The sequence below is a fragment of the Malaclemys terrapin genome, chromosome 5 (assembly GCF_027887155.1).
Source record: "Malaclemys terrapin pileata isolate rMalTer1 chromosome 5, rMalTer1.hap1, whole genome shotgun sequence".
Classification (NCBI taxonomy): Eukaryota; Metazoa; Chordata; order Testudines; family Emydidae; genus Malaclemys; species Malaclemys terrapin.
In genome coordinates this window covers 85,840,793-86,994,225 of record NC_071509.1, presented here as the reverse complement: position 1 = coordinate 86,994,225, position 1,153,433 = coordinate 85,840,793, and the positions used below count along the sequence as shown (strand labels likewise).

General features: G+C 41.3%; 5 protein-coding genes, 3 long non-coding RNA genes and 1 pseudogene across 17 annotated transcripts; 6 read left to right on the top strand and 3 right to left on the bottom strand.

The window, feature by feature from the left end:
* The first annotated feature begins 227,668 nt into the window (after window positions 1-227,668).
* On the top strand, window positions 227,669-269,026 carry EDNRA (endothelin receptor type A). 2 transcript variants are annotated; one of them, XM_054031013.1, is made up of 8 exons: window positions 227,669-227,860; window positions 230,785-231,264; window positions 251,467-251,594; window positions 259,887-260,085; window positions 263,007-263,159; window positions 265,059-265,192; window positions 265,644-265,752; window positions 268,026-269,026. In XM_054031013.1, exons 2-8 carry the CDS (start codon window positions 230,863-230,865, stop codon window positions 268,164-268,166), a joined length of 1,266 nt encoding a protein of 421 aa, XP_053886988.1. In that variant the 5' UTR covers window positions 227,669-227,860; window positions 230,785-230,862; the 3' UTR covers window positions 268,167-269,026. The 2 variants fall into 2 exon arrangements, with proteins under 2 accessions (XP_053886988.1, XP_053886987.1); XM_054031012.1 differs by having other exon boundaries at window positions 227,669-227,885.
* Window positions 269,027-317,357: 48,331 nt separating this feature from the next.
* Window positions 317,358-340,174, top strand: TMEM184C (transmembrane protein 184C). Its single transcript, XM_054029648.1, has 10 exons — window positions 317,358-317,653; window positions 322,454-322,584; window positions 322,681-322,717; window positions 325,579-325,784; window positions 331,407-331,481; window positions 333,940-334,033; window positions 334,891-335,003; window positions 335,799-335,898; window positions 337,520-337,691; window positions 338,175-340,174. Exons 1-10 carry the CDS (start codon window positions 317,537-317,539, stop codon window positions 338,465-338,467), a joined length of 1,338 nt encoding a protein of 445 aa, XP_053885623.1. The 5' UTR covers window positions 317,358-317,536; the 3' UTR covers window positions 338,468-340,174.
* Window positions 340,175-350,433: 10,259 nt separating this feature from the next.
* Window positions 350,434-369,546, bottom strand: PRMT9 (protein arginine methyltransferase 9). Of its 2 annotated transcripts, none has more exons than XM_054030395.1 (14): window positions 369,151-369,546; window positions 368,388-368,441; window positions 367,485-367,685; window positions 366,794-366,942; window positions 364,862-365,098; window positions 363,724-363,891; window positions 360,519-360,621; window positions 358,344-358,450; window positions 357,731-357,923; window positions 356,147-356,330; window positions 355,037-355,745; window positions 351,930-352,083; window positions 351,341-351,463; window positions 350,434-351,113 (listed from the first exon to the last, which is right to left on the bottom strand). In XM_054030395.1, the coding sequence occupies exons 2-14, from the start codon at window positions 368,391-368,393 to the stop codon at window positions 350,898-350,900; spliced, it is 2,550 nt and encodes an 849-aa protein (XP_053886370.1). In that variant the 5' UTR covers window positions 368,394-368,441; window positions 369,151-369,546; the 3' UTR covers window positions 350,434-350,897. The 2 variants fall into 2 exon arrangements, with proteins under 2 accessions (XP_053886370.1, XP_053886371.1); XM_054030396.1 differs by having other exon boundaries at window positions 369,313-369,546.
* A 15,489-nt stretch (window positions 369,547-385,035) lies between these two features.
* Window positions 385,036-389,629, bottom strand: LOC128838447 (uncharacterized). Its single transcript, XR_008445186.1, has 3 exons — window positions 389,021-389,629; window positions 387,499-387,601; window positions 385,036-385,917 (listed from the first exon to the last, which is right to left on the bottom strand). It is a non-coding gene; the product is annotated as an uncharacterized LOC128838447 (long non-coding RNA).
* Window positions 389,630-390,233: 604 nt separating this feature from the next.
* Window positions 390,234-631,432, top strand: ARHGAP10 (Rho GTPase activating protein 10). 5 transcript variants are annotated; one of them, XM_054030632.1, is made up of 23 exons: window positions 390,235-393,090; window positions 471,489-471,584; window positions 471,684-471,745; window positions 484,224-484,295; window positions 490,901-491,002; window positions 494,828-494,938; window positions 498,983-499,087; window positions 501,730-501,859; window positions 510,506-510,612; window positions 512,418-512,512; window positions 517,428-517,509; window positions 518,865-518,907; window positions 523,778-523,843; window positions 533,729-533,803; window positions 547,279-547,366; window positions 551,664-551,722; window positions 554,675-554,780; window positions 555,438-555,597; window positions 577,847-577,997; window positions 603,377-603,536; window positions 617,606-617,746; window positions 620,169-620,260; window positions 624,254-624,323. In XM_054030632.1, the coding sequence occupies exons 1-23, from the start codon at window positions 392,937-392,939 to the stop codon at window positions 624,304-624,306; spliced, it is 2,310 nt and encodes a 769-aa protein (XP_053886607.1). In that variant the 5' UTR covers window positions 390,235-392,936; the 3' UTR covers window positions 624,307-624,323. The 5 variants fall into 5 exon arrangements, with proteins under 5 accessions (XP_053886611.1, XP_053886607.1, XP_053886606.1 ...); XM_054030631.1 differs by lacking the exon at window positions 624,254-624,323 and adding an exon at window positions 630,518-631,432 and having other exon boundaries at window positions 390,236-393,090; XM_054030633.1 differs by lacking the exons at window positions 523,778-523,843; window positions 624,254-624,323 and adding an exon at window positions 630,518-631,432 and having other exon boundaries at window positions 390,236-393,090.
* LOC128838446 (uncharacterized) lies at window positions 568,932-570,392 on the top strand. The gene is made up of 4 exons (XR_008445185.1): window positions 568,932-569,346; window positions 569,882-569,957; window positions 570,071-570,129; window positions 570,219-570,392. It is a non-coding gene; the product is annotated as an uncharacterized LOC128838446 (long non-coding RNA).
* Window positions 631,433-634,202: 2,770 nt separating the features above from the next.
* LOC128837769 (uncharacterized) lies at window positions 634,203-637,408 on the top strand. Its single transcript, XR_008445033.1, has 2 exons — window positions 634,203-634,608; window positions 634,850-637,408. It is a non-coding gene; the product is annotated as an uncharacterized LOC128837769 (long non-coding RNA).
* A 140-nt stretch (window positions 637,409-637,548) lies between these two features.
* Window positions 637,549-909,170, bottom strand: NR3C2 (nuclear receptor subfamily 3 group C member 2). Of its 4 annotated transcripts, none has more exons than XM_054029218.1 (9): window positions 907,187-909,170; window positions 898,431-900,210; window positions 743,115-743,266; window positions 696,113-696,229; window positions 677,401-677,745; window positions 676,777-676,921; window positions 655,894-656,024; window positions 650,655-650,812; window positions 637,549-641,122 (listed from the first exon to the last, which is right to left on the bottom strand). In XM_054029218.1, exons 2-9 carry the CDS (start codon window positions 900,206-900,208, stop codon window positions 640,967-640,969), a joined length of 2,982 nt encoding a protein of 993 aa, XP_053885193.1. In that variant the 5' UTR covers window positions 900,209-900,210; window positions 907,187-909,170; the 3' UTR covers window positions 637,549-640,966. The 4 variants fall into 4 exon arrangements, with proteins under 4 accessions (XP_053885193.1, XP_053885194.1, XP_053885191.1 ...); XM_054029219.1 differs by lacking the exon at window positions 907,187-909,170 and adding an exon at window positions 904,929-905,434; XM_054029216.1 differs by lacking the exon at window positions 907,187-909,170 and adding an exon at window positions 905,060-905,434.
* Window positions 736,341-736,687, top strand: LOC128837930 (transcription initiation factor IIA subunit 2-like; annotated as a pseudogene).
* Window positions 909,171-1,153,433: the final 244,263 nt, after the last annotated feature.

Genomic DNA, 1,153,433 nt, shown 5'->3' with positions numbered 1-1,153,433 from the left:
AGACTCACACTGATCCAGTGTGCGGATACAGTGTACTTCAGCCACTTCAGTGAGTTCATGGGCAGGGTGGCCACTCTGCTCTCCCAGGACCAATGGACAAAGATGCTGTGGGTTGTTGAGGTTGTGCCTGGTTACATACTGCACTTCCAGGTCTGTGCTGAGGGGGCTGATCCTCACTCTTGTTAACATTTCTGCCTCAATACCGATAGATACAGTTCTATCGGCTGACATCTATCTTCTTTGGCACCTTGGATCCTCGCAAGTGCTTGGTCCTGGGCAGGAACTTTAACACTATACTGGATGAGTGGGACCACATCAGGAGAGAGAACTTCCAGGCCACTGCAGATGTCCTCAGGGAGATCGTTGGCCATCATTCCCCTTGTGGCTGTCTGGAGGGACCACCACCTGGACAATTCTACCACCTTTAGGATATGAGAGGGATACAGGGAATTCTGCAGAGAAACCTATGAATGGTTAAGCTTATGCTGAAGCTTGTTTATTAATATACCAGTTACTCATAAAGCCAAACCCCTGAAAGGGGTAAGTTTGTAATATACATGCAGTGTATGTACATTCTATTTGGAGCAGTCTCTAAGTGCAGGGAAATATTTCTTAAATGTAAATTTTTAAATGAAGGACGAAGAAAAAGGAGGGAGCTAAAGATCGAGGGATCTGAAAATAAATGGTATATTTAGGATGAGCATTTTAGATGTGGGCCAGGAAAATCTCTTTCTTTTTTTTTTTTTTTTTTGCTGATTAATTTCCATTTTGGGCTCAGCGAACAAGGAATAAGGTACTGTATGGAGAATGTAGCATCCAGTTCTCAAACTCTACTATTGTTTGTTTTTCAAAAGAAGTTTAAAAGAGAACTATTTTGGAAAGCTGTAGAAGTTAGAATTGTATCTATTTATTTAGTGGTGGACCTTTCACCAAGACCCCAGATCCCAACATCCCTAAAATTTTGGACCTGGATCTCAGTATTACATCTCAGTCATATCTCCAGTTTAATAAAGTATGTACGCTCGTCTATATAAAGTTGTTTACTTGCAGTTGATTATCCTTTTAATTATTTCAGAAGGAATTTGTTTCATATTCGTTGGCTGACTCTATTATAATATTTCTGAAAACTTGTACATGGAATGTGACTGACATTATGTGTTAGTATCCAGTTTGGTTAAGGAATGGGTATCTACAACTCATGCCATGTTTACATACCACAAAAGATCTAGAGATGATTGTGACTGACCCTTTTGGCCCAGAAGCCAAAACACATGAGGTAAGATTGTATTTTGTTCTGTATCATGTATTGAACAGGCTTCCCTGACTAATCAGGAGAAGTTTAAAATAAACCTGAAATCTGACTATGTTCTTCTTCCTTCCCTTCTTTCTGTTACTGTGACATGATGCAACATATTCCTTGCACTTTTCTAGCTGGACCTTTTTTCACTGATCATACTCAGAGGCCAGAATTCATAAGGCTCTAAATGGATTCATCGACAGAAAATATGTAAGGCAGCAGAATATAAACCTGTTGGCAACGTGACATCCTAGCATCACTCTTCATTATATAGGCCAAGGTGGACAGAGGAAATTTATCCTGGTAAAACATTAAAAACATCAAGAATAAATTGATTTAAATCACAGCAACATGCAATGAAACCGAATGTGCTTAATCCACATTGCTAAATAATTGCTTTTGATATTTAAAGGTTGTTACAAGGTAGCTGCCCTGTGGGCTGGAGAGTCTGGGCCTAAGCCAACCCTGATTACTGAATGAGGAGGGATGGGAGGGGGACAATTAGGCAACACACAGTGCAACTTGGATGCTAAAGCCCACTGAGCAGGAGGCGCCTGAGTGATGGTGGTGGAGGGACCCTGACAGTTTGGGACAGAATGTCAGAGCCCTAATGATGGACTGAGATGGACGGTGATGGAAGAAGAGCCCTGGAGGGTAAGAGAAAATATCAGAGCTAAGTATTGGGTCTGTGAGTTGTTATAAACTGATTCTGGTACTAAACTACTCCTGGCTGGGGTACTGTTAACCAGAGAAAGTCTTTGTGAGTTCTTAAAGCCTCCTGAAGAGAGGGAAAGCAGAAGTTCGGGGAGGGGGGTCTGCAGAGACCCCCTGGGCCAGGAGTCGTGCTCAGTAAGCAGCTGTTGTGTTTTAAAGATGAACTAAAAAGATCCTGAAAATAAAATGTTCTGAACTGACTTACTCCTGTTCCCACTTAAATAAATGGCAACACTCCCATTGACTTGTTATGCAGCACCAGGATGTAAATACACACACAGAACTAAAGGCAGAATTTATGTCAATGATATATAAACACAATGGTATTTACAGACAGTTCTGTAGGTACTAAGAATGTCATCATCACACTTGCAAGGGAAAGGATGTAAGATTAGGGGGAAAAGTCCAGGTACTCTACGCTAAAGTCCACAATCCCAGCAGCAGGCCCCCAGCAGGCCTGGTTTGTCATTCCTAAAATCCCAGCATTTGAGGTCTGACTTGTGAGGTGCTCCCATATTTCTCAGATGGAATTACATGTACATTTCTACCTCACTATAAAGCAAGCTCTGAAAATGTTTATTAATAACTTGTTAAATGGTTTGTTTGTGATTGTTTGACATTTTGTTAACCAATCGTAATTTATAATGAATTACAAGTAATTGTCATTTAGATTTTTTAAACTGGTAGTTCAGCAATTTTTTCACCGTACAGAAGGAATCGTCCCTGGCCTGTACCACTCTGAATCCAAAGTGTATGTGGGGGGGACCTAGAGTGCTCTTCTAGGGCTGCATGAAGAGAACAGAAGGGGCTCATGCTCCCCCCAGTTGATCATGTCCTGATTTCATGATGGGCCATCTGGTTAGCAGTCCACTCCACATGTAAGGGTGCCCAGGAGGATTGGAAGGTGGGGACTGGCACCAGGCATCCCACTTCTGAAGGGAGAGTACCACTTCATCTGCCCCCTCAGAGCATTCGGGCAAGGGTTGCTAGGAGATGTTAAAAGAGAGTGGACAGACTTATAGTTGTTCTGACCAGGTCATTTCCCTCTGATCACACTGGGATAATTTGATATCTTACTACAGCACATATAGAAATAAACCAACTCTCCACAAGCTGATTAAGATCTCTCTTCATCCACTCCACCCTCAAAAGTAAGCCCGTAAACCAGGAAGTTGTCCCAGTAATTTGTTGGGGAGATCTTAGTGCATGCTGGCATTGACAATGAATAGCTTGGCTCTTATGCCACTAATCAGTCGCTGATGGCATTTATTTCCTGCAAGGGAAATTCTCAAGCTAAATGGCTTTAAATTATGAGTAGGCAGTATTGTCTCCCAATTTAGTAATTTGGTGTTAGGCCAGGACAATAAAATGTATCCATACAAACTGCCAACGTTTGGTCTGGGGCCCACTCTAGACTTCTCTACTAAGCCTTCTGGCCAGGCCTTGGCAGGCTTTGGCTTGGGCACTGGCCAAACAGAACTACTCTTAACAGGGATCTCCTGACTCCCAATCAGAATAAAGGGCAACCTGTGGTAAGGAGACCAGCAATTGTTGCCTGTTAAGCAAGAACTAGTTTCAGGTTTTTATTTTTTTATTCTTGAATGATTTTATGTATCCCAGAAGTCATGGCTTCCATGCCATTCAGTTCAACTAACGTAAGCATATTCTCTTTACAATGTCTTTCACAAGTGATAGACTTTAGACGCAGAGCTCTTCCGACTGGGGACAAAGGTAAGGTCATGCTGAATGAATGGGACAAAATGGAAATCTTGAGACACTTCTGTTTGGCATTAGGAAACTTTGAATTCAGAGAGGTGGAACAGAGAGAATCAGGCAGGCCAGGGAGATTTCTATTATTTTTTCTTTATTGTTAATCTATCATGTTTTTTAACACCTATGCAGAAGCATTAGGCAACCCGAGAGCATTTAAAGCTGCAGTCAATAAAAATATCACTCAGCAGCACAATGCAAACAGAAAAGTTCACATCCCATCCAGTAAGTGCAACACAAACCCCCATTCCCACTCCACCCCAACCCTCTTACCTTCAGCTCTTCCCCAAAGTCCTTTTCTTTTAAAAATGATATGGGGACTTATATGAATTAATTCAGCAATGGGAGAGTTGAGCAACAAACCCAGGGGTAAAAGGAAACCTTGCTTGGAGCAGTAATAGCAAGTCAATATCTTTTCTTTAAAGAACATTAGAACAAGAGAGCAGAATTTTAGGTTATCATGGGGACATGTCTTTATCGATGCATTAAATCCACATCGAACTGCTCTTAAATTGTTAACATAAGAATCAGAACTTTTGCGGTTCCATGGAACCTTACATCTCTTTGTGGTGTTTTCATCATTGCTACTGCTGTCCTAAAAGCATTTGCCTTGACATTCCCTGCTGCTGGTGCCACCACACACTCTGAGGCAATAGGGCATACTCTGGGCCTTCAGATGCTAAAATGTGAAAAATCAATTTAATCCCCAGAAGACAGAATCATTAGTGCAGAAGGTGACTAAACACTAGCAGTTGTTCTATGGCACCAAAGTCTTGAAAGAGGATTCTACACACACAGAAACAGGAACAAATGGGCTTACTTTGGAATAACATTCTGTACAGTATCTGCTCTGGGGCTCTGTGCCCTCCTGTATATAATGATTATTCTTCATTGGCAAATTAAGAGTTTCCCTCCAAACTTTCATTGGTTAATATGCATGTAACAACACTGTTAATTTGCACTTTGTCTAGCCTATTATTTTCCTGTCTTGACTTTGCTCTAATTTTTATCCCCCTACATATTTATATTCCGCAAAATTAAAGATAATTTAAACTATAGGTTGTTTCATAGTCTTACTGTGACTTGAAAAGTTTGCTAATATATAATTATGAATACATAAACACATATATACATTTTATATATTACCACAGATCTGTACAACTTGGGATCTAATCCTGTAGCACCTACGCAAAAATCCCATTGATGTTTATGAGAGCTTTACCTGAGTTAGGACTGCAGTATTTAGGCCCTTATGTGACATCTCAGACTCCTATCTTGCCTTGATTATATGACCTATTGTGATTTCCCATTATATTTATTCACTAATAATAATAATAATAATTTATTTATTCAACTTCTAGAGCACTATACACTGGCTCCCTCACCCTCTACAATAATAGGATCAATAAAAAGACTCCTTAAATTATTAAGGCAAACCAACATAACAGTCAGAGAAGTATATCCTTCAATTTACAAATATAAGACAAACAACATAACTAGCAAAATAATGTTCACTTTGATGATGCTGTGATTCTAGGCCACTGTATAAACAGAACGTGAGAATTCATCAGTGTGATATATCTTGGCACTGGCTCTTTTCCTCAATTTATTCTTCCCTGGCTGTCTTTCTCTAAAGAAATATTTTTCCTTTTGGTATTATGCAAACTTGTAGCCAAATGGCTGTGGCTCCTTAAATATTCTCATTGTTTCTGCACATTTTGTGACAATTCACATTCAGAAACAAATGTGTCACATGGTCATAAATAAATGTATCTGATCCAAATTGTAAAACCACCAAAAATATGGAATTTGGAGTCTAAGGATGTGTATATAGTAAGGGCTTGGATTCACAAATCCTAAGATACCTGGCTCTTCCATTGATTTACTGTACATCAGTACATTTCTTTCTAAAAGATGTGCTGTAGTTCAAACACAAGATGTTGGGGTAGATGCGGAAATCCCTGGGTGAAACTATGGTCTGTGTTATACAGGAGGTCACACTAGATTATTAGAATAGTTCCTTCAGACTTTAACATGTATTTGTATCTTGCAGGGGTGTTACTGGTCCTAACTAATTAACATTTGTAAAGGGTTTTAAGATCCTTGAATAAAAGCTGCTATGTACTGTCAATACTAAGTATTTTATCTATACTTTATACAATGTCATGGCACTGAAATCTAAGGAAAATGTTTATTCTTTCATCATTGTATGTTGTAAATAAATGGTCTGACAACAGTATCTGGATATATCTTGACAGTAAATAAATGTCTTACCTATATTCCAAACTTGCGGGAACCACTATAATGATTTAGAGGAGGGCTTGGTATGCAATGTACAAACTATGTTCAATTGTTAGTCATGAATTGTAGTTACACTATACAATTCAGACCAGTGTTTGTATATTTCCAACTTCATAAAAAAACTTCTCTCATCCTCCCTTTTATAACCTCCTTTATCTTTCTTGCTTGGTTATCTTATCACAGTCTTCTTTTTTCTTCATCTCTAATCCTTTGTCTCTTTTCTTCAATTCACTTACTACACATTAACCTGCATAGTTGGCTTACAAGTACAGCTGATCTATCCTGGGGGTTTTGCAGTATGTGGTCACCATCAACATATTTTCTACCTGCCTCAATCCTATTATACCACAGTGAGGAAGATATAGCAAATTGGAAGGCTTTTAGTATAAGAAATTGGCAAATCATATTAACAATCTCCAATAGATTAAGAATGTTAAAATGTATCCTTTAATCATAGTAATAATTATGTATTTATTGGGGGGAAAGGATGGTCTAGCGGTTAAAGCACAGGAGTGGGAGTTAAGAAATGCAAGCTCTGTGCCTGGTCCTGATACAGGCATCTAGTGTCACCCTGTTCCTCAGTTTACCCACTTGTAAAAAGAGATTAATAATATTGACCTCCTTGGGTGCTGATTAATTCAGTTAATATTTGTAAAGAGCTTTGAAATCCTCAGTTACAAGGTGCTATAGAAGGGGAAAGTATTATTAGATGTACTATTTTAATACAGACATCTGTGATCGAATAGCTATCAAACTAGTATGCTGGCAGAAAGAAAAAAAGACAGAGGAGAGGAAATAAGAGGGGTAGAAGAATGGGCTAAAATGGAATGTTCGAGCTTAAGTGTGACCAAGGCCAACAGATTTTTGTTTGTCTGTAGAAATTAAGTCTTCAGAATCTCATATTCACTGCCCATTTGCAGCCTGAATGAACAATTTACACTATCATCTTTGTTGTACACAGTTAAAAACTAAATGTGTTAGTTTTTATGGTGGAGATTCTTGGCTGCTGTAATTCCATGATGTCAGTGATGTAATATCAAGAATGAATTTGGCCTTGTAGGCTTGGAGAGTGCTGATACTGGGTAGTCAGAGGTTCTTCCCATGTAGATATTTCCTAATAATTTGTATTCTGCTTTATAAATCAGTTAAAACAATTAAAAAGAAAAGAGTGACATGTCACTCTATTAACATGTCTGACACCATCATTCATCTATACTGTCCTTTCACTGACAACAACAAAACAAAAGAAAAAGAAAAAAATGACATGGCTTTTGTGGGAATGTCAAAAGTTGGTATTTTTATCGGTCTATAACTTGAAAGCAATCCTTGTCAGAGTGATGATAAAGGTATCATAGAAATGATGCTTTTTATCTGCCTGACACCTGAATCAATAATCCACAAAACAAATCATTATACAGGTATTTCCAAAAATGAGCACCAAAACGAGCCAGCCTGTCTACAAGTTACATTCGTCTTTGACAGAGTAAGTTGTACTGTTTCTGCAGGCACTCACTCACTGCCAAAGCCTCTCTCTCTCTCGGCTGTTATAACATTGACCCCACTTAGAGGGCAGAACTGAAGATGTTGTACAAATAGAAACTCTGAAGTTGGTAGCCTTTCCCAGGGTGTGAGCTGACTTAATGGGCGTCTTTCCTTTCTCTTGGGAGCAACCACTCTCTCCATCACTAGGACAAGTGACCTGTAGGAGAGGCATCCAAGGCTAGAAGCTGTATTTTGTTATAAATGCCAGCTCAGATCATAACATGTTACTGTGACTCATAGTGTTAATGACCAAAGCCTTCGATTTAAGGGGGGGGGGGGTGAACAACAACAACAACAAAGGGAATGTACCAGGCTGAACACAAGCTCCATGAATCTTACACTGTATCTTCCAGGAGTGCACGGCATATTTTATTTTAAAAACTGTTCCTTTTCTTTTCATACCTTTCAAGGAATTATTAGAGTTTGCATCTAATATTCCTATTTAAATATTTATCAAGCCATTCATTTAATTAACAAATGAGGCTTACCCTATAGTATCAGCATACATTTAAAACATATTAGTGTAAATTATCATTCTTTGCACCAAGGCAGGGCAGCTTTAAACTGCACTGGGGGTTCTCTAGGTATTCTTCAGCTTGCACTTTTTGGGTGGTGTTAACCCACTTCATCTTCCTACTGCAGGCAGAAGCTTGTAATTATTTTGTGTCACCACAAATATCCCCTCCTCTTTGGGCCTTTTGTCTTGGAAACCATGGAATTAATCCTCATGCCTCTGAAGTCCTGGCAGTGGGGAAAGTGGCTCCTGTAAGGACCACTGTGGACCTGGAAAAGGGAAATGGCTCCTCCACTTCAGGTTTCAATGGACCTGAAAGGGGAACTACACAGTCCCGTCCAAAAAAGTGGGGGAGCAAAGGTTGGGGAGGAGGGTGTAATTTTCAGAAGAAATGAGAAAGGCGCATATTAGGAGGGGAGATGCAGAGAGAATTGAGAGGATTAGAAAAGAAAAATTGGGAGGGATGCAATTAGGAGGAAAATAGAGAAGAAGGCAAGAATGAAAGATGGGGAGTGATAATGAAGAATATATTTTGGGATAATTATTGACACATAAGACATATAGAAAGAAAAACAAAATGAAAAGAAGGTAGAATCAGGAAAGGGAGAAGTGTCCTGAAGGGAAAATAAAGATAAAAAAAGAAGGAAGAGAGAAAAATGGAACAATTAAAATATCATGTTAAGTAAAAAAAAAAAAACCCTCCTGATGGTAAATTTTAAAATAAGAAAGAAAACTGTAACATTTGAGAAAGAAAATACAAGTGGAGTGAAGGAAAAGAGAAAAACAAGAGCTAAGGCAAGTGTTAAATTACAGGAGCTTACTGTACTGACTCCTGTGTATACATATTTTGATATGACTACGGCAGGGGCTCAAACACAATCCCGAAGACCATAAGCAAAACTCCTATTGACCTCAATTTGCATTTTGTGTGAATAAACATTGAGGGATCAGACCCTGTATAAGATACTACAAATTATCTTAACATGTAAATGTATCTGACAGGGAGCAAGGTAAAGATTACCATGTTTAACGTGAACATAATGACTTATTATTTGCTATTCTTGTACATTTAAGATATTTAGTGTTTCTCCTGGTTTACTTGACATTTGACATTTTCAGAAACAATTTACTGTATCTATTTCAAGATACAGATTAAGTTAAACTGGAGTTAAGACTAAGAATATATATGAATAATTTAAGTATAAAAAGATTACTAGGATGATGTAATGATCCCCCAAACAAGGAATAGTTATAGAGTTAGTTGGAAAATAGGATTTCCTTCCCCCACAGAAAATTTAAAAATTTCACTTTTGTTGAAATTGTCACCAGAAAATTTTGACTTTTCATTGCAGACATGAAAAAAAAATGGTTTTCAGCAAAAGTGTTTTTGTAGAAAACTCAAAATATTCTGCAGAACAGACTTTTTTTTTGCAGGAAAATTTTGTTTAATTGAAACCCAATTTTCTGTTCAAAAACAGTTTTGATACAATGTTTTCAATAGGCCCTAATTATATGACTCCCTATCCAGGCAGGGGCCACCATTTTAGCTGAGGGTACTATAATAGCACTCCTACTAGGACCAAAATGAGGTGGTAGACATTTTGAGTAGGCATCTCTGCTCAAAGGGGTTGTGGCTTCAGTCCCCTGGAGAATAGGAGATGGCAGTCATTCTGAAAGAATGCAGTGTTGTAGACATGTTGGTCCCAGAATAGTAGAGAGACAAGGTAGATGAGGTTATATCTTTCATTGCACCAACTTCTTCTGAAGAACTCTGTGTAAGCTCAAAAGCTTCTCTCTCTCTCTTCAACAGAAGTTGGTCCAGTAAGAGATATAACCTCATCCACCTTGTCTCTCTAATTTTGAAAGAAGGCAGCTTTCCTGCAGCAGAACATTATTTACCAGTTCCTGCTGGAGAAATTTTTATTTATGAAGAAAAGTGGCAGACATTAGGTATCCCAGCCCCATTTCCCAGCTTCGTTGCGAGATTCCTTCCCCTAAGCCCACTCCCAATTTCAGTTTATCAGGGAACTGGACCCTCTATGAAAAGAATATGTGCACTGGACTTCTGCTACAAAAAGGTGCCAGCCATTAGCTTAGCTGCCTTCCCTCTAACCTGAATCAGGGTCCCAGGTAGTTAACAGTCCCCTTCCTATCAGCAGCTGGAAATATCCACTTCCCAATCAGAGAGGGGAACCCCATCATCCCTGAGAAACTCAGGTTCCAAATATGATACTTTGGTGGATAATTACCAATCCTTCCTATTCCAGATGCTTCATGCATCTTCTGGCATTGGCATCCCATGAAGACCTGGCAGCTCCTCACCAAACTCCCCTGTGCAGCATTTCACACCAGTTTAGGGGGGAGGGATAGCTCAGTGGTTTGAGCATTAGCCTCCTAAACCCAGGGTTGTGAATTCAATCCTTGAGGGGGCCATTTAGGGATCTGGGGCAAAGAAACAAAACCAAAAACTGTCAGGGACAGTACTTAGTCTGGCTAGTGAAGGCAGAGGACTAGATTTGATGACCTTTCAAGGTCCCTTCCAGTTCTATGAGATAGGTATATTTCCATATATTATTCTTTATTATTACAGTCACCCACACACAACTACTTTTGTGACACAAAAGCCTGGAGTTAGATTATCAGGTAACATAAGAATGGCCCTACGGGGTCAGACCAAATGTCTCTCTAGCCCAGTATCCTGTCTTCTGATATTGGTCAGTGCCAGGTGCCCCAGAGAACAGGTAATCATCAAGTGATCCATCCCCTGTCGCTCATTGCTAGCCTCTGGAAAACAGAGGCTAGGGACACCATTCCTGCCCATCCTGGCTAATAGCCATTGATGGATATATCATCCTTGAATTTATCTAGTTCTTTTTTGAACCCTGTTATGGTCTTGGCCTTCACAGCCAAGAGAGGTAGTATAAATCTTCACAGTTCCAGTGAAACCATGGCAGCTACAGAGATTCACATCATCTGAAGATCTGGCCCTATCTTGCGTATTGATTAAAGGACCCGAAGCCGATTTTCTCCCCTTCACTGACTCTGTGGGGCTTCTCTGCCTCAGCTTCCCAATCACAAAATGGAGATATTAACACCTACCAGCATTCATCTACATCAAGTGTGTTTTAAGGACTAATAAATTAATATTTCTAAACTGATGTGAAGAGGAATAAAGTTTGTGTAAATCCAAGTATTTGGATGATGATGATTATTATTATCATTATTATTAATCCTAGCTTTTTCTTCCTCTTCTGAGAAATGTTGGGATATGTCCTGAGTGGATATTGCCTGAACGATAGTTACTTGGTGCGGGAGAATTCTTTGCAAGAGACACCTTTACTTTTTCTTTCTTCTGTGTGTATTTGATGGTTTTGCTTAATCATGTGTCTTGATTCTGGTGTTGTGAAAAACACACCCCTTTTTTGTGTGTGGCACAGGCTTATTGCTCAGGAAACTTCCTTTATATTGCACGTTGTCAGAATGCTCCCCTGCAGTGTTAAATAAGCATGTTTTAATACCCATTTGTACAAGTAGTGAATTTAGTAATGTAGATGGGCCTTAAAGTGTGTGTTTAGGACTTCTATTTGGAGTTTCATATTTTGGTTGTAGCCTCCTTTCTTGTCTTAATCACACTTATTACTGCCTGCTCGGCCCTGGTGACCACTATGTGATTCTCACAAGACCTTAAAAAAGGAACTAGCTTAGAGCAATGGGGCTTAATAATTAAAAATATTTTGGTAACACAACACTTACACTGCACCATATTCTTCCGAAATAAAGTATTTTCAAGATTAAAATAAATTTCTACTATAACCCCCAATTCAGCAAAGTACTTAAATACATGCTTAGTGTTAAGTATACATTTACATGCTCTGCTGAATCAGGGCCATAAAAGAGTAACAATATTCAATTTTTTAAAAAGGGTAGTTTGGGCTACATTTATTTAAAAGACTGAAAACTCTCTAAGCAGAAGGATTGAGATTTTGAAGTTCTTAAGCTTCACAGTCCTAGACTGTTTTCAGTAGCTCTCATTAATTGTATTGTCTTCTTTTTTAGGACTTAGACTCAGACTTCTGTACATATTCACAATTGCACAGAATTGCTGAGCTGAAGTTAATAGCTGCTAGGGCAATCAGCCAAGTATCTTATCTAACTCCTTCCTATGCCAGTGATATTAGACTCCTGTTTATTGTGCTTTTATCTGTTTGTCTTTTAAGATAAATGAATTTAAATTATGCTGTTCTCTTTTCCTACTTAGACTTCCTTCATTCTGTTTCCATCCTATATGACTTCCTCCTGGAGCCCATTTTCTTTTCAATGAGAGTGTCATAAATAAAAGTAGATGGGAAAATGGAACACCTCTAGTAAAGCATGTTATGGCTAGAACACTGTAGATGAGAAGGGCTTAGATTTCCCAGCATTAGACGTTATGAATCAAAATGGATCTTTTACATTTTTATTTATTGTAAACAACAAACTTTTTTTAGTTTGCTTTAAAAAAATTACTGGTAAAGTTCTTTGTTTACTTGAACTGTACACTATTAAAGGCACTGCAAAAAAAATCTAGACTAATCATCAGAGTAAGTCTAAACAGACACATTCATCTGCCATAAACAAGTTTCTATACAAGTCTTGGAAATAGTTCCGCATGCTGTAAAACAGTGCCAAATAATAAACTATTGAAGCACCATAGTTTAGTCCAATTATATTGTCATGAATATAAACTGCTATGTTTAATGGCTCATCCCACTGCTCTCTTAATGTGTGAGAATGGAAATTTCCTACCATTGGATCTACATGGTGCAGTGGATTACTGAACAGACATTCCACTGCTGTAAACTTGGCTTTTCACAATAAGTACGTTTGGCTTCACAACAGAGAAGGAAACAAGGCTGAAGCAAATTCATGTAAAAATTTGAACAGAAATTAATGCAAGATATTTTGAAATATTCATTCAGCTCTGGTAGTCGTATTTACCTTTACTTGCAATTTAATGTCTTTCTTTCATTTTTTTAAATCCAAATGTTAATGAAGGATCGTTGGGTGGAAATCAATTGAAATGTTTATGAGGACAGAAAAGGCAAGATATTGCACATCAACATAGTGGAGAGTTAGAGGGCATAAAGATTCTCTCTCTGTCCATACCTGTTATTTGAAGATATCAAGTGTGTATCTGGAATCAAGCATCACAGTAATTGCTCTTCTCCAGAGTCAGCAGGAACTAAATTCAGCAGTGACATCTGTAGAATATAGAATATGGATCAGACCTTGTTAACTTTGCATTTGACATGAGTGCCATGTTGAAAAAATGCAGGAGCATAAACTCTCCAGATGATAAAGAATGCCATCAACTCTCTTTCCCCAAATAACTCGATGGCATCTCCTTCCAGGCATGATGATGAATCAGTAGCTGCCACAACTGTTTCAGTGAAGAGTTCCAGTATTTCAGTGCTATCCAATAAGAATATGGAAGCAAGCAGGCAAAAGGAAGTGACAAGTCTATGCCCAGGACTTCACGCTCTTTTTGGGGAAGGAATGTCCACTTTTCTCCCTACTAAGTTACTGGGTTTTGTTTATACTCATTCTTTGTATTAATTTGTTCTTATTCTAAATGATTTCATCCATTTTGTTGTACATGATATCACTATATAAATACTGGTAGTATATACATGTTTACTATCTTATATAGATGTGTTACAGTTCATATAAGAGTAACAAATCTGTACCTTGAAGCAATATATTTGTAATCATTTTATATGTTGTATTATAAGAACTTATCCTCTTAAATTGTCTAATAGATATTTATTATTTTAAGAAGACAGCAACAAACACCAATTTCCACCAGCAACAGTTAAAAATTAGACAGATCTTTTTATTTATATATATTAACAACATAAAATAGAAAATAGTTCTTTTAAGAATTCATTACTACAGTTGTCCAAAGAGCCCTCTGCTATGTATCTGAGAAATAAATATCAAATTTCATATTAGTGATGTTTTATTATTTAGTTAAATTTTTATATTGATAGTAAATGACAGTAGTTAAAATAACTAATTATATTTCAATTATAAGAATCCCTCTGCTATGCTTCCCATATGGAATATTGAAAACATTTGTGTTAATTATGCAAATTTTGAAAAGTAGCATCTATTTTTGTGCAAGGTATGTCCCCTCAACTCTCCTTAAGCTCAATGGGAGATGAGGGCACTTTGAGGTATACAGGGCAGAGACCCAGTAAGTGCAATTGGTTCTAAAAAGCAGACATTCTCAGCTAATGCAACTGTCTTTTGTTCACTTTATCATATGGAAGAAAGGTAAAACTTTGTATTAAACATGCACAAAACATAGAGGATAGTAGTTAGGCTGGTTTATGACCAAACATCTATGCAAACCCACTTCTGGCAATGCATGCTTCATAACTGTGGACACAGTTAGAGGCAAGCAAAGAACTGGTGTTCCAGAAAATGATGTATCCTAGTCAGTATTTGGGAACTGCTCTAGCAAGCATATCTCCAGGAAAGAAGGTTCCCCACAGACTTTCCCTTGATTTTAAAGCTTAATATGAAACATTTATATGCACATAGCACCTAGTCAGAAGACGTGGGAAGGCACTATCACATTGGCTGTATTTCTTTCTTAAATAATAGATTTATGCTCTCCCTTCACCCCCGGAAATGAATTTTGCACTCAGCTCTTTTTGTTCTTTTTTAATTGTCTTGCTGTTCTTAAACTATCTTGAATACTCCTATTAACACCCATCAAATTTTCATGTGCTGAATGGGGTTCCAATTTTTAGAAAACTGAAATATATAGTCAGAGCAGGTTAATCTGACCTAATCAGTTCAAGAACCCCTTTTTATAAAGTGTTTGGGTTAGTTGAATACCAATTTACCCCTCACATCTCTCTAACACCCAACTATGTGTATAAATGACACACAGACTAACCTGCTATAATTGTAGATATACAATACACAATATCAGCTGAATTATGGACCGTAGTTTCCCAAAGTCTTTCTGTAGAAGTGAGGAAAAATATTGTGCGACCCTTAAATCACTACTGCAAACTGTTGCCAGTTCTGTAGTAAATTCACTGGTGTCTTATATGGAAGTGTATATATCATACCTACAGTATATCTGTATATAGTTATATAAATCTATAGCTATAATATCTATCTTTGTATGTATTTTTAAATTGACTTGTCTGTGCATATATCCTTGGGTAGTGCATTTTATCAATTTAAATAAATAAATCTCTACACTGAAATAGCAGCACATACCAAGTTTTATGTATATAGCATTGATAAAATGTCCAATCCAAAGGCAAAACTCCCTTTGATTTAAATGGCAACTCAGTTGAGTCCAATATCTATTATTTTATATTCACAAAATTAGTACCACAAATGTAAACTACGTGGAAATTTGATTTTTAAATTTTAATAACTTCATTTTTTTAATGTTTGTTTTACATGTAGGCCTGGATACTTATTCTCCATTCAGACCAACACCTGGAAAGATTTCAGCTTGGAAAGTATGTCCATTTTTGTTCATGTAAAATCAGTCTTCATATCTTTTTAAAGTAAAAAAAGTTAATTCTTTTAATTCTCACATAACTCAAAAGTAGGTGAACAGATTTTGCTTAGACTTTCCAAAGAAATCCATCACTTGGTCTGGGTTCAAGCAATGAACATTTCTGAAGATATCTTCCACAAAGTTTATAACATTTGAAAGTTCTAATGGAATGCTGAATGCAACCTTACAGTAAGATTAGCCTCCGAAAAGTGACTACAGAAATAGCCTTGTGGAGTTACAGGATTGTTGTACTCTTAATGACAGGCACTGCTAACTCTTAAATCTGGCATTTCTTAAGGGATTGACTTCGCATTCTTACTGTTCTTTCAATTTGGGGTTTTTTTGTTTTTGTTTTTGATTTAATCATATATATTTTAATGGCCATTGTGAAAGATGATAACCAATTGGTTAGTTCAATGGTCCTTGACATGTAGTCCATGGAGCCATGTCAGTCTTCAAGAAGCGACACTTCTTGCTAAATGTTGCCCAGTCCTGGGCCATTTTAGGGTTTCTGGAGGCTTTTATGGCCAACTAAACTTTAAATAAATCTTGAGTACCTCTCTGTACAACCTGAAGTGGTCACAGAGGACAAACACAGGAGGAGAGTGCCAAACCTGGAGAGATTTTCCCTCAGGCCCAAAATAAAGGAACACTTGGCAATAATAAATCTCAAGTCCTTCACCAGAGAGAGAAAATGAAGGGATAGTGACAGATAGGAAACAGCTAGCCAGATCACCTTAAAGCAAGTTAATTTTAATTTTGTCTACTTACTACTATAAATATATATATATATATCCATCCAAGTACTATAGTTGCAGCATAAGAGGATTAGGGTTTGGAAGTGGGGAGGAGCAGTATTTGTGGAAAGGGTCTCTGCTTGAAGAAGTGCTCCATGATATGAAAAAAAACTCCTACGGAATCACTAGGCTAGTTGTGGTTAGACTGTACTGTAGCTGCATACCTGCCATAACTGTTGTGGTAGTCATCTTTTTTCCACAATAATCATATCAAGCCATAAAGTTCAAGAATGAATTCAAGGTTTCAAGTCCAAAGAGCATCACTTTCCTTACAATATTACATTCAAAAGTGTGAGCAGGTGTTATCACAGTTTGCCCTTGATGCAACTTGCAGAGTGGATATAGAGTCTACTCAGATTAAGACACATGTCTTTAGCCTATTTCTTCCTTCTCTTTCAAATTTGTATATGTATGAAATGGCAACAAATATTGCAGTTTTTTGTCTATTTCCTAGTTAACACATTACAGACATTGGGCACCTTTTGGATGCTAAACTTTCTGTATGAGCTGTTGGGGAATCAGCACTCTCGCTAGTGTTCCACCTTTGCCTTTGGAAATCTGTAAGAGTTCTAGCTGATCTGCTGTCAGCTGCCCCAGAAAGAGCCCTCAGTATAATCATCAAAAATGAAACCAGTAGTCTTAGCCACCATTTTACAAAGAGAAACAAAAAAAGATTTTGTTAAAGACTGGATTCCTTTCCTGGTTAAGCAATCCGAAGTCTGTTCACTGTGATAGTGGGAACCAAAAGGGATGTACTTCTGAGTTAACCCAGGCCATAAAAATTGGATTTCTAAAAAAAATGGGAAGTTAATTACAAGATTGTTCCCAGCCCTGATTGACTGCACAAGGGGAGAGAGGTTGCAAAGAACCTTCCCACTGTTTTTTACACCCTATACAGAGGCCAGACATGTTAAAAACTTTTATTTGAAAAGCTCTAGTAATCCTATGCTTTGGGCCAGAGAGCTGAAATTTAGCAGCGGATGGCCTTTGTGTCAAGAATGTTGCCATCTCTGTGAAAATCCACCCAAATTTGGCCAAGTTATAAGCCATTGAAAATAATCACACTTTGCACATGCCTAATAGACTTCATAGATTTTAACTGCTGAATTTCTCAAATTCCATCCACCCTGAACATGTTCCAGTGTAGGGTTGAGTAGGACTTTCACTGCAATTGCAGCTCTGGACTGCATCAGGCTGTGCTGACCTCCAGCTGGGCCTGGGCCACATGGAGGATGCTGCTGCTGCTGTTTGATTTGAATGCAGAGGGGATAAGACCTGGACCTTTCATGGATATTGGAGGGCAGGGGGAGTAAACTGGGCAAAGAGCCTGAGGGGAAACGGGCTGGCAATTGGGGGACGGTGACCAGAATTGGAAGTTGATTTGGGGAAGACTGGGAGCCAGGGGCTGGGGAGGGCAAGGTTTATAGGTTAATAGATTTTAAGGTCAGAAGTAGCCATTAGATCATCTCACCTAACCTTAGCTGAAACTGGCTTGGCAATGATTCTGGGAGGAAAATGGGAGTTGGTGGGTGGGAGGAGGGAAGGAAGGAATGGAAATCAGACAAGAAGCCAGTGGGGGAATCTGGGACTGGTTGGGCAAAGAGACTGGGCCTGGGAACCAGTGCAGCAAGGGGACAAGAAAGTGAAGGGAGAGAAGGCAAATCTGAGGTAGACTGAGGATGCTGGGGGAGAACTGAGACTGGCTGGGCAAAGGGAATGAGACAAAGAGCAGGAGGGAGGAGGAGGAGGAAAGAGACTGGAGACGGACTGCAGGGAGGGAAAGTGGGACTGGGAGGCAGTGGGATGGGAAACATAGGTGGAAAATATAAGAGAGATGGATTGGACAAGGAACCGGGAGTTGGGAAACCGGGAGTAATTGGGCAAGGATACTGTGGCTGCAAATGGAGGAGAGGAAGCCTAGGACTAGGAGTGAGGAGCAGCAGGTTGGAGGGGATGGGGCAGAAGTTGTCAAGTTGTGGGGGGGAAGGACAGTAGAATCTGTGACCACTAGAGCACACTCCCATCCAGAGCCTGGAATGAAGTGTCACCATTCCTCTGCTGTCAGCAAATATCCATGAAACTTACTAGCAAAGTGTCTCATCCCCCTCTAATGCTGGTTCACACAGAGGCTGACAGCCTGTTATTGCTATCAGTTACAACTCAGTTTGCTTAAGTGGCAGAACTCGGTGTGGTGAATCTAACGATTGCAAACCCGCTGATGAGCCATGTGGGTGTCAATATGATGCCACATGATGGAATTTCTGTTTTCTCAGTTTGCTTTTTTAAAAACCTAGGTTGTGAAAGAGCACATAAGAAAAGGGTACTATCCATTTAAGGGACAGGCTGGGAGCCTGTAACCTGGGGATAATCACCAAGGCCCTGCCGCACCTTTGGGGCTGAGTGATATGAAACAGCAACAGGAACCAGTGCAGAATGAAGAGAAAGTAGAAGTCAGGCAGGCTTTAGTGAATGGCAGTTGCTCCATGAGGTATCTGGAGACAAGCCCAATTCAAAGTATAATTTTGGAGCCCTGAACCTTGGGCCAAACAAAATGGTTGTAATGATTCCTGGACTGAGGAACAGTTAGTGGTAATGCTTACTGAGCTGAAGTTTATTGAAGGAACATGACATTTACTTAATGTATCCTGGCTTCTTCTTGCTCTGGGCTGTTAAACCAGAATTGATTGCTGCTCTGTTTAGGGAAATCACAGTTGGAGCACTCTTGTAGCACCACATTGGTCTGAAAGGGGGTACTCAGGGCTTGTCCACACCTTTACATGAGGAAATTACACACACACACACACACACATTGCTGTTAGAAGAACATTATTATGTGGAGCTAGTAGTATTGCAGGCAGGGTAGGCTGTGCCTTCCCAAACAGACTAGCATGGCCCCACCCACACTCCACCCCCAGGCCAGGCCTCCTCATGCGGTTCCCAGTGCTCTGCCTTGGCTGGCCGGCCTACCTCCCACACAGAGTCAGGGCGTCTGGTATTGGGGCCGCACTGCCTGGAGCACTAGGACCAGCCACCTGGAGCACTAGGACCAGCCATCCAGACACCCAGCGCACCGGGGCCAAGAGTGCTGCGACCCAGCGCACCGAGGCTGGAGCCTCGTCCCCTAGCCACCCAGCACTGGGGCCGGGGCTGCGGTGGGGGTGCTCTGGGCTCCTGGGGGGGAGGGAGGGCAGATGGGGGGCAGATAGGGAGGGGCAAGGCCTTGGGCACAAGTGGAGGGGCCAGGGGCTGGCCTCCCGCAACAGCCAAGTCACGGGTTGCCCATGCATCTATACTTAAGTTTGCCAAATGTTTCACTATTACTAAGTTCACCAAGTGAGGCTCTCAGAAGCTAGAAAATGCCAGAATTAAGGTTGCCTGTACAACCTTATTTGACACTCTTCTACATATTGATTATAGTACAGTATTTCATTACACGATCACATAATATCTTTTTCCCATAGGGCCCCTGCCTCATTCAGTGCACAGGATGCATGGGGATGAATCAAGGTTGTGTAATGAGGAAGACAACTGTGGAGCCTCTCCTTTATCTGTTGCAGAAGTTGGAAGGTGTGCACAGTGAATGAGGCAGGAGGTTGCAGCAAGAGAGGGTCTCATGGTTAAGACAACTAAACAGTGCCCTGGATAACTGGATTCTATCCCTGCCTCTGCCACAGAGTTTCTGGGTGATGCTAGAGAAGTCACTTAAACCAAACTTTTCAAAGATGGCCACTACTGGTATGCACCTCATTTTCTGGATTCCCAATGTGAGACACCAGATCTGATTTACAGAAGTGCTGATCACTCCCAGCTGCAACTGAAATCAATGGGAGCTGTGCTTTGAATGTAACAAAAATGGTAACTACTATGAAAAATCAAGTTCTAAGTGTCTCAATCTGGGCACCCAAAATTAATGGACAGATGACAATTTTGGTCTTAATCTCTCTCTACCTCCTTTCTTCCCCCCCTGCCCCCGCATCTATAAAAAGGGAATAATAACCCCTAATCTGACAAGAGGTGTTGCAAAGATAAATTCACAATGTCTGTGAAGCACTCTGACATTATGTAAGAGCACCATAGAAATGCCTGTGAAGAAATTAATAATTCTGTCTTCATAGCAAGGTTTGAAATGCATGCAGTAAATAAAGCCTATGACCACACATTGAACAGTGAGGATAAAACTAAATATTGAATCGCTGCTCATTAATTAAGCACCATTCATTCTGTGCACTGGATGAGGCAGGGGCCCCATAAGAAAAAAATAGTGTGTGGTAATTAAAGACAGTAACATAACGCATACACTCAAGGGGACTGAATCAAGGTTACTTTTGGCACTTTGGAGTGCTTGACTCTGCAACCTTAATGTCTCTCTAACATAGGGTTTTGGTTTTGGTTTTGTTAATAGATATATTGCATCAACTGACACGACATATCAAAGAAGTAATGGACAAAAGTTAAGTAGAAGCATTTCTTTATTGCCACAGATTTCAGGAGCAATAATTTCATATTTAGCTTTATTAACACCCCCATCTAACTTTATCATAAGACTCTTGCATACTTTTCTAGTTAAAATATAGTTCACTGAATACAAAAAAGAATACTCCCTTCTAATTTAAAAAAAGGGGAGAGAAGGTTATTTGTTTGTGGAAACATAACCGACCTATATGTTAGTATAGAGTGTCTGTCAGAGGTTTCTATGAGTTGTACTAACAACGTATAAATAAAGCATTAATTAACATAGTTGTTGGAACTGATTTACCGCCTTTGAAGTCATTATGCTTAACTTAAATGGAAACCAGATCAAAACTACTATGGTTCATTGTATAGATAATGTAAAATCTGAAATCATGGTAACACCTGCTGAATCCAATGTAGGATAGGGATTGTCATGCTCTCACCAATGGACAGAAGCCAGTAATTCCATGATTTACCATTATTCTATCTTGAGGATAGAAGTATTTGCAGGAATGATGTTATGGTTTTAGAAATGCTTGTTTGAATTATAATCCCCAGAAGACACCAGTCGAAAGTAGCACTTCTGGGAATCTTATTACCACCTCACTAATAATGCACAAGCATATGTGAGTAATTGTCATACACATGGATAGTGTGTATTGTAATGACTGTCTCAATCTGATATTAATTCTCAATTTGATATGCAATTTCCTGTAAACATGTCTTCATGGAAATACTTTTAGTATTAAATAGTAAGAAAAACAGGAATAATCTGAATTTCTCTTTATACAGTATTTGCTTATAAAATGTTAAGGAAATATGTGGCAAAGAACAACAGTGACATCTAGTGGGCATATTAAGCATACTTACACATTGGCAAGGATATACAGAACGAGTGTATACAATGTTTACTTTACAGAATGCAGTGATACTGTACAGTGATTTTTCTGATAATAGTTGTCATTAATATTTTGAGGAATCTTGACTTTTTTGACAGGTGATTGCTTAGTCAACTTTTCCATTGGTATGTTTCCCTTCATAGGGGCTTTTTATCCTCAAGGATCTAGAATTTTCATTACAACAAAAACAGAGCAAACCAAATTGTTAGCAAGACTTGAAGAAAATGTCTCTCAGTTGCATGAGTATGCAAGTGTGTGAAAGATGTAGAAAAAACAACAAAAATAAAATACCACTCTAGCTTTTTTGGTTTCTGAAATGGGGTAAAATCCTGCACTCCTTACTGAAGTTATTGTAAACTGCTCAGCTGTCGACCTTACTCACTGAAACCTCTGACAATGTTAGGTAGTACAGAAATTGGTCCCTGAGAAAAAAAGACAATGTCTCCTTTGCTTTGTGCCCCAGCACAAATCATGTTTCCCTGGATTCCTAGTCTTCCCTAGGAGAACAATCAATAAATAAGACATGAGGCAACACATCAAACAACGAGGATAAAAAGAAGTATCAAATAACTACTCATTAAGTGATCATTGTCCATTCTGTTTACTGACTGATGCAGGGATTCGAGGGGAAAAAATGTGATCATGCTATTAAAGACTATCATAAAGCAAGGGGGCCAAAGTGAGGTTGTAGAGGAAGCCTTTATTCTGTATTTCCTTTGGAGTGCTTGACTTTGCAAGGGCATGTCTATAGTAAGAACATAGGAATGGCCATATTGGGTCAGACCAAAGGTCCATCTAGCCCAGCATCCTGTCTTCTGACACTAGCCAGGTGCCCCTGAGGGAATGAACAGAACACTTAATCATCAAGTGTTCCATCCCATCACCCATTCCCAGCTTCTGGCAAATAGAGTCTAGGGACACCATCCCTGTCCATCCTGGCTAATAGCTGTTGATGGTCCTATCCTCCATGAATTTATCTAATTCTTTTTTGAACCCTGTTATAGTCTTGGTCTTCACAACATTCTCTGGCAAGAAGTTCCACAGGTTAACTGTGCATTGTGTAAAAAAAATACTTCCCTTTGTTTGTTTTAAACCTGCTGCCTATTAATTTCATTTGGTGGCCCCTAGTTCTTGTGTTATAAGAAGGAATAAATAATACTTATTTACTTTCTCCACACCCGTCATGAATTTATAGATCTCTATCATATCGCCCCTTAGTCATCTTTTTTCCAAGCTGAAAAGTCCCAGTCTTATTAATCCCTTCTCATACAGCAGCCTTTCCATACCCCTAATTATTTTTGTTGCCCTTTTCCGAACCTTTTCCAATTCCAATCTATCTTTTTTGAGATGGGACGACTACATCTGCATGCAGTATTCAAGATGTGGGCATACCATGGATTTATATAGAGGCAATATGATATTTTCTCTCTTATTATCTATACCTTTCTTAATGATTCCCAACATTCTGTTCACTTTTTTGACTGCCGCTGCACATTGAGTGGATGTTTTCAGAGAACTAGCCACAACAACTCAAGATCTGTTTCTTGAGTGGTAACAGCTAATTTATATGTATAGTTGGGATTATGTTTTCCAATATGCATTACTTTGCATTTATCAACATTAAATTTCATCTGCCATTTTGTTGCCGAGTCACCCAGTTTTGAGAGATCCTTTTGTAGCTCTTTGCAGTCTGCCTGGGACTTAACTATCTTGAGTAGTTTTGTATTATCTGCACATTTTGCCACCTCACTGTTTACCCCCTTTTCCAGATCATTTATGAATATGCTAAATAGGACTGGTTCTAGTACAGACCCCGGGGGACACCACTATTTACCTCTCTCCATTCTGAAAATTGATCATTCATTCCTCCCCTTTGTTTCCTATCTTTTACCAGTTACCAATCCATGAGAGAACCTTCCCTCTTGTCCTATGACTGCTTACTTTGCTTAAGAACCTTTGTTGAGGGACATTGTAAAAGGTCTTTCTGAAAATCTAAATACACTGTATCACTGGATCTGCCTTGTCCACATGCTTGTTGACCCCCTCAAAGAATTCTAATAGATTGGTGAGACGTGATTTCCCTTTACAAAAACCATGTTGACTATTCCCCAACAAATTATGTTCATCTATGTGTCTGACAATTTTGTTCTTTACTATAGTTTCAACCAGTTTTCCTGGTACTGAAGTCAGGTTTACCGGCCTGAAATTGCCAGGTTCACCTTTGGAGCCCCTTTTAAAAATTGGTGTGACAATAGCTATCCTCCAGTCATTTGGTATAGAAGCTGATTTAAATGATAGGTTACAAACTAAATTAGTAGTCATGCAATTTCACATTTGAGTTCCTTCAGAACCCTTGGGTGAATACCACCTCGTCCTGGTGACTTATTCCTGTGTAGTCTATCAATTTGTTCCAAAACCTCTTCTAATGACACCTCAATCTGGGACAGTTCTTCAGATTTGTCACCTAAAAAGAATGACTCAAATTCAGGAATCTCCGTCACATCCTCAACCGTGAAGACCGAGGCAAAGAATTCATTTAGCTTTTTCTCAATGGCATTATCATCCTTGAATGCTCCTTTAGCATCTCAATCGTCCAGTGGCTCCACTGGTTGTTTAGCAGGCTTCCTGCTTCTGATTTACTTTAAAAAAAATTGCTATTACTTTTTGAGTCTTTGCCTAGCTGTTCTTCAAATTCTTTTTTGGCCTTCCGAATTATATTTTTACACTTCATTTGCCAGAGTCTATGCTCCTTTCTATTTTCCTCACTAGGATTTAACTTCCACTCTTTAAAGGATGCCTTTTTGCCTCTTACTGCTTCTTTAACTTCATTGTTTAGCCATTGTGGCTCTTTTTTGGTTCTTACTATGTTTTTTAATTTGGGGGATACATTTAAGTTGAGCCTCTATTATGGTGTCTTTAAAAAGTTTTCATGCAGCTTGCAGGGATTTTACTTTGGTGCTGTAACTTTTAACCTCCTCATTTTTGTGTGGTTCCCCTTTCTGAAATTAAATGCTACAGTGCTGGGCCACTATGGTGTTTTCCCTGCCAGAGGGATGTTAAATTTAATTATATTATGGTCACTATTACCAACCGGTCCAGCTATATTCACCTCTTGGACCTGATCCTGTGCTCCACTTAGGACTAAATCAAGAATTGCCTCTCCTCTTGTGAGTTCCAGGACTAGCTGCTCCAAGAAGTAGTCATTTAAAGTGTCAAGAAACTTTATCTCTGCATCCCGTCCTGAGGTGACATATACCCAGTCGATATGGGGATAGTTGAAATCCCCCATTATTATTGAGTTTTTTATTTTAATAGCCTCTCTAATCTCCCTGAGCATTTAACAGTCAGGTGGTCAGTAATATATCCCAACTGCTATATTCTTATTATTCAAGCATACAATTACTATCCACAGAGATTCTATGGTACAGTTTGGTTCATTTAAGATTTTTACTTTATGTGAAAGAAAGCATAGAATCAAATATAGTGCCACTCCCCCATCAGCACAAACTGTTCTGTCCTTCCAATATATTTTGTACCCTGGTATTACTATGTCCCATTGATTATCCTCATTCCACCAAGTTTCTGTGATGCCTATTATATCAATATCCTCATTTAATACAAGACATTTAGTTCACCCATCTTATTATATAGACTTCTAGCATTGGTATATAAGCACTTTAAAAACTTGTCACTTTTTAGCCGTCTCCCATTATATGATGTAATTGAATGGGACTTTTTTTCATTTGGCTGTTTCTCATCAGATCCTACCTGTATTTTATCTTCCATACTCTCCTGCTTATTAGGACATAGAGAACTCCATTAGTAGATCCTCCCCTAAGGGATGTCTCTGTCCGAACGACATGCTCCTCCGCACCTATCAGCTTTCCAGAGGTTTTTCTATCACTGTAATAAATCCACCCCCTCAAGAATTCTTCCATTGACCTAGCAGTGTCTACCTCAGGGGTTAGGCCTGCTTAACTACATCAAAAGGGTGTGAATTTTTCACACTCTTGAGTGACGTAGGTAGGTCAACCTACGTTTTAGGTGCAGCTGTGTAGCACCATGATGTAGACTCTTCCTACATTGACAGAAAGGATTTTTCTGTTGATGTAGTTAATCCACCTCTTCAAGAGGTGGTAGCTAGGTCAATGGATAAATTCTTCCATTGACCTACCACTGCCTGTACCAGGGGTTAGGTTGATCCAACTATGGCACTTGTGACATTAAATTTTTCACAGCCCTGAGCAATGTAGCTAGGTCAATCTAATGTTTAAATATAGACCAGGCCTTAATAATAGTGATGCATTAGGCAATATTAAATAGAGGAAGAGCTAGTAGCACAATCTATCTTTGAAGAAGAATAGGATGCACAATGTGACCAAGTTACCTTTGTTGTAGAAACTGACATGTTGAAGTTTCAAATCTTTTATTATTTTTAATTGTGCAAACTTAACCTTTCACTAAATAATTGTTTTATTAAACTGTGGCCCTATTTGCATTACTTTTTTTTAAAAAGTAAGGACAAATACATATACACAGTAAATGCCCCAGAAGAGAGAAATGTTATAGGGAATGGATAAGTGAAATTTCATTCAGTATAATCCATTAATTATTTAGGGAATCAACTCGTACTGGAGGTATTACATATGGGGACAGACTTTCAAATTTAAACTTATGCAATTGTTTACATACATCTACTTTATGAGTGCAAAAACCTGGTATTTGCTCCCATATCAGGTATTTGTGCATTGACATTGTTAATAAGACTTCTTGGTTTTTTTTTTTACTCCAGAACACAGCCCAGGAGGTCTACAAGGCCTTGCAGTTTTTGTGGAGGTATGCAAATGATGAAAGATATGCATTAAGATTTTAGTCAAAATGTAATGATTTGTACATATTTACAAATTATTTGCCCTATTCTAAAAGCTGGGCAAAATATGAAAAGTCAGATAATGTATTTGAATAATATTACAAAATTCATTAAATGAACCATCTAATATTTTGACCAGCATAAGCATTTAGACAGAGCTGCTCACAATGAGCAATGCAACTTTCTGTCTGCAAAACTGCTTTTCTTTACTGTAAAATAACACACATTTCTGATGGATCACCCAGGGGTGAAAGTGAGCCGGTACGGACCAGGGCCAGTACTCCGTACCGGTAAGAACCCGCACCGGCCCATACCCAGCCCACATTGCTGCCCTTTCCCCCCCATCGGTGGCCCTGCTGGTAGGGTCCGTACCGGCAGTGCTGCCGACAGGGGAGGCAAAAGGGGCAGGGACATTAAAGCGCTGCTTTGCTGCTTTGGTCCTTCGCCGCAGCAGCGCTTTAATGTTGCTACGCTCACCACCACCCCCGTTCGCGGGGCCGCTGACGGGGGGGCGCAGCAACATTAAAGCACTGCTGAAGCAAAGGACCCTGCAGCACTTTAACGTCCCTGCCCCTTTCCCCCCCCCCCCCCAGCCGCTGACAGGTGGGGGGAGGCAAAGGGAGCAGCTGCCCTGGGGCTGGCAATTTAAAAGGGCCCGGGGCGTCCGGAGCCTCGGATCCTTTAAATCAACACGGGAGCCCTGGGCAGTGCGGGCCAAGGACTGGCTGGGGGATGCTGACCCTCCCAGCCTCACCGCTTCCAGGGGTCAGAGCCATCCCCCAATACCAGTAAGTGTCCTCAGTTACTTTCACCACTGGGATTACCAAAAATTTTTGCACTCCAGGAAAGCCACTGAAAAGACTTCCAAATATTTGGTGATTTTCCTATGGAGATTCTTACCACTACCAAGGAAATCATTTATATATAGTCATTTGAATACCCTGGTAACTGGGTACTGGGGACAAATGCCGCAAGAAGAAGGCATCAAAATGGAAATCAGAGATGGCTACAAGAATGGAATCTGCCCCCTCTTCCAGAGAAATTATGCTGGGTAGCAGTAGTTCATGTGTTGGTCAGAGGAAATTATATACATGAAATAAAAAAGAGCTATGCAAAACATCACACAGGCCAAACCCATCAATAAAGGAAAGAACCCTCTGAACTGAACACAGGGTCCTGGTACCACAGGGTATGGGTTTTTGTTTTTGTTTACAATACTTCTATATTCTTGAATGTCTATGTGCCCTTCCAAGACCTATGCAAGAATCTATTTATAACTATGGGACAGCAGGTTTGGTTCCATCACGACACAGTCTCTGTTACTGAGAAAGCTTCTATCTGATTGCTCAGGTGTAAGTGAGCAACTGACATATCTCTGAGAAAGAAAACCCTGTAATGAGAAACAAGAACTGTAACTCTTGAAGAGGAGAAAGAGGTCCCTAATCACATAAGCACTCATATGCCAAATGTGTGACTAACTCAGGAAAATTAGTGTGCACACAAAAATTGTGCATTGGTACAGATTTGTACAATTTCTAATGCATATCCTGTAAAATAATAGTAGATATTCTGAATCTTCCTCCCCCCCAATTTTTCATCCTTTAAATCTTATTCTCCCTTTGAGTTTGACATTGTTTTACACCAATGCCTATAAAAGCTCAGTTCTCCTCTCAGCCATTTTACATCAATGTAAACCTACCAACTTCAGCTCCCGTTTTATACCAGTGTAAATGAGACGAGAATCAGATCCAACATTTTTAACAGTGCAAAGCTAACTGAAATCTGCCACTTCTCTGTGTAGGGGCTTATACAGCAATTCTTGACTTATTGATTGTGAACCCTGTATTAAGACTGAAACAGAAAACTGATTTAGTCTTATGACACTCCTCTTGAAAGAGAAGTATTATCCTCATTCTAGAAATTGGAAACAGACACAGGGCAGTGAAAGACCAAACTTTCCAAAGTGTCCACTAATTTTGGTGCATGAATTTTTCAGGACCTTACATGAGAAAATATAGGCATGATTTTCAGACATGCCATGTGCCAACAACGCCAGTTGAAGCTCTCTCAATTACGGAAGCAACCAAAACTAGTGACCACTTTTGAAAAGTTTGACCTAAATGATTTGTCCAAGGTGATACAGGAGGTCCGCTGAAGTGATAGAGTAGAATCCAAATCTTCTGATTACCAGTGCTGTGATTTAGCTAAAATATTCTGCACTGAAGTAAATAAATTATGCATCCTTCTTCCCTGCACCCACCCAATTGTATATCCCAACAGAAATAATAAAAATAAATAATAATAATTATATAAACATTACGATATCAACAGACAGCTGTCTGTGTCTTCTGCCTCCTCCCCTTTGCTTTATCCTGGAGCCCGGCATCAGTCAGCACTTCAAAGCCACAGTCACTTATCAGCAATCAGACACAAAAGTGTCCATAGCATCTTCTTGTCCATGGATAGGCAAGTTTGAAACATGCGTCATTTATTTTGGAGAGTCGATACACTGTGATTCTTGGCTCCTTGTATTTCTAAATTTGGCAGCAGATTATCAGCAGCTCTGAATGTTAGGCTATTATACTCTCATGGCAACATGTAAAGAATCACTTTAGAGGAGAACAGTGTAACGTTACATGTAAAAATTGTAAGGATGTCTGTGTAATAATAAGAAAAAAGTTGAGCTAGTGTATTAGATCATAGCCATAGTGGTATTGATATGGTTGGAGTGGTTGCCTTGTTTAGTGATAACAAACATCTATTTATATACAATGGCATATACAGACCTGACAGTATCTGCACAACCCAGGGAGGGAGAAAAAAAATAAATACTCTGCATCCCTCTCAGTTTACAAACCATGAGTGGTCTTGCTTTCTGTTTTGTGAGTTGTAAAAGAATCGCAAATTCATGTGGTGGGGGTGGGGCTGAGGGGTTTGGAGTGTGGGAGGAAGCTCAGGGCTGGGGCACAATTTACCAGAAATGTGCCCTTTTTTTTTGCAAGAGTAGATTCTTTTTCTAACATATATAAGGCTGTATGTGTAAATGTCCATGCATGTTCAAGACAGAGACCTGAGGCCAGATACACAGTTGGTATAAATCAGCATAGCTCAACTATGGTCAAAGGAACTACATTGATTTATACCAGCTGAAGAGCTGCCTCTGCTGTCAAGAAGATTGCCAATTTTATCATCATTGAACATGCTAGATCCTGAAGAGGGTGATAGTTATATACCACAGAGATAAATGCATTACTCTGATTGATGTATAGTGTTAAGTTGGAGGTTGGATGGCTCCCAGGGAGTGTGTCTGATCTATGAACAGTCACAAACCTGCCTTCCATTCAGGCTAAATGAGGGAGCAGTTAAAAGTCCCCTCGTTTAGTGATAGCTGAAACAATAGAAGCCACCTCTGAAATCACGGACCAGCATGGCAAGGCTGGAGTAGGAGCGGAACATTTTTCCTGCAAACACACGGGTTGTGTATTGATCAGTGGAACTGTGCCCATGAATCAGAAGTATAAAAGCCAGCAGGAAAGGAAGCAGGGAACTAGAAAGACAATAAGAAAAGCACTGGTAATGTGGCCTTGAGAGAAAGCTAAGAGACAGCTTTTGGGGAAGAGTGATATCTGGGAAGAGGCTTGGAACGATGAGGTCTCCTGTTTGATTCCCACGGTGTTCATCGAAACAGGATCTTGTAAATAAACAGGTTTGTGACAAAGGAAGATTAATCAGTTTCTCCTCCTAATAGAAACCAGCCACATACAAGGGCCTGAATATTGGCTAACCACTTAGGATAAAAAAGGATAGCAATACTTTTTTCTTTTTTTAAATGCTTTGATTTTTGTGCTATATGAATCATATGAACTTCTACTGACTGCAGCAGGACTACTCGCAAGCCTGGAGTTATGCATGTGCTTAAGTACTTTACTGAATCAAAATATAAGAACATTATGTCCAGGAAGATTTTGTTCTGTGTACTAAGCACTCAAAATAGCCATTTTCCCCATGTATTAATGTGCTTTATTAATGTAGATTTTCAAATAATTTGAAAGTAAAGTTTTAGTTGGCATTTTCCCTGATTTTAGTTCCCCCTTCACTACATGAAAAATAATAGGACCTGGACCACCCCTTTTTATAGTGGTTTGAGCTCTGTGCTCACTTAGTTTAAATTAGTTTGCAAGGTAAGTAGCTCTAATTGCAAAAGGATGCCAACATTGTGTCTATAATACAACCCCATTTAACTGACATAGGTTAAGTAAAGCTCCTTTTTTTTCCCCCAGAGTTTTCAAAACGGCCAGCTAGCATCTCTTTTTTCCTAAGGTTAGAATCTGGAATGCATCCCTATCAAAGCTGTTTGGCTGGTGGCCATAGCTGACTGGCTGGCATGCATCTCTTCAAATCGCTCTCTGATTTTGCTCCAAGCACTTTCCACCCATTTCCTGAACAGTACATAAATGCATCTGCTCTGAGAAAGGTCATCTGACAGCTGCTTGAAGAACCTAGAATGGGGGAAAGGATTAGACTCAGAAAACTTCAGAACGAGGAGATTGCTGAAGGCCCACTCTCTGCCCAGAAGGTACAGGAAGTCTAAGGCCTCTTGAGGAAAGGAGGAGCCACAAGGAAGGAGAAAACTGCCAATCAGATTCAGCTCTGCCCAAGGTTTGCATTAACCTCTCATTCAACCACAATCAACAAACTATCCCTGTTCAGCAAAGCACTGGAACTTGTTCTTAATGTTAGGTGTGTGTTTAAGTCCAACTGACTTTAGTGGGACTTTGCTGAATGGAGATGGATTTAAGTACATGCACAAGTGCTTTAATGAACCATGACCATAGTTCACAATAGGAAACGATTAAAAAAATCTCCCGTGATAAACTAACAAAATTCAAAGCAAAAAGTTTCATTTTGTTTCAAACTAAAATGTTTGTTTTCAAAGATAAATCAGTTTTTGGTTGTCAGATTTTTTTTCCACCTCCTCTTCTGTCCCTTTTTTTTTTTTTTAACCCCTCCTCCCCTTTTCCCTTACAAGAAAAGATAGTGAAAGTAGAAAAGGAGAATTTTTCGGAAGTGACCAATAGATGAAGTGTCTCATTTATCCTAAGGCCTCTTTATAGTGCTCTGGCAGTATAAATGGAGATAAAATCAGTATAAGTTTGCAGAGAGCTGTAAAAAAGCTTTAGTGTAAATTAGAATCAAGCACAGGGAGTTTACTGGGACTCTATATGGGGCCTATATTAACTTCTGGATCTGCCCAGAATCCACACAGGTAAATCACTTCATGACTGAAGTCAGACCACCATGCAGTTTGTTTACAAATAGAATATTTTACATTTAAGCAGACCCTTTCTAAAAGGAAATAGATGCTGGCAGAAATTATTGACAACACCTTCTAGGAGGATATGACAAAAGAACACACATTGGTCATTTGCCTACAGTATCTAATCACTAGATGTTAATATTGTTCCCTATGATCATCAGTGATACAAGGATTCTAAACTTGGAATCCACAAAAAAAGTTAAAAGTTGATAGGAGCATCAGATAATGTATTATAAAGTAATGAACTCTGTCAAATTCTACCTCAGCTATTTGCTATGAAACTTAAGACTAATATATATTGTAGAGGATACTGTATAAGCCAGCTATTTGTTTATAGACATTTTTTAAAATGTCAAAATAAGTTTTCCAGTTCTTTTTAAAAACAAAAAATGTTCATTTTAAGCCATGACAGCTAAAATAGAAATGTCTCTAGCACAAGCTTAGCTTTCTAGCCTGAAGGCAAAATATAAAATTATTGTTAAATTGGAGTGGACCAGAAACTGGATGGTAAAACTCATCCATGAAACTTCTGCTAATAACAAACATTTGTCCTGTGACATGTACTGTAAGTAACAGCACATGACAAGGTGTGTGTTACAGTGTTATAATGGCAGGATGAAGGAGCATTTTGGGGCATGAGGTTGAAGACCAAATTACTCTGGTCCCCAAGATATGCAGCTGTTACACCATAAATTTGAGCTGCTTTTATTATTTTAAACAATATTTTAAAACTAGTAAACAATTAGGAAATATTTTTTGCAATATTTCCATGATTTAAAAGGTCACTTAGTTGATCCTTTAAAATATTTCCTCTACCTTTTCTATATTCAGTCAAATGTACCTGACTATACTTCTTAGCAGACCTTTAAATAAATGGCAGCTTTCAGTGAACTTGCTGTTTGAACCTAAACTGTTATACTATTATTTGAAAAATATGGCAGTATAAAGAAAAAATGTCTTACAAGTGTTTTTCTTTAAATAAATATTTTTATTTCAGAATAGGCTTTTTCCCTAAGTCCCATTAACTTCAAAGGCCTCATCCTGTATGCCCTGTGCAAGGAATTCAAAACTGGGTCCATAATGTTCTATCTACTAAATAGCTATGGGTAAAAAGGGTAAAGTATGAGCCAACTTGAATCTTCCTCTAAAGTATGAGCCAAGCATGAACCTTTTTTGAAGTTCAACATCCTTGCACTTCTTGCTTTCATATAAGTCTGAAGTTCCTACTATTGTGGGAAAGACTGTGCATCTCCATATTAAACCAAGAAATAGAGTAATGAGGGTTTTGTGAGACAACCAGATCTTTGGAGATTTTTCAGCCCAATTTTCAGAACAAAGAGAATGGATTGGATTATATAAGCTTCAGACGGATGCCGAGCTACCTGTGAATACTATGATGCCTGGGCCTCATTCCTTAAGGATTTGGGGGAAGTAGAAATGCCAGGGCTAATTTCAGGTTTCAGTTTTAAAAATAGGAAGTTGTTAGGCCTTTTTTCTTGCAAAAGTATCATGGAAAATATGTCCACACTTTCTGCTCCCCAGGACTGAAAGATGATCACTTTTTCCTGAAGAGCATAGTCATTCATGGTGCTACCTTTTTTAACCCAGGACTATTCATTGGGATCTGTAGAGCCCATGGCCGCAAATCTCTTGATTTCTCAGAGCACCCCAAGTAGTTTGTGGTCCTAGGGGCAGTACTAGTAGCACTGTCACTCATTATGTTAGTGCAAACAACTAATATGACGCTTGGCTGTAAGGAAGGGCAGTTAAGTATCATGAGAAGCAGAATGAACATTTTATATAAAATGAGTCAATTAGTCTGGGGTTCCCCACGGAATCATCTTGTAGACCCTCCCCAAAATCCTCATGTGCTTCAAGTTGTGGTCACATTGAAAAGGGATGGGTCAATTTGTAGGGATATGAAAATTGTGACAGGAAAGCCAGCTGTGATTGGATGCTTACCTGATGAGCCCTCTGAAGTTCACCTATCACTGTTCCCACATCAGCACCCCATAGTTTAGAATGAAGTGGTCACTTTTCTCAGAGCAATAACACCTTTTATGCTCCTGAATTGTATCTTGTATTTATATTGTTAACCACCCCCCCCACACACACACACACACATGTTTTAGGAAATCATGTTTTTCCTTCATTTTCTCCATAGTTTTTTTCATAGGTGAAGCACTAATATAATACAAGTTAATGTGGCTAATGAGTTGCAAGTAATATCACTATGTAAATTTACAGAACAAACTCTCATTGTTTCTTTTTTCCTGTTCATTTTACAAGTAAAAATAAAAAGATACCATGTTTCATGGACCTGTTGACCTCTCCTTGTTCCCACAAAGTGTTCTGATGCCAGACGATGTCGCTATGTGAATGCTATTTTGCCTTTCTCTGGGACATGGTAGTCTACAGAGCGCTCTCACAGGAGCATCATTAGTGGTAGCTGTTTTGAACTATTTACTCTCTATGGTTTACCATGTTTTATTTTTTAGGACTCTTCTGCTTTGGCTCCATACAATTTCAGAAGCACTATGATCTTTTGGGGCTTACAAAAGATGAGTGCCTTGCAAAAATCTAGGCAATTTGCCAGAAACTTTAAGCTTTGTTGAACTATGCTAAAAGGTTAAACATTTCACACAGTTTTAAGTCTCCCTTCCCCCACTTTGCCTTGTATTTCATGTCTTCTTGTCAAGCAATGAAATAACTAATAATGGACCAGATGGAACTATTTCAACTATTACACAGTGATGATGGTATTGCTGGAAATCTGAATTAAGTGTTAGTCTTGATCATTGCCCCACGTTAAAAGGCCTCTACAGACATCTAATCTGTTCAATCATCTTTCATACCTTCTGATATAAAATTTTCTTCACTGAGAAAACCTCTGGTACAAAAGTTGCTTGCAGTCAGTTGGTTGTTTATTTTTCTACTTACCAAACAGATTTGTCCAAAAACAACTTTGTACCTCCCTGGAAACTGGAATGGGAGTGGAGGGGAGAATCTACTTGTACCAAAGAGCAGCTTTGCTAATGTTCCATGAATGGAAAAATGCCCTTTTTTTTTTTTAAACTCTCCAAAAACATTGATTTGTGCATCATGCAGTAGAGGGTCAGTTCCACAGTTATGTCAGATCTCCCTCTCACTATAGGTCAGGGAAGGCCAGTTATGTAAGAGTGCAGAAAAAATAAATAAATACAGCTTGATGAAAAGCCCCAGGCAATATTGTGCCATTGATTTTTAAGCTTAAAAAAAAAAAAATCGATAGCACAATATGGTCCCCTCTATGAAGTGCTCTGAATGATCTATTGCAACAGAGAACTTCTCTAATTGGAGCTAGTGACTGGGAGAACCATTGTGATTGACTGAGTTTTGCAAATTAGCCAATAACGAACGAATACATTAGAACAAGACAGGCATATATATAACAAAATATACTCTGTTCATTTGTTTTGACAAGTGTCATTTAGTTTTATTTATTTATGATTGCACTTAAAAATGCATTCAAATGTACTCTAGTATATTCTGTTAAAAATGTAGTGTTAATGTGAGGCATCTCTCATGGCCCCATTGCTGATAAATCTTTACTGAGAAGAGATCAACCTATTTTGTGCAAATTATTAATCCATAAACTTTATAAGTACAGATTCACAGGTTCCACTCTATTACATAAAATTACGCTAGTAACTTAACACAGAGATTCAGGCTAGGATTTTCAAAGGAGTCTAAGGAAGTTAGGGACCCAAAACATTTCAGGATGTGATGTGGGTGATAAAAATGTTCCAAAGAACCCAATGTTTCCTCTTTTAAAGGTAAAGAATAAGAGCAAAGCAAAGGGTATGATTAGTAATAGCTCTTTCATTGTGTATCATTCCTTAGAACGATCCATTACTTTTTAACCCTTCAGAGCTAGTAGTAGTCACTCTGAGCTTTTGTGTTGGTGGGAACTTCAAGTGAGCATCCTGACCTCAAAGTGCCCAAATTTTGTTTGTGGGAATAAATGTTAATAATAAAATTAAGGCGAGTGCAACCACCTTCCTCTTTGTTGTGACCCAAAGAGAAAACACGCCATAGGGTTTCATGCTGCCTGAAAAAAAAATGGATCAAGATGGCGCCTCACATTCTTGCTGAGATCTGTTATTTTGGTGGGACATCTCCATAAGAAAGATTAGGGTGGCCACAGGCCACCCTGCAGCATCCTGTGGACCATGCTTGGCCTATTGGCTCACATTTTGGTTACCTCCAACATAAACCAAAAAGCGGAATTCCCTACATCTGCCAAAGCATGTCCTAATGATGAACAGAGAAGTAAAATAGGAACTGCAGTACTGCCCAAAACAGCTATACAATGAAAAATTATAGGGGAAGTAGACACCCATACTCTGAAGTATGGTTTTCATTGATGTTCCTGCATCAAGTACATTATTCTCAGTACATTTTATATTTCCCTGGTCCTCTTATTATGCATCACATGGAGCATCTCTGGACAGCCAGCAGTGAACAGTTACTAAATGAGTAGTCTCATTGACTTCAGTAAGGACTGCTCATTCAAGTAATCACTGACCAGAGTGGCAGAGTCTGATTTTTCGATTCCTGAAATTTCAGTAACTTCAGCTTTCTGAATTATTGGTACCCTTCCCTTCCCCATAATTATTCCATTTTATTTTTCCTACTGGTAGTACAAAGTGCATGTTTCTTCTCTAGGCTTGGGGCCCACTCACATGAATATTTTTACCCATGCGCCCAGTTCCATTGGTATGTTTTCCAAAGCTCTGCTAAATTTCATAGACTTCTGAATTCAGAACACCTGGTGAAAATTTCAGGGCTTTCAGGAACATTTTTAGTTTTCTTTCATTTTGTAACAGAACTATTTACATTTATTTTATGAACTAGGGCCCTTATTCTACACCTTTCCTTATATGGGAATTCCCCTGAATAGCAATGGGAACTGTGGAATTGGGCTCTGGATATTTATTGTGAACTATTGTCTTAGAGTGTGGAAGTTAGAGATGGAAATACCTCCTCATACTAGGTTAGTTAGGGTGTAATTCAACTCCCAGTGATTTTGACTGGAGCTAGGTAAGACCCTCTAGTTTAGGATTATTCCTGACCATATTTCCTTCCCCCCACAGGCCCCCCACCATGCCACTTTGTTCCATCTAGTTTCCAATGTCTCAAACCATAGAGTGCCTGTCTTTCATTTAATGGGTACCATATTGTAAAGTAATTGTTTTGTGTTCCAATTCCAACACTAATCTTCAATACACAGGATCAGCATCACATCTTCACTTGCAGCCCAAGTGGAACAGCTAATGTGGGGAAAATACAAAGCTCACAAACATTTCTGAGATTGGGGCAATCCCTTAGCATTGCATGAAACACTCAAGAAAACACAGTTATGCCCAGATCCTGAAAGGTACAGGTGATGGGTGCTATACAAAACCTTAAGACAAATAGATAATGTAAAATTGTCAATATTTTGAGGTACCTTTTGTTTCAGTGCAAACATTTTAGTACAAAAATCTTTAAGCCTACTTGTTTGTTTAATATTGACAAATGTGATAACAACTGAAACAATGTGATATTTTATCACTTATGTGTACAGTCATTCTAAATTTCTTATTGTCGTACTGTATAAAATGGTCACATTTTGGTGAGATGCTAAATCCCTATGCAAGACATCTGATTATGTATGTATATTGCCAGGAATAGTAATCAGAAATATTATATGGCTCGGTGTCTGAAAATAATAATTTGAAGTAAATACATCTGAAGCAGTAGGTTTCAGAAGAACTGGATAGAGTCCAGTTAAATACAGTATGTACAACAGAATTATGTGGTATATCTTTTATCATTGCATTTGCAACTTCTGCTTATACAAATGGGTACATTTCACTGAGAAAATAATGGAGCAGCTTTAAACTGTATCAAAAATCCTGATTGTTCTTGCAGATCATTTTATTCAGGCTTCATCACAGAAAAGAGATGCTTATTATATGCTTCCAGAAATTAAAATTACTAATGGAATACTTCAGAGCAGGCATATAAATACTTGCACTAAAGCCTTCTTGTTTAATATTGCATTGGAGGGGATTTAGCCATTTGTCTGAGAGGCTTAACTGCTGTATAAACTCCATCTTCTTAAAGTAGTTGGAGGTTCTGCACAAATGTAAAAGGCTGAGCATGTCTGCTAATCAACACCATTTAGTCACTTGACAGTTATTGGACATGACCATCAAACTGCATTATAGCTGATTAATGCTTTTGGGTAAAGCCACTAAATTCATAAGATAGACAAATAATTTGCCTAAATAGCTTGTACTACACACTCAGGGCTAAATTCTACCCTCATTTACGCTTAGTGTCCCCACTGAGGTCAAAATGGTAGCACAATTGTAAACAAGCCCCGGTTGCCAACTTTCTCACCGAACAAAACCGAACATCCCTGCCCCACCCTGTCTGAGACCCCGCCCTGCTCACTCCATTCCCTCTTCCTCCGTCGCTCGCTCTCCCCCACCCTCACTCACTCGCTCATTTTCACCAGGCTGGGAAGGGTCCCTTTTTGACCGGGTTTTCAGTTGAAAATGGGAGATCTGGCAACCTTACTGGAGAGTACTGACTGTACTCAGTGCTAAGATTTCTTTAACATTAGCAGCCAAATTCAGCATTGATTTTTACTACGTATAGTCCCAGTGAAGTCCAGGGAGAAGAGGTGAAAAGTTTCACACAATGGCAAACCATCCTGTGCAGTGGAAAATACCTCCTTAGCTGTCTCCCTTAGCTGGAAGGGTGGTGACTCTGATATATGGTCATCATCCTGCAATTTCAAAAAGAAAAACCCTGTAAGTCAAGCCAATGTGGATACTGAGAATAGGGCTCAAAGAACACCAGAACCAAAAACTGTACATTCAAAAGACATTTACTCAATTAAAATTACAAAGCAAGGGCTAATCAAAGTCTTACAGAAAGAAAAAGCACCACTGAACACACAACATTTCAACTCCATAGAGCTGAAGGTTGTCTTTTAAAAAAAATCATGTCCTTTTGTGTTTCACTTTGCAGCATGCTCTGTTACTATACACAACTCCTCTTTCCCCTGGTTGATGAATCTGAGCTCACATCTCTTGATCTTCCAGCTATAGAGGAAACTGGGATTTATTTCTCCCATCAAATGGTTTCCTCACTTGTATTTCTCCATTCCTTTCCCTGTTGGCATTTTGGGGGAATTTGGAATGTTTTTGCTCTCTGCTCAGTTGTATAATGGGTGTAAAAATACTATACTTTAAGGAAATGTAAATATGATGTGATCTTGAATGTTTAACTCATTTTAACAGAGTAAATCTAAAGTTAACTGAAAAAAAGTCTTCACTGAAAGCGGTATTTCCCAATACTTCATTGAACATAACAGGAAAATGACATCTCGGCATAAGCAAAACAGTAAATTTCTTCAGATTTACTGTTTGTAAAACTTTTCAAAATACATCTAATATCTGCAGCATTAGCTTATTCTTAGCAATCAGGATATTTGCTTGTTACAAAAAAAAATCTTACAATCCTCAGTAAGTGAAGTGAAGGATATTGAGGCAGTAAAAGAAGTGTTACTAGACAGACTCAGTCGCCTGATTCTCCACGTCCCCAGCAAGCACTTTTGTGCAATCTAGCATGTCCCTTTTAGCACAAAACACCCCATTCAAAATCTTTAAAGCCATTAGCTTATCCTCCTTCAAGTCCCTCCCCAAAACTCACCTTTTCCATAATGCATACAATAGACTGCTGTTAGCAAGTGGCAAGTGGTGAGTAATGGGTACTATTCCTGACTTGCGAAGAATTCTGTACCTTCTATTATTTTGTTGATCATGTCTCCCTCCTCCTCCCCCTGGCCATATGTTTGCTTCATCCACCCGTTATGTCTTGTCTTTAATACTGCAAGTTCTTTGGCGCTGGGACTATTATTTTCTGTATACCTGCACCAAATCTGTGGGGCCCAACCTAGTCGGTCTGTAGACACTACCACAATATAAAAAGAAGAACAGGAGTACTTGTAGCACCTTAGAGACTAACAAATTTATTAGAGCATAAGCTTTCGTGGACTACAGCCCACTTCTTCGGATGCATATAGAATGGAACATATATTGAGGAGATATATATACACACACATACAGAGAGCATAAACAGGTGGGAGTTGTCTTACCAACTCTGAGAGGCCAATTAATTAATTAACAACTCTGAGAGGCCAATTAATTAATTAATTAATTGGCCTCTCAGAGTTGGTAAGACAACTCCCACCTGTTTATGCTCTCTGTATGTGTGTGTATATATATCTCCTCAATATATGTTCCATTCTATATGCATCCGAAGAAGTGGGCTGTAGTCCACGAAAGCTTATGCTCTAATAAATTTGTTAGTCTCTAAGGTGCTACAAGTACTCCTGTTCTTCTTTTTGCGGATACAGACTAACACGGCTGCTACTCTGAAACCTACCACAATATAAACAACTACAGTAGCAAACAGCATTGGAATATCGTTAAAGATTGGTTTAGACAGCTCATAGCTTTTAGGAGATTAAAATCCATCATGACCATGTAATTAGTCCTTTTACAATAAATTTTTAAAAAATGTATTGGTTTCATAGAATCATTGTATGTTAATTTAACAGTGGTAGCCACTGAAGTCTTTACAATTTGCCTTTTGAAGTAGGCAACTGTACCATAGGAATGCCTATATTCAACTAAGGAAATTATTAATATTGCTGCCACATTAATTTCTTGCAAAGATGATAGTAAAAGTTTTAATAATAATCAACCTTTCTTGTGGTTTCGTGCTGATTTTAATAGTAAGATAAGAACATTTAAGGATTGATTTCAATATCTTAGGATCCCAGAGTCATACCCAATATGCACTAAAATTTGCTCAACTAATCGGTGAGTTTATCTTGAGATGTTAGGGTTGTATATTGGTTTCTCTGGGCTCTCTGCACAAATGGACTGTTAGACATTTATAGTAGTTGGTGCCTGGCACACAAATATCCAACTTGAACCGCACACACAAAATTAGGCATATAATTCCTCCATGCAGTTTTGTGAGCTTCTGCAGCTTTGAAAAAAGAAATAGTCTCTTAATCTGTATTACTGTAAAAACTAGAATAATTTTACAGCTAGGCTCTATATAGTACAAACAATTAATAATTATTTATTTCTGTGCATTACACCCTGGTTGTTGTATAAGTCACAGCTGCAATTTTACTATAATATGAGGTGGAGTTCCTGAAGAATGTTGCTTCATGGGCAGCATGAATTCCCACTCTTATCATTCACAGCCTACATTTATATTTTCTTCTCAGAGGAGTGAATGCCCATGACTATTGTTAAAGCTTTAAAAGCTGTGTTTTCACTTGAAAAGCAATTTCTGAGCATTGCGTAAACACAGTCAGGCTTTTTCAAGCAGAATCAACAACTAAACTTTTCTAGCCTCTCACAATGCCTGTATATCTCAAGGTGCTTTGCAATAATTTTACAATTAAAAAAAATAAATCAACCTTCTAGAGCTAATAACTAATCAAAATAAGTTAAAGGCTAGTAAAACTAATATATATAAACCTTGTACCAGGCAGCAACAAGGGCCAGGTTCAATATGAAGGGGTTCCTCTTAACACCACAAAACAGAACCAACTCAAGCCTCCACCCAGTAATCTGGGAAAATTTAACTTACCACCACCCTTAGGTGCCTCTGAGAGGCAATGCTTCCTCTCTCTCAAGTACTGAGTGTGTGTACAATAAATAAAAATTGTATTAAAAGGGAAAAGGGGACCCAACATTAAATTTGGGGGGGCACATGTGACCAGAGGGAAACACCCCTCTACCCCCCGCCCCAGTGCTTAGGGCAGTGTCCTTTGCCTCCAATTCTCACCTTGAAGCATGAAAGTCCAACAAATAAATGTGCATCAACATACCACTCCCTCTGCCTCTATTGCAGCCCACTCATAGATGGCAAAGTTAGCCAACTTAGTTACAAAGACTGTTCAGGGGTGTGTTTGTGGAAGTTCACCAGTCACTCTGCAGGGGGTGGAGGGAGGGCTTTGAGCAATGCTTGTGCTGCTGCTGCTGCTGCTGCCATCTCTGCAACCAGCTCACAACTGTCGCTGTCTCTCTGCCGCTGCTGGCTGCCACTGCCTCTCCACCATGTCACATTCTGAGGTTCCACCACATAACCCAGCTCTCAGTGATTTCAGCAGATAGCGGGGAACCTCGCTACCAGTGCAGTTTCTGTGTGGTCTTTTGTAGCAACACTGTCCCCACACAAGGTCTAAGGCTTAGCCCCTAGACCTGGTCAGCCGTGATGTCAGCTCTAGGAATCACCAACCAGTAACAAAAACTCTCATTGAGTCTAATCAACACTGTCTTTAAACACTAGAGAGAAACAAGTCAAATGGCATAGAAAACAACTCTCCTCAACCCACTCTCCTCTTCACTGGGATTTGGCCTCCCTAACCCCTGCTTAGCAAGTGAGGTTCAGTTGAGGGTGACCCCCTCAAATCAGGACAGGCTAAGCACAGTTCTGCTGCCCATTACTCATACAATAAGGATAACACTTCATTACCCCTGCATTCAAATAATAGAGTGACTTGCAACCCAAAACTAGCCAAAGCAGCTCCATTTGCTGTGTACCTAGGCAGAGTAGGTGTGGCTATGCAAACACGGTTTGCTCCTGAAGTCTTTTTCCCCAGCTCTTCATTAGGCATCCGGGAAGAGTTCAAGACCACCTTGCTTACATATATTAAATTCAAACTTAAACAAGGAGAAGTTAAGCAACTTTCTTGTATCCATGAATTCCCAGAAAGCAGGTGCATAAGAATAACCACCATATTGATATTTTGGCATTGAGATGTAGAGACGCCCTCCTGATCTTAGACAGCAGCAAGTGAGATAAATGAGTTACCAATTCAGTGAGGTAATTTGGCCCTTGTTTATGAAGAACTTTATAAATTGGCATAAACATAAGCACAGTCATGCCTTCTCACACTAATGAAAATTTTACCGGATGTATTTTGTACTATCAGCAGCCTATTAATCAAGGAGGATGCAAAAACAAATCTTGAAGAGTGGTTTCAGGAATTCATTCCTCAGAGGAATGAGCCCACACTGATAGCCAAGATTTTGTGACTAACAGAAACCCACAGAAGTCTGTGGCTGGTAGTCCAACTATTTTCAGGTATCAGTGCTGAAGGATAGCTGTCAGCTATCAGACATGCAAAAATGGGAAGAGAAAATTGTTCTCAAAACAAGGACCTTTCTACACCGAGCAATAACACAATTCCATTATCTCAGACAATATAAAGAAAATTGCCATGAATACATGCAAGATTTGTTTGACATTAGAGGACAGCACATACTGTGGCAAATTGCCAGCACTATTATGATGGATCCTGCGCTCTCTCCTCGGGGATTCAGGGCGCCGTTTCTCGTCCCTGAACTGGGGTATCAACTGTCCCACTAGTGTTCCAGAGAAGGGGAGTGGAGAGGGAGGGACCTGGGCCCACCCTCTACTCCAGGTCCCAGCCCAGGGGCCCTAGGGATAGTGGCAAACCACTTGAACTAGTGATTCCTTCCCCTGAGCTACTTCCCTCTCTGGCCCTTCAGCTTGTGGGGGCTTCCTGCTCTCTCTCCGCTTGGGCCAAGTTTCTCCCCACCCCTTGTTTCTGTAGAGTCCCTCTGTTCTGCACAAGCCAGGTTTCCCTTTACCTAGGGTTTTGGTCTTCTGGCCTGCCACAGCACTTCTCCAAACTGCTCTCTGCTCCAACACCAAACCACTCTGCTTCAACTCTTTCCCCTGTCTGATTGAAGCAGGGGGGTTTTATCAGGTGACTGGCTCTAAATGGCTTCAGTGCTCTAATTAATCTATAGCAACCTCTTTTCCCTCTACAGGGATTAAGGCTCTTATCATCCTGGGGCTTACATATCTCCCCTGTCCCTGTCCCTGTTATTTCATTAGTTGTCCCCCAGAATCACTTGGCTTCCAGGTCCCATGGATCCTCTCATTAGGCTTGGGGGAGGTGCTTTAGCAGTGGGTGGGCAGAGCCTGCCCACTTCCTGGATCCCAACAGGATCACTGTCCTGCTGCCCTCAGGCTACGCTATATCACAGATGCCACAGGATTCCTTGTTATTTTTGCTGAAACAGAGTAACACAGCTACCCCTCTGAAACTGTATTTAAAGTTGTCCCAAAATTCAAAAAAAGTATCACAATCATAAAATCCATTTCAGAAACAAACAAACAAAAAAATCACTCTTCTGCTGCCCTCTGGCCATGCTGTATCACAATACAAACAAGCCAGTTTATCAGATTAGAAGCTGCATTTTGACCTTGTCCATATGGTTCCTATTAGATCAGCTATGCTGGCCTTAGTGTGCTAAGCGACTAAGAACAAACTCTTGTTTATATTAGGAGTCAAATCCACAGTCCTGACACTGATAGTGAAAGGAATTACTATTTATCTGTGAGTGCAGGCCATTTTCTTCTACTCCTCCATGTCATGAACATAATTGGCTAATTTTCAAAGTGATGAAAGGGACCTTAAAACTAATCAGTCATCAATATGACTCCCAGGATTTAACCATGGGGTTTCCTTTAGATATGTTGCCTTCTGTAATCAGTATTAGTCACATAGCCTGGGTTAAAGGGCACAGACTCAGGCTTTTCTCATCTGCTACTAGGAACAGGCTTATTCTGTGATGTTCCAATGATAAATTTACAGCTTCTAGAGTACTTTTTCTTTAAATAAGATTAAAAATAAGATCAGACAGTTTCCTTGATTCAACCTTGTTTTTACTGCAACAATTGTATTGTGATGATTGTAGATATTTCTAAATAGTGAGAGCATAAGGCAGCTTGCAGGTAGGATAGTAACTATATAGGATGAAAACATCTATCTATAAAATATATTGCTCTAACCCGGTCACTGTCATGTTATGGCTCTTCTGAATTTCCTTTGGCACAACATTCTAGTTACCCATTGTCTGACATAATCTGGTTCTTTCAGGTGATGAGCTCCCAATGCTGTTCTGAAGCTTAGATCTTCCATGTGTACTCTAACTACAAGCTCTCTTTCAAGGGGGGGAGGGTGGGGAAAGACTTCTGGGCCTAGAAGCAGAAGGACCGTAATTCTCTGAGAAAGGCTGTTGCAATGGTCTCAATAGCCTGACCAGAAGCAGCGAAGATGAAAACTCTCACAAGAATCTGTGTGGAAATTTTGTGAAATTTCCAGCTCAATTTTACAGACCTTAGAAGTTCAAATAGTTCAGTTTTAAGCATCTAAATTTTTGGTTACCTATCCAAACTGAACTCTCAGGAGCTTTACCCATCATTAATACTAATGCTAATAGTAGTTTAGAAGCCATGTAGAGGGTTAGCAACTTTCCCTGTTTTTATGAAATACAGAGGAACCTGCTTATGGTGAATATGGTTACAGTGAAATTTAATGGACAGGGAAGAGGAGTAAGTGCCCTTAATTGTTTTAATACAGTAATGTACTTTTATTCCAATCAAGCTTCACTTCACTATATTCAAGTTTCCACCGTGTCGCTTCCATTGTAATGAAGAAATCATCATTTAAAACATAGGTAGTAAATGCTGCATTAGAAGCAGATTACAAGCAAAAGGTGAGGAAGAATAAGCTTGCTTCTATACCATCAGGAGGAAGGGGTATAAAGTAGAAACCCTAGTACCTGTTCTTGGTGCCATTTCTCTCCGTGAAAAAGAGAAGCCACACTGATCTTGATATGGGAGTTCCCCATTGAAAGTGAACATATGAGCTTTCAGAGAGCACCCTACAATCACAGTGGATGAGGAAAAGCCCCATCTGAAGCAGGCTGGTGATGGGAATCTTTTGTCAGGAAGGACCTCTCTAGTCATAATGAAACTGCTTATAATGAAAGTTTTTAAATATAGAAACACACTTCACTATGATCAGACCCTGAGTCCAATGCCAGGAAGAGTAGCTGGGCCAGGCACTGGGCAGAATCATGGGGGTGAGGGAAAAAAGAACAAGAAAGAGGTGGTAGTGCTGCTCTATACAACTGTTAGCTCATTGGTTAAGACACATACCTGGGATGTAGGAGATCAAGGTTCAGTTTCCCTCTATGCCTAATGTGGAGCAGGGATTTGAATTTGGGTCTCCCACATTACAGAACATTACCCTAACTACTGGGCTATGGGATATTTTCATGCAGAGCTCCCTCAATCTCTCCTGTCGAAGATGTTCCACTGTACATAATTAAAGAGACATTGGAGTAGAGACATACATAAACTCTGGTTTCCCCACCACAAAGGTGAGTGCCCTAACCACCAGGCTATAGAGCAGGGGATCGGCAACCTCTGGCACGCGGCTCTTACCCTGGCAGGCCGGGCCAGTTTGTTTACCTGCCACATCGGCGGGTTCGGCCGATCGTGGCTCCCACTGGCCAGAGTTCGCCGTCCCAGGCCAATGGGGGCTGCGGGAAACGGTGCGGGCCGAGGGATGTGCTGGCCGCAGCTTCCCGCCACCCCCATTGGCCTGGAGTGGTGGACCGCAGCCAGTGGGAGCCACGATTGGCCGAACCTGCCGATGCAGCAGGTAAACAAACTGGCCCGGCCCGCCAGGGTGCTTACCCTGGTGAGCCACGTGCCAGAGGTTGCTGACCCCTGCTATAGAGTCATTCTTACTTACTATCTATGGCCCAATTACTATTTAACTATTTTATACAAACTGGAACAGCTTCAGTGGGAGAGACAGAGAGCCTCCACGCCAGCCTATTCCATAGGCCAGGGCACTCTGCTGCAATGTGGTTGACCCAAGTACAAATTCTTGCTCCATATCAGGTGGGGTGGGGTGGGGTAAATTGAACCCAGGTGTCCTGCATCCCAGGTGAGTATCCTAACCAAACCACTGGATTAAAAGTTAAGATGGGCACTACCAGGCACCTCCTCCCATTGACACCCTTTTGTGAATCTAACCCTTATTTCCTTTTCTCTTACGTGAAAAAGGACCCAGAAACAAAACAAGACATTTTGTTCAGGATTGAACAAAATCTTTCATTTAACATGAAACAACATTTTTGTCGACTTCTGATTTGCCAAAAAATTTTTGAATGTTCAGATTAGGTTCTTATTAACTGAATTATTTTTCATTTTTCCAAACTGCTAGCATATTGAAAAATCAATTATTCCCCCTTCTCTACTGCAAAGATACTTTACAGAGGCCCTTTAGCAATATGGCTGCATTCTCCAGGCCCACCCACTCCACCCCCTTAAGTCATCCCCCACTCTTGTGCAACAGAGCTGTAATAGTTCTGTTGTCAAGCCCTTCTGTGACCTTGGAGGCTGGGGCAAGATTTGTCTCCACAAAAAGGATTCCATTGTATTTTGTTTGCTGCAAGTGCATACCCTTGCAGTTTTTCCTGATAGATGCCCTCTCTTACTTTTGAGAGCATGCATTCCAACTCCTCCCTCTCCTAATAAGGACAGAGAAAGGAGTGATTTGCTAAACCTACAAGTGAGAGTGTGTGTTATTTTTAGGACATCTACTAGAATGATGAAGACACAAATAAGAAAGATGCTGTAACTGGGCAAATGGGAATTTGTTGCACATGCTATGGCAATGCCCAGTAGTGCACTCCTAAAAAGAAGCTGAATAAATATATAATCTTGGACAGTGATTTCTTCAGTGACCTGAACGGCTCTCTGTTCTGAGGTGGAGGTAATATCACAAACATACAGAAAAGAGATGATAGGGAAAAGATTGTTGCTAAAAAAAAAACCAAGCCAAATAACTATCCACATTGTGTTACAAAATATGGAAATTTGCAAGAGGGTTAAATACTGCAGCTGGGAACTGACAAGCTCAGATTCATTTTTCATTTAAATGAAAAACAGGAAAGCTGCGAGTAGACACCATACATTTTAGTGGTGTATGATTAAATCATTACCATTAAATTATTGCTATTAAGACGTTATACTGCACAATCTATTTTGTTAGTAGGGACACAACTCTAAAATATGTATATGTGCTGGAGAATATGTATGTGTTTATTGCTATTTTGCGGCTTAATATTACCATATTTATCCTCTCTTTTTTCCTTCATCATCTTCCTTTTAGTATTTGAGTTCGAACACATCATTGGTAAGGACAAATTAATTCATTTCATAATTGTTCACACACATCACTAGGAATCTAAATTTGACAGAAAAGCCATTGTGATTAATTTGCTTTTGTTTTAATGTTTCGCCACTAGAACATCATGCACACAATCTTCATTACCCTTTTGGATGTTCCAAGTTCTATCTTTAGCCAGGTCAGATAAAACATGATGTTATCTTTATCTTCAAAGCATCACACCCTACTTCAGAAGCTTCTTCAGCAGGAGTGATTTAAAATATTTTATTTGGGCTTCAGAGGTATTCTGAAGTATTCTGTCCAGAAAAAAAAAAAAGACAGAATGTTACTCAACTATGTGTACTAATAAATAGCAGACAGCAACTGGAACATAATTACTCAGGACTTGATTCCGCAAGATACTTAACCACATTCATAATTTTAAGCAAGAGTCATACTGAACTGAACAGAACTACTCCCATGTTAAAAGTTAGACATGTAGTAAGTATATTGTATAATCGGGTCTTGGAATCAAATTCTGCTGTCTGCTAAATTCATTTCCACAATTTAAGTCGTGCAAAGTCAACTTCAGCTGACCAGAGATTCCCCCTGGAGAATTCCCCCTATTGCTCTAATTTCTACCAGGGCTGAGCAGCCATGGATTAGGGAGCTGTTGCTAGTTCCCTGCGGCTAACCACTGCCCTCTATATTTGAGTGCATCTTGGAAGCAGTGGAAAATCAGGGCCTCAGTATTTAGGAACCAATCCAATGCCTAAGTCAATGAATGGGAGTAATTTGGGGGAGTTAGATCAGGCCTTTCAGGTGCAGTAGAAGTTAATGAGGCACTTAAAATGGAGGGGACAGTTGGAGGCCTGTCCACACTAAAGCTCTCAGTGCAGTCCTAGTGTTAGCAATGGTGGGAAATGTTCAGAAAATGTGCCTAGTTTAGACAAAGCTAAAGAAAGAATCTTGCAGAGAAACAGGACCCTTTGCTAGAACTCTGGGGGAAAAAAATGCATCCAACTTCTGTGAGGTATAAAATTCACTCAGCCCTTACCATCTAATATCCCTGTCCAAGAGTTTACATATTTCTAAATAAATTAGAAAGAGATGCAGTAATCTGAATGTGTGTCTAACTCATTACTCCCTTAATAAGCACTTAGTGGAGAGCAGTGGAATGCAAAACTTTCCTAACTGGTTGGAAGCAGTGTTAAAATAAAGACAGTTTTCAGAGCAGGAGCCATGTTAGTCTGTATCTGCAAAAAGAACAGGAGTACTTGTGACACCTTAGAGACTAACACATTTATTAGAGCATAAGCTTTCGTGGGCTACAGCCCACTTCTTCGGATGCATATGCATATGGGCTGTAGCCCACGAAAGCTTATGCTCTAATAAATGTGTTAGTCTCTAAGGTGCCACAAGTACTCCTGTTCTTTTTTGTGATAAAATAAAATGCTTCAAAAACCATGAAATGTTTCTTCCCCTGAATTTAACTTGCTGTAGATCTCCAAATTGTTCAGCATGAAGTGCAATTCTCAACTGAAGACTGGCGCTGTTCTCTTATCTTATGGAAATGTTCCTAGTATCCACATGGATGGTAAAGAGTAGAATATTAGGGGCCCAGATCAGCCATTTAGATCTGAAGCATAATTTTCTCCTAAAACTGTCTAAGCTATGAATTATTTTTCCTTATGTGCAAGGCTACATCATCTAGCTAATTTTCTTGCTGGCTTTCTGGCCATTCCTGTTCTTACTGCATTTCTGGAGTATCAGAACTGTTTTGAGCATGGAAGCTTCCTCACCCATTACTTTCACCTCTGAAGGATTTTTATAAAATGTAAGGGGCTCTGTTCCTGTACAGTTGTATATCCTCAGTGTGGTGAGGATAGCACAGTTATCAGCATAATGACGGTCGATAACAACAGCCCTGGTGACTTTAGTTTTAGAATGAAGATGTCGCAGTTTGAAGAGCTGACTGTCCATGTGATACTCAATCCCAATTCCAGAAGAAAGGCAGTCACAAATAAGAATCAAAGTTACAGCAAGATAGATGGAAAAAAGGGTTGGGGCAATAACACAGCCCTGCTTAACACCAGTATGGATGGTGAATAGGGCCGTCTCCAACCCATTACAGAGGATGGTGGCGGTTATCCCATCCCGAAGTAGCCTGAGAACACAAATGAACTTCAATGGACAACCAAACCTAGACAGCATCTCCATAATGCTTCATGACTGATGGAATCAAAGGACTTAGTTAGGCCAATAAATGCCATAAACAGTGGCATGGCTGGTGTTGTTCTCTACACTTCTCTTGAATCTGTAGTGCAACAAAAATCATGTCGGCGGTACTCCAAGATGGTCTAAAACCACATTGGGATTCCAGAAGGATGTCTTCAGCAAAATGGAGGAGACTGTTCAAAAGGATGCAAGCAAGAATCTTCCCAGCAATGGAGAGGAGGGCAATACCTTGGTAATTCCCTCACATTGACTTGTCCTCTTTCTTAAAAATGGTCACAATATTGACATTCTTTAGGTCAAGTGGAATTTCCTCATTAACTCAAATTCTAACAAGAAGTTCATGACTTTTTGCACGAGTACTATTCTCTCTCTCTCTCTCTCTCTCTCACACACACACACACACACACCTAATATGCTGCCAATATGCTACGAGTTTGAACAGACTACACTAGAATCTAGTCGATTTTTTAAAAATATACATTGTGTTCCCATATAATTTTTTACTTTCCAAAACTCTCCATGTTCATAACTTGTCTTTTAACTCGGTCATGTGCATACTGCAAAAAACATTGTGATATGTAAGTACCCCTCACTGGAGAAGTTGTAGTGACTGAACTTTGGCATTTTAAATTTTAATGTTCCCCTATCAAACCGGAATCGAGGAGGGAAAAAAATCAGAGAAAATAGAACCAAATATATCAAATCTCCACCAGCATAAAGCCTGGCAACCCTATTCCAGGACAGAAGCTTTACTCATAGCACAAGGAATTGTATCATTCACAAACTCCAAAAAGATCAAAGATTTAACATAAGATCAGGAAGCACAAACATTTATTCTTTTCTTTAGTATTTTTTTTATACTGTAGCCTTAAAGAGTAATCCCCAAGTGCTGTGTAAAGAAACCCTGATATCCTAACCTCACATATCGGTTGATTATTATGGATCTGGTATGTAAAGAAGCAAGCACATGGGAGGATATATTCCCCAAGCTTCTTTTATTCATCTCCAAGCTAATGCTGAAAGAGCCCCAGGAAATCTAGAGAATTCCTGGGGGAAAGATACCTATAGAAATGCCCTAAAGGTACCTATAGAGATGCCTCAGATAATTTTTGGTATGCACCTGTATTCAGTTAATAATTTGGGATGTTAACATGAACATATTTATTTATACATATGAATATGTCCATTCATCTGAAAAATATGAACTCAGCAAAAGAATCCCAATGTATCTGTTAACACAGAAACTATTTATACCACATGAGAATGCCATTATGTTGTGCTTTTGGCAAACATAATATTTCCCTTTAAAAGTTCACAATCAATTTTTAAAAGGAAAAACCTTGTTTATCTTGCTCCTGGTCCCACCACTGGTCTTCACTACAGGGGAAAGTCGACCTAAGTTACACTACTCCAGTTACATGAATAATGTAGCTGGAGTCAATGTAGCTTAGGTCGACTTACCCCCGTGTCTTCACTGAGCTGCCTCAACAGGAGACACTCTCTGATCAACTTCCCTTACTCTTCTCAGATAGCTGGAGTACCGGGATTGATCGGAGAGCATTTTGCTGTTGATTTAGCGGGTCTTCACTAGACCCACTAAAATCAATCCCCGCTGCATCAATTGAAGCAGCATCGATCTCCCTGTAGCGAAGACCAGCCCTGACTGGAAAAATCAACCCTTGCTAAAGGTTAGATTCATAGATTCATAGATTCTAGGACTGGAAGGGACCTCGAGAGGTCATCGAGTCCAGTCCCCTGCCCGCATGGCAGGACCAAATACTGCCTAGACCATCCCTAATAGACATTTATCTAACCTACTCTTAAATATCTCCAGAGACGGAGATTCCACAACCTCCCTAGGCAATTTGTTCCAGTGTTTAACCACCCTGACAGTTAGGAACTTTTTCCTAATGTCCAATCTAGACCTCCCTTGCTGCAGTTTAAACCCATTGTTTCTGGTTCTATCCTTAGAGGCTAAGGTGAACAAGTTCTCTCCCTCCTCCTTATGACACCCTTTTATATACCTGAAAACTGCTATCATGTCCCCTCTCAGTCTTCTCTTTTCCAAACTAAACAAACCCAATTCTTTCAGCCTTCCTTCATAGGTCATGTTCTCAAGACCTTTAATCATTCTTGTTGCTCTTCTTTGGACCCTTTCCAGTTTCTCCACATCTTTTTTAAAATGCGGCGCCCAGAACTGGACACAATACTCCAGCTGAGGCCTAACCAGAGCAGAGTAGAGCGGAAGAATGACTTCTCGTGTCTTGCTCACAACACACCTGTTAATGCATCCCAGAATCATGTTTGCTTTTTTTGCAACAGCATCACACTGTTGACTCATATTTAGCTTGTGGTCCACTATAACCCCTAGATCCCTTTCTGCCGTACTCCTTCCTAGACAGTCTTTTCCCATTCTGTATGTGTGAAATTGATTTTTCCTTCCTAAGTGGAGCACTTTGCATTTGTCTTTGTTAAACTTCATCCTGTTTAACTCAGACCATTTCTCCAATTTGTCCAGATCATTTTGAATTATGACCCTGTCCTCCAAAGTAGTTGCAATCCCTCCCAGTTTGGTATCATCCGCAAACTTAATAAGCGTACTTTCTATGCCAATATCTAAGTCGTTGATGAAGATATTGAACAGAGCCGGTCCCAAAACAGACCCCTGCGGTACCCCACTCGTTACGCCTTTCCAGCAGGATTGGGAACCATTAATAACAACTCTCTGAGTACGATTATCCAGCCAGTTATGCACCCACCTTATAGTAGCCCCATCTAATTTGTATTTGCCTAGTTTATCGATAAGAATATCATGCGAGACCGTATCAAATGCCTTACTAAAGTCTAGGTATACCACATCCACCGCTTCACCCTTATCCACAAGGCTCGTTATCCTATCAAAGAAAGCTATCAGATTGGTTTGACATGATTTGTTCTTCACAAATCCATGCTGGCTATTCCCTATCACCTTACCACCTTCCAAGTGTTGGCAGACGATTTCCTTAATTACTTGCTCCATTATCTTCCCTGGCACAGAAGTTAAACTAACTGGTCTGTAGTTACCTGGGTTGTTTTTATTTCCCTTTTTATAGATGGGCACTATATTTGCCCTTTTCCAGTCTTCTGGAATCTCTCCCGTCTCCCATGACTTTCCAAAGATAATAGCTAGAGGCTCAGATACCTCCTCTATTAGCTCCTTGAGTATTCTAGGATGCATTTCATCAGGCCCGGGTGACTTGCAGGCGTCTAACTTTTCTAAGTGATGTTTAACTTGTTCTTTTTTTATTTTATCCGCTAAACCTACCCCCTTCCCATTAGCATTCACTATGTTAGGCATTCCTTCAGACTTCTCGGTGAAGACCGAAACAAAGAAGTCATTAAGCATCTCTGCCATTTCCAAGTTTCCTGTTACTGTTTCTCCCTCTTCACTAAGCAGTGGGCCTACCCTGTCTTTGGTCTTCCTCTTGCTTCTAATGTATTGATAAAAAGTCTTCTTGTTTCCTTTTATTCCCGTAGCTAGTTTGAGCTCATTTTGTGCCTTTGCCTTTCTAATCTTGCCCCTGCATTCCTGTGTTGTTTGCCTATATTCATCCTTTGTAATCTGTCCTAGTTTCCATTTTTTATATGACTCCTTTTTATTTTTTAGATCGTGCAAGATCTCGTGGTTAAGCCAAGGTGGTCTTTTGCCACATTTTCTATCTTTCCTAACCAGCGGAATAGCTTGCTTTTGGGCCCTTAATAGTGTCCCTTTGAAAAACTGCCAACTCTCCTCAGTTGTTTTTCCCCTCAGTCTTGATTCCCATGGGACCTTACCTATCAGCTCTCTGAGCTTCCCAAAATCTGCCTTCCTGAAATCCATTGTCTCTATTTTGCTGTTCTCCCTTCTACCCTTCCTTAGAATTGCAAAGTCTATGATTTCATGATCACTTTCACCCAGGCTGCCTTCTACTTTCACATTCTCAACGAGTTCCTCCCTATTTGTTAAAATCAAGTCTAGAACAGCTTCCCCCCTAGTAGCTTTTTCAACCTTCTGAAATAAAAAGTTGTCTCCAATGCAGTCCAAGAATTTGTTGGATAGTCTGTTCCCCGCTGTGTTATTTTCCCAACATATATCCGGATAGTTGAAGTCCCCCATCACCACCAAATCTTGGGCTTTGGATGATTTTGTTAGTTGCTTGAAAAAAGCCTCATCCACCTCTTCCACCTGGTTAGGTGGCCTGTAGTAGACGCCTAGCATGACATCTCCCTTGTTTTTTGCCCCTTTAAGCCTAACCCAGAGACTCTCAACACTTCCGTCTCCTATGTCCATCTCTACCTCAGTCCAAGTGTGTACATTTTTAATATATAAGGCAACACCTCCTCCCTTTTTCCCCTGTCTATCCTTCCTGAGCAAGCTGTACCCATCCATACCAACATTCCAATCATGTGTATTATCCCACCAAGTTTCAGTGATGCCAACAATGTCATAGTTGTATTTATTTATTAGCACTTCCAGTTCTTCCTGCTTATTCCCCATACTTCTCGCATTTGTATATAGGCATTTAAGATACTGGTTTGATCTTTCCTCCCAGTTTTTTCCTGACTCTCCTTTCTCTCTGCCAATATAGCCCACACTCCCTCTTGTTTCCGACTCATTTCCCCGGTCTCCATGTTCCCCACTTACCTGTGGGCTTTGCTCACCTGTCCCCGTCGAACCTAGTTTAAAGCCCTCCTCACTAGGTTAGCCAGTCTGTGTCCGAATAGGGTCTTCCCTCTCCTCGAAAGGTGAACGCCATCTCTGCCTAGCAGTCCTTCCTCGAATAGCATCCCGTGGTCTAGGAAGCCAAAGCCCTCCTGGCGACACCATCTTCGCAGCCAGGCATTCACCTCCATGATGCATCTGTCTCTGCCCGGGCCCCTACCTTTAACAGGAAGAATTGAAGAGAATACCACCCGTGCTCCCAGAGCCCTGTAGTCACTCTTGATCCGCTCAGTGTCACACCGCGCAGTATCATTTGTGCCCACATGGATGAGTAGCATGGGGTAGTAGTCAGAGGGCCGGATAATCCTCGACAATGCCTCCGTAACGTCTCGGATACGGGCCCCCGGCAGGCAGCATACCTCCCGAGATGAAATGTCAGGGCGACAGATGGGCGCCTCCGTCCCCCTCAGCAGAGAGTCTCCGACCACCACTACCCTACGTTTCCTATTCGCAGTGGTGGCAGCAGACTCTCCAGCCTTAGGGGTACGAGGCTTCTCCTCCTTTACTGTAGGGAGTGATTCCTTCTTTCCTGTATCAAGAAGAGCATAACGGTTACCTATAACCATGGCAGGAGGGTTCGGAGCAAGGGTGGAGCACTGCCTGCTGCCAGAAGTAACCAGCTGCCAGCGTCCACCCTGAGCCATCTCCTCCTCCACCAGTGGTGTATCAGCAGTCCTGTGTACTGGGACAGCTACCTCAGCTGTCTCCACATGGACACTGTCGAGGAATTGCTCGTGGATACGGATGCTCCTCAACCTAGCCACCTCCTCCTGTAGCTCTCCCACCTGCTGCCTGAGAGATTCCACCAGCAGGCACCTTTCACATTGGATGGTCCCCCCAGCCTGGATATCAGTAAGTGGAAATTGCAAGTTACAGTCTTTGCAAAACCACACCAGGATCTGGGTAGAGGCATCCATGCTTAGGCACTCTGTCTGGCTACAGGCACAGGTGGAGGAGACAGCAGCAGTGCTGGCACAGGTGTTGCGGGTCTTCCTAACCATCGTAAGCCTCCCTCTGTCAAACTCCCGTCTGCAGCCCCCTGTCAGCTGAAAGGGTTGTTTAAGCAAACAGTTAGAATGTAGTTGCTTTATAGGTATTAAGGGGAATCAAGAGAAAACAGATGGAACCGGCAAGGGACCCTCGCCCCCTTCCTGCTCCCTTCCAAACTCCCTTGCGAAACTCCCTGTTAGCAGCCCCTGGTCGCAAAGCTCCCTGGTCGCTTGTGCGCTGCTTTATAAAGCCCTGGCCTGTATGAATGCCCCGCCCACTGATTAAGGCTCAGCCACTTACCAGAGGCTTCTAGCTTTCAAACCTTCCTTTGAAGCTCACAGCTTCCAACTGCCAGCCACAGCACACGGTCCTTCAAACAACCAAAACAAACAAACAGACTGACAAACACAAGCTCAGCACACAGCAAGTAACCCTCAAACACAAACAAACACACACTACAGACAGTCACTTACCCCAAAAGGTTGCTGTATTGCTCCTCCTTCACCTGGAGAACTCCCTTGCGAAACTCCCTGTTCGCAAAGCTCCCTGGTCGCTTGTGCGCTGCTTTATAAAGCCCTGGCCTGTATGAATGCCCCGCCCACTGATTAAGGCTCAGCCACTTACCAGAGGCTTCTAGCTTTCAAACCTTCCTTTGAAGCTCACAGCTTCCAACTGCCAGCCACAGCACACGGTCCTTCAAACAACCAAAACAAACAAACAGACTGACAAACACAAGCTCAGCACACAGCAAGTAACCCTCAAACACAAACAAACACACACTACAGACAGTCACTTACCCCAAAAGGTTGCTGTATTGCTCCTCCTTCACCTGGAGAACTCCCTTGCGAAACTCCCTGTTAGCAGCCCCTTTTAGAGAAAGCCAGAGTGTCCATCTGACCAGTAGGATTTGTGGTTCTTCTGTTTACACGGATTGTATAAGGACTCCTAAGGACTATAGGCCTATTTGACAATATAGGCACCTAAATTAGGATACTGAATTTTGCATTCATATGTTCTGATTGGCTCTTAAGTACTCACATGTGGAATCGTGTACTCTAACTTAGACAATCAAGTATGGAAATTGTGCTTCAAAAATCTAGAACTGAGGAGACCTCAGAGTAAAGTACAAGAATGTGAGGTCCCTGTAATTTCAATCTATATATGGATACATGTGTGCCGTAGTTCATCTACCACCACGTCTAAATATCACTGCCAAAAACACCTCTGAATACTGTTGCCATCATTGACTGCATATCCAGCTGCTTCCATTTCTCCTGAGGGCACATCTGCTGTTCCTCACTCTCACAGTCTTCCCAAATCATCTCACTACTGCACTCATCTTCCGTCTCATTATCCATAGTCTGCTAGTTCCCTAGTCATTTCAGGCCAATACCCAAAATAAAGCACCATGGACCATTGTGGTCCCAAGCTGAATAGTCTCTGATTTAACCTTTTAATAACACAAAGGTTAAACTGACAAGAGCAGCAGGCCACGAAGGCTGTCAAAAGATTGTTCCTAGGTGGAAGGATGGGCCTAGAGGAGCTAGGAGATAAAATAACTTACAGGAAACCTTAAAAGGAAAATATTAACCACCACAATAGCTGCAGGCAAGTCATGCAAACAAGTGCCATACAAGTGGCAAATCCTGTCCTTTCCTCTGCAGCTGCCCTGGGTGTCCCTTGACAGCAGAATAAGTATGGTTCTGCTGTCCCATTGTGGGGGAGAATTTAAAGGAACTGTGCAGAGGGTGTGCTACATCGTTGGGGGGTGCTCCTTGCATGACAGTGTGCAGGTGCTGATTGGGGTGGGCTTAGCAAGAAGATGAAGCCAGGCCTGAGGATCCATTCCCATCCTTCAGTCCCTGCAAAGAGTGCATCAGAGCTGCAGTGGGAGCCATGGAGCTCCATAGCCACTCGGCAAACAGTCAGTGCCCTCTCCTCAATATGCTGCCAGCACCTGGCCCATCTGCCTTGGCTGGCTCTGGTCTAAGGATATGGAAATAAAAGGCATAAATCCTCTTTTGCAATACAAAATTAGATTAGCAATAAAAAGCATCAGGTAAAAAACATCTCATTGCTGACATACAGTTAATCTACAGCTGTGGCCTAAGGGAGTTGCCTTCAGTACAAAAACAGCTCAGTTCTTCAGTTTTTCAGCATTTTTTTCCTCCTAAGGGCAGCATTGATTACATTGCAAATACTTCATAACCATTAACATAAACCAGCACAGAGCAGCTGAAACGACAGTTCTCTCTCGTTCTTCTAATTTTGTTTACTGGGTTAGGAAACATGTGCCTCTAGCTCTTAAAGGCGGATTCATATGGCACTTCAAAACACATAGCCCAGCCGTCATTAATGCTGCATCTTACAGCTTAATTTCACGTATCACTTTCAGAGGTCTAATTCAGCACCAAGTCACTGCAAAAGGTAGGTTCTTGGCCTAGGAAAATTCTCAGCAAACCCTAGCTATCTGGTTAATGCTACCTCTAGCTTTTATGTGTACCATGGGAACAGTTTGGCTTCTACTGGCCTCAGGTCTCAAACTCCTCACTTCAGGAACATAAGAACGGCCGTACTGGGTCAGATTAAAGGTCCATCTAGCCAGTATTCCAACAGTGACCAATGCCAGGTTCCCCAGAGGGAATGAACAGAACAGGTAATCATCAAGTGATCCATCCCATCGCCCATTCCCAGCTTCTGGCAAACAGGTCTCCCACATTTCCCCTATGTCATAAATGGTAAGAATTACTTCAAACTAATGTCTGTAGGGAGTTTTCCAAGTCCCTTACAGTGTTACATAAATCCTACCTGCTTTCTTTTCTTCTAAGCTCGTACTTGTTTCATAATCCTCCTTCCACTCTGTCCCATCACTTTCTCTCCTGATTCCTTCCTGCAACTCTGTAAGGCAAATCCCTCAAATGATTTGTTCAGTTACTCTGCTCTTTTTTCAAGTCTCTCTCACTAGTGGTCCTTGGCTCCTTTTTATCTGCTAGCAGGTGCACCCTGTGTTGCAATCTATTTCCTCTTCTTTCCAGTGTCTCCCCCTAAATATACCAGTTTTATTGGGCTATTACATTTTACATCCCCCCCCCCACTGTAAATGTGAGGCCTACTATTATCTCCAGTGCCACATGGGACAGGGCACAATCTGCTTTGTGATGCGAGTTCTGTCATGACAACAGCTTGAGCCCCAGCTGCCTACTTCTAAGCATACACATCTGCCCACCTGCACTCACTATAGCTGTTCTCTGTCTAATTGCCTGCCAGCCTGCCTGTCTGCCTCTCCAAACCAGACCCAGATATTGGGGGACTACTGCTACGGCTCTGCAAGAACATACTAAATGTCTTGCTCCTACTCCCTGAGGAAAACAGTTCCCTGACAGTTGGGGATGGTTTATATATATAAACAGCTATAGTGAGTGCAGGTGGGCAGATGTGTGTATATATATATATATATATACATACACACACACACATACATACACACAAACACACACACACACATACACACACCTCCCTACTTCTATTCATCTCTGGCAGTGTAAATGTAATGTACTCCCATTTTAAGCCCCTTTACATGGACAGAATGATGTAAAGGGGGCTCACTTGGGCAGCTATGGGAGGATGTAGTTTTTATTTTGAGCAGACTTTAGAGGTCTTACTTTTTTAAAAAAAAGTTGTTCATCGTGGGGGACTGATCAACCCATCCACTGACTGATGATCAGGACCCACTGATGATCAGGACACAGACTGTTTGGTGCATTTCCCCGTTTGTCAAGTTTCTCTCCCCTCCACCCCCCACAGTCCAGTGACAGCTCACATTTTTGTCTGCTGCCTATACTACATTGTCTCCTCTGCAGTTCATTTTTCTCCCTGGTTATGTTTTTTCCTTCAGCCAGGGGGCAAATGAGCAGTGACCTTTGTAGCTGGCACCAGTGCCTCTCTTGTGGATAGTCCTGAGACAGCCTTTGTGCAAGAGGCAACCAAGTCCCTCCCTTGGGGAGGATGTTCACCTCTTCATAGCAAGCCTAGTCCACTCTCAGTGAATTAGACTTGGTTGTATTCAGTGATTCATCAATTAAGTTCATTTCTAGAAGAAACCATGGTTTAATACTGTTCACCTCTGAAGCTTGGTTTGTACTAGGGAGAGAGAACTGCTTTGGATAAAATAAGAATCCCTCCCAACCCTTCACCGTAAACTCAAACTGAACCTTTTAAGAACCAAATATATATTTATTTATTTATTATTTTTCCATTATATTTTTCCTCTGTGCTCATCTCTGAATTTCTAGGTTCCAGCAGACATGTAACAGTGGAAATACCAAACAACAGGAGTGGAGATGGTCAAATAATTTGTTGTAAATACTCACTGTGAATTTGGGGATATTTATTTTTCCATTGTTCAGCCAGGTCCAAACAGGTTGATGGTTACTTTGATTTTATTTCTGGCCAAACGGGAAGAAATGATATTCTGATTTTTAAGACTCAGGAGCACTGGAGAGTTGAGATTTGCATTTCCAGGTACTTACCGTAAAACCTGTGAACCAATCACTGATACCTTAAGTCCCCAGTCTTGCAAATATGTACGTACATATATAATCCCAGCCAGTTTACACATACCCTTCAGACATATCTTTGCAATAGGACTACTTATGCTTAAAGTTATGCATGTGTGTAAGTGCATGATTACAGCCTCAGACTCGCTTGATTTTAATTTGGTTTTGAACGTGTAAGTTTATAGACAGTGAAATTCAAACAAAAAAGCAGAACTGAACTTGCCCAAACCTTCCAGTACTCAAGATTCATTTAATCATATTTCATTTAAAATTTAGTGCAGCATAATATTAAAACTTGCATTTAGAATCCAAGTCACTCAAATAGAAGGGCCTTATCTGGCAGTGTGCTAGGTACCTTCAAATCCCATTGATTTCAGTGTTTTCTATGTGCTGCAGGCCCTTTTTATTCCAAGGTTAATTTTGATAGTATCAAGTGGAAAACGGGTCACAGTGACATGCAGTGTTAGAGCTGTCCAACTTTATGGGGACTAATTCTGCGAATTATCTTTGCATTACTTTCTCTCTGTTTCTTCTCTTTCTTTGCGGTGTCAATCTAAGCAATCAGGACATGATGAATTCAGCAGCTATCACGCCAAATGATTACTGTGATTTTGTGCAGATGACACTTTCCAAAAACTGATTTTGCTGATATGTGTAGGAATGCTAGTTCAGTCCTTGTAAAGGAGAGTGATGAATGGCATGTACGTCTGGAGTGTATGGTGCTGGCTTCCTGTCACAGAAATGCCACACTCCCCAGTGCTAGTACTGTGATAAGCCTGACTATGTTTAGCAGCTTTTGCCAGCAGGCTGTATATCAGAAGAACCAAAGCTGCCATTTAACACATTGGGTGTTCTGTCAGCACAAAATGCTTAAACCATTAATTGGTCTTGCACAGACTGTTAATGTTAGAGCCAAACATAAATCTAAGTGAGTGAAAAAAGTTATAAACTGACTCCAAACTAAATAATGGGTTGTACTGAGGGAACCTAAAGACATGAATCTCACTGTAGTCTTCTGGTAATGAGAAATGGAGGCCTGTATTTTTACAACTGTTTTAAAGCCTTGTGGGATTTTCAGTCTCCAAGCTGTTGGAACCGAAGTGTATCAGAATGAAGAACTCTGTAAACAAAGTATTTTTTTAAAACCACTGTGTTATTTCTGTGGAGAAGCTGTCCCAGAAGGGCAAGTAAACATCATACTACCACTCAGTCTTAAAGAAATTGGAAGAAAGGGGATAGTGGAAAAACATAAGAAACCCAGAGTAGTTCCTTTGCTTAAAGTTTCTAATTCGGGAATGCAGACAGGATTATTTTTTATGTATTGCGTACTGGATAACAATATGAAAGGATTTAATTCTTGTAAAACTAAACTGGTTCTTTATTGAGAATTTTTTTTGTTTGTTTACAGAGATGCTGCAACTGTAGCCAGCATTCTAGCCTTGTGCACACAGACTGACGCCCTCCTGCGAGCTCTGGTCCTAACCCCAAGTTCCATACAGGTTGCTACAGTACAGTCTGGGGGTCCAATAGGGCCACAGAGACATCAGTGGTCAGAGTTCCAGAGGTGATGATCATTCACATTCTATTGCTATGCTCAGCACCTTTAAAAACAAAGTTACAGGTGTGTTCCTTGGATGCCTTCACCCTATTAGGATGTAGCAGACTGCCCATCCATTACATCAGACTCATCCCACAGACTGGTGGGGGACCTACCCCACCCTGCCCCCTTTTTGGTTGTGGGGATAGGGACCTGAAGCTCTACATGTGAGAGGGAGCAGGAGTGAGCAGTCCTGCCAGCAGCACAGAGACTCATATGTAAGAGGCCCACACATAGCTGAACATGGATGGAAGGAAGTATTTTGCTCATCCTGGGCTGCCACCCTGCACAGAGGCCACTTTCAGTCTGAGGAATGCCTCTGGCACTAGGAGAAACTGTCAGAATAGAAACACCCACTATGTATTTGTCAGATGTAACACCCACCTCTTCTCAAAAAGATTTACAAAATATTTGGCAAAAATACAGAGTGCCCTCTTGGAAGCATTTCTGGAAAGTGTTTGAAATCCAGAACCCTCCAATCCAGCCCGTTTGAATTTGCTGAAGATGTTCCTCACATACGTTTGCAAAGAAAGAACTAGAAAACATTACCGTTGTAATAGGTATCTGAAAATGAGAGTAAGGTTTTCAATACCGCTCAGCATTAGTTTAACCTCTCTCTGCTCTCACGGAAGGGAGGACGAGTTTTACCATTGACTTCAATGGGATCAAAGTTAGGCTGATGCAGAGCTCTTTTGAATATTCAAGTACAAACAACCTTAGTTGAGTTTTCTCCTACTTCGTTTTCTGTTAATTACTATTCTGGACTGTGAAATTTTTCTTTTACTTTATTACCCACATGCTCATGGCATCAGATTAAATTTGCATGGGAGGTGCGCGTCAACCTGAGACTATTAATGTTACCTTATTGCTATTTCTATTTCATATTTTGCTTTTTGACAAAGCCCCCAAACTGCGAGTCTCTCTGAGTTTTCCCCATTGACTACTGATGATATTAAGTGGACTGTTCAGCAGCTGTGCCCTACTACCTATTGATTAGTTTATCACATGGCTGTTAATAGGTTGTATTGATATTTTGGATTCATTTCATACTGATTTTGTCAATTTTTCCCATTTTCATGCTCAGGTTCTTTCTTGTTTGAGGAATGGATGCAATTAGTTCAGCTCTTAAAAGCCTCGTTCTCTTATTTGTGATTTAGCCAATGGCTTTATTTATCCAGGCTCCTTCCCATTTCTAATCTCTCTGGTTTTCAAGTGCTCCATCCTATCATCAGGTAGATCCATGGTATGATTCCAGTATTGCCTGTGGACTTTTGAGTGCAAGCAGATCAATAGCAAACAAACAGTTTCCAAATTATGTTCTGTTAGAATTATGGATCTCTCTCAATAAATCTGATTTGGGGTGATTTCCAGATCTGCATTGCTCAAACACATGGTCATTATTCAAGGAATACGTTTTTCTACATATCTAAAAATTCTGGCCCAGATCTTCTGCTGGTGTAAATTTGTGAAACATCTTTGAACTTGATAAATTTATACAGATATATGTAAACCAAGACTCTGGTCCTTTATTGTTAATGAGGAAGGATCCCAAAAACCCATTTATTTTAGTCCAGGCTATACTTCATGTTAGATGCTTATTGGAGAGCAGTACAGAGGTCTGTTGAAAATATTTGGCCCTACACTATAGAAGATTGGAAATATTCCAGAAGTTGTACATCGTCCAAAAGCTGAACTATTTAATGATCATTGTAGGAACTGTATGTTCAAGAATTGTTGATACGTTTCTAACTTCCTGTTCTTGATTTATTTCTGTTGGTTTTGGATAATTCTGAAGATTAATTCTACATTAGCTACTGAAACATACAATCGCAGAAATGTAGGACTGGAAGGGACCTTGATAGGTCATCTAATCCAGTCCCCTGCACTGAGGGAGGACTAAGTATTATCTAGACCAGTGGTTCTCAAACTTTTTTTTTTGCCGACCACGTGAAAATTGATGAGGGTCTCAGCGAACCACTTAATGGTCTTCTGAAATGTTGTTTGTACCATTAGCTAACTACTGCAAAGTGCTTTGGATAAAAGTGCTGTATAAAAAAACCACAATAATAAACAACGTTTTTTGTTCTACAAATAAAAGCACACAACTCATATTTTAATATCAGTAGTCTTACCTTTCTAATGCAATGGATATGCCCTCTCCCCCCCGCCGCGGCAGCCATAGCGCTGAGGTTGGGAAGGAGGACCATTTCTCCCTGGCAGCCGCAGCCCTGGAGCTGGAGAAATTCACCTCTCTCTTTGGCCACTGCAGCCCTTCACGCACCTTAGAGGGAACTATCCACGGACCACCTGAATGGAGCTTGCGGACCACAGTTTGAGAATCTCTGATCTAGACTGTCTCTGACAGGTATTTGTTCACCCTGTTCTTAAAACCCTCCAATGACAGAGATTCCACATCCTCCCTAGCCAGTTTCCAATGCTTAACTACCCTTACAATTAGGAAGTTTTCCTTAACGTCTAACTTAAATCTTCCTTGCTACAATTTAAACCAATTACTTCTTGTCCTGTCCTCAGCGGTTAAGGATAACAATTTATCACCCGTAATAATAGCCTTTTATATACTTGAAGACTGTTATCATCATGTCCCACCTCAGTCTTCTCTTCTCCAGACTAAACAAATCCAATTTTTTCCAATCTTTCCTCAGAGGTCATGTTTTCTAGACTTTTAATCATATTTGTTGCTGTCCTCTGGACTTTCTCCTGTTTGTCCACATCTTTCCCAAAGCATAGTGCCCAGAACTAGACACAGTACTCCGGCTGAGGTCTTATCAGCACAGAGTAGAGTGTAAGAATTACTTCTCATGCCTTGCTTACAACACTCCTGCTAATACATCCCAGAATGGATGTTCACTTTTTTGCAATAGTATTACATTGTTGACTCATATTTAGTTTGTGATCCATATAACCCCCAGATCCTTTTCTGCAGTACTCCTTCCTAGGCAGTCATTTCCCATTTTTTATTTGTGCAGTTCATTATTCCTTGCTAAGCGTAGTACTTTGCATTTTTCCTTACTGAATTTCTTCCTATTTCAGACCATTTCTCCAGTTGGTCAAGGTCATTTTGAATTCTAATCCTGTCCTCCAAAGCACTTGCAAACCCTCCCAGCTTGGTATCAGCCACAAACTTTATAAGTGTACTCTGTGTGGTTCTGTTTTCAACTGGCTGAGCTATTACTTGTCCCACGTACTCAATTTGTTACTCTTGAGAACTAAGCCTAAGGCCTTATCTACACGGCAAACCAGGATGTGAATCTACAGTGCACCAGATTGCCATGCAGTAACGTCGCACATGGATGCTGCTACAGCACAATGAAATTCCCAGAGTCCAGTTTAGCATAGTTATTATAAGTAACCACATGTTCCTTTCATTGTTGCCCTCCTAGCCTCTCTCCAGTTACTGCCAATTATTTGATATGTGGATGTATGTCTTTTCTTAAATTAGACTGCAAATTCTTCAGGGACAATACAGCATCTAGCACACTGAGACTAGTCCTAACTGAAATCTCTGGGAACAACTTTATTTGAATTACAGCAAAATGAAAAAAAAAAAATCAATTTTGTTTTGCAGTTCATCATGAACTGTGTAAGAAGATAATCCCAGTTTCTGTGTATCAAGCAAGGTGTCTTGTATCTATTTCTTGAAATGTGGTTCACTGGGAGGTAATATTTATATGCTAGACTGTTTTGATTCAGGTTCAGTCTGTTCTTTGTTTACACAGCGGGACTGTATCAGGAAGATGGAGAGGGGATCCAGGCAGGCCGGCCAAATGACTGGCTGAGGATTACAGAAATAACAGAACAATTTGCTGCAAAAGAGGAAAGGTCTCATAAAAAGCAGATTTCAGAAGTGCAAATATGAGGCAGTATGCTAAGCTAAAGCTTGGCAGACTCACTCTCTGGCTATAGCTTCCTTATTTGGAAAAAAAACAGTGATGCTAAAAACAACCACACACACAAAGAGAAGGAGGGTGTTTTTTGACAGTACTTAGACCCAGATAAGCAAAGGCAGATGACATATGTTATTAATTGGAGGACCACAACCTTGATAGTCTGATAACTGCTTATTCCAATGGAAAAAAGTTAGGATTTATTGAATGATGTTGCTGGTCAATTTTTAATACATTGTGATGTTTAATAACATAACAAGGGGCTCTCAAACTTAATTTTTTTTTGCACCTCCTATATTCGAAGTACCAAGGCTGCAAAGGAGTTAGGAACTAGAGAATCTATTTTGACAACAAAAACCTCACCCACGAGCAAGGAAAGGGGCAACACCACATAGCAATCAACTATACAGGAAGCTGCACTTTGCTGAAAAAGGTTGTGCTTTGTTCTTGAAAAATATACTGAGTGTCCTAGCATAGTGTTCACCGTATATCACTGTGGGGAACTATCTGCCATTTGATGCAATCTGGGCTACTGCAGGAATATTTCCCATCATGAACTCCCATTGCATATTGTGAGGAGGGGGAAGGTAAAGGAATGACAGTGCAGCTCCACAGCCCTCACTACTTAGGGGTGTAGCTACTGTAAATGCCATAGGCTAGACATAGGCCCCACTTCAGCAAAGTGCTAAAGCCTGCAGTCAATCAGGCATAAGCATGTGCTTAAGTGCTTTTTTGAATAGGGATGGACATCATCACATGGCTTACATTAATCATGTGATAAAATGCTTTACCGGATTGGGGCTTGAGTCATTACTCTGGACTACGTACATATTTATTTAATTTTAAAAGAATGAGAAATCCCAGCTGAATAGAATCAAACCCATAACCAGCCCAAAAATCAGTATGAAGTGTGGTAAAGGGGGCTCTTTTATTACCATGCTAGTATTTACAATATATATCATTGCAAAAAGTTCTGGTACTGAGTGCCAGGGTCTACTTCACACTAAATATGTTCCATTGACAGACCTTTTGTGCCTATTTCTCTGAGAATAGCTGGTCTTCATTAAAGTGGGCTGCACTTTCATTTCTACGGTTAGGAGGCAGGGCATGTTTTTCATTGTATAAACATTTCTCTCTTCCCACAAAAATCTCTGTAAAAGAACCCTCATGGCCAGGATGTTAATACTAACAGCGCAAATACACCACTGAAAAACAATGAAATCCATGCTTTACTGATCAGCTGTTGCATGTTGTTTTTCTTTATACATGATTTACTTGTACATATTGTAGGTTAACTTCTGTCCTATTCCAAACCATATGTTAAGCAACTTAATGTAACCTGATTGTGTCATGTCACTGGAATAATGATATGATACATATTGTAAGGTTTAAGTAACAGTCTGGTAAAGGTCTTAAGCTTAAAATATATTTCGGTTTAGCAAGGATTTAGGAAAGCAGCAGTATAGTGAACAAATCAGAACTTGTATGTTGTGTCACACTGACTTTAAAATGTCCATCCATTCATCCCCACTGGCATAGAGAGGTGCACAAGAGCAATTCATTCCTGGGAGAGGACAGCTTTAAACCAACTCACTGGCACCAGGGCCCTCCAACAGGGTCTATACCAGCAGAAGCTGTTGCAGACCATAGATGAATTTGGCCCAGTGTCCTTTGCATTATAGGTTATTTTTTCAGACATAGGCTTCTAAAAAATGTGCGCACAAGCTCAAATAGATAATTGTATACACCACAGATGCACTTGCATCCTCAAAGCGCCGCATATTTTCCGGGCACATTTTGAGTTCCTGTGTTTGAAAATGAGATCCTATATGTCTCAGGCAGGCGTTAGTTGTAAATACTTTGTCAGGTGGCCAAAGAGAGAAGAGAAAACATAGTAGCTCTGCTGTTGGCTGTATGATACTCCTCTAAAATGTGAGTTGGAATTGAATATCAAAACTTCCCTGAAAATCTTGGTGATATTGTAGGACAAATGTCTCAGCAGCTTCTGCAAGACTCCTAGGATGTAGGCTGTTGGAGTATCTTAATTAGGACTATAACTTTATGAAAATATCTGAGGATGATCCACATCAGGGCTTGGACTATTGCTAGCATGGTTAGCAACAATGATAATCCTAAAAAGAGATAAAAGGCATCTTATGGTCTCATATCACGATACATTGCAAAGAGCCAGTCCAGCATAGTGCTGCTTAACAACGCAATACAAAACAAGTTAGTTGCACAATGTGCTGTTAATTATCTCCTGCCTTGTTCTCATGAAATGGCAAGAACAGACTCTTTTGCTCTGTAAATGGCTGTTCTGAGTTATTAATCTTTGCACAGTACAAAAGGTTCTGACTTAAGTCCAAAACAAATCGCAAAAGCCAGCTACAAAGGTCCAATGCAATGGGGGGGATAAGGCTTCCATGCTTACATTGAAGTGCTGTAATTAAATCCCCAGATACACTAAAAATGGTTTTAAAAATGGACTTTAACGGGTGAGTTAAGCAAAGAATTTTTTTTTTTAAAAAATCACAGTGTGGTATTGCTAAAAAGCTTGATAAAAACGGTAACAAGTGAAGCTGCATCAGATTCTCAATATTTGCTACACAGAATGTTGCACATAAATGCCAATTTTACAAGATTGGAACAACTTTAAATTTTAGGATTTTTCAGTTCTGCAGGTTTGGTCCAGTCCAACTCAAGTTTTTGTAATAGGTTCAGGATCAAAACTCAGATGCATCTCTTTGGTAAACTTCCAGTGTCAATGTTTTGAGGTCAAACAGTATTTAGAATAAGTGCTAATAGCACAAGGTCAGAGAGTTTACTAAGGGTCACAGATCAAGATGGATGATGCATTAAAATGTGTCGAGCAGAAGAGTTCAGCTGCATTTTAAAAACAAATCCATGCTAGAAGCAGGTGAATAATGTTGGTGAATGAGGAGCAGGTCAAATGAATACTAAAATTCTCTATAAGTCTGAAGAAATAAAAACATGTATTTAAGGATATTAAGCAAAACAATCATTTGATTATAAATGCTTTGTGTCAAAGCATAAATCAAAAGAGAGACTAGCATTTGGAAAAAAATAAACTCGAGAGTAAAAAAGAAAACCATATTGCTGAAACATGCTCCACTAATAAACTAATGAAATACTGAGATCTGAGGCTGCTCCAGTCAGTGAACTACATCAGTCACTGCAAATTTTGACTAGCAACTGAATATGGATTACAAAAAAACAAAGTGATCATTGTATATCACTAGGAAAGCAATAAAGACATGCATCCGACCAAGTGGGCATTCACCCATGAAAGCTTATGCTCCAATACATCTGTTAGTCTTAAAGGTGCCACAGAACTCTTTGCTGCTTTTACAGATCCAGACTAACACGGCTACCCCTCTGATACTAGAAAAGCAATGGTGGCTCTAAATAAAGTAAAATCTTGAATCCTTTCCACTTGTACTGTTGCTTTTTCCCCCCATTACAACAGAATGCCATTTCAATTAGAGCTATGCCAACTATTAGTGAAAGCAAAATCCATGTGAAACTCATCTCTTTTCAATATCCAATCCAGGATCTCGACAGATCCCCTTCCGTACAGGCTAGGGCTTCCCCAACCCATCCTTTGTGACAGCTCAGGGGCAAGCTGGATCTGTGATCTCTCCCCATGGGCACTCTTTCCAAGTGACAGGCCTCAGCCTGCACTTTCTCCAGAGAGGAACTCCTTCATTCACTCCACTTTAGATTAGCTCATCGGGCTACAACATTCGCTATTACTGTCTCGCCATGATTCCAGAGCGAGCGGTGCCTTGTACCCCCCCCCCCCTTGAAATCTCTCATGAGAGTACCCCTCAGGTGACAAGTTGTTTCTGTCGTTCTTTCATTTCCTCCTTGCTCCCTCCCCCCTCAACAACCTTCTTCGATTAAATTCTATGCAGTCAGCTAGAAAAATATAAACCAGGTAAACTGAGGCACTTTTACTATTGATACAAAATAATACAGATATCTCCTTCTCCACACCCATATTAAGTTGGCTTCTGAGGAGAGGTTGGTGGGCCAGAGGTCCCTCCCCACTGTCATCTTCCAGAGACACCTGGCCCATCTGCTTACCACATACTGCTTCTTCAGGAGGCCAGCAAGTTTGGCCTGTTCCACCTTAAAGCCTTCCAGCATCTTGGGGTGGGGAAGAGGGAAAGGGAACTATTCCCTAATGAAACAGTCTAAATTTCCATATCTTGCAACGCTAGCTACAACAGTGCCATGTGAATGCCTGTTCTCACTTTCAGGTGACATTGTAATTAAGAAGTGGGCAGCATTATCTCCCATAAATGTAAACAAGCTTGTTTGTCTTAGCGATTGGCTGAACAAAAAGTAGGACTGAGTGGACTTGTAGGCGCTAAAGTTTTACATTGTTTTGATTTGAGTGCAGTTATGTAACAAAAAACTACATTTGTAAATTGCACTTTCACAATAAAGAAATGGCACTACAGTATTGTATGGGGTGAATTGAAAAATACTATTTCTTTTGTTTATCATTTTTACAGTGCAAATATTTGAAATAAAAAATAATATAAAGTGAGCACTGTACACTTGATCTCAATTACAACACAGAATACAGATATATTTTAAAAAGTAGAAAAAACATCCAAAAATATTTAATACATTTCAATTGGTATTCTAATGTTTAACCGTGCAATTAACCATGATTAATTTTTTTAATCATTATTATTATTTTTTAGTTAATCACATGAGTTAATGGAGATTAATCGACAGCACTACTAGGAACCTACCTGGACTCAAATTGACAAATTATACACAGTTCTTATTACACTAGCTGTAGTGCCATTGATGTGGACACAGTGGCAAAATGAGGACAGACACATGCCTGGAATTAAGTGACAGGCTGCAACTTTATTAAACTTTGACACAGGGGAGGAGTGCTACTCACCCATCACCCATACTCTCCTATACCAGGCATTTAATTGGTTCTAATGCAGGGGTTATTGGGCTCCTTGCCATGTAACATGTTAACCCCCTGCATTAGAGCCTGGCAGTTATCATGTTACCCATAATGCAGGGTGGCTCTCCTCAGCCTATCCACCAGGGCCAGCTGTCTCTGAGCCCTAGCACTCTCCCACCTCACTAGGGGGACAGAGTGTGCAGCAGGGTGGGGACCTTATCACATGAGCCCCAGGCCCATCACTAAAATCCCAGATCTTTTACCTCTGGGAACTGTTCATTTTAATTCTCTTAACCACAAAAAAATGGAAACTGGCCACAAGTTGCAATGAATGAATACCACCACCTCAGTTAGGTACTAAGGGCGATCCTACTTAACTCACTGTGGCTTGATGGTGCTGCGAGGAAAGCGAAAAAATCCCTGGTCCTCTACCAATTGGCCTGTGGGAGAAGAAATTCCTTCCTGCCCCCCTAATCAGGCGATTGACTAGACCCACAACATCTGTCAGGCCAGGCTCCTATTTCTAGTTTGGGTGGGTAGGGTGGGTGCTTGAATGGAGCTGAAAGAGGCTCCACATGGCCACTGCACTGGGCTAAATCCTGAGAGCTAGGGAACGCTGGCCAATCAGCACCTCTCCCCCGCTGGCCAGTAAGTGCCAGAGACTCTCAGTTACATACAAAAACTGCACTGAAAATCATGTTAATCGAGGTTGCAAATTCAAGCACATGAAAGTTGCAGAGAAATGCCAGATTTACAGTTATCTATGCAATCTTAATTCTGTACCCTTACTCGAATGCATTATACCAGTCTTATTACAGATCACATACTATTTTTCTCACAGTACCTGCTTCTTTTTAGAGCCCAGGATGAATACACAAGGGGGCAGAATTAATATTGCTTAGGCAACTTTGATTCCGGCATTCCTTAACTTTTGAATACTTGACTTTGAAACCTAAACAACATTTAACATTGTGACTTTTTGTGTGTTACCAACATAAGTCAAGAGTATCTCCAGTGAAGTCAAAGTTACACTGATGTAAAAGCAATGTAAGTGAAACCAGAATCAGACATCCAACATATCCTGCATATACAGTACATCCAACATAGCCTAGCAGATACTTCTATGACTCCTTATCTTCATAACACTCCTGTAAGGTAAAGGAAAAAGAACCCCATTTTACAGATGGGGAACTGAGGCACAGAGATCCTGGCTTATCCAAGTTCATACAGGACATTTGTGACAGAGCCAAAAGTTGAACCCAGGCCTCCCACCCCCAAGTCCCAGTCTAGTGTCTTAGACATAAGACCATCCTTCCTCTACACATGTCAAATCACATCCCACATATGGCAAACAAAAAAGAATACCTCTGTCCCTCACTGCCCCCAGATGTATTGTCACATCAGTAGGAAACCCAAACAGACACATTTCATTTTTTATAGTTCTTTCTCAGAATAAACAAATTAACAACAATGTACAAAGCTTTTGAAAAGGCTTCCTGAAATGGAAACTGCTATTGGCGGGATAAATATTTCCCCACAGCCATCCACAAACACTCAGCACCCTTACTAGATTTTTATTTACTGCCGTTTTACTTTTGTTTGTGGTTATTAATCCGATCATTTGACTGGATGCTCTGGGATGCAAATAAAGAATCAGGTAATAGCCTCAGGATGCTGTGGCTTATGGCTCCATTCTGAAAGGTGCTGAGAACACTAATTTCTGACTTACTTCATTCTTGCAGTACCAGGTGATTAGATTGCTTTGAATCTGTATTTAAATGGACAATTTGTGGGAACCTTACTGTATTGACAACAGAACAGTTTTTTCCAGCTACAGATCATGTAAAAGATGATCATCATCATATTACTAGTAAGTGATATTAGCTAAAATAGTTGGAGAATCTCTTCACCCCTGGTTAGTATTTTACTTTTCACAATATGAGCTTTCCTAGTTCAGGCATAGGGTGGGGTTGCTCAAAGAGTTGCAGTGCTTAGTACTCCATTACCAACAGCTGCTTGTAGGAGCTGTCAAATTGCTTGTCTGGGATATAGGGAATATTTGTGAAGAGGGATACCATAATCCTACTTTGTTTCTTTCTGAGTTGGATACACGTTCTATCACTGTTATTTTGTTTCTTCAGCATAAGAGGGTTATTAGAGGAATTCATTCTATACATTACAGTCTAAAGAGAGATGTAGGTTGATACTGGAAGGAAATAATTTATTGAAGAAGTCTCCACAATGATCTATGTAGTCCTAAAAGATATTCAATTCGCCTACAGAACAAAGGTACCTGATTCAGAGCACATGAACCCAAAGGAAGTAAATTATTGTTTTTAAAAAAATAAATCAAACACAAAGGGTTACCATAATGAGAAAAGAGCACTACATTGGCAAAACTCAAAGTACCCGTTCTTTAGAGCTGCTGAAACATACAATGAATGGTGAATAAAGTAACACAGACACTGCCATTTCTGCCAAACGCTGAAGAACAAGTTGTAATGTGTTAGATAAACATATTGAAACTTCAAGGAAAGCAGTGATTAAACCACCAAGAAGATAATTATTCTAATGCTTTGGAATGGAAAAATCAAAAACAAAAATCACAGTTTAAAAATGGTGCTGCATTTGCTTGCTTGTTCATAGATGCCCTGTTGTCAATGAGATTTAGAAATATGAAAGAAACACAAACACATTTCCTCACTAAAGACATAACAATACATGACATCGCTTTCCTCTGGAAAAGAACTGAATTGTTTCCATGTAAGTTATTGAAAACATACATAAGAAGAAAGAGGCCTCATCACACCAAAGACATAACTGAAAAAGCATGACATGACCTTAAGCAAAATGTTAATTAAAACCAATCCACATTTCTTCCCAAGCCCCTAGCAATGTCCTTTTGTCTGACTTTTTAGATCAATTTGAGGCACCTCTCCCTTTTGACTCCACCACTTGGAAAGTTTTTTGTTTATATAACTCAGCACATGAAATTATCTTTTAGTTTTTTGTTCTATTTGCCTAAAATTCAGTATCATTTTGTGACACATTTACAAAATGGTGGAGACTGAGGAAAAAAATGTCTGGATACAAACATATGTATTACATATAACATATTGCACATATTTATGCAAAGCAGCAAGTTTGCTGAGTAGCCACTGTGTGTGCTATTCATCAACTTAACGCACATATTGGTTTCTGTTTGACCTTTTTTGCATGGAGGTCTCAGCTTTCACCCATTTGAAAGTTTGACCCTTTATTTGTAATATACAGAAATAATGTTATGCTTATTTTCCAATAAGTTAGAGAAAGTGCACTAGAAATTTCAATTCCTAATTCAATTCCCTTACTTTCTCTCTCTGAGAGTGCATTGCCTTTTTTTCCCTTTCAGAAGTTGAAAGAACAACATACCCCTGAAGGCAGAGCCAGGGAAAATGAGACTCATTTCACTCTTACATTCTTCCAACACCAGAGGTTCAACAGACAGGAGATTACCACCATATGAAGTACAAAATTACACAGTCCATTTGATCCCTCTTCCACCACTCTCCCAGACAACTTTCCAGTATCTGATTTTAAGGACATTTCTAAATGAAAAGCTAGCAGTAAATCATGAAAGATGGACACTAGCCACAGCTTTTCCTTCTTTTCTGTGAGACTGAACTGTTGAGATTATACAATATATTTAGCCTTTAGTAAATCCCACAAATATTTAGCCATGAATTCCCTACATTTGGATAAATTGTCTATGCAAAGAACTACAGGCAGAGGACACTAGAGGATTTGTGGTTAACCTGAGATATTCACTATTTATAGTCAAAACCACCTAAATAGTCTTACTGGGATTATCTTCTGGTGCAGTGTTCAGGAGAGTAGCATTGTGTGTGAGGATGACAGTTTCCAGGATATCACATAAGAATACAGGGCTGTTCTGGTAAGCCACCCTAAACTCAGGTATTAGAGCCATGTGTAGGTGATTATAGCTGACTCATAATGACAGGTGGAACTCATTCACTCAAATGAGGCTAGAGGGGCTCTGAAGTCTCTCTTCATGGGAAAGAAATCTATGGGAGAGAAATCTAGGGACTAGGATAAAGGAGGTAATGTAAAGGAAAAGCTAAGCTTAGAAAGAAAGTTTAGAGTGTGATTTATAGTCTGTATTTTGAGTTACCTATCAAGGAAGGCTATAAATCTAGATTACATATAGTCTGTATGGCAGGAAATTCCACTTGCTTACATCATGTAGTAGGATCATCCTATTTCTGCTCAGGGGAGTACATTTTTTTCCAATCATCTATATGTTCCCATTAATGTTTCATGGGGTGGGGGTTGGCACCTAACTCCACATGTAGGTACATAAATAAAAAATGGCCTGATTTGCAGAGGTGTGGAGCACCCACAACTGAAGTCAATGGGAGCTGGGGCTGCTGAATACCTCTGAAAGCCAGCTCACTTTTTGGCAGCCATGTTGTTAAGGAGAACAATAATCTGTAACATTGTGACTTATTTAAGAAAATGTTTTAAATCTCAATGATTTCACCCAGGGTACATGAAAGTGGTCAGATTTCCATCCATTTTGCACATCGTTACAAGCAAAGCTTGCATCAAAAACGGGACCACTAGACTCAACTTTTGGCTGAACTCTAATGAGATTTTGGCATTTTTCTTGTCACACCACCTTCCTCCCTGAATCTTCTCATCCGGTGACTTGGCCTTGCAAGGGGAGATAGGAGCTGGACACATCATTCTCTGGTAGAAGCACAGTCTCTCTCTCCCAGAAAGGTAAAGAGGAGATAAAATGATTGGGGATTAAAATTTGAAATGAAGTTTCATTTTAAGATCTTCAACACAATATACATAATACCATACAAATTATTAGTATTCACATATGCTGTAAACTTGCTTTAAAGTCCAGCAGATTTTCGAACACAAACACAAAAAATCTGCAGAATTAGGCAACATTTCCCATAAATTATTAAGGGGCTCTAATCACATGCTAATCATTTTACAGTAGTACTGTACATAGAAGACCCATTCTGCACATGCAAAGTGCCCTGGAAAACAATTTAATTTTCAGACACAAAACTTGTGCTACTGAGTTAAAAAAGCCAAACTAACTTTTGAGGCATGAACTGAGACAACATGACATATGGTAATTCATATGTGATGTAAAAGGCTTTTTATCTGCTGAAATAAACCACTAAACTACAACTAATCCAAAAAATTACATTCTGCAGATTGAAGTATTCGGCAGAGAGATGCCAGACTGTACAGGAAAGTAACCAAGAATCAGCAAACAACAGCTAAATCTCTGTTACACATCTGATGAGTTGAGCCTCTGCATAACATCCAGTTTTGTCCAAAACCACCCACTGAACAATGAGAACAATGTCACTGTGGAAACTTAAAAATGATCCTCCCCCTCCCGAAACATTGATTTGACAGGTTTCAGAGTGGTAGCCGTGTTAGTCTTTATAAGCAAAAAGAACGAGGAGTACTTGTTGCACCTAAGAGACTAACAAATGTATTTGGGCATAAACTTTGGTGGGCTAAAACCTACCTCATTGGATGCATGCAGTGGAAAATACAGTAGGAAGATATGTATACACAGACAACATGAAAAAATGGGTGTTGCCATATCGACTATAACGAGACTAATCAATTAAGGTGGGCTATTATCAGCAGGAAAAAAAACGTTTGTAGTAATAATCAGGATGGCCCATTTCCAACAGTTGACAAGAAGATGTGAGTAACAGTAGGGGGAAAATTAGCATGGGGAAATAGTTTTTACTTTGTGTAATGACCCATCCACTCCCAGTCTTTATTCAAACCTAATTTAATGGTGTCCAGTTTGCAAATTAATTCCAATTCTGCAGTTTCTCGTTGGAGTCTGTTTTTGAAGTTTTTTTGTTGGAGAATTGCGACTTTTAGGTCTGTAATTGAGTGACCAAGGAGGTTGAAGTATTAAAACTGGACACCATTAAATTAGGCTTGAATAACTTGAACTTACCCCTGTACACTTTCTTATCATCATCTCTCTGTGTTCAACTCAGGCTGTTTCCTCCTTCTCCTGGACACCAGCAGATGGAAAATTGGGAGCATAGGAGAGTTGCCCTGCTCCCAGTTCTGATGCCCAGCATGATAACTGCCTCTGGTAGCCTAGAAGAACAATTGCAGGAAGCGTTCTGGAGTATGCTCACTCCATACTGAACCTTCAGAGAGTTTTCCTGTCAAACTCTAACATGTACCTATTAAGCATGTGATGGTGATTATTAAAGGCCTATAATTCAGACAAATTTTAGGTGATTTGCCCAGAGACAGTAAAAGACACATCCCTGACCCCAGGCACTACAGCAGGGTTCGGCAACGTTCGGCACGCAGCTCGCCAGGATAAGCACCCTGGCGGGCCGGGCCAGTTTATTTACCTGCTGATGCGGCAGGTTCAGCCGATCGCGGCCCCCACTCGCCGCGGTTTGCCGTCCCGGGCTAAGGGGGGTGGCGGGAAGCCGCAGCCAGCACATCCCTCGGCCCGTGTGCTTACCCTGGCGAGCTGCATGCTGAACGTTGCCAACCCCTGCACTACAGCATCTCAACAATTCATAAGAATTTTTATAATTGGAAAAACAATGCTTTTTTTCCCCTAGCCTTGATATCAGAAACAGCTAAGCCATTTTTAGAGAAACTTAAAAAAAAAAAAAAAATCAGTCAAAGGCAGATATCCATTATGGAAAATTTCAGCCCGAATGATTGAAGCTTGGGAAAACTATAAGCTACTGGAAACAAAGTCTTGTAATGGAATGTGTTAGGGAACTTTAACTGTAGGCAGTTCTGCCATCTCCACCTATAGCAACAGTTTTCCACACCAGAAATGCTCTATTGTTATGTGGCTACGATGCTATATTCTGCAAATGGCTAATGCAGGCATTTCTTGATTAAATATTATTTAATGTCTCACAACAAACTCTGTTCAGGTCTGTTATTGTAAGAAAATCGTGGATTCTGAATTATGCTAAAATCAGCAGATTTGTTACAGGGCGCATTTTAAACTGTCTTTAGTAAGTTACACACAGCCCGAGTGGGCCCCCAGATATTTAACTAGCCACATAATACTTTGTTTAGCTGGAATTTCTGCAAGGAAATGCTTCCTTCAGAAACTTTAAGCGTCAAAATTCGTACTGAAGTCCCCCCCTCCCCTCTTTGCAACATATTTGGGGAGAGTGAAGCATTTCTCTTGGAAACTGAGTATAATTATAACTAATAATCCCCTTCTCCTTGGAGCAAGTCATTGACTTCCCTTCATTTTAGTGTGGTTGGCTGACACAATTCAAATATAATTACTCGTTTTGCATGATAAACTCCAGCCATGTGAGCAAATATGTCTCGTTTTCAAGTTTGGCTAGACAGCAGCTGTAATAAAGACCTTTCAACCACTGCTTCAGCCCACTGCCTTTGGATCTTTCCTAGACAACAAAACTGCCTTCTCTTACTCTCGGACTTTTTCATACATCCTTATTAAATAAACACCCAATCCCCTAAAAACTTATAAACTTAATCAACTGGCTGCCAATCACAATGTTTCTGCTGTCAGTACTACATGATGCACGACGATAGGATTTAAATGTTAAGGTTGATGGTGGCTTTTAAATTAAGATTTATTAGACAAACTGAATTGTCCCAGCCATTCTAAATGCAAGAATGGTGCATAGCTGTTATTATGTAAGTATAGTTTTTCCCCCATGTATGATTTCCTGAACTCTGATGGGTTGTGGATAATCTCATTGGAATAATCATCAGTAGGCTCAAAAAGAGAAATTGGGGGCCCCAGTACGTTTGCACCTCCTCCCATTTCACCCCCATCTCACTCCAGTTACTGATTTTTTGGGAAAGACCTGAACTCAGACCCCACCCCTTTCTCCCACCTTGTCAGCCCTGATCATCAGATCCTGCCACCCATTTAAATAATGCTTTACTCCACGAGCAGTTTCATTTAAACCAATTTGGAGTTAGTTACTACTCAGCACTAGTAAAAAGTACAGAATTGGGCCTGTTATGCTTACATCTCAATAAGATCTCAATATGGGAATCCTGGTACTATAACTGGTATATGGCCAGCTCTTAGTAGCCAGTCAGAGTGAAAAACTGATAGATTGCAACGCTCGATACTCTGGCTCCTACAAGGAGTGGGTCAAGGAACTAAGGGGGTTAATGTCTCCTCCACCTATCTCTCCTATATTCTGACAGGTGCTGAGCACCTGGAAGTTTACTTCCACATAAATGGGGTTTGGAGGTTCAGCACTTTTCAGTATTTGCAATGTCTGAGTCAAAACCAAGACATGCCAAAATGTGTGAAACTAAAACTAAAATCTAAGAAAAAGTTTGATTTGAAGTTTAGTTGTCAGGAAGGATTATCTTTCAGAGTGGATAAAATGGGACAAAACGATTTATCCATCAGCACTTAAGAGACTGGGAAATTCCCAGTGGGAGTGCAATAGCAGTTCCAAGCACAGAGTGGAAGAAGAATCAGGCTCTTAGACAGGCACAATTATTATATTCACACTTCTGCAGAAGGCAACATGTTCCCAGCAAAGTGTGTAAGCTATAGTTACTGTAAGTCTGGCTTTCATACACCACGGATTATTAATGGACTAGTGTTTAACAGAAAGGGCCAAATTCATTACTGCTGTAACACCACTGAAGTCAATGAACTTACATTGGGGATAAATATGCTGCAGAGTGCTTACAGAGCCAGATAATCCACTAATATCTAATCATGGTGTTTTGAACTGAGGCTGGCTGGCTGTGTCAGTGTAACCCAAACCATAAAATTAATTAGAACAAGAGGTTGCGAGCTCTGGATTCAGGGTGGGTTTTTTGTTTGTTTGTTTGTTCATTTTTGTGTGATTTTTTTTTTTTAAATACAAAACCAAACAGCATAGCAGAAAATTCTCCCTGGTTACTTATTTAAACAGGAAACAACTCAGGAGAAGTTGTACAACAATATGGTAGAGAAACAGGGCACTCAGAAGAAGCTGCACAATGTTTTTAATCAGTAAGGCTGCAGCATTGAGAGAAAGCATCGTGGAAATAGAAAAAGGAAAATAGGGTGTATTTGCATAAATCACTTGAAATTAGGCCCTTGTTGCAGCATCTGGTATACGCATATGCATTGGATGTCAGCTGAGTTACATTTTTTTCAAGGTGACATTGGTGCTTCTCTTACCAAATTTGATACAACTGACAAGTGTTTTCATGTAAGGGGGATATATACCTCCCATCACCTTGTCAAGCTGAGTGAAGGCAAACTCCAACATATTCCCTCTCAAGTGTTGAGGTGGTTCGGAGTCATTAAAAGCCATAAAAGTTAGACTGCAGCAATGTGCTATGCATACTGTATGAACTCAGCCAAGGCTGTCCTCCTTGAAGCAGGTGAAGGCTCCAGTTCCCAGCCCTCTCAACTCTAACTCAGACGGAGGCCCAGAACCTGGCTGAGCTTGAGCTTTTTAAAAAAAATATATATATATGCCTTTGTAATTTCATGAGAACTGTAAACATCACTTTGGCCAGTCTCCCTGCTTTCTCATTAGACAAATATCTAACAGCTCTTTCATTCACCCAGAGTTTTCCCAAACATCTGACGGTGATTAGCACTACCCTACTGTCAGCTATTCCTACAGCTCACTCCATAATGACATTGAGTTTCCTACTAACAATGGTAAACAACTTTAAACAAAACATGTTTCTTACAGAACACCCCTCTCCTACCGCAGCCCCAACTTTCACATCAAAGGGTGTAATTTATCTTGGCTATAATTAAAAAAAGGCCTCAGAGGATGTGAAAGCAGATTCAGAGAGCAATTAGATTCTGGTAGATTATTATAAAGCAATTTGATTAAGAAAAAGAAAAAGAAACCATGTGATTCAAAATGTGTAGTAGTGAGGTGTTACCGCTAGTCTTTGCTGCCATTGTAAAATCATGCTGGGCTATAACTTTTGGCTTGATACCAAGTCACATAATGCTCAGGCACTGTGCTGATGAATGTGCTATAAAGTTCTAGACAGACAGATAGCGTTACACCATTTAGATATGCGTAAAGATATCTACATTCTAAGGAGCAGTTCCCAGCCCGTGTAAATAGTTACCGTGCCACTGACCAAGTTTATTTCCCCTAAGAGTTTATTTTTCTTGAAGTGTCCATTCATGAGATTTTTGTTCTATGAAAGAGACAACACTATAAAATTGCTGTTTATTACTATTAAATGTAGGAGAGCTGAGAGGTAGGAATGTCTTGTGGTTAAGGCACTAAATTGGGACTTTAGTGATGCGGGTTCAGTTGCCAGCTGTGTTGCAGACTTCCAGGGAGACCTTGAACTAATTATATAATCTTTCCCTGACACTGTCCCCCCATCTGTAAAATGAAGATAGAAATATTTCCTCTCTCACATCCTTGTCTGATTATAATATAAAAAAAGTAATCACGATTAATCGCACTCTTCAACAATAACACTGCTCTACAGCCAAAATGCTTCTGAAAGCAATGTAGTCAAACTTTACTAATTCTGGGTCACTGAGAACGAAAATGATGCTTAAAATTGTTGATTGGCTCTAGTTTTCAAGATATGCTATTGGGTCAGTGTATACGACCCTTGACTTGGGAATGGCGGAGGATAAGTGAGTTATAAAGGGAAGGGTTCTCAATTTAAATCAGAAAAGACTAAAATACATCTTTGACTGGATCTATGAATAAATCTATGACTGGGTTTGGACAGTACTTGCTTTTTAGGCAAAACAATGAATGATGCAATCTGAAGATGGTATTGCGTCATACATGATATGAATTGCATCATGTTATTCCTAGAAGTCATGGATGATGCAATCATAATGAAGCTTACATCACTCTGCTGAACAAATTGCCCTATATCAGCTCTAGAAATCATACAGTGTCATGCTCTCTTATTTGTCAGTGTTTGATTTTGCAAAGGGACACATTTCTGTTTAGCCAAAGTGAGCAGAGATGCCTCGTACTTGTGTGAACAGTGCAGATAACTTCTGCTATGTTTGTGGTGAAGTGACTTTTGCATCACAAAAGCGCAGTATAACCACTATGGTTAAGAAAACCTATCACCTTTATTTTGGCCGCAAAATTGGAGATCAGGACCATACATATGCTGCAACACTTGTGCAACACATCTTCGCCAGTGGTTGAACAGGAAAAGGAAATCTATGCCTTTTGCAGTGCCAATGATTTGGAGAGAGCCAACAGATCATACCAGCAATTGTTACTTCTTCATGGTGCCTCCAGTTGGGAAAGGTGTGTCAAAGAAGAAAAAGTGGACTGTGCATTATCCAAACATTCCATCAGCTACACGCCCAGTACCCCACGGAGAAGGACTGCCGGTTCCTGATGCACCAGAATCATTCTCACTTGAGTCAGACGAGGAAGAGGAAGAGGATGAAACTTCTGGTCCTGAACCATGTCACAGGACCCACATTGTCTCCCATCCTCCTCCTCCTCTGAACCACACCTCATAACACAAGGTGAACTGAATGACCTTGTCAGGGATTTGGAACTACCCAAGAGTAAGGCAGAGCTGTTGGGCTCCAGACTACAGCAGTGGAATCTCTTGGCAGGTGATATTAGGGTTTCCATGTTCCGTGACCGTCAAAAGGATCTTGTCCCATTCTTCTTCATGGAAGGTGATCTTGTAGCCTGCAACAACATCGATGGTGTGATGGCAGCCCTCAACATTGTTCATGATCCAGATAAGTGGAGACTGTTCATTGATTCATCGAAGACGAGTCTTAAAGCTGTTTTACTGCATAATGGCAATGTTTTGCCATCAATTCCAGATGGTCATGCAGTCCATATGAAGGAAACCTATGACAACATGAAACAAACACTTTTGAGGTGCAGAAACTATGACCAACATCAGTGGCAGCTTTGTGGCGATTTGAAGGTTGTTGCTCTCTTGCTTGGTCTGCAGACTGGATACACAAAGTACTGCTGTTTTCTCTGCGAATGGGATAGTCGTGCAAGAGATTCCCACTACATCAAGAAAGACTGGCCACACCGACAGTCATTGGAGCCTGGGAGGAAAAGTGTTCAGCATCCACCACTTGTTGAATCAAGGAAGATTTTGTTACCACCCTTACACATCAAGCTGGGTCTGATGAAGAACTTTGTCAAGGCCATTGACAAAACACAAGCAGCTTTCAAGTACCTCTGTGGAAAATTTCCAAGGTTAAGTCAAGCTAAGATAAAGGAAGGTGTCTTTGTTGGTCCTCAGATTCGTGAACTTCTTCGAGATGATGCATTTGACTCTGCACTGTGTGGCAAGGAAAAGACGGCATGGAAAGCCTTCCAGTTAGTGGCAATAAATTTTCTCGGAAACAACAAGGCAGACAACTATAGGTTGTTGGTGGAAAACCTCCTCAAGGCATACAAAAGCCTTGGTTGCAACATGTCACTAAAGATACATTTTTTGCACACTCATCTAAATTTTTTTCCACCGAACTGCGGAGCAGTGAGCGACAAGCACAGCGAGCGATTTCACCAGGACATTACAACAATGGAGAAACGCTATCAGGGCAAATGGAGCCCATCAATGCTTGCAGACTATTGCTGGACAGTGACAAGAGATGCTCCATTTAATGAATACAAGAGACAAGCCAAGAAGCGCCAAGTAGACACTGAATAGGACTAAACTATGTACAGAATAGTTTTTTGCCTTTTGTTTCATAATAAATTTTATTTATATAACCCTTTTGCTGATTTTTAAAGTGTTACATAAACAGGACAGATGAAATATTATCAAGTAAAGCAACCATAAACACATGAAAAGACCTAGGTTTACAATTTATGATTAAAACTCTACTATCTACACAATATACATAGACATAAAATGTAAAAACTTAAATATTTTAGAAACAGTAGCCAATCAGTTGTTTTAATTGTCATATTTGAATTCAGCCCATCAAAATACATAAATAGCACATTTTATCTCTGAAGCAGACGACTTCTCAAAAATTGTAGACCAGTGTTATAAGCTCTTCAGGGCAGGAATTGTCTCTTACTATACGCTTGCCTGGTGCCTCGCACAATGAGGCCCTGATCACAGTTGGGGCCTGTAGAAACACTTTAATACAAAACACTAAATAATACCAAGATTAATAATGTAAGAATATGCTAGAGCTGAGAATCGTATAATGCAATCAAAAGCCAGGAGGTTCCAAAAGTTAAAGATTTTATGAAAACGTTACCTCAGCCAAATTGCAAAGCTTTGTAGTGCAGATTACATACCAAAGAATGATTTATTAAGGTTTGCATTTAACAAGGCAAATGGAAGTAGCAAATACTCTATTTACATAATCTTGTTAAGTTAATGTTGTGGATAGTAGAAACCTTTATTGCTGGATTTTTCTAATTTTTGAATGCTTGGTCTTGTGACATTAATATTGCACAAACACTAACTCGTGTAGTTAATTTCCCTGATTGCTTTTAAGGAAGAGAAGAAAATGTGGGCAAAATTGCTTTCAAGATGCCTTAGTGCTTTTAAATTGCTTTAGCAGCATAAATTTAAAGGGACACAATCAATTTGAAATCTAGTTAATTTGTAAAACAATGAGCTAAAAGTAGTTTTAGCTATTATACCTGCTCCTGAGTGCTCTTCTAATTTTTTAGTTTTAGAAACATTTTCCTGTTTTAAAAAAATGTTTTCCTTTCCTTTGCTGATGTGTGAAAGACCCACACAAACAGGTGAAATAGAAAGTCTACACAGAGAAACAGTAAAACTGATTATGCACAAAGTACAGTCAAATGCATAAGCAAACAGAGTGGAAAACACAGATTTTTTTTTAAATGCTATGAGTTCATTCAATTGTAGTAATCTTAGATGTTACTTGTAACAATAGTAATTTAAAAAAAAATTCAGAAGCGTGATTGTATAAGTTGATCATGTCCTTTAAGCGAGATACACTAAACTTAGGAGGGCTTAACTAAAATAGGACTTAATAAATACATATGTAAAATGTATCTGTATATCTCAGATGGCCTTACCTAATGGTGTTCTTATCTATTAATGTCCAATATGCTAAATTATTCTACTATGTCTGGGCAAAACCATCAGCCTTAAAAATAATGAACTAATCTTTCTAAAATGTAAATTAATTTTTATTCTCAAATTAGGACTGTAAAACAAGCCAAGTTTGAGATTTATAACAGCAGTTTTGTTTGAGTTATGTAAGCACAAAAATTTCAGTTGGAGTACATGGAGAATATACATGTCCCATACACCTGTAATTCAAACAGCTGAATTGATTTTGCTCAAATTTTCCAAAAAACTAGACCATTGGGCTAAGACTAGGTATCACAAATATTAAACAAGAATTTATCTGAGAAACTTAGAAGCAATGAATCAGTGAGTTAAAATGGAAACTGTAGCTAAACCTTAACTTCAGCATTTTCAACTAGCCAAAGTTATACCAGGAGTTTTTATGATGCTTTAGAATGGAAAGGCTACAAACATTATTTCTTACACCATTACTCCATTTTCTGAATGAAGTCATGATACTCAATCCCTTTTTGCTGGTGTATATTTCTTCCCCTTATGTTTTTTCCAATCAGGACAGTTTAGGATCATTTTGACATACATAAATTCTTAACAGAGGGTAAGGGCCATGACCAGAGGTCAGTACAACTGGGTAATTCCCTATACCTCATTAAAATCTTCTGGGCCAATAACAGTATTGAAATGGACTGGACTAATATGTATAAGGATATTTAAATCCTTGCAGGGACCGATTATAGTAAAATAATCTACAAATTCCTTTCTAGAACAGGAAATAATGTCCCCAAAGCAGTATGCATTACATACAAGGGACATAATCTATTAAATATCTCGCCAAGTGCAAAAACTTGACTGTCAAGACTATGTATATCATTAAGGCTCTAGTCCTCCAATGCAATCTACTATGCCTTGCACACATGCAGAGACCCACTGAAAACAATAGAACTCTGCCTGGGTGCAGGAATCTGTTTTAGTGGGTTACAAGCGGGACTGGGTCCTTTGTCAGAACAGATTGCTTCTGCTGGAGTGGAAGGTGTACAATAGCATACAAGTACAATTTGGGCCATGTCTACGCTTCAGTTGCTAAAGCAGCACTCCAGCTGTGCTGCTATAGCACCAGAGTGTAGATGCTTCCTACAGCGACGGAAGTAGGTTTTCTGTGAATGTACTTAGTCCATCTCTCTGAAAGGCAGCAGCTGGGTCAACAGAAGAATTAGTCTGTCGACTGAGTTGTGCTTATACCAGGGCTTAGATCGACCTATGTCTCACAGGGTACAACATTTTTTACAGCCCTAAGTGACGTAGCTTGGTTGGTCTGATTTTTAAGTGTAGACCAGGCCTCAGTCTCCACACAGATGAAAGATGATTGATGTGGATAATAAAGTGAATGCGGTATAGTGTCTTGGTGTGCTTGGGGAGGATAAGGAGCTGTGTGTGCTGTGATCTTTGATAGGCAGCCAGTGAAGCAGATTTCATTTATAAGAAGGCACAGCACCACTCCCAGTCCTCATACTCTAGCACTATGCCATCCAAATTTTTGTTTTAATCCAGCTCAAAAATAACAGTCATTTTATCAACCAGACCATCATAGTAGGATTCTTTTCATTCACAGCATTATAGAGATACAATAAAGTATCCTGAAAAGATAGCAATACATGAATCAATGTCACATGAACACAATAGAATGAACTTACCATGGCATGCAGCAGTCCTTCCATGCTGCATCAGAAGTGCGGAATCTCTTAGAAGAATAGGCTCATGTGCCAAGGTATAAATTATCCCAATTCTTAGACTATGAAAATGAAGAAATGAACTATCATATGTACCAGCTTGTTGAACATTGGTTCAATTTGACTCACTTTGCAAAAAAAATGCTATTCACTCTGTAAAAGGACAACATATTAACAAGGTGTCACAACCATCAATAACCTAATCCCATCCTATTCATATATTCTTGTTTATTTCATCAAAAACAGTCCTGAAACTCTGAACTGATTTCTGCTTTTGCCTTGATCAGACTGGGTGTTAGGATTGGGACTAGTTCTTTATGGACATTTATCAGTTAACCAATTATGACTCTCAGTGTCCTACAGCTATAAAAACAAGTATCAGGTACTGATAGCAATCATGACAACAGAATGTGCATGGGAGTTGGAGAAAAGGACCTATTCAGTGGGAAGATCTGGAAAAGGAGGTAGGAAGCAGGCAACAGGAGAGAAAGGGTAGGAGGGCATCTGGGACGAAGGCTGAGGTGGAAGGAAGTAGGCTAACAGTGAGAGGCAATTTTAAGAATCCACTAACAGACCAAATTTTGGGAATCAGAGATGTCTGAATACAAAACTAGAAAAAAAAATCACCAAATGAATGTATAATCAAGACTGCTTCAGGACTCTTCCCATGTCTATCCATATTTTCATAGTCAACTCTGAAACTGGATTTAGACATTTTATTAAATATTTTTTGTTTGAAATACTTCTTTAATACTAGAGCTGAGCAAATAACACACAATAAATAATTTATTCAATGAATGCAGCCTGCTTTTCTGTTTGCTAATTGTCTGCAAGCAACTTATGACTGTATTGAATTTGTTTGTTCTATGAAATTATTTGCCAAATAATTTGTATCAATAATTCTTGATCTGTAGACTGTCAACAGCTAACTATGATGGTCTCAAATTTGAGCTGTGCAAGTTACATTAGTCCAATTCACATGGTATTGTTCTGATTTCCTAATTAGATGAGTGTAACTTTTAGTCAGTTTTCTAGTGCTTGAGTGCTCAGAAATACTTATGATTTCAAAATTCTCTTTCCACAATTATTCTCTAATATGAACTTAAGATTTGCTCTGTCCATGAACATTCCTGTAAGTTCATTTTCTGAAATACACCTCTACCCCAATATAACGTGACCCGATATAACACAAATTCAGATATAATGTAGTAAAGCAGCGCTCGGGGGGGGGGCAGGGCTGCGCACTCTGGTAGAAAAAGCAATGAAATAGGGGTGCAAACACAGCCAAAATACATTTGATTCTTTATTCGAGAGAATGTTTTCAAAAACACTTTGATTTTATTCTGTGCTGCCAATTCTATTAGGAGTCTTATGATATTTGTTGTGCTTCTTAAAGTTGCAGCTCTTGGAATCAAATGAATACCTGAGAACTTTAGGTTCATTTAAAAAAAAAAAATCTGATCTTCATGGTTGTAGAGAAGTTTGAAAATGTCATCTAACTGTATGTGAAAGTTACAAAACATTATTATTTAAACCTCTCATGATTTTGAGGACATGAGTCATGTTTTTTGAATGACTGGGCTCGTCAATACTGTGTATTGAATCAGTTGTATCTCATACTCATTTAAAAGGAATGTGTGTAAGCAAAGACTAAATCCATCTTTAAATGGTGTAGGAACAGGAACCAATTAGAGCCATCATCAGTTATTTGCTATCCAACAGGACCCACTCAGTTCAAAGCAAGAGAAAAGGGTGTGGAGTAGATAAACCAAAAGATAAGGAAACATTAGAAAACTAAGGCGCTCCTCCCCAAATGAACAATGAATGTGGATTTATCAAAACAAAACACAGACTATTTTCCAAAAGTCAGACATACAAATTAAAACAGCCCAGACATCTTATGCAATTGGCACTTAAACAGCAAAAAAACCCTCCAGATGTCCCTGACCTGGCCTGTGTGAGAGAGAGAGAATCTTTACATAAGAAAGAACAACCATCTCCATCCAAAGAGACAGACAGGCTTTTCACCTGCATCTGATGTGCCGGTGCTCATGTTGCACATAATTGTTTCTTGAACAGAAATATTTATTGTGTCCAATGCACAGTAGTGGGGATTGGGTAATCAGAGTCTGCATTTCTCCTTGACTTCTCACGTTTACTAGAGTATTGAGTTGGAGCATGTTTCACGATGATGCCCTTTGATTGGATTCCTGTTGTAGACTCCAAGATGCCGTGCAATTGATCAGCTATATTTCTTGGTCTTCTGAAATATTTGTCTTTTGGGGATCAAAATTAATTATTCCATTCCTGGCAAGTGAGGAACTAGACTGTCCCATACACCGCCACTAAACAGTTTGCAGTAGTGTTCACATGCCAGCTTTTAGGGTCTGAAAGTGCCAGCATCACACTGACCAGCTCGGAGAGTGTTAAGGAGACTACCACAGCATGATAACCCCTTCCATAGGCTAAATCCATCTCTCATTTACACCACTGCAATTTGTCTTCTGTGTTCTAAACCTTTAAACAGTGAGACGTCTCCATTCCAAGCTGAAGCAGGAATTGTCACTCAGATGCAGTGTGCTACAATGCCGACACAACCATGCTGTGGGGAATGGGATTCTCTAGAACAAATTATTCTTAATACATTATGTTATACAAGACAAATGAGGCAGCAGTAGGGAAGAGGGACAGTGGTGGTGTTACATTTGGACTGTAAACAAGTATCCATGTTGTAGCCAAATGTCAGGTGTAAATCCCTCAAAGCAGCAAAATTCTAACCTCCTGTCAATGGAGCTCCACCCATTTATACCACCAATTGTTTTAGCCTGGAGTTATAACCACACTGCTATATGATGAACTTACATTAACACAGTTTTTCCCCCTCATCCTTAGTAAGTACAATAAAACAGTTAAAATATGGCATTTATTTTTAACAGGAAAATACTTTTGATTATTAACTAAGTGCCCTTTATAACAAGCAGAGAGTAATGTTATCTGTCACAGTGGCCTTCAAAATAAGAGCACAGCAAGGACGAGACGCAAAAGTTAATCAGCCACTGATTAAGCTAAAGGAAGATGATCTGCTTGTAACGGAAACAATTAAAGGAAAACCAGAATTGCTATGCAAATAATGTTACATCATTGTACTACGGCAAAAACAGTCTTGAGTAACAAAATCCCAGCTGAATCCCCCTTCGTAAGCTGACTACTGTAGGCCTTAACTTTACTTCATAATACTGAAGAGTGTTTTTCTTTCCCTAAAGTTTAGGTTCTGATATTTTTTATTGAGAAGCAGAGTGGCCTAGTAGCTAAGGCACTGACAGGACTGAGAATCAGGAGACTGGGTTCTCTTCCCAGCTCTGCTATTTCCTGTGAGGTTGGGTGAGTCACTTGTCTCTCTTTTCAGAGTAACAGCCGTGTTAGTCTGTATCCGCAAAAAGAAGAACAGGAGTACTTGTGGCACCTTAGAGACTAACAAATTTATTAGAGCATAAGCTTTCGTGGACTACAGCCCACTTCTTTGGATGCATATAGAATGGAACATATATTGAGGAGATATATATACACACATACAGAGAGCATAAAAGTTTTTTTTCTCTTAATTAATTGGCCTCTCAGAGTTGGTAAGACAACTCCCACCTGTTTATGCTCTCTGTATGTGTGTATATATATCTCCTCAATATATGTTCCATTCTATATGCATCCGAAGAAGTGGACTGTAGTCCACGAAAGCTTATGCTCTAATAAATTTGTTAGTCTCTAAGGTGCCACAAGTACACTTGTCTCTCTGTTTCCCTTCCCACCCTTTTTCTGTCTTATCTATTTAAACTGCACGTTCTTCAGGGCAGTGACTGTATGCTTGAACAACACCTAACACAACAGGACACCACTCTCATTTGGACTTCTAGCCACTGCTGTAATAAAAATACCTTTTGCAAATGATTGTTTTTTGTAAATTGTATCTTACAATAAATTCAAATAGCACAGGAAATAAAAATGAATGTATAAAACAGCTATGGGAAAACATTCAGGAGACTTGGGAATAGCCTGTAATCCCCACTTTCTAAACACAGTGAGAAAGGTGGATTGATTTACTATTCCAGAGCTGCAGAGCACCATCTGTGCATCCACAACAGCCTGCTGGCTCCCAGTTGTTGGCCAGGAGTTCAGCCTTGGACAGGATAATTTTCTGACCCTCTTGTAGAAGTATGTTGCATGAGCACATTTTAAAAAAGGGGGAGGGGGGGCAGAGTAGACTTGGGAAGTGTGATGGAGTCTGGGTGGAAGAATTACTATAGTAAGAAAACCTTTTATTTATTTTTTTAAACAATCAGATTCAGAACAGTATTTAAGTACCATAAAGTGATTGTGGCAGATTTATAATCAATAGTCCAGAACATGATGTGAAACTTTTTAAAATTTTAGTCAGCTAGAGCTTTTTTTTTCATTCTAATATTATGCTTCCATGCCCTTCCTGTCCATCCATCCTTTAACACATTAATACCTCCCCTCCCCCCAAGATAAAACCAAGGAAAGAGAGTTAGAGATATGAGTTGCCATATTGAGCTTGAATTAAGTAACAGAAAAATTATTCTGGGCTATCAGCCAGATATGATGCTGATCCCTTGATGCTTCAATATTTGGCTTAAAAAAAAAAAAAAAAAAAAAAGCAGACAGCACTGCGTGAGCAACATGAAATCAAACACAGACAAATCATTTCAAATATTACACACTGGCATCTAATGCTGGAACACTTAACACTGCTAGTTAGATCTGGGACTACATAGTGATGGCAGGGCAAACTGTGTACGTGCATTGTGGGAGTTCCTCTTTGATGGCTGCTGAGATGTGATTCTCTGTTTGTCTGAGACTGTGAGCAGTAAATGATGTAAACATGAGCTTACCTGCCTAGGAAGTGAACAAGTGAAGTGTTGCTTCAGGAAACACCAATGTGTTCATCATCTAATCCACTTTAAACACCTGGTTTGGAACAATGACAGAAGGGGAGGGGAGGAGTTAGCTCCATTGGAGAAATTATATCTTGAAAAACTAAATTTGATTTCAATATTATAACCAGTTATATAAATGTCCCAATGCCTGCTCCAACATCACCAATAAAAATACTCAGCATTAACTTGTTAGTTAATCCTTACTGCAAGAAGACACAATGGAATTGTGGAATCATCTTCCTTCCCAATCCTCTGTTCAGTGATTTTGCTCTGACTCCAGCAAACTTCAAAGGAAATTTTAATATCCATATATATTATGTTTAGGAATACACTTTTCTGAAATACAAACAAGACCTCAGTCCCAAATGGTATAATTACGTCTTAATTTGAAAAGGTAACTGAGATTTGAGGATATATAAATGACAAAATACTTCTCATGTCACTCCAAATGACATGACCTTATGACTATTGGACCTTTTTGAAATAGCTGGGACATGCCACTCCATGACCCAAAGCTTTATACCTGTGCAAAATGCTGTCACATATCACACACCCCTACCTTCCCTTTTGCAGATGTTTCTGGAAGAGTGGGCTTTGACATCATACTTTTTTGGTTACCGAATACATGTTGTCAAACTTCAAGCTCATTTATTTTGTTGTCATTTCTAAAAATTTAAACATAACTGAAGAATTTTTTTAAAAATTTGGCTTTTGAATTAAGGAACTGGGAATAAGGAACCAACTTCAGCCTCGTCAGCAGCACTAGCCTATCTAAAGGATAAAAAAGTGGCTTGGAAGGAGCAGGACCATGACTATATTCCCATCCCTTGTGCAATCATCAGGAAAGGTGGCTGGCTTCAGGGAGGAGAGCAGGATTGTGTAGATCTACATCCCCTTCCATGCCCAAGAACTCCCAAGCCACGAAGCTGCTGTGGCACATTTCCTGGAGCTTTTGCTGGGGACTAATATAGACCGTGCTCCAACATTCAGTTGTGACTTTGAGATATAATCAAGTCCTTTCTATTAGTACAGTACTGTCGGCCAATGGGTAGAATTGCCAGCCAAGGAAGATGAATAATAATGCAGCAGAGTTTCAGCCCCTTTCTGCTGGGTTTTCATGTGTTGAATCCAGAAATCCAGATAAAATGAAGCTACTCAGAACAGTCCCAACTGCCACAGACCATTCTAGCTTCTTAACCACCTGGGAGGAGAAAAGACACATCCATCCCCCAGGTAGCCACAACCACAGCCACTTCCCCTCTATCTTTATATCCCCACCTAGTGCACTGGGGATTGTGAGCGCTCTTCCACCTTATCACATTCACTTTGAAAATGCATACTATATGTCATCATTATGATTAATAATAATACAGGTACCCAAGAGCTGACCTGAACTATTAATATTGGTCAGTGGATCAACTTTCTAATAAATCCAGGTAACTGACTCCTCTTTTTTTCTTTTTTAACTATCTTTAAAGGGGTCCCAGACTCGATCCTTCTATTGCAGTGCACATGAGAACAAAACCAAAGAACTATGAAGAATCTGTGCGTGCTAGAGACATTATCCAGATTACAAACCATTCATGTTTACAGAGCTGTCTCCATGTAACTTCTTTCTCAGTGAATCAGACACAAGTGTTTTCATAACCTAAACTTGATCTGCCCTTCATGCAGTTCTAAAGCTGCTGCTGCAGATAAAGTATAAGATTTAATGACTGCTCACTAGAGTCTGGGAACAGAATGCATTGCTCTGCAGATTCTAGATTACACACATGCTGAGTCCAGACATTCAACACTGTCTTTTACAGTCAGTGAGTGGTATCTATGGCACAGTACATACTTTAAAACAAAAAAAACCCAGTAGCCTAAACAGAAGTATGATCAGAACATTGAGCCCAGACTGTTCTGAATAGTGAATGACTCAGTTTTTACACTGTTGTAATTGGGATAAAGAATCTAGCTCACTTATTTTCAATAATCTTATTTGAAGTACAGTAGCTCCCAAAGGCCTCACTGAGATTGTGACCTCATTGTGCTGGGTGCTGTACTAACACTCAGGCCTGATCTACACTAGAAAAGTAGGTCGTCATAACTACATCATTTGTAGTGTGAAAAATCCACATCCCGGAGCGGCGTAGTTAAACTGACTTAAATCCCCAAGTAGACAGTGCTAGGTCAACAGAAGAATTCTTCCATCTATCTGGCTACCACCTCTCAGGGAGGTGGATTATCTATGCCAACAGCAGGGCCAGCTCCAGGCACCAGCTTACCAAGCAGGTGCTTGGGGCGGCCACTTCGGAGAGGGGCGGCACGTCCAGCTGTTTGGCAGCAATTCAGCGGACGGTCCCTCATTCCTGCTCGGAGCGAAGGACCTCCTGCCGAATTGCCACCGCAGATCACGATAGCGGCTTTTTTTGTTTGTTTGTTTGTTTGTTTGGCTGCTTGAGGCGGCCAAAACCCTGGAGCCGGCCCTGGCCAACAGGAGAATCCCTCCCCTTGGCGTGGATAGTGTCTACATTGAAGCACTACAGCGGTGCAGCTGTGGTGTTTTACATGTAGACAAGTCCACAGTAAAAGACAGTCCCTGCCCTCAAGAGCTTACAATTTAAGTCCCCAATCCTGCACAGACTAGTGCACATGCTTGCATTTCTACCCTACGAGTAGTGTCACATGATTGCAATTTGCTACACACACAAATTTAGTGGGAAGATTAAGATTTCTTTAGGAGTTCTCTGTGAAGAGCACTTACAGGATCCGCTCCTTAAGGCAACTATAAATAATAATATCGAACTCCATGGTGCTTTTTTCTGTAGCTCTCAAATCACTTTGCAAAGGGAGGCAGTAACATTATCCCCATTTTACAGATAAGGAAAGAGGCACAGAGAGGTGCAGTTAAGGTGACCAGACAGCAAGTATAAAAAAAATCAGGACGGGGTGGGTGGGTAAGAGGAGACTATATAAGAAAAAGACCCCAAAATCGGGACTGTCCCTATAAAATCAGGACATCTGGTCACCCTAGCTGCAGTGACTTGAAAGCTAGTGGCATGCAGCAAGCTAGTGGCAGAGGTGGGACTTGAACACATCATTCAAAACTAAACTGTAAAAAATATTTAAATCTGAGGCATGCAGTGATAAAAAGGAAAGGGGACATGGTTTTGCCTGCTGGGGGGTATTTAGTTGCTAGTATAAAATGGTAGTAAACACTATAAGCCTTAGACATTGGAAAGAAATTTGGAGGAAAATGTGAATGTAAGTTAAATCATTTCAACTCAGAAACCCACCACATTTATAGTAGCTCTGCCAGTTTACCTCACTCCTAACTTACAGCATTCCTCGTATGACATTGAATTGGCCATTGTAGCAATCTAAACAAAACATTCTTCCAGTCTCCTTCCTCAGCTCCAGCACCCCATAATTCATAACGCCATAGCTGGGAGCTCTAGAAAGGGAAACAATACATCCTTAATTCTGTCTTGTTTAATTTGGCTATTTAAATGGGCAACAGTTTTAAAAATTTGGTACTTATTGAAATATTCCATGATATGGATTGACCCTTATCTCTAAAATGTCTTGATTTATATAGAAGGATGTAAACCTATCAGAGAAAAAATGTTTAAAGAGATAAATTTGGAATTCATTTAAAATACGTATTAAATCAAATTAGTATAGTCCCTGGCTGGCCATTCAATCTACATAAGGCCTGACTGGCTGATTTGAATATGGTGGTTGCCCCCCCCCGTCGTTTTTAAAGAGCCTTCCAAGGAAGTGACAGCCTGACCACTTACCAGGGCCCTTTTAGCATTCCTACCAACCCTACTCTCCATATATGTTGGAAATATTATGTGACCGAAGTAGGCTGCTGAATTTTTTTGATGAGCGGAAGGGTCAGCTAGCTGGTCACCATTTGAAGTCAGGAAGGAACTTTTCTCCCAGTGCTAGATTGGCCCATGCTTTGGTGGTTTTTGCATGCCTCTCAGAACCCAAGAGGGTTGGTTGGGGCTTATAGTTTAGTTTGTCATGACTGAAGCAGGTGTCCAGTGCAGAGTTGTTCAGTTAGCGTGGACCAGGAGTTGAGCCCAATGAACTAATGGGAAGATCAAAGGCCTATGCAGTGAAGAGTGAGGATGAACCTTAATCTCTTCTATGGTATGTGGTTCCACCAGGCTGACCCTCAAAACTCGTGAGTAAAGGGGTCAGGGGATCTTGGCAGCTAGGTCCAGATTCCAGGTGAAGGCTTGCATCTTTCCTCCCAGTTGAATTGGACTAACCCTTTAATTTTTGTCCTTAAAGTTTAATAAAGTTATAGCTATAGTTTAAAGCCAAAATCTTTTCTGTGTCTCATTTCACCTCTGGTCTCAGGGTCAATATAGCTATGCAATTTTTTCAAAATTTCTCCAGATAAATTCCTTTATATTTACTACAAACTTTGTCACAGACTAACTTCAGGTGAGGTTTGAGCAAAATGAAATTAGTCATCTATTTGTTGTTCATAATCTTGAGGGATGTTAATACCATATTTGTTCCACGGGCCTGAGGTCAGAGCTGCAAGATGTTACTCTATCCTAATTAATTCCCCAGATACTATTTTTTGTTTAAATGGACTCTACATAGTTTAGAAGAATGTTTTGCGTCATTATCTCCTTGATAAATTAAGTTTTAGTCAAACACTGTTTTCCAACTGGGACTTCACAATACACAAGATTTATGGTTATATTTTTGGATCATTTCTTAAGTTTTCCAACACTTTGATGATTAGAGGTTGTATTTCTACAATGTGCCTCCCATCCTCTCATGATCATTGGTACCAGACATTCACTTTTCATGTGGTAATGAAATATCATCAGCCAGATGCTAAAACCGTGTAGCTGCAATGAAGTCAATGGAGCTATGCTAATTTACAGCTACTTAGAATCTGACCTATTATTATGACTGCTGTTCTTCATAGCATTTAGTGAAAAAGGATAATACTTGCCCCCATTGCAAAGGTGTTTTGTGGCTCAACTACAAGAAGATTGTGAAGCTTTTTGGAATTTGTGGATGAAAGAAACCCCACAATGGGACAATTATTAATTTGTATTTGTGACGGGTTGGGTCACAGAAATCCCCTTGGGAACTGCCACTTGATGTTCTGGGACTACCTCTGAGCCCGTTTTCCCTGGCAACTTGGGACTTCAGTGCCCTGCCTGGTCGTGCCAGACACACTAGCCTGCTACAAACAGACCCAGGTCTGAACCACATCCCCCAAAAGCTGCAGGCTTAACTGAGAACAGCTGAAGAAGTGCTCCTGTCTCCAACATCCAGATACCCAGTTCCCAATGGGATCCAACCCCCAAATAAATCCATTTTACTCTGTATAAAGATTATACAGGGTAAACTCAAATTGTTTGCCCTCTATAACACGGATAGAGAGATATGCACAGCTATTTTCTCCCCCAGGAATTAATACTTACTCTGGGTTAATTAATAAGTAAAAGTGACTTTATTAAATATAAAAAGTAGGATTTAAGTGGTTCCTAGTAATAACAGACAGAACAAAGTGAATTACCAAGGAAAATAAAATAAAACATGCAAGTCTAAGCCTAATAGAGTGAGAAACTAAATGCAGGTAAATCTCACCCTCAGAGATGTTCCAATAAGCTTCTTCTACAGACTAGAATCCCTCCTAGTCTGGGTCCAGAAATCACTCACATCCCTGTAGTTACTACTGTCCTTTGTTCCAGTTTCTTTCAGGCATCTCTTTGGGGTGGAGAGCCCGCTGAAGACAAAATGGAGGGATTTCCAGGGGCTTATATAGTCTCTCTCTTGTGGGTGGAAACCCCTATCTCCTCATCAGATCTGTCTTCCCTCATCCCCCCTGCCAGCCTCAGTCTTCTTCCACCCCACCTTCCAGTCTCTATTTTCCAATCTTCAGGCCAGCCTACAATCTTCATCTTTCCCACCAGACCCGTTGTCCCACTCTATTTCCCATGCTCCTGCTCACTCTGGCTCTTGTCCTCACTGCATTCAAATCAGACAGCTTCCTCCTCCATGCCACCAGGGCCCAGCAGGGCAGTAAGTGAGAGCACAGGAGAGACAGTCTCCCTACTCTCAGTTCAGGTGCCCAGATAGAGACCTGGCACAGCCTGCACCAGCCCAGGAAAAGTCCAGCTCAGCCCTGGCCTAGACCATACCTAGTGTAGACAGAATCTTCAGGGAATTTAGATGCTAAAAATATCAGAAATTTCTACTGAGCAAATGCAAACTGATTTTTTCAAAGGCTTATAATTTGGCAAAATTTTAGTGGATTTTCATAGGCACATCCCTGACACAAAGACCATCCCTTTGTTAAATTTCAATTCCCTGCTCCAAAGCATAAGGGCGGCAGAGATTTTCAAAGAAAAGGTTGCCAGAATTTTTTAACATGTTCAGAACGATGTATTTTTCCCTAGCCACATTGTTGGAAACAAATGAACTATTGTGGCTGAAATTTTCCAAATAAAATACATAAATAAATAAATAAATAAATAAAACTTGAGACAGATACCCAGTATGGAAAATTTCAGCCCAAACAGTTAAAGTTTGACAGAGTTATAAGCAACTGAAAACAGGATCCTATAATGGGAAATGCTGACATTATCCTGTATGCCTTCATATATATGTGCAAAGTGGCTAAATTATAGTTGCGGGAACTATAACTTACATTTCCTGACATTGTGCATTTAAAATCCCAGTCAAATTATTATATTGCAGTTTTTTGCATTTAGTTTACTAATTTAAAAAAAAATCTCAATCCTAGCTAAACTACTTTTTAAAACAGATTTTATTATCCCAAAAATGTTGTGAAATATCAGAAATTAGAGAATGAAAAGACTCATTATTGTTCCTACCACTGCAGGAGCACTCCTTGCCACATATTGTCCTGTGCTTTCTCCAGTCTAGTCCAAGATTAAGTGAGAAGTTATGAATTCATAAAGGAAACAGTGCTAATAAAGAGAATTTAGGAAGACATTGATGACAGCTCTGCTTTCTGCAACTTTCCTAACACAGGCAATAAAGACAGCACTGGTAGAATTCACTAGTTCTCTTAATGGCATTTAGAACAGGGAAGTAAACTATTTAGAGATAGAGATGGAGAGATTCACAAATGTTTAACCATTTTATCAGAGAGACATGATGGGTGAAATAATACCTTTCATTGGACCAACTTCTGTCGGTGAGAGAGACAAGCTTTCAAACAATACACAGCTCATTTTCAGGTCTGGAAAAGGTACTCAGAGTATCACAGCTATTTACCATTGAAAGTCAATCGAATCTGGGCTTCTAAGCTCTTTAGGTGCTTTTGAAAATTTCCCCCAAAGTTGTTATATTTTGTATAACCTTGTGCTTCTCATCTAAAGGTTTTTTCTTACTCTATATAGTAATTTTATTGTATTCATTTTAATGTCCTGAAGGCAGATCTTCACCTAATGTAGACTGGTATAGTTCCATTTGTTTCAGTGGAATTGTACTAAGACCACTGCCTCTCATGTCAGCCAGTGTTGTCTCATTGTTCCCTTGTACTCCCCAATTTCTTCCCCTGAGTCTGTCTATATCCATCTGTTGTCACTGGTCTTACACTTAGATTGCAAGATCATTGGTACAGGGACCATCTTTTTGTTCTCTGTTTATACAGCACCCTGCGCAATGGGTCCTTGTCCATGACTTGGGCTTCCAGGTGCCATGATAATAAAAATAACTATGATGAAGGACAGCAGCTAAGGATCTGGACCCTGCTGTCCGGTACAGTAATTACACATTAGTTGGAGTACACAAACTAATCTGAACCATATTGAAGTTTTAATTCATATTCTGTGAATGAAAACTAATTTTTAACAAGGAACAGGTTAAAATGTTGGAAACAATCACTCAGGCTACACTTCATTGTGTTCATATTATCATCATGAGATAATGCAATTCTCTTCCAAAAATAAACTTGGAGTTGTTGCTTCCACTTGCCACTACAGAAACAAAGGCTTTAGTCTGCACTAACCGGAATGACATATGATGTAGAAAATCATACCCCACATTGCCCCAGCCTGGAAGATAAGATACAGTATTGTATGAACAGAAAGCATATAATCTGCAGTTGTAGAAATTATTAGCTACTCCATTTATCTGTTCCTTTGGGGGAATCTATAGTGTATATCATTTGTCTTATGATTTGAGGGGTTCCAAGCTTATATTAGATAGGAGACAACTCATCAGTCAGTCCCTCACCCTATCGTCATCTAAAGATAAAGATAGGCACCCAGGCACTTTTGAAAATTCTAATAGGTGCACAACTCTCATTGAAATAAATGGGAGTTAGGTTCCTGGATGCTTTTGAAAATCTCACTAAGCATCCATGCACATCTTTAAGCACCTAAGTATCTTAAAATTCTGGCCCAAAGTCTACTGGCTTTATATTTAGAGTTGCGTCTTAACCAAAAAACTCTTTCTTTCTATCATACTCAGAGTTTGGAGGGGACCTGAACTCCAAACCTAGATCCGGATCCCAATTTATAAAAGTAGCCCCTCTATCCTTACAATAGAACTAATCCATCCCACAGATTAAAACATCCTGATCTTTGTAGTGTTCAAATTGAGATCTGGTTCTAGATTTTGCAGCTTGAACCCATCTCTGTATGATTTGTAACAATAAGTCACAGCATACGAGAACATGTTTCCTCACAGAAAACAGTCAGCTGCTCCTTTAAGGAGTTCTGCTCCTTCCCAGCAAAAAAAACAAAATCATTTCTAGTAAGACATGAAATATTACACATCAGACAACCATCATCTCTTTTATTGTATGCAAGTAGGTATCTTACTACTCTCAAATAGTGTGGCTTCACTGTATCTAGGTTCAGGCTTCAATACATTAGTGTCAGGTTTGTCTGGAATAATTTACTATTATATGAAGTCACAAAGGATTTCAGAGGTTATGAAGCAGAAAAAAGAAGCAGCGTTACTTTAAGATTTTGACAGAATTTATCACCTTTCTTCAGTGTAAGGTCCTGGCAGAATGAATTCTTAGCACTTACTGAGATGGAGTTAAAGTTTTATTTGTATCTTAGAAGTAGTGTATGTTTAACGTGCTGTTAAGACTGAATTCAAATTGTTTTTCTGTTTAATGGCTAAAGATGGGAAGCCTGTAATATTAGGTTACCCTTTTTGACCCAAGCCACTAGTCAAACTTTAGGGACCTGGGGATGTTCCAGTTGGAAGTAGAAATTGATGGTGTCGTCTGGTATTTTCTTGATGCAATATTGTTTATTTACAAAGAATGTCAAGAGTCCTATTTCTGTGAATGCAGGAGGAACCAGAAGTAAACGCAGTGGTTTCTTAACTTACAGGCCCATGCTTCCAGCCAGCACCCTTGACCCAGAACCTCTCTCTAGGCTTCTCCCAGGTTGCACCATGCTTACAGTCTGCTGCTTCGCTTTTTTGTCTATACTATCCGTCTCTGTTTTTTGTCTGCACCTCAGCTTGCTTTATATTTATTTATTAAACACACACACACACACACGGTCAGAACAATACCCATTTAAACCCTCCACCCACATGTTACTTTCTGGGCAAACCCTAATAGACCTTGTTTTAAGGGTGACCCTTTAGCTCTCTCTTACCGCAATCTTAAGCGAAGGGGAGGTTCACATATCAATTTCAGTGAGGTTTTACCTTAACCCATAAGAAGATTTAATCCAGCTCATAACAATTTAATTGCACCATTTGGAAGAGCTGTTTCATTGTTGGCCCCTTCTGAAATGGCCATCAATCCATCCTTGCAAGTAGGTGTCAGTACTAAAAAAGGAAGGAAAAGGAAAATAGATAAAGGGCATAATTTAAAAATTGAGAAAAAGATAGGGGAGGATAGGAACATTACAACACGAGAGATGTGGACAGGATGGCCAAAATTCATTTTATATGTTTATTAGATGTATAGAAATGCTAAAAAAGGGAAATCTATACATTCTAGATGGCCACTGACCTACTTTAAAAATAAATTGTTAATATCTTAAATGCACCAGACAATTTAACATAACAGACTGCCATTAATTCAGGCATCTAAACAGCTCATCCTCTCCAAATCCAACGATTTCCCACCCCTATTTTCTAATGCCTGGGATAAGAGATGAGTTTTGCAGTATTACCTGAGAGTTATCAGATTTAGGCTATTTTGGACCAAGAAGAAAGTGAATTCAAAAGCCAAAAAATTACTGTAACGAGGCCTTCGCTTGCCATTGCAACAAATCAGCCAGAGACCCCTTCTGAGTGTAATCACCAGTGCTTTTCATTTTCAGTGTCAGCTCCCACCACCTTCTATTTACAGTCTGCTCCAAACCAGCAACCTGGAGGACAGCTAGCTTCTCCAGCCAGCATGGATGCACAGCCTTTGACTCCTCTCTTTCCTTTCTCTTCCTTCCTGCAGCCTGATATAGCCCCCTATATCAGCTTGCAATTAGGTGTGGCATACTCAGCCAGCCCCAATTAATGCTTCTTTATTGGAGCTGGGCTAACAGGGGCCTGGTTCAGGACCGCCTGGCCAGCACCCTGTTACAATTACTTGGGAACATTTCCATCCACTGAATAGAGCTGTCAATGTGTCTACGGGAGGGGGCAATATTTTAAGGTATTCAGAGGGAAGGAACTGAGATTGCTATTCAATTTTAGTCAGGGGGAGTCCTGGCTCAGGAAAGCACCAGCCAGCAGTAAGCCCATGAAAGTGTTGGGGAAATGGGAAATAGATATCATATTTTATTCCACTTATGATATAAATTTGTTCTCCAAGAAATACTATACATACTGGCACACACCTCCTTGGCTTTTTGCAAAACTGCAGTGCCAGCATCTTAATTAAAAACATTGATTTAGTGATTATGGCCCCTAACATCTACTTAGTGATACAGTCTCCTATTTCAAAATTCTCTCTCTCTCTCTCTCAAATTGCTTCTTACAACTTTTACTATTAACACTGGACGATTACTCCATACCCCATCACCTAGATTCTGCATCTCCACCTATATAGTTTATACCTCTTTACATTATTTGCAGCTGTTAAGCCTGGTTCAGATATTTTTAAGTGTCTTATGATTTCCCCCTCCCCAAATTCTTCTTCTGTGTTGTGAACTGGTCTCCACTAAAGGATATGTTTCTGTTTAGTCATTTACCTCTTGTACTAACCTTTTGGAAACTGCACTGCCAAAATCATTTATCATCTCACTTTATTATCCCGTAAACCCATTTGGATTCTTGTTTTTTCGCCTATTAGGCATACCTGCACAAGGAAAACCACACTTTGCCTACTACCGAGTGTTGTGGCCCCTCACTTGTTATCTATTCAATCCCTGAATTTTTCTGAAAGCAATGCACAAAGATAGCGGTGACTTCAGAATATGCCTTATAAAGACAGGTTCAGGGAATTGAACCTAAATAAATGTTCAAACAAGAATACGATTACTCTGTATAAATACAGGGGCTCAGATTCTCTCTCAGGTACATACATATACATTTCATTGCCTTCATTACTCTTAAAATGCTTTTTGTTGTTGTTGTTCTTAAAGATTAAAAGTGTAAGAGAAAGAAAGACTCTACACCAGACTTACGCCAGACTCTAGAACAAAAGGACTACACGCTTTATGTTAGTAAAAAAGACAAATTAAACTAGAAATTAGAAGAAACATGCTAGCGATAGAGATGACGAAGAAGGCTGCCTGCCTAAAGCAGGGTGAGGAGGTTGGCCGATGGAGTCTCCTGTGACTGTGGGGCCTATTTCCGTTACTCCATCCGTTCACATATCCAGGCAGAGTTCCTCTGGGCAGCATCCACTGACTCCCTTGACGCCTTCGAGGAGCAGTGGGCGCTGTCCGGGGTTCTCTGCTCGGGGTCCCCATCTGGTTCCCTTCCTTTGACCCTTTGACCACACTCCTGCCCCTATTATTTCATTAGTTGTCCCCCGTAATCATTTGGTTTCCAGGTCCTGTGGGTCCCCCCCATAGGCTGGGGGGGGCGGATCCTTTAGCAGTGGGCGGGCGAAGCCCACTTCCTGGATCCCAATAGGTAATTCACATCAAAATTAGATAGGTAAGTGAAAAGTATGGTGACTCATGACTCTTTCTTCCCTTTTGCTGAAAGCCACATTTCTTTTCTGTGATGGGATCGGGAGAATGGTTAAAAGCAGTCTATGTGTATATCCAAATTTCAGGTGCAACAGACAATACTTAACTAAAAACTCCATAAGACATGTTCAAAAAGTAAGAAAAGTAAATGAAAAGAGCAGAACAATATAAAACAGACTATTTACATACTCAATCACCACCAGAGTAAACCACACTAACTGTTCTGACAACCAGAGGGGAATATATAAGACCTTAGATTCAATCCAATGATTGTATCCACACCTATGGGTGGAGCTAATTCTATAAATGGTCTCTCCTCCATTTTATTCTTCCCCCCCTCACCCCTCCGCAGCTTAAAGAGAAAGAAAAGGGAATGGAAAAAAAAAAGGTATGGGGGAGGAAATAGCTGGGGAAAGATTATGTTTCTATCTGTTCTTGAATTAAAAAGGAACCATAGGCAAGAGAAAATTAATCACATCTTTACTACTTAAAGTTTTCTGAGACAGAAGGGTATTTCAAACCTCTGTCGGAGACCTCTTCCTTAGCTATTTTTTAATACGTTTCACTAGTGTTCCCCCATATCATACTTTTGATTATCAACATCACTAACTGCTACATGGGTACAGTATAATATTGAATGATCTAATTAAATTCAGAAAAAAATGTTTACATTTTTCATTATGTTCTCTAAGAATTCAAGCAGCCTGTCAAATAGGATCTCTCTCTCTCTCTCTCTCTCTCTCTGATCCTGAGCTTTCCTTTGGTTACATGGTTCTAAGTGTTTTGTAAATTTACCTTTTATTAATATTCAAAATCTAGCTCTCAATTGACTTAATGATCTATTGTTCCCAGACCCTCCTTTATTCTACTCTCAAATACAGGAGCTATATGAAGGTCATTCATATTCCTTCTAGTACACTCTGTAGTGTGCTATCAAAATAGCAGGTGTTATGCATGGTACACTAATACAGAATTAGTCACTGAACAAAGACAAAGCAACCAAAAGCAGTAAGGAATTTCAGTGACCATTAAGGGAAAAGCAGATTGTGCATTTTCCGATTTCACATGCATTTTCTGACTTCAAGTGCTTCTACAAAGATCAAATCATTTTCCAGCAGCTAGAATGACCCTCATCTAGCCTAAACATAAGCAATAGATTCAGAAGAGCAAAAAGTAATGGCCATATAAAGCCAATACTAAAAAATGAACATGTTTTTGGTTTACCTAAGGATACCTTTGTCATGTAACCAAAAAGCCAAACACTTTTCCTTTGAGAGAAGACCATTTGCAGTGCTTGAGGGATAACAGTGTCCAGGGAATAACCTAGCTATTGAAATTGCAACACTGCTGTTCCCCTCTGACACATCCTTTGGATGGTACCTGTAGCAAAAAGTCAGCAGTAATTTTTTATTTAAATTGTGTCACAATTGCAAGTGCTGCACACATACAGACATTATAATTTTCATCAATAATAGACCCACAGACCTTTGACTCCAAAAATACACTCTACCTCTTGACCTAAAGGCGAATCTGCTCTCTTATCAGATGTATTAAAGCTTTTTCTTCTCTGTGCATCAGTCACACTCTCTTAGCTAGTCCATTACACATAGAAACCTGGTACCTCCGTTCATTTTTAAATATCACTCAAATGCCTTTTCCTATGCTGACCTCAGCAAAGCAATTGTCAAATGTGTGGAGCAGCATACCCAGTAGTATGGGATGCCCTTTAAAATAAGCTTCTGCAATGGGATATTGAGATTCCTGTCATTGTTTTACCAAGAGGCACACAGTGGCTGCTGAACCTGAGAATTACAGGGAAATTAAGAAAAGTTATTTGGAACAAAGAGTATTGAAAAGAGCAGGTAGGAATCATCTAGGAGGAATCTAAGCAGAGGAGATGTCTTGAGCAATAGAATAATGCTTTTGCATTTACATAGCACATTCCAATATCTGAAGTGCTTTACAAACACTGAGTTACTTCACAATTAGAGCTTAATGAGTCATTCATAAGGAATAATTTATTCAGTGGACTTAGCCTGTTTTCCTGCTCAAAGAATGTCCACAATCTGATCATGATCTTTTTATGAATCTGTATTAAATTTTTCTTCTTTTTGGATTGATCACAAATGCTTGATATTTCGAATTCAAGTTGTGGTAGGACAGTCATGTGGCACGGTTCTCTGTTCCCAAATAGATGAGTACATCTAACAAATGCTTGAATGTTCAAGTTGAAGAAAAAAAAATAATTTAGACTGCAAACTCTTCAGCTGTCTTGTCTTTCATCCACTCAGGGCCCACATAAATAGTTGCAAAGATGTTCCAGGATGAAAAGATTTATTACTGTAGTACCCGGGAGCCTAGTCATGGACCATTCTGCTAGGTGCTGCACAAACACAGAACAAAAAGACAGTCCCGGTACGAAGGAGCTTACAATCTAAATTTAAGACAAGAGAACAGATGGAAACAGATAGACAAAGAAGTTAAAGTGAACAATGAGACAATACCAGTTAGCATGATAGACAGTGGGCTTTGCACACCAACAACCTAACCATTGTCAAGTTTTCTGTAAGCAATGTATGTACCTTTCTCAACTATTCTAGTCTTAGTGTAAAGGTGAATAGAATGAGCTGAACTTTCAGAACTGAAATCTCCCACTATGTAACACATTTGCAGTGACTACACGCTGGTTTTCTTCTTGCTTAGGACACCTAACAAATCACCCACCTCCGGATGGCAATTCTTATAATTTTGAGCAGCATTTTGCTAAATTACCTTCAAACTAATTAATAGATGGCATTAGCCTCTCTATGTCCTGTAGCCATTCATTATCCTATTTTAGCACAAGCCAGAATCTGCTGCTGCACTAGTTTCCTACCTAACTCTGTGATGGATGCTGGGGAAGAGGTTTGAGCCTCTGATGTTCCTCTGAGGCTTTGAATCCCTGCTGAAAAGTTTAGGCTGCCACCAAGTTTGAGTCAAGAAAAACACGCTGAAGACTGGCAGGATTGTTGTAGCTGCTTTCTGTCACACGGTGAGGGAATTACTTTTGTCGAGGCCCTGTTGCTTGGTGCAGAGTTCTGAAAACTATGTTGAAAAGTGAGTTTCATGACATTTATCAACTGTAAATTGTAATTCAAAATAAAAGATTGCAATTAAAGTAGATATTACAACATCTCTTGCTGCTGCTAATCCTGGTGTTTCTAGCAACTGGCATCATTTGTGACACAAGCAGCAGCTTTGGAGCCCAGTGTCAGAGGTTGCATAGCAGTCAGAAGAGATTTAATATTTGAACATTTAGTATAGTGACACTGGTATAAGACTGGTGTAATGGAGTGGAGAATCAACACCTTAATATTTAATCTAACATTCAACATTTAAATATGGACACTGAGATAGTTTCTGGCTCTGAACATCTACACTGCTGGGGTCACAGATGTCACTTTTCACATTAATGGCCAATGTGAGCATCAGACTCATTCAAGTGCCAGTAACCACCCCAACTTTGGATCAGATTCACTGTCTAGGCTCCTCTAGTTTCTTCTGGAGGAACATGGGCTACACAGCCTCAGTGGCAGAGTTTTCCCTACCTGCAAACCCCACTAAGCTGAGGATGTGGAACTGAACAGCACAGTCCACAAAATGTATAAGGTTGGCCATGGGTTGGATGGGACCAGGGCAGGAGATGAATTGTTAGTTTATCTCCTAGTGAATTGCTGTAAACAGGGCTCCTGGGTTTTAAAGTTCCCCAGGCCTGATGGAATCCCTTAGAAGAACACGGCAGAGTTATTACTGCCTGGCCTCCCCTGTGTTGAATCTCTCTCCTGAGGTTTTTGCCCTGCAAGCCTAGAGGGGTACAGCCAACCCTTTATTTTGAAACATAATTTATATGTGGTGTAGCTGTCACCTGATTTACACTGATGTAAATAAGAATCAGGCCCCGTCAGTGCAGGGCAAACACTGAATGGAAAAGATCTGCACTATCTGCTCTCACAGAATGAGCTCTCCAGGACTTGCAGAGAGTTCTCAATAAGAGTGTCCTTGTCTTTAGAACTCACTCCACCAGAGCCTGGATTTGAAAGCCAGTGGCACAAAATGCTTTTATCTAAGTTCACTGCTGGTTAATATTTTGCATGTTTGTTGGGTGCCAGCAATTTAATGGTTGCTATATCTCTAGCCCCAGCAGTAAAACCTTGTTGCTACACCCTGAAAGTGGCTTCTATGTTTATTTTTTGTTAGTGACTACATGCCATAGCAATAGGCAGCCAAAAATTTTCAGTAAAATAAATAAATGACATACTTTATATCTGAAACTAATGTGTTTTCTCAACGTTTATGTAAGCCACAGTATAAAAAGTCATTTTACTTTGTGGTGGTTGTCATGAAAAATATGTAGTAAATAGAAAACCACAGTGTACCCTTGTATTGTAATACACACACATACAGAACAAAGATATACAAAAATATTTCATATTGTAGATTCTATTGAAAAATCCTCTAAGGGCTAAAGCCTCACTCAGTATAAATTAGTGTAGTCCAATTTACTTAAGTAGCACTATCCTGATTTACACCAGCATTGTAACTGGCCATAAGTTTCCACTCAATATTTTTGATGTTAGCATAATCCCCTGATGGCAATATGGTGACATGGCTCCTTGTCTTCATAGAGATGCTCAGAGAAAAACAAAAAATGAAGTGGGACACTTAAATTATATCTGGGCTGGCTCCAGCATGGGCTGCCATTCAGGGAGCCAAGTTTAGATGCCATTCTTAGTTCAGAATGTCCAGGCCAGCAGGCAATGGTAGCACTGTATAGGTATCTCCGGCTCTAGAGGAAGTGAGCACCTTGCATGATGTTGTGTCAACACCCTGTAGCTAGTACAAAGAGTGGCACAAATAGAATGAACCACATCCATCTCTAAACCACAGAAGATGGGCACATTATGGGCTCACAAAGGAATGAGAGGGAAAGATGGAAATGTACTGTGGGGTGAGTAAGGAGTATGGGGTAAAGGAGTGAAAGGGAAAGAGATGGTGCCACAGTAAGCAGGTAGATTGGAGATGTAGGTAAGGATGGGTGATTTATGCCTTATAGATGATGGAGGGATCATGGGGGGGAATTGGAGATAGTGGCGGAATTCAAAGAGTGATTGGACAAGAAAAATCATTTCAGTGGCCACATTCTGATGGGTGAGCTCTAAGCAGCGAGAAGGCCTGTGAGGGGGAGGTTGCATTAAAAAAAAAAGAGAGAGATGGGGAGACAAACAAGGAATAGATGAAAAGTTCTTTAAAATGTTTTGGAGTTTGCCTAAGAAAGGAGTGAGTAAGGATTTGGCCCAGGGAGCAACTGAAGCAGCTGTTAGATTGATGTTGCTCTGTTTCTGTTGGGAAGGCAGCAACACGCTTATGACACATCAGAAGACTACAACGTGAAGAAAAATGAATTTGCTATAGTATCCTTCCTACTCTTTCTGTAACTTTTCTATTTTAAAAAGGAGTCAGATTTATTTTGTGAACTGTTCTCAGCCTTTTTAATGTCCTGAAATGCATCTAGACCCACAAAAGGTGCTCCCTGGGCTACCCAATTTGAGCCCCTTGAATCGTGCAGGACTTGCACAAGTCTTCTAAACTGTTTTTGAACATCAATCACCACCGTTAGGAGTCTATTCCTGCACCCAGTTGCTCTTACTGCCTAAATGTTTCCCTTCCTTCAGGTCATTGTTCCTTGTCCAAAAAAAATAGAATTTATCATAGTTCTCCACATCACGTAAGTGGCATTTCTGTTAAACTGTTGGGTTCTCTTTATTCTTCCTTCCTTCTCCCCCTCAGAACTGGACAGGAGGCAGTAACAGTTGTCTTGGATGCTATTGGTTAAAACTGTATCATGGAATTCATTTGCATTCCTGCCACGACTGCTCTTGGGCTTGCTCCTACGATGGGCTGAGAGCCACCAGGAGGTGATTAGTTCCTCCAAGTGACAGGAAGTTGGAAAGACTCAGCATCCTTTACCAGAGGGGCTATGGATCCTCTGGATATCTTTACATCATAAATAAATATATTTAAAAACCACTGCTATAATTAACTGCTTAATTTATTTAAAATCATGCAAGGGGGAAAGCTGTAGACACTCATTTATAATGTTTCTTTTCCAGAATATGCAGAAATGTCACGCAAATAGAAGTGAGTGTGCCAGAGAGGAGCTGACCATGCGTATTGTGACTAGGCAAGTATTGGTCAGCAGAAGAAAAATCAAACAAAAAAACCCATTTCTATGCACTTAGCAAAATTATCCGGCTAGTTTTGTGTGAAAACGTCAACAATAATCTGCTCTTTTCAGCTTGAGTCTGTGATTTTAAACAGTTTAAAGTCAGATATTCAGTAGGTGAATTTAGAATATTGTCGTTGCTGAGGTGAGAAAATATCACATTTCTTTCATAAGTTTTGTCTGTCACTTCTTGAGGATAGAACAGGAGAAAAATGAGTACACTCCTTTCCTAACATCCAGCATCTAAGATACTCAACCCTTTTGGAAACCTGAAGGCATATTAACGTCAACAGTAGGACTAATTTATTGAGGTTTCCCTCATCTGAGGAAGACTACAATGTTACTATTTGAAGCTGCTAAAAGGGGATAATAATACTTCCTTTCCCCCATGCTATTTTAACTATTTAGATTGTAAATTCTTTGGCCGGGGACTGTCTCTCTTGTACAGTGTTTACCAGAATGGGCCCCCTATGTGAGTGTTACCATAATAACTTGAAAACTAAGTAGTAAAATAATAATGACCACATTTAATGAGATAATCAGGCACCGGACAGAATAGGAGACAGGATTTGGTACCCAAAGAAATTCCTTCTTGAAGTAGAATCAAGATTTTTTCCACAAGCATTTAGTAATGCAGCCAGAGTATTAAATGAAGGAGTGGGGCGATAAAATTTGAGTAAAGGCAAAAAAAAAAAAAAAAAAAAAAAAAAGAAGAGAAAAGAAAAGAGTTTTATCTGTGCAGTGATGTTACTTTCTTGGTGCTTTTTTCTCTCTCTAATGGATAATCCTTCCAACCTTTTCTGAATCAATCAAATGACATGTGAGATAATGCAGAAGAATCAACAGAGGCACACACACAGGCTATGTCTACACTATACCGTTCACTATGAGTGAATTGACTGCTAATGAACTAGAATTTGCTAACACGTCCGAATGCTCCATATTTTGGAATAAATGGTTGTAGATAGAGCAGATTAGTATGTACAAAGGTGTTATTTAACTAGATATTTGATTGCTGATTATAAGTGTTAAATAAAACCTCTAATGTAGATATACCCATAAGTACACATACCTGTGTGTACTTTGTGCATTGTGTTTTGCATTTTCTAGCCAAAAGACTTATATTTTTGGTAGAATCATATACAGTTGTCTTACTGAAATACAGCTTCAAATACAACTAGTAATAAGAATCAAATAAGTGGAAACAGATAGCACCTGCTCTTGTGCTTGCTGACACACATAAAACACACTTATTGAAATGGCTTGTTAGAAAGTCAGTAATTCAAATAATCAAATTAAAAACATCTCATGAAGAATGAACATGATGCTGAAGAAGAGATGGCATCAGTCACATTAGTAGAATTGTAGTTAGAGCGAAGCATCCATATGCTTCAGTAAGTTTCACCTATACACTGGAGAGCAGAATAAGGACTGTACAGTTCATAATGTCTCTTTCCATTCTTCCGACATGTGCTGCAATTTAAATAAGGAAATAAAACTCAGCTGTTACAATAAAAATAAGTTATCACAGTTGTTCTCTGATTGAAAAAAGTAACATATGGGACCAAGTTCAGCTGTCAATTGTACCAATGCAATTCCACTGAAGGCAATAAAGTCACACTTGTGAGGGCCCTGCAGGGTTTGGTTGGGGGCGGGGGCTCTTGAATGCACTAAAAAGTGCCAATCTCTTTCTGCTCCTTTATGCCTATTTCTCCCTCCAATAGGTCTGTGAAATGGGTCTGCTCTTGCTCCCACTTAAATCAAATGGAACATTGTCAAAAATATTAATGAAAACAGGATGGGGCCCGATATACAAGTCTTTTTCCATTTCAGCAGCTCATCTCCCAAGCAAGCACTTTTTTCTTCACATTCCCAATTTAATCAACAATTGTGTATCCAAGTTTCATAGCACCATCCAATTAAATAATATAATCCCTACAGGAAGCACTGTGTATATGAATACAACATCCACTCCAATCTGGAGATATTTAAATATTAAATGGTCTGACTTTTTCTTCCTAAATTGTGTAACTGGAGGTCAGTCAGAAAACACATGTTTGATTTCTCAAAAAAAATTTCCCCTCATCATCATCTGGGTCCATTTACTATTGTATAGCACACTGGGTCAATGCAGTGAAGGCAATGGGACTTCCTTATGTTTTCATAGTGCCTGAATAATTGGTGCCCTGCAGCAGCTCACATTCCAGGGAATGTTGAGAGAGATACATAAGGCATTCCTGTGCCCTGTCATTTCCTGGCTGCCACAAAGCCCAGGGGCCAAGACAGCCAGGGCACAAGCTAAACCAGCTCCCAGCATGTCCTAACCTTCATTGGGTGCTGAACCAGTGCCAGGATAATGGAAGCACAAACTATCCCCCCTTGCTTCCCTGCACCAGCCTCTGCATCAGTACACAGGGTGACTCAGGCCCATGCTTTTTACAGCCAAAGAAAAAGTCACAATGATAGTCTTTCTGAACAGACCCTGTTAATAGCTCCTTAGGGCCTGGAGCATCAGCAAGTAGTCTGTGGCCTCCCCAGTTTCTCTATCCCTCTCTTCTGCTCTTTCCAAAATGGAGTAATGAAACTATCATCGTCATCCAAAAGTTGAGCTTTGTCACTAACCAGGTCATACCTTCTTCTCTGGCTAAAGAGACGACTGTTGATGTAGTACATTTGTGATTCATAACATTTACATTAAAAGTTTTTAAATATCTGCACAAGAGTAACAGATTTTTTAGACAAAGGAAACGCAGTGGATCTAAATTACCTCGATTTCAGTAAGGCATTTGATACGGTTCCACATGGGGAATTATTAGCTAAATTGGAAAAGATGGGGATCAATATGAAAATTGAAAGGTGGATAAGGAACTGGTTAAAGGGGAGACTACAATGAGTCATAATGAAAGGTGAACTGTCAGGCTGGAAGGAGGTTACTAGTGGAGTTCCTCAGGGATTGGTTTTTGGACCAATCTTATTTAATCTTTCCATTACTGAACTTGGCACAAAAAGTGGGAATGTGCTAATAAAGTTTGCAGATGACACAAAACTGGGAGGTATTGCTAATACAGAGAAGGACCGGGATATCATACAGGAAGATCTGGATGACCTTGTAAACTGGAGTAATAATAATAGGATGAAATTTAATAGTGAAAAGTGCAAGGTCATGCATTTAGGGATTAATAACAAGAATTTTGGTTATAAATTGGGGACACATCGGTTGGAAGTAACAGAGGAGGAGAAGGACCTCGGAGTATTGGTTGATCACAGGATGACTATGAGCCACCAATGTGATATGGTGAAAAAAGCTGATGTGGTCTTGGGATGCATCAGGCGAGGTATTTCCAGTAAAGATAAGGAGGTGTTAGTACCGTTATACAAGGCACTGGTGAGACCTCATCTGGAAGTGTGTGCAGTTCTGGCCTCCCATCTTTAAGAAGGATGAATTCAAACTGGAACAGGTACAGAGAAGGGCTACTAGGATGATCCAAGGAATGGAAAACCTGTCTTATGAAAGGAGATGCAAAGAGCTTGGCTTGCTTAGCCTAACCAAAAGAAGGCTGAGGGGAGATATGATTGCTCTTTATAAATATATCAGAGGGATAAATATCAGGGAGGGAGAGGAATTATTTAAGCTTAGTACCAATGTGGACACAAGAACAAATGGATATAAAATGGTCATTAGGAAGTTTAGACTTGAAATTAGACAAAGGTTTCTATCCATTAGAGGAGTGAAGTTCTGGAACAGCCTTCCAAGGGGAGTAGTTGGGGCAAAAGACATATCTGGCTTCAAGACTACGCTTGATAAATTTATGGAGGGGATGGTAGGATGGGATAGCCTAATTTTGGCAATGAATTGATCTTTGATTATTAGCAGGTAAATATGCCCAATGGTCTGTGATGGGATGTTAGATGGGATGGGATCTGAGTTACTACAGAGAATTCTTTCCTGGGTGCTGGCTGGTGAGTCTTGCCCACATGCTCAGGGTTTAACTGATGGCCATATTTGGGGTCGGGAAGGAATTTTCCTCCAGGGCAGATTGGCAGAGGCCCTGGAGGTTTTTCGCCTTCCTCTGCAGCGTGGGGCACGGGTCACTTGCTGGAGGATTCTCTGCACTTTCAGGTCTTTAAACCACGATTTGAGGACTTCAATAACTCAGGCATAGGTTGGGGGGTTTGTTACAGGAGAGGGTGGGTGAGATTCTGTGGCCTGCGTTGTGCAGGTCGGACTAGATGATCATAATGGTCCCTTCTGACCTTAAAGTCTATGAGTCTTTGAGATCTACTCTGTAATTCTAGTAATCTATGAGTAGTAATTAGCCAGTAAGAAACATCAATAATAGAAGATTTCAACAATTAGAGAAAGTAAGTTACCATTTCTTCTCGTTCTCCCCACATCATGACAAATCTGGATGTGTCTTTTTTCCTGTAACCTCTTCAGGTTCAAAAAGACTGTCTTCCTTTGTTCCTTCATGTCAAAAAAGTTAGGTCTCAAGGTCACCCCCTTGCAGTGAGGGCAGGTATCTTCCTTAACTCATACATCACACCCTGGGAATCCACAATTCTGCACTCCAGTTCTGGAATACAGCGTACAACCCTCCAACCGAGCCTCTTAGCAAGCCCATACACTCCCAGGGGACATAAAGCAGTCCAAAGAAAAGAAAAACACTTCTGCCATCCTCAAGAACTCAGGCTCCCTCATGTAAGGGAGAGGCACGTCTCAGCTCCCACTCTTTGTGAAGCTAAACACAAGCTTAGTCCTGGGATTTAAAAACAAAAACAAAAAAACAGGCCAAGTCATCATGGTCCTGAGAGGGCCGAGACAGGCAGCATTCTCAAGCTATCCATCAGTTAGTGCTACAGTCTGAAAGCCCGATCTCTGCTTGCTTCCAAATGCCACCTCAACTGTACTGAATTCCTCCCTTTCAAGGGCCAGCTCCCAGGCCTGACAAGCCTCAGAGGTGTGGCAGGTGGGGGCAGATTGCGACCACAGGAGTTCTTTAACCTCTGCTTGGCATAGGTGCAAGAACTAGGGGTACAGGGGGTGCTGCAGCATCCCCAGGTTTTACACAGGGCTCTGCTCCCAGCCCTGCACCCATGGCCCCGGTCACAAGCCCCACGCCTGTGGCCCTACTCCTGGCCCCAGCTCTAGGGGGCAGCAGGGGCACAGACAGTGGTAAGGGGGGGGGGGTGCAGCACCCCCACTATTAAAAGTGTTCCAATGCCACTGCCCACCACACTCATGCAGCAACAGTCACATCATCAGTGCTTAATAAATAATAACCAGAATAGTAGCCCAGGGATCCCCTAAACATTCTCTACTCATATGGGTGTCTCAAATTTAGTTTCCAGAAACTTTTCCAATCAATTTCAAATGCCATCTAGAGGTTCCATTTCCACATTACCCTCTTTTATTGTTGCTTTTACAGTAAGTTTCCAACTTCTTCAGTTCTTTAAACATTTTTCCTGAATTAAGGACACTATATCAGCCTTTGCATGCTAGGATTTCACTGTTTAAAGTTCTGGCTGTAAACTCTCAAGATTTTACAGTTCCCACAAGTTTCAGTGTAAGAGCATCAATCTTTACTACATTCTTGACTTAGCAATTCTTATTGTTAACAATAAACTTCTTGACAGGGAGATTTCTCTTCTTTCGATCCTATGAAAGCAAAAAAAAAAAAATAGACCTAGACCCGGATGACTAAGCTCTTGAGTAGACTCATTCTCCCATAATACATTCTCCACCTGCATCATATCAAGTAATTTTTATTTCCCCTTGGCTGGGTTTTGTGGATACTTATTTCTGAATAACAATCATCGAAATTTACTCTTCCTGCCAAAACAAAGGCACTTGAACAAGGGATGCTAAATTCAAAGTACTCCTCACAAAGCTCCATGTCAGCAATCCAGTGGAGAGAGGAAAGAACCAGACACAAAGCTGATACAGCTCCAAGGCACAGATTCACTCACCATCTTTTAGTTTTTTCCCCACACTGTGCCATTGCATTTTCAAAATGTTGTTAATATTAAAGCAACTTTTTAAAAGTTAAAATACTAAAATGATTGTTGTAAAATGATGGTTTTAAGGATTATATCTGCTATAAAAAAGGTAATGTGGAAATGGAATTATTGATTGCTATTTCAGTAAAGAATTAACTTTATTCGTGCAAAATAAGTTCTTACAGAAAATGACTGTTGACCTTTTTTAAATTAAAAAAACCCTCAATAATTATTCTGCATTTTTATTCATGGGCCAAGCATCAGAATAATTCAGGAGAGAAGCATTGCATCTCCATACAGCATATTAGAGTCTGCCATCCTCTTACTTTATGTTTTTTCCTTCTATTATCTTCCTCTCTCTCCCCACCTGCAATACCTTCATGTTTCCAGATCCTGCTTATGTTCAATCCATTGCCCGCTTCACTGGATGACGTGCCAAAAGGCTTTCTCTTCTCACATTTCTCAACAAAAGGGGATGCTCTCCTGGGGTCGTATAAGCACAACTGCAAATGGGGACACTTCAGGAAATAATAAAGCTCATGAGTTAAGTGATCCCAGATTCAGAGGGAAGTGAGTCTCAACTGCAGGGTGAGAGGACAGGCCAATACTATGGTAGCTTAATTCCAGCAGATGTGCTAGTTATTCTGGGTGCATATTCATCCTTGTGAGCCATTTTCATTTTCCTGATACTGCCTTTCTGATGTTCTCAATTGCAATTTACTTTCAGAATCCACCATGTGTCATGTTGCCTTCTTTAGACTCCATGCGGGGTTTACCTTCTAACCTTCTTTCTAATCTCATTACTTTCTAGGATTCAGTAGTCTAATTTATAAGATGTTATATTTTTGGACTGGACTAGTTACCTGGTCCAGTCTGTGACCTCTGTGGGAAAAAACTCTTGTACAAAAGGAATTTTTAAAATAATCCTATTTACACATTTTAAATGACTGCAGCTTTCCTGTCTCCAATAATACTCCCCAAAACTCACACAGTTACTGCAGTCTGTGGGTTTGGACTCTATCCTTTCCCAAGTATGTAGGTGTTCATGTTGCGTCTTTTACCATAATTATTTGATTTTATTCAGAGTTAAATCTCAGAGTGCTCACCTTAGCCAATTAGCACTTTGTGACAGAAAGCTGTTCTAATGACTCTTTACTGAACAGATTTTTAAAGACCTTAAAGAAATGCAAGCAATACATAAGCAACTAAACATTCAAATTGGCTTCAGTCCTCTAAGAAAAATATTTTTCTACTAAAGAAAATATAAAACAAGTTTGTAGCAAAGATGAGTTCGACATACAGAATTTTGATCTTGATCACAAAGAATATTTAAGCAATTATAAAGAATAGTTTAGCATGCAACTGAGCTGATGTAGGAAGTGTTAGGTGTCTGTACTAGTACTTCAGATCTTCTAAACATTTTCTGTAGCCTTTTCTCTGTTAACTGCTTTCCAATAGAAATAACACACACTAGTGAATAAAACGTCATTTGAGTCCATTATAAATACTGAGCTCCTTTTGCACAATCAAGTTTTTCTAGACACATACAATGTACTTAATGTACCTCTGTAATGTCTAGCCCGTGTCACAAGACACTCACAGAAATTACCAAGCTTTCTGTCTTCAGGGGAACAATATACCCACACCTTGACTGATACAACTCAGGATCAGTTCCTTTATAACATCACAGCACTAAGGGTACGTCTTCACTACCTACCGGATCAGCGGGTAGTAATCGATCTATTGGGGATCGATTTATCGTGTCTCGTCTAGATGCAATAAATCAATCCGTGAACGTGCTCCCCGTCGACTCCGGAACTCCACCAGAACGAGAGGCAGAAGCAGAATCGACAGGGGAGCCGCAGCCGTCGATCCCGCGCCGTGAGGACCCAAGGTAAATCAATCTAAGATACGTCGACTTCAGCTACACTATTCTCGTAGCTGAAGTTGCGTATCTTAGATCAATCCCCCCCCAGTATAGACCAGCCCTAAGATGTAGTGATCAAAGATAAAGATTTAAGATTTAGTGTGTAAGGATAATGGAAAAAGAAATGCTTACATATAAAACTAAATATATAACATGTTTCTTAGAGTCTAAACTTAACTTTAATGGCTACAATCTTTGTCTAAAGTAGGTTCTCACCTAAAGCAATCTCTCAGCATCGCCAACCAATATGGCTAGGGCACCTCCTGGTTGCTCTGGGGATTAGCTCTTTCCAGATCTGATACCCCTTCTGCTGCTCATTCATATGCCTTGTTGTTTCTCTCTCTCTCTGCGACTCAGGGTGCTCTCTTCCTGGCTTGGTCCTCTGGTCAGGTCACGATAGTCCTCCCCTTCCAAGGTATCATAGTCTCTCCATACTCACTGTCTCTAGCAGTCTTCCCATCCACTGTCCGGAGTGTGCCACTTTCCCACTGGCTGGCAGGGGAACCCATGCCCACCCTCTACTCTGAGTTCCAACTCAGGGACCCTCTAACCAGCAGCTGAGAACTGCACCATATTGAACATTGCTGCTGTTTCCCTGAGCCTTTTCCTACACCCTCTTGGGTAGATCTCCCTCTCCAGGAAGCAACTATAGGCTCCCACACTGCAGCCCCTTGCTGCTGCCAGCTTCCTGGTTTTATACTAGCCAAATCTGTACCTTCTCAGCTGGGCTCAATCTTCATTTAGGGGATTAGTTAGGCCACCTAATTCCCCTCAACTGTAGCCTATCTAGTTGATTGGCCCCTAAGCCTTATTAACTCCTTCTAGGCTAGTATGATGAACACCCCATCACAAATACATATGCACATTTTTTTACATATTTTCCAAACATACATCATATAATGATTGGGAGGATCAGTGTGATCCTCACTTTCATTTAAGATCTCACATGACATTCATGGTAGATAAATACTCTGACAGCAATATGTCGGATGTACTGAGTTTGTTAGGCCTGTTGGGAACTACTGTACAGAACAGTGAACCCTTTGCCAGTTGGCACTGATGCATTCTTAGGGTCACATACCAGAATACAATTTGTGCAAGCCACTTTAGTATATCTGTCACATACCCCAATGAAGCAGTCTTGTTCAGTATCCTTAAGAATGAGCATCTATAAAGAATCCTAAAGCATATTACAATTTCATATTTTCAAAGATAGGGTCTTTGCCTGAAAGTCAATGAGACTGAGTCAGAGACTCCTACGTCACTGAATCATTTTTGAAAATATTATTCCAAGTGTCCCATAGGAATCTGTCCTGGGTCTGGTACTATTCAGTATTTTCATTAATGACTTGAATGGAGAATATGCTTATAAAATTTGCAGATGACACCAAGCTGGGATGGGTTGTTAGCACTGTGGAGGACAGAATTAGAATTCAAAATGAACTTGACAAATTGGAGAACTGGTTTGAAATCAACAAGATTAAATTCAGCATAGACAAGTGAAAAGTACTTCACTTAGAAGGAAAAATCAAATGGGGAACGTACAATGACAAAATCGGGAACAACTGGTTAGGTGGCAGAATTGCTGAAAATGATCTGGGGATTTACAGTGTATCACAAATTCAATATGAGTCAACGATGTGATGCAGTTGCAAAAAAGGCTAATATCATCCTGGGGTGTATTAACTGGAGTGTCCTATGTAAGACCTGGGAGGTAATTGTCCCTCTCTAGTTGGCAATGGTGGGCCTCAACTGCAGTACAGTGTCCAATTCTAAGACAAATGTGGACAAACTGGAGAGAGTCTAGCGGAGAGGAACAAAAATGATAAAAAGGTTTAGAAAATCTGACCCAAGAGAAAACTTTTAAAAAACTGGGTATGTTTAGTCTTGAGAAAAGAACACTGTCCAGAGACCTGATCAGTCTTCAAATACGTTAAGGGCTATGATCAATTGTTCTCCATGTCCACTAAAGGTAGAACAACATGCAATGGATTTAATCTGTAACAAAAAGGTTAGATATTAGGAAAAAATTCTAAACTGTCAGGGTAGTTAAGCTCTGGAATAGGCTACCAAGAGAGGTTGTGGAATCCCCAACATTCGAGTTTAAGAATAGATTGGACAAACACGTGTCAGGGATGATGTAGGTTTACTTGATCCTGCCTCAGCACAGGGAGCTGGACCTGATGACTTCTCAAGGTCTCTTCCAGCCCTACATTTCTATGATCACTGTATTGAAGAGGATTTTGTTCTCATATCTCCTCTTTGCCAGTTTACATACCCATTTTCTCACTATACCCTCCCACTATCATCTTCAATATCTGCACCAGCAGCAGACACATTCAAGCCATCTTAGAACAAACGCCCCACAAACATGATTTCACCTTTTATTTCTTTCCATGTGACATTCAGCCAGCTTACTGGTGCCTAAGTCTTCATTTCATGAGCCTATAATTGTTCTTCTGATCTTTTCAAGGTAGTTGAGAATTTTCTGACTAATTTTTTTTTTTTTTTTTTTTTTGGAAAATGTCAATTCATCAGGACCAAAGCTGTTCATGGGAAAAGGTCTGCTTCAATTAATTTCTCATTTGAAAAAAAAAAAATCAGAAAAATTTTTTTGAAATTGTCAAACATCCTATTTTGCAAACATCAAAACGAGAAATTCTTTTTTTTTAGTTCAAAATGACTTTTTTCATTTTGAAATTTAAACTAAGAGTAAAAAAATTTAAAACATCAAAATCAAAATGAAACATTGTGATTGACTGAAACTGAGTTGGGTTTTTTTTGTTTATTTTGGTTGGTTGGTTTGGTATTTGGTTTTTTAGTTTGTTGGTTTGAAATAATTTAAGATTTCAACTTGTTATCTTGATCCAGGAATGGAAAATTTTTCAAAATCTCAAAAATTTTCCAAAGATGGGGAAACAGTTTTCCACGTAGCTCTGTGATCTTCTTGCATCACATGCTTATGTTATTTTTATTACCCATGCAATAGGGAAAACTACTAATTGTTAAGACTAGTAAAGGAATGCTCATTTAGCCTTTTGAATTCCATAAGAGATTTTCAAAATGATTTGTGTGGAGATTCCACTGACAAATCTCATCGGGATTAATGGGACCTGAAAACTGACTCCCTACATGCTATCCTGAAAATTTACCTGTAAGTGTCTTTAGCCACTAAACAAAATATAGAATTTTGAAAAGAACAAAAAAGCTTGGCCCATTATCAATAGACTGCTTCCATAGTATTCAGCACGCCACTTCTGGTACCATATTCTCCTGGCACAGACAATAAAAAGAACAAAAGCTGCAAAACTTGAATCCATTGTCCTGACCAAGATGTAAGAGGGTTTAAAACTGGAAGTAGAACAGAGATAACACAATCATTTTTTATAACTTTAAAATTGTATCACTTGACCCATAAAGAACAAACAGGAAGATCAAGGTTTTCAGTGTTTCTGTCATAAAGATAGTTTAACTAGTAAATGTTCTGACCTCTTTGAATGTATGTCCTTTTTGTCAATTTCACTTTGGTATAATGAGTTTAATATCAATTTTCCCCCTATAAACCTGCAAAGGTCTCTGAGGCTGGGACTGTTTACATTACAACTTGTTTGCTTTTTTAAATATCGATAAAACATGGGTAAATACTCTTGTGTAATTTATAGCCAAAAGTCATGTCCCCAGGAATGTTTATGCTGAGTATGCTATTAAAGGGGTTAATCTTTCATATAAGGAGCATGATTATAACTCATATTTCACTGGAAGGGAAATGTATGGTTTAACTTTATGGAAGCAAAAAACAGAAAGCTGACACTGGAGTTGAGAAAAGTTAAAAAATATGAACTGCAACATGACTTTATTGCAAAGAAAACAATAGAAAGGCCTCAGAGGGATAAAAATGGCATTATTGAAGGAAATACTGGATACCTTTCCAATGAACTAAGGCATATTAAAATGTACATAATAAAAACACATCACTGTTGGAAAATTTCAGAACGTTGAAAGTTAATGATGGAAAATTTAGGGTTTTTTTTTTTTTAATTAATACCAAACACCAATGGCTAGAATAGTAGTGAAAAGAACGAGGATCAGATGTGAAGAGCATTTCAATAGCATTTAAAACTGCATGTGGCATTCATTCCCACTTCTTAAAAGACACTGTAAAGTTCTCAACAGTTAGTAGATTTTTAGAGACACCTAGAACAGTTTTGTAAACTGATTTACTGAAGGAGGATGTTGTTGCAAAAGGAAAAAAATAGTAACTATAATAGCAACAATAATAATATGTAGTGCTTTTCAGCTATAAATCTCAAAGTGCTTTATAATTATCCCCATTTTATAGATGGGGAAACTGGGGCATAGAACAGTGGAGAGACTTAAGAACAGAAATTTGCAATCAAAGATTTTCTGAATTCATTTGCTTCTTCAGCTGATGGTGTTTATTCTCTATTACTGTTGCAGATGTTGAGTTTCTTTACTTTACATAGGATAAAATTTTGCAGTGACTCAGTTGACAGTCTGGAAGCCATTCTTTTCTAACTTCTTTCTTCTCCTGATAAAATGCAGAATGAGAAGCAAGTCGGACCATTAGATAAGATCAGCCAAAGTTGCCAGAAAGACACTACCAAAAATTGTTTTGAAGTGCCAAGTGCTTTTCCCCAGTTCTTTTCAGGAAGTCTCTTTTTGCCTCAGAAAAGGATCTGACACACATCTCAAGCTAGAAGTAGTCAGAAAATGTTATTCCCCCCCCCCCCAGGAAATTTTGGTTTTTCATCAAAAAAGTGAAAACCAGTGTTTTGATGAACATCAACATTTTCTGCAGAAAGCAGCCACTTTTTGAGAAAATAAATTGTTTTGTTGAAAACCAAAAAATAAAATTGATACAAAATTTAAACCAGCCCTACTCAGAGTTCTTTACTCACTGTCTTTGCAAAATAAAAAGTAAAATCAATTCACCTTTATTGAAGGTCTGAATATTTCATCTGGAAGTATTGGATTAGTAACTGCTTTCGATATCTTGGCATACATAACAATTGTCTCTTTTTGCTCCCTTAATGTGACTGAAATGATAACTCTTTATTTCTGCTGCTTTTGGAAGTTACCATAAAAGTAGGATTTTATTGCTTGAAGAAGGATCAAAAGAAAAGAGACCATAAGAAAGAAGGTTGTACTTCAAATATTCAATTATTAATAAGAATTTGTAAGTGATTTATAATTAAACTGTAGGCATTACTTAGAGATATAGGTTGTATTAGCAACTGCAGAAACACTCTTTGATTGGCTTGCAGCATTCATGTACAGCTTACTGATTTTTGATCTGGAGTTCACCAGTTGCTCAAGACAGCTGAAAATGATCATAGTTTTTTCAAAGGACATTAACTCATTGACAATGGAAAGATTCAAAACAGTAATTGTATATAAACTTTAAAAAAATAGACTAAAGAAATTAGATCAGTGCTGGAGATGGAAGAAAAATTATTCATAAATACTTGGATAAATTAGAAATCAAAATTTCAATTAGTCGTATCTACCCCCATTTTGTATTCACTTCTCATGAATCTTTAGACAAACAAAGTTTTGTTCATGTCACTGTTAGCAGAAAATGAATGTCAGGCTCATAGCTAAAAGCTGTATGTGATTAAACTAAATTAATTTAATTTAATGTGAAAGTAGCATAACAACCATCTCAACTAAGGTCCATAAATTAAACAAAGGAGCCATGTAACAGCAACAGCAGAAGTAGCATAGTTCAGGCATCATGGCTGTTACTATTAAAGTTGCCCGACACTTTCCATTATAAGACCCTGTTTTCAGTTGCTTATAACTTTGCCAAATTTTAACTTGAGGCAAACACCAGACATCAAAAATTTCAGCCAAAACGGTTCGTTGTTTCCAGGAATAAGGCTAGGGGGGAAAAACTACACTGTTTTATCTGTGTTAAAAAATTCTGACTACTTTTACTTTCAGAAACCCCATGTTTTGGAACAAGGACTTGAAATTTCATAGGGGATGATCTTGATGCCAGGGATGTGCCTTTTTGCCATCCCCAGGAGAATCCACCCAAACTTGGTCAAGATATAAGCCTTTGAAGAAGTCAGAATTCACACATGCTCAGTAGAAACTTTTAGCACAAAGCTCTAACATTTCCCAGAGATTACATCCAACATTGGGCATGCTCCAGCTCATGGATGAGCAGAAATTTCCCTGCAAAAGCAGTTCTAGAGTGCTGTGGGCCTGGCCAATGCTGGGCACTGGAACAGAGAACAGGGATCTTGTCTTTCTGGTGCTCGCAGTGATGCCCCTGCTAGGCCCAGGTAGTGTGGAGAAAGTAATTATCTGATTCAACTGAAGAAGGGAAAAGAGCTGAGCCCTGGGGTGGAGGAATAGATTTGGGCAAGGAGTCTGGGCTGGGAGAGTGAGAAGCTGGTATGGGGAGAGGGAATCTGGGACTAGTGTTGGGATTGTGCAGAGACTGAGACCTGGATCTGGGGGCAGAGACTGGGAAATAAGAGGGGTTGTGGGAAAGAAGTGGGAGGTGAGAAGAGACAGATTTGACAGGGAGTCACAGTGCAATCAGAGAACTGGAACTGGCTGGGCAAAGTGATTGGGAATGGGAGTGAGGAAGGTGACCAGGATGTGAGGGACAAGGAGACAAACTGGAATGAGAAGCCGGAGAGGTGGAGATTGGGACTAGCTGGGTGAGCAGAAGGGGACTGGGATGATTTGCTAACTTTTGAGTGGCTTGATTTTGAAACCTTAACAATGGGTCGGGAGTGCGGGGAGACAAGACTGGAACAAGGGCAGGGTGGAGGGGAAGAGGCAGAATAGAGCAAGCTTGGGGGAAGTGGGCAGAAGTGTCTATGCCTACTAGAGCACACTACCCTGCAGAGCCTGGTATGGAACCCAGAATTCCTGGATCTCGTCATTCCTCCACTGTCAGCAACCATCTGTGAAACCCACTGGCAAAACATCCCATCCCCCTCTAGTGTTAGTCCATGTAGGGGGTGATAACCTACTACTGCTGTCAGTTACTCCCTTAGCTCAAGTGGCAGGGATCTGTGCAGTGTACCTAAAGATTTCAAACTTGCTGATGACCCATCTCAGTTGTCAATATGATCCTACATGATGGAATTTCTGTTTTCTCAGTTTGCTGTTTAAAAAAAAAATCTAGGAAATTACACACAAGACCATTGTTAAATTTGAAACAAAAATTAAGCCACTCAAAAGTTAGGAAATACTATTTTTTTCTTAATTCAACTCTAATTCTGGTATGTGATCATGTAATTAAAGACTTATAATGCATACACAGGGGAGCTGAATTAAGATTGCCTGTACAATCTTAATTCTAGAATTTCCTAACTTTTTGTGGCTTAACTTTGAAACCTTAATATTCTTTTAAAGTGATCCTTTTGTGTGTAATTATATGTATAGAGTTCTGAAAGCCCTTGATTCTCCCAAAACTGATTCCTCCTTAATAATCACATCAACATAGATTGGCCTGTTAAACACAGCAAACTACAAATGCTCAAGGGAATACAGATAGATTTCCCACTACTGATCATATGAGCTCTAAAATATTTAGGATGACAAATACATACAATGAATAATGGGGCCACTTCCATCCCCTCACCATCTGCAAATCTTATATGTAAGGTTTTGTAGATAATAAATACACATACGTATAAAGATGCAGATGGATACAACTGTTGTTTATATCATATAATCAAATGAAACCAAACAAAAAAGGTAGTTCTGATATATGTGCCCATTCCTGAGGGCTGAGAGTAGTACTATCTATGAGTCTATGCTTACACACACACCTGTTAACTAATTGAAGGCAAAAGGCAGTCTGGTTCTGCATTGAAATAAGGCGGTCACCAACACATTTTCTACTGTGAGCAGCTTAGTCCTCTAGATTATCCTCCTCCATGTTCTTTTCTTTCCTACCACAACCTTCATATTTCTCTTTCTGTTTCCCCTCAGGAGTAACCGGTACGGTGATTGCATCATTTTCATCTTGTTCCTCAGAAGAAAAATCATGACATATGTCATCCACAGACATTTGTGGATCTATTGACCTCACCTCCGTGATCCCGCAATTAGACAATAACCGGTGTGTCACATCCTATGTATTCAAAAGTATCCCTCATTTACCTCAGTTCCTGGTTGAGGAGTTAAGTGGCAGCACTTCAGGGATTGGGTCTTCCTGTATGTTTGTACAACTGTGCATATGTTTGGCCCTTAGTTCCACCTCACAGAGACTTCTCTCCAATTATTCCATTTGGGGGACAGTTTATGAGCACATGCACACACACAGGGACCACCTGAGGAGCAAATCTTGCAGATGCTCAGGGCCATCTGCAAAGAGGGCTTCTGCCTTCACACCGGCTCCGTCTCTGGCAGCCCACACACACACACACACACACACAAAATATAGCAGTCCAGCTGCAGCAGACTCATGCCTGTTACAGCTTCTGCAGTCAATGTCTGTTCCTGTGACCACTTTAAGAGAGCTCCCTACTACAAAGGAAAGGCCATGAAAGTGTATTACAGCTTCTGTGTGGATAAAGAGGGTCCAAAAGAAGGTGTGGCCCCCATTCCATACAGGAAAGTGTGTCTTCCATGAGGGATGAGCTATGATCAGGCCCGCTGATAAGGATTCATCCATAAGCATCACTTTAAAAATATTTCCTTGTAGGCAAAAATCTTATTTTCCCTAACAAGAGTTAGTGAGTTATCTTTGCTTTTTACAGCACTTTTCTTCCCCAGCAGTTTGCGATAATAAAAACATGAGTGATTTGAGCCCTAACACTTTCAGGCACCAACAACTTAATTATTTAACGATTCCTGGACTGCTGATATTTCCAGCCTGTGGATGTAGTTACAAGCTTCAACCTTGGGAGTTGTATTACTGAAAATAGATTATTAAATAATGAAATATAGGCTTCGAAAAGCCTCTGAGATGTTTACCTTCAGGAATAAGACCAGCATTAAGAGATTTCTAATAAAATATTGAATGAATTAAGGGACTTCCTTTTTCTGTATGCTGAGGTTACATTTAAATCCCCTTGCTGCATAGCAGCCTTAGGCAACACAACCTTACTTGACGTTCTGTTGCCTTGAAAAGGATGAAGAAGTCAGGCTTCGCTGCATGAAAGACAGACAGGACTCTTCCTTCCACTCCTGACTTTTTCCTCTAGGCTCCCTGGTTGAGTAAGGGTATGGTGATTGAACTGAAAACCCTGGAAAGAATTTGCCTGACTTTCATTGCTTTTAGTGTCTGTGTGTTTTCTTGCATTGAAGCTGCAGTAGAGTTAACTTTTGTTTGTGCAGCCTGTGCCGGAAACAGCCTAAAGCTGGGTCAGGCCAGGCAGGTCTTTGTAAGAGCAAAAGGTCCTGACCACCAGTGGGCACAAAGAGAGACTAGAGGCCTTGGGGGTCATTGGCTAATTTGAACAACATTGGGGGAAGTCAGAAAAAAAATATGCTGCAAAGCTGAGCATGAGAACATATGAGAGCTGGTCAAACAGTACGTGGGGGGGAGGGGAGGAATTCTTCAAACATTTTTATAGAATTTGCTTTTTAATTTTCCTTTGAAATTTCAACCTTTTTGAAGTTTTCCAATGACAGAAAGACATAAGAAACATGTGATCTGACTCTGTGATCCCTTAGCACTACCACACAGATCCTTTAACCAGCTGACTTCATCAAATCATGATTCAAATGTCCAAGCCCTGAAGGATGCTGACTTCTAACATCTTGTTGCCACGTAAGCTTCTGTTGGTCTTCCAAAGCCACTCTCTTCCAAGCAGGGGCTGCCAGCATCTGCCTTTGGAATTACCTCAGATCCCCTTGATAGTCATATCCTGAGACCTAAGGCAGGCACTGGCTGATGTAGCTGTGTGATGAGACAAAAAGCCATTTCCCACGCTGGGATGATATGTCAGCAAATTACAGCATCTCATAAGAGGGGAGGATAAAGTAACAGTTCTTCTTGGTCTATCTAGCTGTAGGAGAGCTGCTCTGGGCCAGGCCTGCTCAGACTTACACGAAGAGATGGAGAAATAATACAAAAACCCACTCAACTATTTTGGTGTAGAAAAATGCCAAGTCCTGAGTGCTGTTCTTTGTGGGCCATATTCTTGGTTCTGAACGAGTATTTGGATACCCATGAAAAGGTTCACCAATCCCAAGAGTTACACAAATGTTAGTGGAATTAATATTTTCCTGAAAGTTCTTATTGGAATGTGTAACTAGATCTGGTGGGAAACACAAGACCCGCTCCCTAAATACTTCCCACTTCAAGCAAGCAGGAAGGAAGGATGCAGAGAGAGCAGAGACATGACTCTGCCTCATCACACCACACACACTCTTGTCAGAGTACAGGAAGGGAAGTAAACTGCATCCTTTCAAAGCCTGCAGTAACTTACTGTGCACACACACATATACACACACATGTGCTTCCCAAAGGAACAAGATGGAAGCAAAGGAGGAGTTATGTGGAAAGAAGAGTGAATAACCGATGAGGAGAGAGAACAGGTTTATTAATACAAATAAATAATAGCAAATTTGAACTAACAGCAACACAATCTTCGTTGCAGAGAGACAACTTCTGCCCTCAGATAGGCATATGTAACTCCTGTGAGGTCAATCCATACTATGTCAAAGGGCAGAATTTGCTCCATCATATCTTGTCATGTCATGGCATCTCCAGGTATCTTACTACAGATAATTTAGGATCCACTTGGGGAAAGTGAATACTCAAAGTGGGGTCACCTAGGAAAGATGTCATGGTTACTGGGCAAGCTACATCTTAGACCCTTTTTTGTGCCTCTCCAATGCCCTATGTCAGGTGACAGGCCTAGTTTCCTGCACCTCGCTCTGGGTGGAACCATGCAGTCCAACCACTCTGAGATTGGGTCTCTGGATGGCAGCCCTCCTTGCTTCCCAATCATGCTAACCTGACAGGCTCAACTGAGTTTGGTACCTGTAAGTCTTTTTCTCCAGAAGCCTGTGACAGTGGTTTATTAGTGACTCAAAAACCAGCTTCTTCCAAACAATGCATTATTTATTCTTTCACCCAAAGGTACATAGAATGTTAAGCAAAGGTTTAAAACAACAAACAGTCCTATATGCATACTTCCCTTTTCCTACACCTTAATCTTTCCTTGCAAGCATTTGTAAATTCCTCTCAACTCAGCTAACCCCACTTCTCTGAATGGGAGAAGCAGACTGGACTGCTTGCAACATGCTCTCTCTCTCTCACTGTGTAACTCAGTCATGCTGACAACCCAAACTCCTGACATCTTTAGACCAGTATCTTCAAGATTCCCTTTGATCCTGGGTTTTTAATCTGAGAAGAATATACCTCACCAGACTAGCTGAAGCTAGGCATTGGGTATTAACCCCAGTTAATGGTTGCCCTCAGGGACTGTTAGTATACCTATCATAGCATCTTATCTTTGTCATTGTTTCAAATCCTGTAGGTTGTTCTTTCAACCTCCTTTGATTTCATATGCATTCAGGCAGGATAATACCACATAGGTAAACCTGAGGGTCCTATGATACTTGTAAAAGGACCCTACATATAACTCACTCATTTTCCACAAAATATTTTAACTTTGCCTGTTTGATTGAATCATGCTAACCAGTATGTTCAGACTTCATGGATCAACTTGCTCATTCTTACAATATGCTTATTAGCATTGTATTCTTAATTATTTGCTGGTAGTAGCATTCATGCTGTCCTAGGTGTTGTCTAGCCATTCAATAAGGGATCTAAGAGCAACAGACAAGTAGGCAAAGACTGTGGAGAACACATCTCTTCCCACAGGGACCATCTTTTACCCCATACCAACAAAGGCAGGTTGAAAATGTTCCATCAAAACTGTTTTACTATGGAAAAATTGATTTTTGACTAAACAAAAATTTGGGGGGGGGATGCTTTTCATGGAAAATTTTTAGTTTTCAGGAAAAAAATACAGAAAACCTTTGGTTTTCAGTTTTTCAATGTTAAGTCTAAATTTTCTATGAATTAAAAACTCCATTTTCCAACCAGTTCTAAAAAAGGCCTATGCCTAGGAAGTCTTACTAGCCTGGAATCAAACAAAAACAAACAGGGACCATCAAAGAAGAAAACTCTTCCTCCATTTTGGCTTGAGACAATGACCACCTCTCCCCCTCCAAGCACACCAAACAAACCAAGAAAAGAAATAAAACAAGAGTAAGGATGAAAGCCTCTAAACTTGTTATTGTTTGGAAATAACTGTCATTACTTTGAAAACCAGACTTGTCCCTAAAAAAATGAGAGTTGACTTGTCAGATATCTTGTTCATTTGCTCTCTTTCTGAATCCCTCACCTCCTTGTGCTTTCACTGTAAGAAGTTATTCACATTCCTTGTTTCTGGCTTCAGAAAAGACTCTATTCCCCTGGCATAGTCACTATCAGATTTTGCCTCTTAACTCTTCTCCTAAACTGGGACGTAGATTGCCTGGCATTGGATGTGTAACTTGCTGTAACATCATTAAATCTGCAAAAGCCATTGATCTTAGCCTGAGCCCAATACGCATACTTTTAACAGAAGAGGAGGAAAAGCAGGCTGTGACATTGCTTTCTTTCTCAGACTATCATTGAACAAAAAATTAGGATAGCCATATAGACAGTGAGCAAGATTCTGTCTAGCTTCTGTATGGATTTGCAAGCGGGAAGAGGGTAAAAGGAGCTTTCCTCCATTCTATCCCCAAGCAATGCTGGGCACAATGGCAGTCCTTGTACTCAGAGAGTGCAAGAGCTGCTCTGTTCTAGTCCCACTGCCTACTCTAGCATCTCCACAGGAGGTACAGTGCCTTCTGGAGCTCACGCCAGGAGAGTGCACCTGCATACTGCCCCCAACACAGGACTGTGCTTTACAAGCACAATAAGGCTCAGTTTCTGAGTGGGGTAAAACAATAAAGAGTGAAGGTTTGCCATGAATCACTCAAGTATTATTTGTAGTAGTAATAAGATGAAAATATTTTAAAAGTTTGCCCTTTGATGCATTGGGGGGATGCAGGTTGGTACTGATAAAAATGTATTTTGGGATAGACTAGTCCTTTGTTTTTAATTTTTGTTCTTGTTGTGTTCTTTCTTTGGTGGTTTTGTGGCATAGATGAATGTCCAGTGGGGTCTCAGCTGAGACTCACCATGTCATTTCACGTGTCTTAATTTGACCCATAGGTGACCCAGAAGGGTGTTAAACATCTGACCCCTCAGGAGCTCTGATTGCTTCAAAGTGAGATACGAAGTCGAGTGGACTAAAAGTGCCACTCTGTCTCCTGGGTGTAATGGGAGGTGAGGGAATTTCACTAGGTCAGATCCAGTGGAGCTATGACTGTTTACACCATCTGAGGATCTGGCCCAATAGTTTCCAAAAGTTCACAGGAAGCACCTGAGGTATAAACACTGCCTGCACTCAGGCCAGAGCTGGAAGGAAATATATAAGCAAGGATTTGTTTAAATTACAGCTGGCCACAGGATGTGATGTACAACCAAAGAACATTTATTTCTCAAGCATTCCTTCTTTTTATTTCCCTCCCAGAATCATGAGTGATGATCCATGCTGTCTTATCAAGTGTAAATCCACATTGAAAGCTGGAGGTAACATCTGTACACAGAAGATTGAAGTTTCATGATCCCTCTCTTCACACTCAACACCTGGAGAAGGTGTTTTTGTTTAGAAAATAATAGACATTACTATGAAATCCTAGCTTGTTTGACAAATCAGCTTTCATTTATAAGGACATTTGCTTATGCTCTCTCTTTTCTCGTTTTGTTTTTCACCCAAAGATATCACTTGCATTCCCTCTTTCAGAGAGAACAAATTTTCCTTTGAGTAACTGACATCACAGACAAAATGTATGACTTTTTGAATTAGCTTAAAATATGATGGTTAACATTCCGTACTTCAGAACGTTTCTCTCCAAAATTACACACCCAGGAAATAAGTGAACTGCAGACACAATAAAGTCAACAGTCATTTAAAAATAATAAATAACTTGGCCAGACAGTAGAGTTTGTACGTCAGAAGTACAATTGCACAGGATAAAATCTTGCAAAGTGATTTATCTATTGCAGTGGTTCAAATCTTTATGAGAAGAGCATCCAACTAAATCAGGTGGGGTCTTAGAGCTTTTAACCTCATGAGAGATGTATTTTTTCATTTGGTGGAATTTTTCCTGAGCTGTCTCTCTGCATTAGCATGGATTACATCTGTTTTTATTACAAATATCAATGTGTGTGTGGAGAAGGGGTGGAGATGTGAGGTATGGGCTCATTCATAGGCACAGCCCTCTTTGGGGAATAGTGCAGAGTTGGAAGAAGAATTGGAAGCATTGCATCCCTGGGAGCTCTCACACATGTCTCTTATGTGGGTACAACTTGTACAATCCTCTGCCCACCCTGCTGTGCTGGCAGTGCTAGGAGATGGGTGACACAGACATAGCCCAGTCTGTCACTGCCACTTGGTTCTTTGCCAAGTGTCAACAGAGCCAAAGAAGGTTCCAGACCACTGTTCTTGCTTTTAATGTGGGAGGTGCTCAGGGTCCACATGATGAAGGATATATAAGAAAATAGATTGGTAGCACTGTAAACTGATATCCTAAATTTGTCCTTAGTACTTAAAATGGGGGTTGAAAGTGGTTTCCCAATGTTTTAACATAATCCATTTTGTTAAAATCACCCTCTTGTAACAGTGTTCTAGACTTAGTAGTTATGCCTAACACCATACAAACTCAGTGTGATGTGATTTAACACAAAGATGGTGGCTGTAGCCAAAATATATTCAGGACATTCAATTCAAACTTTGCCAAAATCCCCCCCCCCCCCCCCAAAAAAAGTTAGAAAATTTCATCTCAGTTCAAAAAGACGAAGCAGGAAGTAACCAGCTGTATCCTTCATAACTACAGTCCTTGCATACAATTTTAAAATATGAATTTATGATGACCTTCTTATTACATTTCAAAGGAATGACTGGCTTTTAGAGGTGCTGAGTGAGGCCCAAAGTTTCTTGGAGTGCTGGGAAGCACAGAGGACTAGAAGTCAATGGGCTGCCTTTTTAGAGGATGCAGCATGTACTGATACACTAGGAAACAGTTCCACTGGCCCTTGTGAAAGGGAGTGAGACTATGACCTTGCCATCAGCTCATTTTGGAGAGTCTAATGCTGCAGTGGTTACAGGCCTCATGGGTTTCACGCTCATATTGCTCAAGGACTGAAATGGTGCCCAGTTCCTGTGCAGGGGAGAAAGTGAGCAGGCTGCTTGTGCCCTCTTCCTCCACTCACAGTTTGGCCCAGAGCCTTTAAGCAAAACATCAAGGGTCCAATTCCTTTCATGGAGTAGAAGTCAGTAAGGACTCCTCACGTGACCTGGTGTTGCTCAAATTGAGTAAAGGTAATAAAGGGCTTGATTCTCCACTGCCTTCTACCTTATCATTTATACCTTGCAAAATGGGTGAAAAATGCAAGGAGAGGTCAAAAGAGAATCTTCCCAATAAGTCAGCCCAATATAGTACTACTTTTCAAAGAGAATGATTTATCTTTACTCATTTTGTCTTTTAAATAATGCTAGAACAGTGTACATGTGACTGACAATAGCCACAGAGCCAGATTGTGGCTGACCCTCACATGGTCGTAAGGAGGGGAAAGAGTACAAGGAGTCTTCCTCACCTTGCACGATCTGCATAAGGTCCAACCACAATTGTAAACACTGGGCTCAGGAGAGTGCAGATACCACTTTTTCCCTTTGTCCTCAGGGGTTGACTTCACCCCAATAGGAAAAGACGGGACCATGGCGGAGCAGGACCAGTGCATTTGGGGAGAACAGTGGTTATTCTGGACCCGCTGAAGGGCTGCAGCATTTCACATGTTCATGCTGTGTACTGTAGAGGAATTCTTCCTCCTGGAAGCAGAATTTCTCCCTATGCTGTCTAATGGGCAGCACAGTACAGTCCTACCCTGAACAATTTGCACATACTAGCCCATGGATATACACTGGATTAATACTCACCTTTAAAACTAAATGAAACTTTACCCACCTTAGAATATCCCTGTAGTGGGGTGGTAACCCCACTCCCATCCAGAGGGGGCTGTGGCTGGCGAAAGCAGCTTTTAGGCTGAGCTGATTGGGGGAAGTGGCTGCAGCTGGGGCCACGCCCCAAACAGGCTCGGCTGGCCCTATAAAGGCCAGGGCAGCCAGAAGCCTCTCTCTGTACTCAGAGAGAGAAGGGCCTGGCTGTAGTAAGCTAGACACAGCTTACCTGAGTGGTGCAGGGCTGGGGAGCTCCAGCCTGGATAGCCCTAGTCTGCAGCCTAGTGGAAGGCCAAGAGGTACTGAGGGTTGCAGAGGGTAGGCCAAGGCAGAAGGTCCAAACCCCCTTTGCCAGTGATGAGTGGCCTGTACTGCAGTCTGCCCCAGGGAGTGGGGGCTAGTTGGTGACTGGCAGTGGCCTAGTGCTGAGGCAAGGTGGGGATAGTGGGTGGGGGTTCCCCTGGGAGGGGAGACCTAGTGTGTGGGTACTGCCAGGGGGCAGCACCCAGAGCAAGGGGTACCAGGGTCCTGGGAGGGACACAGGAGCCCGGAAAGGTGGATCACTGGCCTGCAGAGGGCGCTCCAGAGGCTGGAGAGCTAATTCCCTGGATGACCGCAGGAGATGCCGCAGGGGTGAGTTGGACCTTCTTACAGTCCCCTTTCTATGTGAGGAATCATTTTCTTATTTTCATATAAGATTATATCACCTTTAGAAAAAGAATAGACAATATGTGCTTTAGAAAGCAGTGACAAAATGGCTGTCTTGCATTTTAAGGAAATGACTACTGAAACTCCCTGAGAAGTTTGAGACTTTTCTCCCCTTTGGTTGATCTTGAGATTGTTTTAATTTTAAACAGTGCAAATGTTTTTCCTTTGCTTGCTTTTTATTTATCTTTTTTGGTGGGTTGGGGCTGGGATAGAAATAAAACTACTGTAGGTTTCTTAATAGACAAGCTGTTCCATAAATAAGCTTACTTCCTGCTCTTTTTGGTGTGTGGATCAACTAGAAATAATTGTTCCCAGACTTTCATCCATCGTAGATCTCTGCTCCAATACCTTCCTTTAGCCCAAGCTACAAAGGCCAAGAAATTGGCTTTTGCCCTTACTGACATGAGATGGAGGATGCCTATAGAGAGGTCATATTTTGGTAGATAAGGAGTAACCAGAGGACATTAATCAAAGATGACAGTTAAATACAACTATCTCCTGTTATCAGGACAACTGTATGATTCACCCCAAATTGCCAACAAAGAGTCTGCTTTCAGCAAAGACTGCAGACACATTTAATTATAAATGTAAAAGCAGAGGGCCGGAGTGTGCTTTCATTGCACAAGTTTAAACCAGGAGTGGCTCGACTGAAGAAGCTAGCCTGGTGTACTGGCATCAGGACCACATGGCAACTAATCTGGACAGTCTACAAGACTGCATTTATGGTATTTTCACTGTAAGGGCCACATTTTGCTCTGTTGCAGTCATCATGGCTACTCAAGTAAGGCAGGCAGAATTTGACAGTACAAATGCTGAGGCTGCCAAATTACAACCCCTGTTCCTAGAATTTTTAATATCGCATATCAAGGGAATTATGTATAATAGAGGGCTTTGTTTAATAATCTCTCATCTCCCCATCTCACCTTCCCCGTGCTTGCAGGCAGCGGGGAAAGATCTTCTGCGTGGCCTCATGAATGACCGTTAATCTCAGCCCATCACTGAACCATTAAAAACAGCCTTTCACACAGCATGCGAGGCTGAACTAAAGCACAGATTTTGGTCCAGGCGCCAGCTACTCCCACAGTTTTTTTTTGGTTTCCATTTTGTCCAAACATATCCAAGTTCAGAGGGGATCATTTCTGTTCTTCCAATTAAACTATTTACTATTGAACAAAGTCCAAGCAGTGCAAAAGACCACAGGAAACTTCATTACCGATGTCTAAAGTCTTAACATGCTTAGATGAATTCAGTGAAGTACTCATATGACTGAGCACTATGTGGATTCTGATTGAGGAAACAAACTGAACTTTTAAACCTCTGTTTATAGAGATTAGGGACTTTTTTCTTCCATACTATTAAAATTGCATGTTTGCCTTTGCTCCATTTGGGGAAAATGGATCTCAGGGAGGATTCACTCCCGAGTTTGCACTGACACCCGTCTGAGGCAATTCTGCTGGGAAGGGCAGCTTTAACTTACAACCTGGGCTCCCTAGAAGTCCTGCCTGCAGAAACTATTGCAGGAATTCACTGAACCAGAGTGGATCACTGAACCATCAGTGGCATTGGCTATGAAGGGGACATGGCTAAACTGATAAGCAGTTTAGCCATGTCCCCTTCATAGCCAATGCCACTGATGTTTAGTGCCACTAACCTTCTTTGGGAAGACTTTCTTCTCCCAGGGTCCTCATGCATTAAGTGGGAGCTGCTGTATCTCTGGGCTCCATCTGGTCCTAGGAGTTTAGTATCTTTTTGTTTAATTGAGGATGGGTCTGAAGTGCATTAATTGAAAGGAAGAATTGTGATGCTACAAAAACAACAAGGAGTCTGGTGGCACCTTAAAGACTAACAGATTTATTTGGGCATAAGCTTTCGTGGATAAAAACCTCACTTCTTCTGATGCATAGAGTGAAAGTTACAGATGCAGGCATTATATACTGACACCTGGAGAGCAGGGAGTTACTTCGCAAACTGTGATGCTAGGACTCCTCAGCATAGTCATGTAATTTAGAACAGAGATGGGAAAAGTCTTCATAAAATTACTAAGTTTTAGGGGGATAAACGCTATTTTATGATCAACATAAAACATTACTTTGTTGTCCTTTGCTGCATATGGCTTCTACATGTAACCGTCCAGCTTTGTAGTTTTTTTATAAGAGTAATAGGAATATAATAAACCTGTATGAACCCCATTCCCAGACTGATGGACATTAATCCTATAATCATGCCAAGAAAAACATTTCACATGAACTGCATTGAACAAGAGCTCTTCCTGTGAAGGAAGGAGGAAGTCATTTACCAGATGGTGCTGTTTATTTTGCAAGTCTCTCTTTGACTTTTGCTTATTTTCTCTTGACCTCCTAAGCTTATCCCATATACGTTTAGTGTGGAGAAATAAATATAAAGAATCTGAAAGACTATTGAAAAGTATCTAGTTTATCCAGCTGAATACCTCTCTGAATGTCATTCTATTGCTGTTTATTAATCCAATAAAACTGCTGATTTATCTGACCAGTTTCATGCTTACATGTCTGAACAATATGAAATGGTCACTGTTGCATAGAGATGGCTTTGTTAGTGGGAAACAATGCAATATACTTTTATACTTAACAGTTTTTTATGTGGGACTTTTCAGTTTCAAGGCACTGTACAAACACTGATGAATGTTTCTATGAATGAATCAAGTAAAGTCATAATTGTCAAACAGAAATAAATCACCACGCACAAATACAGAAAAAAGAGCATGAGATGGTTGATCTGTGTTCAACTAGGATAATATACTCTGGCTTTTACTAGTAGGAGTCTGGAACAGTAATATCAGAGGGAGTAGCTCACCAAGAGAAATGAATGTAGGAGTTTCCATTCTGTTTGCTCACTTCAAACATTTAAAACAACATTCTCCCTTTTCCTCCTACACCAAAATAAACAGGAGACTGATGGTGCTGCTAAATCTACAGGAGACTTGAAATCCAAGTTGCTTTGTAATATATCTATGGTCACATATATGCAGACAACCCAGCCACCAGTGAGAATTGACCGAGGACCTTTGCCAGCAGAAGCACATGCTTCTGACGTCAGCTAAAGGAGAATTAACTGAGTAAGGGTCCATCCACACTACAGCTGGGAGTGTTTCTTAGTGTGGGCAAATAGACACACCCTACCTCTGCTGGAGCTAGCCTGCTAAAAAATAGCAGTGTGGCCATGGTAGCATGGGTAGCCAGCCATCAGAGCTATCTGGGCATCCACTAGCACTGAGGAGTCCCAAAAGGACCCCAAAACTGCAGTCCATCTTGACAGTACAACAGTAGATATCTTCAATAGTGGGGGAAGTGATAGCATGAGCAAGTTACTAAAAGCACTTCCCTCTTCCAGTAGCATCACCTCAGATTTACCTAGTCTCAGCTTAAGCCATCCAGGGGGTGATTTCATCTCCGCATTGTAAAATGTACACTAATCTCTCGTACAGAAGATGGGTGTTGTCTGCAAACTACTAACACCTTAGTCTCTGTATTCTCACCAGTTCTCCCAGCAGCCTTGTATAAATATTGAATAATATGGGAAAGCAGGTTGAAATCTGAGTGATGTGGAGTCCCACTGTAATGTGAAGGGTCCAGCCCTAACTGGAGGAGTCCTGTTTGTGTACAAGTGGGTCAGAGAAGGGAGCTGGCCCCGGAGCCCTCGTTAGCTGTAGGGCGAGGAGGAAATCCCATCCCTGACTTCCTGTTGCCAGACTACCTCCCACAGGGAAAGACAGGAATGTCACTGCATACCAGGAGCTCCACCCTGCCCACATAGGGACAGGTAGGTACAGGTCAGATGGTCGGGTCTAGGCTAATCTACTGACACCAGGGTGGGGCTGTAAAGAGGAGACATATCTCTGATGTGAGTGTGTTGCTGGAGGAGGAGGCAGCCTATATACAGCAGCAGACCTCTGAACCAGCAAAGTGAGTGTGTGGATGGACACCAGGCAATGCAGCAGACTGAGCACTAAGTGACTACAAGCAGCAGAAAATACCTGTTTTTTAACAAGAGGCTGGTAGTAGGGTTGGAGAGTATGTACATGTTGGGGACTCTGTATGTTGTACTATTGCTGTGATGGAATGCTAACACTGTATTATAATGTTCTGCCACAAGGTGGCATCATGTGTAATATACCTTACCTGAGCTGATCACAGCCATACCTGGCAATGCATTAAAATATCTTGAAGAGAACGCCTCTTGTGTCTCTTTCCATGAAGGAAGCTCTATAGCCAGTTCAAATCTGGTACAGCCGCCTGACCTGCTAGTAGCAGCTCTGCAACCTACCATGTACAAGCTGCACAGGACAAATACTGGAGCTGGGAGACTCCTCACAGAAGCCCCTGAATGATCCTTTGTACTAACTGAGGTTTTGTCTCTGGGCAGATTAAGGGGATGTCTACACTTCAATTAAAAACCCTGCAGCTGGCCTGTGCCAGCTGACTCAAGTTCACAGGCTGCTTGATTGTTGTGTAGATGTTCAGGCTCGGACTGGAGCCTGGGTTCTAGAACCCTGCAAGGTGGCTGAGTCTTAGAGCTCAGGCTGCAGCATCTACACTGCAATTAAACAGCCTCTTAGCCTGAGCCCCAGTCACAGCTGCCTAATTGCAGCATACACAGATCCAACCTGTTGGCTGGATACAGCCTTTATTTCTGGGGTTAAATCCGCTTCCTTCAGAAAAGTTATAAAAAGGATCCCCAAGGGTTGAGTGGGAGGCATACAGCTTTCTCTCAGGCATGTGCCTTGGGATTTGGGATCTAATTGATGAAGGTGGGCTGCCACAAATTCTTTCAAGGTAGCTTCAGAAAGTGGATGAATAACACTTATACATTTAATACAATAAGTTTCATACAAGATGTATGGATGGTCAGGGAAAAGGAAAATATTTTTGCCACTGTCAAACTAATTTATGCATCTGCATAAGGGCTTTGGGTTCAATTCTCTCATCGGTGAGCCCCCTTTCACACCACTGGAACGCCATTGGCCAACAGCCCTGCTCTTTAGGATGAACTAGTATTCTGAAATACCATGGCTTTTTAAAAAAAAAAAAATCTCACATCGATTCAAGCTATAACCTGAACAGCCTTTTTACGTTAAATATAAATCCTTCAGAATGCTTGAAGGAAAGAAAAGAAATGGATCAGAGAACCAAACATCAGTTAAATAAGGTTCATCTTTAAATTTGTTAGTCTCTAAGGTGCCACAAGTACTCCTGTTCTTTCATCTTTAAAGTTTTCCTGAAATGAATATTTCTCTTAACATAATTTCCCCTCAGTGCCATGTGAAGGAAAGTAAGTTTGCATGAATTCTAGTATGAGTCTGTTTCAATAAGAAAATGTTGCAATACAAAGGAAGCATTACAATGAAATCATGTAACATTGCCTAAAATAATTAGGAGTCATTTAAATATGTAGCAGACAATGGACAGCATTTGCCCTCAGTGTCCATTTTATGCACATGTATACACATGTTTCCCCTTGGATCTTTTAAAAGCTGCACACATGTCCTCTACAGTATGTATTTTGTCATCCACCAGACCCTGATGGTGTTCAGAAGTTGTGCAAAAAAGCAGTACTGTAATTGGGATAGGTATGTAAAGAGAAGTGAATAGTATTGTTATAGGGATCTGCAGTCTCTCGATAACCCACAAACAGATTAATGCAAAACAAACCATTAATAATCAAAGTGTGAATTCAGAAAAGGTGGATTTTTTTTCTCAATAGCCTGTGGGCTAACCCTGCAAAGAAGTATCCACACAAACACTTATGTACATATGGTAAGTAGTCTTTGGATTGCTCTTCCAGACAAGAACTGTGTTTAACTCTGTCTGTACAGCACCTAGTACAACAAAGCCCTGAATGTAACTTCAGCCTCTATGAGCAATAATAGAAATGGTTTTCCATATAACATTAAACAAAATGGTAATGGGTAAAACTTTCTGCAAGCATTTCTTAAACAGACAACTTTTTTATGAAATGTTGGTTGTTTTAAATATATCAAAGCACCTAGATCCAACAATAGGCAGTGAAAATAAATAAAATTATAAAGAGTATTTTGGAAGAAAGAATACACCAACCAGAAGTGTGCACTTTTCATGTTCTTATCTGACCTCATTTAAGATATGCACCAAAAATTAGGTGAGCAAGTATCAATTTAAACAACTTGAACAAGAGCAGACAAAAAATATAATACCCATGTAGTCTGACACCTGTACTGTGTTTTTGTCATTTGTGCTGGAGAGTGTGCTATTAATTCCATTTAGGAATTTGACGGAGATCACCTGCTCATTTCATATAGGCCATGAAGAAGCCAACATATGCAGATTGGATTGGCAAAATTCAAAAATCTGAATTTGAAAAGGCCAAGAATTCATACAGAAAATCCACAGAAAAAGTGCAAAATATATTGATTCTAGCGCTATTACTGAAGATGACTTTTAGCATTGAAAAAACAGGTTCTTTACTGACCCCTCACTCAGGTGTTGAACACTGCCTGGGAGATGACTAGTCCTGGAGCTCCCATCAACCTCAGTGTATTGAAGGAGTGGTTCTCCTCTGTAGTGGAATATGGTTTAGGCACTCCTCATTATCTAGAGTTTGTAGGAATGTCACTTTGTCTGGCCAACTTTTTCCAAAAAAAAAAAAGGGGGGGGAATCAAAATCAATTTACCTGGTAAGATTATTGAAAGGAAAACTAGGCAGAGACCAGGCTGTCATCAGAATTTCTTAGCCGCCTAACATATACAGAGCCTGAATCTGCTCCCACTGTAGGACATTTGCCATTGACTGTAGTGGGAGCAGGACATTTATCATAACTTATCATATTTCAGTAATAGGCTCTTGTTTTTTCTCAGTTAAAAATCAGCTGCTGTTTTTGTCGAAGACAATCCAGGGAATTTGTTAGCGTTGAGCATCACAATTCACACTTCAAGTCCTGCCAAAAGACAAGTTAGAAGGTTTAAAAAAAAAAAGTTTATATTTTAAAAAAAAGCGCAGGGGAAAATGTTGCTTAGAAAAAATATTGGGGGGGGGAGGGGAACCACTTCAGTTCAATTAATCCAGCAGGTGTGTTGGAGCAACAGTTCCAAAAAAATAGTAGGAACCCAATAAAAAAAAGAATTAACCAATAGGAATGAATAAAAAAAAAAAAAAAAACTCTGAAGTTATTCATGGCTGTGGCTCTGTATGCATGTTATGGGCTACAGAAAGAGAACTGACCTGCCCTATCCCAATTAGCCACTTGTCAGAGAGAGATGCTTCATCCTTTGTATCTTTTTTACTTGTGATAAGTGACCTCCTTTGTGTTTTCACGTGTGCTTTACAGATTATTACCCAATTTACTGCCCAACTAAAACACTGCTTAGAATAACAGTTGATGAACAAAGAGAAACATTTGGCAAATAACATGCTGATGCAGGTGGAGGAAGTAATGATTCACCTTTTCTGAATGTACAATACAGTCTTGGAAATAAGGATTCTGTTGTGTGTGTTCATGACTTGCCAGCACGCAAAGCTCAAACCTGGGCTAGTTTGCAGAGGATAAGCGGAAGGGAAATATGATATGAAGGTATGTGGGGAGTATGATAATAAAGTAGGCTGAGAACAAAGGTGGCAAAAGATTTGTTTTTAATGTCTTAGTTATTGTTAGCAATTTGTTATTGCAAAATCTTTACCCTCAAATTGTCTGCTGTCTGGTCCTGATTCAGCAGGGTGCCTAAACTTTAAGCACATGAATAGTGTCACTAAAGTCTGTTTTCTTTGAACCAATACTTTCTCTAGTTCAGCGTTGACAAAAAGTGAGATCAGGGGCTGACAGAAATCTTCAGGGAGTTCGTTACTGTGCTTAGTTACTTGAGCAAGAATCAGATTACATTAAACTTGTAGAAGACTGGAAAGTGTTTGGTGATGTCAGCCCTAGATATTAGGCTTAGACTTGGAACTCTCAGCTCCCTCTCTAGGGGAAATGCCAGCTCTGGTTAGCCTCATTTACATTCATTATAATGTTGCTGATGCATAGTTCATACAGTCCTGTTGCTTTAGTTGGAATTTGTGTATGTTCTGTGTATAAGTGACACTAGTTTGTTCCTGTATCTGTACTCGTGAACAGGCATAGGAAGCATGCAAGTTAGGCCCCGGAGTGAGTGAGTCATCCTGAATGCACAGGTGGTAGACTCTGGTTTAAGGACTGAAGTTCCACAAGGGAGGGCAGAGGGCTCTGTTACAGAGAACGGGAACTCTGTCCCAGGGATCACGGACTCTGTCCTGTGTTGCTCAGATTTCCCCACCTGGAATGGTTCTGCACGACTGGACTAAGCCAAACTGGTGGCAGCAGCACAGAGCACGCTTTGCAACAAAGCCAGACCAGTAGACATCAAAGCAAGGGCACGATGGGACCAGGCAGAGGTAGAAAAGCAAAGTTGAATTTACAGCAGGCCCTGTGCAGACCAGTAGCAGCAGAGCTGATGTCACAAAACTGTCAGATAGCAGCACATCTGAGTAGAATCTTGTGATGCCCCCTCCTTGCCCCCATGGTACAACTGCACTTAGCGTGAAGCACTTTTTCCCTGCTGTAGTTCAGCTCCCTGAAACCAACAGCTTGTGGCCACAGACAAGCACAGATTTTCAGGTCTCCACAGAACTTGCCTGTGGAGGCTAGTGACCGATACACATCAACCCCAGAGCCCCTCTGCCAGCCTCCCCACTGCAATATCCAGCTTGTCACTGGGCACTCACAGTAATTCATAGGTTCACTATTCCCAAGGGAATACAACATACACAAGCTTGTTTCATTCCGCGGAGTATCCATTCCAATGGAATGGCACATCCCTATAATCTGTTTATAGTGAAAACAGATAAATTTAACAAAGGTTAAGATTAAAAAGAGAGAGGAAGAGTGTGCAAAGATAATCACAGGTTACATGTAAAACCAGAGATCTCACATAATTCTGAGAGTCTAAACTTGACTTTAACAGGCTAAAATCCTTGTCTAAAGCAATTTCTCACCTAAAACAACCTCCCAGCATCACTAGCCACATGGCCAGGATCCAACTTTCATGAATACAGAAAGCACTGTCCTTTTTGCTTCCTTAGTGAAGGATAAGAAAAGGGATTCGTCCTTTTTCCTCCATTTGGGGCACTCCCAGTTAAGACTCTTCTTCCCCATTGCTTATTCTCTGGTATGCTCCCCTCTGTTGGTTTCACATCCCCAGACCCCTATCCCTCAGGTCAACCTGTTTTTTCTGTGAACTTCATGTGCAAATGGAGCTTCCATGGTGTTGTCTTAATTCACATGTCAAAAAAAGATACACACCTTATCTCCTATCTGGAAGAAACTGGTTTGTCAACTCTATTTTAATACAGACTTTAAGAGCATATTTCCAGTAGATAGATATATACACACACACACACACACACCTCTTTACATGGGGTGGTACCTACATCTTGCAACAATTTTGAGAATCAGTATGACACAATCTTTTATTAGATATCTTACAAGATACATTTTGGATAAATACCATGAAAGCAACATGTTGAGGATAGTGAGTTTGTCAGGGCTGTTACGAGTTGCTGACACAGAGGAGTGAACTATTTGCCAGTTGACACCAATGGGCCTCTGTCACAAACATGATGGTGCCAACTTCTCTGGACAGGGATAGAGAGGCAGAGAAAAGCCCCAACTCTAATGGGACCAGTGAGTAGGGTTTTAGATGGGTGGGAACTGCATTGAACAAGACTTCAGCAGTTCAACAAGCCAATTATACTTTGAACTATGGGGTTGGCCATACTTCTGATACAATAAGAGCAAAACCCAATCAATGTGCAAAATATATCTAATTTTTCTTTTGTTTTATTTGGAGAAAACTAAAGGTATGTGTGGTTCCCTAGTCCCAAGGACTCAAGTGCATTTACAGAGCTAATGAGGGAGGGTACATTTAATTGTCCAAAGGTAGAAGCAGAAGTACAACTATGGGTTGGGGGCTTAAGCCATAGTTTCTTTTATTTTAGGAAAGGACCACTAGACCCATTGCTTTCAGCCCTTGTTGCTGCTATTAGCACCTAGCAGAAGAGTTACATGACCTAGCAGTCTTGGAAGCTAGGATAGTTGAGGGCATCACACAAGGAATAAAAATAGCATCAGGAGTTGTGAGGAATCAAGGAGGGGAAAAAAAGTCAAAACAGGGTGCCCTGACTTTGGATGGTGTCATAGGGAACAGTAGTAGCTCAACTGGAGTGAAGTCTAAGTTTAGATAGACTATTCCTCATGGGATTGGGCGACACCAACCACAAATTACAGCTTTTTGCTAGATCTTGTTTTTCTGGATCCCAGAAAAGATTTACCTCAAAGTTTGAGTTTATTTTGAAATCTCTCATAAAATTTTACTACTTAAATTCCAAAAGATTACAGCTCTTGCCAAGCTCTTATTGATAGTTTGAGGCAACAATGACTTATTTCAGAGGTATCTATCATGTATGCTGGGATGCCAGTCCATGCAGAGCACTAAAGATAGTACTCACTATCACCCATTTAGAATACACTGTAGAAACTGAGCTGTGAACTGATGGAACTTGAGCAAGAATTATTCTTAATGAGATCAAGCCAGGTAAATGTGTCAGCACTTTATTTCATGATTGACTTAATTCCCATTGTCAATGAAGTCTGTTACTTTTCAAGATCTCTTCTTGCTTGAGATTCTGCAAGAGTTAAAAGTGAAGTACAAGAAGACACAGCAAGGAGAGATCATCTTGACTCTTATTTCCAAAATTTGATCTTTAGGGATGATATATTTGAAGGCATAAACATATTTTTACAAACAGTGCACATGCACATTTGACAAAGTTCTAGATCACTAGGCCACCTGCCTTTCAAGACAATTGTGCTAGATATAAATAACGTTCTTACTGTCTTGTATCACTGCTGGGGGAGAATATAGTTTTTTCACCATGAACTTAGGCTATGGCTACACTGGCGCTTTACAGCGCTGCAACGGTCTCCCTCAGGGGTGTGGAAAAACACCCCCCTGAGCACAGCAAGTTACAGCGCTGTAAAGTGCCAGTGTAAACAATGCTCCCAGCGCTGTAAGCTAATCCTCTCGTGGAGGTGGAGTACCTGTAGTGCTGGGAGAGCTCTCTCCCAGCATTGGCGCACAACCACACACATACTTCAAAGCACTTCTGCGGCAGCTCTTTGAAGTTTTGAGTGTAGCCACGGCCTCAATCAAAATAAGCCCCCCCACACACACACACACGGCAAAACACCCTCTATAGACTAGGGCCAGTCTCTTATATCTGCACCAAGTGCTTTCCAGCCTCATCAAGCCATTCTCTCCTGACTTAAAGGGAACCAGCAACAAAACATTGAATACAGCAAGCACTGAACAGCAGTAGCAGCAGCAATGCTGGGCGACGTCATTGGATGTAGATTTCAAACCAGAAAGACATTATCTACAGCAATGCAGGGCCGGCTTTAGGCCAATTCAGCCGATTCGGCTGAATTGGGCCCCGCGCTAAGAGGGCCCCGTGCCACAGCTCTCCACCCCGCCCCCAGCTCACTTCCCCCTCCTCCTCTCCCCTGCACGCTCTGCCCCCTGTTCCTCCCCTGCTTCCCGCAAATCAGAGGTTCGCGGGAAGTCTGAAAAGAAGCAGGGGCGGGCAGGCAGCACCTGGTAAGCTGAGTCAGGGATGTGGGAGGGGGACTTGAGAAGCGCTCCGGGGAGGCGCGGCCCAGTCCGGCCCCGGCCGAGCACCTCCGGCCCCAGCAGCTTCGGCCCCGAGGCGCCGGCCCCAGTTCTGGCAGAGCGCGGCGGCCTGGCCCGCTCGGCTCGGCTCCGTACCGGCCCCCAGGGCTCGGGTCCGGCCCAGGCCCTGCAGCTCGGCTCGGCTTCGGCTCGGTTCCCTCGGCTCGGGCCAGGCCCGGCCCCCGCAACTCAGCTTGGGCCCGGCTCGGCTCGGGCCCGCCCCCCGTGTCCGGCCCCCCGGCCCAGCTCGGCTCGGGCCTGGCTGAGTGGCTCCGGGCCAGACCCAAGCCCCACAACCCCGGCTGCAGCTCCGGCCAGAGTGCAGCCCGATTCCTGGGGGCAGGGCTTGCGGCAAGCACGCCCCCAGGAATCGGGCCCCACTCTTACTAAAGCCGGCCCTGCAGCAGTGGTTCTCAACCAGGGATACATGTATCCCTGGGGGTACACAGATGTTCCAGGGGGTACATCAACTCATCTAGATATTTGCCTAGATTTACAACAAGTACATAAAATCACTAGCAAAGTCAGTGCAAACTAAAATTTCATACAGACAAAATGAGGAAAATAAGTAATTTTCAGTAATAGTGTGCTGTGACACGTTTGTCTTTTTTCCGTCTGATTTTGTAAGCAAGTAGCTTTTAAGTAAGGTGAAACTTGGGGTATGCAAGACAAATCCAACTCCTGAAAGGGGTACAGTAGTCTGGAAAGGTTGAGAACCACTGATCTATTAGACTTTTAGCTTGCATTTGAAATAAGTTCTAGTCTCAGTTCTGACTCAGACTGGTATTTTGATTTATATTAAAGCAAGTTCATACTAAACATATTAGCCAGCTGATTGCCAGATACACTTAAAAGCCAAGAGAGTAAAAATGGGAAGCCTAAGGAACAGTAGTTCAAAAACAAACAGCATGTGGAGAAATGATTTAAGACAATTGCAGCAGCAGCAATACTTCATTAAACTGAGAGAAAAGGAGAATTAACCAGCTCCCAAAAAATGGGACAATCACACTTTCAACCTTAACTGCCTATGGAGAATAGACCAGAGAGAGTCCCAGCATGTATGGCAATTTTGACCAGTAATTATATAAATGTTTCTGGCTACTCTGGATCCTGTGGTTAAGATACACAGAGCAAAAGATGGTGTGTTTTAGGTTCTGTTGTTCATTGTTACTGTTCTGTACTATCGACATTTTGCTAGGTGCACCAGAATGCCCATAAAATCTTTAGGGGGATAAAACCTTAACAGTTCTAGAAACCTTGTTGATTTGGTGAATTATCCCTTGAAAATAAGAGTGTAACTGTTGGCAGTTATTCACAGACCCAAAGAGCAGGAGACACTTCTGACACAGGAGATGGGTGACACCCTGAAGATCCCTTAACTTTTATATAAAAGTCAGTTAATTTTGTGAGGGGCCCAAGGAATCGTCTTACTGACCTTTTCCTAAGCTTGGTCCTGTGTGTAGTGGTGTACAGTTGGACAGAAGTTAGTTAAGTTTGATGGGAAGTTTGAAGAATAGCTTTACTGGCCCATCCCAAAATGCTGGCATTGTCCTGGATCACATCCTTCTGCAGAGCTCAGCAATGGAAAGCTGATTTTGTGTTACTGCTGAACCTAACCAACAAGCCACTCATCCGGCCGAAGAGTCAGTCCTTATTGCAAGTTTAGGGGGAGTTAGTGGACGGAGCTTGATTTAGGGCCAGATTATAACGTGGTCTGCATTGGGGGTAGTGTGGAGCTCTGTGGCACAGCTGGAGTTTGGATTATCTCACAGGAAGCATGCGCTGCTCCCCCGGGTATGCCTAGCCAGCTCCACAGGCCAGGGAAGGTCTGTGGACCCAACTCCTCTGCCCTCCTCTCTGTGCAAACTCCAAAAGAGGGGTGTGGAGAGATCACAGGATCTTCAAGATAGAATATGAAAAGAGCTTTCCCTTCTTCCCTCCCTCCCTAAGGAGTCATGCAAGTGCCAGGGATAATCTAGGCCTTATTTTAAAGTAGCTTTAGTGCCAAGTTTTAAAATTTCAAAACCATATATTCATTATATTAATATTTTTAAAAACCTTTATCCAGCCATAGGCTGCAGCTGGTTTAAACATTTGCCCCCAACACCCTTTCATCTCCAAACTGAAGTTGGTATTCGATAAGGTGCACCAATGTCCAAACCAATGGAGTTTTTAGACACTTTATCCAGTGCTGGAGGGAAAGGAACGATCTGGGGAAAAAAACATAGTGAAGTAAAATTGATAAAATCAGAGGCACAGATGGTTTGAATAGTAAAAACAAAAAAGAAAGATTAAATGAGTGATAATGAGTCTGTAGAGCAAAGCAGTTTTGTACTTGCCACAAACCCATTTGTAAAAAAATAATCCCTTCTGCTTCAGCTATAACTCTAAACAGATGGCAGGTGAGGGAGGAGAAGGTTTATTTTAACCCTTCTTTCCTGAATATTTTTCAGGAGTTGAAGGGATTGCCGATAAAAAGTTACAGCTAAAAGAGAAGTAGGAGCAGGAGGGAGTGAGGATGGCAAGCTGTGAGGAATGGACTGTGTGCAGGGAGCAAGTATAGCAAGACAAGCAGGGTAGATAGCAGGATAACCCAGAAGGAGAGCTGTCCTCCCAGGCAGCTTGCACTGAGCAGCTGTAGTTGTGCCAGATGAGCGCAAATAGCTGAAGTTGCATCGCACAGAGTGCGCACTCTGAAGGGGCAGGCCTAGGAGGTGATGTGAGATAAGTATGGGAAAAGCTACAGAGCCAGCTGGCAGAGGAGCTATCTGAGTAACAGAGTTTTCAGCTCAGTGGCAATTCTGAAAAAATAAAAATAATAAAAACCAGTTGTGTCAAACCCAGAATTAAGTTTTTGGCTACCGGAGAGTCAGAAAAAGTATTCTGGATCAAACAATCATTTATTTAACACAAAAATGAGGTATATTGTTTCAGTTTCAACCATTTTGGAGTTTATTGCTTTTTAATAAAATCGAAGGAAATTTCTACATGAAAAGTGATTTTTGAACTGAAAAATCTGAATGTTTTGTTTCTGGAATGCTAAAAAAAGTTTGTTTTCTCCAATGTAAACAATTCAGCAAAACCTACACAAATTCATGAAATGTTTTGGTGTCGCCAAATCTACATTTTTGCTGAAAAAAGTTTAACGAAAAATTTTGCCCAGCACTAGTTGAGAGCTGGCTCTGTGTGAGCAAAGCATTTCCAGTCCTCTGAGAGTAGGGGAACCTTTTGATCATTGGGTAGTTCACAATGGGCTATTGAGGTAGCTCATTGAACTAAAGGGTTAAATTATCCTGGGTAACTATTCAGGCTGTGGGATTTGTCAAGGTGTGTTTTCTCAACAGTCTATGCAGGATGGTGCTGACCACTGAAAATAGAAATAAGAGGCATTTTACAAAATGGATCTTCGTACATGGCCAGCACATTCTTGAAGCCCTTAAATTCCAACTGTCTTTGAGAAAGTAATAGCTCATGTTCCCCACAGGGAACAGGCTCCATACAACATTGTGATAAGAGAGGCTTTGGATGGGGTGTGGGTAGGCTTGGAGAAGGATCATTCTAAGTCTTGCTGTACTCACAAATGTCAGGTCCCAAGCTAACTCTGCTGACACACAGACATCTTAGTTGTTGCCTGTTAGTTTAACTTTTATGATTTAAAGGGAAAAAATGCTGCCTCCTGCCTCCAGAGGATCTCCACTGTTGGCAGAACCAGATGAGATTTGCTGTGCAACTGGGACTGGGTTTGGAAGGCTCGGTAAGTGGCATGCCTGCAGTTTGCACAAAGGTGGGTGGAGGTAAGGCCAAGCCAAGGAGATTGCATTACTGAGTGGAGTGTCCAGTTGTCCATCCCAACCCTCCTTGGGGGGTGTACAAGAGTACAGAGTCATTGGGCAGAAGTAACTTCCACGGTGCAGCTACACAGCAGATTGTGTAGGTGGGTGGATCACTCTAATTCTGGCTTCCTGTGCATCTGCCCATCCCAGTTGCTCAGCCTGGATACTACAGCTGGAACAGAGATTCTGGTTTCTGACTAGCAATATGAGAAATTCCAATTTTGGGGGTGGGGAGAGGAGGAGCAGCACGGGGGCAGTACTCACTTGTACCAAATTAGAACAAAAAGCCAACTGAAGTTTCCTGTAGAACAAAAATTCTGAAACAGTTAATATTTTATTGTTTTGACACTATCAAAACATCTATCACTGTAGAAGAGTAGACTCACTCACCACTGGCGCACACACACAGACACCCCCTCCCTAGGAGTGGCATAGCAGTCTCTCCTCCTCTGGCACCCCCCCTGCTAACAGCCAGTGCAGCTTTGTGGTGGTCTGCCTCTTCTTGTGATTTGGCCCTGTAGCTAGGTTACATTTAGTTTCCCTACTCCTGCCCTTCAGGGTGAACAAAGGCCAAATAAAATAAACATAATTTTACCCTTTCCCAGGCTCTGCAGGGTTGTCCTCCTGCTCTTGTGGGAACCCAGGGTTTCTCACAGGAGACCAGGCTCCAAACTCAGTAATTCTCCTTGTGCCAAGGTGTTTCCACTCCAACTCTCCTGGTGGACCAGTAGGGAAACCTAAGACCTCCTCTCCTCTGGGTTCCAGTCCAGGGACCCTGTGGCAAGCAGCTACAGTCTGCTCCTTCAGACTCCTTGCTGCCTCTCTGGACTTCTTCTATCTTGGCCTTCCTTCAGGTTTTTTCCGCTAGGTTTACCATATGTATGCCTCCATCTAGGCTTTTTCTCCACTCTAAGAACCAGAGGGGGACTGCAGAGTTCTTCCTTTGCCCCTCTGTACCATTTCCTTGTCATCTGGGCTTGCTCCCTTCATGCTCACAACCCATCTTCTCCCCCAGATAAATTTAATCTTCCCTCCAGGTGCCCCCAAATGCACTGATTGTTCTATTACATCCACCTCACAATAATGAGATGCATTCAAGTTAGTACTCTGACTTTTATTTTAGTGTTTCAACGTTCAAATGAAGTGTTTGAACATTTTCAAAATTAAATCATTCAAAACAGACTTTTTTCCATTGAAAATGTAGTTCAGATCCATACATTCTTGAAACGTTTCAATGTCAACAAAACTGCATTTCCTGATCCATTCAAAAAATTTCAGCTAAACTTACTACAATGAGGACTTGGCCCCCAGAGGAAAAAAGAATAGTTCTATCTAAATAAGAATTATGGTGTATGATAAAGCAGAAATATGAATTCTCGAGCTGCACACCTATTTGCTGCTGATGTTCTCATCTTAAAATTAAAGTTTTGGTGATCGCTGAATGAATACAATATGTAACAAAGTTTTAGTTTTGCTCCCAGGCTTCTGGCCAAACCTTAGAAGAGCTATCATGGCTTCCCAGTCAGACACATAATCCCGCTAGGAATAGAGACCTATCAGTCATGAGGTCATACAAATTTTATGTTCCAGTTCTCAGAACCACATTTAGCATTCCCTTACATGTTTTCTGCTCATTTAGGACACCAGAACAATAGCCCATTGTTTTATTTACTATGAATTACAGTCTTGGACCTACAAGGAACATTCTGTTTCAACTAAAGTTTTTATGAAAGTTTATTAAAACAAAACAGAAAAAGAAAATGAACAGGCATATCACAGGCTGATGTCCTTACAGTAAATTAAAACCACTCTTGACTGATGGGTTCCTATAACAGTGTCCATTCCAATAGCCTTAATATACGGTACTCTAACTACATTTCAAATCCAGCCCCTATTTTATAAAAATAGTATTGTTAAAGTATGAGAAAATGATCAGCTTTGCCTTGGACTATTTCCCTTCCCCCTTCAAAAGAAGCACAATTTCATTAAAGCTGCAAAAATGTTTAGGCAGCAGAGACATGGTTTCCTATGGCTGAATAAGGAATATGGTTCCTATGATGAATAATCCTAGTCACCAGGTGAAGAGACTTCAATGTTGCAATTCAGCAAGGAACACTTTCAGTAGTGATAGACAAAACCCAGAATGTTTAAAAGCTTGGTTTGGTAAAGAACCTTGAAGTTCCTGATATTTATCTGAATCCGTTTGCTACACAAAATCGGGCTCAAGCCTCCTGAAAACAGGCTCTTTCACAAGCACTCCAGCAGGAGAAAGATGATCCAGCAGTTAAGCATAGGACTAAGAATCAGACACCAGGGGCATATTTCCAGCACTGCCTTAAACTTGCTGTGTGACATTGAGCAAGTCACTTACCCTCTCTAGGTATCTGTTCCCATACTTAAGTATGGTAATAAGTATGGTAATACTTATAATTTAGCTATCCAGTCTAGGTACTTATACAGCCTTCCTTACCACACTTTGAGCACTTTGTGAACATCAATGAATTTGTCCTCAATGTCCCTGTGAAGTACAGAAATATTATCCCCATTTACCAGAGGGAGCACAGAAAGTGGTGAACCTATTTGCCCACAGTCACCCAGGAAGTCTGTAGTAGAGTCAGGAAGAGAACTCAAGTCACCTGAGTCACAAATCTAGTGCCTAAACCACAAGGCCATCCTGCCTCTTAATTCATTAATGCTTGTTAATCACTAGCACATCATCTGACAGTAAGAACAAGAGGAGTGTGAATTATTGTTATAACTTCCGGGTTTTTGCTCAGGTGGCTGGAAATGACATCAGCCTCTCAGACTATTTCAGCGCTTTCAATTCTGGCCCCATCTATGTCGAGGAAGTAAAGAGATGGAAGTATATTGGGGGTGGAGGACGGGAAAGGATGGAACCAAAAAAAATAGACAAAAACCCTCTTCATTTCAAAGGATGGGCAAAGATATGGGCTGGATTCAGTTTCCATTAGCCCAAACTTGGGGGGGTTTTCTTAAGGCAAAAAACTCCCTGACCTCCGAATTGAGGTCCAATATCAATAACTGTTTGAGAATTGTTTACCTTTTTCATCTGGGATTATGTCTTCGTGTATCATACACTCTTTGTACTACAACATCTTGTAAAAACAAAACATGAAAATTACTTTTGGAGTTGACATTAACTGCAAGATTAAACCCTCCTATCCCCCAACACCAGATGGAATATTAGCTCTTACCACGTTTGCTCATTTTTTATTTTACTAAATATATAGATCTTGCTGCTGATTTGTTTGTTTTTAGTATTTTTATGTTGGCAGCAGCAAAGAAAAAACTGTCAACTTCAAAGGTCTCTCACTAGTCAAGCAGCAGTGGCGGTATCAGAGTCTGAGGGGATTAGCCATGTTTATTAATGGCCTCATCTACACTTGCCCACTTTGTAGCTATAATTCCATCCTCTATCAAAGGTAGAAGTGGAGAAAGCTATATAGTGTAGACACGTCTCACATGCTTTTTCCACCATACAGCAGATTAAGGTTGTCAGAGTTGGTTTAAGTAGTAACACCTGACCTCTGTCTACTCTACAGCTTTTACCTTTACGAACATTAGAGCTGCACTGTGAACTGTGGCTATAAAGCTTGTTAATGTAGATGCAGCTAGACAGTACAAGACTTTTTCTGCTTACTGCATGTCAATAGCATCCCAGCCTTTCTAAGCCCCTTTTCTTGTCACAGCATGGAAGGCTAATCAGTCAGCCTTATACCTGCTATTATAAAAGAAGCTGTTCAACTTTGCTTTAACTGCAAAAATATTTTTGCCCATCAGTGCACACATTGTCAAAGCACTACAGCATTCTCAGATAAGATATGTAGAAAGCTGTTAGGGCCATTGGATGCAAGTCCTCCCTTCAGACTGACCTCACTGGAAACTTGCCTCCAGGAGCAGAGTTTGGCCATTATTATTTAAGAAACACGCTGAAGAACTCAGAATTGGCTCTAATTGTTGGAAGTCACAGAAGACTGGGCAAAGCTTGCAGGCCCAATCCAACCCCATTTGACAACAACGGCATGGGATCAAACAGTTAAAGAGCAGGGAGGCTGAACTACCCCTCTTACTACTAAAGGTTGTCCCTCCATCCCAGAATACACACACATACTTGGAGCAGTGCAAGAAAATGTCACTGCTGTTGCCTTGGCTATATATGCTTTGGATATATAGAGGATTTCATTCTTCAGACTCAAGGGCTGTCAGTTCAGCGACTAAATCCACATATACCATTTTGTTAATAGAAAATGAAAGGTAACAAGACAGTCAGATTTATATAGTCATTGTTCCTTAAGGCTAGCTGAAGGAAAAAAAGTCTCTTGCTTTTCATTCCACACAATAGGTCAGAGAGCTTGATTTTTGCTATAGGCCAACCTATTCAGCTGCAGCATATGTCATAAGGGATGCTTTACTGTAATTCAGCTTCACAGACTCCTCATTACACCCTTACATCGGCCAATTTAAAACTCAGCTAAAGTGCTAGACAATGCTAGAGTCTCTGAGTATGTTCAGCGTATTCCCTCTGCAATTATAGTTAAGTATATGTTTAAATGTGTGCTCCTGATTAGATCCCACTTCAGATGCTGCAGAGTGAGATCCTCTTGCAGTGAGACTATTTCTTTTTATGAAAATAACTTGGATTTATCAGACAAAAATAACTATCAATAGACTATATATGGAGGGTTCTCATGCTTGAAATATAGTCACACAGCAGGTGATACAGACAGCCACACCGTGTCAAAGGAAAAAACATACACTGAATACAAACTTTAATAATAATAATTAATAATAGGGCTGTGTTTTCAAAGTCTGGCACAAAAACCGGGCAAATAAAAATAGTTCTTATTTTATTTGAAAAATGTCATGAAATTTGTCAAATTATTCAAAGATTTTGTTCATGAAAATAATGCAATACGGACATAAATACCAGTACTGATTGAACAAACCCTTTCATGATCATTCAACCAGATCTAGATTATATGTAAATAGAACCTGCAAAACATTATTAACATGCTCACTTATCCTATATTTCTGTATGAAAATCGTGACTTACAAACAAATTAAGGGTGTGGTAGTAGGTTCTGATTTTGCATTTGACAATGTCTTACTGTATATCCAATCCACCCAACAGTACTAGTCCTCCTAAATAGCATCTGCAAAACTTACCATATTCATTGCACCCAAAGGTCCTACATTTGCAAGTGCAAATGGGCATTTGAAAATGCAGATCAGGTAATAGAGCAGACAAGTAGTTGTGCAGTTAGCTTCTGTATGCACATATGCCCACTAGTATTTCAGTGTGGGGTTGGGTATGACTTAGATGCCTGTAGTCTACCTTTAAAAAAATTGGCTGATTATGTCTTTTGAGCCACAACTTACCATTTTCAGTACACCAGCCCTCATTTCTACTCAATGGAAAGTAAAATATCAGTTACTATAGGAAAAAAATATAAATCTTCCTTGAATTAACTTTTCAAATACATAACTATCCTTCCCTTTCCACAGGGAAATAAAAATCTCTCAGATTCTCAGCAGAGAGAAATATCCCTATTCATGGGATATTTCTGTGGGAATAACATAAGGTTTCCCAGACCTGAAGAAGAGCTCTGTGTAAGTTCAAAAACTTCTCTCACCAATAGTTAGTCTAATAAAAAGGCATTTCCTAACCCATCTTTTCTCTCTAAGGTTTACATTACAAACCTGAGTACATTGGAAGCTCTCTGTAAAATTATTTGGATATTTTTGCCTATTGCACACTGAAACTGTGTCTAAAAGTTCCTTATGAAAGAAAAACAGATTTTGTTGTTGTAGTTGCTGTCTTCATAGCAATGACACATTGTCCTTTAACCAACCAAGCAAGTAGCATCCCTAAAAGTGGGCTGGCTTCTTTGATAAGCTTTTAAAAAAAAAAAAAATCACCACACAACAACTCTAGTTGTACCACTCCCCTTCAATACTCCATATGCATCTCCCCTGTAAAAATCTATTTACTTTTTACCTCAAGGAATGATCCATTAAGATCCATCTCCTATAAAGGGATATTTGTGACAGGAGAATAAACAAGAGTTTTGAGATCCAATACCTATGGGTATGGAACACTCTGTAGATGCTGGACATTTGACCAGACTCAATATTATATGTTTAATTCCGTTAAGGACATCTGAATATAAAAATACAGAAAGGTTTAGTTCAAAGTTTTGGCCTTACACCAATACATGCAGGAGAACACATGGTATATGGGAGAGTTGTACCGGGCTAACAGATTGATTTCTGCGAGAAGCTGCAATGATTAAAACCACAAAGTAGAATTTCACACGGAACTCCAGCTTATTACAAGACTGCAAGTGCCTCCAGACTGTGGCACTTTGGATTTTTATGAGATGATGTTTAACTAGCTCCACATGTGTTAAGTCGTCATCCAGCTCTGTGATATTTCACACGCTGTAGTAATGGCAGTGTTTGTACTGAATAGTAACAGAAGTGGTTCACTGGAAAATTGCTTCTTGTAAATCCTGCTCACATTTTGACTTTGTAAAAGTTGCTGTTGCTTTTAATATTCCTAGTTCATGAATTATAAGAACACAGAGGTTAGAAAGATACCTAGCCCTTCATCCTACAACCACTTAGTCACATGTTTAACTTCAGCTATGAGAGGGCATGTCTACACGTACAGTGCAGTATCAGTGCAGCTGCACTGCTGTAGCATTTCAGTGACACTACTATGCCAACAGGAGAGTTTCTCCTGTGGGTGTAGTAATCCACCTCCCCAAGAGGTGGTCACTATGTCAATGGGAGAAGCCCTCATCCCAACCTAACCCCTGGTGTTGATAGAAGTACATTGCTCAGGGGTGTGGATTTTTCACACTCCTGAGCAACATTATAATACCAATGTAAGTTTGTAGTGCAGAGTCCCACTGAATTCTGTGTTCAGTAAGCGCATGCAGTGGGTTTGCAATATCAGGGCTGTACCATATAGTACTAGTCTTGTCTATGGCCCTGATACTCTGCACAAAAAGAGTATTATCTTAGTCATACTAATTTCGAGATTGCTTCAGTAGTAAGATACTACTCAACCTGACCAATCAAGCTGTTGCCCCAGCCTCAGCCCCCTTATCCCTGTTTACATCCCCCCCTCCCAGAGCCACAGCCCTGCTCCCAGCCCTGGCTGGGGAAGGGGACGGGTGGAGGGGAAGACGACACAGATAGGAGTAAGTGGGGGGTGGGAAACACAAGGTAAAAAGTTTGGGGACCACTGCAATAAGAGGTTCGGCCTGCCCCAAATGGCTTACAATGGGACAACAAGCAGGTTTAACAAATTATAGAAAAAGATATGAAGCAGCAAAGAATAAGGTAACAGATAATACTAAGTGGTTGAACAGACTAGCAGTGATTTCTGTTGTATGTGGAAAGTGGGAGGGGAGTGGGTGGGATGCTGAGGCAAGTGAGGTTTAGTTGGTTGGTGTTCTAAAATTCTGCTTGAGCAGGATACAAAATCCAATGGAAAGTCTCCTTTTGATTCAATGGACCTTGGATCAGGCCCCTTATTTCCACTTTATCTAGGTTGAGTTAGGACATTTCAAAAGCAAAATATACTTATTTCCATTTTTAATTGCAATTTGACTAGTTACTGTTTCCATTTGAATTTATATTTTTAACCATGGCCTAGTAGAATTTTTAATTGGATTGGTAACTGGATAGTGAGGATATCAATACCACTGTCCATGAAACTGAACATATAATAATGAGCCAAATACAACTCTGAGTTGCAGTGGTATAAATCGATGGCATGTCTACAGATCTACACCAGTACACACAGGAATAAAACTTGGCATAAATCTATATTTCAGATTTGGAGCCTTATCCATAGCCCACCAAAAAAGAGTGGACACACGCATAAATTTCAATGGGGTTTGGGTTAGGCCCTTATATAAGTGCCTTCCATCCAGTGACTTAAAATAGCTTTACAAAATGGTGCAAAATTTGGATCTGGGGACTGTAAGGATCAAATGGGAAATTTGGATCTAGATCTTCAGATTCAGAATTTTGGTCCATGCCTGTTTCTAGAATAAAGCCTCATAAAACTCCTGTGGTCAAATATTTCAAAAGCAGCTGCTGGCTTTCAATGTCCAACCTGAGACCTGATGTCCATGGGAGCTGCAGTGTTCAGTAACTTTGAAAATCAAACCCAAATAATCTTGACACCATACACACTTACTCAAAATTAATTTCCACTTTTGGAAAAATTTTAACTTGTCTTCAGTCACACATCAAGTCAGGGCGGAGTCAGCATTAGCCCTCTCTTGTGGTTTAACCTCTAGGCCATGCTTCCTTCCTGCAATTTGGTTTTATCATCTATTTGTAACAAAGTTCATAGAGCTGAGATCTTAATAAACAATATCAAAGTAACTTCTAAGATGCCAGGAAACGCTATGTTAGAAAATAAAAAAAATTTTAAAAGGCACACACCACTTTCTTAATGTTTAAGTGCTGAGAATTAACCTGGAATATGTCTATGGGTCCAGTTCCAAGAACCTGGTACATGCATAGCAGAGGAAGGCTGGTTCATGTTTGCCCACATATGAAAGGTTCAATGAATAGGCTTCAGCTAACTAGGCAGAGAAAGTTTAAGTGCAGTGAAAAGAGAGGATCACTCACATATTCAAGGACAAGTCTCATGATGTTTGACAGGAAATTGTCCAGGAAGCTAATTCAGAGAAATCAAAACAAGGGTGGTATGTTCCCAGGACCCAGGGCGGGTCAGAAATCTCACAGCTGAATTTTGTACATATGGTAACTTGAACAGAGTGGATATAGGGGAAGAGAAACAGCTGATAGAAAATTTAGTTGTTACTTCAAGAAAAAAAAATGTGGGAAGCAAGAATTTCAGTGTCATTATAAATACAAGATAAGCCAGATAGCCATGACATTTAAATAAAAAACAAATATAACTTTCAGTAGTAGGGTCAGAAATATTATAATTTGAAATACATATCAGATCTAACCTCTGGATTACACTGACTGGTCATTTAAAGTGCAGGACTCTATCCTCATTTGTCTTCTATACCGTCCATGAGATGCATACTCTGTCATGCCAGTGCACCTCAAAATAACAACGTGTGAGAATAGAGCATGTGGCTATGTGGGATTTATTGATGCCCCTGAATGATTAGGCACTTCAAATACAGTTGTATGGATTCTCAGTTTTAAGTAATGATAATATTCCCCTTCATTTAAAAAAAAATGTATTGGAAACAAGGAATGTAGGTCTACCACAACCTCAACAAGTTTTCAACCCCTTTCCCTCTAATAAAGCAATAGAGGGATTTAAAGAGTGTCAATAACATTTTACATAGGCACACTGACATCCAGAGAAAGGACATCATTTTTTGATGCATTGCCCAATAAATGAGAAGGGGAAAATAAAGACCAAATTAGACAACTAGCCTTAATTCTGAAGATTCCTTAAGATAGAAACCTTTAACTTTTAAAAATAAAATGAACCATACAACAAACATATTGTCAGTGACTGGGAAGTGGACAGGCATGCCCCATAGTTAGAGAAGAAATCAGAGCCACAGTCAGAGGCCAGGCACTAGAGCCAAAGATCACACCCAGATTACCTGGTGTGAATGAAGTAGAGCAGAACTATCACAGCCATGGCCAAATATTTTGAGTAGATGCTGTGGCTGGGCTTAAGCGCTGATAGGCTGACTCTTCCAACCAGTCAGGTGGTGCAGCCAATCAGGCAGCCTACTACAGACCAGCTGCACTCATTAGGTTGCCCAATGTACTACTGCAAGTCCTGTTTCCACTAAGGCTCCACTTCAGGCCCTGATTCCTGACAAACCTTAAATCCTCAGATCAGCCCCATGAGTGTTAATTTCTTTGTAACATGGCAGTAAGATAAAAGCTATGGAAAGACCATTGACCTCGGGCTTGTGAATATTTAAAAATGGATTAGCCATTTTGTCATTTAATAAATCATTCCTAGCCAAGTTTTTGTAATTATATATACATTCAGCAGCTGTGAGCCTCCCTCATTTGGAGATCCAGGAAACGTAAAGTTTGTTTTAGAGTAAGTTTCTAGCCCTTTTCATTAAAATATGACCTTGAAAATATAAAGTGATGCAAACCAATACCTATGACTGAAAGCTTGTAACTGATGTTGCCTAAAGAAAACAAGTTATTCATAGGCATGTAGAGTTGGTCCAGAAACTCATGAACAGGGTTGTCAACTCTTGCAATGTTATTGTGAGTCTAGCTCAGAGGTGGGCCACATTCAGCCCGCAGGACCGTCCTGCCCGGCCCTTGAGCTCCCAGCCAGGCAGGCTAGACCCTGGCCCCTCCCCTGCTGTACCCAATCCCCTGCAGCTACGCCGCCGTGCGGAGAGCACAGCTGGCTCCAGCCGGGCAGTGCGGCTGCCAGACATGCTGCTCTGAGGGATCCTGGGGGGAAGTCAGGGGACGGAGCAGGGGGCGGTTGAATGGGGCGGAGGTTCTGGGGAGACGGTTAGGGGCGGGGGGTTCTGGGAGGGGGTGGTCAGGGGACAAGGAGCAGGTGGGTTGGATGGGTTGGGGTTTCTGAGGGGGGCAATCAGGGGGCGGGAAGTGGGAGGGGGCAGATAGGGGACAGGGACAGGCTGTTTGGAGAGGCACAGCCTTCCCTACCCAGCCCTCCATACAGTTTTGCAACCCCAATGTGGCCCCTGGGCCAAAAAGTTTACCCACCCCTGGTCTAGTTCTATTTGGTGATTTCCTACAAGCTGCAGCTCCTGAAGTCATGCTATTACAAGAGCATGTCAGCTCTCACTTTAAAAGAGGGAGATTCTAGCTCTCATGGTTTCAGAGGAAAAAATGAAAATGTGACCCCTAAAGGCTCCAACACCAAAAAACAAATATAAATATTCCTAGATGGATTGTTTTAAATCTCATTTTTAAAGCAAATCTCATGATTTTTAGGGGCCTGACTAATTATTTTTGAATACTCATAGTTGGCAATACCATCTAACCTGTGATACTTTGATTTTTGGGAAGACCCCAAATCAAGTTAAGAATGTAAGAGCAGTTCTATAACAGCTGAGCAGATAGCATGACCTCTGATCACAAGACAAAGATGCTCAATAGCATGAGGTGCAGCGACTGTCTGAGCAAAGACTTAATTCCAGCTGTGACACTGATTTGCTCTGGGACTACTCATAAAGTAAGGTATTACTCAGACTGGCTAAAGGTGTGAAAATCTGACCTTTTACTTTCCAGTTTATTTATAGTCAGCAGACAGAACCAGGCCATTATTCTGCTCTGTCAGGCAGCTGAAGATAACAGTAGCTAAATCACACTCTGTTTGAATGACTTTCCATATTTATTGTTCATAAATACAGAATATATTGAGTAACTGAGCTAGAGCTAATGTGGGATTCAGAAGTAATTTGAATTTATACCCACTTTTTCCTTTGAGGGGAGAGAAAAAAAAACCAAAGCTGATAAGCCATATGACTTCTTCTGTTTCAGTATATTTATATTAGGGACTATATGTCTTGGATTTCTGAGAGGAGAATCCCAGCAGTCCTACAGGAAACCTGAAAGGCAATGAATGGGAAAATGAAAGAGGTTAGATGTTTCCCACAAGCTATAGGATTTCCCAGAGGAGTTTTATACATTCTAGGCCAAATTCTGTGCTGAGTTACTTGAGCAGAACCCCTCTAATTTCTGTAGCGCTAAAGCTCTGTAAGTGAGAGTGGGATTTGATACCCTGTTTCCACCATTGAATATTGATTCAGAGCAGGTCAAAACAATGGAAGGTCAATTCTGAACTAACATTTTAAAGGATAGTGTCATCTTCATAAAAGATGACTGCAGGCAGCAATGTACAAAGAATATCTTATAAGATCATGGAAGATCCTAGAAGGTATTTAAAAAAAAACTGACTATGGCACAGGCCTCAGGAATCCATGTGAGAAGAGTGAGGAGTTGAAATCTAATCTAAAGCAAGTCAGATAGTAGGTACTGGTGATTGAAGTGAAGAAGAGACATGATAGATTTTATTTCGTATCTTCTCTCATCAGAATATTGGCTGGACACCCCATATTCAAGAAAAATCACTGGATTTTTCACCTCATTGCCTTGTTTACATAGAAAGGAAGGAACCTTCAGTATGCACCTCAGGATTTGTATGCAGAACATGAAAGCCCACTCAGCACTGGCAGCACAAAAGTAATCCCATTAGCAAGATCTTCACAAAACTCAGTGGGATGGTCAAGATGGGAACTCTCCATGAAATCAAAAGTCTACACCTCCAGAAATGTGACTAGAGATGAGCTGAAGTGGTTTGGAGGAATGTGTGAATAATGAGGTTGTGGATTTTGGTTTTGTTTACAGTAGAAAAGAACTAAGCAAAATTTAATTTTGTGTAGTCTACAGAGAAACTATCAGTCCTCCCCTCAGCTTCAGTCAATCCAATTATCGCCACTCTACTCAACCAGACCAGGATGCTGAGTGCTAGTCAGGGCAATGCTCATGTCTGTGTTAACAGAAGAAGGAATACACCTGTTCAGTACTGAGCTCCACATGTTGGCCACATATTATGAAAGTGAGTAGAAAAAGTGACCAGAACAGGTACTGGTGAGAAATTAGAGAAGGCTTTGGGACACTTCTGCTTCAGTCAGGTGTCTTGGAAGGCTTACTCGACAGACATGATTGGGAAGATGATCTTTCTTATTCCTCTTAGTTGTTGTTCTCCTTTCTAATGATCATGCAGCTATTTTTTCTTACCACTCCACAAAGCTAACACCCATGAAATCTTTTATTGTGATACCCTCTTCAGGTACTGTGAAGTTGCCCTCTTCAGTGCTCTACCCAATTCTCTCCTTTCTGTAATATGGATGCCCTAAATAGTGCATTGTGTGACACATATCACAACCCCATGCAGTATCTTTGGGGCCCAGTGTATTAATCATACATAAAACTTTCATAAATGTATGTTTTACTTCATGGGGAGGGTTACCACAGCTCCTACAAGAATTTAAAACAATGTGTGTGGGGGGGGGGAATATTAAGTATAGTCACTGAGACTAAACAGCTCTAGAGAGGAACTCGTTCTGGAGTGGTTTGCATATACTGGTTCAAGCTGGGTTTTCCTGAGACTAGGAGACAAAGAAAGGGCTTTTAGTATAAAAGTAGGCTTAGAGGAAATCCATTTTTATTTTTTTAATAATTTTGACAGATACCAATGTTTATCTATTAAGTTTTCAGTTGTGGGAAGGTATGGAGGGGGCAGACAATTTAATGACAGACATTGAAATTCAAAAAGTTAAAGCTTAATAACCATTCAAAACCAAACTGTCAACATCGTATCAAAATGTACAAAGTAAATTTCCTTAAATCAAACTCTAATAAGTTCTCAAGAAGCATTTTTCTTTTTGCCCATCTGTAAATTCTGATCATCGTCAACGGAAATCTTTTTTTGTCTATGTGTGTATGGTGAAATTGATGTTTATCAAAATTTACCCATAAAAATCTAAGCCTTTCAAGGCTGTATAAAAGGACGAGCTTGAACTGACACATGACTTCTTTCTGATCAGCAAATAGACAGAACCTTCTGCCCAAAGTGGGGGTCTCAATCCTTGTAGAAGGGCTGGAAAGACTTTGACCTATTACAGTCCCATAAGACTGATGGGATATCAAATGGGTGACCTCTAGTAAGCTATTAGCACCCATATAGGAACTTCTATTGGTTTTATGTTTTCTCTGTAATGCTTTTAACTTTAAGAATAAATTTGCTTGCTTAGAAAGATTTATGTGTAACTGTTGGCAATACACTGGTCACAACCCTCGGAGAAAACAAAGCACAAGCACCAGCCTTTAAGTAGACTGGCTTTCTGGGGATATTACAGTGTAAGGCAGGGAGCTGTGCCACCCTAAACCCCCCAGTTAGAAGACCATGGGACAAGGGTCCCTGCCCAGAGACAGGTGATGGCTTGAGACCTGACTTAGCACTCCTGGAGTGGACCAGAGGGAGGGGGTGGGGAATACAGGTGCAATTACCCTGAAACTGTGCCACACAGTTCTCTAGGGACTTGATTTTTCACTCTCTCCGAGTTTTGCCAAGGGCTGCTAAGCTGGTTTGGAGCCATTCAGCTCCAGTAGGCGTTACGATTGCACAAGGAAAGCCTTAATATACTGCACTGGCACATGAGTCCCAACCCTGAGGACCTTCCACCAGTGGAGAATAGGGTGTAGTGGAGTTCCACATTGCCTCATCCCCTCCCAGCTCTGCCTAGACCCTGTCCCCAACCTGCCTCCTTCTTCCTCTTATACCATTAGTGCAAGGGGTGGCTGGTGCAAGAAGCAGCAGTGCTGCTTCCACCAAATTTCCACCAGTGGAGAATTTCCTACTGCAAGGGGAATTCTTTACATGCCATTGTACCTGATACACTGGTTTGCTAAGGCCATTCTATATCCTGACCTACATATAATCTCACTTGGCCATTTAGCACAAGGCCATAGCAATGGTGAGCACAAATCGTTAGAGATAAAGAAACAAATCTGGAATGTAATTGTTGCCAGACAGAGGCCCTGCTTCCTTTGTTGTCTAGAATTACTAATGACTTAACTGAGGGGCTGTACTTATGTCCAGAGAAGTTTGAACAGTTCATGAACCCACTAAAAATGAGAAAGGGAATGGGACTGTGAGAATCTGGTGAAAACACTACAATTCAGTTTGGCATGGTATTGTTTATTATTATTCACAGCAATTGTCTGGAATAGGGTGATATCAGGATCTATATATTCAGTAAGTTAAACACCTAGGGACAAATTCTGCCCTTAGTTAAACCCATAGCAACTCTTTATTATTAATCAGGCTATTTTGATCAATCAAAGGGGTTTCATAAGTGTAAGTTAGTGCCAAATTTGGTCCCTACAAGCCATGATGCCCACTGCAAGAATAGGGCCTGATTCTGCTCTCACTAGCACCAGTAGAAATCAGGAGTAAATCAGCTGAAGCCCGGTGTGAAGTACCAGAGTAAGTCAGTTGTAAGTGGGATCAGAATGAAGCTTACTGAAAATAAAACTTTGTCACAATTCAAAAAAATCCTCACCAAAGAGCTAGAAATATTAGTTCCAGCCATGAAGATAGGATCCCATTTTTAGGAGCAGTGGTAAGAAGTAATAAACAGTTTGTGAAGATGCAGGCAGTGATTCTATCAGTAAATCACTGACTCTGTCCACATCTCTCAGTTCTCAAGTATAATTACCCTCAAAAGTCTTCATGAGACAGTTATTTCAAGACTCGCATGTACGTACAAACATCTAATTTCTTGTTCGTCCAGTCTTTTTTTTTTCCTGAAAGAGGCATCAGCTACCACTTCGTTATAGATTTTCCTCATGTAATCTAAAAGAAACTACATATTGAATATCTGTCTCCAGACAAGTGCCCAGTTGCAATATTTCATCTCTGGGCAAGTTAATGAAATTGCATTTTTGGATGCATTAAGGCATTTCCCAATACTATCAAAATGCCTTCATTTTATTGCCTAACATAAAACATTTATACACCATCAATTCAGACAGCGGTAAGAAAGGAAAGTAAATTTCAGCTGAAAGTTTGGAAGCATAAACATAACTCATACCTTCTGTTTCACAAGTGCACAGCAAGTATCAAAGGAAATGACAGGAAAAAAAAAACAAAAGTAAACAGCACTGTATGTGCATGCAAGCAAACCTAAAGCCATCAGGATGAGCTGAGACCATTAGTTTCTCAGAAGTCTCTAAGAGCTTTATCCCACAATGAGCTGAGCACCTCTTGGTAGACAATGAACTCTTAATTCACACTGACACTGAAAGCAGCTAGTCATGTGGATAATATTCCACCTCTCAAGGTCAAGGTGGTACAAAGGTTGGAGCCAGTTACCTGCAGACATTGAGATCAGAGCAGAAGTAGTAAAATAGTGCTTTGTTCAAAGATTTTAGCAACAAACATTGTTGGGACTACTCACTTGAAACCCTTTATAAAATGACTCCTTGAGCCAATGCTCCAGAGCACAACTGTGTATGAAAATAAGGGCTTGCAAATAGAGGTGACACACTGGCCATATTATTGGCCATGAACCCAAGCTAATCATTTGATTTGCTCATGTACACTTATATTAGCATTGTACGCAGGCCTTTGTAAATCAGGCCCTTAATCATACCTCCTGTTGAACCAATTATGGAAATTTGTTCATCAGCTTAGACCCTCAGATGTCAAAATGTTAAAAATCTTGCAAGTTTAAGCCTTTCATATAAAAATAATTGTAGCTCAAAAATGAAACATTGTCAATCACTATGCCAGACACTCCACCAGTTTGTAGTACTGTAAGCAGACAAAAAAGCCATAATTGATGAAAACACACAGACCACTCAGCTCCCAATACTGCAGACCACAAACCTCAAGCCATGTGCGATATTGGAAAACTGCATGTACAACACAATTCTTTTAGCCATTAAGGTTAGATGACCCCATTCTATGAGTAAGATACTACAAAGGATCAGCATTGTAAAATATTTGAATGGAAAAATACCTGTTATTTAAGTCTATCATAACTCAATTGTAGTACAGTACTTTGAAATGTAATATGCAAGTTATGTATACATGTGTACAGGAGAGGTGAGTTCATGGTGTAAGATTCAGATCTAGATATGAATTTCAGACTGACGTTTGGCAGCCTTTAGATTTAGGGTTTGGTTCGGTCCACTGTTGACAAAGGGCCAGATTTTCAAAGGCATTTAGGCACTTTAGGGTGCAGGTAGGCACCTAGTGGGATTCTCAAAAATGCCCAATTCATTTGGGTGCCAGAGTCCCACTAAAATCCATGGGATTAAGTGCCTAACCTGCTTAGGCACCTTTGGAAATCCTAATAGGTGCCTCTCTGCATCTTTAAGTGAGTAAATACCTTTGAAAATCTGGCCCAAAGTGACCAGCTGTAAAAATTTCTCTTGATGTAGGTGTGGACTTCAAATACTCCTCCTCCCTTCCCCCCAAAGTTCAATTCTTGGATATTGATTCAGGCCCATCTCTGATCACAAGGGTAATTAATGTGCACAACAATTTTCTTCCTTTAGGATTAAAGCTAAGCACATATGCCTACGCATGCTAATACAGAACTCTTCTCTGGCTTTTCCCCCTTAAGGAATATGCAAAGCATGAAGTGAATGAAATATGAGAAGAAGGAAAAAAGTGAAATAAAAGGACCATGAGTAAGGTTACTCTCATAGTATTTCCAATCTGGCTGATACACAGAAGTAATAAAAATGAGTAATAAAGCTTGTTCTTAATTTCCAGAACAAGGAAGTCTGGATATGCATCCAAAGTTAACCAAGCCTCCAAACCTTTCAATACTGAGTACCCTATTTCTACCCAAAGGTGTCTCAGTCTAAACTAAAAACTAACTAAAAGTATTGTGTTAAATGGACACGTAGCATTCCTCGGTAGGGATTTATAGGTACACTGACCATGGTAGGATGAGACCTGAGGTCAGAACAATGCTGGAAATAGTGAAAAACACTATTGAAAAGAAAGAGGCTGTCCCTTCAGATGTATAATTCTGTGTGTATCCATACACAAACTCTTTGAAATGAGAATATCTTACCACACGGAACAAAAAATAGCTATTATTTTTATAGCTCTGTGTACAAATATATGCCTTGCAGATGTGGTATCAGAATGCTTGGATAATTCTATCAATATGGACGGATGATTTTTATTTAGTTGTTATGCTCATCAAAATCAGAAACATAACTTTACATCTCATGAATCTGACAGATTCTTTTGCATTGTAGCTGTATAACATGGGGGTGAAAAAGAATTTAATGGTGCACACGGCTGAGTGAAATTAGTAATGTGTCTCAGCTGACCTATTACATTATACATATGGACAGCAGATTTCTCTCTCACCAAATGAAAGAAACAAATGAAAAGTTTAAAGAGTATTGTATACATTTTTATAGATTATGCAGAGAAATAATGAGTTAACAGTAATTGACCTCTGTAATTAAAGCACATTGACTAATTAAGTTGTTAATGAGACAGAACTATAGTATATTTCATGAGATAAGTTCAGATCAGACACACAGAAAATGGGATTTCATGCTACTAATTCATTTTACTCATTTCTTGTCTGGATGTGAAGCCATTAAGGCTAAAATTTCCAGAAGTGGTTGTCTCAAGTTATGCTCCTAAATCCACACTTAGGCATCTTAATAAAGTAGCCTGATTTTCAGAGATGTTGAGTGTATACAATGGAATCTACAAGTCTTCAAAATCTTTGAAAATCACCCCATTTCATTAGAAGTGCCTAAATATGGCTTTAGAGCTCAGCTATAATTGATCAATTCTGAAAATTTGCCTTACAGTAGAACCTCAGAGTTATGAACACCTCGGGAATGGAGGTTGTTCGTAACTCTGAAATGTTCATAACTGAACAAAACGCTATGGTTATTCCTTCAAAAGTTTACAACTGAACATTGACTTAATACAGCTTTGAAACTTTACTATGCAGAAGAAAATATAAAGGGAAAGCAGCAGTTGAATAGTTTACATTTAACACAGTACAGTGTTTGCTTTATTTTTTGTCTCTGTTGCTGCCTGATTGTGTATTTACAGTTCCAAATGAGGTGTGTGGGTGGTCAGTTCATAACTCCGGTGTGTGTAACTCTGAGGTTGTACTGTACTTAATTTCAAGTCAGATTCACACTTCAGTTAGGAGGTAACTGTCTTCAGAGGATTTATACAAGTGAAACTGGTATCAGACTCATGCACCAAGTACATGTAGAAAAACTGGTATTTTGAATATGGTATTTCCTCTTTTGTGATCTTTATTTATAAACATTCTTTACCATTTCTCATTTATACATTAATATGCTGCTGTTTTCTGCATTTGATACCTCCAGAGCTTCATTAATGGTCTGGAGGATGGCGTGGAGTGGACCCTCAGCAAGTTTGCAGATGACACTAAACTGGGAGGAGTGGTAGATACGCTGGAGGGTAGGGATAGGATACAGAAGACCTAGACAAATTGGAGGATTGGGCCAAAAGAAATCTGATGAGGTTCAACAAGGACAAGTGCAGAGTCCTGCACTTTGGACAGAAGAATCCCATGCACTGCTACAGACTAGGGACCAAGTAGCTAGGCAGCAGTTCTGCAGAAAAGGACCTAGGGGTTACAGTGGATGAGAAGCTGGATATGAGTCAACAGTGTGCCCTTGTTGCCAAGAAAGCTAACGGCATTTTGGGCTTTATAAGTAAGAGCATTGCCAGCAGATCGAGGGACGTGATCATTCCCCTCTATTCGGCATTGGTGAGGCCTCATCTGGAGTACTGTGTCCAATTTTGGGCCCCACACTACAAGAAGGATGTGGAAAAATTGGAAAGAGTCCAGCGGAGGGCAACAAAAATTATTAGGGGGCTGGAGCACATGATTTATTAGGAGAGGCTGAGGGAACTGGGATTATTTAGTCTGCAGAAGAGAAGAATGAGGGGGGATTTGATAGCTGCTTTCAACTACCTGAAAGGGGGTTCCAAAGAGGATGGATCTAGACTGTTCTCAGTGGTACCAGATGACAGAACAAGGAGTAATGGTCTCAAGTTGCAGTGGGGGAGGTTTAGTTGGATATTAGGAAAAACTTTTTCACTAGGAGGGTGGTGAAGCTCTGGAATGGGTTACCTAGGGAGGTGGTGGAATCTCCTTCCTTAGAGGTTTTTAAGGTCAGGCTTGACAAAGCCCTGGCTGAGATGATTTAGTTGGGGATTGGTCCTGCTTATGCAGGGGGTTGGACTAGATGACCTCCTGAGGTCCCTTCCAACCCTGATATTCTATGATTCTATGATCTTTATACATAGAATGTCTAAAGGGGGGAGGGATAGCTCAGTAGTTTGGGCATTGGCCTGCTAAACCCAGGGTTGTGAGTTCAATCCTTGAGGGGGCCACTTAGGAATCAGGGGCAAAATCAGTACTTGGTCCTGCTAGTGAAGGCAGGGGGCTGGACTTGATGACCTTCCAAAGTCCCTTCCAGTTCTAGGAGATAGGATATCTCCATTAATTTATTTATTTTTTAATTTATATCTGGTAACTGTATTTTCAAACATCTAGAACACATAAAAGTGTAATGAATACAGAGGTTAAGAAATATCAGAGGGAGTGCACAGATTATCCTACCTATGAACAGATGGGAAGTCTAAGGGGGCATTTTAAAAAGGTACAAGTAATATTAAAACTCCTTAAGGGCCTGATCCAAAGTCCACTGAGTCAATGGAAAGACTCCTATTAACGTCAGTGGGATTTGGATTGCATTCTTTGACAACTAGGCTCTTAAATCTAAATGAAGATCATTAAAAGTTATCATTACCTTGCAGGGAAATAATATAAGTAGGAGATACCATAAAGGCCTTGATTATAGAATTCCTTACAAGATGCAAAAGAAAGCTCAGCATTGTTTCACTCCAGTATAAGTGTGGATAAAGGTTACATACAGACACAAGAAAGGTAAAGCACTAGAAGACATCATCTGTATTGAGTGGGCTTGATCCCGCAGGGTACCTCCACACAGCAACAAGCCTCCCAGCCCATGTTGACAGATTCGGGCTAGCGGGGCTCACGCTAGCGCTCTAATAATAGCTGGGTAGACAGTGCTTTGAAGTTGCAGCTCAGGCTCTGAAGCCTGTTAGAGTGCTAGTGTGAGCCCTGTCTACCCGGGCTGGGTGACTCGCTGCCATGAGCTGTGTAGCCATACCTGTACAGTGCAGGTGGAGTGCGGGGTGTGTCGCGTTAGGTGAAGAGTGATGTGCAGGACAGGTAGCACAGGGAAAGCCAAACTGTCATAAATGAGAGTGCTGCTCTGCTTAGTAACAGGAATAAAGTTACACACAGTAGTGCCCTGGATTGTTTTCTGACTCACCCATCAGCAGAATTGATAATTAAGTTCCAAATGCAGGATCTTTTACTACACAAGCCAGATGGAACACAGCTTTATGTACAGATCCCAAGCTGAATTTGCAGGGCTGGCAATTAGAAAAAGTATATTTTTTACTTGTAAATTCAGCAGAATGGATACAGAAGTCATTGAGAGAGAACAAACATGGAACCGTATTTTTTACAGTCACTTTGCAGAGTAACTACACTTTAATTTCTTCACTGTGCCTCTGTTGAAGAGGCAGTTATCCAGTAGCTTTTGGGATTCATTAGATATAATGATGATTTCAGCTTATACCTTAAAGACAATGGAACCAAAATATTTCTTAATGATATCTATTAGACTGTCAGATGGACTCCTACAGGAAGTGGTGGAAACCCCATTGTTTTGATCATTTAAACTTGCACTGGACAATGTACTGCATAGAATTCTACAGGGCACAAGCCTGCAAATCTTAATAGGAGGATGGAGTTTAACAATTATTTCCAGCTACAGTTTATCTAATTCTATCAACTAATTGGTTCAAAAGTTGAACTCTTTAAAAAGGTTTCATTTTCCATGACCCAAGAAATTAAGAGATAAATGAATGAGTGAGAATGATTTATTGTTGACATGCTTGATATGTGGTTGAGTATCTGTGAAAGGACTACACATGGATATTAATGATGAGATCCAACATACAAAGGCTTTGCACTGAACATCAACTGTTTAAAATATGAGAACATGTACAGTATGCCTGCCAAATATATTTTTCTAGTATTAATATCAACATTTGATAAGATATAACACTAATAGGTCCAAATATTAAAATCACAAAGAGAAGTTATCAAAAGATGCTGGTGAAAAATGACAATTTCCAGACAAGAAAGACTGTATAACTGTACTCATACACAACATATGTAAGCACACATATCTAGATGGAGAGAAGGACATGTGGGAAGAATTAGATATTAATATATTGTTGCAAGACTCAGCTCGGTGGGAAACTCCTGATGTTGTTATACTTACATTATTTCATTATTAGATTAAAATTTTTGCCAGTAATAAGACTTAAGTCTTCAGAGCATTTTTCACCCATAGATCTCAGTGTGCTATTCTCAGGGCATGTCTACACTAATCGGCAGCAAGTGTCGATTTAGTGGGTCTGGTGAAGACATGCTAAATCGATGGGAAAGCACTCTCCCATCGATCTGTGTACTCCATCTCCCTGAGAAGCACTAGGGAAGTTGACAGGAGATGCTCTCGCATCGACACAGCGCAGTGTAGCCACCACGGTAAGTGGATCTAACTACGTCAACTTCAGTTACATTATTCACGTAACTGAAGTTGCATAAGTTAGATTGATTTACCGCAGTAGTGTAGACCAGCCCTCATAAATCACATAGTATAGTTGTGCCCACAGGACCCAGTCAGAGCAGCAGCCCATTGTGCTAGGCGCTGTATAATCACATAGGGTATGTGCAAAAGTGTCTTTCTAGGGCAGCTCTCTAGCTGGGCTGGGGCCCCTTGCCACACCCAGATGCCACTTGTAGGGTTGCCAATTTTGGTTCGATTTATTCATGGAGATTTCATCACATGACATAACGATTAATCTTTAATTAAAGATTAATTCCTGGAGACTCTGGGACAATCCTGGCAGGGTTGGCAACCCAACACAGGGTCAGCTCAGCCTTGCAGTGGGCCCCATCCTTGCAGGCCTTCTTACTTTGTTTACATGTGGGGAAAGCAAAAGTTCAAACTCACAGAACCCTTCTCAGGGAGAGCAAAAAGAGAAAAACATCAGTGGCACCACCTTACTTTAGGAGTACCTGCATAGCAGCATTACTGAGCTCTTCCAGGCAGAGAGCTGGATCAGTCTCCCCCTACCTGATTTACTTGTGGGGTTGGCTGGATTCTTCCCAGAGCTGATGGTTCTCTGACATGGGTATTCCAACTCCTGCTTCAAGGCTTCCCCCTTGCTGACTTCAACTTCCTCCTTTCAAAAACCTCCTCCCTACCATGCACAATTAACCAAGCTACCTTAGCACACTCTGGCCTTGGCTACACTTGCAGATGTACAGCGCTGTGAGTGAAACCTGACTTCGTGCAGCTGAGTAGGGAAAGCGCTGCAGTCTGTCCACACTGACAGCTGCCCAGCGCGCTGTCGTGGCCACATTTGCGGCAATTGCAGCGCTATTGGGAGCGGTGCATTATGGGCAGCAATCCCACAGAGCACCTCTTCCCATTCTGGTGCCGTGGGTTGTGGGAAGGAGTCGTGGTTGCAGGGCATTCTGGATCCTGTCCCAACGCCCTATGATGCATCACTTCGCATCCCAGAAATCCCTTTGTTTCTGTCCACCTTTGGCGCCATCTTACAACAGTTTCTGTGCAGCGCGATCTGTCTGCAGGAAATGGAGCCCAAACTGCTGAGGCGTATGCTGATGAGTCTCACCAGCACGTCATGTTTGGCTGTCGAACTATTCCTTAAGATCCAAAGTGACAGTGAGAGTGAGGAGTCCGACAATGCTATCGAGCCACGTAACACGTACGACACGAAATTGCTTGTGGCATTCACAGACATGCTCAGCACCGTGGAACACCACTTTTGGGCTCGGGAAACAAGCACCGAGTGGTGGGATCACATCATCATGGAAGTCTGGGATGACAAGCAGTGGCTGCAGAACTTTCGGATGAGAAAAGCCACTTTCATGGGACTGTGTGAGGAGCTCGCCCCCACCCTGCGGCGCAAGGAAATGAGATTGATAGCTGCTCTGCCAGTGGAGAAGCGGGTGGCTATTGCAATCTGGAAGCTGGCAACTCCAGACAGCTACCAGTTAGTCGCAAACCAGTTTGGAGTGGGAAAGTTGACCATTGGAATTGTATTGTTTCAAGTTTGCAGGGCCATTAATCGTATCCTACTCAGAAGAACCATGACTCTGGGTAACGTGCAGGACATAATGGATGGCTTTGCACAAATGGGGTTCCCTAACTGTGGAGGGGCGATAGATGGGACGCACATTCCTATTCTGGCACCACCCCACCTAGGATCTGAGTACGTTAATCGGAAGGGGTATTTCTCTATGGTTCTCCAGGCACTTGTGGCTCACCGTGGGCATTTCATTGACATTAACACAGGCTGGCCTGGAAAGGTGCATGATGCACGCATCTTTCCGAACACTTGGCTGTTCAGGAAGATGCAGGCCGGGACTTTTTTCCCAGAGCAGAAGATCACAGTAGGGGAAGTTGAAATGCCCATTGTGATCCTTGGAGATCCCATTAATGCCGTGGCTCATGAAACCCTACACAGAGAGCCTTGACAGCAGCAAGGAACGGTTCAACTACAGGCTGAGCCGGTGCTGAATGACTGTGGAGTGTGCCTTTGGCTGTTTAAAGGGCCACTGGCGATCTCTGTATGGGAAGCTGGACTTGGCCGAAAACAGCATCCCCACGGTTATATCCTTGTGCTGTACCCCCCATAATATTTGTGAAGGGAAGGGTGAAAGCTTCACTCAGGCATGGATCTCCGAGTTCAACACCTGGAGGCTGAATTTGCACAGCCAGAGAGCAGGACTATTACAGGGGCCCAGCGTGGGCTGCAAGGATTAGGGATGCCTTGAGGGAGCAATTTGAGGCTGAAAACCAGCAGTGATATCTGGTGCCCTGCACGGGAGTGAAGTGCAGTAGTTCCAATCTTTAGGAATTAGTGTTTGCTAAGCAGACAAGCAGACTTGCAGTGCCTGTTTATTTCCTGAGCTAAGGAGTCTTTTACTTTATGCAATAATAATGTTTTCAAAGCCAAAAAATCCATTTATTTTTGAAAAGAAAAAAAAATTATTTATTGAAAAGAAACAAGGGGGTGGAGTGGGGAACGGTATAATCACAGATTTGCATATGTCCTGTCAGGTGTGCTATGCAGTGAGTGCTGCACTTCAGGATAGCTATACTGCATGGTGATGAGGGTTGAGTGCAGAGGGTAAGGGTCATGGTTTTCAGGGCTGGGTGGTGAAGATACTGGTGTTGGAGGCAGCTGGTGGCGTGAAGAACACGGAAGTTGGGGAAAGTGGGTTGGAGGTGACAGTGGGGCACAACGGAAAGAGTTTTGGGACAAGGGCTGTGGGGGGGGGGTGGCGTTTGCGTTTGTGGTACTGCTCCTTCTGCATGGCTACGAGCTCCTGGATAGCGTCCGCTTGGCGCTCCAGGATGCTTATGAGCCGATCCGTGCTTTGCTGCCGGTGCTCCATGCTTTGACGCCGGTGCGCTGCATTTTCCTGGCGGATCCTGCTTTCTCTCTCCCTCCAGTTCTGTGCTTTCTCATTCTCTTTAATAGATAGCCGCATCACTTCTTGCAGCATGTTTTTGCTTTTTCGCAGTCTCTTCCTGAGTCTTTGCAGTCTCTGAGCAGGCGATAAGAAGGATGGCTGAGGTCTCAAGGTTGATGCAGCAGTATAGATAAAATGCAACATTTAACAGAGGCAGCATTGTTTATACCAGACAGAGTAATGATTTCCCCCGCACTTAAGGAGTAGAAAACACACAGGGTCTACACAATAGCATATCCCACGGGAGCCTCAAAATGGTGAGTAAGGGGGACTGATTGTTTCAGGGCTGCACTGTCCTCTGGGTTTCTGTACTTGGGGAGAGCCAACAGCTTCAGGGGGCACCTACACTGAACACTGTCCCAACATTTTCCACAGGAGTTCATCCTGGACGATATCTCGCTGCTGAGGGTGACCTGGGAAGCAAGGGAGGGTCTTCTACTGCAATGCAGCTTCCACCCTGGCCCATATGCAGCTTGCCTGTGTGCAGCAATGGTCCCCCCACCCCTCGTGGCACAGTGGTGCAGACACATTAGCCTGGCTGGGACAAGGACCACGGTGGCTCTCCCGATAAACCTGCGCAAGTGCATTGCACACATTCTGGATGAGACATTAGAAGAGATTACTGAGGCTGATTACCGCAATGTGATAAACCACATCAATGCACTATTCCGCATCTAGGCATGCATGCCTAACCCTCCTCTCCCAAAGAGCCCGCACCGAAAAAATTCCTTCCCGAAAAAAAAACGCTTGCCAGGAACCTGCTCTTCTGTTTGTCCTCCACCAAGTACCGGCTGCTGCGACTGGCTACCTTCCTCCTGACTCGAGAAGAGCTCCTGGCTGCATGGCTCCAGGGATTCCGGGGTGTCTCCATCCGGCCCACCACCCTCATTCCCGTTTTCCTCCTTCTCCTCCCCTTCCCACACCGGCTCTGAAGTGTCCATGGTGGTGCTCGGAGTGAAGGTGGGGTTAACCCCAAGTATCGCATCCAGCTCTTTGTAGAATCGGCAGGTCGTGGGGGGAGCTCCCGAGCAGCCGTTTGCGTCGCGAGCTTTGCAGTAGGCACTCCGCAGCTCCTTCACTTTAATCCTGCACTGCAGGGCGTCCCGGTCATGGCCCCTTTCCATCATGTCCTTTGATACCTTCCCGAAGGTATCGTAATTCCTACAGCTGGAGCACAGCTGGGACTGGACAGCTTCCTCCCCCAAACACTGATGAGGTCCAGCAACTCGCCATTGCTCCATGCTGGGGCTCGCTTGGCGCGTGGAGGCATGGTCACCTGGAAAGATTCGCTGATAGCACTCCACGCCACGCCTGGCTGAGCAAACAGGAAGGGGATTTTTAAAATTCCTGGGGAATGTAAAGGGCGGGTCACATGGTTGGTTACCTGAGGCCAGGGCAGTAGAGTTTGAACTGATGATCAGAGTGGCTAGAACAGGCACTGTGGGATACTGCCGAATACTTCTGGAGGCCAGTCACAGCGCATTGGGCGGCCACACTGGCACCGCAGCGCTGCAGCGGCAGTGCAATACACGCTATTCCTCTTGGGGACGTGGAGTACATGCAGCGCTGCAACCACGGAGATACAGCGCTGCAAATGCCTTGCCAGTGTGGACGGGGAGTGAGTTACAGCGCTGGGGGCGGCTTTACAGTGCTGCAACTCGCAAGTGTAGCCAAGGCCAGAGTGTCCCTAGCCCCTTCCCTGTCAGTGCAGGATTTATACACCCCATCACAATATGCCTTCACTGCAGGGTTAACCACACTCAAAGTTAACTCCTCTTGATTTAGTCTAGCGGAGTGAGAACGACCAAACTATTAACACTCCAGAGTGATTGTATTAGCGGCACATAGTAGCTGTACCCCCCCAACTCCATTACTAGCTCCACCATCTGTGGCACTCAAGCATTCAGCCCACACTCACTGACATGCCAGCTAGCTGGAGTTTAAAGCTCTTACCTGCACTAGAATTTTTTATGTGTATAGGAGCCAGATTAGGGGCAACATTTGAGTTATACCTCACACTAACACAGTGAAGACATGCCTGGAGTAAAAGTCCCTGCCCTTAAAATCTTGCAATCTAAATTAAGAAGATAACATGGGTGTAACAAACAAAAGCCCTGATTCAGGAAAGCATCTGTATTCAGGAAGGAAATTTAAGTATGTGTTTAGCTTTAAGCATATGCTTAAGTGCTTTCCTGAATCAGGACCAAACATTGGGAAAGAGAAAGCTAGGGTTACAGTGACTGGTACATGCAGATACACAGACTAACTCTGTGCACATTTTCAAGTCAATATTTTTCAAATTATTAAAAGAAAAGAAGGACTGTTAATGTAACCAGTAATCCTTTCTGTTTTTTCCCCCTTCAGGTCTCTGTTCAAGATCAACTTCTGGCATGACATTTATGCAAAAAATATTCAACTAGGCCCTGCTCCTACAAACATTTACACATGTGCTCAACTTTATGACCATTTTATAAGTGTTTGCTAGATTGAGTCATTAATGAGGATTAGGATGAAGTATCTACTTTGTCTAGTTAGGATATTTTTCAATTGAAAACGTATATAAATATATAACAACTGTATATATTTGTTTTCATCCCTCTCTTCTACTCTCCACAGGTTATTCATCTCTTTATATTGGAAATTGTTCAGAGCAAGGACCATATCTTTGTAAGTGTTAGAACAATGCCTAGCACTATGGAGTCCCAGTCCCAACTGGAATCCCTGAGCACAACAGTAAAATAAATATTAAAAAATAAATATTATCCAGGAAAAACTCCTGTGATGGGTTCCCCCTGGAGTGCACCTGGAACTTGGGTACCACCAAGCCCTCTGACTCACCAGCCTAGGCTCCCTTTCACACTGTGCTGCTGTGACAAGCTATAGATGGCTCCCAGTCCTATACTCCCACCAGCATTCACACAGGCAGGGACACACCCAGCAGCAGTTACATGCAGGCTCCAACAAGCCACTGCATAGACCAACAATAGAGAGGCTACAGCCAAGGTAACCCCCAGCTTCCCAGCCTAAGACCCCATAGCTGTACTGTCCTGCCCTGGTCAAAACCCAGACCAGTATGAATTTATTACCCAGTTTGCCACTCCCATGTTGCGGAGAGGCTATGTGTGATGGGTTCGGTCACAGAGACCCCTTTGGTACTGTCACCTGATGTGCTGAAACTACCTCTGAGCCCATTTTCCCTGGTAGCTTGGGTCTACATATTATCTATCTAACCTTTCTAAATATTACCATTACTTTACCCACAGATAGAACTTGCACATAAATAACCTGTATTTACAAAGAAGAGGGAATTTACCTTCCTATACCTGGATTTAATCTAGACAGATTTAAATCTGTACCTGTTTTAATTCTATTTTTAAAGTGAAACTCAGTCTTTATGGATGGAATTATGACCCAGCTCAGAGTCCACCAAATGGTGCTAAGCTTTCCGTGTCCAGGCTGGTTTAGAACTGTGTGCCCTTTCCTGCAAAACAAAGGCAGGGACAGGACCTCAGAAGCCCTCTTTTTCTATAGTTCCCATCTGACGTGCATCTCTTTGGCTGCTACAGCTCCAGTGCTGTTTGTTTTTCGGTATAGAATACACAATTCCTATGAAATGTACACCTTTATATTTCTATAAGTCTGCTGGAGGCAGCTGCTATTTTGTGTTCAGTGCAAACTTATCCTGGTATGGGGATACACTGTGGGCTATTTCAGGGAGAGTTTAAAGTAAAGTTAATTCTTGTTTGATGTTTTCCTTTGATGTTTTAATCTGAAAGTCATTCCTATGAAAGTATACTGTTGCTCTTTGAGTACTGAAAACACAACACTGTGGGGGTGTGATGAATACGTAGCACAGATATTGCAAATCCACCAGCAATTCCCTGCCATCACAACCACTGTTCTTCCACAGGCTGGATACAGCTCATTGCTGGATTCCCTAGTCCTCCTAGGAGACTAAGAATATTAGGGAAATAAAATAAGTCTCACACATACATACACATGTCTCTCACACATGTCACACACACAGGTATGTGGGTAAAGATATAAATTCAGAGATTTCAAGTACAGAAAGGATCATCGTGATCATCTAGTCTGACCTCCTGTATAACACAAGCTATAGAACTTTCCCAAAATAATTCCTAGACCATGACTTTTAGAAAAAACATCCGATCTTAATTTTAAAATTGTCACTGATGCAGAATACACCATGACCTTGGGTAAATTGTTCCAATGGTTAATTACTCTCATCATCAAAAAAATTACACTTTAATTGCAGTCTGAATTTGTCTAGCTTCAATTTCCAGCCATTGGATCATGCTAGATTGAAAAGTCCTTTAGTAAATATTTGTTGCCATGTAGATACTTACAGGCTGTAATCAAGTCACCCCTTAACCTTGTCTTTGTTAAGCTAAATAGATTGGGCACCATGAATCCATCACTATGAGTAAGATTAAGATTCTGTCACAGGTATTTTTAGTAAAAGTCAGGGACAGGTTGTGGGCAATAAACAAAAATTCACAGAAGTCCACAACTTGTCCCTGACTTTTACTAAAAGTACTCTGGGGTGGTTGTGGGGGACAAACAGAGTGCTGTCAGAGCTTGCAGCTACTCCACCCACCCGCCCACTGCTCCTGCATCCAGGGACCACTGCTCTGGCAGCCCCGGGCCTGACAGGTGCTGCAGCCCGGCCCCAGAAGAAGTCATGGAAGTCCTGGAAAGACACAGAATCAGTGACCTCCATGATCTCCATGACAAAATCGTAACCTTCACAATGAGACATGTTTTCTAATCCATTAATCATTCTTATGGCTCTTCTCTGAACCCTCCCCAGTTTATCCACTTCCTTCTTTATCAGTGATGATTTTGTTTTTTCCCCCCAGGGCATTGATAAAAATGTTAAATAGCACAGGGCCAAGAACTGCTCCCTGCAGAACCCCACAGAAAAGAGACCCACTCAGTGACAATTCCCCGTTTACAGTTACATTTTGAGACCTATCAGTTAGCCAGTTTTTAACCCATTGAATGTGTGCCATGTTATTTTTATGTTGTTCTAGTTTTTTTAATCAAAATGTCATGTGGTAACAAGTCAAATGCCTTACAGAACTTTAAGTATTTATATGAGTGAGATCTACTTTACTTGACTGTCTGCCAGAATAAAAGATTACCAGTGATCCTGATGTTTTGGTTAAAGTGAAGAAAGGGGGGAAACCCCCACTGCAACTTGAAACTATTGCTCCTTGTTCTGTCATTTTCCACCACTGAGAACAGCCAAGCTCCATCCTCATTGGAACCCACCTTCAGGTAGTTGAAGTCTGCTAGCAAATCCCCCCTCACTCTTCTCTTCTGCAGAAGTTAGGTCGACTTAATTTTGTAGCGAAGACGTCCTAACTCTAGGTTCCTATTTTTGAAAATCTTATTTTTAAGAGTATGCACATGGATTAACCTTAAAATCATGAATAACAGCAAGCAAAGAGGTTTTGCCTTATCTGAACCAGACTGACAAAGCAAGTTTAATGACGACTCTGAGATATTTCATTGGCCCAAATAGAAATTTCCAAGTATTAGTCACTGTTAGTGGACTGTCAGCATTTGCAACACAAAACCGAATTAGCTGAAGGGTTTAGTATAGTCAATGTTTTTTGGTGAAATCAAGGGGTTTTAAGTTGAGTTGTTTTAATAATTCTTTGCCAGCAAAAGTAAACTGATATTTCTCAGAAGTATGACCATATAATTCATGGTCATGTTATCTACCATTATATCTCACTTGTTTTTCTCAAATATAGTGTAAACTCAGTCTGCTTAGTACAGGCACAAGTTAAAGGCTAAGTCAGTCAACACAGAGTGAAATAAATGCATTGTTTGTGTTCACATTTGTCTGTTGTGCACCATATATTAAGGCTTCCACATGTCAGGAGGAAAACATGGAGTTTGACTCAGTTAAAACTGTAGTCGACAGCTGAGAGAATGAGTCAAAAATAAAACTTAAGAACAAAGACTGATTCACAGTTGAGTGTGACACTTGTATTCTGCTCTTAACAGAACATAAAGAAGAAAACAATTAAAATATTACTATGAAAATGAAAATTGCTCCATATTAAATGCAGTATCCCCACTGACCCCAAACTTTTGTTCATTTATAGAGCTAAATTGAACTAAACCTTTACAGAGGTTCTGAAATATTCAGGAAACCTCCCTAGACTGAGCCAGGACTGATGGTGCCAAATGCTGTGGAAAGGCTGCTCCTATGGCACTTCCAGCTGGGACTGGACGGAAGTGCCAGAAGTCTTATGAGAAAGCCATAAGGCTTCCAGCCCAATTTTGCTCATCCAAGAGGTTTGGATGTATTTCAGAGGCACATCCAAAATCTGGTCATTTATCCAAATCAAACCTGATCTTGGAACGTTTTATGGGTCACCTTTTACTTGGCTTGCTGCTCTTGTATGCTGTGCAGAGATTATTTTTTAAAAATGAGGAAATAGGAAATAATTTTATGTGCAAATCATACCATTCCCCACATTCTTTAAAGTCTCCTCATGCCTCGAGAGCAGTGGTCTCCAACCTTATTACATCCAAGATCACTTTTTGAATCTAAAGGCAACCCAGGATCTTCCCTACCCCTTCCCTGAGGCTCTGCCCCTTCCTTGAAGCCTCGCCCCACTCACTCCATCCTCCCCTCTCTCTGTCGCTCGCTCTCCCCCACCCTCACTCACTTTCACTAGGCTGGGGTTGGGGTTTTGGATGGGGTGCAAGGCTAAAGCAGGCTTCCTGCCTACTCCAGCCCCACACCACTCCCGGAAGTGACCAAAGCGCTCCTGTGGCCCCTGGGGGGGCGGGGCAGGGCATATGGCTCTGCACGCTGCCCCTCTCTGCAAGCACCACCCCTGCAGCTCTCCTGGCCAATGGGAGCTGTGGGGGTGGTGCTTGCAGGTAGAAGCAGCACACAGAGGGAGACCCCTGCCCCCTCCCACCTCCAGGGCTGTAGGGCTGTGCTGGCCACTTCCGGGAGCAGCGTGGGGCCAGGGTAGGTAGGGAGTCTGCCTTAGCGGCAGCCAAACTGCACCACCAGAGATGGTGATCGATTGGGAGATCCTCTAGAATCGACCAGTTGATCGCAATCGACCAGTTGGTGACCACTGCTCTAGGGCATATAGCACAAGTGGGAGGCTGGATCCACTATAAGGAGCCAGGCCACCCTATCTCATAAAAAATCTTCAGAAAGCTGGTTGGGGAAAGGAGAGGAAAATTCCACGAAGAAGTGGGCCTGTTTTGCCACTTCCCACCCACACTGTACAGGAATTGGGTAGTATCTCTTTAAATAGTTTGTAAGCCCTTTAGCCAAGTTCTATGTTGTAGAAACCAGCTAGAGTAGCTGTAGTGATTAGGTAGGTAGGCCTTGCATGTTGTGCATATTTAGCAAACATGGGTATTTAGACCCCACCATGCCCCTGTGTTCCCTTCATATCGTATTTGCTGTGTAAAGAGCAAAACTGTCATGCCTAGTAGTCAGAGACCAAGTCCACAGTCATGAGACAGAAGTGAAGATATCTGAAGCAGGAGACAAACTGCAGGAGACAAAGAAGCAGGAGGTCAGAACCACAAGTCCGATGCCAGGAGTCACACTGGGACAAGATACCAGGAAATCAAGCTAGGGGGCACATAGTCCAGAGCAAGTGATAACCCAGTTGTTTAGACAGCCTCTTATTCCTGCTGCTGGATTAAATAGGGCTAGTGGGCTAATCGGCTGCTCTGGGACTCTGCCAACTGGATCTCAGGGGCAGAGCATCACACTGGGGCTGGTCTTCATGACTTTGAAGTAAGCAATCATTAGCAGGTTGCTAGGTAGAGAATTAGCACAGGGCTATGCCTATAAACTCTGCAGAGCTGGGTTTGAGACCTGAGGGATCATGACAAAAAGAGTGTGGGGCAGTAGCAGGCTTTCAGTCACCAAGCTCTAAAAAGCCTCAATGATCCATACAGATCTCAAACAGTTTGCTGGAAGCACAAGCTCCTTCACATATTGAAAGGTTTTCACTTGGCTGCATCCAGACAATTTTTTCAGTTTCAAAGCAGAGTTGTGTGAAGCTCAGTTGTTTCAATTAATGTTGGGTTTGGTAAATATTTTCTTTCTTTAGATTTTAATCCACAACCCACTGAATTTTGCTTTGATATTTCAGTTCAAACAAAAGTGAAAATCAGCCTAAACTGGTTTCATATGGTTTCAGCCTGAAACTAACCTGGCATATGCGAAAAAGGATGTCTCAACCCAGGTTTGCCTGAAATGTTCACAATCCTTGTTCAATTTTTTGTTAAGCCTGAATTTCTGGTAGGTAATAAAACCTGAAAATTAGGCAGCATGGGGTTTCATTATGAAGGTCTATTTAAAAGACAGATATCCCCATTCTTGTGTTACATGTACTGGAACAATTCTGCTCTCAGTTACCCTGGTATAAATCTAAAGTAACCCCATTAATGTCAACGCTGACAGTATTTGGAACATATCTGCAAATTTAGGGCCTACCAACTTAATTGAAGTCAATGGAATTACTCTGGATTTATGCCAGCGTAAGTGAAAGAAGAATTTGGCCTAGTGTGAATGTGATACTTCTGAAATAGCAGCAGAAAATCAATCATTGTTTCATGTTATATATTCCCAGAGCCAGCAATGATGTACACAGCTTCTTTCCTATAGCTGCTCCTGCAAATGGAACCAATCACTGCAGCCAATCCATCCACCATACATTGAATTTCAGTATAGTTGTTTATGCTGATAGTGCCCTCTCCTTTAACCTCTGCCCTGGCTTTGCTGCAGGCTGTGGAACCAAGTGCCTTTCTTGTTATTTCCTTTCAGTCCTTCTGAATCGTGATGACTTTGCTCTGTACTGAACATGTGCAGTTTAGGTCCCACCACATTTGTATTAAACTCACATGGAATGCTCTTTAACAGTGTGAACGGCTTTCCATGGGTTTGACACGTTGCATTACTCAGTGTCACAATGTGCAAAAATTTCCATGAAAAGGTATTTTATCTGTAACAGACAGAACACCAAAATGATCACTTCATTAGCAAATAATACTGGTGACCCTTTCTTCTCCCTCCTTGTGCCTCCCCAGTTCTCTGGCATTCTCCTAGCAAACTATTGGCTGCCTGCAACTGAAAAGATAAAGCAATGTGCAGTGTTTACTTAATTATTATAAAAGTTAAATGTTGAAGTAGTTCATTCATAAGATAAATGCTTTCAGATGTCCCTGACTTGAGAACTGAAGTCACTAGTGTATTTATCTCCTTTTGTGAAGATAAACTTACTAACCTTTCACCACATGTTTGTACACAGAGAACAAGAAACATTCCTTCCAACAATGCTGTTACCATTTTGAAAGTATTTACAATCTTTCACCCTTCAAACTGAAATGCCATTTTCAAGAAACCCACGACGTTGAACTGGAGCAGGATGGGCCCTTTACATTAATGTTATCCAAGAACCAAAGTGATAACTAAAGGCCTGATTCTTCCATCTTTTCTCTAGAGGGTGTTGCCTTTATATATATGTCAGCACTTCTGGAGTAAGCCAATAATCAACTTGAGTAAAGAAGGCAGTTTCAGGCTTTAAGATCTTGGTCCTCCAAGGTGCTGAATACTCTCAATTCCTATTGGGAACCAAGGGTATTCAGGAACTCAAGGGATATCCATTGCCCAACACCTGTGATTATTTTTTCATTTAGAACCATATTGTAACCCTGGCTATGATCCCACTGAGCAGCAGTTCTCAACCAAGAGTCCAAGGCCCCCTGGGTGGCTGCAAGCAGGTTTCAGGGGGTCCACCAAGCAGGGCTGGCATTAGACTCATTGGGGCCCAGGGCAGAAAGCTGAACCCCCGCCATTCCGAGCCCTGTCACCCAGGGCTGAAGCCAAAGCCTGAGCAGCTTAGCTTTGCGGGACCTCCTGTGGGGTGGGGCCGGGGGGAACTGCCCTGCTTGCTACCCCCTAATGCCGACTCTGGTTGTTATATGCAAAAAAAATAGTTGTTGTGGCACAGATGGACCATGGAGTTTTTATAGCATGTTACGGGTTGAGAATCCCTGCCATTGAGGACAGTAAGGGTGTATAAGCCATCCCATACTCCTTTGTGTAGGCTATCAGCAGCGTGGATGGTGCTAGGAAGAGAGCATGCAGATGAGTGGAGTGGAGCCTGAGTTTAATCACCCCAATGCACCAGCTACTTCAGCTGAGTAAACACAAAGGAGAAAGTAAACTGGACTACAAAAAGGGTTGGCATAGCTTACTGCTTCCATGATGTACGGGGGGAAAACAAAGACCAAATAATGACTCTCAGTTACAGTTCTGTCTCTGCTTTCCTCCTTAGGCAATGCTACTACATGCTGTCCCTTACTCAGAGTTGTTTGCAAGGTACCAATCCAGCCCTTAGTGAATACTGTGGTTCCCACTGAAAAATTGTTACCCATAGATAGGCGTGGAAGGATTCGATTTTTATCAGTAAATGTTGGTAAATGTCAATTTCATCACACACACAAACCAACAGAAAAATATTTCCATCAATAATAATTGAAATGTACACATAGCAAAATAAGAAAAATGCTGCTTGAGACCTTATTAGAGTTTGATTTAAGGATATTTATTTTGTCTATTTTGACATATGAGGTTGACAACTTGCATTTTGATAGTTATAAAGCTTTCCTTTTTGAATCCCAACATCTACACTCACTAAATAATTATTGTCTGACAACCTCTCCATAATTCCTTACAATTGTGAAAATTTAAATTGATAAAATTGAAAAAATGCTTAAAAATACACCATGATATTATCACTTGAAATTATTACATATATATATAATTCTGCTAAACCTACCATAGGTGATGGGTGGAGCCAATTAGATGCGTGTGAGACTCTCACAATGACATCTCATCCTTTCAAAATTTAAAGATTTTCATATTTCTATTCCAATTTTCCAAAAAAAAACGGGAAAAAAATAGATCAGTTTTGCAGTGTTTATACAAAATTAAGACTATTTTTCTGTCAAGGCTCAGAGAGCACTTTCAGCCATGTGGCACAAATGGTAATATTTACATAGCTAATAATATCTTACATTAATATGCCAGAACACATTTTAGAAGAAAAATTATTAAAGAAACATCCTAAATGTACATTACTGGTTTTCCAATATACTTCACCTTGTTTATTTCTCAAAGCCAGTGACTAAGACCAGAAGAACTGGAATGAAAAATCCTCAGGGTTCAAATTCAGCTCAATTGAGTATATGCATGCAGCTCCTCTGAACTTCACTCTGCCTTATATAGAATTTGGCCCAACGATTTCACTGTGCCTGTAACTGAGCTGTCTAGGCAGTGCCCCCTTGTGGCTTATCAGGGCACGATGTCCCCCATGCAGGTACCTGATAATTGGGTGTCACCCCTCACAGACTTGGTGCTGTGCTGCCTTTGCCCTCTAGCTAAGGAACACTGAAGTCCTACAGCTTCTTGGGTGTTAATGTCCAAAACAAAAAAAGGAAAATAGCAAGCTAAAAATCAGTGTCATGCTAGAATGCATCAGCAGGACTCTATCCTTCTGCTCTGGGCTTGTCTCTGTGCAGTGAATCCTTTACTGTCCATCTTCCTAGGCCTAGTTACCCCATCCAGCAAATGTCTCATCCGGGTACCAAGCTATTTGAGGCTTTTGGCTGGAACCAGGTGTCCCTTGTTGAGGGTGTAGGAGAACTTTGCTAGCCTTCCTGGTCAGCCTTGAACTGGACTAGGTCTCCTCCTTTAACTCCCCTCTCCTTGCCCGACAATGGCTGCAGGTGTAGCAGGACTGGGACAACTGGGTCCACAGGTTTTCCTTAACCCTCTTGTTGCCTATCTGCCCCACCAAAGCAGATCTTAAGGACTTCTGTACTTGTAGTAGAGTGCTGTTTTAGTTAGATATTTCTACAGTTTTAGCAGCAAAACAGTTTGTTTGTGAAATATCATTGCAGTTTATCATGCAATGCATTTCTGATATGCTTCATCAAAAAATCCAAGATAACAATGTAGGTTAGTATGCAGACTCACCAGCCAGGGATGGAAAAATGAAGTCCCAACTACAGGTCTGTTCATATCACCTTCCTCAGGGCTTGCTTTACTCCTAAAACATGAACTCAAAACCAGAACAAATCAACTCAAACTACTGGATAAGAACTACCCAAGGTCGTCTGGCTTCGAAGGGAGAGCACACACCCTTTAGTAGCCCTTCCTGCCAGCTCTCCCATCTGCTGCCCCTGCCTAAGAAGCAGGAAGTTTTATAACTTCTTTTTCGTCCATCTCTCAATGAGAGGATGTCTGCCAAGGGGGTTCGGTTCGCTGATAGGTTTTTAAGTGGCTGAGGACCCAATTCTTGCCCTGCAGATTTTCCCACAGAAGTCCTGGGTGTAATATTAGAGGAGACAGAGTTGTTGGCTGGAGTGTTGTGCCCTTTCTTTCCTCCTTTGTTGCTTCTCTGTCTCATGAGCATGTCTGTTCTCCTCAAAGTGAGCTGTGGCTCGGTGTATGGTGTGGTGCCACTGTATTCTGTTCCTCGCCGAGTCTTCCCAGTTTGTTGAGTTGATGCCTCCCTTTTTAAGATGTACTTTCAGTATGTCTTTGAACTGACTTCCTATAAGTCACAGACTTGCTTCTAGTCATATGCCTGGTAACTACTGCTCCCAGCTTTAAAGCACCCAAGAGCCATAATGGACACATTGTATACATGTACCCTAAAGCTCAGTGGCCTCATAAAAAATAACTAAATAAAATTCAAAATGAATATTCAAATGTGAGATCACTAAGAAGGCATGCGTCAACTTTTTAATTCATACATCCCTCTAAAAGAGAAAAGGCAAAAACTTTCATTAAGAGCTGGAATAAGTCTCTGTCCTAAACAGCTGTGCAGGGAAATAAAGGGGGTAAGGCCCAACTGCACCCCATGCATGCTCATCACATAGGATTTAGCTGAGTTCAGGCTCGGGGAGGAGAACAGGAGTTATGTAGCCAATATTCCTAGGAGTGTGAGGAGACGTGACAAATAGCAGGGAGAAGGCAGATCCATGGCTCAGCCCCCCTCCCCCCCATCCACCCTCCCTCACCCCCATATATCAGGCAGAAAAGCTAGCAGGATATAATGGTGGGCTGAGGAGAGAGAGAGAGAGATTATGCTGGGCCTGGTAGTGGGCTGACGTCATATACTTCCCCTGCGCAAAACAGGAGTAATAGAGAATTTATTACTCAGAGGTGTCTCTAAGTCAGTTTCTTTCCAGAGCAACTCTTGGAATGAAAGAGCCCCATGCTGCTCCTTACACAGCTCTGCGAATAATCTCTCAATCTAGCTTTTAGCTAATGAAGTATTAAAGGACTACTACACATTTAGTTCCTCTATATACATTGGGCTGCCTTTGCGTATTTGTTTGTAAAGTGGAGATATATTATTTATTTGATCTTCTTAGTAAAATAAGCTATATATACACTACTTCCCATGAACACAGGAGAAAACTACTTCCCATAAACACAGGAGAAAGTAGCATACAAAACAGACAATTGCTTTGCCTAAAATGGAAGAGCTGTGTTGGTATCTGAGGTTTAAGTTAATAGAATCAAAGCTGTATATTTCTGTTCTGAAGAAAAATTGAGAAAGTCAGTGACGATAACTTAATGGAACATTTCTGAAAAAATATAAAGGGATCTTCGAAAAATGCTGTAAGCAGAATTACAGGATTATGATACATGTCTTCTTAGCAGAAACTCTGGAGACTTTGATATGAATAACTGAAGGAATTTCCTTTGTGGGTTGCCTGTTTTGCCCTTTTCCCATCAGCCAAGTACATTTTATACCCATATCTTCATGTCATTTTGCCTCAGATATTGTTTATGTACTAGTTTATTTCTTGTAAAGAATATAAATAACAGCATAAAATTTACAAGAGGCAAGGTCCTGATCTAAAGCCACATACGTGTTTTATATTCAGTGAATCAGATCCTCAGCTGATATAAGTAAGGATAGCTTCACTGAAGTCAGTGGAGCTACATCTATTGACCCTATCTGAGAATCTGGCCCTGAAGATGAGTCTGAAATTATTTGCCATAATCCTACAATATCTGCATAATTCAGAAAGAGCTCTAACAAAACTTGGAGTTGTACTATACAAGAATAATTATAATATGGGTACTATATTAGTTCTGTACGTTGATAATGGACAAAATTTCAGTAAATTCAATAGCACTGGGTGCTATCCTGCAAAAAAAAAAATAGGTGCACATTTAGTAACTATTTGTGTAAGCATCCCCATTGGCTAGTCACATGTCTTTTCAGGACTGGGCTTTTGGATTCAAGTACATCACAGATAATGCCAGCTTTTTGACATATCTCACAAATAACATGCTATACACATGCTAATATGTTGTGTATTTTTTCTAAATAAAAATAAAAATAATTACATAGAAAATTCAATTGTCCTCAGAAGTTATTGTACCAAATTAGATTCAATCTTTCAACTATAAAATAGTATGATTTTAGTCTCTTCTATCACAGCATTGATCCACCAACGAAGTCCAGTATCATCACAGTGTTCTGTATTCTGGGAATAGTTTTATAAGATGATTGTAATAGTTTGTGCTTGCGTATGGTTAGGTGGTTGGCCCTTGAATTGTCTTTATATATCATTTCCTTTTTATAAAGACTTAGTTGTTGGATTTGTAGTTTCAGTACTGAAGTAACAGTGATTGAATTGCACCTTAGGCGCTGCTCCCTGTTGTGTAGATACAAAGTCTGCTATAGCTTTCCAGCATGTAGAGGGTACTACATAAACTCCCCAGTGTTCAGGGAGTACTTAAGAGAGTACTGCACAGACTCCCCTCAGTGGAAAAGAATGTATTGTCCTTCTTGGGCTGGTTAACATATCTCACACAATAGCCTGAGCATATGTATACAACTGTGCTTGAACGCTGCACTGAGGTTCAAGAGGGCAGGGATTGTATACATATTAAATGACAGAAAACGTCATTAACACAGAGTTAAGTTGCCTGATGATAGCTTGTGAACATTGAGATAGCTTCCAGAACATTGAGTTCAGCAAAACTCACATATATGAAAACCAGGAAATGCAGAGTTAAGATACGGGCCCAAGAAACCTTTCTCAGTCCCTTTGGAGCTTGCAATAGTCACTGGGAATTCTGCATGCACTCCAGCTGCATTGACTGTGTTAAGTGTAGCTTTACTGAATAGTACAGAAATAAGCTGGAGCAGCTTGGAAGCTTGATATGAGTTAGTTGAAGGGCTGTCGCTGGAGGGCGGGAGGAGTGAGCCCCTCTCCTTGAGCTCTGTATATGTGAAAGGAAAAGTGCATGTGTACTTTGAGAGAACCAGTATATCTCATTTTGTTACTGCATTGTGTATGCTGTGTCACTATCAGGACACTGAGGTCTTCCTGCCATGGGGATTGTCAGCAGTTAGTTGGGAGATGGGCTTGATCTGTGAATTTAACTAAGGGTAAGTGAAAGTAGTGTTTGATGGTGTCGTGTGCATATTGGTGAAGGGGTTGTATAAGGGTTTGAAGGCATTGTAAAATTTAGCAGCTATGTTTTTTTTCTGTGAATTAGGCTAAGTGTATGAGTGGAGAGAGCTCCTGTTCAGTACAGGGCAAAAGAAGAGTGTGAGAATGTGTTGTGCGCTAGGGAATTTCTCAAAGAGAGCGGAGTTAAAGTTGCATGGGCATGTACCTCAATTATGTATTTCCTGGTTTAAGTTTGAGTTTTGCTGAATTCAACTTTCTGGAAGACCATGAGCTAACCGTGTGCAATCTTAACTCTGTATTAATGAAACTTTTTGATGTTTAATTTCCTAGGGGTTTTTTTTAACAGAAAGAGAAATGTTGTTGGTAGGGGTTAGTGATCATTTAAACAGTTGTAATTATCATGTCAATGTGCAGTTCAGAAGCTCTTGTGGACGGGTAATGATAATACCTAGTTCTTACATAGAGCTTTTCATCAGTAGATGTCAAGGAAGGAATTTTCATTATTCCGCATATAGAGATGGGGAAACTGAGACACAGAAAGACATGACTTGGCCAAAGTTATCCAGCAAGCCAGTGGCAGAGCCAGGAATAAAGCCCAGATTTTCTGAATCCCAGTCCACGGTTCTCTCCACTAGGCCACACCATTCCCATGTGATTCCTAAGCATCCCACTCCTCACACAAGGTGCATGGTCTATATCCCAAGAACTTGATGGCTTTATTACATGGTGATTACAGTAACTTTAAGCATGTGAGAGAAGATTGCTGTGTCTCTCTCCTCCTCCCCACAACATTTAGCCTCCCTCCCCTGCCACTATTTCCAGATCACCTCCAGTTCCTGTCCATTAGCACTTTAGAAGCCATGTGTGCACAAAAAAGTTGGTAAATCTGTGAATTTTAAGAAAAGCTGGGGTGCTATATCTCAGGAACCTCTTGCTCAAATGTCCCCCAATTTAGGTCACTAATCCTACCCCACCCCCTCATAAAGCACAGCAAATTTCAAGACAATCAGATATGCATGAAGATTTTGGAATATTTAGAAAAATTTTCCTTGAAACAGAAAAATCTTCTCAATATTAACTATCAAAACTAGTGCTTCTCTGTAGTATTTGTTAAATTAATCATCAGCCATTGCCTTACTACATATGCAAACCCCCAGTATAGGATGGTCCTGAAAACATGGGAGGCTCTGAGAGGTGTGATAGCCTCAGAATGAAAACACCCCATGCAGATGAATACAGGCCTCAAAAAATAGCTCCGAGATGCGTGAACTGCTCCATTCATACAAGTGAGTGTTCCCGTCCCCATCCAGGAGAGCCTGTGATGCCAGTTTGTTTCAATTTTCCAGAATCAGGGTGGAGAGGCCATTGTAAAAAGGGAGGGAGGTGCTCTGGAAGCTGTGGCTGGCTGGTCAATTTTTCTGAATACCAAGAGTGGAACCTGGAAATCTCAGTTTCTGAATTCAGTGTAAAAATATGTTGTTGACGACACTCTGTTCTCTCTAAGGAATTGCACCATAGATTGATTTTACAGACCACCCTGTGGCTGTGAAATGCACAAGGGGAAAACATGTTTCTTTTGGGAAGTGTCCTGTCATGAAACCTTGGAGACTTTACTAATGGTATTGCAAAAGCAGAATTCATTTGACAGTGGGCCTTAAAACTTAGGTTGACAGAGCTTCGGCGATCAAGGGTATAAAAAATCCACACCCCTGAGCGCTGTAGCTACTCCGTCAGAACCCCAGTGTAAACACAGCTCCACAATGAAAGAATTATTCCATTGACCTAGCTACCATCGCTCAAGGAGGTGGGGTTCCAACAGTGACAGGGAAATCCCTTCTGTTGCTATAGGCTACATCGACACTAGTGGGTTATGCTGGCAATAGCTACAGTGCTGTAGATGCGTCCCAGTTGTGGAAACGTGGCCTGTGTTATGGAGAGTCAGAACACCCAGAGGGATACTGAGCCTGATTCTCCACTATCTTATTCCTTGAGTGCCATTTTGATCTGTTAGCTTTATACTCCACTTTGCACAGACTATATAACATGCAAAGCATTGGAAGATCAGGCCCAGTGAGTCTGATTTTTATCGCATGCCCATGTAAATCAGAAGTAACTCCATTAAAGTCAATAGGTCCACAAGTCCCATGCAAAGGCCTAGTTTTTGACACACCAATTTTTGTTCATTAATTTTCAGACACACGTTTTTGTTTTTTGTTTGTTTGTTTATCAATCATGATCTTAACACAGTCCTTGAGTTATACCAATAGGCCTTTCTGTTTGGACAGATTCAGGATTTCTGTCTGTTTTTTTCCCACTTATTTATGACATTCTTTATTAAAAATAATTTGACCTCGTGATAAATTCCTAAGCAGACAAAAAGTTGTACATGAGGGTGACAAGCACCCTTGTGCCTATTATTCACCAGTCCTTCTGTCACTCACATTCTCATACCCTCCTTCCCAATATCCCTTCCCTCCCACTCCACCTAGCCCCCAAGCCCTCTCCTATCCACCCATTTCCATTTATCCCACTTCCCGTAATCACCCCATCCCTCTCTGCACCCAAACCCTTCTCCCCCTATTCCCACCTACTTTTCTACCCTTAATCACCCTCCCCTTCCAGTGAAAATTTGTATGTGTAATTATTCTCTTTTCAAAAACAGTTTCAGCACATTATAAGTATTCTGCTGTACTCAGATTACATCTTCCCCTGACAAAAACTCCACCACCACCACTTTGACAGAGATTAATTGCAGCAAGACACCTCTTTCTTTTATTTCAAATTGCTGCCTAAGGTTGGATTTGAACTCCAGTGGCTAGCTGGTACTCAGGTTCCATAAGCATAACATTCCCCCTTGAACTATTCAGATTTTGTGGGTTGTAAATGACTTTCAACGCCCTTAGTGTCACTCTCTGCACATGCACAGTGTTATCCATTTGGCATGTGAGCCTTAGAACTGCTTTTTTCTTTTTTAATTAAATTAATGGAGATATCCTATCCCCTAGAACTGGAAGAGACCTTGAAAGGTCATCAAGTCCAGCCCCCTGCCTTCACTAACAGAACCAAGTACTGATTTTGCCCCACATCCCTCAAGAATTGAACTCACAACCCTGGATTTAGCAGGCCAGTGCTCAAACCACTGAGCTATCCCTTCCCCATGTAGTTACGTGCTTGCCATGTAACTAACCAGAGAACCAAATTCTTTGGCTAATAAAGTTGTAATTTGATTTCCCCCAAGGCCTAGTGGGTGGTATGTACTCTGTTGGGGTAACTCTTGAGCATTTAAGACTGTGGTGTGATGATCTCATCTCTGATTTGATCTCTATCTGTGCACAAAAAGACATTGCCAAAACATGTCAACTTTAAAAAAGAATGGGGTAGTGGGTTCGGAGGTGAGTGTATTTCGGGAACCAGTTGGTCAAAAGGTCCAAAGTTTATATCAGTAAGTTAACCCCATGGCCCCATGAAGCATCCCAAATTTCAAGGTAATCTGAGTAACCCTGAGAATTTTAGAGCACTTTGAGTCAAATTTTAAACAAAAAGCTGGTCTTAACCTTAACCGTAGCGGAGGTAGTGCTCCATTATAATGATGCTATATAAATAATAATTATTATACATTCAATTATACATTGTCTTCTATGGCAAGCCATCACCTGGCTATTTAATGGTCTTATTCTAGTTCTACTTATCCAGGCACTACATTTTTGGATATGCACAAGATGTCCCCCCGTTGAAAGGAGTGGACTTGTATTAACTAACACATTATTTTCCCTGCAGAGTTGGAAACAGAAATCACTCTTCTTGCCATGAGACATGCTGTTTTTCTCACCCCCCTACTGAATCTTTGTAGTAGCTTTTGTTTTATTTCTATAAGTCAACTTAATACTCAGTACTAAACCTAATGAGAAACACAAATGTATTAATACAGGGGGGTTTATCGTGTACATTTTAGAAATGTTGGGGTTTACTTCCATGTTGAGGAAAAATCTTCCGCATGGTACACCCTTCTAACCCGAGCAAAAAACAGACACACAAATACATATCAAGATCTGGGATGGGCTGAAATCTGTAAATTGTTTGTCTAGGTCAGGGGTCGGCAACCTTTCAGAAATGGTGTGCCGAGTCTTCATTTATTCACTTTAATTTAAGGTTTCACGTGCCAGTAATACATTTTAACGTTTTTAGAAGGTCTCGTTCTATAAGTCTATAATATATAACTAAACTATTGTTGTATGTAAAGTAAATAAGGTTTTAAAAATGTTTAAGAAACTTCATTTAAAATTAAATTAAAATGCAGAGGCCCCCGGAGATGAGGCCAGGACCTGAGCAGTGTGAGTGCCACTGAAAATCAGCTCGCGTGCCGCCTTCGGCACGTGTGCCATAGGTTGCCTACCCCTGGTCTAGTTCCTCACATGCGGGCTATGTCTAAATCATTCTGATTCTTGCTGTGTGACATCTTTAAGATATGGATTTTCCTATCCATCCTCACAACTAAAACTCTCATTCAGACTCTCATCATCTCATGTCTTGATTACAGCAACCATCCTTCTCTCTGGCCTTGACAAATACAACCCTGCGCCACTTGTATCCATTCAGAATGCTGCTACAAAGATCATTTTTCTAGCCTGTTGTTTTGACAATGTCACCCCTATTTTTGAATCCCTCCACTGGCTCCCCCTTCTCTATCACATCAAACATAAGCTGTTTGTATTCACTTTACAGGCCCTTCACAGTCAATTGCCACCCTACCAATCATCTATCAGTCACTATTTAGCTGTGGATGCTAGTCTCTGACCTGCCCATGAGGCCAGCCTCCACTGCTCACTTATTAAATTTTCAAACAAACCTCTTCAGACTTTCGCCCATGCTGCCCCGCATGCTGGGAAGCCGCTCCCTCAGAACGTCCACAAAGCTCATTATCCACCTTCAAATCCCTCCTCAAAACTCTCCTTTGCTGCAATGTCTTCAAAAAAATTGACTCAGTTAGCCCACCGGTGTCCAGTGACCACTGCCTAGCATGCTGAAGAATATTGTCTCATTGTTTCCTGGTACTCCCCATCTGTCCAAATCCACCTGTTGTCTCTTGTCTTATACCTAGATTGTAAGCTCTTTGGGGCACAGGTTGTCATTTTGTTCTGTGTTTGTACAGTGCCTAGCACAATAGTCCATGATTAGGACTCCTAGATTCTATGATAATACAAATAATAAACCATAATAATAATGGAATGGGAGTGGAAGGGAACGGAGGAGATGCATACTCTCCCTGCTCTTTGTGAGTACTGCATTAGTCATCAGGGAGGAACTACACAGATAAGGGGAAAGCACATGCACAGAGGTGATTATCTGAAAATCACTCTTATCTGTTTGTTTCTTGATATTAGAAGGTATAACTGAGACATTGCCTTTCCAGTACTGGATAAAACCACAAGTACTGGGAATTAATTCTTCCCAGCAAGAGGACCAAAATTAGGAAAATGAAAAAAAAATTGTAAATGAATAGGCATGTCATATGACAAATTGAGACAAGCTACCAAGTCTGTAGCTGCAGGGATCTCAAGCTGGGAAGAGCAAGGGGTAAGAAGTTCAAATGGTGATAATCAATCAATAAACATACTGATGGGCTCCAGACATTTCACAAATATTTCTGACCCCTTGTACAAGCATGTCTCTGTGAAGTCATAAATTTAATGCCGCCTTGCTTTATAAACATTTGATCCACTGACCCATTCCTTTCAATCTAGGGTTCTGCAAAATTGGCATCCTGTCTTCCACAAGTCTTGTAAAGCTGTGGGAGATTTCTGGCAGGAATAAATGTGTAAGCATAGTTATTTCCAGGTCTGGAAATTAAGTAACTGGCAGTTTCCCAAATGGGGGCATAACAATCAGGTTAGGGGAACAGCATGATGTCTTCTTGACTTCTCCCATCCCTCTAGCCCTTATAAACCTACTTTTGCTGCTCTGCAGGGTACAGCACTAAACAGGTGAGCAAGTCCTTTGCTACCTAGTGCAACATATGGAATAGCTAAGGCTCTATTGACACATTAGAAGTGGTATGTTTTGAGCTGGCTGATCCTGTGGATGTGTACTGGATAATCTTGATATTTCAGTACAAAATCAGTCCTACAGTAAATAATCCTTTCCCTGTAATTGTAGGAGCACGGACCCTTCTTTTGCCCTCTTTCATCTACTGTAAAACACTAAACTTCCTTACTGGCTCTCTAACATCTATGGATGAGTGGAAGAGCTGAAGTAAGTCACCTATTCTCCAACAAGTATGAATACATTTCAGGTTTTCATTTATTGTAAAGTTTATAACAGGATAATGACATAAAAAGAGAGTCTGACTTCAATCAAAAGATTATTTTCTAAAACATTTTTTGGAATAAAGTGTGATATTTCCATCACCTGGGATGAAAACTTGGCTCCATTGAAGTCAATGGAGTTTTCTCATTGATTTCAAAAGAGGCCATGATTTCACCCTGGTATTTTTCAGATTTTTGTTCAGTGGAGAAGGTGTTAAAACTAAAATGCTGCTTCTATTTAATATATTTTCAAATGCACTAAGAAGTTAGAAGAATACCATTCCTCTGTAACAAGGGAAAAATTCTTTGCAATGTGAATTTCAAAAGAATATAAAGAGTTCTTATTAAAGGGTCTTATTCAGCACCATTGAAATTGGACCATGTCTTCCCTTCCCTCACACCCCTCTTATTACTATTATGTATTACCCTTCCTAGGATGTGTTCTATAATTGGATGCTGTCATGGATAGATGGAAAGAGACAAATCTTTCCAATCTGATACCAGTAGGTTTTACTGAGCAAAATACAAATTCAAAGAGTAGAAGATTATCTTTTTACTCTCAAATAGTTCTTCAGATTTTACTGATTCTCAACCATTACATTAAAACATCTGAGTCTAGATAAACTTTTAACCTAATGAATCTATGGCCTGGGGTTACAGGAAACGTCTGTGAAGAAACTAAGTAATTTTTATGTAAGGTTTTTTGTTTTGTTTTGTTTTGTTTTGTTTTTAAAGCAAACGCTACGGGATTTTGGCCAGACCTAAATGCCATGTTCCTTTTTAGGATAATAATGTGAGCGGAACTGCCTCCTATTTGTCCTGCAATGTGACACAAATAAATGCAGCATGATACATCTTTGTGGTAGTTAAGAATCAGCTGAAGATTATGTGAGGAAGAAGTTTGGGTTCTGGTTCAGTGTCTAGTGACAAGGTCTGTTCAACACAAATCTGATCTGACCAACATAGGAAACATTCCCTACATTGGAAAGATAGGTTCCAGAAATACAAGAATCTTCTTAACCGGCTGCTTCCTGGTGTAAATAGCTATTTCCTGCCACCTGTCCTCTGGGAAGGCTCTGTAAACTAGTTTACAACTAAATCCTTATATTAAATTATAGAACATACCCTACTATAAACGTAAGTAAAAAAGGTGCCATCGTTCAATGGAGTAACAATTATGAAGCACTTGATATTACCTATTGCATCAATATTGGAAATCTGACCCTACAGTCCTTACTCACACAAAACTATGACTAATTCCAATGACAGTTTTGCCTAAATAAAGAGTTCATAACTGGACCCTGTTCACTTAGGGAAAGTCTACACTACAAAATTAAGTGACCTAAGTTATGTCGACAGTCACCACAGTTATTAAATCGGTTTTGCATGTGCACACTATGCGCCTGGTGTCAGTGGTGCGTGTTCTCACCAGTAGCACTTGCACCAATTTAACTGTGGGGCATTGTGGGCCGGATTCTGAAGGAATGCAATGTATCTACACTGACACTGCGTCAACCTAACCACATAGACCTAAGTGTTACACCTCTCGCAGAGGTGGAGTTATTAAGTCGATGTAGTGGGCGAGTTACATTGGTGGGAGCTACATTTTAGTGTAGACAATTACAGAGTTAGGCTGACATAAGCTGCCTTATGCTGACCTAACTCTGTAGTGTATACCAGTGCTTAGTAAAATCAGCCAAGATTGTTTGCCTTGCTACTATAATATGTATGCCACTATTCACTGAGGAAGACTTTCTGAAGGCAGTTTTAAGTTACAGCAGTTGTTAGTAGATGTGAACTACATACATCAATCAGTTTATTAATTAGAGATATCTTTTAAGTGATTTTCTAATCAAATTATACCATTTCACAGCTTTTTACCCTTCTTGTAGTTTTCTCTAATTTGAACTAGGAAAGAACTAGGAAAGAAGACCCATGTCGCTGTAAGAAGTTGGATAGCAGATATTTTACACCAGTTCTCCGGTGCAACTGCTAACTGCCTGTAAAAGCACAAAAGAATGCCACACATTAGCAGAAATTCATTATTTTGTATGCACTGATCTTATTCTGGGCACCAGCCATGTTTGGTCTCATTTTAAAACTCAGGATCAGCTTGACTTTTATTAAGTGGGTGAAAACATTAAAAAAAATTTCTCCTTCCTGAAATACTGCAGCTACATTAGACACAGACAGCATATTTTTAAAATGTCAACAGTTTTAACTGCTCTGTGTGTGCATGTGTGAGAACGAGATATCAGAGGTGACCGAAAAGGTAAATGCTTAACAACAGAATTCTGTTTAAATTGGCACTTATCTTAGTCTTTTGAAGACTCTCCAGGATAAACCCAGTATGTAATAGATTTTTGTGTGTGGTTAATTAATTTAGTACTTACAATGCCACATTGACACACCTGGAGACTGAAACCCTATATTTATCCACAGAACAAGTACAGAATAGCAGTGACTGTGTAAGCCCACCCACATGGATTTGCCAACAGGCCTCAACCTTGACCTGGAGGGACCACATCTAGTGATGAGAAGATTGTTCAGTTTTTATGCCCATTCAGTCCTTTGTTCTCAGCTGAGCTTGCCAACATGATTATGCCAGTTATATGTTATGTGTATGTGTCAGTTATAATTGATTTATGCAGGGCCGGCTCCAGGCACCAACTGAGCAAGCTGGTGCTTGGGGCGGCAGATTGTTGGAGGCGGCATTCTGCCCAATCCTCGGGCGGCACGGCTGCTTTTTTTGTTTGTTTGTTCTTGTTCCGCTCCGGCCACCCTGTAGGGGGCGGCGGCGCGGAGAACCAGAGCGCCCTGCAGGGCAGTCCTCTTCCTTCCCTCCCCACCAACCGGAGCGGAGCCCTCGCGGCAGGAGGCGGCGCAGCAGGAAGGGCCGCGTGGCAGTGCCCCTGCTGTAGCCCTGGTTGCCCCCTTCTCGCTCTCTCCCGCCCACTCTGTCCCCCTCTCCCTCCCGCCCCCCCCAGCCGGTCCCCCTGCACCCGCGCTCCGGCCACGCCGCAAGTTTTTTTTTTTTGCTTGGGGCGGCCAAAAAGCCAGAGCCAGCCCTGGATTTATGTAGTAGAAGCTGAGAGAACAAGTGCTGTGTGCAGGAATTTACTTGTGTGACTTTCTTTGACATTTTCTGAAGGCACTGAGGTAGATACCTGCATTCTGCCTAGTTAGTGTGGAGGTCATTCTCATTGTAGTTAAGTGGCTATTAAGGGATGGAGGCATGCTTCACCCTGATCTTACTTCCTGCTTGTTTGTGGGAGTTGCACCACCATTTTGAGTCTGTGCTTCCAATAATAAGGCATAATGTTCTTTAGCCTGCAGTAACTGTACATAGACAGTGTCTTATTGTACCCTCTGGGACTCCCTGTACAAAACTTATGAGTGCATTTGAGAGCCCTAAATGTGACTATGTATACAGTCAAGATATGTATAAAATTTAACTGAAACACCATGTGATCTCACAATTGTTACTCTTGTCTTTTATTGTGTCCTGTCTAAATTTAGGTTACAAACTCTTCTAGACAGAGGTTCTGTAAAGTACTCAAACATAACAAATAATAATTAGTAGTAGTAATATGGCCACCAGTGGCACCTGATAGATGTAGATAAAGCTCCTTTAAGGTGGTTACTTGTGTTCCTTTCTTAGAGATGCCAGAGTAGAGAAGAGAAGCTTGTCCTATTCCTCAAAGGCTCTCACATGTGGAGTCTGTCGGGGATTCATCCTGTTTCCTCTTTAGCATCTATGTGAAACCACCCACAACTAGTCCAGACACAGTGATCCCCTTAGTAATGCAATGACTGTGTGAAATGAGGACTTACATGAAGAGCAGCTAGCTCAAGCACAATGCAGGCCAGATGGACCCCACTTCAGTAGGAAGAAGTATTTTGAGGAACTAGCTTTTAAGATGACCTTTCCTATTATTACTGTCCCCCAGTGATCAAAGGTTTTGCTTAGCTCCTCACTGCTCTTCAGACACGGGTAGCTAGAGTGACCTTAAATACCTTACCTATTATTTGCTCAGAGCCATGAGCCATGCCCATTCCTACCACAATAGACAACTTCTATCATACTGAAGCTGGGCTACTACTATTCCCTCTACTTGGGATTGAACCAAGGGCTATGCAGAAGCTATAGATGGTGCAACAAGCTATGTTTTATCTTCTAAACAATGCCAACTAGGGTTAAAACCTGTGCTCTGCACACTGTATTAGCTGCTAAGAGAATTCTGGGACCCTTTAAAGTTTCCCAATCTCATATTCAAAGCCTTGAATAAAACAGGGCCCTGTTGTCCCTGGGACAGTCACACACTCCACTCCCCAACACACTTGCTACTTTCTATCAGGGCCCTCTGGTAACCAACAGCTCCACTATGATGGTGGAGGTAGGGTTCACCATTATAGAACAAATTTCCATGGGGAAGCAGGCTGAACCTGAATTTCATCACCTTTAGAGTAAGCTACCATACACATCTGTTCAAACTAGCATTTCCTCAACATACCATGTCGCACAATCCCATCAGGACATAAGGAATAAACTATCAGCTTCTATTCACTATATTTAAAAAAGTTTTTTTGTTCTCTGAGATACATTAGAGACTGTTAGTTAAATGTGCAGACAATGTTATAATAAGAACAGTTCTTCATTAAAAATAAAAAGCAACTGAGTATTTGTACCAATTAGAAAACTGTACAGACTAGTCACATGACTTCTGTGGAGGCAACAATTATTGCCACTATCTCTAAAGAGTACTTTGGCCAGACATGTTCATTAATACCACACTCATTATGTTTTGACAGTCAATAGGATATCTGTTTGATTCATTTCTCTTTAGTCTAGCCAAATGCTAGCAACTACAATCATACAGGATTTCTTTCTATTTCTGTATAACTTGAGAGGGTATTTTTATATATGAATTTGAACAATAGGCAAGTTCTTCCAATAATCTAGTATCTTTGTACAGATCTGTATATTTAAATATACATGGATCTGAATTTAAATTCTTTAATCTAAGGGAAAGCAATAGACCGTGAAAATATCTGGAAATAGAATACTGTTTAATAGAGATGGTTGAGATTTCCCAAATATAGAGCTCTTGATTATTTTTTGTTGTTGTTGAAAATTCAATTTTCAATTAAAAGAAAAACAAACAAAAAAAGGATGACAAAAAGTGTGTCTAAATAGTTTGGGGATTTCAATCAGCTATATGGCTGGTAAACATTTTTTTGACAATAGAAAGATCTTGACATTTTAACATTTTTTGAAATTTAAAAAAAACAGTAAAAAATTTCAATATATTCTCTCATTTTTACTGCTCCCCCCCAACCCGCTCTATTTTTAGTATAGATTCCACAGATGGACTCAGTGTTCAAACCCAGGTCCAGGTAAAGGTTAGGCTTCAGATCTAAGGTGCAGGTTCAAGGCCAAATTGGAATTAGGGTTCTAGTCTTGATTCAATTTTACCAAAATCTTACAATCTGTTCCCATGAGATTTCACTCCTAAATGGATTAAACTCTCATGAGATTAGTGTTTCTTGTGAGATTTCCAGTCTTTTTTGCCCAAATCTCATAAGAAGTGATTTGCATGTGATTTGAGTGCCACAAAACAAGAACTAGAAAATACGAATTTTCTAAATGGATGATCAAAAATACTAGGTGCAGTTTTTGATGCAGGTATTTGAATCTGAATACTCCTGACACCTATATTCATTCAGATGCAGTCTCAGTTTTGGCCCCTCATCTATTCATGATACAGCTATGCAAATAGCAAGTTACAAATAATTCATTTAATGAATTTCATCTCTTTGTTTGCTAATTATCTATTAAAATTGTGATTTTTTTCTCAATTGATTATTCTTGTATTCTCATCTCTCGTATTCATTTTTAAATTATTGAACAGAAAATATTCTGTAAATACATATTGTCTAAAGTTCATTCACAGACTACTCAGCACACATATTCAGTATTTGAAATTCAAGCTGGTTTGACTGGACACAGATCGCAAGGTAAAAATTTCTGTTTCTTAGAATAAAGTTTCTGGCAGAAAAGCTAGAGATTACCAAAACTTTTCAACACTATTGATATAGGCAAACATTTCCATCTATAATAAATTCATTTGGCAGAATATTCATGAAATATAAATACAAAAGGGATACGAATGTGGTTGAAGTAAATTTATTTAAAAACTGAAATAACTTTGTGTGGAAAACAGTTTGCAGTATTTGACCAGGTCCATATATATATATGCACACAATGGCGTAGTTCTGAATAAAGTCTTACTGGCATGAGACTGAGATGACCATAATCACTCCGAAGTTGCAAACACATACATAATTGAATCTTTATATGGTATATATTTTAAAGAAAAGCTATTTTAGCAATGTTTTACAAAACATCTTTTTTAAAACTATTGAAACTATATTTTTATCTTTGGGGCTTATAAATACCAAAAGAAGAAGAGGAAGAATACATTTTGTAAATCCGTAAAAATTAACCTAAAATTACTTTTCTGCTTATAAAGAAACATTGTCAGCAAATCAGCAAAGTTCCATTTTCTTCAATAGACTTGTGCCAATTTACACCAACTGAGAATCTGATGATAGTAAGGTGTGACATCTCACAACCTACCAGGGTTAGAAGCATAAACTTTACACTGTAAAGATTTCAGTGGAACTTGAGTGGACAACATTTCTAAAAAGGTTATCAGGGAGGCTAGTGTTTTTATTCCTAATACAGAAATGGAAATAAGGTGAAACCTCACAATGAGCAAAATATGATGCGGATATGTATGGTCTTCAGTATATTCATACTTTAAAATGTCAGGCAGCCATAGAGCTTACATCTTGCTAAAGAGAAAATTAAATTCCCACTGCCTTAAATTTGGCCTACTTAAGATTTAACATGGTATCATTTACTTATGGATTAAGAAGATGAATTTTAGGTTTATGAGGCACTTGAAAGTGTTTTTCCAGATGTTTCTCCTTAGGAAAGTATGATGCAAATTATGAGCTCAGTGTTTCAAAGCGTGCATATGCTCATATTCGTGTATTCATTCCTTATATTAAAAGCCTGCCTTTTAATAAGTTAAGCAGGGCAACATACTAAAGCAAGTACTGTTAATAAAATTAAAGTTAGGAACTGAGAAAAATAGAAGTAAAAGTTAATTTTTAAAAACTGTAAGTTATTCTGCTTGTTATCACATCAAATAAATATACAGTTCTATTTAATTACCAAAAACAGCAAAAAAATTGCAGTGCTTTTGACCATATTCACAATAACTCTGAATAAAGTCTAAAGCTCCTTTCATTATGCATGCTACTGTATCCAGGTATTGCACAGGTCTCAACAATGCCTGACTTTTATTTTATTTTTTCTACAGTGAATCAAATTCTTCTCTGTTTTTCCCTGACAGACAAATTTGGCCTTGTTTGTGCTGTGAATGTTTTTTTCTGTTTGTGATATGCGAGTCTGTTGCTCTGAAATTGATGCGCTGTCAAAAATTTAATATTATGAGCCTGACTTTAAAGTGCTGAGCTTCAGCAGCTCCTATTGACTTCACCCAGAGTCACAATTGGTTAGTGCTTCTAAAATAGTCATGCTCGTATGACTTTACTGCAGAATCAAATAGGAAAAGAAGACAGACTGGGAAGGAACAGATCTCTTGTTTAAAAACAGTCTTTCTGAGAATTAGCAATTGTGGCAAGAAAAAAAATGAAAACCAAATAGAAAGTAAATGATGAGCATATAATTAGGTCTAGTATGGTTAACCATTTTCCTTAGTATGAAAGTCTTTCCATAATTTTCTTTTAATTCTTAGGATACTTTCTAATTCCCAACTGTTTAACACTTGGAAGATTGCTCAGTTTCAAAATACTTCAGGGGAGTGGCTAAAGGTGACTGTCCCCAGAGGAGGAAGTGTTTCTGGTCAATGGGAGGCAGGACTAGCTTGGATCTCTTGTTTAGAATGTTTGTAGCCTCAATAGAACCTACCACAGGAACCCCGCTTCTTCTCTCCTGACTGATTCTACCTCAGTTTTCCTGGGAACTCCATTTCTTCCCAGGCCTGCCTTCCGTATATGCTTGCTTTCTTCTACCGATCATGCCTAACCTAGGCAGGCCATTCATCTGGTATTAAACCAGACAGTTCTGCTTTTCTAGAATTTGTCCCCTGCAGTACAGTACTCAGACAAAACCAGATGTGGTTTTGTCTGGTATTTGATGGGGCATGCCATTTTGAAGAATGTGCCACTCCACCCCCACCAGTGTGACCTTGAATGCCAGCAGGGGAGGAGCGGTGCATTCTTCAAAATGGTCTACCCCACCCCCATGGTGGAGCTTCTTCAGGTATGTGTAGCTCAAACACTTATCTCTTTCATCAGCAGAAGTTGGTCCATTGATTAAAAGATATTACCTCACCCATCTTGTCTCTCTAATATAGGGTGACCAGACAGCAAGTGTGAAAAATCGGGACGGGGGTGAGGGGTAATAAGAGCTTATATAAGAAAAAGACCCAAAAATCGGGACTGTCCCTATAAAATCGGGACATCTGGTCACCCTACTCTAATATCCTAGTATCCACAGCTACAACAACACTGCTTAGCAGGATTGTGTCATGTCACTGCCAGGCCAGAGCCAATGGTGAGAGAACAACACTCAATGATGGTCTATTCAACATTAAACACCTTGAGACAATGGATTTGTTCTAACTGGGAGAAGATACTTCTTCCTTCTCCTGTCTGAAGGGAGGAGGTTTTGGAAAGCAATGGAAAAATCACCAAAAGGCAGAACAGCAGCAGTCTAATAAAAGGGGGGAACTGGGAGTGAGAGCCATTTTGTACCAGATTAAGATACGGGAGGCTGCTGCAGGGGCAGGGTAAGTAAGGGGGCAGAGGACTCTTCCTGCCAGAACTGGTCCCCCAACGATTCCAAAGGGTAAGGTGAGCTACTGAGGGACATTGCATTTAGGATGTTTTATTGTTTTGTATCATCTCTATTCTCCTCTGCTTCACATGATTAAGGATAAAAGAGTATAAAGATGTTACACTGTACAAGCGTATGCATATTGACTGCTTCACAAATGTTGTTTTCCCCTGAGAGAGTTAAAGCTTCACACCTTTTGGGTGGAGTTCTGAGTGAGGGGTGCATTTAAGTCCTGGAAAGTCTGAAGGGTCAGTATTGTGCCCAGAGGGGGTAGGCATCTGGGCAGTGAGTTCCAACATTCAGAAGGTGGTGCCAGACAGAAAGTCTGAATCCTGAGACTGTGCCTAGGGCCCTCAAGTTTGGGGCAGTGGCTAGACTCCATTCAGTCTCCAGGAGCTTGAAACACCCTGGGGATCCAGAGTGACACAGGCTTCAATTCCCCTCCCAGCTATTCTAGTGGGTGGCCAGGAAGGTGCAATCTCTAGGATTTGTGACAGAAGGAACGGGCACATTTCCAGTGGTGTGAGAGACTGGGAAGAGAAAAGCCATTGGGTCCTCAGCAGAGGGAGTGGGGACCAGCAATGTGAGGATGTCAGCCAGCTGGGGTTGTGGGGCCTTCTGGTACACATATGAAGCAAGAAAAGATATGAGAGGGCCTTGCTAGAGAGAAAGGAGCAGGAAGAGAAACAAAGCTCCTGATGATCTGGGATGTAGGGAAAAGAGGAGTGAAATGAGTGCCAAGTCTCCTTGACTCCCAACCCCTAGTTTAGAATCCTCAAGATAAGTGCAATTATCCTGAGGGTTCCCAGACTTAACATACATTTTGTTCTGTTAATGTAGCCAAGTACTGATGAGTGAATTAGTTCCATACAGGGCCTGACTTTCAGCAGTACTGAGCAGCTCCCAATGGGAAAAGGGCCCATAGCTGCACTATAAAAATATTATGGATTGAGTCAATAAAATCCAAACCCATAAAACTTCTGTTACAGTAAATAACCAAGCATAATTCTGCATAGGGCTCATGATCAATGTGGAGGATCTCAAAATAGTTCCTTAATTTTGATATTATTTATTTTATATTATTTATTGTAAATGCATATCATTGGTACTAGGTTTCCAGTCGAAATGGCAGTTTAATTTCAAGTATCCAGGAAATGTTTGATTTGATGCAGTAAAAAAGTAAAAGGGTGAAACTATCTCCTGGTTCTTTTTCCTGGAATTATTAGTATTTCTGTAATATAGAACAAGTAAAGAAGATTTGATGTATGTAGGCACCACCACAACTAGTGGGAGCTGAGAGGACATGACCCCTTCAGTGTTCAGGCATACACATACTTGGTCTCCCAGCTCTTTGATGTGATTGCATATGTTTTATAGCAATAATAAAAATATCCTTAGTGAACAGTCCCTATGTGGATGAAAAAGGGATACATACTAGATTAATGGAAATTAAATGGAATGAGCCAGACTGAGAAGAAGTAAAACTGCCAAACAATACCAAAGCTTTATAAATCAACTAGGAGACCAATGTAAAGAGAACCTATATCATTTCACTCTGCATATAAACAATTGTTACATATTATTACGTACCTGCAATGCCATATGTCTACTTATGAACATACTCTGCAGACAAAAAATACCAATAAACACAATTTTTAAAAGAAAATAATTATTTTAAACATTGAAAACCACAACATTTAAAAGGTCATTCATATTTATTTTCCCACATCGCTTGCATGGACTCAGTCAACACATTGTGCTCTGTGTGACAAGAAACATTTTGCATCTATAGCAGAAGACTTCAACTTAAGAGCTTTATCTACTGGGAAACATTCCAGGTCTTTTACGACTTTCATCCTGAATTAGCTGGTATATCCAGACCCAACTCACTAAAATCTAATCCTACAGAAGAAAAACTCCTTTTTTTTTTTTTTTTTGAGAGAGAGAGAGAGAGAGAGAGAGAGAGAGAGAGATCATTTCTGGACTGTGATCTTATGATAAAAGGAACCAACCTGCTCAATAGACAAACTCTTACTGCCCTCAAAGGCCCTAATTCAGAAAAGCATATTTAAGTACATCCATAAATCCATCTTAGTTCAGCAAAGAATTTAAGCACATTGAAGTCAATTGGATTAAAGTCAAGCATGTATTTAAATTAGGATGGGCTACTGAATCAGGGCTGAAGGGATTAGGATCAGGCCAGATTGTGCCCAGATGCTTCACAGTAGAGGAGGGGGAAGCAGGGGTGAAAGAGCCCCTCCCTTTACATCCCTGCCCAGCAGGGGACACAATATCAGTCCTTGAGCCCTCCATGAACATCCTCAGGTATAAGATACCCTAAAGAGGGTAGGGAGAATGAGTTGTCAGGAGTGTACCATTTCACACCTTGGCCACAAAGTTGGTCAGCCATTTGGGGGTGAATAGGGTTACCATATCTCATAAATAAAAAAAGAGGACCCTCCACGGGCCCTGGCCCCGCCCATTTCCCCACCCCCTAGCCCCGCCCCAACTCCGCCCCTTCCCCACCCTAACTCTGCCCTCTCCTCCCTCCCACTCCCAGCCAGGGGGAAAGGGCTGCCCCAGTGCTACCGGCTTCAGGGTTTGCCGGGCAGCCCCCAGACCCTGCGCCCCCAGCTGGCGCTTCCCCAGCGCAGCTGGAGCCCGGGAGGGGAAGCGCCCAGCCGGGGGCGCAGGGTCTGGAGGCTGCCCAGCAAACTGTGAAGCCGGTAGCGCTCGGGCTTTGGGCAGCCCCTATGCCTCCGGACCCTGCGCCCCCAGGCGGGCACTTCCCCTCCGGGGCTCCGGCGGCTCTGTGTAACTTACACTGTGTAAGTTACACAGAGCCAAAGAGGAGCAGAGCCACCGCGGCTGGAGGCTCTGCTCCTCTTCGGCTCTGTTTAAGAGCCGGGCTGCCCCATCGCTACCGGCTTCGGGCAGCCCCTGTGCCTCCAGACCCTGCGCCGCCAGAGCCCGGGAGGGGAAGTGCCCGGCTGGGGGCGCAGGGTCCGGAGGCACGGGGGCTGCCCGAAGCCGGTAGCTCTCGGGCAGCCCGGCTCTTAAACAGAGCCGAAGAGGAGCAGAGCCTCCAGCCGCGGCGGCTCTGGTCCTCCCCGACTCTTCGGCTCTGTTTAAGAGCCAGGCTGCCCGAGCGCTACCAGATTCGGGCAACCCCCGTGCCTCCAGACCCTGCACCCCCAGCCGGGCACTTCCCCTCCCGGGCTCCGGCGGCACAGGGTCTGGAGGCACGGGGCTGCCCGAAGCCGGTAGCGTTCGGGCAGCCCGGCTCTCAAACAGAGCCAAAGAGTCGGGGAGGAGCAGAGCCGCCATTTTCCCGGACATGTTCGGCTTTTTGGCAATTCCCCCCGGACAGGGGTTTGACTGCCGAAAAGCCGGACGTGTCCGGGAAAAAAAGGGCGTATGGTAACCCTAGGGGTGAATATGCAGTAACCCCGAAGAGTGTATCAGAAAGCATGCTCTCCCTGGAGCAGTGCAATTTCTTAATGCCCCCAACACATGGCTGTACCTTAAAGACACTAATGATCCCTAAACTCTTTTATCCAGAGCCTGTTAATCCTGAATCATTAGAATGTTTTTTTTCTCCACTGCGCAGTTATGAATTTGGGTATTTCGCTGAAGAGTTACTCTAAACATAAACAACCATTTGGCCTGACCAACCTAACCTCAAGGCCCTTTAAAAAGAATCTGGCTTCTTGCTGTTGGGAAGTTTTCTACTATTCAAAAAAAAAATTTGACTCATGGGCTTGGTCCCCACTAACCCCCCACTTTGGACTAAGGTACGCAAATTCAGCTACGTTAATAACGTAGCTGAATTCGAAGTACCTTAGTCCGAACTTACCGTGGGTCCAGATGCGGCAGGGAGGCTCCCCCGTTGATGCCGCGTACTCCTCTAGCCGAGCTGGAGTACCGGCATCGATGGCGAGCACTTCCGGGATAGATCCCAGAACATCGATTGCCTGCCGCCGGACCCTCCGGTAAGTGTAGACGTACCCTTAGTCCTGCCAGTCTGAGCATTTGGCTTCTTTACACAGATTTCATCATCTGAACAAGTAGGCTTCTAGTAGAAATCAGTCAAGAATAGGCGAGTCAGAATGTCTCCAAAAGAAACTGCAATTGACTGAATTTCAAGTAGCCATGGCAAGCTCCATTTTTCCAGATACCCTGCATATAATTGAGTCAGTCAAATTATTCATCACAAATTATATTCTTTGCAAATTTGCATCAGGAGGATTGGCATATATACAAAGGCAAAACCACACAATTGGTCATTTCTGACTGGGAAGAAAAACACTGTAACACAACAAATATGCTTATCGTTACACATTAGTGGTATTTTACAGAACTACCTCAAAAGCAACAACTTTTATATATTGACACATGTTGGACCCTAAACTAATAGTTGTGACTTAAGATGAAACCTAACAGAATGATGGGGTCTAAAGCCATTGGCAAAGCACTGTGAGCCACACTGGTGCACATCTCCAAGCCCAAACATTTTTGACTGATAAAAAAAGCTGTGTTACAGTCAAAACAAAACAGTTTTACATTTGTAGCAATATTTTATAGCTACAAGGTAACTCCACCAAGCTAAACCAATCCACTTCTGAAGTTATTCACTGGTTTACTAATCTGGGTTTGTTTATTTGAATGTTGTTAATCACCTCTCTTGGCATAAAAAGGAAGAAGAATAGAACTATCTGCAAACAATTATTCTTTCCCCATTTTATTTATCATCATATTGAAGCAGCCCAGAAGAATTAATTTTCCTGCACTTGTATAAAACTTTAAATTGTACAGTTCATTTTACAGAAACTGTAACTTCTAGCTCACACCCCTACACGGTACTTCTCATCAACATTTTGTCTTAGGGTACGTCTACACTACGAAATTAAGTCGAATTTATAGAAGCCGGTTTTATAGAAATCGGTTTTATACAGTCAATTGTGTGTGTACCCACATAAAATGCTCTAAGTGCATTAAGTCGGCGGACTGCGTCCACAGTACCGAGGCTAGCGTCGACTTCCGGAGCGTTGCACTGTGGGTAGCTATCCCACAGTTCCCGCAGTCTCCGCCACCCATTGGAAGTCTGGGTTGAGATCCCAATGCCTGATGATGCAAAAACAGTGTCGCGGGGGGTTCTGGGTACATGTCGTCAGGCCCCTCCCCCCCGTCAGAGCAATGGCAGACAATCAATTTGCGCCTTTTTACCTGCGTTACCTGGGTTACCTGTGCAGACAACATACCACGGCAAGCATTGAGCCCGATCAGCTCAGCTCAGCTCACCATCACCATATGTCATCTGGGTACCGGCAGACGTGGTACTGCATTGCTACACAGCAGCAGCTAATTGCCTTTTGGCAGTAGATGGTGCAGTATGACTGGTAGCCGTCATCGGCTATCTGGGTGCTGGCAGACGTGGGGCTGCATTACTACACAGCAGCAGCTCCTTGCCTTTTGGCAGTGGATGGTGTATTACGATTGATATCCGTCATCGTCATATTCCTCAGTGAGTTCAATCAGAGGCACCTGGGCAGACATGTTTTGTCTCCTGGCCTACTGAACTGTCTTGACGATGATGGCTAGCAGTCGTAGTACATCATTTTCTGCCAAGCACCCAGAAGATGCTAATGACTATCAGTCATGCTGCACCGTCTGCTGTCAGCTTAAGATGTAAAAAATAGATGGACCAGATTTGTTCTGTATTCATTTGCTTCCCCCTCCCTCCGTGAAATCAACGGCCTGTTAAACCCAGGGTTTTGAGTTCAATCTTTGGGGGGCCATTCTGTGTGACAGTTGTTTGTGTTTCTCCCTGATGCACAGCCACCTTTGTTGATTTTATTTCCCTGTACCTGTAAGCCATGTTGTCACTCACCCCTCCCTCCCTCCCTCCATCAGACAATAGTTTCGCACCTTTTTTCAGCCCAGACGTCATAGCACTGGGATCATGGAGCCCGCTCAGATCACCGCGGCAATTATGAGCACTATGAACACCACACGCATTGTCCTGGAGTATATGCAGAGCCAGAACATGCCAAAGCAAAACCAGGCGAGGAGGCGATTGCAGTGCGGCGACGAGAGTGATGAGGAAATTGACATGGACAATGACCTCTCACAAAGTACAGGCCCCAGCAATGTGCAAATCATGGTGTTACTGGGGGAGGTTCATGGCGTGGAACGCCAATTCTGGGCCCGGGAAACAATCACAGACTGGTGGGACCGCATCATGTTGCAGGTGTAGGACAATTCCCAGTGGCTGCAAAACTTTCGCATGCGTAAGGGCACTTTCATGGAACTTTGTGACTTGCTTTCCCCTGTCCCCAAGCGCCAGAATACCAGGATGAGAGCAACCCTCACAGTTGAGAAGCGAGTGGCGATAGCCCTGTGGAAGCTTGCAACACCAGACAGCTACTGGTCAGTCAGGAATCAATTTGGAGTGGGCAAATCTACTGTGGGTGCTGCTGTGATCCAAGTAGCCAACGCGATCAAACACCTGCTGATATCAAGGGTAGTGACTTTGGGAAACGTGCAGGTCATAGTGGATGGCTTTGCTGCAAAGGGATTCCCAAACTGTGGTGGGGCGATAGACTGAACCCATATCCCTATCTTGTCACCAGAGCACCAAGCCACCGAGTACATAAACCGCAAGGGGTACTTTTCAATGCTGCTGCAAGCCCTGGTGGATCACAAGGGACGTTTCACCACCATCAACGTGGGATGGCCAGGAAAGGTACATGATGCTCGCATCTTCAGGCACTCTGGTCTGTTTCAAAAGCTGGAGGAAGGGACTTTCTTCCTGGACCAGAAAATAACCGTTGGGCATGTTGAAATGCCTATCGTTATCCTTGGGGACCCAGCCTACCCTTTAATGCCATGGCTCATGAAGCCGTACACAGGCAGCCTGGACAGGAGTCAGGACCTGTTCAACTATAGGCTGAGCAAGTGCCGAATGGTGGTGGAATGTGCATTTGGACATTTAAAAGCACGCTGGCGCAGTTTACTGACAGTTTACTGACCTCAGCGAAGCCAATATTCCAATTGTTATTGCTGCTTGCTGTGCGCTCCACAATATCTGTGAGAGTAAGGGGGAGACATTTATGGCGGAGTGGGAGGTTGAGGCAAATTGCCTGGCCGCTGATTACGCACAGCCAGACACCAGGGTGGTTAGAAGAGTACAGCAGGGCATGGTGCGCATCAGAGAAGCTTTGAAAATGAGTTTTGTGACTGGCCAGGCTACGGTGTGAAACTTCTGTTTGTTTCTCCTTGATGAACCCTCCCACCCACCCCCAGTTCACTCTACTTCGCTGTAAGCTAACCACCCACCCCTCCCCTCTTCGAGCACTGCTTGCAGAGGCAATATAGTCATTGTTACTTCACATTCACGCATTCTTTATTAATTCATCACACAACTAGGGGGATAACTGCCAAGGTAGCCCGGGAGGGGTGGAGGTGGAGGAAAGCGCCAGGTGGGGTGGGGGAGGAGGGAAGGACAAGGACACACAGCAGTTTAAAACTTTAACTCTTATTGAAGGCCAGCCTTCTGATGCTTGGGCAATCATCTGGGGTGGAGTGGCTGGGTGGCAGGAGGGCCCCCCTCCACTGTGTTCTTGGGCATCTGGGTGAGGAGGCTATGGAACTTGGGGAGGAGGGCTGTTGGTTACACAGGGGCTGTAGCGGCGGTCTCTGCTCCTGCTGCCTTTCCTGCAGCTCAACCATACGCTGGAGCATTTCAGTCTGATGCTCCAGCAGCCGGAGCATTGACTTTTGCCTTCTGTCAGCAAGCTGACGCCATCTTCAGCCCGCCACTTGCTCTCTTCAGCCCGCAATTCAGCCCGCCACCTCTCCTCTCGTTCATATTGTCCTTTTTTGCACTCTGACATTGACTGCCTCCACGCATTCTGCTGTGCTCTGTCAGTGTGGGAGGACATCTGGAGCTCCGAGAACATATCATCCCGAGTCCGCCGTTTTCTCCTTCTAATCTTCACTAGTCTCTGTGAAGGAGAAACATTTGCAGCTGGTGGAGGACAAGGGAGAGGTGGTTAAAAAAGACACATTTTAGAGAACAATGGGTACACTCTTTCACATTAAATTTTGCTGTTCACATTACACAGCACATGTGCTTTCGTTACAAGGTCGCATTTTTCCTCTTATATTGAGGACCTGCCGGTTTGGTGTGAGAGATCACTCACACAGTGCCAGGCAACAGATTTTGACTTGCAGGCAGCCATGGTAAGCCACAGTCTTTTGGCTTTTTTAACCTTCTTAACATGTGGGAATGGTTTCAAACAGCAGCGCCCTCATTTCCCATACCAAGCACCTGTTGGATTGGCCATTTAAAATGGTTTGCAATGTAAAAGGAGGGGCTGCAGCTTCCGGGTTAACATGCAGCACAAACCCAACTACCCCCCCACACACACACCCAATTCTCTGGGATGATCACTTCACCCCTCCCCCACCGCGTGGCTAACAGCGGGGAACATTTCTGTTCAGCCGAGCAGGAACGGGCACCTCTGAATGTCCCCTTAATAAAATCACCCCATTTCAACCAGGTGACCGTGAATGATATCACTCTCCTGAGGATAACAAAGGGAGATAAGGAATGGATGTTGTCTGCATGCCAGCAAACACCGGGACCATACGCTGCCATGCTTTTTTATGCAATGATTCCAGACTACGTGCTACTGGCCTGGCGTGGTAAAGTGTCCTACCATGACGGACGGGATAAGGCAGCCCTCCCCAGAAACCTTTTGCAAAGGCTTTGGGAGTACATGAAGGAGAGCTTTCTGGAGATGTCCCTGGAGGATTTCCACTCCATCCCCATACACGTTAACAGACTTTTCCAGTAGTTGTACTGGCTGCGATTGCCAGGACAAATTAATCATTAATTATTAAACACGCTTGCTTTTAAACCATGTGTAATATTTACAAAGGTACACTCACCAGAGGTCCCTTGTGTTCCCTCAGGGTCTGGGAGCACGCCTTGGGTGAGTTCGGGGGTTACTGGTTCCAGGTCCAGGGTGATAAACATATCCTGGCTGTTGGGGAAACTGGTTTCTCCACTTCCTTGCTGTGAGCTATCTTCATTGTCTTCATCATCATCATCTTCCGCGTACCCCGAACCCGCTTCCCTGTTGCGTGATTCTCCATTGATGGAGTCAAAGCACACGGTTGGGGTAGTGGTGGCTGCATCCCCTAGAATGGCATGCAGCTCTGCGTAGAAGTGGCATGTTTGCAGCTCTGCCCCGGACCTTCCGTTTACCTCTCTGGCTTTGTGGTAGGCTTGCCTTAGCTCCTTAATTTTCACGCGGCACTGCTGTGCGTCCCTGTTATGGCCTCTGTCCTTCATGGCCTTTGAGACTTTTTCTAATATTTTGCCATTTCGTTTACTGCTACAGAGTTCAGCTAGCACTGATTCGTCTCCCCATATGGCAAGCAGATCCCGTACCTCCCATTCGGTCCATGCTGGAGCTCTTTTGCAATCCTGGGACTCCATCATGGTTACCTGTGCTGATGAGCTCTGCGTGGTCACCTGTGCTCTCCACGCTGGGCAAACAGGAATGAAATTCAAAAGTTCGCGGGGCTTTTCCTGTCTACCTGGTCAGTGCATCTGAGTTGAGAGTGCTGTCCAGAGCAGTCACAATGAAGCACTGTGGGATAGCTCCCGGAGGCCAATAACATCGAATCCCGTCCACACTACCCCAAATCCGACCCGCAAAGGCCAATTTTAGTGCTAATCCCCTCGTTGGAGGTGGAGTAAAGAAACTGGTTTAAAGGGCCCTTTAAGGCGGAAAAAAGGGCTTCGTCATGTGGACGTGTCCAGGCTTAATTCGATTTAACGCTGCTAGAGTCGACCTAAACTTGTAGTGTAGACCAGGCCTTAATCTAAGAGGAAGAGATGGTGTAAAACAAAAATTCCATTACAATGAGTAAAAGATACATTCTACCAACCTTTAAAAATAGCGTAAGCTTGTTTTTAAAATTTTGCACAGCATGCAAAAAAAAAAATAGCCAAACAAAACCTTCTCTACATAGAAAGATAGGAGATAACTGTACTAAAAGATCATCATCTGTAAATTGTGAAGAAAATTTTAGATTCCAGGGTACAGTGAAAAAATCCATCATTTACCCATGGGTTTTACTAGTTAAAAAATAAAAATAAAAAGACAAACCATAGCTTTGTAACTTCATGAAGGATAGAGGTAAAGGCTGTCCCCCACACTCCCTTCCTCTTTTCCCAATTCTCTTTTTTAATCAAAAACTTCCATCTTCTCAATATCCTTCTTTTAGACATACTGTTTATCATAAAAGGTCTAATGACCTGAATTAAGGCTTTAGTCACCATAATGTTTCTTTTTTTCAGTAATTTCTCAGGTATATCATATATTTTTGTACATTATTTAACACTGTAAATTAACTAGAGTTACATCTTATATAAAAGTATAATGTAAATTTGTATATAGGAACAGGAAAAATAAATCTTTAGCGCCCCTTCAGTGTGATGAAAAATAAAACAAAAACAAATAAATGTAATAGTTGCTTTGCAGGTACTATTACAAAATATCACCTGCCAATATGACCAAAATGTCATCTGCCCAGTGCTTTTATTAAATATTATATATTCTATATATATTCTGATACCCTATGACAGAGCAATTAGATAGTTTGGCAAAAGAATAATGCCTCATGAAGTCCGGTAGAGTTGCTGCATGACAAATGCTTGTCCATGCTCTAGCACAACCACTATCAAAGGATGGATACAAAACAGTTTCAAAACAAAAAAAATGCAATCTGTTGTCAAAGTTTCCCCTAAAATTGAAGTCAGCTCTTACCGCCATACTCTGTATTTTTATGTTAAACTTTTGAAAGTTTAGTATAGTTTATTTTTAAGACTTTATTTGATGTTATTTTTTATTTCATAGATATGATTAAAAATTGTATGTTCAACAGAAAAATATGGAAAAAATGGCAGTTTTTAATTTAAAAAAGTCAAGAAAAGACATACTGTATAGAATTTTCGGAGAATATTTTGTATGTATCTACTGCCTCCCAAAAACTAAAATATAGGTTTCCCGAATACTCCATTGCTATTCTTGTTTTATTACTAAAATGTATATGTAGTATATTTTGGTAAAATATTCTTTTAATTTATCTGTCCTTCAAAAACCTTTCTAAAATTATGAGCCCTCTAATACAGTTGCTAATTTCCAGTAAGTATACAACGTTATGAAGGAAGGCATTACTTTGAGTAAATGGAATAAGGGAAATTTGAATAAGGGTTTGGCATGTAACTACATTAAGTTCTCTATCTGTTTTTCAAGACAATTGTTAAAGGAATTGTATAAAAAGAGGAAATTTTATTCCTGATCCGGAATTAAAAAACAAATACAGCTAATTGCTAAATTAGCATAAGTTTTGTAAAAAGTTTTCTAAAGAAATCTACATACATTCTCATTTTGGATGGTATTTTATCTTTCAGTTACAATTTAATGTACCACAATGAATAATTCCACAAAAGGCCACGGGGTTAGAAAAATCTTCATGAAATGTAATGCAATTTAATATTTTATGATACAGTATATGATTCCATCAGGTCAAAGAACAGGGATTTCTGCCATTTGGCTAGTAACAGTCTATGAGGTGAGATGCTTTTCTCTTCGCTCTGCCTTTTTTGTGCTTTCTGTGCTTTTTTAAAAAAAAATAACTTTTATGGATATATGTATTGACACTTCTCCTTTGTTGATTTTGTACAATTTTAATAACTTTAGATGTGTATTAAATGCATAACAAGCATATGTTCCCCTTAAAATGAGGAAAAGGCATTAAATCTATAGTTATTCATTTATTTTAATGATTTCAGTAAGGATAAATTAAATAAAATTTAAAAATCCCTCGCCCTCAAAGTGGCCAATAGTACCAAAAATGCACATGTCCAAACATGATACCTGGGGCTCCTGGGACAGGTAAGAGGGACTTTGCTACATACAGTCAACTCCTGGGGCAAAAGGGGGTGGAACAAAATATAACAGGGGGCATGGAAACCTGTCAAAAATATATGAAGAGTAAAAGTACAGAGTTATTATTACTTATATTCTTTCGTAAAATCCCCTCCCCTCTCTGCGACCAGAGATCTTGGATGAAATATGTTTGGCGGGGGGTGGGGGGGTTGTGGCTTGACATGGTATATTCTTTGTGATGCTGAGACTCTCTGCTTATGGTAGTTTTTTCCCAGTAAATGGAAAACTACTGTAACAATTTTCATGTTTAAAGAGGAAAGGAAACGTAACATTTTGTTTTATATCCCCAATGGTTTGATGCTGACAAACTATAACACAGAGCAGCACTTCCTACCTCTCCCAGACACTGTTTCCTGGGTTTATTCTTAGACTGTAATTTCAAACAAAATATGAAAAAATACTCCTGGGGAATGCAGAAAGGGTCAGTAATTGAAGACAGTAAATGATTCAGGTTAGCGATTCTCCAAGCTGCATGCTAAAAGGGCAGTGATCTCCTTTCTTACTGTAGCTTTTGTATCATTCTTCTCTAAAATAATTTCATTTATATACAGGATAATGTAATCTATGGGTAACCAAGTGTAGCACAACTGTAATAAGGTATATTAAGCTGGAGGAGACTTACATCTTTCCGATAGAGGGTGAAATCCACTACACTCACAGAGAGCCTGAGAAGTCACACTCTGTACAAGTGGAGTGCAGAGAGATTTGGAAGGTAAAATTCACATGCCCCCAAATCAGGATCAGTGGGTGTGTGAAGGGGTGTATAAACTGTACACCAACCAAGAGCCCAAGATCTCTTTTAGCCCCATTTTGTTACATCTCGAGGGTGAGTCAAAGGGAAGTTTAGTGCAGTGTGAAAAGTAGACCCAGGAAAGCAGGGCCGGCTCCAGGCACCAGCCGACCAAGCACATGCTTGGGGCGGCACCTTCTAAGGGGCAGCCAATCTTGGGGTAGTAGGGCAGCGCTCTGTTTTTTTTGTTTTGTTTTGTTTTGGCGGGGCGGCGCTCAGGGGGGGAGGGTGTTTTGGCAGGGCGGCGCTCGGGTTTTGGAGGTTTTTTTGGTTCGGCAGGGCAGCGCTCGGGGTTTTTTTGTTGTTGTTGTTTTGGCGGGATGGCACTCGGTTTGTTTGGGGTTTTTTGGTTTGGCGGGGCAGCGCTCAAGGGTTTTTGGTTTTGTTTCGGCGAGGCGGCGCTCGGAGGGGGGTTGTTACGGCGGGGCGGCGCTCATTTTTTTTTTTTGCTTGGGGCAGCAAAAAAGTTGAGCCAGCCCTACAGGAAAGAGATGGCCTGGAATTCTTTTTCTGTGGGAAGGGCCTGAGGGAAGCCAGGTGGCCAGATATCTATGGGAAAGGAGTGGAGTTAGCTCTTTGTGGGCCTTGAAACCGAGGCAAGTTTCCAAGGAGGTAGTCATGTAGGCTGATGTTCTGCAGAAGAGTGGAGCAATGGGAAGAGTGTAAAATGGACTAAAAGCTCAAGACCAGGAGCACCGGAAGAAATTGCTTTCTTTTTTTTTTTGAAGATTTGCTGAGGGATTCCATTGCTCTGGAAGAAAAGTGAGGCTGAAGAGGAGCCCAGGAGGGACGGAAGAGGTTGTGTAGGTTATCACTATTTGCCAGGCACTATTTGTCTGGCACATAAATACCCCAGAAGGGGAGGAACTATAATGTGACCTGGCAGGAGGACCAAGTCACCACTGTACCAGACCGCTGAAGTCTTGAGGAGGAGAGCAAAGCAGAGTCTCTGAAATACTGTATCACACCTTGAGGGGATGCTCTGGGATGGTGAGACCACAACAAGCTGAAACACAGCTCCAAAACCCATTCCACATCTTCAACCCCTGACTAATATTCTCATTTATGGGCTGGAATAGCAGCTGCAGCTCTTCCTGAACCAATTGCACAAGGTGTTGGCTCTACTACCTCATTTAAACATGGATCCTCTATCCTTTCCTCGCACTCCATCACAGCCTTGCGCCTAAGCCACTGCAAGGCCACTATGGAGATTCTTCGGTGGCACTACTCTGAACATCTATCGAATTATGATGAGCTAATATAAAAATGTCCTCCTTAGAATTTACTTTGAATTATAAATTCATGTTATTAGTGGCTATAGTACTCTGGGAACATGATGAAAGAAGGGAGAGAATAAGCTGTACTTGGCACAGGAATAGAGGGTTTATTTGCACTTATCATTTAGGTGGAGTAAATATGTCATTACAGGAAACATACTGTAAATAAAGCACTTACTGGGAAACCGTGACTTTCTGTATATTTTATGAAAAGCAATCAGATTTTTACAAACTTCAATGAGTATGAAATTAGATCAGTTAAAATATTTCATTCTTTGCATCTCTACTAATATACACATTCCCTCAGACATTATATTCCGTTACCTACAATGCTAGCCACACATAAGGTTGGTTCCCAGAATGTATAATAATGGTTTTGTGAAGGGTTCACTCATCTAGTGGTCAGGCAGAGCGTGGCAGGTCCTCTTCTCTCCTGGTGCCCCAGTTCACACCTATTGAAGTCTGGGAGGCGAGCGGGCACAAGCTCGCCCACATCTGAAGGCCCCTCCCCCCACCTAAGGGGAGGAGCTACTGGACCCGGGAATCAAATGAGGATGGGAGACAACTAATGAAGAACAGGGTCAAGAGTGAGGGTCATAAGTACAAAATCAGGGATCCAGAGGATGCCCCTGTTGACAGTTGCTCTGGTGCTGCGGTGATCTGGTCCTTCCATGACTCAGCCCCCTCTGATCAGGTCACATGTTTCAGGTCTGCCCCTTTCTGGTTATACGAAGAGTTCAACAACAGAGTAGTTCTCTGGGTTAATTGTGGGTCTCTGGGTCTCCCTCTGAGTTGAGGTCTCGGTGTCTTGTCCTCAGGCTTCAGGACCTTCTCTCCCTTAGACTCCCTGTATCAGGGATCTGCTTCCGTTTTGGCACACCTTAGGGGTTCGTAGGCCAGTCCTCTCCACCGCGTTCCCATGCAGGGCCCAGTGTAGGCAGCTACATCCTGCACTACCAAAGTGCTATACTGTTGCCTCCCTGGATCACACTTCCTACCAGTCCTCTCTTTTCCAACAGGTAAAGTAAAGATATTAAATAAATGGAAATCAAAGATAAATTCTCAGACCTACAACTCCCAAGTCTCTTCTCTTTGGGTTTGGCCATACTACAGTCAGGCCTCAGACTGCAGGAGTTCAGAAATGTAGGTCAGCTCAATTCTACAGTCTGCTGCCTTACTGAGCTGGCCTGCTCCCCTTTTGAGCTCCTCCTCCAAGCCATGCATGCTTTTGCAGGTGTGATGGGTTGGGACTGCCTAGGCCCAGAGCAGCTGCTTAACCCCTTCCTTAGTGGTGCGAGGTTTGTAAACTCCATCACAGGTGTAAACATCAAGTCAGTTGCCATGCTGGATATATGAAAAGGTGGAGATCAGTGCCCAAAATGGGTTTATGTTACAGCAACTCCATAAACAATGTATCAGTGAGGGTGGTTGATAATCACATTTAGGAACATGAACAAATGTATATTTGGATTATTTTCCTTCGAAAATGGAGGAAAATACTAAAGTCTATGCACCACAAAGTACTGCACTTGCTTAGGGGTGCTGCAAATAGAGACCTCAATGGGGTTTTCAAATGCTTTCTGCTATTGATTATTCTTAAGAGGAATTTTAATGTCTTGAGTGCAGGTTATAGAATTTGGCTTATACACTATTATGTGTTCCTTGGAGATGCAGTTGTATGGGAGAGATAGAAGCTTACTTGGGTTAACCACCGTCTTCTAATTGCTTCTTCTTAATTGTTCAGTTTCTTTTTTAAATAACTTGGTCTAGGAACTGTCTAACTCAACCTGTGGCCCGCAAGCCACTTGCAGCCCAATCAGCACAGAGCTGTGGCCCCTGTTACATCCTCAGGGCCATACAGGTAGTATTGGATGTGGCCCAAAATGGTAAATAGGTTGAGAACTACTGGCTAACTTGTAGATACACAGAGAAAGCTCAAGACGCTAAATTAAATTTAATTCTGAGCTGTACAAAGTTCTGTTAGTGTTATGCCATGGAAAATATCTCCAATGGTTCACAGACCTTTGGCATCTCATCGTTTAAAGTTAGCATCATCAAGTCCTGGAGGAAAACCTGATGGCCCATACATCCAAGAAGCCACTGGGAGTTCTGGCATTACACCAAGTACCCAATCATTTTTCTCCATATTTGCAGAATGTTCCCTAGGATAGGATTTTGTCTGATCTCCTAAAGGAGACAAGTATCTGTCATAAATCAAGTTGGAAAGAATAAGAGTAACAAGCTGTTTCAATGTTTTGCCCTGGAGAGCTGTTTTTCTGTAAAATCCAACCTGTTCCAAACATCTTAAATTACAGTTGTCCAGATTGCAATGACAGGGAGGGTGTCAGTATCTTTGTATGTTTTCTGTCTTTTGAACCTCAGCAAATGGATTTGTGGGCACTTTTCAAGCTATAAAAATTGTAGCATATTCATTTTATCTCCTCCTTTTTTTATACCAACCAGGTAGCAGTACTAGAAAGACTTCTGGGTACTATAGTACTCAGGTAACATTAATTTTAATGCAGTTAACTCATCCAAACATAGATAATGCTAAATTATGCCACCTTTGAAGGGCAAGTGTATAAAAGGGGTTGCAGGTTTAACATTATTAGTTTAGTTAAACTGGGTGACAGTTGTGCTCCTTTGACACCTGAATTCCTCAGGGGACCATCAGCATAAGAAAGTACTTAGCATCTCATTGAAAGGTCACTCGCTTCAGCTCTCAAAACATAGTCCTCTACGCCTTTAAGAATTATTTAAGGTATAGAATGGAAGCTTGTGTTTCACTGAAATATAATAGGGTGTCCATCTGCACAGCCAATAATCATGTCATCATGAATGTTATGATGCTCTGAATCTCTGAAAGCTATTGCAAGTGGTTTAGTGGAGAAACCTGTCAGGAGAGGTGAGAGAACATCCTTGCGCTGTGCCACTTTTTCAGGATAATGTCTCTAATCGGGATCTGTTCAAATAAAGGAATGCATACAGAGACTTACAGATAATGAAGGCCAAAATTTCTCTAGTACTAAAAGAATGTAGCCCAAAGAACCCTATTGAATGCCTTCTCAGTATCTATGTCAGACTGCATTTTGCTTAATGTTGTTTTACTCTGTAGGGTATCTTTCATAGGTAAGGTTTCATTTTCGGATTTTATTTATTTTAGAATTTCCCATGTCTTGATTAAAAAAAATTAAAAAGGGGTGAAAAACACTACAAAAAAAATCAACCGAGAGTTTCTGGGCAAATATCAGGGTCAATATTGGGGGATGGGAGAACAGAAGAAAAGCAACAGAGAAAAAAAAGAGTACTTCTGACTCTGCTACCCACTCCAGAAGGAGAGATGATAATTTGATAACCTGGGTCGTCCACATCATCAAGCAGCTTTCTCCCTTTCCAGAGTGGGAGGGAGCTGGGTATGGGGGAATCCCTCTGGGCTCCCATAGGGTCTGCCCAAGTTACCAAGCTGCCATCTCTCCTTGCAGCACAGGGAAGCTGGGTCTGGGGAGTTGTTTTTGCCACATGCCTGCATGTGTGTACCTTCCACTACATTTCCTCACTTTACAGACAACCTCACATTTACAATTAAATTAATTTATTAGCATAAACACATCTACCTACTGTAATCTATTCTATTTTCTTAATATAATCAGTAATTTCATGTACTTGCATACATGTACTCAAACTTCAGGTGAAAATTGATGAAAACCGAATAACTTTTGTAAACCTCAGGAATTTTTCGGTAAAAACAAAAACTTAAGAGCCTTGTCTATAGGTAAACTAGCTGGTAATCGGCTGACTAATTATATGAAACTTCTAAATTAAACCAGATTTTAGATACATTAAAACTAAATACATGACCCTGCTGAGGGTAAACTGTCACGATTAAAGACAGAACAAAGGTCCAGTCATTAAAGAACACAGAACCATTATTAACCATACATTAATATTGTCATACTGTATAGTTAACACTAGATAGACTGACTGGCAATAATAGAATTATGTACTATGGTAACAGCCCTCTCTCTCTTTTCTCTTTTTTTATCTTTATTATAATTTGTAGGAGAGAGAGCTTTACAAGTACTATGAAATTTTCTTATTTTGTTTAATATTAAATACATACAACTAAACATGGCATAATTTGGAGTGTGTTGTTTGAACCTTCCAAATTGATTGGATTAGTTATAAATCAGTAAGGTAAAATGTGGGCTTGAATGAGAGCAGAAATTCAAGTTTACTCCTATTCAGCAAGTTAGGCATTAGGATCAACAGGACATAGGAAAGGAATAGGATGTTGAGACTGTTTAGAGAGTCTATGAGAAAGATATACATGGTATTTCATATAGGCCTCCTTAATGCATGCTTAGTCTATTGATTATATGAAAAGTGCAGACTACACTCAGTCTGGATCATCAATGATTGTCAATACAATTTTTACACATGATGATTCCTAATAAAAACATATCAGTGACTCTAAGTATGTACAATAAAACTAATAAATATGAATTATTTAAATACCTTTCATTTAACAAACAATATTGCCGGTTTAATTATATACCAGCATTAATTTAATGTAAAATATGCCTTAAGATATGTTGAGTTAAGCTTTTCTGCTTGACTTTGCAAATTTCAGGCTTCTGAAGAGTTTCTAAACAAGGGATTATGTTTCTTTTAAGATAGTCAGTGTTCTTACTCATCAAGTAGGTGAGCTGGTTTTCTAGGAGATACATAAAAGTGCCTGTTGTTTGGACTGATGCAGATACCACAACTCTTTTTTCCACTGCTGTTATCTGATTTTGAAATCTATCAATCTTTTCACTTAGTTGGTCTAAAAGAGGATTTTAGAGACATTTCAGTTTCTGAAAATTTACTATCCACTACTCAGAGCAGGTATAAATGAATTTCTCATATGATCTGGTTACCAAATCTCCACATTCTGCAGACTGTGTGGCTCCACCATCTTGATCCATTCTTCCTAATCTGTTCCTATTCTTTTAGAACTGCAAATGTTGACATCAAATTGAGCAAGGTTGTCTTTTAGTGCTCAGAAAGAAGTCCACAAAAGTTGATAAAGCTATTCCACTGGTGTTACCATTTGGGAAGACAAAATTAGCTCTTGAAATGAAGATCTTAAAAGGCTGCAGCCAGGGGCTCAAAGACAACATTGGTTAGCTTTCATGGAGTATCAGATCATCTCAGCCAGGGCTGAATGAAAACATAGGCACTACAGGCCTTTGCCTAGACCCAAGCTCTGGGAGTCATGTGATTACATCAAAATCTGAGCTTTCATTTAAAAAATGTTTCCAGCCCTGGTGCTTTAAAAGAAGAGCTTGAAAACATAAGCTAAATGTAACTGATACTGGAACATCTGCAGGAGTCTGCAGAGATCCTGAAACAATAGCTCCAAGAGGATTAAACTGCCCTATTAATTTCAATGGGGGTGTTAACTCCAAGACTTACTGCTCAGAGTGCTCAGGTTGGTAGGGAGAGGCACTATCAGCACCATCCCAGCAGAACATTCTGGGAAGGACCTTCCCACCTACCCAATCAGGTGCACCTCAACTGCTGGGGTAAGGACCAGGCTATCACTTGCTGCCTCCTCTGACTCTCTACTGGAGAAAGAGGACCTTTGCTGCTCCCAAAGAGACATGGGCCCCTGCTGCCATTTTTGGGGGGTGGAGAAAGGCCCTGACACCTCTGTTTCTCTGAGAGAGAAGTGGGCCCCTCTGCTTTTGCCACACCAACCGCAGGTGGACAATGGGCCAGATAGGATATGTCTACACAGCAAAGGAAAAAAACGTGGCTGGCCCATGCCAGCCAACTCAAGGTCGGGCTGCGAAGCTGTTTCATTGCTGTGTATTCCGGGCTCGGGCTAGGGCCCAAACTCTATGACTCTGTGGGGTGGAAGGGTCCCAGAGCTTGGGTTCCAGCCCGAGTCCAGAAGTCTATACAGCAATGAAACAGCCCTGTAGCTCAAGCCTCATGCACCCAAGTTGCTTGGAATAGGCCATCCGTGGGGTTTTGTTGTTGTTGTTGTGTAGACATACCCACAGAGCCCTGGATTGTAGTGTGCTTGCATTCCTGGATTGCTTTAATACGACACTTATCATAGCCCAGATTTTTTCTGTGCCTAAGGCCCTGTGAGTGGAGACAGGTGCCTTCGGTGAGATAATCATATTTTTCTCAGAATGGAAAAGGTTCATGACCATAAGGTGGGGCTTCTCAAACTTTTGATAGCATGGACCTTATTTGAATAGAGAGACTGTCTCATGGACATCTCCCCTCTCATCTGCAATTCCATGGACAGTATGCCCTCCATTCACAAATGCTTAACATCTCTGAGGCAACTACAACTACACAAGATATTGCTCACCTGGAAGAATAATTCTAGGAAATATTAGGAAACATAGCAATATTAGGAAAAGTAATGTATTTTCACTGACTTTTTTAATGCATTTTAGCAGTTGGAAATCAGGAAGAGGAAATATAGCAACATGTGACCACCAAGCTATCCATGGACCACAGTTTGGAGAATTCTGCCTCTGGGCAATCTGACTTTCTGGATACAGGTTTTTTACAAATCATATTTTAGTGAGTCTCTTGTAAAAGTCTTTTAATCATAACAAATGGCAAATTACAAAGCAAAGATTATGGAAATCTTCAAGAGCCAATGTTTTCCCACTGTGCTGATCGGTCTTATGCCTCCTATTTCGCTCATTTGTCCAGTATTTCAATGGGCTGTCCTGGGCTTCTTTAGCAGAAAGCTACTGTAGTGGATTTCTAAGATCTATTGCTTAAATGAACCCAGCATATTAGGTTAACTCCATTTCAGGGAGGAAATGGTTAAAGAACTCACTGTTCCCTTGTGCCCGGGAGGCAGCCTTTGTGTTTAACATTGGCAGGGTCTCAGTCTGCGCTGGAGGTTTGGGGGGAGGGAGTAAATGTGGGAGGGGACAGAAAGAGGGGACGTTCTGACATCTCTGTCTCTCTCTCTCTCTCTTGCTGATACAGCGGAGGTGGAGATTTCCAATCCCACCCAGTCACATTGAGAAAGGAGGATTTGGTAAGGCTTCCCCAGGAGAAGCCACACTGAGGAAATTCTCAGCAGCAGCTTGAACTACACTTGGAGTGGGTTTGCAGTCTCCTATGCACGGAATTGGGGGCAGAAGCAGCTGCATATTCCCCGGGTGAGAGCCTAGAGGGAGCTTCATGGTATGGTTTTAGCACTTATCCTTAACAATTCAGAAAGGGATTGGGTGATGATGATAAAAGTGTGTGTTAGTTATCAGGCATCTTATTTTACCTTTGCAATAAATGTTAGTTTTAAAAGTTTAAAATATATAGAACATGTCAGTTACCCAGTACTGAAGGGGAGTTGTGGATGGTAATGCTTTGCCACTTGTATTTTGGAACTGATCTTTTGACAGTGCTAGAAGGGAGGGTGTTTTCTTTTTTGTTGGAAGAAGGGAAAAGGGCAGATATCCCACAACCACTACACTTTGCTTAGTGAGATCTAACTAGAAGAAAATTATTTTTTTCAGTACTTTTTATTGTAATTGCTTTGAAACTTCCATCCTCGTTAAGTTTATTAGATCCCATTTTAAACCTCATGTGCCTTTTGGCCTTTTTAATTTAATGAATTAAATGTTTACAAATCTCAATAGTGTTTAATCAATTAAACAATTCATTTCAAACTGCCTGGTTTGGTTTTGGAAATCTTGGCATGGGGATTGTCCTGGCTTTACTCTTCCTAGCAGGATCTTTGTTGCTGGGAAGTTAGGAGTTTTGTTTTCAGCGTCCCATGCTGGTTGTAAGAAATTTTGTGTACCATTGTGTTAGTGACACACTGACACCACATGCATATGGCCTGTAAATGCACAGAAATTCCTTAGCTATTGTAGATACTGAGATTAAATAAATACAATGGGCTATTATATTGTATTCTTACAGACAGTTAACACAAGTATTATTATATTGCATGCAATGGGGTGCTTGTGCACTGCTATTACATATGCATACAGGCATACTGAAAACAAGCACATAGTAATGGAGGATTTGTCAGTGACTCCATATCTTGAATATGTATATCATGAATCCATGTTCTTGGAAATCAGTATATGGGAATTTTTTGTTTTGTTTTGATTTTGCTACCTCTTCAGGAAAAGTTTCTTCTTGGGGTCTTGGGTATTTTGTCCATCGTTCCTCATGCTGTTTGTACAACTGCCATGTTGACATCAAATTTATGTGGTATATAAGTAATATATCAAATTTGCACATAAAAAGTTCATAAACTGAGAAAGAGAAATCAGATCTGGATTCTATACCTGGCTGTATCACTGTATCACTGATTTATTGTATGAACGGGATAAGTCACTGCAATTCTTGGTGACTTAGTTTTCCCCATTTGTAAAATTGTTGTTGTAAAATTGTTACGAAGTGTTTTAGAATCCTAAACTGAAAGCACTAAAGCGGTGCAAAGTATTGCTAGTGGTCCTGAGATACCAGTAGAACAAGCATTTTTTAAATAAATATCTTAGACAGATATCCAGTTCATTAGGGTTTAAGATCATATACACAGACTAATATAGTGGGCCAGATTATGATTTTAGCTACACCAATGTAGTAGGGTCAGAATTTGTACCACTGAGGACAAACACAGGCATACATATACTCTATGCAAAATACGCACGCACACACACATATTAGGGATGTGTATGCTCCTGTTACACACTCATGACTCTTTACATACCACCTACTGGAATGGAAGAGCATAGTAGGTAGTAGTACTAAATATTTGTATTAGGATAGTGCCCAAGGGCCCAGTGCCAGTGAACTCTCTCTCATTGCTTTCTACTGTAAATTTTTCACTGTTATTCGGGAATCTCCACATATACTGGAATTTATTAACTTAAAAGTATCTCTGCAACTCCTTCATTCAAGTTCTCCTAGTAATATTATGCAACACTGGACTTTTGAATCTCCAGTTTGGCTCAACACTGCCCTTGACTTTATCCTAGCTCACACAGAGATGTCTTGTGATAGTTTGTCACACTGAGCTGAAGGGAAGGGGAAAAAATCTTTGGGGCTTGGGAGTGCGCACTAAACATCACAAAAGAGAATCCCAGAATGGTTTCTATGACCTGAAGCATGATGCAGCATTACTAATATTGATGAAACCATCCTCCACTGCAGTAAATAGACTACAGACTTTTTTGTTACTCAGGGTCACACTTGTGGTGGAAGAATGTCCTGCTACTGATGTGCCCTTTACAAGCTTCAGATTTCATGGGTTATTCCTTGGAATGCCATGCCAAGTATTTAGTATGCAATATCTATCATGTTTTCTTTTTTATACAATTATAATTAACTTATCTACGGCTAACATCTGAACATGAGCTGCACTGGAATTCTGAAATATCCAGGATAAATTTCTACTAGCCTACTGGTATATGTAGCAGATTTAAAAGCATTAAGGGCCTGATCCAAAGCGTACTGAAGTCAATATAAGTCTCCCCACTCACTTCTGAGGGCTTTGGATCTGGCACTAAATGAACTACTTATTCATGAACTGGATTTGAAAATTACATATTCAGGGCTTTTACATTTTAAAAGCCAGCTAATGATTATGGCAAAGAAAAATAGGTCTATAGCATCATTTTTGTAGTACACCAAATATTAAAACAAATAATAATAATAATACATTCTGGCCTTAAATAGAATTTATGAATTTAAGGTTGTGGCTTTGTTATTTAGCAGAACTCCAGCTATGGAAAATTTTAAATTGTTTTTTGACTAAAGTATCAGTAATGCCGCCAAGACATCCCATGCTGATTTACTCGACTTGGAAGCCTAAGTCTTGTGACAAAACTCTTATCCACCACTTGTTGTCTGGAATGCTTTATCCCTTATATAGACAAATACTCCTACACACTTTTGTGATATGGCAGGATTTCTTTAGCACTACCCCTCAAATGCCATGGGGATTTTATGTCTCATTTTGTAATCTATTATCCAAGATAGCTTAACTAGCATAAAAAACAAGCTGTACAAGCTCTTCTTTTGAAATGAGAAATAAGATGAGTGTCAATCTGTGTTTTGTTTCTCCATATAGGTGAAGAAGTGAGAAGGATCACACTGAAACATTGAAAGAAGTATTTCATTGATTGTGCCTGCCATTCAAGACTTTAGGATGGAAACCTTTTGTTTAAGAGTCTCCTTGCTACTGCTTGTCGCTGGATGTGGCCTCAGCGACAGTTCTGACAGATATTACACCAATCTGAGTGATTCTGGAAACTATTTGACCACCTACTCTGTACTAGAGCCCAGCTTACTCCTTACTACTATCCGACCCATGGTACCCAACAAAACAGACTATTGCTCCGAACCGGCCAAAATTGCTGACACTTTCAAATACATTAACACAGTGATATCTTGTATTATTTTCATCGTTGGATTGGTTGGGAATGCAACTTTGCTGAGGATCATTTACCAGAACAAGTGTATGAGGAATGGCCCCAATGCGCTGATAGCTAGCCTGGCACTCGGAGATCTTATCTATATTGTCATTGATATTCCTATCAATGTATATAAGGTAGGAAGCAACAATGGGTACACTTTAACTGCTGTTCTTTAACAGGTTCACAACGTATCAGTGATTACTGATTTTCTATTTATTAATAAGCAAAGTATAAAGGAAAGGGAAATGAAACTCAGTCTATGTTCAAAAGCAAACATCAAGACATCATTTTTAGGTTTCTTCTTATGAAGATACAATGTATCCTCTTTAGCAAGTTATTCTGACCTACCATAGCAAGGTGTGTCCTTGTGTATTTAGCAGCATCTGGTTACAAATAAAATACAATAGAATTTGATTTTGGGTGGTGTCCTTCAGACAACTGAGGACAGAATTAAACAAATGAAGAGAGCGAATTTTGAAGACTGCTATTCTCTTTATGGATCAGATTGATAACTACTATTTTGGGACCATATCCTTTTCTTCCTTTGTTTATACAGAAAATATTTCCCATGATTTACCCAGTCTTTATGTGATGATTTAATAGCCCTTCTAGAGTTGAGTGTTAGGGCTTGAATTTAACATTCATTCATGGCAGAGGCTCAAATCAGTTTATGATTGTTAAGGCCACTTATATATCAGAATAGTGTTTAAATACTGTTTGGCAGCTGGATTTGTCAAAATACATGAAGGATTATAAACAACTCTTTCAACTAAATTACATAGGGCAGTCTTGACTTAATATATAACTACACAAACCCACGAAGGTTACTTTTTATATTGTATTATACATTTACTGGCCCAAATTTGACCATAAACTTGCATGATTAATCATATGATTATATTGGGCCCAAAGAGGTCTAGACTTCACTGATATATGCTGCGGGTTGGAAAGACAGAACTACAATTAGAAATAGATTTTAAAAGACACATTTTTTTAAATAAGCAAAAAACTCCTGTGGGCCCTAATATAGCTGCTGTTGACGTGAATAAGAACAGGATTCGATTCTTGTTATTTTTCATGAGGATCAAAATATTTGGCTGATCTTGAAACTTGCTTGAATGTGTTTTAGAAACCCTTGAAATATGTTTGTAAAGTTTTACTCACTTTAGCCTTGTGAGCCTGGAAAGCAAACATACTGCTGAGATTATTATGACTATTCTTTCCTTAGGACCTCAAACAAGGCATAATATTATAAAATAATGGCTTTCAATCTTTTTTTCATTTGTGGACCCCTAACAACTTTTGAATGAGGTGCAGGCCCCTTTGGAAATCTTAGACATAGCCTGCAGATCCCCAGGGGTTCGCCGACCACAGGTTGAAAACCACTGTTCTACGGTAATGACAACCTTTCACGTACCTCTTAGACATAGTCTGTGAACCCCCAACGGTCCATAGACCACAGGTTGAAAACCACTGTTATAAAATAAACAATTTAACCCCCAAAGATTTTGGCAAATTTCAGATTTTGTTCACACTCACATATATATCTTTATTCATGAATATAATATATAGTAAATGTTTGCCTATTAGGGCTTAAAAATGGGTTTTAAAATAAAAAGAAAATAGCTCAGATTTTGAAAATATCCCTCTCTAGAAATATGTACTATGAATTATAATTAGGGGCATAATTATAATACAGTTGTACATACCACAAGGCTATAAGAAATTCTAATTTGTTTTTTATAAAACTAATCAAATATATGTATATATGTATGAAATAAGACACAAGGCCTGTTTCTGATCTCACTTACACTGGTATAAATTAGAGGTTATTCTATTTAAGTTAATAGCATTATCCTGGTTTTAAACCAGTAAGATCAGAATCAAGCCAAAGCGGTGGTCATAAAAATGCATGTGTTGCAGTAGAAGCTGGTAGCAACTACAGTGAATGTACATTTTCCATGAAAAACTGTTTTTCAATGGAAAGTGCAAATTCTGCAAACATTGAAATCTTCTGTGGCAAAATTTTAACTTTGCCAAAAATGTTCGATTTTCCATTGGGAAAATCAAAATGAAATATTTTGTTTTGGGCTGAGCTGACCCAAATCAAAATATTTTGGCTTATCGAATAGACTCTAAAGGTTTAGATTTGGGTCAGTTTGACATTAATATACATCTGCCTAAGCTGCTTTGGTGCCTTATAGGAGATCATAGAATCATAGAATATCAGGGTTGGAAGAGACCTCAGGAGGTCATCTAGTCCAACCCCCTGCTCAAAGCAGGACCAATCCCCAACTAAATCATCCCTGCCAGGGTTTTGTCAAGACGGGCCTTAAAAACCTCTAAGGATGGAGATTCTACCACCTCCCTAGGTAACCCATTCCAGTGCTTCACCACCCTCCTTGTGAAATAGTGTTTCCTAATATCCAACCTAGACCTCCCCCACTGTAACTTGAGACAATTGCTTTTTGTTCTGTCATCTGCCACCACTGAGAACAGCCTAGCTCCATCCTCTTTGGAACCCCCCTTCAGGTAGTTGAACGCTGTTATCAAATCCCCTCTCACTTGTCTCTTCTGCAGACTAAATAACCCAGTTCCCTCAACCTCTCCTCGTAAGTCATGTGCCCCAGCCCCCTAATCATTTTCGTTGCCCTCCACTGGACTCTCTCCAATTTGTCCACATCCCTTTTGTAGTAGGGGGACCAAAACTGGACTCAATACTCCAGGTGTGGCCTCACCAGTGCCGAATAGAGGGGAATAATCACTTTCCTTGATCTGCTGGCAATGCTCCTACTAATACAGCCCAATATGCCATTGGCTTTCTTGGCAACAAGGGCACACTGCTGACTCATATCCAGTTTCTCGTCCACTGTAATCCCCAGGTCCTTTTCTGCAGAACTGCTCCTTAGCCAGTTGGTCCTCGGGCTGTAGCGGGGCATGGGTTTCTTCCTTCCTAAGTGCAGGACTCTGCACTTGTCCTTGTTGAACCTTATCTGATTTCCTTTGGCCCAATCCTCCAATTTGTCTAAGTCACTCTGGACCCTATCCCTACCCTCCAGCATATCTATCTCTCCCCCCAGTTTAGTGTCATCTGAGAATTTGCTGAGGGTGCAATTCACCCCATCAGCCAGATCATTAATAAAGATGTTGAACAAAACCAGCCCCAGGACCGACCTCTGGGGCACTCCACTTGATACCGGCAGCCAACTAGACATCGAGCCGTTGATCACTACCCGTTGAGCCTGACAATCTAGCCAGCTTTCTATCCACCTTATAGTCCATTTATCCAATCCATACTTTTTTAACTTGCTGGCAAGAATACTGTGGGAGACTGTATCAAAAGCTTTGCTAAAGTCAAGATATATCACATCCACCGCTTTCCCCATATTCACAGAGCCAGTTATCTCATCATAGGAGGCAATCAGGTTGGTCAGGCATGACTTGCCCTTGATGAATCTATGTTGGCTGTTCCTGATCACCTTCCTCTCCTCCAAGTGCTTCAAAATGAATTCCTTGACGACCTGCTCCATGATTTTGCTGGGGACTGAAGTGAGTCTGTAGTTTGCCGGGTTCTCTTTCTTCCCTTTTTTAAATATGGGCACTATATTTGCCTTTTTTCATCTGTGACCTCCCCCAGTCGCCATGAATTTTCAAAGATAATGGCCAATGGCTCTGCAATCACATCAGCCAACCCCCTCAGCACCCTGGGCTACATTAGATCTGGACCCATGGACTTGTGAATGTCCAGCTTTTCTAAATAGTCCTTAACCTGTTCTTTCACCACTGAGGGCTGCTCACCTCCTCCCCATACTGTGTTGCCCAGTATAGTAGTCTGGGAGCTGACCTTGTCTGTGAAGACCGAGGCAAAAAAAGCATTGAGTACTTCAGCTTTTTCCACATTATCTGTCACTATGTTGCCTGGCCCACTCCCCCAGGTGCCTCATGCTCCCATTCTTCTCTATGGGCTTGACTTGGTGGCTGAACTACATCCCCTATGATCTCTAGTCTTTCTCTGGTTGAACTGCCATGGTGCATCTTGGAATATTTTCTATGCTCTGCTTTTGCCTGAGATGGAATTTGACTGGAAAGTTTCAGCAAAAGTGGTACAGGTGTTTTGAGAATGAGGTTAGAGGTAATTTTGCTAATATTAAAATTTTTCCTCAAGCTATTTTTAAAGAGCTCTAGCCCCTCCTTGATTTAGAGCAGGAACTTGAAATTAGGGAGGAGGATAGTCCTGGATCAGCCTTTTGCTGGTTTTATGAAAATTCATTGAAATTTAGTCAAGTTACAAGCTAGAGAAAGTTGTCATTTTTAGATGCATCGTAGAACCTGTTCGAGATTTGTTCATTAACTTTCTAAATATTCTATTATTGTGTGCAGTGTAGCTGTAGCCATGTCAGTTCCAGGATATTGGAGAGACAAGGTGGGTGAGGTAATATCTTTTATTGGACCAACTTCTGTTGGTGAGAGAGAGACGCTTTTGAGATACAGAGAGCTCTTAAGCTTTTGAGCCACAAAAGCTCTTCTTAAGACCTGAGAAGAGCTCTCTGTGGCTCAAAAACTTGTCTCTCTCACCAACAGAAGTTGGTCTAATAAAAGATATTACCCACCCTATATCTCTGACTATTCCATTGGCACTATGCATGCTTCCCAGCCCTGCTGTATCTCATGCATCATTCTGAAGCAGCCACACAAAATACAAACAAAATGTCCCTAGCTCACCCTATCAAAATACCCTTTTGGCACTGTGGAAAAAATAGTATATAATCATGTAATTAAAGACTGTAGTTAAATCCTGGCCCCATTGAAGTCAGTGGGAGTTTTGCCATTTACTTCTCTGGGGCTAGGATTTCAATTTGTGTTCAATTCATACACACAGGGAGCAGAATTAAAGTTGCATTAAAGTTAATTCTCCCATTTCTTAATTTTTGAGTACTTGACTTTGCAACCTGAATAAGTTTTTGAAATATAATATATTATATACTTACATCCCTGAAGTATACTGTGAGTTGACTGACAAGCGTTTATTAGAACTGAGCACCTTGGCAATTCCCCTAACAAATGTTAATGCTATTATAGCACATTTTTAATATAAACCATTCCATGACTTTAAAAAAAACATGGTGATATTACTAGTCAAAGGAAGAGTTGTTTTTAAATAGTAAATACTTTTTAAAATAATGTTCTACTTTATAATTTAGTTTAAAATATGCTCCATCTTTAGGACATATAGGAATCCTAAATCCACAGCAGCATTTAACAGCATTCTGACAGCTGCAACTCATGACATCTTCTTTGGGACCTTGCTGAAAATACTACTGGAATTTGGAAATGAATGTGACTGGTTTTTCATGAAAAAATCAAAATTCAAAGACACGGAGAGTTTGCTTTCTTCCTTGCGGGTCAAACACCAGTTTCAAGGTTTTCTGCAGCCAGTTTTGAACTAAATTTTAAGGGTCTGTATTTCAGAGGTCAGCTTCATGCTGAGCTATATAAACTTCAGCAAAGCCAGACCAGTTTGAGTTGGAGGGGCCAGAACAGTTTTTTGCTGTAGATAGTATTAATTGCTTCTATTACTAATTAATATAACACAATCTTTTATGTATAAATGATTTCAAATGTTTTGTAAGTTATAGATCTGATCCTGCACTATTTAGTCAGGCAAACTGCCATGGACATCAAAAAGTGCAAGCATTTATCTGGATAATAAGACTTCCACAGTTAGGTAACATAGGATAAAAATGTTTAAGAGATAGAAACCTTCATGATTCAAGGCATAAACCATACACTAACTGACTGGGCCTAAGAATAAGCTTCCTCTATGGGCAGGTTATTCCATTATTGTTTGCTGTATCAAAATCTGTTTGTTTTGTGTTTCTTTGCATTCGCATTTGTTTGCATTTATAATGTATATGCAATCATGAAAATATAAATTAACCTAAACGTATTATAGTCATAAAATGCAGCAAATCTCAAATGCAGCAAATTTCAAATGCAGCAAATCTACTAATTGTCAGTCATACACGATCATAAAAAGTGAAGAATATATTCAGAACTTGGATATATTTTTCCATAAACCTAATCAAAATGCTAGAAAGTGGTCTCCAGGAAATAAATTACTGGATTTATTCTCACAAACTGAACCTTTATATCTTCTTGAAGAGTCCACCACTATATTACCAATTAAGATCCTTCCTGTAATACGCAGTTTGAACTAATTAAATGTGAAGCAATACTGCAAACAGACATAGTAGTGCCATATATCAGCTGAGGATCTGGTCCTTTATGTTTAAGTTATTTTCTAAACCTGCCTTGGCAGAAAGATGGACTCTAATATCTTCTAGGACTTTTTTTGTCTCCAACTACTATTACCCTATAACCTCTTTTCCTCATGATTGCTTCCCCCTAAGGATTTACAAAAATGGTCTAGACATTAGCAATATTCACTAATGACCTTTGAAGTTGGCCTGAGCCCGAACAGACTGAAACATTGGTCTTAAGACAACTTTTAGTTTTCTTTGTAATCAAATTTCTATTGTGTTTACACTGCTTGGGCCCAAATCTCCATCCCCCCACCCCCCATCCCCAGGGATCCTGATGCCTACAAGTCCATGAGAGTTACTTGTCTCCAGCAAGGGAATAAAAAAACTGATCACTATTTTTTGTAAAACATTGCTGGAGCAGTGAACATAAGATGTAAAATATGGCAGTGTTCAGGATTGAGTAATATTTGATGGGGGTTGAAATAGGACTTCATAAATATTTATTATTAAAACATAAATTAAATAGTCTAATGAAACCTAGCTTCCCAGGAAAGCATTCAGTTACAATTTTAACATGAGCTCACCTTCCACTCTGTGTGTTTTTAATGTATATTTAAAGCAAAGATCTAATCATTCAAAACTAACCTAGGAAATAAGGTTGATGTATGACTCATTGCCTTACATTTAATAGTTTTTAACTCTCTGGACCATTAGGTTACATACAAATAACTGAGGCCAAACTGGCTCCTTCTGTACCTTGCTTCTTTAAATCTGATTAACAGGGTATTTTTCATATTCATTTTACTGGTGGTGAAGTCAATGACCCCAATTCAGAGAGCTGATATATATCTCCAGTGCTCAAGCTGAACAAAAGGGTGTTATCTTTTATGGACTGAGGTTTTCTGTTCGCAGGTTCATATTCTAGTCACACCAGCATCCAAACCTCAGCAGTTCATGTAGAGTAGCATTAGGCTGAGTATTGTGAATGGCCTCTGGTAAATAGCATGTGACCAGCCTGTGGTAAATAACATGAATTCTCTGCCTTTTTCTTTCTGCTGAAGGAAGTCTTATGTTGCAGCACTACTAGCCATTAGCATTTTTGGGCAGCAGAAAGTCTGAATGTGGGGTGAGGAGCTAAACCAACCTACCCCCACCTACTGCACAAGGATTTAATTACAAGTTGCAATGTTTGACAGTTTGGTACACTTAGCTGGGTTTCTTTTTACCATCACAATTAATACGGATAATACGGATAATGATGAAACAAAATGGGCCTGATCCTATAGTCCTTCTAAGCAAGTAGCATCCACTGAAATCTACAGGACTTTCGTATGCAAAAGGGGTGCAGGACCAAGCCCACTGCAAACATAAATCTAAACCCCACTATCCTTACTCGGGTGAGAAACTCCAATTTAAAGCAGGATTTGGCCCATGTGCAATACATTTTTCCATTAAGTATTAGCCCATTCAAGGGTAGATTGCCTACAGATTGCAACCAAACTTCCACTCTGTTCAGATCAGTGATTGTAAGAAGTAGTGGCTTGGTACCTGCAAGTTACGCAGAACTCAGTATATTAATGGTCAGAATGTGCCTGAGTCTGGGTGTCTGGGAGAGGAGGGGCAAAATGAGTCTTCCCTTCCTGATGTCCACATGCAATGGTTGGGTACAAAAGCAGTCCTGAGAGGATACAGGAATTGCTCCATCCTAATGTACCTGGTGGCACAAATCACCCCAAATGGGGTTGATAGGAGCCACGAAGAGACAGAATCAAGGACCTGTCTTCCCCATTTGCACTGTGGGAGCAGACTATAGTAACCTAAAAGAAAGTACAACATGTACCCTCGCACTGCACTCCAAAGAGCTGGGGGAAGAGATTTTGCCTCCTGCGATACAATCCTTACCAGAGCTCCCCTTGTGGTGGTGCAAAGCTGCAACACCTCTTACTCACCGCTGTACCTAGTAGGCAGTATCAAGACCCCTTGAGAGGTAACTTCTCCTCACCCAGCACATAACCAATTCCTCCCTGCCCTTTCATCTAATAGATGATGTCTGTGGATTTGTAGTGCATTGATCACTGTAGTAGCTAGGTGCCTTAGGTATAACAAGAATGGTTTAGAATGTTCTCTCTGTTTCTTCTTCAATCAGCTGAAATAGACAGATAACAAGGGAGTGTTCTGACTACGCATATCCAGGGTTCACGAGTTCTGCAGTAGTTCGTTAGCAATACTGTCACTCTCTTTTAGCAACATAAAACAGGCAACACAGTTGGAAATAAAATAAAAGAGGCACTTTGCCCAGGGATTGGGAAAAAAATCTTTTCAACAAACCACCATGCACACAAGCATACCTAACAGATAATTCCTCTGAAGAAGAGCAGCACAGCTTGAAGTACAGTACACCTCAAAAGAAGAGGACGTTTGCCAACACCACAGACCAAATAAAAAAGAGCAACTAATCATACTGTGTAAACAATAAAAATACCACAACGGAGATGTCTAGAATTGTAAGGAATGCTTTACCACTAGGCAGACTTTGTAAAATAATAGTACAAGAATTTTAAAGACAAACTCAAACTCAAAAACATTTACCTGCTATTGCTTCATAGAATCATAGAATCATAGAATATCAGAGTTGGAAGGGACCTCAAGAGGTCATCTACTCCAACCCCCTGCACAAAGCAGGACCAATTCCCAACTAAATCATCCCAGCCAGGGCTTTGTCAAGCCGGGCCTTAAAAACCTCCAAGGAAGGAGACTCCACCACCTCCCTAGGTAATGCATTCCAGTGCTTCACCACCCTCCTAGTGAAATAGTTTTTCCTAATATCCAACCTGGACCTCCCGCACTGCAACTTGAGACCATTGCTCCTTGTTCTGTCATCTGCCACCACTGAGAACAGCCAAGCTCCATCCTCTTTGGAACCCCCCTTCAGGTAGCTGAAGGCTGCTATCAAATCCCCCCTCATTCTTCTCTTCTGGAGACTAAACAATCCCAGTTCCCTCAGCCTCTCCTCATAAGTCATGTGCTCCAGACCCCTAATCATTTTTGTTGCTCTCCGCTGGACTCTTTCCAATTTTTCCACATCCTTCTTGTAGTGTGGGGCCCAAAACTGGACACAGTATTCCAGATGAGGCCTCACCAATGTCGAATAAAGGGGAACGATCAGGTTCCTCAATCTGCTGGCAAAGCCCCTACTTATACAGCCCAAAATGCCGTTAGCCTTCTTGGCAACAAGAGCACACTGTTGACTCATATCCAGCTTCTCGTCCACTGTGACCCCTAGGTCCTTTTCTGCAGAACTGCTACCTAGCCATTCGGTCCCTAGTCTGTAGCAGTGCATGGGATTCTTCCGTCCTAAGTGCAGAGTCCTGCACTTATCCTTGTTGAACCTCATCCGTTTTTTTTTTGGCCCAATCCTCTAATTTGTCTAGGTCCCTCTGTATCCGATCCCTGCCCTCTAGTGTGTCTACCAGTTTAGTGTCACCTGCAAACTTGCTGAGAGTGCAGTCCACACCATCCTCCAGATCATTAATAAAGATATTAAACAAAACCGGCCCCAGGACCGACCCTTGGGGCACTCCGCTTGAAACCAGCTGCCAACTAGACATGGAGCCATTGATCACTACCCATTGAGCACGACGATCTAGCCAGCTTTCTATCCATCTTACAGTCCATTCATCCAGCCCATACTTCTTTAACTTGGCGGCAAGAATACTGTGGGAGACTGTATCAAAAGCTTTGCTAAAGTCAAGGAATAACACATCCACTGCTTTCCCCTCATCCACGGAGCCAGTTATCTCATCATAGAAGGCAATTAGGTTAGTCAGGCATGACTTCCCCTTGGTGAATCCATGCTGACTGCTCCTGATCACTTTCATCTCGTCTAAGTGTTTCATAATTGATTCCTTGAGGACCTGCTCCATGATTTTTCCAGGGACTGAGCTGAGGCTGACTGGCCTGTAGTTCCCCGGATCCTCCTTCTTCCCTTTTTTAAAGATGGGCACTACATTAGCCTTTTTCCAGTCATCTGGGATCTCCCCCGATCACCATGAGTTTTCAAAAATAATGGCTAATGGCTCTGCAATCTCATCCGCCAACTCCTTTAGCACCCTCGGCTGCAGCGCATCCGGCACCATGGACTTGTGCACGTCCAGTTTTTCTAAATAGTCCCGAACCACTTCTTTCTCCACATAGGGCTGGTCACCTTCTCCCCATATTGTGCTGCCGAGTGCAGCAGTCTGGGAGCTGACCTTGTTCGTGAAGACAGAGGCAAAAAAAGCATTGAGTACATTAGCTTTTTCCACATCCTCGGTCACTAGGTTGCCTCCCTCATTCAGTAAGGGGCCCACACTTTCCCTGACCACCTTCTTGTTGCTAAAATACCTGAAGAAACCCTTCTTGTTACTCTTAACATCTCTTGCTAGCTGCAACTCCAAGTGTGATTTGGCCTTCCTGATTTCACTCCTGCATGCCTGAGCAATAGTTTTATACTCCTCCCTGGTCATTTGTCCAATCTTCCACTTCTTTTTTGCATTTAAGATCAGAAAGGATTTCACTGTTTAGCCAAGCTGGTCGCCTGCCATATTTCCTATTCTTTCTACACATTGGGATGGTTTGTTCCTGCAACCGCAATAAGGATTCTTTAAAATACAGCCAGCTCTCCTGGACCCCTTTGCCCTTCATGTTATTCTCCCAGGGGATCCTGCCCATCTGTTCCCTGAGGGAATCAAAGTCTGCTTTTCTGAAGTCCAGGGTCCGTATTCTGCTGCTCTCCTTTCTTCCTTGTGTCAGGATCCTGAACTCGACCATCTCATGGTCACTGCCTCCCAGGTTCCCATCCACTTTTGCTTCCCCTACTAATTCTTCCCTGTTTGTGAGCAGCAGGTCAAGAAAAGCTCTGCCCCTAGTTGGTTCCTCCAGCACTTGCACCAGGAAATTGTCCCCTACACTTTCCAAAAACTTCCTGGATTCAGAACCAGGCATTCATTATCTGAGCTTTCAGCATCTCTGTGAAATGTAACCCTTCTGCTTCAGTGTGAGGCCCATACAACCCCATCCATAGTTACATCTCACTGCCTAAGTGGGAAGAAAAAAACTAGGAATCCAAGGATATTTGCCAGAGGCCCTGTTGCTCACTCCCACCTCTGCTTAGCAGGACAAAGGAGAGTAAAAGCTGCAGAAAAAACTGTGATGGTACAGTGCAGAGGGGAGAAAATGAAATGGCTTTGCTGATACTAACTACCTCTCCACATGACCTTTCACCCCTCACAAAAAAATACAGGCAGCCCATTGTCCTTGCAGAAAATTGAATAGGAGGGAGGAGCAAAACTAACAATATGCTCCCCACAACAAATTGCTAAAGAACTGCAATATGCATTGTGGAAAGTTAGTGTTGTTTGAAGCTCCATGCTCCATGATCCCCTATAACAGGGGTTCTCAACCTTTTTCTTTCTGAGGCCAGGGCCAGCTCCACCCGTCAGCAAGCAGGTGCCTGGGGTGGCCAATGAAGAGGGGGGCAGCACATCTGGCCGTTCGGCAGCAATTCGGCGACAGGGCCATCACTCCCTCTTGGAGCGAAGGACCTGCTGCTGTAGAATGAAGCGGCTTTTTTTTTTTTTTTTTGCTGCTTGGGGCGGCAAAAACGCTAGAGCCGGCCCCGTCTCAGGCCCCCACCAACACGCTATGAAAACTCCAGGGCCCACCTGTGCCACAGTAACTGGTTTTCTGCATATAAAATCCAGGGCTGGCTATACGGGGTAGCAAGAAGGGCAATTGCCTAGGGCCCCACGCCACAGGAGTCCCGGTGAAGCTACATTGCTCAGGCTTCGGCTTCAGCCCTGGGTGGTGGGACTCAGAGCCCCGGACTTCAATCCCATGTGATGGGGCTTCAGCTTTCTGCCCTGGGCCCCAGCAAGTCTAACATTGGCCCCAGCAAATCTAACAAGGACAGCAAGTCTAACAAGAAACCTGCTCACAGCTCCCCAGGGGGCCCCGGACCCCTGGTTGAGAACGACTGACCTCTAAAACATAAGGGTAGACGACCAATGATAGCATACTGGCCAGAAGTGGCTGGGGGAGGACCAGAGAGATGTGTAGAGGGAGTCCCAACACACAGCTGGCTGGGTATCTTCAATATTGAGGCTTGGGATAGCTTGGGTCCCAGACTAACTCCCTGCCTCCCATCCATACTCCCCCAATAATCTCACAGACCAGGGGGAGGATACACCAGGACTGTGGCTCTTGAAGAACTAACGATATTTTATATTAGTTTGTTCCCTTCCATCCAGTTTTGGGCAGGAGGGAAATATGGGCCAAAAATCATCTTCTTTTACTCTACAAACAGCAGAGCTGTAAGGAAAAAATGTCACATTGCTCTGCTTCAAGTTGCATGGTTTATTTCAAGGATTTTGAGACTTTTTCAAAATGAGGGCCATATTAGCAAGTTGTGACAAGCAGATTGGATTGCAGTCCTAGAGGTACAGCTGTTGGAGACTACAATGCCTAACAAAGCTCCATCTAGATGTCTTCACTAAGAGGCAAATCCAGCCCCACCTCCACAGCAACAAAGGGTCCTTTGGTCATGAACCTATTCAATTCCACTGCATATGGGGAAGGTGTGCTACATAAAAAGCACACACCCTCTGTTAAACACAGCTCAGTTTCGGGGGGACACAAGGTCATGCTGTCAGGTCCAGGTTGGCATGCTCTGAAAAAATGGCATCCTCCATGTGGTATAACCTTACATGTACCATGTGTGTGAGGTCACACCGGCAGGGGAGGGCCCACGCCGTTACTAGAAATACCAGAATTTCCTTAGAAATACCGGAATGCAGTACCCAATGCAGCCCATATATTTGGTTCTAGGTTCAAGATTTTCCTATGGACATATGTACTGGTGTGTACACATGTAGGACCTTAGACTGTAAGTTGCTTGGGACCCGGACTACGTGCCTGGGTCTTTATCTGTGTTTTGTACAGCAGCTAGCACACTAATGGTGCTTAACAAATAGCAAGAACAGTAAAGTAAAACCAACTGGGTGACATTTAAAAATCATTCCAGTGGAATGTTCTCAACACTTCTGCTTTGTTTGCTTCAATTCTCCAGAATCAGTGTGGAGAGGTCGCTGTAAGAAGAGAGGGGGATGTTCTGGAAGTTGTGGTTGGTTGGTCAATTTTTCTGAATACCAAGAGTAGAACCTTGAAATCTCAGTTTCTGATTTCAGTGTATAAATATGTTGTTGACAACACTCTGTTCTCTCTAAGGAATTGCACCATAAATTGGTTTTACAGACTACCCTGTGGCTGTGAAATGCACAAGGGGAAAACATGTTTCTTTTGGGAAGTGTCCTGTCCTGAAACCTTGGAGACTTTACTAATGGTATTGCAGAAGCAGAATCCATTTGACGGTGGGCCTCAAAACTTAGGTCGACAAAGCTACGGTGATCAAGGGTATAAAAAATCCACACCTCTGCGCACTGTAGCTATGCCATCATAACCCCAGTGTAAACGCAGCTCCGGCAATGAAAGAATTCTTCCATTGACCTAGCTACCATCGCTCAGGGAGGTGGGGTTCCAACAGTGACAGGGAAATTCCTTCTGTTGTGGTAGGCTGCATCTACACTAGTGGGTTATACTGGCTAAGCTGTGGTGCTGTAGATGTGTCCCTATAGTTCCTGTGGTGGAGACATGGCCTGTGTTATGGAGAGTCAGAACACCCGGAGGGATACTGAGCCTGATTCTCCACTGTCTTGTTCCTTGAGTGCCATTTTGATTAGATAGCTTTATACATCCACTTTGCACAGGCTATATAACATGCAAGACAATGGAAGATCAGGCCCAGTGGGTCCAATTTTTATCTCATGCCCATGTAAATCAGAAGTTACTCCATTAAAATCAATGGGTCCAAAGTCCCATGCAAAGGATATGAGTAACTCCTACTAAAGTTCTTAGGAGTTACTTGTACCCTAATGGGAAAATAGAGACCATTGGACTTGCAGTGGTGTAAAACTAATGCAAGTGCTAGCAGGATCAGACCTACTGATTCTAAAGATCTTTGAAGCGGAAAAATCTTAAAAGGGACGTACAATGATTCAGTACTAGTGTTACTTCAGTTAAGGAAAAAATAGAAAGGACTAAACAAAAGGAATAAAATACTTTTCATCTTGTGAAAGAGATTCCTGGGGTGTTGGGAGGAAGTGTACATGCTGCAACTATGACAGGGTCTCACTGTGAAAACCAGTGACTAAATGAACCTTTTTCAAGTACAAGACTTTTCTTTTTGATGCCAATATTTGCTTTGTAGTAGCAGAGTTTCAGATAGTCACTACAAAGTGCACATTCGTTTCCATTGCTTGAAATATGCTGGGGCCATATACGGTGCAAATAAAAGAACAACTGACTTTCTTTCTACTAACTCTTAAATGTTAACTATAATGGTACATAAATGTTTGGATGGCTAAGGGGATTGATAACAGCATGCCAAGCCTTTCCCTTTGACAGTGCCACTTAAAATTCTACCTTCAGCAGTAGGAAGTGAAAGCAATAGTTATTTGGCCCAGATTCAAACACTGACAGTCTGGAATCAAAACCTAGATCTGAATTTCGCAGCTGGATCCATGTCTCCATAACTAGCTGGGCAATTATCTTGTGGGGCACTGGAAATCGAAATCTTACAGATTAGGCCCTTCCATCTCTGACAGCTATTCTGTGGCCTCTGAAATGAATTGAAGGCCTCAGCCAAGAGAAGAGTTATTGAGAAAAAGCAAATATGTACCTGGCAAATATTTGTTAGAGTACAGCCAGTCCATATAGAATAGATTCTTGCTGGCTGTACTAAAGTGGTCATCAAGAAGTTAATTGGAGTATAACGAGTGGGAGCCAGACTCTACTCCTCCCTGTTTAATAGATGGGAATGTAGGTAGAATGTGTTTCTTGTGCACATGATGATCCCTTTGCAAAACGGGGGCTTATAGTTTGTTAAATACATTCTATAAGTTCAGCTAGAATCAGAGGAACTGGTCAATAACTTGCTGGTGAAACTCCATCCTATCATTCATTATTATTTACAATGGTTCAAGCACAAATCCTAGTTAGGATATCAGAAGTTAGTACGTAGGGTGTATGTTTTCATCAAAGTGGGAAACCACTGGAAAGCTGACAGCATTTTGTCTGCTATGGTTTGGTTAAATACAAGTGTGCTGCTTTACAGATCACACCTGAAAGTGCTGAGCATTTCCTGGGGAAGGTGAAGTGCTCAGTGCCTTGTAGAATCATGCCCTTAGTATAATAGCAAGTGAAACCAAGCTTATATTCTAAACCGCTCCAGAAATAAGGGGTACTGAGACCTGGGATTTTGGTCTGGGGCCCCCTCTCTCTCTAGTATTTACATATTTTATATACAGTTATAGGAACAAAATATTCCTGTTAAAATCTGAGTAAACCAATTAGAACATGGAGGTGGGCCTGAAATGAAGGAAAGCAGATGCTCCACACACACACACACACACTGATTTTTTCAAATGTTTGAAGGGGCATTTTTTTAAAAAAAACTATTATGTGCCAAAAAATATAAATAGAAGCAATCCGAGTATTCTGAGTGACTGTGGCAGATGGGTGTAGACTGGGGCAAAATTTCAATGGGCCAGATCAGAGCTGATCCTTAAAGGACAGGTTGAATACCTAAATGCTCAGTATTCAATGAATACTGAATATTTTGCTGTGATATGCAAACTTTTCCCACTCTACACCCAGTAGCTCTGACAACCACAAGCTGTGAATTTTAATTTAGAAATACTAGATAAGTAGCCTGTACTATAAGTAAGATTAAACCAGATGTAAATTTTGCTGATCCCATAGGAATATTTATAATTTGTCATATTTTGATTAAATAATTTTTAACAATTGAAACACATTAGTAGAGAGAAAAAGAGTATTTACTTTGGATGTCACAATGCAGAGCTATTACCAGTATCTATTCTGTAATTCTGCTGCTGCAGAATTTGGTGCGGCATTCACCCATACATGCTGCAGAATTGTGCTCCAAAATCTAAGCTTTCATTTAGAAAAAAAGGTCCTAAGCCATATGTCTGCAAAGATAACTTTCAGAATATGAACTTACTATTTGCCAAAGCAGTAGAGTCTATCCAAGTAGGCAGATAGCCCAAAACATAAACTGGGTGTTGACTCTGAAACCTAACGACATTGATTGTCAACATTATTAACTATTTTACTGCTTATTATATTAGAAAAAACATTCAGATAATATGCTTATCCCAATATATTAAGCTGCCTTCTGCGTTTCCCAGGTAGTAAAACTTCCAACTATCAAAACTTTGAGCTTCCCCCGCCCACTTCTTATCCAGCTTCTAAAATGCAGTTATAGAATGCTACTACAACAAGCTGCAAAACATGGAAAAATGAAAATGGCAGGGGCAAAATAAAATTAATTAAATTCAATATCAAAACAACAAGCAACTTTGTACCAATTTGTATTGGATTACATGAAAATAAATAATGGAAACTTCCATTTTTGAATTGGACTAAATGCTACAGACACCAAAGAAAACAGGAGCCGAGACAAACGAATTTAGGCCAACTTGACACTCAGCACAGCATTGGCACTAGCCCAGTGACAAAGATAATCTTCATTTTAATCTCTTTAGGGTCAAATCCATAGGTTCAATTATTTAGTACTGATAACATTAGTAATGCTTTTGCACTCAAAGTACTTTGAAAACATTGCACAATAAACCTGGTAAGTAAGCATTATTGTAAAGGTTGGTAAACTGAGGCACAGAGCCATGCAGTGACTTGCCCAATTTACACAGCAGTCAGGGGCACAGCAGGGAATAGAACTAAGTAGTCATGATTCTCACTCCTGTGCTCAAAACTGCTACTACACACCTTCCCTTTACCAACATTGATGGTCATCCACATCATATGTGGATTCTGGAATGTAATCTTGAAAAAATTACAGTCCAAATTACTAACCATATGATCAAGGTGAATAGAAGAATTGATGGCCTGGAAACCAAAGTGCACAGACAGAAGAGACAGATTTTCAAAATATCTCCAAAGATAAAAAGTTTTAGCAACAAAGTAGTGTAGGGGAGAGATGTTTGGAATTGGCTGAGAACAATAGGAATTGCCATAACAGATCAAACCCTGTTGTCCAGTTTATTCCAGGATCCTGTCATAACCAGATGCTTCAAAGGAAGGTGCAAGAAACCCCATAACAAACAATTATGCACTGATGAATGACTGAAAACCAGCTAATACCACAGAGTAATCATTTGTCTGGGCTTCAGTCAGGAAATAAGAGGACAGATGTTTATGGACCATCTGATTGTCAAAGCTCTGAATTAGACTTACCTGAGGAGCCAATCTCGGTATAAAAGCACTTCAGGAATAGATGCCTTTATGGTGTCCAGTAATAAACAATAAGGGTTGGGAAAAGTTCCCTGACCTCCACAGTGACCAGAGTTCTGTTTGGGGCTCACGTGAGGAAAGATGCTGGCTGGGAAGTGTCCAAGATCTTCTCTTTCCCCAGATTTCAGGCTGAAAATAGAAAGGAAAGGGTGGGGAAGAGAATTTGTGGAAATAAACTCAAGATTTTTGTAATCTAAAAACAAGCTAGCACTCAGACAGTGGGCTGTTGTACAGATGGGCAGTATCAGTTTACAGGGATGAAGTCTCATTCTGCTACCATTTGTACCAATGCAATCAGACTAATTCCACTGAGTTATAATGATGTAAAACCAGCATAAGAGAGAGGAGAAAGAGGTCCAAAGGCTCTGCTGGGAATTGGAGAGAATCGGATCTATTCCAATTCTACAAACACAATCTGAAAAGATGTTATATAGTTTTTTTCTCTGAGTGATTTTATCTTGAGAGGTTCCTTGAGACATTATACCAAAGACCTCACCTTGTAGCTTTCTTAGTAGCAGAGTTAATATACAAGATTATTCCATGACTTTTAAGCCTACTGCAGCAATAATGGAGTACAGACCCACTAACACTCACTTTTCCTTTTGTATTCAAAAGGCTAAATCACCACGATTCCAATTGATTCTTGTGTAGCTGTACAAGAGAAAAGGATGACTCCTTACTCCCACCTTTCACCATTGTGCCCTTGCTCAGTGGCAGCCGGAATATGACGTACCACAAATTTTTGATTGGAAATGCCACAGTTGTATCTCTAGGCTATTAAGTTGACATTTGAAAATAATATTGTGTGTGCTTGGCAGATGTGTAGGAAATGTACACAGCAAAACCCAAATGTCATGAAACTCATGTGGTTTCATTATCAATTCTAATTTGGCACCAGTTCACACTGTGATTGGCCAGTGTTTCGAACAAGGCTGGTCTGATTTAAGGTTTTTGGTCAGATTGTGCCTGACCTGGGTGCTGGTGTGCAGAGGGGAAAAAAGACACAAGTGCACTCTTTCCTGAGGTGAAACTTGAGGATATTCAAATTTCAGCGTTTAATTCAGCCATCCACAAAATTAAGATCTAGATCTGGATCTGAACTTCCTCAAATGTTCAGAGGTTTAGGACCCAAGGAGGCTGGTTGGGCCCATCATTGCTGTTAATTAAGTAATGCACAACGAGAAACTCAGCATAGTCTTTCCAACTCTCTAAAGTAACTGGGTATTACTTCCCACCTTCCCCTGAAACAAATGGAAGACATTTGTGATTACCACTTGCAGAGTGTCATGCAAATGCGCTGTGTTTCATGCCTTTGGTCAGTAAGACTGGGTATAAATAAAAAAATGAACGTATTGTTATTATTCTGTACTTCCTTCAAAAAATGATGTTCTACAGACTTCAGGACACTGACAGAATCTCATCCCAGGCTCAGATGCATTGTATTTCAATTTTACATATAATGTTTTGAGTTATATAACCTATTTCATAGATGTGGAAAAAAAGTGTGAGTAATACAAGGAGCAAAGCTTTGTAAGCATCTTTACTTGTTCAAAGCATACCTGACAGCTGGGATGGAGATTACTGTTGGTTCCCTAATTATGCACAAGAATCAATTTATTCACATTTGTTATGTTGATACATCCTAGGGGAGAGAAATGTTAGTCCAAACTGCTGCCACTCATGCATATACTCACTTACAACTGCCTGTCTATTGTCACCTACCACAGCCCACCTGGGGGATGTCTGCCCTTTAAAATATAACATGGTACAAATTGTATACATGTAATAATAATCTTTCCACAGGTTTCATAATCCAGCATCCAAAACTGTCACAAGTGGTAAATTTACAATGATAAGAATCTGTTTGTGTGCAACAATGAGAATTAGACTCTTAAGTGTCCCATTATTAGGTGGGAGTCATGCCTTGAATGCTAGACTCTGGGCCAAATTCAGCCGTGGTGAAAGCAGACACATGGGGTTTGGTCCAGCTTATGCCAAGCAGGGCCGGCTTTAGGCCGATTCCACCGATTACCCGGAATCGGGCCCCACCTAAGAGGACCCCGCACCTTAGGCGCCTTTTTAAATTGTAAATTTTTTTTACTCACCCAGCGGCTGTCTGCTCCGGGTCTTCGGTGGCACTTCGGTGGTGGGGGTACGCTCTGGGTCTTCAGCAGCATTTCAGTGGCGGGGGGTCCTTCAGTGCCATGGAAGACGCGGAGCGGACCTCCCACCGCCAAAGTGCTGCCGAAGACCGGGACCACTGCTGGGTATTCAAATGGGGCCCCGCAGGTCCTAAAGCCGGCCCTGATGCCAGGGTAGGGTTGACTTTGATTTTCTGTGTGCATAACAGTGGCTGAAGCATTTTAGGAAAGGCTCCTTTAACAGTGAAACTGTTACTACCTCAGTTGGAGAGGATCAATACATCCTCCCACTACTTATGTTTAAACACTCTCCTTAATTCTGCCATGTTTCTACGGCAGCAGAATTACCTCCCAGTTTCATTCATTACCAAGAGAATTGCTTAAACATGAAGAATTTGGGACTATTAGGGCTGGATCCGAAGATAGGTCATGATTACAGTTTGTTACATATTCACGGTCTACATTATCATTCAAAGTTTCTGATTATCTTATGTCCTTTCTTTAGCTTCATGCTCAGCGGTGGCCATTTGAGGATTCTAATTTCGGGCTGTTTCTTTGCAAATTCCTCCCCTTTATACAGAAGGCATCAGTGGGCATCACAGTCCTCAATCTCTGTGCCCTTAGTGTGGACAGGTATAGTATCTCTCATCCTTTTGTTGGACACTCTTCTTTGAGACTTCTCACTTGTGCTTGTTCTAGAACTGAGAGCCTTATACCACAGGTATAAGTGCATATCTTAACAGTGCATCTTGTTCATACTCTCAAAAACATATAGGATTCAGTTTTACTGTTAGGATTTGTTGTATGGCAAGTTTTAGTCTTTTTTGAAAATGTATGTATTAAAATCCCTATTTTTCCTCATTCAAAGGACAAATAGCTTTCTAGGCGCAAGTCATTGTGGGCAATGATCTAAAAGCACAGCACAGGGGCCAAAGAATCTCTGTGTTCTAATCCTGGCTGGCACTTACTTTCTTTGTAGCCATGGACAAATCACTCATGCCCAAATTTTCAAACCTGAATGCCTAAGCTCAAGAACCTACATCAATATGTAGGTCCCTAAATAAAAGTGTCCTTATTTTTAGGGGTGCACTCAAAGAGCATTCAGTGCTCCTACTGATGTTAGTAGATGTCCCATTGACTTAAATAAAGTGGGCCTGATTTTCAAACGTGTTGAAGTCAGTGGAAGATCCAAGTGCATCTCTGAAACTCAGGGCACTTTTATGTAAGTATTTAACTTTAGACACCCTCATTTGAAAATGTTGGTATTAACCTCTCTGGGTCAGTTCCTGATTTCACTGGAGTTAATTGAGATTTACTCTGGTGCAACTGAAATTTGAATCTGACCTTACATGTCTGTTTGCCCCCAACATATTCCCTGCAAATATTTACTATAGTAGTGTGAGGTGCTAAATAATGTATCATTGGCAAAGCATATAAAATGCGGATAACAATACCCTTGGGAGGAATGTTAAGCGTTGAGAACTAACAAGATACAGTAACTCCTCAATTAAAGTCATCCCGATTAACGTTGTTACGTTGCCGATCAATTAGAGAACATGCTCGTTTAAAGTTGTGCAATGCTCCCTTATAACGTTGTTTGGCAGCCACCTACTTTGTCCACTGCTTGCAGAAAGAGCAGCCTGTTGGAGCTAGCTGGTGGGGGCTTGGAACCTGGGTGGACCAGCAGCCCCCATATCAGCTCCCGTCTCCCCTAAGTTCCCTGTGCAGCAGCCACCCAGCAGGCTATCAACTGCTGGCAGTTCAGCTGTCCCTCCCACCACTGCCATATGCTGCTCCTGCCCTCTGCCTTGGAGCTGCTCCTGGGAGCCTCCTGCTTGCTGTGCGGGGGGGGGGGGGAGCAAAGGGAGGCTAATATCAGGGTGTCCCCATTCCCCCTGCTCCTGCCCCTCCTTGCCCATCTCCATAAAGCAGGGGGAGGACATGACAGGGCTCAACTTGCTGATCTACTTAAAAAGGCAATGTACTTAGAGTGGGGTCAACATACTTAAAGGGATAATGCGCATCTCTCTCTCACACACAGGGGGTGTGTCTGTCTGCCATGCTGTCTCCCCTCCCTCCATTTGCGCTGCCTTGTAGAGTATGAGGCTTCATTAACAACAATGTGTTAACCCTTGAGGGCTCAGCCGAGTGCTAGATTTAGCAGTAAGGCATTCCCTGGAAAAGATCCCACCCTCTTCCACCCTCCTACTTCACCACCCCAACCAAGCTTCACAATCATCATTTCTGTGTACAGTACTAAATAGTTTGTTTAAAACTTATTCCGTGTGTGTGTGTATGTGTGTGTGTGTGTATATATATATATATATAGTCTTTTGTCTGGTGAAAAAAATTTCCCTGGAACCTAACCCCCCAATTTACATTAATTCTTATGGGGAAACTGGATTCTCTTAACATCGTTTTGCTTAAAGTTTCATTTTTCAGGAACATAACTACAACATTAAGCGAGGAGTTACAGTACTGATTCTAATCACACACTAGCTTTATACTTCAATAGAAATAGCATAGGGTTATTTTGGTGATTAATTAGTTAATGTTTGTAAAGTATTATATATGTGATAATTAACTACAATGAACTTACTCCCAATTTACTGCAGTATTAGTGAGAGTAGCGTGGGGCCCCGTGGGATTGCACTGGTCAGAATTTATCCCATAAACTATACATTCCACATATGTTGTTGATGTAGGATCTGTTCCTTAGAGCACTCTCTCACGATCTCACATTTCTACTTCAAAGTTTTACACTGAGGCAAATATCATTCCCACATCTTTTGGGAGATAAAATTATTTTTCCCGTGCTCAGACCCAGTATTTGGATGGAGTTTTAAGTTTTTCAGTTTTGGGGTGCAGTTAAAGAAATATGAGGTAATAGCGCAATGTTATGTTCCACTTCAGATACAGATACTACTAAATTACCCTTGCTGATTGTGGATTATGTAAATTTTTAATTGTGCATCTTGTTTTCCATGGTGCAAAACTAAGCCAACGTAGTTTTTGGAAGTGCTGCTTTAAGCTTGGCATCACTGCATTAACACAACATCATTTCTTATATTTGTGGACAAATTGTGTATCAAAGTTATCAACATTTTCAACTAGAACTTGTGAAAGTAAAGCAGAGAACAAAATAAGTATGTGTTACATAAGTAAAAGTTTCATTTGTTATTGCCAAATTAATTGGTCTTATTGTGCAAAGCACAGAAACATGGGTTGGAAGTAAAATAACAGTATTCATAAACAACTATTATCATCTTGCTATCAAAGATGATTGGACATCTTTTGTCATTCAAAATAACAAATTTATATGTAAAAATGGATCATGGGTTGTTTGTTATGAACTTCCAAATTAGTGTTAGCAGCAGAAAGAATTTTAGAATTGTTGAAACCACATAGCAAGCTACATGAATATATTCCAGTAAAATATGACCAATTAGCCCTGTAAATTACCAAAACAAGAATCGTTCTTATTTTTCATAGGTAACAAGCTAAAAAAAAAAAACCCTCCAAACTCTTTTGTCATATTAAAAGCCTTGTTAAAATACAAAATAAATCTGAGATCTTACTGGAAAAGAAGTCTGAACACTGATTCAAACTCCAGAGAAATTCTATCTGAAAGGGAAGCCAAGACAAAGCATTGCTGCTTTATCTACTACTTCTCTAGAGAAATAGGTAATTAAATATCTGGAAAAGTTATACATGGTCATTAATAAAACAGCTTTGTTTTATGCTTCAAGCCCCACAGTTGGTGTCAATTACACATATATCCTTGACTTCAAATGGCAGAACTTAATCAGAAAAACCCAGTGTTCCACATCTTTGGACACTGTTGCTCCTCTAATCATCTTTTGTGGATGTTAACCCTGATTTAGGAACCATAAGTTTGCTCCTTTTTGCAAGGATTGTCCCTGCCTTTAACTATATCTGTCTATTATGAGACCCTGCCCATTACCCATGCCCACACAGAAACTGGCCTGCATGGATGGTGTACTAAGGTTTAACAGTTTATGCCCCGGGGAACAATGCTGTTCACATGTGGAGAAGGTTTTTAGGGGCTGACAAACAGTGCCACACCAGCCGTTTACCCTTTAAAGGAAATGCACATTTGTTGCAAATCCCTGTCAGGCATTTTTAAATTCTGGTTCATGGTGATGACTACAGTCTGAGTCTTTTCTAAACTGTGCCTGACTGTGACTAAGGCTATGTCTACAGTACTGCCTAATGATGGGAAAACTTAGGTCACTAAGGGTTTTCTTTTTTCCCACTGAGTTTTTTACTCTTGCTCATGTCCCAGACAATGATTGTAAGGTGAAGGGTAAAGGTAAGGATCTTATCCCGTATGTGTAAGGTCTCATTTAGCATTTGTTGCATACTGTACTGTGTGGAACTCACTCCAGATGATATGCTTTCATCTGGTAGCCCAGTTTTCAGTATCTCTACAGAAGGGTAAGATCATGCCAATAAACCACAGCACTGAGTGGTCGCCATAAATATCCTCCCAGCCACCACCCACTGGCTGCAGCTGAGCTGGCTTTTCCAGTGAGCAGTCATTGCAGTCTCTTCCCAAAAAGAACAGATCAGTAGCAGGGGAACCAGTGTGGTTTAGTGGAGTTAGCATAGGAATGAAAGCAAGGGAGTATTTGTACTCTAAATTTTATTCTGACAATAACTTGTTCTTTGTCCTTGGTCAAATGACTTCCCCTTTCTGCATTAGTTTCCCCTTCTGTAAAAGGGGATGGTAGTACTTTACTACTATAGGGTTGTTGTGATGATTACATAATGTTTGTTAACCTCTATATAAACAGAGGAGTAGTCAGTAGGAGCAGATAGATGATTTTACCTCTGTATTCAGCATTGGTGAGACCGATACGGGAATACTGCATACAGTTCTGATGTCCACTTTTCAAAAAATTGGAGAGGGTGCAGGAAAAACACACAAAAATAATTTAAAGCCTGGGGGAAAAGCCTTCCACTGAGACACTTAAAAACCTCTGTCGGTTCAGTTTATCAAACAGAAAATTGAGAATGACTTGATTACAGTGTACAAGTACCTCTGCAGGAAGAAAATACCGGATACTAAAGTGCTCTTCATTCTAGTGGAGGAAGGCATAAGAACCAATGGCTGGAAGATTAAGTGAGGCAAATTCCAATCAAAAATAAGTCACGCATTTTTAACAATGAGGGTGATTAACCATTGGAACAACCTGCCAAGGATAGTGGTGGATTCTCCATCTCCTGATGTCTTCAAATCAAGACGGGATGCTTTTTTTGGAGCATATACCCAAACACAAACTATTGGGCTCAATGCAGGGGTACCCAGCTAAGTTCCCTGTAAGCTGTGCGGCTGCGCAGCTGTGCAGCAGCCTATTAAGTGCCACACAGGCGCTCAGGGAAACCACCCAGTCAGGACCTGCTGTGGCCGGGGGAGGGGCGGCCCAAACCCAATCCTGGCCCAGACCTGACATGGCCAGGGGAGGGGGCGCGTATCCCGCGGTCCCAGCCCCAGAGCTGTCATGGCGGGGAGAGCCCTGAGCCTCCACCCACACTCTGAACCCCTCAACCCCACACCCGCACCATGAATTTTGTTATGTGCACCAATATAAAGGTGATATGTCACACATCACCTCCCTACTGGTGCACATAACAAAATTCATTCCACACGTGTGGAAAAAATTAGAGGGAACACTGCCTGGGTTATATTTAAAGGTCTGTTATATACAGAAGATCAGACTAGATCAGGAGTGGGCACGGGAGGGAGCCAGGGGTGCAGGCTCTGGGCGGTGCTTACCTCAAGCAACTTCCAGAAGCAGTGGCATGTCCCCCCTCTGGCTCCTACACAGAGGGGTAGCCAGACCAATGGGAGCTGCGGGGGTTTGGGGTGGGGGTGGTGTGCGGAGCCCCCTGGTTGCCCCTATGCATAGGAGCCGGAGGGGGGTCATGCCTCTACTTCTGGGAGCCGCATGGAGCCACAGCACACGCAGAGTGGGGAAAGCCCTGGACCCTGCTCCTCAGCAGGAGCTCAAGGGCCGGATGTCTGAAGGGCCGGATGGAGCCCCTGGGCCATAGTTTACCCAAATACATGCCAAATAGTAGGGAGGACTGGTTACAGGCAATGAAGACCAAGTGAGGATAAATAATTAAGACTGTATAGAGTAAAAGAAAGTAGAGAGAACAGGAGAAGGACAGCAAGGGATGGACACAATATGATATAGGAGCAAGCAAGTGGGTAAACAACATAATAGGAAAGCTAAAGCTTGAAAAGAAAGAAGACGGAGCTTTGCAAAGAATAGAGAAAATAACAAATGCAGAAAAAAAGAAAAAAATCTGGAAATGAATAGAATATGTTAGACATTGATGGCAAGAAAAGGAAAATGAAAAGAAAAAGAAAAGTCAGAAAACACACACATGGCTTTTAGGTTGGGGAATTGAATGCAATGTATTATGCTCCTTTGTTTTATTATACTTCCCTGATATACATACTATATTTCTGTAAGTTTGAAGGAATAAAACTCTGCAACATTTTTACACTCCTAATTATAGGCCGTTGGGGGCTAGACAAAGATCCTTTGTATTAAATAGTTCACAGTACACACACTTGTAAAATTACAGTACACTATTTTACTGAAGTTATCTTTGTACCAATTGAGTACAGCTGACCATATAATTTCTGTATGAAAATTCAACAAATTCTGATAATCAAATTATTAAATTTATTCTTTATTTGAAATTATTCAAATTCAATAAATAATTCTTGATCTGATGAGAAATTTGAATTGTGAGCTGCAAAAATCACAACTGAATATGCAGGACCCAATTCTCCACTGCCCTCCCTCTTGTACAGTGATTTACAGCTGTGCAAAAAGGTTGTAAAACATGATCAATTCTGAATAATAGTTTACTTTGCACAAGTGTAAATGACTGCACAAAGTGTAGGGAAGTAGAGAATTAGGTTCACAACTTGCAATTCACTCAATTACAAAAGTTACATGAGTAACTAACAGCACGAACTTCAGATAGCGTACTTGACTGTAATTTGCAGTTCACAGTTACATACAGTATTAGTTATATATATAATCAATTGGGGAACTGAAATAATATCACATGACTTATGTAACTGAATGAGAATTTTACAAACATATAATTCAAAGTTCAGTTTCTATTAATATTCATGTACATGTGCTGAAATGCTCCCTCTATGGATATTCCTGCTAATAAAATTCAAGCACTTTAAATTTTTTCACAAAGCAACACTGAAAAGGGTCAAAGATATGATCAAACAAACTTGATTTTGAAAGTGAATAAATATTATGGCAAAATTTCTTTGGCTATTCAGTCAGCTCTGTTACCGAGGGTAATTTCCTAAATCATTCAAATACAGTTTGCTCAGTTAGATGATCTTATAGCTTTGTCTCATATGCCCTCCAGGGACTGAGCAATCACCTAAACTCTTAAGGCATTCTCAGAGCATAGGAATACATTTCAAATAAGGTTTTTTTGAGTTTTTCTTTTGTTTTTCCCCCTGCAAGTCTAAAATGGCCTATTTTGTTTTAATATCTTGAAGAGCTTATATAACTTAAGACTAAGAGCCTTTCCCCAGCATGTCTTGCAAGTATGCTGTATGAGCCTGTAGTATACACCAGAGAGAGATATTCTAGTCTGTATTCTATTAAAGTGATGAAAAACTGAGCACTTTGCACCTTCCACTTTTATATTCTCTGCTATTATTCTACAGTCCTGCCATCCAATAGTTTTCCTCTGAGAGTAAGGGCCCAATCCTGCATCCATTGATTCAGTCTATTTCCCAAACATCTTTGCTGTATGAGACTGAATTCATAAGTCCACCATCACATTAATGAGATTGTACATGGAACTTCCACCAGGCCCTACAATGACTAACAACATCTCCCATTGGTATTTTTACTGTTTCAGTGGGCCCATATTCATATTGTACATAACTATTGTGTAAGGAGTTGGACAGTATTTCTAGGATTCCTATTTTGTTTTCCAAACTTCAGAAAAATACTTCTTCAACAGACAGTATGAAAAACCTATACCTCCCCATCTGGAATTACTATACTATATTTATTTATTACTATTTTGGGGAAGTAAACAAACAAATTAAGTATAAACAGTTTGCAAAGTGGAACTGAATAGATTAAAGAATTCTGCCCACCGGGCCACTTTAGATTATTACAGGGGGACAATATACTGTTGCTGCCAGAGAACCACAGCCTGTTTCTGAAAAGTACTGGTAACCTCTTTATTTTTAAATGGATAACATTATGGAAAAAAGTGTACTGTTTTTAGCATGGATTTTATTTTCAAACTTTCTTACCCTGTGCTTCAGTTTCTCATAGGAAAAGTGATGTAGGTACTGAGACTGAATTGATATGCTGTCAATAGCACTATCTAGCACCCTTACTATTTGTATTCTGAGGCCAGGCTAGAAATTGCCCCATACTATAAAATCCTGTATTTTTAGCATTTAAAATAAATGGAAGATTGCACTTTAAGCCGAGTAAACAAAACACACATGTTTTCCTGCTTGTAATTGGTTTTGTTTTGGGGTTTTTTTCAGTACTTTAGTCTATGAAGATTGACAACCCTACTCTGGGTATAAAATATTAGTTAACTGCCTGCAGATACAGTGCTGCCCTATGTAAATATTTGCATCCAGCTGTCTACCACCAGCCTCCTGATCTGTTCCACAATGCTGCTGGTGGCATTATGGGTGGTAGGTTTCCTGGATGAGTAGGGTCCTCTGTTATCACTTAGGTAACACAGATCTAAGGCTGCCACTCTGAGGGAGTTTAAGGAATCTAGAACCATCCCTGATATGTTAAGACAACCCAAGAGCTCTAAATCTTAATAAAGAAAATAGGTTGGAATGTCATGCTTATCTCTTTATTTTAGGTACAGAGCAGTTGCCTCCTGGAGTCGTGTTCAGGGAATTGGTGTCCCCATGATCACTGCTATTGAAATTTTCTCCATTTGGATTCTCTCCTTTATACTGGCTATTCCAGAAGCAATCGGTTTTGTCATGATATCTTTCAGATACAAAGATGAAAATCATATTACCTGCATGCTTAATGCTACAAACAAGTTTATGATGGTATGTATAATATTCAAGTAATCAAAGTTCCTTCTTTTGCAATCAACAGTTTAGAATATAGATTCTTGCAGGATGTGAGACTGAAGAGTGAAACAAAGCTTTATTTATCCATTAAAGTTTGAGACTCATACAAAAGTAGATTAACTAGAATAGGGAACTTCAATTTTAGTCATGAGTCCCCATATTCAGCCACAGCTAATAAAAGTAAATCTGATCTTAAAGCATTATCCTTTGAAAGACCTGAACGACTCATGTGAGGACATGAATCCCAGGAGGCTGAGAGCATTAGGAAACATGTTTAAAATGCACATTTCCTGTAGAAAACTAGTTCCACGTGGACTTACAAGGCAAACAAAAGGATGCCTATTTTTCTTAAATCAGCCCAGTTTTGTACTTTGATGTAAGCTTCTTGCAGCTCAGATTCCTTAATTAATCATTTACAGACATCTTGCTGTAGGTTTTATAAGTAAGTGCTGCATACAGAGTCTACAAGTTGGTCAAGGATGTGGGTGTATTTTTTGTTGTTCATTTGAACTTTTCTTTATCACACTCATGTAGTCCTCATGGGAGTTTTAGAAAGTGAGGTGTTCCTTTTCAGCACAGAACAGGTCCACCATGGGTAACAGCAGTGCAAGTTTCCCTACATTCCCCTACCAAGATGCTTCAAGCATGATCTGGAGGAACATCCTGTAGCAGGGAAAATAATTATCTCTGTGTGTGTCTTCTCAGTCCTTGTCTCTCTGCCAACAAGGAGGCAAATGGCAATCTCCACCTGCCCAGCCCAGGCAGCAAAAATTTTAAAATGTGAGGCTTGACTCTCTTTTGGGTTTCTGCTACCAGAATCCAGGCTGTGCATCCCTAGTGGTAGAACTTCTGCCCACAGAGAATACAGCTATGCAAAGAGCCCACCACCCCTCCTCCACGTGGTGATGATGAGAAAAGAGCCAACCAATACAATTCAGAAAGTCAGCTGGGGAGGGGGTTTGGCCAATGCACTAAGGGTGTGTGCTGATTCATCATATGCCCTGAGTGGCTTTTCTAGGTGTGCTCCTATGAAGTCCCATCTGTAACGTAAAGTTGTTCCCCTGAGACGTCCTCCTGAACTATCTCCTTTACTCCTCCCTCCCAATATCACCTCTCAGATCTCAGTTCTGGACTTTATCTGTGCAACAGGAGAAGGAGTAAGTTCACTGAAGTTTGACCTGGTTATATCCTAGCTAGTGGGGAGGTCCATTGGAAATTGGGTGCACTGGGCTTTAAAACCCTACTTAAGACCCAAAATCATTCTAGAGGAGAGGTGCTATTGGGCCCAGTTCTGAAAATCTTATCCTGAGTAGTACTTTCTTACTAACAGTCCCACTGGCTTCAATGGGAATATTTGTGTGATAGTCAACATGTATAAAGGTTTCAGAATCAGGCCTATGACCAGTGGTCCCTCCTTTCCTTCTACCTGTGCAGAGAGAAAGCTTTTCCTTGGTAACTTATGTTTTCTCTCATGTAACCCATGGCTGTACTGATGGAGTGCATAAAAAATCAACCTCATTAAATGGACGTCAATTAATCTGGAATATAGCTTTGATTTTGTTCCTTTTCAGAAGCTGAGCACTATTCAGAAATATACGTAAACAAGATCTCAGACCTCTGACTTCTTTCTACAGTAGTTAAGAGACACATAATCCTCCATTATTAACATCTGATATTTTGGTGCGGGAACTGTGATGTTACAAGTAAGATCATATCCGTTAGGAATAAACAAGCTAGGGGAAAGTGTTTGAGAAAGAAGGGGGTGGTCCCATTTTACACACATCCAGCTCAGTGACTAATAACCTAGAGACAGGAAGCATTTAAAATGTCATATTTCAATGGAGAGTTTTGGTTATTAAAACAGCTCTTCTTTAAAAAGGAAAAATAGAATACAGCATGTCCTCAAGTGTGCAAATATAGCTGCCAACAGAGGAATAAAATTGTAAATGTTTTGTCAAATGTAATATGCCTCCTAAATCACTACCAGCAGTTTAACTGCACATAGGAAAATACTGAGAAATTATTGTTGGGCCTGATTTCCTGTCATGAAAGTCACATAGCGCACGTACCAGGTAAATAAAGGGTTAAAACTAACCAGACAGCTGAAGCCATTGGAAGCAGCCAATCTTAAGCTTCATATTTTCCAGACAAGCACACATTAAGTGGCCTCTATCTGCCTACTATATAAGCACACCAACTAGTAATCTATCCACTGATAGCAGAGGATGATTACACTTACAAGACATTTTTAACCTGCCCATTTTGGAATCCAAAACAGTTTACAGGAGCCTTAAAAGGTAAATGACTTTTGCTGAGAAAGGCTCTTATCAAGACTTGTTATCCTAGAGGTTTAATATGCAGTTTAGTGTTTGAGTTATTATTGGGACTTAGGAGTCAACCTGCAGCTTGTTTCAATTTGGCAAGTCAGTTGTGTGGTGTTGAGCACTGGTTTACATGAATGAGCATAAATACCCAGCAAGCACTTCCTCAAGCAGCAATTTCCAACCCAAGACAGATTGTAACTTTGTAACTTATAACTATTTAGTTTAATATAAGGGATAAGTTTAGTCACACCATTATGGAGATTATACTACAGGTTTATTACTAATTCAAACCCTTTAAAACTTTGGGCTAATTAACAAGTGATGGTAAATCAGGAGTAGGAATTAGATATATTTATCTTGTTCCCTGAGAAATGTCTTGATGATGCCTTCTGCAAACAGTCAGAATCCTACTCCACCACAAACACATCTTAGAAGGAACAAGAATGCACAAAGTTCACTCCACTTAATAGGCTCAGAAGAACCACTATCAACCACCACATGTTCCGTTATATATCTGTTGTCCGTTGCATTGCATTTGGAGAGAATTCATTCTCTTTTTTCTCTCATTTTCAGTTTTACAAAAACGCAAAGGATTGGTGGCTGTTTGGATTTTATTTCTGTGTGCCACTAGCATGTACTGCTGTCTTTTACACACTAATGACTTGTGAAATGTTAAACAGAAGGAACAGCAATTTGAGAATTGCCCTCAGCGAACATCTTAAGCAGGTAAATATTAGGGAATCCAAGGTCGGGAAAACACTGCTGCTGTGTCTGCAAGTTGGTTTATAAACATTTCAAAACAGGTTTTAATAAAATAAATTCCAGAAATAGAAAGTGAGGCTACTGGTGACTTCTGACCTTGAGGTATTCAACCAAACCCAGAACACAAGAGTAATTTATAGAATAGGTAGATATTGGAGACTGTATGTTCAAGAGCCTAAACAGTGTTTATTTCCTTTCCTAAGAAAGTGTGAGAGTCTTGCTCACCCACTCTTTAACCTTAAATCTCTACTGGCTAAATTCCTTGGAATGCTGCTACAAAGATTTGGCAAAAATTGGCAAAATGATCTCTAGTTCTTTTCAAGAAATGTAAAGTATTCAGCTGTAGCTAAAGTGGAAAGGACCAGCAGAGCTTTATGTTTTCTGAATTTTTACCCCTAAACATAAAGCTCTGCTGGTCCTTTCCACTTTAGCTACAGCTGAATACTTTACATATCTTGAAAAGAGCTAGAGATCATGCATCCTAGTTATAAACACTTTGGCCTTGTCTATACTAGACTTTTTGAAGAAATCAAACCTTTGTTGTACTGGCAGAAACAGTAAGAGCACTAGTGTAGACAGGGTTCAGGCCGCCATCAGCATTTTTGCCACTCTCTCATCTACACCTACTCTGAACAGTTTTAGATAGTGCTAAAAACATCAATGTCTTGTTTACATTGATGCTCCCATCATTGCAACCATGAGTGGCAAAAAGAAGTCTAGTGTAAACACTGATTACGGTGCAAAGTCACTCACAGTAATATCAGACCGTACTTTGCTTGGTTTGCAGCTCTTTTCTATATTACCTTCTGGACTGTGGTTTTAAAACCTTTAGCCAAGTCCCTGCAATTAAGGTCTGAAAGGAGGCTACAATTACTACCTCACCCCCTCAAATCCTAACCTTCTGTCTACAGCTGTGAATGACCCTTTAAAGGCTGTACCTGTGCAGTCTCACTGCACAAGGGTGAGTCCTAGGGTTTTTACCCCATTCATAATACAAAGTGAGCTCTATGAGAGTGTTCTCCACAGCTGTGCTTGAAAGGGAATAGAGCCAGAGTCAGGTGGGCCAAAGGAGAGACTAAATCCTCCACCATGCAGATGCTCCAGTCCTTACCCACATGGGGCAAGTGGCTTTAGGACCCCAGAGTCCACTCCAGCCATTAGAAATAGAAGTGTGTGGGGAGGACTCCTCCCACTACTTTCCCCTTGCTGTGATCTCCAAAGCCCAGCCAAGGTGGATTTGTGCCTCAGTTTATAAAAAAGTGTCTTTTTAATTATCATTTTTGCTCTCTCACTTTCTCCCCTTCCTCACACAGCCTCCTCCACATTAATGCTTAATTGTGCTCCTGGCTGCAGCAGCCCCATTCTTAGCACAGAAGTCAAAGTTACATCAGATTTCATATTTTGATAACTGCTATTAAAAGAAAGAAGCAATAATAATATTAAGTCATATTAGGAGATTAACTGGAGTAATGTGGCTGAAAATTGTAACAACATTGGCTTACCCTCCATGTTATATTCCAGTGGCAGCTGCAGAGGCAACAACTATATTCTGAACCCCCCCCCCACACACACACACACATACAATTCCTTTCACTAACCCACCCACACCTGTTGGACAGGACATGTGCATTGACAAGACTCAGGTGAAACCTTCTGTAAAGGCCTGAGCCTGTAGTCTGCTCATGAAAAGCTCCCCCTCAATTTAATAGTTGTTCCTGAATAAACATGAGTTTTGCAGGAGCAATCTTAAGTGCATGCTTTTATCTAGACTGCCTATTTTTGTGCTGCTATCACTTCCCTGCCCTTATGTAGCAATGTGACTGACATGTATCAGTAATCTTTTTACTTGCTTTCTTCCTTCAGCGTCGAGAAGTTGCAAAGACAGTTTTCTGTCTGGTAGTGATTTTTGCCCTTTGCTGGTTTCCTCTCCATTTGAGCCGAATTTTGAAGAAAATGGTATACAATGAAAGGGACCCTAACAGATGTGAACTGCTCAGGTACTGTATCTTCTTACCTCAACCATTTAGAATGAAAAAATATAGGGTGATATGTTACCTAGAGTTTAATGTGATTGTTCATGCAGCTGTGAGAACTGGTAACTTAACCTGTCAGAGCCAGACACTAGAAGATTATAAGTGCTGACTCTTCCATTTTCTGATCCTTCCATTATATCCTTCAGTTTTAGGGGATTCCATTCCAATGAGGTTTCATGATAGAGCAGAATTTGGACCATTGCCATTATGTTCACCTTCTTCTCATTTTTCCAAACTGGACGGTCTGACTAGTTATTTCAGACAGGCCTTTGCGGATACATTGCCTATGCTAGAAGATCAGTATAGACCGTAGAGAATTGGCCTATACATCAGAGAAGAGTATCCATGTGCTATGCTTGTGCCCTTACAATGTGTAAAGAGTTGTAATTATTTTACTTTCTCTTTTGTTGTCTAGTTTCCTGTTGCCACTGGATTACATCAGCATTAACCTGGCAACCATGAACTCTTGTATAAACCCCATAGCTCTCTATTTTGTGAGCAAGAAGTTTAAAAACTGTTTCCAGGTAAGACTTCTAGCATGAGACATTTTTATGTAGCTGTCCCGCAGACATGCTCCATTAAAGTACTTAATGATGATATAGGTATTTATAAAGTTTAAGGAAGAGCATGTAAAGATATGAAGTTATCTAATTTATTAGCTAGAAGGTCACATAGCACACATACCAGACTGAGAGCTGAAACTATCCAGGCAGTGTAGATACTAAACCAGTATAATAGAATTTTGACAAACTCCACCAAGTCAAACATTCAGTGATCTATGCATGTACATCTTAGATACTATCTACCCACTTAATGCGCATACATGGAGTGGAATTCATTTGATCATATTTCTCCCAATATTAGCATCTACTCAGAATGATGAATATGTCTGGCAGAAATCCTAATCTGCCTGTGATCAGGAAATCACACTTTGGCTCAAATTTTCAACTTTGGAAGCCCAAAGTTAGGAAACTAAATCCAAACTCTGGAAGTTAAATAAAGTGGAATGGCTTTCAGAATTGTTGGACAGCTGTATAGTCCATTTTTCACATGAACTCAAAATGGACACCTGAAAATTTAGGGCTAAAGTAACCTCCTTTACTTATCACACTGTACCTCCAGATTGCTGTTGTTGGTGCTTCCTAAAGTATCCATTCACAACAAAAGTAGTAAAGTGAGAGAGAAGATGAGAGTGAAGAGCAGAGTAGACTGAAGTAGAATGCGGGGGGAGGGGACTGTGAAACCAGCTGACCCTTCAAAATATAGTTTCCTTAGCTGTTAGGATTATATGCAAAGGAAAGAAAGCAAACCCGCCAATGTGTGACACAAGCCAATGAATCACGTGACAAATGGTTACAATGTGGAACACCTGTGTTTTGTTCAGCATTGCATGCACTAATTTAGAGGGTTTTTTAGGATATTTCCAGGGCCAGCTCTAGGCACCAGCATTCCAAGCATGTGCTTGGGGCGGCACTCTTCAAGGGGGCGACATTCCGGCCCTTTGAGCGGCATTCCAGCTTTTTTTTTTTTTTTTTTTTTGCTTGGGGCGGCAAAATACCTGGAGCTGGCCCTGGATATTTCCACACTTTATAAATGAAATAAAACCAGGTTTGCAAGCAGTTACAAATTGCAGGGGGCTGAGGGGGCAGTCCCTGCCCAGGATGCTTGGGGACTGGTGGGTTTGTGGAAAGGATCTTTGTCTGGACCTCTCATTGGATACCTGGAGAACTGGGGCTGGAAATAGAGTTGGACCTACCCAGGCTGCCTCCAATATAATTAATTCAGTCCCTCTGCCTGCTCCAGTACAATTAGTTCAGGCCATCCCCCACCCTGTCATACAATTAATTTATGCCTCTCATCCCCTCACTATAACCCACCCCCACATCTCCCATACCAAAAACAATACATTCAGGCCACCCTCCCATATTACAATTAAGTTATCCCCCTACCTGAGTATCAATACCGTTATTTTACATCCCAACCCACAGATACACAATACAATTAACTTAAGTCTAGCTCTGCCTATCTGCAAAACTCTTTTGCTGCTGTGTCCCAGAGAGGTCACTAGTCCTGCTATTGCTGCTGGAATACCAGTCCTCATTCCTCTTCCCTCTCCGGAGCAGAGTCACGAATCCCACCTGCCTAGGATCAGACTTTGTTTTCCATGAGAGGGGAGAGAAAGCCTGAGGGAACAGGTTGTGCTGCTGCACTTTTCAAAAGAGGTAATGGAGCCTCCCAGCCTGTGCAGAATCCAGCATCATAGGCTTGAGTCACCATCCTCACCACTCTCCTGGCTAAAAAAAAAAAAAAGTCTGCTCCTGCTCTTACTCTCTCTGCTTCTTAGAGGGTGGAAGGGATGAAGAAGGAGGGAAAGAAAGGATGAGAATCTAAAGAGGATGAGGATCTCTTTTTTTCCTCACCCCCGCCTGTCTGCTACTACTAGACCTTGTCTTGGAACACTGCCTTAGTTTGCAGAACAGGAAGGGATCATCTGCTGTAGAGTGGAATGCATTACACTTGAGGAGTGTGGTGGGATCTCAACTTGCACACCTTACTCAGGCAAAATTCCCATTCAGTGAAGTGAAAATTTTGCCTAAATAAGGAGTGTAAGGTCAGGCCTTAATTTTGTGTCATAGAGATGGGCAACTACAGAATCACTTGGATTTTTAAGGCCAAACTCTGCCTATGTGCAGCTCCCACTTCTTCACTTGGAATCCCATGCACACGTTTGAAGACAGGATATAGTTTTATAGAGAGTTTCTAGATTTATGTTATTTGGAATCTTTTTTCTTTCCAGTCATGTCTCTGCTGTTGCTGCTACCGATCCAAAAGTCTAGTGACTTCAGTGCCAATGAATGGAACAAGCATTCAGTGGAAAAACCATGAACTAAATAACCACAATACAGATCGAAGCAGCCATAAGGACAGCATAAATTGAGACTGAAGGACACTGAGACCACTTCAGAATCCAGGAGGAAAAAATGTCACATGAAAGCTGTTTAAGAGGGAATCCACTGAGTGTTCCACAAAATATAATCCATTCAGAAGTTCTTTGCCCTTCTACCTAATTTCAGTGGTGATTTAATGGATTGACTATAAATTTAAAGATCTGCAAATTGGGATCCTCTTGACAATGTTGCTGTCTCTGAAAATTACATTCACCTTCTTAATGAAAAATGAAAGACTCACTCAGCACTGTGCAGGATGTTTGCAATCTTTGACCCAAGCAGGAAGTGTCCAGTGTGTACCTGGTACCCAGCAATCTTTTTACTTGATAGTCAATTAGAATTAGTCACCATGGGATTTTCAGAGGATGTTGAATGTGGAATCTGTGAGGATATAGTTTATCTCTGTCTTTCTGCCACTTTTTAAAGGAAACATTTAACTGAGTTAGGGTTACCATTCGTCCGGATTCCCCCGGACATGTCCGGCTTTTTTGAGTTAAAAATAGCGTCCAGGGGGAATTTGTCAATGTCCGGACTTCCCCCCCCCCATGCAGAGCATGCGCGGCTTACAGGGCAGCCTGCCGGATCGTGCCACTCGCATGGGCTCCGGCAGCCAGAGCCCTTCCTTCACTTCCCCCTCCTCTCCCCTGAAACTTGAGACCAGTCCCCTCCTCTCTCTCCCTCCCTCTCCCTCCCTGCATTCCCTCCCTCCGTTCGCCTCGGCCTCCAGCAGTCTGGAGCTCCGACCCTGCTCCCCTCCCCCGCTTCCGAGCACGCTGCTCTGCAGCACAGTAAGGGGGCCAGGGGTCAGAGAAGCGGCAGGGAGGTTCTGGGGTGGGGGGGGTAGTCAAGAGACAGGGAGCAGGGGGGAGGGTTGGATGGGTCAGGAGTTGGGGGGGGCTGTCTGGGGGTTGGGGGTGTAAGGTTTTGGGCAGTCAGGGTACAGGTAGGGGGGGTCTCAGGAGGGAGCAGTTAGGGGACAAGGCACAGGGAGGCTTAGGTAGGGGGTGGGGTTCTGGAGGGCAGTTAGGAGCAGGGGTCCCAGGACGGGGCAGTCAGGGGACAAGGAACGGGGGGGGGGGGGTCGGGAGTTCGGGGGTGGCTTTCTGGAGGGGGTGGATAAGGTTTTGGGCAGTCAGGGTACAGGTAAGAGGTAGGGTCCTGGGGGGCAGTTGGGGGGGGGTCTTAGGAAGGGGCAGTTAGGGGATAAGGAACAGGGAGGCTTAGGTAGGGGGTGGGGTTCTGGAGGGCAGTTAGGAGCAGGGGTCCCAGGAGGGGGCAGTCAGGGGACAGGGAGCAGAGGGGTTTAGATGGGTCAGGAGTTCTGGGGGGGGCTGTCAGAGGGTGGGGGTGTGGATAAGGGTTGGGGCAGTCAGGGGACAGGTAGGGGGTAGGATCCTAGGGGGCCAGTTAGGATGTGGGGAAGGTCTCAGGAGGGGGCAGTCAGGGGACAAGAGGCAGGGAGGCTTAGGGAGGGGGTGGAGTCCTGGGGGGCAGTTAGGGGCAGAGGTCCCAGGAGGGGGCAGTCAGGGGACAAGGAGTGGGGGGGAAGGTTGGGGGTTCTGAGGGGACAGGAAGTGGGAGGGAGTGGAAGGGGCAGGGGCGGGGCTAGAACAGGACGGGGGCGGGGCTCCTCCCGTCCTCTTTTTTGATTGTTGAAATATGGTAACCCTAACTGAGTGGTGAATATATTCTGTATAGAGGTATGTTTAGCATGAATTTTAAAAGCTTTTATTTGGAAATGTGTCAGTCCACACCAGTATTTTATTTACTTAATTTTGCAAAATGAGACAATACATTAGCTGGGAAGTTAGCATTTCACAATTCAAAGATAGGAATAGACCATCTAAAAATAGCACCAACATTAGGCACTTACAGCACAGACTGATACCAAAAGTAGGGTATTATAATGTGCTATTTATTCTAACTCTCTTTACAAAATAAACATATATTTTTCTATATCAGCAAAAGAGCAATCATTTGTAAAAGAGAATCTTGAAGCACATTTATAATTAGCCAGTCATGTTTAGCTCTTAGGTCTGTTATTCTGCAGAGGCTGTATGTGTTTTGGATTTAAGTTGAAGTGGAGTGCAGCAATATCAATGTAACACAGTAACGTGTTACTAAAAGTGTCCAAAACTGTTCTCAGAAGATGGTCACTAAATTACAGCAATGCACAATACTGCTTACAAATTGTGGACCTGAAGTTACAGTCCACTTGAAGGCAAAACTCCTATTGGAAGCCATAGGAGTCGTGCATGCATATTGTCTGAAGGTAGGTGTGTGTGTGTGAGAGAGAGAGATGCTTACAAAGTTCAAACATTTAAAATTAGTTTGATGTTTGTTTTATTGGGGTTATTAACCATATAAATGCAACTGACAATATAATGTATAGATGCTATTGCTCACATACATGTAAACGTGTGACATAACTTTCTCTTTGTTATTGTCAACTTTTTGGTTACATGGCATGAAAATCATTGTCTGGCTGTTACATTTGCTGATTACGTAGCATTTTACTAAATAGTGGAATGAAATATAGCACTATCCTATACAATATTCCTGCTGCAGAAATCTGCCATAAGATTTATAGTATCTGTTTTGCCAGGTTTAAAGGTAATAGCAACAGCTACACAATGTAGTTCTTAACATTCAGTTGTGTTTCAAATGGAAGACATGAGCCTGCACATTATTTACAAAGTCAAAATATTAAGTGACTACAGTGACTTCCACTGCACAATTTCTCAAATGTTTACATGCACAGTGTATACTAAAAAATTGCTCCATAAATTACTTTATGTATTTTGTGTGCTTTTGTCTTTATGGCATATATACATGTGTGTGTATATATACACACATATGAATGTGTGCTAATATATTAAAAACTTAAATATAATCTGACAATGCTCTGTAATGGTCCCAAGAGCATGCTATTGAATGAGACCTGGCTGAATTTCTTTCAAAACAGCCTATCACCCAAACTGTATAAATAATTGGAGGGAACAAATAATGATAATTCTCTGAGAGTTTTGGCATAGTGGAGTTTCTCTGTACTCTGACATCACCAATGCCACAGTGACAGAATGCATTATGATGTGACACAGTTCAACATGAATTGATGTCTCTAGTAAATTCTGTTCTCTTGACCTATACTCCCTCATTTAGGGTGTCTATCCTGCCGTGAGAGATCTAGTTACCCCTGGTGTAGACCAGATCCACGTTAGCTCCAATTTAGCTAGTGTGGCCAACAATTGCAGTGAAGGTATAGCAGAGTGGGCTCTATGAGCTTGTCCATCTCACACTGTTTTCATTTTTATTGTAACTTTGCAACTGTATTATTTGGTTCTCATAGCATTGTGGGATACAGTTTGCATAGGGTTACCATATTTTGTGCCTCCAAATGGAGGACACTCCCCGGGGCCCCGCCCCCGCCCCCAGCCCCGCCCCAACTCCGCCCCCTCCCAAAGTCTCCGCCCCCTCCCCTGCTTCCCGCGAACATTTAATTCGCGGGAAGCCTGAAGCAGGTAAGGGGGGGGAGGAGGCGCGGCCCAGGCTGGCCCCCCGGCGGCTCCAGCCTGGGTCGGCTCGGGCCCTGGGGTGCTGGCCCCGGCCGACCACCCCCGGCGGCCCGGCGCACCCCCCGGCTCCCGGCCCCCGGCTCCGCGACCCCCGGCCCGGCTCCCCGCCCCGCGGGCCCGACCCCGGCCCGGCTCCCCGGCCCCGCGGGCCCGGCTCCCCGATCCCGGCCCGGCTCCTAGCCCCGCGGGCCCGGCTCCCCGACCCCGGCTCCCAGCCCCGCGGGCCCGGCTCCCCGGCTCCCGGCTCCCAGCCCCGCGGGCCCGGCTCCCGGCTCCCGGCTCCCCGGACCGGCTCCCGGCCCCGCGGGCCCGGACCGGCACCGCGCCCCCTGCCCCACGCCCAGCCCGGTCCGGCACTGCGACCCTGGCCCGGCCCGGCCCCGCGCGCCCGGCCCGGCTCCCGGCCCGGCACCATGCCCGCGGCCCCGCCCCGGCCCCAGACAAAGAGGCCCCGGCTGAGCCTCCCAATTTTCCCGGACATGCCCGGCTTTTGGGGATTTCCCCCCGGACGGGGATTTGAGCCCCCAAAAGCCGGACATGTCCGGGAAAATCCGGACGTATGGTAACCCTAAGTTTGCATGAAGACATGATACAAAATCAAACTCTATAGAATTATATACAAGCAAAGATTTCTGCTAGAATATTCTGAAATTTCCTCAAGGCACGACAAACTTTTCCGTTCAGACTGCATACTAACATTGCCCTAATTCCTTCAAGGGAAGCTGCCATTCAAAACTTGGATCAGCAATTATCCCTAATTTACACTCCTCAGCCTGCCAAAGACTCAACAAGGGCAATTATCTTCAAAATGTGAGTGGATGAAGCAGCATAAAAGGTTTATAAAAACAGAAACCACCACAACTACCACCCCAAACTGTATAGAATAAACATCATGGAATGTTTATAATGCTGATATAAAATAAACACAGTACAGTGTGGGCAAAGGGAAAGAAAAACGGATCTAAAATGTAGGTTACTTGCACTTTCTCTAAAGGAAGATGAAATAAAATGATCGCCGAGACTCCATCTACGGTCAGCAAGACTCTATACAGACGTGATTGCTGCCAAAATCAGTTGCTTCTTGATTTACACTTCTGCAGTCTCACAGGTTACAGCAGCTACTGTTACTCTTGGGTTGTTGTTCTGTCTAAAAATACTGTTTCTAAATTCCAAATTCCTCTGGGTCTTTACATACATTAAACTGTAGCTCTGTATTTTTCCAGTTCTGTCCATCTTTTACGTGCAACCAATGAAGTAAGGTAAAGATCTTGATGCTCGGGTTTTGTTTACCTGTAAGATTTGGTCATGGTCACCACAAAACTGAAGTAGTCCCAGTGTGACTTGATCAGATTTTCAGCATAGAATACTGTGAACCTTCTCACAAGCTGTCTATATAGTAGTTGCCACTTTCCACTTTTAGACACTAAAGGTTAATACCTCCAGCTTTCCTTCCCTCTTTCAGAAAGGCTTCTCCTTGCTGCTTGCAAAGCACACTGTCTAAGAGCCCCCTGCACGTACAAACACACAGCTCTATGCCAGCACTGATACGAAATCATTGAGCTTGAAAAGCACTGTGCATAATGACATGTAAAAGGATACACCAAGCATTTCACTTTGCTTCTAGAATTCCTATACTCTGTGCTGCCTCACCATATGTCTTTCAGAACTGAAGTCAGAAGTGTCAACAGGAGGATAGAGTTGGCCTGGGAGCAAATTGCTCCTGTTTGAAAAGGCTGCATATTGTAGCACTGTTGGAAATGCTGATTTAAAAGTAAAGCAAACTGCATACCCAGTGTCAGAACAGTGCCACTTTAGATTCATGGAAGTAACCTGAAAAATTTGTTTCTGCACTTTATTCATTTCAGCAATGTGTACTGCAAGCCATTGCATGGTATTTGATTATGTTGTACTGCCTGTGCGTCAACAGAATGTATATCACATCCCTCCTGCAATTGTTATCAAGAGCTGAAAATGTAACTCTCCTTGTCCCTTATATTCAAACAAAAGTATTGCATTACATGTATTCCTGCTAATACACAATTCAGCAAAACAGGTAAGAGTCTCTGTCTCAAATATTTTCTGCTCTTTAGTAATCTAAAAGTATTGTATAAACAGAATTGGCCTATGGTAATTCAATACACCTTGACATAAAATCAGGAAGCAAAGCTGAAACCATGAAAGGGAAAAGCAGAGGGTGAGTTACTATTAGACTTAAGGCCAAATGTGTGCTTCACTGGAGTCCAGCTAACACCCAAAAAGAAATTAATATTTATAAGATAAAAATGCATCTTTTAAAAATCCAAATGTTGGACTCCTGGAAGTGAATAGTTATGGAATCAGCCTGTTCCTCAATGACACATAATCCTTCAGCACTTACTAATATCCCATCTAACTTATATGGCTCATCCAACCTTAACATTGTTTCCTAAAATGTGGAAAAATATACACAAAAGTCAAAATAAATTTCTAGGAGATTATAAAATGTATTTGCTATTCAAGGGATCAATTTCTAGTATATTAAAATACTAATATCTACACCTCTACCTCGATATAACGCTGTCCTCGGGAGCCAAAAAATCTTACTGCGTTATAGGTGAAACCGCATTATATCGAACTTGCTTTGATCCACCGGAGTGCGCAGCCCCGCCACCCCAGAACACTGCTTTACCGCATTATATCCGAATTCATGTTATATTGGGTCGCATTATACTGGGATAGGGGTGTACTATGTTAGAAGGAAGCTACCTATGTTAGCTGCTACCCATTATAGTTAAAAATAGACATTTGAAAGGTCTCTACTGGAGCCATGTGAGTAACTGATTTTTCAGTTTGGTAGCCAAACCAGGAAAAAAATTGCTTTGGGTCAAACAAAACCTTTTGTTTATCTCCAAATGATACATTTCATTTTGTTCTCAGGTTTTTCACTTTTTTAAAAATAAAACTGCACTAAAATTCAAAACAAAAAGTTATTTCCAATCAACAAAGAGAAACATTTAATTTTTGTTTCAACACTTTCAAACTTTTCATTTTTCTGGAATTTTTGTTGTTTTTTCCCCCCCTGCATTTTTTGGCATAATGTGGGGATGGGGAGTTGCACAAAAAATGTTACCCAGCTCTAGTCTGCATATGCTTATATAACCCTATACCACTACACAATCGACATACTTCATAACTCCAAAGCAGCTCAATTATCCAATTCTATTAATAAAGCATTATTCTTCTCAGTGAACACATGACATTCAGGAACCCTTGCACTCTATTCCTTTTGAAATCTTATACAATCATATTTATTCATTGTTTAAAAGATTTCAAAAGGAACAAGAGTCACTGGTTATGGCTCACATGCACAAGACTCTCCTGCTCTCTCATTACTCATTTCCAGGCCACTGACACCTCATATCTCATTTCCCAGATCCACCATTCCACCTTCTTATTTCAGGGTCTCTCTGACTCTTTTCTCACCACTCTACTCCCAAGCCCACCATACCTAGTGATTTCAGGTCACATAGGCTACCTACCTACTCCAGGTCACCCCAGGGTGCTGAAGGAATTAGCTGAAGAAATCTTGGCGCCACTGGCAATAATATTTGCAAATGCATGGATGACAGAAGAGGTTCTGGAAGACTGGAGAAGGGCTAACATAGTGCCCCATCTTTAAAAAGGGGGGAAAGGAGGAGCTGGGGAACTATAGATCAATCAGCCTGACCTCGATACCTGGGAAGCTACTAGAGCAATATATAAAACATTCAATTTGCGAAAACCTGGAGGTTGAAGGTGTGATCACTACCAGCCAGCATGGATTTACTAGAACAAATCATGCCAAACCAGCTTGATTCCCTTCTTTCACAGGGTAACTGGCTTGGAGGATAGGAGGAATGTGGTGGACATAATATAGCTGGACTTTAGCAAGGCTTTTGACACGGTCCCACATGACATTCTGATAAGTAAGCTGGAGAAATGCGGGCTCAATGGAATTACCATTAAGTGGATACATAATTGGTTAAACAACCGCAAACAAAGAGTAACTATGAATGGAATGATGTCAGATTGCAAGGAGGTCTCAAGTGGGGTTCCACAGGGATCTGTTCTGGGTCAGGTGTTGTTTAACATCTTTCTTAATTACCTGGATGTAGGAATGGAGAGCAGACTGATCACATTTGCAGCTAACACAAATTTGGGAGGTGGAGGAGTGCTGCCAAAACGTTGGAGGATCGAGCTAAAATTCAGAGGATCTTGATACATTGGAGAACTGGGCTATAGACAATAAAATTAAATTCAGCAAAGTCAAATGTAAGGCATTACTCTTAGGGAAGAAAAACCAAATGCACAAACGCAGGATCGGGGATAACTGGCTTGGAGCAGCACTGCTGAGAAGGATCTGGGAATTGTGGTGAATGAAAATTTCAACATGAGTCAACAATGCGATTCTATTGCAAAAATAGCAAATGCAATTTTAGGTTGCATTAACAGAGGCATAGCATGTAAGTCTCAGGAAGTGATAGTATCACTCTACTCAGCGCTGATTAGGCCTCAGCTGGAGTACTGTGATCAATTTTGGTCACCAATGTATAGCAAGGATGTAGCTAAACCGGAAAGAATCCAGAGGTGAGTGACAAAGATGATCAAAGGGATGGAACGCAAGCCATATGAGCAAAGGCTGAGTATGTATAGTCTGGAAAAGAGGAGATTAAAGGGGGACATGATAGAGATCTTCAAATACTTGAAAGCTGTCATAAAAAGATGGAGAAAAGTTGTTCTCTCTTGCCACAGAGACCAACACAAGAGGCAATGGGTTCAAACTACAGCATAGCAGATTTAGATTAAATCTCAGGAAAAACTTCCTAACTGTAAGAACAGTAGGACAATGGAACAGATGGCCTAGGGAGGTTGTGGAAGCTTCTTCACTGAAGGTTTTCAAAAAAAGGCTGGATAGCCATTTGATGGCTTAGACATAACAAATCCTGTATCTTGGCAGGGGGGTAGACTAGATGACCCTTCTAACCCTATGGTTCTATGAGTCTATGATTCTAGGGCCTATTAGCCCCACTCTAGGCAGAGGTCTCTGTACAATCTCCAGAGAGCAGCAGTTGAACAGGCTGAAACTCCTCTCCTGAACTGCAAAGCAAGGAGGCAACAGCTGCAGCTATGGTCATGGGGCAAGGGAAGGGACCACCCATGTGAACAATGTCAACAGCAGCTACAGCAAGCAGGGTCACTGACAAACCTTACCTAAATCATAGAATTCATCCTCCAATGCTGCTGTTCCAGCAGGATACAAACAGGCTTTGCGAACAGGGGCTGCTAACAGGGAGTTTCACAAGGGAGTTTAGAAGGGGAGTGGGAAGGGGGTAAGGCCCCCTTGCTGTTAGTTTTGGTTTAAAACCTATAAACTAAACTACAGTCAAAACTTCTTGCTTCATTAACTAGGAGACAATGCAGGCAGAAGCCCAGCAGTAGAGTGGGGGCTATCCAGTTTATTGTGCTGAGTGCGGCATGTATGATTACCTGCCCTGTGGGCAGGTGGCGTATGTGTGTAAGCAGTGCAAGGAGCTCCTGGCCCTCAGAGACCGCGTACAGGCTTTGGAGGCCAGGGTGGCAGAACTGGAGGAGCTAAGGGAGGCAGAGAGGTATGTTGATGAGGCTTTCCAGGACACTGTAGAATTGACCCACCTCCGGTCAGACAGCCCCTGCGCTGTTGAGGAGGATGAAAGGCCCAGGGAAGCAGCGCCGTTTACAGGAGCAGAGGGAAACCTTCCCATAGTTGGGACCCTCCTTCCAGATGGTGTTGGGGTATCCTCTTGCACTGAGGTTACCTCTCCGGGGGAGGGAACTCCAGTTACTAGGAAAAAGCAGGTGTTAGTAATGAGAGATTTGATTGTTAGAAACATAGATAGCTGGGTTTGTGATGACTGGGAGAACCTTATGGTGACTTGTATCAGAGGGGTAGCCGTGTTAGTCTGAATCTGTAAAAAGTAACAGAGGGTCCTGTGGCACCTTTGAGACTAACAGAAGTATTGGGAGCATAAGCTTTCGTGGGTAAGAACCTCACTTCTTCAGATGCAAGTAATGGAAATCTCCAGAGGCAGGTATATATCAGTGTGGAGATAACGAGGTTAGTTCAATCAGGGAGGGTGAGGTGCTCTGCTAGCAGTTGAGGTGTGAACACCAAGGGAGGAGAAACTGTTTCTGTAGTTGGATAGCCATTCACAGTCTTTGTTTAATCCTGATCTGATGGTGTCAAATTTGCAAATGAACTGGAGCTCAGCAGTTTCTCTTTGGAGTCTGGTCCTGAAGTTTTTTTGCTGTAAGATGGCTACCTTCACATCTGCTATTGTGTGACCAGGGAGGTTGAAGTGTTCTCCTACAGGTTTTTGTATATTGCCATTCCTGATATCTGACTTGTGTCCATTTATCCTCTTGCATAGTGACTGTCCAGTTTGGCCAATGTACATAGCAGAGGGGCATTGCTGGCATATGATGGCATATATAACATTGGTGGACGTGCAGGTGAATGAGCCGGTGATGTTGTAACTGATCTGGTTAGGTCCAGTGATGGTGTTGCTGGTGTAGATATGTGGGCAGAGTTGGCATCGAGGTTTGTTGCATGGGTTGGTTCCTGAGTTAGAGTTGTTATGGTACGGTCCGTGGTTGCTGGTGAGAATATGCTTAAGGTTGGCAGGTTGTCTGTGGGTGAGGACTGGCCTGCCTCCCAAGGTCTGTGAAAGTGCGGGATCATTGTCCAGGATGGGTTGTAGATCACTGATGATGCGTTGGAGAGGTTTAAGCTGGGGACTGTAGGTGATGGCCAGTGGAGTTCTGTTGGTTTCTCTTCTGGGCCTGTCTTGTAGCAGGAGGCTTCTGGGTACACGTCTGGCTCTGTTGATTTGTTTCTTTATTTCCTTGTGTGGGTATCATAGTTATGGTGACTTGCCTGCCTGATGCAAAGGTTGCGGATCTCTCGAGGCATCTAGACAGACTTATGTGTAGTGCTGGGAAGGAGCCGGTGGTCGTGGTGCATGTAGGTACCAATGACATAGGGAAGGGTAGGAGAGACGTCCTGGAGGCCAAATTTAGGCTGCTAGGGAAGAGATTGAAATCCAGGACCTCTATGGTGGCATTCTCAGAAATGCTCCCAGTTCCACGCGCAGGGCCAGGTAGGCAGGCAGAGCTTCAGAGTCTCAATGCGTGGATGAGACGATGGTGTAGAGAGAAGGGGTTTAGTTTCATTAGGAACTGGGGAAACTTTTGGGATGGGGGGAGCCTATACAGGAGAGATGGGCTCCACCTAAACCAAAGTGGAACCAAACTGCTGGCACTAAACATTAAAAAGGTTGTAGAGCAGTTTTTAAACTAGAAGATGGGGGAAAGCCGACTGCTGCAGAGGAGCATGTGGATCGGACAGAGACTTCTCTTAGAGGAGAGTCTATTGATAGAGATTCTCTAGGTTATAGTCAGGAACAGAGGATGGAAAAGGATAACGTAAGGGCCAGATCAGACGAGAAACATTCACATAAAAAAGAATCTGACACATCAGAAAAGGGCAGACAAATAAATAGTGACAAGTTTTTAAAATGCTTTAAAAGTTTTAAAGTGTACACAAATGCTAGAAGTCTAAATAATAAGATGGGTGAACTAGAGTGCCTCGTGATAAAGGAGGATATTAATATAATAGGCATCACAGAAACCCGGTGGACTGAGGACAATCAATGGGACACAATCATTCCAGGGTACAAAATATATCAGAAGAACAGAACAGGTCGTGCAGGGGGTGGGGAGAGTGGCACTATATGTGAAAGAAAATGTAGAATTAAATGAAGTAAAAATCTTAAGTGAATCCACATGTTCCATAGAATCTCTATGGATAGTAATTTCATGCTCTAATAAGAATACAACATTAGGGATCTATTATCGACCACCTGACCAGGACAGTGATAGTGATGATGACATGCCCAGGGAAATTAGAGAGGCTATCAAAATTAAAAACTCAATAATACTGGGGTATTTCAATTATCCCCATATTGACTGGGAACATGTCACCTCAGGACGAAATGCAGGGACAAAATTTCTCGAAACTTTAAATGATTGTTTCTTGGAGCAGCTGGTACGGGAACCCTCAAGGGGAGAGGCAACTCTCGATTTAGTCCTGAGTGGAGCGCAGGAGCTGGTCCAAGAGGTAATAATAACAGGACCATTTGGAAATAGTAACCATAATATAATAACATTTAACATCCCTGTGGTGGGAAGAACATCTCAACAGCCCAACACTGTAGCATTTAATTTCAAAAAGGGGAACTATGCAAAAAATGAGGAGGTTAGTTAAACAGAAATTAAAAGGTACAGTGACTAAAGTGAAATCCCTGCAAGCTGCATGGGTGCTTTTTAAAGACACCATAATAGAAGCCCAACTTAAATGTATACCCTAAATTAAGAAACACGGTAAAAAAACTAAAAAAGAGCCACCATGGCTTAAAAACCATGTAAAAGAAGCAGTAAGAGATAAAAAGACTTCCTTTAAAAAGTGGAAGTCAAATCCTAGTGAGGTAAATAGAAAGGAGCATAAACACTGCCAAATTAAGTGTAAAAATGTAATAAGAAAAGCCAAAGAGGAGTTTGAAGAACGGCTAGCCAAAAACTCAAAAGGTAATAACAAAATGTTTTTTAAGTACATCAGAAGCAGGAAGCCTGCTAAACAACCAGTGGGGCCCCTCGATGATAGAGATAGAAAAGGAACGCTTAAAGACGATAAAGTCATTGTGGAGAAACTAAACGAATTCTTTGCTTCAGTCTTCACGGCTGAGGATGTTAGGGAGATTCCTAAACCTGAGCCAGCTTTTGTAGGTGACAAATCTGAGGAACTGTCACAGATTGAAGTGTCACAAGAGGAGGTTTTGGAATTAATTGATAAACTTAACATTAACAAGTCACCGAGACCAGATGGCATTCACCCAAGAGTTCTCAAAGAACTCAAATGTGAAATTGCGGAACTATTAACTAGGGTTTGTAACCTGTCCTTTAAATCGGCTTCTGTACCCAACGACTGGAAGATAGCTAATGTAACACCAATATTTAAAAAGGGCCCTAGAGGTGATCCCGGCAATTACAGACCGGTAAGTCTAATGTCTGTACCGAGCAAATCTGTCAAAACAATAGTAAAGAATAAAATTGTCAGACACACAGAAGAACATAAATTGTTGGGCAAAAGTCAACATGGTTTCTCTAAAGGGAAATCGTGTCTTACTAATCTATTAGAGTTTTTTGAAGGGGTCAGCAAACATGTGGACAAGGGGGATCCAGTGGACACAGTGTACTGAGATTTCCAGAAAGCCTTTGACTAGGTCCCTCACCAAAGGCTCGTACGTAAATTAAGCTGATGATACTAAACTGCTCAAGATAGTTAAGACCAAAGCAGACTGTGAAGAACTTCAAAAAGATCTCACAAAACTAAGTGATTGGGCAACAAAATGGCAAATGAAATTTAATGTGGATAAATGTAAAGTAATGCACATTGGAAAAAATAACCCCAACTATACTTACAATATGATGGGGGCTAATTTAGCTACAACAAATCAGGAAAAAGATCTTGGAGTCATCGTGGATAGTTCTCTGAAGATGTCCACGCAGTGTGCATAGGCGGTCAAAAAAGCAAACAGGATGTTAGGAATCATTAAAAAGGGGATAGAGAATAAGACGGAGAATATATTATTGCCCTTATATAAATCGATGGTATGCCCACATCTTAAATACTGCGTACAGATGTGATCTCCTCATCTCAAAAAAGATATACTGGCACTAGAAAAGGTTCAGAGAAGGGCAACTAAAATGATTAGGGGTTTGGAGAGGGTCCCATATGAGGAGAGATTAAAGAGGCTAGGACTTTTCTGCTTGGAAAAGAGGATACTAAGGGCAGGTCTTCACTACGGGGGGGGGTCGACTTAAGATACGCAAATTCGCGTAGCTGAATTCGATGTATCGGAGCCGACTTACCCCGCTGTGAGGATGGCGGCAAAATCGACGTCCACTGCTCCCCGTCGACGGCGCTTACTCCCACCTCCGCTGGTGGAGTAAGAGAGTCAATTTGGGGATCGATTGTCGCGTCCCGACGAGACGCGATAATTCGATCCCCAAGAGATCGATTTCTACCCGCCAATTCAGGCGGGTAGTGTAGATCTAGCCTAAGGGGGGATATGATAGAGGTATATAAAATTATGAGTGATGTAGAGAAAGTAGATAAGGAAAAGTTATTTACTTATTCCCATAATACAAGAACTAGGGGTCACCAAATGAAATTAATAGGCAGCAGGTTTAAAACAAATAAAAGGAAGTTCTTCACACAGCGCACAGTCAACTTGTGGAACTCCTTACTTGAGGAGGTTGTGAAGGCTAGGACTATAACAGCGTTTAAAAGAGAACTGGATACATTCATGGAGGTTATGTCCATTAATGGCTGTTAGCCACGATGGGTTAGGAATGGTGTCCCTAGGTTCTGTTTGTCAGAGGGTGGAGATGGATGGTAGGAGAGAGATCACTTGATCATTACCTGTTAGGTTCACTCCCTCTGGGGCACCTGGCATTGGTCACTGTTGGTAGACAGGATACTGGGCTAGATGGACCTTTGGTCTGACCTAGTACGGCCGTTCTTATGTTCTTATGTTAAACAAACCTAGTCCAATTCATTTCTTGCCCTTCCACTTATCCCCTGAATCTCATACTCACTCAGCCCACTACTGCTCTGTGTTCCTTCCCCCCCACACACAGACATTATCCCATGCTCCTCCAGCCTCCATATCTCCCTGCCTTCCAGCAGTTTCCACAATCACCCAAGCCCACCCCTCAACTCCCTGGTGCCTGCATTTCCCTTACAGCATGGTCCTTAGAAGGGTTGTGCATCTGCAAATACCACTGAAGTCAATTGGAATTGCAAGTGCTCAGTGGGCCTCAGGATAAAGCCTTTAGCCTGAACTCATTCTGGCCTACTTCCCTGGAGTAAAAGAACTCTCTCTTTACTTATTGAATTCAGTGTATAAAAGCATAAAGGAATTCCCACCTTAATCTCTGGGTAAGCTTCCATTGTTTAGCATCACAATCAAATATTGTAATATAATTTCTCCCATCCTAATCAATAAAGACACACTGACAAATAAAGTAAAATCTTCCACAACAGACATAAAACTCCTCCAACCCTCGGAGACCCCAGTTCCGACTGCCTGGGTCTTCTGATCCAGGATGTGATGGGCAACCTCTGCTTTCACACTGAGACTGGATGTTTTTTGGCTCTTTTTCTTTTTTATCCCCAGCTCTGAAATAGCATCCCATAAGACATACACACACACTCTTTTCTGAGTTCCCTAATAAAATCAGCAAACTTCATTCTGCTCTGCTCCCTGTATTCACCAGGTCACAGGCTCCCCATTCCATCCTCTTCACCAGGTCACAAATTCCCCTGCTCCACCTTTCACCACCCTGGCCAAGTCACAGGCTCCTAGTTGCTACCTTTTCTAAATCACAGCCTGGCAACCTCCTTGCTCCCTCTCCCTCAGCTTTCCCCAACTCAGGCCCCTGAGATGGGGTGTGCCAGCACTGAGACACCAGAGCATCCTGATTTTGACCCACAGGGGACTGAAAACGCAGCATCTGGAATTCTCAACTCTGCGCTACACTTTCAATGGAGCCAGGAGCTTTCTTAAGAGCTAGACCTCCACCACCACCACCCTCCATCCTGCCATCACTCTCCCTCCCCTGATTGCACTCTGTGTTGATGTGCTGAAGGGACTAGAATTTCCCAACACTTCCTCCCCTAACTCCAACTGTCCCCTGCTGCTCTCTCCATTGTGCTTCTGGAGGAAAGGGAGAAGAGAAAGGTATCTTCCACTAAGGGATTTTGTGCTTTACTTTGCATTTACTGACATTTAATCTCATTGGCCATCCTGTTGCCCATTCATCTAGCTTGGTTATGTCTCTCTGAATTTCCTCACAGTCCTCTCTGAATAAATTATCATTTGCAATTTTTGCTACATCACTGCTCACCCACTTTCCAGATTGTTAATAAATATATAATGTACAGAACCTCAGGATATTGCTGTTAAACTTAGGTATGAAGAAAATTTATTATTTAATCCTACTCTTTGTTTTCTTTCTCCTAACCAGTTTTCATTCCACCATGAATACTTAGCTACTTTAGTAACCTTGTCAAAGGCCTTTGGAAGTGTAAATAAATTATGCCAACAGGTTCTCCTTTATCCACCATTTTACTGACATTTTCAAAGAATTCTAAGAGATTAGTGAAACACAATTTTCCTTTGCAATATCCATGCTGGTTAAACCATAGCGTATCACAATCTTCCAGTTGTTTTGTTATTTTTTTATTGTCATTTCAACCACTTTGCCAGGTACAGATGTAATGCTTACTGGCCTCTATATCCCTGGACTACCCCTAAAGCTTTTTTAAATATAGGTACAAAATTTGGTACCTTCCAATCATCTGGAACAGTAGCTCTTTTTAATGAGAGATTGCATTTGTTAGCAGCTCAGCTACTTCATACTTAAGCTCCTTCAGAACCTTTGGATGTATGACATCTGGGTCTGGTGATATATTGCTTTTTAAATTATCAGTTTGTTCCAGAACCCTTTCTTCTCACACTTCTGTCTCTGAGAATACCTCATCTTAATAACCAGGAAAGAGCAAGTGCCCTTGTAATTTCCCTCTTACTTAATGCTTTTTTGCAATTTATGCTCCTGTTTATTGGCTTCACTATGGTCAGCTTTTCAAATTTTGACCACTTTCTGTTTGGCTCAAACAGCCTCTTAAGCCTTGTCATTTAGCCATATTGCTTCATTCCTTCCCTTCCTAGTACCCTTTTACTTCAGCAGTATGCATATCTTCTGAGACTCCATTATTGGGGTTTTTTTGTTTGTTTGTTTGTTTGTTTGTTTGTTTTTTAATAATAACCATTCCACCTGTAAGGACTTTAGTCCCTTTACTTTTAACTTTAGGGCCTTTTTGACTAAACTTCTCATTTTATGGAAATCTCCCTTTCTAAAGTTTAGTGTCCCTGTGTCATTTGTTAGCGGATATTTAGAGTTTTTCTTTATGCTCCTGGAGTCATGTGATAATAACAGAACCTAAACTTTAATTTTTTTTTAAAAGTAAGTTTCTAGGCTTTTAGGCTGTGGGGAACAAAGCCCTGAAAAATATGACCCTTAAACCCAGGGTTGTGAGTTCAATCCTTGAGGGGGCCACTTGGGGATCTGGGGCAAAATCAGTACTTAGTCCTGCTAGTGAAGGCAGGGGGCTGGACTCAATGACCTTTCAAGGTCCCTTCCAGTTCTAGGAGATGGGATATCTCCAAAGGCTCAAAGCCCAGAAGGCAAATAAAAGCATCCAAAATACATTTTTAAAAATAATTTTTAAGCCAATCTCATGATTTTGGGGGATTGACTCATGATTTCTGAATACGTACAATTCTGAACGTAAGATATGGAGTGATCCTGGAACTAGGGGAAAGAGAAAGGAAATCTTCTACATAGGCCTACAACAAAGTTTTGGAAGGAGAGTATGTTTTAAACAACAGTATCCCAGGAGATCCAATGATCTTCAGAGTACAGGACTTCAAGCTTATTAGGAGGTTAAGTAATCTTCAAAAGCAACTTTTGCTGAGAGCATCAGTAGCTGCTGAAAGAATTATTATAAGGAATTGGAAGCTGGTAAGCAAGCTAAACACTGTAAGAAATACTATGGAATAAGTGATTATGTAGACCTGCAAAAGGAGGAAAACTGAAGATTTGGGAAAATATGGTGACCATTGAATCTCTATGTGTCCTCAGACAGAGAGATCATATGTTGCTAGTAGTTTCTCACAATTATTAAAATTTCTTATGCTCTTGTATCTATACCTCTACAGGCCGTATAATACTTTGCACTGGTTATCTTTTTAAGGTATTTTAGGAGGTTTCCAAAGTTCACTTCCCTATTATTTCGGGAAGGAAAGGATTTGCTACATATACCAATTTCAGATAGGAAAAAAATTGGACCCCTTAAATATTTTTTCTCTTCTAACCCAACCTCAATAAATCTGAGCAAGAAAATATCCATTTGCCTAGTTTCCTGCTCCAGACTTCCCACCAGATGACCTGCAGTCCCATGTTTTCTCTTTTCCACATCCTGGAACTGTGCAGACGGCATAGGAAAGATACTGTACTTATAAACCATTATTTCAGAATAAAGTTAATTAGGAAACAGATTTCTGTAGTCACTACCCCATAGCCCCACATGGATTAAAATTAAATTTACAAAAATCAGGGCAATATTTGTGACCTTGAAGTAGAGTAGTGGGCAAAGCTGGCAAATAAGCAGCTTTACAACTGCATGTGCAAGTTCAGTGGCAAGTACAGTTAGAGGAATGCACAACTTTGCCACAGTGGGCTACCTATGACCTTTTTAAGCATAAAATCATTGGACAGTGAAGAGAAAATACCGGGATCCAATAATAAAGATATAACTCACAATCATCATTTTAAAATTAAAAGTTCTGATATCCTACTATGTAAACAATTCAAATTTGGTTAACCCAAAATCTTTTTTTTTAAATCAGTTCAGCAATTGGGAACTCACCCTATAGAGCACTGGTGGAAATATCCCATCTCATTCCAATTCACTAGACATAGAGGGAACCAAGGTTTAAGCTCTTGTAAATATTAAAAGAAATATGCAGAAAGAGACCTCCTCCTGTACAGTGCCTCTGAACAAAGTTCATGTCATTTCTTGTTTAGTTTGGTTTTAAATAGTTACAAAAATATCAATAAAGCATCCATCTTTATGGTCTGTGGTATATTGCAATGTAGAAGCACTGATAAATCACATGACCAGAAAAGTCACATATTGTTAGGATCAGTTTTTAAATAGAAAAGTAATGTATGACTCTGGGGGATAGATGAATACTACTGTTTGTCACTGGAAGAGGAAATTTACTGATTTCTTCCAGGAAAAGTAACTACTATCCCAGCCAACATCACTTTTCCCAATTCAGCCAGGATTAAAAAATGAGATTAGACTTTTATATGGACAGTGAGAACATCCACAGTTAAATTAGCTATGATTTAAAAATAAGGGATATAAATCCTCATGCTTCAGGACATAAGCCAACTATTAACTTCCTGTGACTAGGAAGAAATTTCCTCTATGGACAAGCTGTTCCATAAGTGTCCAGTTTCCTCTGAAGCATCTAATATTCGCCATTGTCAGAGACAGGATATTGAACAGTGTGGACCACTATTCTCATGGTAGTTCCTGTATTCTGATCCTTTTGTGACTTGTCATTAGAGCTGGTCAAATATTATTTTCAAATGTATTATTCAACTAACATTGTCTTTCTTGTATATGATAAATTATCTGATTAATAACTTTAACAGTATTCAAGCAGTCCCCATATCTAACTCACCTTTACCGTAGTGGAAACACAATGGTTCCAATGCCAAGGAGTCCTCCCCATCAGAGGAAGATGCTTGATTTGTTCCTTTTTGTGAACATTTGCACAAATGAGATTTTCTTTGCACAGTTATTTAGGGAATGGTTATTCTTCAAACAAATACCTGTATTTACATAAAAAACAAGCTGTTTGTGCCGGAACTAAGGTATTACCTGTTCTGTTTATTTAAAAAGTGTCAGTTATTCAGTCAGAGGGCAGTAACAATGCTATGTGACTTAAATGACTAGTCACATGCCACAAATAGTAATTAGTTTACATGAACAGTCCATAGACAGCCAAAAGTCTAAACTTTGTTCACATAAGCTTTTGCTCAGCAAGGAAAAATAGTGAATACATGCATAAAAATCAGTCTGTTTCAACAACTCACAAGACAAAAAAAAGACTACAATCCTAAGGTATCTTATTCACAATTAATAGTTTGATCACTGGTAGCTAATATGTAAAAGATGATTATCAACAATGTATTTAGAACAAAACCCAGCTGAACAATGATCGAACCCATTTCCAAGACTTCCAAACTCTTTGGGCCATAAATGGCCTTACATAGCATATCAACTCTATCCTAGTTTTGTGTTGCATAACTAATTTGTTTTTTCCAGATAGGGGACATATTACATTTTTTAATCTTTTCTATTTTGAAATGATCAGCAAAGAAAACATAAAAATATCAGCGCGGTTCAGCCAATCTAACTGCATTTGTTCAAGATATTTTCATGTTCTTACACAAAGAGCTGCATGCAACCACACTGAATGACATAATTAGCCACATGAGAGATGGAGGGGGAAGCATGCTGCACCCCTTAAAGGAGTGTGATAGATTTCTCTCCAAAGCCTGCATTATCATGAAGCTCCAGGGGGCACTGTAGCATATTTATATTCCTCAGGCAAAGGGTATGGGCCTGATCCTGGAACCCTTACTCACATGAGTAGCCCTTACTTATGCAAATCATTGCATAAACATCATAGGACTAGTCGTGTGAACAAGGATTGCAAGATCAGGCTTTAGTATTTGCTGTTGCAGCGGCTATACCCTGCTCTGTTCCTGAAGCACTGGAAACACACAAGAAAAAAAAGCATCTCAGTGGGGTTTTATCCTGTTTTACCCTTTCAATTCTGTTGATATTGACCTGACCTCTGGGATTGGCATCCTTTCAGTTTCCCTACTAAATGTATACTGCACTTTCTGAAAGTTTCATCTCCTGTGGCCGATTATATATTTAGCTGTTCCAACGATGTGTTATGTAGGCTTTGGGAAAATACAGTTTACGCTAACTAAACATTGCATGAGAACTGAAATGTAAAGTCATTCCCACTCTGCAGCTTTTACCATGTGTAAGTGATCTCATAAACCTTGCTTTGTACACAAGGAAAATTGTCAAGTGGGGAAAGAATTATGCCACACAGAAAATGGTGCTTTCTATGAATTAACCAAACCGACACACTTCTTACCATATGCCACAGAGTTCTGCTATATACTTTTACATAATCCTTGGAATAAAACGGGCCTCAGGTAAGAACAGAATGCAAAGCAATGCTTCAATTGCTAGATAATTAACTGCCTTTTTCTCAATTCTTTCTCCCAGTTGAATACAAATAGTTATTTTAATGGATTATCTGTTTATCTCCTATTTGAAAATATAATTTTAGATCTGCCCTGGGCATTGCTTTGCAACTATACTGCCATTACAGAGTTTCCTACAATTGGTTAATATCTGCTAGATTGGTGAGGAATAATTTATTTACTGTGGGTTTTAGGAGAAAATGGGAAGACCTAAATAAACAAACAATGCTGCTCAGGAACAATACTGAACTCACCAGGGACTTTACAAAATGTATTCCAAGTGCTGCTTTGGTTAAAAAAAATTGCAGTAAAAATAACAATAAAATCTCTTTCTTTTTGTCTGAATAGTCTATATGCAGCAGGATAGGTGACAAGCTCTGCATTAAATTCAAACTCCTCATCCTCAAGGCTTTCTCCCAGATTACAACTTGTCTCTTACATCTCCCATCACCTTCTCATTCTACCTGGGATTCATACCAAACCTGTCAGTGTGATATATCTCAGCTCCTGCAGGGGCCTCAAACTCCACTAATTACATGTCCTTTCACACAACTCTTCATTTTCTGTCCCATAGGCCCTTCCATGCTGTCCCACATGGCTGAAATGGCTCCCCTGAGCCTATACATCCAAACAGTCTCCTCCTTCAAATCCCTCCTCAAAACTCTTTCCATTTTCTGTCCAACAATAATGCCTGCCATTGAAATTCTCGAGTTGCATAAAACTACGCCCCTGCCTTCCCCTTTTCTCCCCTAGCCCACCCCTGAAACACCCTCTGCTACGGCCGGCACAGAGCTCTGATCTTAATTCTACATCAACCAAGGAGGGCCCAGAGCAGGGGTTATTCTTGGGTGGCTGTTTCCATCCCCTTTAGGCTCTTTTATGCTACCAAAATGGCATAAGAAGTCTTAGCGAATTTGGGCTTCATGTCTTTCTTTCCTCTGTAAAGCATCATATCACAGAATCATAGAAATGTAAGGCAGGAAGGGGCCACGTGAAGTTCTCCAGAGCCACCTATGCTGAGGCAGGACGAAGTATACCTCTTAGACAATCCCTAACAGATGTTTGTCTAGCATGTTCTTAAGAACCTCCAATGAAGTGGATCCCACAATCTCTCTTGGAAGCCTATTCCAGAATTTAACTACCCTTATAGTGGTTGTGCTGTGCATATTCTCAGACTAGGGAGGGAATTTCAGTTTCTAGTGCTGCTGATCTGACATCTTTCACAAGCACTAAATAAAAAAGAGGGGTGGGAATATGAAGGATTGAATAAAAACACTGAAATAAATCAATGAAAGTAGGATTATTTTAGCATCATAGAAGAGATTAAACCTAGAGAAACATGGGCAGAAAATAAAAGGGATTAATTTGGGGAAATGTACACTAATACATTTGGGGGGAAACTGAGTTGCTATATAATGAAAGCTAGGACATATGTGAAATAGATCTACTGTTGACAGTGAACAGCAAATAACTTATGAGTTTGTAATGTGATATGGCAGCAAAAAAGACAAATGCAATTTTGAGCTGCATGTGCAGAGACATCATGTCTTGGGGCAGGAATTTAATATATGATTGCAGTGTGACGGTATGTAAAATAATGCATTCAGATCCCTATACCACAGTACCAGACAAACTGGAAGATACAAAGAGAAGAGCAACATATTTTTTAAGGAAGCTGAAGGGATTGATTTATGAAAAAAGTTTAAAAGCACTGAATAGGTTATAACTTAGATAAGTAATGACTAATGGAGGCAACAGTCTACCAAATATAACAGTCCACTAATATTTGAATGGTGTAAATACCAAAAAGGGATAGGAATTATTTAGGATAATAAAGAGGATATAAATAGGAGCAATGGAATTAAATTAAGAAAAGGAAATTTTTGGCTTATTTTGAAGAAAACTTTGTGACAGTGGTATGTATTAGGCCGTTGCACTTATATGCATACATTTTCTTTAAAACTGTAGGATGAAGCCAAGCAGGAGAGGGGCTGGTGAATTTCTAGACAGAAGTTCTACAGTGAATCAGAGAGAGACAGCATAGATTTAGAGATAAAATGGTTTTTCCTTGCTTTAATAAAGATTTTTGGTCACAATGAGAAGAAAGAAACTCTTTCTGTGATTCTTCAGCATTGTTGAATGGAAGCAGTGGAATAGTCTCCCAAGGGAAGTAATGCAAGTCCCATTAGTTTGGCCTAAGTTTTGTTTGTTTGTTTGCTTGTTTTAAAGGAAACCCAAGGCCAGTGTGGAAAAATGTGAGTTCACTTTTATACCCAATTTACATATACAGTTATCACAACTGTCAGAGCCAGTCCCAGGTATTTTGTCACTGAGGGCAGAAAATGTTTTTTGGCACCATCCCTTCACACATCCAAAAGGTTCCAGAAATTTTTTTTAAAAAGAGCCAGGATATTTGGTGCCCCAAATGTTGGTGGCCAGGGCAGCAGCCCTGATCACCCACCTCTAAGGCCAGTCGTGATGGTTGTGTGCGCAGATTGAGAATTAAGTGTCCAATTAGGCAGTTGAGTATGTGATCCCTTGATTTGCACACTCAGTCATGATAACAGAGAAATCTAAGTGTATAACATTTCACAAAGCAGTAGACAAGCTAATCTCCTAATAGGTCTTTTCAATTTATATATTTTGTGATTCATGAAAAAATTAGGTGAAAGAATAAAACAAGACAGTACAGATAAGATGAGTTCTTTAAGAACTTATCATCTGTACATAAAGCTAAACATGCCTCCATGCCAGGACAAGTGAGTCATTGGATTAAGTATTGCCATAATTATATTTTACTATGGAGCAATCTAATTTGTCCACTCTAGTTTTTTGAGTACAACTAAGTTTTACATTTCAGAACTGACAGTATGCTCATTTGAGATTAATCTTTCCCATTTATCAAGTTATGACTTGTGCCATCACCACTAACCAGCAAAAGATCCATGGGTCTGAACAAGAATTATCTGTAAATTAGCCATTGAACCACCTCTTGGATTTATATGGGGAGTAGGTTTCATTTCAAAAGATCCCTCTGTGTTAAATACGTGCCTGGCCTATTTAATGATATTATTTAACAGGAGGTAATTTGGGGATGTGAGGGGGATCTCAATATACTCTGCTAACTAACTATGCTGAATGCAGTCAGTAAATAGCTTCAGTTACTGCAAAACGTGTGGGGAAATTACTGAGAAGTAAAAGCATTAGTTATTTTCTGTCCTTTTTTCCTCTCTAAAATAGACATAGAATTCTATGCTCCATTGGCCAAGTACTGTAAACAAATCAATATATACAAATAGATATTTTTTTCTAAATTCCATTTTTAAAAGCACTCAAAATGCTCTGTGCAGATACTGTTCAAGAGAGAGTGCCTCTATACCACTCTAATGTGAAGTGTATATGATGAATCACAGTGAACATTTACTGAAAGAATGGGTTGACTTTATCCACATCTAGATTAAGTTTACGCAATTGATATGGAATATCCAGGACTCCTTCTGCTAACAGAACTGTTGCAGTTATGCTGGTAACTGTTATCTGTTGAATAATATGTAAGTGTTATTATACTGTACCTTCAAGAGTTAAATTATATTTACTCCTAACTAACCATTTTCTCTCTTCCTCATCCCTTCAAGAAAAAAAAATCAGTGTTTTTTTTTAAATATTTGTATTTTATGCAGTTAAGGCCTGCTCCTGCTCCACTGAAGTAGATAGAACTTGGTCTATTGACTTCAATTCAAAAGGAGCAGTATCAAACCCTTACTTCTGTAGGTTACTTAATGGATCATCTCCAAGGTAAGAACAGCAAGCGTTTCAGCCTAACACACTCACCCACCCATATCTGGTTTAGTTACAGCTGATATAACAGCTGTACACTTATGTTCATCTGCATTCAACACCTTTAGCTGTCAGCCTGGTATTGCAGAAGGCACTGTTGCTTAGAGGGTTACTGAGTGACGGCAAAACCAACAGAATTAAGAAATAAGACAAAAGTACAATAAAAGCCTTTCCTGTTAGATGTCCTGAACAAGAAGTTGCTGGATCAGCATATTTTAATGTGAGTGTGTCCTCTGATAAACCAGATCTTTGCAAGAGAATTTATGTAACCCACTCTTCAAACTTCACTACCCAGCCTTTAACTCCACTGAATTCTAGCTGATATATTGATTGTTCCTTTCCTATATGATTGACAGGGATTTTTTAATCTCTTTATTAGCCCACCAATCAGTTATGTGGCTCAACTCTTAAATTAAACACAGCTAGTCTTGTGGTTACAGCCCTGGGCTAAGATTCAGGAGAACTGGGTTCCTGGTTCTGCCACAGAATTCCTATGTGACATTTGGTAACACATTTAGGTCCTGATTCTGTGCTGCACCACTCAAAGGTTACTGCAGCAGCTCAAGGATTCTAGCCCTAAGTTAGAGCAGTCCATGGGAGTCTTTGAAGAGGCACCTATGGATCACTCCACTGTCCCAGATTAGCTGGAATGTAAAGCAGTCCTGGCATACCCCAGGCTGGAAGAATTCCCCAAGAGCTGATTAAACTCAGGGTATGTCTACACTACGAGAGTAGTTCGATTTCACTTAAATCGAATATGTGGAATCGATATTACAAAGTCGAACGTGTGTATCCACACTAAGGACAGTAATTCGACTGTGTGAGTCCACACTAACGGGGCAAGCGTCGACACTGGAAGCGGTGCACTGTGGGCAGCTATCCCACAGTTCCCACAGTCGCCGCTGCCCATTGGAATTCTGGGTCGAGCCCCCAATGCCTGCTGGGGAAAAAAATGTGTCGAGGGTGGTTTTGGGTAACTGTCGTCATCCAACCGTCACTCCCACTCTCCCTCCCTGAAAGCGCTGGCGGGCAATCAGTTTGCGCACTTTTCTGCTGAGTGACAGCGCGGACGCCACAGCACTGCGAGCATGGAGCCCGCTGCGACCATCGCTGCAGTTATGGCCGTTGTCAACACCTCGCACCTTATCAGCCACATTTTCCAGAGGCAGATGCTGAGAAATCGGACGAGGAGGCTACGGCAGCGCGATGAGGACATGAAGTCTGAGAGTGGCACAGACCTCTCACAAAGCACGGGACCCCGCGCCGTGGACATCATGGTGGCACTGGGTCATGTTGATGCCGTGGAACGGCGATTCTGGGCACGTGAAACAAGCACGGACTGGTGGGACCGCATAGTGCTGCAGGTCTGGGATGAATCCCAGTGGCTGAGAAACTTTCGCATGCGGAAGGGAACTTTCCTTGAACTTTGTGAGTTGCTATCCCCTGCCCTGAAGCGCAAGGACACCCAGATGCGAGCAGCCCTGACTGTCCAGAAGCGAGTGGCCATAGCCCTCTGGAAGCTTGCAACACCAGACAGCTACCGGTCAGTCACGAACCACTTTGACGTGGGCAAATCTACCGTGGGGGTTGTTGTGATGCAAGTAGCCAATGCAATCGTTGATGTACTGCTGTCAAAGGTAGTGACCCTGGAAACGTGGAGGTCATCATAGATGGCTTCGCCGCGATGGGATTCCCAAACTGCGGTGGGGCTATAGATGGAACGCACATCCCTATCCTGGGACCGGACCACCAGGCCAGTCAGTACATTAACCGAAAGGGCTACTTTTCAATGGTGCTGCAAGCACTGGTGGACCATAGAGGACATTTTACCAACATCAACGTCGGATGGCCGGGCAAGGTTCATGACGCTTGTGTTTTCAGGAACTCTGGTCTGTTTAGATGGCTGCAGGAAGGTATTTACTTCCCAGACCACAAAATAACTGTTGGGGATGTGGAGATGCCTATAGTGATCCTCGGGGACCCAGCCTACCCGCTAATGCCATGGCTCATGAAGCCCTATACAGGCACCCTGGACACTGAAAAGGAACTCTTCAACTACCGTCTGAGCAAGTGCAGAATGGTGGTGGAGTGTGCTTTTGGACGTCTCAAGGGGAGATGGAGAAGCTTACTGACTCGCTCTGTTCTCAGCGAAACCAATATCCCCATTGTTATTGCAGCTTGCTGTGTGCTCCACAATCTCTGTGAGAGCAAGGGGGAGACCTTTATGGCGGGGTGGGAGGTTGAGGCAAGTTGCCTGGCTGCTGATTACGCCCAGCCAGACAGCCGTGCGATTAGAAGAGCCCAGCGGGACGCACTGTGCATCCGGGAGGCTTTGAAAGCTAGGTTCCTGAGTGAGCAGGGTAACCTGTGACTATTTAGTTTGTTTACAGAGAAGCTGAACCTGCCCCCGTTTCTTTACCCCGTGAATGTTCACTATCCTCTTCAGTTTCATACCCCATTCACCCCGTTCACCCCCTTCCAACCCACGTTTAAAAATAAAATCACTGAAAATTTGTTAATGAACAACGTTTTCTTTATTACTGTTTTCGCGGTAAAGTGTTGAAACTGGGACGCAAACTGTGGTGGGGAGCGGGTGTAGTGTAGTGATGCAAAGGACGCTTCTAAACTCGAGGAATGACAGGCTCCTGCTTCTACAGTGGTCCGCACTGGTGGACTGATTGTTTCAACGGAGCCTGCCACCCCTCCTGTTCAGGACTCTGTGTGTGGGGGCTATGTGACTTTGTGGCAGGGGGAGGGCGGGTACAGATCCGCTGCTGCGTGGCTCTGTGATCCAGGATAAGAACCGCTGCATAAGATCTCTAACCGCCCTCCCCCGCCACAAAGTCACATAGCCCCCCCCCCCCCCCCCCCGAAAATGAAAACCACCTCCCAGACTGACCAGGGTGCCTAGTGACTGCACTGTGTGTGTGACCTGCTGCTGAACCTGCCCCCGTGTCTGTACCAACCCCCTTCCCCACCTTCAAACAGACTGTCCTCTAAAAAAACATGATGGAAACAGTAATTAACAGAAACTATTTTTTATTAGCAACTAGACAGTTAGGGAATGAAACTGGGATGGGGGCTTGGGTGAGGCGGGAAGGAAAGGACTTATCAAATTTTTGGGAATGACAGCCTTCTGCCACTTGAGCAGTCTGCAGGGGTAGAATGACAGTTTTCACGGACTCTGCAGCCCCTCCTTCTTGGTACTTTGGGTGAGGGGGGGTATGGGACTTTGTGACGGGGGACGGTGGTTACAGATAGACTGCAGCGTGGCTCTGTCCTCCTGCCTCCGGTCCTGCAGAACATCCACAAGGCGCCGGAGCATGTCTGTTTGCTCCCTCATTAGTCCAAGCAGTGTTTGAGTCGCCTGCTGGTCTTCCTGCCGCCACCTCTCCTCCCGTTCGCTGTGTGCTCGCTGGTATTGGGACATGTTCTCCCTCCACTGAGTCTGCAGGGTTGCCTCGGCTCGGGAGCAGTCCATAAGTTCTGAGAACATGTCGTCCCGTGTCCTTTTCTTTTTATGCCTAATCTGCGCCAGCCTCTGGGAGTCTGATGACCGGGTAGGTTGGGAGACAGTCACAGCTGTGGGATGGGAAAAAGGGAGTGAATTCCTCAGAAAGATAAATTTTTTGGTGAACAAAGAAAATAGTCTTTCTCTGTGAACAAGACCATTCACAGCACCTATCACATGCACACTCAGGACAAGGTCGAATTTTTGGCCTTCACATTCAGTCCCTAGGGTCTTGCAGTGCAGATCACAGAAGCGGAACAGGACAGCGGAATTTGGGTAGCAGGCTGACATGGTAAGCCGTAGACTTGTGGCACCTTAAAACTTTAATAATAGCACTGCCCTACTTTGACGTTCAAAGCAATGCTCCTAGCGTTGGCCAGTTCCTGCTGCCAGCAATCCGGCAAGCATGAACTCTGCCCCTGTCCCACCCCCTCGCGGCTGTCCCCGGGAAAGATCCCTCTATGCTGCCCCTCTCCCGCCTCCACCGCATGGCTGTAAACTGCCGGTGACAGTTCTGTAAAGGAACAGGCAAGCAGTCCCAATACTAACATTCCCCTAATTCAAAGCAGGTCACCATGAGCGACATCACTCTGATGCGGATTTCAGACAGCGACAGAGAACGCATGCTTCGTGAAAGCCTGCAAAGACCAGGGCCATATGCCACCATGCTGTGCAAGGCAATGATACTGGAGTTCTTGATGATAGCCTGGCGCAGAAACGTTTCATACTACGGAGGACACAACAAGGCCGCTCTCCCAAGAGGCTTTCCAATTACCTCCAGGAGAGCTTCATGGAGATGTCCCATGAGGATTTCTACTCTATCCCCGGACATATAGACCGCATTTTACTGTAGCTGCACTGGCAAGGACTAAACAGTAGAGCACCTAGGGCAAACCAATCAAGATATACCGGACATTATTAGATTTTTTTGCAGCAGTTGCACTGCCAAAGACTAAAACTTTAAGTGCCTAGGACAATCTAATCATGAAAAACCCACAGTTAATATGTTTACGCCACAGCTCACAGAGAGCCGAGAAGCGATGTTAATGTTCTGTTCTAAATAAATGTTTACATATTTAAAACACTTACCGACTGATCCTTCCCCTGATTCTGGGTCCGGGTTAACACCTGGGGACGGTTGGTAGGGGATCTCTGTGAGGGTGATGAAGAGATCCTGGCTGTCTGGGAAATCAGCGTTGTAAGCACTGTCGACTGCCTCGTCCTCCTCATCTCCTTCCTCATCTTCCCCATCCACTACCATCTCCGAGGAAGCGGGCGTCGACAATATCCCATCCTCAGAGTCCACGGTCAGTGGTGGGGTAGTGGTGGCAGCCGCATCTAGAATGGAATGCAGTGCCTCGTAGAAACGGCATGTCTGGGGCTGGGATCCGGAGCGTCCGTTTGCCTCTTTGGTCTTCTGGTACCCTTGTCTCAGCTCCTTAATTTTCACGTGGCATTGCATTGCATCCCGGCTGTATCCTCTCTCTGTCATGACTTTGGAGATCTTCTCATAGATCTTTGCATTCCGTCTTTTCAATCGCAGCTCCGAAAGCACAGACTCATCGCCCCACACAGCGATCAGATCCAAGACTTCCCGATCAGTCCATGCTGGGGCCCTCTTTCTATTCTGAGATTGCATGGCCATCTCTGCTGGAGAGCTCTGCATCGTTGCCAGTGCTGCTGAACTCACCACGATGTCCAAACAGGAAATGAGATTCAAACTGCCCAGACAGGAAAAGGAATTCAAATTTTCCCAGGGCTTTTCCTGTGTGGCTGGTCAGAGCATCCGAGCTCGGACTGCTGTCCAGAGCGTCAACAGAGTGGTGCACTGTGGGATAGCTCCCGGAGCTATTAGCGTCAATTTCCATCCACACCTACCCTAATTCGACATGGCCATGTTGAATTTAGCGCTACTCCCCTCGTTGGGGAGGAGTACAGAAGTCGAATTTAAGAGACCTCTATGTCGAACTAAATAGCTTCGTTGTGTGGACGGGTGCAGAGTTAATTCGATTTAACGCAGCTAAATTCGACATAAATGCCTAGTGTAGACCAGGCCTCACTGTAAAGGGGCTCAGAACTGGCCTTAATTTTTCTCTGCTTCACTTCCCCATCAGTAAAATGGTGATAAATTAATGGTTGTGGGATGCTCTGATGCTATGGTGATGGAGAGCCATATAAGTAGCTAGACATACAGTTTTATGCCATTTTTAATTACATATTCACGGGATATTCAAGTTCACTACTAGGGATGCTGTGTATTTTGAGCCAGCTCCTATGATTCACACTGTCTATCTTTCATCTCTTTCACTTATTATTCCTCTGGAATTACATTCTGCCTCCAACTCATGGCCTTCAGGCACTCATGCCATGAGGAGCCAGATTTCTGTTCTGCGGCTGCAGTAATGCTGACACCATTACAGTCTGTGGTTCTGTTTTCTATCACAGTCACATGGGAGGAGTCAAGAAAGTAATCTTAAAAGACCCACAGGAAAATACCTGCAGACTTTACACTGGTATTTGCCTGTAACTATAGCTGTGGTTATGATGACCGTAATGAATATTTGGTCATTCTTTCCATTAAATTTTTTGGAGAGGAGTATAAGGGTGTTTAATGTATTTGCATCAGCCAGCAAGTTAACAAGTGGCTTCAGACGTCAAATCCTCCACAGTTACAATGACTGACTCCAAATATTCTTTGATGTATTAATTACTAAGGAATTTTGGCCTGAAAACTATCATCCTCCAGTAACTGTAAACAGAGCAGCAGCATCTTTGACGTCCACATCAACAAATACAAAACACAGGATGATGAAATCTGGGTTTAGCCTCTCATTCAAGGGACAGGATCTTCAACAATGTAGCAATCTTTTTTTGCCCTGTGGCTCTAGCTCTGGGCTTGAATTTAAGACCTATTGAACTGATCCAGATGGGAGAGTGCTACACAGATAATATTTTTGTACATATTGATCAGTAAAAATGCACTGGGAGTGGGATGAAGAGCCTGAGCAGTGGAAACTGGGACTGGCTAGGTGATCTGAATCAGACTGGGACAAGGAGCCAGGGATGGGGAAGAGAAAGGACTGGGACAGGGATATGGCAGAAGGGCTCAAGCTTAAGAGAAACAGGCAAAAGAGTCTGGGCCCACTAGAGCTTGAAACAGAACCTAAGATTTCTCAGTCTTGCCATTCTGCCGGTGTCAGCAAATATCTGTGAAACCCACTGGCAAAGTTCATATGTCAGTCCCCTTAGCACTCCTCCATATAGAGGATGACAACCTAATACTATGATCAGTTACTCCATTAGCTCAAGTGGCAGAGTTCTGTACAGTAGATCTAAAGGCTCCAACACTGCCGATGAACCATGGGGTGTCACTAAGCTGCTACAGGATATAATTTTAGTTTTTTAGGTTGCTTTTTAAAAATCGTTACAAAATTACCAGACGCATGACACTATGTTAAAAGAACAATATTAAGGTTGCAAAGTCAAGCACTCAAAAATTAGGAAATGCCACAATTAAGGTTGCCTGTGTAACTTTCATTTGGCCCCCTTGTGTGTATGTATTATGATACTTAATTACATGATCACATACTCTTATTTCCCCAGGACCCCTGCCTCATTCAGTGCACAGGATGTACCTGCTCTGGGGATGACTCATGATTGTGTAATAAAGGAGGCTGTTGTGTGTAGGACCCTAGTTTCATTTGTTCCAGAAGTTGGAAGGCGTGTAGTGAATGAGGCATGAGATTACTGGAAGAGAAAAGATGGTCTCATGGATAAGGCAATTGAATGCTGCCTTGAAGAAGTGGAGTCAATCCCTGCCTCTGTCCTAGAGTTCCTATGTGATGCCTGGTCACTGTTTGTTCCTCTATTTCTAGGTGCCTGACTTCAGACCCTAGGGTTTGATTTGCAGAAGTGCAATTGAAGTCAATGTGATTTGAACATGTAAGTGTTATATAATGTTAAATACTCTTAAAATCCAGTCCTAATGGTTTTAGGGCACCCAAATTAGTGGATAATTTTACCTTAATCTCTGTTCCTTTGCTTCCCATCTGCAAATTTGGGATAATATGATCCATTCATCTCACAGGAGTGTTGAGAAGATAAACTAATCAATGGTTGTGAAGCACTCCGATACCATACTGATGAGTGCCATAAAAAGAAAATTAATAATTCTGTCTTCAGAACAGGTTTCAAATAATGTACAGTAAATAAGCTGTGAGGCCACACATTGAGCAACAAGGAGAAAACAAAATATTGAATAACTAATCATTAAATGAACACTGCCCATCACTGAATGATGCAGGGGTCATATGGAAAAAACAGTAGGTGATCATGTATTTAAAGATTTATAGTAATGCAAACACACACAAGAGTCCAATTAAGGCTACACAGGCAACCTTAATACTAGTATTGACTAACTTGTGAGTGACTGACTTTGCAGCTTTAATAATGTTCTTTTAAAATCATTTTTCTGTGTATAATCTCTGTTTAAATTGTCTTAATTAGGCTTCCGAATTAACACGTCCAGCTAAACGGGACATTTCACACCTCTAGGAGCTGAGCTTTCTGGCTCCCTGCAGACTCAGATATCACAGCATCGTGTCACATTCAATTTACATTTGAAAGGATTTCTTCACAACCACTGTGGCTATCATTTCATTTTTTTCTAAGTGAAAGATTAGATTCTTCAAAATTAATATTAAAGATCTGGTCCTGTTCACCATCACATTCCAGCTCAATCTAACTGCTGTGCAGAACACAGACTCAACTATTTTTTGAGTCAGCTAATGCTCCTGCACACAAAAGAATTAATTGAAAAATCTGTATTTTTTTCTTCAAAACTACAAAGGCACAACTTCTCACTGAGGAATATCAAATGTGACTTGTGTTCAAGATTGGGTTTTTGTTTGTTTGTTTTTGTAGTATTGGCAAGCAAAAATGTCTTCATTTTTTAAAGCTGAAGCAATACGTTTTGTCCTTTGACAATAACAGCAACTACAGCTGAATGGTTTTCCTCAAACTTTCCCCCAAAAATCATTTGTGGGCTGAAAGAAGCATAGAAAGTTTTGACTGCAAAGCGTAATTTCTCAGAAATGTATGAACAAATGACATAGGACTTTACAATGGAAGCATGTAATCTTTAGGCCAGTCATGCAGTCTTAACTCTCACTACATTTGATTTAAATGCTATTTTATACTTTGATTTCAGAGACTCAGACTCAATAGAAGCTTTGCCTGAGTAAAGTAGTGTAGAATCAGACTCTTAGAATTTGAGCCAATTTCTCCTTTCAGATACTGCACTGGTATATCTCAGAGCTGAATTTAGCTTTTTAGCTATGACATTCACTACTACATATGCCAAAAGGCCAAATTCTGTTCTCAGTTACAGGTGAACAACTTCCAGTGAAATCAGTAGGGACTGCACTCAGGGAACTGACAGTGCTAGTTCAGACAATGCTGTCAAACCCATCACAGCAGTGGGCTCCTGGGTCACGAGGGTATGAAAGCATGAGGGACAAGTTGAAATGTTAATGTTCAATATTCCTTCCCCAATTGTGTAGGGTGTAGAATACAAGCTGTGGCACATTGGATGAGAACTTAAATTGCCCCTTTGTTGTAGCTGGCTGGAAGCACATCACAGCAACTTCCCTCAATCTATTTAAAAGGAAATTTCCATCCACTGTTACCCTAACTCTCAGCTACCATAAAAACACACACACGCGCCACATTCCTTGCCACTCCATTGTGGGCTTGAACGGCTCCCTCCTTCAGCTGGCATATAAATTTGAAGCAAGTTTATGGGTGCAAATGAAATTATACATAGTCTGATTTTCAGACATGCTGATCACCCATTATTCTCAAGGAAAGTTATTGGGTACTGAGCACTTTTAGTGACCCAATCTAGACATAAATCTTAAGACCCATAGCAAGTAGCCCAGCTAAATGCAAGGAGTCTGAGACTGGCTTGAACTAGCCTTGGTAACTTAGAGCAGAATTTGGCCCATAGTATTTATAACATTTTCTCTTTTGTTTGAAGATGAGTTGAAATATTTGTAGTTACATAGTACTTTAAGGCTCAGAAAGGCTTTTAATACTTGGTAAAATCAAACCATGTGTTTGATTAGAATAAATGTGTCTTTTTTATTAAAAAGGATAGACAGATGAACACATTGCTGATACAATGTAAATCAACGCAAAAAAAATTCTTCAGCATGAGTGAGAAAAATACTGAACCAGTACAAGACATGGATATTTAATTTCTTGTATTTATAAGAAAACTGAGAAAAAGATCCTTGGGTTCATTTGAAGGTTAATTCCTGTAATTTAGGTATTTTGAAACAATATATTTCTCTTTGGGAAATGTACTACCCTGTTGTCCAGCACTCAAAGTTTACTACAGTTTTGTGGGAAAAGAGCTGTTTGGCAGCGTCCCAGTCCATAAGGATCTGAGAATGATGTGCCAGAAAGACTCAGGAGGCCCAAAAAGCCACTTTAAAATATTGAAGTTTTCTTTTTCAGGGGCCCAGTTCAGGGGTTTCAATCTGTTTCATAGATTTCTCTACACTGCAGCACAAAAGCTAACAATTTGCTACAGGCTCCCTCAAACCCACAAGTATTACTATGTTTAATCAATGTTGCTACTTCAAAAGGAGGATTTTGTTTTTACTTGTTTTCATGGTTACTGAAAAACTTTTCTCCTGTAATAGCTATTCATTTGAAATGTATTTAGCAAGAAGAATGTCTTCCAATCACGATTGCTTATACTGCATGTTTGCTGGGATCAAAGTCTATTGTCATCCTCATATGGCTTTGTGTTTTTCTATGCCCCTGTTTATAAAGAAAGTGAATATTTGTCTTTATTATTCCATAATGAATGATTAAATCTAATCACATGCATAAGCTGTTACAGTAACTTTAGCTAAATAAATCTATGTGAGGATAAAAGCAGAATCATGCACATATTCTGAAAACAAAAGCCTTTTTACTTTTCTTTTTTCAGAGTAACAGCCGTGTTAGTCTGTATCCGCAAAAAGAAGAACAGGAGTACTTGTGGCACCTTAGAGACTAACAAATTTATTAGAGCATAAGCTTTCGTGAACTACAGCCCACTTCTTCGGATGCATCCGAAGAAGTGGGCTGTAGTTCACGAAAGCTTATGCTCTAATAAATTTGTTAGTCTCTAAGGTTAAAAAATCCATTACAATCTACATATCACACAGACTATGCTGAGAGACTGTGTCACACACTCTCAAAGAAACTGCGAAACCACCTGATCAGCATCCTATACAGCAAACAGGGAAAGATTAAGAATGAGCTCTCAGAACTGGATACTCTCATAAGTGATATGCATCCGAAGAAGTGGGCTGTAGTTCACGAAAGCTTATGCTCTAATAAATTTGTTAGTCTCTAAGGTGCCACAAGTACTCCTGTTCTTCTTTTTACTTTTCTTGTCCTCCTTTCAGCAGCTCTTTGAGCCACTTTACAGAACACTTCTGGGGAGGATTCAGGTTAAAATTCACAAAGAGATTCCTTTTAATTGATTTGTTTTAAAGTGAAGAGAGCTGTATAGATTTGGCAGAAATGTAGAAGCCTCAAGAACTAGGTACAAATGGTATCCATTCCCCACAGACACACAGTTTCTTTTTTTAACACTCCACTTCCATTGAATTAAAAGGAAGTTTTGCTATTGATTTCAAAGGGAACAGAATCAAGACTTTTAGCTTTAATAAGCTATACCTTTTTGGGTGGTGATAGGGAGGGTGATTGGAAATACACCTCTACCTTGATATAACGCTGTCCTCGGGAGCCAAAAAATCTTACCGTGTTATAGGTGAAACCGCGTTATATTGAACTTGCTTTGATCCACCGGAGTGCACAGCCCCGCCCCCCCAGAGCACTGCTTTACCGCGTTATATCCAAATTTGTGTTATATCGGGTCGCATTACATCAAGGTAGTGGTGTACTCTATTTTAACATTTTTGAAGGGAGTTGTGAAAGTAACAGCAATCAGAGAAACAGAGAAATTAAAGACAGAAAAGACCTACTAGGTCATTTTGCCCATTCGGCCCTCTACAATAAATTAGTGTTAGAGTAAATGCAGAACACCATTGACAGGGTTTTGCCACACTTTATGCTTTTGCTGTATAACTTACAACACTAAACAAAGTCCAGAAAGGGAAGGAAGTAGCATATTCTCCCCCATGCCATCAGAGGCATTGAATATCCCAAGATTTTCCACAGATCAAATGTCTCCAGGAACTCATGCTGGTTCAAAGGTCTTTCCAGCCCATTCACAGCATTGTCGTGGCTTGTAGAGCCATGATAGATCCTTAAATCCTTTTTCTTTTGTGCCGTAGTTTTATTAAGATTGCTTATTTAAAACAAGTCTCAAGATAGAAGATTGGAAATCAGCACAGAAAATCAGGGACAGAATAAACTAGAAAATAATTCCACTGGTTTTGTAATGAGAAGGTGTCTTATTTTTAAAAACTGTTAAAATATTTCATACAGGAGAGAGTAAATATTTTACTTTTATTTTTTGTGTCCTCTTCGTATCTTCTTTCTCCATTTACACTGCTTAAAAGTGTGTTGTCCACAATAAGAGCATCTAAAATTAACATTGAAGAACTCTAGCATTTGAAACATTCTAGAGATGAACGTACCAAAATATAACTGCAACACAAATGGGCTAATTCTAAAAACCATACTTCGAAAGTTTCCATTATCACAAATGATTCCAACATTTTCATAAAAAACACATGAATTATTTCATACCCAGTAAGTCAATGTATCTATTTAAACCCATCATAAAAACAGAAAACAATGCTTATGAATATCATTTACAAAACCATTGTTTAATAAATATTCTTACATTTGGTGCAAACCAGAGACGACCCACCCAATGAAGTTTCTATTACATCACCTGAAAATTCTGAACACAGAAAGCAAATTGAGTTCTCTGCATTATACATATTTGTACAGATTATATATGTATGTTATCCAAATTTTTGCCTCTGTTTTGTACACATACATTTGGTTTCCCATAAAGGAAACAATGTATTTTCCTAGCATAATTGTAATCTGATATATCTATTGTATGTATGTATATTCACATGTAATTTAGGGTATATAATAGGATTTACATTGAATTAATGTCATAGCTGCAGTGACCACTCTTTAATAAAAATCCCATTTTAATGCATAACTTCTATAGCTCTCTGTAAAACTAAAAGATTTTCTCAGCAGTCAAATCCTCTATTCCCTTTCCTTATGAAAATCTGTATTCTATACTTCTTTTCTGAATTCTCCAAAAGAGAATACTAGTGTATTATATTTACACTACACTTGAGAATTTCTCAGTATTTATATATAGCCTGGCTTCAATTTTAGAACTATAGCACACCCTAGCGGTTATTACTGCTGTTTTACTGCATTTCTCTTGCATATTATTTAAGTCACCTTTTCTGCATTAGGAAGGCTTCAGGTCTTTTCCTGTCCTTGCCTTATAAATTAACTAAAAGTAACAGGGGTTAAATGACTGAACTGAGATAATCCAGGAGTATGGAGGTTTTAGATATTGCTGTATTCGGGTCCTTTTATTTATCTTTTTAAGTTCAAAACACACCTCTCTGTCATATCATCAGTTTTTAAGCAGAATTCACAGTAGTTAGTAGCACAATATACCCAGTAAATTTCATTTTCTCATAAAAGATATCCTTTATATGAGTTCTGTTTCTATCTGAGCATCCTTTTTTTGGTAATTGGGGAGAAGGGTTGTACAAGATAGTAATTAAAACTTCACACCCTGAATAAAACTAGAATGCTAACCTCAGGAATGAAGGATATTAAATGTCTCAATGCATTTTATAACAGTTAAATCATTGAAATCTGTCTGTTGAAGTGATGAATCATGAGTTGTCATTATGAGAGTTTAAACAATCAAATATCTCAGTGATCTTTTTAAACTATAGGTAACTGACGTCTCTGAATACCCAAATTCAATAATTTTTTAGCTCTCTTTTTTGACATGGGAAACTGTGAATGATAACTAGGTATTACGTTAAATTCACTGAAAATCTTGAACATCATGGGCCCAATTCTGTTCCAAGTAACCTAAGTGTGATTAGATGCCTGCAAAACATTTTCCCAGAACAATATATTCCTCAGTCTCTGATAACACAGGTAATGGCTTTATAAGAGTATTTCTCTTTCCAGCACATTGTGCCAGGTAAGATGTATACTTGCTAAAGGAATAGATCTGTAAACAGAGTATTATTTATATATTATAGGGGCTAAAACTGCTTTCTTTACTTCGCTTGGGCACGTGCGATAGAGGGCATAAGGTGCATCTTCCTCCCATGCAAGTAGCAGGGTAGGACCCTATCATAGGGCTGGTCCACACTGGGGTGGGGGGGAATCAATCTAAGATACGCAACTTCGCGTAGCTGAAGTCGAAGTATCTTAGATCAAATTACCTGGCGTCCACACAGCGCGGGATCGACGGCTGCGGCCCCCCCGTCGACTGCGCTACCGCCGCTCGCTCTGGTGGAGTTCCAGAGTTGACGGGGAGCGCGTTCGGGGATTGATATATCGCGTCTTAACGAGACGTGATATATCAATCCCCGCTAGATCCCCGTTAAGACATACCCATAGTATCCAAGAGAGGGTGACAACAAGAGGTGGGACTGGCTAACTTGCCAGTTAATGCACTATGATGGCCCATGTCCCCAGAGGAATGTGGTATCTTTTGTACCCCAGCTAATTAGTGCCAATCCTGCCATTAGCAGCATACACTAGCCTGGGCTGGGCTTTTACTCCTGCTCAGAGAACTAGCAAAAAGTGTGTTCCACCGCACATTGTCCTGCCCTGTTAAAAGGATTCCCACAGGTCCCAACTGAGCCACCAGGCCAGCTGGATATTTGCCTGGTAAATGGTCTGCTTCCTGCTGCTACACTTCTGGTCTAGTTCCCTCTCCCAATCTGGTATTAGTTAGCTAAAAGCAGACCATTGCAGCAGGGGCTGCTGCTGTGGAGGAGAAGCAGGTCACTCAGGGACATGACCCGTCCCAGATGCTGTTCCTTCTTATTTGGATTCCCTGCTGCTCTTTCTGACTCAATGCTGACAACTCTTATAATTTTATTGCAAGGCTCATGATATTTAGTGTTCCTCTTAATGTCCTAGCTCCTGGAATCATATTCTTACATATCAACTTTCATTTTAAACAAGTAAATTTCTAACCTTCATGGTTTCAGATAAATGCTTTAAAAGGTGATTCCTAAAGGCTCAAAATCCAGAAAGCAAATAAGACGATATAAATAAATAAATGCTGTTTTTCTTCTCAGATTTTTTTAAGCTTGTTATTGAAATATTGGACATTGTCACTATTATTGCCAATCTCTCGCCCAATATGGGTGAGGTGAAGGCCGAGCCAACAGCATCCCCTATGCTCATCCCACAATCTCCTCCTGTAAGCAATCCCATCTTCCTCTATCTGCCACAGAACCCTCTACAGGGCTATGGAATGGAAGAGAAGATCCCCTGCTCTTGAGCTCCTTACAGGGCTGGGAGGGATGTGAAGATCCCACCTGTTTCCTTCCTAGAAAGAAGAATGGGAAAGAAGATCCCAGCAGCTCTAATTCTAGCACCAACCATAGATAAGTGTTCTACTTCCTTAATACTATAGCAGAAAGACAAGTGGGAGGCAGAAAATAAAATGTTCTAAACAAAAGCTCAACAGTGAATCAAAGGGGGAGAGAGAGAGAGAGAGAGAGAGAATGTGTGAAAAATGGCCATCTTCTCAGCAATAGGTATACAATAGGTAATTACTTGTTAGAAGAGGGAGAGCATATTTTCTGTAGACTAATAAAGTTCCCTGTTTAATGTTAGAAAAATAACTTGTGTGGGGGGGGTGTCTTTACTCCAGTGACATTACCTTGGCAGGAAAGGGGGAAATTATGGTGTATTCTTTCTGCCATAGTTGGTTGAAGTCTGTTTGTTGAGGATGTGCTAGACAGCATCTTTTACCCCCTATCTGTGCTATTCTGGGCAAGATTTCATTCCTTTATATTAATTAAACACCGCTCTAAACCAGCTCATACCCAAGGGTCCTCCTCACTACAGAAAGCATTCCAATGTTCTGGGAATCCTAACTTGTCATTCTTTTGGAGCTGCCTAGGTGACTGTTGGGCTTTTGGCTAAGAGATATATGGGATCAATTAAAAGACATTTGTTCTATGCTGCTAGACATAGATGAGGAAATTTTGGAAAGGTTTTCATATTACTGAACTTGACAGGAGTGTGACATTACTTCCTTGGAGCAAGATTTCATAATAAGCTTGCTGAATTTAAGAACACTTGGCACCCATCCTTTGTATATTGTAACAAGTCAGAGCATTGATAGATGTGCCCTTTTGAGGGCTGGTGTGAGAGAGTTATTTATGTTTGATTGCTTTATGGCCACTATTTTCTGTGTTACACAGCCTTTGGTCTTTATGTTCCATAATATACTTTGAGTCACTGTACTTAAATTTAAAAAAATAAAACTAAGTGCTGTACCAGGGAAATACAGAAGTTCATTCACTGTAACAGGAATTCATGATTAAAAGTGTCAATCAACCTAGCAATAATAATAATGAAACAAGTCCCCAGCTGATACACACAGATCAGTGTAACCTTGAGCAAAGGAGCCACATTGGAAATTATCACACAAGCTCCTGGTGAGAGATGCTTCTGGAGCTGAACACCCCCCATTCTCTTCAGTCACCATCCATAAAAAAAGCAAGGAAGTAGGCAGGCAGGATGTGATGGCAATTTACCAGATTCTCATAGCAAAGATCAAACTTTCTGGAACTGGTGTCACCATTGTTATATTCAAACATGATAGAAGCCGGTGATGAGGGGGAAAGGAGTGGTTAATGTTGATAAAGAGGGAAACTATGGTACTTTAAAAAATATTTTTGTTTCAGTTTTAAAATTGTTTATGAAGTTTTAATAAAATAAAAATAATGTAACTGTCACTAGTGTGAATAAGCAACAGTGTTCTCTTCTGGATGAATCAGGACTAATCAACAGTGTCTTACAGACTGCATACTACAAAGAATGAATAGAATTTTTTCTCTAGTTTAAAAGCAGTAGGGGGCTTGGTTTTTTGTTGCAGGAGGACCAGAGTTGGGGAAGGGATAAAAAGAGATCTTCACAGAGAGAAGGAATGAAACAGTAACAGTGGGGTGATGGTGAACTGATTTTCCTCAGCCCCTGCATTAAAGAACAGTGCCTGCTGCAGGTGATCAGTACGAGAATCACCCCTTGTATTGTTTTAAAATTAAAATGTAGTGGCAGGGAAAAGAAGAATTACACCCCTTGGAATCAAGCAGAAAAAAAGCATGTGGAACAGAGAGAAACTATGTCACAGTCTGACACAGATGGAGGCTTGCAAATTAAACAGAACCTCAGAGTCTTCAGGAATAGAGGATGTGCAGGAGGCTATACAGAAAAAGGCTGTACTAAGCCAAACCATGGCATGGGGCTCATTGGATTATAACCAGGCAGAAGTTTTGAAAGTCAGCTCAGGGAGGGACTCCCAGCTTGGGAGTAATCAGGTCACCTGTGCCTAGTTAGGCTCAGAACCTTAAAAAGATACTGGGTTAGTTCTGGGAGGTTGCTGCCTTGAAGCATGAAACAAAAAGGTACAGAATGGTGGGCAATAGATAAGGACTGAAAGAGCTCAGAATAAAATCTATGCCAAACCCTGTGAACAGCACAGTCCTTGAGGGGTTTTATGCCAGTAGGCTCTGCTGCTGAAGGAGTCCACTAGTGACCAGCACCTTTCTCCTTCTGGTGGAATCAGATTATGCCCAAAGACTGCTGGCAGCTTGTTCCCACTCCAGCATTTTGAGGGGACACTGGTGCTGTGCTCTGGTATTAAGAGTAATTTCAAGGAAGACTCCTCATAACCAACTGCTCAGCTTCCTTTAATATCACTAGGCATTGGAATTATTAATATTAGTGTGGGAAATCACCAAACACCAATTTAGCCATAAATTCCTTTATTCAGTCCAAGGCCAAATGGTATTTTATGCAATTGCTCTATATATGCTTAAAAAGACCAAATAATAAGCAATTTACTATATCCAAACAGTAACAAAACATTTATAAGCATTTGGTCAACATACTTACTAATGGGCTAAACCCAGAAGTGCTAGACCCATAGTGGTTGACTCCAGCATGGTCAGGCAGCTATTAGCAATGAGTTTACTTTTTATACCCTTTAACAGTTTACTTTTTATACCCTTTAACAAACTACTGGTGTCACTGCCAATTACTAACTTCAGCTAAAAACCAACTGGAGACAGTTTACCCTTATTTCCAGTCTTAATCCAGATAAGATTTACAATCGCCTTTCTTCCTAAGGCCTTTCCTCTCCTCCTTGCTGCCCAACAGTTTCCCCATTTTATCTGCGTTCACATAGGCTTTAACACTAGCGTGTGGGTTGGAGAAGGGCTGTGTTGGCTCATTTTAAGACGGATTCTCTTTGTTTAATTTAAAACCATCTGTAGTCACCCCTATTAGTCAGAGGCCTTCATTTTAGAACATAAGAACGGCCATACTGGGTCAGACCAAAGGTCCATCAAGCCCAGTATCCTGTCCTCTGACAGTGGCCAATGGCAGGTGCCCCAAAGGGAATGAGCAGATAGGGTATGGATCACTTGATGATAACCTGTCTCCCAATCCCAGCTTCTGGCAAACAGAGGCTAGGGAAACCATTCCTGCCCATCCTGGCTAATACCCATTGATGGACCTGTCTTCCATGAATCTATCTAGCTTCCTTCCCTCTAGAAACTTCCCCTTATCTTGTTAGTTAGTCTTTGAACCAGACATCCTCTCTACTTTATTCCTTCTGGCCTTATTATTTTCAAGGTCTTCCTTCTACTTGCTAGTTAGGGCCTTTCTTTACTATATATTTCCTTAATGAAACTTAAACTAACTTTAATTCTTTAATTTTATACTTATACTACACTAAAACAGGGAGGAGGGTTTGGCCTTCAAAGAGCCAAAATGATGGAAGAAATTGTGTTAATTTTTAAATGCACTGTTAAATCATGAATTACCAAGAAATAAAACTGCTTGCTATCGATTTGTATGTATTAATTATGGAAAATTCACCATGGAGATTAATATACTCGCAGGTTTGTCTTACAGTAGTTATTCTGGAAACTGTCCTTTTAAATAAATTCCTTAAGAGAACTTTTTCTGTTTAATTTTTTCTAATAGACAATAGAAAGGAGCATAAATTCTGGCAAGTCTAATATAAAAGCATAATTAGGCAGGCCAAAAAAGAATTGGAAGAGGACCTAGTAGCAGACTCAAAAACTAACAGCCAAAAAAAAAAAATTTAAGTACATCAGAAAAGGAAACCTGCCAAACAAACAGATCCCTCACCAAAGGCTCTTAAGGAAAGTAAGCAGTCATGGGATAAGAGGGAAGGTCCTCTCATGGATCAGTAACTGGTTAGAAGACAGGAAACAAAGGGTAGGAATAAACTGTCAGTTTTCAGAATGGAGAGAGGTAAATATTGGTGTCCCCAGGGATTTGTACTGGGACTAGTGCTGTTCAACATGTTCATAAATGAGCTGGAAAAGGGAGCAAACAACAAGGTGGTAAAATTTGCAGATGACACAAAACTACTCAAGATAGTTAAGTCCAAAGCAGACTGCAAAGAGTTACAAAGGGATCTCACAAAACTGGATGACTGGGCCACAAAATGCAAAATTCAGTGTTGACAAATGCAAAGTAATGCACACTGGAAAACATAATCCCAACTACAGTAGAACCTCAGAGTTACAAACACCTCGGGAATGGAGGTTTTCGTAACTCTGAAATGTTCGTAACTCTGAACAAAATGTTACCGTTGTTCTTTGAAAGGTTTACAACTGAACATTGACTTAATACAACTTTGAAACTTTACTATGTAGAAGAAAAATGCTGCTTTTAACCATGTTAATTTAAATGAAACAAGCACAGAAACAGTTTCCTTACCTTGTCAAATATTTTATTAACTTTCCCTTTATTTTTTTTAGTAGTTTACATTTAACAGTACTGTACTGTATTTGTTTTTTGTCTCTGCTGCCGCCTGATTGCATACTTCCAGTTCCAAATGAGGTGTGTGGCTGACCGGTCAGTTCATAACTCTGAGATTCTACAGAAAAGCTCTTGTCTAATGACTGTACCAAAGAACAGGATTTTGTTCTGAACTCTGCCTCTGCTTTGATGTGCGACCTTGGGCAAACTATCTTTGCTGTGCTTCTGATTTCCCATCTGTAAAACTCAGTGATTGCCTGACAAAATGACAATGGTGCTGCCAGGATTTTTGTATTAAACCTCCTACTCTCTTCACCCCTATATCTATGAATATGAAGACAGTAGGTTTTTTGGTTCTGTGTATTTGTTTTTTAGGGGGGGAAGAGGGTTCCTTTGCAGCAGTAGGATCTTTTCAGTCTTGGCGTAATATTCCACACAAGTCTGGCCATCATCCCTTTTATATGTGTTCTAGGGCTGTAGTGTTAGCAGTACAGTACAGTAATAGTTATGCCTTAAAGACATAGGGTGGGATCCACAAAGAGTTTTAGGCATTGCAAAGCTGAGTGTCACAGCACCTACCTTTAGGTGACTGGAAAATCACTGTGATCCACAAAGCCCAAGTTTGGTGCCTAGGCTCTTATACAATGAATGTGGAGAGACAGGCACATCAGAATGCAAGCTACAAGGGAGCTGCCTAAGCTAGCCAGTGGGAGACATTGATCAGAGGGGTGTGAGAAAAGCACCCCTCCTCGGAAAGAGGCGCCTAGATCTGCTAGTGATCCATAATGTGGGGGAAGATAGATCCTTGGCCACTTAAGTTGTGTGCAGGACCTGAAACAAAACAGCTGGAGGGGAGAGGAAGATCCATTATGATCTTTAGTCAGGTGGTTAGATTACTCGCCCAGGATGAGGAGACCCCCAGATCAAGTACCATGTCCTCCTGAAGGGGAGAAGATATTTAAAAAGGGATCTGCCACCTCTCAGATGAGTGTCCTAGCCACTGTGGGCTATGGGATAGTCTGATGTGGGTCTCTTTCAATCTCTGCTACTGAAGTTGTTCCACTTTAATTAAACAATGTTATACTTAAACATTAGTTGGGCTAGATAAAGAGTAAGAAAGACTCTATAGCCTGGTGGTTGCAGCACTCACCTAAGAGGTAGCAGATCCTTGTTAAGCTGGGGGTCTCCCACATCCTGGATGGGTGAGTACCCTAACAACTAAGGTAAAGATTATATAGGGTAAAGACTCCTCTCTCTTTCCCCCCTCCCCAGCTGCTCTGTATGAACTTGCCTGAGGAGCATAATCTAGTAGGCAGGCCCCTGCATGCATCTGGAGCAGCTGAACAACTGTTGTTCTCAGTTTGTGACTTACTCTCTCTGGGGCTTATGCAGGAGGTAGGTGCCTGGGCACACAGAGTGAGGCTGTCATGCTCATGCCCAGAGGAAAAAAATTAGGTGCCAAGTAAATTTAGGCATCTACAAGTTTAGGTGGTAGCCAAGCAGGAATTCTGTGGATTGCAGTGGCACCTAAAAAAGGGACTTGGGTACCTAAGTACCTTTGTAGATCTTGGAATGTGCAGTTACCCTTTTCATTTATCGATTGGAGGGTTGCTTCTCCAGTCCACTGCAGAAGCTGCTGGTGACTTTGAACCAAAATGCCTGGATGCTAGTAATCCATATAGTTTGGGGTGTTTTGTGTTGAGTTTTTTATGGGGGAGGCATACAGGGAGAGTCATCTGTGTGGAAGCCCATTACTACCACTTACCACCCCTTTCTCCTTGCATCCTCTGGACAGCAATGGCTCCTGCCTCAGGCTTCAACCTCTCTCTTCTCATTCCTCTTCTCATGTTAGGAAACCTATGTAAATTATTGAGGATGTAGTCTTTGGTATTTTAGGTTGCTTTGTTCCTTAAATGTAGGGTGGTGGGAGGAAAACAGAGCACAGTCAGCTCTCCATATTACCAGCTTCCCCTATGGCTAAGCAGTCTGACACGTTTCTGGTTTTCCTGCTGCCATGTTATGTTGTGAAATGAAATTCTCTCCCCCAATGCCTAAATGCCAGGAGAACATGAGTGTTCGGAAACACAATTTGCACAGTGCAAAGCTAGGATCAAATCCAACCAATCTTTATATATGTAGCTTGAGTGGAAGTATTCATGTGGGTAAACACTTGCAGGCAGGGACGGCTCTGGCTTTCTGGCCGCCCCAAGCAAAAAAAAAAAAACCAGGGCGGCCAGAACGGCAAAGCAAAAAAAAAAAAAACCTGCGGAGTGGCCGGAGTGTGGGTGCAGGGGGACTGGCGGGGGGGCGGGAGGAGGAGGGAGCGGGTGGGAGAGAGAGAGAGAGAGAGAAGGGGGCAGCCAGGGCTACAGCAGGGCACTGCCACGCGGCCCCTCCCGCTGCGCCGCCTCCTGCGAGCGCTCCGCTCCTGCAGGGAGGGAAGGAAGAGAACTGCCCTGTAGGGTGCTCTGGTTCTCCGCGCCACCGCCCCCTACAGGACGGCCGGAGCGGAACAAAAAAAAAAGCCACCGTGCCACCCTAGGATTGGGCAGAATGCCGCCTTGAACAATCTGCCGCCCCAAGCACCAGCTTGCTCAGCTGGTGCCTGAAGCCAGCCCTGCTTGCAGGATTAATCCCTTAGTGCATTCCCAGCTCCTGCTCTCTGTGATGCAAGAAAACATATGTCCACAAATTACCAGTAGCGATAAAAAGCTTTAGCCCCTAATTTGCTTATCCTGTACCTTTTGTAGTCATTTAAACATTATCTAATTTAGGATAAAAGGCTGAAAGGTTAGCCGGTGTTAACTACAACCTTCTAAAAAAGTCAAACGTAAATAAAGCCTGCTTCCCTTAACATGTTACACTGCTCAAATTAAAATCTGGCAGGAGTTTAGCATTTAGCCCCACCAGTTTAGCATGTGTTTAAGTACCTTGTCTTCTTGACCAGAGGGTTAGAAGCTATTAGTTGGGGAACGCAATTTAACAACATATGCTCAACCCTAATCTAGCCAAGGCCTTTATGGCTGTCTACAGTGCAAGTGTAAGGGGACTATTGCCCCCTTACTAACATTCAGTGGGGTGTTTTGGTTGCTAGCTCCCAGCACTAAAAGGGGAAGGGTCGATGGCAAATCAGGAGCCTGAGACTGACAGTCCCCAGGGGCAATGGGGAGAGGCCAATGCTCCAGATCAGCCTGATTGACAGGGCGGGCAGGCTAATCAGAAAGTCAGGAGGCCAGGGTGGGTCCCGTCCTCCGTGTGAACTGGAATGGCCTTAGTCAAACAGAGTGGGGCCGAGCTAAGGAGAGAGCAGGGGCCCGAGCTGAGCTGGGGAGCAGAGCTGCAGCCCCAAAGCCAGAGCACAGTCCAGAGAGAGCAGAGCTGCCCTGGGAGCAGAGCTGCAGCAACCAGAGCCAGAGGGGCCAGACAAGCAGCCAGGAAGCAGGTCAGAGCTGGGAGCAGAGTCACAGAAGCAGCCTGCAGAGCAGAGCTGTGCTGGGGGCAGAGCTGCAGCAACCAGAGCCAGAGAGGCCAGAGAAGCAGCCCAGGGAGCTGAAGGCAGAGCAGCAGCAGCAGCCGTGCTGAGGCCGAGTGGAGCTGGAGCCGGGGCTGGAGCCGTCCGGAGCTGGGTCTGGGGCAGTCTGGAGCCGTGTGCAGTCCGAGTGCGGTGAGCAGCTGGGGAGAGTGAGGGGGACCCTGGGCAGTGGGCCCAGCACAGGGAGACGCCTCAGCCAAGAGGCCTTGCAAGCCAGACTTGGAGGGGGGATCATAACCCCGACCGGGCGGGGGCGACGCTGGGAAAAAGGGTCCTGCCACCTAGAGCCTGAGAGCGTGTGGCCACCACCGGAGCAAGTGTCCAACCCACAGCGTCCCTGCAGCACAGACAGGGCCTGAGAAGGAGCCTGGGACCTACAAGGAACAGACTGAACTGCCCTGACGTTCCAGAGACACTGTTTGTAATGTTCCCTGCCACAGAGCAGGGTGATGTGTTTTCCTTTAACCTTTCCCATTTTTCCTTATTCTTTTTTAAAATTAATTGTTAATTAAACAACTTGTATTTGCTTTAAATTGTATGAAATGATCAGTGGGTCAGGGAGGTGCCCACTGCAGAGAGAGTACCCCGGAGTGGGGACACCCTAGCCCCTGTCCTGGGTGACCACCGCAGGGTTGGGGGTCGAGCCCCCCAGGAATCCTGGGCCCAGCCTTGTCAGGGTTTACGAGGACTCTGCCAGACAGGAGAGTAAAAGGGGAGTCCTCAAGGGCAGGGAGGCCTCTGGGTAAAGAAAGTGGGAGCGAGGACTCGGATCCTTGCGCTAGCCCACTTCACCGGGGCAGTGCAGAAGCCAGGAAAGTTCCCCACAATAGCGGGACCATTCAACCGCTTACACAAGGCAATTATGATTTGAGCCTGTCTTTTAATAAGAGGACTGACAAACCAGCCCACTTTCTTTTAAACAATGTAAGAGTGTTTAAAAAAAAAAAAAACTCATCTCCATAGTGGCACTTCCCTACTACTGAACTATGCAGTAAGTGAGCACAAGGGATTTAACCCCAAACAGGCTGTATATAGACCAAGCTCCATCCTGGAGGGAAGCGGCCCCAATCACCTCTATCGAGGAAGCATCTTTCCCCCTTAACAAGTCACCCCGAGAGCCGGACCTGCTGCTGGCGGATGCCCCGCTCCGAGCATACGGTGGCAATGCCCGGGGGCAGCAGGGGCCCCCGGGACAGGCGCTGCCCCGCTCTCCTGCCCGAGCAATGGCCAGATGCCGCCGGGCGATGAGCGAACTGCCGAGAGCAATGCTCTGGGGCCTGCGGCTGGGAGGGGCTAGGACAGACCAATGCTCTGGAGCGATGGGGGGGAAGCAGGTGCGAGAGGCCAGCGTGGAGGGAGGGTAAAAGCACGTACTGTATAAACAAATCACTGATTCATGGATCAATCGACCCCCCCCACCCCCCCCAGGGACTGACGTTTTTGCTGCCCAATCAGAGAACAAGAAGGGCGGGATAGCGAAAGGTACGCCGCACAGGCAGCCAATCAGCGCTGGACTGCGGCGTGGTTGAGCCAGGAGCCGGAAGTGTGGTTAGGCTGAGGGGCGGAAGTGGTGCTTGGAGCTGAGACCCTGACTGAGGAGGTGGGGCAGGTCCGGGCCGCGTCCCGCAGGGGGCGGTGAGATGGGCCGGCCGCCCGGCGAGTCCTGGTCGGTGGTGTCCCCGCCGCTCGCGCGCTCCAGGCCGGCTCCCAGCACCTGAGCCCGCCGCGCCGGAGCCGTGGGTGGTGGAGACAGGGAGGCGCCGCTCCCCGCTCTCTGTCGGGACCATGCCGTGCACCTGCGGCAACTGGCGGAGGTGGATCCGGCCGCTGGTCGTTGTTCTCTACGTTGTGGGGCTGCTGGTGGCGGTTCCCTTGTGCGTGTGGGAGCTGCAGAAGCTGGAGGTAAGCGGCCCCCGCTGCCTGCCTCCCTCCCTCCCCGCGGAGAACCGAGGGGCAGGGGTACGCGCGTGCGGGGCCTGGCTGGGCGAGAGTGGCAGCACCACGGCGTGGATCCGGGCACGACATAAACAAACAAGGCTGTAGCCTTAGCGTGGGCTCGCCTGGTTTGCATACACGCCGCTGGGCTTCCCCGTTTGCTAGGCTGGCGTCAGCACAGAGCGCTGGGCTTTGAAAACAAAATTAACGTTCACACCTTCAACTGCCATGAGTAAAACTGCGTGTATAATCCTATCATTTTCCTGTCCACGGGGGCACACGCTGTGCGTCTTGGCAACTGTTCTCCTATTTCAGTCTTGCATTTGGTCCAGCGACGAATCTATTGCCTTGCTCAAAACAATCATCCTGAGGCTCATTTCCTGTTATTTACTCCTTGTAGTTAAACCTAATGTTACCTTCATAAATACAAAATCTTATTTATAAATCCTCTCTGCAGATTTATAGTTTGTGATGTCATAAAAAGAAAGTGACATCAGAAAAGTTAATTGAAAGTTCCCAATGTAAAGCCCATTAACTATGAAGTCCAGCTCTGTCAGAAGTCTTATTTTTTATACTTAATGCTAGTATCAACATATGAAAGGACACAGACTCAAAATCTGCTAAGTAAAAAAAATAATTAATTAAAGTTACTACCTTCTCTTGAGGCTATGCCAATTTTTGTGGATTTAAAGATAACACAGACAGTAGCACATGAATGACTGAATGGAAACTGTGAAAACTAACTGTATTCAAGTGCTGATAAAAGCACAAAGTAAACAATGGAAGACAATATTTTTCTCTGTTCTCCTTCAGGATCAATAGTCTTAGGTATTTTAACAATAGTGAATTAAACATTCAGGCATAAGTGATTAAGTTGACTGTTTCCCTTTAAAAGTGATGTCATTTGCCACTCAAGCATGGATGGGAGTCTGTCAATGCAAGGTGCTGAACCAGTTTCAAAGCTTTTTATACAAGTTTAATAGTCTAATCAAATAAATTATTTAAAAAGTCAACTTTTTTTTAAATAAGAGAAAATAGATTCGAAACCTGTCTATGACATGAATTTAGTATGCATTAGGCTCACGTGGTGGGGTGTGTGTGTGTGTGTATACACATGCCACCGTGTGTGTGTATACACATGCCACCGTGTGTGTGTATACACATGCCACCGTGTGTGTGTATACACATGCCACCGTGTGTGTGTATACACATGCCACCGTGTGTGTGTATACACATGCCACCGTGTGTGTGTATATATATAAAAATAACCCTTCATTTAAACTAGAAATCCACTTTAATAAAGACTGATTTCTGTTGAAGCCAAAGGGGAGGCAGCCTGCTGTGAGCCTGTGGGGCAGCCAGACTCCCTCCTGGGAGCTGTCAGCAGAGCTGGGAGACCAGGGCTTCTCCCCTCTTCGTTCCTTGCCAGAGCTGAGGGAAGCCACCTTGGGCTCCTCAACCCTGGGGAGGGGGGGTCTAGCTGCATTGGCTTCTTGGCCCCTCTACCCTGTTCCCTCTTTTTGAAATTGACAAGGCTGTTTGACTCCCAACAGAGGGAATGGGCTCAGGGGCTTCTCACCCTGGCTCCCAGCTGGGAGCGGAGTCCAAAGCTGCCAGGGCTTCTTGTTCCCAGCTAGGAGCCAGGGGTAGCGGGGAGCCACAAGGGCTTCTTGCCCCTGACTCCGAGCTGGGTGTGGGGTCCATTCTGACTCCCAGCCCAGAGCAGGGTTCGGCTGGGCTCTAGCTGCCCAGCTTCCTTGTCAATTTCACAGTTCCTGCCATGAAATTGACAAGAGACCCAACAGCTGATGTAAAGGGAGGCAGTCTACACAGACACTGTGTCCTCCTAACTACACTGACATAAGCCTTACGCCTCTCATGGAGGTGGAGTTATGTTGGTGTTGGTGGGAGGAAGGCTGTAATATAGACACTGACATAATTAGGTCAACATAAGCTGTCTTATGTTGACCTAACTGTAGTGTAGACTGGTCTTAAGTGAGTAAAAGACAAGTAATCTGTTTTTTTTTCCCTCCACTTTCACTGCCTGCTGTTTATGCTGTGTGAGTGAGAGAAAATAAGTACTCATAATTTCTACCTTATTTCAACCTTATGTTTGTTTTCCACATCATGAAATGCTTTCTTCTCTATTTATAAATAATAATATATGGAGATATGCCTATCTCCTAGAACTGGAAGGGACCTTGAAAGGTCATTGAGTCCAGCCCCCTGCCTTCACTAGCAGGACCAAGTACTGATTTTTGCCCCACATCCCTAAGTGGCCCCCTCAAGGATTGAACTCACACCCCTGGGTTTAGCAGGTCAATGCTCAAACCACTGAGCTATCCCTTCCCCCAAGGGATAAACTTATCCTGTTTATAAGTGTTCCTAACTATCAGAATTCATTCTAAATTGTGAGTTCTCACTAGTCAGACAACTGTGTTCCTTCTTAGATTATAAATAAAATTTCCTTGTTTTACCCAAGCTCTGAGAGCAAGTTGCATTTCTATATTCCTTTTTGCATTTTAAATTTGATCATTCTGTGTTCACACGTAAAAGCTTCTTTCAGAAATGTTATCTTCCTCTCTATATAGTCCCTGGGACTTCATTGTTTCATCCCACCATGCTGCTTAAGCACACCTCACCGTGCTCGACTTAAGCCTCAGCTTTATACCATTGCACTGGACAGTAACTTCAAACCTTCAACACCTGCTAACTAACCCTTTATGGTATTGAGGCTGTTCTATTCAATATATATACATCCTGTGGCTATTATTATTGAAACAATAATTAGAAGTACAATAAAAATTTAGCATTGAGCTTACAGTGACCACCTAATTTGAAGTTGTTCTCTTCGATCTCAAAGGATAGGAATTTTCAAAATGGAGACGGGTAACTAGTGGTGTTCCCCAAGGGTCAGTCCTAGGACCAATCCTATTCAACTTATTCATAAATGATCTGGAGAAAGGGGTAAACAGTGAGGTGGCAAAGTTGGCAGATGATACTAAACTGCTCAAGATAGTTAAGACCAAAGCAGACTGTGAAGAACTTCAAAAAGATCTCACAAAACTAAGTGATTGGGCAACAAAATGGCAAATTAAATTTAATGTGGATAAATATAAAGCAATGCACCTTGGTAAAAATAACCCCAACTATACATACAATATGATGGGGGCTAATTTAGCTACAAATAATCAGGAAAGAGATCTTGGAGTCATCGTGGATAGTTCTCTGAAGGCGTCCATGCAGTGTGCAGCGGCAGTCAAAAAAGCAAACAGGATGTTACGAATCATTAAAAAAGAGAGAGAATAAAACGGAGAATATCTTATTGCCCCTATATAAATCCATGGTACACCCACATCTTGAAACCTGCTTACAGATGTGGTCTCCTCATCTCAAAAAAGATATGCTGGCATTAGAAAAGGTTCAGAAAAGGGCAACTAAAATGATTAGGGGTTTGGAACGGATCCCATATGAGGAGAGATTAAAGAGGACACTAAGAGGGGGATATGATAGTTATATAAAATCATGAGTGGTGTGGAGAAAGTGAATAAGGAAAAATTATTTACTTGTTCCCATAATATAAGAACTAGGGACCACCAAATGAAATTAATGGGCAGCAGGTTTAAAACAAATAAAAGGAAGTTCTTCACACAGTGCACAGTCAACCTGTGGAACTCCTTGCCTGAGGAGGTTGTGAAGGACTATAACAGGGTTTAAAAGAGAACTAGATAAATTCATGGAAGTTAAGTCCATTAATGGCTATTAGCCAGGATGGGTAAGGAATGGTGTCCCTAGCCTCTGTCAGAGGGTGGAGATGGATGGCAGGAGAGAGCTCACTTGATCATTACCCATTAAGTTCACTCCCTCTGGGACACCTGGCATTGGTCACTGTCTGTTGACAGGATACTGGGCCTGATGGACCTTTGGTCTGACCCAGTATGGCCATTCTTATTCTATACTCATTCATTAAGTATGGTTGTTAAATTTACATTAAAGATTTGGAGTGTTGTCTATCTCAGTTGAGTACCGTGCTCTTTTAATTGATTCCTTAAAGTGACATTATGTCATAAATTAAATAGAATAATATTGTTATTTAGTTGTAGTTCCTTGTTGAACATACACTTGCTTTGTGGTATTGTTTCCTCTGATTTTAATTAATTTTTATGCTAATTTTTATTTTTTGATAGTTTTAGAATTTATTTTTTAATATTTTTATATAATCAATTATTGTATCATTAATTTACCTTTTACATTGTGTAATACATTTACTTTCTCTATTAGTTGCAATCATATTTCCCATATTCATTTTAATTTCCTTCCATTATTAATTTTATTAACAACTTTATAATAAATTAAAGTTGTTTCTTTTCGTTGGTTGGCATCCCCTACTGTATGAGAAGAAGAACCAAAGGGAACTTAATGTGGGATCACTCACTGGATTAGTCTCATAACTGAACAACTATCAATATTTCTATCTTTGGTTTTGTTTCTCCCATGTATCAATATAGATGCTTTGATTTTAATTTGGCAATTCTTATTTCCTGATGCGCAACACTTTTAAACACTTAAACACACCAGTTTCACTCTCACGGATGTTTGCTGAATTCCCGCTCTTATACTTTATTTTATAAGTTCAGTGCATAATCCTGTTGTATCATTTAAAAAAAACATACTTCAAAAACTGGTTAAAATGGTAGTGATACAGGTACAGTAAATTAACATTACATTTTTTGTATTTGTGCTGTTCTTCGTTCTCTCCCTTCTAAGGTTGGAATTCATACCAAGGCATGGTTTATTGCTGGAATTTTTCTACTGATGACTATACCAATTTCTCTCTGGGATATATTGCAACACTTAGTTCATTATACTCAACCTGAATTACAGAAACCAATAATAAGGTAACACTTTACATATTTTGTTGCTAATATTAAATTTCATTCCTGGTGATGAAAATACTTGCAATAATCTCAGATGTTCTTTTGTCATCAATACAGGATTCTATGGATGGTGCCGATTTACAGTTTAGACAGCGTAAGTGTATTCTTTCCAGTTTCTAGTTTGGAATTCACTGAACTATTGTATTTTGCTTGCTCTGGGGGAAATGGAAACCAGTGTAACACATCACAGAAACAATGCTAATGTGAAATCATTGCTATAAACCTGATAGTTTTTCAAATGGCCTCTGCACATTCCTACTCGTGGGGTGTGCCAACAATGCAGCTCTGGTGATGGAACCTAGCAGTGACTGCTGGAGAACTCTCATGCACTCTCCTAGCCTTCCCCTCACTGTTCCTGAACTTTCTGAGGGCAAGATTGTAAAGGGGGAGTGGCGCTCTGTCCTCCTCAGTTCTTTTCAACTGCAGTACCAGACGGACCAGGAACCTCTCTAGCTTCGTCAGAGATTCCGTGCCTTAGTTATATTTATTAATAAGTTAGGATTCATAATTTTTGATAGGATTTTTGTTTTTATTTATAAAGATATTTCTTTTAAGCTTTATTAGTTCCTGCACCTTGATATGAGTTCACAGATCCAAAGGAGATAGAAGGCCTGATTCAAGAGGGGTGCTTCTTGTCATGCTGTATTCCCCAATCTGGACACACACATGAGGTGTCTGGCATGCTTGGAGGAAAAATAGTATCTTTTGCAGCATGCAATCTACAGCACCTTCACTCCAAGAGCTCGCAAAGAGTGCTAAATCAGTCCCCAAATCTTGCTGGTCTAGGAGGCTCTAGCAGCCTAACCTGGTTCCAGATACTCAGAATTTGTGAATACTATAAGGCTTTCATTGGCTCCTTTCCCCTTGGAGAATAAAAAGAGCAGTCTAAGATCCCACTGAAAGTACTGTTCTCCATTCCTGGAGTGAAAACAAAACCAAAGGATCGTAAGCCATCCGACCATGATATTGGACCCAGCGGAACCCCACGTGTCAGCCTCTGTTAGTAGAGGCTATCTTCATGAGTGCACTCCTTTGGTTCCCCATAAGTATGTTGCACAATACACCGTTTCTGTTAGCAGAGCCAAGCAACGTTCCAAATCCCTTTCAGATACTACAGGGTTACAATAGCTATTCTAGATCCATCCTGGTAGTACATTGTGTTACAGTCAAAGGACTTAATTCTTCCATTTCTTAATCTCTTTTCAAGAGAGGAATGTGGAGTGACCAAGCAAAGGAGCTAGCTGACCAAGGAGGGAGAGAACAGCAATAGATGCTAGCTGGGACGTTCTGTGAAGAGAAATAGCATGAGAAGGAGTGGTAGAGGATAATTACTGTAGATTTTTGCCTTGCAAAAAATCACAAATATGATGTCCTCACTGAAGAGTTGTGTTCTTGTCAAGTTTCTTCAGTGTTTTTGATACACAAAAAAATTAGACTTGGAGTTTTTTTGAATGAGAAATTATGTCTCTTCCCCCTCTTTAACTGAAGGGGATTTTGCTCAGATTTCTACAAAAAATGTGCCTTTGGGTAGAGACCAAGTTTAGAAAACTTCAGCCCAAACATGAATATTTCAGATAGCTTATATCTGCAAAGAGCAGGAAGGCAGAACCTAATGGAAGTTATTAGTTATTTAAACCAATACTGTTATAGCTCATGTTGTTAGATGACTTGTCTACTACAAATATGTCTCAGCTGTGTAAAAGGTAGTGGGTATCTTTAGAAATGTGACTAGCATATTTTAAAACTTGTACCCACGTTATGGATGATCTAACTGAAGCACAGAGGCTGGCAGCCAAGTGGGTGGCAAAATTGGGAATAAACCCCAAATAAGTACATAAGTATGGCTCCTTTTAAGATACAGTTGCATAATTTCTAGTCTAATCCTCTGTCTTTGCTTGCTTATACATTTCTGAAACTGTCTTGGAGTAAGATTTCTTATTTACATTAAACAAAAGTCTTTATTGTGGAGTTATGGGGTATCTGTGTGAAACATACTTTTCACATTAAAAACTTGCAACTTATTTTAAGAACTCCAACCCTTAAACAGGGGAGTAGACAGTTGAAATTTTCATGGAAATAGCCATCACTGCACAGTGCTTGGATATATTAGGGGAAATTGTTTTTTTGACAGAGCTATGAACCTCTGAAAACTGAACTTCGTTCATATACTAAAAAATGCTACTGGTCTATAGCACTTCCTAAAACAGTGAAGGTAGGCTGCACTAGAATGCATACATACAGCTTCTAAATCCTCTAGTACTGCAGAACAATTGGGACTCCTTTCCAGATGTTTGGGGGAATGTCATACCTGGCAAAAGAGAGCCTGCTACTGCTTACTGTTGGGCAATGAGAAAAAGAATGGGAGTCAGGATGTCACAAGGTCTGTTTCAGACTCTCACTGGTTGGCCTTAATTCTCTGCACCTCATAATCTATTTTAGCTCTTTTGAAAAAGAAGGATGTTTTTGTGATTAAATCGCTGGACTGGGACTCGGATATGGGTTCAGTTCAATGTTCTAACTCTTCCCCTGTGTGACCTTAGGCAAGCTATTTAATCTGTGTAGTAAGTAATCTGTGCCTCAGTTTCCCATATGTAAAATTGCAATAATGCTATTTCTCGCAAAGCCCATGGGAGAATAAATCAATATTGTGAGACTCTCAGACGAGGTGTCCACTAGACAGGAAATTCTAAGCTCTGACTGAGGTGTTAGGCAACAACGGTAGGGTATTGTCTAGCCAAATAGTGCCAGTTTATGGAATGAAAAAGTGCAACTTTAACTCCCTCCCTTGTATAATACAGTTTTCAATTACTTTGACATACTGTTGCTTATATACTTTTTGGGTATGCCAGGGATACTGTCCATAAAAGTATTTTATATGAAAAGTATTCAGTCTATACTTGGATTCATTTGTTTTACTTGAATGCAACTTTTTAATATCTCCATGTTTTCTTACAGTGGATAGCTTTGAAATATCCCAACATTGCAATATATGTGGATACCTGTAGAGAATGCTATGAAGCATACGTCATCTACAATTTTATGGTATTCCTTTCAAATTATTTAACCAACCGGTATCCAAATCTGGTATTAATCATAGAAGCCAAAGATCAGCAGAGACATCTACCTCCCCTTTGTTGTTGTCCATCATGGGCTATGGGAGAGTGAGTATATTATAGTATCTTTATATTAATAATATCTTGAATGGTTAATACTGTGTACTTTGATACAGAAGATACTGTTACTTATATTTAGTGCTATAGTTGATGCTACCTAGCTAAGTGAATTTACAATGTGCACACAGTACAGAGGGTTTGGTTTACCACTTCTGAGCTGGTTGTGGAAAGTCTTTTCGGTTAGCTGTAAACATTACAGAATTAGATGTTTTTAGATAACTAATTAACTTATATGATACTGAAAGAGACTTCCTTATTTTCCAAAAATAGGTATGAAAGCAACATTCATCATGGAGAACAGGTGCTTCTCTTGAATTTGCCTCTTTTTGGGGCACACTATTTTCCAGCAGTACCCTAGAGCAGGGGCCAAATCCTGTTACTGTAGACTTACTCATGCAGTGTAGCTTCATTGACTTCACTTCAACAACTAATGTGAGTAAGATGAGCAGGATTTGGCCCACTAACTGATGTTTCTGGTTGCTTCATCTGATGAACAATATGTCCTCTTTCTCCTGTTTGATATTTTGATAAAGCTGAAATATCATGAGTTTTTCAGAATGACTTTGTTTATGAGTAAGCAAATGTTTTGACATTGTTAGTGACTGTATCCTATAACACATCTGAAATAGAACTCTATTGTGCTGTGTAATAGTCAGGTTTTTTGTGGCTGAAGGAAAGGAAGCATTGAATATTTCTTTCTATACGTCAATGTTCTGTAGGGTGAAATAAAACAATCTGCCAGTCTGTATTCCATAGTGCAGTGGTTCTCAACCAGGGGTACGTGTACCCCTTGGGATAATCGGAAGTCTTCCAGGGGGTACATCAACACATCTAGATATTTGCCTAGTTTTACAACAAGCTATATAAAAAGCACTAGAGAAGTCAGTACAAACCAAAATTTCATAGACAATGATTTGTTTATACTGACTTTTTTACTATACATGAAATGTAAGTACAGTATTTATATTCCAATTGATTTATTTTATAATTATATGGTAAAAATGAGAAAGTAAGCAATTTTTCAGTAATAGTGTTCTGTGATACTTTTGTATTTTTATGTCTGATGTTACAAGTCTTTAAGTGAGGTGAAACTTGAGGTACCCAAGACAAAATCAGACTCCTGAAAGGGGTACGGCAGTCTGGAAAGATTGAGAGCTAATGCCATTGTGTAATGTATGATGGCATCACAGAGACTTGGTGGGATAAATCTCATGACTGGAATATTGGTGTAGAGAAGTATAGCTTTTTCAGAAAGGACAGGCAGGGTAAAATGAGAAGAAGTATTGGATTATACATCAAGGATATGTAGCACCCCCTCTCCACCCGATTACCTTCTTTAATGCCAATCTGCTGACAGGTTTGGGTTCTTCTGGATCCCACCACCCACTTAGCAGGGTGTGTCTTTATTTTTTCCTATGAATTTATTTGGCGGTGCCTCCACCCCCATCACTCCTTCCTGGCAGGGTCACCAGGGCAGCTTGGGAGGAAAATTCTAACCACAGGGTAATCCCCACTTACTTGCCAGATAGTTGGAGACTTCCAAGAAATAACACCAATATACAATATATTCAACACAATAATTATATTAAACAGGAGACAAATGTAACATAACAGGGTAAAACACTATTTTTAGAGTCACCGGTGCCCACGCTGATAATACCCGTGACTTTCCCCTATCACGTGACCTGATGTAGCAAATATAAGATTAGTGTCCCATTGGTACGTGTACTTTGTTGGGGCCCTTGATGATCTATGACCACAAAATTCTTCTCTGCAGTGGTTTAGCAGTGTGGCTTACTGGGTTCAGTACAGGCCAAAGGACTCACAAGTAGGAGGAGGTGTAAGTCCCTCCACAGGTTTAATATGCAGCTGGTTATAAAATCCCCAAACCCTTACTCCCTGTCTTGAGGACACAGTTCAGGGAGTAGGGGGTCCCCAAAATAAATTCCCTGACTGACTGACTAAAAGATGGTGCACTCTCAATCTCCATGAATGAGCCTCAGGTTCAGAGATGACTCTGAACTCCTCAGTCACTGCAGAGGAGCTGATCTCTGCTGGCAGGAATCAGGCTGCTTCGGTCCCAGGATTTCCCCTTACCACAAAGAGGTGCAGGGCTCAAGGTGCAGATTACACAACTGTACTAAAATCCAAACTGTAGTCTCCTAGCCCAGCATCCAGACACACACACAGCAGGCAGCAGCCCTGGACTAGCAGACAGAGCAGAACTGACCATGTGGTGACTGGTCTCACCTAGGGAGCTGGAGGGCTAACTCAGCCTGGCTGGGGGAGTTTCCCAGCAAAACTGTACAAACTGGGAATCATCAGTGGACAGAAAATGGTGGAGCAGAGGTCACAAAGAAGTCACAGGTTGATATAGTTAAGTCAGCTTCAGCTCCACTTACAATCATCAGTGCCAGCAGACAGAGCCCCAGGAATCCAGGTAATCTCCTTGGAGGTTACAGATGTGTACATTTGTTCTGAGATCCAGAGGGAGGTGGAAGGTAGACTAGTTGAGAGTCTCTGGGTAAAAATAAAAGGGATTAAAAAATAAGGTGACATCATAGTACAGGTCTACTATAGATCACCACTCAGGAAGAGGAGGTCGATGAGGCATTTCTAGAACAAATAACAGAAATATCCAAAACATTAGGACCCGATTGTAATGGGGGACTCTAACGGCTCAGACATCCATTGAAAAAATGCAAAATTTCTAATAAGTTCTTGGAATGTATTGGGGACAATTTTTTGTTCCAGAAAGTGGCGGAGGTAACTAGGGGGACAGCCATTTTAGGCTTGATTCTGATACAATAGGGAAGAATTGGTAGCAAATCTGAAGGTGGGACACAATTTAGATGAAAGTGATCATGAAAATGAAGACGTGAGAGCTGCAGAATAAAGATAATGGACTTAAAAAAGCAGACTTTAACAAACTCAGAGATAAGATCCCTTGGGAAGAAAATCTAAGGGAAAAGTTGTTCAGCAGACTTGGCAGTTCCAAAAGGAGACAGTATTAAAGGCAAAACTGCAAACTATCCTGATGTGAAGGAAAGGTAGGAATACTAGTAAGAAGCCAATATGGCTCCATTAGGATCTGAAAAATCAAAAAAGGAATTCTAAAAGAAGTGGAAACCTGGACAGATTGCTAAGGAGGAGTACAAAAGTATAGCACAAGCATGTCAGAACAAAATCAGGCTAAAACACAAAAAGCAAGGGACATAAAAGGCAATAAAAGAAGTTATTTAAATTCATTAGGAGTAAAAGAAACACAAGGGAAAGTGTTGGTCCTCTGCTTAGCAGGGAAGGAGAGCTCATAACTGATGGCATGAAGTCAGCTAAGGTCTTTAATACCTCTTGCTTCAGTCTTTACTAAAAAGGTTAATTGGTGACCACTCAACACAATTAATTTTAATGACAAGGGGGAAGGAATATGAGTCAAAATAGAGAAAGAACAGGTTAAAGAATATTTAGATACGTTAGAATGTATTCAAGTCGTCTGGGCCTGATGAAATTCATCTGATGGTACTTTAAGGAAATAGCTGAAGCCATCTCAGAACCTGTAGCAATTATCTTTGAGAGTTCCTTGAGGATGAGTGAAGTCCCAAAAAACTAGAGATAGGAAAACATAGTACCTATCTTCATCTAGGGAATCGTAAACCAGTCAGTCTAACTACGATATCTGGAAAGATACTGGAACAAATTATTAATCATTTTGTAAGCACTTAGAAGATAATAGTGTTATAAGGAGTAGCCAGCATGGATTTGTCAAGAACAAATCATGCCAAAGCAACCTAATTTCCTTCTTTAAGAGGATTACTGGCCTAGTGGATGGGGGAAAAGTAGTAGATGTAATATATCTTCATTTTTTAGTAAGGCTTTTAATACAGTTCCACACGGTATTCTCATAAGCAAACTATGGGAATGTGGTCTAGATGAAATTACTCTTAAGGTGAGTGTACAGCTGGCACAAAGACCATACTTAAAGAGTAGCTATCAATGGGTTGCTGTCAAACTGGGGGCAGGCATTTAGTTAGGGTTACCATATTTTGAGTGTCCAAAAAGAGGACACCCCACGGGGCCCCGCCCCAACTCCACCCCTTCCCCAAAGTTCCTGTCCCAACTCCGCCCCCTCCCCTGCTTCCCGCGAACATTTGATTTGCGGGAAGCCTGAAGCAGGTAAGGAGGAGGGTGGGGGGAGGAGGTGCGGCCCAGTCTGCCCCTCCCCCCCCCCCCCGGCGTCTCCAGCCTGGGTCGGCTCGGGCCCTGGGGTGCTGGCCCCAGGCCAGCCCCCCGGCTGAGCACCCCTGGCCCGCCCAGCACCGCCGGCCCGGCCCCCGGCTCAGCACCCCCGGGCCAGCACGCCCAGCACCCCCCGGCACAGCATGTCCCAATTTTCCCGGACATGTCCAGCTTTTTGGGATTTCCCCCCGGACGGGGATTTGAAGCCCAAAAAGCCGGACATGTCCGGGAAAATCCGGACGTATGGTAACCCTAATTTAGTGGGATTCCACTGGGCTCAGTCCTGGGTCTGGTACTAGTCAATATTTTCATTAATGACTGGGATAGTGGACTGGAGAGTAAGTTTATAAAATTTGCAGATGACACCAAGCTGGGAGGGTTGCCCAGCCTTTGGAGAAATAGAATTCAAAATGCCTTTGACAAATTGGAAAATTGGTCTGAAATCAACAAGATGAAATTCAAAGTACTTCGAAGTGCAAAGTACTTCACTTCAGAAGGAAAAATTCAAATGCACATCTACAAAAGAGAAAAAAATTGGCTATGTGCTAGTACTGCTGAAAAGGATATATGGGTTATAGTGGATCACAAATTGAATGATTAACAAATCATTGAAAAAGACTAATAATATTCTGGGGTGTATTAAGAGGAGTGCTGTTTAAAAGGTATGGGAGGTAATTGTCCCACTCAACTGGGTACTAGTGAGGGTTCAGCTGAGTACTCTGAGATCTGAGCAACACACTTCAGGAAAGATGTGGACAAATTGAAGAGAGTCCAGAGGAGAGCAACAAAAATGATAAAAGGTTTAGAAAACCTGACCTATAAGGAGAGGGTTAAAAAGCTGAATATGGTTAGTTTTGAGAAAAGAATACTGGGGGCGGGGAGAGGTGCCTGATAAATTTTGAAATATGTTAAGGGCTGTTATAAAGAAGATAACGATCAATTGTTTTCTGTGTCCATTGAAGGTATGACAAGTGATGGGTTTAGTCTGGAGCAAGAGAGAAATAGGTTAGATATTAGGAAAAACTAGTTAAGCTGTGGTATAGGCTTCCAAGGAATCTTGTGGAATCCCCATCATTGGAAGTTTTTAAAAAACAGGTTGGACAAACACCCGTCAGGGATGGTTTACTTGGGCATGTCACCGTGCAGGGGGCTGGACTGGATGTTTTCTCAATGTCCTTTCCAGCCCTACATTTCCATGATTCTATGAATTGTTGCATAATGGTTGTATGATATTTGAGCTAATTACTGAAACATTCTGGAAGTAGATGAGCTTGAAGTAAAGTTTGAATTTAGTGAAAACACTAAGGACAGGGATTTTTCATGAGTTGATTTTTCTTATGTTTCTTAAGTGATGAATTCTGTGTTTGTTTGCAGAGTTTTATTATTTAGATGTAAACTAGGCGTGCTGCAGTACACTGTTGTCAGACCACTTACCACCATTATTGCTCTGTAAGTATGCTCATAAAGAATTTATCTTGTCTTTGGGATATAATCTTTGAGCTACACTGGAAATGACTCTTTACACATTTGGTTTTTATATTTGAATTGATGGAATCTAAAAGCATAACTTTTCTGTTTTGCTCTGTTGTAAGTGGAGCTGAAGCTGACTTAACTATATCAACCTGTGACTTCTTTGACCTCTGCTCACCATTTTCTGAGCTCAGGTAATGAGTATTTAACTTCTGATACAGAAAGAAGAAAAATATAAAATCCCCTATGAAAACGCTAAATTTAAAAGTCTTAAAGAATGGGCAGGCTTCCCCTTGCTTTTTTGACAAATGAGTATTTCTCAGTCAGATTACATGTTAGTCGTTGAAGGTGGGTTAAACTATGCATGCAAGCAATTTGACTGTGTGCCCTCCTGGAAATCTGAAATAATTTTAAATCCTAAACTTGGTGATAAAAGAATGTCACCTGTAAAAACTGAGTTAAATTTGAAGTTACTGTAATTACTATTAGTGTTGCGTAATTTCCAAATATTTGTGTCCGTTGTGAATTGTAGCATAGACCTTATTTAAACCAGCTGTACAGTAACTCCTCACTTAACATTGTCCGGGTTAACGTTGTTTCGTTGTTACGTTGCTGATCTATTAGGGAACAAGGTTGTTTAAAGTTGCGTAATGCTCCCTTATAATGTCCTTAGGCAGCTGCCTGCTTTGTCCACTGCTTGCAGGATTCTCTGGAAGAGCAGCCTCTTTTTGTGAGGATTAGAACCAGGGGGGGCTGGCAACCCTCCCCCCCATCAGCTCCCCTAAATTTCGGGTAAGGTATATGGCTTGGCAGCTGCCCAGCAGCAGTTAAGGTGGCCCTCCCCGCACTGCACTACCGTGCTGCTCTGGCCCTGCCCTCTGCCTTGGAGCTGCTCCCGAGAGCTTCCTGGGGGGAGAGGGGTGCTGATATCAGGATGTCCCCGTGCTCCTGCCCCCCTGCTCCGTATCATATCCCCTCTCCACAAAGCAGAGGAGCGGGACAGGGCTCAGGGACAGAAGGGAGGGAGCTAGCTGGAAACTGTTGCTTCCTGTCTGAACTGGCTGATCTGCTTAAAAGGGCAATGTACTTGAAGTGGCATCAGCGTGCTTAAAGGGACAATGCACGTCTCTCTCTGACTCATGCATGCACTTCCCAGCACTTTGGAAAGTCAGCGCCTGTGCAGCCATGCATGTGCTGTCAGGAGGAGGGAGTGGTGCGCTCCAGCTGGATAGCATGGGCTCCTCCTCATGTTAAGTTTTTGCAGGGAAGTGTTTTCAGCTACTGCCCTGCATCTATTGTTTCCTCCCTCCTGCCTCAGTCCATGCTGCCTTGTAGAGTGTGAGGCTACATTAACAACAGCGTATTAACCCCTGAGGGTTCAGCCGGGTGCTAGTTCATCATTTATCAGCAAGGGATTCCCTGGGAAATATTCCACCCTCTTATTTCACCACCAAGCTTCACAATCATTCATTGCTGTGTACAATATTAAACTGTTTATATACGTATACAGTATAAGTTTTAATGTCTTTTGTCTGACGAAAAACATTTCTCTGGAACCTAACCCCGCTATTTACATTATTCTTATGGGGAAATTGGATTCGCTTAACATCGTTTTGCATAAAGTCGCATTTTTCAGGAACATAACTACAACGTTAAGTGAGGAGCTACTGTATGTATGTGGACAGTTAAAATGTGTCAATGTCAGGTTTCACATGGTAACAAATGGGATCTCTTTCTGTACTGTTAAATCCATTGCAGGTGGTAAACATGTATTTCAGTTCAGGCTTCCTGTAATAGGGCTCAAAAGAATTTACTGTATACCTGAGCTAGATATGAAATACATAGTTGAGACAGTGGCTGGGTGAAAAGCCGAGCTCCATCAATTTGCTGCTGCTAGGAAAAAGGAGAATGTTGAGGTTTTCTTTTAGCTGTTGTCCTTGGATCTTGGGAAGGGAGCTTGGGAAGCCTCAGTCTTTTCAATAAGTGTTTTACCAATTTAGCTCTTCTTATGCTTGGCAAAAATATGAGCAGCATCAGACAATTCTTCTTTAGTTTAAAGTTGGTTCATATTTGAAAGGTTACCTTCACAACCATAATGGCTAGAAGTTTAATTTCTTTAAATGGAAACAAATTCTGCAAAAGAAAATTGCTGGCTTAAGCTCTTGTTGCTTATCAGAAAAAACTTGAATGAGTGGGGTTTTTTTCCAGATCTGAAGGCACAGTTCCTTTTCCATTGTATAAGTACTACCATAAACTTTGCCATGTTATGTACATTTTTGGAAGTTGTAATTTCTTTCATTCTTGTACAGGCTCTCAGCACTGGTATTAGTGAGCATAGGTTTTACATTCTGACAGCTGATCAATGGGATACTAGTTTAGCAGCACTTTTAGAAAAGAGGCTCACTTGTACAATGGTTAATACCAAACTTTCTTCCAGAATCTGTGAGTTGGTTGGTATATATGATGAAGGAAACTTTAGCTTCAAAAATGCTTGGACTTACTTGGTTATCCTTAACAACATGTCACAACTGGTGAGTACCAAGAATGTCTCTTTTTGGTGTTTTGTTCAAATTACGATTTTAAAATATTGTCAGTATCACCTGACAAACTTGTTTTGTTTCAAGATACTAATAGTAATTATTAAAATCTTCTCAAAACCATATCTACTAAATCCCCTCTACATGCATAATAGAAGGAAAAAATGTCATTCTCTAGTATTTGATTTCTTCATTATTAGACAGTTCTGTAGAAAATATACAAAATTTGCCTTTGTGGTTAGGTGGAGAGAGAACTAAAAGGCTTAGTGTTTTAGTAAGGTAATATATAGCCTCTCATCTCTAGATCACTGATTCAAGTCCAGTCTGTCTGTAGTCACCGTAAGTCATGTGCAACTGTTTTCTTCTTGCAGTTTAAGTTAAATAATTTGAACTCATTCCAGTTTTTGGTGAACATCATAAAAAATGACACATTTGGCATTAATTGACAGCCTTGTTGGCGCTCTCAGCAGAGTCCAACATCTGAATGGGTGTGGCATTTTATCCACATATCAGTAGAGATGGTCTATCCAAGTTAGATTTGTGCCGGTGATGATACACAGTGAGCTTTGCATGGCGGCTTCCTGTGCTTTATCTTATTCTGTGGATAGACTTTACTCTTTAGGACTGTCAACGTGACACATTTCTTAAACAAATTTTAAAAAGTGTAGTCTTTAAAATGATAAGCAAAGTAGAAGTTCTTAAATACCCAAAAGAAAAACTCTAATCTATTTAGCTTTTTTTTTGCATAACATATTTTACATAATAAAACAGTTGCTTTAAAATAACTGCTTGCAAAATAAACATAATGATTTAAAAACTGTAAAAAGGTAAGAATTTTTCTTTTCCTCTAGTTTGCGATGTATTGCCTTGTGCTTTTTTATAAAGTACTGCGTGAAGAGCTGAACCCAATCCAGCCTGTTGGCAAGTTTCTTTGTGTGAAGATGGTAGTTTTTGTTTCCTTCTGGTAAGTAAATGTTTAATCAGTATTGCTTGTTCCAGAACTTATTGCAGTAGAACTGAAAATGTTCAGATCATTGATGTCAGCCAAGACGGTCAGGGATGCAACCTTATGCTCTAGGTGCCCCTAAACCTCTGATTGCCAGAAACTAGGACTGGGCAACAAGGGATGCATCACTCAATTGACCTGTTCTGTTCATTCCTTCCAAAGCAACTGGCACTGGCCAGTGTTGGAAGACCGGATACTGGGCTAGATGGACCATTGGTCTGACCCAGTATGGCCGTTCTTATGTTTAAACCACAAAAATCGACCATTGTTGAAATTCAAAGTTATCTTTTAAATTAGTGTAAAGACTTAACTAGCAAGCTTATTTAAATGAAATACAAAGTATCTAGGCAAACTTTGTGTTGTGGGAGACTTTATTCACCTACAAAACTAGAATTTTGTATTCAAAGCCTTACACACAACTCTGTATGCTAGTCAGCAGATCAGTCTGAGTGCTTGGTCACATAAGGTTAACAAATAACTTGCTCTATTTCTGGTATGAGAGGCAGTGTTCTAGTGTAGAGGCACTGAACCTGGGACTCTGGGAAGCTTGGGGTTTTTGTCCAGACTCTTCCACTGTTCTCTTGTGTGATCCCATGTGATAATGTACTACTTTATTCCTATTTCCTCTGTTCTTTGTCTTATCTGTTTAGATTGTAAGCTGCTTAGGACAGGGACTATTTTGAAATGTGTTTTTTACAGTGTCTAGTATAATGAGTCCTTTAGGTGCTACTATAATATAAATAATCTTTATAGGCAAGCTGTACTTATTGCACTGCTGGTGAAAATTGGTGTTATTTCTGAAAAACGCACCTGGGAATGGCAAAGTGTGGAAGCTGTGGCCACAGGCCTACAGGTAAGTACACACAGCTGTTGTTTACAGGGAACTGGTAGAGGGGTAAAGAGTATTTCCAAATGAAAGTTACAAACAGGATTGCATGTTCATAGAAACTCATGTTTCCAATGTGAGAAGCCAGATTTCTGTTGCATATCGGATAGTATTATGAGTAAGGCTATGATTTTGTCACAGATATTTTTAGTAAAAGTCACAGACAGGTCTCGGGCAGTGTTCCCTCTAACTTTTCCCATACACGTGTGGAATGAATTTTATGTGCACCGATATGGAGGTGATGTGTGACACATCACCTCCATATCGGTGCACATAACAAAATTCATGTGGTGAGGGTGAGGCCGAGGAATTTGGAGTGTGGGAGGAAGCTCTGGGCTGGGGCAGAGGGTTGGGGTACAGGGGTGTGAGGGCTCCAGCTGGGGGTGCAGGCTCTGGGGTGAGACCAGGGCTCAGGGCTGGGTCAGAGGGTTGGGGTGCGGGCTCTGGGGTGGGGCTGAGGACTGTCAAAAAGTGCCAATGCAGTGGAGGAGGAGTTTGTCCGGGCTACGGCAGGGAGAGAGGATTCCACCCAGCAGCACCTGGGCTGCAGGGGAGAGATGCCTCTCCCTGCTGCCGCAGCTCGGGGGCTGGAGCTGCAGAATAAGGGCTTCCCCGCAGGTCCGGGCCATGGCTGGATTCGGGAAGGGGCGCCCTGCGACACGTCCAGGTCAGGTCACCCCAGCAGGTTTCGGGGCCAGGGAAGAGGCGCCCTACCCACGGCTGCGGCAGGTCCTCGGGCGGGTTCCCTGAGCACCTGCGTGGCACTAAATAGGCTGTGGCACAGCCGTGCAGATTACAAGGAACTGGGGTCATGGGCAAAAAAGAAAAATTCACGGATGCTGTGACCTGTCTGTGACTTGTACTAAAAATATCCTTCACAAAATGGGGATATGTGGGTCCCCATACCACCTGAAGCAGGCAGCTGTGTAAGGGCTAGGACCTGCGTGCAGCAGCTGGGGGCTTTGGGGTACTCCTTTGCCACCCCCGGAGGCTGGGGGGTTCCCCCTCTGCCACCCCAGAGAGACCCTGCAGCTTCCAAACACCACAGGCTGAAGTCATGGAGGTCACTGGAAGTCATGGATTCTGTGACATCCACGGCCTCCATGACTAAATCACACTGCTTACTCATAATTAAGGCTACAGGTCATCCTGAATGAGTGCTGAAGAACGTTACACTCAGCACCTTGTCACATGTCATGTGTATTATAGAAATATATTTTAAATAGTCCCAACTTAGATTTTTTTTGCACATAAAATACATACATTTTTGAATACTTCTTCAAAAGATATTAATTACTGAGTGTCTACTTCCAGCAAGTCAGGATATGGGCTTGGATGCCACAAAGTGCCAAATTGGAACAGGCTGTAATAAGCCTAGTTGTCAAAGCAATCTGCCAGACTCACGTGGGCTCTTGAAATGCTGCTGGTGCACAGGGAGCAGCTATTGGTGCCCAAAGCATCAGTTTTTCAGAGCTGAGGGAGTTCCTGTCAGTCTTGCACTGGAAATAGAGATCTAGGAATGCATATTTTGTCATGGTGATGTTCTTGCAGGACTACATATGAATAAGTGCGTGTCTCCTTGTTGCAGGATTTTATCATCTGTGTGGAGATGTTCTTTGCTGCTATTGCTCATCACTACAGTTTTTCCTATAAACCTTATGTCCAAGAAGCTGAAGAAGGATCATGCTTTGATTCCTTTCTTGCAATGTGGGATATTTCTGATATTAGGGCAGATATATCTGAACAGGTTCGAAATGTTGGTAAGTACTGGGCTGCTGCATCAATTTTATAAAATATTTATCTTAAGGTTTTCTATTGCTACCCATCACTGCAATATCTGAGCACCTTCCACATAAATTTGATAGCAATTGAAGGTTTTAGTAGAGTTTTTGGCACTTCTACCTTGTTGGGATAAAAATTTTGATGGGGTTGGGTTTGTGTGTTTTATTTTGGTTTTTATTACTTTGTTTTGGGGTAAACGTTTTGAGGGGGCAGGAGATAAAGATATGAATATTTAGTGGCATGTTTTCATTCTGATTCACTGAAGTCATTGTTTTTTCCATTACTACTTGTTTTTCCTACTATGGCTTGAGCCTCCCATCTTCAATGTCTGATATGTTAAGACAAAGACCAGTTTCATGTAGCACGCTTACTATTTTGTACTAAATATCTACAAAGCACCTGGCACGCTGTTTGAGCTATAAAAATAATTAATAATACTTCTTAATTTGGCACAACTTCAGGAAGAACAGTTTTGGGCCAACCAAGGAAAATATTTTTTGCTGAGGATCATGAACAAAACGAACATACAAGTTTACTGTCTTCATCTACACAAGACCCAATTTCTGATGCTGCTTCTATGCCATCTTCACCCATGAGTGGCCACTACCAGGGGTTTGGACACACTGTGACACCTCTGACTACACCTACAACAACGATACCTGATGGCATTTATAACACTATTGTTGCAGAAGAGAATGAGGATTACCTTGTTCCAGGGCATAATACATCTGAGAAGCCTTTGGATAAAAGTTAAAGCCATCTCCACTTGAGTGTGCTAAAGAATCTATTCCGTGCTTTCCTACCATATTGTTTCATGATGACGTATTCCATTGCTCTTGAAGGGGTTGTTAATAGCTGGACAAACTGCAGCATGTCTCACAAACAGGAACAAAGTAAGTGGTTGGAGTCTGTTTTGAATACTGAATTTGTTTAAATTCTATAATGGATTTGAGTATATAGTGTATCAGTTGAATATAAAACATGTACGTAGTTTAAATTTCCAGCACAGATTTTAAGAATCCATTTCTTAAGAGGGATAAAGTATTTAGAAAGCTATATAGTACCTAGCATAAAAAGGGCAGTGCTTTATTAAGATTACACTGGTATCTGTTAACACAGAAGATATATCTGTAAACAAATACTCTATTGCTCTTCAAATGTGTGGGATAACGGTAGAGCTGCTAACTGGGAGACTTGATTTCAGGAATGTAATTTAAGAAACTGAATTGTGGAGACTTTTTATGTTAAGTTTACCTCTCCAATGAGGTGGTGACCCTGTAAATTTGGGGATAGTGTGTGGCTGGAGTACTGACTTCTTCACCTTCCCCTATACAAACACACAATTGAAACTGCTTAATTAAGTTACCCTCTCTTCCATTACAGAGCACCAATGTCTCTGGGCGTCAGCCAAAGCATCCTTTTAAAAACTGGCCTAAATCGTAAGAGACTGAGCCCAGAACCCCAAATTGCCATCCTTAGCATGGCAGCCCTAAGTTGCTGGGCTGCCTCCTAGAGAGGTATGGTCTGAGCACAGGATTGTGAGCCAGAAATGTATTTTAATCACAAATCTAGGCAAGTAATTTACATTTTACCAGCATTTTCTCTGTCTTTAAAATGGGAATAACACCTACTTCACATGCATACTGGTAAGAATAATTACTGTTTGCGAAGTGTCAAACAGGAAAAGCATTTCATAAGTTGAAGGAGAAACTGACTTCTGTACTTAGAACTGCAATAAACTTACCCTACTTTGACATGTTTAAGATTTTTAAGAGAAAGGTGTCTTTCCCAACAAAATGTGTCTAGTTGTCTATTTATAGATTTTGTTTGTTTGTCGCTATACTGTCATCTTATGCCTCTGCTATAGCCTACGTTCAAATTCAGTAGCAAACTTGCCTTCTCATTGGGGGGGAAAGTAAGATATTCATTAAAGTGGAATCAAGTAGGTAGCGTAATACGGAACATACTAACATTCAGACTTCAGATCAAGAATAATGGCATTTATATCAGAGTTCTAAGGATTTTTTTTGCAAATCTGACGAAACCAGAGGGGTATTTTTTCTATCCCAACATCAAACTTGCATTTGCATTGCATGCTTGCAATTTGACATTTATATAGAGAAATAAAACTGGAGCAGCGTAGATGCTTTTTAAAGTGGTATCTGCAACATTCCACCAAAAAGTACTTGTGACTAACTTTTTTCCAGCATTGATACCCTTTACAGAACAGATTTTTAATTGTAACTTCTTACTCTTAGTGATTTCATCTTAAGTGCTTTTTTGCAGTACTAGTGTTATGTAAATATTTTGCCTTATTCACTAGGCTGCATATTTTATAGCCGAAGTGGAGTATGTACTTAATGTATTTGAAGTTGTTAGAAAAGAGAGCAAATCACACTTACAATATGCTGATTCATTACCTTCATTGTAAATAAGCAAATAAAGATTTTATTTAAATGTCTTCATTGTCTGTTTTATTTGATTTATTTCTATAATCTAGTTAAGGAGTCTTGGATGTAGGGTGTGGGGGGGGGGAATACCTCCCTCTTTCAAAAAAGATGTCTTAAATGTAACTAATCCAAACACATGTTCAGCATTTTCAGTGTCTTGGGGCCTGCAGTGGAAAAAGATATTTTTGCAATAAATGTCACCTGAATTGAGTTAGTAAACAGAATACCAACCTGCTTATGTACTTTGATTTTATCCATAAGCACCTCCTCCCAGGAGCCTTTTGATATTAAAACCATATTCAAAAAATACATTCACAGATCCTTTAGCCTGCTCCCATTATGTAGTCAAGATGAAATAACTGGAGTGCTGAAGATCAAAGATTCACTCTCCACAGTTCTAAACCTCATCTTTCTCTGCCTAATGGCCTGAAAAAATAGATGGGATTTGTAATCTGTTTTAAGTGTTAACCAATTCAGATTGTTTGGCAGAGGAGCGTATTCCAGAAGTGCATGCCTCTCCAAAGGAATGCCCTTCCGGCAGTCCCCTTCCCTATCCAGCATGGACTGCAGCTCAAGTGCTTCTGGCAGTTTTCAGATGACTAGTATAGGTGATGGCCAACTTTGCTGCTTTTAGATGATACAATTGCAAGGGCCCGGCCAGACAGATTGTATCAAAAGCAATTTTGATCTGTTCATATTTTACTTCACACAGATGTATAGATTATGCAAGGTGCAAAGCAGTGGAGAATCAAGATTTTTGAATTTAACTTCCTGTTTATTTCATTCCTAGGAAGCTGGGAGTGACCTAGGTTTCTCCTTTGTAATTTCCCTGAATTATTACCTTGCTTTTTTCCCTTGTTGAACCTTTTCTGCCCTGGGTTCTAATATGTATTATTCTGGATAGCCATCTGTCTTGGATGATTTAGACACAACAAATCCTGCATCTTTAGCAGGGGGTTAGACTAAATGCCCTTGCGGTCCCTTCTAACCCTATGTCTAGTTATTGTTCCCCCCACCCTTATTTTTTAATTATTTCAACTGGGAGGGAAGTTATTTTATGGTGGAGTGACCCTGCCACTTACCTTCCTTCTAAAAATCTGAAACTAATTTTTAAAAAATTTCAGTACCACCCTTGTTCGTCGTCTTGAAAACAATTGCTACAGTAAATTTGATAGCTATTGCTCTAGGTTGTCACCTGGATTAGCTGGGTTTTTTTCCCAACAATTCCTTTACTATACTACAAGTAAATGTCCCAATCTAAATTGCTGTGCTCCAGTCCCAAGATGTTTACAAGTTACTGATAAAATTAGATAGGAAATTCCAGATTATAATCCATTCTTTATGGATTGTTCACTGTCCTATTTTTTCTGGAAGACATTCACAAGAGTTTAACATCAGCTATTTTAAGTCATTCATTTCATCCTCTGATTTAGTAAAAGCTACACATTCTTAGTACTTTTCCTTAAACCCCCACCCTGACTATCGTTAACTCATTTCGCAGTCTCTCTTTTCTGAAAACTAAAGATACGATTGTAACTATTACCTCCTGTTCATGTTTCTCAGACGATTTTCTTTCAGTATCAGGTGTTGTAGTTTCACAGAGAAGCAGTCAACTTGCTGACTTCTTGCATTTTATTTTTTCAGAAAAACTTAACACTTCCTCCAATTTATTAATATGCTGAATTCAAGTAGCTCATGGTCACAACCTCCAATCTTCCATCTTTTCCTAATCAGATCCTTTGTATTCATTATGATTATCAAAAAATAGATAAAGAACAGATTATCTGGAGTCCCTACTTCTGGATCAGAAAAATGTCTTCTGTATAAGATGAGGAACCTCTTTCATGCCTGATGAGTTGTATTTGTCACTGTTTGTTAAGGATTACAGATGCTCCCCAATTTACACAATCATTCCTTTCTGGAAAGCCTTGCCTTTACCTTAATCCTATTGTTATCCTGGCACACTGAAGGCTGCATTTTGGTGGTGGATGACAATGGGCTTAATTTGTAGATGAGGAATGAAATGATAGGGTGAAATAACAGAAATACAGTATCACTGAACTAACCCGAGACAGAGGCTGTGAAGTGCAAAGCCTTCCCTTGTAGGAGATGTTACTGCTGTATTCCTCCACACACCGCACTACAGTACTTTGCGTTCCTGTACGCTACACAATATTTTCTGCAACTTGGAAATTTTATTTATGCCTTATGGAACTTTTTGCGTAAGTCGGGTCTTGCATAACCCAAGGACCATCTGTATTAAAATCCTCCTTGAGCAGAGCACCATATTCAGTGACTTGTTTCTTACTCTCCTCCCTTTAAGAAGTTGATCTATTTAAGGCTATGAAAAAAAATTAAGGCAGTATTAGCACTGGGTCACAAAAATAGGACAACTACCACATAGCTACTGAACTCTGAGTACAGTTGGAAGAAAAAAATCTCTTTCCTACTTCTTTTAAAAATATACTAAATGTAAAATATCTGCTTACAATAAATGAACATATATGATCAGCAAATTTTGACTTCAGCATAAAATTGAACTTGAAGGATTGCAGAGAATGAAAAATACTCTGATGGAAGTTTGCGACTTAAAGCTTCTCTAGACAGAGCAGCAATGTTCTCTACGGGCAGTGGAGGGGATGATTTCTAAAGTGCAATAATATAGCATATTAATTTGGTCAATGTAGACCATGCTGGTGCTCACTAAATGTACTGACAGCACTATATTAAAAGCACACTACAGACTCTTTGTGTAGCCAATGCTGGTGTGCACTAGACCAATCAATATGCAGCTTGTTAGAAATCTCAGTCCCATAGGGCATGTAGACAAGCCCTCAATAGTAGGATTGATGCCAACAGCACTAGGGATGTAAAAGGTTAAACGGTTAACCAGTAAGCATTAGGCTTACCATTAACCAATCTTAACAGTTAATGCTGGCTGCCCCATGCTGGCCAGAGGGGCCCTAGCCCCAGCTGTGCCAGGAGCATCAGTTAACAGTTAACCACTATAATTTTAATTGCTTAACCATTAACTTTTTAGACTATTTACATCCCTGAACAGCACTGCTTTGCTTAAACCTGGTAAACATTAGGGAACTCTTCTTTTAAAAAAAAAAAAAAAAAAAAAAAAAAAAAATTCAGTTAGCAATATAGAGACCCTTCATGTAGACAAGGTTACAGGAACTGCAGACTTCAGCTGAAGGAGCCTTGTTTAGAATATGGCTACTGAAGTTGCCAATACTGGTGTAGAAAATCTCCTTGATATGCCTATTTTTAAAGCTTTTTGAATAGGTAGGACTAGAAGTCCAAAGCATTCTCCTTCATAGTTTTCTGACTGTTTCACTTACTCTTGCCTGTTTTTCTGCATTGGCTTGACTTCCCCAAAAGCATTAGCAGGAGTACTTAAGAGACCCTGCACCGTCACTCTTAATTTCCTTGGCTATGGGTGAAAGTCTGCAGGAGCAGCTCAGCACTATTCCACTTCTGGTGCACATCTGCTCAAGACTGGAATCATTTGGCTAGCAGTGTCCACTGAGGTCATGCATGCACACGATCATGCTCCTGCACCAAGGGTGGGCAAACTATGGCCCTTGGGTCATTGGGAGCCGGGTCAGGGGCCGCACCATGCAGCTCAGCCCCGGCACTCCTGCTGGGGCGCTGGGTGGGGAGGCCGCACCACGCCGCTCGGCCCTCTACTTAAAATGTGGGCTGGCTTAAAACGCTCCAGGTGGGGGGCTGCCCCACGTGGCTTGGCCCCTCCCTGTGCTTTGAGAGGTGGAATCAATTCTAAGTCTTGGAGCAGTGGAAGAAGTTCTTTTACAGTACAGAGGGAAGGGGGTTTATTCCAATTATTTTCTAATTCAGAAGAAAAAATAGGTATGATGGTGCTTGATTATGGACTTGAAGGAAGGTCAGTGCCTTCTGTCATGGTCCTTGGATAGACTACCTTGCTAAGACCCCTTTACCAGTCCCATCAAGGGACAAGCTCTTGCCTCCACTTCTCTTTGAAATGCAGCCCCACGGTCCAACCGCTCCCTGGCTGGGTCCTTGGACTGTATCCCTCTGGTAGCCAGCCATCATATCTAGCAGGCCCAATGGACTTGTCACCTGCAAGAATTCTCCTTTGGGAATCTGTGGACAGTGAGAATATGCAGCAACACAGAAGCCAAAATGGGATGGTGGTGACTTGGCCAGACTTTTCTTCCACACACTAAGGAGAGCCTTGAACAGTGTTGACAGCCCTTTATGCTGACATTAGTGGCACAGGTGAAGATCAAACTATAATTGTATCCTTCTCTTGCAAAGGAGGAAAGAAAAAAATCAAGGCAGACTAAGCACTGCAACTTAATCTGTCCATAAATACTCATTGTACCAGACTCCCTTGCTCTGCTGTCTGAATAGCCTGGCTTTGGCAGAGGATTCAGATTTACCTTTAATAAAAGCAGTTTTATTGTGCATGTGCCACAGAGTGTGCATAGGCTGCTATTTGTATGGAATGGCTCAGAGCTTGAAGAACTATATCTGGAGCTCTTTCTTTAAGATCCACAGTCTGTTTAGAGTAGGAAACAACAAAATAGTGACAATAGATTTTGTTTTAGAATCTTAATATGGAAAAAACTGTCTTGGTTTTTGCTTTCTTGCTATCGAATTTGAGAAGACAGCTTACCATTTTTCTTTTCTACCCCCTTTTTGAAATTTTCTAATTCCTTTCAATTATACCTCAACTTCTTAATCTTTGTTACATGGCAAAGTTAACATTTCTCAAACTGTAGCTAGTGCATGCGCCTCTTACACAGTAGTGAAGCATTTGTCAAGTGGTGCATTCTAGTGCAGGATTTAAGAGTTTGTTAAAGTCTTTTCTGAGCAGCAAAATAACCTCATACAAGTGCACCCACTACCACAGAATCGGAGTATATTGAACGTTTAGCAATCTCACAATCTTGGTGAACTTGGTAGGTAGGGAACTAGTATCCCCGTTTTCCAGATGGGTAAAGTGAGACAGAATAAGTGACTCAAAGTTCACATAGTACGGTTCCTTGTTCTTCTAAACTTCCTGAATCTTGGTGTTTTAACCCCATGACCATCCTTCTACCCTGCACAACAGCTTCATGATTCTGACAAGTGTTTCTTGTGAATAAACTTGTGCTGCTGCAATTGTAAGGGTAGTGCAGACTCAGAAGGACAAAACCCAGGGGCCTAGAGGCAGTGAGAAATAAATATACACATATTAAGATCTACAACAACTGGGGAGGTGGGGGAGAAGAGTTTAAGAGGAGGGAACATAGCCACATAGATTTCAGAGTAACAGCCGTGTTAGTCTGTATCCGCAAAAAGAACAGGAGTACTTGTGGCACCTTAGAGACTAAGGGTATGTCTACACTACGAAATTAGTTCGAATTTATAGAAGCCGGTTTTATTGAAATCGGTTGTATACAGCCGATTGTGTATGTCCACACAATAAAATGCTCTAGGTGCTCTAGTCGGCAGACCGCGTCCACAGTACGAGGCTAGCGTCGACTTCCGGAGCATTGCACTATGGGTAGCTATCCCACAGCTATCCCACAGTTCCCGCAGTCTCCGCCGCCCCTTGGAATTCTGGGTTGAGATCCCAATGCCCGGATGATGCAAAACAGTGTCGCGGGCGGTTCTGGGTACATGTCGTCAGGCCCCTCCCTCCCCCGTCACAGCAACGGCAGACAATAGATTCGCGCCTTTTTATCTGGGTTAGTTACCTGGGTTACCTGTGCAGACAACATGGAGCCCGCTCAGCACAGCTGAGCTCACCGTCACCATATGTCCTCTGGGTGCCGGCAGACGTGGGACTGCATTGCTACACAGCAGCAGCTGCTAACTGCCTTTTGGCAGTAGACGGTGTAGCATGAGTGATAGCCGTGGGGCTGGCAGCCGTAGGGCTGCATTGCACCAGCCCCTTCCAGGCGATGGTATATTATGACTGGTACCCGTCGTCGTCGTACTGGAGTGGCTGTCAATCATGGCCACCTGGGCAGACATGCTACTGTCTCGATGATGACGGTTACCAGTCATAATGTACTATTTTCTGCCAATTGCCCAATATTGTCTGCTAAGCACCCAGAAGAGGCCGAGGGCGATGCTGGGTGCTGGCGGACGTGGGGCTGGCAGACATGGGGCTGCATTGCTACACAGCAGCAGCCCCTTGCCTTTTGGCAGATGATGGTATATTATGATTGGTACCCATCATCATCATACTGGTATGGCTGTCACTCATGCTGCAGCGTCGGCTGCCACCTTAAGATGTAAAAAATAGATTTATTCTGTGTTCATTTGCTTCCCCTTCCTCCGTGAAATCAACGGCCTGCTAAGCCCAGGGTTTCCAGTTTAATCTTTGGGGGGACCATTCTGTGTGACAGTTGTTTGTGTTTCTCCCTGTTCCTGTACCTGTACGCCATGTCGTCACTTGGCCCTCCCTCCCTCCCTCCCGCCCTCCTTCTCCTGGTCCATCAGATACTACTTTCGCGCCTTTTTTCTGACCAGGCGCCATAGCTAGCACTGGGATCATGGAGCCCGCTCAGATCACCGCGGCAATTATGAGCACTATGAACACCACGCGCATTGTCCTGGAGTATATGCAGAGCCAGAACATGCCAAGGCGAAACCCGGACCAGGCGAGGAGGCGATTGCAGCACGGCGACGAGAGTGATGAGGAAATTGACATGGCCATAGACCTCTCACAAGGCACAGGCCCCAGCAATGTGGAAATCATGGTGTCACTGGGGCAGGTTGATACCGTGGAACGCCGATTCTGGGCCCGGGAAACAAGCACAGACTGGTGGGATCGCATCGTGCTGCAGGTATGGGACGATTCCCAGTGGCTGCGAAACTTTCGCATGCGTAAGGGCACTTTCATGGAACTTTGTGACTTGCTTTCCCCTGCCCTGAAGCGCCAGAATACCAAGATGAGAGCAGCCCTCACAGTTGAGAAGCGAGTGGCGATAGCCCTGTGGAAGCTTGCAACGCCAGACAGCTACCGGTCAGTCGGGAATCAATTTGGAGTGGGCAAATCTACGGTGGGGGCTGCTGTGATCCAATTTGCCAGGGCAATGAAAGACCTGGTGATAGCAAGGGTAGTGACTCTGGGCAACGTGCAGTCAATAGTGGATGGTTTTGCTGAAATGGGATTCCCAAACTGTGGCGGGGCCATAGACGGAACCCATATCCCTATCTTGTCACCGGAGCACCAAGCCACCGACTACGTAAACCGCAAGGGGTACTTTTCAATGCTGCTGCAAGCCCTGGTGGATCACAAGGGACGTTTCACCAACATCAACGTGGGATGGCCGGGAAAGGTACATGATGCTCGCGTCTTCAGGAACTCTGCTCTGTTTCGAAAGCTGGAGGAAGGGACTTTCTTCCCGGACCAGAAAGTGACCATTGGGGATGTTGAAATGCCTATCGTGATCCTTGGGGACCCAGCCTACCCCTTAATGCCATGGCTCATGAAGCCGTACACAGGCAGCCTGGACAGGAGTCAGGACCTGTTCAACTACAGGCTGAGCAAGTGCCGAATGGTGGTGGAATGTGCATTTGGACGTTTAAAAGCGCGCTGGCGCAGCTTACTGACTCGCTCAGACCTCAGCGAAAAGAATATCCCTATTGTTATTGCTGCTTGCTGTGCGCTCCACAATATCTGTGAGAGTAAGGGGGAGACCTTTATGGCGGGGTGGGAGGTTGAGGCAACTCGCCTGGCCGCTGATTACGCGCAGCCAGACACCAGGGCGGTTAGAGGAGCACAGCAGGGCGCGGTGCGCATCAGAGAAGCTTTGAAAACGAGTTTTGTGACTGGCCAGGCTACTGTGTGAAACTTCTGTTTGTTTCTCCTTGATGAACCCTCCAACCCCCCCCCCCGACCCGGTTCACTCTACTTCCCTGTAAACCAACCACCCCACCCCACCCTCCCCTCCCCCTTGCAGAGGCAATAAAGTCATTGTTTTTTCACATTCATGCATTCTTTATTAGTTCCTTACAGAGGTAGGGGGATAATTGCCAAGGTAGCCTGGGATGGGTGGGGGAGGAGGGATGGAAAAGGACACACTGCATTTTAAAACTTTAACTCTTATTGAAGCCCAGCCTTCTGATGCTTGGGCGATCATCTGGGGTGGAGTGACTGGGTGGACGGAGGCCCCCCCACCGTGTTCTTGGGCGTCTGGGTGAAGAGGCTATGGAACTTGGGGAGGAGGGCTGTTGGTTACACAGGGGCTGTAGCGGCGGTCTCTGCTCCTGCTGCCTTTCCTGCAACTCAACCATACGCTCGAGCATATCACTTTGATGCTCCAGCAGACGGAGCATTGCCTCTTGCCGTCTGTCTGCAAGCTGACGCCACCTATCGTCTTCAGCCCGCCACCTCTCCTCTCGTTCATGTTGGGCTTTTCTCATCTCCGACATTGACTGCCTCCACGCATTCTGCTGTGCTCTATCAGCCTGGGCGGACATCTGCAGCTCCGTGAACATCTCGTCCCTCGTCTTACGTTTTCTCTTTCTAATGTTCACGAGCCTCTGCGAAGGAGAAACATTTGCAGCTGGTGGAGGAGAAGGGAGAGGTGGTTAAAAAGGACACATTTTAGGGAACAATGGGTACACTCTTTCATTACAAGGTCGCATATTTCGGCTTGCAGGCAGCCATCGTAGGCCACAGTGTTTTGGCTTTTTTAACCTTCTTAACATGCGGGAAAGGTTGCAAACAGCAGCGCATTTCCCATATCAAGGATGAATTGGGTTGTCCATTTAAAATGGGGTTTCAATGTAAAAGGAGGGGGCTGCGGTTTCCCGGTTAACATGCGGCACAAACACAAGTAAACCACCCCCCCCCACACACACACACACGATTCTCTGGGATGATCACTTCACCCCTCCCCCCCACCGCGTGGTTAACAGCGGGGAACATTTCTGGTCAGAAGAGCAGGAACGGGCGCCTCTGAATGTCCCCCTTAATAAAATCACCCCATTTCAACCAGGAGAGCTTTCTGGAGATGTCCCTGGAGGATTTCCGCCCCATCCCCATACACGTTAACAGACTTGCTTGCTTTTTTTTTGTAATGTTTACAAATATTTACAAAGTTACACTCACCAGAGGTCTCCTGTGTGCCCTGAGGGTCTTGGGTGAGTTCGGGGGTTACTGGTTCCAGGTCCAGGGTCACAAACATATCCTGGCTGTTGGGGAAACCGGTTTCTCCGCTTCCTTGCTGCTGTGAGCTACCTACAGTACCTCCATCGTCATCTTCCTCGTTCCCCGAACCGTCTTCCCTGTGTGTTTCTCCAGTGAGAGAGTCATAGCACACGGTTGGGGTAGTGGTGGCTGCACCCCCTAGGATCGCATGCAGCTCCGCGTAGTAGCGGCAAGTTTGCGGCTCTGCCCCGGACCTTCCGTTTGCTTCTCTGGCTTTGTGGTAGGCTTGCCTTAGCTCCTTAATTTTCACGCGGCACTGCTGTGTGTCCCTGTTATGGCCTCGGTCCTTCATGGCCTTGGAGATCTTTTCTAATACTTTTCCATTTCTTTTACTGCTACGGAGTTCAGCTATCACTGCTTCATCTCCCCATATGGCGAGCAGATCTCGTACCTCCCGTTCGGTCCATGCTGGAGCTCTTTTGCGATCCTGGGAGGACTCCATGACGGTTACCTGTGCTGATGAGCTCTGCGTGGTCACCTGTGCTCTCCACGCTGGGCAAACAGGAAATGAAATTCAAACCTTCGCGGGTCTTTTCCTGTCTACCTGGTCAGTGCATCTGAGTTGAGAGCGCTGTCCAGAGCGGTCACAATGAAGCACTGTGGGATAGCTCCCGGAGGCCAATAACATCGAATTCCGTCCACACTACCCCAATTCCGACCCGCAAAGGCCGGTTTTATCGCTAATCCCCTCGTCGGAGGTGGTGTAAAGAAACCGGTTTAAAGGGCCCTTTAATTCGAAAGAAAGGGCCTCGTTGTGTGGACGTGTCCAGGCTTAATTCGGTTTAACGCTGCTAAAGTCGACCTAAACCCGTAGTGTAGACCAGGCCTAACAAATTTATTAGAGCATAAGCTTTCGTGGGCTACAGCCCACTTCTTCGGATGCATATATGTTCGGAAGAAGTGGGCTGTAGCCCACGAAAGCTTATGCTCTAGTAAATTTGTTAGTCTCTAAAGGTCCAACAAGTATTCCTGTTCTTTATAGCCACATAGGGCATTCAGGAATTTATTTTAAAACTGCCTCCTTAATACCACTTCATGGAACTTAAAATAATTGTCACAAAGAAGGTGTGGGATTGAGGGGAGGATCTCATTGTTTCACAATATTGCATTCTATGTATATAGATATTTATACAGTGTTTACTGCTAAGGTATCTGAGCACCTTACACAAAAACAAAAAATTGTGAGCATCGCTGCAACAAAAATTACAGCTTCCTCTGCAGCTTGTACGAAGGAAAACTGGAGAAATAATCAATTCAGTTAACAATGAAGCTTCCTGCTGCTAAGCAAGACATGTCTTCACTACAACAGTTCAAAATGTCCTTGCACAATGGCGTGTAGTTCATCAATAGGGCCTCTTAAAACAAACAAAAATTTTAATAATAAAAAACCCTAAAACCTAGATTTTATGCTCAGCTTCTATTAAACATCTCAAATGCTGAGTCATTCGGTTAGCGTGCATAGATAATTATATTTAAGCCAAAATAATTTTCTTTGATTTGAACGTATGAACCAGTTTCCAAGTGACTACTCTTCACTGCTTTACTGTGATGCTGACATTGCTTTTATAGTGCTGAATGTTGAGCACAAGTTCATCTCCAAGCTGAACTTGGATCGGTTTGTCAAGAACAACTGCAGCTTGTTTCCAGTGGGAGGAATCACTTGACGTATCCAAATAAATATCTTCATCTAGATGTACATGATACCAAAATGGAATGGCAGTGACGTGGCCAGACTTAGAAACTTGCACCTAAAAATGAAAAGAGGATGTTTAAGGAAGTAGAACTTTAATTTTTCACTGATTTTATTTGTATTTTGGTAGTGTCTAGATCAAGAAAATCAAATACAGTGATTCAAACTGTTCAAATCTACTTCAAAGTGGCCTGCATTGAAATAGCTTTTGTACTGAATTTTTCAACCATAGTAATGAGGAATTGAAGGGGAGGGAAAAAAAAAAAAAGTGTGCGCTCAACTTACCTTTACTTCTCTATTGGAGCTGTTCAAATAGGGATTCATGAGATCTAGTCTTAGCAGATCTGCTGGCTTGCTTAAGGGCACACATGGTAATGTGGCGAGATCCAAACACACACGAACAGGCACCTGAGGAGGAATGTACCAGGCTTTCAGGCTTAACTATTATACAACTGCAACTTTCAATTTATGAATTGTTGCACTGTTTTTAAAGGAACTGAACTGCTAAAATAACTATCACTTCTAATCCTTTTTTAAATCTGGTCCTTGTGACACAAGTTGCGTAAGGAAACAGTCTCCTACCAAAGCTGTTTTTCTGAATACTGAAGTGTTGGAAGTCATAACTTTTGTGATCTGATATGGAGAGCAGTAAATCACTTCTGCCCTACCTGAAGCATGTGTCTTGACTGCTATTATAGTAAATGTACATCAGTATCTATGGACAGAATTTAGGTTATAAAATATACTGAAAAAAATTAATACTTCCAGCACTGCTTTTTCTTAAATTCCTTATATTGTGATTGTGGCCCTCAGTTGGGCATTTATGGGTTTTGAGAGCTATGCTTGATATTGAAGCATGTCGTTAACTTCTTACCTTGAACTGGTTGATAAAAGGTGCTATATTAAACCCAAGTGTGGGTTCAGTCCCTTGAACTGCACTTTCAAGTACTAAGGACTTCGATTCTACAAGCATCCCATACATCACCACATATTGTGGGAATATCTTTCCTCCAGAGTGAAGCAAACACCTATAAAGAGAGAGAGAAATGTTTATTGCCAAAATGTGTTCTCCTGCTAGTAAGAAACTAAACCAGGGGTAGGCAAATTTTTTGGCCTGAGGGCCACATCAGGGAATAGAAATTGTATGGCAGGCCATGAACGCTCACAAAATTGGGGTTGGGGTGCGAGGGGGAGTGATGGCTCTGGGGTGTAGGAGGGTGCTCTGGGCTGGGAGAGGTTTGGAGGATGGGAGGGGGATCAGGGCTGTGGCAGAGGGTTGGGGTGTGGGGAGAGGCTCAGGGGTGCGGGGAGAGGCTCAGGGGTGCAGGCTCCGAGCAGCGCTTATCATTGCTTCCAGGAGCCATTTGAGGTATGTCCCTTCTCCAGCTCCTAGGCATGGAGCGACCCGCAACCCTCGGAGTGGGGCCATGCCGTGGCTTCCAGGAGCCGCGTGGTGCGGCCCCCGACCTGGCGCTCTGGCTGGAGTACTAAAGCAGGACCGAGCCATGTGGTGCAGCCCCCAACCCAGCACGAGCGGGGCCGCGCCGTGTGGTGCGGCCCCCGACTGGGCACCCCAGCAGGAGCTCACGGACTGGCTTAAAATGGTCAATGGGCCAGCTCCAGCCCACAGGCTGTAGTTTGCCCACCCCTGAACTAAACTGACTGCATTAAGGTCTTGATTCAGGATGGGCACTTAAGTTCCACTGAAGTCAGAAGTGTTTAAGTGCTTCCCCGAATTGGGGCCTAACAGCTATTCAGATCACTCCCAATCTAAAATACCTTGTCAAATTCTGCACTGTATTATACCAGGATTCATTTTCTTTGAAGGCTGGTTGACATTAGTTTGTCTTTGACTCGGGGAACTCAAAATATTAAATACCCAGTGAAGAGCAGTGACAGGTCAGGTGGAAGAGCACTGGAGACAGGCCATTCTATGATAGTGCAAGCCCTACCCTGCCAGGCCAGTGCCCTGCCAGAAGCTGGGACTGGATGACCAGGTAACTTGATAATTGATCTGTTCTATTCATTCTCTCTGAAGCATCTGGCACCGGCCACTGTTGGAAGTCAGGATACTAGTTAGATGGATCACTGTTCTTATCTGGCATGGCCATTCTTATGTAGAATGTAGTTATTTCATTAAGATGGTGTTATAGGCTATTTAGGCTTCAAATACAAGGTCTGCTTTATTTACAACACTGACTCCTTAGACAATACTGAAGGATTGTGAAAAAATGGCAACCGAAGCTGTTAATAAAACTGGAAGCCAGAGGGTGCTGGGAAAGAGATCACTAGGGCACTGTTCAGGAGAGTGGGATCCTGCTTGAGAGTCAATCCCTTGTGCAGAATGAAAATGGCAGGAATTCAGTTAATCCATGATGTGCCCAGGGTAGTGCTAATTAGATAAAATCACCCAGATGTGGGATGCCAGCAGTGTTTTAAATATTTAACTAAATCATTCTCAATACACACAAGAACAAAGTTAACAGTATTCTTGTGTTGAATTCAGAGGCTTCTTCAGTTCCCTGACACAGACTGCTGAACTGTCAAGAGCAGCAGCAAGTAGGTATTTAATTCTGCATTGACTGTGTGTTCTCGTTGTTTTCCAGCAGAGGTCTCTTTACAAAGGCACTAGCAGGGACAACAAATGGCAAAAATAGAGACTTATTTCTTAGCCATGTGTTCAGTCTCTGACAACTGATGTGAATGTAGATATGACACAATCAGAACCAACTTCCCCAAAAGGGCTGACACAGCAAAATCACACCCCTTTGGCTATTATTATCCTGACCTCACTAAAAGTCTGGATGAATAGATGAAAATGTGACACACATCCCGCACCACCCCAATAAAAACCCTCTAAAACTGAAGATTCATCCTTTCTTTAATATTCCTCCCAGTTTGTTTTTGCCCTTCTTGCTATTTTCTATTATTTTGTCTTGTATTTTCTTCATTTTTCTCTTGCTTTGTGTTACCTTTTTGTTTGTTAGCTATCCCTTTTTCTCTATCTCTGTTCTAGCTCACGTGTATCTGTCCCTGACAGATTTCAGTCTGTTCCACAGCAGCTTGAAATGTACAAGATTCTGAGCTTGTTCTATCACTCACATCTCTTAAAATTTCATGCTGCTTCAGCTTTTATCAGGACAATGGTTGTTTAGATTTCTGGTATGCTAAGTATATGATTTTCCCTACTTTTTTTTTTTTTTTAAATTACATAAATTATTTAATTTTTATAGAAATTTATCACTAATTAGAATCATAGACTTTAAGGTCAGAATGGACCATTATGATCGTCTAGTCTGACCTCCTGCACAATGCAGGCCACAGAATCTCACCCACCCACTCCTGTATAAAACCCCTAACCTATCTCTGAGCTACTGAAGTCCTCAAATCGTGGTTTAAAGACTTCAAGGTACAGAGAATCCTCCAGCAAGTGATCCTTGCCCCACGCTGCAGAGGAAGGTGAAAAACCCCCAAGGGCCTCTGCCAATCTGCCCTGGAGGAAAATTCCTTCTCGACCCTAAATATGGCGATCAGCTAGACCCTGAGCATGAGAGCAAGACTCACCAGCCAGACACCCAGGAAAGAATTCTCTGTAGTAACTCAGATCCCACCCCATCTAATCCCATCACAGGCCACTGGGCATATTTACTGCTAATAGTCAAAGATCAATTAATTGCCAAAATTAGGCTATCCCATCATACCATTCCCTTCGTAAACTTATCAAGCTTAAATAGATCTTTTGCCCCCACTTCTCCCCTTAGAAGGCTGTTCCAGAACTTCACTCCTCTCATGGTTAGAAACCTTCGTCTAATTTCAAGTCTAAACTTCCTAATGGCCAGTTTATATCCATTTGTTCTTGTGTCCACATTGGTACTGAGCTTAAATAATTCCTCTCCCTCCTTTGGTCAGACAGGTTGAAGCTTGGAATTACTAGGTAGGTTCTCTCTCACCTTCAGAAGATTTATAAATGTCATACAGTACCTGGATATTGCTGCCTTTTCCATCACCTCCTGCTGGATTAAACCTGAAGTCTCTATGACGTCCAGAATTATAATACTCCACAGTTTGTCTGATTTGGGTCTCTGTAACACCACACTCTCATCCTCTAAGTGACTGAGCCAAAACTCCAATGTTTCTTTAGGGAAATGGTTGGCTTCTGAAATTATGTTAAGGGCTATTTGATGCTGCTCTTTTTCAACAGAACTGTAAGCTTTAACTGGCCCAAGTTTGCCAGCAATTATTGGCAGAATCGAAAAGCCCTCGGACACATCTAATACATACAAAGGGTCATGAGTTGTATATGAGGAATTCTTGTTTTGACTCTTTTCAAAGTTCATCTCTCTATCATGACCATCAACATCCATTGACAGAGATTCTCTCGTTGGGATCAAGGATGATAACACTTTGCCAATGGCAGCATTAAAGCATTCATGGTATGGCACATTGTTTAGAAGTGCAATTTCAGTGGATTCAAGCATGCATTCCTGCCCCATGCCATCCGATGTGCTAGTAGTCTGAAGACTAGCCAAAGCACTACATAGTTCAGCCTCATTGCCCGAAGTCAGTGTATTCTCCCTTTCAATGTCCATCCCATACTCTGAAGTCGAAACAGAAATCTTCTGGATCCTCAAGTAGCAATCTTTGCAGCATACTTCCATCATCACAGTGTCTCCAGGTTTCACAGAATAATCTTATCAAAAAAGTACAAAAAGGTACATTAATAACTTTCAGAAATTATAAGGGAGTGTCCTACAAATGCCTAATCTGTGGTTTTAGGAAGCAAAACCCTACCTTAGAGCTATTTTCCCATTTACTATTAGGAAACTACTGACATAGCAGAAGGAGGAGAGAAGAGGGACAGTGATGGGTGGGGAAAGGCTAAGTTAATAATGAAGTAAGGATTCCAAGGAATGCTCAGGGAGACTGAGGAAGAGAAATAAGGACCTGCTATGGTTAATGACGCATCATCCTCTTTCCCTAATATGTTCCCTTATCTCTGAAGCAAATTGATAGCATCCTTTTAAGACTAGTTACTATCAAATAAACAAAATATAAAAAAGTTAATAGTATTGCCATGGAAAATCCACATACCAGGAAGGCCCTGCACAGGGTAGACTGCTTGTTCCCAGCAAGTTTCCTCACTGGGACTTGTAGATAGACTGTGCTCATCATCAAGCTGTAGTACAAACCAGACCACAATAGCATCCAGCACGCCTCCTTGAGTGACAGGTATGCTGATCTTGCTAGGCTTCCTAGTTGCCAGGCTTTTCAATTCCTGACCAAGATGGTAAAAAGAGAAATAAAACTTGAGTACCTCTTTCTCCAAGAGTGATGGCTGACTAAAGTTGAGAATGGAATGCATGTCAGATTCCTTTTTACTGTTGGGAATGTAAGTTTAGAGCCTGTTTTTAGAATTAACCCCAGAAGCAGTTAGTTTTATTTCTGAATTTCATACTTTGATGTGTAACCCTGCTCCCAACTGCTAGTGTGTCAATAGTTTTTGTTTGTTTTTAAAAAGAGAATGTCTGAATGACACTATTTGAGAACCAACAGTGGGCATGGGCAGGTGGGGAACAAGTGAGCTGCCAGTGCATGCAGAGACAACTCCACTTAAAGAGAGTTAAAGAGTCTGCTCTACAGCCTTAGCTACCAGTCAGTTGGCTTTTAGCTCATGTGATAGAGGCTCATGCACTAAGCTCCAGAGGTCCCTGGTTCGATTCTGCCCGCTGACGACCAGGGTCTGTCAGCATTACACATACACAAAATAAACCTATTTGCATTGTCAAAACATAGATGTACAAAATGGTTTCCATAGGGGAAAAAAGTCATTAGTTGTTTGAATGGTGACTTATCCCACTCTCCCCTGCAACCATCTATGAGCAGCTCATTGTTAAGTGGTAATGTTTTGACTTTAAATATAAAATCTTTCCTGTGTCATCCTCAACAATTCAAATGCACTCCTATAATTTTAGTTGAAATCTGATCAGTCACAACTCATTTATATATTGCAATTCTAGTGGTAAAAATTAGCCAATAGGTCAAGGGCAGATGGACAAACATGGACCACCACATTTAATAAATTTACTCAGGGTATGTCTTTACTGCAGAGTTCCTCAGGGTCTCTCTTGGATGTTGTCCCCATCTCTACTTCTGTTCACACACAAAACCCCCTCACCCAAGTTAATTGATGCTTTCAACCCAGACTAGCTGACCTCTGGGGCTACAGCCAAGAGCTCAGGTGCCACTTTCACTCAAACTGGTAACCTGTCCACTTTGCAGTGAGAATGCAGCTAAATCACTTGAGCTGCTGACAGTCCTCCAACAACTTTCTTACAATTCCCTCCCAGAAGGACAGACAAGTTCTTCTATAATTCACTGGGAAAGAATCCTGTAGCACAAGGAACCATGAGATATACCCCCAGAAGTCCTAATGATGCATACAGGTGAGTGCAGCCCCAGTGAGCACACATTAACTCAGATACGGCTTTGCAGTGTGGCTATTCACACCCAGCATAGGCTAACTTGGGTGCTCACACTCAGATAACTATCACCCAACCAAACTGCAATGAATAAATACCCTTAGAGACAAGCCAGATTTTTGGCTCTGCATCAGCTGCTCTACATGTTTTCTGTTTGTTTTTCTTTTGGGATGTAACACTGTGAAGAAATCATTACCTCCAGATTGTTGAAATCCACTGTCATGGCTTGAAAGGGTTCTGACAGTGGCATATAACCCCCAGGAACTCTACTGAGTTTTTCTGTGGTGTAAGGTTCAATAGTTTCCTCTGAGTTCACAGAAGCACGTGTTGGACTACAGAACTCCACCGTTTCTGCCAAATGCACACAGGCAACTTCTTGTATTCCCACCCTAGGAGGGGAGCAGGGAGGAAGAAAACCACAAACAAGCCTAAATTAGACAAATCAAAGCTATACACAATCCTTCCCCTTGAACACTGAACATATTGAGTGCGTAGTGTGATAACAGTCATTGTTGGTAGTTGTTCCTGGAATATTAAACGTACATCTCTTTTAGGAGTTAGATACAGACCTAAAAGTTAATCAGTACCAGCTAAGTCACTCAACCATATAGAAATTCTGTTCATACTTTGCACAGCTGCTTAAGTTGGTGGTCTCATTTATTTACACACACACACACACACACACACACACACACTTGTGTTAAGTGAATGGAAAATAAAAAATATTCCCCTTTTGTTTAAACTGATCACATTTCTTTTCCTAAATCTGTCAAATGTGAGCTCCAAATCCTATCAAAGTATAAACACACCTGTGATGTCTGCGTATCTCTTTGCATTCCACTGCCATCACAAATACAATAGCACCTGCAGGAATAACTTGACCATAGTCTTCTGTGCCAATGTCTTGATTTTTAGGCTGTGAAAATGTAAATAAATAAGATGGCACAATGAGATGAAGACCTATTTCTACTGGTACTGCTGAGTTTAAGTTTTGTTATTTCTCTGTGTCATTCATTATTATCTCAAAAACTTTAATAAATATTATCAAGGCTAATGATGTTTTAATTTTTTCTTTTTAATTGCAGTCAATTCAATTTTTTGTGCAAATGTTGTGAAATAAATTATGCCCCTTTTCCTGGAAAAACAGCAATTGTATATTATATATAATGAAGGATGAAAACTCTAGAAGCTGTTGTTATTTTCCCAATTTTTTCATATCTCTCAGCATTTCAAATGCTCCTTTGATACTGTTGCATCCCCAGCTACCTTTTCTTTGCATACACTTTCATCACAAAAAAATGATGGCATATTAAAGGGTCACTCACTAAGAGATAGTATTTTTGTTTTTTCCTTATGTATCTGCCTGAAGAATATCCCATTTTAAGTTCCAGGCTTAACTGTAAAGTAATATTTTTCCCAAACTCCTTATTTCTCAATAATGCCCATCTGTATTAAATATGAATTCTCAACTAATAGTTTCTAGTAAGTCATGCTCCCCAATGTGATTTTATGAGTCTATCCCCTGCTTATTTTGCTTACTTCCCAGTAATTAATTTGATAGCTTCAATATGTGTTTTAAAAATACTTTACTTTTACCGCCTATCTTTCAGCATTTGTTGTTTCTCTTGTATCAACTGCATACTTTTTCTCAAATATCTCTTTTCCATACTTATCTTGTTCTAGTCAAGTCTTTGTATTTTAGATGTATGTTAGCTTTCTCTTTATTGTCTTTTTTCTCTCTTCACTGTCTCAATATAAACAAGCTGCTGATCAATATATATAAACTCACTGAATGACAACATAGACATGGCAGAAAGACTGAATCAAAAGAAGGAACCTCATAAATGGTTCTTATGTTTTAGTACATCTAAAACTACCCTCTCATGGAGCTACACATAAGCTTTCAATTATTTACACACCAGTTGTGTGTGACAGCTCATTGTATTTTCTTGTGTAACTTTAAATCCTGTATTTGATCCTAACTTGAAGGAATACAAGTTAGCTAAAAACATGCAAAATGAATAGATCAAACTATTCCTGTTTTATAACACTAGAGGTCATCAATTTCAGTCTAATACAGCAGATAAAAAACCCTTCATCTAGATGGTGATTTTAAGGTAATCTTTTTCTTTGGGAGGGAAACATAAAAGAAGAAACTAGATCCCGTAACTTTTCACAGACTGCATCCCATTATTTCATAAGACCGAAATAGAAGTCTGTCAGACACAGGTAATAAAAAGTAGAGGTGGGTTTGTGTTTTTTGTTTTTGGTGCGGGGGAGGGGAGTTACATTTACATAGTCTTAAAGGCAAGATGCATCTAGCAACTTCCAGCTTTTCAAATTAATCACCAAGGAATTATTACATATAAAATAAGGGTGAACTGGAAGATTTAACAGATTGGTAACAGAATGCCCTCTAGTGTTAGAAGCAGATGTATACTAGTTTTTATTAATTACATACGAGGTGATTTTGGTTTCAGTCACAGTGAACCCTTTCTTTCTAGGCTGCTGTTTCAAATCCAGCCTAGATCTCTACTGACTGCATGGTCTTCTGACAGCTGTTTTGTGTCTTAATATTAAATGAATAGGTTTCAGTCTGGTTTGCAGTAGACAGGTGTCCACAACACAAAAGTCATCATAATCAGCACCACTGATAGACACAGAGGTCAAGGACTGAAGAGCCATAAAGACTGAACTACCCTCCCTACACTGCTCCAGGTTAGTGTTGAAAAACATTGATAAGGCAGTGTCATTCACACGGCATTGTCACTGCTTGTCTACTGAAACATAACAGGTACGATACAGTACTTTTGCCAACAAGGCTGTAAAATCTCACTTTCACAAGCATTAATGTAACTCAAATTTAAAAATAAAGCATCAATTGTCTAAGCATTAGGAAGAGTGCAACATTCATAATAAGGATGTGTTATGTATGAATTTCTCAATGTGGTTCTGATTTATGAGTGTCGGAATATATCACCTACCTTTGGTTGTAAAAGCAAATGCTCCCAAGCATGTATCAAACTCTCCACAATCCCTTCTCCAAACAAACCTGCATCTACCGTTTCTGTGACAACCAGGGAAACCCTATGAAAAATTGTTTTTAAGAAAAGGTAGTTACAGTTATGAGATGGGCATTACAAATTTCTGCTAGAAGTCACACCTTTTAAAGTAAAATACAAACGTAAACTGAATCTAGAGGCAGCAAATGTTGATAAAAAGCTGTGCTATTAAAGTATTAATTAATGTAAGTGAAAAGCAAAACACATCCAGCAGAGGGACATATTTTAAGTTGTTGTTATAACAAGTTTATAAACTCTGAGCAACAATTTACATGAAACTTTCCAGACAACGCTTATGAATCATTAGGTATGAGAAGAACCTAAACAAGGTGCCACAAGTACTCCTGTTCTTTTTATAAAAATAAACAGGATCTTTCAAACAGACTTGAAATATGGCAGACCACATCCCAGAACACATGCTTACATGTAAAATAAATTAAACAGTGATTAGCACTTGAAGGAGATTTCATAAAATTTTTGCTCTATCATCAGTTTGTTATAAGCATGCAAACAGTGCAATTTTATAGTTATACTTTAAATACAACTTCTAAACAGGACATGAAAAAGATTAGTGGCCACATATTACCTTTAAATTAGTAATTTAATTTGAGACTAAAAACTAAGGCACCTAGATTAATCTTGGATTAATCCTAAATCTCAATATTACCAACAGCAGCAAGGCTGAAATGATGAATAAGCTTCAGTAAAATACTGCTGAGTCTACACCAGCAACCCTTAATAGATTTCTGCTATTTAAACTTACAGCTCCCCAGAAGCATCCCAGTTGAAAACAACTCTTAACCAGATGTGCTGAAAACTAAAATGCTTGGTCAAACTGTGGTTTGCCAACTCCAACAGCTTTCTGGGATGCTGAGTGGACTCAGTAGCCTAATCAACAAAGTTTTTTAAAATACATTATAATTAGGTTAAAGCGACACTACTATTTAACCCAGAACCACCATATAAAAGGACATACTAGCAATAAAGATGAGAGGACAACTGTAGAGCAAATAAATAAATACACCTTTCAAGACAAAAACAGAAAATAAAGCTAAAACATACTGATGCTACATGAATACATTTAAGTGTGAATAAAAACAAGATGAAATAACCGACATTAGAAATCTTATAAACTGAACAAAAAGATGCTGATGCCCTTTTCTGAAAGCTACCAGAGAACTTGAACTTGCTAAGGATGAAGTCATTGTGCCAGCTGCCAGCAACTAGTGTGAGGTGCTCCGCAGAGGAATGTGAGGTGGGAAAAACGTATCAGACCTAGAATCCACTTGGAGCAGTTGTAACATGGCCCTGCAGATAATTACTTCAGCCCAGTGTCTAAAGCAGCCCTCTGTGCTGCTTAAACTTCTCCAACCTCGGGGTGGAGGATCTGCAAAAGGGCAATTCCCACCAACCTCCTAGAGGCCACCAAGTAAGAAATGTCCACCTCATGTGCAGATCCCCTTACATCTTGTCTCACTCCTGAATACAACAGATTTCCTTTGAGTAATGAAGTTAAAATCCTTTGTTTATGGCATCTAGACCTACCACAGAAATCAGCGAGATCTTCCAAACTTGAGATTATAATTAATTGCAGAATTAAGTACAAGATATACCGGAGCAAATTACACATGTAATCATATTTGGTAATTAGAAAATATGGCTAAGAAGTTATTAAACATGTGAAAAACAAATTGTATTTAAGCATGGTAAACTTGAAAGTTTTCTTAAGTATAGAAGTCTCTCAAAATAAACAAAGATGTCAAACTTTTAGGATGCAAGTCAACCAATGTTTTGTGTCCAATGGCAATCCAATGGCTCGAATCTAAAGTTAGACAAATTCCGATCAGAAATAAGGCCTAAATTTTTAAAAGTGAGGATAATTAACAATTGGAACAACTTACCAAGAGTTGTGGTAGATTCTCAATCACTTGCTATTTTTAAGTCAAGATTGGACTTTTTTGTTTTGTTTTGTTTTAAGATATTCTCTAGTTCAAAAGAAATTATATTGGAGAATTTCTATGGCCTGTATTATACAGGAAGTCAGACTGGATGATCACAGTGGTCCCTTCTGGCTTTGGAATCCATTAATCACATTAAGATTACTCCAGCAGTGAAGTATACATATTTTGAAAAACACCAACTGAATAATCATTTTGAAGATACAAGGCTAAATTTTTAAAATGCAAATTACTCTGAAGTCTTTGGTTTAACCTGGTATGGTAATTTATCTTTTCAGTGAACCTAAACAAAATATATGATAGATTTGAAACTTAGTAGACAACCTTTTGAACATATGAACCTTTTGAAATCATAGATATTCATCTCATATTTATACTGGACTGGGTTCCATCTTTTCCTTTTGCTTTATCCCCCTAAACTTATTTTTAGGATCAAGCCGTTAGAAAGCAATCCAAAGAGGTGAAGAGTATCCATTAAAGTCAATAGATGTAGCACGTTGCAGGATCTAGAATTAGCTTTTTTTTCCTCTTGACTAAGTAGGTAAGCTTTTGAAAAATCTCTAGGACAATAATTTCTTGGAATTGTGGACTCGAAACACCTACTGGACGTCTATAGTGGAACTAATCTGAAAGATAATGATGTAAAATTATTCTCCTGGAACCTTTATGATGTAAAGAACCTTACAGTCATTAAATAATGGTCTGGCATTGTTGCAAATGAATGGACCTAGAGAGCTAACCAGATTTACCAGTCCTGACAGCACATACAAAAGCTACTGCCAAAAAATTTCCAAGAACAGGAGGAGGAAGACCCCTGACTGACAACCAGACACTGACCTAACTGACTGTATTATTGTTCTATTTTTTTCCTCTTTTTGCCTGCTTTCAGGTTTGTCTGTCCAAATGCTTTACCTGGTAGGTAAATGGTTTGAATGAATGAAGTTCACTCTAATGAACAGTGAAACATTACTTACAATATAGTTAAATACAGCCTTCTATGACAGAGAAATATTAATCTAACAGACAAATGTTGTGGGAATTTTAAAGTATCATCTCAATAGACAATTATTTTCTGTTTTCTAGAGAGTATGTTACATTGTGCAGTTCTTCTCCACTTTCATGAACAAAACTGAAATAAGACGATATCACAGTAGGCTATTTTAAGCTACCTTTCAGGTATGTGCTTTGGAATTTCTATATCAAGAGACTTCATATGCAGAAGTTTGATCTCTCCTTCCATATTATTTGCTGCAACCACATCACAAGCAAGTTCATACATGGTCTTCGACAACTCACAGGCATAGACACAAGGTGCTCCAGCTTTCTTGGCAAACATACTGCAAAATAACAGAAATCACCATAGGAATTAGTTTATTCTTGTCAAAATTTCAATTAGAAATTATTTTAGGTAAGAAAAGTCTGAATTTTTTTTTAAGTATATTTACATTTACTATAGCATTTATTTCATATTCTTAAGAATACCAGTACCTAATATCAGTACTAATGCAAACTATAGCACTTGGGTGGATATCAGATTTTCCCAGTATACACTGTATTATCAGCAGTACAGTTTGTCCAAATCTACTACAAAGATAATATGTATTACATAAAGGCAGTAATTCATACACTATAAGACCAGAGCGACCACTGTGATCATCTAGTCTGACCTCATGTATAAGGGCCACAGGACTTCCCTGAACTAATTCCTGTTGGAACTAGAGCATATCTTTTAGGGAAAACATCCAGTCTTCATTTAAAAATTGCCAGTGATGGAGAATCCACCACTGTCCTTGATAAGACGTTTCATTGGTTATTTACGCTCACTGTTAAAAATTTGCAACTTATTTCCAGTTTGAATTTGTCTAGCTTCAGCTTCCAGCCATTGGATCTTGCTATACCTTTATGTGTTACATAGAAGAGCCCATTATCAACTTTTTCTTCCTCACATAGGTACTTATGTACTGTGACCAAATCACTCCTTAACCATCTATCTCTCTGTTAGACTCCAGGAGCCCCATCTGTTTAGTTTATCACTACAAGGTATGTTTTCTAATTCAACATTGTGACTGAATGAACATGTATTAAATCAGCATGTGGATACCAGACATACCATTAGTGATGCAGTTCTAGGTACTCACTTCACAATAACAACTCTAGTTGTGTCTTTCCTTCCTTAAGCTTTGTTTTAATAATATATGAAAATTAATTTTCATTTTTTTCACAAAGGATAATTTAAATGTACATGACAATGACTGCTAAAAAGCAATTATTAATATATTTTACGTTAAACATGCATTTATGACAAACCTCAGTATTCCCGTTCCTGCTCCAATATCTAGAACAGCTCTGCAACCAGAGCGGACCACCTTCTCAATCGCTTTCTGGTAAATCAGATTCCTGTTGATGTCATTAAGCATGATAAAGTGCCAACGTTCTACCAGCCAGTTTGCAACACGGTAAAAATTCTCCTTTGCATCAGCAAAGTCAGGGTTTAGCTTCAGTGCTTTGTGGAAATATCCAGCTGCTTCATCTCTAAAGCCCATTCTAATAGTAAAAATGACAAATAAATAATAAGCAGGAAGTATACAGTTGGCTGCCAGATATCTGAAACTTCAACATGTTAGGGGAAAAAAACCACATTTTTAGACATTCATTACTGAATTGTTAAGTACTGTTGTTTTTAATAACTGTTATAGTCACAATTTGAAAACTACTTTATTTTCCTTTAAGGGCTATGTCTTCATATGAGAGAGAGAGGGGGTACACCTTGGGCAAACAATCAAAAAAAAAAGTGAGCTCTAACTAATTTAAGAGTGTTGAAAATAAGAATTTTTTATTTACAAGACTGTTTCAGACAAAGATCACTTTCCTCTAAATATGCTCCTTTATAAAACAATGTTTTCACTAGAAAACCAAGCAATGTACTTGGCTAAAATTGAGTTATGAAGCACTAGTGCACAAAGTCCCTATGTTTTCACATTTTAAGGATATAAACTTAAGTTCTTTAACCAGTGATATGGTGGGTCTGTGTCAAAAAGGATGAAGTTATCTTATAAAGTAAGATTTATAGTACTACCCTCAGTGATTTAAAATGTGAAAATACATAAAATACATCATTTATTGTACTCTGCTTCTACCTCTCCATTTCATCCATGACTTTGCCGCAGTAAAACAATTGGCATCTTATAAAGATTATTTGCACAATAAAAACAGCAACAGTGAATCAGAAATGCAAGCCAGAATGGAGCCACGTCAAATCTCCAAAAACCAAAGCAAAGTAAGATTTTACCCAATCCAGGTGTAATGTATGACATCACAGCTCATATCAAATTGTCACAGCTTGAGTTACCATGTTTCCATTAGATCACAATTTTAAGAAGATTATAATTACCATAAAATATTGCTCTGGGCTGAAACTCTCAATCCAGGGAACAATTAAAAATTGAACATTTTTAAAATTTAAGAAAAACATGCAAGGAAAATATCGTAAGAAGGGGTTTTTTTGCTCTTTATTTTTAAAAAAGAGAATCAGAGCGGACCACTCTAATACAAGTGATCTGGATTTCCAGTTAGGAATTACGGTTTCAAGGCCAAGTCCTATTCGAACACACCACGCTGGCAGGAACTTGAAGCACTGTGGGGGCAGCATGTGCAGCACCTTTTAGGACCTGCGCAGGAAAGGGAAATGCCTTAGATTGTTTAACAAAGACTAAGGCTCAAACCAACCAAGAAGAGGGGACTTGCAGGGTATTCATATTCTGAACCAGCCCTCCTTTATCTGAACTGGCTGTAACGTGGGATCTTTAGGAGGAACAGAACAGAGTTAGATGTAGAGGATCTTCATAACACCTATAGAAATGTGGAACATAACCACTTACAAAAATTAAGTTACCCAAATCTATAATCTTCACAGTGGCTTTCAACCATTCTGGTCTAATTTTTCATTAAATAACTATTGCCTGAGTTGATAAATGACATTTGAAAGGCAGTATATTTTTTTTATTATTTTTAAAGACCAAATGCATTTCTTAGGATTGAACAGTATGTTTAAGCAGTGGCTACTGTACATATATTTATACTGATTTAACAATTTTGAAATTCAGTATTACATACTTAACATTGTGCCCATGCTCAAAGATACTCCTATTCAGCAAAGCTGAATCAGATCCTTATATGTTTATTACTAATTAATAATAAATAATGCATCTAAAAAAAAATTGAATATAGATTACTACCAACCTGAAGAGATGTTCCCCCATACTATTACATATTATTTCATCATTAGGAAACAGTTCCAGGGCCTGCTCATAGCAGTTAAATAAATCTTGAATCCGTGCAAGGGAAGCTAGCTCTTCAGCCCATTTGAAGAGGGTAAACTGGAAAGTTTCCTGAAAAGTGACGCAAACATTGCTAAATCAGTAATAGCTTATCAAAACCAGGGAATTGAAGACACTGGAAACTTAGAGGAGGTAGTATGAAATTGGTCTTGAAATGAACATGAGCACAGTTATTTCCTTAACAGCACATAATGCTGGAAGGGCTAGCTTAGGTTCTCCAGTGTGGTAGTCTCTTCCTAGTACTCCAGCTACACTTATCTCTAATCAGCACACAGCTTAACATGTTACAGAGCTGTATGTAGAAAGTCTGTACAGTGCAAGCCAGTTTTAATAACACCTCATTTTTACAAAACCCTAAATTCACTCAGCTTTTAAGATTAAATGAGTCAAACCCTATCCCTCAAGCACATACAGCTCTGGTTAACCAAATTACAGAGTCATCCATAACACTGCTCTGTTTCTCTTTAATTCTCCTTTCCATTCTTCAAAATAAGTTACATACAAAATAAAAGCAACATCTGTTCGTTAGAAAGTTAATAGGGAAAAAATATAATTGAGATTGAACTCTCTAAAATAATTCAAAAAGCACTCACCCTGACATCATTTTTTAGCTCAGGAGCTAGATTTAGTACCAGGAGATAGTGGGCATATGCAGTTCCAAAATCCTGATCTTCCAGACAATGCTGAGCACTCTGCAAAGATCTGGAAACCAGCTCACGTCTGCCAGCTTCCTGACCACCTCGGTGGCCACGATGAGATTTGGCATTAGAGTTGGGCATTTTGAAGAAAATTAGCTGTGTATTCCCATAAACAAAAATAAAATATGTATGTATAAATATCTTCTGTCTGTGTGTTCCACTCTATGCATCTGAAGAAGTGAGCTGTAGCCCACAAAGCTTATGCTGAAATAAATTTGTTAGTCTCTAAGGTGCCACAAGTACTCCTGTTCTTAAAACAAAAAAAGATTCTTATCCTAGAGTAATTGTAAGTTGCAAATAAAAGTAACAGGTCAAAATATTTTAAAATTCTAGCATGCAGTGAAGAAGACCCCCCTGATCCTACAAAGAGTTGAAGATGTGCTTAACTTTATACATTCTGAGTATTTCCACTGTTAAACATGTGTACAAGTCTTTACAAGGCCTAAAACTGCACAACTTTTTCTGCTAAACTTTTGAAACCCTTTTAGGTTTAGGTCTCTGGAGGATCAACTTATTTTTGTAAACTTATATATACACACACAGAATTTTATGCTTAGCTACCCAGAAAACTTACAATTAAACTTTTTCAGTAATACAACTGGCGTAATATATAGCCAGAGAAAATAGTCTCCATAAAGGGGATACTGAGGACAATCTACTTTGTACTTAACATCTAAGAGCAACAAAATTATGACAACTTTTTCCATAACAATAAAACGTTAAAATGTCATAGGAATTTGTGTAAAATCTTATGCCACATTTTGTGAAATAGTGCCCAATTTAATTTTAAGTGCTTACTTCCATATATAGGTCCTGGATCTGCCTTCAGGATTTTCAGACTATATCCCAGGACTGAAAGATAATACAGAAGGCAAGTTTCCAATATAGTTACATCAGCAGAGATGTTTTCAAGATATATTACACCACAAAGAAATAACAGTAATCCATATGAAAGTTCATCAACTATTCTGCAGTTATGTAATTCCATCTACCTATGTAACAGAAGTATGACACAAACATGACATAGTTATTTGAAGAGATGGATTAACTAAAGAGAAAACAGAACAGTAAGAGAGAAGTTCAGATGATGGATATACTTTAAAATACCAATATAAACATCTGTTGATCAGCTCTATGGCGGGAAAGTATTGTTCCTATGGGAGGAAATGAGTACCAGACACAGGAAAAGCTGCAACAGAGACATGTTGACATCCTTGCACTTTGTGCAGAAGCACTTTCACATGTATCAGGCTGGTGGGATTTCCCTCCTGCCAAACCCTGCGGAAAAACAATTTTCCTCAGTACCTGTTTGTTCTATTTTATGTCTGCTTGGCACTTATGCTGCAGGGATCATCCAACTACTTGTACTGCCTACATTAAATGGGCACAGTGGCCATTTCCTTTTATTTTTGTATTTATTCTTTACAAATACCCTGGGTGCAGGGGCATACAAGACAGAGACAGACACAGATGTACCCTCTCTGTGAGGGAATGAGCATATGAGGGGGGTCGAATGTACCCCTCTGTGAAGGAATGAGCGTATACGGGGGGGCAGACGCACACTGATCTGAGGAACTGGTGCCTGCGAGGAGGGAGACGAGCTCCTGTCTGGGAAGCAGCAGCAGCCTGGGGCGGCAGTGCTGAGAGCGATCCAGGAGACGGGGCAATGTGTCGCACACGGCGGCGGGCGGACGGTGGGGAGCGGCAGACGAGGGCTGGTCACCTCAGCGATTCTTCCGGCGGGCCTGGCTGCTTCCGGCTCGGCTCACAGCACAGATCCGGAGCCGACGACGGACGCGCCAGCCGGGGGCCGCCATTTTTGCGCCGGGCGGAGACCCTGCCTCGCAGTTACAACCACGGCGTTGGACGCCGGGTCCCCCAGGAGGCCGCACGCAGCGCCGGGCCGTGCGCGTCTCAGCACATCAGTCGCCCACGCGCACAAGTGAAGCCCGGAAGCCGCTCCGCGCGCAGCCGCTCACCCGGCCGGCGTGACGTCACCGCCCAACACGACGGGCAGCCTGGAGGTTACTGAGCATGCTCAGTAACGTCTAGTGACTCCCTCGCCGGGGTGCGCTCTGCCATCACGGGGGTGAAGGGGGCAGTCTGAGCGGGGGGAGGGGGGGGGTAGAGGTGATCACTGCGCACGGGGCCAGACAGCTGGAGGCAGGGACAGGAGAGGGGCTGAGGAGCAAAATCTGGGCTAGTGAGGCCGGCGGCGAGGACCTGCTAAGCCCAGGCTACAATTGATTTCAGCCCCGAGGACAATAAATTAACCAATAGGCGTGAGAGTGAGATGATAGGTTGCAAATGAGGGATCCCCATGGGGGACACCAAGCAGAGAGTCCCCAGTAGCACCCAGTGCTTCTCAAAGGCATCTAGGGAGTCAGTGGACCCTCTCAGAGGCTCTGTGCTCAGAGGCATGATGGGATAAACCCCACTCTGCTTCCTCCTCCTGGTGCGATAGATAGCCCTCAGGAGGATATTGATGAGGAGGTCCTGCAACGCTGTGGGGCTTTGTGGGGTGGGGTTGCTAGGATGAGGAGGTACAGGGAAAGGTGCAGCCAGAAGAGGGGTGGGTAGACTTTTTGAATCGAGGGCCATATCTGGGTATGAAAATTGTATGGCAGGCCATGAATGCTCATGAAATTGGGGGTTGGGGTGCAGGAGGGGGTGAGGCTCCAGCTAGGGGTGTGGGCTCTGAAGTAGGGCCAAAAATGAATTCAGGGTGTGGGAAGGGGCTCCGGGATGGGAGAGAGGATGGGGATGAGGGCTCTGGCTGGGGATGAGGGGCTGGGGGTGCAGGAAGGTGCTCTGGGCTGCAACCGAGGGGTTTGGAGGGCGAGAGGGGAATCAGGGCTGGGGCAGGGGCACGGGAAGGCTCCAGGCAGCACTTACCTCAAGCAGGGCTGGATTAACCTTTTGTGGGCCTGGCCCCAAATATATTTGTGGGCCCCTATGGGGGCAATGGAGCATGGCACAAGGAGCCAGCCAGGGGCAATGGGACATGGCATGGCAGGAGCGGCCCTGCTCCACCCAGCCCAATGCGAGGGCACTATTTACAAACCGGCAGTTGCCAGGTGCACAATGGCCTGCCTGGCCCTGTGCTGCCCGCATGCCCCTTCCCATCGGGGAAGGGCCCATGTTATGCCAAACAGCCCCTGCCCAACATCGGAACACACCCCCACTTCCCTATTGCCAAAGCCCCCCTGGACCCACTATGCCCAGCACCTCCCCCAGACCCCATCGCAAATGCACAGTGCCCTGCACAACATCATAACTGCCCAGCACCCCACACAGAACCCCCACTCCCTAGTCCCCCAACACACAGAGATCTTCTCCACCCCCTCACAGCCCAGCACCACCACCCCAACCCTCACAGACCCACTCCCCCATGCCCTGCTGGAAGGTGACTACGATTGCCAGGCTGAGCTGCCAGCATCCTGGGGCGGGGAATCACTCCAACCCCTTGGAAGTGGCATGATCAGCCAGGCCAGGGCCTGCCCCACCTGGGCTCCCTCAGGACCCACTTGCCTGGGAGGGCCCAGCCAAGCCCCCCACACTGTTCCTCTCCCCCAACTGGCCAGGCTTCTACATCAGTCCCAGGCAGCTCAGCTCCAGGGAGACACGTGGAGTCCAACAGGTGGTTGGAAGCAAAGACAGGAGGCAGAGAGAAGCCGGTGGGTGAGGCCAGGGGGTGGAGAGGAGCCCTCGGCCGGCCGAGAGGAGCAAGTGGTGGGCAGAGTGTGGGGGGCAGCCAGTGGGCTGGCGGGGTCTCAGGGCACAGTGCAAGCAGAGCAGGCCAGGGCCTCTTTTGAACATGGGCCCGGCTCCATGGCACCACTGAAGCCCTTGTAAACCCAGCACTGACCTCATGCAGCTCCCGGAAGCAGCGGCATGTCCCCCCCTCCGGCTCTTACACAGAGGGGCAGCCAGGCGGCTCTGCACGCTGCCCCGTCTACAGGCGCCACCCCTGCAGCTCTCATTTGCCGCAGTTCCAGGCCAATGGGAGCTGCGCAGTTGGGGTGGGGACAGTGTGTGGAGCCCCCGGGTTGCCCCTATGCATAGGAGCCAGCGGGGGCGGGGGGGGAACGGGGACATGCCGCTGCTTCTGGAAGCTGTGTGGAGCCACGGCACCTGCAGAGCGGGGCAAGCCTTGGACCCTACTCCCCTACAGGAGCTCAAGGGCCACATTAAAATGTGTGAAGGGCCGGATGCAGCCCCCGGCCCGTAGTTTGCCCACTCCTGAGCCAGAACCTTAGTAGAAGGTTCTGGAGGAACTGGAAGAGGGGCTGTAACTGACACACTCTATTTAGATGTTTGCCAGGGTCTCCCTCTCACCACAAAGGGACAGGTGTTGTTAGGGGAATTTGTGAACCATGTCAGGTACGTGGCTCCATGGAGCAGCTGCAGCTAATATCCCCAATGGCACATGGAACCAGAGTGGAGTACAGGCTGGTCCACCAGGGTTCCTTGCCCTCCGCTGGTGGCCATAGGTCTCACCATTTAGTGTCAGGACGCACACACAAGGGAGAGGAAGTGAATAGCACAAAGCACAAGTGTATACAGATGTTCTCTGGGTGTGATTCAGAAGTAGACTAGCTGGTTATCATGCAGCCAGCTCAGGTGGCTTGTGGGGTCAGGGCCCAATGGCAAATTTTGTAGGGCAAGGGTTGAAGGGGACCATCATCCTAAAGGGCCCACTCAAGGAAAGCAAGAAAAGCAGGAGGTAAGGCTGCCCTCACCTCCTTTAACATACGAGAGGGAATACCCAGGGTGGGCCACCCCATGCCCTGGTACCCTGATAGGTTGATCCACTGGCAGTGGTTGAAAAAACAACAGCACGTGTGAGACAAAGGGTCCCCTTCCCTCTCCCCAGTGCATCTCAGCACCTGCCTCCCAGGGCTGCGTTTTTAAAGACCCAGTGCATCCCAATGCCTAGACAAGACAGTTCTTCCCTATCTGATACAGTGTTTTCAGGTGCTAAAGAAAACTTGAGTCGTTGACTATTTTACATACCTGCATCCCCCCTCCAGAAATTATAATTATCACACATGTTTTTAATGTTTAAAAAATCCCTTATCCATTTCTATGTCTGCATAAAGACTCATGGCAGTTCACAAATTTGTCTGAACTGCAGTTGTGAATGTCTGGACTGGCTTTTTTTTTAATCCACTGTAAGTGTTGTTTCAGTCTAAGTTATTTACTTTTTAAAGTGTTATTTTTATTAATCCTAGCACTTCAGCATTTATCTTCACTAACATTATGCAGATGGATGTCATTGTGCTATTTAGTTTATATTTGCAAAGAATTGTTGAAAATATTAATAGTTGCTAGTAGCTTCAGCAATTACATCTGCCAGTGTTTCTAGTATAACATTTCCTTTTTGGAGTGTGCTATTAGTTTTTTATTCTAGTTTTTTAAATACAGCAGTTTATTCTTTGGGATTATATGACTTCAAGCCTGACTGATTTCCTGAGTTAATGTCAAAACTTTCGGTTTCCTTTGATCTGTCAATGGGAATTGCCTTTGTCAACTGTTATTTTGCCTCTCTATCTAGCACCCTAGTGCTTTCTCATGTCACCACTTGTATGTAGAACTTTAGTGAATATATAATATTTGGGAACCGAGGCCAGATTTTTACAATTTGAAAGTAACTAGATGCTTTTGAAAACACCATTATTCACCTAAGTACCTTTAAAAATCTGGCAATAAGGTCACTGTGCATTTGTGACGGAGTCTGGGGGGGGGGGGGTGCTGAGCACAGCAGGTCTGGGGGGGGCCTTTGGCCATAGGGAATTGGGTGGGGGTGTTCCAGTGTTGGGCGGGGGCTGTGTGGCATAACATGGTGGGCCCACCCCCGCTGGGAAGGGACATGCGGGCAGCACAGGGCCGGGTGGGCCATTCTTGTATGAAAGCCTTCGCAGAGCCAATTTCTACTGTAAATTTTACTAAATATAGATCTAAAAACCCCTGATAGATTGACAACTACAAGTATTCAAAAATCATGAATACCTGAAATGTATTAAATACAAAATAAAAACATTTGGGTTCTTTTAATTTACTTTTTTGTTTGAGCCTCTGAGTGCATTAGCTTCATACTTTTGCTGTTACCTCTCACAAAGAAGCCACATACTTAAACCGGTTATACATTCCTATAACATTCAATACCATTTTGGATTTCCAGTAATGTGATTCCTCCCCTTCTTGTAACTGAAATCCTTACTTCTGTAAGTAATCCTCAATCCTGCACACTTAACTCTTCAGTTACCTGATTTGTTGCATATATAGATGTTGATGTTTCTACTGAATTGTTTATACTTCAAACTGCTTAGGGAAAAATCTCAGACTCTGGTGCATGAGTCGCTCCACACACCCAAAGTGGAATGGTCTGTGCAATCACTTGAAGAAAAACATAACAGAATATGTAGCAAACTTAAAAAGCGAGGATACATTTCAATGCTGTTCCTCATTCTGATATGTGCACTGTTTTATACTGACAAAAAAAAAATCAGATTTTTTTAAATGATTTATCTTGTTAGTTCTTTGCATTCGATGCCCAGGTGGCATAGTGCTGATCTCACCTTATGCCTTTTGGTGATATTGCTAAAGTTCCTTGTCTCCACTGTGTTTTTCAATGGGATAGCTAATGCATGTTAGTAACCCAGTGACAGAAACACACATTTTCTTAGCACTGAGGATACAGACTATAATGCTGACTGAGATGTTAGATGAATTATTCATGGCTTGAAAACTCTGCTACTATTTATTGTGTAGCTAAAACTGCTTCTTTGCCACCAGAGGTATTTGCTGCTGAATGTCTGCAGCTCCCCTCCCCCACTTGCATGGGTGTCTTGGAAAACCAGTTAAAACATTTTAGACTAAAGGAATTAAAATTGACTTTTTCCCTTTATTCAAGGCTTGTCTACATGATGTGACACTAAAGTGTGAAGCTGATGGACGTAAGTTACAGCACCGTAAATGCTTTTGAAGATACTCGTGTTCAGAATTAAAGTGGCCTTAGTTTTGACAACAGCAATCAGGGCAACCACAGCAGACTGCAGCATTCCTTTCCCAAAAACACTTAATCATCAACCCTTTGACCTGGCTTGAACATTTTTCAATTTTTGTCTAGTCCAGTTTGTCATACGGTGGGGTTCACTCAGCCTGGATTTTTTTTTTTTTTTTTTGCGCTGCAAACAGTCCTCAGCTATACTTGTGGCAAGTTCAACACCATGTGCTTTATTTATGTTTTACAAGTGTTTGATCCCGAAAGCATAAAGCTTCACCCCAAACCTGTACTGGTTACCAAGGCACAGCCCAGAAGGGAGGGAAGGCACCTGCTACTTTACCCTTCCAGCCAGCCTTCCTCCCTCCACTATCTCTTCCTGTCTCTCTTTGAACTGTTTCCACTTGAGGAGCTGAAACATCTAGTTAATTAGTTAATCACTTGTACTTAAACTACTGCCTTCTTGGTTTACTCCATGTGGGAAGGCTTCCAAAGTGCACAGAGTGGTAAGTCAGCGTACTCATACTCTGTCACACAGGTATAACCCACATTTGTTTTTTCTCATCCAAAGAGAAGGAGTGAAGCAGGGGAGCACTCATCATAACTTTCCTGTATAGAAAAGCCTTTGCACGGGTATCAGTTCTAGCCTGATGAAATTTCAATAAATGATTTAAGGTTAAAATATAGGTTGAGCTCATGCCTTCTCTCCCCCCTGCGCTAGTCAGGATGTCTTTCTTGATCAGGAGAAAGAAGGTCTGATAGTGTCATAGTAGATCTTGCTGTGTATAGGGTTGACCTACTGTACAATTATTCCCTCTATAAACAATGTATAGGAAGTAGTGGCACTCTTATCCCATTACAATTAACCAGTTGACTCACATTTTTGATGCTTTATCTGAAAGATTCCTCTGATATCAGTCCCACTCATGCACCCTTGTCTTTCACTAACTGTGATCCCAGGAAAACTTAACTTACAAACAAAGCATTGTCTCTTATACTTTTCTTACATTATGATGCAATATCCTTACTGCAATATCCACAAGTGTGAGGACACAGTCTGAAAGGCAGCAACAATAATATATTCAGCTCACTTAAAACATTGTGCTCTTGTGTCTCAGCACATGTGTAGAGCTGACCACCTGGCCCAGAATCATCCACAAAGAGGGTGTGGCAGTTATAGACATGCTCTGTTTCTGAAGCTATAGAGGATATTTTCATTGTAGGCAAGCCATCTGGCAGGTCACTTCCTGTTTACTGAGCCAATCAGAGCGCAAGGTGAGAAATGTTATAAATATATCTGCTTCAGATAGCCCTGTGACATCAGTGATTGATAGGGTGACCAGACAGCAAGTGTCAAAAATCTGGACGGGAAGGTGCGGGGGTAATAGGAGCCTATATAAGAAAAAGACCCTATACAATCAGGACACCTGGTCACCCTAGTGGTTGATTACTGCAAGAGCACACATGTGCTTGCTGATAACAATGGTTTTGTTGACAACACTGAGAAGGGTTTTGAAAAAAAGAGGATGTTCACATTTTTACAAAGATCTAAAGAAGCTAGGCACAGTACATAGTATGGCCACATTATAGAGACTTAGGGCTAAACTCACAAAGGTACTTAGGCACCCAAGTCTGGGTTTAGGTGCCCAAATCCGAGTTTTACTAGCTCCACTGCAATTCCCTAAACTCCAACCAACCCCTTTAGGCACCTAAACTCACTCAGCATCTATGTTTACAAGGTAAAAGTTCCCTAGGCACCTAAATTTCTGCATCTGAACATGCATTACTCTAGACATTTGAATGCCTATCCTGCTTAAGCCACAGAGTGATCATGAACCAGAGAAGATAGGTGAGTGAATGCCTATCTTGTGTGCAGGGCCTGCTCTGGTAGGCATGCTCAGAGTCCACCTACTGGATTAGGGTCCATTCAAAATCTGGCTAGAGAAGGACATGGTATCACCACCTTCCTTGTAACTTCTAGCCCAGTGGTTAACACACTTGCTTGGGATGTGGGGAGACTGTTGATCAAATCCTCCCTCAGATAGAGCGGGGCAGAGAGAATTTGAACAGGGGTCTCCCAGATGAGTGCCCTAACCATAGGGCTAAAAGTTACAAGATGGGCACCACCACCTTCTCCTCTGACTGTTTTCTGTGGAGTTAGGTACCTGCCTAGTTCAGTCTAAGGTACCTAAGCTGCTCCTCAGAAGGGTTCCCATTCATGGATTGCTAGGTAGAGGTAGGCACCTACCTGCAATGGGGACTTAGGTGAGGAACTCTGAGAGGGGCGGGGCTTAGGACACACCTTTCTAGTTGGCATTTCCCATTGGTTATCTTAGGTGGCTCACAGTTTAGCCAACTGACTTCTGTGGATCATATTCTGTCCCATGCATTGTACAGGGAGCTTGGACATAAAACTCAGGCTTTATGAATCAGTGTTGTTCCTGTGACTTTAGGCTCCTATAAGTTAGGCATTAACATGCTCAGTATCCCACCACCTAAGTCCCTTTGTGAATCTAGCCCTTTGACCTTTTCCTCACTGCTAAAAAAAAGTTGTTGGTTTTGGGTTTTTTTAAACACCTCTGGGTAACTAAACTGCAGGAGCTATTCTGAGGTAAAAACACAGTGAGGAAATGGCACTTTGCTTTTAGTGGTGGGGAAAAGCCTGAGAAAATGTCTACTATCAGATCAGAAGGTAACCTGTTCATATTTGTGTGCCCAAATATAGCAGTGCAAATGTTACATTGAAAGCTTGCTCAATCTGTGTAAGAGTGACAGTGGTGGGGAAGTCTGTATAAGGAACCATGGTAGATGCGTGGCGGAGGTCCAGAGTCCGGGGGCTGCCCCACAGCATCCGAAGTCCAGGGACTGCCCCACAGGGTCTGGAGTTGGCATCGGGCTGCCGGCTGGCCCCGTGGGGTTGGCGTCTGGGCAGTGGGCTGCCACTTGGCTACCCTGCCACCCAGGCCCGTGCACCTGGGTTCAGGGTCAGGGCTGTCGCCCGGCCCCATACTGCTGGGTCCCAGGTCCCTGCTGCCTGCTTCCCACCCAGGACTCTACTCCTGGCTCCACTCTGTGGAGGGGTCTCTGGGCGAGAGTTGCTAGGCATAGGAGCTTGGGGGGGGGGTTCAGTGGAGGGGTGCTGTGGTTCTCAACTTGGGGCACACACATGGGCATATGCAGCCCACAACGATAAATAAGTTGAGAAACACTGCTCTATGGCTTAATCTACAATGGAAAGAGACGAATAACGAAAAACAATACCTTCAGTCAGGGTTTTACGTACAGTAGACCTGAGATTAACTCTGTAGAAAGCCTTTCCAAATGACAATAATACCTTGTTTTATTTGTGTGCAAATTTAAAATAGAGATTTCACAATGATAGCAAATTGTGATGAAAGCAACCCTATCCATCACAATTTGCTACTTCTGGGACCAGGAACCGGGGATAGATGCAAGGCAGCAAATTGTGACAGGTGAACCCCTATCTGTTGCAATTTTCTACCTCTGGACCAGAAGATGGGAGAAGGTAGAGCTAGAAAATTGAAATTGATAGATTACCTGTCATAATTTGACACCTCCAGACAAGACTATGGGGAAGGGCTGGATAGCAAATTGTGACAGGTGTCCCCATCCATCACTACTGGCTACCCCTGAACCCGGAGGTGGGGAAAAGTTAGAGGTAGCCGATTGTGACACGAATACCACCGTTCATCACAATGTACTACTCCTGGCCTACAGGATGGGGAAATCCAGAGGCAGCAAATTGTGACAATGCAGCAAGAGAGAATACCTAGACATCAGTAACTGCTACCAGTAGCAAATGTAACATTACACTGGCCATTTGCCCTCTTTGTATCTCACTCCCAAATGCATTGAGTGAGAAGTGTGACTGACTATAAACAGGGATTGGCTTTTTCCTCTGAGCTTCCTTGCAGGGATTCTGTAATAATATGAGAGATTACAGCTGTGATAGATAAAGAGAAAGCCCATTTTTATCCAGATCACTGCCCCTACCCCACCCTAGAGTCTAGACTTGTACTGTACTTCTCAATAAAGTACCCAGAGCTTATATTTAACAGTTATATTACTTTTTTTCCTAAATACACAGTAACCAACCTCTGCTGTCCACAGCAGTTTGCTGTTCCCTCCTGTGTCCATGCTGTCCAGAGCCCTGCCTTCCAGGATGGAAGTGGATGATGATCTTTGGTCTCTGTAGCGAGCGAAGACTCACTAGTGCAGCACCTCCTGCTGGTCATCCTGGGAATTAGCTCTTTTCCAGTTCCGGAGCGCCCTCTGCCAGCTGATGTCTCACCTGCCTCAGGCCCCATGTCCCTCCCAGACTAGGGTTACCATATCTCATAAATAAAAAAAGAGGACCCTCCACGGGCCCTGGCCCTGCCCATTTCCCCACCCCTAGCCCCGCCCCAACTCCGCCCCTTCCCCACCCTAACTCCGCCCCCTCCTCCCTTCCACTCCCAGCCAGGGGGAAAGGGCTGACCCAGCGCTACCGGCTTCAGGGTTTGCCGGGCAGCCCCCAGACCCTGCGCCCCCAGCCAGCGCTTCCTCAGCGCAGCTGGAGCCCGGGAGGGGAAGTGCCCAGCCGGGGGCGCAGGGTCTGGAGGCTGCCCGGCAAACGGTGAAGCCGGTAGCACTCGGGCTTTGGGCAGCCCCTATGCCTCCGGACCCTGTGCCCCCAGCCGGGCACTTCCCCTGCCGGGCTCCGGCGGCGCAGGGTCCGGAGGCACGGGGGCTGCCCGAAGCCAGTAGCTCTCGGGCAGCCCGGCTCTTAAACAGAGCCGAAGAGGAGCAGAGCCTCCAGCCGCGGTGGCTCTGCGTAACTTACATTGTGTCAGTTACACAGAGCCGAAGAGGAGCAGAGCCGCTGTGGTTTATTTATTCTGTGGGTTTTTTTAACCTTTAGGGTCCACTTGGATTACATTTTCAAGCTTTTCTCCTCAACTATGAAGTCCAGTAACTATTTTTATGAAAGCTGAGATTCTTAGATATTCCCATTAATCCAGAAGTTGAGGCTTTAAGAAAAACACTAAATATTGTGAGACTTATAATAAAATCATGAGAGTTGGCAACATTGAGGTATTGTAATGTATCAATATAAGCAAACTTATTATGATTCACAATTTTAGTAATGGGTCAAATGCACACTAGAAAGGCCATGAGTATGAATAATGTATTTTAAAAAGTGTCTATTTCATAGTGGTAGATTTAATTTTTAATGCTGGTCTCATCCTTTTCTTTTAAGGGCATGTTCAATGAGTTCACTGTAACTATTCAGTTTACATCTTTTCCCACCCATTATAGAGCTCCCCACCCCTGTTCACATCCATTTAAAGTAATCTCAGGAGAGTTTTTGAGGCTCTCTCCACAATGTTCCGCTTTCTTTCTGGTTGCTGGCTTGGTGTGGTTGTAGCTCGGTGATGTAGAGGAGATCAAAATAGATAATCTGGTAGTTCCTTCTGGCCTTAAACTCTATGTCTCAACTCCTTCCTTTAAAGTCACATATCCCAAATTCCAAATATCATATAATCATAGCTGCACATAGGGCTCTGTAGTGGTGGTGATCAGAATATATAGTGCCAGAAGAAATAGGGTGACCATATCTCCCGTTTTGGCCAGGAAAGTCTCTTTTTTAAGTCCTGTCCCAGTTGTCTGGACTTTTTGGGCAAAAGTGTGCATTTGTCCTGTTTGCTCTTGCCAATTTGATCAGTTGGCAAGAGCAAATGGGACAAATGCCCACTTTTGGCAAAAAAGTAGGGTGCGTAGAATGTGCGGGTGGGCCAATGGCAATGTCAGCCCTGTGCTGGGGGTGGGGGGAAGGGGAGAGGCAGCAACACCAGCCGCAGCCTCACGTTGGGGAGAGTGGGGGGTGGGCAGGCAGGACTCCAGCAAGCAGCAACACCAGTCTTGCTTGGAGGGGGGGGAGAGGGGGCCCTCTGGCTAATCCCAGGCAGTGTCCTGTTTTCCCTTTCGGAACTATGGGTACCGTAGCAGGAAATCACTTTTGAGTTACACTACTCAATAGTCCTTAATGGGTCATTTAAGGTATTTGGAGAGTAAAAAATAGGAATGGTGGATTGTTAGCAGAAAACCTCAGGGTCTCTGCCTTTACTTAATAGGGGCCAGATCTTCCCCTTTTTCTGCCTGGCTGCAAAGTACCATGTACCAGCAGAATGTGGTCTGGTTCCACGTTGACAAGGGGTTGGGACAGAGTTTTGGGACTCCTGTGCTCATACACCTCAGTAAACAGTGGTGGTTGAGAGGCAAGGACAAAAGGGATGACATTTAATTGTTCTAATGAACAGGTAATGTTCATGGAATTGACTTATCAAAAGTAATGGCCTCCTCTTGCAATGTAAATTTTATTGAGGCTTTTCTCAACATTTGTTTTCAAAGCAGGGTACACTGATTTTGAGCCATGTGTTTCATTGACATTATTATTATTATTGTTACTGCTTTCCACCTGAGGATTTCAAGGACTTTACATTCATTAATAAATTAGGTATACATTCCTGGACCTTACCCCTGGGATCTTGAGACTGGCTAGGGGCTAATATAGTCCCTGGCATAGCTCAGAGCAGTTTCAGGGCTTCTCTGATTTGTGCCCAGCTGCAACAGCTCCCCCAGGGGTCATTCTGGTAGCTGGGGATTGCCACAGTTTAACTGTACTCCAGCCAAGTCCAATGCTCAAATTATGGAGGGGAGAGGGCAAGGTAGCCACGCCCCCTTACTACTTTAGGGATTATCTCACTTCTCTTACGGCCCCCTTACTTCTCACTACTGTTAAAATTAAAGCAAGCCACTTGACATTCAGACCCCACCTATGCTTTTCTCATAATTTGAGCACTGGCAATATCCCTTTCCACAACTACACACTGCATTGTAGGGGGTCTGCAAGAGAGGATAGCATAATGCTGGCTACACAAACTTACATCACTGGAGGATTCCCCTAAACAAGGATAATCCTCAACTGACATCTTAAACCAGTTTATGTCTATGTTACACTGCTGTTTGAAACTGAGGTAAGCCACTGCCATGCCATTCGCTTCTTTTACACCACTGCAACACATATTCTCTTGGAGGTTGTAGCAATTTAGCTACATCACTATCACTTTCTATAGACTATAAAGATGTGGGTTTGCATAAACGCTATATTTCTGAAAGTATATTATGTCTTTTTTATAGCCTCAGTCCACTAGTTTTAGCTATTTTTTCCCCACTCTTTATTCCAAAGACAAAGAGCAAAGGTACCTATGAAATTCCCTTGCATTAAATTTATTAGTATTTTCTAGGCTGCTGGTATAAATACTTTAATTATCTAAAGTGGGGTCTGAACCAACTTTTCAGTAAGGTGTGGATCCCAAAGACTTTTGCTGGTATTGCTTGATAGACATGTAACCTTGATTTATGTGTCTCTTTAAACCAGGATATGATATAGGATTTTCCTCCCACCCAAGCATTGCAGAGCTCTTCCTGCTGGTTCACGATCAGACAGTGTTTTATATTACTGGACGAAGTACAGGAAGAGACACTAGATCATTTTCTTTGGTGGATAGGAACTGAACTGGGAATATCCAAAAAAGTAGTAAATTACTCAATCTAGTAAACATATACAAGCCATTTTTGTTGGGGTAATTTGCTGGCAGTTTACATTGTTTTGCCTTGATTTGAAGGATTGACTGTTGCTAGTATACTACTGCTGAAGTTGTACATCTGATGGAATGTTTCTCATTATAAAATTCCTAATTGTTAATATAATGGAATGTATTTGCACATCACCAGTTGTGGTATATTGATTTCCAATAGAGACACCGTCATATATTAGAATTCTGTATTTTATATTTTTATCATTTGTTTTTAAACTCAATGCTAACACAAACAGTGCAATTATTTTTCCTTGTTAAATTAAAATATTTTGTTTTAATTTAAAAACTCCTTGGTGTATGCAACCCAAATATTGCAATATTTCCAGTGTATGATAATCAAAGTGATTATAAACAAATAGGAAAAACAACTATTCTAATTTACTTGCTGCAGCAGAGTGAATGGCAATAAGAAAAAACTGGTGAAAGTAAATTTGATTATGAAATTTTAGTTTCAATCTAAACAGCAGTATGGATTTTTTTAATATAAGATTTTTTTTACGAACAGTGTCCCTTTCAGTGTAATATGATTCTATATGTCCAGAAACAGAGCTACTTTTCAATTGAAAATAAAATAATCTGAAAAATAAACAGCTGATTAAAAGATCCGGCAAATTGGACACTGCATCGAGAGTCAGGATATTTGGGTTGTAGTTCCAATTCTGCTCCCTGACTTGCTCTGTGATTTCAGATGAATCAATCACTTAGATCCATTTTTTCAAAGTTTGCTACAGATTCCAAGAGCTGCAACTTTTGGGTGCCCAACTTGAGACAGATTGGCCTGATTTTTCAAAGGTGGTGAGCACTCACAGCTCCAGCTGACTTCTGTTAGCTTGGGACTGACTTTCGGAAGAGAGACACTTCTTATTTTGGATACCAAAAAACTAAGGCATGTAAAACATAGAGGCTACTTTTGAAAATTTGGTCTTTAACTACTATAGGCCAGATTTTCAAGAGTTCAGCACCTATATTAGGCACTGTCACAGGGTCCACTCACCACTAGGGTGCCACCTCCTAGCCACATTTGGGGATTATCACCACTCTAGTCCAATGCCCCTTTCTGCTGCTTACTGCACACTCTGCTGCCAATCTCTCTCTCACTCTCTGCAACTCAGGGTGCTAGGTCTTCATGGCCTGGCACTCCTGCCAGCTCACTGTGTTTTCCCCTTCCAGGGTACCAAAGTCTCACCGGACAACCATCATAGGTAGTCTGTGCGTCACGGCCTGGACTGTACCACTTCCTCAGTAGCTGGTAGGGGAACCTAGGCCCTTCCACTATTCCAGGTTTCAGTCCAGGGACCCTATACCTGGAAACTATGGTCTGCTTTCCCTCAGACCTTGTTGCTTTTTCCCTGGACTCCTTCCTACAGCTTCTGGCTCCTCCCTCTCTAGGTGTACTAACTCAAACCCCCTCCTCTTAGGGAGCAACTATTGAACTCCAGAGCCTCAAATATCACCCTACTCCCAGGTAGTGAACACAGCCTACTTCCTCTGCAGTTCCTTTCTGTTGTCAACTTACTGGCTTTATACAACTCCTATTGTTCTTCCCCAGCACAGCTCCATCTTCAATCAGTCCTTCAGGACCAGGCTCTTCCCCCAGTGCAGCCTATCAGGTTAATTATCCTAATTTACTGGCTCTGCCTTATGTGGGGTGAACACCTGATCACAAAATCACCAAAACAAATGGGAAGATTTTCAACAGAGCTCAGCATGCTGGGGGTGCTGAGTTCTGTTGAAAATCTAATCATAAGTATCACAGTGGGAGTTGTTGCATGCTGATATATTTGAAAATCTGGCCTTTATTTAGGCGTCTAAAGGGGGAAAGGGATCTTTGAAAATCTGGTCCTGAGCTCTCTTGAAATTTGGTCGTCTCTGTCTCTATTTCCCCATAAGAAAAATGGAGATATAAAGTCCATTGAAATCTTTGGATGAAAACCCAGTATATAGAAGCTAAGCATTAGTTACTGTTATTATTTAATATTATAGGAATTGTATAACATGTATTGAATTTCATGCAACAGTACAGTTTTTGAGAAAACAGACTTACTGAAGACCTTTTAACTAACTCACATTTACAGAGCTTTATTGTATCAAAGCTCATAAAGTCATATTTTGTTATATACTATTCTGACACTATATTACATTTTAACTATGTACCGCATCAACTATTCTATTGTGTAATATGTGATATATCAGAAAGATATTATCAGGGCTGTCCTTACCCATATGCAAAGTATGCACTGTGAAGGGCACCAAATTTCCTGGTGCCTTGCACAGCTGCGTGCTACTCCAGCCCCTGCTCCATCTCTTCCCCAGGGCCCCCACCCCGCCCCTTCCCTGCCCCAGCCCCACCTCCACCCCCCTGAGGACTCCAGAAGCGGTCGGGCCTGCACTCACTGGTAAGTAGAGCGACCCAGCCCTAGCCTGCTCCGCTCCTCTGGCTCCCAGCTGCGCTGCTGGTGAGTGCTGGGGGGTGGTTCCCCCCCCTCAAGCCTGGGAGCCAGGGGAGCAGAGCAGGCTGGGGCCAGGTCACTCCACTTCCTGCAGGAAGTGGCCTGCCCCCCAGAGGCCTGGGGCCAGCCCCCCTTCCCTCCAGTGGATGCTTGGGGCCCCACACACACACCCCGCGCAGGGTGGGGGGAGAGCTGCGTAGGGCACCAAAATAGCTAGGGACGGCCCTGAATATTATTGCCTCTTTTTGACCCAAGTGGCTAGTCAAAGTTCCGGGCTCAGTGGGTGGTCCAGTTGGGAACAGAAATTGGTGATGGCCAGGTATTTCTTTTATGCAATCTTGTTTATTTACAGGGAATGTACAAAGTCCTGTATCTCTGACCACAGAAGGATCCAAGGAAAAAAGGAGCAGTTTCTCAGTTTACAATCCCCACAAGTCCCTGTAGCCAACATCAGACTCAAAAACTCTCTCTCTAGCTTTCTCCAGGGTCACACCATGCTCAAAGGCTCCTGCTTGGCTTTTTCATGCCTCTCTTCTGCCTTCTTATCTGTGATCTTTTTGTGTGTTCTCTCCCACACCCACACACACCTACCCAAAACAATCTAACCCAACCCAGACCACCCAAAAGTTCCTGGGTGGGTTAAAACACACATTTCGTTTTAGGTGGGGCTTAATCCAAATCATAACAAGGTTTCACCCAGCTCATAACAATATTGTAAAAACTGTATGTTTCATTTTAACATTTCCAGTAGGTGTCTCCAGTGTACCGTGTAGAAGCTTTAAACACAACAACAATATATAACCACACTACAAAATAAGAAATGGCATAATTAAATTTGTTTACAAACTTGCATATGAAAAATATTCAATGCATGGAGTCCAATCCACCTTGGAAAGTGGAAACAGATGAGTAGAAGCTTGGCTATTAGGTTACAGAATTAATATGTCCTAGTTCATGTAGAGCCCGTATAGCTACTATGGTGGGATTTTCAAAATCACTCAACACTGAGTTAGGCCAATGCTTAGTGCTCCATAATGGGGTTCATGAGATATTGTACAAATGAAGAACACACTATCTTTTCATACATGATCCCATGATGTACAGTATCCTATTGCTTACTGTATTACTTCCTCCTCAAGACAGCCTACTTCCTTCCTTCACAACCTTGATTATCGATGATCGTTAAGACTGTATAATGTAGGGAAGGTCACCTGCAAAGGTAAAAATTATATTTTCCAACAGCAAACATGAAGCTTTCTGACAAGAGGTTTAGTTTCTGAGACAAAACTAAATAGTTAAGCATACATAATAAATTTAATACTTATTATATACATTATTGCTGTTTTGTTTGTGGTTTATGCCTCCCAATATAATCTCTCCAGTACTTTTCTGGGAAATTTCTTCTACTATGTTAAAATCAGTTGATTCAGAAAAGCTGGTGTTTTAGGTGCTAGTTATTGAGGGTGAAATGCAAGTAAATCTTCCACTTCTCAAAGATAAGCTGTTTGCCATGGGGACAGTGTTTTCAATATGTGTGTATGCATTGCCTAACACAATAGAGCCTCAGGTCTGATTAGGACCTCTAAGCATCATCACAATCCAAATACTAATAACAATTCTGTGTGAGACAGTATGGTGACTTGATTGGCTCCTGCTATAGGATCTCCTATATCTTGGCTATGTTTTGTGTATAAAGAGACAGATTATTTCTGCATCTGCAGAATCTTGGTAGTATCTGTTGAGGTTATACATTTGAAAAAGTTTCTTCTGTTGGTAACTCTAATCTTCAGTTGTACGGATAAAGAAAATGGGCTGAAATATCAGAAGAAATGAGTGGGTGGAAGAAATGAGTTGGACAGAGCGACTGAGAGGAAGGGGTCAACTTTCCAGTGTGTAACTGTCTCCATCCCATAATGTCATCTATATCCCATAATTTTCATGCCTTTTTAAAAATTCCCATGACCCACGTGGTTGTCCTCACTGTTTGCCATCTATTGTCATAAGCATTGCAAGCACAGGACACACTATCCTCCAGTATTTGCAGAGTTGTAAGAAGAACTGAATCAGTGGGAAACATGATAATGTCTTGGAGGATAGATTGCAGTGGGACATAGCAAGAAACAATATTAGCATGTTGATGGTGTTCACAAAGTTGCTACAGATGGTAGAGCGCCAATTCTGGGCCCAAGAAATGAGCACTGACTGGTGGGATCGCATCATAATGCAGGTTTGGGATGACAAGCAGTGGCTGCAGAACTTTCAGATGTGCAAGGCCATATTCCTGGATCTGTGTGCCAAGCTTACTCCAGCACTCCAACACAGAGACACGAGAATGAGAGCTGCACTGACAGTGGAGAAGGGATCAGCGATTGCACTGTGAAAACTTGAAATGCCACAACTACCCATCAGTGGAAATCATTTTGGAGTTGGGAAAATCCACAATGGGGGCCACTGTCATGCAAATGTGCAGCAGGTAGGGTGACCAGATGACAGAGGTGAAATATCATGACAGAGGTGAAATATCAGGGCGGAGCAAAAAAAAACCCATACAAACAAAAAAACAAGCTGGCGGTGGAGCAAAACAAAAAAACCCGCCGGCGCACAGGAAAAATTGGTGGGGGCTGAGAACCCACTGGCAGCTCCACGCCCCGCCCCCCCACCTCCCACACCAGCTTGCCTCCGCTCCGTCTCTACCTCCCCCTTCAGGGAGGGAGGAGGGCAGCATGCAGAGCTCCCCCGAGCCAGAGGGACCTGCCAGGGGGCTAGGTGAGTCCCAGCAGTGCTAGCCTTACCTGGAGTGGCTCCCAGGAAGCATCCAGCAGCCAGGTCCCGTCCCTCTGGCTCCTAAGGTCGCGCAGGTCAGGTTGAGTCGAGGGGGCAGGGGGGCTCTCTGCCCTAAGGTGACCAGATCACCCAAGTCAAATATTGGGACGCAGGGGGGAAGGGCCGAGGCGTGGCGGGAGGGGGCGGGGCAAAAAACCAACAACACCACCACCCTTCCTCCACAAGCGCTGGAGGGAGGCCCGGGAGACGCAGGGGAAGCGTGGGGCCAGGGTGAGTGAGAGTCCGGCCTGGCCCCGAGCAGGCAGGCCTCAGTCGGGCGGTAGGGAGAGTAGGGGGGCGGCCCGCGGCCTGGCCCCGCGCTTCCCCTGCGTCTCCTGGGCCTCCCTCCAGCGCTTGTGGAGAGAGGAGGAATGGTGAGCCTGGGGAAGAGGTGGGGATTTGGGGAGGGAGCCAATGGGGGGGGGGGGGGCGTGAGCACTTCCGGGCTCTGGAGCATTTCCTTGTTTGTCCAGTGTCCCAACCGCACATCGGTCGGAACGCGGGACAAACAAGGAAATATCAGGACAGTCCCGATAAAATTGGGAAGTCTGGTCACCCTACTCTGCCCGCTGCTGGCTGCCTACAAGTCCCGCCTCTGCAGCACACAGTGGAGATCTCCTCGTCGCCTCTGTGCGTGCCTGGGGAGTGGGGCTGCAGCACTCTGCAGGCTCCTGCCAGCCGGCCGGTGGGCACCAGGAGTTCAGCTGCGCTGCCCCAGGGCCCAGGAAGAAGAGGTAAGCGGCGCCGGCAGCGACGGCTTGCGTCCTCCACCAGACGGTCCCCCGATATCGGGACAAAGTGCGTCCCGACTGATGTAAGGTCAGGACATGGGACAAGTTCCCTATAATCAGGACTGTCACGATAATATTGAGACGTCTGGTCACCCTAGCAGCAGGGCCACTAACTGTCTCCTGATTTACAGGACTGTGACTCTGGGCAATGTAAATGTGAAGGGCCATTTTTGGCCCTTCCCCAGAGCCTGCACCCCCCAGGTGGAGTCCTCACCCCCTCCTGCACCCCAACCCCCAATTTCATGAGCATTCCTGGCCCACCATACAATTTCCATACCCAGATGTGGCCCTCAGGCCAAAAAGTTTGCCCACCCCGTCCTAGCCTGTGTGCTGTAACAGTGCCTGCCAAAGTTATTGCTAACAGCCCTGGGAAAGTGTCCAACTGCAGAGGAAGAAATAAGGCTGCCATCTCTAGAAACCTTTGGTAAAGGATTGCAAAGTTCCTCCATGAAAATGTTGAGATCTCCCAGGAGGATTCAAGGGACGTCCCTGTGTACATAAACAAGTTTACTTCACGTGCCCCCCTTCCCTGCCTAAGTCTGCAGGGGAATGAAAAGCAGATAATAATGCTACCTCTCTTTGTTATACCAGTACCTCTTCTACTACAAGTAAATTAATGAAAAGTGGATTTACTGTGTCCTGTTTAGTTGGGGGTGCCATCAGTATATCATTGTAATGGGACATACAGTAACATACTTACCCAAGATTCCTTCCTTTGCATTGGGTTTGACTGTACTCAACTGCCAGGACTGACTGGACTGCGATGGCTTGAGGCATTATTGGATCCCCCAGTTGCAAGTCCCTCCTCCTCTTCCTCTTGGTCCTCACTGGTCATGCCAGGGGCCTTTAACTTGGGCTCCTTGGTGGTCTGCAGTATGGTGGTGGGGTCTCTGTAAAGTATGGCATGCAGCTCTTTGTAGAAGTGGCAGGTTTGGAACTTGACATCAGATTGACTGTTGGCCTCCCTGGCCTTCTGATATGCCTGACACCATTCCTTTGCTTTCACATGGCACCTCTGCTGGTCCCTGTTGTACCCCTTCTCCTGCATCTCCCATGCAATCTGCTTGTAGATGTCCACATTTCTATGGCTGATCTGTAGCTGTGCCTGCACTGCCTCATCTCCCCACGGGCCCACAAGATCCAGTATCTCCTGTTTATTCTGAGCTGGAGCCTGTCTGGAGTGTGTAGCTGTCGTAGTCAGCTAGGCAGTTGTACACAACAATGGAGAGTTGCTAGGTGTGCTTGCCAAGCTGTACATTCAGAAAAAGGCATTTAAAAGATTTGCAGACTTTAAAGAAGAGTGCAGGTGTCTTCTGGTCTCTTTGGCTGTGGGGAAATGGAGTTCACAACTGTGACCAGAGTGGTCAGTGTTACTCATTGTGTGACCCCTGCTGGGGGACTTTTAGGGTCAACATAAGCAACAGTCTCTGCCCTTGCGCTGCACTGACCTCCGTATATTGACTATGGCTCAACGCCGCTCGGGGAGGTGGTGTTAGTGTGTCGGCTTAATGGGGTGCTCAGATCAGTGGGAGACAAATGTAAGTGGAGACATGTGCACAACTATATTGATACAAGGCAGCTTATGTTGACTTAATTTTGTGGTATAGATCAGGCCTTAGGCAATGTCTAAACTTAAACTGCTACAGTGGCATAGCTGCAAAGCTGTAGCTACGCTACTGTAGTGCTTCAGTGTAAACACTACAGCCATGGCTGTAGTTAATCCATCTCCCTGAAAAGTGGTAGATGGAAGAATTCTTCTGTTGTCCTATCAACCTAGCACTGTCTACATAAATTGTCCTAAATATGTTGCTCAGGGGTGTGGAGTTTTCACACTCCCAAGTGATGTAGTGGGTCAACTTAACTTTTTAGTGTAGACCTGGCCTTACACACATGTGTAATTTTCCAAATGCAAGAAGACCTATTGAGTTTAATGAGATTCCTAAAGTACGCAGTTACTCACATACATAACTGGTTGCAGGATGGAGCCTTGGAGATTCTCATGGAGTATACAGTGAAAACAGATAAACTGACTATACCATACACAAAAGGCTCTCAAATGCACAAAATAAACACAGTGAAAAAATACAGGTTTCCCCTCCTCTTTTCTTTCAGATTTTTTTTTGTAACAACAATAAGAATTTAAGACAACATTGTTATTTTTAAAATGACAGTGTCCTTTTTAGTACAGTTCTTCCCAACAAGGTGCTAAAATGATTTCAATACAGTTTTCCTGGACAGTGTAGTGTGGGCTTAACTTTAGGCCACATGGTATTGCAATTAAAATCAATAACAAAACTCACTGACTTAAAAGGGAGCAGGATCAGACCATGTATTATAAATCCTGTCCCAGGCATGGAATTCCTGTGTTGAAATTCACAATTTTGTAGGGACTAAACTGAAGATGATGGTAAAATATATAATATGATCAATGTAATATATTTTATATTGAAAAATAAACACACCAATCTTGGCCTTTAACCGGTGTGTATGGGTGTCACATGTTCTGTTTACCTCACTGAGTAGTATTTTAATTTCCTAAGGCCAGCATCTCTGTGCACTGGCAGATTATTTTGTTCTTTGTCAGGTTTTAAAATAACATACTGTACTTCTAGACAAGTGTATCTAATTTCATATGCTCTGATCATATCAGGAGTAACTTTAGGAGATTAAGGATCTAGGGCAGTCGCAAAGTAACAAATGTGTATGCACATTTTAAATTGCTTGTTACACTGCTGGTGTTTAGTGCTGCCTTTAGGAATTTGCAATAATATTCTTTGATTTGATTGAATTAGATAACACTTCCAGAATTCCTTCCTAATCTCTTTATACTCATCTTCTGAGAAAAGATCAGATATCTTTCAACATTATCTCTTACAAAGACAGCCTTTACCTTCACCTGATTTGCACCACATTTAAGAAGATCAGAATGTTAACCAAATCCTGTGGTAGGGCACTGATGTAAACGCAAGGAGAAAGAGCTGAGGAAGACTTTAAACATGATGGCAAAAACAAGCAAAACAAAACAAACAAAAATAAAACCTACCACCAACAATTTTCAGATATCCCTGGACAAATTGCATACTCCTTTACTGTTCTTTATCTAAAATATCCCCTAAAATCAAGAAGAATTAATTCCTTGTTATACTTACAAGTCATTTGTAAAAATTAATAACATAGGCAGAGTTCTTGGCATCTAAGTGAGTACATCCAGTTATTGTACTGTCAGAGCTATTTCACTTCATAAATTTGCACAATGTTCACGGGTTGGTGAAGTTCTAACAGACTAAAAAAAACAAACAAACAAAAAAAAACCCTTCTCCACCCCCTCCCCCCAAATCAAAATGAAAGCCAAATACAGATGTCCTCTTGAGCAACTGGTGCTTTGGTATTTGCTCCCAATAATTATATACTTGAATGGGAGTTTGAAATGAAAGGAATAAATGTGAGGATATAACATGCATTTTGTAATTTGCATCACCAAAGTTACATCCTACCACCGAAACCTTGGTTGATTTAGAGTTTAATTTTTTTCAGTGCAAAGTCCCTGAAAAGCAGAGAAATGTCCAGCTAGGGAATCTTCCTGAACAAACTTTGACATCCACCCACCTCTACCACAAACTTTGTATTTCTAACAAGTATTTCTAAACACAGCGCGCACCTAGGAGAAAACCTGAAGGCCCATCGCGGCACCATTTACCCCGATGTACTGCGTACAGACATGAACCGGTTCGATGTAGGTAGGATGTGCACCTGGGCGAAGATGAGGCGGCAGTTATGTTCTGATATTAGTGTGTGAGCGGCGGCTAGGAGTTCAGAGCGGAGGAGAGCTGGCTCGTAGTGAAATCAGCAGACAGGGGGCAGATGATACCTGTGCGGCAACTTGCCGCTGATTCTGGACCAGGCAATAATGGCAAGGGGACAACGGGGACACAAACTCAGCAGGCTCGGCGTGGGGAAGGTAGGGTAATTCATGCCCTTCTGGGGGCCACACAACCCCAGCACGCTGTAAAGCCGCACCCCGGGCAGGCGCTGCTGCAACCCCCCTTCCTGGCACGTCTCTTGCCTCGTCACAAGTTGCTAATCTTGCAACAAGGTCCCTGGAATTTGGGAGCGCGGGGAGGGCGGCTCTGCGTGGGGAGGGCGCCCAGCGCCAGCGGGCAGAGACGAGAGCAGCTCAGGTTGAGCCGAGGGCGGGGGGTTGGAACTTGGCAGGGTGGAGCTGGGAGCGGGGCGGGGCTGGGATGCCGAGGCTGCCTGTGGTGGAGGCTGCCGGGAGCTGGGCAGCAGCGTCTCCTCAGTCGTCCCAGCTGCTCTCACGGCGGGAGGCTTCTCCGGCCGCTGCCGAACGCTGCTGAAGCTCTCGGAGTAGCTGCTGTTCTGTTCCCTTCCTCACCCTTTGTTGCAAGAGCCCCCGGGCCCGGGGTGCGGCTGGCCTCGGGGACCGCCCCCTCATGCCGTGGTTTGAAAGTGCCAGTTGCCAGGTCACCTGGAGGAATCGCTTTAGCTGGGAGGCACCGCGGGCCCTGCCCTGCTCCGTAGTGTCGGCTCTTGAGGCTGCTGCTGCCTGGTGAAGAGGGATTTGCAAGGAGCTGAGCCCTGGTGCAGTTGCAGCAACTATGGGGCTGCAGCCCTTGGAGTTCAGCGATTGCTACCTGGATAGCCCCTGGTTCAGGGAGAGGATCAGAGCCCATGAGGCGGAACTGGAAAAAACCAACAAGTTCATCAAGGAGCTGCTCAAGGATGGAAAGAACCTTATCGCTGCAACCAAAAGTGAGTGGGAAGGGAGGCGGGGATGAGGCGGTGCTGGCGGGGGCAGTGTGTGCAGTGTAGCTATGTAGCCCCTTTTTGTTGCAGTAATAAGACTGGTGCGGTGCTTTGCAGGGGCGGGTCCCTGTGTTTGCGGCAGTAATCGGCGCTGTATTGAGAGTCTTGCTAAGAGCCTCCTTGCGCAGAGCAGGGAGGCTTCCTGCCCTACAGGCTTTGTGTTGCCCCGCTGTCATCCTGGGTGCGAACTGCTGCTCTCCTGTGTCGCCAGCAGCAGCAGCTGCTGCAAACTGGCTTGCCTGAGCTAAGAGGGCAGATGGCGGTGTGCCTTGCACAAAGTCAGGGTTTCCTGCCGGTTGAGGCGCAGAGAGAGAGAGAGAGAGTGGTATTTGCAAGAGGTGCCAAGTTGCTCCTCTCTTCCCCAGCCGAATGCCTGCCGCCTCACGTAGGTTTTAAAATTTTTGCGCTTTGTGTGAAGAAAGGTTTTGCTCCGAGTTGAAGTTAGTTAATTTCCCTCATCACCTTTCGTCCTAGTTAGAACCCCCTCATTCCACCTTCAGGAAACCGCTATCTTCCTGCCCTTGTGATCGTGGGAAAGTGATAACAGGCCTACTACTGACAGCAACTCTCTTTTAACAGAACTTTTTGTAACCTTAGTTACATCTCTGTGATTTCCTGGCACAGGCCTGCCTTATTCTATGTCTCCAAAGCCCATAGCAGGCTTTGGGTACTGTATACATATACCCAGTACCATGACACTGACTTTGTGCCACCCACTGTATTTGCCTGTGTATTTTCCACCCTGAAAGGAAGATAGGGTATGTGGTCACAGTAACGGTCTAAAGTTGATGAAAAATCATGGTTGGGGTTTTAAATGCACAGAGATGGCTACATCATAGTTTGTGGGTACCATAACACTGAGTGGCATGACTACATATTTTCATTCTTGTCTGTAGTGTTGCATTCACATAACTTCTTAAATTTTAAGTTCAAACAGGGTAGTGTAGTTCATAAATGCTTATTTGAATCCAATGATAATTTAAACAAACAAATGTATTTATTTCACTTTGATTTTCACATATGCTGAGACTACGTTCCCTAAACTAGTGGTTTTCAAACGGCGTGTCGTGATCCAGTACTGGGTTGCATTGCGGCAGCTCTGGTCAGTGCCGCTGACCGGGCCATTAAAAGTCCCATTAAAAGCCCGAGCGATGCTGCTTGGCTAAGGCAGGCTAGTCCCTACCTGTTCTGACACTGTGCTGGTGTGGCAGGTCTGGCCCTTTGGCAGGGGCACTACAGGATTCCGCGCAGTGCCCCCTTCCTGAGCACCGACTCCGCACTCCCATTGGCCAGGAACCAGCCAATGGGAGCTGGGGAGGGAGGGGTGATGCCTGTGGGTGAGGGCTGTGTGGAGCCTGCTGCTGGCTGTTTCTGGGGCGCAGTGTGGTCCGCGGTGCCAGGAAAGGCAGGAAGCCTGTCTTAGCACCCCCATTGTGCCGCTGACTGGGAGCCGCCTGAGGTAAGCTGATGCTCCAATCCTCAGCCCTGAGCCCCTCCCAAACCAAGCCCCTTGCTCCACCCCAAACCCCTCATTCCTGGCCCCACCCCAGAGCCCTCACTCCCTCCTGCACCCCTGCCCCAGCCTAGTGCCCTCTCCTGCACCCTGAGTCCCTCATTCCCAGCCCCATCCCACAGTCCTCACCCCAACCTTCTGCCCCAGTCCTGAGCCCCCCCACATCTGAAACCCCTCATGCCCCACCTCCAGTGGGTAATGGGCATCAACAATTTTCTTCAATTGGGTTGCCAGAAAAAAAGTTTGAAAACCACTGCCCTACACTATACAGTAATTCCTCACTTAGTCTCCCGGTTAACGTTGTTTTTTTGTTACCTTGCTGATCAGTTAGGGAACATGCTCGTTTAAAGTTGTGCAATGCTCCCTTCTCACATCGTTTGGCAGCCATCTGCTTTGTCCAGTGCTTGCAGGAAGAGCAGCCCCTTGCAGCTAGCTGGTGGGGGCTTGGAACCAGGATGGACTGGCAGCCCCCCTATCAGCAGGCTAGTAATTACAGCTGTCCCTCCCCCCACTGCCATGTGCTGCTCCCTGAGACTCCTGCTTGCTGTGCTGGGAGGAAGAGAGGGACTAATGTCAGGGTGTCCCCCTCCACCCTGTTCCTGCACCCCGCTTACTGCATCTTCCATAGAGCAGGGGGGACACAAGACAGTGCTCAGGATGGAGGGAGCTTGCTGGCTGCAGCTGCGGTCTCAGCAAGCTGATCTAATTAACAAGGCAGTGTACTTAAAGGGGAAATGTACATCTCTCTCTCTCACACACACAGGGTGTATGTCTCTGTCTGCAGTGCTGTCTCCCCTCCCTCCATTTCTGCTGCCTTGTAGAGTGTGAGAGTTAACCCTTGAGGGCTCAGCCAATTGCTAGTTCATCATTTAGCAGTAAGACATTCCCTGGGAAATATCCCACCCTCTGACTCCTCTACCTCAGCCAAGGAAAAAAAATTCCCTGGAACCTAACCCCCTCATTTACATTAATTCTTATGGGGAAATTGGATTCGCTTAACATTGTTTTGCTTAAAATTGCATTTTGCAGGAACATAACATTAAGTGAGGAGGTATTGTACTGCTCCGTTGAGAGCATGTAAAATTTGAAAATACACACAGCAGGGCCCACCAGCTGTAAATTGGGGGGAATTCATCAGATTGTTCATGGGACAGAATAAGTGGCTGCAGCTGGGGAGGCTTCTGGGGCTGAAGATTTTTCAGATATCTCATTTTACCCAAGTAGAAGCAGGGCAGAACATGTACATCTCTGCTTGGTGTTTACTTAAATGGGTAAAGGAGATAGCATGCATCATGCCCTTTTCACTTGTTTTTAACTCTTCTTTATTTGTTGGGCAACACGTTTTCTGCATTTGACAGGATAATGTGTTCTTTGGAGATTGTGTGAATGTCCAAATCATATAGATTTGAAATGCAAAATATTTTTACTTCATACTTCAGTAGAAGAAAAGAATTTCTACAATGTTACTAAACTTGTGAAAAATGTTTTTTTTCTCCCTTTGCGTGGATACCTCAAACAGCTGGATAGAATTTTCTGAATCTTTTCCAAAACTTCCATTTCTGGTCTTAGTCTACCCACATGAACTTTTATGGAATGCGAAAGGTACTGAAAATGATTTGAATGAAAGTATGCAGTGTAGTTGTAGCTGTGCTGGTCCCAGGATATTAGAGAGACAAGGTAAGTGAGGTAATATCTTTTACTGAACCAATAAAAGATATAACTCACCTTGTCTCTTGAATGAACGTGTTATCTTGATGATAACCATAGTATTACTTTAATATCCTTAGTGACATTTCATCCTATTAACTCTTCTGAGTAGAGATATTGTGTGGAACGGGGTGGTAGGTGCCACTGATTTTATATATCTAGTAGAGAAAATTAGTTGCATTGTGACTTTACTGATAGTGGATTTTTGCCCCATGAGAGCTGTTTCAGCTTTTGTTAGCCTTTTGCCTCCAGTATTTCTGGGTATGCCATAGGCATTTCCTGAAGGCTGACACTTAGTATTGGGTAGTAGTTGATTTTCAGCTTAAGAAGAATAAATTAAAATAAGCTCATCAATATCAGGAATTTTTTTTTAGGTTGAAGTACTCAACTATTTGGATTTTGTTTTTGGATGGGAAATTGTTTAATGGTAAACACAACTTCAGGCATATCAAATGTTATTCTGTAAATTGGGTTATTCAAGATCATTTCTCTCATGCCAAAAACTGCAGCATCATATCTGTATCCTCATCATTTATGATAAATACAGAGCTTTTATTTATTTATTTATTAAAATGAAAAAAAAAAAATGAGCAATAGCTGACAAAAACTTCATGATGGTCCTCTCCATCTTCTGCTGAATGTGAGGGGAAACCCCTAAAATTGAATATGTCCCACTTCCTGTTTAACAGAGAGCACTGTAAATGACTATGGCATTTGCATTGGGCCACATCTTGAGAGGCAGTAAGCATACACCACTCCTCTTGACAGTAGGTGTTGTCACTGCCTTTCAGGATCAAGGCAGTAGTTTTGTTGTGGTCCTTCTTCTTGTCATCTTTATTCTCCTTTCTTTTTCAGTTATACTGCGCAGTGTGTTCTCCCCAGTTCAAACTTTTTTATAAGTAGAAGTTGTAGAGTTAGTTATTGGTACACAAGTACATTACCAATAAGTACACCATCTCCGCTGCAGCCTTAACTGAAGTTTCTAGTTTTCACCATGAGCCAGACTTTTAGTGTTGCTTTTAAACACCAAGTTCTAATTCTTTCATGAATCTGAAAGGTAATCAGTTCTGACTTGAAGTTCTCTTGTGTTTCCTGTCTAAAACGTTGCATCATCGAGTTGTCGTTTCTTGAAACCAAAGACTGGAAAGAAAGAATAAATAAACAGTGGTTTTAGCCGTTCACTGATCTGTTTTCATTACACTTTACTTTTTCCATATTTCAATGGACTTTTTTTTTTTTGGTGTTTGCTATTAAATGCATGAAACAGTACACACATTTACAATAGAAATCTCAATTATTTCTCAAGAAACTCTAACCATTTAGGATGTCAAGTTTGTTTTTTTTAAGATAATTTCTGCATAGAGGTAGCCACTGGGGTTGAGAGAGATACCAAATGAAAATGCACTCAGTAAATAAATGAATCCTTAGTTTGAGATAAAATGTGCATTTGAAAAGCTTGTTTAAAGCTCTTAAACACTATACATGGTTATAACCTACATAGGGCCCCAGCATAACATGCATTCAGATTAACATTTGAGGAACAGTCATGTGACTCTTGATCAACACCAGTTTTTTAAGACTTTCCATGTGAGAGCCAGCTAAACATGTGGCTCAGTGGCTTACGCTAGTAGCATTGAGTAATATCTACTAGTTCTCAAAGACTCTGAAATTGTTGCCAGTTTAAATAGTTATGATGGAATTAATTTGTAAAATAAATAAGGAAATGGAGAAAAGCATTCAATCTGAAAATTGTAATTTCTGTAGTTTAAATGAGTGCTCAGTAGATGTTTCAAAGAAAGCATCTGATATTGGTTCTCAACAGGGTTGCTTTTATTATTTAAAAAAAAAAAAGGAAAAGCCTTTCTTTGTTACAAGTAGTTTGAGTAATCTACAATATTGATAGGTTTCTAAATATCTCACTTGCTCTTCAGTGGGATGATTATGCTATTTGTTTACCTTATGAATTTCTCTAAGGTTGCAAAATGGAAAATAACTAGTTCACTTTTTACTGGCATCCTCATGCCCTAGCATAGTGCTATGGTGTGTGTTGCAAATGCTGCCAGAGAATGTTTACTTGCTTTTTAAAAAAAAATGGAATTTCAAAATATGGTGGAAACATTTCTAAAAATCTTAAGTTTTGTAATTTTGGGCCAAATCTGATCTGACTTTCTTTTAAGAAAGGTTTACATGGAGGGCATGGTCCTTGGCTTCTTTTTAGCCAGTAGCAGCCACTCTTTTTAGTGCTCCTTGTAATTAACATTCTAATAGCATGACTTCCCTGCTAATGGAAAACTTGCTGTTGTATAAGAAAGTGGTCTGAGAATCTTTCTTTCCATTCAGCCCCACCCAAAAGAAAGCATTCATCTTTATGTAAATGAATGGTACTGCTCTATAATAAAAACGGCAAACTAATTCTATGGAGAGGGCCAAATTACAATTTTTAAATGTGGTCTGAGCTGGGATTACAAAATTAGTGCCATAGCCTACCTTCTCTCCTCTGCACATCTTTCACTAATGTCAAGGGGAGGTTGCCTGAAGATCAACGATAGCATATAGTCTTTAGTCATCATTGCCTTCTTCTTTCTGGTCACTTCTGTATTTGGGGTTGCCAACTTTTATAGCCTTTTTCCAAAACTCATGATTATATGCCTGGCTGTCATGCAAATTGGTCTCTTTAAGGTCTGCTGATATCCAGTCCACATATCAAGTTTTTGGCCTCTCCCTGTACATGATAATTGCTATGATAAAAATATAACTCTCAGGTCTCTATTGGACATGTCCATACTAAGGACTGTTGCCTATCCTCCCTCAACTTGTCTTCAATTGGGGCAACCCGCATTAGGTCCCTCACAACCTCACTTCATTTCCTATCATGGAGTAATAGTCTTTAACTAGTAGCTCGGCTATCTTATGAAGTTGTTATTGCATTTGGGATCAATTGGTGGTGTGGGGAATGATTTAGAATTAGCTGTGGTCCTAGAAATGTCCTGTCTTTTGACCATTTTGACCAATTCTTACTGCAGGTAAAAATTCTGAATTGCAAGTATTAGAGATGCTAGTTATTAATGTCATCATTAGGCTTCAGAGTCAATTGAAATGAGTGGTGTAGTTTACACTTTTCAGAGCTGTTGGCTAGATCACATTTGGTAGGCTTCATTCACAGTCTGTTTTTTTTTTTTTTAAGTGTCTAGCCTTTATTTATTTATTTTATTTTATTTTATTTTTAATGAAAGCTTAGACTCAAGTTCTGCAGAACATATCCTAGAAGCTGCAAGATGGATCTGTCCTAGATCCTGCAGTTTGAATCCTCAGTTTGAAACTAAATTGATGGTCAAATTAGAGAACTGCTGCTGAGCTTTAGGCAGGAAAATTCCACCTCCCAAAATTAAAAGATGCTGACTTCCTGCGTTTGCATGAGAGTTGTTGTTCAAATGGGCATATAACACACCTTAGAGACTTCACTGGTTTTAGAAAGTGAGGAAAAATAGAGAGCGTGCTTCATCTGGGGATGGTCTACAGTACACTTAGAATTGGTACTGGTGTGACTGTTGGTTAGAGGGGTGACTTTTTGCCACCATAGCTACTCTGGAAAGCCCTAGTTTGGACACAGTTATACCTGTACAAAGATGCCTTATACTGCTGTAGTTATTTTAGTTCCTGAACCAGAGCACTCGGGGGAGTCCAGAAACTCTGAGTCTCTTTTGAGTGACTGACCATTGCCCATGGGCTGGTTAAGAATGAATCCTCTGGGTTTTTAATCCATTACTTTATTCTGGGCAACTATTCTCCACTGCCTTGTACCTTGTATAGTCATACCAATGCAAAGTGGGGCTAAAGCAATACATTCTAAGCTCTTTAGGGCAGAGACTGTCTTGTTGTTCTGTGTTTGTACAGTACGTAGAATAGTGGGGTTCCATGAGGCTCTGAGGCACTATGGTAATAAAAATAATAAAATTGTGATTTGGTAGCATTTGTTTTTTGCCTTCCTCTGCAGCGTGGGACATGGGTCACTTGCTGGAGGATTCTTTGCACCTTGAGGTCTTTAAACCAGTATTTGAGGACTTCAATAACTCAGGCATAGGTTAGGGATTTGTTACAGGAGTGGGTGGGTGAGATTCTGTGGCCTGCCTTGTGCAGGAGGTCAGACTAGATGATCATAATGGTCTCTTCTGACCTTAAAGTCTATGAGTCTGAGTCTATAACCCCTTTGTATGCATAAATGGGTACACATGAACTTAGTGCTGGTGTAATTTGTCAGACTGATGGCCCAGAACTTGACATCCTAGCATTCACCTGAAATGTATAGCACAGTCAAGAGCAGTGCAGCTTCCTTGCCAGTGTGCTTCTGCCTTCTTCTGAGGGAAAGGTAGAATAGTTACGTCTCTGCTTATTTTGTCCTTGGACTTTCTGCTTGAGACTGTCAGCAGTGGTCTGGTGGTGGTTTTTGTTATGTGTAATAATAATTAGAATAAGAATACCAACTTGCTTCTCACAGGTTACCTGTGGTAACACGTATGTTCACTGGTGACCTAGAACCCAGAGCTCTGTATCCTACTTCCAGTGCTCCTAGGCATTCCAATTTCTACCTCTTTGGGTCCTGGAAACAAGCCCATGCTTAATTCCCCATACATTATTATTAGTGTCAGGGAACTCAGTAAGAATTTTCTGGTACATACAATTAAGCATGTGTGGTGGTGTTTGCAGGATTGGAGCCAGCACTTGTAATTTCCCCTCTTAATCCATCGCTGGAAACGTTGTTGTTGTTGAGAGGGTGGTGTAAGTGTCTGCAAAGCCTATTCTGTGAATTTGTTAGGAAATTCCAAACAAGTCCCTTTGTTTCTGGTGCTACTTATTGGTGAAAATATTGAATTAAAATGATTTCTGCTCATTTGCTTGTTTTCCTAAAAGAATATGATGGAAAAACAAGTCATTTGCAATGGTAATGTACATCTTAACATTACATAATTTGGGCCTATGTTTGGTCTTCTGTGCTTTGTTGTAAAATGTTAACTTTTTAAAATTAATCAACATATAAAATGTTCCAAAAATATGAAGTGAAGGTGCAACATAATTTAAATTAATATTATTTCCAAACTTAATGCTCATGGAAGGTAGTTCGTGGCTTTACAGAGTAGTTTGTATGACTGGCAGTTGTTATATTTGATGGGATTTTCTTTTGGTTTTAAATCTTGGGAGTGTGGTGCTGGAGTTTTACATGACTTCTCTGAATTTCCAAATAAGATTCACAGAGACAGTTTTATGACAATAGTCTAGTAGTGGGGAAAAAAACCCACAATGAATGTATACTACAGTAAAAGCTCTGTTATTCGACACTCAACCAGAAAGCTCAATTAACTGGCATTTCTGATATCTCCCAATAGAAATCTTCAATCTAGTAACCGGAACAAGTATATTGCCCAGCACGTTATGCAGTTGCACATTCTGCACTCTGCTTACTTGTCTTCTGCCGCTTTTGCATAAAAGTAATCTGGTATCAGGGATTTATTCAAAAAAGCAGCTTCCAGAATGTCATAGGATCATTACTGATTCAGCCCATTCAGCCCAGTCCATTCTACATCTACAATGATAATTGATGTTTGATGATGATGATCCTGAAGTGTCTTCTGAATCATCAAAGAAAGATTAAATTATGTTCAGTATAGTTTTAATGTGAAGTGTATTTTAAGTGATCTGGGTGTATGCCATGCACTGCCCATAGTGATATGTAATGTCATAAGAGAATCTACTGTATAGAAAACTTTACTTGTATACACCTACATGCTTCAAGAAACCAACCACTCTGCAGTGTAGTACTACTACTGGATTGGTGAGTACCTGTATACAATTTTATACTTTATTCATTTTATTGTATTCTAATTCTTTGAAAATTGGTATTCCATTAGTAAAGTATAACTCTGTTAACCAGAATATTCGATTAACTGGCAGCCCCATTACGCCAACATGTCAGATAACAGCTTTTACTGTAGTATTTTTCAGGTATTTGCAACATTTGGAGGGGATGGCCTGCTCACTTCAACTCTGATTGGAAGTAGAACTGTTCAGTGAGTGTAAGAATGCATGTTCATGAGTGTGTTGCGGTCCACATATTGCATGGAATTGGAAAGAGGAAGTAGAGCTCAAGTCTACGGGAGCGCCGAGATAAGGCATGTGCTTACTACAAGTTCTTGCGTCAGAAAAATGTGTGCTTTAGCGTTTCTGAAAAGCAAACTATGAGCTGGATGGGTGTGAGTTCTCTTTCCATGCCTACTTGTGCAGATGGGGTCATGCTATCATTCTGTTCTTGTGAGAATGGCTCTTGTCTTATTCCAGCTAGTCAGTTAACTTTTTGCTTTCCTTTCTATATTTCCTTGTCTCAAGATGGAATATTTTCTGCTATTGTTCTAACCTTGAGCTAATGCCTGCAATGGCTTTATGCTGAATTGGGGAGTTCTTGCCAATTGTTTATGATGAGTTACTCCCTTGTGGGCGAGAAGTAGTAGTAGGAAAAGCTACCTGCAAAAGGGGGATGGGGGATAAAGGACTTTTTAAATAGAATAAAAAATTTTCTGAATATTTCCGTCTCATATCCTTAGCTAAGTGCACCTGCCTAAAGCTGGTCTTCTACCTGGGATTATACAATACAGTCTGTCTTCCCAGGAAGATGAGCACAGATGGAGATGAGAGGCTCATTAGAAGCTTCTAGTTCTGATTTTCCTATTAGGTTTGATTTGCTTTCCTTGGCAGGCCCAAGTCCTGGATTTAAAAACAGAACAAAAAGTTGTAATTGGACTCTAATTCTATACCTTTGTATATGGTGAGGGTATGATGAGATTATTGGTATTGTCCATCATGGAGGGGAATATCAGTTTAAACAAGCAAGGTAAACTGGGTATCTTGCAAAGTATAAATGTATGAATAGTGCTCCCCTACCTCAGCAAAGTATTTATCGGAAGTAATAGGATTTTTTGTAGCAGAAATTGGAATGATGTTCTGAACAAAAGTATGCCAGGAGCCAGCATGCTGCTAGCAAGTATTCTCGAATTTTAAAAAATAGTCTGTTCCCTGTATTTTTTTTTAATTGCACGCTGTGACGTTTCCCTCTGGTATTGTTTGGACCGGTGATCTGCTAGGTCACAATTCTTGACTCTGGGAGCCAGCCTTACCCTGCACTGCTGTGAGAACCCCCACTCCTGGGCTATTCATGCACAGCCTCTGGCATGTAAACTGCTCCTTGGATTGTGCAATCGAATGACACCAGCCAATATCTCTGGTCCCAGACACAACCCTAAGAATCTCCGTCTTGCAGTGTCCAGTTATGCCCACTGCATGCTGCAAGCTTATATGAGTTCATCAATTTTAATAAAGAAATTGATATGTACCAGGCTTGTTCTCCCAAGGGGAGTCTCTGACATACTTCAAACCAAACATACTGCTTCAGGTAGAATAAACAAACAGATTTATTAACTACAAAGGTAGATTTTAAGTGATTATAAGTGAAAGCATAACAAGTCAGATCTGGTCAAATGAAATAAAAGCAAAACGCATTCTAAACTGATCTTAACACTTTCAGTGTCCTTACAAACTTAGATGCTTCTCAAACAGGCTGGCAGATTGCTCTTCAGCCAGGCTCTCCCCTTTGGTCAGCACTTCAGTCGCTTGGTGTGGTATCTGTAGATGTAGGTGGAAGAGAGAGGAAGAGCATGGCAAACATCTCTCCCTTTTATCATGTTCTTTCTTCCCTCTTGGCTTTGTGCCCCCCCCTTCAGAGTCAGGTGAGCATTACCTCATCGCAGTCCCAAACTGACCAAATTGGGAAGGGGGGGGTGATTCACTCAAGAGTCCAACAGATCCTTTTGTTGCTGCCTCGGCCACCATCCTTTGTTCCTGTGAGGCTGGGCTGGGTTTGTCCCATATATGCCCTGATGAGGTGTGAACTGCCTCTCTCCTCTTGGAGAGTTTTTGCCTGGTCTCATGGCTTAAAATAAGGACACATTTTCAGCCTCATAACTATATACATGCAATTATAACCTATAACATTATTATAACATTACTGCAACAACAATTACTATAACAATAATGCTCGGTGCACCATTAGCCTTCCGAAGACACCTGACGTGACAAACTTTGCATTGGATACCACACAATCATTTTACAAGGATGAACCTGGGGGTTCTGGGGGTTCCCCCGAGGTACAGTGTGTCAAACACGCACACACTGTTTATAAGTAAGGAATGAAATGCTTGGTGAAGAGGCTAAACTTCCTATTTAACTTTTCTCACTGCAGCCCTACAAAAAGGTAATGCTGTTTCTTTGAACCTGAAAATGTGAATGACTTGAGTCCAAGTGCATCCCCTCCTAAACAGAGACTCACAAGAAATAGCCTTATTTTTCTTTTGGGTTCCGTTCTGTAGTTTTGAATTTTCAGTAATGCTAGCTGCACTCTAGTTGTACTCTCTAATAGCATTAAAGATATTTGAACACTTAAAAAAGTGTGATAAAACAAAAAGCCTTTTAAATTGCTGTGCTGAGCACTTGCAGCCAAGATTACAATGAAAGAGTGAATTGTTAGAAAAAGCCTCATTTTAAAAAAGATTAAGATTGTAAATAATTGAAGGGACATGGTGCAATGTAACAATGGAACAGATAAACTTTTCAAGCCCTAGTTTGTAGGTTGGGGGCACTGTTCTGTAACTGTCAGGTGGCTGAGTTAGCAATTGATTAATCCACATAAAATGCAATGTGATCATTTTGTAGTTTCAAAGCATGTTTGTCTTTAAAGATATAATTTGAGTAATTTCGAAATAAAACAATACAATTTGTTTTTTTGTGCTTTTTATTTCAAAAAGTGAATTTGTAAGCTTTCCATGCTTGTCTACTGCGGAAATTGACAGGCATAGTTATAGTGGAATAATCATTCCACTATAGCTATGCTGGTATAACTCCCCCATGTGGAGACTCTTCTTCCAGAATAATTACTCCACTTCCAAACTTCCCTGCTATCCAGTAGTATTACAGTACAAGAACATCCTATGCATCTCTGGGCAAATCACTTAGCCTCTTTGTGCCTTAGTTCATCATATGTAAAATAGGGATAAATAGTACCGTACTTCCCTGCCTCTTAGAGGTGTTGTGAGGATAAATGCATTAAAAATTTTGAAGCACTTTGAGATCCACTGATAAGAAGGATATGAGGTAGATATTATCACAGTTCTCCCCCAGTCCTGTCGAATCTTTTCCCCTAAAATCAACTCCTGGTAATTAATTTAACAACTTAAAATTATTTTAAATTCCTATTATACCTCAGACAGTCTGAATGAATAGCTGCTAATTCCTGTTTTATAGCTGACTCAACATTCATGTCACCAAGAAATGGAACTACCTGCTTGGATAGCATTATGTGCCAAAATACATTAATTATTTCTAATAGCAATGTGTAAAATTATTTCACTGAATACCTTTAGATTCCCATAGGAAAACAAGATTTTTTTTTTATATATATATATATAAAATCAGAAATTGCTAAATCCAGTACATTGTTAAAATTATGGGCTGCACTCCACACAACGTCTCTTCATAACCACCAGTTTGTACCAGTAATTGAAGTCATCTTAATACATTCCCTCTTGTATCTTTTACTTTTTATTGCTGTTGTATATTCTGGACAGCCCTAAAGGACTTTAATATTTGCATATTAAAACTACATTAGAAACATTTTTTCTAATGTAACATAGTATTGAGAAAAAATGCATGTGATTAAGTGAGAAACGTACCATTTTTTTCATACAATAACTGAATCTCTTTAGATGCAAGCTCAATGTATTTCATGTATGTATTAGAGAACATATGTTACTTCCCCCCTCCACCTCTTTTCCCCCTTATCTGTTCATTTCCTTACAATTGTAACATTCTTTTCTTTATTTTATTTTGTAAAGTAAAAGTTGAGACCACTACAACTGTGAGGAAAGTCTCTAATTTGGTCACGTACAAGATTTTAGTGTTATCTTTTAGAAAACCTCTTATTTGTGCTGTAAATACTGTTTCAAGTAGAGCGACTTCTTCTCTGCCAGGTAAAAGTTAATTTAAAAAGAAAACATTGTCTGGGTATGTTACAGTGTTTACAGAAAAACAAGATGGAGATAGAAGAGCTACCAAAATTAAAAGTTCTCAAAAACTGTAAAATAATGCATTTAAACCTGCATTTAAAAGCTGTGCTTTTGGCTCTCTGACGCTTGTTAAAGATCTCTCCACAGCATACAATTAACTGGCCTTATGTTTAGAATTAGTACTGTATTGCATGATGTGAAGAACACATTTTTGAGTACTGATCTTAGTCCTTCACTTGTGGGCTGGACGGTGCTGGCAGTTACCAGTAAAACTGGTGGTAGTGAGAACAGCATTTGGAGTGATTGTGGGTGTTCAGAAAAGAGGGACTTCATGTTTCATTCCAGTATCCCGGCAGCTTTATTCTAGCTGCTGCTGCTTCTCATGTCCTTGTCACAAACGAGATGTTTTTCCAGAAGTACACAAGCGATGGCTTTTTCCATCGCTGCAGTGGCATCCTTCTTCGTACAGGTCTCCCCAAAGAGTCGGCAAATGAACAGATGGTCAACAACCTTATATAAGCATGGCCAGAACACTTTTTTTTTTTTAAATTAATTTGAAAAATCAGTTTTATAATCTCACTTGAATAGTTGTGTTATAAATGCCACTCCACAAATGCAGGTCAGGAACCAAGTTTGATACTTCACAATAAAAGGGGAGTTTCATAGGATATCAGAACCCAGTTTAGCAGAACTTTATACTAAGAGACTGCGAGTTTGGGAGTTGATACCTGGAGTTCTAATCCTGACTGTTAATATTTTTCTAAAAGATATTCTCCAGTTCAAACAAGAATTATTTGGGGAAGTTCTATGGCCTGTGTTATGAAGGAGCTTAGACTTACTATGATCACAGTGGTCCCTTCTGCCTTTAGAATCTATGAATGACTTGCTGTGTGGCTTTGGGCAACTCCCTTCACGTTTACCATCCACTTCTATGAAACCGTCAACTTCCTCTTATGGATATTGTGAGGATTAGTGTTTAAGAACTTTGAATAGGTGAGTACTGTATGCTAAGTTGACACTACGAGCTACTAGTGTCATGACACTTTCTCATGTACACATACTCGCGCTAGTTCTCATTGAGCTACCATAAGTATAAATAGCAGTGTAGCTGTGGTAGCATGGGTCGTGGCAGCAGATGCACAGCTGAGCCGTGCTGAGTACATACTCATAGGTTTCAGATGGATTTGTACTTGGCACTGCTCAGTCATGCCTTCATAGCTGCAGGAGCAACAGCGTTTCTATTCGTGCTAGCTCAGTGAGAGCTAGTGTGAGAATGTGTACACGAAAAGGGGAATCCTACTCCTATCTCCTAAGTATAGATGTAGGCATACAAAAATGCTCAGTATCAAGTTACTATGTAAACTTGGAACCCTCATACATTGGTTGCTTTTAATATCTTCTGCAACAATAGTCCTCCAAGACCACTCTGTTACTCTTCACTTCAGACTACCTCTGCATTCAGCATTTGAATTAAACCATAATGTTATAAAGTGGGACACATTCCCCTTACAAAGAAATGTGCTAAAAATAGAATCTGATGGGAGTCAACCTTTATCCTCATACCAGAGAGGTTTTAGATATCCTAGCATGGAGAAAACTGCTCTATGAGCTCACAGAGCAGCTGTGCTGCACTCTCTATGCTAACTCTTGGAGTGGAAACTTCAGCCAGCAGTGTTTGGCTTTTGCTATTACCTATTGCAGATAGTGTAATGAATTTTCTTATGGGAAACACTCATGAGTAATTCAAGAGAAAAAATTGGGACATACTAACTTCTCACTATAAGCTCTAGATACATTTATCTCCACACTTCAGCCTCATAGAAAACATAAAAATACCTTCTGTATTTAGAGATAGTGTTCCTTGTTTTCTCTTCCTTTTTGGTGTTTGTGTGCATGTGTTTAATTATTGAGAGGATGTGCAAGGAAAATGGCTCTTTGTTTTAAATAATTCGTTCTTTCCTGCTACTTTGTACTGGATGTGTCTGAATAACTTCAAGAGGATTGAGTCTTGGTTTGGGTGGAACAAGCAAACTGGAATAGATTACTTTTGTTTATTATTTGATTAATAGTTAAAGAAAATGTGGCTACATAAGCAGAAATTTCTCTAAATTTCTCTATATCCAGCCCTCCCCTCGTCTCCCAGCCCCTCTCCCCTTTGGGCAGAAGCCAGAGGCAATGCGCTTTCTCTGCTTGGTCTCATGGTGCCACCAGACCCCCTCCCTGCACAGCAGCTGCTGGAGTGGGCAAACTGGGAGCTGCGGCCATAGGAAGAGGCAGTGGCAAACTGCTGGGAGCTGCAGGGAGAGAGGCTGCTTTTGCTGCTGCCTCTCCCTGCAGAGCTAAAGTAGTCCGCTCCCCACCCCTGCAGTTCCCAGCTGTTTGCCACTGCCTCTCCAGACAGGGGTGGGAAAACTTTTTGGCCTGAGGGCCACATCCCCACATCGGGGAATAGAAATTATATGGTGGGCCATGAATGCTCACAAAATTGGGGTTGGAGTGGCTCTGGTTGGGGATGTAGGCTCTGGTGTGGGGCTGGGGATGAGGAGTTTTGGGTGTAGGAGGTGTTCTGGGCTGGGACGAGGGGTTTGGAGGGTGGGAGGAGGATCAGCGCTGGGGTAGAGGGTTGGGGCATGCGGAGAGGCTCAGGGGTGCAGGCTCCGAGTGGCGCTTACCTCAAGCGGCTCCCGGAAACAGTGGCATGTCCCTTCTCCGGCTCCTACATGGAGGCATGGACAGGTGGCTCTGCACACTGCCCCATCCGCAGGCACCGCCCCTGCAGCTCCCATTGGAGTGCTGGAAGGGGCCATTGGATTGCATAGGAGCCAGAGCGGCACCATGCTGTGGCTTCCGGGAGCTGCGTGGTGTGGCCCTAACCCTGTGCCCTGGCTGGAGCGCCGGAGTTGGGCAAGCCCCAGACCCCGCTCCCCAGCGGGAACTTGCGGGCCAGCTTAAAACGGCTTGTGGGTCGTAGTTTGCCCACCCTGAGGTAACACCTGGGAGCTACAGGCAGGGGCCGCTGATGGTAAGAGCTGTTGGGGGGGGGGGGGGGGGGCAGGCGGACAAACCTTTAAATTGTGTTTTCCCCCTCAGCAGGCACCTGTCTCTGGCAGAAGCCCCGAGCCCCACCATCCCACCATAGGGCAGAAGCCTCCCCAAGCTCCACTCCCAGAATGGTAGGCGGAGAATGAGCTGGGCTTGGGGGGCTCCATGAATCGCACTTTAACAGTAAAAGAGCAGCATGCTGCACACGAGCCGTGGTTTGGCCACCCCGTCCTAGAAAGTCACTTGGAAGAAATATTCTGCCCACTTAGAGCCTCATGTTTGAAAATAAATAAGTAACTTTGAAAAGAATTGGAAGCTTTAGCCCTAAAGAGAGTTCTAGAATTTGGTGTATGAAAGTCATTCTGCCTCACAAACACATTTGTCTTGGTTCTTCTTTTTTTAATGGAAAATTTATATTTTGTTAATGGTCAGGAGTTGGCCTCACATGTCATGAGGTTATTCAGTGTTGCTCTCATTGGAACGTTGCTTCCTGAAAACTATTATTAGTGTAGTAGTTGAGAGAGATATGAACAGCTGTTGAGATTTCAGTTTGAGTCACTGGATGGGCGGAACTGGTTGGAATTCCAGAAGCGATAAGTATAAGGAACTAAGGTGGAGCCATTATGGAATTTACTTTGAAAACAGTAACCCAGTGGCTTTCAACCTATTTTTAATTTAATTTTATTTTTTTGGGAGGGAGAGGAGACACGGGAACTCTTACTTCTGCTAGGCTGGCGATTGGAAATCCCTCTGCTAGATCCCAGCTCATGTCATTCTTCCTTGTCCCATTGCAGTTCACTCCATCTCTCCATTTAGCTATCTTCTGTGTTCTTGTTCTTTCTAGCGATCCCCCTCCTTCTTTGCTCTATTGGCTCTTAGGTTTTTCTAATATAACTATTTTTTCTGTTTCTCTTTGGCTTCCTCCCATCTTCCACTCATTGTTTCTCATTCACCAGAAACATATTCTTCGCCCCGTGTGGCCTGGTCTACAAGTCTAGGTTTTTCTTTGGAAAATCACCGTTACTAACACCAGTGCAGCTTCACCAGTAGTACACCCTACATTGGTAGCCTCGATAAGATTTTTGCAGTTATTAGCTTCTACTACTGTATGGTTTTGACTTGCTCTGAGAAGGATTAAATGCAAAATTATTGAGCAACTTCCAAGGAGAGCATTTCATAGTTTCCAGCTTTTTATCATTCTTTTGTTCCTGACTGTAAAATGGAGTACTTGCCTTGGGGTTGTTGTGAGGTTGTTCAGTGCTTTTGAGAACCTTTATGGCACAGAAGTATGAAGTGTTATTACTGTCTAAATACATAGGAACATAAGAATAGCCATTCTGGGCCAGACCTGTGGTCCATCTAGCCCAGTATCCTATTTTCTGACAATGGCCAATGCCAGAGGCTTTAAAGGGAATGAACAGAACAGGGTAATCATCAAGTGATCCTCCCCTGTTGTCCAGTTTCGGCATCTGACAGTCAGAGGCTTCGGGACATCCAGAGCACGGGGTTGCATCTCTGACCATCTTGGCTAATAGCCACTGATGAACCTCTCCTCCATGAACTTGTCTAATTCTTTTTTGGATCCAGGTATAGTTTTGGCCTTCACAACATCCCCTGGCAACGAGTTCCACAAGTTGACTGTCTGTTTTGTGAAGAAGTACTTCCTTTTGTTTGTTTTAAACCTACTGCCTATTAATTTCATTGGGTGACCCCTGGTTCTTGTGTTATGTTATGGGGTAACACTTCCTTATTCACTTTCTCCACACCCATTCATTATTTTGTAGACCTCTATCATATCCCTCTTAGTTGTCTCTTTTCCAATCTGAATTGTCCTAGTCTTTTTAATTTCTCCTCATGAAATCTGTTCCAAAACCCTTAATCATTTTTGCTGCCCTTCTCTGGACCTTTTCCATTTCTAATGTATCTTTTTTTGAGATGGGGTGACCAAAACTACACGCAGTATTCAAGGTGTAGGCATACCATGGATTTATGATATTTGCTGTTTTTATTATCTATCCTTTTCCTAATTGTTCCAAACATTGTGTTAGCTTTTTGACTGTTGCTGAACATTGAGCAGATGTTTTCAGAGAACTATCCACGATGACTCCAAGATCCTTTTTGAGTGGTAACAGCTAATTTCGACCCCATCATTTTATATATATAGTTGGAATTATATTTTCTAATGTGCATTACTTTGCATTTATCAACATTGAATTTCATCTGCCATTTTGTTGCCCAGTCACCTAGTTTCATCTGTTTGGATGCTACAGACATGGCAAATGTTTTCAGCATCCAGAAGGTTAACTAATGGGCAGAAGCCAGGAAATTTAGAGTTACTGCACTCATTTTGTTCTTTACTTACCCTGTTGTGCCTAGCTATTGTAGGGGTTTTACTAGTCAGCGGTTTGGCATGTTCTGTTGTTTAGTATCAATGGGGTGAACTTAAAAAGGAATTTCTCTCTCTCTCTCTCTCTCTCTCTCTCTCTGAGTTCCCATTTTGATCTGTAATAAAGTAATGTACACAGTGTGTTTTTGGTATTTAAGTAAATCTGGCCAGGAAATTACTTTTACCACCAGAATAACCCATTGGAAGTAATACCAGCATGAAAGGGAAACAAAAAGTGATTGGTGAGATAATGTTTTAATGGAAACATTGAACAGGATTTGCCTGGGCCCACACCCATTTTAAATTCCTCATAATGACTGTTTATTCCATTTGTAGTAGTCATGTTATGCATCAAGTACAGTATCCAAAATATAATATATTATAGCACCTCTTTTTGTCTGAGGATCTTAAAGAATTGTAGTTTTTGATGATTTTTGTTGTTTTGCATATAGAAATACTAAAGAAATGTTATTACCTGCCATTCTTCAAAGCATTTTAGAGATACTTAGGAAGCCTCTCAACATCCTGTGAGGTAGATTAACTATTAGAGCCATCTGTAAGATGGCTGAAGTGAGACTCAAAGAAGGTGAGTAGCTTACCCAGAATCACCCGGCAAGTCTATCAGAGTTGGAGTTAGTAATTAGGAAACCCTTCTCCTCCTACTCAGTGCACTAGAATACACCTCTACCCCAATATAACGCTGTCCTTGGGAGCCAAAAAAATTTACCGCGTTATAGGTGAAACCATGTTACCGTATTTTCCGGCGTATAAGACGACTGGGCGTATAAGACGACCCCCAACTTTTCCAGATAAAATATAGAGTTTGGGATATACTCGCCGTATAAGACTACCCCTCTTCCAACGCACACCAAAAAAAAAATTAAAAAAATATCAGATTTGATTTCAATATGGTAATTTTAATTCAAATGCTTATGACATGCAGGTACTTAGCAGGAAAACTGTCACTTATAAACATAAGGCTGTTTGTCATCAAACATGTAAACATAAAACAGTGCAAGTGGATTAAACTTTTCCTAATTCACTCTAAAGCTGAAAGGAAGGATAAGACAATAAACCCATGGGGGCTGCCATGCTGTTTGTTTTCTAAGCTGTCAACCAAACTGGAACTGATGATGATAGGAGGAAGATAACAAACAAGAGAGAGAGAGCAAGTGCCGGGCAAGTCCCTGGCGAGTTAGCAAAGCCCATCATAACTGCAAGCTACGGTATTTTTACAGGTTTTGCTGGCGTGACAGTTTCCCTTTAAAAGCCTTCAAAATCCTCCTGTTCGTCATCTGATATCATAAGTACATCAATGACATCTTGTGATACATTTGTAAGGCAGTCATCGTATGGATCGAATTCCGTATCAGATGGTGTGGTCTCAGCTTCGGCTTCCTCTTCATCTTGCCACAAGTAGTCGTCCTCCATACCATCTAATGAATTTGATATGCCACACTTCTTGAAAGACTTGATTACTGTTTCTGCATCAATATCATTCCAGGCTTTTATGACAAACTTGCACAAAACATCCAACTGTGGAGCACGCATGTTTCCTCCTTTTGTGAATGACTTCGCCGCTAACCATCCATTCATTCCACTGTTCTTGAATGCGATCTTTAAATGGCTTGTTTAGGCACACATCCAGTGGCTGTACCAACGATGTCAATCCTGCAGGAATAACTGCCGCATCTGTGTTTAGTCTTGCAAGCATTTGCTTGGGGCTGGGAGTTAAATGAGCCCTGAACATATCCCACACCAGTAGACTACATTTTTGAATAAGTCCACCTGGTCGCCTGCTCCATACATTATCAAGCCATAGCTTTACCCCTTCTTCATCCAGCCAGCCTTTTTCATTCACATGTACAAAACAACCAACAGGGAACTTGAATTTCGGCATTGTTTTTCTTTTAAAAATAATCATTGGTCTCAGTTTGGCGCCATCAGCTGTGCATCCTAGTACCACTGTAAAACTGGACTTCTCATGTCCTGTTGTTTTAATTAAAATGGTTTTTTCACCTTTTTGGTGGACAGTTTTATTTCCAACCATATCAAAATTCATTGGAGTTTCATCCATATTTCCAATACTACTTAACGCATAGCCATGTTTAGTGCGCTGTTGTATTACGTATTGATGGAAACTATTTACTTTGCTATCAAGATCTGCAGGTAATTTTGGGGCAATTTTCATCTTTTGCCTCAGTACCATATTATGCCTTCCCATGAATCTAGTACACCAGGATACAGTGGCCTTAAATCTGTTGCTGTGATCTGGGTTAGATTTGGCCCACTGAAGTGCAAACAAATGTATTTTATTTCATGTCACTACATAGCCGTTTTGGCGATGCTCATTCACCATGTCTGCTACATGTTTTTCGAGTTCTGGCCAATGTGGAGTGCCTCTTCTTAATGCACACTTACCCCTTGGCATACTCTTTAATGCTTTTTCATTTGTTTTCCAGTCCCGAACCATCTTTTCTGTTACTCCATATTGTCTTGCAGTAGCGCAGTTATTATGTTCCATGGCAAAGTTTACAACTTTAAGTTTGAAACTGGCTTCATATTTCTTTCTTCTTGCTGGTGGAGCCATGATGGGGTTTTGACTGTTGGACATTTGTATACTGTACTGTATGTACTGGTGCTATACTGTATGAACAGGTACAGATACTGGTGCTGTACTGTATGTGGTACCCAGTATACAACAACCAGCCAATCACGGCAAGCGATGTACCTTACCGGCGATTGGCTGGTTGTTGTATACAAAGCCTGCTTGGATTGGTCAGCTCTCCCTGCCTGCCCAGCCCTCCCTGTCTCCAAGACTATCAGAGCGGTAGCGCAAACACGCCTCTTTCACCCGTCTGGCCCGCCCTTGTATCCTATTACCTCCTTCGCTGCCTCTCAGATCTCGCACATGTGCGCCTGCGCCGCTTCACTGCAGTCCTCAGGAGCGAGATCTGAGAGGCAGAGAAGGAGGTACGGTAATAGGATACAAGGGCGGGCCAGACGGGTGAAAGAGGTGTGTTTTTCTGGGCACAGCGCCGCTCTATCTTTTTTCCATACCCCGGGCGTCCCGGATGCCTGCAGCTTGCTCCGCCCTTCACTTACACCTTCCCGGTGAGGCGCCCCCTCACCTCGTCATCGGGCGGGGATGCGGCCGCAGCTGTTTTTGAGCTCCCTCCACCATATGCAGCGACCGCAGATTCTCCAGTCCGGCTCGGAAGTTTCAGCACCCGCCCTATAAGACGACACCCGGCGTATAAGACGACCCCCGACTTTTGAGAAGATTTTCCTGGGTTAAAAAGTAGTCTTATACGCCAGAAAATACAGTATATCAAACTTGCTTTGATCCGACGGAGCACTCAGCCCCGCCCCTCCAGAGCACTGCTTGACCGCGTTATATCCAAATTCATGTTATATCGGGTGGCGTTATATCGGGGTAGAGGTGTACTCCGCCCTGTGAGAATCTTTTAGGCTGAAAACATTAGGTTTTAGATTTCCCCTCTCTTTCCCCCCCTGGCTTTCTGGGCAAAGTTGCATTTAGACTAACACCACCTGAGTGGCTGTCCCACAAACAAACCATTTTGGTGTAGGTAGGGCTCTCAAACAGTCACAGTTTTAAATGAAGGAGACAAAATAATTGTTTTAATTTCAATGTTACACTGGAACATAGTACAAACATCCTCCCCTCCCTCCTCCTCTCTTCCCCCCCCTATTCCCCATACACTAGTCTCTTCAAATTTGGTCAGACACCAAAGAATTGCTTTGTTGTTAAGCCATGTCCCAAGTTTCCAGGCTGACGTGCATAGTAGTATGATCTCAGTGAACAGAAATCTGTTACTAGTGTGGAATGACCAAAACATTTTGTATGCCCACCCAAAAAATTCTAAGGCTGACAGTCCTGTTATTGTGGTGCTCACCACTGTGGTATCTGTGCTCCACAAATGAATTTGGCCGGTGGATCCACTCCTAACCTGTCCTATCCTTAACCTCCCTTCCACATGACTGCAGAGAGCCAGCATGGCGAAGAATTCAGTTTCATAGCTTCACCTACCTTAGCCCCTCACAAAAATTTTGCAGCATTTATGGCCCACCACAGTTTTGCTGGGATGTGAGAATTTGCTTGTAGGATTCATTTTAATGCAGTTTTTAAAGTGAATGAGAATTGTCAGATCTGTTGCAAAAGTCTGGAGTTCCTTATTTAGTCATCACTTTGTCCATTGGGGCACAGATGAAGAGAGGGGGAAGTACAAATCAAATCAGAGGATGTGGTATATCTAGGATTGGTTCATTAAACATGGAATAGCTCTTTAGGGTAGGGAGTAACTCCTTCATATTTTATGTAGAACTGCTTCAAAATGTGCAAGTCTCACTACAGCTTCCTGTGACTGAAGGAAATGAAAGGCCTGTCTGCAATATAAATTAAATATGACTTTAAATTTGTGTTAAAGGATGGTTTTAAAAGTGGTGATAAGAACCATACAAATCCCTATAAATAAACCTATTCCATATCACAGTGTAGATTAATAGGATAACCACAGGATAGTACTGGATTTTTTCTTATCGTTCTTTGTATCTGACATGGTTCCTAGAAAGGAGGCGGTGATTTCTCACTCCCCACCACCTGGAGCAATATTGTCCCTTCTGCATCAGATCCCACTGGAAAATACTATAGGATCTGCCCCAAACTACATGAATATTAGGAGTCTAGAACCATCTGTGTAGAAGCCCTGTGCTGGGGGTTCTGGCCTCTGGCATCATGGTTCCATTCGAGTTGCTCATTCAGACTCCCCTGTACTGGGGGAGGAAGCAAAGGGTTCTGTTGAAGAGATAATATAGTCCCAGATTGTGTTTCTCTCCTGTTGAAATGTCACAGAACCAGAGAGCGGAAGAAGTCAGGGCTCCATGGAAAGGTCTCTTTGGGGTCCATTGGGAAAGGCAGAGTGTATGTATGACTCTGTTTTTGTTTTCCCAGCCTTCTTCTCCCCTCTTTCTCCCCCCGCCCGCCGACCCAATCTTGCAGTATTTATTCATATGAGCATTCCTATGGACTTCATAAGAATATGGGCTGCAGGGTCAGATCCTCAAGTCATGTTGTTATGAGTTATACTTCAGGATTTGAAATTGGATTGTTAGGTGTGGCTTAAATCTTATTTATCACAGCATTAGCTGACTGTTGCATTAGATTAGTAATAGCTACTCAGAAGCAATTTACTTTTTCATTGTCACATCCCTTGGCAATTTATTTTAGGACCATATCTGGTCTTCCCACATGTCTTCCCTGAATCTGTCAATAGAAAGAATAGCTATTATTTCCATTGTACAGATATTTGTATAATCTCTATGTAATCACCAGGTACAACAAATATTCAGTATCTCACAATTTTATGAAATTATACCGAACTAAAAATTAATATTTAAATGTGGTGTTGCAGCATTAATTGAGCTATGTGATTTCCTGGACAATTTGTTTGACAATATTTGTTCTAATATTAAAAGTAGGTATGATGTGGTCCCAGATTAATATAAAGTTTCTGAGTTTTGCTTTATATTCAGTTTTAAAACAATTGCTTTGTGGGGAAGAGCTTTTTACTACGGTGTGCATGTTCTTGTTTTAGTTGCGGCTAGATTATTGCATCTTAATTTGACTGTAATAGCCCATGTTCCAACAAGTGCTTATTGACTGTAAACTTCTCCTCCATGTTTAAGACTTTTGAATGGCTTTGCATATGTCTTTTTTTTTTCTTTTCTTCCTTCCAACATATTTTCCAACTTGTCCTTTAAATTGTACACAGGCCTGCTATTTGTGTGACAGGGGAACTGGAGCTGTCTGTAATTGTGCTGCTTCTATGGAGTAACTTTTTTTTTTTTTTTTTAACAGTTTCCCAGTCTGTCTGTAGTTAAAAGTAAACCTTTAAAAAGTTCCCTTTCTTAATTATTTTTAATTGTATTGTAGAAAGCTACAAAATGGTGCTTGTGTATGGGGCACCTTGTATAAATACAAAATTGTTCTTTCATAGATGAAGATAACTCACTCATATTAGATTGCTTGGCGTCCAAGTCAGTGTCTGTTGGCTGTCTAGGGGTACTTGACATCTGAGAGAAGGAAGTGAGTAGTTCTTTTCTTGGTCCAAAAAGACACCAATCACACAAGTGGGGAAATGACCTTACATGGAAAAATCTAAAAGAAACAACCAAAAAAATCACAGCATTGTGAAAATCCTGGGGTGCAGATTTGACTTTCACCTCAGGTAGCGCCAACCCAAAGCAGTCCTTTCTTCAGTTACTGGGGAAATGACTTCACAAGGCTGAATTCTTTAAATATATATTTTCCAGTGTCTTAAACATGTACATTTTCCATACATCTCGGTTATAAAAGCTCCCCTCCCGCAGCGCAGGTATGTTTGTTGTAGCTGAAGCAAAGGAAGCCTGTGGACGTTAATGATAACAGAACTTCTGTTCCAGTACTTCTTATTAATGGCTTTTAAATTATAGGCTTGTGGCTTTTTTCCTCTTCTACATATACAAGGGTACAGAACATAGCCCTGGAGTTGCTGTGCCACCTTTCTATGGTCTGAGCTCACACTTGTTGCTGCCTCAGTAACCCCACAAAGACTTTCAGGTGTCCTGGGGCTACACCCTGCCTTGGGCCTTGTTTACTGATATAAAGTTCAAAAGGAAAACAAAACTTCTGGCTGAGGCTTTTCCTTCAGCCAGTTTGTTCTCTGATTTAGCTGTATTGTCTCCTGTGTAGGCATCCTGGCCTTCCAGCCTGGTCCCTCTAGACAAAATACCATCCCTTCTAGGGACCACTGTCCTTAGTAAGCACACAGCTGTCACCCCAGTCTCCAACAGACTTCCTGAGTGTCTGCCTTCTCAAACTTCAGACACTTCTCAGCCTACTTTGCTCAGTTTTTCCTCTCAGGCCCTTCTGGGCTGTTTGAGGCTCTCCCTTGCCCTTATTATCCAGGTGTTCCTGGAGTCTGTCTTCTCCTTCTGGAGAGGCCCCAAGGCTGCCTCCTTCCCTCTGCTTCTTCATAGCCCTCTCTAGTCTACCTCCAGAGGCTTGATTTAGCCATGTGACCTGCCTGTCAGGTAACATTCATTCTCTCCACCTGTGGAGGCGATTGTTTCACAGGTAGAGCTGGGATCCATCTCCCATAAAGCTCCCAGTCACTCTGGTCTGTAGTGGAATTTTGCCAGTCAGACATGCTAATATACTGTTTCTGCACTCTTAGGTTGGATCAGTGTGCAAAACCTAACCTTTAAAATATCTGTTACAAGCAAATATGTATTTTCAGTTGCAGTTCAGTGTGGATATATCTACTTTTTACTTTGGGTACATTTTTATGCTTGGATGGGGAAAGAAGCTCATTGAATAAATGACTTGGAGGGTGGTGTTATGCTATATGTAAATATGTTAGACTGTATTTCAGCACTCTCACAGTCTAGCAACCAGTAGATCATCCACAAAGATCCAGTAGTTTGATTCCGAAATAAAGAATTTGCTTCTGTATTTAATGAAAGGGGAAATATGACTGGAACTGAAGTTAACATTTTTATACTTGTGTTCTATTAATTGATCTATATCTATTCTGCAGGTCTGTATATATATAAATACTCTTCTTTTGGTTTGGGAATGCATACTAAATGTTTCATTGAAAGTTAATAATGTATATAGATATTAAATGCAGAATTCTATAGATTTCATTTTTAATGGAAAATTTTAAAAAGGCATTTATATTTCAGATCTATTCCAGACACCTGGATAAAAACATTGGGCCAAATTCAGGTATCAGTAATGCATAGGAGACCTTTTAGAAAGATGATCTCCTTGGCTTCTCTTTTTTTCAAAATTTCAAAAATGTCAGATCAAGTCATAAATATTTAATTGTTTCCACAGATCCATTTTTTGAACTTCAAGCACAAATTAAACAAATGAAGCTAGAAATTCTATTTTCCGTCTGTGCTTACGTGCTGCAGTTATGTTGCTAGTGCTGCAGATATAAAGTTCTAATATTGAGCAAAATTTTTATGGGAGACTTAAAAAAAATCATGAAATCAGGAGAGTGTAATGCAAAATAGAGACACAATGTTAACCACAACAATGCAAGCACTTAGCAACAGTAAGAAGAGTGGTGGAAGTGCCTTCCACTTTCTTCATCAGGTATAACGAAGGAAGGACATATACTCAGAATAACATGTTTGTCCCCCACTTCCTACTTTTGGTTGGCTGCCAACCACATAGAAATGTTATCTGTAGAGATTAGTTGCTCAGGACATAACTACTAATGAGATGTTGAAATAGGGTGACGAATTTAGTGTTACTTGGAAAATAGCTACTCAGTGCAGTGTCAGAGTCCAGGCAGGTCAATGACTTTCACACATTTGTATCCATGGCAAAGGGTGGGGGCAGGAAAAGGGAGGGGAAATGGGTTACTAATGAGAAAAACTACCAGTTTGGAGCATTTTCTTGATATGCAACTGTTGCTAAATAAATTAAATGCAATTAAATGAATAACCATAATTTAAAGCTCAGTAGAATAGAATGAAGCAAATATATGCCAGGCTAACCTATTTGCATTGATTGTGCAGGTTTACATATACAATATCCTCTCAAGTTTCAGAGTAACAGCCGTGTTAGTCTGTATCCGCAAAAAGAAGAACAGGAGTACTTGTGGCACCTTAGAGACTAACAGATTTGTTAGAGCATAAGCTTTCGTGGACTACAGCCCACTTCTTCGGATGCATATAGAATGGAACATATATTGAGGAGATATATATACACACATACAGAGAGCATAAACAGGTGGGAGTTGTCTTACCAACTCTGAGAGGCCAATTAATTAAGAGAAAAAAAACTTTTATGCTCTCTGTATGTGTGTGTATATATATCTCCTCAATATATGTTCCATTCTATATGCATCCGAAGAAGTGGGCTGTAGTCCACGAAAGCTTATGCTCTAATAAATTTGTTAGTCTTTAAGGTGCCACAAGTACTCCTGTTCTTCTTTTTGCGAATATCCTCTCAATGAGGTGATGTTCATGGGATTTTTCAAATGACACACATTCAGTCATAAAGATGACAGGCTGTAGTTTTGCACATCACAGGTCACTGAAAACTTAACTTAGTGGTCTGTTAGCCAGTGATTATGGAGCAATGATTTATTGAAAGGGCTGTCAGCAGAAGTACAGGCCTTGCTGACCTGCACAAGATCTGTTACTCACTGTGACCTATTCTGGGGCCTTTGCAAGTACATTGTTCATTGAATGCTGTGAAGGATCTCGTCAAGCTTTATGTGGTAATTAATTCTGACATAGCTAATACCTGAAATGCAGGCATGGCAGTCATGTGTCGAAGACATGGATTACTAGCAGTGAATGTGTTTGTGCACAATGAGTTGGTCGCTTTGCTTAGAGGGAAAAGGAAGACCTCTAAGAATCCTACAAACATAGCTGACTTGTCTCATGATGAAATATTGTATTAACTTGCCATGGTTCCCTTTTGTTAATTGAAGATTTGCACATTTAATTAAAAACCAATAGACAATTACTCATTAAAAAACAAAAGACTACACAGTCTGACAGTACACACATTATAGGTTGATTAAATTAACAGCAACTAGTGACAAGAGCCTAGCCTCCTTTACAGGTCTTTCAGTAGGGAATTCTGATAGGAACGCATTAACATTGTCCTCCAGTTAAAAACAAATCAACCAAAAAAAACCAAAAACCTCAAAACAGGAAGTTGGTGTTAAACTGGGTATAATGTTAGATTAAATAACACAGATGGGATATATTACATACTACTGTTGCTGCTAGTTGATTTTAATAAGACAACCAGACTGACAATCAATGACAGTGAAATAAGGCTTGGAGAAGAAAACATCTAAGCAGGAAAAATCTGCAAGAACATTGGGAAACTTGGTAGCTTAAGACCACACACATTCTCACCATTCCCATTAGACAGCGATTCCTCCAGCAGCCTAAACATCTCACTTCCATTCTTTTGGCAAAAGAAGTGCAAAGCCCACAAATGTTGGCTTCCAGTTAAAAGTGATACCTCCAAGAACTTCTGTTTCCTTATCACCTTCCTATTACCAAGAAGTCGAAGGCAGAGTTTGAGGTGAAGTAATTTTAGCTGTTAGCATTCTCTTGGCCAGAAACAGCTGAATGGATTGCTGAGTAAATTTCTACAGTCCAATAAATCTTGAAATCTAGTAAGCCCCAAAAAAGCAAGCTGTCACCTTGTGACCAGTTCCTTTATTTATAGTCTTCCCCTCTCCATTTTTAATAGCGCCTTGTTTCTTAAACTTGGGTGTGTGACCTTGAACTTGTACATTTCAATCTGTGCCTGAAACCCCCTTGAATGTGAATGCAGTGCCAGAGAGTAGCCAGATCTGCAGTTGTCTAAAATAACTTCCAACTGCGGGCTTGGAGTATGCACACATTATTCTTCATAATATAAATCTGGCTGCTGGTTTACCCTGAGTATTGCTACATAACACAGGCAGCCAGAGATTCCTTTCCCCTAGCTTCTGGTAGATTAGGTAGACCTTGCTGGAAAGTGTTAGTTCTGGCTGTCTGTCCTGATGGCAGTGTTTCAAATAAGTGGAAAACTAATGGGAAGGAGTGCTCACACCGCTGTTGGTGGTGTGTTGATTGAGTCTGCTTGGATACCAAACCTGACTTTTTCAAATATGCAGCTTTTATTGGAAATTTGGTCCCATTCAGCCATATATTTGTAGTGCTTGATTATGCCATAGAAAGGAGAGTGATGAGCCTGTCCCTTTAATTTTTTGTTGCTTTTTTTCAGTTCCTGACTCTGTTGCACACTACTCAGAGATGTGACTCCCTCCTTCCGCCTCCCTGCTCCCTTTTTTTGTCTTTTGCTGTTACTTTTGGTCTTTTGATGTGACTATGATCAGAGCTGGTTAGATGGAATGGTGTATTCAGTTTTTAGAAATCTTTTTGAGCAGTAGCCAGCTGTAACAGCCTTGTCTCCAAATCTTTCTGCCATGTACATACACATCACATTTAAATAAGTATCCTATATCTAGACAATGTTGTACAGTGACTTCCACTTTGAAAACTGGCAAGCCACACACTCAAATAGCTGTTCTTTTGTCCACAGTCATCTGTTTTGGTCTAGTCTCATTTTGGAATGCTTGCTGAAATTGAACAAGGAGAGAATCTTCTTATACATGCCTTTCTCTGCTTATGTACTTTCCACTTGTATTTTAACTTTCAGTCCCATGTGCAAGTATTATCTTCTCAATTGCATTTTCTTCTTCCTTGACATATTAAACCAGGGGTCGGCAACGTTTGGCATGCGGCTCGCCAGGGTAAGCACCCTGGCGGGCCGGGCCAGTTTTATTTACCTGCTGACGCGGCAGGTTCGGCTGATCACGGCCCCCACTGGCTGCGGTTCGCCGTCCCGGGCCAATGGGGGCGGCGAGAAGCGGCGCGGGCGAGCGATGTGCTGGTGCTTACCCTGGCGAGCCGCGTGCCGAACGTTGCCGACCCCTGTGTTAAACACTTGGGAACTGTAGATGATAAACTTAACAAATACAGGGTTTCTACCACCAATATCTACCTGCTTGATGGAAACTGGTTGTGCTACAGGAGATGTATTTCATGTAATTTCACAATATGGATCTGAGATGATTTGCTGCACTTTGTATTCTGTTCTTATTATAAGCATTAAAAGTTGACAGATTGCTTTCAGTTTAGTTAATTTATGGGAAATCAGCTACTCAGGCTGTTTATGTTCGGTGGCACAAGGACTCTGAGTGAATTTACAAGATTATTAAAATGTTATTCAGTAAATTCCATATAAGATGTTTCTGTCAAGGAGTCCTGATTGAATAAGTCCCCTATTATCTGAGTCTTGATTAATTGGCATTTTCCAGTTTAATAAAAAGAAAATGTTCTTTAAATGTCTTCTAGTATTTTATTACTTTTTTAAAGTTGTACTTAATGTATGTAAAATATGAGACTATTATATTGGCATAAAGGATGACTTAACTTGATTTGCCAGAGTGCATATCTAAATCCATGATAGCGGAATTTAAATTACATGGTTTTTGCATATATAATAATGTGGGTTTTCAGATTGTGCATTCATTTTACCTGAAGGTAAAAGCCACTTCTGTGACTTCTGCTTTTGTCATAGGTATTATATATTTTGGTGTGTGCGTGTGAACATTGTCCCCTCAATGTTGAGTCAAATGGGTGTTCTTTAGCTTGTGATTGTCAATTCTGGTGGGATTCTTTTTCTTCTAAAATATTATTTTTCAGCTTTCTTAGTGTGGTCCCCAAAACACTCTCTCCCCCCCCACCCACCCCATTCCTTTGTTCCATGAAAAGTGTTACAGTCCTGGATCCCTTCATGCATGTATCCGACAAAGTGGGCATTCACCCACGAAAGGTTATGCTCCAATACATCCTATTAGTCTTAAAGGTGCCACAGGACTCTGTTGCTTTTTACAGCTCCAGACTAACACGGCTACCCCTCTGATACTAGTCCTGGATCAGCTTGCTCTGTAATAACTAAACACCCACAGGCACATCGTCTTTGTGGTGTTTGTTACAGTTCACTGCTTTGTGTGGTGTTGCAATGTAGATCCTCGTATTGTTCTGTAGCCTAACTCTCCATGCCAGAGATAAAATAAATCAGGGCAAATATGATAACTAAGGATAAGACTGCTTGACAGCTCTCTCACTTCCTGAGAAGTGAAGCAATAATGCTGAGTGGGAGGATTTTATAGTAGGCTGGGGAAGAGGAGATGTGTAATAAGCACTGATATGGGAGTTGTTTCCTCATTATAAATACTTTACAGTCGGTTAACACAAATAGGATAAACAAGAGTGATCAAGTCTGCCTGCATACTGGGTTGCCACACCTTTTGTGTTGGCTGCTGCTTCTTATGGAACTAAACTGCCACATGCCTGGGCTCTGAGAAGGAATGATGTGTCAGAGCACCAGTTCAGGAGCTCAAGTACTTCTTTTCTTTGATGTTCATAGCTAAAAGGAAGGATGTAGCTCTTAGGGTATGTCTACATTGGCAATTATAGAGCTGCTCAGAGAGCGCTGAAGGGAAACCACTGTTGTGTGTTCACACTGTTAGCTGCCTGTACAATAGCATGTTCACACTTGTGGCACTTGCAGTGGCATTCGGAGCGGTGCACTCTGGGCAGCTATCCCACAAAGTACCTCTTTCTCTTCTGCCGCTAAGACTTGTGGGAAGGCAGAGGGGGTCATGGGTCATCCTGGGTCCAGTGCCAATGCCCCGTGATGCATTGCTTTGCATCCCAGCAATCTCAGTGCTTCCGTCTGAATTTGGTACCATCTTTCAATGGTTTGTGTTCTGCGCGCCCTGCCTCTTTCAGGCTGCGGGAATGGATCCCGAACTGCTGACCAATATGCTGCTCGCTCTGACCAACACGTCATGAGTGGCAGTGGAGTTATTCCTTAAACTACAAAGGCAAGAGGAGTGTGACATTGATCTTGCCACATGAAGTAGCTACAACATGAGATTGCTTGTGGCATTCACGGAGATGCTGACTACAGTGGAACGCCACTTTGGGCTTGGGAAACCAGCACTGGGTGGTGGGATCACATCGTCATACATGTCTGGGATGACAAGCAGTGGCTGCAGAACTTTTAGATGAGGAAAGCCGCATTCATGAGACGGTGTGATGAGCTTGCCCCAGCCCTGCGGTGCAAGGACACGAGAATAAGCTGCCCTGTCTCTGGAGAAGCACATGGCGATTGCACTGTGGAAGCTGGCTACTCCAGACTACTACCGATCGGTCACTAACGAGTTCAGAGTGGGAAAGTCTACCATTGGAGTCATGCTGATGGAAGCCTGCAGAGCCATTAATCGCATCCTGCTCCGAAAGACTGTGACTCTGGGCAACGTGCATGCGATTGTGGATGGCTTTGCACAAATGGGCTTCCCTAACTGCAGAGGGGCAATAGATGGCACGCACATTCCAATTCTGGCACCAGACCACCTAGCCACCGAGTACGTTAGTCGGAAGGGGTATTTCTCTATGGTTCTCCAGGCACTTGTGGATCACCGTAGGCATTACATGGACATTAACGCAGGCTGGTCTGGAAAGGTGCATGATGCAAGCATCTTTTGGAACACTGGCCTGGTCAGGAAGCCCCAAGCAGGGACTTTCTTCCTGGACCAGAAGATCAACAGCTGAACAAGTGAAGAATGACTGTTGAGTGTGCTTTTGGCCGCTTAATGGCCTGCTGGCGCTGCCTATATGGGAGGCTGGACCTGGCCGATGACAATATTCTTATGCTTATAGCCACGTGCTGTACACTCCATAATATTTGTGAAGGGAAGGGTGAAAGCTTCACTCAGGGCTGGACCGCAGAAGCTCAGCGCATGGAGGCTGAGTTTGAACAGCCAGCAACCAGGGCTATTAGCGGGTTGCAGCGTGGGGCCATAAGGATCAGGGATGCCTTGAGGCAGCAATTTGAAGCTGAAAGCCACTAATATTTGCTGCTATGCTCGAGATTGCAGTGCTTGTAATGCTAGGAGGTGGCTGGTGCACATGATGCAATAAGGGGGTTTAACATAATTGCATGTTGCTTTGCAGTGCTCTTTTTGCTTTTACTTAATAGAATAAACGTTGCTTTCAAACCAACACAATTCTTTTATTAAAAGATAACAACCGGATGAGAGAGTCAAATGACAAAAATACATCAGCAGGGAGGGGGATGGGGGAAGGGAAGGTCTCCAGAGGAGGAGGGGTCCTGGGACGGCTACAGATTTGTCTGTCCAGGGATCATACCCAACATTCTCCTTTGGAGTACAATGCAGAAGGTGCTGTACTTCAGCAGGGCCAAACTGCAGAGGGATGGCTGTTGAGTGCAGTGAGTATTGGGAGTCCACACTGCTGGACTGTGAGGAGGGAGGAGTGGAATGCTGTGGGTAGAGAGTGGAGCCAGGAGGTTGATGATAGTGTGTTGGCTATGTGTGTGTGTGTGTGTGTGTGGGAGGGGGCGCATGGGAAAGAGTTTTGTGACAGCAGCTGCAGGGGAGGGCGGGCGCGGAGCTGCTCGGTTCGAAGAGCTAATATTGCCTAGAGCATGTCCACTTGGCGCTCTATAACGTTTAAGAGCTGCTCCGTGGCTTCTTTCTGCTGTGTCGCGTTCTCCTTTTGGTTCCTCTTCTCACTGTCCTGCCACTCCTTCAATTCCTATTTCTCAGCAGCAGAATGCATCCTAACATCATGCAGAAAGTCCTCCTTAGTTCCTCATGTCCGTTTTCTAATTCTGAGCAGCCGTTCTGCTGCCGATAAGGGAGGCTGGCCTCCCAAGGTCATCTCTGTGAAGTTCAAACACAACATTTTACAAAAGCAGTATTGTTTGCAACACAGACAACACTGATTCAGTGCTTTAAAACACAACCAATACTCTCACACCTGTCACCTAGTGGCTGACCCCAGGCAAGCACACATGAGCCACAAGACCCCCAAAATGGTGAGTATCAGCAGGGGCAGGGTAAATCACTCTTCCTGGACCCTGCTGTACACTGGGCATGTGGCTCTTGGGGCAAGCCAGCACTGTAGGGGGGCCTTGATAATCATTCCTGTCCCCACACTTTCCACAGGATATAATCATTATGGAAGATATCTCGCTGCTGAGGGTCAGCAGAGAATCAAGGGAGGGTCTTCTCCAAGCCTGTGGCTTCTGCCCTGGCCCCATACTGCTCGCCTGAGTGCAGTAGTGATGTTGTCTCTCCTTCCCCCCCTCCCCCTCCCAATGTCGGCACAGTGGTGCGGTAAAGTTACCATTAACAGGACAAGGAACAAAACAGCTCTCCCGAGGAACCTGTGGCAGCAGATTGCCCAGTATCTCCAAGAGAGTTTCCTGGAGATCTGTGAGGGAGATTCCCATGAAACGAGGGAGTCTATCAACAGCCTGTTCCACTGCTCAGAATAGGCATGCGGTGGGAGATAAGCCTGCTTTCTGCAACCCTTCTGCTCCCAACAAATCGCTTCAGCAATTCTCAAAATCATATCCACTTCCCAGGGGCCTCCTTTCCCGTTTGCACTTCTCCAAGATTCGACTGCTGTGACTGGTTCGGCTCCTCTGGGGTAGAAAAGAGCTCCTGACTGCATGCATCTCTGGCCTCCAAGACATCTTCTGCCTCTGGGTCCCCCTCCCCCTCTTTGTCCAAGATTTCCTCCTGCTGCCTTGGTCCACTCTCGACTGGCATGTGAGCGATGGAAGTATCCACAGTGGCCTTCGCAATGGAGGTGAGGTCGCCGCTGAGTATCACGCCCAGCTTTTTGTAGAATTGGCAGCTCATGGGTGCAGCACCGGAGCAGCGGTTTGCCTCCCACGCCTTGTGATAGGCGTTCCGCAGCTCCTTCACTCCTGCACTGCAGTGTGTCCCGGTCATAGCCCCTTTCTGTCATGCATCTTGAAATCTGTCTGTAGGTATCATAATTCCTACAGCTGGAGCGCAGTTGAGACTACACAACCTCCTCTCCCCAAATGCTGATGAGGTCCAGCAGCTCAGCATTGCTCCAAGAGGGGGATTGCCTGGTGAGTGGAGCAGGAATGGCCACCTGGAAAGATGCGTTGAGACCACTGTACGCATCACCGAGCAAACAGGAAGGGGACTTTCAAATTTGCAGAAGAATGTACAGAGTGGGGATGATGGTTGGTCACCTAAGGGCAGGGCACTAGAGTTCAAACCGATGACCAGAGAGGTGAGAACAGGCATTGTGGGACACCTCCCGGAGGCCAATTGCAGCGCTGTATCGCCACGGTGTCTGCACTAGCACCGAAGCGCAGTAGCCCCGGTGCAGAAAGCTCTACGCCTCTCATCGAGGTGGTTTTTTTAGAGCGCCTCAACTGCACAGTTTCTGTGCACTAAGTCGCTTGGCAGTGTGTACATCTCAGGAGTTACAGTGCAGAAACCTGCTTTACTGCGCAGAAACTTGCCAGTGTAGACAAGGCCTATGTCTTTGAAATGCTAATTCTGCAGTCAGTTTTTTAGTCCTGACCTTTCTCTCTAACTTCATTCAAGTTGGTTTTTTAACTAGTAGCTCCCGTTAGAAATCATACTTGCCCGATTTTCCTATATTTATATTAACATGATGATGTGCTGAGTGCCCTCAACTCCCTTTTGGCTTTTGCATGAATTGATGTTGCTCAGGACCACAGACATATTGAAAAGGAGCTGAAGTCCAAAGTAAAGGACTTGAATATTTGCTTTTTGTAACTAGCATAAACTTACTCCTTATGGCATTAAGATGTTTCTTTCATCAATATCCAACTGTGTCTCTGACTTCTTATACACTATGAAAACTAGACCACTTAACTAACAGTCAGTGAACCCTTTTTCAGTAGAGTTAAAAAACATATTGATTAAAAAAAAAATGCCTCCATTCTGCAACCTCCACAATTCAGAATGAGGTGTGCAATTAAGTTTTTTGCACTTGTTCGCTATATGGTGCTTTAAACAGGATGAGGCCAAACCAAACGGTGTCACATGAGCAAAGCTGCAGCAGTAGAAGGGCAGACCTTTGTTTTGTGAATGTATACAGGTTTTGCATACCATTTCCATTAAGTTCCAGATTGCCCTAAATGATGGTGATTCTAAATTTATTTCCCTGTTGAAGATGCCTCCTCTTTCTTTGTAAGGGCAGAAATATATAAATTTTCTTGTAAACTACTCAGTGTGAGCACTGTTGGAAGCCATGCATCATTGATCACTCATTTGTGTAGCCAGGAGAATAAATTAAAGGAACAGAGGCAGCAACAGTAGTACATGGAGTGCTGCTTTTACAATAGCTTCCATTGAACTTAGAATTAGAATGTCTATCTTCCAAGAAGGAAATTGTTAGCGACTGTGGAAACAAAGTGAAAACTGAACTGTAACTAATTCAGGAAGCTCCAGTCTAGGGCCTAGAAACTGGGTATCTCTGCCCATTGCTACAGAACACAATCACAAAAGGGAGACACTTGAAGAGAAGAAAAATGATTATAGGCCTTGAGAGCAGTAGTAGCTAGCCTACCAAGACAATGAACTACAGAGAGAAATTAAGTGTGTAAGAAGAGGCATCTTATGAAGGAAACTTGGAGTAGCGGCACTATCGTTTTTTTTGGGTCTCCCTTACCTCCTGAGTAAATGACACATTTTTTGTTTAAAATTAATCTTTGTAACCTTTTTACATGTTTCTCACTGTACTTACTGCTTGTTACTCTGTTACCTTCCTTTATCCTCCAAAAACTATAAAGGAAAAAAAGGAAAAATGTGGATATAAAATCAGAAGGAAAAAAGTGGCTTGAAGATTTTTTTTTTTTTTTTTTTGTAGTAGCAGTAGTAGTTCTTTATACCAGCTCCCTCTGTGTCTCCTCTCTTGTGACTGAGCGCGCTGTTTTTAATGTTTAGACATGCAGGAATACTTTATCCCTCCCCTAATTGGAATCTGAGATTGTCTACACTATGGAAACTGTACCAATGTAGCTATGGTGCCATAGTCGTTCCGATATAACTACATGGTATAGACTCAGCCTACACTGACAGAAGAGGTTTTCCATTGCTGTTGTAACACCACCTTCCCAAATGATAGTAGCTAGTTCGATGGAAGCATTCTTCTGTTGAATTAGCTACATTTATACTGGGGGGTTAAGTCTGCACAGATATAGCGCTATGGGGTGTGAATTTTTCATACCTCTGACCGGTATAGATGTGTTGGCCAAATTTAAAGGTAGACCAAGCCTAAGGGCCTGAGACTGCAGTCAATTCCCACAGGCTGAATGTACAAGGACGCACTGGGAGACCCAGAGCTGATGCTAAATGTTTTGAGGATGTTTTAGAAAACAACAGTAGTGGTGTGGCAACTTTAACATGGATTAGCAATTGGGAGTCTCACAGAAGAAGTTAAGTAGGAAGAAGTTCAAGACTGTGGAAAAATACATTGAACTTTGGATCTTCATCTCCTATTGAACTGTGAATATCCAGGGTCAACTTGAGCTAGAGTGGCCCTCAGAAAACCAAAATGTCATAACTTGTGAAATTCTAAACTTCCCAGGTTTTGTGTATGTGTACATACAAATTAAATGATAAATTATTTAAATAGCCCTGCTGCAACATTACAAGCGTAATGGGTGCATAAAGAGAAAAGCTTTATGGCTTAAAAGAGGGTTTTAAAATATGTGGCTTACAATTTAATTCTAGTTAAACATTCATAAATTGGTTGAGCATGTATTCTACACTTCATTTCGAAGGATGGAGAATGGAATAAAAGATTAACTGCTTGAATGGGCAAATCAAATAAGAGTCAAAGTCCCAGGCTGCTACTTCCTAAATGAGTGAGGCTTAATGCTGTCATGAGGATCTACTTTGTTTGAACTTCACTAATATATTCAAATACCCATTCGTTTTTATTGCCTTGCACGTTATAAACATTTCTGTTAAAAACTGGACCTAAAATGCACCAATATTGAACTGAGACAAATATACAGATTTTAAAATATTTGAAATAATTCCTACATTAGAACTGTACTTTTTCTATGCTAATTTGGGACTGTGACAGGGATTCACTTTTTACATTAGTATTTTGAACTAATGTTTTCAAATTGTTGCAGATACCTGTGTGTGTGTTCATAAAAGACATTCATTTATAACTTGTATGGTGAGTTAGTGGAAGCAGGGATGGAGATGGAAGGAAAGGAAAAGAGACAGACGGCCACAAAGACTTACTTTGCCATCAACATTTATTTCAAAATTGTCTTTTTTCCTTCTCCTTCTCCCTACCCTTCCCCACCAAAAGCAACAACCCAACCAAAACCCAACTATTACCTCGATAACCTGTCTGTGATGCCCCTCCCCCACCCTTCCCCCAAGGTCTGCTCTAGAACAATGCTGTTCCTATGTACGGTAGGAGGATTGAACTCAATGGTGGAAGTCTTGGGTTGTGCTGTAACAATGCAACATGTCAGTGCTTGGTAGTTTGCAGTAAGAGTCACGAAGTCTGGATCTGAACTGTCCCAAAGTTCAGAAATATCTGGTATAGTTGATTAAAAAAAATAAAAAGTGAAAAACTGGAAGGAGAATTAGTATCAGAACTTCAGGAACAGGCTCTGCAAATGAAGAAATTGCAACCTCAGTACATGGCATGCTTCCAGAGAAAATCATTAGCCTGCATCCAAACTTGCCAGTTCGTAATCTTGTCTGATCTCTCATGCTCAGCAAAGGTGGGCCTAGTTGGCAGAGAGGTAGAAGATTAAAGCTAATAGGGAACACTTCTGTGCATTGTGTTGCAGGTGCTGTTTCTTCACTTACAGAACTTGTTCCTTTATTTCTTTTTCCAATTCATCACTTAGTTTTTCCCTCTCCAAGTTATTAAAAAAAAATCAATTTGTCTTATTTTAATTCTCTCAAGAAATTAATTTGTTTCCTTCAGGAAAGTAACTTAACTTTTGCATTTCTTTATTTCCTTTACTGATATATTCAGTAACTAAAAGTGTACAGTAAAAATAGCTGCATAAAAGAGGAAAAAATTTGACAGTAGGTTTCTCAGATGTAACACATCCTGTCTCATGACTTTTTTTTTTTTTTTTTTTTTTTAATTTTTATGTAAGCCATCTAAGGAGATGTAGTCATTAGACCAGTCTGTCTCTGCTTATAATCTTAGATTTTTCATACAATGAAAGAAGGTTCCTCTTTTACTTTGGCTTGATTTTTGTTAAACATGGTCAGGAACAGAGTGGAGGAAAGAAAATGGGCTGAAAGTCCTTGTGGCTAATCAGATAACCCTGTCTGCCTGGTACTCCAAAATAATGCCACTTCCCTTCCACCTCTGTTAATGTCCAAATTAGTTTTACAGATAGGCTTTGAGAGAGAGAACTTTTTAAAATAGAAGTCCGTAATCATTTGTTTACTGCATTTCATGGTTTGTACAGTTCTTTTAAAATGCAAAAGCTGTCTGAGTGATTTAGATTTATCGAGTATTATTGTCTTTCTCTGATTTAGTTGTGCCATTTTGGGCTAGTCAGTGTCTGTGTGCTACAGAAATGAGCTCTTCAACAGGTGTAAGATCGAGCTCCTCCATCGAGCCTCATGCCTAAAATGGATTGATGATCAAAAATGGTAACTCTTGTGTTCTTGTGAGAATGTCACTGGTAGCAGAGCAGAACAGAATGGCATTAGCTGTGTGACCTTTTAATATAGGTTAAAATATTAAAAAAAGATTCTCTCAAACAATCCAAGAAAACACTTGGGAGTAGCGTATAGATACTTGAAGTTATCAAATTCTTCCTTTTTAAGCCAACCTTTAACCCTTTGAGTACTGCAAAATCAAATTTTGCTGACAAATTTACCTGATTTCCCTCTGTATGAGCATACCACTAGGCACAGGATTGGCCTCAGGCTTTTGGGGATGGTTGGTGAGAATTCTTTAGGGTCACCAGATTAATTTTTATTTTTTAAAAACTTAGAGGGGAGGGAAGTCCTTGGGCCTCTACTAGTTTTCTCTGCTTCAGGACAAGTGCTCCACAGCATAGAGAGCTGGGCTACATGCATATTAGCCAAAACTTGTTTTCAGAGAAAGCAAGTCAAGGAGCTGGGGACTGCTGGAGTGGTTTTGTTTCTGTTTATGGTGAACTTCAGGTTATTTCCTACTACTTTCTATTGTTTTAACACAGTAGAACACAAACCTAGTATCCAGTAATTTATATGTAGGGTAGAATGTCTGTCTGCCAGGGAAGTGCAACAAGTGAAGGTGTATAAACTAAGCTTGGTTGTGTGGTGGCTGTGTTGTATCTCTTTTCCTTGAACTTTTCCTATTGACCACCATTCTCTGCTGTCCATCCCCTGTGTCTTTCATGTTATTCCCCTCCCCCCATGTTTTTTTCTTTTCTTTTTACTCTCCCCACAGTGTCTGTCTCCTTTTCTACCACCCATATGTCATCCACACTCCTCTTAGCACTTGGGAAGCTTTTGTTAAAGCACTACATATCACCCTTCTATTGTGAAGTAGGTAAATAAATATTATCCTCATTTTACAGATGGGGGTGGGGGTAGGATGGAAAATTACATGACTTCACCATAGACGGTCACTCTTGGACTCATGATTAGAATACAGGAAACCATTGTTTAAATGTTGATGGCACCCATTACTTCCTCCCCCACCCCCACGCACCTTAAAAGGCAGCACAACGCTGCCCTGCATAGGAGTTGGCTCAACTTCAGACAAATTCTGATGGCAGAGGGGAAGTTTGCAGTGAATGAGATGGCCACAAACTGGTATCAATTCCCTCCCCTCAAAAACTGAAGAGTGAAAAGGGTAGACCCTGGTTTCTGTAGGCATGGAGGTAATGTGCGTGAAAGCCTATGAATAAGCTGATTTTTTTAGGGAAAAATTGCAATAACAGGTTTTCAGTTCTAAAACTTCCAACAGAAAGGAATACAGTAAATGGGCGCCAGGTTTTCTGGGTAATGAAGGAGCCAGGTTTATGTTACTGAAGATTGTTAGAGATCTAGAAGAGTTGGCGGGGGATATATCACTGTGGTGATAAGCAGTACAGAAAATTATAGTCCTGTCTGACTTTCCTATTTGCACTTAAATACTCTTTCAAAAGCATTAACTCTTTTACATTAACTCAGCCTCTGACTATTATGAGAGACCTAAAATTGAAGTCTTGCCAATCACGGTCAGTAAAGATCTGGTGGCCTCCTTTGTAAGAGAAGGGAGATTTACTCCAGTGTCCTGGCTAGTTTCCAGTTTGGTAATTACATTCTGCTGACCCAGAATTTCTCTCTTTTAGGGAATGGGAACTAGTCTTCATTATTCCTGTAAACTGTCATGTAGGCCTCTGACTGCTAACCAGAGAGATTAGATTAGGGGTCGGCAATCTTTCAGAAGTGGTGTGCTGAGTCTTCATTTATTCACTCTAAGTTAAGGTTTCATGTGCCAGTAATACATTTTAACGTTTTTAGAAGGTCTCTTTCTATAAGTCTATAATATATAACTAAACTATTGTTGTATGTAAAGTAAATAAGGTTTTTAAAATGTTTAAGAAGCTTCATTTAAAATGCAGAGCCCCCCAGACCGGTGGCCAGGACCTGGGCAGTGTGAGTGCCACTGAAAATCAGCTTGCATGCCGCCTTCGGTACGCGTGACATATGTTGCCTACCCCTGGATTAGATCATGGTCACAAGGCAAGCTGCTTTTAGACCTCTTTTAGTCCTTCTCGAGTGTACTACTATGGGGATGTGGATGGGTTTTGCTACCTTCACCCCTCTCTGGGAAAGGAATCATGTGGTTATCCCACTCTTAAACTGGATCTCTGGTTTGCAGCTCCCTTGTCTACTAATGGTGTTCTCCTGACGGGACCAACTGTATTTTGGCACTTGTAAGCCCTTTACCTCCAAGAGCCCGTGACAGCAGCTGATTAAAGTGACTCAAAATGCAGCTTCTTCTAAGCAAAGCATTTATTCCCCCAAAGTTACATAGCAGGCAAAGCAAAAGGTTAAAACAATAAAGACCTAAATGCATCTTTCCCCTCACCTAAACATGAATTGTTCCTTGGAAGCTTTTTTAAAATTTCCCTCCAGCCCAGTTACCTCCATCTCTTGGTTGGCGGAGAGAGACTACTTGCTACAATTTGTGTGTCTTTCTCACAGCATGTCTCTGTCAGTGTCTCCTTCATGGGCAGCTGGTGACAACCCACGCCACCCCTTCTTCTTTAGGTCAGCATCTTTTAAGGTATTAGTATCCACTTTGATCGTAGGCTCAGGCCTGGAAAAAATAAACCTTGCCAGCCTGGCTGGAGACAGGTAAAGGTGTTCTCCAATTGATAGCTCCCCTATTATTTCCTCAAGGACCCTTTGGATATGTCTACACTGCATAGTATATCTGATCTCTGACACATGTTTAAGTCCAAACCTCTCTACTGTCCACACACGCGGCCCTCTGACATTTGGCAGTACCTCCTCAAAACATGGGTTTGCTGGGTCTCCTAGGTGTATAGGTATGAGCCTGCATTTCACTCAAGCCTGTAACCAAGCCTACCCACTTTGCAGTGAGGATGCTGCTGGAAGCCTATGTTTGTATTCTTTTGGGCTGTGTGTCCTGGTCCTTCTCGCTCCCAATGTCACACTCGACTCTCAGGAACTGGAAGCAACCTCCTAGCTTCTTGATGTTTAACCCTTCCATGTGGACTGCTTAGAAGTAAACACAAGTAAGCCCAGCTCTTTGGAAAACTGAAAAGATGCCCTGCGCACAGCTAGCTGGCCAGAAGAACGCACCAGGGTTCTGGTCAATATGTGGTGTGATGGCAGCAAGAAACCTGCATGCTTATGAAAGGCTGGTGGGGCTGGAGATCCAGTGAACAGGTATTCCATGCTAGGAGCGGATCAAGCACTTCAAGACTGCCTATTGCAAAGTGAAGGATGGGAATGATGAATCTGGGAACTCCCCAGCCATTGCCCATGGTATAGTGAATTCAACTAGGTACTGGGAGCTGCACTAAAATCTTGCATGACAGTTTCCTAAGCAGGGATAGAATGCTTATAATCTCAGAGACAGAGGCAGCGGGAACAGACACACCACCAAAGGAGAGCCTGGAGTTGCTTGAGCAGACCCCTCAATAAACCAGGGTGCTTCTGCCAGGCCAAGATCAGCCTACACAGATGGACCAGCTAAGGGGATGTCCTGGGTCCATTGTCGGAGGACCTGTTTGGGAATGGCCCTGGGGAGCAGCCCTAAGAGGAAGCGTCAGAGTCTGGTATGTTATGATCACTATATTTTATTATTGCCGCTAAGAATGGGAGGTATTTTTGAGTTGTGCCCAATACAATTATTAGTAGATGCAAAGGGTTATACTTTGCTCCTGTAGAGGACAGAAGCCATGCCATTTCCCTGACTGCCCCCATACCTGACACCAGATGGGAGCTAAGATGGATTCCCAGATGGGGAAAAAAAAATTAACAATGTATCTAGTAAGAGGCTAACGCTAGCTGTTTGTTTATTGATCAAAAAAGGGTTGGTGGCTTAGCCTTACTGAGCATAGATTCATAGATCTGCACATAAAGCTCTGTTTATAGTGCTGCCATGCCAGAGCGCCCTCTGGTACAACTGAAGTGTCCCAGGCTGTCTAGAAGACTTATCAGTCCAAATGTCAGCAGTGGATGTGTTTAGTTTCCTGGGCCCCTATCTGGGCTTGGCATGCTGCGCAGGGTGGTTGTAAAGGGGGTGTAATAAGTCTAAACATCCGCATCTTACTGATTCTCCCCTCCCTCCCCCCCCCCCCCCCCCCAACCTGTTCCTGACTGGTTTAGCATTCAAACTTCTTGCAGAGTAGGCACTCTGGACAGTCAATCAGATTCTGGGGTAAGACATACTTATTACACCCACTTCTATAGTTCGTGTCCTTTCTGTTCATAGAAATGCTGGTCAGTCACCACGTCCAAATCTCCTTTGGATAGATGGATGTCAGTCCCCCACTGGCCTGGAATAGGAGCTCTCTCCTCTTTGCAGCCACCTCTAGAAAGCTTATGACCATCAAATCGCAATTGTGCCTGAAAGGATGTTAAAATCAAAGCCAGGAACTTGGACCTTGATAGGAACACTTTCTCACCTCAGCTGTGTGTGTGGGGGGTGGGGGATGGGGTGGGAGGAGGAATTAAGGAGATTTTAAAAATATTTACAATTATTTTTATTATGTTAAGCTTTCCAGAATGTACCTTGGCTTGCTGGAGCTTCTGAACAGGCCAGTGAATAAAGGATGAAATAAACCGCCCCCCCCAAATGATAAAGATATCAACCTGTTATCTTGTCATGATGCAGCCCTTGAAGATTTGAATCCCCTTCCCCCAATGTTCAAACAATAATATGCGCTTTCATTTTCCTGTTGAGCATAGACAAGGAACCCAGGAACCTGGAGGACTGGCACTGAACCAATACTGAAGAAGGAAGAGAATCAGTGCTGAAGTGCTGCAGGATGTTGTGGTCCAGACAGGTGAACAACTGGAGTTGCAGAGGGAGAATGAGACAGCCCAGCATGAGGAGAGAATGGTTGCATGGTTCCTGAAACATGACTGGAGGTTCAGAGGAGGGGACAGAGTGCAACAGAAGGATCTGTGACGATGTATCCCATAATGCTTTATGGGAATATGACATAACTGGAATATGTTTTATGCTACATGTGCCATGTAACATATCTCTGTAAAGGTTTTGGTCTACTGAATCTATTCATCCTATTTGTACACATATATCATTTTTGTACTTGAAGTTATGAACATTGGCTGTATACGTGCTTGATTAAGTAAGCTTTGTAAGGCATTTGGTCAGCTTCTTTAGAAAGGAATTAAGTGCCCAATCAAGAAGCACTTAAGGAACAATGGATCTTGGAATGCTCCAATCCACATAAGAAGTCTACTTGAGGATGTTCAAGGTAGCATGTGAACAATGGCTGCTACCTGTAGTTCTGAGTCATGCATGGACATGTGGCTTGCCCATGTGACTCCAAAACGCCATCTTGGAGCTGGACTTTGCATAGGAGAGAGGAGGTGGGTCTCCAACCAAAAGAGAGAGTCTATTTAAGCCCGTGGGAGACTCCTCCATTTTGTCTTCAGCTGGCTAAAGAGAGAGCCTCTCCACCCCAAGGATATCTGAAATAAACTGGAACAAAGGACAGTAACCACAGGGGGTGTGAGTGATTGCTGACCCGGACTACAAGGAGACTAATCTGTAAAAGGAAGCTTACTGGTGAGGTTTTTATCTGTACTCCGTTGTACTACTGTATTAGACTTAGATTTGAGTGTTTTATTTTATTTTACTTGGTAATTCACTTTGTTCTGTCTGTTACTACTTGGAATCACTTAAATCCTACTTTCTGTATTTAATAAATTCACTTTTTACTTATTAACACCGAGTATGTATTAATACCTGGGGGTGGGGACAAACAGCTGTGCATATCTCTCTATCCGTGTTCTAGAGGGCGAACAATTTAGGAGTTTACCCTGTATAAGCGTTATACATGGTAAAACGGATTTATTTCAGTTTAAACCCCACTGGGAGTTGGTCATCTGAGTGTTAAAGATAAGAACACTTCTGTTAGCTGCTTTCAGTCAAGCTTACGGCTGTTAAGGGACGTGGTTCAGACCTGGGTCTGGGTTTGCAGCAGGCTAGCAAGTCTGGCTCAAACCAGGCAGGGCACTGAAGTCCTAAGCTGACAGGGCAGGAAAGCAGGGGCAGAAGTAGCTTTGACACATCAGGTGGCAGCTCCCAAGGGGGAGGAGGGGTTCTGTGATCTAACCTGTCACAGGACCTTTCTGAGAGATCGCTTGCTTATATGGCCACCAGGCAACAGGCCCCAGATGCAGCACCAGCTCCTGTACAAGGTCCATCTACAGTATGTGCTGCCTTCCGATGCTATCATGTCCAGCAGCTGGTGCAGTTACTGGACAATTCTGAGGTGGCTGGTCCATGACCCATACAATCAACAGTCTGTGGAATAATAGAATATATTATGTGCACTAGACAACCCCTGTACAAACCTGGCCCACATGGACAACATGCTTCTGAAGGAACAGTCATGAAGGGGACATACCTTCCACTACCAGTGGAAGCTGAAGTGTTGGCACTGTATATAGTTTGCCGGTTTTGCACTTCTGTTAGTTTGGGTTTTTTTTTGCCTTTTGCCTCTTGATGGCAGCTGGTCTGCCTATAATGTTTTTAAAGTGTTATGTATATACATGTTTCAAATAAAGTGTTTTGGTTGCAAACAAGAACAAGTCCCAAGGCTACATGAACAGGTTTTGTTAAATTCATAAAAATCAAACTTCATGCGAGCAGTACATAAGTTATGCATAGAGCTACATTAACAGGTTTTATTCTATTTGTAAGCTGCAGTGGCTCCAAAAATTGTGGGATAACTGTATTAGTTCATTCTCTGTCATCCATATCACTGTGCAAACTGATCATGTGGGTGCACAAGGCTTCTCTGACTTCCCTTGTTCATGGGTTCCCACCCCAGTAATGATAGGTGCTCTTTCTGGTTGCATGTACCATCCCTGCAGTCCAGAAGTGTCTTGAATCCACTCCTGACAAAATCATTCTCCTTTTGCCTCACAGATGTTAGGCAGTGCATAGCTTCCACAATAATGCAGACAGGATTGGCAATACTGGCATCCAAATAGTTTTGAAGGCAATGCCAGCTTGCCTTCAACCTGCCAAATTGCACATTCCATCACAATCTTTATAGCTAGTGAGCTTGTTAACTGAATCTTCTTCTGCCAGGCCCTCTGAGGTCAGGAAATGGTTTTATAATCCTATGTCAGGAATGGGTATGCAGTGTCCCCTAGAATAACAGTGGGTACAGACTTCATTGATAAGTGTCATTTGGAGGAAATATAAATGCCCTGTCTTTCAAAGAAGGTAAAATCCTGATCTCCAAGAAACCCCTGGCATCTTGCATTGTGCTAGTACACTGCACATTGGTGTCCATGAACCTGCCTCTGTGACTGATCAATGCCTGCATAATGATGGAATAGCACCCTTTGCAGTTTATGTACTCATTTGCTTTTTGTGGAAGATGAATTATGGGCATGAGTCCCATTGATAGCTCCCCCCGCCCTCAGTTTTGGAAACCTGCTCTTTCAAAGGTGGCAATTATTTCAGGCACTTTGTTTATGCCCATCACCTTTGTGCAAGCAGTCCTGATCACCTCATAGATTTCCACCATCACAACCCTCACAGTTGATGTGCCAACACCATGGTTAGCCATGGGCTGGTAGTAGTCCGGGGTAGCCAGCTTCCAGATAGATACTGTGACCTGCTTCTGGACCGGTATGGCTTCCTTCATGGGTATGTCTTGATGCCACAAGGTAGGTGCGAGTGGCTCACACGGGTCCAGGATCATCTGCTACTTCATGCAAACGTTTTGGAACCACTGCTGGTCATCCAAGCTCCATATAACAATGTGATCCTACCAGTCTGTGCTTGTGGCTCTGCTCCAGAATCATGGGTCTGAATATGGGGTATCTGAGGTAGTGGGAGGAGACATTTAGGTGCATCATCTGGCTCACAGATGATATGTCTGTACACTCACTGTCTCTCCCGCCTTGAGATCTGCCTTCTATAGGATAGGTACTGCTACCAAATTGTCCGCCGGCATCTTGCAGATGTTTTGCCTGAATCCTGAAATGGTGTAATTGTGAACAGGAAAAGGTCTTCTGGTACTGGATCCATGTTGCTGGCTGTGGTAGCAGGGATCCTGCAGACCCAAAATGGCTCAGCTGGATGTGTTGGTGGGCTAAGAGCACTTCCAGTCAAGTGCTGTGGGATGGACAGACAAGTTGTCCCATACTCCAACATGAACCAAACCCTAGAGAGGCTACAATTAGCTGGGATGCTAAGAACCCTGGGATAGGCCATCGCAAGTCACAGCAGCCGACACATCAGCATATCACAGTATGGTCATGCTGTCCCAGGTATGAGGCATGCATAACAATGCAGTGTGGAGTGCTCAAAGATGAGCTTGAAAAGCACAGGTTTGCATGAAAAGGTACATGGACCTGGGTATACTAAGAAGTGCAGAGAATACTAAGGCTATGTCTAGACATGTCAGTCTCCATTGATTTAACTCCTTCCAGTTGGGCAGGATAATATCAAATAGGTAAACTGAGGTGCATATGGTATTTGTAAGAAAATACACATAACCTCTTCATTCTCCACAGATGGTTTCCTTCAATTGTGTAATCCCCGTGTATGTGTATATAGTCTATAAAGCATTTTCATGCACTTTGGGATGCTTGGAGGAAAGATGCTGTATAAATGTTAGTGGTTGCTGGTGGTTGTTTGTGAATGAGGGGAAGATGGGAAGTAGCTACAACAGCAGGGCAAATTAATGAGGTTTTTTGTTTGACTCAGAGGACTTCAGAATACAGCCAATTGTGAGGCTTAACAAGCAGTTTGTTCCTAAGCATGTTGACTTGAAAGATAACTGTATTGGAGACATGGTTTTCTGTACTGGTTTAATTGCAGAACTGCACTGTGGTGTTACTAGCCAGTTACTTAAGGGCTAGAAGAGGATAACCAGTAGTCCTAAATAGATTACTGCATCCTTGCATTATGAGCTGGTGAGATGTCTATTAATATTCATAAAAAGTATGTGTGACTGTTTCTGTGTTCAACTCTGTATTGCTCACTGACAGAATGCATAGAGTTAACTCAAAGGAGGTTTTACAGGGGCTGTTAAGGGGCCCAGCAGGAAAGGTAAAACAATGATATAGATAAAATAGCCTTAGGCTTCCATCTTTAAAGGAGATATGATAACAATTGCTGGGACATCAGTTGGGATAAAAATTTACCAAGCTGGCTCCATCCAGGCTTTACTCTTCCAAGGTTAAGCCTAAGATAAAAAAATTCCCAGAAGTTAAAAAGGCAGAAAGGGAGAGGAGTGGTTGTTTAAACTGAGAGGCTGGCCAGGGTGTGTTAGTGAAAAGGCAGGCTGACTGACTGAGACACAAAGAGGCCAAGGGAGAAGAAGGCTGCAAGCAGTGTGGGCTGGTTCTCCTATCTCAGAGATGGGGAATCAGCTGGAGCAGCCTCAACTATGGGTACCGAGGTTAAGTTTAGGTAGGAATTATATGTATAGGTCTCTTTGTTACTTTAAGTCCACGTCTCCAAGTGCTTTGTATGTTGTGGGCAAAATAATGTTCTGTTTTGAAGAAACTGTTTATCTCACTGCAAACATAAGCTGACACAACATTCCAAAGAGAATCCCTTCCAGAGTCCAACCACAGACCTGCTGAATTAGTCACAATTGGTACTTAAGGGACTGTAACCTGGTCCTGATGTAAGAGTGGGTGACGATGGAATTCTGCCCTAGAGGAGGCAAATAACTGAGGTAAGACATCTGAGGAGGTGCATTCATAGAGACCTCAAAAAGGGGCAGCAGGCAGCAAACCCAGTAACAGGGATATCTTGCATTTTTTGTGTAAAATGGAGATGGAACACATCCAGAACCTCTGCAACTGTTGCACTATAGCTCTGGCTGGGGTAGACGGGGGCAAATATATATATATATTTTTTTTCTGCTGCAAACTGTACCTGTATCAAACTGCAGTAACTTATGGTCTGCAGAGTTCAATGTTCAAGAATTGTTTTGGGGAAGTTTTGAAATATATAGTATATCAAATACAAATATGGTTTTTGGCCCTTAGATTTGTTTCTCACCTTTGTTGTTCTCACGCTAGTCAAGTTTTTTGCTTAAGGGCCTACTGAGCAGGTGCGGTGTTCTACTAGTGACTCCTATCACTCACTCTCTCTCTCTCTCTCGCGCGCTTCTTTCTTGTTTTAGAAATCACACTAATGGTAAAGGTGTTGGGTACAAAAGCTGATAAAATAACCATGATTTCTAGGCGGCCCAGGCCAACTTATTTTTATTGTGGGAGTTTGTAACAGAAATGATCTTAGATCAGTTGATCACATCTGAGAAGAGGCTAAGGTAGGTGGGAAAAGTACAAACTGTTCTAACACACTTGTATTTCAGCAGCAGCAGCAGAGGAGGGGGAACACAGTGACAGATTTTGTAAAATGTTATGTTCTCAAGTTTTTCAGAAGTTTTCCACTTCATACAGTTTTAGTAATGAACAGTCTCCCCTTTAAGGAAAACAGTAACAAAGGTTTACTTGGGGTGACTGGATGTCACAATGGATCGGAAATGGGATAAAGAACCTTTCACTCATATCTGTGTTTCAACTCCAACCCAGGTGGGAAGTAACTGAAAGTTACCAACTAGAAGATACATTAAATGAGTGAGTTGTCTTAGTTCCATTCCCACAGGATAAGTGAACACTTGAGGGGGCTAAAAAAATCAGGGATGTAATTGGTAACATTGTTGATGACCTCAGTAGAAAGGCCAGGCATTGAAAGGGTATGGGGACAGAACTGTCCCTCCTGTGGAAGTGGGTCCAACTGGGTCAGGTGTAAGATTCTTTCTTTTGCAAGGGAGTGTGGGGGAGCTTGCTCTTCTGCCATCACTGATGTATTTCTCTTCCTCCCTCCCCCCCGCCCCCGAGCCCCGGGTGGATGAAAGGCAATAGGACTGTCAGTCCAGTACTGAGTTCTCATACGCAAGATACAGACCTAGTCCTGCAGCAAGCTCTTTTCTTTGTTGTTCATCTGTACTGCTGCTTGTGCTTTGGTTATCCTTCCTCCCTAAGAGCATTTTGAGAGGAATACTAAACTTCCAGATAATATCTTTTTCCTTACAAAGCACGCTTGCCATTCTGATGCTTGTAGTTGTGTTGTTCCTGGAGAGAAGTTAAAAATGGATTCCAATGTGGCTAATTTGGAACTTTCAGCTGTGGGCCAATTCTTGAGCCTGATTTTATTTGCTAGTCACTTCATAAAATATGTTTAGCTTAACAAATTTACCAATCACTGGATTCCTATACCTTGATTGTAATTCCAGCCATGGATTATATTCTAACACTGAAAACTATTAACCTCTTTAAAAAAACAAAAAAAAACAAAACACCTCTATTACCTGAGACAACAATACAGGACAACAGCTGTTTTGAAGGATTCTTCGTTCTCCTGTTACTTTCTTTACCTCCCAGGTTCTAGGTACCTAAAATTTGCAAATCAGAATTTTATCCTACTTTGGATTAGATTAACTCTTGCTGCCCAAGGAATGGAAAATGCATCTTCCTGCTGCTGCAGCGGGGTTATTTAGGTGACTGCACGGAAGTGCCTACCCTTTGTTGAAGTTCACTGTGATCAGGAGTAGCTCTAATCTGTTTCAGGGAATCCAAGCAGTGGAGGCTATAATGGGGGTGTTCTGAATAGTGCATTCCCCAGCTTCTATTGTTATGCCATTCTCTCAGCCTTTGACATCCATTTTTGGGTGCTGGTGGAGAGGTGGCTGTGGATGTCTTGCCCCACTGCAGACCCTCTGTGAATGACTTTGCCACTCTCTGGGTCCCTCTGCCATTGTCTGTATATGTTAGACAAACTATGTCAGTTGTGGCCATACTGTTTCTGTGCTCAGCAATAGCTACGTGTCATCTCAGCTGCAAAAATTTTCACTGTACCCTGGTCCATTTCATATTCTGGTATGCCAAGCACATCAGTATTTAAATAATGTCTTCAAGAGACTTGTGGACCTGGACAGCCTCCCCCTTCCTTCTCATCCTCGTTTCTTCTTCAGCCTATTTCCTCTCCCTCTCCAATTCCAGAATTTTGTCTGTCCTCCCCCATTTGGTTCTCTACAGTTTCTCTCCTAGGTTGCATTATCATCTAGGACAGCCTTCCCCTCTACTTGTCTGACTCTCAGATCCCATGGCAAGCTTCTGGTTTGTGACTTCTAAGTTATCCTGGTGCCATTTTTAACCCCTTCCTCTTTCAAATGTATGTAAGAGCAATCTGTAGCTGAAACTAACATAACATAGATCCCAATGGGTTCACCCTAGGCGGTTTTTCCATGGTTCATCCTGCAAATTTGTTTAACCTAAAAAATAAGGCTTGTTCAGGTTTAGTTTTATGTATCCTCAAAACTAGTATTTTCTTAAACATTTTGTATCAGAAAGATGGATTGTACATCTGCCTACTAGCCCACAGCAAGCTTAAAGGTATATTTTCACTAGAAATGCTGCAGTGGAACAACTGTAGCTGTGCTGCTGTAGCCCTTCAGTGTAGTAGCTCATTCAGTGTAGACAGGAGGGGTTCTCCTGTCCCGGAAGAATTCTTCTGTCAACCTCACGCTGTCTCAAATGACCACGAGGGCCACATGAGGACTAGTACATTGGCCCGAGGGCTGCATCACTGACACCTCCCCCCCCTCGGCCCCGCCCCCACTCCACCCCTTCCATGCACTCCGACCCCCTGCCACACCCCAACCCACTGCCAAGCCCCCTGCCGCACCCTGCACTCCAACCGCCTGCCCTGAGCCCCCTCCTGCACGGCTCACCCCTGCCCTGACCCCCTGCCGCACCCTTCACCTTCCGCACCCCACACCCCAACTCCCTGCCCTAAGCCCCTGCCACACCCCACACCCCTCCTGCACCCCTGGGGGCAGGGAGGGGGCAGAGTTGGGGTGGGGATTTCAGGGAAGGGGTTGTAATGGGGGCAGGGAAGGGGTGGGAAGAGGCGGGGCAGGGGTGGGGCCTCATGGAAGGGGTGGAGTGGGGGCGGGGCCGAGGGGGGGGGAGGTGTCAGTGATGCAGCCCTCGGGCCAATGTACTAGTCCTCATGTGGCCCTCGTGGCAAAGGCGGCTCAGGGCAAGGGGTTGGGGTGCAGGAGGGGTGTTGGGTGTGACGGGGGCTCAGGGCAGTGGGTTGGGGTGCAGGAGGGGTGTGGCAAGGGGCTCAGGGCAGGGGGTTCGGCTGCAGGAGGAGTTCGAGGGGCAGGCTCTGGCCTGGCGCACACCAGGAGCAGGGCAGGCTCCCTGCCTGTCTATCTGCCCCACTCCTGCCTCTGTCCCTGCGCCGCTCCGGGATGTGTGTATTGGTGTTGCTTCAGGCACCGCCCCCAGCATCTCCCATTGGCTGGGAATGGGGAACCGCAGCCAATGGGAGCTGCTGGGGGCGGTGCCTGAAGCAACATCAACACACACGCCAGTGTGTCCCCCCCTTCCGCACGTTCCGGCTGCTTCCCGGAGCGGCGTGGGGGCAGGGCTGGCAGGCAGGGAGCCAGCCCAGCCCCCGGTGCGCGTCGGGCCGGAGCTGCTCTAGGTAAACGCTGGGGAAAAGAAGGGGGGGGCTGCGAGGAGCTCGCGGGCCACAGAAAATAACCTTGTGGGCCGCATGCGGCCTGCGGGCCTCGTGTTTGAGACCCCTGGTCTACACTGAGGATTAGGTTGGCTTAAATACGTCACTCACGGGTGTGGATTTTTCACCCCTGAGTGATTATAGCTGGGTCAACCTAACTTTCATAGATTCTAGGACTGGAAGGGACCTCGAGAGGTCATCGAGTCCAGTCCCCTGCCCGCATGGCAGGACCAAATACTGCCTAGACCATCCCTAATAGACATTTATCTAACCTACTCTTAAATATCTCCAGAGACGGAGATTCCACAACCTCCCTAGGCAATTTGTTCCAGTGTTTAACCACCCTGACAGTTAGGAACTTTTTCCTAATGTCCAATCTAGACCTCCCTTGCTGCAGTTTAAACCCATTGTTTCTGGTTCTATCCTTAGAGGCTAAGGTGAACAAGTTCTCTCCCTCCTCCTTATGACACCCTTTTATATACCTGAAAACTGCTATCATGTCCCCTCTCAGTCTTCTCTTTTCCAAACTAAACAAACCCAGTTCTTTCAGCCTTCCTTCATAGGTCATGTTCTCAAGACCTTTAATCATTCTTGTTGCTCTTCTTTGGACCCTTTCCAGTTTCTCCACATCTTTTTTAAAATGCGGCGCCCAGAACTGGACACAATACTCCAGCTGAGGCCTAACCAGAGCAGAGTAGAGCGGAAGAATGACTTCTCGTGTCTTGCTCACAACACACCTGTTAATGCATCCCAGAATCATGTTTGCTTTTTTTGCAACAGCATCACACTGTTGATTCATATTTAGCTTGTGGTCCACTATAACCCCTAGATCCCTTTCTGCCGTACTCCTTCCTAGACAGTCTTTTCCCATTCTGTATGTGTGAAATTGATTTTTCCTTCCTAAGTGGAGCACTTTGCATTTGTCTTTGTTAAACTTCATCCTGTTTAACTCAGACCATTTCTCCAATTTGTCCAGATCATTTTGAATTATGACCCTGTCCTCCAAAGCAGTTGCAATCCCTCCCAGTTTGGTATCATCCGCAAACTTAATAAGCGTACTTTCTATGCCAATATCTAAGTCGTTGATGAAGATATTGAACAGAGCCGGTCCCAAAACAGACCCCTGCGGTACCCCACTCGTTACGCCTTTCCAGCAGGATTGGGAACCATTAATAACAACTCTCTGAGTACGATTATCCAGCCAGTTATGCACCCACCTTATAGTAGCCCCATCTAATTTATATTTGCCTAGTTTATCGATAAGAATGTCATGCGAGACCGTATCAAATGCCTTACTAAAGTCTAGGTATACCACATCCACCGCTTCACCCTTATCCACAAGGCTCGTTATCCTATCAAAGAAAGCTATCAGATTGGTTTGACATGATTTGTTCTTCACAAATCCATGCTGGCTATTCCCTATCACCTTACCACCTTCCAAGTGTTGGCAGACGATTTCCTTAATTACTTGCTCCATTATCTTCCCTGGCACAGAAGTTAAACTAACTGGTCTGTAGTTACCTGGGTTGTTTTTATTTCCCTTTTTATAGATGGGCACTATATTTGCCCTTTTCCAGTCTTCTGGAATCTCTCCCGTCTCCCATGACTTTCCAAAGATAATAGCTAGAGGCTCAGATACCTCCTCTATTAGCTCCTTGAGTATTCTAGGATGCATTTCATCAGGCCCGGGTGACTTGCAGGCATCTAACTTTTCTAAGTGATGTTTAACTTGTTCTTTTTTTATTTTATCCGCTAAACCTACCCCCTTCCCATTAGCATTCACTATGTTAGGCATTCCTTCAGACTTCTCGGTGAAGACCGAAACAAAGAAGTCATTAAGCATCTCTGCCATTTCCAAGTTTCCTGTTACTGTTTCTCCCTCTTCACTAAGCAGTGGGCCTACCCTGTCTTTGGTCTTCCTCTTGCTTCTAATGTATTGATAAAAAGTCTTCTTGTTTCCTTTTATTCCCGTAGCTAGTTTGAGCTCATTTTGTGCCTTTGCCTTTCTAATCTTGCCCCTGCATTCCTGTGTTGTTTGCCTATATTCATCCTTTGTAATCTGTCCTAGTTTCCATTTTTTATAGGACTCCTTTTTATTTTTTAGATCGTGCAAGATCTCGTGGTTAAGCCAAGGTGGTCTTTTGCCACATTTTCTATCTTTCCTAACCAGCGGAATAGCTTGCTTTTGGGCCCTTAATAGTGTCCCTTTGAAAAACTGCCAACTCTCCTCAGTTGTTTTTCCCCTCAGTCTTGATTCCCATGGGACCTTACCTATCAGCTCTCTGAGCTTCCCAAAATCTGCCTTCCTGAAATCCATTGTCTCTATTTTGCTGTTCTCCCTTCTACCCTTCCTTAGAATTGCAAAGTCTATGATTTCATGATCACTTTCACCCAGGCTGCCTTCTACTTTCACATTCTCAACGAGTTCCTCCCTATTTGTTAAAATCAAGTCTAGAACAGCTTCCCCCCTAGTAGCTTTTTCAACCTTCTGAAATAAAAAGTTGTCTCCAATGCAGTCCAAGAATTTGTTGGATAGTCTGTTCCCCGCTGTGTTATTTTCCCAACATATATCCGGATAGTTGAAGTCCCCCATCACCACCAAATCTTGGGCTTTGGATGATTTTGTTAGTTGCTTGAAAAAAGCCTCATCCACCTCTTCCACCTGGTTAGGTGGCCTGTAGTAGACGCCTAGCATGACATCTCCCTTGTTTTTTGCCCCTTTAAGCCTAACCCAGAGACTCTCAACACTTCCGTCTCCTATGTCCATCTCTACCTCAGTCCAAGTGTGTACATTTTTAATATATAAGGCAACACCTCCTCCCTTTTTCCCCTGTCTATCCTTCCTGAGCAAGCTGTACCCATCCACACCAACATTCCAATCATGTGTATTATCCCACCAAGTTTCAGTGATGCCAACAATGTCATAGTTGTATTTATTTATTAGCACTTCCAGTTCTTCCTGCTTATTCCCCATACTTCTCGCATTTGTATATAGGCATCTAAGATACTGGTTTGATCTTTCCTCCCAGTTTTTTCCTGACTCTCCTTTCTCTCTGCCAATATAGCCCACACTCCCTCTTGTTTCCGACTCATTTCCCCGGTCTCCATGTTCCCCACTTACCTGTGGGCTTTGCTCACCTGTCCCCGTCGAACCTAGTTTAAAGCCCTCCTCACTAGGTTAGCCAGTCTGTGTCCGAATAGGGTCTTCCCTCTCCTCGAAAGGTGAACGCCATCTCTGCCTAGCAGTCCTTCCTCGAATAGCATCCCGTGGTCTAGGAAGCCAAAGCCCTCCTGGCGACACCATCTTCGCAGCCAGGCATTCACCTCCATGATGCATCTGTCTCTGCCCGGGCCCCTACCTTTAACAGGAAGAATTGAAGAGAATACCACCTGTGCTCCAAACTCCTTCACCCGTGCTCCCAGAGCCCTGTAGTCACTCTTGATCCGCTCAGTGTCACACCGCGCAGTATCATTTGTGCCCACATGGATGAGTAGCATGGGGTAGTAGTCAGAGGGCCGGATAATCCTCGACAATGCCTCCGTAACGTCTCGGATACGGGCCCCCGGCAGGCAGCATACCTCCCGAGATGAAATGTCTGGGCGACAGATGGGCGCCTCCGTCCCCCTCAGCAGAGAGTCTCCGACCACCACTACCCTACGTTTCCTATTCGCAGTGGTGGCAGCAGACTCTCCAGCCTTAGGGGTACGAGGCTTCTCCTCCTTTACTGTAGGGAGTGATTCCTTCTTTCCTGTATCAAGAAGAGCATAACGGTTACCTATAACCATGGCAGGAGGGTTCGGAGCAAGGGTGGAGCACTGCCTGCTGCCAGAAGTAACCAGCTGCCAGCGTCCACCCTGAGCCATCTCCTCCTCCACCAGTGGTGTATCAGCAGTCCTGTGTACTGGGACAGCTACCTCAGCTGTCTCCACATGGACACTGTCGAGGAATTGCTCATGGATACGGATGCTCCTCAACCTAGCCACCTCCTCCTGTAGCTCTCCCACCTGCTGCCTGAGAGATTCCACCAGCAGGCACCTTTCACATTGGATGGTCCCCCCAGCCTGGATATCAGTAAGTGGAAATTGCAAGTTAGTCTTTGCAAACCCACACCAGGATCTGGGTAGAGGCATCCATGCTTAGGCACTCTGTCTGGCTACAGGCACAGGTGGAGGAGACAGCAGCAGTGCTGGCACAGGTGTTGCGGGTCTTCCTAACCATCGTAAGCCTCCCTCTGTCAAACTCCCGTCTGCAGCCCCCTGTCAGCTGAAAGGGTTGTTTAAGCAAACAGTTAGAATGTAGTTGCTTTATAGGTATTAAGGGGAATCAAGAGAAAACAGATGGAACCGGCAAGGGACCCTCGCCCCCTTCCTGCTCCCTTCCAAACTCCCTTGCGAAACTCCCTGTTAGCAGCCCCTGGTCGCAAAGCTCCCTGGTCGCTTGTGCGCTGCTTTATAAAGCCCTGGCCTGTATGAATGCCCCGCCCACTGATTAAGGCTCAGCCACTTACCAGAGGCTTCTAGCTTTCAAACCTTCCTTTGAAGCTCACAGCTTCCAACTGCCAGCCACAGCACACAGTCCTTCAAACAACCAAAACAAACAAACAGACTGACAAACACAAGCTCAGCACACAGCAAGTAACCCTCAAACACAAACAAACACACACTACAGACAGTCACTTACCCCAAAAGGTTGCTGTATTGCTCCTCTTTCACCTGGAGAACTCCCTTGCGAAACTCCCTGAAACTTTTTAGTGTATACCTGGTCTTAGGGCTTGTCTACACTCACATTTTATAGCGCTGTATAGGGGTGTGAAAGTCTGAGCGCAGCAAGTCTGAGCACTTTAAAGCGCTAGTGTAGACAGGCTCTGTGAGCTGGGAGCCATGCTCCCAGCGCTCGGCGCTAATCCCCTCAGTGAGGTGGATTACCAGGAGCGCTGAGAGAGCTCTGTCCCAGCGCTCGCGCGCGACCACACTAGCACTTCAAAGTGCTGCTGCGAGAGCGTTCCCGCGGCAGCGCTTTGAAATTTCCAGTGTAGACATACCCTTAGTGTTTATAGATTTAGATTTGAAATCTTCATAATCATGACTGAAACTTGTGCATACAGGGTTCTTTTCTCAAATCCTAATATTACAAATATCTTTTTAAATGTGCAAATCCATAAAAGGCAGAATAGTTTGTTCTGATTAAAAATTTCAATCCCAGAAAGGGCCATTTTGAATGAAACAACAGTTTGTTAGTGGGTGTTTTGTTGCCTTTGCACTCTGAGTAAAATGCGGTAACCCACAGTGGAGTTTGGTCAGCTGAAGTGAATTGAATGACATACTCCCACAGTGACACTTTGTTCTTGTTTGTAATGTACTTGTTAAGAGAACTTATTTATTTTCAACCACCAGTCTGGACAACAGGTGCTCCTTCCTTTTACGTGGAGACAGGCAGTAGTATCACCAAGAGAGGGAACAGATATTTGCTTTGGTATCTACGCTCGAGGGTTGCTTCTCCAGTTCATGCTCCTTCCTTGCCAGGGCTGGCTCTAAGCACCAGCATTCCAAGCATGTGCTTGGGGCAATACTTTTCAAGGGGCAGTGCTCCGGCCCTTTGGGGGCAGCACTTTTCAAGGGGCGGCACTCCAGGTTTTATTTTTTTTTTGCTTCAGCGGCAGCACTCCATTTTTTTTGCTGTTGTTGTGTTTTTGCTTCGGCAGCGGCACTCCAACCCCTTTTTTATTTATTTATCGTTTGCTTGGGGCAGCAAAAAACCTGGAGCCGGCACTGTTCCTTGCTGGACTGCAATTGCCGCAGCTTTGCACCTTAGGCAATTGTGTGCTTACCTATGGCACACACTTTACATCAGGGGTAGGCAACCTATGGCACACGTGCCAAAGGCGGCACACAGGCTGATTTTCAATGGCACTCTCACTGCCTAGGTCCTGGCCACCGGTCCAGGGGGCTCTGCATTTTAATTTAATTTTAGATGAAGCTTCTTAAACATTTTAAAAAACGTATTTACTTTACATACAACAATAGTTTAGTTCTATATTATAGACTTATAGGAAGAGACCTTCTAAAAATGTTAACATGTATTACTGGCACGCAAAACCTTAAATTAGAGTGAATAAATGAAGACTCGGCACACCACTCCTGAAAGGTTGCCGACCCCTGCTTTACATTCAAGAGTTGTGATGGACTTGTAATGGAAAGAAATGGAGAGAAAAAAGAAACAATAAATAGGATGAGGATTTGCTTTCTTTATAGTGCACTCTTTCATTATCTTTAATTTACAGAAGTCCTTTGATCCAATGCATTGGAAATAGATGAATGCAGCAGCAGCATTAAAATAATTGATGACAATAGCAACTCACCCCTGCCATGAGTCAGCAAATGGTGATCCCAAGTAAAAACAAAATATTGGGTATGCAAAAGAAAAGGAGAAAAGTCATTATTACAACAGGTAATTTTAAACAGAGTAATAGGAGAGCTCTGGAAAAAGGATTAAAAGTGATGTGGGGTCAGAAAAGTCACAGTTAGAGACTGCAGCAAAATGATGATGCATAATGAGAAGATATATGATGGGAGTGGACAGCAAGACCCTGAACCAAAGTCCAGTGAAACCAATGGAAAGATTTCTGTTGACTTTAATCTGCTTCCGGTCAGGCCCTAAACGATAAGAAGAGAAGAAAAATACTATATTAGGCATTGCTGGGACACAGCAGTCTGTCAGCATGGATAATAGTGGCCTTATTGTTCACAGTACAAGAAACTTAAATTGCTCTGTTTCCTTGATGATGGCTCAGGTGCCAATATGTTGGATGTTGAAAAAAAATCACTACATATGTAAATATGATTGAATTAATCAATCTGTTTCCAACCTAGCACCAGGCCATTCATGAAAAAGAGAAGCTGGACTTAAAATGTTGAGGGCTAGCTAATGTTAATGTTGTGATATTTCCTTTTTTCTTTGTTATGAGTATTAAATATTCTTGCAACTTGCATGTATTAAAAGTCAGAGCTATAGGCAGTTTTTAAAATGCCTAATTGGCATAATGCTCCATTTACAGAGTGATTTTTAAATTAATATTTAGTTAACTCACTTGAGGTCAGTGTGATGGGTTCCCCCCAGGTGCTACCTGGAACTGGGGAACCACTGAGCCCCCTGGCCCATCAGCCTGGGCTCCCTCCACTCTACTGCTGTGGCAAGCTGCAAAACCCTCCAGCCTGCACTTTCACTAGCATACAGGTAGGGACACACCCAGCTGTAGTTACATGCAGGCTCTCTGACCAGTCCCTGCATAGGAAGGCTACAGCTAAGGCAACTCCCAGTCCCTCTCTTCTCACATTTATTTCCAGACTTCTTCTCCTTGTCCAGATCTATTCCACCCCCAAAATCTTCTATTCATTTAACTTTTTGAAAGTTTGCACTTTTAGAGAAAGGTAAGGTTTTGACTCTGTGTACACAAATTTGCAGAGGGACAATAGAGTTGAGTCTGTTATTTCTCACCTCTATATATTATTTATTTATTTAAAACATTTTTGCTGTTAACAAGCATGTTACCTCTGGAGACACAAATCCACAGTTTGAGAATTGCATCTCTGATGGTATCTTCTAGACTGAGCACTGAATCCCATTGGGTAGATAGAAAGATTAACCTAAATAATCTATACAGAAGCCCCCGGAACCCCATAAATTTGGGTCTCTAATCTATGAACTATTGGAACTCATTTACAAAACTTTTCTTAAACATTACATGAATATATTGTCTCATACTATAGAATTAGAATTTATAATCCCTATTCCATGATGAGATATCTTTGGGCTCTAATGTATCTTAATTAAAACTACCTTTAGATAAAATGCTTTTTGGGAGAAAAAATTTATCAAAAAAATCTGATTTAAATAAAAAAAATCCGATTTTTTTATTTATTTAAAAAAAATTGATTTTTATCCACCCATCTAATGGTCCATTGCCCTGAATAGGCTCTTCCCCACTTACTATCTAGAGCAGAGGTGGGCAAACTACGGCCCGCGGCACTGTCCTGCTCGGCCCTTGAGCTCCCAGCCAGGGAGGCTAGCCCCCAGTCCCTCCCCTGCTGTGTCCCCTCCCCTGCAGCCACGCGTCGTGTCGTGTGGGCAGCGGAGCAGAGCGGCAGCATGTCTAGTTCTGGTCGGGCGGCGAGGCTGCCAGACATGCTGCTCTGAGTGGCATGGTAAGGGGGTCGGGGGGGGTTGGATAAGGGGCGGGGGGTCCTGGCGGGCAGTCAGGGGACAGGGAGCGGTTGGATGGGGCGGAGGTTCGGGGGGTGGTGGTTAGGGGACAAGAAGCAGGGAGGGTTGGATGGGTTGGAGGTTCTGAGGGGGGCAGGAAGTGGGAGGGGACCAGGCTGTTTGGGGAGGCACAGCCTTCCCTACCTAAATTAATGGAGATATCCTATCTCCTAGAACTGGAAGGGACCTTGAAAGGTCATCGAGTCCACCCCCCTACCTTCACTAGCAGGACCAAGTACTGATTTTGCCCCAGATCCCGAAGTGGCCCCCTCAAGGATTGAACTCCGAACCCTGGGTTTAGCAGGCCAATGCTCAAACCACTGAGCTGTCCCCTCTCTCCCCATAATTTTAGTCTAGAAATCCATTACATTAAAATATATTTTTTTTAATTTAATGGATTTCTAGATTAAAATTATGCACTCTTCTTCTTCCTTCAAATTCCCCACCACCATGTGGAGACTGGATAGATGAAGTGCCTAGACTACTGTTTGCCATGGTAGTTCCTGTTAACAAAGTGCTGCAGACTGGGTTAAATTAGTTTTATGTTGTAATTTTGCTGCCTGTGACACACCAGAGTGCTTCTGTTTTCCAGCAATGCTTTTATTGATGCAGCATTTGTGGTGTCAGAGTGAAGTCATTGCTCGTATCTGCTAAGCGGTGTAGAAACTGGATATCTTGGCAGCAAGCATACCGTAGTTACCCTGCTTTGTATTAATGCCAGTTTATAGCCAAAGTAGGACATATGGTAAAGACTTACGTAAGGGTCACAATCACTATTCCCTCCACACTGGGGTCATCTGGTTTTGGGTGGGAAATAAGCTGTGTTGGTATGGATTTCACTCCAAACTGCAATTACCCTGTATTGAGACTACTACTTTGTGATGCTGTTCCATTTTATGCATCAGAGTAGGAGCCACTGGCCCTGTGCACGTCCTTCTAGATTTCCATAGTCACATATCCTGTGGCCACTCCCACACCTATTTAGAATGAGCCAGAGGGTTTTAGCTGCCATTCCTGCACAACTGGTGTGGAAGGCCTAGCATAGCTTTTACCCAGCAAGGTGACTTTTCACTCCATAGAACGTGTACCATCTGTACATAAATATACTATATATAATGTCATTCCTATATTGTACTGGTAAATTATATGCACTGGCAAAGGTAGCAACTATTCCTTAGAATTATTGTTCCCATCTTCAGATTGTTGGCAGTTTTATTGTTACTTATCTGTATTGTGGAGGTGGCCACGAGACCCAATAAAGACCTAAATATTGTACAAACACGTTACAAAACGATGGTTCCTGCCCTGAAGAGCTCCTAATCTAAATATGTCAGCTGTGTGGAACTTGTAACAGAAACTTTCCAAACACAAACATATTTGAATGAACTTCTCCTTTCTTCTAATATATTTACCATTTTTTTAAACTACCAAGAGTGAAACTCTTAAACAGTACTTAACAAGAATAACTGCGTGACTCCTACACTATTATGTAACTTGCTCTTCATATTCTGAAAGTGGTGAGAACAATCTTTCCCAATTCAGAAGCTGTGCTGTAGATTCTGGGGGAGGGTGTCGTGAGTGCACTGCCTAAAACAGTGCAACCTGACTTCTGAAAGAAGCAGTGCTGTTTTTTGTCTCATATGGGAGAACACCATGTTCATAAACCAAGATACCTAATTATGCAGCTGAGATGGAAAGGCTAAGTTAATGATTAACACAAAATATAGGGTAAATAGTACTGGTTGTGAAAAACCTATAAAAATTCTTTTTGGTAACCGTATTAAGCATCAGCTCTTGAAAGTTACTAAATGCAATCCTTATCTAATAGTTAAAAATAATGTAACAAATGCACATATTTCAGCAAACCAAAATTAGAGTAAGACTTAACTCCCATGTCTCACACCTCAAACTTTAATTAAGACAAGAAATATAACAGATCTTGTACAGCTGGATTTTAGAGAAGTATCTTTGTTAGGCATTTTTCAGACAGATAAAAAGTACACATATAATGGAAATACCATTGGCATGTAACTAGAAGAACCAAGTAAAAATAAAGCTTGTTTATGGCCCCCCACTGTGTATGTATGTACATTTATGCTTATGTGTGTTTGGCTTACTTGCTGCTCCTGGAAAGATTAGAGACTACATTCCATGTTGGTGGGTGTGCGCACACATGCGCATTCCCCCTTCCCGCAGTTCCATAGTGAGTAATTTACCTCCACAAGTGCAACAGTAAATTTTAACTATTCCTTGATACAAAAATATAAAACCACAAAAATATATTAAAACAAAATCCTTACTGTGCTGTTTATTGTAAGATTTCTTGTTTGGTGTTAACACTGAAATCATTGGTTGTTAGAAATAGTTAAAACATGAAAGTCACATCATATAAAACTAAGCAAACTGCCATTTTCAGAGAGGCTTTGGCTCCTGTTTCCAAAGAATAATATAATTACATGGGATTTCTCATTGAACAACATACTCCATTCGGGATAAATTGCTACTATACCATCTGCTTCTGATTAGAATGTGGTGGCCATTGATTGTTCGAAGCCACAGTCTGGGTGGTTGGGCCAATTTAATGATGTTGCATCTGACAGCCAGCTCTCATTGGAACCTAATTTCAAAAACACTTGCACAAAGTTTATAAAGTAGAAGAAAAGCTGAAGAATAAACCGTGATAGCCCACTCCTCATAAATTGGCAAACTGCCTATCAATAGCATTTTGTACTGTTCTAACTTATCAGTTAAAAAACTAAACTGGGACTGTTTCAGTGTTCCATATTAATATGTAATAAAAAAGCAAGTGAATTGAGTGCTGGACTGCAAACTGCTGCTGAAAGTGCGGCAGGGCTTCTGGGGATTAAGGAACAGGGAAGGTGTCTGGTACAGAGAGCATTAAGAGAGCAAAATTAATAAATGTCCAAAACACTGTAATGAAAATGTAAACTTTTCTGTAACTTATTCTATCAAAAGATTCAGACTTTAAGGTCAGAAGGGACCATCACGGTAATCTAGTCTGACCTCCAGCACATTGCAGGAGATATAACCTCACCCATGCACTCCTGTAATTGACCTATAGCCTCTGTCTGAGTTACTGAAGTCCTCAAATCATGATTTAAACTAGTGTAAATGGTGGATTCTCTGTAACTTGAAATCTTTAAACCAGCAAGTGACCTGTGCCCCATGTTGCAGAGGATGATGAAAACCTCCCAGTGTCTCTGCTAATCTTATCTGGGGGAAAATTTGCTTCTGACGCCAAATATAGTGATCAAATAGACCCGGAACATGTGGGGCTGAGCGGGCTTTAGAGCTTGAGTTGCAACATCCACACTTTTATCTTTAGCACACTAGCTTGAGCCCTGCTAGCGTGAGTCTGTCTACCTATGCTGGGAGGCTCATTCCCAGTTGCAGAGTTGACATATCCTTAATGTTTTACCTCTTAGAATGCATCCGGTTGCACAGTGAAGCTTTTTCATAAATATTTCCTGAGGGAGGCTGCCCTAGAATCCCCATAGAAGACCTTTCTATAAAGATGCAGCTTTGACACCCAGTAGCCAATGGTTGATACTGGGTAGGAGGTTGCCCTGGACATAAGTGGGGAGAAGAGTCCCATCTAGGTTGGGGGGAAACTTTGGCCTGAGTCAGCAGATGCCAAACAGCATCTCTTCCTCTCCATCCAGTTACATAGGCTTGGGTAGAGATAGAAGACGCTTCTGGGATGGAGTCGGCTTTTGAGAACAGCAAAGATTTCCCTAGCAGAAAACAGGAAGGAGCACAGCAGGATGAGAGGGCCCACATGTGTCAGTGCTGTCAGACTCTGTTTTTCGGTCTGCTCCGATTGAGGGCTTATAATTTCAGTGTTGTTTGGCCTGATCCAACTCATATTCAAGCCAATGGAAAGACTCCCTACTGGGCCCTGTGTGCTGTGGTGATCTCCTTAGAAATTTCTAAGATCGACCCGTTAGGCCAGATTTTCAAAGGTTTTTAGATGCCTAAAGATGCTGTTGGGCACCTAGTGACATTTTAAAAAGCTATATAATGAGACAAACGATCAGATTTTTAAAAGGTATTTGGACATCTGCTATAGCCACAGTCCCTGCTGTGCAGTGCTCTTCCTGGGATTTGTACATGAGGTAGCACTTACAGGCTGTCTTCAGGGCCATTATCACTGCAAGTTGTACCTCAGAGTTTGTCTACACAGTGTGTTAGTGTGTACCAGCTGGGGGGTGAATTCTAGTGTGTATGGGGTGACCATATTTCCCAAAGAGAAAATGGGACACCCCAGCCATTTGCCCAAGGTCCCCCCGCTATTGCTGGTTGCTGGAACCCTCCCCTCCCGTGCCAGGCTATTGCCCGGTCACTTGAACCCTGTAACCCCCCCCACACACACACTGTTGCCTGGTTGCTGGAACCCTGCTCCCTACCTCCCCTCTGCAGGAGGGCAGGTATCTTTGCTCGCCACCTCTGCACTGCACTTTTTTTGACAAAAGTGGGCATTTGTCCTGTTTGCTCTTGCCAATGGGAGCTGCAGGGGTGGCACCTGCAGGCATGGGCAGCGTGCTGAGCCCCCTAGCCGCGCCTCTGCTTAAGAGCCGGACATGCCAGTCACTTCCGGGAGCAGGGTGGAGCCTGGGCGGGCAGGGAGTCTGCCTTAGCCCTGCTGCACTGCCGACCAGGAGCCGCCTGAGGTAAACACCGCCTGTCTGGAGCCTGCACCCCGAACCCCCTCCCATACCCAAAATCCCTGCCCCACGTTGGGACCCCCTCCCACACCCTAACTCCTTCCTGGGGCTCACACCCTAACCCCCTTTTGGAGCCTGCACCCAACTCCCGGTCCCATCCCTGCTCACATGCACTAAAAGTTCCCTGATACATATTGACCTAGTCCTGTTTGAAGGAACTTTTAGTGTGGGCCAGAAGGGTCCACACAGCCAGTTAGTGTGTGATATGATGATGCGCCCTAATGTAGCGTGAAGACAAGCCCACAGTTAAACAGTTAGATTTACTCTTCTCTTGTGTCCTACCTGTTCCTGAGCCACTCTAGGATTCCCTCAACCCTTCAAAAGCCTTATACTCCCCTGTGGAGAGGACTAGATGTGGAGCTCTGAAATAGATTGACAAACCTAAAGTTTAATCAGAGGTACTCATTTGAAGTAGAGATCACCTCAGCCTAAGCAGTTTGCAGTGGATCTGAGGTTCTTCCAAACAGTGACACTTTAGGCAGTCAGTTATATATACATTTAAAATCTGAAGTGTTGAGAGAAAATGTACCCTTTGTATGTGAAGGTAGGGCACTGGGCAATGACTTTGCTAATCTCTGAATTCCTCACTTGTGTAATACTTCAGTTTCCTATACCTGCTTGGATTCCATCTCGCTTGAGGATGAGGCAGAGAGTGAAATTATACCATCTAGGTCTTTCTTTGGGTATTGGAGGAAATCTGATTAACTTTCCTGGATCAAATGAATGGGGGGAATGGGTGGAAATGTAACTTAGTCTCTGATCCTTTGTGGCTTTAGTATAACACTTAATGTTCAGCAGATGTGACCTAGTACTCTGCAGCTGTAAATATGCTGGAATGTTGAGTACATGTTTTGACTTGTACAATTGTCTTAATATTTCAGAGTATGTTGCAAGTTTGATCTCCTTGTTGGCTTTGTCTTCACATGCAAAAGATTCCTTGATAGGAAGTGGCTCCATACAGCTGACACTATTTTCAGATGCATGCTGTTCTGAAGGAGGAAAACCTGTTTTGAATGACTTTTTTTAAAGGGGTTTATTCATATACATATAATGTGTTTAACATTGTCATCTCAGCAGATTTCATGATATTAGGGTTACCATATTTTAATTAAAAAAAAAAAAAAAAAAAAAGGAGGACACTCCACGGGGCCCCAGCCCTGCCCCCTCCCCTGAACGCTTCGCCCTTTGCTCCTCCCCCTCCCCTGCTTCCCACGAATCAGATGTTCGCGGGAAGCCTGAAACAGGGAGGCAGCAGGTAAGCTGGGGCGGGGGCGAAGAGGCGCAGCCCAGTCCGCGCCACCCCGGCCGAACGGCTCCCTCCAGCGGCCGGCTAGCCCTGGCCAAGAGGCTCTGGCCCCGGTGTCTCTGGCCTGGCTTGGCTCGGACCCTGGGGTGCCGGCCCTAGTTCCGGCCGAGCGCGCCGGCCCCAGCCGAGCACCCCAGCCCCGGGCGAGCACGCCTGGACCTAGTGACTCCAGCTCGGCTCAGGCCCCAGCCCCAGCTGAGCAGCTCCGGCCGGTGGCCGAGCACCCCCAGCCCCAGTCCCAGCAGCTCTGCCCTAGCTCGGCTTGGGCCCCGGTTCCGGCCCGGCCTGGCACCGGCCCTGGTCGAGCGGCGCCGGCCCCAGCGGCTCCGGCCCCGGCCTCAGCCCAGCCCCAAGACCCCTCCCTATTTTCCCGCACATGTCCGGCTTTTTAGCAATTCCCCCCGGACGGGGATTTGAGGACCAAAAGGCTGGACGTGTCCAGGAAAATCCGGTCATATGGTAACCCTAATGATATACATCTTTATAGGGTATTTGAAAACATCTCTTGAACTGAATACATTTTAAAGCTAATTTAAGTGCGTGTGTATTTATTATAGGGGGAGCAGGTAGCAATTCCTGTGTTTTGGCTGCCTAACACTTTCCAGTATAAAAGATTTTTGTTACCTCTTTTTGGAAGCATTAATATCTTCATTGTTTGTTTGCAGCAGACATTTGTAATTAAGTAGGTGGAAAGATTGGTCAGTCTAGATAAGTGCTTTTTCTTTGGTCTGATTAGGTTTTGCTGAGATATAAAATGTGGAAAATGGCTATTTCCCTTTTCTTGCTTGCAGAACTCAGGAAAAACTTAGGCAACATGCGAAAATTAATAACTGAACACGAGAATTTTAAGTTTGGGCACATAATGCCAAGATGGCAACACTGCGCTGGGAAAAACCTGGTTGCTGCTGTGTTAGGCAGATTCTATTTACCATCCCTGGTAGAGGGAGCCATACAGAGCCCACATAATCTGACTCCTTTCCTTGGATAACAGCCTTCTGCTGCTGCCGCCAAGTAATGAAGTTAGTCCTGGAGCTAAAGGGGTGGAAGTCTGTGCTGCAGACCTGATGGCTCACCGTTCAAATCCTGCTCATGATGCAAGGTTCTTACATTTATACGTTATAGAATTTTTGGTTTTTAAACAAACTGGGAAATTGTATACAAATAAACAACATTAAAAGAATGGTATTTAGGTTTGAAAAGTCAAACACTGAAAAGGTAGAAATACCTGATCTAGTGTTTCACTGGCAACCTTAATTCTGCCTCTTTGTATATATGTGTTTGTTATGGTACAGACTCTAGCTACGTGATCACTTTTCCCCCTTCCCTCCCCTCCAACAGAACCCTTGCATCATTTAGTGCATAAAATTAACACGGTGGAGGGGAAGGGGGAGGAGGGGAGAGTTAAAATTGCTTTCCTGGCTCATGAAGCCAGACACTGGGCACCTGGATACCAGTAAGGAAAGATTTAACTATCACCTGAGCAGGTGCAGGATGACTCTGAAATGTGCCTTAGCCAGATTAAAGGGCTGGTGGTGATGTCTTATGGTTAGACTTGATCTTGGTGAGCCAAATGTTCCTGTTGTTGCTGCATGTTGTGGTTTGTATAATATCTGCAAGATGAAGGGGGAAATGTTACCACCAGGGTAGGGGAGGGAAGTGGGCAGGCTGTCTGCTGATTTTGAGCAGCCTAACCCAAGTCCATTTACTAGACACTATCTGGTGCTGTGTGGCTGAGGGCAGCCTTGGAAGCACACTTTAAGGGTTTGCCTTTGCCAGACAGTGTGTTACTTTGTTATTGCACCATATAGTATTTATCTTATTTACTTTAATTTTTTTTGGATGCAGGGGAGGCTTTATTGCTTCAGGGGATTTACATCTCTGTACTGGAAGGCAAATAAAATAATGTTTTTTTCACAAAGTGGAACTTCATTATGTAATCTCTCTCTCACACACACACCACTACTACTACTACTACTACTACTAAAAAAGAGAAAGTTGTTGCATGTTTGCTCCCCTGCTGTGTGTGTCTTTGTCTTCGTCTTCCCATCCCTCCTTTGCTTTCAACCTACCCTTGTCAATGTACAGTACAGTGAATGGGACCAAATTGACTTTGCTGTACAGTCTCTGGCATATTTCTTCCTAACACAGTTCTGTAGTATGAACCGTCAGGTTGTTATAAATGGAATCATGCTTAAAAACTCCATTTTCATATTTTATTTTTGTGTATTATTGCTTGCAGGGTATTAAATCCCAATTAGATGTGCTGCTATCATTGATGACTAAGTGGAGAGCCTGCTGTGTATACAGATAACATGTAGAGTTAATAATTTTGTACAATTTATGCACTTTTCTAAAGGAGCAAGAGCACTTCAAACTGTGTACTTAAAAACTTAGCTGGTTTTGTTCCAGCAGGATATGCTTCTGTTTATCTTTAATTATTTAATCTCATTTTAAAAATTGCAGTACAGTAGAACCTCAGACATATGAACACCAGAGTTACGAACTGACCTGTCCGCCACACACATGGGTGTAATTTTGGGGGACGAGGGGAGTGGACATCGTTTCCTCAAACAGAGGTATGGCATGGGGGGGTCACGTGAGGTCAAGTGCCACTGCTCTCCTCCCCCCCCCCCAATTTCTGTGAGAGCCAAGCTGCCCAAGGCTTGCACTTCTCGGCCTGCTGGGGGATGGGGGCTCTGTTGTTCCCATGCCTTGTCCCCAGAGCTCATTTGGCCCCTCTTTCCGCAAGCAGGGCCCCGGTGAGGAGCGGAGGAGATGGGATGGAGCCACTTCTCATGTTGGGTGAGGGAGGGTGGCCTCTCCAGCTCGTTGCCTCCTGAGTCCTAGTGCTGGCCATATTCCCCTTTGTGTGTGCTGGACACCCTGCATGACCACCATCCTGTTTCCTATATAGCGGTGAGTGCGTGCAGTGGGGTAGGAAAGGTGTGTGGAGTGGGGCAGGGGAAATGAGGGAAGCAGATTGGGGTGGTGGATTAGTATTAGCATTTTTCTTTGCATAGTAAAGTTTCAAAGCTGTATTAAGTCAATGTTCAGTTGTAAACTTTTGAAGCAATAACTTCCATTCCTGAGGTTCTACTGTATATAATATGCTCCAATTCTTAGATGACTCATCAAAAGTAACTTACCCTGCTGTTCCTGTTGTCCCATTTATCTCAGAGTTTAAAATGCCAGTTGTATTGTTTATAGACAGGGTAACATGATTTTTTTGCTAGATTTCAATGCAGCGGTTTCCTCATACATCCTACAATTTTGCAACTGACTTCCAGGTGTTAATTAGTTGGGCAAGTACCAAAATGTAGTGAACACATTATCTTTTCACCCCAATAATCAAAATATGCAAGTCAAAACAAGCCTTAAATATTTCTTCTGCAGAGCAGGATATTTAGGGAATATAGTATATATATTTTCATAAATATGCAAAATATTTTAGGTTCTATAATCTGAAATCATAACTTTTTCCACCATGAAAGTCTACAAGTCCACAGCACTGATAATGACTTCAAGATGCATTGAAGCTGATACTATATCTTAATTATGCAACTGTTAAAAATATCATTTGTTTTTAATTAAAAATACAGAAAATAAACCAAAATACAATTTGGCATGTGGTGCATATAGCTACTTACAGATAGATCTCTTCCATCATGATAGCCCACCTTTTTTAGCACTAGCTAGTTCTTGTTAGAGACATTGTTCCTATTAGTTAAGAATTAACTAATTTTTATATCAATGTTCTTTTCACTATTTATGCTGTTTATTTTCTGTAGTTCTCTCGGGTTGAACAGTGAAAATAGACTAGGCAATTTCTCTTGTTTCCAATCTTTCATTTCCAGCCTCTCATTTTGTTAGCATCGTGCTACAATGTTTGGGTTTTAGATGCAGCAGAATCAATTCAAACTGTCATCCATTTAAAAAGAAACACATAGTTAGCCAGTAAACTGTTGTTAAATCCTGTATTTACACCTGAGTTACATTAGTGTTTCTTCTTAAATATTGCAGTTTCTGGATTTTCAATTTGATGGGTACTTTTGTTGATAGTGGAAATACATCAACTTTTTAAAAACATGGATGTCCTGTTCTGAGAATAATACTGTATATAAAAAGATATTAATCCAGCAAGAAAAATGTCTTTATATGTGAAACTATTTTATTCATGAGAAATATCCCACTCTTGAGCTAAAGTAACTTCAATCTAATGCCAAATATTTTGTTTTTCTTTAATAAACGTCAAACATGCTTTCACTTGCAAACTTATTGAGATTGATGGGCTGACTTTCAATTTTTTTTAAAACCTTTTCTCTTTTGTGAGAAGAATTAGTATTTGTTTGTGACTATCCTAAGTTTGTCATTAGGTAATTAACAAAAATTAGATTGTATTTGTTGTCTAGCAATTTCTATTAAATTTGTTGCATTTTAAAGAGTCTTGAGCCAAACACAAAACCTGTGTTTAAGAAATCCAAAAAGAGAAGCAGATCTTAAAAGAAGGAAATAAATTATTACTTTTACTATGTCCTTGTATGTATGTTGGTGTTAAGGCTGTATGTTAATTGTGAAGCCTTGGGTGTTCTGAAGAAGGATAGTAAGAAGAGTTCATGAGTTTTGTATTATTGTTGTAGGCAGAGAAACATCTTTGAGCATCTGAGGAAAATGTTATTAAAGTAGAGCAATGCAACCTTAACTAACATTAAACAAAGGTTGTTTTTTTTCTGGGTGAATTGCCTTATGTTTTAAAGAACCTGCATAAATTGGTGATGTAAAATAAAAAGCAGGTAATGCAATTCTTGAAAAGAATAACAATGATGTAGTGAACCATCAGAGACTATAGTGAATGTTTGACTATGAAAACTGTCAACATTAGATTTAATGTGGCTGTTGCAACTTGGTGTGAATCTGCTGTCATGTATAGAAGACCTAGGACTTTACCTAGTAAAGAACGTTGTCATTACTTAATGCAGCACTTCAGATTGGTGACACTGAAGTCACTGTTGATATTAGAGTAAATGGAGCCATTAGAATTTGGTGTCATATGTAGACAGTTCACTGCCCAGCAAGCAGTGTTGTCATAGTGTTAATGGGGTGCTTTCAAACCGGCACAGCTTAAATCAGTTATGAAATAGAACAGTATTTTCTAGAACAGTAAAGTGGAAAAATATAGGCGTTAGTTATGTAAATTGTAGGTATACTGTAACATACACCAGAAGCTTAGTGTAGAATCTCCATTTGTACACTTTGCAAAACTATTAAAAAAAAAAAAAAAAAAAAGTGAGACACCAGGGACCCAATTTCAAAAACATCTGTCTTTATTTCCCAGTATTTTAGAATACATTATCTCTCTACACGTTCCAGCTACACAGAAAATGAAAAGCCCTCCTGTGGTTGATTTTGTTAGTTTGTTTTATCTTTTTTCTGTAGTAAAACATTTTAGCAGATATTCCCATTCTTTCCCTGCTTACACACAATTCTCTGATGCAACCTTAACTTTGATTTTTGCCAGCAATCCATCATAACTAAGACTGTGTCTTGGACCTAATACTGATATTTTGATATTTGACACCTCTCACCAAACGGTCTTAAACACTGATGTCTAGAGACGTTGCTTGTTTTTTCCTGTTTTCCCTTTAGATGGTAGCAGTGACTTTCAGCAACGTACAGCTCTCTTCCTGGTCTCTGCATGTTTCCTCCTGTCATCAGCCTGCTATACTCTGGGAAAATAATGAGTAACATCATTGCGTTCTACCTTCCTAAATTCCTGGTGCATTGTCAACTGGACATAATATTGCTCTTTTTACAATCCTAAACCATTGTACACTACATTGCTAAACAGTGGGGTGGCTGCTGTGTGTAATGTGTGTGTGTGTTTCTACTGTACAGTGTGAATATAGGGCCACATCTTGCAAATTGCTTAGTGACCTCATTTTCCTTTGGCTTTTAAACAATACTGAAAGATTTGAGGATGCTTAGCCCCTTGTAGGATTAGTCCCACGCAGGGAGGGCAGGTTTGTATAATTTTTGGTGATGCCCAGAATGAGTCCAAGTCCTGCGCACCCCCTCACCCACCCCCACCTGCCTTTTATTTTTTAAAATAGTGTAAAAATGGACTGGAAACAGTAAGCGTTTAACAGTTTTCCTATATTGCACAATATGGGTGTGTGTGGAGGGATGAGGGCTCTGGCTGGGGATGTGGGAGGGGGCTCGGGCTATGGCAGAGGGTTGGGGTGTGGGGGGATGAGGGTTCTGGCTGGGGGTGAGGGGCTTGGGGTGTGGGAGAGGCTCAGGGCTGGGCAGAGGGTTGGGGTGCGGGTTGTGAGGGCTCTGGCTGGGGCTGCAGGCTCTGGGGTGGGGCTGGGGATGAGGAGTTTGGGATGCAGGCAGGCTGCCCTGGGTCTGGGGTCAGAGAGGAGGACTCCACAGTCCCCCCAGCCCTCTCCCCAGTGGCAGCACACTCATCCGGCACAATCACTGCACGTGCTACTAGGGGCCGGGCCCTCTCTCAGATCCAGGAAGCCCCTTTGCCTCCCCTGTGGTAGGTACCGGGGCAGGCTGCCATCATGTGTGCGCCTCCTCCTTCCGCTGGCGGCGGTGCCTCTCCTTTTTGTAGCCGGCAGTGGCTGGCGAGGGAGCGGAGAACAGTGTGGAGTGGCAGGGCAGCTGCCAAGGGTGCAGGCAGGGATGCTCCAGGGGAGGCACGCAGGGACGGAAGGCGAGGTTGGGGGATGCTCCGGGGGAGGCGCACGGGGCAGCAGGCAGGGCCCAAGGAGAGACCCAGCCCCGAACATTGGTGGAGCTGCATCCCCGTGCCTTGAATTTGCTGGAGCACTGGCATCATGGGCCCATATAACTCCCCGCCTCTGCTCCCATGCGCTTGTGAAATACTCTGGGGGGGTCCTTTGAGGCACAGGTGCTATAAACCCAAAATACTGCTTACTATTTGAAGTTATAGCAGTAGATTGTTGTCCTATAAAGGAAGTTTGTTTTATGGAACAGAAATGAGATATATTTCTCTACCAGATTATAAAGTAGCTGGGTATTAACAACTAGGGGTTACGGGATATATACAGATTAGCAGAGTGCTTTTGACCTAGCACAGGATGCGTATATGTGAGAGTTAGTGTCTATGAAACTTGTAACTTATGGTTTAAATATTGCAGTGTAGAGGTGAATTGCCACATTTTGTTTCTGTTCTGGAGTCACCATGTATTTTTATAGAGTTCTATAATATTTGTGGTAATTCCATCAACAACTTTGTTTTTCCTATACCAGGCTGATTTTTAAAAGGATGAAGGGTGAACTGATTGCCTAATGATTTCCAGACAGGATTAAAATGTTTGTCTACATACCTCTAAAGTATCTTACTTTAGCCATTCCCCTTCAAGCCTCAAATAAATCCTGCACTGATCTGTTCCTGATCCTAGTCTTCAGGTTTTCCCCATGCTGAGCTGACTACATTCAGTGTCCTGAGTCAGCTGCCTTGGGAATGGCTCTCTCATACCCCTGTTTGTAAGGGAATGCTGAAGCCTGTCACCTAGCCTCAGCCCTCTCTGGGGGAAGTGAGAGGGGAAAAGTTTCCATTTTCTTTCCAGGGAACAACTGTGTACCAGTGATTGTCTCCTATCACAGAAACGAAATCCAAGTATGTTAGGAAAAGATTTATTTGGCTTAGGAAAGAAAAATATAAATGAATTTTAACATAAGTTAACAGAATAAAATGAGATACTGCTGGATTCTAGGCAAACCTTCCTGAGAGGTGGTAAATCTTGTGGTTACAGTCTATTGACTAAATAGAATTAAAATCTTTGTCAACAATGCTTGTATGCTTTGTCTCCTGCAGCCTGTGGAATCATTTATTTCAAACATCCTTTCCATAGATCAGAATCTCTCTCTCTAATGGCCCCCCTTCAACCCTCCCTCCCAATTCAATGGCTTGTGCAGAGGTTTACACATTACACATAGATCACTTTGTGGTGATTAATCACTGTGCCCAGCAACATGCGTCTCCAAATAACCAATCTGTACTATGATTGTTTTGTTCACCTTACTCTTTTCCCCTCTGTCAGTCTTTAAAGGATTTAGCACCCCTAATATAAAGCTTTACCGTAGGGTGTGCCTGTCCTGTATCCCCTCCCCACCCCCAGCTGGCTGAGCACGGTGCTGCAGGGGCTCCTTGCCTCACTTTCCCCCCACCTGGGTTTTCTTACTTTCCCAGGGATTCACATGTCTCAGACCGGATCACTCTCCCTTCCGGGATAACAGAAGTCCAAACAACCAAAAGGTTCTTCTGCTCCTCTTGGGCTCTTCTTCAGCCCACCCTCTGGGCTCGGTTCCTATTTCCTTCTAGATTACCTTTAAATCTCTCTGGCACTGGGATAGAGCCCTGACTCTTAGTCTTCTTCCCTAGAGTCCCCTCAGAGTCTCAGTCCCTTTCGGGCTACCTTTCTATCTTCTCTGCTATGGGATAGTCCACTGATTCCCAGGCTACTTTCCAGGGGTCCTCCAGACCTTACTTCAGGGCCTTCCACAGGAGCCCAGCTTGCTCTCTTTGGTTTCTCCTCTCAGCTCTTTTAGGAAGTCAAGGTGTTTCGGGTTGTCACCTGACCCCAGTTAGTCCAGCTTCCTAAGGGTACATCTACACTACAGCGGGGAGTCGATTTAAGATACGCAAATTCAGCTACGTGAATAGCGTAGCTGAATTCGACGTATTGCAGCTGACTTACCCCGTTGTGAGGACGGCGGCAAAATCGACTTCTGCCGCTTTTTGTCGGCGGCGCTTACTACCACCTCCGCTAGTGGAGTTAGAGCGCCGATCCCCGAGAGGTCGATTTCTACCCGCCGATTCAGGCGGGTAGTATAGACCAGACCTAAGATTGGGAGACATAATTATGGCACAAGTGGAGCTGACTAACTCAGGCCTCCTGGCCCTTAAAGGGGCAGGCAGCCCTGTCACAGAGATTTTATCATCTCTTCAGTCTGTCCTTTTAGAGATGATGGGCACAAATCCCAGGGTGCATACTCATGGCAGAATGCTCCAGTGGGACTCTGTCTGCAGCTCTAGAGCCTTTCTTAGAGGGACTCCACAGAGCACAGGTGGCAGTGCAAAAAAAAATTAATGTAGCCTTTGGTTGCATTAACCTTTGAGGACTTGCCATTAGTGATGGGGTGATCTGCATCCTCTTTCCCAGTCTTGGATATTTGAAGCCTTCAGCATCTGGGCCAAAGGGCATGGGGAAGGAGTTGTAGAGAAGGCATCACTACATGGCTGGTTCCCATCACCTTTGGCTGAACAATACTAAATTATTTTTTATACCATTGTTCCATGAATTCGATGCAGCATCGTGACTCCTACTTTCAGTTCTAGTTTTCTGGATCAGACAAATAGTCAGGTTGACTTTATTCTCAATTGGTAAATCATGCCATATTTTGTCCCAAGCTGCTTGTAACAAAAAAGCATCTGAACTTATGTTCCCAATGCTTTCTATATTACATGCACCCCTGCATATGTCCTTATCTATGTGAAATTGGGAAAAACATACAGCAGACTGGAAACCGTATATGCTAAAGGGGTGTAAAAACAGTTTGTGCTGGTTCAGCTCCAGCTAATCCTGAGAATAAAATGTTTACACAGTGTGTTTTATAATGGTCACTCCTGGTCCTTCTGAATTGCATGAGATAGCTAAAAGATTAAATATTAACTAAATATATCAAATTGCTCTTAATATTGGCTGGTTTCAGAGTAGCAGCCGTGTTAGTCTGTATCCGCAAAAAGAAGAACAGGAGTACTTGTGGCACCTTAGAGACTAACAAATTTATTAGAGCATAAGCTTTCGTGGACTACAGCCCACTTCTTCGGATGCATATGCATATAGTCTCTAAGGTGCCACAAGTACTCCTGTTCTTCTTTTTTTAATATTGGCTGAGTATGAAGATGTAAGGAGAATCTTTACTGCAAGTTAAGAGTGTATGGGGACTTTCATCCTCTTCTCCACCTGCCTTTTAGGGCTGATGACATTCCAAACTCTCTCATGTACTATAATCAGACATTACAGTAGAAAAGTGTATGTTTTGATCTCAACTTCAGTATTAGAAATCTTAATGATCGTTTATAACATTGTGATATTGTAACTGAGAGCAGAATTTTGGCTAGTTAATATATCCAGTAGTCTGCCCAAAACAAGAGCAGTTTTGTGCCAATAGTAGTCAAATACTATCAATAAAAGCAGCAGTGAGAAGCTGGCTAGGAAAGTCGGAATTATTTTTGTACAAGATACTTGCAGTGCTATTCATTTGCCTTTTTAAATGAGATTTAAGAATTGCGTAGCTGTGGAACTTCATAGTTCTACTGAAGTGATTCACTTCACTATAGGACAAGAAATTGCTGAAGTCTATTGAAAGATATAAAATGACACATTTCTTGAAGATCAAATTCACATGACGTTCAAGTTGCTAAAGGCTTTTATTTGAATTAAAGACAAATATAGTTTTAAATCCTTGTTGTTTGCCTTGCAGATCTTTCGGCAGCCCAAAGAAAGTTTGCCCACTCTCTGAGGGATTTTAAATTTGAATTCATTGGCGATGCAGAGACGGATGATGAAAGATGTATAGGTATGTGAGAGCTCTGTGTGTGCGCATGTGCGTGTGCATTACTGGTTTTGTTATGCACTCCTATACCACTATTTCCTTTTTTCTTCTTTCATGTTACAGATGCATCCCTGCGTGAGTTTTCAAATTTCTTAAAAAATCTGGAAGAGCAAAGAGAAATCTTGGTGAGTTGCAACGTTTTACTGTAAACAAATTGTAAGGATTCAGATAAGAGCCAGTTAGTATTGTTTGCCACTGTATTAATCAGCAAAGTGTTAGCATCAGTGATTTATTATTGTGCAATCTCTTTTTTGCTAATCTGGATTTACAGATTGCAGCTTCTTCTCACTAAAGGAAAAGACTTTGATAATGAAGCCAATGACAATGAACTGGCCCAGAATTGTAGTAACAGATTACATGCAAAAACATACATTGATGTAACATTAAGTTTGCATATTTTACTAAAAAAAACAAAAAATGCAAAATTTGTGAGACCACCTGTAACAACCCCATGATTGGGTGATCAGCAGGGATTGAATCCAGGACCACCATAGCTCCAAAACACAAACCTTAATCATTTTGCTCAAAGCACCTAAGTCTTTTAGCTGGAAGCAGTAGCAGTCTCATGTGGGTTAGATACAGAAACATTAAATTAGCTCTATTGAGTGTATGGAATGCTTTCTACTCCTGTCTTCCTTGCTCTGTGTAACTTAATATATTCTGGATCATAACATCTCCCCCAGTCTGTGACTGATAGCTGTGTTTCGATCTCTGTGGAAGTCAAATATGGCTCAGCATTGACAGGAAACTCTGAGGCTATGCCATTCTACTTGCTCCTGCCTGCCAAATGCTCTACATTCAGCACTGAAACAAGTTCAGCAGTTCAGTTCCCTCCTGCCCATGTCTCCAATTTTAATGGCCCTATTTTGTTTCTGGCAGTAGCAAGCCCAGGGGCAGTCATGATTTCTCAGGGTGGAAAAATGTGATGCTCTGCCATGCTGTCTTGACTTGGAGCCACGTCTTCTGGCAGAGTTAGGGTCAATGGGCAGTGAGCAGGCAGTTCTTCCTCTGAATTGCTCAGGGATGCTGCATTATGTATTGAACATGTGTTATGGCAGACGGATTGCCTGGCATGGAGATGCTAAGTTGGAGGGCTCATGATAAAAAGAATGCCACTATACTCTGCTGTTCCTTGTGAACAGACAGGATGAGAACAAAAGGAAGAAGGCATGGCACTGCCTAAAGAAAAGGGTAAATTAAAAACAACAACAAAAAAAATAGAGAAGAAAGGGAGTTCTATAACCAAATTTGTTCCATGATGGGAGGCAGAACTTTTGGTGGGTAGAAATGAGGGGCATAGCTTGGTCTTTGCCTTCAGTTGATGAACTTGTTCCATTATAGTTGTGCTGTGCAGCAAGATGTTGCGGTTGGCTTTCAGTACATCATTAAGGAAAATTAACTGTTTAGGTAGCCTCCTTTCTTACCAAGTAAGCTTATTGGCATGGTTTTTGACTATGCAGGTTGTTGACTTGCATCTCTTCCATTTAATACAATAGATTAATGATTAAAATGGAGGCTTTGTACTGCAACATTTTTTCCCCATCTCGTGTGTGGGGTAGGATGATTGAGAGATCTAGGATGACCTGTCAAATACCTGTATGCATGGGAGTATGGCACACCAAGACAAGAGATGAACAGCATATGAATCTGGTAAGAACAAGGGACTCCACCACAGTGGAATTAATGCTGATTTTGCCTCACAGGACTTACTTTGAGATTTTAGGCTCACTAATTTTTAAGAGTGCTTAAATGCTACAGTAAAAGGGGCCTTATTAAAATGTAAGAGCTATAGATTCCACTTTAAATGCCTGGCTTCCCTGCTCATAGATTTTGTTTTTAAGGTCCAGTACATATTAGTAATTGTCACCATTAAATAAATGATGATAATTAATGGTAACTGATAAGATTTCACTGTTACTTGTTTTAATGCAAGGAATATGGTGTTTTTAAACGATTAATTTAACTCTAGGTAGTCTGTAGTCTAGCTTCTTTCCAATAGATTTAAGTTACTTTCCACCTAAATTCACATATATGATTACAAAAGTACCTGCAGGGATTAGATAGGATTTATGTAAGAGATTTGCATTGATTCACTTAGCTCGGATCACATATGTGGAATCTAAGGCCTGGTCCCCACTTAGTCCGGACTTCGGACTAAGGTACGCAAATTCAGCTACGTTAATAACGTAGCTGAATTCGAAGTACCTTAGTCCGAACTTACCGCGGTCCAGACGCGGCCGGAAGTCTCCCCCCGTCGACGCCGCGTACTCCTCTCGGCGAGCTGGAGTACCGGCGCCGACTGTGAGCACTTCCGGGATCGATCCCAGAACATCGATGGTGTGCCGCCGGACCAGCCGGTAAGTGAAGACTAGGCCTAATACATAGATTTCTTATCTTTGGGGCAAAATTGTTCTTAGTCTCCAGTATGGTATTAATTTCTTGAGGTTATCTGTGTAGAAATTCTGTGTTTCAGGCCCTTATTTGCCAACATCAGCAGTCAGACATACAAATAGTGGTGCACCTGGGTGGCTTCTTCAGTTAGAATTAACAGACAAATTTGGAGCTGTTGGGGAGTGTTGGAGGTAGGAGCAGGGAGAAATACCTGCTGCACCTGAACGGTGTGAATGGAGGCATTTTGCTGTGTAAAGCTGTGAAGTCTGCTGGGGCATTGGGAGCTCAGTGCGCATCAATTCTTCTTGCATGTTTGATGCAGCTGGTGATTTGTCCTGCTGTTGTGCAGGAGTTTGATTCATCATCACTGTGATTCATGATTCATCATGTGCCACTCAACCCTTCCTCTGTTGCATGTTGAATACCATGTGGAGCATTCTAGAACGTTCAAAGCAATGGTCTTACATGAATATTAGATATCCCAAAATGCTATGCTATAAGAGTGGGTGTTTTGCTGTTGTCAAAATGTCTTCTCTCGCCACAGTTGTAAAGAATAGCATCCATCTTGCTGTTTTCTTCCATCTCTGATGTGGCTGTGTATTAGTGGAGTTGTATGTGTAGAGCTAGTAAAAGTCTTTGGGATACTTCAGGAATTACAATTTTTATAATTATCCAAACTGTATCTTGGGACATTCCAATACCAACTTCAACACTGAAAATAGGAGAGTTTTGTGGCGCATTTCACTGACTTCCTCAGCAGCTTTGTAACAGTGATAACATGTAGCCAAATGCAGCTTTGGATCCATAGAATGCACTCTTGGCTGTATAATCTCTGGACACTGCAATTGTGCTATGGACATGGTGTTACTTCCTCTTTTCATATGCAGCCTGTTTGCAGGTAAGGAAGTTATATGACACTATACGTGTGCTGTATGATGGTTGCCTTATAGAAAACACTAAATGGAATGGAAAAGATCATGTAATGCATGTGTTCAGACAGTGAAAGATCTGATGAGAAAGTTCCTCATGGAGCTAATATTTAATTCCAAATGGAGACTGAATACTTTTCCTGAGATGTGGTTTCTTTAATCAGTACTTATATAGTCTAGCACAGGCTCAGGCTAGAGCACAGGCTTAGGGGTGCAGGCTTCAGGTGGCTCCCAGAAGCAGCGGCATGGCCCTTCTCTGGCTCCTATGTGGAGGCACGGCCAGGCGGCTCTGCATGCTGCCCCATCCACGGCAGAGGGGGCCATTGGAGCATGTAGGAGGCAGAGGGGGGCCATGCCGCAGCTTCTGGGAGCTGCATGAAGCGGCCCCCAACCCTGCGCCCCACCTGGAGCGCTGGAGAGGGGCCATGCTGCGGCTTCCGGGAGCCACGTGGAGTGGCCTCCGACCCTGCGCCGCGGCTGAAGTGCCAGAGGGGGGCCATGCCACGGCTTCCGGGAGCTGCATGCTGGCTTAAAACAGTTGGCAGGCCGGATGTGGCCTGCAGGACGTAGTTTGCCCACCCCTGCTCTAGCAAATATTTTAGAACTGTATCGCCTTTAAAGTAAGCAAGTGGAAAGAGAACCAAGGGGATTCGTTTCTGAAAAAATTAATTTGTGTGTTGTTGGGGAGATCTGTTGATCTGACTCCTTTTGTTTGGCTCCTCAATGAACAGTGTAATTGTGCCAAAGTTCCATGGATGTTCTATTGAAATCAATGGAATGTTAGGATGCTCTGCACCCACAACGTTTGGCGCCAGGGCTATAAAGATTTTCAGTTGTGGTGCAATGTTTATGCTACACATTTTAAAGCCTTTCACAAAGGAGTTCCTCCCATTCCAACATCTTCTTATCAGGCTTTTTTTTTCTCTTTGCTATCCTGAAAAGCAAGGTGGAGGCTTGTGACTCCTAGAGTGGCTGTGACTGTGCTGAGAGAATTGCAGATAAGAAATACAGTTACAGATAAGATATAGTGTATGAATTCCTTTTGCTTAATTACTGACACACGTACGCTTAATAGGTTTTTTAAAATTACATTTTGTGTATTCAGCAAATGCAAAAATGATTTTAATAGCCATATGGTAAATGCAAATATTTCAGACTTTTTGAATTCCAGACTTGGATAAAAAGCTTTTTCAAGTATATTTTACATAGTTTTCCAAGGCAATTGCAACATGTGTAGATGTGAATCTCGAGTTCATAAAATTTTCCATACTGTCCACCTCAAGCATACTCATTTGGCCTGCTACCATGTTGAACTGGCACGGGTTGGATATGTAATAGCTGCATTCAAGCAGTTTTATTTTTGTTTTCAGTTTAAGGACTTCCATTGGTTGCAAAGGTCATGTTTCTAAATACCGAGGGATTTAGTAGGTTTGTGAAAAGAAAATCCAGGCATTAACCCAAGAATTCAGTTGAATTATAGAGTGGCCTAGATAAAACAAATTGCACTTTTCCATAACACTGTAACTTAGTGGAATTCCCTGAGGCAAATATGAAGCAGGACCCTTTGCCTCTGGAGGCCATTCTGGAAATGTTTCTGTTATATTAAGGATGAGTGGAATACAGGAAGTCATGTCTAACTGGTTCGGAATTACAAAAATATTCTAGTTTAATTAGAGGACTGTAGTCACTCTGAGTCATTGTCAGCCATTAATGGAAAAGTTTCTTTTTACTTAACTTAAAATTTACTTTAGAATCTTGTTTCCAGTCAACTTACTTTAGGTATGATAGATCCTAACTCTAGCATTGATAGTTATAGTTAGTTACTATTTCCACTGTAGAGCCTATTTCTTAGGGAGTTACAGCTTTGTTAACATTTTTTAAAATTGGCCTGAAATTGAAAATATTTGAAAAATAGCAAGTTGTGGAAATTGTGGAGTATTTTCTGCCCATCTTTTGAATTTAATTTATTTTGTCTCTAAGGGTGAGATCCTTACTCTTGTTGTGGCATCTTTATGCCACATGAAAGTGCTGGAGTGGTATAAAGGGCTCCCAGAAGCCCTGCTTGCCAGAGGAGGGTTTCTCCTAGTGCAGGGTTGCAGAAGACAGTCGTGAGGTTGTCTTCTAAGGACCTGTACACACATGCTGGTGAGGGGCAGTGTGGCTAAGGACTGGCAATGATGTTGCAAGCAGGACCAGAGCACACATCTCTGCAGCCTGTAGGGCAGCCTGGGAGGGTGCTGTAATTTAGTCTAACTCTCAGGGTGACTTAAAGCCACCTTGGCCACCCCGTAACCCTTGGGGTGCGAGTTCAGTGCTGCACCTCAGAACCTTGTCCACTATCTCAATAGTGTATGTACCTTCAAATACATGCAAGGAGGAACATAGGTGTGTATATTTTTCGTTGGGCTGATAGCACCACCTATAATTAAGCTTGGCTATCACTTCCCATTATAACACCCTGTTTTCAGTTGCTTAGAACCTTTGCCAAATTGCACAGAAAACTTCAACCCAAATGATTAGTGTGTGTCTGCCTCACACTGAATTTTTTTGGACAATTTCAAGCAAAACTGTTCAGCTGCGTTTGAGACCGAGGCTAGGGTAAAATATGTTTTGCCAATGTTAAATGTTTGGCAACCTTTTCTTTGAGAAGCTCCAGCTTCCCCTTGCTTTCCAGCTGGGACTCAATTTGGTAGTGTGTGGCCTTCGTGTCAGGGATGTGCTTTTGGAGACTTGGATGGGGGTGAAGGAGAGAGGAGATGCCTGGATCAAAGAGACTGGGCCAATGAGTCTTTGGAGGGGATGGGACACTGAGATTGGCTGAGGAGCCCAGGTAGGGAGGCTGCGGTGGAGGGAGCCGTGAGTATGAGGAAATGGGGGAGGGGGAACTGGTTATGGCTGGGCAAAGAGACTGAGATTGAATGTGTGGTGAAAGTGAGATGGGGAGTCTGGAGGAGGGTAGGTCTGGCTGGCCAAGGAGACAAGGGCTAGGGGAAAAACCCTGGGAGTGGAAACTGGCACTGGGTAGGGAAAAAGAATGGGATTGGGATGACGAATCAGGGGCAGGAGGAGGTAGGACTAGGACAGGGCAGGGTGGAAGGGGAGGGGGGAGATTAAGCTGGGGGAAGGAGAAGTGGGCAGAAGTGTCTCTGCCCATTAGAACACACTCCCCTCCAGAGCCTGGAATAGTATCCAAGATTCCTGAGACTTGCTTTTCCTCTGCTGTCAGCAAATATTTGTGAAACACACTAGCAAAGTTTCTAGTGCTTGTCTGAATAGAGGGTGACAAATTCAGCTCCTTTGCACATATGCCATATGATAGTCTTTAATTACATGATTGCATACTAGTTTTTCCCTCAGAACCCTCACCTCATTCAGGATGGATTTGCTCTGGGTATGAATCAGGGCTGTGTAGTGAAGGAGACTTGTCTGTAGAACTCATTTGTTGCAATAGTTGGAAGTTAAGTAGTGAATGAGGCAGGGGATTGCAGGAACAAAGAGGAGGGACTCATGCTTGAGGAAGTCACTTAAATCAAACTTTTCTCAGATTGTTAACTGTACATACCTCATTTTCTGGGGACCAGACTCAATATGGGGTCTGATTTGCAGAAGTGCTGAGCATTCACAGCTGCAACTGAAGTCAACGGGAGCTGCGCTTTGGTTATACAAACTACTACATAATGCTATGTACTCTGAAAAATCAGGTCCTAGTCATCTGAAATTGGGCACCCAAAATTAGTGGATACTTTTGACCTTAATCTCTCTCTGTCCCAGCCCCCACTGTAGAAAATGGAGGTAATACCTCCTCATTGCACAGGGGTGTTGTAAAAATAAATATGTTCTACACTCTGATGCTATAGTAATGAGCACCATAGGAAAGCCTCTGACAAAATTTAATAATTATGTCTTCAGAGCAGGGTTTGAATAGTTTGCAGTGAATAAGACAGGAGGCACACACTGATCAATGAGGTGAAAACAAAACATTTAATATGTGCTTGTTAAGTGAGGACCATACATCCCGTGCACTGAGTGAGATGGGTCAGGGCGGGGAGGGGGGAGGAGGAGGGAGAGAAGAGGGATGTAGAATGGTATTTGATGATGTAATTGGAGACTATATCATAATGCATACAAACAAGGGGGCTGAAATAATGCACAATTCTGGCATTATCTCAACTTCTGACTGCTTGACTTTGCAACTTTAAAGTTGTTTTAACAAATTTTTTGTGTGTAAAAGTATATATGTGCATATGTACACTTGTGTGTGTGTGTATTTGTGTATATATAATATAGAAATGTACACACCGTACTCTTCTGTCGCCTGCACCAGCCCCACTCCCTGGCAAAGTTAGCTTTATTGAGAATCTGATCTCTGACAACCCCTAGGCCAAGATGTTCAGAAAGTGAACAGTGACTTTGTGATTGTCCACATTGAGACATCTTAAAGAATCCAACACTTTCTGAAATCAGGCCCCTTTGGGTGCCTAGTAAATACTAGTCATCTCAGGCTAAAGAATTTCAGTCCTCACCTTTAGCTGACTGGTTTTGTTTTTCATTTAAAATTAAAAATGGGTATTAGCTGGTTTTGCTGGTAGTTAGTGGTGTTTTTATTAAGTTCTGTGTGAAAGAGGAGTAAACTGATGAGAATGAAATGTTGGATCATAAACATTGCAGCTGTCACAGACACTTGGATTCTTTGCTTTTCAGTGCAGCCTTTTCAGCCCCTAATTAATTTTATAATAAACAGGACAAATGAATTCCTTAATACCGTCTCACTCAAGTATATAAGCTTTTTGAGAACAAGGAAAAACTAGTTGCTGACTGAAAGGGCAAATTTCAGAGGATTCTCTGTTTCCTGAGATCTAGACCTGTTTTTTGATACGCTTCATTGTCTAGTACTCACATCCTACGTTTTCCATTTGGAAACTGATTTTTGGAAGGGATATTTTTCCTCCAACCCTCTTCCCCTTCCCAACTGAAAACACTGAATATTTTTGCTTGCAAAGCTAATAGTATCTTAGACTCTGAGTCCCCATCTTCCCTGATTTCTGTTGATGTGTTATTGAAAATATTTCTGTTCATAAGTTTTGTAGAAGATACTTCTTAAAAAGTGAAAGCTTCAAAAAAATTGACCATGGCCACCTTAATGCTCTTCCATTGAAAATCACAATCCTCCTTCACTTATCTTCTCTTTTTATATAAGAAGGACTTAATGAAATATTGTTGCGTTTTTGTCCTTTCTGCTCATTATATTAGCTTACTAACTTTGTGAGGCCCGCAATCCCTTTGCCAATAAAATGGATGCAAAGTGTTCTTTCAGAGTGAAACATAGAGCAGCATATAGGTCATTGGAGACATCTGTGAGTGTCTTTTGGACCAGATCATAAGCTTCCACTGACTGGAAAATAAATTGAGACTGAAATGAGGACCCAAGAACCTGCTGCCAGCGTTTCTTCTCTATGCTAAGGGTCTTGTTAAATGTGCAAAACCTGATCCAGCTTCCATTTTAGCCAATGGGAGCGTGATTGGACCAAAGCATGCAATTCCATGTAGGGCTGATTTAGAAACAGTTCCCCTTATCAAACCACTTTGGTAGTCTCTTGAACTTTTTAAAATAACATTAGGAGATTGGTTAACTTATTACAGGTAGGCTGTCATCTCTGATAGAAGGAATGAAATTATATATCAGGACTGGTTTGTTTCACTTTGATACAATCCAATAATTTATACTGTCTGCTTATTGTCAAATGTTCATGTGAGCCAGGAAGGGATGTCTGGTCTCCTTTCTCTTGTATGTCTGTCTTGTACATTTCTTATACAAACTTAAAACATCAGAGTATGGAAGTGCAGGGAACTGCTTGTTAAATGTCCTCTAGTCTAAAGAACCGAGTTTTAATAAAACCACTCCTGCTTCATATTCTCAGTGCGTGGCAGGTGGAAACTCCCATAGTGGAAACTCCAAACTAAAGAGCTCTAGGGATGTCTCTGGAGTAGGGGGCATTAGTCAGAGGTTTTTGCAAGGGGACATGGCAAAGTACAGGTTTTAAATGGCAGCATCGAGCAAGCACCATTGCTCCAGTTTCAATGTAAAAGTATCACAGCCGAAGGATGGCTAATTAAAGAGAGAGTCTATTACGCTTATGGTACATAGAGGAGGGATTGGGCATATTCAAATCAGATCATGTTCTTATAACTCTAAGACAGTTAAATTAGACTCATGCAGCAAGGGTAAGATTAATACCTTACAAGCAAACTGTCCAAGAATTTAGCCATACTGTCTTATAACATTGGAGATGGATTGGCCAGGATATAAAATGAAAGTGTTCAGCCAGATATGGTTTTCCAAGGAAATGTCATTCAGCAAACTGGCATGTGAAGTAATAGAAACTTTAGGAGGGATATAGCTTTCCTCTAACCTCTAATTCTATAGGATTTACGAACTGCCTTTACACTGGAAGTGCTGACCTGAGAATATGACTCTTGTACAATTTGTACTATCAGAGAACTGCAATTGCAGGTAAATAGTCTTTTTGTAGGTGAGCAGTATCCTCTCCTATAAGAATATACGGAGTATTCCTCCCTGCTCTACATTTCTTGTGTTTTTTGATAGTGCAGATCCTTCCTTCATAGGTCTATCTTTGTTGGCACTTGTTTTATTTAAAAAATGTCACCCATTGACCATATACTTTGTTGGGGGTGGGAGTGGGAGGTAGGGTGGCAGCAGTGTAACCATGTCCTCTTTTTGCAAATTAACTTTCAGTTCTGTGTGATTGGGTAACTTAGACTCTGTCTCAGCATGTTTCAAAAACACCCTTCTAAGTTGTATCATCAGAATTTTGGGTTGGATGTGAATGCCAGATAACTCTTACGCTGTGCAACAGCATAAACGATGTGATTTTTTTAAAATATAAATTTGTCTCCAGCTTTCTTTTCTTTGTCTGGTTTCATTTTTAAAAAAATTCTCTGGGTAACTCTCCAAGGAACATCTCTAGTTTTCTTTTTTTTTTTTTTCCCCCTACGGCCTGCCACTCGTAGATGGTGGGAGGACAAGACTATGCTTCCTCCAGAGTCAGCCATTGTTGCATATTAACCCCCCCAGAAGAGGTCACTGGAGAGCAAGTTCTTCCAATCTAATGCAGAGGACTAATGGCACGTGTGGATGCTTCCTACATCGATGGAAGGAGTTTTTCCATCAATGTAGGTAATCCACCTCCCTGATCAGCTAGGTCCACGGAAGAATTTTTCAGTCAACCTAGATGTCCTTACACAGGGGGTTAGGTTAGCTTAACTCAGTGCTCAGGGGTGTGAATTTTTCAAGCCGCCTTGTCGACTCTTATTAGAAGTAGATTATGATTGATATATGCAGTTAAATCAGGGTAAAATTCTTCTTGCCATGTAGAGGGTAAGGAAAGCCTTCTTATCATGAAGGACAAGGGAAAAGCTATTTTAAAAAATATAGAAGAAAATCATCAGAGATCAATTTCCTTTACAAGTACTTTACCCTCCATACCCCGACCAACATGGGTAAATTTTACAGTATTTCATTGTGTCCTTTCTTTTACAATGTAAACCCTTATTCCAACAAATGCTGGGCTTGGCTCAGAGCTGTTTTAATTGAACTGTTGAACATGTCATGAGGCCAGTTAACTGTTTAGTTTACTCATCTGTTTGTTTGAAGCTCCTAATAAGTTTTGCTAATTTATAATTCTCCTTTGCTGCAACAAGTTGCTGCCCCTCAGTTTTGACTTTATTGTTTAATAACCTTATATTTTATGATCTTACTGTTGGTGAATAGTGTTTAGATGCTCATTTGAAGTTTATTTGAACCTATCAGAGCTCCTTAGCTACCTCACAATCCTCCCTACACAACTGGTTTCCCCTCATCATGGTGTATTGTCTTCCTGGCAAGCCCTGAGCTTCAGGGGATGACTGGGCAGCCCAGGTCCCCAAGTCTGGTGCTGGGTTGCTCCAGATTATAACTCTGCCTCCAGCCTCTCAGCCTACTTGAGCTCTGTTCCGGGGGGGTAGGGTGGGGAGAGCTAGTGTCTTGCTCCCTCACTTAGGTATTCTAGAGAGAGCTTGTAGCAACCCTTATATTTAGGTTGCGTAACATTTTCCATTATAAAAGTCTTGTAGGCCTTTTATGAGAAACTCTTGCACCTCCATTGTAAATAGCAGGCCTTGAATATTCAGCAGGGACAGAGCCTGAGGCTAGAGACTTGCCTTTTGCTTGACCCATGATACTGATTTTAGAGTTCACCCAGTTATAAAGTGTTAAAATTGCCATTTTCTTACTCTGCTTTCATTTCTCAGAAAAATGTTAGCAGACTGTCAAAATACTAAAGACATAAATTTTCTGAAGAGTGAGGCCCACATGACCACTGCTGCATTGGAAAGAGCTGGTAGTCACTGGAGTATCTGTAGTGTGTGTGGCGATGTGGACTGAGCCAGGCTCCCTCTCCCTTTAACCTCCCCATTCCCAGCACTTGACTTCAGCCATTTCCACCACTCTGGGGGCACCATGTAGAGCAGGAACTTCTCCAACTCTTGGGGGAGATGACAGAGTTTGGGGCTTGATGTTACTGTGTTTTTCAGTTTTTCAGTGCACAGGATGAACATGCAGGGTGTGAAATGAAGGCAACTGTAAATCTGTCATTTCCTAAGTTTTGAGAATATGACTTTGCAACCTAAATAATTTTCTTTTAATGTAGGGTATTTTTTGTGTACAATTAATCTTAGTACAGTATATGAGAAATATATTGCAAGACTTAATTGGCAGGCGGGACTACTAACTGTATATGAAGAGTGTATTTGCTGTTCTGCATTTGTTGCAATAACGTGATCTGATGCCCCCCGGGTAAAATTAAATTGTTGGAATTTATAAGGAAAAAATGCAATGAAAGGTTTTGTTAATGAATGGGACAAAGCTCAATTGTTAAGAGACTGTTGCCTTGTTCAGAAAGACTGGAGGAAACCTCAGCCAAACCTTCACTATTGTATTTGCATCAGAATATTTGTACAGTTCATGATGTTCAACTTTGGAAATATGTTAATGTTTGCTTCAAGATGAGCTGAGAAATAATTTTTTCAAAAGCTCTTAAGTGATTTAGGAGCCATGTGGGTTTTGAAAATGGGGCTCAGGCTCCTAACTCATTTAAGTGCTTTTGAAAATGATACTCTGGAGTTATTAATTTTTTGTATTATTTGCAGTTGGGAGGGTAAAATAAATGACTTGCCTTCCTCCTCTGTGGATAACACGCTATATATGCTGTTGTTTTTCTTTCTCTAGGCACTGAGTGTTACCGAAACGCTGATCAAACCTTTGGAAAAATTTAGGAAGGAGCAGCTAGGAGCTGTAAAGGTTCGTCTCTAATTTATTTGTTTGCCCTTTTTTTAAGAGATGAGTTCAATTTCTCTATTTGGTCAAAGTATGCTCATGACACCCATTTGGCAGAGTACAGAGAAATGCTGGTATTTATCTTATTTTATGAGCCAATTTTTTTTTTTGGGAACTTGGTTCAGAAAAGAATGGGAAATATGCCTTGAGAGGGGAGGAATGTGTCCTTTTTTTCTCCTTCCCTCCCCCCCCCCTCTCTTGACTTTTCTGTCTTGGATAAAAGAAATGCCACAAAGAGCATTCTCATGTTGCTAATGGATGACCATAATCTTCTGCTGTACGTCCACTTGCATATTTAAAAGCCTGCTATGTGTTAACAACCTCAAGAATTCGTCCTCATACCTTTTCATCTTATATTTCCCATTGTTGAAATTAGAACTGATAACTTTTCATTAAAACTATAATTATTCCAAATTGTTTAGGGTGATGGATTGAGAGAGTGCGTAGTTTAGAGTTTGGCTCATCTCAGCCTGTTCCAAAGAATTCCTGGCCCTTTGTGATAAAGAATGTCTGTCTCTCCTGTCTGTATCATATTTATCTTCAGTAATGAAGCCCGAACTCTTTATATTAAACCATTCTTTAAAGACATTCTTTACAGATGGAAATAATAGATACAGAGTTTACTTCCTTGTAGCTTTTTAAACTAACAAAAAAGCCCTAAAAAAACTCCTTAAACTGTCATTTCCAAAACTCATCCTGTGTAATCAGTGTGCAGATGTCAGAGCTTGACCCTTTCCAGGTTTCACTTGGAAGTGGTATCTAAAAAATTACAGTGAAATTTCAATTAAGGGTTAAAATGCTTAAATCTCCCTTACCAGGAACACAGGTATGGTGAATTTTCAAAATAGTTTCAAATACAGAAAACACTTTTTACACTTTTTCTTCTACAGCAATGCAAGAACTTGCAAGAAGCCAAATTGTCTCTAAAAACCCCTCCTCGGCCAAAATCTCTCCAGTCAAAAGTTAGTGCCTATGTAATACAACAGGTCCATTTTCTTCTGCCTGAACTTTGGTTGCTGAGTTTTTCCATCAGGAAGGTAAAATTCCACTCTATGCAGCACCAGAGTGAAGAGCTTTTTCTCTTTTACTACATAAGAAAGGCCGTATCGGGTCAGACCAAAGGTCCGTCTAGCCCAGTATCCTGTCTACCGACAGTGGCCAATGCCAGGTGCCCCAGAGGGAGTGAACCTAACAGGCAATGATCAAGTGATCTCTCTCCTGCCATCCATCTCCCTCCTCTGACAGACAGAGGCTAGGGACACCATTCCTTATCCGTCCTGGCTAATAGCCATTAATGGACTTAACCACCAAGAATTTATCCAGTTCTCTTTTAAACTCTGTTATAGTCCTAGCCTTCACAGACCTACTAAGGCTAGGTCTACACTACCCGCCTGAATCAGCGGGTAGAAATTGATCTCTCGGGGATCGAATTATCACGTCTCGTCGGGACTCGACAGTCGATCCCCGAATCGATGCTCTTACTCCACCAGCGGAGGTGGGAGTAAGCGCCGTCGACAGGGAGCCATGGAGGTCGATTTTGCCGCCGTCCTCACAGCGGGGTAAGTCGGCTCCGATAGGTCGAATTCAGCTATGCTATTCGCGTAGCTGAATTTGCGAATATTAAATCGACCCCCCCCACCCTCCCAGTAGTGAAGACCTGCCCTGAGTCTCTAAATGTTGCTTCCTGATTCACTTTAAACTCAGAACAAGAATACCTCTTCACAATACATGAGGGGAAAATGTTCTATCCTGGATTGTAAACAATTAAAACAGAATATCTGTTCTGCCTTCACTTAATCTTCTGGGGTCCATGAGAGTTTCATCAGAGCTCACAAGCTAAGCAGGGTTTTTGTTTAGCATATTTTAAAAGTTGTCTCAGTAATTGGGCCTCTTTTAAGGGGGAAAAAAACAAGGTAGTGGTGCCATAGTTAGCCCCTGACCGCCGAAGTTCAGTATTGAACCAATACCTCAGCATGCTATTTGTGATGATAAAGGGTGTTGCTGTCTTTTAGATGAGAGCTCATGATCATTTATGATCATTAAAAATCTCATGGCACTTTTCACCAGTGTTTAACCCTTCTGTCCTGTCAACTGTGTAACTGCATTCTGCCCCCCTGAATTTCTCAATACAATTTCATTTGGATACATCATTCCTCACTTCCTGTCTCAACCTCTACAGTAGTACTGTGCACTGTTAAACAGCTAACATGTTCCATCCTGGAAGTGGCTGCACTTCAGTGGTGGCCAAAAGGACCCCAGTACATACGCCTTCAGTACACAAGATTCGAAAAATGCTTCAGGATTTTTTTTGGATGAAAAGCTCTGTATAAATTCAGGGTCATGATAAATATATGTACTGTATCTATAAACACACAATGGCTTTCTTCAAGGGGATTGAAACCTGGGTCTCTTAATATTATCAAAAGGGTAATTTCTCCACAAGCATAATAGCAACATACCTGACCTTGGGCCAGGTTTTAAGCTCTTACTCCATTTTTTTGCAGTCCTTATTTAGGCAAACCTCACATTGACTTTAAATAGTTTTACCCGTGTAAGGACAAAATAAAAACTGTAGGAACTTCAGGATTTGGCCTCTTGCTGTAGAATTTTAAATGTATTTAGAACAAAACACCTTCTATATTAAGAACTGAATAGTGCTATATTTTAAGCTTATATAGAACATGTTTTTTTAAAAAGCGGTTTTATGGAGATCTGAAGAATCCTTTTCAGGAATTTTTAAAAAAATATCCAGTATAATGGAAGTGCTGAAATGTTAGCTATGGTATTGGAAAGATAATATTGCATAGTATCAACATCTCCAAATATAATACAGTTAGAACTATTACGTCTGAATATAGAACAGTAAGTATATTTGCTATAGGAAAAATACACATGCTCACTACAAAAAGCAAACATTGAATGTTTAGTTCACCTTAAATTACCGCTGCTTAATATTTAACAGTTTTACTCCTATGGATAAATGAGTCTGAATTGGATAGATCAGGTCCGATTCTGAGCCCTCACCGAATTGACCCATTGGAAAGAAGCATCACAGTTGGAAAAAAACAAACAAACCTGAATTTAAACAGTGTACAGTGGGGTTTTGCACATGGGGAAGGAAGTTTTTGTTTTGTTTTTTGTTTTGTTTTGTTTTTGCAAAGCACACATACTTAAGCACTCGAGGGAATGTAATATGTAAACACAATGACATCTTTATATTCTTCCTGTTCCCCCTCCTCCTCCCCAGCCTCCCATGTGCTAATCTCACATAGTCTATAATGAGGCTGAAACCATTTATTACATTGTTTCACTTCAGTAATTTATCTATTTGGTTTTGGCTTCTTCCTCTCTAGAATTTAATTACATGTTTAGGCTTGACTCTGGTAAAGGGTCTGATTGACCCAAACACTATATCATCATCTTTAATTTTAGATGAGTTTAATTAAAGGGACAATGTCTAGAATAATGGTATGCTTAAAGGATCCCCATGAGATAGGAAACCCATATTTTAGGTCTAACCTAAGTGTTTTATTAACATTACATTTTGTAAAACCTTGCTTGTGGGCCGGTCCTAAACAGATTAAAAGAGTTCCTTTTCAAATAAGACGAAGGTTTCCTCAAAGTCATGCAGCTCAGGGAACAGAATATTATCTGATGTCATTAAGAACAAAGCAGAAAGAGTGTAAGAGGAAAATTTAGTGAGTACTTCAGTGAGTAGATCATAACCAATATGTCTTTGATATAATAGATGAGCGGTTCTCAAACTTCATTGCACTGTGACCCCCTTCTGACAACAAAAATTACTACACGACCCCAGGATGGGGGACAGAAGACTGACCCTGCCTGAGCCCTGCCACTGAGACTCTAGGCGGGGGGAGAGGGAGGAGGGGGCAGGGCAAAGCTGAAGCCAAGGGCTTCTACCCTGGGCAGTGGGGCTTGGGCTTCAGACTTGCTGGGGCCCAGGGCCAACACCAGCATTGCTGACCCCATAAAAATGGGGTCACAACCCACTTTGGGTCATGACCCACAATTTGAGAACCCTGTAATAGATACATATGTGAGATTGTTTTCAGAATAATATAGGGTGGTAGGAAATTTGAATTTAATTAGCATCTTGTGGCAAAGAACTTGTCATCATTCTTAGAATTTGATCCCAATATTATATTATATTTTTATTAAATTTTAATTGTTACTACTCCTATAACAAGACAGCACAAAAATTATTCTGATGGCCAGTTGCCCTAGTATTGACTTGACTCTCTAATTAATTGAATCAAGAAAAATAGAAATGATTAAAGGGAAGGATTGTTGTGAAATTGTTTCTGCTGCATTAGACCTATAAAGTCATATTTCCAACAAATCTGAAATAACTAATACTTAGGCTGTCACTTTTGTAAATGCAGTATTTTGGATGCTGCAACATTTTGATTTGCATGTGTAAGTGGCATTTGTGCACACAAATCTAGTAGTTAAATTGCTCCAGGTTGCACCCATTTCTGAGATTCAGGAAAAAGAAATATGGGCCGCATATACCTGAGCCACAGCCCATGGAGGTCAGTGGAAATACTTAAGTAGGCTTTGGATTAGGTTGTGTATTAGGAAAAAGACCCATTCAGCCATTGAAGGAAGTCAGGATATTGCACTGCCTTAAACATTCCAAAAAGTCAGACGATTTAATAGAAAATGAAATGGTGTGCATGACAGTGGCATCAAGGACTTCAGGGATTGTTTAATATTTAATTTGCAGATTCCTCAAGTTAGTGCATGATTTTAAAATGTCAATGGATGCCTCTTAGTCCTGCGCTTTCCCCCCTGCCCCCAGGAAATATGAATAAGCTAATGAGATGAGACTTTAGTGGGAACTGTAGGAAGTAGTTCTGTTAGGTGCAAAGGGGCATAGATTGAATTACCTGACTGCTTTTTTTGTGAACAAGTGGACTACAATTTTATGAAGAGACTTTCAAATACACTTTATAAAAGTATTTTTATCTTTTTCTGTATATTTTGCAGGTTTTTAAGAGGAGCTCCTCCCAAGCATGAGGGGCAGTATAGGAGAAAGCACAAATGTGATTGTTAGAAAATTTAACAAGTGGTCTATGGAGGCTGGCATCATGGGCTGATGGAAGGCAAGAGTCAACATTTCAGTAGCAAATGAGAGATGGAGAGGGCATAGACCTTGAAAGGCCATGAAAGAGAAGACAAGTAGCTTATGTTTGATGTGATAGGGAAAGGAGAGCCAATGGAGGAATGCAAAGACAGGGTGATTGGGTCAACATTCTGAATGGATATGAGCAAGGCAAGATTGTGTTTGCCAAGGCAAGAGAGAAGGGTGTGCAGTAATATAGACAGGAGCTGATGAGAGCTTGGACCAGAGTTCTAGCTGATAGGATAGTCCGCATCTTAGAGAAGTTTTTCAGAAAGAAGCAGCAAGGTTTAGACATACCCTAGACGTGAGGACTTAGAGGTCTGAGTCAAAAGAGATGCCTAGGTTACAGGCCAGAGCAACAGGCAGGATCGTGGTGGTATTCACAGTGCTGGCAGGGCTTTGGTGGGAGAGAGGGGTAGTGGGGATTAGAAGCTGTTTTAGCCAGATTTAACTTCAGTTGGCGACTAGATATCCACCAGGAGATGTCAAAGAGACAGGCTGAGATTTTAATTTGGACTGGAGGAGACAGGCCTGGGGTAGCGAGAGAGGTCTGTGAGTCATCAGCGTAGAGATGGTTGTTGAATTTGTGTTTGCGGATGACATTTCCCAGAGATCAGGTGTAGAGGGAGAAGAGAAGGGGACCAAGGACAGAGAGCTTGGTGGAACCCCCACAGAAAGTTGAAGCGGGGTAATGAAGAGGTTTCTCCAAAGGACATGCTGAAAGAATGATGAGAGAGGTAGGAGGACCGGGAGAGGACAGAATTACAGATGCGAAGGGAAGACATGATTTCAGAAAGAAGAGCATGGTCCACTGTGTTGAAGGTGGCTGATAGGTCAAGGAGGATGAGAATTGACTCTTGGTTCTGAGCTTTGGCTAGGAAGAGGTCATTAGAAACTTGGATTAATTGAATTAATTTTATTTTCTGGTTTCTGAACCTTTGGGGTATACTTGGGTCATATTTTCAAGCTTTTCTCTGCCACCCTGAGGGCTAGAAACATACACCTTTTTTAAAAAGATGCGGTTCTCATGTAATCATGAAGCCAAGAGCAGGGGCTTTTTAAAAAAAAAAAAAAAAAAAAAAAACCACTAAGCTTCATGAGATTCACAATAAAGTCACACTAAATATAGTTGTAGATTTTTTTACACTGGAAAAGCCCAAGCATTTGTTAGTATGACAGAGTTTCTGTCATTACAGTGCAACTGGCCTTTGATTCAGTTTAGGCCCTCAGACACGATTAAAAAAATAATTTAAAGTGTTGCTTGTTCTCATTTATTAGGGGGCACATAGCATTTTGGTTTTTACTCCCTTACTGCTGCTCTGCTACACCTCTTGCCTACAGCTTTAACAAGCGAACAGACACATTGTTCTTGTATTTTCATATTTAAGTGAATGATATTGAATTTATTGCTTTTTACTTGCAGGAGGAAAAGAAGAAGTTTGATAAAGAGACAGAGAAAAACTACAGCTTTTTAGAGAAGCATTTAAATTTATCAGCTAGGAAGAAAGAGCCACAGCTACTTGAGGTACTGCTGCTACTATTTCTTCAGCAATGTTGCTGAAAATGAAAGTCTTTCCTTTTTGCCTTGAGTACATAAATATATTAATGACAGTACAAAAAGAGCACTTAGGCTGTTGAAGGCAAAATTGCTGTCAACCAAGGAAATTTGGTTTTCTTCAAGAAAATCAATATCATTTGAACATTACCATTGTTTGATATTTTTTGGATTAAATGTAAATATTTTTAGTACATAGACACAACACTACTGAGCTTTGTTACTTTTACAGACAGTTGAAGGAGTAGTAAAGCATGAATGTAGTGTGGACACACCTGCATTTATAGTAAGGTTTCACTGCATATATGCTTACACTGTAATATGTAGATTGGGTTGACAGCTAGACCATTGATATAATGGAATGTAATGTTAAATGCAACAGCTTGCATGCTGATATTTTTTAAAACTTGGAGAACCTCATTATCCAGTGATGCTACGCAAGAGGAGGAAAGATTGTTGATGTCTTTATAGCTCAAGACTTACAAACCTGTGTTTTTGTTGGCATTCCTTCTGTCCCCTCAGTGGTCCATGATAGATTTTGTCAGTTTCTATTTCTCAAGGACCAGTAAGTAAGGTATGAGAAAATGAGCAAAGGAAGTTTGTTTGAGCCTCTGTAGACAAGAAGAGTTAGCTTACATTAGGAAAATCTCCCAGAATTCTTAATTTTCTCTTTTGCTTCTACATGCTTTACATATATTTAGCAGCACTTAAAAGTCCCCCAAATGTAAGTTTTTTCTGAACAAAATGTTCCAATCAGCCTCCTCCATATAAATCATTTTCACAATCGGCCAGTTACCTAGTAATTTGAGCACCCAGCGCATACTTGCATTTCATCAGCATATTATCCCTGCATGTTGTGTTACTCAGAAAGTTAGGCCCTGATTTTGCAAGTCTCCTTGTGCTTAACTTTGAACAGGTGAGTAGTCTGATTGAAGTCATTTGGAACTACTCATGTGCTTAACTTCAAGAACGTGCATAAGTGTTTGTAGGAGCATGGGTAGAACTTGTTCTTACCAAGTTGATCAGATACTGTAGAAAACTTGATACAGAAAAATGAAAGTGTTATTTTCCACCTTTGTATAGGCCTATAGTGGAAACTTGTAAACATCTAAAACAGAGATGAGATACCACCTGAGTGGAAATGCAGAACGCTCCAAAGAGAGCAGCCTCAGAGCCGTGTTGAACAGAGGTCTAGTAACAGTATCAGCACCATTTGTTCAAAGTATAGAAAGTAAAAGTAGATGTATTTAATTTTCTTTACTGAATTTTCAAATACAAAGTTCGCTTACAACAATTCCTTTTATTATCAATTAAAAATATTCTTTAAAACTTGTCAGATATAACTTATCATTTCTGTTTTTAGAAATGTTAGAAAACAGAATACTAAACTTTTTAACAGCTAAAACGTTCTTTTATTTAATGCCTATAGGACTTTAAATGGAAAAAAAAACTTTTGTACAAGCTTAGGAAACGTGTATGCATAAAATTGGTGGAGTTGACTACTAAATTAGCCATACACTTGGCTTTCTGTGTCCTTTCCTTTATGTGTATGTAGTATGCATTTAAATGAGAAATTTAAAAGTGAACTTGACAAAACCAAGAAAATGTGCTGTGTTGGGGTGGTAGCTATATTACTGTGGCAGGGCTTCTGCCTCTGTCAATGTAGGATTGTTCCTGAAACTATAAGGCAGGGGTAGGCAATCTATGGCACGCATGCCGAAGGCGGCACGCGAGCTGATTTTCAGTGGCACTCACAGTGCCTGGGTCCTGGCCACCGGTCCGGGGGGGCTCTGCATTTTAATTTAATTTTAAATGAAGCTTCTTAAATGTTTTAAAAACCTTATTTACTTTACATACAACAATAGTTTAGTTATATATTATAGACTTATAGAAAGAAACTTTCTAAAAACGTTAAAATGTATTACTGGCACGTGAAACCTTAAATTAGAGTGAATAAATGAAGACTCGGCACACCACTTCTGAAAGGTTGCCGACCCCAGCTATAAGGCATGATGCAGATATTGTTTGTACAGCACCTCTGATGTACAAACAAAGTACAGTACCCCAACAAAGACATAGTTCATACCTCAGAAAGTTTAGGGAATATAATCCTTCATTGACAAGGGGGTGGACTAGGTGTCTGTGACAGGGTGTAGTGCCATCTGGGGCCTTTAACACTAAAATAATAATAATAATAATAATTAATAGAGAGCTAGACCTTGGCTCCACCTGGATAACCCTAGTCCTAAGGGACATAGATAGATAGTAAACCCCATTGCAATCACTTAAGAGACCCTTTGCATGTCTACATCTCATTATTCTAAATAGCTATGTATTGCATACAATGCATTATAGGCATGACTAACTTTGCAAACCATACATAAATTGTATTCCATGCATCAATAAGGTTTCTAGGTACTAACCCATTTATTTTTAAACCTGTTTCCTTAATGTTGCAAACATGCAGACGGCTACAGTGTGTGGTTCTTTTTAAAAATGTGATCATTCAGTGTGTGTGTCTTCGTTCACAAACTATTTGCACAGAGCAATAGAGGATTGATTTTTGTTTTTGTTTACATACAAAACATTTTGAAGCTGTTTTTGGCACAGCACAGTAGTTAATGTTGTATCTGAACCATGTTTGATAGTCTTTTGAGTTGGAGGTTGTAAGTCTGGGTTTTTCCTTTATTTTCCATTCCCTTCCTTCCCCCCCTCTTTCTCTGAAGTTTGAGGCTTTTATGAAACTCCTGGAAGGCCTTAGATACCATTTCACAGAGGAGGACTTCAGTAATGATCGTTTAACAATTGGAATGACACTATGTCCTTTCCTCAAATTTATTTTAATGAGGGTAATGTTAGCCATTGTTCAGTTCCTTTTCAGTTGAAGACTTGGCTTGGACACGTGTATCTTTATTAATAGCCTATACTAATCTCCTAACAGCATGAAGCCGTATTTGCGCCTGTATAGGAGTGAATGGTAGCTAAAATGTAATTAATACATGAGATCAGTATGACATTGGCACTTTATAAACTCCAAAATATTAATACATCTGCATGGGTCAGAACTAAGGCTACATTTATTACATTTCCAATATTTTGTAGGCTATATGGTTTGTTTAATACCCAGAATAAAGGGTGGGCTTCTTTTAAACTGTCTTTTATTGCTAGTGGTACACAGTACAGATATCTGTATAATGTATCAAAGAAACCCTTGACAAATCAGCAAGTAAGATAGGAGACAGATTATCATCTTGTCTGCCATCACAATTCATACATGTTCAGGATGGGCAGGAGAGGAGGAGATTGAAACGTTCCAGAGTTTTCAGAGCAATAGCACGTTTTTGGGGATGGGGAGCAATACAGACAATGACAGAGAACCTTCAGCGTTAACACTTCCACCCAGGGTTGAATGGAAGCAGTTCGCATCTCTTAGGTATGAGTCTTTTTATCCTCTCTGTGTCTGTGCAGGGCCCTCTTGTGTGATATTAAATAATCAGTGTATGTTTGCACTGACATGTTTGTGATCTGCATTGCAATTAAAATGAAATGTCATGTGAGTTTCCAAAAACACTCCACCTTCTGAAACAAAACACAACTAAGCAAATGATAAAAGGCACTGCTGTTAATGTATCCAAAGTAAACTACAGTAATGAAGATGTGTACTGTTGGGGCTAGTCCTTCGTCTAGAGAGTCTTATCACTTACCATCTTCAGCTCTGTATACATGTCATTCTGAAGCTATCTGCATAATGTCTGTGAAACCTAAAACTCTAAAACAGCTCTGTTCTGTCTGTAGGCAGATTACCAAGTGGAGCAAAATAGAAAGCACTTTTATGAGCTGTCGCTTGAATATGTGTGCAAGCTGCAGGAGATACAGGAACGGAAGAAATTTGAGTGTGTGGAACCTGTAAGTGCTATAGAATTTATTATATAAGAAAGCAACACCTGATGACTTTGACAAGGCGGAGAGATGGAGTGTAATAGGGTGAAAAACAAAGAGGATCAGTGCTGATTTCTGCTTTTTAAAAAACTAAGTAACTGGGTAACTAAGTAGAATTAAAGTATCAGAGGGGTAGCCGTGTTAGTCTGAATCTGTAAAAAGCAACAGAGGGTCCCGTGGCACCTTTAAGACTAACAGAAGTATTGGGAGCATAAGCTTTCGTGGGTAAGAACCTCACTTCTTCAGATGCAAGAAGTGAGGTTCTTACCCACGAAAGCTTATGCTCCCAATACTTCTGTTAGTCTTAAAGGTGCCACAGGATCCTCTGTTGCTTTAAGTAGAATTAAAAACTATCATATTACATCTATGCAAACTCCCAATATATATAGAGAGACAAACTGATTTAGCTTAAAGTCACCAGTGTAACTATAACTGATCTAGTTACCTTCATGCAAGTTTTTGAGTACAGACGAGCCCTGGAGATGTTCTACTGAAGACCCTGGCTTAGGTTGTTAAGGGCAGAGGTGTGTAAAACTTGGCAGCTTTTGTTCACAGGGTCTTTGGGCAAACGTTTTTGTTTTTTTTTATTGAATTCATAGCCCCTGAAATGTAACATGAATAATCAAAAGAGCACATTTCCAGGATGGGGTTTGCAGGTTCAACTCCTATTTACTTCATAGCCCACTCACTAAAAGGCTGAATCTGGTCCAAAATCTCACAGCAAAATTAGTCTAAAACTACCAAACGTGGCCAGGGTTTAAAGTGTGTAAAACCAATGAGCTTCACTTGGTTTCAAGCTAAACCATAACAATGCTGACCAGGCTTACTCAAAGTTCCTGCGGCGGCTGGCTCTAAAATTTCCCCAAACCTTCACAGAGAGGAGTTGAATTAGGTTTGTAACAAAATCTTAAGCTATGCCAGTATCCTCTGGTTTCAGATGTATTTATGAAACATTCAGAACCACTCTTACTATGATAGTTATTGAGATGGTGTATGGTGTTTTTCAGCAGTGAGTTGGGACTTAAGATGATAAGTCTTATTGACTTGTGCTCCTAAATCCCGTAGGTCTTATCTACTCTTAGATTTTGTAGCAGTATAACTTTTTGGGTTAGGGGTGTGATTTTTTTTTTTTAAACAGACAGTCACACCAGTATAAAGCCGTGTGTGGACAGTTATACTGATTAAAAGTTCTCCTTTCTATACAGGAATAAGCTATACTGGTATAAGCACTCTGATATAAACTATGTCCATATGGTAGGGGGTTTGTAGACAAGTCCTTAAGTGTTTTTGCATGCGTCCCCTAAGTCTTGTTAAAACAAATTAAAATAAATGAATCTATGAGCTTAGTATTGTGGTGTCTAGCGATTCCATAACAAAAGCCATTCATCTTCCTGAAAGCCCAATTAAAACTAGTACGTTTTCAAATTTCATGTCCGTATCCTGGTGAACTAGTTCTTTCAACTGCTTTTCGCAACAACCTTTCCCTCTGCAGACTGGGTAAGTTGTATGTGGGAGGAAATTATTGCTTGATTTGTATCTGAATATAGTCTATTATATTCAATATCTGCAAATTATATTCCTTTTTTTAATGTTTAATTTTCACTGAGGGAATGAATTGAGATGGTTAGTTGTGTACCTGCTACCGATTGCTTATTCCCATCTCCTCATTTGCCGCATAGATATTTTCTGAGCCTTGCATTTTTGCAAGGGTAGTGAACCATTATTTTGAAAATAGTTTGCATAAATGTGGCTTCAAAGTATTATTACATTATTAGGCTGTGGCACCTTTTCTCCATAATACAGAAGCCTGTCTTTCTGTGGGTTTTTCTCCCTTGCTTTGCTTTGGGAGTTGCCTTTTCTTACTAGGATGTCAAGATATTAAAAAAATTAATTACGATTAATCGCAGGATTTTAAAAAAATCATGATTAATCTCTCAATCGCACTGTTAAACAATAATAGAATTCCATTTATTTAAATATTTTTGGATGTTTTCTACATTTTCAAATATATTGATTTCAATTACAACACAAAATACAAAGTATGCAGTGCTCACTTTATAGTTATTTTTGATTACAAATATTTACGCTGTAAAAAACAAAATAAATAATATTTTTAATTCACCTAATGTAAGTACTGCAGTGCAATCTCTTTATCATGAAAGTTGAACTTGTAAATAGAATTGTGTACAAAAGATAATTGCATTAAAAAATAAAACAGCGTAAAATTTTAGAGCCTGCAAGTCCCCTCAGTTCTACTTTTTGTTCAGCCAGTCACTCAGACAAATAAGTTTATTTACATTTGCAGGAGATAATGCTGCCCACTTCTTGTTTACACCTGGAAGTGAGAACAGGTGTTTGCATGGCACTGTTGAAGCCAGCGTTGCAAGACATTTTTGTGCCAGATGCACTAAAGAGTCATACATCCCTTCATGCTTCAACCCCCATTTCAGAGGACATGCCTCCATGCTGATGACAGGTTTTGCTCGTTAACAGTCCAAAGCAATGCACGTTCATTTTCATCATTTGAGTCAGATGTCACCAGCAGAAGGTTGATTCTTTTTTTTTTGGTGGTTCGGGTTCTGTAGTTTCCGCATCGGAGCGTTGCTCTTTTAAGACTACTGAAAGAATGCTCCACACCTTGTCTCTCTCAGATTTAGGAAGGCACTTTAGATTCTTAAACCTCGGGTTGAGTGCTGTAGCTATCTTTAAAAATCTCACCGGATCTTCTTTGTGTTTTGTCAAATCTGCAATGAAAGTGTTCTTAAAATGAACCACATGTGTTGGGCCAGCATCTGAGACTGCTATAATATAAAATATATGGCAGAATGTAGGTAAAACAAAGCAGGAGACATGCAATTCTCCCCCAAGAAATTCAGTCACAATTTTAACAAACACGTTATTTTTTTTAACAATCCTCATGGGCATGGAAGCATGTCCTCTGTAGTGGTGGTATGAAGGGGCATACGAATGTTTAGCATATCTGGCACATAAATACCTTGCAATGCCAGCTACAAAAGTGCCATGTGAAAACCTGTTCTCACTTTCTGGTTAATTGCTAATTCTTGGAATATCAGGGTTGGAAGGGACCTCAGGAGATCATCTAGTCCAGCCCCCTGCTCAAAGCAGGGCCAATCCCCAGACAGATTTTTGCCCGAGATCCCTAAATGGCCCCTTAAGGATTGAACTCACAACCCTGGGTTTAGTAGGACAATGCTCAAACCACTGAGCTATCCCTCTCCACCCCTTAATGACATTGTAAATAAGAAGTGGACAGCATTATCTCCCGTAAATGTAAACAAACTTGTTTGTCTTAGCGATTGGCTAAACAAGAAGTAGTACTAAGTGGACTTGAAGGCTCTAAAGTTTTACATTGTTTTGTTTTTGAATGCAGTTATGTAACAAAAAAAATCTATATTTGTAAGTGGTGCTTTCACAATAAAGAGATTGCACTATCGTACTTGTATGAGGTGAATTGAAAATACTATTTCTTTTGTTTATCATTTTTACAGTGCAAATATTCGTAATAAAAATAATATGAAGTAAGCGTTGTACATTTTGTGTTCTGTGTTGTAATTGAAATCAATATTATTTGAGAATGTAGAAAAGCATCCAAAATATTTAATAAATTTCAATTGGTATTCTGTTGTTTAACAGTACAATTAAAACTGTGATTAATCGCAATCAATTTTTTTAATCACAATTTTTTTGAGTTAATCACGTGAGTTAACTGCGATTAATCGTCAGCCCTATTTCTTACTTGTTTGAATCAAGTTTAAAATAAAGATAATTTGTAAGAGACTCCACAGGTGTTAGTTATGTTGCTAGCCATTTTTAACTAAATAGATTCTCGTGAATAGTAGACATTAGTAAGAATATTTTTATTAAAAAAATCTGATAGTTTTTGTTGACTTGTTCTTTTAAATGCTTACTAAAGACTAAATGAGAAGACAGCAATCTTTGCTGGCAATTGGTGTTCTCCCTGCTAAGAAAGCTCTTCTGCTTGTATTCCAGGTGCTGTCATTTTTTCAGGGTATATTCACTTTCTATCATCAGGGCTATGAACTCGCCAAAGACTTCAATCACTACAAAATGGCTCTGCAGATCAATATCCAGAATGTAAGTTAAGATGTTTTTTATTTAAGCAATGTACAAATTTGTGGAATAAAAAATGTGTACTGTATATTTGAATAACTTGTTTCTTGATAATGTGAGTTAATCAAGAGAAACTTTGGGGTTATAGTGCCATCTTCTGGCTAACCAACTACGTGACTGAATGAGCCACTGTGCAATAATTGAGAATACAGCTAATCCTGCCACCTAGTGTTCGCTAATACTCTTTACAATATTTTCTGTCAACTTTTCATAGTTTGTTTAAATTCTTTCGTGTTCACACTCGATATGTTTAAGTTTAATGTAATTAATAGTTTATTTTAATTATGTGCAGTTGGCGGGCTCAGAGTTTTGGCAATGGAATACATCTTAATTGGATTGACTTTAAGTCATTACTACAGAACTACACTGTAGATAACTGAAGAACATACAATGAGACAGCCAGGCTTCTTAACAATTTTTGTCACACTTGTTGGTACTTGCATTAAAGGAGCCAAAGAAAGAATGACATGGAGACTCTGAACCAGACTTTCTTCTTCAGAACAATACTTTCAGAAAATAATGTACTTGAAGCATTCAAGTATGGAGCTGTTTAAGGAAACTTAGACTGCTATTGCCTGTGCAACATTTGTTTTGTTGGTTGGCTGTTGGTCTCCAGGGTTGTCTGGAATTACGAAACAGTATTTCTAGGAGGTTACAGTCTGATTATAGACATGAATTGACTTTGTGCTAGTGGGCTTCTTGGAAGAAGTTACCCTTTCTGGAGGGAATTAAATTGAGGGGTCTTTCCCACTGGGATTGGGAGATTATTCCAAACACAGATGGCAGCATAAAAGAAGGCACCAAGGTGCAAGTAGGAGAAGGATAGTAAAAGGGCATTGAGTCTAATATTGGTATTGGAGCAAAAAAGCTGACAGGATAAGAAATAAGATCTGAAATGTAGGCCAAGATGAAGTTGTACAGGGCTTTGAAGGTGAAGATGAGGAGTTGAACTTGAAATTGTAGATGAAGGTGAGCCAGTGAGAAGTTTGAAGAGGGAAGTGATGTGGTCAGAGCAATGGGAAAGGAAAATAATCTTTGTAGCAATATTTTGGATGGACTGAACGGTAGCAATATGTGCATCAGGAAATGCAGAGAGGTTGCAGTAATGAAGGTAGGATATTAGTGTTATAATTGTTGGAATTGAAAGGCTGGGTTGGATTTTCAAAATGCTCTAGAGGAAGGAGTGGCAAAACTTGGTGACAGCCTTGGATGTGGGAGGAGAACGGAAAGAAGAGTCAGAAATGACCCTGAGGTTGAGAGCCTAAAAGACACAGAGGTCAGTGGAGCTGTCCACTGTAAAGTGTCTCTCTATGCTGATTCAGTAATGCCACCTCCCTGAGTGGCGTAGAATCACGGTTGATGTAATTTTAAAATCAAGATTGGATGTTTTTTCTAAAAGAACTGCTCTAGGAATTATTTTGGGGAAGTTCTGTGTATGACCTGTTCTATACAGGAAGTCAGACTAGATGATCACAATGGTCCCTTCTGCCTTTAGAATCTATTAATCTGTTTCACACATGTCTTTTAAGCAGTACAGTGCATGACAATCACTCCCACCTTACCACCACTCCCACCTTACCTAATATACTATAAGAATTGCACAAGCACATTCATAAAAGGTATTACTTTCTGTCTTCCATTAGTCCATGATGTGAGAGCACAGAGCATCTCTAATTTCTGTTGCCCGGGTGCATCCTGCTGCAGCTGTGGTAGCTGCATTTTGTGGCTGAGGTACTGGCTCAGCAGTCTGTCACTGTCATGGGTCCATTCTGGAGAAATGTCTCATCTTTTGCTTCCCAAAGATTGTGAAGAGCACAGCAAGTCACAGTAATGCAAACTGCATTGATGACATTGGAATCCAAATGGGTCTCTGCCAGTGGGGTTTATATATGCCACATCACATTCAGCCACCATTCTGCATCTTCTGAAAGTGTAATTTAACCTTGTTTTGCTGGGGCCTCTGAGATCAGGGTATGCTTTCATAAGCCAAGGCAAAATAGGGTACGTGGGGTCCCCTAGAATAATAGTGGGGAAAGTAACTCCTGTTTGTGGCAATGTCATTTCATGGGATTAGTGTCCCAGCCCGTCCTTGAATGTAGACTCCCAATTGGCAGAAAATCCTGGCATTATGAACTTTTCCAGTGCAGCCCATGTTGATATGGTCTTCAAAGGCCTGCATAACAATGGAGCAGTACCTTTTTTAGTTTACGTACTCACATGCTCCTTTAGGAGGGCAAGCAAACTATGGGCACATGAATTCCAGCAATGGCCCAGCGCAGTTTGAAAACCCCATTCTCTCAAAGGCAGGATTTACTTTAGGCATGCCCCAGAAACCTCTGCAACCACTTTACCTACATTCAGCTTTCCAAAGCCAAATTGGTTAGCAACAGACCAGTAGCAGTCAGGGATAGCCTGTTTCCAGGTGGGTATAGCAACCTGCTTCTGGACCAGAATGCCTGTTCTCCGTGTGTGTGTGTGTGTGTGTGTGTGTGTGTGTGTGTGTGTCTTGATGCTGGAGGGTTGAGACAGGCTGCTCACAAAGCTTCAGAATGTAGCTTTCTTAGTATTTTTTTCTGTTTTAAATATCCCTTTTTTTGGAAATTTAGACAAGAAATCGTTTTGAAGGAACAAGATCGGAGGTGGAGGAGCTCATGAACAAAATCAGGCGGAATCCTCAGGAACATAAAAGAGCAAATCAGTTTACAATAGAAGGCTACCTTTATGTGCAGGAAAAAAGTAAGATACATTTTTATTTTATTATTTGTATTCCAGTCGTGCCCAAAATCTTCTAAGTGCTATACACATTCAAGTACATGTACTTCGACAAACATGCATGCATGCACAGAGTTTCTACTCAAAAAGCATTTGGTTTAAGAAAAGTGCATTTATAATTCAGTGTGCTCATCTCTTTACAAATTTAATATCATACTTAATATTAATATATAGTCTTTCATACAGTGATCTCCAAGCACTATACAAATATCAATTAAGGAAACCTCCAGTGAGGTAGGGAGGCTGTAATATTCCTGTCTTAGTATTCCAGTGAGGCACAGAAAGGCTCAGTGAGTTAGCCAATGTCACATAGTGAATCGGTGGCAGAGCAACGTTTGTTGGTCTGTGCTGGTGCATTATGCCTCCTTATGGGGTGAACTGTAGGCAGATGTGGCGACGTAGACCAACCACCTCTTCAGTTCTTTTTCTACCATGTGTGGTCTAGGACAGAACCTTCTGTGTTAGTAGTTTCTAGCTTCTTATGCTCAACTTCTTGTAAAAACATTGTATATAGTTTTAATAGTTTTGTTAGTTAATAGTTTCATAGTTAATTAGTGTATAGTTGTAGTTTAGAGAGTGGGGACCAGGGGTTTCCCCCTGTTAATCCCTAGACATTTAGCACCATCGGTTTTGCACAATGCTAAAACTACCATACCCACACCTATACAATGGATTGAATTCCAAAGACTCCAGTCAGTTCTCCTGCCAGACCTTGGTATGCCCTTATTGAGAATCTGATTATTTACACACATCCAGAGTCACCAATCTGATTTGACCTGATGCCCCAATCACAACATTGTCCAGGCGTCACTTTCCGGTCTTGAGCACCGGCAGGGCTATGGATATTCCAACACTGGTGGGATTCTATTCACCTGCTTACACCTCTGGCTGAATGCAGCCAGTACTGATGGTTCCACCCTTAGAGTCTGACAACTCTTACTCTGAGGAGGAATGGGTGCCGTCAGTTACACTGATGGTCTCTCCACAGCATGTCAGTTCATACAGGGCCCCCATAGCCTTGTGGGGACCTCCACTTCCATAGGACCCTTATCTACCAACCATGGATCAATGGTAATCACCATGGGGTCTGCTGAACTATCAGTATGATGCCATCTACTGGCCTTACTGGAGTGCCTGGAGCCCCTATTATGTGGTGGGATTCCCTCCAAGACCTCTTTCCACTTGGCTTTCCAAGAACTCAGGTATGCATTACTCAGGTATTTTTATTTTGCATTCAGCAGTGCCACAGAGGTGGTGGATGCAGGGTACATCATAGCTTCAAAGTTATGCCAAAACCCTCTCTCTTTATATACATTGCACATCTCATTGCATTTACTATATGCTGTATCACACGTTTTTGAATTGACATGGTTACTTTTCAGGGGCTGTGCAGCATACTTTCTGTTCACTCATTGGCCTTATTCGACCAACTCTTTACCACATCTCTACATTTCTAACTTATCCTGTCCATTGTTAGCTTGTTTATAGTAAATGTTTCCCTGAGTGTTCTCCCTCTTATCTTAGCAGGCTAGACATTCTGTTTTGTTAATCTACTGACCTATTTACTTATCTTATTTAGCACAAACGTCCTTTTTTCAGCCTGAGAATTCATTTACCACCCTAATTCTATTTTCCAAAGAATGAGGCCTCCCCACATGTGTTTAATTACTCATGTGAGGTCAAGCTTTCCTATACTAGCATTTGTTTGCATCGTAATCCTGTCTTTCTGTGCCTTCCTTTTCAAGTTTATTACCTAGCAACACATGCCTAAGACCAGAGTAGTGTTGTAATCATTTGAACCATCATTAATATTAGACTCAAAGTACGAACCAAGGGATGCAAGCTTAACTGCTCTGGAATACTCCATCAGGGTGTCTCTACTGCCTGTACAGCACTGCCCCCAATTTCCTGTTGCTCAGCTATCAGTTGGGCAATGGACACCAATTGCTCTTTTTTCCTTTGTACCAAATCAGTGGTGTTAATGGATAAAGGAAGTATGGGCGCAAAGAGAGCGGTCACCAGTGACTCTCATTTGGTGTTGTCTGTCACAGCCTCTGTCACATCTTCCTTCATCTGCACACTTGGCCATAGGGCATAGGTCCCTATCTGAGCCGGAGAGGTGAGGTTCAGACAAAATCCAGTCAGGCAACACCAAAAAGTTGTGGTATCCCAGAGCACATACTGTGTCCCCTAGCCATACCACCTCCTTTACTCTCTCTTTAATGACTAGTTGGGCCCACTTGTGATCGGGTTCATTCATGCTGATTACTCACAGAACTGTCTGTGCAGAACAGCAGGCTGTGTTTATTTCCTCTCCTCCTTGTTTTGCCATCGTCACACTGGGATAATGCTGTTATAGATTCCATTCTCTGTTTTACCCATACTGTTAACATATACCAATTCTTTACAATTCCCAGACCATCTAGGAATAGCAATTATAATTGGCACCATCGAATTATTGAGTTCATGTGGGTCAGGACCTTTTAGCCTTGCAAATTGCAAAATTTACTCCCCCACATTCTTAATTGTCTTTTCTACTTGTGTGGTCTGGATAAGCATGCTGTTTAACAATCTTGACCCCTCCCCATGCTTTATTTCTTGTACACAGTAGAGGTCCAGAATTTGAATACTAGGGGCATTGTTCTCACAAAAGATCATCTCCAGCAGACGATTCCCAACTGCCACCGGAGAGGAAGGAATAAGAGGATTTGGAGCCACTGGAGCAGCCTGTACTGCCAGATCCACACATCCCTGCTTCATTCCTAGATGAGGCAGTGGTGCCAGCTTCCCTCCCTCTACCTGATGGTTGCAATACCAAGAGCTGCTAAGAAGGATTGCTGATACCCTCCACATCCCGCTGGAGGAGTTCACGGCCCCCATCACACAAGCTCCTGGATGTTCTTCAATTAGAAGCTCCCTCCAATGTAGCGCTCCCTATTGAGGCCATTTTGGAGCTTGCTGAAGACATTTGACACACACTACCCACCTGTGCCTCTACGCCCCAGAGGGCTGAAGAGAAATATTTTGTTCTCTCTAAGGGGGCAAAATATTTATTCTCTTCCCTCCAAACCTGAACTCTTTGGTGGTACAAGCGGTAATGAAGTAGAACAGACTACAACAACCAAGACTGACTTCCTTCGGACAAGGATGTCAAGAGAGAACATTTCCTCCGCCAGCCTACTGTTCCTTATTGCAAACTACCAGGCAATTATGTCAAAGTACAACTTTATTAACTACAATAAGTTGTCAGAGTTTGCAGTCAGTTACAACCAGAATGTAGGTCCCAGTTCCAGGCTATCCGTGATAAAGGCATATTAGGAGCCAGGTCATCCCCTTGGGCATCACTCGATGCAGGCATCTCACTTCATGGTGACCTCGGCATGAAATAGGCCTCCTGGCTGTGGTCATTGCCGTAACTTCCTTAGGAAGCCCCAATAGTGGAGGATCTCCCCTTCAGTGGAAATGACCTTTTCAATGAAAAGACTGACAAGTCATTCACTCACTCAAAGACTGCCATGCCATACTCAGCTCCTTGGGAATATACACCCCGGAACCGTATAGAAGATGCTCTAAGGCATCGCAACATAGATATCAGCCAGCCCAGTAGCCTTTCTATTAACAGAGGCCTTATGAACCACCAATGTAGCACCAGAGAGTACAGCCTGGCAGGTGCACTGCTGCACCACCATCTCCTCTCCAGAGTCAACTGCCTACCAAGAAGGGGTTTTGCAGGGATGTTTGGGAGATATCTGTCAGTCCCAGCTCATCCAGTCTCCCTCACCTTCTTTGGTGACTGCCTGGCCCATTTCCTTTTGATGTGGCAATGCCTAACTTCAGACAAATGGGTTTTGGACATCAGCTTAGCCAGCTACATGATCGAATTCCTGTGTCTGCATTCCCCCAAGCTCCCTTCCCTGTCCGTTTTCAGAGACCCATTTCACAAGAGAATCTTCATACAGGAGATAGAAGCCCTGATCCAGGTAGCAGCAATAGAACCAATACCTCCTTGAGATGGGGGAAGGGCTTTTACTCCAAATACTTCCTAATACCCAAAAGGAAAGGGGGCTGGATCCTGGATCTTGGATCTCAGGCAACTGAACATCTTCATCCGCCACTCAAGATTCAGGATGATCACCTTAGTCTCTATAATAACCTCCCTAAATGTTGACTACTGGTTTGCAGTTCTTGATTTAAGGATGCTTATTTTCATATAGATATCTACCCAGTGTTTTATGGTGGGCTCAGAGTAATTCCAGTACAAGGAACTCCTCTTCAGCCTTTCCATAGCTCCAAGTGTTTTCACAAAGGTCATGTCTGTAGTAGCAGTACTACCATATATTTCCCTGCCTAGATGACTGGCTCTTGAAGGGATGATTGTATAGAGAAGTGCAGATAGTACTCAGTACCCTGCTTGACCTTTGCCAGTTCTTGGGTCTTTAGATGAACCCAGGAAAGTCCATTTTAATACTCCATAACATCTATAAAATTTATAGGAACAGTTCTGGACTTGGTTGCGGCCAGGGCCTACTTACCACAGGATAGGTTCTTGCGATGAAAGACCTTAACATCGAACTTTGACTCAATAGTCAAATGACAGTCCAATCCTGTGTGGTCCTCAGAGGACACATGGCTTTGTGCACATGTGACCCCCTTCACCAGGCTTTCCAAACCTGGCTGGGTGAGGTCTACATCCCAAACAAGGACTCCTTGGACAAGAGTCTCACTTCCTCCCAACATCTGGGCATCTCTCACCTGGTGTGAGACAAGCAACAATGTTTGTGTGGGTTCCCTGTATTCCTTTGTCATGAACGTGTCTCTTCTAGGCTGGGGAGGGCACCTGGGTGACCAAGTAGTTCAAAGTTCCCAGACTCCACAAGAGTACATGTGCTGCATCAATCTCCTTGACCTACAATCAGTATGCCAAGCATGCAAACAATTCCTTTATACTCAGATCAGACAATATGACCGCTGTTTGTTATATAAACAAACAGGAGGGAGCAAGGTCCAACCCACTATGTTGGGAGGCAATACAACTCTGGAATTGGTATATCCAACATAGATCAGCCTTTCTGCAGTGCTCCTCCTGGGCATAATGAACTCCCTAGCAGACAGCCTCAGCAGGAATTTTCACAAGGAATACAAATCAGTGCTCATGTGACAGCAGTCCAGCAGATATTTTGTGGGACTACTTTGCCACTCACTCAAACAAGAAGTGTGCTCAGCTTACTGCTCTCAGAACAGCTTACTGTTGCGTCAGAGGGGATGCCTTCCTAACACAATGGTCAGGCCCATTGATGTATGCCTTCCCTTCCATTCTCCTCCTACCATGTGTTGTGCTCAGGAAGATAAAGATGGACAAGGTGACAATATTCTTAATACCTCCTTGGTGGCCAAAGCAGTTCTGGTTCATGCTGGCTCTCCAGATGTTTTCCTTCTCCTGCATCTACCTACTGTCATAGAAGGGGGTGGGACCAACAGTCCAACCCAGCATTCCTCTGCCTGGCTTTTGGATGGGCAATAAACTTAGAGAGAATCCAGTACCTCTTAAATCAGGCCAGTTCAATTTGAGGATTCCAGCTCTTATTCCATAGTTCAGCTATGTGCTTTCATTATCTAGTTGTGTTCTTACTGTTTAATAAAATAGGCTGAATGTTGGACAGCAAATATCATGAATCCTGTTGTGCTGATACACAGATGTTATGCAAAGAACATCCTATTGATGCATTCCAGTACACACAATCCAACTTGCGGTGTATTTAAATGACTAATAAGTTGTAGTGATCTTAACCCTGGACAAATGGCTGTGAATTCAAATGTTAGCTTTTAAACAAGTCTAATCGTTTTAAAAAATCTGATTTAAAGTTTTAAAAATATGCACACTCTTAATGTTGATTTTTATCTAACCTGAGGCTGGCACTCTCTCAATGAGTTAATGGTGATTAATTGCATAATCAGAAGAACATCTTGTATGATGCAAATGAGGGCATATATAAAATGAGTGTCTCACGTATTGAAGATTCTACATGCTCCTTGGAAGGATTCACAGTCATTGCTTCACACTCCTGAATGTATTACATGCTAGTCCTGAAAAAGTGTTTTAAACTCACCTGCATTGAGGAATCATCATCCTGATGACTCCATTCTCTAAGAAATCACTGTTTTGGGTCCTTGTTCCCTTTCTTTTCCTATACCTTTTCTCCTAGAACTGGAAGGGACCCTGAAAGGTCGAGTCCAGCCCCCTGCCTTCACTAGCAGGACCAAGTACTGATTTTGCCCCAGATCCCTAAGTGGCCCCCTCAAAGATTGAACTCACAACCCTGGGTTTAGTAGACCAATGCTCAAACCACTGAGCTATCCCTCCCCCCCTTTTGCCCTACTTAAAAATAATTCTCAAATATGCTGGTGTATTTTAATTTTTAAATGCCTTTTCCCCATCTATAGATGCCAAATGTTTAGATTTATTTTTGTTTCAATGTAAGCATTATCAGCTAAACTATAGAAACTATTAAGACACATTGATTCTTTTATATCAAATCCAAAATCATGTGAAAAAGGTTTAGGGACTTTTATGGGAGTTCAGGAATCTTGGAGAGCTAGTGCTGCCCAGACTGTGTCCAGCTGAGTGCTGGATTGGCAGCTGGCTAGAAATCTGAGGGCAGCACTTTTTTTTCCCTCAGCTAGTCCCTCCTTTAATGTAGATGTGTAGTCTACATAGACTGCATATCCAGGCAAACAACGTTTCCTGACCAGCTTACGCTTCTGCTCAAATCAGTATGGAACATTATGTGCTTGGATGTAGTCTCCCTGGACCTCACCTGGATTTAATTGACTATCCTTTAGGCATTTCTGCTACCTGTGTTTAATAATAATAAAGTGCCTATAGCAGATAAATGTGGTACCTAGCTACTTTAAAATATCAAAACAACCAAATTGATTAAAAACATCCTGATCCTCATTTAAAAAAATACTCTATGGTCTGAAACAGTAAACAAATATAGAAGTATAGTCTCAAGGCTGATTGGACCAAAAAAAGCAATGAATATTAATCTGATCTTACTAAATTTAGGCTTTGACCAGGATCAGATTGGGTGGGAGGAAGGGCTGATTCTCCCAAGCTGTGCCTACTCACCACACTGATATGCTGAGGTCTTGGCTCCCTTGCTAAGATCATATGCTGGGCTGGACTCCTGCCTTCCTGAGTTTCTGTCCCAGCAAATAGTCAGATTGCAGCAGTAAAGACTCCTTACTGCTCACAAGGCAGGAATTTCTGCAATGGCAGCTCCTGCTGGTTCCATTGGCAATTGCTCTCTGCTGAGGGAAGTGAAGCAGTAGCAAGCTGGGCTTGTTTTCTTATGTTCCAGCTTGCCAGCTGCACTTTTGATTTTGGAGCTCTGGTTCTGGCTGGCTGGTGATACCAATGTCATAAGTTTAGGAGAAAAATGGTGGCTGGCTCAGAAGTGAGTATGCGCCGTGTTACCCGTGTGTGTGCCCAGTTCAAGCCATAGCTGTGACATTTGAAAGGGTCAGTGAAAGGGGCCTTAGGGAATTCCCTTTCTGATGTCCAAAAAGCTGAGTTCCAGGCTTCAGCAGCTGAGATGCCCTTGCTGATTTCAGCTGTTGCCATAGAGAATAATGTAAGGTAGTCTCTAAAATAACTGGGGTTTATATCATGTAGGTTTTTTAAAGATGATTACTGTCACTGGGATTGTAGCCAGAACTAGGTAATGTAGAGTTTGAAGCATTGGTGTTCTGTACTCTTAATGACCAATCCTACTCAAAGTTGGTCTGTACCAGCTAAGCTTCCAGGGACTCATCAAAGACTAAATACAGTAAAGTATATTATAGTGAAAGGCCTGGAAGTGACAAAGGTATGAATAGCTATAGCAATGGCTGTATTGCGGATAAAAGATCCCAGTTTCTCTTATAAAAGATGCAGGTGACCATGAGCCATGTTGTAGTATTCTGTGGTATGTTTGACTTGCTGGCCTTTTTTGCATTGGGTAGAGTGAAAAATGTCTATGGAACCAAATGTGCCTAGTGTTCAAATTCAGGTTACTCAAAAAAAAAAAAAAAATTTTTTTTTATCCCTTAATCTGAAATTCATATTGGTACTCAAATTCACTTATTCAAAACAGATTATTCAAAGTTCTGAATACCCTCACTTCCAGGTAGTTGGATAATCAGATTTACCTGTATATAATGATGTATGAGACAGCATTTTGGTTTAGAACTAGGATTATATGATGAGTTTACTGCTTAATTGCTGATGAGCACACCTAATGTGCTCTGAAATTCCTTGATTTCATTGTAAGCAATTGTATTGGCAAAAATGCTTTTGTCTAGCAGTTAAGGAAGTAGGATGGAGATGCATCTAGTAAGAGCTGTTTTCCATTAGGTTGCAAATATCAGTGAGAATAGAATACAGCATGCAACAGTGTACAGAACACTAAACATAGGCTAACATTTATTATGATTTGACAGCAGTATTGCTCGACTTGATACAGTACATTTAGGAATGTAATGATAGGTTAAGTAGAATTTTGTAAACTTGGAAGAGCAACAAAACATTTTAAATAATAAAACATAGTTAATGCTTTGATTTTCTTTAAGGGCCTGCCCCATTTGGCTCCAGCTGGGTAAAACATTACTGCATGTATAGGAAGGAGACCAAGAAGTTCACCATGATCCCATTTGAACACAGGTCAGGAGGGAAAATTGTAAGTACATTTCATTATACTTCTTCATGCCCTGTATCTAAATGAGAGGATATGTTAGATAAGATAGATCAAATATCTTTTTCATGCAGTTCACAATTTGCCCTCTAAGGACATTAAGCTAAAATAATGGAATGGTTTAATAGATAAGGATTCTGTAGAAGTTTTAGTTGCTTAGTTTTGGAAAAATAGAGAACATATGAGAGCTACAATGCACCTAATGTGCCTTTAATGTGTGGTTTTCACTAAGGGGATTTAAAGTTTAGTCTGATTATAACCAAGTGTGAATTGAGAAAGTACAGTCGCATTAGGTTTCTCACTTATACTCTCCATCCAATTTTTTTTTCCATGGCACGTAGACAGGAGAGCTGGCAGGGGGGTTAGGTTAGGAGGCTTTTAAATAATTCTTAAAATGGAATGTAATTTGCACGGACAATCAGAAAAATAATTTAAGCTTTCCTTGATAACATCTAGAACATTCAGGGCTCAGTCCTCTGTTGAATGCTGAATACCCTTAATTCCCATTGAAGTGATTGGGAATTGAGGGCACTCAGCATCTTGCAGGACCTGGCATTAAATGATGGCATTAGTATGAGTGAAATATGTTTTTGTTACGGAAATAATAAATTTGAAGACAAGAGAGGCATTTTAGATCTCCTAGTCAATCTTCCTCCAAATGCAGCATCCTGCCCTGTTTTTGTCCTGTTTACTTTTAATAGTCCCCAGGGCTTGGACCTCCATTGAAGATTATATCCATGTATGCTTGGTAGAGAGGAGGATCTTTTCATCATTCTTGTAAAACATATTTCTTTAAATGTATTGGGTAAAATTTTCATAAGTGCCTAAATGACTTCAGAGCATAAATGCTAATGGAAGTCTATAGCACTTAGGTTCCCAAGTCATGTAGACACTTTTGTAAATTTATACTCTAACTTATTGTGACTGTAATAGGCCATTTTAGTTAACCAAATGAAACCATGCACTAAAAGGTTTCTGAAGAGACACCAGCAAGGCAGCTAAGCCAAAAAAATGTAACCTGTTGTTCTGTCTGAAGATCTCTCCTTCTTGAAGATCTCTCCTTCTTGAACTCCACAGTATAATTTATTATTTCAAACCAAAGCTTCATGCATCTGGAAATGTTAAAATTAATTAAAATGCATAACGTACTGTCCACCACACAAAACTAATGGCTGCATGTTCTGATTCAGGAGAGTGCATCATACAGCAGCTTATTGAAATTCAGTCACAGTTTATTTCGTGCATTTGATTTTTGGATGCTATAAGGATGAGTTTACAAATGTGCTATGAACACATGATGGGTTTTGAAGATAACACCTGCTATAAAAGTCAAATTTCATGGTACTGTAAGTCCCTTTTTTGTCCTAACTACTTAAATTGTAGCCCTTTAAAGTGGAATTTGGAATGTTACCATGTCCGAGGAAAAATGTTGCAGTGAAAGTCTCTCTTACAATATGTCTGCATTGATGTTGCAATGGGTGCAAAGTTCTGATTTTTTTATTACAATGTTTTTATTCATTTAAACTACCAAATTTCAAATAAAAGACACACTATTGCTGCAGATGTATAAAATAGCCTTGTTTTTTGAAACTTCTGCAGTAACACGTTTAGATTTTAAAGACCTGAATAGCAGCCATAACTGAATTCCATTGCATATGTCAGTTTCAATCCAGCTTTTGCTTTTACTTTAATATAGGTTTACCGTATTCAGATTGCATCACGTAGCTTACAGAAGCTTTGGATTTGTTATTACGTAAAGTATATTAAAAAAAAAAATCTCTTGTTTATAGGGTGATGGGGACGTTTTCCTCCTTACATGCTGTACCAAAAGAAATGTGGATACTATAGACAGACGTTTCTGTTTTGACATAGAAGCTGCAGACAGGTAAGCTGGTAAAATACACTAAAGAAAGCATCAGGTTAAATGTTGTTAATAACTTGGATTCTATATACTGCCTCTCACTGCGAGGATTTCAGATGCACAGGGTTCTCTGTTACTTCAACATTAGAAGGAAGAACCCCATGGAGAATTACAGTTTCTTGGGATTTGTTGTATGCTGGTCACTGAAATGAAAGGCATATTACAAAGCTGCATTTTGGCTAAGTTAAAACCAGGCAATTTATTCTTCTTATGGCATGCAAAGGCAACATAAAAGTAACATACAGTAGCACCGCAAAATTACAAACATCAGAGTTACGAACTGACTGGTCAACCACACATCTCATTTGGAACCAGAAGTACACAATCAGGTAGCAGCAGAGGACTCTCCTCCCCCTCACACCTCCCAAAAAAGAAAAGAAAAAAGCAAACACAGTACAATACTGTGTTTAAACATAAAATATTAAAAAAGGAAACATTTTAAAAGATTTGACAAGGTAAGGAAACTGTTTGTACTTGTTTCATTTAAATTATGACATATAAAAGCTGCATTTTTCTTCTGCATAATAAAGTTTTAAAACTGTATTAAGTCAGTGTTAAGTTGGACACTTTTGAAGGAACAACCATAATGTTTTGTTCACAGTTACAAACAACCTCCATTCCCGATGTGTTCATAACTCTGAGGTTCTACTGTACAAATTTTTCATTACAGGGCATGATACATCCCATACAATGGTGCAACCATCGCTGCTGTGTGACTCCATTTGCGTTCTACTAGGTTATCTTAAACTCAGGAAACTCACTTTGCCTATCAGAAAAATCTAATATTTTAAACTATGTCAGATTTTATGTTTTCCACCTCAACTGGTCTTCATTCAGTGTCAGGGTGGAAGAATCCAGTTTAGAAGGGCATTGTGAATAAAAATACATCTTGGTCAAAGATGTATTCCATTGGTTAAACAGTTTTCTCTCTCTCTCTCTGCACTGGACTGGAGTAGGTCTAGTACGAAATGCTACTTGGAATGTAGGAGAGTCTCATCAATTCCCAGTTATGGGTTTCAGGCTTCAAAATACTTAATTTAAACTGCATATTGGAGGTCGGCTTTACAGATGAGATGGTCAAACATAACCCAAACTCCTTTACACTGATGCATCATTGGATATCCTGGGGTAGAGACTCTTCCCAGTGTGCCTTGTGTCTGGAACACCCCATTAATCAGCATGACTAGAGCCCTGCACAGATACAAAATTTGTATCTGTAACCAATCCACAAAAATGGTCTGTGGATATGATTTTCAGGGCTCTCTAAGCGTGATTTAGTGATTAATATGAAAAACATAATCCCAACTATACATACAAAATGATGGGGTCTAAATTGGCTGTTACCACTCAAGAAAGAGATCTTGGAGTCGTTGTGGATAGTTCTCTGAAAACATCCGCTCAATGTGCAGCAGCAGTGAAAAAAGCGAACAGACTGTTGGGAGTCATTAAGAAAGGGATAAATAATATCATATTGCTTCTATGTAAATTCATGGTATGCCCACATCTTGAATGCTGTGTGAAGATGTGGTCGCTCCATCTCAAAAAGTTATATTGGAATTGGAAAACGTTCAGAAAAGAGCAACAAAAATGATTAGGGGTATGGAATAGCTGCCATATGAGGAAAGATTAATAAGACTGGGACTTTTCAGCTTGGAAAAGAGATGACTAAGGGGGGATATGATAGAGGTCTATAAAGTCATGACTGGTGTGGAGTAAGAAAATAAGGAAGTGTTATTTACTGCTTCTCATAATGCAAGAACTAGGGCTCACCAAATGTAATTAATAGGCAGCAGGTTTAAAACAAACAAAAGGAAGTATTTTTTTACACAACGCACAGTCAACCTGTGGAACTCCTTGCCAGTGGATGTTGTGAAGGCCAAGTCTACAACAGGGTAAAAAAAAAAAACTAGATAAGTTCATGGAGGATAGGTTCATCAATGATTATTAGCCAGGATGGACAGGGATGGTATCTCTAGGCTCTGTTTGTCAGAAGCTGGGAATGGGCGACAGAGGATGGATCACTTGATGATTACGTGTTCTGTTCATTACCTCTGGGACACCTGGCATTGGCCGCTGTCGGAGGACAGGATACTGGGCTAGGTGGACCTTTGGTCTGATCCAGTAGGGCCATTCTTATGTTGTCATGTACCCCTTGTGGATAGAGGCTGTGCTGGCTGCTCAGTAGAGGCACTGTTTCAGCTGGTGTAGGGGCTTAACAGCTGCCCTAGCTTCATTAATAGCAGTCTGGACAGCATTGCTTTGTATTGCTCAGACATCTCCTCCACAAAAGTAGTCAAAAGACTGGTCATGGGTTTTGTGTGTCCCCATGGCGTGGATACAAGGAGTGACCAATGATTTCTAGGAAAGAATCTCAGGTTTAGTAATCAATTGACATCTGTTTGTTTTCAAAGCTCTCTTAGAAAGAAACTAACTCTCTCATTTTTTTTAAATCAGAAGCTGTGATTGTCCTTTATCCTTACTCAGAATCCAAGCTGTAGGTTTTATGGGCTCCAAAACTTGCCTCAAGCTAACAAAAAATAGATACCAATTCTTCTGATTTAATGTCTCGTGTCACGTTTGATGTTTTTCTACTCTCGTATATGTACAACATAAGAATGGGTCTGTGCTTTGGGAATCTATTTAACGTTTTGAAGTACTCTAATTTCTTGAGAAAGTTAAACATGAATGTACTTGTCATTACAGTGGAAGGTGTGAGTAGTTTGAGTATTTAACATTTTTAATATCAGTGGACAGATAGTATCAGAGGGGTAGCCGTGTTAGTCTGAACCCTCTGTTGCTTTTTACAGTGGACAGATAGTACAAATTTCCTTATTTCATACTGTTTCTATGTCTGCAACATGCACACTTTTTTGACTTTGTAGTGATACCTGCACTTCTCCATAAAAATATTGTAGCCACTGTACACTCGTTCATCCTGATAGGTTTTTCATCACTGTAGTTTATGCCCTGGTGATGCAATAGACCTTGCCTGGCCAAGAGATATTTTTCCCTGCATTGTTACTAGTTGATTTGGTTCCACCAGAAGTAGCAATGGCGGACGTTCTAGAGTAGGCTACGTTCCCTGACTGCACTAATGTTCCAGTAGTTTAACAGGTGGTGATAATACTGGCAAATGTTAAGAAATGAAACTTTAAATGTAGACAGCCTTTGTGGAGGAGGGGAAGGAATAAATATCTCTCCTAGACTAGCTTTATACCAATACAGAACTTGGATGATTCTCCTGACATGCTGCTAGAGAGAGAGTGTGTGTGTGTGTGGATCAGTTTTAGTGCTTTCACTTCACTTTTATAATTCCAGTGAAGAGGAGGAGCATTTGCATTATGTAAAAGTGATATACTGGGTTTTGACTTTCACTAATGAAATGGAGATAAGAGAAGACATTGAAGTATTATGTGGTCCTTTTGCTAGTTCAGCCATTTCCCTGCTTTTCTTTCCCTGCAGAATTATTCAGTTTTGTACATTTAGCATGGTTGAAACTCAATAATATTAAATGGCCAGTTTAAGACCCGAAAAGCCTGTTTGGCCTGGAAAGTCTGCCTCCTCCCCATCTTACTACTTCTATTCATATATGTATTTGCTTATGTTTAGCCACAAAGGGTATAAGATGCACACATTTAATGAAGTTCTACAGAAGGCTTTTTTTTTTATGGTTTATTTTTACACCTGCTGGGGGAAGCAGTGTTTTTCAGGAGAGTAGGATACCTCTTGTATGCACAATGATAGTACCCTCACTTTAATAGATCTAAAGAGAAATGTTTATGCCATTTGCAGTTCCTTTCCATAATTATAATTAGCTCCCCTGCATCCAGCACTGGCTCAGAGGAAGGAACAATTTAAAAAAAAAAAAAATCTGAAGTAGGAAGCTTCCATTTACTACAGTATCTTGAATCCCTGGATTCTATGGGTATTTTGTCCTGATGTGTAATCCAAAGGGATGCACTGAGCAAGGGAGCAGGGCACCATAATTCCTATCTGCACAGTGCTATGCTGAAATTAATTTGGAAAACCAAAACGTAGTTCAGTAATTGGAAAGCAGACATAAAAAGGATTGAGGCATATTATGTTTATAAATATGGTATTCAGTGGCAGGGTGAATGTGATACACTTTTTTTAATTGGCAGGAAAATAATTACCAGCATCACCACTCCTGCTTCATTGCAGCTGTTAACTTCCCTTGCACTTGGTTTCTTTACTAAGCTTCACAATTATTCATTTTTAAAAGTTCCCTCATACGCTATTAAAAAAAAAAAAGTTAGATTTACACTAATCTCTATTTATTAATCTATACATCCAAAAATTGAGACTTTCTTCATTTGTTAGGAAAATTTTAATAGCTGAATTTTGTAATGAGGTATTATATTAAGATTTAATTACTCTTTATAAAATGCACTATAGAATATTTACTAGAATACTCTAGAGTATTGGCACAAATAATTAAAACTGAACTCTACATTTCAAATAAATTAACAAAGTAATTTTTTGGTACAATAGCCCTGATCTTATATACCTTGTATATCTTATAATTCACAAAATTCAGTAATTCTCAGTTCTTGGTGAATTAATGAGCTTCTACTTTAAATAAATAGTGTATAATGGATTGTTATTTTTTTTTCTGGCTGCCTAATTTGCAGAATGCCTGTTCACTTTGGGGATACAGTTGATTTGTCAATACATCAATTTCAAGGGTGAACAATGTTCTGTAATATAGCAAAAAAAAAAAAAAAGAAGTTTGTTCTTGGACAGTGAATTTTGTGATGGTGATGGGATGTGCCATTCAAAAAGAGGCAAAATTGATATTACATGTACTGGCTAATAAAAAGACAAATGTAGTTATTTTCCTTTATTGGTGTTCCCATAGATCTGTTACTCCTGTGACCATGCAGGCATTTTCTGAGGAGGACAGGAAGCTGTGGATGGAAGTCTTGGATGGAAAAGAAACTGTAAGAATATAATATATGGATTATTTTTTAACATACAGTTATAGTGTAATGATGATCATGTTTTCTGCAGTCCTTATATACCAGGTTTACATAGCTCTGCCAAATGATAGATTTGCTGAAGGAGAACATCCGTGAAATAAAACATTAGCACAGGATAGAGATCTGTAGAGATTGTGGTGAAGCTGTGGTGTTTCATTTTTGTAACAGCAAAAATTGATTTTATAAATAGATTCCATTACAATGATTATATCACTATTCTAGGTAATGGCTAGTGTAGACTTAATCACTTTCCCTGATAACAATCTACTCTATTCAAATAGACTTGCATGAGCAGTCATGTGACAATATTTCTGTAAGCTTAAAAATGTACTGTACACTGGAAAATAATAAGTCTGTCTTGAAAATGATTTTATTTTTTAATCTGTTCATGATTGAGTAGTTGTCCTGTTTTTGGTTCATATCAAAATACTTTAGAAATGGAATGGAGTTTGGAGAGTTAGGATACAGCACTGGATTATTCGTGTTGTTATACTTGAGTATTCAGATCTAGGGTTTAGGTTTCGTAAGCCAAGAATAGTGGGACTTGATAGTAGGTATTATTATTTCTGTGTCACAACAGATAGTTCCCGTGAATTTAAAAATTCTTTTCTTTACCCCTTTTTTGTCAGCATCCATAGCAAAAACTTTTTAAAGCCTTGAATATGTTCCAGTTCTAATTCACAGGACTTGATTTACCCAACAGAATTCCGCAGTGTTTTATATAATTATATATATATATAATGTTGAGTTGCCAATAGTTCTGGAAAATTTAATTGAAAAATGTTTGTTTGGGTTGACATTAAAATTTGCATCTACCTCAGCTGCCATGGTGCCACTTGGGAGATGTAATACAAGTGCCCCATGCCTTCAATGTCCTCGCTAGGATGAGCTTCCTGGCTTGATTACATCTTTCATGAATGCACAGCGGGCAGCCAGGGAGTCTGCCCATAGAGAAAAATGAGGGTGTGGGGCATCTTAACTACAACTCTTGTAAGGCTCTGTGGCAGCTTAAGTGGTTTCAGTTTAATGTTGATCTAACCCAAAATGAAATGTGTCGTTCCACAAAAAGTTTAGATGGTTTGACTCTTCATGCTCTTTGGAACAAACACGAATGTCAAAAATCTGAATTTCCTATGGGCTGGAAATTGTTATTCGAGCCCCTCTAGGCTAATGTACTGTATCAAGTGAGGCCCAGTATTTGTTAACAATCAAGTGCTGCAGTTGTGCCTACTTGGCATTAAGCAGGAAGCATCTTAATTCTGTTCTTATGAACTTTTTTACTGCAGAGCACTTACATTTTTGTATTTTTCTATTAGCTGTTCATCAATTTGTATAGAGCCAACACAAGACAGGAGGGAAGTAAGTACCTGGAGCTACATTAAAACTAATATTTATTATATTAATATGTTAATATTTTAATAAATAAATATTTAACATTTTAATTCTGAAATGCATAGATAAAAATGTTTTACAAAAGATTACACACTTTTAAAAAGAACTCAATTTTAATCACTTAAGCTCCGATTCTGAAAACTCGTATGCATATACTTAACTTGACTAACATAAGTTGTCCCACAGAAGTTAATGGTTCTTCTCACAGGAGTAAAATTAAGCACAGGCATAGATGTGTGTAGTGTTGAGGTCTAAGTTCACACCTGCTTTGAGAAAAACTATCCCGTTGTTCATGTCAACTCATTTCATACTATAAGTGCCTTAAAGGTATAACTTACTTCTAAACATAACAAAACTTTATTGGTTGAGATTATATTTGTATGGAAGTCAGAAAATTCAACAGTATGGCATTGGAAACAATAACTTAGTCACTTTGCACACATATATAAAAAGAGCATAAAGGCTAACTTCTTATATAGTAGTATAAAATACCGCAGGTCTGCAAGAGTGTAGTGAGTTAATGTAGCAGTGAGAATCAAAACTTGTGTGTCCTCAAAATCCGAACCATAACCTGGCATTAAAAAAATATATATATATTTTTAAACTGTTTGCCCTTTCCTGTGGAGAAAGAGGAGTGATGAATGTTGAAATGGATATTTAATGGCCCACAGCTGGGCAGATTGTTACAAATATCAGTGAAAATTCTGATTCAGTTTGCTCAATGCACAGCAGTTTATTGGAGAAAGAATTACACAAGCAGTAAAATTTTATATAATACCTCTTCCTAATAAGCCTCAATTCCCCAATCATAAACCCTCAGTAACTATGTTGGCCTTACACAGTATCTTGATTGGCAAACAAAGCAGGTATAGCTACCAGTCCTAGAGGGAGACTCAATTCTTCTCCTCTCCTCTCCTCTCCTCGGTTACTTGGTCTGTCAAATGTCTCCCGAAGCAGGGTCTTGGTTACCCCAAGGCCCTCTGGTTCAAAAGTCCCTCGTAGCAGGTTGTTGTCTACCCTGAGACCTTCTGTCTTACAGCATCACAGACCTCTTCCGATGTTAATTGGTGAACTAACAAAGTCTGCTTAGCATTTATACCTCTTGTTCTCAGAGGAATCACATGTCCCAGAAATATGCCCTGTGTGCATTTGATTACTAGGGCAGTCAAGCGATTAAAAAAAGTAATCATGATTAATCGCACTGTTCAAATAGAACACCATTTACTTAAATATTTTTGGATGTTTTCTACATTTTCAAATATATTGATTTCAATTACAACACAGAATACAAAGTGTACAGTGCTCACTTTATATTTATTTTTGATTACAAGTGTTTGCACTGTAAAAAGACAAAAGAAATAGTATTTTTCAATTCAGCTCATACAAGTACTGTAGTGCAATCTCTTTATCATGAAAATTGAACTTACAAATATAGAATTATGTACAAAAAACCCCTCCATTCAAAAATAAAACAATGTAAAATTTTAGAGCCTACAAGTCCACTCAGTCCTACTTCTTGCTCAGCCAATCGCTCAGACAAACAAGTTTGTTTACATTTGCAGGAGATAATGCCACCTGCTTCTTGTTTACAATATCACCTGAAAGTGAGGACAGGCATTTGCATGGCACTCTTGTAGCCAGTGTTGCAAGATATTTACGTGCCAGATGTGCTAAAGATTGATATGTTCCTTCATGCTTCAATCACCATTCCAGGGGGCATGCGTCTGTGCTTATGATGGGTTCTGCTCGATAGCAATCCAAAGCAGTGTGGACTGAGGCATGTTCATTTTCATTATCTGAGTCAGATGCCACCAGCAGAATGTTGATTTTTTTTTTTTTTTTTTTTTTTGGTGGTTCGGGTTCTGTAGTTTCCGTATGGGAGTGTTGCTCTTTTAAGACTTCGGAAAGCATACTTCCTACTTAGTCCCTCTCAGATTTTGGAAGACACTTCAGATTCTTAAATCTTGGGTCGAGTGCTGTAGCTATCTTTACAAATCTCACATTGGTACCTTCTTTGTGTTTTGTCAGATCTGCAGAGAAAGTGTTCTTAAAATGAACAATGTGTGCTGGGTCATCATACAAGACTGGCATAACATGAAATATATGGCAGAATGCGGGTAAAACAGAGCAGGGGATGTACCATTCTCCCCCGAAGAGTTGTATCACAAATTTAATTAACGCATGTTTTTTTTTTTAACTAGCATCGTCAGTATGAAAGCATGTCCTCTGGAATTGTGGCCGAAGCATGAAGGGGCATATGAATGTTTAGCATATCTTTCTGGTGACATTGTAAATAAGAAGGGGACAGCGTTATCTCTTGTAAATGTAAACAAACTTGTTTGTCTTAGTGATAGGCTCAACAGTTTTACATTGTTTTGTTTTTGAGTGCAGTTATCTAACAAAACAAAACAAAAACCTACATTTGTAAATTGCACTTTCAGGGCAAAGAGGTTGCACTACCATACTTGTATGAGGTGAATTGAAAAATACTATTTCTTCTGTTTACAAATATTTGCACTGTAAAAATGATAATCAAAATTTTGATTTCAATTACAACACAGAATACAAGATGTATATGAAAATGTAGAAAAACATCCAAAATATTTAATAAATTTTAATTAGTATTATCTTGTTTAACAGTGTGATTAATACTGCGATTAATCATGATTAATTTTTTGGGGTTAATCGCGTGAGTTAACTGCAAATAATTGACAGCCCTATTCATTACTAGTTTTTCTAATTAATATTTTAGAAGGGACTGCAAAACGGATAGAGACCAAAGATCAGTTGATGTTTATCCTCTCCTCAATCATTCACTTGAGCTCTTAAGTGTGGTGCCATCTTAAAGGGTCATTTTGACTTGGGTCAGCCTGTGCCAACCTTACTGATTGCGTGTTTTTGCGTTTTCTTTACTTGGTGAGCTGGCCATTGGCTTATATGTTCCAAAGTTCCATTTTGAAACACACACACACACACACACACACACACACACACACACACACACACACACACACACACCCTCTGATCACTCTCAATAAATTTCCATGCCAACTGTCTGATGCTAAGAGAACCCTGCTCCCAGAATCCTCTAGCAAATTCAAATGTATCAAGCCACACCAAACTCATGTTCACCACATTCATTCATATCAATCACAATAATTCATAATAATTTGACACCATCCCAACAATGAAGGCAGCTATTCTCCTTGAATTCAGGAGTTAATGCATGTGTTCTTTGTAATCCTGGGCTTTATTGGGCTCCCACTTAAGTGGATGGAAAAACTTCCATAAGCTTTCATGGTGTAGGATCAAGCCAACAGTGAAGGTGAAGACCAGGTGGTTAGGTGAAATGTGGCTTTGGAACATGAGTTTTGATTTAGTAGAAAAGGGATTAAACAGTGTAACAAAGATAGTTGGTCCTTGAGTATTATCCTGTGAATACATTAGGTTTTAGGTAGCCCATTCATCAGCTGCCATGAAGAGATGACCATACATGTCCTAAATCTATGGTGGGGAAATTCTTTTGGGTTGTGTAGGACGTACTTTGTTGGGGATGATAGAATGATTCCATAGGGGAGAAGCATTGCAATGTGTTCTGTACGAGTACTCTCTTCTCCAATTGGGTTAACTTTCTTAGATTTTATTCATTATACATAATACTTTTTAAAAAAGAGGATCAATTTTTTAGGTTTGTCAAAATATTTAAAGCTAAAAAGTTATAAATAATGATTTTTGATAAACCAATTTCTTGAAATGACCTCCCGAAGTTTGAAATATTAATATTTCAAATTTCGGGAGGTCATTTCAAGAAATTGTTCAAAAATAATTTTTAAAATGTATAGCTTAAAAATAGATTTTTTGTAGTCATATCCTTTAATAAACAACAAGTTGACATGAGACTTCTCTTCATATGATTTTCACTTTATTTTAAAAGGGAATATCATGGAATTATTTAAACAAGACAGGAAAGTTATTGTCTTTTTGGCTGTTAGTTGAGGAGTTTCCATTAGAAAGTCTCTGTGTGCATTTTAGTTTTATGGGTGTGTTTTAAGAATTGGGGTTTTCCTTCAAAAATCTACAGTGCATATAGCAAATATTCAAATATTCAAGATCATGAAGGACGTGTTCCAATGAGTTGAGAATTTTTTAGGATTAGTCTGTCTTGCTTTGCAGTAAATAATCTTAAACCACATTCTTCTCCTGCCAACATGTGTGTCTAATTACGGGTCCAATCCTGCAAAGACTTGCTACTGTGAATAGACTCCCTGAAATCACTACACCTGGTAGCAAGTGCTTGCAGGATTGGTTCTGTACAAATATAAGAGAGCAAAAAAGAAAAATTTCTCTAGAAGATATAACAAAGGTACCTACTCCCACAGTTCTTCCTCAATTTTGCCTGAGTGAGCACTGTCTGTAGGGTTAGGTGCAATATTACTTTCTACCAAGAAAGTCAGCACTAGATTGGCCTTGAATCTTTGTATCTTTGGGCATGTCTACATGAACACTTCCTGCATAGCAAGCAGGGGTGTAAATCTGCAGCGTTTCAACATGCTGCACACTAACTGTCCAGTGGTCCCTGCTGATGTGTGCAAAAAGTTCCCTAGTGTGCGTTGACATACTGTGGTTTGAAAAAGAAGTAGGTGAAAATACATTAGGGAATGTGTAGGGCATAGCTGCAAAATCCACACAGAGAGCTGGTGTGAAGCATGCTGGAATGCTGTAAATTTACACCCCAGCTTGCTGCATATAGTGTTTGTGTAGACATGCCACCTGTGAGAAAAAGACAAATATATTATTAATTGTTCTTAAAACCTTTTCAAACTGTTTTTCCTTTTAGGTGCACAGTTGGATAAGATAGGGTTCACAATTCTGAGAAAATGCATCAGTGCCGTTGAAACACGAGGTAATGATCAACTCAGCCAAGTGCTACTGCTCATGAGGGAAGGGCAAAGATGACAAGAAGGTGGTAGTGGTGTATGAGTGCGGATCTGATATAAAGTTTCACCGGCCCGTTGTAGAGCTTGGAGAAGATTGAGGCCAGATGCAGAAGAAGCATCTGTCCAGCCCTTCCATTTTAGCTGTTGCTGTGCTCCAGGTAGAATCATAGAACCATAGGGTTAGAAGGGACTGCAAGGGTCATTTTGTCTGAAGACTATAGCCGGAGAGGAGATTAAAGATAATCTAGGCATGGCGCAATATCTCAATGAATATTTTGCATCGGTGTTTAATGAGGCCAATGAAGGTATTAGGGATACTAGCACCGTTACAGAGGGGCATACGGGATGGGGGATTACCGCATCCGAGGTAGAAACAAAACTAGAACGCCTCAATGGGACTAAGTCGGGTGGACCGGACGATCTTCATCCGAGAATATTGAAGGAATTGGCGCGGGAAATAGCAGGCCCATTAGCGACTATATTTAATGAATCTGTAAACTCGGGGGTAGTCCCGTTAGACTGGAGAATAGCCAATGTGGTTCCTATTTTCAAGAAAGGGAAAAAAAGTGACCCGGGTAACTATAGGCCTGTTAGTTTAACATCAGTAGTGTGCAAGGTGCTGGAGAAGATTCTGAAAGAGAAACTAGTTGAGGACCTTGAAGTTAATGGCAAATGCGATAAATTACAGCATGGTTTTACGAAGGGCAGATCGTGCCAAACGAATCTGATCTCCTTCTTTGAGAAAGTAACGGACTTATTAGATAAGGGAAATGCGGTGGACCTAATATACCTGGATTTCAGTAAGGCGTTTGATACAGTACCCCATGAGGAACTATTGGTTAAAATGAAAAACATGGGGATCGATATGAAAATCCAGAGGTGGATAGGGAATTGGTTAATGGGGAGAATGCAGCGGGTCGTATTAAAGGGTGAATTGTCGGGTTGGAGGGAGGTTACTAGTGGAGTGCCTCAAGGTTCGGTTTTGGGACCCATCTTATTTAATCTATTTATAACTGACCTCGGGACCGATTGCAAGAGTGGGCTGATAAAGTTTGCGGATGATACGAAGGTGGGAGGAGTTGCAAACTCGGAGGAGGATAGGGATACTCTGCAGGGAGACTTGAATGAGCTTGTGAATTGGAGTATCAGAAATAGGATGAAATTTAATAGTAAAAAGTGTAAGGTGATGCACTTGGGGACGAATAATAACAATTTTAGTTACAAGATGGGGACGCATTGGTTAGAAGTAACGGAAGAGGAGAAGGACCTAGGGGTCCTTGTGGACCGCAGGATGACTATGAGTCGGCAATGTGACGTGGCGGTGAAAAAAGCCAATGCGGTCTTGGGATGTATTAGGCGAGGTATATCTAGTAGAGATAGGGAGGTCCTGCTTCCGTTGTATAAGGCGCTGGTGAGACCTCATTTGGAGTACTGTGTGCAGTTCTGGTCTCCGATGTTTAAAAAAGATGAACTCAAACTGGAACGGGTGCAGAGAAGGGCGACTAAGATGATCAGAGGAATGGAAAACCTGTCGTATGAAAAGAGATTAGAGGAGCTTGGGTTGTTTAGTCTGACAAAGCGTAGGCTGAGGGGGGATATGATTGCTATCTTTAAATATATCAGAGGGGTTAATACAAGGGAGGGAGAGGAATTATTCCAGTTTAGTACTAATGTGGACACGAGAACGAATGGATACAAACTGGCCGGGGGGAAGTTTAGGCTTGAAATTAGACGAAGGTTTCTGACCATCAGAGGGGTGAAATATTGGAACGGCCTTCCGAGGGAAACGGTGGGGGCGACGGACCTGTCTGGTTTTAAGATTAAGTTGGATGAGTTTATGGAGGGAATGGTTTAATGATAAAACATAGTAGCCAAGGAAAACCAAGCAATGGTACATGAACAGCATAATGGCCAACAAGGGTCAGGCTGGAGACTCTTGCCTATATGCTCGGGGTATTACTGATCGCCATATTTGGGGTCGGGAAGGAATTTTCCTCCAGGGTAGATTGGCTGAGCCTCTGGAGGTTTTTCGCCTTCCTCCGCAGCATGGGGCAGGGATCACTAGCAGGAGGGTCTCAGCCGATTGAAGTCACTAAAACACAGGATTGGGGACTTCAACGGTAGAGTCCAGGGAAGGGTCTTGCGGCCTGCAGCATGCAGGGGGTCAGACCAGATGATCATAATGGTCCCTTCTGACCTTAATGTCTATGAGTCTATGAGTCTAACCCACTGCCAAGATGCAGGGTTTGTTTGGTCTAAGGGGGATCTGCTCTTGTGTATATGAAAATGTGTCCTGTACTCCTGAGGAAACCCTGGTGGAGGGTTTGTAGGTATATTCTTCCTCACTTTTGTGTCAGACCTCATGCAATCCCAGTGTTTGTAAAAAGGAGGTTAGATATTTGCCAATGGTTAATGAGACACCATCTAGGGATGTGTGTAGTTCCTACTCCTCACTCTGCAGGCTATAAGGGGCTGGAGGGATAGCCCAGTGGTTTGAGCATTGGCCTGCTAAACCCAGGGTTGTGAGCTCAGTCCTTGAGGGGGGCCACTTAGGGATCTAGGGCAAAATCAGTACTTGGTCCTGCTAGTGAAGGTAGGGGGCTGGACTTGATGACCTTTCAAGGTCCCTTCCAGTTCTAGGACATAGGACATCTCCATTAATTATTTATTTAATATGCTGCTAATTAAGCTTTTAATTTTTTAAAAGGTATAACATTTATTTAGACTTTTCTTTCAAGAGAACAATGTTGAGTGAGGCAGGACAGTGAAATAAACTAATATGTGTTCATGTTTTTTTCCTTTTTAAGAGAAGATTAAATGAAAATGGATTTACTACCCTCTATTTGTTCTTCTTAATGTGAAAAGAGCAATTGGAATTGGAGTTGTCTAGTCTTTCCATACTGGAGCTGCTAGTTATAGTTGAGTGACTAATGTTGCACAGAGCAGAAGATTAGTATCTTTCCATTATATCACTTTCCTTACTTTCAGGATACAGTGGTGTAAAACAGTAGTTCTGTCACATCTGCTGTCAGTGCAAGGTCTTTCTTGTTAAGCAAAGTTTTCTACTTGTGTACTTAGAATACTATATAACTGATGAATACAAGTAGTTTTGTGAAGTTGGGAACTTAACCATTAATAACAAAGAATAAACTCAGGAACTGTTTTCACGTGGATTTTAACATCTAACACTCTGATAGGTTTTTGAATAATTAAAGGTTAGACCAGATCTGAACTGACATTACTTTGGGCTTTATAGTTTTTCAAATAGTTGTCAGATTTCCTTAACTTAATCCATCATTTTAATTATTTTAGTTATCTAGATGAGCGATTCTCAACCTGTGGTCCGCGGACCCCCTGGGGGTCCATGGACTATATCTAAGGGGTTTGTGGAAGACTTAGATTGAAAACTGACTGAACAGAATTCAACTATATATATATAGACAATAGATTTTCAAATGGGTCTGCACCTCCATTTGAAATTTTCTAGGGGTCTGCACCTCCATTCGAAATCTAGGGCTCCACAAATTAAAAATGGTTGAAAACCACTGATCTAGATTAAGCTCTTAGATTTATGTGTGTCATCTTTAAAAAAAAAAAATGCTGATAAAATGTAAATAAGTCTTAAAACGCATACTTTTCTCCACAGGAGTGAGGAAGTAGCTACTTTATCAACAATTACATATATGTTGTATAATTATGTTACTATTAGAAACGGGGCTGGTAGCCTGGCCTATTACTAGGGTTGCCTGACCTTATAAAACCCTGTTTTCTGTTTTTATAACTTTGCCAAAATAATTTTTTTTTATGCCAGGTGTGTGCCTCAGGCCAACGGATTGATTGATTTATTAAGCATTTCCGTTAAAATGGTTCAGCTCTTTCAGAACCTAGGCTAGGAAAAAATACCTTATTTTGCCTGTGTTAAAAAATTCTAGACCTTTTCTTTGAAAAGCTCTAGTACCCCCATACATTGGTGCAAGAACTTGAAATTTGGCAGGGGCGTCCTGTGTGTCAGGAATTTGCCTTTTGCCATCCTTGTGAAGATCTGCCCAAATTTGGGCAAGTTGTAAGCCTTAGAAAAATCACAGTTCATACGTGCTGAGTAGATATTTCTTAGCTTTTAGTTACTAAAATCTCTAACAATTCCATCTACAATGAGCATGCTCCAGCCCTAGAATCAGCTGGACTTTCCCTGCAATTTCAGCTTTGGGCTATAGTTGGCTGTACTGGGTCCAGGTCTGGACACCCAGGAAGACTGTCTCTACTGTCCTCTCAGTGACCCTCTGCTGGTCCTAAGAAGGGTGGAGGAGGAGGATTTCTGATTCGAATGGAGAGTGGACAAGAGCTGTACCTGTTGTTGGAAATAGATTGGGATGAGAAGACTGGGACTGAGAACCCAGTGGGAAGTGGAGATGGATCTGAGGTGGAACAGTGTGAAGGGGGAGAACTGGGATTGGCTGGGCAAAGAGACTGAGACAAGGAGCTGGGGGCATATGTGGTAAGAGTTGGGACTGGGAAGCAGTGGGATAAAGAATGTAAATGTGGGCTGGGGATGATGGGAGGCTGTGAAGGGAAATCAGATGAGCAGCTGGGGGAAGAGGGGAGACTGGGACTGGGATGTGGGGTCCAGAGGGGTGAGATTAGGACTCGCTGGCCCAGGCGATTGGGACTGGGATGAGAAGCCCAAGGAGTCGATACTAGGGGTGGCTAGGTGAGGTAAGTGTGACTACGATGAGGATCTTGGGGTGGGGAAGACCAGGACTGGAACAAGGACAGGTTGCATGGGGAAGGTGCGAAAGGGGTCAAGCTTGGGGAAAATGAGCAGACGTGTCTGTGCCCAGTAGAGTTCACTCCCTTGCAGAACCAGAATGGAACCCAAAATTCCCAAGGCTCACCATTCCTCTGCTGTCCTCAAATATCTGTGTAACCCACTGGCAAAGTGTCCCATCCGCCTTTAATGCTGCTACTCCTGCTATCATGTGAACAGTTAGCTCGAGTCGCAGGGATCTGTGTGGTGGATCTGCTGATGAGCCATATGATTGTCAATATGATGCCATGTGATGCGTTTTGTTTTTAAACTAGAAAACTGCACACTCAAAACTATGTTAAAGTAACAGTAAGGTTGCAAAGTCAAGCACTCAAAAGTTAGCAAATGCTACACCTGAAGCAGGAGTCTTGCAGCCAACCGTCTTCTTTACTACACAACCCTCATTCATCCTTAGTGCACTGAATGATGCATAGTCCTCCCGAAAAAATATTGTGATCATGTAATTGAAGTTATATTGTTATGCATACGCACATAGGGGCTGAATGAATTCTGGCATTTCCTAACTTTGGAGTGCTTGACTTTGCAACCTTATTTTAATGTTCTTTTAATGTAGTTCTCTCTCTCTCTCTCTCTCTCTCTCTCTCTCTCTCTCTCTCTCTCTCTCTAGTAGATAACATGCACAATGATAGTTACTAGTGAAAACAAAATATTTCTTTATTATTTTAATTTTATTAAGAGTTTTCAAAAATAAATATTCACTTTTATTTGTAGGGTGGGGAATTCAGGTGTGGGTGTAGGCAATATGACTTCTATCTAGCATTCCACAATCCACCCAGCTGTGGCCTAAGGGAACATGACTTGGAAATAGTATACAAAGCCCTGGTTATTGTTTATCTGTTCATTGACTCTGAATAGAGTTACCAGATAGCACCTGTGAAAAAACGGGACAGTGAGTGTGGGGAGGGGGATAATAGGTGCCTATATAAGACAAAGTCTCAAAAAACGGGACTGTCCCTTTAAAAACGGGTCACCTTAACTCTGAACATACTTAAGATGTATTTGAAAACAAAATCTTGCCTTGTGTACGACAAGCACTGTTGTGTACGACGAGCACTGTTGCTCTCATAGGGATAGAAGATCCGTCTCTGCACTGTTACACCCATACATCTCTACTGATGTCTGTTGAGCTGTATGGGCATAAGTGGTGAAAGAATTTAGGCAAGTCTTCTTGATGTACCTTTATAATAATAATATGAGGAAAACTATTACCCTTCAAACCTCCAGATTTTATACCTAGGTAAGAGAAGATGCACTAAATTCAACCTTATAACAACTTTTACTGTGAATATTTTACAGTAAGTTGCTAAAGGAAGTAATGTTCAATAAAAGAAAATAGAAGACAGATGCTCCTCAGAGTCTGTGTCTGTATGCCATGTTTTATCTCTTTTAATCATAATGGGTGTGAGGTTGGTGTGGGAGGAAAGAGAGGACAGTCTAGTGTGGGTGGAAACTGAGAATAGTCTTGTCATGTCATAGCAGAAAACTCTGGTATGCAAAGAAAAAAAAAGAAAATGAAAACATATTGAGCATTAAATTGTCAATGGCTGAATGATTTTCTCAGTTGTGTTATTCATTTTATCAAGCTGAAAGAAAATAATTCACTTTGAATTAAAAAACTACTTCAGTTAAAAGTAGTAGTAGCTAGTAGACTAGAATTCTTGTGAGCTGATGTATAAGGATATTTACTAATTTACTAGATTAGAAAACTTGAGCTATTAAATCAGCATTATATTTTAAAAACTCTGTGGGCCCATTTTTCTCTGAGCATGAGCACAACTCTGGGATTTTCAACCATATACTCTGAGAGCAAGACTGGATGTTTTTATTCCATTATTTACAGTTCAGCACCTTAGTTGATAATAAAAATGAGAGAGAAAAGATTATAGAAACATCAGAGTGCTGTTCTTCCAATAGGAAAAAGTGTGTGTGTGTGTGTGTGAGAGAGAGAGAGAGAGAGAGACTGTACTTCCTCTGAGCACTCATTAGGGTGGCATTCTGTAAAATGCCAGTGCTAAGGGTTAATAACAAATTTCCACTGTGTTAGTAATTGGTACTGCGACAGCACCTATTCTAAGATGTAGGGACAGATGGCAGCAGTGAGCTGTCATCTCAGTTTTTCCTCAGTAAGAATTTTTGTTTCACTAGTGAGAAAATAGGGAACCTTCCCATAGGAACAACCTGGTATTACCTTGATTTGTCAGTATGCATGTGTGAGCACATCTGTAGTACATAATTGGACAGAAAACATAAGTAAAACATGTTGTCTCTGCAGCTATATTAATAGCCCACATTAGCAATATGTATAAAAAGAAAGTAATCTAAGATGTACGTTGTTGGTAGACACACCCTGCCTGCTTTGGCATACATTTGAGACAGGGGGACTTGTTTTACTTATAATAAATTTGTTTATTGGCATGCCTAGCAAACCATATGTGTCCAAGTCAAGCCCTGGTATTCTGAGAGCCAGTCACCCATAATTCATGTAAATATAAAAAGAATTAGAATATGCACTGTAGAGCCTTGAAGCTCTCAAAGCTGTTAATAGTGCTTGGTTCAAAGGCTACTACTGCTAGCTGAACCAATCAGAATTTGTATTCTAGTTGGCAATAAGCTAACGCGCTAAAATAAATCACCTTGTCAATTTTCCACAGTTATCAGTCTCAGGTACACTGCAGCATTTAAACTTTCAGATTTGAAATCTCATGATTTTAAACTGTGTTTGTTTTATTTAAAATTTCATTAAAATAAAAACGGTGTTGAGAAGCATTAATTCCCCTCTGCACCTCTCATTATGCATTAGCAATTAGCTCTGCTTCTTTCAGGTTGATGAATTTGAACTTGATCAATTATCTGATAGTAATTACTAGTGCAGAGTGATTACTATTGCTAACGTGGCATTCTAGTTTCAACATTACTGTCATTTCAGACACTTCACAGCAGTACATCTGTTTTTAAAACCAAAGAAGGGTTGCTGTGGCTTGTCCTAAATTATTTTTAAGCCTAAGGTACCAATACTTTTTGAGTCAGCACAATTTTGTTCTTACTAGTTTTAATGTTAGCAGTGCAGTAAATCAATATACAACCTGACAGCTTGAACTTCTGAGATGAGCAAAAACAATAAGATAGATTTGATTGTAAGAATGTTGCTTCAACTTTTCCTTGTTTCTTGCATACAATGCAGAAGCTTTGTTCTGCAGCACTAGAAACTAAAGTTGGATCCTCATGCAAAAAGGTCTAGTGCCATTTGGCAAAGCATTAGAAAGTTGGATATTCTTATGAGAGATCTATACATCTTTGGGCTGGAGTTCCCAGGGAATCCCAAGGGAAATTCAAGCAGGAACTGCTCTTTACTTTGCATCCTCTCCAGTCCCCCAAGATTTCCAGTGCTTCCTAGTTTTGGGTGGGTCAGAAATTATTTTAATTGTTTACTGCTGGCAGTTTTCTAAGTGGTATGTAGTACATGTGTGGATGTGATCTTAATCTTAAACATGGGACTCTGGAAAACCGAGAAGTATGGGAAGTTACTTTTTGAATATGTAAATTCACGTTATAATATCATTAGATCTGTGGCCATCTAGACAATAAGAAGCCCAAGAAGAAGAAGAAAATTTAGAAGTCCCTTTACTTTTCAAATGTCAAGATGTTTTGACCAATGAGTATACTAGGTGGTGGTGTCTAATTTGTGAAGCTGCTAGAGTAATTCATTAAGAATAATATTTATTGTAAATGATATTTATGATTTTTCAAGATATTTATCTAATACTCAGGTATAAGCTTTCCATTATTTGACTAGTTTTGCTTGTTTTTTCTTTTGCTCTGTGTTGGAACCATCTGTTGTTGAATCTGGGAGTTCTCCACAGGTCTTATTTGTCTGTATGTTGTATTCTTTAGTAATAATAATAAAAATATGAACAATAAAAGCCTCACCTGTAGTTACAAAGAGAAAATAAAGATTGTTCTCACATTATACATACCTTGGGGCATTTCTGTATTTCCACTTCTAGGTCCATATGAAACCAGGAAGTACCGAGTTTGTTATTGTAAATTGGATTGCATGAGAGCCCCAAAGTCTCAATCAGGTTCTCAGCCCTATTGTGCTATGTTGTATACAGACATGTAAAAAAGGGTGGGGTAAAGGGATTCAACATACAAGCAATGTGATCAGTGTGATGGGCATAAAACGTCTGGTTTTTTTTACGTTTTTGATCTTCTTTACATTTTTATTTATGCTAAAAAATCTTAGTTTTTTGAAGGGAGGTTATGTGAGCTTTCAGTGAGGGGAGAGAGGGAATGTTGGAGTGAAAAGGAACTGAATAGAGGGGGAAGGGGCAAAGGGGAAGAAAGAGAAGGGGGGTGAAAGGAAAGTGAGCAGCATAATGGCATGTTGAGTGAGGCTGGGCAGCTAAATTGTTGCAATGGAAGGGGAGTGGGGTTGGATGGAATATGAGCAACAATCAGTGGCAATACAGAAAATGAGAATGGGGAACAAGAGAAGTTATCCAATGTGTCCATGTTCCAGAGCTGAGTAAATTAGGATAGCGGGAGACTATGGATGCTCATCTGGCTGTTGAGGTTGCGCCCCACAAAAAGGACAGGAGAGAAACTTCTGGCCTCAGTCCTGAAGTTGGGTTCCTCTGGGTATACCCAGTGTGGGGAGCACAGTAGGTTGGAATGATGCTGTGAAAAAAGTTTGGTTTGAGTTTTTAGGAAAAAGCTCATAGAACAGGGGGGAAAAAACTATTCACAAACTCCTAAATGGTCTGTCAGTGCATTGGAAAAAATGTGCATGCACCTTATTCCTGAAGACCAACATTTTATTTAGCTTGGATTTATTTTAATGGACAGCAAAAAAGGGGATTGTAGACAGATACTTTATTTGCAGTGTATTCTTGTAGTAGTGATGAGTGACAATGTGGTGAATGCAACTTCGATGAAAACTTCTTGTTTAGCATTTGAAAGTTTTTTTTTAAAGTTTTATTTGCTGTATATTTGAATCCTCTGGCTGATCTGTTTTCTTCCTCAATAGGTATAAATGACCAAGGATTATACAGAGTTGTGGGGGTGAGTTCAAAGGTCCAGAGACTTCTGAGTTTGCTAATCGGTATGCCTCTATTTTATAACAACTTTTACCATGTTTTTATTTTGATTCATGGTTGATTTAATTTTAGTGCTGATTTTTATGTAATGTTTACATTTACTTATTTGTTATTTTGGGTCAAATTTTATCTTGCCTTACTCATTCAAATAGTTCTATCCTGCACTCACTGTGGCCTCTTGGCTGAGTAAGGCAAGCAAGTTTTAGCTGTTAGTATAAACAAAGAAAACATCCAAAAGGACCTGTTGGGACAAATCATGGGTGCGGTATAAGTAGGTTTAAAGGAGCCTGAGTTTAAATTAATCTAATCTACACCCACGGTCTGGAAGTGTAGAAAAGTGGTATATGGGAGGGGAGGGTCTCCTTTTTTACACCTTCCTTTTTTGGCTTCTACCTTTTTTGGCTCATGGTGAGTAAATGACATGAGCTTAAATTCCCTTCGGCCTGGTCTACACACAGGATTTCTATCAGTGTAAATATGTCAATTAGGGATGTGATTTTTTTTTTTTTTTTTTTTTTTTTTAAATAATATAGTTATCCAGGTACAGGGCCTAGTATGGGCACAATTATACCAGTATAAATGTGCTTCTACCAATCTAGCTTTCTTCCATATGGGAAGGGGGGATAAGCTATACCAGTATGAGCACATATATACTGATATAACTGCATCCACATTATGGGGGGTTGTACCACTTTACATACTGATATACTTAAAGTGGTATAACTCATGTGTGGACCTTAAGCTTGGTCTACATTTAAAAGTTAGGCCGACATAGCTACTTTGGTCAGGGATGTGTGGGTGGGAGGGAACAACCCCTGACCGAGGTAGCTATGATGACCTAGTATAGAGGGAGCTATGTTAATGGAAGAATACTTCCTTCCACATAACTGCTGTCATTGGGGGAGGTAGTATTCCTACTAGGGCTGTCAATTAATAACAGTTAACTCGCACGATTAACTAAAAATAAATAAATCACGATTAACACACAAAAAATTGCGATTAATCGCACTGTTAAACAATAGAATTCCAATTGAAATTTATTAAATATGTTTGGATGTTTTTCTACATTTTCAAATATATCGATTTCAATTGCAACACAAAACACAAAGTGTACAGTGCTCACTCTATATTATTTTTTATTACAAATATTTGCACTGTAAAAATGATAAAAGAAATAGTATTTTGTAGTGCAATCTCTTTATCATGAAAGTTCAACTTACAAATGTAGGTTTTTTTGTTACATAACTGCACTCAAAAACAAAACAATGTAAAACTTTAGAGCGTACAAGTCCACTCAGTCCTACTTCTCATTCAGCCAATCGCAAAGAGAATCAAGTTTGTTTACATTTACAGGAGATAATGCTGTCCACTTATTAATTACAATGTCACCTGAAAATGAGAACAGGTATTTGCATGGCATTGTTGTAGCTGGTGTTGATATTTACGCGCCACATGCGCTAAAGATTCATATGCCTCTGCTTTGGCCATCGTTCCAAAGAACATGCTTCCATGCTGATGGTGCTCATTAAAAAAAAAAAAATGCATTAATTAAATTTTTGACTGAACTACTTGGGGGACAATTGTATGTGTCCTGATCTGTTTTACCTGCATTCTGCCATATATGTCATGTTATAGCAGTCTTGGATGACGACCCAGCACATTTTCTTTTTAAGAACACTTTCACTGCAAATTTGACAAAATGCAAAGAAGATACCAATGCGAAATTTCTAAAGATAGCAACAGCATTTGACTCAAGATTTAAGAATCAGAAGTGCCTTCCAAAATCTGAAAGGGATGAGGTGTGGAGCATGCTTTCAGAAGTCTTAAAGGAGCAACACTCTGATTCGGAAACTATAGAACCCAAACCATCAAAAAAGAAAATCAACCTTCTGCTGGTAGCATCTGACTCAGATGATGAAAATGAACATGCATCATTTCACACTGCTTTGGATCATTATTGAGCAGAACCAGTCATCAGTATGGATGCATGTCCTCTGGAATAGTGGTTGAAGCATCAAAGGACATATGAATCTTTAGTGCATCTGGCATGTAAATATCTTGTGACACTGGGTACAACAGTGCCATGCAAATGCTTGTTCTCACTTTCAGGTGACATTGTAAACAAGAAGCAGGCAGCATTATCTTCTGCAAATATAAACAAACTTCTTTGAGTGATTGGTTGAACAAGAAGTAGGACTGAATGGACTTGGAGGGTCTAAAAGTTTTTCATTGTTTTATTTTTGAATGGAGGTTTTTTTTGTACATAATTCTACATTTGTAAGTTCAACTTTCATAATAGAGATTGCACTACAGTACTTGTATTAGGTGAATTGAAAAATACTATTTATTTTGTTTTTTACAGTGCAAATATTTGTAATCAAGAATAACTATAAAGTGAACACCATACACTTTGTATTCTGTTTTGTAATTGAAATCAATATATTTGAAAATGTAGAAAACATCCAAAAATATTTAAATAAATAGTATTCTATTATTGTTTAACAGTGCAGTTAATCACGATTAATTTTTTTGACAGCCCTAATTCCTATAGCAGTAGAAAAACCAATTGGTGTCTGCTATGTCTGCACTATGGAGTTATGGCGGTATAGCAACATAGCTGTGTTGGTATAGTCTCCATCAACACTTAAAATGTTACAGCTGTGCTGCTGTAGCACTTCAGTGTAGACCAGACCTCCAGACGTTTTAATCCAGACCTTGAGTTCCCGCCGGGGAGCGAGGTCCAGGGCTTGCCCCGCTCTGGTGCTCCAGCCAGGGAGTGGGGTCGGAAGCAGCGGCATGTCCCCGCTGCAGCTCCTACATGTTGGGGCAGCTAGTGGGCTCTGAACGCTGCCCCCGCAGCTCCCATTGTCTGGGAACCCTATTGCCAATGGGAGCTGCAGGGGCGGTGCCTGTGGATGGGGCAGGGTGCAGAGCTGCCTGGCCGCGCCTCCACGTAGGAGCCGGAAGGGGGACATGCTGCTGCTTCGGGAGCTGCTTAAGGTAAGAGCCACCCGGAGCCTGCACCTCTGACCCCCTCCCGCACCTTAACCCCCTGCCCCAGCCCTGATCCCCGCCACGCCCTCCAAACCCCTCTGTCCCCGCCCAGAGCAACGTCCTGCACCCCCAACCCCTCATCCCCAGCACCATCCAAGAGCCCGCCCACCCAGCTGGAGCCCGCTCCCCACCCCTAGCCCGGAGCTCCTCCTGCACCCTGAACTCCTCATTTCTGGCCCCACTCCAGAGCCCACACCCCTAGCCAGAGCCTTCATCCCCTGTGCCACCCCAACCCCCAATTTCGTGAGCATTCATGGCCCGCCATACAATTTCCATACCCAAATGTGGACCTTGGGCCAAAAAGTTTGCCCACCCAGGTGTAGATGGGAACGGTTCTCCTGCTGCTGTAGGTAATCCATCCCCCTGAGAGGTGGTAACTAGGTTGACGGAAGAATTCTTCAGTTGACCTAGCGCTGTCTACACTGGGGGTTAGGTCGGCTTAACTACATCTGTCTGCGGTGTGTATTTTCACACCCACACCCACACCCCGAGAGACATAGCTATACTTATGTAACTTTTCAGTGTAGACCAGTCCATGCTCATAGTCTACACTACAGACCTATATCAATATAACTACATCACTCCAGGGTATGGAAAATCTACACATAGTTATAGTGGCCTAACCCCCATGTAGACAGCGCTATGTTGACGGGAGAGTTTCTGCCATTGACATAGCAACCACCTCTTGTGGAGGTGGATTAACTATGCTGACAGGAGAAGTGCTGTATGTGAAGAAAAGCCTTCATTTAGACTTCCTCACGTGCATTTAGCAATGGGAAGCTTATACATCACCCTATATAACCCCTCTGAATTGGGCTCATCACACTAATGCCACCGGAATATTTTTTTCTTCTGGAAAACTTAATACTCATTTAGTCCCAGTAGTCACACTTTTCCTGCCACCCCATTGCCTCCAGAAAAGTGCTGGCATTTGGTTGAATTTCCTCACCTGCTTAATATCTTACACCAAAGTTATAGCCATGACTGCACAATGTGCAACATTTCCAAATTTCCTGTCCAGAGCACTGACAGTACATATGCAGTTGGACAAGACCACAGGGATTAGTTCATTTTTATGGAGCTTCCAAACCTGTCACTTGACAGCAAGGGTCTGATTCTCAGGGATTCATTGGTATTCAAAGAAGCTTGTTTGCAGTTTGCACCAGGCTCTTCTCCAGAACCATGCATGCTCCATCTGTGCTGATAACACAGTGTTCTTTGGCACAGCAAACTGGAGGAAACCAGCAAGTGAATTCATTTCATTACCCCAGACATTATGTGAATGACAAAGCGCTTTTATATTATACGCTGCTGTCAATTCAGTGCCACCTGTATGTCTTTTTTTTTTTTTTTTTTTTTTAAAGCAGGCTGTCTCTTCAGGAGTGATGATAAGACTTCAGGCTTGAGGGCCTGTATGTCATATCAATCTGTCATAATGACCTTGCTAAATAGTAATTTATATGATATCTTACTTTAATTAATCAATATTAACAATTCCCTGAGGTACTCTGTCAATGCATGTAAACCTGTCTGTATTTTAAAGCGTTGTAACAAGAAGGGAGTGTTAGGAAGCATAAACCAAGATTAATATAAACAACCAACACACAACAGATTCTGATAGCTGTTTAGCTGTGTTAGAATTAAAGACTCAGTAAGCAATAACCTTTTTTTAGCCATTAACCACGGGAACAATTACCTGTCATCAGTTGAAGAACCTCGTTAGAATGCATTTGCTACCATGGGCTGTTTTTGTTTTTCTACTCACTGGTTTATGTAGGATGTGCAGTTTTGGCAATCAGATTTTCCTCTTTACCATGAGTGGTTCCAAATTAAATAGACTCAGGTTCCAGTGGTTCAGTAGCAGAGTTTAATGGGGATTCCAGCATCTGATTTTACTTAATTTTTAAATTAGAAACACTTTTTTGCTCCTTTCCAAGATTCATGTAATGATTTGGAATGGAAAGATTATATTAATGTCAAGACAGCAAGAAACATCAAATAGAGAACATGTAATGCTATAGCCAGGTGCCCCTCCCCTCTCCCAATAGTTCACTGAAAGTATCATGATGTGATCCTGTTTGCATACTTACTTTTATGTGGTCTCAAGGAAGATTAGAGAAGGGTTTCTGTTTGTTATAGTGCAGAAGAATCTAAAACATCTGATTAATCTATACCCCGTTGTCTCTGAGTTTAAGTATCCTTGATAAAATCCTCCCTCCAGTGTCATTAAAAATAAAACAAAACCCCATCTTTGATTATCTCTGATTTAACTTTCAGGGTATTACCTTTTTTTTAATAAGATCTCAAAGAGTTTTCAAGCTACTTTTATTTATCATGGACCATCCAATGCATGTGCATCCAGAATGCAAAAAGATTAAAATAGACTTCAGATGCTAGGAATGGGTGGTGTTAGTATATAGCCTTTTTGTCTCTTTTTGGAAAAGACATAAAACCAGGAGAACCAGAAGAAGAGGTATATGGAAGGAAGGTGGAAAGATCTTAATTATGGGCCTTTTTCTGTAATACCTTACTCTCAAGGAGTCCCACCTGCCAGAGTAAAAGTTTGTGGAATCAAGCCTTGCTTATGATCATAAATTAAATTCAGTTAAAATAAATAAACATGTAATTCTGTAAAACAGACAGTATGTTCATTCTGTAATTGACTTACTCCTTGAATTTGTCTGTAACCTATATAGTGGCATGTTGTTCTGATTTTCAACAATAGTCTTGTTTAAATATGAATGGCAAAGGCTAACATTTTGTAAACAAAGATCTCATTCTTGCCTGAAATGGATATTAAATTAATCTTCTAACTTATTATAAACACAGATACAGAGTCACTAGTTTGTAGGTATCAGGAGTCTCAGTCTTAAGCCTTTCAGACTGCACTGTTGTAGTACAGCCAGCAGGATACTCAATTCCACTCACTATTTTGTGTATGATTCGGTGTAGCAATGTGTAGATTCTGTGTTTAGATGTTGCTTGTAATTATTAGAACTGGGAGCGCTGGCTGTTGGGAGTCTGAAAGGACAGGAAACAGGAAGGAGGGGGAGGAGTTGAGGACACAGAGTGAGAGTTACAGAGGGTGCATCAGCAGCTTGGAAAAATGTTTCCACTTTAAAAATAAAGTCCTGTTGAAGTTTGTTAGTACCTTGCCTGGCTGATACAACATTTTGGCGATGAGGATGGATCTTCTGCCTCTGAACTCACCTGCACCCTTTCTGCAAAGCCCATGTGAGCCTCCAATTGCCTTTACTGCCTGGATCCATATGTTTGAGACTTTTCTGCTTGCAATCAGTGCAACAGAGATTTCTGAAGTAAGAAAGCAAGCTTTGCTAATCGACTGCCTTGGAGCAGAAGGGCAGTGTATATTTTACACGTTTCCCCTTGCAGATGATAAATATGAGACTGCACTCACTGCATTAAAGAACTTTTTTGTGCCAAAAGTGAATGTAGTAGCTAATCGCTACAGATTTCGCCAGCATGAGCAGAAACCAGGGGAGACTATAATGCAGTATATTGCTTCCCTGAGGAGTCTGATTGTAACTTGTGACTTTGGGAATATGGCAGATGAGATGATTAGAGACCAGCTCATTGAGAAAACAACCATGCTTCGTGTAAGAGAACTCTTTCTTCTAGAACCACAACTTACACTAGAAAAAGCAATAACCATTGCTACTCAGATTGAGTCAGCTACAGCTGAAGCCAAAATAATGAGCAGGGATACAGGAGACACCGTCCAGGCTGTGACTCCTTTGCAGAAAAGTTCACTATCACTGCAGACAAACAATTGCAAGAGGAAAACTAATGAAAAGCCACTGAATCAGCAAATTCAAAATTAGGGTTACCATATTCAAACATTTAAAAAAGAGGACACTCCACGGGGTCCAAGTCCCGCCCCTGGTTCCGGCCCCGGCCCTGCCCCCGGCCCCGCCCCAACCCCATCCCTTTCCTGCCCCCATTCTAACCCCTTCCCCAAAGTCCCTGCCCCAACTCTGCCCCCTCCTCTGAGCACCCTACATTCCCCCTCCTCCCTCCCGCTCTGATCTTGGTTGGGGGTTGCTAAGTGCTTCCCTGCTCCCCACTCGCCCTGCAGCCTCTGCTCCCCCCGCCTGCCCTGCCCTTCCCTTCCCCTGCAGCCTCTATGCCCCTGCCTGCCCTGCTCCCCACTCGCCCTGCAGCCTCTGCTCCCCCCGCCTGCCCTGCCCTTCCCTTCCCCTGCAGCCTCTATGCCCCTGCCTGCCCTGCTCCTCCTCGCCCTGCAGCCTCTGCACCCCATCGCCTGCCCTGCCCCTGCGCCCCCTGCCCCTGCCTGCTCTGCTCCTCCTCGCCCTGCAGCCCCTGCACCCCCCCGCCCCTGCAGCCTCTGCTCCCCCCGCCTGCCCTGCCCCTGCACCCCCCTTCCCTTGCAGCCTCTATGCCCCTGCCTGCCCTGCTCCTCCTCGCACTGCAGCCTCTGCACCCCATCACCTGCCCTGCCCCTGCACCCCCTGCCTGCTCTGCTCCTCCTCGCCTTGCAGCCCCTGCACCCCCCCGCCCCTGCAGCCTCTGCGCCCCCTGCCTGCCCTGCTCCTCCTAGCCCTGCAGCCTCTGCACCCCCCTGCCGCCTCTGTGCCCCCTGCTCCCCACTCGCCCTGCAGCCTCTGCGCCCCTGTCTGCCCTGCCCCTGCAGCCTCTATGCCCCTGCCTGCCCTGCTCCTCCTCACCCTGCAGCCTCTGCACCCCCCCACCTGGCCTGCTCCCCCACTCACCCGGCAGCCTCTGCCTTCGGATGCTCAGCGGTGACCGGGGCAGCACAGGTCCCTGCAGCCCTGGCACACGCCGCACTCCCTGCCCCACGCCGCAGCCTCCTTTCTGCCACGCGGGGTGACGGGGTCGCAGGAAGGGTCCCCCAGTGGCCGGGGAGTCTCCGCCTGCGAGGGAAGCCCGAGCCGCTGTCTGGGCCTGGCCTCCCCATGGTCCTGCGGGCTTGGCTGGGGCGCGCGGTCCGTCCGGCCTCTGGGGGCAGCAGCGGCCCCTTCGCCGCTTTCTGTGGCTGCGCCCCCCCTCCCCTTCCCTCGCCTGAGCTTGCTACAATGTAGCCGGGTGGCTGGGCTGTGCTGCGGACCCGACGGGTTGTGCTGGGGCCGGTCGGACCCTGGCTTATGCTGCCTCCCTATTTCCCCGGACATGTCCGGCTTTTTGGCAGTTCCCCCCGGGCAGGGATTTGAGTACCAAAAAGCCGGACATGTCCGGGGAAATCCGGACATATGGTAACCCTATCAAAATACAGTAAAAGCATGCTTTCGCTGTGGATCCCCACAGTACCTTGCAAGCCACACAGGATGTCCAGGAACAGTAGCTCAGTGCAATCATTGCAAAAAGATTGGGCATTTAGCTAAAGTATGTCGCAGTAGCCAGTTCAATCAACAAGTGCATGCAGTTACAATACCAGATTTTACTGTGCTGAGCGTGGACAAAACCACTACTGCACATATTCCAGAACAGATAAAGTGCACTGTAAACATCTCCACCATACTCTCAGGCAAATCACACTCTGTTCAGCTAATGTTGGACACTATACTACCTGATTCCAGCTATTGGCATTACTTTAAATATGTGCCTCTTACTGAACCTAAACTTCAGTTTGGTGTGCTATTTGAAAAACCATATTCCAGTACATGGCTGCCTGCCAGCAATAGTTACTTTTGGTGGTTGCTGTATAACTGCAGAGTTCTATATTGTCCACAAAGGCACTCCTATCCTTGGCAGAGATTTATTGGCTGCTTTAAATCTCAGGGTAGTTAATGGACTAATTGATCTTCTTCAGCAAAGCACTCTTGCGGTACACACACTAGTTTCAGCTGGGACCCAACACCAGGTTGAGGAGAAACTCGGCTGTGCTTATGGGTTTCTGCATAAAGTTAAAATGCGGAATAATATGATGCCTGTACGACAGAAATTACGGCGCTTACCATTTTCAGTCAGGGAAGCTGTTTCAGAGGAACTTAGAAAACTTGTTCAAAAGGACATTATTGAAGAGATTAACTCCTCGGAATGGGTTTCACCTATAGTAGTGACACAGAAGAAGGGTGGAGGCATTCGCCTTTGTGTGGACTTAAGGGAGCCAAATAAAGCTATTGTGATTGACAACCATCCTCTTTCTCACATAGAAGTATTTGCAGAACTCCGTGGAGCAAAGATGTTTTCTACTCTTGATTTGCAGAGCGCATACCACCAGGTTATATTGCATGAAGATAGCCGAGACCTCACAGCATTTATTACACAAGGGACTATTTTGTTTTAAAAGTGTTCCATACAGTCTCGCATCAGCCCCAAGTGCCTTCCAAAAAATGTCTTTGTTTCTGAAGAATCAACATGGAGTTCAGTACTATTTGGATGATGATATTGTGTTTGGAAATACTACTGAGGAGCATGACAATAACCTGCAGTCTGTACTAAACTGCATCAGCAAAGCAGGCCTCAAGCTCAATAGGTCCAAATGCAAATTTAGAGAAACTGAACTCTCCTTTCTGGGGCATACAATTTCACAGGCTGGACTAAAACCTGATCCAGATCATATCGTGGCAATTTCAAATGCTCCTCCTCCAGCAGATTTGCAAACCTTGCATTCCTTCTTGGGTCTTACCTCCTGGTATGCAAAATTCATTCCCAGTTATGCTTCTATCATTGAACCGCTACGAGAATTACTACGGAGATGTTCAACCTTAGTGTGGACAACGGATGCACAAGCTAGTTTTGAAAAGGTGAAAGACTTGATTGTACATAGTCCAGTACTTGCACTACTTCAGTCCTGCATTGCCCACAACTGTAACTACTGATGCTTCTGATTATGGACTTGGGGCTGTCCTCACACAACTTCATGAGGACAACACAGAGAGGACTGTTGCATTTGCTTCAAGGACACTAAGTAATGCTGAGAGAAAATATTCTACAGTTGAAAAAGAAGCACTTGCTTGTGTCTGGGCTACTGAAAAATGGAGAACTTACCTGTGGGGCCGCACGTTCAAGTTGCGCACAGACCACAGCCCTTTGACGACGTTGCTCACCATGAAAGGACTGGGAAGAGCAGGATATCGTATTGCTAGATGGTCTGCAAGACTACTCTTTCATTTATGAACTGGAATATAAGCCTGGAAACAAAAATGTGATAGCTGATTGCCTTTCTCGCCTGCCTTTGCCTTCATCAGATGATCCACCGGAGGATGAGGATGTAGTAGTTGCGCTTATTACAAGCACTCTTAGTGCAGTTACAAGAGAACAATTTCAAGCTGCTTGTTCAGCGTGTCCAATTCAACAAAAACTACGGGAATTTGTGACAAAGAGATGGCCCAGTAACCCTAAAAACCTTGACCCAGTTTTGCTGCCTTATTTTAGAGTTTGTGATGAACTTTCTTTGCTCAATGGCTGTGTGCTACGAGGTACACACCAGCTACTTGTGCCAGAAGAATTACATTCAAAACTCATACACCTGGTACATGATACTCAACAAGGAATTGTCAGAACCAAACAACGACTATGGAATCTGTATTGGTGGCCAGGGATGGACTGAAGCATTCATAAAATCCTGTGTCACTTGCCAAATGCATGATAAGACAGCAGTGACATGTACCCCTCCATTACAGCCTGTTCCTCTTCCTGAATCTGCATGGGAGAAAGTGGCAATTGACTCTGTAGGACCCTTTGATACTGCTCCAATTGACTGTCGTTATGCCATCACTTTAATAGACTATTTCAGTAAATGGCCTGAGGTAGCATTTTACATCACAAATCTCTTCTGCTGCAGTAATTAAGCTCCTCTCTTCAGTTTTTAGCAGGGAAGGTAATGCCAAAGAACTGGTTTCAGATAATGGTAGTCAATTTACTTCCCTGGAGTTTGAAACTTTTCTAGCAGAGAAGAATATTTTACACAGGAGGTCATCCCTATATTACCTTCAAGCCAATGGGGAAATCGAATGGTTTAACAGAAGTTTGAAAGAGAGTTTGCAAATGGCTCAACTGGAAGGGCGATTGTGGATACCCTTCACTACTGATTTCTTGCAAGCATACCGGGCTACACGACATGCCACAACGCAAAGATCACCCGCAGAGTTACTGCATGGAAAACAGATGAATACTAAACTGAACATTGCTGGATTGATAAAGGCATGACCTGAGGCCCCAACCAAGGATGATGTGAGAAAAACGGTTGAACAGAACCAAGCAAAGTATAAGGCTTTCACAGACAAGTGGCAGGGTGCTAAGGAACCAAAGTTTGAGTGTGGTTCCTTTGTTAGAATACAAAAAGCTGGAATTTTACACAAAGGGGACCATAAATTCACAGCTCCTCTTAAAATCATAGAGAAGAAGGGACCTTACACCTATTCACAGAATAAATAGTGTGTTATTTAAGTGCAACAATCTACAAAGAAACATGTTTTTATAAAGTGACTTTATGATGAGATGACCGTTAAAGTCTTGTATATTTTATTGATGGGTTCAGTTTTGACTTCTGACAGTTGCTGTCATGAAAAATGCCAGGCATCATATTGCATAGAAAAGAGTTTTGCAAATCCACCTACATTTTAAAACAGCTGTGAAAGTTACTGCTCTGAATCCATTGTTTACCCTATTTTATATACAGTGTATTATAATACATTTAAACTCCCACAGTGGCCATATTAAAATCAAAACTAGAAACAAAGCTCCTCCTCCTAACCTAGCTCAATGAGCCTCATGGCTTTTATAAGCCCTATTTCCATAATATCAGAAATTTTAGGAGATTTAGAGCTGAATTTTCAAAAAGTCTTTAAATCTGCACACCTTTATTTGTGTGCACACAAATATTTGCATCTGCAGCTGCCATTCTTGTGTGTACATTTAGTTTTTGCATGCACAAATAGCTGTGTGTGCAAAATTGCTAGCATGAATGCCGAAATCCTATTGAGTCCCCTTAGCAAATGTGATCCTTAAATGTTTAGGACACAGTGGAATGTAGCAGTAAAGTAGAACAAAGGGAACTGTTTAAATAAAAGACAACAGGCAGAACCAGAGAGTCAAGAAAATTGTTTGATCTCTTTTTCTTTTTGTAGTCTCAGGGCTAGTTTTTTGGGGTGGGGCTAACAGGAGGGTAATCTTTGAGAAGTTCTAGTGTTTTGCCCCAGGAGTGAATAATGGAATCCTCTCCCACAAATTTTACTATTTTTAAAAAGCGAAAATACTTTCTAATATTCTAATATTTTAAGGATGATTATTCACAGTATTTTCTGAAGTATGAATTTCAAATATGTCATTAACAAATTCCACACAACCAAGTGAACCCTCTGATTGTGAAGGAGAGTCAGTGATGATTGAGGAGTTATTTGAAAACAGTGAAAATTTAATAGTGGATTACTAACATAGTCACTAGAGTCATTAGTTTCTGATGTGACAGCTGCTTTTTATTCCATGAAGTGAGTAGAAAGATTTCCTTCTCAGTGGAAAGAACGTGATTCTCAGAGCACAGGAATACGTTGGAAAGAAGAAAATAAAAGGTTCCATTTTAGACAGTCTTCAGGTTTTTGGATGGTGGTTGGCTGGTAGCAAGTTGACAGAAAATATTATCTGACTGGTATTTTAAAATAAGATTTAAATAATTGATTTAATGAGAGAGAATATTCAGTTACAGAAATAATTGGTTGGCACAGCCTTTAGAACATAATTATTTAGTCCCAGTTAGAAAGGACTGCACCTTTAATCAGGGTGCCTAATTTGATTTTTTAAATGTAACTGTCGTTTGTCCAACAAGCACAGTAACAAATGAATTCTGAATTGTAGGAACTGATTAAAATGTAATCCGTGTTAATTACCATTGTTATAGTTTATGACATGTTGCTGACAGTGACTGTAATCAAAAAAAGTTGAAGTACTTAAAGACACAAAACATCTTGGGTAATTGGCTATCATTTTATTTGTTCCTCAGTGGCTTTTTCTTTAAAGTGAGTTTGATCTGCATCTTTTCATGAATATCCCCATATGGAAAACTCCCTGCCTCTTCTAAATAAGGGAGTCTGGAAAAAAAAAACCTTCAATAAAGAAATTTCAAATTAAGTCTAGTTTAATTGTATTGATCACTAAGGAGAGAAAAATCAGTGAAATAGTTTTAAAAGCACTTGTAAATTTTTCAACGAGATAGACATGTATTTTAGTTTTAAATCCTACTTCCATTTTAATATTAAGAGGTAGAGGACAATTTTTGATTTAAACTAACAAAAGTTTCTAAATTATTGACTTCAAATTTGATATACTTCCATTCAGGAATCTTGCATTTTGTTGTTTCCTTTAGGATTATTATAATATTGTTGTCTGATTTCACTGATACACACATTCTGCCATTAATTTAACTTTGATAAAATCTTTTATGTATGTACAGATTTAGATTTTTTTTTCCTTTATGGTCATTTGTTAGATGCAAAAACCTGCAGTGAAATTGATCTGGAAAACTCTGTAGATTGGGAAGTGAAGACGATTACTAGTGCTATGAAGCAGTACCTGAGGTAAGGTTACATGTGTTAACTATTCATAATTGAACTCTAATTAGCACAGATTGATGACGATGATGTTTTATTGTTTTGGTCACTCGTTTTTACTATTGTTTGGATGGAAGTCTACACTGACTACAAATCCACATATTTGTTTAAGACACTATATTTGCTTGGGGATGGGAGTTTCATAATTTCACAAAGAGCGGATTAAGATTAGTGACTGACAAACTTCAAAATGTTTAGAGGGGATAAACACCTAAGTGTTTGGCTGATTCTCTAGAAATCTTGGGTCTGCAGAATTGGCCTTTCTTACAAAATTTGCTGCTTCCAATCAGGTTAGACTGTTCAACAGTATTTCTTAGGGTACTTTGGTAGAGCTAGTCCAAAAAAGGAGGGGGGGAAATCACAAAAATATCACTGAAAATAATTTGAAATTATGTTTACATTTTGAAATCTGAAAAATTTGACTAGCTTTATATTTTGCTACTTCTCCTGGTCCCAAGGAGTTGTAAAAGTTGCCAGGAGAAAAAGTAAGAGAAGTGCATCTTCAGAGGTTTGGGTCTGTTCTGTATGCAAACCAGTTTTCTGATTCTCTGAGATATTCAGCTGAATTATGTAAGAATATACAACTTTTTGTGTGTCCATTATAGTTTAATATGAACAAAACATTTTTGTTTTGTTTGTTTTTCCTGAGACCTAAACAGTGCTGGGTTTTCAATGATGAAAATCCATTTAAATTCAAATTCAAACTCTTTTATATTAATTTTCCTGGTATCAATAAAGTAAACTAAAAAATAATGGAGGCATTTTTCAGTATCAAGCTTGGCTCTTGAAGTATAGCTTATAGACTTCAGGGAGGAGAAAACATATTTATTTAAATGCACAAAATAAAATAATATTGCTGATCCAGAAGATCCTGATATTTTCTACAGTAATTTTAAAACAGGAATAAAGTCAACTCAATATACATGAGTTTTTTAAAAAAGTTTGTCAAATTTTTCTGTGGTTGCTGTTAGTTAATAAGAATTTTATTTGTTGATGGACAATATTTTTTTATATGTGACTTGCAATTTTGAGGCATTTTAAAGGGGCATGATTTTCAGATGGTTGGTACTCAGTACTTCCTGGATATTAGACCCCTTAATGCAGGGGTGAGCAAACTACGGCCCACGGGCTGGATCCGGCCCCTCAGGGCTTTGGACCCGGCCTGTGGAATTGCCCCCCGTGGCTCTGCAGACCCCGTGCTGCTCTCAGAAGCGGCCGGCACCATGTCCCTGCGGCCCCCGGGTGTGGGGAGAGGGCTCCATGCGTTGCCCTTGTCTCTAGGCACCGCCCCCTGCAGCTCCCATTGGCCAGGAATGGGGAACTGCAGCCAACGAGAGCTTCGGGGGAGGTACCTGGAGTCATGGCAAGGGCAGCGCACGCGGAGCCCTCCACCCCCCCCTCCCTGCCCCCAGAGGCCGCAGCGCTTCCTGGAGCAGCGTGGGGCCAGGGCAGGCATGCAGGGAGCCTGCCCTGGCCCTGGTGCACACCGCTACCACTCCAGAGCCCGAACCCTGCCTGGTTCCTGCCCCCCAACTCCTTGCCCTAAGCCCCCTGCCTGCACCTCGCACCCCTCCTGCACCCCAACTCCCTGCCCTGAACCCCATCATACACCCCACGCCCCTCCTGCACCCCAACCCCCTACCCTGAGCTCCTGCTGTACCCTGCACCCCTGTGCAACCCAACCCCCTGCCTTGAGCTCCCTGCCACACCCCTGCTGCACCCCTCCTGCACCTCAACCCCCTTCCCTGAGCCCCCTCATACACTCCACACCCCTCCTTTGCTCCAATCCCTTGCCCTGAGCCTCTTCCTGCACACCGCACCCCCTCCCACACCCTGCACTCCCTCCAACACCTTGCCCTGGCCCTGCATACAATTTCCCGACCCAGATGTGGCCCTCGGCCCAAAGAGTTTGCCCACCCCTGCCTTAATGCCTGAAAGTTAGAGAGCCAAAAATTGAGGCATCCTAAATCACTAGTGAGTTTTGAAAATGGCTATCAGCTCTCCAGCACTTACTGCAAGAAAAAGATGATGCTGTTGAAAGAAAAGGTCTCTCTTTCTGTAACCTGAATCCCACAATCCTTTGTGCTTACATTGTGACAGGTTTCAGAGCGGTAGCCGTGTTCGTCTGTATCAGCAAAAACCACGAGGAGTCCTATTCTCTCCACAATTTTACTCCATGCATCCGATGAAGTGGGTTTTAGCCCCCGAAAGCTTATGCCCAAATAAACTTGTTAGTCTCTAAGGTGCCACAAGGACTCCTCGTTGTTTTGTGCTTACATTGTGACTCACTAACCTGCGCAACTCAAATAGCAAATACTTGCAAAGAACGGTTGTGATCAGTTCATAGTTAACTAAATTTACAACAAAAATTCATAAAATATTTATGTTCAAATAAATTAAAGGAAATTATGATTTGTTCTTTAATATCTATGAACCAAAAAGAAGGTATATGAATGGATAGACTACAGTGAATTATTCATTTAGCTCTACCGTCGAAGGTTTTATATATTCCTTTGCATCTGATGTAATAAAATATTCTGTTGCACTTCCTTATTTTTAAATCCTTATTTTAAATCATCTGGCCACCTGACTCTCTCTATCGTCCTGGCCATGCAGGAAGAAAGATGAGATGCAATGGATGTGGTTTAATTGGGCCACAATTTTATTCACTTAAAATATCTGGGAATATCCAGCAATAAATTGTACAGTGCAGATCATCATTCTTTCCTTTATTGTTTCCACCTAATTGGGAGGTCAGCTATCAGACCTCCCCCTTCCCAGCCTGCACACAGCCAAACTGTGTCTAAGACCCTGTCGCGCTCTTCTTGTATGAGGGTTAGGAGTGGTAGAAAAAGGGGTGTGTGTGTGTCTTCTACCAGTCGTTAAAAACCACAAACCCAGCTTCCTTAGGGGATGCATTCCCCAGTCTACTTCCAAGTGGGGGGTGGAAGACTGTTGTCCAGCTTGTCGGGGGAGAAGGTATAGCACTTCCCAGCTAGGAGAGGGAGCAAGGCTTAGAAGCTGCTGCAAAAGTGGGGAGTGGGTCAGCATGGCGATGCTGATTGATCCTCAGGGATCGAAAGGTCTGGAGAGTTCAAATCCTGGTGGGAGAAGCCCCTTTTCTCTGGATCAGGTAGAGCAGCACCGACCCTCTTGCCCCATGAGGTGGCAAAATGCCAGGTTTAGTCAGGACCTGCTGTGGGCATCAGGTTAGCTGTTCCTTTTGGGGGTGGGGAGGAGAAACAGGGAAGGAATTTTTCCCTCACCACTAGATTGGCCTAGGTGGAGTGTGGGGGCAGGGGAGTTCACCTTCCCCACAGCAGGTTTAGGGAGGGCTTTGTTATGGTGAGTAGGGAAGGGAGTTAGGCTATGATGTTGCAATTCATTATGTAAGTGTGGGGCAGATGTCCAGTGCAGGTACATCACAGGGAAATTATACAGTGACCAGAAAAATGGCTTTCTGTAACCTACCTTAACCCTCATTTGAGATAGGGCGATGGTAAGGTTCTAGCAAGGCAAAAAAAAAAAACAAAAATAACACTCTGACTTGGCCAGTCAGGTGATGAGGGAAAAATTCCTCCCAGCCCTGAAATAAAAAGATGACTAGTGCAATGCCCCCAGCAGATCATGAAAAAAATAGTTCTGTTCTAATCCCATCGGTGGGAAGGTGGGTGTTACTATCCCATGATTGATTAAAGTAAGGGCTTCTCCAGGAATGCACAGGATATGACACCCCGCCCCGGGGATGGGGGGGTACAACTGGAGTGGATACATGTTTGGCCACATCCTGTTCCTCCCTTAGCTCCGTTTAGATAAATTTCTCCTCCCCACCCTTGTAACCCAATTGTGCAGGGGTCCCTTAAAGTGGACACAGATCCACATCATTCAGTTTCAGTGAGCATATTTTTAAAAGAAACTGATGAACAATTAGTTACCCAGCATGCCTATATTTTATTAATCTGTAAGGCAATCTCAAAATGAACGGAAGGTGTTTATACTATATTGGAGGCCTCACTTCAACTGGTGGAGTTTAGGTCTTGGGTTTAACCATGTTGTTTTCCTAGTTTTGTGCTCTTAAATGTCACACTTCAGCTTGTACTATAAATCATTGAAATCCTGCAAGCTGCCCCCACGGGTGCTCTCCCCAGTGGAAGGTGATATTGCATCATATTGAAAGACTTTCCTGCTCGGAATAAATGCGAATAGAAACAAATGTACATGAGCTTACTGTATTTAGTGATTCCATGTCGTCTTTGTCTTCCAGAAGTCTTCCAGAGCCCCTAATGACGTATGAGTTGCACAGAGAGTTCATCATTCCTGCCAGTAAATATTTGACTACAGTTCAAATAGAACTATTTTATAATAGCACTGTTTCAGCACTGAGGAGCAGACATTGAAAATGTAGTCTCAGATAAATTGCTCATTTCAACTGAATAAATAGCAGAGGTATAGGAAAAAATTGGAACCTTTTAAAAAAAGAAAGTTGGGTATGTTAATATGAAGTTAAATAGGGGTATGCCGTCAATGCAATATCTATAGAGATCTGTATATGTATAAGCATATGTATGTTCATAGATACATAAATGCATTGTATATTGATAGACTCCATGGGGCAAGTTTTTGCTTGGCTTAGTGCATTTCACTCTGTTTTGATTATATGAATTTTTTAGTTAGAATTTTAAAGTTCTAGATTTATTTCCTATACCAGTTATACCATAGTGAATATTATATACCCAATTTTCTTGCAGTAGTTTGGGACGGTAATATTTTCATCTCCTTATGCCATTTATAAAGAAATGAAATTTAGTAGGATACAGTATACTGGGGGAGGGGGGAGACAAGCTCCCTTGGATCATAAAAATGACTGCCACCTGATCCTTGTTTTCAGACCCATCTCCCTGGGAGGCTTGTATCCAAGCTGGCCTAAAGGTGCCTCATATATTACTAGAAGAAAGGAATGTACAGGCCAAATTAAACTGTGGCAGTTAAAGTAAAGATTTAGAGAAGGTAGAGCAGGAGTTGTAGTTCAGCTGCATGATTTCTAATGTAAATTGTCTGAGGAGTAGAAATTGCATAAGAAAAAATGTTGACAGAATAGCCAACAAATATTTAGCTGATTTGTTTTCCAGCCTGTGGCACTTCTGGCAATCCATGAGAACTGAAGTTAAAAACAATTGTCCTCAAAATTTTACTTTATCTTTTTGACTAGTATTAAAGATTGGAAAAAACAGCAGAATGCTAGTTTCTAATCCTTGCTAGAGTATTTTCATATTTCAAAAAAGAGATAAAACTTTACTGAACAGGTTTAGGTAGGGGTGTGTGTGAGTGCATGTATATACTTGCTTACACCATTATTGTGGTGATTGGATTTGATAAAACTAGATAGATGTTTTTTCGCAGAATTCACAAGTGACAACAAAGAGGAAATATTTTCTAACCTTATTGCATAGTTAGCCTTGAAATTCAGTGCCATACAGTGTAATTGAGGTGAAGAGTTTAGTAGAATTCAAGACATTTACATAAATAATGAATACATACAGAGTTACATGCGATAGGATTTAAAACATTCCCTTTCCCCAAAGGAAATAACAGTTTAAGTTTTCTATATTTCTTCCCCCCCACACACACCCCCAATTTTATTAGGTCTACTGGAAGATGTTTGTTTACTGGTTTTAAGAATACAATATCCACAAGTACTAAAAAATTGCATAAGCCCATATGTGCAATGGCTAAACTTGTCAAGCAAGGAGAAGAAACTTGAACAACACTACATTAAATTCAGCCATTCCATTTAAAAAAAAAAAAAAAAAAAAAAAAAAAAAGCAGCTTCTAAGTATCTTTCTAACCTAAGGTATAAAATTGTAGTAGATAATAAGGAATGGGATAGTAGATAATAAGGTATAAAATTGTAGTAGATAATAAGGAATTAAATTGCAGCAGAATGCAGTCCACCCCATTTTCTTAACAAGTATTGTTTGGGGCAATCAGTAGCCCTTGACAGTGACACATAATTCATTTGATGAAGCGTCACTTCATCTGGCATTCAGGATTCCACAGTACTCTGAAGGACTTTTACTTTGAAGAGAGTTGGATTGTTTTTTGGGGCTCTCTGAATTTGGCTGACCAGAAGTAAAACTGTTGGCTTGCTGGTGGCATTTTCCTCAGTGAAGTTCCACCAAGAATGTTCTCTACCAAAAATGTTTCCAAATCTATTAAAAGAAACACCTAGCAAAAATGGCTTTTTTTTTTTTTTTTTTTTTTTTTTTTTTTTTCAGTAAATACCTGAGGTCTGGAATAAATTTAGGATAGTGCAGTCAGAGTAGTAGTAGTGGTGGTTTCAGAACTTCTCAGGTTCACTGTATGTCCTAATGCCCATAATGGTTTTCTGTTATGTACCTTGCCTTCAGTACTAACTTACAAAATGATATGGTCTTACACACATCTTACTACAATCCATTCTTCAGATTTAGTTCTATTAAGAGAAACAATAATGTAAAATAAAAAAAGACTGATTTATTTTTTTCACATCTTACAAATCTTTTTCAGCTATTTAAGTCCTTGTGTGGCCTAAATTGTTTGTTTGCTATGTACAAGGAAGCCATTGCATCTTTACACCCAGCTGTGCTACCAATTACACCACTGCCAACAGTGAGAGATGTAGTTGATATCAATAATCCTTTATCCTGGTAATCTAACTCTGCAGCCTTATCAGGGTTATTGGCCTACATCTTTAAAAAGTGTTCGTTTTTCTCTCCTGAACCCTTTAGTCCTCTCTGAATGTTATTTTCCGGTGTAGTTTCTAATGCAAGGTATTTTGAAGCAGTGTCAACAGCTGTCTAGCACCAACAAAACTCAATGTAAACGATAAGGATAATTAATAAGCTATGTCAAAAGGATAAAGAAGCATCCTTTCACACTTGGTTTTCACAATGAGATGCTGTAGCTAGTAATATAACCCCTTGCTTTGCAGTATTTTTCTAAGCATGTGTGTGATGCAGTAGAATATCTGCATCTTTTTTTAACAAATATAGATGAGCAGAAAGAGGCATCCATTTACAAGTGAATTGAAAATCACTTCACAAAATAAGAAATGGGCAGATAGTGCTAGAACAGGACGACTTGGAACACAACGTGCATGTATTGAGTTCTGCTCTATTTGGAGATATACAAGTGCAAAACCAAAGTATGCTAGGAATGTTTTGTTTTGGGGTTGGTGTGTATGGGTGGGGCAGGATTTCTATCTTTGAGATACAGTTACTTGTTTCTGTTATGTAGAAAGTGGCAGCCCTGAGACCAGAGTTAACGCTATCCACTTCTTGGTTCATAAACTTCCAGAGAAGAACAAAGAGATGCTGGACATTTTGGTGAAACATTTAGCAAAGTAAGCACCATGGCTTCTTTTATTAGTTTTCAGAGAGTTCTCCCCCTTCTTTCCCCCCCCCCCTCAAATTTTTTTTTCTATTTTATCTACAATTGGGCACATTGACTGTGGTTGGCACCAAGGCTGGTCGTGATGGTATTAGACACAGTATCAGGCACCAAACCTATGGAAGAAGATGAGAAGTTTGACTCGTGCTATGTGTGTTTTGGAAAAGAGAGCAGAAATCTAATCTGTTAATGAAGTCATATAAGTATTTACTTAGCAATTCTGCAAGCAATTGAGGGCTTGATTGAAGTGAGAAAGTGAATTTATACTTTCTCTTTGCAAATTCTGGCAAAGAGAATACTAGAGGTTTGTTAGCAAAATTAAGTTGGTTTCACACTTACCAAAGTCCAAGGCTAAGTGCATTGTACACATTTAAGTTCAATAAATGACGACTTTTGTTTCTTCTTAAAATGCAGATGGAAGAATGGGTTTCCTACTTTCCAAAATTCAACGTGGTTTTATGTGGAGAAACTTTATTTTGTACAAACTTCTAAAATATGGATTAGGGAAATGTAATGTTTTCATTTGTAAAGTATACTTCAGTTTCCAAGAGTATTGGCAATTTTTCATAACTTGTTTCCTGTTTTTTTTCTTCCAATTCTTTTGAAAAAGCGTTGCAGACCATGCCAAGAAAAATCTAATGACTGTAGCAAATTTAGGAGTAGTATTTGGACCAACCTTAATGAGGCCACAGGAAGAAACTGTGGCAGCTATTATGGACCTAAAGTTTCAGAATATCGTGGTGGAAATCCTTATAGAAAACCATGAGAAGGTGAGACTCTGTGTCTGTTTAAAAATTTGCTCGATAGCATTATTATTATGCATAGAATGTGGCATGAAATAAACATTACATCTTACGGGCATATGATTTTACATATGTACATACAGATTTTTCACATGTGCCCCATTGCCCCTATAATTGTCATTTTTGAGTATGTAAATTGATCTATCAACATACACATCAAGCACATTTAGATGTATATTTACTCAGAATGCACATACATCTGTGCTAATTGTATACACATGAGTTTTCATGAACACTTGCACATGCACAAAGAAAGGGGTGCCTTCTGTCTATTGGATGTGACAGCAGACTGGAAGTGAGAGAACCTATGCTCTGTTTTCAGCTTTACCATTAATTGTGCCTGACCTTGGTCATATCACTTAACCTTTCTGTGCCAGTTTTCCTCACCTGTAAAACAGGACTCAGACTTTTAGCTTTACAGGAAGAAAGCACTGTTTGAGAGCTAGGCATCAATAATATTCTTATTTAAAAAAATCTCATTTAAAATATGTTTTCATTTTCTCAAGTCTTTGCTTTTCTAGTGTAAAAGTTACAATGGAAGCTGTTGCTGTTGGTTAAAGTACCCCACACAATGTTCCTCAGAGCAGACGTTCAAAATATCATCATGCATCCTCTCTTGACTTCCCATCATTGCAGTCTAAACCCACCCAGGGGTTCTACTAGGCATCCCCTGCTTGACTTCCCCTTAGTGAGTCTTTGGGGCCCAGCTTGGCATCTTGAATTTAATCCCCCTTTTGTGAGGCCTCAGATGCCCTGCTTGGCTCTGTTGGGCTCCTACTGGGTACAATTCCTTATTGATTGGAGTGGTTGGGAGAAAGATGTGGCAAATCCCAAGCCTTCCCACTCACATTGTCAAAATGAGCGGACACAGTAAATTGTGCAGAAATTAATAATATGATCTTCTCTCTCCTTTCTTATGTGCTTTGAGCAGTGAAATAGTTAATACTTGAAATGTCAACATCATTAGCTATCTGAGTTAGTCTCCATTCAGATGAATGGGACAGCCTGCACCCCTTAGAACAATTGTTTCCGGTTCTGCAAAGGAACCCTTGGTTCATAACACTTGGTTCATATTTTTTGACGCTATCTCAGCAACTGTAACAACTAATATATAGAGAGTTTCAATTCTGGAGACCAAAAATAAAAAGGCTTCCCCATACTGGTACATAAAGGCTGAATCCAAGCCGTGGTCCATTTAATTCCTGCTTATCTAGATCCCTAAACAACACACCGTTGGCAAACCAGGCTGGTTCTTTGCCATCTCAGCTGCTTATACACCTCTACCTCGATATAATGTGAATTCGGATATAACGCGGTAAACCAGCACTCCAGGGGGGCGGGGCTGCGCGCACTGGTGGATCAAAGCAAGTTAGATATAACGCGTTTTCACCTGTAACACGGTAAGATTTTTTGGCTCCCGAGGACAGTGTTCTATCGGGGTAGAAGTGTATTTTTTTTAGAAACTGGACACTGGTTGAATGTTTGAACCAGCAGTTGTAGTGGCTTTTCTCGTTCCCTGTGAAAAGAAGCGTAGCAGAGAAGATGGGAATGGAAAGTACATCAAAGTGATACTGTATCAGCTTACACAACTCAATCTTTTATGCCTCCTTAGGATCTTGAAGGGCTATCATTTATATATTTTTCTAAAGGGGCTTTTAGTTTCTACCATTACCCTTGCCAGCAAGGGTCCACTTCTCTGTTGTGCACAGTGTTGCTGTCCCCCAGACTGACAGGAATCTCCAAGACCAGTGAAGGGTGGACTCAGTGTATGATAGCTAAATGGGCAGGCAGACACCTGTAGGGGTGTCACAGCCATTATAGTCAGACTAAACACATTTTCTTTTAAAAACGAATCTTCTTTCACTGGCTCTCAACAAGTAGTTGGTAGTATAGGCAAACAAGTGTATTGGCAGCAAGGTGCTCATTTTTGCATAGATAATCTTCTTAATAACAAAACTTCTACATGTGTCAGACTTTCCAAAGAGACTTACATTATTTTTATTTTATTTATAACCTTGGTAAAATCCCAGGAGACAGTTTGCCAGCTGTAGGTACAATCCTGGCATGTTAAACATGTAGAGATGTGACATTTCATTCAGTTGTAAATCTCTCTCCTTGCTAATGATTAGCAGCTTCTGCTTTAGAGAATCTAAAATTGGGATAGTAGTAATTCTGTAGGGTCAAGACTGAGGTGCAGTGAGAAGTTTGAAGTAACACTTACCCAGCTTCTGCCTGCACAATGCATGTCTCTAGCATTCTATAGAGGAAACCCTCCTTTCTTTGGCATCAAATTCAATTCAGTATTTAAAAACAGACCATAACTTCAGAAGTGAATATTGAACCAGTTTTTCTAGCCCAAATTCAATGGGTTCAGTAGGTTTTAGTCAGTGAATAATGATAAAACTGCGCCACCTTTTATGATGCTGTCAAGCTGTCATTAAGCATCATTAACATTCTCTAAGCACTGCTGTATGGGCAGCTTTGTTGACGGATTGCAACAACTCAGTCTTAGGCCTGGTCTACACTAGGAGGTTATGTCGAATTTAGCAGCGTTAAATCGAATTAACCCTGCACCCGTCCACACAATGAAGCTATTTAGTTCGACATAGAGGTCTCTTAAATTCGATTTCTCTACTCCTCCCCAACGAGGGGAGTAGTGCTAAATTCGACATGGCCATGTCGAATTAGGGTAGGTGTGGATGGAAATCGACGCTAATAGCTCCGGGAGCTATCCCACAGTGCACCACTCTGTTGACGCTCTGGACAGCAGTCCGAGCTCAGATGCTCTGACTAGCCACACAGGAAAAGCCCCTGGAAAATTTGAATTCCTTTTCCTGTCTGGGCAGTTTGAATCTCATTTCCTGTTTGGACATCTTGGTGAACTCAGCAGCACTGGCAACTATGCAGAGTTTTCCAGCAGAGGTGACCATGCAATCTCAGAATAGAAAGAGGGCCCCAGCATGGACTGATCGGGAAGTCTTGGATCTGATTGCTGTGTGGGGCGATGAGTCTGTGCTTTCGGAGCTGCGATTGAAAAGACATAATGCAAAGATCTACGAGAAGATCTCCAAAGCCATGACAGAGAGAGGATACAGCCGGGATGCAACGCAGTGCCGCGTGAAAATCAAGGAGCTGAGACAAGCGTACCAGAAGACCAAAGATTCAAACGGACGCTCTGGATCCCAGCCCCAGACATGCCGTTTCTACGAGGCACTGCATTCCATTCTAGGTGCGGCCGCCACCACTACCCCACCACTGACCGTGGACTCTCAGGATGGGATATTGTCGACGGCCGCTTCCTCAGAGATGTTAGCGGACGGGGAAGATGAGGAAGGTGAGGAGGAGGACGAGGCAGTCGACAGCGGTTACAACGCTGATTTCCCAGACAGGCAGGATCTCTTCATCACCCTCACAGAGATCCCCTACCAACCGTCCCCAGGCGTTAACCCAGACCCTGAATCAGGGGAAGGATCAGTCGGTAAGTGTTTTAAATATGTAAACATTTATTTTGAACAGAACAGGAATATTAACAATGGGTTTTTCATGATTTGTTTGCCCTAGGCGCTTAACGTTTTAGTCCTTGGTAATGCAACTACTGCAAAAGAATCTAACAATGTCCGGTTTATCATGATTAGTTTGTCCTAGGTGCTTTTCGGGACTGTGTGTGTGAGGGCTATGTGACTTTGTGGCGGGGGAGGACGGTTACAGATCCCCTGCTTCGTGGCTCTGTGATCCAGGATAAGGACCGCTGCATAAGATCTCTAAATGCCCTCCCTTCTGGTACTTGAGCAGTCTGCAGGGGTGGAGTGACAGTTTTCCTGGTCCCTGCCCCCCTCCTTCTTGGGACTTTGGGTGAGGGGGGTATGGGAGTTTGTGGCGGGGGAAGGCGGTTAGAGATAGACTCCACCCCTGCAGACTGCTCAAGTACCAGAAGGCTCTCATTCCCAAAAATTTGATAAGTCCTTTCCTTCCCGCCTCACCCAAGCGCCCGTCCCAGTTTCATCCCCTAACTGTGTCCCTTCCTTCCTGCCTCACCCTAGCCCCCGTCCCAGTTTCATCCCCTAACTGTGTAGTTGGTAATAAAAGATACGTTTCTGTTAATTACTGTTTCCATCATGTTCTTTTAGGGGAGAGTGTGTTTGAAGGGGGGGAAGGGGGTTGGTAATTGGAGAGGACAGTCACCTTTACCAGGGTACGGACACGGGGGCAGGTTCAGCAGAAGGTCACACACACATTGCAGTCACTAGGCACCCTGGTCAGTCTGGGAGGTGGTTTTCATGTTCGGGGGGCGGGGGGGGGGGGCGCTATGTGACTTTGTGGCGGGGGAGGGCGTTTAGAGATCTTATGCAGCGGTCTTTATCCTGGATCACAGAGCCATGCAGCAGGGGATCTGTAACCATCCTCCCCCTCCACAAAGTCACATAGCCCCCACACACAGAGTCCCGAAAAGGAGGGGTGGCAGGATCCATTGAAACAACCAGTCCACCACTGCGGACCACTCTAGGAGCAGGAGCCTGTCATTCCTCCAGTTTAGAAGTGTTCTTTCCATCACTACGCCCGCTCCCCACCACAGTCTGCGTCCGAGTTTCAACACTTTACCGCGAAATCCGTAATAAAGAAAACGGTGTTCATTAACAAAGTTCCATTTATTTTATTTTTAAGCGTGTGTTGGAAGTGGGGGGGGACGGGGTGAACGGGGAATTTAGCTGGAGAGGATAGTCAACAGTAAGTTGGTAAAGAAACGGGGGCAGGTTCAGCTTCTCTTTAAACAAACTTAATAGTCGCAGGTTACCCTGCTCACTGAGGAACCTAGTTTTCAAAGCCTCCCGGATGCACAGCACGTCCTGCTGGGCTCTTCTAATCACACGGCTGTCTGGCTGGGCGTAATCAGCAGCCAGGTTATTCGCCACAACCTCTCACCCCGCCATAAAGGTCTCCCCCTTGCTCTCACAGAGATTGTGGGAGCACACAGCAAGCTGCAATAACAATGGGGATATTGGTTTCGTTGAGATCAGAGCGAGTCAGTAAGCTTCTCCATCTCCCCTTGAGACGTCCAAAAGCACACTCCACCACCATTCTGCACTTGCTCAGACGGTAGTTGAAGAGTTATTTTTCACTGTCCAGGGCGCCTGTATAGCTTCATGAGCCAGGGAGTTAGGAGATAGGCTGGGTCCCCGAGGATCACTATAGGCATCTCCACATCCCCAAGAGTTATTTTCTGGTCCGGGAAGTAAGTACCTTCCTGCAGCCATCTAAACAGACCAGAGTTCCTGAAAACATGAGCGTCATGAACCTTGCCCGGCCATCCTATGTTGATGTTTGTAAAAGTCCCCTATGGTCCACCAGTGCTTGCAGAACCATTGAAAAGTAGCCCTTTCGGTTAATGTACTGGCTGGCCTGGTGGTCCGGTCCCAGGATAGGAATGTGAGTTCCATCTATAGCCCCACCGCAGTTTGGGAATCACATCGCGGGGAAGCCATCTATGATGACCTGGACGTTTCCAAGAGTCACTACCTTTGAGAGCAGTAGCTCAACGATTGCGTTGGCTACTTGCATCAAAGCAATCCCCACGGTAGATTTGCCGACGCCAAAGTGATTCGCGACTAACCGGTAGCTGTCTGGCGTTGCAAGCTTCCAGAGCGGTATGGCCACTCGCTTCTGGACAGTCAGGGCTGCTCGCATCTGGGTGTCCTTGCGCTTCAGGGCAGGGGACAGCAACTCACAAAGTTCCAGGAAAGTTCCCTTCCGCATACGAAAGTTTCGCAGCCACTGTGATTCATCCCAGACCTGCAGCACTATGCGGTCCCACCAGTCCGTGCTTGTTTCCCGGGCCCAGAATCGCCGTTCCACAGCATCAACATGACCCATTGCCACCATGATGTTCACGGCGCGGGGTCCCGTGCTTTGTGAGAGGTCTGTGCCACTCTTAGACTTCATGTCCTCACCGTGCTGCTGTAGCCTCCTCGCCCGATTTGTCAGCATCTGCCTCTGGAAAAGGTGGATGATAAGGTGCGAGGTGTTGACAACGGCCATAACTGCAGCGATGGTTGCAGCGGGCTCCATGCTTGCAGTGCTGTGGCGTCCGCACTGTCACTCAGCAGAAAAGTGCGCGAACTGATTGCCCGCTGGCGCTTTCAGGGAGGGAGGGTGAGAGACGGTTGGATGACGACAGTTACCCAAAACCACCCTCGACACATTTTTTTCCCCAGCAGGCATTGGGGGCTCGACCCAGAATTCCAATGGGCAGCGGGGACTGCGGGAACTGTGGGATAACTGCCCACAGTGCACCGCTTCCAATGTCGACGCTTGCCCCGTTAGTGTGGACTCACAAAGTCGAATTACTGTCCTTAGTGTGGATACACATGTTCGACTTTGTAATATCGATTCCACATATTCGATTTAAGTACAATCGAACTACTCTCGTAGTGTAGACATACCCTTAGTAAGAGAAATAATTAGTTAGGTTACTAACTTTGAAATAACGGTGCAGTAACAGCCATCATCACTCAACTGAATCTTAATTAGAGAACTCTTATACAATTTATGTGTGAAGAAAACTGACTCTGGGACTTGCCCTGGAATAAGAATATCTTGCTTAATCCAGAAGCTATTTTTGAAGCTTTGTTAAGTACTTTATTTTCTGCTAGCTGGAAAACAATCAGTGCAGCTTTCACCTTGTTTACAGACCTTATATGTATTTCCAAGTGGTGGTGGCAAGCCAATTATAGTAGCTTTGTAGTGGTGGGTGTATCAAATTAAAGTAGACCAGTACTGAGACTGTGGAAGCAATGACTGCTGCCGCTACAGGAACCTGAGGGATCAGTAGCCGGCATTAGAATCAAAATGAGATTAAGGATACAAGGGGTGAATGGGCATTAAGGAAAGATGAGTTCAATATTAATATTTGTCGAATGTAAATGAGGGTATTAGGGCACACTCTACTTTTGACACACTGGCATCTACCCCAGACTCTAGCTTGTAGGACCAGCTGCAGAAGGCAGGGACCATCAAACATTTAGAGAACTTTTTCTGGACTTCCTCTGTTCTGTGCTGATTGGCTGTTTGCTTCAACCCTTTCTTTCCCCCTCCCTCACAATCATTTCACCTCAATTTCACTCCAAACCTGCACTTCTAACCCTCTTCACCCTTGTCCTGTCCCCTCATATCCCCTTTCCCTTCAGTGTCCCCTCTTCCTTCACGCTTATTTCCATTTATCTGATTGCCATCACCCCAAAATCATGGAACTAACCTGAGGTTTTCTGCCATCACATTGTTCACTCTGCTTGTGTGTAAGACATATCCTGTACCCCATGCTGTGCCTGTTTTTTCTGTTTAGCTTGTAAGCTCTTTAGGGCGAGAACCATCTACTAATTTGGGTTTGCACAATACCTTGCACAATAGTGATCACTTCTTGCTTGTCCTTGAGTACTACCGTAGTAAACATGACCAATAATAATATCAGCCTTTCGTGAAAGAGGCCTTGGTGTGTGTCTCCTTTTATTTCTCTTGGCGGGTTAAAGACTATTATTTGACTTTTTCCGCAGGAGTTGCAATGGCTAGCAGTTCCTAGCAATAACTGCCCTAATGGTCTCTGCTCCTGAGTGCCATTGGAGATATATGAACCTACGCTCAGGAAGACTGTTCTTGCATTGCCTGGCAACATGAAGAGAGTACACATCCTTGTCACCAAGCAGCATAATGTTTTGGCCTGTCATTGGAAAGACTGTCCAGTGAAATGAATGTAACCGTCACCATCCAAAAGTGTTACTTGTGTGCCATTGAGGCATACCTTAATGTGGAGCATTTTGGTTCCTCAACCCCAAAATAAGCTTCCATTAAAAGAAAAAAACTGAAATAAAAAAAGAGTGAAAAAGAAAATACGACGGGGAAAATGCTGGAAAAGAGGAAAAGTCTCAGTGAGAAGAGAATAGATAAGTTTAAGTATGGGGGAACGATGAGGGGAGGACAGAATAGCAAGAAGAAGTGGCAAAAACAGGAGAAAATGAAGATTACAAAGGAAAAAAATTGAAAGAAGGGCCAGACAAGAGTTCCATAAGGAAAGAAGGAAACCAGAGTCTACTAAGGAAAGAGAGCAAAGAGGAGAAGAGGAGTAAGGAAAGAATGAGACTCCTCCGAAGAATTCAGAAAATTTAATTGCTGTTGGAAGAGTGAAGAATGTATTCATTCTTTTTCCTTCTTCAGCTTTATAAATGTTAAGGGTAGTTAACTGAATTTTATGTAGCTTAAAATGTATCTTTATATGTCGTATTGTAGTCTGTTCATATGGGGAACTCATTAAAGTGAAGTACCAATATTTGAATGTATTTTCATCATTTAGTTTTAAAGTAGACATGCCACAGTATTTTTATTTTAAAATTAAAAGGTAGTTTAATATAGGGTAGTATTTTAATATTTTTATCTGTCAAGCTAGTAATTATTTAAAAAAATAAAACTTAGTACTCTTTTGTCTTAAAAGCACTCTACAGACATTAATCCTCACAATAGTCATGATAGGAGTCAGGGAAATTAGCCCTTTTTACAGATGGGAGAACCGAAGCAGAGAGGTGAAGATCTGCTCAAGACTGTAGAGTTGGTAAGGTGTGGCCACAAAGCAGCATTCTTAGCAACACTTCTAATTTCTGTTGATAGGCCACTGTTGCAGCAGAGTGCTCAAAACCTCTAGGACAGGCTGATAAAGCCATCTCTGAAGGCAAAGCTTTCCTCCCTTACCAGTCTTCAAGGAGGAGTGTGTAAGCGGATCCTCAAAGAAGGGGGGGGGGGGAGGGAGGGAACCTTAGACTTAACAGACCTGTCTCAATGTTGGAAAACTTGATGTACCACCCCAAGTCCCCTTTGCCATGAAGATTGGGATTGTGGCAGAGCTTCATGAAACAGCCCATTCTGAATGCCTCTTGTTCTGGCATATGCTCATGCACCCTGCTGCTGGTTAGGGAAGATTTTACAGCAATACTTTGATTTTAATCCATCAAAGCACTTAAGCTTATGCTTAGTGTTAAGCACATGAGTAATCAGTGACATCAGTGGGACTATACATGTGCTTAAAAGCTTTGCTAGATCGGGACTCCGAAAAGCAACCCTTCCACCCCCAAAAAAATTATGCTGTACCCTGGTGAAGGGCAACCTAGCAAGGAGTCTTCTAGACTGGCCAGGGAGTGGCTGGGTTTTTTAAGTCCTTTCTTCATTCTATGGACAGGGCCGACGCAACCCATTAGGTGACCTAGGGTGCTACAATTTGGGGGGCGGCGACCGCGCCGGTATTTCGGGGCGGGCCCTTCTGTCACCTAGGGCGACAGAAAAGCTGGCGGCACTCCTGCCTATGGCAATGGGTCCCACTAGATAATTGTTGTACAGGGGGATCCTGGTGGAAAGGCAGCTTCAATATGTAGCAATTCACTGAAAACAAATCAGTGCATTCATTTTTTAAAAATCTTCTATTTTGTGAGTCTTAAAAAGTAGCTTATAACAGAGAGGAGGCTGTGTATGTGATCTTGTTCCAATTGTGCAACAGCTGCTGAGATCAAAAAGAACTGAGCATGGTTCAGGGAATTGTAGTACATGGCTCCAAGAAATAAAAATAGTGTAAATCATCAGATCAGTGTAAAAAAAAAAAAAATAGTCTCAAAGTCTGAAAGCAGCCTGTCAAAACATTGACTACAAATACATCCATGCACACATGCATTGCATGCAAGTGGACAATTCTTCTTTCTGTGTTTTCACATACAATAGATTACAGTGGAATACTTCTTTCAACTCCATATAAAATTTCCAAATGGAGTAGACTTCTGTTCTTTTTGAACAAAATGCAGCATTGACAAAGTTCCTAAGTAGGCAAACAGAAATGAGAATAGTAAGTGGAATTCAGATGACTAATACTCTCTTTGGGGCTAGATGGCAAGGCTTGTTAAGGTACTGACTTGCATGTGTTTAGCCTAAGGAGATCACTTTGGAGGGCTCCAGAAGGAATGCTGCTAAATGTATTTGGTAATAAAAGGAAATACCAAGTCAGGAAATTTTGCCAGAAAATGCTCTGAGAAAATGTAATCACAGCATTTTTGAAGATGTGAAAAAAGTTAAACCCTTCCATAGATTGAGCATTCCCTGGAATTATCTATTCTCTGCTGCAGCTTCCTTTCATAAACAAAGTGCAGAATTTACAAGATTCCATCTTGTTGTTCTCTAGTGTCTGTTCTTCACTAGACCCACTAAATCAACCCCTGCTGTATCGATTGCAGCAGCGTCTATTTCCCCGTAGTGAAGACCAGCCCTCAGCCAAGTGGGTGTGAGTACCTAATTTGGCCCAGTGTTTCTGCCTATGTTCTTCATGAATTCTAACCCACTTTTGCTTTATTGAAGATGTCTTTAGAATCATGTCTGATCCATTTTAGCAGCATTTCCCACCTAGCACAGTCAATATGTATTCCTTTTGTTGCAACAGTTGTTTATTTGTGTTGTGGTCATGCCATCTGTCATCAGTCAAGGATCAAGGCCTTATTGTGGTAGGTGTCATACACAATATAATTAAAACATGGTCCCTGCCCCAAAGCACTTATGAGCTAAGTATAAAACAAATGAGAAGAGCTGGGTATAACAAATAGACTGGGGAGCACAACATATGTTTATTTATGAAGGAGTTCTGTAGCTGCAAACTACAAACTGAATTAAAGATACAAATCCTTTTTGTTGCCTGGAAGGAAAAATAGTAGCAGGATTCTTACTATGATAGTCAAGACCTGTTACATGTAATTCCACTCTCAAAGATCATGCTTTAAACCATTTCATTCCCATGTTTCATACAACTAAAACTTTGATGGATAGATTGAATGTTGCCTGTATTCTCCATGTATAATTTTTCACAGATGCCTGTATTTCATTTTGGAGATCTAAGTATACTCTCTCTCATCACTAAAGATAAAATGGGGGAATTGTCTAGTTAGGTTTGGTGAAGCTATTCTTTGGCTACACCCTAGCTGAGTTTTATAACATTCCCTTTTATCTTTGCAGCTGCCTCTTATTCCCTTTGCCAAGAAAGAGGCATTCACATTCTCTTCCGGAATTCTTTATTTGCTCTTTTAGTAACTAAATATGTATGTTGTATTTGGGAAAGCTGTGAAATAGGATTATATTGAGTAAATCACCCTCTTGTTTAAAGGCATTAATTGTTCCTTTAAATCTCTCATAACTAAACAAGATGTGTAGATCCTGCTGTACATGGCTATGATTTAAAGAGAGACCCTTTCCTTTTTTTTTTTTTTTTTTAATTCTCATTGATGCAAGTACTATTACTAGTAAAGTACCGTAATGAGAAGGTGGATTTCTTCTCACACCATGGACAGATGTGTGGCTATTTCAATCCTGACACATCAATTGCTAACTCTCTCTCCTCCACCCTTCAAAGAATAGCAACAAAATTTAGTGGCTTATCACAGTCTGTTCATTGCTATCAGGAGCATTCATGTCGTGAATTGTTAAAATGTGGAACAAGATCAGGATACAGAAGAAGCTGCAGTTTTTTAACTAGGAATGCTACTTTCAGAAAAGGCTGAGTCAGCAAACTCATAACTTGCAAGTGATCAAAGGACACAAGCTTTAACCTTGTTTCCCCCCCACACCCTTTTCACAGCTGACCTGTTAGACAGCAATCTCTTGTTTTAGAGTCTATGTATAGTTTCTGCATTATAGTACAAATATGAGCCACATAGTTTAAGGAGAAAGGCAGGCCAATTGAATGGTGTAAGAGTATACAGACACCATCATGTGGCACTGAAATTTTGCCCAACTGATAGTGCTTTTGGCAACTTGTCAGGAGCTCAAGGACATTGTATTAAGAGGAGCTGACAGCAGATGTTCCATTTTTAGTGTGGAGTTGAGACCCATGGACTCCACAAATCCCAGCAAGCAGCACTCGATCTGAATATGAGCGACCAGGCTGCTGGGGCAGATTTTCTGTAAATTGCATCTTTGTACTGAAGACAAAGATGTGTGGAACTTCCTTTTAGAGCTCCATGGGCAGTCCCTGAAATACAGTGCTCTCAGTGTTGCCTGATATAATCTATTGATTATATACTGATTATTATATTGCTTGCTTAAGAATTCTCAGTTAGCATTCTGAGGCTTGATAGGTTCTTGTCCTAAGATCTGGCCCAATATTATTAAAATTACTGTTAAATTGGGAACCCCAATGTGCATTGTTGCAACACTTACACGTAGGAAATCTCACTATATTTATAATTGTTTTATGAATACAGTTAGCAAAGTCACAAACACTCTAACCCAGCAAGGTAAAAAGAGATAATACAATACACCTGAACATCCATATACTCTCACCATCCCTTGCAGAACAACCTAAAATGTTAGTCATGATCTTCCTCCTCCTCATTTCCTTCCTCATCAACACCACCACTGGTTGTGTTGTATTAAGAGGAGCTGACAGCAGATGTTCCATTTTTAGTGTGGAGTTGAGACCCATGGACTCCACAAGTCCCAGCAAGCAGCACTCCATCTGAATATGAGCGACCAGGCTGCTGGGGCAGATTCTCTGTAAACTGCATCTCCAAAGGCACACAGCCTGGGATATAGGTTTTATAATGTGTTATTTTAACATCACTAAACCTAATGCATATTCAGTAGGAGTTTCACTCCCTTTTCTTTATTTATAGTTTCTCTCCCTAACTCATGTTGGGATGCCCTTCTCCCATAGGTTATTAATCTTTGTACTTCAATCTTATTAGTATAAAAATAGTTCAGAGGTTCTTAACCTTTACTGCAGCCTGCACCCCTTTGGTTCTCAAAAATATAGTCTCACACCCTTATCAAAAATCATTAAAGTAGCTCAGTTCTTTAAACCTAGATATATCATAATTATAGAATGAAAGAGAATTATATATTTATTTTAATTTTGCGGTTAAAATTTAATGCAGTAATCGTTAAAAATGTATAATGTTAAAAAATACATAGGTTTGATGAAACAAAGTAGTTGTACTTATGTGCCTGTGCTTAATTTGTATTTCGATGATTTACCTTCTAAAAAAATCTGGCCTGTCTCACACCCTCGGGGGTGCGTGCACCCCAGGTTAAGAACCACTGCATTAGTTAGTTACCATGGCACACTGGTGGTCAGACATCAGCTGATGTCACTAACTTAAAATATTCCAAGTGGATATAAATTAGCATCTTGTAGTTACCTACCAGCAGTTTTGTCATTCAGCATTCTATATTACGATATCTTATGATTTAGGGTTACTCTTGGTTAGCTACTTATGCTAAGACTTTTTTGGGCCTTATGTCTTGATTAGTTTAGCTAGGCTATTGTCTTACAAGCCTTGAGGCTCATTGCATTACTGCCTTTACTTATACCTATGCATTACCTAGTAAATACTTATACCTATAGGCTACATCGGCCAATGATGGTTCCTGTTTCACTCTAGTTATGACTTTTTACCTATTGACTCTTCAGGCAGTCCACTTGGTTGCATTGGTCAGAAAATTTTTCAGACTTAAGAATTATGGATACTGTATAATCACATACAATGTGTTGCAATGAGATTCAAGCATCAAAGTCCAGAGGTGCACATTTTCATCCTGTTCAATCCCATGGAAGCCAATGCACGGAAAATCACATGACCAATGGCTGCTGGACTGTATGTTAGCGAAGCTGGCCTACCTGTATCTGGACCACAGAGTGGTGACCCTGGGGAGGTAAGCAACTTTACAATTGCAATTAAAATTATTGCTAAATTTTATTGGACAGTCACATAATTCAAGTTTTGGTGAAAAACCTTTTTTAAAAGTTGTACAGATTTAATATTAATAGAACTCTTAACCAAATTAACCATATTAAAATCAAAAAAGTTTTGTTTGGATACAAATATTTCCTTATAGTATTCATAACACATATCAAATTCTGGAAATAAGATCCAGAACGTGAAACAATCTAGACGCTGGGGTAAAGACAAAAGTGAAACTGATCTATTGTCCTCCAAATTGAATGAAATGCAAAAAATAAAAAGTATGTATTATGAAAAAAATATTTTAAATGTTTAGTTTTAGCAATCTCTTAGAACAATAACTTTGGTGAAGAAATGTGATTTTAAAATAACATTTTGGCCTATCCTGCTAAATGTTAATCTTTTACATTGGTTATACAGTACTATAATTTCCATAGCAATGTTTTTAGCTAATAAATAAAGTTTAGAAGTTGCTGTGATACCGAATTTTTTCTCGTTGTTGTTAGAATTATGAACCATGGTTGTGTCTAGAATATTACTTTGAAGCTTGAGTTGTCCTTTCCGTGGAAGAATTTATCAAAGGTACATAGTATTATCTCCATATATTTCACCTTGCACATCCTAACATGCTTTTGCTTCTCTGTCTACACTAAAGCATTGACTTATCATGCATGCTTTGTTGCTTTACATTGCAGAAAAATGATCCACCGTCTTCATTGCCTCAAGGGTTAAACTGGGTGTAGATTCCAGCAGAGTAAGTTCATATTGTGAACCAGTAACATAATTTGCCTTTTATCCTGAGCGTTGGTATGTTTCTAATAAGTATTTTTTGTTTTTGTACAGGTTGCTGAGTATAAACCCAGTTACCTTATCACCATGTCCAACAAAAGCCAAACCAGCAAAGAAGAATTTTTGGGGATGATGAGGTTACCCTTGAGTACTATTTACTGTATAACATATTCTTAGGCCTCCATACATTGGAAAGGCAGGGAGGAGCAGTTGGCATGTAGGGCACATGGGCCGAGCAGTACACCTGGCCTAAATGGAGAACTGTTGTTATATCTTGAATAAAGATCACTTGAAATAGATGTGTGTCTTTTTTCCTTTTATTTACCAATTGTAGTGCACCCGTGTACTGAAGGGAAATTACTAGATACAAACTTGTGTTATTGTATTGAATGTCTTGAGGAGCACCAAATATAATACTGTAACAGAGATCATTATCCTGGTGACAAAGAGCCACCAGTCCATGATCCCAAGTGACCCTACTGTTCCAGTATCCTGTAAAAGGGATTAGATGTCAAATTACAGATTTGTGATTCTTGCTTGTATACACAGGGCTGAATTAACTGCTTATTCCATGTAGTGAATACGATGAGAATGGTGGGTTTTTGCCTCATGACAAAAGCCAGGGACAACATTAAGATCTTGGAGATTTTCTTTAAGATTCTCCTCCTTCACAATCTTACGGCCAAATTTCCCCATATTCTCTCTTATTTTCATCTCACCCAGCTTTTCTACTTACTGTTTCTATTCCACTGATTTCGGGTGAACTTGTCACTGCTGCAGTGGTCCAAATAAAAAAGATGGTGTCATGGCTAGAATGGCTCCTAGTAAACATACTGAAGTTCATTTAATTATCTTTTCCTGAGATCAGAGAGACTAGATTTACTAGATTGGTGTCCTAGTATAGCAGCAGAACCCACAGTTCCACATATAATTCATGGCTGACTAAAAAATTGTGAATTACCCCAGCTGAATTAGGGGCTTCCTTGGCTGTAGGTTTTGTGGGCCCCAGGAGCAAGCGCTCTAGTAAGAATTGGGAATCTGGAAACAGAATGAATTAGAGAGGAGTTAGCATTAATCTGGTATCATCTCTAACACCATCTGTTGTTCAGTTTGGGGAGTGCAGCAAAATGTTTTTGTCTATTGCCATGTGGCATCTCTACTTGTGCAGTGGTCACCAACCGGTCGATCATGATCGACTGGTCAATCCTGGAGAATCTCCCAGTCGATCACAATCATCGGTGATGTAGCGGGGCTGCTGCTAAGGCAGGCTCCCTGCCTGCCGCAGTGCCATGCCGCTTCCGGAAGCGACCAGCATGCCCTTGCGGCCCGGGGCAGGGGAGGGGCGTGCAGCGGTCTCCACATGCTGCTCCTGCCTGCAAGTACCTCTCCTGCAGCTCCCATTGGCTGGAAATGGGGAACTGCCCCTCTCTGCTGCGGGGGCGGTGCCTGCAGAGAGGGGCAGCGTGTGGAGCCATGTGCCCCCACCAGGGGCCGGAGGGGCATGTTAGCCCCTTCTGGGAGTGGCGAGGGGCCCAGGCAGGCAGGGAGCCTGCCTTAGCCCCGCTGCGCCTTCAACTGGGAGCCGCCTGAGGTAAGCACCCGTACTCCCTCCTGCACCCCAACCCCCTGCCCCATCCCTGACCCCCCTCCCAGAGCCAGCATCCCATACCCCCTCCTGCACCCCAACACTCTGCCACAGCCCGAAGCCCCCTCCTGCGCCCCAACTCCCTCTCAGAGTTTACACCCCTCACCCACTCCTGCACCCCAGCCTCCAGCCCCAGGCTCAGCCTGGAGCCCCCTCTCATACTGCGAACCCCTCAGCCCCAGCCCAGAGCCCGCACCCCCTCCCAAACCCCTGCCCAGTGAAAGTGAGTGAGGGTGGAGGAGAGCAAGTGACAGAGAGAGGGGGGGATGGAGTGAGCGGGGGTGGGGAGGCTTCAGGGAAGGGGTGGGGCAGATCCTAAGTTGCCCTTAAATTCAAAAAGTGATCTTGGGCGTAAAAAGGTTGGAAACCACTCTGCTAGTGGAATACAGTTGAAGGAACATATTGAATTTAGCTTATTATTCTAAGGCCTGGTCTACACTAACCCCCCAATTCGAACTAAGGTACGCAACTTCAGCTACGTGAATAATGTAGCTGAAGTTCGAAGTACCTTAGTTCGAACTTACCTCGGTCCAGACGCGGCAGGCAGGCTCCCCCGTCGACTTCGCGGTACTCCTCTCGCCGAGCTGGAGTACCGCAGTCGACGGCGAGCACTTCCGGGTTCGACTTATCTCGTCCAGACAAGACGCGATAAGTCGAACCCAGAAGTTTGATTTGCTTGCCGCCGAACTACCGGGTAGTGTAGACCTACCCTTAGAAATGTATCTGGAAACCTTAAGGGGTCTATGGTTAGAAAACTGAATAACTGCAGTACAGGAACGGTCTTAGCACTGTAGTTATCAAGACTGATTTGTTAGTTGTGGTTTGTATCTAAGATGGTTAGTGGTTTGTTTAGTTCAGTAATGTACCCTTTCTGTACTACAGAACAGAAAGAAATCAGTCAAGCATCCCAGTGTTTAAAAAGCCCACCAAAGAGGCACATCTCTTTCCTATAGCTTTTCTACAGTAGTCCTGAAGACTGACTCAGAAACAAGATGAGTATGTAAATAATCCCTACATTAAAAACAGATTAAAAGAACCTCTTAAAAGTAAAATTTTCTCTCATATTTTATCAGTATATTAAGGAGGAGCTGAGAGTAGTTTTTGATTGTTGCCTGATATAATTGTGTTGGTGCTCAGAGTCTTGGTAGATGGACAGATTAGGTACATACCTGTGTAAATCATATATATTGGTAGCTTCAGTGTCTTGCACTAACTGGTTTAATGCTGATAAAATGACACTAGGAGATAAGTGATGCTAACAATAGTGAGAGCTAAATTTCAGAGTGTTGGTTTTTTACTGTAAGTCCAGTACTGTTTGACCCCACAGCCTCACATGTATACATCACATTGTGTGACTGTAATTTCCCTATGCTCTTGAAGTTTGAGCAATAGGTTTTTATCCATACTAAAACTAGGTAATTTAGTGGCCAGAGTTCACCCCTGTAATTGTGTTCATACAAACTAATCTCTGTGCTGTCATTACTTCTGGAATCCATGTGAGCAATTACCTTTTATTTGAAGGGAGACTCCTGTGGAGTAACAGGGGGATAATGATTTTTATGAAGTAATGTTATCCTAGCTCTGCTTTGATGTTGGTGGCTTGCTTGGGATGGGATTCCATTCTGTTAGATATATTTACAGTAGCCGTACCATGTGACTCGATGAACCTAGAATACCCTCAGAGACCTGATCAGTTATGCCTCCACACTGTCCTTCGAGTCAAAGCCTCAAAGAAGGGTTTGTAAAATACCACACAGTACAACTGATCATATGTGCTAAACTTCACTTTTCAATCATATGTCTTGATGCATCCCATCTTCTGTCTATACATTACCTACTTTAGATTGTAAGCTTTTCAGGGCAGGGACCTGGTGTTGCCTATAAAGCATTTAGCACACTTCCAGTAATATCTAAATGACTGATAAAAACAAAGGTGAATTTAATTTAACACTCCCCCTTTCCTCACAGTTTAGCTATACCAAACTTTATTCTAATTCCCAATAGATCTTAAAATTAGTGTATTTAGGCAGCAGCCAAGTATCAGTTAAGACACGATGAAAGGAATTTCTGTTTTGGAAAGGTGAAGTAATATCTTGGACCAACTTCTGTTGGTGAGAGAGACAAGCTTTTGAGCCACACAGAGCTATCACCAACAAAAGTTGGTCCAATAAAAAATATTACCTGACCAACCTTGTCTCTCTAATATCCTGGGACCGATATGGCTACACCAACACTGCATACAAGGAAAGGTGAAGTCAGTTACAGGAACTTGGGGAAAGTGAAAAAAGGGAAGTCAATGACAGCCACATGTGCACCTTCAGTGGTAGAGTTTGGCCATTCTGCTTGTTTCGCAAACACTGACTCTGAGAAAGTGTGGTGTGAGCTGAAACTTTGGCCTGCAGAGACAGATTACGGTTGTAGAAAAGACAGATCTAGTTATGAAGGGCTACATTATATATCACATTTGTCTAATAAAAAGAGGAAACGGCTAAAAAAAAAAGCTTGAGTTGTTGGCCTACATGAAAAGAGGAAAGATGGACCCCAAAACACATGTTCTAGTACATTAGGACAGAACTTAGTTTTGTGCGGATCTTATACTAAATAGTCCCTAACATACATACATTTTAGCATATATAGAGCCCGATACTGCAAAACTTAATGCTGTGAATTTGTCAAATGGAGTCCTTCAGGACTACTCACACCAGGAAGCACAAAGCACAGCAGTGTTTGGAAGATTGGACCCCATGGTTAAGTGTGAATTGCTATATTGATGATGGTCAGGAGTTTGGATTTCTCCACTCTATATCGAACTAGCTGTTTTTTTGAAGATTGGAGAACTCCTGGAAATTTCTAAAGCCCTCTTCCTCAGCACTGAGGATGGAGATGACTGAAATTTGGCAGAAAACACTATATTGCATAAGACCAGAGAAACATTGAAATTGTGTTACTTGTACTCATGCTGTAATTCCTGAGTGTAGGGGGTACAAGCTGCATTGTGCTGTCCAAGAGCTCTCTAGAAGTAATTTGTGTTCCCTAGATTAAAAATACACCTTTTCTGGAAACGTTCCCTATTGACCTTCCATACCCCAGAAATAAAATTTCCCATCTGACCTGGCCTGAGCAGCTTGGGGAGGCGGATAAAGGAAGAGATGGGGTTGTGGCTTGATGTCCAACTGTATGCCTTCATAAATGAGACCAGATTTGCTTGAGCTGGCCTTGAGATGGTTACTTAAGTTGCATGATGCCATTATGAAGCAGCAATGCATAATTTTGCCACTTCGCTAACTAAGTAATTTTAAAACAAGTTATTTAGCCTTATAGCACTTTCCTATGACGTAAGGCAGATGATGACACCTTCATGAAGGAGTTAGCATTTAGTATGGCCGATTCCAGCCAGAGGATGAAACTGAGCTTTTCGGGGATCCTAGAAGTAAAGGAGAAGACTTGAGTTGATGGCTGTCTGGTTTATTTTGTGTGCGCATGCACATGTCAGGGGCAGTTGTTTTGTAAACAGTACTGATGGGGATCACAACGTGACACTTTGCAGCAGAGAGTCACTGTGTGACCACTTCATGTGTTGCTCTGCTCCCCCAGTCCTTAAACTATTTTTTCCATTATGCTGCTAATTACAGCTGCAGTTATGGATGGGTTCACTTCCTATATCCACTTCATTAACATACTGCATGTGTTTAGCTCAGTGTTTCATTGAATGAGGGTTTTTTTTAATAGTTTGCTTATAGTTTCTGTTTTTTTGTTTGTTTTTTTTACTTACTGGGTTTCTTAGTCCAGTAGTTTTACAGAGACATACTGAAATATTTGTGGAGGATCAAAATAGAGAGCGATGGAAATTTAGTACAGCTCTTGCAAAGTCAAACTAACACATACAGGCAGGTTGATCTCTTGCAGCACTCCTAGAGAAGGCCTTCTCTTCACACCCAGGGCATCAAGTTTGAACTGAGAGGTGTAGATAGGGCTAAGCAAACACACACTTGTGGAATGTAATGTAGTATGTAAGACACTGAATCCTTTAAACAATTTCTAGGTGGCTTACTATTTATCAGGGAGCACAAATGCTACAATCAGCCCATGGAGATAATGGCGTTAGAAGTCAGAAGCATTCTCTTTAATTTTTCTGAAGCAAATATTTATCCATAAACTTGTTTAATTCAGCTTTGTTGTATTTACACATAAGAGGGCAGTATGGTACTGTTAGCCAAATGCCTTGTGTGCACACCATTATATTTTATTATATTATGCATTGCATCATATTTTAAGAAATGGCTTTAGAACTTTGAGCACAATTAGAGCTTTGTGAGTGGCCCCACGAGTTATATTGCATCTATACAAGGAACAATCTATACAGGGAATACATGGATAGTTTTCTTTTCTACATGTAAATTATTTTGTGCATTTATAGAGCTGTAATTGCAATTGTACGCAGTGTTTTTATTCTCTTAGTCAGTATGTATAGATATGTAAAAGAGAAGGAGACAGATTATCTAAAGCTGGTATGGGGAGGTTTAAATTATGCCACGTTGCATGAGAGAAGTCAGACAGTGTTTCCAACATTGCTTTCCCTTGGATGCCCTATGCTTTCTTCCGAGTCAGAAGGGTGGTTCTGACCATTTTGCACCATTGCAGCCACCTCTCCTTGGAAGTAGATAAACCTAAATTGATGCCAGAGAGGTCAATGTGAATGTGGGCTCTTGCTTGAATATCTGTGCTATACAATCTAATTCATGTACATGTGATACTCAGGATAACCAGCCAGCAAAAGATGCCATGTAAGAGTTTCTTTTAATTCAAACAACATGGTGCTCTGAGTGACTACTGCACTTCTCATGTGTTTAGTCACTTGGCTTTTAGCTTTGTGCCTTACGCAGACGTAAGGCATGTTGTAATTATCCTGAAATGTGCTACCTGGGAGTAAGAGTTTACTTACAACTTCTTAAATTTCTGCTTCGTAAAAGTTTTTTTCTATGAAGGCTTATTACGAACTCCCTCTTTATAACCTCTTGCCGTAATATACAAAATGATTGTCTCTATAACTCCAGTACACAGAAACACCGTACACTATTGAATTATGTTGTTTCTTGTTATACCATTATGCTGTGCTGCTATATGGTGTAAAGGAAACATAATATTTCATTTTTGTAAAGCTATGTGCATGTTTACTGTCTTGTGGCTGTTGTCTTCAGAGAAATCTATAGTATGCTAACTTGCTCACATGAATTTGCCATGATCAAATGTAAAGGGCTGCTATTAAATGCTATATAGGCATATTGATCAGCTTTTATAAGTAAATCAGCATCATGGACTAGTAAAAAATGCAGGAAACTTGAACAGATGTGCATTGCTTTTTTACCCAGAGAGAAATGACATTATGCTTTATGTTGGATTTTAATGGTCATGAATGAAAAGATAAAATGACTAAAGGAAATGTAATCTCGTGTGTGTGTCTTTGTGGGTATTATCGTGGTTAGTAAAAGTGTGTGGACTCATTATTTAATGGCTAACTGAAAAAGTTCCAGTACAATATGCTACTCCTGCCTCCTTCACAGCAACTCCGCCACACACACTCCCTCCAAGAGCATGCTTTTTTTTAGGGGTTAATATGATAGTATGATTCTGTCATAAATTTTGAAAATTAATATGACTATTCTGGCAAAATTACAGGCCCTAAGTGAAATTGTGGAAATTTACTTTTCTGGATAGTGGTTAATAGAGTTAATTCATTGTTTTCCCCTAGTTGGCAAGCATGGCTGCACATATTTAGTCTTTGGATTAACTGATCTGCTGTCTGGTTAATGTGTAGACAGTGCTTTTGCTTATTTTTATTTTGTATGTATGTATTTATTTAAAAAGCACTCATTAAGGACCCACGACACACTCCTAAAACTTGAAGGAATGGATTTTTGGCTCCTGTCTGCTTTGAATGAAATCCAGAACAAATGTTGTTTGATAATGGTTTATAGTTGCATTGCACAGGTTGCTGTTCATGGTAAATAATTAATATCTCTTGTGTTCTTGATCGCAGATTTTCAAAACCCTGCCTGATGCCACTTTCCCTGAGCCAATCTCTATGTCAATATCTCCTCCAAATGTCCCACCAAGGCAATCGAGAAGACAAGGGCAGCGTAATAAGCGGCCTCTGGCTGTATATAATCTCTGTCTTGAGCTCGATGATGGTAAGATTTTAATTATATTGTCTATCTTGGCAGCAGGTGGGTGTTTTTGTATATCTTGTGTGAGTCTACAGTAATTTTCCATTTCACATTTCTATTTTTTTTCTTTTTGTCATTTGAGACATGGAAAGGAGTGGGGAGGCGAAGAGGGTATATTCTTGTACATATTCGAAACTGGGGAATAATTGCCTAAAGTCCCATTCCTGCCCCCCTCCCCTCACCGCCCTTTTAAAAAAAAAAAAAGGCAGTTCCCATTTCTTTGGGGAAATCTGTATGACCTCTACTGAAGATTATGCAACCATAAGATAAATGGAGAGGGAACTAAAATTAAAGCAAATCTTTTATGAGAAGAGCTAATGCACTCTAATGTTAAATTCATCTGGATTAAAGGCTCAGGTCACTCAGTGAACTGAAGAATACTGCTACTGTACTTGAATCTTTAATACCTTGATGTTCAGTGGCAGTAAATACTTGCATCCTGCTCTGTGCTGCTGAGAAGCAAGAAATCTTGCTGGATGTGCAGTATGCAGCAATATCATATAGTGCAGTATGGAATATACGGTATTCTGCATGTCAGCTCAAAACCTGGCCATTTTCTTGAAATCTTGTGGTTTGAGGGCATGTGCAGTTCTAAAAAGGCAAGTCAGTGCTCAGTTTGTATTGCAGCCCTCTCCACTCTAGTCCCTTCTTCTCTCTCAGTGTAGTTAGTTAATTATCCCTCCACATGAAGAAGCATGAGATCAAGACACAATGCCCACTTAACACTAAAGTGAAGAAAATGAAGACTTGAATGTTATGTGCTAGTATGAGACTTCTTTGAGTGATTGCTCATGTGTATTCCACAATAGGTGTGCATGCTCACCACGTGCACCAGTGCCAGAAGTTTTTCCCCTAGCAGTACCCGTAGGGAAGCGCCCATAGGGACCCCTGGAATGGCGCCTCCATGACGCAGTATAAGGGGCGCTGCGCGCTCCCCCCATCCTCAGTTCCTTCTTGCCGCCAGTGAAGGTGCTTTGGAACTGCTTTGCTCCAGCTTTGCTGTAGCTCATCCCTCAAACTGCTTGTTCGTTCAGTGTATGGTACCTGTAGTTAGTTAGTTGTTCAGTTAGTGTAGTTTAGCTAGAATGCCCCGTGCCCCGGGTTTTAAGTCGTGCAACACTTGTAGGTGACCTGTGCCAGTGAGCGATCTGCATGCGAACTGTTTATGCTGCTTGGGGGAAACCCATCTCGGAGATCACTGCAAGATTTGCAAGTCGTTTAAGCCTTGGACCAAGAGAGAAAGGGACATTAGGCTCTAGGCTATTCTGATGGAGTCGGCGCTGACCCCGGCTCTGGAGCGCCGCTTCAAGTCAGCACCGGGCACGGCAGTGTCGGTGCGTGGCAACCCTTTGGCACCATCGACTAGTCGGCACCACTCCCTATCCACAGGGCAGGCCAAGAAAGCTAGGAAGAGGCTTTCTTCGCCGCGGCACTGGAGTAAACCCGGGACAGAGGGTAGACCCATGTTGGGCAGTCCTCGATCCCCACCGGCCTCTAGGCCTCTGACTCAAGTTGAGCGGAGTAGCCTGGCCCATTCGGAGCAGGCCTCCCTGAATGTCCGGATGTCCTCCACACCAGAGGCCCTGCAGGCGGCCTGGGATGTTATGTCCATGCCGGTACCAGGGGCCCCGCGCTCCAGAGGCAAACCGCTGCTGGGATCTCCGCAGTTGCCCCCAGTTTGGTACCGGTCTCAGTCGAGGGAACGTTTCCGACGCCGTTCGCTGCCCAGCAACCATTCAGGGCAAAGTCCACATGGATCGCTCTCAACGTCCACCAGACTGTCCGGTTGGGTTCCGTCTGACTGAGACTCTTGGCACCGCTCTACCTTGAGGAGTGAACACCGATGGGACCGAGGCAGACGACGCCAAAGGTCCTTGTCTCGGAGGGGCTATTGCAGCCAGTCACGGCACAGACGTCGACGTCGTTCCCGTTCGTTGTTCCACCCCAGGACGGGACCCTGCCACGGCACTGCCTATGTAGCCCCAGGTGTCGATCGCCGTCGTCTCACCGTCGCAGCTCCACCCTCCGGAGCTGATTGTGGAGCAGCTGTTACCGACGGTACCAGTCCTCCTCCCTCCATCCCGCAGGAGGACTTTAGGGTCCACCAAGAACTCTTAAAAAGGGTGGCATCAAGCCTCCACCTCCAGGCAGAGGAGATGGAGGAGCCCTTGGACTTCCTGTTTAATGTACTGTCCTCCTTGGCACCGGGCAGGGTGGCCTTGCTTCTCCATGAAGGAATGGTGAAAATTTCAAATGCCCTGTGGCAAACCCCGGCCTCATTGGCCCCCATCTCTAAGAGAGCAGAACGCAAGTATTTTGTACCCGCCAATGGGCATGAATACTTATACACCCACCCTGCTCCTAACTCCCTGGTTGTCAAGTCGGTCAACCACAGGGAACAGCCAGGCCAACCAAGCCCCTACCCCAAAAAATAAAGATTCAAGGAGACTGAACTCATTTGGAAGAAAAATGTATTCATTCTCAAGCTTCCAGTTATGGATGGCGAATCACCAGGCTCTCCCGGGCCGGTATGAGTTCAATCTGTGGGGCTCCCTGGCCAAGTTCGAGGACTCCCTCCAGGAGCATGACAGGAAGGAGTTCAAAGCGCTGGTGGAGGAGGGCACAGGGGCTGCCACGGCAACCCTGCAGGCGGCTTCGGATGCAGCGGACACAGCTGCGCGGTCCAGGGCCTCAGCGGTGTTAAAGAGAAGGGCTTCGTGGCTCCGGCTCTCTGGGCTGTCCAGCAAGGTGCAGACCTCCCTGCAGGACCTCCCGTTTGATGGCAAAGCTCTGTTTGTGTAACAAACGGATACGAAGCTGCGTGGCCTGAAAGACTCCTGCAAGATGCTCCAGATTCTGGATCTCTATATTTCGGCTCTGGCTAAACCTAAGTTCAAGCTACAGCAGACTCCCGCTCAGGCCACCCATTCAAAATACGAGACCGATTATAAAAAGTCATGAGACTATAACAGGCACCCACAGAGGCAGTCTCAGCCTGCCCCCTATCCTGGGTGCTCCAAGGGCAAGTAGGCGGGGGAAAAGGCGGTTTTGACGGGATGCCCGGGGGCGCCCTGCCAATTCTCATCAGGGGTCCACCCTCAATAAAGCTTCACTTCTCCAATCGGTTGTGTGCTTTCCTCCTAGAGTGGTCATGGCTGACCTCAGACCGATGGGTCCTCAACACCATCTCCCGGGCTACACTCTTCAGTTTACTTCCGCCCCACCCAACCACCCTCTGCCCCCGTCCCTTGTGGGGGACCCCTCACACGAGGCTCTGCTTGAGCAGGAGGAGGGGTGGCTCCTGCGACTAGGAGCGGTGGAAGTGGTACTGGGGGAGTTCAAAGGCAAGGGGTACTACTCCCTCTATTTCCTTATCCCGAAGGCCAAAGCGGGGCTCAGGCCCATCTTGGACCTGCGAGGCCTGAACCAGTACATGGTGAAGCTCAAGTTCCGCATGGCTTCCCTGGTCTCCATCATCCCCTCCCTGGATCCCGGGGACTGGTATGCTGCCCTCGACCTGCAGGATGCGTACTTCCACATTCCCCTTCCGAGGGGCACAGACGCTTCCTCCATTTCACAGTGGGGCGGAAACACTACCAATTTACGGTCCTCCCGTTTGGCCTGTCCACTGCCCCCAGGGTATTCATGAAATGTATGTTGGTGGTAGCGGCCTACCTCAGGCGTTGGGGGGGGGTCCCAGATCTTCCCCTATCTGGATGACTGGTTGGTCAAGGGCAGCTCCCAGTCGCAGGTGCGGGATCACGTGGCGTTCCTTCAGTCCATGTGCACCACCTTGGGCCTGTTGGTACACAACACCGAGTCCACGTGAGTCCCAGTACAATGCATAGAGTTTATTGGGGTGGTCCTGGATGCCTCGTCGGCCAGAGCCTCCCTTCCACCAGACAGGGTCACAAGGTTTTCGGTGACAGCAGCCAGAGGCATGCCTCCAGCTCTTGGGTCACATGTCGGCATGCACGATGTGGTCCGTCATGCCAGACTCAGGATGAGGCCGCTCCAGCTTTGGTTGGCCTCGATGTTCTCCCAGGCCGGGGACAGGATGGACAAAGTCCTCATGATGCCCGAGCCAGTGATCACCTCCCTACAGTGGTGGTCCTCCCTGAGAAACATGCTCCAACGGGTCCCTTCAGGAGTAGGGCCCCGTCGCTGGAACTGGTGTTCGACACGTAGGACCTGGGATGGGGGGTCCATTTGGGGAATGTTCAAACCCAGCGTCTGTGGTCAGCTCAGGATCTGACCCTCCACATAAACATCAAGGAGCTCAGGGCAGTACGGCTGGTGTGCATGGCTTTCCACTCACACCTGGAGGGCCGGGTGGTCAGGGTCCTCACGAACAACATGGCCACGATGTTCTACATCAACAGGCAAGACGGGGCCCGATCCTCTGCCGCGAAGCCCTCAGGCTGTGGGACTTTTGTATAGCCCACGACATCTGCCTACAGGCCTTCCATCTGCCAGGCACCCAGAACATGCGGGTGGATCACTTGAATAGGGACTTCTCTTCTCAGCGCGAGTGGTCCCTCCACCCAGAGGTGGCACACAGACTTTTCCAAGTGTGGGGAACTCCCCAGATGGACCTGTTCATGGCTTGGCAGAGCCGTCACTGTCCCTGGTTCTGCTCGGGGGGCGCTATCTCTGATGCCTTCCTCCAGGTCCTGGTCAGGTCAGTTTCTCCATGCTTTTCCCCCATGCCCGCTGATCGGCAAGGTCCTGGAAAAGATAAAAACAGACAAGGCCTGGGTCTTTCTGATTGCCCCGGCATGGCCCAGGCAGCATTGGTATGGGAACCTCATGAGCCTGGCTGTTGCTGTCCCACCAGGACCTGCTCTCCCAGGACCAGGGCCGCCTCCCCAACTTGGCGGCACTCCACCTCACAGTGTGGCTACTCAATGGTTAGGTAGGGAGGAAAGGACGTGCTCGGAAGGGGTTCAGCATATCCTCTTAGAAAGCAGGCTGGCTTCCACACACCGAGCCTATTTGGCAAAGTGGTCTCAGTTTTCCAGATGGGCGGACGCCCCGATCCAGCTGATTTCAGACTACTCCTTCACCTTAGAGCCCAGGGCCTGGCGCCCTCCATCAGTCAAGGTGCACCTGGCGGCCATATCGGCCTTCCAACCACCAGTGCAGAGCCACACGGTATTCTCCCATGCTATAACTAGCCAATTCCTTAAGGGGTTGGATTGTCTCTTCCCGTATGTTAGGCCTCCTGTCCCGCAGTGGGACCTAAACCTGGTGTTGGTCCGTCTCACAGTGCCTCCGTTTGAGTCGCTAGCCACGTGCTCCTGATCACACCTCTCGTGGCTAGGCGGGTCTCGGAACTCAGGGCTCTGACCTCTGAGCCCTCGTACATGGTGTTTCATAAAGATATGGTCCAGCTCCGCCCACACCCTTCTTTCCTCCCGAAGGTGGTCTCCGCCTATCACCTGGGTCAGGGCATTTTGCTGCTGGTCCTCTGCCCCAAACCCCATGCGTCCAGTGAGGAGCGCTGCCTCCACGCATTGGATCTGAGACGGGCTCTGGCTTTTTACTTGGAGCGGAGTAAGCCGTTCAGAAAGTCCTCCCAACTGTTCATCGCCTGCACATGAAAGGTTGGCCGATCTCCACTCAACTGGATCACCTTGTGCATCCATACCTGTTATGACCTGGTGGGAATCCCTCCGCCACCAATTGTGAAGGTGCACTGGACTAGGGCACAGGCCTCGTTAGCTGCCTTTTTGGCTCATGTCCCCATTCAGGACATTTGTAGGGCTGCCATGTGGTCTTCAGTTCACATGTTCACCTCGCATTATGCGATTGTCTCCCAGACCAGGGAGGACGCTGGGTTTGACCAGGGCCATTCTCCATCCCGAGAGTTTGTGAGCTCCTTCCCACCTCCAACAGCTATAGCTTGGAATCACCTATTGTGGAATACAAATGAACAATCACTCGAAGAAGAAAAGACAGTTACCTTTTCCGTAACTGGTGTTCTTCCTGATGTGTTGCTCATGTCTATTCCACATCCTGCCATCCTTCCCCTCTGTCAGAGTTGTCTGGCAAGAAGGAACTGAGGGTGGGGGGAGCGCGCAGCACCCCTTATACTGTGCCATGGAGGCGCCACTCCAGGTGTTGCTAGTGTACTCCCCTACAGGTACTGCTAGGAGGAAAAACTTCCGGCACTGGTGCACATGGCGAGCATGCACACCTATTGTGGAATACACATGAGCAACGCATCTCGAAGAACACCAGTTACGGAAAAGGTAACTGTCTTTTATTGATACACTGTCATTACATCGCCTTCCTGCCTTGGTGAATTTGGTAGTGAGGAACAAACTCAGCACAACTGTATCAGACAGCTGGCTCTGAGAAATGTCTGAAAGAGACTCGGCGTGTCTGCAGTATTTTTCAGCTCATTGGTGAGACGGGGAAACTCTGCTTCTTCTTTCTTTTTTAAAGACGTATGAAACTAGAGGGATATACTAAAAAAGGTTAACAAATTGTTGGGTGTGTAGTCCTTGCTGACTGAAGAATATGCTGAGAAACTAAAAGACGTAAACAGTTTCTCCAATTATAAATTAATCTTCAATTTAAATATTTTTATACAACTTTTTATACAAGTGTGAGCTAAATACAGGGTGGGGCAGATTGTCTAACCTTGCCATTTAGCCAAAGAAACAGCCCATATTCCCTCCTGATTTGGGTATTTTGAAATAAGAAAAAGGCTGAGATGTTAAAGCTTGAACATGGTAATTCAGCGCTTGCTGTGATTCCTTTGAGGCCTGTGGGTTGTGTTTTGGTAATGATTTGATGCAGCGTGATAACCTAGTAATATGCCATCACAGTGGATGGGGATGGGTTCTGTGTTGTTGTGACTCAGATGTCCCAATACTGTGATGTAGGGCTTTGTCAGATGATCCTAAAATGTGTTGGGGGGACATTTTTTCAAAGTGTGAAAGGGTAATTAGGTAGCTAACTCCTACTTAGTTAGGGTTGCCATATGTCCGGCTTTTGACTGGAACGCCCGGTCGAAAAGGAACCCTTGCAGCTCCGGTCAGCACCCTCGACCGGGCCATTAAAAGTCAAATCAGCGACGCAGTGGGGGCACAGGGCTAAGGCAGACTTCCTACCTGCGCTAGCTCTGTGTGGCTCCCAGAAGCGTCCGCCAGGTCCTTGCGGCCCCTATATGCATGGGCGGCCAGGGAGGCTCCGCGCACTGCCCTCGTGCCCACAGGTGCCGCTCCTGCAGCTCCCATTGGCTGGGAACCATGAACAATGGGAGCTGTGGGGGCAGCGCCTGTGGTGACGAGAGTAGTGCATGAAGCCTCCCTGGCCGCCCATGCATCTAGGGGCTGCAGGGACCTGGCTGCCGCTACCTGAGAGCCAAGGTAAGTGCTGCTGTGAGCCTGCACCCCAGCCCCACCCCACCCCAGAGCCTTCACCCCCAGCCAGAGTTCTCACCCCCACCGCATCCCAACTCCCTGCTCCAGTCCTGAGCCCTCTCCTGCACCGTGAATCCCTCATTTCTGGCCCCACCCGGAGCCCGCACCCCCCAGCCGGAGCCCTCATCCCAACCCCTGGCCCCAGCCTGGTGAAAGTGAGTGATGGTGGGGGAGAGTGAGTGTTGGAGGGTGGGGGGATGGAGCGAGAGGGGGTGGGGCCTTGGAGAAGGGGTGAGGCTTCTGGGAAGGGGTGGGGCAGGGGTGTTCAGTTTTGTGCCATTAGAAAGTTGGCAACCCTATACTTAGTGTCAGTAGGAGTGGGGTGTCTAACTTCCTTTTGTGCCTTTGAAAAATTCCCCCCTTAGTATACTACATGCATGTTGAAATCAGTGGCATTCGCTCAGGACTCTCAGCATCTTGCTCTTAGGAATTGGCTGTTTGATAGGTGGCTTGTCTGTACTGCGTTGCATATTAACATTGACTTTTTTCTTTTAATTTGAATTTAGTTGTTCAGTTTTATGAGGAACTTTTGTCAGTAGCCAATATCCTAATTATTTGACACTGCATACGATACATACAGTAACACAGAATGTTTAGCCCAATTATGTCATTACCTGAAGGATCATTTTGGTGGATGGGAAACATAATATGTATTACAGCCTCATTAATTATCAAGTCACTGGTTAGACCTGAATAGCTCTAAATATGTTCTTACAAGCTTTTAATTATTTCATTCAGTGGGAAAGGGAGAAAGAACAGAAGTTAGGTTGGGCTTTATTCCATATTTTCTTAGTTTCTTGGCTAACAAATACATGTTTTATAACTGCTCTTGGAAGATTTTATCCTGTGTATGTGTTGTAACAGGAAATTAAACATTAAACCATTTCTTCCACCCCCCCCCTTTTTTTTTATTCACAATGGCATGAGTTAAGCATAGAGCATTGGCCAATATTTTGTATTTTCTGGATTTGATCAATTTGTCACAACCTTGTTGTTTAAAGAGAGTAGCTAGATTTTATATATTTATAGAAAAATGTACCTTAAAGTGTGTGTGTGTGTGTGTGTATATATATATATATATATCTTATTAACAAAATAATGCTGAACTCTCAGCAGTGTGTTTGAGACCAAGTAAAACTGTCTTTGTGCTTGAAAATTTCTCGAGGATGTTTCGCTTAGAATTGTTATGCAAACAGAAAATCATTTGGAAAGAGGAAACAAGCCTTTAATTATCAGCTGCTCCAGGGAGTCAACAGGCTGCAGAGTCCACTAGTTGGATTGAAAGCACACAGTCTAGGCCATTTTTTCTTTTGAAAAAGCACTCTCAAATGCACCCAAAATGTTTGCAGCAACTACTCAGACATAGGACTGTAACTGAAATAAATATTGATAGTCATAACAGGTTGAAAAACACACTGATTAATATCTTCATTATGTCTTCAAGTAATTAGCTACAGTGGGGTCTGATAACACATAGATTTTCCTTACACATGGTAATTAGGTGATATTAAACCTATTTGCAGACAATTCACGTATTATATTTTATCAACTTGTTATCAGCAAGACAAACCAAGTTACAACAGATATTGTTTTTGTTGGTTTTTTTTTTTTTTTTTTTTTTTTTTTTTTTTAGTTTTTCCATGGTAAGGAAATTATGAAAGCTACATGCTGAAGTATTTCATCCTGTCAGTATTTCAAGTAGAACACCGCTTAAAGGGGAATGACAAATACTTTGAGTATGGCCTGATCCTCCAGTTCTCACTGAAGAACATTTCTACCAGATTTGCCCAAAAATGACATTGTGATCAGTTCAGAGTTTGACTGCCCTCTGAAACTAGAAAATAGATGTTTTTTTTTTTTCAAAATAGCATCTTTCATTTACTATCCCACAGAACATTATGGAGAGTAATGTATTGGTTGTGCAATAACTCTTGAGATTTGTGTGTCATACTAGCCTTACAAACGCAGTAGATGGATAGCCTTGGAAATTAGAACCTGTTCTATTGAGGGAAATGCTCCTCCTTTTTTCTAAAAAATGCCATGGGGTCCTTAGTTTATACATGGACAGTCAACAAAGATTCTCAAAAGACAATTAAAATGTTGTTCCTTCCTAAATTTATTTACTTTTGCATTTTACAGTCCACAGAAAAATGCTCTGAGAGGCAAAAAGGGGAAAATCTATTGACCCAGTGCCCCCTCCAACAAATAAAAATATTAAAAATGGAGGTAAGGAATTATCTGTAACCTCAGAATTGTAATAATCATGGTGGCCTTTAGGATTGGAGAAGCCAAAAGCTACAAGCATGTGGAGTATGGAATGTGGCCCTGAATGGTCTCCATTTCTGGCTCTGCTGATAGAAATGTTTGTGTAACTGTCAGGTGCTGGCTTTTCCCCACCCCATGAAGTATCCAATGCCACATCCAGAGTCTCTTTCCAGGCACATTTTTATTTCCCAAATATAGGCAAAGTGCTCTCTCACTTTCAGTATGCAAAACAGAGCTTGTAAGAATATTCAAAAGTAAAATTTTAGATACAATTAAAATGGGCACTGAAAGCATTTAAAAGAGGACATGACTGGAGTGAAAATAAAAAAAATAATGAGGGGAATAAGAGGACCAGTAAGCCTAGGATATAGGGTCAATCTTTCCTGGAGAAGGAGCATCATTAAAAGTCAGATCTCCTGCAATATTCCTCTATCTCTGTAATGCTCCACCTTCTGCACACAGACACGCAAAGGCACATAATACTGCAAGCAGGCCAGTTTGGCATACTAAAAGCCATTAATCCCAAGCATGGAAGCCACTGACACGTACCCTTGCTTCATGCCAGCTGTGCGCTATCCAACCTCAATTCAAAAGATAATATTCCTTACTCAGGCATGCAAGGATGCTTGCAGAATAAACAGCTGAAGCAATAGGCTCAAGTCCTATTAATGAGGAATAACACTGGAGCAAATGAGAGCATTTCTTTTAATTGGATGTTTTTGTCTCTCTTTTTGGTGGTGTTCAGTGTTGGTGAGAAAAGTCTTGCGACTGGGGTTCTGGATATAAGGGGTTTATGGGACAGTTAAGGGAACCTTCCCCTGTTTTGCTTCTGCTTCCCTTTACCCTTTCTCATTTGGTCATCCAAATTCTGTTCCTCTTCTCCCATTACCTTCTTCCCCTCCTTTTTTCCCCATTAGATCCTGTCCTTCCCAGACAGCTCCCGGATTCTCTTTTAGGGTTTTCATTTCCCCCTGACAGTGGAAAGCTCAGACAGACAGACAGACTGCCTCCTTCCCTAATTCCAACTACAACTGCTCCTTTCTGGCTAGGAACCAACAGCGGGGTAGAATAGCAGAGTGGGTTCCTGATCAGAAGGCGCTATGGTAGAGACCTGGGGGTTAGAAGTTGAAACTGTAGCCAGTACCCTGCTACCTGGCTGGAGCCGAGCAGATAGATGAGAATTCAGCTGTCCTATGAGATGGTGTGAGCAGCAACATATAGGCAAGAATGTCATGTAAGATGTATAACACTTGGGGTACACCCTTAGGAAATGGGTGGCTGTCTTCTACAACATGTTCGGTTACTGAATAGATTTAATGTTTAGCCCCTTGAAAAGTGCATTACAATAGCCTAATCTTGACGTGTCCAAGGCATGGATGATGGTAGGATGGTCCTTGCGTGTAAGAACAGAACATCAATCTCCTGATCATATGGAGGTGGAAAACGCTGTCTTGGTCATTGCTGACTTATGTTATAAGCTGGAAACTAGCAAGACGCCAAAATTGTGATCACACATGACAAAGACGCACCTTAAGTCGCAGGGGCCAATACAAACTTTGCCATATCCTATCGTTGCTTTCCTTAACCTAACAATGTTACCTCAGTCTTCTGTGGATTGAGCCACAGCCCTGACCCTCTCATCCATTCTCAGTGCGCTACTGTTCACTGAGACAGACTTCTCTTTAGCTATTGCCAATCAAGAAATAGATCTTGGAGTCATTGTAGATAGTTCTCTGAAAACATCCGCTCAATATGCAGCTGAAGTCAAAAAGCTAACAGAATCTTAGGAATTGTTAGAAAGAGATAGATAAGAAAAAAAATATCATAATGCCACTATATAAATCCATGACATTCCCACACATTGAATACTGTGAGCATTTCTGGTCCCTCTAAAAAAAGATACACTAGAATTGGGGGGAAATTACAGAGAAGGGCAACAAAAATGATTAAGGGTCTGGAGCAGCTTCCATATGAGGAGAGATTAAAAATACTGGTACTATTCAGCTAGAAAAGACACAGCTAAGGGGGGATATGATAGAGATCTATAAAAATCATAAATGGTGTGGAGAAACTGAATAAGGAAGTGTTGTTTAACCCTTCATGTGACACAAGAACCAGGGGTCACCCAATGAAATTAATAGATAGCAGGTTTAAAACAAATACAAGGAAGTACTTCTTCACGCAACACACAGTCAATCTGTGGAACTCATTGCCAGAGGATGTTGTGAAGACCAAAAGTAAGTGGGTTCAATAAAAAATTAGATAAGTTCATGGGGGACAGGCCCATCAATGGCTTTTAGCTAAGATGGTCAGGGATGCAACCTCCATGTTCTGGGTGTCCCTAAACCTCTGACTGCCAGGATGACAGGGGTTGGATAACTCAATGATTGGCTATTCCGTTCATTCCCTCTGAAGCACCTGGCATTGGCCACTGTTGGAACACAAGATACTGGGCTAGAGGGAACATTGGTCTGACCCAGAATGGCCGTTCTGTTGGCCACACCCTCTAATTCAGACAAAATGGAAACAGAGCTGAGTGTCATTAGCATGTTGAAAACACTTCAACATAGGCCTCCTCATTAACCTTTCCGGCACTCCACTATATACTGAACAGGAGGGGTGATAAGGGGAACCATTGTGGGGCATGTTAGGGCTTGTGCTACTCCAGCTGCATGAATAACGTAGCTGGAGTCGACATAGCTTAGGTCGACTTAGCCCGGTGTCTTCATTGCACTGCGTCCACGGGAGATGCTCTCCGGTCAATTTCCCTTACTCTTCTCAGAGAGGTGGAGTACCGGGGTTGCCCAGAGAGCGCACGCTCTGCTGTCGATTTAGCGGGTCTTCACTAGACCCACTAAATCGACCCCTATAGTGTCGATCTCCCCATCGTGAAGACCAGCCCTGTGTTTTTGTAGCAATGTAAGCTTGTTCAATTACTGCTAATGCTAGCGCTTCCTTCTAAATGAAGGCAGGAAAGGTTTTTTGTTTTTGTTTTTGTTTTTTTAATACTAAATAGCAAAAGAAAAGTGGATAACAAGGTGATATGGTCTCAGTTTGTCAGTTGGGGAGCCTGTATTGAGTGCATGAGCTCTTTCTGTGGTCGATGTCTACCTGGTGCAGACACTCGCAGGAGTTCCACAGCAACCATCTGGCATGGCCCCACTAACTGACAGGATTGCCAAAGCCAATACTGCAAAACTCGGAAGGCAAGTCAAAATAAACCCATGATGATGATAACGTCGTCTGACGAGAAAGGCACCATAAACCCCTTGCCAGTGCGTGTGCCTTTGTTTCACAGACATGCAATATGGCACTGTGTCCTGAAAAGAACAGAAAACTTTTAACAAAATAGCCCTGGGTTTAAGGATATTTGATGCCATTTGAGGAGCACTAATGCTTGCCTAGAGTGGAGATTTTTGTACAAGTGTAGTCATGGCACTGCCTTCTCATGAGCAACCATCCTTGCTTTCTCTTCTAGCTGTATCTTTCCCCTTTTGGTGACCTATGGCTCTTCTATAGGAGGTTCACTAGGAGCTTCACCATAGTTTTTCATTCTGATTGATAGAGCCTCCTCTTGTCATTGTAATCCACAAAGAGTAAAGAGAGGAACTCCACACTTTTGTATCTGATTTCAGTTCACGCAGTTCCCCTTTGATCTGTCATATCTCAGAATTTAATTATGAGGTCTAAACGGATGCCCCGACTCTGGATCTGTGATTGTGCCTGGAACCGTTTGCCACAGCTTGATGAAGAGATGAGGATTCTTGAAGCATTTCATTTTAAGTTATCTCAGTGAAAGGTTCACCTACAACTCAGCACATCTGTGTGGTTTTTACTGAGGGAATTGACAATCTAAAAATTCTTCATCCTACATTTTAAGGGGGAACCTGACAAGGAACAGATATAAATGAAGGTTAATTCCATGATATTCCAGGCAGTAAAAGTGTGACTGGAAAACCTGTTTTGTTTTTTTAAAATCTATGCAAACACTTTAAAAAAATTAAAAAGCTTTTGGGTGAGTGAGGAAGGAGAAGTGCCCTGAGCTTGTAATGTCTTGCAGATGGAAGACACATTTCCTTTCCCTCGCATTTTGGCTGCAGACCTTAAGCTGCATGAACCATTCTTCAGACAGGTTCTGCCTCTTGATGCTGCTTTTCTAGCATTCCTGAATCATTATGGGGTTGGGGAAAGTAATCTCTCTAATAAAAACCTCTACATTGTGTATAATATATACATGCATTTATATACACACACACACACACTTTTTTTAAACAAATCAAAGCTGGTCTTTCTTAGGAAAAAAAGTGAGGTCAGCCATTGAAGCCATTTCTTAAAAATTATGTTAGCATAAAGAAAAATTGGCCTACATAATGTTCTGCAACCTTGACTCTTACTGCAGGTGTTTCGAAAAGAAGCATTATTCTGATGGATAAACAAGTCATCTACTGCCCACTGTCTGACAGAAATCTGTATTGGTTGCAGTGTGCAACAGTCCTTCTAACATTTTAATTAATGGAAAACGTAATAACACATTTTATGTAGTCTAACTACATGCTAAGATAGTAGTAAAAGTCTATGGGGTTTGCTACACAATAACAAAGATCTTTTCCATGTAATGACATGCAGTAATAGAGCTGTCTTTCACACAGTGTACAGGAACCTGATATTCAGACACTAGTATCTCAGGAATCCTGAAATTTGTTTTTTGTTTTTTTAATGTTAGTGTTGTTTGTTAAGGTTTTCTACCAAAATAAACTTGCTGTGAAGTGTGTCCACATGAGAGGATTTGGACTGGTTTAACTAAGTCAATTTAGAAACAGATTTAGTGAAATAGGTGCAATTTGGGGGATGTAGACTGGGTCTGAATAGTAAGCAGAGTTCTGCTTACCCATTTCAGTTGGAAAGAAGGCAATTATTTTGAGAATAATTTCCTCAGCACTGGATGTTTTATATTAAAATCTGAAGAAAGAAGACTGCTCCTGATTTCTGCCATTTGAACATGATCAGTGTGGACTGTAGTGGTGGGAAATCCACCCTTAATGGTAGAGGCACTGGCACAAGAGAAGTAGGTTGACTAGTTTTTTCCTCTCCCTTTAGGAGCTTAAGTATCTTGTCTCAGAATCTTTTGACTTCTGTTGTGATTATGTAAATGTGAATGTTCTGCTTCAACAGTATAAGGTAATTTGTTTTGACTTCTGTTGACATTGTAACCTAACTGGTCCCCTTCAGTTCATAATGTAATTTACATAAGAATTCCATTGACCTTTTGAAGTAGAGGTGGTGGTTCATGTCATAACATAATGCCTATTAGCTGCCACTGACTTAATAACGTGATCTGTACTTCATATCATGTGATTTCTTTTAACTTGTATTGACATTGTAAGACAACCGATCCTCTGTCATATTTTCATACCATTTCACTCTACCGCTGTACCTGTTGAAGTTCTAAGTAACAAATGTAATTCTTACTCTGCTGTGGATGTTTATTATGTGCATAGTTTCTGTCTCTAATCTGCGAAGTTTCTCTTTAAATGAAAACATTGAATGTATCCATCATAAATTCACAGACAAATAAGACTACTTTCTACTTAGTTAGATATCTGTATTGTTCAGGAGAAATTTTTCCTTGTGGTGAATGAATATCTCAACTTTATTTGCTACTTACCTACATTAGACTTTGTTTATTACAATATGCAAGGTGGAAAAGAAAGGAGTTTGGGATATCTGTACAGCCAACGTGACACCTTCAAATACATGAAAACATTTTATTCTGCTTATAATCTATATCATGCTCATCATCTTGATATCTCAGTGGAACGTGTGAAGCCTTCATGTTGCATACTGTTACTACGGAATTTTTCATTTTTACAAACTACTTTTGACCCATAGATGTTGTTAGTAAGGCTGATCTTAAAGATTACTTTTTCTTTTGATGGTGCAATCTGTAACTCTACTTAAGTGAGTTTGCAGAAAAATTGGTTAATTGCTTGAGAGAGAAGGTGTTAGCTGTCTGGTTTTCTTAGCTCTTGTTACAAATGGATGTTTTCTTATTTAAAATTCTTGGATTAAAGCCAAGGACAGATTCTTGATGTTTGTCAAGATATTTCAGTTTCTGAAGCCAACAACAAAATATTCTTTGAACGGAACTTGCATTCCAATCACAGCAGCAACAACAAAATTAAAAAAGAAAAGATAAAATTGGCTAGCCTAGCTGGAAAGTTTGGATTCTGATATGGATAATATTATTACATTTTATATATTTAAAGTCTTTCAACCCTAAGAATCTCTGATTTTGGGCCGGGGGAGGAATGAGAGAGAGTTGGGAAGGTGAAATAACATACAAACTTATTGAATACTGTGGTGATTGACACAGTTTTGTTACAGATTTTGTCTAACAAATCAGTATTTTCTTTTTAACTGGGAGTAGAAATAAGGAGAAGGTCAGGAGTGTGGGAGTTAAAGAATTAAGGGAGTAAAAAAAGATGAGAGCGAGGACAGGCTTTTATAGATTCCAGTGCCAGAAAGGATCATCATGATCATCTAGTCTGACCTCCTGTATAAAACAAGCCATAGAACTTCCCTGAAATAAATATCTTTTAGAAAAACATCCTGTCTTGATTTAAAAATTGCCAGTGATGGAGACACCACCACAATCCTTGGTAGATTGTTCCAATGGTTAATTACCCTGGTTGTTAAAAATTTACGCCTTATTTCCAGTCTGAATTTGTCTAACTTCAACTTCCGGCCTTGGACTGTTTTGAAGAGCCCATTATCAAATATTTGTTATCCAGGTAGATACTTATAAACTGATGGAGTCACCCCTTAACCTTCTCTATGATGAGCTAAATAGATTGAACTTCTTGAGTCTGTTTTCATATCCTTTTATCATTCTTGTTGGCTCTCTTCTGAACTGTCTACAATTTATCAACATCCTTCTTGAATTGTGGATTCCAGAACTGGACCCAGTATTCCAGTAGAACTTGCTCCACTGCAAATACGGAGATAAAATAACCTCTCTACCCTATTTATGCATCCCAGTACAGCATTAGCTCTTTTGGCCATGCTATCACATTAGGAGCTCATGTTCAGCTGATTATCCACTGTTAATTGGTTATCAGAGTCATTGCTTGACTGGCCTGAGGGCAATGTCTGTAGTCTATATCCTCACCAGGGCACAGCCCTTTCCTTTTTAGGGTAGTCACCTCAGCCTCAAGGGTCTCTATCTTCTGATCTTTTTCTGTCGTGTGCTGTTGCAGTAGGAGAACTTCAGTGCAAAGCTTCTTTGCCACCTCCTCCAGTATCAAGTATTGTTGCTCACTGTTCTCTTCCTTCCCTCTGATATGTACCAATTCTTGTTCCCTCTATATTGCTTGTGCTCAAAACCTTGTCCCTTGTGGAGCACATTTCCTCCAGCTCCTCCAAGCATTCTGCCAGCCGAGTCAGTAGGCTGTTAGGTTGGACAAAGACCTCTGCTCTATTCTCATCAGCCCTGCACACAACTTTCCTGGGTATGCTGGTCTTTGGGTCTAGTTCCTCCCAGGGCCGGCTCCAGCATTTTTGCTGCCCCAAGCAAAAAAAAAAAAAGCCGCGATCGGTGGCGGCAGTTCAGCGGCAGGTCCTTTGCTCCTAGAGGGAGTGAGAGACCTGCTGCCCCCGAATTGCCGCAGGTGCCACCCCTCTCCCTTGGCCCCCCCAAGCAGCTGCTTGTTAAGCTGGTGCCTGGAGCCGGCCCTGGTTCCTCCCCTATATTCCTGGGCCACGATGGAACCTCTCTCTCCTCATGTCATTTCAGGTACCTGGGACTTGCTCAGTTCTGTTAACAGACTATACACTTCCTCCTCCTTTGACTCTCCTGGGGACTGTTCTGCTTCATTTGCAGGGCCCCATGTTTTGCAGGGCCCTCATCTACTTCTCTGAGGTCCCAGGGCATCCCTTTAATACGTGTTTCACCTTCCCACATCCAAAGCACGGATCTTAGCCCTTCCTCCATGGTGATCCAATATGCCCTACATGCTTCTTAGGGGATCCCAGCTTCTCCCTTTGTCTGAAATAGCACTCCACATAATTGCATTGCTCCATTAATGAGCAATCTTTCGTGACGTTCCCAGATTTGACACATTGGAAACATACTACTGAGATTTTCTGGCTTTTCTGGGGGAACTTCCCTTAGGTTGGAAGACTTATTGGGGGCCAGTAACTCTTCTGAAATGCTCTCTGTCTATGGCTACCAGGATTATCTCCACTTGAGAGATCCCCCCGCCTCCTTAGTGTTGGGGTAGCCTTTGAGATCTTTTCCATTCAGTTCCCCAAGAACTCAGTTTGACTTTAGGTCTTGTTACTCAGGTTCTTTTATGTGGCATACAACAAAGCTACACTGAGTTGATTAAACTCAAATGTAGGGGATGGGTACAGGGTATAACACACATCCAAAGTCAGGGGGCACTACTGATCTGGCATACATTTCTTCTTGCCTTCCCTAGTGAGAAACTCCCGGTCTGGCATATGCCGCTCAGCTCCCTTGGCCTCCAAGAAGGCTTCCACTCTTTCCACTGCCTTGCCCATGGAAAGTGCCCAAAAATGCCTTACCCAGCTTTGGGCTCCCACAGGCAGGACCTGCAAAAATTGTTCCAAAACCTCCAGGTCTATAACTCTCTCTACAGAGCTAGTCTCTGGACACAACCAATGGGTAGTGAGGTCCTGCAACCACTGGGCCACTACGTGCATGCATGCTCCCTGTAGAAACTGTTTGACCTGGAATCAATGACTGTATGCTTCCAGAGTCAGTACCAGTCTGTCTAAAATAGCAGCTTTTACCTTGGGATACAAGCCAGACTGCTCCTCACTCAATACTCTGTACCCTGCCTGGGTCTCTCCCATCTAGGGGACCAGACAGCATATGTTGAAAAATCGGGACGGGGGTGGGGAGTAATAGGAGCCTATATAAGAAAAAGACCCAAATATCGGGACTGTCCCTATAAAATTGGGACATCTGGTCACCCTGCTCCCATCAGAAATGGGTGCCACCCAGGCTCTCAAACTGACTCATCCAAACTTGCAGCCCTGGTTACTCTCACAGAAGTGCTGAGAAAAACCTCAGCATTGTTTTCTGGCCCCATCTTTGCCAACCCAGTGCAAGGCCTGCCTGAGCCATCCTCTCCAGGTCCAGTAAGACTCCCTGAAGCTCAGTTCTCCAGATGTTTCAGGAACCACTCCTGTTGCTGGGGTTGGAGTTCCTGGAACTGCTGTTGATTGGCAAGCTGAGCCTCCTGCTATTGCTGTTGACTCTACAGGAGTTGAAGGAGGAGTGCCTGGGTCTGCTGCTGCTGCTCTACCAGTAGACTGACGATGTCCTCTTTCTTTTCTCTGAGTATTAAAAAAAGACAACCAAACAAGGGGAGAAGGCAAATCCTGATCTTTCCTGTTAGCTAATTTAATTTCCTCTCTGTTCAAGGACCAATCACCAGTGTGCATTCTCCACATGTAGTGCTGCTGGCCTGTCTTTCTCAGCCTCTTTTCATCAGAGCTCAGTTTATTATTCGAACACAAAACAAAGCTATTCTCCTGATCAAAGCAGTTCGCAGAGGCCCAGAGGCCTTTCCCTTCGCATCTTTCAATGCTGCTCTGAGTCTGATAATTGAACAGGGCGACTGGCCCAAGGCCCTTTGGTCCTTAGAGTGGCAGACCATGCCATTACAGCACAGAGGCAGAGTTTTAGTTATGCGGATTGAGAAGAAAGGTTGGATCTTGTACCTATGTAGGAAGAAGAGGCAAGATATAGAAAAAGCCTGTATGTATGGCTCGAGAGAGAAGGCAAGGCAAAAGTGATATACGAGCTCACAGACTGGGTGACCCAGATGATATTAGTGTTGCCCATGGTTATAGAGAAAAAGGGGTAGGGTGCAGTTCTGGTGGAAAGTAGTATTAAGAACTCAGTTTTGGTCTCGCAGAGTTTCAATCGATGTCTGGATGCTTGAGGGTAATCCACGCAGAGTTGTTCTAGAGATTGGTTGAGATATTGGAATGGGTGGAGGGAGATTTGTGAGTTATCAACATAAAGATGATAGTCTAAGTTAGGCTTGTAGATAAGAGCACGTAGACATAGGGTGTAGTGAGAAAAGTGAAATCGGATGGGGATAAAGGCTTTGAGGAACACCCATGAAACGCTCAGGACAACAGTCCACTCAATGATACACTGAAGGAAGTGATCAGAAAGGTAGCCCTCTAGCTAATTTAAGGAATGGCAATGAACTTCAAAAGTAATCATGTTCTGCCTATTTTTCTGTATGGAAGCTACCTATAATGAAGAGGCTTTGAGAGGGGGAGGAAAACTGAAGTTCCTGGTGCCCCTCTCTAAAAGAATAAAAGATATCAATTATCAATCCAGTAATGCAATGCAACATTTACACCTTCAGAACTTGACAATGCTTCTCACTGTAGAAGAAATGGGGGTGGGGTGAGGGAGAGAACCACAATAGAAAAAAATATTAGGAATCAATTAATCTACTGAATTAAAAAAAAAACCCCACTGTTCCAGTAAAGTGCTTGACACAGTAGATACAGTAGACATGATAATGCTTTCAAGGCTGCTCTGCCCTCTGAAACTTTCAGAATTTTACTGGCTTTTCAAAGCAATACATAACAAATGGGGGAAAAAAGTCTAAATAGATAGCAATCAATATAAATTAAAAGTTCTGAAATGTAGAAAATTGATAAGGAAAGCTAAAGACATCAGGGGAACCTCCATGGCTGGCAGGGCTATGGATAATAAGGAGTTTTTAAAATATATTAGCAGCAAAATAAATTCTAGCTAGAGTATAGGCCCATTACTAGATGGTAAAATTGTTAATGATGCAGAAAAACAGAAGTGTTCAATAAATATTTCTGTATTTGAAAAAAGGAGGAGGATGTACTCATATCACTTGAGGATAATGAAGTTCCTTCCAGTCCATTAGTAACTAAGGAGGATGTCAAACAACAATGTTTATCTAGGGATAAACATTTTAAACTCAATGGGCCCAAATGAACTTGCACCCAAAAGAGGCCTAAAAGAGTTGGCCGAGGAGACTGTTGTTAATTCTTAATAAATATTAGAATACTGGGGAAATTCCAGAAGACTGACAGAACATTAGCACTCTTCTAGTATTCAAACAAGGCAAACAGAATGACCAAGGAAACTATAGGCCTGTTAGTGGGACATCAATCCCAGGAAAATAATAGAAAAGTTGATATGGGTTTGTGACAGATATGACAATATCCTGGAAAACCTATTTTGAATTAAGTAAAGTATCTCAGGAGGTCATTGTGTTAAAAATGCAAATGTTTATGTATTGTTGTGGGATGGTTCTTCTGAGGGGGAGAAAGGATTGATGTAAACACTGCAAAGTGTTATATGTTTCAAAGGACTCTTTTTAAAAAAACAAAACAAAAAGATCTCAGTGGACCAGACAAGACTGAATTTAGTGGAGTGGGATTCCTAGGAAACAATTGAGAAGAATGGAATTCCCTCCGGAGCCATTCTTTTGAAACTGTGCCTCGAATTGAAATCCATTATCTGGCTGATTACCTTTTCACCTATTCAAAAGCCCAAACTAGATAAAGGAAGGACTCAGTAACTCACAGGGGAGCTAGTTCTGAGTGATAGCTGTTATGAACCTCAGGAAAAACCCTTGTGTGGGGCATGAAGGACTAATTACCAACCAGAGCCCTTGTTGTAGTTAGGGGGTGGTCTCTGGTAAGCTTATTAGCATGTCTGTAGGGTCTTTGTAATGCTTCTACCTTAGGAATAAAAGTGCTTGCTAAGAAAGAACTTTGCGCTAACTTATAACTGTCTCTTGTCTCTGAGGAGAAAAGTAAAGCAAGCTGGCAGTTCTGATTTTGCTGGGGATTCCACAGTATAGGCAGGAAGCTGTGCAGTCTGGAAATCCCAGTCAAGAGAGGGAACAGTGGTGGCTGAGGAGCTTGGAGCCTAGAGTGGGTGCCCTTGCTAGACCATAGAGGGGTAATAAAGGTGCAGTTTCCCTGAAGTGTGACAGGATCCACTTGATAAAGAATGAACGTGTAAGAATATAAGTAATGCCTGTCTGCTTTTATGGGAGATCGGTTTTGTCAAACAATTCTAATTTCATTCTTTGATGAGATTACAAATTTTTAGGAGAGTGGTAGGAAAGAGAAGAAATAAGGTCAGGAAAGAAAAGGACACATGAACAGAGGGAGGAGAAATGAGGGGGACGACAATCTCCCATCCCAGATGATATCTGGGATTTAGCCAGAGCTGGTGGAGATGGTAGTGTCATTTGGGTTCCCCCCCTCCACCCCCCGTCCTGGTGTGGTCAGGACATCCCTCAGGATTTGGATGATGAAGGACCAACGGTGTTAGGATGGATCCCAGGGTCATGGCAGATGGTGGAGGTGGCAGCCATGATGGTGAAACTTGCTCCTTCCTCTTCTTTCAGTCTGCAATTGTATTCATTTCCAATCTCTTTCCACTCCCCCCCCCCCCCACTCCCCCAGTCTTTTCTTTTAAGGACCCCAGAGGGAGCGATGGGCAGAATAACTTGTTTTCTCATTGCTTAGTTCACCGATTAGGCCTAATTTCCAACACACCAATTTTGGTCCATTAATTTTCAGTCCCACACTTCTCTTCTTTACAGGGCATGATTTTAACACAGTCCTTGAGGTGTCTCAGTCGGCCTTTTTGTTTATACTAATTCAGTCTTTCTTTCTCTCTTTTTCCCCTTTTCCCATCACTATTTATTGTTATAGGTTATCATGACATTTTGTGGACTTTTATCCAGTTTCCCCACAGCTAGACTCACAACTGGAGTAGGCCTACCAGGCCCCAACTATCACTACAACTCCCTTCTGGTCCTAAACTGTATGAATCTATGAAAATTAATTTAGAATTTGGGGGACATAAGTTAGTCTCCAAAACTAACAATGATATTATCTATGTGTAGCAAAAAATCTTTTGTGTTACTAGAAAGCAACAATGCAGTATGTTGTTTTAAGCTGATGGAGGCACATCCATACCAATATTTATGCTATAGGAAAGAAATTGTGACAAACTGTAAAATCTACATGTAAAATCCTGACCCCATTGAAGTCAATGGGAGTTTTGGCATTGGTTTTAGTGGATCCAGGATTTCACCGTGTGTATGAAGGACTTCATACTGTACCTGCAACTTGTAATATGGAAGCACTGCCAACCGTACCTGTAAACTAAAACAACCCTCCTGCCGAGTATTTGCACACTCATAGGAGTGCTTTATATTCTTGACCTGTCTGCGTGCATTTATCTAGATTATATTCTCATTTGATGGCTTGTAATTATAAATGTTTAGCAAATCACAGAAGCAGACAAATCCTCTGAAATGGTGTGATTATGTTGACTGAGGATCTTGGTGCCATCAGTGTAACTGGGTCTGAAAAGCAAGACTTTAAGGGGAAATGTGCATTACGACTTAGTTTATTTAGTTTTAAAAAATTAAATTACCTTATGAAGTAAGATTACAATATTACTGTCTAATCTTTAGAATATATTTCTGATTTTGACATGTATACCTGTAAACGGGATGTAATGAATTACTTTTTACCTGACACTTGTATAGTTCTCATGGCATGGCATGCCATGCAAATTAGAATGGCAATATCGAAGAATTATCAGCTCAAAGTATCATTGCAAAGCAGTAAGGTAGTGCAGCTGCTCTGTGAGTGAGCAGGATTAGGATAGAATATGAATGAGTCATTTTCTGAGGTTAGCATTCTCCTCCTCAGAGTTTCATACTTTGCTACTACAGGCTAATTTAGATCCTTAAATTAGCAGCTACTTTAGGGAGAAATTTTCAGATGATCACTTTTTATCACTTGAATGTCTTTAGTTGTATGTCATTTTAATCTCTAGGGAAGCTGTTCTTTCAAAATTACCAAGGGGGATGGTGAAGAGCTGGCTGGGAAAGCAGGAGTTGACTGCTTTGATGAGTTTCTGCTGTTTCAGTGGAAGAAATTGACTTGGATAAAGTAGTAGTGAGGTGGAGGACAATGGCTTTTATCCTCTGAAGGTGTTTCTAGTTGACAATATTTAATTTTTTTTTAAAAGGAAAAGGAAATCAAATCAGTGAAACAGTAGAACGTTCCACTCAGATTAGGTTATTTCAAACTGAGCCATTCTCTGTGGGGATTAATTATGTCAATTATTGAATTAGAACATATTTGTAAAGTTTTTTTTTTTTTTCATGTAGAGTGCTGTGTACGCAATATGCAGCTCCTCAAACTAATGCTACAATTTAGAGACTATTGATCAGATAATTATATAGACATGGCATGGTAGGATTTGGGGTTTGTAGCTTTTGCCTGAAGGAGTTGAACTCGATGATGAGGTGGAGGGGTCATCACTATATAATATTTTTAATACTGTATTAATCACCACTGCTCTGGGATGTGTTGGTATATGTTAATGGGAGTAGAATGGAAGTGAAATGAGAGAATCAATGAGGGAATTCTGTGAAGGTTGTCTTGAATATTTATTATTACTAGTATATATTTATATTATGGTAGCACCCAAAGGCCCCATTCGGGATTGGGGCCTTGTTGTGCTGGGTAGTGACCCGATATAACATGAATTCGGATATAACGCGGTAAAGCAGTGCTCCAGGGGGCGGGGCTGCGCACTCCGGTGGATCAAAGCAAGTTCAATATAACACGGTTTCACCTATAACGCGGTAAGATTTTTTGGCTCCCGAGGACAGCGTTATATTGAGGTAGAGGTGTATTTGTAATCTCTCATTTTATACATCCCTCCAGACATTTCTAACTGTACATTTAAAAGTGAAGAGCTATCTTCTAAATAGATAGATCCAAGCAGAACAACACAATGTGGGATGTGTTTTTTGTCTTGGGGATCTCATACACAATGGCGCAGCATACCTGTAATTTTATTTGTCATCGTTTGCGATGAAATAGATGCTCTGTTTCTTAAAGGGTCTCTAGTGGCAGAAAAACAAAGCTGCCAACTAAATAAATCATCTCTGAATATTTTACACACTAGGTGATATTCTAGTAGCAGCGTGTAAAACAATCAGCTGACCAGAAAACGATGGGGTTAATTACAGATTAGCAGCAGCAATACCCTAAAATGTCCTAAAGATATCGTGTGTTTCACAACTGTCTGCTTGTTATAGGTTTGTTGTCTATTGTGATCTCTGTAAATTCCACAGTCTTGCATTTGATACAATTATGATTATTGCATTATCTTGTGAAAGATCATTTCCCGGAGTGTTTGTGTTACATTACTTTGTTTTAAGAGTCTTTTATTTAACAAAGCTAACAAAGACAGGGGACCCAAAGAATCCCAGTCTGAACAGGAAGTCTGTCATAAATTACCACTCAGAGGAATTAGTTTGCTTAGCAGAGGTAACCTTCTAACAAAAATGGTGCAAAACTGTGTTCCATAGTTTTGGAAATACTTTAGGGTGATACTAATAATGTATATTTGGGGGCGGGGAATACTTCTAACACTGAAAGTTGTTTCTTGTAAAGGTTTCACTGTAACATACAATGTACTTTGGATAATTAAGTAATTTACTGTGCACTAGATTTTTTTTTTTTAATGGTATCTACTTGTTGTATCCTTGTGCTTTCCTCTTCTAGTTGACAACCACAGCCCTCCCAGGGAGGACACTCCTACTGGCAGTATGGATTCTCTTTCTTCTCACTCTCCTACACCTGCAGTCTCCAGTAGCCCCCCTGAGCCAGACAAAAATCACCTTATTCTGGAGAGTGGAGACCTAGCGGACTGGGCAGCCAATCAGTAAGTAACATTATTTCAGTTGGTTCTGAAAGAAGAGACAGTTGCACTGACACCCTCTCCCCGCCTACGTTGGATGCAACTGAGTAACTTTTTGAAGTGATTATACTTGGTTTCCATTGCTACAACTATGGGGAGCGAAGGAGTAAGTGAATAAAAAATTGATCGGTCTCATGTCTCAAAATGGTTCTCAAAATACAGTTCTGCATCCGACAGTTATATCTGCTAAATCAGTGTCTCTCAACCTTTCCAGATTACTGTACCCCTTTCAGGAGTCTGTTTTGTCTTGTGTACCCCAAGTGTCCCCTCACTTGAAAACTACTTGCTTATAAAATCAGACATAAAAATATAAAAGTTTCTCAGCCTGGTATTACTGGAAAATTGCTTACTTTCTCATTTTACCATATAATTATAAAATAAATTGATTGGAATATAAATATTGTACTTACATTTCAGTGTATCATATATAGAGCAGTATAAACAAGTCATTATATGAAATTTTAGTTTGTACTGACTTTACTGGTGCTTTTTATGCAGCCTGTTGTAAAATTAGGCAAATATCTAGATGAGTTGAGTGCCCCTTGGAAGACCTCTGCGTACCTCCAGGAGTACACATACCCCTGGTTGCGAACCACTGTGCTAAATTATATTTTAGCTTTTTACTATGGAAAGTCAAGGTGTTTTACTACTAGCAGTTTCATGATTTACACTGTTTTATTTAGGCACTGCATTTGTAAAGTATTCTGTGCATAATACATTACCATTGTTTTATTTCAAACCACTGGGTTCCCCATATACCTAACCTGAAGAAGTGTCTATACGCTGTAGTAGCTGTGGGTGGTAGTATGTTACCATCAAGATGTATGGCCAAATTCTGTCCTTGGATACATACATACAGCGCCTGTTAAAGTTAATAGGAGCTGAACATTGCTATTCAAGGACAGACTTAGATCTATATAATATATTAACATATAAAAATGCCTGTATTTTCAATTAATTTGCAGTTTGTCACTTGAATAGGCTTTTTAGCAGTTAGCGAGCTTGATTCTAGTTCAGCAAAAAGTGACATTGCAAGTTTTAGTACACTGGGGCTCAATTCACAACACGGCCATGCCTGAGACATAAGGAGGCTGACATTTTTTATCATAAATCAAACTCTGAGTGAATTCCCTGGTTTACTATTCATACAAAATTTAAAATGTCATGGAAAAAATCTCTAACCTTGAAAGGCAAAAAGGTGAATGAAGTAAGTCTGGAGAAGAGATTTGCTTTTTTGTTACGTATATTTTCCATAATGCCATTTTGAGTGGCCTGGCCTGCTTATATGATATAAATGCTATATATATCATTGGTAAATACTTATTAATTGTAATAACATTTTTCCCAAATGGGGCAAAAGAACAAAAGTCTTTAAGGCATCCATGTAATTACAGCTGGGTTTATTTGCTCTCGTTTATATGGATGTGCTTTGGGCACTGTTGTCTCTGTGTTGGGATGTCATTTTCTTCACCTTTTTTTTTTTTTTTTTTGGCTTGTAGTTAAAAGTGATGCAAATCCATAATGACTTTCCATGCAAGTGGTAACTTTCAGTAGAAGCATGAAATTCCTCTTTTGTCTGCAGTTTTTCTTCTTGAGGTTTTCTGTCAGGAAAAGGTGTGTATAGGAAAATTGAATTTAGCAAGACATTCCCACTGCCGAGCAACTCCAGGAACATTGAGGTTTAAATGCTCCCATGCATTTTCCTAACTCTGCATTACTGCATCTTTCTACTTTTTCCTTTGAAGATCTGATAGTTTTTGTAGGGTTACCATACGTCCGGATTTTCCCGGACATGTCCGGTTTTTTGGGCCTCAAATCCCCGTCCGGGGGAAAATCCCCAAAAGCCGAACATGTCCGGGAAAATAGGGAGGTGCTGGGCCGGGGGGTGCACGGCCAGGGGCTGGCCCGGGGTGCGGGGCTGGCAGTGCTGGGCCGGGGCCCGGGACGGGGCCGGCGGTGCTGGGGCGGGGGTGCTCAGCTGGGGGCTGGCCCCGGGGTGCGGTGCGGGACCGGGCCCGGTGGTGCGGGGCCAGCGGTGCTGGGCCGGGGGTGCGGTGTGGGTCCAGATCGGGCCTGGTGGTGCGGGGCCAGCGGTGCTGGGCCGGGGGTGCGGTGTGGGGCCAGGCCGGGCCCGGCGGTGCGGGGCCAGTGGTGCTGGGCTGGGGGTGGGTGCGGGGCCAGCGGTGCTGGGCCGGGGGTGCGGTGTGGGGCCGGGCCGGGCCCGGCGGTGCGGGGCCAGCAGTGCTGGGGCAGGGGCGCAGTGTGGGGCCGGGCCGGGCCCGGCGGTGCGGGGTCGGTGGTGCTGGGTCTGGTCTGGGCCGGGGGCCGGCGGTGCTGGCCTGGGGTGCTCGGCCGGGGGCTGGCCTGGGGCCGGCACCCCAGGGCCCGAGCCGAGCCAGGCTGGAGACGCTGGGGCCAGGGCCGGCCGCCGGAGGGAACCACTCGGTTGGGGGGGGCAGACTGGGACGTGCCTCCTCCCCCCGCCTCCCCCGCCCAGCTTACCTGCTGCCTGCTTCAGGCTTCCCGCGAATCAAATGTTCGCGGGAAGCAGGGGAGGGAGCGGAGTTGGGGCAGGGACTTTGGGGAAGGGGTGGAGTTGGGGGGGGGCAGGGCTGGAGGCAGGGCTGGGGCCCTGTGGAGTGTCCTCTTTTTGGACACTCAAAATATAGTAACCCTAAGTTTTTGCTCAATGGGAAGTACTGCTGTTACTTCAGGTTTGCAAATAACAAGCAAACACATCATACGCTTAGTTTATTAGTCAAAAGCTGTTTGCCTCTCCCACCCGCCTCGCTTGAAGAGTGGAAGGGCTGAGCCTTAACAGGTTGGTTTCAAAGCAGCACATTCTCTCAGTCACATTCTTCATGAAATAGTTTCTCTCCCACTTCCTGTAGACCCAGAGAGCCTTAAACATGGGGAAATCAGTGTGGTCTCACACGTGAGGGAGTGGTTGGTGGGAGAGGGAAGCAGGCTGTGGAAAATATGCATGGAGGACTTTTTCAGTCCTGGTACACCATGGAATACTGTACTCTGCACAGCACTCTTTTTCTGCATGTGTTGGGGAAGGCTGTGGACTGGGGAAAGGGCAGTGGACTGGCTGGTGGATTTGTCACTGCATTGATCTGCTAGCCCCAACCACCCCAGGAGAGATTGTGCATGAAAGTGGACTCTGCTACAGGCCTTAGGCTGCAGTAGCAGCTGAGGAATAGCTCCACTGATGGTTCACAGTTTGAGGAGGAGGATTTCAGACTGATTCCTAGCCCATTTTTCTGAAACTTTGCACAGTGGTTGAGGAATTGGACAAAAAGTACTGCAGGAAAGCAATGCGTAGAGTCTCTAACGCAGTGCTAGTGTGTCAATACTAGAACTGGTCAGAGAAATCTTGACTCAGCATTTTTTGTCAGAACAGTAATTCCATTTAATGGAAGATTTCAGGATTTAGAAATTTGGGCCTTGGCTACACTGGCGCTGTACAGCGCTGCAACTTGCTGCGCTCAGGGGTGTGAAAACGCCCCCCACCCCCCCCCGAGTGCAGCGAGAGCAGCGCTGTAAAGCGCCAGTGTAATCAGAGCCTGCAGCGCTGCACGCTCGCTCACAGCGCTGCTAGCTATTCCCCTTGGAGAGGTGGAGTACTTGCAGCGCCGCGGCAGCGCTGTGAATCCCCAAGTGTAGCCAAGGCCTCAGTTTCATTCTGATTCAAAACAAAACCCCCAAATTTTGAAATCCTCCACAAAATAGAATTACTGTTCTCCACCCAGCTATCCTGGGAGCCCTGGCTCTGGGACAGTCCACTGGGTAGGCTGGCCCAGAGCCAGAGGCATTGGAAAGTCCGCCTGAGGCTGCTGAGGAGCCCACCGGGCAAGCTGGCAGGAAGCCAGGTAGGTTTAAATCTGCCTGACAGCCAGGGTTCTATCAGACACTGACAGGTTTCCAGCAGAAGTTCATCAAAATCAATGTGGTTCTGTGGACTGTTTCAATTTAGACACATCAGCCAGTTCTCAGTCCAGCTCTTGTAAATACCATTCTGAGCCTAGGTCAGATGGAATGCAGGAGAATCTGGTTTCTCAAGTTTCTGCCGATGTTTATAACTTGTGGGTAGTAGTTGTAGGAGATCAGTCGCAGTGGAGCTATTAATTATGTATGCAGTGAATAAGGAAATGGGTGACTTCATTGCTGCAGAAGGCTCATTGGCTTTGTTTCCTAGGAGGGTATTGCATCAGAGTTCAAGATATTTCAGATGCTCCAAAGTTATTTTCTATCAATAAAGCAGTTTTCTATAAACAGATTATCCTCAGTTACATGTGATAGAATAGTCCATGGCAAGGAGAACCTTTTGTGACCACCCCCCCCCCCCCACACACACCCATCATGCACAGAGAAAAATGCTGATGTCTCTTGAGAAATAGCTGTTGTCACTCAGTGTGCAGCAGCAGTTAAAAGAGCGAACAGCGTAAGGGAGTCATTAAGAAAGGGATAGATATTTGGGCCCCATTTCATGGGCTTTCTCCAGGTGCTTTACACCTCCGTGGACTGTTTGGTCAAGCTCAACTGGACCCAATCAAACCTGTCAGCTTCGGGCAAGGGGTGTGTCACGGCTGTCCGCTGTCAGGCCAGCTGTACGCTGTGGTCATTGAGCCTTTCCTCCCATCTCCTCCATAGGAGGTTGATGGGGTTGGTGCTCTGCAAACTAGAATTGCGGGTGTTCCTGTCAGCGTACACCGATGATGTGCTCCTTAGGTCTGGGGCCCAGGCGACCTGCTGCCAGTGAAGGCCTGCCAAGCCATCTCCTCAGCAGCCTCATCCACCTGGGTTGAGCTCTGGCCTGATGTTTGGGGATGGGTGACAGGTGAGCTCCCTTCCACTCGTGCTTCAGGCCATTCAGTGGAGTCCAGGTCTGCTGCTCTATCTAGGTGTTTACCTTTCTGCCACCCATCCCTCTCTGCCAGAGAACTGGCAAGATTTAGAGGGCAGGGTGGCTGAGTGGCTGCAGAGGTGGATGGGACCACCTCAGTGCCTTTCCCTGTGGGGGAGGCCACTGGTGCTCAATCATCTGGTCCTGTCCACGCTCTGGCACTGGCTCAACATCCTGAGCCTGGCCCCAGGTATCCTGGCCGGGCTCCAGAGGCGTGAGGGAAAGCTTGGTGCATGTCTACCTGGAGTGCGCCAAGTTGCAGCCCCTTTTCCGGCTCCTCCAGAACCTTCTGTTAGGTTCTGGCTGCACTTTTCCCCACACCTCCTGATCTATGCACATCCTGTCCGTGACCCCACAAAGTCATGAGAATTTCTCATCAACCTCTTCCCGGTGCTGGCCAATATTGCCATTTATAAAACCAAGAGGAGGATGCTGGATGGGGAGGTGCTCTGCAACTGTGGGTATTCTGTTCTGTTCCTCCGTTCAATCATATATCTGGGCCAGTTCCTCTGGGCCACGTCCGCTGGCTCCCTAGACACCTTTGAGGAGCAGTGGGCACTGTTCGGGGTTCTCTGCTCGGTGTCCCCCTCAGGATCCCTGCTTATGGCCTTATGACCTCACACCTGTCCCTGTTTTCTTATTAGATGTCCCCCAAAATCATTTGAGCCCTGTGTTTAGTCACTCCTCCTTTTAGGCTGAGGGAGGGGCTTTCAGATGTGCCCACTCACCTCCTGGAACTCATAGGTGTTCATTCTCTGCACTGTCACAGTTGCTCTAAGTTAAAATGGCCAAATACTTCTGTTTAAAAACCGTGTTCTCTTTCTCACTGTTCAGGTATTGCAAAGGCTGTTTCTCCAATTCTATCTTTAGTCTGAATCGTAAAATATTACTTTTTACCTACTTTTAAGTTTGTATTTCTTTTTAAATTTATAACTCATATAACTCCACACAGAAAAGGGAATTGTCCTAGTGATGTGTCTTCTCCCCTCTGAAACTGGAAGGGAAATGTCTTGTGACTTAAGCCATAGAAATTATAATTGGATCTATTTGATATTCCTGGTTCTGAAACACACTTTGGTGTGTGACTCCTGTCACTTAATCGCTCAGTACCTCAGTTTTCTTCATGCCTAAAATGAGGATGATACTTTCCTGCTTCAGTGTGTTGTTGTTTTTTAAAGCCCTGTGAAATCTTTGGCTACAAGGCACGAAGAAGTGCAAAATATTTTACTGCTTTAATGAAGAAGAACAGTTGACACAATGTAATTTTTTTTTCTGTGTTGTGTAGACTCTAAAGCTGAGCCAGCCATCCACCTAGTTTCATCCAGTGATTATTTGAAACAGAGGAATGTGAAATCACTCACAGCTGAAGGTTGGAGAGATGCATTTGCAATAGTGCTCTTGTACTGAGTTGCCTAGGGAAATGCTCTCTTTGGGATTAAATCTTTTGTAGATGAAGGTGAATAACAGTAATATTCAGCCTTGTTAAAGAAGTAAATGTTTAAGAACACAGCAAAAAATGCCCAGAGCTCCTAAATGTTTGTTTAGTGTTCTAGAGAGCTACTGTTGCCGCTGTTAATTATTTGTATTACAGTCCAAGGACCTTTTGTCCTAGGCACTGTACAGTAGTGATACTCAGACCTCAGTGGTTCAGGAGCCAAGTTAGTGGTCAACATTACCCAAAAGAGCCACAGTAATGTGAATTCATTGTTTCCTTTCCTATAGTACTATAAATTCATATTTAAAGAGTATGATGGGAAATATTTAGTTTATATATATATATATATATATATTACAGTACCAGTATTATATTATCAATGTGACCGCATTACAGTAGACACAAACTGTATTATCTGTGTGCCTCTTCTGAAACGCACAAAAGAAATTTGTATAATAGTGACCAGGGCTACATTTGACCATACTGTTTGTGTTTTGAGTGAGTCTCAGCCCTGATCAAGAACCCTGTTCTGGAGCCTCATGGCTTTCATCAGAATATGGAGTCTCCCTCTCTCCTGCAGGCAGTTTCCTTCTCCTCTTGCTGGTTTGGTAGGCAAAAAGGTTCCTTATTCCTCCAAAATCCTGTCCCATTTTGTTCCTCTCTCTTTCTTCAGCTTCGTCTCCTTGACTCATCTAATGTCTGTGTTTTTAAACGGCTGAACTAACACCTCACGTTTGTTCTCTCTTCTGGGGAAATTCCACTGCTCCAAACGCCCCTGCCTGAGATCACCTGGAATTAATTGGATTCTTCCAGCTCAGGCACCTTCCTTAATATACTTATTGCCTTGCCAGAAAATAGTCATTAGAATGGTAACAACTTCTTTTGTTTGTCTGTAGCTTCTTCTAGACAGGGTGTGTGATATATGACAGGGTCCTTGTCAGCCCATGGTTAGTTTATTACATAACGAGAGTTAGAGTTATACATAGAGCTCATAAAGTAAATCATAATTCATAAGATGTTCATAGACAGATTCCCCAAATCATCAGAGTGCCTTTCTGGGTGTCTGTGAGCAGTGGGTGATGAAACTAATGATAAAAGCAAAGCAACAGTAAATCTCAGGATGGCTGAAATCCTGAAGAGGAAAACCAGTGTCAAAGAAGCTGTCAGAAGGCAGGGGAAGGAGGAAAAAGCAATGTCCTGAACACAATTAAAGTCTTGGAGATAATTATTCCTATTTGTCTGACTACCAGATGAATTCCCATTAGCCTTGTTATGTCTACAATCAGTAAGCTTATCTCCCTGGAAAACTGAAGGGGTTCCTTTCTGTAGCTTTGGGTGGTGATGCAAATTCACAATCTCTGTACAGGTGGCAGGTGACTTTAATGAAAGTCTTGAACCTTGTTATGTTCCTTCTGTGTGATTATCTGAGGTCTTTTAAGTTATTTTAGAGGAAGAGCATATTTAAACAGCTTTAAAAAAGACATGATCCTATTATACAGAAATCATACGCACTAGTTGTGCTCATTTTTGTAGCCTGCTATTGTTTCATCACTGTCACCCACTCAGTGACTACAGTTTTCGGAGGTGTGTGTGGGTATTTGGCACTTGTTTTAATTCTGCCTTTTGTGGTACAAGGGCAGTAATGCCCACCATTTTTGCAACTCCATTGAAACAGGCACGATCTAACTTGACTCTGAGGTCTCATAGACTCATAGACTTTAAGGTCAGAAGGGACCATTATGATCATCTGGTCTGACCCCCTGCATGCTGCAGGCCATAAAACCGTCCCTACCCCTTCCCTGGACTCTGCTGTTGAAGTCCCCAATCCTGTTTTAGGTGACTTCAATCGGCAGAGACCCTCCTGCTAGAGATCCCTGCCCCATGCTGCGGAGGAAGGCGAAAAACCTCCAGAGGCTCAGCCAATCTGCCCTGGAGGAAAATTCCTTCCCGACCCCAAATATGGCGATCAGTAAGACCCCGAGCATATAGGCAAGAGTCTCCAGCCTGACCCCTGTCAGCCATTATACAATTTACCTACCATTGCTTGGTTTTCCTTGACTACTATGTTTTACCATTAAACCATTCCCTCCATAAATTTATCTAATCTTAAAACCAGACAGGTCCTTCGCCCCCACCGTTTCCCTCGGAAGGCCGTTCCAATATTTCACCCCTCTGACGGTCAGAAACCTTCGTCTAATTTCAAGCCTGAACTTCCCCACGGCCAGTTTATATCCATTCGTTCTCGTATCCACATTAGTACTAAGCTGGAATAATTCTTCTCCCTCCCTTGTATTAATCCCTCTAATATATTTAAAGATAGCAATCATATCCCCCCTCAGCCTTCGCTTTGTCAGACTAAACAACCCAAGCTCCTCTAGTCTCTTTTCATACGACAGGTTTTCCATTCCTCTGATCATCCTAGTGGCCCTTCTCTGCACCCGTTCCAGTTTGAGTTCATCTTTTTTAAACATGGGAGACCAGAACTGCACACAGTACTCCAAATGAGGTCTCACCAGCGCCTTGTACAACGGAAGCAGGACCTCCTTATCCCTACTAGATATACCTCGCCTAATGCATCCCAAGACAGCATTGGCTTTTTTCACCGCCACGTCGCATTGTCGACTCATAGTCATCCTGCGGTCTACGAGGACCCCTAGGTCCTTCTCCTCTTCCGTTACTTCTAACCAATGCGTCCCCATCTTGTAACTAAAATTGTTATTAGTCATCCCCAAATGCATCACCTTACACTTTTTACTATTAAATTTCATCCTATTTCTGATACTCCAATTCACAAGCTCATTCAAGTCTCCCTGCAGGATATCCCTATCCTCCTCCGAATTTACAACGCCTCCCACCTTCGTATCATCCGCAAACTTTATCAGCCCACTCCTGCAATCGGTTCCGAGGTCAGTTATAAATAGATTAAATAAAATGGGTCCCAAAACCGAACCTTGAGGCACTCCACTAGTAACCTCCCTCCAACCTGACAGTTCACCCTTTAATACGACCCGCTGCATTCTCCCCATTAACCAATTCCTTATCCACCTCTGGATTTTCATATCGATCCCCATGTTTTTCAGTTTAACCAATAATTCCTCATGGGGTACAGTATCAAACGCTTTACTGAAATCCAGGTATATTAGGTCCACCGCATTTCCCTTATCTAATAAATCCGTTACTTTCTCAAAGAAGGAGATCAGATTCGTTTGGCACGATCTGCCCTTCGTAAAACCATGTTGTAATTTATCGCAATTGCCACTAACCTCCAGGTCCTCAACTAGTTTCTCTTTCAGAATTTTCTCTAACACCTTGCACACTACAGATGTTAAACTAACAGGCCTGTAGTTACCCGGATCACTTTTTTTCCCTTTCTTGAAAATAGGAACCACATTAGCTATTCTCCAGTCTAACGGGACCACCCCCGAGTTTACAGATTCATTAAATATTATCGCTAATGGGCCTGCTATTTCCCACGCCAATTCCTTCAATATTCTCGGATGAAGATCGTCTGGTCCTCCCGACTTAGCCCCATTAAGGTGTTCAAGTTTTATTTCTACTTCGGATACAGTAATCCCCCATCCTGAATGCCCCTCTGTAGTGGTGCTAGTATCCCTAATACCTTCATTGGCCTCATTAAACACCGATGCAAAATATTCATTGAGATATTGCGCCATGCTTAGATTGTCTTTAATCTCCTCTCCGGCAATAGTCTTCAGCGGTCCCACTTCTTCTTTCTTTGCTTTCTTCCTATTTATATGGCTGTAAAACCTCTTACTATTACTTTTAATTCCCCTCGCTAGGTCCAACTCTACACGGCCTTTGGCCTTTCTCACTCTATCTCTACATTCTCTGACTTCACTAAGGTAAGTTTCTTTACTAATCCCTCCCCTCTTCCACTCTTTGTACGCTTTCTGTTTTTTCCTAATCGCCTAGGTCATGTGTTTCCTACAAGAAACAGGGTTGGCTATCGCCTAGATTGTCTTCAAAACGTGGGTTAGACAGCTAGAAACATTGCACTAGAATCACTGTGTCATATTATATGGGTTAATGGTATACATGTTATGAGAGGGAGTGTTATAAAATAATGGGCTATGCATTGCAGACTATTTTCCTCTTTCTCATACAGCGGCTCTTTTCAATCCAGGGAATACAATTACTCTTGATTTCTGGAAGAGGCACAGCCTTTGGTCAGGGGTTTGCTGTAGCATACAGATATACATATGCTTTATTTTGTTCTAACTAAATTATAATTTTAAAATGCTTTACCCTAGGACAGTTGTTGTAGATGTATGCTTTAGATTTACCAGACTGGCATGAAAGATCATTGCTCTAATGTGTTAGCTGCTCCACTGAGACTTCACAATCTAGGTTTAAAGAAACCTCTGTTCCAGTGTTGGCTGATCCACTTCTGTACAAATGAAGAAGATTTATGCGTGCTCTGTGTACTGTACATGTTCCTTCCGCGTGGTGGTGGGTCTTTTTCTTAAGCCCTTGGGATCCTGTCCCCTGCTCTGGCTCAAACTACAACAGTTGAAACTGCATCCAACAGTGTATCCCCCCACCCTCACCAAAAAGTCTGAGCTTTCATACAGTGAGAAAGTTTAATATGCATGGAGTGTGTTGTCTGGTGCTGGAGAACATTGGATGGCATATTGAATCAGAAATAGCCAATACCTTTTGATACATGTCTTATTGTAACAAACCATTTTAAAAGCACTTTCACAGAGTTTTGTGTGAGTAATATAGTGTGATATGACAGACACAGGGCTGCCAAATCCTTCTATGAAATAAATCTGTTTTCTAAAAAGTTAGAGTGTAGATTCTTTTCACAGGCTCTCTCTCTTGCTTGCTCTCAAGATAAGAGGCTCCTCAGTAGCTGTGTTACCTTAGGAACCAGCCAGATAAACATCCAATAAAACCTTGTTTTCAGGAGTTTGTTTCTTAATATCTGTATGAAATCTCTAGCTTATTTTCAGTAAGGCTGCCCCCCCCCCACCCCCTCGGGTCCATGGACACCGATTCTCTATACTAGACAATAACGTTTCTTCTCAAAGAGAGATAATTATGTCAGGGTTTGTTTCCACAGGAAACACATAGCATTCATTTCAGACTTTAGGCGAGTGGATTTCTTTAACAGACTGCCTTAAATTTGAGATAAGATATACTAGTAGGTTTTTATTATCATCTTGGTAAGCAAGGCTTTTCTTACGACTTTATCTTTAAATATCTTTTTATGTAAATAACTTATCACAAATATCCTTTTAAAAAAATCCTGCAGTAGGGGGCTTGTGCAGCACAGCATTTGAAAGATCTTTTGTATTGAGTAAAAACTTCTGTTTAAAAATAGAATCAAATCACTGGTTCTTCAGGTAGCCAATTATAGTAAATAAAAAAGAAAATCTAAAATACAAGTAGGTCAGGTGGCTACTTCATATTTTTGTTATTAGTGATTGTTTCACCATGTTATGTTCAGAAATAGGGTTTTTCATTGCTGCATCATAGACCATGAACTCTTGATCTGTAACCACAAGCTGAAACTGACAGGCGAATTCAAGAGAAGTACCGCAGTGCTTTCTCTACAGCTGAATCGTATTAAGAGAATACATCAAAAAGTGGGGGAGGGAGTAGCACAGAGCTCAGAGGTGCCTGCATTTCTAAAGGTTTTTCTACTGGAAATATGGGATTCATACTAGGCTCCCAGAGAATATATCTACATTTGTATTCAGTTTTATACTGTGCCTCAGGTGAGGGGCAGTGCATTCTTATTGGTTGATACACTACTGATCATCTTGTGTAGTAATTGACATAACATGAGCCATACATATTGATCTGAGCATTTCATTTCTTCGCCTACCCCTCTCTGGACACATCCTTTCCCTCCCTCCCTACCCTCCCCCACCAACTCTCAAAGGGAACCCATCTTTTATGTTGTATGCATCCTTGTGAATTATGTTTCTGGATGAGAGATTTTTAGTAAAGAATGTAAGTTTTGTTTCTAACCCCTCCACCTGATCTCTCTCTCTCTCTCTCTCTCTCTCACACGCGTGCACAAAACGAGTTTTTTCACTGGTACAGCTGGTCAAATAATTAGAAACAAAGTAATACATTTGGTAGGGGTTTTTTTTGTTTTGTTTTTTTAAACCAAATATTCATGAATGAATGTGTTTATTATTCACTGGTTGAGAGCCAAGGATGCCAAATCTGATCTGCAATTCTAGAAGGCACTTCATTTGGTAGAACATCCTGGAGCTGTTGGTGGTTGCTACATTTAGTGGTTTAAGTGGGTGCTGACATACTTTAATTTTGGCAATAGAGTAAACGAACCCAGAATATTTTTTCCCCTTTCTCTATACTTTATACAGGTTTCAGAAATCAGTCTGGCACTGATTTTAAAGTGGGAAATGTTAAATGTAAATAAAAAACAATCAATATGATGTTTTTAAATGTTGGGCTTATTTAGATATGAACATACTTTAAGACCCCCAGCTGATGTAAATCACCATTGAGCCACTGAAGTCTGTGAATCGGAGCTTTAATATTTTCAGGCATGTACAAGTCTGCACATTATGTAACCATTAATGTAGTCAGACTAGCATCGTTAGCCCTCCAGGATGATTGGTGATGATGCCTGAATGAATGTTACTAACATGTTTGTGATTTGAACTGTGTTTTTACATAGGTGTTGCTTGCACTTCAGCACCTTTATTCCAAAAAAGTTCATTTTTTTTTAACCACTTGGCCTTTTTTGTGTGTCCTGAAATGAGATTCAAAATAGGGAGAAACTTCAGGTTTTTGGGTCTTGTAGTTTTTTTAACATATGAAATTCGTCCTTCCTGGCACGTGTGCATCCAGGCATGCGTGCACACAATATATAATATTCTTGGATGGTAAAGTCATTGGGACTTCTCATTAGTTCTGTTCACAGATGAGCACATTGTTTATGTTCAGCAAATAAGGTTATGAAAAAAGTTTGGGTTTCTTTACACTTTGGCTTTCTATGAGAAACTTCATTGTGACTCATAAGTATACAAGTTTCCATTTTCCAAAGATTCTGGTTGGTCTGAATCTTCAACAAATTGCCCAGGTTATGTGGCCTCTGGATCTCAGTCCAGAAGCATCACAGTGAGCATTGTTATAATATCACCGTTGGGAGAGGCTTTGTTCTCTTGACATCTCCACAACCCTTGACAGAGGCCATGAAGGCCCATGCCGTGCTCAAATGTGACACTAGTGCTGAGAGCCAGCATCATGATCCCACCATTGTAATAGCTGCAACCTCTTTTGAAAGCCTCCAGCCGCACATGGCTTAGTGCAGTACTGAAAAGATCTTAAAATAGATTTGTCAAAACTTGTAAAGGCGTAGGTAGTGGCAGCTCAAATAATAGCCTGCAAGATGTGGTTCCATTGTATCTGCCTTTATTACATAAGGAATTGGGTGTTTGCATTTTTATCGAGTATATCATCAGTTTGAGAGATGTCTTTGTCCTGGGATATAGGGCATGTTGGAGAAATACTTTGTCAGGAAATTCAGAACCATGGCTGGAAAATCAGTTCAGCGACCCCACTAATCTTGAGTTTTAAGGAGTTCAATAGTTCCCATAGTCACAGAGTCCCACATGGAATGTTTCTGATGTGAAAGAGAATTGCATGCAAGTTATTAATGCAGCCCTGAAAAATTTCTTCCCTTAGCCCCAGTCAGATTCGTTCATCGATGGTCTCATGGTTGAATACACAGTCCACCACAACACCTACCTCAACTACCAGAACCCCAGCACCGTCATCTTTCCCCTTCCCCACCTCTGCCACAGGGAGTGACAGACCAGCTGAAAGGTACGATATACACTTCAATTTTTGTTGATGTTTTCTTTACTTCCTTCTCTCTCTATCATTGTCCTAAAGAAAAAAGCAGACTTGGGTCTTAATGTACAATACAACCTCAGAGTTAGGAACACCAGAGTTAGGAACTGACCAGTCAACCACACACCTCATTTGGAACTGGAAATACACAATAAGGCAGCAGCAAAGACACCCCCGCCTCCCCCCCAAAAAGCAAGTACAGTGCTGTGTTAAGCATAAACTACTAAAAAAAAAAAAATCAACAAAGGAAAAGCAGCATTTTTCTTCTGCATAATGAAATTTCAAAAAAAATGTATTCAATCCACTTTTCAGTTGTAATCTGTTGAAAGAACAACTATAATGTTTTGTTCAGAGTTATGAACATTTCAGAGTTACAAACAACCTCCATTCCCGAGGTGTTTGTAACTCTGAGGTTCTACTGTAATACAGCAGTGATTTTCAATCTGGGGTCCGCAGACTATGTCTAAGGGGTCTGGGAAGGGTTGTCATGACCATAGAACAGTGAGGAGTCCGGTGGCACCTTAAAGACTAACAGATTTATTTGGGCATAAGCTTTCATGGGTAAAAAACCCACTTCTTCAGATGCATGGAGAAGAATGCATCTGAAGAAGTGGGGTTTTACCCACGAAAGCTTATGCCCAAATAAATCTAAGTCAAGTCTTTAAGGTGCCACCGGACTCCTTGTTGTTTTTGTGGATATAGACTAACCTGGCTATCCCCTGATACTTGACACCAAAGAACAGTGGTTTTCAACCTGTGCTCTGCAGACCTCTGTCGATGATTTCCAACGGGGTCTGCACCTCTCTTCAAAAATGTTTAGGGGTCTGCACATGATGAAAGGTTGAAAACCACTGTAATACGGAAACCACCGCAAATTCAAGAATGTAGCCATTTGCAAGCGGAGAGGTGCCTCATGCTGCTCAAGGTGGTAGTTATAACTGCTTGAGGAATAATGCCAACAGTGTCAATTGTCTCGACTGGACCTTTATTTCTTGCTCATAATGTATCTTATTTGCTGTTTTCCTCAACAATTTACTATATTACAGGTAGATGGTCCCTTCATCAAAACACACCTCCAGCTGTATTCCTTTGCCTTCCATATCAAATTAAAGCTTCTTGTCCTTGCCTTCAAGATTCTGCATAACTCTTCCACTGTCCATTGTCTCTACTCTCCTCTTTTTCTCCTCACTCCTTTCGCTCCCTCTATCTCCTCCCACTCTCCTCATTATGCCTTTTTCTTTGTTTTCCCTCTGCCTTCTGCCCAGGATGCACTAGGACTCTATAAGGTTACCAGATAGCAACTGTGGGGAAAAAAAAAAAAAGGGACAGGTGGTGGGGCGTAATAGGTGCCTATATAAGAAAAAGTCCCCCAAAATGGGACTGTCCCTTTAAAAATGGAACATCTGGTCACCCTAGGCCTCTATCATCTCATCTTTTCCTTCTTAAAACCTATCTCTTCTGTGAAGCCCATCTGCATTACCCCTACAAACAAAGGACTGCTGTACTACTAACATTGCTAAGGAAAGCAGTCAGACATACTAACAAATCCTCTGCACCACTTTGTCATAAATTCTGTTTCTGGCCACTTGTTACACTGTACTACAGCTGTATTGTCCTTTTGACTGCAAGTTCATTGTGGCAGGGACAGTCTCTTCCAATATTTTCTGTACAGTTTTTTTTGCTGTGAGGACTCAACAAATGATGAATTAATAACGTGGGTGCTTTGTCAAATAATGCATTGTAAAGTATCCAGTTACTGTTTATTCAGGAAAGCATTTTTAAATAAGGCAGGCCAAAAAAGCTCTAAGATTTCTGGTCATGGTAGCTTCAGAAGTTCATAGTTATCCTGAAAAAATTTGCAGTGATATTTCATTATCAAACCTCTTAAAGACATCTCTAGAATACTGTCCAAAAATTTACTTAGGACAGAACATGTTCTGTGGTTTTCTAGACGGTTGTATGATAAGAAATTACAAGAGCAGTTCAAATACAGGCCTGCATACAGGAAGACTGAAAACGTGAAGTTGAAGTTGACTGAAGAAATGGGTCTCAATATCTAAAGATTATTATTTTAAGATTAAGTACTGTATCCTTTACCTCATGTTTGTTTCATTGCTGATTTCCTTGGGCAGTGTTTTATATAGTTTGTTTTTAAAAGTGAGATATGCACAAGCGTGTGTGCAGAGCTATATTACATGTACAAACTGGCTATGCACAAGTTCAAATGGCAAATTGTGAAATGAAATTATGCTGTTTGTGTGTGCAAATTAGGAACACGCAATTGTGCACATGAAATTCTGTGCTTAAAGTTCTGAAATTGGGCCCCAAATGGGTTATAAATGGATATTTGTTTCTTTCAGCCATTGAAATATTTCATTTTATGTCTCACTTTCAGTGTTCTCAACAGAAGAGCAAGAGCAGTGTACCCTTGTGAGGCAGAACATAGCTCTGAATTATCTTTTCAAATAGGAGCAGTTTTTGAAGATGGTAAGTACTCTACACATAAATGTTAAAACAAGCAAACTGAAAACCTTCCTAAATGGCCTCAGACAAAAATACAATCATAACTATTAGTGATATGCCAAGGTGGCTGACTACAAATGGTCTGGGACTTAATGGATTTCTGGCATGTTGATATACATTTTATTGGGCATGTATTAGCACATTATGGTGATGATACTCTAGGCTCAGGTGAGGAGGCACTTGCAATTGTGTAGAAATGCTTATTTGGCAGCACAGAAAAGCATCTCTGTATGTGAACCTTTTCACATAGTTAGCTTTGTAAATTCAAGGGGGCTTTGTGTTGAGACATCATTTTCCTAAAAGTTTACCTCAGGATTTAGAGCAGGATAGGGATTTGGGTGGGGAGGGGCAGGGAGGAATGGTAAATATATGTATATGAGGGGTGAGTATGCATTACGTGGGGCCAAGTGATGTTTGGTGTATGTCCATGCACACAAATATACAGGTAAATATGGATGTCCATAAAGAGATCCTCATTTGAGGGCGTACTTGCCAACCATCCTGATTTGTCCAGGGCATCCCAAATTTAGTTAATCTATCCTGGCTTCCAATCAGCTGCTTCTGTACCTGGGTCTCTGAGTTGACAAGAGTTTTTCCTGTAGTTCTGCCCTTGTGCTAGCAGGGGCTATTATTTAATCCCTGAAGATCTAGGAGGGGACTGAACAGGTCATCTACCCCTAAAAACATCAGAGAAGGAGTAGTCAGCCTGGCTTCTCCCCACCAGGAGGACAGCAGAGAGTAGGGGGACGTGGAAGCAGGGGCTGTTGTGAAGGATTTTAAATGTTATATTTGGCAGTATTGCCCTATGAATGCAATATACTATGCACTGCTATTAGAAAATCATCAAATGATAGCAAGAGTACCCCACAACTGCCTCTGTTATGAGGCCATGATACATGGTGTCACATTGAAAAAACCCCAAACTTAAGTTCAACAAAATGCTCACCCAACTTTTGTGCAGTTTGAAGCTCCCAAGTTATTCCCTGAAATTTTTATAAAAAATGCTGAGATCTGTGTGCTGGAACAAGGGGCACACTGATGCAGAAGAGCCTGGAAATTCTTCTGTTGGCCAACATACCCGGTACCTCCTAATTTATTCCCAGCTGTTCAATTTGCTACTAGTGTCAGAAAGTTGATATGCACTGTGTGACAGATATCGCAACTCTGCTGTCAAACCGGGAGGGCACATCTAGCATGGTCTCACAGGGGTCAGTCCAGGGTCTGGTACTAATCAATATTTTTTCATTAATGACTTTGGTATTGGAGTTAAGAGTATACTTACAAAATTTGCAGATGAAACCAACCTGGGAGGACAGGATTAGAATTCAAAACAACCTTAACAAATTGGACAATTGTTCTGAATTCAACAAGATGAAATTCAATAAAGACAAGTGCACTTAGGAAGGAAAAATCAGATGCCAACAACAAAATAGGGAATAACTGGCTTTATGGCAATACTACAGAAAAGGATTTGGGGGATTATAGCGGATCTCAAATTGAATATGCAATTGCAAAAAAGGCTAATATTGTATTAACAGGAATGTCATATGTAAGACACAGGAGGTAATTGTCTGCTCAGCTGGGCACTGGTGAGTGTTGTGTCGAGTTTGGGTGTCACATCTTAGGAAAGATGTGGCCAAACTGGAAAGAGTCCCGAGGAGATCAATAAAAATGATAAAAGATTTAGAAAACCTGACCTATGAGGAAAGGTTAAAAAACTGAGCATACTTAAGTCTTGGGTAGGAGAAGACTGAGGGGGCACCTGATAAGTTCTTCAAATAGTCTGTGATAAAGAAGACTGTGATCAATTGTTGTTCATGTTCACTGAAGGTAGGACGAGAAGTAATGGGCTGAGTCTGCAGCAAGGGAGATTTGGGCTAGACATTAAGAAAAACTTTCTATCAGGTTAGTAAAGCTTTGAAATAGGCTTCTGAGGGAGGCTGTGAAATCTCCATCACTGGAAGTTTTTCTGAACAGGTTGGACAAACACCTGTCAAGGATAGTTTAGGTTTACTTGGTCCTGCCTCAGGACAGGGACTGAACCTGATGACTTCTCAAAGTCTTTTGCAGCCCTTCATTTCTCTGATTCTGTGATCTTTTGGGACCATTATATTAATTAATGGTTTATGTATGACTGTGTTCTACTCCATGGGGGCAAGGTAACCACAGCTCCTCCAGGAACTAAAAGGCAGTGCGGGTGATGAAGCTGAATCACTGGGACTAAACAATTCCAGAGAAGGTCTCTCCCGTGGGGTGGTTTGCGTATAGTGGTTCAGGCTCGTTTTTCCAAGACTAGGTAAGAAACAAAGGGCTTTTAAAATAATAATGGAGATATCCCATCTCCTAGAACTGGAAGGGACCTTGAAAGGTCATCGAGTCCAGCCCCCTACCTTCCTTAGCAGGACCAAGTACTGATTTTGCCCCAGATCCCCAAGTGGCCCCCTGAAGGATTGAACTCACAACCCTGGGTTTAGCAGGCCAATGCTCAAACCACTGAGCTATCCCTCCCCCCGAGGTATAAAACAGTGTTTTTTCAATCTTTTTTCATTTTGAATGGAGGTGCGGACCCCTTCGGAAAACTTAGACGGAGATCTGTGAACCCTGAGGGGTCTATAGACCACAGATTGAAAAACACTTTCTATGGTAACAATAGCCTTTTGCTGACCCCTTAGACATAGTCTGCGGACCCCTGGTTGAAAACCACTGCTATAAACAGATGAACTTGAACTGGCTAGTGGCCTTCTTTCTGATCCAGCCAATGGACCGGACCTTCTGTCCCAGGGGGTCCCCCAGCCTTTGCAGAACCGTTGGAAAGACTTTGGCCTAGGAGGGCCCCGTAAGACTGATGGGTGACCCCTGGTACATTTAAATCTGTTTGTTTTTATTGTGTTTTCTCTGTAACCTTAAGAATAATTTGTTTGCTTAGAAAGAGCAGAGTGGTGACTTGTAACTGCTGGCAATGCACTGTTGTTAGTTAGCCCTTGGAGAGAAAGCAAAGCACAGGCACTGGCCGTTAGGCAGACTGGCTTACTAGGGATATCATAGTGTAAGGCAGAGAGCTGTGCAGCCTAAAAACCTCTCGTCAGAAGGGAGTGGGACAAAGGTCCTCCCCAAAGTCAGCTGATGGCTGGAGACCGGCGATCCAACTGGGTGCTCCTGGAGTGGACCATGGAGGGGGGATACATGTGTAGTTACCCTGAAACTGTGACACACTGTCCCAGTATGCCAAACATACTGACTCGTGTGTGCTTAGAGTGACACAGACACCAAGGAAGAGAATCTCTGCAGTGTGCCCCAAACGTAGGGGGAATTCCAAGTTCCCAGCTTAGATCCAGTAGGAAAAGGAAAAAAATACACAGACTAGAGCAGCTAAAAAATCAACCCACAGGCATTTTTTTTTTTATTTAAAAGGTAGCCAATATGGCCCATATATTCAACAATGCATTCTACTAACGGTTATATTGGATCAAAAAATGTGTGTGGAAAGTTTCTCAGAAACTAAAATCTTTTCATCACCTCCCTCCCTCCAGCCCCACCAGAATGTTCCTTCTGAGTTTTTTAACAAACTGGAACAAATGGAGAGTTCAGCAGAATGTCTTTTTCACTGCACAAGAAGAAAACCTCAGAAAAACAAACTTAATTTAAAGCCGAAATACCGTTATCTCACAAACTCTTGTTCGGTTCCTCCAAACAAGTCTGCTCCAGGTTTCAGTTCTGTGTGTTACAGCAGATGAGAAGATCTGGGGCCCCCAAACACACTCTTCCCCCCTCCAGTACGCTCAGTAAAGGAATGTGCTTGGTGGACGTGCTTCCTGTCACAGAGCTGCCTTGTAGGCAGATCACGTCTGCATCAACTTAGGTGGGAGACCTTTTAAAGAGAAATTAGCTAAATGATTGTTCTCTTCAAAGTCTCTAATGCAAGTTATTTTAATTTACCATTTTTTTTAACATGACTAGGAAGGATCTTCATCAGACAGAGATCCACATACAGGAAAAATCTGCGTTTTTGAAGCAAATGGTGTGCAAGGTGGGCTTTCTAATACAGGACATCTGCCCTGTGTTGCACTCTCACCAGCTGAGCCGGGGAGAAGGGGCTTCTCTTCTCCCCCCCCCCCCCCCCCCCGGTGCACTAATATGGCCACAGGCCAAGATTCTTTCCTAGTGCAAAGGAAGGGTCCTAGGAGTGAGTCCCAGTTTCCCTACTCCATGGAGCACCCAACAGGGCATGGTGTTTCAGTTACAGTGCAAGGCCAGGCCCCCAGCTTTATGCCCAGGGGAATAGTCAGGAGCCAGGAATTATGTTGCTGATTTTTCAGAGCAGCAGTAAAGTTCATCCAGCAGCATATCCCTTGGCCTTCTCTTTTGCACCAGGATAATAGTTTTGGGGTGAAATCCTTTTCACCCCTGGCCGAATTCTGCCGTTGGATATGTGGCAGTGCTCTGAGAATGGGTTCATAGTAAAAGCTAATTACAGCCTCATCAGTGGACTCACTGCTTTTTATTTATTTGGTTTGGTATCACGCACAATGTCCTAGATGCCGGGCAAGCAGAAAAGAAGGCAAAATTTATAATCTAAAAAGCAAGACAGGAAAACGGAAACAACATAGAAGTAATGTGGTCAAGGTGAGAACTAGATATGTCTTGATAGTGTTCCGTAACGATTCCCATTTGGACATAGAATAAATAGGCATTGTCAGAATGGAAAGGTATTTAGGGGTCTCATGTTCTTTAAATATTTTAAAGCCATCTCCTTGTTTTCAGCCAGTCTTTGAAACTCCTTCAGAGAGGTACCCGCCTCTTCACCTATTATAGTATCTACCCCCTGGTGCATTTATACTGAAATCAGACTCCAATGAATCAATTCAAGTTCTTCACTTACTCAATTTAAATTCCCATATGCCCTAATAAACCCCCAAATGAAGAATTAAAAGTAATAATACATCAATTCTGCTCCTCTACCAATAACCTTAACTATCAAAGTGACAATGCATCAATCAAGCTGACGTACAGCTAATATCAACCATTAAAGTAACTGTTAAATTAGTGTCTGACAAAAAGTGTTGCTTCCATTAGGGTTTTGTGTGTCTCACCCCCCGCCCCCCCCAGCTCTGTCAGCTCTCGCTGTTTTTTCTGTCTTCCTGTCTCCACTCCCAACCCCCCGCACTTCTCTCTCTTGTTCTTCTTTCCCTTTCCCCCCCTGCTTTTGCTCTTGGCCTCACTGTGATTAATCTAGCAGTGCTCTCCCATCAGTTATTGTCATGGACAAGCCCTTTTGCTCAGCCTGGCCCTAGACTGAATAACAGCCTTTCTTCCTCGAGTGCTTGCTTATGTCGATTCCATTCCAGGTGTGTGTGCGCCCAGGTGCGCAGTTGTCTGAGACTTTTGCCTTAGCAGTATCCATCTTGCCACAAACTAAATGTTCACACAGACATGACCAACAGTGGGTTAACTATTCCTATTTTATTCCAGAATAAGAGCATCCACATATGGAGTTAATCAGAAATAGCTATTCTGGAACAACTCCCCATGTGGACAAGCCCTTGTTGACTCAAGCAGGTCTCTGGGTGGGGCTTCTTGGAGGTTCTGAACATAATAAGAACATAAGAAATGGCCATACTCAGTCAGACCAATGGTCCATGTAGTCCAGTATTCTGTCTTTAGACAGTGGCCAATACCAGATACTTAAAAGAAAACAAACAGAACAGGGCAATCACCAAGTGATCATCCCCTGTGATCCAGTCCCAGCATATGGCAGTCAGAGATGTAGGAATACCCAGAGCATGGGCCTAAATAAGTACACCTCTACCCCGATATAACAAGACCTGATATAACACGAATTTGGATATAACGTGGTAAAGCAGTGCTCTGGAGGGGGGCGGGGCTGCGCACTCCAGCAGATCAAAGCAAGTTCGATATAACGCGGTTTCACCTATAACGCGGTAAGATTTTTTGACTCCCGAGGATAGCATTACATCAGGGTAGAGGTGTATTTGCAATTAGGGTTGCCAGGTGTCCGGTTTTCGACCAGAACACCCGATCGAAAAGGGACACTGGCGGCTCTGGTCAGCACTGCCGACTAGGCCATTGAAAGTCTGGTCGACGGTACTGTGGGGCTAAGGCAGGCTAGTCCCTACTTTTCCTGTCTCTGTGCTGTGCCCCAGAAGCAGCCAGCAGGTCCGGCTCCTAGGCGGGAGGTGGGTCAGGGGGCTCCACACGCTGCCCCCACCATGAGCACCAGCTCTTCACTCCCATTGGCCAAAAACCGAGGCCAATGGTTGCTGCGGAGGCGGTGCCCGTGAGCGAAAGCAGCGCATGGAGGCTCTTGGCCCCCTTACCTAGGATCTGGACCTGCTAGCTTTTTCCGGGGCACAGCACGAAGTCAAGACAGACAGGGAGCCTGCCTTAGTCTCACTGCGCTGCTCACCAGGAGCTGACCGAGGTAAGCCCACACTTCAAATCCCTCGGCCCCATCCCCGAGCCTGAGCCCCTCTTTCACCCCAAACCTCTTATCCCCGGCCCCATCCCAGAGCCCATACCCTCCCATGCTCCAAATCCCTCAGCCCCACACTCCCAACCTGGAGCCCCCTCCCGCACCACTGACCCCACCCTGGAGCTCTCACCCCCTCCTGCACCCCAACCTCCTGCCCCAGCCCAGAGCATCCTGAACCCCTCATTTCTGGCCTCACCCTGGAGCCGGCATCCCCAGTTAGAGCCCTCACCTCCTCCTGCACCCCAACCCCCTGCCCCAGCCCAGTGAAAGTGAGTGAAGGTGGGGGAGAGCGAGCTACTGAGCGAGGGGAAATGTAGGGAGTGGGGCCTTGGAGAAGGGGTGGGCGGACAGGGGTGGGGCTAGGGTGTTCGGTTTTGTGTGATTAGAAAGTTGGCAAACGTATTTGCAATTAGAAATAACACTATTTATTTAGCTTACCTAGGTAAAACTGGTAATATTGTAAGGGCCATCACTGCTATTTTTAAGGCTAATTGTTGGATGTGTCTGGGTTTGTGTGCGTGTGTTTTAGTAGTTTCCCTGTGGCACTCCTTAGACCTTCACCTTGGAATCTCTTTCCAAGTTTACCTCCACTGCAAGGTAATGAGGGCAAATACAGGTACTGCAGTGGGTTTTTCAACTGGTATTTCCACTGGCCTGGGAGGCACTAGCTTTTGAGAATCAGTCTTCGATCAGCACTGTGGTGCAGTCTTTCTGGGCCATGGTTAATGTCGCTCTGTCACAGCTCGTTTTAATTTCTTTGCCCTGTATTTTTTAAATTACAAATATTGTCCCTTCCTGTCCCGGGCCAACATAAAACATAACTCCTGTGGGATGCTTGGTCCAATAATGAATAGTAGCAGTTTTGAGGCCCAGTGCCTAGTCTCTGCAGCAAGATGTTTTTAAATGAGGCAGATTTGAGAAAGTGCTAAGAACTGTAATCATGGGTGATTGAGAAGAAATGACGGAAAAGAGGACACAAAATAGCTGCTCTTGAGCTGGAGATTTTCCAGAAAAATTGGATCTGAACAACTTGGATTTAAAGCGAACGTTAATGGCCCTGCGTATGGTACCAGAGCGACTGAGTCTGGTGAGATGGTTAGTGAATGTGTTTGTACAATACACTTAGGAAAAAGATGAATGGAGAAAACTGGAACATCAAAGCAGGTTAAAATTAGGGCCTACTAGTCTGGGCACAGTTTATAAATCTGGATCAATATCAGTGTAGTGATCTCACCATTATACTTACTGCGTCCTTTTCTTTAATCTTCACAAACACCCCTGTGAATTTTATCTTCATGAAAGTGACATACCAATAATGCTGCCTTGAGCCAGGTGTAATGCAGATGGATGGTATGCAAACTTCCCAAACACAGAGCTCTGTTGCACCTCACTACTGATCCTGTAATATCCCTGCTGTTCCATTTCTGGTTTCCTTGGGGTGAAAATGATATTTTTCGCTCATAAATCCAATTTTTAAATGATGGCATTTGTGTTTTTGTCTTGACTTCATGTTCCTTTTTGATAAAAGTGAGTTTCTGACTTTCACAAGCCAGTCTTGTGGATACGTCACCCTCAGGAAGAAGGCCAGGGTTGTCTCAGCAATGTCAGTTTGCTCACTGGGGTAGAGCTGTAACTGCTGTGATGAAACTTTTGGAGGGAGGCTCAATGGTGGTGTCAGTGTAGCATTTATAAATGTGTGCGTGTGTACTCTATAATCATGGAATGAAAGTGACAAAGGGAGGGAGGGCATGCTAATTATTAATAGGACTGTAAGTTACTGTATGTGGAGAGATTTAAAAAGGCACTTTTCAATGTACTATTTTTCCTTTGGTAAATTTTTAATGAAAACCTTCCATTACAAAATGTGCTGCCAGGTTACTGCTATAATTGTTAAGGTATCATTTTAAAATCTGAAAGCAGTTCTGCTATCTACATTTTTAAAGTCCTTTTCAAACTACAGTTTTTATTTTGACAGCACTTGCCCGAGCAGTGCCATTCTCCTGTTGCCTGGCAATAGTATTCACCTTGGGACAGAGGAAAAGAAAGTGTACATGATACATTTTTCAGAAGTACCCACATGCCATTTTTGAATGACTTAGGAGCCTAAGTCTCCTTGACTGTCAAGGAACCTAAGTGCCTACTGGCATGTCTACACTACAATAAAACACCCGCAGCTGGCCCGTGTGAGCTTGTGGGCTGCGGGTCTATAACATTGCAGTGCCAATGTTCAGGCTTGGGCTGGAGCCTGGGCTCTGGTACTCTGACTCACAGGGTGTAAGAGTTCTAGCCTGAGCCCAAATGACTACACTGCAGTTTTATAGCCCCGTGAGCCAAAGTCACCTGACTTAGTCACCCCCTAAGTCTCTCCCCCACACACACTTTACATGCCTTAAACCGCTTGTAGTGAAACCTGATCCAACTCTCCACCCCCAGACCCAGGACAAGTTTTTGGTCTTGCCCTGTTCTCAACTGCTAAAACTTCCCCTACTGTGCTTGGCAAGAACTCTAACGACTCCCCACAAAGCATATAAACACTGCTGTAATCCCTGATAAGAGCCAAGCTCTAACCTTCCTCCTGATATAGTACCCTGCAAGCTCTTTCACTTTGTATCCTTTCCAGACCTTCCTTTCAAACCCCTGAACCATGTCCGGGTCTCCTAGGCTGACCACAAAAAATGCCCAACCTTCCTGCAACCAACCAACTAGCCAGATTTGGCTCTCATGCTCAACCTATGCCTCTGACACAGCGTTTCTCAAATATGGCCACTGTGGCTGCATGCAGTCACCAGGGGCTTTTCTTGTGGCCACAGCCTCCTTGGCAGTGATTGGAGGCAGGGGGAAGCAGCAGACACACAAACACCAGAGAAGCAGGCAGCCAGTTTGAGTTCCCCACCTTCCCAAGGGTGGTGGGGTTCAGGCTTCTAGCTTCAGCTCTTGGGTGGCGGGCTCTGTCCTCTGGCCACAAGGTAGCAGGCTCCATCCACAGCTGCAGAGCTTCGGGCTCTGGCCACCCCATCACCCCTGGACCCTGCTGCCTCCCCTGGCGCCTCCCTACCCACCTCCCCATCCAGGGCTTAATTTGTCCTCTGGCTTACCAGGGCTGAGTAAGTCTGCTGTGAAAAGTGGTATTTGTATGTTTGTTAGCCAGAAAGCAGTGAAAAGTGATACTATCAAGTCTGCTGCTGTGAAAAGTGATGTTAACAAACATACAAGTATCACTTTTCACAGAAGCAGACTTACTAGCTAGCAAGACATTTAAAAAGCAACCAAAAAAACGAAAAAAACAACAACCCAAAACAAAAGCCAAGAACATGCAAAGCATCTTATATGCGTTTAGAGCCAGTAAAGAACAGAAACAATTGTACATTATTAGGTTGCCAAAAACACTACATAAATAAATTACATTGATTTGAACCTGTATATGTGCATATTTATTTGTTTTTCCTAAAGGTAATTAAGTATTTTAGGAAAAATTGTCAGGCTGCACTCTGAGGCCACCAAAATTTTTGTTGTGAGAACCCCCGAGTCTGGCATGTCCTAGCTCCTAGGTGACCCATACCAATATTTAAATGAGTTAATCAGAAACCTCCTCTTTTCCTAGCTATGTTCTCCACACTGGTCTGTGCAAAAGGTTTAATGCTTTGCTGTTTTTTCAGGAAGATACAAGTTGAAGCTGCAAGTTTAATAGAAATACAGTGGAGACTAATAAAACCTTTTTCTTCCTTTTGTAGTGCAACTTTCCAGAGAACCAGGATGGCTTGAAGGAACTCTAAATGGCAGGAGAGGGCTTATTCCACAAAACTATGTTCAGTTTCTTTAGCTCTCTACATTTAACGCCCAGAAGGTGTACATGGTATCCATGGATTTTTGTTAGTCACTTCTCTCCACTTTGGTGACTGGTTTTAATCAAGGAAGAGCTAGACAATGGGATGAAGAGCCTAATCTGTATAAAGATAAAATGTTGCCAAATAGGAATTGCAGAGATGTGATTTGTAAGGTGGCTTTTTTTAGGGGGCGGGGGGGGGGGGGCAGTTTAATTTTATGAACAGGGTTTTACATGTGCAAAGCACAACAGCAATATGTTTGCAGGATAACCTGAATTTTAAGTCAGATACATGGTTGAACTCATAGTCAGCTGTCATTTGGAGAAAAGTTTAAAAGTATTTACATTGTCCTGGTGCTGATTAAATTGAAATTTGAAAACTGTATTTATATCCACTGTTAAATGTTGTCAACACTCTATTTTTCTGGTTCTGAAAAGTTATTGGGCAAAGAGGCTCTTATGCTGAAGGCAAAGTAATATTCTGAAAGGGGAGTGGAAGTAGCTGGATCAGATTTTCAGATAAATAAAATCCACAGAGAGGGGGATATGAGATTTTTCAAGTGTCTTCAAAATGCAGATGCCTTTATGTGATGTGTGTAGCTTCATTTATGTTATTTTCAAGACAGGACCCATTAACATTTATTGCAGGCTCCAGTACCTCCGGTTCCATATTGTGCAATTTTCAAAGTACAGGTTTGTCACCCAAAAAATCACTGTAAATGAAATGTTATTTACTGTTTGTCTCTCTCTCATGTTGTTGGAGAATGATTTGCTCTGTTTCTATAAATCAGTAACTGAAATAAACTTCTCTTAGTTACTGGAAGGTGTGTGTGCAGAATCAGTAGAGAGGAAGGCACTGCTGATTCAGAACAGCTATAAGTTAGGAAGGACATTCCTCACAGCAAACAACTTACTTACTGACTTCATTAACATCTGCTAAATACAACTACAGGGTCACATGCTGCATTGATTCTATAGGACGATCTCATTGCACACAAGAGGGTCTCCCTGTATTCCCCCCCCACAAGCTCCCTGTGGGCCTCCCTTCCATCCCTTGCTATTTCAGGGACTGCAACACACACACGCCATTGCTTCCCATTCTGCCTCTATGCCAGGAGTTCTGTGCCCCATTTCTCCCCTTAGCCGGGGCCGCTATTCTCACCCTGCCATCTTACTGGATATGTTTCAGGATGTAAGGTCAGATTAAAAGTCAAGGTGAGTTTTACCATTGGCTTCAAAGAGCCCTTATTTGTCCTATAGGGCCTATGCAGCCCTTAGTTGTACTGAGTAGTAGCTAGTTTTACTGAATAGTATCTTACTCCTCAAGTAGCCCCATTGTAAGTGATGGGACTATTTGAGCAGTAAGATACTCATCAATGTGCATGGGAAAGATATCAGAATCTGGTCCGTTAGTGAACTGTGTATCTCACAAATCTTTGCCACGTGATAAAAATATGATGAAAGGTAGTCACCATTGTGCTGAGTGCAATTTGTCTTCTCCCTTGCCCCTCTTGCTTAAAAACACGAACAAATAACACACCCTTTTAAGACTAATACACTGCATTAAGGTGAGCTTCATGCATTTTGACTATTTTTGCAAACCAAAAAATATTGCCGATATATTAAGTTACTAGTCTTAAAACAGGAGTAGTTAATGCTCTTTCATTTTCTTTTTAAAGAAAAGTTTTCATGCAATGCCGTTATCTGTTCCTGTGCCTAGACCTTCTGAGTAAACACAAATGAACTTCAGATGGTGGGCTGAGTTGGTGTTGCGGTCCAAATGGAACTCTTCCAAGCTATGAGGTTTAATATATGTCATTGTGTCTGAGGGGATGGTGAGCTTTGCCAAATAGCTTTAAGGCAATTCTGGCTGGGAGGTTATACTGAAGATGGTGTAGGACTACTGTAATGAGATCAAGTGGTCTAATCTGTCCCTTGACACAAGAGTAAGGAAATAATCCCTCTGATAACATTGAGCAATAGATCATAGGTTTGCTCCCTCAAATTTGTACAGTTTGGAAGGCAGTGTTTGGCAGTCAGTCAGTCTCATTTGTGAACATGCAATAGCACCAAACTGTGCATAATCTTTTGGCTCAGAGTGTGTTTGGTCCTGCACTGTTTTCCAAATGCTTTAGTTCTTGGTCTAGCATGCAACTAAAGTGGGTTAAAAAAGGTAGAGGAAAAGTAGTAAGAGATTTAACTTGTGGAGCACCACCTCACCCACTGCTATGATCCTGTTTGCTGCATTGCCTTGAGTTCTGCAAACTCCTGCATAAACTATTCTGAACTTCCAGTTATTTCAGGTTCTTTTGCCTCTGGTAGCTCAAGTAAATCTATGCCAGCTCCAAGCAACCCTAAGAAGAGGAAGAGAACCCTGTTAAGTGTATTATTTCCTGGTAGGAGAGGTAATGCTAATTTCATTTTTCATTCCTAATTCATCTTATCTTTTTAATCAAGGATTTTGTAAAAGCAAGGGTATGAGTAAGCTGGGTCAGAACTGTGCCAAGTTGAACATACTGCCTACTACTTTTAAGAATTCAGCTCTGGTAACTCTGGCACTGGTGGGAAGGTCTTCTGTCTTGACTTACACTCTGATTAATAAAAAGAACAGGAGTACTTGTGACACCGTAGAGACTAACAAATTTATTTGAGCATAAGCTTTTGTGGGCTACAGCCCACTTCATCGGATGCATAGACTAGAACACACAGAAAGAAGATATTTATACATACAGAGAACATGAAAAAGTGGGAGTAGCCATACCAACTGTAAGAGGCCAATCAATTGAGATGAGCTATCATCAGCAGGAGAGAGAAAAAAACCTTTGAAGTGATAATCGAGATGACTCATAGAAGGTGTGAGGAAATAGATTCAATTAGTGTAATGATCCAACCATTCCCAGTCTCTGTTCAAACCTAAGTTAATTGTATCTAATTTGCATATTAATTCAAGTTCAGCAGTCTCTCTTTGGAGTCTGTTTTTGAAGTTTTTTTGTTGCAAAATTGCCACCTTCAGGTCTGTCACTGAGTGGTTAGAGAGACTGAAGTGTTCTCCCACTGTTTTTTGAGTATTATGATTTCTGATGTCAGATTTGTGTCCATTTATTCCTTTGGGAAGAGACTGTCCGGTTTGGCCAATGTATATGGCAGAGGGGCATTGCTGGCACATGATGGCATATATCACCAGTGGGAGAACACTAATTGAATCTATTTCCTCATGTTAAAATATCCTCACACCTTCTATGGGTCATCTCGATTATCACTTCAAAGGTTTTTTTCTCTCTCCTGCTGATGATAGCTCCTCTCAATTGATTGGCCTCTTACAGTTGGTATGGCTACTTCCACCTTTTCATGTTCTCTGTATGTATAAATATCTCCTTTCTGTGTGTTCCATTCTATGCATCCGAAGAAGTGGGCTGTAGTCCACGAAAGCTTATGCTCAAATAAATTTGTTAGTGTCTAAGGTGCCACAAGTACTCCTGCTCTTTTTATTAATCAGAGTGTAAGTCAAGACAGAAGACCTTCCCACCAGTGCCAGAGTTACCAGAGCTGAATTCTTAAAAGTAGTAGGCAGTATGTTCAACTTGGCACAGTTCTGACCCAGCTTACTCATACCCTTGCTTTTACAAAATCCTGTTCTTTTTGCGGATACAGACTAACACGGCTGCTACTCTGAACTCTGATTAATGCTGAGAGACGCCTATGAAGTATTGGTAGCTCTTGGTAACAAGAGTGGTAGCCCCGCTGTATGTGTTGTCCCCTCTCTCCATCCATCTTGTGCAGTATTTCAGAAAATCAGTGTTAGGACATCATGCATCAAAGAAACAAAGAATAGTGAAAGTTAGAAGATACATAAGGAAGACTTCTCCCAAGCACATAATATGCATGCCTCTTTTCCTGGAAGCATGGGGCCTAGCTCTCAGCTCTTTGAATCTAATTCCTTCTTTCCCTCCAAGACCTGCTGAATGACAATGTTGACTCCAATGACAAGAATAGGGAGAAGTTTCAGAGTAACAGCCGTGTTAGTCTGTATCCGCAAAAAGAAGAACAGGAGTACTTGTGGCACCTTAGAGACTAACAAATTTATTAGAGCATAAGCTTTCGTGGACTACAGCCCACTTCTTCGGATGCATATGCATCCGAAGAAGTGGGCTGTAGTCCACGAAAGCTTATGCTCTAATAAATTTGTTAGTCTCTAAGGTGCCACAAGTACTCCTGTTCTTCTTTTTAAGAATAGGGAGAGTCATCTATGAGTGTGCTGCTATTTAGCTTTTCAGTGGTTATCCTGCACCAATTGCCAGTGCCAGAAGGAGAGCACTTTCCAGGGCAGTCTATGCTAATTGTGCTGATCCTCACTGGAAGATGAAGTGTTCAAGGGATCCTACCCCGATTGGGCAAGCTGACACCTCTGCCTCTGAGGCCTTTTACTCCCTTCTCCCAAGAGATTTGATTCTAGGTTCGTATACTTAATTGTGGTGTGGGGTTTGGGTTCCACGTTGCTTTATTTCAGCTCTGCATCAGCCATTGCAGCCTAATTTCTGGCTTGCTGCTGTCTCCTCCTCCTTCCCATAGCCATAAGTAAGTAATAGCCCTTCTGCCCCTTTGTTTCCCACTTTCTCTCTCTCTGGTAGTTGAGTGAAAGCCTTTCTTCTCCACTCCAGAGATTCTGCCACTCTCAGGTTTTCCGCACTGCAGTAGTTTTCACTTCTTTTTAGCAAAGCCCTGCTGGGTTCTTAGCCGCTAGTTCCTCTCTAGTGTTGTAGCATGGGCACTGGCAGTGCTCCAGCTAGAGTCCTAGTTAGCCTATCCTCCTCTCCTGTCAGGTGGATGAAAGTTCTGTCTCACACACACTAACCACCCTTGTTTCTTTTACTTAGAGGACAACACTGGTCTGAGAGGGTCCCAATGACTGTGAATCAGATGGAATTAGCTTTATGCTCTGTTCTTTTTGTTCTCACCAGCAAGTGTAAGTGCCTGGACCCTAGGCCAAACAATGCATGCAGGAGCTAGGATTCCAGGGCCCCTTGATCAGCAGGATCTTCAGTATATGACAGTAATTAGACAAGGTTCTTCTCTTCTCCCCTGCTGGCAGGCTCTTGCTCCATTATTCTGCCTTGGCTCTAGAAGTTCAGGCTCAGTAGAAACTTCTGTGCTTAACTCTACTCAGAGGCTTGAGAAAATCATTCTTCTTACTGCTTTTCATGGCAGGTTTCCCTCTAATTTTCTCTCTGGTGCATTCTTGCTCACATACAGCAGAGGATTCGCTGCAGAGCTTTCAGAACTTGGCTACATAACTGGAACTGAAATAATCAAACTGGTTGTAATTCATATATTTAGTTACTTCAGTGCAAGTCTGTGTGCACACAATGTGTGCTCTGTTTTAACATAAGTCTATACTCACTTACATAATCCAAAAGAAGAGTGCCCTATTTCGAGATTAAGTGACCACACACAGGCTAGCCCTGAAATAACCAAAGGGGAGAATGACTGCTGATTTTCTGTTACTGTGTAGACAAGCCCTGCCTTTCCATGCTGGTGCATTGCTCTTAGCTTCAGCGTGTGGGTCTCTATAATTTCACCATGCAGATAACTGAGGTCCCCTTAACTCACACACACACACTCACTCTCTTTGGTACCCTTCCCACCCATGCCTGCTGTCCCAGTCTCAGCTGCATTGTCTAATTAAACAGCAAGGCTGCAGCTGTCCCAGTGCTGAACTGGGTTAGGATTAATTTACCTATGTGCCATATAATAAACCATGCTAAATATGGCTTGACATGGTTTTCTGAAATACAGTACGTCCTGGTCTACACGTGCAGTAAAACAATGTTCAGCACGGAGTCACTCTTGTTGATATTTGTCACTAAAGGTAAATTTTGTTTGCTGTTTAAAAGTAGAGGTAGGACACTTCCCAGTCACCCAAAATGTTAAATAAATGGGAATTAAGGGGAGAGAATTGTACATTTCTTTTTCATGTTTGTATTGACCACAATACCCCAAAACACTCCATAAAGCTTTTACTTCCATCTCAGACACCCAAAACCAGCACCGAGTTCCGGCACCTCTAGACTTGCCGCATCAGTTACGAATTAAGCACTGCCCATAACCTAACTTCATCAAACTGGTTCTCCAAAACACACAACCTTAACAGATCAACACATTTGACTGTCACACCGTTCAAGCATTTTGGGAAGAGGCTTGTTATTTTGCCTTTCCACTCGTGAGGTCACTATTATTCTTTTCTGCTGAATGAGTTTCAGAGATGTAGGGCAGGATTAAGATTTCTTGGCACTGCTGCCTGAAATTCAGAGGATTAGAGTGCACTCTCCTAACATTCTGAACTTGTGTAATCAATAGTGCAGTGGGGAAAAATTCTAATTACGTGGACAATAAAAGTAGCTGTTGGTTGTAGAAGAGTAGATTCCAAGTGAAGTTACAGGTAAGAGCCTAACTCCAGCTTTTATTGTGCTAAATCTTTTCATAGGCCATCATTTTGTCTGTCACTCATGTTTCTTTTGTATGAGATGTGCTTCGCCTTCCGTGTCAAACAGTCTCATGCCTGCTCCCCTGGAAAACACAGTTGCCCAACTTGCTTAAGCAAGTTCCCAAGGTAGAACCTGCTTCCGTCCTGGAGCCCCTGTCTTGTCAACAGGCACTGTGATGTGTGTATGTTAGCGCTACCACAACCCACCCTTATAAAGAGGCTTGTGTAAAATAGATTTCAGTGTGCATGAAGAATTACAACAATCATGTAACATTGCAATTAGTTTCATGTTGTCTAAATAGATTGTTTGGAAGTGAACACAGGCTTGTTTCCAAGGAAATCAATGCACCATCCGCTAGTGAAGATTAAAGTGGCAAGGAATACTTGCAATCAAACCATTTTAATCCATGTATATTTGTACAATTTATATTAAAAAAAAGTGTACTTGCAGACATTAACAAAGACCAAACAATATTTTCTATTTATTTAAAAAGCTTTAACCATACAGAAGCAAATCCCTAATTATAAATGCATCATTATGCATAGATTTTACTGTTTACACCATAGTGCTGACTGCTTTTATTTTTCATCCAAAAATCTATTTAAACTCCAAGAATTCTTAAACATTCCACTGACCTCAGAACTGCTGTCTATTTTATCGAGTCATTGACCTCCAGCTGAGAACATTGCTCTACAAAAAGAAAGTCAAATCTTTAACAATTAAAAGTGCATTAGTTGTAGATTGTTTTAAATTCATAAATGTTTATACAAGTCAGTGAAAACACCACCCTGTGAATTAGCTTGATTGTAAAGTATCTTTTTAATAAGAATTTGATATTGCAAACTTTAGCCTTTCTATTTTATTATGATCTAGTATTCCTGAAATACCTGCTGCAGTACATTAAAACTATTTTACATTTTTAAATGTGTATACAATGTTCTTGTTGTATATCCCCATTCTTTCCTTGCAACAAAATTATTTAATGCAATCAGCATAAGCCCACTTTTAAAACAGACATTTTGAAATTTCATTGAGTTTATCTTATATTTTGCAGGAGACAAATGCCTATTTCATTCTAAACAAGTTCAAAATACTTTCATTTCTTTGTTGTAGCTTAAAACAGTATTTTATATTTTTTGCTGTAGATTTGGTTAGTTAATGTGAGATGGCTATTCTGCTTAAGTGTTCTGGAGAAGAGAATACTGTCTCTTAAAACATCTGTATCCAATTATATCTATTGAATGATTTCTAGCAAAAAAAAAAATCAATGAATGGTTTCACAAACAACAGGTGATTAAAGTAAAGGATTTATTGTAATCTTACAGTTGTTTGCAAAGACAGACATACGTTTTTGCATAAAGATATAAATTGCTTTTTAAAACGAATTTAGTGTGTTTTTAATTATATGAAGTTTCTGTGAATTATGAATTGTACCAAACCAAGATTAAAAGCAATAAGGTACAAAAATAAGAGCAAACAGACAACAATTTGTACTGGGACAGGCATTTAACGGTGAAGTTTAGAATATGGCTTTGCTGTTTTAACCAAGCAAAGTTACTTAGAGATAGAAAAGGAGCTAGTAACTTCGTTAATATAAAAAGTTGCTGCAGACTGTATTCACCCCAAACCTGGCTATTTCTGAAATTCCATTATCAGTACTTAAAGAAAAAAAAAAGTAAATGAAAGGATTTCTGACCATTTCTTTACTGTAAACAACCAGTCTGCATGCTGTGTATTTATCATGTTGGACATGTAGCTTTCATATTGCTGTGCAGGTCAGTTGATTGTATTTAAGGATCTACCTATGAATTAGACTTCCAAAATTGCAAATAATATATGTATGTATACATTTATATATACCGTAAGATCCCCCTCTCTGAATACAGCCTCTACAGATTATCCATTGCATAAGGCAGGTGTCATTTAAAAAGACAAGCAGTGTTGACTCTGTCTTGCATGTGCCAGAAGCACACCTCAGAGTTTTGAATCAGAAAGCGGGGTGGTAGGGGTTGAGTTTATTAGATTACCATTTATAAGAATGCTACATTCTGACTGGTCTAGGGACAGCTTTAGCTCAAAAATGTCACTCGCCCAGACAGACAATTTAGGAATCATGACTCTCTGAAAAATTATTCTATTCAAATTAGTATATAATAATAACAATGATGTTCAGAAAAGTTAATCTGGTCTTTATTCTACTCCAGAATTTTGTATTTATTTACAAATTGTGAAAGTCACCCGATGAAAGGTGCATCTTCATAGCTTTACACCAGAGGACATGGTTTTGAAAACTAAGATAGAAATGTTCACAGTGAAAGTATCTGTTTAGATGTAGGTCTGCTTACATTTTTACATTAATGTTTTGAATTTATAACTAACAACCCCACCAAGATAATCTGCCAGGATCAGCACCGTACCATTCATCCTTGCCAATCAAAATATATCTAGTATACTTACGGTAATAATCTGTATGTTCCCTTAACCATAATCGAAATTCACTCTCCTAAATCAGAGGTGACAACTGGACCTTTAAAAGGTTACATGCATTCAATAGTAAAAGGAATAACAAAGAATTTGGGAAACTTTAATTTTGAAAAAGGAAAAAAAAATGATTTAATATCCTATGATTTGCTTTTATCTCCTTGAGTAATCTGGAGTAGAGGGCAGAAACTCACCACATCATAAAGCTGGCAAAAGCTTTTGAGAGATGGTAATGTCTTGTTAAATGAAACCACCATAAAGCTGCAAACACCACATAGTGTAGTTTCCTACAGAAATATGAAGCAGTAATCCTAAAATGAGCTGAAGTCACATATACTTGCAAGCAGTAGACAAAAATGGAGAAAAATGTACCGAAAAATAGGCTTAAATACAACTGAAAAAGGTTGTGTGGTTATTTACAACAGATAGTGTAAAATGGTAAATTAGATATGATGCTAAAAAAGGCACAGCTTTCCCTTTCTTAAATACACTGTAAACGGTTCATTATGCATGCAGAACATTTCACTTTACAAAAAAAAATTACCTTGTTTGTTTAGACAAAGATAGTACTTAAATAGTCTCCAGCAAAATAGAATTCTTTCAAAAATACTTTCCCATTCATCCTATTAACCATTAAAGATTTCTCTCATTTACAAAAGCTCCTTACACCTTATTTCAGGTCCTTCACAATTTATACATACAGCAATGTACAGTACAGCAAAAGACTGCGAAAAATTATTTGTAAAGCCAGCACAATAGATACTATAAACTGAAACTGAGGCATTTGTTTTAACATCTTATCCTTTTTAATTAAATAGTAAATGGACACTTAACACAGTGTATATCACCTATGATGGATAACATAGGATAACAAATGCCACAGGTGGGGATAACGAGTATTCCACACCAAATGTTCTGTTATTACTTTACACTTCAGGGTTTTTTTGTATATATTTTTTTACAAGAAAGGAATATTAATGCCCCATATTGACTTTACGTTTTATGTGCAAACCAGGGGGTAAGCTTTAAAAAGTTTGTATTAGTCCTTGAACCCTTTTAAAACAAGCAAACAATACCAGAAACTACATGGCATATTTAAAACTTCCATCTGTTAAAATATCAAAATCAAAGAGTTATTGACTAGATATGGCTTTTCATCCAGAGGAACAGGAACATTTTCTAAGTGTTGGGAGTAAGGGGGTAATTTTCACACATCTAGGTCTTGCCAAATCCGGATCAAATGTTTTCCAAACCCTTCACATGATTTTAGACTAGTCAGAGGCTGCTGAACAAGTGTAAATAGCACGTTTAAAATGTGGTTTCTTGGGTCCTTCATGGGTGTGGAATAACACAAGGAAACTTAAGGCAAAGTTCTTCTATTAAGACATTTTCCATCACTTCCTGTGAAAGTACAGGGGCTTGGCATTTCCAGACTCCACCTTTGGTAACTGGTCACTGATGATTTCCACCAGCATGGCTGGAAACTCCACTTTCAGTGCCTGAGACTCTCGGAAGGTGTAGAAACAGAATTCTAACAAGTCACTAACAAGCTGAAATGCAAAAAAGCACACAGGATTATTAGAAAATGAATTGTGCCCACAAATAGACAATAACAGTACTTTGGAATATTATCAAGAAACATCAGCTCTAGTGATTATCTTTTTTCCCCCTGAAAATCAGCAAATGGGGAATGGAGTGAAACCAAGATACCATAGGTTTGACTTGCAGAGGTTCTGAGTAGCTGCACTTTTCTTTGATTTCACATACATGAAGATTTGATTAAGGGCAAAGGTGTATTTTCTATAAAACTGCAATTACAATTTTCCACATGGTCGTCTAGGTGAAAGTTGCATTTTACAACTCGTATTTCACAATGATCACAATACTTCAGCCAGCTCTGACCAGGGAGGGCAAGCATGGATAACCTTAGCATAGATCCCTCAAAGAGTGACTTTCTCTGGCTGCCATTTTGAAATCCCAATATAACAGGGCTCTCTTGAACATTTAAAAGAAGAGCAATTTAGGCTAGGATGCCGAAAGGCAGAAAGAGCTGTCTATTATTTTGGCAATGAAAAAATATAGTACATCTCAAAGCACTGACAATGCTAATCTGACTGTCTCAAACTTCCTTTTTCACACAGATTTTTCTTCATTGCAGATTAGATTCTTCATTTTGGTTTATACTGGCATATGTGAATACTGTGGCCCCCTTCTTGTAATGTATTTAGCTCCGTCTTTCAGACATTTTAAAATGGGATATTTTTCTCTGTCTCTTGCCATTCTATGATAGAAAATCACAAACTGCAATTTCTCTTTGCTATAGAAGAGATGGGCTGGGGGGGGGGCAACTAGAAAGCTAAAGACACAATTTATTAAATTGTGCATGCCCTTCTTATTACAAACAAATACTAGGTTATAGTAGTAATATCAGAAAAAGAAAGGCATTTCATAAATAGCAACTGTCTAACAATCTCCTAAAGTCTTACAGTATGTTAAGTCATCTATGATTTCTGCTTTGGACTAACTGACATCACTTGTTAATGGTGTGGACAAAATCACAGAACAGATTTGGGCACATTGTGTTTGCCAGCAAACAAGAGACCTGAATCTTGATCTGAGTTAGCACATTTTCCCACTGCAGTTCATTAAATCATTGTTCCCCAGGGCCAGGCACATCTGGCTTTGTACATTCACCTATCTTCACTGCTCCATTGACTAAAAGCTACAGAATATTCCATTTAAAAAAACCTGTTTGTTAGAGCAACTTTAAAGTTACATGACTAAAAGTTATGCACGACTTAATTCTACTCCCGTATGTGCTTGCATTATGATAGACTTTAATTACATGATCAGAAATTTTCTCAAATACCATAACATATTGTGCAAATCTTATGTATGTTCAGATATACATTATTACTGTGTATAACTACTTATGCCATGCAGACCCAAGTAAAACAACAAGGGGGAATAATCCTGCAGAGCCCTACATCATTTTTGAGCAGCTTGCACTACTTACTTATATTCCAAGTTTGTAAGAAAAAAAGGTGTATTATATTATATAATGTGAGAGAATACGTGATCATGTAATTAAAGACTCTATAGCATACATACACACACGTGGGAAGACTTAAGGTTGTGCATGTAATTTGGAGAGCCCTGACTCCTTCAGCAGGTTTTACCTATTTACACTGGGGCACTGCTGATTTTAGCCCATTTGACAGGTATTAGATCAATGGTCTGAATCTCACTTTCTCTTGTTTAATCATTTATGCCTGGGGTGTAAAATATTACTAAATCAGAATTTTCACTCACTTTGGAGGAGAGAGAGAGAAAATAATGTAACTTGGAACTGTTTTCACTCACTTTGTGGGGTGGAGGAGAGTGAGTGAGTGTGTGTGTGTGTGTGTGTGTGTGTGTGTGTGTGTGTGTGAGAGAGAGAGAGAGAGAGAGAGAGAGAGAATATAATACAACTTGGAACTGTGTTACTTTTCCAGCTAAATTCAGTGGGGCTGGGAGGGAAATAATACTAGGCATCACCTCTCCCTCTATGGACTGTGTGGAGAGGTTGCTGGAGGGTCTGGGGACGGAGGGGAAGTGCCACAGAGATAGCTGAATCTTCCCTTCCACATGGAGGGCCCCTCCCTATGTTAATGCAGAACATTCAAATACCACACAGGATAAGACTCTGAATAGAATAGTAAAATGTGCCATGAGTTAAGCAAACTATGTAATGTTCACAGTTCTTTTCAGAAAGCTGGATGTAAACTAACTAATTTGAGTAGCTATTAGCTGACTCAGTCACTTTTCAGCAAAATGATGTCTACCAGCAGGACGCTTGAAATACTGATTTTCAATACAATCCACACTGTATGCATCATGTGGGAAGTGCTTCTCACCAGGTGCATTTTCAGGCTACTAGGCTTTTGCTTGTAAGTGGGCATTTTTTTTTTTTTTACTCTGATTTTTTCCTGGGTTGGATTTATTTATTTTCTACTTGTGTTACAAGCCTCCCCCTGGGTCATGGCTCCTCCTCCTTGTGAATAAAGTCTATTGTATATGTGAAACACACAACGTGAAATGACACAATGGAAAAGAAGAAAGGGCTTAAAGATAAAGGGATAATTAGAAGATTGCTGAACAAAGAAAATCTAATGAAAGGTCTGAGGTTTGAAATGTATCAACATGTTACTGTATATAGAAGTATGAACTTTCTCTAATTCTGTTTTCAATATTTTCATAATTGTCCTTGCAGAGATGTAAGTAATTCTGCAAACAAAGGACAAACTTTACCAGCACAAGTCAATAAGGATCACTTTAATACCAGCTAGAACTTTGCAACGGATAATCGGGGAAGTGGGCTTGTGTTATGTAGGCTCCATAAAGATGGTGAAAAACAGCTGATGAGCAATGAGCTAACAATTGAAAATTTTGTGGGTTCATTAAACAGAAATCATGTTACACCATCCTGATTTTATATATGTGTGTATGTATGTATACACACACACAAATACCTATCAGGTACACAAAAGTAACATGATGTATGTTTCTCTCTATTTCAAGAAAATATATACTGCTTTTTAATATACACACTTTGAAAAGTTGGAAGAAAGTTGTATAACTGCAAATAGTGTACAGAAAGACACAAAAAAAGGAAATAAAAAGTGAAGGCAACTAGGACCACACATCATACCTGTCTACTTCTCCCCCATACACAGACCAGAAGATACAACCTTAACTCTGCCCCTGCAGTGATGATGCCTTTCACCACCCTCTCTCACTCACATCTGAGCATGTATAGTTTCATGAAACTGAGCATAAATTATGAGTCATTGGTCAGTGGTGGTTAGGGTGGAATCTGCAGGAGGGGTGATAGAAGACTGGAATACCTATTAGAGATATCTATCATGCATAGAGGTTGTACTACTTAGTTGTCAAGTTTGTGTATCCAGAGGGGGGAGGTGAGGATATAAGCTGATTGACTTATTTTCATTTCCTTGCTTTTTAATGTACTAGATATATTTCTGCAGACGAACCTTAACTGCCACACAGCATGGTATTTTGTATATGTTTATAATTTAATCTGGGGACAAAAACTATAGTTGCACCTTTAATAATAAATGAGGGCAAACAATCATTAGAATGAACAGTCTTGTGAAGTTGTTCAGTCCCACCAATACAGATATGAACAATCTTAGTGAGAATACCATGGAAGTTGATCCTGCTCAAGGCAGGGAGTTGGGCTGGGTGACTTTAAGGAACTTTTCCAACTCTAGCATCTATGATTCTACAAAATGTTTGACTCTACTCTGGTTACCCCTAGTCTCTATACTTAAAAATGCAAGAATCTTGTACAAAAGTGTGAATGTATATTCATTCTAGTGATAATGCTGGCATTTACACTTACAGATAGATACAAACACATCTCAACAATACTTTACCTGTAATTTAAAAATATAGTTTTTCCATCTCACAACTTTGAAATTTGGACTTAGGTGACAGAGGGGGAGAGACTGGGAGTCAGGTGGAGGGGAAATTGGGGTTTATACTAAGACTGGCTGGGCAAGGAGACTGGGATTGGGATGAGAAGCTTGAATAGTGGAGGCAGGCAAGGATAACTGGACTCTGACAAGGACCCTGAGGTGGGGAAGTGACAGGACAGGACTGGGCAGGGACAGGTTTGAGGGAATTAAGCAGAAGGAGTTAAACTCAGGGGAAATGGAAAGAAAAGTCCGTGCCCAGTACAGCACACATCCCTGCCACAGAGTTCCTGTGTAACACACTCACTTAAACCAAACTTTTCAGAGGACCCCAGCCTCACTCAATGCACAGGATAAACCTGCTTTGGGGATGAAGTAGGGTTGTGTAGTAAAGGAGGCTGTTGCCTGTGGGACCCCTGATCCATTTGTTGCAGAAGTGAGAAGGTGTGTAAGAGGAAAAGAAAGGAAAGGAGATTCTCATAGTTAAGGCTGCCGTGGTTAAATTAATTCTATCCCTGCCTCTGCCACAGAGTTCCTGCTAGACAAGTCATTTAACTCCCCCATGCTGACTTAGATCCCCTTACATTGGGATTCACTCCAACCTGTATAAAAGGGAGTCTCTTTTGCAGTAACACACACACCAAAGAGCTGGAAGGCTTATGTTAAACTAGCCCCTTTCTTTAACTTACCCCTCTTACAGACCATCATTTAAATTACAGCAACTGAGATTTAGTGAGGTTTGAATTAAACTAAGGGAATGCAAGCAGCTATATATCATCACACTGTGCTGAGAATTTGTTGTTACATTTTATCCCATTTCCTCCCAAGGAAGCAGGAGTTTATAATGGAAGTGCTGATACCACCTCTACTAGAGCTATGTGAACGGCAACATTCTAATTAAGCAGTGTGAATGAAGACACCACTGATTTCACAAATAGAGAGCTCTTGGACAGAAATTATTTATTTTTACAACCATTAAGTGTTAAAAAACTATTAAATTACTAAAGAGTTACTTGGATGATAAGGTTTTGCTTGCTTAGCTGTGAGTATATAGAATAAATAATTTCTACTTCCTTCAAAATTCTTATTAGTTACACTCTTGCCAGAGGAAAAAATAAACAATAGATCACTCCTACGAATTATATGAAGTTGTTGTTTAGCTCACTTTGATAGAATGCAACAAACCTTGCTCCATAAGCACCCCTAAATAAATAAATAAAATAAAACCCAGGTGATGGTGCCTACATTGGGCATTTTATTATAAAGACGGAATTTATAATATTTACTTCAATGTCACCTAAACCACAGTAAGACATGAAAAGTTGCTATCCACATAATGAACTAACTATGCTGGCTTTTAAGAGTGATTTAATAATATACCTGGACAGAGATTCCCACTTTACCACATCAATCATTAATGAATAATTGTCATTTCTACCTAATTCATGAACAGGCAATGTGTTTCACCAAAAACACACTACATTTAAACATTTTTAAGACTAAAGTAGGCTTATTAAGATTCCTGCATCTTTATGTAACAACAATTACGGTCTCAATAACCAGTCTTCGCATCTGCACTCTATATTTAAGATCTGTGAAATTTGAAAGATTAATCCCCTATTAACTAAACTTCAATTTGTCATTATTTGTTTTTTCTACGAAACTCTCACCTATATTACTCTTCGAATTCAGAGAAATGAACATTATTCCATCACCAAAGACAACACCGTTATAGTGGACTGCAAGCATGTGTGGCATTTTCATGGCAAATAGTCATCCAGATTTCAGCCTTATGATTTTCACCACAACCTTGTACATGCAGGAGTAACAAAAACTGCTTCAGGCTGCAAAGGTGCACATTACCACGCTGAGCTCTTTCCCTACACTGGCAAGATGAGCCAGTGCTTTCACTTAGAAATCTCTCTCAATCTCTGTCTATGGCATGAAATTTTACAGTCACTCCTTGACTCCTCTCAAAGTTTACCTACAGTATCATCATGATTATGACTACATCTATGGAAACCATGATTTCATAATCAACTTAACTAGAACATTAACAAATTCAAATAATGTAAGGCAGTGTTTGGGTAACAGCACAGAGTGAGTAATTTCTCCCTAGGATTAGTTACAATCCTACAATCAGGGACAAACACAAAGCCTCCGTGTTTTCATGGAAAGTAATTCTCCTGTGAATTCATGACACACTGTATTGTACCACCAATATCAGCTTTTTTCAGAGAAGTAAAATCTTTGTTCTCACAGCCTGAGCATATGGGAAGATCCACTTCAGCTGTACGTATTCCCTTCAGGAACCATAAATATTAATGATTCAGCAGCATGGTCCTTAAAGAGTTTATTTTTATCAGGCTGAAAATATCAACAAGCAAACAACAGTGCAATACTCATCACGCTATGCCAAAGGGTAGGTTCATGTTAGGGTTTAATGACGCTGCATCGAAACAAAAGTGCTTAGAACTGAAAGTCTGTTTAAATATCAGTCAGACTGAAACTGAACTCAACTTTTGTTTTGAGAACTGCTGAAACATACATTAAAGATTATCAAGATACAGCCATTGCCCTCAAAGCAAACTTGCTCCAGGAGATGTTGAAAATCCAAATGAAAATTTTGATAGCATGTGTAATGCATCTGTTTCTTATGTTCCTGCATGCTAGTTGTCTGATCACACAGAGTGGTTCACCTAAAAACAAGAAGTGACTCTCACTCTCTTTCTCTCAAATACCCTTGGTCATTCCTGGGTATGAGACTGAAATGCTTACCAATTTGGTTAGGAAGTGGAATCAACTAGCCTCACTGCATGATGGTTCTGAACAAACAATGCTGTTTAATGAAATCATTAGAAATTTGCTTATGACAGTCAAAATTGTTAAAAAGAAAATCCCTGAAAAAGGGAAATGAGGATTAACTACGTTGGTCACCACAACACTGATAAAACTGTGAGAGTGTATGATTGTTTTAATGTATTTCAGCTGTCTGATGCATATATCTTCACCTGAGCCGTTCAGGAATGACTTTGTTCTTTTGTTCTTCAGTTTTGTTTTCTGTGCTTGGAGGTTTTATGAGTCATTGCTTAAAGTTGCTGATATTTTCAAATACTTTACTGCCTACCTGCTCTTCCTGAAAATTTCTTTTTTCCTCATCTCAGCACTTTTTTGTCTGCACATATGCTCACCACGTGGATGAAAGGCTGAAAGCACTGAGCAATGTAAAACCATCTCATTGGTTATTATGCTATTCATATTATTTAAGCCAAATACAGTATCATTCAGTATTCAAATTTCTTATTTTATATAGTCCTTAAATAAAGGATATTTAAGAACGAGGTTAAAAAAAGCAAGTCTTAAGATATAAAGAGACTATATGATTGTGTGGCACTACACCCAGGTAAAGTAAACTCCACAAATGATGACATGCTGCCTTGCTCTAATGAAAAAGCTGGAGGCAGCAGCAGGACTGAATAAGCATGAATTCTAGAGAGGTCCCTTCAGGCTTGTGCTGCAAATGCCAATGCTGTATTTGCAGCAGGAATACAAACATGGGATTTCAGCTGTGGTTAGAGCAGTCACAGGACCAAGTATATTCTGATCCTTTAAAATTACATGGAATGAAAGTTAAAATTATACTGGTGACAGTTGAAAAGTATTGACCTGTACTGAGAATTCTGCGCGGGGGGTGGGGGGAGGAATTGCATCTGCATTTCCATGATCAGAGCTGAGAAATTCCACTCCACAGGGGAAAAGAGCAATTCTCATCTCTTGTCAACATTACTGTAAAATTATTCTGATGTGCTTTGTCTAAATTAATGTATCATTTGGCCAATTTTGATATTGAGATTAGTCTTCTTTTGGATTAACACACATCCTTGGGAACAATCTAAGCCAATTCAAGTAAAAAGTAAACTGTAAGGAGAAAAATAAACAAGTGCTTGTCTGGTAAGTTACAAAAAATAGCAGTGTTGGGCAGACAGCTGGCTGTTTTAAAGAGAATACTGACAGCAGGACCTTCTTTAAAAATCTCTTATTAGCTTGCTTATACTAAAATAAAATGTAATATAATAAAAATGGCATCATCCATTCTGATCCTTACTAAAAATTAAGTAGAATACCACAGCATTCTGAAGTGATTTGATCAAAACATTATAGGGCACAATACTAATGCAGTGTTTTGGGTGATTACTGTAGAATATTGTATTATTTTAAATAACTGTAGAATTCTGGTCAGCTATTACTTCCCATCCACACAATTCTCCTTATTAAAAAAAGTACAAAAGAATTACCAAATAAAACACAAACTCTATATTTCAGAAGACAATTATGTAACTTTCAATGAAATGTATGAAAAATATTACAAAAACAGGGGTCTGGGAGGAATGTATGAACTGCTGTGGAGATTCATATGTGAGCAACTTGCAAATGACTTTCTCTCATCACCCAGCCCATTCCTTCAAACCAAACAATAAAACATCCTTCACTGGCACAATGAACAAAACTGATCTCTAAAGAATGAGCTATTACTGCAGTACTAATAATATCCTTCTCCGCCCACTGAGATTGTAAATGATTTAATGAACAGAATAATATTTAAAAAATAATTCCATATGTACATTCTGTAAACAGACCTCAGGCTCTCTTACGGATTTGACCTAAACTGCACTGCAGTACGTCCACAAAAATGAAAACTAAGACAAGTACAAAAGAGAGACATTTATATGCAGCTTCTACAATTAGGGCCCAACATTCAACATGCAACTCACAGCAAAATTATTTTTGTGCCATATCATGATAGAGTGAGGGTGTTTGCTTTCTTTTGCTATACAGTTTAAACAGGTTTTACTGATAGGTAACTGATGGTTACAAGGTAAACCTCTACATCACAAAATACCTTTGAAACAAAATGGAGGGATAGAAATAATTAAAATTCAATTAATGCTGGATTTGAAAGCTCAGCAAAACTTCAAGGTACCCAAGCTGACTCTAAACCATTAATAAATGTTTTAGAAAGATTGAGTTATGAGATTAGCAGTTGTAACAGGTCACATATTTGTTCAACAGTGAAGTAAACATTTTATTAACAAACCAGTTCTTAAATTACAAAAAGCGTGAAACTCTAATCCAACACCTTGCATTGTGAACTGACTCAGGGGTGTTCCTTAAGTTTTAACAACACACTGCATATTTTGCTAATCTTGCTCTCTGAAAAAATTGTTAACACCATTTATCTGCTGGTATAGGGCCAGATTCCAGTACTTTTTACTCATATTGGGTAACACCTGACTCAACGAATAGTTCTGTTAACTTCAACATGACTATTCGTGGTCTGAGGTACTATTCACCTGAATAAAAGTATCAAAACCTGGCCCTTAAAGATTTTTATTTTCTAATTTTATGTGCAATTTTCCCCTAAATTTGTCCAGAAACTTCCAACAGACTCTTTAAAAACAGATTGCCTATTGTTTCCCTGCTGGTTAGTGTAATGAAAAATTACTAGATTACCTTAAGGGAAAGATTTTTTCTTTAATCCTTCTTAAAGATACCACCCTATATGCTATAAGCTATACTTACATTATACTTTATACATTATACTTACATCGTGCATGGAGTCCAGAAGCTTAGTCAATTGGTAGAATCGTTGCCAGCTTTGTCCAGAGTTACTTGGACATTTAGTTACCATCTTCCTTAGTTCTTTGATGTAATTTGCCCTCATTTCTTCAAATGCAGCTTGGCTTTTGAGGCCATCCTTGGGAACTGCCAGTAAAATGACATCTTCGTATTAATATTCATTTTATTGAACATTCTTATATTATCTACATTATAAAGTTAATGGTTGAAGGGTTATAGAAGTGTCTTTGTGTTGTGTGGGAGCATCATAAACATTTTCAAATGATTCAAGAATCCTTTCCAGATCTGTGTATGTGGATTAGTATACGCAGAAGGGTTAAGTGGGGCAGGATAGCATCTTGAAAATACAGCACATACTAGCCACCCACTGAAATGATTTTTTTCATTTGACCTAAGCACAAAATGATAGCAGAGGGAGCAGGAATCTTTCTCTAGAATTGAGGACACTACATACCATCACTTGTCTGCTATACTATACTTGGGGGGAGGGGCAATGTACAACACATACTTGCAATTGCTTTGATATTGTACTGTACTCAAATTATAACTGCCAGGTGTGGTAAAGCTACATCAAATAACACATTTCTTAGGCAATCAAACAATGTCGGAAGGTTAGGACATTATTGAGCATGTGTGTGACATCTTAAAGAAAGCCATCATGCTAATGCAGAGCAAGAGTATTTTTTCTAAGTTCACATTCTGCTTAAAGATTTATGTCTGCAGTCTCAATGAAAGCTTTCTTCTTAACACCCAATTAAAATTCTCATCTGTACTAGTGAAGGGCCCATTTTTGAAATTCTACTGAGCATACAGTAGAACCTCAGAGTTATGAACACCTGGGGTATGGAAGTTGTTCAGAACTCTCCAATATTGGTAACTCTGAACAAAACTTTATGGTTGTTCTTTCAAAAGTTGACAACGGAACTTGACTTAATACAGCTTTGAAACTTTACTATGCAGAAGAAAACAGTGCTTTTAATCGTCTTAATTTAAATGAAACAAGCACAGAAACAGTTTTCTTACCCTGTCAAATATTTTTGAACTTTCCATTTTTTTTTTAGTAGTTTACCTTTAAGCACTGTATTTGCTTTTTGCTTTTTTTTGTCTCTGCTGCTGTCTGATTGCATATTTCTGGTTCCAGATGAGATGTGTGGTTGACCGGTCAGTTCGTGTCTCTGAGGTTCTACTGTAGTACTGATTTCTCTGAGCAGTTTGACTGACTTCAATGGAACTAGTCATGGTAACGAGCGTACCATTATTTATTTAGAAACTTCAATCAGATTATTCACTGTAATAGATACTACACCCAGTGGTAAATGTTTGTAGGATCAGACCAAAACTGAATCCTGGACCTGCCCTTGAAAAGGTTACTAATAACTCTCAACAATGTCATGATGTTTCAGTATTCACTAAGTTGTTTAGATATTGTTGAATCACGAAACAAATGTAAAATCTCAGATGTATTAACTCAGGTCTGCAACAAGAAAATTAAGTACTTCAGGTGCAAGAAGTGAGTTTATTTTCTAATAGTTAACTATGGTAGAGGATTACCTAGAACAGGTTTTTTTAAATGTGTGGATGGCATCTCAACAGAGACTGTTCTGTGGACACCCTCCCTCTTAATCCCACGGTTCACCTTCTCTCCCACTGTGATCACAGAATGTTCATGTGGCTACTATCAAAATTACTTACATGGAATAGAGTTAGGAATGAATTTAATAGTTTTTTAGCTGCCTATTAAAGCAATTTAGCAGTGGGAAATAAAGAAGAGATCTACAATCATGTGACCAGCAAGGACCCTGTGAAAGACCACCAAGTGCCCTGGGGAGCACAGTATGAGAACTTCCGGTTTAGACAAGCTAACAGGTAATGTGTCAATCTGCAAACCAACAGTAAATAGATTTCTTTACACATTTTCTACTGCAATAATAAACTTGAAGGCACACAACATTCAAAGACTGCTAATACAAAGCAACCATTGTTTTAAATAGATTTGTGAGCGAAGTCCATACTGAATGAATAAACACCAACCACCTTTCTTTGATGGATATACAAATCTCCTTCAGTAATAAATAAAATAGTTACAACATGCTATGGCACTTGCATAAAATGCAAGGACTTAATTATTTCCTCAATATTTACAATTCCATCCAATTAAAAGTAGGAAAATATAACTCCTGTATTTCTAATGGCATTATAAAAATATGAATTACAGCCATACTTCTATTTCTGTCAAATATTATTTATTTATTTTACTGTTATATTGGAAAATTATTACACCATCATCTCAGCCAGATTATAAAAAGAAGAAATAAGATCACAAAAAAAAAGGAAGTCAAGCAAAACACCAAATTTTGGAGGTCTGCCGAGTGTTTCTAATTTTACTTATTAAATGCAGAAGGGGTACTGGCAATCATCCAAGATTCATGGGCTGGGGAAAAGTAAGAAAACAATTGAGATCTAATGTGTGGTTTCTTCCACATATAAATGGAGTGAAACTTCCTTGATGTGGTCATCATAGAAGTTTCAAAGCAAATAGTACGCTACACGTGACATGATTCAATTAAAAAAAAATAAAAACAAGCATGGTATTTTCTATCACAATATAGTATCAAGGTGAAGTTATTAGAAACTGGAATTATTGCTGATCGCAGAAAATATTCTATATGCATTATCACAATCTTCATTTTCTTTTTATCCTACTTTCTTCCTCCCTATTAAAGTTTCACAATGTAAATAATCAGAATATCCCAAAACTGACCAAAAAAATTGTGTAGATTTTCTAAGGCCATCATTGTCCATTTCAGAATGAACCAAGTAATTTATTTTACCCAACAGGTTCTTGCAATGAACTCCTCAAACCCATTTGTTAGTAGTCTAAGAAAAAGATAGAATAATAAATATCTATCTTACTGAAACAACTACTACCACATTAATTGCTATATGCTATAACTGCTATATATATTATTAATATATATAATATATAATATTAATTGCTATATATATAACTTTTCTATAGTTTCTCCCCCTTCACTGCTAATTACAAAAACAAGAGATCCACTTCTTTATTCTACTCTGTTCTATCGTACATTGGTTCCTATACCACTCTCACAATCACAGATAGTATCTGAGCATGTTCCAGCAGTGCATTAAGCAGCATAACTAATATTTCTCACTTGTGGTTTGTTCTTTCTTTCTTGTTCCCAGGGAGAGAATTGTCTTATGTCCCTGTTGAGGGGAGGAGAGAGACTGTCGGGTGCTGCTGAGCTCCACTTGGCACTGGACCTGGGAGGGGTTCTAGTATGGAGCTGGCTAAGAGCCAAAAGGTATGTTGACACTGCAGCTGGGAGTGAGCCTCCCATCCCAGGCAGGCAGACTTATGCTAGCGGGTTTGAACTAGCATGCTAAAAATAGCAGCATGGACATTGTATCTTGGCCTGGAGCTTGGGTTCTCACACCTATGAGGCTGGGAGGGCTTGAGATCCCAATTTCTAGCCCAAGCCACAATGTCCACACTGCTATTTTTAGTGCATGAGCTCAAGCCCAGGTCAGGAGGCTCACTCCTAGCTGCAATGTAGACAAACCCAAAGTGGCCTCTGACCCAGGTCAGAGCAGCCCTAGGCTTGCTCTCAGCTGCCAACAGTAGTAGAAACCAGGAAGAGCTGAAGTGCAGTGGTGCTCTGACCATACCTCATTTTCTCCCTTTATTCCCCTTCCACCAGCTCTGTGCCACATGGGGACTCCCCTTGTGATGAGGAAATTCCTGCCTGATTAATTCAGTGAAGTCACAGTGCAGTATCTTGATATCACAGAGCACCGAAGAAAGATATGATAACATAAACAATCCTTTTTTGATGTGACTGAATGAATCAGACAAAAAAAGGAGGCTGATTACACAGAAGAAAGTTTCTGTTTGCAAAACAGATGGGAATCCGCACTGATGGGGAAGGAAATACAGAAAATGTTCATGCTGTGTTAATGTTTGTTTTATAGACATTTGTAATGGGGTTATAGTTCTTTAAATGTTTCTGTTATAAGACAAGAAGTAGATTAAAAAAAGATGAATTATTAAACATTGTTGTCAACAACACTGAGGACATGTCTACACTGCCTCAGTTTGGACTGTGGTGGTGTGAACTGGAGTGTACACCAAAGTGCTACTCTGTAACTTTCCCACATGGACACTGCGGGCATGAATTTAAGGGTCCCAAGTTTGCACCAGTGTAGTCCTCTTCAAACGGGGCTACACTCACACTGACGAGGGACCTTTTAGGGTGCCTGCAGTGTCCACACTGGGGAGTTATAGTGAAGCACTGCAGTTCACTCCCCTGTAGTCTGAACGGCAGAGGCATGTAGACATGCCCTGTGATGCAATTCTTTATTATAAAAAGTCTCTGAAACTCTAGCCCCAGTTTAAGAAAAAAGGAATACAATTTAGTACACTTTCAGTGTAATATACTATAGCATACAACACACTCAATTACTTGATACTAACACTAGACTCATTTTGTCAAGGATGTGCACATTTTGATCTTGATGATGCTTTTAAGTCACTTGTGTTGAGGACAATGTGTACTCAGTGAGTCAGAATTCCTCCCAGTTCCCCAGCATGCAGGGGAGCAGGTTTTCTGCTACTCCTTTTCATGAGAAGCAGCATGCTCCCTTGGTGTGCTTGGCCAGGTCTGTTGGTTCATGCATAGAGGAATAGGGCTATGGCCTTGCTTCCTTTCCACCCCCTGCAGGATATAGGACATCCTGAACAGAAAGAGCAGTCCCTGCTGTAATGGGGAGCAGGAACTGCAGTTGTGCTCTGAGGCTATGCAGCAGGGATGCTCAGGTTCCTTGTTTTCCATCCCTTATAGAATCATAGAAGTGTAGGACTGGAAAGGACGTTGAAAGGTCATTGAGTCCAGTCCCCTGCCTTCACAGCAGGACCAAGTATCATCCCTGACAGATTTTTTCCCCAGATCCCTAAATGACCCCCTCAAGGATTGAACTCACAACCCTGGGTTTAGCAGGCCAGTGCTCAAACCTCTGAGCTAAGGCCCGCCCCCCCTTCTCTTGCAAACCTCCAGGACAAAATTTGCTTCCTCTTTTGTTACTTTTGTAGTTAAATGTCTTGTATCATTTTGTGACGTACAGGTGCTAAATCAATATGCCATCTAACAATTAGCAAGTATACCGGGTAACAATAGGAGCTAACCTACCTGTGCTTAACAGCAGCAAAACTTTCATTATGGTATATTCTTCAAAGCTAATCTGCAAGCGAACAAACTGCAGGCTGATCTGGTGCATCCCCTGGCAAAGTTCAAACATTGCAGACTGGCGCATCCTCTCCCTGCAAAGGAAAAACAGAACAGCAGCATGTGAGAATGCAAATGCATAACAAAATCCAGAATGGCAACCCATGCATCAGGGAAGTCAAAGTGCAACCTTCCAGTGAAACACAGCCAACTTCAATAAAGCTTGCAGCTCGTTCTTGTTTAGCAACCGATTTATGGCCTACAGAGACTGTATGTGCTCCATCTTATTGTGAGTGGCAACCTCTTCTATGTGCTCCAGGAATGAGAAAACACAGAATGCAGCCACTTTAAAACTAGCTGAACTTTCCAAATCCTGATCACCGCATTCTGGCCTTGGAGGACCCAGAACAGAGTCCTTTTAAGCTGAGAGGCCCGTCAGGATCTAGGCACATAAGTCAATTTCACGGAACCAGGAATTTTTGTTAACTGGGCTTACTATAGGTAAGCTGGGGTAATACTATATTAGTGGGAAAAAACTACAGAAATAAAGAGAATATCATTTGAAAACAAATTTGAGATTTAAGTTTTGAAGATATTAGTAACAACACACTAAGTAAAAAACAAAAACAAAATCAGGTTGTCAGTGTCCTTTCAATTTTTTCCTGGCTGAAGGCAACATTGACATGACAGTGTTCCAAAGGAGACGTATGGGCTGCAATATCTAAGCCCACGTTGTGTAATGTTTTGAATCGCTTACGCAACTCTGCTCACTGTATAGCAGGGAATTGGCTAAGTGTGCATGTGTAGTGTGAGGAGAAGAAATACGGTAAAAAGAGGAAAGAAAGTATATGGTCAGTTTTACACAAAAATGAGGGGAAGTCAAGAGATTCTTTCAGCATACAGGCAGACATCTTGACTTTGACATCATCATTCTGTATGGTGCTCTATTGTAAAAATACAGCCGACAGTTTTAGGAAAGGAATGAGAAATGAGGCAAGTGGCTTATAAAAATAATTTTTTTTTATTGTTTTTATTATAACTGTATGTTATCTCCTTCAAATCACCGTCATATACCATGAAGGAGTTAGCAGCTTAATGCTGTGGATAGACATCTGGGTATTAAAAGGACTAAATAATAGTGCATCAGCTATTCTAGATTTCGGTGTTGCTAGCTTTAGCATTTGTCCACCCCAAATAACTTCTGTTTCCAAAGCTGTTCTAACTATTTTCCTGGCAACATAAAAGGTCAAGCTACAAAGATAAATGTGTGCTACAATAAAAATGAATCTGATAAACTTAAATAACTAGAAGATAATTTATGTTAGAGTTTAGTATAATTCATTGAACTGCCTAAAGGAAACCATTTTTAAAGTGAACAAGGAACTTTCAGGTATTTAGTCAAGCTGTTGCAGTTCTGTTATATTGGAATACCAATGGCTGACAAAGTATATATATTTATGATGCCTTTATAAAGAAGAAAATGCCTTTTTGTAATCCCATGAGAAAGTTTATACAAACAACACTCTTATTAACCATTTTTTTCTATTTTAAGAGAAGTTACATAACAATATGTCAGCATACCAGACCATATTAGAGATAAAAATTTTGTAGTCATAGTTTAAAACAAACAAATTCTACTTTCTCTTCATATCTCCAAGTAGCTCTTTTCTTAGGCAATTTCAGACTAAACTATCCTGTATTAAAATTTAAGACAGCACTAATTAGAATTTTGCTGTGTTTAAGATGCTATTGCAAGACAAAAGAAAGTGAATAGTCATGAGGACCTGGACTGCTTGCCTCACTTGTAAAATTAGAATATAATATGGGTGTATAATAGAGCCCTATAATTGTTCAATGATCACTAGTCACTTTTTATTGATCAGCAATACTTTTCTGTACTAAATATTTATTCACATAATACAGGGGCTGGATTAAGTTCAACTAATTATTTTAACCAAGCAAAATAACTTTTCAAACATACAGACTAGCTGGTGAAAGAGAAGAATCATAGTGTATGCAAACAAAGACTTATTAAATCTTCCTGGTGTTTTCTCTCTTTCCTTAGCAAATTTTTTTCTTCTTCTGAATGCAAAGAAAATGTTCTCCCCATTATTAGGTGTACTCTACATTCTCTCCTCTTTTCTACCCTCTTCCTGAGATTTTGTAAAGCCTTCTAGGTTAGTTACAGGTAGTCATGCCATGTTATTTTTAATTTGCCTTGATCCATCATGGACTAAGGATATGAAAAGGAACAGGAAAATCAAAAGGAAACACTTTGAACACTGACTAGAATATTCTTAGACTTTCTTACTAGAAAAACAAATTAGATCAACTGTTATTATTTATTAAGTACCGAAAGTACAAAACATGGAAAAAGACAGAGTCACTGCCCTAAAGAGCTTACAATCTAAGGCTGCAATGTTTACTCTGATTTAATATAACTTATTCATACAGCAATCCCTATGACTTGAATTGGACTGTTCATGCGAATAAGCTCTACACACAAGTAAGGATATGCAGGATCAAGGTACAGAATATTAAACTGAAATAAATAGACATTTTGAAAACCATGGCATAATCGGTCTACATTCTAACATTTCCTCTTTTAGCATTGCAGGAATGGTTGAATCCTGATTCTCTGAGTCATTCCACCTGGCTCATGGGAGTCTGGAGACAGTTCTACTACTACTGCACTAGGATGCACATCAAGTATCTCAGCACCTATAGCTATCACTCTTTAAAACTTTTCTGGTTTGCCTTTGATAGGCAATATTTCCTACATTTTCCTGTAATTTTATAAGGAATGCTTAACAAATGCTGCTAATGTTATTAAGTCACCAAACGCAATTAGGAATTTAAGGATGCCCATTCTATTCCATGATGCCACAGAGCAATCCATAACTCTTTGGGGCTGTGGAGTGCCACAGTTTGTGCATCAACTCAAGAAAGCTCTGCATCTGCAGAAGAGCAGTGGGCAAAGGGAGAAATGAGGGGAAATGGTCCTTATGCCACCTGCCCACCCAGAAGATCCACAGGACAAGGCAGAAATTTGCATAGAATAGGAAAAAATGGGCCCAGTTCTGCCTTCACATACATAGGTGCAACCTCTGCGTGAAGTTGATGGAAGATCTGCATGTGTATCTAGAGGAACATTTTATTTATTTTTCACTGTATTAATATGCCTGTGCAAAATATAAAATCACAGATAATTTAATTCTAAAATAAAATACAATTTGAAAATCCAGTCTAGAACTAAATCCCCCACCCCCAAACCCATATCATCAGGCAAAAAGCTGGGTAAACAGAGCCCTGAGGCCCAACAAACTGTTTCTTTTGGACTAGTAGGAAAATAATATCTCCTACCATCCCCTTCTGTCCACATCTAGGGACTGTTTTCTGTCCAAATCAATCTCCATTGCGGTGATAAGGCAAAAAGAGTGAGGCAGTCCCTAAGGTAGCCAGGGCCAAAAATACATAGGGATTTGTAGTTCAAAATCTACACCTTAAATTGCAATTCAAAATGAACTGGAAACCAGTGTAGCTAAAGTAACATAAATGGCAAACAGAAAAGTGAGCATTACTGCAGATTCTGCGCTAACTCAAGTTAGCATCTTGTGCTCAATGCTGTCTCTGGTTTCTTATTCCTCTACCTCTCACCTCCTTTAACAGGGGAGGACCTTTTGACTGGACAGCAGGAAATGAAAGAAGTCCAAAGAAGTCCATGAGTGCCAGGAATGGAGGGTGGGGGTACTCCCCTGTATTCCTTATCTCCCTTTGGTTCTCCGTTTAGTCACTGGCTCGGTAAGAGGGGAAAGGGCCAGCTGATTGGATTCCAGGTGCCCCCCATTACCTATTTAAAGTTGACCAGACTTTTCAAAAGCCTCTTAGGCTATGTCTACACTGCAACACCAAGTCTCAGAGCCTGGGTCAATTGACTTGGGCTCACAGGGCTACAACTAGCAGTGTAGATGTTTCTCCTGCTTGGGCTGCAGCCTCAAACCTGGTGACGGGGGGACGGTCTTGGAGCCTAGGCTCCAGCCCAGATGTCTACACTGCTATTTTTAGCTTCGCAGCACAAGTCCTGCAAGCCTGAGTCAATTGACTTGGGCTCTGAGACTTGGTGTAATGGGTTTGTCTTTGTAGCGTAGATGTACCTTTACTCTCCAGTTAGCTGCCCCACCCTCCCTTCCCTTAGTTGAAGATTAGAAGCTGTGAGGCTTATGATGCTGTGGGTCTGACCAATCATCTGTTTTTTCCCATTGGGCCAAATTGGAATATGGTCCGGTGGGTTTTTTCACCTTCTTTCCAACCTCCTGGAGCCACAACTGGATTAAAAACAATAGGATTCAAGGTTCATATAATGCAACTTGCCACCAGTGTCCAGTGCAGGTAAAGGCTAAAAGGGCCAGATCCCAGAGGTAAATGACACCAGCAATTTCACAGCTGGATCATGGGGGGGAAGGAGCCTTTACAGACTGAGGTCCCCACTCCCAGCCTCTGACACTCCATCCCCCTGGTGTGTCCTTGGAGTGGTGAGGGTGGTACCACAGAACTGAGTCTCGGGTAGACTCTCTTCTGAGTTATTGTTTGGTTTGTGATCTGCATAGGAACCAATTAAATGCTTAGTATTTGAAGGCAGGAAAAGGGCAGTGTAGTGCCCCTCACCAAAGTGTAATTAATACTCATTTAAATCCACCCCATGTGTCTATCAGACATTTGCCTTTTTGGCCTGGTCAACACCAAAGAGCATATTGAAACAGTTTGTACCTTTATTAGCATAAAAATTATCTGATTCTAAGCATACAGATTGTTACAGTTGTTTTTTGTTTTGGGGTTGTGTTTTTTTTTTACTTATTCTTTCTGGTTCTGTCATTGGTGTTTTTCTTTTATTGATGTATGTTTGCTTAAAGCAGAGGCATTTACTAATTGCAATCTCAATTATTCATTATTGTTATTATTTATCTAGTCTCCTATCCACACTATGCACAAATACAGACTTCTTTAATTTACTTCCAGGAATTACTTGCAGATGTTTTAACATGGATGAGCTGAGGATTACGTTGCACAAAAAACTAGTTGCCAAATAGAGAAACAATGTGGGTAAGCTAATATATTTTATTGGACCAATTTCTGTTGGTGAGAGAGACAAGCTTTCGAGCAACACAGAGCAATTCTTCAGATCTGGGAAAGGTACTGGGTACAGTTTTTAAAGGATGCCTTTTTGTTGCTAATTGCTTCTTTTACTTCATCTTTTAGCCATGATGGCACTTTTTTGGTCCTTTTACTATGTTTTTAATTTGCAGCATTCATTTAATGTGAGCCTCTATTATGGTGTTTTTAAAAGTTTCCATGCAGATTGCAGGCTTTCATTTTTGTGACTGCATCTTTTAATTTCTGTTTAACTAGCTTCCTCATTTTTTACTCCTGGGGGAATTCTGTGTCATTGTTCAAACGCAGAATTAATGTCCCCCACAGATGCCCCCCCGTAGAATAATTGATTCTGACAGGGAGGAAAGGGAAGCCATGAGAGTGGTTACACTGCATTTATACCTTTCACCTATCAGAAGAGAGGACAGTTGGCAGTAGGGCTGGAGCAGCCAGTCGTGGAGAAGGAGGAGGCAGAAGCTGCCTTCCTCACAGATCCCTGCCCATGGGGCCAGGTGAGGAGGCAAAGGATATGGGGGTGATGAACAGAGCAGGGCACACAGGGCTGCTGGGGGTCACGCAGACTGGGGTTCAGAAGTTCTAGTCATGGGAGCATAGGAGTTAGTGGGGTGACAACACTGAGCAAGCGGCTGAATGGGAGTGGGATTGCAGGGCCACATGTGGACAGGGACAGATGTGCCTGATTGAATGGGAGAAGCTAGTGATCAACCAGGACAATCCCTCACCCTGCAAAAACATCCTGTTCCATACTTCTCCCACCCATACCCAAAACCCCTCCAGGTTCACTCCTAGGCTCCTTCCCAGCAATTACTTCCCTCTTCCTCAGCTCCTCCGTACCCCTGACTCTTCCCAGCCTTTGCACTGCTTCTGAGGAGTGTGTAAAATACATTTTGTATTGTAGTTTAAATGAATTATTACTCAGAGTTCTGTATTAATATGCCTAGTAAAGAATCTATTTGTCAAAACATTTCCTGAATCTTTTTTGTTGTCTGTATTGTTACAGACATACTTGCTGGTGGGTATTTTGAAATACATTACCAAAATAATTGAAACTGGCGTGATTATATTATGTTATTTTGACAAATAAAATACGCAGAATTTTAAAATACTTTGCGTAGAATTTTTAATCCTTTGGTGCGGAATTCCCCCAGCAGTAATTTTGTGTAGTTCTCCTTTCTGAAGTTAAATGCTACTGTGGTGGGCTTCTTTGGTACTTTCCCCTCAGCCCCCACAAGGATGTTAAATTTAATTACATTATGATCACTATAACCAAGAGATTCAGCTATATTCACCTCTTGGACCAGATCCTGTGCTCCACTTAGGACTAAATCAAGAATTCCTTCTCTTGAAGGTTCCACCTGCTCCAAGAAGCAGTCATTTATGGTTTCTAGAAACTTTATCTCTGCATCCTGTCCTGATGCACCCAATCAATATGGGGATAGTTGAAATCCCCATTATTGAGTTTTCTACTGTTATAGCTTCTCTAATCTCCCAGAGCATTTCACAATCACCACCAGCATCCTAGTCAGGAGGACAATAGTACATTCCTACTGCTACATTCTTATTATTCAAGTATGGAATTTCTATCCATAGCAGAAACCAAACAACAAAGGCAGACCCTTTACTCTAAAAGTATTGAAAAAAAGTATTTGGTCAACATTTGGAATTCCACTGTGGGTTATCCATGCACATCAGGCACCCAGAGTCAGAGAATTTGAAAGTAGTGTCTGTTGGTCCAGGCATGCACCCTGGCTCACCTTGTGCCTCCGACCAAAGTGACAAAGGACACGGTGGACTGATGGCCTCTTCAATTCCTTCTCGTAAGATAAGATCTGAACCAGCGGGGAAAGAGGGTGGGAAGTGGAATACAGATAGGAACCACACAACTCAAAGAACCTCCAGTTACAGGTAAGTAACCTCCTCTTCTTCTTCGAGTGACGGTCCCTGCTGTATTCCACTGTGAGTGATTGACAAGCAGCACTTAAATAGGGGGAAGGGATGAGGATGAGGATGGAAGGGTTGAGCAGAGAACCGCTATCCCGAAAGAGGCATTGGCAACCAAATCCTGCACCAGGGCATAATGCCTTGCAAATGTATGGATGGAAGACCACATGGCCACTTTACAGATATCTAGGAGGGGTATGTCCTGAAGAGGCAATATGATTGTTGCAAGAGCTCTAGTGGAGTGAGCTTCTACCCCTGTAGGCGGAGGGAAGTTCGAGAGCTGATAGCAGAATAAAGCTATGAACTATTTACAGCTGAATTAATACTGTTTTTCAGAACAGCAGGAGAGCTGAGGACACTAAAGTTTCTGACCCGGACCATGCAGTAGTGACTAACCCAATTGCCTTCTATGACGAGATAACTGGCTCTGTGGATGAGGGGAAAGCAGTGGACATGTTATTCCTTGACTTTAGCAAAGCTTTTGATACGGTCTCCCACAGTATTCTTGCCAGCAAGTTAAAGAAGTATGGGCTGTATGAATGGACTATATGGTGGATAGAAAGCTGGCTAGATCATCGGGTTCAACGGGTAGTGATCAATGGCTCCATATCTAGTTGGCAGATGGTATCAAGCGGAGTGCCCCAAGGGTTGGTCCTGGGGCCAGTTTTGTTCAATATCTTCATTGATGATCTGGAGGATGGTGTGGATTACAGATGACAGTAAACTGGAAGGAGTGGTAGATACACTGGAGGGTAGGGATAGGATACAGAGGGACCTAGACAAATTAGAGGATTGGGCCAAAAGAAATCTGATGAGGTTCAACAAGGACAAGTGCAGAGTCCTGCACTTAGGACGGAAAAATCCCATGCACTGCTACAGACTAGGGACCAAGTGGCTAGGCAGCAGTTCTGCAGAAAAGGACCTAGGGATGACAGTGGACGAGAAGCTAGATATGAGTCAACAGTGTGCCCTTGTTGCCAAGAAGGCTAATGGCATTTTGGGCTGTATAAGTACGAGCATTGCCAGCAGATGGAGGGATGTGATCATTCCCCTCTATTCAGCATTCGTGAGGCCTCATCTGGAGTACTGTGTCCAGTTTTGGGCCCCACACTACAAGAAGGATATGGAAAAATTGAAAAGAGTCCAGCAGAGGGCAACAAAAATGACTAGGGGGCTGGAGCACATGACTTCTGAGGAGAGGCTGAGGGAACTGGGATTATTTAGTCTGCAGAAGAGAAGAATGAGGGGGGATTTGATAGCTGCTTTCAACTACCTGAAAGGAGGTTCCAAAGAGGATGGATCTAGAGTGTTCTCAGTGGTAGCAGATGACAGAACAAGGAGCAATGGTCTCAAGTTGCAGTGGGGGAGGTTTAGGTTGGATATTAGGAAAAACTTTTTCACTAGGAGGGTGGTGAAGCACTGGAAACACTAGAGACATGGTGGAATCTCCTTCCTTAGAGGTTTTTAAGGTCAGGTTTGACAAAGCCCTGGCAGGGATGATTTAGTTGGGGATAGGTCCTGCTTCGAGCAGGGGGTTGGACTAGATGACCTCCTGAGGTCCCTTTCAACCCTGATATTCTATGATTCTATGAACTGAAGAGACAGTCAAATGAGAGAATTCAGAGGTGGGTTCAATGCTAGGGGTTGGGCTGCGAGGCCCAACCTTGAATATAGGTTATTCAGCATGGATGCCATTTTACATTGTCTTGGGTCCAAGAAGCTACCTGGTATTTTATAGGAGTTAGTCCCTCCATCCCCTCCCCCCACCTTAAAGTTAAAAGTTATTAAAATTGCAGCTTTAAAATCCGTACATATGTGTTTCATTCTCTTGCATGAAAGAGTTCCAGTATCTTTTTTCTTACAAGTGATGCTGATGCAAGCAGGTATCTATTACTTTATTTTCCTTTTCCACCCCAGTCCCTTTATTGTAAAATTATTGGTTTGGCCACTAAAATGTAAATATTCTGAAGAAGCTGTCACCAATGACAACTTTTGTTTATAAAGAAAGGAAATATTTAACACAAGCAAAGGAACCAACAACATGTGTATGTACAAACCTAAGTAAATACATGAACTTATTAGTGTAAGCTGTGTCCTCCCACCTCCCCCTACACACTGTATGCTGCTATCTCTGGTAGTGTTATAACTAAATTTAACCGCAAACATTTTGGGTCAGGGACAATATCTTATTTATCTACAAAACACCCTGTTTCTATACATGTATAAGCAACATATTGGTATAATATATGCTTTTCTCCTTGTATGATAAAATAACAACTTTGGTAATCTATGCAGTGCTTATAATGATAACAAGGTACTATTTACAAAAATTTTAAACATAAATTGCACCAGCAGCCCACAAATGTCTTATTAAATACAAGGCCTGATTTTCCAAAGTGTGCAGGAAAAGTGCAGAGCCAGTTTTAGGTGTGCCTGAGCACAAAAAAATGCACGTGTGCTTTTAAAAATCTAGCCCATTACACTGTTATTACCAGGAATAAATGTATACCCAAATTGTGCGAATAAAGTAAACAACAACAAGCCGTCTAAGCTAAATAAATAGGCTTTGCATTGTACCTGAAGTTAAGTGAGTGAATTCTAAAAATAAGGGTTGTCTCCTCAGAAAGCCCTTCTGACAAACCTGGAGAATGCAGTCCCAGGAACAGACATTAAGTGAATCACAGCTACCTTAAGGTCTCAGCTAAGTGCCCTCCCTGAAACCACATGCCTATCAACAGAGGAACTGGCAGCAGCCTATAGTTCTTTGGAAAACAAGAATTTCAGTTCCTAACCCTGTAACAGAAATTAACAAATTAACTGCTGGCTGCTGTTCCTCCTCTACTTTTCAAGGAAATAGACATAAGATCAGCAACCTCTTCCTTCACTCAAAAGAAGGTAAAATTTTTGAACTAGATACTATTCTAAACCACTTGTGCACAGGATTGCGTTCACCAATCAAATGTCTGTTTCTATGCAAATAAAAACTGAGTAGCAGGCAGCTGCTGAAAAGTTAGATTTCATGTTAATTCTAGCTACTGACTGCCAGTTGCCTTTTCTGCTGCCATTTTAATGGAAATGGACATTGCTTGGGCAAAATGAAGAGAAGTATTTTAAAATAATGATTATTACAATAAACCATTCATGTTCAGGCTTGAAAAGGAGGGGAGGCACAGCCCACTGTCAGCTATGGCTGATGCTAGTGGAACGGCCAGACACAGTGGGACTCGGGTGTACAGACTTTACACATGGCTAGCATTGACAGCAGCGCCAGTCTCCCCAAAAGAGACCACCCTTGCTGGCCAGCTGTGAGTGGAAATGCATGCTGTACCCTCTTCCAAAATAGTGGAGCTCCATATGGAAGATGCTCTCCCAGGAAATCTGGAACAGCCAGCTAAAATTCCTGGGGTTTGTTGCAGCATAGCCCCTTCATGCCCATGCTGACTTTAAGCCACAATCAGCCCTTGGACTATAGGAAGAAAAATACATTCCCCTGATTTTAAATGAATCTGTCCTCACTGTAGTACTGTTATACCATTACATTAATAATACATTAAGTTTCTCCCTGGAGAAGGTAAAGATATTTGTTCTACAGTGCTAAGAATTGCTAAGGATCACATCAATTTATATGTAACATCATATCACTTTCCATTTTTAAAGCATATTAAATCTATAAAACTCACATTAGGATTCACATTAAAATAATTAAAATCATCCAATTATTTAAACCTAAACATTTGTGATAATAAAAGCATACAAATGACTAATAAAATCAAATGTCTGACATAAGCAACAATTAGGTATGCAGTTAATGGGAATCGAGGTAGAAGACATGAAAGCACTAATCTTCCCTTCACAGTTTATGTTCTACTATGGTAAAGGTTCCACATTAAAAATAAAAACCACACAAATATTTTCTTCTTATCGAAACTTTTACTCTTGCAGTGCTACATTCAATAATAATAGAAATGTACACCTGGACATCACAATGCATACTGGCTCCCCTAGGGTATATTGTCAGTAAAACAGCATTTTGGTATCCATTTACATGTCCATCACACAACTACACGCTGTCTCCCAAAGTGGCAAAAGTACTCGCTACACTCTCCTGTTCAGTAGCGAAGAAAACATTTTCTCCCCCTTACTCCAAACAACCTCAAAGATGGGGAGGTTTTGTCTGGGCAGGCAGTGGAAGGAAGACCGTTGGGCCTCCTTAAGGAGTGTCTTGCTTTTCTCCTCTCCCCATGGCAGTCCCTCAATCCTCACTCAGGCCGTGCCAGGGGCTCTGTGCGCACTCCTCTTCCCCCACCATTCCTATTTCTTTTCTTTCTGCCTAGGAGAGAAGTCATTCAAGGTATCAACATTTTAAACTCTATTGGATAAATGGACAAAGATGATCTGGGGGATACTGTTATGCTGGAAAGTGCTTGTGGCTGCCATTACCGGTTCTCAAGTATCAGAGGGGTAGCCATGTTAGTCTGAATCTGTAAAAAGCAACAGAGGGTCCTGTGGCACCTTTAAGACTAACAGAAGTATTGGGAGCATAAGCTTTCGTGGGTAGGAACCTCACTTCTTCAGATTACCCGGTTCTTTGATCTATAGCAGGGGTCGGTAACCTACGGCACGAGTGCCAAAGTTGGCACGTGAGCCGATTTTTCCTGGCACGCGGCATGGGCTGAACCGCTCAGCCCCGCCGCCACTCTGGAGTTACCGCTGCCAGCTGCCGGCTCCTGCGGGACCCGCTGCGGGTACAACTCAGCACCTGCTGCTGGTCTGGGGGGAAGGAACCCCAGGCTGGCAGCGGGCCGAGACCCCGGCTGGCAGGAGCCGCTGGTGAAAACCCTAGAGCCGCGGTGGGCTGAGCTGCTCGGCCCGCCCCGCTCTGGAGTTCCTGCTGCCAGCTCCTGCCAGCTGGGGTCGCGCCGCGGGTCCAACTCAGCACCGGTTGCTGGCCTGGGGTTCCTTCCCCCAGGCTAGCAGCGGGCTGAGATCCCAGCTGGCAGGAGCCTGCAGCCGAAACCCCAGAGCGGGGGTCGGGCTGAGCCGCTCAGCCCGCCCCGCTCTGGAGTTCCTGCTGCCGGCTCCTGCCAGCCGGGGTCCCCGCGGGTCCAACTCAGCACCTGCTGCTGGCCTGGGGGGGAAGGGACCCCAGGCTGGCAGCGGGCTGAGACCCCGGCTGGCAGGAGCCGCCAGTGAAAACCCCAGAGCTGCGGCGGGCTGAGCCGCTCAGCCTGCCCCGCTCTGGAGTTCCCGCTGCCGGCTCCTGCCAGCCGGGGTCCCCGCGGGTCCAACTCAGCACCCGCTGCCAGCCTGGGGGGAAGGAACCCCAGGCTGGCAGTGGGCTGAGACCTCAGCTGGCAGGAGCTGGGGGCAGAAACCCCAGAGTGGCGGCAGGCCGAGCCAGTCACTGCTCTGGGGTTCTGGCTGCTGGCCCCTCGCCAGCCGGGGTCTCTACCGCGCAGCTCCACTCACCTGGCTTCCAGTTGGAGGCTCTCTTGCAGACAGAGTCCAGGCCTCCAGCCCTGCCCAGACCTACCAGCCACCTACTCCACTCACCTCAGCTGCCAATCTTGTTTTCCAGCCCTTGCTCACCCTGCTTTCGGGCCTGGAGCCCCAGCAGGCCACCCTTTACATATAACAGTAGTTTGGTTATATATTATAGACTTATAGAGAGACCTTCTAAAAAGCGTTAAAATGTATTACCGGCACGTGAAGCCTTAAATTAGAGTGTATAAACGAAGATTCGGCACACCACTGCTGAAAGGTTGCCAACCCCTGATCTATAGGCAATTACAGACCTCACTGAAGCTGCTGGCTCTGCTAACCAGAGGCCAAGGGCTCCATGTGTGCCCCCATTTTCCCCTTCTGGTTTTTCCAGTTTCCCCCAAAATCAGTAGGGTTTAGCCCATTGATGTCTAGAACATTCCGTGAAATTTGGAATCAATCAGCTGTGGCATTCAAAGGTTACTGCATTTACAGACAAACAGAAAGACAGACACAGAAATGCCATCTAGTTGAGCACAGGGCCTTGCTTTGCTTGACCAATAACTATTCTCAAAGACCATCCAGTGAAATAAAACCTACAGAGCAACCACTGCTTGTTGCATTTTTATAGCAGAATCAGATATAAATCTGCAGGTTTCCTTTCTGTGTACTCCATTAGAATGACACTGGTTTTTGTACTGTATACGAAACTAAATGCTTTGATATGCTTATCTCAGAAAGTGGCCTGAACTGATCTTTAAGGAAAGTAAAGAATTAACATGTATACAAACGTCACTGATAAAGCTGTGCATGTCCACACCCACTTCTCACTGCACTGATGGTTCAGATTTCATGAGCTCAAGTCCTCTCTTGACAGGAGATATATGCAAGGAGATAAATTACAGACAGAAACATGCTTGCTGACCCTCTAACAGATCAGTGATCACAGGTTTAGCCTTTTATTAGCAAATATTATCAAACTGATAGCAACAAGTGTCTAGATAATAAAGAAAGAAAAAGGGACTTAATGACTGTTAGATTTAAAAGATTACAAAATTGTCCTAAAATTAGTCACTATTGGATTAATAGCTTGAAATCTAGACTAGCATCAGTACTGTCGGGGTTATATTCAACCCCATGCGAAATGCTGAATGGAATAGTAATTGTTGAAACACTTTGATAGACATTGAAAATCTAAGGAATCATCTTTTTTCCTCCCAAACATGCATAGTCAAAACATATCTGGCGCTCTTAAATATGCAGCGTATTTAGCTGCATTTATCCTCCTTACTGTTACTATAGAAATCAGAATACCAGGAAGAATTATAGGCTTCAGCATCTAAAGGTCACACAGAGGTAGTTGTATTCTTACAGCGTGTTATGCAACACTAATCCTAATGGTCTCAGGTTCCACGAATATTCTATGAAAGGATATCAGGGACATAATAAAAAGACAATGTATGTTCTGTTTACTAAAAAAACGTAAAATTAATAAAATTCAGATTTAAAATAAAATCATAGCTACAATTAAATTCCAATTTACTAGCTTTTAATTTAAAAATTCTGATGTTCCTTAGTATTGCCAAATCGTCTGCCCAGTCACATAATCTTGTCACTGTTAGTGCAAGAGCCACCTTGGCAGCTCCTGAAATCTGAAACAGCTTTTCTTCATCTCTCTACTTCACCTGCTCACTAGCCATTTTCAAATCTCATCTGAAAAATGTTTCTAATTCCTCTCTTACTCCACTTTCATTATTTCAAACTTTGCAATTGTGGGAGCCACAAAGCGTTTAGTATAAAGGATGCTATAGAAAATGAAGTTCTATTTTATTGAAAATTAGTGTTACGCTTTACACTGAGGACTGGGCTTTGTATATTGAAATGAATGTATTGGTTTTTAAGACTTAAATTTATATAGTTCAAAAATATTGCATAACAACTCAGAACAGTGGCTAACAGTGTGATATACTGTCTGAAGTCATAGACTAAAGGGATTACTACTCACTAGAGATATTTTTTTCATTCCATCATCAATAAATTGGCTAATAATTTCTTTTTCTTATCAATTAAAAATACCAGCTGGAATAGTATGTTTTACTGTACCCTTAAAAATGTATGTCAACACTAATTATGCTGCAGCTTCAGTTACCTTCTAATGAGTCTTTCTTATTGTAACTGACTGAACATGGTGACTGTATGAACTAATAGCAGAGCTCCAGTGTTGGAATTGGAAATGACAGATATCTTAGATAAAGATTAGTGAAAATTATATTTTTAGTTTCTTCTCTTCAACTTCACTTTAATTTTTCAATTTTATTGTTAACTGAGCACACCTCCTGGTGCCTCTGTGGCAGCTAGAGGTATTTTTATTGGACAAACCCTCAAGTCTCTGCTCAGACAAAATTATCCTTGAATGAATTTAGTAAATAGAACTGAATAAAAACTTTAAGATCTGGCCCATTAACTTTTATATACCCATGATTTTTACGGTATTTCTCTTTTTATTTCCTACAGTACAGATGAAAACCAAGAAAGCATCAGAGGAGCAAAGAAAAGTATAATGTATTTTATTAGTTATAGCTACATTGTGTTTATACATTATTGTTTTAATGCTGCTACATTATACTTCTATAATGTCTTTTATAAGAGTGTCAGAGCATTTTCCCTACTCTAATGAAGCCTCTCAATGTTCCTGTGATGTAAATTATTATGCCCATTTTACAGATGGCTGAAACAGATACTTTGGGTAAAATTTTCAAAAGTGCTTAAATGACTTAGGAGCCTACATCTAAGGTCCAAATCTCCAAAGATAGTTAGGCACCTAACTCTCATTGAAACCCATGGCTACCAGATTGGACCCTGCAGGTGAAATAGGGGGTGGAATGCATATTTCAAGAATGCTGCTGGGGCATAGGCGTGAGCTAGGGTGCCAAGCAGCTCGGCAGTGTCAGGGCTGACTCCCTTTGTGGATCTAGCCCCTATGTCACTTGGGTGCTTTTGAAAATTCGACCTCCTGTCTATGGTGGGAAAATGCATCATAATAGCTTCACTACACATAAGTAATATGGCCAGCTGAAAGGCACGCTACTGATAAAAACTTTACACTGCACCACACTCATCATTTATTCTTTCTATATATTACACATACAATGATTTCCATTTAAGTCAACATTTACCAATAGTAACCACTATGCTGCAACATGTATAGCACAATCTTTCACTAGGTTTACAATGGGAAATAATTCTGATGAAGTAATGCTCTATATTCACTTTTAATGATGACCCCTGTGCTGTGTAATATACACATTCAAGCAGTGTACATATAGTATATATGCACACACATGAACAAAATAAATAGCATTGGTTTAATTAATACCAATTTTAAAGTGTTTAGAAATTTCCACAACACATTAAGAGACATAGTTGAAAAGTATTTTATCTTCATTTTATCACTCGGCTCACATCTTGTTCTCTAAGCACAGGCAAAGAGGTGGAATATGTGCATAATTCATAAAGGCATTTATTCAGGTATACACCAGAGGCTGGTGAAGGTGGGCAAATATTTCTAGTCCTGCGTAACCCTAACATGGAAATCAAATCAAATATAGGCATGGAGGGGCTTGTGGAATACATTTTTGATGATTAAAGGATGTACTTAACAAATAAGTAACAAGAGATTCTCATTTGCTAATCATTTCTTGTAAGCCAGCCATCAGAGGAATAAGAAATGAGTCACAGAAAAGAGTCACCATATCACACCATTTCCAACATTTTCAGATGCAGAACTTCCTTTTGCTGACAGTATTTAAGAAAAAAGTGAAAAGATAATATGCTGAATGTCAAAGAAAACAATTTGTTAAAAACTAACAAGAAACTTATTATTTATTTTACCATATAAGGAACAAAAATGCATTAGTGTGTATATAATCCTATACTTTGTTCCTCACTCACTCATGCATCTCATACACTTTCTGGGATTGACACCACCCTCCATTTTATTCAGTTATATTCATGTAATTATTTTTTACTAATTGCTCATCAAAACAAAGTGTCCACACCCCCATGATAGGATAGGTCAAGGTATAAGGACCGTCCTGGCTGTGTGGCCTACTGCACAAAGCACTATTCTGGTAGTCAAGAGACCTGGATTCTATTCCCAGTACCCAGTGATAGGGCTCAGTGACCTTCAGCAAGCCATGTCACTGCCCTGTGCCTCAGTTTCCCCTCTGTAAAATGGGGATAATGATAGTTTTGTAAAGCACTTAGCGATCTACTGATGAAAAGGGCTATATTAGAGCTGGGTATTATATTATTTCTTCATCTCTTGTGCAAGGATGGAGGACAACTTCTTCAGGCATTGGATATGAAGGACTAACAAGAACAGCATTGAGCAAGTATTGTTAGAGGCACCTGTCTAAAACAGAGATGGAAGGAGACAAGTTCAGGCACCTCTCTCTCACCCAGCATCAGCCAGTAGAGCTGATCAAGTGTATAGGGCAGTGCATGCTGCACTCTATTAGGGGCTGTCTACACAGACACACTCAGGAAATAATCCAATTAAACTAAAGGTGTGAATTTAAAGTGGATTAGTTAAACCACATTAAAATCCTGCGTGGATGCTCTTATTCAGAATTACAGCAACCTTAATTCAACTTGGTCAACTTAATTAAACTGAAGTAAGACCACTTTAATTTTGAACAACACTGTCCATACAGGGGTTTAATGCAGTTTAACTAATCCACTTTAAAAATTAATTCAGATTAATTTTCCTGAGTGTCTCCATATAGACAAGCCCTCAAAGGATGTAGTGATATATATCATCCCCCTGCACACCAGGGAGCGCTGGGTGTTTGTAAGACAATGGAATCTATCGTTACATAGTACTCAGAAAACTATAAATAATAATAGAAAAAGCAGAGATAGTCTTAAGAATGTTCAGAGCACGATGTTTGTTTCAAACCATCTGGATTTTTTTTTTTTTTTTTACACAAAATGTTTAAGGTATGTGAATGTCACTCATCATTACTTTCGTGGACATGATACATTTCCACAAAGATGCAGAAACAAATGCACAGAGTGAGGCAATAAAGTGAAATGCTACCACAGGTAGACAAGGGAAATTGTCTTAAAGGGATTCAGCCTGGATTCTGAAGTTATGAAGGGTAAATTAAGGACAAAAACAGATTACATGATATATGGAAAATGAGAGGATACTTTTGCTTTAATTATGCAATCAACTGTCTATCATATTTTTTGTCCTCTTTGTCTGAGGAAAGGTTCCCCAGATATGCTCAAGTCCTGCAGATTTTGCTGAGTTCCATTTAATTTTTTCCAGCAGAATACAACTTTACCCATAGGACAATCAGAATTCCCAGGTCAGGGTATAAATTATTTCTAACGTAGCATGACGTGGTTAATTCTTTCAAGTTTAAACATTTTTGTTTCTGTTTATTTAAATGGATATTTTCATTCAATTTTATAGGTATTTCTTCACTCCCAAGAATTCATGCCCTTAGTGCTGAACAAGGAATTTCTATGGACTTGTCTTTCTTAGGTAGTTCAAAGGCCACTATTACCATGGTATCTTATCATAGTCTATATGCATCAATTTATTTAATAGTCAACAAATCCTAAACAAAGTAGTCTTCAATCTATCTATAATTTCAGTTCCATCTTCCAACCTCCAAAAATCCCTGTGGGATGCTGATTTTGATAGCGTTATAGGAAGTATATTGTTCAATCTAGAGCAGTTCAGATCATTCATCTTATTTTTTCACAAAGCTAGCTTTTTTTGCATATCCTTAAAATTTCTTTGCAGGCAGTGGATAGTACCGTTCACTGAACTTATCCTAATCTCAGCCACTGCAACTCCTGTGGACATTTATTTTAGGACCTGCAGCATAAAACCCATGATTGAACTCACAGAATCATAGAATATTAGGGTTGGAAGAGACCTCAGGAGGTCACCTAGTCCAACCCTCTGCTCAAAGCAGGACCAACCCCAACTAAATCATCCCAGCCAGGGCTTTGTCAAGACAGGCCTTAAAAACCTCTAAGGTGGAGATTCCACCACCTCCCTAGGTAACCCATTCCAGTGCTTCTCCACCCTCCTAGTGAAATAGTTTTTCCTAATATCCAACCTAGACCTCCCCCACTGCAACTTGAGACCATTGCTCCTTGTTCTGTCATCTGCCCACCACTGAGAACAGCCTACCCCGATCCTCTTTGGAACCCCCCTTCAGGTAGTTGAAGGCTGCTATCAAATCACCCCTCATTCTTCTCTTCTGCAGACTAAATAAGCCCAGTTCCCTCAGCCTCTCCTCCTAAGTCATGTGCCCCAGGCCCCTAATCATTTTCATGCCCTCTGCTGGACTCTCTCCAATTTGTCCATATCCTTTCTGTAGTGGAGGGCCAAAAACTGGATGCAATATTCCAGATGTGGCCTCACCAATGCCGAATAGAGGGGAATAATCACTTCCCTTGATCTGCTGGCAATGCTCCTACTAATGCAGCCCAATGTACCATTAACCTTCTTGGCAACAAGGGCACATCGTTGACTCATATCCAACTTTTCATCCGCTGTAATCCCCAGATCCTTTTCTGCAGAACTGCCACTTAGCGAGTCAGTCCCCAGCCTGTAGCAGTGCATGGGATTCTTCCATTCTAAGTGCAGGACTCTGCACTTGTCCTTGTTGAACCTCATCAGATTTCTTTTGGCCCAATCCTCCAATTTGTCTAGGTTACTAGGGACCGTATCCCTACCCTCCAGCATATCTCTCTCCCCGCCCCACCTTAGTGTCATCCGTGAACTTGCTGAGGGTGCAATCCATCCCATCATCCAGATCATTAATGAAGATGTTGAACAAAACTGGCCCCAGGACCGACCCCTAGGGCACTCTGCTTAATACCAGCTGCCAACTAGACACTAAGCCATTGATCACTACCTGTTGAGCCCAATGATCTAGCCAGCTTTCTATCCACCTTATAGTCCTATAGTCTATAGTCCATTCATTCAATCCATACTTTTTTAACTCAACTGCTAGAGTTTTATGCTAATTTTACTATTACTTCTCATTGTAAACTGCAAGTACATTTTTGTTTGCAGGTGGGATTAATTCCTACTAATATAAGTTTTGAACTCCCTATTCAATTTCTTCAGCACACAGGCTGAAAGTATATTTCTAACCACATTCCCATTGACTAATGCCTTTCTCTTAGTCAAACCTGTTTTGACATTTACCATTATGGAATTGGGTCCAAAGCCTTTCGAAGTAAATGGGAAGACTCTCATTGATTTTAATGAGCTTTGGATCAGGCTGATGATGCCAAAACAATGCAATAACTAATAAGTACATTAAATGTTAATTGTCTGCACAGCAGCATATGCAGAAATAGTACCAATAACATTTTGCAGCACATTCTTCAAGAGAAATAGTTCAGAATGGTTTAGTGAATTGAGTTCGAAGCTTCTATTTTTTGTCTATTCTTTTTCTGTTTTTCTTCCTCACCACTCCTCCTGTTCTATTGGTTGTTCCCTTGCATACTTTTAGAAAGAGCTTTCTTCTGGAATGAGCATATGATGCTATCTCAATTTGACTGTTTGGTTATTTTTATTTCCTGACCCTACCATTCTGAATAAACAAACACAAATTAAATCACTAATTCAGCAAGTAACCAGCACTAAAATATTAACTTAAAATATGAAGGAATGCACATGCTTGGAAGGAATAGTTCCTTCAGTCTTTTTTTTTTTTTTTTTTTGGCATCATACAACTAGGAATGTTTCGTTATAGAAAAACATTTTAGTTTCTTTCATGAGTGTAAAGAAGGGCAATTATGATTGTCATGAAAACACATTGAGCAGCTGTATACTGTTAACAAAAGAACCATTATCTGAATCTACTTAGAAAAACTTGCAATTTAAACATTCACATTTCCTAGAAATTAGATATTCTTCCAAACTATAGTAGATACCAAAAAGAGACTGTTTTCTATTAATCTGGGTTGTATATCAGTCATATTTCAAAGCCAACATAACATCCTTGTTTTGGGAACATTCTACATGCACTTGCATACACAAAGAAAATTGGAAGGAGGTAGGGTAGCTTTGTTGAAAGTTTTCAGTTGCTCAGCTTTCTGTATCTACATTTCAAACTGGGAATTTGAATTTTTCATACTCTGTGTATATATTTAAAAATATTATAATATCTAACTCAATCCATCTTACTTTGAAAAGGCCAATTAATAGATACTTACTCATTGAAGACCAGATCTGGAGCAAAATAGAGGAATTGGCTGTTTGTATGTTTGTATGATCTCCAGCTCAAGGCAAATGATGATAGACACATCCATGAGTACTGGATTAGAGTAATTTGGTCCTCGAGAGGCAAGTTTCTAAATCCTGAAGAACAAAATGATTAATCACAAACTACAATCAACATTCAGGTGCAATGTAGTGTGAATTACCTTAAGCTCAAACTGAAAAAAAAGCTCACCTTTCCCTAACAGTTTACATTTCTCCAAAATATTCAATGAAACAATTGTAGCACTGAAATCTATTCTTACTCTTCACATTTTAAAAACATTACAGTCAAAAAAGAACTCTTAATTCTAGCAACCCAACATTTATTTTATCTAGATGGTTATTACTAATACCAACAAGACAAAGTTTTAATTTTCAATCAGAAAAACAAAAAACAATCATTACATTAACGATGCAATACAATATTTATCACCTCCTCCCCTGCAAAAATATCATTTTATCTATCTTTAAAATGTATGAAAGAAGATTAATTTTACCTAGACCTGTTGGGCAAATGGCATATTAAGCCACAAATCCTATTTTCAAAATAAAACACATACAATAAAATACATTCTTACCTGGAAGTATCTTTGCCCACTTTACCACCTGAACCATCTGCTTGCCAGCAAGGCGGTTTAAAGTGGAAAGCAGGTGCTCCGCTGTATCTGGTTTTGAATTATCATATCCTGCATACACTATTTCAGGCTCAATGCTTTCAAGGACCATAGAGGGTGAAGGAGCAAGTGCTGGTGAAATAGCAGACAGGTGAGGAACAAGTGCTGTGTTTACAGATGGCTCTTTTACTGGAGCAATATATGTAGTCCCTTCCTCTGGGCTTTGGGGTGGTGGCTGTTGCTGCTGCTGTTGTTGTTGCTGTTCTTCATGCATCCCTTTCAATTTTCCCAACTTTTTGGACTTTCGGGCTGAAAAGAAGAACAATACAATCACAGAAATCTGATACAACCTTTACTTGATGGAGACATAAAAAAAATATTTCATAAATGAAATTAATATGGAAACCATCTTTACCCAATAGTAAGCATGACAATACCAGAACACAATGGAACATGGGCCAGGAGAAAAATATATAAGCAGGCTCCTACCCACTTAAATCCAGGATATACTGTACCAATAAACCTAAATGTCATCTCTATCTCCAAAATGTTCTTCTAAGACACACTCTCCCCTCCCCACTTCTTTCCCCCCCAATGCAAATAAATTAACAAAACTCAAGTAAGGCTTACCTCTCTTAGTTTATAATAATTAATTCTTCTACAACCATGAATCATTTTTGTTGTCCCCTGTTGTATCATTTCAATAGTGAAATAATGTCTGCTAATTTATTGTTCATGTTTCTATAAATACATCCTGTTTCCTAGTTACCTTTTTCAATTTACATGAAACATTGTAAAAATGGTTTTGATTTGTTTTGTAGGTTTTTATCTTAATCATCTATCACCCAAACATTTTTCTTCATGGTCTCTAGACTCAGATCGCATTTGGTAACCAAGATAATTCTTTCTGGCCCCTAGTCTTATTATTTTCCATTTCTATACACAAATCACAAGTCACTTATCAACCTATTAGTCTAATCTAGTCAAACCACTTTGTCATTGTAACTCTTTTTTTCTACCCTAGTACTTTCTCATCTCACGACTCAGACTTCTCTTCTGGCTACTTTTGAAATTACGCTATGACCATATATAGACAGTTAACCAAAAAATCCTGAGCCTGAGAAGTGTAAAACTTCTCTCTCTTTGCTGTTAATTCACTTCTCCCCACTTCCTGCCGTTAAGCCAATTTTTACATATTTCAGTTATAGTACTGCTTCATTAGAGTGAACTTGACCATACTGAAACTTCATTTTTAAACAGCAAATCCTGTCCTCCCTATGCTCCGTTGGTGCATATTCTCAGTCGGAAGACAGCAACAATGATATGTCTCTACTATATGAAAGGATGTCGGGTGCAGAGGGCCCTCCATATTTTCCATTCACATAATGTAAAGTGACTGATAGTTCTGCAAATACGAGGAACAATCAGCTACATTTCCCCGTCCCTTACATAGGGGAACAACTACCACAGAAGCTCCACCAGCTGCAAGACTACAGAATAGCTCTGCTGGTGGTTCACTGGAGAGTAAGAGAGGGAGATTCCTTTCTCCCTCCATCTGCTGCAGAAACCTCATTTTCTTCATTACTTGGGCATTCACAGGGTATATGATTTGGCTCACAGTGAAGTAAAATTAATCAAACTTCTACCTTAGGTATTTACATAGCATATATTACCATATTATCTAAGCACAGAGAATAAAAGATCCAGATTATGTAAACATATTACATTGTATAGACTGTGATTCCTGTTAAAATGTCTGTCAAATCAATGAGCTCAATACTGGGGGAGGGTGGCTCTCAACGGAGAACTTAGATGAATCTCCCAACTTGCAGTCGATCGTGAATTGATTCTGTCAACATCTTCTGTATTAAAGACGAAATGTTATGTAGATATCCAAGAAATGGGGAGAGGTGAAAGAGCATTAAAAGCACCTTTTTCCCATGTGAGCAAGGCAGTGGAACAACAACAACAAAAAACCTGGAAATTTCCCACAAAATGAAATTAGCCTTCTTTGTTTTTCTGTTTGTTTCTGGTTGATCAGAACATTTTATTTTGATAAAAGTCCAGACCTGAAAAAACGTTATTTTACAAACTTAAGTGGGAGACTTTTCCCATCATTCCTACCTTTTGGGTAGGAACATTCTGCAAATCTCCAAAATTCCATGATGGCCTTGGGTGGGATCCTTGCACATCTGGGCCAAACATTTATTTTTTAAAAGACACAATTTCCATATGAGGCTTTGCATTGGACTCTATAACCCAGGCATTATACTTTGTATCTTGAGGTTAGTATGTCAGCCTGAAGCATCCAACTGGTCCCTAGAAGCCCAGGAGTGAGCCGATTCCAAGTCCCTGTGGTCTCCCGCTTCCCGCAGCTCCCACTGGCTGGGAATGGTGAACCACGGCCACTGGGAGTTGCCGGGGGCCATCCCTGCAGACGGCCAAAAAAGCAGAAGAAAAAAAATAAATTGCAGCCCGCAATCAGATTATTCTAATGGACTGCATGCGGCTCACTGGCCATAGGTTGCCCACCGCTGTCTTAGGATTTAGGATATTTCCCAGATTTGGGAGTTGAGCCCACAGTTTATTCTGGGGGGAGGAATAAAAGTGCAACACTGACATGTCTGGGGATGAACTAAGTGCAGAGATCCTCCTCTTCACTGACTCTCATAGGCTTTAAGATGGGAAGGGACAGCTTGGGCCAATGTTTAGCCCTACACGACAGTGAATTGAATTTCTTTGCCTGTTATAGGACTTGGAGAGAGAGGTTCATAGAGTTTAGGGCCAAAAGGGACCATTATGATAATCTAGTGTCTGATCTCCTCCCTAACATAGAGTTCTTTGGCCTATCTCCAGGTAAACACAAAACAAAATAAACCACCATAATAAACTAATGATTGAAATACTGTCAAAGGCACTGCACTTGTAGCTGAAAACACTCCAATATGCTTCCCTTAACATCAGGATGGACTGCACTGAGATATTGTACACATTATTTTAAAACAGAATATGTGATGAAGACAGAAAACTGAAACAAAAGAATAATAAAATCAAAATAAATAGGTTATAACTAAATATTGGCAATTTTTTCCACATAACATCCTTAAGATATGACCTTTCCTACCCATCCACAGAGCTAAAACTCTTCTCTAAGTTCTCATCTCGCACCTTTTCTCTGGCCTTGACAAATGCAATCTCACCTTTCAGAGCCATTAAAAATGCTGCTACTAAGGGCACATCTTCACTACCCGCCAGATTGGCGGGTAGCAATCGATCTATTGGGGATCGACTTATCACGTCTAGTGAAGACGCGATAAAATCGATCCCCGATGGCTCTGCCGTCGACTCCGGAAATCCACCGCGGCAAGAGGCGGAAGCGGCGTCGACGGCAGCATGGCAGCGGTCGACTCACCGCCGTCGTCCTCACAGCCAGGTAAGTCGACCTAAAATACGCAACTTCAGCTATGCTATTCACGTAGCTGAAGTTGCGTATCTTAGGTCTTATCCCCCTCCTCCCCCCGTAGTGTAGACCTAGCCTAAGATCATTATCCTAGCCCACTTTTTTGAGCATGTACCTCTGTCTTGGCCTCCTTCCACTGGATGCCCCCTTCTTTATTGCATCAAACAGAAGAAGCTTGTATTGAAACATTCACTTTCAAGGCTCTTCTGAGCCTATCCCTACCTTAACTATCATCTCTTATTCACTATCACCATATTGATTCCTGATTCCGATCAGCCCATGATGCCAGCCTACATCACTCATTTGTTACATTTTCAAAACACTTTTGAAAGAAATTTTGTGCTTTCTTCCATGCTGTCCCTCATACTTGAGAGGAGTTCTCCATAAACATCTACAAAGCCCCTTCATTATTCTCCTTCAACAACCTCCTTAAAACTCTTTTTCCATGATGCCTACAAAAAACAGGCTGCTGGTATGCTTAGACCACTATCATGCTGACCAATACTCTTTATTTTTTTGTACTCCCCTCTCTGTCTGTTACCATCTGTTGTCTCTCTTCTTATATTTAGATTGTAAGCTCTTTGGGGCACAGACCATCGTTATGTTCTCTGTTTGTACAGTGCCTAGGACAATAGGGTCCTGGGTCATGATGACTGTGCCTCCGAGGCACGATGGTAATAAAATAATATAAAATGCAAGGCCTTCAATATACTGGGCCCGACCCTATTGTTAGATCCAGTCCTGGGAGTAGTTTTTTTGAAGTCAATAGGATTAGTCATGAGTTCAACAGTGAGCACTATACCCGGTAGCAAGTGCATGTTCAGCTCCATTCATGCGATCACTGCAAAACATCCATACACTCTGCTCCATAAAAAAGTTGCATCACATTTTTTTTTTCTGGAGAATATCTTTGTACGTTTAGTTCTTATTTCTTTCTCTGTAGGTATGTCTACACAGCAATCGGAAGTGCAGCTGCACCTTGGGTAGGCAAACCCGCACTAGCTTTCAGCACATTAAAACAGCAGTGAAGACATGACGGCGCAGACTAGCAACATAAGTACATAGCCAGGGTTCTGGACAGCTTGTACAGCATGCACTGGAGCCCACACCACTGCATCTAGATTAAAGCTAGCATGGGTATGCCTTGCTGCAATCGCATGGGTATGCCTACCTGAGCTGTAATCTTAGGGATGTTATGCAGAAACTGTAGTGTTGACATAACCATGAGATGCCCACAGGTGTGCAAACCAGAGGGAAATTTTTATAAAAGGATAAAATATACAACTAACTATGTATAAGTATTAATCAAAAGCTGCCTGTCATAATTTAAAATTCAATTATTCAACCAGCCACATGTATAATAGATTGGGAAACTTTATAAAGTACAAAAACTTAACCAAATCATTTAGGCCCAATGTCTCTGAGTAGAAGTACAACTGGAGGAGTAAATGCTTTTGTACACTAACAATCTACCTCTATGGATGTGATGACATTAGCATGTCAGTCTGGGACTATCACCAAAGTAGATTTTTCTAAAGTAATTGTAATAATCTGATCAAACATTTATGAAGAAAAAAATGGTAAAAAATAAAATGGGAGACAAGTTTTCTAAAAATAGCCTTATTTCTGTATTGTTCACTAGTATTTAATTCACCATATCAGTGATTTTTCTGTTCTAAAAATATTCATATTTTCCCTTAACTTACCATATCTTCTCTTTACCATAAAAGATGCTCCTAACTCCTACATTTCAAGCAGCTCTACAGTACTGTTTAACAGATTATAGTTATTGTTCCATTTTAGTGTTACTACCTGCTTCTTTTTCTTTTTTTAAACCTTAACCATAAGACATTTTCTAATTTCTTTTTGAAAAGGTATAATTATGCAACTGATCCAAAACTTTGTTAAACTAAATGCAACCAGTGCAAATAAAAATAAAATGCCAGTGCCTAGTTTAGTGATGGTTAAATGCTCCATGAATCCCATCCTCTAGTCTAACAATCCCAGACCTGATCAAATAACATAAAAATAATATGAGGTACATTAAATGTAAAAATAATGTTCTATGGCAGGCACCAAAGAGCAGCAGCACCTTTAGTATTTTTGTCAGCCAGCTAGAGAACATCCATTAGAATAAACCATGCTCGTTTTACTCATAGAGGCATTCCTACTGATGGCACACAGCTTCTCTTTGAACTCCCTTCCCTACCTGCCTCAGAATGAAATAAATAGTATCCAGTAGGAGCCCCTACAAAGCAGCAGCTGATCTTATGTTCTGGTAAATATACTTACTCTCCTCCCCACTCCCAATAAATATTGAGTTCCAAACCGGCAATGTGCACAAACTTATTAAACTTACTGTAAAGTAAGTGAAAATTTATTTGCTCCCTATTGAATGCAGTTATATGTACAGTACTGCATGCAGAGATGGGATCACTATGACTATTAAGTTATTTTAGCAAGCCAAAGCTGAACTAGCACTTTTGCAACCAAATGTATCCCAAGAGCAAAGCTAGGATGTCCACGGTCAGCAAAATACTTGATAATGAGTTAACAGTGACATGCATCACTGGAAAACGTTAAAAATAGGCCTGAAAGAATATAAAAAAGGATCAAATATCACTGCTTATTTTTATTATTCATTTATGTTTTTCAAGCTCTATGTTTTATTTCCATTAGCACAATGAGTCTAAGAACAAGAATCTTATGCGTCTTTCATGTGTGCAGAAGCAGAAACTATATTTTCATCTGGGATCATGCCAGAATGCTAACTGAACTGGTTGGGTAGTTCCCACAAACATCTAGCAGCTTAGCTAAACTGACAGCCCATTTAACCAAGATATAAATCCTCTGTTTTTCCTCTCCAAGTATTTTTGTGTTTATTTTTCGTTTTCTTGCATGACAATATCACAAAAAGTGTGTTTCAATTTCATTTTCTTCCGTTATACCATCAAAACGAAAAATATTACTGCTTTATAGTCATGTTTACAGTGAAAGAAGTGTGTTTTTCATTTGGTTTCATGCCAGGACTCTAGCTCAACTGGTTTGGTAATTCCCACAGAAGCCAGCAGCCAACTACAAAAGATTCTGAGAACCTCTGAGAAGTAACTGCACTGAGTTTAATTTTTTTAAGGTGTGTTTCACACTTGTTCTTTAATTGGACTACCAAATATAAAGCTAATAAAGACAACTCAAAATTGGAGAGAAAATATACATCATAGCTCCTGCCCGTACCCAACAATGTCATAAAACTTAACATATTCACAGGCAGATCAGCAGGAATTCTGAATAAAGATAACTGCTATTCAAAAGCTCAAAACCTATAATTATTTTCTTTAGAAACATGTGTGTAATTCATATCAAGAAATTCAACATCAGTATTCTAAGAGTGATTGGACACTTATGTGAATAATAGGAATATCAAAAGTTATAATAGTCTATGCAAAAAAAAAAGTTTTGGAAAGGATATAAAACCTCATGTTCTAGGGCTTAAGCCAATCTCTAACTATTAAGGGTCAGGACAAGACTTTCACAATTCTGATCCTGTACCGCAGTTCCTAAATTCTTACATTCTTAAGGCTTTCTGAAACAGATTAATAGTTAAACAAAGGAGATGTGTGGTGAAAGATGCCTTGCAAATGGCTCTGGCTTTAACATCTTGAATGTTTTACGAAGATTTTTTTTGTTAGATCAGTATTTATAGATGTCTAATATTCTTAGGCACCAGAATACAAAATTTAAAATAAAATACAAGAGGAAGTCTTGTGGAAAATCATATAATGTTGACTTTTTGAAGCTACAGACAGCACTACAGCAACAAGTAATCTGCACCTCTTGTTGAAAAAGAGGAAAATATGCAAAAGTATTGCTGCAGTACAAAATAACATTTATATTCTACAATACTAATCATCTCTCTAGTGGAGAAACATGGTAGAGATCATATCAGAAAAGTCATCTCTACTTGTTCAGCTAAAATGGATGTCCACTTACATAAAACTAAAACGGAGATAATCTACTGCTACTACCACTAATTTATTTACAAAGGAGAAATAAACAAAACTAAATGAGAGCCTGGTTAAAATCAATAGGACCAATCCTGAACTGATGGAAGTAAATGGTAAAACTTCAACTATAGGAGCAAGACTAAGCCCACTATTCTAAGAGAGATGTTTGGAGAATTTGTAAAACCATGTGAAGACTTGGAATCTAGATGTGAGACTCCTTAAAGTAAGGGAGCCTGATGAGTTGGTAGGATATACAGAGGACTTAATCGTAAAGATGCTTAAATTAAGTATCAACATCTGCCTGGAAACAAGATACAGAATCCCTATGCAAGCTCTGGAGAAGAAGGAAAATGGAAACATTGTATTAAATCTGCTTTTAGCAGGTAGTATAAAATGCTGTTAGAGCTACAAGGCAGAGGATATTTCTCCCCCTTCCGCACCTCAGCCTTTTGACTCAGGCAAGAAGGATGGACCACATTTTCCTAAAATGAGTGTTTGGAGAGGCCAGCACTGAAGAGGGAGCTGGTACACAGATACCAGCCCCTCCCTTTTGAACCTGTGGAATGTTGGTGAAAAACTGGGTCCTGAAAGTTTGAAAGTTGTCTTCTTATGATCTGTAAAGCACATAGTATAATTTTGGTGATAGATATGTTGTATTTCATATTGCTGAATGTTAATTTATGCAATATGAATTCTAATGAACTCTTATATATGCTTAAAATTAATAATTTTCATTTTCACCACTGACCTATCATTTTTCAGGGAAACAAATGCTGGAAAACAGCATGCTACTACTATTGGATAATACCATACTCAAATATTGGACAGTATAAATATGATTAATTTGGTTGTATTATAATGGTATAGTATTTTGTTTTTCTGTATTTCTTTAGTCCACAAATCTATAGATTACCTTTTTCTTTTCATGCTGAGACACATCTAAGTAACACGGGATCCCTTGTAATTTTCCCCTTCCCCTGCTTTTTGCCTTAAATAACCACAAAAATGTTTTCTAAAAAAACTGTAGTACAGTATAAGCACAAAATCAAATGCAGGAGCACCTGTAACAAGCAATGTTCCCCTTGCACAAGGGAAGAAGAATTTTTACATAAGTGATGTATTCAGAGAACAGCTTGGTTGCTGCCCATCACAAACTAATTATTGTTTGCACAGCTAATGACTAGTTAACGTTGCCAAAGTTAGAGCTCTATTTATCTTAGTTTAAATTCTGCTGGAATACAAGGACTAAGCTAATCATGGCTAGGAGAACTTTAGCCTCACCCAAATCCTGCAAAAAAAAAAAAAAAAATGTTAGTCAACAGTGATGCACCATCACAGTCTTTTTGGAAAAAGGAGAGGGAGGAGCAAACAGCTTTACAGTCACACACTGCCACAAGTGTCAGCCTCTCTTCCTACAGCCCCACTTGTTAGACTTCTTAAACAACTGCCTGACTTACATAATCAGCAGACCAACCAGATTTACTGCCACAAGAAACTTATAAGGATTTACCAGAGAAGCAGGCAATTGGGATAAGGAAAAGGGAGAGACTACAAGAGTAGTGTAGTGTGTCATTTCTCCCCCATGCACACACACGGACTTAAAGGCATGGAACAGAGGCTGCATATGGAGAAGAGGAGAACTTATCAGGAGAGGGACCAAAGAAAAGGGAAAACAAGAGGGAAAAGAATACAGAACAGGTGAAAGATTGAAGATAGGCCACAAAAAATGACGAGGACATAGAGAAGAGACAAGAACTACAGAATGAAGGAGAAGGGCATGCTGCTCTACTTTAAAAAAAGGTTTAAAGAAAGAGAAGGTGAAATACAAGACAAAGTGAACAGAACACAGACAGAAAAGCCAAAGGGGGGGGGGAGAAGAGGAAAAATAAAAGTGGAGTATATGTAAAAAAAGAAGGAAAAGCACAGAAGTAGAATTTAGGCACAGCTTCAGTGTGAGAGAAGGAAAGAAGGAAGGAGAGGAGTAGAAAATTATACCAATGTTGTGAGCCCGAAGGATTAGGATAATAGTGGAGTTGTCAACAGTGATTGTTAAATGAATATTACTAGATACACACTGTGGTTAAACAATTCTATAATTAAATAATTGGTGTTGTCTTGGTTTCTAGCTACTCTGGACTCTGTAGTTAAATAACGGGTGTCCTAGGTTTTAGATATTTTGTTTGACTAGCAGTTCTAGTTTAAATAATCTTTCTTTAAAGATAAATAATCTTTCTTTAAATAATCTTCAAGTTTTTCTCAAGCAGATACAGAACAACTGTGTACTTGGGGGCAAATCCTGCCTTCTGTTACAATGCCTGAAAAAATCAAAAGAACAGATAGAGTTCCAATGTACAGGGAGAGGCTATGGAGAAGCTGCTTGGAAGAAATCTTCATCCCCTGCATTGTTGTTCAGTGTCAGCCTGCCTGTGGGGCCTATTTCCAAAGACTATTTTACAGGAATATTTAGGTTGCCAGAAAAAAAGTCTAATGCATTTGCTTACATTTTAGCAATCCTCAAAGTGATGTTAATTGACAAATAACAGCTTCATAGGATACTACTCCTCTGTGAGGGAACAACTTTTACCAAATGCCAATTAGTAGTTTCCTGGTAAAATCAAAATTAAAAAAGCTTTATCTAAAAAAGCTTAATGAGAAATCGCTAGAAGTCTGAAGATTCTGCCCACATATCATATCTTGGAAAAAACAGCAAAACAGACACATTGCAAATTTGCTAATATTTTTAGTATATGAAGTGTCTTTCTGTGAACTTTCATCAATAACAAGAAAGATGCACTGACTACATTTTAAAATGGCAATCCAATATGCAAAGAATTTAAAAATAACTGTCCAAGAAAGAAAATGTTATCTTTCCTGAAAGCCAGGCTTAATCATTCTTGTTCAGATGTTCATATAATTAATCTATTATTTATTCATTCATAAATTATGTCACATTTAGTGTTTTTGGAGTTTTGCATGGTATATTAAATACATCATTACACATGTTCATCAAATACAAGTCTTACGAAGAACTAGAAGCAAAACCCAAGTACTAGATTGCCATAAATTAGTCAACTACAATTCTAACATTTACCATCCACTCCTATTTACCAGTGTACTCTACAGTGCTTCCTTGAGAAAATAAAACAGTAACTTGAAAAATCATTGCAGTACAGTAATTTGAGTTAAAAAAATGAAAGCAAAGTTAAGGCAACGCGAAATAATGCACATATACTGCTAAGAAACAATGCATTAACAATATATTTTGGTTGTGACGTTAGTAGAAGGAGCTACTGCACTATTTAAATCAATTTAAAGTGTGCAAAACCCAAAGCAGCAATAAGAGCTCTCTCTCAGGAAAAAGAAGAAAGGGCACCTTGTTATGGAATTTCTAGTATCTTAGTTACCCAAAAGAGCAACCTCATAGATGGAGGAGGAGGAGGGCATGGATTAGTTCATACAGTTAAGATGATTGATATCAAGATATAAAAAGACTACCTTTTGTCCCATGAAACTGAGTTTTTACGGGGGGGGTTTATGTCATTACTGATAGATAGCAGTTAATGGAGTTTTGATAGGTCACATAAACATTGGTATTTATGCTTTAACATTTTATATTTATACTTTTAATTTATATACTATTGTAATGTATTTTCCTGTGCTGCAATAAGTCAAATAAAACTAGAGAAAGAAAATGTAAAGTGCAGAAGATAGTTTCCTCAAAATTAGTTTAAAAATGGATAATTTGCTCATCAGTTTAAGGTCAGATGTCAGCATTAACCCAAAATCTTGAATTCCTGCCATCACTCTCTAAATACCTTCTTAACAGCTCCAGTAGCTAAATGTGTTTGTAATTATCTTCTGTTGTTTCTTCAAGAAGAGCTAAAACATCACAAATACTCATAGTAAATAGCTATAAATATGGTTATAACTTTCTGGGTAATCAAGTTCTGGATGCCTGAATTCCTGCTATTGAAGAAGTAGAGAGTGAGAATGATTTGGGGAGGAAGAGCATCTACTCACATGAAGTACACTAGAAAGCGAAGTAGCAAGAAAAGTTGTTCTAACAATGTAAACAAGATCCAGGGGAAAAGATTATGACTGGCAAAACGTGCCTCTAAAGGTTTGTACTATTATTATTATTGTTTTTGCTGATGATGAAAGAAGAAGGGCAAGCATAGGAAAAGGACCAAAGAATTTAGTTTACATATCATCCAAGACGGGGGTGGCCAACCTGAGCCTGAGAAGGAGCCAGAATTTACCAACGTACATTGCCTCTCCAGCAACATAATGCCTCATAACGCAATACTGACTAGGGTTACCATATTTGAACATTGAAAAAAGAGGACACTCCATGGGGCCCCGGCCCCGCCCCAACTCCGCCCCTTCCCCTCCCCCGGTCCCACCCCTTTCCCCACCCCCGGCCCCGCCCAACTCCGCCCCTTCCCTGTCCCCATTCCAACCCCTTCCCCAAAGTCTCCGCCCCCTCCCCTGAGCACCCCACATTCCCCCTCCTCCCTCCCAGCCACACGAAACAGCTGCACCAATTCTAAAGTCAGGCACTCCACTAGTATAGACTCCCATGACTTTAATGAAGCTGCTCAGTGGAGGATCTGCCCCGGCCCTCAGTTTTTGGGAGCGGTCAGGACACGCAGCTCACACTGTTCTGTTTCCCAGCTCCCCAGATGCCTTGGAGCACCCAGTTCTCCTCCCTGCCAGGACATTTTGAGCTATTTAATTCTTTAATTCTAAAACGTAATTCTTTATATGTAGTGAACTTTGTATTTTCGTTTTGGCATTGTGTTTGCTCCTAGGATCAGGGGCAGCCAGGGTCTCCACGTGCTTGGCCCGCCACAAGCCAAGCTCAGAGGCTCCCATTGGCTGGGAAAAGCTCCAATGGGAGCTGTCGGAGCCAGCCCCTGCAAGCCCTGCCCCCGCAGCTCTGATTGGGCAGGTATTTCGCAGTGATCCACCACACTGCTGTGTCTCATCACAAATGGGGAGCTGAGTGCCATACAGCACACCCCAGCCCCAGGAGCTCTGATCCACTTGCAGGCAAGGCAGCCCGATGCCCATCGCAGCCAGAGCTCTGATCCCTCTGCACACTCCTGCCTTTCTCACACTGCCCTCCCCTCCTCCCCCACCACAGTCAGTGCTTTTTGGCGACTCCCCGGAGCAGCTCCCCCAGCGCTGCCCCCCACCTGTGCAATCAGCGGCGCATGGTACTCCCAGCTTTGCTGCTCCCTGACTCTTCGGCTCTGTTTAAGAGCCAAGCTGCCCTAGTGCTACCGGCTTCAGGCACTTCTCCTACCTGGGCTCCACCTGAGCTGCTCCTCCCAGCTCAGACTGTAAGAGCCGAGCTGCTGGCTTCTGGCAGCCCTCCCCTACCTCAGGACCCAGAGCTGGCTGGACACGTCCCTTCCCCCGGCTCCAACTGAGCTGCTCGGCTCCGCCCCCTCAGACTTACAGAGCAGAGCTGCAGGAGCCAGCGTTACCGGCTTCAGGCAGCACCCCCCCCTGCCTCGGGACCTTGCACCGTGGGAGCAGCTCAGCTGGAGCCGGGTAGGAGAAGTGCCTGGCTGGGGGCTCGGGGTCCAGAGGCGGGGGGGGGGGGTGCTGCCTGAAGCCAGTAGCGCTTGCTCGGGCAGCTTGGCTCTGTAAATCTGAGAGAGGAGGAGTGGAGCAGAGCCACAGGGGGAGAGGAAGTGCCGGCCATTTTCCCGGACATGTGTGGCTTTTCAGCAATTCCCCCCGGACGGGGGTTTGATTGCTGAAAAGCCGGACATGTCCGGGAAAAAGAGGACGTATGGTAACCCTAATATTGACCCACAAGTATTGAGTCAGAGGGGAAAATGTCACCTACTGAATTATCACTAAGAACTTCATGCAGCAACTTGGATTGGCTTGCAAATAGCACTTCTAGGTACAGGCAGAGGCTGCTTAATTTATGCGATCTGACAAGATCACAGCACAAGGTAGTGTGGTTGCAGGCTATAAAGATTCAAGATTATGTTACAAACAGAACAAGCCCTCCCAAATGACAACATTGAACATGACCATTGATTTTCCTATTTCTTTTTTGTCAAAAAAATGTCTCAGATTTTAAAATTCAACACCATAACTTGTTTGATTTCTGTGAAAATTTTCTGAATGTGTTTACTGAGCCAAAACAGGTAAAGTAATATACACATCATGTGAAGGACAACTAACGAGCATCTGAAAATTGGTAGATGTTAAAAACAACAAAACAGCCTAAAATTTAACAAAATATTTACAACTTTCTCATGGAATATAAGGTTGTTGCGTTTTTTAAACTCGTATTGTGTCTTCTTTTTCAAATTAGACTAATTTGCATTTGGAAAATTTTAGTCAATTTTTCATTTCAGTTTGGAAATAAAAGATAGAGTAATTGAAAATTAAATTACCTAAATAAATCCAAATATAAATGACAAGAGTAAGGTGTTCATAATTCAGGTTAAATAGTATTCAGTAATATGTTCAGGTACATTTTTGTGAAATTTAAAACTGTACATTACAAAAGGGCAAAAAAATGAATGCATATTTAGTTTCTGTAACTTTTTCCTTTCTAACATATAGTTATGCTAATCAGATTAATTTGCATGATCAAATTAAACCACTAATACTTTGGAATAGCTAAGAAAGATTTGTTTAATGAAAAAATAAAAAGGTTCAAATTAGAGGTTATTCTCTCTCTCTGACACACATGCACACACATGGACAGAATTAATTCCATATTGTATAGTTTAGGACTTGGAAAAAGCAGACAACTCTTGTGAAACATTTAGGCGGGATTATGGAAATTAAAGATAGAAAAGATGCAGTGGGATAGCTAGTCCATCTCCCTGCTAATGCCGGATTGTTCCCTACAGCAACTAGATTTCCTAGTGTTTTGCGAAGTCTAAAGTTTTAAATGCATAATGGGGTTTTTACAACTTCCTTTGAGAGACCACTCCATGTATAATGGCGGGCTCTGATATGCAGACTAACTTTAGGTATAAATTCATGGTAGGATCAACTCACATACTATATTATGGAAATATACAGGCTTTTTGATCAGAATGAAATGTTTGCAGATAAATTTCTCCCAAAATGAAAAGTTTCAATGAAAAATAGAAAACAAACTTTTCTTGGTTTTCAACTTAAAAAAAATTATGTTTCTGTTCTCCACCCATTTCTTTTTCTCCTTCTCCAAAAACTGAAAATATGTTTTCTTTTGAATTTTTCCACAGAAAATAATTACCATTTTCCCACCAACCCTAATAAATACCTGTATGTCTTTTTTTCCAGTTAAAACTGAATTAAGTATTCAGAGAATTAATACAAAGCCAGCAGCACAAATATTTTTCATGCTGTTTGTTCAACATGCCTTAACCATGACCTGCAGATATTATTCTATGGGTAAAAAAAAAAAACCTGTTCTATCTCCATGTACATTGGACTTTACAAACATACTTCTATGAAGGGTGACAATTCATGTCAAATGTAAGGATGATAATTTTGGGGAAAGGATAACACATATGCACTAAGAACTGAATTGAGACTACACAGGCCACCATTTTAAATCCCTATCAATTTGAGTGTAATTTAGATCTGGAAAAAATAGTGAAAAACTTATCATATTATCAATAACCTGATCCAATCTTTCTTTCAGATTATCTTGAATACATTAAGAATATTTCAGTAAGTAGAGCTAATAGAGTAACAGAATCCCATGGATGAAGTTATTCACATATGTAAGTGAATACAACTTACCTATATATTCTTTATATAAGATTTGTAGTCTCCACAGCCAGAATGGTAAATCATCTAATTTGCAAATTAACAATCAATCCTATTTATCTTAAACATATTAACAATATTTCAGTAAGCCTTAAGACCATCAAATTCTTGTTGTTGCAAGGGATAAACCTCTGTAGACCTCAGCCTACCTTATATTTTTCTGATAGGATTCAAGGAAGAAAAGTATTCTGGGCCTGTACCATAGTACATTTAGGAAGAAAACTTCAGAACTTATTAAATCTATCTGGTCCATAATTAATTGAAAATTAATTACAGTATCTTGGAAAAAAGCATAGACTAAAAATGGGCCAGCATACATTTTTAATACAGTTGCTTCATCTGAATCTCTTCCAATAATTAAGTCTAACATACAGCATTAGAAGCAAAAAAAAAAAAAACAAAAAAAAACAATGGGTACAGAAAAGATTCACAATAGTACTTGTTGCAGGGAGAGGGAGAGAGAGCAAGAGAGATTCTCTGTGAAGGAGAGGGATGGACTATGTTAACATTTAGCTACTTTAACTTTTGTAGCAACTACTAATTATTGCCCCTTCTCATAAAATCAGACAGACCTATGGAGTAAATAACCTCACTGAAGAAAACATTATGTGGTGACTTCAGAATAATTGTCCAAAAGCTATCAGAGTACAAAAAGAGAATAGATGTTACAATTTTCATCATATATAATAAGGTGGTAAATAATAAAATAGCTATACTAACTTGGGTGAGTCTTCATGCAAAGATCTGTTGGTTTTTGTAAGCATTGTTTTAGATACATTTTTGTAAAAGGTGCCAAAACACGGCACAGGTGTTTTAACATAAATCAAAGGACTATATTTTTTAAAAATGTCTGAACACTATAAGGCAGAATGCCCATACTCAAAATACACACATAACAGTCTGTATTACTGTAAACCCAGAAAAAAAAGACCAATGGTGTCAAAAAAGATCAGCAGAATACATGAGGATGAGCAAAGATGAGCAAAATAAAATTCACTGTATTTATTCCAGAAAAATGTGGAATATTTACCCTGGATTTTCCATTATTCTGTCAATTTTGTTTGCTATTAAAAAGTTTTCCATTACAGAGATGAAGAAAAAAGTAAGATGGTAGCTAACTATAAAATGTGATGTGCTTCAAAAATTCTTCTTTTGAAGAAGAGTTTGAGTTCCCCTATTAAGTAAGAGTTTTCGTTCTTTCATTCTGATCAACAGATCAGGAGGGATACAAAGGAGAGTCAATTTCTTTACAAACCCTAGGAAGAGGGATCCTTGTTCTCCAAAGCAATATTTGGGGACTACAATTTAGAATTTAAAGAAGTTTTCCTATAGGCCCTGTCCAAAACATACAACCTATTTGGTTAGAAAATAAGTTCCCTTGGAAGTCCAAGACAGCTTTGATTTAGTTTGTGTTTCGGGTTTATCTTTCCTTCAAATTAGATGGTGAGAAATTAAATTGAGTTTATTTCTCTGCGCAAGAAGAGCAGAGCCAATGGGAGAATCTCTTCCATTTCTGTAGATAAATAGTACCGGTTGCCCTCTTCCTACTATTCAGTTACACCTCTTTCAGAGGAAGCGGCATAAGGTGCATGCGCGGGCTGAACAGACACTCCTAGCAGAAAAATCTCTGATCAAGGGCTTGAGAGGCTCATCCACACCTGAAATAGAGCAAACATGGGGACACTACTCGAAGAACTAATCGTTCCAATGCCAATTAGATCTTTACCTTGAGACAGCTATTTGAAAGCACTGCTGAATTTAATAAGCCATGTGCACCACTTTTTATAGACTTCTGTCAGGTCTTTGATTCAGTGCATTGAGCAAGTCTGTGGGATCTGATGATGCAACTTGACACTATCTTCCCAGGAATGCCATTGATAGAAGAGATCTATAATAGAATGGAAAGCTGTGTTTGAGTAACAGATACACGGCATGGTTTCCTATCGCCACAGGAATTCATCAAGGATGCATTCTTTTACCATCATAGTTTGATATTGGCATTGATTGGTTGATGGACAAGATTGAGGGGACAGCTCTTGCTGTTGCACTGAGCTGAACACCATATTGCTTCAAGATCTCAAATACGTCAATCATATTGTCTTGTTGGCTCCGTTCAGTGAATCACTGCAGCTGATGGACGATCTGGTTTAACAAGAAGAGGTGCACACTGGTCTGGTTATTAATCCAGATAAAACAAAGTCTCTGGCCATTACCATCAAGCAGCCTCCAGCTCCTGATTACAACCACCTCAGTGTCAACCTGTCAAGACAGAACATCGAGCAGCTGGCAACTGTCAAATATTTGGGCAGTCACAGACAGTATAGGAGGATGCTTGAAAGATGCAGACACTAGTAAAGCAGCAATGTTGGGCCCTTCAGTTGCCTCTACAGGGACGCTGTGACACCAAAGTTGCTGTGAAGCTGCAGATCTGTAGTACTACTGTTATATCATCTCTGTTGTATAGAATTGAAATGTGGGCACTGAGAAAGGCTGAAGAAGACTGGAACCGATGTTTTCGATTCTCATCATCTACATCAGCTGCTTCACATCAAGTGGTAGGAAAAGATCAGAAATGAGGATGCTGAAAGCAGAACCCACCAGTCACCTCCATCAGAACAGGATCAGTTTCAGTGGCTGTCTTGTATGGATATATTGCAATAGAAGACTAATGAATTCCAAAATATGTATACCAAAGAATGCCACTATACATCCAGTGATCACATGGACACCAGCAGCTTCGGTAGTGTGATAAGATCACCAGTGATGGACATACACTGAATATCCAGTCAAACCATCTTAAGGACCTAGCCAGAGATCGATGTGGGTGGTGCTCAATCTGCAAGGAGGCCAAGTCCCTTTGGGATTTGCCATGATGACGATGACAACAACATGATTTTCAGAATATTTGTGATAATTATATTATAAAGAAAATGTTTTGAGTCCTGTTATTTGAATATGAATTAGGCAGCACTAATCTATCAATAGAAATGCATATTCAAACTACAGCAGACTTCAATCTTCACTAGAATGGACATTAACATTAAAGCTGAGAGATATTACTTTGCAAGAACTTGTCTTTTGTTAAGATATACAATGTTTTTAAATGATCTCAAGAACATTCCCCACCATCACCACAAAAAATCCCATACACAATTCTTGAAGCTCCCACACTCCTAGCTTTAGTGAAACTCTACTAAAATTACTGTCAGCATCAAACACACACTTTTCTTGTTCTGAGCCATAAAATACATATCTCCCAAAAACTGATTTAGAATGACAATAGGATTTATTAGCTTTTGTGCACTTCTCTCAGTGTAAAGGTTTGAGATTATGCAGCTATGTATGTAAAAAGAAGCATGTTAAAATATTTTTGCCCAATAAAATTAAAATAATGAACTAAAAATGTTATGCTTACCTCCTAAATTCATTCCAGCTTGTAGACACTTCTGTAATCGGCAAGCCGGGCAGTTCTTCCTTCGAATCTTATCAATAATACAGTCATTTCTTCCTGCACATAGGTAATTGTGCTGCCCTGAATGAACCAAAAACAAAAAAGAATGTTATTTGGATATCATATATATAAATATTTCCCATTCGTTCTATTTTACATTCATTCTGCAATCATTTTGAGTTTCCCATTAATGCACAGAATCTCTCTGCCCATTTTCTAGATACCTTGGTGACCTATAATTAGTGGTGAGCTGGAGACAGTTAGCACCGGTTCACGCGAACCTGTTGTTAAATTTTGAAGCGGTTTTAGAACCGCTTGTTAACTCGCTTCCCTGTGAGGAGGGGGGGCTGCGGCTTTGATGGGCACTTGCCAGGAATTCCTCCTCCGGCCGCCGGGGGTGCTGTGGTGCAGGAGCGATGTGGGCCACCGCCTGGCCCTGTTGCTGCTGCTGTTCCCCCGACCCCTGGCCCTGGAGCTCCCGCTGCTGCCTGGTGGGTCCCCAGCTGCTCTGCTGGGCCTGGGCTGTGTCCTGCTGCACGGGCTGCTCCGAGACACTCTCCCCGTGAGTACCCGCCACCCTATCCGCAGCCAGCCCCCGTCTCCAGCCAGCCCCGCACCCCATGCCCACAGCCAGCCCCTGCCACACCCTCTGCTGCACCCCCTGCCCTGCCCACAGCCAGCTCCTGCCGCACCCCCTGCCCTGCCTGCAGCCAGCTAGCCCTGCACTCCTTTGTCTCCAGCCCTGCCAACCCCTGTCGCACCCCACTGCGGCCCTGCCTGAAGCCAGCCAGCCCCACACCCCCATCTCCAGCCAGCATCGCACCTCCCTGCCCTGCTTGCAGCCAGCCCCTACCTCCAGTCAGCCCCTGCCCTGCCTCCAGCCAACCCCACACCCTCCTGTATCTAGCCAGTTCCGCATCCCCTGCTCTCCCCGCAGCCAGCCCCGCACCCCCTGCCTCCAGCTGGCCCTGTCCCACGTCCACTTGGTGCCCTGCAGTTCCCAGGGCAGTAACCCTGCACACATGCTTCAATGAGGGGGGCAGGGAGCAGCTGGGACCCACACATGAGCACACCCTAGGGTGACCAGACAGCAAGTGTGAAAAATCGTGATGGGAGTTGGGGGTAATAGGAGCCTATAGAAGAAAAAGATCCAGAAATCTGGACTGTCCCTATAAAATCGGGACATCTGGTCACCCTAGCACACCCCCAGGGAGTGGCAGGAACCCACACATGTGAAACGGAGCTCATTTCTAGTTCAGGCCCATCTTTTTAAAAAAGAACTTTAGGTAGGGTTAACATACATCCGTATTTTCCCAGACATGTCAGGCTTTTTGGTTCTTAAATTGCTGTCTGGGAGGAATTTTTAAAATGTAAAAATGGGAAAATACGGACGTATGGTAACCCTATTGGTACAAAAAATACATACTGTGGCACATCCCTTAAATCAGAACTTTTTATAGGGAACCAGTTGTTAAGATTTTGGCAGCTCATAACTGCCTATAATAGAACCTTCCCTCATGCTTCCAAAGCAAACAGAAACCACCCCACTACAGTCCTTGCTACCGGAAGTAGGACCTTCAGTTTTAATGAGGAGATGAATATTTGCATCACTCATTAGATGGATTTCTTTTCTATCCCGTGAACAGGATTAAACTGCTTATTTAAAAATGGGTCTCAGACACACTGGGGTTGAGGTTTTTGTGAGCCCCTATAGTTGTATCATCATTACAAGTTATTTAAGACCCACAAGTACAAAGCTCTGTTCTGTACAAAAAATAAAGATATAGTCCCTGCCCCCAAAGTTTACACAATCTAAATTAGAAACAGACAATACAGGGCAGATGTAAAATAAACTATCACAACAGAGTCCAATCTTTTTAAGCAGTTCAGAGTGTGTTTGTTTTAATCAGTTATCTTATATGTAGTTGATTATTTCTGAAAGCTTTGCAAATAAGGGTCTGATTCACCAATGTATTACTCCAATTTTATGCAGTTATGAATCAAGCCTAATAGATGGATTTGAATGGAGAGAGGGTCGATATTTGGTTCACAATGAATAAAAGAGGAAGTATAAGCAATGGAAGAAGGCATGAAGATGAGGGTGTGGGAAGGATACAAAAGAATATTCAGTTTTGCAGTTTGGGACAACTGTAGATAGTAGGGGAAAAGTAGGAAATAAGAGCAGAATTGCAGGTGTGGCAGTATCATGAAGAATTTTTTAAATAAGCACAAGATGCTTAAATCTGATGTGGAAGGAAAGAGGACAGCAGCAAAGTGCTGGCATAACATGGTCAGAGTGATGTAAGAGAAGATCATTTTAGTTGCATCCTTTTATACAGACTAGACTGGATGGGGCATGATGCAATGTTGGGCACATCAGAAAAGGATGAGTTTGCAGCAGCTATGGTAACATATGTCCTGTACTTATATAAAGAGGTTTTGTGGCATGACTGGGGAGAGCTCAGAGAAGGGGTAGAGAAAGAAATGACAGGATTTGCCAAGAGCATGGATTCAGAAGAATAGACAAAAGTCAAATACAATACTGAGGTTGTCAGTTTGTGCAACAGATACAATAAAAACATTAGCTGTGAACTGTGAAGGAGAAGCATTTGGGAGAAAAGAGGACAAGTTCAGTTTTCACTTTATTGAGTTTGAGGTACCAGTGAAGATGTCAGAGAGGTACGATGGCCGGGGGGTAAATGAGAGGAGAGAGGTAGTTTTGTGAGTTATCACCGTAGAAAAGGTAACTGAAATATGGGAATGAATGAGGTTGTTCACAAAAAGAGTATAGAGGGTGAAGACGAAAGGCCAAGAACAGCACCGCAGGAAATACTGGCAAATTGTGGCGAAGGGATGAGGAACCACTCAGGCACTGTGGTGAAGTAGTGGTCAGAGAAGTATGAAGAAAACTAAGAGTCAAGAGAACTGACTGTAGCACTGAAACGATCGAGTATGGCAAAGGAAACAGCTAGATCAAGGAGGCCATTAGTGATGGCTAGGAAGAGCTCTAACTTGGTGTCAATAAAAACACTTGGAGTGAAATGGAACAAGTAGCAACTGGATTGCACAGGTCAAGAAGCTTGGAGGCAAAAGAAAGCAGGGACATGGGGCACTAATTAGATACGGATGTACAGCCACAGGAGATTTTCTTCCAAACAGGAGGTACAAAGTAGGTTAAAATGCCCAGGGAGCTGCTGATGGCAAGTGCCAGGATGCTCACCACAAGGCAGAATAACTTCCTGTGGAGACTCAAGGAAAATATGAGCACTCAACAGGGCACTTTGAACTAGGACTCAGGAGAACTGGGTTCTATTCCTGGCTATTCCACTGACCTGCTGTCTGACCTTGGGCAAGACTTCTGTGACTCTGTTTTCCCTCATGCCCTATGTCTGTCTGCTCTACTTAGAATGTAAAGACAGGGACCTTCTACATCCGTTCAGCACCTGGCACAGCAGGGACCCAGTCTCACTTGGGGCTGCTAGACGCTGCTGTAAGACAACAAATAAATTGTAATAAAATGGTAAATTAAAAACCTAAAGTCCTATAAGTATGCCACCGGAAGGTTTTATAAGAACTCTGATCCCTGCAGCACAACTCCGACAAAAAGACTGGAACTTTGGGGTAGTCCATTCATGAATATGTGTCGAAGAAAGAAAACAAATTAAAGCAAGCTGGATAATATAATGAAACTAGGGCTGTAAAGCAATTAAAAAAATTAATCGCATGGTTAATCACACTGTTAAACAATGGTAGAATACCATTTATTTAAATATTTTTGGATGTTTTCTACATTTTCAAATATATTGATTTCAATTACAACACAAAATACAAAATGTATAGTTTCGCACTTTATATTTATTTTTATTACAAATATTTGCACTGTAAAAATCAAAAGAAACAGTATTTTTCAATTCACCTAATTCAAGTACTGTAGTGCAATCTCTTTATCTTGAAAGTTAAACTTACAAATGTAGACTTATGTACAAAAAATAATTGCAGTCAAAAAAGAAAATTTAAAACTTTAGAGCCTACAAGTCCACTCAGTCCTACTTCTTGTTCAGCCAATCGCTCAGACAAACAAGTTTGTTTACATTTGCAGGAGATAATGCTGCCCTCTTCATGTTTACAATGTCACCTGAAAGTGAGAACAGGTGTTCACATGGCCCTGTTGCAGCCGGTGTCGCAAGATATTTATGTGCCAGATGTGCTAAAGATTCATATGTCCCTTCATGCTTCAAAAACCATTCCAGAGGACATGCATCCATGCTGATGACGGGTTCTGCTTGATAACAATCCAAAGCGCTGCGGACTGATGCATATTCATTTTAATCATCTGAATCAGATGCCACCACCAGAAGGTTGATGTTCTTTTTTGGTGGTTCAGGTTCTGTAGTTTTTGCATGGGAGTGTTGCTCTTTTAAGACTTTTGAAAGCATGTTCCACACCTCATCCCTCTCAGATTTTGGAATGCACTTCAGATTCTTAAACCTTGGTTTGAATGCTGTAGCTATCTTTAGAAATCTCACATTGGTACTTTCTTTGCGTTTTGTCAAATCTGCAGTGAAAGTGTTCTTAAAATGAACGCTATAACATGAAATACATGGCAGAATGTGGGTAAAACAGAGCAGGAGACATACAATTCTCTCCCAAGGAGTTCAATTGCTAATTAAATGAATGCATCTTTTTTTTAAATGAGCATCATCAGGATGGAAGCATGTCCTCTGGAATGGTGGCTGAAGTATGAAGTGGCATATGAATGGTTAGCATATCTGGCATGTAAATACCTTGCAAATCCGGCTACAAAAGTGCCATGCGAATGCCTGTTCTCACTTTCAGGTGACATTGTAAATAAGCAGCGGGCAGCATTATCTGCTGTAAATGTAAACAAACTTGTTTCTGTTAGTGTGGCTGAACAGGAAGTAAGACTGAGTGGACTTGTAGGCTCTAAAGTTTTACATTGTTTTGTTTTTGAGTTCAGTTATGTAACAAAAAAAATCTATACTTGTAAGTTGCACTTTCATGGTAAAGAGATCGCATTACAGTACTTGTATGACATGAATTGAAAAATACTATTTCTTTTGTTTATCGTTTTTACAGTGCTTGTAATAAAAATAATACAAAATGAGCATTGTACACTTTGTATTCTGTGTTGTAATTGAAATCAATATATTTAAAAATGTAGAAAAACATCCAAAAATATTTAATACATTTCAATTGTATTCTACTGTTTAACAGTGAGATTTAAACTACCATTATTTGCGATTGACATTTTTGAGTTAATTGCGTGAGTTAACTGCGATTAAATCGACAGCCTTAAATGAAACCGACTTGAAAACTAACTGATATTTAAATAAGTCTATTAAAATAGTAATTGAAAAGTAAAATCATAATGGACTACTCTTAAAAGGAAAATCTGCTTAAAATATAATATGTCTGTGCACAAAAACAACCTATGTAACAGAGACATATCCTAATGAAGGTCATTTAGGTGACCACGTACAGAAAAATACTGTATTTAATGTCTATTAATATATTTTCTGTCTACTGATTTAAGGCACCTTCTAAAAATATTATGCAACAGAACTGCAAATTGGAATGTAAGTCTAAAAATAAAGTGAAAAGCAAGTATTAAAGTAATGCTGAATACTAAAAGGGTGTCATTCAAAAACCTAAATTTTGATATAATTTTAAAGAATTTGATATTTTCTCCTGGAAATGTGTGTATGATTGTTCAGTACTGCAGCTTTTCAGTGTCTTGCACAATGTCCTTTGTACAACATGGAGTACTGCAATTCCATTTTTAGGCTTTCACAGGCGGGTGCAGGCTATTAATATGACAAGTCAGCTCTGATGCTGCAAAATGAACCCCTCTGCAGATTTCCCCTGAAGGCAGTTTGTTCTATGAAATTGTACACCTGTTAAGTCAACATTTTTCATTATGGCTTTCAAAAACTGATGAGCTTAGTAGAAGTAGGTTAACATTTATGTACTTCAGGATAATTACATAGGATATATTTTGTATACGTTGTGGAAATGTTTATTTGATTTAAATCCTTGTCTTACTGTGCCCTTCACAAGACATTTTCCTTCTATACCTGAATACTTTCATGAGTCAGATTTAGGATACTTTGTTTAGACTGCAATTACTACATACGCTTTCTGTTGCTAAATGTTTACTGAAAGTATAATTCAGTAAAGACACATCAATTTTGAAATAATATGTCCTTGAAAACTTCAACTAATATGTGATGCAAACAGCTTTTCTTTTAAATTGCACAGAAATATCCATTGACAGGCTCTTAAAGTTCTCAATTCCATAGGCCAATTTACTTGGATAAAAGTCTAGAAATATCTTAAAACACTTTACCTGTAGATATTCTTTTTAAGTTCTCACTTAAGTAGAAATTATACAACAAAAGAATGCAAAACCCTCTATATCAACTCCCTATGTATAATTGTTTATTTTTATATAATTAATAAAACTGTGTTTAGATATATATGCAATTAAAACTTTGGTATGCTAAAAAACATCCCTAATGATGTGACACAAACCAACAAAAGCAAGGCAATTCAAAATTATGTCACTATTAAATGTAATATCTTACATTTATATAGCACAACTCTTTCTCAAGTATCCCCAAAAAGCTTTACAATTGATACATAAATTACTGTACCCCATCCCACTCCCTTCTTCCCCTTCAATGGGAATTAGGAAATAGGCTCTTTTGCAAATCCCACCAGGTGCCTATCTGCATCCTTAGATGCCTAAATGTCTTTGGAAATCTGGGTCTTTCTACCTTCTTTCTTTCTCTGTCTCCTGATTCTCTAAATGCCCTTCTCATTCTCTATCTCAGCTTCTTCATTCTGGCTACTCCTCCCTTCCCACACTCTTTCCCTCTCTGAGTTCTGGCCTCTGACACACTAAGAGGCAACTAGCCCTTTCACTGAAGTGTCACTCTGAGGGCTGCTCTGAGTGCTGCGAAAGGTCAACTGAGCCACAATGCTTATTGAAACAGCAGTGTTTTAAAGTACTTTGTTTCATGTATTGTAGGTTTTGGTTTATTTTTTAATTGGGATAACAGGTAGGGAAGAAACGAGACGGAAAAGGAAAAAAGAGGAAGAGAAATAGGCACAGCTTGTCACCCGTTCAGCCATGATCAGCAGGCTGGGTTTTGTAGATATTCTGGCACAGGTGAGTCTTTTGGAGAGATCTGAAGGAAGATAAGCTAGTGGCTGTTTGAATATTATCAGGGAGGTTTTCCCATCCATAAAGGACAGTTGGGAGAAAATGCAGAAGTGTTTAAGGGAGACACTGACTGGTGGGCAGCACAGCCTGGGAACACTAGAGAAAGTAGAAGTCAATAACATAGTAGGTTACTAGGTCAGCTAGGTTGGGTGGGAATAAATTACGAAGGACCCTAAATATAAAGACAAGAGTTTGTATCGGATGTGGAAGTGAAGACAGAGCCAGTGGAGGGGCTCCAAGAGGGTGCTGATGTACTCCTAGTAACAAGCCAAAATGGTGATTTTAGGAGCAATATTCTGAAGACACATGAAGAGAGCAAGATTGCAGACCTGAAGGCCAGAAAAGAGAGGTTGCCATAATCAAGATGTGAAATTATGAGTAGAGCCCTGCAAATCTCTGGATATCCGCTTTATACCTGCAGATATTTGCATCCGCGGACCATTTTTGCAGATCGCAGATGGATGCAGATCCAAATTATATATTTAAAGCCCTGCAAATCTGCGGATATCCTCTTTATAGCCACAGATATTTGCATCCACAGATCGTTTTTGAGGATCGCGGATCAGATATGGATGCAAATGTTGTATGCCTTCAGGGCTCTAATTATGAGATTTTGGCTGATAAAATAGAGAGGAAAGGAGAGATTTGAGAAAAGCACTAAGATTTAGAAACAAATTCAACATGTGCAATAAGGGAGAGGACTGAGTCAACGATAGCATCCAGATTACGGAATTGAGCGTCTAGGAGGATGGTGCTATTGTCCAAGTGATAGAGAAAAGGGAGAAAGCGGGGCTGGCAGGGTGGGAGATCATAAGCTCAATTTGTGCCATACTGAGATTAAGATGACAAATGGACATCCATAAAGAGATGTCAGGAAGACAGGTCAGGACACTAGACTGTGTGAAGGGATATAGTAGAGAGGGAGATTTGTGAGTCTTCAGCATAAATATGGTAGTTAGAGCCAGACCTGCAGAAAAGAGTACCTGGAAACAGGGAGTAGAGGAAAAGAAGGGGACCAAAGAGTGAGCCTCTCAGGGACACCCACAAAAAAGGTGGATCATTCAGTAGATGATCCATTAAAGGAATGATCAGAGAGGTCTGAGGAGAACAAGAAGATGACAAACACAAAAGACAACGAGGAAAACATTTCAAAAAGTAAGGAGTGGTCCATGGTATCAAAAATTTCTGAGAAATCAAAGAGGACAATGATAGAATAGAGGCCCTAAAATGTGACCTCAAATAGGTTATTTTAGAGACTTCACAGCAGTTTCAGTGGAGCACAAAGTGGAAGTCAGATGGGAGAGGGTCAAGAATGATATTGGAAGAATGGAACTACAGATGACAGTGATAGTAGAGAGCATGTGAGTCCTGGAATGGAGGAGAGAAGAGAGATTAGGTGATAGTTTGAAAGAGACATAGGGTCAAGGCTAGGATTCTTTAAAATAGGGGAGACCAAAGCATGCTTGTATTGGGAAGGAAAGGAACCTGATGAGAATGATAGCTTGAGGACAAGAGTTAAATAGTGGATGAGAACAAGGGTGAGGGAGGACAGAAGATGAGAGGGGATGGAGCTATCTACTTATGCATGTAGAATATGTTCTACTCATCACTATAGTATATAAACACCTTGTTACATTCAACATGAGTCTAATCCCCGGTTCTCTTCTATCTGAAGGGTTAATTTTTTATTGAAATTATGTCAATTAAGTTCATTTTACAGTTTCTCTTGAAAGCAGCAAGATGCAAGGTCATTTTGCATTCTTGAAAGACAGAGTCCATATTTAGGGCCAGCCACTGAGAAAGCAGGGTCTTACACTCCAGATTTTACTCATATGTTTGACAGCTGCATGATTCCTGAAGACAGAAGCTGACATGAGAGGTCATGATCCTTAAAAGAGAAGTTGTCTCTTATGTAGGTTTTGGTGAATTCCTTGTATGGTTTTGAAGATTAGAATAGAGACCGTGATTTTGCTTCCATGCTCACTGGGGAGTCAGTGATGTAAACTATGTTGCTTTAGATAGGTTGTTTCATTCTGAACTAATTGACACTTTTTCAAGGTTGCAGTTTTCTTTCCAAGGTGCATTGGAATAAGCAACCTTAGATATCACAAAAGCATGTAGCACTATGGCCAATCCACATCTAACAGGATGGTCATTAACAGGATAGGATGCAACTTCCAGCCAAACACAGGTGGAAGAAAACACTTAAAGAAACCATAGGTACCAGAGAATCCCACAGCGGCGAGGATTCTAGAATATCTCTAGGGCTCTGGACTATTTTGATGATCTCAACAGAAGACATTCTCAAAGGAAACTGATGTAATTGTGGTGGCTAGATCTTTAAAGCATATGTCTCTTCCCAGAAACAAATCAATCTTGTCTGAGTTTAGCTTAACTCAGCTCTTCTTTTTATTCAGTTTACTCAGCCAATAGTGGGTTGGGAAGTAAGAGAGTAGGAATCAAATTATTTTTCCTCACATAGCAATGCAGTAGGGTAAGAGTAATTTTTAGCAAATGCCATTATTGAATTTATACATAAGTAATCCTTGTTTCACTTAAAATAGTTAAGACAAAATGCCTAGAAAGTTAACTGTTCAACATAAAAGATAAATAGGTACCACAGGGTTACTTATTAAGAAGAATGTAATAGAGTTGTCACAGTAAGAGTATAGCTGCCAGAATCACTTTGTTTGTAGTTCTCAAGTTTAGATAATCCAGACATATAAGATGTACATATTCATGTATAATATGCACTGCGACACTTCAAGTGTGACAGGGTGAGTTGAAAACAGTTTCAGACTCATGAATTTTCTGGATTTTTCTGGTTATATATGGCACAAAACTAAACTGATATCCTTATTTCCTGCAATTTGTTCTCTCTTACTCTATTATATTTCCTTGAAGAAACAAAATCCAGTAGCAAACAGAAAGGTCAATTACTACTGATCCAATGAGTTACAGCATGACTAAAACTCCTGAAAACTTAACACCCCTGGAAATGGTGGCATATTCCCTCCCCTCTTTAAAACCTAGTATCTGGACTAAATGACTGATCCTGCAAAGTGGTATGCAAGAACTTCAACAGGGCTCCTCGCAGGTGCAGGGATCTGCCCACATCCATCACTGTGCAGGATCAAGGCACAATTACTTTTTTAAAATTATAATTGGGAAAAGGCAAAATTCTTAAATTATTATAGTTGGTAAAATTTTCCATGTTTTCATTTTCCTTCTGTAACATTACATTTTCTTTTTTCAAAGTCTGAGCAAGGACATGAACAGAATGTAATTATTTTCCTGGATTTCTTCTGTCTATAGTCTCAACTGAAACTTCTATAATGTTCAAAGAATGTTCAGTTTTGTTGAAACTGATTGGAAAATGTTTGCTTTGTCTAGCTCAGTAGACAAAGTTTCCTTCCTCTGTTAAAGTTACAGATTTCATTGCAAGATCTCTCAGAACAAATATAGAGAAAGTTCTGAAACTGCATTAACTACAACTTCTAAATCAACAGCGGGGAATCTTGTCTGGTCCAATAACAGAGAAGAGGTGATCAAGAAGGCTCTGCTTGGCTAGGAATGTGATGAAATAGTGGTAGCAAGAGAATGGTTTCTCCTTGTCTTCTGCCTCCCCACAGCATAAGAGAATGGAACAGAAAAGTACACTTCCAACAACAACCCTAAACTGCATCTAGTGGCCAAGAAAGAGCAGAGCAGAGCCTCCTCCTCCCCCCCCCCCGCCCCCAAAAGAACAACCTTTTTAAAAGGTCTCCTACTCCATCAGCACAGCTAAAAGCAATATCTCTATAGTCCATAATCTCCCGCCTTCACATATGGAATACTTTAATTTCAGCTACAGATTTCATTTTATTAATGGTCGGCAAAATTGACTTCTCCCTCCACGAAGCAAGAGCGATCAGACTTTCTGTTGGGAACTAATCAACGGATCTGAGGAAAGAGAGAATAGAATTTGTCTCCAAAATCCGTATGTTGCATGACTGCAAAGCATTCCCTCAGCAGCCACTATTCCTGTCTTTGGACCAGTATAAGAGCTTCTGCCCGCCCCTCATTTGCCATCTGTTGTGTGTTTGGCCACTGGATCGGTATAGGATCGACTAGCTTCTTCTCAATCACTGCAAACAACCCCAGCCCCCAGTGAGAAGCTTCATGGTACAGAGTGGGTTATGAAAGCCCCAAAACACCAATGCTCACACTGGCAGGCATAAGTGGTGTAGAGTGCCTTTCACAGGATCTCCATAGTGAATAAACTTCATCCAATGAAAAGTGCTTTGTCCTATGTGAAATTTTAGGGCTTTATTCTCCTCTCACTCACACCAAGTAACTCCACTGACTTCAGTGGAATTACTCCTGATATATACTAGTCATGGGAGAGAGGAGAATCAGGCCCACATTATCCTGGACTCAGTGTATGTAGTTCTATATTAAGGTTCCCCCAGCCCCATTAATTAGTACTATTTACTAAATAGATTGAAGCAGCTCTCTCCACCTCCTGTAGTGCTTTAGCTTCTCAGTTTTGCACAGATTTTGGTTCCCATATTAATTCTGAAACTAGGTACTGTATTGTTTATCCAGGTGAATGGAAGAGAATGAAAATGTGCATGCCAAAAAAAAAAAAAAAAGATCAGTGAAGGATAGGAAGAGGGGAGACTAGTTATTTCCAGAATATCTGGTTCACAGACAAAACTGCACCTAACCAGGATTCTCTCCCCCGCCCCCTCTAGCATAACCCTACTGAAGGAGTTTTCCTCCTGCAGCATGAAATCATGTAATCTGCCCACCTCAACCTCTCATTTGTCACAGACAGCTCTGAAACCTTCACATACTTTGTGAAATCTATGTTATTACTGTAACCCTGACAATTTATTTTAATTGGTAAAGTATATTACTCCGAATCTTTTTTCCTCTATCATGTAATAAGTATTATACAAATAAAAATGTTGCTAAAACTTATGATAATTTGCCACATGTAATAACCAAAAAACATGTTTAACAAAAGTTATATCACTGTTCCTTTCTAGAAAGTAACTGCATATATCTAACCAATCTTTATTTTATGATGGATAATTGGCACTCTGAAGCAAATCAAAATGACTAAGAATGCCATTTTCAATCTCCTCTAAATGTCCATATTTTAGAAAAGTCACTATTCTTATGGTATTAAAAACTACAAATGCCTTACACTGACTCCATTTAAATCTGAACTGCATTTTCATTGTACTGTTAAAGAATTTTTTTAAAGCAGTTGACAACTGCCCAGCAACAGCAGCCTATGTTTGCAGTCACTATTTTAGGCTACATCACATGTCAATTACATAACCTTGTTTTACTGCTCTTGAACTGGTTAGAACAACCTGGGAAACAGATTAGGGCAGTCCCTCTGAGTTCTGTAATCCAAAATCAATTGCATGCACCACTCTTCCATCCCCTTTTCTAAAGCACTACAATACTGAATCTACAGTAAGTCACCTTCTCTCAATAACTAGTTACTTATTGTTAGAGCTTACTGAAACATTTGATAATTAACTTCCTCAGTTCTGTTTAAACCAGTACAGTCTGACCATAATAAAGTAATAAACAATGATCCTGGCTGCTGACATTTATGGGTGGTGCAGGATTAAGATGCTTATAAATGCCATGAGAAAAAACACAGAATTCATATATAGATTCAGATAGATAGATAGATAGATATTGTCCCTCCTTTTAAAATAGAGAAAGTGAACATTAAATTTTTTCCAATATTCAAGCTAATTCTGGAATCATAATATGGCTCTATATTCTTTATAACTCAATAGGTCTGGTCGTCTGTGTGACTATATAATTTCCAGATCAACATGCTTGCTGATGCAGAGAGAGGCTATGTTTGCCATTTGTTCAAAAACAATAATGATGCCAATCTATGCTACTGCAAGAGAGTGGGGTTTGGGTACAGGGGTCCAAGGCAGAGAACATTTCCCAATTTTTCTTTTTACAAAAAGTAAAAAAAAAAAAAAATTAACCATATAGATTTAAAATATACATTATAAAGCAAATGTATTTACTATGTTGAGCTTGACATTTTTCGTACTTCCTTCTGTTTCTATTATCTAATGTTCCTTCTATCACATGAAGCATCTTTTCTTCCGTTTTTTTCACTGTTCATATTTCCTCAGACTAATTAGTCTAGGTCTGCTGCCCTGGGCTACTTCCTAGCTATACGCTCCTTCAGTTTTGGGCTTGGCCCCTATAGTTTAAACCAGGGGTAGGCAACCTATGGTTTTAATTGAATTTTAAATGAAGCTTCTTAAACATTTTTAAAAACTTATTTACTTTACATACTACAATAGTTTAGTTCTATATTATAGACTTATAGAAAGAGATCTTCTAAAAACATTAAAATGTATTACTGGCACGCGGAACCTTAAATTAGAGTGAATAAATGAAGACTTGGCACACCAATTCTGAAAGGTTGCTGGTTTAAACAGTCAATCACTTAACAAAGAGTTCAAATGAGCAGGGTCCTATAGGACCTCCTGGCTTTCAAAAAGGGGGGGGTGGTAGTTGGAGAAGGGACTGCCAGTTTGCCTTACTGGCTCGATGGCCACCTCTCAGGGTCAACCTTCTGTCTTGCTTCCTGGATAAATTTCCTCTCTCCTGAAACCTGTCCACGTCCCCTTTGCCTGGGCTGGTTCTGAGCTCCTTTTAATCCACTCCTCCAGATGGACCATGCACAGTAGGGCCATAGGGGTAATGCTATATGGGCCCAGTATTGCCTTTTAACCTCTTCGGGCCCAGTGAGGGGTTTGTATATCCCATCACACTAGGACTCAGAGTGGGAGTATGATAAATTCACTATGGCGGCAATAATTTATAATACTGTCAGTAAACGCTCTGGCAACTCTTTTCATCTGGGAACTTTCTTTAAATGTTGCAGGTAATTCATTAATGATAGTCAGAAACTTTAAAAAAATATCTTTTGAGATTCAGAACCTGGAACTGATGACTATCAAACTAACATTAGACACTCAAAACGTTAAATATAACCTGCAGAGCGTTTGTTAAAAAGGGGGCTCATGCTTATCTTTTACTTCTTCAGGATGGATAAAGAAGGTCTGACCATTTTTTTAACCTTAATATCAGGAATGTCATCTCTGGTTTAGCCAGAGGACTTGTGAGGGGCAGAAGGAGAGAAATCCTCTGAAATGAAACATGGCAACCATTCTGTACCAGCAGAACAAGCTATTCTTTTGTTTATTTGCTTGCATAATTCCAGGAGGGTAAGTTATTCTTAACTTATACCTTAAAGAAGAGGAGGAATTTTAATAGCTATAGTGAGCCAAACTCTCAACTGGTGTAAATCAGTATAACTCCATTGACCTCGCTGATTACATCTGTTGAGGATATGGCCTAATCTAGTCGTTACTTATGTTGGAATTTGGGAACTAACTACACTAGTCCAGAAGACGATAAGCTGTGGGGAAGTGCCGCTTTCCCAAGCCAGTGCAAGAGGGAGATCTGTGCTCCTCCCTGCAATCCATTCCCTAATCCTCCTTAGTTTAACCCCGATCTCATCTCTTACGAAATGTTGTCCACTAGTCATCAAGACCTTAGTTTCACATCTTATACAAGCATCAGAGTGCCACCTAATATTGATCCAAAGAGAAGAGTGCCAGCTACTCAGTCACCAACCCCACTTCCAGTTACTGCAGCATGTCAATCTTCTCTGGAGGACACCAAAGTATTAACAAAATCCACATTCTGAGCTTAGTTTACAAGACCTAACATAACTACAGCTTAAAACAGAATGCATGAGTAGGCCACATGTTTGCTCTGCAGTTTTTAGTGGTGTGAATAAACGAAGAAACAGAGGAGAGGATACATAATTCTTGTTTTTTTGTGACTGCACACTTGCCAGAGCTGGCCAGGGTGACTCTGCCAGATGGGCCAGAATCATCCAGAAATTGGGTATGGTGGGCACCAGGTGTGCTTATTAGTTGTTTGAAGCTACTTGGGTGATTTCCATTCTGGGCAAGCAGCCTGTCAGGACACACCCAGAGTCACGCTCAGAGTGGAACCATTGAGAACCCAAGGGGAGGGGGGGGACTTTACAAAGAGTAGGAATGGGAGCCAGACTTAAGAACTCAGCAGAGAGGAACAGCACAAGAACCAGATGGGTCTCCTGTAAGTATTGCATTTCAGGACTTTGCCAGTTTTGTTGGATTAAGACTGCAAGTCCCTTCACTCCACTGAAGAAGAGGAGAACTTGCTGCTTGGGGAGGCAAATTGCAGATTGACATTGCAAAGACAAAAGGGGAGTTTGAATGAGAACGAGGGACTATCTCGTTTCCCAACTTTAAGGAGCTGGCATGCCCTACAGAGGGTTTGGAACCATTCAACAGAGACGGAGTCGTGTCCTGTGGAAGTGTATGCATATGCACAATTATATTTGCATTGAACTTGTGATAGTAACAAGTTGGGGAAACTTGCCTAAAAGTGTTATCTTTAAAAAGTAATTGACAATATTTATAATTTTTCATGGGTTACAAGTAAACTGTTTTGCATTTCTATCTGTCTACAGCTATAGATTTAGTAAATATTTATCCTTTAAAAAGACTGTCACTTTTGTTCTCTCAGAGATATACTTTGTACTCACTCTCTCCTTCTCTTTCTCTGAATGAAAGTCCTGAAAAGACTAAAGTCTGGTCTATACCCCAGCAGAGAGGTAAGCTGAGGTACAGGAAAGGGGAAAGAAAATATTTATACTTAACATTAGCATAGTGCTTTTTTCAAGCACATTACAAGTGTAATGTGGTCAAGTTACAGTTGCTGTGACAACTATAATTTTGAATTACCTGAATTCTGGGTGTTTATATTCTCAACATTGCATTAATGAAGATTTTTCATTGAATTTCATGTTTTTTGTTTTTTTATTTATCTCTGTGAAAAATTAAGGGAAAATAGAAAGAAAGAAAAAAAATGAATGGCACAATGAAATGATCCGATTCAGAGTGATTAACAACTGAGTGAAAGTACTGAACTGCACATGTCCCATGTACAATTTTCAAAAAACTATAAACTCATTGTTCCCAAAATAGATTTCTTCAGTAATGTTAAAATAATTTGTCCTCATTCAGCACTATGAGCCTCTCCCAAGGGTCACTCATGAGTAATTTTACTCACCTACGAAAGGTTTTACAGAATTCATCCCTAAGTTGTTGCCAAATATGAAGTTTTAAATCTAAACAGTTTTTAAGTTAAAACAACCATCTTAAATTTTCTTAATGTGTTTAAAACACATTTCCATGCTGACAAAATTCAAATGGCAAAATGTAATTTTACAAACGTTCCCCCACCACCACAAAAATTCATACATATGTATGTAATAACAAGCATGAGGTATTTTAGACCAAATTATTATTATAGTTTAACAAAACACTGGAAAGCAGGGACTTGGAACAAAGGTACCGTCTCAAAGTATAACCAAAGCATTACCATGGCATAAAAAGACTTATATCATTTTACTTTCAGAAATCATTGTATTTAATTGACAATAACTTTTTCAAAATTTGTTTTGCTTAGTTAAACCAAAAGACCGGTTTCAGGGAAACACTATAGATTATGGCCAATATTCACTCCAAAACCAAAGAGAATACATGATTTGAAGAAACTGATGTCCATCCCAAATATGCCCATTTATGAAAATCTTATTTTTCTTCAATTTATTAATATTTAGTTTCAAAGAGGAACATGGGTGATTTTTATAATTTTATTTCAGTTTCATTATTAAAAGCCCAGTAATGCTAAGCAGATTGTATGAAAATGGCTTCTTGCAAGAATTAAGGTAAAAATAATTCAAAGTCACATCTATTGACATGTGACGGTCTAACAGAAGAGCATGACGAGTATGAAAATGCTCTGGGCCAATTTTAATAAAATTTAGCAATTCCCTTATTAAAATCAGATATGCATTATCCGGTATTTACCTACTACCAGATTTAGAATTACAACGGTGAGTAGTTCCATTGAAGTAAATGGAATACTTTGCAAGGTAGAGTGTATTTGGAGAATTGTGCCAGTCAATGCCTTTTTATTCCTCAGTTTTACCCAGCCATCTGAGTCCATTGTCAGATATTACACATGGTAGGCTACGAGGCTAGTATCTATAAAACATTTGAGAGTTATGAAAAGGGATGAAGATTAAAAACAGAATTCTACTAAAACCCAACATATTTTATAAATAAGGGGGGAGAGGGATTTGGACCCCATCCCCACAAAAAGCATTAAGAATTAAAGGAAAGTTGCAAATGGACTAAACAAAAATAGTAAGATTCTATTGTTTCTGTAAGTTTACCAATTTTACTCCACTGTAACTGCGATACTCTTGACCCATAACTGTGAAAATAAAAGGACAATTAGATCCTGTACTTTCTCTGACATACAGGGAGTACCTTTGCAGTATGGCTTAGTGTTGCTGTTTTTAGAAGTAACTCTGAAACTGGTAGACAGCTGTATTAAACACTACCCTGAAAGGTACATTTGTGTCTGAAAATCTATCAAAGATGAGATGAAACAAACTTAAAAGCTGATGAACTTTATGTACTAAAAGGTTTTTCCAGTTTGGTAAGTGGATTATAATGAAGTGTGGCACTGTGTTTCATACAACTTATTAGTCCAGTCCCACTGATTTACACTCTGAAGCGGTGTGATGATTCCATAATTGGCATATAGCCAAAACTAACATGCAGAAACAATTAAGAAATTATGTGGAAATCATTTTTGTTTTTGTTTTTTTTAATAGAGAGAGTGACTATTAGTTAGTTATCATAAAGGCCCAAATTAGAATAATTCAGTTATAGAACATTAAATGGATGCAACTGAAGTAAACTATTTTTTAAAAACACAAATGAAAAGATTAATGTATGTAAAAAGCCATCTCAAGCCAGATTCATCCTGTCACTACAGCCTCTTTGTGTGTGAAGAGCTTGTAGGGCAAGCATAAAGCCTCACTTGGGAATACCGCCGTTCCAGGAAACCACTATGTCCAGGTCTAGAGCTGGCTTCATCAGCTGTGCAGCTGCCTACGGTGGAGGATGCATCCCAGGATATGTCAGTAGTAGAGTGGGTGTGTGAGTTGGGGCAAAGTGCCAAGGATACCTCGATGCCCAAGGAGGTGGAGGATGGTTTTGTCCGATTGTGTTGAATTACACAGAGAGTTCCTTAATATAGAGTTTTAAGGGTGGGATTAGAGAGGTACCGAAGAGATGCATTTGTAACACTGACAGACCCTGGTCGTCGGCAGGCAGGATCGAATTGGGGACCTCTGGAGTTGAGTGCATGAGCCTCTACTGCATGAGCTAAAAGCCAACTGGCTGTTAGCTCAGGCTGTAGAGCAGACTCATTTTCTCTCTCTCTCTAAGTGGTCTCGGTGCCACTATATGGGACAGAACACCACACCCAAGAGGTGTGCGGGCTACACATTCAGACAGGAAACCTATTTTACTCATTCACTGATGAACTACTATGCTCAGTTTATTCCCCACTCTGCTGTTCTCATTCATTGGCTAAAGATCATTACACCTAAGTTCCTACTTATTATTTGACTACTTGGGCAGGATTTATCAGCTGCATACTGGTCCTGTAAGCGAGAACTTTTATAGTAACGGGACGTTGACTTATCAGAGATAATAAGACTGCCAAGAATTTGAGTTTGTCACTGAGCTTTACCAGGTTGTAGGAATCTTTCTAGTGGGGGAGCCCAGCTACTGATGTTTATTCTGGTTTTATTAATTATCTTCATTAGCAGTCTGGAAACAGGAAGAAGAGTGCAAGCACTATTGTGGACAGGGAAATTATATGAAAGGATCTACAGAAATTAGAAACATGGACAGAAAATAATCAAATGAAGTTCAAGTTTGAAAAAAATGTAAGAAAATGCATCCAGGGAATAATCTACAAACATTTTTAATAATAGAGGGAAAACTTGGCAAGCAGTAATGTTGAAGGAAACCTAGGGATAAGAGGACAAATTAGCCTTAATTATTCAGTGCAAGATGGCAGCACAAACTATCAATAACATTTTGGGCTGCATATGCAGAGACATTATGATATAGAGCAGGATGGCATAATAGTCTTTTCTCTATGCAGTTCTGTTCAGGCACGTTCATTATAGGAAAGATATAAACAAATTGAAGGGAGCTCAGAGAAGTGGAACAGAAGTGATTAGGAGCGGGAGACAGTGACTTATGAGGAAAGATTTAAAGAACTTCTTTATACAGGAGGGGTGGAAGCTATGGGGTGACAGAGGATAGGCAAGGGAGCAAGGGGAGCTACTGAGCTTCAGGGGACGGGCAGGAAGGAAGGCAGCCAGCTCCAAGCTGGGAAGGGGCACCCCGGCAATTCATACTAACATTCCTATGGCAGCTCCTCGGTGAGTGGTATTCTGTCCTTCATCCAACTCCTCGGTGACTGGCGCCCTGAGCACTGACACCCTTCTACCCCCCACCCGGGTGCAGGTACCCTGGCAACTGGCGCATGTGCTCCTGCCACTATTCCAGAACCCACGGTGGCTGGGAGAGGAATGCTATTCCTACCTGATCTCATGCACTGTGGCAACTGCTCCAGCCCTTCCTCCAGGTCCTACTCTTGCCTCCATGAAATATGGGAGGGCAGTGTGAAAACATACATCAGCCCTCCTCCCCCAATATTTCCATTGTGGGGGTGCTAGTCACCCCCTCCTCCTTTGTTCTGCTTCCCCTCGCTTTATATATCTATAATTTGACTAACCTATGGCTAGGCTACAGCTTATTCAGCAGAACTTATGTCACTCAGGAGTGTGAATAAACCACCACCCCTGAGTGACATAAGTTAAACTGACATAAGCACTGGTGTGGACAGCGCTATGTCGGTGGGAGAGCTTCTCCTGCCAACATAGCTTCTGCCACTCGAAGAGGTGGGTTATGCCGATGGGCGAGTTCTCTCCCGTTGGCATAGAGCATCTTCACCAGATGCACTACATCAGTGCAGCTGCACCACTACAGCACTGCATGTGTAGACATGCCATAAATGACAACTAATGTCAATATAAAGTCTAGGTGTACTTGCAGGGTGTCAAGTCCAAGGCCCCAATTCAGCAAGCTACTTAAGCAGATGTCTAATTTTAAGCATGTGAGTATTATTTAAAAGTGGTACATGAAGGTTTAACTATGAGTAATAGGATAAAATTAAGACAGGAAAATGTTAGGCCACATATAGAAGAAAATTTCCTGACAGCGACTACGTAATAGTCTCTCAAAGGAAATGGTGGAAGTTCCATTGCTTGAGACATTTAAAACTATGGCCCTGGTCCTGGATAGACTTATGCACATTCTTAACTTTACATGTTGTCTCAATGATGTCAGTGGAACAACTCTCAGTGCATAATGTTAAGCACACACACAAGTCTTTACAGGATCAGTATCTAAAACTTGACAATGCACTAAAAATGTACAGCAGCAATCAGTCTTGCATTGGTGGGTATTGACTAGATGACCTAACAATGATTTCCATTGTGGGTGACATAAATCAGGTGAGGTGATCATAATTAAAGATAATATAGTACTGCAGGACTGGCTGGATCCCCTAGCTGTTCAGTTCCAAGGGAAGGGAAGTTTAAAGATGCAGATTTTTCATAAAAGTCACAAAACATATTTCTGAGTTGTTAACTGGCCTCCACTGAAAGACACTTTCATTCTTAAGCAAATTTCTGCTTGTGAATAAGTTATACTAATTTCTATGATTCACTTATGGTGTTATACATACACAAGTTTTAGAGTTCCAAGATCAGAGAAAATAAATACAGAGCTGTTGAAAGAAAGAAGCTCAGAAAGCAATGGCAGCAATTTCAAGAGGTTTATAGGAGACTTACAATTGAAAGACTCTAGTTTTAAACAAAAGCTAGAAATCTGAAGCGCTTATCAAAAGGTCAGCACTTTATTACTAAATTATGTTGCACATGTAAATCTGAATGGTACGCTGAGCTTGGCTATATTTTGGGCTAATAATGTGTTATAATTTCTCGGTATTCTTATACGTCAACATTTACCTGAAATAGAATTCTGTGTAAAGTGTGAGTACTAGATTTATAGGAATGAGGTAAGAATTGGCATAAAGTCAACAGTTCTCAGTTTCAGTGTATCAATAATTTTGATTTTATATTATAGACCTTTTGCAGTAAAATTGTTAAGTTTCTGGCAGAAGGTAAAATGACTGCATGGTTGATCATCACTTTCATTACTTGCAAGTGCAGTATCTATAGCCCTGGTATTTTAACTTCAGGGAATATTTTTTATTTTCTATAATACTGCAAACAGTATGAAATCTCTCAAAAACAGATTATAGGTGGAAGTGGTGGCACTACGTATAGTTAAGGTTGCCCCGACATTTCCCATTATAAAACCTTGTTGGCAAAGTCGGAAGGAACTGAAAACCTTTAGCAGTTAGTCTGAAATTTTCCATACCAGATGTCTGCCTCAGGGTGAATTTTAAGTATCAGCTAAAACAGTTCAGCCATTTCTGAGAATGAGGTTAGGGGAAAATATGTTGTTTTGCCCATGGGAAAAAAATTCTTACAACTGTTTTGTTGAGAAGCACTAGCACACCTACATGCTTTGGAGCAGAAACTTAAAATGTTGTGTCAGAGATGTGCCTTTTGATAACCCCATGAATTTTTGCCCAGATTTGGCCAAGTTGCAAGCTCTGAAAAAAAAAATCTCAGTTTGCACATGCTTTGTAAAAGTTTGTTAGAGCTTGGTAACTAAATTCTCTGAAAATTCCTTCTACACAGAGCATGCTCCAGCTAACGGCTGCAGGAGCTGAGCAGAACTTTCCCTGTAATTGTGCCTCTTGGCTGCCAGGTGATGCTGACACAGAGTGGGAGACTCTCTCCTGTGTCCTTAATACTGGCAGTCAGGAAATCATGAGAAGGAGGAAGCTACCTAATTACAAAGCAGAGGAGTGAGGAGAACAGGGGCAGACAAGGGTTGCAGGATCTAGAGGGTGGGGAGGTGGAATAGGAGCTGGAGGAGGGGGAAAGTTGGTGGAGACAGGAACAGGAGGGGGAGGCAGGACAGAAGCAACGGAAGGGGAGTGGGAGGGAGGTGAAAGAGTAAATGGGAATGGGGGAAGGGGGGAAAGGGCAAAAACTTAAGGTTATAAACTCAAGCACTCAAAAGTGAGGAAATGTCAGATCCTTAATTCAGCTCCCTTATGCATGTGCATCGAGCATTACATGATCACATTCTATTTCTTCCACAGGACCCCTGCCTCGTTCAGTGCACAGGATTGGCTTGCTCTGTGGATAAATCAGGGTTCTGTAGTGAATGATGCTGTCTATAGAATTTCTGCCTCTTTTTGCAGAAGTTGGAAGGTGTGTCATGAATGAGGCAGAGAATGCAGATAGAGAAAGGAGGGTCTCATGGTTAAAGAAGCTGAATGCCACCATGGAAAATTGGATTCTATCCCTGCCTCTGTCACAGAGTTCCTGTATGATGCTTGGTAAATCACGTAAACCAAAGCATTCAGAGTTAGTCACTGAGTATTCCTCATTTTCTGTGTGCCCAATGTGAGAGATCTGGCCTCTGAAACCCAGGTCTGCCCCTTTCGATCACTGCAGCTGAAGTTGATTGGTGCTATGCTCTGAACACATACGAAGTACTATAAAAATGCTAAGTATTCTGAAAAATCAGGCCCTCAGAATCCTAACCCAAAATTATTAGACACATTTGAGAATTTTGGCTTCATCCCTTTGTGTCCCAGTTCACCCTCTGTAAAAAGGGAATACTACTACTACCTAATCTCACGGGGTATTGTGAAGATAAATTCATTAATGTTTCTCAAGCACTGAAATATGATGTCAAGAGCACCACAGAAATGCCCAGGAGGAAATTAATAATTATGTATGCAGCAAAGTGTTTGCAGTAAACACCTCCTAGGGCCAAAACACTAGATTTGAAAGATAAAATGAAATATTGAATAACTACCCTTTCACTGAGTGAGGCAGGCGGGTTGTGATTATGTAATTAAAGACTGTATCATAATACATATGCATTGGGGGGCAAATTAAGGTTGCCTTGGTACTGAAATGCATTCTGGTATTTCCTAATTTTTGAGTACTTAATTTTGCAACCTTAACATTCTTTTAACATAGGTGATGTTTTTGATGCAATATACATAAGCATCTCTATAAATTATCATTGTTACACTATGGTGCATTGTGAAGTTTAAAATCGCTTTCCTGCAACAGTATTACATACGGGTTTATATGACTCTGAAGGTCAATTGTGTGTAATGACAATAGGTCAGATTTTGACCTCTAGATCTGTATACAGATTGCTTCCTCTACAGGAAAGAACGGGAGTCTATTGCATCAATAAGAACAGGAGTACTTGTGGCACCTTTCGTGGGTGAAGAAGTGGGCTGTAGCCCATGAAAGCTTATGCTCAAATAAATTTGTTAGTCTCTAAGGTACCACAAGTACTCCTGTTCTTTTTGCGGATACAGACTAACGCGGCAATATTACTCCGAAATATTGCATCAATAGCACCTTTCTTGGCAGGGCCGGCTCCAGGCACCAGCCGAGCAAGCTGATGGTTGGGGCAGCAGATTGTACGAGGTGGCATTCGGCCCAATCCTTGTACAGGGGCGGTAGGGCCGTTTTTTGTTGTTGTTGTTCCACTCCGGCCGCCCTATAGGGAGGAAGGAAGAGCCCTGCAGCAAGCCCGGCAGGGCAGCCACATCCTTCCCTCTCAGCTGACTGCGGCGTGGAGCCCTCCCGGCAAGCAGCAGGCAGCTCGGCGGTTTGGGCAGCTGACAGCACCCCACTGAAGCCCTGGCTGCCCCCTTCTCTCTCTCCCCCGCTAGCCGGGGCACCAGCGCAGGGAGTCCCCCTGCACCCTGGCTCTGGCCGCGCCGCAAGTTTATTTTTTTTTTTTTGCTTGGGGCGGCAAAAAAGCCAGAGCCGGCCCTGTTTCTTGGATCTATGCAGAGCTCTCCACTAGTCCAGGGATCTATGAATAGGAAGGAGCTGGGGATATGGATCATGATTCATAGACAGGACCGGCTCTAGCTTTTTTGCCGCCCCAGGCGTCCGGACTGCCGAAGCAAAAAAAAAAAAAGAAAGAAAAAAAACGGCAGCCACAGGGAGTGCGTGGAGGGCGGTCAAGGCGGCTCACAGGGGGGCAAAGGGCAGCACCCACCCACTCCCTCCTCCTGTGGGCAGACAGGCGCTGCAGCCCGCTCGCAGCTGGGTGAGAGGGGCGCCCCCCGCCGGCCTTGGGGTGCCTCTCCTGGCTGGGCAGGTTCTGAGGAGGCCGACACAAGGGTGTGCGACCTCCGCGCGGCGCCAGCGGGGCTCGGCACAGTGCAAACGGCGCTGGGATCAGTGAGGCCCGCCCCTCTGCTGTCTGCTGGGCCGCCGCAGAACCCTCCATCCCTCCGGTGCCCGCTTGGCGGCCGCAGAACCCTCCCTGCCACCACTGCCCACTGGGCCGCCCCAGAACCCTCCCTTCCTGCCTCCGCTGCCCGCTGGCCACCGCAGAACCCTCCCTCCCTCCCTGCATCCACTGCCCGCCGGACCGCAGCAGAACCCTCCCTCCCTGCGTCCGCTGCCCACCGGGCCGCCGCAGAACCCTCCCTCCTTCCGGTGCCCGGGGGCTGCAGGAGGTGCTGGCTCAGCCGCTCCTTTAAAGGCGGCTCGGCCGGGCCGGGCTCAGAGCAGCGTGGGAGGCGGAGGCTGGTGCAGGCGCTGGGGAGTGGCGCGTCCCGGGGATCCCGGTGGCATGATGAGCGGCGCAGATCGCTAGTTCCTGCCCTCCCCGGACCGGGGTCCATGGGCTGGCCACCCCAAGATTGGCCGGAATGCCGCCTCTTACAATGTGCCGCCCCAGGCATGTGCTTTCTCGTCTGGTGCCTGGAGCCAGCCCTGTTCATAGAAATGGTAGCTGCACTACATAGGAGTTAAGGGCCCCAGCACTGTTGTGGAGGCACTAAGATTCCTGTGGAATCCCCTGCCTCTGTGGATCCAGGCAGGGCCGTAGCAACAAAGAACGTGGCCCCCTCCGAACGGTGGCCCCCTCCGAACATATGTCCGGGCGGGGCCCCTTACAATGCAGAAACTGGAATGCGGTATTTATTTTGCCACTTTTAGGGGCCCCGTTCCTTGCGGGGCCCCCTCCAGTCGGAGGGTACGGAGAGTGCTCGCTACGCCTCTGGATCCAGGAAATTCCAGAGATGGCCACCGGTTTAATTGCCTGGAGCGAACCCTGTTTCCCAACCTCATCCCTCTGAACAAGATGAAGATTTAATGGATTTCAAGGCAAGAAGGGATTATTATGATCATCTAGTCTGACCTCCTGCATAAAAGAGTATTCATTCACGCAGTAATTCCTTCATCAAGCCCATAAATTCTGGCTGAGCTACAGCATATTTGGTAGCAAGACACACAATCTTGATTTAAAAATGTCAGGTGATGGAGAATCCACCTCATCTCTCAATAAATTGTTTCAGTGATTAATTTTCCTCTGTTAAAAGTTTTCATCCCTTTATCCACCTGCTAGTAATGCTCTCCCAAGTTTTGCAGAAGGGAACAATTGAGCTCAATGTGTGAGACTGCAGCAGACATTCCTGCTTTTGGCATGGGACATAATAGCTAAGAATACATTCCACCCCCTCTTACACCTCACAGATTGTGCAGTGCACATAGTACATAATAAAGTGAGTTTATGATACCTCTTCCCTACCAATTCCATGTCTAAGTTAGGTTTGTCAAAGACGACTACTCACACTCATGTTCTGAAAAGACAATTTCTCAGCAACCCTAAAGAAAAGAACAGGGACCTGGGTCCCCTGATTTTTCTTTGCAGGGCCTATCTAATCAGTGCTACATACTGTGTCACAACTGCTTCAAAAAATTTAAGTGTATTCAAATTTCAATGCTATGCTTGTACTGAATTCCCGACTATTCTCAGTTGCTCTCACGCAATTTCCATAAATTACAACAATAAACATAGTTTTTTGTGAGAAGATCTATGTTAGCTGCTTAGACACAGATTATATATTGCCACCATTCAATATTTACATCTTCTACTCTCCTAAAATCTTGTAAGGGCAAGAAAAAGGGCTTTCAGATAATAACCACAAACAAGGGAAAAATTCAATTTGATCAAATCTGTTCTAAAATATCCTTTGGAATGAATATTTGAACCAATTCCATTAAAATGAATGGATACTTAAATACCATAAAATAGATCCACTTTTTCAAACAATATATCACCCTGGAGAAATGAAAATACAAACTGAAAGTTTAGAAGTCATGTGGGTTACTGAATGATCACAAAAATTTGCTTCATCTATGGAGCTAAACCATTACATCCATATATTACAATCAAATTATAGCAATAACTCTTTAATCCTGCAATAGACATTGCAAAATTGAACATTTGTTCCCTATTCCTATGGTTGCATTGACTTTAATTAGGTAACTGGTTCAATTGTTTTGATCTTTTCAATTGGGAGTACATGTGATGGGTTGAACTACAATTAAGATGAGCTTTAAAAATAGGTGTACATATTTTATGGGGTGTGGAGATGAAGTTTGTCCCTTCTTGAGGAAGCAAAGAATATGAGCTATGCAATTCTGTAGCTGTGATGGATTTAAGACAAAGTTATGAGAGATCTTCTTTTGTGTTTAATCAGTGATTGCTGACCTCTGTTTTCCACTATTGCTGGGAAGTGGTCAGTTAACCCTCATAATTAAGCAATAAGGCATGACAGAGTGCTGTCAGCTTGCAAATGTAATGAGGCATAAGGAGAAATCCATGGACGTGCTTTAGATACTTTTAAATGGACCTGCGTTACAAGTTAACACAAAATGAAATTAACGCAGCTAATCAGCCACTTGGGAGCCATGGCTTTGCCAAAAAACAGGGGGTTCTAATGAACTGAGGGCAGTCTATGCGTATGTAACATGAAAAGTCCCTGGACAAACTGAATATTGAAAAAGGAATATAAAGAAAGAACGGCTTACTATATTTTATCATGTGACTGAATTGTGTGAATTAATACAGCAATCAGCTGCACTACATGCATTGGCACACAAAATGTGGATGCCTCAAACACCCTGTAGAAGCAGAGTTCCTTCAACTACCAGGATGTTAGTCAACAGCCTACTAAACCATACCACAGAGTGGGTGTCATTAGAGAGAGTGAGATGCACTTTAGACCCATTTTAGCCCCTCTCAAGTACACCCCTTTGTGGGCAGCTTTTGCTACATTCATATGTCTCCAGGTGGAACCATGTAGTTCCATGTTCACTGACGGATTTAACTGGGTTTGGCACCTGTAGGGTTACCATACGTCCGGATTTCCCCAGACATGTCCGGCTTTTTGGTCCCCAAATCCCCGTCCGGGGGGAATTGCCAAAAAGCCAGACATGTCCGGGGAAATAGGGAGGCGAGGATCTCCGAATCTGTGTGTGTTGGTCGCCTGCTGTGACATCATCTCGGTGCGATGCTCGGCTCCTGCCCAGGGCGTGCTGGGGGCTGTAGTCCGGCCGGGCCTCACGCTCCAGGGAGAGCCGGGAGAGGGGAGCGGCCGAGAACTACAACTCCCAGCGGCCCCTGCGACGCGACCAACCTGCCCGGTGAGGCAGCAAGCCGTCGGGGGAGGGGGGGGCGTGGGCCCCTGTCCTTTGGGTGGTGGGTGTCTCTGGGCACCGCTTGGCAGCCATCGCAGGGCTTGGGGGCGCCCCAGGGGGGGTTGTGGACACCAGCGCGTTGCGTGGAGCCGGCACTGTCCGGATTTGCGTCCCCCTGGGGCTGGAGCTGCGCCCCCGGCCCCGGGCACCAGTCACGTAGGGTTACCATACGTCCGGTTTTTCGGCAATCAAACCCCCGTCCGGGGGGAATTGCCAAAAAGCCGAACATGTTCGGGAAAAATACCGGACAGGCACTTCCTCTCCCACGGCTCCCCTGCTCCTCCCCTGACTCAGACTTCGGCTCTGTTTAAGAGCCAGGCTGCCCGAGCCAGTGCTACCCGCTTCGGGCAGCCCCCCGTGCCTCCGGACCCTGAGCCGTCGGCCGGGCACTTCCCTTCCCGGGCTCCAGCTGCTCTGCTCCGGCGGCGCAGGGTCTGGAGGCAAGGGGGCTGCCCGAAGCCGATAGCGCTGGCTCGGGCAGCTTGGCTCTTAAACAGAGCCAAAGAGTCAGGGGAAGAGCAGAGCAGCTGGAGCCCGGGAGGGGAAGTGCCCAGCCGGGGGCGCAGGGTCCGGAGGCATAGGGGCTGCCCAAAGCCCGAGCGCTACTGGCTTCACGGGTTTGCGGGCAGCCTCCAGACCCTGCGCCCCCGGCTGGGCTCTTCCCCTCCTGGGCTCCAGCTGTGCTGGGGAAGCGCCGGCCGGGGGCGCAGGGTCTGGCGGCTGCCCGGCAAACCGTGAAGCCGGTAGCGCTTGGGCAGCCCTTTTCGCGTGGCTGGGAGGGAGGAGGGGGAGTTAGGGCGGGGACTTTGGGGGAATGGGCGGAGTAGGGGTGGAGTTGGGGCGGGGCCGGGGGTGGGAAAGGGGCGGGACCAGAGCCCGTGGAGTGTCCTCTTTTTTTATTTTTTAAATATGGTAACCCTAGGCACCTGTAAGCAATTTTCCTCCAGGAATCAGACTACCAAGCTGATTAAAGGGGCTCAAAAACACCTTCAAAACAAAACATTATTTATTCACCCAAAAGATATGCAGCCCACAGAGCAAAGTGTTTAAACAGTAAAGCTCTATACATATATTTCCTCCTTATTTAAACCTTAATCTTTCTTTGCCAGCTTTGGTAAGTTCTACTCAGAGTTTCTCCCACCCCAGAAATGGAAGTAACAGACTGTTGCTGCAGCATGCTCTCTGTATCCCTCTCTGTGTCCCAGACGCCCACATTTTATCCAGTTCAAACATCTTGTCCTCATTTCCCCCTAAGCCCCTTCATTTGCTCTCTGGGCAGAACTGGTTTATTTCTTTTCCTAGCAATTTCTTTCCCCTCCCCTCCCCTGGAGGTGTCAGGGAGACTTCAATTGGAGGTGAAGCTTCCAAGGAATTCATGTGCATTGTCTTTAAAATATGGTGATTGAATTAAAGTCATGGTCAATGACTTAACCCTTTGAGCCAGGTAGGCAGCAGTACAAAACTGAGCAAGTAAACTGAGGAGCACCTGATATCTATAAAAAATACAGATATTTCCCTCATTTTCCACAGTGGCTTATTGTTTTTACATTATGGCTAATGAATTACATATTTAATTTAAAAAAAATTGAGGGAGAGAGAGGGGAGAGAGAAGAATTATAAAGAAATCATTCAGCAATAAAACGTAGCTCTTGGAAGAAGAACAACAGAAAATGATTAGGTGCAGGAGATCGGGCAGAATGAAAGTTAGTAGCATAATGCTGAACACAATAATTGACTCATGAGCAGGGATTTGAAGGACAGTAAAGTTTCCTAGAAATAACTGGAGAAGGGATGCTGCTATTAGAGTACTTGAAGATGTTCAAGTAAATGCATCTCTTAGAAGATAATTCTGAAAAACTATTACTAGTCAACCACTGTTCAATCTTTATCATAAAATAATTTCCAGCATGTGCTAATAAGCATGCTTTGCTTGTCTGTTTATACCCTTTGCTCCTTTCTCATGCCTTTCAGTCACAAGATATTGCAGCCTCTTCTTCTTAAATGAACAATTAAAATAGAGGAATTGGCAGGCATTATTACTAAAATTCTGATCTAAAAATGGTTTTGCTTCCCAAAATAAATTGAGACTAGAATACCACAAGTCAGTGTGGTCATTTGGGCTAGCAAAAGCATTATTTGTTTCTAGTGCACTAATTTATAAAAAAGTTATAGGCAATTTTGTTCTGTTGCATTAAAACATTCATGTAATTGAATTCACTGCACAGACCTACTGTATTTGAATGACTTCCAGCTGCCCTACATACAGTACAACACAGGAGTACCTGAATGATGATACTGCAGAAGAATGGGAATGTGAGAGATCATTTATAGTTCCCAAGGCTCTCTAAAGCATTTGAACATTTGTGAGATCCTGTCATTTTAATTCATCTGTTTGCCATTGCATATCTTCTGCGTAATATCACTAAAATACCACTGGCAGTAGCAGTCTCATTCAAGAATCTGAGGTTACCACTGCATAAGTATTTTCCTATGGTTACGCCATTATTAACAGGATAGAAAATCTAAGTATTATTTCTAAATGGAGTGATGTCTTTTATTGCAGTTTTTGATTTTAGATGCTAGTACATACTAAATAAAAAGTAGTTATTAATTTTCCCCAATAGTCTATCATTATAATTCCACTGTATCAGAGAAAATGATCAGCTATAATTTTTGTAATTTCAAGCAGCATTGTTAAGAATGGTATTTGCATGTATCATATGATGCACACACTATCACCAAGTCCCTTTCAGTTCTAAATCCACATGGTAAAGTGGATGAATAAATGATTGAATGCTTAGGTGAAAATATACAATTATATTTAGAAAACAAGTTACAGTACAAGTCTGTGAAACAAATACATATAATAAATAAATATCTATTTATAAATAATCTTTTATATCATAAGCAAGACACAAGAAGTAATTCTTCCACTTTACTCAGTACTGATAAGGCCTCAGCTGGATTTGTGTCCCCAGTTCTGGGCACCACACTTCAGAAAAGATGTGAACAAATTAGCGGAAGGCCAGAGGAGAGCAAGAAAAACAATTAAAGGTCTAGAAAACATGACCTATGAGGAAAAATTGAAAAAAATTGGGCGTGGTTAGTCTGGAGAAGAGAAGACTCAGGGGGGACATGACTACAGTGTTCAAGTACATAGAAGGACAAGAAGTAAAGGGCTTAAATTGCAGCAAGGGAGATTTAGATTAGACATTAAGAAAAACTTCCTAACTGTCTGGGTGCTTAACTACCAAGGGAGGTTGTGAAATCTCCATCACTGGAGGATTTTAAGAATAGGTTAGACAAACATCCGTTAGGAATGGACTAGATAATATTTTGTCCTGCACCTATCAAGATCTCTTCCAGTCCTACATTTCTACGATTCGGTGATTCTATGCCTGCCAAGATTTTCAGAAATGGATTAATAAAATGTAGAATTAGGAACTTGATTGTAACACTAATAACTGCCTGATTTTCAAAGGTGCAGAGCACTCTTTTCTCTTTAAATCTTAGTCACCAATTAATTTAAAACTGTAGTCCTAGCCTATTAAAATAAAGGTTTAAAACCGTACTTTCACTATCAGGCTAGACAAGCACAAAGTTTGAAGGAATCTTACAAACTGCAGTTTAAATTGTTCTCTTTAGAAAAAAGTTACAGCTCAGTTCTTTTGATCTGTGCCCACACAGTATCATACAGTGAATCTCTCCAGCAAAGTAACATTGCAGTTTTCAATATCATCCATTTCTGTAATAAACACCTGTTTTGACAATTGGAAGAACTGTTTGCCATATGTCTACCTCCAACCTGAGGTTCTTTTCCTATACAAAAAAACCTCAGGTTTTTTATTTGTTACAAAGCAAGCAAGCGAGTTATGCTACAGCATATAGAAAACCTGAAACTATAAAATACAAAATATCCAGTCCATCTCTCTTCTGCATTATAAATGTTACATGAGCCAGTTCCCAGAAGAATTAAAATGAGCAGCTGGGTATATACAGCTTTTCATTTATAATAGTAGTTGTACTGCTTAGTTACAACTATAGTCTAGGTGATGGGCTATAGAACTAGCAGAGAAAATATTAGGCTGTAATAGCAGAATGAATGCAAGTGAACTGAACAAGAGAGAGTGTAAAAGGAATCCTGGATCTAGCTTTCAGCTAGAGTTAAAATGAAGCACAAGCAGCAAATGGGGCAAGATTGGAAATTTGACTTAAGTGCACTGAACCTATCATAATTAGAGATTTTTTTTTGGAAACAGAGGAATAGAATTAAAATGAAAAATTCAAAATATTTTGTACATCATAATGCGAGTATTTTACAAATGACAACAATTTTATTTGAATAGGAGTACTTGTAGCACCTTAGAGACTAATGAATTTATTTCGTTAGTCTCTAAGGTGCCACAAGTACTCCTGTTCTTTTTGCGGACACAGACTAACACAACTGCTACTCTGAAACCTGAATTTTATTTGATTAGCACTTAGCAAAACCAACTACAAAAATACTATTTTTCAACAAATTGTAAAAATAAAAAAAAGTTTCAAAACCACCTAATTTGTGTTCTAAAAACATTTTAAATTGATTTTTGTTTATGGATTTTGAGTTATATTTTGAAATCAGTTTACCACAGAGGGTACTTCCCCGTTGGTGATTTCCTTGATTTAAATTTTCAAAATGACATGCACCACACGGGGAGCACACAAACTTCAATGTATCTGCACTAACCCTGACTTACTCACATACAGATATTTATATGCAAATTAGGGTTTGCACGAAAGCCCAGGATTTTGGTTATGTGCATGTTGTACATATGCAGCTGAATGTCAATTTTGCAAATGTGGCCGATGGTATCGTCTTATAATCCATTTCATTTTCAGACAGACCAAGGTATTTGTTAACACAATGGCTTTCATCTAACCTACATCTCCACTTTCTAAAATATAACCTTGCCCAAATTCCTTCTCATGATATTCCTTCCATAAGGCATTTCTTTTATCTTTTCTGAAATATTCTTTTCCGAATAATGGTGTCTCTGTAGTTCAGTGAATATACATATCTACTGCCTAGAGTAATAATTCCATTACAATTTCCTGTTCTCACTATTGGTCACCTATTGTACTATTAAACAAAATCTGTATCTAGACTGATTTTTTACATATTAGCTTGCTAAAGTAAATGAAAGTCACTTGTGAGAGATCAGAGGCACTGTCAATGCAGAATGGCTTTCTGTCTTTCTTTTTTCCAACTTATACATTAACTAGCACTGTGACTCAGCAAGAGATCTACAGTTGCTTCGTGTTGAAGGCTGAGCTTAACTCACAAGCAGTCTCTGCTAGGTGGTTGTTTTTATGCTACTTTCTTAGTTCAGCCTTAGACAGAATAAGGCAACTCTACTAGAGCAGCTTGCTTACTTTTCTGCTTATAGTTAAGGTGTTGCAAAGCCAGTCAATATGAAATAGGGAATGAAAGCTTAGTAAATCAGAGCAAAAAATTGGGAGTCAGGGGCATTCTGGATTCTGTTCCAGCTGGGCAACTGACTTATTCTGTGTCCTTGAATATGTTCTTTGATTTCTTTCTGCCTCATTAAGATAGGTGGGGATTGAATAAAAAGCAAAACTTATTTGAAAAACTAATGCTGAGCAGAAGTTTCATTGATACAACTCTCTCTCTCTCTCTCTCTCTCTCTCTCACACACACACACACACACACACACACACACAATTAATAGTATCTTACTCCAAAAAATTCTGCACATAACACAATGTAAACATCCAACATCCACTCAATATTTTTGTAGGCTTCCATCTCCCTTTCATAATCTTACTATGAACATTTTAAAAAAAATCAAAAGAGGCATGGAAAATTGTTACATAACTTCTTATTTAGTAATTTACATCACAACTGACCACACCATTTTCAAAAAATATATATGAAAATATCCAGAAACATAATGTTTTAAATGTACTTAAAATATTTATGTTTATTTGAAACAGTTGACCATTTTTACACTGATTCTTCATTTTATGCACAGGAAATATCTCTGAAATCAGTAAATCCTTAAAACAAGTGAAAATATTTTAATATTTAGGGAGAACTATAATTCTCTCTACACCAGACAAAAATTTATCCCATGAAAAATACAGTGCCCCTTTGCATAACTTTTGATAATTATAAAATATGCTATTATAAGGTGAGTAATTAAAGTGAAGCTTTGTACATTGAGGGCCAAGACTCAACAAGTTGTTTTATATCAGACTCAGTGTTACACCACAAAGTCTGATAAAGGAAGTGGTTCACAGTACAGCATTAGAAATTAATCTCAAATCACATGTGCAACACCTGCAGTGTATTCAGGAAACTAGCAGCACCACAGGACTACAGCAAAATGGCAAGTTAACCACATCAACATCAGATGCTGCAACAATCTGCAGATGAAATTTACATAGTACAAGTTACCAGAGATTCAAAATAGGTAAATCACCAAATATGTTGGGATTTATTGTGGGCACAAAGGGGAGAGAGGAGGACATATTCCCACAGATGCCAGCCATCTGTGATTGTGCCTTCCCAAATTCACATGGTTCTGTGTAGTTACACACCAATGGAAGCCGGAGTAAAATGCTACAATTTATCCCTAAATAGCTAATTAGGCAGGATGTTGTTAAGAGTAAAATATGTGCCCCGATACCATCATAAATAATAATTACACACAAAAAACATTAAAAGAACATTGTTAAGGTTGCAAAATTGGGCACTCAAAAGTTAGGGAATGCCCGAATTAAGGCTGTCTTTGCCTACACTCTGGGGATGAATCAGTGCTGTGTAGTGAAGGAGGCTGTTGTCTGTAAGACATCCAGCTTTCACTTGTTGCACAAATTGAAATAGATAGTGAATGAGTGAACATACTAATATTCTTTCCTCTTCTTTTGTGTATGATTATCAAGGAAACTTCTACTCAAGACGCAGGGTTAGGACTATAGGAAGAGAAAGGAGGGTTTCATGGTTAAGGTATTTGAATGCTGCTTGGACATCTGGATTCTATCCCTGCCTTGGCCACTGAATTCCTGTGTGATGTAAGTAAATTACTTCAACTTTTCACAGGTGGTCACTAATTGTGCATTCTGCATTTTCTGGTCATCCAACTAGATACCTTGCGGCCTGATTTGCAGAAGCGCTGAGCACTCAACTGCAACTGAAGTCAATGGGAGCTGTGCCCTGAACATATATAGCGCTATGGAATGTTTCAGTCAGTTCCTTTGACTGAGCAGAAAGAAAAGTGTAAGATGATAAATCTACAATCAAAAATGGGTCAGAGAGAAGAAAAAACAAACCTGAATGGAAAAAAGTAAAAAATAAAATAAAGTTGTAACCTTGAAACTCAGAGTGGAGATTGGGCAGGCAGGCAAATGAGAATTTTGTAAGATGGTATCTTCAAAAAAGCAGTATCACAGGTACATCATTTCCCCTTTTTAAAAAATAGCAAATGTTTGGGACTATCACATCTGAAGAGTAAAAAGATGATGCGATGGCTCAAAAGAAAAATGAAAGTGAAGCTTTCCTAAGGTTATGTGAAATGCCTGAGCCTCTTGAAGAGCAACATGAGTATATTTTACCTGTTCTGTTCAGGGCAGGGACCCTGCCTTCTGTTCTGGAATGTGCCTAGAACATTGTTATGCTGCGGGCTGCTGGACAACAAATGAAAAGTAATAATAAGCTACAAGGACACTGAAGTGAGAGATGGAAACTGGCAGACCAGCTGCAGAAGCAGGATAACAAGTACTACTGCACTGGAGTGGAGGGGTAACATGGAGTCTAGCTAGCGCCCCCACCCCCACAGCACCCCCTGGACTCAGAATTGTGGAAGAGAGATCAATACACTCTAGGGGCACTAGGACCCATTCAATGATCCCCATCCTTCACCACGTGAGCTAGGAGGAAGAATTTAACTGCAGGGATTGAATTAACAGGAGCAGCTGCACAAGCAGGTTAAGCATGGACTTGCAGACAAAAAATATCCAGTAAAAACTGTAGAAAATATTATTACCGTTCTATACTGATAGGTTATGTGCTTCAGACCCTTCCCAGCTCCTGTCTCATAGTCTCTTCATCTCAGCCTCACTCCACACCTGTCCCTCAGACATTTCTGCCCTGCTTTGTCCTGCTCACCCCCTCCCTTCCCTTCCCTTCCCTTCCCTTTCCATCCCATTTAGCTAATCCCCTCCTAACTAAAGCTACCCCCAGAAAATTATGGAACTAACATCACATTTGTTGACATTACATTGGATGCTCTGCTTAGATATTACATCCCTTTCTCCCGGGTCTGCTTTGTCTATTTAGATTATAAACCCTTCAGAGCAAGGATTGTCTACTGCTCTCTGTTTGTGCAGTGCCTAGCGCAATGGGGCTCTGATCTTGGTTGTTCCCTAGGCACTACTGTAATAAACATGATTAATAATAATAAGCAGCAAGGATGAGCTCGGAATAAAAATTGAACTCAGTCTGTGAGTTTAAACCATAGTGGTGCAGAAACGACCTCAGATTATCTAATTTACCTAAAATTGCTATCTAAAATTGCAATGATTTAACAACCAGAGAACTCTCTCCAGATTTGAGAAGAGAGACTCTGCAGTTACTCCATGGAAAGGAAGAAACTGAAGTGATCGGTAACTTCAGCTTGTAACTTGAGCACCTAATGTTCAGTGCTCTCAGGGGAGGGTGAAAGGGTATTCATGCAGTCCCAGAAAGGACTGCTTTTCTGGAAGGTTCCAAAGCTCAGTGGTACCCACAAAGAAGGCTAAGAAAAAAGTGTGTCCTACAAGCAGGAATATGCAGAAGCCACTTGGGAGAAGAATTAATAGTTTCACCATACGTCCATATGTTTGATCCAGAAAATAATCATAAATTGTCTGATGCCCTTTCAGGGTTTTTTGCCAAATATGTTTGGACTGCTGAGTCACACATATCTTAATTTTAAGAAATACAATTCTACACTTCTTCCTCTTCCAAATTACATGTATTAGTCTGTAAAAGTGTGAAGTTCCCACCCTGTTCTGAATGCATATAATCAAAATTTTGCCCTTGATTTTGGCTTGGAAATTGGATTTTCAAATACAACCTACACAAACATTTCCCTCATCTTTCTCTCTAAACTAGACCATTCGCAGATTTCCTCTCCAACCCCCTGCAGAGTATCTTTTGTCCCATCACTAGCTCCGTTTTCTCCAGACAGGTCCAAGCTCTCTACATCAAGATGATCCAGAGGCAGGAACTGGGAAAATGTCACCATTACTGTTTCACATCCCAAATTTAGATTGGTTGATTCATCCATTCTTTCTGTATCACTGGTTATTTTCATTCCAGTATTAGCAGCTATGTTAACTTTATATGTTTGAGTTCTTCTGTCTTCATTGTTAATTTATCTCAGTTGTGCGTAAAGTAAGCACCCCATTTTAAATTATTTTCTTTCATTGTTCCCAAAATGGACATTACTGCTTCTGACAAACTGTAATGCAGTTAGAAAAAATTGGGAGTTTTTTTCAGGTGAATATGTTGAAGGTATTCATGTGTACACATTGAACTAATGGCTGAGACTTCTGATCTTGCATATGTTTAGCAGAAAATACTGCTTTGACTTGCCTGTTATTAAAGGAAGGATGCTAGCTTAGGATTTGGGAGGCCTAGGCTCAATACCCTGCTCTACTTCAGGCTTACTGCGTGACCTGGGGAAAGTCACTTAGGTCCAGATTTGCTCAGCATTGTGGTGCCTTCCCAACCCCTTGGCAGTCTGCTGCCTAGTGGAATCCTCATCCCTGCCAAGGCTGGCTCTACTGTTTTTGCCGCCCCAAGCAGCGCACTGAATTGCCGCCGCCGACAGTGGGGGCAGTCCGTGTGCCGTTAGGGCGGCATGCGCGTTTCCGTGGCGGCGGCAATTCGTCGGCAGCTTCTGTCTTCAGCCGGAAGACAGAAGCTGCCGCCGAATTGCCGCTGCGGGCAGCTAAACATAGACACTGCTGCTGAACTGCCGCCACCGCGGAAACACGCGTGCCGCCCTAACGGCACACGGACTGCCCCCGCTGTCCGCAACGGCAATTCGGCGTGCTGCTTGGGGTGGCAAAAACACACGGACTGCCGCCCCTTGCAGATTGCCGCCCCAAGCACCTGCTTGGAATGCTGGTGCCTGGAGCTGGGCCTGATCCCTGGGAGTTAGACACACCGGCTCCCCATACAATGCATGAGGAGAGTCAGGTGCCTAGGCAAGGGATCCTCAGAAGCCAGCAAGCTGAGCAGGAAGCTGCGTAAACTAGCCATGAATGAAATTTACAGGAAAGGGCTTAGGCACCTGAGATAGGCCAGAAATAGGCACCTCCCTCTGCTCAGATGTTCAGCTTTGAATCTTCTTCAGGAGGTAGGTGCCTAAGCCAGGTCAGCTGCTCAGGTTGCCCAGGCACTAACAGCTGAAAAAATTAACACTAGACCTGGTTTTCCCATCCTGTGAGATTTTCCCATTCCACATCGGAGGGGGGGGGGGGGGGGAGAGAGCGAGAGCGCACACATGCACGCCCCTATAACCTGGTTAGTTAGGGCATTCACCTGGGATGTGAGAGACAGGTTCAAATCCCTGCTTTGCCTGATTCGGAGTTGGGACTTAAATCCACATCACCCTACGTTTCCTTGTGTCCTCGGATGTCTTTTCTGCAGGTGCTGTGTTGCCCCTTCACCCTATCAGTGGCCTGCATCCGGCTTTCCTGCTGTAGTATCTGACAGGTATCAGGCCTTACACATGTTCAGAGCAGGCCTATAAGATCAGCCTCCAGTGGTAAGATCCTACTTTGGGGCTTCGGCTTCAGCTAGGGCTCCAAGCATCTTGTTAGCTGTTGGGGGCATTAGCACTTAGTTGGCTTTGTGAATGCTGACAGGCAGAAACTCTTCAAAAAGTTAGCTGGCAGCTGAGTGGCAGTGTTGAGAATGTCAGTGGGTCTTTAGTTTCTCTATACCTCAGTTCTCATTTTTAAAATGGGAATAATAGTGGTACCCTACCTCACAGAGGTGCTGTGAGGATAAATATATTAAAGATTGTGATACACTCAGGTACTATGGTTATGGGAGCAATATAAATACTTAAGATATATAGATCCTCACTATCAGAGTCCACGGGATCATGGTTAATTAGAAATTGGGCAAAAAGAGGAAGGTTACACTTTTATGAATGTAATTTTAACACTGAAACAAACTAACAACTAGTGCTCACAAAACTAAAAAAAAAAAAAAAAATTGAATTAGGGCTGATCCTGTTGGATAGTTATAGTGTTTTTCAGTGCTATGGAGGAGACCCATGTTTAAATACCTACCTTGGCACCTGGCTGTTGCTCTCTAGGGCAATGCTCAGCCATGGGGAAGGGAATGACTTGAATCATTCAACAGTAACTCATGAACAGATTAAGATGTCAGCCAGAAGAATGGGAGTTATAATTTGGAGTTTTAAGGTGGAGAGGATTTAAAGCTTCAGAAAATGATGGCACATTTTAGCACTAGGTTACTAGGACCTCAGTGATTTCAGTGCAGGTCAGAAGTCTTGAAAATAAAGTTCAGTATGAGATTTTTTTTTTAATTTCATTAAAGCACTAGCAGGTTTTTAGATTTGCTTGTTGTGAAAGCATCAGTGTTTTTCCACTTTTCTAGTCATTAACAGCTTCAGTTTGTGGTTCCCTATGGCACTGAAGCTGCTAAAATTGTCACTGACTCCTTGCTAGTTTTAAAACCAAGAGACTGCATCAGCTAGAATTTTTTTCTGGAATATAGCACCAGAATGAGCCTGCTCCATTAGTATTGTACACCTAACATTTATTCCCAAGCATTCAGTTTCACTGTGCAGTTTGCTATGCAGTTCACACACATTCATAGCAGCAACAGAACGCTTTTTCCCTCCAATAACTTGTAAATGACCTACTGTAAAGTGCCTTGCCTTTAATTAATCTTTTCTCTACTTATGCTAAACTTTGCTTTTTTTCTTTTTTCTTTTTATGGTGCAGCTGTTGCCATTTCTGGCTCCCTTTCCCATCAGTCTCTTAAGGTTTCAGCTACTGCAGCCAGTTAGGGGCAGGAAATAACTGTAGCCATTACCCCACTCAGTCAGCACTGTTGCCTGCCAGAGAGGAAGGGTGGAGGGATCCTTCCTATTCCTATAAAAAAAATTGAAATCCGGTGGCAAAACCAGGGATGATCAGTAATGTGTTTATTTTGCGGTTGTAAAACCATTGCATATCAACTGTATGGAAATACCACGTTGGGAACAGGTGAGCCTGTACAAGCTCTCAAGCCCTCAGCAGACCACCCCTCAGCTTGCCCTTAAACCACTATTTCAGTGTGACAAGGCTGTAAATTCAGATTGGCACAATAGATCAGAAGCAGACTTGATTTCAGGGATCCTCTGAATACATACAGATTCTGAGATAAGGTATGGACATTTGTATAGAACAATGTTGAATTCAGAAAGGTCACTGACTTTGTGAAAGCTGTTAAAATGAAAACTGCAGCCTGTGATGGAAAAATACTGGCTCCAACACTGCAGAATGAATAAGAGAATGCAGAGGAGTACAGGAAAGGATTGTGTATATAATTTATTCTAGAGATGGGGGTGAAGAAAAAAGTAATCCTGGCTAGCAAACATCACACAATGGTAGTGCAAAGAAATCTCTTAAATTCAGTTTATTTAGCATGGACAAAAACATTGCTTTTTAAGTGACAAAACACTTTCACTCTCTTGTTCATCAAAATAATCTTTCTAATAAACTTCTATTCTCATAACAAAGTTCTCTTTTTAGTTTTGCTAACTAAGCAAGTCTTTCAGAATTTTCTAGCATTTCATTCTGCTTGTTTGGTATGCTTCTCACCTTCTAGCCTAGAATTCCTAGTTTTAATAAAAGAAAGGCATTGTGACAGAAACATCACTAGGAAGCATGGAGATTTCAAAAGACTACTACACTGAGGTGTACCCAATGCTACAGCATGTAGAATATTCATGGGACTTATATATCAATACGTGTTATATGTATCTTTGTATTTCTGGCTTGTTAGGTGGGTTTCTTGTGGAATCTGCAATTGACAGGAGGGAAGGGGGAATTAATGCAAAGTTTCCAAAGCCAGTTATAAAGATACTAGAGTTGAGCGATTTTTTTCCCCAGTGAATAAAAATTTAGCTGAAAAGAAAAAAATCAGCGAATAGTTTTGGTTGAAGAAAAAAAAAAGATTTGGGAAATGTCAAAACAGTTATGACATTTTGTTTCAAAACTAAATTTTTCAAATGCAATAATTCAAATTGACATGTTGTTTAGAAAATGCTGACATTTCATTTTGAAATGTAGTTTCGAGTTGATATTCAAATCATTTAGTTCTACTGAATGAATTTTTTTCAGTTTTTCCTTTGTCAAAATATTTTATCTCTGATCTAAATGAAAATTTGTTTACTGGATTTTTTTTGGTTTGGTATTCACAAAGCTCTAGCAGACACCCAGCCTTTGAAATTTCACTCCCCGGGGAGTGGGAGCATTTACCGGTTTTACCTGTTTTAGGAAGCAAGGGGAAAACAAAGGTTCACAACTGTATAAAATGTCCACCTGAACAGTCTTGTGGCATTTCTCATTATGATCCAAAACTCACGAGATTGTAACCCAGAGGGCAAACCCTGCTAGCTGGGTTTGAAGGACTTTGAGGCCTACCAGATTCCCCACATGAAAGACAGTTTGTCTTATGATATGTTTTCTCTGTAATGCTTTTGTCGTAAAATAAATGTACTGTGCTCTGTGAAAGCTGGTTGGTCACTAGTGCACATTCTCATAGGCCTTTGTGAGAGAGAGCAAAACTGCAAAGTCAGGGCTAAGGTCAGACCTGCTGGGATAAACACAATGAAGCCCAGGGGGACTGGTCCCTCCCCAAGAGAGGTGATGGCAAAGACTGAGACCTGACTGAGAGCCCCGGAACTGTGACGGACATACCTTCATTTCTCTTTCATTTATATTCAAAAGCATGGAACTCAGAGAAATAAGTTTTAAATAGCATATAGCAAGACAATCGGTCAACTGCCAAAATCTGAAATATATACTATATGTAGCTTGTGGACAGGAAGCTTGATCTTTTGGTCCAGTCTGTTATCCCCCATTCTAATGGGCAATATGGCAATAAAGAACCATCCATAAACTGGAGTTGAGAATCCCCAAACCCCAGGTTTTGGATGGTCAAAATTCTTTCAGGAGTTCAGAACCTTCAGAAGTTGCCACCAAGATAATTTTTTTTCCTCAGTGGAAGCCTATTGAGGAGAAGGCTTGGAGGCTTTATATGGCTTTATATGCAAACCTATACCAAAGATGATACATCTCTATAAGCTGTTCACTGAGGTGCACGTAAAATACCGTATATACTTGTTCATTAGCCCGTTCATTTATAAGCCGACCCCCCAAGACGGTAAGGTAAAAATAGCAAAAGCAGTATGACCCTTTCATAAGCCGACCCTATATTTCAGGGGTTGGCAATTTTTGGCTCCCGGCCTGTTAGGATAAGCCTCTAGCGGGCCTGGACGTTTTGTTTACCTGGAGTGTTCACAGGCACAGAGCCCCTCAGCTCCCAGGGCTGCAGTTTGCCGTTCCCAGCCAATGGCCACTTCCCGCAGCTCCCATTGGCTGGGAACACCAAACCGCTGCCACAGGGAGCTGAGGGGCTCCGTGTCTGCAGACGCTCCAGGTAAACAAAACGACAATGTATTAGATATTCAATTCAATGATTCCATAGAGTTTAAAATCATCACATTTTGGTGTAGACCCATTTATAAGCCGATCCCTGCTCTTTGATGTGTCATTTTTTTACCAAAAATATTCGGCTTATGAATGAGTGTACAGTATCCAGTGGCCAGTTTAAGCAAAGCAAGCATGTAATTATGCTGGGGGCCATTTCCTCGGGTCAAGAGTGTTCCCTTAGCTTATCACAGAATCATAGAAATGTAGGGCTGGAAGGGACCTTGAGAAGTCAACCATTCAAGCCCCTGCGCTAAGGCCCAAGTAAACCCAGACTATCCCAGACAGGTGTTTGTCCAATCTGTTATTAAAAACCTCCAATGATGGGAATTTCACAACCCCCCGTGGAAGTCTTTTCCAGAGCTCGACTACCCTTAGTGTGCCAGCCATTTTGAAAGAGCACAGTTCCACGTGTAATTCCCCTTTGTGAAATTTGCTGAAAAAGAAACATTCAATATAAAAATAATGGGGGGAAATGTCCATTAACCCTAAAAAAAAGTTTCAAATATAGCCTATGTACAAGATTTCTGAGAGTGCTAACTATAAGCAGAGTTAAAAACATCTGCATTATTCTGTTTAGGTCATTTAAGAGAAAGAAGGAAACACTGAATTCTAAATATCTTAAAGGATTATTTTTGAATATTAATTTTAACTCAAAGTAATTAGCCAATTTATTTGTAAATTCTCAGAAAATTCACTCAAAGACTAAGTAATATAATTTTGAGGAGAATTTCTGTATTCTTCATACATAATGAAGTGCCTGAATCCCTACTTTAAGTGCAAAACTCAACTTTAACTAAGATACCATGAGTGGCACTTCCATAATTAATATGTTTAATATCATACTTCCTACTTTCTATATTATACATATATTATACAGTGTTACTGCAAATGCTTGCATACATCTTCACATAGATATAAGCCAAAGAAGTTAATAAAAATATGTCAATAAAATTAAGAAAACCCTAACTAATGTATGTAAATAGGCACTTATTTTTGTTGTACATTTGTCTCAAATCTGTCACATGAAGTGCATTTTAAATGAGCTTTTTAAAAAATGGAGTAGCTCTTCAGACGATGCTAAATTAATATACATTTTTGGTACATTTTTCCAAGCTTCCTTTCTGACACTCCTTTGTGTTTTCCACTGCATATACCTCCACCCATAAAGAGCCATTCATTTAACTTAACAAAATAGTTGTGTGCTAAGGAAATGTATATAAGTATATTTAGGGTGTTTATCACTACAGTACCGTATTTTAATGCCTATAATTATTTTAGAAATGAAATGGTGAATATAATTTTTCATCACCAGTACTCATGAAACTTACATACATGCTTAACTTTATGCCTTTTGAGACGTACTAGTGAAGTCTGTAAAGTTAAAACACATACATCTTTGAAGGTATGGAAAAATCTTTACAAAATGAACTACATTTCCAAACTATGCAAAACAAATTTAACAATTGCTCAAAGTTTGTACTATTTAATTACAAAATAACAATCCCTTATTCCGTGACTCTGTGAAACAACCATTTAAAACAAAATCAACTTTCTACTCTTCACCTTTCACCTGTAGGACAAAAAGATTTCAGTCTACCGAGTTAACTCTGAATGCTAATTATTCAGTAATTACGTGTACTTGCATTTTAATATTACATTTATTGCTGATTAAGGGGTATTTTTTCCCCACCAGAAGTTTGGGTTCTGAGACTTGAAAACCAAATCTCAGTCCCCTGGTACCTCCTAAAATGACTCCTCCAAACCTTTCTTTAGAATTTTATGAAGGGAAAGGAAAGCCATCAAATAAGCACACCAAGATGTTAGAAACTTAAAGCTATACAATAACTTGAAACATTTATTTTAATGAAATTTTACACTAAATTAAAACTAGGTAGACACTTGCTGGGAAGGGAATATGTAGGAGGAAACTAAGGAAGTGTGGTAGTGCTTCATACATTAGAGCTATGGGGCAAACCTGGCCACTTAGATATTAGTAATAGAAACCCAGACCAAACTAGCCTCTGGCGTGCCCATCTACTAAGATTTTATGTTAAAAAAAAATTATCCGGTACCATAAATTTGAATCCTCCAGTTCAGACAGTAGGAAAACGAGCAGCTAAAAACTCAGACCAGAGGGTAAGAGACTAGAGCAGGGGTGGGCAAACTATGGCCCATGGGCCGGCTCCGGCTCCTTGGGCTTTGGATCCGGTCTGTGGTGCCGCCGGCACCACGTCCCTGCGGGCCCCCAGGTGGGGGGGGCAGAGGGCTCCGTGCTGGTGCCCTTTCCTCCAGGCACCACCCCCCACGGAGAACCGCGGCCAATGGGAGCTTCAGGGGAGGTACCTGGAGACGCAGCAAGGGCAGCACATGCGGAGCCTTCCGCCCCCCTCCCTCAGGGGCTGCAGAGCTTCCTGGAGCGGCACGGCATGGGGCCAGGGCAGGCATGCAGAGAGCCTGGCCTGGCCCCGGTGCATGCCGTTGCCACCCAGGAGCCACTTTAGGTAAGCGGCACTGGGCCGGAGCCCAAACCCCTCCTGCACCCTGCCCCCAACTTCCTGCCCTAAGCCCCCTGCCTGCACCTCGCACCTCTCCTACACCCCAACTCCCTGCCCTGAACTCCCTTCTGCACCCTGCATCCCTGTACACCCCAAACTGCTGCCCTGAGCCCCCTCCCACTCTGCACCCCTCCTGTACCCCTGCCCTGAGCCCCCTCCTGCACCCCAATCCCCTTCCCTGAGCCCCTTTCTCCGTACCCCTCTTCTGCCCCAATCCCTTGCCCTGAGCCCCTTCCTGCACACTGCACCCCCTCCCACACCCCACACCCCTTACGCACCCCAACCCCCTGCCCTGGCCCTGCATACAATTTCCCCACCCAGATGTGGCCCTCAGCCCAAAAAGTTTTCCCACCCCTGGACTAGAATATCAGACCTGGTACTACACGACTATTAGAGAAAATTCCAAAGCTCGTTCTGAATGCTTTGTAAAGTGATGAATTAATTCCATGTGTTCATATTCCAGCCAGTTTGCTTCAGTTAGGAGGATACCTTTTGACTACAGAAGATGGATATCACATGAAGACTTGACTTCAGTGAAAAACTCTCTTGGCCCTGTAGGTCTACTTAACACAGGGTACAAATCCATTTTGCTATTCTGTTATCAACGAACTCATCTAAGGCCTGCAAAAATAACTTAATCATATGATTAATATCACACCTCTTTGGTCAGACTCTACTCTTCCCCAGAACCAGCTGGGTACTGTAGAGAATACATTTCCTCTTTAGGATAGGCCTCTTGTCATAGTCACTGGAGGAGCAGTCTATTTACTCACAAGCTTCTTATTTGCTAAATAGGCAACAAAAAGCCCTACACAAACCTTAGTCCTTGTTAGTGAAAATATAACATCTGCCACTTGGAAATATTTTACATTTACAGAGAGTTTGTAAATAACATTTTTTATTTTATTCCGAGCTCAAACCAATTCATACGAGGCAAAACCAAGCTCCTGCAGCACTCAAGGTTACCCCCATGAATTCTTTCAGAGGTGCCCTAGCAAGAGCATTTGTACGTTAGCTAGCATAATAAAAGGAAAGACAACAGCCCAAACACCCACTTGGTAATGGAAATGCCTTATTTAAAAATACCAATTAAAATGTAGTCTTGGAGAGAAAATCTTAATGCAGGTGTAGACCGTCATCATTTACCTTGGAGACCCTCCAATCGAGGCTTTTTCACCAAGATTCACTGGCCTTCAAGTCACCACTCTCTTTTTGCAGTGGAGGGGGAATATATTAATGAGTCCTAGGCACATCTGTCTATGGTTATATAGCTGGTCTTCATAAGTCTTACTGTAGCATAGAAGCTACATGTTATGGGAGTAATGGAATTCTGAAGCACAGTCAGACGCTTCCCAGTCTTTATCCAAAATTCTCTTACAGCTCATGAAAGATTTGGGTATATTTGTGACCAAATACAATTATTTTCTGTATGTCTAACTGAAAAAACAATTGTGGGCGGAGGAGCGGGAAGCTGATTTGGTTGATATAAAGCAAAGTCTTTAAGGTGTACATTATCTGGAAAATGCCTGGAAGTTTTCTAAAGCAGTATTTTTCATAATTGCTGAGTTAATACAACAAATATTTTTTAAGGCTAACAACATTGCAGAATTAATCATGAAAATATAACAAAATCAGAAAGTGAATAAAAGAAGCACCCACATGAACATTTACCTTCCACTGCTCTTTTGAAGAAAACTTTGCAACTGCCACAGGTAACCACCCCATAATGACATCCAGATGCCTCATCCCCACATACGAGACATACTTTGGAAGGTCTTGAGGATCCAGTTGATACACTTCTAAGTGAGGAGCTGGGGAAAAATAAAATGAAATGATTAATATTTCAAAAAACACTGGCCATAATGTAAAGCTCAATTAATAATTTATAACAAGGTGTACTGCTCTAAACATGTAACAATTAGAGAACCAAAACTCTTTCTGGCACTGCCTGATTGCATACAACCACAGTTGCCTTAATTAGTACATGAAATATTTTTGTTGCTTATTTTAAAAATACTCATAAACCTATCAATGCTCAAGTAAGGAAACTTCCAAAAGGGCAATTGTGTTTACTGATAGTAGATGACTAAAATAAATAAACCAACAATAATAAATAATCTTTAATTTAGCAATGCATGTGTTCAGTAATGTTTAGGTGATGCACTATGCCGTTCTTATTTCTACCCTGACTTACCACATTACTCCACAAGTTTACAGTTAGTTAATATTTCTGTTCATATTACATTTCATTAAACAGCCTAATAGCATATATACTTTTAAAGTATGTTATTTCAAAAAGCATAGAGAACTTTTCTATAGTATTTTGCATGCCAGAATAGGGGAGAAATGTTGGAGGTGTAGGCAAAGGGTTCTGAAACTTGACATATGGACTAGTATCTTTCAAACCCAACTTCAAGAATATGGCACATGGTGGTTTGGGGTTGAATTGGGGATTTATGCACAACCCTCAGTAGATGGCAGTTTTGAGGCATTCCCCCAGGGGAGCGGCAAGAGTCATTGTTCTTCAAGAATACTTGGAGTCAGTTCTGCTTGCTGGTCTGGAGATTCCTCATCCCCTTTAGGGAAGCTTGTGCAACTGGCAGTGCTAGTTCAATGCATTTCTTATGCTCAAAGATGCAGTTGCTCAAGAATAAGGAAGGCTTCTGACTCCAGCAGCCACTATTGTACACCTATGGTCAGGTACAATCTTGCCCCCTAATATCTCATCACTTCCCTTGGCAAGCACAATCAATTGACATTCTCATGTGCTCACTACCTTTAATGTAACAAGGATAAATTTGTGTAAAAAAACGCAAAGTTTTATATTGAGTTCCAAATAGCTATACTATTTCAAAATTTCACATATCTGCTAAAATGGGTATTCTACAGTAGCAGGATAATTTGAAATTAACAGTGAAAATTTATTTACTAACGTTCTCAAGCTCAAAAATGTGTATTTATTTGTTCTTTACTGTGAAATAGAAAAGTACTCAGGGATTTTTAATTCATGGTAATATTTATTTATTATAAAGACAGGGGAAAGCCTTGATAAATGTTTCTGAATGAATAAGAAACATTACATTTTTCTCAAGTTGTAGTCATCAATATAATATATACCTCTCTAACAGCAGAGAAAGCATAAACGGATGGGCATTTTCATAAATCCTGAGTAAACTACACAACCAAAGCTGCATTTATAACTTAATATTTTCAAGCATTATAGTTGGATACATAATCTGCTTCAATAATGAGTAGGGCTGGTCAAAAAATTCTGTTAAAAATGTTTCTTGATGAAAAATTGGAGTTTTAACTAAACAAACTTTTTGCAAAAAGTTCTCTGCTTTCACCAGAATATTTCAATTGTTTGTCAAAAACTGCATGAAAACTAAAAATGTTTTCAACTGAAAACCAAAATCTTTTGGCTGAAACATAAAATACTTTGATTCTCAAATGCTGCTGTCCCATTCTCCTACGTGGCTGGGCTGCCCAGCCAGACTTTACCTCCATGATATACCGTGGCATGTGAATACCAGGATGCACTGCCTTCCCTCAGGGAAGACTGTGGTGCATCATGGCAAACCACCTGATCAGGGAACCTGGCCTATACGGGAGTATGGGAGCATGAGACACTGAAATTACAATTCCCATGAGGCACCATGGTGGCATTTCAGAATTTAAATATTTTGATTTTCAGCCAAAATATTTTTGCTTTAATTTTTTGAGGAAAACTTTAAATTAAAAGGCATTTCCCAACCAATTCTAGTAATGAATTTGAAATTCTGTTCTCACTAGATTCACCAGGTAAAAAAGAGAAAGCAGACACAGCAGGACAATGGTTGGTTCATGCTTGATGCTACATACCTACACAATGTTTACTTACTAAGTACATTCTAAAGTATATACCTATTATAAATTTAACTGTGGATTCCTTATGCACCCATAAACCTCCCACCAATTTCAGTGATAGTTTTGGTCAGGATTGGATTATAAATGAATAACACTAGATTTTTTTTTAAAAATAAGCTTGCTATGTTCCTGCACGTTCCATTCACCTTTGTTGTTTTAAAAATGACGTTAAATTTCTTCATACAATAGGTACAGTTGTTTGTATAATATGGAAAATGTATGAAAGTGATCACTTCTAAAAATTTACTGCAACTCATACTGCTAATCTTGAATTCAGTCATTCTGTTCATGAAAGTTATTTCTTACTCACAGGAATGCACAGATGGTTACACCTTTTTGTCCTAAAGCACTCTTATAATCAAGTTGTCAAGTTTTTCCTCAATGACTTGACTTAACCATGACAAACAGGATTACTGAAACAAGCACTTTTAAAATTTCCAGGCCAAATATTCAGCATTTCACTCCACAGAACTGGATTTCTAAATTTTTCCACCAGATTAAATAATATCTGTCAGATTTTACATTTACTGAAAGAAACAAACAATTTAAGAATGAAAACAAACAGTATATTTCTAAACCAGAAAATAAAGTACATTTTTTTTAAATTTTAAAGTACTTTGAAACGGCATTTGCCTTGAGAACTCTCCTAGTTATGTTTCTCCCTCTACTATAAATTATATGAACAAGGACATTATCCTCCTTTCCTTGTCAATCTGCCATATATTACAATCCCTGTGCTCATGCTAACAAAAATGATACTATGGAAAGGATTCTGATTTTTAAATCATGCTGATGAAGAAATCTGGAGAAAGGTATACCTCTACCTTGATATAATGCGACCCGATATAACACGAATTCAGATATAATGCGGTGTTCCGGGGGGGATGGGGCTGCTCACTCCAGTGGATCAAAGCAAGTTCAATATAACGCGGTTTCACCTATAACGCGGTAAGATTTTTTGGCTCCCGAGGACAGCGTTATATCGAGGTAGAGATGTATATAGATGTGAAGTTTCATAGTTAGCATTAGACGTTCAGTTGATTATAACATTGATTATTCTTAGCTATTTTTCTAGTTTAGTTCTTAAAACGACATATTATTTGGCAAAAATTGCTATTTCTACAGGTCAAAAGAGACCAAAAATTAGTTTGCTTAGGTAATGAATTCTTTGGGGGGAAAATGGTAGTCTGATCCAATGAAAATACCAAAGAAGGGTAGAAGTTTTACCAATGTCTTCATTCAGTTAGACCAGTAACTAAATGTTTTTCAAAATCCCTTCCTAAATCTAATTAAGTTTATATCTGGATATGGCCGAAATAAATCTAGTTTTCAGAAAAAAAATCACTAAAGGAAAATTGCCAACTTAGGTCCGAACCTCCAAAGGCTTATGCTTGTGCTTAATTTGGCATGTTGACAACTCACATGCTTGACTATTTTGCTGTATGAGGACATTAGTAAGACTGCAATTAAATTGATTTTCCTTTGTTTTCATTAAAACACCATTATTCAAATAAACATATTACTTTACCAGTCAATATTCATAAACACATAACAAATATAATGCAAAATACTGGTTGTCCCCTTGGCAGGGTAGGTGGAAGGAGGTTGGTTCAGGGTCCCCATCCCCCAGGCTCTGCACTACCACCCATCCTGCTGCTGGCCAGTTCTCATAGGAACTGTGCAAACCCACAAGATCTCTCTCCCTCACTTCCCCACCCCCAGGGCTGTGCTGGGAATCAACCTGATGGCTCTGTGTTGGCCACTTGTCCAGCGCATGCACATGCACACCAGGAGGAGACAGTTCCACCATGCAGATGCTCAACTTTCCAATCTAGGCAGCTGGGATTCGAACGGGGTGCACCTGTTGGTCATGTGGAGCTCTATGCACACACATAGGGCTGGAAGGGGCCTCAAGAAGCCACCAAGTCCAGCCCCCTGTGCTGTGGCAGGACCAAGTAAACCTAGACCATCCTCAAAAGGTGTTTGTCCAACTTGCTCTTAAAAGCTTCCAATGATAGTGACTATCACTTCCCTTGGAAGCCTGTTCTAGTTAGAAATTTTTTCCTAATATATATACCTTAAATCTCCCTTGCTGTAGATTAAGCCCGTTACTTCTTGTCCTACCTTCAGTGGACACGGAGAACAATTGATCACCGTCTTCTTTATAACAACCTTTAACATATTGGAAGACTGTTATCAGGTCCCCTCTCAATAGTCTTAAGAAAAGAAGAAACATGCCCAGGTTTTTAATCTTTCCTGTGAGGTCAGTTTTTTTAAAAACTTTTACCTTTTTTGTTGCTCTCCTGTGGACTCTTTCCAATTTGTCCTCATCTCTCCTAAACTGTGGTTCCCAGAACTGGATAGAGTACTCCAGCTGGGGCCTCACCAGTGCTGAGTAGAGCATGACTATTACCTCCTGTGTCTTACATACAACACTCCTGCCAATACACCCCAGGATCATATTAGCTCTTTTTGCAGTTGCATCACTTTGATGACTCATATTCAGATCCTTTTCAGCAGTACTACCACTTAACCAGTTATTCCCCATTGAAGTTGTGCATTTATTTTTCCTTCCTAAGTGAAGTACTTTGTGCTCGTCTTTCTTTAATTTCATTTTGTTGAATTCAGATCAATTTGTCAAGATCATTTTGAATTGTAAACCTGTCCTTCAAAGTGCTTGCAACCCTTCCCAGCTTGGTGTCATCTATAAATTTTATAAGCGTACTCTCTCTATTCCATTATCCATGTCATTAATGAAAATATTGACTAGTACCAGACCGAGGACTGACCCCACCAGATACACCCTCCGAATTTGATAGCAAACCATTGATAACTACTCTGAGCACGGTCTTTCACCTAGTTGTGCACCCACCTCATAGACTTCCCTAGGTCAGTAATCCTACCAAAGAAGGAAATTAGGTTGGTTGCCATGACTTGTTCTTAATAAATCAATGCTTACTATTCCTCATAACCCTATTATCCTCCAGGTGCTTACACACTGATTGTTTAATAATTTGCTCCAGTATCTTTTCCAGGTATTCTAGTTAGGCTGACTGATCTATTATTCCCCAAGTCCTCTTTTTAAAGATAGGCACTATGTTTGTTCTCCTGGTACCTCTCACATCCTCCAGGAGTTCTGAAACATAATTGCTAATGACTCTGAGATTGATTCAGCTAGTTCCTTAAGTACCTTAGGATGAATTTCATCAGGCCCTGCTGACTTGAATACACCTACCTCATCTAAATATTCTTTAACCTGTTTTTTCCCTATTTTAGCTTGCATTCCTTCCCCGGGTAGTTAATATTGAGTATCTGGCCTTCATTAACGTTTTTAGTGAAGGCTGAAGCAAAATAGACATTTAACACCTCAGCCTTCTTGATGTAATCAGTTATTAAGTGTCCTTTCCCACCAAATAGAAGATTTACACTTTCCTACATCTTTCTCTTGCTACTAATGTACTTAAAGAATCTCATCTTATTGCCTTTTATGTCCCTTGCCAGTTGTTAATTATGTTGTGCCTTAGCCTTTCTGGCTTTGTCCCTATATACTTATGAAGTTTTTTTGTACTCCTCCTTATCAATTTGACCATGTTTCCACTTTTTTTAAGATTCCTTTTTGATTTTCAGGTCATTAAAGAGCTCCCAATGGAACCATATTGTCCTCTTACTATTCTTCCTATCTTTCCTTTGCATTGGAATAGTTTGTAGATGTGCCTTTAATATTGTTGCTTTGAGGAACTGCCAACTCTCCTGAATTCCTTTTTCCCCCCTCAGAATTTTTCCCCATGAGATCTTACCTATTAGTTCTGAGTTTGTGAAGTCTGCTTTTTTGAAGACCATTATCCTGCTGCTCTCAGTCCTTCCTTTCCTTAGAATCATGAAATCTATCATTTCATGATCACTGTCACTTAAATTGCCTTCCACCCTCAGATTTGATCCCAATCCCTCCCTGTTGGTCAGAATCAAGTTTAAAGGGCTGTCCCCCAGGTTACTTCCTCCACTTTCTGGAACAAAAAGTTGTCCCCAATACAATCCAAGAACTTATTGGAAATTTTGTGTTTTGCCATATTACTTTCCCATCAGATGTCTGGGTACTTAAAGTCCCCCATTTCGACCAGGTCCTGTGTTTTGGATATTTCTGTTATTGGTTTTGGAAATGCCTCATCCACTCCCCTTCCTGATTTGGTCGTCTATAATATATCCCCACCATGACATAACCCCTATTTTTAGGCCTTTTATCACATGCATTGCAGGCTCCAAACTCGGCTCCATATGCATCCTGCCCATGCTGAGCTGCCACACATGGGACGTGAATCTCCGTGGTGGGCACAACAACAAAAAAGTTTGGGAACCTCTGCTCTAGATAGAGTGAAGATGACAACACAATACATTCACTTAAGTCTAATTTTAAAATTAAGAAGCATTATTACATTGACACATAGCAGAGCTGGTGACTAAAGCAGTCAACTGATCGAGTTAGTAAGACCAGTAATGTTAAAAAGGTAGAACTTTTCATTCACACAGAACCAGCTAGTTCTTGGCTCAGAGACTTATTAGCTTAAGTATGTTTTATTCTTAGTAAAAGCTGATGGGGGTATGTGGTAGAGAGCATGCCTGTTCCCAATTTTAGAACATCAGTGCTTCCTATCAAGTAGAGACAGCAAAGTATCAGAAAATTCCCAAGTATGTAGTAATACAAGACATTCCTTGAAATGTAAAGACATCAAACTATGGTAAGAGCTTGCTAGAAAATTTTAATCAAAACACTTTCCACTGGAAAATGTTGTTTTCACAAAAATGAAATTATTCAAGAAATCATGAAGAAATTTCCTGTGGGGAAAAATATTTTAGAAAAAAAAGATTTATTTTGTTATTTTATTTTTATGTTTTATGGATTGAAATGTCTCCTGTTAGTGTTGTAATGAATCAGTTAAACATTTTAAACAAGATAAGCACTTAGTCACTAATTAGAGGAGCAGCTGTTTTCAATATCCTAGAAAAATGATTCCAGGCTGACAACCCCCTGTTCAAAGTGTCAAGCTGCTATACTGCAAGATAAACAGGAGACACTTTGGTCTAGAAAATAAGGGGCCAGATTTTTAAAGGTATTTAGGCATCTTAGCTCCCACTGAAATCAATATCATAATTGCTGTTTAAGCCCCCCCAAAATAAAACGTATTTCAAATGAAGGCATTATTTTGAAACAAAATTTATATTTTTCCAAAGTAAATTTTTTTTTGGTATTTCTATTTTGTGGAAAATTTCAAAATTCTGTTTTCTCTCCAATTCAGAATTAAAACAAATTTTGAAATATTGCAATTTCTTGCAAAATGAAATCTGAAATTATTACCAGCTCTAGCTATTGCTGCCATTCATTAGGTTTCATTCCAAGAAGAAAGCAGAAGTGCTGTAGCATACCTGTACATTATTACTGTATGTGATGGTAGAGAAACCAAACATGATAGAAACATAATAGGAAAAGAGATGGATCAGATACTGTGGGAAATGTCATCCATATAAATAAGCCAAATTATCTTTTCCATCACTAAAAAAAATTAGTAATGAAAGATATGACAATAGAATTCCAAATATGATCAAGACTAAAAAAAGCCAACACCAGTGTTTGTCAGAAGTTTAAAGAAAACAATTAAAAACCGTAAGCAAGATGGCTGATATTCAGTACTATAGTTAAACATTATTCATAAACAAATGTCAAATTTATATATTTAATGAGATCCAAAGAGGGGGAAAAGGAAACAATGAGATCCTAAACATTTTCTTTAGGGCAACTGACACTTCTATTTTGATCCTTCCAACCACAAAAAATACTGCAGAACTTGAACACAACAGATATAACAGAATATGTTTTTATGACTCTTTTATAATTGTGGTGGTATAGCCCAGGGACCTATGAAGCAGTCGTAATCTATGGATATCCATCTTCTTATAGATTTCTAAAATGGCTGCTTAGAATGTTCCAATAGCATTGGTCACACCGTATAGTATGTGAGAGAGAATAAGCCTATTTTACAGCAGTGTAAATTGGTAGTAGTTAAATACTGGCCTGGACCAACCATTGCCATCAAGTTCATTTGTGCCTTTGCAAGTTGCCGTAAGTAATACTTACATGGAATATTAATTAAAAAAAAACAGATTTTGTAAAGAAGAGTCAATAAAAAACACAGATAATCCACCATTTTAAAAGCTGATTATAAGGGCTATTATCTTTCTCAAACCAGATGTCACACACAGAAATACAGTTTAACAAACTTTTCCTCCTTGGTGATAGGCTTGTTTGGAATGCTTGCTTTCAAGTTGTAAAACTGAACCTGAACTAACTTTTCCAAATTTTTAATTTTTTAAAAAAATCTAAAATTACTCATTATGAGTTTGGTTCAGCATAATTGTATATTCCTTTTCTGCTGTAATTTCCAATAATCTACAAAAATAGGCACTAAGAATTTGGATGCAGGTTACAACATTACAATTGAAAGAATAAAGTCATACTGAACTAAAGCTGAAGGGCAGCTGAAAAAACAAACACACACATCCTATTCTCACCAAAAACAAATAGTCAAAAGGTATAAGGATTGAGGACATTTCAAAAATGTAGTTTGTCAGTAGCCTTTTTCTATTTCACCATCTCATTCCCAGACAGGGATTCACCTGTAAATTCACAATCCAGAACAGTTTGTAGTAGGGTGACCAGACAGCAAGTATGAAAAATTGGGACAAAGGGTGGGGGGTAATAGATGCCCATATAAGAAAAAGCCCCAAATACTGAGACTGTCCCTATAAAATCGGGACATTTGGTCACCCTCATTTGAAGAGAAGACTTTTGGTGTTACAAATAAAGTTCACCAGTGCAGTCTGCTTAAGGAGGCAGCATGTGAGCATGAGTGTGCGTTCACTGCAGAAAGTTAACTTGAGCTCTTACTCAGTTGTTGCCCCTAAAGCCCCTCCAGTCCATACACCCAACCCTTTCATCACCCTAGTGTAGTGGTGCCTCCTCTCCAGGCTAGATGGCCTGGCTGGAGTTATAGGTTAGTGCTTTCAGTTGGACTGGTAACACACTAGGATGATCACCTTTTCAAAAGGCAAAAGCGTGACACATGCATCAGCCCTGCCCCGTCCATGGCCCTGCTCCTGCCTCTCCTCTTCCCTCTGAGGCCCCGCCCCCATCTGGTCCCTCTGAGGTCCCGCACCCTTCACTGACTCAACCTTTCCCATTTTTTGAATAACTTCTAGACATTATTAAATAAAGTCAAAGGGGCATGTTTCCCCTGCCTTCTTCTTCCACATGCCAGGGCCCCAATGACTTTAATGGTTTTCTGTGCACAGATCAAAAAAACATACGCCAAAGGAGCTCAAAATGAAATCAGCTCAGGCTTAGAAATCATTTGAGCTGCAAGTATTTAGCTGTGCAGATTGAAACTATGGAGTTTTCTCATTTTTGAGTCACCAACAGGACAGCATCTGTGGTCAGGTTAACCTGCAAATTCAAACTGCACTTAACCATTCCTGATCATAAATGAATCAAAGAGTTTTAATTCTGTGAGGTGCTAATCATCCTGAATTCCCATTTACTTCAGTAGAAGTTGAGGGCTTTCATTACCTACCAAGAGACGACTTTGAAGGATCTGGCCCTACACCTTTACCTTGACATAATGGAGCATCATCATAAATTATCTATTGCATTTCTTAAGCAGTAATTTTAGATGGCCTGAAACAAACACAAGGCCATTCAGATTTTACTTTAAAGTAATCTGTTGACTATGGGAAAATGTAAACTTAGTACGTGTAGATAAACAAATTTTGGTGGACTGAAACTGAGCAGTATGTACCCCCAAGGGAATGAATCTAGTTTTCAACAACTGATCAGCTGATCATTGACATTCTAAAGTATAATGTGGGTTCCTAAAATTCTTCAGATATGTACTTTTCTCTAATCACTATCATGATGTAACAAGATTCAACTACCTGAGGAAATAAAATGTATTTATTCTGCAGTTTTGAGATACATAAATACAGCTATATGTTCAAATGGAATGGTTAACCTAGGAACGAAACATATAAGTAATAGCAAATCTCCTAACTATGCACACTAGAGAGGAACACTGAAGCATGATAGGACATTTTCTTTGACTTTTTAATACCAGGTTCATTTATAGAATTAGTGTAGTTTAAATGCATGCTTTGGCATTTGTTCTGTGCTGATTATAAATTACAATCTATTATATGGCAAGATAAGGCAGGAACATAGGTTTATCCATAAAAAGGTTCTAGTTAATTATTGTAAGTTTATTTATGGGGGATTCATTTAACTCCTTCTTGGCCTGCACCACTGCATTCGCTACCTCTCTGAAGAGAGCAAAGAATACATCTTTGAGAATCCCATGTTTCACTGCACCTTCTCACATTTTACTACTCACTCAATAAGAAAAAACTAAAAGATTTATTATGCATCCTGGTCACACTTGCACTCTTGCAGAATGTTTTCTTGGTGATGTCATAGTCAGCAATATTTTAGTACTGCCAAATAGATTAAGCCAAATGAGTTTCACCTGCTGATGTTGGCACCACTGAGAAACCATTACTGTGCAGGAAGGATTAGACTGCATGACCATTTTCTTATGCAGTGAGGACTCCTGGGAGGAGGAAAAATGGAAGCAAAGAGCTAGAGGAAAAGAGGCCTATGTGGAAACCAAGTTAGAGAGAGGTGCTACCATTAATGGAACTAGTCTAAATTAAAGCCTTTCCTTTCCAACAAAAACCTTACCTCCTTCTTTCACATTCACAGTCCTACCCAACCAGCCGCCTCATGAACACAACATTTCCTGTGTGAAAGAGGACTGGGAGGAAACCATCACCATTAGCCAACCAGAAGTGAAATTAAAGTTTAAACTCATTAACTTGAGAGGTAAAGAAAATTAGCTTTCAATGAAGAAAAAAAGGGACTGGGTATATCTGGCAAGAGCATATCACTGTGTGATCTAATAGAATACTGATTGCAAAGAGACATCAGTTTAAACAGAACCATGGAAATACATGAAAGGGTCACTATCTGGTTTAATTTTATTTGTTTAATAATTTACTATGCACACATTGTTTGACTTCTCAGTGCATTATATACTTAAAACCAAAACAACAATCAGTAGTGCCCACAGTGAGCAGTAACAATAGCCTTCTCCAGAAACAAACATTTTACAAAGGAACTACATTTATAAATGAAAAAAAAAACCCTTCAAAATGGCAAAACAAAAACAACAAAAAACCACCAACAACCCTACACAGAACTCCTGTCCCAGTCTGATGGGGATTAAAATACCACAACAGAAAAACATCCAAAACCACCATCAAACATGGGGAAAAAATGCACCAAAGCACAAAAAAGTTACCATAGAAACAAACACTCCTTTCCAACCAGTCAAATAAAAGCCTCATTACTGCAAGCCTTACTCATGTGAGTAGTCCCATTGACTTCTAAAGACCACTTGCATAAGCACTACTGGAGCTGAAATCAATCAACACAAAACAAAAAAAATCTCCATTATTTGTCCGTGCATCAAAGTAAACCTACAACCAACAAAAATGCAAAACTACAGAAATAAGCCATCTGTGCTGAGAGTTTATGCATCAGAACAGTAATAATAGTAACAGGAAGTATTATATTCTAATTCCACATATTCTTAGCTATGTGAACAGTCCTTTGGACTTCAAAGGGAAGTTTGCACAGAATGCAAAACGTCATAAACAAATAAGAGAAAAACACTTTAATGTAATCAGTGTCTATAAATTATTATTTCCTTGTAATTTATCATAAAATGTGTTAACAGATTATAGATACAGAACTATATAATTATTTAGATTTCAGTTTATAAGCATTTTAAGGCAGGTGGCTATATCATCACTATCATTTTATAGGTCTCTGTAATGTGTTTTACTTTAACATATGTTAATAAAAAGTTATTGTAGAGAGAAATAAGACTCTAAAGGTACTAAAGGTAGGACACAAAAGCTTAAGTGTTACTGGAAAGAAATATGAAAATATCTGACTTGCCTTACCTTCTCAAAAGAATGCTTAGAGAAGCATTCCAGCCTCACCTTAAGCTATTATTAGTAAAAGCTCTATCAGGGCACTTCAAAACAATGTGTTTCCATACATCATCTGAAATTGTAGGCACATTATGAATTAATGAAAGTATGAGGCTTAAAACAAAAAATGTGGCAATTCTTGGTTTAGTAAAACTATTCATACGATTTTAATGCAGATTATTATTGAATAAAGAAAATATAACCAAAGCTATTTGTTTTATAAAGCTTCATCTGTGGAAGTAGAAAAATGCATGAACACACAAACTCACGCTGAACTGTCTGTGCCCAGTACATCTATATTTGTGTGTGCACCTGTAGGCTTGAAAGTGCAAATCCATATAAAAACCAATTACAAATTCCTTACTGGTTTAAGGTTTGATTTTGTAAAACAGCTGCTCTGTGCATGGAACTCCAAGTTAATGGGAAAACTATACTCGGAACAGCTGCAGAATTTGGTCAGTATGACAGATGACCTGTGTGACAGAGAGAAGAGAAATAAAGCAAGCGAGAGAGAAAGAAGTTGGTACCTGAAAACAAACTATCAAGCCAACAGTTAAACCTATGAAGTCCAATCAAGAGAAAATATCCATGGCATTGCAGGCCACACAAGCATCAGCATAGATGCTGACTCTCCAGTTGGCCAGCTGCAGAAGGAATTGGGTGGCGGGGAGGGGAAGGGAAATCAGTAGCTCTGTGCTGAAGAATTGCTCTTCCCATATTACAGGTTCCAGCACCTCCATAAAGAATCCTTCCACCAACCTGGAAAAATAGAGAAGCAAAGTCCAAAGTTTTTCTGGGTTGTGGTCTGGATGATGCAGAGTGTGACTGCAGCTCCAGCAGTCATAACTGAGCTAACTTTAATGTAGCTAGCTTGTGTCCTGGAGCCACCGCCTCACTCACTAAGGCCTTGATTCAGCAAAGCTCTTAAGCACCTGCTTATTTTAAAGAAAATGAGTAGTGGTGTTGCCAACAATCACAATTTCTTCACAAGTCACAGGATTTTAGCCAGGGCTGGAGCCAGTCTAGCTATGATGTGAAAAGCTCCAGTAATCATAGGTGGCAAAGGAAAACAAATTTTCTTGAGGGGAGGGTTGAGCAGGGCCATACCCATAGGTAGGCCTGAGTGGGCCGTTGGCCACTCAATTAGTACCCAGGCCCACCCAAATCTGAGCACCAGGCACCGTGCTTAAGGTGAGGGGGCTCACAGAGGGTCTCAGCCCCACATTCTCCCCCCTCCCCCAAACTGAGCTGGGTCACTAAGGGGTACAGTCTTTTAGTAAAGCTGTTGCTGCATCAGCTCTGCTGTTGTTCCATTCAGCTCTGCTTTCTCATCAACACAGGCTCGGATTCCGCCCACACCACCCAGCACAATAAACTTTCTATCACTCATATAGTATCCAGCACTAGTTACTCACTTCCCATTTGCTCCCAGCACCAATCTGATTGTGGCCATCCCCTGCTCTTGCTAGTGTGGGTGGGTCAGGGTGCACTTCTGCCAATTGGGAGGCAATCACCAGAGCAGGGCGGCGTAATGGAGGGGCGACTGGATCAAATCTGAGTGGCGTTGCAACCTAGCGCATAGGGTCTTGCTGCTCCGAGTCTCTGCCTCCACTCTGGTCTCTAATGGACATAGGCTCCACCACATAGTAGCAGCCCAGGCCTGGGAGCAGAACATGTGCCAGGTTACAATGCCACTCAAATCTGACCCGGTCACCCATCTGTCATACCAGCAGAGAAGGGACCCACCTGGCAGAGATAGATTTGAGGATGCTGAGTCCCCTCTAGTTTTAAACACCCACCACCTACACCAGCCCTCTATTGCATATCAGCCCTGCCAGGGGAATCCGCTCTGATTGACTATGTTCCTCAGCTGTCCCAATACAGGAGGAACAACAGCTAATAAGAGCCACTGCAAGAAACAGGCAAAGGTCTCTCTCCCTCCCCTTGGGAGCCAATCCCATTCACACCAGGTCTGGAAAGGAGCAGGGGAGAATGAATCTCCTGGAGTTGCCCCTCCTCAGCCTGGAAGGGAGCTAAAGGAGAACTGGTGCAGCCCCACAACACTGGAGAGAGGGGGTGAGAGCGCCTGCAGAAGGGGCCAAAAACACCCTGATATATTTGGGAATGTTGGCAACATTAATTGTCACCATCTGGGGGGGAGGGGGAATGGGGAATTCAAAAATTAAAAGTGACATACCAAAAACACATCATCTTGATCTGTTGAGGTTTGGCACATACATTTTGAAACATTGCAGTTGATACTACTTGAAGTTTCCCCATCCATGATTGTATGTCAAACATCATATGTATGTGCATATATATACACTAAGTAGCGGAAAGCCCATGCTATTGCATAGGTATTCTAGGGTTACCATACGTCCGTTTTTTCCCGGACATGTCCGGATTTTTGGCAATCAAACCCCCGTCCGGGGGGAATTGCCAAAAAGCCGAACATGTCCGGGAAAATGCCGGCTGGGCACTTCCCCTCCCGCGGCTGCTCTGCTCCTTCCCTGACTCTTCGGCTCTGTTTAAGAGCCGAGCGCTACGGGCTTCGGGCAGCCCCCATGCCTCCGGACCCTGCGCCACCGGAGCCCGGGAGGGGAAGTGTCCGGCCGGGGGCACAGGGTCCGGAGGCATGGGGGCTGCCCGAAGCCCAAGCGCTACCGGCTTCACGGTTTGCCGGGCAGCCTCCAGACCCTGCGCCCCCGGCTGGGCGCTTCCCCTCCCGGGCTCCAGCTGTGCTGGAGAAGCGCCGGCCGGGGGCGCAGGGTTTGGGGGCTGCCCGGCAAACCGTGAAGCTGGTAGCACTCGGGCAGCCCTTTTCACGTGGCTGGGAGTGGGAGCGAGGAGGGGCGGAGCTGGGGCGGGGAAGGGGCGGAGTTGGGGCGGGGTTGGGAAATGGGCGGGGCCAGGGCCCTGTGGAGGATCCTCCTTTTTTATTTGTTAAATATGGTAACCCTAGGTCTTCCCATTGGGCCAAGTAATCCACCATCTATGCTGTCTCCCTCATAAAACCAATGAAAGTGTTGCACATAAATTAGCTGTAGAATAAGAGTGGTGATTGAGTTCTCTCTGGTACTACAATTGTCCAGGACTCTTGGCCTGGTATAGATACAAGCTTTACAGATTACATCTGTGCAACAGCGAAGTCAAAATGGCTGAGAACTTAAACATTGGATGGCAACAAAGGACAAATACCAGTGATGATTAAACCTTGTGACATTCAGAACAGAGAGAGATTTCAACAATGCTTGTAGCTGTTTCCATTGCTTCACACTGACTCAGATATTCTAGCCGTAAGAGTGGCACACAGAGACAATCTTGGAATCTTATTACATAGATCAGAGGTTCTCAAACTGTGGTCCGTGGAGCTGTGCAGGCGTGGCTCCACTAATTGGGTGCCTGGACCCTTCAGAAGACGCATATGTAGGGTTAGGTGGTGGCCTTCGGGGAGATATGGGGTAGGTGGGAGGGGGCAGTGCGGTGAGAAGAGGGGCTGGGGGGGAATTTGGGATGTGCAGGGCTGCGGTGACCAGAGAAAGAGGCGACTTTCCCTAGCTCCAGGGCTGAGGCTGCTGGGGAGTGGCCCCCCTCTTTCCCAGCCCCAGCTCGGGGGCTGCCACAGAGGGGAAGAGAGGGCACATCCATCACATTGGAAAGGTAAGACTACTGATATTAAAATATGAGTTGTGTGCTTTTATTTGTAGAACAAAAAAATTGTTTATTATTATTTTTATATGGTGCTTTTATCCAAAGTGCTTTACAATAGTTAGCTAACGGTACAAACAACATTTGGAAAGTTCATTAAGTGGTCCGCCGAGACCCTCAGCAATTTTCAAGTGGTCCGCGAAAAAAGTCTGAGAACCACTGACATAGATATTCATAACGGTGCAGTCAGCACTTATGAAAATCTTTAGAGTGATTTACAAACTTTAATCAACCTTTACATGCTCCTGTGATCTGGTTAGAATTATACCTATTTTAGAGATGGGGAGACGATGACAGAGAAGGTAAGTGACTTGGACAAGTTCTCATGCCGCAACAGTATCAGAGGCAGGTCTCAGGAGTTTCTGATCCTCAAATGCAAGATCAGACTGCTACACTATCCTATCATGCTAACTAACAACAAATAGATGTGTTTCTTACTTCACTTACACTGTGAGGTTCCAACATTTTAAAATAGTGAAATTTAAAATAGTATGTCTCCCAGTTCAAAGCACAAAATATGAGATTGGAAATTAGAATTTGAAACTTTTTGCATAATTCACTATACTTATTTTTAATTCTTCAGATGCTAATTCAAAGCATTTTAAATAATTAGAAATGGAACCAGTTCCATTCTTAAAACTATTATAATTATGCAACAGTAAAAAAATTGTCATTAAATAACGTAAAATGAAAAGTATTCTACTAATAAATATTCAAACTTATCACATGCAAGACAAGTAAGTTATCAAAAATTATGTTACGTGTTTTTAAAGAAACCAAAATTCTAATCTTTCCAAATCTTTTTCTCATTTTTCCATAGCAAGTGCAAACACTGACAGGTAGCAGTTATAGAGTAGAAGATTACTCTATTATTTAACTTTTAAATCAACTAAAATATCCTTCTATTACACATTAGAGGGAGAAATAATAGCCTGCCAACTGCCATGGAAAATTTTGGTGAAGTAGCAGACTAGAACTGAAATCACTGACTGATATCTACAGCAAATACTTTTGGTAATTCTCCTGTAGTGATCACAATTACTGATGAAGTTCAAATGTGTCTTGACAGGATTGTCAAGACAAACTAGAAATGTTCACAACCTCAGGTCCAAGAGTTGGTTATTCAGTTGAATTTCATTCAATTTCAATTAATGATATACAGTGCTCTACTTTTCACCCTCTCTTTATAGCTGAAGACCTGAACTTTATATAGAACAGACTCAAAGAAAATGAAAATATAAAACAAAACACAAAACATGGAAGTTATTTGTTCTGCACCTTACACAACCACTGTTTCTCCCCCTAAATCCTTCACTGAATTATATAAAAAAATCAGGACTAGATTCAAAAGGCTGAATATTGAATATAAGAATGGCCATACTGGTCCAGTGGTCCATCCAACCCAGTATACGGTCTTTGACAGTGGCCAATGCCAGGTGCTCCAGAGAGGATGAACAGAACAGGCAATCATCAAGTGATCCATCCTCTATGGTCAACTCCCAGCTTCTGGCAAACAGAGGTTAGGGACACTTCAGAGCATGGTTTTGCATCCCAGCCCATTTTGGTTAATAGCCATTGATAGACCTATACTCCACTAACTTACCTAGTTTTTTTTGGAACCCTGTTATAGTCATGGCCATCACCACCTCCTCTGGCAAAGAGTTCCACAGGTTGACTGTGCATTCTGAGAAGAAGTACTTCTTTTTTGTTTGTTTTAAACCTGCTGCCAATTAATGTCATTTGGTGACCCCTAGTTCTTGTGTTATGACGAGTAAATAACACTTCCTTATTTACTTTCTCCACACCAGTCGGGATTTTATAGACCTCTATCATATCCCCTCTTAGTTGTCTCTTTTTCAAGCTGAAAAGTCCCAGTCTTATTACTCTCTCTTCATATGGAAGCTGTTCTTACTGCAATGCCTAACTTTTAGATGTCCTTCCATCCAGTGTTATTCACAACACTAGGCTCCCTATGCAACGCATGAGGAGAGTGAGGCATCTAAAAATGGATTAACAAAAGCCAGCAAATGGATCAGGGAGCCACGTAAGCTATCTAGTGGGAAATGCAATAGGTGGGGAGACCAAGCTCCACCTTCAAAGAATTTAGGCACCTACCTCCATTCCTGGCTGGAGTTAGACAGCTATTTTCACTCAGGAACATCCATGAGCTCTCCTGGAGTCAGCACCTAAGCCAGGATAGTCTTTTCTCAAGAGAGGAGGAGGAAGTACCCTACCTTTCCTTTATGCTCAATATCCTAGTGGTCAGAGCACTTCCCCAGTATATCAGAGGCCAAGCTTCAAATCCATCCTTTGACTGATTCTGCGGGGACTTGAATCCAGGTCTCCCTCCATTCTGAGGTGAGTGCCCTAGCTATTGGGCTATAGAGTCATACCCACTCTCTTGGCTTGCCCAATGACTATTTAAGAATATGCCAGTGGTCAGGTCACTCAAATGGGAAGTGGGAGACCCAGGGTTCATGTTCTGAATCAGGCAGAGGAGGGATTTTAACCCAGGTCTCTCACATCATGGGTGAGTGGCCTTGCTACTGGGCATAAAACCATCACCTGCTCCTCCTCTCTTTTGTGTGGGTGTTCTCAGAACATGCGTACCATACCTGGCCCAAATGAGGAGATGGGCAGGGAAATGCCTAATTTGTGAGTCTCACCTGATCCAATGTGTGAGTTGGGTGCCAACCAGCTTGCTGGTGTCAGCACTTAGGCAGATGTGCACATACAAATTTCTGCTGGTGGGTATACCATGGGACTTTACCGGTGGAAAAGTAGGCACTTAGAAGCTTTAGGTGTCCAAAGGGTTAGGTGGCAGCTGAGTGGTGGTTTTGTGAATGCTAGTAGTGCCTAAATGTTGGACTTCAGGACCTAAAAGGGCCAATTAGGCACCTCAGACCCCCTTGTGAATCTTGCTTTCATTAACTAAATAAAATGGGGCCTGATCCTGGGGGGAGCTTTCACTGATTTCAGTGGGGGGCAAGAGTAAGACCCATGGATTAATGCCCCCAAATGCGTCCCTTTTCATTTTTGACTGCTAATCCACCAAAATCTACAACTACATGGTCAAACTGATGCCTGTAAGTGCATATCATGAAAACGTGTGCCTACATACGTATTTATCTATGAAATTAGTAGAATTCTGCTTGTAGAAGCAGGTTTTTGGTTAGCACAATTCATATTAAAAATGAATGGACAAAGAGGGCTCTCAGATAGAGCACAATTAAATCCCTAATAAAGAGCCTGACTACATACATTCTTTGCTCCATTAACCATTTTATGGCTATCCTCAAAGAAGCTTTGACAATGTGTTTTAGCAAGTGTTGAAATTATTTCTGCTATAAACAGGTGTACAATGTGCAGAATAAGCACTTGAGCAAGAATCAAAGTGATAAGAGAAACTCAAGTGTCTAAAATTCTGACATGTGTAGGGCTAGTTAATTCTTAGTTCTCTATCTGTATGTCTACACTGGCCCTGTGAGGGTAAAGGGTCCCAGAGCTTGGGCTCCAGCCTGAGCCCAAACATCTACACAGCAATTTTTAGCCTCAGAGCCAGAGCCCTGCAAGCCCGAGTCAGCTGCCCCGTAGGGCTTTTATCCCTGTGTAGATGAGAAATATATGAAGGGATGGTCAAAAGAAGCCACTATCCTACCCCACCTGTGCCCTTCATAGAGGTCAGACACAATCGCAGTCCTTGCCTTCCATGACTGCAAATATCAGGATTGTGCCGGATCCCTGCACAGGAATGTAAGTGGTGGGGAGACTCCTTAAACCCTCTTCACAGACTGTTCCTTACGTGCCAAACTGCATCTTCTTTATTTCTGACCAGGGTGAGCAAAATAATAAAACAAGTTGTCAATTCTGATCAATTTCAAGTGGAAAACTTTTTGAATACACTTAAAGGTAACATTTTATCCACTAATTGAATTTGGGGTCCAACTCATTTTAATTAATATTGAGATGATCTTCATAACCACAGCTGGTGAATAGCCTGGCACCATACTACTGTATCTTCACCTATGATCTCTTCAGGTCCCAGGCAAACATCCTATAACAGAGCAGCTGTACTGCTCTTGTCAAAAGAGCGTCAACCTTGGTGTCCTAAGAGACTGAAACGGAATCAGACTAAGGCCAGAAGGGACCATTATGATCAATCTAGTCTGACCTCCTGCACATTAGAGGCCACAGAACCTCACCCACCCACTCCTGTAATACCTTCTGTTAACTATACTCTCTCTAGCATTTCATCTGATGAAATTATTCTTCATTTCTTCTAAAAATTTGTATGGAGTGTTAATAAAATAGCACGATTACACATTAGAAGTGGGTACATTTCAGTAGTGATAAAATGAGATCTATTTCTATAAAGTGCTCTGGGATATTTCTGGAAGAAGGGTATTTTATCATCATCATAAGTATAGTCTAAACTTTCTGCAGAAGGTTGATATATAAAAATTTTCACAATATTTACAAAAGCCCAAGTCTATTTTTTTTGTACATACTAGTCAGGTCCCGAAAAATTTAAAAACTTAAATCAATTGTGCTTCTTAAGGCACACAACTGCTACATAAAAATAGTAATGATCCTTGAAAAAAACAGGAAAAAAAATCTAACAGGTTTATGAATGAAGGTATGGTATATTGCCAATGGTGACATGCAGTAATTATTCTTGGACCATGAAGTCATCACCACAAATTATGAAAATGCTGAAATAATATTTCTAGTTTCATCTTTCCCTCATGCAGAAATTCCTCTGCTAAGACTGCAAAATCTTGACCTTAAATTTAAAGACATTATGCTAGTTTAATTAATTATTTAGAGCAGAGGTGGCCAACCTATGGCTCCGGAGCCGCATGCAACTCTTCAGAAGTTAATATTCAGCTCCTTGCATAGGTGCTGACTCCGGGGCTGGAGATACAGGTGCCAACTTTCCACTGCTCAACCCCAGGCCCAGGCCTCCACCCTTTCCCACCCCCTCCCCTGAGCCAGCTGCACCCTTGCTCCTCCCCCCTCCATCCCAGAGCCTCCTGTACACTGCGAAACAGCTGATCGCGGCAGGCAGGAGGAGGGAGAAGGAGGTACTGATCAGCAGGGCTGCCGGTGGGCAGGAGGTTCTGGGTGTGGCGGGGGGGCTGCTGACATATTACTGTGGCTCTTTGGCAATGTACATTGGTAAATTCTGGCTCCTTTTCAGGCTCAGGTTGGGAACCCCTGATTTAGAGGCTTGTCTTGTAATCAAGAAAATATTAAAGTTCAGACTATATTTTACTTCACACAATTTCTTTACAGAAATTAAGTCCTAAAGAGTATAATTAAAAATACAAAAATTTGATTCACTCTCACATTAACTAACAAAACATGACATATATACATTTGTCATCTTATTCATAGACCTTGACTATTAAGATACACTATGAACTGAATAACTGAAATCCAGTTCTATGGAAATTGAGATTAGACATTGTAATGTTTTTGTCTATTTAGATCTGATTCCAACAAGGTCACATATCATCTGAAAACATGAAGGAAAACAGAGTTTTATTAACTTTCTTACACTATTGTCTTTAGTCAACACTTCTTTAATATTTAGCCACATTTCCTCAAGTTTGTCAAAGGCTTCATGTCCCCCCCAAAACTGCGGAATAGTGTGTTCTTCATGATCATACTACAATGCACCTAATTCAATATGACTGAAGTTCTCTGTGAAGGGAGCTATTCCAATGAACAAGTCCAACTATTTATGGACTGGATCACTGATCTAGAAAAGTTCACAGTTCAGTTGATATTCTTAGGAAAAAAATCTGCTTGCTAGGAAGCAAAATGTTAAAAGATTTTTTAAATATAATGATGCAATTTCAGCAGATTTATGAGCACAGTATTTTTTAATGGAATGGACCCAGCAGCACTTTATTTTGAACTCCCCCCCCAGGCTGGGTCATTTAAAACTTTAATGCAGAAATCACTTAAGATTATATTGTAGGTAACAGTGGTGTCTTGACAGAAATATGGTTAAAATGACCCTACAGACCTTGGCCACCTTGTATCTCTATGTCTTTATTCTATATGCATATCTTGCACTTCACTGGAGATCTTCTATGCAGTTTGATAGGGTTAAGTTTGGAAGATAGTTTGGCGCATACAGGTTTCTAGGCAATGTTTCACTTAAACTTAATTTTATATCATCTGCTTGATGAAAAGACAAGGAGAAACATTTTTCAACTTTTATGCACAGTAGAACAGATCTAATTTCAATACTGATTCTTAATATTACAGACAGACATCATCTTCCTCTCCAAATCTGTTAGTCTTTAAGGTGCCACCAGATTCTTTGTTGTTTTTGTAGATACAGACTAACACGGCTACCCCCTGATACTTAATATTACTGGTATAGTAAAGTAACAGGTTTACTTCCCTAAATACTGCTTATTCTCAGAAAGCCTGAGAGAGAGAGAGAGGGGCTCTTTCAAGATGCTTTCATGTAAGAAAGCAGTCCTTCAATTTCACAATGCTGCTAGTGCTGAAAATAACGTCTTCATTCTGAATCTTAAAGTCCAGTTTTTTTGGTGGGAGAAAAATAATTACAAACTATTTAAGTGAGGGAGCCACATAATGGAGCTCTTTTGTTTAAATTAAATTCAGAGTGGAGATAAGGGGACCAATCTGCCCTGATCTACAGCCATTAACTTAACTGTATGGGTATTAATCAGCGCAGAATTTGTCCAGAGAGTATAAGTGAAAGTAGGAAAGGGCCTTCATTTTCCATTATTTCACATATATAATTTCTGCATCTCTGCGCTTTCCACTTTGTTCAACAACTCTATAACCATAAGCAGAGCAGTTGCTTCTGTTTTACTTTGTATACTATATTTCCATTTTCTACAAGTCCTTTATTAAAGCATCTGGGAAACCATTTTATATGATCTTCTGCCTTTTGGACACAAAGCACCAGTTCCACATCCTGGGTGTTAGCTTGATGGGAGCCATTAAGCAACCCCATCTTACACTGTTATTGATCATCATCTAATAGTGCCTATGACTTTCAGAATTATATAAATTAGCCAGAGTGAGCTTGTTGTTTAAAATACAATCCCACCCTTCTCATTTGGTCTTGGAAAAACATTTTAGTAAACATGATGAATGAGCCCACTGAAACACTATTTTGCACCCTCACCTCATTCGCGCATATCCTAAAATTTCATTTCTGCCCTATTCACGTAGAGATTTCATAACATCTTTATACAAAAATGATTCATTAAGCATACTTACTATGTATATACACACACAGAAGAACTAGATGATAAACTTCAGAACCATGTTATCAATTTCAGGACTCTGATGAGTGAATTTATCATGCACCTGTGATCTCATCTACCTCCACACTAATCTACCTCCCCTGGGATTTATTCTAATTTTCCAAACCGATAAGCAACTTCTACAGCTGACTTTTTTTTTTTTTTTTTTTTTTTTTAAAAGCAACCTGCCTGAAACTCCCCCTTTTCCAGAATTTCACCTAAAATAAAATCGTGCCTAAAACAAATTAAGGGAAAGATTCAGACTTGAGCACCAATAACAGAAGTATTGAAGATAAAAATGTCAAAACTTAAATGTCTGATATCTTGCATCCTTGCTGGGCTAGAAGTGGAAGTTTTAGATCACAAGGTTCCTTGCTTCCCAATGAGGAAACAGCACTCACTACATTTTCCTTTACAGATTTAGGAATCAACTAATCAACTTTAAAGATGCATCATTGTTATGTTCATTCTAGGTTATTTCTGGAGAATTTTATTGCTCCCTCTGAGCCCTCTAGTGTTGAATTAATGGTGTAAAAAATACACTCTGGCTTTCATGGAGGAGGGATAATCCAAATACATTTAAAAAATTTTTTTAAACAAGTTGAAAATAGTTTTCTGTTTTAACAGCAGACATATACAGAATCCATGATGATGTGGTGTGATGGAATAAAGATTGTATCACTGCTCATTAGAGATATGTGTAATACTCATGGCTTCACCACTTGTAATGAAAGCATCCAAATTCATTTTAATGAACCCTTCATGCCACACCACCATATATATTATTTATAAAGTTCCTCCCATGTTTCTCAATTGTTCTGTCATTTTGTCTTTTGAAGAAAATTCTTTTCATCTTTGTGTCTAGTATGGAGCCAAAAACAGTGTCAGCACTTAAACATAGATTTATGTTTCCTGAAATTTCCTAATAGGTTTTGTGGGCATCTAAGACATATAAAGGGCCACCTTTACTCCCACCTCTCGATCCACTTCCTGGGGATATGGCGAAACAAATTCCACCCTCGCTATCTATGATACTTTGGAAAATCTGAGTATGAACCAAGGGAACTTTCAGAGAAAGTTTAGAGCTTCTGCGCATTTCTCCATGGGAGGACATGATTTGGTCTCACAATTTTCCATCTATAAGAGTAACTATCACATGAAATTCATACAATTTGGTTTTATTTTGAGATTCACACAATATGTAAAATCCTGGCCCCACTGAATTCACTGGGAGTCTTACCATTGACTTCAATAGAGATATAATTTCACCCCATATATATACATACCAAAAAAAAAAAAACCTCTTAGAATTGGGCTCCTAATATCAAAATCTAAAATTACAAACTGTGATCTGTACTATCTCTGCAATGAACTTTTTGTACATATATTACTGTTAAATGCTTTGCCATCAGGCTCCTTCAATGTTCTGCAATGTGCATTTGATGCATGTCTCATTATATTTATACTTGTCATGTTTCTAATGTGTGTGTTGCGGCCTGCAGGAGAATAATCAGTTTTGTCAAGAAATTAATAAAAAATAAAGCAAGATCCACTGCTCTGTGCAATAACTGTATAGTCATTTACTTATATATTTATTAAATGTTGAATAATAATATTTTCAGTTTGTATGTAAGAGACCCCATACTCCCTTCCCCTATATAGTTCATGATAGGATACTACTTATTAACATTAGGATCTTTAACTTCAAGTCAATTGTTCAAACAGACACACAGTTCCCAGTTCAGTTGGTTCCAAGCAATTCTTCATATTTAGGGTATCCAGATAGCAAGTATGAAAAATTGGGACAAGTGGTTGGGGGTAATAGGCACCTATATAAGACAAAGCCCTGGATATCGGGACTGTCCCTATAAAATTGGGATATGGTCACCATATTCATATTCTCTTTCCTGCTATCTATTATGCCTTGGATAAAGAAATAAAATGTTTTTGTTCTTCATGTTTTCTAGTCAATCATCTTTACATCCCTTTGTATTTAGCCTCTGTTTTTGCACTCGTATTAAAGTTCAGTGGTTAAAATTTACGTTTCCTTTTTTAACATATTTCTTGATTTTCATAATTAGTTTAGAAGTTTTCTTCAGGGTCTTTCTTATACTGTGTTTTTTCATCTTATTTCCTGAATTCCTTCTCTGAAAATCTGAACTATTGGATTGAGGGGTTCTCTTCTCTTCCACTATGTGGTACCTCATCTACAGACAAGATTTACAAGATTCAGATGTCAGATATGTAAACTATTTTTCCTTCGAGAGCAGCAGCTGGCACTTTGCTATCTTCCATAAACGTGTGTTTCTAGCTCTAGATTTTCCTCTGGGTTTCATTATCTTCTATCAGCAATGCCACTTTGTTCTCTTAACTTAGGTTATGATGAAATAGAAATTTTGTAGTCACTGGTAAAAATCAAGTCTTGCAGAAATGTCTCCTGAGGCCTCAGTGTACACTGAGTGGAACAAGAGAGGAAGTACTTTCTATGCTCATGTATTTTCAACACATAATTGCACGTGTTCCTTCTAGAACTATTCTCATCACAGTATCTATGACATGAATCTCTTTGAACCAGCTTTTCATTTTCACTTACAAGCAGAAATACTATATGCACAGTCTGAAAATAATATTTTTGTTCCTCATGGTGTGATTAAAACCCACCTTTGTGAATTATCCTTAAACATTTTATCCTAGAGATCTATTCAAATTATGACAAAAGTCTAGTCATCCATAATTCAGAAGCAGTCACCTGTTATGTATTTGTGTTAATGGCTTTTGATATACCAATAAAGAACACTGCTGGGACTGAGTCAGCTAAAATACTCTGCACAAGGAACACAACATTGCCTGAATTGTGACCTTGTTTTAATATAATTTTAGCAATGTTTGTATATTTAGAAAATGATGATCAATATGGTTTCTCCAGGCATGATGATCAAAAGTGGTGGTATACACAAAGGAATTCATACCTATAATTTTTAAATGTATGTTATGTATGTGGTGTGAGTAAATAAGAGAACTTTCATAAATGTCAAACTACTGTCACTTTCTCTCTCTCTCTCTCTCTCACACACACACACACACACACACACATAAAAGAAAGAGAGAGAGAGCGCAAAGAGATAGGTCTTTTTTAAAGACTAAAGATATGCAAAAGAAAAAGTGACGCAGTTTGTCATTTATGAAAGTACTCTTAATTACTCACACCACATACATAACATACATTATCTGGTCGCCAAGACAAGAATTGCACAAACTGGATTGCTCAGGCAACAGTTATGTAATGTTTTTGATGTTCTAGGTCTGATCTTGGGCAGTATTAATTTAAAAAATTTATTAGTTTTAATTTCATATGATGTATACACTGCCCACACTGAATTATGTTAAATACAACCTTATTTTAGCATTTGACCTCATTTCCTTTATAGATTGTGCAGTCATGCAGGCAAGTGGACACTTGAGTGTGGGAAAGAGTTTAATTACAAACATCTCAGATTTCTAATATAGAAACCAGGAACAAAATTGAAATCAGTAATACAAGAAATTTAATGAAAACTGAGAAGGATAGAAATCCTATTTTAACCCAGAAGAAGTAGGACTGTGTTACATAGACTTCTCACAGACTACTCTATAACATGGTGATGTTAGACTGCATCGCCAACATTATTACCCAGTATTTGCACTCAGATCAAGATGTGCTTTGCATAAAACTAAGGGTGAAAGAGAAGAGGTGGTTTTAATATGAAATGCACACTGCACATGTTAGAGTACCCTCAAAGCTGCAGTAATTTATGGGGACTGCCTGAGGCCTGAAGGGACCATTTCTACAGCCAGGAATGACTGGGGTATAGGGACAGGGACTGGTTGGTGCATAAACTGCTATACTGACTCTCTTCAACAAGTGATTCCTCAACTAATGAGAAATCCTCAAGTAGCCTGATAAAACAAGTTTGGGGCTGTTTTGTATTGCAGAGGCAGGACTTAGGATCTGGCCCTATGTGTCCAGACTTGTGAGTATGCACATATCATTCAAATGGAAACTGGGGATCATTCCTAACATTGATGTCTGTCCCTCAGGAAAAACTATGCAGAACAAGAGTCAGTGATGTTAGCTGCATAGGAATTATGGAGCTTAAGAAATGGATGACTAATGGCACAAGAATGGAAGGGTAGAAGTAAATATAAAAACCATGTTTTGATGTTAACTGCGTGTGGGTAGGGCTAGGCAGACCAAAAGATAGGCACTTATACAGCCACCCATTGCCTAACTATCACAAATATACACAATGAAAAAGCATTATAAAAATAATGACTAGTTGTTAAAGAGAACTTTCACACTGTGAACAAACTTGAGAAAAAAGACGACTCATATTTAAAACAAATTTGCCAATATTTTTTCTGTCCCTTCATTTCTACTATTAAATTTTATGTTTCAGAGTAGCAGCCATTTTAGTCTGTATCCACAAAAAGAACAGGAGTACTTGTGGCACCTTAGAGACTAACAAATTTATTAGAGCATAAGCTTTCGTGGACTACAGCCCACTTCTTCGGATGCATCCGAAGAAGTGGGATGTAGTCCACAAAAGCTTATGCATTAAATTTTATGTCTCCCTCTGCTAGATTATGTTAAAAAAAATCACAATCCTGTAATGATGACATTAGCGTTTCACCATGGAACGAATTTACATCACCAAGTAAGCTGACTGGTGAGTCCATCACGCACTAGTGTAAATCTGTTGAATTCAATTCAATTATTTTCATGTAAAACAGGTGTGAGAATAGAATCACATAGAATCACACAATTTCATATCAGGAATTAACAGAAGATGTATTATTAGGTTCTAGGAATCTATTTAAACATATATAGAGTATATAAGAATATCTGCAAAAGGCAGCACAAAATTATGGAAAAAAATACAAAAAGGTGTGTAGATTTGTGTCTCATACTTTTAAGAATTTTCTCTATCATGAAACTCTTCTGTTAAAAGCAAACATTGTATTGTTCTAGACCCAAATCGTTATGGGGGGGGGGACTTTACCATGTTGAGCAAGAACAAAAAGTTTGGCAAAATGAATCAGGAATGATTGAGAAATATCACTAAAGAATAGAAGAAAAAAAACACATTCTTGGTTTAAGGGTATGTTTTGGAGAAAGAGTAATTCTCCATACAGTCAAGTATGGTGTGCAAAAAAATTTACACTGATCAAAAATATATGGGTTTTAATGAAATACCTTGAATAATTTAATGAAGTCCAACACAAATTGTCACAGAGACAAAATAACCTGGCTTTTGCTTTCTGTTATGATCCCTATGGATATTTATATCATTTGGTAGGGATTAAATCAATTTGGCTCTATAATAATGTGATAGGGTTCTATAGAAATTACTCGGAAAGCCCACAAATTCATTAGACAATAATTGCATTTCCATAGGTGTTTTAAATCATCCTATAGAACCCTACATCAGGAATATCATTTTCTATTACGTGATATAGATTGGTTAAACAACCTACACAAAAGCCATAATTTTCTATTAAATTCTATAAGACTTTTTCCATTTCCAGACTGAGCTGCTGTGAGATTTTATCTGCTCCAAGTTGTTTATCTGCTCCAAGATTTTATCTGCTCCTTGTTTTTTCACCCCTAAAATTAAAGATGGGAGCTGCGGGCGGCTGTGCCTGTGGACGGTCAACGTCCGCAAAATGTCTCGCAGCCCGCCAGTGGATTACCCTGGCAGCCCACAGGCTGCCCATCACTGGGCTAGGACAAAGAGAGACAGTGAAAATCCACGATAAATAAAGTTGTTATTAATTTGTATTAGGATAGAGCTCGGTGTACTAGGAGCAGTTTATAATCTCAATGAGCAACATCTGAAAGGAAACAATGTATTCAACTTTCGATACATATAAATCAACTGAAGTGGCACTTGCGCTGGGAGAGCAGTATTTGGTTCTAGTTATGGAGCAGATTATTTCTCATACTTCAAGGCGCTGGTAGGCATTTTTTATTGTCAACTCATAGCCTGGGATACAGAAAGATCAAGGGTGAAAACCTGACCCACTGAAATCAATGGGAGTTTTACCATTGATTTAATTGGGTCAGGATTTCATCTCACAACTTGTGTCAGACCTAGCAGGCTGATTGGTATAAGTGAGAGGCATTGTCTTAACCAATCTATAGCATCTCCAATCAAGCAGTTATTCACAAGATTAGTCCCACTGATTTTTGTGGGACTATTTGTCAGAGTATGTGTGCACCAACATGATTAAGAAGGACCCTACAGAATTATGAAGGTCTTAAAGGGTTTAGATTTATCATAAATGGAATTACAAATGTGCAGAATATGATGTAAGAGATAAGAAATGACAGATAGATGATGGGACTATACCATCACTGGATGCTATTAGTAAGATCAAGAAGTGTGATAATATATCTTAATAAAGCCGTAATTTGGGGCTAGTATGTCAGTAAAAGGCCAAATTATCAAAGAGGCTTGCTCTTTGGTGCCTCTTAGGCCTCAAAAACACAGTCAGATCTGCATGGATCGACTCCTGCACCCACACAAAGCCCCTCGGATATCACTATGGGTGTCCACGGACACAATGGTCTGGAATCAGCTGCAGCATTGGGACCTAAATTTGCACCAGTATTTACCTGTAAATGTACAAAAAGAACACACACAATTATGCATCTACTTGATTTGTGTGTGCGTAAATACAGGTGTTTGCTAATATGAGCCTAATTTCACTATTATTGGGAGACACATGGGCCAATTATGTCTTGCACGTAGAGATCTTTATGTTCTATTTCAAATGCACCTCTTATATCAAATACATGGCTATCTCCATAATCATGTCATGCAATATTTACGAAAAAATCCTTTTTTACTACTACTTATTAAAGCTAACATGATCTTATGTTTTGTCCTTAAAAATAAAAAAAACTGTAAAGAACTACCGTGCTAAGCATAATTGCATTTCTCAGTAGTCTTAGAGACCTTCTTTGAAAACAAGAACGATGTTTTTTCATTATCTGATTTTAATGAAATTTCAAAACTATGTTCCTTTTCATTCTGAATTCATAACATCATTTAAATTCTCCAAGTCTAAAAGACAGAAAAAAAACCTGACATTCCTTCATGGTTCAGTGTTACTTTAAAGCACATAATCTAATGTGACTTGAAGCTTGTGAATAGTTAAGTTACGATTACAATTTACAGTATAAAAAACTGTAATAACTGTACATCTGGGCAGTTGGCTTAAGTGGCAGAGGCTAAATAAAAGCTGGAGGATGTTTTATTTTGTCTATTTCATATTCTTCAAGGACATGGCAGCTTGCATTAGAGGACAGCAGGAAAGAAAGCATGTGCACTGTGAGAAAGCTTGCACGTGAACTGCATCTAGTTCTCTTTTTGAATAGACATCACCAGATAACTTGTCTGCAGAATGTATTCCTCCATCAAATGGACATACTGTCATTGTCCACTGGTTGGAAGCCAGAAGTTAATTGCTATCAGCATTTAGACTCTGATCACAACATGTCAAAACGTACCGTTGCCCCGGTATGCAAGAATTACACAATGCTGTTATGTAACATAAGTGTATTAGATCTCAGAATTACCCTTAATGAATCAGCAATCTGTTTGCTCTCAGCTATGTTATTTACTGCCCCCTGAGAATCTCAAGAAAACCACTGGGTCAGGTGAGGAGAGAGAGGATTAATTTTTATTAAATCCGATCCATAAATCAGGAAAAAATACTCCTGGTAGAACTCTGATAGCTAGCTATAGAATTAAATTTAGTATTTGTTCTGTGATAAATAAATAAAGTACTGAAAATCATTTTCTAAAATTTTCAAAAGGATACTAAGTGAACATACACACATTCAGTAAACACATGTGATAAGTATATAAAATTGGCAGGGCTGGCGGCAACACCTATAGTTAAAGTTGCCTGACACTTTCCATTTTTCAGTTCCTCATACTTTTTTCAAACTTTGACCGGTGGGGCTTAAATTTTCCATGGGTGTATGCCTCATGTTTAATGTTTGGGGGTTTTTTTAAAGAAAAGTTTTAGCAAAGACAGGGTAGCCATTTCCAAGAATATTATGGAAAAAATAATGTTTAACGTTGGCAAAAAATGTGTTACAACAATTTCCTTGAGAAGCTCTAGCACCCCCAGGCTTTGGAGTAGAGAATTGAAATCTGGGGGGTGGGGCAGGGAGGAATTGGGTGACCTGATGTCTCGATTTTATAGGTACAGTCCCGATTTTGGGGGCTTTTTCTTATATGGGCACCTATTACCCCCCACCCTGTCCTGATTTTTCACACTTGCCATCAGGTCACCCGGGGGGGGGGGGGATGTGAGGGGAGGAGGAAAGAGGGCAAGGACACAGCCCTGGAGTCAGAGAAGATGCTTTGTACAATCCTGTGAAACTGAGCATGTGCAAACTGCATTTTTTCAAAGGCTTATAACTTTCCTAAATCTCACAGGGACAGCAAAAGGCACATCCCTGATACAAAAGCCATTCTCCCTACTATGTTTCAAATCCCTGCTTCAGAGCATGAGAGCTCTAGAGCAGTGGTTCTCAAACTTTTGTACTAGTGATCCCTTTCACATACCAAGCCTCTGAGTGCGACCCCCTTATAAATGAAAAACACTTAAATATATTTAACAGCAGTATAAATGCTGGAGGCAAAGCGGGGTCTGGGGTGGAGGCTGACAGCTCGCAACCGATCATGTAATAACCTCGCGACCCCCTGAGAGGTCCCGACTCCCAGTTTGAGAACCCTTGCTCTAGAGTTTTCCAAAGAAAAGCTTTTGATATGGTCTCCCACAATATTCTTGCCAACAAGTTAAAGAAGTATGGGCTGGATGAATGGACTATAAGATGGCTAGATTGTAGGGCTCAACGGGTAGTGATCAATGACTCCATGTCTAGTGGGCAGCCGGTATCAAGTGGAGTGCCCCAACGGTCAGTCCTGGGGCCGGCTTTGTTCAATATCTTCATTAATGGTCTGGAAGATGGCATAGATTGCACACTCAGCAAGTTTGCAGATGACACTAAACTGGGAGGAGAGGTAGATACACTGGAGGGTAGGGAGAGGATACAGAGGGACCTAGACAAATTAGAGGATTGGGCCAAAAGAAATCTGATGAGATTCAACAAGGACAAGTGCAGAGTCCTGCACTTAGGACGGAAGAATCCCATGCACTGCTACAGACTAGGGACCAAGTGGCTAGGCAGCAGTTCTGCAGAAAAGGACCTAGGGACGACAGTGGACGAGAAGCTAGATATGAGTCAACAGTGTGTGCTAATGAATGGAAGGCTAATGGCATTTTGGGCTGTATAAGTAGGAGCATTGCCAGCAGATGGAGGGATGTGATCATTCCCCTCTATTAGGCATTCATGAGGCCTCATCTGGAGTACTGTGTCCAGTTTTGGACCCCACACTACAAAAAGGATATGGAAAAATTGAAGAGAGTCCAGCGGAGGGCAACAAAAATGATTAGGGGGCTGGAGCACATGACTTCTGAGGAGAGACTGAGGGAACTGGGATTATTTAGTCTGCAGAAGAGAAGAATGAGGAGGGATTTGATAGCTGCTTTCAACTACCTGAAAGGGGATTCCAAAGAGGATGGATCTAGAGTGTTCTCAGTGGTAGATGACAGAACAAGGAGCAATGGTCTCAAGTTGCAGTGGGGGAGGTTTAGGTTGGATATTAGGAAAAACTTTTTCACTGGGAGGGTGGTGAAGCGCTGGAATGGGTTACCTAGGGAGGTAGTGGAATCTCCTTCCTTAGAGGTTTTTAAGGTCAGGCTTGACAAAGCCCTGGCAGGGATGATTTAGTTGGGGATTGGTCCTGCTTTCAGCAGGGGGTTGGACTAGATGACCCCGAGGTTCCGTCCAACCCTGATAGTCTATGATTACCAGAATTGTTTTAACATTGAAAAATAACTTAATTTTCCCGTGCCTCATTCTCAGAAATAGCTGAACTGTTTTGACTGAAATTTTCCAAAAAACATTCAGCCTGAGGAAGACCTCTGGCATGGAAAATTTCACCCCATTTGTTTAAAGTTTGGCAGTTATAAGCAACTGAAAAGAGGATCTTACAATGTGAAGTGGCAGGCAACCTTAATAATAGGCAGGGATACCAGCCCCTCCTATAATACTTTCATGCAAATACACTATTTGCAAACTGTGTACTGAATTCATTAAATACTGACAATTTAAGGAACAATGTAGCCTTTAAATGGCCACACTGATATACTTTCATTCTTATTGTGTGATTTTTATAACCAAAAAAATGCTTTTGGGAAACACTATACAGAAATAACCTCCCTTCGACTACACACCCTTTGTTGTCACCTACCAACCCACATTGGAAACCATACAGGGCATCATCAAAAAACTACATCCCATACCCGATGGGGACCCCTCCTGAAAGAAATATATCCTGACCTCCCCTCTTCTGGCCTTCAAACAACCTCCCAATCTCATCATAAGAAGCAATCTCCCCACAGACCACAAACACCAACTCAAAGCAGCAGCAGAACCTGCCAGAACATATGCAAAACCTGCAGACATATCTCCACTGCTACAATGATCAACACCTCCCACAACATACCTTTCAAGATCCAGGGTTCCTACACATGCCTATCACAACATGTGGTACATCATCCTGTGCACTAAATGCCACAATTAACAACTATGTAGATGAAAGCAGATGATCACTATGCTCTCAAATAAACTCACACAGGAAAATGAAAAGAGAAAAACACCATATCAGCTGTGGGTGAACACTTTTCACAAAGTGATAACTCTATACCTGACCTCTCAGTTCACATCCTCAAAGGAAACCTGCACAACACTATCAAAAGACAAGTCTTGGAGCTTAAATTCATAACTTTGCTAGACACTAAAAATCATGGACTGAATAGGCACACTGAATTTATGGCTTATTACGAAGAAACTATAACCCACTAGCAAACCCCCTCCCCCAGCTGCCTTCCTTCTGTCTTCCTTTCCTCCCTATGACTGGAGGGATGTTAATGGGAAATATATGTTAACTACTTATAGAATCATAGGACTGGAAGGGACCTTGAGAAGTTATCTAGTCCAGTCCCTATACTCATGACAGGACTAAGTATTATCTAGACCATCCCTAACCAGTGTTTGTCTAACCTGCTCTTAAAAATCTCCAATGACAGAGATTCCACAACCTCTGTAGGCAATGTATTCCAGTGCTTAACTACCCTGACAGGAAGGTTTCCTAATGTCCAACCTAAACTGACCTTGCTGTAATTTAAGCCCGTTGCTTCTTGCCCTATCCTCAGAGGTTAAGGAGAACAATTTTTCTCCCTCCTCCTGGTAACAACCGTTTACGTACTTGAAAAGTGTTATGTCCCCTCTCGGTCTTCTCTTCTCCAGACTAAACAAACCCAATTTTTTTCAATCTTCCCTCATATGTCATGTTTTCTAGATCTTTAATCACTTTTGTTGCTCTTCTCTGGACTTTCTCCAATTTGTCCACATCTTTCCTGCTAAACAGTCCCTTCCACCTTGTATTTAGCTCTGACACTTTAAGCTTCACGTTTGGGAAAAACAGCTCTGTAAGTTCGAAAGCTTGTCTCTCTCACCAACAGAAGCTGGTCCAATAAAATATCTCACCCACTTTGGCTCTCTAAAATCATGGGACCAACATGTCTACAATTACACTGCATAAAACAAATTATTAACCAAGTCCAAAATGATGTACCACTTGTTTAAAATGTACCAAATTGTTTTGATTATTCTGGGCCTTATTTTCCTTGGCTCTTGGAGGGAAGTGGTAGGGGGAGGGAAGTGGCAGGTTAGAAGAGGCCTTCCACTCTCAGTATATTCTCCACACAAGGGTTACAGAGGGATCAATCACAGTCCCTGTATTTAGGTGAAGGGTAGGAACTGCTTTCCCTCTGTGTACCCTCTTGCAGTTGGTAAGGAGGAGCCAGGGCCATGCTCTTGCTCTTCTCCACCCTGGGACACAGCAATGGTGATAGCTGCATCATGCCAAAGAATGGTGGCACCTGTGTACTCCTGCTGATACCAGAAATCTTGCTGAAAGTTAGTGCTTAATAACATGCCTCATGTATAAGACACTGCTAGGATTAATACTAAAATTTCCATCCAGAATTTTAACAGCTTATAAACATACTCAAACTCTAGCATCATACTTTAGCCTCCACTTCTCTTTGGGCATCATGCAAAAAATGGAGTTCAAGCCTAAGGGATTTTTTATGTCATAGGAATAGGTTTTCAAGTTGCTATGTTTAGCAGATGGTTGATAACAGATTTCTCTATTTCCTATTTTTTAATTTTCTTGGATTTTTTTTTGACAGAATAGATCTTTTCCTGAGCAATTTGTTGAGTCTGATTGCTTGCCTTTTCTGAATTATATCTAATACTTATTTATCTTTTGTAGTTTTTCTCCATTACTTTCTAAACATAGAAAATCTTGCCCTATTCAGTCTATATTTTCTGGGTATGTGTAAAGTAATGTCTCAAAGGAAGCAAACACAATGCACACTTTCTGTCTGGCCTGCTGCTTTTCTCAGATTGTTGGAATTAATTAGGATATGGGAAACTAGAAATGTCTCATTTAAACCCAGACACAAAAATCCTTCACATTGAAAAATTAGTTTCCTAACTTTTAATTTTTTCCTTTACAGATTGGCAATTCACTGCTTAATTAGGCTTGGTATTGCTGTTTCCCCCCCACACTTTCCAAATCTTAGAAGCATATAAGAGACTCTTCCCTATACCGTATTGCAATCTGCCAATCAACATTCCTCTACATTCAGGATGGTCTCTATTAGATGCTTTGGGAGATTGAAAACTAGTTGACTTACTCTACCTAGACATGGAAGACTTTGACGCTTTGCACTAAAGATCCCTATTTAATGCCAACAAAACTAATCTGTCTTCCTCTCTGGTTTAGTTCTATGGATGCAGAAGTTTACTGCCTTGATCACATCTGAAGTGTATAATTGTCTTTCAGAATATGAGAGGGTTTAGTGCACAAAGATAGCATAGAAATTGACTATTTTAAGTGGAAGGCTTTTGGGAAAGGAGACAGGGGCTGGCCTCGCTACTACCTCATCTTGAAATAATCTGAGGTAATGTTGCTTAATGGAAAGTTCCCCAAGAGCACTAAACCTCCAAGCCAGTGTGATGACTCTCCCAGAGCCCACACCCTGCACCCGCTCTTGCACCTCACCGCCCTACCCCAGCCCTGAGCCCCTTCCCACATTCCGAACCCATCAGCCCCACCACCCAGCCCACACCCCCTCCTGCACTCCAACCCCGTGCCCCAGCCCAGTGACAGTGAGGGAGGGAATAAGAGAGGGAGGGGAAGAGTGAGCAACAGAGGGAGGGGGGATGGAGTGAATAAGGGCAGGGCCTCAGAGAAGGGGCGGGGCAGTGGCATGGCCTCAGGACGGAGCAAGGGTGTTTGGGTTTGCGCGATTAGATAGTTGGCAACCCCAATATTAATGTGGATTTAAAAATATATAGCAAAACATAATACCCAGGAAGTCAAAAGATTAAAGTAATAAAATATTTTATCATTTGAATGCCTAAAAGATTTTTGTTTACAAGAAGTTTTTACAATAGTATTAACAGATTAAATCAACCAGTGTTTAAAATTATACCCTGTTTTGTGTTACCATATGGGCTAGAATATTGAGCCTCTCTTTTGACTTTCTTTCTACTTACCTTTCTTTTACTTTGAACACAAGAATAATTTTCTTTTTACTTTGGTGAAGGATTCTCTTCTCAGTAGGATTAAATGTTTACACTAGCAAAACAAAATTGAACTTGGATACAGCCTTTGTAAGATTTGAACAAGAAAATTACACATTACTATTAAGAGATGCAGTTAAAGTACTATAAAATAAATGAAATCAGCTGCTCATAGGAGATTCTGCAGCTTATCTGTGAAAAATACACATTTAAAATAAAGTGTTTCATTACCACATTCAAAAGTAATGACAAAGGCAAGAAACAAAATTTGGCAGATAGCAACTATTTTTTTGCTTTTCAACTGCTATTCCAGTAAGTGAACTCTCCTCTTGTGACTCTCTCTGAAAATACGGCTCTGTGATTCGTTGTTTGCACATGCGAGCAGACTTTGAATGTTCAACATGCATACCTAGTGGTATATAGCACATACTGGTTCATCTTTTATTTTAAAAAATTGCTTTACAAAAATGTTAAAAGACACACCCCCCTTTGAGAACCAAAACCAAAGAGGTGATAGATAGCCAAGGCAAAGATTTTGTCACGGATGTTTTTAGTGAAAGTCACGGACAAGTCATGGGCAATAAAGAAAAATTCACAGAAGCCTGTGACCTGTGACTTTCACTAAAAATATCTGTGACGAAATGGGGAGCTCAGCTGCTGGGTCCCCACACTACCTGCAGTGGCTGGCAGATGCAGGGCCCCACTTGAAACTCGGGGAGCCCTCACCAGCCATACGGGGCTTGGAGCTCCAGGGTCTCCTGCTGCCCCTGGCAGCCAGGAGCTGCGGGGTGCCCTGCAGCTCCAAGCTGCCGCCCACGGCACGGGGGGCCCTACAGCTCCCAGTCATTGCGGGCTGAAGTCATGGAGGTCTCTTGAAGTCACAGATTCTGTGATTTCTGTGACGTCAGTGATAAAATCATCGCCTTAGTGACAGGAGTGCTGTCAGCTTTTCTGCCACCCTAGGCAGAAGGTCCTGCCCCGAAATGCCGCCCCCCACAGAGGGGGTGAAAGGTCCCGCCACCAAAATACTGCCGCAATCGCCACCCCCCCAAATTGTAGCACCCTGGGCGACTGCCTAGGTCGCCTAATGGGTTGCGCTGGCCCTGCTTAGTGATAGCTAATATCAATCAGTAATTTCATATTGAAGCAAAAATAAAGAGGATAACAGATATCAGCTATATGCATCCTCATTACTCAGTCCAGACTCTCGTTAGATTTGACTAAGTTGGGAAATTTTATCTTCTGTTTTCTACAAACTGCTATAAATTATTTAGAGTAAATATATTACTCCCCCCCCCACCCCCTGGATAAGTCTGCAATATTTGTGAAAGGCAAATGAAAAGCTTGAACTCATGAATAGAAAACGCAAGCACAATTCCTGGAGAGGTATGTTTCTCCCCTCAAGCATTTTTGATAACTGGACCTGTAATGGGGCCATTTGGCATTTTTAAGTTTGAAATATTGTAATCATATCCTTCTCTCTTTCATACACCACTATCATCTCATGCTGATGTATTTTCTCTAACAGAATACTCACTTTCGGGACTACTCTATCATATGAGCCACCACATTATATTTGACAGTCTGTACCAGATAAAATGAAGGGCATCCAAACAAGGACAAGGTCGTTTGGATTTCTGAATCTTTACAGGAAGCATTTTAAATTGTGTTTTAAGTAGAAAAAAGTACTTAAAACAGAGATTGCATGAAAAGTGCTGTTAAGTCAGTATGATTTTGAATAAAATTAGCAAGAAAAACATCTCTTCCAAGTGCTATTAAAAATAATGATGCAATTATTTTATTCTTTCAAGTCAGCACACATATAGAAATGATTAAAACATTTTTTTTAATTGATTCTTTTATAAAAAAGATGTTGCAGACTATATGATATAGCATCTACCAATTTAGCTTGCATTGTATCTTGTAGAGAGTGCTGTGAGTTGCAGGTCATCCTCTTCATACAGGTTGGGGAGCTAATCTCAGTTGGAACTGCCAGAAGGACGTTTAACTAGCAATGCAAGGGGAAGGTGCTAAGGCGGCAAATGTGCTATGAACGTGAAATCAGCATGTCATGAACAGATTGAACTAATGTGGCAAAGAATATGAAGAGAATAAATTTTCAATTGCTTTTATACCAATTTAGGAGTCTGAGTAACAAGCAAGAGCAACTGAAAATTCTCACTGATGAGAAAAAAAATTGATCTAATTGGCATTGCTGAAACTTGGTGGGATAAGTTGCATGATCAGAATGTTAAAATTACTGGTCATAACCTGTTTAGGAAGGACAGTATGTGTAAAAGAGCTGAGAGTGGGTGGCATTTCTTTTAGAGTTACTTATAATTCAGAACCACAGGATATTGACTACATATAAATCAATGTGAGTGTGACAGACTGATAATATCTTGTAATATCCTGAACAAACCTTATGGAATTGAGATAAATTTTTATAAAAAAGAAGGTTTAAATAATTTGTGTGTGTGCGCTAACTTGAAAGGATAAGCATAATGCCTTTGGGTACATAGTGTTAAATTGCGTATGTGGCATTGTATATACCTTCTGTAGTAGGATGGAGATTATAATGCACTTCCTCATATATCAGCTCTTTGAAGTTCCCTGCCCTGGAGAGGTGTCCTTATACTAGTTCAAATTAGATTCTCCAGAGACCAACAGACAAAAAGGATTTTTTGAGTAAATAGCCTGGTTTTAAAACTGGCTTAAGGTCTTCTTCCTGATCCAGAAAACAGAGAGGACCCTGGTCCAATCCTTGTGCCTACTAAGGCACCACAGACTGTGTGCATGTTCTGAGCAGAAGCTGTGATGAACTTGTAACCACGAGGAATCCACTTGGGTGGGGACTGAAGGACTGCTCCTGCAAGAATCCATGTAAGGTTTGGGGTGAATTCCGGTAAGTTTATTAGCACATGTGTAGGTTCTTATATTGTTTTAAACATGTTTTATCTGTACTGCTTTTTACCTTCACAATAAAATAGGCTTGTATAGATAGAAAGACCTGCATGGCACTTATAGAAATTACACCTGTTAGTCTCTGAAGAGAAAGCAAGCAGGCCTGCTTGGGCAGCTTGTCTATGATTGGAATATCACTGAAGGCAGGGAACTGTGTAGCGTGGAAATACCCAGGTCAGAAAGGAGAGAGATGCAGGTCTCCACCCAGAAAGGCAATGACTGGGGAGCTGTGAGTGAGTGCTCTTGCTGGATTACTGAGGGGAAACACAGGTGCAGGTGCCCTGAACTGTAACAGTGATAACTAACAAAGTCCAGAAGAGGATGCTGTTGGGGGAGTCTGTTACAAACTGCATGAAACTAGAGAACAGCATGTGTGGCTCCTTAAGCACCTGCCTGTAAAGTGTTTTGTTTTATGGGACTTAAATTTTGGAGACATATGGGGACACCTCATGCAGCCATTAGCAAAATATCACTGGAGTTTAAAATGTATATGTAATTTGCTAACACAAGAGGTACTGCACCCTACAGAAGCTAACTTGAGACTAGTTCACTATGTAAAACAGGTCAGTCCCAACCAATAATATATTTGGTGCTTCAGACAGGCTAATTTCCCAAAGGTGGAAAATTATGAAAGAAAATGACTGTGGACAAATTTAGACATAAAAATATGAATTCTTTAAGATGAATTTATTAGCAGACCACAGTTCCATAATCAAGAAAGAGGACAACTTTGCCTAAAAGCCTATCCTGGTTCAGTGGCAAATGAAGGCTGCAATCAGAAATAAAAAGCAATGGGAAAAAAGGGGGAAAATAGCAATCAATATAAATTAGAAGTTCTGAAGTGTAGAAAAGTGATAAGGAAAGCTAAAGACATCAGGGAAAAATCCATGGTTGACAGGACTAAGCACAGTAAGAAGACTTTTTTTTAAAGTTTACTGTAGTTTCTGCTTATTAGCAACCTCTCGGATAAAAGCAAAAATTTGTCACTACAGTTGCCAATAAACAAAAGGCAGGTTTGCAGGGCTACAGCCAGGGAAGGAAGTACTGGGACATGCCTTCCCTGGCTGCAGCCCTGCTTGCAGCTGGTGCTTGGCACATTCCCCCCAGCACTTTCTTTCCTGGCTGAAATCCTGCAAACCTGTCCTCAAGGGTGCAGCTATGGAAGGAAGTGCTGGGATGTGCTGAGCCTGGACCACTGGTCCCAGGGCAAGGAACAGCCCAGAAAACATAGGGAGAGGAACTGTGTAGTTCCCCCAGGTCTTCCACACTTCCACTCCCCATAGAAGGCACCAGCATCCAGGCTGTAGCCCTCCTCCTCTGCCAGAGTCCCAGTGCTGCGGATTGGGCAGGGAGGCTGCAGGCAGCACAGCAGTAGGGGGATGGGAGGGCTGTATGTGAGGAGGGAAAAAGTCAGTAAGCAGCATTTCAGTTGCTTATATCCGAATCCCATTAACATTAAAGTCAATGGCACAGGATCATTCCATGGCAAAATGTTGCTAGTAACCGGAAGATTTCAATTTTGGGATTGCTAATAACCAGCATACACGTTATTAGGAACAAAAGAAATGCTCACAATGGTACAGGCCCCTTATTGGATGGAGATGGTGAGATTGTTAATAAAGATGCTGAAAAGGCAGAAGTTTTCAGTAAATATTTCTGTTCTGTATCTGCAGATATGTCGGATGATGTGATGTAAGGATGATGAAGTACTTTCCAGTCCATTAGTAATCAATGCTAAACAAAATCTACAAGGAAGAAACATTTTTAAAACCTGGATAACTTGCACCCAAGAGCTGGGCTCAGGAGATCTCTGGCCCACTGATGTTAATTTTCAATAAATCTTGGAATACCAAGGAAATTCCAGAAGACTGGAAGAGTGCTAATGTTGTGCCACTATTCTAAAAGGGAAAGCAGGATGACCCAGGTAACTACAGGCCAGTTAGCCTGACAACAGTCTCATGCAAAATAATGGAAAAACTGATTCAGGATTTAAGAATTAAAGGATAGGAATGCAATCAATGCAGGTCAACTCGGTTTTTTGGAAAATGGGTGTTGTCAATTAAATCTGGTTTCATTCTTTGAGGGGATTTCAAGTTTTGTTGATAAAGGTAATTGCATAGATATAGTATACTTAGGCTTTTATAAGATGTTTGACTTAGTATCACATGACAAGTAAAAAGTCAGCACTGTACAATATCAATAAAGCACATGTTAAATGGATTAAGGACTAGCTAACTGACAGATCTAAAAAGTAGTCATCAATGGGGAATCTCCATGGAATGGGGGGGGGGGTGTTTCCTACAGTGGGGTTCCTTGGGGATCAGAACAAGGCCCAGTGCTATTCAACATTTTCATCAGTGATCTGAAGATAAATACAGAATCACTGCTGATAAAATTTGCAGATGCCACAAAGATTGACAGATTGATATATACTGATGAGGACAGTGCAGTCAAACAATCAGGATCACTCAGTAAGCTGAGTCCACTCAAACAAAGTACATTTGAATACAGCCAAATGAAAAATCATACATCTAGAAACAATGAATGCAGGTCATACCTACAGAATAGGAGACTGTATTCTGGAAAAGCAGTGACTACAAAAACGACCTAAGCGTCATAATGGACAAGCAACTCAATATGAGCTCCCAGTGTGATAATGCGATTCTTGGATGTATAAACGGGGAGTAGTGAGTAGGAGCAGGGAGGTGATTTTACTTCTGTATATGGCATGGTGAGAACAATACTGGAATACTGCGTACAGTTCTGGTATCCATAGTTTAAAAAATATTAAAAAACTGGAGAGGGATAAAGACATAAAAATGATTCAAGGGCTGTAGAAAATGCCTTCTAGTGAGAGACTGCAAAAGAGATCAACCTGTTTAGTTTATCAAAAAGACAATTGACTGATGACTTGATTATAGTGCTTAGTACCTTCACAGGGAGAAAATACTGAGTACTCAAGGGCTCCTTAATCTTAAGGGAAAAGGCTTCCAAGAACCAATGACTGGAAGCTGAAGCCAGACAAATTCAGTGAGGGTGATTAAAAATTGTAACAAACTACCAGGGAAGTGGTGGACTCTCCATCTTTTGGAGTCTTCAAATCGATGCGTTTCTGGAAAACATACTTTAGTCAAACACAAACCATTGGGCTTAATACAGAGGTAACTGGGTGAAATATAATGGCCTGTGATATACAGATCAGACTAAAACCAGTGGTTTTCAAACTTTTTTCATTTGCAGACCCCTAAAAAATTTTGAATGAAGGTGCAGACCCCCTTTGGAAATTCAACCTCTGGTCCATGGACCTTTACCATAAATGTCTTAGACCAAAAACTGACTGAATAAAATCCAACAATATATGTTGCACGTGTTTAGCACGGCATTTGATGCAGAGTGAGAAAGCGTGTTAAACTGTGGGCTTCTATGGTTACAACACTTCTGGGCTTTGACCCGTAGGTGGGGATATTCACATACAGTACTTTTGATTGACCAGAAAAACGGAATGCCTTTTCAGGGATTTGAAACTTTATTTTCATAGTCCTCTGGAGGTTTGCAGACCACAGGTTGAAAACCACTGGACTAGATGATCTATCCCATTAATTAAAATCGTATGTTTTGTGAAATCTCTTTGCTATTAAATGCATTCTTACAAGTCATCATTCAAATCAACTGCAGCAAACATTTGTGCAGAGTAAAATAAAATGCCAACTTGTTATTCTTTTTGTTTCCTACTTATATTTAGTATCCAGTTATTTTTTTAAAGGCATAAAAGTCTGTTTTAATTCTGCAGTCCATACTTAAAGCCCTGTATTATGTCATAGTGCTATAAACAAACAAAAAGAAGCATACTTCTTAACTGCCACTAATAAGGAAACATGGTAAAGTTGTGGCAAATCATTCACATCAAAATAAGCAGTTTTATATGACAAGTAGTATTAAATGGCTCCCATAATCATTTGTTTAAATGACCCTTCTTATTTTGTCTATTCAACTATAGGGGTAAAATTATGCCTGCATATAACAAGAATAATTTACTAAAAAAGGTTTTTGATACCTTGAAAAGCCTGCACCTACAGTGCATGACTTCAAGTTGTTTATGTGAATAGTTTGCTAAGATATGAGAAAGAGATATTGCAAGCCATTGTACAAAAATTACACCATACCAATTCCTTCTTTTTCTAACCTTCCCCCAGCCCTCAAATTTGTCACAATGGTGGCTGTGAGGGCTGCAGTCCATAATTATCTCAGTTACACTGATCAGAGTTTCTGTTAGAAAGCTTTCACATTTATGCAACAGCTCTTTTGATGTATAGCAATAGACTACATTCCACATAACCTAGCACAGAACTATTATTGACTTGCACCATTTGTGTATCAACTAGTTCAAGTCAGTACATAGATCTTTCTGTCTAAGAATTTTAACAGGAGATAGCATCAATATGTAAATCTTAGTCTCTTGGGGGAATCTCTGTATCCTAGTTATTGTCTAAACGCATTTTAAAACAAAAAGTGAAGATCCACTCATATTCAATACTCTCTTCCCCCCGCCCCCTCAAACTGTGCCAACAGATCTTGAAAGCAAAACTGAGTTTAAATCCCAATACAGTGCATCTAAATTTTGCTGACACCCTAACACCAGCAAATGAAACCTGCAACCAGTGCATATTCATTGTGGTACAAAGAATATCTAACTGCTAATCTTTAATTTAAAACTAACACATTCCTAAAATAAAATACATCAATATGCACTAAATAAGCAAGTATACATAAAGTGTAGTTCTTCTCTTAGAAGTGACTATGTAAAAATGACACCTTTCTTACACAACAATTCTACTTTCTGTGGGCATGATAATATCTGAAAACTATAGTGAGAATGGGTGTGGAGGGGGCTTACTGTTTTATTGTTTGTTTGTTTTTACTACTTTTTACTCCTATTGACTGATACAGCTCTGGGGGAATGGCATATTTCTGCTTCACGCACCAAAACTGTTAATGAAGTTCCAAATGCAGGGTCAAATTCTGCTGTCAGTTATATCTGTGCAACCATACTGAAAATAACACCGTTGCACATATATAAGTGATGACATAATTTGAAAACAACGGTGCTGCACAGGTGTAAAAATGCAAAATGTGGTCTGCAGAATTTATATTACTTATGATGCATGAGTCATATAAAACCCAACTTGACTTTCAGACTCCAGAGTCAGTTTTCAGCAATATCAATTTAAAAAAAATATATATCTTTTTACTCATTGAGTAATTTTTTTCTGTAAGTAAATACAACACAATTAGGATACCAGAATGCCATTTTAGAGTCACTTTCAATAGCAGAATCATATATGATTTTCAGGGGAGGAAGGGAGAGAGAGAGCGCATAAACAAGTCAGCAAAAACAAAACTTATGATTCATCTCTGCTAAAGAGTAACAGGAAAAAGTTGCATTTTCAATATCTGAGACAACCTATTAAATAAAAGAAAATATTTAGCTATTGATAATGCAATATTTTTATGGACAAAATCATCCACTCCCACAGAAATATAATATGGGAGAGGGAAATTTATTAGAGAAACCTTGCGATGCTCATCAAGCAATTTCATAGCCATCAACCTTTCAGCTGGAGTGGGACTATGGGTGAAATTTGCAAGATTAAGAAAGGGAAAGCACTACCTATAATGGATGCTTCCCAGTTTACTCATCTTCCAGACAAATCCTCAGAGCCTTAGCCTTACTTTGTTCACAGTGGGGGACTATCTTAGGCTCCGAGGAAGGGAAGGAGGGAGTATATTACCTCTGAGGCTATGCCTTTGCTAGAAAAATAGATTGTTTTAAACATGTGTTAGCTGGCCCTATACTTTTAAAGTGCAGAATGACAGTTGTGTTTTGTGATTTAAATATATACTTTTATTTTTATATGTATTAAACTTTTTTGTAGAAAGTATTTTAAAAAAGAAAATCTTTGCCCTTCAAATGAGATTACATCTTTGCTTGATAATCCACACATTACATCCACAAGTGAGCTCTGAGTCAGGATGTTCAGAGGTCACTTCAGGTGACAGCAGCAATGGAAAAAAAAAATAAATCTGGATGTGTACTATTTTAAAAAACCAAATCTAAACTATATAAGATCTTGATTTGGCGAAATTTTTCTGAAGATCATTAGTTACCTCCAGTCACCATTTTCTTTTAGTTATCTAGGGGTGTGTGGGTTTTTGGTTTTTAAATACAGGCTGCACATTTTTATTGGCTTTCTTTACCTTATTAAAACTATGAGAAAAGAAAATATAGGTCACTTCTTCAATGCACTTGAATTGCTACAGGAAAAATACAGCAAGTACAGATCAGAACACTAAGGAAAGTAGGCTTTTCTCTTAAAATTTTAGGCAACTTTGAGAATCCCCACGTGGGAGAAATATATTTATTTTAAAATACACCATAAATTATTTAGGGCCAAATCTTGCAGTCCTTCCTCAAGCATACCAGCTGACATCAATGGGACTGTACATGGGAGTGAAAATATGCACAATAATAGTTATTTGCAGGGTCAGGCCCTAAATTAAGACTACAGGATTTTAACCCCATTTTGGAATTACCTTAAAGTCATTGGGCCTGATTTTGATCTTACACCTGTTTTATACTGGAGTAACGCTAATGATTTCAGTAAACATACAGTACTCCTAATTTTCAGTTGTGTAACAGACAAAATCCAGCCTACTGTACTTACCGGGTAAGAGAAAATTTTCCAGGGAAGTAGGAGTAAAACCATGATAAGACCAATGATCTTTAGGCCTTTAGGAAAACACTAGGAAAGTGTTTTGAAAAAAAAAATCAGCAAAGGATAGATGTGAAGAAGACTTGACTGGTATAGAACCCTTGGATAGCATGAGTCCAGTTTTCAAACACGTCAGTTCACGTATCTTAGAGCTGCATTCCAGACATGTGCAAAGATATGCCTGAAATTTCAGTGTTGTAATAGCTGCCTAATTACACTAGAATGGCTGAATTAAATTTGTAAGCATACATAGAAATAAATCTATCCCATGCCGTTTCCTTGCAAGGGTGCTGGCAATCTACTTACATGGTTCCAGTGATGACCAAGTTTCAAGTGTCAGACAGACATAACAGAATCCAGGTCATTTTCTTCATTAGCATATTATACCTCCCTGATATGTACATAAGCCAAGTTTGCAGCAGTAGACAGCCCTAAAAGGTTGCAACACTTCTCATTTTGCAAGCAAAGTGTTCTCTGTATATGAAAATTACACTTATGTGCGATCTGAATATCTAAGTAACCCCTTAGAGGGTTTTTTTCTTTGAAATAGTAAAGCAAAGTACACAGTGATTTGTTTTGAGAGTAATCATAATAGGGCACAGTGCATGTGAAAGTCTGTCAGCCTGTTCAACTGCCCTCCTTTGATGCTGAACCATGAACATGCAGATGATGAATGATGGAGTTTGACATTTTATGTCCAGACACATCCCAGTCTCTGGATTTTGATTTTTACTTTTAGGCATCCTATTATCCATTATGCATTAGTTAGTAGTAGTAGCATTGCAGTAGTTCCAAAAAGCCACAATCAGGTTGTGGCTTCATTACACTAGTAGCTGTACCAACACACAGGCAGACAGTCCCTGCCCCAAAGAACATATCTATCACATCTATCAAAATCTCTCCATTAAATGATCCCTATTAAAAATCATGTTTAGATAATTACATTTTTGGCCCATTTCCAATGCTTAAGTACCACTTTTGATGCATATATCATAAAGGTTTTGAAAATTCTTATCACATCTCTAGAGGCTGATTCTTATATGTCCCCTTCCCCGCACAAATACATAATAGTCTCTCTAAAAATCTTTTTCAGAAATGTACTGTTTGTTGAGAATATTGAAATATCACTTATAAATTGGTGAAATGACTAGGGAGAAACAAAACATAGCAACATGCAATAATGTTTTTTCAGCAGGAGAAAATCTATTTAAATATAGGGCAATATAAGCAAAAAGAGTAACTGTAGGTTTCTGTTCCTACAGTGATTCAGGAGGAGCTTCAGTAACTACAAAAGTTAGACATTTTTAAATCAGCAGGTCAGAATACCTTGCATCCAAGAACTTTAAAAGATCTGGCCAAGGAGCTCTCTGGACTTGATTTTGAGGCTGATCCACACTAACCCCCCAGTTCGAACTCAGATACGCAACTTCAGCTACGTGAATAACGTAGCTGAAGTTGAAGTACCTTAGTTTGAACTACAAGGTACTTACTGCGGGTCCACATGCGGCAGGCAGGCTTCCCCGTCGACTCCACGTACTCCTCTTGTGGAGCAGGAGTACCGGCGTCGACGGTGAGCACTTCCGGGATCGATTTATCGCGTCTAGACAAGACACGATTAATTGATCCCAGAAGATCGATTGCTTACCGCCGAACCCGGAGGTAAGTATAGATGTACCCTAAGTCTTAGAACACTGGAGAATATGCAAAGGGCTGTAAGAAACTGACATTGTGCTAAGGGTAAACTGGATGAGATGAGTAATTATAGACCTATCATCCTGGTATCCTGGCAAAATAATGGAAACGACTGATTGACTGAATGAATAAAAAGGAAGGTAATACAATAATGCCAACCAACATGGATTTATGGAAAAAATAATATCAAACTAGCTTTATATCTTTTTTGATGTGATTACACATTTGATTGATAAAGAGAATAGTGTTAATATAACATTCTTAGACTTCTGGAAGGCATTGGATTTGGTACCTCATGACACTTTGATTAAGAAACTAGAATACAAAAATCAACATGGCACATATTAAATGGATTAAAAACTGGCTACCTGATAGGTCTCAAGATTTATTTGTAAACAGGGGATCATCACTAAACGAAGGCGTGTCTTGTGGGGGAGTCTCAGGGATCAGTTCTTGGTCCTACGCTATATAACATTTTTATCAATGACTTGGAAGAAAACAAAATTAATTACTGATAAAGTTTGCTGATGACACCAAGATTTGGAGACTGTAAAAAATGAAGACGACAGGACAATGACAGAGAGGGACCTGGATCCATTGGAAAGATGGCTGCAAGCAAACAATATGCATTTCAATACAGCCCAATGTAAAGTAATATATCTAGCCAGAAAGAATGCAGGCCATACTTACAGAATAGTGGATTCTATCCTGGGAAATTGTAAGTTAGAAAAAAAATCTTGGGGGTCATGGTGGATAATCAGCTTAACATGCGCTCTCAACAGGACGCTGTAGCTATAGGGATAATGTGAGCCTTCAGTGTATAAACAGGGGAATCTCGAGTAGGAGTAGAGAAGTTACATTACCTATGTATTTGGCACTGGTACGACTGCTACTGGAATACTATGTCCAGTTCAGGTGTCCATCATCCAAAAAGGATGTAGTTAAATTGGAAAGGCTTCAGAGAAGAGCCACAAGAATGATTAAAGAATTAGAAATCATGCTTTATAGTGATAGACTCAAGGATTTTAATCTGTTTATCTTATTAAAGAGAAGATTAAGAGATGATTTGATCAGTCTACAAGTACCTGCATCAGGAACAGAAATTTGGTAACAGAGGGCTCTTCAGTCTAACAGACAAGGTATAACAAGATCCAGTGACTAGAAATTGAAGCTAGTCAAATTTGAACTAGAAATAAGGCACCTATATATTTATGAAGCATACAGTGCCTCTGACCCAGGGCCAGCTCCAGCGTTTTTGCCGCCTCAAGCAGTGGGGAAAAAAAATAAAAAAAAAATAAAAGCCGCAATCGGCGGCAGCTCTACCGCCACCACTTCATTGTTCGGCGGCAGGTCCTTCCCTCCGAGAGGGACTGAGGGACCTGCCTCCGAATTGCCACTGAACAGCCGTATGTGCCACCCCTTTCTGTTGGCCGCCCCAAGCACCTGCTTGCTGCGCTGGTGCCTGGAACCGGCCCTGCTCTGACCTATCACACTATCTTAAAAAAAAAATAAAGGAGTAGGTTGTTGTTTGAGAGGATAGAGCAGAAGAAGTTAGGTAAGATAGTAAATTTTTAAAATGCATTACTCACAAAACAGTTATGCTAACATTGTCCATATAAAAGTCAGGGTAACCTATTAATGAAATAGCATATTACAAATATAAAAGCTCTTTAAAACTCTTTTTAGGCACGTGATGGGGACAACAGTGCATATGTTATTTCAGAAAACTAGCATCCAATAAGGAGATTTCTGGGTCAGCAAAGACGATGCACTGAAAATGCAAGTCTATGTTGCATTTCCATCCTAAGCCTGGATACTCATTCCTGCAGAAAACCAAATTACTAGAGTAGAAATCTGACAGAAGATGTACCAAAAAAAAAGGCAGAAAAAAGAAAAGCTGTATCATCATGTCTTAAACGCATGTATCTCTGGAAGCACAGCAGTAAGGAATCATGGCTACACAGCTCAATATAAGCAGATCATACCTGTCATGCTAATTGTAAAGCTGTATGCAGTATTGTAGCTGTGTTGGTCCGAGGATATTAGAGAGACAAGGTGGGTGAGGTAACATCTTTTATTGGACCAACTTCTCTCTGTTGGTGAGAGACACAAGCTTTTTTGCTTACACACAGCTCTTCTTCAGGTCTAAGATCGAAAGCTTGTCTGTCACACAATAGAAGTTGGTCCAATAAAAAAATATTACCTCACCCACTTTGACATAAAGGCCAGAACTACTGTACATCTATAGGTACTGTGGGCAAACGTGACAAGGGCAGAGATATACCCATGAACACAGCTACTAATATCTTTACTGGTCATCAGCATGCATTCATCAATAATAATACAAAACCAAAGGGTGCCATCTGACCTTGAGGGATCTGAAGCCAGCCACATTTGACGATAAAAGAGAACCAGGTTGTGCAGCCACGTGTCTGCAAATTACTGATTCCATGAGCAATAGTAACTAGCAACTGATTTTCCAACAAAACCAAAGCGGTATTACTGAGGAGAAACAAGTGTAATCTGACCATGGCCAGGACTCTACACATTTGATTTCTCTATATACCCATTTCTGTTTTCTCTGAAATTTCTACAAATGTTCTGTGTTATGTCCTGAACACAACAGACTACCCAATGGGATTGTGTCACTTAGGCAGCTGTCTTGCTGCTGAGTCGGTTTTCTGTCTATAGTAACTTAGAGTGCTACAAAAGTAAACTACCTTCCCTGCCACTGGATGGACCTAAGTGTTTGTCTATAAACTCAATTTTTAAAAAGTATTAAAAATAAAGGACACAAGAAGACATTCCCTTTTGCTTCAGTAATGTGGGTAATATAGTAATTTGTTTTCACAATATCTCCTAACTATACTTAAAAAAAAAAACTTTTATAATGCAGGGCAAGATGCACAATCTTTAGATGGCATAATTTTTAGAGGCACTGAGAATCAACAGTCCCCATTGACTTCAATAGGTGTCTCGGGTGTTCAGCTTCTCTGCACCTACATAACATGGAAAACTGACTCAATCTTTCTCAAAGGCAAAAAATACTTTTCTAGGGAAAGTTACATTAGACTGTACTTATTCTGACTCTCCATACAAACATGTTGCTGTAGATAAAGCCTGGGGTGGCTCTAGACTAGTGGCCAGCAACTGGCGCCCCAGGCGCACCATGCAATCCGCCCCCCTCCCCCGCCCCCAAGGGCAGATCTAGGCTGAGGTTTTTGGTAAACTGGGAAACATTTTGCCCCTTTTTTCCTTTTAATGTTTTTTTAGTTTTTTTTTTTTTTTAAACAGAGGCTTAATTATTCGGTTTGTCCATCTGTCCAACCAATGTTTATGAGATCAGATAAAATAGAGAGACAAAATTTTCAGAATAGATTTGTACACAACAGCTAGATGATATATCAGTCCAATTTTAAATAAAAATGCATTAAAAATGTTAATTATAGTTTTTATTACTACAAATCCAAAATCATCCATTACGCTATCCTGCTTTAACTGCCATTACCACACATCCAATATAGAAAGAAATAAAAAAAACACTTCAATGAACTTTAACCTATATTTACAAAACACTCCGAATAAAAAACACTCTGTGCTCTTAAAATATGACTTTTCTTGCTTTATGTTTTGAAAATTCAGACACTAGTTCATCTAGATCCAGTTTTCCAGCTCTACTGACATTGTGGCAAGTCCAACAAGTCTCTCTTGCACCATTGTTGAACACATATGTTTTTATCAATTTTAACTTTGAGAAGCTACGTTCCCCACTAGCTATGGAAACTGGCAAAGTTAAAAGAATGCGTAGAGCTATAAAAATTATGGAAAACTGTCTCAGTTTATTTTCACAAACAAACTTCAGTACTTCTTCAGGAGTGGACAGTTTCTTAAGTCATCTTGAAAAAGTCTGAAGCTCACTACACAAATCAGTAGCATCAATGTCTTTTGAATTTTCATGAGTCAATGCCGACTCCAGTTTTATACAAAATTCTCTTATCTGTTTTGCTGTTTTCTTTTGCAAGCTGTGGATATCATATAGAAAGCCAAATACTGACTCTAGCTGCTGCATCTGTTGAAATCTTTCTTCAATCGAGTGAATAGCAGTATCAAGGACTGCAAAGTAGAAATTGACTTTGAAACTTTGTTTTGGGTTCTGAATGGGTGTGTCTCGTCCTTCATACGAAAACTGCTGTTTCTTTTGCCGAATGCGAACTGGCTCTGGTTCAAATTCTGTCGGAAAGTCTATTTCTTCAGTAAACTCAAGAGAATCTAGCAGTGTTCTTTCGAACCCTTCATCACAGCTGAATTCCTCCAGAATATTTTTAGTTTGCTGCAGTTTTTGCATAGCAAAATGTATATTCAAGTTCTTTTCTTGAAGCTGCTTACTAGTGAGGTTAATCTCGAAAAGGATATTATACCACAAAATGAGTGAAGTCACAAATTTGAAGTTGAAAAAATTCTCCTTTGCACACCATTGTCTTTACCATTCATATTACTCCCATTACATAGGTCTACAATTTTTGAGAAGTCGTCTGCTTCAGAGATAAAATGTGCTATTTATTATGTATTTTGATGTGCTGAATTCAAATATGACAATTAAAACAACTGATTGGCTACTGTTTCTAAGATATTTAAGTTTTTACATTTTATGTCTATGTATATTGTGTAGATAGTAGAGTTTTAATCATAAATTGTAAACCTAGGTCTTTTCATGTGTTTATGGTTGCTTTACATGATAATATTTCACCTGTCCTGTTTATGTAACACTTTAAAAATCAGCAAAAGGGTTATATAAATAAAATTTATTATGAAACAAAAGGCAAAAACCTATTATGTACATAGTTTAGTCCTATTCAGTGTCTACTCGGCACTTCTTGGCTTGTCTCTTGTATTCATTAAATGGAGCATCTCTGGTCACTGTCCAGCAATAGTCTGCAAGCATTGATGGGCTCCATTTGCCCTGATAGCATTTCTCCATTGTTGCAATGTCCTGGTGAAATCACTCGCCGTGCTCGTTGCTCACTGCTCCGCAGTTCGGTGGAAAAAAATCTAAATGAGAGTGCAAAAAATGTATCTTTAGTGACATGTTGCAACCAAGGCTTTTGTATGCCTTGAGGAGGTTTTCCACCCACAACCTGTAGTTGTCTGCCTTGTTGTTTCTGAGAAAATGTATTGCCAGTAACTGGAAGGCTTTCGATGCCGTCTTTTCCTTGCCACGCAGTGCATGGTCAAATGCATCATTTCGAAGAAGTTCACGAATCTGAGGACCAACAAAGACACCTTCCTTTATCTTAGCTTGATTTAACCTTGGAAATTTTCCACGGAGGTACTTGAAAGCTGCTTGTGTTTTGTCAATGGCCTTGACAAAAGTTCTTCGTCAGACCCAGCTTGATGTATAAGGATGGTAACAAAATCTTCCTTGATTCAACAAGTGGTGGATGCTGAACACTTTTCCTCCCAGGCTCCAATGACTGTCAGAGTGGCCAATCTTTCTTGATGTAGTGGGAATCTCTTGCACGACTATCCTATTCGCAGAGAAAACAGCAGCACTTTGTGTATCCAATCTGCAGACCAAGCAAGAGAGCAACAACCTTCAAATCGCCACAAAGCTGCCACTGATGTTGGTCATAGTTTATGCACCTCAAAAGTTGTTTCATGTTGTCATAGGTTTCCTTCATATGGACTGCATGACCAACTGGAATTGATGGCAAAACGTTGCCATTATGCAGTAAAACAGCTTTAAGACTCGTTTTCAATGAATCAATGAACAGTCTCCACTCATCTGGATCGTGAACGATGTTGAGGGCTGCCATCACACCATCGATGTTGTTGCAGGCTACAAGATCACCTTCCATGAAGAAGAATGGGACAAGATCCTTTTGACCGTCACGGAACATGGAAACCCTAACATCACCTGCCAGGAGATTCCACTGCTGTAGTCTGGAGCCCAACAGCTTCGCCTTACTCTTGGGTAGTTCCAAATCCCTAATAAGGTCATTCAGTTCACCTTGTGCTATGAGGTGTGGTTCAGAGGAGGAGGATGGGAGAAAATGTGGGTCCTGTGACATTGATGGTTCAGGACCAGAAGTTTCATCTTCTTCCTCGTCTGACTCAAGTGAGAATGATTCTGGTGCATCAGGAACCCGCAGCTCTTCTCCGTGGGCTACTGGGCATATAGCTGATGGAATGTTTGGATAATGCACAGTCCCCTTTTTCTTCTTTGACACACCTTTCCCAACTGGAGGCTCCATGCAGAAGTAACAATTGCTGGTATGATCTGTTGGCTCTCTCTCTCCAAATCATTGGCACTGCAAAAGGCATAGGTTTCCTTTTCCTGTTCAACCACTGGCGAAGATTTGTTGCACAAGTGTTGCAGCATATGTGTGGGGCTCACCTCTTGTCCTGATCTCCAATTTTGCAACCAAAATGAAGGTGATAGGCTTTCTTAACCATAGTGGTTATACTGTGCTTTTGTGATGCAAAAGTCACTTCACCACAAACATAGCAGAAGTTATCTGCACTGTTCACACAAGTACGAGGCATCTCTGCTCATTTTGGCTAAAGAGAAATGTGTCCCTTTGCAAAATCAAACACTGACAAATAAGACAGCACGACACTGTATGATATCTAGAGCTGATATAGGGCAATTTGTTCAGCAGAGTGTTGTAAGCTTCGTTATGATTGCATCATCCATGACTTCTGGGAATAACATGATGCAATTCATATCATGTATGACGCAATACCAGCTTCAGATTGCATCATTCATTGTTTTGCCTAAAAAGCAAGTACTGTACAAACACAGTTATAGGTTTATTCTTAGATCCAGTCAAAGATGTATTTTAGTCATTTCTGGTTTAAATTGAGATCCCTTCCTTTTATAACTCACTTATCCTCCGCCATTCCCAAGTCAAGGGTCGTATATATTGACCCAAGAGCATATCTTGAAAACTAGAGCCAATCAAAAATTTTAAGCATCATTTTCGTTCTCAGTGACCCAGAATTAGTAAAGTTGGACTACATTTATTTCAGAAGCATTTTGGCTGTAGAGCAGCCTTGTCCACGGACGTTTTCAACAGATAATGACATTGTTTCAAGCTCTTGTAGAATAGTTTCAGTCATAAATGCTCAAGTCATCTCCTTCAGTGGTACGAAACCCAAAAAATGTTCCTTTATGAGCACTTCAACATTATCTTCATCTGCAGACTTTTCCATATCTACAAAACGAATGATCGTCATTTGTTCAACATGACTCACATTTGGTGTCCAGTCCAGTATTATTAAAAAGTATTTTGCAGAATGGGCAGCTTCTACAATTTTCTTTTTAATGGCATTTGCTAGGATTTGAATCAGTTCATTCTGCATATTTTTTCCTAAGTAATGAACCTGTGTTTCATGATCAATTATTTTACTTAGATGCTCTATCATGACTGGATCAAACCAAGAAGGTAGTCAACAAATTTTAAAAAGTTTCCATTACCTGGAGTGTATAATTTTTCATTTCTACCATGACTGCAGAATGCTAAATTTTGCCCACCGAGAACTCACTAAAGCAATCGGATGTTCTAATATTTGTTACCAATATAATTCTTTTTTCTTGATCATACAAAATTTTCTTCATCGATAGTTTTTCCTTTTTTCCCCAATCGTAATTCAAGTTCTTTCCAATTCTGAAAACATTCCAAATGTTCTCTCTTCACATGAAAGTACAGAACTGAAGACATGTTTTTTCAGTCCTTTGAACCATTTTCAGTAAGTGATTTACCAATTGCTGGATTTCTAAACAACTTGCAGCAAAAGCAAAACACAGAGTCCGTTGACACTGAATACTGTAATGATGAATTTCTTCCCCATTAATGAGTTTCCTCTTGTAATGCTGAGCAGAGAATTTCCTTTTATTTCCATCTGTAGGGAAGGGAAATTCTTGAACTTGTTCGGGTCCATGTTCCTCGAGAATTTGCCTCACACTGTCATCACATCGGGGCCATGAAGCTGGGTCCCCATACTGTAACTTGTTTGTAACTTCCTCATCCTTTCTTCCTTCATTTACTTCAAGTTCTGCATGTGTCTCTGAAGGTGAATACATTTTCTCCACTTCCATATCAGTCTGATGCTGTGAGCTGCCTTCATCTAGAAGTAAGTTTCCATCATCTTGAGTTTCCAAACTGCTTTTTTGTGGATGTGAGCTAACCTCCTCTCCAAGTAAAATTTCTTCATCTGGATGCTGTGAACCGCTTACATTTTTATTTGGATTAAAGAGAAGATATTTCAGGAAGGATCCCTGCTGTTTTGCTTGGTCATTTTCCTTCTCAGCCTTTCGTTTACGATACTCAGTTCCTGAAGGTTTTCTTTTTCCTCTTGCTGCCATGGGGCATTTGAATATTGTTATGTACTGTGCTCTTGACTGCAAGCATTATAGCGTTAAGGATGGCTGACACCCCACATGGCTGGCGATTTAAACCACACTGCAGCCATCTCAACATGTCTTTTCACTGCTTAAAGGTTCAATGATTAGTAACATACACTTGCTTACCTATTAAAACACTTAGTTACAGCATTTACACAGAAACAAAATGACCTTTTTCGACGTTATAACCTGACACCGTTCGTTTGGAAAGTAAACCCCTTCCTCAAGGTTACCTACTTGGAATGTGACATCACTTTCACAGTCTATTAAGCGTTAACGCTGTTGCCTTCCTTTTATGGACCTTATTTATTACATGTGAACCAGTTATAACAAAGAAAAGTTCATAATTATGCAGCCCGATAATAACGCTAAGGTTTAATAATGCTTAAAGATACTCACATTTTGGATTTATGATGCTGAAAGATATTATTCTTTATTCTTTGGCACCAAAAAACAAAATTTTCCACAGTAATTCGCTTGATTCTTAACCATCTACCTGCAACGTGTGTTAAAATGACCATTTGACATGTATCAACTCACGATATCTCCGCTCTACATGAATTTCCGGCTATGCGACCTTGAGGTATATTCAAGTTAGGTGTCACTAGCATTGCAGCTCTTGCCGCTGGCAGTTGTGTTTCATTGTGGCTGAGTTATCGCTTATCAAAATTGTGGAGTGGGTCATCTTGACCCTACGTCACAAATTGAAATTTTTTTTGTTAAAATATGTATTTTTTCAGTAAAAAGATTTGACATATTAATAAATTCTCAGAAATGTAGAGAAATGATTGTAATTCATATTCCCTCTGGACATGCATGGGAATTGAAACAATGACATCTTGGTTATTTATTTGTATTTTTTTCCATCTTTTTTCATGTTTTTTTTTTATTTGATTTTTTTCCTCAAATTTGGTGCTCCATTTAACTTGGCACCATAGGCGACCGCCTAGTTCGCCTATATGAACGGGCCGCCCCTGGATAAAGCAGAGGACTGTTTCTTGAAACCTGGCTGCTGCAGTGGTCCCCAATACAAATGGACACAGTATCAGCTCAAGGATTCAGCGTTACAGGTTCAGGAAGTAGCTCACCAGTCTAAACTCTGGATGTCTGCTCTCATAGCTTAGATGCTATGTTACAGTATGTGTCCCAGCAATGGATTTCCCCCCAACTAATAGTTTTCTGACGAGTTGGGGGAAAGACTGGCAATCAGGCAAGATGAGGAAAAAACCCTAAAAGAGAAAAATGAATAAAAAAATAACATGAACCAAAACTAGAGGGTAAAAATTAAAGGAGAGAATGAATGGATAGAGAGAAGTAGAGAACACCTGTAGCAGAGGCATAACAAAAGGAGTTATGGGAGTACCCATCCACCAACTTACTGCGTGATGAGTTAAAACAAAATATGTTTGGAACTCACATCCATTGTATCTGGGTGACAAGAAAAAGATTAAATATAATCTCAATATTAGTCAAAGTAATGCATTTAGGCTCTACCGCTCCATATTTCTGCATGTACTTCTATTACTTGCTGGGAAGAAGGCTATGTGCTTGTCTGTCTCTCTCATGCAATGTTCCAAAAATATGAACAAACACCAATATGAACAGTAGTAAATTATATACTGTCAGCAAAGTAGAGTGAAAGGAACACTGCTAAAATGAAAGTGTCTCAAATTGTATTTATCTGTTGTATTTTTATTCTATTATGCCTGTTGGTTATAGGTATTTTGAAGTTAAAAGGGACTTAGCTATAGCAGAACTGTGCTTAGATTGAATAAAATACATGTGTACTCAAGGTATGCCTGTAATATAAACAATCACAAGTATAGTGTTTGAGAAGATATGAAGTGTGATCTTGGGAAACTCTTCTTTTATGGTCCTTAGATCATCTGCAGTAATTATTTATTTTCACAGGTTTAAGAATATAATTCTTACAATGTCTCTTACTCAATCACTCGCCACGATTTTGGTTCAAGGTTTGAGTGAAACAACTCATCTGTAATACCTAAAATAACTAACTTCTTTCACTTTATCAACTGATGGGTAGAACTTAGAGGTCAAGAAAACACATCCACACTACTAAAAATAGAAAAAGTGTTTTGTTTAAACTAAATCAGACCATTTACATTAAAACTGAATCTTTCCTCAATATTCTTCCTCCTCTCCCCGCAAAACAGGGTCCTCCTGAATAACTGTGACCCAGATGTCACAAAGAGTAATATTCTCATCCACAGTTCCTGACACATTTGTGACACTCTTCTTACCACTTGTTTCTTAAATAAAAAATAAAGGAATGAAAGTTGTTTGTGACTGCTAGTTTCACAGAGACAAATCCAGAATCAATATATTGCACCAGAAGATTATAAAAAGATTATTCAACCCACCAAACCAATATTACTTTAATGCAGGGCTGTCACATGATTAAAATTAAAAAAATAATCTCACAAATAATAATCACAATTAATCACAGTTTTAATCGTACTACTGGACAATTATAGACTATTTAAATACTTTTGATGTTTTCTACATTTTCAAATATATTGATTTCAATTACAACACAAAATATAAAGTGAGCACTGTACATTTTGTATTATTATTTTTCATTACAAGTATTTGCACTGTAAAAATATAAACAAAAGAAACAGTATTTTCAGTTCACCTCATAAAAGTACTGCAGTACAATCTCCAGGTGTGTGTTTGAGAGGACAGAGTCTGGGAGACAGCAGAATCTGAAGAATCCAAAGGGACAGAGAAACATGCATACTCTCTCTGGGCATGAAGAAACTGGGGAAAGGATTGCATCAACTATGGAAAATTCTCAGCCAGGGTATTTCCTGGGTCATGCAGATCCTCATTTTTCCTCTGCTCTAGGCTGTGGCTAAATGCTACCAATTAGCCCAAAAGCAGCTTTCCATTATAACCTCAGTTTTGGCAACACTCCAAAAACTTTTTGCCTGAAATTTATCATTGTGATTTGCAGCCAGAAGGATAATATTTGGAAAAGTTTTGGTTACCTGGATAAACTAGTTGTTTTGAGTTTGAAAGTGAGGAGTATTTTCACTTTTAAAAGCCTATGTCTGGTCCATGGTGTAGCTCCGTGTCATGTTACTTTGTGAGTTTTTATTTAAATTAATAAACTGTCTCCCCTTAGAGAAAGGGCTTGAAAGAGACTTTGGCGGGGGGTTAGACCTTCTGGGCAAAGGAAACAGAGCACCAACCCTCCAGTTACTCCTTTTGCTTATGTTTCCTTATTCAATTTATATTTATATAAATTCTCTCCTGCTGAAAAGACATTACTGCCTGTTGCTGTGTTTTGTTTCTCCCAGCCATCTCAATGGAGAGATGGCTTTCAATATTCCCAACAAGCAGTAAATTTCTGGAAAATATTTTTATAGAAACTATTATGTATTTGAATGGGGAAGGGGATATGTAATGTTTTGGCCCAAATATGTTTTATCCCCAGTGTGGAACATTCCCTTTGAGTACTTTTTGAAATATTGGGTAGATAATTCTGGAGATGCTCACTGTGGACTTTTGAAACTTGGAAAAATGGGGAGGTCCCTCAGTGGTTTAAAACTTTGCAATTCTTCACAGTGCTCAGCTGAAATGGTTTACGAAATCCATAGAGGCAGCTTTTTGAATTTCATAGTCCTGATCCAAACAAACTGGGTTGAAGGAATCTAAGAAATGCTCCAGCACAGAAAAACTTTAGTGCAGTTTTGAACATGGGAAGAACAAAATATAGCATCATCTATAAGTGAGACATTGTCCAATTTTCATACCTCAACTAGTATGAATAGAACTGATGGAGAGAGTTGCACTGATGCAAGAGCAACAGTGGAGGAATTTCACAAAAACCTCACACAGGCAATGTGAAAGGAACCAAACTGTTTAAATACAGTGCTCCAGACATTCTCTGGACAGTCAAACCATGTCTAAATATAGTTCTTTAACTTTGTTTGAAGCTTAGTGTAGACACAGCCTTCTATTATCTCCACTGAACATCTTTCAAACACTCTTTGGCTGCTGGCCCACTTAGGTCATAGGCTGAAGGGCACTTCCTGCTATTAAAATATATTTAATCTATACAAAAACTTAGATTTTTTTATGTGACATGAAAACAGATTTAGAAAGACAAGTATTTTTAAATTAAATTGAGGCAAAGGTATATCTTTTTTGATTTGCCCAGATAACTCTGAAAGGCTCCAATTTGGACTCTACTTTATGAACCAATGATGTTCAACAAAGCTATGTTTTTTTCCCCATTCTTTTTTCCCTCAAAGGCCTATTTTTTGCCTATGTTGCCAGATGACATTCCTCAAGGGGAAAATATAGCCTGGTTACTTCCAATACATTATTTTCATCATGTGAAGTAAGATAGAACCACAAAAGCTATCACATTGGTATTTTTATTGTGTTTTTATAATGGTTTTATTATCTGTAGCATAAATTATTGTATTATCCCCCAGGCACCTTGTTGTGGAGGGTCATTTTATATATGGAATTACAGTCCCCAGAGCCTACGTGGTGGAAATTTCCTTTCAAGATACATATCACATGCACGACAGAGAGGGGACACATTAAATTTCACATGGGGATTTGAACCCCAGCTCTGATTTATTTTTGCAGGCTAGGGGTGCAATAAACAAAGCTATGTAATTAGTCATCAGTGGCTGCTTGGCTTACAGCACTTCCTATAAAAGTTTACTCTTTTAAAGGATCTATGCAAACCCCACTACCCCATGAGCCACTATTGCCTTTAAGATTTCTCTAATCTGAATATTCCAGCAGTCTTCAAAGTGGCTGCTCATATGCTACAGTAATGGGGCCACATAAAAAACTTAAAATCTATATAGAACAGGAATTCTTACATTTGGAAACAGAATAATTAAAATTATTTTTACCATGTCTAATAATGAGAAAGGACAAAAGTAACTCTGAAAATTAAATATAAAAGGAACACCAAATCCCAGAAGATAAGCAGCAAAGCCCTGGCTAGGATGATTTAGTTGGTGTTGGTCCTGCTTTGAGCAGGGGGTTGAACTAGATGACCTCCTGAGGTCTCTTCCAACCCTAATTTTCTATGATTGTATTAATTGAATAGCAGTGTAACAATTAGTCAAAAATGATCCAGTGCGTGTTTGGCATGAACTGTGGATTAAATTGCTAATTTGCTTCTCAAAAGGCCATTTCTGAGAAAAAGGCTACCATGTTGGAAGGTTTTTGCTTGTTTGGTTTTTTTAAACACAATACAGCAACAAATAATTATAGTACTTTTTTTACATTTTTTAAAAAATTCTCACTACTAGAAATTGAAATGTGTTTTCTTACAGACACTACACAAACCCATCCAGAGCTTCCTACTTCATGCAGCCTGCTTTGTTATAATGATACAAAGTGGGCCAATGTACGAAGAAGGGAAAGCGGGTTCATGGACACATCTCCTCAACACCCCCTTTGGGATGACGTTAAATCAGAGAGCAGACTGCTTTCTCAGGGGATAACAATGACTGAGTCTACTAGAGCATTCAAGTGAGAAAAGGCTTCTTCCATCCTTCCCTGCAAAAGGGACAGTCACTAGCCAGTCCATAATGAGGAATATAAATGTTGAAAGCCAAAAAAACTGAAAGTCAACCCTCTCAATGGTGAATTATTTGATCAAATGGTATATATCTGGAGACCAAAGGTTTTCAGCTATTCAACTGGATACATGGGTTAAGTGAACTTCTTGAAGTGCCACAGAGTTAACAAATATTAGTAATGTTTATAATCAGATAGGTAATAAATATTTATCTGTAAACAATTGTACCAGACCCCCTTACAATATTCATCATATCAAAAATCTCAATAAGTCAATTATATTCCTCGAACAATTCCCTTTTTACAATTTTATATAAAAACACAGTAAATTTTAAATAAAATGTTTATGCATTTGTTGCTGTCATTGACAGGGGGAACAAAACTTTAAATGGAAAATGAAATTATGTTAATTGTTGGGCATCTTTCAAATAATCAGTTAGATTTCCTTCCCCCTTATTCTGACTTCAATGAAGAATTAGTCCCATGAAGTCCATAATTAAATCCTGAGCTTCACTTTGCTCTGCTGTTATAACTTCAAAACTTTTTTCAACAGTTAAAAGTTGTAACTGTTGTGGTAAGAATGTTAAACGTAAAATATTTGATAATGACTCCAGTCTAAAGGCTGAATTTATTTGGACATTTATAAACTGATCAAATTGTGCTCTACGTTAGCAACAAAGGTGCCAGGGATCTTGAATCTAGGCATGCGGGTTGCCAAGCAAAAGCCTTACCCCTGGCCCCACCATACTGCAAGATTAGATGAGGAAACTGCAGCTGATACCCCACAAACAGGGGCTGCTACATAGACCTAGTGTAATCAGCTGACTAGCAGCAGACTGCCGATTGGACACCTCTTAGCATAAATCTTCCAGTTCCTGCCAGACCCACTGTCTAAGCAACTAGTTACTAGGCCTGCTGCAGATCAGACCCCTGAGACCAAGTTCCTTCCTCCTCTCCTGATTCCCACTCCTTGCTCCTTTTAGCACAGCTTGGTCCTGGCTTCTGCTTCCTGGCCCTAACTCCAGTTACTCACTCTGGCATGACCCCTGGCATGAATTCTGGCCTCTGACTCCACCTGTGACCCTTGGCATGACTTCGGACTGTGACACCGACTTTACTCCAGGCTCTGGCCGCTAGATCAGACCACCCATGTACAAACTAACATTTTGCTTAGACCCTCTCAATCTCTTCCAGGACTCATAGCTGAACCCCTTGACCGAGTATGGACATTGCCGGGGCACCTGCTTCACCATTGCCCCAGGGGCTTGAGAGTCCACAGGAATAGATTGCTGTCCTTCAGGATGAGAACCAGAGGCTTAGGGAACAAGTACACAAACAGAAAATTGCTTCCTGAGGGAACAAGTTACAGAGCTCAGAGCAGCTGTGGGTACCCCTTGTCTCTCCTTAAAACTCAAGCTCAGGAGACCAGCCCCAGAGTTGTTTTTACCAGAGAGACACGATGGCACCCACAGTAAGTTTCATGGGTTTATTATCAGAGTAGATTCTTGTTTATGCTCTAGTCCCAGGTATTTGCCAAGGCCAGGGCAAAGAAGGACTGGCACTTAGCCTACTTATTAGTGAAGCTCTAGCTTGAGCCTCTTCCCTTCTACAGCAGGATCATGCAGTGCTGACAAGCTAAGACTGCTTTCTGCAAGTGTCTGCCATCATTTTTGATGGCCCACTTAAAGCTCCCATGGCAGACACTACCTTATGTAAGCTTTGGCAAACCCTGGGGTCAGCCCCCTCCTTTGTTGCCCAGTTTACATGCCTGGCCATAGATACTATCTGAAATGATGTTGCACTCCATCAGTTTTGGCTTGGTCTCTGTGACAAATTACAGGACGAGCTGGCATGGGTAGACTCTCCTGCCAGTTGGAGGCTTTTATGGACATGTGTATCAGGATAGACATCAGACTTCATGAATGACAACTAGAATGCAGGAAGCCCCACATCTACGTCCTGCACTTGCCAAATGTTCAACCCTCAGATTAAAGGAAGTTCGGTCCCGACCACGCACATGCAGATCGACGTGGTGCAGTTCTGCCTGTCCCTTGGAGAGCAAGAGCACCAGAGATAGAAAACCTCTGTTTCTACAGTCTAGGAGCCAGATATACTATATCCATTTGCCCTCCCAAAATCTCTGTCAGCTTGACAATGGGAAAAGATTAGGCCTAGACTCAGTGGGAGTCCCGAGCCTGGACACCACCATGAAAAGACGCCAAGATTATTATGTTCAACCAGGAAGTCCTCATCCCCACTTTTACAAATTCTTCTGTAATCGGGAATCCTGCAGAAAAAACAGGCCTTTCCCAGGCAATGGATTTTGATTGACTTGGGAGTGGGAGAGAATTTCATGGATTTTTCCATAGCACAGATCCTCAGCCTGCCAGTACAAACCAAGGCCATCCCAGATGTGGTGGAAACAGCAAATGCTTCCCCACTGATGTCGAGTTTCATTACTCAAGAGACCATTCCTTTGCAAGAGGTAATCGTGTAAGACCAGGAAAACCTATGTTTTAGTTTCATTAGCTACCTGCATTTTACCTTGATTTTGGGGACACCCTGGCTAATCTGGGATGGCCCCCATATTCTGTGGTCCCAACACATTATTTATTTCCCATTATGATTCTGTAGGAAGAACTGTCTTCTGGCTCAAGAACCCAGAAAAGGCAGTTACCTTTCCTGTAACTAGTGTTCTTCAAGATGTGTTGCTCATGTCCATTCCACAATAGATGTGCGTGCTCACCATGTGCACCAGTGCTGGAAGTTTTTTCCTCAGCAGTCCCGTAGGGGAGCACCCCTAGCAACCCCTGGAGTGGCGCCTTTATGGCGCAGTATAAGGGGCACTGCGTGCTCCCCCCCCCACCCTCAGTTCCTTCTTGCCAGACAACTCCGACAGAGGGGAAGGAGGGCAGGATGTGGAATGGACATGAGCAACATATCTCGAAGAACACCAGTTACGGAAAAGGTAACTGTCTTCTTCGAGTGATTGCTCATGTGCATTCCACAATAGGTGATTCCAAGCTATATCTGTTGGAGGTGGGAAGGAGTTCACAGATACTCGGGACGGAGTACAGCCCTGCCGAACCCGGTGTCCTCCCTGGTTTGGGAGACGATTGCATAATGCGAGGTGAACGTGTGAACTGAAGACCATGTGGCAGCCCTACAAACGTCCTGAATGGGGACATGGGCCAAAAAGGCGGCACTCAAGGCTTGCACCCTAGTCAAGTGTGCCCTCACAATCGGTGGCAGGGGGACTCAGGTCGTAACAGGTACGAAAACACGAGGTGATCCAGTTGGAGAGCCGCTGAATGGAGATCAATCGACCTCTCATGCATTCAGCCGAAGCGATGAACAGCTGTGAGGACTTCCTGAATGGCTTTGTACATTCCAGGTAAAAGACCAGAGCCCATCTCACAGCCAGCATGTGGAGGAGGCGCTCCTCACTGAACGCATGGGGTTTGGGACACAGCACCGGCAGGAAAATGTCCTGACCCATGTGGTAGGTGGACACCACCCTGGGGAGGAATGAAGGATGTGGTCGGAGCTGGACCTTATCCTTATGGAACACTGTGTATGGGGGCTTGGAGGTCAGTGCCCTGAGCTCCGAGACGCGCCTAGCTGACATGATCACCACCAGGAAGGCTACCTTCCACGAGAGGTGCGATCATAAGCACATAGCTAACGGTTCAACTGGGCTAGCACCAAGTTCAAGTCCCCCTGCAGGACTGGGGACCTAACATACAGGAAGCGATGATCCAACCCTTTATGGAATCAGCCAGTCATAGCATGGGAGAATACCGTGTGGCCCTGCACCGGTGGGTGGAAGGCCGATATGGCTGTCAAGTGCACCTTGACTGACGAGGGTGCTAGGTGCTGGTCTAAAATGAGCTGCATCGGAGCAGCCAAAGGTGAGATGCCCCGATCAGCTGCCCACCGGGAAAACAGAGACCACTTCGCCAGGTAGGCTTTCCAAGAGGATGTCCTGATCCCTTTCCGAGCACATCCTCTTCTCCCGGCCTAACTATTGAGCAGCAATGCCATGAGGTGGAGTGCCACTAGGTTGGGGTGGAGGAAATGGCCTGGTCCTGGGACAGCAGGTCCAGGCGGGAAGGCAACGGCCACGGCGGGGCAACTGCCAGGCTCGTGAGAGTCCCATACCAATGTTGCCTGGGCCATGCCTCTCCAAGACCTTGTCGATCAGCGGGATTGGCAAGGAAGGCATAGAGAAGCTGGCCCGACCAAGACAGGAGAAAGGCATCAGAGATGGCACCTGTGCCCAACCCCACCTCGGAGCAGAAGCCGGGACACTGGCGGTTCTGCCATGTCACGAACAGGTCCACCTGGGGAGTGCCCCACTTTTGGAAAATCCTGTGTACCACCTCTGGGTGTAGTGACCACTTGTGCTAAGAGGAGAAGTCTCGGCTCAGGTGATCCGCCCGCGAGTTCTGGGCGCCCGGTAAGTGGTGGCCTTCCAGGCAAATATTGTGGGCTATACAGAAGTCCCACAGCCTGAGGGCTTCCTGGCAGAGGAGCGGGCCCCGCCTTGCCTGTTGATGTAGAACATCAAGACTGTGTTTTCCATGAGAACCCTGACCACTCTGCCCTCCAGTTGCGAGTGGAAGGCCACGCATGTCAGACAGATTGCCCTGAGCTCCTTGACATTTATATGTAGGGCCAGGTCCCATGCAGACCAAAGACCTTGGGTCTGAACGCTCCCCATATGGGCTTCCCACCCCAGGTCTGACGTGTCAGACACCATCTCCACTGATGGGGGCCTGCCCCTGAATGGGACCCTGTGGAGCATGTTTCCCAGGGAGGACCACATTGTAGGGAGGTGATCACCGGTTCGGGCACAGTGAGGACTTTGTCCATCCTGTCTCTGGACTGGGAGAACACCAAGGCCAACCAGAGCTGGCGGGGCCTCATCCTGAGTCTGGCATGGCGAACTACATATGTGCACGCCAACATGTGACCCAGAAGCTGGAGGCATGCTCTGGCTGTAGTCACGGGGAACCTTGTGACTGTGCTGATGAGCTCCCTTAGCCTCGGTCTACACTACGAGTTTAGGTCGAATTTAGCAGCGTTAGATCAATTTAACCCTGCATCTGTCCACACGACGAAGCCATTTTTGGCGACTTAAAGGGCTCTTAAAAATTGATTTCTATACTCCTCCCCGAACAGGGGCTTAGTGCTGAAATCGACCCTGCTAGGTCAAATTTGGGGTAGTGTGGATGCAATTTGACAGTATTGACCTCCGGGAGCTATCCCAGAGTGCTCCATTGTGACCGCTCTGGACAGCACTCTCAACTCAGATGCACTGGCCAGGTAGACAGGAAAAGCCCAGTGAACTTTTGAATTTCATTTCCTGTTTGACCAGCATGGGGAGCTCAGAAGTGACCATGCAGATCTCCTCAGCACAGGTGATCATGGAGTCCCAGAATTGCAAAAGAGCTCCAGCATGGACCGAACGGGAGGTACTGGATCTGATCACTGTATGGGGAGAGGAATCCGTGCTATCAGAACTCCATTCTAAAAGACGAAATGCCAAAACATTTGAAAAAATCTCCAAGGGCATGAAGGACACAGGCTATAACAGGGACCTGCAGCAGTGCCGCGTGAAACTTAAGGAGCTCAGGCAAGCCTACCAAAGAGCCAGACAGGCAAACGGCCGCTCCGGGTCAGAGCCCCAGACATGCCACTTCTATGATGAGCTGTGTGCCATTCTAGGGAGTGCCTCTCTAACTACCCCAGCCCTGTGTGTGGACTCCGTCAATGGATTCTCACGCAACAAGGATGTGGATTTTGGGGACGAGGAAGATGAGGAGGAGGAGGAGGTTGAAGACAGCGCACAGCAAGCAAGCGGAAAAAACATTTTCCCCGACAGCCAGGAACTGTGTCACCCTGGACCTAGTACCCTCCCAACCCACCGAAGGCGGGCTCCCGGACCTAGGAGGAGGAGAAGGGACCTCTGATGAGTGTACCTTTGTAAATATAATACCTGGTTTAAAAGCAAGCGTGTTTAATGACTAATTTGCTCTGAAGACTTGGGATGCATTTGCGGCCAGTACAGCTACTGGAAAAGTCTGTTAACGTGTATGGGGATAGAACGGAAATCCTCCAGGGACATCTCAACGAAGCTCTCCTGGATGTACTCCCAAAGCCTGTTAGCCACGCAGTGGGGGGAGGGGTGAAGCGATCATCCCAGAGAATTGTGTGTGTGTGTGGGGGGGGGGGGGGGGGGCGGTTAGTTGGGTTTGTGCTGCATGTTAACCCGAAAACCACAGCCCTTCCTTTTAAATGGCCAACCCATTTTAAATGGCCAACCCAACAGGTGCTTGGTATGTGAAATGACGGAACTGCTGTTTGAAACCATTCCCACATGTTCTGAAGGTTAAAGAAGCCAAAAGACTGTGACTTACCATGGCTGCCTGCAAGCCGAATTCTGTTGCCTGCAGGCCCTGCGTATGTGATCTCTCACACCAAGCCGGCAAGCCCTCAATATAAGAGGCAAAATGCGACCTTGTAAAGAAAGTATACGTGCTATGTAACATTAACAGCTTGGTTCACTGTGAAAGAGTCTACCCATTGTTCTTTAAAATGTGTCTTTTTAAAAAGACTACTCTCCCTTTTTTCCCCTCCTGCAGCTGCAAATGTTTCAGCGCTCCCCGTATCATCTTCGTCCCAGAGGCTAGCGAAGATTAGAAGGTGAAAAAAGACTCACTCACGATGAAATGTTCTCTGAGCTCATGCAGTCCTCCCTCACTGAAAGAGCCCAGCAGAATGCATGGATGCAGACAATGTCAGAGTGCAGGAAAGCACAAAATGAACACAAGGACAGGCAGGACGCGAGCAACAGGACAGGCGGCGTCAGCGTGATGAGAGGAGGCAGGAAGCAATGCTTAGGCTACAGGAAGATCAAACTGATATGCTCCAGCGTACGGTTGAGGTGCAGGAAAGGCAGCAGGAGCACAGACCGCCGCTGCAGCCTCTGTGTAACCAACCGCCCTCCTCCCCAAGTTCCATAGCCTCCTCACTCAGACGCCCAAGAAAGCGGTGGGGGGTGCCTCCGGGCACCCAACCACTCCACCCCAGAGGACTGCCCAAGCAACAGAAAGCTGGCATTCAATAAATAAGTTTTTAAGTGCAGTGTGGCCTTGTCCTTCCCTCCTCCACTTCCCCCCCCCCCCGTGCTTCCCTCCTCCTCCACCCCGCCCGGGCTACCTTTGCAGTTATCCCCCCATTTGTGTGACAAATTAATAAAGAATGCATGAATTTGAAACAATGACTTTATTGCCTCTGCAAGCGGTGATCAAAGGGGGGAGGGGAGGGCGGTTGGCCTACAGGGAAGTAGAGTGAACCAAGGGGGAGGGTTTTCATCGAGGAGAAACAAACAGAACTTTCACACTGTAGCCTGGCCAGTCATGAAACTGTTTTTCAAAGCTTCTCTGATGCGCAGCACACCCTGCTGTGCTCTTCTAACTGCCCTGGTGTCTGGCTGCGCGTAATGAGCGGCCAGGCGATTTACCTCAACCTCCCACCCCGCCATAAACGTCTCCCCCTGACTCTCACAGATATTGTGGAGCACACAGCAAGCAGTAATAATGATGGGAATATTAGTTTCGCTGAGGTCTAACCAAGTCAGTAAACTGCGCCAGCTCGCTTTTAAATGTCCAAATGCACATTCTACCACCATTCTGCACTTGCTCAGCCTAGAGTTGAACAGCTCCTGACTACTGTCCAGGGTGCCTGTGTATGACTTCATGAGCCATGGCATTAAGGGGTAGGCTGGGTCCCCAAGGATAACTATAGGCATTTCAACATCCGCAACGGTTATTTTCTGGTCTGGAAAGTAAGTCCCTTTCTCCAGCTGTTCAAACAGACCAGAGTTCCTGAAGATGTGAGCATCATGCACCTTTCCCGGCCATCCCACGTTGATGTTGGTGAAACATCCCTTGTGATCCACCAGTGCTTGCAGCACCATTGAAAATTATCCCTTGTGGTTTATGTACTGGCTGCCTTGGTGGTCCAGTCCCAAGATAGGGATGTGCGTTCCGTCTATCGCCCCACCACAGTTAGGGAGTCCCATTGCAGCAAAGCCATCCACAATGGCCTGCACATTTCCCAGAGTCATTACCCTTGATTGCAGCAGCTCAGTGATCGCGTTGGCTACTTGGATCACAGCAGCCCCCACAGTAGATTTGCTCACTCCAAATTGATTCCCGACTGACCAGTAGCTGTCTGGCGTTGCAAGCTTCCAGAGGGCTATTGCCACTCACTTGTGAACTGTAAGGGCTGCTCTCATCTTGGTATTCTTGCGATTCAGGGCAGGGGAAAGCAAGTCACAAAGTTCCATGCAAGTGCCCTTACGCATGCGAAAGTTTCGCAGCCACTGGGAATCATCCCAGACCTGCAACACTATGCCGTCCCACCAGTCTGTGCTTGTTTCCTGGGCCTAGAATCGGCATTCCACAGCATGAACCTGCCCCATTACCACCATGATGTCCAAATTGCCAGGGCCCATGCTTTGAGATAAGCCTGTGTCCATGTCCTCATTACTCTCGTCACTGCGCTGCCGTCGCCTCCTTTTGAAGTTTCTGGTGCTGCATATACTGCATAATGCGCATGGTGTTTACAATGCTCATAACAGCCGCGGTGATCTGAGCGGGCTCCATGCTTGCCGTGGTATGGCGTCTGCGCAGAAAAAAGGCGCGGAACAATTACCACTTCCACCACTCCTAGGTCAAGGAGCCGCCCCACCCCTGCTTGAGCAGTGCCTCATGAGAGGGGTTCTCCAGGAGGGATGGGGATGGGGGGTGAGTGGTCGGGGTAGAGGTAAACTGGAGGGTGTAGCCCCGGGAGACGGTGTTGAGGACCCATCGGTCTGTGACCACTCCAGGAGAAAAGCACACAACTGGTTGGAGAAGGGAAGCTTTATTGCTGGTATGAACTGGTAAGTCGCCCCCGGGATCCAGTCAAAAACTGACACTTTCCCGCCTGTTTGCCCTTGGAGGGCCCAGGTTGGGGCACAGACCGGGATTGCCTCTGAGGGCGTTTATTATAGTCCCTTGACTTTTTATAAGGGGACTCATATTTAGAGTGGGTGGCTTAGGTGGGAGCCTGCTGTGGCTTAAACTTGGTCCTGGCCAGGGCCGGGACATAGAGGTCAAGGGTCTTAAGCATTGTGTGGGAATCTTTCAGGCCATGCAATTTCATGTCAGTCTGTTTTGCAAACAGAGTCTTGCCATCGAACTGAAGGTCCTGTAAGGAGTTCTGTGCTTCGCTGGACAGCCCAGACAGCAGGAGCCACAACGCCCTCCTCATGGACACCGCGGAGGCCATGGACAGCGCAGCCGTATCCGTGGCATCCGAAGCTGCCTGAAGGGCTGCCCTGGCAGTCCCTGTACCCTCCTCCACCAGAGTATCGAACTCTTATTTGTCACGCTCTTGGAGAGAGTCCTTGAATTTGGGCAGAGAGCCCCACAAATTGAACTAATATCTCCCCAGGACACCTTGGTGGTTCGCCACCCTCAGCTGGAAACTCGAGGACTAATAACCCTAAGGTCCAGTCTCCTCGAGTCTTTATTCTTAGGAGTAGGGGCTGGGTGACCTTGCCTCTCCCTGTGGTTTACCAACTTTACCAACTAGGGGCCCAGGCAGAGACAGATGCATCATGGAGGTGAATGCCTGGCTGCGAAGATGGTGTCGCCAGGAGGGCTTTGGCTTCCTAGACCACGGGATGCTATTCGAGGAAGGACTGCTAGGCAGAGATGGCATTCACCTTTCGAGGAGAGGAAAGACCCTATTCGGACACAGACTGGCTAACCTAGTGAGGAGGGCTTTAAACTAGGTTCGACGGGGACAGGTGAGCAAAGCCCACAGGTAAGTGGGGAACATGGAGACCGGGGAGATGGGTCGGAAACGAGAGGGAGTGTGGGCTGTATTGGCAGAGAGAAAGGAGAGTCAGGACAAAACTGGGAGGAAAGATCAAACCAGTATCTTAGATGCCTATATACAAATGCGAGAAGTATGGGGAATAAGCAGGAAGAACTGGAAGTGCTAATAAATAAATACAACTATGACATTGTTGGCATCACTGAAACTTGGTGGGATAATACACATGATTGGAATGTTGGTGTGGATGGGTACAGCTTGCTCAGGAAGGATAGACAGGGGAAAAAGGGAGGAGGTGTTGCCTTATATATTAAAAATGTACACACTTGGACTGAGGTAGAGATGGACATAGGAGACGGAAGTGTTGAGAGTCTCTGGGTTAGGCTTAAAGGGGCAAAAAACAAGGGGGATGTCATGCTAGGAGTCTACTACAGGCCCCCTAACCAGGTGGAACAGGTGGATGAGGCTTTTTTCAAGCAACTAACAAAATCATCCAAAGCCCAAGATTTGGTGGTGATGGGGGACTTCAACTATCCGGATATATGTTGGGAAAATAACACAACCGGGCACAGACTATCCAACAAATTCTTGGACTGCATTGGAGACAACTTTTTATTTCAGAAGGTTGAAAAAGCTACTAGGGGGGAAGCTGTTCTAGACTTGATTTTAACAAATAGGGAGGAACTCGTTGAGAATGTGAAAGTAGAAGGCAGCCTGGGTGAAAGTGATCATGAAATCATAGACTTTGCAATTCTAAGGAAGGGTAGAAGGGAGAACAGCAAAATAGAGACAATGGATTTCAGGAAGGTAGATTTTGGGAAGCTCAGAGAGCTGATGGGTAAGGTCCCATGGGAATCAAGACTGAGGGGAAAAACAACTGAGGAGAGTTGGCAGTTTTTCAAAGGGACGCTATTAAGGGCCCAAAAGCAAGCTATTCCGCTGGTTAGGAAAGATAGAAAATGTGGCAAAAGACCACCTTGGCTTAACCACGAGATCTTGCACGATCTAAAAAATAAAAAGGAGTCCTATAAAAAATGGAAACTAGGACAGATTACAAAGGATGAATATAGGCAAACAACACAGGAATGCAGGGGCAAGATTAGAAAGGCAAAGGCACAAAATGAGCTCAAACTAGCTATGGGAATAAAAGGAAACAAGAAGACTTTTTATCAATACATTAGAAGCAAGAGGAAGACCAAAGACAGGGTAGGCCCACTGCTTAGTGAAGAGGGAGAAACAGTAACAGGAAACTTGGAAATGGCAGAGATGCTTAATGACTTCTTTGTTTCGGTCTTCACCCAGAAGTCTGAAGGAATGCCTAACATAGTGAATGCTAATGGGAAGGGGGTAGGTTTAGCGGATAAAATAAAAAAAGAACAAGTTAAAAATCACTTAGAAAAGTTAGATGCCTGCAAGTCACCCGGGCCTGATGAAATGCATCCTAGAATACTCAAGGAGCTAATAGAGGAGGTATCTGAGCCTCTAGCTATTATCTTTGGAAAGTCATGGGAGACAGGAGAGATTCCAGAAGACTGGAAAAGGGCAAATATAGTGCCCATCTATAAAAAGGGAAATAAAAACAACCCAGGTAACTACAGACCAGTTAGTTTAACTTCTGTGCCAGGGAAGATAATGGAGCAAGTAATTAAGGAAATCATCTGCAAACACTTGGAAGGTGGTAAGGTGATAGGGAACAGCCAGCATGGATTTGTGAAGAACAAATCATGTCAAACCAATCTGATAGCTTTCTTTGATAGGATAACGAGCCTTGTGGATAAGGGTGAAGCGGTGGATGTGGTATACCTAGACTTTAGTAAGGCATTTGATACGGTCTCGCATGATATTCTTATCGATAAACTAGGCAAATACAAATTAGATGGGGCTACTATAAGGTGGGTGCATAACTGGCTGGATAACCGTACTCAGAGAGTTGTTATTAATGGTTCCCAATCCTGCTGGAAAGGCGTAACGAGTGGGGTTCCGCAGGGGTCTGTTTTGGGACCGGCTCTGTTCAATATCTTCATCAACGACTTAGATATTGGCATAGAAAGTACGCTTATTAAGTTTGCGGATGATACCAAACTGGGAGGGATTGCAACTACTTTGGAGGACAGGGTCATAATTCAAAATGATCTGGACAAATTGGAGAAATGGGCTGAGGTAAACAGGATGAAGTTTAACAAAGACAAATGCAAAGTGCTCCACTTAGGAAGGAAAAATCAATTTCACACATACAGAATGGGAAAAGACTGTCTAGGAAGGAGTACAGCAGAAAGGGATCTAGGGGTTATAGTGGACCACAAGCTAAATATGAGTCAACAGTGTGATGCTGTTGCAAAAAAAGCAAACATGATTCTGGGATGCATTAACAGGTGTGTTGTGAGCAAGACACGAGAAGTCATTCTTCCGCTCTACTCTGCTCTGGTTAGGCCTCAGCTGGAGTATTGTGTCCAGTTCTGGGCGCCGCATTTTAAAAAAGATGTGGAGAAATTGGAAAGGGTCCAAAGAAGAGCAACAAGAATGATTAAAGGTCTTGAGAACATGACCTATGAAGGAAGGCTGAAAGAACTGGGTTTGTTTAGTTTGGAAAAGAGAAGACTGAGAGGGGACATGATAGCAGTTTTCAGGTATCTAATAGGGTGTCATAAGGAGGAGGGAGAGAACTTGTTCACCTTAGCCTCTAAGGATAGAACCAGAAACAATGGGTTTAAACTGCAGCAAGGGAGGTCTAGGTTGGACATTAGGAAAAAGTTCCTAACTGTCAGGGTGGTTAAACACTGGAACAAATTGCCTAGGGAGGTTGTGGAATCTCCGTCTCTGGAGATATTTAAGAGTAGGTTAGATAAATGTCTATCAGGGATGGTCTAGACAGTATTTGGTCCTGCCATGCGGGCAGGGGACTGGACTCGATGACCTCTCGAGGTCCCTTCCAGTCCTATAATCTATGAATCTATGAATCTATGAAAAACTTGATCACCAGGGAGTTGGGGGCATGGTGGGTGCACAGGTATTCATGCCCCTTGGCGGGCACGAAGTACTTCTGTTCGGCCCTCTTAAAGACGGAGGGCAAGGAAGCCAGGGTTTGCCACAAGGCATTCGAAATCTTTGCTACCCCTTCATGGAGTGGGAGGGCCACCCTGCCCAGTGCCAAGGCCGAAAGGACGTTGAAGAGGGAGTCTCAGGGTTCCTCCACCTCTTCGGCTTGAAGATTGAGGCTTGATGCCACCCTTTTCAACAGTTCCTGGTGGGGTTTAGAATCCTCCTGCAGGACAGGCGGATGAGGGGCTGTGATCACGCCATCTGGAGAGGATGAGGATGGGGGTGTGGTACTCTGCGTACCCACCAGTGCCATAGGTCTCACCACTTGGTCCCCATCTGGGTGCAGAACCGGTGACGAACGCCCGACTGACTCCATCCTGGGAGTCCAGGACGGGAGGCAGACGGTCTCTCCAAGGCTCCGGCCACCGAGCGAGTCACCACCAGGGGCTGCGTCGAGGGCTATGGGGCCCATTGCTACCATGGTGCTGGCCAAGGAGCCCGGTGCCACTGCACCTGCTGTGGCACCGGCAGAGCAGGCTGTTCAGCCTGACTAGCCTCTTCCATCAACTGACGACTGCGAAGGGAGACCGGACGCTATCCCAGGACCAGCTGACCATGATCCCACTTGATAGCAGCTGCTCCGACGGGGGGATCCGCAACGGCGAGGTGCAGGCGATTGACATCTGGGACTGCGGGAGCGGTGCCGAGGCAGGGACCTCGAGCAAGACGAAGAATGGGAACGGCGTTGATGCCCGTACCGCAAAGGGCTATAATAGCCTCTTGGAGACGAGGACCTCCGCTGCCATCTGTCCTGGTCTCAATGGGGCACGCTCTCCTCGCGAGGTCTATGATCCCTCAAGGCAGAACAGTGCCTGGAACTCCTGCCAGTCGGTACCCAGCCAGAAAACCTGGTGGAGGTCGACGGGGACCAGCGCAGACTGTGCACGGGGTGGTTGCTGAGTGGCGAACGACGTCGGGACCATTCCTTCGGCCGTGAATGGTACCGACCAGACAGCGATTGCAGGGATCCAAGCGGTGGCTTGCCTCTGGACCGGGGAGCCAACGATGGCGGCGCCCCTGGTACCGGCAGAGACATAACGTCCCAGGCTGCTTGCAGGGCCTCCATCGTGGAGGGCACCCAGACGTCTGGGGAAGGCGGTACGTAGTGGGCCGGGCTACTCCGCTCAACCTGAGTCAGAGGCCAGGAGGCCAAAGGGGACTGAGTACTGCCTAAAGTGGATCTAGCCTCTCCCCTGTCTTGCTCCGGTGTCTCGGTGGCAAAGACCTCTTCTTAGCCCTTTTGGAGTGTCCCGTGGAAGGGGAGCAGTGCCAGCTGGTGGAAGGCACTAAAGGATCACCGCACACCAATGCCACGGTGCTCGGTGCCAACTCAGAACAGCGCAATGGTGTCGGGGTCAGGGCCAACTTCATCAAAATGGCTCGAAGCCAAATGTCCCACTCCGTCTTGGTCCGAGGCTTGAAGGATCTGCAAATCTTGCAGCGATTGCTGAGATGGGTTTCCTTCAGACAGCGTAAACAGTCCACATGCAGATCACTCACAGGCATCGGCCGCTTGCAAGTGTCACATGAGTTAAAGCTGGGCACACTAAACTGGGCGCAGGTCTTCACTACAGGGGGGAGTCGATTTAAGATATGCAAATTCAGCTACGCGAATAGCGTAGCTGAATTCGACGTATTGCAGCCGACTTACCCCACTGTAGGGACGGCAGCAAAATCAACCTCTGCGGCTTCCCATCGACGGCGCTTACACCCACCTCCGCTGGTGGAGTAAGAGCGTCGATTCGGGGATCGATTGTCACGTCCCAACGGGACGCGATAAATCAATCCCTGAGAAGTCGATTTCTACCCGCCGATTCAGGCGGGTAGTGTAGACCTAGCCTAACTGTAAGCTAAACTACTTTAACTATAGGTACTACTAAACTATGAACTAACAGAGTCCAAGGGGGAAGCTGTAGCCAAGCTGGAGCAGAGCAGTTCCGATGCACCTTCACTGGCAGCAAGAAGGAACTGAGAGTGGGGGGGGGGGGGAGCGTGTAGTGCCCCTTATACCTCGCCACAGAGGTGCCACTCCAGAGGTCACTAGGGGCGCTCCCTTATGGGTACTGCTGAGGGGAAAACTTCTGGCACCAGTGCACGTGGCGAGAATGCACACCTATTGTGGAATGCATATGAGCAATCACTCAAAGAAGAATCGTAGCACCCAAGGCAGAGAACCCTCTTCCAAGAACCCAGACCACCTCCCACAAGGTGACCATATTATCAAATCTAGAAAGGCCAAGTCTCCATAATGAACCATGCCTTCCCGTAAAATACCAAGATTACCAGGAAGTCTTCGAAAAATGAAATGCAGACATATTAGCACTGCATTGTGGATAGACCTTCGACCCGGAGCCAAAATTCTGTTCAGATGCATAAATTCTATGTCCAAGTCAAGGTCAGCCAGGTACTTGAACAGTATCTACACTGTTTTCTTAACCATTGTCAAAATAACTGGCTTGTGTTACTTCCATTTGCCAAATTTGTTTATATAAACAGAACATACTTCCACCCAAATAAGTCCTTTCTACTCCGTGTGTGTGTGTGTGGGTGTCAGATACCTCAGGGCTCAAACCCAGGCCTGCAGTGTTGCTGAAAAAAAAAAAAAAAAAAAGTCTTACCCTCTGTGCTGCCACATTGCAAGGCCGGATGAGGAAACAGCAGCCAATACCCTACAAAAAAGGGTTAAATCTGTGGACTCAGTGGGATGAGCTGATTAGTAGTAGACTGCTTCCTGTTCCCACCACACCCCTTGTCTGAGCTGCTAGTTGCTAGGTCTCCTTCTGACCAAACCCAAGAGCAAGTTCCTGCCTCCTCGCCTGTTACCACCTCTTGTTCCTGGTTCCTGCTTCCTAGCCCTAACTCCAGTTACTCTGGTTTTGACCCTTGCCCTCACTGCTGGCTCTACTTAACTCTTGGTGTGGCCTCTGATTCAGACTCCAGCTTTGACCCTTGGCATGACTTGTGGCTCTGACTCCAATTTAACCCTTGGCATGGATTTTTACTCTGGCTACGACCCTTGGCATGACTCCTGACTGTGACCCCAATTCTACTCTGGGCTCCAACTACTAGGTCAGACTACTCAACTCTGGGCTCTGACAAAGACACCCTTCATGAATTACAGCTTTGCATTCATTCTAGGGTCTTTTATAAACCCATATAAAACAACTTTACTATTTCATCAGTTTAACACCAATTGTGTCACAGAACTGTTATTCTTCCAAGTTTCTTGGCAACCCAGAAAAATGAAACCACAGACATTTTTAGGGATACAACCAACATTAGGCCCCAAAATGTAATGAACTTCTAATCTTTGCCCATTATTAGCCTTCTATAAATATACTTGTGTAACCATAATTCTACATCTCTCTTATTCATATAAATTATAATCCAGTTAATTACATGATTACACACTTTTTTCCCTCCACAGGACCTCTGTCTCTCTTGAGAGTACAGGATTGTGAGGCTTTGCTCAAAAATAATGGTGATGAAGGGCACAGACGCCCCAATTTAGCAAGGTGCACCAAACTTTAATGGGACTGTTCACAAGCTGAAAGTTAGGCTGATGCTTTACTGGCTGAATTGGTGCCAGAATTAACAGAAAGTAGAAGAATTGAGTCAAGTGCACATAGTTTTCGGTTATCCATTTTGTGTGTGATCCTTGTGAAGGTTTCACTTTGTGTGCAGACTGCTGAAACAAGATACTGATGCACTGTATGTGCACTCTTAATGGAATCTTAAAAGCATCAGGCATCAAACCAGGACCAATGCATTGTGTGAAACAGACAGAAAATGGTGGCTTTTAATAGAACTCAACCAAATCAGAACAGAGATTTATATAGGGACAGCACAAGGTATCCCCCTGACTCCAGGATTATCTCCCCCTACCAAATTTTAAAGTCTTGCTGAAAACAATGGAAGTGCTAGAGCTCTTCAAAACAGTTTCCATGATTATTTTTATAATGGAAATTGTTAATCGACCTAAATACCAGGGTCGCTGTTTCTCCCCCTATAAAATGGATAACATTTTAAGAGCTGAGTTAACTCTTGAGGCAGCTGAGTAGGCTTGGGTGGTGATGTGTGTGTATGGGAGGGGGAGGGGGAAATAGCTCTAAGCCAGGGGTGGGCAAGCTTTGTGGCCCGAGGGCCACATCTGGGGGGGAAATTGTATGCAGGGCCATGAATGTAGAGCTGGGGTAGGGGTGCGGGAGGGAGTGCGAGGTGTGGTGCAGTGTGCAGGAAAGGGATCAGGGCAAGGGGTTGGGGTACAGGAGGGGGCTCAGGGCAGGGGATGCAGGAGGGGAGCAGCAGGGGGTTAGAGGATTCCGGGCAGGGGGTTGGGGTGTGGGGTGCAGGAGTGATTCAGGATGCAGGGCTCTGGTCTGGCACCGCTTATCTCGAGCGGCTCCGAGGTGGCAGTGGCAAGCAGTGGAGCTAAGGCAGGCTCCCTGCCTGCCCTGGCCCCGCACTGCTCCTGGAAGTGGCCAGCATGTCTGGCAGTGGCTTCTGGGGGTGGGGTGGGGTGGGGTGGGGCAGGTGGCTCAGCCGCTCACTGCCCTCGCCTGTGGATACCACCCTCAAAGCTCCCACTGGCCGTGGTTCCCCATTCCCGGCCAATGGGAGCTGTGGGGGGTGGTGCCTGCAGGCGAGGGCAGTGCACAGAGCCCTCTGCCCCCCCACCCTCCAGGGACCGCAGGGACGTGGTGCCGGCCGCTTCTGGGAGTGGCATGGGGGCAGGGCAGGCAGGGAGCCTGCCTTAGCCCCACTGTGTCATGGGGCGGGCAATCCCACGAGCCGGATTGAAAACCCTGACGGGCCAGATCCGGTCCCCATAGTTTGCCCACCCCTGCTCTAAGCCATCCTTCCACTGTCTTGATTCTGGGCTGGCATAATTTAGAAAGCAGCCTAGGGGTTCTTTAAATTATGCCTGTTGCAATGGCCCCACAGGGATCAGCTGAGGATCAAGTATAGCACTGTGCATTCCACCTTGTCCTTCTCCCTTCCTGCCCCAGCACACCCCAACACATCTCTTTCTTCTCTCAACGTGTCCCCTACCCAGATGGGAATGGGAGTGGGTGATGTATAACCAGCTACACAATCACTCTGTGCCACAATGATTTCCTTTTCTCAGTGGAATCCCTTGGTTGCCCCTTTAAAGAAGCGTTCTACTGCTTTGTGCTGATGAGGCACCTCAAAGCTGGTGGAATTAGTCTGAGAATCAGGCCCATTATTTTTTGATTGGATGGTAATGTCCATTTGAAGCAATGATCCAAAACCAGATTAAAAATGCATGAGTGTTTACAACAAAGCATTACTAGTAAACAAAATGATGTGTCTTTTAGCAGTGTTGCTTATATACATAGATATACACACATACACACAAAGCAACTTTAACAAAACACCATAATATTTTCACTCAAAATAGGAAAAAGCGGCATTGCTGAATTCCAGTATCAGATATCCTGAACTATGCAAAAAGTATTGCTTCAGATATTATATTATATATGAAAAAGACCTCTGTACTTTCCAAACTCAGCACAGACAATGATAAATGAGACTTTTAATCTGAAGACACACAAACAAGAAAGTTGGCCTGGCCCCATACATTTTTTCAGCACTAAGTGGGCCAGGTTCTTTTTTGTTTGTTTGTTTTTCGAAAATATATAAACCTGATTAACAGAAAAACTAGTAAGTAATTTAATATAGCAAGCATGCAATATGTACCTATTTTGATTTATGAATTGGGTAGTTTCAGTGCTCCAAAAATAGTTTTTAATCTAATCTGTTTTAGCCAACACAAAATATTTTTTTCAATTGGATTATTATAGTTACATAGGAAATTAAGAGTAAATAATTAGCTTCTTTTACACATTTCTGGTAAAAAAAGAGTTATGTAGAGCTAAACTGTTTCCAGGAATGTCCACAGATGGTCAGGGTTTAGCAGCCTTAGAAACCATCTCCCTTCTTAAGGGAGAAGCACCTCCCTGAGGAAGTTATATAGGGCCAGATTTTCAAGGTGCTTACTGAAGCAGCTAGGTGACCAGTGGGATTTTCAAGAGTGCCTAAACAGATTAGGTACTGAACGTCTATTGGCTTCAATGAGAGTGAGGTGCCAAAAATGCTTTTGTAAATCTCACTTGGTACCCCTTAGAGAAATGCTGATTTAAGGAATACAAAAAATTATAATATATATACTCATACCTGAAGACATTCCAAATATACTACTGCATATGCATGAATGCTTTCTACCAATGCATTTCTGTAACTTGAGTATTTTATAAGAAGAAAAAGTTTAGGTATGTTAATGAATGGCCTCATTCCACGATGAATGGACTCTCAACAGTCACACAGATACAAAGCATGTGTCATGTGCAAGAACAGAAGCTTGTCTATCAAACTTGTCTTTAGAAGTATTTGCATTAATTCTAAGCTCTAAACAGGTGTCACATTTCTAAGCCCATTGACACAAACTGTGTCAAGAGACAAAATGTTGCTTCATGATTCCAATTCAAAGGTGGTGTTAACTGAAATACATATTCTATAAACAGCACAAGCATGTCAAACTTTAAAAGAATAGACTCATGAAGTATGATCTGATGGGCTGACTCATTCACTTTGCCTTCTGTCATGAACAATTTACTGGACATTCTTCAATCAACAAAAAATTGTCAATTAGACTTCAAGACAGAAAAGTTAATAGCTCACTTTTCACATACGGGAAAATATTAAGATATAAATGCTACATCATGAATCATGTTAAAGTTGAGGCACAGACCAATGAATTCATAGCTGCTATTCACTTGTTCCTTTTTGGTCTGGGGAGGATTTTTCATTGTCATGTCATGTAAAACTGTAAAATACTATTTGCAGTGTTGAAGATACAGGATTAGATTTAGAAACCATAGTTACTGCTTACATATTAGAAGATAATATTTCATTTTGAAAGGTATTTCAAAGTGAAATATTAAGCACCGATGTGCCTGATGATGTACAAGATGCAAATAGAGAGTCTTTGCTTTGAAGAACTTACAAATGAAACGACAAATACAGATAAGACAAGATACATCAGAAACCCTAAGATATTTCTAAATTACCTCCATTCCTCCTCTTTCAAAATGTTGGGAGTAGACAGGGACCTTAACTGACTTAGGCTACTATCTCTAATTGTCACAGAGGATGTGATATTTTAGTAGAGATGTGAAGAGGAGAAGGTAGAGGCCCTGCTGCACTAACACAGATTTCATTTCGTGAAATGAGGCATGGAAAATTTTCATTCAAAATAAGAAAAAATAGAAGTGCTGAATTCCAGTATCAGACAGCCTGAACTATTCAAAAAATATTGCTTCGGATACATTATATATATATATATATACACAGCACTAAGATCCATAAGATGGAGTGGAGTTATGCAAGGCTTTGAAAAAGAGAACAAAATTATGTGTGACATGGTAGGTAAGAGTGAGCCAGTGAAGGGATCAAAGAGAAAAGTAATTTGGTCTGACTGATGAGCAAAGAAATAAGCCAGAGAGGAAGATGTTCCAGTAATCAAAGTGCAAGGGGAGTAGGGCATGGACAATTATTTTGGCCATACTTTCTATACTTGTAGACAAAGAGGCAGCAACACTTGGTAACAGCCTGAATATGGAGAGTGAAGGAGAGGACAGAATCAAATAAGTACAAAAGCATGTGTGAAATAGTGACGGAAAAGGATGGTGGAGATGTCTACTTAAGGAAAAAGGTAAAGATTTATATGGTTTAAGCCTGTTTTTTCAGTGTTAAGACGGAGTTGGCAGCAAAACATCTAGGATAATAGAGAAAGTAAAAAATGAGATATTGGACAGCACAAGGCAGGACAATAATGCAGAAGTAGATTCAAGACTCATCCTGATACAGGTGATAATTAATATTGTGTAAATAGATGGGGTGACCCAGAGAGTAGGTGCCAACAGAAGAAGGGACTAAACTCAGAGCCCTGTGGAATATCAACAGAGATAGGGTGGTGGGAGGAAGGCCAGCCTGAAAACACAGTCAGATTGTAAAGAGAAGAGCTGAGAGCACTGGGCTACAAAAACAAATGGAGAAAAGGCTGTCAGAGAGGTTTGCTACTGACGGATACACTGATGCTGTTGAGGGTCTGGCCCAATGACTCCAATAGGACTACTACAGTAATGTAAGCAAGATTTATCCCTAGGCTCTTTGTCAAACACAAACCATTTACATTATTCAGGTTGAAATACTGGCCCTCATGAAGCTGCAAGTTGGGGAAGAACTAATAAGGAACAGAATTTTATATTTAATTTTTCCCTAAGAGATATGGTCTCGTTAAACAGGAATTAACACAAGCAAGTTCTATGGCCTGTGTTATATATGAGGTCAGACTAGATTATCATAATGATCCCTTCTGGCATTACTTAAATGCATGATTGAGAGATTATTTAATTTTATTTTTTCATAATTTTTCTCTGAGGATTTGGAGGTTGGTGGATTTTTCTCCTCTGTTTACTTGTGAGAGACCAGAAAAAAAATTTATGATGGATGGACATATCTTTCTAACAAAGAGAAAAATCACTATCTAAATAATTCACTAAGCTTTTCTCTATCAGATTTTATCATTTTTATTTTTTAATATGTTGGGAAGCAAGCATACAGATTCCCTTAAAAACACAAGTTAAAGCTTTCTTGATCAAAGATTAGTGATAGAGTAATCAAATTATTTTTTCAGATTACTAGAATCCACTTAGTTTCAACTATTGTTATTGTTTATTTGTATTACAGTTGTACCTAGCAGGCCCCAAATGAAACTGGTGCCCCATTCTACTAGGCACTTTACAAATACATGGACACAGTCCCTGCCCTGAAGAGTTTAGAAATGAAATAGGAAAGAGACAAAAACTGTAGGAGGGTACCATGGCAGCTCTACCTGCCAAGGCCACAGATGAAGAAAAAAAAATATATTAGTTTGGCCAGAAACTGAGCTAATTCTAACAGAACACAGGTGTGGCGTCCCAGGCGGAGCGGATAAAGCACACGACCAATGTGGTTGCAAGCTGAATCCGAATTCTGTTTATTGCAAGCTTTCTTTTATAGTTTTTCTCAACATTACATAACACAATTAGGCTATAATAACACATCTACGGATTGGACAAGAAGGAGAATCATGTGTTTATCACATGTATAGCCCCACACCGATTGGTTCAACCGTTCCTTACATAAGGCCATGATTTGTTTACCTCATCTTATATAATCCTAGACCACCAGGGGGCCTTACATAAGGCCATGATCATCTTATATAATCCTAGACCACCAGGAGGCCTTACATAAGGCCATGATCATCTTATATAATCCTAGACCACCAGGGGGCCTTACATAAGGCCATGATCATCTTATATAATCCTAGACCACCAGGGGGCCTTACATAAGGCCATGATTTGTTTACCTGGCAAGTGTCCCATCGTGACCCTTACCTCCTCATGGAACTTTTCATTAGGTTGGTGTAGGGATGATACATCCCCACACCTCCCCCCTTTTCCTTAAATAAGGAACTTATTAAGAAACGTAATATTACGTAAATGCCCACGAAAACCATTGGGGTGTAAACAAGGATAGCCAATAAGACATGTTTTAAAGGGATCCGATGGGGTGGCCATGGACAAACAAAAAGGGCTTCTTGGCCAGTCTGGTTCGCCCAGGTGATACAAACATTTTGTCGTGGGTTAACAAAAGGTACAGAGTTTGGACATACAAAGACCCCTGCTCCTATAATAAGGAGTCCGAACAAATAGAAGTACCACATTATCAGGTGTCTAGGCTGTGACAAACAATAAGTGCAGGTCCGGTGCTGCGTGGTTCTGTGGATTCGGTGTTACTACTGGATAAGCCTCAGGCGCAAATTCCCCCTCTATATGGGCTTCCCTAATAAGTCCGTGCCAACGCCTTACGGGGTTCGGGGGGCCCGAGCCGCCCGGGATATTGTTCGAAGCATGTCGCAGGGTGGAAACATCGGATGAGCAAACGGGTTGGCGACATCCAGTGGCTGGTGCGTGGACACGTTATCCCGTCCAGTGCACCCAATCGCGCAGCCCCACAAACCACAATGAGGACAGGGGGTAGCTACATCATTCGCCGGAGGGATCTTATCCGGCGGTTTTTTCCTATATGTCCTTTCAAAGTTAGATAAGCCTGGCTCCGCCATTCTTTTCAACCTATTCTGCAACTTTTCACCCTGCCCCGGGAACTCCACCCGGAACTTTGGGGTACAAACATCATTGGTGACAGGAAAGCCGGGCTGGTTCAGGGCTCGCAATGTGTGGGACTGCGGGGGATGGCTCTTACCGGCCAAATGGGACAACTGATTCAGCATGTCCTGTAGCTGAAGGCCCTGTTTGTACATTTCCGCCCGAAATTCTTGTAACTTATCCCCTTCTGGGCTTGAGACCTCCATTTTATTCGCGGGGTCGTCCGGTAACGGGACGATACTAGGATCAGCTTTGGGTACACCGGGGATGAGTGGTATGATAGTGTCCTTACCCCCAAAGAACTTACGGGCTCCCACCGGCAACACATAAGGCGGCTCCTCTTTTGGCCGAAAGAGGTCATTAATGGCCGACTGGACCTCAGCTTCTGCCGCAAGCGTCTCTATCAGTTTCTTAGATTTGCACCATATTTGGCTTAATGACACGGCCTCCTTGTTGCCGTGAGAGACTGACTCCCAGAGGTCAGAGCCTAGACTTTCCCAGACTGCCTTATTAAAGACAGTATCAGGAGTAACAAAAAACCCGCGTCTCTGCCCCCATTTCAACAAACGGGACAACGCGTTAGAGGGAAGCTTCTCTCCCCGCTTTTTAGCGATGCGTAATAAAAAATCATGCACCGTCTCCTCCTCTGCAGACAAAGCAGAGCCCATTTTATTAAATGCAGCCGCTCACCTGTGAGCTCACGAACGTCTCTCTCGGACGACCAGGAGCCGGTATCCTCCGGTACCTCCTGCCGCGGCTGCCACCTCCGCCTTTTCTCACCGAACGCTTCAGTCGGCTGTGAGCTCACGAACGTCTCTCTTGGACGACCAGGAGCCGGTATCCTCCGGTACCTCCTGCCGCGGCTGCCACCTCCGCCTTTTCTCACCGAACGCTTTAGTCGGCTGTGAGCTCACGAACGTCTCTCTCGGACGACCAGGAGCCGGTATTCTCCGGTACCTCCTGTCGCGGCTGCCACCTCCGCCTTTTCTCACCGAACGCTTTAGTCGGCTGCCTCGATGTCCAAGCCGAATCACGTCGGGGTCACCATTTGTGGCGTCCCAGGCGGAGCGGATAAAGCACACGACCAATGTGGTTGCAAGCTGAATCCGAATTCTGTTTATTGCAAGCTTTCTTTTATAGTTTTTCTCAACATTACATAACACAATTAGGCTATAACAACACATCTACGGATTGGACAAGAAGGAGAATCATGTGTTTATCACATGTATAGCCCCACACCGATTGGTTCAACCGTTCCTTACATAAGGCCATGATTTGTTTACCTCATCTTATATAATCCTAGACCACCAGGGGGCCTTACATAAGGCCATGATCATCTTATATAATCCTAGACCACCAGGAGGCCTTACATAAGGCCATGATCATCTTATATAATCCTAGACCACCAGGGGGCCTTACATAAGGCCATGATCATCTTATATAATCCTAGACCACCAGGGGGCCTTACATAAGGCCATGATTTGTTTACCTGGCAAGTGTCCCATCGTGACCCTTACCTCCTCATGGAACTTTTCATTAGGTTGGTGTAGGGATGATACATCCCCACACACAGGTTATAAGGAAAGGATGCATTATAAAGCACTAGAGACATAGTTGCTTTTATTATTTATATAGTTCTATTTGTGTGTATAAGAACCTGCATGGGGACCAAGGACACCTCCGCATCATCATTAGATGCTTTGGCTGGGCCCCCACTGGAGAACCACTCAACAGGAAGTACGGCTGAGCAGGGCCTGAGTGGTAGCCCCTCACAATCCACTGATTGGCCGGTACCAGTATATAAATCAGGAATCACGGTGGGGAGCTGTCTGAGCAAACCAGACAAACTGCCTCCTGTTTCTGCTCCAGACCCTGCTTGTGATAGACCCTAGGCTCTGGCTTCTGACCCAAGTTGATCTATGACCTCCCTATTTGATTGCCATCTATAACCTGGCACCTGACCCTGGTCACCTGGTAATCTGACCTTGCCTGCCTCTTGACACTTAACTCTCTTTGCCTTCTGACCTGTCTCAACTCTGACCGCCTGGCATCTGACCCGGCCTGACTACTGACACCTGTTACGACCATTGGATCAGACAGCTGACATCCCAATCATGACAGTGTGGATGAGAAAAATTATGTCAATAAACTCATGAGACCCTGAATTAGGTTTAAATTTCTATTGTATGTATAATAAATATTTTTACCATGAAAGAAAGCCATTCAAAACTACATTAGTACACATTTCCAAACACCATTGTTATTTTAATGAGTATTTTACTATAACCTCAACTTATTAATGGGGCGCTGCTTAGTGTACATTAACTTGAAATTGACCAAGATCTGGATGCAATTGCTTCTAAGGAATCTATCTAGGCATTGAAAATGTGCTCATTTTCATGGTAACTGAACATCAGAATTTAAAATTCAGTGAATGGACTTAAAAAACCAAAACATCTGATTTGGGACATAAATTGAAAACTCATGCATGAAGATGATGTTCTAATAAAACATCTGTCTATAGAATGTAATTTATTTAGTTTTATTCAAAAAATGTGTGCACACTCATTTTGGATTCTTTCAGTAATATCCCAAATACTCACAGTGTGAAGCAGGAGTTATTTATTTTAACTGCATATTCTATTTAAATGCCTCAATCATGTCCCATCTCAACTAGCACAATTTTTTCTTTTGTGGTCTTCCTAAATCCTACAATCTAAAACCTCAAGGATCCAGAATTCTGTTACAAGACTATTCTCTAACTCCAGAAAGTAAAACCTTTTAACCAGGGCCAGCTCCAGGGTTTTGGCCGCCCCAAGCAGCCAAAACAAAACAAAACAAAAGCCGCAATCGCGATCTAAAAAAAAGCCGCGATCGCGATCTGCGGCGGCAATTTGGCGGGAGGTCCTTCACTCCCAGGCGGAGTGAGGGACCGTCCGCCGAATACCTGGACGTGCCGCCCCTCTCCGGAGCGGCCGCCCCAAGCACCTGCTTGAGAAGCTGGTGCCTGGAGCCGGCCCTGCTTTTAACATCCATAATTATGTCACTGTAACATACTTATATCTATCACTGAATCCAATTCATGTCACTGGCCTGGTTTTCAAAACTCTCCCTGGACTCATCCGACCCTAACTCAGTCTAGTCCTATATCTATCATCCAATGACTCCCCACTCATGCATTCCTGACTGTCCAATTCCCGTGACTACCCAGATGGGGGCTAACCTTTCCTTTGTGCTCTCTCTTCTATCTGGAATTCCATCATCCAATCTAATTACTCTCTTCAACTTTAAAAACTTTTCTGTACACTTTAATTTGATTGACATTCAACTCCATTCACTCTTCCCATCCTTCATTACTGCATTCTTCCATTCTCCCCTCACTGAAACTAGCAGATGCTGCGAGAATACTTAAGTCTTTGCTGCTTTTACATTTCATTTCTCTTTTCTTTTATTCCATTTACTGTGCTGCTTTCTTTTTCTTGTGCGCAAGGCAGTTGTTGCACCGACCTCTGAAGTATTGTATCCTACTGACATCTGTATTTGCAGCTTCATACAAATAAACTGTATTGCACGTAATGCAGTAGTTTAAGGAATATTCTCTTACTATTGAGTCATATTAAATAGAATTGTATTAGTCTACTCTACTGTAGTGGTAGAATCTTTAAATAATACCACTGTATTGCTCCAATCTCTGTTTCATTCTTCTGCAGCTGAACACAAATGAGGAATGCACTGAGCACTGCCAAGTTTCTCCATGCTGCTCAAAACAACTCATTGCTCTTAGGAAGGAAAAAAAAATGTCTTGTAGACAACAACTTAGCACTTTTTTCTAACAGAATTACTTCCATGAAGCATGGGGAGCTCTTCTAAGCAGAAAAGAGAAGTTAGAGAAGAGGCAGAACAATGATGGGCTAGGAATCAAAAAAGCTGAGTGGCAGAGGAAATTAACAGTGGCAGAGTTGTTCAATGTTCATCAGTAAGGGTATATCTACATTACACTACAAACACTAGAGTGGCACAGCTACAGCTATGCCTCTGCAGTGTAGTGTAGGCACTTGCTACAGCGAGGGAGGAGATTTTTCCATCTCTGTAGAAAATCCACCCCCTCACAAGACAGTAGCTAGGTCAATGGAAGAATTCTTCCATCAACCAAACTGCATCTACAGTGGGGATTAGGTCAACCTACCTACATCACATAGGGCATGGAATTTTTCACTGAGATGAGCAATGTAACTCGGTCGACTTATGTTTTAGGTGTAGACCAGGCCTTTCTTTAAGCTTTGCTTATTTGAAATAAAATATTCTAAATCTTTTATCAATGAATCAATTAAGAGATGATTCTTCCATAAAAATACATGTTCCTCTCGTTCCTTTTATGTTTGTTATGAATTCCATTTCACATAAGGCATGGTTAGATACTATATACAGAACAAAATCCAACTTTGGAAAAGTTGTGATCAGAATATGTGCCCTCTTCCTAATATTGTTCCCACACATCTGAATCTGTTAAATGTTAGTGTTAGTAACTCCTAACAGCCTTTAAAAATAAAGTAGCTTTTTCATCATCAGGTACTTTAATCTTAATTTTCTAACATTACAAAAATTATGAAAACATTTCTTATTTTCTAAATGATAACTCCTAGAACTCCCATGTACACAGATAGCTACATGCTTTTTGTCACTTTCCTGCCTTTTTATTCTAAATGACTCGTGTTGCTGCAGACTTAATTGGCATCAGGAAGCAGGCTAGAAATTTCATGCTGCTTGAATTGAACCTGCTACTACTGCAATTGAGTCACATGTACAATATTTCTACTTTTGGCCCAATAAAGGCACATTTTCAACCTGTTCCTGGAACGAATGTAAAAAGTCACTCTAAAGATTATGAAGGAAACATTCCATTTCTCAGGCTCTTCACAAACAGCACCAACTTAATGGTATTTTTTTGCCTAATCAACCTCAAGAAAGAGCTATTAGGGAATTCAGTGTTTATATGAGGTACCTTAAGACTTACTTTTACATGATGTATTTTACTAATTATTAAGATGTACTGTATGCAAGGAATATGGAGAAAAAATACCAGCAATACAGTAGAATAGTGTCTGTGAATTACAATCATCAATAGTGGGTTTTTTAATTTTATTTTTTTTAAATTAAGAAAGCATTTGGGCAAGAGTTCACAACAAAAGAAAGAGAAACACTCACAGAACATTCTTCCTCACATAAAAGTAATGGCTGCAAATATACATTGACAACATTCCTGTAAACGTATTTTGACGAGTACGGACAGGATGCTGAAAGGTGCTGAACTTCCTTCCAGGTCAGGTGTACCTTTTATACCTACAGTGCTAGTAGAAAGTGATCATCTTATGGGAGACACCCAGCACTTTGCAGGACTAGGCCTTTACACAATGTAGGGCAGACACACAATCCACCTACTGCCTTGGCACTGCTCTGGGGACAGAAAACACCTGCATCTCTCCAGTTCAGGATTCCCTCAACATGGGGGAGTCCTCAGAATGCATAGGGACCGCCAGCTCCAATGCCACGCTCCTAGCAGACACCAGCATAGGGAGCATATAGGACAAGGAGGCACACACTGCACTCTAGCATTTCTTCAGCTGGTGAACAGTAAACATGGCAAAGTAGAAAATTTGGCCCTTTACTTGTACTCTAAAATGCAATGAATACACCTTGGAGAATTAATCAAACTTGCTGATAAAGTCAGAATAATCTTTTTAAACACATTAATTTCATTAGTACATTGGTAGGGCAGACAAAGTCAAAGTTACAGAACAAATATCATGAATCTGAGCTACTTTATAAACATAGCATTGTTTGAGGAGAGCCAAAAATCTTTAGTGTTCTTTAAATACACCACACTGTTTCCAGCAGCAGATACTTAGTTCTCAGTCTTAAAAACAAAGAGCTGTTCTATGTATTCATCTGCAATGTCCTTAATTTAGAATTTATCGCCTTTAACATCAGAAATAAAACTGGCATAGAAAAACCAGCACTATCTATTTGCGCCAAATTTTCCAAGGGTTTCAAGCTGGTTTCCCATTTGTATTCATTCAATTTTTAAGCTGTATCACACATGGAAATTGCAATTTCTATGGGAAGAGTCCACATGTGCTAAATTTGCATGTGCAAAACACAACTTGCACATGTGGTAAACACACCATAAGTGATTCTGTACAGCAAGTTGTGTGCACAAAAATACTGGCCACATTTAGAAAAAGTAATCCTTTATGTTTAAAGGTCTTGGAGACACAATGAAATTGTCATACAAAGAAGACAAGCTGCAGAGGATAAGAAAAAATGGCAGCTAACTCATGCTACAATAATTACACAGACTGAGATCCTCGGCTGTTTAAAAGGATATTTAATGCCTTAGTACTAGTGTATAATAATACATACTTCTCCATGTTGTGCCACTAGTCTCTCTCAAACACATTCTCAAAATTAGATTTCAGTTCAGGTATTTTCATAAGGGGTTAATCAACTGGTAAGAGAAGGCAGTGTGGAATGGGCACTAAACCAGGAGTTGGGAATAAAATCCCCATCTCCTAAACCTCTTGCTGACCTACTTGGTGACTTGAGTATGTCGCTTCACTTCTCAGTGCCTTGTTTTCACCAAGAATAGGATACAGACATCTCCTTATAAACACTTCAAAATCTACGGATGAAAACTGCTACATGGCAGCTATTATTAAAGTAAATAGCCTATAACTATTTTCTTTATTGAGTGTCTTGTTTTTAAGTGAATAAATTGACACAGAAGTCCAATTTTTGCTTTAATTTACACATCCATACAACACACTTAAGTCAATGAGGCAGAATGGGTGTAAGTGAGGTTAGAATTTGGCACAAAATATTAAAACAATTATACTCGAAATGGAGTTGCTGTCAGCGATTATAAAGATTTGCATTTGCTTTTCTTCAGACTGAATTTCAACTATGGCTGCAAAGCTGTAATAGAAGTGATTAATCTATTAAACTGGCCAGTCCTCCTTAAATTACTTGTTAAGTACATCTGATGTTAGCAATTCTTGATGTGTGCTTAATCTGCTGTGATTAGACAAGAAATGTTAGATTCGGGACACTACTAAGGAAAGGCCGTTAAATAGGCCTTTGTCTTCATACAGAAAAGTTAAAAGCTTTTCTTGATACAATAAAAGTGAGTATTTACATACTGTGTCTTAATAAAGATTTCTCTTTAATTCTTCTGGAAGAGTCAAACATTTAGTAAAACAATTCAAATTTATACTGCTTTGTTCTATGCCTTCAAATACTGTACATGGCTGAACTCCAGATCAAGTAGTTGTCCTCAAATGCCTTCCAAAGAGCCCTGCCAGATTCTGTGGTTCAGAAGTAATTTAAAGGCAGAAAGCTGTAGCAAATCAGACCTAATGGAAAACAGAGAATGCTCTAGTTCATCCTAGCTGTTTGCAGAAGAGAAATGGAACACCACAAGAAAGAAAAGAAAGGAAAGAACAAAAAAGAAAAAGGAAGTGGCAAAACATTGTAAAACTCTTTACAACTGAAGCTAATCATTCACCAGCACCATCACATGGCATGTGCAGTGTCTTCTGAGAGACTGATTATAAAACTTGAAATTGAAAAACACCCCATTGTTGGAACTCTTATCTATTTCTTAAATGTTTTCCACTTCCATTTTTTCCAAATGCTATATATTATTCCCACCTTTGTTCACCTGTTTGTTTGATTAACATTTGACTAAAATAATTGCTACTGGTTAGGACAGAGATGATTATTAAGCTTAGCCAACTGTTCATAACTCTAGCAGATGGTTCTGTTCTGCTGGCCAATAGCAACTTTACAGTCCGTCCCCCCCCCCCCAATAGAAATAGAGGTTCTTTATTTAGAAACTAATAATTCTTGCAACATAGTAGGTTTGAGTCTGCCTTATGTATTCTATTTGCAGTTTACTATACTGGTTTTTCTCTTCAAAGTACATTGGTTAGTATTAATAAAAATGTACTTTTAGAGGGCCTGATTCAAAGTCAACTGAACCCAGTGGGAGTCTTTCCATTTACTTCAATGGACTTTGGATCAGGACCATAGTATTTAAGTAGCAACTAGCTAGTGTGAATTAGAACTGAATTTCAAGTCAGCTGTAATTAGAAAGGGTTAGCTGTCTTCCTTCAGTCACTGTTTTTTCCCCCCACACTTATCAGATAAGAAAATGCCATTGCACAGAGTTTTGACTGATATTTTACACATGGCAAGTGCTATTTCTACATTGTATATATTACATTCAAATTGAATACAGGGATGCATCTGGATCCAATCAAGATGGTGTTGTACAAAGTATAACAGCATACCAGTATGCATGGGGCTGGACTGAGACTTACAAGCAATGTCCTGCACTAGAACAGCATAGAGGTGCCCACCTCAACAAATTCCTTCAGCTTGGCATCAAGGTGGATTGTGAACAATACCACCTAGAGCTTCTTGGTGCAGTGGGGAAGAAACAGAAGTTTAAGGTCAGAAAGGACCACTAGATCATCTATTCTGATCTCCTCTGTATTCCAGGTCACCAACATCACCCAGCACCCACACACCAAACCCGACAACTGAAATTAGACCAAGGTATTACAGCCTCAGGAGACTAAACTATTCAGTGCCACAGGCTAAGAATAGGAAGGAGTGAGATGCACCACTGACCGAGGCCTCCACAGTGGCAGGAAATTGATTGAGATATACCCAGATGGCCCTAGCAAGTAATCCATACTCCATTCTGCACAGAAAGGCAACCCTCCGCCCCCCCCCCCCCCCCCCCCCCGCCAAGGTCACTGCCAGTCTGACCTGGGAGAAAATTCCTTCTTGACCTCTCATATGGTCATCAGTTAGACCCTGACCATGGAAGCACAAAGCAGACAACCAAGCCTCAGAGAGATAATGCTTGATGCCACCTTAGGGCCCTGGCCCAACCGGTCCAATGTCCCATCTCCAGCCGTGGCCATCTCTGATGCTTCAGAGGAAAAAGAGACAAGCAAGCAAACAGAAACCCTGCCACATGGGAGGGAGAGGAGGGGGAAAGGGAGGATCCCTTCCTGATCCCTACAGGTGGCCAGCTGAAACCCTGAAACATGACCTTTTAGGAACATCCATATGAACCAGACCCTCAAGGCTGTCCTTGAACATCACAACCCCGCCATACAACCCCACTCAAACTGGTACAGCACTCTCTTACAACTAGTTTAGTATTGTGATTGCTATTTTTACACATTTTAGAAAGTTTCTAAAATGTTTGTGTAGCATGTAGGACTAATACGTTTACTGTATTGTCAGATAAACTGTTTTGTAGGATACTGCAGGTTACCTAAAATATAGTTTAAAGAACTGTTCTAAATAGATGGGGGAGTCTACAGTGTGGAATTCCACAATTTAGGAGAGCTTATTGTATTCATCAGCTGATGGCTTTGTATACTACAGATCTATTTTTAAACAGCAAGTTTTACATTCAAATAAAGAGAAGCAAAAAAAACCCACCATATTCCTTCTTGTTGTCTGTTTAGCTGCTGAAGTTTTTGTAGGTTATAAACTCTTTTATGAGGTTTTAGAGGGTGGAGTAGCAGTCATTTTGTTCATGTTTGGTCAACCATGGAGAGCATTTGCAATTCCCTCAACACAGAGTAATAAAGTGATTACAAAGTAATCTTCCACAATATGATATGTTTTAGTAACCCATGGAAGTCAGGGCCAATTATCTCAAAAGACTATAACAGATTAGAACACTAGAGATGCTCACCACTAATTTTAAAATGTAGAATTTTATCACAAACTTATTTTCAGAGACCTCAATAATAAACATCAGGACATTAGCAGCAGAATTAAATAATCAGGTAAGCTAAAGGCTCTGTCTAGAAGAAAATATAACCTGCTTTCAAGATACTCAAGCCCCAGAAGGGTATCTACACTGGCTTTGCAATAGGTCAATGTATTCCAAATAGGTCAGCTTCCTGCACAAGGCAAAAAATAAAACATCTACGTAGAAAAAGTAGCCATTCTGGGGAAGGAGTGTTCAGGTTAATAAGTTCCCCAATTCTCTAGTTTGAGTCCCATGGAGTCCCAGGAGAGTGGACAGGAGCCTTTTACTTACCGGGAACCTGCCTTTCTACACTGGAATCCTGGTGGGAGTTGCAGGACTTCAGCCTGTTAAGAAAAGAGATTTCCTGCTCAAAGGATCCTCTCTTAAAATTCAGTCACTAGTGTTTCTGGTGTGAGAAATATTATGGTCAAGTGACCCATCTTACTTCCTCTGTCTGAACTCTGTCAGCCCACAAGTAGCTCTTCTGCTGTAACTCCTGTCAGCCCAAACACTACTGTGAAATAGTGCCTGTGTGCATCCATCCTTATATATACATATGCAAATTAACTTCCTGTATAAGAAATAAAGTAATATTTTATAAAACAAACTGCTTGACTGGATAGCTTTTATTAAAATAGATGGGTGAAAGAGTGGATTGTGTGTAAATTAGAAGATTGAACCTATAACGCAATATAAGGACCTTAATGCTTTAATGTTATTTAAGGCTCTTTTCTTTTAAGTTATGAATTTTGCAAATCTGGACTAACTGATCCACAATACTTTCATCAGTGGAAGAGAGAAATGAATGCTCAAAAGAAGCTATAGTAGTTACTGCAGAATAGTTTGTGAAATTAAGTTATCAATTGGGTAGCTTTCTGATATATTACAATAAATTATCTCATGATGGCTCTCTACTAGGACACACAATTCTAAAATTCTTGTGAGTTCTGCTATAACTTCAGTCCTTGTTCTTAAAAATTCTTGGTGTGTGTATAGGATTTAAAATTCTCAATTTGCTTTGCTCTTTTGCTTTATTTTAAAAAGTGTCAATAATGCAGTTTTTCCAAACTAATAAAAATGTGGTGAAATGGGTTGTGAAAATAACCTTTCAATGAAAAGAAGCAATATATTAAAAACACAAAAATGTTTTGACAGCTTTTGTAATAAATTTTGAGAAACTGAATAAAACTTTAATGCATAGCAAATGTTATAATGCCAATGCTGTATCTGCAAAACAATACTGCTAATATTCTGAATACTATCCTGTGTTTTTTAATTTCAGCACTATATAATTTCTGAAGAATTGGAAGGATTGCATGCAGTTGTCACTAAACAACACAGTAGATAAGGTTTACCAAGTTGATTATACTAGGCTAACCTACAAGATAATATTATGAATAGCATTCCTGACACAAAAGATTAGGTACTGTAATTCAGTCTGAATAGGTATACATTACTAATGTCTTGTATAAATTCTCCCTGTGACAGAATATATGCATTTACATGCTACAGACATGCAGACAAAACAATTCTCATTCATTTATTAGAAAAGGAAATAATTCTCCTTCTTTATATTGTGACGTTTATCAAACAAAGAAGAAATAAAAGAAAGCATTGTATTTGGGTGATGAGATCAGCACACCACCACCATGTCTGGGGAAATTCCATGAAAAATGGTTTACCATGAACTCCTTGACACAACTGTTGAAATACAGTTTTCCTTGTTATCAGTACACAATTTATTGTTGTCGATACCAAATTTATCCTGTAAACTAAAGCTGACCAACAAAGTTGAACCAGAAATGTAAGCAGGTCACCAACTAGCTAGTTTTGAATCTTGTCTTATCAAAGCAATCATATTTGCAAAGAACAAGACATATCTTCAGAACACTTATCTAAACAACACTTACTTACAGTGTAGTGGTTACTTTTATTCTCATTATCATCTGCACAAAGAAAACATACCTATAATCAGTTCCCAACATTGCACAGCACATCTATTCAGAAATCCATCAAAATTCTCCTCTTATTTTTAAGCTGTATAAAGTTCATGTATAAATAACTGACATTTTAGTATAATCTATGCATTTATAAACCTAGCTAAAGAAATTAATTTGAATAACCACTTTATAAAAGTTTATTGTATACATGGTCTACTCCAACATATGTTCTTATAGGAAATGCTGATGTGGTGGTGTTGAAACAATAAAAATGTATATTATTGCTCCTCAGTGCTGTTTTTCCCCTAAATACTTGTTAAAAAATAATGTCCAGAATACAGTTTTCATAAAAGCTACAATAAACTGTCATTTACCTTTGTTAGAACATAAAAAGCATGAATTAGTTGAAGGATCAAAGCAATTGCTATATGGTAAATTTTCTAATATGAACATATATAAATTTCAGCATTTTGTGGGACACAGGCTCCTGGTTAAGCTCTCAGTAATACAAGCTGTTTCAGGCAGGCAACCCCATGTGCTATCACTGAGCCCCATTTGTTTAATTGGAACTACTCACATGGTTAGAAGTTATGGAATCAGGGCCAAATTAAAGTTAATTATTTTTCAAATTCAACAGACATGCCTACCCTTGTGCATTTTCACCAGAGCATAAGTCCATATTCAGACATCAGTTTCACAAGAAAGGATGGTTGTTATGCCAAACTCAGAAAGACGACAAAAAGGCTTGTCTGGCAGTAAGGATGACACTACCATGTGTGGAATGAACCACATGTGACAGTCACATCATTTACTTCATGCACTACTGGAAGACACAGGGATAGATAGTCAAAGGTAATTAGGTGCCTAAAAATGCAGATAAGTACATAGTGAGATTTATAAAAGCACCTAAGCACTCCCGTTGATTTCAAAGGCAGTTAGACACCTAACTTGCTTAGGTGCTTTTGTAAATCACATTTGGCACCTATCTACATCTTTAGGCACCTAAATACCTTTGAAAATCTGGGACTCGGATACTATGGTGATGAGGGCAGTGTAAGAGCCTACATAGAATAGAACACCACGTCATCTACACTGTAGGTGGGTGAACACAGAGAAAAAATAATTGAATTCCCCCCCCCCCCCCACAACCTCGATATAGAATTTCATTTTTATAATGTTCATAGCTCTTTTTATTCATTTTCACTAATGTGTGTGTGGACAAAGCTTTCTTTGGTCAAACTTTTACAGCCAGGGTGACTAGATGAGGAATTCTGGGGGCAGGCTGACTGACGTAAGAATAACCCACAGCCCAGAGTTCAGGGCACTCACCTGGGATGTGGGAGACCTGTTTTCAAATCCCACTCTGCCCGATACAGAGCAGGGACTTGAAGCCAGGTCTCCCGAATCCCAGGTGAGTTTCCTGACCACAAGGCTGTTGGCTACTGGGAGAAGGGGGGAGTCTCAATCTTCCCCTTTGTATAAATAAATAACCCTTCATGGCTGTGAATCCCAAGCTGAAACAGGCACCTAGTTACCTTTGAGGGTCAAGGCTTAGGTGTACCCCTCTCCTTGACTTTTTCTACTGGCTAGCTTAGGTGGATCCCTGCTCAGATTGCTGTCTTCCGAGGGTCCCTTTCTTAGGTGGCTAACTCTCCCCATGCATTGTATAGGGAGCCTGGGCACCTGACTCAGTGCTGAGAATTCCACTGGATGGCACGGAACCTATATCCCTTTGTGGATCCAGCCCCTCAATACCTTTGTAAATGTGTCCCATAGCGTCTAAGTCACTTTTGAAAATGGATTTAGGTGCTTTTGAAAATTTTACCTAGCATGTTTTCAATTTTCATATTCTTTCCTGTGTCTCAGGATATGCAGAATGGGGTCAGCAGTAAGCTTGTTGTTGGTTTGTACATTTCATAAAATCGGTTAGTATTCAATCTCAAAAGTTTCTGATTACTACACATTTCCACAGGTATTATGTTGAGGCATTGCACATGGAGCAATAAGTTATGCATGAACTTAAGTACCTTGCTTAATGAGGGCCAGAATGAAGTATTGATGGCTTTGGTACTAAATTTTGGTACTAGAGGTACTAAATTTTTCTTCCAGTAAATCTCTTGGTGAAAATATAGAGATAAAGGCCCAGACCTTTCAGCATTCTATTCTATTTTTTGTGGAGGCAATCTTGCTCATGCCAATAATCACATCAGCAATGATTTGTGAGAAACATTAGAAATCTAACTACTTGTTGACCATGCAGATTAGAGTTAAAGAGTCTGATTCTTTACCCTTATTCAGGTTGTTGTAAAAAACACCAGACAGAACTTTGGATAGGCATAACGATAAAGTGCCTTACTTATGAAAAGACAGAATGATATTTTCTTTAGCACAGTTACCTTATTTTTTGAACATGAGTTCTCCCATTCCTTAAATTCATTTTCAGATGTCAGAGGAGATCATAACACACAAACTATTTGATTAGCAATGATGATTCTATGTAACATGCCCTGAAATATCTTAATTCTGTGCCAGTTATGGAAGACGAGGGTAACAGATTAACTAGAGGGGATCAATCTGACTTTTTATAGTAGGTCAAGTAGTTCATTTTCAAATGAATACTTTATTTTTTAAAATACGGGTGAAAGTGGCTTCTGTAAAACTCCAGCTGGTTAGACTCAGAAAGCAGTGTATTGTGGTACACCTTCCTGGATCTTTACTTTGGAAATGTTAGCAACTTAGCTGCAACTCCAATAACAGTACTATAAAGGTATGGGCAGGCCCTTTTGCAGCCCAATGTGGTGCTGCAGCTCTGCAAAAAGTTATTGGGACTCAAGTTCAGGGCTCCCAAAGTTACAGTTCACACCCAAATCTCTAGTTAGGTTAACCTCATCTCCTGGTAGCTGAGGCTACAGATACACAACAAGCTAGCAGTGTGATTCCCAGCTTGTGTACACATACTCACGCTAGCTCTCATCTGAGGTAGCACACAAGACATAGTAGTATAACTGTGCACAGCTAGCCACCAGAGTACAAACCTGGGCCAATGGAAGCTGCGGAGCCAGTGCTCAGGGCTGGGGCAGTGCGCGGCGCTTCGCTGGCCCCTGCACCTAGGAGCCCGACATGCCGGCCACTTCCAGGAGCCACAAGGAGCCAGGGCAGTTAGGGAGCCCGCTTTAGCTCCGCTGCGCCGCTGACTGGACTTTTAGCAGCCTGATCAGCAGTGCTGACTGGAGCCACCAGGGTCTCTTTTCGACTGGGCATTCTGGCAGAAAAACGGATGCCTGGCAACCCTAAAGCAAGAAGCAGACTAAACCCACCATCTACTTTTTAATATTGGAAACCAACCAATAACAAGTCTAACCAGTACCAGGACCAACAAGAGGGAAATTTCTTCACACAACTAATGACAAGACTATTGTAAAGTTTCAGATTCAGTGGTTGCAATTCAATGTTCATGTGAAATCACGGGTGCAGCCTTATTTACCTAAGTCCCAAAATGGGCCCCCAGTTGGAAAAAACATTCAAGTGCTCCCACTTTCTATATCCTACTTCTTTTGTCTCACTCATCCAAAATGTCCATCCCAACCAATGCTATCCTTTCTTCACTTCCTTTCCTCTTCTGTACAAAATCCCTGGTGGCTAATGCAGTATTTAGGGTTACCATATTTTGAGTGTCCAAAAAGAGGACACTCCACGGGGCCCCGGCCCCACCCCCAGCCCCGCCCAACTCCGCCCCCTCCCCTGCTTCCCGCGAACATTTGATTCGCGGGAAGCCTGAAGCAGGTAAGGGGGGGGGAGGCGCGGCCCAGTCTGGCCCCCCCGGCGTGTCCAGGCTGGGTCGGCTCGGGCCCTGGGGTGCCGGCCCCGGGCCAGCCCCCGGCCGAGCACCCCCGGCCTGCCCACACTGCCGGCCCGGCCCCGCCGGCCCCGCACCACCAGCCCCCGGCCCAGCACCACTGGCCCCCGGCCACCAGCCCAGCACCGCCGGCCCTGCATGTCCCGATTTTCCCGGACATGTCCGGCTTTTTGGGATTTCCCCCCGGACGGGGATTTGAGGCCCAAAAAGCCGGACATGTCCAGGAAAATCCGGACGTATGGTAACCCTATAATACAACAGAAGCTGAAGAAAAAGCAGCCAGAGCCTGACAGTTCCCTATAGGGCCCACTGGACTTATGGGATCCGGGCAAATTTGAGACTAGAGCAAGATGTTTACAGCCCAATATAACGTGTTCTCCTTGTTCACTTTTAGATAAAAAGTGACAACATAGTTGAGTCACATTATAAATGTCATATGTTCAGGCTAGCATAGCATATTGCAAAGAAAGCAATTAATGTATAATTAGTTTGCTGAATAACTGTTCTTTAGAACGTGTCTTTCTAATGTAATATAATTACTAAATTTTTTTTGGAAATAACATCTCACATCACACTAGCATCCCTCTGAAGTCCGTATTTTATTTCATATTTAAGGTTCCAAGTGCCACATGGCCATTAGATGAGGAACCATATGCTACTGAAAATATTTATTGTTGATAAGGAGCTACCCTGTCAGTACAATAAACTCCTGCTTGGAGGGAAACAGCAAAACAAGAAAAGTGGGTTGCAACCAAATTTTTGCACTAGAGATCATTCAAAGACTTATTTGCTGAGACCTTGTATGGAAACAAATCTGGCACTTCAATTCCTAACAGTGACAGAAGAAATCAAGGTACAGACAACTCATTAATACTCTATACAGATGCAAAGATGAAGCAGTGTTGAATATACATCCAAAACAGAGTGACGTACTTGGCAGTCATGGAGGAAATAAAAAAAAACAGTATGAGGACAGAACTATACATAAAGGCTAGACTCTGCCAGGGAAAACCCTTCCGCAGCTGGGAAGCCACCTCCTTAGCTAAAAGAAGAAATTCATTTAGGAAAAAGAAGAACAGGAGTACTTGTGGCACCTTAGAGACTAACAAATTTATTAGAGCATAAGCTTTCGTGGACTACAGCCCACTTCTTCGGATGCAGTGGGTGGGCTGTAGTCCACGAAAGCTTATGCTCTAATAAATTTGTTAGTCTATAAGGTGCCACAAGTACTCCTGTTCTTCTTTTTGCGGATACAGACTAACACGGCTGCTACTCTGAAACCAGTCATTTAGGAGTTAATGGGAGAGTGAAGGAATTTGTTCCACTAAGTCTGACATGTAGTGAAATCGTGAACCTGTAAGCAAGAAAAGAGTTTGCTTGGCTTTAAAAGGATGGTCACTTGGCATAGAACAGTCTCTGCAGAATGTTAATACAACCAAAATTTTCAGTGTATTCCCCCACAGGATTGTTGGGTGCACAACAGTGTATTCTTCCAGCCCCACGTCAACCACACCCATAGATCCCAGATCCTGCATCAGGATCCTCTTTCCACACAGTTAGGGGCAAGTCCATGAACACAGGGTGCTCTCTGCACATGTCTGAGGGGGAGGAGGGATGTCTTCCAGCCTCTGGTGAAGAGGAATCTAATACAACCACCCATTCAGGGTAAAAACACATTTGGTAACTTCTGTTTGATCTGTTGGTATATCTTTACATTATAAATGGAATCAAATTGCCAAATCCTGAGAGGAACAGAGTACTTGCAAGTTCCATAAATATTAAATATCCATAAACATTTGATTCAATAAGTCTGTACAGTACTAACTCACAGTGTGCTAATCTGTACCGTCAATAATACACACACTCTCTCTCTCTCATGGTAATCTCTCTCCATTTCTGAACAGTGTTGTAAAAGCAGAGTGTTATATGGTTTTGCATCCCTGCCCAGTCTGGCTGTGAAGTCTTGTTTTACTAAGACCAAATAGCTTTTACAAATGATGCAGAATTTTTTTTAGTACAGCATAAACTGTTTTAAATAATTAAAAATAAACTATACTCACATAAATTAAGGTTATTTTGTTATGCATTACTCTTGATATTTTTATTGTTCACTGACCAATTTACAAAATTTGCAAGGGTGTCTCAATCATTAGTGCAAATTAGCAAGGTTATTTATTTAAAACAAAAATCAAATATATTAAAAAGCTGAAGAGATACTTACAAAAAAGTCCAACTCTCTATTAAAATACAAAAAATGCTGAAGTACAAAAATGATTCTAAGTATGCAATCATGTATAAAGAGTGATTAGCCAAGAATTTAAGACAGGCTAGTGGATTGAATGATGAGATAATCAAGTTGAGTTCTTCAGTTAATTAGCTATCTGAAACTAATACCCATTCAATTGCAATTAGAAATGTATACCATTTACATTATAAAGGAATTGTGCTTGAGATTACTTGAAAGTGACAAGAGAGGAAGAGGAAGGAAGCCACAGATCATACATTCACTGCTGAGCAATAAATATGAAACTACTTCTTAAAAATGCCAGCATGATTAAACTATTCCACTACCATAGGGTAAATATAGAATCAATATATTCAGATTGATGGCTCTACAATAGTTAATATCGCAAAACAGATTTCACTGTCCTCTCAACAATCCATCTGCTAATCACGGTCTCCCCAAAACATAGACCAACTCACCCATCACTAGCAGGGGCATTTTCAGGGCTCCCGCAGCTTCTCTGCCAGGGATTTCAGGGCATTCTTTCAGGGCACTTGGTTGGGCATTTCAGGACCCACCACCATCCTTTGCTGGGGCTTTTAACCCCATCATCCCGGGCAGAGGGGACTCACCCTCCCTCTTTCACTGAGAATCATAGCAAAAGTTGTGCACCATTAAAGTTACAAAAAGTAAAGGAAGGCAAAAATTAAGTAGTAATGTTAACCCAGTCTGAATTGCAATGTTAACCCAGTAACGTTAACCCATCCTGTATACTTAATGGTGTGTGTGTGTATAATTTCATCATAAACAGTAATATACTTGTCACTGGACTGGGACTCAGGAGATTTGTGTTCAGTTCCAAGCTCTGACAAAATTCCTATGTGACCTTGAGCAAGTCACTAGAACTCTCTTTGCCTCAGTTCTCCATCTGTAAAACGGGGATAATGCACCCCTTCCTCACAGGGATGTAGTGAGGATAAAATTATTCATGTTTGTGGGGTGCTCAGCTACTACATTGATGGCATCCATATAAGATCGAAAATATATAGATATTCAATATACAATGTAATACCTAAGGAAAAACAGGAATAGAAAATTATGCATATGTGAAATGTGACAGACTCGTTGTTACTGGAACCTAAACTTTTGCACTCTGGTGTGATTTTTACTATGCAATCATAATGTAGCATTAACATAGGTGTCCATTTAATTTCCTAACTTTCTTTAAAAGATAACAAAAATTAAAAGCTTGTAAAACCTTGAATTCATCAGAGAAAACTTGAAATAGGTGCACCTCGCATGCACCAAATAGTGTGCTCAGCCCTGACCTCTGTTCCAGTCCCTTTGCGCTGCTCTGGTGTCACAAGGGGACAGGAAGCTGGCAGACCTCCTCAACTGGGCAATCCCCACCCGTTAAGGGAACCTCTTAGTAGCCAAACCTGGCATGGCCAGCTCTTATGCCACCCCTATTTTGGCTCCTGGAGCAGGAATGGTTTATGGGTGGAGTACAAAGCACACTGACAACTGACAGCTGCTGCATTGGTACCTTAGAGCTGCAGCCAATCATGCGTAGCTTAGAAGATGGAGGCTGAAATAGCATCTGGTTGATCTCAAGATCACAAAGCAACAGACAGTTCCTCTTGTGACTCCCCCCCCACTACACCTAATGCTTACTAGGGACAGGATTGAAGCTTTTAAATATGTACCTAAAAACAATGAAACTTTCTATTGTAAGTATTCAGTAAGCAATTTTCCATCTGTGATAGCCCCATTATATCAAAACCAATTATTTTTTACTTCAAGCATACACACTAATCTGATGAAGAGTGCATTTGTACCAACTTTCAAGCTTCAGCCATTTTTGCTGTAGCTATATCTAAAAATGTCTGATTTTTTTATAATAGAAAAAATGTAATTTTTCACTCTACTCAAAATGCAAAAATAGTGGAAGGGATTGTGTTTAATCCTTCTAAGCAAACACACTTTCACACAGAATACAAGCATAGAAAATGTCACTTAAAAAAGACAAATGTTTCAGAGAGTTATGAACATGTGAAAAAGACTGTTATAATGGAAACTGTATTGCAACTTTACTGTAACTACTGTGGTGTTAGGCAGGGCCGGCTTTAGGCCGATTCAGCCGATTCGGCTGAATTGGGCCCCGTGCCAAGAGGGCCCCGCGCCAAGAGGGCCCCGCGCTGCAGCTGTCCGCCCCGCCCCCAGCTCACTTCCCCCTCCTCCCCTCCCCTGCACGCCCCGCCTCCTCCCCTGCTTCCCGCGAATCAGAGATTCGCGGGAAGTCTGAGATGAAGCAGGGGCGGGCCAGCAGCACGAGGTAAGCTGGGGTGGGGGCGGGAGAAGGGCTCCGGGGAGGCGCGCCCATCCCGCAGGCCCCAGCGGCTCTGGCCCGGCTTGGCTCCAGCCCGGCCCAGTCCCCGCGGCTCGGGGGCCCCCAGTCCCCGCGGCTCGGCTCGGGGCCCCCCCCCAGCGCGGCTTCCGCGACGCGGCTGGGATTCCCCCCGGCGCGGCTCGGCCCCTCCCCCCGGCGCGGCTTCCGCGGCGCGGCTGGGATCCCCCCCGGCACGGCCCCCCCGGCGCGGCTCGGGTCCCCCGCCCCCCCCCCCGCGGCGCGGCTCGGGTCCCCCCGCCCCCCCCCGCGGCGCGGCTCGGGTCCTGGGGGCGGGGCTTGCAGCAAGCCCCGCCCCCAGGAATCGGGCCCCGCTCTTGGTAAAGCCGGCCCTGGTGTTAAGTATCAGAGGGGTAGCCGTGTTAGTCTGAATCTGTAAAAAGCAACAGAGGGTCCTGTGGCACCTTTAAGACTAACAGAAGTATTGGGAGCATAAGCTTTCGTGGGTAAGAACTTCACTTCTTCAGATGCAAGTCTGAAGAAGTGAGGTTCTTATCCACGAAAGCTTATGCTCCCAATACTTCTGTTAGTCTTAAAGGTGCCACAGGACCCTCTGTTGCTTTTTACTGTGGTGTTGACCAAGTAACCTTTATAATGTACAGCAGACTGAGCTGAAACTAGTAAAATAAATTAAATAATGTTCAAAACATTATCTGGAAAAATATTTTTTTATACAATTTTTATGAAGGTTTCTTTTCTACAAAAAGAGGCCACCTTTTCAGGAAGGTGAAGGACTGATGGTGTAGGCAAAAAACAAACACGATGCATATACACTCAAAACACATACGCCTTTGGAAACAAGACATACATTCAAGTATGAGAGGGGTAGCCGTGTTTGTTGCTGTTTACAGATCCAGGCTGAGTCCTGTGGCACCTTATAGACTAACAAATGTATTGGAGCATAAGCTTTCGAGGGTAAATACCCACTTCGTCAGATGCGTCTGCTTATGCTTCAGTACATCTGTTAGTCTATAAAGTGCCACAGGACTCTTTGTTGCCGTTTACAAGTCATACATTCTTAATCTTAAAATAAACTTTTAAAAAAGTTCTGGAAATGCACTTCAGCTTGACCTCTGCTATTTCATTCTAAGCATGTCTGAGCAGAAAACCACTCAGGTTGTGTTATAATTTTTTGAGGTGAAAAACTACTGAACTCTACATTATAACTAAATAAACCTTTTCATTTACTTCACTCCTTGTGCTCCTCAGCAACAAGAAAATAAGACAATTCCAGAGTATTCTCAATCAAGCTCTCTAGAAAATTAAGTTTTGTCCATTATATTAACATTATATTTTGTGTAAATCTCAAAAGTATACTGTTTCCTCAAAACAAAGGGCTAAAAGTTCATTAAATTAAAATATGCAGATTAATTAATAAAATAAGGCCCTGATCCTGCAAATACTAATACAAGTGCTTAACTTGATACATTGTGAGTAGGCCTACACACCAGGAGTATACCTATACACCAGTAAGTGTATTCAAAATTAGGGCAAGAAAACACACTTTTTTTCTCTAATGTTAGCCAGTAATTCCGGTTCAGAATTTCCACTTTAGGTAGTCAGATAAAATCTATGAATGTCTCCATTCTGTATAAAACACATATTTTATGTTTTATTTATATGCTGAGAGATATCCACATCTTTTCCTGTCTCAGTCCTCCTTCTACCAGTAAAGAGAAAAACAAAACAAAAATAAACCTGAAATGGATTTCCTCATGGACTAGATATCTGAAAAAACTTTGAGAACCACAATATGTAATAGCTGATAAAAATTATTTGTCGTCCTTTCTTTTACATTCATACAAAAGAAAAGATTGTCATCTTGAGAAATAGTGCTTCTCGTGATAATCTCTTGCTCCTAAAGCACACTGCTTATTGATTTGTGTTGTCTCAATGGACATCTGCACAACGTGGTTTGTCATCTGTGACATGAAGACTAAGGGTGTGTGTGTGTGAATTTTATTGCCTGCAGCTCAAGGTATTTGATATGGAGGGTTGATTTCTTGAGTTAGAGGAGTCCCAGAAGTTCCCAAATCCCAAAAGTTTGTGTATAGTAACTACTATTCTCAGAGGATCCCAGATCTTTCTGGAGCGATATAGGGGTTCTTCCACCACTAGAGAGTGCCAGAATGTGAGGGTTAGGATGATCTTGGCCTGCAGGTCTCTCATGTGGGGTCCAGTGAGTCAGAAAATGGTAAAACAATTGCAGAGTATGTTTCCTGACGTGTGGGAGCAGATCTATTTTAGCAAAGACACAAAGATGGCTAGCATTTCAAGGATCCTTTTGGCTAATTAATCAATCCAACAAAACACCAGTAAATTGCATCCATTATCACATCAGACCACCCTGAGAAATACAACTGAGGAGATAAGGACAAAATTTACTGTAATTAATGGTGTGTAAATAGCAGAATCCTCCACAATTTCCAATGACATTTGAACAGAAATGCATTTGGTGTATAAAAGATAGTAGGTATTTTCTGCTACCCAGTGTGGGCATGTTCCTTTTGATTGTGACCTGCAGAAGGAGGAAGATGAAGGGAGCAGAGGGTGTTTTTCTATTCATTTTCAGGAGCAGGGGAATAATGGCAGGAGTTACAGCAGAAGAGCTACTTGGGAGGCAGAATTTATTTACGGGGGGAGAGGGGGAAGGGGCCCAATTTAGCTGACTTTACTTGAGAGATCAGAAGTGATTCTGTGAGGTGTCTTGACATTTTTTTGTGAGAGGGGCAGGTATTTCATTGCCAGCCTCACCACTTATTTTGGACACCAGCCAACACTGTGGATTTCACAGGTAATTCTCACTAGGAGAACTTCACAGACTGGTTCCCTGAACAAAGAGGGCCCAGCCCTAGCCTGATCCATAAGGAACCTTGGAGGAGAGGTAAATTTGGCTCATTATAATTGCCTAGGTGATATAAAGGATAAAAGACAGTGTCTAAGTACCTCAGTCCTAAATTGTTTAAGTCTATATACACAGTCAATAAAACCTTGAACTGAACCTATTCGTTTACTACCAAACATTGTAATTTTGGAGACATCCACACTAGGCAAAGATTGTTATTAATACTTTGAACCCCTATGCCAAGAAGCAAGTATGAAATCTATGTTCTGTTGCTTCCAGATCAATTTTAATGAAAGCCCAATTAGGAGATAAATACAAAAATCAAGTTTGGAGAGCTGAGCAACATGAACAACTGTATGCCCCATTAGGAAAATCTAGAAATAGCAATAGACATTGCAAAATTCTATCATAATATGGCCTTCTATGCTAAACCAATCAATCCAGTATTTATGTCAAATATTTAATTACTTGGAATTTTCAAAAAGAAAATCAATTGAAATTTGCAGATTATTCCACAAAAATCCAGAAAATCTGTGCATAGTATCAATAGGAGAAAATGTTAGGAATTATTTTAATATAGTGTGATTTAACTCAAAATGATCTGTTCCTCGAGGATATACCCTACCTCAAACTCTGTATAGATATTTCTCTATTTTTTCTTTAATTTAACATGGCGGTAAAACAAATTAGTCAAGCTAAGAGATGAAATGTCATTACTTCTTTAACAATAAATGGAGGGGAGTTAAAAATATAAAGACTATAAAGCATTTTAAAAATTGGAATTCACAGTTTATTTCCCCCTTTAAGGGGAAAGGTGGTTAAAAGGAATGAATTCCAATTTTCTAGGTGACATGCAGTGCTGAAAAAGCTTTTCAAAACAGCTACAAATTTCGTAAAAGGGACCTTAAAATGGTAATGGGTTTGTGTCTCCAAGATATTTATATTGATTTTCTTGGGTTAGATTTTGTTCCGGCTAATTAACTTTCAGCCATTTCACCTGAACTATGTGTCATTTTTCAATAAGTCTTTCATACACATTTTGAATGAGCCTGAATTAAAGTTTTGTAATAAAAAAAACTAAAGTTAGAGAGGGATATCCTGATTGATATCCGTTATAGACTGATAACTTTTTCTGATTTGCACCATCAAGGGAGTTTTCTTCAAAAAAAAGTTTCCCTTTCACTTAGGAAAACAAGTGTTTAGTTCCCCCTCCCCCCCTTTAAGGTGCTCTCATTTTCAGAACAGCTCTCTCAAATTTAACTTGTTTTGAGGTAGGTCTTCATATTTTAGTCCCAGTATTCCCTAGGTTCTAAATTTGTTAGCCTCTCAATTTCATAGTTAAAAATTATTTACTTCAGAAATAACGAATAATGCTACCCAAGTAACAAAAAGAGTAAATTTCTTTCCAACAAAATGAAGAAAGGCACTAAAGGAAGGAATCTTGCAGAATTTTAAGCATCCTGCAAGAAAAATGTGTGTGTTTTCCACCCACCCACCCCTTCATTTGTATGCTACAGACCTGCAATAAATGTCCATTTCTGGGAGAAGAGAATATTCTAAACACTTCAAGCAAATATAATTTAAAAACAACTTACACAGTCCCTGTCAAGTAGTATCAGAATTCCTCACAAACATTCACAAATGTATCCCTGCCACACTGCTGTGAGGTAGGGAAGTAGTAGTATCCCCACTTAACAAATGTGGAACTGAGGCATAAATAGATTTTAATGACTTGGCCAATCTGATACAGCAAGTCTGTGGCAGATTCAAAAACTGAACCCAAGTTTCCTGAGTCACAGTCCAGCACCTTGAAAACAGAACTACGCATCCTCCCTTACCACAAACCGTAGCCCCCCAAATTTCCAGTGGAAGGTACAATTCAATGTGTAAAAAGTGATCCTTAAGTACATAAATTAATCAGCCATAATATATAACTTTATGAAACATAGTTTTGTTGTTAATGATACCTTTCATAGACCTGTATAAATTTAAACTGTACAATATATTTCAAGGTTCATCACCAGGTAAGAAACACACAAAATAAAGCTATATATTGCTAATACAATTTAACTGTTATAGTTAGACATTTGAATCAACTGCAGTATACTATGAGATTTGATAGTATTTGTTAAAAATCCCAATTTGTACATTAAACATGGCATTTGTTAAATATGATTTTATCTTATTTGATTTTCAAATTATATCCCTGTAGAAATTTATTTCTCTATGTATAAACCATGAAAATTTTAGTAAGCCTTACATAATATAAATAAAAAGTAATTTAATTCCCCTTATTTTTAGTAGGGAATGCCCACTATATTAGCAACACAATTAGATAAAAACAACATTTCCTATTCTCTTCCTGGTATGCAAACAAAGTAAACTTCAAGACGTGCCTTGTATCTGAAAACCAGTTGGAGGAACTACACACTCCTTTTTAGTTTCCCTGTGCTTCTCTCATAAAAGAAATAAACAAATAAACACAGAGTAGAGAACCCAGGATCTATTTCAGGAAGCCTCAGTTTGCCAGAAAGAAAACACTTTATAAAACTTCTCATGATAGACAAAGTGCATATTATTAATATGAATTTGAAAGAAGTTAACAGAAAGCACACAAGCATCAAGTCAGAAGTAGTCAAAGTATTTTGTATTATGCATGTTATGTTCAGTCCTCATTTAAATCTCTGCATTGCCTTTTCAATGATTTAATCTATTCCATATGTAGTAATTGATATTTCCAGTATCACCAAAAAGAAATGGAAAAAACAAATGCAAAACAATCAAAATAATATTTTTTTGCAATGGTTAGTCAATATGAAACTTTCACTCAACATTTAAGTCAGCAGTGTTTTCCTTTCTCTTATTCACTGAACTCTAATGCAGATGGAGAAAGTAAATAAAAGAAAGAACTGCAATTCTTGATCTCTTGCCAGTTTACAGTATTAGAAAAAGAATCTGCGCCACAGATTGGCAGTCATCCATATTTACAGTAGGCTATCGGTTTCACCCAACAGGAAGGACAAAGGATTCAGTGTGGTGTTGCTGGTTTTGTGTGCTTCAGACGTACTCTTGAAAGTAGTCAATACGAAAGTAAAACTTCATACAATTAAACCCATATTTTTTCAGCCCCATTCTTTTTGAGACCATTAAGAAAACTCAAATATGTTCAAAAAAGAACATGCAAAGGAATGAGAAATGTTAGGGTAGTAGTAATATCAACAATTTAACTTATGAAAGCCAACTACTTGAATAAGAAAGTAATGTACTGGTTAAAATGGTTTAGTTCATATTTATATTTCCCCCAAACCTGGAAGCATAGAGTGTATGATGTTTTACATCATACAAGGTTTGGAGATATCTACATCAATTTATATAACAGAGCTGGCTAAAATTGGAACTCCAACCTTAACTCTGAGGTCCAAATTCATTGCTGATGTAATTCTACTGGTTTCGCTAAAGCTGCACCAGCAGAAAATTTGGCCTTTTGAGGATTTAAACCTCAATCCTGAGAGTATATGAACATGGTTATTTTCCTGAAAATGAGAAACTCCTAAGTGCTCTTCTCTGAAGATGTACTTCTTGGGGGATTACCACTCTTAGGGTTGTCTACGCACCTACCTAGAGACCTAAGGCAAAATTCCTACACCTTTTTCTAAACCATTTGACCTGCTTGGGGGAAGAAGGGGGGGGGGTGATTTTGGTGCTGTCCTTGCTGAGGTACATAGGCTCCCAGCAGTATTCCAACAGTCAGTTTCTTTGAAATGAGGGGTAAAATACCTCCATAATAGCAGCCAATTAAAACATCAATAAAATACTAATATGAAATTTCAGCCGCCTCAACTCTATAGGGAGAAGAACGGTGAGTAATTCACTGAGATTTATTTCTTCAAGGACGAGTAACAAGTAAGAAATTGCCTCCTCTCGGAACATATCCCCCTCAATGGATACCCACACTTGAAGCCTAAAAAGCTTCTAGGATGTCTCTTAAAAACATGAGAGACTGCAAGAGGCAGTAAGAAACAGCAAGCAAAACAGAGGTGCTTTGAATAGTACGAACACCCACACCGCAGTGCACCAGGGTTCCCCCATTGATGTGTGCCTAAATGGCTTCTCTAGAGGTACTTAGTAGGGGATACCAGCCACTGAAGCTATAGAGCAGGAAATGCAAGAGGAACCAAGATAAGAATAATTGCTTTCCGCTGTACCTGAAACTTGGCTGGCACAGGATCCATACCCTTGGCCCTGGGGACAGAACGAGTGAACATCCCCATGGCTCCACTCACCTCAAACCAGCAAGCGGTGCAGGTCTCAGTGCAGCTCCTGTCAAGTCTGGGGCAGTAAATATCCCAGCAATGTAGACCTTCCCCGAGTCCTGTGGGGAGGGTGGTGGTGGTGGGGGAGAATGAAGATACCAGTGACTCCCTAATTTCAGATTTGGGAGGGGAAGAGTAGATTCTGGCAGCTCCAAATCTCTCAGGCCTGCAAAACTATGAAGATCTCATTATCTCCCCACACCCAGACATAGCAGAGTGAAAATCATGACATCTCCTTTCCCGACTTCAGGTCAGGAGTAAAGGAGAGTGAAGATCCTGGAAGCTCTGAATGACTAAATGAGCAGAGAGAGAAAGGAAGGGGAGGAGAGAGTGAGAAAAGATTGAGAGGGGAGGGGTGAGTGAGAATCACACTAGTGATGGGGAGAGAGATGGGATGAGAGAGCAAGAAAGATGAAATGAGAGGGAGGTGAGAAAATGAATGAATGGATAAGACAGGATGAGCAAATGGGACAATATGAATGAGAGTGGGAAAGGAAAACTGACAAGAAGGAACTGGATTAGGACAGAGAAATGAGAAGAGGGAGTGAATACGGGGGAAAATTAATGAGAAGACAAGTGGAAAGAGAAAGAAAAGACTGGATGACAATAGGTGGATTGAATTATGGAAAAGAATGAAGGAGAATCAATAAGTGGAGTGACTAGACCAAACGCATGAACAAATTTGGGAATAAAGGGTTGCACTCAGAAGTATTAAACTCCCATTCAGTCAGCCAATCATTTCACTCTCAGAAAGGAGAGAAATTGGACCTCCAGCTATGTGCAGGTAATATCAACCTATGTGTTAAGTGGAATTTATCAACTCTGCAATTTATCATGCACTTTTGATGACCTCACCTGCGCTCTGCTCATTAGTCTGCATCTGGCAACATTCCAAATATCCAAGTAGTTTTAATAAGCCATTTAAAAATAAATAAGGAAACCGACCTTCCTCCAAATATTTACCTTTTCCCCCAAAATGTGCACTCTTTGCCCCTTCCCTACACCTCAAGATTACCACCAAAAAAATTTACACTGGTCCACTGACAATATTCAGTCCTCAACCTAAAAATGGACTTTACATTCCCAGCTTTTCAGTGGAATACACAACACTTGCTTCCAATCCTGGATGGGCCTGAGATATTAGATTTAAAATTCAGAACGATTTTAGAAATACAAAAATTATTTTAGGTAATTCTTGGTCTGAAACAGCCTGGATTAGTTTACCTTCTATATATGATACGGACCTCCTTCATAAAGCACTTTGAGAGCTACTGATGAAAAAGTGCTGTATAAGAGCTAAGAATTATTTCTAAGCTATGGTAGTGAGAGATACCAATAACCATTAGACACAATGTCAAATGAAGCAAGACACTGGTTGGCATGCAAAGAGTTTTAAACCTCTCCAGATGAAAGCACAGATACCCTCTCTTACAGGCCTGTGGGAAGGACTTTGCTGGAATTACCATGTGAGAAAAAAAAAAATGGGTGGGCTCTTCAAAAGTGCCTAAATGACAGGAGAAAATGTCCCATTAAAAGTCAAGTTTTACCAATTAATGTGGAACTATGTCCCTACCTGTGAAGGGAATAATATGTCTATAGATTCACTTTATCTCTGAAGAATTTAGAAAGGCAGCTCAGGTCACTAGAGTCAGAAAGTTACTCACTTTGCAAGCTGAAGTCACTGCCACCAAGAAAGTAACCCTACTTGTACAAAATGTTGTACATCACAGGTATTGGGAAGCACAGAAGCAACTTTCATCAACTTTGGTCCCATTCCACAACACCAAAAGTTTTAAAATCTGGGGTATGAAATTCACCATCCCCTCATGAATCTCACAATAGGATGCTGCAGAAACACTTGTCCACCTTCGACATGTTTGTCAAGGACTAAAACAGTTGTCAGACTTTAATGAAAATTACCTTTATCCTGGACTGCAAGACAAAGAAGATATATGAGCACTTTCTGTAGAGGTATATGAAAGAATCCATGTGAGCCTTTCTACACCGGACAGAATATCTTTTGCACTTGCAGCTGAACAGCCTTCCAAGCAACTAGGACAACTTGAAACATTTATTGAAAAACTGCACCTACTTCCCTAGTTCAGTGATCAGATGTAGCCAGACTCTCAGTCTCATAGGATCAGTCATTACCATCCCTAACATGACCAAGAACCATATTTGCCTCTGCCCATAAGAGATTGTTAGGATCATCTAACCTGTGTCTTTCCTGAGCTCAGTCAGGAACCTTGTTGCCGAAAGTACTGCTGTGAGAGCATATATTATTAGCTTCTCTTCCTCCGACAGGAAAGCTTACTAAGGCAGATACTGACAGTCCGGTTTAAATATACTGGAGGGGGAGAATAACCAACCAAAACAAAAAAACCCACAGAAGTTTTTCCTGTTGTTGTGAAGGTGGCTTAGAACCCTACAGCTTCTGCTTGAAATGACACTAATTGCTTTAAACACTGGGTTGACGAAGTGCCCCTGGTTCAGATAAAATACAAGTTGACATCTTGTGTGGTTCTTTTCTTTTTTGCTTCTTTTATAGGCAGAGGAAGAAAGTGGCTTGACAACAGGCCAGAGAGAACAAAGGATGGCTTGTCTCTTTAGTCTTCATGAAACTTGCCTCAATTTTTTTATCCCTTTTATTTTTTCTCCATCATAGAGCAGATAATTGGTATTCTGCTAAATCTAGATATTGTAGTCTGACAAATGCAGCCATGCATTTCTGAAAGAATCTATGTCAAAGACAGCTGCCATCACTGCCTTATAGCTGACATCAACAGATGTCAGCCCCCTATGACTTCTTGTGTTATAAGTCAGCTTCATAAACTCCTGGTAGACACTCTGTTTGGGGAACAGGTCCCTGTATATGTGAGCCTTCTTCGACAGCTACAACTGGCAGCACCCAAGGCAGTTTCCAATGGAAGCTGCCAGCACTGCAGACTAGTGAACCCTGAGTTCAAGGACATCCAATACTTCAAGTCATAGTCATGGGCCACAATGCCATAGTGTCAGTCAATTTGGGTGCTGCTCACAGTAGCCTCCCTCACTTGACTCTTGTAGGGAAGAATAATAAAGTGGACACTAGATAAAAGATATTTCCAAAAAGAACCTCAGGAGTTAGCTAACTTTTACCGTCCAGCGCAGAATAAACTCCTAGGCTTAAGGGCAGCTGGGGGCAGCCAGGGGACTCCGCACACCGTCCCCACCCTAAGCACGGTTCCGCAGCTTCCATTGACTTGGAACCACAATCAATGGGAGCTGCAGGGGTGGCGCCTCTGGATGGGGCAGCGTGCAGAGCTGCCTGGCTGTGCCTCTGCCTAGGAGCCAGAGGGGGGACATTCTGCTGCTTCTAGGAGCTGCCTGATGTAAACATCACCCGAAGCCTGCACCCTGCACCCCCTCCCATGCCCCAACCCCCTGCCACAGCCCTGATTCGTCTCCCACCCTCCGAACCCCTCGGCCCCAGCCCAGAGCCCCCCTCTCACACCCTGGACCCCTCATTTCTGGCCCCATTCCAGAACCTGCATCTCCAGCCCAGAGTCCGTACCCTCTCTCATATCCCAGCCAACTGCCTCAGCCCGGAGCCCCCTTCCATACTCCAAACCGCTCAGCTCCACCCCCCAGCCTGGAGCACCCTCCTGTACCTCAAACCCCTCATCCCTGGCCCAACTCTAGAGTCCACACTTCCTCCCGCATCCCAACCCACTGCCTCATCCCAGAGCCCTCTCCTGTACCCTGAATGCCTCATTTCTAGCCCCACCCCACCCTGGAGCCCGCAGCTGTAGCTCTGAGCCCCTCCTGCCCCCCCCCCCGCCCCCGGAGACAGCCTGGTGAAAATGAGTGAGTGAGTGAGTTTGGTGGGGAGTGAGAGACAGAGGGAGGGGAGGATGGAGTGAGCAGGGGATCCTCAGAGAAGGGGCAGGGCAGGGGTGGGGCCTCAGAGGAAGGGCGGGGCAAGGGTGTTCAGTTTTATGCAAGTAGAAAGTTGGCACCCTAGAGCCTGCAGGGTTTTCACTGGAGACCAATTGCAGAGAAAGCTGCTTCCTGGTCACAAGAGAACCACCAGATTTTGGTGAATCTGTGTTGAGACCAGTAAAACTTTGGACTTCAGCAAATTACGCAGAGGATTCACTTCATCTGCTACTGAAATACAGCCACCTCTAAGATTAAATAGAGGAACAGTTTAACCCATCTGACGGCATACAGCAACACAAAGCATGAGTTGAGGTTTAACTGAATTTAGATTAGGTCATCTTTTCCCCGCATCTAATTTAAACTGCAGGGAAGTGGGGGGAATTGAGTGAAACGTAAATGGAATTTCCCACATTACAAGTTGGTACGAGAACACTCTGGTCATGAGAAAAGAGCCACAGTCTCTTTAATAAGCCCAAGTAGCTAAGATTTCAGTTTTACATCTTATCTGCAAGATCATTTTTAAAATGTGGAGGTCACTAAACTGATTATGAGTAAAAGCAGCAATTTACATATTCAGCTGCAAAATATATTAGAACATCTCTCAAAACAAGCGAACTTTAATTCCCACCCCTTCAACATGCCCTTCCACCACCCCACACACCTCCTGTGCCAGAACAGGAAGTGAGATGGCTGACTCAGGAGCTGGCTCTGCTTATTTTATACCAGTGTAGAAGTTCCCAGTGGCCAGGGAAATTCTTTGCTGGCCACTTGCAGACAGAATGTGGCTGCTTTGTGCCATATGTGTAGCGAAGAAAGGGCTAGACTGTAATTGAACATGTGGCTCAACTTTAAAAAAAAAAAAACTTCTGTTCTTTTGTTTTCTTCCAGTTTTTGTCCAAAAATCCTGCTGTTTTCCCTTCTCCATGCAGTTAGAAATAGAACCAGACCTGTTACTCAGGAGCAAGTCCTCCCCTCCATGGGAATATCCAGGTGTTATAGTAAAACAGTATTGCATCAAAATAAGGGAACACAGTAAAGACATTATGAGTCACAGAATACATCTATAAGTTTATAAAAGTTAACGTATATCAGAGATTTTTAACTAGTTTATCTGACTTAATTAATCTTTTTCCAAGCAGTTCAGCTGTAGGAAGCATGTCATTCTCTTTTTTTGAAAAATCCTTTTGTTCCTTTCAGTCACTTGTATAGTAGGCACTTGTTTTTGCACCAGTGATAAAATACATTTATTGCTTGCAATCACCAGGATTCTATACTTAATGTAAATAGATCATGATATATCCCCAATGGAAATTTTGTGAAAAGAGCATAAAAATTGTTGTTGTTGTGGGGAAACAGAACAATTTTGAACTCCTTCCAAAACATGAGACTAACTTGTGAATTTGAGTGACAGGTCTGCTTCTGACATCAAGCTGCATATAGAGAATAACCTCATTTTTAAAAACACAAAAGAGCAGGGGAATTGCTTGAGAAATTATTGGATCTACAAATTATTGAAGGCCAAATGAATGCGAGTCTTCTGCAGTAACTATTTAAAAAAGACAATGTATAACAGTAGAATAAAAACTAGGTGTTTTGTATCTAGCAGCCTTTCCTCATTAGACGATAATCAGCGCTAGGTAAAATTTTGGTCCAAGAATATGCATACCATATTTCTCAGGCCCATGGCTTGTCTTTGTTTGTTGTAAAGATTAAAATGAAAATCCAAAGAAATAATATTAATTTTAATACTATTACATCACATCATTAATATTGGTGACAAGAGCTAGACTTCATCTTTCAGCAGTAATGTGAGCAAGAATCTCTTTCTCATATCATCAATCATTAATCTTCAGTTTGTTTGTATTTATGAAGATAGAACAAACCAAATATTTTAGCCCCAAAACTGAGGCAACTGAACTGCAGGATAAGAGTAGCCACACACAAACACCAAAAAACATCCTAAACCAACACACGCACACACATTTGGAAACCTTGTATCTCCCCCACTAAGCAGGTGTATCTGCTACTCGATCAATGATATATTTAATTGCTGCAAATTTAAAATAAGATTTGTAAATACTAATCATGGCAATATTTGGTATTTACTTAATATATATTTTTAGCACCTATCTATGCAAACACTGAAATCATAATACAGAGTTACAGTATATAACTAGCTAAATTTAGCAACACTCAGTTTCTTGAATACAGACTCTGGAACCTCAAACACCACAGACATTCACTTCAGTGTGGAGAAACCCTACAAACTATATAGATGCTTTCATGAACCAACCAAACAAGAAAAGTCATTATTTGTTTTTGGTATGATACAAATATTATCAGGAGCCAAGAATCATACTGAGACTTTATTTTTTAATTGCAAGTCTACTGTTCTTTTTCAGAACCTGTCATAAAATCCCATGGATACTGTTAATGCTTGCTATTATATTACCTACAGTCATTGTCCTGCAAAGCTAAAGAAGTGTTCTTTTAATGAATGATCTGGGAAAAAAAAATCACTAAATATGGAGAACCAATGCCTAAGAAAACAAACTCTTACCACATCAGCATTCTATAATATTAGGAAACTATTTGCATCATGCAGCTTGTGCTATATTACTTAGTGATCTCATCCTTACCATAACAAATTATCTGCCAGAAAAAGACCTTGAAGGTCAACACTGGCAACAATTAAAAAGTAATGAAAAACATTCATCCCTAAGGCAGAGCTACAATTTCTTAGTTTGAAGCAATGTGCTGTATATTTTATTAGCTATCATTTGTTTAATTATTCATTAACAATCCTCTTATATTCCATACAGCAATCTCAGGTTCTGAAGATTTTCATTTGAAATGCTCATTCCAATTCAAGAACAAATATCTTCTAAACTAATTTTTTGATGAATGTTATGTTAACAAATTAAGGAGTTTGTTTTTGTTTTTAATTTTGAACACTCTTTCTCAGACCTGGACCGTATGCTCTGTCTTTCCAATAAAGACATTGTGTGTGTCCACATTCATCTGGTGCAGTATCCCTGAGAAAACACACAAGTTTTCAACCAACTACCTCTTTTTTTTTTTTTTTTTTTTGCCAGCCAGGATCATTTTTATTCTGGTCTCATATGCAGTAGCAGCTCACACTAGCACAGTATTTTTTCAAAAAGAAACTCAGTGAGTTCAAATAAGGAGATAGCCTCATAAAATAATTTTATGCTGTAAGTGCCATTTTACTTCCAGAATCTCAACAAGTAAATAAAATCCTTTTAAAGCCTTAATAGAGAAATAAGGAGTTGCTAGGACAAGCAAGGGTTAGATTGGTAGTGTCTGAAGTTTTTAATTTACTTTTCCACAAGGACACGTGCATTTATGCCCCAACTGCAGGTCACAGATACTAGGGGAATTAAAATAATTTGAGATGTGAGCAAAACCTTATCACTTTGAGGCATAAAAGCCTGTGCTAGGGTCCCCAGTTAAGAATTTCATTAATGGAAAACATTAAAATATTTGAGCATAATTTGTGTTTTTTTGTAATTTAGTCACCTTTTTTTTTTTTTTTTTTTTTGCTTTTTTTCTTTCCTTCCAGATATATACCTCACATTCTGAAGTATACTTTTACATTACACTAGTCAGTTATGATGCCAAAGGTTAAAAATTTTATAAGTATACATTAATAAAATAGTGATGTGAGGGAAGAGAAGGTTGCCTAACAAAAACATACATTCATTTAGAAGTACTCTGAATTTTCTGGTGAACACAGTAAAGTGAGCAGAACCCATAAAATGTGCATTTCTATCTAATGAGGCAAATCGCATCTAATGCTCTCAGAAAGTATTTATTTGGCCTAATTAAACCCACTAGATCCTGGAAAAGAAGACAGCATTGTTCTCCAGTAGTCCTTGGTAAAAAACAAGCACATACAGAGAGTTACAGGAAAATAGAGATTTACAATGCAAGTAACCTACTTAAAGCACTAAGATGTACTGACACTTCAGGCTTGATCCTGAGATATGCTCAATACCACCTAGAAGATGCTGAGTAAGTAGTGGCGGGAGGGGAGTATTTCCAAAGCACTTATTTTTAAACACAAAGTTTATTTTTAATGCAAAACAAATTTCCAGGCTCATAGAGGAAATTCATTTTGTGATAAACAATTTGTTCTGGGCAGTAGCTAAAGCTAAAGCTATGTAGCAGCCACCCTAGAATATCATTTATGATGTTTATGAGAGAAAAGTGTAGACTGCAGAGCAGAAGGGAAAGGAAGGCACTGAGGAACTTCAGATCTAGGACTAGACTGAGACCCCCACCCCCCACCCCCATCTATCTGGCACTACAAACAGTAGAAAATATATGCCTGTAAAATGCTCCTGCTCTGGCCCTCCAGACCTTTTTGATACCCAAATGGGGTAGGGCATGTCCCATTGCTTCTTGTCCTTCTGGCAGAAAAATTGGCATATCGGGCAAACCTATGAGAATCTGGAAGAGTGAAAGTCCAGTAAGTAAACTGAAGAGATCATGAACAGTATCCATTGACACTGTGTTCTCCCCTCCCGCCGCCTGTTGCTGGTGAAAGAAATGGATCTGTGGAGGTTGGCATCCCTCGCTTTGAAAAAAAATTCTCCTTGGCCTCCTTAGTGAACTCAGCCATCTTGAACCTGTTCCTTGGGGCTCTTGCTACAAGATGAGGGTCTAGAAGTCTTACTACGCAAGACATGAAAGGATATCCATGAGGACATGAGCAATCCTGGTGAGCGAAAGAGAACCATGAAGATTTCTTGCTCTCCACCAAGATGTTCTTTTCAATATGGAGGTTCTAATGAGCTTGAATCAAGGCCTCCCCAATAAATGTTATTTCTATGAATGGAGTGGCAATGAGTCTGTCTTTTCTGGCATCATGCCCTTAACCAGAGGATGCTCTTCCCTGTAAGCTTACATGTAAATAGCAGGGACACCAGCAGGAACGGTCTAATATTTGTAAAGAAGCCAGTATAATGAGGGACTCTAAGCACTACTGAAATACAAATAATAAACAACCATCATCACTACACATGAACTTGGAAAACAAACAGAAGTTGGCCCAGACTTTTTTCATTTACTTGTCTGATAAATAAACTGGAGGTCACACTGGCATGTCATTCTATCCTATTATGTATAGGTTATAATATTCAGCTCATCACGGCAGTATCAGAGTATTTTCCAGTAGTACATTAAGCATCGTGACTTACATCCATCACATGTTGTTTGTTCTCTCCTCTTGCTCCCAGAGGGAGAAGTGGGTGCAGTGGAGTGTCTTGGTTTAGTTGGGTTTTGTTGTTATTGTTGCTTTAAGCTCATGCTGTACCCTCAGGTTCCTATTAGAAAACCACCTTTTCAGGATGGGTGACTTCAGTTTTATACACAGGCATGATCTCAAAACATCTTTCAGGGACGCAGTAAAAATAATGTTTAACCCTAAAGAGATTCAAGCATCTGGCATATCGCAGGTTTCCATGACCATATCCTTGATGTCCTCATGGAAAAGGAAACAGGCAGGGCTTTTGCCTAGACTTCAATGACCTATTGTGTAACAAAATCCAGGATTGTTCCACTGCTTCCCAGAGCATATCAAAACTCCTCTACTGCCAACACTCCTTCTGCGAGGCGCACTCAGCCTCCTCAGAACTTTCTAGAACCTTCCATCTTGCTCCAGAGTGAAGGAAAGGGTTTCTTTCTCTAGGGATCACTCACCCTTCTCACACATTTCTAGAATTTGAGGGTGCCAGATGACCAAGGACTGCCATCCCCTGCTAGCTGGAGTTGAATCAGTGTGGAGCTTAGAGAGACTGAGACAAGAAGGCATGGTGATGTTTACTAATTGATTTAATCATGTTCAAGAGACTCTTGAATATGGTTCTGGTAAGGAAGTATCATTTATTTGCAAAATGTTAAGTTACCTAAATGGAGGAGCCAGCTCAAAAAATTGCATGGAAGCAGGAGACAATGGCTGATCAATGTACGTGTTTTAACATAAATACTTCATTTTTCAAATGGAATACATACGACTGTTTTATTTCAAAACAAATCCTAACTCCTACCACCCACATAATTTATTGTAGCTAGTCTTTACAAAATGTTCTCTCTCTCTACAATTCTTTGTGTTCTAAACCAAATTCACTTGAGAAACTAGCCTTTCAGTACGAAAAGTAACACTAATTTGCTGAAGTAAAGACTTATCTAAACATGATATGGAACTTTCTCTTTGCAAAATCTACAGAACTTTCTTAACAAGCTGGTAGAAGCAATTTAGAATTCCAAAGCAGATCTCTGAAAGTGTGCAAATATTTATCAAATTAGGTACACGGGGAAGCTAATGCCAAGAGTGCTACTGAGAGTAAACATATTTCTGTTTTAAACACTTGTGACCAAATATAAAGCTTATTCTTATTGAGTAAAGGGTACTAAGAAAACCAGATCCTTCAATAGGAGACCAGACAACAGGCCTTTATGAGAAGCAAACATCTACAACAATTCCCGATATTTTATGCATATCGGTACAACTAAAGAGCAGCTTTTAAACCAGTAAACTCTAAAAAGTGATGTAAGTACAGAAAAGGACCTAGTCACCAAATACACCTCTACCCTGATATAACGCGACCCAATATAACACAAATTCAGATATAACACGATAAAGCAGTTCTCCAGGGGGGTGGGGCTGTGCACTCTGATGGATCAAAGCAAGTTCGATATAACGTGGTAAGATTTTTTGGCTCCCGAGGACAGCATTATATCGGGGTAGAGGTGTAGCTTTAAAAAACTGACCTTTGGGATTGAAAGATTGATTTGTGTCATGGATTTATACATACTTACCTATGTAAACCAAAAGTAGCAGCTACTCATAATATGGCTTTCAAGAATGAAATCAGGATCTGATTTTATCTGGTACACCACAGTAATTTGCTCTGCAGCTTCATGAAACACTTACAAATAGCATTACAGCCAGAAACCAACTGTTGCTGAAATGCATTTAGTAAAATGTAAAATACAGGGAAATAAAACACTGTAATTGTCTCTCAACCTACATTATATATAGTGTTCCTAAATTATATAGTATTATAGTTTCTAGTTTTTAATATAGTTTCCCATAGAGGAATTGATAACTTAAGAGACATTCACTGGCCTTTTCTCTATGGAGATCTAAAACAATATCCTACGCAGATTTATAAACCAAATAAGTCTGTAGCCTCTTATTAGATCCCAAGGGATAAAATCGGTTTTACAAAACTACCACTTGCAACAATGCATGAAACATCTAATGCAAACAGCTTCCTTTGCTAATCTATTTCTCACTCACATAACAATTTTCTTATACATAGCTACAGTTGTACTTTACCAGTTGTGACGTTCCCCTCTAGCGTTATCTGGACTGGTGATCTGCTAGGTCACCCCAATCCTTGACTCTGGGAGCCAGCTTTACCCTGGTCTGCTGTGAGAACCCCCACTCCTGGGCTGTTCATAGCCTCTAGCATGTAAGTTGCTCCTTGGATTGTGCAACAGAATGACACTAGCCAATATCTCCAGTCCCAGACAGAACCTTAGGAACCTCCATCTTGCAGTGTCCAGTTATATAAGCTTGCAGTGTCCAGCGGGCATGAGTTCATCAGTTTAACAAAGAAATTGATATGTACCAGGCTTGTTATTCCATGGGGAGTCTCTGACACTTCAAACTAAATGTACTGCTTCAGGTAGAATAAACGAGCAGATTTATTAACTACAAAGATAGATTTTTAGTGATTATAAGTGATAGGCAAAAAGTCAGAGTGGTTACCAAAATAAAAGCACACAACTCTAAATATAAACTCTCAACTCTATTAGACTGGGCAACATCTAGATTAAGTAGTTTTTCTCACCCCACTGGATATTGCAGTCCTTAATATACAGGTTTGTTCCTTAAACCTGGGCCAATCTCCTTCGTTGGAATCTTGTCTTCTTCTCAGTGTCTTAGTTGCTTTCAGCGAAGGTGGAGGCAGGAGAAGGGCCCAATATGTGTCCACTCTGTCTGTTTTATACCCTCAGTCCATGTGCTTGGGGAACACAAGTCCAGACATGTCTGATGGGCATTGCTGAGTTTCTCCAAGCAAGGTTGAGCAATTCCCCTGGTGTAGCCTCATGCAAGTGAATCATTGCATTGTAACTCCCTTGCTGGACAATAGCTGTTAATGGGTTGTTTGACACCCCACCCAAGTGTTGGTTACTTTCCTTTCTGTTGCCTCTGGGGCAGCGCCGTATTATTGCCTAGGTCGACAAGGCCTAGGCCTAGGGCGGCAAATTTTCAGAGGCGGAAGCTCCCCTCCACGCCCCGCCCCCTGCTCCAGCTCACCTCTGCCTCCTCTGCAAGCGCGCCGCGGCATCCTGTTTCTCTCCCCTCCCAGCGCTTGCACCGTGAAACAGCTGTTTCGCAGGGCAGGGAGGGAGGGGGGAGGAGGGGGAATGCCACGCGCTGGGGGAAGAGGCGGGGCCAGGGATGGGGATTTGGGGAAGGGATCCAATAGGGGAAGGGAGGGGGTGGAGTTGGGGTGGGGACTTTGGGGAGGGGGTTGGAATGGGGGTGGGGAAAGGGCGGGGCCAGGGCGGCAATTATTTCCTGGCCTAGGAGCAGCAAAATTATTTATCCGCCACTGCTCTAGGGAACTAATATCTGGCTGATTCCCCAACTTACAGCATATTTTAGTGACCATCATACAACACAATTCTCATAACTTCATATGTATTAATGATACACATATATAGATAAATGACTTCCAGCAGATCATAACCTTTCCCCTGATACATATAAAGCATGCCTTGTAAGGCAAGATCACGATTATATGAAAATGAGGAATATGGGGGTTATAGTATGCTCCCCCCCAAGGTATAGAATGTCATGCCAGTATACAAACGTTTAAGAGAAAATCTGTACTAGAAATCTGTACTAAAATCTATACTGTAATAAATATACGGTTTGTAATACTGTACATCCACCACCATATATAATTCCTTGCTGGTTCTCTGAATGGCTGGACCTAAGCAAGGCACGAAGTAACCCATCAGGTTCTCTGTTCTTCAGATATCTCAGAAAGTATTTCATGGACTTGATCCAAATGTAGCAGGATGTTAAAAAACCACATATCCACCAGATAAGTAATTTGCGAGGCAGTTAAATCAAAGGTCAGACAGTTCCTTCAAAAGAGGCCTTGTGGGGATTTTGATTTGATACTGTTTGTAGCTCCACAATTAATCACAAAATAACAAAAGATTCAAGTCATTAGAGGCAGGGTTTGGAAGGTTGTAAGGAATCCATGGTATGAACAACAAGAACACAATTTCAATGTGCAAGAAAGAGGAACTCAGAAGTAAGACACACAGTAACAGGTAATACCAATTATAAAAAAAATAATACCATTGATTATGCATTTAGGCTCAGATCCTGCAAAGACTTAGGTATGTGAGTAACCTATACACATGAGTAGTCCCATTGACTTTAACGGAAGTACTCACGTGTATAAAGTTACAGAAGTGCTTAAGTCTATACAGAATCAGGACCCTAGCACCACATCTTGTGCCAACTGACGCCTGCAGAAGAACTCCCAATGACTTCAATGGACACAGGAGTAAGACTACCACTAAACATAGGATTCATGGTTCCAAAGCCAAAAAGAGACCTCTGTGATCATCTAGCCCTGACCTCCCATATATTACAATCCATAAAATTTCCCCAACATAATTCCTATTTGAACCAGAGCCTATCAATTAGAAAAACATTCCATCTTGTTTTTTTAAATTGCCAGAAATGGAGACTCCATCACAACTCTTGCTAAGTTGTTTTCATGGTTAACTACCCTCAGTGCTATATTTTTGTGTGTACACCTTTTTTCCCAGTCTGAAGTTGTCCAACTTCAACTACCACTCATAGGACATTTGTATGCTATGTTATACCTTTGTATACTAGTTTGAAGAGCCCATTATCAAATATTATCTCCCCATATAGGTAGTTTTCAGCTGTGATCAGGTCACCCCTTAGCCTTTTCACTATTAAAATACGGTAAGTAGATTGAGCCCTTGGAATCTATCGCTGCAAGGCATGTTTTCCAGTCCATTCTTGTGGCTCTTTTCTGAACCCTCTCCAATTTATCAACATCCTTCTGGAATTATGGACACCAGAACTGGACATAATATTGCAGCAGAAGTTACAGCAGTGCCAAATGCAGAGCTAATACAACTTCCCTACTTCTACTTGACATTTTCCTGTTTATGCATCCAAGGATTACACATTAGCCCTTCTGTCCTGAAAATTTGAGCATCCAGTATTTTAGAAACTGGAAATGATAAAGCACAACTAAATCCGGAGCTGCTGCCACTGTCCTTTTTTTGATACATGACATATATATTAAATACATTACTTTGAAATGAAACATAGAAAGAAGGAAGGATCCACTTTATCGGAAATGTATTATGTTAGGGCTCTACCCTGATCTCACTTAAAACAAGTTATTTTTTTTCCATAATCTAAATGCAGAGATGGCAGAAGAAGATTGGTTAATATAAAACATACAATGTTGGTATCCTGCTTCATAAAATGTGGTGTACATCTGAGTAAAGTTCCCAGATACATGACAGAAAAGGAATTGAAAAAGTAAATACATACATTATTTTCTTCTTTTTCCCAAAATGTCTAGAACAGTGGTTCCCAAACTTGTTCTGCTGCTTGTGCAGGGAAAGCCCCTGCCGGGCCAGGCTGGTTTGTTTACCTGCCGCATCCGCAGGTTCAGCCGATCGCGGTTCGCAGTGGCCGCGGTTTGCTGCTCCAGGCCAATGGGGGCTGTAGGAAGCGGTGGCCAGTATGTCCCTCGGCCCGCACGGCTTCCTGCGGCTCCCATTGGCCTGGAGAGGCGAACCGCGGCCACTGGGAGCCACGATCAGCCGAAACTGCGGACGGGGTAGGTAAACAAACTTGCCCGGCCCGCCAGGGGCTTTCCCTGCACAAGCGACGGAACAAGTTTGGGAACCACTGGTCTAGAACTTTGATAAAAACTGATATGTAAGTGAAAGTAGCCCACAAAAGTTTTAAGTATTATATATAACTGGTGCTTTCCGTGCATAGCATATGACTCTAGGTCACATCTACCTTGACATTATTTAAAAAGTTAAATTTTTCCCCACAGACTGAACCATTCTTGAATAGCTCTCCAAAGAATCACAAACAGTAAACGTGAATTATAGTTAATGGCAAAACTCCCATTGGCTTAAATGGGGATAGAATTTCACCCAGCCGATGCAGGGTGGAATTTTCTTCTTAAGTTGAACGATACTAGTACAGTTCTTTTGAGGTTTAGTTTTAATATCTTAGAGCTAAAATATTTTTTCATTATAATTTTTATTGCTTTTTTTTCCAAATAGCACATGGATAACATGAACTTGTACAGTAATCACAATTCATTACAGAAAGCGTTATAGTAATGTCATTTGAAAGGGAAACACTTGCCTATTTAATAAAAAAAAACCTGCCCGATTAATAACTTGTCCATCAGTTTCTCTTTTAGACAATGCAAGTCTTAATGAATAAAGCTTTCACTGTATAAGAGAATTACTCTTCTTCACAGTTAGTCTCTCCTCCAACCTCTCTAGTTTTCTACTAAAATAATTCTGAGCTTAGACTCAAACTGAAGAATTATTTTATGAAAAAAATCTTTACATTACCATAGTCTGTGTTCTACTACTATGAATATTCAGATAGACAAAAAGTGGTTCAGTAAACCTCTTGGCAGACAAAGATATTTATTTCTATTCTGTTCTACGTAGGTTTTTTTTATACTGCGCTCATCACCACGGTATCTGAGCACATTCTAGTGGCATCTGTATCGTGTTTGTTCGCGCATTCTCTCAGTATATGCCCTCAACTAATGCAGAAAAACTAAAGTACATTACAGCTACAATAAATTGAGAATAAATGTATTAAAATTTTAGAACTAGCATTACAAGCACTAAATTGAACAAAAATTAAGACGTTTATAATGAAAGAAGATTGCAAGTGTAGACATTGTCAGAATTAGGCTGAGTTTTTGCACTGTCAGTTTCACTGGTGATAAGGAACCGGTAAAAGAAAAGCTCTGGTTTGTGTTCTCACTCACTTCGACAGGCATCAGATAGTGTTCACATTTGCAGCACTTCCATCTCCGATGAGAGCAGTGCACTGAGGGCAGCTATCCCACAGTGCAGCTCTCTCCATTTGATAGATTCAGGTCTTGTGGGGGGAAAGGGGTGAGTTTGATCGTGGGGCATCCTTGGTCCCTGCACAGCCTCCTCTCCCCAAACACTGATCAGCTCCAGTAGCTCAGCATTGCTCCAAGCAGGGGATTGTTTGTTCCCTGGAACAGGCATTGTCACCTGGCCAGATAAGTGAGCACTTGCCAAGAAAACAGGAAGGGGAGTTTTAAAGTTCCCTGGGCTTTACAGGGGGAGGGGCAGACGTCTGTTTACCTGGCGTCGGAGCAGCAGAACTGATGGTTAGAGTGATCACATAGGCACTATGGGATATCCTCCAGAGGCTAAAAGCTGTGTAAACAGGAAGAACATGTCTTCACTTGCAGATCTCTGCAAAAGTATCACTGGTAAGAACTGTACGCCTCTTGTGGAGGTGGTTTTCTGTTTGCAGTGAAATTTCTGAGTTTCACCGCAAAAAGTCATTGGCAAGTGTAGACACTCCTGCAGTTTTTGCGCAAAAAGGGGACTATTTGCACTTTAAATGCCAAGTGTAGACATGCCCTAAAGCAGTGTTTCCCAAACTTGGGACACCGCTTGTGTAGGAAAAGCCCCTGGCAGACCGGGCCGGTTTGTTTACCTGCCACGTCCGCAGATCCGGCCGATCAGGCTCCCACTGGCTGCTCCAGCCAATGGGAGCTGCTGGAAGTGGCAGCCAGTACCAGGGCCAGCTCCAGCTTTTCTGCCGCCCCAAGCATGAAAAAAAGACGAGCGGCGGCACTTCGGCAGCAGCTCAACTGCGCCGCTTCTTCTGCGGCAGTTTGGTGGCGGGTCCTTCCTCTCTTCCTCTTCAGCGGCAATTCGGCGGCAGCTCAAAGAGGAAGAGAGGGAATGAGGGACCTGCCGCCAAATTGCCGCCGAAGACCCGGACGTGTCACCCCGATACCGGACAGAGTGCCGCCCTTTGAATTGGCCGCCCCAAGCACCTGCTTGCTAAGCTGGCGCCGGCCCTGGCCAGTACGTCCCTCGGCCCGCACCGCTTCCAGCGGCTCCCATTGTCCTGGAGCAGCGAACTGCGGCCAGTGGGAGCCGCGATCGGCCAGACCTGCGGACGCGGCAGGTAAACAAACCGGCCCGGCCCACCAGGGGCTTTCCCTACACAAGCGGCGTCCCAAGTTTGGGAAACACTGCCCTAAAGAAAAGTAGCACTGAGTGTTGAAGCACTTTAGTGTTTTATTGTATTTGGTTTTCTATTTGACTTTTTATGATAAAACTAAAGCTGCAACTGCAACCAGGCATAGACACTTTGTAATAATTGTCAGCAGACAAACTCTTGAGATCACTCATAACTCCAGCTTATATTGTTGTCTTAACAATTCAATATAGAATCAGTATTCTGATATATTACTTGAAAAAAACAGTTGACCATTAGATGTCAAAACAGCAACAATATTGTCATTAGTTTCTTCCCATCCACGGTAGACACACCATTTCTATGATTAATATTGTTCTCCACAGACTCATTTACTATACGGAAAATCACAGCAGTTGAAGGCCCTAGTCCTACAAACATTTATGCAGAAGTTTGGGTCTACTGATTTGTAGAGAGTTACTCATATGCACTAAAATTACTCACACATTTGCATGATCAAAGCCCAAGGTTTCACAGTTAGTTGTCTGATTGTTTTACCAATGACGAATAACTTTCACCTGAAAGCATCTCCTCAATCATAACTAAAAACTCTTTTATAGTCTAGCGATGCTGTAAAATATCACAAATAAATTTAACCAACAAGAGATTTTTCTAACTCTTAAATATCCAAAAAGTTACATTACACTGAACTGGTTTGAAAAGGAAATTTGACAGCTGTTTTTCCATAAGCTCTCCTAATTATGTCAATATTACCCCTACAATTGCAGAAGTAGAATTTGCCTCTCTTTATATTCCGGTTTCTGGATTCAAAAGATATTTCAACCAGTTTAATGTGTAAAATGCATCAAGTCTTTTTCCTTTTAAAAAAAAAAACAAAATCCTTAAATTCCAATTCATAAGAAATTTATTTTCCATTATAATGGCTAAAAATTTAGCTTTCAGTTTTATCTCTTTAATTCCCTCTCTCTAATATACTTAGTACCAAGAGAGTACTATAGTCATTCCAACAACTATGTACATCACTGAATGCTGAATTCTGACTTCTCTCGTTACTGCTACTTTTCTGGGTCTTTTAAAGGCTTATATCAGACTGCTGATGTGGTTGTTGCTCGGAATACACAGCACTGACAAACAAACTGAAGCCCAAATGGAATTTTCTAATTTATTGATTCCACTGCTTGATTTCCAATAGGCCTCCTGTTTTTGTTTTCCCCCTCTGAGACCAGAGCCAATCCCCTGCATGGCCACTGACTTTCCCCAGAACTAGCTAGAAATAATCTGCTGGACTCTATTTATAGGCTCAAAAACTCAGACATTAACTGGTCAACCAAATTTTTCCATGCCTTGTTCCTCCTCCCTTTACTTACACATATTCATACTCATACACACATACATACACACACAATCTACTTTGGGCAAAACTAGATCCCAGAGTTCTGGGTTTCTCAAGGGGATAAGATTTTATTCATACTACATACACACCTATACAGTAGAGATTAATGGAGATTCAAATACCAACTCACTTGTAGACAGCCTTTGTATGTCATTATTGGGCAGGCTGATAGCTCATGGATCTCCTTTTATACAGGAAGTATTGGGCTGAATTCTCTCACACCAGCAGAGGTACATTAGTGTAAAACCAAGTACACGAAAGAATCAGGCCACCAACTATAAATACAGAGATTTCCCCAACTGTAAGCTAAAATTCTGCAAGTCAGAAAACAATCTAGATTGATGCATATTCTCTCCCCTTATGTTGGATATGTAGACAGCCCCAAATTAGAGCATCTATTGGCAGGCTTGAATTACATCACAATATAAGACATACACCCATTTTTATTATTATATTGTGGTAGTACCTAGAGACCTCAATTAGGTTTCATAGCAGAAGGCAGTCCATGCTCCCCCCCCAAATTAGAATATTCAAGTTAACACGTGGACCAACCAAAGATCTTCACTTACAAAAGAATCTAGTATTATTTTAAGTGGTAGCATATTTAGATGATTGCTAGATAGAATTATTACTAGGAAACAACGTTTACTTCAAGCCTAGTTTACAGTATGATGCTGCTCTTGTACTAAGACTGGTTGAAGAAGCCCCAAGGGTAGAATTCATGCTCTATGTCCAACTTTCCTGTGTTACACTCCTAATGTTATGTTGTTATAGTAAACGATTTGAAAACAATTATTTTTTGACATGTGAAACTTATAACAGCAAAATTGTTTGGAACAATTTACACATAATAGTCAAGATAACACACAAAATAAAGTCCCGGTGAATTGCATGTTTGTGTGTGTAGCAAGGTTTCCTATGGAGTTGCAGATGACTGTAAAATATTCTTCCATTAACTGACAGAGGATTTAATATAGGCCCTTATGGACTATTACACTTGTAGTGCTCCCAATACAGAACAAATTAAGGAGTCCTTAACCCAGCCAGGTACGATATCAGGAGTCAGAGAACACAGTATCAAAATCCCCTTTTAGATTTACTGTTGTTCCTTAGATTATAACTACTGAAAAAGATGAACCTATTTTTAAACGTGTTGAACTAAATCCCAAGAGATTTGGGACACAACTCTCAGTGATGTCAAAGAGAATGGAGAGGACCTAGTACCTCTTATTATTATATGCTAAGTTTTTATGCCAATACCTATCTTGTTTTTCTTGTTTCCTCTCTCCTTCCACATTCTTATTAATTTTCCTTTCCCGTTCGTAGTCTCTCATTTCCTTATTCCTTCCCGCTCCTGATGGTGTTACTATTCCTGCTATGACCAACATGTAATCTTCTGCCCCTTCATTATGTAAATTACCTTGATGTACACTGATTTACTGACATGTAACTTTAGGGTTACCATATTTCAATACTGCAAAAAGAGGACACTCCACGGGGCCCCGGATGTATGGTAACCCTATGTTACTTATGACACCACTTAGGTCACCTCTGAATTTGGTGTACTCTGCAGAGTGGAAAAAAGGTAATACATCCCCCAACCAAGAATTACTGCCCCAATGTGTTTACTTCTTTTAGGAACTTTGGGGATATAATGTACCTGTGATGGGGTATATAAACCCCATTCCTACTGAAAGCAGGGAGGACTTAATATAGGTCCAGGAAGTGGATCAGTTGTGTGTATTTACAACTGCAATAGGAGGAGACTTCGCTGTCAGAGCACAGAAGATCTGAAAATAATGAAAAGGAAACTCTTCCTGGGAGTTTTGTGGAAGGTCTCAAGACTCAAGCATCTAAGAATGATGTTATTGGTGTATTAGAAAAACAGACTGCTAGACATACAGAAGAATCATAAAATAAAATGTCCTTTCTAATTTACAAGGACATTTTAATTTTTTCCTTCTTATTTTATACATTTTCATGTAAAGTAGTAAATAACCAAATTATAAAATATTAGGAAGCCAACATGTTGAAAATGTTATAAAGTTACCATATTAATAAAAGCAACTTTATATTTTATTTGGAAATCAACTAATTATATTTGACTCAAATAGCATATGCCTTCCAAGTATACTTTGTGCACATAAGGTAAAAAAATGTAACACTTTTGATTCAGTTTCATTCCATGTTAAAATGAATTTGTCCGGCCTTTACAACGTATAACTAGCTGCGATACAATAAGTTTGCTTTTATAAAGTTGTATTGATCCATAAGATAGCTTGTTTTTCAATACAAGGCAGTTTGATCTGTTAAATTAGTTTGCATAATTTACTACTACTTGGCAGTATCTAACTAAGCTGCCTATACCACCACACACCTCTGCTTTCTTTTATTGACAAATCAGTGGTATAATGTGTGTATGCACGTATGTGTATATACCACATGTGGATGTTTTTACCACCTCAAATGGGGGAAATTCATTCCTGTAAAGAGGGACATCTCGAGGCTTATTCATCACTAAAGTTCCACTGTCCCTGTATTGGACTTAGACTTTATTTTTATTTATAGCAGTGCTAAAAAGGAAGCCCATCCATATGTTCTTGGCTCTCCTGACATAACTCATAAATAAAAGTGCAATAATTGAAAATAACCCACCTCAAATTTCCCTCCCCCTTGAATAATTTCCCATGGCTACAATTACAATTCCTTTCCATTTCCAAACACCTGGTACAGAAGAGGAATGCTGCACTGAGTTCTTGAAGGTCATCAGGTTCAGTCCAAAATGGTGTCAAACACTTTTGCTGGCCCTCTGCAGAGGTGAGTTCATTGATAAAAATAGGGCAATCTTAAATCTATTGTTGTTGCAGACTGGTCCCACTTTTTAAAAAAAATTATATTGCTAATAGTTACACATTCTTTTCACCATATAACTCACTCCTGATTTCTTTTAAATAAATTCAGACTTTTGTACAAAACATATTAAAAGGTGAAGGCTAGAGGCCCCCTCCCTTCCTTCTCAAAAAGTTTAATTTGAAATTAATAACAGCACTTTATATTATCCGTTTCTGCAGACTGACATTGTCATTGACCCATATTTAATCAGTCAAAAATGTGGTGTCTAATTTATGTCTTAATGTCAATTCTGGGGCGGGCGGGGAAGAACACATGGATCAGTGTTCACATTGCACTCCCTGGACCAGGGAAGCTAATGATGGATCAGTGGACCAAATTCAGTGATAAATCCTGGTCACATGCCACCTGAGGCACATTGATGTCTTTTTTTTTTAAATGTAAATTTCAGTCTCAAGACATGAAAAGGTTAGTTACAAAATAAGTGCAAATCAAATACATTATTTCATTGCAATTTTTTTAAAGAGTTAGCTGGCAGTGGTAATAAAATGTTGGGTAGTATCCAATATTTACTTCCATATGCTGAATAGAAACTGACATGTCTGACTCTCCCCTCCACCCCCCACCCCCCCACACACACACAGTTTGTTCATCTTCCTGCTAGTTTGCACAAATTCAAATACAGATTTAAGGAATTATAATTGAATTTATTTAAATTATTCAGTTATTCCACAGTGTATTTGAAGGAATCTGATGGTTAAGTTATACAGGGTTTACACAGCTAATCTTGCTGAAATGTGGTTTTACTTCACCTTTTACAGCATGTTGGTCTATGATAAAGGCTTGGTGTACATTGTTAACAGGTTAGTCATTTAAGTAACTTTTTTGTAAACCAAATTCTTAAAGAATGTTTAGTGACCAATATTTGTTTTTAATTATTAACTTAAATAAGCCTTTGTGCTAAAAATAATTGGAACCAAGGTGCAATCCTCCCCCAGCACACCTGAATAAACACACTATAAACTGAAGAGGTCAGCAGGGGACATGGGGAACAGAATCTTCCCCAGGGTTGCAAAGCTATGAATGGAGGAGCTCTGTGGTCTCTATTGGCATCTAAGGGCTTGTCTTCACTACCCGCCCGGATCGGCAGGTAGAACTCTCTCTCTCGGAGATCGATTTATCGCGTCTCCTCGGGGATAATCGATCCCCGAATCGACGCGCGTACTCTGCCAGCCCAGGTAGGAGTAAGCGCCATCGATGGGGGAGCCGCGGCGGTCGATTTGCCGCCATCCTCACAGCGGGGTAAGTCGGATCAGATACGTCGAATTCAGCTACGCTATTCCCGTAGCTGAATTTGCGTATCTGAAATCGATCCCTCCCCCGTAGTGTAGACGTAGCCTCAGGACCACAGCAGCAGCCTACAGTTGCTGCTGCAACTTCCCTATACAATTTATTGCAGAAAGATGTTTAGCTGGGAAATCCCAGCTCCCTTCCCCCAAGAATTCCCTCCCTGCTTGGGTGCATGAAACTTCCCTGATGCAGGGCAGGTGCAAAACCCCTGTGCAGGATCCTCCATTTCAGAGTAGCAGGACTCATGGATGTAGTGCATATACGAACACATACATAATGTAAATAAGCAAATACATCATTCCTGACTGTACTCTGTAGTACAATTTTGGATACAGTCAGAGTAATCGAATTGACCGCTCATGTATACTACTGATAGAACCACAGCAAATTTCCCACTTACTTAATCTGCAATACTCAAACTACTGTATTCCTTAAAAAAAAAGAAAAGAAAAAAGAAACCCTGACAACTGCGCCCTGTTTTGTGATTTTTTTTCCTGTAGACGTCATAAATAATGCTAAAATCCTCTTTTGAACCAAGTCCTTAGTCTGCACAGCCAAAAGGTTACTGCCATAATGCATTGTCTCAGAAGTGCAACATCCCCTTCTCCCAATTTGATGGTATTTACAAGGAAACAGCGAAAAGAAGCCAATTTTCATTTCCAGCTTCAATTCTGATGTTTTTGAAATCAGATCACCAGTTGTCCTTGAACTAGAAATACAGCTTAATCTTAAAATACTCCCTTTATCACTCCGTAGTTTATAACAGTGTTAATGAAAGAGCTAAGTATACAAACCAAGATTGATTTTTAAAGGCAAGATGTTGCCAGAGTAAACTGGGACTTTTAGACTATGACACAATGTTTCAAAATGGCCTGATTTATGGGAGCAGCGCTGTCAATGTGCACATATGAGTGAGGGTTATGAAGTACACAGATGTGTGTTTACAAATTTTCAACTTGTGCAAGCTCTTCAGGATTTACACACACTATTCAAATGTACATTTTTGAAAATATGGGCTTTTGGCTCTATCCGAATATGAACTAAACATAACTGCTATCCCTTGTCCTCTGTGGCCTGAATCTGCCATTGTCTAACAAAGCATGATTACAAAAATTCTTCTGAACAGACCACTGCTTTGCCTAGCGAACTGCTCAAACCAATTTAAGGGATTCAGAACCCTACAGTGCGATCTCTAAATTTCATGAGCAGCCTCACAAAAAAATAGCTCAGTTTACTCTAAACAATAAATTAATGGAAAAAACAGAAATTGTGAAGTTTCAGCACCAAAAGATAGTACTTTTGATTTCCATTGCTTTGAATTAATGTGTCTTCACCCTTATGAGATAAACAATCAGATAAATAGTACTATTACAAATATTTAAAAAGTTATTTCTATATTCATGCAAGGCGTACATTTCAGCATTGCACTCTTGAAATAGCAATGTAGATTTAGGTAGATATGATTTTTTTAAAAATGCAATTTTTCAGTGCCATCTGCATCTTTATCCCTCATAAAAAGGCAGCAGCAACACATGAAAAGACAGACAAAAAAAGAAATGGAAATGTAGTCTATTTACAGGTTCCACATAACTGCTGTATCATGTTAGGATTATATGGAATTCAGAAAAAAACGTTAGCAAAAAGGCTAGGAAATACCCTATAGTTTGACAGCCTAGGAAAACTAAAATCCCACTGTGGACAAATTGAATTACTTACTCCCTGATACTGGCTTATGCTTAAAAATTTTTTAGTCCATTGACTGATGAGCATATCTAAACTGCAGCTACAAAGCTGGTCTCATGCCTGACAATCTTTTTGCTTATTTTTTAAAAAGCTAAACAAACAATTTACTATCCTGGTAGTTTATACTGCCCTCCAGGAGAAGTGTACATATAATTACACTCACTTTACGCCCAAAATGCAGTAGAATAGAAGGTGCAATTTTCACTTGGTGCAGTTTTAAAAAAAGTGGAAGGTAAATTTTCAGCCTCAATATGATGTGCTGATCATTCAGTGCAACCACAGTTTTTAAATGTGGGTCCAATCAGACATCATCTTGTCCTTGGGTGAAGCACAACATTTGCACAAAACAGTTTAATCTTAAAGTAAATGAAAGCAAATGCTAATTAACTGTGACAACCTTATTTTCTTGTCGGACAATTCAAGTTGTCCTTGGATAATTCATCTTAAAAACCATGTCCTGCCTGTGACCATGGATCACAAAGAGTTAAGATTTCAAATACTAACGGTAATTCAAGAGCAGTGCAACAGGTAAAAAAGCCCAAAAGAGAGAATCTTATTTCAGAAAAAAGCTTTTGTTAAGTCATAGTTTAATTCATAACTGACTGGACTAAATATTGTCCTAGCATGTATTTAACTGAAGAATTCTGATCCAGAAGTAAAATGAAATCTAAAACTTAGGTATATTATCTATGCAGTCTTTATTTCTGTACAAAAAAAATTGGAAATGTTTAGGTAATACAATTCTTACAATCAAATCTAAACACTCAAAAAAGGTGTTTAAACAAACAAACAAACCAAAAACAAGACACCTTAGTAATTCCAGATCAAACAATGCATAAATACTAAAAAGCACAACCAACTTAGTCACAGTTATCTATCTTACGTAGGAGAAGGAATATGCCCACAAGTAAATCAATGGCAAAACTTTCATTAATTTCAGAAAGAGCAGGTTCCAGCCATTAAAATATTTTTTGCAAAAGTTAAAAAACAGAACTGCATTGCATAACAATGCTACAGAAGCAGAAACTTAGTAAGACAAAAGGATTCCGTAACATTTGTTTCAGTTGTTTTTAATTCAGTGTCTATAAAAGGGGCATGGTGAGGTCCTATCAGTATCCTGCTGAAATGCAGTCAAGCCAAGCAAGAAGAGTTTTGATCTTTTTGTTTGCTCAAAGTTCAGCACTGGGATTCAAACACAGCTGAAAGCAAGACAAACAGAAGAATCAGAACACAGATAGAAGTTCCTGCTTGCTCTTCCAGCAGCAAACGCAATTCAGTTTCTAAAAGCCCTCTGTCTCCTCCCCATGCCTTTGAAGTGAAAAAAAACAGAAGAACCTCCCTGCTTCCCCATCCCCCATTTTCAGTGAGACAGAGGCCATGGTGGCCCCCTAGAGGGGCATATAAGACAGCCATGGTTCTCCATCCCTCATCTGTAGGGAGGGGGATAGAACCACCCCTGGTACTTTCATGGGGAGAATCATTTGAGAATGGAGCATTCCCATTCCCTGGAGTATAGTGAGAGAGATCTTCTTGCCAAACTGCCTGCCTGTATACATCTCATGCTGGTCACAGGATAAAGGTGGGTGCTGATGCTGGTATGTGAGATTGTGATAGTCGATATGTAGGGTGGAAGCAGAGTTGCCTCTGTGCAGGTGTGTGGACATATAGGCATGGGGCAGCCAAGAGCAAATAGATATTTTGGTCAGAGAGGGTGGAAAGACAAGGATTGTGGGAAAAGCAATGTCACCTACTCACGATTTTATCATGAGATGCACAATATTTGATTTTTTTTTTTTAAAGTTCCTCATGTTGGCATCAGGAAGGAGATGGAGAATAGTGAGTGAAAAGGAGGAATAGAAGGGAGTCTGAGGGTATAATAGGAAACAGGAATGGCAGAGAAGGAGAATGTGAATGGTAGGAAAGTAACTAACCATAAGGGGAAAGGAAGGGAAGTATGGGAAGACATGAATGCTTGGGACAGCCAGGAATATGAAGGATGGATCACGAAGGGGGAGACAATTACAAGGAAGAAGAACAGATGGTGCCCACAACAGGTAAGTAACTGAATTTCCCTTATGAGCAATGAAATGGGGGAAGTATGCATTTAAAGTTTCATTTTGAATCTGATATAACCACACATCTCCTTAAGTTCTCAAAAAATCAAAGGTAGATTTGAAACTTATTTTTTAAAAATCTTGCAACTGGAGGGTCTGAATCACGATTTTTAAATATATGCAGAGATAATGCCAGAAAAGAGGAAAATAAGTTGCGTGGTAACAGCTGAAGTGCCTATATGATTTTTGTTTTAATTGGGGGACTATTTAAAAATAGTTATGCTTCTGTATGTAAATAAACAAGTCTTGTTTAGAAGTCAGAATATAAAGTTGTGGAATGATAAAAAAAATTGACCAAAACTGAATTACTCTGATTCCTCTCTTAACACACTGCTGTTCAGTGTTGCTGTAACAATGGATGCCACATTTCCACCTTGGAGGCACACACATCTCAAAGTAATTCATGTACATACTACTCTGTAATGCAACTGCCAGATATGTGTGAGGCATATCAAATTAACATTAAATGAACTTTACAACTGGAATTTTTTTTTAATATAATGTCTGCTTTGAATGTTCCCTTTTATCTATCAATGTGTTACTGTCACCACCCTTGTCTACTCACATCATAATATATATTTACTAGATGACAGAGTTAAGTCTGTATGTGCAGCTTTAATGTTTGCATTTCCCAACTTCAGTGCTTGACCTATCAATCTTAACATTGTTAAAATATTTTCCCCAAACAAATTTTGATTTCAATCAGCCTTACATCAATTCTAGCTTTTGCTATTATGATAAGAGATATAGTGCTTATAGTAGTTTACAATAGAAGATACCTTTCAGAAGCATTCCTTACAAATATAGATACTAAACCCAACAGTAATCTATGTAAAGCACCTGAGTAAGTATTTAAATCCAACCCTATAGAGCACATGCTTAAGTTCCATTAAAGTTAAATGCATTGCTGAACCCAGATGTTTATTGACTCTAGGCCTCCCACACTAGTCCCACTGTAGACTGAGTACTGCCTGAGTAAAGGCTTTGCAATGTTATTCTCACTATCGCAATAAATTTACTGTGACAAGATGGTCGATATAGTATGGTGGGTCTTGCGCTTTTCTTGGTGTGGGGGGGCTAAAATACCATCCCTTACCCCTGTTCTTGGGGCACCGAGGGCCCCACTAGCGGCCCAGGAAGGTGGTAAAGGAGGGAAGCAGGGGAGGGGTCTGGGTTTGCTCCTCGCTCAGAGTCCCAGCCCCCTCTCAACCCCTGCAGGTTCTTACCCTCTTCTCCCTTGGGTGGGGTACCTTCTGTCCTTAAACACTGGGGGAGGAAATGTCCCTCCCCTGCTGGGGCAGGGTCTCCCTTACTCCGGTTTTCTGTTCCTCCAAGTCTAACAGCACACCTCCATGCTCCAGTCCTCTCTCCTTCCCCCTGACTGCCTGAAGCAGGGGGTTTTATTAGGTTTCTAACAGGGCCTTAATTGATTACAGGTGCTCCAATTAACCTGTAGCAACCCTCCCTAGTCTACAGGGAACCATCCCTTAATTAACCTAGGGTTTATATACTTCCCTTCTACCACTTCCCACTGCTCCCTGGCCCTCCTGTATCACATATCCCCTTCCCCGGCTCAACGCCATGGGGTTGGGCTACTTGGGACAAAAGACAGTGTTGTCATGATAGGCCGCCCGCGTTGCTGTGTTGGCTGCCGGCTCTATGCTGGATCCGGAAGTGAAAAGGTTGTAGGGACAGGAACCATCTAGTCACTCGTGCATTCCTCTCCTTATTTGTGCGCATCCATTGGAGCGGGGCGTGGTCCATCACAAGGGTGAACTGCCGCCCAAGTAGGTAGTACTGTAGAATCTCCATGGCCCATTTAATTGCTAGGCATTCCTTTTCTACTACGGCGTACGGTTGCTCCCTGGGCAGGAGCTTTCGGCTGAGGTAAAAGATTGGGTGCTCCTCATCTCCCACCATCTGTGAAAGGACGGCCCCAAGTCCTACCTCCGAGGCGTCTGTTCCTTTGTGAAATCTGGGACTATGAGCACTGGATGGCTGCAAAGAGCTGTCCTTCGGTCTGTGAAAGCTTCCTCGGTCCACTTAACTATCTCCGGGCCCCGAGCTCTTATTAGGTTCGTCAGAGGCGCTGCCCTTGTGGCGAAGTGAGGGATGAACCGGTGATAGTTCCCTACTATCCCTAAGAATGCTCTGATTTTTTTTTTTTTTTTGATTGGGCGGGGCCATTTCTGTATTGCTTCCACTTTGTTCCACTGGGGCTTCACCAGGCCCCTTCCGACTACGTACCCGAGATACCTGGCCTTAGCTAGCCCTATTGCACATTTGGATGGGTTAGCGGTGAGGCCAGCCTGTCTAAGAGTATCTAGTACCGCTTCCACTTTCCCCAGATGTGTCTCCCAGTCAGGACTATGGATTACCACGTCATCTAAATAGGCAGAAGCATACTTGGTATGGTATCGAAGTAATCTGTCCATCAATCGTTGGAAAGTTGCGGGGGCCCCATGGAGCCCAAAAGGGAGGACGGTATATTGGAAGAGGCCATCAGGTGTAGAGAAAGCATTTTTTTCCTTGGCGTCCTCAGCCAGGGGGATCTGCCAGTAGCCTTTTGTCAAGTCCAAGATGGTCAAGTATTGGGCCTTGACCAACTGATCCACCAGCTCATCAACACGTGGTATCGGATAGGCATCTAATTGGGATACCTCATTTAACTTCCGAAAGTCATTACAAAACCTCAGGGTGCCATCAGGCTTGGGGACCAAGACAATAGGGCTGGACCACTGGCTGTGGGATTCCTCAATCACCCCAAGTTCCAGCATCTTCCTTACTTCTGCCCTAATTTCTTCTTTTTGCCTCCAGTATGCGATATGGTTTTATGGTCACCCTTGCTCTGGGACAGGTGACAATGTGGTGTTGGATCAGCGTCGTACGGCCTGGTTGTGTGGAGAACACATCTTGGTTCCACTGGATCATTTCGATGACCTCTGTTCGTTGTTCTGGGGCTAATTCAGGGAATATCCTTACCTGCCCTTGTGGGCCATTTGCCTGGGGTGTGGCCGGCAGGATGGCCAGGCACGTCTCCCAATCGTGCCAGGGTTTCAGTAAGTTGACATGATAGATCTGCTCTCGCCTTCGGCAGTCTGGCTGCTTTACCTTATAATTCACCTCCCCAACAGCTTCCACGATCTCATAGGGTCCATGCCAACTGGCCAGGAACTTACTTTCTGCTGTTGGTACCAGCACCAGCACCCGTTCTCCTGGCTGAAATTTCCGTGTTTTTCCCCGACTATTGTAGTAGGTTCGTTGGGCCTCTTGTGCTTACTCCAAATGCTCTCGTACTATGGGGGTCACTTGGGCTATTCGTTCTCTCATCTGGGCTACATGTGCAATGACATTCTTCCCTGGGTTGGGTTGTTCCTCCCATTCCTCCTTCGCGATGTCTAATATGCCACATGGGTGGCGTCCATACAGTAGCTCAAAGGGGAAGAAACCAGTAGAGGCTTGGGGAACTTCTCGTATTGCAAGCATCAGATATGGTAGGAGGGTATCCCAATCTTTTCCATCTTGGGCCACCACCTTTCGGATCATACTCTTGAGAGTGCAGTTAAATCGCTCAACCAGACCATCTGTTTGGGGATGATACACCGAGGTCCACAAGGCTTGGACACGGAGCAGGGTACATAAGTCTTTCATTACTCTCAACATGAAGGGAGTCCCTTGATCTGTCAGGATCTCCTTAGGAATGCCTACCCTAGCAAAAACCTGCACCAGTTCTTTTGCGATTGCCTTGGACGTGGGGTTCCTTAAAGAAATGGCTTCGTGTAGCGTAGTCCAGGATGACAAGTATGCTTCGGTGGCCTGGGCTGTTCATTCTAGTGGGCCCACTAGATCCATTGCTATTCTTTCAAAAGGAACTTCAATTATGGGCAAGTGTACCAACAGGGCCCTTAACTGAGGTCGGGGACTATGCAGCTAGCACTCTGGCAGGAGGTGCAATAGTGGTGGATTTCTGCCCGTACCCCCGGCCAGTACAACCTTCTTAGGACTATCCAGGGTCTTGTCTGCTCCTAAATGTCCCCCAAACAGATGACTGTGAGCTAATTCTAATACAGCCCTTGTGTGCTTCCATGGCACCAAGAGCTGTTCTACTACTTCCCCCCGTATTGGCACTACCTGGTACAACAGATCCTGCTCAATTATATAGTATGGCCCTGTGCCTTTGGTTTTCCCTTCTACTGGCATGCCATTTACCTCTACTACCTCCTCCCTCACGTTTGCATATAGCGGGTCATCGGCTTGGTCCTGCCCAAAACATTCGCGTGCGGAACCAATCTGGCCTGATTCTATTGACTTGGGTTCCCCTGCTTCTTTTGGGGTGCTTCTGCTTGTGCTGGGGGCCGTCTCTGGGTCTCCACAAGCCTTCCTCCCAACCAGGGCAGCTTTCTGGTTTGCTGCCAAGATCCTGGTTCCTAATCTTTTGTCTGCTCTCCTTTCCCGTCTGGATTTCCAGGACTTCCCAAGGGGTGAAAATAACTCTGGGGAAAACCCAGCAAAAATTGTGGTAGGATCATCCATGAGTACCTCACATTCTGCTTGGGGTTTACTTCCCTTTCCTAACTCAAGGCGGGGGGGGGAGGGGGAGTAGGCGCTCGAACCCAGGAAAGTCCCTGCCAATTAAGACTGGGTAGGGGAGCTTGGGGACCACCCCTGCAGTCATCTTGGTAGTACTTCCCTGGATCTCAATCTGTATTGGAATTGTGGGGTAGAAATTTACTGTGTCATGCACACATGTCACTCCAGTGCTCTTGGCCCAGCTCAGTTGGTCTTGCCCCACTAATTTCCCTGAGACCAATGTGACAGCACTCCCAGAATCCACCAAAGCTATGGTCTGGATGCCATTCATCTTTACTGGCCTGGTGTACTCATGTTGGGCCATTGCAACCCCCACCAGGCTGATTAGGCCACATTGGTCCCCGGGATCCCCCAGATTACATTGCATGGGCTCCTCCCTGTTGGGGCACTGGGCTGCTATATGCCCCAACTCCCCACACTCATAACAGCGATATCTCATTCCAAAGGTTGCCCTCGGTCTTGGGCCCTCTGACTCGCTTCCCCAACCCTCTCCTTCCGGACCCACAGGTCCCTTTGGGGCCTCAGGCCACTCCTTGGTGCCTGTTCTTCCAGCTATGGCTTTCCTGGAGTTCTCGATGATCCGGGGCCTCGGGGTTGGGACTAGTTTCCTAAAACACCGCGTTTCACCTCCCAGGGTTTCGAACAGTTCACGGGCTGCCAGTTGTCTCTCTACAAGGGTGACTAGTTCGTCATAGGTGGAGGGGTCATTCTGGCCTACCCAGGCTTGAAGGCCCGAGGGTAGTCCCCTCGTATAGTGGTCCAGTACCAGGAGCTCCATCATTTTCTCTGAGCTGAGAGCCTCCGGGCGTAACCACTTCCAGGCTAGGTGGATTAGGTCAAATAGTTGTGATCGTGGTGTCTTGTCTTCACAGTACTGCCATTCATGGAACCTCCGGGCTCTCAAGGCCGTTGTTACCCCTGCCCTGGCTAGGATCTCTGCCTTCAGTCAGGGGTAGCCTTCTGGGCCTCCCCGCACAAAAATGGGGCAAGGATCCCTGACCACTGGTCTCGGGGCCAGGCCTCCCTCAGAGCTGTCCTCTCAAAAGTCAGGAGGTACACCTCCACATCATCCTCCCGGGTCATTTTCTGCAGACAGTAGCTGGCCCGTATGGTCCATGTCCCATCGTACCCACGGCTCAGCTCTGTAAGGACCTTCACTTGGTTCACTAGTTCCTGCAGCATGGCCCGATCTTGGGTGGCCTGGGTCATCAGCAGGTGATTGGTCTCTTGCTGCAGCCACCTGGCCTCCTGTTGGGCAGCTGCCTGAACCTGGGTAGCCTCCTGCTGGGTGGCAGTGGCTTGCACCAGTGCTTTGACCAGATCCTCCATCTTGAGGATGGGTGGTTGTGACCCACTCTGGATTAGGTTCACAGCGCAGAAATCCCACTCCTGACAACTTGTGTGACAAGATGGTCGATATAGTATGGTGGGTCCTGCGCTTTTCTTGGTGGGGGGGGCTAAAATACCACCCCTTACCCCTCCTCTTGGGGCACCGAGGGCCCCACTAGTGGCCTAGGAAGGTGGTAAAGGAGGGAAGCAGGGGAGGGGTCTGGGTTTGTTCCTCACTCTGAGTCCCAGCCCCTCTCAACCCCTGCAGGTTCTTACCCTCTTCTCCCTTGGGTGGGGTACCTTCTGTCCTTAAACACTGGGGGAGGAAATGTCCCTCCCCTGCTGGGGCAGGGTCTCCCTTACTCCGGTTTTCTGTTCCTCCAAGTCTAACAGCACACCTCCAAGCTCCCGTCCTCTCTCCTTCCTCCTGACTGCCTGAAGCAGGGGGTTTTATTAGGTTTCTAACAGGGCCTTAATTGATTACAGGTGCTCCAATTAACCTGTAGCAACCCTCCCTAGTCTACAGGGAACCATCCCTTAATTAACCTAGGGTTTATATACTTCCCTTCTACCACTTCCCACTGCTCCCTGGCCCTCCTGTATCACATTACCTATATGCAAACACATCTTTATAACAGTCAGATGTCCAATAAGCCAGCCACATTTACTGTGGATATATAAAGGTGTAATGGTTTTCATACAGGACATTTCAGAAATCAGAGTCTTCCAGTCCTTATTAAAATTATGAACTACAATATATACTCATTCATAAACCAAATTTTTTTTAGTAAAAAAGGCAAACACCAGAGAAGGTGGTCGGCTTATGAATGGGTATGGAGAGGGAGAGGTGGGACACAGCCCATCCCCCCAACAGAGGGAGCAAGGAGAGGCAGCACAGCCAGAAGGGAAGAGGCAGGGCCAGAGTCTTTCCGCTTCTGGCCATGCTGCTCTCCCCCCCAGCCTCCAAAGCAGCTGCAGCTCCGGGGCTGGAAGGGTGCAGCCGTGCCGCTCGGCCCCGCCCTCCAAAGCGGAGTGTGGCCACACCGCTGGAGCACACTGCAGCCGTGCCACCTGGCCCAGCCCACTGGAACATGCTGCAGCCGCGCCGACCGGTCTAGCCTGCCGGAGCAGGCTGCAGCCACGCTGCCCAGCCTGCCAGAGCAGCTCCAGCTAGGTCAGAGACATCCTCCCGAAGCCCTCCCCAGATAAGGTGGGAAGGGATGGGAGGGGGAGAGTGTGGGGGTCCCGGGGTGGGGTCATGTGAGGGTGGTCACAGGGGTTACTCCCCTGAATCCCAGCTTCTCCCCCCCAAAAAATTTCCCCACCAGTTGCTGTCCCGGCCCATCAGAGTAAGCAGCTGGCATGCCAGGACACTTTGTTTACTTAGGTTTACCTCTGTGCCTGTGGACACTCAAGGTAAACAAACCATCTCGTCCCACCAGTGGCTTATCCTGATGGCCCGGGAGCCAAAGTTTGCTGACCCCTGAATTATAGGGTCGGCTTATGAATGGGTTATAAAAAATTTCCATTTTTACTTATCCATCTTGGGGGGGAGGGAAGGGTCAGCTTATAGACGAACCGGCTTATGATCGAGTATATATGGTAATTTGTATTTTCTGTAGAATTTTGCTAATGTAGATTTCTTTAATCTGCATATTTTAGAATCTGTACACAAAAATTGGTGCCTTCTTCTCACCTCTCAGCAAAGAGGTAATAGCAGACTTCTGTAACGAGGTCTTTCATAATGTACTTTCAGTAATGTAAGTATAATACTATGCTATTATTTTCATAATAAATTAACCAAATAAATGTGTTGCAGTATCCTAGTTTTCTGTGTGTTCTTTCAGTTACTCACAAATTCAGCAATTAGGGCAAATTGTCAAGATTCCCCTGTAAGTGTTTCCATACCCCATGGCCTTTCTGACCTCTAGATTTTCATAAAAGACAAAAACATTATTAAAAACGCCAATGTTGTGGATACACAGATTTAAACATGCAGCTCTCTAGGGCACAAACATCCATGCCACATAGTTTGCTCTATGTGGACCTTTCACTGATCATTTTTTGGATGCAGCATCCAATAGAAATTATCCTGCATTAACATTTTTTTCCATTGAAAATTAAGCCTCAAAACCCAAATTTTCAGAGGATCTTGGAAATGTTGTGCTATGTATTTACAAAATCTGAATTTGTGAGCACAAAAAGCTCACAAACAACTGAGGAAACAAAAATAGCGGACCACTGGGCACATAAATGCACATAGGTACAGATAAGGAACAATTTGAACATTTGGCCTCAAATATTCATGTGATCCTGTAAATTTTCATTTACTCTCCTATTGAGGGAAATAAAAAAAAAAAAAAAAACCACAAACAGAAGTTGCTGCTTTAGCAAGACTATAAAAATTATTTTTCTAACAATTTTTGGTGTAAATAAGCTACAAAGATAATCTATCATTTAAAAATGGAAGAAAGGAAAACTATGCTTAAAACTAACTTTTACGTTAACAAAGAATCCCTACTTAGTGATAAACTTTTCATAATACTACTTTTGGGAAGCTAAGGTGGGGAAAAATCCTGTCAAGTTTGGAGAACATTTCAGCAGCTTGGTACTGTTCTATAAAGTCCTCTAGTACAGGGGTTCTCAACCTTTTTCTTTCTGACCCCTACTCTTCATTCCCACTCCATCATGATATTAAAACGGACTCCTGAGGGCATTCTGCGCCAAAAGAGTAAAAATTCTGTGCTAGAAAATTAAAAATTCTGCGCAAAATATTCTAAAATGCTGCAAATTTTATTTATCAAATAAATGTGGAGGCTCCACCATGGCACTGGGGAGCACAGGCCACTGGCTGCACAGAAGTAGGAGATCACTGAGCAGCTCCCCCGCCCCAGAACACGGACTCAGCGGTGACGCTGCACCCAACCCTGACATAGCGCAAGGACCGGGCCTGCCCCAGAAATACTCCAAGGCCCTGCCCCGCCGTGCCAGGTGCACCAGGTGTGGGCAGGCAGGCTCAGCAAGGCAGGATCCAAGTGGACTTAGCATGGGGGGGGGGAATCTAAGTGTGGGTTGAGAGGGTTCTGTGTGGGGTTAAAAATGGAACCTATCAAATTGAAATGGCATTGGCCAAAAGTGTCATTCAAATCACTAGAAAATAAAAAGTTAAACCTAAGTACTTTCTTTTATCACCTGTCTGAACAAGTAACACTTCTGAACCACAAATCTAAGTCAATGCCCCAGGGTTGTTTCCTCAACCATCGGTGCATGGATCTTCCCATTCTTGCACAGAAAGGGGATGTGACCACATTTCACTTGGGAACTATGTTGGGGGAGGAAGTGGAAACTGACACAGCACAAGGACTGGGCCTGCCCCAGAAACACCCCAGGGCCATGCCCCGCCGTGCCAGGTGCACCAGGTGTGGACAGGCAGACTCAGCAAGGCAGGATCCAAGTGGGTTTAGTGTGTGTGTGGGGGGGTCTAAGTATGGGTTGAGAGAGTTCTGTGTGGGGCAACCTGGGTGCAGGTGGCTCAGTGGGGGAGGGAGTGGATCTAGATACACAGGGGCTTTTGGGGGGGGGAAATAATATTTGCTAGGCCATTATTTGTGTCATATGATTTCAATAAGTGACTGTTCTCGATAATATTTAAAACAAAGTTTATTTACAAAATATTTGTGATATTGTGGCATCAGATTTTAAACCAGAACTATCCATTTAAAATCAGTGATGATTTTACTCAAACTATCATGGCACAATCTGGGTTTTCTTTTTAGCACTCTATATACTAGATACACAAAGTGGATATGTTGCTGACCCTGCAGAGGCAGACCCCTATGATTGCAGACAGTACCTTTTCAGGACTGGGGCCATGTTACATAGTCCAGTCTGTCTACTCTGACAGACTTCACAGTTTTAAGCATAAAAACTATTGCTATTACCACAAATACTACAAATGAATGAATCAACAAAGAATACACACATCTAATCTTAATACACATCTTTTTAAAATATAATCAACCACTAATATTTTTAAATACATACATTCTGTAGGGTTTGTTTGTTTTTTAAAATCAGCAAGGTCTTGACTGAAAGCCCACTGAAGCCAATTAAAGTTTTTCTCTTAAAAGTAAGTACCTGCTTAACTTTAAGCATTTGGTTAAGTTCCTTAACTTCAATGGAATTTAATTGCAATCTTGAATGGGGATGCTTTCCTGAATCAAGGCCAAAAACCAAAACTTTAAAATAACAAAACAAGACAAGAAAGGTTTGCCTCCTCGATGAGTGGTGCAAAACTCCTCACAATAGTCAGGAACAAAAACTAAAAACTTAAAAAAGGAACCTATCAAACTGAAATGGCATTGGTCAAAAATATCATTCAAATCACTGGAAAATAAAAAGTTAAACCTGAGTACTTTCTTTTGTCACTTGTCTGAACAAGTAACACTAAGTCAATGCTCCAGGGTTGTTTCCTCAACCATCGGTGCATGGATCTTCCCACTCTTGCACAGGAAGGGGATGTGACCACATTCCACTTGGGAACTATGTTGGGGGAGGAAGTGGAAACTGGGCAGGTTGGGGAGAGGAATGGGGTGAGCCAGGCGTTGGGGGAGAGATATACATTGTCCCTCTCTCGGCCCCACTGAGATTATCTTTTCTGCAGTATCCTCTTCCCAATCCCTGCTATACTTGGGTGCCCCGAAGACAGCAACCATGAGTCCCTAGTAGTATAGCTACCATAGAGCCATTCTGCCATAAATCCACTGGGTTAGGGAACAAGCCACTAGTCTTTTTTTTTTTTTTGGGGGGGGGGGGGGGGAGAAAGAGGGGGAAGGAGAATGCAACAGGCAGATCGCTCCAGTGGGATGGTGTTGGGGGATTGCCATAAAGGATTTTACCGTGCAAGGAGATGAATTGGCCCAATATATGAATTTTAATTACTATCGAAATTACTCTTAATAGCTGTTAGTGGTAAACCTACAGAAACAGTGGTTGCTTTTATGCACGAAAATGACTAAGAAAAAAATAAAATGAGAGTATTGTGTGTGTGAGGTGTTCTGGTAAGTTGCGGAGGCTCTCTCATCAAATCTGAAGCAGAAGGTTATCTTTTTCAGTTTTACTGTTGTTTCAAGCAACCATGACATGTTCCTTAACCATTTTGAAAAGTATATAGCTAGCATGATCATGAGTCTTAGAACTACATTTTGCCTCAGATGAGCAATCATTTTTAAAAGATATCTTATTTTCATTCCAAGTGCACATTTCTCTCAATGAAGTCACACAACCAAACATACCTGACTGGTTTTAAACCCACATTGCTATTTACTTTAACATTTCTTAGAGATACCATTCATTTTGAAAAAATATATTTACATGTGTGATGCACACTAAAACATTTTATGCACCTAATTTTTTTTTAAAGAAAAAGACATGCTGTACACACATTAGCATAAAATTCAAAAGAAAAATGTATTTTTGCATGGGAAAACCACATCTTTCCTCATCATATTAGGTACTAGTTCTACAAATAATAAACCCTTATTGACTAAACATCAAAAGAGCAACATTTATGAAAAACAAACAATGACAAAATAAATGAGGAGAAAAGGGGAATGTTCCTGATGATGGTTTGTACTGGGCATAATCAGCATGGTGGCAAGAATCTGTCATGTCTGGATAATGTTTATTAGATCTGGTTAGCAAGAACAATTGACTTGTGAAAGCCCCAGTTTAATAGGTATCATTTTAAGAAAAGAATATTCATTCTCATTAATGGTCTCAAGATTAATTCTCAAAACCTAAATTTAACTCTGCTCCATGCCCAGCCATCCTATGCCTTCACCATGTAAGGCAGCTGTAAATTAGAGGGCATCTTAGTGTTCATTATGTGCGTGCTGAAAAGGAATAACATGAGGTGTGTCCCCCCACATTAATAGGGTGGACAGGACTGAGAAAGAGTTAAGATTGTGTTTTGAGACAACCATTCCTAAAAAATGTGTGACATCTTATACAGGGCCGGCTCCAGGCACCAGCTGAACAAGCAGGTGCTTGGGGCGGCCAATGAAGAGGGGCGGCACCTGCGGCAATTCGGGGGAGGCAGGTCTCTCACTCCCTCTAGAAGCAAAGGACCTGCTGCCAAACTGCCGCCGCCGATTGCGGCTTTTTTTTTTTTTTTTTTTTTTGGTGCGCTTGGGGCGACAGAAATGCTGGAGCCAGTCCTGATCTTATATGAAACTTTTTCTGCACTTACTGGTACTTTTTGACTTCTGAACAGATCTCTTTCTGCACTAAAGAGAGATTAGTTTCTCTGTGGCAAATAGATTCCTATCTCCATGAAACACTATATAAACACGACACACACCCAATCATTAGCAAATAAACAAAAGTTCTTATGTTTTGAATTTTTCCTTCAAACACAATCCTAAGTAACAAATACTAAGACAACTACAATACATTTTAAATAAAAAATACAGGCCATTTCTAAATTTAAAAGGTATCCAAGAGAATTTACTCTAGTAAATTTCTTAGAAAATTTTGAAAGTAATCTATAATGTGAAAATGACCACTGCAATTTCTTTCAAATTTCATACACAGAATAAAATCTTCTCCATCCGAAGAAGAAATTTTTTTCAGGTCAGATTGTTTCCCTTAAAAAAAAAAAAATATAGAAAGGACATTTGTAAATAAGGCTTATGATGGAACCATGATTGCACCTGTAATGATAGAGCCATTCCAAACAGCTTAATAGTAGTAGTAGTAGTAGTAGTAGTATTGTTTTAACACCACAATAGGGTTATGCTGTGAAAAAGATAACGTATGCTCCCACTCTGAAATATACAACAGATGGGTGGACCGTTATGCCCAGGCAAAGCCCCACATCATCTTCAATGGGGCTCTGCACAGATGCAGCAGTATACGGACATGATAAAAATTTCAAGATCTGGGTCATATACATAGTAAGGACAACACTAACACCCATACCAAACATGCATCAAAAGTTTAGATTCCAGTCTGAGGGCACTGATTATTTACCTATTGGTCTAAATAGAGGCAAATAAGTGGGTAGATCGATCCTTGACTAGTGTGACAGGCAGATCACAAGATGTTTCTACAAGACTGGTAAGAAATTGTCATTTAACATTTCATATGTCCCTACAGAGCAGTTTAGGCATTTAATTGTTGGTGAACAGGCTCATAACAATAAAATGTATACAATGTCACAAAGTGAAACATACCAAAAAAAGTCATAACATATGAGCATTTGCAACCCTTACTCATGATGAGTAGCACTTAGTAATGCAATTACTCTCATGGATGTTACTAGGACTACTTACAGAAGTAAGGACCTCAATGTGATTTTTTTCCTTTAAATATTTCACTAATCCTCTAGTGAACTTTATTCTAGGATACAGAAATAACTTAGAGAATTTTTCACTTGACCACAGCTCAAAGAGCCGGGAGTTTAAACTTAAATATGCCGGATTGCAGTATACCCAAGTTTTGTACTGGGGTGGAATATACACTTTTCAAGTGGAGACAGATACCAAAAAAAAAAATTTATGTCAGCAGAATATGTGCTTTATAGAATAGTCAAAGCAAACGTGAAATATGGCTTGGAAAATGATAGATTGGAGGAAGAATGACTGAATTGGTGTTTATGTTTATTTGGCTTGGGGAGAACATTTAGTATTTCTTTAGTTCTGACTTTTGCCCCATAGGCTTCATGTAGACAGATTTCCATCCTTCAGCCACAAGTAGTATATTCAGTTTGTTTTATTAATTAGAACATACAATTTTTAAAAAAATCTGAAAAATAAAGTATAAATAGAATATATTTTTCTGTGATTCTCTCCCCCCACCCCCCCACCCCATGAAGGAAAAGATAAATGTTGCATTCCCAAAAGGTAGTGAATCTACTAATCAGAGCAAGGGACCTGGGGTGGGAAAACTTAAGTTCTGTCCCCAACTCTTCAACTGACTACTCTGCACAATGTTCAGCAAATTGTTCTGGCTGCATCTACACTGTCAAAAACTGGACATGTGATTCACCAAAGGAGTCCACCAGTGCAGCTCTCCTGGCAGTAGCAGCAGTGCAAACTGTAAAGTAGAGACAGCTCAGGTGTGCTCTGAGCAAGGTTAAATAGATAACACAATGAAAATGCTTAAGCCCTGTTTACAGTACAACTTCCATCATCACTATCATCAGTATAGCTGCACCAGTGCTTAATTATAGGTCTCACTGATTCCTCTGTAGAGAAGGCCTTCAAATCTCTATTCCCAGTGTCCCCACTTGTAAAATAGGCACAATACCACCCATTTTTATAAGATTCACTGAGATCCCAGGTTGAAGTGTGTTATATTAGTGAAAAGTATTATTACTACTCATTTGTGGTGTAACTACAGAACTATGATAAATGTATACTATCAACAATTATAAAGTAAATTATTTGCAGGCTTCTTTTATACCTTCCCTATTCTAAATGTTATTGCCCTAAATACACACACACTGTTCTATCTGAAGTATATGGATACTCCATTTGTTATTAAAGCGTGACTATTTAGGATTCAGAAAAGTAGTACACAATTCAAATGATATTGGCATATTTCACGTCCCCAGAATCAGATTAAATCAGATTGTAGTTGTTTCAAATGTGTCAAGTCTTTAAAGCCCTCCTCAGTTTAAGAGAAATTTCTATGTACACCTTTACCCCGATATAACGCTGTCCTTGGGAGGCAAAAAAAAATCTTACTGCATTACAAGTGAAATCACATTATATCAAACTTGCTTTGATCCGCCGGAGTGCGCAGCCCTGCCCCCCCGGGTGCACTGCTTTCCTGCGTTCTATCTGAATTTGTGTTATATTGGGTCGCGTTATATCGGGGTAAAGGTGTATGTGTCAACCACAATGTTCATACAATCACAATTCAGAAACAACGTTTGCCACAGACCCTCATGCTTAGTTTTTAAATTTAGTCAATTAAAGATGGATACAAGTTCATTACACAAAACTTAGAAACTTAAGTTCCTAATGTACCATTTCCATTTTATTTCCTTCTGAACATCACCAACAGTACAAAGCATTAAAGCAACAACTAAGAAAGAATAGCCAGTATATGGCACATGAAAGTAATGACAACAAGCTCCACTATTAAAAACAAATACTTATCGTGGAAGAAGATCAAAAAGTAGCACTATCACATCTAATTATAATATATTCTGTATTTAAATATTGAGTATGAAACATGCAGGTTGTTTTTATTAAAACCAGAATCAAAAAGCTAGCAAAATTAATGAAGAAACTGACTAATAAATCATTGAAATACACCAAGAAATATGTATGCAGCTTTAGAAATTAAAAAGAAAATATCAAGCCTAAATTGTGCAAAAAACCCCAAACCAAAACAAAAAAAAAACAGTCACACTTATTTAGACATTGTGTAGTATGAAAAAACAAACAAACAGGATTTCAGTTTGCTCACCTTGACACATTTTCTGGAATGTATTCTAAAACTGGATACCCATCATGTCTTCTGGACGCTAAGTCAGTATGTGATTTCCATGTCTCAACTAGTGTACTGACTGGAGGAAATGAGCTCACATGCTGAAAAGTCTGCTCTCTAGCAACAGGTCGTGATAAAGATATTGTGCCTTGAGCTCCAATCCTGTAGTGAAATGATTGTCCACCTGAATTCACACCAACAATGGCAGACGATGGCATACTGTTCTCTTGATAATAGTTGCCATCATCAGGCTCCTGTTTAATACCCACAGGTAGGCCTGGATTTGGAAACCCACTACCTTCACAATTGCCATCAAATGATGAAACAGGTGGTCCTAAAATCCCAGAAAGAGAATAATAGTCTTTGTCGTCCATAAAAGAAAAATATGAACCATCCATAAATGGAAATGGATTTACTGCTTGATTCCCTTTAAAAGAGGCACCAGAACAAGAATGTTTAGCTGATTCCTGTTTTACTGGTACTGAAAATGGGGAATCAGAGTTGATTTTACTATTTTCTCCAATACATGAGCTACCAAATGCTCCATCTGGGTCAGGCTTTATAAACTGAACAAGATTCATCTGACCAGCTACACAATTGTTCGAGATGGCATTCTCCATTTCCTCTATTTTAGGAAATGTGATTTCTTGAGCACCTTTGTCTTTTGTTTCTGGACTAGGAATAGTATCTTGGCCTGTGCTAGGTCCAGCAGGTGCTCCAGAAGCAGGGAAGCCTAGGGCATTGTTTACTGGGCTACAGATAGAAGATCCCACAGTGCTAACAGCTGGACTAGAAAGACTGGACCTATTATTTGTATTGGAAGGGCTGGCAATAGAGCACCTTGAGTTCATATTTGCAGGACTGGAAACAGAGGATCTCATAGTGATATTATTAGGACTTGAGACTGGAGATTTCACACTGCAGTGACTAGGAGGGCTTGAAATTGGTGATTTCATGCTACTTATAGGACTAGAAAGAGGAGATCCCACATTACTAACGTGTGCGGGACTGTGCAATCTAGAGCTCCGGTTTTCAATGTTAGGTGAGCATGACAAAGGAGTTCCCTGGCTGACTGGGCTGTGCACTGGAAAATTTACAAAATTAGTAGAAGTAGTTGAGGATACACAGTTAATGCCAGCTGGGCTACAAACTGAAGGAGTCATGTTCTGAGGACTACTGCCAGAAGGAGTTTTCTCAGGACACGTTATAGGGCTTTTGACAATAGTGCGCATGAGACCACCATTCATAGAACTTCCAGAGTCCGATATCAAAGATCTCAAGGGCCTATTTGCACTGTTTAAGGGAGAGGCACAGTGGCCATTTTCCTTATAGAACTTTACCAGCTGCTCAACATTTTGATAAGTCTTCCCAGGACTTATGCTCCCTTGTTGATTTTGCTGATCGTAGGTATAATCAGCATCTCGTATGGAATCCATGTATAAACCCATAGATTCAGCAACTGTTGCTGAAAGTTCCTTTGAGTCTGACTCACTCTTTATGTCAGAGTTTAAAATACCAGGCTGATTATTATCTTGCTGCAGGCTAGGGAGTAGTTCAGGTTTTTCTTTGCTGTTTCCTTGAGCACTGCTGTTTGGAAAAGCACCAGATATACAGCTTACATTTACAATCTCCATATAATTACTCTCATCAGTCCGCTCTCCAGCACCTGAAGAATACTCCACAGACTGAGAAACTTGACCCCACCGTTTCTCCATGTTTAAGCCTTCTGGGTAACTGTAGTATCCTTTTGTCTCCATAACTAGGAAAAAATACAAAAAAAAGTAAAATTAATAAATGATAGGCTTTTTATGATTCCATATTACAATTCAGAGGTTAATAAATGTAAAATACTTTTATCATGTGATGTTATTTTCTACATATAATATCTAGTATAATAAATGCTGTTTTAAAACAATAACCATAGATTTTGATTAGCCATAACATAGCCATGCAGACAAATAGGAGGGTGTACAGATCACCTCCTGCCTATTAACTACTTTAGAGGGCTATTAAACCTTACCTCTGGGAGCTGAGGGAAGCATAAAGCCTGCACAGCTGATGCTTCCTCCAGAGAACAAATGAGTAAAGTGGGAGGAGAGGGACAGGCAGTGAATGGACCCATGATTCCACACTCCCCTCTATGCCAGCCAACCCAGGTAGAAAATGAGCTGTACCCTGAAAAAGGCTGTAAGCAAAATACTCCTCACCTACCACAGCTGCGCATAAAACGTACTATCTAGTCCTACATTATTTTGAAAAATCTAACAAATAAGACTTTATTGAATTAAATGTTAGTTCAATGACTATTTTAGTGATTTTTAAAAATTATGCACAAAATGAAATGTAAATACTTATAAACCTTACAGTATACAAAAGGGTTTTTTTTAGTTTGACCAATATACTGAGTGCTCAAGTATTCAATGTTAATGTCTAATCTATTTAAAACCATAACACTTTTTTCTCCCCAATTTTTTTTTTTTAAAGTTTGTACTCAACCTAAACAAAAGAATTTGAAAGCAGGATTTATGCTTTTTGCTATATAGATATAGATACAGTCCTGATCCTGAATTTCTTCTTTTTTTCAGCCAAAAGCATCTTTGCAGACACAGGGAGCAGTACAGCATCACCACTGATTCCTATCCATAGCTTGTTCCTCCATTAAGGCCTGACTCGTCACGTCCCTGCATACAATATCCCACCATCTAGTCAGGGGTCAGCTTCTAGGTTGGACTGACTGTGGTGGTGTTTGTATTATTTTCTTTGGCATCTTATGTGTTTGACTTCTGCAACGTCCCCACCAATGTAATCTTTTTCAAATGGCAGCCAATCTGATAACCCAATTTCACATCCTCCTCTCCTTCTAATTTCTTTATTTGTCTTAAAATCATTGGACTTTACACCTGCCACCTTTGGAAGAACTCTCATCTGTACTGCCTCCAGCCTTCAGATGTCTACTTAATTAAATCAGCTGCTTCCAGACCAGAGAGTAATACTGTTTGGAAGGAAACATTATGGAAAGTAGCAAAATCATATAAAGTTTCAGATAAGATAATTACAATTATAAAAGCTATGTATAAGGATTCCTGCAGTGCCATAAGAATCATTGGAAAAGCAAGCAACTGGTTCAAGTCAAAGTTTGGTGTAAGACAAGGGTGCATGGAATCACGATAGCTTTTCATCATGTTCTGAAACTGGACATTAAGAACGGTAGACAAGTTGGAGACCATGACATTGGGTGATCTTGAGTTAAGCTCCTTAGTTTATGCAGATGACATCATAAAACTGGCACAAATTTGAATTAATGGTTAGACTCCGTGCTACCTAGGAAAATTGATGTAGTCCGCTTGGATATATAATAAATGCCAAGAAGACGACACGCATCTTGGAAAAGACACGATACATAAAGTGTTTTAATGCAGCTGCAGTGAAGTCATAGAACAGGTAAAAACTTACATGTACCTATCACTGCTGACAGTTCCGTCAAGGATGAGATTAAAAGTAGACAGCTGTGCACAAGTGGTGCACAAAAATTTACGAAATTATGGACCAATAAAAGCATTATGTTTGGTATCAAGTTGAATTCCTTGCACAACCAAAATTTTGATGGTCTTCAATAAACCAGTGTCCTACACATCAAACAGTGTTCATATAGGTTAAAATTTTCCAAACATAAATGCCTAAAGTTACACACACAAACTAATATTTAGACTCCTAAAGAAATATTTAAAACATGTTGAGCACCCCCAATACTCTCTGAAACCAAATGAAGCCATGGAGTATTCAGCATTTCTAAAAATGAGAACACTCATTTAGAGGTATAAATATGGATTTAGAGTGAATTTCAATCCTGTGCAGAGGTCCAGCAGAAGACTTGTGCACCACTTATGTCCATTTAAGCCATAGAACTTAAGTGGTGCATAGACACCACTGCATAGGGGTAAATTTCATCTTTAGTGCCTAAGCATTAGGCACATAAGCTTGAAAAGCTTAACAAATCAAAGCCTATAGCAGTCTAAGTGGCAAATTCTCTGATTCAGCAGCTATGTCTTCTTTGGAAGATACATTTTAGAAGGGATAAAAAGCCTGGAAAGATTTATATATAGCCTGATATAAGCTAGGTCTAAAATTATAAATAAAAACATGTGACAAACAGGTTCCTTGGTAGTGCTGATTATTGCCACCAATAAGTGTTGCAGTGGGTACTAATGCGAAGAAGTCTATTTCGAATTGCTGATGGGATCAGGTTTTGGTTTGTTTGTTTGTATTTTTTAAAAGCAAAAATTGATAAAAGAATCCATTGACTTCCGTGTATGCACATCGGATCTATACCCCATGTACTGTACAGACATTTATTTTTACAAAGCTCTAAGAAGTTTTAGCCCAGAGTCTAATTCACAACTGTTGACAATGGAGGCAGGGACTGTATTTATGTTGGAAATTATACTTATGCATTTGCCATTTAATAATATTTATATTATGAACAAACTTGTTCCCCCAACCTCAAAAATGTACTTGAACATTAACATTTGTGACCTAAGTGTTTCACCTCCGAACATTCAACAGATGCAGTCCACATCTCCAGACAATCAGGCATAAAACCCATTTCTCAGCAACGGTCAAATAAAAATGAAATTATATGGTACCTGCAATCTCTGTACGGGGAAGATCACCTAAATATAAGAAAATCAGAACAAAATCCAGTTTTTTTTTTATTCTAATATCTAAATCAGTGACTAACTTGGAAATAGGGCATATTTCTTTTTTGTTGTTGTTATTTGAGTTTTCTTTAAATATCATTCATCGGTGTGCCACTTTGATGACCTAGATGTAATACTACTCAGGAGATCCAAGTTTTATCCTCAGACCTGATTGTCCCAAGTCAGTGAAGTACCATTTACAAATGAAAGCAGATAGAAGGACTGGACTAATCAAAGTCTGACAGCTGCAAATCTTAAATGTAAAGTTAAGGACCTGGGACCATATTCTTCTGTCAATGACTCCCAGGCAATCACAGTTTCTTCAGCAGTATTGCACAGGGTAACAGAGCAGAAAATGGCTCACATTCTCCCCCCCCCCCCCTTTTTTTTTTTTTTTTTGCAGAATTCCCATTAATGGTAAAGGGTGTCCCACATGCAAAACAAGGTAGTAAATGCCCCTTGAAGAGGAAAAAAATAGTGGAAATATTTATTTCTCCATTTGTCCTAAGACATAGAACATTACATGGGATTTTGTGTGTGCATGCATGCGGGGTGGGAGTGTGGCATATTCCTAGTTGCTGGATTGTTTTAAAAGCTCTACTTATAATTTTTCTATTTTTTATTTCTTCAAGTTATTTAATTTTTTATATAGGATTACAGTAGTTTGAAAACATGGATTGAATTTATTTCCCTATTTGCATTCAGGATTAAAAATGAACTATTGCTAAGAAAAAATAGAACTATGTCATATTAAACAGATTTTTCTTTCATCTAATTCTTATTTGCTTTGCCTTGTGTGTTACTTATCAAAGATATCTTTGCTGAATTTAGAATTTCCCCCCTCAATACCCATCACCTCCTCTCACTTATCCTACAGTGATAGAATGCGTAATTTATGATTTCTTAATTATTTTCAAGACAACATTCTGTGATGGCATAAACTCAGAATTAAGACATCAGAATAGGATCGTACAGCTAGAGAAAGCTTTATTATACAAATATGAATAATTACCAAGATAGCAAGTGGAGTATGGAAAGTTATAAGTATCTTTATGTTTTAATGTGCTCTTTTTCTCACATCCTGCCCCCCCTCCCCCCACTAAACAGTTTAGCTTTATATTTTCATGGGAAAATTAGATATTCTGTACTGGATTATAAAATATAGGCACAATTAGCTAAGTTTGAGAGACATACAATTCTAATTTACAGTATGAAAATGATTAAACTACAATACACAAATGGATCTGTACAGTACATCTGAATAAAAGGCCAAGAATGGAACATAAGGAATAGTCCTCTTTGACTAACCGTACAAAACAAAATGATGCCAGAGAAATCAAGGAAACATTGGGGATGTTTGTCACTGAAACCAAATAACTAGCTAGCAAATATATATGAAACCACTTATTACAGACTGATGAACATTAAACAGATCACTGCATGTACTCAGTTTGACTTCTACCTAGATTTAAGACAGCTGATTTTATATTGGAAGTTGTTGAAACTGACTTATTCCTAACAACAAACAATTATAAGTCTTATCTGTGGATTTTCTTTTTAAAATGCAATAAACAAAACTTTGTGTGTGTGTGGGGGGGGGGAATCTCTCGGTGTGGGAAAGCTTGGGTACAAGACATTTGTAAATGTCCATATGCATTCCAAACACAAAGAGCCTAGACTAAAATCATAAAATAAAAACATGCAGCATCTCCGGCAATAAAAAGGGACATCTGAAGACCCATCTCCCCTTGCAAAAACAAAACAACGCGCAAAGCCCTACCTCCTTTGCAAAGTGGATACAACGACACCGAGCCATAAGAGGACAAGAACTGCCAGTGCTTCCCCCGGACACCTGCGCTGTCTGTCTCTACCTGTTGCTACAGTCCGCATTTCCATTAAAGTGTAACCCACCTAAATCCAACATCTAGGCCAGAAAATGCTGATGGTTTCACATTAGAACAAGAAATAATTATTCGCCAGCAGGTAAATCCGCTGGCTTCCCTCTTAACCTGAAGTTCGCTACGTCGCCCAATGACACTGAGCAGGGCAGACGAAGGGGGAAAAAAAAGGTGCCAAGTCCTTTTAAAAACATGTCACATGCTCAGATAAAGTTCAAGTTAATATCCCGCCCTTCGGTTGCCTCCACTGGCGGAGGGAAAGAGAAGAGACGCTCTATTGGGCTCCGGAGGGTTTCTCATTGGACGAAAGCCGTTTCAGTCAACGGGCGGGCGACATGACTGATACAAAGTTGCTGCGACACAGGCTGGAAAATGTATCTCGCCTTAAAGCCACAGAAGCTCGTTGAGAGAGCGCAGAGCCTGGGACAGAGCTACCTCTCCCAATGCAACGTGCAGCCCTCTAAACATCCCCTCTAGCCCAGTTCCTCAGCCAGAGTGGAGTCAGGACAGTGGCCCGCTGTTATCGACTGGAGGAGTTAAAAATCACCCCATTATAAACTAACGAGGGAAATACTTTTAAAAAGTGCCTTGAAATGAATCCAGAAGAAGGGAGGCCCCCTCCAAACGGAGTCTTGGCAGGGCTGTGATAGAGAGCGTGCCCTCCCCGCTGGCGTTTTTGTCCATTTCATTCCCCACCCCTTTGACTGACAGCAGGCTTGGGAGTGGGGGTGGTTCCTCTCCTCAGGTAGAGCTAGAAAACTAGGGTCTATAAAAAGGGAGCCTTTGTCCCTGCCCACCGCAGTCTGCTGGAGACAAAGTTAACTCCACCTGCGCCAAGGTGAGCAGCTTGGCTGGCCAGGGAGCAAATTTGGAAAGACGCAGCCTTTTCCTTTCTGTGCTTATAATCATCGCCTCTTACCCGTGCAGCAAGACTATCACGTTTCCATTTCAATTTCCGTGTTTGAACAATACATGAATATGCATGTTATCGATGCGGTAATGATTTAAAACAGAGAAACTCACTAAGGTTCAAGGACTTGTCCTTTGCTTGCCTCTGGGTTTCATTTTATTGCGCCTAGTGTAGTCTTTGTAAATGCTGCGCACAGATTTTCTCTTTTCCTCCTTTTCAAGTGAGGGTAAATGATAAATGGGGGCAATAAAACTATTTTAAAACTCGAGACGCTGTCTGGAGCCTGAAGCATTTAATTTCACCCTCCTTGCTTGCTTGTTTCCAAAGTTTATAAATATTTTTGAAAGAAAAGAACACAATGTAAACTTTAAAATGATACATTCCTCAGTAGTTCTATGCCAACATCCTTTAACCCTGGGCTTCAAAATCAGCAATAATGACGGACACTCCTAAGCATCAATCAATTAAAATGTATGTTTCCCCTTCTCCAGATTTTGACACCAGCAGCAATGATGTAGAGAGCTTCTCTTTCTCGCCAGCTAAAACCTGACACAGACACTCCTCCCATCCAACCCTTGATCCTATTTCTCTCTATTTAATTCCCAGACAAGAATAAACTCCCTCACGCCCCGAGCAAATCCCATAAAATTAGAGGTACCCTGGGAAAAGGGGAAACCTGCAGAAGAATCGTACAATAAAAGCGGTTTAAGAGTAGAGAAATATTTAAATATTCCGTGGAATTTATATTTTAGAAAGCTGGGGATTACGTTACATTTTTTTTTAAATCAGACGGGTGCAGTATTTACTTTAGGATTATTTTTTTAAAAGTCACGTGCCTTCCATGTTTTAATATTCTGCCAAAAATTGATCTCCACTTCCAGATCCAGCAGTAGACACGGGCCGAGGAATGAGCCAGGCTCCCAGACCCAGCAGAGCTACCCAGAGACACAGCTGCTACTGAGTTATTATTTAAGCAATAGACATGGGTGTTTTTTTTTAAAACCTAAGTTTTAGCTGATTTTAATAGGATCGATCTTGACCTGGACACACAATCTTTCTGTTGAAAATCTCTGTAGACACAGTTATTAGTTCCCCCCTCTCAACACATTGCCCTCCAAACTAACATATCTGATCCTGGCTTTTTTGCTCTATTGCTTTTCCCCATAAAGAAACGCTCTCTACCCGCCCTTTCCCCCAGGACTCTGAGCAAAGTGATTTGACTGCACTCACCTTTTCTAGGACATGGTGGGGCGGCTGGAGGAGGCAAGACCCCCAGCTACTGCCAACAAGCCATCCAACAAGCAGCAATAGCAAGAATTAGGAGGAAACGAATGATGAAGATGCGACTGAAAATGCTCGAGGTGGTTTTAGTTATATCCTGGAAGAAGGGGGCTGTAACACTCTCACACACAAACCCCAGCGGCAGCAGTTCCTCTCTGACTCCAGCCCCACGGGGGGCTGCAGTACTGTAACAGCGGAGCTGGAAACAGTGAAGTCCACCCGGATCAGCTCTTCTCTGCTCTTGGTGACAGCTCCCACCATAGAGGGTTAGGTGGCGGGGCGGGTTCGCCCCTTGTGTCACACCCTCATCCGCTGTTGGAGGGGGGAATCGGAGAAAGAGCCACCCTGAAAAAACTTGTCATTCCAGGTAAAACTCCCAGCGACGCCACCCAGGAAGAGGGAGGCGAGAGTAACACGGGGGTAAACTTTTTCCTCCCTTTTATGTTGACAATCCCTCTGTGCTTCCCCTCCTGCGTCCGTCCTCCTTCACCTTCCTTCTCCTGGCGCTGCTCCGCACTCCCCGTTTGGCTTCCCCGTGTTTTTCTCACGCACGGGAGGCTGCAGCTGGCTCTGGTTCCTGGTTTGTGGAGCTGCTGGAGGAGAGGGAGGGAGGGAGGAAGGAGGGAAGGAGGCAGGCCAGGGTGGCGGTGGGGGGAGGAGTATAACTCCCTCCCTTCTCCCCAGGCGGAGCGTGTCTCTCGGCTCTGACAGCAGCAGTCTGAAGCGCTGGAGCCCACCCCCGCCTTCCCCGCGGCGGCGGCGGCAGGAGGAGCGAGCGCCGCAAGGACTTGGAGTCGCTGTGCTCCGGCTGGCCGCGCCGCGCGTTCGCCCAGACACCTAGCGGGGCGGGGGGAGGCGAGCGGAGCAGGCCCGGCCAGCGGGCAGGGCCACGCCGCAGCCGTCAGGCGGAGAGAAGCGCTTGCTGCTGCTGCTGCCCGAGAATGGAGGGCAGGGGTGGCTGCTGCCAAGGCCAGGGCTCTGTGCGGTGACGCACGGCGGGAGCCACCTTCTGCCCTGGCTGGAAGGGCCGTGACGGGTTCGCGCTGGCCCGCGGCCATAGGGCTGGTGCTGCCCCGAGCGCCCATGGGGACTAGTCCTACCCTTGTTAAAGCCGGGCCGGGGGACACCTCCGCGGCTCCAGTGGGCGAGTGAAATCCGGCTCCGCTCTGACTGCGCTGAGATGATGAAAGTTAGTCCGGGGCTGACTCCGGGCCAGCCTGACACACAGCCCGGCTGGCTTTCTCCCCGCAGCTGTGCACTGATTAGCTTCAGGTGCTGGAGCCGGCCTTCGCCCTCCCTAGGGCGAATATCAGCTGCCTCCCACGAAGCCCTCTCTTTCCACCCCCAGCCTTGTGCCCACATAGCCTGGAAACCACTCAAAGAGAGCGTGTGGAACTAGGGGTGCTGACACCCCCGCGCTTGAAGTTTGTTCAATGTCTCTGAGCAACCCCATTATGCAAATTGTTTCAGCACTCATGTGCTCAAACCAGTAATTGGAGTGAAAGCCTGTTAGGTTTTTTCCTACAATTCCCTCCTTCATAGTTACATCCCAGAGTTGGCCTCTGGGGTCCTGAAAACCCATAGCCCTAGCTGCTTGATTTTTCTTGGGGAGACACGACCCCAGCATCATCTCACAGTTGTAGAGGGAAGCTCTAGCCCAACACACAGGTGGTGCTAAAACCAGCACAAACTGCCTGCTGCTGAACCATCTCTGCTAAGCATCCAACCGTTGGCTGCAAGCGGAAGCTCAAGTGTGTGAGAACCAGCAAGGACTGAGTGCACAAAGGACTAATCCCAGCTCAGACTTTGACAACCACATTGCTCAGATGTCCCCCATCTTGAGGGCAGTCACTCATTTTAGATCCAGAGTTACCAATGAGATATACTAAAGTGAGGGTTGCAAATTTATGATTGAAAGTTATTTACGTCAGCATTGAAGAATTATGTAACTGAAGGTACAGAGTTATTTACAATAAACAAAAGAATTTCACAGCTTAAGTTTCCTGCATTCCACATTTGGGCTTTGGCTAGTTAAGATCGATGTTAGCCTCTGCTGAGTCACAAGGATCAATTTTGGCTCCCTAACTCCTGAGGTATTGAGCACCCATAGCTACCATGAACTTCAACAGGAGCTTTAGAAGGGCCATACTTGCACAATCAGGCCATTTATATAGGTACCTAAAGTTGGATGCTTAAATTTATACATGCACAAGTCTGAACATTTTTGCTTTAACCTCTGTGCCTCATTTTCCACATCTGTGAAATAGGGATGCTAATACCGCATATACTGCATGCAAGGGTGACAAGCAGTTAATAGGGGTAATGACCCAGGCACACCTTTCAAACACAGGAAAACTTGTGTATTTAAAAATAACACTAAAGCTAATGACAATGACATTAATATTTCACTTACAGCTGGAATTTTAGAAGTTTGATTTTGTTTATTTTAAGATGTTAAATATATTCTAATTTTATTTTCTCAGTGAAAAATAAAGTCTGAAGAGGTGCCCGTGCCTTACGGCCCTGACTCAGTAAGGTGCTTAAGAACATGCCCAACTTTATACACATTTATTTTAGAGTTCAGGGTTGTGATCATGATCCTGCAAAGACATGCAGGAGTAATTTTCCAGATGTCAGCTGACCCACAACACTACTCATAAAAGTAGTTATGCATGTGCATAAAACTAGGTAGCCATTGAGCCCCGCTTTTTATTTCAGTTATTGTCTACTCTGTCCAAGCATCCATCTGAAGTTTATGATGAACTTGATAAATGTTAATGAGAGAAGCCTATGACAGTTGTAAGGCCAGAGTTTAGGATGACAGAATTCAATAGCACAATTACTGTTTTTTTGATTGAAAACCAATATTTCACTATGCCCCCACTAGCAGACTATATTTACCCATAATGTAGCTGAAAAAGGAGAAATGTACTGATATGTATTTTAACAAAAAGTAGGAACCTTCTATTCTCTTCTTTCCTTGTGTGTCAAATCTGGTTTGGAATACAGATAATTTGTTTAAACAGAGCTACAAAGTATGGACTACAATTTGCAGTTCATAGCAGGTAAAAACCTCTATTTAATCACTTAAGTAATCCTGCAAATCACAATAATGTGATTGTATACTACACAATTAATACTATCACTTGTATACTAATGACTCCCTTCTTTTGCATAAGTTTAACTTTTTTAAAGACTGAAGTTTGTTTGCAATTAAATTTTCTCTTCCATAATAAGAGTGTAAAAGAAAGAAAGCCCCTGACGTTTTTTTTTTTTTTTTTTTGGGGGGGGGGGGGGTTGATACATGATTGCACCTGTATTTTTTTAAAATCAGGTATTTTTTCATATTAGAAGATTTATCTTGTGTATTAATTGTGTGTTTTCTATTATACTGTATGTAGTGATGGCAGCAGGAAGAATAAAGCACTCCTGGGGGAGGGGGAGAAGGTAGAGGATGCTCACAAGTTTTCCACAAATTCAAGGGAAACCCCACTTGTTTTCTGCTTGTGGCTCATAGGAGCATGTCACTTGTCAGTTGTTGGCACTATATGCATTTTAGCAGCATTTTAGCAGCTATCACTAGCAAAGATAACATTGAACAAGAAAATAGCATTATATTTTTTAATTTAAAGAGCCAAACTAGATCAAGAAATAAAATGCAATTTGGAATTTTTATCCAGTCAAAAAAAAAAAAAAACACTTGTGACTATGTACACTAAAAACCAGGAGCTTAAAGACTATGGTGAGATTATAAATATGGAATTAGTAAAATTTTTAAAATGTAATTTAAAATGTGCATATAAATATGTAACCAACATTCAAAATTCAGTGATGGGCTCCCACCGCAATGTAGCAATAAGCAAACGCAGACCATCATCATAATTTTCCAAGGAGGTCAACAGCAGCAATGTGAACACCTTAGATGAGAAATTCTCTTCCCTTGCATTAGATGAGAGATCCACTCATGTCAGACACATGAGATTGAAAGCAGCAGACAGACAAGGGTTAGTCACACTATAGCAGTTGTCATCTTTGTTCCTAAAGATGGGGTAAATGTGCTATGGTTAATGTATTGCCAAACAAATCACCACCAAAGCTCCGCAACTGTCACATTTCTTATCCACCAATGGTCTCTAAATTGGAAGTGTGTTTTTGGGAGCTACAGGAGTAATGGTGTAGTCTAAATTCAACCTACTGTACTTTTAAAAAGAAGAAAAAAGAAGGACCTGTGCCCTATTTTGAGAACTGAATAAAGCAGATGAAGTTTTGTGTTGGTTCCAGCTGAGGCAGCTGGGCATTTCTCATTTCACTCTGTCTTGCTGAAAGACAAAAACAAACTCATGCCTCAAAAATATTATTCCTTTAACTGTATTTATTCACTATAGATCCAATTTCTATTGGCATAAGGCTCATGAGTTTGAGGTTTGTAATTGCTTAGTGGTTACCTTTTAGGAAAGTATTACTAATTAAAAAAAAAAAAAAAGAGTTTGGCTTGATAGATTAAAGTTTACTTTCCCCTGTCAAATAGGTGCAGTCCTTTAGGAAGAGGGAAATACAAATCTTCCTGGTTAATTAATAAAATTCAAGTTCTTGATGCATGATCAAAATGTTTTGAAGTCTTTATGAGGAATAAAAACATGCAACACTTTCTGTATGGTATGGTTATTTTCTACCAGATATTAATAATTAATCTGCAGTCTATTTTGAACAATTTTATACTAATTATAGATATATTTGAATGTTTTAGCTGAACAAGACATATTCCCTTTTACCTAGTTTATTTCTTCTCTTTTTTTAAATGCTCTTTAATGGCTCAGCCCATAGATGTGGTTGAACCACATCTAAGTATAGTACAATTTCATTGCTAATGCATGTTGACATTAGCAACCACATGCTTGTATGGAGGGCCAGGACATGCATTTTGAAAATACATGTTTCCAGCATATTTCAAGTCATGATTTTTACTGATCGTTTAGTTCCAAATGCAAGGAGCTATATATTTAAAATATTAGGTCTTATTGGCAATGGTAGGGTAGATGTAGCAGAAGTAATAAGACATGAAGAACTTTGTTTCTTGTAGCTTTAATATTGCCATATCAATTTATGTACCTTATTTTCAACTTCCAGTTTGTATACTACATACACTAATATTTGCAAGAAAGTGTAAATTATAAATACAAAAATGTAAAAAAATTAATAGAACACTGACTTAGTTCAGTATTAATTTCCAAACAAATTGTTGTGCAGCTAATTGAATCTTAATATTTATCTATTGACATTTTTATAGTATCAAATGTAACAGTAATCTGATTAAAGTTTTTTAGTAACTGCAATAGTACTGCACTTAAACACTATGCCTGAGTTTGTGGTGTAACAGTAAAAAAAACAAAAAAAAAAACCCAAAAACATCTTCCACCACATAATATATCAAATGCAAGTTAGAGGCATTTTAATCACTTCATAGGCTAGTAAATTTACTTGCTGTTCACAACTCTAGAGGAAGCACTCATTTGAGGAACAGAAATGTCATAATAATTTGGATAACAAGGTCAAGTCTAATTCAAGACTCTTGAAATCCAAGGAAAATTTCTCTTTACAGTGGCATACTATATATACAATCTTACATTCCTTATGGTATGAGGAATTCATATCCATTTAAAATTCCAAAATTATATATGCAAAGATATTATATAAATATCAAAGTAAGGAACTGCATCACAGTAATATTGAGGCTTGAAGATCTTTTTCAAGAGTTAAGAATTTAGTTTTTGGAAGATAGAAAGCTAAGATAGAACCTGACTGAAGTGTAGTGTTCTACAGAGATACTTGATTAAAAGAACACTTTCTAGTTAAGGAAAAAAGTGATAACTTTAATGGAAGGTGAAGTGTGCCCTATGTTAAATGAGAGAGTCCCATTGACTTCAGGGGATTTTGGATCAGTCTGAGTTTTAAATATGCAATTCCTGTGTAGGTTGTGCCCTAGCAGGAGCAGCTCATGCAGTGTGCAGCCTACCATCACAACCCTGGCTGAAATGAAGGTCGTATCAAGTCCTAATGATATATTTAGCAGCTGTTCATTAGTTATTCAGCCTATATCAGGTATGAAGCCACTATGAAGACAATTGGCTATACCTGTACTCTTGGGACACACATAAACCAGCATAAGGGTCCAAGCTGACATCACCGATCCAGAACATTATGTTGAATTTGGACACTCAGAGGTTCTAATGCTTTTTCTATTCTGCCCTCCTGCACCTTCCCACACAAAACAAGGTGGGTGTTTTGTTACAAGATAGAAACTGACAGATTAGAGGGGGGAAAGGGGAGAATATGCCAATTTATGAACTCCATTTTGGCTCTGTGAATGGCTTGTTATATTTCAACCTCCAGGGACTCTGAGCATTTATTTTATATTAGGAGCTTAGACACCTACTGGAAAAACTGTCTAAGAAGCTGTGACAGAGCAATCAAGAACCACCACCACATGATTCTACACCAGTGAAAATGGGTTTGCAACCAGCAGTTATTGAATTTGAATGTCTCTGTCTACAGGTGGCATGGGGGGGGGGGGGCGGCGGGAGAAAATGCCCAGTGGAAGCATAGAGACAAGAAACTTGTCAGAAATATGCTAAGATAAGGGATCTATTTCATTGTCAGAAACAGAAGACCAGTCTGGAGAGAATGGAGGGACTGTGCATCCCCCAAGGATGTGATCAAACCCAGGGATGTGATATCAGACTATGGGGATTGCATTCAGGAGTTGGCACTTTCAAGAGTACAGAAAAGAATTAAAGTGAGTAAGAATTGCTATGTTGTTTTTTCCTTACTTTACTGCCACATTGTCCCCAAATGGTGGGTAACTAAAAAGCCAGTGCTTCCATAGCCAGGTGGGGAAAGAACATGTCTAAATAAGTGTGTGTAGGGGGGTATGTGTGGGGTTAGGACAGCAGAGGTCAGGGTCTAGGCACCAAAACTGGGGGGAAGAGGGACGGTGTCCCACTGCCAAAGAAGTGAGAGAGATGGGAGCATGCTTGAGACCCACAACTAGGAACCATGACCTGTCATTTCCCAGAGCCAGGGTGTCTGTAATCCAGACATTAAAACAAAAACAAAAAAACATGGGATAATGAAGTGACTGGATGCAATCACAACAGACTGGAGTCCATTCAGGGACATGAATGAAGTCATCTCCAGGTTCTGTTGTGAACCCACAAGAAATGCATCCTCATCAGGTGCAGATAGCATCTGCCCTAAAGGAAATCTAGGATAGCTTGATAAGCAATAGAAGAGTTGTCCAATTCGTATGTGGCTAGAAGGGAGGAAATCAGGGACATGCCAGGAAGGGGGGAGAGAGATTGTCTGAAGCAGGAAAGTTGGAGTCTTGTCACTGGTATAAGGATTAATAAATGCATTGGCATTTTAAGAATCACACTACTGCATGACCATGCTAGTCTGGTTATTAATTCTTCATGGATAGTGAGAAGTACATAGCTGGTTTTATCATGAAAGTTAAGATTTAAAACAAACAAACAAAAAACAAAAACAAAACAATATTAGCACCACCACACACGCACAGTTCGAGCAGAGTAGAATGGATTCTGCATCCTAAACTATGCTGTCATTCCAGATCACTCCCCATTAAGATGAGCTACCATGTTAGATGGGGAACACCCTCCAGCATGCCCTGAAGACCTTAGATATACATAACATGCAACCCCTACACTCATCCCCCATACCAGTTATTGCCAACTACTCCCCTTCATACCCATGTCTGCTCACATGTATTTAAAAAAAAAAAAGAAAAGAGCATGATGGGAGAAGGAAGTGACAGAAATGGGATTATTGTCACTAGGTCCTACTAGTAGCTATGCTTTTAGTGGCTCAAGGTGTATACTGATATGCCCACTTGCCAGCAGTAAACAGGCTGTTCCAGACAATTTGACCTGAGCTTGATTGTGTGATTAAGTGTATTTGATTGTTGTATGGGGAAAGCAAGCAGCTCATGCTTCCCTCAGTGTGTTATTCATGTATATTTTCAGTTTTTTTACCTCTATGGACTAGTCACAGCTATTCCAGGATCAAACTGCATTACATAGCTGTGCCTTGTCAGATAAGTCACAGCAGCCCAGAGCCTCAAAGCATTTGGTGCCTAACTCCACTATGACCCTTGTTTTCTGTTCCCATACAGAGCAGGGTGTACATGCACATTTGAAGTTTGGCTTCTGCCCCTACCATACTTGCATATACAACTTTGAGATCTGCTTTTCATGACCGATTTTGACAGTAGGATCCAGGTTACTCAAGTGTTCCTGGAAAGTAAACACAAAGAGGGAAAATGAACATGGCTATTTGCAGTCCATTTAAAAATTCAGATCTGTACAAATATTCCATGTAAATGTAATATTTAACTTATTCAGCATTATTTTCCCAGCAGTGACTGGAAGTTAGCAACTGTGCACCAAATGTAGAAATATTGCCATATTATTTATCAGCAGAAGCAATAGTGTAACTGATACTGCACAATGCCAATGAGAGTTTGACAATGAAGAAGATAGTGGTTAATTTCTTAGGGTAAGAATACAAGAATAAAAGCCAAAAAAGTAAATAGTGGACATCTGCTTCAGACTATTAGGACATGAAGGAAAGAAAGATTCTTGGACCAGTTTTCCAGTACTTGAAGCCTCAAGATACTATGTTTGTGGCAGATTATTTGAGTCAAGATTGGTAGGACAAGGAATCACTAGAATTTCTGTTTCATGCAGAGAAAAAAAAGTATGAACCAAAAGCAGAGAAGTCATTCTTAATTTACATTTTACTGATAAAGATGAGAATACTAGTGAAGCAGGCTACAGTATCATGACCACAAAAGTACTTTAACATTGCAAGGAATAGGTTCAGAATAAAAGGTATTACATTTCAAGAAAGCGGATTTTGGAAAGTTAATTCTTACAAGATGCAACAGGAGGAACTATTAGAATCCATCAGTGTGACAGAATGCTTGAGGATTCTAAAAGCTACTATAATTAGAGCACACAGCACTTCCTGGAAAAAATAATAATCGGGAACCAAAAGAATGGCTTGTGACTTCATTAAAGAGAACTCAGATTGAAGTGAGCTGGACTAGAACCCTGTAGTGGAAATGGAAGAGCGTAGTGGCAACCAAACAAGTTGGGAGGAAATAGCTCCGTGGCATCAGAAGAACATAATGTGTTAGGCTAACCCAAAAAGATAAAAAGGTACTTTTACAAAAGAGACTATAGGAAAAAGTAGCAGATAATAATTGAGGGAGATTTTGAAATTAATGATGCCAACCTTTAGAAGAGACTAAATGCCTTTTTAAAGTCTGTCTTTGGCAAGAAAAGTGAAGTGGAGAAGTTGGGAGAATTACGATATAAAACCCTGGTAAGGCAGCTACAAAAAAGATGTTCATGACTCTTCCTCCTCCCCCCAGCCCTTCCCAGAACAAACAGCAGTTCTGCCCTGAAATGCTGTTGATACTGATGCAGCTGTAATAGGCGAGAGCCAGCCTCACAGATACACTGTGCTGGCTCTAGAACTCTTGCCATCTTGTTCCTAGGTAACATAGCCCCTATTATGGGAGGGAATTGGTGGCTTCTTTGAGGCTATACGTTTATGGAGGAGGATCAGGCCGGGGGAGAAGAGCACTCCTTAATCTGTTCCAGGGTCCTGGTAGTTTAGCTTTAACTATACAGTACTAAAAATGCACTATGTGTAACTGTCCTTAGAAGTCATTCCATACATAGTATGCATAAAACATCATTGTAGTAAACTGTGTTGTCCCTTTCCTATGACGATTATTGCATTTTAATTTATCATTTCATAAGTAAGCAGGCAAATTGGACAGACTTGATTTAAAATGTCTGTCCAGAATTTAAAATGGTTCTTCACCCAATTTCTAGAGGGCCAGTGTTCCTCAAATAAAAGGAGAGAGTACAGCTCCCCAGATCTCCTTTTAGTTGTCTATCTTGAAGCTGAAACTTGTGACCCAGCCTAATGATACAGGTTGATTATTCAGACACTGAGAAAGGTTTCAAAATTCACTAGTGTTAAAGAAATATGAATTATAACTGCAGCCACTCAACTGGAAAATATAATAGTTTCTATGGAGTTTGGTTTTGTTCCATTGCACATTATGCCAGGTGTTCTAGTAATCGAGAATACAATAGTTAATATTTTATAAACATAGAGCAATGGACATTTCATCTTAAAAAACCAAGCCACTATATATTTGTTTTTCTTTATATACATTTGCACTAACAAGCCACTGTGATGGTTACAGGGAAAGGATTAAGTATCTTCAAGAGGCAAACTGAAGACTCATTCTTTTAAAGTTGGAGGTCATCTGCAGTTTGTGGGGAAAACAAGTAAGGGGCTGTTTCAGGTGAGTAAAGGAAGGAAGAGGTTGTTTGGAATATGTGGGATGACACTTCTTTATTTTAGGAGGATCCATGTTAGATTAAGAAGCAGAAAAGATTGCTTCAGTGAACCCAGGAAAGCAGACTATGAGCATGATCCTGTGGGAGCATCAAGTAGTATAATGGATGATACTTATTGGAAATTAAAATGAGATTTGACAGCTGAGACCCCCTAATAAAAATAAAGCTATGCTTCTTTGGACTACACAGATTACTTAAATATGTAGGAATCTTTTAGTCAGGCTGTACAGTATTAGAGATGGGAATGTCCCCCACCCCCAAAAGTCAAGACAATCACTAAATGGTATCCAATGGGACTGAATTCTTTCCATTGGGAAGAAAGCATCAAATTAAGGCAAATAGTGAAATAGATACTTGGGAACTTATTTTTGTGCAAATGCTTTGATTGAAGTTACTGCATCCTCAGAATAATGGAAAATAAAAGATTTAATTGGAAAAAGGAAGGGATGCTAAAGTGAATGAAACTGCATTTTCCAGATTTGCCACTAGATCTAGTAGCTATGTTAGAGCATAAACTGGACCTGTCAAGAGAAAAATTGTAATGTTGAACTGGGACTACCAAGTTTGTTTCCCCCTTTTTGAACTCCCAAGACATTTGAAGTTCCAAAATATACCCTCTCCTGGGAATCTTCCATTGACAGCCTTGAATCTAGAAACTGTTGCAACTAAACTGGTACAGTTTATCTAGATAACTGCCAAGGACAGTTCAACAGGTACAGAGAAGTTAAATACTAGTTTGAGTGCCACCAGAAATATTCAGATTTCAAAAAACAAACCATGATTTACAGATTGCTGCATAATTATGGAGAGTCTTGGGTGAGCTTTGTTTTTGATGGACTAAAGCGTAAAGCTGACTACTATATACTTTGCAATAGCATATCATATAGGCTTGCCACCATCAAGAGATCTGATGAACAGGAAAGGCAGAAATTACAGGCTTTCTGATCTTGACTCCAGCTCCAAGCAAGCAGTATCACATATCTGAAAGAGTAGGAAATCCATAGGGAGGACGATTTTCTGAAGCAGGCTCCTTTAAAAAACAAAACAAAAAAACCCCCCCCAAAAAACCCCAAAACACCACAACCATGAAAAATAAGATAGCTGTAATCAAGTGAGAGATCACAAGATCTGCTTTTGCAGATGAATTTTTGTACTACCATGGGGCTATGAGCTAACCACCAAGATGTACATTTAATCCATGTAACCACCCTTTGCTATAGGAGACAGATGTATGTCCTTCCACTCTCTTTTGTTCATTGTCAGCACATGATCCATAATTTAGCTCCAGAGATATTCCAAGATACTGGTGAGTCAGGAACTGAAGTAAGTCGTGTGTCCATACCCAGCTTTATTCTTTGGATCAGATGAAAGAAACACTTTCTAAAGGCAGAAATTCACCTTTCCTTTAGAAATATTTCTAAGTCATGTTACATTTAAGCTACAGCTCCAAGTGACAGGTGAGCAGTTATTCATGAAAAATAATAATTGGTTTCTGGCCAGGCACAACCATTTGTTTTAATGGATTCACTTCAGAGTTACTTTTAGGAAAGTATTAAATCTAGTGCTAAATAAAGTTACATACTCAGACTTCTTTTCAATGCTAGCAAGGTCAATAGAGGGTGTGTGTGTGTACATACGTACACACAGAATTTCTGGTTAAAGGTGGGCCTGATGCAGCCCCCCAAATCAGAATCTCTCAATTTTGGGTGATTTTTCAAAATCCAGCCTCAGATCCAAGTTCTAATTAGTGTGTCTGTCATCATTTACAACATTGCAAATCTGAACACAGCTCAAGTTGTGGGTGGAGTTTGAAAACAACCTGAACTCAGATCTGAGTTTTGCAGCTAGGGCCCACCCCTGGCCCTGCAGAGTATATGCAGAAGTTCTCCTCCCATAGCCTTTTATAGGCTTCATATTGTATTTTGTAGTAAGGTCATGTTTCCTAATAATGGACCTGGGCCAGATTTTTTTTAAGTTGATTGCAGGGATAAGTGATGATGTATACTTTTTATTAGATGGCCAAGTCCTCACTATTTTCATATGGCATCACCATCAATCTTACACAAGTGGGATAAGCAAGGAAGAGTTAGAATGCAAGAGGAAACGGACTGCTTCTCCAAGGATGGGGGATTGCTTAGATTATAGCATATGGGCAGCACTAGATTTTTCTCATGGTAACCCATAAAGGATGAGTAAAGAGATAGCATTGAAGAGTGACTCACCAGCTAGCATACCCCCTTGTTGCTGGACAAACCACAATAGTCTCCTCCTCCAGTACCCCCTTGTCCAGGAGTCTGCTTCTTCTCATTCCAGCTCTCCAGCCAGGTCACATTCGGTCTCACACTTTCTGGGGTAAGAGAAAGCCCCACAGAACAGTAGTCCAATGCCTTTATGCCAGGTCTTCACACCAGAGGGCTCTCATACCACCTCTCAGTAGCCATTAAGTGAAACCAAGCCCTTCCTTAACTCTGGGCCCCAATCCAGGGACTCTGGAGCAAGCAGCTAAGCTCTGCTCCCTCAGATTCTTTACAGGAGTGCTACCTACCTCACTCTGCCCATAGGCCTTTTACCTCAGCCCCTTATGGAGCTGTCTCCTCCACAGATGCTTCACCCCTTCCCCAGCTCTACGGAGTTCTTTCTGGCAGAAAATACCTCCCAAGGCTGTCTCACTAGAAGCCCATCTATTATCTACCTCCCCACACAAGGCTCTCTGTATTTCCTCCAGAAAAAAAAACAAAAACAAAAACAAACCAACCCCCAGTCTGCCTCCTGGCACCTTATCCTTTTGTCAAGACTCACCACAGACATTCACTCTACTTCTGTAACTTTCCACTATCTCACTTAGCTATTTACTGGTATTTCCCTTCTCGGGAGTTTATCCCAGCCCCTACTATCACCCACAACTTCCTGGCCTTTTTCTACTGCCAGAAGTTCTTCCTTTCTTAGTCACCAATGCTCCTCTCAGTTGGGACTCATCCTTAATTCAGACATCTAACTTCTCCCCACTGGGCCTAATCCTAAATTGGGCCTAATCCTAAATTGCCTTCCCCCCCCCCCCCTCGATGCAACCAGGTGAACTAATGGTTTTTGGCTCCATTTAATTCTTTCTCTGCCTTTGTGGGCTTTACACCCCATCACGGATAGAAAAGCTCATTTTGGTAAACACAAGAAAAATCACCTGTCACCTGTGAAATCATGGTAACGTGTAGCTCATTTATCTTTTGTAAGCTATGTTTACCATGAAACTGTTTAACTGTACTGTGTTTTCTCCTCATGATTTAAGCCACATTCTATGAGGAGTGAATGCTATCATGATTCTAGTAAGAAGAGCAATTACAATAGTAATATTCTCTTTTTCTAGGAACTACAGAGTAAACCCTAATAAATAACTGGCTTAGTCTCAAAATAACAAACATGCCAGGATATGAAAATCACATCTTTCTGTAAATATTAAGGGAAAGTATGATTTAATATTTCATACTTTGGGTGCATGAGCAACATCCAGAATCACTCAGAATAAACTATTTCATTATTTCAGTACTGCACAGGATGTAGTATCAAGGACAGGAAAGCCAAAAATATGTCCATGACAAAGATTTTTCAAGTATCTATCTTAATTTTTCATATCTACATATTGATTTTTGTTTCATTTTTAGGATTACTTAGCTGCTTAAGTACTTTAATGCCCTCAGACCTCATTGCAAAACACTATTAAGGGAGAGGCTTCAGATATGCCAGCGACTCCCACGTAAGAAGCATGTGATAGTCAAGAGTATTCAGACTATAAACGTCTGCTGCAAATCTCTGAAAATACCCTGAAAAACTAAAGCATGAAAGAAATGTCTGCTTCCTAGTATAACTTGTTGCACAACATTTATTCCCCAAGTGGTCTAATGGAACCCAAGTTTGTTGATCTTCCAAATATTCTCTTTTGCCTAAGTAGAGTGACTGTGGAAACTCTGAGAATTAAAGGAGGTTTATTTATTAAAATGCCTCTTTGTATTTGTTCTTTTATAAATATATGTATGCACACTCAGAAGATGATTTAATAAATGCTATTTTTCTATGCACTCAGTTGTTTCTCTTGTACACATGCAGGCTGAGCAAAATGTCCAAATTAGAGTAGAGTGAATAACTGATTTTTTGGTTCATTGAAAGTTCTGAAAAATTGAAAAACAAATTGATTTGAATCAAACCTGAAAATTCCAAAAGATTTTGGTAAATCAAAAAAAGTCAACAAAAAGTTCATTTGGGTCAAACTGAACATTTCATTTCTGGGCACTTTTTAAAAGAAAAGGAAAGGAAATGAAGGGCTAGAGTTACAAAATGACTGGAAGATGCAGCAATATAAACCTGGGTCCTATTTTCCCAAGGAGTGTCCTAACCACTAGGTTACAGAATCATTCTCATGCTAATTTTTCTGGATCAATGACTACTCAAGTATTTTATAGAGAGGGGAACAGCTCAACAGGAGAGAGGCTCACCTGCAGAATATCTCATAGCACTCGCCTGTACAGTTAGAATCTGAACTTGGATCTCCTTCTCCAGAGACAGGAGGATTGGACCCAAGGCCCCACATCCCAGATGAGTGCCCTAATCACTGGGCTAAAGCTTAGAAAGGAGGCAGTAGCAGAATCATCATCACTTCCTCCATCTCACACCACTTTGTGAACGGAGCCGAAGTCTTGAAAACAAATTTTTGGGGGGGCCAAAACTGTTTGGTGGATTTGTTTGCATTTTCTGGTGAATAAACTATGCTTCCAAGTTCTTTTGGTGAGTTCTAGTCAGAATCTGTTTTTAAATGTATGCTGCAGCTGAGTATTGGGTTGTGCCAATCAGATGCTCTCAAACTTTTTTCCATTTGCTTTGACAGTTCTTTTGGTTGCTATTACTTCAGCACATGTAAGGCAGGAGCATATGGTACATTATCATTTGCAATACATGCTATACTTTGATAAATTTTCTCCCAAAATACATGTATAAAGGAACGTGATTAGTGACAATAAAATGCATGTGGAATTCTACAAATCTGTACCTCATCCAAGCAGGAATGGGGCTTTTTAGTGTATAATGACTAGGTCTGATTGTGATGGGAATTAGAGAAGATGGGATACTAACAAAACAGATTACGGGAATCAGCAGATGATTCCTTCTATCACAGAGGAATTTTGGACAGAGGAATTTTAATTGTCCTTAGAGTTAGGTTGATGAAGAAGCAACATGGTTACCTTTGTGCTCATGAAGATAAGTTACTGAGTAATAAACCTGAATAATATTCATTTTCATTCAAAATGACTACAATTAATAAATCCACAAGGTATAGGTGGAAGCAATGGCACTAGCTTTACATCTCCCAGAACATTATAATGAAGAACTGTCTAAAGAAGACAGAATGGTATGTTTATTATACCCTTTAAAATAATTTCCTTCTGTTGTCTCATTTACAAGCACCAAGTTAGGTGGTAATTGTAAGATGATTCAGTAACACTCTAAAATAATGATTCAGCTAATTAATGCTGAATTACAGAGGCAGTCCTACACAGATACTCATAACATCCACATTAGCACTGATTGAGTGCATCATGATTAATCTTATTACAGCAAGCACCAAAGGAACGGAACATGATTAGACCATTTCTTGAAAGTGTTTACTGAAATTTGTTTATAAAACTGTGGGCTTTATCCTATTTTGTTCTTCTCAGGTTCACCAGTAGGGAGAATAGGACCTAGTAAGCCTCTTCCCCTATGCACAGCAGTGCAAGATTCCCAAGAGAATTCTGGAGAGCAGATTCTGATAATACGATGGCTAGAGAACCATGACTCCCAAAGTGTTGTGGTCTGTTGGCTAGAAGGCATGGCCAGGCCTCAGCTGTCAACATGCACATTGACAATCTGCAGCACCTGAAGCAATGTGCATCCCACCAAGTGGGGGAGCTTCTTGCTCAGAGCCAGCAGTGAAGGTCTTGTAACCAACACAAGGCTCAATACTGTTCTCTTCATCATGACTTCAAACAATAAAGACAGGATTTCATCATTTCATAGAAATTCTGGATGATAGTTTTGTATGTATCCCTCTACTAGTCTATTGGCTTCTTTTGTGTAAGACGTAAATGGGCTATGCAAAGGTTTTGAAAGTGGATTTGGCTCTTTTTCTTTTAAAACAGGATAGAAAGTTATTATTAAATATGGCACAGTTAGTCTTTTCATTTACACACAGGAAACTAGACAAGGTTACTCTCGTACAGCAAATTTCAGGTATCTTCGAGACAGTATGTTCAGAGGTCCCAAGAAAACTTAGCTGATTTGAATACATGTGAACTGATGTCTGTCACCATTTTGTAAGATGATGGAAGTATTACTCACTCCTGAAAATGGTGCTTCTGGCAATGACACTGAAATGTTTACTAATGCCAACTGCAGTGATCCTTTCAGAGGCAATACTTTTAAGAAGCATATAAAGTCACGGCATCCTCCCCCTTCTTTTTCAGGGATTGGCATGCTCACGTCCAAAAACGTGGCAGAGAATTAGGAAATTGAATATAAACACAATATAAGGCAACTGGGAAACTGAAAACAAACTCATCTTCATGTAAAGGGTACCCACAAGTACTTTAAGGCCAAACTTGTTATTTTTTCTCTTTTAAATAGTGTAATGGGTGAAAATTCCCACAGGGCAGAGCACAAAGCCCTACACATGATTTACCATCTTTGCCTTAATTTGTCTTCTGAGTGCTAGACATTGGGGCCTCTTCATGCATGGTGTAGGTACTGCAGTGTGAGGTAGCAGCAGAGCCACCCCACAGTCAAGAGTAAAATATTCTGGGTCTGTGGCCTTTGCATCACTTCTCTACAGAAGGCAATGGTTGATGGATCTGTGTTCTGGCATATGATTGACCCGGACTCTACCCAACTCAATGATTCTAAGACCTCATGTGTAACAGTATATAGGAAGCTGCTGTAGAGCTGGACTGTATGGTGTTCACTGGGTGCAGTTTACCAAAAAGCTTCTCATCCTATTCAGCAAAATGGCAAAATAAAAATACAGCACAATGGATACAGAGGCAAATTCAGCCTTGGCATAGCCCAGTTGCTCCCATTTATTTCAGGAATAAATCTGTTCCACAATGTTTTAGTGACCAGACACTGCCTATACTGCCCCTAAATTGCTGGCTATGCTGCAGGAAGCACATTGAATCAGCACTCCACTGTCAGACAGCATTGGAGTGAATGAGGAGGAGGAAGGATGGATGTTAAGGCTGATTCCCCACTCTGGCACTTCAAGTGCAGAAGGTGGGAGCCTGCAAGGATTCTAAAATTAATACTGGCCACTCCAGGCTTGTATTAAACTCCCAAGGTAACAGCTTCTCTCTGACTTTGGATAGGTAGATGCTGCTACCACCCAAATGCAAAACCCCTTAGAACCCAGGAAGGCGCACTTGGGAATTCCTTCCTGTGTGGTACCCTCAAGCCCTTTCATCTCCCCCGCAGGAAGAGCTGAGAAAGGAAAACAAAGGAAATCAGCTATTACCACCAGCCAATTAAAAAACATGTGCACAAACCTCTTAAGACTCAAAAATCCAAATCCTGATCTTAAAAAAGATAAATTTTATTAAAAACAAGAAGAAAGAAAATACATCTGAAAACTCAAGCTATTGCTAGATTTTAAAAGAGCAATTCCAAAAATTAAGCACCCAAAGTAGCTTTTTTGGGTGTTCAGCTTAAAGGTTACAAGCAAACAACAGTAGCTGGGGTTAGCACAGAGGAGTCCACAAGCCAATAAGAAATAAACCTAATCGCACCTTTCTAAACATTCATGATCTACTTACATATCTGGATTGTTAAATAAGTAGTTCTTGATATGATCTGATGATTTTCATATCTGGTCTTCAGCTTCTCATAGCATAACTACTCCCTGTTCCCCCTTTTTCCCAGAGAACAACCACAGACACAAAGGGGAAGTTTCTTCCCCATTTTAAAAAGTTCTAGCCTTCCCATTGGCTCTTTTGGTTAGGTGCCTTAACAACCCCTTTCCTTTACCTGGGGGACTTTTTTAACCCTTTTCAGGTAAAGTAAGCAGAGAACAGCCACCAAGAGGGACTTTATAGCTCACTGAGTGTCCATAAGAGGGGGCTCCCACCTCTCATTTATCACAGATGGTCTTGTGGTTAGGGTACTCAACAGGGACTCAGAAGATCAGTATTCATTTTCTGGTGCTGCTATAGACTTTTTTCTGTAACTTTGAATGAATTACTTAATTTCTCTGCACCTCACTTACCCATCTGTAAGTAGGGATAATAATACCTTCTCAGTTAAAAACTTCCTGACAAGGCAAGCATGGAAATCTTATTCACATCTGTGACAGGTTGGATCACAGAAACCCCCTTGGGAGCTGCCACCCGATGTGCAAAAGACTACCCCTGCTCCTGTTTTCCCTGCCAGCTCAGGAGTCCAGCAACCTGTCTTGCTGAGCCAGACACTCCAGTCTGGCTCCAGACACAGACCCAGGGTCTGAATCACTTGTCCCAAAGCTGCAAGTTTACCTGAAAACAGCTCACAGAAGTGTGCTTGTCTTTAGCATTCAGATGCCCAACTCCCAATGGGGTCTAAACCCAGATAAATCGTTTTACCCTGCATAAAGCTTATGCAGGGCAAACTCATAAATTGTTTGCCCTCTATAACACTGATAGAGAGATATGCACAGTTGTTTGCGCCCCCAGGTATTAATACATACTCTGAGTAAATTACTAAATAAAAAGTGATTTTATTAAATACAGACAGTAGGATTTAAGTGGTTCCAAGTAGTAACAGACAGAACAAAGTAAGTCACCAAGCAAAATAAAATAAAATGCGCAAATCTATGTCTAATCAAGCTAAATACAGATAATCTCATCCTCAGAGATGCTTCAGTAAGTTTTTCTCAGACTGGACACCTTCCAGGCCTGGGCACAATTCTTTCCCCTGGTACAGCTCTTGTTCCAGCTCAGGTGGTAGCTAGGGGATTCTTCATGATGGCTCCTCTCTCCCCTGGTTCTCTTCCACCCCTTTATATATCTTTTGCATAAGGCGGGAACCCTTTGTCCCTCTGGGTTTCCACCCCCCCCCCCAACTGGAAAAGCACCAGGTTAAAGATGGATTCCAGTTCAGGTGACATGATCACATGTCACTACAAGACTTCATTACTCACTTGCCAGCACACACATATACAGGAAGACTCACAGGTAAATACAGCCATCTGCAGACAATGGGAGTCATCAAGATTCCAAACCATCCTTAATGGCCCACACTTTAAATAATTACAATAGGCCCTCAGAGTTATGTTTTATATTTCTAGTTTTAGATACAAGAGTGGTACATTTCTACAAATAGGATGATCACACTCAGTAGATTATGATCTTTGTAATGATACCTTACAAGAGACCTTTTGCATGAAGCATATCCCAGTTACGTTATATTCACTTATTACCATATTTTTTTCTAAAACTATCCCAGTTACATTATATTCACTTACTATCAAGTTTTTATAAAACCATATAGACTGCACAATGTCACAACATCCCTAAACCCAGGGGTTGTAGTGAAAGCCCCATCTCAGGAGCTCTTCACCCTCAGCTACAAAAATGGAAGAAGTTGGGAAGAGAAGGGAGATCGTTCCTTCCCAGGAGAAGAGTTTTTTAATGGGTCACAAGTAGGAAAGGGGTGTACTTTGATATATGCAGTGTATTTTCATAAGAGCAGCTGGAGCTGAGTTGAAAGATGGCCACCCTAAATGACTGAGCTCTTGGAAATGCGACTGAAGAACTCCCTGAGTTGCTTAGCAATACCCCAACATAGGGATGGGTTTGTTCCCTGATGAATGAACATCAGTCAGCCTAGGAAGAATTTTAAAGAGACTGTGCCTTTGTTTCAGAGATTAGCTAGAGAGGGGAAGAAACAGGCCCACCGGGCAAAAGACTCATTCTTTTTCCAAAATAAACAGTGATCAGAGAGAGAAAGCAAACCATAGAACAAACCTGATTTGGCAAGAGACCACGACCATTATGCCTTCCAACTTCTGTGTGTACACAGCCCCTAACCAAAAATAACTCCAGTGGGAAGTTTCCCATCAGAAACTTTTTTTTTTTTCCCTATTTTTAAAGCAGATTCTAAGCTCTTTGTGGTAGTCCCTTGTCTGTCCCTTTTGGCACTAAATAAATAATATCTATCTAAGACATATATGAATCCCATTACTATAGCATCTGAGTGCCTCTTAGTCTTTAAAATATTTATCCTCACAACATCTCTGAGGTAGGGTGGTGCCATTATCCCTAGTTTGTACTCAGGGAATAGAGGCCTAGATTATCAGAAGTTGCACCTAACTCCTATTGATTTCAATGCAAATTAGGCACTAAATATCTTTGAGCAGGTGGGCCAGAGAGACTAAGTCTGTGGGAGAGCAAAGAACTGAACTCAACTCTCCCAGTTCCTAGGCTATTTCCCTAACTATTGGATCCTCCTTTCTGTCTGGTAATAACAGCACAGAAATGATAATAATGGTACATGGGCTTGCTACACTAACATGCTTTATAAATTATACAGTAATAAATCATCAAAACATACCTATTCCAAAATCCATGGATCCTCTCCTGTGTCTAAGATGTCCCTGTAGTAGATCTCCTGGATTACATGGCTCTAGGTGTATTGAGCTATATGTAAGAGTGGGGAACTGTGGAGCACAAGAGGTGGGGAGATCATTTGTATGAAATGAGCTATCTCCTGCAAGCAGTTCTTTATCTTTCCATTGTGGAGCAGGTTTTTTCCTTCGGTATGAGGTTTCCTTGTAGGCTGACCTTTCTGCTGAACAGGTCATCTTGCTGTTGAGCCAGTGCTGGACCCTTACTAATAGCTCTTTCTGTGTGTGTTTGAAAAATGTTAAATATGTGACCACCTTATCAAGCTAACTCTTTAATAGATCCTGAGCAACTCCTTGGAACAATATGTCAACCTCAGTGGAAATGCTTGCTTCTATGGGGCTTAAAGATTTTGTGACTTCATGTTATTGTACGATTCCTTGTAGATTCACCAAAGAATTTCAAGTGGGATATTATTGCTCCGTGCAAATTACCCATTTGTTTTCTGTTGGATCAAACTGTTTGTCAGTGGGAGAGCTGCAACTTCAGGAGAACATATGTACAGAAATATGAGGCTTGGCTGGTCCTAGGGAGCAGGATTGATTTTCAGTGGCTGGAGACATCAGAGAGAAGCTGTCCTGTATTCAAACCGAAGCTGCTGAACTGTAAATAAAACTGGAGAAAACTAAAGCAGACTTTGCATCTTTCTTTTTAGAGTTACCACAGAGTAGTTTATCCATAGTTGTGTAGCAAACAGTAGAATGAGCATTTGTAACTGCTTCTTTTTTTAAAATACTAATTCTTTTTTTTCAAAGAGGCCTTGTTTTAATTATATATTTATATGAACTAATCACTTGCAAATTAGATGATCTTGTGCTTCTTGGCTCTGCTCCTCATGAGTAGCTCTGAGCCTCTTTCTTACTTTTAAGTTTAAGGATTTTAACTGAGATAGGCCCTTGTACAGGCTGTGCAAGGTCAGGAGACCCCTGGCACCTATATATATATATATATATGTAGCCAGATATCATTTTTAAAAATACTTATTATTTCTCACTCTATAAACCAGTTCTGTAGTGGTACCTTTCCAATGCTGTATGATATATAACATTTTCTTTTCTTTTGGTTAAATTGTATTTGGCACTACTGCTGTATTTAGTAGGTTTAAGGTTTAAAATAATTATTCTCCAATATTGAATGTCCCCTTGATAAGGATCTTGAAATGAAATATAATTGTGTAACTGAAAATCATATTCCATTTCTACCTTTCCAGATCTTGGGTAGCTAAATCAGACAGATCCACTTATGAATTCCAGTCTCCTGAAAATTCCAGTTTATGCCTGAATGTATCTGGAAAATAATGTGACAGAAGAAAGTTGCTAATAACTCATGAACCCAGAAATATTTGCATGTTGTTCCTTGGGGCACAGATTATATTTGATTTTTTAAAAACTAACTGACAAAGACATTTTCTTTCTTTCTTTCTTTCTTTCTTTCTTTCTTTCTTTCTTTCTTTCTTTCGACAAAGGTCTATTCAAAGTTTGACTCAGTGTGCGTACAGTAAAATGTAACCGTTTTGTGCTCTGAATCGGTGTCAAAATTGACTTCTTAGTAATCGCAGGAAACCCCAAAGTCCATGAAAAATGCATAATACACTGTAAATGAAAATCCAAAACTTCTCAGCCTTTTGTAGCTAATAAAAATGTTGTCTAAGAATATTAATCATCTTACGTTTTTAACTCATTAGTGATGAAGCTACTAGCTTCAGAAGCACTGCAAGTGCTCTGGAAGCTGTGGAAAACTGCAAATGTTATTAATTCTCACTGGTAAATTAAATCTGCAAAATTGCAATGCAGAGGTTGTATGCAAAGACCATTTAGTGACATATCACTCTACTTTTGCTATTAAATCCCTTTGAAAGAGAATCATCCTTAGCTCTTTCAGACTGTTGATACTGAAAGAATTCATTTAATGGGCCAGACCTTCAGCTAGGATAAATCAGTGGGGCTAGGATAGAGTAATGAACTCTGTGGAGGTTGATGAATAATAATACTGAATGTTTTTAATTCAAAGTACTTTGGAAAGTAAGTCATTATCATGAGGTCCATTTTACAAATTAGGAAACTGAGTCACAGAGAGACAAAGTAATTCGACCAATCTCATTCAGCAGGCCAGTGACACAGCCAGAAATAGAACCCAGGGGTCTTGAGTTCTAGGTCAGTGTTCTATCCAAATTGCATACACCAATTTCTCATATTCATATCATGGAAAACATCGGAAGTCCACTTTTTCTCATTCATTCAAAATATTATTGCTGTGCTATTTCTTCACCAAATAGATAAATGATGGGGAGACACATACATAATAAAGATGAAGAGGTGGAGGGAACTATCTGCAAGGGGAAAGAGAAAAACACAAAGACCCAGTTTGTGGAGCCTTTACATATGCCAACAAGCACTTAGTAATTCAGTGGGACTGCTTGTATAAATATATGCTCAATGATTTGAGTAAGAGATCCACAACCTAGACCCAAAGGGAGAAAAACAATGCAGGAAGAAAACAAACAATCAGTAGATAAAAGAATGGGGAAGAGAACAATACACCCAGGGAGAAAAGAAACAGGGGGGAAAAAAAAGGAAAGAAAAAGACAAAAAAGAAGAGAGAAATAGAGACATAAAACCTGGTGCATTGATTCCACTACCCAGGGGCTATCCACAGATGTGGAGATCAGGATTGCTTCTAAGTGCCCATATAAGGGAAAATCCTGTACCACAGTTAAAGTACAGTGTAGGATCTGCCATATACAGGCTGTTATATGTTTGTGGGCTAATACAACTACCATAACTGCACAAATCTACTAGTTGTGTATAGTATCAGCTGGGAATTGTATATTTTGTAAAGTTTTGTTCTTTGATGGACGTGATCTATATTTTGATCTTTGAAGGTGGTTCTTCAATAGCTATGCATAAGCAGAATTCTTTATTGTACTTGTTTGTAATAAAACTGTTATTACTGTGCATTTCTCTGGGTTTATATGCTAATCTTGTGCCAGTGCTAGCATGCACAATACAGCAGTTGGCACACAGGCCTCCATGTGTGAAATATACATCTTCCCCAATCTAGTCCAGAGCTATGATTGATAGTTCTGAAGTTCCTGTGTTATGTGGTTAAGAGTGGATGAGAGTTAATTGGCTGAGACTTAGCCCAGAAAAGACCAGGGTGATATTCGTTGGTTTGAGGAGCAACCAGAAGAAATGTCAGGAGTTATTTCTTCCTCTTTGACTGAGAGTGTGTACCCACCTTTGGCTGATTGGGTTAGTAATCAGGAGGCTGGATAGACTAGCAGCTGTTACTGGATTGGTGGCAGCTCTACCCATGTCAGCCATTTTACATCTACAGCTGGCTGGTAACTTGCATCCATTTCTTTCAGTGTGGACCTTGAAGCTGTTATTGCTACCTTTGTCTCCTTAAGATTAGACTACTGTCAGCTGGTGCAGAATTTGGCATCTCACTTACTGAGTGATGTCTTTTTCTATGAGTATATTAAACTTGAACTTTACAAACTGCACTGACTTCCTATTGGTTTCTGGATTTATTTTAAATTGTTGTTTTTGACATAGAGAGCCTAAATGGCCTGGGACCTAGCTATCCAAGAGAGTCTCTCCGTTTCTCTCTCCCTGTGACATATTGCCACAGTTATGGTCAGCAGAAGTACCTGGGATGAAGCCCCTTTGCTATAAGAATGATCTTTGGAACTCACTTCCTTTCCACTGCCTTGATCTTGCCCCATTGAAATCAATTGCAGTTTTCATTTCAATGGGGACAGGATCATAATCCAGATCCCATTGGCTGGGAACAGTGAACTGCAGCCACCGGAAACTGCGAGAGGCCATACCTGCAGACGCTCAGCTAAACAAACTGTCTCATGGCCTGCCAGGGGCTTACCCTGAACAAGCCACAAACCAAGTTTGGGAACCCCTGCTCTAGAGCATTGGATGGTTGCTCTTTTATGACACTTTGTACAAATCGAAAAATAATGGTAGGGTCTATGGCTGTTTCCTGTACTGCCACAGTAAATGTCCTCTGCTAGTGAGTGTTGTTATGATCAACACACTTTCTCACATGTGTGCGCCTAACTCCTCCCTGTGAATATACATAATTGACTTCCAGAGCATGTTTGAGATGATGCAGAAGCCTCAACCCATGTTTTCAAACCATACATATCACACAACAATTTTTGTGCACCGTGCTATTCTTAGATGGCACATGATCATTACTACATTTACTACATTCATGGTAGTAACTAAGCTATCTTTTGTGGCACCTGTCTGATGTGACATGCTCAAATGTATGTGAGGTGTAATCAGCTTTAAGTCAGTCATTGGATATGTAGGTGTAACTTGCAAAAGCACTCAGCACTGACATAACTGCTCCTGGACAAGCAACGGATACTTTAAAGAATGTTAATGCTGATATGAATATGTAAAGTAGAAGGAAGGCAGGTAGCAGAATTGTCAGCTGTGGTGATGTGCACATTGATACCAGATTTGATGATTTGCCTTTTTTTCCACAAAGGAAAATTGGAGGTGATACCTAATTCTGTTTGTCTCTCAATAGACATATAAGCCTTATGTGGTTTGGGGGTGGGGTGGTCTCATATATTATGAGGTAAAGATGGGCTGTTTTCATAGCCGTATTTATCAGACAAAATGAGAAGCACAAGACATATTAATTGTTTGTTTACAGCTAACATGTGTACCTGAATTATAAAGCATATTTGCTATAGAAGATAAAGTAAATTATCTGTGATGTATTCATGCTCCTCCAGTACTTCTACTCCTCATCCTCTTAATGACTCTACTGGTGCCTAATATTCTTCAAGCCAGGGCATGTGTCTGTACTATCCATTAATTGGGACCAATGACATGGTGGGGATCTCCATGAATTTGAGGGTGAAAATGGAAGGCAGACACCCTCTGCCTGTGTGGAATAAATTGTGAAGAACATTTACAGTATAGCAATGATGTGCTGATCCTACCCATATTTATCCTGCTATTATAGTGGCTGAGGACACAACTCAATATGTGATAACGTGAGGGTAAGAAAATGGAGATCATGAGTATGAACGTACTTTTGCTATTTGATGACCTCTTGCATGGCTTATATATATACCTTAGTTTCCCTGTTGCTTATTTGTTAAAGAGGCAACTGAGAAACTGGCAACAACCATGTGAATTTGGGCTCTTTAATTTAGCAGATAAAGGAAAAACAAATTCCAATAGCTAGAAGTTGAAGAGAGAACAATTCACACTGAGGGGACTCAACTTTTTAACAAGCATTGGAACAATTACTAAAAGATATGGTTTCTGTCTATGCTACACATCTACAATTATGTATAGTAAGGCAGTGTTTTTATGGGTGTGGACCTACATATGGCCTATATGAGTCTCGCACTGATGGGTTATCATTTGGCAGGCTCTCAGTGCCAGATATTTTATGGTGTTTTCCTATGACATTTGCAGCCTGTTGGGTGTTCAATGAGATGCTGCATATTTGAAGAATTTTCTTTGTGGCTGACAATGGATCATGTAGTTTGACGTGGTTGATACAGTACACATAATACAGAGATACCTGTTGAACCACTTTCCCTGTTAGTGACTCAGCAACTCAAGACATAGGTACACGGCCACTTATTTTGATTTTGGTCTGCATGACTGCCTCTAGCAACGGCCACTCTTTTGTAATTTATCGGGTCAAAAGGCCCTCATTAGTTTCAGGGTGTGGATGATACAGTTTGATTCCCATGAAGACGTGACTTGTTGGTATCGCTAGGTGTGAAGTACTTTGCTACTACTTGCTATTATGATAGTGTTGTATGGAGTTACAGCAAAAGGGATTGCATGTCTAGTGTTTACTTGTAAACTGGTCTCTAGCAAAGTCTTATGGCTGACTATGATTGCTGTGTTCATTTGACACTGCTATGTAGCCATTTTCCTGCACCACGTATGGAGCCATGTATGGCTGTGCCAGGCATCCTGTGTGATACAGCATCACTCATATTGTATAATGACACCACTGATAACCTTGGCATGCTTAACTCAGATCACACTTTTGCATCCTCTTGCTGTCTTGTTATTGGAACTGCATGATGACAGATAGCTGCTGTTAGCATGTGAGCATTGCCTTTTTCACTTGGTTGTTGAAGATGAAGGCTATGTTGGTGAACTGATAATTGATCATTTCATTCTCTGTGGGGCAGCCTTTTAGTGGTCATATCCTCCTGTGGGATTGGCATGAAGGGCCAAATTTTCAAGAGGGACTCAACCCTGTATGCATTTGTGCACATGCAACTTTGATTATTTTGTATTTGCTAAAGAATGTGCTTTACAGTGTACTTGCATACTATAGCTAGACATTATGGCCCAAATCCTTGGCCCCTGTATAAGCTGCTTTGCATTGCTGAAGCAGCTCCAATCAGTCACAAAGCTGGCATAACAGGCCAACCGAGAACTCCTCCATTGTGAGCAAGTTCCAGGGGGGCATTGAGCCAGTAAAGCTGTGCTGTCTCCTGGTTTTGGGATTAGAAGAAAGGGGGCTGGGTCAAAGTACCTAGAAAGCACTGGAAAGTAAACTGGCTTCTTGCTGCCATAACCAGCTGCTAAAAACGGTTCCATAGTAGGGAAGCCACTAATGTCTGTTTTTCAGCTTTCCTCTGCACCTCTGTCTAGCAAACACTGGCTGCAGCTAAGAATCTGTGCCTCCACCCACACAATCCATAATATCCAGATTTACATACCTAAACTGTGTGTGGGGATTGCATGTATGCTTTTGACCAGAAGCAGAGTATATGTATATTTATACAGTTTTCTAAATGTTGTTTTCATTTTCTGAGATTTTCACTTAAAGTTTCAAAATCTAGGCAGGCTGTAATTAAAATAATTAACTAAGACCCAATGAAAGATACTTGGAGAAAGAAATTGCTATGTAAGCAAAATCAGAAGCTTGTTTCCTAAGACTTGTTTAGTCTTCATCAGAATAGAATGAGAATTTAAGATAACAGAAAACCGTTCCTTAGAACTTTTTTTCTTATTTGTCCATCCATTAATATTCTTAATATAAAGCTGGGACCCTAAAAAGTAAAATCTAGGGACTCTGCAGGGAAACATTTTATATATATATATAAAATGTGTGTGTATATATATATATACACACACACACACACACACACACAATAGCCCACTTTCCAAGAGGAGGTAACTCTTTCATTTTATGCTTTAATTCAGGGATCGCCAACCTTTGGCACACGGCCCATCAGGGAAATCTGCTGCCGGGCCGGGCCACTTTGTTTACCTGCAGCATCCACAGGTTCGGCTGATCGCAGCGCCCACTGGCTGTGGTTCGCCATTCCAGGTGAATGGGAGCTGCGGGAAGCAGCGTGGGCCGAGGGATGTGCTGGGAGCTGCGATCGGCCGAACCTGTGGACCCTGCAGGTAAACAAACTGTCCCGGCCCACCAGCGGATTTCCCTGACCGTCTGTGTGCCAAAGGTTGCCAATCCCTGTTTTAATTGTTAGAGTTTCTAGTCCACATTAGAATGGTCCAGTAGCCAAGGCCTTAGCCTAGGCCTCAGGAGACTTGGGTTGATGTCTCCTAGAGACTTTCTGTGTGACATCAGGCAAGCCTTAGCCTGTCTATGCCTCAGTTCCCAGCTGTTAAATTGGGATAATAGCAGTTCTCTACCACACATGGGTGTTGTGAGAATGAAAACATTAGAGATTTTGAGACATTCATACTATGATAATGAGTACCATATAAGTACCTAAAATAGAATAAAATCCTTTAAAAAATTAAGCTATGTTAAAAAAAACCCTCTGGTTATAATAATTAAAAATGTACAAATGTGTGCTAACAAACACAAAATGTCCAATTTTATAAATGAAAAACAACCAAATAGATTTTATCGTAATTATATCGCTATACTAACACCAATAGTCTCCAGTAATGGCACATTGGGCTAGGTCCTGTATAAAGCTGTAGGAAGACCAGGCACCACCCTAAAGTCTAAAAAAGGTCAAGGCAGACAAACAATAGTAGACAAAACATATGAGCAAATTATCCAAGGTGATATTAGATACATGCCTTGTAACTTTCCCCCTCCCATTTTTGCTCCCCAGGCCATCCCGCCTCCCATCCTTCTACCACTCCTGCTGTTCCCAGGTGTTCCAGCCAATGTGCACTATTACTGCCTGAATGTTTTCTCCTTCCACCCTGAAATTGCTCCCAGGCTGAGAACCTGCATTTCAAGTTTCTGCTCAAAACAAACATTCATGGCTGAGTTATGAATCCCCAGAGGGATAAGTGGTAAAGTAGATTAAAACACCAACTTTGTGCCTCATTAAGCCAAAAGTTAAAGTCAGATCTGTAATGAACTTTTATTTACCAACCTGACTTGGAGTGATATACCAAAAAAGGCTCAGGCATAATATGGTAGAAGTGATACAAGTTGGCAGTGAGGTACCTTGGCAAAGTTTCAATGGAAGCTAATCTCGTGCTCAAGTCAGTGGGACCTATTTAGCCTCTGACATGTTTGGATAGCATTTCAGGATAACACTTTAACTTAGGAGGATATAACTCACATACATGGAAACCTCATACAAGAAAGGGACAGTGGGAAAAGAAAACACCCTGTGTGATTTCCTTGACAATTCTTTCATTAAAGGGGTGGGATTTGCATCTTCTCAAAAAATGAAGGGGCTTCTCAAACCCAAATTTTAGAAATTCCTGAATTCTTAGTGGGTCTGTTGGAGGCACAAGGACATTTGTTCAGAGACTCTATATCTTTGCATTGACTCCACTGGAGCCATGTGGCCAAGGAAGCCTCCAAAGATGGCTGTTTCTTGAACCACCCCTTTAAGGTTGTTTTTTGTCTTGTTCCCCTGTATAGACATGTGCATTATCCTTTGCAATCATTCTTTGCCCCTTACTCAATCCACATACAGCTTATGGACCCCATTGAGACCTTCTGTAGGATCTCAGGAACAGATTGTGCCTCAGTGGTAGCTCACCCCTAATTTTATGTGGACTCCCTCATGCATGAATCAAGGAGAATGATCAGGCCCTTACCTAGGAGTACAGAGCTGGGGTAAAAGGTATCACTGTTCTTAGAGTCTCGTTGCACAAGTAGGAGTTGTGTATAGCTCAAAGGTTTTAATTTAAAATGTCAAAGTTTACTGAGGCAGAATAAGTAAAAGCAATAAAGTGCATGATGAAATAGAATATATATTGATTGTTAAATTCATAAGAGAAATTTGTACACAATTCAGTGTTTACATTTCCTTTCTCTCACTGACAGTTGTCTGAGAGTTTAATTCACTTTGTCCTTTGTAAATGCTGAACAGAAAGATAAGAGATTTAAGCAAGGGAATACTTGTTTAATAATGAATAATTTTCTCAAGCTGAATAGACTGCATTTTAAATATACATGGTACGCAGCACTTGAGAAAACTTCATAAGAAAACATTATGGAGTAGTTTCAGAGTAACAGCCGTGTTAGTCTGTATCCGCAAAAAGAAGAACAGGAGTACTTGTGGCACCTTAGAGACTAACAAATTTATTAGAGCATAAGCTTTCGTGGACTACAGCCCACTTCTTCGGATGCATATAGAATGGAACATATAATGAGGAGATATATATACACACATACAGAGAGCATAAACAGGTGGGAGTTGTCTTACCAACTCTGAGAGGCCAATTAATTAAGAGAAAGAAAAAAAAAAAAAAAAAAAAACTTTTGAAGTGATAATCAAGCTAGCCGAGTACAGACAGTGTGATAAGAAGTGTGAGAGTACTTACAAGGGGAGATAGTCAACGTTTGTAATGGCTCAGCCATTCCCAGTCCTTATTCAAACCGGAGTTGATTGTGTCTAGTTTGCATATCAATTCTAGCTCTGTAGTCTCTCTTTGGAGTCTGTTTTTGAAGTTTTTCTGTTGTAATATAGCCACCCGCAGGTCTGTCACTGAATGACCAGACAGGTTAAAGTGTTCTCCCACTGGTTTTTGAGTATTTTGATTCCTGATGTCAGATTTGTGTCCATTAATTCTTTTGCGTAGAGACTGTCCGGTTTGGCCAATGTACATGGCAGAGGGGCATTGCTGGCACATGATGGCATAGATCACATTGGTAGATGTGCAGGTGAACGAGCCCCTGATGGTATGGCTGATGTGATTAGGTCCTATGATGATGTCACTTGAATAGTTATGTGGACAGAGTTGGCATCGGGGTTTGTTACAAGGATAGGTTCCTGGGTTAGTGGTTTTGTTCAGTGATGTGTGGTTGCTGGTGAGTATTTGCTTTAGGTTGGGGGGTTGTCTGTAAGCGAGGACAGGTCTGTCTCCCAAGATCTGTGAGAGTAAAGGATCATCTTTCAGGATAGGTTGTAGATCTCTGATGATGCGCTGGAGAGGTTTTAGTTGGGGGCTGAAGGTGACAGCTAGTGGTGTTCTGTTATTTTCTTTGTTGGGCCTGTCTTGTAGGAGGTGACTTCTGGGTACTCGTCTGGCTCTGTCAATCTGTTTTTTCACTTCAGCAGGTGGGTATTGTAGTTTTAAGAATGCTTGATAGAGATCTTGTAGGTGCTTGTCTCTATCCGAGGGATTGGAGCAAATGCGGTTATATCTTAGAGCTTGGCTGTAGACAATGGATCGTGTGGTGTGTCCTGGATGGAAGCTGGAGGCATGTAGGTAAGTGTAGCGGTCAGTAGGTTTCCGGTATAGGGTGGTATTGATGTGACCATCGCTTATTAGCACAGTAGTGTCCAGGAAATGGACCGCTTGTGTGGATTGATCTAGGCTGAGGTTGATGGTGGGATGGAAATTATTGAAATCATGGTGAAATTCCTCAAGGGCTTCTTTTCCATGGGTCCAGATGATGAAGATGTCATCAATGTAGCGCAAGTAGAGTAGGGGCGTTAGGGGACGAGAGCTAAGGAAGCGTTGTTCTAAGTCAGCCATAAAAATGTTGGCATATTGTGGGGCCATGCGGGTACCCATAGCAGTGCCGCTGACTTGAAGGTATATATTGTCCCCAAATGTGAAATAGTTGTGGGTGAGGACAAAATCACAAAGTTCAGCCACCAGGTTAGCTGTGACATTATCAGGGATACTGTTCCTGATAGCTTGTAGTCCATCTTTGTGTGGAATATTGGTGTAGAGGGCTTCTACGTCCATAGTGGCCAGGATGGTGTTTTCTGGAAGATCACCGATGGATTGTAGTTTCCTCAGGAAGTCAGTGGTGTCTCGAAGATAGCTGGGAGTGCTGGTAGCGTAGGGTCTTAGGACAGAGTCTACATAACCAGACAAGCCTGATGTTAGGGTGCCAATGCCTGAGATGATGGGGCGTCCAGGATATCCAGGTTTATGGATCTTGGGTAGCAAATAGAATACCCCTGGTCGGGGTTCTAGGCATGTGTCTGTACGGATTTGTTCCTGTGCTTTGTCAGGGAGTTTTTTTAGCAGATGGTGTAGTTTCTTTAGGTAATCCTCAGTGGGATCAGAGGATAATGGCCTGTAGAATGTGGTGTTAGAGAGCTGTCTAGCAGCCTCCTGGTCATATTCCAATTTATTCATGATGACGACAGCACCTCCTTTGTCAGCCTTTTTGATTATGATGTCAGGGTTGCCACATAACCTCAGCCATGCTGAACACAACGCCATCTACAGCCTCAGAAACAACCCTGACAAGACAGGCCCAACAAAGAAAATAACAGAACACCACTAGCTGTCACCTTCAGCCCCCAACTAAAACCTCTCCAGCGCATCATCAGAGATCTACAACCTATCCTGAAAGATGATCCTTTACTCTCACAGATCTTGGGAGACAGACCTGTCCTCGCTTACAGACAACCCCCCAACCTAAAGCAAATACTCACCAGCAACCACACATCACTGAACAAAACCACTAACCCAGGAACCTATCCTTGTAACAAACCCCGATGCCAACTCTGTCCACATATCTATTCAAGTGACATCATCATAGGACCTAATCACATCAGCCATACCATCAGGGGCTCGTTCACCTGCACATCTACCAATGTGATCTATGCCATCATGTGCCAGCAATGCCCCTCTGCCATGTACATTGGCCAAACCGGACAGTCTCTACGCAAAAGAATTAATGGACACAAATCTGACATCAGGAATCAAAATACTCAAAAACCAGTGGGAGAACACTTTAACCTGTCTGGTCATTCAGTGACAGACCTGCGGGTGGCTATATTACAACAGAAAAACTTCAAAAACAGACTCCAAAGAGAGACTACAGAGCTAGAATTGATATGCAAACTAGACACAATCAACTCCAGTTTGAATAAGGACTGGGAATGGCTGAGCCATTACAAACGTTGACTATCTCCCCTTGTAAGTACTCTCACACTTCTTATCACACTGTCTGTACTCGGCTAGCTTGATTATCACTTCAAAAGTTTTTTTTTTTTTTTTTTTTTTCTTAATTAATTGGCCTCTCAGAGTTGGTAAGACAACTCCCACCTGTTTATGCTCTCTGTATGTGTGTATATATATCTCCTCATTATATGTTCCATTCTATATGCATCCGAAGAAGTGGGCTGTAGTCCACGAAAGCTTATGCTCTAATAAATTTGTTAGTCTCTAAGGTGCCACAAGTACTCCTGTTATTATGGAGTAGATTTTCTGTCCTGTCCTCTTCCTTTTGCAGCTCATGGGCTGTGCAAATGGCCAGTGCCCCAGCAGGGAATTCCCCAGCATCTGTTGTGGATGAAGAGCTAGCTTAACTAGCTCGTCTCCTATTCTGCTCTTGGCTCAGGGTGTGTGTTAGGGATGGGGAGGGATGTGTCAGGGCAGGGAGAAGGAGTGGCTGGAGAGGATGCTCTAATCTCTGCTGTGGCAGAGAGCTGGATAGAGAATCAAAGAGGTATAGCTGCCCCCCCATAGGCTCCCTCTCTCTACTTATTTACGTAATAACAAGCAGGCAAGCTAAAAACCTATTTAGGCTCTTTTTAATTATTCAAATACTCTAAAGCAGAGGATACTTAATTCGTCAGAGTCCGTCTTTGGGGGTGGGGATGAGGATTTAGATTGGCGAGGTGTCTTAAAATACTATACTCACAGGAGACTGACTTCATAGTTCTCCCACAGCTCTCAATGGTCCTCGTTATGGCGGTTATAACCTTTTACCTGAATGGAGATTGGGTTGGTTGAAGTGATACCTGGCTCGAGGTTCTTCATTCAGTGAGTTGAATTTAAGGACAAGGTGGGGGCTTTTCTGGGTTTCTCTCTGAAGTCAAAGCAGTCTGTTTTGCATGGGAAAAAATTCTTGATAATAAAACTTTAAGGAAAGGCTTATGAACAGTTTAGGGATTTTCCCCCCCATCTAATCACAAACACTCTCAAACTGAGGTTTTGAAGGAAACTCCATTATTAAAATTGTTGCCATTTTCAGAAAGGTGAGGGTCATGGTAGATAAGCGAAAAGTCTGAAAACCTGAAGAGTAGAGAGTAAAGTGTCCCCCCCCCCCCAAACTGAATGGAAAGATAAGGGTACGGTGACCACACGTCCCGTTTTGTCTGGGACAGTCCCCTTTTTAAACCCTGTCCCGGACATCCTGACTTTTTTGGAAAAACTAGGCCTTTATTCCATTTGGTCTTGCCAACTGGTCATCAGTTGGCAAAAGCAAACAGGACAAAGGCCCAGTTTTGCCAAAAAAGTGGGGCGTGTCCTTCTAGGAGGGCACAGAGGAACATTCGGGGGGTGGGGGAGAGATAGCAGTGACGGCAGGTGGCTTGGCCCAGCCTTGCCTTGCATGGAGGGGGGGCAGGCACCCTCAGGCCAGCCCCATGCGGTGTCCCATTTTCACTTTGGGAAATATTGTCATCCTAGCTAAGAAGGGGTAAGAGGGGGGTAGGAGCAGCTATGCCTCATTGCTAATCTCCTTCTTACTTCCCTGAAGAGATTTCAGTGATTGCCAGAATGTCCGCTACTCTACTTCAGGAGGGCCTTTGACCTGCCACTGGTAGGGAAGCAGTTCCATCTCTTACCTTGTTCCCCTTTCAGAATGGAGAATTTGCCCTCTGTTGGATGAGAAAAAGAGGTCTGGGGAAAGAAATAGCAGAGTCACCCTGGATTCAGATCAAAGAGCTCAGGGGAAGAATGCTACGGCAATCCAACAGCTGCTACAATCTCTTCATGGAGAGCTCAGTGACATGTAGCTGCATTATCTGCTAGACCCTCTGTTCCTCAGTCCAAGTGCTGCTGCCCCATCTTCTTTAGTACAGTTGTTCCTCAGCGAAAGAGATCCTCCCATTCCCAGTTTTCCATTATAGGGTTGGTCTGGAGGGGTGGGGGATGGGACACGCAGTGTTTCTCCTCTTTACTGTAATTTTGTTCAGGCTGCTGCTACTTTTTGAACCTTCAACAATTTATTTGCTTCAGGCAGGTCTTGCTGGTACTGCCTCCTGCTGTTGAAGTACAAATGTACTGAGCTAGCAAAGGGAAGAGAAAGGGAAAGTTAGTCAGGAGTCCCAAAATGAGCTTAAATACTGTTTTTCCCCCCTGAATACATGAAAGCAAATAATGTATTTGTTGGTCAAGACACTTTTATTTCCAGGGAAGGAAAATTAAACAAATATAAAGTTCCATGAGAGAAAGACTATAGTAGCTCACTGTAACATTCTGCATTTGAGCTGAAACAAAAAATGGCAGGTGTCTCACAGCTGCCTCTCTAGAATGCAGGGACTAGTTTGCATTCAAAAGTAGAGTAATGCAGCAAACAGAATATTTCCTTTCAGTTGAGTACCTACGGCCACTAGACTGCAATAAGTGTGTTAGTTTAAAAAAAAGTACAGCAACACTAGTTGCTGTGGCAGCTTTTACATTAGATAGCTTTTAACATTTATTGTTTATTGTCCTGAGAAAGATTTGACATTTTTATTGTTCTAATGTTTAATAATAAAATAAATAAAATAAAATAATAATAATAAAGATTGATCAAGAGAAAGGACCCAGCACACTTTTGTTAAGTCCATTCGGTTCATTCCAGCTCAGCTTAGGCTTCTTGAAACATCTAGCTCACACTGGGCATGGTCAGAGTCTTAACAAAAGCCCACAGTTAGGCCATTCTTATAAGATGAGAAGAACTACAGTACATGCATATTTACAAATGTAAAGGTCCTAATACAAATGACCACTCCCAAGAATATGATTTCGATTTTGTTGATACTTGGCATCATTTGATTCTACAGAAGTATATAAAAGCAACCATATAGCACATATGGTATAACCCTTCTCATATATCTCAGACTGCTTATATGAAAACTGCACTTACCTGCCTTGTACCAGCACTCTGAGATTGCATAATATAAGAAACACGATGCAGCATGAATTAAACCCTCAATATTAATTTATATCATTTAGATTTATATTGCTATATAATAATTTAGCATCATATTTTGAAATATCAAACTTCAAAAATGAACAAAATGGGTACAAGACAAGATGGGTGAGGTAAAATCTTTTATTGGACCAATTTCTGTTGGTGAACGAGACAAGCTTCAAAGCTTATACAGAGCTCTTATTCAGGTCTGGGGAAACACAGCTACAACAACACTGCATACAAAATGGGCACAGTTGTTTTTAACAGTTTATATGCACCATGAGACAAATTTAGTCAGGGTGTAAAAACATTGTCAGTGGATTTACTGCAGGAGTGAATCTGGCCACAGGAGTGAGAGAACAAAACAGAATATAACATATGAAAGGCAGCGAAGCATTTTTTTTAAATTTGACAAGTGTGTGTTTTGAAGTAATAGACATATCACACTCTTGCTTTTGAAATGTGACATATCAAAAACTAGCAGCTGATATAGCACAGCTTGGCACCCACAGTTGAAAAGCAGTTATGTGACATACCTTTCTACACAGGGCTTCTGTTTTTCAGGGTTTATAAATTTCAATTTTTTTAAAGCATTTTTTGAGTTCTATGCAATGTCCAAAAAAATCAGGATTTTTCTCGGTTCTGTCTTTGTGTGTAATATGTGTGTGTGTGTGTGTATATATATATATATATTTGTAATGAATAATCTCTTTGTAATGTTCTCTTGTTCACCTTAATATAATACTGTTTCAAACAGCACTATGTTAAAGTGCACTAGGGAAGCTTTAGTATGCACCAGCAGGGTCTACACAGACCAATTAAATGTGCAACATGTTAGTGCACTTTAGAAGTTACACCCCTGTAGTCCACATTACTATTCTATGTAGACAGACTCTTAGATACAAGTAACCATTTCTCGTGTTTTTCCAGAGTTTATTGGGTACACCCAATTTTTTCCCCCTTTTTGTAAATCAGGGTGTTTTATCAGTGTTTATCAGTTAAACTAAAATCAGAAGCCCTACTTTTACATCAAAGACATGTATGTCACAAATTTTGCAATCTGTATTGTTTTGTTTTGGAATATAACCTCCTGAAGAAAGCAGACATAATTTAGAATGTCTAGCATGTGATATATGACTTACTCTATTGATAATAAATGGCAGTTTTCAAAAGATTACTTCACAATGCTGAATATTTTGAATTATAGCAGGAACAATTGTGCAACATTTGGTGCAAGGTAGGAAAATGATGTATATAATTCAGTTATAGAAATAACTAGGGAGCCTGTTTCTGGAAACCAGAAACATGCACTTTGAACTCTTTATCTATATACATATTTCTAGGCCACCAATCACCCTGTTATCTAGGTATCCTTAATAAAACATTCTTAAAGTGTAGCCCCTGTAGTGGCTGTTATCAGCTGACTCCAAACCATGTGTTTCTGTAATATGAATTTTCAGACCTCTCCCTGTGCCAGTCACACATTGGGAATAAATGTTTGTGGTATAAAAGAATTTAGTAAAAGCTGTGCAGCCTTTGTTGCTTTTAGGGAGCGACATCAAAATAGCAGTTAAGAGCAAGAATCTCTAGCAAGAAGAATTTTGCCCTAGCAGAAATAGAACACAGGTTTTTTTCAATCACTCAGAAATCTGTAGTCTACAGTTTTCCTTTGTACACAGCAATGTCCATCTGAAAACTATATATTTTGAGGGCTCTTATGCAAAGTTCAGATGGTTATACCTATTGTTCTCATAACACTGAAGTATATATGGTACTATATAATATACTGTACTTACAGTCACTATGGGTTCAGAAATATCTGATTTGACTTCTCTGCAATCATTTCTACACTGAATTTTTTTTCTGATGACATAGTCACTGAAACCTGTTATTTCCTGAATCCTTCTGAAGCAATGTATTTAAAATATTTCTGATGCACAGTAATACCTTCTTACTTTTGAGAGCAGATGGATTATAATACCAACAGTTATTCACAACAACATTTGTTTATCTTAGAAATATATATCTTGTAGTTTGGTACACATATAAATGTGCTGTATGAACCGTTTGCTCACAGCTTTATTGTATTTGGCTCTTTGCACTTAACATTTATTTCTTTTAGAAGTGGCTTCATGGTGCTATTATGTGGAATATTTAGAAGAAAATAAAAAATAGGATAAGTATTTCTTGAGCAGCTACTTATTTGTGAAACAAGGCCCAGTTTGAAGAGATTTGTGCTGTGCCAAACACAAGGCTGATTTTCATATATATTACATAGAAATCTTGAGCAATATAACTATCTCTTATTATTAAATGAAAATGATATATAGCTTCATGAATTATCTGTAGTGTATTTTTCCAGAATGCATTAGGAAGGGAAGAGGTAAGCATGTACAAATACAAAAGAGAAACCAGTCAGAGAAGAGAAAACACTTGATATCAGCAAATAATGAAGTGTCAGTACATGTACAACGCACACTAAACAATTCTGGAAAGGCAAGGATGCACAAGTTAGAATTGTCACCTGGTTGATGTACTTTAAATGCACTTCACTTATGTTGCTGATGACTACAGATGATCAAAATTTAAAATTTTTGTCCCACAGGAAATGCCACGATTTCAAAATTTGGTTTCACCAGGAATGGGCCAAAGTTGAAATCTCTGAATTTTTTGCAAAATTAAATATTCTGAAAACATTTCATTTTGATCTTATTGAAATGTTTCATTTTGATAAGGTCAAAATATTTCATTTAGATTTGTCTTTTATAATATATTATTAATATAGCCTTTCATTGCAGTTCAGTAATTTTCCACATGAAGTCTGATAAACTCAGCACATTCCTATGAAAAGTTTTGATTTTGTTGACTCAATATTTGCCAACAACAAAGGGTATGTCTACACTACAGGATTAATCAGAATTTATATAATTTGAATTTTGGAAACAGATTGTATAAAGTCGAATGTACGCGGCCACACTAAGCACATTAATTCGGCGGTGTGCATCCATGTACCAGGGCTAGCATCGATTTCCGGAGCATTGCACTGTGGGTAGCTATCCCATAGTTATCCCATAGTTCCCGCAGTCTACTCTGCCCATTGGAATTCTGGGTTGAGATCCTAATGCCTGATGGGGCCAAACATTGTCGCGGGTGGTTCTGGGTACATCCTCCCCCCTCTCTCCAGGGAAGCAACGTCAGACAACCATTTTGCGCCTTTTTCCTGGGTGAACAGTGCAGACGCCATACCACGGCAAGCATGGAGCCCTCTCAGCTCAAGACAGCAGACATGAACATTGTAAACACCTTGCGTGTTATCGTGCAGTTTATGCTGAACCACAACCTGCAAAACCAGGCGGCGAGGAGTAGGCTATGGCAGCGCGGCGGCAAGAGTGATGAGGACATGGACATGGAATTCTATCAAACCGCGGGCCCCGGTGCTTTGGAGATCATGTTGTTAATGGGGCAGGTTATAGCCGTGGAACGCCGATTCTGGGAAACAAGCACAGACTGGGGGGTGGGACTGCATAGTGTTGCAGGTGTGGGACGATTACCAATGGCTGCGAAACTTTCGCATGCGTAAGGGCACTTTCTTGGAAATTTGTGACTTGCTTTCCCCTGCCCTGAAGCACCAGAATACCAAGATGAGAGCAGCCCTCACAGTTGAGAAGCGAGTGACGATAGCCCTGTGGAAGCTTGCAACGCCAGACAGCTACCAGTCAGTCAGGAATCAATTTGGAGTGGGCAAATCTACTGTGGGGGCTGCTGTGATGCAAGTAGCCAGAGCAATCACTGAGCTGCTGCTACAAAAGGTAGTGACTCTGGGAAATGTGCAGGTCATAGTGGATGGCTTTGCTGCAATGGGATTCCCTAACTGTGATGGGGCGATAGATGGAACCCATATCCCTATCTTGGCACCGGAGCACCAGGGTACCCAGTACATAAACCGCAAGGGGTACTTTTCAATGGTGCTGCAAGCACTTGTGGATCACAAGGGACGTTTCACCAACATCAACGTGGGCTGGCCGGGAAGGGTTCATGACGCTTGCGTCTTCAGGAACACTAATCTGTTTAAACGGCTGCAGCAAGGGCTTACTTCCCGGACCAGAAAATAACTGTTGGGGATGTTGAAATGCCTATAGTTATCCTTCGGGACCCAGCCTACCCCTTAATGCCATGGCTCATGAAGCCATACACAGGCAGCCTGGACAGGAGTCAGGAGCTGTTCAACTACAGGCTGAGCAAGTGCAGAATGGTGGTAGAATGTGCATTTGGCCGTTTAAAAGGTCGCTGGCGCTCGTTACTGACTTGGTCAGACCTCAGCCAAACCAATATCCCCATTGTTATTGCTGCTTGCTGTGTGCTCCACAATCTCTGTGAGAGTAAGGGGGAGACCTTTATGGCGGGGTGGAAGGCTGAGGCAAATCGCCTGGCTGCTGATTATGCACAGCCAGACACCAGGGCAATTAGAAGATCACACCAGGAAGTGCTGCGCATCAGAGAAGCTTTGAAAACCAGTTTCATGACTGGCCAGGCTACCGTGTGAAAGTTCTGTTTGTTGAAAGCCCACCCCCTTGATTGACTCATTCCCTGTAAGCAAACCACCCTCCCCCCTTAAATCACAGCTTGCTTTTAAAGGAAATAAAGTCACTATCATTTAAAAATCATTTATTCTTTATTAATTGATTATAAACATAGGGAGAGAACCGACAAGGTAACCTGGGTGAGGTTTGGGAGAAGGATAGGAGGGAAGTAAAAGGCCACTGAAAAAATTCAATATAATGACAGCCTTTTGGTTGGGCTGTCCACGGGGGTGGAGTGGGAGGGTGCACGGAGCCTCCTCTCCCGCCCCCCCGCATTCTTACACATCTGGGTGAGGAGGATATGGAACATGGTGAGGGGGAGGAGGTTATACAGCGGCTGCAGTGGCAGTCTGTTATCCTGCTGCCGTTCCTGAAGCTCCGCCAGAGGCCGGAGCATGTCCGTTTGATCATGCAGCAGCCCCAGCGTTGCAGCCTGCCACCTCTCATCTCAAGCGTCCCTCATGACCTCACGTTCACTGGCATCTTTCCTGTATTTAGATACCGTGTCCTTCCACTCATTCAAATGAGCTCTTTCATTGCGGGTGCATTCCATTTTTTCCGAGAACATCTCGCTTCGCGTCCTCTTTCTCCGCCGCCTTATCTGAGATAGCCTTCGGGGCAGAGGAGGGAGGCTTGAAAAATTTGCAGCTGCTGGAGGGATGAAAAAAAGGAGAGAAGTTTTTAAAATGATACATTTTACAGAACAATGCTTATACTCTTTCATGGTGAACAACACTATTCACATTACATAGCACATGTGATTTCAGTACAAGGTCGCATTTTCCATCTTAATATCGAGTACCTGTGGCAACAGAATTCAGCTTGCATGCGGCTATGGTAAGCCATTGTCTTTTGGCTTCTGCGCCCTCCTTTCCCACATACCAAGCAAAGCCCGTTGACTGCTGCGGTTTTCCTGTTAACCTTCAGCAGCAGAAAACAAACTAACCGCCCCCCTCCAATTCTCTGGGATGATCGCTTTATCTCTTCCCCCACCGCGTGGCTGGTATCAGGGAAGATCCCTGCAGAAACCAAACTAACCCCCGCCCCCCCTCCAGCAATAAATTATCTGGGATGATTGTTGTACCCCTCCCCCCACCGTGTGGCTGGTATCAGGGAAGATCCCTGCTAGTCAGGGCCGGCTCCAGGCACCAGCCTACCAAGCATGTGCTTGGGGTGGCACCTGGAGGGGGGCGGCGCTCACCCGGGGAGAGTGGAGCCGCAGTGGGCTCGCTGCCCTCCCCTGCCGCGCTCCCTGCCGGGGGATGGGCGGCAGCGGGAGGCTTTTTTGCCTGGGGCGGCAAAAAAGCCAGAGCCAGCCCTGCTGCTAGCCAAATGCGAAAAGCTCAGGGCCAATTTCCCCTCCCCCCCCTGCGCTTGGCTAACTGCAGGGAAGGATTTCTTTTCAGCCACAGGCAAACAGCCCAGTAGGAACGGCCACCTCTGTCCCCTTAATTAAATTCCTGTATTTCAACCAGGTTACCATGAGCGATATCACTCTCCTGAGGATTACATAGCGAGATAAAGAATGGATGTTGCTTGAATGCCAGCAAACACCGGGACCATATGCTGCCAGGCTTTGTCATGCAATTATACCAGATTACTTGCTACTAGCATGGTGTGGTCAAATGTCCTACCATGGAGGACGGAATAAGGCTGCACTGCCCAGAAACCTTGTGGCAAGGCTTTTGGAGTACCTCCAGGAGAGCTTCATGGAGATGTCCCTGGAGGATTTCTGCTCCATCCCCAGACACGTTAACAGACTTTTCCAGTAGCTGTTCTAGCCGCGAATGCATCCCAAGTCCTCAGGGCAAAGTAATCATTAAAAAATGCTTGCTTTTAAAACAAGTTTTATATTTTAAAAGGTAAACTCACCTGATGTCCCTTCCATTGGGTCATGGTCTTGGATACTGGCTTGGGAGGGTTCGGAGGGTACTTCAGTCAGGCTGAGAAAAAGATCCTGGCTGTTGGGGAGAACGGAGTGCTGTGTGCTCTCCGCAAGCTCGTCCTCCTCCTCTTCCTCCTCCTCTTCCCCATCCGCAGAATCCTCAGGTGTAGCTGATGAGATTACCCCCGCCTCGGAATCCACGGTCAGAGGTGGGGTAGTGGTGGTGGCCCCCCTAGAACTGCATGCAGCTTGGCGTAGAAGTGGCATGTCCACGGCTCTGACCCGGAGCGACCATTTGCCTCCTTTGTTTTTTGATAGGCTTGTCTGAGCTCCTTGACTTTCACGTGGCACTGATCTGAGTCCCTATTGTGGCCTCTCTCCATCATGCCCTTGGAGATTTTTTCAAAAGTTTTGGCATTTTGTCTTTTCGAACGAAGTTCTGCTAGCACTGAATCCTCTCCCCATATAGCGATCAGATCCAGTACCTCCCGTATGGTCCATGCTGGTGCTCTTTTTCGATTATCGGCCCGCATGGTTACCTGTGCTGATGAGCTATCTGTGGTCACCTGTGCTCTCCACGCTGGGCAAACAGGAAATAAAATTCAAATGTTCGCGGGGCTTTTCCTGTCTACCTGGCCAGTGCATCCGAGTTCAGATTGCTGTCCAGAGCAGTCACAATGTTGCACTGTGGGATAGCTCCCGGAGGCCAATACCATCGAATTGCGGCCACACTAACCCTAATTCGAAATGACAATATCGATTTTGGCGCTACTCCGCTCGTTGGGCTGGAGTACACAAATCGATTTTAAGAGCCCTTTATTTCAAAATAAATGGCTTCGTTGTGTGGACGGGTGCAGGGTTAATTCGATTTAACGCTGCTAAATCCGAATTAAAGTCATAGTGTAGACCAGGCCAAACTGTTCTGTTGGAAACTTTTCAACCAACTCTACTGACCAAAGGGGAAAAAAAGTGCCCAATGCTGCTTTCACTGAAGTCAGTGGCAAAACTCACTTTCATTTAAATGATTTACTTCAGTGAGAACAGTTAGTGACAGGATCTGGACAAAATTATAAACCATTACTTTCACCAAGAAAAATTATTATTGATTTTTCCGAAGTTGAGTACTATGATTTGATACCAAATAACCCGCTATTTGTAGATATGTACTTTTCGGGGAGCACCAAACAGTCACAATTAGTGAAAAATGATACAACATTCTCTTTTAATAATCCCAGTAGCTGAAATCCTGATTTTGCAATTCTGAAAATTTGAAAATACAGTCTTTTACGATCTTAAAAAGTCAGATGCCTGACTTGCTCAGTTTCCACAATTCTCGTTCCCCATTTGATACACCAAATAGTACTAGGCATTTCTTTAGTGCTTTCCATCTTGCTTCAAAAACTTAATGAATATAACCTTACAATACCCATGAGAGTTTTAAAGCATTTTATAGATGATGAAACTAAGCCACAGAGACATTAAGGCCCTGATTCAGCAAAGCACTTAAACAGGCTTTAACTTTAAATCTGAATTTAAGTCCCAGTTAAGTCATTAAAGGCAGTGGGACTGAAGCACATGCTTACATGCAGGGCTAGCTATAGGGAAAATGGTGCGCTGGTCGAACTTGTATTTTGGCACCCCTGCCCTCCTAACCCCCGAGGGCCTGCTGCCTCCATCTTCCATTCCACAGCCGAGCTCCATTCCACAGCCTTGCTCCCCAGGCCTCTTGACCATGGCGCTCTGGGTGGTCACCTACCCATAAGGCTGACCCTACTTACATGTTTTGCTGAATAGGGATGGACTTAAGCACATGTTTAAGTTCTTTGCTGAATCAAGGCCTTAGGGCAGGGGTAGTCAATTATTTTTTGTCAAGGTTCAAATTTCTTGGTCAAGGTATAATCAAAGTCCAGGAAATAATACAAAATAATAAGAGGAAATAATACAAAAAATAACAGCAATTATGATAATAATAAGTAAATAAAAAGATTTTGGGATCTGTTCAAAAGTGTCTGGTGGTTCAGATTTGGCTTGCCGTCCTTCTATTGACTACCCCTTCCTTAGGGTATATCTACATGGCAACTAAACACCTGCAGCTGGTCCATGTCAGCTGACTCGGGCTTGTGCTAAGGGGCTATTTCATTGTGGTGTAGACATTTTGGGACCCTCCCCGCATGGGGGTCCTAGAGCCCGAGCTCCAGCCTGAGCGCAAACATTTATGCCAGAATGAAGAGCCCCTTAGTCCAAGCCCCATGAGCCTGAGTCAGCTAACATGGATCAGCTGTGGGTTTTTAATTGCAGTGTAGGCAGATTCTTCGCCAAGATCGCATACATAGGAAACCCATGGCAGACCTGGAAATACAGCATAGATCTCCTGATTTCTTTACTCTCCTTTTCTTATCTGTGAAGTTCTACCATTCAAAGGAATATAGCCATTGGGGTCTGTTGCAGGCCACAAAGAAACCAGATGGGTCTAGTTTAATGCTTTAAATGTAGTTAGATATGCTAAGGAGTCCAATTAAGAGTCCCATGCTTCAAAGATAGTTACAAACATGGAATGTCTTTTTATAGTGACTAGTAGGGCATTATAACTTTCTTTTAAAATCTTCTGTTTTGGGATTTTCTTTTTCAGCATTCTCTATTGGGATTTTCAGTCTCTTGATGCTGGTGTTAGGTTTCCTCATTTGGTCTTTGACGTGGTTCTGGAACAAACAGGGTTTTCTCTATGAACATATTGGCACAGCATCATGTTTCATCTTTTGTTTTATCAAATGAAACATGTTTCTTAAGGGAATTAAGATGGAAAAATGCAGTTTCTATTTCAGTTTCCCTACAATGTGTCATACTCATAATTACTGTCACAATAGTAATTGCCTGAAAAAGGGATTGAGTCTCCTTTTAGTTTTGCAGGACTTGTCTTCAGACCTCCAGTGCATTGGGGTGGCTGGCAGCATTTAATAACCTTCTGCTGCAATAGTTAGTTTTTGTAGGAATATTAAAATTGATTTTGGCATATGAAGACTCAAAATGTGTTATATACCCTATTGCCCCAAAACATGTAGTCACAGAGCAAAGTTCCCAATGACTGAGGCTTTGATGATATCTGGAGGAACAGAATTATTTAGAGACACATCAGATAGGCCAACTCCACAGTGAGGCTATCTCACAACTGACTTCCCAGATCCTGTAACTGAGGACGCTAGTTTCCTGATGGGAGGGGACCAAGGATGGCAAGGAGTGACAAACTCCCTTAGATGGGACCAGCCTTCTGATAAAGGTAGAGCAGGCTGATTACGCCTCAGAACATATATGTTCTTTGCATCACTGTTTACCACACAGAGGATTTTGGAGGAGATGCTCACTGTTCTCTGGTCGTAAAGAGGAGGCACTATTAAAAACTGAGTTGTTAAAAGAAGGCATCCTGGCAGAAACTGATAAATTAAAGAGCAACACGTCATTAGAACCTGACAGAAGAATTTGAAAATGAAACAGCTGAGCTACAAACAAACTCTGACTGAGATCAGCTACAGGTTTTATGCCTGTATTAAAAAAAAAAAAAAAGATTCTAGCGGTCACCCCAAGAATGACCAGTCAGTGAGTATGATTTCAATCCCAGGAAAAACTGATTGAAACAATAATGTAAAATAATAATATGAAAACACCAAGATAAAGAAGATATCATGATTATTGATGGAAAATTCTTCTTCTCTAATCTACCAGAATTCTTGGAGCATGTCAACAAAATAGCGGATGAAAGAACTGTCCTTCAGCATTCAGTTTTTGGTTATAATTATGGAAAATGTTGTGACAAGAAAACTAAAATTACCTGGATGCCTGAGCAATTGGAATTCTGACTTGGATACCGGTTAAAGATTGGTTGATGATTCCCCCCCCTCCCCAGAGATGGATAAAGGGGTGAAATAATGTCTCCATTGAAGTCAATGGCAAAACTCCTATTGACTTCAGCAATGCAAGGATTTCTTATCAGCTGTCCATACTGATATTACTAGAACTATTGCTGTCTTTGACACTTATGAGGTGTTGTTGATGGACTTTCAGTCTCTTTCAGGAGATGGGGCTATACTTCAGTGGCTTTGGTCCTTTTTCACAGAGAGGTCCCAGGGGTAATATTGGTTGATTGCTTCCGTGCTGAGGGCATGATCTTGTAGAATACTATAAGAATCTACTCTGTCACCCTTCTGATTCCATGTATAAATTTGGCAAATGGGAGAGTTAAGGCCTGATCCAAAGGCCACTGAAGTTAATGGGAGTCTTTCCACTGACTTCAATTGGTATTGGAACAGGCCCTTAATGAGAAGATTTGGGCTGAAATGTTCTCAGCATGCTGATGATACCCCACTGTACATTTCTGTCTCATCCAATCCAGAGAGTTCAGTTGATTGCATTTCTGTGTCTGGGTACAACTGGGATATGGGGATAGTGAACAGGCTGAAGCTAAATCCTGTGAAGACTGAGGTGATGATGGCAGCTGTCGGGTGTTATAACTGGCCCATTGATTGAAGCTATACATCTAACATTTGTGACCAAAGTCTGCAATTTGGAGGTCTGGTTAGACTCTCGGTTGCTGTAGAACAATCAGATAGGTACAGCAGCAAAGACAGATTAATTTCTTCTGATCTGGTCAAGAGGTTGTAGCCTTTGATTTAGAATCTGGATCTTGCACCACGATTCATATTTTCATCACCTCTAGACTAGACTACTTTACATGAGGCTATGCCTTGATTTCATGTGGAAACTGACACTAGTGCAAAATGTGGCATCATGCTTGATAAGAAGAGTATTTTACCATGAGCACATAATACCTGTGCTAACAGGATCTGCACTAGCTTATTTGGCTTCTGCACAGTGTTCTCAGTGACGGTGTTGACCTACAAAGCCTTAAATGGACCAATGGAAGACTTTTATTGAGAAAAACAATGGGTATGGAAAAATACAGAACATGTGGAAGACTGGTCAGTTTTGCAAACAGCAGCAAAGACTGACAAAAACACTGGAAAGAAAAACTAAGTAAAGCAAAAAAATATCAGGACAATAACATGCAGAAGACTAAGTGGATGAAACCAAGAAACAAAGTAGGTACAACTGATGAACCAAATTATTTGAACATCACACAAATAAAAATGAGTAAAGAGGAGAAGAGACAGGCATGGTGTTGTGATTGGGGTTTTTTGTGTGTGTGTGTGTGTTTTTTTTTTTTTTGAGGCAGCCTGATATATAACAGCTGTAAGACACAGGTAACGAGAAGCTCCGGATTAGCCAGTCAGTACTTTGGAATGTTTGTTCCCTTAGCTTCTAGCTAGAGGTTCACAATCTCACTCAGACACAAAATGAAGTTTTCAGTGCTTATATCATCTGACACACAGACCAGACTAAGCACAAAAATTACAGAAGGACTTTTTGATATATTTATAAGTATTAATCCTGTGGAGGATTAATGAAGATCAAGTGGACATATGGAATATATGTGAAGAATATAACCATGTGTGAAGAATATAACCATGAGGGAGACAGTAAGCTGATATGGCTGTCAGAATGGGCAGATAATCTAAAACAGTGGTCTCCTACATTTTTACGCCCAAGATCATTTTTTGAATTTAAGGGCAACCTAGGATCTACCCCGCCCCTTCACCAAAGCCCCACCCCACACACTCTATGCTCTCCCTCTGTCGCTCGCTCTCCCTTACCCTCACTCACTTTCACTGGGTTGGGGCAGGGGGTTGGGGTTCGGGAGGGGGTGCGGGCTCTGGGCTGGGGCTGAGAGGTTCACAGTGTGGGAGGGGGCTCCAGGCTGAGCCTGAGGCAGGAGGCTGGGGTGCTGGAGGGGGTGTGGGGTGCAGGCTGTGCCCGGGAGGTGCTTACCACACGCGGCTCCCGGTTGGAGGTGCAGCAGGGCTAAGGCAGGTTCCCTTCCTGCCCTGGCCCCACACCACTCCCGGAAGGGGCCAACGTGCCCCTCCGGCTCCTGGGGGGGAGGAGGTATGTGGCTCCACGCACTGCCCCTCTCTGCAGGCACCACCCCTGTAGCTTCCATTGGCCATAGCTCCCCATTCCTGGCCAATGGGAGCTGCGGGGGCGGTTCTTGCAGACAGGAGCAGCGCGCGGAGACCCCTGCGCACCCTCCCACCCTGGGCCATGGGAGCATGCTGGCTGCTTCTGGGAGGGGTGTAGGGCTAGGACAGGCAGGGAGCCTGCCTTAGCGGCAGCCCTGTGACACCGCCAGAGATCGTGATCGACTGGGAGAGTCTTCAGGATTGACCAGTCGATCACAATCAACTGGTTGGTGACCACTGATCTAAAAAGAGACTGCAAAGAGACTTTTAGGGGAACATTTGGGGGTAGAAGGGTGGCTGAATTTCAGATTTGGGGAAGAAGGACATGGATAAAACAGCAGGAAAGATGCCTTAGACAAACTGGAGAAGTGAAATGTAGGTAGAAAGAGTATTGATCATTCAGGGCTGACTCAAAGACCATAGCAATCATCAACAAGACTCCCGTTGACTTCAAGGGGTTTTGTATCAGTCCCAGCTGCAGCTGTAATCTCATGTAAATGATGTCCCTATGGCTGATAAGAGGAATTTTTTTCATAGATAATAATGTTAATGAGGTTACAACATAGATAGTATTGTTGACAGGCAGTTAAAATGGATTGAATAGGATTTATGAAATTACTTCTTGGGTCCAAATTAAAAAAAAAAAGAAAGCCACAAAATATGCACAGGCACACAGATAACTGTGGACAAACACACATGCTTACATAACAGCTAATGTAAACTGACACTTGCATGCACTATTATGCATTTTGCATGTGAAAATATATGCTTGTTTGTGCAGTCATTTTTGAAATTAGGCCCTTAATGTTCTTCTTTTTGTAAACATTTAAAGCTTAAGGACATACAATCTACAATTAATTAATACAAAGTGTCTCTAAATCCCCTTCTACTACAAGTAAAACCCCTGAACATGCAAGTATATTTTAAAAGTGTGAGGGCTATGAAAATTCCTAATTGTAATATGTAAAACTAAGAAAACACAAGCAGTTTGCTATATTTTTAATCAAAATAAAGTACTATTCCTGCTGATGTTTTGTCTCTAGTTTTCATACTGAATCATTAAAATATATAGATTTTGCTGAAACAATTTTTTGTACACATCATTTAGAGTAAAGAATGAGTTAGTTATTTTTTCTAAATAGTTGGCAGATAAAAAAAGTATGACAGACTAAACAGAATAAGATTACAGATGAGTGGACTCAGGGCCCCAATTCAGCAAGTTACTTAAGCACATGCCTAACTTTAAGCACATAAGTAGTCTAATTGATGTCAGTGAATCTGGGCTACAGGGAATAATAGTAGTTCCACTGAAACATGTCTGAGTCTGGGCCATAGAGAACTGATGTTTGATTGTTTCTTCATGTTCTTATTTTATTATCATATTTCCAATAACTGTAAAAAGATGATCAAAAGTATAATCAAGCTCTATTAATGATCGTTACATATCCCAAATATTCCATAGTTGAAGCCCCAGTAAAGCAGGTTAGTCCTCATTCCTTGCATGAAATGTCAGAAATGTTGTTAAATGAAAGGTTAGTTAATCATTTCAGATTCCATTTATCTTATCACATATTTACATAAAGGTAATTATTTATATGGTACAATAATTTGGTTACATTCCTGATAGAAAAAGTCTTACAAAGTTTAATTGGAAGGCAACCAATAGTGTTGTCTACAAGTGTAATAGGGTTCTATAGGAATTACTCTAGGGACAGGATTTAATAGAGAATGATCTTCTTTCAATAGTTTTTTAAAATCTTCCTGTAGAATTCATTCACATAGATACTAGTCTCTATTAGATTTTAGAGGTTGGCTTAAATAACCTATAGGTAAGTATTTTTTCAAAAATTAAATTCTATAAAGACTTTTCCATAAGGGATACCGTAAATCTGCTATACTTTCTTTATCTTTTGCACTTGTGCCATGTTATAAGCACAGGGGCCCTCCTCATGGGGGGACTGGTGCAGTTCCCCAGTGCAAGGCCAGGGTGTGGGAGACAGGATTTCAGGAAGGTATCCCTGTGTGCTGCAGAGTTCAGATGGGTTAGGGTTATCTTTATCTACTCTTGTAGACGGGGTTTGGAAATGGGCAGAGGATGAGTAGAGTGGAGGATTGGGTGAGCTATGGCTGCAGAAGCAACTTTGACTGGCTATTGGGCTGTAGAAGTGTCTGTAGAGTGACACTGCATGGATATTTTTTAAAAGTGGTTTTGAGTTTGCAAGTGGGGGTAATGCCCTGAAACCTATACCTACTGGAGCAGATCTGGGTGATGCTTTTTGTCATCATCCCCTATGTGCAGACCTGGTTCCTAAGAGTACAATTCAACTCCTTACTTTGTAAGTTCCTTTTGCAGAGACCCATCTAGTTAAGACCCACTAGAGCTGGCTGAAGTTTTCAAATGTTGATGGGGAAATTTCAACCAGCTCTAGTCGTCACTTTTATTTCTCTGCAAAGTTCCCTGCACACCTAGTAAAAATAATGGAACTGTCTGTGGATCTAACATAATAAGGGACAGTTTCACCAGTAAGCTCCAGCTGCATTTTACTTCTCCTTATTACAAAGCTGTAAGTCTGTCTTAACTAGTTGGTTAGGCCAGGTTTAGAGCTATTCTGCATCACTGGACCAGTGGAAGCCACCTGGAATGTACTGATGAATCTGGTCCTCCATTTCTAGAATATCTAGTGTGGGTGAGCAACCATTTTGTCAGAACAAACCTTGGAATGACTCACAAGAAATCAGATCATGGTTTCCTGGGTGTGGTTTGAAGAGTATGTGAGACAGATGGGTTTTCAATAAAACTTTGTCTGTCAGGAGGGAAAGCTAATAAATATTTGAACTACTTACTATTAGTACTGCAGTATTATCTAGAGGCATTTATCAGTGACTGTTGCCCTAGACACTGTACATACCATGGCAAAAAGAGGATATCTGCCCCCAAAAGCTTACCATCTAGGTATATGATAAAAGACAACAAACAGACCACGGTAGCCCAAGGTAACAGTAAGGTGATTATGTTGCAGTGTTAACTAGCATCAGATTACAATAGGAGTAGGACCAGATAAAGCAGGGATAAAAGTACCTCCCAACCCTGCAGAGATTCCACAGATTTTGAAGGGAAATCTCTTCATATTTTGCCAAAATTACCAACACATTCTTATTGTCTGTGGTCATGCCTTAAATCCAAAAATACCTAGAAAGGCTCAAAAAGGTGCCACTTAATGCCGGTAATGTCTAAACCCCACTCAGTCTATCATTGGCTTCCTGGTTCCTCATCCGACTTAAGGAACAGACTAGAGCAGGCCAGAATGGACTAGCTGGATCACAGAAACAAGCCAGTGCAGAGTAGCAAGATCATTAATTCTAATTAACAGTTCCAAACAAAGTTGCACAACGAAGTCATTTTTCTTTAAATAAATTTTGAAAGTTGTATGGAATAGACCTCCTCAAGCACTATTGTATTACTTCAAAGAATGTCTGCCTTCCCAGTCTAGATTCGCTTTCAATGCTGTCAAATAAATACCTACTGAAGCCACACACAAAAGTCAAAAAGTCGTGACCTAACTTTCATCCCCAAAAATCATAAAGTGGACATAGCTCAAAGCCTAAGAGAAAGGCTAGGTAGCTCAATATCTCTATATGGAAGGAAAGACATCAGTTAGTACAAAGAGCAAAACAGAAAGATAATTGTGTTCTCTTTAGAACTGATGTGGCTTTTTTTATTAAATTAATAAAGGGACAGATCCTGGCCTCACTCTGCTCTCTGGCACAAAGCTGTTGGAAACTCCCCAGATCAGTCTGACTCCATTGACATGGAGTGGAGCTGAAATCTTGTGGATGGTTTCTCCCTGTTTAGGGGCTGCCGCAGGGAAACTATGTGGCAGACAGTCTTTGCCAGGGCCGGCTCCAGGCACCAGCTTCTCAAGCAGGTGCTTGGGGCGGCCGTTCGGGACAGGGGCGGCCGTTCCAGGTATTCGGCGGCAATTCGGCGGAGGGTCCGTCACTCCGCCTGGGAGTGAAGGACCTCCCGCCGAATTGCCGCCGCAGATCGCGATCGCGGCTTTTTTTAGATCGCGACTTTTTTTTTTTTTTTTTGGTTTTGGCTGCTTGGGGAGGCCAAAACCCTGGAGCCGGCCCTGGTCTTTGCCATTAGAACCTGGTGAAGTGATAATGAGCAATTCCTTCCCAGCCCTACCCCCAGCCTTTGGAGATGGCCATATCATCATGAGAGAGCTAGATTCTGACTGCTCCTGTATGGAGGCATAAAGGTGGCTGGAAAAAGGGTTCAAGGGGCTCTTCCCCTCTTTTGTACACCTGCAAAGGAGAAAGTCAAAATCCTGGTTCTTTTTCCCCTGTGAGCATAAGTTGCAGGGAGTCTTAATTAAACAGGAACACTACACACTTTTCAGGAGGGGATGGGTTGGTGGGGGCTCCACTACAGCCTCTTCCTCTCTGTCCACTTGATGATAATTTGAGGCTGCTTCCACCCTCTACAGGTGGTGAACTGAACCTCCACGCCACCTTTCATCCACCTTCAATATAGCTTAAAACCATGATCTAGCCCATGAGAAATAAAATTCTCTCTCATCAGGAGGCTTTTTCCTGAGGTTCAGGTGTTGGAGGATGTTTACGAACACAATCACAGACCTGCATAAAATTAAATGTCTGTTTAAACAAACATTTCACCTATCTGTCTGCTTTGGAGTTCTACCAGCTGAACAATGGCACACACTCAGCTGTAATGTCTGGCTAAAGTTTTATTAAAAGCTACTTTAACAACATGAGAACAAAACAATGCAAAAATCAGACAAAGTAGGGTGACCAGATGTCCTGATTTTATAGCGAGAGTCCCGATTTTGGGGTCTTTTTCTTATATAGGCTCCTATTACCCCCATCCCGGTCCCAGTTTTTCACATTTGATGTCTGGTCACCCTAGACAAAGCTGCTGAGCTTTAAAAGGGATATGGCACAGAGAACTACATGGGTAGAGCAACACACATAGTGTTAGGCTTTTTCTAGAGCTCAGTGGAAGGTGTAAGCTAACAGAACAGAATTTTATGTAATCTCTTAATGCAGAAATTTGGCAAGCCCCTAATGTGTTATTCTTAACCAGTGCTATGATTTTACCCCTCCCTTTTGATTTGTTTTACACTACTTTGCCTCACCTTCATCCACAGAAGATAGCCATCACACATTGGATATCCTCCCTACACAAGTTAATTTTACAATGAAGAAACCTGGGAATCAGGAAGCTTTTCTGAGAACTGAAACATACATAAGAAAACTAATATAAAACATTAGGCATAAACTAATACTTCTTCACAATAATCATCAGAAGCTATTTGGTTGTAAAGCTGTATTTTAAAAACCTGTACTTTTATTAAGCTGTTTGTCTCAGAATGATCCTCGATTTGCACACTCGTGGTAGTTTTGGCATGGACTGAGAACAGAATACAGCCCTTTGGCTGTACTATACATCATTTAGCATGCTGGTATTCAGTAATGACACTGAGAGCTTTTATTGTTTTACGACAATTTTTATCAAACTGAAAGCCAAACCCTCTTGTGGGAGTCACAAGGTAAATTTGAGATACTGAAAATTGATTTATCCTAGTTACAATGAGAAACAATTCCTTCTTTGCATGTGCATCTACACACGCATGTGCACACACACACAGAGCCAAAGAGAATTTTGATAGCAGGAATAACACATCTTCATTGCCCCCAATGGGTCAACAAAAGTGCTATTTTTAGCTTGCAACACCATTAGAACAGATTCTACACTCTCGGAATTTGTGCCATGTCTTGTGAAAAAGATCTTCTATCCCTTAAGTAGTTAATCTAATGGTTAAGGCAGATGGAGAGACACTGGACAGCTGTATGTGTCTATTAGATATACATATACTTCTGATAATGTTAAAGTCAGAATGAAACACTAGCTATTAGGAATATCAAACTGATTATGAGAATTCTCAGGACACCAGACTTAGTTTCTTTAAAAAGGATATAATATAATATAGCTCCCATATCTCTTACTCTAAAGCAGAGGAAAATGTACCCATGTATCTGACATCAGCATTCAGAATACCCAAACTCAGGGCATCAAGACACCCACCCGTACCATTTAAATGATTGCGCACTACTACCGTAGTCACACCTAATTGAGGAGTCTCATTGGGACAGTGTCCACATGTCATTGGGAGATATCATGCACAGGGAAATCCCACTGTTTGACACATACAATCACCATTATGTACATTTCCAGTCACAGACATACTTGGGTGGCATGCACAGTAGTGAATTACCCACTGGCATGCATAGTTGTGTGTAGATGGAGTCAGAGGTGCGTTTCTTGTGTAGTGATTAATGAACAGTGTTATTGTGATTACAAATGTGGTGTGTATTGTCCAGGTTCTGTTTTGTTTTACTAAAACAGGTACCTGTTATAGTACATTGCTATTGTATGTTACTTTTCTAAGACTGGGCCTGAGTTGTTTGGGTCTGATTTGCATAAAGTTAGCCATGCAATTGCATATGCAAATATGTAAGTGAAACTACATGTTTAATTTGCACTGGCTAACATGGTGATTGCATATATAAACTGGGGATTTGCATATTTAGGTAGCCACCCAGTTAGACCTATAAATAGTTGGCTTTTTTCATTTCCTGATATTTGTGTAATTTCAGATATGGTACATTTGATCTTCTGTTCAAGGAGGAGATCTAAAATGTTCTTTTGGCCCCATTATTTCATCACTTAGACAACAACAACAACAATCTGCATGCATGAGTTTGGAAAATAAATCTGTGTACACACAGCTGGGTGAAAGGGAAAACAAAGTGTGAGATCTGTGTTTACCATCTGAAACACAGCATCTCATCAATAACACACTCAAACCTATGGCAAGATACTGTATGGTGTAGCTATTGGCTGACTTCTAACATTGATGAAGGAGTGCAGCCTTAGGGTGAAAGGCACATTAAGTCCATGGGAATTTTGCCAGGACATCACCCTTAGAATCCACATTCTCACTTCCACCTAGATACATACACAGCCAGGTCTGCAACAATCGGACTAGAAGGCAGAAGAAAAGTAGGAATTACTTTTTACAGTCTTGCAGATGATGATTTCATAATATTTTTAAAGTTAAAGTAATGCTTGTGAGAAGTGCTGTTTGATAGCCCTGGAGACAAGTCCCCTGGGGAGGATCTGGCTTGGGGAGGGAGTGGCAGTAATGGCTTTATTTCCCCTACACTGTCTCAACAATGTCACTTTAATATCACTTTGAGGGATCACCTCTAGAAACCAGTGGACAGCTCAGTCTCCATGCCAGTTTTTTCAATCCTTAATTTCTCTGCTGGGACTGCCAACAAGGATGCCAACTGATGGCAAAATAGATGTAGTTTTTGGGATGAAGACACTTGGGGACAAATTTTGATGTTAATTATACCTGTGCATCTCCATGAAACTACCAGGGTTACTTAGGCAGAAGTAGTGGCAGAATTTGTTTTTCAAAAACAGCAGCTTATTACACTGACATCAGACACCCATCAAATGGTAATCACTGCCAGGCTGGTACGCATTTGAATCAGTGACATAGAAGTGAAAGGTTTACGCCTTAATTCCCATTCATGAGGCATTCCACATGCAGGAGGACTGCAAAAGCTGTCCTCAGGAGGCATTCTGGAGATGGACGGAAGAGGACTATGTTACCTCCTTAATGGCTATTTTGGAGGAGTAAAAGGTAGCAACCTCTTCAGCCAAAAGGTATGGGTTTGGATTGGATATTGAATAAGTCACATTTCCCTTTTTGCAACATTCAGGAACCCAGAACCTTGAAATGCTCCTTTCAGGATCCACACTCATCATACATAAGGGGGGTGGGAGTCCGGATTGCTGAAGCTTTTACTCAGTTATATTCAAACATCCATTTCTCCATGGAAATGACAATCAAACTCTAGTCCTAGACTTGCCTGCAGCTTTTGGGGTTGCTATAGGTCTCAGAAGGAGAGTACTCCTCACGCTACCAAACATATGGAAGTCAAAATAGGGAGCACTGGGTAGACAAGACTGGAGCCACTGGAATCCTTCCCCTTATTAATTTTAATTATTTGTATTACTGTAGCTGCTAGGAGTCCTAGTCATGGACCAGGACCCCACTGTGCTCCAAAGAGCTAGAAAAGTGACAGCTGAACAGAAGAGGAACGCCACCTTTTTCACTTCCTCCCTTTAGTTGGGGTTAGGGAAGAAAAGTGGGAGAGAGTGGACATATTGGACCAAATTCAGCTGTAGTGTAAGTAGCAATGCATCTGCTCGCTCAGAGAGCCACAAAATGCTCAGACTGTGATGTCCAACTGTGATACACTGCACTGTAAACATAGTGGATTCACTGCATTTATATATGAAGTGGTATTTTATCTTTTCTAATGCAACAGAGTTTGAGCCGGAGTATGTTTTAGAACATTCCATGCCTCCTAATCTCTTTCTCTTATATCTCTTGTTAAAATGACTACTTGGATTAAATACCCTCCTTTTATTTTCCTGCCTAAATTTATGACAAGATACAAAGTAATTTTTCATATAAAATTGCATTCCCTAGAGTAGTCCAACATTTTTACTCAAATTTTCTTAAAGGGGGAGAAAACAGTTACCTTCAGCATAAACATAGTGGAGGACTGAACAATTGAAACCAAAGGAGTGTATATATAATAATACTGAAATAATAAATAACTGTATTTAATAGAAAATGATATAAGGCACTTTTTATCTTCAGACTGCTTCACAAACAACAATCCTGTGAACATTGTTGGTGGAGACAAGCTCCTTGTTTTCTATTGTATTAAATATTTACATGGTTTCCAAATGGTAAAGAAAATCTGATCTCTTGGAAAGAGTTAATTCCTTTGTTAGTAAAGAAATATTTTCCACAGGATACTGTACCCTTTTCTAAATGTATATACAAGTATGTGCACATTTGGCTGCAAATTCTGTTATGTGACAAAAGTAAAATTAATAACGCCCTGATGCAGAATGCAACTTTTAGAATTCCAGCAAACAGCTCTGGGAGAGCTCCCAAGAAGACCATTTAAAGATGTCAACCAGACTGCTTTTGATTGCTATTTCTTCAAACTGTTCCTTCAGGTGAAATATGGTTCAATTCTAAGAAACTCCTCCCTATCACGCGGTATTCTTTTGTTCATAATGCTGAATGGGCTTAGATATGTGGCTTGGGAGGTTGGACTAGAAAGCTTACTCTTTGCTTCTTGATGCTCTGAAACAAAAAGGAATCTTGTTCAAACTTCTATGTCCCTCTTAATTAACAGTAGGCTCTTCAGCATTTGTAATTATCTATCCCCTCTGATGGTATCTGTTATTTCCCTTTAAATGCTCCATTTACTTCAACTTCAGACCCAGCTACTGTAAATGCATTTGCAGTGGTTGTTAACCCTTTATTGAAATTAATATTTGAAACCTTAATTTAAAGTTATTTTTCTACTTTTGCCACATACTGTCCCTTGAAAGACTAGAAGGTAAAGAAGGGACATAGCATTTCAGGCAGGGTTAGTTATGACCTGCTATGAAATTTGCCTCAAGATATTATTCCCAACACCTTAAAGAAAAAGTTAAATCACTAACTGTCAAGATAAAGGTTGCAAAGAAACACCCTCTCCCATACCTCTTAAATGTCTCTCATTTCAAAGGATGCCATCCATTTAGTAACAATAATGTTGTTGGAAATTATTTACATCAGAAATGAAGAATCCTGAAACTGAGGGTGCAGAAAGAGAAACAAACTAAAGGAATGAATCTGACAGCACTTTAAGTTTCCTGATTATTTTTGTAAAATTTCCCTCCTTTTAAGTCTTTGTCATGCACTGGATTCTATATCTGGGTGTTAGTAATCAAGATGTACGTACTCTGTCTTGTACATTATAAAGATTCTGCTACTACTGCACATATTTGCAGGCAAACATGATTTGTGTATTTTTAAAGTATGCAGAAATGCTGAATGTGGAAATTAAACTTTTGGGTCTGATTCTCCATTCTGGTAATGTCAAGAGTCTTTAAAAGGGTGTAAATGTAATCTACACTCATGCTAATGCCCCTTATCGAGAGAATGTTTAAAGGGCCCTAGTATAAATAAGAATCTAACCCAGGGGTCGGCAACCTTTCAGAAGCAGTGTGCCGATTCTTCATTTATTCACTTTAATTTAAGGTTTTACGTGCCCGTAATACATTTTAATGGTTTTTAGAAGGTCTCTCTCTATAAATCTATATATTATATAACTAAACTATTGTTGTATTGTAAAATAAACAAGATTTTCAAAATGTTTAAGAAGCTTCATTTAAAATTAAATTAAAATGTTGATCTTATGCTGCTGACCCGCTCAGCCCGCTGCTGGTCTGGAGTTCTGTTCATCTAGGCCGGCAGCAGGCTGAGCGGGGCCTGCGGCCGGGATCCCGGCTGGCAAGGGTCTGGCAGCCAGAACCCCAGACCGGCAGCAGGCTGTGTGGGGCCGGCGGCCAGGACCCCAGACCGGTAGTGGGCTGAGCGGCTCAGCCCGCTGCCGCTCAGAGGTTCCATCCACTGGCTCCTGCCAGTCGGGATCCCGGCTGCCAGACCCGCTCAGCCTGCTGCCAGACTGGGGTCCTGGCCCTGCCCACATACAGTGGGTACCTACCTTCTCCTTGGTTCTGGCCCATTCTCTTCCTCTCTCTCTGCACTGAGCTGAGGGTGGGAGTGCACTGAGCACAGGGCTGGCGGTGAAGGAGCAGGCTGCGGGTTGGGGTGTAGGGTCTGGCCAGGAGATAGAATGAGGGAGGGGGCTCAGGGTTGGGGCAGGAGGTTTGGGTGTGGAGCGCTTACCTGGGCAGCTCCCATTTGGTGCAAGGGGTGCAGGTGGGAATGTGGGGGGTGGGTGGGTGCAGGAGCTTCTGTTTGGTGCTCAGGGTGGGGGTGGGGATGTGGAGGGTGCAAGAGTCAGGATGGGGGGGTGCATGGGGTGAGGGGGGGGCTGGGTATGTGGGGGGGTGCAAGAGTCAGGACTGAGGGCTGGGGGCATGTGAGGGGGGTGCAGCTGTCAGGGCATGGGGTGTGAGGGGCCTGGGTATGTGTGGGAGTGCCAGAGTCAGGGCTGGGGTTGTGAGGGGGGGGTGAAGGAGTCAAGCAGAGGGCTGGGTGTGTGTGAAGGGGGTACAGAGATGAGGGCAGGGGCCTGGGGTGTCTGCGGGGCTGCAGGGCTCAGGGCAGAGGGCTGGGTGTGTGTGTGGGGGGGTCAGGGCAGAGGACTGGGGGTGTGGGGTGGGGTCGTGGGGTGCTCACGGCAGGGGGCTGGAGGGGATATGCCCCTATTCCACCACTCCCCTTCCCCAAGGCCCTGCCTGAGCTTCTTCTCTGCCTCTGCCGGGAGCAGCGAGCACGCTGACTCCACTCCTCTCTCGCAAGGGCCGTCAGCTGATTGTCTGTCAGGGAGGGAGGGACGGAGAGGAGGAGGAGCGGCAGGAACCCAGCACACTGTGGGAAGAGGCAGGGGAGCCGGCAGGACCAAGCTTCTGCCCCCTGCCCCTTGCCCCCGCGGGAGGGGGCGGAGAGCAGAGAAGAGCAGGCTGGGCCGGGCAGGATTTTTAATGGCACGTTGCTGCCTGCCGGGACTCCGGCAGGCAGCAGCGTGCCATTAAAAATCGGCTCGCGTGCTGTCTTTGGCACGCGTGCCATAGGTTGCCAACCTCTGATCTAACCAGTTGAGGGAAATTCTGTGCTGCACCACGCAGAAGTTTAGTACAGAATTCATAGCTTAGGAGGGCTAAAGTGGTTTGAAGCCCCCTTTACACTTCCTGGAGTCTGGTGTGAATGAGCAAGAACAGAGGTGAGAATCTCAACCTTTTAAAAAGTATATTTTAGAATTAACAACAGATGCCCCTAGAGTGAGTACATGTCTTAATTATCTCTCTGGGCTTATTTACCCTCCTCCTCACTGAATTTTTGCAACATCTTATGCTTTTATTGACTAAGCACGGTTTTCAAAAATCTGCAATGTGACTGCTATGGAAAGTTTATTACAAAATCTTGCTGCCTCCCTAAATTGCTACTGTAAATTATTCCCTCCAACAAAGTCTGTTTTGTATGCATGTTGCAATCATCATAACAATGATATGCTTCAAAAGGTAACAGCGCAGAATTAAAGGCTACTCTGTACAGAAAGAAAACTCAAGATCAGAGTAATTTACTTGTATATTTTCATGATAATATCTGTGCCAGTTGTAAATCATTCAAATATACAAATTGATGAGGTCTATTATGTAAAGTAGCATTTTCATAATATTGCATAATTTCTCAAATGAAACATTTAAGTTACACCCAAGACTTTGAATAATGCATTTGTAAGTTGTAACAGTAATAATATGAAGGTTCATAAGTACTTTGGAGGAAATTTCTTCTTTAGGGATAGATATTCTCTGCTGGGAAGATAAGGTAGGCCTCATTTATGGGCCTATTTTCTTCCAAGCACTAACTGAACTTCTATTGATTGTAACTGGAGTTATAAGGGTACTTGAAAGAAAATTAATGTCTTTTAAGGATATAGTTTTCCCACAAATATAGAAAACCGCACATGCAGCACAAGCTACAAATCTAGGACCCTTCTCTGATTGACTTATTTCTCTGAAATTCCTGCAGGTATAGGGATGACCTCTAAGAACTTGTCACTGTTTTGTTGGTCAGCCTCAGAGAGCTGATCAATGATGGAGGCTTCACGTTTGTCACCACTATCAGCTTTCTGCTTTGCCCAATTCCTGATATCCCAAAACTGCAAAGCCCTAGAGGTTATTTATTTAAACGTTAAAGCTAACTCTGCTCAAAGTGGAATTAGCTGCTGGTGAAGCCTCCAATTAGCCTAGTGTCTGCACTTGGCTAGAAAAATCTCTGATACAGATTTTTATTTTTTTAAATTATTTCTGTAAACCAGTGTCCAACTCCCTTAGCTGAAGGTAACTGAATTTCTCTCTCTTTTAACATGTTAAATGGCTATTATCCTTTAAGCCAGGGGTTCTCAACCTTTCTGAGTCCCCCCCCACCCCCACAACATGCTCTAAAAACTACACAGCCCAGCTGTGCCATAACAACTGTTCTTCTGCATATAAAAGCCAGGTATTAGAGGGTAACAAGTAGGGCAATTGCCCAGGGCCCCATGCCACAGGGGGCACCATGAAACTAAGTTGCTCAGGCTTTCGCTTCAGCCAGGGGTGGTGGGTCTTGGTGCCCCAGGCTGCAGTCCCATGCGGTGGGGCTTTGGCTTTCTGCCCTGGGTCGTAGCGAGTCTAACACTGGCTATGCTTGGTGGACTCCCTGAAACCTGCTTGCAGCCCTCCCGGAGGCCCAAAGCCCCTGTTGAGAACCACTGCTTTAAGTATCTCATTGCTTATATATCCCCCTCTAAGGCAAATGACAATACCTGTGCCAAAATTGTAGCCTTACTTATGAATCTTATAAGCTGGGCTGAATGCTTCAGGGATTTTTTTCATGATAAATACCTGTATTTTTTCCCTTTTCAGTATATTGTGTGACAGATCTATTTATGCCATCCCATATTTTGATTAATTGTTCCTATTATCACTATTCTATATTCGTCTACACTGAATTGTATATTTACAATTATATTTCATTTTAAGTCACCTAGATTCGTCTTTCTTTGGATCTGTTTTAATTCTTCCTTGCTATTTGCCATATTTACAATTTTGGCATCTTCAGAATTTTGCAGTCAACCATTTAGATGGATATATATTTTGCCAATGAACTGTCCTGAAGTGGGAATTACTATCCAAAGTTATATTTTCAGATCAATGATTTCCCCATCCTACTAGATGCTTTGAGACCATGGTTATAGGCATCATGCACGACACAGAGAGAAAGAGACAGGCAGGCTACCAATTCTTTTAAAAAATAATTATCTATTTCCCACTGCACTGAAAATGTATCTCCAAGAACTAATTTCTCGGTGGCAAGTTATTGGCTAAAAGTATCAGTACAGATAGCTGCCTGGAATGAAATAATGCTAGCCATGTGTCACCATGATGTGAGAGATCATTCAGAATGGAATATTGTAGTTGAAATTACAGAATGTCTGTATAATATAGTTGGTGTTCCGCTGCTGTTTGACACTGAATTCGTAAATTTCCCATAAAAAAATCATTCTCATGCAGATATTATGTACATTATCCATTTCAGAATGAGATTCAGCATTTAATCAGAATTACAAGAAGGAAAAAATATCACCAAGTTAGGGATAGCAAGGAACTACTGTTTTAGGTCCATCATCTTCATGTTTGTTACGTGGGTTTTGTTCTGAAGAATAAGGAATCAGGCAAGAGGGTTCTGTCTACAGGCAGAGGATAGACTTCCATCAATATGCTGTTTAACTGATGATTGGATATTGGTGGCCAGCAGCATGTGCCAGGCAGTCATTGACTAGACTTGCCAGAGTGACAACTAAGCCAAGTCTTAAAGCAGAAAAGTAAAAGTTTCTTGTGGTGAGGAAGGAGCCACCTAGAATGACACTGTGAGAATTTCTGGCAGTAATATTTTCTACTCTGAAGCAAAGGGCTATAAAAAGAACATGGCAGACAATACAGTGAATGCTAAGGTGAAGTGATATGAGATAGGGGATTATATAAAACACTACAAAAGAGATCCTTTAAAATTGTTCAAATGGGGCTAGAATAGCAAAAAGAGTGAGGCACCAAAAAAAAAAAAAAAGCCATGGAATAGGGAGCAGAGAGTCAGTGGATATATATACTGGTGACGTGGTAACTCACATAAGAGTTACTACACAAATCCTCTTGTATTTGTAATATATGGATTTATTAGTTCTTATTAAAAATACTGTGGCAGAGCCTACAATGTGCACCTACAGTGGAAGTTCACTCCTGTAGCAGACAGCTGAAGCCCTTAAAACAAATGGTAAATAGATCTTGTGCTGGCTCTGTGTACAGCATGAATTTCACTCCTAGCATGTAACTTCATAGAAGGCCCAGTTTAGACAAATAGCTCTCTTGTGTAATCAGAAGAATACCACTAACCACATTCCCTTCAGTTAGTTTAAATCCTTAAACACTAAAAATTACTTGTAAACACGAGCAGGTCGGACATCCTCTCTCAAGAGCACCATATGCAGGCTTCTAAATAATCCCCCAAGTAACAGTTACTCCTAAGAGCAGCTCCACCTCATTTCAACATTCTCAGCCTCCCTAGGCTCAGCTGCATGTGATCTCTTCACAGCCGGAAGTGCCTCTTTGAGATGACTGTGAACTTACGTGCAGGGATTTAACTACAAAAACTCCACACTACCTGGCTTGGTGGGGCTTACCTTTTGAGACTGCTATGCCCCTTCTCAGAGTCACTGAAAGATATGTTCACTCTGTCACAAATTACAAATGTTAGTATTTTTAATTAATTTTCAATTTCAGGTACATGTACCCATCCAAAACTATATATATAAATACATAAACATTATCCATACACACTATGTGGAGTGGGGCATGGATGAGAGCTAGCTGGCTGAAACTAATTGCAGATAAATCTGAAGTGATGTTGGTAGGTTGGAGGAAGGAACTGGAAGATTTGGAGCAGGTTATACTCACCTTTTTCAGTGAGGATGCACACACATCATTTGTTACACAAGTGTGCAGTTTGGGGTCTCTTTCAGCGCTTCTGCTGATTTTAAATCAGATAGGAGCAGTAGCCAAGACAGATATTATGAAACCCGTCTTGGCCAGGTGGTTGCTTCCTCTCCTTTCAGAGGCCAACCTCATAATCATCATCCATACCTTTGTCATCTAGTGATTAGATAATTGTAATGAGCTCTACCTAAAAAGCTGAGTCTGGGGCAGAATGTGGCTGGCTAGTTATTAAGCACTGAGCAAAATACAGTTATCTGGGATCTGCACTCGCTATCTTATTAGGTTCTGGGAGGAGTTTAAGATATTAGTTTTAACTTATAAATAGGGCCCTACCAAATTCACAGCCATGAAAAACACGTCACAGACTGTGAAATCTGTTCTCTCCTTGTGAAATCTGGTCTTTTGTGTGCTTTTACCCTATACTATATAGATTTCACAGGGGAGACCAGAGTTTCTCAAAGTGGGGGTCCTGACCTAAAAGGGGATTGTGGGAGAGGAGGGTGGTTGTTTGCAAGGTTATGGGGAGGTGTGTGCATTATTGCCACCCTTAGTTCTCCACTGCCTTCAGAACTAGGTGGTCGGAGAGCAGTGGCTGTTAGCCAGGTGCCAGCTCTGAAGGCAGCGCCCAGCCAGCAGCAGCATAGAAGTAAGGGTGGCAATACCATACCAAGTTACCCTTACTTCTGCACTGCTGCCTTCAAAGCTCGGTGGCCAGAGAGTGGCGGCTGCTGACTGAGGGCCCAGCTCTGCAGGCAGCAGCGCAGAAGTAAGGGTGGTAATACCATACACCATGCCATCCTTACTTCTGTGCTGCTGCTGCTGGCAGCGGCTCTGCCTTCAGAGCTGGGCTCCCTGTCAGCAGCCACCACTCTCCAGCTGCCCAGTTCTGAAGGCAGCACCGTCACCAGCAGCAGTGAAGAAGTAAGGGTAGCAGTACTGCAACCTGTCCTACAATAACCTTGTGAACCCCTCTCCCCCCAATTCCTTTTTGGTCAGGATCCTTACAATACCATGACATTTCTGATTTAAATAGCTGAAATCACGAAATTTACAATTTTAAAAATTGTATGATGGTGAAATTGACCAAAATAGACCATGGATTTGATCAGCACCGGCTCTGGCTTTCTGGCCGCCCCAAGCTCCACACCGCTCCGGTCGGCTGGGAGGGAAGGACGCGGGCTGCCCTGCTGGGCTTGCTGCAGGGAGCTCCCATCCTCCACGCCGCTGCCCCCTACAGGGCGGCCGGAGTGGAACAACAACAACAAAAAAAGCGGCCGTGCCGCCCTAGGATTGGGCGGAATGCCGCCTCCTACAAGCTGCCGCCCCAAGCACCAGCTTGCTCGGCTGGTGCCTGGAGCCGGCCCTGGATTTGATAAAGCCCTACCTATAAAGCCTGGCTGAAATGGTCTGGGACATACCTACCTGACAGATTGCCTCTCTTTTTTCCTGTGATTCTGCTACAGCTGTGGTCAGCTGGAGTGGTTGAACTGATAGTCCTTTAGGCTTATAGCAAAATGGATGGCTGACAGAGTACTCTTTCTGAGGGGCCTCAGCCAGTGGAGTTTACTTTCTTATTGGTCTGAAATAACCTGAATGTATTGACTTTCAAGGAATGCTACATGGCCATCTACTAGTCTCTTGGGAAAGTCATAGGTAGCTAGATCCAAAGTGATTTAGGTGTCCAAAGTGGCAGACAGGCTCCCAAGTCTAACCTTTAGGTGCCACTGAGATCCTCAAAACCCCTGATCAGATACCACCTAACTCTGTAGGTGTCTAAATTCCCAAGGTGCCTAAATTTCTGACAGTGGGAATGCACAAAACTGCCTAGGTTCTGATGCTGCTGAGTGCTTGACACCCTTGATCATGTCTAAGACCTGGTGGGATTCTTAAACTTGGTTACCCCTCCCTATTTCATCTGTAGGGTGTGACCCAGTAGGTGTGCTCAGTGGATGCCTACTGGATGGGGTCACATACAAAAGGCAGCCAGACAAATGTAAGTCAGGAATTTTTAGAGCAGGAAGAGGGGTTGTGTGTGTTTCCCCATCGCCTGATGGCTAGAGTCCTCAGCTGGGATGTGGGAGACCTAGGTTTTAATCCCTGAGTAGGGGCAGTGACTTACATCCAGGTCTTCCACATCCCAGCTGAGTGACCTAGGCATATTTTTGGGGTGAGTCTCTCTCAATCTCTGCCATTGAAACTTTGAATAAAGTAAGGATTTGAAAACAAGTCAACTACATTTCAGGAGAGTGCCCTAACCACCAGGCTATTGGGAGTATCTCTGTCTTTCTCTGCTTTCTGTGAGAAAGGGTTTACCTGGCATAGGCATCTAAACGCTAGAAGAGGGTTCACAGCTGAGAATCCAAAGTGGAGGGAGGCACTGCCTTCCATCCCACAGTTAGGTGCCTAACTATCTCTCCTTGACATTTCCTACTGACTAGCTTAGGTGGCTTCCCGTTCAGCTTGCTTGGGTCTGTGAATCCTTTCTTAGGTGTCTAACTCTCCCTATACAATGCATGGGGAGTCTGGGGGTTGTAATTCTACTGGTGAGCAAGGCAACTAGGGTTTAGTTGCCGTTTTGTGGACCTAGCCCAGGGACATTGGGATTTTTAGGTTGGGTGGAGTAGCCATGTGTTTTAGTTCTAACTGATCAAAATTGAAACAAACAAGTACAGTCCTTAGTGGGCATGCTTCCTCTCTAGTACAAATCATGCACTGGCGTCTTCATCTGGCTGGTATTTTTGCCAGGGTAGACAACATTAAATATTTAAATATACCTAACCAGGCTAACCACAAGCTATTAACCAAAGAAAGCTTCCCAAGCAGCCTAGGTCACTCTTCTCCCCAATCAATGCTGATGCTCCAAAACTACAAGTTCTACAAGGTTTTACTCTGACTACTGCAGGAAGTTGTGGGTTTTCTTTGAGTCCTTCATTGCAATGAATTGTAATATATTGTGGAGGTTCCTTGATTTTAAAGCGATCCCCTCCCCCACAGACATTATACTACTCTGTTTGGTTCGAAGGGACAATCACATTGAAGGCTAGAAACAAAAACAGGATATGAAAGAAATGACTTTTAGAGACTGGAGGAAACAATTCTTCAGACACTTTGCCAGTATTCATTTGGTGTTACGCTCAAAAAGCATTCCTTTTTTTTTTTTTTGCCTTGTATCATTATATCTTTGATACCCCATGGACACTTAAATTACTCACTGCACTCAGGATCAGTAATGAAACACCTGTTTAAACTCTTGAGAGCCGTAGTCTAAGGGCCATATGGCTGATTTTGAGTTTAGAAGAAACCTTTTGATGGTTTGAGTAAGAATGAATAATGGGGCACTTACAGCTGTAGGTGACTTTACTGTACCTAATGCTCTTTGGTGACACTGCACAATTGATGATTATTTGCTGTGTGATATATATTGGCTTTCTTCTTTTTCTTCTTTCTGCTATTGAATGTTTATGACCCTTTGTGTAAAAATAGAAGTTTTAAAATAAATAGATGTGGAGAGTGGAGGATGGAATCAACTTCAAGCCTTGTAGAATTCAAGGCCCTGATCTTGCATAGCATATGAGCAGACCTCCAGGGAGCCTCATTAACTTCAGTGGGGCTCCAGCCAGGCACAGGGGACTACTATGTGCCAATACAGTGTTTCCAACTCCTGTGATTTTATCCCAAATCTCCTGATAGTTGGTTTTTCTTAAAGACCATGTTCCTGGAGACCTGCGATTATGTATGTATCTCAGCTTTCATTTAAAAGAGTAATACATTTCTAGCCCTCATAGTTAAACAGAAAAGCTGGAAACCTTGATCTGAGTGCACCCTAAAGCCCCAGAAACTAGAAGGCAAATAAAAAGAACAAAGTGTATGACTTTTTTAAAAAACCTCATGATTTTAAGCCAGTCTTATGATTTTTTGTGTGCCTGATTCATGATTTTTGAACACTACACACATTATAGGATAATGGTCCTGGAATTTGTCCAAGGAAGAGTAAGGAGTTGTTCCTGCAAACCCTTAGCCACTTGGTAATCATCATAGCTGCCAATAGTGCTCAATGGGACTACCTATATGAGAAAATATTTCTAGGATCAGGCCCAAACATTGTACAAAAGAAGAGAAGAACAAATATTTGATTTAGAGAGGTATTGGCAATAAGGAAATAACTTCTGTTTTATTTTTATTATCTTCCTAAATGTCTTTATCATGTGTCCCAAAGGCAGAAAGCAAAAGAGGCAAGGCAGGCACTCACATATCATAGGGATTGGTGTAGAACAGAAAATAGAAAAGAGTCTGAAAAAGTGGAAATTTGCTCTGACAGCACTTTGAAAATACAATTCTTGATCAAACAGGAAATCAATAGTGATTTTTTTAGAGAAAGTGCAAAACACTAATATCTTATGCCAGGTTGCCTATGTTATTGTTATTTAAAGATAAAAGCTCCCTGAGGTACAAAGATCAGCACATTATCTTTATGACAGAGAAAATTCTCTCTCTAACAGGCTCAACATAAATGTATCCCCCAAATTAAAAAACGTAGTAAGAGAACCAAAAAAGTGGCACCATGGCTAAACAACAAAGTAAAAGAAGCAGTGAGAGACAAAAAGGCATCCTTTAAAAAGTGTAAGTTAAATCCTAGTGAGGAAAATAGAAAGGAGCATAGACTCTGGCAAATGAAGTGTAAAAATATAATTAGGAAGGCCAAAAAAGAATCTGAAGAACAGCTAGCCAGACTCAAAAAGTAATATCAATTTTTTTTTAAAGTACATCAGAAGCAGGAAGCCTGCTAAACAACCAGTGGAGTCACTGGACAATTGCGATACTAAAGGAGCACTCAAGGGCGATAAGGCCATTGCAGAGAAACTAAATGGATTCTTTGCATCGGTCTTCACGGCTGAGGATGTTAGGGAGATTCCCAAACCTGAGCCACTGTTTTTAGGTGACAAATCTGAGGAACTGTCCCAGATTGAGGTGTCATTAGAACAGGTTTTGGGACAAATTGATAAATTAAACAGTAATAAGTCACCAGGAACAGATGGATGCAAAGAGCTACAAAGGGGTCTCACAAAACTGGGTGACTGGGCAATAGGGAGACCAGATGTCCTGATTTTATAGGGAGAGTCCTGATTTTTGGGTCTTTTTCTTATATAGGCTCCAATTACCTCCACCTCCGTCCCGATTTTTCACATTTGCTGTCTGGTCACCCTACTGGGCAACAAAATGGCAGATGAAATTAATGTTGATAAATGCAAAGTAATGCACATTGTAAACTATAACCCCCAACTATGCATATAAAATGATGGGATCTAAATTAGCTGTTATCACTCAAGAGAGAGATCTTTGCATTATTGTGGATAGTTATCTGAAAACATCCATTCAATATGCAGTAGCAGTCAAAAAAGCTAACAGAATGTTGGGAATGATTAAAAAAGGGAAAGATAATAAGACAGAAAATATTGTATTGCCTCTATATACATCCATGGCATGCCCACATCTTGAATACTGTATGCAGATGTGATTGTCCCATCTCAAAAAAGATATACTGGAATTGGAAAAGGTACAGAAAATGGCAACAAAAATGATTAGGGGGTATTGAACGGCTTCCGTATGAGGAGAGATTAATAAGATTGGGACTTTTCAGCTTGGAAAAGAGATGACTAGGGGGGGATATGATTGAGGTCTATAAAATCATGACTGGTGTGGAGAAAGTAAATAAGGAAGTGTTATTTGCCCCTTCTCCTAACACAAGAACTAGGGGGTCACAAAATGAAATTAATAGGCAGTAGGTTTAAAACAAACAAAAGGAAATATTTCTTCACACAATGTCCAGTCAACCTGTGGAACTCTATGCCAGAGGATGTTGTGAAGGCCAAGACTATAACAGGGTTCAGAAAAGAACTAGATAAATTCACGGAGGATAAATTCATGGAGGATAAGTCCATGAATGGCTATTAGCCAGAACAGACTGAGATGGTGTTCTAGCTTCTATTTGCCAGAAGCTGGGAATGGGCGACAGGGGACAGATCACTTGATTACCTGCTCTGTTCATTCCCTCTGAGGCACCAGACATTGGCCACTGTCAGAAGACAGGATACTGGCTACAGGATACTGGGCTAGATGGACTTTTGGTCTGACCCAGTATGGCCGATCTTATGTTATAACAGAGATTTACCAGACAATTTATTTGTAGGCATGTCTGTAGTTACTGAAAATGTAGATACTTGACATCAAATGCTGAAATCCATGGAAATCAATTGCAGAACTTTAAAATAATTTTAACATAGTTCAGCCAAAGGAAAGAATCTTACCGAAACTCATTTTTTCCCTAGGTACCCATGAAAGTTTATTCTTAGAGTGTAACAAAGCACAATATGAAAAAACAAGAATTCATAATATACTTGGTAAAAGCAATTATAATTGTTTTCCTCATTCTGTGTATACACTCATGCATACCCACGTGATAAATACAATACATATATTTCTTTCAGATAAGAAACAAGACTGACCTTCATATCTATGTGTGTGAATGTTCTGCCTGAGGATAAAAACATTTTAACACTCTTGGTAAAGTCTTATAGTCAGTTAGTTAAAGCAATTTATATTGTTAATGCATATAAATACTATTTCTCATATAAAAATAAAGAAGATTAAATCAATTCAAGAAATCTACAGTTATTCTGTTTTAAACGTAAATACTTTCTGTCCTAAAATATTTTTTCTTCAGATATAAAGTTAATAGTACTTTTAAGTGTTAGACAATAAAAGATGAAATAATACCCTTATCATTTCCTATGTCATCAAAAGTATGTTACTTTTGACTTTTACAAGTTTAATTCCAAAGTCAATTCAATTGTGACTCTAAAGGCTATTAAGGTATTCTGGCTGGGATTTAGGTAGGATGAGAAAGGCTTTAATGAGTTGGAAATGGATCAAAAAGCATTTACTACTCATTAAAAAAATGTTCCTAATTTATTATGTCTTTTTTCTCCAACACTTTCAAAGACCGTCTGCTAGTTGGATTAAATCCTATTAGTTGATTGACTACTGTCTTAATTTATAAGTAGTCAAATCTCTTTCAAGGGACATGTCTGGACATTTTAAAGATAATGTATAAAACTCTCAAATGTTTCTTGAAAAGGCTTAGGCTATAAGAAATCCTTGGAATGGAGAAATCTTGAAAATACTAATAAAACTGCACCTCTCACACATAAACTGGGTTAGACCCTTAAATGGTGTAAACTGGCATAAACCTGTGGAAGTCAATGGAGTTACACTGACATACAGTAAGTCTGAAATCCTTTTATAGTACCCTTTCCATATGATGGTGTATGATTAAGTCAGGTCTTTTTTAATCATATGATTGTTCTATAAACAAAAACACAATAAGGGGCCATTGCATCTAGTTCAAAGGACTCCTTTCTAGTGTTCCAGCTTAAGAATCACAGGAACTTAAATCAGATATTGCCCCTTATTTTCACACACACAAAAAGTGACCACCTGCATTTAAATTATCTCACTAATATGAGTAATACTAATACTATCTCACTAGTATATGCGTCAGCTGAAAGAATAATTCAGTGCAATATATATCTGCTTAACTACCTTACACTGTATTCTTCAGTGCACGGCTGAAATATTTGTAAATATAAGACGAAAACAACCTTATATGAAAATTTTCCTTACTTACACCATACTATGGTTGCCGACCCCTGGTCTAAATAATACTTAGTCCTGCCATTAGTGCAGGGACCGGGCTAGATGACATCTCAAGATCCCTTCCAGTTCTATGATTCTATGATTCTATAAGCTTGTCATCAACAGTTTCATTCTAGTCAATGGAAAAGTTCCATTGACTTCAATGGACTCTGGATTAGGTTCTATATCCACATAATTTATGGACCAGATTCTCATTTTTATTAAGACCCCTTTACATCGTTGTGGTCACGTCAAGATGCCTTCAAGTGGGTGTAAGTTACATTACACCTACTTTAAGGCCCATTTATACCACCTTAAAGTATATGAGACTAAGGGCTGTTCTACACTGGGGGGGGGGGGGGTCGATGTAAAATACGCAACTTCAGCTACGGGAATAGCGTAGCTGAAGTCAACGTATCTTATTTTGACTTACCTTGGGTCCTCATGGCGTGGGATTGATGGCCATGGCTCCCCTGTCGACTCCACTACCGCCACTCACCCTGGTGGAGTTCCGGAGTCGACGGGAGCGCGTTCGGGGATCGATCTATCGTGTCTAGATGAGACGCAATAGATAGATCTAGATCCCCGATAGATCGATTACTACCCGCCAATTCGGCGAGTAGTCTTGACGTACCCTAAGTCCCATATAGATACAGTATGGATCACATTCAAATGTAAATGTGGACACTTGGGTGTGCTAACTTCTAAATGCAAATACCCAATATGGTGTGCAAAACATGGTGTTGTTTGATAAGGATATTGACATTCACAATAGTTTTAGAAATGAGAAAAGAACTAAATAGTTAAATTCCATCTTCTTTTGGAAGGTACAAAGAATCTGTGCAAATAAACATCATGGGTGAAGCTAAGATTTTGTCATGGTTATTTTTAGTAAGAGTCACAGACAGGTCCTGGGCAATAAACAAAAATTCACAGAAGCCGGGATCTGTCTGTGACTTTCCCAAAGGGAAAATGGGACACCCCTAGCCGCTCACGCGAGGCGTCCCCATCCCTCCATGCGAGGCTGTTGCCCGTTGCTGGAACCCTAAGGAGGGCCCCCTCAGGAATCTGTCACCTGTCACTGGAACATTGCAGGGGGCCCCCGTCACCAAAACCCTGCCAGGGCCCTGCTGGCTACCAGCTCCAGAGTCCCGCAGCCCCTGGCGCTGAAGCAGTGAATGTCACAGAGGTCTCAGGAAGTCATGGATTCCATGACCTCCGTAACATAAATGTTGCCTTAATCATGGGTCAGATCTTTACATGGTGTAAATCACCATAGCTCCACTGACTTTAAAGGAGCAATGCTAATACACACCTGCTGAGTCAACGTCTGCAATCAGTAATGTGTATACAACCTCAGAGTAAATAGGGTTGCAGATCTTTAACAGGTAGCAGAATTTGGTTGTGTAATTTTGGATTATCCTTGATTAATAGGTGTGGTATCTTCACAAACATTGGAATGTGGTTCTAGGATTATGTCATAATTGACCTTCAGTTGTTCCAAATGTTGGTGTGCATAGTCAGTATGTCCCTGGTATCAAGAATAATTGCAGAGGACTGGAAGGTTACTCATGTTACCCTCCCCTTTCAAAAGGAAAATAATCAGGAAGTTAGTGCAGTTAGCACAACTTCAGGTTCAAGTAAAAGTCTGCAAACTGCCATAAAATACAGAGTGAGGAAATGGATTTTTACATTATAATTGCTTGCCAAAATGTTTTCACAAAGATGTAGATCAGGCTAGAGCAATCTCAACTCTTTGATTGAGGAAGTAAATAGGCAATTGACAAAAAGCAGTGCATATGATGTTTCCTACCTAGGCTTTAGTAAAGCTTTTAACAGAGTACTACATACATGTTTGGTTCTTAGAATCAGTTGGATGGTGTACAGGGAGGAGGCAGGTGTGCAACATTTATTTATAGATAGCTTATTAGGAAAGGAGAGGAAAGCTGCATGCAGTGCAATTTCAGACTGCCAACACAAAATAAAAATAACTAGCTTTTTGGATGGAAATTAAATTAAATTTAAATACTTATTTTGATTTTTAAAAATAACATAAAATAATTAAAGTAATTATTTCTAAATGGATAGTTGTTTATTAAAAGTAATTGCCTTCGTTGTAATGGAGTACTTCATTCTGGGCCTGATCCAAAGCCCAACACACCATGCAATCTGAGCTCTGAGGGTAAAATGGACTCCATACAGAGGACCAGCACAAGGCCTATATACCATTTAAATTCCATGTAGAGCCTTCAAATAGGAGCTATACAATATTTAAGTAGTGCATAGGACTTGTGCTGGCCGTCTGCACAGGGGCAAATTTACTTGAATGAAATAATAGTCCTGTACTCAGCTTTTGAGGGCTCTGCTTATGGAAAGTAAGGCCTATTGCTGACCTTCCCCTTCGTTTCCACTTCCCCAGTAGATGCTGGGAAGGGTTAATGGAATTTCTTTTCCCATCTTATCTCTGATTGATGGCAGATATGTAGGTGTGAATTTAGAATGACTGGGTGTGCTTGTGGAATGAATGAATGCCGATCAAATGAGTGTGGGAAAAACAGGTATGAGTTTGTGTCTGAGGATAGAATAACTAGAGTGCAGGAGTTTTGTATCAAGCCTCAGTGTGTAGTATGGTTAGTGTGTGTACTCAATATGAATGGATATGGGAGAGTGTGTGTGGAATGAGTGAGCTGTGGGGATATCAGAGGTAGATTGAATAACTATGTAGTGGTGGGAAAAACATGGGGGAACATGTGAATGAGAATGGAGTAGGGGGTAAATGGATAAGTGTGGAGGTGTGGAGAGTGCAAAACTGGATGTGGAATGTGGAACTTGGTGTGAAATAAATGTATGGAGAGTCAGAGAGTGAGTGATGTGGAGGAGTGGAGAAAAAAATTAATGTGAATGGATGTAGGTGTGTTAAAATACAGGGGAGTGGGTGCAAGTTGGAAATGGATAAAGTTGCCTGTAGCATGTGGGAAAGAATTAGTATCAACTGTGTGGGTGTGACACACTGTACCTCAAAGCAGCACCCTGTAACCCTGATATTCATCATTCATATATGGTTGTGATATTTCATACAAAGCATTACACATAAGATGTCATGGGAAAGGTCATGATCTGCTGAAACCCATTGTTCTGTCAAAATATGTATAACATTAGTGTGTATGAAGTTATGAGATTTTGCTCTTTGGTTGTTATTGAAATACGTTATGAGTTTGAGAGTCACACGATGCTAGCTGTCCAGTGACAACAACAAAGGAGGTGACCAGGAGGGCGTTGAACAATCATCAACAGCCATTGTCAGCACGGGGAATAGTAAACAAGGGACTTACAATTCCTTGCACAAGCACCACAATTGCACAAGCACCACACAATGGGGATTGTCAACCCTGTAACTCAACAAGTCCCACCAGGCATGCCTGGACTAGTGTCTTCCAGGCACATAGACCGAGAATATAAAATATGGGATAGTGGCATTATGGTTTTGCCTTTTTCCTCCTCCATCTATGCTGGAAGCAACAAGTATGCTGGGCAGAAAAAGACTTGAAATGAGGAGACTGGCCCCAGGCTTACAAGGAGAAGTCTGTGTATTAAGAACTGCAACATCCAGTGGGGTGAGAAAAATTGCTCGATCCAAATAGTGCCTAGTCTAATAAGGCTTAAGATTTAGACTATGCGCTTACCTTTTATTTTCTTTGGTAACTATCTTTGATCTTTTGTGCCTATCACTTATAATCACTTAAAATCTATCTGTCTGTAGTTGTTAAATCTGTTTTATGTTTTACCTAAAACAGTGTGTTTTGGTTGAAGTGCTTGGGAAATCTCAACTCAGTTTACAAAGGGTGGTGTGTGTCCTCTCCACATCAAGGGAGGGGTGGACTGGGTAATGAACTAACACTGGTCAGGCTTCTGACCAGGGCAAGATGGAACAATTCTGGGGTGAAAAGCTGGGAGCGTGGGAGATTTGCTGGTGCCTCTCTCTGTGCGATTCGTGAGTGTCTCGGGGAGCATTCACGCAACTTAGCTGGATGTGGGGCTCCACATGCTGTTAGGCTACATGATAACAGCACCTGGAGGGGTTTGCTGCTTGTCACTATCAAAACATTGTGAGAGGCAGCCCAGGCTGGAGAGCTAATAGGGCACAGTGGTACCACAGTTCTAGGTTGTACCCTGGGGACCCCATCACTATGGATAAGTACTGAATAAGTGTAAAAGTGGGAAGTGAGTATAGAATGAATGAGCAAGAGAGTGCAGAGTATGGAATGAATACATTTTGGGTGTGAATGTGTTGGAGAGTGTAGTGTGTAGACTAAGTGAGATTGTGGTTGACTGTGCTGTTGCTGAGTCTCAATCTTGTCAATTACTCCATAGCCCTATTTCCCTTTCCCATTCCCTGTGTTATTAAGCTTGACTGTATCTCAACATTTACTAGTATCCATCACTGGAGTATCTAAATCTTCTGAAAATGCTGAGAATGCTAAGGTGCGAAAGACCTTTCTGAGGGAGCTGAATCCCAATAAGGAAGTTTGATGCAGAAAGATACAATTTTCCTTGGACATTAGCAGAACTACTCACACAAATTTATACATTCTTCTAAATACATTCTTGTTTGAACTTGTTGGTAGGTACAGGACAGGGTACTGGGTGTCAGGAGACCAAATTTCTGTTCCCACTCCTCCCACTAACTAGTGGGACCTTGCGCTATTTACTTAATCTCTATGCCTCAGTTTCCTCCTCCTTATAAAAATAAGTATAATGCTTAGCCACCTTTATGAAATAGTTTTAGATGCTTGGATAAAAGAAGCCTTAGAAGTGCAAAACTTTATGTATTTTTAAAATATTTCAGGCATTTTAGGTCTTTTTAAATTAAGTTTATTCCAGAAATGTGAATTTGTCAAAATTAAAGGGCAAATTATTGTCCTGATGCACTGTCTTGTTAAAGTAAGTGTGCTTGCTTAGCTTAGGGCAAAATTTGTCCATGGGACTTCTAGATTTTGGAACTATATCTAAATACATTGGCCCGCTTTCTCAATTGGTGAGATCAAAATAGTCCCATTAATTTCAGTGGAAGTCTCTGATTTACACCAGGCCATTAGGTATTTCCAAGGTGCCTGTCACCTTGTTATCCAAGCACACTGTAGTTATCCTGATAAATGTATTAATCAATTATTACTGACTGCCATCAAGCCTTCAGTCAGCTGACCATGATTCATGAAGGAAAAATCACTCATAATTAATTAAGCACTCAGCTAATTACTTTTTCCGGAAACAAATGAAATATGCAACCAATACATTCTGTAACAGTTTCAGAAGAATACCACTAGGGATTGTGAAGTCAGTTGACTGAATGCACAAGGACACTTTTCAGCACATGCTACATGAGAAAATTAACCCTCCTTTTAAACTCTGCTGAAAATTTCAAAATAAATATTATTTAATGTAAAATTAATCAGAGCAAAGCACATGGATGGCTATAGTGCTTGATCTTTGGGAGAACAGATTTATTTGACTGACAACACTTTTTCTAATCCCAGATGTAATACTGCCCTGTAAAGAGCTTCACTTTTAAACAAACAAAACTTCTAGTAGTTCAGGTAAAAATTCCTAATAAAGGCTCACAAATATATTTTTGTGTTTGTGATTACTAAGGATTATTATACTATAACTTGTTTTTGCTGTGTGTCATTGTCTGTCTGGTCTATGCATGTGTAATGAGTGGGGGTAACTGAACCCCTATAGAATGACATCAAAAAGAAAGGGACTCACAGTTCACATGACAGAGTATAAATCTAATCCGGGGTAGCCAACCTGAGCCTGAGAAGGAGCCAGAATTTACCAAGGTACATTGCCAAAGAGCCACAGTAATATGTAATGCTTATATATGTATATGTGTGTGTGTGTGTATGCACAAACATAATCATTATATAAGTTGATAATGTATATAGTTGACTATAATAATAACTTAAACTTTTACTTAGTGGGACTTTTGGCAATCTTTGTTTTCAACAATTCCCTTGAAGTTTGGTTTGTGTTCAGCTCACACACAGCAGTTCTCTTAAGTGGCTGTCTGTCAAAACGAATCAGTGCTTGGATTTCACATGTTTGAGTGTTGAGAAAACAGACTCACAAAGATAGGTCGAGGCAAACATCGAGATTAATTTTACGGCTGCACCTCTGATGTTGGGGTATTTATCGTTTGGTATAGATTTCCAGAAAGGAAATTTTCCAGTAAGGGTCCCCTCTGTCTTCTGAACAGATTTCAATCTGTCATCTTCCAAAAGTTTTTTGGATTTCAATCTGTCATCTTCTATTATTTCCATCTGGGATGTTGCTTCATCAGTGACTAAAGGGGGTGTCAGACAGTCGGCTTCAGCACTAAAAGGGTCAATCAGAAATATGATTTGAGGTCTTTTCTGCTGCAAATCTTGGAATCTTTCCTCAAAACTGTCCTTAAGATCTTTAATCATGCTCGCATATCTAGTTGTGCTCCGTTTTAGGGGTTCTGCTGCATCTTTTTTTGATCTGACTTGAAGTTGTGACATTGAGGGAAAGTGTGTCAGCTCTCCCTCAAGCATTTGTCTGTGAAACAACTGCAGTTTGTTCATGAACGCAAATACGCCTTGCATTAGATCAGACAGCAACTGGAATTTTCCTTGTAAGTCCACGTTTAGTTTATCCAAATGCAGCAGCATGTCTGCAAGGAATGCCACGTCTAGAACCCATCCAGGATCTGTAAGCTTGGGGAGTATTCTGTGCTTCTCCTTCATAAACAAATTACTGGTTCCAGGAGCTCGAAAAAACGGGAAATAACTTTACCTCTCGAGAGCCATTGAACTGCGCAGGGAAATGGCAAATCAGCAGGGGAGTCATCTTCATCCAGTTCTTCAATTAGATTTTGAAATTGTCTGTGATTGAGTGCATATGAGAGAATGAATTTCACAATGTGTAAGACAGGTTTCATGATGTGATCAAATTTGAGATTTGTAGATACCAGTTGCTCCCAATGAATAATACAGTGAAATGTCCAAAATTCGGGAAAGCTTGCGTCAGACGTACAAAGCCCTCTAATCCATTCGCAGATCCCCACAGGACAGAGCCCCATCCATTGCAATGGCAGTGAGCTTCTGTAAAGGCAAGTGACTTTTCACAACTACGAACATCAACACCGCCTTTAGATCTTGTCCATGAGTTCTGTCCTTTAGTGACACGATAGCAAAGAGTTCTTCCATTACAACACAGTCGTCAGACACAGTGCGGACAAATACCGATAATAAGGTTTATCCTGTGTATGGCATGACTCATCCAAAGTGAGGCTCAAATACTCACACTGCTGAAGTCGCGAGTGCAGTTGCGATTTGATGTCACTGTTCAGGTTGGAGATTCTGTTCTGTTGTGTGGCGTGAAAGCTGCAGGCCAGAAATTTTCTTCTGTAGATTCTCATTATCTGGTGACAGGATTGAAATCACATCAGTGCGGCATGTTTTTATAAGCTCTACTTCAGAGTAGGGCTTTTTCACACAGGCTATGTGCCAGGCCACGTATTAGGAGGCTAACGTTACAGTCTGCGATTGGTTGGCAAATCTGGTGAAGAACTGGGCTTCTACATCTGTTTGTTTTTTTAAAGTTTTCAGTTTTAAAGTGTGGAGTTCAGAACCTTGTGGGAATTCTTGATCCGTATGTGCACTGCTAGAAGCAAAATGACGCTGCAAGTTTGAAGATTTGAACTGAGAGATACACATCTGGTCTTACCATTATGTTCAATGAAAAGTACTTATTCTCCCACTCCTGTTGGAAGCCTCGATTTTCATCTGTGTATTTTATTTCCTGTTTGCACTGGCCTTCCACTGTTAGATGGTGTAAGAGAAATTTTGATTAAAAATGTCCACACCAGCTAGTCACTGTGTGCTTTCTTCAAGGAGACACTGGTGTTGGCCAGGGGTTGCTGGACCCCTGGCTCTGCCCCACTCCACTCATTTCCCCAAGTCCTCATCCACCCCGCCTCTTCCCACCCCCTCCCCCGAGTGAGCTGTGTCCTCCTGTGCATTGCAAAACAGCTGATCGCAGCAGGCAGGAGGCACAGGAAGAGAGGAGGAGGTGCTGCAGGAGGGAGGGGTGAGGCTGCACATGGCATCCTCATTCCTCTGCCCTTACCTCCCCCCCCCAAGCCTTCTGAACACCACGAAACAGCTGATCGCGGTGGGCGGGAGGCGCTAGGGGAAGGAGGAGGAGGCATTGATCGCAGAGGCCACCGGCGGGCGGGAGGCACTGGAGGAGGGAGTGAGGGCTAATAGGGTTGCTGGTGGGTGCTGAGCACCCACCATTTTTCCCCAGAGTCAGATCCTAGCAGGAGCTGCATATTTTCTTCTGAAAAGTTGCAAGTGGCTCCGGAGCCACAGGTTGGCCACCCCTGATCTAATCATTGATTGCCGGGAATAGTTTTATGAGTGTTGTAAATTTTCCTCTTCCCCTAACTTAATTTTGGATGATGCACTCCTAAATATGTGGCCGTTAAAAGGTTTTTCCAATCAATGAACCAGCTTCTAATCTCATTCATGATTTACATCAGTATGAGTAACTCCCTTGAAATCAATGGAGCTATACTGGTATAAAACTGGTTTAAGTCAGAGGAGAGTTAGGAATAAGGTTTAGAAACATTTGCCCTGCTGAAAATGACAAATGATATGAATTATTCAATCCTATCACAAAATTACTCTAGTAGTCTGGTCCTTACTTGTTTTTGTTTATGCATAGTACCAATAACAGTTATCAGACCAGCTGCCAAAGGGAATAGCAACTTCATTTATGAAGGTACAATATTGCCACTAAATTCACTATAGCTATGCACAGTTTTAAGAAATACAGTCTTTTTTTTTTTGTTTGTTTGTTAAGAAGCTTCCTCCTCAGTGAGGGAAAAATACAACATTTGAAGTATAGGAAAATAAAAGCAATTTGTGGTTGTTTTTATGCTGTTCAAATTGATGGCAAAACCCTTAGCAAATTTAGCAGGCTGTTTTTGATACCATTACACCTGCAGTTTATCAGGTTTCTGGCAGAATATGTCTCCGTAATTGATTCAAAACTGAGATTTCAAAAGTGTTGGTGTTGCAGGATGATATTGGAGTCTGAATTCTCTTCCCAGCTCTGCCAAAAGCTTTATTTGTAAGCTATAAAGCTATAAAATCCCTCTTAGTAGCTGTTCTCTAATTGCTCTACTTGTAAAGGGTTAAAAAGTCTCACTGCTGTGCATAGGTAAAAGGAAGTGAGTGGGCACCTGGCCAAAAGAGCCAATTGGAAGGCTAGAACTTTTTAAAATTGAAAAGATTCCCCTTTTGTCTGTCTGTCTGTTCTCCCGGGGAGACGTGGACAGGGTAGCAGCCATGCTGTAAGACACTTGGGCCAGGTATGAAAAAATGATCAATATCATACCTAGAAACTACTCATTTAAAACCCCAGATATGTAAGTAGATCAGGAAATGTCTAGGAAGACGCGATTGGGTTTATCCTTTTTATTTTGTTATGACTTGTGGATTCCTCTGTGCTAACCCCAGGTGCTTTTGTTTTGCTTGTAACCTTTAAGATGGACCTCCAGAGAGCTATTCTTGGTGCTTAATCCTTGTTGTTGCTCTTTTAAAATCTAGCATAGCCTGAGTTCCCAGATGTAGTTTTTTTTTTTATTAATAAAATTTACCTTTTTAAAGAACAGAATTGGATTTTTGTGTCTTAAGGGGTTTGTGCACGTTGTTTAATTAGCTAGTGGCAACACCTAATTTCCCCCCCCCTTTTTTTTTTGTTCTCAGGTCTTCCCTGTAGGGAGGGTGAAAGGGCTTGAGGGTACCCTACTGGAAGGAATTCCCAGATGCGCCTTTCTGGGCTCTCAAAGGGGTTCTGCACTTGAGTGGTAGCAGCATCTACCAATCCAAGGTCAGAGAAAAGCTGTAACCTTGGGAGTTTAATGTAAGCCTGGAGTGGCCAGCATTAATTTTTAAAATTCTTGTGGGCCACCACCTTCTGCACTCGAAGTGCCAGAGTGGGGAATTAGCTTTGACAGTAAGTCACTTATCCTCTCTACTACTAGTACTACTACATGCCAGAATAAAACAATGAAATATCTAATATGGTTTTGAGTACTATATTTAATATGACTATCTGGGACAGACCCAGTTTTTCATATGATATCTTGGTGTGCCAGGGACTTCTTTCAGGAAACATGAAATGTCCCAGGTTTTCATTTAATCTAATTTTTAATAACTACAAAATGTAATTCAAGACATACTGCTATATCAAGTAGAATTTGCTCTGTATTCACAAGGAACAGGTTGTTCAGTGGGACAGTGTTCAGTGTGGTGAACAGCATTGGGAGTGAAGAGAAAAATGGAATGAGTATACATGCTGTCTAAGTTGTTCTTTTGCTCAGAGTAATGTCAGTTGCACTTGTTCCGGGGTTCAAGACAAACTCATTAAATCAGTAAATTACTGGAAAAAATTTAACTGCTCCAAGAACTGTGTCACAGCAGTAGCATCAGCACATTTTTAAAAATAAGTATACATTCTATCTTGAATATGAATGTCAGTACAAAAGTATCCCTTTTTTATTTAAAAAATGTGGTAATTCTAACTATATTATCAGTCACCATAACCAGATATTGCCAATGATATTAGCCCACCAGTATCCTCTGCCTTTCGACATTCACCAGACTAGTCATTCCAATATTTCCATCTTTAACTGTCTCTTTCTTGGTTTCCTAGTTAGTATCTGACTAGTTTTAATGTTGCTGTAAAACAAACAAAAACTTCCTTTGCATACAGTACCAAAATTGCCCCAAGGAACTGTCCACTAGAGAGTAAATATTAGCAGACACTGACAATGGAAATTAGGAAATCACTACTACTGCTATTTGCTATGAATTCTCTTCTGGAATATTTTTTGCTTTAATATTTACTACAATGTGGTTATGGTGACCCATATCTGTAATGCAGAATGGGGGTCTTTTAACAGCTGGTTCTCATTTTTTCAAGGTTTATTTTCCTGTACATATATTGAATTTGGATGGTGACTCATAGATAATATTTTCTTGTTATTGATATATTAGGTATCTACTTGAGCAGCATTTAAATATATATATTTATCATTTTTACAAACATTCATGCTGGCTTGTAAATAGGATTCAGCTTTTTGTTATTTGTTATTTTTTGTTTCAGTGCTGGATAATTGCTAAATTCTTACACTTATTTTCAGTTTTGCCAATTAACCTTAGTAGTTAGCATAAATGTGTTTGTATTGGTTCTACTAAGTCATTACCAATTACTTTGGAACATTGAACATCTAACTGTGCTTGCTCTGGGGTACTAGCAATGAAACAGTAATTAACAGAGGTAGTTGCTGCTTTCCCTTGAAAACTAAAGTATATGATTATACTCCTTGGATAAACTAATAGACTTACATCAGTTCAATGTACTTAATAGAATCCTTGATACCAGGAAGACACCTTAGAGCCCCTTAATATGATCTTTTCCTGTTACTTCAAAATTACAGACAATGAAAATAAATCAAATTGAAGCTCATTAGATGTAATAAAAATAGTAATGGATCAAATCTCCTTAGAATCAAAGATTAATCTTAAATTATAATAAGTTTCTAATGAATTATAATTATAATTCCTCCATGGATCATTAAGTCTTTGCAGACTTTGATTAAGCCTCAGCACTCTTGTGAGGTAAACATGTTTTTATCCTCATTTTACAGATGGGAAAACTGAGATAAGAAGAGTTTAATTTTCCAAACTTGAGTGCTTAGTATGATTGGGGCCCAGATCCTCGAAGGTATTTTCCACAATGGAAATAAGGAGCCTAAATTCCTTTGAGGATCTGGGCCAGGGAGCTGCAAGGATCAGGCACCTCCAGATCAGGTTTCTTGTTCCTTGCAGTAACCATTAGATAAATTGAGCCAAATTCATCCAGGGATCATCCTTAATTCATTCCTGGTATACTTCCACTGGTTTTTGTGGGCTTACACAGGAGATGAATTTAACTCACTAAGTGAGTTTTGTTAAACAAAAATCTTGACTAAATCATACTAATTTCATTCTGCCCATTAAAAGTTCAACATTGCTAAAATAAGATTTATCTTATCTTTAATTGCATTTTGTATCTATAGTTTAACTACAGTAATTACTGTAGTTACTTATTGAGAGTGCAATAAATAACACATGTCTGATCATGCATTTTTATTTGGTTATATTGTCCATCATTTTCAAGCCTGGGAGCCTGAAGTTAAATTCTTAAATCCATATTTAAACTGCTAAACAAAGTGGCCTGATTTTCAGAAGTGTTGCCCACTCACTGCTCTTAGGAAACTCACATAAATGTACTCAGCAATACTCTATATGTTATATGATGCTCTTGTAACATCTGTGACATACATTTAGTCATTTGCTTGTCTTGTCTATTATTCTGTCTGCTTACATGCTGTTGTTTTTCTACTGGTAATTTGTTTTATTTGCCTATGGGATGTTTCTCTTTCAACCTTACTAATAAGGGGTCAAATCCTGACAGCTGTGTAAAGTCTATTTATTCAACTTTGCACATGGGTATTAAGAAGTGTCAAGGGGAATATTTCCACAACCAATTCAGGTCTCCAGCAAAACTTCTCTGTGAAATCAGAGCTTCTATTAGGGCTGCAACATCTGCAACACTTGTGGCCCCTGACACAGTGATGTTTTGGTCAAAAGAATCTATCACAGGTCTATTCCTCTACAGCTCCCTCAATCTGGCTCCATCTTCAAAAAGCTCCTGCATGGTGGTGTTGTGAGACCTACTACTGTAAGACCACTGTGCTGTGGTCATAAATGGAGCAAAATCCTCTTGTGGCCTAGGACACTCACCCTATGCAGTTGAACTTCACCAGTTTTTCTGCCTCTGATGCTTTCCACAACCCTTCTGTTGACTGCAGGGTTTAATTTACATGATATAAATGGGAATTTGGTATGTCTGCTTCTATGGATTATGACTTGTCTTAATGTCAAATGGAACTATTCATGCCAAAATGACAATGACAGTGATATACACCCTTTTATTGTTATGTAAACATGAAGTGTGCAGTTTTATATTTTTAATGGTTAGGAAATACAATTTTTTTAAAAATAATGATAATTACCAAAATTACCACAGGTAATACATGTATATTAATGAATACTGATTTGATTAAATTGTTTTGTGTGCAGAACGAAATATTTTCATATAAACCAAAACCAGAATTACTTAATACTTACTTCCTTTCTATTCAGCATGCCTCATGAGCATGTTTAGCCATTCTGTCAGAACTCAATATTTTCTTTTATATGTGATCTCTCTGTAAAGAATTCTACTACTATGGTCTATAAATTCAAGGTCATAAAAATGTAATCTTCCCTGTTATTATGCTTCCCTTGTCATGAGGCGGGGTAGGATCTGCAATCTAGAATAGATATAGAAAAGATTTAGAAATTACCCTATAATAGTTTAGGAGCATGAAAACTCATGTTAATTCAGTTTTAAAGGAGCCTCATTGGAAGGATTTTATTGTGGTTACAGCATTGGACTGGGACTGTATTCAATTCCTAGCTCTGACAGAGACTTCCTGTGTGACTTTGGGCAAGTCACCTCATCTCCCCATCCCGATTTCACAGATAATAATAGTTCCCTGCTTCACAGAGGTGGTGTGAAGATAAATTCATTAATGTTTGTGGGATGCTCAGATACTACTGGGACAGGAAATATATAAATAGAGAAATAGATACAAATATATGCATATGACTATAATATATTGCATGCACATTTCCATGGATTACCTGGTAAGCAATGGACCAAATTCTACTCTCCATCACCTACCTTCAACCCCAGAATTTGTCCTACTTTCTGTGGTAAGGTCACATTGTATTGGAAGAAACTTAGTATCCTTCAGCAACCTCAGCGGAACTTATACAGCATCGGGGACCTGCTTATGTTCTGGGGTACTCCCCTATCCAGATCCTTCCAGTGTCAGAGCCCAGCCACCTCATCCCTTCCTCTCACAAGTAGGGCCAGAGAATGATTGCAAGCTACCAAAGAAGAGCTTCTATATGCATACAACTACTTTCATATATTTCAGTCACTTCCATCTTAAAAAAAAACTACCCTTGACTCCACTTGCCTCTCCAAGATTGAATATGCTGTTTACAATCACTGTCTGGAGTTCTGCTGCTCCCATTCTTTCTTTGGCCTCTTTAATCTGGCTTTCATCCCTTGCACTCAACTGAATCTGCTCTTGCCAAAGTCTCTAATGAGCTCTTAACAAAATCTCAGAACCAGTACTCCATCCTCATCCTCCTTGACCTATCTACCACCTTCTACACAGTTGACCATGCTCCTGTTCTTGAAATCTTCTCTTCCCTTGGCTTCTGTGGCTCTGTCTTCTGCTGGTTCTCCTCTTACCTCTCTAATCACTCCTTCAATGTGGCCTTTGGAGGTTTCTCCTCACCCCCCAACTGTGGGGGCTTTCACTGGGCTCTGTCCTTCATTTCCATCTTTTCTCCCTCTACGTCTTCTCTCTGGGTAATCTCACCCACTAACAGAAAGTCAAGTACCATTTCTATGCTGATTCTTCACAGATCTACCTCTCTACTCTAGACCTGTCTCCTCTTATCCAAACTAAAATCTCAGCCTGTCTCTCTGACATTTCCTCATGGATGTTTAGACGTCAGCTGAAACAGAGCTCTTAATCTTTCCCTCAAACCCTCACCTCTACCTCCTTTCTTGATCACTGTGGACAACACGACCATCCTGCTTGTCACCAAGGCCCATAACCTGGGTACCATTTTCAACTCAGCCCTCTCTCTGTAGGACCTCATATCCAGGCAATGTTAAAATCTTGCATAATCCTTCCACATAATGTATCTAAGATACAGCCTTTCTTATCCATCCATACAGCTAAAACTCTTGTTCAGGCTCTTACCATCTCATGTTTCAATTGCTGCAACGTTCTCCTCTCTGGGCTTGACAAATGCAATCTAACTCCACTCATATCCATTTAGAATGCTGCTGCAAAGATTATATTCCTAGCTTGTCACTTTGACCATGTCACCCCTCTTTTTGCATCCCTCCACTGCCTTCCCCTCCTCTTTCAGATCAAACATAAGCTTCTTGTCTTCACTTTCAAGGCCCTTCACCGCCTTTACCTATTCTACCTATCCTCTTTCATTCAGTATCAAAAGATTGACTCCCACCTCTGATCAGTCCATGATGCCAGCATCCCTCACCCACTTGTTAAGTTTGTAAACAAGCACCTTCATACTTTCGCCCATGCTGATGCTTGTAAGCATCCACAAAACTCTCATCTTCCTTCAAATCCCTCCTTAAAACTCTCTTTTGGTGTGATGCCTACAAAAAACAGACATTGGTAGGCTGCTGGTGTGCTGAGACCACAGCCTATCATGCTAACCAATATTATCTCATTGTTTCCCTGTACTTACCCATCTCTCTGTAGCCATCTCTCGTCTCTTATTTTATACTTTGATTGCAAGCTCTTTGGGGCAGAGACACATGATGATAAAAGCATGATCGCATAAGAGCAAGAGAATAAAGAATAAAATAATAATAACTAATCAATCTGTGCTGTTTTATAGATTTGGGCAGAAAAATGTGACAACTGAAGACAACTAAAACCTAATTCTGAGAGGTGTGGGCTCCCATTACCTATAAAAAAAGTTATGGATGCTCATTATCTCTTCATATCAGGTCTTTGGTGAGTTAAAGGAAAATTAGCAGTCAGTAACTGTCGGATCCTACAACCACTGAAGTAAAAAACTAGTCAGTCCTATGAACAATCATACCATACTATGTAGGACACAACTGCTACAATGAGCCAATTGTAAATGAGAGACAGATGAAGACAACTAACAACGAAAGAGTTTTGAATAATGTCATAACATGAACTCCTTATCTGAACTTTCTGTATTCCTGATAGTTCTTGTGAATCAAGTGAAAAATGATGCAATGGAGGAATTGGTCTGAACACTGAAAAAAACTATTGAAAGAGGACTACGTTCAGAACACCATGGTGTTGTGGTTAAATGTAAAACCATATTAAACATTTTTGGAAGGGTTATATTCTCCCATGAATTACTGCAACTGTCGCAATGTGAATATGAAGAGGAATAGATTTTCTTCTTCAGTAGGTTTTGTTCCTTATAGCCTGGAAAAAAGTTAAATAAGTTCTGTGCAATATATATATTATATATATATAGCCTCTTTTTAATTTTGATTGTCATAGAGAGAAAAAACTTGACAAGTTTAACCTAATTCAGGGTTAAGTCAGGTTCCTTTGCCTTTGTCCTGCTTGCTACCACTGGTTGCTTTTTGTATTTGGACACCAAGCACAACTAATTCCTCTGTTTAAAGCAAAGCGCCACCCTGCCTTCTGGGCAAAAAAGTAGGTGTTATAAGCAGTGACATTAAAGGAGTAACAGCAATTCCTTCTTTAGCATAAGTATAAAGACCACCTACTAGCATGGGTCTGAATTGTTACGAAGTGCTGTTTTTGTTAGTGTTGAAGGGATTTACGTTTGTACATCTTAATGTTCTGTAGGATTTTTGCAACAGGTTACAATTTTTGTATCTTGCAGTCTGAGGTACAGTAGGGCAGTACAGTGAACATAAACAGGAACACCTATACGGCTAACAAATAAGCTTTTTTTGTGTTTCTCCATATTGTTGATACATTTTTTAAAATTTCTGTAAAAGGAGATGCTTTAGCTTATCACAGCCAAGTAAATTAATATTTTAAGGCATCTTCCCCACTACACTGGTAGAGAGAGAGAGATATTTTTAAATAAAGCTGTCTAGAATTGAAAGACATGGTTGCTAGGTAGCCACTGTCATGATAGCTGAAAGTACCAATCAGGCATACAGAGGTGAGTCTCTCATAATAGAAGAGATCCATTTTTCATTCTCCTTGAAAATGAGTCTTTTATAGACAGATGACAAGATCACAAACTCAGTAGGAATAAGTCTGCAGAACAAATACACTGGGTTTTAATACTTCTCTTAAGAGGCAGAAGACTTTGAAGAGGTTTTTTTGAGAAGTGGTTTGGATGATGGAGGGATGACTGTTTCCACTTTAGTTATGGAGGAAAAAAGTTTTCAGCAAAAATGGGTGGCATACAAATTTTGTTCATCAATTGTAAGGTTTGACAGATCTGCAGTAATAACCAACAAAGCAAGAATAAAATATGAAAATGCAAATTGGATTACTCTTGCTTAAATACATATGGAACTGATGTCTGCTCTGTGGCTCGGTGGCCATTTATGGCTAGGGCAGTGGTTCCCAAACATTAGCAACCTGTGAACCCCTTTCACTAAAATGTCAAGTCTTATGCATCCCTTCCTAAAAATGAATATTTCCAGGGATTTTCTCATTTACCTGAGTATAAATTATAAAAGCAGTGATCTTGGAAATATAACATTTGTTTTTATGACATGCTTATTACACACTATTTATTACTAATTATGATTTATCATGGCAGTATTTTTATTACATTATGAAAATGGCAACACTCTCTTTCAAGATCTCACTTTCGTAGCTTGTATCACTTTGAATAAGCCTGTTATAAGACAAGGCTCCTATGTTTCATCAAGGAGTATCAGATGTGAAACAGCATGAAGGTATTTAAGAAGCCAACTCAAAGAGTTCCTCCTACACAAGCATTCAGGTCTTGAGCAGTCCAGGCAAACAGTGCACGTTACAACAAAGCTTAAGCTTGTTCTTCATAATAATTTTAAAAAGAATACTAGCTGCCTATTTAATTTTAAAAACAGCAAAAAATATCCATCTCCCTTTCCATTTCTGATAAGGAGTCTTGAAGTTTAAATCTCCTCAATGTGATAGATATGCTTGCTTTGATTCGCTTAGCTCTTGGAAGTTCAGGGGCTCCGAGCTGCTGGCCCCATGTTGCCCAGGGTTCCTAGGGACAGCTCTGACCGCCATTAGGGAATTTTTTTCCCCGAGAACCCCCTGTAACATTTCGCGAACCCCAGTTCGCGAACCATTGGGCTAGGGTGGCAGCAGTAACATGGCAAGATGGGAGCAACCATGAGGCAAAGAGAAAGTGGTGCAGACTGCACTGGGAGCTGGCGAGCCAGGCCTGGACAGACTGTGACTGGCAGACATTGCTACCACATTCAGATCTATGCAGCAGTTGTGAGAAGCAGCGGGGCCTTGCAGCTAGAAGACTGAGCAGAGAGAAGCAGGAAGGGAACTCGTGGGAACACAGAGCCAGTGGCCAGAGGTAGAGGCTATAGGGCCTAGAAGCTCAAGTACTTTCAGTGCTTGTCTCTGAGTCACAGTGCACTTGGTGCACTGCTGAATAGCTGAAGAGGTTTGGTGTGCATCAGCACTGCAGCAGTTTATAGTTACATAATTTTTAAAATACCTGTCTCTTAAAGGTATTTTTTTAGGAGGCTCAGTAATGACCAACTCCATGATAGTTAACTATTCACAAATTCAGAAGCCTTGAAGTCAAATCCTGCTGACCAGGCTATCTTAATTTTTCTGTTTAGCAAATATTGAATGGGATTTGTTAAAACAATTACTATGTTTGGATTTTTTTAAGTGCAAGATTTTTGACCACTAATGCCATTTATAATTAGGGGAATTTAGGTAATGACAATGATATTACTATCTCATGCTTCTTGGTATAAACTGGTTGTATCTGAAGTCTGGAAGGAATTGTTTTCTGATGTGCAGCATTATATGTATTATACTGGGTTTCCCCACCTCTTCCTGAAGCAGCAGGCAATTGCTGGAAGCAGAGCACCAAAGAGCATGTGAGTTCCACAGCTGATATAGTTATAAGCCCTACCTCAGAAATTTTAGCTTGCATTTCAGATAAACAAATCAACATGTTGGTTCTGATTTCAGAGGCTGACCGGGGAAATCTAAGGCCAACTTTTCAGAAGGAGAGGCCCAAGGTCAATTTAGCCACCTGACTAACTGTTTGTATACAAACATCAGATTTGTAATGCAACTCTGTAAGCAGATCTTGGCTTTTTCTTTTTGCAGATTTGGCATTTGATGATGAAAGTTCCATTAGGCTGCATTAAGTGCCTTACAAGTAAATAAGAGATGAAGAACTCTGTGTAGCTCGAAAACTTCTCACCCACAGAAGTTGTTCCAGTGAAACACCTTGTCTCTCTTACAAGTAAGTAAGAAGGAGTTAAAAGGTAGGTGAAATTTAAGGGTGGGGAGGCAGTGTAAGGTACTTCATAGAAGTAACATGTTCCTTTTTTATATTCTGCATTTTGGACACCATGTAATCACAAGCTCCCTGTAAATCAAGAATTACAGTAGTGTAATCCATGTAACACTGATAATTCCAGTGGCCCTAGCAGCCCCACCCCCACCTTTCCCAAGATCACCAAGTGGGCTGGAACCCTCCATAGAATTTCTGGGGGTTAGTGCAATTGAAGACGGGCCAGTATCCTCCAGAAAAGAGAGACTTAGCAGCAGTAGCAGTGGCTGTTAGCAGGGCTGGGAAAAGGGAGCTCAACGAACATTGATCACCACACTTCATGGAACCATGACTTTGGGGGCACTGTGGGATAGACAGGAGCTCAAAGATCTCTGAGATAAGGGGCAGATTTGAAAGATAAAAGTTGTTGCTGAATCTATTGGGCAAAACTAACTGAATACCAGTCAAACATGTGGCTCTGTCACATGGAAGCCTCTGATCTTAACACAGCATAAGAACAATAATTTATATAAAGACCTTTAAATGTTCAAAGCATGATAGGAATATTGACTAAGTAACGCTCACTACACCCATGCAAAAAATTATCATCTTTATGTTATAGGTGGGAATATAAGGCAGAGAGATAAAAGTGTCCTGTGTAAGGCCAAACAGCAAGTCAGTAGCAGAACTGGTGTTAAAAATCAGGAGTTCTTGACTCCTAACTCTGTGCTCATCCCTGAAAACTACCCTGCCTACATGAAATGGAAACTGGTATGTAATATTGCACAATATTGTCTCTGATTTTGTCAACTCCCAACACCAAAGCTGACTTTCTATGTGCCAATTTCATACACAAAGTTTAAAGGAAATGTTAACATTTATCTGTTTAATTTGGGTTGCTCAGCAATAATAAATAAAAGCTTTTGATTATCTCATGAGGAAGCTCTTTCTTTGTTTGCTCAGATTAGAATAAATGATTACTGTACAGGCAGTCACGATACAAATACTGAGAAACCTGTTTTAGTCTCCAGTCCAGCCAAGTACTTAAGCACATGCTTAGCTTTAAGCACATGATTAGTCCCATTGAAGTTTAATACTAGTGGATCCCAATATTATTTGCCTAACGTTTTAATTAAAGGTAGCATAAAATTGCACTGGAAATCTTAGTGGTTCTCCAGTGACCAACTTAGGCCCTGTCCACATTGCCAAAACAACTGATTTCTTTCTTCTTACCTTCTTTACCAATCTAGCTCAGTATTAAAAGTCTAATTCTGAGAGGTGCAGATAACCCATAATTCTTACCGAATTCAATGGGAATTAGAGGTACTCAGCATCTGTCAGGATCAAGCCATCATCTCCTATTCATTATCACTGTGGTATCTGAGCACCTTTCCTATGGAACACAAGAAAGATCATTTTAAATTGACAATGAAATCTGCCTGAAGCATGGTGGGTCACCAGTAATTTTCACTTGTTGTGGAACTGTTGTTGGATAGTGTCACATCTAGAATTCTGCAAAGTATAATACCTGGGGAAGTAGTAAATAGGTGCTGATAACTGAAGTATGGTGCCTTTATGTTCTTCGCATGAATCACAAGTTATGTGATCTCTTCTACAACCACCATACAAAACTATCAGAATCATATCCCCGAGCATCGAACTGCAGTCGTCATCAACATTTCGCAAGAGGTTCCATGTCTATCATGTACTCAGGCCAACAGGCTGTCATAGATGATATAGTGATACTCAATAATAAATTAATCCCATTCAGAAAGTATTATAAGGGAAGTCTCTTTATGATAATCAAAAAGCCCCTCTTCAGATCACTTTCAATCTGACTGTTAATCTTCATAAATTTCTTTGAATAAGCCTGATATTGCCTGACACAGAATCATGAAGACCTTTCTCAAACAGATTGGGCGAAGTGAAGAAGCATCATGCAATCTGACAGCAGGCTCAGTGACAAATAGCACATTTTGTATTGACTTGTTAACAGTGCTGAATCTCTGCTGAATTGAATCTCAAGTGATAATTGTTAGGCAAGCACAGAGCATATTCATTTTAAGTAGAAGTCTATATGCTTCAACTAAGAAGGAAGAAGTGTTATGAATATTTTGATTTTTCTTTGCCTTTAAAAATAACTAGAAAATATTTTAACAGCAACATTTTTGATTGTGGCTCCTTACAGATGACCAGTGCAATTTCTTCAGAATTAGTTAATGAGAGTAACAGAAACTATACACAATATGACAATTGTTGTACTGGTTAAGATTAAAAAGTATAACACTTGTTAGCCCACATGCATCAGGACATAAGCACTAAAGGCCAGATCCAGAGTCCATTGATGTTAACAGAAACTCTCCCAGGGGACTGGCTCTAGCTACCTGGGGGGAAAAAAATCACTTTTTTGCCGCAATCAGGGCCTCCCACAGCAGCTAGCATTGCACTAGAATAATGAAACAGTCATGCAAAGTGGAAGGCTTGTGATGGTAGGAGACAGAAATTTCAGTAGCTGCACGGAGGCTAGAGAACTTGCCCCCGCAAGAGATAAGAAAAACCACTGACCTCACCATGTTCAGAAGTAAATGCAATACTCTTCTCTAAATGCAGATCTCATCTGTGTCCAATTCTGGTGCCAACAATGCAAGAAGGATGTTGATAACTTGGAGAGGGTTCAGGGAAGAGCCACACAAATGACTAAAGGACTAGAAAACATGCCTTATAGTGATATGCTAAGTGGAGTGAGCTCCTTGAGTCTAACAAAGAGAAGGCCAAGGGGTGACTTGAGTACAATCTCTATGTACCTGCATGGGGAACTAATATTTGATTATGGGCTCTTTACTCTAGCAAAGAAAGGAATAACCCAGTCCAGTAACTGGAAGTTTAAGCTAGACAATTTTAAAATAAAGAGTGGATGTTTTTCCAATGTTTTTCTGGAGCACCCACGGGAAAAAAATCGTGGGTGCTCAGCAGTCACTGGCAGCCCCCCTACCAAAACCTCCCCCTCTCCCCAGTGCCTCCTGCCTGTCAGTGGGCCCTGCAGATCAGCGCCTCCCTCTCCCTCCTACAGCCTACTGCAGATCAGCTGTTTCATGGCATGAGGAGGCGCTGGGGGGAATGGAGGAGGAGCAAGGGCGCAGCGCTTGGGAGAGGGGGAGGAACTTGGTGGGGCAGGGGTGGGAAGGGGTGGGGGCAGAGCAGGGGTGGGAAGAAGCAAGGTGGGGGTGGGGCCTGGGCGGAGCACCCCCCAGCAGATTAGAAACTTGGTGCCAATGTAACACATCTGCTTTAGGAATTATTTTGGGGAAGTTCTAGGGCCTATGTTATACAAGAGGTCAGACTAGATCAGGGGTCACAAACATGCGGCCCAGGGGCCACATGCGGCCCGCGGGGTTATTTTCTGCGGCCCGCAAGCCCCTCGCAGCCCCCCCACCCTCCCTCAGTGTTTACCTAGAGCGGCTCCAGCCGGACGTGCACCAGGGGCAGGGCAGGCTCCCTGCCTGCCTGCCCTGCCCGGTGCCACTCCGGGAAGAGAAGGGGGGGCAGAGGGGCTGTGTGTTGCTGTTGCTTCAGTCAGTGCCCCCAGTAGCTCCAATTGGCCGGGAACGGGGAACCGCGGCCAATGGGAGCTGCTGGGGGTGGTGCCTGAAGTAACAGAAGCAACAGAAACACACAGCCCCTCCACCCCCACTTCCCCACGTTCCATCCTCTTCCCAGAGCAGCGTGGGGGCAGGGCAGACAGGCAGGCAGGCAGGGAGCCTGCCCTGCCCCCGGTACGCGCCAGGACAGATCCTGCCCCCCGAACCCTTCCTGCAGCCGAATCCCCTGCCGCACCCTGCACCCCGAACTCCTCCTGCAGCTGAACCCGCTGCCGCACCCTGCACCCCTGCCCTAAACCCCCTGCCTCATCCTACACCCCTCCTGCATCCCAACCCACTGCCCTGAGCCCCATGCCACACCCCTCCTGCACCCCGACCTCCTGCCGTACCCTGCACCCCTCCTGCACCCTGACCCCGTGCCCTGAGCCCCCTGCTGCACCCTGCACCCCAACCCACTGCCCTGAGCCTCCTGCCGCACCCTGTACCCCTGCTGTACCCCTCACCCCTCCTACACCCCACACCCCAACTCCCTGCCCTGAGCCCCTGCCACACCCACACCCCTCCTGCCCCCCCTGGGCAGAGTTGGGGTGGGGATTTCAGGGAAGGGGTTGGAATGGGGGCAGGGAAGGGGTGGGAAGAGGCGGGTCAGGGCTGGGGCCTCATGGAAGGGGTGGAGTGGGGGCCGGGCCGAGTGCGGCACGGGGGAGGTGTCAGTTAATGCGGCTCTCAGGCCAATGTACTAGTCCTCATGTGGCCCTTGTGTTCATTTGAGTTTGAGATCCCTGGACTAGATGATCACAGTGCTCCCTTCTGGTTTTGGACCCTGTGAAAATCTAAGAGTCTTTGAGTAAGTTTTCCATACAAGGAGCTCACAAACAAATGAGAGAGAGAGAGAGAGAAAAGAAAAAGAAAAGTAACAAAAAATGTATTCCTACCTGTTGGGAAGGAAAAGAGAGAGAGAGAGACATTCTTAGGCTAGGTCTACACTGTGGGGGGAAGGTGTCGACCTAAGATATGCAACTTCAGCTACGCAAATAGCATAGCTGAAGTCGGCATATCTTAGGTCAATTTACCTGGCGTGAGGACGGCGGCGAGTCGACCGCTGCCGCTCCCCAGTCGACTCCGCTTCCGCCTCTCGCCGCAGTGGAGTTCCGGAGTCGATGGCAGAGCGATTGGGGATCGATTTTATTGTGTCTACACTAGACACGATAAAATCGATCCCTGATAGATCAATCACTACCCGCCGATCCGGCAGGTAGTGTAGTCATACCCTTACTGATATCTCTAGGTGCTCAGATATAATAGTGTCGGTAGCTGTATAAGAACCGAGATAGAGAATGTTTTTGCATAATTGTCCATTTTGTTTTTTTTTAAACAGTCTGAACTGTTTCCCCTCCATCTAATCCCATATTGGAGCCTGTCTCTCTGGCATTGCCTCATCGATGTCTGATCATGAATTTAAACTTAATATAGCTAAAACTGAACTGAGTACGTTTCCTATTAAGCCCTCCCAACTCCCGCCATTTTCTGTCAACATTGAAACCACAACATCAGACCTGTAATCCAAGGGTCATCTTTTCCTCACTCCACTCATCTAGGTCATCTCCTAAAGCGGCTAATAACTTGCCACTATTTCCTACAAACATTTCTCAGATACAACCTTTTTGTTCTGTCTACACAGCAAAACAGGAAAGCAACTGTCAGGACTGAGATCCCCACTTTGAACTTTAGGGTACAAATGTAGGGGCCTGCATAAAAACTTCTAAGCTTAATTACCAGCTTAGCTCTGGTTCGGCTGCCACCATTTTCAATGGATTCCCTCCCTGGGAAACCTTGAAAAACCTTCACCAAATCCCTGGTGAAAACAAATCCAACCCCTTGGATTTAAAACAAGGGGAAATTAACCATTCCCCTCCTTCCTCCCACCAACTCCTGGTGAATCAAGATCCAAAACCCCTTTGGATCTAAAACAAGGAAAAAATCAATCAGGTTCTTAAAAAGAAGGTTTTTAATTAAAGAAAAAGGTAAAAATCATCTCTGTAAAATCAGTATGGAAATCAACCTTACAGGGTAATCAAACTTAAAGAGCTCAGAGGACTCCCCTCTAGTCTCAGGTTCAAAGTACAGCAAACAAAGAGAAACACTCTAGTAAAAGGTACATTTACAAGTTGAGAAAAACAAAGGAAAACTAACACGCCTTGCCTGGCTATTTACTTACAAGTTTGAAATAGGAGAGGCTTGTTTAGAAAGATGTGGAGAACCTGGATTGATGTCTGGTCCCTCTCAGTCCCCGAGAACGAACACACTCCCAAACAAAGAACACAAACAAAAGCCTTCCCCCCCCAAGATTTGAAAGTATCTTGTCCCCTTATTGGTCCTTTAGGTCAGATGCCAGCCAGGTTACCTGAGCTTCTTAACCCTTTACAGGGAAAAGGATTTTGGAGTCTCTGGCCAGGAGGGATTTATAGTACTGTACACAGGACAGCTATTACCCTTCCCTTTATAGTTATGACACGCCCCCCAAATCACAGATAGTGTTGGATGTTCGGTTCCACACTGGCTGTGATTTCTTCCTGGAGTTCTGTGTCAATGGAGTGGTATGCCCGTTCGGTCCATCCTGGAGTGGCTGAGAAAATTGGTGCAAAGCTTGTGCACAGCTCCTTGATCTGCTGTCGCTGCAGACGTCCAAGGGTCATGGAGAGGTCCACCTCTTCCACGCCACCATCCTTTTTTCCTTCGTAGTAGACACCTTCAGGCCACTCCGCGTCATCTGTTTCCTGGGCTGTAAACTGGCAAACGTTTAATTCTCTGGAATAAAAGGGCTTAAGAGAATTAACATGGTATACTTTAGGCTTTATGTTGGAGGCGGGGGAGGCTATGAGATAGTTAACAGCTCCTAGGCGCTCCTGGACCGTGAATGGTCCTTCCCACGACGCTTCCATTTTATGGGCCTGGATTGCCTTTAAGACCATGACTTGGTCTCCTACTTTGAAGGACCGTTCTCTGGAATGTTTATCATACCAGGCCTTTTGCTCTTCCTGAGCATCCTTTAGGTTTTCTTTAGCAAGGGCCAAAGAATGTCGGAGGGTGTTTTGTAGGTTGCTTACAAAGTCTAGAATGTTTGTTCCTGGAGAAGGCGTAAACCCCTCCCATTGTTGCTTCACCAACTGTAATGGCCCCTTAACCTCACGGCCATACACAAGTTCAAATGGTGAAAACCCTAAACTGGGATGTGGTACAGCCCTGTAGGCAAAAAGCAACTGCTGCAACACTAGGTCCCAATCATTGGAGTGTTCATTTACAAATTTACGTATCATGGCCCCCAAAGTTCCATTAAACCTCTCCACCAGGCCATTGGTTTCATGGTGGTAAGGGGTGGCAACCAAGTGATTCACCCCATGAGCTTCCCACAGGTTTTCCATGGTTCCTGCCAGGAAGTTAGTTCCCGAATCTGTAAGGATGTCGGAGGGCCAACCTACCCTGGCAAAAATGTCTGTTAATGCCTGGCACACACCTTTAGCCCTGGTGTTGCTTAAGGGTACTGCTTCCGGCCATCGGGTAGCAAAATCCATGAAAGTCAGTACGTACTGCTTTCCTCTGGGTGTCTTCTTTGGGAAAGGACCCAGAATATCCACAGCTACGCGCTGAAATGGGACCTCAATTATGGGTAGTGGCTGGAGAGGGGCTTTAACCTGGTCTTGGGGTTTTCCCACTCGTTGGCACACCTCACAAGACCGGACATAATTAGCAACGTCCTTGCCCATTCCCTCCCAGTGGAAGGACTTCCCCAACCGGTCCTTGGTTCTGTTCACCCCAGAATGGCCACTGGGATGATCATGGGCTAAGCTCAAGAGCTTTACCCGATACTTAGTGGGAACTACCAACTGCCTTTGAGGATGCCAGTCTTCCTGGTGCCCACCAGAAAGAGTCTCCTTGTATAAAAGTCCTTGTTCTACAACAAACCGGGATCGGTTAGAAGAGCTGAGAGGCGGTGGGGTGCTCCGCGCCGCCGCCCAAGCTTTCTGAAGGCTGTCATCTGCTTCCTGCTCGGCCTGGAACTGTTCCCTTGATGCTGGAGACATCAGTTCCTCCTTGGACTGTGGACTGGGGCTTGGTCCCTCTGGAAGCGATGCAGGTGCTGGGGCTGTTTCCATTGACTGTGAACCGCTGTCCGCTGGTGCACTATGTGGTAACTCAGGCTCTGGCTGAGCCTCTTGGGTAGGGTTATCTGCTGCTTCTGCCAGTTCAGGCTCGCTGGTGCCCTCTGGCATTGGAGTTGTAGACGGGTTTGCAAGCGCTGGACTCAGGGCTGGCAATGGTTCTGGTGCTGGTTGCGTTGCCAGTTCCGGTTCTGGGACTGGCTTTGGCTGGGTCTCTGGGATTGGATCCACTACGGCTGTTGCAGTCGTTGGCAGGGGATCTGGTTCCACCACCGTTGTTTGGGTCTCTGGTAACACAGACTGGGCCCTGGTGGACGGCTCAGGAACAGGGATGGGGGTGAAAGCTTGCTTAGCCTTTGCTAGTTCCAGTTCATGTTTCCTTTCTTTTTCTCTCTCCTCCATCTCTTTTTCTTTCAGCTCCATCTCTCTCTTGTGGGCCCTCTCTTTGGCTTTTTCCAGCTCCATCTCTCTTTCATGGGCCTCCTTTTTGGCTTTTTCTTCTCTTGCTCTCTGCTCTGTCTCGAGTTTTGTTAATTGAAGCAGTCTTTGATGTTTTCTTTCATTTTCTTCTGCTTCTAGTTTGGCCAGTTCTATTTTTTTAGCTACTTCTTTGATAGTCATTTTCCTGTTTTCTTGTGCTGGGTCACCCCCTTTGCAGTTGACTGAAACTGGGAAGCTCTCAGCTCTGGCTGCTATTGAGTTAACAGAGACTTTCTAACTAGCTACTCCCGAGGATGTAAAAAGAAAAAAAAAAACAATTCAGCTTGTAAATACCTTTTACCAGTCATTTGCTAATTGAACCCTTCTCTTAACAAACGACCTGTAAAAAAAACTTAACACCTCTGCCTTCAGGCAAGGAGAGATAAGATATGCATCTATCTACTTCCAGCTCCGCTTTCCAAGCAGCTAGAAGGAAAAAAAAATCTCACTGGCTTTTGGGTTTAAAATGATCCCACCGCTATTCACCATGTCAGGACTGAGATCCCCACTTTGAACTTTAGGGTACAAATGTAGGGGCCTGCATAAAAACTTCTAAGCTTAATTACCAGCTTAGCTCTGGTTCGGCTGCCACCATTTTCAATGGATTCCCTCCCTGGGAAACCTTGAAAAACCTTCACCAAATCCCTGGTGAAAACAAATCCAACCCCTTGGATTTAAAACAAGGGGAAATTAACCATTCCCCTCCTTCCTCCCACCAACTCCTGGTGAATCAAGATCCAAAACCCCTTTGGATCTAAAACAAGGAAAAAATCAATCAGGTTCTTAAAAAGAAGGTTTTTAATTAAAGAAAAAGGTAAAAATCATCTCTGTAAAATCAGTATGGAAATCAACCTTACAGGGTAATCAAACTTAAAGAGCTCAGAGGACTCCCCTCTAGTCTCAGGTTCAAAGTACAGCAAACAAAGAGAAACACTCTAGTAAAAGGTACATTTACAAGTTGAGAAAAACAAAGGAAAACTAACACGCCTTGCCTGGCTATTTACTTACAAGTTTGAAATAGGAGAGGCTTGTTTAGAAAGATGTGGAGAACCTGGATTGATGTCTGGTCCCTCTCAGTCCCCGAGAACGAACACACTCCCAAACAAAGAACACAAACAAAAGCCTTCCCCCCCCAAGATTTGAAAGTATCTTGTCCCCTTATTGGTCCTTTAGGTCAGATGCCAGCCAGGTTACCTGAGCTTCTTAACCCTTTACAGGGAAAAGGATTTTGGAGTCTCTGGCCAGGAGGGATTTATAGTACTGTACACAGGACAGCTATTACCCTTCCCTTTATAGTTATGACAGCAACAAATAAAGAATAAGGAATAGAGACTAGGAATAATGCACTTCTGATGTGAATTCTGGAATGAATAATAAGACTGTGATTTTGTCAGGGAGGTCATGGATTCTGTCACTTTCTGTGATTTTTGCAGTGGCCGGTGCACCTGGCTCAGGGGCAGCTCAGGCAGCCCCTGCGCCAGTTGCACCAGCCGCTGCTGGGGCAGTGTCGGGCCACCTAGCCCCCCCCGCAGCAGAGTTTGGGTGTGGGAGGGGGCAGGGGTTTGGGGCACGGGACAGGGTGAGGTGGGCTTTGAGCGGCGCTTACCTGGGGGGTTCCCCGGAAGCTGCGACATCCCCCTCGCTCAGCTCCTAGGCTGAGGCATGGCCAGAGAGCTCTGTGTGCTGCCTCCACCTGCAGGCACCGCCCTGGCAGCTCCCGTTAGCTGCAGTTCCCAGCCAATGGGCACTGCCTGGCCACGCCTCCACCTAGTAGCTGAGTGAGGAGGATGTCACCGCTTCTGGGGAGCCCCCCAGGTCTGTCTACCGGCTCCGCCGCCCCCCGCCCCAGTAACAGCAGGGGTCCTGGGCCGCATGCCGCCACCTGCCCTACTCCCTAGCACCCAGGCTGCCCTCCCCCAGCACCCACGGCACCCCCGAGAAGCCCCCCCCCCAAATTTTAATCAGGGATATATAGTAAAACTCATGGACAACTCATGGGCCGTTAATTTTTGTTTACTGCCAGTGATCTGTCATGACTTTTACGAAAAATACCTGTGACTAAAACATAGCCTTAATAATAAGTGGTGCTAAAATCCATGCAAACTTGAAATTCACAGCCCTTTTTACAAGTGGCTGTCTGAATACATGCAAGTAATTAATGTTATAACCCTTCAAATAATAGCAAGCTAAATTTTCTGCTTTTATTCATAAAAATTTTCATGCATGCCTTTTAATATTAGTTAACCAGTTCTAGTGGTGACTGTGTAACACAGATGCAACAGAGCAGGAGGAGCCTTTGAGGGGAATCACAGACATGCCAAACAGTATTCATTCTAGGAAAGAATATATCAAATAAATTGCATTAAAATCACAGAACATGAATAAGCACTGTGCAAGTCTTAAATGACAACCAACCAAAAAAAAAAAAATATATGGGAAGGGCAGAAAAATATGCAGCTCTCAGAATACTACTATAGACATATAACACTTGAGCAGGAAACAAATACTGAAGTGAGTCATAGCAGTGGGCCTGTGTGTGCTTTTCAATAATAGGGAAACCCAAAGCAAACAAAAAGAACAGGAGTACTTGTGACACCTTAGAGACTAACAAATTTATTAGAGCATAAGCTTTCGTGGGCTACAGCCCGTAAGTGGCTGCGTAGAACACCCGGAAATTTAGGGCACCGCTGGGTCTTAGTGTCCACCCTCCCTGCCTCTTCCTATCCCTGTTCTGACCCTTCCTGCAGGCTCCTTCAGCTAGCTCCTACAGCAGGGGTCTCAAACTCAAATGACCACGAGGGCCACATGAGGACTAGTACATTGGCCCGAGGGCTGCATTAACTGACATCTCCCCCTCGCCGCCCTCAGCCCGGCCCCCACTCCATCCCTTCCATGAGGCCCCGCCTCTGCCCACCCCTTCCCTGCCCCCATTCCAACCCCTTCCCTGAAATCCCCACCCCAACTCTGCCCCCCTCCTGCCCCGGGGGGGCGCAGGAGGGGTGTGGGGTGTGGCGGGGGCTCAGGGCAGGGAATTGGGGTGTGTGGTGCAGGAGGGTGAGGGGTACAGCAGGGGTGCAGGATACGGCAGGGGGCTCAGGGCAGGGGTTTGGGGTGCAAGAGGAGTGCAGGATGTGGCAGGGGGCTCAGGGCAGTGGGTTGGGGTGCAAGAGGAGTGCAGGGTGTGGCAGGGGGCTCAGGGAAGTGGGTTGGAGTGCAGGGTGCAGCAGGGGGCTCAGGGCAGGGGGTCAGGGTGCAGGAGGGGTGCAGGGTACGGCAGGGGGTCGGGGTGCAGGAGGGGTGTGGCATGGGGCTCAGGGCTGTGGGTTGGGATGCAGGAGGGGTGCGGGGTGAGGCAGGGGGTTCAGGGCAGGAGTTCGGGGAGCAGGGTGCGGCAGGGGGTTCGGCTGCAGGAAAGGTTCGGGGGGCAGGATCTGGCCTGGCGCGTACTGGGGGCAGGGCAGGCTCCCTGCCTGCCTGCCTGCCCTGCCCCCACGCTGCTCCGGGAAGAGGCTGGAATGTGGGGAAGGGAGGGCGGAGGGGCTGTGTGTTTCTGTTGCTTCAGGCACTGCCCCCAGCAGCTCCCATTGGCCGCGGTTCCCCATTTCCGGCCAATGGGAGCTACTGGGGGCGCTGACTGAAGCAACAGCAATACACAGCCCCTCTGCCCCCCCTTCTCTTCCCGGAATGGCGCCGGACAGGGCAGGCAGGCAGGGAGCCTGCCCTGCCCCTGGTGCACGTCCGGCCGGAGCCGCTCTAGGTAAACACTGGGGGAGGGCGGGGGGGGGCTGCGAGGGGCTTGCAGGCCGCAGAGAATAACCCCGTGGGCCGCATGCGGCCCCTGGGCCAAGCATTTGAGACCCCTGTCCTACAGCCTAGTGAGTTTTCTATTGGAGGGGATCTAGTTAAAAGTGAAAAAGCCTTCCAGCCTGCCAGACCCTATTAACACAACAATGAAACTGTTACAGAGCCATTCAAGTGGCTTCAAGCCATTCATTTAACAGGCATTTGCCAACCCCCAGGTATATACTGTCAGTTTCTGAATTTACTGACAAAAACAGGTGTGCATTACTGTAATATTTACTCAGAACATGTTAGTCTACAGGACCTTAGTTTAAAATTTGCTTTAAAAATATTTCATTAGAAGATTGCTAAAGATTGTAAAATCACATCTCTAAAAAATCCTTGCAAAGATTTTTAGATACACAATCTGACTATTCATCTTTAGCCTTAAATGCTTGGATCTTGAAACATATAGTTTTTTTAAATAAATCCTTCAAAAGACCACCCTTATCTAAAATACACATTTTAATTTTAATTACTATAGTACAAAAAAACTTGCTTCCAAAGTCTTCCTGTCCTTTCAGCCCATCCCTTTCTCCCTTCATTCCCTGTTGAAGAGAGCCCTTAAAGGGACAATGCCCCGTTCCTTCCAGATAGTTTCCCTTTCTTTACTTTTGACTATTTGATTAACTAGTTTTAAGAGAACCCTCCAGCAAAATCAGTACCTTAGTAAGATATAAAGCCTTTGTTATGCCTAAAATCTTTGGAAACATATTTTTTAAAGCTGGTGGAATTTCATAAACATGTCTATTGTTATGGAGATCACACAAAGTAAATTAGTGTTCCCTTTTTCTAAAAGCAATGAATATTGTTATGAATACACTAAACCTCTGTGACTGATTAATTTAAAATGTTGTCTTTGTTTCAGTGAGTTAAATATGTAGTCATCTGGAATGATTACTTTATGAAGGCTTAAGAGTACCTTTAAAATATAAAATCAGCTTAGAAATACTGATTAAGAAAATGTAAAACAGAGAAGAGCTGCATCAGGACAGCTGACTTACCCTTACTTTACAAAGTTTTTGCAAATAAATCTCTGACAAACTTCAGGATATATCAAAATACCTATGACTGACATTTTTTATTCCCAAGTTTAGTGCTTTTAATTAGGTACCTTCTGCATGTCCAGTCTTCACCATCTGGCATGCAGTGGAAAACATGCTCCATTTTCTTTTGAAAAAAAACACTCTTCTGCAATTTCTTTCATGTCATTTGCTTCATTTGGGGTCAGGGATTTGGCTGGAAGGGGATAAGCAGGGATTGGGGAGGGAAGAGAGGAGGGAGACAGTGGGGAGGGGCAGGGCTTGGGCAGAGTGGGGGTGGGGCCTGAGGCGGAGCAAGAGTGGAGTATGGGCAGGGCCACAGGCAGAAGAGGTGGGCTGGGGAGCTAGCCTCCCAAGCGGCATCTTCACCCACTGCCCATGACAGCAGGTAAAAGCAGGTTGGCTTCTGCACACCCAGTGCACACTGCAGTCTCCGTAGGCAGGGGCCATATTCACAGAGCCGAATGTGCCGGCGCTGCGCATTCTGTGTGAGGGAGAGGGTATGGGGGTCTCTGCGGGGAACTGTGACTCTCCGCCACTGTGAGGCAGGCCGGGCGGCTTGGTATCCTTTGCTGCCTCGTCCCTCCTCACCCAGGGCTGCCAGCCCAGGCTGCCGTCAGGCATAGGGGCACCAGTTTAATAATACTGCGTAGGGCCCCATAAGTCATACCCACCAGAATAAGAACACCTATAATGAACCAGACCTATACTGGGCATAATTATGCAACTAATATTGAAACTGAGAAGCAAATACAGAACTGAGTCACTATGCTTGAGCAGGCTGATGTTGTCCCCTCCCCAAAGGGATGTACATATAGTGACAACAGACATTCTACATAGAATATTTAAGAGTAAAAATGTGTGTAGGTGCCTCAGCCATTGGTGGCAGTCCCTGGCAATTCTGCATAGTCCACTAACTAACGTGAATGTCTGATATTTGCTCCCCCTCCCAAATGGCTGACTTATTCTGGAGTTTGTGCCCTGAATTCTGAATACCTCTCGCTACAGCTTTTCTCTGATGCAGCAGTTTGGTGATGAGGTTTATTCTTAGTTTTGCCTAAAATGCTGTGGCTTTATGGTGTGCAGTTTAGTGATACATTCTTCTTTCTAAATATGATGCTCAAAAGTAGCTCCAATAACCAGGGTCCTTTCTTTTCTTTCTACAGGAATAACTCCAGTAGAGTTGAAGTTGAATATATGCTACATGATGAGCAACTCTAACAACAACACGTTTCTAGAGTTAGAGGTCATCAAAGCCTCTTTTTCAAATACAGCAAAATTTTAAAAGACTAAGATTAAGATTGCCTAGGCAGTTCTGTCACATTTTGGACAATATATACATACCCATAAGAGCAGATTCTAGTCTCAGCTAGATTCCTTTGACTTTGGTAGAGTTATTCCAGTTACTGTTGTAACTGAGATCAGAACCTGGCCCATAATGTTTATTGTACTAACATTTGGAAGTCTGCCTCTGGTTTAATTGTGTTTCTTACTCTTTTACCAATTTCTTTTACTTTCCCTAATGTGATGAGAGATGTTGCATTTCATGATATAAACGTGGCTCATATTATTTCAGTAGCAGGAGACAGTTTTCAGCAAAATCTCCTATAATTTCCCTATGAAACATCCTTTCAGCAATCTGTGACTTCAGAGGTTAGATGTATGGGCCAGATTTTCAAAACTGCTCTGCATACTCAGGGCCAGCTTTTGAAAAGAGTTCAACACATAACGGGGGCTGAGTGGTTCTGAAAATCAAGTTCATGCTGAAGTGCCTCAATGGGAGCTGACCTCTTCTGAAATGTGGTTCTCTGTTGGAACACAGAAATGGATACCAGACTGTTATCCGCATACAGTTTTCCCATTCTGCTATTCCTAAGACTCTTGCTTCTACACAATACATTCTCTACAAGGATAACTGATGCATTTTAAATGGCAGCACCAAGACATATGTTAAATCTCTCTCTTCCCCAGTGACCACTGCAAATGATCTGGAAGCTGTTAACTAAGGGCCAGATCGGACCTGGCTGCTTAATAGGGGGCAGATGATGTGGGGCTGAAGAAGAGAGCACAAAGAACCTCCACCTTTGCATATCTGTGTTGCAGCAGGCATGCAGGCTTTGTGCTCCCAGGCGAACAGGAACTGCTCCTTCCGTATGGACCCAGAGATGCAGAATCCTCAAAAGGGACAGGGAACTGCAGAGGTGAAAAAGGGCTGTTGTTGAAGCCCATATGCATCAGCGGGCAGTACAAGTCAGGCAATGCAAGGAATAGATTACTAGAGGGTCAGGCCCTAAAGACACAACTAAGCCCTGCACATGCAATAAGTGGGGAAAGCCAAAATGTTGTCTTTATGAGATACTTGCTAATCTGTAGGGAGCTCTGACTCTCTGATATCCTAAAAATTTCCAAAGAATAAATACAATGGACCATGTTTATAAAGAGGTATTCTTTGATGTGCAGAAAATTGGTGCATACACATCTCCATTTATGCATTTGATTATCTCATTTACATTCACAAATCATTCAATTAAATGAACATTTATTCAGTGTTAGCATGCAAATTATTGGTTAAAGTGGTCAGACATATACTGGAGAATCTTTATTATTGGTGATGTCAGAGCCAGAGAATATACTGTGATTCTCAAAGCTCAGTTTGAGTTTGCAGAGATGACAGCAAAAATATTGTTTGATTTGTACACTAAAAAAATGTAGTCTGGAAGTTGTTGAAAGATAACAAACATTAATCACCACAATGATGGTCTTACTGCGCCACTTTTTCAGAGTATAACCATACTTTAAAACAAATCTAGCAGCTTGCTTTTGGATAGCCTCCAGGAAGAAAAATGAAGAATCATGCCAATTCTATAAGCTTTTTATTACCTAATTTAATTGCTATATTATTAACTTTTAAAAAGTTTGTTATTGCATTCCATTTATTTCCCTTTCAAATGGCACACATTCAGATCAAAGGCAAAGGGCCCATAGACTTCAATGGAAACTTTAGTTCGCTTTGGTGTATCTATATCTATTTATCTAGCTATAGATAAATTTTAGCCCTGACCTAGCAATCCGATCCATGTGTGTTGAGCCTAGCATTGATTGACCTGAGTGGGTCTTTGCATGGGCACGATGGTTCACCAGTTTAATTTCAATCGCAGAATCTAGCCAAATATCTTTAGAGAGAGATAGTAACTGAAGTTTTTTTTTTTTTTTTTTAAACTCCTGGAGTAGAGGACTGTGCTGTGCTATATATAAACTATGTAGTAAATCTAGAGATGCGCTAATGCTTTGTTTTCGGTTTGGGGGACAAATTGTAAACATTGCAGTTTGGTTCAAATCAAAACAATTTTTTTGTTTTTGTTCTTCTTGCTGCAACAAAAAACTGGGGAGAAAAAAAAAATGTAGGGCCAAACAAAATGTTTTTTTCTACCTGAAACAACCCCCCTCCTGCCCCCAATTTTCTGTTTAGTTTCAGGTCATTTTATGAATGAGTTTCACCCTTACAAAATTAGCTAAATTTCAAAATGAAATACTGTTTCTAAATAGAAAGACAAAACTTATCGAAACAAAATGTTTCATTTCAAAATGTCTTTTTGTTTTGACATTAAAAAAAAAAGAATTATGAGGTTTTTTGGTTGAAACTATTTGCTGAATTCAACCTGAATTTGTGAATAGTTTTGGTGCCCTCCAAAAAGGCATTTTTCAGTGATGTTACTACTCGCTGAAAAAAATTTCACCCAGCTTTACGTGAATCTGCTAAAAGGTATTACTGACAAAAGTTTTATTATTTTTAAATGAATTAAACTTTAGAAAATAGAAAATTCCAGTGGATTAAAAGTAATAATGGTATACAAATAAAATACATCCAAACTATTCTGCTATGAAAATTAAAATAACAAAAACCTGTATATGGGGTTGGGAAAAAAACAAGGCCCTCATAAGTCTTCAGATTCAATTTCAATTAGTGTTATAGGCTTCAAGTTACTTAAAGTTACTATTTGTATTTACTATGCTTCTCTAAAGTGGCACTATTTTAAAAATTATTGCTGTGGCAGTAAAAAAACCCTGTTATGATTCACAGAGTTATGAGTATATAGTTGCTTTGTATTCAAAGCTCCACTAAGCGTTACACCCAGTGATAAGGACTTAAGAACCTTATGCTTGGAGAAAAGGAACCCAACCTCACAGGTCTTACTTTTGTGTGATACAGACTACTGCTGTCTCTTCAATTTCCACCTGAGCAGCATTAGGCATATGGTGTGGATACTATAACTTGCTCAGTTGCACAGAGAGCATGTCAAGAAATACTGAAAAAAATGATATCTTTTTGATAGTGTCCTATAGAGAAGCCTGGCCAACACAGGCTGAAGCAATATTTTGGAGTTAATGAGATAGTACAAGAGAAGAGTTCCAGCTCAGCTGGGTTTAAGAGGAGTAAAAACTGTGCGCTGTGCACTTTGAAGGTTTCACAGAACCCTGATGATGAAAGATTTGCACAAATTATAACATTTCTGCATGAACATTTATCATCCAGTTCATAAAAGAAATAACATGAAGGTGAATCCATTTCCTCTTATGTGGCTCAATTAAGAAAGTTGTCACAATGCTACCAGTTTTACAATTATATATCATTGAAGTAAGTTACACATTAATATATAGAATCCACACAGAATATATAGAGGCTGTTGACTGAAGAAGGCCTCACATTTCATTGCAGCTTTGAAGGGGTGTGTGTGTGTGTGTGTGTGTGTGTGTGTGTGTGTGTGTGTGTGTGTGTACAGCAGCAAAAGTTGTTCAGAGGAAGACGCATACAGAACGCGATCCCACTACCAAACTGTTAGAGGCAGAGTTCTAAGCAGGCCGACACATGTTGATTATAGGAGAGGTAGCCATAATCTTGCTGAATGAACAATTAAAGGTAATTAAGGGCAGAAGTCTATAACAGAAAGGGGCACATTAAAAGAATTTGCCTTTGAGGGAGAAGAAAAATCAAAATAATGAGCTTTCCTAAAGGAAAGAAAAAGCAATCAGGATATACATGTCATGAATAGAGACAATAAAAAAGTTGGTCAACATATTTTCGTCAGTTTTTTTGAGGAAAAATGGCTTTTCCATCAACAGAAATTATCTTGTGAAAATGTCCATTTTCACAGCACTTATTAACTTTTTAAATGAAATTTCTAAATAAAGTTTTTTGAAATGTTTTGTTACATTTTGGTGGGAAAACCCGACTCTCTCTCTCTTTTAAAAACTTCTCATTCCTTTCTTGTAGTGTAAAAAAGTGTGGTGTGTTAGGAGAAAAGAGAGAGAAACGCCTCTCATTTTTTAAAATTTCCTTCCATTTTCCAGTAGAAAAAAATGTGATAGTGAGAGAAAATGTTTTACCCACTGAAATAAAATATTTAATCCTATGTTTTGGAATTTTGTCTTCACAAACAAAAATACTAAATATAAATAAATATATTAAATTAAAAAAACAATCACCCTCCAAAAGTTCATTTCTTTTAGATTTTTCATAAAATATTACTTTTCTCAACCAGCTCTTGGTGACAGTGACATAGGCCTAGATATACAAAGGGATTTAAGTACCAGATTTGGCCACTACTGAGATCCACAAACCCTCCATTTGGCTGCTTCCTAACTCTGTAGGTGCCTTAATTCACTTGGCCCCTAAATGTGTGCTGTAAAAGTCCCCTTGGAACCTAAGTTTCTGCCTCTGAGCATGCGCATTGATGCCTCAGGCAGGTGTCTGGACACCTAACTTATGCCTAAGACTCAGTTCAATCTTCACACCAGGGGAAGATAGTTGTTCCTCCTCCCCTCCCGCAATCTTGCCAGGAGGACTCGATCTGCTAAAAGTGCTTGGAGCATACCTAAATCCACACAAAAGGTGTAGGGGCAGGGAGAAGTTCAAGATGGCAGCAGTGGCTCCTGCCTCCCTTATAACCTTTAGCGTAATGATTATGGTACTCATCCAGAAAGTGAGGGGGAGACTACAGTTTAATTCCTCCTTCTGCCTGATGTACAGAAGGGATCTGAACAGGGGTTTCCCAACTCTCAGTGAGTGCCCACAACTACTGGGCTATAGGGTATTTGGGGGAGCGTCTCAATCTCTACTGCTGAAGCTGTTCCACTTTGTATAAATAATTAAATATGTATTGGCTAGAGACAAAGTGAGAATGATTCCAGTAGCTCTGGCACTCACCTAAGAGGTAGGAAACTCCTGTTCAGATCTCTTCTCTGTGTCAGCCAGGGTTTCCCACAGCCTGAGTGAGTACCCTAACCACTGGGCCAACCATTATAACCTCCTCCTCCTCTGCCAGCCGTTTTGTATAGTGTTAGACATGTGTTGCTGCCGTTCTTACAAGAAACAGCTTAGGCACCTCCCTTCCAGGAGAGGGTTCCTGGCTGTGGATTGCAAGCACAGATAGGCACGTCCCTCCAGCCCAGACTTAGGCACCAAACTCCCTGAGGGGGATTGTGTTTAGGACATACCTCTGTCATAAGCATCTGCTATCACCTAGTTTAGACGCATGCTGGTTTTTGTGGATCCTGTTCTGAAGTGTCTATCTCTCCCCCTGCATCAAATAGGGAATCTATATGCCCAACCCAAAGTTTGTGGATTCAAGTAGGTGGCAGGGCACCTAGGATTAGACATTGCAATCCTCAGTATTGCAACACCTAAGTTCCTTTGTAGATCTGGTCCCTAACTCGCACAGCCAGTTAGTCATTTTTAGAGAGATGCGTCTTAAACAGGAGTGACTGACAATCTGGTAAAGGCAGAAGCCAGATTCCACTAGTGGCGTTGGATCCAGATGGCCTGGTTTTCCACTGCCTTGCACTTTATGTAGTCATGGGTGTAAATCACTATTAGTCTTACACTAATTTTGCATAGGTCTAAATGAATACACAACAGACAAAGTAGCAAAGATCAGGCCCAGAATCATTAATGTTCATCATTCTAACAGGAAGACAATGAAAAATCATTTCAATGTGTTACTCTTATGGTAAAGCATATATCGTATTATTAAAGGCTCCTAATGGCAAAGCAATAGTTCATGTAATGATGCTAGTAAATGTAGAACACTACAGCCACCATTATTTACCTGGTCTATGTGGAATTGAGAAGGGAAGTCCAGCTGTATTGTGCTATAAGTGCCAAAATTCAGCAAAACTGGCATTCTGTTAAGAAGTTTTAGTCACCCTTGCTCAGTTTATTCTTCTTGGGTTGCCCCTTGGCAAACAAAATATTTAATCCTATGTTTTGGAATTTTGTCTTCACAAACAAAAATACCCCAACAAGTACCATCCAGTTCTTGGGGGTCTAGTTTACAAGGTGCAAATTTTAACAATGAGGTTAATTAACAATCTGAACGATCTACCAAGAGTCGTGGTGAATTCTTTATCAGTGGCAATTTTTAAATCAAGACTGGATATTTTTCTAAAAGATATGCTCTCATTCAAATGGGATTAATTCAGGGAAGTCCTATGGCATATGTTATGCAGGACGTCAGACTAGATGACCACAATCATCCCTTCTGGCTATATAATCTATGAATTGAACCTCAACACAAAATGAGCACAAACAATTCCTTTTGCCCTTCCAGGCACACGTAATCCTTCCCAAGTCCATTTTAGCACACAGGTCCTCTGTTGCATAGAATTGGGCTCAACAGAATGTGGTTATAGGTTCCTTCCTTGTTCCTGCTACCATTTGGCTCTTCCCAGAACCCAATACAGTCCATTTAGCTCTTCTCTGGGCTCAAACAGGCCCTTGTTTTAGGGCTTCTCACTCCAAGTCCTTTTGGCCCCTGGACACCAACTGATGACTTCCTAGTATTCCTAGCCCCTTCTCTTTGGCTCACCATGGCAAGCATCCCCGCACTTCCTGCTCCCCGCTCCCTGCAACAAAAGGTGTATGACTTAAATGGAGCTACATCAATTTACACCACTGAGAAGCTGGCACATGCAATTTAAAACATGTTTGCAAGAGTGAGGGATATGATAAATCCATGATATAGTAACTATAGACACATCTCAAATCTGCAGTCTTCCAGGGTCCTTGAGTTCACTTCTGATACCAGGGTCAGGCTAGGTACTCGCAGCTGCAACAGCTGCCAACAGCCCTCTGTGATTGTTCTAGTTGTCAGGGACCCTTAGGACATTAGAATGCTCCAATAATACACCCAACATTAGCAGTCAGGAGGAATGAAAGCATAGGAGCCCCTGTAGCAACTCTACACCGCCTAAGAATCCCCTTACACAAGGAGAATCCTCAAGTGATGGATTTCTTGGGTTTAAATCTGGTTTGTTCCAGGGGGAATGGCACTAAGCAGACTAAATGCACTAGACAAATCAAGGCCAATATTGTGCTTTATCACAGCTGCTATATACTCTACATTGACATAATTATTGCAACACTCTCTCTAGTAATCACATGACTATTTATATATTCTAACCATTGACGTAGCTTATAAACAACTTAACATGAAGCTGCCTTAAAAAAGATCCAACTGACAGACCTCCTCTCCTCCTTGCTTTGTTGCTTCTATAGCTGTGCGGGCTGCTGCTTCAAAAGTTCTTGGTACAAGTAGAAAAAAGTTCTATGATTGTACTGATCATATCTCTTTTAATTTTTTAAAATGATGTAAACTACTTTTATCTTTTGAAATGCAGAATGCAATTCTATGGAAAATAGAAAACATTTTATTTAAATGTAATATTTCCCAAATGTTGCAGTTTTAGAAGTTAGTACCCTGAGGACAAATTAGATGGTTGCAAACCTTGTTGATGTGTAATGCATGCTGATCTAATCGGCCCATAGCACTAGGTGAGTTGAAAAGGAAAGAATCAATGTGTTAAATATGTTCTACATTAATATACTATATCTTGTCTAAATATTTATTTGTCATTAAATATGTGTGATAATATTGGGAAATTATTTGATATGGACAATTAAAAATACCGGGCTAAAATACTCTGTCAATGCACAAACTAAGGGCTTGATCCTGGAAGAATTACTCTTGCTGGCTTCAATGAGGATTCGTACTTCTATGAGGAAGACTTGCAGGCATTGCATAGGGCTCTAATACACTATAATTAGAACACAGGCTCCCTTTCTTTCCTGCAGTGTTCCTATAACACAGTAAAACTATAATATAAAATGATTTAACAGGGTTAATCTGATACAAAATAATGATTTTAACCCTGTTCATTTTTTTACTTATGTCTTTCATTTTCTAAAATTCATTTGTGTTTTGGGTTGGTGCAATGCCCATGTATTCATGTTACCAATGTACAGTAACAGCCCAACAGTCTATTCTGTTTATATTTTTGGTATCGTGCAAAATGTGCTTCATCCGATTGATTTCACTAGACAGTATTATTTTGAAAGCGCGTGTTGTATGTTGGCTTGCTGCATGGAAGTATTATGCTTTTTACAAATAATCTTTTCAGTAAATTCCACTGTGAATGCTCAACTGGTTCTAATGGGCATACCTCAGTCCAGGCACTAGGGAGACATACAGAGAAACAAGGGCAGAAATCATTTCTCACAGGACATGGAGCAGCTGTAGAGCCCTACTGTGAATGCTGCTTCAGTCCAATAGCTAAGTAGAACATGAATTCCCACATGAGATGTCCATATTCCTGCCATGTCACGCTTTTTGTGTGGGGACAATGCAGTAGGAAAGCAAAAATGGTGCACTCTCTTTCAGTACTGAACAACTCACAAACTTGGGAAGGTTAGTTCAATCTTATTTCTGTGCTGAGCACTCTCCAGCACTTGATTAGTAGGGACATTCAACACAGTGCAATTTTCATTTTTACTTGGCATTTCACCTTTAACACCTTATGAGGTGTTACCGCCATTCAACTGATATTTCTGCAATCTGAAAGGTGATCAGCACTTGACATTTGGATAGCCTGGCTAATCAAAAGGAATTATACCAGCATAATTAATAAAGCTTTAGCAAATAATGGCGTGGGTTAGGGAGCTGATCTATATTAAAGTCCTTACATGTGTTTTATTCATTTAGCAACTTCAGCTATCACAGCTGAGCATATAGAAAGGCGTGATTTGTAAATAATTCATTAAAAGATTCTATTAGTTATTTATTCTCTTAAATGGGCTTCAACATAAGGACCCCCTTTGTTATGTTTATATGGAGGGGCGCCCTCAAACCATGTCTCACTCCAACCAGTAAAAGTATTCAAGAAACCCACTATGAAAACGTTTTTCAAACCTGCTACTCATTCTAGGTTATGCTACAAGGGATGGGGTATGTTACATGTAAACAATTCATTTTATATCCTTTTCCAAAAAAATTAAGATTTTGTCAGCCCTTTTTGAGAAGCCCTTCTGAAATTTTTCGGAACATTGCACAGATATTTCCCAATTTAATTCCTGTAAATTGCAGGGAAGTTAAGATAGTCTTGTGTTAGAATCCACTGAATATTGGAGTTCCTATTTATTTTGACAGAAGTCAATGAAGAGAGACCACTTTAACCCTAAGCCTCCTACTTTATCTTGGCACTATTATGTATTCTTATTTAATGGAATCCAGTGCAACCATCTCATAGGATTGAATTCAGACCCAACTGGTGCTATTTGCATTGAGGATGGGTGTGGTCCAAAAATGTAGATACAGAAAAATAAAAAGGGTTCAATCATATTGCTAACAAGCAGGTTGCCTGATTGTGTCCAGTTATCCTTTCTGCAATTGCAACCCGTTGACTGCAGTAGAATTCTCTTGCTGTTTTCACTTACAAAAATCTTTGAGAGAATTATAGGTGCTGTCATACAATAGTGCCTTTTTCAGTTCATACTCTTGTGGGATCTGGGACAACAAAACCCCCCATCGGATTGTAGAAAACCAGGAAATGCTCAGTTAAAATCTCCCCACAAATCTCCCAAAGAATGTTATTGTTACAAGAATAAACAAACCACAAATGTACAAAAACAAGGAAATGCACAGCCCTTTCACACACAACCGCTCAACTGTAATTTTCCCTCTGTAAAAATGAAAACACCTTGTATCATTCTTTTGGGAGCAGGGAGTTTTTTTCTAGGAAACCCCCATTGGCATTAATTCTTTAATTTTGCAGCTAGAAACAAGAAGAGGCAGTTCAATGTGTCCAGGGCAATCTGTCAGCCAGCAGCAATTACTCCCCCTATCACTACTGCTACAAAGTCACACTGAGTATCTGTCTGGACTGTCTGAATAGGAGTCCTGGTATAGAGTTGAGGTGGACACAGAGAAAATCACATTTGTTTTAGGGAAGAGTAAGGTACTGTGACATTTTTAGTTCCTATTCTCACACCTATGGGGGCAAAGCTAGGGTTATGTAGCTGTGCTATGTGTGAAGAGCTTGTTACAATAACACCCCAGGGAACCATTACACTAGTCCGGGATAACCAGAGGATAGCAGCTCTCCATCTATGCCATTTATGCTCTGCAGTGAGCATTGAAGGGGTGCAACCTATGCTGGCTATTCTGACTCTACACTCCTTGGGATTCCCCACCTTGGGGAACTATACAGCTAGCTGGTTAAATCAGCTTGACAGCCCCTTAGTGCAGTCAGATTGCTGGAGTCAAGGTCATAGCAGAAGCCACAGATCTGGCTCCCATGCAAGCATGAAATGGTACCATTGAGGCAGACAAGTGGAGAATTTTGATTTGGTGGCGGAGAATCAGTTACAAATACCACTGCCAGAAAATAATAGTAGGCTAAACTCTACAGTTTATTTCCCAGTCATTATGCGGTAACAATTCTCTTAGAAGTTAAAAGGAGTTTTGAATTAGTAAGGATTGCATGATTTCTTATTAGCATTTATATTGCAGCAGTACCTAAAGACCAAAATCAAGTTGGGCCTCATACTAGGCACTGGACAAACATTTAGTAAATAAGTCCTTGCTCCAAAGAGCTTACAGCTTAAGAACTCTGCAGGCCTGGTAAGTCTCCGTGTTCTCCCATGAAGCTTCCTGATTTTTTGCAGTCCTCTCCTCTGCTCCTGAGTTGGTGCCTGAACCCCCTGGGAAAATAGGGTTGGTGTTCTGAGGCTTGATTTGGTGTGCATATTTCATTTCCATAATGGTGATGTGACCAATGATTTTTCTGCTAAGATCTCTGGTCAAAGCATACTCACATAGGTAGATGACATTTTATATTAAGCTCCAAAATGTAGAAATTCTACATTTTCAAGTAAATAGCAAAATTCATTTACTAAGTGTTTATTATAAATAATTCAATCAGATACATCTAGACAACTCCAGCAATCAGTGGGGTTGCACAGGTGAAAATGTGGGAAGATTCTGGCCCTTGAGGTTTAGTGATGAAGTTACAAAAACCTCAAGGTCAAAGTGAGAATACTTGAGACTGAAGATAGATAAAGGGCCTTATGCTAAAGCTGCTTTGGACATAGTCAATGGGACTTTTGATTTAAGAGCGGCTCAAGGATTGGACCGATAGCCATAGTTTCTTTTGAAGTTCCCTAGGGATGGGCAAAGTGGAATCTATGTCAAATGTATGCTAGGAATGGCTGGTTTCTCAGAAGATATCACATAGAACAGTGTCAATTTCATTAAGGAGTCTGGTAATTCTTTTCCTAACTTTTCCCTTGGTTCTCTTATATTACCAAGGCTTACAGTTATGTTTTTTAGAAGCAAGAAAGATTGGTCATCAAAAATGACTCTTTTCTTGCAAGGGAGGCAATTTGGAAAGTAATTTGATGGAAAGCAAATATGTTCCTGCTACCCCCAGACATTTCTGCAGCTGCCCTCTTAGTTTAGTAAAAAAAATACTTTAAAAGTTGGCTAAGGACTTATTTAGATACTCAGGTATCAAAAGTACTTTGCTCCAGCTGGACACATCAATTAAGAATATACATTAAATGCTGGAATTAATTACTGTTTAAAGAACTTCTGCATTTTGCAAAACCAGCAGGACATATTAGGTTGATTCAGCCTGAGAAGTTTATATCATCAAACTGCCGTATCATCATCAAATTGGTTACTCCTGCATAGGGGTCTGGAAGGAGTAGGTCATGCCATTTATGGACAGGACTTTTGGGGCACTGTGTGCCTACAAGATACTAGGAACAGTGCAGCCCTGTGATCCACAGAATGCAGGGACTGAATTCCTTTTTTAGCTTTATGCAGGCTATACAAGACATCAAGGCAAAAGCTCTACTTTCTCCTTCCCTTTGACTTTCTCCTTGCAGAAGCAGCAGGGGATTTTGGCTCAAATACTAGCTGATTCCACCAGATCAGCACAAAACCTAGGGACCTGTGGATGCCAAAGCTCAACATGGAGACCTTTTTCTTTTACCCTGCTTTGGGACTCACCTGACCTTTCAACTCCTGTAAAACCTCCCTCATGGAAACATACTGCCAGGGGCTTCTCTACTGGCTGCTGCTCCCAAAAATCTCCCGTTAGTGTAAGAGGAAATGAGGGGTAGGAAAGATGACATCACAGCAAATAGCCCTTTTCCTGAACCACTGATCCTGACCTCTCTTCAGCTGCAAAACCTGAACCTTTGAAATCTTCATTGGAGGGGCTCTTCTTGTAGGGTTGATTGAAGGTGGAAATGATGCCTTGGAAGGGGGTCCCTCCTTCAGCCCCTCACAAACCTGGCAGAAATGTTGTCACCTCCATCCAAGAAAGTGGAAGAGAAAATAGGACTCCAAGATGGTACAATGTCTATTTAGTTAACCATATAAATGTTGTCTGCCCAAAGTACATTGGTGAATAACTAGTATAGCCCAATGAAGAAGAATGCAGTAATGGCTGCACACTCGAAGACAAAGAATTTGTAGGAGAAAGCATGTTGGTATTCACATTTCAAAAAATAAACTACCTAAGATCTGAGGGATGTCAGACATACAAGGGGGAAAAAAGTATTTCCCTCCTTCTTTGAGCCCAATTAAGTGAGAATAATGCATGCAGAACAACTACAGGAGCTAGCCTAGTTAATAACTCAGAAAGGAAACTATTATTTCATTAGAAAAATAGCAAGGACAAAAATAACAATTCACAAGGTGAAGACAAAATTGTGGTGGGCAAAACAGTTGGATAATAATGCTTTATAATAGTAAATTATACTTATATTTCTATCACTTTTCATCCTAGGATCTCCAAGTGCTTTACAAGCATTAATTAATTAAGCCTCACAACACTTCTGTGAGATAGCTAAACACTATTACATCTATTGTGCACATATGTAAACTGGAGCACCGAGAGGTCAAATGACTTTCCCAAGGTTGTAGAGTGAGTCAGTGTTAGAACTAAGAACAGAACTCAGGAATTCTGACTCTCGGTCCTCTGTTCAAAGACCACACTTCCACCATCCAGAATTCCAGTGTTGCAGACACTGTTTCCAAAGGAACATCCAATAATTATGGCAAAATTAAAGACAATCACATCAAAGCACTACAGAGAAAAGGGCAAATCATGTGTGAGGGATCGAGTTTCAATCTCATGTTTTCTCTGAGGAGATAATTGTAAACCAAGAGAATTAAATAAAATGTATTGATCTTCTCCTAATACTCTGGAAAAGCTCAGAAAATACATCTTAGACTAGACGATGAATCTGAAGATATAGGTGAGGAACTGGAGGGGTAGCAAGTGCTAAGCATCTTACATGGCAGGCACTACGACAATGTAAACATTGACCTCCCACAGGACTAAACTTAACTGTGTGGGATGTATACATCTATGAAACTAAGCACTTTTTCTTTTTTCAGCATTCCACATCTACTTTTTTCCCAGATCACAGTTCTGACTGTTGATGGAATCATACACTTTGTCATCTCATGGAGCCTGATCCTTCTCCTATAAAGTGCTTTGCCATTGATTTCAATAGAAGCATGATTGGACCCAAGGAGACTTTGCTTTTGTTCTTTCCTGTTTTATTTGCCTTTATCTAAAAGAGAGGCTATTATGATTGAAAATACCCATGTTGGCGCCTGGTGTTTGGAAAAACATAATACAGCTTTCTTTAAAAATCCTGAAAAAAAATTCAGTAGTGACCATGCTGAAAAGAAAACTCTTAGGGTTAGATCCTGATCTCAGTTATAATGGTGTAAATGCAAGGTCATGCACTCAGGGACTAACAACAAGAATTTCTGCTATAAGCTAGGGCTCATCAGTTGAAAGAGACAAGGGAAGAGAGACCTCAGTGTGCTGATCAACTATGAGCCACCAAAGTGATGCAGCTGTAAAAAAAAGTAAATGTGATCGTAGAATGTATTAATAGAGCTAGGAAAATATCAATGCTATTGTACAAGGCACTGGTAAGACCTTGTCTGGAATACTGTGTACAATTCTGGTTACTTATGTTGAAGAAAGATGAATACAAACTAGAATAGGTGCAGAGAAGGGCTGCTAAGATAGTCAGGGGAATGGGAGCATATCTTAGGGGAAAAAAAATAAATGAGCTTGGCTTATTTAGCCTGGCCAAACAAAGACTGAGCAGGGATATGATTGCGCTCTATAAATACATCCAGGGGCTAACCATCAGAGAGGGAAAAGAGCTATTTAAGCTAAAGGACAATGTTGGCACAAGAACAAATGCGTATAAAATAGCCATGAAAAAATTCAGGCTCCAACTGAGAAGTTTTCTAATCATTGGAGGATCAAGGTCCTGGAACAGCCTTCCAATAGGAGTTATGGGGGAAAACAATTAGCTTTAAGCTACAGCTGCAATTGTATGACACAGTTGCTTGTGATGGCAGGGGGCAGGACTCAGCAGCCCTGGGGCTCACTTCCAGTTTATGTTTTATGTTCCTAAAAGATGCCAAAGATAGCCACAGCTGGAGATAGGTCATTGGGTGGGGTGGGCTGGGAGTCTGAGATAGCACCAAGCATTCTCCATCTCCGGTCCTTGGTTGTGTGGCTCTTGCTCACATGCTCAGGGTGTACCTGAGTGCCATCTATAAGGCTGGGAAGGAATTTTCCCCAAGGCTAGATTGGCAGTAACCTTGTTTTGTTTTTTTTTGTTTTTTTTGCCTTCCTCTGCAGTATGAGGTGTGGGTAACTTGCCAGGATTATCTGGATATATCTCACTTAATCATTTCTTGCCACTGCAGTGGCCTTGGACATTGGTGCACCTTAGTCCTTCCTGTTGTCTTCATGTGAAGTCTAGTTAATACTTTGGTCTAATTTTGGTTGGGTTTAGTGTGCAGGTGCTGGGTGATTAGTGGCCTATGATATATGAGAGGTCAGAGTAGATCTGGTGGTTCCTTCTAGCCTTAAACTCTATGATTCTGTGACTCTATGGCTACTTCTACACTGTACACCTCTTGTGGTGGCATCTAGGGTTCATGTAGCTACATCCCATAGTGAAAAACAGATTACGTACACACTGCAGTATGTAGCTATCTGTGTCAGTGAAAGGCTCTGGCAGGCAGGGAGGCAGCAGGGAGCTGCCGGATTCTTTTACTGAAGAGAGGATAGGTTTGGGCAGCTCCCTTCGGCCAGATGCTTTCCCCCGCTGCAGGGAAAGACACCTGGAGCAAGGAGCTGCCAGAGTCTTTTCTGTTTACCTGAGCCTTTCTCAGCAGTGAGAGAGGCAATGGGATATTAGACTTCTAAAAACAGCAGTGTGGCTGGGGAGGCACTGCTTGGGCCAGCAGAGATAATAGAATATCAAGGTTGGAAGCGACCTCAGGAGGTCATTTAGTCCAACCCCCTGCTCAAAGCAGGACCAACCCCAGCTAAATCATCCCAGCCAGGGCTTTGTCAAGTCTGACCTTAGATGTTTTTAAGGAAGGAGATTCCACCACCTCCCTAGGTAACCCATTCCACTGCTTCACCACCCTCCTAGTGAAAACAGTTTTCCTAATATCCAACCTAAACTTCCCCCACTGCAACTTGAGATCATTGCTCCTTGTTCGGTCATCTGGTACCACTGAGAACAGTCTAGATCCATCCACTTTGGAACCCCCTTTCAGGTAGTTGAAAGCAGCTATCAAATCCCCCCTCATTCTTCTTTTCTGCAGACTAAACAATACCAGTTCCCTCAGCCTCTCCTCAGAAGTCATGTGCTCCAACATTTTTGTTGCCCTCCGCTGGACTCTTTCCAATTTTTCCACATCCTTCTTGTAGTGTGGGGCCCAAAACTGGACACAGTACTCCAGATGAGGCCTCACCACTGCCAAATAGAGGGGAATGATCATATCCCTCAATCTGCTGGCAATGCTCCTACTTATACAGCCTTCTTGGCAACAAGGGCACGTTGTTGACTCATATCCAGCTTCTCGTCCATTGTAACCCCTAGGTCCTTTTCTGCAGAACTGCTGCCTAGCCACTTGGTCCCTAGTCTGTAGCAATGCATGGGATTCTTCCATCCTAAGTGCAGGACTCTGCACTTGTGCTTGTTGAACCTCATCAGATTTCTTTTGGCCCAATCCTCAAATTTGTCTAGGTCCGTCTGTTTTGTATCCCTACCTGCCAGCGTATCTACCACTCCTCCCAGTTTAGTGTCATCTGCAAACCATGCCATCCTCCAGATCATTAATGAAGACATTGAACAAAACTTGCCCCAGGACCGACCCTTGGGGCACTCTGCTTGATACCAGCTGCTAACTAGACACGGAGCCATTGATCACTACCCGTTGAGCCCGATGATCTAGCCAGCTTTCCATCCACCTTATAGTCCCCTGTAGGGTACATATCCAGTTGCATACCCACAGGTTTCAAGAGTGTCTTTACTCGCCTGAGCAGTGCCCCACTGTCTACACTGCTATTTATACCCATTCTGGGGGAGCTAGACCTGTATGTACTCTACATCCTGCCAAAAGGAGCATGCAGTGTAGACATATCCTATGAAATCCAGAAAAATCCATTTATAGATGGCACTGTGCCAATTCCACTTTTACTTGCACAGCATAAATAAGGAAGAACTCAACTGAAATCAACCAAGTTACAATGGTTTACTCTAGTGTGAGAAGAGAATCAAGCCCAGTGGATTTACAGTGATATATCTGGGAATTTGTCCCTCTATGTCTTTTCTTGTTTACTGAATATAAAAACTGATCACTCAGCCCTGTGTAGTTATTCAACATTTCATAATAATTATCTTTGCTTCCATTAAAATGCTATGGAAAAGTTAAAATTTTAATTCCAAGATTGTGATGTTAGGTAGAGATCAAAATTTTAAAAAGTACTCAATGTCATAGGTATAAATCTCTCTAGCTGAAAGCATAATAATAATTCTGTCTTTTGTATCATCAGAACCAACAAATGACTTCAAATGATGTGGCTGTTTGTATTCCAATGTCTCCTTCTTTCTTAAATCAGTGCATTTTAAGAGCAAGAAAGTTTAACACTCCTCTATTTGCATTTGTTCTGGATCTGTATGACCTACCATTACTACTGGGTCCTTCATCAAATGGACTGTATGATGACAAAGGATGTTTAGAAGTTTAGGGACTGTTACACAATTACAAAAGAGGGCCCTGATCCTGAAAGTTCATATGTCTGCATGAACCTAATTGACTTCAGTGGGATGCAGGAGTATGCCCCTGTGTATGAGACAGCAGGATCTGGATTGTATACTGTCTAGGGTTAAAATGTCTTTATATACAGCTGCTGCAAAAAACCTGAGTGGCTAAAGAACTTTTACAGAATGTCACTGGAAATTATGAAATGTAGACAGATACATTTGATATCTTCAAATCCAAATTATGAATACAAAAAGGAACTGGTTTTGATGTACAAATAAAAAAACAGTGATTCATTATATATTTATGATAAGCGGGATTGTCTATTCCTAAAATCAAAGCTAATATGTCTTACATAAAAATGTCAGCTAAACAAATTTTCATACAGTAAACACTGGTAACAAGATCCTACGCACAACATTTTCTCTTTGTAGATTCCTAGCATTGTGTTATTGATCATTCATAGAAGTGCTCATTCCCAGTTCATACAATACATTTCCACATTCACTCCCTTGATCCACCTATGATATATGTCCGACCTTATAAACAAACAAGTTAGCACCCTTTTGTTGTTTCTGGCCCTGTCTAGTAATAACTAGATTTTGTGGTTTTAATGGATTTACTGATGTATTTAGAGTCCAGTCCTGCTTCCAATGCAGTCAGAAACAAAATCCCCCAGGACTCCACTGGAAGGGGGATCACACCCTTAATATGCATATGATTAAATCCAGTCTTCCAGTTCTTTTTAGGCCAAATCCTGAGAGATGCTGATAGGGTTGTCAACTTTCTAATCACACAAAACTGAAACCTTAGCCCCTCCTCCAAGGCCCCACACCCATTCACCACATTCCTCTTCCCTCGGTGGCTCACTGTCCCACACCTATACTCACTTTCACTGGGCTTGGGCAGGGGGTTGGAGTGCAGGAGGGCATGAGTACTCTAACTGGGGCTCCAGGATGGGGCCAGAAATGAGGGGTTCAGGGTGCTAGGGGGGCTCTGGGCTGGGGCAAGGCGTTGGGAGGTGGGAGGGGGTACGGGCTCTGGTGTGGGGCCAGAGATGAAGGGTTTGGAGTGCAGGGGGGTCCAGGTTTGGGGGGGTTCAGGGCTAGAGAAGGGGGTTGGGGCTCAGGGTTGGGGTGCGGACTTACCTCAGGTGGCTCCCGGTCAGCAGTGCAGTGGGGATAAGGCACGCTCCCTACCTGTCTTGTCTCCGTGTTGCACCCCAGAAGCAGCCAGCCGGTCTGGCTTCTAGGTGGGAGGGCCAGGAGGCTCCATGCACTGCTCTCACCTGCAGGCACCGCCCACCCCCCAGCTCCCATTGGCCGTGGTTCCCGGCCAACGGGAGTGCAGAGCTGGTGCTCAACACAGGGGCAGCACGCGGAGCCCGGTGGGCTCCCCGCCTAGTAGCTGGACCTGCTGGCCACTTCTGGGGTGCAGTGCGGTGCCAGGACAGGTAGGGACTAGCCTGCCTTAGCCCTGCAGCACTGCCAACCAGACTTTTAACGGCCCTGTCGGCAGTGCTGACTGGAGCCACCAGGGTCCCTTTTTGACCAGGCATTCTGGTCGAAAAACCAGACACCTGGCAACCCTATCATGCTGAGTGCCTGCAGCTCCTGGAGAAGTAATAATTTCTGCTTAAAGTGTTAATCCTCCGGTAATGTAGTAATTAATAGCATGAAAATGACTTAAGAAACTTGATCATTCACCTGTGCTAACTGCAATCAATGAAAAATCTTCCATTGATTTAATTGGAACTGGATCAGGCTCTATAAGCAGAGAGAGAGAAGCATCCTTCTGCTTATAACTGAGTTTCATATCTTCTTAGAGGAGTGAAATGCCATGGAAGAAATTGGGGACATGCCACTGCACTCTAAGTGAAATGCATCCCATTGAAGAGAACCCACATGAGGCACTATGACACACACAATTCAACGTAAATGGTGTGTCACAGTATACAAGTTCACTATAAGCAGGTTCTACTGTATACAAAGCCATATGTCCATATGGGTTGGATAAATCAGTTGCCTCCTTTTTATGATTACATCCATGAAAATGCATTTATTTATTCTGAAATATATATAATAGCTACACTAAATGTTTTAGGAATCTTTGGGATCCTAAAGCCAGTATCAACTTACACTATTTTAGCTGTTTACAACTGATTTTGCCAAAGACCGAATTTGCCACAGCTTGGAAGAAACCTGGCTTTTATAGAAAAGCCAGAAATTTGAGGAGGAAAGAGTTTTTATTTTCTCCTCAGATCTATGACTTTTCTTCGACATGACCTTTATGGAAAGAGTAAAAAAAAAAAAAAGTTAATATTAAATAAACCAATAGGGGCCCATAGAAATGTAGCAGGTTTTAAAAGAAACAAACCTAAAATCATATAGAATTTAATAAAGAAGTATGTCTTCACTCTACGTTTGTTACATCATTTTATAGAACTCTACAGCAGTGATATAGCTTTCTATTAAGGTCTATGTGGTGGTTTAAAAAAGTCTATGGAAAAGTTTTCATTTTCTATTAAATCCTATAGCAGTTTCCCTTAAAGACAGGCATTCCTGTCCTTCCTTTGTTCTACTTTTTTTTTCTCCCAGTAAACACATTTATGGGTCGTAAAGTTAGTCCGATTGACACCAGCTGAGAATCTAATCCATTTCTTGTAAAACAGCAAGGAAAATGGTAAGTTTCAGTTCCAGCACAGTAAGTGGGTCCAATAGAGTAGTAATCCTTATACCATGTCTGAATTTTGATCTATATTGTATGGAATATTAAGATAGTGAGTAAAACTGTGACTTTCATAAAAAAACCCCCACAAACCGCCAGCCTATGCGGGCTAATTTAACTACAACAAGTCAGGAAAAAGATCTTGGAGTCATTGTGGATAGTTCTCTGAAGATGTCCACGCAGTGTGCAGAGGCGGTCAAAAAAGCAAACAGGATGTTAGGAATCATTAAAAAGGGGATAGAGAATAAGACTGAGAATATATTATTGCCCTTATATAAATCGATGGTACGCCCATATCTTGAATACTGTGTACAGATGTGGTCTCATCTTAAAAAAGATATACTGGCTCTAGAAAAGGTTCAGGAAAGGGCAACTAAAATGATTAGGGGTTTGGAATGGGTCCCATATGAGGAGAGATTAAAGAGGCTAGGACTCTTCAGCTTGGAAAAGAGGAGACTAAAGGGGGATATGATAGAGGTATATAAAATCATGAGTGATGTGGAGAAAGTGGATAAGGAAAAGTTATTTACTTATTCCCATAATACAAGAACTAGGGCTCACCAAATGAAATTAATAGGCAGCAGGTTTAAAACAAATACAAGAATGTTCTTCTTCACACAGCGCACAGTCAACTTGCGGAACTCCTTACCAGAGGAGGTTGTGAAGGCTATAACAGCGTTTAAAAGAGAACTGGATAAATTCATGGTGGTTAAGTCCATTAATGGCTATTAGCCAGGATGGGTAAGGAATGGTGTCCCTAGCCTCTGTTTGTCAGAGGATGGAGATGGATGGCAGGAGAGAAATCACTTCATCATTGCCTGTTAGATCCACTCCCTCTGGGGTACCTGGCATTGGCCACTGTCGGTAGACAGGATACTGGGCTAGATGGACCTTTGGTCTGACCCGGTACGGGCCATTCCTATGTTCTATATGAATTTTGCCTGTTCTTTTTTTGTTTTTTCTAAAATTTAAATTTAAGCCAGGGTTATTGAATATTTCATATGACTTAAGAATCTTTCAAGCAAATCTTGGCCCAGTTATATGCACACCTTAGCCCTTTTATAATTTTGCTTTGAAATGGTTCAGGACTTGAAGCTTTGTGAAACTAAGGCCATGTCTACACGACAAAGTTTTGCCGCCACAAGTTACATCAGCATACAGCCACCGCAGTTAGTATATTGCTTGTGCTGCTGCATACTTGTCTCCTTGAGCTGCTGCTGAGCGTACTCACCAGGAATGCCTGTGTTGATATACAGTGTGGTGCACCATGGGTAGTCTTTTGGGTAGTTTTAGTAATGCAATGTTCTCCATCCTATAATATCTCTATCCCATATTTTTTGTGCCCATTTTCAATTTCCCATGAATCCATGTGGGATTTCTTGTCAGAAGCATGGTGCTTGCACAGCCCTGAACTATTGTCATGTGCATTGCAAGCATAGGACACATGATCCTCTAGTATTTGCAGGGCTGTAAGAAGAACTGTGGGGAATACGATGATTTCCTAGCAGTCGGTTTGCTGTGGGACATAGCAAGAACCGATTCCAGGTTACTGATGGAATTCACAGAGTAGCTGCAGAAGGTGGAGCACCACTTCTAAGCCTGAGAATCAAGCCCTGACTGGTGGGATCACATCGTAATGCAGGTTTGGGATGACAAGCAGTGGCTGCAGTTTTGAATGTGCAAGCCCACATCCCTGGATCTGTGTGCTGAGCTCACCCCAGCCATCCAATGCAGGGACACCAAATTGAGAGCTGTACTGACCGTGGAGAAGGGAGTGGCAATCATACAGTGGAAACTTGCAATGCTTGATTGCTATCGGTCAATGGGAAACCATTTTGGAGTGGGAAAATACACTGTGGGGGGCCACTGTCATGTAAATGTGCAGGGCCATTAGTCATTTGCTATGCAGGACTGTAAGTTTTGGCAATGTGCAGGATGTAATGGATGGCTGTGCAGCAATGCAGTTCCTGAACTGTGGTGAAGGAATAGATGGCACACACATCCCCATTTTGGCCCCAGAAATGGAAAGGACTACTCTTCTATGGTTATGCAAGCACTCGTGAATCACCAGGATTGCTTCGTTGACATCAGTGTTGGCTTGTCAAGGAAGGTGCATGATGCTAACATCTTTAAGAACACTGGACTGTTCAGAAATCAACAAGCAGGGACCTTCTTTCCTAATCAGTAGGTTTCCATTGGCAATGTTGAAATGCCAATAATGGTCCTGGAGGACCCAGCCTACCCCTCATACTTCTGGCTCATGAAGCGGTACATTGGCCACCTTGACAGCACCAAGGAAAGATTCAATTACAGACTCAACAGGCGCAGAATGACAGTTGAATAAACTTTTAGTAGATTGAAACAACCCTGTTATGGTTTACTCACCAGATTGGATCTCTGTGCAAAAAATATCCCAGTGGTTATAGCTGTCTGTTGTGTCCTGCCTAATATTTGTAAAGCAAAAGGGGAAAACTTGCCACAGAGGTGGAGGTGGAGCAGCTGTTCGCTGAGTTTGAACAGCCAGTCATAAGGGCTATCAGATGAGCACAAGAAGGAGCTATATAGCTTCAAGTGCTCTTTCAAAGCCTCCCTAAGAGTGAGCCACAGTAACGTGCTATGGTGTACTCTTCTCAACCTTGGGCAGCAGCTTGGGGGCCTGTTAGGAACTGTGTTGCATGCTTAACATCTCATATACCCATGACAGTGTTCCAATTAATGTTGAGGGGTTCCTGCACATTTATGACAGCTACAGTATCTGGCACTGAGCTGATGGGTTGTAAGTTTACAAGACCACAACTTTCACTGCCAGCAGTCATTATTCATCATGCTTTGTAAGCTAATAAAGATGAATAACTTTCAAAACAAAAGAGTTTTATTCACTTAAGAAAACAGCTCCAAAAATAATCTGAAGAATTTACAAGTAAGTGTATAACTTTTAAAAAAATAGGAATATTAATAAATAAACCAGAGGAAGGAACATTGATGTCCATTGTAGTTATGCATACATCAACCATGGCTCTCACAGATCAGCACAGGTGAAGCTGTGGTTGTCCATGCTCTTCCCTGGTGTGGAGTTGTAGGGGTAGGCGTGTTAGCCCTGAGGCCATAAGGAATGCTGATGGGGAGTGTTGGGAGGCACTATGCTGCAGTTCCCCACAGACTGAAATGGTATTCAGGCCTGGGATTGTTAAACCTGGAGGTCCACAAGAGTTGGCAGCATCCCAGTTTGCTGTTGGAGAAGCTCCATTATGCCCTGGTGCATCTCTCTCCCCCACTTTTCCTGTGCCTTCTGTCTGCTCTTTCCTTCTCCGTACAGTCTGCAATATTCACCCTCCAGGTCCCCTGTTCAAGGTACCATTGTCAGCATAGTAGGAATGGAAAGCGAAAGTTAGGATTCAGAACTTCTCTTGGTTGCCTAAAGAGTTAAACAAGACAAGCTTATTGATGCTTCCGCTTTGGAGTTCCTGATCCTTGTTACCACTCTCAGCTCAAGCCATGGTGAGTATGACCTACCAGGAGTAAGGGATTTGCTCAGTTGCATGAAATTATGAATCTATGGCACTGGCACTGAATACTGGCACCATTTCCCACAGCTAGTGGTGGTTTCAGCTGATCTCACTCCTGAGGGTAACAAAGGCACAGAGAGCACAACTGCTGCTGGTGTCCTGAATCCACCCAGGCCCTTATGATGCAATGATCTGCATCAAATACACCACCTGGCAACATTCGTTCTATCTGGAGGAAGATAACTGTGGTGTATCAGTGAGGACTGCCTGATACTGGTGGTGCAGAAGGACATTGAAAGACCCCCAGGAAGGGGAATCACAATATGACCTGGTCGGAGGGCCACATCACAAAGAGAAAGCAGCAGCTCCTGGAGCGAGAGATGGGCCGCAGACAGAGACAATCACTGGAGTGCAACCAGGAACATCAGTCAGACAGAGCTAATCCCCAGAAGAACCAGGAGGAGGCGCAGTCATGCAGTTAGTAGAGCACACCATGATGGTAGTGCAGTGTCTATGTTTATACTGCATCAATCTCTGTACATCGACCATGGGTCAATGCCACTTGGAGAGCTTGCGTTACTATGTCAGCATAATTGGGTGCTCAGTGGGACACAAATTTAAGTGTAGACACATGCACAACTAGATCCATGCAAGGCTTACATCACCCTGACTTTGAAGTGTAGACCAGGCCTAGTTTAAACTTGGCTCAAGAAGAGGCTCACATTCATGAATTCCTGTGAACTGATCCTGTTGTGTTCCGCTTTAATAGTTAGGTTGTGGATCTTCATAGACACTTGCTTTTATTTTTGGAAGAAACCTGTTCAAAGCCCCCATGGAAGAGTAATGGGAGTTTGACTTTTCTCCATCAAAAGGTCTGCTTCAATAGGAGAATATTTCTCCTCATCTCAGGGTGTTTTTTTTTTTTTAACCTATTAGCCATAAATCAAAGCAGTTACTGCACCTGCCAATAAGAGGAAGGGCCCCCTCTATGGACTACATTGCATCCTGAAGTACTGTAGTTGCTCTGTAAGGGAAGTAATTTGCTACACACCTTTACATGATACAGAATATTGCCCCTTGCACAGCTGGCCAGCTCTGCTAGCTAGACCATGATGAGGGGAAAGAACTGTGGTACCCTTCCTGCCCTCTTTCCAGAGAGTTGTTCCCAGGGTAAAGTGGGGAAGACTGTGGATAGCCTGAGTAGTTTTAGTTCTTGAACAGTGTTGGCAGTTCCTTGAGCATGAGTGCTCTACTTTTGTTCACACGCCATGTAAGAAAAGCCTCCTTCTCCCATGCATCTCACACACAGCTATGTAAGGTAGCCATAACCTAATTGCATTAAGATATAGCGAATGTAAGGGGACTGTTGCCCCCTTACTAACACTCAGTGGGGGTGTTTTGGTTGGCTAGCTCCCAGCACTAAAAGGGGAAGGGTCGATGGCAAATCAGGAGCCTGAGACTGACTGTCCCCAGGAACAATGGGGAGAGGCCAATGCTCCAGATCAGCCTGATTGACAGGGCGGGCAAGCTAATCAGAGAGTCAGGAGGCCGGGGGGGGTCCCGTCCTCCGTGTGAACTGGAATGGCCTGAGTCAGACAGAGTGGGGCCGAGCTAAGGAGAGAGCAGGGGCCCGAGCTGAGCTGCTGGGAGCAGAGCTGCAGCCCCAAAGCCAGAGCACAGCCCAGAGATAGCAGAGCTGCAGCAACCAGAGCCAGAGGGGCCAGACAAGCAGCCAGGAAGCAGGTCAGAGCTGGGAGCAGAGTCACAGAAGCAGCCTGCAGAGCAGAGCTGTGCTGGGGGCAGAGCTGCAGCAACCAGAGCCAGAGAGGCCAGAGAAGCAGCCCAGGGAGCTGAAGGCAGAGCAGCAGCAGCAGCCGTGCTGAGGCAGAGTGGAGCTGGAGCAGTCCGGAGCTGGGGCTGGGGCAGTCTGGAGCCGTGTGCAGTCCGAGTGTGGTGAGCAGCTGGGGAGAGTGAGGGGGACCCTGGGCAGTGGGCCCAGCGCAGGGAGACGCCTCAGCCAAGAGGCCTTGCAGGCCAAACTTACAGGGGGATCATAACCCCGACCGGGCGGGGGCGACGCTGGGAAGAAGGGTCCTGCCACCTAGAGCCTGAGAGCGTGTGGCCACCACCAGAGCAAGTGTCCAATCCACAGCGTCCCTGCAGCACAGACAGGGCCTGAGAAGGAGCCTGGGACCTACAAGGAACAGACTGAACTGCCCTGACGTTCCAGAGACACTGTTTGTAATGTTCCCTGCCACAGAGCGGGGTGATGTGTTTTCCTTTAACCTTTCCCATTTTTCCTTATTCTTTTTTAAAATTAATTGTTAATTAAACAACTTGTATTTGCTTCAAATTGTATGGAATAATCAGTGGGTCAGGGAGGTGCCCAGTGCAGAGAGAGTACCCTGGAGTGGGGACACCCTAGCCCCTGTCCTAGGTGACCACAGCAGGGTTGGGGGTCGAGCCCCCCAGGAATCCTGGGCCCAGCCTTGTTGGGGTTACGAGGACTCACCCAGACAGGAGAGTGGAAGGGGAGCCCTCAAGGGCAGGGAGGCCTCTGGGTAAAGGAAGTGGGAGCGGGGACTCAGATCCTTTCGCTAGTCCACTTCACCGGGGTAGTGCAGAAGCCAGGAAAGTTCCCCACAATAGCGGGACCATTCCCCCGCTTACACTAAGAAAATGATTCACAACAAATCATTTATCTAACCAACTTCATTTATTTTAGTTTGCAAATTTCTTACCAGCAGCTTACAATTCATTTTTTTTTTTTCTTATCCAGAGATATTTATGGCACAGTTTCTAGGGACAATGCCTGGCCTGCAGACTGTGAGCTGTTACAAGTATTCAGCAACCACAATTTGAGCTGAGTTACTTAGCTAGTTTTGATCACATGGTATGTTCTGCTCCCTGAATGGATCAGGATACCTTTCTGGAACAGATTTCTGGTGCAAACATTCATGTTTGCAAATTAAAAATTAATTTTCCACATATTCTCTCATATTTACTTAAAATTTGCTGTTTCTACAAACATTCTTGCCAGTGAACTCAGTTGCTAGAATATTTTCAGTATGCAAACAGTCATTGACACAAAAGGTGAATGTTTAGAAATTGCAATGAATATTAATTGGAAATGTTTCTACAGTATTCACCAAATTCTATATTGAAATAGTGTATAAATTTTCCATTGCATATAAAGACTTGTGCTGTTCCCTCATGAAATACATCTGCTCCAATATCTCCATATGAGATATTTGCATTTTTTAGAAATATCATCTGCCAAATGGGGGACTTCCTGGTTATATATTCTGGATGTTCTGTGGTTAGAAAACTTTGGAGCCACATTACATGTCCTATCATGCAGAACATCTCTGCAAGTAAGTAGGACAACATGATAAAATGACAAAGAAGCTCAATTTGTATTTAAAAATGTAACAGTCATACTTTAGAGAGACACCTTTAAATTTCCCTATATTTTAAAAATGTAAATATTTTTGTATGCAATTGTGTTGCTCTGTGCGAGATTCATTCCTCCTCCCTCTGTCAGCATTCTGGTTCACCCAGGGCCAAACCAGTTTCAAATGTCTCCTGCCTGCCTGTAGGCTTTTTTGGCAGTGTTCATGTTGGGAGGCACACCTAAATCCAGGATCAGTGCTAGTCATAAACCATAAACTGGTTTGACTTTAACTTATTTTTCCCTCCAGGTTTATACAAGACAATGAAAGCACACAGGTAAGTTAAAAAATAGCTTTCACTAGATCTTAGTTTACTGTGGTAGGAGTTCCTGTGTGGCAGTTTGCCACGGCTTCTTTCATGGGAACATTAGCTTAAAAACAAATTGGGTGAGAGTGAATGGGATAGTCTGGAAGCAAATGGAATACCTACAATATTTTACATTCAGTAAAATGTGCACAAAACTTTTGTGCCAAACCATCTCATCCCTGAAAAAAAGTGTAGATCTGGGTTGTAGTCTCAGGTCTGCATGGATTTGCTGGATGCTGTTGACAAGAACTTGACTTCTCTGTGCTTCAATTTCCTCATGTATAGAACTTGGATAATGCTCATCTATCTCACATTCGATGTGAGACTTAATTCTTTGTTACTCATCAAGCACTTTCAGATCATCAAATGGTGGTGCAGATGCCTTATGGAGATTTAATAAATAAATTAAAATGGCACTTCAAATTAAAAGAGGAAAAATGTTACATACAATGGAACCACTCCTGCTACACTGATGGAAGCAAAACTCTTGTTAAAAATCAAATGGATATTTGCCTGAGCTAGGCTTGAAGGATCAGCCCCAATGTGGATGGCAAATGCTTAAATATGAAGCAAAATCTGTTTTCCTCAGTTGATTTTGGTAGAAGCTTAAAGTCTTAATGAGAGTTACAACATTCAGTATGCAATTAGGGGAAAACTTTTGTGATTAGTCACCACTAAAGGGCTACTCCTACCAACACACAATAATTACTAACTTTCCTTATGTGAATAGTCTTAAGGAGTTTAATGGATCCTCCTCACATATATGTGTTTTCAGGCTCAAACCCTAAAGCTATAGGTTTGTCATAACTGTAAATTTCATGACAATGCCTTTGATTTTAGAGTTATTCACAGAAAGTCATGGTTTTTCAATGCAACTATGTACCTTGAAACAATTTTACAAGTAAGGACAGACTTAAACTGGAAGTGCATTTCTAAGCATAGACTCCAATTAAACTGAAAGGGATGAGGTTTTCATATTTGAAACCATGGAGCTGAAACTCTGCAGTTTTGATGTAAATCCCAAAACAGAGGGTTCCCCATTTCTGTATCTCATTTGGATCCTTAACACTAGTAAGCGAAGCACCACTATTGAAGGTACTTGGATGTCCCCCATTCCAGCAGTGTCTCAATGCTTAACAATCATTAAATGTGTTTATCATCACAACACCCATGCAAGGTAGTACAATACGCTGATCCACATTTTACAAAAGGGGAACTAAGGCCCAGAGAGGGTAGGTGACCTGCCCAAGGTCACACAGGAAGCCAACTGTATAGTGAGAACTTGAATCTAGGCACTCATGGGCAAGCTCCCCCACTCCCTGCTGTCCCATGCAAGAGTAACCCCTCTGGTGAGGTCAAGTTCCTCCCAAATTGGCCAGTGGAGATGTGGGGCTCCTTTGATTACATAACAGTTGCATTAGTGAAGAGATTTCCCACTAAGTTCATGTCCTGTTATCCATTATAAGTGAGGGAGGGTTGAGAGCTCTCATACACAACTCCCTCCAACCTGGTTTCCCTATCCTGGCCTGGGAGGAGTAGGAAGGAGGATAGGGTAGACTACTTGGGCATCCACTCCTTTTCTCTTCCTTCATACCCAAAAAGATGGTACCCCATCAATCACCAGGAAGATGCCCCTTCTCTTCCTGCTATAATTTCTAGCTGGGACGTGTCATAGGCTTGGGGAGAATGCTTCCATTTCCTCCCCCCACCTTCCTATCTAGAGGACAAGATTCTCCTTCCACCTTCCCACTGTCTCGATTCTCCCTGATCAGTGAAGTTTCCCCACTTCCTTCCTTCACACCTTCTTGAGCCCATGCTCAGGAGATGGGGGGCTTGCCTAGGAGATCCCCCACTTCTCCCAGACAGTGAGCTCCTAGTTCAAGTGTCACAAATCATCATTAGGTCACCCCGCTCCCCAAAATATTGATTATGAAAGGGAGTGTATATACAGACCCACTCAGTGAGAGAAGAAGTGATACTAAAAAGGTTAACCAAATTTCTAAAAACCTACCCAATTTTGACATTTTTCTTTTGTATGTACTGGTGTGAAAGCATTTCCATTATAAGGACAGTACATATTTTACCACACCACAATTCCACAGGAGAAATCACATTTTTTCAATAATGTGTAAAACCAAAGTCTTGCTGCTAGCAAGAAACTAAATTAATTTGTCATTCTGTTTAAAACATAGATCCTTCACTGGAGCATTAAGTAAGCAAGTTGGGGACCCCAGGAAGCAGGCATTTTGTCATAAGATGAATCTATTTAATAATTTCTTCTCCAAACTATCTAATTCCTGGGCATAACCACCACATGTGCAAGTATGTCTCTCTTTCCTTGCAAACCCTCCAATAGAATGCCTCCTTAGCAGCAAAAATAGGATGGAGCTTTACTCGAATCAAATGCCACCTAACAGTAATTTATACAAAAAATTCTTTGAGCTACAGAAATTGAAGATGTATATCCCCTTTCCCATATAGAGACTGACTCATCCAGATCAATTTCTTTGTCCAAATCCCTCCCCCATCATTTCAACTGGGTTGTTTTCTTATCAAGATCTTTTTCAATCAAAATTGTATATATCTGAGAAATTAGCTTTTTGTTCCAGCATACTCTTGGGTCACTCAAGGATGAGTTTGCAGAACCAATATGCTTGTAGAAAACTAATTTCCAAAACCAAACGTTACCAAATCAGTCTGAGGTACTCCTACTCCAGACAATCAAAGGTTTCTCAGCATCCAAAGAAAGCAGATCATAGGACAAATTGCTAAAATTAACATTATAGATCAAATTCTGAGTTCTTCTGATATTATCAGATAGATGCCTGCCAGCAACTAACCCACATATAGGACAAGGTGAACATATTTGGGCAAGATGCACTCAATCTTTTTGCTAGCATCTTGGCATATATTTTAGCATCCACATTAATTATAGAAATAGGTCTGTATGGTGCACAATTGTAAGATCTTTTCCTTCTTTAGGACTGACGACAATTTTTGCCTCCTTCATGAATCTGGTTCTCCTAAATATACCATTAAACAATTCAGTTAAAATAGGGACCAACATTTGCTTTACGGCTCTAAAATACTACTCAGAAAACCCATCAGGACCTGGAGCTTTATTGGATATTAAATTCTTAATTACAACTTCAACTTCCTCTGCAGCAATTTACTTATCAAGAGCTGCCACATCATCCTCTGAGAGCTGAGAAGGTTTCACACTTCTCAAATTTCTAATTTCAGAATTTGGATGTTCTGAAGTATACAAGTATGGAGAAAGTTGAGATTAGAGATCTGTGTGATGCCAGTTATTAAATATTTTTATTTCTCGTTGGACGGCTGATTTATCATGTTTCTTTTTTAACTTTCTGGCTAAAATATATCAGCTTTATCTTATGGGCCATTAATTGAAAAAGACCAACTACAGGTGGTTTTGGTTTTCTTTTTGTAAATCAAAACCCAATGGCTGAGGTTTAACCAAAACATGGTTGCCAGTGCTCATTTTATGTAAATGTCTCCTATCTTTGTTCTACATTCAAATGAGCTTCATTATTTCTGTCTTAAACAATGTCAACATACTGTCCACGTGGCAGCTTCCTGTTTAATATATTTTTATTTAGCACACATTTTGCTAGTGATATAATTTCTGTATGAATGGCATGTATTCCTTAGATTTTCTATATTACTTTCTACTCTTCCGTTAAACTTTGGTTTGGCTTCCAATAAACATTATATCTTCTAGCCTGAAAACTCTGATGACAAGCAGTTAAATCATTACAAAGTCAAGAATTCATTCTTTTATGTACATTTTGACACAACGAACTAAACAACACACCGTTCAGTTTATCACTTAATGAGATCAATCATTTTCAGCTTCTGGAAATATCAGCACTTCAATAAATTGAAAAAGTGATCAGGTCTATAAATTGAAAAGATTTGTTGTTGTTGAAAGTGTTTATGGTATACAAGTAAATGTAGATCACTGCAATACCAAATGCCAAGGCTATTTCTCATCATTATAAATATTAAACTGTAGGCTTTAGAGGTGAGAAGCAGGTTGTGCCTTATTTACTAACCTTTTAAGTCTTGACTCAGTCATGTGTCAACTGTAAATAATTAGTTATAACAATCCTACTTTCTTTAAACTCTAGCACATCTCACCATAGACTGATAAGTGCATTCACTGAAATATGCCTTTGCAGGTGAAAAGCTTCATATACAATTCTTTAAAAAAACACATTAAACATTATTTTTTACAAAAGCCATGAGGAATAGAAAGTTTAAAATTGCCTCTGACTTAAAACCATCAAAAACCAATGGGGCTGGTGGTCCTAAGTCACTTAGGCTCTTTTGAGAATTCCACCCAAAGTCTGAAAACTTCATAAAAACCCAACAGCAATAAAATCACCAATTAACCAACTAAAGACACAAGGGCCAACATTTTCCAAAATGGCTGCTTAAAGTAAGACTTACATTCATACTTGGACACAAATATAAATGTCCTGATTTTCACAAGTACAGCGCACCCATAAATCCCAATAAATTCAATGGGAGCAGTGGTACTAAGTACTTTTATTTATATGCTTAACTATGGTCTTAGGAGACTAACTTTAGGCACACAGGTATAACTAGTTTGACCATAACATTTATAAAACAACATTAGACTAAACATTGTTAGGAGACCACACATTCTCATATCTTGACTAATACTAATCACAAACATAACTTGAACAATTAAAAATTCAAATTTTATTTCCATATTTTCTCAAAAGACTTAAGGGAGCCTTTTACTTTATAAGTAGTCTTTTCTGATGGTAAATAGATATCAAAGACATTAATCCATTCTTCTGTTAATTAAACTGATTTTTTTCTTCCAGTAATAATGCATAATACAATTCTGAGTTACTGGATAAGGTGACTAGAATGCATTTTACTTTATCTTCATCCAAGAGAAGTGTGGATAGACTATGAATATTAATGAAAACCTTGCATGCCACAGTGTCTAAGGTGCTCACCATAATTCTGCGTATTTGGGGAGTTAGTAATAGGGGTGTTTTGCAATCGGTTACCTGACAAGACACAGCGTAGTTTTGCCACTGAGTTCAATGGAAAAAGGATCAAATTAATGATATACATCTATGGGTGCCACTTTGGGGTAGAGAGCCAAATTCTTGTATCCATTACACTGGTCTAAATCTGGAGGGACTCCTCTGATATGTGAAGGAGTTGCATCAGATTAAGACCATGTAATTGAGAAAAGAATATGACTGTATTGAATGCAATGAATCCACAGGCCATTTAATGGTCTAAAGAAATTCTCCTTATTCACAGAGGTGTTCATTCACAATGCAATAATCAAAATAGTGACTTGATAGTTATACTTCTTCCATGGGGCTCACTGAAGACATTTTTGTTCATCAAGGGTTATTCTTTCAAAATCAAATTGTAATCATTTTGAAATACACACACAATTTTGGCAGTTAAAGAATGTGAGTATGTTTGGGGGCCCCAGAATTCAGAGCCCCTGCATTACTGTTGATAATAGAATGTGGCAAGGGATAGAAAGCAAGGCAGCAGTCACATGTAAAGCTACATTTCTTTACTCTTATTCTATTTTGTAAAGTAGTTCTCCTTATGTTTTATCCCATTCCTACTGAAGTTAATTTGAGTGGAATCAGGATTTTTTCCCTCTTATCCTACACGTTGTCACACTGACTTTTCAGTGTCATTGCTAAATTAAAAAGAGGCTTATAAATTATCTCAGAATAACAAATTTGCCAAAAATAACAGCAAACAAGCTTAGGGTTGTAAGGGGGCACTGACCTCTTGAGTACCGCCTTGCAGCTGGGTGCAGTATTGCAGTCCTTTCCCCACGCCTGGCACTTCCTATAGGAAGTCTGCCTACTTCTGCTGATCTTCAGGGACTTGGCCCTTTGACCAGGTCACAGTCAAAATGAACCTCTTCCAGGGTAGCAAGGAATCCAACAAATAAAACAGTCTATCTGCCTCAGCAGTCTTCAGTTCCAGCTCTGGGCCCTTTAAATTCTGCCCTTTGCTCAGGCTTTCAAACAAGCCCTGTCCCCTTCCTCAAAAAGAACAGGAGTACTTGTGGCACCTTAGAGACTAAACACATTTATTTGAGCATAAGCTTTCGTGGGCTACAGCCCACTTCATCGGATGCATAGAATGGAACATATAGTAAGGATATATATATACACACACACACACACATACAAAGAACATGAAAAGATGGTAGTTGCCCTACCAACTCTAAGAGGCTAATTAATTAAGATGAGCAATTATCAGCAGGAGTAAAAAAACTTTTGTAGTGATAATTAAGATGGCCCATTTCAGACAGTTTGACAAGAAAGTGTGAGGATACTTAACATGGGGAAATACATTCAATGTGTGTAATGGACACAAATCTGACATCAGGAATCATAACATTCAAAAACCAGTAGGAGAACACTTCAACCTCTCTGGTCACTCAGTAACAGACTTAAAGGTGGCAATCTTGCAACAGAAAAGCTTCAAAAACAGACTCCAATGAGAAACTGCTGAACTTGAATTAATATGCAAACTAGATATCATCAATTTAGGCTTGAATAGAGACTGGGAATGGCTGAGCCACTACACACATTGAATCTATTTCCCCATGTTACTACAAGTTTTTTTTCTCCTGCTGATAATTGCTCATCTTAATTAATTAGCCTCTTAGAGTTGGTTGGGCAACTCCCACCTTTTCATGTTTTCTGTATGTGTATATATATCTCCTTAGGATATGTTCCATTCTATGCATCGGATGAAGTGGGATGTAGCCCACAAAAGTTTATGCTCTAATAAATGTGTTAGTCTCTAAGGTGCCACAAGGACTCCTGATACAGACTAACACGGCTGCTGCTCTGAAACCTGTCCCCTTCCTGTGGCTCAGGCTAGGCTTTTCCCCACTTCTCAAGGTTTCCACCACTTGGCCTGTAGGAGAACCAAGGCACACTCATTACTCCAGGTCCCAACCCAGGGACCCTATAAACAGCAGCCACATGCTGCCAAATTTAATTCATTGCTGCTACTTCCCTGGGCCTCTTTGCACCTGGCCCCTTTACCTTCACCCTTAGCTCAGGGACAAAGTTCTCAGGTCCCTCTTTCCCTGCAAACCCAGCTATGCAAGTGCAGCCAGAGCTAGACCCTGGCTGGTCCTACGGCTCCTGCAGCCAGAGAAGTGCACGCTTCTCTGCTCCTCTGGCCCCAGCCAGATCTGCCCTCGTAGGGCCTTGCAGTTTCTTTTATCTGAGCCTGCTGAGCTCTGATTGGCTGTCTCTAGCCCTTGGAGGATCAGGTCTCTTTCATTTCCAGGATGGCTGCTGCAGAGAGTCCTCTCTAGACAGGTCTGAAAGACCCATTTTTGCTATTCCTTTCCTCTCATATTGCTACGTCTTAGAGTTAGATGTGGTAGGACTGTGGGGCCTCCTGCAGGGACCTGCAAAGACCAGGTACAACCTGTCATAAGGGTGAAATTCATCTCTCTGCAAAGAGCCAGCCCAAGGTGAACTTCAGTCAAGTGTGGCCCACTGCTCAGGAGTGAATTTCGCCTTTAAAAAGTACATAAATCATTTTCATTTCCCCAGGTGGCTTAGGACAATACTTCTTAGTATTGGCCATAATAGTTGCTACCATGATAGTCTCACTGAAGCCAATAGGACTACTCACTGCAATAAGCTGAGCTGGTTAGAAAATTTTAGTTGGAAAACTTCTGATGAAAAATAGGAAACTATTTCAACCATACTCTCCCCTCCCCCCCAACATTCCCATTTTCTGACCATATCTAATAGAAAGCATCATGTACAGTAGCAAGTACTTGTAGAGCAGACCCTTAGGGTGGAATTCAATCAATGACTGCTATGCTGGTGACTAAACTTCCAGGCAGCCAATGGGCTAAGAGACTAAACTCAGTTTCAACAAATCTTTTCTTGAGGTTGAACCTTGCACTTAGCATGCTTTTGGCCCTTAATGAACAAATAACCAATCATAATATACAATTAATAATGGTATTGGGGATGCCAGGGTACTTTAATTGATGTACTGGGTAGTGATGTGAGGCTTCCTGGGGGAGGTTGTTTAGGAGACCTGAGCTTCCATTATTATTAGTTATTGTGGTAATGTCCAAAACATGATACATACTTTCCAAACACAGAGGAAAACAGCCCGCGCCCCCAAATAGTGAGGCACCGATAGTCAGTGAAGAAGTTTGAGGCCTTCCAGATAAAGTACTTTTTCTGCCTGTGGTTGGGCTGCACGGCTCTTGATAGAGTATTTTCTGTCCTGAAGCTTCATAACCAATAAAAATCTACCAATTCTAAGCTTTTTGTAAGTCCCCTACCCTCCACCTCCTTCTTCTTCTTCCTTAACTGGACAGAAAGACAGTTTTACAAAACTGGTTTTCCTTCCTAATGAAAAATTTAAGCCAGAAATACCCTGAGAATTTTTACATTTCTGCTCAATACTGTAGCAATTTGGAAGCAAATGTTTCTGAGGATGAAACAAATTTCAGTTGATGAACAGCAAATGTCCTTCTGAATTCTTCTGAGGGAATGCAATTATTGTATCATGTAAACACTACTTAATATGCATACTGTAGCCTTCTAGGTTTAGGATTTTCTATTACCAATTACCAGTGATACATATGCAATTTTAACTTTGTTCCCTTGTTTTATTTTGGCTTAAAAATCATATTTTAAAAATACTGTTTCTTTTTGCCTTCTAGTCTAAAGCTTTTACGCTTCATGATTTCAAGGTTTTTCAAAACCATCAAGACTAGAAACTTTTTTTTAAAGAAATGAAAGCTCAGATTCTCACATAACTGGATAACTCCAGGAAAAAACCAAAACCAAAAACACCCCCCAACCCCACCAAATATCATGAGATTTGCAGTAAAATCATGAGTTGGCAACAGTCGGTATACTGTTAATTTTATATATTTATTAAATGTGTAGCAAAGCTTTTGAAAGGAATATAACTGAGTTCTATTGTTTTTCATACTGTGATGTGGTGGTGAAGTAGAAAAATATTTTAATGAATAGAACTGGACTGATTGATCTGTTTGTGTTGATTATATGGTGTTGTTACAGGTTTACGTAAATGTATGTAGACCTTGCAATTTTGTTGTTTAACTACAATGTGTAGCTACTAACAGATGTAGGTTTTTACTGTGAGTAATGTTGTAGCATATGTTCATGTTTTAGTACTTTGGAAATAGATCCCTTGGAGAGGAAATGGGATTTTATGATCTTCTAGGCTTTTGTAATGTTGACCTTTATATGTAATTTTACCAAATTGGAGGGGCAAAGTTAAGGTAGTATAAGTTGTGTGGGATGATAGTGAATGATGAACAATTACACAGCAGTAAAAAGTGGCCAAATCCCTAAGATGCTCACTTCCATACTTTCCAATGATGGGACTTTTAAAAAGATGTGATATTTGTAAACAGAGAATGTTTGTAACATTATTTTGTGGGTTTGCTGGGATTGTGTTGAAACACTTACAAAAACTTTGTTGCAAAAACCTTAACTATTTTGTACTTTCCCCCCTCAATGAGCACCAATATGAGCTGTGCTGTAACAGCATTTATAAGGCCCACATTGTTGGGCTCCCCTCCTGCAGAGTTTAATAAGGTCATAGGGGATAGATTGTATGCGTGACATATATCCGACTGGAATGTGTGTGTAGTAGATGATGGAGGTGGAGGCTTTTATCCAATTTTAAATGGACAACTTTAAATGCATGAAGTTTTGTATCTAAAACATTTTAATCTTTTGCAATTTAATAGAGCTCTGCCTTTTCCTGTCTTATTCCTGTCACTTTCTAGATCTCCCCTGGTGCATCACTCCTTCAAGCATGTCTCTGGAAGTTGGTCTGAGCCAGAGAGAATCCTGACCTAGGATTCAGGAACAAAGAGTTTCCTGTGTCACATCTTTATACCATTGCTATAATGAGCTGCTAGTTCTCCACCAACCTGATTGTGGGGTATGTACATTCCATCTCTCTCATCTTTCTCTAATCTCTTTGTAATTCTCCTACTACTATCTTCTGCCCCAAAAGGGACACAATGAAAGGTAACTTTGTTGAACAAAGTCAACATGGAGTTCATAAACCAAACTATTCTGAAGATAGGATAAGAAAAAGAAAGGTAGGAACATTTAAAAAAAAAAAATCAACAGAATTATTTCAAGCCCTGTAACTTTGAAATTCTTATTTGGAATAAGAAAGACTCTATACCCTGATGCATGATGTAGTAATTTCAAGTGGATTAATTTATACCTGGGAAAGTTAGAGTGTAGGCTGAATATCAGACTCCTAAAAGGAATCTGGTTAAAATTAAAAATGAAGCAGTTATTGCTGCCTTATACTACAGTAGAAATTTACAAACAAGTAATCTTTGGCTACTAAGTCAAAGCACTTAGGACTTTATCCTTAGCATCCAATATATGAACACCAACCAACTCAATTATAGAGTGATTTGAGTTGTATTAATCTCCATTTGCAAAGTAGAGATGTACTATGGATCTCTAATTCAGGCTTTAGATATCCATTCTAACACTTGTGGTTAATTTTTGCTTCAGCTTGATCCCTTAACTAATTATTTTACAGTAATACATTTACACCAAATATTTTATAAGGCATAGAATGGGATGATAATAAAAAGAAACCAACCTGATGAAGTGCTCATTCATTAATCTCATGATACCATAACTGTTTAACTCATATTCCATATAACTTTCATATCTCCTGTTATGATTACTGATGACTTAATGGCACTGCTAACTAACACTACCAGATAATGAAAACAGTAACTGAAATTACTTTGACTGGATAGTAGGATGTGAAAATGCAACTATGTCTCGTGGAGCAGTGCACTGGAGAATTTATTTTTCACAAGAAAGCAGATGACTAGCTGTTCCCACATTGTGCAGATCAATCTGTTTAATCAGTTGTTACACAATGAAAGTGAAGGAGAAACCTTGGTGTGGATTCATTGATTAATCTCTGAAATCTGTCTCTAGGTGTCCATGTTCCTATCTGGCTTAGATTTTCATGGCACTATATCCTAACATAACTAAACCTGAAGCTGCCTGGGGAACAGCTTCCTTCCTGAGGGCAAGCTCTTCAGACAGAGTATGTTGTGCAAGACAGTTGCACTGCAGCATACCTTTTTTGGCCATATTTCTATCATATGGTGCTCCACTTTATTAAGGCTCTTAATTCTCTTCTGCAACTAGAACTGTACCTGTTTGATTGTTTTCCTTTAGGCTTGCAGAGCTTTCTTACATTAAATTTATGATTTTTAGGGAAGAAATTAATGAAAAACAGTAACAGAGAGATAAAGGGAGTAGATGAGTAAAACTGGTTAGTAGTCATAATACACAAGGAAGAAAAAAATGTAGTTGAACAGTTGGTGAAGCTAAGGGTATTATTTGTAACACCTGGTAAAAGTATCAATTAAACTATAAATTGAGCTGATCCACAATAGACATGGTTGTTTAGCAAGAGACCAGCACCAGAAAAATGACAAGAGGGAAACAGCAGTAGTGCATCCCTGATAGGGAAAATTGGTCTCAAAATGGCTCTTTGAAGGAGTCATCAGATGAGGCCAATGGAGATGGCAGAGGACAGTTGTGCAAAGTTTGCTAGGAAATAAAACCCAACTCAAGAACTATAAATCTGATAAAACTATGTAGAGAGGGGGATTCCAATAAATCCTGAGCAGGACATCTTACTTGGTAAGTTATTAGTATGAATTAAGGAAAGAGATTTGTGTAGAGATGAGAATTTCTGTCCAGTTTTAAATAAGGATTCTTCCCCTTTTCCATCCACTCCAGAAAAAAAAAAAAAAACCACACACACACACAGGTGAAAGCTGTGTCATATTGCATGCACACCAGGGGGCATTTGCTATCTTTTGAGTTGACTTTGCAACTCTAATTATGTTCTTGTGACATAGCTTGTGTATGTATTTTCCTAGGTTTTTTTTAAAAAGCAAAATAAACAACAAAAAGAAATTCCATCATGTGACATCATATTGACACCCAACCCTGCTGATAACCCAGGAGGATCTTTAGATCCACCACAAGAGATATCTTCTTCGTAGCTTTTCCCAAAAAGGAAGTGAGAAAAGATGGTACAGTTAAACTGACGGACGCTGTATTGCAAGGAAGAACCTTGAATTTAGCTCAAAGCCCTCAAAGCTTAGCAGTTTCCCAGACTCACTCACTGTGTGTGTGTGTGTGTGTGTGTGTGTGTGTGTGTGTGTGTGTGTGTGTGTGTGTGTGTGTGTGTGTGTGTGTGTGTGTGTGTGTGTGTATATGTCTGTATGGCAAGTTTCTGCTGACTGCACATCTGCAGTGCACCAGCTTGCCACACAGTAACATTCACTGCACTATAGCAGTGTCCACATAAAGTCCTGGAGCATGGTTTGGCTTACTACTACTGAAAGCACTGTATGCCAAGCCACACTCCAGGACTTTCGTTGTGCTCTAGCAGTGTCCATGGGGGACGTTACTGTGTGGCAGCCTTGTGCAGTGTAGATTCATACACTGACTTTCTGTGTAGTTATGCAACTTCAGCTATGTAAATAACATAGCTGAAGTCAATGTACTTAGACCTACTCACTGCGGTGAGTTGACTGCTGCCATTCCCCTGTCGACTCTGCCTGCACCTCTCGCAACGATGGAGTACAGGAGTCTAGACTAGACATGATAAATCGACCCCCGCTGGATCGATCGCACTGAATTAGGAACCGGACTGGGAAGTCCCAGTTCCTATACCGCAAATCACTTTATTGAATTTCATTGTATTGATTTCGTACAGACGCAAAGTACTACACTTAAGAAAGAAAAAAATCAAATGCACAACTACAAAATGGAGAATAACTGGCTAAATCAGGGGTTGGCAATCTTTCAGAAGTAGTGTGCCGAATCTTCATTTATTCACTCTAATTTAAGGTTTCGCATGCCCGTAATACATTTTAATGTTTTTAGAAGGTCTCTTTCTATAAGTCTATGATATATAACTAAACTATTGTTGTATGTAAAGTAAATAAGGTTTTAAAAATGTTTAAGAAGCTTCATTTAAAATTAAATTAAAATTCAGAGCCCCCCAGACCGGTGGTCAGGACCTGGGCAGTGTGAGTGCCATTGAAAATCAGCTCGCGTGCTGCCTTTGGCACACATGCCATAGGTTGCCTACCCCTGGGCTAGATGCTAGTACTGCTGAAAAGGATCTGGGGTTACAGTGGATCACAAAATTGAATCAGTCAACAATGTGATGCAGTTTCAAAAAAGGCTAATATTATTCTGGGATTCAACAGAAGTGTCACATGTAAGACATGGGAGATAATTGTCCTTGACTGATCAGCACTGATGAGGCCTCAGCTGGAGTATTAAGTCTAGTTTGGGTGCCACATTTTAAGAAAGATATGGACAAATTGGAAAGAGTCCATAGGAGAGCAACACAACTGACAAAGGGTTTAGAAAACGCTGACTAGGAAGAAAGGTTAAAAAAACTGGGTATATTTAGTACTGAGAGAAGAACATGGATTGGGGAACCTGATAAGTCAACAAGTATGTTAATCGCTGTTATAAATAAGATGATGATTAGTTTTCCATGTCAGTTGAAGGGAAGACAAGAAGTAAACCACTATATCTGCAGCAAGGGAGATTTAGGTTAGAAATTAGGGAAAAATTTCTAAACTATAAGGGTAGTTGTGACATTGCACTTTATATGATTTTTCTAAATATATGCTAATGAGTGAAATAAATGTAACTGGAATATGCTTTATGCAAAAGTCTCTTGTCTCTATTATTACAAAGCTTATAATCTACTGAGTGTGGTCATCCTATTTGTATAAATGTATCACTCTTGTATTTGAAACTAGGAATATGAAATATAACTGAGGGCCTATTGTAATTATGGTGGTTTGGAAACTTGATGGCTCCTATCAACCAGGACAATTGACTGTGGATGGCTCTGTTTGCAGGCAAGCCTTCCTGTGAGTCAGGCTGGGAGGAATGAAGGCTTGAAGTCTTATAGTTACATGTGATAATGTCACCTGAACTGGAATCCATCTTTAACCTGGTGTCTTTCCATTGAGAAGGAGGGGTGGGAACCCAGAAAGGGACAACGGATTCCCGCCTTATGCAAAAGATATATAAAGGGGTGGAACAGAACAAAGGGGAGAGAGGAGCCATCATGAAGAATCCCCTAGCTACCACCTGAGCTGGAACAAGAGATGTACCAGGGGAAAGAATTGTGCCCAGGCCTGGAAGGTGTCCAGTCTGAGGAAAAAATTTACAGAAGCATCTCGAAGGGTGAGATTATCTGTATTCAGTTTGATTAGACATATATTTGCGTGTTTTATTTTATTTTGCTTGGTGACTTACTTTGTTCTGTCTGTTACTACTTGGAACCACTTAAATCCTACTTTCTGTATTTAATAAAATTACTTTTTACTTATTAATTAACTCAGAGTATGTGTTAATACCTGGGTGGGCAAACAGCTGTGCATCTCTCTCTATCAGTGTTATAGAGGGCGAACAATTTATGAGTTTACCCTGCATAAGCTTTATCCAGGGTAAAATGGATTTATTTGGGTTTAGACCCCACTGGGAGTTGGGCATCTGAGTGTTAAAGACAAGAACACTTCTGTTAGCTGCTTTTGGTTAAGTCTGCAGCTTTGGGGCCAGTAATTCAGATCCTGGGTCTTTGTTGGAGCAGACGGGCATCTCTGGCTCAGCAAGACAGGGTGTTGGTCCCGAGCTGCCAGGGAAAGCAGGAGCAGAAGTAGTCTTGGCACATCAGTTGGCAGCTCCCAAGGGGGGGCGGGCTCTGTGATCCAACCCGTCACAGTAGTTAAGCTCTAAAATAGGCTTCCAAGGGAATCCTTGTGATTGGAGGTTTTTAGGAACCGGTTCGACAAACACCTGCCAGGGACCTGGTCATGCTTCAGTGTGAGGGGAATGAGTAGAAGACCTCATGAGGTCCCTTCTAGTCCCACATTTCTATGATTATTATGAAAAAAAAGCAGAAAGAAGAAATAAACAAAAACCTAAGTTCTTTACAAAGAAAGAGAACATAAAGGGAGAAAAGGTGCCGGAGCTAATGAATTTACAGGCCAAATCCTACAAAGGGGTCTCATGGGGCATAAGGTCCTGCCCACATGGTACCCTTTGCAGGATCATGACCTAAACAGATGAGTATAAAAGCAACATGGAATAGAATGTGACAAAAACCAGGGACAATACAAATACTTCCCATAAACGTAGTGTTAAAGTAAAGGATCTCTGACACATTATTTGGCACAACATCTAACAAATTTTATGAGCATAGCCCACACAGGGCCATGCCCAAAGTGACACACTGCATTGTAGTGCATTGGTCCAAAGATGCTGTCTCAGCTGGAAAGGAATTGACTGTAGGAATCAAAGGGAATTCCAGTGTAATGCTGAAGAAAACTAATGTCAAGATTAAAGATCACTAGCTTTTTCAAAAATTAGTGTTTCTATAGCCAACCACTAAACATCTGGTCTGTGAACCGTTTGCTTGTCTGACTAACTACCTTTATAAGGTGAAAATCTGTCCATCTTGAAAGATGCATAGTGTTCTCTAAGGCAGCTGGGGGATGCAGTGACTTAGTGGGCCTCCTGTGGATGCATCTGTGTAATGCCCCTAACAACTACATCCTCCTCTGCTAGTGAACTCCCTCCTGCATGTGTAACCCACTCTAGAAGAGTGCACGGGTCTTTGGCCAGCTTGAATGCCTGATCCACTATGAAGAATAAGGGTCTACTAGAGCTGCTAATGGAGTTACTCATAGGCTCTTGATTTCAGTGCTGAAGATCTTGGGGTTGAGCCCCTCTGATGAGGGTCATTGTTAAGTAGTGCTGTCTCTGGGCAGCTGATGTTTTTGGGTGTAATATCTGTAATAGCTACATTATTCAAAGGGGTAGAGACCTTGGCACATCATCCTCAGTGGGGCAAAGGGAACAGAAATCTTCCCATAGGCTACTGTTATGGATATCTGGCCTTGTTTAGTGCTTGTTCTGATCAGATAGCTTTTCTCACCATTGCTATGCTCAGGTGCGCAATCAGTCCCAGAAGTGCTGGTTAGACAACCCCTAGCTACAAGTTACTCTTAGAACAGGAGAAAGATTTAAAAGAGACAAAAATGTATTTTTAAAATACAAGTAGCTCCCTTTTTTATAGCTTTTAGGTTGCCAAATAGTAAGCTTACTTAAATGAACCAGTAGCTTCTTAAACAAAAGGTGACGTTTTCAGAAGCACCTATGGCCCAGCTCCCCAAAGGTATTTAGGTGCCTGCCTCCCATTAATTTTTTCTTTCTAAATATATTTGAGATGAGCCTTAGACACCTAAATGCCTACATCACTTTTGAAAACTGAACTTAGGAGTCTAAGGGTACGTCTTCATTATAAGTGCTGCAGCTACTCCACTGTGGTGTCGACACTTGCTACCCTGACAGACGGTTTATTTTTTTTTTAATCACTGTAGTGAATCTACCCCCTTCCCCAGAGTGTGGTATCTACACAGGGGCTTAGGTTGACTTAACTATGTCTCTCAAGGGTGTGAATTTTTCTCACATCTGAGCAACATCACTAGGTCGACCTAAGTTTTAGGTATAGACCAGACCAGACCTAAGTCACATACGTATTTTTGAAAATAATAACCAGTTTCAAATACAATAAACATCAACACACTTTAGCCGTCCTTTAGCATTCACTTATAATGTCTCACTCCGAGGTAGCTTCCAAAATCCATGAAAGACTAACTTAACTAAGCAATGCGATTTCTATAATAAGTGTAAAAAAAAAAAAATCGGAATTGGGGCAAAATCTCTCACTAAACAGATATACACTCACTTATCCAGACTTTTATAACTTCTCGATAGCAGAAACCCTTCAAGCCTTTTCTGGCTGCTGCCACACATGGGTCTATTCTTCTGATGGCCTTCTGGCTGTCTGGTGCAGCTTTCCTAGGAGGCTTCTTATTTAATTATTCCCCCTCCTTTCCTGCCAATAGCTCATGAGGCTTTGGAAGTGGAGTGAGGGTAAATGAAAGTAATCCCTATGTTTTAGGTCAGTTACACACATAATGAGCATTGCTGACTCAAAGGAGGTGACCTGTGTTGCATCCAGCTCAACATATAGCTTTGGGAATGATGATGCTTTTTGTTTGCAAGTTCTGGTTTTCATTGCTTTGCTATTTACAAGGAAAGACTTAAATAAATATAATCTCCACCTTATTATCCCAGCCACCCTAAAAGTCTCATTTCACATGCTGTTCAGATAACTGAAAAAACAGCTGAACAATTTAAAAAGAAAATATTGGTGATAAAAGTGCATTCCAGGTTGAGATTCTGCATGCCAAGTTTCAGTCTAGATTGAATTTTTATGGCTGAGTTATAAACCCGCTAAAATATGGTGTTATACTGGAAATGTTGACTCAACCTTTACACACACCCTAATGTAATTCTAAGTGATCTAAAATACCATATATGGAAAGCTAAGATAAGTGGATTTTCACTATAAAGAATCAGTAGGAGATAGAAAGTAAACCTTTTAGCTAAGTATTTTTACTTTGTTTTAATTTTGACTAAAAAGCAAGCCATATTCAGTGACGAGTATTAATGTTGCAATTGATACTTGGTGTAAGATTAAATTACATTTTAAATCTTTTTGGAAACTTAAAATCATACCTTTGGGAAGTTCATTCTTCCAGAAAGTCAGTGTTATGGAATCGGGTACATATGTCCTATTCTTGACTTTACAACAGACTTCCTGGACAATCTTAGGCAAGTGACATAACCTCTCTGTACCTTCACTTCTTCCTCTGTAAAAATCTATTTAGGTTCTTACAGTGATACCGATCACCACTGGATACGAATGCCTGCTTATGGATAAAACTAATGTGAAATCAATCACTGCAATAAGTCTAGGTTTCCTTATTTCTCCTGAGCGAGTTGCGGGTTTGTAGCACATATTATCCAAATCTCAAACCAAACTCAGACTAAAAACTTGAGTGTTTTGTGGTTATAGCTATTTGTTTCAGTCTGTTCTGGCTGAAAGGTTTCTACAATTTTTAATTTTTTTTTCAAACATTTCTCAAAACAGGAAGCTCATTGAAGTTGACTCCTTCCTATTAATGGTTTCAACAAATTGGTATTTTCTGATGGGAAAAAATGGCTGAAAAATTTGTGGCCAGCTATACTAAATTGCACCTAAATTATTTCCAGAGGAAAGTGGAGTCCAAGTTTTTGAGTTTGGATTCAAATATGTTTGAGGTTCCTAAAGTTTGACAAATGTTGCCCCTTATTAAAAATAATTTCCCCTGCCCCAGCACTTTGTTTTCAGACAGAAGAACAAACAGAGAGAAATATAGGAAAATTCTTTTAAAAACACAAAAAAGCCTATTCTTGCAGTATTTCTGATCTGAACAAAAGCTGGTGTGTGTGAGTGTGAATGTGAGTGTGAGTGATTCTCAGACAGAAGAGGCACAGATAATATGGATAAGCTTTGAATTTTTGAATGCTCTGTCCAAACTGAACCTCTGAACTTCTCAAGGTTTGTTCATTGTAGCTGTGACATTATTTTAAAGCTACTCAACTATCCTGAAATGACCTGGAAAAGCACTTCCAACAAAACATTGTAGATTTTTATGAGATCAATTTCAATCATAATCAGGCAGTTATTCCTAACATACTTATCTCTGAGTGTGGTATCCAGCATGTGAAGAAATTTAATTTGTGTGCTGTAATATACTTTAGATCTTTAATAAATATTTTTAGAAAATGCCTTCTTACCTATAGCAGTCATAACATTGGCTTGTGTTTAACCACCAGCTCACTCACTCTTCCTTATAATTTGTGCAATAAATGGTGTCATTATAACATGAGCTAATAAGAGGAAAGTTACATTATGTTAAAAAATAAAATAAATAATAATAATATTGCAGACTTTAAAGCAAATATTTCTCTACAAATGTGCAGTAGATCGTTGCAAATGAATTGAAAACTGCATATGTTGATCACAACCATGATCAGTTTTTAAAGTGAAGACACTTGGAAGAAAAATGTTTATTCAAATTAAAACAAAATATTTTCTTCTTTACTGTTCCTGTACTTTATTTCTGAAGCAAACAGATGCCAATTCTGCAAGAAATACTATATGATTTTTTTCAATCTCAATATAATTTCTGAATGTTAATTCCCTGGGGTTTTGGTTTAAGCTTTGTCATGAAAGAACATCTTTACAACAAGCAAAAAATTTTTACTTAACAGGAATTAATTGCCTTCAACTATAGTATAGCAACTACTGAGGGCTTAGTTAGGTCATTTTAACACAGACCTGCACTGGGAGCAACAGAGAGCCACTCTGCCACAGAGAGAATTTCAGGAAGGATTATACCTCCAGGATAATCCCTCCCTAAGTGATCTGATATACAGGGAGATTGCACAGGCTACATTAGTTTTGAAGTGTACCTTGCCTTCTCTATGGGTCAGTACTATGGAAAAGGTCAATGCAATGGCAAAAACTAGAGAACAAAAACAAAGGTGGTAATTTTTGAGGCTGCTGGTGAAAATTAGTGCCACTGTAAGTCTTGGGAATTTAAAAACAAAGAATTAGAGAAATGGCGGAGTACTGAAGCTGTAATCAGACCACAAAAGGTGCCAGTTGGAAAGGCAGATGATATGTAAGAAGCCTTACTCTACTGTGCTAGCATGTTCTGAATTTCATCATGCCTATTAGCCGTCCAGTGTTTGGGAAAGCTGAGAATGCAATTTTTAGTTAGTGTTCTAAGATTTTGCGGCAACTAATGGGTGGCTCGAGACATGAAGACTAATGTAATACAAGTAAAGTGATAGCATGGTGAATAAACAAGAGGCTGATGAATTTTCTGTTAGACACTGGAAATTCTCCATGAGCTCAAGAAAGTCTAATTATGAATCTAATTCAGATGAGACTGACAAGTACCAATATGCAATTCTTCCTAGGGTAATAACTTTTAGTCATATTGTTACTGAGCCAAGGCAGACTGACAGCTCTTCCACCAGTGGTAAATATGGAGAGCAATGAGAAATTGTATCCTGTGGTCATTAGAAAAAAAACGAAGAATCCCAGTTATGAAAAATGTAAAGATTCTGCTCATACTAGAAGATAGTAACAAATGCATGCATGACTGGAGATATATAGAAGCATTATCTTAAAAGGTTAAAGAAAAAGATTCAGTATGAAGAGAGTTTCTGGTCACGTGGTGCACATTATATAGATGATAGGAAAATAACTCATGTCTGCAGTCTACCAGTGAACATGACTTCATTGATAAAGCAAATGAACCAAAGGATTATAGCTACCTTCACACGCAGAATAATTCTTTGTTCTTGTGAAGCTGTGCGCTCTACTGAAGCTAGGAGGGATGAACATACAGTTGGTGATGGCAAGACACTAAAACTGTTCAACTGTTAGATAGGTGTAACTACAAAGAAAGAGCTTTTGCTAAAACAGTTCCTCTGCTGGCCTGCATTATAAAGTGGGTCAGTTGACACTGTTTATGTACCTCTTGGATTGGCAAAACAATATTATGACTCATATGGAGAGAATGGGGACCAAATTCAGAGGGACTCCTGAGGGAACTTAAACTGGTACTCTGCAGGTTCAAGAAATTGTTATAGTTCTTCTAAGTAAAATAATGGTAATTATTAATTTTATTGAAGCTTCTGTTTCTCCAAGTTAGGAAAGCAATATCAGAACTCTTAGTAAATTGTGAAGATGTCTGGCTTTAGCATCGTCTCTGTTCCATTTTAGCAGAAAGAAAAATATTACATGAAGTTTCTTTTAGGAACAAAATAGGAACAGTTTCAAATAGTTTCAGAAGACAGCTTTCCTTCTTGGGCCTGATTAGGATGTAGGCATATAAGCCAAATATTTATCTATAATACTTACATGGCCTCCCCATTGCTGTAACATCTGAGCATCTTCACATCTTTAACGTATTTATCCTTACAATACCCTGGTGAATAGGGAAGTACTATTATCCCCATGTTACCAATGGGGCACTGAGGCACAGAGAGGCTAAATGACTTGCCCAAGGTCACACAGGAAGTCTGTAGTGGAGCAGGGAATTGGACCCAGGTCCTGTGCTAGTGTCCTAACCACTGGACCATCCTTCCTCTGTATCTTTAGGTACCTAACCACTGGACCATCCTTCCTCTGTATCTTTAGGTACCTAAAGATACAGATAGGCATTTAGTGATTTTTAAAAGTGCCTAGGCACCCAACTCCCACTGATTTCAAGAACTACTTCATGAAAATGCTGCTTCTTTGTAAGACCAATAAAGATCACTGCCCTGCACTTTAAGCAAGGAGTGTGTGTGTGTGGCTGACTGGGAGAAGAGGGCAATGCTTTCTAGCTTGGGGGAGGAGGGGAAATGTACAGCAGTTGGAAGAGCAGTCAGCCTGGTGGATGACTCATCACCTAGGAACAAGGGGTTTGAAAAGGTCAGCCTGGGCTTGGCCCCTTCCCTCATTCAGTTGGAACAGGCTGGGCAGCAACTCTGGTGCATGGCTTGCTGCAGGACCATGTGCAGTCAAATGGTGAGTGGGGATGGGGGCAGGGCCTGCTCTAGGCACCAGCAAAACAAGCTGGTGCTTGGGGTGGCACATTTTTAGGGGTGGCATTCTGGCGCGGGCCATACCGCCCCTAAAAATGTGCCCCGGCCACCCTAACACCTCCGCTGCTGCCACTCCAGCGCCGCTGCTCGCCCTCCCTCCCAGGCTCTCAAACCCGGGAGGGAGGGGGAGATCCCGAGCAGCAGCAGCGCGCGAATCAGCTGTTTCGCGTGCCACGGCCGCTCGGGATCTCCCCCTCCCTCCCGGGTTTGAAAGCCTGGGAGGGAGGGGGAGACCCCGAGCGGCTGCGGCGGGCGAAACAGCTGATTCGCAGGCCGCGGCCACTCGGGATCTCCCCCTCCCTCCCAGGTTTGAGAGCCTGGGAGGGAGGGGGAGACCCTGAGTGGCCGCGGCGCATGCACTGCTTCTCCCTCTCCCTCCCTCCCTCCTAGACTTGAGAGCCTGGGGGGAGGAGGCAGGGCGGCCAAAATTGTTTCCGCTTGGGGCGGCAAAAATCCTAGAGCCGGCCCTGGATGGGGGGGAACCCCTTCCCCATTTCAGGGCATAAAAACAGGCAAGAATTGCACACAGTGGCAGGGGGGAGTGGGCACTGGTTCCCTGCTCCATAGAATTCCAACAGGAACAGCAAGGGGGGAGCAGCCACTTCCCCAACTCAGGCCATAGAAACAGGATGGAGTTGCGACACGGTGGCAAGGGGCAGCAGAAACCCCATGTGAGGCATCAAGGAGGGGGCAAAAAAAAAAAAAATAGTGCTCAATCCACTCCAACATAGAGCCAGACAATGTCAGGCAGGGAAATGCAGGAACCCCCTTCCCCCCCAAATCGCTACAGGAGGGACAAAGAGGGCACTGGAACCAACACAATTTTGCATATAGCCCATACAGATGTGGGGGGGAGGGGAAGCCTCCCACTCTCTGGGAAAGCAGTGGTTGGGCTGCACTGGGGGATAGGAAGTGAATAGGGGGCTACAAGCCACTCTCTGTTTCAGTCAAGGAGGCAGAAGGGGCAGGAGCTCATAAGCAGTCTCAGCATAGCTCCAGGGGGACACAAAAAGGGGAAAAGAAGGGGTGCACAAAAAGGAAGGCTTAATTCTCCTTTTCCTCTGGCACCAGTGGAGCAGGGTAGCAATAGGAGTGCAGGTATTCCATAAATTAAGGCACAAAAGAATGGATAAGGAGAGGTGCTTGGTAATTGAGCAAGCCAGGAGCAGTTGGAGACTCCTCTGATTACTCCACCTTAACCCCCCCTATGAGGGGGGTGGTCGGTAAGGTCCTGGCAAGGGAATTGCTGAAGGCACCTGGATGAAAAGAGGGGGGGGGCGGAGCGCTGGTGGAAGCTCCCCGCCCCCCCAAATGGCTTGAATTGGTAAGGTCCCGGCAGTGGATCTGCTGGAGGGACATAAATTTTTCATCTGCACTGCACATTTTATCAGCAGGGTTAGTCCTAGACATCTATCTAATAATAAAGTTGCGGCCTGATTAAACCCATATCTAATGTATCCTGTCATTCTTTCGGCATAGCCAGACAAGATGAAGTGCCTGATTCTCCTTTGATTTAGACCACCTTTATTACCTTTTTTACCACAAGAATGTATTTGTAATTGCTAAAATTTTATCCAGACATTAATTTAAGCTTTTATGACCAAAATGTGTCAATTTGTCCAAAAAATTGTATTTCCAAATGAACTGTTGTGTGATGAGTGAGGAACTCAGAGAAGCATCCCTGGTTCACACTTGTGTGATATCGTGTATCAATAAAGTCAATGTAAGTCAGAGGAGAATCAGCCCTGAAGAATGTAAATACATTAATAAATATAATAATGCAAAACAGTCTCTGTCCAATGGCATCCTAGTCGCTCAGTGAGGAAGTCACAGTTCTGTTGAGTTTCTGGCCTATGGAAAATTAAAAGGATTTCCCTATATGATGCTCTTGATCAGTTAACTTGTCTTGACAATGAATAGTAGACTTGTAACACTATATGTTCAATAATAAAAGAATGAAATAGAATAGTTTACATTCTGTGGTACTGTATATAATACAATACAAACTTTGAACCAGATCCTGTGAGATACTGAATGCCTTGGGGGATTTCAATGAAAGTTGAGTGTTTCTGAATTTAACTCCATTTTGTGTTTGTGAATTGGCTGCCAGCAATTTATAATTTTAATAGTGAATAAATTTGAGAAAATAAATATTTTTTTCTGACTACTTCTTGATCTCTTCCTCCACCTCCTCCCACCATGAATATTTTTATATTTGATTAAGTTTGAACTGTTTTGGTTACTTTTGACTACACAGGTCATATGGCACAGTTTCTATTCATGGATGGAATGAATAAAACCCCTGTAATGAAGTTCCTGGTACAAACTCTTACACTTGTTATTTCAAAATACATTGAATATTAATATTCTCTAATATTTGCTTAAGAGTGGTTCTCTCTATGAACATTCCTGTTAATAAAACTGAAATAAAAAGTTGTGTGAACTCAGCTAAATAGAGATCAGTGTTTTCCCCCCCCCCCCCCAACAAATATTTTCAGATGCATTTGGTCATCTTTATGTCCCACCCCAGCCTTCCTTCTTCCCACCTTTCCGACCAGTTTCCCCTCCTGCTCTCTTGGTTTCCATCAAGGTGTCCTTTCTGCCTTTGCTCCATACTCATTCAGCTGCTCAGAATCTCTATTATAAGCCCTCTTTCAAGCCTCTTCCATGTTACCTCATAACCTCATTTAGCCCCAGTCTAATAACACATGTAAGCACATGTTTAGCTTTAAGCATGTGAGTAGCACGGCCGGCTCAAGCAAAAAAAGGAAAAAAATAAGCACTGCTCCGCTGTAACAACCTCCCCTCCGAGCGCCGCCCCGCCCCAACAACCTCCCGCCCCCGAGCACCGCCCCGCCCCGCCGAAACAACAAGAATACCTGTTACTCTAGTTCTACATTAGGTGCTGTCAGGGTTAGCTGGGTGCCCTGGGCCAGCAGTATCGCCTAATTGCGATACACTGGGTGTAATGCCTACTGGCGAGGGTTCAAAGTGGCCACTTCACCTAGCAGCAATATCAGAGGAAGATTCACCTAGTGGAGAGAGTCCAATGGGCTGCTCCGCCTAGTGCCAATATCAGGGAAGTGTTGCCTAGCAGCGAGAGTGGGGAGGAAAGGGGAACCCCAGCTCACCCTACTCCACGGGGTTCCGACCCAGAGCCCTCAAAAGAAGGTACCCTGACACAGGGTTCAAGTCCAAGCGCATCCCCAGGGTCACTTCCTACCTTCACCTCAGTCCCTCTGGCGGCATCTCTGGGGTTCTATGTAGGATCCCTCTCACGTCTCTTCTGCTTCATCTCTGGCAGTTTCTCTGCTGGCAACAGCAAGTTGTCCCCTTTGGTTCTCGCATTTGGTTGGCTTCCCACAGTGCAGCTAGGAGGCTCAACCCCGGCTGCTGCACACAACCACTCATCCTCAGTCAGCTCAGATTGAGCTGAGCTGCTCCCTTTTGAATGCTCCCTCCACTGGGATCATGCCCAGCAGGGGTGGGATGAGGGTGACCTCTTGGACCAAAAACTGCTCTTTAACCCTCGCTCCGTCACAGGTGCATCATTCTGGCATTTTCCCAAAAGCTTAGTAGTAGTAAGCAGCAGAATCACAATGTGACTGGCTTGCTGATTGGTGGTGGTGAACTGATGGGGAAAATGAATAGGGACTTCAGCCTCTTCTTTCTTTGTAGCCAAACTAGATCATATTTGAGTTCTGTTTGTCATTCTACCACTGTTCATTTTTAATCCAAAAACTTGAGAGGCTTTACTGCTTTCCAGGAGCAGCGCCAGGGTTTTTGGTGCCCGAGGTGGGGGTCCTTCTGTGCTCCCGGTCGTCGTCGTCGTCAATTCTGTGGCAGGGGGTCCTTCCGCGCTCCCGGTCTTCGGGGCACTTCGGTGGCGGGTCCTGGAGCGGGTGACGGACCCTCCGCAGAATTGCCCCCGAAGACCCAGAGCGCGGAAGGACCCCCCGCCGCCGAATTGCCACCGAGGGTGGCAAAATGCCGCCCCCCCCCCCAAATCCTGGTGCCCTAGGCAACCACCTAGGTCACCTAAATGGAAGCACTGGCCTTGCTACTTTCCCAAAAAATATTATTTACTTCTCTCTGAGCGGTTATAAAACTGTGCATTTTTTTAATGCCAGAGGATATTTTTAATTAAAGGAAAGCAATCAAAATGCACTAGTATTTGAATACTTAAATTTGAAACCTTACCTTACCCCAATACAAAACAAGCATATTCCAAAGGTCTAGCTTAATAGTTATCTATATTTGCAATCAACTGGAATGAACTTAAACTGTTCTTTGATTAACTTTTTTACAGTTCCAGTTATGTATTTTTTTACTTCACCGATTTTGACAGTAAATATACCTAACACAATTAATGCATAATCCTCTTCATCCACAGTACCACAGGATTCTGGTGCATTACCAAGCAGTAAAGTATTAAACAAGATGACAAAGAAAGTGAATTAGGCTGATGTTCCTGATATGAAACTGTAAAGTTTGGAAAGAGTGTTTGCAAGCACATCTATGACTTGAGAATTAGATCAATACTTGACATCTGAAACTAGTTATTGAAAAATGCTGTGAAGGTATCTTTTTGAAATAAATTTAAAGTAGCAGCCTATGTCTCCTGCTGCCTGAGTCTCAATCTTAGTTATCTGCAAGCAAGTTCTGCAACTCTACTAGTAATAGTGTTAATTAATTTTAAATGGTAAAATATTAAGTAGTCTAAATTCTTAACACAAGATAAAATATTAACTATAATCTGTACTGAAGTAGTAATATTCTTTAGATACAAGTACAAAAAAATTGAATAAAGGTGGTTTTGAAAACTGAAAGCAATAGTAAATTGACTAGTCTTCTATCAAGACTGTAAATCTGTTAGATTAAACTGTTCTGAAAACAGAACTTTGTGCTCTATCAGGTAGCATTTAGTTATTTTTCACTCAAGAACAGTACCATTTCTGAGTGAAAATTATTATGAATTATAAGCAGTCTCACAAGCTGAATCACAACCTGCTTCTCAGGCTGTTCCGGGGGCAGTGAAACACAGTGCTACCCTTTACTGAGGGCAGCTCATAAAGTGATGATCAAGCCGTCTGCTAGTGCATTCAGAAATCTTATGATATTCTATGATTCAGTGCTGGTTTTAAAAAAAGAGTTAGGATCTACCAACTTCTTGGTTTCCCGAATGTATGTACCTAACAACGGTTGCCAATTCCTCTTCCTTTCAGTGTCCCCATACTCTCCAATCTCCTAAATTGGAGTTTAAAATTTTCAAGATTGAATACATCTTCTTTAAATTAGAACTAACAGATACTTGTAGTTCACATACTGGGATAAGCAAAAGCATTGACATTCAACTAGCTTACCATCCTGGCATAGCAAATCCAATGGATTCTTTATTTTAAAAAAGAATAATGAAGACTGGCTCCTTTCATTACAATGCTTTAAGTGAGATATTAAAATGTATTGGGTTTTGTTTAGCTTTTATTTATTTAAGTAAAAGAGCTGTTTTTTTCCCTTCCTCTGGAACAATGTCATTTCTCATGCTACATCTCACACTGAGTATATTTTACAAAGTATTTCTGACACGCTACTCTGAGATTCAAAAAAAGTCTTCTGGTGGTCAGATTTCCACACAAGAACTATCTATTTACATGGAATTAACTATGAAAAGTCATAGGCCAACTCATTCCAGAGAATAAAGACAAGGAAGAGAAAGTCTATTATCCTAGTATCCTTTTAACACACCAAGATATAATATGTGAAAATAGATGTTCAAAAGTTTGTTGTAATCAGGTCCCAAAACCACATATTCTTTCATCATGTCTGAAGGAAGTTGGGTCCCTTTACAATAACATTAGGAGTGAGATCTATGGGCAGAAACCCATCCTAGGGCTTTTATGATAAATGAGAGGTAAATTAATTCTCCTGTTCTTCTGCAGAAGAGCATATTGTAACTGATGGGACAAAAGACTGGAATATAATGACCAAGTTGGCTATAGTTACTGGTTTGATTAAAGCACAGTCTGTTTTAGACCATAATCATTATGTATTGAGAAGTAAAAGAACTCCACAATAGTACATAGGCTGTGATGTCAACCTGACTGTCCTCTTTTTCTTCTACTTTTCTCTGGTTTCCTTACATTCTAATGGAGGGCTTTTGATCCACTAACTACTCAGTAAATTAGAGAAATCATTCATAGCACATCAGTGTAAAATTTACTTATTGGTTTCAATTACATCTTGCCAATGCAGATAGACAACAGATTAGAAGTGTTTTAATACTTGGATTCTCTATATAACTGTGTAATTTATAGCTAAAATGGCCAACTAGTTTCTGCTGCTTCAGGGAAAAAAAAAAAAACTGCAAATCCCTCTGCCTCATCTCAGTTTATGCACTCAAGCACTAGTTGTCAGGCACAAGAACAAGTGCTATCTAGTATATTTATCCACAATGGCTGTCCAGGCCTCTTCAGATGAGAGAGACCCTACTGATAGATGGCAATTATGTTTTAAACAAAGATTCTGCACACCACAGATTCCTGTAAGCCTCCATCCTAATACACATGAACAAAATAGAGATATCGGGTTATATAGATGATTAGGTACTGCAATGACTTTCTTCGATGTGTAAACATTCTCATACACTTAGAGGCGGCCAATTGGGAGATGAAATCTCAATTCAAGGGGCAGTATTTTACCACTTCCACTTAAACTGTATTAAATATAGTACTTTATTCTCATTAGCTGCTGAAGGGAGGTATTATATTCCTATAAAACAACTCAGAAGTCACAAAATCTTAAAATACTGCAATGCTCTTCTCTCTACTGGTCATTGCAAAGTCATTTTTTCAGAAAACAATCCTCGGAATAGAACTCTGAGCCTTAAGCAAAGGAATGCATTTAATACTTTGGTATCTACCACACACATGGTATTTCGCTCTTGTTTACAATACAATAACCAGTACCCACCACCTAGACCTGAGGATCTATCTTGAATCAGTTCCACTAATGCTTAGATGTTTGGCTTATCATTAAGGTCATCAGTGTTAAATCCTCGTGCCTATTAGGGATAAATCCTGTCCTGTTCAACTCAAAGAAGGGGAGCACAGAGTTAGCTGCATTGTTTGCTAATGGTTACTATGGGGTGGGAGAGTCACTGTAGATTCGAACATACAATGCTGCTCCACTGAAGAGGAGTGAAATGTATACCTTTCCATTACTTCTTGGTGCTTGCTGAGGACTACAGCAGCACACAGAGTTTATCCCTTTGTTTACAAATGAGCATGTATGGATAGGTGATGTTTTGAAGCCAGTATACATGGCAGTGAGCTAGATAAGTGAGTTTTGTACTGGGCCCTGGAGAAACGCGGCTTGGTGCTTATGGAATGGAAGAGAGGGAACATCACTTGTGCCATGAGTGGGAATACAGAACAGCTTAAGACTCTGCAAATTACCTTCCCCTCCCCTCCTGCACTCACGCAATTTAACACATACCCTACCCCCAACACCCTTTCTTCTTGCTGCTGGAGCTGTAAGGACTGTGGGACCGGCTGTAGACCTAGGGCAGCAGGTAATTATACCATGATGTCTGCCTAAATGTCATACATTTGTAAAGAATCATTTAGAAATTAGGTGAGTAAAGAGCAGGAAGGGCTGTACCTAGGTTTCAGTCCATTCACTACAGATTACCATCTTGGATTTAAAGGGTTTGAGTCCTGTAGAAGGTTAGAAATATGCAGATGCTCTGTGAAAACTGTCAAGAATTTAAGAAGGCTAGTTAACCAGCCAGTAGTCAACTATACAGGGCTGCTGCCTCATGCAGCAAGGAAGCTAAAGCTATGCACACCGGGCCCACACTTGGGCATAATACCATCCATGAAATGAAGCCTGAGTGCAGAGGTGCTTGGCATGCTTGGAGTCTGCAGCTGCCAAGAAAGGAGAGCTGACGTTGAGATGCTGCATACAGGTTAAACAGATTCCTAACTCCTCCCCCTTGCAGGGGCAGAGTCTGAGACATTACGGTAGACTAGGCATCGACCATGCACAATGCCCCTCTGGCATCCCAGCAGGCTCTCATCTGGCTAAATGATAGACAGACAGCTGTGAAGAGACTTGACGGGGAAGTGTGCTTTAAGCCTTATCTGAGGGTATCTCCCAGGCCACTAGCTCTGAAAGGAAGCTCAGGCAGGTAGAAGAGACCAGGGGCCCATCCAAATTCCCTTCCTGGCAACCAGAGTGAGGAAAAAGGAGAGGAACCCCTGGAGATACTCCTGGTGTAAAACAAGAGACCAGGAGCCTACTCTTGAGCCAGCACACTGGAGTTACTATAGCTTTAGGACTCTGCAGCTGCAGAGTCCTAAACTTCACAGTAGGTCCAGAATCTTATGCCAATGAAGTCAAAGGGAGCCCTAACTGACTGCAGTGGGAGCTCATCAGACCCATTCTCACTCTTCCATCTCACATGGATCCATTACATGTATGCAGATACTCTGATATAAAGTAGCTATATAATCCATTAGTATAATAAAAAAAAATTAAAGAGGGGAAACCACAATGCCCAGTTCTGTTATTCACTTGCTACCACCATTCTCATATAATTATATTACCATGTCAGTAAAAGCATGCCATACTACTGCACCTTCTCTCTCAAATATAAAGCACCAAAACTAGTTTTAAAAACAGAAAAGGGGTTACACACATGCTTAGATGTGGATAATGTGACTACAGGTGATGGTTCAGCCAACAGCCTTTTTATAGCGATCTGGAACAACAGATAAGCACAAGGTTAATTAACAGCTGGGGAGTCAAAACATGAGAAGGAATTAGACTGAAATAAGGTGAGTAAGAAAATAAAGAATCACTACATTGGGATCTGTACAAGGAAAAATAGTGGAAAAAGATGAATGTGACAAAGGGTGACTAGATAGTAAAGGAGTCAGACTGTAGGCAGATCCAAAGTAAAAGGTCATTTAGAAGAACTAAAAATAAATACAGTGGAGTTGCATCATAGGCGCATTTAACTTACGCGATTTTAACTATACACGCTTGGCAAAAAAAGAGAAAAATAATTTAAATACTGTACCTGTAGTGCGGGCGATTCCACCCGCCATTCCACTCAATGAGCATTTGACTATATGCGATTTTCGCCTTACGGGCTGACTTCAGAACCTAACCCCCGCGTAAAATGCGACTCCCCTGTAGCTGAATAAAGCTGCTGAGGTAACGTTTCCATCTGCAGTTGAAGTGCGCTCTATTCTGAATGGTTAGCATAGAACTGATGAGCTATACTGTAGCAATGTGAGAGAACAAAAATATTACTTGGCACAATTATAGGATCAGACTCATGCCTTATTCAATAATTGTAAGAGAAGGCACATGGTCTGTTTGTTTGGGCAGATTAGGTCAACCTCGTAAGTGTGCTGAGAGGCTAAAATAAGTCATTAAATCAGTTTAGAACAGTAGTTCCCAAATTGGGGTTCATGAAATCTTACAGGGGGTTCTTGGAAAAAAATTCCCTAATGGCAGACAGAGCTGTCCCTAGGGACCCCGGGCAGCATGGGGCTAGCAGTCCGGAGCCCCTGGATTTTCAAGAGTTAAGCAGATCAAAGCAAGCATATCTATCAAGACTCAATCAGAAATGGAAAGGGAGGTGGATATTTTTTGCTGTTTTTAAAATTAAGAAGGCAGCTAGTGTTGTTTTTAAAATTATTATGAAGAACAAGCTTAAGCTTTGTTGTAACGTGCGTGGTTTGCCTGGACTGCTCAAGACCTGAATGCTTGTGTAGGAGGAACTCTTTGAGATGGCTTCTTAAATACCTTCATGCTGTTTCAAATCTGATACTCCTTGATGAAACATAGGAGCCTGGTCTTATAACAGGCTTATTCAAAGTGATACAAGCTACGAAAGTGAGATTTTGGAAGAGTGTTGCTGTTTTCATAATGTAATAAAAATACTGTAATGATAAATAATAATTAATAATAGTGTGTAATAAACATGTCATAAAAACAAATGTTATATTTCCAAGATCTCTGCTTTTATAATTTATACTTCGGTAAATGAGAAAATCCCTGGAAATATTCATTTTGGGGAGGGGGTTGCGTGAGATTTGACATTATAGTGAAAGGGGTTGTTAAAGTTTGGGAAACACTGGTTTAGAATGATCTTACTTACAGTTGTGTAGCTCTACTGAAGACAATGGAATCACGCTGATGTGAGATCAGAATCAAACCTTATTTTTCATTTAAAATGTGTCTGTGTACTGTAAATGTTCTTATGTTGTAGTCAATAAAAAAATAATATATATAGTTTTAAAAGATTACCTACATTGTTTTATTTTTGGTTATTTGAAAGAAGTAAATGAATAAGTTCAGTAGATGTTAAACACACAGGGTCATCATGATTCAGTTAAAACAATCAAGATAGACCTAGCATAAATTGGTGCACAGTTGCTCCATGAACAAACAAACAACGTAAAGAAGTGAATAGAAAAAGATAGTTTAAAAAAGCCAGAAAATCTTAAGTGATAAAAAGATTAAGAAAATGTTAATACAAAGGAAAGATACAAAAAATCATTTAGTTTTCATTAGAGGCACAAGGTAGGTGAGGTAATATATTTTATTGTGTCAAGTATCAGAGGAGTAGCCGTGTTAGTCTGAATCTGTAAAAAGCAACAGAGGGTCCTGTGGCACCTTTAAGACTAACAGAAGTATTGGGAGCATAAGCTTTCGTGGGTAAGAACCTCACTTCTTCAGATGCAAGTAATGGAAATCTCCAGAGGCAGGTATAAATCAGTGTGGAGATAACTAGGTTAGTTCAATCAGGGAGGGTGAGGTGCTCTGCTAGCAGTTGAGGTGTGAACACCAAGGGAGGAGAAACTGCTTCTGTAGTTGGATAGCCATTCACAGTCTTTGTTTAATCCTGATGGTGTCAAATTTGCAAATGAACTGGAGCTCAGCAGTTTTTCTTTGGAGTCTGGTCCTGAAGTTTTTTTGCTGTAAGATGGATACCTTTACATCTGCTATTGTGTGGCCAGGGAGGCTGAAGTGTTCTCCTACAGGTTTTTGTATATTGCCATTCCTGATATCTGACTTGTGTCCATTTATCCTCTTGCGTAGTGACTGTCCAGTTTGGCCAATGTACATAGCAGAGGGGCATTGCTGGCACATGATGGCATATATAACATTGGTGGACGTGCAGGTGAATGAGCCGGTGATGTTGTAGCTGATCTGGTTAGGTCCTGTGATGGTGTAGATATGTGGGCAGAGTTGGCATCAAGGTTTGTTGCATGGGTTGGTTCCTGAGTTAGAGTTGTTATGGTGCGGTGCGTGGTTGCACCACGCCATAACAACTCTACCTAACTCATAACCTAACTCAGGAACCAACCCATGCAACAAACCTCGATGCCAACTCTGCCCACATATCTACAGCAGCAACACCATCACAGGACCTAACCAGATCAGCTACAACATCACAGTCTTAAAGGTGTCACAGGACCCTCTGTTATATTTTATTGGACCAACTTCTGTTGATGAAAGAGACAAGCTTTTGAGCTATACAGACTTCTTCAGGTCAATTATATTTTTGTTGTTATATATCAGGGATTTTGAAATCTTGATTGGAATATTAAGATATTTCTAAACAATAATGTCATGAATGTGAAAATAAGTGGGAAAATAATGTTTAGATCAATTGTCCCTTAACAATCGCTAAGTTTGCCAGGTGTCTGCATGTTTCCCCAAGGAATATAAGAGATCATTTCCTCTCAGAAAAGTAACAAATTACATACTTAAGCCATGCAGTATGTTACTGTGTTGGGGTATATTTGTTTGCAGTTTATTCATATATGCTGAAATTCACTACCGTGAAAAAGACAGGAATGACATCAAAGATATATCACAAATATAAGTTTTTAATTATAAAAGAAACTTGGCTTTTACACTATTTCAATGAATAGGACACAAGTCCACAAATGAGCTAAAATCAACACACATAAGTCTATAATACTCAGAGAATATATCACAATAGTGCTCTGTACAATACACTGGTTTGCCATCAGATTCTGAATCTAGTTCAAGGTCCAAGTCCTAATATACAAATTCTTTAGAGTCTGCCCACTTCAGGAATTCTTTTTTTACATATTATTGCTAGAAGTCAAGTAACTGGGATTTATGGCCAAGAGAGTCCAGGATGAAATCATCAGAAATTCAGACGTGGGAGCAGATTGTTTTTGGTAAAAGGCTCCTGACTAAGGAACTCCCTGCCACAAGAATTAGGATTAACTAATCTCCCATTTCTTTTAGAGTGCAATACAAAACACAACCAGAAATATCTTCCTTTCACCAAAAGACAATTCTCCAAAGGATGTGCAAAATACAAGCAAACTGAGGGAGGAGAAGAGAAAACTTTCTCTGGACTTCAAGTGAAATTTGATGTTATGCTTTCTAGATGCTATTGTGATGAGCATGTTACAAGTAGAGACATTGAAAAAGTGAGTGTCTGAGTGATTAAATAAAGGTAGGACAGATCAGTGGTAGAGTATGAACTCAGAAGTCCTGTACTTTCAGTCACCTGTTCTAAATCACATTCCACCATAAAATTCTGTGAATCTTACAAAAAGTAAATGTGTAACAGTACGCAGGAACATTTTATTGTATCCACTATTTTAATGAAACTTCTTTTTCTTATTAAAATGATATGATATTCTTAAATAGAATATACAGACACAAGAAGATTGTGACTAGAACTATGCACATATTTCCAGTTTCTAATGACATAACTTCCTCATGTGCTTACCGTATCATTGATGTCTGCTACGTATACCGATTCCTCACTTTATTTCAGTTGTGTGTCAGTTCCATGTGACAGTATTCCATGCTAAATGGGAAATCATAAATTGTTTTAGTATTCAATGGAATACAGTTAATCATGAGTATTTGTAGTGGCACATGTGAATGTAATAAGTCATTTCATAAGAATTCTACTGTAATTGAGCAATAATTGAAGTCCACTTAGTATAAAACTATTGTGACAGCTAACCTTTGAAAACTACCACTCTAAAGCTGTGTGTACTAGATAATAGGTTGATCCTTAAATGAAAATGAAAGGCTCAGTTCTGCATATCCTGCATACTCCCATTGAAATAAATGGGAGTTCTTTTCACAGAGGTTAGCAGAATCAAGTATTTTGTTTAGCAACAGAAGATTGCATCAGTATATCCCTCCCTTATCCAAACTCTTGAAATCATGAAAATAAGGAGTTTCGTGCAACTTTCAGGTCACCTACAAAACTCAAAAGCAACATGTAGCCCAAGTTGGAGTACATCTCACTTTTTAGTATCTCATGGGGATGAAAGTGAAGGTCTTCTGGAGTTTTGGAGATGAATATCACTGTAGGCAGTATCTGGAGACTTTTTCCTTGAGGAAAAGGAATGGTGGAGACTTTCCCCTTAACTTCTTGTTTTTCATGCTTTCAAGGTTTGCCCCCCCAAAAATCACCCAGCCCTGCATAAGAGCCTGTGACAGACATCAGAAAAGTTTTGTCTCTATAACATTTACACACACACACACACACACTTACTTCCTGCTAGCATCTTACTTCCTCTGGACTTCTGGCACATCTTGTGAGCCTCATGAGGCTTATCACTCTGCTGTAGGAAGCAGAGTAAGGGTGAAAGTTACCAGAATCAGTGCTTGTGGGAAAATCAGCTTGGATAGGGATAGGGGGCTCTGACACAGACACAGCCAAGGCCAGCAGTGAGTGACAACGACGACACTAATATGTGACCAAAGTAATATCAACAGTTAATACACTGAATCGATTTTGTATTCATCATTGTAAGATTAATATTTATTCTAAACTATTCTGAACCTTCTCCTGTCCTGGAAACATTGTGTAACCTATACTAACACTGCATCTTTTAACCCCCTCCCAAGAGGACAACACATATAGAGTTTTATGAGTCTGCTAATTCCTCTAAACGTGCAGCCCTTGTCCTTTAATTTCAGCAATAAAGGACCCTGCTTTTAGTCCCAAAAGTGGCCCACATACTCCCCATCTTGGAAAGCTTGCTCCAAGCTTCAGAAGTCAACACCAACAGCAGTTCAAAATTCCACAGGAGCCTCTGGGTTGAACCCAGGACCTCTGGACCTAAAAGCATGAGTCTCTACAGTTGAGCTATAGGACCAGGTATACTAGTTTATTGAACAAAAGCTTAAATCCTTCAGTACATATTGAGTCAAATCCTACTGTCCATGCTTCATTTCCAAGGACTGTAGGATTTGATCCACAGGAAATACCAATCTGCAGAGTTACAATCAACCACCCATGCTGTAGTGTAGGCTCCTATTTCCAGGGACCATTGACATTATAAAGACAGAGCTCTAGTCACCACCCATCCTCAAATGATATACAAATATTATCAGTAACAGTATCAGTTATACAGTAACCACACTGTACTGTATTTATTTCAGTTGCAATAGACTTTGATACAGAACTGGCAGTAGCTCTTTTTTCTAGGTATTCTAATATTTTGTTCCTTTATAAAAATATAAAATTTGGTCACTGAGCTGGTCCAGCTGTCATCACAATTGAGATATATGTACGTCCTGCTCTGGCCCATTATCCCCATGTTCATTTTGATACGCTGCATGATTTCTGGCTCTTCTTCCTTGCTCAGACATTTGTTTTATGATAGTTCATTGCAATTCTTGTTGTTGCTTGCACTCAACCTGCATCTGTAGCTTCATGTGTTTCATAAACATAGGTGGGCCAAGTTCAGCACTGGCATATGCAGGCACAACTTGACTGTGTCAACAAAGCTATATCCAATAATGCCAGGGATGAATTTAGCACTATGTGTGAATTTCTGGCCCCAGTGAAATCAATGGCAAAGCTCCCATTGGTTAAAATTCTGATTATGTACAAGTCAATGTCTTCAATACAACCTTTACTGGTTTCCCACAGTAGCCATCTCTAACTCCAATAAAAAATTGCCTGCCTGGTTTTGAAAACTTTTAATGCATTGTTTCATGTTATAAGACTTACCATCCTCAAGGTAACTGCTCACAGCAAGACATAGCATTGCAGCAACTCCATCTCATCTCCTCCTTCAGGCCCCAAGTGACTTGGCTCTTCAGCCACATCACACTCAGTTCTATCCCCCCCATTCCAGAGTAAGGAAAACCCAAATCAAGTAGTGTCCCACAAATCAAAAGCAAACACAAAATCCTCCATTCCAGAGGGGCTCATCTTCAGTTCTGCTCTCCAAAGTGGAAAGTAAATATAACAGAGTATATAATCTACCACACTTCTTGGGCTCAGTTCTCCACAGACATTTCATACTGCTCCCAGGCTTTGCAGAGTTCTTCCTTGCTCTTTTAGCAGAACACTGCCTCCTAGGGCTTTCTCACTGGAGGCTCAGTTCCTCTCAAGCCACTGACTCTCCCAACTTCTTCCCTAGAGATCTTCCCATGTCTCTCTCTTCCCAGGCAAAATCCTTTTACCCACCCATGTCTCACTAGAATAGGATTTTTCAGAGCTGCCTTCAAGACAAGCCACAGAAAACACCATTTCTCTAGCAACTCCCCAATCAATTGAGCCTTCTTCTGCAGCTCTTTATAGAGAACACCTGTTCCCCCAACTTCTTCTCAACTTCATCTGATTAGTAAACAGGGCTGGCTGACCCCAGATCACTGCTCCTTAAAGGGGCAGCCCTTCCTGTTACAGTTTCACTGTACTTCACTGACTTCATAGCTGCCAACTCCAGCCCCTCTGTATGCCCTTCTCCCATGTTGGCCTCTTTTTTCCTCCATCCTTCAGATTCTGTACAGCTAGGGATCACTGTTTGACTTCTGTTGCCATATTTAACTGGGACTTTTTTTTTTTTCCTCTCAGCCATTAATTATGAAAAACCCCCACAGAATCAAGGGAAGCTAAACATTCCTGGGATTTATGGCTCTCTTACATATTTATAGTACATTCTTTGGCTCAGGTTTCTTGTCGTCCTTGCTGCAAAGGTGTCCATTATAATAGGCTATTCACTTTCTTAGTCTACGGGGAACCTGAAACTACAGCACCACAAGAAATTTCCCCAATTAATCTGGAAAGGATAACTATTTTGAAGTCTAATTGCAACATTTTACATACAAAAATAGCTAAGCCTTTCATGGGTGATTGATGTACTAGAAACACCAAGGTAACATGCTTCTATGGTGTAGCTGGATATATTTGTTACATATTGGTAATTCCTGGGTTTGAAAGAACATTCTATAAGGCTGCAGGACTTGAATTTGCAAAGCAGTGAATATTCTACAGTTTGTTTGCTAGGACGCTTCAAATTTAGATTTAATAGAGTCATCACAGTAAGAGGGTGAGATTATCAGGTGCAGCTTTTGTGGTTTTGTGTGTTTTCTGTTAAATTTGATCCAGTAGCAACAAAGGCAGTTAGTTTGGTGTAATAAGTAAGCTAGAGTTATAAATATATTGGAATGACCCTATTTGTGTCTCAAATGTTTTCTGATGTTCAAAGAGAAAAGCAGAGATGGATCGAGTAGAAAACAAAGAAAAATCTGCAGATTCTTTTGGGAGGAGTGGAGAACAGGAAACCTCTGTAGACTTTTACCACAATTACCTACGGATATTTCTGCCCCCATGGATTCCTTTTCTCTATATTCTCTCTGTCCCCGTCGATGCCTTGTCTGACTCTCCATATAAAGCATTTTATGAGACGCGTTAAGTATTCTATATAAAAAAGTGAATTGCATTGCACTGCCTTGTAGGGCAGGGCAGGAAGGACACATGGGCTGAATAGCTAGTTAATCTCTTTCATCTTTCTCATGCTATAGTTAATACTTATCTGCTCCCATAGGTATTGCAAAGTCATCTGTTTCTCCAGTACAATAATGAAACCTTTTGATTTGACATGCTGGTTGTTTGTGATTCTGGTTTTATTCATGTTCATTCTGAGGTCAAATGTTGTGCTTTCTTGTCTGTAATGTTTTTAAGACATTGTCTAGCTTTTCTTTTTATGGGAATTCAGGAGTTTATTTAGCTTCACATTTTTGTCATCTCCCTTTGTTAGAGTGGTTTGATGTTGACTCATATGATGTACCTGCACTATTCTCAGATTATACTATTTAAAGATCCTGGGAATTAGTTGGTTGAGCTTTTCTGTGATACTTTTATCCCAATAATGTTCTCTGATAGTAGTCTGACACTAGGAATCAAACTGTCCATAGCTTTTCTCTGAAATTTGAGTCTATCACAAGCTCTCTCTTTTTACTATGACATCAGATAAAATATCATTTGATTTGTAAGAATTCTTTCACCAGTTCTGTCAGTTTCAGGTCTATACACAAGAAATGTATCTTGTTTGTAGCAGTCCAAGGTTTATTTAAGATTTTTAGCAACCTTTGTTCCTTTCCATATATCTCAAATATTGCTCATTTTAAGGGCCCTAACTGTTGACCCAAAATTCCCTACATTCCATAAAAAATTGTTTTCCCCTTTAGTTATTTACCCTAAAGGAAAGAATCCTACAGTATTTTAAGTTTCCTGTATTTCTTTTTGTTTCGTTTCCTCATTTTGGGTCTTTGTCACAGCTAACATCCCACATTTGAGCACTGGCAGGTTGAAAGGTATGTCTTTTACTATGTCTGTAATCTACCCACAGCCACCAGTCATTTTAATAGTTATTCCTCAATAGTTTGGGACAGGAACTGGTGTGTGTATGTAAGTTGCACTTGCATGTCTGGTGGTGGGATTACATAAATACTTGTAATATGATTTGCATTGTGGAAAGACATGATCAAATTGGAAAAATAAAACACAGTCTACTGGATGTGTTGAGGATAGAGAGATTTGTTCTGGAGAAAAAAAAAAAAGGAAAATTGCTCTCCAAGGGTCTACTGCTTCTGAGTGGTACAGAGATCTAAAGAAAGATCTCCCTTAGTGTATGATCCATAGACTATGTAGAAATCAATCCATCTCCTACTCTTAAATGTTTGGCTTAGAGTTTTAGATTGGATTTACTACCAGAAAGGTTATGTATGGAAGAAGCGCCTGAAGTCAGAGAATTATATTAAAAAAAAATGATGGAAGGTTTTTCAAGCTGTAGTGAAGAAGTGGAATCTTGGTGTTTGTAAAGGGGAATACCCAGTTTTGTTTTAAGTGAAGTCAGCTTACCATACTGATAAGAGAAAATGAATTTATAAATTTAAAAGGATTTAGGTCCCAAGTCTGAGCTTTTATAAAACTGGTCCTCCTGAATGAACAAAGCAAAACAAGATAAATGAAAGCTAGTCTCATTCAGTAACAGATAGCTAATGCAACACAATTTTTTTTAAAAGGCTCTAGAGCGGTCCTAGCAATTATAGCCCAATAAAACTAACTTCAATACCATGAAAATTGGTTGAAACTATAGTAAAGAACAGACTTATCAGACACATAGATGAACATGATATGTTGGGGAAGAGTCAACATGGCTTTTGTAAAGGGAAATCATGCATCACCAACCTATTAGAATTCTTTGAGGAGGTCAACAAACATGTGGATAAGGATGATTCAGTGCATATAGTGTACCTGGACTTTCAGAAAGTCTTTGATAAGGTCCCTCACCGAAGGCTCTTAAGCAAAGTAAGCAGTCATGGGATGAGAGGGAAGGATCTCTCAGTAACTGGTTAAAAGATAGGAAACAAAGGGTAGGAATAAATGGTCAGTTTTCAGAGTGGAGAGAGGTAATTAGCATGGTCCCCCAACAGTCAGTGCTGTTTCATATATTGGTAAATGATCTGTTAAAAAGGCAAACAGTGAGATGGCAAGGTTTGCAGACCATAAAAAATTTCTCAAGATAGTTAAGTCCAAAGCTGACTGCAAAGTGTTCTAAAGGGATCTCACAAAATTGGTTGACTGGGCAACAAAATAGCAGATGAAATTCAATGTTGATAAATGCAAAGTAATGCACATTGGCAAACATAACCCCAACTATGCATACACAATGATGGGGTCTAAATTATCTGTTACCTCTCGAGAAAGATCTTGGAGTTATCGTGGATAGTTCTCTGAAAACATCTGCTCAATGTGCAGTGGCAGTCAAAAATCCTAAGAACCATTTAAAAAGGGATAGCTAATAAGACAGAAAATGTCATATAAATCCATGGTACGCTCACACTTTGAATACTGCATGCAATTCTTGTTGCTCCATCTGAAAAACGATATATTACAATTGGAAAAAGTACAGAGAAGGGCAACAAAAATTATTAGGGGCTTTGAACAACTTCCATATGAGGAGAGATTAAAAATTGGGACCATTCATCTTAGAAAAGAGATGACTAAGGGGGAATATGGTAGAGGTCTATGTGGAGAAAGTGAGAGTATTGTTTACCCCTTCACATAACACACAAATCAGGGGTCACCCAATGAAATTATTAGGCAGCAGGTTTAAAACAAACATAAGGAAGTACTTCTTCACACAACACAGTCAACCTGTGGAACTGGTTGCCAGGGGATGTTGTGAAGGCCAAAAGTAGAACTGGGTTAAAAAAAGAATGATATAAGTTCATGGGCGATATGTCCGTTAATGGCTATTAGCCAAGATGGTCAGGAATGCAGCCCAATGCTCTGGGTGTCCCCAAGCTGCTAACTACCAGAAGCTGGGACTGGATGATAGGGGATGGGTCACTCAATAAATTGCCCTGTTCTGTTCATTCCCTCTGAAGTATCTGGCAACAGCCACTGTCAGAAGATGGACCATTGGTCTGATCCAGTATGGGTATTATTATGTTTAAGAACATGTGTCTGTGAATGAAAATTTGTATCCTTATCCTGTTTAATGGCTTAGGAAGGGACTGAAATGGAATATTTTTAACATGGTTCAGTGAAATTTATTTATTATGTTTATCTTATCCTATTCAGATATTTAAACATTCAAAGCACTTATTTAGTCTCTCTAAGACTTTGATCCTTTAGTTCACTAGGACTAATTAAACTGTTATGCTAATTTGGATTACAGTATCAGCACAGAATATATGTTCGTTATACTTATACAATACATAAACTGAAGCTTAAACATACAATTCTTAAAATATTTTAAGATTGAGGATAATGTTATATGAATGGCTCAAAAGATTACTGAGTGTTTTGAAATGTGTCTGTTAGCTGTTTCTGTGTTTCCATTTGTACCTTGGATAAACTGAAGAACTGAACGTTGCTTCTAGTTGTGATTGGACTTTTGGTTGCTAAGGTTTTATATGTATTTAAAGGCTAGTTATGAGATTGATTTCTTTTTTATGAAGGAGTGATTGTGAGAAACCTCCGTGAGAGAACACAGCACATGAAAAGAGTGAATCAGAATGAGTTTTACTGCTTTTGTTAAGTTTTTACACAGTAGTTTTCTATGAAATGACTAAGTGCGTAAATAAAGAAGGAGAAACTGCCGGAGATGCCAGGAAAAAGAAAGTTCATGGTGTAACTTCTAGAAAGGAGGCAAACCAATGACCAAGACTTTCAGAATACTGCTGGTTTTGTTTAAAGCATTGTCAAATGGCCTATATAGATAGATCATATCATAGATCTATATACAGAAACATTTTCAGACTGGCAGGCAAGCAAATCCAGATACGTAATTGGGTGCCTCAAACAGAAATGAGGCATGCACATAATATTCAGAAGAGATATTTGGGCACATGCAAACCATATGCAAAATATGCCTCATGGAATGGAGGTAGATTGTGAAGGTGGATTAGAACATAGGAGATCACAATTTATTTTCATGGTTTCTTGTCTGTGACTCAGGCAAAGGCAACTTAACACTAATTTTTTTCATGTCTACATTTTGGGAGCCTTTTGTGGGGTAGGCTTTCTAGTTAGCTGCTGCCATAAAAAAAGAGGTAGCTGATGTTTATGAGGCAGGTTCAGTATTCAAATATGAAAGAAAGAATGAAGGAAAGGTTCAGAGAGTTTGAGAGGAGAAGAGCCAGGAAGTTAGGGGAAAAGAGGAAGAGGAGGAGAAAGTTAGCAGAGACAAGCAGAAGTGATGAACCTGTTTACTCAGGCAGATGAGGGAGAGCCACACATTAGCTATCTGAACTTGTCAGAGAAACCAGTGTTCCAGAGGTACCGACATGCACAACAGCACTGAGCAGCTGGACTCATTGGACTCAAATTCTGCTTATGGTGATCAAGGTATCTTATAACTCCATGTTTCTAAGCCACAATGGTATTCGAGGGGACTTTTGAAGACACAAAGAGTATGTCAGCCAGCCATCTCCAGGTGCATATACCAATTCTGGGCACACAGCTAAGGAGAGCTAAACACTATTAGTTAATCCAGAGTGTGTGAGAGCCCCTAATCTGAGGTCTCCTAGCAGTCCCCTCACCACATTGATCTTTGGGTTCTTTTAGGCCTCTCTCCTTCTACTGCCAGTACCTCTCTCTGTCCAATCCCACTCATCCTCCCACAGTAGCAAGACCAGTGGTAGCTTTTCTATAGGTTTGACAGTATGGGCAGTGTGTAGTTTGACTTCTTATAAAGGGTGTATTTTTATGCATACAAAATGTGATAAGTTATTAAAAAATAAATAATAATGGTGAACAACTATAAGGTAAAAAGCAACAGAGAGTCCTGTGGCACCTTTAAGACTAACAGATGTATTGGAGCATAAGTTTTCATGGGTGAATACCCACTTCGTCAGACGCCCCTCCCATGAAAGCTTATGCTCCAATACATCTGTTAGTCTTAAAGGTGCCACAGGACTCTGTTGCTTTTTACAGACCCAGACTAACACGGCTACCCCTCTGATAATTATAAGGTAATGTACCTAGAATGGGCTATGGCTGAGTACACCTTGTGCCTAAAGTGATATGCATGCAGATATTGAAAATCACCATTAGACACTTGTGAAAAGGCATGAGTAAATCCATACATTTGTGTGCACCAGCTTACTTAACTCTAGACAGCGTATTAGTCCTGGAAGAATTTAGGCATCTGCATTGTGCTGGTGCTTGGGAAGCCTATGAACCTAATTTTGCAGCATAAACCCTGCAGGCATCTAGCAATGCCCAATGGTGCATGTGGATCTAATTTAATAGGATAAGCCCTGCTGGTACCTATGATCTCCAGGAGCCAAGTCCTGTGTCCAAATATATGTGGGTATGCTTATCCCTTAGCACACACATCTGACAGAGTGATTTTTCAATACTAGGGATGACTGAGAACAGTTTGACAACATGGTTAGAACATGGGTTACTCCCGTCTGCACAGGCAAGACTAAACCACAACATGGTAAAGTGTACTGGTTAAATGAGGCCTAAGAAAATTAGTAGAGTAGGTATCTTCATGACTTAATATCTAAAGTCCTCTTCATAAAAATGTCCTTTTCTCACTCAGCTTTATCTGTCTTATGTTAGATATCCTCACTGTACCCCAACTCATCAACCCCTTGCTCTCCACATTGAAGTTCATTTCCTTGAATTCTTTACTGAATATAGGTCATGGGTCTTGTCTGCACAATTTTTGTACTGTTTGAATTATATTGATTTGAGACCAAACTGGAACCCCGTATTGTGGATGCAACTAAACTGGAATAAAGGTGCTTATCTCAAAGAAGCTTATTTCCATACATTCTGAGCTGTTTTGAGCTCTCTCTTTTAATTGTTTTGCTTTATTCCTGGTTCTGCTACATCCTTTGTATAGCTGTTCTCACCTTCTTCTAGTGATGTCAAGGGTAGATTGTACAAGGCTCAATTGTACTAATGAAAATGAGTTGCTACTAAGCAAAGCAGCAAACCATTTGCGTGACCTTCATTTGAGTGTTGTTTTTGAAATGTCCTTGCTAAGGGACTTTTGCTGTACATTTTGTGTTGCTTTTCTTTATTTTTTCTCATTTTAAAACAAGTTCCTATATTTGCAGCACTCCATATTACAGTCACATTTGACTGTAGGAATTTAAGATTTTCTATACACAAGCTGCTATAGAACTAGCAGTAAAGCTCTGTTCTAGGAACAACAAACTGCTTCTCCAACAAGAAACAGTAACTTACTGCTTTCAGAAGGCTCTGACTGTAACAGCTACTTCCTTCATTTGAATTCTAGTGCTATACATATACAATATTCCCTTTGAAACAGTGATAGCAGTTTTGTTCTTAATTTCTGCATGAAATTATAATGATTACATGCACAAACTGTGTATTTGTTAACCTGATTTCTGCATGTAGCTGTGATGACTGTGAGTGTAAATTAATCATGCAGTTAGATATATATATTTGTGCACTGCCAATTGCTTATACCCATTTGGAAAATTGTGCCCAGAACATTTTCCAGCACAGACAAGCTACATAGAAGCATGGAGGCTGGAATAGTTGTTGCAGAAAGTCAGTACTTGACACATTTGGGAGGCAGTGTTCGTCTATGGTCCATATTCAAAAGATGAAGTCCTTGAACTTAGTTGGGAGTTCTTTAAGAATCTGTATGCTTTGGGTTCTCTTTTCTGATGAGTGATTCCTTGGTCATCATCATACCAGTGGGCTCATGTTTGTGAATCTAGTCAGGCAACTGTAACCCAGGTTGTAGCTTCAGGGTTGTACTCAACCCTGATTATTGGTCCTGCATTGGTTGCATCAATCAGTTGCATTCAGTTGTGTCTGCATATCTGACCTGCTGAAGCAATGGCACATGGCTTTTAGTAGCTGCTTATCACTATTGCTACTCCTGTCCCTCATTAGTGAGCATTAGTATGGGCTGACTGGGGTTGAGTACTGGACAAAAATACCCTAGGTTAGAGGACACAAGATCCAGTCCTCCATTTTCTTCAAAATTCGTGATCTCATGTAAATGGTACATCTGAAGACCTGTGTTCAAATAATACTTACTGTGTATGAAGTGATTTTTGTGGTCTCGGTATAGTCTCTCCAGTGGGTGTTTGTTTGCATCACAAAATCACCTCACAATTTCACTTAATTCTACTTGATTTGAAATCTCAGACAAGGAGAGCCCCAGAACTAGAACAGGAGGGATTTTGTAGTTGAGGCTGAGGTGCAGTAGCAGAGTCATATAGTTAAAGCTTGCGTGCCTGCCACTACTCTTTGATGATTGTTTATGCGTATTCATAAAATTCAACCAGTTATTAAAATAAAAAAAATGAGAGCACTTTTAAAACTTTTCAGTTGGACCAAAAATCCTTTTGAAAGTAAAACAAGAAGCTAAATCCAAACCAAACTGATTCCTTCTACCTCACCCCACCCCATATTTTACAACACTTAAGACAAGTACGTTCTTTAAATCAGCTCTGTTATTTTTTTCTACAACATTTCTGCTTAGCATTCCAGCTTATGGTATAGGCAAATGTGGTTTTTCTGATCACATTCAGACACTTTTTCCCTGTCACCCTTCCTCTTTTCAGAACCAATCTTGTGACTTTCTCTCTGAGGTTTCTTGATGGCACAGGGGCATACTGCCATGGGGACTCTCTCTCTAAGTCTTATTAGAATTCAGTACTATTACTTAGTACTTAGAGACTATATGCAAGACTTACTAAGAAATAAGTGCAGGACATACAGTACTAAGTCCTGAGGGGGACAACTAAGATGAGGATGTGTTATTTTTAGTGCCGCTGCATTTTTATTTTTGTTTTATTAAGACATTGCAGTGGACTATTGTACTATTGTGTAAATAGGGCTGGTACAGTAGTGTAAACAGAGCAGTAAAAATACATCACTTGATGAGTCAGTTTGTTGCAAGCAACAGAACAGGCACAATGTTACAAGGCATACTGTAAAATTACTGCCGATCAAGAAAATACACAGTAAAGAAAATTATATCAGAAGTGATATTACACATAAACCATTCTTTACGGCTATGATACCTATCCCTTCCCCAAATCCCACAGTGGCTTTCTTTTTCTATAGCTCAGAGAAAATCTCCTGGATACATTGCAGTCTTTTCAGCCCATTTGATTTATTTTTGCCTTGAATTGTGATTTGCATGTGTTAATGCCTTGCTCCAGTTCTTTGTGCATTTCAGCCTTTAGCCATTACCACCTCTGCATGCTTCCTGTGTTATATATCTGCTTCATTTTGTTAGTTAAGTTGAATGTGAACTTCAGGTCAAGAACAGATGAGAGTCATGTGATTTGAATGAGGTATAACTGCCTTTTCCAGTTTTTTCCACTGCATTGTCTAGGGTTTTGGGAGCACAACCTAATATACTGTGCAGAAGCAAAGTTCACAGTTCAGTTGTTAGGTATGAAATGGGCTCATGAATTAATGTCTTCAATGAAGCCAGGGTAGGAGAACCACAGTGGATAGATCAATCACTTTAAGGTATACTTTTAAGGGCATGAAGGCTCCTTTTGAAAATTATTATATTGATTAAATCCCCCTCATTTAATGTATATTTTGGAGAAATAGGAGGTCACATGATGTGGCCATCCTGAGAAGTAACGGATATGCTACTTCCATGTTTCTCTGTAAGTCTAATCTTTAGAAATGTGCTATTGTGCACTCAGGGAATGAAGAAATAGTGGGGCAAGAATTCACGTACCTGTTAGGAGATCCAGCAAAGAAAGAAAGATGAACCAAAAACTGTCAATACTTTTGAAATTATATTGAAGTTCTGTACAGTAATAGCTCCATTATTCCATCTCACAATTATCGGGCCAATACTCTACTGCAATGGCACTGCACCTTTAACAGATAAAGCCTTTCACAATCACATAACAGCAGGGCCATACAGGGCCATGAAGAAATGAAGCATACTTAGAATACAAACATGGGTATTACAGGTTTATTATAAAGTAATGGTGCATTTAACTAAACAGCAAAATAAAGCTTCCAGTCTAAGCTGCAATGGTATTTAAGGCTTCACGGAGAGATTTTGCATTCAAAATCTATCACCAGTTTTGAAGTCTGCTTCTCTAAATATCGTTGGCATATATATGTTCATGTTTGGATGGATATTTGTATATGTGTCTGTGGATTTGTTTAAATTGCCATTGTCTTGAATATCTTGCTGTAGTATATTTTGAAAAGCAGTGTATCTCCATAGCATGTGGAGGGGGCTGTCAGTCAGGTATCCCCCTTGCTCAAATTCACATGACTTTGACCAATATAAATTTCTTGCTAAAGTAGAGAGGGGAGGGGGTGTGTTCTAAAACCAAACCCTCACTGTAGCATGAATGTCTTTGACAATATTGCACAATTTACTGGCATGGAGGACATTGATGGAGTATGAGTTATACAAGGAACAGAAGAACGCAGAAGAACTTGAAGAGAAAAGCTATCTTTGGTTGAATTACCTGAGGAAGAAATATAGTATGTGATGAACTGTGTGACTGCATCAATCATACGAGTTGTTTAAAAAAAATAAATCCCAAAACAAACATACTGGAGTGCAGTTGTTCATTTAGGGAGAAATTCCCTCCTGGGCAGAGTGCTTGCAGATGGCCTATGCACCTATTAAGACCCATTTAGACCATACTGGGAGCTATCATCGAGTTTAAGTGGTGGATAGGCCTCACGCAGCCTCTGTGCATAATTTCACCCTTAGTGATCTGTCATTTTTATTTTGTTGGATCTGAAAATGTGTGGGTGGTATAAGGTGGTATAAAGCTTTTACAAAGGTACTAGCTGGGTCTTGGTTTGCACAAAGCAAATGAATCACCGGAGCTTTGTTCAAAATGTTCTGTCTAGGCCAATATTTTGCCAGAACTGAATTCATATCAGTTTGCTTTATCGGGTTATGCATAAATCTTGCAAGGCTGATATTTGTCTGGCTTTACTGGGCAGGCTCACATGGGATAAAAGTCACCTATTATGTGTTCTAGTTCCCCGAGTGGCTGATCCCACCCCATATAATTGGGACAGTCAAAAGAAGCTGCCTGCAGCTGGGCATGTAGATGAAGAAGCTCTGTTACTTTGTAAGCTGTGTAAACAGCATAGTGCGCTAATTTGATTTGATTGAGCACATCCAGGCGGAACCCCTCAGAGGGATCCAGGAATGGGAACAGGAGGTTGTGCTGCACACATTCTGTTTTCCCAATGCATAAGTCTCCCTATAGTATCGGTTGCATGCTGTGAAGTAGATTAAGATATCTTGTCATTTCTTTGCTCGTAGTGACACTACACAAAGAATTTTTTCCAGCAGTCAGATGAAATGTATCATTGGGCTGATGAAAGCCTGGCTTAGCTGCCAGTTGACATCCAGGCCAAAATCTAAGGTGATGGTTCTGACTTATGAAGCCCTAAATAGGCCCTGACTGCCTTAGAATCCACCTCCCTCCTCATGTTAGTTTGGATCAGCCAAGACACTAGTATTTCTCTGTTTATACAAGGGGGGGGGGGCTGGAGGGAATGCTGGGAGACCACTCTCAGTGAGATGTCCTTTGGAACTCACTTGACTTGCTACAGCCCAGATCTGATGACATTCAGAGCAAGGTCTATCTTTTCAAAAACTTCTGATGTAGTTTAAACCAGGTTAGGGTTAGGCAGATAGCTGGGGAGAGGTTTCCCTGAGTTGAGTTTCCCAATTTTGTACATAACTGTTGTCTAAACAGCTGTTCATGCATGAAAAAACTACATATAAGCACATAAGCACTGAAATAAATTCATAAAAGCTGTTAAAATACATCAAAGGGGTCACTGTGCAGGTGACAGATACAGGCTTATGTCCATCTTACACCATATGTAGAATGCTGGATAGCTGTAAATGGCACGTAGCACAAATAGAGTGGGATTTCAATATTCCACCATCTCCTAGTTTGCGGGGCAGTTCAAAATGCTCAGTATTGCCAAGCTCAAATGCTCAAAAATCATGAGATTGGCTTTAAAATCATAAGATAATGTAAAAAGAATAGATTTGGTTTTCTTTTTATTTGCCTTCACAAAGATACCATGTCTGCTTCTTGCTTGGAGGAGAGGAAAGGCAAAGAACTTCTGATTAATACGGTGGCTCAGCGAACTCAGAAAGGACTAGTCCCACACAACAGCCAGCCTGAATCACGGTAGCAGCCTCAGCAGCAGCATGAGGCGAGGAAGAAGAGCAGTGCTCCTGAAAAGTCCCCATGTGCTGAAAGCACATGAGAGCACTTGGAATCAGCAGAGGCTAGTGCCACCCACACAGTGGCAGATTATCTGCAGGGCACCTGTGGTGTCTCTGCCTGTACAGAACCATTACTTCATTGACTGAGGAGCCGGAAATTGTGACCATCACTGTCTAAGTTACCTGTTCTCCAACATGTACATAGGTCACACATTCAGCATGGCAGGAGCAGCTGTGATGGAGTTGAACCTCTTCTCCCCATGGAAGTTTGAAAGGCTGCCTTTTAATAAAAATGAACAAACCCCTTTGCCCAAGGACTAGGCCCTGAGAACACTGCCAGGGTAATGAGACAATGTGTACAAAGACCACAAAATAGGATGAAGTTATGTAGATAGCATGTTTGTAAACTATGTCCTGCTCCACAGTGCTCACTAAATGTAAGAGCACAAGCTGCTTTTTTTCCATTCTAAACTGTGAGCAAACTGAAGTTTTCAATGGCAAACTTAGCAAGAGACCTTTTTTGGTGCATTTTCAAGCTACAATGCCATTTATTCAGCCTCTCTTTTCCATAGTTCATTATTAATTTTAACAGAACATGAGATACGTGGCTGGACTTTTACACACAAAAATTAACGTCCACATAGATGGATGGCAGTCACCCCATTCATTGACTTGTTTCATTTTCAGCTTACAATTTCAAATATAATTCACACAACCAATCTTTAAATATTGTTTGCTCCCAGTTAACATTATAACTAGCACTAGTTGTTCAAGTACTGATTTTCTGATTCTTTGGGAATTCAGAAAAATCGAACAAAAAATTCAACATTGTTGGCAAATGAGAAAGATGAAAAAATTCATTGAGCTTTAGCATTTTTAACATTTAAAATTTTTAAAATAAAATTGAAATAAATTTAAAAATAAAAGGTCATTTGGAATTCTAAAAGCAAAATTTTTTTTGGAAAAAACCTGACTTTGTTTTAGTCTGACACAATTTGGTGAAAGCAACATGAATTTATAAAATGTTTTGGTGCCACTGAATCTGCAGTTTTTTCCTCTGGAAGGAAAAAAATGTCTATAAATGTCATCCATGTGTAACTACAACAATTTCAATTTATGCAAAGATGGTTATCTTCAGTTTCAGAAATCAAATTAGCTTGCATGATACAGGGGACTTTATTATAGGAATTACCATATAGTGCAAAAAGCATTGTTTTTAGCACATCTCTTATCTTCTGCCTCATATACCTCTGAAATATGTTTGAAAGTTTCATTATTAATACAAAGTATCCTTTTTTACATTTCATGCATTTTCACTGAACTGAGACATTATTTCAAAGTCCCTTTATCAGTTTAATTATAAGCAAACATCTTGTCTAACTACTCTCTGACATATTATGGTTCACAGGATCTGGTAATTAATAATAAAAAAAGAAGCTAGGACTAAGAAGTCATATTTAGAATTGCAACATGAGCAAATCCCATTTTGTGTCCCCCATGTCTGATGATGAAGAATCACTTAAAAACAATGGGGGCATGGAACCAGGGTGATTTTGGTATTTTCATTTTAAACCTCATTTCTTTTGAGGGGTTCACTATAGACATTTTATTATGTAACAGGTTAAAACTTGTCACCGGGTTCTTTGTAGTATCCAAAGGTGACTACAATTAAAAAGGAATGAAACCAAACAAACAATAGAGGTAGACTGATCAAGTGTTGCAGCAAACATAGGGCTAGATACTGCAGAGCTTTAGTCACATGAGGAACTACTACCCATAAATAACAGTTTGCAGATTCTGGCCCATAACAAAAATCACGTACTCAACCGCAAGATTAATTATCAAGCCCTAAAGAGAACTTGAAAAATCACATTTCTTTCTGAAAAAATTCAACCTGCAATAGTAAATAACACCTATGTTTATTATATCTGAAATAAGTTTGTTAAAAGAAAAAATTCTGTATTTTTTCAATTTCTTTAGTTTGTGTCCATTTGGCAACATTTTGTACTTAATTCAGTTTTACTGTTTCATTTGTATAGATACCCTGATCCAAAGCCCACTGAAGTTAATGCAATTATTCCCACTGACCACAGATCATGCTTTGCTCGACTGTATAATTATCTCCAAGGGTGCAAAAACAAACAAAAATGGATTTTTTTAAAAAAAATCCATGATATAAAAATGTTATTAAAGCTAATGTTAAAAAAATTATATACTACATAGGTTGTGAAAAGAGCGTCTGTACATCTGGGTACAGTGCTTATCCACAAATGCAAAGTTTGTTTTTAAAGTCATATGATACATATAATACATAATCAGCAATTACCCAAATTTTGGTGAATAGATTTAACAATACAGTTTAGATATTAGACTCCGAATACTCAGGAACATCACTCATGAAAAGTTGTACAGAGATTTGGTTGTGGAAAGCAAAATATATCAATGAGTGGAGATTGTCCCTCAGTAATTGAGAATTAGGATAGGTTGCCCATTTAGAACACTTAAAGGCCACTCCCTCCAAATTAGACTTTAGAAAATGGACTTTTTTTTTTTTTTTTTTTTAAAGTTCCAGTTGACCACATTCCTAATTCAGAATTCAACTAGAAGCAGACTTAACTGAGAACCTCATGCTAATGTAGGAGGTTTTGTTGTATTTAACGTTACCTACATTTTGTTATCACTTGGCTCAATGCTTCGAGAATCTGAGCCAAAGCTGTTAAACTGTAATATCCATGAGGTTCAGGTTTCTCTTTCACCTGCAATACTGTACTCTCAGTGTTATGCTAATGCATCTCCTGTAGTATAACAAAGAACCCCTAATGACAGAAGCACAGAGGCCTGAATGTCATTTACACCTATTTGTTATAGTCAAGGTCAGCAAGCATGCACCTGGAAAATGCAGGCACTGAAACCTAGGCAGTCGACATGCAAATAGTTTTCTCTGATTAGCTTATTTTGAACAACAGATATTTTTTAGGCTTCATAATAAAGAAACTCTTAAAGGTCTTGCACAAAAAAATCATAATCAGATATTCATTTAAGTAAGTATATCTTTACTGTGGTAACAATCAGAGAGATACATTTTGGAGCAATTAGAAAGAATTGACAAATTAGTTTTAAAATACATTTGTAAATAAATTGGCTGAAACATTTTTTATTACGATAGGCTTCCTACACTGCTTTTTGTTTAAGGGAAGGGTCTCCTGATTAAGGGATAAAAACAATCCAAAATTACTTTGTAACTGTTGCAACCAATGTGATTAATCAGGAAACAGAAAGAGCGTTCATTGGTTTTACTGCATAGAGTGGGACAAGTCCTTAGTCTTGTAAATAGTATGAAGAATGAGCTGTGCCATGTTCCTATGCAGTATACATTATTAATGTAAAATACATTGAAAAACATCATAAATGTGTTTTTAAAATCAACATTTTGTATTCCTATTATAATCTCCCTTTTTTATTCTCTATACCAGTCCAAATCCTTGGGGATAGTCCTCCCAGCCAGCCAACAGAATAACTAAGGGCTTTTCTACGCAGCGCAGCAAAGAACGCTATCAGGCTCTGATTTGTAAAGCTCTTTAACACGCTACACTTTAGCTGCCCCAGATAGACCCTGCTGGTGCACTCTAAAAGGCACTTAGTTTGCATTAACATAGATGTTGACATGAACTAAGTACCTTTTAGAGCACACCTGCAGGGTCCATAACATGCTGTGCAGTTACAAAACAGCATGGTATAGAGCCATATACTGCACTCTTGGCTCCAGCAGATGGCTGGACGGCTGGAACAAGAGAACAGAGAAGGCTTCAGAGACCTAACATATTTTATACACACACTATTGCCTTTGTAGCACCATGTGATAGGGTGACCAGATGTCCCGATTTTATAGGGACAGTCCCAATATTTGAGGCTTTTTCTTATATAGAAGCCTATTCCCCCCCCAACCCCATCCCGATTTTTCACACTTGCTGTCTGGTCACCCCATGTGAGGCACCAACATTAGGCTGGCTTGAATTCCCACATGCAACAGTCCAACCTTTGTAGGCATATAGGACAACTGATTCCTGTAGGAGTTCCAAGGCTAGGCAGTGTTTTTTAAACAGGGATCACAGAGCCCTTCTCTTTGAACTATTTGGAGATTCCTTAGAGTAAATTCTCCTAAGAAAAGAAATCTTATGGGGGGAGACATATGAGTCATCAGTTTCACTATCCTCTGATGTAGGGGGATTGCTCCTGAGAAAAGCCTGCAGACATTTTTATACATCTAAATAGATATAATTTTTTAAAATCTATGTGGGTGTAGCCTGTAGGCAGCATCTACACCTAACAAATGATTCTTGTCAGACTTAGGTAGGATAGACTTTACTAATAATATGCTCAGCTTCTAAAAAGCTTTGCCCCACAACTGACAATCATTTCTCTACATTCACATATACAAAACTGACAGCACTATGGTTGAACCTGTAATAAGACCATCTAGTATGTCCCAAGAACTTTACATCCCCCATTTATACAGAAGAAAAAAATTCTTCTCAGGGCAGGTCTTTGCAGATATAAGTTGTCATAGGTTCAGGAACTTAGGGTCTGCCTCCTCAAGTTTATAATTAAAACAGATTTGAAATGTTGCTCTAGTTAATATTCCAGAACACTATTTAAATGCTAATATCAGACCAAATATTTGTAGATTCAATCTTTCAGGTTGTTTTACAACACAACCAGCACAGGTGAAAAAAAGGTTGTGTCTTTTAATTTCTCCCTGACAAAGAACTTTTGTAAAATCCTCATGCTAAACAGAACTTTCATCTGGTCTGAAATTAAAATTTATTGAGTCATAATCAGAACCAAATAGATTAAAATTAACTTCCCACAATTTGAGCAAATATCTATGATTAAGTATTCCTCCACTGCCAGTCCAAAAGAAATAAGCTTTCAATGTGCATTATTTGGCTTTGATTGTCAATGTCAATCAAAATTTTGCATGCACTCTCTTACCCCTTACAGACAAGACAAGGCTTTAATCTTCTTGATGTAACAGGTAGACTGGCAAGCTCGTTCTCCCATTTGTACATTAATAGCAGGCCAAAACAGTAAATCCATGTTCTATGCTTATATGTTTCAGCTCAGTATGTCCTGAGTTATTTTTGTCATTTCTGATTTCAGTGATCACAAGTCTTTCACCTTTAAAGGATGTGTCATCCATCACTGTAACGTCCAGATCTCTAGCACCGATTCAGTAAGGCATCCCTATTCAGGAAGGCAACGAGGAGTCCAGTGGCACCTTAAAGACTAACAGATTTTAGTCTCTGATACTTGGCTACTCAGGAAGGACCTGTAAGCACCTGTTTAAGAATGTGCTCGAGTCCCATTGACTTCAAGAGCACTTAAACACATGCCTAAAGAAAGTTAAGCACATGAATAAGTATATTTGAATGGGGATGGGTATAATCTTGAGCTTAAGTGCTCAAGATACAGATAAATTCATTCTGATCAGCCAGCAAAGACAATTTCCAGCAATATGGATAACTGAGGATCTGGTTTAGCTGCAACCCTTAGTTGTGTCAAATTCATCTTGTGCCTCAAATGAATTTGGCATATCATCACAGTCTGACAGAAAAATCTGTTCAAATGCAAACAAATGTCATAACCTTACCTGATCTTAGTTTATCCTCAATATTGCATTTCTGCAGGCACAACACCATTCTGTGTAGCCTTGGTGATGCTGCCACACCATTATTAATTAGTTTAAACACAGAACTCCATTGTAAATTTTCTCTCATACATGTACTGATGGAAGCACTTACAGCTAAATCATACTGGGTATCTCTCTTTCTTGATTTGTGCAAAATTATTTTCATGGAAATAAGAGGCCTGGATGCATAAACTACTATTTTCCCTATTTGGAGTTACACAGCCCAAGCCCTCACTTGACTTTAACTTTCACATCCCCTCTTTATTTATATCGCATATAGTGCCTGTACTGGCAACTTATGGCTTCATTTTGCTGGAGGCAGGATCTTGTTGGGTCTCATTTAAACTCTGAGTTTCATTTACTGGTGCCAAAACTTCTGTGAGGTGTAGTTTAAAATTGGCATGGTAAATCAACACTGAATTCTTTTCTAACTTGGCATGAGTGTTTGGCGGCCTTGTTTTAGAGATTGCTGATATTTTTTCCAGGTTGGGTCTGATGCCCTTAGCTCAGAAAACGTGACTGAAATACTTTAATTCAATTGCTCCGATGATGAATTTATCACGTTTTAACTCACCCCCTCCCTTTTTTTCCCCCTAGTTCTTTGGATCATGACATATAGAATATGTTCTTCTGTGATAGCTCCAGACACCAATATTTCATTCACAATTGCTACAAATCCACGGATTCCGACATGTTTTGCACATTTTCTTTTAAAGTATTTTCTGAGCTTAATAATACCAAAGGTTTAGTGGGCAAATCTGTATCTCCTCAGTGGGGTATTAAACAGGGTTATCAATTAACTTGTTCTGTACAGTTTTATCTATCAGTACCTAGCTGGAGCATCCAGATATTGAAAAACTAGGCATCAGCTAATTTACTTGTCATCAAATACAAGCATACAGTAATGCTCTTCCTTGATTACCAAATTCAGATCTCCTGAATCTAGATATAGTCACAACTCTGCCTTGCATGGTTTTTCCACTCCTACAATGGAGTTTATGTACTGTTTTCCTAAATTTTTTATTCTCGGAATCTTTTTAGCCAATATATCTTCCAGTGCAATTTTGATTTTTCATGGCGCATGTAGAACAGGATTCACTTTCATCTTGTATTCCCAGGAAACTGTTCTGTTCCATGAAATGCATCTTTATAGTCTTCCATTAGGTCTTTTAGCTTAGCAAGCATTAGTGGCACTAGAACTAGGGTGTCTCCCAGCGTTATCATCAGTGTGATCAGTTTAAGATTCATGCATGCTCTGAAACCAAACACTGATATTATCTCTGTGTCTACAAAGTAGAATTTTAAATATTTCATCTTCTTTGTGCTTACATATTATAGTGCATCCCATATCTTGCACATCCAGTGAGTCAGTTCCATAGCCAAACATTTCTTAGGTAGGAGGTATAAGGGGCTTTGAGAGCTTTATCTGTTCCAATTCTTTAGTGGGTATTACACTGGTGATCAATTTATTCTTAACCTGGTGACATTATTCCCTATTGGTAACTTCTGTGAACATGGCTCCATTGGGCTGTTGCAGCCAAAGCTCTCTTTATTCCTGTCACGGCCATATGTCCACAAATACATCATCTGTGCTGTACTGAGACTGCTGAACCATCACATGTATTCTTTTGGATTTGCACATTTGTGGATTTCCCTTTTTACACCTGCGATATCTTCGGGGCCTGGATGTTCATCGGGCTTTTGACACGTGACTCAGCTTCTCCCCTTTCCTTAGGAATTTGTTGCTTGCTTGCTTGTTGACATTAGATACTTCTTGTTTTTCTGTCTGCATGAAAGCATGGTGAAATGTTGCTACTCCAAATATTGCCTCCTCCTGAAAGAGAGATTTGTGGGCGGGCTTGTGCTATTTTATGAGTGCCAGCAATGACTACTGCTTTATTTTAATCAAGCTCAGCTCCATGATTTATCAGCTTTCCATGGATTTTTGGTGGACTTCTCTCAAACATTATTGGGAACAGGGCAGGCTTCTCTCCTGTTCTGAGATCCCTCGCAAACAGCCATGGACACCTTTTCGTTGGTTATCACCTCTCTGAGTTTTATTCATTATCTTCACCAAACCATCACCACAATCCTGTGTAGCAAGTCTTCAGCTTTCTCTAATCCTCAGGCCTTTTTCCAAGGAGAGAAAGAAAAAGAGCCCTCACCACCTTGAGACTGTTCTTCCTCTGAGCTCTGCTAGCCCTTTGCACTTCCTTCCTGTGCTTCTAACTAGTCTCTCCAGCTGGCAGAATAATTAGCTCCTTAGCTCATCAACTCCCAGTTTGTTTAGGCACCTAAGTACTCTCCTCCTCCATCAGGCCATTCATAGTGGAGCTAATTAATGCTTAAATTATCAGAGTGCTGGGTCAGGTACTGACTCTCAAAACTCTGCAACAACTGCTCCTGTCACAAAACCTTTCACCCATGTAAGTCAATGCACAGTCCTTATCAAGCAACCTTAACACTGTTACAAATATGGTTTCACTTGGACCTTGCCCTCTGTTACAGAATTTTAGCATGCAAACAATGTGTTTATGTTTGGGGAGACATATTTAGCAAACCTATTGTAGTATGTCATTTTTTTTCTTATCAACTAACATAGGTATTCAAGTATTACATATGACTCTACCTTCTTCTTCAACCCAGATTAGTCAATAGCATTTTCCCTTCTCAGTTGTGGATTTCAAGGGACTCTTGAAAATAGGCTCTGAATGCTTCTTGAGTTTCCAACACTGCTTATGTAGTTTCATACTTTATTTAATTCTGAGCCACTGAACTCCAGCAAACGTCAGGACTGTGGCCTATCATCCTTTCTTAGGCACTTTGTCTTGATGGTACTTCTGAGGCCAAGTGATGTTTCTGACATTATGCAATGTTTTTGTTTGTTTGCATGAGTATAACCAGTAGGCAGCAGCTACACCTAAGAAACTATTCTTAGGCAGCGAGAAAGAAAAGAGGAAGATTTAGACCAGATTTTTCTGGTGGAATCTCATTTAGTGTCTGAGAGGGAGTGAGTACCTTATGTTACCCAACAGTAACTCATATGACCTGGAGAAAGAATGTGATAAAGAAGAGCTTGACAGGAAAGAAGAGAATTTAAAGTTGTAAAACAAGCGATAGGCGGATGCATCTTGCAGCTAAAACAAAGAAAACGCATGAACTAAACCCGGATAGTTTTTCTTGGGAAATGTGACCAGGACAAATTAGGAATAAATCATATGACATTTAATAATTCTTAAGACAGTACCACAACTTCTCCACTTCAAAACCCTGTAAAGATTATGTGAGCACTGTATTAGAGTAAGTTTTTAAAATACTTTCATGGGGAGAGAAGAAGAAACAAAAATAATATAAGCTCCCCACCTCTTTCCCCCGGGTATCTATTTGTGACTTGGAGCTGAGGTGAGAGGATCTTTGAACATGTTGCTTTTGTAAGCCTACAAGTGCAGGCAGGTGTTTATTATTATTCTCTGCACCCTCTTGGAAGTAATAAAATGCAAGCTGAAACATCAGCACACTGTTGCATCCCCTAAAACCCACAAGGAGAGAGAACCTCTGAATGTTTCATTACATTTTTTTATTTTATATTTCATAAGACGCTGCAGGGTATGAAAAGGAAATCAAAAGTAAAGGTTAAAAAAATGGAAGTGCAAGAGAGGGATCATACGTGAAATTGAAAATAAGAAAATAATAGTGTCCATCCATTCTTGTGGAGAAACAAAATCACAGAAAATCCTTTAAAAATCATTAGGTGGGGGAAATGATTTAACTGAAAACCAAGCTGACTAATTACATTAAATCTGTAAAGAACAGTTGATAATAATGGGATCAAATCAATTCTGCAAGTGTGTCAAATTGAGGGAAGGGGCTAATGAATTTACATAGGAAGAGAGAGGAAGGATGGCCTTGTGGTTAAAGCACAGCACTGAGATGCGAGAGATCTTGATTCTCTTTCCTGTTTGGTCGTACACTTTTTGTGTGAAGTTGTGCACACACTTGCCTACCTCCCAGGGGATAAATTCATTAGTGAGGTGCTGTTGAGTGCCAAAGAAAATCCTATAAATAAAATAATTTAACTTTAATACAAGAAACACAAAGGATGACAAATGGGCAGATTCTTGGCCTTGTTAGCCTGTTTTTCATAAATCTTGTAAAATAAAGAAGAGTTAAATGCAACATTTCCAGCTGGTAAGGGACTCCTATGGTGGAGGGGAACCTTTTTTAGCATAGAGCTGCTGTAATGGCTCCCATGATACTCTCTTCCCAGTTCCAGTGTTGGGGGGGGTGGGAGGGTGTCTGAGAAGAAGGGGGTGTGACGAGAGCCTCATCTATCCCAAGTTATTGAAATGGACCCAGGGAGCTGTTTGGTCACTAGTATATAACTCTTGCCAGTTTTCTAACTGGCCAATTGCAGAACCAGCCCAATGATTTGGTTGGGGAAAGGGAAATGGCTTCTTTGCACTGCTTTTTTCTGAGGCTTTGTCATACTGGCAACTGAATGACAAAAGTCATGTCTTTCACAGGTGTTAAAAAAAAAAAAACAGGAAAGACAAAAGTTTTATCAATGACAAGTGCCAGTGTGAACAGTGCTTTGTCGGCAGAAGTGCTCGCCTTCTGACAATGCTAACACCACTCATTGGGGGTGGAAGTTTTTTTGTCGGCAGGAGAGTTCTTTCCTGCTGACAAACAGCGGCTACACTGTGAGCCTTTTAGCGGCTGTCGCTAAAAGTTACATAGTGTAGACATAGCCTGAGTCAGATGCCTGCAGTGCTCTTTGAGTGACGCTCAGAAACAGGGCCAAAGTTTCCTAGCAAAGGCTCCAAACAACAAAAATACTACTATTATTATTAATGACATACTAATATACTGTGTATTGCACATAGCTGACATATTAGTAGATTAATAAGGCCTGCACAATATTGTATTTACCTTCCCTTAATAATACAAACTGGTACTGAGGCCACCTCTATGCTATAAGATTCTCAGACACAGAAAAAGAAAATTGTACTGTACTAACATAGTCCAACAGATTCCCCGATCAGTTTATTCTGTCCATTTAAGTGGAGCTGCCTGAAGAACAGTGGAAAACACTTTAAAAAACAATGCTCATACTAACAGGAAATTTTGTATCCATTTGTCTTTAATATCAGTCAGTTTATGCATGGGTTTTTCATAATTTTGGCATATTTAAAAATTATTGGAGAAATGTAGGTTTCAGAAAGGCCTTTTTCCTTCACATCCTATCATTTTATTTGCTTTGTTTGAAAGAAATTGGGTAATATTTTCCAAAGTGCTTATGTGACTTAGGAGCCTAAGGTCCCATTTTCAAAAATGAATTAGCCACTTAGGAATCTAAATCAAACTAACTTTCAATGGTGTGACAAAGTTCCTCCTCTACCTTGGTGGGTCCTGCGTTTATTGGCGGATTTGCTCGCTTCACAGATTCACCCTGTGGGTCAGGAAACAGTCCAGAGACCTTCCCCTCTGGTAGAAGCTATAGTCCAGGTCAATTCCTCCTGTGTTTGATCAGGGGTTGAGAGGTATGGGGGAAACCCGGGCCCGCCCTCTACTCCAGGTTCCAGCCCAGGGCCCTGTGGACTGCAGCTGTTTAGAGTGCCTCCTGGTACAGTTGCACGACACCTACAACTCCCTGGGCTACTTCCCCATGGCCTCCTCCCAACACCTTCTTTGTCCTCACCACCGGACCTTCCTCCTGATGTCTGATAACGCTTGTACTTCTCAGTCCTCCAACAGTACACCTACTCACTCTCAGCTTCTTGCACACCTCTTGCTCCCAGTTCTCCCCCCCACACACTTCCTCTCCTCTGGCTCCCTAGCTCCCCCGGGCTTGACTGGAGTGAGCCCTTTTATAGCATCAGAGGGGCCTTAATTAGAGTCAGGTGCTTAATTGCCTCACCTGACTCTTAGCAGCTTAATTGGAGTCAGGTGGTCTATTAGCCTGGAGAAGCCCCTGCTCTGGTCTCTCAGGGAACAGAAAACTACTTATCCAGTGGCCAGTATATCTCCCTTCTGCTACTCTGCTGTTCCTAACTGGTCTGGGTTTATCACAATGGGCTAAAAAATTTAATATTTTGTTGTTGATGTGTCTTATAATGGGTGCAGCATACTTTTGGGTTCTAATAGCAAGTAATGAATGCTTTAAAATTACAGTCCACATACATGTAATGTTTGCAGGTTGCACAGATAAAGGAGGAGTTAAAAGAGAAAAATGCACATAGAATGTATAGTAAAAGTACTCACTCTTCTACAATGGCAGTTGCTGACAGTAATTAGGAATTTAAGAATTTTACTCTGCTTGCCCAGTTTGGATCATTTTTTCTTTGGATTTTCTATATCTTTGCTAGGAAAATTCTGAAATTTGGAAATGATGAGCAGGACATGATTTTAATAGGGGACTTCATAAATATGGCATGTCAAATAATACAATTCAAATGTGGACTGTATAAAGTAAATTATTGTGCATTTTGGTATAAATTCTTACTGATGTTTCTATAATAGTGAAGATATCCTGTTAGAATTTTACTCCTAAACTGTTTTATGTAATTTCAGAATCACAAAAGTGCAAAATGCTAGAAGGCAGTAGTCTCCCTTGTAGACTGTGCCTTTATTGGAAAAGTTTCACTTTTTAAAAAATTACTTTGCCTGGGAAAACGATCAAAACTCCAGAGCAAACAAAATCTGCCAGACAAATGTCTTGATGTTTGATCAAGTTCAAGGCATTAGCAATATCATGCAGCATAATTTCTGCTTTTTGAAAAACAATGGAGCTCGTTTAGAAATTGGGATTCCCTGGAGAATGCCACATGACTGCAGGCTATTAATTATGATGTTCTATTGTTATCTTTTGTTCAGAACAATAGTGCTCCTGAGGTCCTGTGGAATTTTTCTCCCATGGAAGGTGTCAGGTTTTGATTAAGCATCATTACATACAGTTCATTAACAACGTATCTTAAAATGAGTTCTTGATTGAACACTTTTATTGGCCATTTAATATAATTTATAGTTTCTGTTGAAATTTCACATACAACATTTGCCAAGCTAGTTGTTATATTTTTTTCATTAAACAATGGCATTTGGGGAAAAGATCTCATTTTTTAAACAGTAGAATGGATTATTCAAAAAACTGATTTTGAATACAGTATATCTTGAAAAGAATTATTCTGCTAATGATTTTTACTAATGGTGCTACCGCACATGGGTATAGGCCAATATGAATGTCCCAGTTCAGGTTTGTTGCACCTAACTAAGGTACCTAATGTTTTAAATCTGACCATCACTATAAACACTATATTTTGGAAATTAATGAGTTTTTGCTAATAGAGTTTTATCATTGTAAATGAATCAAATTCTAGCAAATCTACAAAAGAAGCCTATAAAGAGTATGCTTGCCTGAATATTACCTATAGGGAGCACAAATATTCTCAAACATATAGATCAAAGGCCAAACTCAAGACATAATTGTAAATCCAGAGGACATTATCTTTTGAAAGATTTACTATATGGTTCATCCTTCAGCTTCCAGTAATCTAGGAGGAGTTCAAATAGGACCATTCAACATTCAGAGTACTCTGACTGTAGGATAATATTTTGCATATATTATTGCATTTAGAATATGTAGTTTTTTCATTAACTATGCATTGTGAATTTTAATTACATTTGACTTGTTTCAGTTCTATACATAGATTTTGCCTTCAGGTATTCTCTTGCTCTAGGAAATAACTCTATACAAAAGAGTTGTTTTTCATTTTTAAAAAATTGGTGTGACGAGTTCTGATGTAGAACAGGATGTAATAATTTAATATTGTTGAAATGGCATCTGAAGCGGGGCACATGCAAGAAGCTAAACGTACTTAGAAACAAAACATTAGTCAGTTGGAATTTGTTTCCAAGGAAAATTGATAAAAGACATGCCTTTATTTTTAAAGTCCCCCCCCCGCCCCAGACACATGCAGGATAATGCAGAGGAAACACCCTAGCTATGAAAGTTTGTCAGTATAGCACATGAATTGGTTGAAATTAAATGAGATGCAGCCCAAATCTTTGTCCCCATATTCAAACCAAAACTAAACAGAATCCTTTGCTGAGACTTCAGACAATTTGGATAAATCCTCCCATAATTCTTCTCTTTTGCTTCACTTCTCTACTTCCTAGTTCTGGCAGGGATTAGAAGCAGAAAAGCTAAAATACCACCAGAGAAGCTGGTTTCTTGATATGTTTGGCCTGCTCATAATTAGGAAGCACAAAAATCTTTCAAGCAAGTTCAAGCGTATAGATCCTAGAGATATAGATTGTTCAGATAAAGTTCAGAAAGATATCTGAACTTTTGGATGCTTATTCAAACAAAGCCAACAATCCTTTTGGATAGAGATGGGCCTGAACCACAACATTTGGATTCAGCTGTAGTCTGCCTACCAAAAGTTTGGGGGTATTTGGATCCATGATGTGTTTGCCTATTACAGAAAAATTGTCAGCTGTGAAATTTGGATTTAGATCCATGTTTGGATTTCAACTTACCACTAAATGTGAGCTTGGGTTTGGGCCTATCTCTGTATTCATGGTTTGTCACTAGAAACAACCAGAACTAAGAAGTTCTGATTTGTTGAAGTGACCCCGCTCCCTTTCTTGTTCATGGTTTGATGAGTACTTACCTTTCAATAATGACTGTTCAAAGTAGATTACTTTTTAGGGAGTATTTCCCCATAACTTACCTCATAAATGGGGCGCTCTAATTGACCATATTTCCCCATCTTTGAATCCCTCCATTGGCTTCCCTTTTCCAACACAGCCATTTAAATGGCTATCATCAACTTTAAAATAATATTTCTATCTGATTTTGCTCACCTACTATTGCTAACATTACTATATTTGAAACAGATGAGAGAAAAATATTTTTCCTCATTTTTTTTCAGTTTTTTTACTTTGTGCACTTGATAGCACTTTATTCCTCACTCTTTCTTCCACGTAGTCTGTTAATCAGTTTTCCCTGCTGCTTGTGGTGGCCTTTCACACAGCAACACAAGAGCAAAACACACATTTAAAAAATAGGAACTGAGAGTGTAAAACCAGGGCACATGGTAATTTAATTCATAATTTGAAATGGATTATATTTCAAGTTTATAGCATCCTTTTGAACTTGTCCTTTCATTCAAGGCCCTACATAACTCTCCATTGCCAACTTATCCAACTTAGACTGATACCATATCACCCTCTCTCCCTCTTTTCTGCTATAATGCCTGCTTCAATGTCCCACTGATTCTGCCACAGCTACCTCCATTCCTTTTTCTACACTGTCTCCTACTCATGGAATGCCCTTCGAATACTGATCTGTCCAATCACTACCCATTTTACAAAGAAATCTTTCCCTAAGAGTCACTCTTTCCATGCTGTGCACAAGTAGTGAGCAAATAATAATTACTATTATTCTAAACAAAACAAAAACAAAGCTCACTCAACACAACAGCTACAAAAAACCCATTATACTTTTAATTGAGTTGTCAAGATTTGCACATCCCTAAACTGAGCAATAGTGTCACTTTAGTTGTAACCTGTATCCTTCCTCACCGCATCTGCTCCCTACAGAAAAACCTTCTCTTGTCACATGGGGCTAGATTCACAAAGAACATAGGCAGTTTGCTGCAGAGCATTGCCACACCTAACTTTTACGTGTGTAGAAAATCACTGAGATTCACTAAGCCTAGGTTAGGAGCTGAGGGCCCCTATACGATGAATGGGTAGAGATGGGTGCCTTAGAATGGAATTAGATTAGATTGCAAGCTCTTCAGGGCAGGGATAATGTCTTTGTATGTGTTCTGGAAAGAGCCTAACAGACTTAGAGCACTGTAAATAGAACAACAATAATAATAAATCATTGTTTGTGCTTGTGTTATTTACAGCGTCAGCAAATTTCTCTCTCTCGCTCTTTTTTTTTTTTTTTTAAGCTGTGACTTAAAAAGAAACAAGTTAAACTGACAAGTGCCTCTGACCAGGAACCTCATTTGTGTCCCACACCCTCTATGTCATTGGGTGTGTTTGTATATTTACAAAAGTCTCAAAAATCCAAGGTAGACTTGACCAAAAAAACCAACCAACCAAACAAAAAAACAATTCATGGAAAGCCTTTAGCTTAAAAATCACAGAATTTGAACCAAGATTCAATGAAATTACAATTCCCTGAAGAGTTTACAGTCGAAAGAGAAGACAAATGAAGGTTAGCGAAAGGCAGTATTATGATTATTCACCATTTTACAATGGGGAACTGAGGCACAGATGAAACATGTGACTTGACCAAGGTCACACAAGAACTCTAATGGCGCTAGGAACTGAATGTAAATCCCTTAAATCCTGGCCCTGGGCATTAACCACAACACCACTTCTCCTCTCTACCAATGTAAGTTTATTACAGTAGGCTAGCCACCACCTTCTTTCCATACCCTCACCAAAGACACGTCATATAAACATTGCCAGGCACCTATAACCTAAAAGGCTTAAATCCTCATTTATGTGGAGATGCTACTATGGATTAACAGCTAAATTTTCAAAGATTTTATGCCACTAAATTTGGCAATTTTGTCTGTAAAACAGATGTAACTTGTTTTTCCACCCACAGAGCAACAATAAAGGAGTGTGCAAGTGGGTCTACAGTTATCTGTGTCCATCAAAGCTTGTGCATGACAGAGGGGGAAAATTGGAGTGGAGTGGGGGGCTGGGGAATGCAGAAGTGAGAACTACAGCCCTAAATAGTTTCACAAAGTATATGCCTATTAGTATGGAATACAGCTTCTGTGTTGCATGGTCATGCAGGGTGAGGAGGTCTCATTTACCTTGGGCCAGTTCCATGGAGGACTTTGAAGATGAGGACCAAAACCTTGAATTTAACCTGGGAGTCGTATAAAGTCTTATAAAGCCAGAAAGGACCAATGTCCTCATCTAGTCTGACCTCCAGGATAACACTGGACTTCCTTAAAATTAACCCCCAATTGAACAAGAGTCTCTCTTTTTTAATAAGCATTCAATCTTGAAATTTCCACCACAACCTTTCAAAAGTTGTTCCAATGATTAATTACCCTCATTTAAAAATGTGTACCTTATTTCTAGTCTGAATTCACCGAGCTTCAACTTCCAACCACTGGATCTTGCTATACCTTTGCTAAACTGAAAAACTGACTATTATCAATTTTCTGATCCCCATGTAGGTACTTAAAGACTGTGATCAAGTCACCCCATAACCTTGTTAAGCAAAATACATTGAGTTCCTTGACTCTTTCACTATAAGGCATGTTTTCTAATCCTTCTCCTGGCTCTGAATCCTCTCCAATTTATCAACTTCCTTCTTGAATTGTGGACACCAGAACTGGACACAGTAATCCAGTGGCGGCAGTGCCAGTGCCAAATAATAACTAATATAACTTCTCTACTCCTATTAAATATTCCCTCATTCACACATCCAAGGATCACATTAACCCTTTGGCCACAGTGTCACATTGGGAGCTCATGTTCAGCTGATTATCCATCATGACTCCGAAGTCCTTTAGAGACTATTTCCCAGGATAGAGCCCCCTCATCCTGGATGGTCTATGATTCTTTGTTCATAGATGTATACATTTGCATTTGACCATATTACACACACTGTTTGCCTGAGCCCAGCTTACCAACTGATCCAGATCTCTCTGTAGCGATGACCTGTCCTCTCATTATTTACCACTCTCACAATCTTTGAGTCATCTGGATACTTTTGGGGGGGACCCAGTGAAAAGAGTGGGGTGCTCTTAGTGGTCTGTGTTGTTCAACCAACTGGAGCTTTTTTAAGGTTGGCAGTATCATTCCTAGTGTGTTACAGTAATTAAGCTCTGAGGACACAAATGAATGGATAAGGTGAAGTCTCCGAGCCAGTTGGAGGAGGAAAGGGGCATTTTTCACAGCTGAGGCCACTTGGGTATTCAGAAGCATGGAAAGTCTAGGGCAAGACTGACGCTGCAGGTTGTCTTGTTTCTAAAAAAAATCTTTAACCTACAGTCCCCCTTTCCTATGTTCAAAAATTATTGGAGCCTCCATGCCTCTGTAGATTGCCTGCACATGACAGTGGAGGCACTTCTGCACTTTTTAAAATGTATCTCTATGGATCTGAAATGAAACAACAATAAAAATCAAGGCTACTAAAGCACTTTTCCTGTGCCACTTGGTATTCCCATCTTCTGACTCACAGGCTATGCTGACCTAAGGTGGAAATAGTTCTGATCCTTTTTTCTCTTGTACAAAGGGATAACTTTTTCTCCTCACTTTCTTTTTCTCAAGACATAAATGAAGGGCTTTTCCAAAACTACTCACAATTAGGAGATTAAGAGGCATTGGAAACGCCGATAAGCACACTCCGTATATCACTGTATATTTGCTATCTTCGTTCTCTAAATGGTATATGCAGCATATAATTTTGTCATGTCTTTAAGGCAAAGGACAAAGGGGAAGGACTGAGAGAATTGTTCACAATATTCTTGCCAGGATAAGGTTTGTTTTTCCCCCCATTTGACCTTCAACTCTCAGGAAACCTGAGAGTAACTGCTTTGATTTACTCTTATAATAAGGTGATCGATTAATGTGAAAGTCAGGGTTTATGAGGCCTGTCCTCAAATGGTCTTGAGCCTGGCATAGCAAGAGTGTTATACTACCAAACGCTGAAAAAGGTCACATGAAAGGAATCAAAGACAAGATAAATGATGGTTTACACATCAGAAAAGCTCTTTGTAGAATAGACAAGAGAATGTAGAACATAATGTATTTCAGGGCTCTCTGCAGATGGTATATAGTAAATATAGTCTGAGCTGCCCCCTGACAAATTGTTGTTATTGTTTTGGTTTTTTGCTTTTTCCTTTTGAACAAACCTGGGCTCTTGAACCCCAGGTCACACGAACAGCCTTTGGCTCAGGTCAAATTCCAGCAAATGAAAAGGACTGACAGATCTCAATATGGTGCCTTGGGGAATTTCCACACCCATATCCAGAAATTAGCAGTTTGATTTTATCATTTTCTGTCCTCAGGTTTCATAATCATAGTCAAGTTTTTTTAGCTGGACATCATGGGTGGGTGAGTTCTTAAAAGAGAAATGTGAACTGGACTGGATAAAATAAGAACTCATCTAAAAAAGATCATGTTTTCTCAAGTTTCAAACTGTAACCTTTTTTTCTCCCTTATTTTTAATTCTGGACCATCTCTGAAATTCCTGAAGCAGGAAGCGTGAGAAAGCACATTCTTCTATTATTTACACCCTAATTTTGAAGAGGTGTCCAATATATTCTGCTCTCAGTAGCTCCCTTGACTTCAACAGAGTTGCTCCTGATTTACCCTGGGGTAAATGAGAGAAGAACTAGGCCCATATATAAGGAACTATATATATATAGCTTACAAGCAATTTTGTACTTACTTCTGAGCTTTTATGTAATTTATGTGGATGAAATTCTCTTCCCATGCACACAGCCCCTGTTCTGAGGCTTTACGTGGGTGAAATGCAGCCGCTGGGGGAGGAAGACAGGATACTGAGCTAGAAGGTCTTTTGGTCTGACCCAGTATGGCTGTTCTTATATAAATTCCTCCCTTCACTGAGGGCTAGGGCAGCTGTATTCCCAACAATATTCTAATCAATGCAGCTCTTCTGTTGCTGTTAAGGTGGCTTATAAAATGGTGGATGCAGCCCCTATTTGCCACTTATGCAGGTTGTTAGGATCACTCAATCAGCACAATTAGAGATCCCATGAAGCCTTCTGGCCTGCCCCAGGCCTACAACCAGTACTGCCCATGATGTCATCCTATGCAAGTCAAATACCCCTCTGCAGCATGCAAGAGGTGTGGGGACTCCCCTAAAGGCTGAACTGTCTGTGGTGCCCTAACTAGTCACACTGCATGGCTGAAGTAGTGTGGAGGACCTTCCACCAGTACCTCAGACCGGGTGAGTGTTATGCATATGACTGATTTGTACTTTTGGAGTGGGGGGACAAAGAGGTAACAAAAAGTGTGTCTAGCTAACATGCCCAGATGTGTATTTTCAATTATGGGGAGTCTTTGTGGGACACAATCTCAAAGTGTTATGTGGTCTAAAAATCATACACTTCATGCAAGAAAAAGACTGACCCAATCTGGTTTCAAAAGATTACTGTCACAGTTTCAGTTAAGTGGAGCTATTCCCCACCTCCATGGTCCCTCGAGGGCACCTACTTAAAGTTTTAGGCTCCCAGCCATCATCCACATCCTCCTCCCTCCTGATGATTTTTTTTCAGGCTGCACAGTCCCCTCCCATCCCCTGCGATATCCCCAGCAAGCCAGTTTGCCCAAAGGCCAGCACCTGCTGTTTGTTTTCTCTCATAGGGCTATGAACAGCAGATTGCCAGCCGTTACAAGTTACCACACATTTATTCTTAAGGTAAAGGCATGAGAGAAAACATGTAAAAAAAAAAAAAAAAAAAAAAAAAAAAAAAAAGGAAACATAAGAGTTCCTATACACATGCTAAAAGCTTATTAGAGGTCACCAGTCAGTCTTACAGGGCCCTAGTAGGCCAAAGCCTTTCCAATCCTTCTACAGGAGTTTGGGCCCCCTTTGGACAGTAGGTCCTGTCCGTTTGCTGGATTGAAAAGAAGGCCCTTAGTCAGCTTAAACTCAGCCTTTTTAATATCAAAAGTCCTTTCTTTGTCTGTTGGTTTCTGGAAAACCCAGTTTGAACCAGTATATGCAAGACTCTCCAGGGGGGTGGTACCTCTTTGGAGGTGTTTACAACTTGAGTGATTCACCTTAATCACTCTTCTCTCACGGTTTTTGGTTCCTGGAGGAGATGTGATTATAGTCCCTCCTGGAGTTGCATCTAATCCCTGGCCCACAATGATACATAAACTTAATACAAGATGATCTCCACAGATATTGCCTGGAATTGCATCCAATATCTGTCACAATGACATTTGGGGAAAATATATGTAATGAGCTTTTCAGATTTTTTTGTAAGACAAGAACAGTTTGAAGAGGCATTTGGACTCCCCCTCCAAAAACAAACAAAAAAAAGCATTGCAATCATTTATAGAAGGATAAATTGCAATTAAAAAAAACTAATAAAAATGATAGAAATTATAGATAGGAAGATGTAATCTATGATGACATTATAATGTAATTTAGTGTCATTCTCTTGCAAGACTGTGTTTGCAAATACCTTTATTATTCAAGTTTAAAATGTGGCTTTCCTCTAGAAATGGGGTTTCCTTCCACTCTGGTCACTGGAAATATTTTTCTCAATCTTTTAGGGCAGCAGCCAGTTAATATTCTGCTTGGCCTGTGGGAAGGATCCTAGCCTGGTGCCACTGCATGAATTTCTCTTCACATTCAATATAACCTGACTAGACACTACAGTTGGCAGACACCAGATGGTTGATGGGAGTCTAGTCAGAGTGAGCAATTGCCTAAGCCTTAGGGATATAATGATCTCAAGGAAATAAGATTTTATATGATCATGAATCACTTCTGGGGCCTACGTAGATAACTTAAGATGGGAGTCATTCAGGTCACCTTCTCAAAGCTCCTTCTCATACCAAGGGCAAACAATGAGAGGAGAAATTTGAACTTGGAGATCAAGTGATGGAGGCATAAGTCATGTGCTTTGGGATTTACTGAGCCCCTATGTATGAGACGGGATACTCTAGCAGAAGGGGTATTAATCTCCCAAGGTAAAAAATGGCAGACCTCGTTAAGGTAGAAAAAGAAGGAAATGGGTGCTTTTGCTTAAATTAAATGATTTGGCTTGTACTTCCAACAAACAAAGCATCAGATGGTTGTTCAAAAACAAGAGATGAGCAACATGAAAACTTTCACATTAGAATTGAATTAACATCGTACAAAAATTCTCCTTGAGCAATTGTTGAAATTTTAAAATAAATTTACTGCAGTTGCACTCACACTACTTTTCATGAACATTTGCATGGCTGATTTTTACTCTCACAAATCTTCCTGGAGAGCAAGTTTTAAGCTTGTGTGTGTTTTTCCACAGGAAGTGTATAATTTATATGGGACACAGCTTTGCACAATCAAGGGGATAGGGTTTCTAAAACGCTGGGCTAGAGCACTCTTTCAGTGGCTATTAAACTCAAGCAAGACAAGGATCTGACTACACTTTTTGCTACTAGGACCACACTCAAATGCAATTATTTTTGTCATTTTAACAGAAGAAAATTACATATAAATTATGCACAAAGCCAATAAATCTGTAGTAGCACTTTTTTTTTTTTTATAAGAATGATACTTCAGGCCAGGGCTGCATAACACAGAGAAAGGAAGTAGTTTACAATTTAAAAAATTCCCATATGCTGCCTATGTGCTACTTCCTCACAAACTGCCGTGAAAGATTCATAGCCCCAAAGGCTTCCTCAAGCTCTTTCACAATTATGATACTCTTCTCAAATTAGTGATCAGAGCAAAATCATGTGACTTATGACCCCAGTTACAACTAATCAATGCAGCATTCTTTTCCAATATTGACTATAGAACACTTAGTGAAGTGTGTTTATGATCAAACCATACAGTACATAGATCGGGGCTTTACATGCTGAGAGAAAGATGGGCTTTTTGTAGTTTGCCCTGCCAGAGATTTGGTCTGTTTTGGGAGGGTGAGTGAATTGCAAAGTCAGGGGTCCCTTAAGGAGAGTACCAAATGGAAACCAGGGATATGGGAGGTGTATTTCAGATGACATAATAAGCCTTTTCCATCTCTAATTTCTATGATTCCTCAGTACAACAAGTTAAATTTCTGTTACTATAATGACTTGGGCAGAATATTAGGACAGAGCTTTCATTCGGACCTATTGTAAGCTTATTGTGTTGGGAATTTTCACACCTATATTGTATACATAGGGAACCTTGGAAAAATATCTGCTGTAAATTGCTGTAGCTCCATTGATTACGCTGATGTATGCTAGATAAGGATTTGTGAGTTTGGAAAAATATCAAAGCCAAGCTGGAAATGTTTCTCAATTGTAGAATTTTGGGTGGTGGTACAGATCATAGCTGGAGCTATAATCGGTATATCAGAGCAGCAGTATAATAAATAAAGCCTGTAATAATTTTCCATGTCTGCTTGTGAAAATGCAGCATTATGAATATAGGGCAATGGGATTTTTGCTCCTAATCCCTTAGGTGTTTTTGAAAATGTCTCCCCTAAACCTTTTGTGTTGTAGTTGCTATGAAGAGGGTGAGACTTGAATATAGGGTAACTTTCCAGGTCTCCTTGAGCTTTACCCATAATGCCTTGTTTTCTTAAGAAGTTTCACATTCACTGAACTTTACAAAACACTGTTCGGTCGCTGGAACCACCGAGTGGAGTCCTGGCAACTGAGTTTTCAATACTAACTCTGCTTTCATTAATAAAAACCAAACTCCTTCTTACTAAATTACATATAACAACCATCAAGAAGGCCCAGCTCTGAGTCAGAGTACCCAAACTGATGAAACATGATGCAAAGCATGCAGACTAGGGGGGAAAAGACCAAGCAAATGTGGCAGGGTTGCTAAGTGAGTCTTCAGAGATCTTTGTGGAATCACTTTGCCATTTACTAGCCTTGTGTATGTTCAACACACCTCCTACATTTATCATTTAATAAAATCTTGATACCATTCTTTCTAAAACATACTAAACTCCCAGCAGCACTTCATAAAAGCTTCCTCCAGATCACACTATGCTTATCAGTCCAGTTAAAGCAGAACACACCAAGTGATGGGAAAATTCCTGTCAATGAGAAAAATTTCCCCATGCTATGTATAATTTTTTGGTCTAGTCAATTACAGTTGTGATTCATCCCACAAGGAATACAACTTGACTTCCATTATTTTGCAGCTAATGTGACATACAACACTGAAACTATAGATGGCTTGTACAGTACAAACTTCTCATGTTTTACTTGAACCTGTAATAGTCTAGTGATTGCACATAGTGAAGAAGTGATTTTTTAAAATCACTTTTCTGTACTTAATATCTAAAGCTCTTTCTATGGTGCAGTTGAGGGTGGTTTGTATATAATGTACACCCTCATCCTTTTCACATAGCGCTAATTGACAATTCAAAAGCTAATGTCTTCCCTCCCACCTTCAATGAACCAGTCTGCCAGAAAACATTCCCCCCCACCAGAGACAGTTCAGTTCGTAGTATTCTCTACACTGTGCACTCTTTTATGCGGCCCCAAACTTCTGAATATTCTCATTAAGAGATAAACACGAGTTGGAAGAGAAGAAATGTCTAGATGGGTTATCAGAGGGAAAAGGAGACCAAGAACAAGAGATAGAAGGAACACAATAACAATACAGAGTAACAAGAAGCGTGTGGAAGCAGGAACAAGGTAGAATAAAAGAATACAGGAATAATGAGAGTAGGAATGAAAAGAAAAAGTAGAGGAAAAAGGGATGGAAAACACTCAAGTTATAAAACAAAATACCGTTTGCAGAAAAACACTAGACGAAATGGTATGTGTCTGTCCTATTTTTCCAAGTTATTTTGTTGTTTAGCATAATATGAAGGAAACAGGTTGCATTCCATTCTTTGTTTCCAGTTACTGTTTCCTTCCTGCAGCTTCTTCTCATCTTTGCCTATCTTCACTTCTTTTCTTCTTTCTGTCTCTCTTCTTCTTTCTTTGGAAGAAACTAAATATGGCCCTCCAGTGGAATCTAACTTTTTTGCCCATAGGCCTATCCTGTCCTATTATATACAAACTTGTACCAGATGTTCAATATGTACATGTGCATATTCAAGATGCAAAACATGGGTTTAAAAAAAAAAAAACCAATTGCAGCAATTTACATCAAATACTTCAGGAATCATCTGTTGGCTCTTTCTCCCAGATCCCCCATAGAGGCATTGTCATGTTTGCTTACCCATTTGCAGATGTCACCAGCCTCCACTGCAGTGGGACACCATTGAAGTCACTGAGAGCTGAATCCAAGAGCAGAAGTTGGCCTTTAAGATTCACTTCCTTATAACATATGGTACTGTATTTTATACCAAGAAACCTAACAGAGAAGAAGCATGATATTTACAGTATATTAGATTTAACTCTTACAGTAGCCTGGCAAAGTTTCTGGGCTAAATCCTGAATTCTTTAACTCAGTCTCTCTTTCCAGCAAAAATCCCATTGCTGAGGAATGATTGAGTAAAATGTGAGTAAGGACTTCAGCATTTGGCCCTGTGCCTTCAACAATTTAGATAGGCTGATGGTGACTCATTTCCTTAATAAATTGTGTCTGCAGGGCTGCGATATGAGATTGGTTATAACTATGGGATATTTGTTAGCTGCTTTTTTAATTTTTGGTAGCAATGTCAGAACTCACAAAGAGATCAATAGGCTATTAGATATTAAAATATTGAAAAGCAGCAATAAGTTTACACTGACAAAGAAGCAAAATTGAAGTGGCAATATGCTGGGTTCTGGAGGTCACTGCAAAAAACGGGTGGGTCTATTATCCTTTTAAAATGACACTGTATTGCAGAATCACCAGTTCAGAAATGAATTTACAGCAAATTAGCTGAACTCCAAAGCAAAGTCAAAAATGATTCAGGGTCAGACCCCTTCAGCCTAGTGCTGAAATATCTCATTCTTTACACTGATTATATATACTCACAAAGCAAGTAATAAGGTAATATTCATCATGACAAAGGGTGTCAAAATCCAGCTCAGAGTTTGCTTGTCTCTTGGTCTATATATCTCTGTGTGACAATGTACTGCATGCATGCCTGTGTCCTTGCATCCTTGTGTCTGTATTGCAATTTTGTAGCAATAGGACTGGAACAGATTGCTGACACTATAGCAGCAAGGATGTTGTTGGGAGTAACTTGGCAACACTTGTAGATGTTGTGACACTGGCTCTTTGCTCAAGGGCAAGGACAACGGAGGGAATGTTGAATACAAAATGGTGAGAGAACTGATGTCAAGAAAGTTCAGAAGATGAAAGCAGCAGCAGTAAATAAGTCTGAAATTATTTTAGGTTTACATCCTTTAAAGTCCTTAGTGACTGAAAACACAGCCAAGAATTGCTTCAGCAATATTCCTTCATAAATCTGCATAATAATCTCTCAGAGGGGCTTTGGGGAAATTCATTTACTAAATTGGGTTCAGTGTCTGTATCATATATGCCATATGAATATTCAGTGCTATGAATTCTTCCAAACTAGGGTGAAGTTAGCACACAGTCTGTAAGTAACTCAAGTAGAGAGCACAGTACTGGACTTAGAGAAAGGGAACATAATTATTTTAATCTCTTTCCACTAAGGATCTAGTGAAAAAAAAAATCTTTAAAAGATATGTCTCCTACAATATTTCAATAACTCATACACAAGTTAGTCCTTCCAAATGTGGGACTTCTGATTATATGTATCTGATTTTGGAATAAAATTTCCTTGACAATACAGGACCACAAAAATAATACAGTGTGTTTATAAATTATTTCTGAAATAATACAATGATAGTTGCTAAGCAGATACAGGAAGACTGTTTAATTACTATGCATAGTTATGATAAAGGAAACATTGAAAAAGAAGAAACAACTGTCTTAGAAGACAATGACCTGTGTTAGCTGACTGAAAATGCAGAGGATTTATCTCTGGAGTTGCCATAATCTCTGCTTCTGAAGGATCCCAAAACGTTTTACAGGTGAGATTTTCAGAAGTGCTTAAAGGAGTTAGGTGCCCAACTCCAGTAGAAAGTCCATGAGTTAGGTGTGTAAGGGATTTAAAAGTGTCCAATTTCAGTTTGGCTTAAGTTAGTTTTTTACTGATTTAAGGAATATTGCAATAGGGCATGTTTAGCCTAAAATACGAAATCATGCATAGACTTGCACTAAAATAATAAAGATGTGAATTATACTTAATTATTTTGCTCCAAGACTGTGTATAGACAAGCCCTTACTCAAACTGTGTTAGCCTCTCATGTTCACTATGGGTATTTCTACACTGCATGAATAAAGCACCTGTGGCTGGGGCTTGGGCTGATAAAATTGCAGTGTAGGAGTTCAGGCCAGCTATAGGTGTTTTATTGCACTGTAGATAGACCCTCAAGGCCTAGTTATACTCTCAGTGACCTGGGATTCAAAGCTTTTTATGTGAAGGTTGTTGGTTCAAACTTAAGATGTTGCACCCACTCCACAGAAAGAAAGGGAGTAAACTCCTAACCTGGAAGTTCTCCTGGATACTGGTGACAAAATTCACAGTAAGACGAAACTTCATCTGAGGCCCATTGAAGAATGTAATGTACACAGTGTCTATGTGATCAGAGAACTATCTGGGGGGAGGGGAGGGAGGTGCCCCATAGTGAAACGTAAAATCCACCAGACCAGGACAGTAATTATTAAAAGCTGTTAATACCAGTCTTTGTAGCTCATGTCAAATAAATTTGTGGTCTCAGTCTATTTCCCATTGGAGAGTCATTCACATTATTAACTCCCAGGCAAAAGGAACATTAACTAGTACCTTTGTCAGCAGTCTTAGCAGAGAGGCCAGGATATGTCTGATAAAAAGAAAACAGAGGGAGGAAATATTCTTTCTTCCTGTCCTCCAATGTTTGTTTATTTTCCTCATAACAATTTAATTTTTTATTTCTTCTGAAGCATAAGAAAGATGATTTAAATGTAGCCCAAGTGTTACAATCATTTTTATATACCTTTAAACATTTTTATATAAGAAAATTTCGTAACCTCTTAAGGCTAAATCTGTGTCTTTATGCTTTAAATGTGAAAAAATACAAATTAAAAAAAAATGATTAGGCATAGAGACTGAGCTAACCTCTCAGTATGAGTTGAATCCTTCAGCATAGGATTGAGATATGTTGGAGGGGTGTTTGGGGGAAAACTAGATCTTCAATATCATACTGCCCGTTCAGTATCTATACTACCTGCTCTGGGGATAAATTAAGGTCTTCAGGTTTCATGTCTGCCAACCTGGCACCTAGTAATAAATTTACTTTCAAATGTTTAAACAAATTGGTAATGTTTTATTAGCTCTTGTATCTTTCCTTAATCTTTACCACTCTAGCAGAATGGAAAAAAAATTATTGCAAAATGTCATGGGCAAGAAATGATGAAGTTATTCCCAATTAGAAGAAGAAAAAAAACCAACCACATATGATATGATCAGGGCACTGTATGTTTAAAAGGGAGTTTGTGAATCATGAAAAGAAATGAATTTGCGACATGTCAGGAAAGTGTTCCAACAAAGTGTTCCTACAAAGAGGGCGGACCTTGGTATCAGACAGGAATTATGATTCAGCATGCTTGAGGGGAATAGCAAGGTAGAGAGCTTGGTGCTGAGATTGGGGTGGATGATTTTCTATTGTCTTGAGTGAAATGAAAGACGTTTCACCCCAGTCCACTCCACACAAAGGAAGTAAAAACTTGCATTCACCACCTAAGGGCTTTCTAGGGTAATGCTGCCAAATGTAGCAAAAAGACAAAACTTCATATACAGTTTATGCAAGGATGTACTGACACAGGGCCTGAACCAGCTCCCATTAAAGTCAGTGGAAGCACTCCCATTGGCTTTATTGGGAGTTATATCAGACCTGCCATATCCACAGGATCGGAGATCCAGTGAGTCATACTGAAACATGTAAATGAGTTAAAGAAAACCCAAACAGAGAAGTGTTATGAAAAATCATCCCTGCATCTTTTCTCTTTTGAGCACTGAATGTTGCCACTGATTTTATGTTGCCCCTGTCATCGGACCCATCCATCACATAGGTAGATGTATCGCTGCTCTAAAGGTCAGGAGAGTCCCATTGATTCAGGATGTTCTTAAGCACACTGAAAATAGAACATCTGGATTTCAGCACACTACAGCATGGAGGATCATTCAACAGGAAGGCAGAGAAACAGAAGGCAAAGGGAATGAATGAGTCAGGAATATCTCAGTCAAGACGGGTCCTGAATTCTGAGTTTGTGGCTTGTTACCTTCAGTCTTCTCGTTTTGTAAAACTGTTCATCCATGTACTTAAACCAAAGGCTTTTCAGCTTTCTTCACTTGAACATCCACCACCCAGACCCGGCTAATTTTCTGTGGATGGATGAGTGATCAGCAAACCTTGAGCCTTAACAAATGCAAACAGAAAAGCAGGCCTTGAAAAGGTAGACTTGCTTACCTTAGTTTCCTGCAAAGGATACATCTTAAAAACAACAAACTGAATTTAGTGCTTGTGAAAGGTGTTGCATTAACTGAAGTGGAAGCTGAATCCCTCGTTATTATCCACAGGGCAGGTAGACAAAGGAGCAACAGGGTAAACTTCTTCACACTGCCGCATGCATATATTTCAGATTTTAGAGGTTCTTGATTTCTTTTCTGAGAATCTCAAAAAAGGTGCCAAAAGTGTGGTCTTTTTGTGATGTAGACATTGGTCTGATAAGTCTAACTCCAACAAACTATTTCACATACATCACTGAACAAGCATCAGATGACAATGAATTTCATTCACTACTGTATACCAAACTGAATCAAATTGGAAGTTATTACCAGAAATGCAGAGATGAGAGGCTAAGGTCCTCTGCTTCCATTTGAATGAAATAAAATAGATAAATAAATCAAATCTAGCCTCATTTTGTTGTTATTGAGCTTTCGAAACATTTTTGCAATACTTTCTTTCATATTGTGTTATATTCTTCACTTTATTAGTTATTATTAAACATACATATTTATATCACAGAAGTGCCCAAAGGACCAATCAGAGCCCCACTGTACTAATTGGTGTATAAATATATGCAAAGACATGGCCCGGACCCAAAAAGCTTATGTTATATCATCACATAATATCATATTATTCAAAAGGCATAATGAATAATAACCAGTTCTATAATATTTTGCTGCTTAGTGAGCACATTGATTATGCTTAGTACAAGTTTGAGGAACAGCTTTCTTTAGTCTCAAATTTGAGACAGTTCCCCTTCTATTTGGCAGCACATTAATGGAAATGGAAATTTGCCTCATTCTAAATGTCAGAATAATAGAGCACCAAAAACAATTCAGTCATGTCTTTCAAACCACGCACATATGGTTCAGCACCAAATGTCATTATTCTTCCCCACTTCTTTTCCATTTGTTGCTCTTTGTTGATTGTCATTGTTTGGGTTACAATTTTTTCAAAGGCTTAGTGCATAGCCCGAGGCAGTGCCAAGGTAGGTTATCTCTTCTAGCCAAAGGCCTGATATTCTGTGCTCAAAAGCCTAAACAAGAACCCCAATTGCAACAGCCCCAGGATTTAGATGTCAAACAATGCCTGTTTTAAAATGCTCCTTCAAAGTTCAATAAAGTTCTTTTCAATTACATCTTTTCTCATACAACTCAGAACTTGTCATTCCCTACACTGACTTCATACACAAACTTAACCAACTTACGTTACAGTGATCTAGAAAAACAACAAGGAGTCCGGTGGCACCTTAACAGATTTATTTGGGCATAAGCTTTCGTGGGTAAAAAACCCACTTCTTCAGATGCATGGAGTGAAAGTTACAGATGCAGACATTGTTATGAAGAGAAGGGAGTTACCTCGCAAGTGGAGAACCAGTGTTGACACGGCCAATTCAATCAGGGTGGATGTAGTCCACTCCCAATAATAGATGAGGAGGTGTCAATTCCAGGAGAGGAAAAGCTGCTTCTGTAATGAGCCAGCCACTCCCAGTCCCTATTCAAACCCAGATTAATGGCGTTAAATTTGCAAATGAATTTTAGTTCTTCTGTTTCTCTTTGAAGTCTGTTTCTGAAGTTTTTTTGTTTAAGAATAGTGACTTTTAAATCTGTTATAGAATGACCAGGGAGATTGAAGTGTTCACCTACTGGCTTTTGTATGTTACCATTCCTGATGTCCGATTTGTGTCCATTTGTGGACACTGATATGGAAAAACATATATATTGACTACACTTTTTCTTGCTGTACACAGAGAGCCTCATATAAAACTTTGGAAACATTTTAATTAGCAACTATCCAGCCTTAATGTCAAGTTTTCTTTGTTTCTCTTCCCTAGTTCATTAGTACTAAGACAGTGCATGAAAAGAGTAATTTTGCTCTTCTCAAGTTATATTCTATCTGTGATACAAAATCATATATATTTCTGTAGTGCCTAAAAATGTGCCACCAGCTTTCTAAACTTAAAGGTAGATACATGCCCTGTCCAAAAAAATATTACATTCAAATGATAGAAATCATGCAACAAGTAAGAGCTACAACAAGTGGGGAAAACATACAAGAGTCATAAAAATCACACACACAAAAACTATCTTGAAAAAGCATTAAGGTTGCAAAGTCAATCATTCCAAACACCAGAATTTAAGTTGCTCCTGCAACCTTAATTCTCTGCTTTGAATGAATGCATTATGATACAGTCTTTAATAACATGATTACATACTATTTTTTCCACAGAATCCCTTTCTTATTCAGTGCTCAGGATGGATGGTGTATAATAAATAAGCAACTATATTTTATTCAGTATGTGCCCTATGCCTTATTTACTACAGTGTATATTAGACAAACCATGCTCTTAAGACAGAATTATTAATTTCCTCATGGGCTTTTCCATGACACTTATCACTTTAGTATCTGAATGCTACACCAAGATAATTAGTTTATCTTCTTAACACTCCTGTGAGGTCATGATGAGCTATTATAGTTTTGGGGTTTACCCTGTACTCCAAACCCCTCAGCTGCCAGTAGCATACCCAGTGTACTAGGACTTGGAGGAAAGCACTGTAGGTGTTTCAGCAGCCAGGCCTCGTAGGAGCTAACCCTGGTGGGTTCTAATAACTACTCAAACACATGGCTAAGGTAGAGGGTTTTAGAGTTGCTAGAAAGGGGAAGGTTGCAAATACCCTAGATGAGAAGACTTAACCAGTTACAGTTCAAACCATTTGAGTACCTGTGGGAGTCCAACTGAGAGTCAGGGCTCTTCAGGCCTATGACTTCAGGTGCTTCTCCAATTCAGTCTCTATTCAAGGAAATAAGCATTTGCAGGTTTCTAAGCCAGGCTCAGAGTATCTCATTGAGGACCTTTTGCACTGGTTCCCTTCCCAGCTGCTTCTGCTCCCCCATTAGTCCCACACAGACCTGCATACACCTGTGCTGTCAGGTAGTCACAGTCTGTTCCACATGCAGCTCTGCCAACAGTTCCTCTGGCTTCTCTCTAGCTCCCTGCTGCCATGTGGTTCCCCACCCACTGTCAAAGAACCCAGCTACTTCCTGGTTCATGACCTTTCTCTGGTCAGGGAAGAAGTGCAATGGGCAGGAGGGCTGATGGGAGTTGTAGTCCCTTGCTTTGCAGATAGGGAGCTATTGGATGGCGAGATTAATGTCAGAAGTATCCACTAATTTTGGGTAGCCAATTTGAGATATCCAGAACCAAATTTTTCAAAGCACTTAGTATTATATAGCACTTTATATATTCAAGAACAGCTCATATTGACTTCAGTTGCAGTTGTGAGCACTGAGCACTTCTGTGAATCAGATCCAATTAATGACCACCTGTAAAAAGTTTGGTTTAAGTAACTTGCTTAGCATCACACAGGAACTCTGTGACAGAGGCAGGGATAGAATCCAGTTCCGCAGTGCAGCACTGAAATGTCTTAACCATAAGACTTTCCTTTTCTTGCTGCAGTCTCCTGCCTCATTCACTACACACACCTTCCAACTTCTGCAACAAATGAGGCAGAGTTCCTACGGACAACAGTTTCTTCCTCAAACAAGTCTGATTCATGCTGAAAGCAAGTCCAGCCTGTGTACTGAATGGTGAAGGGGCCATATCGAACAAAAAGTAGTATGTGATCATATAATTAAAGACAATTAATAAATTATGAATCATAATGCATAAAAAGAGGATGAATTAAGGTTGCACAGGCAGCCTTCATTCTGGCATTTCCTAACTTTTGAGTACTTGACTTTGCAATCTTAATAATTGTTTAAATATATATTTTTGTGTGTAGTTTCCTAGGTTTTTAAAAAGCAAATTGAAAAAAACTGAAATTTCACCATATCCTATTGATGACCACATGGGTCATCAAGGGACTGGAACTTTTAGATCTACTGCACAGACATCTGCCACTTGATCTAACAGACTAAATGATAGCAATAGTATGTTGTCATCCTCTGAGTTGACCAGCACTGGAGGGCAATGACACACTTTCCCTGTGGGTTTCACAGTTAGCAAAGGAATAGTGAAACTCGAGAATGTTAGATTCCATATTAGTTTCTGGAGGGGAGTGTTCTAATGGACACAGAGACTCTTCTGCCTGCTTCTTCCAAGTATTATTCCTTCTGTCCTATCCCCTCTAACCTTTCCTTGTTCTGTCTCTTCCCCACCCCTGGCTCCTTGTTCCAGTCCCATCTCAGGCTCAGTCTCCTTGTCCAGCCATCCTCATCTCCCCTCTGAACTTGCCAGTGTCTGGGAACATGTCCCAATCTCCTCCCCACTCCCAGTCTTTTCCCCTCCCATTCCCACTCTCCTTGCCCAGACAGTCCCAGTTTTCCCCTCCCACCTTCTTATACAATCAGTCTCTCCCTCCTGATTCTCAGTCCCGTTCTCCTTCCCCAGTTTTCTCATCCAATCTCAGTCTCCCCACCACTCCCATGGCTTCTTTTCCTAGTTCCTTTTCCTGGCTTCTTTGCTCAGCTAGTGCCAGTTCTCCATCCCTCATCCCAGTTGCTTGTCACATCTGTCTCCCTTCCTCCCTGTTCCTGTTCCCCTCACTGGTTCCTAATCCTAGTCTCCTTGTTCAACCAGTTCCAGTCTTTCTCTGTCCTGCCAGCTCTTCATCCATTCTCAATGTTCCTTTCCTCAGGCAACTGGCTCTCAGTCCCCTTCCGCCGATTTTCTCACCAGCTCCCAGGCCCAGACCCCAATCTCCAGCTTCCAGTCCCAATTTAGCTGACCAGTCAGTCCCATTCTCCCCCTTCCAGTCATAGTTTCTCTCTCACCAGACTCCTTGTCTCAGTCTTTTCTTATCACTCCTGCTGGTCTGGCTTTTGGCCACTCTGCATTCAGATCATATGGCTTTCTCTTCCATGATGCCTGAGTGCCAGGCAGGGGTCACTGAGAACACAGGAGAGACAGGCTCCCTGCTTTCAGTTTTGGTGGCTGATGCATCACCAGCTCAGAGCTGCTGGGAGCAATAAAAGTCCATCTGAAAGTCCTTCTGAGCCCCCACTATTCCTGGGCTGGGGAATGCTTTGTCAGTCTGTGGGGATGGCATATCCACAGTCTGGTCAGCACTAGGAACTTTGAGAGGCTCAAGCATCCTCTGTGTGGAAGGAATCTTTGGTGATTTTAGCTACTAAAATCTAAGAAGTCTCTACTGAGCAAGTGCAAATCATGATTCTTCAGAGGTTCCTAACTTGGTCTAATTTGGGTGGATTTTCAGAGGATTGACAAAAGGCACACGCTGGCACGAAGGGACCCTCTCCCTTCAAATTTCAAGTGCCTGCTCCACCGTGAGGGGATGCTAGAGCATTGCAAAGAAAAGATCTCAATAATATTTTTAACATGGGGAAAACAATATATTTGCCCCTGGCTTTGTTCTCAGAAGTGGCTGAACAACAACAAACGACAAAACAAAAAATCAGCCTGAGACAGACACCCAGCATGGAAAATTTTGGACCAAATGATTAAAGTGTCACAAAATTACAAACAACTGCAAATAGTTGAGCACCCATAGTCATAGGTGGAGCAACTAGCCCCACCTAGAATAATATTATGTAGTTACTTACATAGCAGCCATGAGGTGCAGCAGCTGTGTTGCCACAGGAACCGTCAACAGGGGTTCCATCTTCCTGTTGCTTCCCTAATATCTCAGCCATTATCTCCTCTCCCCACTCCTTCCCACAGGAGGGAGACTATCAGTGGTGATTACCACAGCCTATTCTTGCCTTTTCTCAGCTTTGTCCACAATGCTATAGCAGAAGCAGTTAAAGGCACCATCTACACTGAGTGGTGTGATTCCCCTTCTCACGTACACATACCTGTGCTAGCTCTCATTGGGCTAACATGAGTATAAATAGCAGTGTAGCCATGGTATCACTGGTAGCGGCAGCAGAGGCATGGCTGAGCCATGCCGAGCACGAACCTGCTTGAATCACATGGGTACATACCTGGGACTGCTAATTTTACATTTATGATTTTCACAAAGCTTTTTTCTTCCTTATGTCAGTCAAGGCTTGGAACAAACATATCAAAATGTAGTAAGAAAGGACATGCCATAAATCTTGCAAAAAGAAAAACAACAACAAAAAATGGATCTGTTTAGTTGTCCAGCCTGATTCTCTGTACTAAGTGCTTCAGATAATCTTCTGAACTTTTGAATGCTTTCCTGTATCTGTATGAACCTTTTGAGCATCACCTGTCCCTATAAAAACCTCATTTCCACATACATTTCACAATGAGAAGTACTTCACAATCTGAAAGTTCAAAAGGTAAGAGGCTGCTGTTTCTTATTAGCAAAAAACCCATAATTTTGATGGTCTCAGTCTATGCTAGATAGGTGTCCACATCACACTATCTGTGCTGTAACTGTTGTGTTAATAAATAGAGCTCTTCTGTCTCCAATCCAGTCATTCAGACACCTTTCAAAATCACTACAATGAAATGAAAAATATATTGGAGAAAACTAGAATTTGAAACTTATTCTAGGAGGATCATTATTTTAAACAATCTCTGTAGGTGCTAACTAAAGCCCAGTCTTGCAGACACTTACATGACTAAAGTTTTGTATCGATGGGCCCTTAGCTATTCCTATCTTTAAAAAGCTATTGGGCCTTATTAAAATTTATACAAAGACTCCATTACACTAATCTAGCAGTGTAAAGGGCCTCAAAGTGGGGTGGGGGTGTCAATGTAATTTATATTCCTTTTAAGGCCACTCTACACTTTCAGATTTATAAAATGGGTTTTTAGCATTATTCTCAAAATGAAATTATCAACTGTTGCAGAAATTACTGTGATTTAAAATAATATGTTTAACAACAATTTTGTTATCCTAGCCATTTGTTTATGGATTGAGTAGAGATTTTATACATGATATAAAATTTTAATCCATATTCAACATTTTTGATCCATCCCATTTTAACAATGCATAGGAAACTAATTTATGAACAGTTACATTCTGCCAGCAGTTCATTTTAATAATCTGATATATGTTTTAATGTCTCTCTTTTAGAAGTGTTAAGAACTGAAAACACAATTCCTCTCTGAAAATTCTGCAGAAAAAGGCCTTGTTGTCATTTAATCCAAAGCCCCTTTTATGCCACTCTGACAATATAAAGGGTCCAAAATGGGTTTAAATGTAATTTACACACATCTTAAGGCCACAATATATTGCTAGAGCAGTGTAAAGGGACTGTATGCCCATTATGTATAAAATCACCACTTGTCAAGATTTTTTGCATAATTCTATTATATTCTAATAAATAGTGAGGGAAGAAAAAAGTAAACGTATATACACACAGATTGGTTTTACAAAGAATATTCTTCTGTTTTTAATGAGATGTCAGCTACTCTTGAGAAGTTCTTAAAGGTGTTTTATGGCAAATTATATATCTAGATTTTGCTATATAAATTGAAATAAAGTAATCAATTAATATGTAAGTAATTTTGCTATTGAACAAATGAAGTAGGTATGAAAAGCGCTAATTAAGAGCACTGTCTGCTGTACTTCACATTAATGATTCTCTAAGAACTGATTTTATTTGTGAATTTACTTAATAACAAAGGAATTAAAGAGGACAAACTTATTTGTGTGAAACCTGTACTCTAAAAATGCATGAAGAGTAGACAGGAAAAGTGTCCAGAGTAATTTCTATATCTGATCTACTGGCTTGTCTAATCCATTTTACTGGGGATAGTTGGCCTGACGTGACTTCAGATTAGTTTAATAGGGATTAAAGTGGCATGAGTGTATAACTCTATGAATTCGCAAGTACAAACATGTATAGGAATTCATTTATCTTTAAGGGCAGGAGAGAAGGAGAAAGTTCAACGTAAAATCTGGATACATTTATAAACAGTGGTACTTTTCTGGGAAATATTGAAAACAGCTCACAACTGTGCAATTATGGGGCCAAATCCTGATCTCTTTACTCAGGACTGGTCCACACTAACCCTCCACTTCGAACTAAGATACGTAACTTCAGCTATGTGAATAACATAGCTGAATTCGAAGTACCCTAGTTCGAACTTACCGTGGGTCCACACACGGCAGGCAGGCTCCCCTGTCGACTTCGCGTACTCCTCTCGTGGAGCAGGTGTACCGGCATTGACGGCGAGCACTTCCGGGATCGATCCGGGATCGATTTATCGCGTCTAGACAAGACGCGATAAATCGATCCCAGAAGATCGATTGCTTACCGCTGCACCCGGAGGTAAGTATAGACTTACCCTCAGTCATTACCCACACTGAAATCAAGGAGTAAAGACTTCAAGATTTGGCCCATGGAAAATAAATGTACATGTCTCTATGTAAACCTAGTCCCCTTGATTGCTGCCCAAATAAAGGAGACTTCTGGCATTCAGCTTTGTGGGCTGGCATGATCTGTGCATAATGTTTTTAGAACAAGAGCTGCCAAGAGAAGGGGGTCAAAGACAGCCAAATTATGATATCACAGCAATAAAACCTCATCGTAGTGACATAGATAAAACACTCTGTAAATTGCTTTTGTTCATTTTAATTTATTAAGAGCTTTTGAACTATGGGTTTCATTCCGTGACATGCTTTCGTTTACCTTTCATGTCCTTCATTAATTTGTTTCCTCTTTTAAAAATAATATCACATTTTTGGCAGTTTGAAACTGCTGAAACTATATATCATACCTTACATGAAGTAGCTTTGCCAGAGATTCAGGAACCTACAGTATTCTGAAAACCTAGGCTAGACTTTTTGACTAGATTTGTCTAGTTGCTGGCTGAGTGGAATTGCCTCTCTGTCATGCTGTCATGACTAAGGCTAAGATTTTGTCACAGATATTTTTAGTAAAAGTCACGAACAGGTAACGGGCAAAAAAGAAAAATTCAGGGAAGCCGTGACCTGTCGGTGACTTTTACTAAAAATATCCATGACAAAATGGGGATCTGCGGGTCCCCACACTGCCTGAAGTGGGGCAGTTGCTCAGGGGCTATGAACCACATGCAGCAGCTGGGGGCTGTGGAGCATCCCTGCCACCAGTAGCTCCAGGGGTCCCTAGTTGCCCAGGGAGCTGTAGGGTGCCCCCACCTCCCATGTCAGCTGGGAGCTGCAGGGTTCCCCCTCTGCCTGCAGCTCCAGGGGCTGGGGTGGCCGGGAGCCTGGGGGTTCCCCCATGGTGTCCAGAAGCTGGGGGGGTTCCCCTAACACCCCCCAGTGGCCGGGAGGTGGGGGGGTTCCTCCCCAGTACCTGGGAGCTGGGGGGGTTCCCCCACAGCATCTGGGAGCTCAGGGGTTTCCCTGCATCCCTCGTTGGCCAGGAGCTCGGGGGTTCCCCCACTGCCCATGGTGGCTTGGAGCTCCAGGGGCCTCCAGAGGTGGTGGGGTATGCCACAGCTCCATGTGGGCGGCTGGGTACCCTGCAGCTCCTGACCACCACAGGCCATGGAGAAGAAGAAAAAAAAACAAAAAAACCCCAATTCATAGAATATCAGAGTTGGAAGGGACCTCAGAAGGTCATCTAGTCCAACCCCCTGCTCAAAGCAGGACCAATCCCCAGACAGATTTTTGCCCAAGATCCCTAAATGGCCCCCTCAAGGATTGAATTTATAACCCTGGGTTTAGCAAGCCAATGCTCAAAGCACTGAGCTATCCCTCCCCTTCCCAGGTTGCTGGAAGTAATGGATTCTGTGACTTACATGACCTCTGTGACTAAATCATAGCCTTAGTCATGACGAATAGGTGGTCCATCTTTAAGACCAGTCTGCTTTTCCTGTGGACATTGGTGGTTTGTGAAATTGTGACACATTTTTTCTGGGGAGGATGGGTATGCATAGGAACTTACTGTAAATAATAAAAAATATTGGGGCTGTTTCTTTTTGCTACTTTTGCAAGTGGAGTGTGTTAGGAGTACACACTGTGCCTTTAAGAGCAGAGTACAAGTTAGAGGGAGCTGGATTGGGGCTAGTGAGAATGAGTTGGAAGCAGACTAGTGGCAGCTTCACCAGATACAGATCTAGGAGCACATGGCTCTCCTTTGTCTTATATAACTCTGTTTTAGTTCTAATAAAGCCTTACTTCTGAGTCCAGACTGTGCCTTCCTTCTTATGAATGCATAAGACAACACATGGTACCAGAGTGAGGTATAAGTGAGGACAGACAAAAGAGGACTGTGTGAAGGAGTCAAAGGAGTTATCATGAAAATAGAGCAAGTAAAAGCCTCCAAGGAGCTGAAACTGTTAGATAATGCAGGAAACTCCTGGAAGAGATTCAAACAGTGTTCATATGTATATATGCAAGCAGCTGGCTTTGGTGAGAAAGAAGACCAGCAGAAAACAACAATCTTCTTAAACATTGCAGGACTTGAGGTAGTTGCTGTCTTTAATAGCATGCCACTAAATCAGGCAGAGAGAGCAAGTTATGACACAATTTTGCAGAAATTTGAAGACTATTGTATACCTTTAAAAAGTGAGAGTTTTGAAAGGTAAAAGTTTCACCTTGGAAGACAAAAGGAAGGAGAGAGTGTTAAAAATTCCTACTAGCTGAAAGTAATGAGCTAAACCTGCCACTAAGAACAGTTAACAGATTCAGTTATAAGGAATCAAATTGTAATTGGAATCAGAGATCCAAAGCTGCAAAAAACAACAACAAAAAAACCTATTGGAAGATATGGATCTCACTTTGGAAAAAGCAGTAAGCCTGATCATGCAGCAGAAATTTCTCTGAACTGAATAAAATAATGGAAGGAGAACAGGAAACTGCCACTCTGGATAGAGACAAGTTTCAGAGTAACAGCCGTGTTAGTCTGTATCCGCAAAAAGAAGAACAGGAGTACTTGTGGCACCTTAGAGACTAACTAATTTATTAGAGCATAAGCTTTCGTGGACTACAGCCCACTTCTTCGGATGCATATGCTGTAGTCCACGAAAGCTTATGCTCTAATAAATTAGTTAGTCTCTAAGGTGCCACAAGTACTCCTGTTCTTCTTTTTACTCTGGATAGACTGACAAGAGAGAGGAAAAACTGGCAAGCAAGAAGTCAGTACAGAACAAAAACACAAAGAAGCCTGAAAAAGCAAAGGACGAGAGTTTGCAAGGGACAGCTTCTAGGACTGCACAAGATATGGACACAAACACAGACCTCAGCAATGACCAGCTTCTAGTGAATGCTGCAATATTTGTAAGAAATACAATATTTTTGCCAAACTCTGCAACCAGCATAAACAGCTGCAGAAGAGGAAGCAAAGCCTGCATGCTGATGCAGGAATCCAGGAAAAGAGCACAGACATTAACACAGAAGAGGTGTTCTATGTGGGAGTTGTATCTGAAGAGGAAGGAACAGATGAAATGACAATTTCCTTAGAGACTAATGGGACTTTTATTACCTACAGGTTGAATGGAAAGTTTATAATAGGGACCCTGTTCCTACTAGTACATGTGTACTGCAAGTAAAGGCAAAAGATCAAATAGAATTGGTAAACTTTGTGATAGTTAAAGGGAATGAAGCACCTATATTGGATTTAAAAATATGTCAAACCCTTAGGCTGATACAAAGAATTCACATGGTAAGGAGATAAGGGCCACAGGCATAGAGGAACACTATCAGGATGTTTTTGGAGGCACAGAAAAACTAGCAACTGAATAGAAAATTGAACTAACAGAACCAAATTGTCCTTTCGTACATGTCCCTAGAAATATTATTCTAAGTATGAGGGGGAAAAAGCTCAAAGAAGAACTGGATCGTTTAGTAACAACAGACATTGTTAGAAGAGCCGAAGAGCCTAAAGAATGGGTGCACTCATTAGTAATAGTAGAAAAAAGGATGTAACATTGAGATTATGCCTAAATCCTAAAGAGTTTAACAAATATATCAAAAGAGAACATTTTCAGTTACCTACTAGAGAAGACATTTTTTGGGATATGGCTGGTGCAAAGTATTTTACTACTTTAGACGCATTGTCTGGCTTCTGGCAGATTCCCTTAGATGAGAGGTGCTCCGAATTATGAAAGGTATTGCTTTCTCAGATTACCGTTTAGTCTAAAATCCACTCCAGACGTCTTTCACAGAACTGTGCAGCAAATATTGAGGAAATTGAAGGCACAAAAGTATATATAGATGATAATCTCATCTGGGGCAGCCCAATAGAGGAACATAATTACAGGTTAAAGAGAGCATTGGATGGGGCTAAAGCAGAGGCCTGAAAGCAAAATAAAAATTTAAATTCAGGCTCAGAAAAATTACCTGATTAGGAGGAAGGTTAATCGAACAAGGGGTATATATTGATTTTATCAGAACACAAGCTATAACAAATATGCCACACTCTGAAAATAAGGAGGTAATATAGAGGTTCATAGGAATGTTAATTATGTTGGTAAATTTATACCTAATTTGGCTGTACAAACCAGCAATTTCCATGTACTCATGCAAAAGAATAGTCTATGGACATGGGATGCTAACCTGGACAAAGAGTTTAATAACTTAAAACCCTGTGCTAAGGTATTTTGACAGCAGGAGGCAGACCAAATTGTCCATTGATACCTCCAAAGAAGGAATAGGGACAACACTGCTACAAAAATATGATGACCATTGGACACCTGAGGTGTATGCATCCAGGGCTTTTGCAAAAACAGAAGCCATTATGTCCAAATTGAAAAGGAAGCTTTAGCTGGGTGCATGGTTGAAAAAAATTCCATGTATTCATTTATGGAAGACCAATTGTTGCAGAAACTTACCATAAGCCTCTGATAATCAATTGCAAAGAAGGGGCTAGCTGACACTCCACCCAGAATACAACTGTTTTTTCAGCTCCAATTGTATGGTTTAACAACAATATATAAACCAGGAAAAGAGGTGGGGGTAGTGGACACATTTTCCAGAGCATTTCATAAAATTGTAGTAAAAACAAAGATGGAATCTGACATAGAGCATGTCAACCTAACAAAAAAAGAATTGTCCGGTCTTAGAAAGGAAGTAGATTGAATTTGCTGAGGCTACTGCTAATGATGAGACTCTACAGAGGGTAATTAAGGCAATGACCTGGTGGCCAGGACATTACATACCAAGTCCATATTTCCAGATCAAAGCAGAGCTGTGTTGTTGATGGCATATTGTTTAGGTGAAATAGTTTAGTAGTGCCTCAGATATTATAAGCTGATGTGCTATCAAGAATATATGACGAACAATTGGGCGGGGAGAAATGTAAATGCAGAGCCAAAGAGATACCCTATTGGCCATAAATGTGAATAATGAGATAGAGAAAACTGTTAAAATGTGTGAAACATTTCAAAAATACCAACCTAAATAGAAAAACAATGAACAGTGAAGGCCATGGTTTAAAGTTGGGGTGGATTTATTTACATAGTAGGGAAAAACTATGTTTTCATTTTGGATTATCATTCTCATTATCCAGAGGTTTTTTCATTAGCAAATACCACATAAAATCTGTTATAACGTTTATAAATCCATGTTTTCCAGGCATGGAATCCCTGAAGTTATCATGTCTGATAATGATCCACAGTTTGATGGAGATGAATTTAAAAAATTGCTAGGCAGTATGGGTTTAAGCATGTAACTTCAAGTCCAAAGTATCCTCAATCCAATGGTCTTGTAGAGAATGGTGTGAAAATTGTTAAATGACTTTTGAAAGAGACCACTGACTGGTACAGCTTCATATTTGGCTGTAGAGTAGCACCAGTGAATCATGGACTGTCACCTGCAGATATATTGTTTGGCAGGAAGTTTAGAACAAGACTCCTTAATTTAGTAATAATCCCTCAGAGCAATACTGACTTAGATGTCTATAAACAACATGGTAAGTGTCAGCAAAAGATGTATTATGATGGAGCGTCCAGTGTGTTGGAGCCTTTGAAGCCTAGAGATGCGGTGTGGATTCATGATGGCACTTGCTAGGCCCAGAGGGCAGTAGTGACTTGTGAGGTTACCCCACAATCTCATGAAGTACAGACTCCTGAGGGGCATGGTTTGAGAGGAACTGGAGACATCTGCATCTTCCTGAAGAAGAATAGGATAAGGAGGCAAATACATCAGCTACAGGACAAAGCACTGAGAAAACCATAGAGTATCTTTCAGATCAGCAAACAGAGCAGTCTGATGATTCAGCTCATGCAAGGACTGAAGTGGTGCCTCGTAGATCTAACAGGCTGTGCAGAGCACCTGACAGAGTCTTTGAGCACTGCTAACAAAGTTGAGTATGATATGGTATTTATACAGAAACAGTATAAGTGTTAAATTGTTTGGGATTGTGTTTGCTAGAAAGGGGAGATGTTAGGAGTATGTACTGTGCATTTAAGAGCAGAGCACATGTTAGAGGGAATTGGACTGGGACTAGTGAGAACCAGTTGGAAGTAGCCTACTGGCAGCTTCACCAGAAACATAGCTGGGAGTGCATGGCCCTCCTTTGCCTTATGTACATCTGTTTTAGTTCTAATAAAGCTTTATTTCTGAGTCCAGACTGTGCCTCTTTCTTACGAATCCACAAGACAACACAGAGGGGACTGAGAATTAGTAGATCTCTTCACTGGGTCCAAAAGAAGATAATACCGTTTTTATAGAATAATTCTCTGCCAACCCCACATGATCCTGTGCCACAAGTTCATGAGGGTGGCTCAGAATCATTTTGGGAGTGAGGCCAAGGACATAAAGGGAAGGAGAAAAGAACTAATTAATCAGTACAGCATCATCTGTAGCTGACTCCACAGATTTCCTTGCATCAATCCAATCAGGAGTCAACTCTACTTCAAGCAGTTAGTGCTCTGAACATTTCTCTAACTGCTACTGCACGATGAGGAAAGGCTGAGCCAATGCGAACAAAGTTCCTGAAAGAGTCCAGCTTAGTTGCTAGTGACTATGGTGGCCCAGCAGGATGGATATACCCTTAACACAGATAGTTCTGCCTCATGGGACTTCCCTTCACCACTGTGGAGAATATGGCATTTATCTGTATATTTTTAATGACGATCACACGTGCCTCAGTTTACCTGCTTGATAACAACCTGTCTGCCTGGAGTTAAATCAAAGGAGGCTCTGTGTGTGTGTGTGTGTGTGTGTGTGTGTGTGTGTGAGAGAGAGAGAGAGAGAGAGAGAGAAAATGAAACAATGGTAGAAATGTACTAGAGACCACTGGGCTTACCTACCTTTGAGAGAGTGGTAGGTGGCTGCAGGCAAGCTCCAGGCATCTCTCCAAAACATCTCATAGCTGATGGGACAACCTTTGTGAAATTCCATGTCCCTTTTTCCACTCTCCTGCAGGTTTCTCTGGGGAGGTGATGATCTAGCTCATTAAATAAGTGGAGGAGGAGAAGGGAAAGCGGATGAGTCAGAAAGAGATGGGGAGGGGAGAAATGGTGGGAGGAGGAGGAAGGGACCAGGAATGAACGAATGGGGTTGAAAATATTTAAGGGAATGAGAGAAAGAAAGAGACACAAGACAAAACAAAAAACAAACACACACAAAAAGACCCAAGCAAACCCTTCAGTTTCAATTCTCCTCTTCAAAACAACCTATGTCTATATTTTAAAGTGCCTTTAAAACTAACACCTAGTTCCCCAGTTATACAGGGAACCCTATTTAAAAGCAGCAGATGTAATTTTGGAGCAGAGCCAAATAATACTGATGAAAATAATAATACCACATTGTGGCAGAGTTTGAAATTCCTGAAAATATATATCATACCCCACCGGAAAGACTACAACTCTGATCTCCTGTATTTTATTTGCCTTTTCAGTCCATTTTTTTTAGTTTTTGGTGTTAGGGAAGACAGTAATGGGAAATTCGGGTAACTAACCACTACCCCAATCTCTTTGGAAAATGAGTAAAATATGTCAGAAGAATTAAAGACTCTTTTTGGATGTTTTGTAAGACCTAAGTGCAACAAAGGGATGCACAGAAAAGTAAGGAAATCAAGTATGAAACTAGCTGCACTTTCCCCCCTCATTCTGGAACATTATACTCTGGCCAAGAGGTGAGCTAGCCTTCCTTTGAAGATGGTCTTTCAAGACTAGACCACTCAGGTGTATTAATATTTCTAGCCAATCTTTGAGCTAAACACCATAGGAGGGGGAAAGAATACTTTAATTTTGGTACACTGAATCCAAAGAGGCTTTTGGAATGGACTGATGGGCATGGCTTAAATGCACTCAGAAACGATTTCACACAGTTCATGTGGCAGACAAAGCAGACAAGATCTTAGGAGAGTGGCAGGGGCCAAAGGTTTTGTGATGACAACTGGGGCAAAGAAGAAAAAAGCAAAAACAGCTTATTTTTTTCCTTCCATGATTCAACTGGATTTTGAAATGAAGCCCACTGGGTAGGAAGCTCATGCAGTGATATCAAAGGACATTGAATGCCTACTTGTTAAAGCACATGGATTTAAAAGTTGTACTTCTGGGAGAAAAATTCAACCACTGAGACATACCAAATATGAGTGAACACTGTACAATGAGACCTACTTTACCTAGAGAAGGAACTTGGAACCCAAGCTCCATAAACATAAGAGGATTCCCAGAGAACTCAGATGGCAGAACTTTTATCAAATCATTGTGGGCTCAATCCTTCAATGTGCTGAGAGCTCTGGCCATGAGCCAGCAAATCACTTGCTATGGCATGGAAGGACTCCTTTCAGGATTAAATCAGGCTGAATTAACCCCTGAATGGATGTTACACAGATTTGGTGTGTGTATGGTGTTTACCTCCCAACCCAACATTTGTTCACCCCCTTCCCATTTGCTGATCCATTGAAAGCTCTTCCAATGGTTCTGTGAAAATGGATGCTGATAGAGGCAACCACCCCTACAGCACACATGCAACTCCCCACCCCCATACACACACACATACCATTTCTATTCAGGAGAAGAGCTTCACATGAATCTTGGGAGGATGATACGGCTCTTGGTTAACTGTACTGCACTGTTATATTGTTTTTTGTGAAGGCCTTTTATATATTATCACCTTTAAAAATGCATTTTATGAGTTATTATTCTGATGGTCATGTGAATGCACAAAATGTAGTTATATTGCTTTCTAAGATGTTAGATATTTTCTTCCAGTACAGATGCTAAATTCATGTTTGTGGTTATTAACTCACCTAGATCATGGGAACTGTTGTCAGATCCAGTTGACATGATTTAATTGTACTTATTCTATGCATTATCCTGGAATGTTCAATTTGTGTCTCTTTCTCTCTTCTCTTTTTTTTAACTTATGTTATGGACATTAGACCTTGTGTAAATACTAGTTTCAAATCTTATGCAGTATAAATTTAGTTCCTCTTTTGGTTAGTGAATCATTACTGAACCAAACCTGATTTCTGTGGATATGTTTGATTTTCCTTAAGTATGGGATGAATAATTTTAGCAAATAATTTTCAGGCTTTGAGATGTTCATGAGTTGGGTGCTTTGACTCTTCATTATTTGTGTTGTGTGATAGATCATATGATATAGTTTCTGCTCCCTGATTGGACAACTAACACTTTTAATATAGGTAAAAAACATGTAAATAAAGAATAACATTAGCTGGTCTTTACATTATTCATTCCAACTTCCAGTATGAATTCTTTTTGCATGAATAAAACATTCATGTTAAAATTCCTGAAAGTTAAGTCAAGTTACCTATATGAATATGTCTGCAAAATTGCCCCCTTAATTTGCTTCATCTGATAGTGGCTTCTGATCTGATGGTTAAGTGTTCGTTTTTATTTTATTTAAAACATTTGAAAATATCTTTAGAAATGTATTCATTTTTGTAATTAAACGGAATGATTGCAGTATCCTTCATATTTACACTGGAATGTGATAATGATAACAAAGAATAAATGTATTCAGATGAAGTACAATAAATATTTAAGAAAAAATTATGCAAACTGTACTGCATATATGGAAAGTGAATTTTCAAAACAGCTTATAGAGATAGCTATCAGTCTTCTGAACTTTCTCCATAGCTATATATCAGTGGAAACTGCTCTTTTACTCACACTTCCCAGTAGGAACTCCAGATTTACTGTGCAGAGGAAGACTGAGAGAAGGCAGAACCCATTCATATATCTGGGAAAGCCAGGACTGTGAAGTTGTGGTTCTAGTCTGAAAAGTGGCTATGCAAAAATGGCACTTTCTTCCTCAAAGCTGCTCCCTGTGTGTATTCAGAGTCATATCTGCTGAATTCAGTGACCAAAAATAGATTTTACTGATCTTTAATGCCATTAGCCCCAAATAACCAGCACAGCCAAGAATGCCTGAGCTAGATTCCATTTCTTCAAGTGCATTATCATCAACAGAATTGTTTGCTGTATTCCACTGATATATATATCAGTTACAAACTCACTATTGGCAATTGGATTGCACAGGTATCACTGAGGACATAATCTGGAGGCAATGGGGTTACACACGTGTAACTGAGCACATAATTTGTCTTGCAGAATCTTTAGCACTAATGATAATAAAATGAAGAAAAGAACCGACTTTGACAACTTTCACATTTCAGCTTGAGTTTGTCGGGTTAAGAGTTAGAAAAAGAGATATTTTTATCTGTAAATTGAGCATATTTGAAACAAAAATCATTAAAGTACAATAAAAATGGATCCCTCATAATGCCAATTTGAAAGGGTTAATTTTCAATGTAAAACGGCACTTTTAGGTTAAAAAACGGTTGTTGAAAAGTATCATAGCTGTGGGCAGGCAGGTGAGCCATCCCTGTGCAGGCAATGGGACTCTCAAACCTGTTCAGTGTTTGGCCTGCTCAGAAGCATAACCCAAAGTATTACTACTCATGTAGGTTTTTTTTCTTGCTGACAGACTTTGTTTCATGGGCATGTCACCTTTTTCCTATTTTGTTCTTCCATTGGAAGTGTATAGGGAGGGAGGAGACAATATGCCAGAATAAAGATAATCATCATAGAAACTATTTGCAGGACCAAATCATATATATATATATATATAAAATCAATTATATATATAAAAGGGATCTGTGGGTCATGGAGGATGACAAGCTAAATATGAGTCAACAGTGTAATACTGTTCAGTATACATTTAGTTATTTAGTTATTAAACACTGTTGCAAAAAAACCAAACATCATTCTGGGATGTATTAACAGGAGTGTTGTAAGCAAGACATGAGAAGTCATTCTTCCGCTCTATTCTGTGCTGATTAGGCCTCAGCTGCAGTTCTGTGTCCAATTCTGGGTGCCACGTTTCAGGAAAGATGTGGACAAAGTGGAGAAAGTCCAGAGAAGAGCAACAAAAATGATTAAAGGTCTAGAAAACATGACCTCTGAGGGAAGACTGAAAAAAAATGGGTTTGTTTAGTCTAGAGAAGAGAAGACTAAGAAGGAATATAACAGTTTTCAAGTACATAAAACGTTATTACAAGGAGGAGGGAGAAAAACTGTTCTCCTGAACTTCTGAGGATAGGACAAGAAACAATGGTCTTAAATTGCAGCAAGGGTAGTTTAGGTTGAACATTAGGAAAAACTTCCTAACTGGCAGGGTGGTTAAACACTGGAATAAATTGCCTAGGGAGGTTGTGGAATCGCCATCACTGTAGGTTTTTAAGAGCAAGTTAGACAAACACCTGTCAGGATGGACTAGATAATACTTAGTCCTGCCATGAATGCAGGGGACTTTACAGCAGAGACTGGATTGCAGACTTTACAGCTCACTGCCAGTGTAAAGCAGTTCTATAGCTGACGTAGTCAGCCACAAGAGCATCGTCTCATTGCAGGGATATCTTCTGGTGGGATAGAAATGAAACAGCAGTTCTTGCATTACTCCCTTCATAATGCCAGGGCAGTGGATATGGCTAAAGTGCTCCCATTCCCTGATGATTCCTGTCTGGTGCTATTGGCAGTAAGTGTAACTAACAGCAGCATGGAGTTTGCACTATATCAAAGGACTGGCTTGGCGCATAGCCAGCTCAGGATCAGAGAACACAAAGGCCACCTCCTAGCTGCATTGTGTGACCCTCACTCTCAACTGAAGGTCTGGACGTGACTCTTTACACACTGACAGGCCATTTATTTCCTTGATAGTCCCTGGAATTTATCAGGATCACTTTGCAAAGATAGCACAATTATGCAGAAAGTTTTCAAAATTTTGTGCTATAAAACGGAGATAGTTTTGTGCATTCAGAGTTATCCTCTTTTTCCCCTCAGGAGTCGGGAGATGAGGAGGCGGGTTTGTACTTGCAAGCCTTCCTTCCAAGTCCCAGACACCCATATGGATAGTATTGCTGAGTGTAGTCACACCCGTTAAAGCCTTAACTCAAACAGACTTCATTGACTCATCTGCTGTTAAATTGTTGCTGGGTTGTTGGATTTTTTTTTTAATTCTCACTCTCTTTTTGTTTCTTTGGCACCTCTGTCATTATGCTGAGGACCATAAGAGACCAGGACAGGATGATGCGTAATGTGAGGATATTGGAACCAACTGTGCTTATTGTACTGGCACATATACCACAAATCTAAACCTGGCAGGCTCATCTAATAGCCTATCTTTCTAGGTCATGTAGTATGTTTATTATAACTTCTTAAAGGCAAAAGGTAGGAGGAACATGCAGACAAAAATTGTGATGATCTGTACTACCCACTAGCAATTGCCTTGTTCCCTCCCTCTTCACCTTCCAAAAAACAATAATAAAAACATGGCACATTAAAATAACTGATTCCTTCAATAATCCTCTGTCTATCAATTTAGGCACTATACACCTTTGCCATGAAAATGACTGATATTTTTCTGGGTTGTCAGAAACATTAACAGCTGTGTCAGCTGTGTGATCTCAGTTATTTGTTCTATTCTTTTGTCAGTTGGAAATAATAAAGCTTCTTATGGGACAGATATGACTTTATTTTCTAAATAGCATAATTAGTTAATGTTTGTAAAATGCTTTGAACTCAAAAATGCTGTGGAAGTCTTTAGTTACTAATAACAGTTCTAATAATAATAGTTCTACTCTACATGCATGAATATGTATACAAGATCTGTACTGACTAATTTATCAGTTCTTCTTATGTCTTCAATGCAGCAATAAGAAACTTTATGTCATGTATCTGATGTTTCTGTTTCTCTGGAAAAGCAAACTTTAAAAAGTATTGGAAAAATGTGTATATACAATAAAGGAACATAAGGAACTCTGTTGACTACTTTCATATACATGTCATCTACAGCATCTGAAGCTATTACAGCTTTCTGTTGCTATTAGAGCTAGACTTTCAGCCAGAATACTGTTTGTGACAAATGGTGTATCAAGGGTGTACATCATTTGATGGCAACCAAGGGACATTTGCTTTGTTCACTTAAAGATGTTAAAGAGATCAGGAAGGTCAGAATAGCAGCTGCCAGATTCAGATTGCTTCATCTGCTCTGACATTGAGTTATGTAGGGGGTTCGCCATGTATTGAGAGATTTTGGCACCCCATAATGAGCTGCTGTAGTGCACACATGTTAGATCAGCACCATTTTCACCATTACATGATAAACTTGAAACAATCACATATATGGTCTAGTGTCGATTTCTTTATTGGTAATGGTTAATTCATTTTCTTCACAGTTTTTATATATCTATCTATATCGATAGATATATCTATCTATATCTATATATAAAATTTTTCTGACTACTATGTGTCTTCCAGAATAGCAGGCACCGGGACCGATAATTGTTACCAGTTCACCACCAGTCCAGATTCAGTAGTGGCCAAAAGCAACTCTCCAGGATTGGAAGAGCAGTAGATTGCTTATTGGTGCACTGAAACCAATGAGAGTCTTTCCATTGGCTTTAAATAGAATTGGATTGGCACTACATTCTCTCAAAAGAAGCATTGTATCTCTCTTCAGCTCTTCCATGTAGCAAACATTAATGGTCTCTGAAGGGAGCTGTTTGCAGTTCTTTTCAGCTGGTGATGGTCACACAATAATATTTAGTCTTAGAAGAATGTAAGGGGGAACATTTAGGGGATTCTACTGGACCATCCAAAAATGTTCCAGATTGACTATCCATAATGTGACAGAACTAGAACCAGCTCCCCAATTTAAGTGTAGGATTCAAAACCTCCTGAAAATTCAGCTGCTTTCCTTGGCAGCTTTTCATCCCCCTCTCTCTTTCTTTACAATCTTTCTAAATTAGTTGCAGTGGTGGTGCCAATTTCTGCCTAAAGCTCTTTACAAAGGCTTTGTTGTATCTACTGAGTCCTAAACAGCCATGAGAACCTCATCTAAATAAGGCTACCTTTTGTTCTGGATCCTCCTGCAACTAAAATTCAGACTGCATATGTAACTGCACAGGGAATTAGTAAACCATAGGAAAGATGCAGTAAAATGTGATATGGTGAAACTGTTTCTCAAACTGTTCCCAAAACAAAGCTCACTGCAAAGGACACATTAGGAACCACAATATTCTTATATGATATGACACCTTTCTGTGCAATATTATGGACCAAATGTTTGGCTACTATTCTTACTAAGCCAAGCACCTTTGCAATCAATTATACAAATAGCCTATCCATGTCAGAATATGCAAGTAACAAACTCTCTTGCCAAGATGCCTCACAAAACACAGCTCTTTTTACATATAACCATATTATTATTACTCAGATGTAACTTTTATATCATATTACTGCCTACCATTATGCAGTATTTACCTGTATATTATTCTTACTATACTATACTAGTCTGTTTGCTCTTTTCTTTTCCCCTGATTGATTTCCCCAGAACTGGAATGTTCAGCTCTGGTAAAGCATCAGGTTTTCAGCAAAGTTCCGCTTTTATTATATCAGGGTGCACTGAGGCACAGCGAGGTTAAGTGACTTGCTTGATGTCACACAAAGAGATAGTTGCTTAGAACAAATTTGAACCCTACCCAGGGCCCTCCTGTCTTCGGACCTTTAGCTCTAAACTATGTCAGCTAGTTTATTCAGTTATTTTGGTGTGATTTGCACCAGTTTTACACTAAAATAACTCCACTGAGTTAAGTGGAGTTACTCCTGATTTACACCAGTGTAATTATGAACAGAATTACTCCTGTAGTAACTCTCCCCTGCAATGGTACCATGGGCAACTTAATCCAATGCTGCCATTGCTCCATGCTTTTATGCCAACAGAGTTTACAATACCTGGTTGGGAGCTGCACAAACAGTTTTTGGATCCTGTCACAGAGCAAGCGCACCCCACCCTCTTTTGGAGTGGGGTGAGGGTTATTATTTCCCTGTGGCTGAGTCTGTGCGATCACTCTTTGTCTCAGGATAGCATGGCCTAGAGGCAAAAGTCAGTATGACTGCTCTCTCTCAGGGCTGTGTGGCTCAAAGGCCAGAGTCAATATAACTGACCTCTCCCTCAGGGCTGCATGGCCCAATGGCAAGTCAGTAGGGCTTCCCTCTTCAGCAGGGCTGTGTGGCCTAAAGGCCTGAGTCAATATGGCTGTGTGGCTAGTGGTCAGAGTCAGCATGGCTTCCTCTTCAGCTGGGACTTGTGGCCCAATGGCCGGTCAGGGGAGTGGGTCGCCACCTAGGGGTGGATGGCAGATAGGCAGGGGGACTCAGGGTCTCCCTGCTTCACCGGGTCCCAGCTCAGGGCCCTGGCAGTGGCAAGTGCGCTTGCTGCCAAGTCAGCAGGGGAGCCTTCCAAAACACATTGACACCACCCGGCACAATGACTGATTCCCCCCTGAGCTATTTCCAACCCAGTCCCTGGTACAGTGGTCCTGGCATCTCCGAGGTCTTTGGGCTCCTTGGCCTGTGAGGTTCTCAGCAGCTCCGTTGCTCCTTGGGCATTTGGAGGAGCTTGGGTGTTCACCTGGGACTCAGCATGTCCCGCTTCTGCCGCCTGGGGTCTCAGCAATTTCCAGGCTGGAGCATGCAGTGTGCATCCTCTCTCCTTGGCGGTCAGCCCTGAATCAGCTGAGCTGCTACCTGGTCTCCAGCCAGAGCATGCCCAGCAGGGCCAAGGGGGCATGACTTCCTCAGCCCAAAGGGTGGAGTTAACCCTTGGAGTACCAGTGCAGGGTAAGCACACCCCGTCACAGATCCCTTTTTGAGCCTGAGGTATGAGTACCTAACTTTGTGCAGGTGACACCATACTTTGCCATTGACAACATTAAAAACTGAAGGACAAATACTGTCCTTAGATGCATGCAGGCAGCTCCCTAGTCTCTGAAAATGAGGCTAAGGAAGCTTGCTGCTGGCAGTATACCTACTCCTCCAGCAACCAGACGCATGGTGAAGAAAAGCCTTGAGGGAGCATTAATTTTAGTAGTCCTTTTTGTATACTGTGCATTGTGTTTCTCCCCAATCTCCTGGATCCTGATCCCAATTGCAGTCAATGGACGTCTGTTCATTTCTCTCAAAAGGCTTTGGATCAGGCCCAAAGTCCGGTGGCTAGACTAAGTTTTGGTGGAGGACTACTTGAAGATGTTGGAAATGTGAGGGAGAATATCTGGTTTAGTGTATCCTTATAGGGACTGGAACGCTGCCTGGCACACACGATGGGAGGGAACGCTCCTGCTGACACTGGCCCAGTACTTGGCAGGACAAATCTGGCCTTAAATACAATACTTCAGTCATTCCATAGTCAGAACTTTCAATACCATGAATGGAGCTTTGAGGACCAATGCAGGTCCTAAATAATGTACCTTTTGCATATATATAGTGTCCAAGATTCAATCTGTTTGGTCCTGAGATTAATAAAATTAAAAAACAAACAAACAAAAAAATAACCGGTGAGAATTGGAACTTGTGGCAATCTTTATGTTAAAAATAGCTGAGGGTTTATTTGTCAGCCTGCTTGCTATTTTAAAATAAAGTTTTATCATCCAGAATAATGTGTTTCCTGTAAAATAGGTTCAAAGCTTCTGAAATAGCTGCCACCCACACAATTCTCTACTTTACCATATGCATGGTTGCTGGAGGGGTGGGGGATTACTGCCAACAGAAAGCTTCCTAAACTACATTTTCAGGGCCTAGGCATGTATGCTTCTGAGGACGGTATTTGGCCTTCATGTTATCAACTGTGAAGTGTGGTGGCACTTTGCAAAGTTAGGTACTCACACCTAAGGCTAAGTAAAGGGATCCAAAAACTGTTGGTATAAGTCTACAGAAATCCTGCCAAATTCCACGCAGACTAAGCAGTGGTCCAGTGGCTGCAGGATCCCACAAACTGCACTGTAGAAACCCAGCACTTTTAGTTAACAGCCTTACTAGAGTTCAGATTTCTATAGATTATCTAGCTATATTTTTAACCTTTCTATTTGTGCATTTGTTGTTAATGAACCTTCACCGTGGTATCTGGGAGCCAACCCAGAAACTCATTGCATGGTCTTAGATTCTGCTTTCTCACATTGAAGGCCATGAGGCTTGTCTGGTGAGCACTGAATTATGCTTATGGAGAGCCTGTCTGCCATGCAGCTACAATAAATATGAAATATCCTATATTTAGGACCCTCCCAAATTCATGTCTGTAAAAAATGCAGCACAGACCGCGAAATCTAGTCGCCCCCATGAAATCTGGTCTTTTGTGTGCTTTTACCCTATAGTATATAGATTTCATGGGGGACAGCAGTGTTTCTCAAATTGGGGGTCCTGACCCAAAAAGGAGTTGCAAGGGGGTTGCAAGGTTATTTTAGGGGGTCACGGTATTGCCATCCTTAGTTTTGTGCTGCCTTCAGAGCTGGGTGACTGGAGAGCAGCGGCTGTTGGTCAGACACCCAGCTCTGAAGGCAGTGCCCCACCAGCAGCAGCACAGAAGTAAGGGTGGCAATACAATACCATGCCACCCTTACTTCTGCACTGCTGCCTTCAGAACTGGGGGGCTGGAAAGTAGCGGATGCTGACTGAGGGCCCAGCTTTGCAGGTAGCAGCACAGAAGTCAGGGTGACCATACCATACCATGATATACTTACTTCTGCACTGCTGCTGGCAATGGCTCTGCCTTCAGAGCTGGACTCCCTGCCAGCCGCCCCTGCTCTCCAGCTGCCCAGCTCTGAAGGCAGCGCCACCACCAGCAGCAGCACAGAAGTAAAGATAGCAGTATCGCAATCCCTCCCTATAGTAACCTTGTGACCCCTCCCCCAAGAACTCCTTTTTGGATCAGGATCCCTACAATTACAATTAAATAGCTGAAATCTTGAAATTTACAATTTTAAAAATCCTGTGACCATGAAATTGACAAAATGGACCGTGAATTTGGTGGGGCCCTACCTATATTGCAGGAGTGGCCAACCTGAGCCTGAGAAGGAGCCAGAATTTACCAATGTACATTGCCAAAGAGCCACAGTAATATGTCAGCAGCCCCTCATCAGCTCCCCGCCCCGCTCCCAGCACCTCCCGCCCACCAGCAGCCCCTGCCTCCCCCTCCCGCCCCACCTCTTCTGATCAGTTGTTTCATGGCATGCAGGAGGCTCTTGGGGCGGGGGAGGAACGAAGGCACAGCAGGCTCAGGGAAGGGGGCGGGAAGGGGTGGAGTGGGGGCAGGGCCTGTGGCAGAGCCAGAGGTTGAGCAGTGAGCAGCCCCCGGCACATCGGAAAGTTGGCGCCTGTAGCTCCAGCCCCGGAGTCGGTGCCTAAACAAGGAGCCGCATATTAACTTCTGAAGAGTCGCGTGTGGCTCTGGAGCCACAGGTTGGCCACCCCTGCTATATTGCTAAAAGTTTATGGAAGTTTTATTTTTAATGAAAAATGTATAAAGGACCAGGGCATACCTTTGGGTTGAGTAAAACACTGCTAATTCAAACTATCTTCTTTTGTTCATATAGAGTTCTTATTACAGCTTAATTAGCCTCATTTTATATTAGACACCATATGAGTATGTAAAAGTAGGTGAGACGCCTTCACTCCTTGTGCTCACTGTGCAGGGATTGTGCTCCCGTGCATTCAAGGATTGCTACTGGCAGGGGCGGCTCCAGGCACCAGCACAGCAAGTGCGTGCCTGGGGCGGCAAGCCACGGGGGGGTGGCCTGCTGGTCGCCGTGAGGGCGGCAGTCAGGCGGCCTTCGGCGGCGTGCCTGCGGGAAGTCCACCAGTCCCACGGTTTCAGTGGCAATTCGGCAGCGGGTACGCCGAAGCCGCGGGACCGGCAGACCTCCCACAGAAACGCTGCTGAATCCGCATGACTGCAGACCGCCTCAGGCGTGCTGCTGAAGGCCGCCTGACTGCCGTGCTCGGGGCGGCAAAAAACATAGAGCCACCCCTGCTACTGGGCAACACCACTGGCATTGCTAGCTACCTCCAAAGAAACGAGGAAAAGATGAAGCTATGGCCCTTTCCCCATCCTGTACTGGCCAGCAGATCTGGCTGGCTGAAGAAGACAGCCTTACTTAATAGGCATAACAGTGATCACCTGAAAGCTCCTGGAGACATTTGGCCTCTTGTACAGTGCCTCTGAGAAATCCTGCTGCTGTGGTATGGTTCTGCATTTCCCTTGCCTTAGTGAGAAAGCTAGGCCACTAGACTAGATGCTGGCTTGTTGCTATGAAACAGGACAAAGTGAAAATATATCAACACAAACATCTTTTAAAGAATTTCCATACATGGTATTTAATTGCTTCACCTCACAGTGATAGGTACAAACAGGTTGCTGCTTTTTTGCCTTATTATTATTCCTTTACATTATTATGCCCTTGGCCCAGCCTTGGTCCGTATCTTTTAATTTGCTTTCTTGCTTTGTGCTGTAATAAGGGTTAATTGCTGGGACTGGTTCATCTCAAGCTTCAAGAGAGTTCAGCATTTCGGGTGAGAGTGATGCTGGAAGTGACATGGCAGCTAGCTCAGTGCTGCCTGTCCAGAAAGCACTACTATAGGGAATCTTTGGTAATTACGTGGGAAAACAGCAGTTGAATTGAGAATCCAGTCAGTTGATGGGCATTTAATGTGGAACAGCAGCTACTCTGTCTTTGAACTTTATTATAATAATCCATCACAGTATTTTGTTTGTAACGAGAGCCTGGTAAAAAGTGCTTTATGCAAATTCTATCCCCTTTTTAAAGACCTCAGATTTCCTGGGTCATTCTTTCTTCCAGACACTTGAATCAAGTATTTATACTTCTTAAAATATCTTTATATCTCATTTTCAATTGAGAAATACTTCCAGGATATCACCTTAGTCCACCTTTGGACCCTGTGATTGCACTCTCTGCAATGTTTTCAGCATCAGGACTAAAGGTTTATTGAGTGTGACTGTTATGTCTGTGCAAATCAAACAACTGGCCAAACATCCTTTGCTTGGTCCTGATCACTATAGTATACAGAACTGCCTTTTCTTTCTCTCTATTTAAAATTATATTTATGGTACTTCTTCATGCTAATACTATTCTCTGTAATAAACACAGCTGTTCAAATGATAAAGTGAAGCAATCATAAAGCTATCAAACTATTAATATTATATATATACAAACACACACAAAAAAACTTTTCAAAGTTTAAAGTACATAATGAAAGCATATTGGTTTAGGCAATTTTGAAAGAGATTATATTTTAGTGTGTTAATGTTATCCCCTGTTAAATGCTGCTTCTAATTAAACAAACTCCCTACCTTAGAGAAACAAATTGATTTTGTGCTTCAGATACTGTCAGTAAAATCATGGTGATTAGTGAGATTTGCAGTTAATAATTAAGTAATAATGTACAGATGTAACTTTAAGGCAATTAGTTGTCAAATAATGGCCAATCAGAACAGCCAGGTTTACTGAGAACTTCAACGCACAAACTATTCATTATCTAATTATTTTGTTATTATGACTTAACAATTTCGTATTATTATGACATCCATTTTAGGTGGAAAATATCTGTGGTCATATTTATCCTAAAAGCAAACAAAGGTAGACAATGTGATATTGTGGATCAGTAATAATACCAATAATATTACACAAGTTTTGGCACTCAAAGTTCATATCTTTATATGTTGCCAATATATACCACCAAACATATGGATAAGCTTCTGCTTTCATTCCAGAATTTAACTTAGCTATTCTGGATTTTTTTCCCCCTACATGAGCAATACTTTGAAGTCAAAGTGGGAATCTTGCATGTAGTGAAAGCAGAATATAGAATCAATGAGCAAAAGTTTGCTCTAAATATTTGCCAGATAACCCATATTTCCCAAAGTGGCCCCTGTTTTGGTACTCGGTTTAAAACATCTTGAACTGGCCTGATTTTCAGCAAGTGTTGAGCATCCACCCTCTGACAATCAGGCACCTAGAAGGTGAGTCAAGTTGGACACCCAAAATTGCAAGTTGCTTTTGAAAATCTTAATCATGGTCATTTTTAATTTATTGTAATTTGCACTGAACATATATGGCAGAGAGCAATTTATGGCATATATTATTTCAGGATACATAATGATACATGCATCAGAGCCTGCTGTAAGGTGTTGAGGTATTGAGTGATTTCACAAGGTTCCATTTTATTTGAGCAGCTGTCGCTCTTTCAGGATTTCCCATAATTCAAACTAGTGACTGGGTAAACCACAAACACAAAGCTACCACCCATCCCTCTCCAGACTTCATTGGCTGGTCAATCTTGTTGTCCTTTTCTCTAGAAAATGATATCTATCTGCTTTTATTTATTGCTGAAAAGGTTTTAAAATTATTTTATCACCTCTGGGCAGAGAAGGTACCAGTTTTCTTTGATTTTTAAATCATTCTTGCCAGAGTTTTATCCAGAATTCTCTCTCTCTCTCTCTCACACACACACACACATTCACACGTACGTTCTTTTGTCCTTATGATACAAAGTTTGCCAATGGTGAAACGTCTCACATTAAAGATACAGCTGAAGGCCAAAGTGTTGCCATCACTTATTGCATCACATGATTTTGATTTGACCTTTAGTCATGTGAACTGCCGCCCTCACATTCACAGTAAAGAATCGTGGAGAGGGAAACAGGGCATGTGGCTCCGAGGAAAAAAGTTTATGAAAAATACTTTCACAAGTCATCCAACTTGGTAAAATTAGCTAATTTAGTTTTGTTCGTGCTGAGTTTAAAGAGTTTCTGCCATAGTCCAAGAAACTTTAAAGAAAATATCAGGAAAGGAAGGATTCATCCTTGCAACTTTTAAACTCAATCCATGATGAGGGATTCAAATGTTATCCCCTTTAAGATTTGAATTCTGTTTGGGCAGCTGGAACATGGCTTCAAGCTTCAACATCTTCTGGGACATATTTCATCTGAGCCCTACCTCAGATCAACATTATTCACTCTCTGACCACTTCTAAGGGTGCTTTGTTCGGTGGATAAAGAGCTCAATTTCTACTGCAGCCTGTTGCTGTTATGCTGTACCTGGATTTAAAACCTTCTATTACAGAAGAATTTGCAATATTGGAACTATGCTAACTAGAATAGCTTTTTTGTGTCAGTGGAGTTCCAGGAACTGGATCCCACCTATTGCAATTGACTAGTGCAGAATCCACTAGTGGAGAGACCTGGCTTGGACCAGTAAATAGAATTTACTGTGTTAACTCAGGAAGCAAAAAGCAAGGAAAGGCGATAGAAGTTAGAATGGTCTTGACTACATTAGAAGTCCCCCTCATTTGGGGACCCTAATACAAGATGGTTCTCCTTTATCTTGTTTGTCACCTTTCTATTTTGTAGTGGAGCTGGTACTGTAACTATGTTCCTGAGTCATGCTAAGACTTGGACATGACTGGATTGATGATAAGAGGTATAGTAGCACCTTTTCCAAGTAGTATGTCAGTCTGTATGGAGCAACATTCATATGACTCATTAGGGCTTGTTGCTGTACATATTTTCTATCTTTACGTCATCTAGGTCACCTGAGGCCCATGTGCTACGTAGCTGGAAAGCAAAGGAACAGTTTTCAAAAAGAATAACAAGATTCATGGTGGTGCTTTAGGAAGTTCTGGTAAGAGAGGTAACAGAAGGTGTGGGTGACATTGTAGGCAGCGATTAGAATGGGAATGAGAAGCAGTAAATCTGTCACACTATCCATTGACTATATTTATGTTGCAGAACCAGTCTTACAACTTTTCCAAGGACATGCCAGAATCACCTAGAGGGAGCCAGTTTGTTGACAAAGCAGTCAGAAAGTAAATTAAATGCAAGGAGGCATGTTGTGCAGCTGCTTCTGTTTCACAGGCCTAAGACCAGCAAGTCTTGTTGCCCTAAGAAGATACGCTGTGGGGGGAGAGGGGAGGGAAAATACCATCACATTAATTCTTCAGTTACATTTTTAATATAATTCCTTTCAACTGGGTTTGCATCCTTCTGTGTTCACTTTCCACCAATCTTCTAGCAAGTGGATTTACTGGCAGGAAGGTTTGCCAAAGTGCTGAATATTGCAACATATTTGTGGAAAGTTAACTTTGAATTAGATGTATGAATTTCCACTGGGATCCTAATTTTGTAAGAGTTCCATTCATCGAGCCAGGTAATAGAGACATACCCAATGACATTTGTGTCCCATAAAAAACAGCCTATTTATACTGCAGTACCACCCAAAATGTGCTAAGCACTGTACAAAGAGAAACACAAAGCCTGCCCCAAAACTTTACTCAGAATGCAAAAAAGAAAAAAGGAAACAAACAAAGAAAAAATACCCAAGCAAGTAGACAGAGGGTGAAGAAATATATGTCCTCATACAAACAAGCAGGATGGTCATGGTGATGATTGCCATATGTAATGCAAGTTCTTCTTTTTAAAATGTATTTATTTATCAATTTGTTTTAATTTGGATAATAAAATCTCACAATGAACTGCTCATGACCAAGCTACAGACCAAGAATTATTCACAAACAGAATTTCATACAACGAATACATTCATGACCATACTTCATATACAGACATTTCGCAAATTAAAAAAGAAGCAAAAAAGTTATCAAATAAGTTATTCACTATGAGTTCTGATCCTGATCGAAAGCCAGCTGAACCCAGTGGGTGTCTTCAGTGGATTTGAATCAGGCCCTATTTTTTTTAAATATTCTCTTTTTTCTGCTTTTTCAACTAATAGTTACTTAAAAAAAATAAACTAAAGGAAATCAGGGAACCATTTTGTTTTCTGAGGGCTTTGCTCATGGCCTCTAACAGCATTAATAGTGCCAGCTCCTAATTAGTTTGGTTGTTGTTTGTTTTACAGTTACATATGGGTAGACAGACGGGAGAGACCCAGCTTCAAAGTTTCTATGAAATTTATTATTTCATAACTTTGTTTTTAGTTAAAAATCTCATCTGCTTCAGTTTTGTTTCTGATTGAAATATACACTTCTCCAGTTAGGTTTCAAATGACCACCTATAGCTCCACCTGTCAGTGATGCAGGTATCTTTGAATTTGGAAACAACTTATCTCCCTTTCAAATACAAAGATTCTTTAAATCTGTGATTCGATACATGACATGCTTTGCAGATAGCTACATCGAGGAGCATTACATTTAGAGGCATCACAAAACTTTACACAAGTAAAGATAGATTACATATTCTAAAACTGAATACCAGATAGTATATTGAGCTTATAGACATGGCTAATATTTGGCACTTAGAGCTTGCCTTCACTCCAGTGCTAGCTCAGGGTATAATTTTAATGTTGCCTATAACCTGACTCCTGTCCACCCACCTCTCTAGCTAGAGATAAGTGGTGCTTCAAACACAATCTAGCTGGCCCATGGAGGACCTGGGTCGAAGCTTCAGTGCTGCTAAGGTTCCAGCAAGTAATGCAGTGGTGATGCAGTTAAAGCTACAGCTCAAATTAGCATAATTCATCAAATGCTAATCCAAACACTCTGCTAACCCAGTCACTCTGTACTGCTAATCAAATCACTCTGTGTAGGTCCAGTGGTATTCTGTAGTGTGGCTGCTCTCAGGTGAGCTAGGGTATCTTGAGTGGAATAACTTGAGCTAACAGTTGCAATGAAGACAAGCCTGTAGATAAGGCCTTTCACTTTATAAGCATTTAGGGCCAGATTTTTAAAGGTATTTAGGTGCCTACAGATGCAGGCATCTAATGAAACTTTCAAAATGCATAGGCACCTAACTTCCACTGAGTTGGACATTTAGGTGCTTTAGAAAATTCTCCTGGATATCTCTATGCAGGGCCGGCTCCAGGCACCAGCTAACGAGGCAGGTGCTTGGCCGCAGCTAATGAAGCAGGTGCTTGGGTTGGCACATCTGGGTCTTCGGCAGCAATTCGGTGGCAAGTCCCTCAGTCCCTTTCGGACCAAAGGACCCGCCACCAAATCACTGCTGAGGAATGAAGCGGCGTGGTTGAGCTGCCGCCGAAGTGCCACCGATCGTAACTTTTTCTTTTTTCTCCTCCTTCGCCACTTGGGGCCGCAAAAAAGCCTGAGCCAGCCCTGTCTCTATGTAGCTTTAGGTGCCTAAATATCTTTAAAACTCTGATTCTCAAAGCAGGTCAAACTATTAGTTGCAAAATTTGTTTTTCAAATGTTGACTTTTTTTTTCCTAATTGGAAATTGTCCATGGCTAAATCACTCTTTTACTCATTTATTAATGTTTCAGTGAATAGTTTTGATGAATATATTTGAGCTATGAATTGTTATTTGCAAGCTGTTTGCAGTCTGTATTTGGTTGATTATTTGCTATTCAAGCTTTGTGACTAGTTTCTAAATTCAAAAGGTGTGTTTTATTTTCCTGGAATGGATGAGGTAACCTTTATAAATGACTTCTGCTTTTTTCCAAAATGAATTTTGTTCCCTCACATAATACATTCGGTGTATAGCTTAAATTAATTTCAGTTAGGGGCCTTAAATTAGCTGTTTGTGACATTGTAAGAAGGGAACTTCAGTTGTATGCATGTTTGTAAACAATCAAGAACAAAGAGACATGGACAGGCTGATTCAAAACCTTTTTTCTCTTCTGGGAAACTCTTTGCAAACAGATTTTTAAGTTACATGAACAGCACTATTAGTGCTTTATAAACATTAACTAATTGATCTTCACAGCCACCTGTGAAGCAGGTACAGTATTCATCCAGTTTGTCATTCACATTTACAGGAGAAAATGTTGAGACAATGATAAGGGAAGGCCACACACTCCGAGAGTTACAGAGCCAGCATAAGAATGTAGAACAGAATGTCATGTCCACCCCATGAGGCCATGCCGCCATACTGGAGTGCAGTAAGTATTGTGCAGCTGATGCATGTCTGGTTAATTGTGGTTATATTCACAAAAATATTCAACTCGCAGTCTTTTCTTTCTGTTCTTGAAACATTCATTTCCACTGTAAACTGAAGACATTTTGCTTTTTTAAAACAATATTTTATACTAGCATTTCAGTGGATATAAAAATGAGACCGCTAGCCTTTTACAACACACATGGAGAAGATTAATCTTTGAATCATAATGTCTAAGTATCAATCATTTCATTGCCAGTGTCTATTTACATATTTCCCACAAAGAAATTAAAATCACAGAACATATTGTTCCCCAAATAATGATTTGTAAGCGTGGTTTTTGAGAAACCAGAATCTGCC

Excerpts from the sequence above, each read along its gene's own strand:
- NR3C2 (XM_054029216.1), bottom strand. Across the intron at positions 696,230-743,114 it reads AGTGGAAGGTAAATGTTCAT|GGCAGCACAATTACCTATGT; the intron begins GTGGGTGCTTCT and ends TGGTTCATTCAG. Across the intron at positions 650,813-655,893 it reads TTTGCTGCTGTTAAGCACAG|TTCCCAAGGATGGCCTCAAA; the intron begins GTAGGTTAGCTC and ends TTTTACTGGCAG.
- PRMT9 (XM_054030395.1), bottom strand. Across the intron at positions 366,943-367,484 it reads AGCTAAAAAATGATGTCAGG|GAAACTTTCCAGTTTACCCT; the intron begins GTGAGTGCTTTT and ends GTCACTTTTCAG. Across the intron at positions 352,084-355,036 it reads GAAAAGGCAGCAATATCCAG|GTGTTTGCTTCACTCTGGAG; the intron begins GTACTGTATGAC and ends CTCTCTTTATAG.
- TMEM184C (XM_054029648.1), top strand. The coding sequence starts at position 317,537 with ATGCCGTGCACCTGCGGCAACTGGCGGAGGTGGATCCGGCCGCTGGTC. Across the intron at positions 335,899-337,519 it reads CTGTGGCCACAGGCCTACAG|GATTTTATCATCTGTGTGGA; the intron begins GTAAGTACACAC and ends TCCTTGTTGCAG. Across the intron at positions 337,692-338,174 it reads TGAACAGGTTCGAAATGTTG|GAAGAACAGTTTTGGGCCAA; the intron begins GTAAGTACTGGG and ends GCACAACTTCAG.
- ARHGAP10 (XM_054030631.1), top strand. The coding sequence starts at position 392,937 with ATGGGGCTGCAGCCCTTGGAGTTCAGCGATTGCTACCTGGATAGCCCC. Across the intron at positions 510,613-512,417 it reads ACAGGTCAGGAGGGAAAATT|GGTGATGGGGACGTTTTCCT; the intron begins GTAAGTACATTT and ends TCTTGTTTATAG. Across the intron at positions 603,537-617,605 it reads GCGGACTGGGCAGCCAATCA|CCCCAGTCAGATTCGTTCAT; the intron begins GTAAGTAACATT and ends TTCTTCCCTTAG.
- EDNRA (XM_054031013.1), top strand. The coding sequence starts at position 230,863 with ATGGAAACCTTTTGTTTAAGAGTCTCCTTGCTACTGCTTGTCGCTGGA. Across the intron at positions 265,193-265,643 it reads AACAGATGTGAACTGCTCAG|TTTCCTGTTGCCACTGGATT; the intron begins GTACTGTATCTT and ends TTTGTTGTCTAG. Across the intron at positions 265,753-268,025 it reads AGTTTAAAAACTGTTTCCAG|TCATGTCTCTGCTGTTGCTG; the intron begins GTAAGACTTCTA and ends TTTTCTTTCCAG.